The sequence below is a fragment of the Pleurodeles waltl genome, chromosome 8, assembly GCF_031143425.1.
Source record: "Pleurodeles waltl isolate 20211129_DDA chromosome 8, aPleWal1.hap1.20221129, whole genome shotgun sequence".
Classification (NCBI taxonomy): Eukaryota; Metazoa; Chordata; class Amphibia; order Caudata; family Salamandridae; genus Pleurodeles; species Pleurodeles waltl.
The window spans coordinates 822354089-823365485 of record NC_090447.1 but is presented as its reverse complement, the minus strand read 5'-3'; the positions used below and the strand labels follow the sequence as shown (position 1 = coordinate 823365485).

Sequence of the window (1011397 nt, the reverse complement as noted above, 5' to 3'; positions counted from 1 at the left end):
TGGGGGGGGGGTCAATAGTATACGAAAGAATGAAAGTCTTTGCCAGCCCTAACCAAATTCATACGTTTAACATTCAAGTTGCACTTTCTAATGAGTGAGCGCTCAACTCTCTCGGCTATCTTAACTTACATTGAAATTCCTGCCCACTTTTCACATTGTACTGAAAATGATGCCTCTTCTGTACAGTACACATTGAATGCATACTTTGCTTGCAAGAGTTACTGCCTGTATTCGTTTGGTGTGGAAGGAACTTGCCTATATCTGATTAAGGAGGAGGCATATCTAAATTGATTGTTCCAGGGCAGGATATGAACACAAAAGCAACTACAAACTGCAAAACCTGAGGTTAGTTGTGGTTGATGTAGCATTATACACTGAGGTAAATACTTTGACGAGGTAGACAGCTTTTTCACCCAACCGGCGGTTAGAGATAAGGGCATTCACAAGACTGCAATACACATTTCATTACAGTATGACCAATGTGGCAACACAAGGAATACCAAGTCCGAAATAAGGTTTAAGGGTTTTGTTACAAACAAATGCACAACTTAATGGAAATGATTCTTAGAAATAGACCATCATAGGTTGTCCAAGTATTTGAAAGAAACAAAGCTTATTCAGCATTAAACGTACTAAACATTCAACGCAAGCAACACAAAATAACAGCAACAAGATTTGGTGGTCAGTGAATACTCGTAGACCAGTTCTCCTGAACATAGAAACAATGCAAATGCATCATATTATTTAACAAATAAAGGGAAATCCCTTCAGGAACAATGTGTCTAACTGACGTGCTGGGAAATCAGATTTGAGGACAAAAGTAAAAAGCAAAGCAAAAATAGGACAAATTGATTTGGAAAATTGACATGTGGGCCAAATGAAGACTAACTACGGTTGACAAAAGATAAAGGCACCAGCATTTAGAAGCTCTGTCAAGGGTCTTCTCACAGGGTCAGGAAAATCCTAAATCTAATCTTTAATCATCTGAGGATGGTTAGGGAATAAAATCATTTCAGATCTATACCTATAAGAGTCCACTGAAGGTCCATGCAGTGGTCACCAGCAATAGGGCAGCAATAGGGCACTAGGACAAAATATTCAGCAAAGTCTCTGGTCCTTAGCATTAGGGGAAAATGACAAAGGGGGTCATTACAACCCTGGCGGGCTGTTGTGGCGAAGCGCCGCGGTCGCACCGCCGGGGCCGGTGGTTTCCCGACACATTTGCCCCGGGGTGATAATCCACGTGGGCAGTGCTGCTTGCAGCACTGCCCAGGGAATTACGAGTCCCCAACCGCCAGCCTTTTCCTGTTGGTTTGAACCGCCAGGAAAAGGCTGGCGGTACAGGGAGTTGCAGGCCCCTGGGGGCCTCTGCACTGCCCATGCCAAGGCATGGGCAGTGCAGGGGCCCCCTGTCAGGGCCCCATGCAGCTTTTCACTGTCTGCCTAGCAGACAGTGAAAAGTGCGACGGGTGCAACTGCACCAGACGCACGGCCGCAACACCGCCGGCTCCATTTAGAGCCGGCTCCTGTGTTGCGGCCGAGATCCCCGCTGGGCCGGTGGGCGGAAACCAGGTTTCCGCCCGCCGGCCCAGCGGGGATCTCATAATGACCGCAGTGGGAGTGCGGCTGCATTGGCGGCAGCCCGGCGGTCAGATCTTGGCAGCCAAGGTCATAATGAGGGCCAAAGTGTCTATGGGGTAGGGATAATGGAAATGGACTTCAGCAGAGCCAAAAAGCAAAGGGCTCCAACAAGGCAGGGTGAAGAGTGACTCAAGCAGAGAAGAGACTGCACTTGAGTCCATCAGGGAACATTAAAATTCATAAAATGTTCTGATTAGCTGAAGAGTTCAAAGATTGAGTATCGAAAGATTGCATTATGCAATCAGATTAGGCCCCATGATGAACCTCTGCAACATTTACAAATATTCCCATTACCAACATGGGAAAGGGTGCCCATCTTCTTCTCCTGTATGAATTTTGAAACAATTGTATTTTAATGTTTTCACAGTTCCTCCATGTCGAAATCCAAGGTTACACTTCCATTTTCACACAGCATGGAACAATGGGACATCTAATTTTCAAGCTTAACATTTAGTGCAAACTGACTTTATAAGAAATAAACTAACAGTTCATGTGAATGGAGGCCTGAAAGGAATGTTATGTTAACAAGAGAAAAGGGCAGCTTCTTACGGTTTCTGGATGGCTAAACTTAGGCAAATATAGTTAAATGGTACATTTTATTAAACAATATTAAAACATTTAAAACCAAATATATGAAATTGTCATGAATTAGTCTTAATCAGGACTCACGTTATAGCACATTTAAATGAAAAAATAACTTGTAAAATCACATCTGCAAGTATAACATAGAACTGCATTGTGCAATCATATGCAGATGGCATTCAATGTTTGCCTTAAGAAAATCATTATTGTTTTAGTAAAATCTGTTAGCTAACATAATAGAGAAAAATTAAAATCGAAAGAATTTTCAAACTTAGGGCCTCTCCTAGAGGCACACTGCGCCACTGGAGCATAATTTTTTTTACGCTTCAGTAGTGCAGTGGGCCGGCACATATTTACAAAACAACGCACAGTCACCTTGCGTGGCTTTTAATGGACTTGTAAATATGGACTCCTTTCATGCATAATACTGCGTGAAAGAGGCGTTCCATGGCTGTTGCTTTAGGTGTTCCCATGCAACACCCATGGAACCCGAAGGAATTTGACACATTCCCAGATTTACAAGTCTTGGAATGTGCCAGATTCTTATGCCACCTCAGGGGTGGCATAAGAATGACGCAAAGGGGAACAATTTCTTTATTTCTCCCCGTTTGTTCCTCTTTCTATGTGTGCTGCATTCTGTACCACACATAGCAAGAGGAAAACACCTATTGTGATTGTTTTTGTGCAGGAAGGTGTCCCTCCCTGCACAAAACAATCACCCCCGCAAGGTAGGCATCCTTGCACCCTCCCTGCACAAAACAATCACCCCCGCAAGGTAGACATCCTTGCACCTTGGTGCAAGGATGCCTGCGTTGGCCCTAGGCAGCAATTTGTGCACCAGCGCAAGGACAGAGGACAGAAGTGTGCCATATTTTGTAGATACAGTGCATTTCTGCCAATTCCCGGTTGCCCAGCTATGCCGCCCTGCGTCCTGGGCCTCGTAAATGAGGACCTTAATGTCTTATGCCTATACCGCATTACTTTAGCACCACTTTCTACAGTGAATGCACATCAATATAGGTTTTCAGTGCATCACTTTACACTAATACTGTTAAACATTAAAACAATTAAATGAATATATGGTCAAGTTAGGCATACTTTATCATAACAAAAGAGCAGCCATATCTCTGCTGCATCAAGGTACAAAACAGTAACAACTGCATATCAGTTGCACATCTATTCTGAAACAGACCCAGACAGGAAACTAATCAAAATACACTTCATTTTTTGAGAGATATTGATTTCCAGATGCAACTCATACAAAAACTCTTCTTGAGAGGATGTTAGTCACGCCCACAACCTCAAAAATACAGGAAATACAACAGTTAAAGAGGTAAGTTAACCTAAACACCCTACCGGCCAGGGCATCTTTATAACTTCAGGCACTATTTTATAGATACAGTGAAACATTACATAAACTGATTTCAGTAATATTTCTTGACTAAAAAGCACAAATTAAAACATAGATCATTTCTGAAAGACCAGAATATAACACCCAAGCTACAATGAAATAGTGTTGTCTAAGGAGTAATCAATAGCATGGATGACACATCATTAGCATACCAAGAAATCTATGATTCATATCATCAATGTGACACGCTTTGAGTAAAGTACAGTAACTTTTCAGAAGAAAGATGCAATTGCCCAATTACTAATTACATTCCTTTATCACTCCACCAACTTAATAGTTGTCAGAGCATATCAACAGATTAGGGGTCTACACACATCACAAAAGCCCATCGAGAGATGTTGGCGGGCTCCAGTAAAATTAAGGCACCAGAGGAACTAGAAGCTATGGAAACCAAGAGAGAATGGACTCATGGTCAGCTTAGTTCCCACCTTGGTTCCAATTAGGGAATCACTGTCAGTTACCACAGTAGTACCCAATCCGAGATGACACCCATCACTATAGGTCTTGTAATCTTTTCCTCCTTATGGTCATTCCATACAGAAACATTAAAATGCTACAGGATGCACGTTCTTCAACTCTCTCAATAATTCACCCCAGCCTTCTTCTTCGCTGCAGCTTTGTTGTTTTCTCAGATGCCCATGCGGTCTCCTTATGTTCTGCACGTGCTGTGCTGGATCATTTGCTTTTAATCCCTGTGCAAGTTCTGGATACTCTCACAGAACCAATCTCCATTCCTCCTGTAGGACCAGCAATCCCCAGGTTCTGGTGGACTTATTTTGAAAACAGTATCCATACTATTGTAAATACATTGATAATAACCATCTCACCTATTTTTTGCATGATTAATGTGATCAGCTGTGGCGGATCTCAGGTTGCCATAATTATCCTTGTTTTTTTCCTCTATGTCCCTAGGACCATTCCTAAGAGCATTACTTTCTTGCTGGAGCTTATGAGGTTTTCGGAAGCTGGAGTTTCATTGCTAGAAGCCCTTATTATTTTGGTGATCATGACAGTTTGCTAGGTCAAAATGGACCTTTCCAATGACCCTTTGACTTCTCTGTTTCATGCCATTAAGAATACACAGAAATGTATAAAAACTGCTTCAGCAGAAAAGTGATTCTTGTAGATCATGTAAATCACTTACAGATTAAGCATGTAACTGTCCTTTCCTTGAAATTACTCAACACATTTAGGATGGCGCCCTTTGCCAATGCACTCTTTGATGTGTTCAGAAAGTATTGATCCTTCTTATGCATTTACATTTCTGCCAAATCTGCTGTGGCTTCTCTTGATAGCTTCACCAGTGATCCAAAGTCGCTTTCAGGGTTTTTAGCTCAAAGTCAACTTAATTTATTTGTAAGACCATATCAGTTCTTAACTGAAGCTACTAGATTCTCCTTTTTATCTTTTCTCACTAGAAATGCCTTATTGTGAGTCCTAAGGGCCATAGTTATTACCTGTTTGCATCACGGTTGCACCTCGCAATGTGGTCCATGTATGACACCAACCTTAAGTGAGATTTATATAGCCACACAGGGCATCTTGTGTGGCCCTACGTGGCTTCATGAATCTTGAGTAATGCAACAAAGCACAAATTGCTGTGTTGCATTACTCTAAGCCAGGGAGGTATTTCCATGGGTGTTCCCATGCAACATTCATAGTTTTTGACACATTCCCACGTTTACCAGAAGTGATAGACCTAGGAATGTGACAAGAGCCTATGGCTCCCCAGGTAAGGCGTAATGAGGAAAACAATCTTTATTTCTTCTATTTTTTTCCTCTTTCTATGTGTCATCTGCATTCTGCAGTACACGTAGGAGAAAAAAACCTTTCAGGATTTTTTTTGTGCAGGAAGATGCCCCTTCCTGCACAAAAACAGTCCTACATGCAACGCATGAACCCTTGCACCATGGTGCAGTGGGCCTGCATTGGAGCTAGGCTGTCAAAAGTGCACCATCGCAGGGGAAAGGACAGGAATGCACCATTTTCCCAGTGATGCAGCACAGCAAGGGTACTTGCGGCACTGCACTCAGTTTATATTAAGAAAAGGTCCAAGCAAAGGTTGAATCCTTGAAATTTCAACACTTTACTGTTTCAGTTTCAAGTTGTCTATGAAAGAAAGCATAAAAAACAAGAAGCTCATATGGGATTATTGCCACTTTCTCAAGGTTCTCAGTATAACATTTGGGATATCATTTAGTATATTGCCGACTTTCAAAGGTGACCATCAGAGGCAGTTGGTCAGATAAAGTTGCTGCTGCAACTTATTCCTAAGAACTTTCTTTCTAAGACTCTTTATCATTGGTTGGCAGACCAACAACTGCAGCTGACCTGATTGATATAGTATTACAGATTGCTCACAGAAGAAAACAAGCTTTGTCAAAGTCAAACTGTCTTGTCTTTCACATAGCTACAGAAACTTCAAGTAGTAGATATACCTTTCGAGTCAGAAAGCACTGTGTGAAGTCTTTAACAAAACTCCCGCCCTTCAAAACTTTACTAGATGTACCTCTCACATCAGAAACAACTGTTTAACAAGTCTGTCAAAATGCTGCAATAAATCAAATTTTTTCTAAGTGTCCCTCTTGAGTAAGGTGGAACTGCTTCAAATGTCCTGCACAGAGTTGAGGAGGTGTGGCTTCAACAAAAAATTTACATATCTTGTTACTCTAATAAGGCTTTAATATTCTTTCATGAAGGGGCAGTCCCACAAGTCATTACTAGGTGCCACTCATAAGTCAAATGCAAAAGTTCTGAACTTCTTAAATGAGGCTGCACTTCCACTAGTCATTACTAGGTGTCCCTATCAAGTCAGATGCAAAAACATATACATTCTATAAAAAAGATGCAGTTCCATTAGTGGTTACTAGGTGTCCCTCACAAATCAAAAGCAAAAGCATTGAAATTCCTACTAAAAGCTGCAGTTCCATTAGTCATTGCTTGGTGTCCCTCACAAGTCTAAAAAAAGTGTTGATAGTCTTTCTTGAACGTGTAATTCCACACGTTGTTACTAGGTGTCCCTCACAAGTCAAATGCAAAAGCTCAAAAATTCTTCCATGAACCAGCAGTTTCACTAGTTGTCATTAGGTGGCCTGAAGCTCCCTTTACGGGAGAATAGCGTTACTGCAGCCTTGTGAAGAATGACCTGCGCTATGCTGAGTGAGTGTAGCTTATTAGTTGTCACTGAAGCCGTGTGAGTATTGACATGAACTAAGCTAAGGGTGTGTGGCCTTAGAACATAAATGCCCATATTTAAGAAATGTTAGCCCTGCCTTTGAACCTTTTTTTATGCAAAAGGGTCATATTAACATTTTGTAGCAAGAACCGTCTAACAACAACATTTCTGAGTTACTGTCGTTTTTTGGGAGCGCCACCCCACCTTGCATCATTTAGCTACAATGATATGCAAGGTAGGCGTTCCCTCCCAAAAAATGATGCTAGCTGTCAAGCGCCATACTTACTGGCCGACACAAAAATGACACACATTAAGAAGCCGGTCCCAAAAAATGACACAAAGTCCGATTAGTGTCAAATTTGAACGCCTAGTCAGACCATGCATTAAAATGAGGCCCACACACTACTACTTAAGCAAAACACACAGAAGGAATATTGCAACCCTTTGGACAACATGGAACTGTTAATGCTCCAGCTTGGCACACGTCACAGACGAAAGTGACAACAACAGGTCCCACCAGCACCACTGCAGCAACCCCAAACACCACCACAGGAGCTACAAAGGAGGCGCAGAAGGCAGGAGAGGATATTTCAACAGCGCACAACCATCCTTGCGCTCAGGGAACAAGATGTCATCAGAACCTACCGTCTGAAGCGGGAGTTCATTGTACGCCTGCTGCACCACATTGTGCCAGACATCACAGCAAGCGTGGAAACTCCAACAATTATTCCACCTATGACCAAACTCCTGGCTATCCTCCATATGCTGGCATCCGGATCATTCCAGACTACGGGTGCACAAGTGGCTGGCATTTCTCAGCCATCCTTCTCGGCCTTCCAACCAAAGGTTCTGGATGCAATCATCTGCCTCACACCCCACCACATCTGCTTCCTCAACACCTAGCAACTGCAGCAGGAGACCAAGCAAGGTTTCTAACAAATTTCTGAGTTCCCGCATGTGCTAGGTGCAATGGACTGCACCCATGTTAAACTTGTGCCACCGTGGGCTCATCACAAACATCCTAGCCAAATACCCTGGCAGCGTCCATGATGCGTACATATTCCGGCACGGGCTACTAGTAGGTAAGCCACCATACCAATCATTACACAGACATCACACCAACCTTGTAGGACAAACAATACATACACCACACTAAATACACATGGACAGGGGAACACAGATGTACAAACAACAACACACATGCCACATGCCACACTACACCACATTCATTGTGCATCACACACACATACACCCATATATACAAAATACAGCCACAACCTGACAGGCACACCATGTGAAGGACAGGTGGAGCTAAGTCCTCTTTGCATAGAGAATATAGGCACAGACCGCTACAAGCGTCCACTGGTTGACAACTAAATACAGATCCCACACACATAACACCTAACAATGAATAGCTCATCTATGTGAATGCCATTTACCATGTCAACGTAAAGAAAGTCACATATATGCACAGCCTCACATTTGTCATGGTGTCGAAGCCTTCAGCGGCACAAATATGAAATGCTATCTAAGTGTTGGCATCACCAACTACATATCACCTAAACATACCAGATGTACCCATTGTGTGCACCTTCACCTGTCTGGTGCATTGTGCCGCACACATAGGAATACAACATCACCAACCATGAAAGACCATGGGGCAGATTTATAAAAAGTGGCGCTGCACCTAGCCCAGTGCACTTTTCTTGCGTTCCTTAACACCCCCCTAATGGCACCATGTGAGCGCTGTACACAATAAATGGCGCACCGTGGTGCAGAATAGGTGCAATACTCTCAAGATAATTAATGCCATAGTAGGAGTCTGTAGGAGTATTGAGAACATACTTGACCATTTCATGCACAGTACACAGGGACCCATTCACAACTATGGTGTGCTCCCTCCTAACGCCTGCTCTGTCCATGTGTTAAAAGTGTCTGTGATAAATCATGTCTAGGAACCTTGAAGATTCCTCTGCACCAATTTTGCAACTCCTCGTATTGTGTGAATCTCACCCTTGTACACATAATGGCTGGCACAGGCATAATCTGCCACAAAGGGTCACTAAGTGTCGCACTGCATGCGTAGTGCCACATGGTAACATGGAGGCCTGAGTTTGGCCTTGTAAGACTACTATAGTATCAATACAAATGACACTATTGTGGTGCAAGGAGGTGGTAGGTTCCACTAACAATAGGACACAGCCTCAAATATGGACAACACAACACATATTTTGCATGGTCGAACTGCCAGTCCAGATTTAATTTTGACACTCACCAGGTCTCTGAGCCCCAACCCATGATAGTATTGTCCACCACCACACACCAGTGCAACCATTCAACAAAACAGAAACACACACAATACCCGAAGCAAGTCAGATTCACCACTCCAACTAAAAATAACATCTGTCATGGCACATACAAAACCACTAATATGCATGACCAACACATGTTCTCTCATTCCTTTGCAGCCGACCAAGGTTACGCCATCCAGCCATGGGTGATGACTCCTTTTGGCAACCTGACAATGGTGGAACAGCGGGCATACAATGAAGGGCACATAAAGATATGATATGTGATGGAGAGGACATTTGGGCTCCTGAAGTCAAGGTTCAGGTGCTAGGCCCTGACAGGAGGAAGCCTGTTGCATGCACCACCCCTGGTTTGCAAGATGATCCTTGTATGTGCAATCCTGCATAACATATGTATTCAGACTAGTGTTCCCTGGGATGAACTGTTAGATGTCCTCAATGAGGAGGAGGATGACAATGGTGCAGCACAGGTCAAGGGGGAACAACAAAACACTGCTGCTGGAGTTTGCAGGAGACAACAAATTGTACAGTACTTCTACATCTAGACACTGTGCAACTAATATCACCTTGTACATATCACCATTAAAACACTTTGCACCAGATTGTCCATGCTGTACTCCTTCTTTACTACATATACTATTGGAATGTTGCTCATACCTCAGAGAGCAGGACAAAAACACCATAGTTACAATGATTGTTGGAACATAGGATATGATGTAAGAGGGTCTAACTCCTCCATGCCACACATCAGCGTCACATAACTCACGCTCATGTGGCTCTCGAAGGCCTACATCCACGCACCAGAAAAACTAAGTGGCATCAAGTAGGCACAGTGGAAAATCCTAACCCTTTCACCACATCATGGCTATGCCAGGCAAGATATATGCAAGGGGGGATACATACAGTAGGGGCTGTTTCCAAATGGTTTATTTGAAAATAAGGAAATAAACAGTGTCACATCTCAGGTGTGTAGCTGTAACACCAGCACTGACCACATGTGACAAAGGGGAACACTATTGGTATCAATGGACCTTCATGGATTGTTCAGGGTTAGGGATAAAAGTTTGAGCCTAACCCTGCACCGTATATCAATGAAGTTATGTACCATGAGCGCTATTGGCCCTAACCCTGCCACATGGTGTGCTGTACCTCAAATATAGCACACAAATGTTGGCTGTGGAGCATGCTAAGGGTCGCTAGACAAGTGAAGCAGCAATGTGTGCTTATCCACTCTCCACACATATGCCCCATAGCCAGGAATGATCAATGAAATGGGAGAATGAACCAGCACATGAATGTGTGGGTGGAATGTAGGCAGAGTCTGTAGCATTTCCTATGTACAGTCTAACGCACATATCACACAATTGTGCTGAAGGATACCATCACACACCACATATGAAACACACCTCTCATTGACACTCACATGCCCGACCAAGAGAAAGTGACCTACTGAGACCAATACCCTAAAATGTCTACGTCTCCCACATGCCAATCCGGTTTGGGATGTGCATGTAAGTTCAGCAATGTCCAAACAGGTCACAGACGCACCCTAAATTGTGTGTGTGAAGAAGGAGACAGATATGCTGCGTGTGGCAAATCAAAAATCATAGCTGATATGATTTCACACACTAACAAGATACACCCATGGTTACAGTGACATAGGTTTTAGAATGCAGATATGAGTGCATGCTCATGTACACCAAAGGATGTGGAAGAATAGCTGAGAGACTCCCTCAGACACTTGGAGATACAACATGGGGAGGTCACTTGGACACAACACAAGTGCTGTGGCTGGTGTACTGTTGTGTGTGTGGAAGTCATGTAATCTTGCAAAGCCTGGAAATGGGAGGAAAACTATCAATTAGCCAGTAGTAGAAGATGTGTACATCTTCAAATTACACAAGTCACATGTAGCATCCTGTCTATGTATGACCGGACAATGTTGCAGTAGAAGACATGTGCAAAGGGTAAGCAGCCTAAAGAATGCCAGCAAAATAGGACCAAATCAATTCCAAACAAGATATGCTGTTAATGTTGGGGAAGGTATACACATAGACCAATACTGACTGTGCAACACAACAATGTTACCATGTGATCACCCGACATATTTTCACATACTATGTCTAGGTCAGTACATAACCCAGTCATGTTTGCAACAACAACAACGATGTAGGTGCCCATTGCATACTATTGTGACAGAAGGCAGTGACAGATAACATAATCTGTTGTCTTGGTCGGAAAACATAAACAAGTTACACTTGAGATACATGCCCTAACCAAGCTGCATATGGAAAATACTAACAATGTATAACCATTTGTGTCAGACCATGCCAAATGATGAGACATGTCCTACACCTACAAGCAGCCAGTCCCCTGTACATGATAGGGCAAGCCTGACAAGTACCCCAAAGGAAATTGAAAATCCCAGGCCATTGGATCACATTTGTGCAGGTGTCTGTCTGAGCATTGCGCTGCTGAAGAGCTATCATGATGAGGGTAGCTCCCCGCCCAACACCCCCTAACAACCATGCTGAGGCTACATTGTTTCTTGACACAGTCAGGGGCCTGATGCATGTGGAGAGTGGACTGAGCTGAGTGGAGCACTATCAACCTATGTCAAAACATGCAACCGTTGGTCTGTGTGGGCACACAAAGTCCCACAAAGCAATGATGACTAGGGTGTCATAATTGTCTGACTGCAGCCCTGCTACATGGTTGTATGCCATTGTATGTAACAGTCATATCAAACATGTTGTGGTCGATTGCATGTACCTAGTTTGTGCCTTGCACACATATGTCTGATTTCTCTGCTCACATGTACCATTTCAATGGTGCAGGCCTAGTATTGGAGTATGCACAAAAGTCTACTTCCCACTCATGAAAATGTATTTGTATCACATGATCATGCATAGACTTAAATGTCCTTCGGATGTGTTCCCACATATGGAAACATAGGTGGCACAGATATGACTACATAGCAATCATACAAAAGCCAACATATGTTCATGCAGGAAGATAGATTTGTGAGGTTTCATATCCCATTAACATACCACTTAGGCATTCTTTACACATTTTACACTACACGTGTCTTTCCACACGCACGTCACATAACAGCCTTCATTGATACATGTGAGTACACCATCTCCTGCATCATAGATGCATTGGGAACCGTATGTTACATGTGTAGCATAGCATCATGAACCCTGAACCATACAACACACCACAGTGTGGACTCACATGCACTCACATAGCCGTGGGGTATGTGAAATCGACTCAGCTGTAGTCTACTGCATCCTCTGAGTCTGATTTGTCAGGGGTATCACATGCATGAACATGTATTGGACATAGCCCATCATATCAAGATGTTGCTGTCAAAAGTATATTTGGAAATCAGACATGACAATGTGATAGACACACAAATATGTGTTACATCACATATGTACACTCCTATTACACATGTGGTAACATGTATGTGGACAAATTCTACCAGATGCACATATGTAAACGGTATCAGTCACTGCATGCATCACACACATACAAACATATGGTAACATATTCCGATGTTACCCTTACAATATGAATGCACATGCACACACACGTAGCCATACCACACTGACTACATACACTCATAGCCCCTGTGACATAGTATGTGAATCTGGGTGCACTGTCAGCCTTTCCAACAAAATCCACGCAGTCCCGTTATGTGTCACAATTTTTTACGCAAATGGCAATACTCCATACTACGCTATTCCAAAAAATAGCGCCTGGCCCCTACACGTCAATCTCAAGTCGACAGGCCTTGTCAGCCTTAATGGGAAGAACAACACGCATGTTGACAGGCCTTGTCAGGCTTCATGGGAAGGAATACCACACATTCCCATTATGCATAAACTTTTTTGCTGCAAACGGCAATACTCCATACTACGCTATTACAAAAAATACGCCTTTGTCAGCCATGATGTTTGCAAGGGGGGCGTTCCCTTGTTCGGGGGCTGAAAAAATGGTGCAAGGAAATCTCTTAGATATCCTTGCGCCAATTTTTTCAGAACTTTTAACGCCTGCTCACAGCAGGTGTTAAAAGGGGAATACCATTAGTTATATTGGGCCCCTATATACTCTGCAGAGTACATCAATAGCGTCTAAAATGAATGACGCTATTGCGGCCTTCCATGCGCCCTGGTGCACCGTATTGTAAATACGGCGCGCACATGGTGGCAGAAGGGGGGCACTAAGGGGTGCAAGGAAAGTGGTGCTGCAGTAGGTGCAGCACCACTTTTCTTAAATCTGCCACTTTGTATTTTAAGCAAATGGCATTTAAGTGAGCTTGGCTATGCACCAGGTGCAGACTAGTGGCTCATTCCTCTTTGTGTACATTGTGTATCACATACTCCTCATAAAGTGTCAAATATCAGGCACACTTGCTGAATTTGTAACACAGGCCTGCCCCTGTATTACCAAGAGTACAGAGCAAGCCTGTGTCTGCGCCTGTACCGCACATAACTCATCAGCCTGCGCCAATGCAGGCATACTTGGACCACAGTGCAGGTGTGTCGGTGTTGAGGGGAGTGTACATGTGCAGGTTGATATTTCTTTCAGGACACAAACAGTCTATAATGGCGACAATGGCTGCCCACATAGTAGTGCCAAGACATCCATTATGTTATTTTGTTAATGTGCAGGAAGGGACACCTACGTGCACATAAGCAAACATCCATGGCATTTTAGCTCTACTGTGTGTGCCTTCAAATGGTGCACACATATAAGAAGCAAGAAATCAGGAAGTATCAATGCATTCCTCAACACTTTGCTATGCTTACACCATCCCTTGGCAGTTGTTAGTCTTTTGGCGCTGATGGTAAGTAAGATGTCTTCAACATCTGGGGCAGCGTCAAATCCAATGGGAGTTAAAATGGGATGGCCACTGCAACAACTATTGCATGCCCCTCTGATGCAGAATACTGTGTCATGCTATCCCATATGTACATGGAGGTGAAATGCTACAAAAAGCTGCATGACAAATCCTTGTACATATGGTGCTGTGAAATGCACCATGGATCGTCAGGGAAAATGATGATTTGGTGGTGCTAGGGCCTCTATTATCTGGCCTTTCGTCTTACTGACAGAATTGTAATTTTTGGCAGTTGTTCAGACCTATCACAAAGTTGACTTGTTTACTCAGCTTAACAGGTTGAATGTCTAACAGTTCTCCATGCACACAAATGTTCCAAATTCACCAAGCTAAGTGTTCCTGTCAAGTCTTGCAGGTGGGATTCCACCCTACACAGTTGGAGAAGTATCCCAATTTGAAGACCCCGATGCAGCCACTAAGTGTCACCTTGTGTGTCACATGTGTCATTCTAGGGTTTTGTGTAAGAGTGTATGATGTGTCCAATGCAATGTTGAAATGTAATGTGTGACCAATGAGATGACATCATATGAGTGTTGCACAAGTGCCAACGTGTGTGGCTATGGAACTGTGGGTGCTACGAAAATGAAAGCATGCCCACATTCACAGTGATGTCAGACAAGATATGTGTCAGAGGTGCTGTTTATCTGAATAGCATGCCTGTTGCAAACATATTTGTCACAGCCCTTTTTACAGCAGTGTGCCACACATTGCTTTTAGTTACTCAGGAAATGGTACAGGTGATGTACATGTGTTGAGGTCTCTAAGGGGCTTATGTAGGAGACACTTGCACCACTGGTGCCTCATTACTCTTCAGAAGGTAAGTGAGGCAGCGGCAGTGCAAGGAGCCCTATAGTGCTGGGCAACAGTCAGTTAAGTACACTATGAGACTACAACTCTGCTCCAGATGGTTGTGGGACATGTCTATGGATTGTAGCAAACTAGATGTGTGCAGATTTACCAACATGATCTACCCATCATGATTATTGTGAGTGAGCTTGGTCACATCAGGTGTGCATAGAATGTGAATGCTGAGCATATCCCTGGTACTTCGGAGATGTTAGACATGCATGTGCACAGGTAATTCAATACGTAGGAATAATGTAGCTGCATCCAGTACAGTGCCACTCTTCCTGTGCCCCTGAGGACACCCATACAGCCACCATCTGTGCGCCGCATTAGACATGTTGCACACCATACCACAATTTAGGTGGCAATAGGTACAAAATATGTAGACAATATAGATGTACTGTTCAGGCTTAGGGCAAAATATACGGGCACTAACCCTGAACTGTACATTGTTAGCAAAAGTGTGCCCCCTTATTACCCGTGCTCTGAGCATGTGTTATCCCAAGGACACATGAAAGATGCATTGGCATTCCTTAGAATTCCCAGTGCCAATTTTCCTTCCCCCCTACCGGATGAACCCCACCCGGCATCCATGATGCCTGGCCAAGGCTTGATGGAGAGCTAGGGGTGTCAAAGTGGTGGCTTGCATACATTGTGCTGCTTTTTGACTATGGCACAGGGATTTGGGACTTGTTGGGCCACTTGATCCTCACTAGTATGATGACACATATGATGCGCAAGAATGCAGTAGTCCACTTACCTCTGGGCCCTAATGGTCAACAATGGATAGCCGTTGACCCAGTGACATGTACATGATACCGTAGATGGCTATTAGTCTTGATTTGGAGTTTGACAATGTTGTGGAAGGTCTGGTGGACAGCATGTGTCATCTGAGGATGCTGTGTACATTGTATGTTTGTTCAACCCCTACCCAATGTTGTATTTGATACCACGTTCTCCTCATGTTTTAGCTGCCACTGTGACCATAGCACATAAACGTGCTTTTGAAAAAAGGGCAGAACGTTTCCACCACATAACAGATGTACAGGCCAGGTACCATAAGATGGGCAGGAAGTATCGCCGTGAGAAATCTTCAGGGGCATGGCTTGCTTTCCAACATGGGGGACCTCCACTACAGGCCACAATTGTGCAGGCCACATCGGGCACAACATCTGGGCTCATGGGTGCCTCCGCTGGTCCAACGCCCTTTACTTCTTCAGCACCTATCGTACTCAGGCACCGCAACAGCCACCTGCAGCAGCCACATCATCAACCTTTGAGGCGGACATGAGGAGGGACATGGCAGCCATAATGTCAAGGTTGGACCAACTTGAGAAGGACAATGCCAGAAACTACAAGTTGTTGAAGTTTTGCAAGAAAAAGCTAAAGAAGATGTAACCATGTTGTTGCACAGCCTCCCATTCCTTCCCTTCTCCCGTTTTATTTTGTTATAAGTTTTAGTGGGATTTAGGTGGGTAGTGATAGGTTAGTTACATTGATTAGGTTAGTTGTAGGATAGAGTAAGTATAGTTGGGGGGTGGGCTTTAGTAATTTTTTGTGGGGGTTCGGTGTGGAGTTATTTATGGGTTTCTATGTTTATATGAAATAAAACACACAAAAAACAAAATGCCATTAAATAAAAAATATTTGTTTAGGATATAGGTTAAGTTAGTATATGTGTAGCCTTAGTTTATGTTGTCCTACTCGTATCTTGTCTCTTAAGGGGTGGGGGGCAATGTTTAGTGTGTGGTGTTAAATGTTTAAGATAAGTTTAGATTTGGATGGATAGCTGTAGGGGTAAGTTAAGATAAGCTAGTATAGGTTAGTTTAGTGTTAGGTAGTGTCTAGGTTAGGTTCTAATAAGATGTTCTTTTAATGTTTAAATAAATCCAGTTAGTTTTAGCCAATTATGGTGACCATTATGACCTTGTCGGTCCTGCATTGCCACACCTTCGGTCGACAGCGTGGCAGGGCAGGACCACCAAATAATGACCTCCTCAGTGAGCATCGCAGCCAGTTCACCGCTTGTACCCCCAGGGGGGTGGGACTGCCTGGCTGAAGGTTGACCACCTTCGAGCCGGTGGTCCACCTAACACCGCCCATGGTATAATGAGTATCCTTACCGCCAGTGTTTCCGTGGCGGTAGCCCCGCCACAAAATCCCTGGCGGTAAGGACACTGGCGACAGGAATACTAATTCCTGTTGCCACAACAGGACTCCCTAACACCCCCCTCCATGTAGGAGCCCCTGTCCCATGAGAAGCCCCCCACCCCACCCAAGCAGCCACACCCGCTCCTCCTCGGTCCCCGCACTGACCCCCCATCACCATACTGACCCCCAATCCATGTACGCACACACCACACTTACATACATCCACACACACATCCACGCTCACTCATTCACACACACATGCACACACTGCCACAACACAATGCCCCCACCTCCCACATCCAGGCACACATACTCCCCTCAACCCCCACATTCACATACACACATACCCCCATTCACACACACAACACTCAACACCCCCCTCCCCTGTCAGGCAATCACCTTTCCTGGTGGTTGCGGTTGTCGTCTGGGAGGGAACAGGGTCCATGGCACTAGCTCCGCCGCCAGAACACGCCAACACAACACCGCCACGCTGTTTACAATGTAGTAATATGGCGGGCGGTGGCGACGGAACAAGCTCCACTAAACCGCCGTCTGCCAGTTTGGCTGCTGGCGGCTTCCCCACCAAATAGTGGCGGAGATCAGCCAGTAGCCATAATATGGCAGTCTGAAGACCGTGTTTGCGGTCATATGGCAGCGGTGACTTCGGCGGTCTACAGAATAGACCATCAAAGTCATAATGAGGGCCTATGTCTCCATGTTGATTGAGTGTCTGGGTGTTCTCATGTGTGCACTGGCCAAGTTATAGGAATGCCTTAGGGTATGCTTTCTGTATTGATTTACATGTATGACAATGTGCATCCCTTATGACCATGAAGCTGTTGGATTGGCTGCAATATGACCTCAGATACTCAAAATATTTGTCATCCTCAGTTCCATACATTCACATTGTGTATGTATACGAAATCTTTGACAGGTAAGTATGGAACTTCAACTGTCATCATTGAGGTCTGTCAGAAATAATGTTGGAAAGTGTGGCACATATTACATCAACTAATTTAGGGTATGTACCATGCCACACTGATAGCTGCCCGTCACTGATGAAATTGACCTCTTCTGTTCCACACATACTAGTTGTACTGGTGCTCTCATCTCAGAAAATTCCAGACACTTGGGCCCATATTTATACTTTTTGACGCTAAACTGCGCTAACGCAGTTTAGCGTCAAAAAGTTTTGCGCCGGCTAACGCCATTCTGAAGCGCCATGCGGGCGCCGTATTTATTGAATGGCGTTAGCCGGCGCAAGCAGACCGGCGCTGCCTGGTGTGCGCGAGAAAAACCACGTACACCAGGCAGCGCCGGCGTAGGGGGAAAATGGCGCATGGGCGTCTTAAAATGGGGCAAGTCAGGTTACGTCGAAAAAATCGTCGTAACCCGACTTGCGCCATTTATTTTCGACGCCCATCCCCCATCAACATGACTCCTATCATTGTAAAGATAGGAGTCATGCCCCCTTGCCCAATGGCCATGCCCAGGGGACTTCTGTCCCCTGGGCATGGTCATTGGGCATAGTGGCATGTAGGGGGGCACAAATAAGGCCCCCCTATGCCAAAAAAAATTATTAAAAAATACTTACCTGAATGTCCCTGGGGTGGGTCCCTCCGGCCTTGGGTGTCCTCCTGGGGTGGGCAAGGGTGGCAGGGGGGGTCCCTGGGGGCAGGGGAGGGCACTCTGGGCTCATTTTGAGCCCACTTGTCCCTTAACGCCATGCCTGACCCAGGCGTTAAAAAGCGGCGCAAATGCGCCGTTTTTAGCCACGCCCACTCCCGGGCGTCTCTTTTGCCCGGGAGTATAAATACCACGTAAAGGCCTGGGAGTCATTTTTTAGACGGGAACGCCTCCCTTGCATATCATTAACGCAAGGAAGGGGTTCACGCTAAAAAATGACGCACATTCCGGGAACTTTGGCGCAATTCGCCTCTAACGCCATAGTATAAATATGGCGTTAGTTGGCGTTAGTTTAGCGTCGAATTTGCGTCGAAAAAAACGACGCAAATTCGGCGCAAACGGAGTATAAATACGGCCCTTGGTTCTGACCCATACTTGCCATAAGTCAACTTGCATGGATATCTGTTCAATACATGGTTTTAAGGCTCTGTAAGATGGTTGTAGCCCACAGCACCATCAGTCACCTTTTTCATGTTACAGTCCTAGTGTGTGGCTTTGTGTCTGAAAGTAAGTCACACATGTGATTAGGTTCTGTTCTCATTGACATAGCTTCACACAATGCATGCATTTAGATGAGCTGATGGATCACAGTAAAAGTTGACATGATACATGTGAATATAGATATTTATTTACACGTGCAAGTGTATTTTCCAGTGCAATACAATGTCCAGTTCACAGACCCCATGAGAGATCCTGAGCCATTTGTTGAACATTCAGAGTCCAAGGGCGAGGGACATGTCATGAGACATGGGTAGAAGTGTGCATTAGTGAAGAGGTGTCCAAATTGACAATAGGTAGGAATTGTGATAATAAGAGCCTATAGCAGATAAGTCAACAGTGAGTGAAGATGGCACATAGCCAGCTGTCACAACATTGGCATGATGTTAAGCCCAGAACTAAGGAAATACTGTCCATTTGGTACAGACTGGTGCTACTGGTTGGTTTTCTGTGTGAATATTATTCCTTCCACATCTTCATCCTCTGATGTGTGTGGTGCCTCCTGTCCCATGGGTGGTGCTGTTGTTGAAGTTGAGGGGGGCCACACACACATCAGGGGATAGAGATGTGCAGTCAAAGGTCCTGGTAGCTGCTATTTCTGGGAACACATAAGGCATCACTGCAACAAGGAGGAACTGCTGATTTCTCAACACTGCAGCAATATTACAGTGGTAAGCAGCCATGTTTTCCCTGAAGGAGGCCACTTCCTACTGTATGGACTCCAGGGTATTCTGTATAGCCCCCACCCTGTTGCCTACCATGCTGCTGCCACTTTGGGAGGGCAATTGTTAAAGCCTCTGCCTCATGACAGCAGCTATGTCGACCAGGGACTGCTGGAGTCCACGTACCGGGGAGAGGGTGCCGCTGATGGCAACTGAGTTGTCCTTATTTGGACAGAGGCACCTCTGCACTCCCTCTAGACTGCCTGCCATGGTCTCCATCCCCAACTGCACCTGCTTGGCCAGCTCCCGCTGGACTCCTACCACTGTCTTCTGAAATGTGATGTCTGGGTCCTCAGAGTCCGGGGTTGTTGCAGGACTGGTTGGTGCTCTGTGTTGTAGCTGGGTGGTTCATGTTGAGACCCTGCAACACTGTTTGTCCTCCCTGCAACTGGAGGTGGTGTCTGTAGGGAACCTAGGACATCCCGGAAAGTCTCTTCATTGATGCTTGGCAGCTGGTCATCTATGTCGTCTGTAAAATCCAGGACAGGGAGGTCGGCAGGAGGTAAGGCATCATCCTCTGCAATGAGATAGTGAAAGGTCAATCTTTGACTCTAGTGGCTGTTGACATGGGTCATCATTTACTTGCTACTGGTGGCTCAGTGACATGTTACAGACCCCAGGTTGTAGTTGTAAATTATGTGTTGCATGGTGCATCACACATGGGGCAACCTTTCAAGGTATTTTGTGCATTGACCCCACACCACCATCTTCCTTGCAGGCCCCTTGCCACTGACACCATGGAAGCACGCCATTTATCTTCATATTCATCATGGTGTACATTCCCACAGTAGTGTAAAGTGTGTTGTCACTCTTTCGGTGCTTTACTGCACTTGCACCATGAATGATGGCACTAGTGCCGCAGAGCATAGGTAGGTCCATTGTTTACAATGTTTGTGTTACTTTGTCATCTGCCATTAGCAAGCCCCACACATGTGCTAATTGGTTGGGACAGTGCAACCATTATTGATTGTCTGCCCCAATAGTTTGTCCCTCCCTACATTTGGGACATTTCCTTGCATACAGCATATTTGCCACAGGCATGTGTTGGTGTAAGGATGGAGAGTGTGGATTAATGCATGCATTTTGAGACTTTATTGATGTGGCACAAGGGGACTGGGAACCTTAGATCCACATGGGCAACTATTTGTATGATGGTACAGTTGCAGTACATGCTAGTGACATTGTGCTGGTAGTGCAACATTGATGCCACTTGTGCCAGTTCTTACGCATGTAGATGTCCCTTTATGCAGAACACCAACCATTCACACAACAGAGACAACCTTGTTACATGGTGACATTGAAGCTACTTGTACAGCAGCACAAATGATGGTCACAGACATGCCCTACATGTTGTATGAGTTTACTTTTGTGCCCATTCCCAAATGGCGCATGGAGGTATGTGGAGTTTTTGTTGGCAGTTCCACAGGTTGCACACTTAGGCCCTGATTTTTTCTCAAGTGGCACAGCTCAGTTCAGCAGCAATATTAGTTGCACGACGCTGCACCACTTTTGAAATGCAGGGATGTGCCAAGTTTACTGGAATACTGCACAACCCTGCGTTTTACCCAGCGCCTGCGCAGATTTATTCTTGTTGCACCAACACAGGCATCCTTACACAATAGTGAAGAGGTGCCTGCGTTGAGGGGATAGATTGTTTACATGCAGGAAGGTGTCCTTTCCTGCACATAAACAATCTATTATGGTAAGGTGGCATTTCTATGTGTGCTGCAGGGTGCAGCACACTTGAGAAGGGCAATGACACGAGGAAGATGGAAAACATTTTGCCTTGTTATGCCATCCTGACACCACCCCTGGGGTGGTGTTGACTTCAGTCACAGTCTCTGGTGAACATGTTGTCTTGGATCTGGGGCAACAACAATGTGCAATGGGTGTTGTTGTGGCACAGCCACAGCCACACTAATTGCACGTCCCTTCTAGGCAATGTGCTGAATATTTACAAGGTGGTGTAAAGACACAGTAAGTGGCTTACGACCAAGTTGTGTATATGTTTGGAGTGCATTGCGCCACCAGAGCGTCACTAAAAGTGAGGCTTGGGTGTCATTGTGATTCTGGCCCTATGTGTCCTGATGCAACCCTTTAGCATGCATTGAGTGTCTCCTATGTGCCTCCCCCTTCTGCTATTTGTGAGATTCCAGATAGTCCCCCCTGCAACTTACCCTGCATTTGTGGTAGTTCTTAGTAGTCTGCGCTGTCCTGCAATTCCAGTGACCAGCTCCTCCCGAATGACCGCTGCCACCATCTCCTCATGCTCATCCAGGTCCTCCTGGGGTGCGGGACTTTCACCTCCAGTCTGCAGTGCTGCCTTTTGGTTCCTGGACAGTTTCTCCTTAGTTCTGTGCTTGCAATAATGCCAGCGCTTCTTGCAATCGGTGACAGTCCTCTTCACCTCTGCCACGCTGTTGACTTTATCTACTATTGCCTGCCATATAGCCTCTCTCCTACCTATTGGCAATTTGGAGATTACAAAGAGCTGGTGTTGGTGCTCCATCACCTCTCTGAACAAGATGTCATGCTCCTCCTCACTAAAGCGACACTTCTGCATCTCCTTTTTCCGGACCCTCCCGGCTGGTACTTGGCCGATTGGATCTCCCTGGGGTCTTTCCTGGCCTGCAATCTTCATCTTGTCTTCCTATATGTTTTTTTCTTGCTTGTGCATTTTTTTACGCCAATGCTGTTAAATATGACGCTAACCCATTTTGTGTCAAAAAACGTGACACAAAACGTTCTAGCTGCACTTTTGCAGCATTAGTGTTATTTTTTCTTGCGGCATGTCGCAGTGGTTAGCATCATTTTGTTTTATGCTAACCATTCCTTAACACCATCGTATGCCATTTTATAAATATGGCACACAGATGGTGCTAGGGAATGGCGTTAGCTCACTGTAATTTTGTTTGATGCACCACTGCTCTAGCGCAGTTGGGCATCATTTTTGTTAAATATGGGCCAAAGTTGCATACACACTTTTGCTGTTTTAACCAGTTGTGCTTGTTTTCTATGGAATTAATTATTTTAGCTGGTTTATAGTGAGAAATGTAAATTGTAATTTACAATAAATATCTTGAGAGTGATGAAAATAATTGATTTAACCTTACTAAACATACAGATTAGAAGTAATTGGCAAGCTGTAAGTGCCTAACAATTCCTCAAAGCTGCCCTTCCATTAGTTGTTATTAGGTTTTTCTCAAAAGTCCAATGCAAAAGCTTTGTTAGTCTATCCTGCAGATACAATTACACAAGTCTTTGCTAGATGTTCCTTACAAGTCAAATGCAAAAATATTTAAATGTTTTATTAAAGCTGCAGTTACACAAGTCTTTACTAGGTGTCCCTCTAAAACTGAAATGTAAAAGCTATCAAATTCTGACTTTAAGCTGCAGTTCCACTGGTCAGTTTCTGATAGCCTTGTGAAGAATGACCTGAACTAAGCTGAGGGAGTGTGGCTTACTAGTTCTTATTGCAGTCTTGCGATTAATGACCTGCACTAAGCTGAGGGATTGTGGCTTTAGAATGTAAATTTGCATAAACACTTATGCTATTTTAACCAATTGTGCTTGCTTTCTATAGAAGTAATTATTTCAGCTGGTTAGTAGTGAGAAATGAGCATTGTAATGTACAATAAATGTCTTGAGAGTGATGAAAATAGTTGATGTAGCCTTACTATCCACAGGGACTATAAGTCATTGGGAAGTGTCTAACAATTCCACTAAGCTGCTCTTACATTAGTTGTTAATAGGTGTTCCTTACAAGTTTAATGCAAGTGTATTGGTGGTGTATCCTAAAGATGCATTTCCATAAGGCTTTGTTTTCTATAGGATTAATTATTTGAGCTGGTTCATAGTGAGGAATGAAAATTGTAACTTACAATAAACGTGTTGAAAGTTATTTAAAATAGTTCATGTAACACAACTGAACATAGGGACAAGCAGTCTTTGGGAAGTGCAAGTGTCTAACACTTCTTCAAAAATACAGTTCCATTAGTTGTTACCAGGTGTTTCCCAAAATTCAAACAAACACATTGAGGTTGTACTCCATTGAAATTCTTTCATTAAGCTATAGTTCCACAAGTCTTACCTAGGTGTTTGTCTAAAAGTCATATAAATTTACATACACACATTTGCAATTTTGACCAGTTGCGATTCTGTCTTGAGAATTTTGGAAATGGTTGATGTAACCCTACCATACATAGGGACTAGCAGTAATTGGGAAGTGCACCAAACTGTGTGTAACATGTGAACATTGTAATTCGCAATAAATGTCTTGAGAGTTATGAAAATAGTCATGTAATCCTACCATACATAGGGACTAGCTGCAGGTGTCTAATTGTTTCTTTTATTTTTGGAGGGGTTTGAAATTATTTTATTTTAGAATTTAGATGTACTTGTGCAAGGTCAAAATGCAGTCACTCAAAGTGAAAGCACTCAATGGCTGGTGTAGGATGGTCTGTTGATCTATACGTTTTGCTGGGGTGGGACGGAGTATAATTTGAGTAAAATGTCACCAGACCTGTGGTGAAAAAGCATTGACTGGGAACTCCTATATATGTATGTATTTTCTGTGTGATTTTTTTTGATAAAACATGTAGCTGGAAAGACGTAAATAAAAGCATTTGGAAGATTGCCATACAGCCCATTGATTGCACTCTGTAGCTGAATCCAATGTTTCTATGATTGTGTAAAAAAACTATCATGCATGGACAAGGAAAGACAGCACAAGGATAACTTATTCTTATATTTTAGCACCACTTGCCATTTATAAAATCATGCCATAGCTGCCAGAAAACTGATTTTGCTCGGTGCTGAGCAGTGGGCAGACACCGAGCACAAGGAACTCTTTACTTGCTGCAGAAAACTCACTTTTTTCCGTGCTATGCTCATGGCTCTTTCTAAAAAACCTTTACAGACCTCAACCTTCATAGAGTCTGACGCCTCAGGCATCATCACCAATAACACACTTGCCAAACTGAAAGAAATACCATTATGAAATATACAAATATCAGAGCCAATATGTGCAGTAGATCAGTGGTTCCCAACCTCTTGACTTCTGTGGACCCCCACTTTATGATTACTGGAACCCGGGACCCCCTCTGAATCATTATCGGAGTCTGGGGACCCCCTACTAAGTCATTACTGAAAGCTGGGGACACAATCTGTTAACATTCTTTAATTTTCTAAGCAGCTGCGGACCTCTGAAAGAGGCTTCACTGACCCCCAGGGGTCCCCAGACCACAGGTTGGGAAACACCGCAGTAGATGGTACCTTTCTAACTTTATGGGATATGACAAAGGAATCATAGGGCCTGACTAGGCACTGCCAGATGGATTACTCATTCTTAAATACAATGGATCTACCATCCTCCTAATTACAAGTGCATTATATCCTTTGGCAGCTGTAATAAGCAGACAAGCTATCAGTCATGTTTGTGACAGAGAAACCTGTCCACCAAACTCCATATCAGGTCATAATCTTTAATCATGCTCTTGCTCACAGTACAAACCAACTCTTTTGTGTTTGGTATCATTAATGGCCAGCTTTTTCTGTCATTCTTGTTACCTCTTGGCTCAGGAAACATAGGGGCATATTTATCATGGTTTTGCATCGCCCTTGCACCCCTCAAGGGGGCGCAAGGGTGATGCAAATCCTAGAATTACATTTATCAAAACGCCTAAGACCACCTTGCATGGCCCTGCGTGGCTTGGTAAATATGGAGTAATGCAAGACAGCACAAGTCACTGCCTTGTGTTACTGTGCCCTAGTGAGGAGTTCACTGGGTGGAGCGTGGATGTTCCCACGTATTTACCCATGAATTCTGGCTCATTCCCAGATTTACCATTAGTGGTAGACCAGGGAATGCATCAGAATGCTACGCCTCCCCAGGGGGGCGTAACCAGGAGAAGTATGTTTATTTCTCCTTGTTTTATCCTCTTTCTACTTATGCTGCATTCTGCAGCGCAATTAGAAAGAGGAAAAGCATCAGAGGATTGTTTTTGTGGAGGAAGGCATCCCTTCCTGCACAAAAACAATCCTGCCTACAACGCAGGCATGCATGCACAATAGTGCAAGGGTGCCTCTGTTGACGCTCAGCAGTAGTTTGTGCATCAGTGAAAATGGAGAGCAGGAATGTGTTGTATAATGTTAAATACAGAGCATTCCTGCCCTCTCTTTTTCAAGCAGGGCAGCACAGCAAGGCGGTTTGCTACACTGCATTGCATGAATATTTGATAAATATGCCCCTCAATCATTTTTTATAGGGCAAGAGAAACACTGCTACCCTTAAGAAAGCATGACTACCAAATCAGCGACAGTCACAGTCGATTATGAAGGTAAACTGGTGACAACACCTGTACAAATAGCTTCACAGTATCAAGATTCTTTTAAGGTATTGGCCAGGCGATCTTCCTCACTGCAACCTTGCTGATTTCTAAGGTGCCCTTTTTCTCTTCCTATGTTTTACAGGTGCTGTATTAAACCACTTGTCTTTGGATTCTCTGCAGGTTTTTGGACAATCTCACTGATCCCATCTCTATTCCTCCTCTAGCACCAGCAATCCCCAGCTGCAGTTGGAGGTAAGTGTATAATCAATATTTGAATACAATAAGAAATTCACACACTTTACAGGATTAGTGTGTTCAGTAGAGGATGAATCTCCATGTCCACTACTTATCCTTGTTTTGTTCCCTATTGCCTCTGAGACCATTATGTTAGTTCTTTGGTATTCTTGAACTTTGTGGTTTAGGGAAGCGGGGGGTTGTAGCAGGAAGTCCTTATTAAGTGGTTGTGAGAGTAATTTACACACTGAGCGACATACTTATTGTGTGTGCTTACTACCTTTTACAAATGATGGTAGGGTTTGAGAGCTAAGGTGAATATTATACTTTAACTGTTATATTTCCTGTCTTTTTGGGTTTTGCCATGAAAGCTCTTCACTCCTCACCAACCCTAATTTAACCTAAACTAAGGGGCATATTTATCAAGGTTTTGTGTCACCCTTCTGGCCATGGAGGCAGAAGCAAGGGTGACCCAAAACCTAAATGAGATTTATCAAGCCACACAAGGCCACCGTGCATAGTCCTGAGTGGCTTGCTAAATCTAGAGTAACACAAGACAGCACAAATCGCTGCCTTGCGCTACTGTGCAGCAGGGGGACGTGCCATGGGTGGAATGTGGGTGTTTCTATGCACCCACCTATGGAGTCTGACACATTCACAGATTTACCAACATTGATAGACCTGGGAATGTGTCCGAATTGCACTTCACACCACCAGAGGTTCAACAAGGAGAAATATTTGCATTTCTCCTCATTGTTTCCTCTTTCTAGGTGTGCTGCATTTTGCAGCACACTTAGAAAAAGAAAAATGCCTCTGAGGATTGTTTTGTGCAAGAAGGTGTCCCTTCCTGCACAGAAACAATCCTGCCTGCATTTCAGGATCACTCCCTTGCAAAATTATGCAAGAATGTCTGCATTGGTGCTAGGCAGCCAAAAGCTTGCCAGTGCTGGGAAAGCACAGGAATGAGCTGCATAATGGTAAATACGGTGCATTCCTTCCCTTTACCTTTCACGCAACACAGAGCAGCAAGGTGGCTTCGTGAATTGCATGAATGTTTGATAAATATGGCTTTTTTTCCGAATTTCATTGATTGTGTTGCTCCAAACTAAATCTATTGTGTCAATGGTCTCTAGTCATCAAAATTATCAATATCCAAAACAGGAATTAGCTTGAATTTTTCCATGCATTAATAAGCAATAGTGACCACTAAAGCCACCTTACTCTGAATATCAATTGGTTCAGACAGAAACGCCCCTTGCATTAAGAAGCATTAATGTTAGACCCAACACAAAATGAGCCTGAATTCCTCAGGGTAGTAATGAGCAATAATGGTCCTTTGGTCTGTTGTATACCCATTCAGATGAGAAGTGACGTGGCAGATTAAACTGGACTCTTCCTATTGGTGAAAGAGGAAGACATTTGTATATGGTTGCTGATCTGGAGTGGCACATTAGTAAAGAACACACAACAGATGAGCATGCACCCACAAGCAATTGCCAGTGGCTAAGACTTTTTCCAGCATCCCATCCATGACATTTGGTTGCTTAGAGTAATAAACTTCAATTGCCACAAGCAACAGCCTACATAATTGTCAGACAGATATGACCCTGAACTGCAACAGCATTAGTAATCTTCGGTATCAGTGAGCATTACTGATAGTCAATCTCTAGCTTATCAGTAAGCAGTAATATGCATAAAACACCCTAGGCAGTTGAATCATCAGTTCAGCAAGGATGAAATTAATATCACAGGGGACAACTAGAGTCAGTGGAAGAACTTACAAGCAATGACTTGTAAAAGAAATGATGGGGGATAGTGAGCGTCTCTTTTTCCCAGACCTACTCCATGACACTTCTTCAAAGAAAAGGGCTTTAGATGTGGAAAAAGGAATTGGACTCTAAGGGTATTCCAATACTGATCAGGTATTGGGATTGGAGGTTGCTCACTATGGTCACAAAATTGTTTTCGTGCAGCTTAAGGCCACCTGATCTTTTTTAGATGGCTGGATCTGTGGGATGGATGCATTTGAGTTTAGTGTAGTCATTCTCTTTGTGATCTATTTGGGCTTCATCAATGGTGGGTATAAAAGAAATATTTACCTGGGTCGGCCAAGCCATGAATACCTCCTCTCGCTGTAAAGGTGCTTCATGGTCTATAGGACTGACCTCAAAGGAGTGTTTCTTTATCAACTAGCATGTCTGTTTCCCTGTTTCACCCCAACTGCCCTCTTTTTAGACTCTCTTGGAGTCACTGTGTTCTTATGTGACTGTATGATAGACATACAAAAGAAAAGTATTTGCGTACTTTTTGAGTGTGCTTTACTTTTGCACTGTATCTAATATATCAAAAACTACAAAAAAAGAAATAAAAAACACACACATAATTTCTCTCCCTACCCGGAGGGCGGGAGTTAAATCACCATCGTGAGGCTTTAGCAGGCTGTACTGATATGCATAAACTGAGCCAGATGACCACCACTATGTGTTATGTCTGACTTGCAGACTGTGGTGCAAAGCTAAGCGAACTGACTCAACAATTCTAAAAGTGACCTTAGAGCAAGAGGCAAAAATCATTTTTTGAAAAAAGGTATCAGGTCAGTTCTCCTCAACTAAAGAACTCAGGGGTAACTGGGCAATTTTGTTACAAATCCTGAATGCTGTACCAAGAGCTTTCTTTTGGGGATTTGACTCACAGGAGCAGATTTACTAAATAGTTGTGGAAAGCAGCATAGCAAAAAGTGTTCCTGTGCTTACATTACACTAGGGGAGAAAGTAGTGCAGAGCCTTTTCTGGCTCAGTGATGCTTAATTTTAGTAAGCTACCAAACACTTATTTACATGTTGCATGTTATACAACAATAATGATAAGAAACAGGACAGCTGTTTGTTCATATTAAGCTTGAATTGCCAAAACGATAAAATAAAGAATGTGCAATTTGAGTCTCTCTCATTTATTAAATCCTTCAGAGAGCAGTGGAAATCTTAGTTGCTGTTGGGTGGCTGTCTGAGGTGTTGAATGTGATTGCCACCAGTCATGTGTTGCTACTGTGGTATTACCGATGAGGAATAGAGCCAATATCTCATCTATTCGGGCATTCACCTCTTTCTTGTTGCTACTAATTAATTTCATATTGTCACTGAACATGTCTGGGTGAGCTGCTGCCATTCTTGTTCCTCAATTAAATACATCTATGCTTTATGTAAGAAATATGATATAACATACTCTGAATCATTTGCAGACATTCACATGATGTTCCACATTGTACCACTCTCCAGTATGAACCTCATGATGTGGACCTTTTGCTCTTTCCACCATCTCGGCCTTTTAAATATTACTTCTCAATAATAGCTGTACCTATTTCACTGTGTTATCTAGGTGACTGTTTCCTGTATGCAATCATGCATAGTCTTTTATCTATGACACTATCTCTGATAGTTCTGTCTGTTCATCTTGTCCCTTCAGCTGCAATGGTGCAGAAGTAAATGTGGTGCTTCTTCTCTGTTCTGTTCAGACAGTGGTTGGCAGATCGCAGCATTTTTTTGGCAAATGTTCTCAAACTGACAGATATAGTGACAGTTGCAATACTATTGTCCCACACCAGTGTATGAGCCACAGAACAAAAACAACAACCCAAAGTTATAGCATATGTTTCCACCTCTTTGGCTGATCACTTTTTCTGTTTCAAACCATCTGAAGCGATTGATGGTTTTTATTTATCTCTGCCAGCTTTGCTGTTGGTGGCATACTTCTCTAAATCTGTGGAAACATCAGTGATTCTCATTCATGTTTTTAAAGAAAATATTAATGTCATGTTATGTTGATTTCTATTGCGCACTAATCACCCAAGAGGGTATCCAGGCGCTTGGACAAGATGTGTAACTATGCAGTCCCAAGGTGCTTATATGAAGAATCAAGTCTTCAACTTCTTGCAGAACTCAAAAATCAACGATGAGGCTCTGATGTGTTGAGGGAGGTCGTTCCATGTCCTGCGTGCAATGTAGGGCAATGGGCAACCTCCAGTATTGCGTTTGCATATGCGGGGCGTGTGTGCAAGTGAGAGTGAGGCAGAGTGTAGGTGTGTGGTGGATTAGTGAAAGTGTATGAGGCTGTTCATGTATTCTGGTCCTGTGATGTACTTTCCATGTGTGAGTGAGAAGGTTACATTGCTTGCACTTGTGAATAGAGAGCCACTGAAACTTCCTGAGGTGCAGTGTGATGTGGGTGCAACATGGGAGTTTGATTCTGAGTTTTGCATTCAGCTTTGTGGATGGTTTAAGGTCTGTGTAGGAGTTGTTTGGAGATTCCGGCATAAGAGTGATGTTGTAGGCCAGCCTGCTAGTGATGTGATGAGTGCTTGTGTGATGGTCCAACTGGTGTTCTAAAGTAATCATTTTTTGATCTTTTGCAGCATGTGAAAGTAGAAGGTACACACTGCGCTGACTTAAGCTGTAATGTTGAGCTTGTCATCTAGGATGATCCCCATATTCTCATATTAGGTATTATACAGTAATTAGGGATCACACTGCAAGGATAGCATTCACCAACAAAACGTAGTGTACAGGAATGTTTGTGTACCTACTACACATTATGCAGCAATTTCTGTGACTTTCCATGGAGACGATCCCACCTCTCCCTCGGGGTTGGCTTTGGTGGTTCCACTCCAGCAAGCAATGCCGCTGGGCACTGAGGAGAGGTGGGAGCATGCACATGTTATAATATAGCAGGGAGACCCTCCTTAGGACCCAGCGTGCAGAATCATCAAAAGGCAGCTGCCCGTGAGCGTGCGGTGCAGCTGCTGCATGAACACACAATCTGGAGCCGGTCCTGGTAAGGAGTTCCCTCCCGGCTTTATGAGGGAGCAGCCATCAGGGAGATCCTTGCTGGGCCGTGCGCCCAACAGGATTGTGGCTCGAGAGCTCAGCAGGCTCCATTGGGGAAGACCTCATTGTCAGGGCAACGTGCACAGTGGCGGCGATCCGCTGCAAGGTAGTACTTCCCTGCTGCTGCACAACTGATGCGGACACAGACTTCAGCCAATGAGGTGGTCTGCAGCACCCGACTTCTAGCTCTTTGGAGAGGTGGAGCTAGCGGGCCCCAGGCACTCTGCCCTGTAGTCCATGGGGCACTTCCTTTCACAATCAGGCGCTGGGTTCTGGGAGCACATTGTGCTGGTGCCTCCTTGCCACTGGGAAAACAGCCACATGCTGATAGGGAAAGTGCCCTAGAAAAGGTGCAGAACTCGCCACAAGCTGGCAAGAAATGAAGGGCTCAACATATGCTATTTAAAAGACTTAGATGGATGGACACAGAGTCCCATGGGCAGTTCTTGGCTACCCTCTGGAATCCTTCCAGATTCCAGCAGAACAACAAGGGGGCAGCCACCACTCCCTGGAGGACACTGGGGCACAAGGCAGGCCAGCACAAGAGTCCAAATAAAGGGTGGCATTCTCTCCAGCAGCCCAACAGGCAGCAGGCCAGCTCAACAAAGCAAGTAGTCCAAGTTGTGGTTCCTCCTGGCAGCACAGCAGTCCTTTGGCAATGTGCAGCATGTAAAGCCAGCAGCATCTGGTTACAAGCCCCACACAGTGTCTGGTTAGACCAAAGTCAGGGAGCAGCTGGCAGCAGGGTAATAAACAGGAAAGCAATCCAGTGAGTCCTTTAAGCAATCCAGCAGTTAGCAGATAACAGGGCAACAGCAGAACAATAGTCCAGATGAGTCCTTTAAGCATTGCAGCAGTCCTTCTGACAGAGGTTCTGTTCCAGATCTAAAAGTTCTCTGAAAACATGAGGTGAGAACCCCTGTACTTATACTCCAAAATGTCTTTGTTCAAGAGGTGACTTCAAATTAATCCTTTCAAGTGTACAACAAGCCCTTTTCAACCCAGCCCTGGCTCCAGACATTAGTAGGGGGTAAATCAGCCCTTTGTGTGAGGGCAGGACACAACCTATACAAATGTAGAGTGTAAACTACCTCTTCCTCTCCCAGCACAGGAAGACTATCAGTATGCAGATGAATGCAGATGTATCCTGTGTCACACCCAGCCCTTCATGTGTTGTGGCTGTCTGGAAAGTATGCACCAAATGTAGCTGTCACCCAGCCCTAGACATGGATTGGAGTCAGGCTGCAAAGCACATAGAGTTATACTCACAAAGAAATGCCCACTTTCTAAAAATAAGCGGGATTTATCAATACCATTCCAAACATGGCATAGATACTCCTTTCTGATTCAGAATTACCACTTAAAAGTATATAAGGGAAGTTCCACTGCTAACCTATGAGAGGCGCAGCCCTCACAGCAGTGAAAAATGTAATAGGCTGTCTGTCACTATTAGGGCATGCAAAACATAAAAGTACATGTGCTGCCTTTTACTAACACAGCACCCTGCCCATTGGACTACCTAGGGCCTACCTTAGGGGTGACCCATGTGTAATAAAAGGGATGTTTAAGGTTTGGCAAGTAGTTTTAAATGTCAAGTCGAAGTGACAGTAAACTGCACACACAGGCACTGCAGTGGCAAGCCTGACACAGGTTTGAAAGGCTACTCCTGTGGGTGGTACAATTGGTGCTGCAGGCCCACTAATAGCATTTAATTTGCAGTCCCTGGGTATATGGTATACTACTTTACAAGGCATTTACAGGTAAACCAAATATGCTAAACAGGTGTAAGCCAATCATGCCATGCTTAGAAGGAAGAGCACATGCACTTTAGCACTGATTAGCAGTGGTAAAGTGCCCAGAGTCCCAAAGCCAACAAAAAGAAGGTCAGAAAAATAGGAGGAAGAAAGCAAAACATTTTGGGATAACCCTGAAGAAAGGGCCATTTCAAGCAGCCAGTCTCATGGAGTCTTCTGATGAGTGTGTTGTGAGAGACAGTGTTGAAGGCCGCAGGGAGGTTGAGCAGGATGAGGGCAGCTGTTTCTACTTGGTCCAAGATATATTGAATGTCGTCAGTGGCCACAATGAGTGCTGTTTCAGTGCTGTAGTTCTGTCCGAATACTTATTGTGTGTTGTCTAGAACATGGTTCAGTTGGAGGTGGATTGTTAATGGCCTTCTCAATCACTTTGGCTGGATAGGGGAGCTGGGAGATTGGTCAGACGTTGCTCAGTTTATTCAGGTGGTTGTGGGCTTCTTGAGGTGGGCGTTGATTTCTGCAAGTTTCCATTCATCTGGAAAACTGGCTTGATGGTAGTATGGATGATATGCGTCAGAGTGGTGCTGACTGGTGATCTTCCCAGGTGGTAGATGTGGTGGGGGCATCAGTCCATTGGGGCCCTTGAGAGGATGGTACGCATCATTGCTGCTGGGTCCTTTCTGGTGAGGGTTGACCATTTAGTCAGGTGGCCGTCTTAGTTGGTGGTGTGTAGGTTAGCAATGAGTTCTCTGGGGTTGGGTAGGTGTGCGAAGTTGCTGAAGATGTTTGCAAATTCGCCATGAAAAACATGTTATAGGCTGTTGCAGAGTTGTTGGAAGCCACCATTGTAGTTGACAGTAGCTGAGGGTTCAGTGAAATCCTTGACAATAGAGAAGACCTGCTTACAGCTGTTGGAGCTTCCTTCAATGTGGCCCAATAGTGCTTTTTTCTTGGTGCCTCCAATTTGCAGGTGATAGTGTCTGAGTGCAGCCTTGTAGACAGTTATGTCAGTGGTGTTGTGACTGGCTCTACATTTCCCTTCTAGCTGTTCACAGTGTCTTTTAGTGTCTTAGAGGTCTTCTGTGTACCAGCTGGCCTGCTTGTTTGATCTACTATGTTTGTTGGGTTTGATGGGCGCCAGGGAGTCCGCACGAATTTTGATCCAGTTGTTGAACTTGTTGATGTCCTTGTTGAGGTTGTCTGTGGGGCTAGGTTGATCAGTGCTGAGGGTGCTGAGCCAGAAAGCTTCTGTGATTTGGCTCCATCTGCAGTTTGGAGTGTTGAACCTTGAAGAAGTGTTGACTTGGTTACTTTGGAAGTGGATGATGGAGTAGTTGGTACACCAGCTGCCGCTTGTGGTGAAGATGGGGTCCAGTATGTGTCCTGAGGTGTGTGTTAGTTCTGTGATGAGCTAGGTGAGTCTGAACATTTTCAAGTTTTTGAGTAGTGCTGTAGAGCAGGGGTAGTTTTGGTCTTCCAAGTGAAAGTTGAGGTCACTGAGGAGAATGTAGGCTCTGGGGTCCATGGTGAGTGGAGCAACAAAGTCAGTGATGAGGTTGGTAAAGGTGACTCGGGGTCCAGATGCTCAGTGGTTGAGGATTCAATTCAGGGTGAATTTTTCAGAGATTTGCAGCTTGAAGTGAAGGTATTCCAAGTTAATGAGAGACATGGTCTGGTGATGTTGTGTATTTGATGGAGTTCCTGTAGATGATAGCGAGTCCTTCTCCTGGCTTGTGAAGGTGGTCCTGTTAAATGATCCTGTAGCCCAGTGGGAACTCTGGAGTGATGTTGGGAGCCAATGAGGGGTTGACCCAGGTTTCTGTGATGAAGAGGATGTGAGGTGCATCGCTGTTCAGATAGTCCCATATTTCAGTTGTGTGTTGCTGAGTAATCATGTGTTGACAAGCATACAAGCGAGTGGGAATTGATGTGCAGGTTTGCAATGGCGTGTGGGGTAGGGTGGGAGTGTAGGCGTTGTTGGTGCTTGTGTGGTGTGTGTGTTGGAAGGGGGTGTTGAGCACATTGGAAGTATTAGTGTGGGGGGGGTTGTAGGTGGGTGGCTGCTGGAGAACTGGCAGTGGCTACAGGTGAAAGCACCTACTGTGAGGCGCAGCAGCAGTTGATGGAACAGCACCTGGGATTTAGCGACCTAAGAAATGCTGCAGAATATAACTGGGTGGTGATTGAAACAGGGTTCCTGGAGCTGGGGTGGGCTAGGTGCAGATGGGCGCAGATAGGCTTGCCTTTGGAGCGCCCACTGCACGCGTCTGTTCTGCATTCGTGATGCAGCTGTCAATAAGTAGGTCCTGGGAGGTGGGAGGAATCCAGGGTCTATGATGTCATTTCCTGTGCTTATGGGTGATGTAAAATGAAGTTCTCTTGCTTGGCTTCTTCTTGGTTTTCACAAGAAAACCAGTAATGTCACTTTATGTCCAGATAAATGATGGGAAATTCTGTTATGTCACTTCCTGTGCAGGTAGATAATGGGAAATCCAGTGATGCCACTTCCTGCGCTGATGTGTGGTGGAAAATCTGCTCTTCTCAGAATCTGGTATTTTCTCCAACCAGTTAATGATTTCCTCTATCTCCTTTAGTCCCTTTTATCTGTCTAACCACAAATATTTCACAAACATTTCCAGTATGCATTCTGAACAATTGGCTGTATTCTCAGTCCATTCCTCTAGCATTTTAGGGTCAGGGTTCAAATAGAAAGGACCTGTGTGGCTACATAGCCCCCACACAATTTTCTTGTTGTCTTTTACAAATGGGGTCTCTAGTTGGCAGTGTTTTGACCCTGTCCAAGTAGGGACCCTCACTCTAGTCAGGGTAAGGGAGCTACCCCTTGGTAGCTTGGCACGAGCAGTCAGGCTTATCTCAGAGGCTATGTGTAACGTATTTGTACACACACAGACATAGTAGGTCAATGAAAACACCACAAAAGCACTCCACAACAGTTTATGGGTTTATCTGAATAAGACAAGACCAAAAAGAAAAAAAAACAACATGCACAAGCAAAGATACAAATCTCAGTAAAGCGCTTAGAAACATACTAGCTTCAGCTGGAGCTCTCACGATGTTGTTGATGGAGACGTTCCCATAGTCAGGCGCCACTTGTGAGGGAGTGCGTACCTTTGAAAACGATGAAACAAAGACGTTGCACGGAGTCGGGGAGGTGAGGCTTCGCTAGAGCTGGTATAGCCTTGGTTCCTTACTGATACCAGGGAGGTGTGGTGTTGGTTCCTGACTGCTAGGCAGGGGAGGTGAGGCATCAGTACCTTACGGTTGCCGGTAGGTGATGCGGCATCGGTGGTGAGGCATCAGATCCTTACCATCCGGCATGGTCGATGAATCCAGTAGGTCAAGACATGCGGCATTGACTTTCCAGTGTCCCGATCACAACACAGGGCCGCAGGTGCTGTGGTGAAGTCAGGTGTCCCAGATGTCGTGGACACAGCACTCAGGACCCATGCTGTGGTGGGATTTCAGAGGCACTGCAGCGGCATCGGGCCTACGGCATTGCACTCAGCGGGGACCATGGATCCGGTGATGGCAGTGGCACAGTCAGACACCGGTGCCGGTTCTAAAGTCGCTCTGGAGTCGATGCACTTGGCTTTTTATTGATTTCACCAGAACTCACTTCCAAGGACCCAGGGACTGGATGTGGCACCACTTTGCAAGTCAGGAATGTCAGCAAGAAAGCCCAGGGGCTGGTACATGAAGTCTTTGATGTCCCTGAGACAGGAGGCAAGCTCAGTTCAAGCCCTTGGAGAACCTTGGAAAGAAGGATATAGAAAGCAAAGTCCAGTCCTTTCACTCCCAGGACTGAAGCAGCAAGCAGCAGGCCAGCACAGCAAAGCAACAGGCAGGGTCGCAATCACTCCCATGGCATGTAGCTCTCCTTCCTGGCAGAATGTCCTCAGTCCAAAAGTGTTCTGAAGTTGTGGTCTCAGAGGCCCAATGCTTATGCTCATTTCTGTCTTTGAAGTAGGCAAACTTCAAAGGAAAGTCTTTGTAATGCACAAGACCCAACCTTTCCTGCCCTGGCCCCAGACACACTCCAGGGGGTTGGGGGCTGCTTTGTGTAAGGACAGACACAGCTCCAACCACGTGCAAGTGTCAGGTCCTCCCACCACTCTAGCCCAGGAAAACCCATCAGGATATGCAGGGCACAGCTCAGCTCCCTTTAGAGTGAAGTCACAAACAGCCCACTTGTCATCCTGTAGACAGGCAGAGACACAGAATGGTCAAGCAAGAAAATGCCCACTTTCTAAAAGTGGCATTTTCAAACTTACAACCTAAAAACAACTTCACCAAAAGAAGTATTTTTAAATAGCGAGTTCAGAGACCCCAAACTCCACATCTCTATCCGCTCCAAAAGGGAAATTACACTTAAAAGATATTTCAAGTCAATCCCCGTGTTAACCTATGGGAGAAATAGGCCTTGCAATACTGAAAACTGAATTTAGCAATATTTCACTATCAGGACAAGTAAAACACACCAGTATATGTCCTACCTTTTACATACACCATACCCTGTCCATGGGTCTGTTTTGGGCCTACCTTAGGGGTGATTTACATGTAGTACAAGGAAAGGTTTGGACCAGCAAATGGTTGCACTTGCCAGGTCGAACTGGCAGTTTAAAACTGCACACAAAGACACTGCAATGGTAGGTCTGAGACATGTTGTACAGGGCCAATCAAGTGGGTGGCACAATCAGAGCTACCGGCCCACTAGTAGCATTTGATTTCCAGGCCCTTGGCACACATAGTACATGTTACTAAGGACTTAGTGGTAAAGCAATTATGCCAATCATGGATGAACCAATCACCAATACCATTTAGAAAGAAAGCACTTGAACTTTAGCACGTCAACAGTGGTAAAGTGCCTAAAGTCCTAAAGCCAGCAAAATCGAGATGCAGCACAGCATCACAACAGGAGATCAGAAGCAAAATGTTTGGAGATAACCCTGCAAAAAGAGCTATTTCCAACATTGTCCAAATAGTTTTATAGGGATGTTGCCTCCCACCACTTGGATAGTTCAGTGTGCAATAATTTCTCCAGTCTTCTCAATACATCCATAACAATATGTTCTGTTTCTTTTACTTGTATAGTGCTATATCATCCACTAGGGGTGGGTGTGATCCATGAAAGCAAAGCCTTTGCTGTTTGTGTTCTTAGATTGTCCCTCTCAGAGGTTATTGTGAGATTTTGAATCAACTTTTATAACTTCTTAAATCTGTTTACTTTTCAAGTTGCCCCCATGCACCAATAGAACATATAAAAAGCATATAATAGGGAAAAACAACAGACGCTGTCAAGATTTTTGAGATTGAAGGAAAACACAACAGAATCTTTGTTGTTTGACATTTCGTGCAAGGGCAGACCGAGGCACGAGCCGAGCATTCAGCTCGGGGCACGGCTGGGGTTCCTAGCGGCCTGGCGTGCCGCACCCCTTCTGTTCTTTACTTCCTCCCATGAGGCCCGAAAGTGAGCATGGGGCCTCGGCGAATCTTGGGCGAGGAGCACCCTCAATATCAACTGTGGGTACCTTCCCCCCAACCGCTCACTTACCTGGTGCAGCCTGTCCCTTTATTCTTTTTCTTCTTTTTTTCTCTTCTTTCTCCTTTTCCTCTAGTTCCTATTTTCACATTTAGCAGCCATGTTCTTTTTCCCAGCATGCCTTTCTTTTTCCCTGCATGCCTGAGGATCCTTTTCCAAAATGGGGACTTTCTCTATATTCTCCTATTATTCTTTCTCAATCCAATATGGTGTCTTTCTTCTTCCTGTTGGTCATTTCCTGTTTTAGGGTATATAAGGAGTGTGATTCTTGTTCTCCTTGCGCTGCAACACTTCCTTTGGTGGTGATCTTCGCTCCTGTTATTTTTTTCTCCAGTTTTTTACCTCGCTTGTTCCAGCTTCTTCCAGCATTTTTTCCTTTTTCTTGTTGGAAGACTTACCTTTTTGCTTCTTTTTTGTTCCAGGGAGTTCCTGCAATAGAGGTTTTTCCCTTTGAGGTTTTTTTCTCTGGGACTCCTTCTGGAGGGCACGGACTTCCTATTGGCGTTCCTTCATCAGCAGCACCATGGCTACCAGAAAGGGCTGCCCTTACCTTGGTGAAGGCAGAATCTACAAGAATCAAGACCCCTCTGAAGTTCCAGTGGGCCGAAGACATAAACAATGAGTAGCCTGTGACAGATTGCAGCACCAAACGAGCCAGACTGAGTCAAGCAGTACGGAGACTACCTCAGCGGCTGCTGCAGAACCCAACCAGTTGCTATTCTTAACCATTCAACAGCAAGCCCAGGAACTGCAACAATCCGAAATGAAAATGCAGCTTTAAGACAAGCCCTGGTATCCCGAACCACAGATGTTCCCACTGTCTCTGCTACCACGCCACGTTTCTCAGGAGATCCAAGTAAGCTATGAGAATTCCTCGATGCTCTGTCTATTTTGCCTTTCGACCAACACATTTTGCGCAACATAAAACAAAAGTGGGTTACCTCATCAGTGCCTTGTCTGGTCCTGCCTTGGCCTGTGCGACTCTGTTAGTAGCCTCCAATGACCCTTTGCTGTCTGACTATTCAGCGTTTGTCACTGCATTTAAACAAATGTTTGTACACCCGGGATTGGAGGCGTCAGCAGAGGAAGCTTTGTGTGATATTCAGCAAGGTACCCAAGATGTTCTCCATTATTTAACATGCTTTAGACAACTGGCAGCAGAGACGACATGGGTAGAACGTACTCCGGTGACTCTTTTTCATAGAGGCCCACGAGACGAAATAAAAGACGAACTAGTACGTTCAGCTAGAGTGGAACATTTAGGAGGATTGATGGATTTAGCACTCTCCATACAGTATCGTCTACAAGAACCCCGGATAGAAAAGTGAAAGAATCGTGGACCTTCTCATGCAGGAAACCCACGTACAATCACCCATCGTTCCAAAGAGCCTTGACCTGAATTAAGAGAGGCAACAGAAGGGGAACCAATGCAAATAGACACCGCCTGTGGTCCTCTCACTGCTTGTGAGCACGAAAATAAATGGAGAAAAGGATTATGTCTATATTGAGGAGCTGCCGGTCACTTGCTCTGTACTTGCCCAGTCCGTCCTGTGAAGTCCTCGGGAAATGCCAATTCCTGCCCTCTGTGAGAAGGGAGGGGACGGGATTTTCTGCGATACCTTCAATCAGTTCTTCCAAAGGAGACACAACTGTCCTGTTTTTGTTACCTGTTACCCTGAAGTTACCTGACGGTCGGGAAGAAAAAGTTTTGCCATTATTAGACTATGGAGCCAGTGGAATTTATATGGATGAGACCTGGGCCAAGAAACAAGAAATTCCACGACTACCGAAGGATGTTCCAGAACAAGTGCATACTGTAGTTGGATCCTTATTGGCATCCGGTCCTGTCATCAGTACCACTCCTACCCTATGTCTACACTTTGGAAAGCATCAGGAACATGTCTCTTTTGATTTAATCTCTTCTCCTAATCATACAATAATCTTAGGTATACCCTGGTTTATGCAACACAATCCGTATATCAATTGGGAAACCAGAACTATTTCTCTGTCTTCCAAACTCTGTCAAGACTATTGCTATGCCTCCGAAACCTATTGGTCCCCAAAGAAGATGTTATCCACAGAACCTGAATTAGGGTGTTCCATAAAATCTATTCAAGGGGTACCTAGTCACTATCTGGATTATATAGACGTGTTCCAAAAACCCTAGAAACCAGTACTACCTCCAAGTAGAGACTACAATTATGCCATTCTCCTGGATCCTGGAGCAGTTGTTCCCTTTGGTAGAATGTACTCTCTTACAGAAACTGAAAAGAAGATACTCAAGGACTATCTGCAAGAAAATCTACAGTTTGGTCTCATTGCACCATCTTCTCCGCTGCGGCTCCCCTCTTCTTCGTGCCTAAGAAGACGAAGGATCTACGTCCCTGTATAGACTTTTGTGGATTAAATAAAATCACTATGAAAGACTGATAATCACTACCCCTCATCAAAGACATATTGGAAGCAGTTAGTGGGGCACAGATCTTTTCAAAATTAGACCTTTGGGGAGCATACCATCTCTTAAGAATTAAGGAAGGTGATGAGTGGAAGACTGCCTTTCATACACCTTTTGGTCATTACGAATATGGGGTAATGCCTTTTGGTTTAACAAATGCCCCCTCTGTTTTTCAAAGATTCATGGATTCAGTATTTTCTGACCTGTTGAATCACACCGTAGTGATTTATTTAGATGATATCCTCATATATTCCAGACACCCTGAATTCCACACTAAACACATAAAGCAAGTATTAGACAGACTTAGGCAACATCAGCTATACTGTAAACCTGAGAAATGTGAATTTGACAAAACAGAGGTAAAATATTTAGGATTTCACATTAGTCAGATCAGTATCTCAGTGGATCCAGAGAAAGTTCAGGCCATTCTACATTGGCCATCCCCCTCGTCAATCAAAGAAACTCAGTGTTTTTTAGGCCTGGTCCACTTTTATCGCCAATTTATTTTGGACTTTGCTCAACAAACTAGTCAAATCACACAGACACTTAAAAAAGAGAGTTTGCGAAATGGTTTCATCTGGACAGATGTGGCTGAAAATGCTTTCCAAAACCTAAAACAAGCCTTCACCCAAGCAGCTATACTACAGCATCCGGAACCCAACAAACACTTCATTGTTGTTATTGATGCTTCAGAAAGAGCTATTGGGATAGCATTATTACAAAGCCAGGACGACGATGGATTAGAACATCCGATATTTTATCTGGCTCATGTGCTCTCTGACTCTGAGCAAAATTATTCAGTATTGGAAAGAGAACTCCTAGCTCTAAAGACTGCTTGTCAAGAATGGAGGCAATTCATCATGGGTTCTAAAGAACCATTTGAAGTGAGAACAGACCATCGCAATTTACAATGCCTACGAAACTTTCAGTGCCAGAACAGTCGTCAAGCCCGTTGGGCCTTTTTCTTTAGCCAGTTCGATTTTTATGTTACCTATATTCCAGGTTCTCAAAATATCTTGGCAGATGCTCTGTCTCGACGCTACACTGAAAGTACTAACACACCTTCACAGCACCTACTTGAGCCAGACAAAATAATCGGTTTAGTCCAGACTTTCCTCGATGAAGTACAGTCTGAGTACTTTACCCTCTCAGAACAAGAGATGAAGGAACTGCTTCCAAAATTACACAAGAGTAAAGGGTACTACTATTATAAAGACGTGTTATTCCTACCTTCTAAGATAGTGCAAATAAAGGCACTACAAATGTGTCACGATTCCCCTGTGGCCAGTCATCATGGTATCAAAGCCACGCAGGAATTACTCCTTTGTTCTTTTTGGTGGCCTACACTTAAGCAAGATACTGAAAGTTACGAAGTGTCTTGTCCCATCTGAGCCAAGAAAAAATACCTCATGCGAGGCCTGCAGTTCTACTTCAACCTTTACCGGTTCCACCAGTCCCTTGGCATACAATATCAACCGATTTTATGTGTTCATTACCTCCCTCAGTGAAAAACCGAGTTATAATAGTGACTGTAGATTCGTTTTAAAAAATGGCTCATTTTACTGCCTTTAAGAAGCCACCCACATCTAAAGAATTAAGCCAGATCTTCATCCAAGAAATCTTTCGTCTCCATGGCCTTCCTCGAGTTATTGTTTCAGATCGGGCCCTCAATACATATCACGGTTTTGGAAGCACATCTGTAAAACCATAAATATCGCTGTAGCCATATCTTCTGGATTTCATCCTCAAACTAATGGGCAGATGGAATGCCTGAATCAAGGACTCAAGCAATATCTCCGCTGTTTTTGTAATTCCACTCAGAGTAACTGGACCACGTATTTACCCATTGCTGAATTTTCTTACAATAATACCATACATAGTGCCTCAAAAGCCACTCCTTTTTTCTGCTTGTATGGATTTCATCCCAAATCTTTTCCTGCCACTCTTAAGACCTTTTCTACACTTCCTGCCATCACCTCTTTCCTCCCAAAAATTACATAGAATTCAGCGTCTTATATGGTCTAATCTTTTGTTAACTAAAAGGCACATGAAAAAAATGGCTGATAAGAAACGATGTAAGGCTCCATCTTATCAAGTCCAAGACAAAGTTTGGCTTTCTTCCAGATTTTTGCCCCAGTGTCTATCACAAAATAAGTTTAAACCTCGTTATTATGGACCCTTATCAATTCTTCAGAAAATGAATCCAGTGTTCTTTCGTCTCCGTTTACCTCGAACATGGAAAATCCATCCAGTTTTTCACATCTCTCAATTGCAACCCTATAAGCCTGACCCTTTTCCTAGACAATTCACATGTACTCCCCCTTTGTTGGTGAATGATGAACCTGCATATGACGTTCAAGAAATATGTGACTCTCGTATATTCCGAAACCATCTCCAATATTTAATTCATTGGAAAGGCTATCCTCTTAGTGAATGTGCTTGGGAAGATGCTTCTTCTGTTCAGGCCCCACTTTTGATCCATCGTTTTTTTATCTGTATCCGCACAAACCTGGGGCTCCGGGGGGGAGGGGCCACTGTCGCACCACGGCAGACCGCGGCACGAGCCAAGCATTCGACTCGGACGTGGCCACGCCCCTTCTGTTCTTTATTTCCTCGCATGTGGCCCCAAAGTGCGCATGGGGCCTCGGTGAGTCTTAGGCACGGCGCGCCCTCAATATTAACTGTGTGCACCTTCCCCCAACCCCTCACTTACCTGGTGCAGCCTGTCCCTTTCTTCTTTTTCTTCTTTTTTCTCTTCTTTCTCCTTTTCCTCAAGTTCCTATTTTCAGATTTAGTAGCCATGTTCTTCTTTCTGCCAGCATGCCTTTCTTTTTCCCTGCATGCCTTAGGACCCTTTTCCAAAATGGCGCCTTTCTCTATATTCTCCTATGATTCTTTCCCAATCTAATATGGTGTCTGTCTTCTTCCTGTTGGTCATTTCCTGTTTTAGGGTATATAAGGAGTGTGATTCTTGTTCTCCTTGTGCTGCAACACTTCCTTTGGTGGTGATCTTTGCTCCTGTTATTTTTTTCTCCAGTTTTTTACCTCGCTTGTTCCAGCTTCTTCCAGTATTTTTTCTTTTTCTTGTTGGAAGACTTACCTTTTTGCTTCTTTTTTGTTCCAGGGAGTTCCTGCTACAGAGGTTTTTCCCTATGGGGGGTTTTGCTCTGGGACTCCTTCTGGAGGGCATGGACTGCCTTTTGGTATTCCTTCATCAGCAGCACCGTGGCTACCAGAAAGGGCCTCCCTTACCTTGGTCAAGGCAGAACCTACAAGAATCAAGACCCCTCTGCAGTTCCAGTGGGCCAAAGACATAAACGACGAGTAGCCCATGACATGACAACAAGAAAAGACAGAAGAAAACACCTGATAAGGAGATATAGTGCAAAACAGGTGACCAAAATTCTTGACTATAATTGGTATCTTTTATGATGTGACATTACATTGTGAGATACAATAGGTGATAACTGGTATGTCACATTTAAAAAGAGCAAATCTATGACAGCTTTACTCGTCAGGAGTGAATTCTCAGAATCAAAGAACAGACCTGCAAAGTTTTTCCCGTGCAAAAACACGTAGAGAATGTAAAAACAGTTGCAACAGCAAAGAAGTCCCATATGGCTAGGGGAGTAAAAAGATAGAACAATTTCTAAATTGTATCTCTAACTACATGGTATATATACTTATAGGTCCATGTAACAAACGGTACATTGGAAGGACGATTTATCAAATGAAAAGACGGATCTTAGAACACATGTGTGCAACTGACAGCAATGATGGGCACTATCCCAGGGCGCTGCATTTTGCTGAGCACCATTTTAGTAATTGAGATCTATTGGTGTTCAACCCCATAGAGCACATAAAAATGGGACCTAAATCACACAATAGAGTGTTACAACTGAGAAGGGAACCCTAACTAATAGAAGACCTAGAATCTAAAGCCCCGAATTGACTGAAGACTAAGGATGAACTGAGAATTCATTTAGGGGATTAATTGTGTAAACAAAGATCTAGAAGACTGATTGTCGTCAGTAGTCTATAAACCTCTTTTTGTGTACGTTTTAGTATACATCTGCCTACATCTGAAATATTTTTTAATTGTACTGAAAGGGGAACTTTTTAGGATTTAGGTTTACTGCTTTTTCTTTTTCATTCAAGGTTTCTGAAAGATAAGAGAGAGAACTCTTATTGCTATGGGCGAGAAGATCAGTACCCAACCGGTCTACCCCCTACCCTTTTCTTCTAATATTGGAGAAGGAGTCACACCCAATCAGATAAGATGTCACTATTAATTTTTTCTACTTACATTTTCCTTTAGAAATTGTGCACTTGGACTTGATTGAAGGAGTAAGTTAGGATTGGGTTTGATTTGGTGTCAACTTTTCAGTGCCTACAGGGGCAATTTAATCCGAAGGACATCCTAACCGGTCCCTGTTATGAGCGATCCCTGAAAACCCTTGCACATTTTACTTTTTTTTTGCGGGTACTACCATCACTATACTATGTCATTTCTGTTTCCATTGTTAAAAGAGGTCTAAATTTCCAGGGACATCCCGGCCCTCTTGTATTTACAGTCCCTCCCAAACACAAAGGTTCGCCTAGGTGTCACCTCATTTCTTAAACATGCCTTACGGCACAGGCACACCTTGGTGTTCCTTTCTAACTGATTTTGTGAACTGTCTACTCTTTGTTTTGGGTTTTGTAGATGTTTTAATATTGTGAACTGCTATTTATTTATTATGAATTGTGAAATTTTAATTATTTCAAGCTGCTTTGTACTTACTGGGTGCCTCAGGGCTACCTTCAGCTCTCATTGTTGTAATGTGTTTTTGTCTGATTGTGTTTTAACACGTGTGATGGTTTTGCTTTTATGGTTTATTAATTGAAATCAAAATAAAGCTGAATTTGAGTATGTTAAGGAAAACCTCATGGAATAGAATACATATACATTATAATTATAGACCATCCTCAGGCTAGCTATTACAATTTTATATGTTCTTTTTTCTCCTTTTTCTCATGAACAATATGATATGCATATCTTATCTAATCAATATTTAATTAGTGAAAGATTAAAAAAAGAAACAATATCAGGAAATCGGGTCATTTCAAATTGAAATCAAGATAACAATATGGATTTATTTTGCGGACCATAAAAAAAAAACTATGAACTTCTCCAATGTGGCCCTGCCAAAACAGGATTTGGAGCATGATATATTAATTGTGTTCTTCTTTTATTTCTGTTCTTTTATATATGCATATTGGTAATTGGTCACGGTCGAAACAAATCGAATTTTGGGTATCCACTAATAAAAAAGAGTACATGAAGACAGCCTGAATGCATGACTTATCTCTGTCTTATATATATATATATATAATATATATATATATATACATATATATATATATAATATATATATATACACACAAAAATAACAATACTGAGTTGAACATAAAATCAGAGAAAGCTGGTTCTTTAGTACTTCTTCTTTTATTCTTTGTTCACTATATCATTGGTTTTATCTTTTTATACAGCACATACAGCCCACAAGTGTTTCGCGCACATCACACTTCTTCAGGGCTCTTAAAATACAGAAATTATCCATCATTTCTTTTTCATAATTAATAACATAGTAAGACACTGCTAAAAAAACACATTTCATGTATCTTACATAATCTCAATTCCAAATGTGTCATTATATCTCTGTACAAATATTAACTTAAACCCTTATCATACTATGTTCTACCCACAGTTAGCGTTAAGAGATAGCCATTAAGTAATGTGATATTCCCCACTCGATAACTATCCCACTAACTTCTCCAGGGGACAACACTAAAATTGTTTCAATCCCATACATAAAATAATAATAATAAAACCCTGAAGAAGCATAGTGTGAGCATAACACATGTTGGCTGTATGTGCTAAACCAATGATACAGTGAACAAAGAATAAAAGAAGAAGTACTAAAGAACCAGCATTCTGTGATTTTATGTTCAACTCAGTATTGTTGTTTTTGTATTATTGATGACTACATTGGTGGGGACCAGTGTACTATCAGTGTAGTGCCGAGCGATAATCCCAAAACCCTAGGTCCCTGAATGTTTGCAGGTGTTGGTGTGTTGTTTATGAGATCTTTTGGCACCATCTGTGACTGCAACTGCAGTGCCTCTTCTGAGCTTTGTGGTTAGATAGTGGTTTGCCACCAAAAGCAGCGAGTCTTGTTTTGGTATTGTGTTCTTACTACTGCTGTAAATTGGGTGCCATTGAGAAGAATTAATTTTCTTGTGCATCTTGTGATCATGTAAGAAAGAGCCGGCTATTACCCATTCTTAGGAAGTTCATACAGTTATCAGTAGCCCTTATCATTGATGGTAAAGAGATCCAAAGTTTGGCTGCTTGTTCTGCGAACGACATGCCACCAATGTTTTTAAGAGACTAGGTGCTAGTCGAGAGCACAGTTAATGGGTAAGATGTGAGAGAGCGTAGCTTATATAATCTATATTAACAAAATGTTTATATATCAATGTGTGATGATGGCGTGTAGAAACTATAATAATAGCGATTTTGCTTAAACATGCATTTGAATTGTAACCACGATGAGTGGCCACCAATGTATACGCAAACTAATAATGATGAATAAGATGTTTATGTTCTGTTCAATTAAGCTTATATTAACACTCGCATTATTGAATCTGTATTGAAAATCCTCATAGGCCTTAAATTAGCATGAGCTGCAGCTTAGCTGCCTGGCTCTCATATTAAATGCATTTTTCTGTTTTTCAGTGTGCTGACTCACAAGGGGCCATGATCCCACAAATGTTCTTTTTCTTCAAACTTGGAAGATGAACGTAACCATGTTAAATCCGTTCCCAGGCGCATCTTCTGTGCCATGGATTAAAAGTTATAAATGAATTGAAACAAACGTAGATTAATGTAATGTACAAGGTCATTCTAACCGGGGGCGACAGAAGAACTGCTGACCAAAAGATGTACAAAGAATTACAAAGAGATGAAGTAACACCGGATGTGCCACCTCTGAAGACGTCAATTATGAAGACCAATCAAAGACCTGCAAATTAATATGGGGTGAAAATTGGGATTACCTAATGTCAAATTTGATAGGTTAAAGATAGTGGGGTATAGCAAATGTCCAATAGAATTTTGGGGGAATGTACTGCGAAAAAGGGATAAGAACCCATGTCACAAAAAGGTCTGGGAATTAGGTAGGGAATACTATTGATTTTATCTAGAAACTCTGTCACTCTGTTTGGTGATTTGAGACTTATACAAAACCCTCCTCACCCATAGACAGCCCATTTACACTTTTCTCCTTATGAGGGAAGTGCCCCTTTTGCCCTTTTGTTGAGTCCTGACCGATGGCGATCTGACTAATGGCCTGAAGACGAAGACTGAACCTCTGTGCTGACCTAATCTTTGGACGGTAATTATGACAATACAATTGTAATTTGTCTGTTTGCTTTTTCTTTCTAGGTACCAACTGCTTGCTTTGACAGAGACCATAGCTTGATGTTTTCCAAATTGGTGTTCTAATTTGTTTTGCATGAAGCCCAATATGCGAATGCTAATTGGTGGTTAGGGTAGGTGTTCACCTGAACTGACGCAAATAGACAAATGACTCACATTGTGCTATGTTGAATTGACGTGTTATTGACACTCTGCTATTTTGATCTATGTTCACGCCGTGCTATGTTCTGATGTTTGTGATTATCGCGTTAATGAAATGTTATCACAGTTGCCACATTGTGACTATGTTATTCTTCTTCTTGGTATTAAGATTAACCCATTTGCTCGTAGATTGTAACGAATAGGGAATAAAATTCATAAAATTCTATTAAACTGGTGTGGTTATTCATGGCTGAAAGGTCATGGTAGCGTCGTCGAATTGATTAATGACTTTGACTAAAGTGAAATGTATTGTTGGGATAAATATTGATGATATTATTGATATATTGATTGAAATATTGATTAGCTATCTCGTCCTACGATGTCTCTCAACTGGGTCAAAAGATTCATTGGCCTAAAACGAGTCCTAATGTGTAATAAATTAACATAAAGGGACCCGTTACCAGTTCTGGTAGCAAAGCAACGGTTTGCCCCTTTGGGGCCCTAGGACGGAGAATCATTGTTTAAATTGTTTTTCTGTGATAATGCAAATTGGAGGTATGATGTGTTTCTAAATTCACCATGACTTTCCCGGGATCTCGGAGCCTGCCTAAGTGAGTTGGGAATGTTCTCGGCGTCATAGCGTGTGTTGTATAGGGTTTTGCGCTTGCTCAGCTTATGCCTTTTGCAGGTGATTGATGAGGTTTGTGTGTATCTAGGTCAGGTAAATGTTATTTTAGTAGGAGTGGGCGTACTCCCCAGTATGCGTGCAGGGAAGTCGGCGTACTTCATATGAGTGTGGCGCTTTGTGCAAAAAAATTATCCACACGGTTAGTTGTTTTGTACGGACCCGTCGTGGTCTAAGACTCCGGAGTATATTGACAAGTGTAAGAGACACTTGGGTTTATGTTGTAATCTGTGCAGTTTAATAGGTCAATCGGGCGTGGATGACAAATCAAGTTTGAGTCAAAATGTATGTGTGAAACCTTCGATGGAGATTTGGTAAGTTCTAAAGTGCACTAGGACGAACCATTGACAAGTGGAGAGTAGGATTTGCGGGTCGAATTCTGCTTGCGTGTGCGGGAATTGAGAAGGAGAGAGTAGCGTCCGAGGCTTCAAGTGAAATCTCTGTAAAGTTCTGAAGCAAATGTGTTACCCTTCCTGTAGTAAACCAGCAGATTTGTGTTGTTGTTAAAAGTGCTCCCAGTAATTTGCATTAGTTTTGTGTGAATTCAGTGAGGGGCGGACGAGCCGCAAGACTTTGTCAGCTGCAGTGTGCGAGTGTGACGTCAGTGGTGCCGCGCTGAGATAGGTCAGTTGTCGAGAGGGGTCGCGCACGGATTGGCTGCCGTCCGTGAGAGGCAATAGGTTGAGAAAGGTGGGCGAAGAGTGTCCTGGGAATTAAAGTCACTTTCTGATTAAATACAAACAAGAGAAAACTCAAAAAATGAATTTTGTCAAGGCCTTTAAGAGTGGTCTGAAAGGAGATACATACATTATGGCAACTGAAGGAGAGCCTACACTCCATCTTACATGGTTATGGAGGAGAAAGGTGTTGCGCCTTGTTTATGGATGAAACAGTGGCACAAATTAACAGAGAAAGAGGGATGTTGAGCGTTCCCAGAACATGGGACGTTCAATCCAAAAGTACTAGAGAATTTAAGGTGGATGTTAAGTACACAAAAACCGCATCCGAGGCCAGCTCAATACGAGGCTTTAGCAATTTGGGATTTGATGGCCCTTAAACATAGACAAGCAAGATTCCAGAGAAGACTGAAAAGAGCAGAAAAGTCTTATGCAGAAGCTAGGTGGGATAATGAGAATAAAATGTGGTGACGGGGAATTGTTGACGGATTGAAATTATTCCCAGTAATAGCTGAGGGAGAAGAGACGCAGGGAAAGAAAGCCTCCTGTAAAACAGACAAGGATTCTAGTAAGCCTAAGGAAAATAAGAGACCTTGGGAAGAGGTAGACGATTCAGACGATGAAGAATTCATGGACCGATTATTACATGATCGCCCGCCACCTTCTGCGGTGAGCGACAGTGTTCCGAGCACTAGCGTGGGTCCTGGGAACCAGACGCAGGAGAAGGGAGTTACTGATACGGTACAGACTAGTGATACGGCTTCGATACAGAATGGTGTCAGTGTACCCACTGCGCCAGACATGCAGATACAGTTGCAACCTCCACTGCAGATACAGAGAATCTATCCAGACGTCCCAGTACTTGAGACGACTACAAATCTGATAGTGCCGCCAGACCCAATATATGCAAAATCGAGGTTAGTGCAGATTGAGTCAACTCCGAAATTACTGTCCCAGCCGCAGCCACAACTGATACCAGGGTACAACCCAGTAGCTGGTCCTCCATTAGTACCTGTCCCGGGTACTTTGGAACAGACCTATGGAGTTACTGCTCCACGGAGTTTGGGACCAGGTCAGACACCTGCTGCAATATTGTTACCAATTACTGTTGGTCCACCAGTGCCATTATATGAACAAGGTAAATCTGGCATATGTGATCAGGGAGTAATGACCCAAGATGCAATAAGAGGAGGGTCCATAGGAACTCCCCAGTTAATGGCCCCAGGAGAACAGGCAATTGAAAAACCGAGGTCTTTAATAGACCTTAGCCCAGTTGAAACGCCATTGGAGGCAATGCGACAGGCAGGACTAGGTCTGCTAACCCCACAGACAATAAGTACGAATGCCTCACAATCGCCAATGATGCATGCAGGGAACATTTCATTGCAAGGTTTTACAGTACAACAGTTGAACGAGTGGTTAGAGAAGACCTATGCTTCACAAAAGACCACAGTGACTGCAGTTGAACCGGAAAGGATAGGGAAAGATGAATACCTGAACTTTGTAAGACTGGGGGTGGAAGCTGCTGAACTAGTGGACGGAACAATGGGGGTAAACAGATTAGAGTCGTACACAGAAGCAGAGCTGAGGTATCTGTGCCCTCAGATTACTAAAGAGGTAGGCAAGGTGCATCAGAGACTGGCAAATCTAGCAGACAAGTACAACATTGACATTGAGAACACTAAACATTTGAAAAGAAGCTACAGGTTAGACTTTGACATAAAAGACTATGAACACATGAGGTCTGCAGGAATGAAAGCACATCTAAAAGAAATACTGCAGAGTGCGCAAATTTGGGGTGTGTTAGAAAAATGGGAAGGCAGATGGACAAAGAAAAGAGATAAAAAGAAAGGAGACAGTCCGGGGTCGGGTCAGGCTAAAGCTTCACCCGATACAGAATCAGTAAAAATATTACCCATGAGAGAAACAGCTGGTGGAGTTTTAATTCATGTGCCATGGTCCAGGGGAGACATCCTATCTTTTACAAATGATTATCCCAGATTGAGGGAGAAACCGATTGAGTGGTATCAACAAACAGATAGGTTTGTGAAACTTGTAAAGTGTCTCTGGGAAGACTTGAATACCTCGTTTGAGATCATTGTTCCGCCGGATTTGTGGCTCGAGTGCATGAGAGGGGTAGACTGGCCGACGAAGGAGCCGGCAAGGGATAAGGTGACCGGACCTCCCTCTGAGGAGGTGATGAAGTACTATCATAAAGTGATTGAGTTTTTGAAGCAAAAAGTGTCGCCGAAAGTGACTGATTGGCAGAAAATCGACCGGACCTCACAAGAGGTTAAGGAATCTATACATGCTTACTATGAGAGGTTGTTAAAGGCATTCAAACATTACAGTGGTACTGAGACCATTGAGCCGAAAGATATAAACCATCTTTTATTCAGATTTGTTGAAGGGCTGAGACCAGAGGTTAGCCAGATGATTAAAAATCATTTGATTTGTTGGCAAGCGAAGCCGATTGATGAGGTGTTACAGTATGTGAAATATTGTAGCGACGAAATTGAGCTGAAGCAGAAAAAGCTGAAAGAGAAAGTGATGGTGATGCAGATAAGGGCTGCACAGGCAGGAATACAGGCAAATGGAGTTCAACAGATGATACAGCAGCAACCGCAAGTGAATGGTGTGTTTCAGGCGCAACCGAGGGGTTGAGGTTTTGTGAACCACGGTCCAGATTTAAATACTGTCGTGGTCCAAAACGAGGTGCAAGGGATGAAAAAGATGTCACCCTGTCACGCGTGCGGGGGCGTGGGGCATTGGAAACAGGAGTGCCCAAATGTGGTACAGGGCGGTTTCGTTCAACAAAGTACTAATGTTGGTACATTCCAAAATATGAGAGGACCAAAGATGAGAAACCAAAATCCGAACTTTCAAAATAACATGGTACAGATGCAAAGGGTACAGCCCATGCAGCAGATGCAAATGCGGTGTGTTCAGCCAGCACAAATGCAACAAGTACAACAGCAGGTTCCCATGGTACCTAGACAGCAAATGCAATTACCAATGGCTCCAATGGGACAGCAACAGGTGATGCTTCCTCAGCAGGTCACAGGTCAGGTAATGAGTCAAAATAATACAGTGCAACAATTTCCATTACGTGGTGAAAATGGCATGAATGAGGAGTGTCGGATGACAGCTCAGATAGCGAAGAGTGCAGGCTTGAAGCGTCCCTAGAGGTAGATCAGAGGGGACCCTATGTAGAGGGAAAAGTAATGGGTCACAAAGTTTCATTCTTGGTTGATACCGGAGCTACACGCTCTACAGTCAGAAGTGCGGAGGTTCCGAAATTACCACTTTCGGGGCGCATCATAAGGGTGGTCGGAGTAGCAAACCAGTACCTGACAAACCCTATTACAGATCCTTTGCAGGTTGAGATTGGCAACTTCCAGGGACTGCATAAGTTTGTAGTCTGTGATTCAAGTCCGGCATCCCTACTGGGAAGGGACTTACTATCCAAGACAAAATGTTCGATTACCTTTTCCAATGACGGAATCGAAGTACAGACAAATAGTGATGATGAAGGGGATGATAGTCAGTTCTCCGAGTTAGAGACAGGAACTACAAATGAAGATTACCCTTTGATCACATTGTTCCTGATGCTTACAGTGATTGATCTACCTGCCGAGTTACAAGGAACAGTGACGGAAAAAGTGTGGGATTTGACAGGAAAGGAAGTGGGACTAATAAAAGGTGTAGAACCAGTTAAAGTACAAGTGAAGCCAAATGTAGTGTTTCCCCAGGTGCCACAATATCATATGGCACAAGATGTTCTTATTGAAGTATCACAAATAACTGCAGATTTTCTGAAACAGGGAGTTCTGAAGGAAGTGTTGAGCAGCCCATGTAATTTACCGATAATGGGTCTGAAAAAGCCCTGTGGGAAGGTTCGAATTGTGCAGGATTTGAGGAAAATAAACGAGATTGTGGTAAAATGTTGCCCCATAGTGCCAAATCCAGCAGTGATCATATTTCAGGTTCCGTGTGATGCTGAGTGGTTCACCGTTATAGACTTGTCACAAGCCTTCTTTTCGATACCTCTTCACGAGGACAGCCAATTTTTGTTCAGTTTCAAATTCCTGGATAAGGTGTACAGTTGGTGCAGAATTCCTCAAGGGTTTTCTGAGTCACCGTCCATCTTCAATCAGATATTGAAAAAGGATTTAGAATCCTTAGTACTGCCTTTTAATTCAACTCTAGTGCAGTACATTGACAATTTGCTGATTGCATCCAAGACAAGGGATAATTGTAAATGTGACACAATTGCCTTACTGAATCATTTGGGAAAAAACGGACATAAAGTGTCACCCAAGAGGCTGCAGTACTGCCAGAAAGAGGTGAAATACTTAGGACATTTGATTGAAAGAGGGTGCAGGAGAATATCAAAAGAAAGAATAACAGCCATTTTGCAGATGAACCCTAAACAACAAAAAGAGATGTCAGGATGTTTTTGGGAATGGTGGGCTACTGTCGCCAGTGGATACCCAACTTCTCAATTATCTCAAAGCCTTTGATAAAACTAACGGTTAAAGAGATCAAGGATGAGCCGTATACCATAGCTTTGTCCAAAGAAGAGCTTGAGTCATTCATGGAATTGAGAGAGTGCATGTGCAGGGCACCAGCTTTAGGTATGGCTGATTACACCAAGCCTTTTCTACTGTTTTGTCATGAACGTGATGCTTGTTCTTTGTCTGTCTTGACACAGGTCCATGGAGGTGCAAATCGCCCTGTAGCATATTTTTCAGCTACCTTGGACCCCATCGCAGCAGCCTTACCAGGTTGTTTGCGCGCAGTTGCAGCAGTTGGTCAGAGCCTTACACAGTATGAAGGCATAGTGATGGAATATCCCATAACAGTAATGGTTCCGCATTCAGTTTAAATTTTGTTGACACAAACCAAAACCCAACACATGACAAATGCTCGACTTACCAAATATGAGACAGTTATACTGGGGTCACCCAATGTTTCACTGAAACGATGTACTGTGTTGAACCCGGAAACTTTACTTCCTGCTGAGAATGCGGAAGTTAATAATGAAGAAGAAGTTGAGAATGACTGTCTTGAGGTAACAGAACTATGTACCAAACCAACAACCCGATATTCAAGATACACAGTTAAAGGAAAATGATTGCATTATGTTTGTTGATGGGTCTTGTTTGAGAGATTCTATAGGAACACTGAGAGCTGGTTACGCTGTATGTACCATAGCTGGTATCATCGAAGCTTCCTGGCTCGAAAGAGTGTTTTCCGCACAAGTGGCAGAGCTAATTGCCCTTACCAAGGCATGCCACGCAGCTATGAATCTGAAAGTCACTATCTATACTGACAGCAGATACGGATTAGGAATTGTACATGATTTTGGCCAACTGTGGTCACAGAGAGGTTTTATGACCTCTTCTGGTTCTCCTGTGAAAAATGGTGAACAAATAAAGGATTTGTTACATGCGATTCAGTTACCTCTTGAAATTGCTGTGGTGAAATGCAATGCTCACGTTAAGTCACAAGACGTTGGGGGTCATTCTGACCCTGGCGGTCCAAGACCGCCAGGGCCACGAATGACGGAAGAACCGCCAACAGGCTGGCGGTGCTTCAATCCCCATTCCGACCGCGGCGGTAAAGCCGCGGTCGGATTGCCGGGGCCGGCGGTCATCCGCCGTTTTTACCCGGCTTGGAGAATCCGCCAGGGCAGCGCTGCAAGCAGCGCTGCCCTTGGGATTCTGACCCCCGTACCACCAGCCTGGTTCTGGCGGTTTTCACCGCCAGGAAGAGGCTGACGGGTAAGGGGTGTGCAGGGGCCCCCTAACAGGGCCCCATGAAGCTTTTCACTGTCTGCTTAGCAGACAGTGAAAAGCGCGACGGGTGCAACTGCACCCGTCGCACCGCCGCAACACCGCCGGCTCCATTCGGAGCCAGCTCCTGTGTTGCAGCCCCCATTCCCGCTGGGCCGGCGGGCGCTAACATGGTTAGCACCCGCCGGCCCAGCGGGAATGTCAGAATGGGGGAAGCGGTATTTTGGCCGCATGGTGGCCAAATGTCGGTTCCCGCCAGGGTTGGAATCAGCCCCTTTGTGTCCATGGGAAAAGGTTATGCAGATCAAGTCAAAAGATTTTGTGCATTGAACTGTATATCGATTAAGGATCAGTAGGAATTGATACCGCAAACTGAAAATGACACATGCTTAAACCTTGCATTAAGGGTGGTTGATACCCTAGATGAGCTAAAGACACTACAGGGTCATGCTAGCAAAGAAGAAAAATGCTCCTGGCAGAGAATGCAGTGTGTACAGAGAGCCGACGACTTGTGGGTCTCAGAGGAGGGGAAATTAGCTTTGCCAAACAGTCTTCTGTGACAACTTGCAAGGCTCTATCACGGACAGGCTCACCTCGGGAGAGATGCAATGATCAGGTCATTCAAAATTGATTGGTTTAACCCAAAGTTCAGACATGCCGGAGAGGTTACCTGTTACAGGTGCATCATCTGTCAACAGATGAATGCCGGAAAAGGGACTGTGGTAACTTTGAGCCACATTGGGATAGCTGGTGGTCCATTCAGCAAGATGCAAATGCATTTCATGGAGATGTCTGTTTGCGGAGGATTGAGGTACGTGTTGGTGATTGTGTGTGTTTTCAATCACTGGATTGAAGCCTACCCCACACGTAGAAACGACAGTCTCACAGTTGCAAAGCAGCTGCTTAGGGAACTAATACCCAGGTTCGGGTTTCCAGTCTCTATAGAGTCAGATAGGGGCAGACACTTCGACAATGAGGTGATTAAACTCCTGTGCGCTGCATTAGACATCGAACAAAAGCTGCATTGTAGCTACCGCCCTGAAGCATCAGGACTAGTAGAGCAAATGAATGGTACCCTGAAATCGAGAATGGCAAAGATGTGTGCAGCTACTAATATGAAATGGCCAGATGCATTACCCTTAGTGCTGATGTCAATGAGGAACACCCCTGATAAGAAGACAGGACTATCACCCCATGAGATCCTCATGGGCAGAGCTATGAGGTTACCGGCAGTGCCTGCGAATGCTCTAGTAAATATCACAGATGATGTGGTGTTGGACTACTGCAAAGGCTTGACTGATGTGATTCGCTCTTTCTCTCACCAGGTAGAAGCTAACACATTGCCACCGATTGGAGATCCAGGTCACACCTTACAGGCCGGTGACTGGGTGGTTGTCAAGAAGCACGTGAGAAAGTCGTGTTTGGAGCCACGCTGGAAGGGGCCGTATCAAGTAATCTTGACAACAACTACTGCTGTGAAATGTGCAGGCGTTCCAAATTGGATACATGCCAGTCACACAAAGAAGGTAACGTGTCCAACTGACGAGGAACTTGAAGTTTCCGGCACAACAATCCCAGAAAGGGAAGTCTCAGGGTCAGAAAACAGCTAAGAGGGAACTGAGATTGCAGGAGAGCCCACTGAGAAGAGCCTAGTCCCTCTAACAGTGAATGAGTTTGAGAGAGGTGACAGAGTGCCTATCTCAGTAGAGGCAGCTGGAGAACTAAATCAAGGAGAGGTTCTCCCAGAAGTAGACGGATACGGGTTAGAACTTGAACCCGTTACATATCAAGAAGAAGAAGAAGGGGAAATAATAGAAAGAGATCAAAGTGTACCAGCATCCCCTGAGCCAGTTGCAGGTCCATCAAGCGAAAACACCATATTAAAAGAGGAGGGTGCTGTTCAGCGTCCTGAAAAGACAAATCGGAAGAAGACGCATAAGGGTGATAACTGGCCAGAGAAACCAGTTGCAGAGTAAGAAGCATACCAGGTGAAACAAGAACAGAAGAAACTGATACATCCCGAATAGAAGATCTAAGTGAAGGAGAATTGCAAGGTGAACGCAGATTGAAAAGAAAGAGAATCGCAAATAGAAGGTACACAGGTCCTGAATGGGCGTATGCTACAACATCTGAATGGCAACAAGAATTCTTAGCGTTCTGTTTTGCCAGGCCAATACTACGGTACCTGAAATAACTCAAAGAAGAAAAACTTTGTTAAAGAATGAAAACTGAAAAAACTAAAGAAAAGAGACTTATAAATTACCGGATGCGACATTGATAACCTGATTTGACTTTGAAAAACCTGATTGTGACGAGCTGCTAACCTGATTTGACAAAAGGGATCTTGGAGTGAATGAAAACGCTGTAAATACACGCAAGAAGGAGAGGAAGAAGAAAAGTTTATATCATCCTCAAGTAGATTGTTATTCTGCTATCTGATTCTATACAGACATGGCTTATAATAGAGGTAGTAACAAGAAGAGTTAGGTGTGTGGTTGGTTAAGTCTTATAATGGGTATTGTGTGTGCAGTAATAATTGTGGGAGTGATTGTGGGAATGCCGTGGCTAGATAAGAAAACAACTAACGCAAAACCTGAGACTACAACATTAACACCGTGGGAGAGGTTTGAGCAGGATGCAAGACACTTGCATGAGGGGACTAATTCAAAGGGGGATCTTTCTACTAATGTCTTCTATCGCTTGCTGAATGAGTATGTCGAGACCATGGATGCGAAAGACTGTTATGTGTGTACAAAGATTCCTTCATCAGTGCAAGAAGGGGTCACCTATCATAGCCTTCCATTAACCTATGGGATTAGCTGTAGCTTGCTACTAACCAGATTCTATAATCAGGAACATGTGCAATACTTTTATTCAAATCTAGAAGTTGTGTTTTCTTTTGTGCCTGTGATTGAGTTCCTGAACAAGTTAACTAAGGAGCATAATATAAAAATAGTTAGAGGTTTCTTTGAACCGACGCTTACATTTGGGACAGCTTATGTACATCGCAACAATCTGACCTGCTTACTGTCGCCTGTAGAGAAAAGCTTCTTAGATCACACTGATGATAGACGCAAAGCATTAAAGGAAAGATTAGAAAAGGGGCTAGAAAAACACACATATGTAAACGATTATGCTTACACTGCAATCAAGACAAAAGGTAGATTAGCTATAGATGCATTACATGTAGGTAGGCTTTGTGCATATAGACCAAAATCTGAGCAGAACAATTTGTTTGTGGGAACGAGTGAATGTAGACATGTGTTTTTGTTTCAGAGTAAATGGACATTAATGTAGAATGGACAGGATCCAGCGATCCCTGGGATCTATTATATCTGTGGGCTTAATGCTTATTACCGTCTTCCTAAGGGATGGTATGGGACATGTTATTTGGGGATAGTTTTCCCAAAGATTTACCAGATTGATGACTTAAAGCAAATACCTAAAACGTCTGAAATACAACATGCTAGACAAAAACGAGAATCAGTGGCTGCTGTCATTGGTGATATATTTGGAGCCATAATCCCTTCAGTAGGGGTTATCTTGAATTCCATGAAGATTCAAAAGTTGTCTACTATTGTCTATAACATGCTGACAAATTTTACAGGGGCTATACTCCTGATGGATACTGAACTTGCTGCAGAAAGAGCTATGTCTCTTCAAAATCGGCTTGCTTTAGACATTCTTTTAGCAAAGAGCGGCGGAGTCTGCAAGATGCTCAACGAGCGTCATTGTTGCTCATTCATTCCGGATAATAGTAAAAAGATTAGAGGTATGCTTACTAACCTAACTAGAGATAGTGCAGATATGAAGGATTTGAAGGAACCTGGAGTGTGGGAGAAATTTGGAAAAGGAATTGCCAGAGTGGGGAGCTGGTTTACCAATATTTGGAATGGGGTACTTGCAAAAATATTAGGGGGGTCTATTAATTGTTCTGGCCTGTCTATTAGGATTATGGGGAGCATGCAAAATTAATGATAAAATTAAAAGAAATTGGACAAAAAGAACCAGGAGGAATGAAGAGAGTGAAAGGGAGAAAATGTTCAACGAAATTTGGGAAAGTTCACATAAAGGACAAGGGGCCAGATGTAGCAAGTTTGCAAATTGCGACATGCAATTTGCGAGTCCATCCGACTCGCAAATTGCAAGTCGCAATTTGCAATGCAGTACGGTGTCTCAGACACCGACTGCGACTCGCTATGGGGTCGCAATGACCCACCTCATGAATATTCATGAGGTGGGTCGCAAATTGCGGCCCCATAGCGAGTAGAGGCACTCGCAAACAAGGAGGCCTGCTGTCGTCAGCAGACCTCCATGTTCGTGACTGCTTGCTAATAAAGCAGTTTTTTTTTTTTTTAAGTGTAGCCCGTTTTCCTTACAGGAAAACGAGCTGCACTTAAAAAAAACCGAAACCTTTAGTTTCGGTATTTTTTCAGGGCAGGGAGTGGTCCCTTGGACCACTCCCTGCCCTGAAAAAATATTTTTGGGTCCAGTCACAAACTGGAAGGGGTCCCATGGGGACCCCTTCCAATTTGCGAGTGGGTTACCATCCACTTGAAGTGGATGGTAACTGCGATGCCATTTGCGACCGCGTACGCATAGGAAACTGCGTTTTGCGACTCGCAAACGGCAAATTTTGCCGTTTGCGAGTCGCAAACAGTTTCTACATCTGGCCCAAGATGTTGAAATGCGCATTATGCGTGAAGTGAAAAATTAAAGTAAAAGGTCAGAGTGAAAGGTTTGTGTGATGACGAACGTCATCAGAGGAGGGACTGAGAGAGCGTAGCTAATATAATCTATATTAACGAAAATGTTTATATATCAATGTGTGATGATGCCGTGTACAAACTATAATAATAGCGATTTTGGTTAAACGTGCATTTGAATTGTGACCACGATGAGTGGCCATCAATGTATACGCAAACTAATAATGATGAATAAGATGTTTATGTTATGTTCAATTAAGCTTATATTAACACTCGCATTATTGAATCTGTATTGAAAATCCTCATAGGCCTTAAGTTAGCGTGAGCTGCAGCTTAGCTGCCTGGCTCTCCTATTAAATGCATTTTTCTGTTTTTCAGTGTGCTGATTCACAAGGGGCCATGACCCCGCAAATGTTCTTTTTCTTCAAACTTGGAAGATGAATGTAACCATGTTAAATCTGTTCCCAGGTGCATCTTCTGTGCCATGGATTAAAAGTTATAAATGAATTGAAACAAATGTAGATTAATGTAATGTACAAGGTCATTCTAACCGGCGACGACAGAAGAACTGCTGACCAAAAGATGTACAAAGAATTACAAAGGGATGAAGTAACACCGGATGTGCCACCTCTGAAGACGTCAATTATGAAGACCAATCAAAGACCTGCAAATTAATATGGGGTGAAAATTGGGATTGCCTAATGTCAAATTTGATAGGTTAAAGATAGTGGGGTATAGCAAATGTCCAATAGAATCTTGGGGGAATGTACTACGAAAAAGGGTAAAAACCCATGTCACAGAAAAGTCGGGGAATTAGGTAGGGAATACTATTGATTTTATCCAGAAACTCTGTCACTCTGTTTGGTGATTTGAGACTTATTGAAAACCATCCTCACCCATAGACAGCCCATTTACACTTTTCTCCTTATGAGGGAAGTGCCCCTTTTGCCCTTTTGTTGAGTCCTGACCGATGGCGATCTGACTGATGCCCTGAAGACGAAGACTGAACCTCTGCGCTGACTTAAGCTTTGGAGGGTAATTATGACAATGCAATTGTAATTTGTCTGTTTGCTTTTCCTTTCTAGGTACCAACTGCTTGCTTTGACAGAGACCGTAGCTAGATGTTTTCCAAATTGGTGTTCTAATTTGTTTTGCATGAAGCCCAACATGCGAATGCTAATTGGTGGTTAGGGTAGGTGTTCACCTGAACTGACGCAAATAGACAAATGACTCACATTGTGCTATGTTGAATTGACGTGTTATTGACACTCTGCTATTTTGATCTATGTTCACGCCATGCTATGTTCTGATGTTTGTGATTCTCGCGTTAATGAAATCTTATCACAGTTGCCACATTGTGACTATGTTATTCTTCTTCTTGGTAGTGAGATTAACCAATTTGCTCGTTGATTGTAACGAATAGGGAATAAAATTCATAAAATTCGATTAAACTGGTGTGGTTATTCATGGTTGAAAGGTCATGGTAGCGTCGTCAAATTGATTAATGACTTTGACTAAAGTGAAATGTATTGTTGGGATAAATATTGATGATATTATTGATATATTGATTAGCTATCTCGTCCTACGGTGTCTCTCAACTGGGTCAAAAGATTAATTGGCCTAAAACGTCCTAATGTGTAATAAATTACCATAAAGGGACGCGTTAACAGACGTTTTTGGTGATTTTCTTCCTGAGAAATAGAGGGCCTTTACATTGTAATGCTTTGTGAGTGATACAAAGCAGCTTGAAAATAGATTCACCAGTAGCCAGGTGAGGGCATTTAACGCAGGATGCTTGGGATCATAATGTTACATGAGTAGCGTAGCAGCAGCGTTTTGATTACTCTCTTATTGTCTTGTGACTGATGGAGGAGAGATGTGGCATAGGCCATTAGCTAATTCAGTTTTGATTGGATAAGAGATTTAGCTGCTGTAACCTAATGTCAGAATCCTAGGTGTGGGAAAATGTGTTGCTGAACTGTGTGGAAGCAGCAGTCTGCTTCCATGAGGAAGACACCACCTTGATTAAAAGTGGCACTGATTGAATGTAGGCTTAATTGCAAATTAGAGGAAGAAGACAAAGGAAACCACAGCTCCATTATCCGTCTCTGGCCCATACACTGTCTAAGTGCTAGGAGCAAACTAAAGAAGCTTCAATGCTCAGAATGATAGGAAACTCTCTTGTGGTGTTCCCAAGCAATTACATGGGTCCTGACTGAGGTGCTGCTAAGCTGTTGAGCGCTTGACATATGATGTATTATGAGCTTAGCCTTGAGCAGAGTTCATAAAATGAAGAGGCCAATTTCAAGGAGCTCCTTAACATTGCCAAGAGACGAAGTAGTGGGGAATGGAGTGCTGGAGCGAAATCGTGTAATAGAACATATATAGTATATAGAAAAAGTGTTGCAGAAATTCAACTTGTCAACCTGAGTAAATATTTGTTATAAATGGGATTCCTGGTTGGCTGAGGTGTGGACCGGCCAGGCAGAAACCACCACTCTAGTCAGGGTAAGTTAAGTATACACTAAAAGATAACCTGTGCTCACCCTCTGGTAGCTTGGCAGTGAGCAGTCAGGTTTATCTAAAGAGGCGATGTGGAAAGTATTTGTGCAACACACACAGTAACAATGGATATGTCACAAAAAGACTCAGCATATGTTTAGAAAAATAGAGAATATTTATCTGAGCAAAATAAGACCAAAACAACACAAATCCAATAAGTACTGTGCAAGTAATAACTGTTAAGCATATTAGTAAACACAGAGCCTAAGCAGCACTTATGATAATAAACTTATTGGCAGTTATGGGAGGCTGGAGGGAGAACGACTCCAACTCTATTCATGAAATACTAAGGGTTATTTTCTCATTGTGTCTGGGCTAAAATAGGGCCCTGAGAGGCACCTGGAAAAAGTTCTGCACTGGTCCCCCTGGACCGGGGTGTGCAGGAACGCTCAGCTGTCCGCAAGCATGCAGGACAGTTACAAAAGACCTTGCAGGTCTGATTCACTGAACACAGTACCTCTTCCCTGGCCGAGGGGCGGGATGTTAAGCTCAAGTTTTTCTGGTGCGATGGCGGGCCACGCTGGGCTGTCCGGGTGTAGACGGGATAGACACGACGGTTCGATAACAAAACACAGTGGCGGCGATCTCTCCTGGAGGCCAGGCCCTTCCCTCAGTGTTGCGGCGTACAACTGACATCATCAGGGAACTCCGCATTGCCACAGTAACACGGTGGGCCATGCTAGAAGACCTTCCCTCTGCGCTCTGGCATCTGCTATGATCAGATACAGTGATTTTCAAGAGCAGGACCAATAGACCCAGCCCAGCCGGTGTACCACAAAGAAAGGGGCAAATGTAAAAGGAAGTACAGCTGTAGGCACTGCAATCTCGCTAGGAACGCTTACACGGCAAGTTCAATCAGTGCCAATGAAGTCTTTTAGGCCCTGAGACTTGTTTGAACTGGAGGCAAGCCTACAAGCCCTGGGAGAAAACTTTAGGCAATAGCGAAATCCTGCTTTTCTTCAGCACAGGCAGAGAGCAACAGGCCAATAGCAGAGCAAAGCTGGCTTTCCAAGTCAACAGTCCAAATATGAGTTCTTAAGGCAACACAGCAGTCCTTCTGGCAATGCGCACATATAGACCCAGCAGTATGTGGTTTCAGGTCCAAAAGTGTCTGACTTTAGGGGGTCCTAGACCCAGAACTTATACCCGAAAGCGCTTTTGATGTGGGGGTAACTTCAAAGCAGCCCTCTGAAGTGCAAACGTTTCCCTTTCAACCCAGTCCTGTTTGCCAGACTGTAAGGAAATGCCTCCTTGGCAAGGTTACCCCCTGACTTTTTGCCTTTGCTGATGGCAAGTTATGATTTGAAAGTGTGCTGGGACCCTGCTAACCAGGCCCCAGCACCAGTGTTCTTTCCCTAAACTGTACCTTTGTCTCCACAAATGGCACAACCCTGGCACTCAGGTAAGTCCCTTGTAACTGGTACCCCTGGTACCAAGGGCCCTGAAGCCCGGGAAGGTCTCTAAGGGCTGCAGCATGTCTTACGCCATGCTAGGGACCCCTCACTCAGCACATACACACTGCTTGCCATCTTGTGTGTGCTGGTGAGGAGAAAATGACTAAGTCGACATGGCACTCCCCTCAGAGCGCCATGCCAACCTCACACTGCCTGTGGCATAGGTAAGTCACCCCTCTAGCAGGCCTTACAGCCCTAAGGCAGGGTGCACTATACCACAGGTGAGGGCATAAGTGCATGAACACTATGCCCCTACTGTGTCTAAGCAAAACCTTAGACATTGTAAGTGCAGGGTAGCCATAAGAGTATATGGTCTAGGAGTCTGTCAAACTCAACTCCACAGCACCATAATGGCTACAATGAAAACTGGAAAGTTTGGTATCAAACTTCTCAGCACAATAAATGCACACTGATGCCAGTGTGCACTTTATTGTAAAATACACCCAGAGGGCATATTAGAGATGCCCCCTGAAAACATACCTGACTTCCAATGTGGGCTGACTAGTTTTTGCCAGCCTGCCACACACCAGACATGTTGCTGGCCACATGGGGAGAGTGCCTTTGTCACTCTGTGGCCAGAAACAAAGCCTGTACTGGGTGGAGGTGCTTCTCACCTCCCCCTGCAGGAACTGTAACACCTGGCGGTGAGCCTCAAAGGCTCACCCCCTTTGTTACAGCGCCACAGGGGATCCCAGCTAGTGGAGATGCCCGCCCCTCCGGCCACTGCCCCCACTTTTGACAGCAAGGTTGGAGGAGATAATGAGGAAAACAAGGAGGAGTCACCCCCCAGTCAGGACAGCCCCTAAGGTGTCCTGAGCTGAGGTGACTCTTACTTTTAGAAATCCTTCATCTTGTAGAAGGAGGATTCCCCCAATAGGATTAGGGATGTGCCCCCCGCCCCACAGGGAGGAGGCACAAAGAGGGTGTAGCCACCCTCAGGGCCAGTAGCCTTTGGCTACTGCCCTCCCAGACCTAAACACACCCCTAAATTCAGTATTTAGGGGCTCCCAAAACCGAGAAATATAGATTCCTGCAACCTAAAGAAGAAGAAGGACTGCTGACCTGAAGCCCTGCAGTGAAGACGGAGATGACAACTGATTTGGCCCCAGCCCCACCGGCCTGTCTCCCTACTTCGACAAAAAACTGCAACAGCGACGCATCCAACAGGGACCAGCGACCTCTGAAGCCTCAGAGGACTGCCCTGCATCTAAAGGACCAAGAAGCTCCCAAGAACAGGGGCCCTGTTCAAGAAACTGCAACTTTCTGCAACAAATAAGCAACTTTAAAGACCCCACGTTTCCCGCCGGAAGCGTGAGAGTTTCCACTCTGCACCCGACGCCCCCGGCTCGACCTGCGGAAAACTAACACTTCAGGGAGGACTCCCCAGCGACTGCGAGCCCGTGAGTATACAGAGTTGAGCCCCCACAGCGATGCCTGCAGAGGAAATCCAGAGGCTCCCCCTGACCGCGACTGCCTGTAACAAGGAACCCGACGCCTGAAACCAGCACTGCACCCGCAGCCCCCAGGACCTTAAGGAACCGAACTCCAGTGCACGAGCGAACCCCAGGCGACCCTCTGCCTAGCCCAGGTGGTGGCTACCCCGAGGAGCCCCCCCTCTGCCTGCCTGCATCGTTGAAGAGACCCCCGGGTCTCCCCATTGATTCCTATCTGAAACCCGACGCCTGTTTGCACTCTACACCCGGCCGCCCCTGTGCCGCTGAGGGTGTACTTTCTGTGCCTGCTTGTGTCCCCCCCGGTGCCCTACAAACCCCCCCTGGTCTGCCCTCTGAGGACACGGGTACTTACCTGCTGGCAGACTGGAACCGGGGCACCCCTGTTTCCATTGAAGCCTATGTGTTTTGGGCACCACTTTGACCTCTGCACCTGACCGGCCCTGAGCTGCTGGTGTGCTAACTTTGGGGTTGCCTTGAACCCCCAACGGTGGGCTACTTTGGACCCAACTTTGAACCCTGTAAGTGTTTTACTTACCTGTGAACTTAACAAATACTTACCTCCCCCAGGAACTGTTGATTTTTGCAGTGTCCACTTTTAAAATAGCTTATTGCCATTTTTGTCAAAACTGTACATGCTATTGTGATTATTCAAAGTTCCTAGAATACCTGAGTGAAATACCTTTCATTTGAAGTATTACTTGTACATCTTGACCCTGTGGTTCTTAAAATAAACTAAGAAAATATATTTTTCTATGTAAAAACCTATTGGCCTGGAGTAAGTCTTTGAGTGTGTGTTCCTCATTTATTGCCTGTGTGTGTACAACAAATGCTTAACACTACCCTCTGATAAGCCTACTGCTCAACCACACTACCACAAAATAGAGCATTAGAATTATCTCTTTTTGCCACTATCTTACCTCTAAGGGGAACCCTTGGACTCTGTGCACACTATTTCTTACTTTGAAATAGTATATACAGAGCCAACTTCCTACACAGGCTATCTGTGGGGGATAATCAATCCTTAGAATGGGGTCAGGCCACTACTGTTTGAAGCGTAAGTGTGAGCCTCTTTCTCTCTTCCTGCCCAGGAAGGGCCATCAGAATGCAGATGTAAGTTGATGGGTACTCAACCACACCTAGCCTTCCTGTGTTTATGGCTGTCTAGAGGGAACGCATTGGTTGACCAGATCTTGAGAACAAAAAACTGGGACATTGTGCAAAAATAGAAGAAGGACTACAATTTTACATCGCAGAGCAGCGCGGAATGACAGCTCTCAGAAACATAGGAATACAGAAGAGGTCCTAAGAAAATAAATTAAACATAATTGTTAAAACCTGCATCATGCCTGTCAATTAAATTATTTATTTATATAACAGCTTCTAACTAGCACAGCTTTAGAACACCTAAAAAAGTTTCGAAGTGTCTCACTGTTTTCAGTCGATCCTCCTCTAAAAACCAGGACTTGAGCCACATTTTACAAAATCTGACAGGACAACTGGTTAAAATCCAGGACTGTCCCTGCAAATTCAGGATGCCTGGTCACTCTAAGCATGCACAAACTATAACTGTCACCTAGTCCAGACGTGTATTGGAGACAGGCTGTAAGGCACACACAGCAATACATGCAGAGAAATGCACATTTTATAAAAGTGGCATTTCTAAATTAGTAATGTCAAATCCAACTTTACAAGTAAAGAGGATTTCTCATTAACAGTCCAAAGATATGAAACATTAAAAAGCTACTCCTCTCTGATCAGGAATTACATTTTAAAAGTGAATCAAGCAATTCCCAATGCTAGCCTTTAAAAGGAGAAGGCCTCACAGTAGTGAAAAACTAAATAGGCTGTTTGTCACTACCAGGACATGTAAAACATAAGGGTATATGTCCTAATTTTTACTTGCATGGCAACATGCCCTTGGGGTTACTTAGGGTGTATCTTAAGGGTGACTTATATGTAATAGGGAAGTTTAAGAAAAAGCAAGTTGTTATAAATACTGAGTCGAAGTTGCAGTAAACAGCACACACAGGCCCTGCAACGGCAGGCCTGAGACAGGTGTGAAAGGCTATTTACGTGGGTGGCAAAATCAGTGCTGCATGCCCACTAGTAGCCTTTGAGGTACAGGCCCTGGGTAGCCACTTTACAAGGGACTTACTAGTAACTCAGATATGCCAATCAGGTATATGCCAGTGTCATCATGTTTAGGGGAGAAGCACATGCACTTTAGCACTGGCTAGCAGTGGTAAAGTGCTCAAAGTCCTAAGGCCAACACAGTGCCAGCTTACCAAATAGGCAATGTAGGCCCCGGCCTAGGGGCCCCACTCCTTTTAGGGGCCCTCCGACAGAAGATTAAAATAATGTTGATTTGATCTTGAAAGAAAATTAAATTCAAGCTTTCTTAAATTGTGTCCAAAAGATAGAAAAAAAAACTAATCAACTCAAAGAAACGAAAACTTTACATTAAAGACTCTATAGAGAAAATACTGCATTAATGTAATGTACCCATTAACAACTTAAAGCACATAAACTATAGACATCAGATTCACATAACAGTTTGTCTCCTAAAAGCTTATCTTCTGTCAGCTGTCAGTTTGTTAAAAAAATTGGTGCAAACTATGGCCCATATTTATAGTTTTTGGCGCAAATCTGTGCTAGCGCAGATTTGCGTCAAAAAGTTCAACGTGGGCTATCGCCATTCCAAAGCGCCAGCCGGGTGCCTTATTTATGGAATGACGGTAGCCGGCACTGCGGCCTGGTTAGCCTCAAAATAAATAACGGTAACCGGGCAGAGGAGGCGAAGGGAAGACTGGGGGTTGTGCGCCAAAGAATGATGCAAGTCAGGTTAGAGTCAAAAATATTGGCTCTAACCTGACTAGCGTCATTTTTTGACGCACAACCCCCATGGAAATGACTCCTGTCTTAGCAAAGACAGGAGTCATGCTCCCCTGCCGAATGGCCATGCCCAGGGGACTTCTGTCCCCTGTGCATGGCCATTGGGCACAGTGGCATGTAAGGGGCCCAAGTTAGGCCCCCCATGCCACATTAAAATAAAAATACTTATCAAAACTTACCTGGACTTATCGTAGATGGGTCCCCCATCCATGGGTGTCCTTCAGGGGTGGGTGAGGGTGGCAGGGGGTGTCCCTGGGGGCAGGGAAGGGTCAGAGACCATGGAAATGAGCCCCCGGGTCCCTTAACGCCTCCCCTGACCCAGGCGTTAAAAAATGGCACTAAACCGGTTTAGAGTCATTTTTTTAAGGCCCTCCCCCTCCCGTGCGTCATTTGTGCACAGGAGTATAAATAAGGCACAAATGCCTTTGAGTCGTTCTTTGCCCGGGAACGCCTACCTTGCATGTCATTAACGCAAGGTAGGTTTCCACGGTAAAAAAATGACTCTCACTCCATTAATTTGGCGCTAGATGAGTCTAGCGCCAAAGTATAAATATGGAGTTAAGTTTGCACTGAATTTGCGTTAAATAAATTACGCAAATTCGGCGCAACCAGAGTATAAATATGCCCCTAAGTGCGTGTAATGTTTAGTTTTATGTAATAAAATTGGTTCATTAAGATTGTTGGTTGGTAAAATTAACAAGCATTTGCAGTGCAATGGGTCTCTCGTTTGCTCGAGTTAGAGCTGTTAACGTTGTACATTCCTAACTGGACTTTTCTTGCCACATAAATTGAAAATGAAAAGCAAAACAGTTGATATAAGCAAGCCGAATCAAAGCGCCACGGCTGCTATGACCATGAGCGCAAAGGAGAGACACAAAAGGAAAAAGAAGTACGCTCACAGTCAAAGTATCGGCAAACGTGCAATTATCTATGTAACAGGGGCGATGACCAAGGCAGTAACAAAAGAACCCAAGGAGGGACAAACGTAAAGCATTTACTCATGATAATAAAGGATTTTTGAAAGGCAAGCCCATGAAGGAGTGATAGTGATGGGCCTACTGTGAGCGTGGTTTAAAGCCCACAAATAGATTACAACATCCCAGAGCTCTTGTACGCTTGCCCTAATAACGTTTATTAGGAGATAATTTGCGAGGGGGGTCCCGAAATTTCGACTGCTTACGGGGCTCCACAGGGTTTAATCCGGCACTGGGCCAACAAAAAGACAGAACAAAAATAGGAGGTAAAAGGCAAAAAGCCTGGGGGAAGACCACCTAAGGCTGCCAGGTCTAATAATATGCCATGATGCTAATAGTGGAAGTCAAAAGCTTGGTAGCTTCTCACCACAGCTTGGATCATACTTCCTCACAGAGATGAATTAGATTTATTTTCATTCAGAAAAAAGTATGACCTTTTCATAGAGCACTCGTTTCTATCTTTTCGTAGTAATTATATAATGTATTATTTTTTTAGGAGCGTGCAAGAGCTAACATTCATTAATGCAATGTGATCTCGTGAGTTACAGGTATGAAACATAACAATTATCTTGTAAGATACGAAGCTAAAAAACAAACAGGGAAGAGAGGTGGAAGAGAAAAAAAACTAAATTAAACAGTTTAAAATTAGAGCCACTGCACAATCCCTACAATTATTGATGCAGCTCATGCAATAGGACCATATATGGTGATACAAATGTGTTGGATTGTAGGAGAGAACGAGTTTTTATATCTGGTTAAGGTTGTCCTGTGTATAATCCGATGTTTACCTCTTCTAGCAATTGTGCTTTTGCATTAACTGAAAATATTTTTCGCTTCTACCAAGCCACATAGAGAGCCATTATCTGTTTTAAAATGTACATCTAAATTGCTTCGAAAAAATGGATCTCAGTCATAAGTGTGAAATGTATGAAAGTGTGTAATTCTGTCATAAACATTGGACAACAAAGTTACATCCGTCACAGGTCCACATGACCTGCAGGTAACTTGATTATCTCCGAACTGCACAAAGAAGAGGATTATACATACACTTCGTTCATTGAGATGGGATCGTAGGCTCCCTCATTTTGTGAGTCATAAACTCTTTGTAATCTAATTAGTGCTAGCAAGACAGTTGTCGAATCAACATGCTTGATGTCCATACTAAACTAAAGAAGTCAGGTTGTGATAGGACCCTATGAACACGGACAAGGTTTTTTATATGGCATATATTTACAATATATTGTACTTAACGTTTCGTTTCAAGCACCGCAACACAACATGACTTGCCAGGAATCGCGATGCTCTGCTCGCTCATCTACCGATACCAAGATCAGAATTCAGGTTTTATGGTTCAAAGGTTAGTTAGTTAGTTAGGACAGTATCGACTAGACCACATTTCTTCCACGTAGAGCGCAACATGGGGCCCATGCAGGATCGAGGCGTAGAGAGTGGTCTCCACTGCTCACGTTGTAGCTACATCACATCACCTCTGTTGGAGTGTAGTTTTATAATCAAAATTAACATGAAATATTTGCAAATTAATGTATAATGATGCCGCATAGAAATTGTATTAATGTGCTTTTACTAAACGTGTGTTTGAAATGTGCCCACGGGGAGTGGCCGCCAATGTATATGATGATTAATTAAATTAACTAATAATGAAATATTAATGTACTAATCTGTGATTTTGTATTAGTATTAAGGGTTATATGTTAAGGTTTTGCTAATTAATCACTAGGCCTTAGTTAGCATGAGTCGGGGCCTAGCTGTCCGGCTTCATATTAAATGTGTTTTTCTAACGTGCAATGTGCTGACTTGCTGAAGGACATGTAGCTGTACTTTTCCAGAAGTTAGAAGATGTGTGTAACCGTAGTAAATTCTTTCTCATGAGATTAGACGTGCTCAAGGAGACATTCTTGCCGAATGCAACAGTGTAGACTTGCAACAGGTACAAGGTCGCCTGAACAGGTTAAGACAATAGAGCTATTGACTGAGCCTGAGAGACTGAGAGTTTGTGCCTGACATTCTACCCGATGGAGACGTCAATTTCAGGAGCCAATAAACTACGTGAGAACTGTTCTAAGGTGATAATCTTAATGAGGCGACAAGCAAACCACTGGATAGAGATAATGGTGCACCAGAATTTGCCCAATTGGAAATTAGGGGACTGTACAACAAGTTCGATATAATCATATGAAACGAGGAGAACTCAGCCATTATCTTTGCCATTCCTTGCCATTTTTTGCCGTTATCCTAGCCACCTTGTCACTCTGACTTTGTTGATTGTCTTCGTACCCCATCCTCACCCTACTTCGCCCGATTCATACTTTTCCTCCTTATGAGGGAAGTGCTCATTATTGCCCCGTCTTGCAGAACTTTGCTGTGTTTCCTGGCTGATGGCAAATCAACTGATGTCCTGAGGACGAAGACTGACACTGTATGCTGACCCATTAAGGAGGGTAACTATGTAATGATGAAATTGTAATTGTCTGTTGCCTTTTCTTCTAGGTACCAACTGCTCTTTTGATAGAGACCATAGTTAGATGTTTTCTAAATTTGTGTTGCTAAATTGTTTTGCATGAAGGCCATTATGCCAATGCTAATTCGAGGTTAAATAGGGAATCACTGAACAAACGCAAATAGACAAATGACTGAATCTATGCTTTGTTGAATAATGCGCTAATGATACTCTGCTAAAGTTAATCCATGTTGACGTCGTGCTTTGTTCTAATGTTTATGATTTTTGCATTACTGAAGTCTTATTCGAGTTGCCATATTATTACCGTGTTGATGTGTTTTCTGGTATTGAGATTAATAAACTTACTCGTAAAAGTGTAATCAATAGGGAATAAATATCATGACTCTTACTAAATCTGGTGTGGTTATTTGTGACTAAAGGTCATGGTGGTTTCCGATCCTTACTGATTTCACTGTTTAAATTGAATCGATTTGTTATAGCAAATGTTATTGACGTTATTGACCTATTGATTGGCATGTCGATTAATTGCCTCGTTCTAAGGTGTCTTCAATCAGGGTCAAAGGATTAATTGGCCTAAAACGAGTCCCAGACTAATTAAATTATCTAGGAAGGGACGCGTTATCAGTTCTGGTAGCAGAGGACTGTTTAGGCCCTTTCGGGCCCTAGGGCGAGGGACCATTGTTTTAGAATTGTTTTTGAAATAATGCAAATTGGAGATATGATGTGCCCCTAAGTCCCCAATGACTTTCCCGGAATCTCGGAGCTTGCCGAAGTGAGTTGGGTATGTTCTCGGCATTCTAGTGATAGGTATGCGTGTCGAAGAATTTACGCTTGCACAGCTTATGCATATCGCAGGTGAATTGTGGGGGTTGTGAGAATTTAGGCCAGGTAAAGTTTTAGTAGGAGTGGGCGTACTCTGCAGTATGAGAGTAGGTAAGTCGGCGAACTTCATGTGAGTGTGGCGCTTTGTGCTCAAAATTATCCACGTGGTTGGTTGGTGATGTACAGACCCGGCGTGGTCTAAAACTCCGGAGTATATTGATAAGTGTATGAGACACTTGGTTTATGTTGTAATTTGTGCGGTTTAATAGGTCAATCGGGCGTGATTGACGAGTCGGGTTTGAGTCAAAGTGTGTGAGTGAAACCTTCAATGGAGATTTGGCAAGTTCTAAAGTGCACTAGAACGAACCATTGACAAGTCGAGAGTAGAATTTGCGGGTCAAATTTTGCTTGCGAGTGCGGGATCTGAGAAGGAGAGAGTAGCGGCCGAGGCTTCAAGTGAAATCTCTGTAAAGTTCTGAAGCGATTGTGTTACCCTTCCTGCAGTAAACCAGCAAATTGGGTTTTTGATGTTAAGGTGCTCGCAATATATTGCATTAGTTCTGTGTGGATCCAGTGTGAGGAAGACAAGCCGCAAGACTTTGTCAGCCGCATTGTGTGTGAGTGTGACGTCATTGGAGCCGCACTGGGATAGGTCAGTTGCCGAGAGGGGCCGTGCACGGATTGGCAGCCGTCCGTGAGAGGCCATTGGTTGAGAAGGTAGACGAAGAGTGTTCTGGGAATTAAAGTCACTTCCTGATTAGGCTCTAAACAAAATAAAAGACGCAAAAATGAAGTTTTTCAAGGCTTTAAAGAGTGCTTTGAGGGGAGATACATATATTACTGCGAGTGTGGGGGAGCCTACACCGCCAGAGGATACTCCGGCTCATGCCGTAATGGAGGAGAAGTAAGTCGCGCCATGTCTTTGGCTAAAGCATTGGTGCAAATTAACAGAGAAAGATGGGTGTTTAGCGTTTCCAGAGAATTGAACCTTTAACATAGGGGTTCTAGAAAATTTGCGGAAAGCGCTAAATGAGCAGAAGCCGCCTCCGAGACCAGCTCAGTTTGAGGCGTTAGCGATTTGGGAATTAATGGCCATACGACAGAGACAGCAGAAATTTGAGAGGAGAATGAGGAAAGCAGAAAAGACTCTAGCGGAGGCTAGGTGGGATAGTGAGACCAGGATGTGGAGAAGAGAAATAATAGATGGAGTTAGGATGTTTCCGGCAATAACTCAAGAGGCCAAAACACAGGGAAGAAAGGCCACTTGTAAAACAGACAAGGGCTCTAGTAAGCAGAAGGAGACGCAGAAGTCTTGGGCAGATGCAGACGATTCAGATGATGATGAGTTTCTCAATCAGTTGTTCCATGATCGAGCTCCACCATATGCCATGAATGACAACAGACGAGTACTAGTGCAGGTCCTGTTAATTCGACACAAAATCAGGGAACCACGAATGCAGTACAGGCAAATAATGTTACCACATTAGTTCTGATGCAGAATGGTGCTAGTGTATCCACTGCACCAGAAACGCAGATACAGTTGCAGCCACCACCAATTCAGAGGCTCTACCCTAATGTCCCAGTGTTAGAGACGACTACGAACTTGATGGTGCCGCCTGATCCAGCATACATTAGATCAAAGTTAGTACAGATTGAGCCAACTCCACATTTTCTGCCACAGCCGCAGCAATAGATGGTTCCGAATTACACTTCAGTCGCAGGACCGCAGTCAGTTACAGCACCTATAATGAATCAAGCTGTGGGAACTAATGCTCCACCAGGATTGGGAAACGGACAGGCACCAGCTGCTATATCTTTGCCGATTACTGTTGGTCCGTCAGTACCGTTATATGCGCAGGCGAAGCCTAGTGTATGCGACCAAGGGGTAATGGCTCAAGAGGTGATAAGAGGAGGGTTCACAGGAAGCTCACAGGGAATGACACCGGGAGAACAGACAGCAGAGAGATCTAGATCCTTGTTGGATTTCAGTCCGATAGGGGTTCCTTTAGAGACAATGAGACAAGCAGGTTTGGGTCTATTGACTCCGCAGGTATTGGGTGCAAATACATCGCAACCGCCGATGGTGCAAGCTGGAAATATCTTGTTGCAAGGTTTAACTGCGCAACAGCTGAATGAATGGCTAGACAAACTCAACACTCCTCAGACTACTCCTGCAACAGCAGAGCGGTCAGAGATAGAGGAATACTTGAACTTTGTGAGGGTGGGTGTGGAAGCAGCAGAGTTAGTTGAAGGAACTATGGGAGTGAACAGATTAGAATCATACACTGAAGCAGAATTGAGGTATCTGTGCCCGAAAATAACCAAAGAAGTGAGTGAGGTACATCAGAGGTTAGCGAACCTGGCAGACGAATATGGCATAGACTTAGACAATACCAAGCATCTGAAGAGGAGCTACAGGTTAGATTTTGAGCCTAAGGATTTTGATCACATGAGATCTACTGGGATGAAGGAACACCTTAAGGAGATACTGCAGAGTGCTCAAGTTTGGGGAGCATTAGAGAAGTGGGAAGGCAGATGGGCGAAGAAGAGAGATAAGAGGAAGAGTGACTGCCTGGAGCCGCAGCAGGCGAAAGCTGTGAGAGACATAGGGACAATAAAAATGTTACAGATGAGAGAGACAGCTGGAGGGGTTCTAGTTTATGTACCATGGTCTAGAGGTGACATCCTATCTTTCACAAATGACTACCCCAAGTTGAGGGAAAAGCCGATAAAATGGTATCAGCAGACGGACAGGTTTGTGAAGCTTGCGAAGTGTCTTTGGGAAGACTTGAACACATTGTTTGAGATTATAGTTCCTGCTGATTTGTGGCTTGTGTGCAAGAGGAGTGTGGATTGGCCGACAGAGGAACCGTCAAGGGTCAAGATTACGGGAGCACCGTCTCCTGAGGTAATGAGGTACTATTATAAGGTGATTGAGTTTTTGAAACAGAAGGTATCGCCGAAGGTTACTGATTGGCAGAAAATTGATCGAACGGCACAAGAAGACAAAGAGTCGATACATGCTTACTATGAAAGGTTGTTAAAGGCATTCAAACATTACAGTGGCACCGAGGTCATAGAACCGAAGGACATGAATCACTATGTGTTCAGGTTTGTTGAAGGATTGAGGCCAGAGATTAGCCAGATGATTAAGAATCACTTGATTTGTTGTCAAGCAAAACCGATCGATGAGGTGTTGCAGTATGCAAAATACTGTAGTGATGAGATTGAACTGAAGCAGAGACAGTTGAAAGAGAAGGTGACGGTAATGCAGATTAAGGCAGCTCAAGCAGAGATGCAGGGAAATGGAGTACAGCAGATGGTACAGCAACCGCAAGGGAACAGGATGTTTCAGTCGCAACCGAGAGGCCGAGGTCGAGGAGGTTTTGTGAGCCGTGGTCCAGATTGGAATACTGTTGTGGTTCAAAACGATGTGCAAGGGATGAAAAAGATGTCACCATGCCATGCGTGCGGGGGCGTGGGACACTGGAAGCGGGAATGTCCGATGATGGTGCAGGATGGTGTTGTTCAACAAAGCAACGATGTCAGTGCATTTAAAAATGTAAGGGAGCCAAGAATGAGGGGTCCAAATCCAAACTTCCAGAATAACATGGTTCAGATGCAGGGTCTTCAGCCCATGCTACAGATGCAAATGCCACTTGCCAACCAGCACCGATACAGCAAGTGCAACAGCAGATCCCCTTGGTACCTAGACAGCAAATGCAGTTGCCATTAGCTCCGATGGGACAGCAACAGGTGATGCTTCCTGAACAGGTCACAGGTCAAACAATGAGTCAAAATAACACAGTACAACAGTTCCCATTACGTGGTGAGAATGGAATAAACGATGAATGGTCGGATGATTGTTCAGATAGTGAGGAGTGCAGGCTTGCAGCGTCCCTAGAAGTAGATCAGAGGGGACCTTATGTGCAGGGAAAGGTGAAGGGTCACAAGGTTTCGTTCCTGGTTGATACAGGAGCTACACGCTCTACAGTCATAAGTGAAGAGGTTCAGAAATTGCCCCTTTCAGGACGTACAATAAAGGTAGTGGGAGTGGCAAATCCGCTCCTGACTAATCCAATTACAGATCCGGTTCAGGTTGAGATTGGTACCTTTAAAGGATTGCACAGATTTGTAGTCTGTGACTCAAGTCCTGTGTACCTACTGGGAAGAGACTTGCTGTGTAAGACAAGGTGTTCAATCACCTGTTCCAACGAGGGAATTGAGGTACAGACAAACAGTGATGATGACGGGGACGATGGTCAGATCTCAGAGCCTGAGACGGAGACCACAGATGAGAAGTACCCTTTGATAAGCTTCTTCCCGATGTTCACAGTGACCGATTTGCCAACAGAGTTACAGGGAACAGTGACAGAGAAGGTGTGGGACTTGACAGGAAAGGAAGTGGGACTGATAAAAGGAGTAGAACCAGTTAAGGTAGAGGTGAAGCCAAATGCCGTGTTTCCAAAGGTACCACAGTACCACATGGCTCAAGATGTCCTTATAGAGGTGACGCAGATAATTGCGGACTTTGTGAAGCAAGGCGTCCTAAAAGAGGTGATGAGCAGCCCATGTAATTTACCAATAATGGGTCTGACAAAGCCTTGTGGGAAGGTCCGAATTGTCCAGGATCTGAGAAAGATCAATGAGATAGTGGTGAAATGTTGACCTATAGTGCCAAATCCAGCCGTGATCATGTTTCAGGTTCCATGTGATGCAGAGTGGTTCCCAGTCGTAGACTTGTCTCAAGCGTTCTTTTCGGTGCCTCTTCATGAAGATAGCCAATTTCTCTTCAGTTTCAAATTCTTGGACAAGGTTTACAGTTGGTGTTGAATTCCTCAAGGGTTTTCAGAATCACCTTCCATCTTCAATCAGATATTGAAGAAGGATTGGGAATCATTGGAACTGCCTTTTAAGTCGACTCTAGTGCAGTACATTGATGATTTGTTGATTGCGTCCAAATGGAAAGATGACTGCAGGTATGATACTATTGCCTTACTGAATCACTTGGGAAAGAACGGACATAAGGTGTCCCCAAAGAAGCTACAGTACTGTCAGAAAGAGGTGAAGTACTTAGGTCATCTAATTGAGAAAGGGTCGAGGAGAATCTCAAAAGAGAGAGTGACAGCAATATTGCAGATGAATCCCCCGACATCCAAAAGAGACGTTAGGATGTTTTTGGGAATGGTGGGCTACTGTCGCCAGTGGATTCTGAACTTTTCGGTTATCTCTAAGCCTTTGGTGAGGTTGACTGTTAAGGAAGTTAAGGATGGCCCGGATACCCTGACCATGTCCGAGAAAGAGATGAGGGCATTCATTGAGCTAAGGGAGTGTATGTGCAGGGCTCCAGCTTTAGGTATGCCTGACTACATGAAGCCTTTTGTTTTGTTTTGTCATGAACATGATGCTTGTTCTTTGTCTGTCCTGACACAGGTTCATGGAGGTGCAAACCACCCAGTAGCATATTTTTCGGCTACTTTGGACCTAGTTGCAGCGGCCTTACCGGGTTGTCTGTGTGCAGTTGCAGCAGTTGGTGAAAGCCTTACACAGTGTGAAGGCATAGTGATGGGACATCTCTTAACAGTAATGGTCCAACACTCATTCAAAATACTACTCACCCGAACCAAGACTCAGGATATGACGAACACTAGATTAACAAAATATGAGACAATTATATTTGGGTCACCTAATGTGTCTTTAAAACGATGTACTGTATTGAACCCGGCAACTTTGCTTCCTAATGAGAATACTGATGTTGATGATGCTGAGGAAGTAGAACATGATTGTCTTGAGGTAACAGAACTGTGCACAAACAGAGACCTGACATTAAAGATACTCAGTTGGAAGAAAATTATTACATTACCTTTGTTGATGGTTCATGCCTGAGAGACTCAGTAGGAGTGCTGAGAGCCGGATACGCTGTGTGTACAATCACTGGTATCCTAGAAGCATCTTGGCTCGAGAGAGTATACTCTGCTCAAGTGGCTGAATTGGTTGCTCTTACTATGGCATGCCATGCCGCAGACAAATTGAAAGTCACTATCTATACTGACAGCAGATACGGATTTGGAATTGTCCATGATTTTGGCCAACTATGATCACAGAGGGGTTTCATGACCTCTTCTGGTTCTCCAGTGAAAAATGGTGAAAGAATTAAGGAGTTGTTGCACGCGATTCAGTTACCTCTTGAAATTGCCGTGGTAAAATGCAGTGCTCACGTGAAATCACAAGACTTTGTGTCAATGGGGAACGGATATGCAGATCAAGTCGCAAGGTTTGGTGCATTGAACTGTATATCGTTCAAGGATCAGTGGGAATTGTTACCTGAAACTGAGAATGGGACATGCACAGGTTATGCACTGAGTGTGGTTGACACGATGGAAGAACTAAAATTGTTGCAGGGACGTGCCAGCAGAGAAGAGAAACATTCTTGGCTTAAATTGCAATGTGTACAAAGACCTGATGAATTGTGGGTTTCAGACGAGGGAAAAATGGTTTTGCCAAACAGTCTCTTGTCACAGTTTGCAAGGTTTTACCATGGTCAAGCACATATTGGGAGAGATGTCATGATCAGGTTGTTCAAAATCGATTGGTTCAATCCGAAGTTCAGACAAGCTGCAAAAGTAATCTGTCACAGGTGCATCATCTGTCAGCAGATGAATGCGGGGAAAGGGACCGTGGTGAATTTGAGCCACATTGGGAGAGCAGGAGGTCCATTTAGCAGGATGGAGATGGATTTTATTGAGATGCCTGTGTGTGGAGGTCTGAGATACGTGTTGGTGATTGTGTGCATCTTTAGTCACTGGATTGAAGCTTACCCTGCACGTGGGAATGACAGTCTCACAGTAGCGAAGTTGCTGCTTAGGCAATTGATACCACGTTTTGGGTTCCCGATCTCTTTAGAATCAGATAGAGGAAGTCACTTCAACAATGAGGTGGTTAAGCTCTTGTGTGCCGCACTGAACATTGAACAGAAGTTGCATTGTAGCTACCACCCGAAGCCTCAGGACTGGTAGAACAGATGAATGGTACCTTGAAGTCACGAATGGCGAAAATGTGCGCAGCTACAGATTTGAAATGGCCAGATGCATTGTCCTTAGTGCTGATGTCAATGAGAAATACACCTAACAAGAAAACAGGACTGTCTCCTCATGAAATTCTTATTGGTCGAGCCCGCAGTACCTGCAAATGCTCTTGTGAATATCACGGATGATATGGTGTTCGACTACTGCAAGGGTCTGGCTGACATGGTCTGCTCTTTTTCTCACCAGGTGGAGGCAACCACATTGCCACCGATTAATTATCCAGGTCACAATCTGAAAGCTGGTGACTGGGTTATTGTCAAGAAACACGTGAGGAAGTTGTGTTTGGAGCCACGTTGGAAGGGGCCGTATCAAGTGATACTGACAACAACTACTGCTGTGAAATGTGCGGGAATTCCAAACTGGATACACGCTAGTCACACAAAGAAGGTGACATGTCCAACTGATGAGGAACTTGAGTTATCGAAAATAACAGCCACAGAAAAGGAAGTCTCAGGGCCGGAGAGTAATCAAAGGGGAACTGAGACTGGAGGAGAGCCCGTTGAGGACGGCTTGGTCACTCAAAAAGCAAACAAAATCCAGAAGGGTGACTGTGAGCCTATCTCAACTGAGGCACCAGGAGGACTGACCCAAAGAGAGGTTTTCTCAGAAGCAGACGGATACAGGTTGGAAGTTGAACCCCTGACAGACCAAGAGGGTGAAGGAGTTGAGGCGGAAGGAGGTCGAAGTGTTCAGACTCTTCCTGAACCACTTGCAGAGCCAGCAAGAGAAAACACCATAGCACAAGAGGAGGGCAGTGAACAGCAACCTGAAAAACCAAACAGTAAAAAGATATTCAATCAGTGATATTTATAAAGCGCGCTACTCACCTGTGAGGGTCTCAAGGCGCTAGGGAGTGGGGGTTACTGCTGCTCGAAGAGCCAGGTCTTGAGCTGCCTCTGGAAGGCGAGGTGGTCCTGGGTGGTCCTGAGGTTGGTGGGGAGGGAGTTCCATGTCTTGGCCGCCAGGTAGGAGAAGGATTTCCCACCTGCAGTGTTACGACGGATGCGAGGGACAGCGGCGAGTGCGAGGCTGGTGGAGCGAAGTTGACGGTTGGGCATGTAGAAACTGAGGCGACGGTTGAGGTATTCGGGTCCCTTGTTGTGGAGGGCTTTGTGTGCGTGGGTGAGGATCCTGAAGGTGATCCTTTTGTTGACGGGTAGCCAGTGCAGGTGTCTCAGGTGGGTGGAGATGTGGCTGTGGCGGGTATGTCGAGGATGAGGCGTGCGGAGGCGTTTTGTATTCGCTGAAGACGTTTCTGGAGTTTTGCGGTTGTTCCTGCGTATAGGGTGTTTCCGTAGTCCAGGCGGCTTGTGACGAGGGCGTGGGTCACAGTTTTTGTGGTGTCTGCGGGGATCCAGCGGAAGATCTTTCGGAGCATGCGGAGAGTGAGGAAGCAGGAAGACGAGACGCGTTGACTTGTTTGTTCATGGTGAGAAGCGGGTCCAGGATGAATCCGAGGTTCCATGCGTGGTCTGAGGGGGGTTGGTGCGGTGCCCAGGGCCGTGGGCCACCAAGAGTTGTCCCAGGCAGACGGGGTGTTTCCGAGGATGAGGACTTCCGTTTTGTCTGAGTTCAGCTTCAGGCGGCTGAGTTTCATCCATTCTGCGACGTCTTTCATTCCATCCTGCAGGTTGGTCTTGGTGGTGGTAAGGTCCTTGGTGAGGGAAAGTATCATCTGGGTGTCGTCGCGTAGGAGATGATGTTGATGTTGTGTTTGCGTGCGATGTCAGCGAGTGGGGTCATGTAGACATTGAAGAGAGTCGGGCTGAGCGAGGAGGCCTGTGGGACGCCGCAGATGATCTCGGTGGGATCCGAGCGGAACGGCGGGAGGTAGACTCTTTGGGAGCGGTTAGAGAGAAATGAGGCGATCCAGTCCAGGGCCTGTCCTTGGATACCGGTGGAGCGGAGGCGGGATATTAGGGTGCGGTGGCAGACGGAGTCGAAGGCAGCCGAGAGGTCGAGGAGGATGAGGGCGGCTGTTTCTCCGTTGTCCAGCAGAGTTTTGATGTCATCGGTGACTGCGATGAGGGCGGTTTCCGTGCTGTGGTTGGCCCGGAATCCGGACTGGGAGGGGTCGAGCAGGTTGTTGTCTTCGAGGAATTTGGTCAATTGCTTGTTGACGGTCTTCTCAATGACTTTGGCTGGAAAGGGGAGGAGCGAGATGGGGCGGAAGTTCTTCAGGTCGATGGGGTCCGCCGTGGGTTTCTTCAGGAGAGCGTTGACTTCCGCATGTTTACAGCTTTCGGGGAAGGTGGCAGATGCAAACGAGCTGTTGATGATGGTCTGGAGATGGGGGGCGATGAGGTCGTCGGCTTTGTTGAAGATGAAATGAGGGCAAGGGTCTGAGGGGGCACCGGAGTGGATGGTGTTCATGGTAGTTTTGGTCTCTTCAGCGCTGATGTGTGTCCAGGCGTCGAGGGTGATGGCTGGGGCTGTGGGTTCTGAGGTGGTTGGCTGGGTCTGTGGACCGAAGCTGTCGTGTAGGTCGGTGATCTTTCGATGGAAGAAGGTAGCGAGGGAGTTGCAGAGTTCTTGAGAGGGCGTGATGGAGTTGGAGCTGGCGTTGGGATTGGAGAGCTCTTTGACGATGTTGAAGAGTTCTTTGCTGTTGTGAATGTTCTTGTCCAGTCTTTCTTTGAAGGACGTTCTTTTGGTGGCGCGGATCAGCTGATGGTGTTCGCGGGTGGCGATTTTGAGGGCTGACATGTTTTCTACGGTGTGGTCTTTGCGCCAGGTTTTCTCGAGGGTACCGCAGGTTTTTTTGGATTCCTTGAGGGCGTCTGTGAACCATTTGGGGTTTCCTGGTGTTGGTCTGTCTTGGGAGGCGTCTGAGGGGTGCGAGGTTGTCAGCGCAGTTGGTGATCCATTGTGTGAGGCTGAGGGCTACGTTGTTAGCGTCGGTGGTGATGGTGGGTTGGTTGTGGCTGAGAGTGGAGAGTAGTTGTTCAGTGGAGATTTTGTTCCAAGGTCTACGTGAGATGGGTTGTGTGCGAAGGTGGAGAGTCTTGCGTCTGAAGGTGAAGTGGACACATCTGTGGTCGGTCCAGTGTATTACGGAGGAGTGGCTGAAGGATACGTGGTTGCTGGCGGAGAAGATGGGGTCGAGCGTGTGTCCGGCGATGTGGGTGGTGGTGTTCACCAGTTGCTTGAGAACGAGGTTGGCGAGGTTGGCGAGCAGGGTGGTGGTGTTGGTGTCGTTGTTCTGCTCCAGGTGGATGTTGAGGTCTCCGAGGAGGATGTAGTCTGGCGAGGCTAGGGCGTGCGGGGAGATGAAGTCTGTGATGGCTTCGCTGAAGGGGGCGCGTGGTCCAGGGGGCCTGTAGATGAGAGTTCCTCTGAGGGTGGTCCTGGGGTCGGTGTGGATCTGGAAGTGCATGTGTTCGGCGGCGAGGGGGGTGTCTTCGGTGGAGGTAGTGACGTTGATGGAGTTCTTGAATATGATGGCGATTCCTCCTCCAACTTGGTTGGTGTGGTCTCTCCTGGCAATCTTGTAGCCGTCGGGGATGGCTATGGCGATGTCGGGGGCCGAGGAGGCGTTCATCCAGGTCTCAGTGATGAAGGCGACGTCCGGTGCGGTAGAGTCCAGGAGGTCCCATAGCTCAATGGCGTGCTTGTGGACGGAGCGTGCGTTGATGAGGATGCACTTGAGGTGGTTATTGGCGCGTGGGCTGGCGGGAGCGTTGCAGTCGTGCTGGAAGGTATGCTTGCAGGTAAGAGATGCGAAGGGTCCATGAGTGCGTTTCGGGTTGGCTTGGAAGCAGGTTGTAGAACGTCCCGGGTTGAGTGCGTGGAGGGAGGCGGGGTCGTAGCGGCGCTGCGGTGTTTGGGAGTGCTGGGGGCCAGGAGTCGTGGCGCTGGGTGCGGTCCAGGCGCGGACGGGCGCAGACGGGCTTGCCCTTGGCGCGCCAGCGGCGCGGCCACGCAGCGCCCGCCTTAAGAGGGAGGAGGGAAGGAGGAGGGGGCAGCTGGGGGCGGGAGGGGGGGTGACAAATGGGAGCAGGGCGGGGCGGGCCACACGGGCGGCGGCGGGAAAGCAGAGGGCGGGGCGGGGGGTCAGAAAGAAGGGAAAGAAGAGAAAGAAGGGAAAGTGTGAGAAAAAAAAGGAAAATCCACAGGGGAAGGAGGCAAAAAAAACGAAGAGCAAGGGCAGGGGAAGAGCAGAGGAAAAGTGAAGAAAAATGGACGGGGGAGAGAGCAGAGATGGAAGAAGGAAAATGGACACCAAAGGAAGTGCAGAAAATGAAGGAAAATGGACAACAGAGGAAGTGCAGAAAACGAAGGAAGATGGACACCAGAGGAAGAGCAGAAAACGAAGGAAGATGGACAACAGAGGAAGAGCAGAAAACGAAGGAAAATGGACACCAAAGGAAGAGCAGAAAACAAAGGAAAATGGGCACCAAAGGAAGAGCTGAAAACGAAGGAATAATGGACAGAGAGAGGACAGCAGAGGTACGAAGAAAATTTGGAAGAGAGAGAGCTCAGAAGACAGAGGAGAGTAACAAGGGGCTGGACAGGGGGGAGCGCAGGGAGTACTTACGGTCTGCTAGGAGGTGGCAGGAGCCTGGGCAGGTGGAGCTGCAGCGGCGGGGAGAGCTGCCTACCCAGAGTCACAAGCTGAAAGAGAGAAATTGGTCATTAATGAAACAATAGAGGAAGAGGTTGATACCACAAGGAAGGAATATGTGAGTGAAGGAGAATTGCAGGGTGACCGCAAACTGAAAAGGAAGAGAATAGCAAACAGAAGATACGTGAGTCCTGAATGGGCTTATGCAACGACAGCTGAATGGCAGCAAGAGTTCTTGGCATTCTGTTTTGATCGTGAAGTTCTAGGTCAATACTATGGTACTTGAAGTTGGCAACAAATAAAGAGACTGTGTTAAGCTGAAATTGAATAAAGGGAAACCTGAGAAAAGAGATTAATGAAACTTACCGGATGTGACACTGTTAACCTGAAATGACTTTGAAAACCGATTGTGACAAGCTGCTAACCTGATTTGACAAAGACCCGAGAGTGAATGAGAAAGCTGTAAATACTTGCTGAAGAAAGACTTTGCTTAGCTTTGCGGAAGAAAAGAGTATTACTAACCATCCTCAAATTAGTTGTTTACATTTATAGTACTTTACTTTCTGATTCTTTACAGATCATGCCTAGGTCAGGAGATGACGTTGAGGGAAATAAGCGTTGTAAATATTTGGGTGTTGCTTTGGGTGTTGTATGTGTGATATTCATTATAGCTATATTTGTGGAAATGCGTTTTGTGGATGAGAGTGAAGCTAAAAATGCTACGGTTTCTGAAACTGCTACGTGGGATAGGTTTGAGCAGGATGCAAAGTATTTGCATGGCAAAAGCAATGCAAAAGGGGAGCTGTCTACTAACGTTTTCTATCGCTTGCTAAGTGAGTATGTTGACACTATGGATGCGAAGGCTTGTTATGTGTGTACACAAATTCCTCTTTTAGTCCAGGAGGGAGTTACTTATCACAGCTTGCCATTAACCTACAGGATTAGTTGTAGTCTGCTACTAACGCACTTTTATAATCTAGAAGAAGTGCAATGTTTTTATTCAAATTATGATTTAGGGGGTTATTCTAACTTTGGAGGAGGTGTTAATCCGTCCCAAAAGTGACGGAAAAGTGACGGATTTACCACCAGCCGTATTACGAGTCCATTATATCCTATGGAACTCGTAATACGGCTGGTGGTATATCCGTCACTTTACCGTCACTTTTGGGACGGATTAACACTCCTCCAAAGTTAGAATAACCCCCTTAGTGTTTTGTTATGTGCCTATCATAGAAGATTTGAATAGTGTAGCTAAATATTATGCCATAAAGTGGGTTAAGGGTTTCTTCGAGCCTAGAGTGACAATTAGTACATCATATGCACACCGCAATAATTTGGCATGCTTGCTTACACCTGTAGAAAAGAGTTTTCTAGATCACACTGAAGATAGAAGGAGGATTTTAAAGGGGAAATTAGAAAAGGGCTTGCAGCAACTAACATTCCTTAGTAATAGCAATAATGGGGTTAGGGAGCAAGGGAAATTAGCTTTAGATGTGAAACATGTAGGAAAGCTTTGCATACGCGACCAAAGTCATATTATGATAATGTATTAGTGGGAACGAGTGAGTGTAAGCATATGTTTTTGTTTCAGAATAAATGGACGTTCATGCTAAATGGAATGGATCAAGCGATCCCAGGGGTCTATTATATTTGTGGACTTAGTGCTTATTACCGGCTTCCAAAGGGATGGTACGGGACATGTTATTTAGGAATAGTTTTTCCAAAGATTTATCAACTGGATGATATAAAGAAATTCCCGAAAGTGACAGAATTGCTTCGTGCTAGACAAAAGAGAGAAACTGCTGCTGGTGTAGTAGGAGACATATTTGGAGCATAAATTCCTTCAGTGGGAGATATTTTAAACTCCGTAAAGATTTGAAACTTGGCTACTATTGTGGATAACATGTTGACAAATTTCACAGGGGCTATACTCCTGATGGATACTGAACTTGCTGCGGAGAGGGCTATGACTCTTCAAAACAGGCTTGCTTTAGACATTCTTTTAGCGAAAAGTGGCAGAGTCTGTAAGATGCTTAATGAGCGCCACTGTTGTGCTTATATTCCAGATAATAATAATGAGATTAGAAGTATGCTTACTAACCTAACAAGAGATAGTGCAGATTTGAAGGAACTGAAAGAACCAGTAGTTTGGGAAAAGGTTGGAGAGGGATTTGCACGAGTGCGAAGTTGGTTAAGTGGTCTTTGGCATGGATTCTTGGGAAAATTAATACAGGGAATAGTAATTGTCTTGGCTTGTTTATTTGGACTATGGTTATTGAACACAATTTGCAAAAGAAGTAAGGTAAAATGTGCAAAGTATAAAGAGAGGAGGGAAGACAAGAAAAGGGAGAAAATGTTCAGAGCAGGATATGAAAAGGCGAAACGAAAGGAGGAGATTGAGATGAAGGAAATGAACAAATGAAAGAAGTGTTAAAGAATGGATTTCTGTGATGACAAGTATCATCAGAGGAGGGATTGTTGGAGTGTAGTTTTATAATCAAAATTAACATGAAATATTTGCAAATTAATGTATATTGATGCCGCATAGAAATTGTATTAATGTGCTTTTACTAAACGTGTGTTTGAAATGTGCCCACGGGGAGTGGCCGCCAATGTATACGATGATTAATGAAATTGACTAATAATATAATATTAATGTACTAATGTATAATTTTGTATTAGTATTAAGAGTTATATGTTAAGGTTTTGCTAATTAATCACTAGGCCTTAGTTAGCATGAGTCGGGCCTAGCTCTCCGGCTTCATATTAAATGTGTTTTTCTAACGTGCAATGTGCTGACTTGCTGAAGGACATGTAGCTGTACTTTTCCAGAAGTTAGAAGATGTGTGTAACCGTAGTAAATTCTTTCTCATGAGACTAGACGTGCTCAAGGAGACATTCTTGCCGAATGCAACAGTGTAGACTTGCAACAGGTACAAGGTCGCCTGAACTGGTTAAGACAATAGAGCTACTGACTGAGCCTGAGAGACTGAGAGTTTGTACCTGACATTCTACCCGATGGCGACGTCAATTACAGGAGCCCATAAACTACGTGAGAACTGTTCTAAGGTGATAATCTTAATGAGGCGACAAGTAAACCATTGGATGGAGATAATGGTGCACCAAAATTTGCCCAATTGGAAATTAGGGGACTGTACAACAAGTTTGATATAATCATATGACACGAGGAGAACTCAACCATTATCCTTGCCATTCCTTGCCATTCTTTGCCGTTATCCTAGCCACCTTATCACTCTGACTTTGTTTATTGACTTCGCACCCCATCCTCACCCTACTTTGCCTTGCCCGATTCATACTTTTCCTCCTTATAAGGGAAGTGCTAATTATTGCCCCGTCTTGCTGAACTTTGCTGTTTCCTGGCTGATGGTAAATCAACTGATGTCAAGAGGACAAAGACTGACACTGTATGCTGACCCATTTCGGAGGGTAACTATATAATGATGAAATTGTAATTGTCTGTTGCCTTTTCTTCTAAGAACCAACTGCTCTTTAGATAGAGACCATAGTTAGATGTTTTCTAAATTTGTGTTGCTAAATTGTTTTGCATGAAGCCCAACATGCCAATGCTAATTTGAGGTTAAAAAGGGAATCACTGAACGGACGCAAATAGACAAATGACTGAATCTATGCTTTGTTGAATAATGCGCTAATGATACTCTGCTAAAGTTAATCCATGTTGACGTCGTGCTTTGTTCTAATGTTTATGATTTTTGCATTACTGAAGTCTTATTCGAGTTGCCATATTATTACCGTGTTGATGTGTTTTCTGGTATTGAGATTAATAAACTTACTCGTAAAAGTGTAATCAATGAGGAATAAATATCATGACTCTTACTAAATCTGGTGTGGTTATTTGTGACTAAAGGTCATGGTGGTTTCCGATCCTTTCTGATGTCACTGTTTAAATTGAATCGATTTGTTATAGCAAATGTTATTGACATTATTGACCTATTGATTGGCATGTTGATTAATTGCCTCGTTCTAAGGTGTCTTCAATCAGGGTCAAAGGATTAATTGACCTAAAACGAGTCCCAGACTAATTAAATTATCTAGGAAGGGACGCGTTATCAGTTCTGGTAGGAGAGGACGGTTTAGGCCCTTTGGGGCCCTAGGACGAGGGACCATTGTTTTAGAATTGTTTTTTAAATAATGCAAATTGGAGATATGATGTGCCCCTAAGTCCCCAATGACTTTCCCGGAATCACGGAGCTTGCCGAAGTGAGTTGGGTACATTCTCGGCATTCTAGTGATAGGTATGCGTGTCGTAGAATTTGCGCTTGCACAGCTTATGCCTCGTTCTAAGGTGTCTTCATTCAGGGTCAAAAGATTCATTGGCCTAAAACGAGTCCCAGACTAATTAAATTATCTAGGAAGGGACGCGTTATCACCTCCTCATGTCCCCTAGGTGGCCTGCCTAAATTAACTTTTATGGGTCCTCCAAATCTTTTCTGGCGAGGTGACGATACAGTTCTGAATTTCCATATTCACTTATGCCCCCACATTTAAGGCATTCGATAGAAACCCCCTACTACAGGTAATCTAGGATTACCAAGTAGATGTGTCTATTCACCAGAATCTTTTTTTGCAGTGGGGCTTCTCAAAAGATTGCATGTATTCAAAACCTTTCTAAGAGTTTGATTGGTTTGTGACAGACCCAAGCGTATTTTCAGAAGCATTTTTTCAGGGTTTAATCAGGACCCAGTAATCTGCCTAATTGATCCTGAGTGAAACATGGTATATGGAGTGCTTGGATCTCCTCGTGGGTTTCAGCTTCTGGTCCTTGTTTAATTTGTGGGCAATTGTTACTTTGATAGCATTGGATAACCCGTGTGACACACATTTATTAGTGGGCTTAACTATTTTCACGTTTTCATCATACTCGCAGGAGAAAGAATCCAGAGACATTATAGACGGTGTAACTGAGTTGCTGCTCTTCCACCTTTTCTAGGCCCGAACGCTAGGGTCTCAGAGCCACCGCTCTTCCCGGCTGACCTGCTGCTATCTGTTCTATCTTCCATTATCTGTATCTAGCCCTGCTTTGGAGTGCCTCCTTGGCAGAAGAGACTTTTATATACTTTCCAGCTTTGTTGCTCTAAACTCCTTACACCGGTGGGATACATGGTGCTGGGCCGCCACTGTGGTCAGCCTTCTGATCCCTACATTTGAGGCTCCTTCAAAGTTACCTAGATATTTGCCATGCATGCGTGTCCTCTCTGTGCGAACTTTAGGCGCCATCAATATTTCAAGATTTATTATGTATTTTTGGAAGCCATTTTGGGGGTAGCATCTGCATAGACAATGGCAGCAGCAAAGATAAAGGTGCCTGGCTTGGGTGGTTGACTAACCGTCTTAACGGAAAGTTAATTGGTGTAGGTGTGTGTCATAAAAAAAAATCCAGTCTGAAACGACAGCAGAGCAGAGTACACCACCACATGATGATTCAGTGTTCTTACATAACTGGAAGTTGCCTAATGAATTTTTAATACGAAGTAAGATAACTAAGGTTATCAATGAAGGAGCACAATCTTGCTACTCCGTGATTCAAGCTTTAAGGATCAAACAGCACTTTATTTTACCAAATGAAAGGGTGGCAGCACAACGTCAGGGGCACCGTCAAGTGTTGTGGGAAAAATCCTTCAAATGCAATTAATCAGTATTTCTTCCATGGGAGTAAGCCAGGAAAGGTGGCTCCCAATCTATTCATACAGGATCCGACTTAAACCCTCAATAATAACCTGGTTGAGCTAATTATTTTCCTGCCAAACACTGACCCAAAGAAGGATCATATCTCAATTGCTGGGTCTTTAGCCCCGGAGGGCTTTTTAACTCCAGACTCATAGTCTAACCGGGAATGTGAAAACATGGCTGTTATTGAACTCTCATCAACATCTGTTGTATCAACTTTCCTAAACACTCACATTTACTCCGGCAATGCCAGTGGCACAGCCATCACATATCACAGAAACTGTTGCACAAGTTCACTACTCTTCTCAGTGCTCTGAGGAGGAGGACATGTTAGCTGAATCTCCAGCCCTTGCACTGCAAAGCCTGCTTTGGGCCCAAGTTGTCAGATCTCTTTCAAGGAACTCAATAAGCTTTCTGCTGATAATAGGTATGAGAATTTATCAGAAGAGATGAAACATGTACCTTCCAGAGTGAAAACTATGGGAAATAGAGGCTCCCCACCAAGAATATTTCACCTGAAGCCTCCCTAATGTCTAATAATTCAACTATATTGACAGCTACAAATGCACTAACCTGGCAATCTCACAAACAGGAAATTCAAGTGGATTTGATGCAAACACTATCTAACTTTATAACCAGCATTGAATCAAAAATCAATAATCTGGAATCCAAAGTGAAGATGCATTTATACTCTGGTGGGGGCAAGGAATGTACTTGCACCCTGATAGTGAATAAACTCTGTATCCTCCCTGATCTTCTTACACTCCTTGAGGAAAATCTCAAAATAGTTACTACATTGAAAGAGGAACTTAGAAGCATAGTCAAAGTAGCTGGGTCACTCATACCAAGTGGGGACACAATTCCAAAAGCTATTATAGCACCAATGGATCTCGCAAGCCATGAGTCAATGAAATAGACAAGGTCATTAGTGGTGGTCATCCTAGTTCTACCAAAGGATTCCACTGATTCTACGGACCTAGGCAATAAAATAAATGGGATAACAGAAGGCCAACTGACCCCCATCCCCCCTTACCGACGACCCTTAAACCAGCCCCAAGTACCTCCTAAACTGTTAAAAAGATGGGAGAAGAAAGGACTATAGAAGAACGAGAAAACTCCAACTAGACTGCAAGGCTGGCTGAAAACTAAAAAACATGACAACGGGGTGCATATTAAGGAGACAGAAAGTCTTTCCAAAATTCCCAGAGGCTCAATCCATTCAAGACAATAAACTTGAGAATGACCTTTCTCCAAAGGATATAGATATTAAAAAGTTGGCCACCATGGACACAAGATTAAGGTTACGGCGGCAGAGACACTTACTCAAGAAAGGACTGATGGTGGGCACACAATGCCACCCCACCCATTTACACTTACCAAATCTTAAATGGCCTGCAGGAAATAAAGCTTTATGAACAGAGAGCACGGGCACAAAAATCCACACATCAAGGTACACCAATTCAAAGGCAAGGTAGTATCGGAGTTCATAATTTAACCTGTCCATCACTTAATACAGTCCCTCTCACCTCCACAAATACCAACAAGCATTGCCAAGCCAATAGGTCTCGCTCATGGGAGAGGGTTTGATTTTGGAAATTGTGTGGGGGTGGACAACGGGGGAAGAGGGTTGCATAACAGGATGATTTGAAAAAGCACTATCAAGTGGCTAGCACTGGTCACTTCACAGAGCTCCTTATGTCCAGATTACAGAGACAGGGGTGAGTGGGAGGGGGAGGAGGAAGAAAGAGAGTACAAGAGAAGGAAATTGGAAAAGAGACAATGGAAAGGAGAGGAAAACAAGAGAGAGGAGAAAATGGAGAATGAGAAAAAGAAAAAGAACAAGACAGTGATGATGTTGGGGGAGAAATGGAGAGAAACATTAGAAGTATATCAAAGAAAGTAAAATTATAGGGTAAAGAAAGCATTGAAGTGTGACATGGGGAGAAAACAATTAAAAAAACATTCTGACAGCAGTGTGATGCAAAGACACAGATACAGGGGCAGTAGAAGGGGCAGAAGAAACAGGGACTGGATGGAGGGAAGAAGAAAAACAGGAGAATGGAGATAAGTTAAATACATTTAAAAAAAAGAGCTATAGAGAAGGCAGAAAAGAAGAGCGACAATGATGCCAACAAATGGTAAGCTATGGGTGAGTTCAAAGCCCATTTTTAGACACAAGCGTCTCGCAAGCAAGAGCACATGCACTAGAGCCTGCTTTTGCAGGCTTGACCTAAAAAGGGGCACAAAGTTACACTCCAACTGTACCACAAATTGTACCTGCAAGGGCAGTGTAATAGACAGGAGTATTTGAGTAACCACACTGTAGTAGATTTCTGCATACTACTTACAAAGCAACAAAAGCCCACGAACTGCAAAAGCAAATCAGTGCAACCTGGCTACTTCACTTTTTCTGGTGAATGAGACAAAAGAGGCAACACTTCTTACGTATGAAAAACTGCAACACTCATTACAGGCTCATGCAAGGAAGTGACAGCAGCAGCATAGGTACAGAAAATTTAGAAATGTTGTCAGTGTGAACCAAGGTCAATACAGAGGGCACCTCACTATGAAACGAGCCGCATTGGTATATAATAGAATATATTCTGAAGATGTGGTGTTGCAAACTGCTTAAAGAAATATGTGCTCCAAGAAAGAAGCACATATGTTCAAATCCGCAGTAACAGTTCTTACCTTTTGTGATGCCTAAATAAGCAAGAATGCCATAACGAGAATTCAGAGGGTGAGTTAAGGCATGCATAATTACACAGCTCTAAAGAAAGCTGTGCTCTTTGATCAACGACATTACCTTTGAAAGAAGAGCATCATGCAGCACAAAGTGGAATTTAGACACAATCAGGAAACTTGTGTTCATTTGCAGGCTGCATTGAGGGGACATTTGATCTGGAAACAAATGCACCAGTGGAAGAAAGCTACAACTGCCCTACAAGCCCAATATAGGACGTACCGGCAAAGACAGCTCTACCTCAGACTTCGCAGTGCAGAAATTGTGATCCAGCATCAGTTTGCTGCATATCATGCACAGCTTCACCAGAGGCAGAAGTTCTTGAGAATCAAAGCATCTGCAATCTGCATACAAACAGCATTCCCAAAGGTGAGGAAGGCTGCAGTGTGCCTACAAGCAGCTTACCGTGGCTAGGTTGTCTGTAGCACATTCATAATCAACATACTGCTGCTGTAGTGTTTCAGTCCTCCTATAGGAAGGTTGTGGCTCAAAAACAGTTTGGTTGTACTTAATAAAGACACAGGCATGTTTTCCCTGTTAAACCAACATGCCAGAGGCTACTGCTTATAATACTGCCAAACTTGCGAGAGCATGTGGCGTAACGGCCAGAGCTGTCAAAGTTGAATCTCGGAAACTGGGTTCAAGACTCGCGTTGCCTCAACAGTCTGTGATTCTGTGTAAATCATTGATTCGCGCCGTGCCAAAAAACACAAAGAAACATGACTTTTTAGGTCGAGCAATCGAGGCCTCTCGTATATACATTAGTATATACTTCTATACTTCTTTGTGGGGTCTCTGCTTTTTCACTGGTTTGTCCTTAAAAAATCCTTGCTTGCTACTGGTCAATCCTTGCTCTTTGTCCCACCTTTTCCACAGTTGTACACTCCCCTGGAGCATGGCCCTAGTACTTGTACCCTTCCACTTGTGCCTATGAAGCATGTGCTTAGGGATTACTTTGTTCAAAGGCTAATAGCATTTGACCAGAGCGCTGGATGCTTCAGTGGCCCCAGTCTGTTTCTGTTAACAGGGCTCTAGTCTATTACTTACTTTTCATCTGCAGTGATGTGTGACTTTGTTTATTCCACTCATTACTCTCCCTCGCACATTTTCTGTTCTTGCATTACAAATGCTTGTTCCTTTTGTCTGTCTCTGCGAGCTCTCAGCAGCGCTTTGAACCAGCTGCTTATGTCAACTGTTTTACTTTTTATTTTCAGTTTGTGGCAAGAAAAGGCTAATAGCTGAAACTCCAGCGAACATGAGAGCTATTGCAGTTCAAATGCTTGTTTTGTTTTCAGTCTGTGTGGAAATAAAAGTCCAGTCAGTAATTTACAACCCTATGAGCTCTAACTCAAGCAAACACGAGGCTATTGCATTCCAAATGCTTGTTTTGTTAACCCCTGCTTGCCTGGTGCCCCACTTCTGAGCTGCTTTACTCAGCCTCCCGCCGGGGTACTGTTCAGTCAGGGATGGGCGTGTCATAAATAATTAACGGCTTTTCTCTACAATCCTCGAGTTCACACAGAGACAACTGCAAGGCCTCATCGGAGTGGCAAAGGTGTGAAGCTGACTGGTTTGCTGTCAGTTGTTGGTTTCCAGTGAGATATTAGGAGATAGTACTAGCACGATAAGAATATCAAGCACGCTGTGGAAGGTCGGCAGTGAAACTGAATGGCATGGAGGCATGGCCTGCAGCCCCAGTTGCCACGTTACCCGGCAGCTTGCATGCTAAAAGCTTGTGTCTCGTGTCTAAAGTACACAGCATGGGTTCTTATCACAAAATAAGATATAATTAAGAGGATTATTGGCACAGGGGAGTTATCTGGCTGAAAGAAAGAAGATAGTTTCTGCTGTAGACAACACATACCTCGGTGACTGTAAGGGTTTCGCTTTAGACGCTATTCTGTTCTTGTTACGCACGATTTGCATTTAGACGAGTTTGTAGTTTAGCTCCATTGCACTTCACTTCAATCTGTCATTAAAAAAAAAAACGTTTATCTACAGAACTGACTGGAATGCTTTTTTAATTAACCAAATAAAACTTTGGAACAGTGCAATAGAAAAGTTTGTCACGAGTTTCAGGTGAACTGTTTTATTATCTTCCACTTAATTCCCGTTTTATCTTTTTATGCTGGACAGAGTATTAAACAGTGTTTAAATAAATTAAGCGAGTCTTAAATTTTGTGGGATGAGTGGTTTGCTTTTGCACAGCATCGGCACAGGGGTGTTAGGAATTGTTTATTTTTTTATGCGAACTTTAACAGAAATGTTGTAAAATTGCACTTTTAGCACGCAGTGCCATTTGCCAGTATCTCATGTGATGACATACTTTGCATGAAGAAGTTACATGAGATACACACTGGAGAGTGCTTTGAGCAGAAAATGTCTCTGTTAAATATTTGCTGTGCAAACCAGTATCCTGCAGGTCAAAATTACGAAATGTTACATAATACAAACTTAATGTAGTGCAAAATTCAGGAATTTTCCCAACGGAATTTAAATTTCTATGCTCTGTTTTGTGGTGTGTGTGGAAGGTTGTTACGATACGGGGACTGCATGTGTGCTTTGTAGATCTGGGACTCAGGAGATGTGCCAGCTTAGCATCGACACTTTTTTGGCCTATTGCTTCTATGTCTCTTCTTTTTTTAACCTCTGTATTTTTCCCCAAGAGTCCTTAATCAATGATTTTGTAACACTCTTCTTAAATGAAAGCGAATTTCAGAAAGATATGTTTTTTTTAAGCTCACCAGGAGACTTTGCATTAGCATGTTTGTTTTCTATAGTGGGAGCATAGCACTTGTATGGAATACCAGGGCCAAAACTATGTGACACATTCCTTCAGGCAATACCGCCACATATATCTTTGGCTTTTGCCTATCATTTTTAGCTCTGGCGTGAGCCTAGACTTTTCATCTTCCAAAACTACTAAAAATATTTCAGTTCATCTATCCTTAAAGAACAAACCTTGGTGTTCCTTTGAAGAATTTAAGGTGGACTTTCTTACTTTCATAGTTTATGCAATTATTCCATTACCAATGATTTTAAAAGACACACTAGAAGCAGTGTGAACATTTCGACCAAATAGTTCTGCCTTTGAAAGCAACAAGTGAAACATTTGTGCATAAAAAGAAAGCTTTGGGAAAAGAACAGAACTTACTTCATTTTATTTGCAACTCATGTGAGTAAGAATTATGATGAGGTTTCAGTCCCTCAAACCCACGCTCTCCTCCTCTTCTTATGGTGTCTTCTACGTACAAAAATCCTTCCTCTTTATGCATCTATGAACTGCACTCCCCTTCTTTCGCACACTCTTTCTGCTCCTCTGTCTTGAGTTCATTCACCACTTCCTGCACTAACTACCTACCCCTCTCTATCTTCCTTCCTATCTATTCTGTGCAGCTCTCACCTCTATGCATTCACCATGCAACATTATTCCACTGCACAGATATACTCCACACCATGCAATTCCACCCCACACAATTCCACAACTAGCAATTCCAATTCAACCCATATAATTCCACTCCACATCACATACATCCACTAAACTCCAAACCAAAATGCATAGGTAAAACACATTGCCATTTACAATGCCAATAGCTCTAACTCTGGCAAATGCGAGGCCTATTGCATTGCAAATGCTTGTTTTGTGTAATGCAACTGCTGCTCGTTAAAGCGCCCGAATAGCTTCAGGTCAAGTTTGCACTATATAAAACTCCAAAAAGGCATAGATGCAGGGTTTAACACAGGCATTAAATCACAAAACTAGCAAAGTTTGAGAAAGTGAAGTAATGCGTCACCAGCCCTTTTAGCCGTGTGTGACATCAAAGCAGTGACTTCTCAAGATGTGATACAGAGCCTACCATTGGGAGAAAACTAGTAAAGATTTAATTGATTAGACTAACTTTCAATATCTTCCCAAAGTACTGGAGCAGTAAGTAACCTTGCCATCTGGGCAGAAAACAGCAAGAATTTTCTAAAATTATTTTATTATCAACTTGAAATCATTAACAGAATAGCAGAAGGTGCCTCAGGTCAAGTTTAAGCTTCAGGTGTACACAGGTGCCATTCCAGGGATGTGCAACTGTGGCAAACACAAAAATAAACAAAAGTTCAGTCAACTTTGAGGAATGCACAGAGCTGCGTAGACAATATTCAGGGCGTGGTGAGAAGAAACAGAGAGAAGAGGTAAGGATAGCTTTAAAAAAAAATCTATTTAAGAGCTATGATGCGCGTTGACTGCATCATAGCGCATAAATAGTACCTGAAGTCCAGCATGCGCAGCTTGAGAAGAAGTAGTGTGAGGAATAGAGCTGCTGACTTTGGAGATGGCAAACCAGGTTCGTGTCTCAGCGTTGACTCATCCTGTGATTCTGGGAAAATCACCTTAGCTCTCCGTAACTAATAACAAGCATTTGCAATGCAACGGGTCTCGCGTTTGCTCGTGTTAGAGCTGATAGCGTTGTAAACTCCTAACCGGACTTTTCACTCGTCATGAAACCTATCAGCAAAAGTGCAATAACCGGAAAAAGTGAAATGAAGTGTTTGACAGGGTCGGTATTATGTAAAGTGCTCGACTTCTGCCAAGCGAGATCGCGCTTGGAAAATAGAGAAAAAGTAGTCCACGAACCGGGCGGAAAACAGCGAGCCACGTACGTTTTCTGTACTTGGTCAATGCGCTCGAGGAGGACTATCCACCGTAAAAGGCGTGACGTATGCGTGCCTTCCACTAATGAAATCAAGCAGATTCTAACAGGCAAGCCCACGAGCCAATGAAAGACACTGACATGACGTGGACGGGGCTCTGAGCCCTTTTTAATCCCTAAAGCGTCTCGCTCAGCGAAACGCCTGCGCAAGCGCATGCGACGCAGGCTCGACCCTAAAAATGAATGTGTCCTCTGTAACGTAACTGGTGCTTATGTAAAGCATTCCAAAACCTTTGGGTTGAATTGCGCTATACAAAACAGCAAAAAAGAAAAGATGGCCAGCAGAGGGTCACTAATTACAGTTAATTAAACAGTACTTGGTCCGTGCGCCATGGCAATAAAAGGAAGTGATGCATGGCAAATGCTGCCAAATGAGAAAGCAGCAAATTGGAGGACAATGGTGCCACCGCATAGTAAGCTGTGGGTGGATTCCAAGCCCATTATCAAACACACGAGTCTTGAAAGTGAGAGCGCAAGCTCGACCGAAATGATTGTCACCCTGATGAGGATACCACTTGGAGATTGTTCGACCAGCCCACTGCACAAAAACCCATATTTACTCTGCTATACACATCCAGAGGTTGTAGTGATATATTAAACAGGGCAAATGTCTCATGTACATTAAAAAATACTCCCAAATTAAGTCACTATATGAGTGAAGATATACTGAGAATACAATTTGATCTAGCATTATCATCATCGAACATCAAATTAACAATTGTTGTTTGGAGATCTCCTAGTGTTGTGGCAAAAGTGTTTAATGAAAAATCCACTTTTGCACAATGGGGATCAAAGATACAACTCTAAGAGAGAAAAATATCCCCACATTTAAAACTCCACTATGCCATTTGGAAAATAAGAGAAGCAAGCATTGGCAAAGCCAATAGATTTCGCCTATGCGAATTCTATTGACTTTGTCAACGTCTTTTACCTATTGCAGAACAGTTGAGCTTCTGTGCAATATAACTTGAATTTACCAAGAAAAAGAAGCACTGTGACACAGACAATTCTGGCCATGTTATAGCGCTTTTTAAAAACCTTAAGCCATGTTGCACAGCATCTCAACTGCTTATTGTTTATTTTTTACTTGAAGCCAGCTCAACTGCTGTTCAACATATAACAAAAAATTTGACAAAGCCTATAGATTTCGTACAGATGAAACCTATTGGCTTTGGCAATTTTTTGTTGTTGTTTTGATCTCATGTTCATGATGACCACTATTGGACGCATCTCTTAGCAGCCTGATGGAGGAAGAACAGTTGATGAGAAATTATCAATTAATGTTTCTATTGCTTTACTGCAATTGTTCTGTACAGACGTCATCTATTTCTTTTCACTTAGTCTGTTTTTCCTGATAACCTTTAAAACACAAAGTTAACTTTTGAGAAGTGCCAATTATTTTTGAAAAATGCCAAGTTGCAAATACAGTCTTTTTCAATTCTTAAGGGATGCTAATGTGCCGACATACCCTTAACTGAATGGGATTGTGTCCAACGCTAAATAAACGTTTCTCAAATTCACTTTAGTAGTATAAGGGGATACCTTCCATCAATTTTTTTTTGACAGGTGCCATGCCCCGTGATGACGTAGGCAATGATGTTTGGTGCCCCGCCCCCTGATGACGTAGGCAATGACATAGGTGTAAGTGAGTCACGTGGATTGTGACATCAGGGGGTCACGATGGCAGGGTCCCAGCCCCTGTGTCTAGGTCTATGGGCAGTATAAAATGAGGCCCCTGCTGGTGTGCAATCTATTTCAGAGCCTAAGAGGACAAGTCTGGACATGTTAGATATTCAGGGCCAAATGGCTGCTTGGGGGCCTCCTCACAGGGTGGAGCATTGGGAGTGTAAGGCCAAACCTCCACCCTGCTGGCTAATCCAAAAAGAGAGGCTGGGCAAATGTTGCTTTTGTTAGAGCCAGCCAATCAATTTAGAAATGTAAACCTAAAACATATCCTTGCTTCAAAATTCCCAGGAATAGGACTTAAAGGCGTTCACCATCTGTCAAAGTATAAAGTGACCAGGCCATTTAAAAAAAGTTTTGAAATAGACAGAAGACAAGCAATGCAAACCTAAAACAGATTTAGCCCTAAGAGTTCCCAGGCCAGGGTTTAAAGGTGTTCAGCAGATGGCAAAGTATAAAGTGACCAGACAATTTAAAAAAAGGTTTGAAAAGACAGAAGACAAGCATTGCAAATCTAAAACCGATGTATACCCAAGGCCCTTCCAGGATAACCATCGAAGGGGTCTCAGTATAGGTTAAATTATAAACTGAACATGCAATTAAAAGTTTTAAACAAACAGTGGATAGGCAATGCTCCCCTAAAACAGATGTCTATTTCTAAGCCCCACCCAAAACAAAGCCTGGGCATAATTAGCACAAGGAGGCTGGTACAAAAGCCCCCACATTCACAGACCTCTTTTTTTTCTGAACTACATATTTGAAGGTCGCAGACAGCAGGTACCATAAGGACCTCAAGGCTGAAAATATGAAGGGTAGAACACAGACTGGTGATGCTAAACCTCTTCTACTTAAGGTCTGTAATGATGTGCTGCATGTATGTTATAGTGTAGTTTAACCTAGATTTTACCCCCCACCGCCTTTCCAACTATATACCTTGAGAGCATAACGAAGATTTTTTACTCAGAGTTATTAGAGATATACGTTTATAAGGTGTTGAAACAGTTGTTTAAGTTGTAGAGGGGTACAGTATGTTTAAAAGTCTAAAAAAATGGTTGTGGTAAAAATAGAAGTGTCTACATCTATAGGACAATATACATGATGATGAAATGTTTTCTAATAACGTAATCCTTAGCTATGTAGATTAGGCCCACACAATTTTATTACTCTGCTGTCTTTTTAAAATAGGTTCATCACACCATGTATGATTTTCAAAGGTCATTAGCAGCAGCTGTTTTACGGCTGGTGATGATGTAGATTGGGTGATGCGGGCAGCACTGGGTAGCTATGTTTAGCAATAACTTATGAAACTAACAATGTAAAAACACATACTGAAAACTTGCATGGGTGTCCAGCCTTCAGGAAGAATTTATAATGTTGTGATACTGCTTATAATTAATGTTTATGCTACAGAGAGAGAGAGCAGGGTGTTATGTCTAGAGGTAGCTTTGACTGGTCATAAAGTGGCATCAGGGGTTAACATGTAAGCTGTAAAGAACAGAACTATGGCCCTCATTACAACCCTGGCAGTCGGTGTTAAAGCGGCGGTAATACTGTCAACAGATCGGTGGGAAAATAAATGGAATTACGACCGTGGCGGAAGACAATGTACCGCCCACACTATTATGAGAGGCCATTCCGCCACCTTTTCCGGGGCGGAACAAATGAGAACAAAAACACGGCGGAAACAGGACTTGGAAGGGAAAACACTCACCTCTCCACACCCCACGAGGAACCAGGACGCCATGGAGCCAGAACTCCAGATACCACCTGCAATGGAATTCTTGCTCCTCTATCAGGAGCACCAAAGACGGCAGCGACGACCACGGTGAGTACTGCACCTACAACATAGGGGCGGGGGGAGGGAAAAGAGAGTGACACACACACACACAACACGCAAATCCCCCACCCCCACCCTCACCCACAACAACATACACACAAATACATGCTGCAACATTACATCTACACCCACCCACCCCCCTGGAAGCACGCAAGGACAAAATGAAATGAGTTGAACGATTGTAATCATGAAAAAAACAGTAGTCAAAACTCGAAATACAGTATATACAAATATGTACACCAACTACACAAGTCCAGATAGTGCACCAATTATTGTCCGTGGACCACTGGGCCCAAAATGCATGGGCGAGGCCCACACTAGATACCAGACTTCAAATGGAGAGAACACTGCAGGGGCATCAGATCGAAATGAAACAGGCACCTCAGGGGGAAGGGAAGGGGGGGTCACCTCAGTCGGATGAGTGCACAACGCCACTGCTCCACGAGGGGGCTCCATGCCCACTGCTGTATCCTGGGGAGTGCAACGCCACAGTCTATCAAGTCTCTCGAGTGGGTGGTTTGCCCACTGCTGCATCCTGGGGAGTGCAAAGCCACAGTCTCTCAAGTCTCTCCGGTGGGTGATTTGCCCACTGCTGCATCCTGGGGAGTGCAAAGTCACAGTATCTCAAGTCTCTCCAGTGGGTGGGTTGCCCACTGCTGCATCCTGGGGAGTGCAAAGCCACAGTCTCTCAAGTCTCTCCAGTGGGTGGTTCACCCACTGCTGCATCCTGGGGAGTGCAAAGCCACAGTTTCTCAAGTCTCTCCAGTGGGTGGGTTGCCCACTGTATTATCCTGGGGAGTGCAAAGCCACAGTCTCTCAAGTCTCTCCAGTGGGTGGTTTGCCCACTGCATTATCCCGGGGAGTGCAAAGCCACAGTCTCTCAAGTCTCTCCAGTGGGTGGTTTGCCAACTGCTGCATCCTGGGGAGTGCAAAGCCACAGTCTCTCAGGTGGATGCCTTTCTCCACTGGTTCTGGAGGGGGCATTGCGCCCAGAGTGCTTCATCCTGCCAAGGACTGAGGTAGCGGATGTGATACTCCACTGGTTCTGGAGGGGGCTTTGTGCCCAGAGTGCTTCATCCTGCCAAGGACTGAGGTGGTGGATGCCTTTCTCCACTGGTTCTGGAGGGGGCTTTGTGCCCAGAGTGTTTCACCCTGCCAAGGACTGAGGTAGTGGATGTGATACTCCACTGGTTCTCGAGGGGGCTTTGTGCCCAGAGTGCTTCATCCTGCCAAGGACTGAGGTAGTGGATGCCTTTCTCCACTGGTTCTGGAGGGGGCTTTGTGCCCAGAGTGCTTCATCCTGCCAAGGACTGAGGTAGTGGATGTGATACTCCACTGGTTCTGGAGGGGGCTTTGTGCCCAGAGTGCTTCATCCTGACAAGGACTGAGGTAGTGGATGCCTTTCTCCACTGAAGGTGGTGCATCATGGAAGCTGCCCATGCTCCTGGAACTGACCACCGGGCTCGGACGACTGACCACTGGGGATGGCAGCCATGTCTGCACTGGTGCCACTGCCTCAGGATGTCGCAGGGCCGCTGGCGGTGCTTGCGGCGGTCTCTGTGGCAGCGGTGCTTGCGGCGGTCTCTGTGGCATCGGTGCTGGCGGCGGACTCTGTGGCAGCGGTGAAGGCGGCGGGCTCTGTGGCATCGGTGCTGGCGGCGGGCTCTGTGGCATCGGTGCTGGCGGCGGGCTCTGTGGCATCGGTTCTGGCGGCAGACTCATTGGCGGCGGTGCTGGCGGCGGGCTCTGTGGCGGCGAAGCTGTGGCGGGCTCAGTGACTGCGGTGCTGGCGGCGGGCTCTGTGGCGGCGGTGCTGGTGGCGGGCTTAATGACAGCAGAGCTGGTGGTGGTGCAGGTGGCGGTGCAGGTGGCGGTCTTCTCCGCCGTACAGGTTGGCGTCGACGTGGACAGAAGGTGTGACACTGGTCCCATTGTCGGTGCCACCATGCCCTCTCCTGACCTGCCCTTTATTTTTTGGCCCTTCCCCACCTTGGATGGTGGTGCAGCTGTCTTGCCACTATCCCCTTTTGTTTTCCCTGAGCCCTTGGTGGCAGGTGTTTTCGGCTTCTCCCTCCGGGATGTGGGCAACTTTTTTACTTTAGCAGTGGCGGAATGTCCTTGCCCTCATTCCGTGGCACACTGGCAGCCCTGATGCTTGGCGCACTCCAATAGCCCACAGTTGCTTGCACCACTGTGCCTGGTGATGTGCTGGCTGAGGTACTGGGTTGGGACCTGGAAAGCCTGGCCCTAGGGGATTGACTGGGGGAGGTGTAGGGAAGAGGTCAATATTAGCCAGGAAAAGTTTTTTAGACACACTGGGACGGGTAGATGGAGTGGGTTTGGGAGTGGAGGAAGAGGTAGTGGTTGTAGGAGGTGTACGTTTGCTGAATTTGGGTGAAGGTGCATGGGTTGGAGGCTGTTGTGAGGTGGATGGCTGTTGGGTGAGTGTGTGCCTGCGTTTGTGTACTTTGGGAGGAGGGCTCACAGACAGACTGGGAGAGGACACAGGGGATGTGTGAATGGTAGTGGAGGTGGTGCGTGCACATGAGCGGTGTGTGGTGATGGGCGTGCTGGTGATGGAGGTAGTGGCTGAAGATGTAGTGCATGCAGGTGTGAGTGGAGATGAGACAGGAAGGGAGGAGGACGATGTGGAGGAGGGGGACACAGTGGAGGCATTGGATGTTGGTATGTGTGCATGGGTATGATGCTTGTGTGAATGCCTGTGGGATGTGTGGTGCTTATGTTTGCCAGAGCCACCCTTGTGTGTTGAGGTGTGTGCATGCTGGTCTGATGGTGTGCTTGGGATAGGCTGAGGTACAGGGGATTGAGTCTGGGTGGAGGAAGTTGGAGGCAGGAGGCTTGACACAGGGACAATGGCTGCCATCAATGCTGAGGACAGAGCCTGAAATGCTCTCTGTTGGGCTGCCTGGCCAGAATGAATGCCCTCCAGGTATGCATTTGTTTGTTGCAAATGCCTCTCGACACCCTTGATGGCATTCACAATGGTAGACTGCCCAACAGTGAGGGATCTCAGGAGGTCAATAGCCTCCTCACTGAGGGCAGCAGGGCTGACTGGGTTAGGGCCTGAGATGCCTGGGGCGAAGGAGATGTCCACCCTCCTGGGTGAGCGGCGACAGGACACACGCTGAGGGGCTGCTGGGAGGGCGGTGCTGGTAGGGGTGGTGGTGGCTGTACCTGTTGATGCGGGGGGCACAGAGGGGCCCGCCACCGCAAGGGAGCTCCCATCAGAGGAGGAGTTGCTGTTGCTGCTGTCACCTCCTGCCCCCGCCGTGGAGCTCCCCTCACCCTCCGTCCCACTGGTGGCTTCAGACTCTGTTGTCTCGCCCAACAGGGCCAAGTGGGCTGCAGCTCGCTCCTGCTCCGGTGCCACTGCTCCTCCGCCTGATGATGCTATTGCACATAAGAACAGGGAGACCACAAAAAGGGGGGGAGACAGAAGAAAGACATGTTTAGTGCATGCAATACCACTACCGTTGGCGGACACTACAGACACAGCAGCCCTCTGCACTACACCATGCACTGATAGTTCCTTGATTAATCACATGCCCATGGGGTACAAGGCCTATGCCCAATTGCTGCACACATGGAAGTCACAGGAGCCTGACTAGGTGTAGATGGCTCTTACCACTGGTGGGGTTGGGGTGCCACATACCCTGCCTCTCAAAGGGTCCTTGCCTACAAAGCTCGCCCTGGCCTAGGGTAACCCACTGCCCACCTCCCCCACCCAGAAACCTCATAATGCGCGCATAGTCAGATGGATGTGACGGTACTCACCCCCTTGTGGCTGCTGTGATGCCCTCAAGCGCCCATCCAACTCCGGATACGCCACCACCATGATCCGGAACATCAGGGGGGTCATGGTGCGATGGGCACCCCTCCTACGTTGGGAGGCCATCCCCAGCTGGGCCTCCGCCGTCTTCTTGCTCCAGCGGCGAATGTCCTCCCATCTTTTCTGGCAGTGGGTGCTCCGTCTGTGGTGCACCCCCAGGGTCCGGAGATCCTTGGCGATGGCACGCCAAATATCCTTCTTCTGGTGGGCGCTGACCTAGAGGAATAGTACAGGGGAAAAGGGAAAACTTTAACCATCCGGACCGTCACAGTCATTGGCCCACGTTCCCACCCTTGCCCTGACGCACATACACTCACCGTCCGCTCATGCAGGGCTCAGTCCCCCCCATGTATCTTCCATCCACAACACTCCGAACAGGCATTGCCCATGCAGCATGCTCACAGTGTACTCACCTGTTTGTCTAGAGGACCGTAGAGTAGCGTGTACTGGGGGAGGACCCCATCCACTAACTTCTCCAACTCCTCCGAAGTGAAGGCAGGGGCCCTTTCCCCAGACACATGAGCCATCGTCGCTTCCAGACTGAGGTCACAGCAGCACTTGCAGTGTAGGTCCTCTCCCTTCGAAGGTCAGGTATCAAGTGAGTGAACAGACATAAAATGGCGGTCACGTCCGCGGCGGTGCGTACCGTCACTGCCGACGTACATCGTCATTGGCTCCTCAAACCCATAGGGTCCAATGTTAACCAATGCAGGAGCGCAGTTACATCACATCCCCTTGTCCCACTTTGCAGGTCAGGCAGCTGCCATTTCAGGGGGCCTCATGGCATTAATAATAACTACATCGCACCTATCTAGGCCTTGAGGACAACCAGGAACAGGCACATTGCGGATTGACAAATGTGTGTTAATGACTTTTTGTAATACCTCAGTGTTGGCTGACTCTCTGCTCGCTGTTCTCGTCCATAGGGCACGTCTGCTGGGGCAGGTGATGAGATGGCCGCATCCTCCGGTGTACAGACAGCTGGTGGACCTGTCAACAATGGAAGAGAGACACGTAATAGTCACCTACAGACTTGGTCGTGCAACAATCCATGAACTGTGTGCCCAGTTTGAGCCAGACCTGATGTCAGCAATCCGCCATCCCACAGGGATCCCCCCTCTAGTGCAGGTCCTGTCAGTACTCCATTTCCTGGCAAGTGGGTCTTTTCAAACTACAGTGGCCATTGCATCAGGGATGTCCCAGCCTATGTTCTCAAACGTGTTGTCCAAAGTGTTGTCTGCCCTGCTGAAACACATGCGCAGCTACATCCTGTTCCCTCAGGTGGAGGATTTGCCTACAGTGAAAGGTGACTTCTATGCCCTGGGACATATCCCCAACATCATAGGTGCCATTGATGGGACACATGTGTCCTTGGTACCCCCCACAGGAGTGAACAGGTGTACAGAAACCGGAAGAGCTACCATTCTATGAATGTGCAGATGGTGTGTTTGGCCACCAGTACATCTCCCATGTGAATGCCAAGTTTCCTTCCTGGCTCAGTGCATGACGCTTACATTCTGAGGAATAGCAGCATCCCTTATGTGATGGGGCAACTCCAGAGGCACTGTGTGTGGCTAATAGGTGAGGACAATGACTCTATACCCTGTGAATAGTTGTCTGGGGTTGTCCCTAAGGGTTAGTGTGTTAGTTGTCCCTCGACATTTGCAGGTGACTCTGGGAACCCCAACCTGTCATGGCCACTGATCCCAGTGAGAAATCCCAGGACAAGGGCCGAGGAACGCTACAATGAGGCACATGGGTGAACTAGGAGGATTATAGAGTGGACTTTCGGCCTCCTGAAGACCCGATTCCAGTGCCTTCATCTAACAGGTGGCTCCCTATACAGCTCACTGAAGAAGGTGTACCAGATCATCGTAGCATGCTGTATGTTGCACAACCTGGCTTTGCGACGACAGGTGCCATTTCTGCAGGAGGATGGTCTAGAAGGAGGTCTTATGGCAGCTGTGGAGCCTGTGGACAGTGAAGTAGAGGAGGCAGAAGAAGAGGATATCGACAACAGAAATAACGTTATCCAGCAATACTTCCAGTGAGACACAGGTAAGAAGATGTCACTGCCTCACACATCTCATACTATTGTTTGAGCTAGCATAAGTCTGTCACTTTCACCCACTGTATGGACCCTGACTTGTCACTTTGCCTTTCCATTTCACAGATGTGGGTCCTACTGTGTGTCCTCTGCTATATTACCTCATGGGCTAGAGCTGTGTTACATCGGAATGTTGACAATACAATTGACATTGCTATATTCCATAGTTATTGCAAATACACATTTGTGAAATTACAGACTGACTCCATATTGTTTTGTGATTCAAGGGTGTTTATTTCAGTGCTAATTAGTGGAGGGGGTTGTAAAATGGGCAGGGGTGATGGTGGAGGAATGTCCATGGCAGAGTCCAGTCTATTTGTTTCACAGGTACATTGTCCAAAGGGACATAGGAAGTGGAGCTAGGGCAGTTGATGGATGGACAGGGTGACAAGTGGGACAGAAGGATGACATTCAGGGGGGTCTCATTTCCTGGCGGGGTCTTGGCATTGTTCTCTGTCTTTGTCCTGGATCTCACAGACCGTTTGCGGGGTGGTTCTCCATCTGCAGGGGTTGGGGTGCTGGTGTCGTGGTCCTGTGGCGGTGCCTCCTGTCCACTAGTGCCGTCGGGGTGGTGGGATGTTCATCATCCAGGCTAGTGTCAGGGGCCCCTTGTTGTGCCACGGTGTTCACAAGGTCCTTCAGCACCCCTACAATGGTGACCAGGGTGGTGTTGATGGACTTAAGTTCCTCCCTGATCCCCAGATACTGTTCCTCCTGCAGCTCCTGGGTCTCCTGAAAGTTGGCCAGTACCATTGCCATTGTCTCCTGGGAATGATGGTACGCTCCCATGATGTTGGAGAGGGCCTCCTGGAGAGTGGGTTCCCTGGGCCTGTCCTCCCCCTGTCGCACAGCAGTCCTCCCAGTTCCCCTGTTTTCTTGTGCCTCTGTCCCCTGAACCGTGTGCCCACTGCCACTGCCCCCAGGTCCCTGATTTTCTTGGGGTAGTGGGTTTGCCTGGTTTCCCTGTAGTGGTGGACACACTGCTGCTTGATGTGTCCTGGGAACAGAGGGATGGGCCCGCTGGGTGGGTGCTGTGCTGGTGTTTCCTGAGGGGGGAAGCTCTGTGGTGGCATGTGCCAATGTCAGGGGAACCAACTGTTCCGAGGTCCCACATGGGCCGGGCTAGTCATCTTGATCCAGTTGTACAGAGCTGCTGTCATCACTGTGGGCCTCTTCTGTGGGGGGAGTGGACATGTCTGGAACCTCCTGTCCGGTGACGTTGGGAAGGGGTCCTGCAGGGGTGTAAAGGCATGATTATTGCATCTGTGTGTGCCATTGTGTGCAATGGGTGGGTGACCCTGTACTCCAGTGCTTGCATTCTTGTCTAGGACCTTGTGTGATAATTGGTTTGGGGTCTGTGTGGGTTTCTGTAGTGGACATGCTTTGGTGATACGTGTACATGCTTTGGTGTTGCATGCAGGGCTTGGTGTTGGGATGGGTGGGTTGTGATAGTGGGACATTTTTTTCAGGTGTTGGAGTGATGGGGGTGAGGGTGAGGGTGGGGTATGTGATGGCATGCAGGTAGGGTGGGGGATGTAATAGTTAAGATCTGACTTACCAGACTCCATTCCTCCTGCTACTCCTGAGAGGCCCTCAGGATGCAGTATAGTCAAGACTTGCTCCTCCCATGTAGTTAGTTGTTAGTTGTGGGGGAGGAGGTGGGGGTCCGCCGCCAGTCCTCTGTACTGCAATCTGGTGTCTTGAGACCATGGAACGCACCTTCCCCCCTAGGTCGTTCCACCTCTTCCAGCTGTTTTTAGGCAACCGAACACAGCCTATTTGAACAATAGTTGGTGTATTTACAGAAGGTGCCCTTACCATTTCACCTAATATAGGCAGGAGTCCTTCAGGATGTTTGGGGTTGAGCCGGCTCTGAACTTTACCCCTTGAGGCCCTGAAAATGCCTATATTCTCTCCTAACTTTATATTTTGAGGCCTTTTGGGGAGTGTTTTAGGTGTTGAGGATGCTGCTTTTAGGAGTTAAACAGCTGGGGGTTGGCTCTCGCAGCTTTTTGGTTTTAAGTGCTTGTAAAACACGTAGAGATTTACTGAGTACATCCTGGGTCTTCTTTTTATATTTAGACCTATGGACACCCTTTTTACAAAAAGCAGATAGGGCACTCCTTAGGGGTACACAGTTGCCTAGTCATGCCGATATATTGTCTATGTCTGCCACGGCTGATTCACAAGTGTAGGAAGTTGGCTCTGTACGTACTATTTCAAAGTAAGAAATAGAAAGCACAGAGTCCAAGGGTTCCCCTTAGAGGTAAGATAGTGGCAAAAAGAGATAATTCTAATGATCTATTTTGTGGTAGTGTGGTCGAGCAGTAGGCTTATCAGAGGGTAGTGTTAAGCATTTGTTGTACACACACAGGCAATAAATGGGGAACACACTCTCGAAAACAATTCCAGGCCAATAGGTTTTTATATAGAAAAATATCTTTTTTAGTTTATTTTAAGAACCTCAGGTTCAAGATTTACAAACAATACTTTAAATGAAAGGTATTTCACTTAGGAACTTTAGGAACTTTGAATTAGCAAAATAGCATATACAGTTTTCACACAAATGGTAAATAGCTATTTTAAAACTAGACACAGTGCAATTTTCAACAGCTCCTGGGGGAGGTAAGTGTTTGTTAGATTTGCAGGTAAGTAAACCACCTACAGGTTTCAAAATTGGTTCCAAGGTAGCCCACCGTTGGGGGTTCAGGGCAACCCTAAAGTTACCACACCAGCAGCTCAGGTCCGGTCAGGTGCAGAGGTCAAAGTGGTGCCCAAAACGCATAGTCTTCAATGGAGAAGGGGGTGCCCCGGTTCCAGTCTGCCAGCAGGTAAGTACCCGTGTCTTCGGAGGGCAGACCAGGGGGTTTTGTAGGGCACCGGGGGGGACACAAGTCAGCACAGAAAGTACACCCTCTTCGGCACGGGTTCGGCTGGGTGCAGTGTGCAAACAAGCGTCGGGTTCGCTATAGGATTCAATGGGAGACCAAGGGGTCTCTTCAGCGATGCAGGCAGGCAAGGGGGGGGCTCCTCGGGGTAGCCACCACCTGGGCAAGGGAGAGGGCCACCTGGGGGTCGCTCCTGCACTGGAGGTCGGATTCTTCAGGTCCTGGGGGCTGCGGGTGCAGTGTCTTTACCAGGCGTCGGGTCTTTGAAGCAGGCAGTCGCGGTCAGGGGGAGCCTCGGGATTCCCTCTGCAGGCGTTGCTGTGGGGGCTTAGGGGGGTCAACTCTGGCTACTCATGGTCTCGTAGTCACCAGGGAGTCCTCCCTGTGGTGTTTGTTCTCCACAAGTCGAGCCGGGGGCGTTGGGTGCAGAGTGCAAAGTCTCACGCTTCCGGCGGGAAACGTGTGTTGTTTCAAAGTTGCTTCTTTGTTGCAAAGTTGCAGTCTTTGTGGAGCAGAGCCGCTGTCCTCGGGAGTTCTTAGTCCTTTTAGATGCAGGGTAGTCCTCTGAGGCTTCAGAGGTCGCTGGACCCTGAGTAACGCGTCGCTGGAGCAGTTTCTTTAGAAGTGGGGAGACAGGCCGGTAGAGCTGGGGCCAAAGCAGTTGGTGTCTCCGTCTTCTCTGCAGGTTTTTCAGCTCAGCAGTCCTTCTTCGTCTTAGGTTGCAGGAATCTATCTTGCTGTGTTCTGGGAGCCCCTAAATACTCGATTTAGGGGTGTGTTTAGTTCTGGGGGGTTAGTAGCCAATGGCCAGTAACAATACTTGAGCCCTCCTGGGCTATGACTCCGGCGGTTGCGGTGGTCTCCTGACCAGTAACGATACTTGAGCCCTCCTGGGCTATGACTACAGCGGTTGCGGTGGTCTCCTGACCAGTAACGATACTTGAGCCCTCCTGGGCTGTGACTCCGGCGGTTGCGGTGGTGTCCTGACCAGTAACGATACTTGAGCCCTCCTGGGCTATGACTCCGGCGATGGTCTCTGGACAAGTGATGATACTTGAGCCCTCCTGGGCTATGACTCTGGCGGTGGTCTCTGGACCAGTGACGATACTTGAGCCCTCCTGGGCTATGACTCCGGTGGTGGTCTCTGGACCAGTGACGATACTTGAGCCCTCCTGGGCTGTGACTCCGGCGGTTGCGGTGGTCTCCTGACCAGTAACAATACTTGAGCCCTCCTGGGCTATGACTCCTGCGGTTGCAGTGGTCTCCTGACCAGTAACGATACTTGAGCCTTCCTGGGCTGTGACTCCGGCGGTTGCAGTGGTCTCCTGACCAGTAACGATACTTGAGCCCTCCTGGGCTATGACTCCGGCGGTTGCGGTGGTCTCCTGACCAGTAACGATACTTGAGCCCTCCTGGGCTGTGACTCCGGCGGTTGCGGTGGTGTCCTGACCAGTAACGATACTTGAGCCCTCCTGGGCTATGACTCTGGCGGTGGTCTCTGGACCAGTGACGATACTTGAGCCCTCCTGGGCTATGACTCCGGTGGTGGTCTCTGGAACAGTGACGATACTTGAGCCCTCCTGGGCTGTGACTCCGGCGGTTGTGGTGGTCTCCTGACCAGTAACAATACTTGAGCCCTCCTGGGCTGTGACTCCTGCGGTTGCAGTGGTCTCCTGACCAGTAACGATACTTGAGCCCTCCTGGGCTGTGACTCCGGCGGTTGCGGTGGTCTCCTGACCAGTAACGATACTTGAGCCCTCCTGGGCTATGACTCCGGCGGTTGCGGTGGTCTCCTGACCAGTAACGATACTTGAGCCCTCCTGGGCTGTGACTCCGGCAGTTGCGGTGGTGTCCTGACAAGTAACGATACTTGAGCCCTCCTGGGCTATGACTCTGGCGGTGGTCTCTGGACCAGTGACGATACTTGAGCCCTCCTGGGCTATGACTCCGGTGGTGGTCTCTGGACCAGTGACGATACTTGAGCCCTCCTGGGCTGTGACTCCGGCGGTTGCGGTGGTCTCCTGACCAGTAACAATACTTGAGCCCTCCTGGGCTATGACTCCTGCGGTTGCAGTGGTCTCCTGACCAGTAACGATACTTCAGCCCTCCTGGGCTATGACTCCGGCGGTTGCGGTGGTCTCCTGACCAGTAACGATACTTGAGCCCTCCTGGGCTATGACTCCGGCGGTTGCGGTGGTCTCCTGACCAGTAACGATACTTGAGCCCTCCTGGGCTGTGACTCCGGCGGTGGTCTCTGAACCAGTGACGATACTTGAGCCCTCCTGGGCTATGACTCTGGCGGTGGTCTCTGGACCAGTGACGATACTTGAGCCCTCCTGGGCAATGACTCCGGCGGTGGTCTCTGGCCCAGTAACAACGGTGCTGGCGGTTGTGTCTGGACCGCCGGAAATGATGGCGCACTTCTCCGCCGTGACACTCACAACAGGTTGGGGAGACTTCCTCAGGACCTTCCCCACCTTTTGAGTTACAGATGACTCACCAATCGCCTTGGATCCCATTTCACTGTTTGTACCACCAGGAGTCTTGACACGGTCCCGTCGTCCAATCTCCAATTTCGGAGCCTTCACAGGGGGTGGGCTGACAGTGCCTTGGCTCCGGGTCCTACTGCCTGCCCTGGTGGACGGGGCACTCCAAAAACCTGGAACACGCACCACTGGTACTGGAGGCTTTTTGGCTGAGGCGCTACGACGGGACTGATGAATTGGAGGGGGGGGTGGGGGCAAAAACGTCAATTTGACATAGGGACAGTTTCTGAAGTACACTGGGATGGGTAGTTGGAGGGGCTCTGGGGGTGGAGGAAGAGGAGGTGGTTGTAGGAGGTGTCACTTTAGCTGTTTTGGGTGCAGGTGCAGGTACTGGAGGCTGTCGTGAGGTGGATGGATGTTGGGTGAGTGATTGCCGGCGTTAGTGTACTTTGGGAGGGGGCGTCACAGACACACTGGGAGAGGACACAGGGGACGTGTATATGGCAGTGGAGGTGGTGAGTGCAGGTGAGCGGCTTGTGGTGCTGGGTGTCCTGGTACGAGTCCTAGTGCCTGTAGATGTGGTGCATGCAGGTGTGTGTGTAGACGACACTGGGAGGGAGGAGGGAGAAGAGGAGGAGGGGGACACAGTGGAGACAGTGGATGTTGCTGTGTCTGTATGGGTCTGATGCTTGTGTGAGTGCCTGTGGTGTGTGTGGTGCCTATGTTTGCTTGAGCTACTTTTGGGTGTTGACTTGTGTGAATGCTGGTCTGGAGGTGTGCTTGGGATGGGCTGGGGTACAGGGGGTTGGGGCTGGGTGGAGGAAGTTGGAGGGGGGAGGCTGGACACAGGGACAATGGCTGCCATCAGTGCTGAGGCCAGAGATTGCAGGGTTCGCTGAAGGACAGCCTGACCAGAATGAATGCCTTCCAGGAATGCATTACCGTGTTTCAACTCTCGTTCTACACCCTGGATGGCATTCACAATGGTAGACTGCCCAACAGTGAGTGACCTGAGGAGGTCAATGGCCTCCTCACTGAGGGCAGCAGGGGTGACAGGGGCAGGGCCTGAGGTGCCTGGGGCGAAGGTGATGCCCACCCTCCTGGGTGAGCGGGCACAGGGCGAACGCTGAGGGGCTGCTGGGAGGACGGTGCTGGTAGGGGAGGTGGCGGCTGTACCTGTAGAGGTGGGGGGCACAGATGGTACCGCCACCACAGGGGAGCTCCCATCAGCGGACGAGTCCGTGTCGCTGGTTGGTGATCCTGTGGCCGACGTGAAGCTCCCCTCGCCCTCCGTCCCACTGGTGGAATCAGAGTCTGTGGTGTGGCCCTCCATGGCCACGTGGGATGCAGCTCCCTCGTGCTCCGGTGCCACTGTACCTCCGCCTGATGATGCTGATGTACAGAAGGACAGGGAGAGCAGAAAAAGGGTGGAGACAGAAGAAAGAGAGTTTTAGTGCATGGCATACCGCTACCGTTGGCGGACAAGACAAACGCAGCAGCCCCCTGCATTACGCCGTGCTCCTGCCCTCTGCACATGCAATTCCTGGGAAATGGCCTACATGGCAATGGTAGACATCTGCCCACAAGGATGGCAAAGGGGCAACTATACATCAATTTGCCTTTTTTTTGAGCTGGGGTAGAGTGCCACATGGCCTACATAACGGAGGGGCCTTGCCTACCTAACTCGCCCTGGCCTAGGGACACCCACAGCCCACCACCCCCACCCCCACAGCTCCACAGCACGCAAAGTCCATTGCATGAGGTTGAACTCACCCCCTTGTGTCTGCTGTGATGTCCTTAAGCGCCCATCCAACTCCGGGTAGGCCACCGCCAGGATCCGGAACATCAGGGGGGTCATGGTGCGACTGGCACCCCTCCCACGTTGGGAGGCCATCCCCAGCTGAGCCTCCGCCGTCTTCTTGCTGCAGCGGCGAATGTCCTCCCATCTCTTCCGGCAGTGGGTGCCCCGTCTATGGTGGGCCCCCAGGGTCCGGACCTCCTTGGCGATGGCACGCCAAATGTCCCTCTTCTGGTGGGCGCTGACCTACATGACATGCACAAGGAAAGAGGAACAGTCATTACCTACTGCACCGTCGTTGTAATTGGCCCCCTCTCAACTCTATCCCTGTGGCCCATTCATCTCCATGCATGACTGTTCTATGTACTCTGCCCCCTTCCCTCATCCACCCAGCCCTCTCCACCCAGGCCTAGCCCATACAACGTGCTCCCTGTGTACTAACCTGTTGGTCTGGAGGACCGTAGAGTAGCGTATACTGGGGGAGGACCCCATCCACAAGTTTCTCCAACTCCTGTGCAGTGAAGGCAGGGGCCCTTTCCCCAGACGCAGCAGCCATCGTCGCTTCCAGACCGAGGTCACAGCAGCACTAGCAGTGTGGGTCCTCTCCTGTCGAAGGTCAGGTACCTAGTGATTGAACAGAAAAATGGTGGTGACGTCCGGGGCGGTGACGTCCGCGGCGGTGCGCATCATCATCGCCAGCGCACCTGTTCATTGGCTCCTGGGACCCATAGGGTCCAATGTTAACCAATGCAGCATTGCGCCACGCTCTACGACCGCCTACCGCAACGGTGTGCAACGCCAGCGCAGTTACCCCACAATTCCATTGTCCCATTTTAGAGGTCAGGCAGCCACCATTTCAGGGGCCCACATGGCTTCATTTACTACTGCGTCACACATACCGAGGCCTACACTCAAAACCTTTCCTGGATGGGTTAATTGTCTGGTGTAGTCTTGTGTATGACTGTGGGTACATACCTGGAGGAATGCTGACAGTTTTTTCGCTGTTGTCCTTCTTAGGCACCGTCAGTTGGGACATATTGGAAGATGGCGGAATCCGCCGGTGTACCGACCGCTGGTGGACCTGTTGACAATGGAAGAGCGACATGTCATCGTGACCTACCGGTTTGACCGTGCCACAATCCGGGAACTATGTACCCAGTTGGAGCCTGACCTGATGTCACCAATCCGCCATCCGACTGGAATACCCCCTGACGTGCAGGTGCTGTCAGTGCTCCATTTCTATGCAAGTGGGTCTTTTCAGACAACAGTGGCCATGGCATCAGGGATGTCCCAGCCTATGTTTTCCAACGTCTTGTCCAGAGTGTTGGCTGCCCTGCTGAAACACGTAAGGAGATACATCATTTTTCCTGAGGTGGCGGATTTGCCTACAGTGAAAGGTGACTTCTATTCCCTCTGACATATCCCCAACGTCATAGGTGCCATTGATGGGACCCATGTAGCTCTGGTCCCCCCCCGCAGGAATGAACAGGTGTACAGGAACCGGAAGAGTTATCATTCGATGAATGTCCAGATGGTCTGTTTGTCAGACCAGTACATCTCGCAGGTAAATGCAATGTTCCCTGGCTCAGTGCATGACGCCTACATCCTGCGGAATAGCAGCATCCCTGATATGATGGGTGAACTCCAGAGGCAACATGTATGGCTATTGGGGGACTCTGGTTACCCCAACCTGTCCTGGCTACTGGCCCCAGTGAGGAATCCCAGGACCAGGGCAGAGGAACGCTACAATGAGGCCATTGGGCGGACTAGGAGGGTAATTGAGCGGACCTTCGGCCTCCTGAAGGCCAGGTTCAGGTGCCTCCATATGACAGGTGGGTCCCTATTCTACTCACCGAAGAAGGTGTGCGACATCATCATCGCCTGCTCCATGCTCCATAACTTGGCATTGCGACGCCAGGTGCCTTTTCTGCAAGAGGATGATCCAGATGACGGTGTTGTTGCAGCGGGGGAGCCTGGGGAGCCTGTGGACAGTGATGAGGAGGAAGCTGATGAAGATGAAAACGACAACAGGGAGTCAGTAATACAGCAATATTTTCAATGAGACACAGGTGAGTACAATTTCATGTTTCACATTATATTACATTTCACACGTCTACCTCTATCCTCTATCCTGTACCTACATTTCACTCCCTATTTGTTAACTGAGTTGTCCCCTTCCATTTCAGTTTCACTAATGTGTTGACCTACGTGTCAACAGCTTGCACCCTTGAAAGGCTTGTGATGTGTGACATTGGTATGTTGACCTTCCAATGGGTAACCTTTTTTAACACTGTAATTGACAATACAAAGTTCACAATCATTGACTGACTCCAATATTATAGATGTTTCAAGGGTGTTTATTGAAGTGCATAAAAATGTAGGGGGGTTGTGAAATGGGGAGAGGTCATGGTGGAATAATGTCCATGGCAGAGTCCAGTCTATTAGTCTCACAGGTACATTGCACATCTGGCCATTGGAAGTGGAGCTGGGGCAGTTCCAATCTGGACAGGGTAGCAAAGTGGGACAGTGGGGGGACAATCAGGGTAGTCTTATTTCCTGGCGGGGGTCTTGCCATCATGCTCTGTCCTGTTCCTGGATCTCAGGGCCCGCTTGCGTGGTGGTTGTCCGTCTGCAGGGGGTGGGGTGCTGGTGTGGTGTCCTGTGGCGGGGCGTCCTGTCCACTAGCGCCGGCGCAGGTGGTGGGCAGTTCGTCGTCCTGGCTAGTGTCAGGGGCCCCTTGGAGTGCCACGGTGTCCCTCAAGGTCTTTTGAATGTCGGTCAGCACCCCTACGATGGTGCCCAGGGCGGAGCCGATGGTCCTGAGCTCCTCCCTGAATCCCAAATACTGCTCCTAGGGCCTCGTGGAGAGTGGGTTCCCTTGGCCTGTCCGCCCCCTGTCGCACAGCAGCCCTCCCAGTTCCCCTGTGTTCCTGTGCCTCTGTCCCCTGGACCGTGTGCCCACTACCACTGCCCCCAGGTCCCTGTTGTTGTTGGGGTGGTGAGTTAGCCTGGGTGCCCTGTAGTGGTGGACATACCGCTGATTGACCTGTCCTGGGTAGAGAGGTATGGGTCCGCTGGGTGAGTGCTGTGCTGGTGTTCCCAGAGGGTGGCAGTTCGGTGTTGGGCTGTGGCTGGGCAAGGGGAACTGACTGTCCTGAGGCCCACGATGGTCCGGGCTGGTCATCAAGATTAAGTAGGGCAGAGCTGGTGTCGTCACTGTGGGCCTCTTCTGGGGGTGGAGTGGTGTTGTCTGGACCCTCTGGTGTGGTGACGTTCCTTCGGGTTCCTGCAGGGGTATGAGAACATGATTATTGCATGTGTGTGTTTCATGGTGTGCAAGGGTTGGGTGTGCGTGAACCCCAGTGCAGGCATTCCTGCGTGGGGGCTTGTGTGGTGAAGGTTGGGGGGTGTTGTGGGTCTGTGCAGTGGGCATGCTTTAGTGATGGGTGTCCATGCTTAGTTGTGTCATGCAGGTCTTGTGGTTGGGATGGGTGTTATGGGTAGATTAGTGAGGAGTTAGGGTGATAGGGGAGGGTGTGAGGGTGGGGGTGTGTGATAGCATGCAGGTAGGGTGGGGGATATGATAGTGAAGATTAGACTTACCAGTGTCCGTTCCTCCGACGACTCCTGCGAGGCACTCAGGATGCAAGATGGACAAGACTTGCTCCTCCCATGTTGTTAGTTGTGGGGGAGGAGGTGGGGGTCCGCCTCCAGTCCGCTGTACCGCGTTCTGGTGCCTGGATACCGTTGAACGCACCTTCCCCCGTAGGTCGTTCCACCTCTTCCTGATGTCCTCCCTATTTCTTGGGTGCTGTCCCACAGCGTTGACCCTGTCGACTATTCTTTGCCATAGCTCCATCTTCCTGGCTATGGATGTGTACTGTACCTGTGCGCCAAATAGCTGTGGATCTACTCTGATGATTTCCTCCACCATGACCCTGAGCTCCTCCTCAGAGAAGCGGGGGTGTCTTTGGCGTGACATGGGGTGGTGTGTGTGATGTGTGGGGTGGTGTATGTGTTCATGAGTGTGGTGAGTATAGTGGTATGTAGTGTTTTGTGCGTGGATGTTGTGTGGGTGATGGTGTAGTGTGCCTCTGTGTGATGGTGTTATCTATTCTGTGCTGTCTCTCTCTGGCCTTCGTCTCTAATTTGTGGTCATAGGGGTTTGTGGGTGATGTGAGTGTGTGTTTTATATTGTATTGGATGTGAGAGAGTGGTGTTTGTATGTGTATCAGGTGTGTGTATTTTGAATTGTCCTATGTGGCGGTGTTTTGGAGAAGTGTGTGTATTTTGAGCGCGGCGGTGTGTACCGCCAATGGAATACCACGGTTGAAAGACCGCTGCGTGGATTCGTGGGTCGTAATAGCATGGGCGTGTTTCTGTTGGCGTGGAGGTGGAGGATTTGTTTCTGCATATTTATCGCTGACCTTTGGTGTGGCGGACTTGTGTGGGTGTCTGAATTTCGGCAGATTCCGTGATGTGTGTCATAATAGCTGTGGCGGTCTCCCTCAGCCGCGGCGGTGTATTGGCGGTCTTCTGCACGGCGGTAAGCGGCTTTTACCGCCAATGCTGTAATGACCCCCACAGTGCTCATGCACTTATGCCCTCACCTATGGTATAGTGCACCCTGCCTTAGGGCTGTAAGGCCTGCTAGAGGGGTGACTTATCTATACCTATAGGCAGTGTGAGGTTGGCATGGTACCTTGAGGGGAGTGCCATGTCGACTTAGTCGTTTTATCCCCACTAGCACACACAAGCTGGCAAGCACTGTGTCTGTGCTGAGTGAGGGGTCCCCAGGGTGGCATAAGACATGCTGCAGCCCTTGGAGACCTTCCCTGGCATCAGGGCCCTTGGTACCAGAGGTACCAGTTACAAGGGACTTACCTGGATGCCAGGGTGTGCCAATTGTGGAGACAATGGTACATTTTAGGTGAAAGAACACTGGTGCTGGGGCCTGGTTAGCAGGGTCCCAGCACACTTCTCAGTCAAGTCAGCATCAGTATCAGGCAAAAAGTGGGGGGTAACTGCAACAGGGAGCCATTTCCTTACAACAAGCTATGACCACCTCTCTTCTACACCTTGCTAACCGCAGGATTAACGCTCTCTGAGATGGTCTGGAGGACCCAGTGTTAACGCGTCCCTTTATGATAAATTATTACATATCAGGACACGTTTTAGGCCAATGAATCTTTTGACCCTGTTGAGAGACACCTTAGGACGAGATAGCTAATCAACATGTCAATCAATACGTCAATAATGTCATCAATATTTATCACAACAATGCATTTCACTTTAGTCAAAGACATTAATCAAACTCAAGACACCACCATGACCTTGCAGCCATGAATAACCACACCATTTTAGTATGCATTTTGTGATATTTATTCCCTATTGGTTACAATACTACTGGCAAGTTTATTAGTCTCAAAAACAAGACACACTATAGCATAGTCACAATATGGCAACTCTGATAAGATTTCATCAAAGCAAGAATCACAAACATCAGAACATAGCAAAGCATGAACATCAACTATCTTTAGCAGAGTATCGTCAACAAAGCATTGATTCAGTCATTTGTCTATTTGTGTCAGTCCAGTGAACCCCTCACCTAACCTCAAATTAGCATTGGCATGTTGGGCTTCATGCAAAACAATTTAGTAACACCAATTTGGAAAACATCTAACTATGGCTCCTGTCAAAAGAAAAGCAGTTGGTACCTAGAAAGGAAAAGCAAACAAACAATCACAATTTCATTGTCATATAGTTACCCTCCAAGTTTGGTCAGCACTCAGGGTCTGTCTTCGTCTTCAGGACATCAGTTGATTTGCCATCAAAAGAGATTCAGCTCCAGCAACAGGGGAAAAGGGGCACTTCCCTCATAAGGAGGTAAAGTGTAAATGGGCAATCTAAGGACAGAATGGTTTTAAGAACCAAACAGCAAAGTCTTTATGCAGAATGACAAAGTGTCTAGATCATAGCAATTAGCATCAGCATCTCCCCCTCTCCTAATCTCCTGCTCCCTAATTCTGATTTACTTCCTGGTGACAAGGGGTTTTATCCCCTTTTCGTGGTACATTCCCCTAAAATATAGTTGGACAAGGGGTTGCACCCCACTATCTTTAACCAATTAAAAAACACATTAGCTCATCAAATTTGTTATCCCGTAACAGTTCTCACGTATTTTATTGGTGGTTATGATTGACGTCTTTAGTGGGTGGAATGTCTGGTATGATTTCATCGTCTTGTGGTCCTTTGCACATCTTTGGTCAGTGGCTCCATTGTCCGTACCGGTTTAGGCGACCTTGTACTTTGTATTAATCTACACTGTTGCATTCAGTTAAAACGTTACTATAGGCAGGGTGAATTTCATGAGAACGGATATACTACAGTTACATTCAGATTCTAGCTTTTGGAAAAAAACAAGAGTTCATGTCCTTTAGCAAGTCAGCACACTGCACGTTAGAAAAATACATTTAATATGAGAGTCAGGCAGCAAGGCCTCGACTCAGGCCCACTGCTTATTAGCAAGAATCTAATACATTTAGCCTTTCAACATTAATGTAAAATCACAATTTAATAAAACATTTCACCATTATTAGTCAGTTTCATTAGTCCCCGTATACATTGACGGCCACTCCACATGGGCACATTTCAAGTGCACGTTTTAGCAAAACATGTTAATAAAGTTTCTATGCGGCATCATTATACATTAGTTCATAAACATTTCATGTTAATATAGATTATATAAGCCACACTCTCTCAGTCCCTCCTCTGATGACTTTTGTCATCACACAAACCTTTCTGTTTCAACCTTTCACTTTCAATTTTTCACCTTGCGCATGATGTGCATTTAAACATCTTGCCCTTTGTGTGAGCTTTCCCAAATTTCATTAAACATTTTCTCCCTTTCATTTTCTTCATTTCTTTTACTTCGTTTTGTCAAATTTCTTTTAACTCTTTCATTAATTTTGCATGCTCTCCATAAACCTAATAAACAAATCAGGACAATTAGTAGACCCCCTAATATTTTTACAAGTACCCCATTCCAAATATTACTAAACCAATTCCCTACTTTTGTAATTCCTTTCCCAATTTTCTCCCAAACTCCAGGTTCCTTCAGCTCCTTCAAATCTGCACTGTCTCTTGTTATATTAGTAAGCATACCTCTAATATTTTTGCTATTATCAAGAATGAACGAGCAGCAATGACGCTTGTTAAGCATCTTACAGACTTTGCCGTTCTTCGCTAAAAGAATGTCTAAAGCAAGCCGGTTTTGAAGAGTCATAGCTCTTTCCGAGCAAGTTCAGTATCCGTCAGGAGTATAGCCCCTGTGAAATTTGTCAGCATGTTATCCACAATAGTAGACAACTTTCGAGTCTTTATGGAGTTTAAGATAACCCCTACTGAAGGAATTATGGCTCCAAAAATGTCACCAACGACAGCAGCCGCTGTCTATCTCTTTTGTCTAGCATGTTGTAATTGAGACACTTTAGGTATTTGCTTTAAGTCATCAATCTGGTAAATCTTTGGGAAAACTATTCCCAAATAACACGTCCCATACCATCCCTTAGGGAGACGGTAATAAGCATTAAGTCCACATATATAATAGATCCCAGGGATCGCTGGATCCTGTCCATTTAACATGAATGTCCATTTACTCTGAAACAAAAACACATGCCTGCATTCACTCGTTCCCACAAATAAAGTGTCATGATCAGATTTCGGCCTATATATACAAGGCCTTCCTACATGTAATGCGTCGATAGCTAACTTGCCTTGCGTCTTTATTGCGGTATAAGCATAATCATTTGCATATGTGCGTTTTTCTAACCCCTTTTCTAGCCTTTCTTTCAGTGCTTTGCGTCTATCATCAGTGTGATCTAAAAAGCTCTTCTCTACAGGTGTTAGTAAGCAGGTCAAATTATTGCGATGTGCATAAGCTGTCCCAAATGTTAGTGTTGGCTCGAAGAAACCCCTAACTAATTTTATGCTATGCTCTTTGGCTAACTTATTCAAAAATTCAATCACAGGCACAAAAGAAAACACCACATCTAAATTAGAATAAAAATATTGCGCATGTTCCTGGTCACAGAATCTTGTTAGCAGCAAACTACAGCTTATCCCATATGTTAGAGGCAGACTATGGTAGGTGTCCCCTTCTTGTACTGATGAAGGAATCTTTGTGCACACATAACAGTTTCTCGCATCCATAGAATCAACATACTCATTCAGCAAGCGATAGAAGACATTAGTAGAAAGTTCCCCTTTTGAATTAGTTCCCTCATGCAAGAATTTTGTATCCTGCTCAAACTTTTCCCACGGTGTTAATGTAGCAGTCTCAGGTTTTGAAGCATTGTTAGTCACCTTCTTATCCAACCAAGGCATTCCCACAATCACACCTATAATTATTATTGCACACACAATACCTAAGATAGCACTTAACCAACCACACACCTTACCCTTTTTGCTACTACCTCTAGTGTAAGCCATGATCTGTAAAGAATCAGATAGCATAAGATATAAGACAAACAATCAACTTGAGGACGATTTAAAAGCTCTTTTTTTTTTTCTTGTCAAAGTCTCATTTCTCTCTGCGAATATTTACAGTGTTTCACTCACCCCAGGACCCTTTTGTCAAATCAGGTTAATAGCTTGTCATAATCGTTTTTCAGAGTCAATTCAGGTTATCAGTGTCACATCTGGTAATTTTTTTCAGTCTCTTTTCTCAGCTTTTCAACTTTCAATTTTTAATTTTAACACAGTCTCTTTCTCCAGTTGATTTCAGGTGCCGTAGTATTGGCCAGGTACCTCTCGATCAAAACAGAACGCGGAGAATTCTTGTTGCCATTCAGATGTCGTTGCATATGCCCATTCAGGACCTGCGTACCTTCTATTTGCGACTCTTTTTCTTTTCAGTCTGCGTTCACTTTGCAACTCTATTTCACTGAGATCCTCTTTTCTAGTTGTATCAATTTCTTCCTCTATTGTATCACCCGGGATCACTTTCTCTCTTGCAACTTGCTTCTTTGGCCAGTCATCACCTTTATGCGTTTTCTTTCTGCTTGGCCTTTCAGGACGTTGAACAGCACCCTTCTCTTGTGCTATGATGTTTTCTCTTGACGGACCTGCAAGCGGCTCAGGAGTTGTCTGTGTACTTTGACCTCCCTCTGCTTCTCCCCCCTCATCTTCAGGGTCTGTAACGGGCTCAAGATCAAACCCGTATCAGTCTACTTCTGGGAGAACCTCTCCTTGTCTTGGTTCTCCTGCTGCCTCTGCTGAGATAGGCTCACCGTCACCTCTCTCGAACTCGTTTACTGTTTGAGGGACTAAGCCGTCCTCAGTGGGCTCTCCTTCAGTCTCAGTCCCCATTGAATACTCTCCGGCCCTGAGACTTCCTTCTCTGCAGTTGTTGTTTTGGAAACTTCAAGTTCCTCATCAGTTGGACATGTCACCTTCTTCATGTGACTGGCATGTATCCAGTTTGGAACACCTGCACATTTCACAGCAGTGGTTGTTGTCAGTATTACTTGATATGGCCCCTTCCAACGCGGCTCCAAACACGACTTCCTCAAGTGTTTCTTGACAACCACCCAGTCACCGGCTTTCAGGGTGTGACCTGGATCACTGATCGGTGGCAATGTGTTAGCCTCCACCTGGTGAGAAAAAGAGCGGATCACATCAGCCAGACCCTTGCAGTAGTCCAACACCATATCATCTGTGATATTCACAAGAGCATTTGCAGGTACTGCGGGCAACCTCATAGCTCTGCCCACCAATATCTCGTGGGGGGATAGTCCTGTCTTCTTATCAGGTGTGTTTCTCATTGACATCAGCACTAAGGGCAATGCATCTGGCCACTTCATATTGGTAGCTGCACACATTTTTGCCATTCTTTACTTCAAGGTACCATTCATCTGTTCCACTAGTCCTGATGCTTCAGGGTGGTAGCTACAATGCAGCTTCTGCTCAATGTCCAATGCAGCACACAAGAGCTTAATCACCTCATTGTCAAAGTGTCTGCCCCTATCTGATTCTAAAGAGACCGGGAATCCGAACCGTGGTAATAATTCTCTAAGCAACAGCTTTGCTACTGTGAGACTGTCATTTCTACGTGTAGGGTAGGCTTCAATCCAGTGACTGAAAACACACACGATCACCAACACGTACTTCAAGCCTCCACACACAGGCATTTCAATTAAATCCATCTGCATCTTGCTAAATGGACCTCCAGCTCTCCCTATGTGGCTCAAAGTCACCACAGTCCCTTTTCCTGCATTCATCTGTTGACAGATGATGTACCTGTGACAGGTAACCTCTGCGGCTTGTCTGAATTTTGGATTGAACCAATCAATTTTGAATAATCTGATCATTGCGTCTCTCCCAAGGTATGCCTGGCCATGGTAAAGCCTTGCAAACTGTGACAAAAGACTGTTCGGTAAAACCAACTTACCCTCCTCTGAGACCAACAAGTCGTCAGACCTCTGTACACATTACATTCTCTGCCAGGAGCGTTTTTCCTCTCTGCTAGCACGGCCCTGCAGTGATTTTAGCTCATCTAATGTATCAACCACTCTTAATGCAAAGTTCAAGCATGTTTCATTTTCAATTTCAGGTAATAGTTCCCACTGTTCCTTGAACGATATACAGTTCAATGCGCAAAACCTTGCGACTTGATCTGCATAGCCGTTTCCCATTGACACAAAGTCTTGTGACTTGACATGAGCATTGCATTTCACCACAGCAATTTCATGAGGTAACTGAATCGCATGCAACAAATTCTTAATCTGTTCGCCATTTTTCACTGGTGAGCCAGAAGAGGTCATGAAACCCCTCTGTGACCATAATTGGCCAAAATCATGCACAATTCCGAATCCGTATCTGCTGTCAGTATAGATAGTGACTTTCAGGTTTGCAGCTGCGTGGCATGCCTTAGTAAGGGCAATTAATTCAGCCACTTGTGCAGAGTACACTCTTTCGAGCCAGGAAGCTTCTGGGATACCGGTGATTGTGCACACAGCATAACCAGCTCTCAGTATTCCAACTGAATCTCTCAAACATGAACCAACAACAAACATAATGTAATCATTTTCTTCTAACTGTATATCCTTAATGTCAGGTCTGGGTTTGGTGCATAGTTCTGTTACCTCAAGACAGTCATGTTCTACCTCCTCGTTATAATTAATCTCAGCATTTTCAACAGGAAGTAAAGTTGCCGGGTTCAATACGGTACACCTCTTGAGAGAGACATTCGGAGACCCCAGTATAATGGTCTCATATCTCGTTAGCCTAGCATTTGTCATGTGCTGAGACTTAGTTTGGGTTAACAGAATTTCAACTGAATGTGGAACCATTACTGTTAAGGGATGTCCCATCACTATGCCTTCACACTGTGTGAGGCTCTGACCAACTGCTGCAACTGCGCGCAAACAACCCAGTAAGGCTGCTGCGACTGGGTCCAAAGTATCTGAAAAATAAGCTACTGGGCGGTTTGCACCTCCATGGACCTGTGTTAAGACAGTCAAAGAACAAGCATCACGTTCATGACAAAACAGTAGAAAAGGCTTTGTATAATTAGGCACACCCAAAGCTGGTGCCCTGCACATACACTCTCTCAATTCCATGAATGCCTCAAGCTCTTCCTCTGACAAAATTATGGTACCCGGGTCATCCTGAACTTCCTTGCCTGTCAATTTCACCAAGGGTTTGGAAATAATTGAGAAGTTGGGAATCCACTGGCGACAGTAGCCCACCATTCCCCAAAACATCCTGACATCTCTTTTTGTTGTCGGGGGATTCATCTGCAGTATGGCTGTCACCCTTTCTTTTGATATTCTCCTGGAGCCCTTTTCAATCAAGTGACCTAAGTACTTTACCTCTCTCTGACAGTATTGCAGCTTCTTTGGGGACACTTTATGTCCGTTCTTTCCCAAATGGTTCAGTAAGGCAATCGTGTCATACCTGCAGTCGTCTTTTGTTCTGGATGCAATCAGCAAGTCATCAATGTACTGTACTAGAGTCGAACTGAAAGGCAGTTCTAATGACTCTAAGTCCTTCTTCAATATCTGATTGAAGATGGAAGGTGACTCAGAAAACCCTTGAGGAATTCTGCACCAACTGTACACCTTATCCAGGAATTTGAAACTGAAAAGAAATTGGCTGTCCTCATGAAGAGGCACCGAAAAGAATGCTTGAGACAGGTCCACAACTGTGAACCACTCTGCATCACACGGAACCTGAAACATGATCACTGCTGGGTTTGGCACTATAGGGCAGCATTTTACCACAATCTCATTTATTTTTCTCAAATCCTGCACAATTCGGACCTTCCCACAAGGCTTTTTCAGACCCATTATTGGTGAGTTACACGGGCTGCTCATCACTTCTTTCAGAACTCCTTGTTATACAAAGTCTGCAATTATCTGTGATACCTGGATGAGGTCATCTTGTGCCATGTGGTACTGCGGTACCTGAGGAAACACTACGTTCGGCTTAACCTGTACCTTAACCAGTTATACTCCTTTTATTAGTCCTACTTCATTTCCTGTCAGGTCCCACACCTTCTCTGTCACTGTTCCCTGTAGCTCAGGTGGCAAGTCAGTTACTGTAAGCATTGGGAATAAGGTTATCAAATGGTATTCCTCATTTGTACTTTCCGTCTCTAGATCTGTAAATTGCCTATCGTCCCCTTCATCATCACTATTTGTCTGCACTTCAATTCCCTCATTAGTACAGGTAATTGAACATTTCTTTTTGCACAGCAAGTCTCTCCCCAGTAGGGATACTGGACTAGAATCACAGACTACAAACTTATGTAATCCCTGGAAAATGCCAATCTCAATTTGAACTGGGTCCTTAATCAGGTTTGTCAAATACTGATTTGCCACGTCAACCACCCTTATGGTACGTCCTGAAAGTTGTAATTTCGGAACCTCTGCACTTCTGACTGTAGAGCGTGTAGCTCCCGTGTTGACCAGGAATGAAACCTTGTGACCCATCACCTTTCCCTCTACATAGGGTCCCCTCTGATCTACTTCTAGGGACGCTGCAAGCCTGCACTCCTCACTGTCAGAACTGTCATCCAACCATTCATCATTTAATCCATCCTCACCACGGAATGGGAACTGCTGTACTGTGTTGTTTTGACTCATTGTTTGACCTGTGACCTGCTGAGGAAGCATCACCTGTTGCTGTCCCATCGGAGCTAATGGTAATTGCATTTGCTGTCTAGGTACCATGGGAACCTGCTGTTGTACCTGCTGCATTTGTGCTGGTTGAACACGTGCCATTTGTATTTGCTGCATGGGCTGTAGCCCCTGCATCTGAACCATGTTATTCTGGAAATTCTGATTTTGGCCCCTCACCTTTGGACGCTCACATTTTGAAATGTACCGACATCATTGCTTTGTTGAACAACACCATCCTGCACCACATTTGGGCATTCCCGCTTCCAATGCCCCACACCCCCGCACGCGTGACATGGTGACACATTTTCATCCCCTGCGCATCATTTTGAACCACAACAGTATTCAAGTCTGGACCGCGGTTCACAAAACCTCGACCTCGACCGCCCGGTTGGGCCTGAAACATGCCAATTCCTTGTGGTTGCTGCTGCATCATCTGTGGTACCCCGTTTCCCTGCATCCCTGCTTGCGCCTCCTTAATCTGCATCACCATCACTTTCTCCTTCAACTTTCTCTGCTTCAACTCAATCTCGTCACTGCAGTATTTTGCATACTGCAACACCTCATCAATCGGTTTTGCCTGCCAACAGATCAAATGATTCTTAATCATCTGGCTAATCTCTGGTCTCAGCCCTTCAACAAACCTGAACACAAGATGATTCATGTCTTTCGGCTCTATGGTCTCTGTGCCACTGTAATGTTTGAACGCTTTCAACAATCTCTCATAGTAAGCATGAATAGACTCTTTAGCCTCCTGTGAGGTTCGATCGATTTTCTGCCAGTCACTTTCAGCGACACTTTCTGCTTCAGAAACGGAATCACTTTATGATAGTACTTCATCACCTCCTCAGATGGTGCTCCAGTCACCTTATCCCTTGCCGGTTCCTGTGTCGGCCAGTCCACACCTCTTTTGCACTCAAGCCATAAGTCGGGTGGAACTATAATCTCAAACAGGGAATTCAAGTCCTCCCAGAGACATTTCGCAAGCTTCACAAACCTATCTGTCTGCTGATACCACTCTATCGGTTTCTCCCTCAATTTGGGATAATCATTTGTGAATGACAGGATGTCTCCCCTGGACCATGGCATATGGACTAGAACCCCTCCAGCTGTTTCTCTCATTGGTAACATCTTTACTGTCCCCGTGTCCGGTGCAGTTTTAGCCTGATTTGGTTCCGGACTTTCACCTTTCTCTTTATCTCTTTTCTTTGCCCATCTGCCTTCCCACTTCTCTAAGGCACCCCAGATCTGCGCACTTTGCAGTATCTCTTTAAGATGCACTTTCATTCCGGTAGATCTCATGTGCTCAAAATCTTTAGAGTCAAAGTCTAATCTGTAGCTTCTTTTCAAATGTTTAATATTTGCAATGTCTATATTGTATTTGTCTGCCAGGTTTGCCATCCTCTGATGCACCTTGCCCACTTTTTTAGTGATCTTGGGGCACAGATACCTCAATTCTGCTTCTGTGTATGACTCTAATCTGTTTACCCCCATTGTCCCTTCCACTAGTTCCGCAGCTTCTATGCCCAGTCTCACAAAATTCAGGTATTCTTCCTTTTCTGGCTTATCTATGGTTACCGCAGTATTTTGGGAAACATAAGTCTTTTATAACCACTCATTTAATTGTTGCGCAGAAAAACCTTGCAACAAAATGTTCCCTGAATGCATCAGTGGTGACTGTGATGTATTTGTACTCACTGTTTGTGGGGCTAACACACTTAATCCTGCTTGTCTCATTGCCCCCAAAGGATCCCCAATCGGACTAAGGTCTAACAAGGACCGGAGTCCTTCTGCTGATTGTTCTCTTGGTGTTAGTGGCTGGGGAGTTCCTGTGAACCCTCCTCTTACTATCTCTAGGGTTTTCACGCTCTGATCACATACATCAGGCTTACCCTGCGCATACAATGGTACTGGAGGACCAACATTGATTGGTAATGATATGGCAGCTGGTGTCTGACCAGGTCCCAATCCCCGTGGAGCAGTAACTCCTAAAGCTTGGCTCACGGTAGCTGGTGTAGGTACTAACGGAGGTCCTGCCGCTGGATTATAACCCGGAAACAGCTGTTGCTGCGGCTGGGGCAGCAATTGCGGAGTTGGCTCAATCTGCACTAGCTTTGATCTCGTATATATCGGATCAGGCGGCACCATCAGACTCGTATTTGTTTCTAGTACTGGGACGTCTGGATAAATCCTCTGTATCTGTGGTGGAGGTTGCAACTGTATCTGCGCGTCTGGTGCAGTGGGTCCACTGACACCATTCTGTATCAAAACCGTATCACTTGTCTGCATTGTAGTTGTAACTTCCTTACTCTGTGTCTGGTTCCCAGGACCCGCACTAGTGCTTGGAGCAGTATCATTTATGGCATATGGTGGCGGGCGATCATGTAACAACTGATTAAGAAACTCTTCATCGTCTGAATCATCTTCGTCTATCCAAGACCTCTGAGTTTCCTTAGGCTTATTAGAGCCCTTGTCTGTCTTACAGGTGGCTTTCTTTCCCTGTGTCTCATCTTCTTGTGTAATTGCCGGAAACAATTTAAGTCCGTTAGCTATTCCCCTTCTCCACATTTTGCTCTCATTGTCCCATCTAGCCTCGGCTAAAGTCTTTTCTGCCATTTTATTCTCCTTTTAAGTTTTTGCTGTCTTTGTCGAATGGCCATTAAATCTCAGACTGCTAATGCCTCATCCTGAGCTGGTCTTGGAGGCGGCTTTTGGACACTTAACATCCACCTCAAGTTTTCTAAAATTCTTGTATTAAACGTTCCCTGCTCCGGAAACGCTAAACATCCCTCTTTCTCAGACAATTTGCGCCACTGCTTCATCCACAGACATGGCGCGACTCCCTTTTCCAACATTACTATATAAGCTGGAGTACCCTCAGGCGGTGTAGGCTCCCCTTCACTTGCCATAATGTATGCGTCTCCTATCAGAGCGCTCTTTAACCCCTTCTGTGCCGCGGACGTAGTGGTTACGTCCCGCGGCACAGTGCTGCTGTGCCGAGGACGTAACCACTACGTCCTCGGCACACAGCCCAGAGGGAGCGATCTCGGTCCCTCTGTGTGCTTCCCCCCACCCCCCCAAAGTCAGGGATGGAAGGGGAAGCCCTTCCCCTTCCACCCCCGACCCCCCCCACCCCCCCATAATGACGTCAGCGCGCGATCGCGCGCTGACTTCATTATGGGGATTTCGCCGCACAGGAAGCCATTTGCTTCCTGTGCGGCGAACGGAGAAGAGGTGAGTTCCTCTTCCCGGTGGGTGGGGGGTTTGGGCTAAAGAGGCACAGGGGGAAAGGAAAGGCTTTTCCTTTCCCCCGGTGTCTCTTTGAGCATTCCTGCTGCCCGATCGCATTGCGATCGGGCAGCAGGAATGCCCACTAGACACCAGGGATTTTTTTTTTTTGTTGTTCTTTACGGTTTCTTGTTTGCGGGGAGCGGCCCCTTGGGCAAGGGTCGCTCCCCTTGTGGGGGCAATTTCTTACGGCCATTTCTGCCCCCCTTGGGGGCAGATTGGCCTACTTTTTAGGCGGATCTGCCCCCAAGGGGGGCAGAAACCACTGGATCACCAGGGATTTTTATTTTCTGTGCATTTATGTTGGGGGGGGGTGCCCCCTTGGGCAAGGGGCGCCCCCCCCAAGGGGGCAGAGAACTGTTGGCCTTTTCTGCCCCCCTTGGGGGCAGATCGGCCTATTTTTTTTAGGTCCATCTGCCCCCAAGGGGGGCAGAAGCCACTTAGGCACCAGGGATTGTGTGTGTAGTGGATGGGGGGGCACCCCCTTGGGCAAGGGTCGCTCCCCTTTGGGGGGCATGTCTTTTAGGGCCATTTCTGCCCCCCTTGAGGGCAGATCAGCCTATTATTTTTAGGCTGATCTGCCCCCAAGGGGGGCAGAAACCACTAGAACGCCAGGGATGTTTTTTTATGTGTTTATTTTTGTGGGGGGGCGTCCCCTTGGGCACGGGGCGCCCCCCCACGGGGGGCATTGACCTGTTGGCCATTTCTGCCCCCCCTGGGGGCAGATGGGCCTATTTTTCTAGACCCACCTGCCCCCAAGGGGGGCAGAAGCCACGTAGACACCAGGGATAGTGTGTGTGTGTGTGTGTGTGTTAGTGGATGGGGGGGGGGGCATGGGCAAGGGTCGCCCCCCACTTTGGGGGCACATGTACCCAGGCCATTTCTGCACCCCTTGGAGACAGATCAGCCTATTATTTTTAGGCTGATCTGCCCCCAAGGGGGGCAGAAACCACTAGAACGCCAGGGATGTTTTTTTATGTGTTTATTTTTGTGGGGGGGTGTCCCCTTGGGCACGGGGCGCCCCCCCAAGGGGGGCATTGACCTGTTGGCCATTTCTGCCCCCCCTCAGGGCAGATGGGCCTATTTTTCTAGACCCACCTGCCCCCAAGGGGGGCAGAAGCCACGTGGACACCAGGGATAGTGTGTGTGTGTGTGTGTGTTAGTGGATGGGGCGGGGGCTTGGGCAAGGGTCGCCCCCCACTTTGGGGGCACATGTACCCAGGCCATTTCTGCACCCCTTGGAGACAGATCAGCCTATTATTTTTAGGCTGATCTGCCCCCAAGGGGGGCAGAAACCACTAGAACGCCAGGGATTTTTTTTTATGTGTTTATTTTTGTGTGGGGGCGTCCCCTTGTGCACGGGCGCCCCCCCAAGGGGGGCATTGACCTGTTGGCTATTTCTGCCCCCCCTGGGGGCAGATGGGCCTATTTTTCTAGACCCACCTGCCCCCAAGGGGGGCAGAAGCCACGTAGACACCAGGGATAGTGTGTGTGTGTGTGTGTGTGTTAGTGGATGGGGGGGGGCTTGGGCAAGGGTCGCCCCCCACTTTGGGGGCACATGTACCCAGGCCATTTCTGCACCCCTTGGAGACAGATCAGCCTATTATTTTTAGGCTGATCTGCCCCCAAGGGGGGCAGAAACCACTAGAACGCCAGGGATTTTTTTTTATGTGTTTATTTTTGTGTGGGGGCGTCCCCTTGGGCACGGGCGCCACCCCAAGGGGGGCATTGACCTGTTGGCCATTTCTGCCCCCCCTGGGGGCAGATGGGCCTATTTTTCTAGAACCACCTGCCCCCAAGGGGGGCAGAAGCCACGTAGACACCAGGGATAGTGTGTGTGTGTGTGTGTTAGTGGATGGGGGGGGGCTTGGGCAAGGGTCGCCCCCCACTTTGGGGGCACATGTACCCAGGCCATTTCTGCACCCCTTGGAGACAGATCAGCCTATTATTTTTAGGCTGATCTGCCCCCAAGGGGGGCAGAAACCACTAGAACGCCAGGGAATTTTTTTTTATTTGTTTATTTTTGTGGGGGGGGGCGTCCCCTTGGTCACGGGGCGCCCCCCCAAGGGGGGCATTGACCTGTTGGCCATTTCTACACCCCCTGGGGGCAGATGGGCCTATTTTCTTAGGCCCACCTGCCCCCAAGGGGGCAGAAGCCACTTAGGCACCAGGGATAGTGTTGTGTGTGTTTTTTTTGTTTGAGGGCTGTCCCCTTTGGCAAGGGTCGCTCTCCATGGGGACACAGTACTAAAGGTATTTTTTGGCTTCCTTGGGGCAGACAGGCCTATTTTTTTGGTAGGCCCATCTGCCCCTATGGCAGAATCCACTTAGGCACCAATTTCTAAAATGTTTGATGGTGGGGTGTTTGTCAACTGAAGAAGTCTTTGCATTTGTGATAAAAAATGTTTTCCTCCTTTTTGTTCTAGTTCAAAGCTTTTGCTTTATTTGCTGTGGCTCCTTGCGGTTTTGGCGGTGGTTGACCTGCAGTTTTCACAGTTGCATGTTTTAGGTAAGTAAAAACAATTTACTCCAAAGGAGTATTGTTGCCATGCATGAATGACATGTTTGTAGGGGGTGTACTAAATGCAGGATTGTGTGTGAAATTGTCCTTAGGTTTGTGCACAATGATATTTGTTTTGTCTTATTTCTAATTTGCCTTTCTTTCTTTCTTTTTAGTGGGATATCATTGGTGATTGCTGTGTAGTTGCTGGTGAATCAAGCTTTTTCAGGCAAGTGAGCGGTATAGTTTTTGAGTTTGTAACTCTTACTAACAAAGCTACACTTTGTTACTTGTCTTACACAGTGCTGGTTGTTGGTGGTGAATTTGTCCAGTTAATTTTTGCAGGAGAGATCATGGCTAGCCGCAGGATGACCGCTCAGCAGGTGGTTGGTATGCTTTTTGAGTCACAGTCTGATCATGACTATGAGACGGACTCTGCATCTGAGGCAGAGGAGGAAGTCAGAGATTCTGGCAGTGATGTTTCTGTTGGAGGGGAATCTTCTGATGATGAAGCCACACTCAGTGCAGATGAAGGTTCTGTTTTAGAGGAGGACATTGATGTGCCAATAGTGCAGCAACCTGGGGCTGAAAGGTTTCCCGTTAGAAGACCTGATGTCTGGGTTGCCCCAAACATGGAGCAGCCAGAGTTGCCTGCCTTTACTGGTCTCCCGGGGTGTAACGCCAATACAGAGAACTTTATGCCTATCAATTTCTTTGAGTTATTCATGGATGATGTGTTTTTGGAAGAGATTGTTGAGCAGACTAATTTGTATGCGGAGCAGCATTTGAGGGACAACGCTGCTAGACTTAGGCCACACTCTAGAGCTGCCCAGTGGATTCCCACAAATTTGGAGGAGCTAAAAAAGTTTTTGGGTTTGACTTTTTTGATGGGGTTGATAAGGAAGCCGTCACTGGCTTCTTATTGGTCTACTAGTCCCTTGATGGCAACAGCTATATTTCCAGCTACCATGAGTCGTAATCGGTATTTGCTTCTTCTTAGGATGCTGCATTTTGTTGACAATGCATTAGCCTTGCCACGAGATCACCCAGATTCTGACCGTCTTTTTAAGATTAGGCCTGTCCTTGATCATTTTGTAGATCGGTTTTCGGAGGTCTATGTTCCAGGCAAAGAGATAAGTGTGGACGAGTCTTTGGTCCTCTTCAAGGGTCGTTTGGTTTTTAGGCAGTACATTCCTAGCAAAAGGGCACGATATGGAATTAAATTGTATATGCTGTCTGAAAGTAGGACAGGATATGTGTATAGTTTCCGTGTGTACACTGGTAGGGATTCCAATATTGACCCCCCTGGTTGTCCTCCCACTTTTGGAGTTACTGAGAAAATAGTGTGGGATCTTGGTAGACGACTGTTCAACAAAGGTCACCATTTGTATGTAGATAACTTCTACACTGGTGTGCAGTTGTTCAAGGAATTGTTTAGAGTGGACACAGTTGCTTGTGGCACAATCCGTTCTAACCGGAAAGGCTATCCAAGGGAGCTTGTCTGTAAAAAACTTGAGAGGGGACAGTGCTGTGCCTTGCGGAACGAGGAGCTGCTAGCTTTGAAATTTTCAGACAAGAGGGATGTCTACATGCTAAGTACCATCCATGGTGAGAGTACTTCCCCTGTGACTGTTTGGGGCCAGGTTGCTGAAGTGCGCAAACCTGTGTGCATTTTAGATTATAATAAGCACATGGGAGGTGTAGATAGAGTTGACCAGAGGTTGGAACCTTATACTGCTATTCGTAAGTCTTATGTTTGGTATAAGAAGTTAGCACTTCACCTCTTCCACTTAGCAACCTTCAATGCTTTTATTGTGTTTAGGGATAGGTCTCCAGACTCAAAGATGACATTTGTGAAATTTCAGGAGTCAGTGATAGAGAGCCTTATTGTGGTGGAACAGGCCAGAGTTCCTAGAGAAGCAGTGGTGGAGGATGTGGCTAGATTGAAAGATCGCCACTTTGCTGAGCACATTCCTCCCACACCCAAAAAAGACTTTCCAGCTAAGAAATGTAGAGTGTGTTTTCGAAGAGGTATCCGGAGGGAGTCTCGAATGTACTGCCCAGATTGTCCTTCAAAGCCTGGGCTGTGTGTCGGTGCTTGTTTTAAGAATTACCACACCCAGAAGAATTTCTGGGAACAACCATGAGTGTAAACTCATGTCTGTTTTGTATTTTCATGTGTTTAGTTTCATGGTTAGCATTTCTGTCATGTTGTTAGTTAGAGCTTTTGTGTTTGTTGTTTTGTAATTCTTTCTACTTAGTTAGGGGTTCCTCTGTTTAAAAAAAAAAAAAAAAATATGATGCCATTGTGTGTGGAGTGGGGCTTGGCTGAGACTGTACATATTGACTTGATGTTGGCTACTGCAACACACTGCCAGCCAAACACCAGTCCACACACTCCCATCAGCTGGTGTGATTGTTGTATCAGGCATGTGGGCGTATGTAAGTGATGGGCCCTTGAGTGGCGCTGTCTGTCGATGTGAGTGTTGTAATGTGCTGGGCCCGTGGCTGGCGGTGTGAATGGCCTTGTGTGTGTCATGTATGAAAGTTGTGTGAATGGACTGTAAAGCGGTTGGTGCCTTGTCGCGGCTTTACAGCTCACGAGCTGTGAGTCATTGGTTCAGTTTTTTGCCTTTCAGTTACTAACAGTGCTTTTCATTTTTGTGAAAGCTCTTGTTAGTAAAATTTGATCCACTGAACCATCACTCACCCTCGTGCCAAATCCAACCAGTATGTGTGGTAAAAATGACCAAACCTGCTCCGCTGTAATCAGGCGTCGCAGCACACCTATGACACGCTAGGTGCCTCAGGTGGGACCCCGATGATGAAGCATGCCACCAACTTGGTTGGTGGGTGAGGGGTCTTTTTCACATAACCTAAGTGTGTTTCTTTTCAAAATTTTAGTGTTTGGCACATCACGGACGTATGTGGGCACATCAAAACGATATATTACAAAACTACCTGTGTTGGGGGGGGAGAGGGCACCTATGTTTTTGGTCCTGTGTGCGGCCTTCATCTAGGGAAACCTACCAAACCCAGACATTTTTTAAAACTAGACACCCCAAGGAGTCTAGGGAGGAGTGGCTTGCGTGGATCCCCCAACATTTTCTTACCCAGACTCCTCTGTAAACCTCAAAATGTGCTTAAAAAAAGCATATTTTCCTGACTTTTCTTCGTACGATCACCACTCCAGCACAAAATTCCTACTCCCCAGTGTTCCCCTCAGTCTCCCAAATAAAATGACACCTCACGTATGTGGGTCCCCAAAGCAGAGTCAGTCTAAAGATGTATAAAAGAATATGTCCTTATAAACTCGCAGTACTATCCCCTGTATCTCTACAAGTTTTGGGCCTTATTCTGTTGGAGGCACCTGGCCCACCCACACAACTGAGGTATCATTTTTATCGGGAGACTTGGGGGAACGCTGGGTGGAAGGAAATTTGTGGCTCCACTCAGATTCCAGAACTTTCTGTCACCGAAATGTGTGAAAAATGCGTTTTTTTAGCCAAAATTTGAGGTTTGGAAAGGATTCTGGGTAACAGAACCTGGTCAGAGCCCCTCAAGTCACCCCATCTTGGATTCCCCTAGGTCTCTAGTTTTCAGAAATGCACAGGTTTGGTAGGTTTCCCTAGGTGCTGGCTGAGCTACAGGCCAAAAACTACAGGTAGGCACTGTTTTCAATGAAAAAATGTGATGTGTCCACGCTGCGCTTTGGGGCGTTTCCTGTCGCGGGCGCTAGGCCTACCCACACAAGTGAGGTATCATTTTTATCGGGAGACGTGGGGGAACGCTGGGTGGAAGGAAATTTGTGGCCCCTCTCAGATTCCAGAACTTTCTGCCACAGAAATGTGAGGAACATGTGTTTTTTAGCCAATTTTTGAGCTTTGCAAAGGATTCTGGGTAACAGAACCTGGTCCGAGCCCCGCCAGTCACCCCTCCTTGGATTCCCCTAGGTCTCTAGTTTTCAGAAATGTACAGGTTTGGTAGGTTTCCCTAGGTGCCGGCTGAGCTAGAGGCCAAAATCTACAGGTAGTCACTTCGCAAAAAACACCTCTGTTTTCTTCCAAAATTTTGGTGGTGTCCACGTTGCGCTTTGGGGCGTTTCCTGTCGCGGGCGCTAGGCCTACCCACGCAAGTGAGGTATCATTTTTATCGGGAGACTTGGGGGAACACTGGGTGGAAGGAAATTTGTGGCTCCTCCCAGATTCCAGAACTTTGTGCCACAGAAATGTGAGGAACATGTGTTTTTTTAGCCAATTTTTGAGCTTTGCAAAGGATTCTGGGTAACAGAACCTGGTCCGAGCCCCGCCAGTCACCCCTCCCTGGATTCCCCTAGGTCTCTAGTTTTCAGAAATGCACAGGTTTGGTAGGTTTCCCTAGGTGGCGGCTGAGCTAGAGGCCAAAATCTACAGGTAGGCACTTTGCTAAAAACAGGTCTGTTTTCTGTGATGTGTCCACGTTGCGCTTTGGGGCGTTTCCTGTCGCGGGCGCTAGGCCTACCCACACAAGTGATGTATCATTTTTATCGGGAGACATGGGGGAACGCTGGGTGGAAGGACATTTGTGGCTCCTCTCAGATTCCAGCACTTTCTGCCACAGAAATGTGAGGAACATGTGTTTTTTAAGCCAATTTTTGAGCTTTGCAAAGGATTCTGGGTAACAGAACCTGGTCCGAGCCCCGCCAGTCACCCCTCCTTGGATTCCCCTAGGTCTCTAGTTTTCAGAAATGCACAGGTTTGGTAGGTTTCCCTAGGTGGCGGCTGAGCTAGAGGCCAAAATCTACAGGTAGGCACTTTGCTAAAAACAGGTCTGTTTTCTGTGATGTGTCCACGTTGCGCTTTGGGGCGTTTCCTGTCGCGGGCGCTAGGCCTACCCACACAAGTGATGTATCATTTTTATCGGGAGACGTGGGGGAACGCTGGGTGGAAGGACATTTGTGGCTCCTCTCAGATTCCAGCACTTTCTGCCACAGAAATGTGAGGAACATGTGTTTTTTAAGCCAATTTTTGAGCTTTGCAAAGGATTCTGGGTAACAGAACCTGGTCCGAGCCCCGCCAGTCACCCCTCCTTGGATTCCCCTAGGTCTCTAGTTTTCAGAAATGCACAGGTTTGGTAGGTTTCCCTAGGTGGCGGCTGAGCTAGAGGCCAAAATCTACAGGTAGGCACTTTGCTAAAAACAGGTCTGTTTTCTGTGATGTGTCCACGTTGCGCTTTGGGGCGTTTCCTGTCGCGGGCGCTAGGCCTACCCACACAAGTGATGTATCATTTTTATCGGGAGACGTGGGGGAACGCTGGGTGGAAGGACATTTGTGGCTCCTCTCAGATTCCAGCACTTTCTGCCACAGAAATGTGAGGAACATGTGTTTTTTAAGCCAATTTTTGAGCTTTGCAAAGGATTCTGGGTAACAGAACCTGGTCCGAGCCACACAAATCACCCCATCTTGGATTCCCCTGGGTCTCTAGTTTTCAGAAATGCACAGGTTTGGTAGGTTTCCCTAGGTGGCGGCTGAGCTAGAGGCCAAAATCTACAGGTAGGCACTTTGCTAAAAACAGGTCTGTTTTCTGTGATGTGTCCACGTTGCGCTTTGGGGCGTTTCCTGTCGCGGGCGCTAGGCCTACCCACACAAGTGAGGTATCATTTTTATTGGGAGACTTGGGGGAACATAGAATAGCAAAACAAGTGTTATTGCCCCTTGTCTTTCTCTACATTTTTCCCTTCCAAATGTAAGACAGTGTGTAAAAAAGACGTCTATTTGAGAAATGCCCTGTAATTCACATGCTAGTATGGGCACCCCGGAATTCAGAGATGTGCAAATAACCACTGCTTCTCAACACCTTATCTTGTGCCCATTTTGGAAATACAAAGGTTTTCTTGATAGCTATTTTTTACTCTTTATATTTCAGCAAATGAATTGCTGTATACCCGGCATAGAATGAAAACCCACTGCAGGGTGCAGGTCATTTATTGGCTCTGGGTACCTAGAGTTCTTGATGAACCTACAAGCCCTATATATCCCCGCAACCAGAAGAGTCCAGCAGACGTAACGGTATATTGCTTTTGAAAATCTGACATTGCAGGAAAAAGTTACAGAGTAAAACTTAGAGAAAAAGTGATGTTTTTTTCACCTCAATTTCAATATTTTTCTTTTTCAGTTGCTATTTTCTGTAGGAAACCCTTGTAGGATCTACACAAATTACCCCTTGCTGAATTCAGAATTTTGTCTACTTTTCAGAAATGTTGCGGTTTATGGGATCCAGCGTTGGTTTCATGCCCATTTCTGTCACTGACTGGAAGGAGGCTGAAAGCACAAAAAATCGTAAAAATGGGGTATGTCCCAGTAAAATGCCAAAATTGGGTTGAAAAATTGGGTTTTCTGATTCAAGTCTGCCTGTTCCTGAAAGCTGGGAAGCTGGTGATTTTATCACCGCAAACCCTTTGTTGATGCCCTTTTCAGGGAAAAAACCACAAGCCTTCTTCTGCAGCCCATTTTTCCAAATTTTTTTAAAAAAATGAAATTTTCACTGTTTTTTGGCTAATTTCTTGGCCTCCTTCTGGGGAACCCACAAAGTCTGGGTACCTCTAGAATCCCTAGGATGTTGGAAAAAAAGGACGCAAATTTGGCATGGGTAGCTTATGTGAACAAAAAGTTATGAGGGCCTAAGCGCGAACTGCTCCAAATAGCCAAAAAAAGGCTCGGCACAGGAGGGGGAAAAGGCCTGGCAGCGAAGGGGTTAAAGCTTTGAAAAAATTCATTTTTGCGTCTTTTATTTTTGTTTTGAATCTAATCAAGAAGTGACTTTAATTCCCAGAACACTCTTCACCTGCCTTTCTCAACCTATTGCCTCTCACGGACAGCTGCCAATCCGTGCGTGACCCCTCTCGGCAACTGACCTATCCCAGCGCGGCACCACTGACGTCACACTCACACACTGCAGCTGACAAAGTCTTGCGGCTTGTCCTCCTTACACTGGATTCACACCAAACTATTGCAATATATTGCGAGCACCTTTAACAATAACAACAACTCACATTTGCAGTTTTACTATAGGAAGGGTCACACATTTGCTTCAGAACTTTACAGCAGAAATTTCACTTGAAGCCTCGGACGCTACTCTCTCATTCTCAGTTCCCGCATACGCAAGCAGAATTCGACCCACAAATCCTACTCCCGACTTGTCAATGTTTTGTTCTAGTGCACTGTAGAACTTGCCAAATCTCCATCGAAGGCTTCACACACACAATTTAACTCAAACTCGACTTGTCAACCACGCCCGATTGACCTAGTAAACCACACAAATAAACCCAAGTGTCTTCTACACTTGTCAATATACTACGGAGTCTTAGACCACGACGGGTCCGTATATCACCAACAAACCATGTGGATAATTTTTTAGCACAAAGCGCCACACTCACATGCAGTACGCCGCCTTCCCTAGTCTCATACTGCGGAGTACGTCCACTCCTAATAAAACAACATTACCTGACCTAAAACCACACAAACTTCACAAAACACCTACAATGAGCATAAGCTGAGCAAGCGCAAATTCTACACCACACATGCTAAAACGCCAGGAACATTCCCAACTTCACTTAGGCAGGCTCCTGAGGTCCCAGGAAAGTCATGGAGAATTTAGAAACGCATCGTACCTCCAATTTGCATTTTCTCAAAAAAACAGTCTAAACAATAATTATCCGTCCTAGGGCCCCAAAGGGCCTAAACCATCGCTCTGCTACCAGGACTGTTAACGCGTCCCTTTATGATAAAGTATTACACATCGGGACTCGTTTTAGGCCAATGAATCTTTTGACCCTGTTGAGAGACACCTTAGGACGAGCTAGCTAATCAACATGTCAATCAATACATCAATAATGTCATCAATATTTATCACAACAATGCATTTCACTTTAGTCAAAGACATTAATCAAACTCCAGACACCGCCATGACCTTGCAGTCATGAATAACCACACCAGTTTAGTATGCATTTTGTGATATTTATTCCCTATTGGTTGCAATACTACTAGCAAGTTTATTAGTCTCAAAACCAAGAAACACAATAGCATAGTCACAATATGGCAACTCTGATAAGATTTCATCAAAGCAAGAATCACAAACATCAGAACATAGCATAGCATGAACATAAACTATCTTTAGCAGAGTATCGTCAACAAAGCTTTGATTCAGTCATTTGTCTATTTGCGTCAGTCCAGTGAACCCCTCACCTAACCTCAAATTAGCATTGGCATGTTGGGCTTCATGCAATACAATTTAGTAACACCAATTTGGAAAACATCTAACTATGGCTCCTGTCAAAAGAAAAGCAGTTGGTACCTAGAAAGGAAAAGCAAACAGACAATCACAATTTCATTTTCATATAGTTACCCTCCAAGTTTGGTCAGCACTCAGGTTCTGTCTTCGTCTTCAGGACATTAGTTGATTTGCCATCAAAAGAGATTCAGCTCCAGCAACAGGGGAAAAGGGGCACTTCCCTCATAAGGAGGTAAAGTGTAAATGGGCAATCTAAGGACAGAATGTTTTTAAGAACCAAACAGCAAAGTCTCCATGCAGAATGACAAAGTGTCTGGATCATAGCAAATAGAATCTGCATCTCCCCCTCTCCTAATCTCCTGCTCCCTAATTCTGATTTATTTCCTGGTGACAAGGGTTTTTATCCCCTTTTCGTGGTACATTCCCCTAAAATCTAATTGGACAAGGGGTTGCACCCCACTATCTTTAACCATTTAAAAAACACATTAGCTCATCAAATTTGTTATCCCATAACAGTTCTCACGTATTTTATTGGTGGTTATGATTGACGTCTTTAGCGGGTGGAATGTCCTGTATGATTTCATCGTCTTGTGGTCCTTTGCACATCTTTGGTCAGTGGCTCCATTGTCCATACCGGTTTAGGCGACCTTGTACTTTGTATTAATCTACACTGTTGCATTCAGTTAAAACGTTACTATAGGCAGGGTGAATTTCATGAGAACGGATCTACTACAGTTACATTCAGCTTCTAGCTTTTTGGAAAAAAACAAGAGTTCATGTCCTTTAGCAAGTCAGCACACTGCACGTTAGAAAAATACATTTAATATGAGAGTCAGGCAGCTAGGCCTCGACTCATGCTAACTAAGTCCTACCGCTTTATTAGCAAGAATCTAATACATTTAGCCTTTCAACATTAATGTAAAATCACAATTTCATAAAACATTTCACCATTATTAGTCAGTTTAATTAGTCCCCGTATACATTGGCGGCCACTCCCCGTGGGCACATTTCAAGTGCACGTTTTAGCAAAACATGTTAATACAGTTCCTATGCGGCATCATTATACATTAGTTCATAAACATTTCATGTTAATATAGATTATATAAGCTACACTCTCTCACCAGTATCGACCCCCGACTTCCCCAGTTTTGAGGTCATGAGGTTCAGGCATGATTTTAGCTTCCTAACTGCCTGTTGTATTTCTCTCAGGTATGTTTCCAAAACCCGGTTGGGGGTCAAGGCGCCACATTTTGTTCTGCTCTGTGTGCCATTAGCTGTGTGCTGTATATTACCCATAGCCACCCCGGGGGTCTGATCACTGTTAAGTACAATAAGCCCTTTTTGAATGGGTGGGTCGGGACGGGTCAAAAGAACACGCCCCCAGTGTGAACACCCCAGTGCTTGGGAGGCCTGATCATCACTAGAAAGTGTTCCAAAACTCTGATTTTGTAAACCGCTACATCCTGTACTGCTGTCAGGGTATATTGAGGAGGATGGTGAAGACCATTACGCGCAGGCACTTGGTGATGGGCTGGTGGGGTTGTACGCTCCAAGGGGTGTAATTGGTGACATCAGACATGGGGAAGTTAATTGTTGTCAATAATAACTCAAGGCCTCTGATGCATATGAAGCGCTGTGGTTGGGTGTGAGTGATTGAGACTCTCGTGATTGCAACTCGTCGGGGGTGCATTAGAAGGGTTACAGGGAGTTGCTGTGGCTTCAGAACTCTCTACCAGACCAGCTAGTGTCTTTAGAAATCCTATTCACCCAGAATACGGGGCAATCTGTTTCCATGCGTGTGTCATGTAAACGAGGAGGGTTAGTTACACAGGCTGCCGGTACTAAGGCATTGACAGACCCGACTATGTTAGACTCCTCAAGCGTTGAACATTTAGAACGAGGTAGACTAGGTGGAACAGTCTGAGCCTTAACAATATTTTTAAAAGACAGGTCAAAAGGCAAGGCTTGTAGCTCAGGGGTCAGCAGCTTCTTCTTGCGGTTCTTTGCGGAGAAACGATTTATTTTAGGCTTGTTGCACTGGTTAGGGTTCCAACCATAGGTTCTACAAGGTACAGGATGGTGTGTGTCTGAGGCTGTAAGTGCCACGCTGTCAGATTGTCCAAACCCTTGTACACAGGTAGTTACTGTAGAAGTGTTGCGGTACTGGGCATAGCTTTTATTACTGTTGATGTGGTGTAGTTAAGGGCTGTACCTGGTCCATGACTGCTGTCTGTAGAGCCGATGCATGGTTTGTCCTGGTGTCCTGCGTTGTTCACAGATGCTGCTGGTGCCATGGGGTTTTGAAGGGTCACATTGCTGTCCATTAAGGATGATGCAGTCCGCTTAGCCTGATGGCCGACTCTTCCAGAGCTCTTTTGTGCTGACTCTAGGATGTAAAGATAACAAAATACATATTAGGTGTTGCCATAGCCGCTATATCTTTGGGGTGAAAGAGGTTTGAGACACACTAAGGATTGAATTCATCTGGCTCTACCGTTTCTAAAAACTCATCTGAGGTGTTCCGATGTGAGGGGCCTTTCTTTATAGGTGGACCTTCCTTAGACGCTGAGGAATTCCTTTTGCAGACCATCTTTTTAATGCCCCCTAACACATTCTGGGTTGTAACCATGGGAGTCGCTTGTACCGCAGGGGTGCTAGGGGATGAAAAAAAAAGAATAAAATGTTACATTTACAATATCATACACAGACTATACAAGATCTCTGAGGGTTCCTTCTATGCTGTTTTTATGGGGGCTTTTTAGGTTTTCATGGCGTTTACACAAGTACTCCTTTTATTTACCTGCAAAAGCTGCATCCTAAGACATTGTGCTTCGACCCTCTTGAGCCTGGAGGATTTGTTGCAGAGCACCAACCGCCAGCTGTAGTTCTGCATCATAACCTGTAAAAGCACACAAACACCTAGGAAGCCATTAATGGTCAAATCAAATAAAAATAACAACCAAGACATCTTTGTTTAGGACAGTGGATGACACGGACCCCCCGATATACAAATCTCTAGATACATATACCTTGTTGCACGGCCTGCATTTCCTCTGGAGACAGCGTTGGCTCTTGGGGATCCTACGTACAGATGAGACAAAGAGGACTTTTAGCCCTGAATGCTTTTTTATGTTACATTCATAATTGCAAGGTAGCCACGCAAATAAATATTAGTTGAGGCGTTACCAATCCTCACCACTGTAAGCCTTATTAATTATCAGGGTATACACACACTTTTAGAGGTATATAGTAGTACATATGTCACATTCAAGATTTTTCACATATGCATTTAAAAATAAAATCCATTTTAAGCATTCTCGCTCATGATGCTAGCTGTTAAGTATCCTCGCACTCCATACATAGGTTCTGAAAGTCCAAGCCAGAAAAAACGTAATGTTTACATTTCTCAATTACCCTGAGAAGTTTACGAAAATGACCACATTGTGGCACTGATGTATACCATAAGCTCTAGTGCTCTTTGAATAGGACAACATTTATGTCTCCAATACCCTCAAAATATTATTTACACATATTACTGTATCATTTATAGTCCATGTAATACCTGCATAGTCATAAAACAATATAACACATACCAACTAACATTTTGAAAAACAAAATACATCTAATTTATATATATATATATATATATATATATATATATATATATATACATTGGATTAGCTACTAGATCCTGGAATCCATCCCAGGTCTTTATCCTCACTCCCCAAGCTCTCAACCATGTGTGGGTGTGGGGCTGACTTGCTAGGATGAAGGGTGGAGCCAACTGCTGCACAGCCATTCCTTCACCCAAGCACATGGAGTTCCTTATGGCCTCTTCAAGCCCATGGACACCACTAGGGCCCCCCACGTCTGAGGGACCACATTGGCCTCTCAAGAAGGTATGTAAAGGGGCACCCCCTTTGATGGGGCTCCCAACAAGGGTCACTTTTTTTTAAACATTTTTTTTTTCATTTTATTTTATTTAGTTTAAAATTTTATTTTTCAAACCCTTACTTCAGAGGGTGCCAGTTAAAAACCTGTGCCAGCCCCTAATGGGGGTTTAAATGATGTATTTAGGACCCTACTATGGAGTAAACTGGGGCTCAGGGGTTTATGGAAGGGTTGGGGCTGTGGCAGGGACCCGACCGTCCTCTGTCGAGGTCCCCATCCATCATTACAAACGAGCTGTTAGGGCCGGTCGGAGTCTCCGACTAACCCTAACAATACATATATAACTATGCATTTTATAATGGCGTCCGGGGACCGTCCCCGACCGCCGTTACAAATGTATATTTAGGGCCGGGGTCGATGTCACGGCCCTAACTACGCATTTGTAATGGCAGCCGGGGACCAGGGGCCACACGCGGCCCAGGTACCCGTCCTCCATTACATAGTGTAGTTAGGGCTGGGACATCGACCCAGGCTCTAACAATGCTACATCTGTTTTAGATTTGCACTGCTTCTCTTCTGTCTATTTCAAACCTTTTTTGAATTGCCTGATCACTTTATACCTTGACATATACTGAACGCCTTTGAACCCAGGCCTGGGAACTCTTAGGGCTACATCTCTTTTAGGTTTGCATTGCATGTCTTCTGTCTATTTCAAAACGTTTTTAAAATGGCCTGGTCACTTTATACTTTGACATATGCTGAACACTTTAAGTCCTATTCCTGGGAATTTTGGAGCAATAATATGTTTTAGGTTTACATTTCTAAATTGATTGGCTGGCTGTAACAAAAGCAACATTTGCCCAACCCCTCTTATTGGATTAGCCAGCAGTGTGGAGGTTTGGCCTTACACTCCCAATACTCTGCCCTGTGAGGAGGCCCCCAAGCAGCCACTTGGTCTGAATGTCTGACATGTCAAGATTTGTCTTCTTAGGCTCTGAAATAGTTTGCACACCAGCAGGGCCCTAATTTTACACCGCCCATGGACCTAGACACAGGGGCTAGGACCCTGCCACGTGACTCCATGATGTCACAACCCACGTGACTCACCTACACCTACGTTATTGTCTATGCCATCAAGGCGCGTGGCACCCACGTCATTGCCACGTCATCACAGGGCGGGGCACCTGTCAAAAGATTTTAATGGAAGGTATCCCCTTATACTACTCACTTTATTTCAAATATAACAAACAATGCCATTTATTTTACCTTCCAATGTACATGGCCAAGAGCATCACAGGGTGTGAAATAAAAGATCTCCATTTTTGTGCTTAATCTTTTATTTCCATCACTTTGAAATGTCTCCTGTGAATACCACACACAGACAACTGTAACAAATTATTTGAAAACAACTGTTGATGGAATTTTTCCTATCTTCGGTTTTCCACTTACAAATATATGTTTTATAGCAGATTCCATTTAAAGTCTTCACTGTGACCACAGATTATGGCCCTCATTACAACCCTGATGGTCGGTGTTAAAGCGGCGGTAAGACCGCCAACAGGCCGGCGGTACAAAAAATGGAATCCCGACCATGGCGGAAACCGCCAACATGGACAGCCACTTTAACTCTCCAACCGCCACGGAGGTAGAAATAAACAGCATGGTGGTCACCGCCAACAGACAGGCGGAAGACAATGTACCTCCCACACTTTTATGAGAGGCCAATCTGCCACCTTTTCCGGGGCGGATTCAACACGAACAAAAACACAGCGGAAACAGGACTTTGAAGGGAAAACACTCACCTCTACACATTCCTCGAGGAACCAGGACGCCATGGAGCCAGAACTCCAAATACTCCCTGCAATAGTATTCCTGCTCCTCTACCAAGAGCACAAACGACGGCGGTGACGACCACGGTCAGTACTGCACCTACAACACAGGGGAGGGGGGAGGGAAAGGAGAATGACACACACACGCAACACGCAAAACCCCCACCCTCACCCACAACAACATACACACAAATACATGCTGCAACATTACATTTACACCCCCCAACCCCCCCAGGAGAACGCAATGACAAAAGGAAATGAGTTGAACAATTGTAATCAATAAAAATCCATTAGTCAAAACTTGAAATACAGTATAAACAATTATGTACACCAACTATACAAGTCCGGATAGTGCACCATTCATAGTCCGTGCACCACTGGGCCCAAAATGCATGGGCGAGGCCCACACTCGATACCAGACTCCAAATGGAGAGAACACTGTTGGGGCATCAGATCGAAATGAAACAGGTGCCTCAGGGGGAAGGGAAGGGGGGGCACCTCAGCCGGATGAGTGCACGACGCCAGCTCCACGAGGGGGCTCCAAGCCCATTGATATATCCTGGGGAGTGCAAAGCCACAGTCTCTCAAGTCTCTCCAGTGGGTGGTTTGTCCACGGCTTTATCCTGGGGAGTGCAAAGCCACAGTCTCTCAAGTCTCTCCACTGGGTGGTTTGCCCACTGCTCTATCCTGGGGAGTGCAAAGCCACAGTCTCTCAAGTCTCTCCAGTAGGTGGTTTGCCAACTGCTTTATCCTGGGGAGTGCAAAGCCACAGTCTCCAAAGTCTCTCCAGTGGGTGGTTTGCCCACTGCTTTATCCTGGGGAGTGCAAAGCCACAGTCTCTCAAGTGAATAACAGTTTCCACTGGTTCTGGAGGGGGTTTTGTGCCCAGAGTGCTTCATTCTGCCAAGGACTGAGGTAGTGGATGCTGTTCTCCACTGGTTCTGGAGGGGGCTTTGTGCCCAGAGTGCTTCATCCTGCCAAGGACTGAGGTAGTGGATGTCTTTCTCCACTGGTTCTGGAGGGGGCTTTGTGCCCAGAGTGCTTCATCCTGCCAAGGACTGAGATACTGGATACAGTTCTCCACTGGTTCGTGCTTCATCCTGCCAAGGACTAAGGTAGTGGATGTCTTTCTCCACTGGTTCTGGAGGGGGCTTTGTGCCCAGAGTGCTTCATCCTGCCAAGGACTGAGGTAGTGGATGCAGTTCTCCACTGGTTCTGGAGGGGGCTTTATGCCCAATGTGCTTCATCCTGCCAAGGACTGAGGTAGTGGATGTGACACTCCACTGACGGTGGCGCAACATGCAAGCTGCCCAGGCTCCTGGAACTGACCACCAGCCTCGGACGATTGACCACTGGGGATGGCAGCCATGCCTGCGGTGGTGCTACTGGCTCAGGAAGGCGCGGGCCGCTGGTGGTGCTGGCGGCGGTGTCAGTAGCGGCAGTGCTTGCGGCGGACTCTGTGGCATCGGAGCTGGCGGCAGTGTCAGTAGCGGCGGTGCATGTGGCAGACTCTGTGGCATCGGAGCTGGCGTCAGGCTCTGTGGCATCAGTGCTGGCAGCGGCCTCTGTTGAATCGGTGCTGGCAGCGGTCTTTGTGGCGACAGTGCTGGTGGCGGACTCAGTGACTGCGGTGCTGGTGGCGGTCTCAGTGACTGCGGTGCTGGTGGAGGTGCGTGTGGCGGTGCAGGTGGCAGTGCTGGTGGTGGTCTTGTCCGCCGTGCAGGTTGGTGTCGACGTGGACCTGCCCTTGATCTTCTGGCCCTTCCCCACCTTGGATGGTGGCGCAGCTATCTTGCCACTATTCACTTTTGTTTTGCCTGAGCCCTTGGTGGCAGGTGTTTTCGCCTTCTCCCTCCGGGATGTGGGCAACTTTTTGACTTTTGGAGGTGGCGGAATGTCCTTCCCCTCACTCCGTGGAACACTGGCAGCTCAGTTGCTTGGCGCACTCCAAAAGCCTGCAATTGCTGGCACCACTGTGCCCGGTGATGTGGTGGCTGAGGTGCTGGGTTGGGACCTGGAAAGTCGGGCCCTTTGGGACGGACGGGGGGGGAGGTGTAGGGAAGAGGTCAACATTAGATAGGAAAAGATTTTTAGACACACTGGGACGGGTAGATGGAGGGGGTTTGGGAGTGGAGGAAGAGGTAGTGGATGCAGGAGGTGTACGTTTGCTGACTTTGGGTGAAGATGCATGGGCTTGAGACTGTTGTGAGGTGGATGGCTGTTGGGTGGGCGTGTGGCTGCGTTTGTGTACTTTGGGCGGAGGGCTCACAGACACACTGGTAGAGGACACTGGGGATGTGTAAATGGTAGTGGGGGTGGTGAGTGCACGTGAGCGGTGTGTGGTGATGGGCGTGCTGGTGATGGAGGTAATGGCTTAAGATGTAGTGCATGCAGCTGTGAGTGGAGACGAGACTGGGAAGGAGGAGGGAGACATGGAGGAGGGGGACAGAGTGGATGCAGTGGATGTTGGTATGTGTGCATGGGTATGATGCTTGTGTGAGTGCCTGTGGGATGTGTGGTGCTTATGTTTGCCAGAGCCACTCTTGTGTGTTGAGGTGTGTGCATGCTGGTGTGATGGTGTGCTTGGAATAGGCTGAGGTACAGGGGATTGGGTCTGGGTGGAGGAAGTTGGAGGGGGGAGGTTGGACACAGGGACAATGGCTGCCATCAATGCAGAGGCCAGAGCCTGAAATACTGTCTGTTGGGCTGCCTGGCCAGAATGAATGACCACCAGGTATGCATTTGTTTGTTGCAAATGCCTCTCGACACCCTGGATGGCATTCAGAATGATAGACTGCCCAACAGTGAGGGATCTCAGGAGGTTAATAGCCTCCTCACTGAGGGCAGCAGGGCTGACTGAGGCAGGGCCTGAGGTGCCTGGGGCGAAGGAGATGCCCACCCTCCTGGGTGAGCGGCCACGGGACACACTCTGAGGGGCTGCTGGGAGGGCGGTGCTGGTAGGGGGGATGGCGGCTGTACCTGTTGATGCGGGGGGCACAGAGGGCCCCGCCACCGCAAGGGAGCTCCCATCAGAGGAGGAGTCGCTGTCACTGATGTCACCTCCTGTGCTTGCCGTGGAGCTCCCCTCGCCCTCCGTCCCACTGGTGGCTTCTGACTCCGTTGTCTCGCCCTCCAGGGCCATGTGGGATGCAGCTCCCTCCTGCTCCGGTGGCACTGCTCCTCGGCCTGATGATGCTAATGCACACAAGAACAGGGAGACCACAAAAAGGGGGGGGGGGGAAGACAGAAGAAAGACATGTTCAGTGCATGCAATACCGCTACAGATGGTGGACACTTCAGATACACCAGCACTCTGCACTACGCCATACACTTAGAGTTCCCTAATTAATCCCAGGGACATGGAGTACAAGGCCTATGCCCGATTGCTACACACATGGAAGTCACAGGAGCCTGACTAGGTGTAGTTGGCTCTTACCACTGATGGGGGTTGGGGTGCCACATAGCCTGCCTCACAAAGGGACCTTGCCTACAAAGCTCGCCCTGGCCTAGGGGAACCCACAGCCCCCCTCCCCCACCCAGACACCTTGTAATGCGCGCAGAGTCAGATGGATGTGACTGTACTCATTCCCTTGTGGCTGCTGTGATGCCCTCAACCGCCCATCCAACTCCAGATACGCCACCGCCAGGATCTGGAACATCAGGGGGGTCATAGTTCGACGAGCACCCCTCCCACGTTGGGAGGCCATCCCCAGCTGGGCCTCCGCCGTCTTCTTGCTCCAGCGCCGAATGTCCTCCCATCTTTTCCGGCAGTGGGTGCTCCGTCTGTGGTGGACCCCCAGGGTCTGGACGTCCTTGGTGATAGCACGCCAAATATCCTTCTTCTGGTGGGCGATGACCTAGAGGAATAGTACAGGGGAAAAGGATAATCTTTAACCGTCAGGACCGTCACAGTCATTGACCCACGTTCCCACTCTTGCCCTGACGCACATACACTCACCGTCCGCTCATGCAGGCCTCAGTCCCCCCCATTATCTTCCATCCACACCACTCCAAGCAGGCATTGGCCATACAGCATGCTCACAGTGTACTCACCTGTAACCACCCACAGTCTCACACCTCTCTCCAGTGGGTGGTTTGCCCACTGCTTTATCCTGGGGAGTTCAAATCCACAGTCTCTCAAGTCTCTCCAGTGGGTGGTCTGCCCACTGCTTTATCCTGGGGAGTGCAAAGCCACAGTCTCACAAGTCTCTTCAGTGGGTGGTTTGCCCACTGCTTTATCCTGGGGAGTGCAAAGCCACAGTCTCTTAAGTCTCTCCAGTGGGTGGTTTGTCCACTGCTGTATCCTGGGGAGTGCAAAGCCACAGTCCCTCAAGTGGATAACAGTCTTCACTGGTTCTAGATGGGGCTTTGTGCCCAGAATGCTTCATCCTGCCAAGAAATGAGGTAGTGGATGTCTTTCGCCACTGGCTCTGGAGGGGGCTTTGTGTCCAGAGTGCTTCATCCTGCCTAGGACTGAAGTAGTGAATGCAGTTCTCCCCTGGTTCTGGAGGGGGATTTGTCCCCAGAGTGCTTCATCCTGTCAAGTACTGAGGTAGTGGATGTCTTTCTCCACTGGTTCTGGAGGGGGCTTTGTGCCAGTGTGCTTCATCCTGCCAAGGACTGAGGTAGTGGATGTCTTTCTCCACTGGTTCTGGAGGGGGCTTTGTGCCCAGAGTGCTTCATCCTGCCAAGGACTGAGGTAGTGGATGTGACACTCCACTGACGGTGGTGCAACATGCAAGCTGCCCAGGCTCCTGGAACCGACCACTAGCCTTGGACGACTGACCACTGGTAATGGCAGCCATGCCTGCGGTGGTGTCACTGGCTCAGGATGTCGCAGAGCCGCTGGCGGTGCTGGCTGCGGTGTCAGTAGCGGCGGTGCTTGCGGCGGACTCTGTGGCACCGGTGCTGGTGGCGGGGTCAGTAGCGGCAGTGCTTGCTGCGGACTCTGTGGCATCGGTGCTGGTGGCGGGCTCTGTGGCATCGGTGCTGGCGGCGGCCTCTGTGGAATCGGTGCTGGCGGCGGCCTCTGTGGAATCGGTGCTGGCGGTGGTCTTTGTGGCGGCGGTCTTTGTGGCGGCGGTGCTGGTGGCAGGCTCAGTGACTGCGGTGCTGGTGGCGGGCTCAGTGACTACGGTGCTGGTGGCGGGCTCAGTGACTGCGGTGCTGGGCTCAGTGACTGCGGTGCTGGGCTCAGTGACTGCGGTGCTGGTGGCTGGCTCAGTGACTGAGGGGCTGGCGGCAGGCTCAGTGACTGCAGTGCTGGTGGCGGTGCGTGTGGAGGTGCAGGTGGAGGTGCTGGTGGCAGTCTTGTCCGCCGTGCAGGTTCGAGTCAACGTCGACCTGCCCTTGATCTTCTGGCCCTTCCCCACCTTGGATGGTGGCGCAGCTGTCTTGCCACTATCCACTTTTGTTTTGCCTGAGCCCTTGGTGGCAGGCGTTTTCGCCTTCTCCCTCCGGGATGTGGGCAACTTTTTTACTTTTGGAGGTGGCGGAATGTCCTTGCCCTCGCTCCGTGGAACACTGGCAGCCCTGTTGCTTGGCGCACTCCAAAAGCCCGCAATTCCTGGCACCATTGTGCCCGGTGATGCGGTGGCTGAGGTGCTGGGTTGGGACCTGGAAAGTCGGGCCCCAGAGGACGGCCGGGCGGGGGAGGTGTGGGAAGAGGTCAACATTAGATAGGAAAAGCTTTTTAGACACACTGGGACGGGTAGCTGGAGGGGATTTGGGAGTGTAGGAAGAGGTAGTGGATGCAGGAGGTGTACGTTTGCTGACTTTGGGTGAAGGTGCCTGGGCTTGAGGCTGTTGCGAGGTGGATGGCTGTTGGGTGGGCGTGTGGCTGCGTTTGTGTACTTTGGGAGGAGGGCTCACAGACACACTGGTAGAGGACACTGGGGATGTGTGAATGGTAGTGGGCGTGGTATGTGCACTTGAGCGGGGTGTGGTGATGGGCGTGCTGGTGATAGAGGTAGTGGCTGAAGATGTAGTGCATGCAGGTGTGAGTGGAGACGAGACTGGGATGGAGGAGGGAGACGTGGAGGAGGGGGACACTTTGGAGGAAGTGGATGTTGGTATGTGTGCATGGGTATGATGCTTGTGTGAGTGCCTGTAGGGTGTGTGGCGCTTATGTTTGCCAGAGCCCACCTTGTGTGTTAAGGTGTGTGCATGCTGGTCTGATGGTGTGCTTGGGGTAGGCTGAGGTACAGGGGATTGGGTCTAGGTGGAGGAAGTTGGAGGGGGGAGGCTGGACACAGGGACAATGGCTGCCATCAGTGCAGAGGCCACAGCCTGGAATGCTCTCTGTTAGGCTGACTGGCCAGAATGAGTGCCCTCCAGGTATGCATTTGTTTGTTGCAAATGCATCTTGACACCCTGGATGGCATTCAGAATGGTAGACTGCCCAACAGTGAGAGATCTCAGGAGGACAATAACCTCCCCACTGAGGGCAGCAGGGCTGACTCGGGCAGGGCCTGAGGTGCCTGGGGCGAAGGAGATGGCCACCCTCCTGGGTGAGCGGCCACGGGACACACGCTGAGGGGCTGCTGGGAGGGCGGTGCTGGTAGGGGGGGTGGCGGCTGTACATGTTGATGTGGGTGGCACAGAGGGGCCCGACACCGCAAGGGAGCTCCCATCAGAGGAGGAGTCGCTGTCGCTGATGTCACCTCCTGTCCCCGCCGTGGAGCTCCCCTTGCCCTCCGTCCCACTGGTGGCTTCTGACTCCATTGTCTCGCCCTCCAGGGCCATGTGGGATGCAGCTCCCTCCTGCTCCGGTGGCACTGCTCCTCGGCCTGATGATGCTAATGCACACAAGAACAGGGAGACCACAAAAAGGGGGGGGAGACAGAAGAAAGACATGTTCAGTGCATGCAATACCGCTACAGTTGGCGGACACTACAGATACACCAGCACTCTGCACTACGCCAGGCACTTAGAGTTCCCTAATTAATCCCAGGGACATGGAGTACAAGGCCTATGCCCGATTGCTGCACACATGGAAGTCACAGGAGCCTGACTAGGTGTAGTTGGCTCTTACCACTGATGGGGGTTGGGGTGCCACATAGCCTGCCTCACAAAGGGACCTTGCCTACAAAGCTCGCCCTAGCCTAGGGGGACCCACAGTCCCCCTCTCCCACCCAGACACCTCGTAATGCACTCAGAGTCAGATGGATGTGACTGTACTCACCCCCTTGTGGCTGCTGTGATGCCCTCAAGCCCCCATCCAACTACAGATACGCCACCGCCAGGATCCGGAACATCAGGGGGGTCATAGTGCGACGGGCACCCCTCCCACGTTGGGAGGCCATCCCCAGCTGGGCCTCCGCCGTCTTCTTGCTCCAACGACGAATGTCCTCCCATCTTTTCCGGCAGTGGGTTCTCCGTCTGTGGTGGACCCCCAGGGTCTGGACGTCCTTGGCGATGGCACGCCAAATATCCTTCTTCTGGTGGGCGATGACCTAGAGGAATAGTACAGGGGAAAAGGATAATCTTTAACCGTCCGGACCAACACAGTCATTGACCCACGTTCCCACTCTTGCCCTGACGCACATACACTCACCGTCCGCTCATGCAGGCCTCAGTCCCCCCCCATTATCTTCCATCCACACCACTCCAAGCAGGCATTGGCCATACAGCATGCTCACAGTGTACTCACCTGTAACCACCCACAGTCTCACAAGTCTCTCCAGTGGGTGGTTTGCCCACTGCTTTATCCTGGGGAGTTCAAATCTACAGTCTCTCAAGTCTCTCCAGTGGGTGGTTTGCCCACTGCTTTATCCTGGGGAGTGCAAAGCCACAGTCTCTCAAGTCTCTCCAGTGGGTGGTTTGCCCGCTGCTTTATCCTAGGGAGTGCAAAGCCACAGTCTCTCAAGTCTCTCCAGTGGGTGGTTTGTCCACTGCTGTATCCTGGGGAGTGCAAAGCCACAGTCCCTCAAGTGGATAACAGTCTTCACTGGTTCTGGATGGGGCTTTGTGCCCAGAGTGCTTCATCCTGCCAAGGACTGAGGTAGTGGATGTCTTTCTCCACTGGCTCTGGAGGGGGCTTTGTGCCCAGAGTGCTTCATCCTGCCAAGGACTGAGGTAGTGAATGCAGTTCTCCACTGGTTCTGGAGGGGGATTTGTCCCCAGACTCCTTCATCCTGTCAAGTACTGAGGTAGTGGATGTCTTTCTCCACTGGTTCTGGAGGGGGCTTTGTGCCCAGAGTGCTTTATCCTGCCAAGGACTGAGGTAGTGGATGCAGATCTCCACTGGTTCTGGAGGGGGCTTTGTGCCAGCGTGCTTCATCTTGCCAAGGACTGAGGTAGTGGATGTCTTTCTCCACTGGTTCTGGAGGGGGCTTTGTGCCCAGAGTGCTTCATCCTGCCAAGGACTGAGGTAGTGGATGTGACACGCCACTGATGGTGGTGCAACATACAAGCTGCCCAGGCTCCTGGAACTGACCACTAGCATCGGACGACTGACCACTGGGGATGGCAGCCATGTCTGCACTGGTGCCACTGGCTCAGGATGTCGCAGGGCCGTTGGCGGTGCTGGCTGCGGTGTCAGTAGCGGCGGTGCTTGCGGCGGACGCTGTGGCATCGGGGCTGGTGGCGGTGTCAGTAGCGGCGGTGCTTGCTGCGGACTCTGTGGCATCGGTGCTGGTGGCGGGCTCTGTGGCATTGGTTCTGGCGGCAGCCTCTGTGGAATCGCTGCTGGCGGCGGTCTTTGTGGCGGCGGTGCTGGTGGCAGGCTCAGTGACTGCGGTGCTGGTGGCAGGCTCATTGACTGCGGTGCTGGTGGCAGGCTCAGTGACTGCGGTGCTGGTGGCAGGCTCAGTGACTGCGGTGCTGGTGGCGGGCTCAGTGACTGCGGTGCTGGGCTCAGTGACTGCGGTGCTGGGCTCAATGACTGCGGTGCTGGTGGCTGGCTCAGTGACTGAGGGGCTTGAGGCGGGCTCAGTGACTGCAGTGCTGGTGGCGATGCGTGTGGAGGTGCAGGTGGCGGTGCTGGTGGCGGTCTTGTCCGCCGTGCAGGTTGGAGTCGACGTCGACCTGCCCTTGATCTTCTGGCCCTTCCGCACCTTAGATGGTGGTGCAGCTGTCTTGCCACTATCCACTTTTGTTTTGCCTGAGCCCTTGGTGGCAGGCGTTTTCGCCTTCTCCCTCCGGGACGTGGGCAACTTTTTTACTTTTAGAGGTGGCGGAATGTCCTTGCCCTCGCTCCGTGGAACACTGGCAGCCCTGATGCTTGGCGCACTCCAAAAACCCGCAATTCCTGGCACCACTGTGCCTGGTGATGCGGTGGTTGAGGTGCTGGGTTGGGACCTGGAAAGTCGGGCCCTAGGGGACGGACGGGCGGGGGAGGTGTAGGGAAGAGGTCAACATTAGATAGGAAAAGCTTTTTAGACACACTGGGACGGGTAGATGGAGGAGATTTGGGAGTGGAGGAAGAGGTAGAGGATGCAGGAGGTGTACGTTTGCTGACTTTGGGTGAAGGTGCATGGGCTGCAGGCTGTTGTGAGGTGGATGGCTGTTGGGTGGGCGTGTGGCTGCGTTTGTGTACTTTGGGAGGAGGGCTCACAGACACACTGGCAGAGGACACTGGGGATGTGTGAATGGTAGTGGGCATAGTGAGTGCACGTGAGCGGGGTGTGGTGATGGGCGTGCTGGTGATAGAGGTAGTGGCTGAAGATGTAGTGCATGCAGGTGTGAGTGGAGACGAGACTGGGAGGGAGGAGGGAGACGTGGAGGAGGGGGACACAGTGGAGGCAGTGGATGTTGGTATGTGTGCATGGGTATGATGCTTGTGTGAGTGCCTGTAGGAGGTGTGGCGCTTATGTTTGCCAGAGCCACCCTTGTGTGTTGAGGTGTGTGCATGTTAGTCTGATGGTATGCTTGGGGTAGGCTGAGGTACAGGGGATTGGGTCTGGGTGGAGGAAGTTGGAGGGGGGAGGATGGACACAGGGACAATAGCTGCCATCAGTGCAGAGGACACAGCCTGGAATGCTCTCTGTTAGGCTGATTGGCCAGAATGAATGCCCTCCAGGTATGCATTTGTTTGTTGCAAATGCATCTCAACACCCTGGATGGCATTCAGAATGGTAGACTGCCCAACAGTGAGAGATCTCAGGAGGTCAATAGCCTCCCCACTGAGGGCAGCAGGGCTGACTCAGGCAGGGCCTGAGGTGCCTGGGGTGAATGAGATGGCCACCCTCCTGGGTGAGCGGCCACGGGACTCACGCTGAGGGGCTGCTGGGAGGGCGGTGCTGGGAGGGGGGGTGGCGGCTGTATCTGTTGATGTGGGGGGCTCAGAGGGGCCCACCACCGCAAGGGAGCTCCCATCAGAGGAGTCGTCGCTGTCGCTGATGTCACCTCCTGGCCCCGCCGTGGAGCTCCCCTTGCCCTCCGTCCCACTGGTGGCTTCTGACTCCGTTGTCTCGCCCTCCAGGGCCATGTGGGATGCAGCTCCCTCCTGCTCCGGTGGCACTGCTCTTCAGCCTGATGACGCTAATGCACACAAGAACAGGGAGACCACAGAAAGGGGGGGGGGGAGACAGAAGAAAGACATGTTCAGTGCATGCAATACCGCTACAGTTGGCGGACACTACAGATACACCAGCACTCTGCACTACGCCATGCACTTAGAGTTCCCTAATTAATCCCAGGGACATGGAGTACAAGGCCTATGCCCGATTGCTGCACACATGGAAGTCACAGGAGCCTGACTAGGTGTAGTTGGCTCTTACCACTGATGGGGGTTGGGGTGCCACCTAGCCTGCCTCACAAAGGGACCTTACCTACAAAGCTCGCCCTGGCCTAGGGGAACCCACAGCCCCCCTCCCCCACCCAGACACCTTGTACTGCGCGCAGAGTCAGATGGATGTGACTGTACTCACCCCCTTGTGGCTGCTGTGATGCCCTCAACCGCCCATCCAACTACAGATATGCCACCGCCAGGATCCGGAACATGAGGGGGGTCATAGTGTGACGGGCACCCCTCCCACGTTGGGAGGCCATCCCCAGCTGGGCCTCCGCCGTCTTCTTGCTCCAGCGACGAATGTCCTCCCATCTTTTCCGGCAGTGGGTGCTCCGTCTGTGGTGGACCCCCAGGGTCTGGACGTCCTTGGTGATGGCACACCAAATATCCTTCTTCTGGTGGGCGATGACCTAGAGGAATAGTACAGGGGAAAAGGATAATCTTTAACCGTCCGGACCGTCACAGTCATTGACCCACGTTCCCACTCTTGCCCTGACGCACATACACTCACCGTCCGCTCATGCAGGCCTCAGTCCCCCCCATTATCTTCCATCCACACCACTCCAAGCAGGCATTGGCCATACAGCATGCTCACAGTGTACTCACCTGTAACCACCCACAGTCTCACAACTCTATCCAGTGGGTGGTTTGCCCACTGCTTTATCCTGGGGAATACAAATCCACAGTCTCTCAAGTCTCTCCAGTGGGTGGTTTGCCCACTGCTTTATCCTGGGGAGTGCAAAGCCACAGTCTCACAAGTCTCTTCAGTGGGTGGTTTGCCCACTGCTTTATCCTGGGGAGTGCAAAGCCACAGTCTCTCAAGTATCTCCAGTGGGTGGTTTGCCCTCTGCTTTATCCTAGGGAGTGCAAAGCCACAGTCTCTCAAGTCTCTCCAGTGGGTGGTTTGTCCACTGCTGTATCCTGGGGAGTGCAAAGCCACAGTCCCTCAAGTGGATAACAGTCTTCACTGGTTCTGGATGGGGCTTTGTGCCCAGAGTGATTCATCCTGCCAAGAACTGAGGTAGTGGATGTCTTTCTCCACTGGCTCTGGAGGGGGCTTTGTGTCCAGAGTGCTTCATCCTGCCTAGGACTGAGGTAGTGAATGCAGTTCTCCACTGGTTCTGGAGGGGGATTTGTCCCCAGAGTGCCTCATCCTGTCAAGTACTGAGGTAGTGGATGTCTTTCTCCACTGGTTCTGGAGGGGGCTTTGTGCCAGCGTGCTTCATCCTGCCAAGGACTGAGGTAGTGGATGTCTTTCTCCACTGGTTCTGGAGGGGGATTTGTGCCCAGAGTGCTTCATCCTGCCAAGGACTGAGGTAGTGGATGTGACACTCCACTGACGGTGGTGCAACATGCAAGCTGCCCAGGCTCCTGGAACTGACCACTAGCCTCGGACGACTGACCACTGGGGATGGCAACCATGCCTGCGGTGGTGCCACTGGCTCAGGATGTCGCAGGGCCGCTGGCTGTGCTGGCTGCTGTGTCAGTAGCGGTGGTGCTTGCGGCGGACTCTGTGGCATCGGTGCTGGTGGCGGTGTCAGTAGCGGCGGTGCTTGCTGCGGACTCTGTGGCATCGTTGCTGGTGGCGGATCCGTGGCATCGGTGCTGGCGGCGGCCTCTGTGGAATCGGTGCTGGCGGCGGCCTATGTGGAATCGGTGCTTTGCGGTGGTCTTTGTGGCGGTGGTCTTTGTGGCGGCGGTGCTGGTGGCAGGCTCACTGACTGCGGAGCTGGTGGCGGGCTCAGTGACTGCGGTGCTGGTGGCGGGCTCAGTGACTGCGGTGCTGGTGGCTGGCGGCAGGCTCAGTGACTGCAGTGCTGGTGGCGGTGCGTGTGGAGGTGCAGGTGGCGGTGCTGGTGGCGGTCTTGTCCGCCGTGCAGGTTGGAGTCGACGTCGACCTGCCCTTGATCTTCTGGCCCTTCTCCACCTTGGATGGTGGCGCAGCTGTCTTGCCACTATCCACTTTTGTTTTGCCTGAGCCCTTGGTGGCAGGCGTTTTCGCCTTCTCCCTCCGGGATGTGGGCAACTTTTTTACTTTTGGAGGTGGCAGAATGTCCTTGCCCTCGCTCCGTGGAACACTGGAAGCCCTGATGCTTGGCGCACTCCAAAAGCCCGCAATTCCTGGCACCACTGTGCCCGGTGATGCGGTGGCTGAGGTGCTGGGTTGGGACCTGGAAAGTTGGGCCCTAGGGGACGGACGGGCGGGGGAGGTGTAGGGAAGAGGTCAACATTAGACATGAAAAGCTTTTTAGACACACTGGGACGGGTAGATGGAGGGGATTTGGGAGTGGAGGAAGAGGTAGTGGATGCAGGAGGTGTACGTTTGCTGACTTTGGGTGAAGGTGCATGGGCTGGAGGCTGTTGTGAGGTGGATGGCTGTTGGGTGGGCGTGTGGCTGCGTTTGTGTACTTTGGGAGGAGGGCTCACAGACACACTGGCAGAGGACACTGGGGATGTGTGAATGGTAGTGGGCGTGGTGTGTGCACTTGAGCGTGGTGTGGTGATGGGCGTGCTGGTGATAGAGGTAGTGGCTGAAGATGTAGTGCATGCAGGTGTGAGTGGAGACGAGACTGGGATGGAGGAGGGGGACACAGTGGAGGCAGTGGATGTTGGTATGTGTGCATGGGTATGATGCTTGTGTGAGTGCCTGTAGGGTGTGTGGCGCTTATGTTTGCCAGAGCCCACCTTGTGTGTTAAGGTGTGTGCATGCTGGTCTGATGGTGTGCTTGGGGTAGGCTGAGGTACAGGGGATTGGGTCTAGGTGGAGGAAGTTGGAGGGGGGAGGCTGGACACAGGGACAATGGCTGCCATCAGTGCAGAGGCCACAGCCTGGAATGCTCTCTGATAGGCTGACTGGCCAGCATGAATGCCCTCCAGGGATGCATTTGTTTGTTGCAAATGCATCTCGACACCCTGGATGGCAGTCAGAATGGTAGACTGCCCAACAGTGAGAGATGTCAGGAGGTCAATAGCCTCCCCACTGAGGGCAGCAGGGCTGACTCGGGCAGGGCCTGAGGTGCCTGGGGCGAAGGAGATGGCCACCCTCCTGGGTGAGCGGCCACGGGACACATGCTGAGGGGCTGCTGGGAGGGCGGTGCTGGTAGGGGGGGTGGCGGCTGTACCTGTTGATGTGGGGGGCACAGAGGGGCCCGACACCGCAAGGGAGCTCCCATCAGAGGAGGAGTCGCTGTCGCTGATGTCACCTCCTGTCCCCGCCGTGGAGCTCCCCTTGCCCTCCGTCCCACTGGTGGCTTCTGACTCCATTGTCTCGCCCTCCAGGGCCACGTGGGATGCAGCTCCCTCCTGCTCCGGTGGCACTGCTCCTCGGCCTGATGATGCTAATGCACACAAGAACAGGGAGACCACAAAAACGGGGGGAGACAGAAGAAAGACATGTTCAGTGCATGCAATACCGCTACAGTTGGCGGACACTACAGATACACCAGCACTCTGCACTACGCCATGCACTTAGAGTTCCCTAATTAATCCCAGGGACATGGAGTACAAGGCCTATGCCCGATTGCTGCACACATGGAAGTCACAGGAGCCTGACTAGGTGTAGTTGGCTCTTACCACTGATGGGGGTTGGGGTGCCACATAGCCTGCCTCACAAAGGGACCTTGCCTACAAAGCTCGCCCTAGCCTAGGGGAACCCACAGCCCCCCTCCCCCACCCAGACACCTCGTAATGCGCGCAGAGTCAGATGGATGTGACTGTACGCACCCCCTTGTGGCTGCTGTGATGCCCTCAAGCGCCCATCCAACTACAGATACGCCACCGCCAGGATCCGGAACATCAGGGGGGTCATAATGCGACAGGCACCCCTCCCACGTTGGGAGGCCATCCCCAGCTGGGCCTCCGCCGTCTTCTTGCTCCAACGACGAATGTCCTCCCATCTTTTCCGGCAGTGGGTACTCCGTCTGTGGTGGATCCCCAGGGTCTGGACGTCCTTGGCGATGGCACGCCAAATATCCTTCTTCTGGTGGGCGATGACCTAGAGGAATAGTACAGGGGAAAAGAATAACCTTTAACCGTCCGGACTGTCACAGTCATTGACCCACGTTCCCACCATTGCCCTGACGCACATACACTCACCGTTCGCTCATGCAGGCCTCAGTCCCCCCATTATCTACCATCCACACCACTCCAAGCAGGTATTGGCCATACAGCATGCTCACAGTGTACTCACCTGTAACCACCCACAGTCTCACAAGTCTCTCCAGTGGGTGGTTTGCCCACTGCTTTATCCTGGGGATTGCAAAGCCACAGTCTCACAAGTCTCTCCAGTGGGTGGTTTGCCCACTGCTTTATCCTGGGGAGTGCAAAGCCACAGTCTCTCAAGTCTCTCCAGTGGGTGGTATGCCCACTGCTTTATCCTAGGGAGTGCAAAGCCACAGTCTCTCAAGTCTCTCCAGTGGGTGGTTTGTCCACTGCTGTATCCTGGGAGTGCAAAGCCACAGTCTCTCAAGTGGATAACAGTCTTCACTGGTTCTGGATGAGGCCTTGTGCCCAGAGTGCTTCATCCTGCCAAGGACTGAGGTAGTGGATGTCTTTCTCCACTCGTTCTGGAGGGGGCTTTGTGCCCAGAGTGCTTCATCATGCCAAGGACTGAGGTAGTGTATGCAGTTCTCCACCGGTTCTGGAGGGGGATTTGGCCCCAGAGTGCTTCATCCTGTCAAGTACTGAGGTAGTGAATGTTTTTCTCCACTGGTTCTGGAGGGGGCTTTGTGCCCAGAGTGCTTCATCCTGCCAACGACTGAGGTAGTGGATGCAGTTCTCCATTGGTTCTGGAGGGGGCTTTGTGCCAGCGTGCTTCATCCTGCCAAGGACTGAGGTAGTGGATGTCTTTCTCCACTGGTTCTGGAGGGGGCTTTGTGCCCAGAGTGCTTCATCCTGCCAAGGACTGAGGTAGTGGATGTGACACTCCACTGACGGTGGTGCAACATGCAAGCTGCCCAGGCTCCTGGAACTGACCACCAGCCTCGGACGACTGACCACTGGGGATGGCAGCCATGCCTGCGGTGGTGCCACTGGCTCAGGATGTCGGGGGGTCGCTGGCGGCGGTGTCAGTAGCAGCGGTGCTTGCGGCGGATTCTGTGGTATCGGTGCTGGTGGAGGTGTCAGTAGCGGCGGTGCTTGCGGTGGACTCTGTGGCATCGGTGCTGGCGGCGGGCTCTGTGGCATCGGTGCTGGCGTCGGCCTCTGTGGAATCGGTGCTGGTGGAGGTGTCAGTAGCGGCGGTGCTTGCGGTGGACTCTGTGGCATCGGTGCTGGCGGCGGGCTCTGTGGCATCGGTGCTGGTGGCGGGCTCTGTGGCATCGGTGCTGGGGTCGGCCTCTGTGGAATCGGTGGTGGTGGCGGCCTCTGTGGAATCGGTGCTGGCGGCGGCCTCTGTGGAATCGGTGCTGGCGGCGGCCTCTGTGGAATCGGTGCTGGCGGCGGTCTTTGTGGCGACGGGGCTGGTGGCAGGCTCAGTGATTGCAGTGCTGGTGGAAGACTCAGTGACTGCAGTGCTGGTGGCAGACTCAGTGACTGCAGTGCTGGGCTCAGTGACTGTGGTGCTGGTGGCTGGCTCAGTGACTGAGGGGCTGGCGGCGGGCTCAGTGACTGCAGTGCTGGTGGCAGTGCGTGTGGCAGTGCAGGTGGCGGTGCTGGTGGGGGTCTTGTCCGCCATGCAGGTTGGAGTCGACGTCGACCTGCCCTTGATCTTCTGGCCCTTCCCCACCTTGGATGGTGGCCCAGCTGTCTTGCCACTATCCACTTTTGTTTTGCCTGAGCCATTGGTGGCAGGCGTTTTCGCCTTCTCCCTCCGGGATGTGGGCAACTTTTTCACTTTTGGAGGTGGCGGAATGTCCTTGCCCTCGCTCCGTGGAACACTGGCAGCCCTGTTGCTTGGCGCACTCCAAAAGCCCGCAATTCCTGGCACCATTGTGCCCGGTGAGGCGGTGGCTGAGGTGCTGGGTTGGGACCTGGAAAGTCAGGCCCTAGGGGACGGCCGGGCGGGGGAGGTGTGGGGAAGAGGTCAACATTAGATAGGAAAACCTTTTTAGACACACTGGGACAGGTAGATGGAGGGGATTTGGGAGTGTAGGAAGAGGTAGTGGATGCAGGAGGTGTACGTTTGCTGACTTTGGGTGAAGGTGCATGGGCTTGAGGCTGTTGTGAGGTGGATGGCTGTTGGGTGGGCGTGTGGCTGCGTTTGTGTACTTTGGGAGGAGGGCTCACAGACACACTGGTAGAGGACACTGGGGATGTGTGAATGGTAGTGGGGTGGTGAGTGCACGTGAGCAGGGTGTGGTGATGGGCGTGCTGGTGATAGAGGTAGTGGCTGAAGATGTAGTGCATGCAGGTGTGAGTGGAGAGAAGACTGGGAGGGAGGAGGAAGATGTGGAGGAGGGGGACACAGTGGAGGCAGTGGATGTTGGTATGTGTGCATGGGAATGATGCTTGTGTGAGTGCCTGTAGGAGGTGTGGCGCTTATGTTTGCCAGAGCCACCCTTGTGTGTTGAGGTGTGTGCATGCTAGTCTGATGGTGTGCTTGGGGTAGGCTGAGGTGCAGGGGATTGGGTCTGGGTGGAGGAAGTTGGAGGGGGGAGGATGGACACAGGGACAATAGCTGCCATCAGTGCAGAGGACACAGCCTGGAATGCTCTCTGTTAGGCTGACTGGCCAGAATGAATGCCCTCCAGGTATGCATTTGTTTGTTGCAAATGCATCTCAACACCCTGGATGGCATTCAGAATGGTAGACTGCCCAACAGTGAGAGATCTCAGGAGGTCAATAGCCTCCCCACTGAGGGCAGCAGGGCTGACTCAGGCAGGGCCTGAGATGCCTGGGGTGAAGGAGATGGCCACCCTCCTGGGTGAGCGGCCACGGGACACATGCTGAGGGGCTGCTGGGAGGGCGGTGCTGGTAGGGGGGGTGGCGGCTGTATCTGTTGATGTGGGGGGCACAGAGGGGCCCACCACCGCAAGGGAGCTCCCATCAGAGGAGGAGTCACTGTCGCTGATGTCACCTCCTGGCCCCGCCGTGGAGCTCCCCTTGCCCTCCGTCCCACTGGTGGCTTCTGACTCCGTTGTCTCGCCCTCCAGGGCCATGTGGGATGCAGCTCCCTCCTGCTCCGGTGGCACTGCTCTTCGGCCTGATGACGCTAATGCACACAAGAACAGGGAGACCACAGAAAGGGGGGGGGGAGACAGAAGAAAGACATGTTCAGTGCATGCAATACCGCTACAGTTGGCGGACACTACAGATACACCAGCACTCTGCACTACGCCATGCACTTAGAGTTCCCTAATTAATCCCAGGGACATGGAGTACAAGGCCTATGCCCGATTGCTACACACATGGAAGTCACAGGAGCCTGACTAGGTGTAGTTGGCTCTTACCACTGATGGGGGTTGGGGTGCCACCTAGCCTGCCTCACAAAGGGACCTTGCCTACAAAGCTCGCCCTGGCCTAGGGGAACCCACAGCCCCCCTCCCCCACCCAGACACCTTGTAATGCGCGCAGAGTCAGATGGATGTGACTGTACTCACCCCCTTGTGGCTGCTGTGATGCCCTCAACCGCCCATCCAACTACAGATACGCCACCGCCAGGATCCGGAACATGAGGGGGTCATAGTGTGACGGGCACCCCTCCCACGTTGGGAGGCCATCCCCAGCTGGGCCTCCGCCGTCTTCTTGCTCCAGCGACGAATGTCCTCCCATCTTTTCCGGCAGTGGGTGCTCCGTCTGTGGTGGACCCCCAGGGTCTGGACGTTCTTGGTGATGGCACGCCAAATATCCTTCTTCTGGTGGGCGATGACCTAGAGGAATAGTACAGGGGAAAAGGATAATCTTTAACCGTCCGGACCGTCACAGTCATTGACCCACGTTCCCACTCTTGCCCTGACGCACATACACTTACCGTCCGCTCATGCAGGCCTCAGTCCCCCCCATTATCTTCCATCCACACCACTCCAAGCAGGCATTGGCCATACAGTATGCTCACAGTGTACTCACCTGTAACCACCCACAGTCTCACAACTCTATCCAGTGGGTGGTTTGCCCACTGCTTTATCCTGGGGAATACAAATCCACAGTCTCTCAAGTCTCTCCAGTGGGTGGTTTGCCCACTGCTTTATCCTGGGGAGTGCAAAGCCACAGTCTCACAAGTCTCTTCAGTGGGTGGTTTGCCCACTGCTTTATCCTGGGGAGTGCAAAGCCACAGTCTCTCAAGTCTCTCCAGTGGGTGGTTTGCCCTCTGCTTTATCCTAGGGAGTGCAAAGCCACAGTCTCTCAAGTCTCTCCAGTGGGTGGTTTGTCCACTGCTGTATCCTGGGGAGTGCAAAGCCACAGTCCCTCAAGTGGATAACAGTCTTCACTGGTTCTGGATGGGGCTTTGTGTTCAGAGTGATTCATCCTGCCAAGAACTGAGGTAGTGGATGTCTTTCTCCACTGGCTCTGGAGGGGGCTTTGTGTCCAGAGTGCTTCATCCTGCCTAGGACTGAGGTAGTGAATGCAGTTCTCCACTGGTTCTGGAGGGGGATTTGTCCCCAGAGTGCTTCATCCTGTCAAGTACTGAGGTAGTGGATGTCTTTCTCCACTGGTTCTGGAGGGGGCTTTGTGCCCAGAGTGCTTCATCCTGCCAAGGACTGAGGTAGTGGATGTGACACTCCACTGACGGTGGTGCAACATGCAAGCTGCCCAGGCTCCTGGAACTGACCACTAGCCTCGGACGACTGACCACTGGGGATGGCAACCATGCCTGCGGTGGTGCCACTGGCTCAGGATGTCGCAGGGCCGCTGGCTGTGCTGGCTGCGGTGTCAGTAGCGGCGGTGCTTGCGGCGGACTCTGTGGCATCGGTGCTGGTGGCGGTGTCAGTAGCGGCGGTGCTTGCTGCGGACTCTGTGGCATCGTTGCTGGTGGCGGATCCGTGGCATCGGTGCTGGCGGCGGCCTCTGTGGAATCGGTGCTGGCTGCGGCCTCTGTGGAATCGGTGCTGGCGGTGGTCTTTGTGGCGGTGGTCTTTGTGGCGGCAGTGCTGGTGGCAGGCTCAGTGACTGCGGTGCTGGTGGCGGGCTCAGTGACTGCGGTGCTGGTGGCGGGCTCAGTGACTGCGGTGCTGGTGGCGGGCTCAGTGACTGCGGTGCTGGGCTCAGTGACTGCGGTGCTGGGCTCAGTGACTGCGGTGCTGGTGGCTGGCGGCAGGCTCAGTGACTGCAGTGCTGGTGGCGGTGCATGTGGAGGTGCAGGTGGCGGTGCTGGTGGCGGTCTTGTCCGCCGTGCAGGTTGGAGTCGACGTCGACCTGCCCTTGATCTTCTGGCCCTTCCCCACCTTGGATGGTGGCGCAACTGTCTTGCCAATATCCACTTTTGTTTTGCCTGAGCCCTTGGTGGCAGGCGTTTTCGCCTTCTCCCTCCGGGATGTGGGAAACTTTTTTACTTTTGGAGGTGGCGGAATGTCCTTGCCCTCGCTCCGTGGAACACTGGCAGCCCTGTTGCTTGCCACACTCCAAAAGCCCGCAATTCCTGGCACCACTGTGCCCAGTGATGCGGTGGCTGAGGTGCTGGGTTGGGACCTGGAAAGTCGGGCCCTAGGGGACGGACGGGCAGGGGAGGTGTAGGGAAGAGGTCAACATTAGATAGGAAAAGCTTTTTAGACACACTGGGACGGGTAGATGGAGGGGATTTAGAAGTGGAGGAAAGGTAATGGATGCAGGAGGTGTACGATTGCTGACTTTGGGTGAAGCTGTTGTGAGGTGGATGGCTGTTGGGTGGGCGTGTGGCTGCGTTTGTGTTCTTTGGGAGGAGGGCTCACAGACACACTGGTAGAGGACACTGTGGATGCGTGAATGGTAGTGGGGGTGGTGAGTGCACGTGAGCGGGGTGTGGTGATGGGCGTGCTGGTGATAGAGGTAGTGGCTGAAGATGTAGAGCATGCAGGTGTGAGTGGAGACGAGACTGGGAGGGAGGAGGGAGACATGGAGGAGGGGGACACAGTGGAGGCAGTGGATGTTGGTATGTGTGCATGGGTATGATGCTTGTGTGAGTGCCTGTAGGATGTGTGGTGCTTATGTTTGCCAGAGCCACCCTTGTGTGTTAAGGTGTGTGCATTCTGGTCTGATGGTGTGCTTGGGGTAGGCTGCGGTACAGGGGATTGGGTCTGGGTGGAGAAGTTGGAGGGGGGAGGCTCGACACAAGGACAATGGCTGCCATCAGTGCAGAGGCCAGAGCCTGGAATGCTCTCCTTTAGGCTGACTGGCCAGAATGAATGCCCTCCACGTATGCATTTGTTTGTTGCAAATGCATCTCGACACCCTGGATGGCATTCAGAATGGTAGACTGCCCAACAGTGAGAGATCTCAGGAGGTCAATAGCCTCCCCACTGAGGGCAGCAGGGCCTGAGGTGCCTGGGGCGAAGGAGATGGCCACCCTCCTGGGTGAGCGGCCATGGGACACACGCTGAGGGGCTGCTGGGAGGGCGGTGCTGGCAGGGCGGGTGGCGGCTGTACCTGTTGATGTGGGGGGCACAGAGGGGCCCGCCACCGCAAGGGAGCTCCCATCAGAGGAGGAGTCGCTGTCGCTGATGTCACCTCCTGTCCCCGCCGTGGAGCTCCACTTGCCCCCGTCCCACTGGTGGCTTCTGACACCGTTGTCTCGCCCTCCAGGGCCATGTGGGATGCAGATCCCTCCTGCTCCGGTGGCACTGCTCCTCGGCCTGATGATGCTAATGCACACAAGAACAGGGAGACCACAAAAAGAGGGGGGGAGACAGAAGAAAGACATGTTCAGTGCATGCAATACCGCTACCGTTGGCGGACACTACAGATACACCAGCACTCTGCACTACGCCATGCACTTAGTGTTCCCTAATTAATCCCAGGGACATGGGGTACAAGGCCTATGCCCGATTGCTGCACACATGGAAGTCACAGGAGCCTGACTAGGTGTAGTTGGCTCTTACCACTGGTGGGGTTGGGGTGCCACATAGCCTGCATCACAAAGGGACCTTGCCTACAAAGCTCGCCGTGGCCTAGGGGAATCCACAGCCCACCTCCCCCACCCAGACACCTCGTAATGCGCGCAGTCAGATGGATGTGACTGTACTCACCCCCTTGTGGCTGCTGTGATGCCCTCAAGCGCCCATCCAATTCCGGATACGCCACCGCCAGGATCCGGAACATCAGGGGGGGTCATTGTGCGACGGGCACCCTTCCCACTTTGGGAGACCATCCCCAGCTGGGCTTCCGCCGTCTTCTTGATCCAGCGACGAATGTCCTCCCATCTATTCCGGCAGTGGGTGCTCCGTCTGTGGTGGACCCCCAGGGTCTGGACGTCCTTGGCGATGGCACGCCAAATATCCTTCTTCTGGTGGGCGCTGACCTAGAGGAATAGTACAGCGGAAAAGGATAATCTTTAACCGTCCAGACAGTCACAGTCATTGACCCACGTTCCCACCCTTGCCCTGACGCACATACACTCACCGTCCCCTCATGCAGGCCTCAGTCCCCCTCGTATCTTCCATCCACACCACTCCAAGCAGGCATTGGCCATACAGCATGCTCACAGTGTACTCCCCTGTTTGTCTGGAGGACCGTAGAGTAGCATGTACTGGGGGAGGACCCCATCTACTAACTTCTCCAACTCCTCCGAAGAGAAGGCAGGGGCCCTTTCCCCAGACACATGAGCCATCGTCGTTTCCAGACTGAGGTCACCGCAGCACTTGCAGTGTAGGTCCTCTCCTGTCGAAGGTCAGGTATCAAGTGAGTGAACAGACAGAAAATGGCGGTCACGTCCGCGACGGTGTGATCCATCACCGCCGGCGTACATCGTCATTGGCTGCTCAGCCCATAGGGTCCAATGTTAACCAATGCAGGATTGCGCCACGGTCTTCGACGGCCTACCGCGACGGTGTACAACACCAGCGCAGTTACCTCCTATCCCCTTGTCCCACATTACAGGTCAAGCAGCCGCCATTTCAGGGGGCCACATGGCATTAATTTTAGATGCGACACACCTATCTAGGCCTTACATACACACAGTGACAGGCACAATGCGGATTGACAAATGTGTGCAATAAATATTTTTTTTAATACCTCAGTGTTGGCTGACTCTGTGCTCGCTGTTCTCGTCCATAGGGCACGTCCGCTGGGGCAGGTGAGGAGATGGTGGCATCCTCCGGTGTACAAACCGCTGGTGAACCTGTCGACAATGGAAGACAGACACATCATTATCACTTACAGAGTTGATCGCGCCACAATCCACGAACTGTGTGCCCAGTTGGAGCCAGACCTGATGTCAGCTATCCGCTGTCCCACAGGAATCCCCCCTCTAGTGCAGGTCCTGTCTGTACTCCATTTCCTGGCAAGTGGGTCTTTTCAAACAACAGTGGCCATTGCATCAGGGATGTCCCAGCCTATGTTCTCAAACGTGTTGTCCAGAGTGTTGTCTGCCCTGCAGAAACACATGCGCAGCTACATCGTTTTCCCTCAGGTGGAGGATTTACCCACAGTGAAAGGTGACTTCTATGCCCTGGGACATATCCCCAACATCATATGTGCCATTGATGGGACACATGTGGCCTTGGTACCCCCCCCCCTCAGGAGTGAACAGGTGTTCAGAAACTGGAAGAACTACCATTCAATGAATGTGCAGATGTTGTGTTTGGCCGACCAGTACATCTCCCATGTGAATGCCAAGTTTCCAGGCTCAGTGCATAACGCTTACATTTTGAGGAAAAGCAGCATCCCTTATGTGATGGGGCAACTCCAGAGGCACCGGGTGTGGCTAATAGGTGAGGACAAGGACCCTTTACCATGTGAATGATTGTCTGGGTCTGGGGTTGTCCCTAAGGGTTAGTGTGTGTCTAACAGTTGTCCCTCAACATTTGCAGGTGACTCTGGGTACCCCAACCTGTCATGGCTACTGACCCCAGTGAGAAATCCCAGGACAAGGGCAGAGGAACGCTACAATGAGGCACATGGGTGAACTAGGAGAGTGATCGAAAGGACCTTCGGCCTCCTGAAGGCCAGGTTCCGGTGCTTCCATATGACATGTGGTTCTCTCTACTACTCACCAAAGAAGGTGTGCCAGATCATCATGGCCTGCTGTATGCTGCACAACCTGGCTTTGCGACGACAGGTAACTTTTCTGCAGGAGGATGGTCCAGAAGGAGGTCTTGTGGCAGCTGTTGAGCCTGTGGACAGTGAAGAAGAGGAGGCAGAAGAACAGGATATCGACAACAGAAACAACGTTATCCAGCAATACTTCCAGTGAGACACAGGTTAGAAGACATCACTGTCTCCCACATCTCATACAATTGTTAGACCTATCATATGTCTGTCACTTTCACCCAGTGTATGGACCCTGACTTGTCACTTTGCATTTCCATTTCACAGATGTGGGTCCCACTGTGTGACCTCTGCTATATTTTCTCATGGACTAGAGCAGTGTGACATAGGTATGTTGACAATACAATCGACATTGCTATTTTCCTTAGTTATTGCAAATACACATTTGTGAAAGCACAGACTGACTCCAGATTGTTTTGTTATTCAAGGGTGTTTATTTAAGTGCAAATTAGTGGAGGGGGTTGTAAAATGGGGAGGGGTGATGGTGGAGGAATGTCCATAGCAGAGTCCAGTCTATTTGTTTCACAGGTGCATTGTCCAAAGGGACATATGAAGTGAAGATAGGGCAGTTGATGGATGGATAGGGTGATGAAGTGGGACAGAAGGATGACATTCGGGGTGGTTTCATTTCTTGGCGGGAGTCTTGGCATTGTTCTCTGTCTTTGTCCTGGATCTCAGGGACCGTTTGCGGGGTGGTTCTCCATCTACAGGGGGTTAGGTGCTGGTGTTGTGGTCCTGTGGCGGTGCCTCCTGTCCACTAGCGCAGGCGGAGGTGGTGGGCTGTTCATCATCCAGGCTAGTGTCAGGGGCCCCTTGTTGTGCCACTGTGTCCCTTCTGGTGTTCAAAAGGTCCTTCAGCGCCCCTACAATGGTGACCAGGGTGGTGTTGATGGACTTGAGTTCCTCCCTGATCCCCAAATACTGTTCCTCCTGCAGCCGCTGAGTCTCCTGAAACTTGGCCAGTACCGTTGCCATCGTCTCCTGGTAATTATGGTACGCTCCCATGATGTTGGAGAGGGCCTCGTGGAGACTGGGTTCCCTGGGCCTGTCCTCCCCCTGTCGCACAGCAGTCCTCCCAGTTCCCCAGTTTTCCTTTTCCTCTGTCCACTGAACCGTGTGCCTACTGCCACTGCCCCCAGGTCCCTGATGTTCTTGGGGTGGTGGGTTTGCCTGGGTTCCCTGTAGTGGTGGACACACTGCTGCTTGACGTTTCCTGGGGACAGAGGTATGGGCCCTCTGGGTGGGGGCTGTGCTGGTGTTTCCTGAGGGGGGAGGCTCTGTGGTGGCATGTGCCAGTGTGTAGGGAACCGACTGTCCCGAGGTCCCAGATGGGCCGGGCTGGTTATCTAGATCCAGTTGAACAGAGCTGCTGTCATCACTGTGGGCCTCTTCTGTGGGGGAGTGGACATGTCTGAAACTTCATGTCCGGTGACGTTGGGTAGGGTTCCTGCAGGGGTGTAAAGGCATGATTATTGCATCTGTGTGTGCCATCGTGTGCAAAGGTGGCTGACCCTGCACCCCAGTGCTTACATTCTTGTCTAGGACCTTGTGTGATATTTGGTTTGGGGATCTGTGGTGGTAATTTAATGTAGTGGACATGCTTTGGTGATGGGTGTCCATGCTTTGGGGTTGCATGCAGGGCTTGGTGTTGGGATGTCTGGGTTGTGATAGTGGGGCATATATGAGGTGTTGGAGTGATGGGGTGAGGGTGGGGTATGTGATAGCATGCAGGTAGTGTGGGGGATGTAATAGTTAAGATTTGACTTATCAGAGTCCATTCCTCCTGCTACTCCTGCATGGCCCTCAGGATGCAGTATAGCCAAGACCTGCTCCTCTCATGTTGTATGTTGTGGGGGAGGAGGCGGGGGTCCGCCGCCAGTCCTCTGAACTGCAATCTGGTATCTTGAGACCACGGAACGCACCTTCCCCCTATAGGTCATTCCACCGCTTCCTGATGTCATCCCGTGTTCTTGGATGCTGTCCCACTGCGTTGACCCTGTCTACGATTCTTCGCCATAGCTCCATCTTCCTAGCTATGGAGGTGTGCTGCACCTGTGATCCGAATAGTTGTGGCTCTCCCTGGACGATTTCCTCCACCATGACCCTGAGCTCCTCTTCAGAGAACCTGGGGTGTCTTCGCAGTGCCATGGTGTGGTGTGGGTGATGTGTGAGGTGGTGTGTGTTGTGATGTGTGAGGGGATGTGTTTGTGTGTGTTGTCTGAGGTGCGTGGATGTTGTGTGAGTGATGATGGTGTGTGCCTGTGGATGCTAGTATTGTTGATAGTGGTGTCTCTCTCTGTGTTTCTTTCTCTATTTATGTCGTAGGGGTTTGTGGGTGATGTGGGTGTGTGTTTTATTATGTATTGGGTGTGTGGGAGTGGTGTGTGCATGTGTATCAGGTGTGTGTATTTCGAATTGTCCAATGTGGTTGTGTTTTGTAAATGTGTGTGTATTTTGAGCGCAGCAGTGTGTTCTGCCAATGGAATCCTGCGGTTGAAAGACCGCCGCGTGGATTCATGGGTCGTGATAGTGTGGGTGTATTCCTGTTGGTGTGACAGTGGAGGTTTTGTTATCGCCAGTTTATCACTGACCTTTGGTGTGGAGGACTTGTGTGGGTGTCTGGATTTTGGCGAATTCCGAGATGTGGGTCGTAATAGCTGTAGCGGAATTCCGCTGCCGCAGTGGTGTGTTGGCGGTCTTCTGCACGGCGGTAAGCGGCATTTAACGCCAATGTTGTAATGAGAGCTTATATATCTGTTCACATGCTTATTTTGTTTTTTAAGTCTATTTAGCAAGTGATTTAGTCATAAGTGAACATAAACATGGATTTTGCTAATGTTTTTTCAGAAACTATGATAGTATTCATTACCAGGCCTATTCAAATATGTGTTCGCAACGAGGGTCTTTATTAAAGCGCTGGAAACCTTAAAGGATTTGTTTAATGAAACTGGCATAGAGGAAACCGGATCAAAACTACAGGGGATAGGGCGGGAGATAAGGAGACATGCAGGGAAGCTCAGAGGTGGCTCCACCACTATGGAGAGGAGAGTCACCTTACCTGCCAGCAGCATGAGAGCAGCATTAGGATTGGCCACAGGGCAGGCTGTGAGTCTGTGCCTTTAGTGCAGCCTGAAGAATGTCAATGAGGTGAGGAGTCAGGTAAGCTTTTTTTTAATGTATTTAATTATTTATTTATTGTCTTCAACTAACCCCCAACTCCCTGCAGCCATGCACAGCTCCATCACTTTACAGTGCCATGACTGGCTATTGTGTTGAATATTAGAAATCCCTAAATAGCAAGGTGGAAGGTACTTACCATGAACGGAGTGTCATTGAAGTTGCCAATGGGATAGCAGTGGTCTCCGGGGCCACCAGCGCAGGTGAGCAGCTGGTGCAGGTGAATGGCTGGGAAATGGCAGGTTTAATTATTCATAAATCCAGCGCGTCCTCTCTCAGGTGAACGAGCACGTTTATAATTTCCATAATCAGACCACTATATGAGACTATAATGTATTGTCTGTTATTTCTACCTTAACGGACTTCCTTTGTCCTGTGATTATGGTCATTACAATGTAGAGGACCAGAGCAATAGCACCTCAATGGCCCTTACCAATTAGGAAGATGGAAACATATTGCTTGGAAAATGTGAAAGGTGTGGTAGCCTGAGATCTGTTGTTGGAGTTACTATCAGTTGTTTATTATCTGTAGGACTCCAACTTCCACAGCATGCCCTTTGATTTGGTACCATAATCCTTGTCCTATATTTAATGGATTTGACAAACTGTACCACACACCAGATCACTGAGTGATTTTTACTTCAGTAATGCTCAGGACCGGCCTTAGCACTGGTGTCGCCCGGTGCAACAGTGTTCGTTGGCGCCAATCAATGATCATCTCAGCCACAGATTCCCTCACTACGACCCTTTAACAGTCCCCCTCAAGTCTCCATAAATACTTGCAGATGCATTTAATTATTTTTATAGTGCCACTCATACCAGTGTAGGGCGTCAGAGCACTTTACACCACATACACATTACACAGAGACAATCCTCATATGTGTGTAAATCAGTGTATAGGAAATGTTATATAAAAAAGAGGGCTACAGGTGTAGGACTTGCATGCCATCCATACAGGTAGACAGTATAGTTTAAGAGGGCTTGGTCTGGAGAAGCACAAACTCTGAATTTAAAACGTACCACAGTGTTTGGGAATTCTCTTTAATAATAAGAATTGATTTTTACTCAAATTAACCTTTTTTGCAACATTAGGATAATGAAAGTCTGGGAAAAAAATTAAAACGCTGTAATCTATACCTTGTATTTTGCATGCAGTTCTTTGATGACAGTTAATTGCTCACTGTTCTATATTAGGATTGTAATTTATAAACTGTAAGTAATAAAAGAATGTACCTGAATAAAAGTAGTAACCCACTGACCTATTTACAATATATGCACTTTGTAATCTGCATGGTACAGAGTTTTTGCAGTAGGCATATTCACCGTCTGTATTAGCCCTATGAGGAGTCAAAGCTTTCTCTTTCCCATTTTTATTTTTGCCTGAAAACTGCTGAAGGCAAGGAACGCGGAAGCAGATGCTTTTAAAACCATACTATGATTGCAAACACGTTGCCCCCATCCAAAGTCAGCACTCGGTGCAGTGGTACAGGTAGCACCGCCCTAGAGCCAGCCCTGGTGATGGTCATTTAAAGCTTGTGAAAGCGTAAAGGACTTGTGCAATAACAAAAATCAAGGAACGGGGAAGGGGCATGCAGCGATGGGAGTGAGGTGGTGGGAGGGACGAGCAAGCCACAAACTGTAATGAGGAATGCGATGCTGGAACAAAATAAACCAGTACGTGATTAAGTATAGTCGTGACAGCTACTGTAGTTACGGAAGAGGAGGCTGACACGGGTGTGTTGCGGGGCCCGGCTCGGAAAATTACAGATTTAACCATTTTTCAGCAGCACATGCGTTACCAAGAAGATAAATGATCTGTCGATGGATTACTCTGACGAAATGTCCGAACTGAATGAGAGGCAATCTAAGAGCTGCCAAGTTTGTATTAAGAACTATGAACAGTGGAACAAAAAACTGTGCTTTCATGGTATGCATCTGTAGGGCCAAGGCGTAGGGTGGGCTTCACAGTGAGCGCTTGAAATGCATGCTCACAGGGTGAGATAGTAACATCACTGCATCACAGTGCCAGGTGGTAACCAATCAGAACACCCCTCTGTCTGCCAAAGGAACAAGCCCCATCCCCAGCAACAAAAGGGAGCACTAGAGTGGGTGCCTGCTTTTGCCCCGGGGGACTGGTGAGTGCATATTGACCAGGGGGAAGGGAGGAACTGGTGAGTGCCATTGCCATAAGGGTTTGAGTCTCAGTGGAAGGCACAACATCCAGAGTTTCTGTGAAAATCACATTATTTCTCCACGCCTGTGAAGCACTCTGATACCTTCTTTGGGATTCGCACTATGTGTAAAGTAGCTAATCAATATCAGTTAAAAAAATAAGTTCCAAAACCAAAGCGGATGAACACAGTACTTGGGCCTTGGGACACTGATAAGAACAAACACATGAGGACCAAGCATTGGTAAATGCACGAAATAGTGCTACAACCAATAGAAATGGAGAAAAAATAAGGGGCAAGCAGAGGAACCAATGAAAAGCATGAAAAGCAAGGGGGTGGGATGTAGGCCCCTTTTAAGATTTATTTTAAAAAGAATAGATTTCACAGGGGTGTGGGCAACCATCGGCTCCTCTCCTCTCTCCAACAACCCGCCAACATCTGTTCACTATTTCAACCCACTAGCTTAAATCCATCACAAATAGTCTCCCACCCTGCAGGAACAACTCGGCCCTCACTTGAGCCTCCAGCAATGAAAGGAACAGGCTCAGCGGAAGGGCGAGGCCCGGAGCCGCACTGGAACTGTAACTAGCGTGGGACAAATGCAGTGGCGCCAAGGCATGAAGGAAACACCTCGCAGCAGAATGGAGGCCTGACGTTCCGGTGACTTGCGCAGTGGGTACCGGACACCCTTCCCCAGCTGTGGGAATAACAGCGCGTAAGGGCTGAATTCAGTGGGCTGTCCGCTGTGAATAACGGTGGAGTGAGAGGGGGCCTCCACTCATGCAAATGGTGTCCCATGAGAAAGAATGAGCTAGACACCTACGCAAGTCAACTGGGCACTTGCACTCCTTATAGAATGAAGCCCCTCCTCAAAAAAAAAACACCCAAAATGCTGTCATCACTGCAGGGCAAAGGAGGCACCACATGCTGCAAGCGAACTCTACCCACAAGACAATCACACTGGGCTTAATTATACACCAAGGGCAGCAGGCAAGGAAGCCGCCCACTGCGCAGACCCCGGCACCAGGGTACCTGGTCCACTCAGACTTTAAGCACGATTAGAGCTCTGCCTCCACCACTTGCAAAGCTATTCACTGGGCCCTTCAACTTTCCCAAAGGGGCAAACATTGGCAAAGACTGTGCGATTCTGTCATAGCTGCAAGGAGACCTTTTACCTGAAAAGTAAGTTCAGACACCATCCTGGATATCTGATCTGGGCGGCAAAACGTCAGGGCAGGGACTGAAATCTCACAACAGTGCACACTCCAGAATTACAATACTCTCCCCCAAGTGACTCAAATACTGGAACTACACATAGGGGCTCAGGAGAACTACATGTCCACAGTGTGACTTTGCCTTTACAGCAGCAGTGAATAACCCATGGTGTCCTGTATGATGTAAGTGTGCCCGTGGAGATAATAAACCTCGCACCACACACTGGGACAGGGAGGGGCTCTCAGAAGGAAACCTGACAGACTGCAGGGCTTGAAGTGGTAACCCCCAGGCAGACAGTAGTGAGTGTCCTCCCAGCAACCTTCTTTCCTGCTGCACAAATTAAGCAAGGCTGGGCCATCATGGCTGGAGGGCGAGAACCCGGCCAATGCAACAAACCAAACAGGATAAATACGCCCTTCCTCATGGCTAACAAGGCAAGCCCACCATAGCAGACACGGAAGAAGAAACAGCTCAGTCACAGGAGGACGATGAAACACCCACTATCAAAGATGTGTGTGCTGCGATTCAGGGTGTGAAGGAAGCACTGGAACTCAAGACAGACTCAGTATCTACTGAACTCACATTGGTGCACGCCGACCTCCATAACATGAGTGACCGCGTGAAGGACACAAAGGACTCCCTGGCCTCTGTCCAGGCTGATTCAGCCTCCCTAGAGACTCAGGTCAAAGACATGCATGCCACAATTGTGTCACTAGGAGCAAAACTAGATGATTTCGAAGGGCACTCAAGGTGCAATAATATTTGCCTAGTTGGAGTATCAGAGCCGGCTGAGGGAACAATGACAGACAGCTTTGTGGAAGTTATCATGCTTAATAAATTACAACCACAGAGATTCTCCAAATATTTTTTAGTGAAAATGGCACACAGAGTCCCGGGTGCCCCTCTAAAGCCAGGCCCCCTCTCCCTGTGTACGATAATAGCCCGTATCTTCAACTATAGAGACCGGGACGCCATTCTCCAAGCCACACGTTGGGCACCGTCGATCCAAATAGACAATGCAACCAGTTTTTTATTCCTGCATTACACCCTTCAGGTTCAACGCCTTCGTCAAAGTTTCACAAAGGTAAAACATGCTCTCCCGGAATGAGAAATGAAATACTCAATGTAATTCCCAGCACACTTGAGTGGATACAGAAGGAAGAATTTGGCATTTTACCACACCAAAAGCAACATGGGAATGGCTAGAGGGTTGGCGCCAGATGGTTCAGCGGCAGCAAAAACAGAGGTAGCGGCTCACAAGCATGAAATCCGTTCACTGGACCAGCAAAAAGAGAAAAGGCCAGGGCGACCAAGTGAAAAACCATCAGCCCTGAAGTGACCAGAGAACACCCCCACGGCAGCACTACCAGAGAACCGTGGTGGACTTGGGGAGGAGGACTGTATATTGCACAATGGGGTGACCCCTAGAAAAACACTGATAACAAATATTTAAACAACTCGTAATGTAAACATATCCATCAAAATCTCCTCAAGTACATAAATGTAATAGAGTGACCCAAAACAATATTATGAATATAGAACAACGGGAAAAGCGGGAAGAAAACTGTAGCAACAGTAGTCCATAATTATTCAGATTAACGGATTATAACCAACTTTCGGTTACGCTTATTAAAGCAATTAGTCCACGGTATTTGATGAAAAATGTTTAATTGTTGAGCAATCTTTGATCCAAATTGTTCATATGTCCAAATTCAAGCCACATTCTGGTTACAAGATGTTCAAGCCAACACGTGTTTCGTCTTTGGGAGTGAATAACATCCCTAAACGACTTCTTCAGGGCTAAAAAATCATAGATAACACACATGAGTAATGGTCAATATGCTCAATTGTCAAATAACATATACGTGCACCCAAAGTGTGCATGCATAACCCAAAAGGGAGAAATTCATTATCTAAAAGTGTATTATGCACCCCAAAGAGCAAAAAGTGTAAAATGTCTACAAAAGGAAAAGGACAAACCTCTCATGTAAAACAAATAAAATATATAGTCCATATCCTTAACAAAAAAATCTTTTTATATATGTCACCACTGAACTACCTGTAAACCACATAACACCACTAGTATATCAATCCACATGCATTTAAATTATAGTGTACACCAAACACCAAACAAAACCATGATTTAAATTATGTTACTATACCTTACAGATCCAAATAATAATCGAGAAATAAACTGTTGATCCAGCAATAATAAATTGTCCTATAGATTATTTCAACATCTGATATTTCCACTGCTGTCAAGAAAAACCCACAATGAATATCAAAATAAAATAAGCCAACACATGGGTTTCATCATCAACTACACATACTTATCGTATCCACCATATTCAAAAATAAACAGAATATAATAAGAAAGCGCTTATTATTAATCAATATAGACTTAATAGTCTCTAAAATTCTATGACGATCTGATTTGAAATGTACCACCTACTAAAAATCAAATAAATGTCTCATCCATCAGTTAACCTGCTCAAAATCTTATACTCAAGTCTACCGAGAACACTCACGTCTCAATTTCGAATTGTCAGTATACAAAAAGAATCACCGGCATCTTCCGTCTCCTGTTTCATGTACGTCTAGCGAGTACGCTGACGCCGCGCGTATCGACCCGGAAGTTAAATACACTTCAGGGTTGGTGATACACCATTTCAGAAGAAAGGGAATAGGCATGGAAATCGGACTAATCACGTAAACGATCCGATTTCACACACTTCACAATGCCTACATTCCACTATTAATAAATGACTACCGATAATATAGATGCATAAATGCACCCCTTATATAGTACTTAAGAAAAAAGAATAATGTAAAAAAAGGGGAAAAATTCACTATATCATATTTCGAGAAATCACCATATTAACTTTTTATAACGACTACATATATATAGCAGCACACGTTAATTAACAACAATAGATAATATGTGATTACTATGAGGAACCAAAGAAAATAAAAATATAAGAACAAATCAATAATAGTAACCCCACTATTATTAAAAGAATAGACAAATGAGAATTTTGGCTCAGCACTCATATACATTTGATAATGTTAACAAGTAGAAATATTATATAGTACATAGAATATTACATATAAATTAATATACAAACAGTCAAAAATTTAATGATTAATCAACCAAAAAGAACTCTAATTCTCTATCAGTATTAAGACCAGTTTCAACAGTCCTCAGTCTCATTATCCATAATGCCTCCTGTTGGCGTAAATATAACTCTCTATTGCCACCTCTTGGGTTACGTACAATGTGTTCCAGACCAAAAAATGTAAACCTCTTTTGAACTACTTGTGTAGAACATGAGACCATATGGGTCACCAGGGGATATCTCATATCCTCATTTTTAAGTGCCCGCATGTGTTCGCTTATTCTAATTTTAAGTGGTCGTATGGTGCTGCCCACATAGATTTTTGAACACTTACATCGTATTATATACACAACATAATTGGAATTGCAATCCATAGTAGAACATATTAAATATGATTTGCCCTCATGATGGTATTCTTTTAACTTATGACAGGCCCAGCGACACACTCCACATGCGCCACATCTGTAGAAACCAACTTCTTTTTGAGATAACCAAGTTATTTTAGGAGGGATAGTCGTGAAGCTGGGACTTAAAAGATTTCTCAACGTTTTACCCCTACGAAAGGATGTCTTGATTGGCCCTAATGCAATATCCTTAAATATTGGGTCCTGTGAAAGTAATTTCCAATGTTTGAACATAAATTTTTGTAAAATAAGGGATGCATCAGTATATTCAGTGATAAACCTAACTGTATCACGTGCCTCCTTAGACTTATTACGTTCTATAAGTTCTAATGTTGTATTTCTATCTAAGTGCTGTGCTCTATGTCGAGCCTTCTTAATAATTTTATTCGAATAGCCACGCATTATGAACCTCCTCTCCATGTCGTTAAGTTGAGCAATAAATTCATTATCTAGACTACAGTTGCGTCGAGCTCTTAAAAATTCACCAAAAGGAATTGCTGCAATCTGATGTTTGGGATGAGAACTGGTTGCATGAAGGATGGAGTTACAAGCAGTTGTTTTACGAAAGAGTCTACTATGAATTTTATGTTCCATAATAAAAAGTTCTACATCTAAAAACTCAATCTTTTCATCACTAAATTGATAAGTAAATCTAACATTCATGTGATTAGAGTTCAGAAAATTGCAAAATTCTACAAGTTTTTCTTTGCCTCCAGTCCAAATCATAAAACAATCGTCTATGTAGCGTCCCCAAAATAAAATAAACGTCTGCCAAGCTGCAGCACCAGGACCCCAAATCCATGACTGTTCAAACCACCCCATAAATAAGTTAGCATATGATGGAGAGAACTTCGAGCCCATGGCTACACCTTGATTCTGTCGATACCAAATGTTATTAAATAGGAAAAAATTATTTTTAGTGATCAAGTTGATCATATCTAATAACATTTTAGTATGTTCCCATAGATCCGCAGGTCTTCTGTTCAAAAAATATTTTAAAGCTTCCAAACCTAAGTCATGATTAATACATGTATAAAGTGATACAACATCTAAGGTCACCAGAAGCATATTACTGTCCCACTCCACATCACTTAGGATAATAAGAATGTGTGTGGTGTCCCGAATAAACGAAGGGAGATTATGTACCAATGGCTGCAAAAAGCAATCAACATACTCCGAAAGTTTTTCTGTCGGGCCCAATATACCCGATATTATAGGTCTTCCTGGTGGAAATGGTGAACCCTTATGTATTTTAGGTAGAGTGTACAAACATGGATACCGAGGGTGATGTACCTTCAAGTATAAGTATTCATCTTTATTAAGTAATCCCTTATGTTGCCACTCCAATAGATTTCTGTTAATGGTACACATAAGCATAAAAATGGGATTATGTGGTAATTTCTCATAAAAGGACACATCACTAAGCTGTGATACAATTTCGTTGTCATAATCCACCTTATTCATAATGACCACATTTCCACCTTTATCCGCAGGTCTAATGATAATATTTTTATTCTGTCTCAATTCTTGTAAAGCAGTGAGTTCTTCAATCTTTAAATTACTGGATATCTGTCGAGATTTATTCTTGATTAAATATTTGTCATAATCCTGACACACTGCATCAAAAAATTTATCTAGAGAATTGGAAGCTAGAGATCTAGGAGTCCACCTAGATTTTAATTTGAGACCACTAGATATACTTTTATCCGAAACAATATCAAGATCATGTAAAATTCTCGCAGTAATATCAGGGTCTTCATCTCGTTCGACTAAAGATAATAAAACTGCTGTATCATGAATATCCTCAATAGACAGATTACTGGAGGAGGATTCAATTGTCTCAGAGTGAGTCAACCTGCCTGGGTTATTATGAAAATATTGTTTAAGTTTGAGTTTACGTACAAATTTAAATAAATCAATTTTGGATCTACAAGGGTCACCAAAATTTGTAGGACAGTAACTCAGACCTTTTGATAAAAGGTTTTTGATCCCTGTCGTTAACTCCAGACTTGATAAATTCACTATATTAATTAGTGATGTATTTTCAGAGTTCACATTTTCCTGTCTCGAGATCTCGTCTTGACGCCTTCCAACTCCTTTGTCATATTGCCCCTTTCCTCTACTGCCTCTCCTAGTCTTTTTGGTTGTCCCACCTCTTTGTTTAGAGCATTTCTGCCTCGTCTCATCCTCATTAGTTCCACTAAAAAATTATTGCCACTTGAGGTAGTGTGAGCCAAAGTCCCAGCTCCACTCTCTACATCACTGTCACTAGTTACCGAGGTGCTAACTGACGATGAGTCAGAAGACTTTGATATTCCTGAGCCCCGAAGGGGCCCCATTGTGTGAAACAGATGATCATATTTAGAAGCAAAAGTAAAAATTCTACCTGATAAATAATCTCTCTCGTCCCGCTTTAATTTGCGCGCTTTTCTTTGCATTATTTCCTCTTGATGTTTAAGTAAGATATCTTCCAAAATTTTGTAATTTTTCTCGGTAGCTTCTCTAAGATCCAAAGATGTAATTTCCTGTTCTAGAGTACTAATTTCAATTTGTAATTGACTCACCTTTCTCTCTGAGTTAATAATCAATATATCCATGAGTTTCATTGAACTCGCTGTGAGTTCCTCTTCCCATAATACCAATAAATCTTCATCCAGATCATCATATGTGGGAAATATTTGAGACCTTAGGCCTCGAGGAATACGATTAAGTTTCTTATATTGTTTTAACGTTATTCCATCCCACCATTTAGATAATTCATTTTTCTTGATTCTCTCTAATTTAATAAATTTGCTCCGGAGGCCTTCCTTTGGTATAGTGCCCCCCGATTTATTAACAAGCATACCTCCCTTTGCTAAATTACTGAATAGTTCCTCTGCTGCCTTATTTCTATCCATAATGAAGTAAAATTGTTCAATAGTACCTGTGCAGCCTCCTCTAATGCAAACAATACTGAAAACGGGGTGTAGTATGAGGAAATGGCGCTCAAAGTACTAGTCTGTCAGTATAAATATTGGGGAAACCCCACAAGGGAAACACCCAACCCTCAGAGGTCCTAAACCTCACACTAATAATATATTGCACAATGGGGTGACCCCTAGAAAAACACTGATAACAAATATTTAAACAACTCGTAATGTAAACATATCCATCAAAATCTCCTCAAGTACATAAATGTAATAGAGTGACCCAAAACAATATTATGAATATAGAACAACGGGAAAAGCGGGAAGAAAACTGTAGCAACAGTAGTCCATAATTATTCAGATTAACGGATTATAACCAACTTTCGGTTACGCTTATTAAAGCAATTAGTCCACGGTATTTAATGAAAAATGTTTAATTGTTGAGCAATCTTTGATCCAAATTGTTCATATGTCCAAATTCAAGCCACATTCTGGTTACAAGATGTTCAAGCCAACACGTGTTTCGTCTTTGGGAGTGAATAACATCCCTAAACGACTTCTTCAGGGCTAAAAAATCATAGATAACACACATGAGTAATGGCCAATATGCTCAATTGTCAAATAACATATACGTGCACCCAAAGTGTGCATGCATAACCCAAAAGGGAGAAATTCATTATCTAAAAGTGTATTATGCACCCCAAAGAGCAAAAAGTGTAAAATGTCTACAAAAGGAAAAGGACAAACCTCTCATGTAAAACAAATAAAATATATAGTCCATATCCTTAACAAAAAAATCTTTTTATATATGTCACCACTGAACTACCTGTAAACCACATAACACCACTAGTATATCAATCCACATGCATTTAAATTATAGTGTACACCAAACACCAAACAAAACCATGATTTAAATTATGTTACTATACCTTACAGATCCAAATAATAATCGAGAAATAAACTGTCGATCCAGCAATAATAAATTGTCCTATAGATTATTTCAACATCTGATATTTCCACTGCTGTCAAGAAAAACCCACAATGAATATCAAAATAAAATAAGCCAACACATGGGTTTCATCATCAACTACACATACTTATTGTATCCACCATATTAAAAAATAAACAGAATATAATAAGAAAGCGCTTATTATTAATCAATATAGACTTAATAGTCTCTAAAATTCTATGACGATCTGATTTGAAATGTACCACCTACTAAAAATCAAATAAATGTCTCATCCATCAGTTAACCTGCTCAAAATCTTATACTCAAGTCTACCGAGAACACTCACGTCTCAATTTCGAATTGTCAGTATACAAAAAGAATCACCGGCATCTTCCGTCTCCTGTTTCATGTACGTCTAGCGAGTACGCTGACGCCGCGCGTATCGACCCGGAAGTTAAATACACTTCAGGGTTGGTGATACACCATTTCAGAAGAAAGGGAATAGGCATGGAAATCGGACTAATCACGTAAACGATCCGATTTCACACACTTCACAATGCCTACATTCCACTATTAATAAATGACTACCGATAATATAGATGCATAAATGCACCCCTTATATAGTACTTAAGAAAAAAGAATAATGTAAAAAAAGGGGAAAAATTCACTATATCATATTTCGAGAAATCACCATATTAACTTTTTATAACGACTACATATATATAGCAGCACACGTTAATTAACAACAATAGATAATATGTGATTACTATGAGGAACCAAAGAAAATAAAAATATAAGAACAAATCAATAATAGTAACCCCACTATTATTAAAAGAATAGACAAATGAGAATTTTGGCTCAGCACTCATATACATTTGATAATGTTAACAAGTAGAAATATTATATAGTACATAGAATATTACATATAAATTAATATACAAACAGTCAAAAATTTAATGATTAATCACCCAAAAAGAACTCTAATTCTCTATCAGTATTAAGACCAGTTTCAACAGTCCTCAGTCTCATTATCCATAATGCCTCCTGTTGGCGTAAATATAACTCTCTATTGCCACCTCTTGGGTTATGTACAATGTGTTCCAGACCAAAAAATGTAAACCTCTTTTGAACTACTTGTGTAGAACATGAGACCATATGGGTCACCAGGGGATATCTCATATCCTCATTTTTAAGTGCCCGCATGTGTTCGCTTATTCTAATTTTAAGTGGTCGTATGGTGCTGCCCACATAGATTTTTGAACACTTACATCGTATTATATACACAACATAATTGGAATTGCAATCCATAGTAGAACATATTAAATATGATTTGCCCTCATGATGGTATTCTTTTAACTTATGACAGGCCCAGCGACACACTCCACATGCGCCACATCTGTAGAAACCAACTTCTTTTTGAGATAACCAAGTTATTTTAGGAGGGATAGTCGTGAAGCTGGGACTTAAAAGATTTCTCAACGTTTTACCCCTACGAAAGGATGTCTTGATTGGCCCTAATGCAATATCCTTAAATATTGGGTCCTGTGAAAGTAATTTCCAATGTTTGAACATAAATTTTTGTAAAATAAGGGATGCATCAGTATATTCAGTGATAAACCTAACTGTATCACGTGCCTCCTTAGACTTATTACGTTCTATAAGTTCTAATGTTGTATTTCTATCTAAGTGCTGTGCTCTATGTCGAGCCTTCTTAATAATTTTATTCGAATAGCCACGCATTATGAACCTCCTCTCCATGTCGTTAAGTTGAGCAATAAATTCATTATCTAGACTACAGTTGCGTCGAGCTCTTAAAAATTCACCAAAAGGAATTGCTGCAATCTGATGTTTGGGATGAGAACTGGTTGCATGAAGGATGGAGTTACAAGCAGTTGTTTTACGAAAGAGTCTACTATGAATTTTATGTTCCATAATAAAAAGTTCTACATCTAAAAACTCAATCTTTTCATCACTAAATTGATAAGTAAATCTAACATTCATGTGATTAGAGTTCAGAAAATTGCAAAATTCTACAAGTTTTTCTTTGCCTCCAGTCCAAATCATAAAACAATCGTCTATGTAGCGTCCCCAAAATAAAATAAACGTCTGCCAAGCTGCAGCACCAGGACCCCAAATCCATGACTGTTCAAACCACCCCATAAATAAGTTAGCATATGATGGAGAGAACTTCGAGCCCATGGCTACACCTTGATTCTGTCGATACCAAATGTTATTAATTAGGAAAAAATTATTTTTAGTGATCAAGTTGATCATGTCTAATAACATTTTAGTATGTTCCCATAGATCCGCAGGAGGAGGACTGACTTGCCCAGAGCAGGATCCTTCCTGCCGATGAGGTACTGACAAGACTAATTGAAAGCTGTCCTATCTTGGGACTTGGAGAGAACACCCCTAAGTCGATAGAGGTGACTATGACAGAACGTTGGTAACAAGTAACTCTTTTGCAAGTTTGTGTAGTCGGGTGGAGGGATGGTACCAAGGGACCACTGTTCTCCACTGTTAAGCTTGTTAAAGGATGACAGGCACTCTGCACAGTTGGGAAAGGTGGTTTGTGGCCGCCATGCAGGAAGGGAGGGAGCTCTGGGTTTTTTTGTTTGTTCAAGTTGACTCCAGGCTATGGAGCACAGGAGTTTCTGAGCACACACACCACACTTTATAGGAGACACACGGAATATCCCCTTACTTCCCCAGGTTTTGTCCTGCGAGATAGCAAACAATCCAGCAGAGCCTTCATAACACTTCTATCAGGGACGTCAATGGGCTAGGTGACAAAATGAAATGTAGAGTAGTCCTCCCATATCTTAAAAGGCTGTCACCCAACACAGCCCTACTACAAGAAATCCACCTACAAGGGCACTCCTCTAAGATACTTGACAGATGGGGCTACAAATTAATTACACATTTAGGATTCACAATGGGATTAAGGGGTGTGGGTATTTTAGCTAAGAAAGCACTGCTGTTAGTGGTTCAGCAGACCTGGCCTGATGCCCATGGCAACTTTGTGGCCCTAACCAGAAAATGGGAGGGACAGACCATTAGTATCTGCTCTGTATATGTTCCACCACGCCTGCACGACACCACACCTATTCTGGGTTTGCCAGAAGGAAGGTCGATAATTGGAGGAGACTTTAACTTGGCGTTATGCGATACTTGTGATCTTCGACCACCCAGACTGCTATCAGCACCTACACGCCCCTTATCAGACATCCTGAGAGCTATAGGGCTAACAGACCTATGGAGGACACATCATCCACATGAACAACAATTTACCTTCCTTTCTGGAGCACATGGTAGCATGTCTGGCATAGATTACATTTTCACATTAACGTGGCATGCCCATGTCTTCACAGAGGTGCACCACCTAGCACAGGACATATAAGACCACTTCCCTGTTGTAGGGATGAAGGGTGTGAGAAGCTGTCTCCCACACTGACCTAGCCCACATAATCGTCTCCTGAAAGTAATTCCCTCCTTGGTCCACTGAGATCAATCAGGTTTTATGCACCAGTGAAGCACCACTCTAAATTTGAGGCGGCTGCATAATTTTTTGAGCAAGGCCCCACAGATCAGAGATGCAGCAGTGGTGTTTCCTCTGGACGCACGCTGGCCTTCGACTCCATAGACTGGACCTTTATTTTTGAGGTCCTCCCCAAAATCGGCTTTGTTCCAGTGTCCCTCAAATGGATAAGACTCCTCTGCACCGCATCCCTAGCATTTGTTAGGGTGATGGTAGTCTGTTGAAGATCTTCCATCTACAAAAGGGTGCGTGACAGGGCTGCCCCTTGTCACCTTTAATATTTGCCCTAACATTGGAGCCTCTGGCAGCCTGGATAAGGCAACACCCTTTGGTTTGAGGCCTTCACTGGCCAAATCACTGGGAGGATAGAATTTCTCTCTATGCGGATGACATTTTGCTATACATATCAGACCCAGAGCTGACATTGAACAGACTGATGCAAATATTTCACATTTACAAAAGCCACTCAGGATACACTATTAACTGAGGGAAATCCTAGATCTATGTCTTGCAGGGGTGCCACTGTGCCTGCTGCCCGGCAGAGATAGTGACTGAGGACTTTCGATATCTGGGGGTGTACGTTAAAGGAACCGGACACTTTTGTACATTAAAAATTTACTACCACCCCTTCAAAGGTTGAAAAGAGACATACATCACTGGAGGGCACTTCCTCTGACACTGTTGGGTAGAGCTTCTCTATTTATAATGATGTCCCTACCCCGGCTTTTATATATACACCTTATCCTGTTCATATCTCCACCTTCAAGGCTATTGATAGCGAAGTGATGACACTGTCCTGGAATGGAGGCCCAGCCAGAATAGCGCAAAACAAACTGAGAAGGTGATGGTATGACTTAGGTATTGTGTTACCCGATGTTCAAAAATACTATTGGGCGACGCCACTAACCACAATAAATGGTTGGGCTTGTGACTCCCGGGAGGACTCAGTCTATGGCATGGATAGTTAAATTTACAACTGGGAGGTCATCTTAGAGCACTGTACGTCACCCCCAAACGTGCCAAATGCCAAGGACCGACAGACATAGTCATAGAACTACGGTACAGGGTAACCATATTACTGAGGTGGCCAAGCAAGCTGACACAATCCACATCTCTTTGGGTCATGGCAGTACTAGGTACAATGAGAGCTCCACCTGGATTTACCAAATGGGACCTAATAGGTATTTTTCTATGGTTGGGGTCCTGTGGAGCCAGGGAGTGATTCTATCTTTTGTGGAGCTGCAAAAGGAATAGCAATTGTCCCAGACTGAACACTACAGATATCTACACATCCGACACACACTTCACACGACGATACCTAAAAACACACAACTCCCAGAGTTTACGCCCTTAGAGGACTGGCTTCTATAAGAATACGTCATGCAAAGCCACCTCTCTGACATATAAGAAAATAATCTACAACTTCCCAGACAATATGGCCCCATTCCATGATAAATAGGCCTGCGATCTAGGGGATATAGATGACGAATGGATAGAAGCCATGGCCTCCCCAGGAGAAATTGCCATTAGATCAGGATTCCGATTTGTGCAATTAAAGATACTACACTGTGCCTACTACTCCCCAATCACACTGTTTAAATTGGGCAGAGTGATAATGACCAATTCTAGACTGGGCTGTGGTCAAATGGGCACCTTTTATCATGTGATTTGTGATTGTCCAAAAATATAAGCATCTTGAGGAAAGGTGGTGAAGAGACTTATGCCCTCATTACAACATTGGTGGTAAATCCCGCTTACCACCGTGCAGAAGACCGCCAACAAACAGCCGCGGCCGCGGAATTCCGCCACAGCTATTATGACCCATAGCTCAGAATACGCCAAAATCTAGACACCCACACAAGTCCGCCACACCAAAGGTCAGTGATAAACAGGCGATAACAGAACCTCCACCGTCACGCCAACAGGAATACTCCCACACTACCACGACCAACGAATCCACGCAGCGGTCTTTCTCCTGCGGTATTCCATTGGCGGTACACACCGCCGTGCTCAAAATACACACACATATATACAAAACACAACCACATTGGACATTTCGTAATACACACACCTGATACACATACACACACCACTCCCACACACCCAATACAATATACAACACACACCCACATTACCCACAAACCCTTACAACCAACATTTTTTGAGAAGCAGAGAGACAGCAAAGCAAAGACCACACCAGCATACAGAGGCACACAACACACATCATTCATACACCTTCCACGCACAAAACACCACACACCCCTAAACATCACCCCACACAGCACAACACACACCACCTCACACATCACCCACACCACCCCATGGCACCGCAAAGACACCCCAGGTTTTCTGAGGAGGAGTTCAGGGTCATGGTGGAGGAAATCATCCAGGTAGAACCACAGCTATTTGGATCACAGGTTCAGCACACCTCCATAGCTAGGAAGATGGAGCTATGGTGCAAAATCGTGGACAGGGTCAACGCAGTGGGACAGCACCCAAGAACACGGGATGACGTCAGGAAGAGGTGGAACGACCTACGGGGGAAGGTGCGTTCCGTGGTCTCAAGACACCACATTGCGGTTCAGAGGACTGGCGGCGGACCCCCACCTCCTCCCCCACAACTAACAACATGGGAGGAGCAGGTCTTGGCCATGCTGCATCCTGAGGGCCTCGCAGGAGTAGCTGGAGGAATGGACTCTGGTAAGTCAAAGTTTTAACTACTTCATCCCCCACCCTACCTGCATGCTATCACATACCCCCACCCTCGCCATCAACCCCATCACTCCAACTCCTCACATATGTCCCACTATCACAAACCACACATCCCAACACCAAGCCCTGCATGCAACAACAAAGCATGGACACCCATCACCAATGCATGTCCACTACAGATACCCACACAGACCCCTAAACAATTACCACACAAGGTCCTACACAGGAATGTAAGCACTGGGGTACAGGGTCACCAACCCATTGCACACCATGGCACACACAAAAGCAATAATCATGCCTTTACACCTCTGCAGGTCCCCTACCAAAAGTCACCGGACAGGAGTTTCCAGACATGTCCACTCCCCCCACAGAAGAGGCCCACAGTGATGACAGCAGCTCTGTCCAACTGGATCTAGGTGACCAGCCTGGCCCATCTGGGACCTCGGGACAGTTGGTTCCCCTCACACAGTCACAGGCCACCACAGAGCCTCCCCCTCAGGAAACATCAGCACAGCACCCACCCAGCGGGCCCATACCTCTGTCCCCAGGACACGTTAAGCAGCAGTGTGTCCGCCACTATAGGGAACCCAGGCTAACCCACCACCCAAAGAACAGCAGGGACCTTGGGGCAGTGGCAGTGGGCACACAGTTCAGGGGACAGAGGCCCAGGAAAACCAGGGAATTGGGAGGTCTGCTGTGCGACAGGGGGAGGACAGGCCCAGGGAACCCACTCTCCACGAGGCCCTCTCCAACATCCTTTCCCAGGAGACAATGGCAACAGTACTGGCCAAGTTTCAGGAAACCCAGCAGCTGCAGGAGGAACAGTATTTGTGGTTCAGGGAGGAACTCAAATCCATGAACACCACATTGGGCATCATTGTAGGGGTGCTGAAGGACCTCGTGAACACCAGGAGGGACACTGTGGCACAACAAGGGGCCCCTGACACTAGCCTCGATGATGAACTGCCCACCCCTCCGCCGGCGCTAGTGGACAGGAGGCCCCGCCACGGGACCACAACACAAGCACCCCACCCCCTGCAGATAGAGAACCACCCCGCAAACGGTCCATAAGATCCAGGACAAAGACAGAGAACAATGCCAAGACCCCGCCAAGAAATGAGACCACCATGAATGTCATCCTTCTATCCCACTTTGTCACCCTGTCCATCCTTAAACTGCCATTGCTCCACTTCCTATGCCCCTTTCGACAATGCACCTGTGAGACAAATAGACTGGACTCTGCCATGTACATTCCTCCACCATCACCCCCGACCATTTTACAACCCCCTCCACTATTTTGCACTTAAATAAACACCCTTGAATCACAAAACAATCTGGAGTCAGTCTGTACTTTCACTAATGTGTATTTGCAATAACTGAGGAAAATAGCAATGTCCATTCTATTGTCAAAATACCCATGTCACACAGCTCTAGTCCATGAGGTAACATAGCAGAGGTCACACATGGGGACCCACATCTGTGAAATGGAAATGCAAAGTGACAAGTCAGGGTCCATGCACTGGGTGAAAGTGACAGACATATGATAGGTCTAACAATTCTATGACATGTGGGAGGCAGTGATGTCTTCTAACCTGTGTCTCACTGGAAGTATTGCTGGATAACGTTGTTTCTGTTGTCGATATCCTCTTCTTCTGCCTCCTCTTCTTCACTGTCCACAGGCTCCACAGCTGCCACAAGACCTCCTTCAGGACCATCCTCCTGCAGAAAAGGCACCTGTCATCGCAAAGCCAGGTTGTGCAGCATACAGCAGTCCACGATGATCTGGCACACCTTCTTTGGTGAGTAGTAAAGAGAACCACCTGTCATATGGAGGCACCGGAACCTAGCCTTCAGGAGGCCGAAGGTCCTTTCGATCACGCTCCTAGTTCGCTCATGTGCCTCATTGTAGCATTCCTCTGCCCTTGTCCTGGGATTTCTCACTGGGGTCATTAGCCATGACAGGTTGGGGTACCCAGAGTCACCTGCAAATGTCGAGGGACAACTGTTAGACACACACTAACCCTTAGGGACAACCCCAGACCCAGACAACTAATCACAGGGTATAGGGTAATTGTCCTCACCTATTAGCCACACACGGTACCTCTGGAGTTGCCCCATCACATAAGGGATGCTGCTATTCCTAAGAATGTAAGCATCATGCACTGAGCCAGGAAACTTGGCGTTCACACTGGAGACGTACTGGTCGGCCAAACACACCATCTGCACATTCATAGAATGGTAACTCTTCCAGTTTCTGTACACCTGTTCACTCCTGCGGGTGGGGTTACCAAGGCCACATGTGTCCCATCAATGGCACCAATGATGTTGGGGATATGGCCCAGGGCATAGAAGTCACCTTTCACTGTTGGCAAGTCCTCCACCTGAGGGAAAACGATGTAGCTGTGCATGTGTTTCAGCAGGGCAGACAACACTTTGGACAACACGTTGGAGAACATAGGCTGGGTCATCCCTGATGGCATGGCCACTGTAGTTTGAAAAGACCCACTTGCCAGGAAATGGACTACTGACAGGACCTGCACTAGAGGGGGTATCCCTGTGGGATGGCGGATAACGGACATCAGGTCTGGCTCCAACTGGGCACACAGTTCCTGGATTGTGGCACGATCAAGTCTGTAGGTGACTATTACATGTCGCTCTTCCATTGTCGACAGGTCCACCAGCAGTCTGTACACCGGAGGATGCCGCCATCTCCTCACGTGCCCCAGCGGACATCCTCCATGGATGAAAACAGCGATCAGAGGGTCAGCCAACACTGAGGTACTAAAAATAACATCTTTATTGCACACATTTGTCAATCCACTACGTGCATGTCTTAGTGTGTATGCAAGGCCTAGATATGTGTGACACATTTAAAATTAATGCCATGGGGCCCCCTGGAATGGCGGCTGCCTGACCTGTAATGTGGAACAAGGGGATATGAGGTAACTGCACTGGTGTTGTACACCGTAGCGGTAGGCGGTCGAACACCGCAGCACAATCCTGCATTGGTTAACATTGGACCCTATGGGTCCCAGGAGCCAATGACCATGTACGCCGGTGGTGACGGTTCGCACCGCCGTGGATGTGACCGCCATTTTCGCTCTGTTCACTGACTTGATACCTGATCTTCGACAGGAGAGGACCTACACTGCAAGTGCTGCTGTGACCTGTGTCTGGAAGCGATGATGGCTCATGTGTCTGGGGAAAGGGCCCCTGCCTTCACTTCGGAGGAGTTGGAGAAACTAGTGGATGGGGTCCTCCCCCAGTACATGCTACTCTACAGTCCTCCAGACAAACAGGTGAGTACACTGTGAGCATGCTGTATGGGCAATGCTTGTTTGGAGTGGTGTGGATGTGAGATGGGGGGCGGTGAGGCCTGCATGATCCGACAGTGAGTGTATGTGCGTCAGGGCAAGGGTGGGAACATGGGCCAATGACTGTGACGGTCCGGACGGTTAGAAGTTTTCCTTTTCCCCTGTACTATTCCTCTAGGTCAGCGCCCACCAGAAGAAGGATATTTGGCGTGCCATTGCCAAGGACGTCTGGGCTTGGGGGGGTCCACCACAGACGGAGCACCCACTGCCATAAAAGATGGGAGGTAATTTGCCGCTGGAGCAAGAAGACGGCGGATGCCCAGCTGGGAATGGCCTCCTAACGTGGGAGGGGTGCCCGTCACACCATGACCCCACTGATGTTCTGGATCCTGGCAGTGGCGTATCCGGAGTTGGATGGGTGCTTGAGGGCATCACAGTAGCCACAAGGGTGTGAGTAAAGTCACAGCCATCTGACTCTGCGTGCATTGGAGGTGTCTGGGTGGGGGAGGTGGGGTGTGGGTTCCCCTAGGCTAGGGCGAGCCTTTTAGGCAAGGACCCTTTCTGAGGCAGGCTAAGTGGCACCCCACCCCCTCCAGTAGTAAGAGCCATCTACACCTAGTCAGGCTCCTGTGACTTCCATGTGTGCAGCAATCGGGCATAGGCCATGTACCCCATGTCCCTGTGATGAATTAGGGAACTCTAAGTGCATGGCGTAGTGCAGAGGGCTGCTGTGTCTGTAGTGTCCGCCAACGGTAGTGTTATTGCACGTACTGAACATGTCTTCCTACTTTCTTCCCCCCCCCCCCCTTTTTGTGGTCTCCCTGTTCTTGTGTGCATTAAATCATCATGCGGAGGAGCTGTGCCACCGGAGCAGGAGGGAGCTGCATCCCACATGGCCCTGGAGGGCGACACTACGGAGTCAGAATTCACCAGTGGGACAGAGGGGAGCTCCATGGCAGGGACTGGAGCAGAGACCAGCGACACCGACGACTCCTCTGATGGGAGCTCCCTTGCGGTCGCGGGCCCCTCTGTGCCCCCCGCATCTACAGGTACAGCCGCCACCCCCCTACCAGCACCGCCCTCCCAGCAGCCCCTCAGCGTGTCCCCCATGGCCGCTCACCCAGGAGGGTGGGCATCTCCTTCACCCCAGGCACCTCAGGCCCTGCCCCAGTCAGCCCTGCTGCCCTCAGTGAGGAGGCCATTGACCTCCTGAGATCCCTCACTATTGGGCAGTCTACCATTCTGAATGCCATCCAAGGTGTAGAGAGGCAGTTGCAACAGACAAATGCATACCTGGAGGGCATTCATTCTGGTCAGGCAGCACCAACAGAGAGCATTTCAGACTCTGGCCTCAGCACTGATGGCAGCCATTGTCCCTTTGTCCAACCTCCCCCCTCCAACTTCCTCAACCCAGACCCAATCCCCAGTACCTCAGCCTATCCGGAGCACACCATCAGACCAGCATGCACACACCTCAACACACAAGGGTAGCTCTGGCAAACATAAGCACCACACATCCCACAGGCACTCACACAAGCATCATACCCATGCACACATACCAACATCCACTGCCTCCACTGTGTCCCCCTCCTCCACGTCTCCCTCCTCCCTACCTGTCACGTCTCCACTCACACCTGAATGCACTACATCCTCAGCCACTACCTCCATCACCAGTACGCCCATCACCACACACCGCTCACGTGCACTCACCACCCCCACTACCATTCACACATCCCCTGTGTCCTCTACCAGTGTGTCTGTGAGCCCTCCTCCCAAACTACACAAACGCAATCACACACCCACCCAACAGCCATCCACCTCATGACAGCCTCCAGCCCATGCACCTTCATCCAAAGTCAGCAAACGTACACCTCCTACAACCACTACCTCTTCCTCCACTCCCAACCCTCTCCATCTACCAGTCCCAGTGTGTCAAAAAAACTTTTCCTGTCAAACCTTGACCTATTCCCTTCACCTCCCCACCACTTCCGTCCCCTAGGGCCCGCCTTTCCAGGTCCCAACCCAGCACCTCAGCCACCACATCACCGGGCACAGTGGTGCCAGCAGTAAATGGATTCTGCAGTGCGCCAAGCAGCAGGGCTGCCAGTGTCCCAAGGAGGGAGGCCAAGGACATTCCCCCACCTCCTAAACAGAAGCAGTTGCCCACATCCCGGAGGGAGAAGGCCAAAACACCTGCCACCAAGGGCTCAGCCAGGACAACAGTTGGGAGTGGCAAGACAGCTGCGCCACCATTCAAGGTGGGGAAGGGCCTGAAAAAGAAAGTCAACGTTGCCGCAACCTGCATAGCAGACAAGGCCGGCACCGCCGCTCAGGACACCGATGCCAGCAGCAAGTTCAGGGAGCCCCCCACCACCACCGCCGCTCAGGACACCGCCGCCAGCAGCAAGCTCAGTGAGCCCCCTACCAGCACCACCGCTCAGGACACCGCCGCCAGCAGCAAGCTCAGTGAGCCTGCCACCAGCACTGCCACTCAGGACCCAGTCGCCAGCACCAAGGTCAATGAGCCCCCCACCAGCACCGCAGCTCAGGACCAAGTCGCCAGCACAGAGGTCAGTGAGCCCCCCACCAGCTCCGCTGCCCAATGAGCACTGCAAGCATCGCCGCTATTGAACCCGCCGCCAGCGGCCACGCCACATCCTGAGCCAGTGGCACCACCGCAGACATGGCTGCCATCCCCAGTGGTCATTCGTACGAGGCTTGTGATCAGTTCCAGGGGACTGGCCAGCTTGCATGTAGCACCACTGTCAGTGGAGTGACTCATCCACTACCTCAGTCCTTGGCAGGATGAAGCACTCTGGGCACCAAGCCCCCTCCAGAACCAGTGGAGTATCACATCCACTCCCTCAATCCTTGGCAGGATGAAGCACTCTGGGCACCAAGCCCCCTCCAGAACCAGTGGGGAAAGGCATTCACCTGAGAGACTGTGGCTTGGCACTCCCCAGGATAAGGCAGTGGGCAAACCACCCACTGGAAAGACTTGTGAGACTGTGGCTTTGCACTCCCCAGGATAAGGCAGTGGGCAAACCACCCACTGGAAAGACTTGAGACTGTGGCTTTGCACTCCTCAGGATACATCAGTGGGCATGGAGCCCCCTCGTGGAGCTGGCGTTCTTTTGTGTTGGTAATGTTGCCCTAAGTGGGAAGGGTATGCCCAGACGTGGGTCCCGTGCTTCCCATGCCACTGGATTCAAGCTAGCCTGGCTGATGAGGGGTGAAACCCCGAAACCGGTCCCAGGATGCTTGTTTCCAGTCCAGGGAAGACCTGGCCTGGCAGTTCGGGCTGGACTGTTCCCATGGGAACAGGGTCAAGACTGATTTGCATATGGCTGGGTCCAAACTGGAAGGGCATGGGCAGCAAAAAAATGATGGATTAAACCCAGATCTGTGACTGGGGGTGAGTGTTTGCATTGTCAGCACTCCGTCCATCATTCTTTTGTGTTGGTAATGTTGCCCTAAGTGGGAAGGGTATGCCCAGACGTGGGTCCCGTGCTTCCCATGCCACTGGATTCAAGCTAGCCTGGCTGATGAGGGGTGAAACCCCGAAACCGGTCCCAGGATGCTTGTTTCCAGTCCAGGGAAGACCTGGCCTGGCAGTTCGGGCTGGACTGTTCCCATGGGAACAGGGTCAAGACTGATTTGCATATGGCTGGGTCCAAACTGGAAGGGCATGGGCAGCAAAAAAACGATGGATTAAACCCAGATCTGTGACTGGGGGTGAGTGTTTGCATTGTCAGCACTCCGTCCATCATTCTTTTGTGTTGGTAATGTTGCCCTAAGTGGGAAGGGTATGCCCAGACGTGGGTCCCGTGCTTCCCATGCCACTGGATTCAAGCTAGCCTGGCTGATGAGGGGTGAAACCCCGAAACCGGTCCCAGGATGCTTGTTTCCAGTCCAGGGAAGACCTGGCCTGGCAGTTCGGGCTGGACTGTTCCCATGGGAACAGGGTCAAGACTGATTTGCATATGGCTGGGTCCAAACTGGAAGGGCATGGGCAGCAAAAAAACGATGGATTAAACCCAGATCTGTGACTGGGGGTGAGTGTTTGCATTGTCAGCACTCCGTCCATCATTCTTTTGTGTTGGTAATGTTGCCCTAAGTGGGAAGGGTATGCCCAGACGTGGGTCCCGTGCTTCCCATGCCACTGGATTCAAGCTAGCCTGGCTGATGAGGGGTGAAACCCCGAAACCGGTCCCAGGATGCTTGTTTCCAGTCCAGGGAAGACCTGGCCTGGCAGTTCGGGCTGGACTGTTCCCATGGGAACAGGGTCAAGACTGATTTGCATATGGCTGGGTCCAAACTGGAAGGGCATGGGCAGCAAAAAAACGATGGATTAAACCCAGATCTGTGACTGGGGGTGAGTGTTTGCATTGTCAGCACTCCGTCCATCATTCTTTTGTGTTGGTAATGTTGCCCTAAGTGGGAAGGGTATGCCCAGACGTGGGTCCCGTGCTTCCCATGCCACTGGATTCAAGCTAGCCTGGCTGATGAGGGGTGAAACCCCGAAACCGGTCCCAGGATGCTTGTTTCCAGTCCAGGGAAGACCTGGCCTGGCAGTTCGGGCTGGACTGTTCCCATGGGAACAGGGTCAAGACTGATTTGCATATGGCTGGGTCCAAACTGGAAGGGCATGGGCAGCAAAAAAACGATGGATTAAACCCAGATCTGTGACTGGGGGTGAGTGTTTGCATTGTCAGCACTCGTTCCATCATTCTTTTGTGTTGGTAATGTTGCCCTAAGTGGGAAGGGTATGCCCAGACGTGGGTCCCGTGCTTCCCATGCCACTGGATTCAAGCTAGCCTGGCTGATGAGGGGTGAAACCCCGAAACCGGTCCCAGGATGCTTGTTTCCAGTCCAGGGAAGACCTGGCCTGGCAGTTCGGGCTGGACTGTTCCCATGGGAACAGGGTCAAGACTGATTTGCATATGGCTGGGTCCAAACTGGAAGGGCATGGGCAGCAAAAAAACGATGGATTAAACCCAGATCTGTGACTGGGGGTGAGTGTTTGCATTGTCAGCACTCCGTCCATCATTCTTTTGTGTTGGTAATGTTGCCCTAAGTGGGAAGGGTATGCCCAGACGTGGGTCCCGTGCTTCCCATGCCACTGGATTCAAGCTAGCCTGGCTGATGAGGGGTGAAACCCCGAAACCGGTCCCAGGATGCTTGTTTCCAGTCCAGGGAAGACCTGGCCTGGCAGTTCGGGCTGGACTGTTCCCATGGGAACAGGGTCAAGACTGATTTGCATATGGCTGGGTCCAAACTGGAAGGGCATGGGCAGCAAAAAAACGATGGATTAAACCCAGATCTGTGACTGGGGGTGAGTGTTTGCATTGTCAGCACTCCGTCCATCATTCTTTTGTGTTGGTAATGTTGCCCTAAGTGGGAAGGGTATGCCCAGACGTGGGTCCCGTGCTTCCCATGCCACTGGATTCAAGCTAGCCTGGCTGATGAGGGGTGAAACCCCGAAACCGGTCCCAGGATGCTTGTTTCCAGTCCAGGGAAGACCTGGCCTGGCAGTTCGGGCTGGACTGTTCCCATGGGAACAGGGTCAAGACTGATTTGCATATGGCTGGGTCCAAACTGGAAGGGCATGGGCAGCAAAAAAACGATGGATTAAACCCAGATCTGTGACTGGGGGTGAGTGTTTGCATTGTCAGCACTCCGTCCATCATTCTTTTGTGTTGGTAATGTTGCCCTAAGTGGGAAGGGTATGCCCAGACGTGGGTCCCGTGCTTCCCATGCCACTGGATTCAAGCTAGCCTGGCTGATGAGGGGTGAAACCCCGAAACCGGTCCCAGGATGCTTGTTTCCAGTCCAGGGAAGACCTGGCCTGGCAGTTCGGGCTGGACTGTTCCCATGGGAACAGGGTCAAGACTGATTTGCATATGGCTGGGTCCAAACTGGAAGGGCATGGGCAGCAAAAAAACGATGGATTAAACCCAGATCTGTGACTGGGGGTGAGTGTTTGCATTGTCAGCACTCCGTCCATCATTCTTTTGTGTTGGTAATGTTGCCCTAAGTGGGAAGGGTATGCCCAGACGTGGGTCCCGTGCTTCCCATGCCACTGGATTCAAGCTAGCCTGGCTGATGAGGGGTGAAACCCCGAAACCGGTCCCAGGATGCTTGTTTCCAGTCCAGGGAAGACCTGGCCTGGCAGTTCGGGCTGGACTGTTCCCATGGGAACAGGGTCAAGACTGATTTGCATATGGCTGGGTCCAAACTGGAAGGGCATGGGCAGCAAAAAAACGATGGATTAAACCCAGATCTGTGACTGGGGGTGAGTGTTTGCATTGTCAGCACTCCGTCCATCATTCTTTTGTGTTGGTAATGTTGCCCTAAGTGGGAAGGGTATGCCCAGACGTGGGTCCCGTGCTTCCCATGCCACTGGATTCAAGCTAGCCTGGCTGATGAGGGGTGAAACCCCGAAACCGGTCCCAGGATGCTTGTTTCCAGTCCAGGGAAGACCTGGCCTGGCATTTCGGGCTGGACTGTTCCCATGGGAACAGGGTCAAGACTGATTTGCATATGGCTGGGTCCAAACTGGAAGGGCATGGGCAGCAAAAAAACGATGGATTAAACCCAGATCTGTGACTGGGGGTGAGTGTTTGCATTGTCAGCACTCCGTCCATCATTCTTTTGTGTTGGTAATGTTGCCCTAAGTGGGAAGGGTATGCCCAGACGTGGGTCCCGTGCTTCCCATGCCACTGGATTCAAGCTAGCCTGGCTGATGAGGGGTGAAACCCCGAAACCGGTCCCAGGATGCTTGTTTCCAGTCCAGGGAAGACCTGGCCTGGCAGTTCGGGCTGGACTGTTCCCATGGGAACAGGGTCAAGACTGATTTGCATATGGCTGGGTCCAAACTGGAAGGGCATGGGCAGCAAAAAAACGATGGATTAAACCCAGATCTGTGACTGGGGGTGAGTGTTTGCATTGTCAGCACTCCGTCCATCATTCTTTTGTGTTGGTAATCGTGCACTCATCTGGCTGAGGTGCCCTCTTTCCCTTCCCCCTGAGGTGCCTGTTTTATTTCGATCTGATGCCCCTGCAGTGTTCTCTCTGTTTCGATCGGGTATCTTGTGTGGGCCTCGCCCATGCATTTTGGGCCCAGTGGTCCACGGACTATATTGGTGCAGGACCTGGACTTTAATTCTTGGTGTACATATTTGTTCAGAGTGTACAGTATATATATTTTTGATTAATGGATGTTTATTGATTACAATGGTTTCAATCATTTCCTTGCTTTCTTCCAGGGGGGGTTGAGGGGTGTAAATGTAATGTTTCAGCATGTATTGGTGTGTGTGTTGTTGTGGGTGAGGGTGGGGGTGTTGCGTTACTCACCGTGGTCATCGCTGCTGTCGGTCGTGCTTCTGGTAGAGGAACAGGAAGACAATCGCAGGGAGGATTTGGAGTTCCTCGTGGGTTGTGTAGGGGTGAGTGTTTCCCCTTCCCAGTCCTGTTTCCGCTGTGTTTTTGTTCACGTTTAATCTGCCCCGGAAAAGGTGGAAGATTGGCCTATCAAAATAGTGTGGGCGGTATATTGTCTTCCGCCTGTCTGTTGGCGGTGACCGCCATGCTGTTTGTTTCTACCGTCGTGGCGGTCGGAGTGTTAAAGTGGCTGTCTATGTTGGCGGTTTCCGCCACAGTCATAATTCCATTTTTTTTTACCGTCGGCCTGTTGGCGGTTTTACCGCCGCTTTAACACCAACCGCCAGGGTTGTAATGAGGGCCTAAATGATGAATTGGGATTTCCCCCGGTGGTGTCTTCTGAACATATGGGGGAATCTGAACTTTTTCGAAAGCCACGGGTGAGGGCAACGCTGGGTCTGGCAGTCGCTAAGAGCAACATTGCCAGAATGTGGGGGTGGAGCAGGTGCCATTCCTAGCCGAGTGGAGTAAAGATATGGACTGGTGCATGCTGGCTCAAAAGACTGTCTACAAAAGACGTGGATGTCCAAGGAAATGGGATCTGGGGCCCTGGAAGGCACACAGGAGTGACATTTGGGAGGCCCCCAAGACAACTGCGATCTAAAACCGTAGTATAGAGGGTCAATACAGAACTCGGAGTGATTTTGAGGATCGGAAAGTGAGAATACCAAACTTCCCAGTATTCAGTGTATCCATTATGGAACTGTGGAGTTCGTTTCTGACAAACTCCCAGATCATATACTCAGTATGGCCACCCTGCACTTACATTGTCTAAGAATTGACTTAGACACTGTAGGGGCATAGTGCTCATGCAGCTATGTCCTCACCTGTGGTATAGTGCACCCTGCCTTAGGCCTGTAAAGCCTGCTAGAGGGGTTACTTACCTATGCCAAAGGCAGTGGTTGGTGGGCATGGCACTCTGAGTGGAGTGCCATGTCGACTGTCTTTTCTCCCCACTAGCACACACAAGCTGCAAGGCAGCGTGCATGTACTGAGTGAGGGGTCCGTGAGGGTGCCATAATACATGCTGCAGCCATTAGGGACCTTACCTGGCAAAAGGGCCCTTGGTACAGGGGTACCTTTTACAAGGAACTTAACTGTGTGCCAGGGCTGTGCCAATTGTGGTAACAAAAGTACAGTTTTAGGGAAAGAACACTGGTGCTGGGGCCTGGTTAGCAGGGTCCTAGCACACTTCCAATCAAAGCTGACATCAACACTAGGCAAAAAGGGGGGGGGTGACCATGGCAACAGGGGCATTTTCCTACACAGTCAATTGTTTTCACCCTCCTAAAAGATTGAAATCATGGCTGTTAATTAAAGTATGAGCAAACATGCACAATAGGGGGGCTGGAAGGCCAAAATGACAACCTTTTTCAAGGCGCTTGAAAACTTAATTTGTAGGTTCTCCGTATAGGGGATTCTGGTCACTGGAGACTTCAATATACACAACTTAGACAGTCCTGCTCTATCGCCTATAAAAATCAGTACTCATTCAGCGTGGGAATCAGTCGCTGGCTTCAATCTCATAGGATTATTTTGCTAAATACAGGCCAAAGAACTATTCTATCCACCAACAACCTCCCAAATACTTCCAGGTGCATTAATACATTGGATTACGCTTTTGTGTGCCCCCTATTACTGGAACTATGTTTGGCCTTTACTTTGCTGGTACACTCAGAAAGCGACCATTATCCAGATAAAATGCAGTTTCAAGTAGAACATTTTTATGCGCCTCAATTAGACACCATGGGCAGTGCCACTGGGGAAAGACAATACCAGCTACTAAGAAGGATAAAGTGGAAACAGGCGTCACATAACCAATTTAGTAAATGGAAGCATTCACTATCAGTCCAGTAGATTCTTAGTTACATTCGCAATCACACTGGCCCTCATAATGGACTCAATATGTCATTGCCTAAGAGGAAAATGGAACAAAGGCCGTAAAGTATCAAGGAATCCTGTGTCCAACTCCTGCCTATGCTACACCGAGGAGCTTAGAAAAAGCAAAACAGCCTTAAATGCAGCGGCCAGAAAATGCAAGCAAAACACCTATAAATCCGCAGGCACAATAACCAAGCGTTGTGTATAAAGCTCATTGCACCCTTCTGTGGAAAACAAAATCTAATCGTGTGGAATCAGAATGGCTCCACGTATACTCACTTTTATCTTATAATAATAACCAAGCCAAATTTTAGTAGTACATAAATTCATTACATAACAAACACATTACCATAAGAAATGGAGCCCCCATGGCAAAATGGTTTGAGCAAGTCAAATTCCTCTGCATAGATGCAGACTTAAAAGGCAAAACCAACAGCCAGCTAGGGTGGCTCAAAACAAAGAATGACTGACATTCTCCCAAGTGAGATATTTAATAAGGCCAACGTACGCTAAGCAATTAAATCCATTACAGCAGGCAGAGCCCCTGCCCCAACAGCTTACCAGGGTCACTTATTAAAACAGACATTGCCTTCTGGACAAACCTGTTAACCCCCCTATATGTGTACTGCTGCCTATCCACGGTGTTCCACAGTAATGTAAGGGGTCCATTCTACACTCCATTCATAAAAAATGAAACAGCTCCATCTGAAGTAATTGTCGCTTAACTGGATGTTGAAGTAACATTTTACATACAAATTTTACTCCTGGAAGTAGAGACTTGGGCTCTTGGGGCCAAGCTAATTCCCTAGTATCAAACGGGTTTCAGACGATACTTTTCTACAATTGAAAACATTTTGTCTTGTCTTACCTGGGCCACTGTGCTTCTGTGCCATCTTGGCCGGAACCTTTTGCAAGTGTTAAAGACTATTCAGCATCTTTCAATGAGATGCACCATAACAAACTGTGGGCCAAGCTTGCAGATTGGGTAATTCTCCCTACCTTGCTGGAAACAATCATTTCCCTTTATTCAGACGCCTGGATCAGCATTAGGGCAGGTAGAGATAATTGCACCACAAACCAAATTCCAACAAATAGGGGCTTAAAACAAGGGTGCATGTCAGCCTTCACGTTATTTACCCCTAGTTACCCAAACACACCGGAAAAGGCAAACCCCATCCCTCAGACAATAGGCACACATACTGTAGACTGCCAGTGATTCAATACACCAATGACCTACTCATTCTTGGCCATACTAAAATGGCCATGCAACGTTCGCTTGCTGCGTTTAATAGCTACAATGAGGACAACAATCTGGTCATCAACGCTGATAAAACAAAGGTAATGATCTTTGAGAGATATAAGAACAAAATGAAACTCCACTGGAGACTAAGGGACTTTACCAGTGCACAAACAACATCCTATAACTATTTAAGTGTATGGTTCTCCAACACTGGCAAACCTTATTTACACTTAAGTCATATTACAAGGAAGTCAGCAAGAGTGGTATTCACCTTCTCCAAATTAATTTCCAAGCTGCAATCTCCATCAGCAGAAGCTTTTTACGGGTTAAATGGGCAAAGTTAAAACCAACCTTTTTGTACCGGCATCAAGCATACCCTGAGAAATTCTCTTGTGTACTGGATAAAATACAATAAATTACTTGCAGGTGACTTTTCGACCTACCAAAATACACACACTGCTCGCTCCCTTGTCTGGACTTTGGCTTGACTGGGCAGGATTTTGAACGCATACCTCCTTCTTCAAATACTGTTATTATACTCAGCAAGTCTTACCAGATAGCCAAATCAGATACGTTAAAGTACTTCAGAAGATTTACTTAAAACCAAGCAATCCCTGGTCTCAGTATTTAGGAGAAGCCGTGACAGACTTAAATGTCAATATGAAAACACTAGCCTCCAACTCACTGTCATACTTTTGTATTAAATCTATCCTGAGGAATAGCCCCTGGCGCTTGCAAGAAAGGCTGGTTTGGACATGGTCAAATCTAGCAGCTATGCTGTTCCAGACTCAAAGCCTTACGAGGACTCAAGGTGCCACCCTATTTTAGTGCTGTACTTAGCAAGGAGACCAGGTTTGAAATCCTACGAACAAGACGTATGGTCTTCCCATTAATGAATTCCGTGCAGCTTAGGTTGCAGCAACTGAAATTGGCCCTTGCAGGTTTCTCAATTAAAAGAGAGTCGATATTTCATTTGCTTTGTTGTTGCTCTGAGTTTTTACCTGCACGACACACTTTATTGAAGATGCTTTATTAAAGCATGGGATTTCAAACTGCAAGGAGGACTTGAATTTCTGCTTGACAACCAAAATCCCTATGAACTTGCCTCGCTTTGGGAAGTACATGGATTTGATATTTTCCACTATTAAGTCGCAAGTGAAAGCAGTACACGTTCCTCGAGTATGAAAGCATCAGTTAATTTATACATAAACTATTTTGTTATTTTGGCATTTTGATGTATTTTGTATCAATATTATTTAATTACACAATAAAGTTTATTCATTCATTCTGAATTGGTAGTGTGGAGTCTGATCATTGTAGTGGTGCATTAGACAAATGATTAGGTCCTGCTGCAACCCGGCAATTTGCTTCAGGTTGAAACGTCAACCCTTCCTCCCATGGTGATCTATGATTCATTCATATTGGAAAAAAGCTTGTATAACTGTATCCAGTATCCTGGAGGCACAAGCTTGATGTATTATCAATCTTGGGGTTATTACTGTGTGTGTATGTAAAAAAAAAAAAAATATATATATATATATATATATATATACACACACATATATATATATATATATATATATATATATATATATATATATATATATATATATATATATATATATATATATATATATATATATATATATATAACCCAGTGATGGTCACCACTGTGTAGTTATAGTTAAAATTGTGTTTCCATAGAAAATGGCTTTTTTGTGTTGTTTAAAACTTTGGTGCCATTTGAAAAATCTCCAAGAAACTTTTCCAAAAAAGTGCTACTTTTTTGACTTGGCAGGGGCCGAGTAAAAGGAGGGGGGGTCCCAAATAATGTGTCCCCATTCATGTTTTTTCATTGAAACATATTTTTCATAGACACAGCTACAGCCCAAGCAGTTCAATGATTTTACACCACATTTAGCAGAAAGCTAGATCTTGGTCCAGAAATAGTGCTTTTGGTGTTAAGGTTAAAAAATTATATCTATCGAGCTGTAGAGCCAACATATTTCATGCTGATGTCTGATTGGCTGCCACCACATTAACAAGGAAGTGATGGCAGCCATCTTAAGACTAGGACTCAGCCTTGAGTCCTAAGGGAAAAAAAGTTTGAAAAAAGTTAGAAAAAAGGCACGGGCAAAGTACGGATACCTTGACCACCTAGGCCTGCTGGCTAGGGCCCAAAAAGTTATTTTTTTTTAACTTTTGTTGCAAATTCAGGAAGGATTCACAAATTTGTAGCAATATCTAAAAAAAACAAAAAAAAAACAAGTGCAGGCTCCACACTTGTTCTATTAACGCCCCTTCAGAGTGGGCCAGGACATAGGGAGGTGTGGGGGGGGGGGGGAGGGGAAACATTATTTTTTTGAGGGAGGAGTGTGCCTGGCACCTCTTTCTGAAACTCTGAGTGTCGACATGTGTACAAAAGGGGGCGGGTCCGCGTGGCTCCCCTTCCTCAGCCTAAAAAGGCTATAGGGAACCTCATCTCCTGGGGCGAGGAATTAAATATAGGGAGGGGGGACCATAGGACCCTCCTGGAGCCTGCTTAGGTGCCAAGGACCCCATCCCCCAGGGCCGAAATGTAAATAAAAGGAGGGGGTGCCACACAGCCCCCTCCTGGAACCTTAAAAAGGCACCAGGGACCCCATTCCCAGGGTTTTCACTTTAAGTAAAAGGACGGGGGCACATGATCACCTCCCTGAGCTGTTTAATTCCCCAGGAGCCGGCTCACTGACTGTGTCCCGGGAGCCCACTCCCAGAACACAGTTTCCCTGCCCGCACTAGTGCAAGCAAGGATACATGTTTGCTCAATCTGGCAGGAGCATTTTTAAATCTCCCACCATACAGGAGCAAACACTAAATCTACTCCCATACTTTGGGAGCTATAAAAATGCTCCTGCCAGCAGGAACCAGATGTAAACGAATCACTTATTACTCATGCCCTAGGGTAACTATAACTCATGCCCTTGCCATGCACTGCTAATTACTCCACATACTACATCACTCAGGACATCTTTTATGACATCATTGATAATATCGCTGCAATATTTACAATGAAATTATTGATGAGAACACTGTGCATGACCATAGTGCGTGTTATAGTTACCTTAGAGCACAAGTTATAGTTACTTGAGATAACTCTAACTATAACTGGTGAATTTGTGTTTTTCAGAGCTTCAAACATTATGTTGTTCTCCAACATTTCACTTAACTATAACTTTACTTTAACCTGATCACTGTTTATGAGCACTGCGCTGTCTGTACTCCTTTTTCACTGTACATATTGCACCTTATTGTATCAGATTAATTACAAATCCTGTACAACAGAGTAAAGTGGCTGGATTTGTATGTATTTCCATTGGCTTGAGTTATTGGATGTAAGTCATGGATTTTGTGTGATAGTATATGCACAGGAATAATTGAATTATCTTTGAGTAGAACAGTAGGTAATATTCCCAATGAGCCTCACTGAACCACTGTTTAGTATAATTACCCTAATCACCGTGGGCATGTAGGGTTCGTCCTTTATTCATTTACACATACAAAATACTATATTAGCAGAAGTATAAACACAAGTCATTGAGCGCTATAAACTGCCACGCAAAGCAAGCCAACACAAAGCTATTGTTACCTTTTTTTAAGTAACTAATACTGTCTTGACATCAAACGTGGATGTTAGCACTATTAACTATTATGTCAAACAAGGAAGTAAGTATTTTGCCAAAAACATTAAGGGAGCTTGTTAGTACCATTAATGCTATGAAGCCATTTGGTCAGTGCGTGCGTGAAGGGTTTGAATTTTTTATTAAGAACCCTTAATGTGACAATTTGAAAGGCAAATCCATTTCCTGAATTAGGTTTCCAGATCTAGAGGTAACTTCAGAATGACTCAAATTAAGGAAAAATTAAGCAACTTGAGTATTTTCCTTCTGATTTGGGAATAAATGTGTTGGAAGTGCAGTTAGGGTTCGGTTCCGTTTTGCAATAATAGTTCAAAGTTTCCTGCTGTCCCTGGCCTACACAGCTCTAGCTCATAATTTTTCATATGTTTTATAAGAAACTCTCAAAGCAGAGTGTTCTGATGACAGTAGTTACCAGCAGTCGTGGCTCGCTGACCTATAAAGAGGTGGGTGGGTGCAGCGGGGGGGGGGGGGGGTGTAAAATTTAGCTAATAAAAAAAAGTACCTCCTCTGTAGCTGCGCCGTGCTGCGCCGCTCCTCTCTCCCTCGTCATCGCTGCAGGCAGGCACAGGCTCCCAGCCTGCCCTGTGGCCAATCCTGCCGCTGCTTAGAGCAGCGTCAGGATTGGCTGGGAGCGCCCTGGCTAGGCGCTCCCAAGCAGACTGGCAGCCTGTGCCTGCTCTCTCCAGCCCGGCAACATAGTGCAAGACTGGAGAGAGCCTACTGCATGTGTGTTTGGCCGGCCCGAGACAGCTGGCCAAACACACATGCGCTCTGAGGGGAGTACTATGTGCACTCCTCTCACTGCTCGTCACCTCCATGGCCCTGACCCTTTCACCACGAAGGGATAATAAACCTAATTTACTATCCCTTCGTGGTGAAAGGATTGCAGCATCTGCTGCTAGCTGGGGGGGGGGGGGGTTGGGGGCAGTGACTCTCCACCCTAATGGAGGAGCCGTCCCTGGTTACCAGGCGCAAAGGCGGCACTCCTCAATGCCTTAAGGCCCAACATGCAGCATTTTGTTTTTAGTTTTATAGAGAGCAAAATTGCCCGAAGAGCATTAGAGCGCATTACATGAGCACCAGATTACACTGCATGAATTTGGATTTTCTTTTTTCGTTTACGAATAGGAACCTTAAGAGATTTGACTAAACTCACGAGAAACTGAGAAGACGCAGGAACTTGAATCAGCTTCCCCATTTCCAAAGTCTACAGCTGTGGCTGAGTGGACTTGTCTGTTAGATTGAGCTGTATCCTATGAACAGCTTCATGCTGCCATTAGTCGTAGCCAATTTATACGCAAACAACTTTACAAAAGGCGTTCCAGCCTTAAAAAACGATCTTCAAGTATTGCTTTCACACCAGTGTGAACTTTCAACACATTTATTGCAAAATAGCTAAGATGGTATCCCTTAATCAGAGTGTCAAGAGTGCCCATAACTTTTCATATAAAAACCCATCTCTACTTTCTTTATAAAGGGCAATTGTGGTCATGAAGCATAATTGAAGCAGCTGTTGATAGATCGAAAACTAAACCTAGTTGTACAGTGACAACCAGAAAGGAAATATTTATGGCAATAAGTTTAGTTTTTCAGTCCATAATTCATTACAGAAAAGTTCGGACCTTTCTGCATGTTTCATCCCATTCCAAACTATTGTCCCTTTGACTTAGATAAAACGGATTGTAATTTCTTCTTTTAATAAATATCTCACAGCTTTTTTATGTTTAATTTTGCATTAGAGATTATATTTTATTCTTCATGTTTGTAAACATGCTTTCTCTTTTATGTGAAAGAGCTTCGTTCCAAGGAGTTAAGTAGCTGGTTTTGAAAAGTGATTGTGTGCCCATGCATTATTTGGATAAAGTACCGTGCTGTACTTCTTATATTTCTCGACAACTGAGTACATTTAGTTCATGAGACCCATTAGACTTCAGCTTACAGGTACTCATTATTAGGAAGAAAAGGTCACCTGCAGGGTTGGGAAGAACACACCCCTCTGCCCTTCATTTCTCAGAAAACAAAACCTGACAGTTTTTTTTTAGTTTTTGGCCTCAGTGCACATAGCAATTATGTATGTGTGCTAAGAGTCCACTGTGACATGCAATATGACCCAAAGCTTATACCTGTGGTCCAGGACCGCACACCGTGTGCACCCTCCTTTACTCAGTGTGACAATACATCAGCTCACTGGGCTGTGGATTAGCGCTAGTGGTGTCGGCAACAGATTATAGGCTCCCAGCCTGCCCTGCGGCCAATCCTGCCGCTGCTCAGAGCAGTGTCAGAATTGGCTGGGAGCGCCCTGGCTCGGCGCTCCCAAGCAGACTGGGAGCCTGTGCCTGCAACAGATTATAGTGGTAGGACATGCCTTTTTCAAGATCATCTGCCAGGGGGAGTAACCTACAGACGTCATACATTTTAAACTGGTGTGTCATTCCCCATCCATTTGGGATACGGGTGATGCAGGTTTATCTACTGTCTTTATCTGCAGGCAGATGTGCTTTGAGTGTATATACTGCAAATGGTTGTGGCAACCAAGGAACCCATTTTGATTTCCTGCACATTAGTGGTAAATAGGAACAATGTGAATTGCAGTACTCCTCCAATGCATTTCTCAGGTTTTAGTAGTGGGCCAGACTTTAGCATGTGATGAATACAAGACAGAATGCCCTTTTGTACAGCAGGAACGGTCCTTTCCTCCTTCCTAATCCATTCTTTCCCAGAAGTGTTTCCCCAACAGGCTGGGAAATAGCTCAGGAAGGAAGCCTCTCCCTTTTTTGTGCTTCCCCTGCCAGGGAGTGCCAAGCCCCACCCAGTCTGGGAGGAATACTCAGAAGTCAGGAACTGCCTGAAACCAACTTGTGGAGTACACACACTCTGAAGGCAAACTTGATTTAAGTACGGGGCGGAAACCATCCGCCTTTGTGCTAGGAATTCTAAGCAAACAGTACTGGGATCCCACAACAGTGAAACCAGAGACAGACCTTTGAGCTCTAGGACTGGTTGTGGGGAGGAAGGAGGGGGTTGTGTACTGACTGCCAATTCTCCTTTGTCACGTTCAGGAAAGGAACCTACACGGTCTGCTAGGAAGACCAGCTTTCAACTACCTTGAAATAAGGAGACTCTGACTGCTGAAGGTTTTGGAGGCATCCCTGCATGAAGGAATTGCTTCCAAGAAAGACTCCTCAAGAATCTATCTAGGAGGATTTGGCAAACTGTACCCCAGGGAAGGATTTTCACCAACACGCCATGTAACGACTCCTTTTGACCCTTGTGAGCCTTGCATTGTTCCCAGGAGCAAAGCAACTAGCTCAACCCTATTTTTAAGGACATTGACGCCATCCTTATGGGCCTGCAGAAACAGACAGAACGTGACCAGTAGTGAGCAAAGTAACAATGAAAAGAAGCACCTTGATGTCTTGGCGCTAGAGAGCACAGCCTTGATCAGCAATACCATTTCAGCTGAAAGCATGGATTCAACCTGTGGTGAGCTTTACATTTGTTTGTATGGCAGTTTTGAAGTTGGGCTGAGAAAGACTCTGTGAAGGAGACCTTCAGCAGGACTGTGCTACTGCACCCTCAAACCAGAGGCACATGCAGGAATATCACTTAGTTGTTGTAAAAACCTCAAAGGGGACTGTGAAATTGTCAAAATGACATCAACTGAACTATGGAGATAAGTACAGTCTTTATTACTGCCTCAGACTGCCTCATAGCTCCAACTGCCAGCCTCATGACACCACACATTATATTTCGCAAGCCTCTGAAGTCAGGAGCTCAGTGGAACATACATAGTATGCACAATGGTACTGTATTCATAACAAGGAATGAATGAAAAAGAACATCACACATCTGCCCTTTTTAAAACCCAAACCAAAATAAACACAAATAAATACTAGCTCTAATAGAAACTAAATTAAAATACTATTTAACATACTCAAGAGGCTACATAGACCTTGAACTTCCCCAGTAATTTACATTTTCTATCTGGTCTGACCAGTTTTTCCCACACAAAAGTTGTTTCCATCATTGACATCACACTGTGTGTATTCTATTTTTTTTTCCAATTCACGCTCATGTGAGCCCTTTTAGATTCACCAAGATGTGGTAGCGGTGGAATAGAACACTGTTTTTGTAATTCTTTCTTCCAATACAATCCACTACTTTTTGCTAATTGGAAACCCTCTTTGATAGTCCTATTGCATGCCATTTGATTCTGGGTAACACCTGTCAGCCTTAGGGTGGTCTTCCCCCAAACATTTTGCACACTTTCCTCATCTTTTTGCTGATTCTTTTTGTTGGCATTAGGACTCTGAGGACTTTACCACCTCTGACTAGGGCTAAAGTGCGCATGCTTGTCCCCTAAACATTGGTGTATACACAACTGGCATATTTAATTTACTTGTAAGCCCCTCGTAAAGTGGTATACCACATACCCAAGGCATGCAAATTAAATGTTACAAGTGGGCCAACAGCACTGCTTGTGCCACCCACACAAGTAGCTCTTTATACATGTCTCAGACCTGCCACTGCAAATCCTGTGTGTTCAGTTTGGCTGCCACTTCAAATTGCCATTTAAAACTCCTTGCCAAGCCTCAAACCCCCCTTTTATTACATTTAAGTAACCCCAAAGGTAGGCCCTAGGTGGCCCGTACGGCAGGGTGCTATGTAACTAAAAAGTAGGACTTTACAAGTCCTGGCAGTAAAAAAAACTCCTTAAGTCGTTTTCCCTACTGTGAGGCCTACCCCTTTCATAGATTAATATTGGTAATGCCTTATTATTACATTTTTAAGTTGTAATTTCTGATTGACAAGGAGTAGCTTTGGAACAGTAATGATAAATACTCTTTACTGGTAAAGTCAGCTTTAACATTGCTATTTTAGAAATGCCACTTTTAGGAAGTAAATTAGGGGGTTGGGCCACTTAACAAATCAAACAACAATAGATACATATGCTCGTAATTAAATTGTCCACACAGTTTTTGAAAGTGTTCAAGTTTTACATTTTCTTGATCTCATAATTATTTAGTTAAACCTTTAGTTATTTTAAAACACCACATTTATACACTTTCCATAGTCTTAAGACAAACATCGTATTTTTGACAATATTTTAAGCCCACTACCAAAAAACAAAGGACATAAATCAACTATCATACATCAATCTTATAACAAAACCCATTACTATAAACACAATTACATTATACCAGCCATTGATTCTAGAAATGAATGGAGTTGTTCTATTCTGCCCTGTTTTTAAGCAAACTCCTTATTTATACACATTTACAGGGGTTGGACCACCGTTTTGTTTGGCTAGAACAAGACATCCAATGTTACTTTTTGGATTGTCTTTGTGTGGGTATTGTCACCAACTCCCTTGCACAACATGGTCCACACTTTTCAAATTCCCCTTATAATGGGTTATCCTCAGGGCCAAGACTAATTTATAGAGCAATGCCAGTGTTGAACTATAAAGAAAATAAGTACACATATTTTTGTAAACTGCGTTATTTCAAAGAAATGGGCTAGTTGTTATCTTTGAAATTCAATTTTGGAAATTTACTTCTCCTTTTTCCCTTTTGAAAGTGTTTTTTTAAAGTCCACAGACTGTGAGTACTTAAAGCCATCCATGGGCTTTTTTCTTCATTTCTTTACCTTAGCTTTAAATTTTGGTTTGCAGTCGTTCTTTTCATGAGGGAGAACAAATGAAATCCCATCTTATTCTAGGTTTGTTTGTATAGTGTTTGAAACATTCAGTTTGACACGCTTATGTATTTTTATAAAGTCAGCTTACTTAAATCTTTGCTGCACCACTATGTTAATTATTTATTTCCAGCTTAAAGCCCTTCTGAATAAGTGAATTTACTGTTCTAAGGACTTCATCCGCTTTGGTCTCAGATTTCCACTCCTCTTCTGAGATTGCCACTTCAGTAACTACACACACTCCTTAGTCTTAACATTCCACATCCTCCAAGATTTCCTCCACATTCTCACTTACAGGAACTAAACGAGACAGTCAGCAGTATAATTCTGTATCCCAGGAATGTGTTCTACAGCAAACAGGAATTCTTGCATTTCAACCACCCATTTCCATATCCTTGCTGACAAACAGACCAGCCATTATTTCTTAAAGGTTTCCTTTAAGGGCTGGTGGTCAGTTTCCACCATGAACTGCCTGCCCTACAGAAAATACTTCAGCTTCTTAATGTGCCAACAACTGTAACAACATCAGTCTGTGTGTCTGCAACAAATGCTTTCAGATCAGGTGCTGCTTGTAAATCCTGTATCACACAGTCAAATTCTCCCTGACTTTCAGCACTCCAAACAAATACTACTCCTGTTTTGCACAACCTGCGCATTTCCTGGGTTTTACTAGACAGATTATTTATGAACTTGCTGTAATACTCCACTGTGTCCAAGAATGACACCACCTCCTCCTATTGCAAGAACTCAAGTTACAAATAGTGTTCACTAATTCTTTCACTAAATGTGTGTCTTAGATATAAAATGTCATCCTTTCCAAACTTATATCTTTTTTAATTCAGGGTGAGCTCTGCATGCTTGAGTTTTCTAAAACTGTAACAACCAGTATATTATATTATTCCCATGTTTTCCCACAAATTGGCACATTGTCTTGGAAACAACAGACTCCATCAATGGTGCTTAGCATAGAATTAATTACCCTGTTGAAGACAGAGGCTGCCAATGCCAGCCCGAATGGCAGTCATGGAAATTTGTAAGCCCCTATAGGAGTTATGAAGGAAGTCAGTTCTTATGATGATGGACTTAACCAAATATGATGGTAGGTAAATGCAAGATCAAGAAAGGTAAAAGGACCTTGCACCTACCAATGTAGAGAACATTTCAGAAATGTTGAGTAAGGTGTATTTCTCTACCACAATATCTCTGTTCAGACCCCTCAAGTCCACACATAATCTACTAGCCCCAGATGAGCTGCATGCTACTGTAATTGCCACAAGCCACTCTCTAGCTTCAATGGGACTGATACACCCATTGACTCTAGCGTGTTCTGTTCTTTGCGGACCTCATCCTGTACACTTAAATGTATTTTCCTCACTTTAGCTGCAACTGGTTACCACCTGGTTTTAGTTTAATGTAGCACACATATTTTTTTCACACAACCCAACTCTTCTGTAAACACTTCTGGGAATAGACAAGCAAAACGTGTTCCACTTGTCTTACAATCACCTGTGGTTTTGCATTTGGATAAAGGGAGACCTCCCAATTCCTTAAGATGTGGCCACGCTAGAATATTGCCTACATACGGCCACCCGAGGATATTGTCTCCTTCAACAGCCACATACGTTTTCCCAGGAATGATACGACCTCCATATTCCACAATTCCCAAGAAAAATCCTCTAATTTTACTTTCCTGATCACCATACCCGCATGACTTAATGTGCACGCGCTGCAAATAACAATTTCCTTGAAACAGTTTTCTGTACACCATATCCAAAACAACAGAGAGCCTGGAACACGAGTCAAACAACATCTGTATTTTTAGATCATTCACTTTAATTTCTTCCGGGTAAATCAGTCATCTCTTCAGCGTATAGAATTGAATTTTCTCCCCTCCCCAGCACAGAATCGTTTACTTGTAATACCACATCCCCTATAATTTCCTTCACTTTGCTTCTTTTCTTAGATCTTTCATTAGATTTTACCTGTTAATCAGTACTGCGACAACAACTGAATTAATGTCCTTTGCTACTGCATTGGTTACAAACAGAGTTATGAGCAGGGCAAATGCTATTGTTCGCCATGTGACCAAACTGGCCACATCGAAAGCATTTGCTTTTGAATTTTTCTATCTCTTTATTTAGAGGTTTAACCTTTACAGATTTTACCATTTCTTTCACATTATTCTCTTCCCACATATACTCAAGATAATTCCTCATGTGTTCTACTCTTTTGGCTCTAGCAAGAACAACCTCCAACAGTGGTTCATTCTTCCAAAATGTTCCAAATTTGCATGATGGAACCAACTTTCTCAACTCGGTCACAAACTTGACAATGGATTCCCAACTTTTTGTGTGTTTTCCAAAATGACAGCATTCTAAAATAGTGCTTCTGTGAGGTTAAGAACGTGGATCCATTGTTTTCATGACAATCTCAAATTCAATAAGATTCTGGGCATCTTCTTGTCCTAATTCTGGAAGGTTCTCCACTAGATCTTGTCTCTCAGATCCCAGACTATGCATTACGAGGACTAGTTTGCACTCAGCATTTAAACTTGTTCCACATACCCTTGCATAGTTAAAGAAAATATTTTTCCATTTTGCCAACTTCATTGGTTGCCTTCTTGGGCTGTTCAAGAAAATAAATAGGGGTATAACGTTCTGCATGTTATTTCATATATATCCGTTACTTTCCCCTTACAGCCTGAAAGAAAGAAGAGAGAGGAAAAAAATATATATAATAATCTTCCTCACACACACCACTCTCGCCTCCAAAGATTTTCTTAAGCTGTTGAAAATCTCATCTTTATTACCATTTAAACCAGTCACCTGTAATATATCCAGCACACCTTGAGTCACTTGTGCCCCAAAGATGTCCTTCAAGAAATGTTGAAGACAGAGGTAACATGTCTTATAAACAGACAATATTCTCCTGACGCGATTGGTCTATAAGTAATGTAGGAGACATTCTAATTGATTTCCCATCTTCCTATTTCTGCTCAATTTGATAAAATGGCCACCCGCCCACTGTTGCCATGTTTCATTAACTGATCCAAATTGATATCCACTGAGAGACGTCTACCACTGAGAACACAGTACTTCCTATTGGCCACAATGGACGCTAACGTGCTTTACACAATTTTCTATGGGTGCTAGGGCTGGCTGCACGGTTCTCTCCCTGGCACCTGTGTGAACGTGGCAGAAAGCCATTACCCTCTTGTCTCTATTTCTACAGGAAGTAGGACGCAACAATTGTCTCTCAGTGCAGTGTACGTTATTTTTCAAATACACTATGCTTACAGTTCTGAGTTTTCTGGTCAGCAACATCTTTTTCCAGGCTGATAACGCAATGGAATGCACCAATTCGCTGGTAAAGTCTCTCACTGACAAGCTTTACTCTCATGTTGGACTGCTCTGCTTTGGTCTGGTCTGCTGAGCGCAGTAAGGCAATTTCACACTGCATCCCCATATGGATGGGTCATCGATCGTCGCCAATATGCAGTTGTGGAAATGACAACAACTCAAGTATGGAGGTAAGTATAGTCTTTATTACTGCCTGAGCCATCACCCAGCTCCAAATGCAGGCTTCAGGACTTCACCTTGAGTTCCAACTTTAGAACCTCGTGAAGTCGTGAGCCTAGTGGAACATCCATAGCATTCACAGTAGTACTGCAATCATAAAAGGTAATGAAATATAAGTGATAAAATAATCACAGAGATTAGAGTGTTGAGCAGAATCATGTGCTATCGATTGTGCAGTCAGTGCCATCAACCAAAGGGTGCCACCCGCCCCCAGACACCCAACAATACATGCGATGACTGAGGTTGTGGGAACAACAACAGCCATAGCAGACACCAGAGCAGCCAGAAAAATAACTGTGGACAAAGCATGTTTTACCAATACAAATTTCACTGGTTTGCTAGAGATCTTTAAAAATAATTGTACCTCGCTTGTCCTGGCGGGTATGTTGATGTAGTCCCCAACTGTTGTGCTTCATATAAGAATCAAATGGCAGTACTGACTCTGCATGCTTACTTCTGTTTTTCAGTAGCATTTAGTTGTGGTTTGGGATCAAAATCCTTTTTTCTTCTTCTGTAAAAACACAGTCTGCATAATGATTAGACTGATATTTTAGGTCTTAATATAACAGTTTTTACCCAACAAGCCTTGCACTGCTCCAATTCACTACCATGCGGGTCTGAAAGGGAGCAATTGGTTCTCGGTTTTGAGTCCAACAGTAAAATTAAGAACCAGGACATCAGTGGTAAATTGTTACAGTAAAAGCCCTGATGCTCTTGGACTCCTGTAACAGTTCTCACAGACAAGTACTACGCAGAGTATCCACTTTGCAAGTGGAGGAAACTATAGAGGACCTCACTGAGGTAAACCCTTGAGCCAGATCTGGGGGAAGCAGAGTGGTTTGGCAAATCGTGGATTAGTTATACTTTGGCCAAATGGTTAGGCAAATGTAGTCTGTCTGCAATGTAGTTCACAATTCCTGATAGAAAAACTAATGGAGGAACTGACCGGGGACTAAGCCCAGAGGAGATGAACAGTCTGTACCAGGACTGACTCCCAGGGGTTCTAGTACTTGTTCCCTGAACACCAGTGCCAAAACCTGCTGCTCCAGGGCCAGAAGTGAAGGAGGCATGGATATGTATGTTTTGATAAGGTGCACTTCTCGTGTTGGGACAACTTGATCAAATGAACTTGGCAGTTGCTGCTTCCAGAGGCTAGAATAGCAAGTATTAGTGATTCAGCTTCTTCCTGTTGCTAGGAAGAGAATGCTGGTGAGTCTAAACACGAAGGGAGGCCTGCCCTCTGCTCTTCTTGTGTACATTTTCTTCACTAACTAACTGGATGACGCTGTCCCTCTCAACTGCCACCTGTAAAGTGCAGGAGCTGGCTCAATTGCAGGCACAGAGAAGGAGACATGAGATGGGCCTATCTAGTCATACTTGAACCATGAAAGAGCCCACCCACTGGAGAAGCTGGACTTGACTCCATGGCTAGCGACACCACAGTGTAATGAGACATGGCTAAATGTCCTGGACAAACAGAGACGTTACCCTCTATCTCTTGGTGCAATGGACCTGAAGTAAGACATACAGAAGGCTGGCTGAACCCTTTGGAATGGTGGCCAGATAAGAAGTTGGACTGAACTCTCTAGCAGAATGGTGCCTCTGTAGCATATGATAGGTTGGTTCCTGGAATGCCTTTTACTTCTGGGTGCTTCATGTCCCGACCATGATCTGTGATAACAGGGTATGGTTGGAACAAGTTTACCAGTACTAGGGGAAGGGAGGGAGGGAGGGGGGGGGGGGGGGGTGTTGGCTGAGATATCAAGCCCTTCATATGAAAAACATCACTCATCGCTGCCGAAACAGGTTCTAATTTGTACAGCTGATCAGAAAATGGTAACTAGTAAGAGCTTCTTCATGCAGGGATGGGAGTGTGCCACATAAAATGATGTAAATGAACTTCAAGCATATGTAATACCAGCACTCAAAGCTCTGTATCAACAGCAAAGTAGTAATTCACTCTCATGCCATTAGGAGACCGATCAACAGGTTGACACTGAGAAAGTGCTATGATGTAAGAATAACTGGTAATACTTATCCTGTGGAATCTGAAATCCCAACATATATATATGTATTAGTGAAAAAGCCACAAAGCTGTAACGAATACAAATTAATAACTGACATGTCACTGAATTACCACATTGTTCCATGGAACACATGCTTTCTATGTGAAATCAAACAACTGAATTTGTTTGGGGGGGGGGGGAGGTGGTTGTGTGCAAATGGAAAAATAATCAGGAATAACATTCAGAAAATAGGACTGTATTCTGCAGATTGGCTTTTTTTTATTTGTTTTTTAAACTGTCATAAATTAGGTTGCCAATCACATGTCAACATACAATAAACCATTAATTGATCCTCTCATGTAACTTAATTTGAGGATTAGTGCAATAGTAAAGCTCTTTTTGATGGACAATAGAAAAATATCAGTCCTCAGAGTAACTACAAAATAAGAGTAATCACAAAATAATACAACATCACCTGGTGAATCTTTGCTAAATTATTGATAATCGGAAATGGTACAATCATAGCTTCACATTGAGAGCCATTTTGGAGAAATATATCTCAGTCTGCTTAGTATAATTTCTGTTGTCTTGAGGTTATTTTAGCAGTATTTTATGGGCACGTTATTTTAGCCGTAGGTCCGCACCTTGTTCCCTTTAGCCTAGTGATAATTAATTTTAATTCATTTTATTTTCTGAGCAGAAGCTTCATTTTGCGGCGATGTTTTATTTCTTGTATCTCATACCCTTTTAGCCTAGAAACTGTTTTCATTCTTTCTAGCTTGACATTTTCGTTCTGTGCTTTGCACAAGGCTGTATGCAAAAATTGTTGATGGTACAAAGTAGAACACCACAATCTCTGCCACTTCACAGAAACGTGTGTATTCTTACGTTAGGGCGACTTTCTTAGAACACCAGCTGTTTTACTATAAAACATCTCTGTGCCCCCTAAACGTTAGAGGGAAGTTCCAGCCAGGAATTGCCACCGCATGCTGCTGCTTCATTAGAGCTGTCAGCGCAGACTTGATGTCTTTTTCACCTACATGGGAGAGGACTATCAGTAGATCAACAGCCCTCTTCGCTACTACCATAGTCAGGTATGGGGGATGGTGTCTACCCAGGGGTCCTAAAAGGGCAGATTAGGACTAATAGTGCTGTTCTCTATTTTAAAACCTTAGTGGTGTAGGTAAGAATTATAATACCTCGCATTATGACACTACGGTGGGACTTTTCTTGTGCTTCCCTCTCTTGGTCACAGCTCTGATATTATTACGTGCCTTTTTATCTAGAACGCAGTTGGTGTGATAAAATACATTGAACCAGTTTTCTGCTTCTCTTTGTCTTTGCATGTGTGAGATGAATGTAAATGAAATAAAAGGAAGAGATCAGTTCAACTACGATTTCCCTGAGAAATCAGAATGTCATGCACATGGCTGCCACAAATCACCACCACTTTAGGGTGCTGGTGAGGTACAGCTAGCTGGCCGGAAGGGTTAGGCTGTCGGTTGTCACACGGTGTGGGATTGGACTCAGTTCCCCACAAGCCGGTGGTGCTGCCGCCCAAATCCAACAGTCTCATTGTTATGAGAGCCAACACGACCCTGTTACTTTCCATGAGAACGTATTTAATATGCAAAGAATATAATCTATAAATTTGAAGTTAACTAGTAGATAACTATTCACTCTTCCACTAGGCTACAATATACTCAAGTCCATTTTCAACTGGGTCCTTTCCTCCCACTTTCGTCTTTCCAGTGTGAGATATCCAACCTGATTTGATTTGCTGATATCCTGCAATTTCTGATGTGCTTGACTAGCTTAAGAAAAAAAAAAGATTAAAAAAAAAAAAAAAAAAAAAAAAAACACCCTTTCATCTCTTTAGCCAGTTCTTTTATCTAGAAGGCTCTTGTTCACTACTATTTAAACCCAAGATTGAGGGACAGAAAAATAAAAAATAAGGTGAGTCTTGATTTGTAACTGGAACAGGAAAAAGGAATTGTTAAAACTCCTTTGAGAAAAGACAAAGAAATATGTTGGATTAGGGCTTTCAGAAAAATCTTTTACACTGTCAATGTCTGGCGTGGTTGATTAAAGAGATGTAAGACGAGGAGCTTTTGTAGGATTGTATGGTTATGTTATTTTTTTTTTAAATAAATATAGTTATTAACCAAAGACAGAACTCTGGAGTTGAAGTTAGGATACCAGCATGTTAGCTTTGATACATACAAAATATCAAACATGGACTTTAAAAAGAATCTGGATACGTACAAAATGTTGATAAACAGTTTGAAAACGAATTGCTAAATTAAGTTAGATCAAGTGCACAATTCAGTTCTTTATTTTGCTGATGAAAAAGTCACATTTTCCAGGAGTGTATGCAGATTTACTTTAGTGTCAATAGTACAAAGTATTTTGTTTTCTCTATTAGGCAGACGTTTCAGCACCTTGTGCAAAAAAAAAAAAACGAAAAAAAAACAGAAAAAAATAAACGTTATTTATGCTGAGTAGACGGAAACATAAAAACAAGCCCATATCTTTCTAACTGAACGTAAAAGTAGGAAAACGTTAAAAGCAATTTGCTTTGGATGTCCACAAACTACCAGTTTCATTCAAATTTTCCATCTGGATAGTTAGTTTGCGGCTGTATGAAGGGTACATAAAAACAGCACTAAACAAAATGTGCATGATCTGCATCTCCAAACATCTAGCAGATTGTTTCTACTAAGGTTTCTACTGGATAGTTGTTAAGCTCTGTTTCCAGATAGTCATTGGTGGAAGCAGTGGATGTGTGAAGAGTCATAGCCTAGGCTCATGCCCTTGATCACCTGTGAAAAAGACTCATTCCCTACTTAACGACCGCTTCCGATGACTTCTTTTTCTGCGATTGTGGCCTTTCTCATGCTTATCTTCTTTCCTTTCACCACTGAAAGCTCTCTTGTACAAAGTAGAGGGGGGACTAAGGCTTTGCTGCTGAGGACTGTCACCTCTCCTAGAATGTTTTTTATGATGTTTCCTTCTGTTTCTATGACCCTCATCTCCACTACCAAATTCTCTTTTGTGTTTACTTTGATGCCTTTTGAGACCGTCATCAGAACTTGTCTCTCCTTCAGTATTTCCTCGTTGAGACGAAAGCTCCTTGCATGAACTTTGCTCCGTGCTCAACGTATTGATGCGCCAAATGTCACTATTAAGAAAATTGGAATGTACATTGAGAGGTCTTTCTTGAGAATTGTTCTCAATCTTCAAGTAATTTAGTTTCATTGTTTTGGTAGAATCATCAGTATGAGCGATCCCATTGAAAACTTTGGAATTTTTAATTATATCCTTACTGGATGTCAGATTTAATTGACTAGCGGAGGTTTGTGCTGTAGTAGACGTATCATAAATAAATGGCTCTGATGCAAAAACAGGATTGCCAAACTTCACAGAGTTGCAATTCGGGAAGGCGGCCTCATCAACTTGTGAGATAACTTTCCTCTTTTTCTGGAGATTATTTAGCAATTTTTCTCTAAGCTCTCTTTCTTTTCTTTGAAGTGAAAGGGTTCGCTGTTTTTCTTCCTCCACACGTCTGAGCTCTGCCTCTTGCTTCCTTCGTCTCTCCTCAAATTCCTGGCGACGGATTTGTTCTGCTTCCTTCTGCTCTTGTTCCAGAAGTTTTACAGTCTTCAAAACAGAAAAAATAATAACTTTAGTAAGAAGAATAAAATAAATACACTAGGACACGGTGTCCAAAAGGATAATTCAATGATGTGTTCCCATGCACACAGCTTCATTTCACAGGACGTTGACAAATCAATGCATAAAAAAAGACTTATGCCAGGCACAAGATAGCTATATCAGATCTAAGCATTACATGATCAAGTGACTTACAACTATAATATTTTTTTTCAAAAAGTAAAACAAAACAAAAAATCTCATTTAAGACATCTTTATAAGGTTGTCAAAAAACACTAACTTTAGAAAGGGTATCAACCACAACAGCCATAACCCTTGAAAGGGTGCGTATTGTTTTACTTTTGTGGTTTAATGCACTGTACTGCCAACAAGGTTTGTCCTGTATTTTTTTAAGTTGCCATTAACATAATAGTACTTTTGTGTGCTATAAAGCTATAAATTGAGTGTTTCTTTCTGAGGTCACGAAACAAGTAATAGATTTTGTTTGCATTTGGGTGGGTACGCATTGTGCGCTGGGTTAATTCAAAGGCATTTCCATTGATTTTGAAAGATTATGAAGATCTACTTTATGGTAGTCTCTGGCAGTCTCAGATTAACGTTGTGTTCCACTGCCAACACACAGAAAACAGTCACCTACTGTGCAGAATGTAAACTAACTTTAGCATATGCTTTTGGAAATTTAAGAAAATTGACTGCTGTAGTCCTATTTAATGAAGCATGAATATCTAGAACAATGGTCTTCAACTATGGGGCCTGCTTGTACCATTAGTGGTTTATTTTGTAACCTACATGTATACTGTGCTTTAGGATTATCTTTTAAGAGTAGCTTGGCTTATACTACAAATGGCTCGCCCTCAGAAACTAAATGAGGAAGCAAAGGAAGTAAGAGGGGTTGTACAAAGAAAAAAAACTTTACAATATTTTTCAGTTGTCTTTATTCTTTCTAGCATGCTTTCAATAAAACCCTAAGTGCTGTGACATTTGTAGGATTATGTCACTGTTGACATGCAGATAGATGCATTATGGCTACCTAGAGGTACCACCTTTCTCAGTCTCAAAAGGAGACTATTTGTTTATAGTTAGCTGCTCTGAAAGGCGCAGCACCTTTGTGAATACAATATATATATTTTTTTACCCAAATTCTTGTGAACGTTGCACTGATTCCTTTTGTTGGCTTTAATAAAATTAAAAAATATTTAGACAGCTCTCACATATTTTTGAATTGTTTTCTTCATTTTTGTGGTTTTAAGTTTATACTGTGAAGGGGGGAAATATCAGATCGCACTAATGTCAACAATTTGTTTTACCAACCTTGATTTTCCAATATTGGTCTAGCTAGTACTAGCATTGTGGCAATGAGGTGCACTGCAGCTGCCTAGAGTCACAGGAAAACAAGAACTAGAAAAATATCTGATGAGGAAAGAACGGCTTGGGGCTATGAAAGATATGCCTTAGGGTAAAACGCCGGGTTCAGATGGTCTGCCTTCTGAATTTTATTCTGCGTATATGGGAACCCCTGGCAGACAAGCTGCTGACGTTGTCTTGAGAGGCTAGGGAGAAGGTGAACTTCCGCAGCCCAGGAGCGAGGCGATCATATTGATGGTTCGTAAGTCAGATCAGGATCTTGCACAACTGGGGGCCTATCGGCTACTATCCATCAGGAACACTGCTGTGAAAGTGTTGGCTGAACTCCTAGCGAACAGATCAAAGGGAGTGATTAGCTCCTTGGTGCACGAGGATCAATGTGACTATTTACACCAGAAGCACCCTTATGAATATTCGGTGGGTTACGCATATTATGCATTCTGTTTAGAGTACTGAGGCAGAGGTGGCATTGGTAGCATGGACTTAGAAAAGGCATTCAAATTAATGTGCTGATAGAACATACAAGCTGTTCCAATTAAATTAGGCTTTGGCCCTCTGCTCTTAGGCTAGGCCAAACTGATTTATACTAGGCCAGTGTCTCGGTTATGCTCAGAGGAAAAGACAACTGAGCGAGGTACCAAACAGGTTTGCCCTCTCTTGCCTCTTCTGTTTGATTTGGCCGAGGAGCCATTGGTGGAACATCTGTGTGTCGTGCGGAGAGAGTCGACAGTCCTGGTGAGGGTTCAGGTGCATACAGTCTCTCTATGCGGGAAGAACGTGCTCCTGTATCTCCTGAGGTTGTAGTGCTGCACCTACTGCAAGAGTTGGGGAAATTCAAGGGTTTCCTGCTTGAAAGTAAACCCTGGACAGTCACCAGCCTTTCTCCTGGCTGGGTTGCGGGCAGACAGCAGAAGTTGTTCCTAGCACTGGAGCTCAGGTGGGAGATGGACAAGTTCCACTAGCTGGGCACAAAATTGCCCACACAGCAGACAATAATATACTTTAACATTCAGCGGGAGATCTCAAGCTTGTAAGGGTCGGTAGTATTTTGGAATAAACTCCCACTGCTGGTAGCCGGTCACACAGCTGTTGCAAAAATGGTTGTGGTTCCCTGGTCCCTGCACACTTAGCGAAACTCACGTAGTGAGATACTGCAGAGCACTTTCAAGCAGTTAGGTAGAATTTTGATTGCTCTGGTCTGGGCAGGCAGAAGTAGTGTGGAACTCCATGTTTTGAAAAGGGATTTATATTCAGTAGGGCTGGGACTACCAGACTTGGAGTTAGATTATCTAGCAGTGCAGTCACAGCATTTAGCCAGCTAGTGCTCACAGGGTGATAACTGGAAAAAGCAGCTGCTGGTGGATGACCCAGGTACGGAACATTAGCCGATCTGCTAAATAGCAGGCCCACAACTTGGTAAAACCAGCCCATACATGGTGCAAATGGCAGTAAGGGATTGTGAACGGATGATTAAAGTGGAGCTGAGCAGAGCCCTTTTACTCAGCAGTTTCCAATCTGGTGGCTAAGGCCTTTCATTGACAAGCACATGACTATGGCCCGGTGGCGAAAGTCAAACGTTCAAACATTGGAAGATCTATACCCTGGATACCAGAGCATTACTTTCAGGAAGCTCAAGAATATTTTGACCATCAGCAATATTTTCCCTGCTCCTCACTGCCTCCTCTACCGCGAATGGAACTTTTTGCACCAGACTCTGAGAAGGTAAATTTGTCAACTGGTCCCTGTTTCGAACCTGCACTCTATTGTGGTCCGCTTGAACTTGTGACTTTCCACTGGTTTACCACAACCAGAAGACAGAGTGGCATTTTTTTCTTTTAGGTGTTATTTTTACATTTGAAATTTCATAACTCCAGTTGTACTGATTTAGGTTGTTCTGTTATCATTTTATTCATTAAAATGTACTAATTTTTTCTATCTTTGTTTGGGATTTTCCAAGTGTGGTCTTTAACTTTATTACTGGTTGTGGGCTGTATATATATTTAACACTGCCTCCAAGATAAGCCTGACTGTTTATGTGGCAAGTTACCAGATTTAGGGCCGAACTAGAAAGCATTTTTCTTGTTGCAAATGGGTAGATTCCCAGACTTGGCCCGTTTGCAACTAGAAAAATGTTTCTGGGGATATACAAATCCCAAATTGCGATTTGGTAACTTGTTACCTAATCGCAATTTAGGTTTTGCAAATCAGTATTAGAAAAGAATGTTCAGGGTGTCCCTTCCAAATACTGAATCTGAATGGTATGTATGATTGTTTTACGACCATAAATGCATTTACAAAACAATCACAGTTAACGCCAATTTCAGACTGGTGTTAACCCATTAGGGACCCCTTCCCCTTTGTGAATGGAAGCGCTACTATTGTTTCAGAGTAGGTGGAGGTCCCATGAACCACGGTCTACTCTGAAAAAATGAAAGGAAAACATACATTTGTTTTTGTTTGAAATGCATACCGTTTTCCTTAAAGAAAACATAGCTGCATATATAAAAAACAAAAACAAAAAAAACTGCTTTATTCAAAAGCAGTCACAGACATGGTGGTCTGCTGTCCCCAGGTCACCATTCCTGTGAGTGTGGCCATTCTCAATGGGGTAGCAAACTGGGAACTACCTCATGAATATTGATGAGTTAGGTAATTTGCGACCCCATTGGGAATTGCAAACAGTGTACTCAACACTGCTGTACATTTTGTTTTGCGACTCGCAATTTGAGATTCCAAAATGGATTGCAGATTGCGAGATGAAAAACAAAAAGGTCATACATCTGGCCCCAAGTTAGGTAACTGACTTTTGCTTGTGTTTAATTTAATGAGCTGTAATGTTGTTCCAAGTATAACAACAACAAAGGCTAAAGGGTGCACATGACAAATGACTTGCCTCACTAAAGGTACTGTTGTCAGGACAGAGGGAGCATGAATGTTCTTAAGTTTTTGTTTGGAAACTATCTATTTTAATAAATGACTCTAAATGCAGTGATATAATCTGATAACTAAGGTGAAACGTTTTCGCATGTTAAGGAATCTGAAGAAAGTTTCATATTTTTTACATTGGTTACACAAGGTCTTAAAAAAAATTAACGTATTTCTCAAGATAAGTGGTGTAGGACACCTTATTTGCTTTTTTCCCTTCAAGCTAGTTAAGGAGTAAGTAAGTGATTGCCCGTTTAACAGCTTTCTGAATGTTAGTGCTCTATCAAATAAGCAGCAGGCCAGTGCTGCTGTTCACCAGAGGCCTTCATAGGAAGCTCTGGAGGGCCAGAGGACGCAAGTGTCCCGAGACACCTACTTGGAGTATCGCTGAACTAACTGCTTAGAAAATAGTTAGTGTCTCACACTATCAAACAGGAATCTGGAATTAGCAGACTAATTAGAAATGGTAGAAGGGGGGCAACTGCCAACAACCATTAAATCCAAACAAGGGACAGTGTAATTTAAGGAGTTTTTAGCCCCAATGTTTGTCCTTTGCAAGCAAACTAATTGCACAAACCAGAGAAAAATGACCCAGTGGGCTCCTATGTGGGTCGCTACCAGTAGAGAGGTTTTTTTAGAACCTCTGTCTTAAACATAGTATTGTAGAAGTTAATCAAGGTGTTGTAATTTTTTTTTTTGTAGGTTTTTTTGGTACTGGTATTGTAGAGTAGAATACATTCTCTTTTTCAGGTAGAGATTTCAAGATAAAAATGCATTATGGCCATGTTTTATCATAACCAGCAACATCCCTTTTCAACTGGATAATCTTATTTATGAGAATCTCCTTAAACATCTTAATTTCTTCTACTTTCTTCTTTGCATCGTCTAGTGCACTTTTGTCCAATAACGTTGTCTCCATCTCTGCTAATCCCTGCCCCTTGATAACAAGCCCTTTTATTGCCGTTTCTATCATTAGATATCAATGTAATTTTTTCTTTAACAGGCCTAAAAAAATTATACAAATATTACTAGACCTGAAGGTCGAGTAACTTGAATAATCTTTGACCTAACTGTAATGTACTTGACCCGTAAACAGATCTCAAATTGTGTGATCCTAGGCAATTAGTTTACAGTGTCGCTTTTTTCTTCATTTTCACATTCGAGTGCACCTTCAAATATTTGAGCTCACCATTTTTGATGCACAAAAAACTTTTGTTTGATTAAATATACAAAATGTTTGCTCCATGTATAATAAGAATCCAGCCCACATATAGGGGCCAAATGATCTATGACTTGCCTCTTAGTTCACTAATAGCATTGCCATCAAGGCAGGAGTGGTTCTCAGTTTATGTTTAAACACTCACTTTTAATAAATCAATAACTAAAGTATGATGTGGTAGCATACGGTCATTGACAAACAGAAAATTTCCAAGAAATGTCCAAAAACCTTCCCACTAACTTGTAGCTTTACTGATAAAACTATATAGATTATTAACAATAATCTGAAAATTGGGTTTCAGAAAACATATGCATCTTTTCCACATCACAAAGTAAAGAGTTCTGATTTGTTTTTGTCCTTTTTAATTATTTTTTTCATCACACAACTACAAAAAAATGGGTTTTCACAACTACTGAAATATATTTTGAAATGATTGTACAGTTGACTTACTGTGAAATTAGACTGTATGGTGTCAGGTTTTTCCTAACAAACATTTAAATACCTCTTTTTACAGCATATCAGAGAAGTTCGCCTTACAAAATCCTGGAACTATTCAGTGAGCAGGGAAATTAATTGCAAAACAAACTGACTTTTAACCTCGGTCTCTCAACACAGAGCAAATGTGACAACATAACAGGATTTAAAGGGGCCTTTATTGCTCCTTTACTTTCTGATTGAACAGAACACCTCTTCGTTGTCAACTCCAGAAGGGGCAAGGAGATCCTAAAAATAGCTCGACCTGATTATTAAATAAAAAAATAAAAAAAATTAAGCCTGTTTAAACTGCATATTCTCAACAAAAATACACAGTTTTTCATTAGTAACCTCCAAAAGGAATCTCAGTGTTAAAATATTCTGTCCTCATTGTAACATGGAGATCTGTTCTCACTACTGTCAAATTGAAGATCTGATTCCAGCCAATAGCATCTTTTATTGTTATAGTGTCCGTCTAATGAACAAAAAGGATGGGCTTGTAGGTTTCTTAAAAGCCACATCAGACTGTGATAAAACATTTGACAGCCATTTTGAAAACTTAATTTTAAATGTCATTCCAAACCAAATTGCTTTGATAGTCTTTGTGGCCATACAAAAGCAACAGACTATAAAACATAAGGTTGTATTGCACCATGATATTTTGTGGAATTGTTGATCTTCGTATGGGAAAACCCCCAAAATACTACTGAATGAATTTTGATTACATTTTTTCCAAGCAGGGATGTTGTAACTATTCTTGACAAGTGGTATTAGAATAAGAACTGATCATTGACTGGGCATGACAGCATGTGCTCAAAAGTCACTTGTCTTCCAAACAGAAATGTCTTGCAATTTTGCTTACAACTCTTACAAAAACAAAAAAACAAAAAATAAAAACACGATTTATTCTTTCTTCCACTCTTCTCCTAGTTTCAGTAATCTTTTTTTTAGCAAAGTTGAGTGAAGATCATGCTACAGGTTTTTAATGGTTACATTCTTGCATGTTATTTTTAAGCAACTTTGGTGGTTCAACTTATGTACACAAGAGGAGTTTATTTTATGCAGGAGTCTGGCATATGACAAGTGCATTTCTATCTCTAGGTTACAGAGACTGAAGAATGGTATCACCTTTCAGTTAAGCTTTTAAATGACAGCCTAGATAGACTCTCTCGCAAAAAATAAGAACTAAAGAAATCAGACTGAGTGGAGTTAGTACAATCCCTGGCTGAGGGTGATTCTTAACAGAGGAATATAGTCCCTTACCTATGACCAGAATTTGGATTTTAAAACTATGATTCTTAAAACACTGATACATTTTATGGCAGTGGTTCCCAACCTTTTGATTTCTGTGGACCCCCAGTGTAACATTAATGGAACCCAGGGACCCCCACAGAATCATCTTTGGAATCCGGGGACCCCCGCCTGAGTCATTACTGGAAGCTAGAGACCTAATTTATCAATATTTGTTGATATTTTTAAATTTTCTAGGCTCTCATGGACCCCCTGAGAAGGCTTTGTGGCCCCCCAGGGGTCCCTGGACCACAGGTTGGGAACCACTGTCTTATGGAATTTACAAGTAACACATCCTTGACTGACTTGACTACAAGACAATTACTGCAAAAATAAAAGATGCTACTGACTGGGATTCAATCTCAATTTTTAAAAGAAGACACAGAGAACTGATCCCAACGGTAAAGTGATGTAATATTTTAAAGCTGGGACAATTTACATGGGGTTACAAATTAAGAATGAACTGTCTGTTTTTGAAAAGAACACTTGGTTTAAAACAAAACTGACATTAACCAATAGACATTAATAGTCAAAGGATGGGTGCTTTTAATAAGATCATCAAGTTGAAGAGATATATAATCCAATTATGATACGAATTTACATAGGCTTGTTTCTATCAAGAGATCCCTAAATGGAAGAAAAATCAAATGATTCTATTTAGTCAGATCAGAAAAAAGAAAAAAAAGATACAAAAAGGTGGTCATTTTCTCTGAGAGTTCAAAGAGTTCAGTTGAAACAAACCCAACAAGATGTTGCTGGAAAGAACAAAAATAATCTTCTTATCACAAAGAATGATTGATTGGTACCCCATCGAAGGGAGCACTGTAGAACCCGGTAGGAAAAGCCTGTTATCAGTCACAACCTGTATTTGTTGTTCAGTAACAAATAATAGTCTAAGGCAGTGCTAATCTCAAGCATACTAACAATTGCATAATTGTACACAGCCTCTGTAAAGGGGAGCCAGAAGACCTTCAAAAGGACACACGAGTAGCCCACAAGACAATCCCAAAATATGATTGAGGCTGCTGTCAACGGACAATGGGCCTGATTCTAACTTTGGAGGACGGTGTTAAACCGTCCCAAAAGTGGCGGATATACCACCTACCGTATTACGAGTGGCGGTCGCACTCTGAGAGTGCTCTGGACCCCTCCATCATGCGCCCGAAGAAACTGCTGTCTTTCAACTTGGTGGTGTCACCCTAACTATCCCCGCGGGTTCCCCGATCCCTGAGGATCCTGCTGAGACGAGAAGTGGTGAGGAATAAGCTTCGGGCGCTTGCCACGGCCCGACGATCAAAATGGCGGCGAGGCTGGGATTAAACCGCCGGGCCCCTAGTGTGATCGCGTTGGACCAAGGACGCCGTGAGTGGCTCGAGAAGAGCCGGCGCCATGTTTCGGAGCGCGAAAATCCCCATGAACTGGAGGGGGGGTTGTGCCGCCACATCGGCCCGTGAGGGGGGATTCCTAGCGGCCCAGGCCGCCTCCGTGTTCCTACCCGGCGGAACCGGGTGCTGAGGGTTGCAGCGGCTGGACCCTGGAGGAGGAGCAGACCGCGGGCCGTGTTGAGGAGAGGACTCCTCGGCTCAATTCGGAGCGGCGGGGCCGCCGAGCAGGAAGCACGTGTCTACATCCACTGGACCCCGAGGCCGGCGATCCGACCGGCATACCAGAGGCGTGCCGGGCTCCGGAGGCGTGAGGGGCCCCCTAAGAGAGCCAAGTGGGCCCGCCGGGATCCGCGCTGTGGCTCGGACTCGGCCCATTGAGAGGGGCGGTGCGGCTGCATCTAAAGGGAGAGGAGGCCCAAAAAGAAAAAAAGGAAAAGTGAAAAGAGAGCCTGGCGGCCCGGGGGGGCTCCCGTGTGCCCCAGCCCGGCGGGGCCAACCACTGATTGCCAACCAAGCTGGCGGAGAGAGACCCCCCCAAATACCCATCAAACCGTGAAACTACTGTGCGGACGGCGCGCGCGCGCCACCTTCGGCTGCAGGGATCGGCGGCCTGACAGGGGTGAGCGCAGACCTGTCGGGGGTGCGCCGTGCCCCAGGGGTGTGAGGAGCCGGATCCTCACGCGCCAGACAAGACCAGTGGAATTCCAGAAGAAGGGGGCCCCTTCTCCCCCCCGCCTGCACAGGGGGGTGCAACGGGTGGACTGCGGGGAGCGGGCTGATCTGCCGACCCCCCCCTCCTGGGACCGGGGGCGAGGTCGACCCTCCGGGGCCCGGGGAAACACAGATATGATTACCTGCCTTCGGAGTTATCCCCCCGAAGGTCTCCCGACTGGAGGGGCTCCTGACACTGGGGCCTCCTGGCGATCCTGAACTGGTGGCGCCTGGTGGGGCCCTAATCAGAGCCGGGTGATTCCCTGGAGCCTCCTCTCCCTGCTCAGTGGCACATCCCAGCCGGACTGGGGGTGGACTCGCGGCTGTCGGGCCCCAAGCAAGGAATTAAGACCGTACAAATCCGCTTATGACGGAACCACACCAATGAACCTCCTCTGGGACTCCCCTCTTGGGTCCCCGGTAGTGTGAGGGCGCTTCAGGTGCTGGAGCTCGGAAAGAATTACTACAAGAGACAATATAAGCCCATCCTAACTCCCTGAGGCGAGATGGGGAAGGACAGAGTGAACAAACAACCTCCGACATCCCAGCAGAAGATCGAGCAGTTCACGACGCCGGCAGGCCCAAGGGGAGACGGAGACGCGACTAATGGGGCCCCGGCGCTGGATGGAGTGAGTGCCATCCACCAAGCAATTCAATCATCGCAGTCAGCCGTGGAGACCAGAATCGGGGAAGTGCGAGAGGACGTGGGCCTTATTAGGCAAGACATCAGAAACGCAGTGAGACGAATTACCGAAGTGGAAGGCCTGGTCTCCCAGACTGAGGACGAAATAGCTGATCTTAGAACTAAAGTGGCCCAGTTGCAGACTCGGACCGGTGAGTTGCACCGTCGTGCTGAAGACGCAGAAAATCGATCGAGACGCAACAATCTGCGCCTCGTCGGATTCCCAGAAGGCGTAGAGGAAGACAAGGCCTCCGAATTCTTGGAGCGTTGGTTCAAGACTTGGATGCCAGATCAAACTCTCTCACCCTGGTTCGCAACTGAACATGCCCACAGGACCCTTGCTCCGCGTCCTCCGCCGGGTGGCCCAAAACGCCCGTTGATTGCACGCTTTTTCAATTTCAAAGATCGAGACAATATCCTTAAGGAAGCCAGACACTCTGAAGACCTTCAATGGGAGAATCATAAGATCTTAATATTACCAGACTACACTCGTGAAGTCCAGATCCATCGCCGGTCATATGAGCAGGTCAAACAAAAACTCAGAGCAATGCAACTCTCATACATGCTCCTCTTCCCTGCACGGCTCAAAGTCCTTATTGCTGGAAAGGCGTATTTCTTTGAATCCCTGGAGGAGGCGTGGGACTGGCTGACCGAGGGGGGCGTCGGAGCCCGGAGGGGACCCCTGAGACAGACGGGAGAGCCCGGAGGTCCAGGACGCGTCACGAACCAAAGATGACAACCGCCTGAGCCAATCCCCGGTGCTCGCCTGATATGAGACATACGGCCCCCATCGAGGTGCACGGGGTGGCAGGGGCCGCCCGGTTCGCACCTGCGGACCCTGGAGGAGGCCCCACCAGTAGCTTGGTGCTTCTTTAATGCCTGTCACATATGGCATTACTTCTGACCATTGATTGCAAATGATCTGACTGAATCCACTCCACTCCAATGACAGTACTTCTGGCTGTTTTGGTTGGGTATTTGGGCAACAGATGCTTCCTGGGTGGGAGTATGGGGAGGGGGGCGAGAAGTTTGAAATGGGGTTAAATAGTAATGTGTTGATAAGTTTCCTTTGTTGTTCTAATATTTCACTGTTCCGTTCGAAACGGTCGTCCCTATGTCCACTGGCAGACACTCGACAATCTAAAACACCCACACAACCCACGCCTGGTCCTCACTGACACAGATCATCTCAAGGAATGTGAACGGCCTGTTAGACAAGATCAAGAGGTCCGCAGTATTTAATACTCTCCGCAGATACTCCCCCTCAGTGGTCCTACTACAAGAAACCCACCTCCTTGGGTCTAAGTGCCCCATGCTCGCACGAGGAGGATATGACAGGGTCTATCATGCGGGCTTCTCCAGAGGCTCTAGAGGAGTGGCCATTCTACTCCACCGTTCACTACCCATGGTGATTACAGCCACGCAGTCCGACCCCCAGGGCAGATTTGTAGTAGTCACAGGGTTACTCCATGGATTACAGCTTAACCTTGTATGTGCATATGCCCCCCCCCAGCTGGACTTGATACTTTCTTACTCTCACTCCGCCAAGTGGCAGCGGGACTCCCCAGGGAACCACTCTAATGGGAGGGGACTTTAATGCCGTTCTCGATCCCAGGCTGCATGTATCCGGCGATGTCACTGCTAGTAGATCCAACCGGGCTTCGAGTCTTAGTGGCTGGGCTGAGAGTCTCGGCCTATGTGAGGTATGGAGAACTTGGCATCCTAGGAAACGTCAATACACGCACACATCGGCCGCTCACCTGACACATGCCAGAATCGATCTCGTGTTCATGCCCGCTCTAGACATCATCAGCGTCACAGGGGCGGAGATATTGCCTCGTGGAGTCTCAGACCACGCACCGGTACAGATCCGGCTGGGTGGAGCAGACCCCACCAGACGCCCGATGTGGCGTCTGAATGCATGGTACCTACAAGACAGTGACTACACTCTTGAGGTTAGAGATCATGCACAAAAGTTTGAACAGAACCTGGGATCGGTCCGGTCTCCAGGTATAATGTAGGCCGCCTGTAAAGCCACTCTTAGAGGACATGCCAAATATCTCCTTCGCTCGCGTGAGCGTGGTCGAAATTCGCAAGTGTCTGAGTTGGAGGCCAGGGCGCTAAGCCTGGAACGCCAGCAAACGACCTCAGCGTCGGCCTCTAATCTGAGGCAGCTCACCATTGTTAGAGACTAAATCAAGCACTTAGTGCTAGAATCAGCGAAACACATTTGGAGAGCCTCAGCCGCCCGAGTGTATGGTTGGGGGGACAAGAATGGGAAGCTTCTACATTGGCTGGCCACCCGCCCTCTGGCTAATAGAATCATACCCAAAATCAAGGAGGACGACTCGGGTTCTCTTTCTAAAACACCCATCGAAATTGCGCAGAGTTTTGCCTCCTACTACACACGCTTATACGCAGAGCACCCCCGGCCCACTGTTGAAAGGGAATCCCCCCTTCTAAATGATATAACTCTCCCCAGAGTTTCCCAAGCGGCAAGGAATAGTTTGGACGAGGCTATCAGCCTCGCAGAAATCACCAATGCGATTGCCAGCTTGGCACTGGGCAAGACCCCAGGGCCAAATGGATTCCCGGCAGAATTATACAGTAAATGCTGTGATATCCTGGGTCCCCACCTGCTTAGTATGTATGAGGAAGCTGAACGACAGGGCCGTTTCCCTTCTGGGATCGACCAAGCCACAATTGTAGGGATCCCCAAGACCCAACCCCCGTCACGACATTGCTCGGCATATCGGCCCATTTCACTTCTAAATACTGAGATCAAAGTGTTGTCCTCAATCCTCGCCTCCAGGCTGAGGGAGGTAATGCTCACATTGGTACACCCTGACCAATGTGGCTTCATGCCCACCGTAGCACTAGGCACTGCATTAGACGGTTACATCTGGCCTTTGCGCACCGCAGGACCCGGTCTCACACCCCCTTGGCTTTACTTCTGCTCGACTTTGAAAAAGCTTTTGATATGGTAGATTGGTCCTACCTTGATCGCGTTCTACAAGGAAACGGACTTGGACCTAAATTCCAAGGCCTGGTGAGACTACTCTATTCTAACCTGACGACCCGGGTCCAGGTGAACGGGGTGGTCTCCGACCCGTTCCCCATTGGTTGCGGCACCCGACAGGGGTGCCCATTATCCCCTCTACGCTTCGCACTAACAATAGAACCCCTGGCGATGCTGTTGCGAGAAGACCCTCTAATCGAAAGTTGGTCTTGGCCTACTGCCCCAGAGGACCGTGTGGCGCTATATGCAGACAACGTCCTATTGTACATTTCTAACCCGGCCAAGAGTGGCCCTCACATTCTACAGATTCTGGGCCTCTTCGAGGAGGCCTCCAGACTGACTCTAAATCCCAGCAAGTCTCTATTGGTCCCCCTCCACCACTCCAGAGATTGTGTTGACTGGCAACAAAATATCCCAGTGCGGAGAAATAGTTTTAAATACTTGGGAATACATGTTTCACTACTCCTTGAACTAACATGGGAACTTAACATTATACCACTTACTAGAAGAATCAAAAACGACCTCCAGTGTTGGAGGACCCTCCCCCTCAACTTGCTTGGAAGAATAGCACTCTATAAAATGATGATCCTTCCCAGACTCCTCTATTACAAAATTTCCTGCATCCTATCCCGATGAGATGGTTCAGGGAGATGGACTCGTTAGCGTGCCAATTCATATGGAACGGCACCCGTCCCAGACTGGCGCTCAAAACCTGCCAGAGAGACGTCTATGATGGAGGGTTGGGCATGTCTAATATCCATTACTATCACCTCGCGATGCACCTGCTCGTGATTAACGACTGGGTGGGGGGTGGATGGATGGATCCAGCATTCCGATTGGAACTCCAGACGCTGAGCTACCTGCGGATCTTTGATGCCCTGTACGGTGGCCCGATCTCCCGGGATGTCCCAGATGTGACCAAGGTGATATTGCTGGGATGGCGGGCGGCCCAGAAGGTGATGAGGTGGTGGGGGCGCCTCACCCAGCAGACCCCGATATGGCACAGGAAACATTTAACAGAGGTAGCGGGCCTGGAGGGATTTCAGAAGTGGGACAATATAGGTATTTCCACACTGGGTGACGTTTGGGGCAGGTCACACATGCGATCCTTTGAGGAACTCCAGAAGCTCTTTTCACTAAACAAGACGCAATTCCATAAGTATCTCCAGCTTCGCCACGCACTACTATTACACGTCTGAGCAGGGGATAACATACCCCTATGGAGGCAAGGGCACTGATGGGGAGCCTGGGCAAAGGAGGTGTCTCCCAGATATAGCGCATCTTGGTTGCCAGCACTGCTTGTTCCCTGGAGGGGCTTCGCCAGAGGTGGGAGGGATGGGTGGGTCCCATGGATGAGGTGGACTGGGACGAGGCACTGATGGCCCCGCGAACTCTAACAATGGCCACTTGTTTCCGATTAATACAGACCCAGTACCTCCACACAGCTTACCTTACACCCACTAAATTACATAGAGTGGGCCTTCGGTCCACAGCCGACTGCCCCCGATGTATGAACCCGGAAACTGATTTCTTTCACATGGTATGGGCATGCCCGGTCATAGCGACCTACTGGAGGGCGGTCATGCGGGAAGTCTCTGGTGTCCTGCAGGAAGATATAGGAATGGCACCATTGCCTCTCCTGCTGGGGATCATGGGAGACATTGGAATGAGAAGACCGGATTGAACTTTCCTGGGGGTGGCATGCCTAGTGGCTAAGAGATATAATGGCTGACTGGAAGGCCAGGGGCGTGCCGGCATTGACTAAATGGAGGCGAGGGATGGACTGGTGTGCTCAGCGTGAAAAACTTGTATATGAGGTTAGAGGATGCCCGAATAAATATAACAAGGTTTGGGGGAAGTGGGAGGCCGCGTCATGTACCTTTCCTACATTATCGAACGGCACTACATTGGGGAGGATCAGTGTTAACCCCGCCCCCCCCCCCCCAACTGGTGTGTGGCCTCCACAAGGTTACTCCAACAAGACTGCATACAATCTTCACTTACAGTGTTTTGCCCGGGACAATGGGATTGACCACCGTTAGGTGCTCGTTGGCACCTAGTTTTGTGTATGTATCATTGTTTTATTTCTCTGCAAAATCAATAAAAATGTCTTTATAAAAAAAACTTGCCAGGGCTGTTGGAAACAATGCAGGCAGATCTATCTTTACCTCTGAATGTCCTCTCAATCATTATCCTTAAAAGCATCTAGTAGTTTGACTAATTCATTAACCACATATTCATGATAAGGACTAATAAACAGGCCGGAGCCTTACAATCAGCTACACAGCAGCTAACTGATAAGCATGTAGATATGGAGGCAACCATGAAGACACATGTAGCAAGAAATACAACTCGTAAAAAAAAAATAAAAAAAAATAAGATCCTTCAGAAAGGCACGGTGGTCAACCAAACGGAAACAAAACACATGCAGATGTTGAAATGTAGCTTCAAGTCATGACCTACAACTCATAGGTAGTGAGAGAATCAACAGTGAGCTACAGGGATATTGAAACAAAAGGGAAGACCCCTTCAATGCTGGCTGAGTTCAAATATAAACTGTCACTGTGAACCAGGCATACAGATGAAAAAAAAAACAGACAGCACAGTACAAGGGTGAACATACTCACTGAAGCAGAAACCTCAACATATGCTGGGCTACTGAGGTAACAGTATTTCAGACTAATCATTTCACTTGCTAATTACAAGTAATATGGGCAGATCATAACCCTCAGGAGAGCGCAAATAGGAAAAGTATTCTGGTAGAATAATGTTGTAGGAAAATGACTCCTTGTTGCATTTACCCCCACATTTTGCCTGAAATTGATGCTGACTTGACTGAGAAGTGTGCTGGGACCCTGCTAACCAGGCCCCAGCACCGGTGTTCTTTCACTAAAAATGTACCATTGTTTCCACAATTGGCATACCCCTGGCACACAGATAAGTCCCTTGTAAACGGTACCAATGGTACCAAGGGCCGTGTGACCAGGGAAGGTCCCTAAGGGCTGCAGCATATGTTTTGTCACCCTAAGGGACCCTCACCTAATACATGCACACTGACATTACAGATTGTGTATGATGGTGGGGAGAAAAAGGCAAAGTCGATATGGCATCCCCCTCAGGATGCCATGCCTACAAAATACTGCCTGTGGCATAGGTAAGTCACCCCTCTAGCAGGCCTTACAGCCCTAAGGCAGGGTGCACTACACCACAGGTGAGGGCATAGCTGCATAAGCAATATGCCCCTACAGTGTCTGTAAGTACTGGGTGGCCATATTAAGTATATGGTCTGGGACTTTGGCAAAACGAACTCCACAGCTCCATAATGGCTACACTGAATACTGAGACGTTTGGTATCAAACTTCTCAGAATAATAAACCCACACCGATGCCAGTGTTGGATTTATTACAGAATGCACACAGAGGGCATATTCTAAGATGCCCCCTGTAATTTATCCAATCCTTCAGTGCAGGACTGACTAGTAAGTGCCAGCCTGCCACGGAGTCCTGTGTGGAGTACCTTACATTTTATGTATGTGCTTCAAATCTTGAACTTGTGGTTCTAAAATAAATTAAGAAAATATATATTTTTTATATAAAACTATTGGCCTGGAGTGAAGTCTGAGTGTGTGTTCCTCATTTATTGTCTGTGTGTGTACAACAAGTGCTTGACACTACCCTCTGATAAGCCTACTGCTCAACCACACTACCACAAAATAGAGCATTAGAATTATCTAATTTTGCCACTATCCTACCTCTAAGGGGGACCCTGTGACTCCGGGCACACTATCTCTTAATTTGAGATAGTATATACAGAGCCAACTTCCTACAAATGTCAAACAACATCCAATAAATTAGAATAGTTAAATATGCTGATGAACCAAAGTAGTTCTCACTCTGAATTAAGACCATCAATTGACTTGCTCGGAGGACGACATAAGCAGTTGCAGGAGCCTGAATTTTCACCAGGGCAACTTGTCTATGCAGCATAAAATATAATACATCTCCAGATGATTATGTGATAAGAACAACAAAAAAAACAACAAAAAAAACACTCAGATCTGTTCAGGAAGAGTAACATATCACATATTAACCCATTTCTCTATTCCAGAGTGTCTGCACTGGCAACCTGATATGGTTTGTTGATCTGTCTCAATAACGATAGTCTATTTCTCCAGCTCTTACATCAAATCAAAATCAAATCATTAACATTTATAAAGCGTGCTACTCACCCGTGCGGGTCTCAAGGCGCTAGGGGGAAGGGGGAGTTACTGCTGCTCGAAAAGCCAGGTCTTGAGGAGTCTCCGGAATGCGGAGTGGTCCTGAGGCTGGTGGGGAGGGTGTTCTAGGTCTTGGCTGCCAGGAAGGAGGACCTCCCACCCGCCGTGGAGCGGCAGATGCGAGGGACGGCAGCGAGCGCGAGGCCAGAGGAACGGAGGAGACGGGTGGGGGCGTAGAAGCTGAGGCAACGGTTGAGGTATTCCGGTCCCTTGTTGTGAAGGGCTTTGTGTGCGTGGGTGAGAAGTCGGAAGGTGATCCTTTTGCTGACTGGGAGCCAATGCAGGAGTCTCAGGTGTGCGGAGATGTGGCTATTGCGGGGTACGTCGAGGATGAGGCGGGCCGAGGCGTTTTGAATACGTTGCAGGCGTTTTTGGAGTTTAACGGTGGTCCCAGCATAGAGGGTGTTGCCGTAGTCCAGGCGGCTCGTGACGAGGGCGTGGGTCACGGTTTTTCTAGTGTCGGCGGGGATCCAGCGGAAGATCTTGCGGAGCAGGCAGAGGGTGAGGAAGCAGGCGGAGGACACGGCGTTGACTTGCTTGGTCATGGTGAGAAGAGGGTCCAAGACGAAGCCGAGGTTGCGGGCGTGGTCTGAGGGGGTCGGTGCGGTGCCAAGGGCCGTGGGCCACCAGGAGTCGTCCCAAGCGGACAGGGTGTTGCCGAGGATGAGGACTTCTGTTTTGTCAGAGTTCAGCTTTAGGCGGCTGAGCCTAATCCAATCTGCGACGTCCTTCATGCCCTCTTGTAGGTTGGTCTTGGCGCTGGCGGGGTCCATGGTGAGGGAGAGTATAAGTTGGGTGTCATTGGCGTAGGAGGGGATGATGATGTTGTGCTTGCGTACGATGTCGGCGAGGGGGCTCATGTAGACATTGAAGAGTGTCGGGCTGAGCGATGAGCCTTGAGGTACGCCGCAGATGATCTCGGTGGGGTCTGAGCGAAACGGTGGGAGGTAAACTCTTTGAGAGCGGTTAGAGAGGAAGGAGGCGATCCAGTCCAGGGCCTGGCCTTGGATCCCGGTGGAGCGGAGGCGGGTTATTAGGGTGCGGTGACAGACTGTGTCGAAGGCAGCCGGGAGGTCGAGGAGGATGAGGGCGACTGTTTCACCGTTGTCCATCAGGGTTCTGATGTCGTCTGTGACTGAGATGAGGGCGGTTTCAGTGCTGTGGTTGGTTCGGAATCCGGTTTGTGAAGGGTCGAGCAGGTTGTTGTCTTCCAGGAAGGTGGTAAGCTGTTTGTTGACGGTCTTCTCTATTATCTTGGCAGGGAAGGGGAGGAGCGAGATGGGGCGGAAGTTTTTCAGGTCGCTAGGGTCAGCCGTAGGTTTCTTTAGTAGGGCGTTGACTTCGGCGTGTTTCCAGCTTTCGGGGAAGGTAGCAGAAGAAAATGAAGAGTTGAGGACGGCCTGGAGGTGCGGGGCGATGATGTTGTCGGCTTTATTGAAGATGAAGTGAGGGCAGGGGTCCGATGGGGCGCCGGTGTGGATAGAGTTCATGGTGGTTTTGGTTTCTTCAGTGTTGATGTGGGTCCAGGCGTTGAGGGTGATGGCCGGGGGTGTGGGTTCGGTGATGCTTGGTTGGGTCTGGTGTCCGAAGCTGTCGTGGAGGTCGCTGATCTTGCGATGGAAGAAGGTGGCGAGGGAGTTGCACAAGTCTTGTGAGGGCGTGACGGCGTTGGCGAACTCTTTGACGATGCTGAAAAGTTCTCTGCTGTTGTGGCTGTTTTTGTCCAGTCTGTCGGTGAAAAAGTTCCTTTTGGCTGCGCGGATCAGGTGGTGGTGTTCGCGGGTTGCGTTTTTGAGGGCGGTCATATTGTCGGCGGTGTGGTCCTTGCGCCAGGCCTTCTAGAGGGCGCGACATGTTTTCTTCGATTCTTTAAGGTTGTCAGAGAACCAGAGAGGTTTTTTGGTGATGGCCTGTTGATGCGTGCGTCTGAGGGGAGCAAGGTTGTCTGCGCAGTGGGAGATCCAGTTCGAGAGGCTGAGGGCTGCGTCGTTGGGGGTCAGTGGTGAGGGTAGGTTGGTTGACGGCGAGTGCAGAGAGGAGTTGCTCTTCGGGGATTTTGTTCCACTGTCGACGAGGGATGGGTTGAGTGCGGAGGTGGCGGGTCTCGCGTCGGAATGTGAAATGGACACAGCTGTGGTCGGTCCAGTGTAGAGCGGAGGCGTGGCTGAAGGAGACGTGTTTGCTGGCGGATAAGATAGGGTCAAGCGTGTGTCCGGCGATGTGGGTGGCGGTGTTCACCAGTTGCTGGAGGCCGAGGTTGACGAGGTTGTCGAGCAGGGCGGTGGTGTTGGGGTCGTTGTTTTGTTCCAGGTGGAAGTTGAGGTCGCCTAGGAGGATGTAGTCCGGCGAGGCGAGGGCGTGCGGGGAGATGAAGTCGGCGATGGAGTCGCTTAAAGGGGCACGCGGTCCGGGGGGACGGTAGACGAGGGATCCTCTGAGGGTGGTCCTGGGGTCGGTGCGAATCTGGAAATGCAGATGTTCAGCGGCGAGAGGGGTGTCTTCGGTGGAGGTGGTGACGCTGATGGAGTCTTTGAAGACGATGGCGATACCTCCTCCTACTTGGTTGGTGCGGTCTTTTCTGGAAATCTTGTAGCCTTCGGGGATGGCAGTGGCGATATCTGGGGCCGAAGAGGCGTTCATCCAGGTCTCCGTGATGAAGGCGACGTCCGGTGCTGTGGAGTCCAGGAGGTCCCAGAGTTCAACGGCGTGCTTGTGGACAGATCAAGCGTTGACCAGGATGCACTTGGTGGTTGATGGCGCGTGGGCTGGTGGTCGTGGTAGTTGCGTGGTGGAAGATGCGATTGCAGGAGTTGCAGGCGAAGGGTCCATGGGTGCGTTTGGGGTGAGCTTGGAAGCAGGTGTTGGAGCGCCCTGGGTTGAGGGCGTGGAGGGTGGTGGGGTCGTAGCGGAGCAGCGGGGTTTGGGAGAGCTGGGGACCAGGTGTCATGGCGCTGGGCGCGGGCGCAGACGGGCTTGCCTCTGGCGCGCCAGCGGCACGCCTGCTGCGCGCTCGCGCAACGGCCACCATAAGAGGGAGGAGGGGAGGTAGGGGTCAGCTGGGGGCGAATGGGAGCTGGGGGGCGGGGGCGTGCAGGAGGTCGCCCGGGAAAGCGGGAGGGAGGGGGGGGACAGGTAGAGTGAGAAGAGCTGTGGGAGGGGGGTTTAAAGGTGGAGGGGGGTGAGTTTTAGGAAGTTTAGGAGATTAGGGAGAGAGATAGGAGTAGGGTTGGGAAGATAGGGGAGGGGGGTTGTAGAGGTGGGTGAGGGTGAGAGGTAGAGTGAGAGGATAGGAAGATAGGGGTGGTAACAGAGGGGGTGGTGGGAGGGGGGGAGAGATAGAGAAATAGGTAGATAGGAGGAGGTGGTGAGTGAGGGAAATAGATAGAGAGATAGGTAGATTGGTAGATAGGAGGAGTGAGGGAGGCAGATAGCGAGCGGGGTAAATAGGGGTGATAGAGAGGGGGAGGCGAGTGAGGGAGAGAGATGAGACAGGAGCAGGAGGGCAGGCGGGGGAAGAACAGAAGACGGAGGACGAAGAAACAGTAGAACAGAAGAACAGAAGACGGAGGACGAAGGAACAGAAGACGGAGGACGAAGAAACAGAAAAACAGAAGAACAGAAGACGGAGAACGAAGAAACAGAAAAACAGAAGAACAGAAGACGGAGGACGAAGAAACAGAAAAACAGAAAAACAGAAGAACAGAAGAACAGAAGACGGAGGACGAAGAAACAGAAGAACAGAAGACGGAGGACGAAGAAACAGAAAAACAGAAGAACAGAAGACAGAGGACGAAGAAACAGAAAAACAGAAGAACAGAAGATGGAGGACGAAGAAACAGAAAAACAGAAGAACAGAAGACGGAGGACGAAGAAACAGAAGAACAGAAGACGGAGGACGAAGAAACAGAAAAACAGAAGAACAGAAGACGAAGAAACAGAAGAACAGAAGACAGAAGACAGGGGCGAAGAAACAGAAGACAGAAGATCACAGAAGAAGATACCGAAGACGAAGAACAGAAGGCAGAAGACCACAGAAGAAGATGAAGAAGAAGAGAGGCGACAGGAGAGGCTGAGAAGCACACAGATGAAGAGAGAAGACGGGGAAAAGAAGAGTACAGAAGAAGATTACAGATTACATAATTCCCCAACAATATCTTTGGATTCTACAAGGACCATATGAATGATAGCTGGAAATTGTTTCAGCCTAAACATGAATTTGCCACATCCGCACCCTAATCCACCATCTTATCCATAATGAGAATTACATTTTCATGTTTACTGACCTCTCACTAACTTCCACTGCCTCCTACTCGGAGCGTCAGGTAGGTTTCACTTGGATGCTGGCAAGGTTATAACCACAGACTTCTCTGGTTTATTAGATTTTTCCATATAAACTGTAATAGTTGTATTTACTTTTTTGTTTTAAACACAACGTATCATCAGAACCTTATGAACTGGTAATGGTTGGTGCTACACTTCATGATATATAAATTGTGAGTGTCTCATGTCCAAAATAAATAAATTATATATATCCCGCCACTGGATTTACACTGTTTGACCACAGTCATTGTTTTCAATGTCTAAGTTAAGTCCTTGCCTTCTAGGTGGAGCAGATGTTTTCAGTATGGTTATAACCAGCTGGCCATGGGTTCTCATGACCTTTGAGTCATCTTCGAAGTCTAATAAGCTTATGCCTTGCTTTTGTCCTCCTCGTCTCCTCTTCCAACACGGTAGCCCAGCGGCACATCTCCCAAGTCAGGGTAGAACAGTCACATTGTGTCCAAATCTTGGTTCTACAATATGCAGGAGCAGCAACTTCTGCAGCTGTTGTTGCAGTGTTTCATTCAAAGAAGAGACAAAAGTAACGACATCTAGGGCCACCAATTATGTCAAATAGAGCATTAGAAGGAAGCCACTACAAATCTAAGAGTGGCCCCTAAAAAAACCATGCTACGCAATTCAATAAAGGGTAACTCTTCAAACAAACATGCACTGTGCAACTTTTGGAGCAGGTTCTCTAAAATTTTCATCAGCTTCAATGCAGTACAAATGGTGGAGACAAACTATAACGACGGGAAATGTGCATCAGTGAGGTCACCAAGCAGACATCCCATGCTGAATTAATCTAGCTTATTGCGGGTCAAGAGCCAGGCTGCAAAATCATCTTTAGTCCTTACTTTGTTGTTGAGCACAGATCAGGCCTGACAAGACAAAGATGTAAATGTACTAACCTTTGAAGATGGTCTACATGTCATGTAGAATAAAGTACACAAGAAATATGTGGGCAAGGCACTATGGGGAGGAGTCTCAAACCTGTACTGCAAGTAATGTGTTCTTAAGGAGGACACTATCTATACAGCACAGGTATACCAAGGAATGCATCATACAAATATAACAGACACCACATCACCTCTTAGCCAATCATACATTGATGCAGAAAGTAAAAGAATAGTTATAGTAGACTTTGTCCCTTTAACCCACCGGCGAAAGGGATGGTTGTTCACCTGTGTATATGATTTGCCACCATCAACTATCTCCATCTCTTCAGAAAACAGAGATGGGGCTTTAGTTCCTCTCCACGATGACTGGGTGCATCCAGTGTCTAGCAGAACACTGTGTTTACAGGGAGGAATGAAAAGAGTATATGGAGCAGAGAAAGGCAGGTGGGAGACAACTTCCCACCATTGGAAGGATTTTGGTTTTACATTTCATATTTACAGTATGATTTTACACTTCTGGGTGTACCCCTAGGTACCAGAGTGCAAATCTGTTGCAATGTCTTCACATCAGATCCACGACATTAAAGGCACTCTTTACAGCTGCATTTGCTATCAGGCTCTCTTCTAGAGCATAGTTTGTGCATACATCCTACCATTTCAGTGCAAGTCAGTTAAAATGTAATTTGGAGAAAAAGGAAATTCTTCCCTTTTGCTCCCACTCGGACAACTGGTGGGAAACAGCTTGGACTTCTGCTCTGCTGCCATACTTTCCCCACCTATCTTTAGTGTGAAACATTTGGACGCCAAATTGTACAATCAACTGTCCATGCAAACCCATGTTTCTGAGGTGTTTGCTATGTGTTTGGGTTGCTCTGCCACCTCAAGAAACATCTCTATCTCCTTCCTTTACATTGTAGGATAACAGTGGTACTTGCGTTGGTCACATGGTGGCTGGATTATGTCAGAGCTCTTTGTTTAGGGGTGTCTAAGGCTTTGCTAGGTCGTTGCCGGGGGTGTAGAATGCTGCTGCCCAGTCAATCTTGCGATTGCCTAGATAGACAATGATCTTCCCACTTTATAAAATCTTTGCGTTGGCTGCCTATCAAACAATGGATCCTTTTTAATCACTCTCTCTGGTCCACCATACAGTATTTCAGTCCAGTCCTGGCTATCTTGCTGTCAGATTCCTTTCCTATCGTCCTGCCAGAACTTTGCATTCAGTGTCTTCCGCCTTGTTGGCTGTGCCTTGTATCAACATATACGGAAGAGAGATAAAGGCAGCCTTCTCGTACTTAGTGGCCAAAGTCCGGAATCAGCTTCCGCTGGACCTTCCGATGCTTCCTTCAGAAGTTTTACATAGGTGGCTGAAAACATGGCTCTTCTCTTACTAGAGTTTTATCTCTGTGTATGGCTGTGTACCTTTAGCCTTCGCACCAGGACACTGAGTAGCCAGGTGCTCTACAAGTCCCAGCCATTCATTCAGTCAGTCAGTAGAAGAAGAGTTAATACCACTATACGAGGAGGATGGCTCAATGAAATGAAACCCTCACAACAGACAGGAGGTGATCTACTGGTTGAGTATTTGAATGCCAGCAACGAGTTTATTGAATTTTCCAGCCACTTAGCATGTTTAGTTTACTGATGGTAATTTCAAATGTGTGCAGAGACATCAAAGTTAGGAGTGTGGGGGGTGTTAATTTTCCAATAACTGTGGTTATTGACAAAACTACATGACATTTGGCAGACATTTAGCATGCTTAGTTTTTTGCAGGTATAGAAAGAGCCAAGCACTTGAAGATCAATTCGGGAGGTTGGGGATACAAAGATTTAAAAAAAGAAAAATGCAAAAACAAAATGCATTTGCAATGCAATGGGTCTTGTGTTTGCTTGAGTTAGAGCTTTTAGCGTTGTAAGTGCCTAATTGGACTTTTCTTGTCACACAAACTGAAAACAAAAAGTAAAACAGTTGACATAGGCGAGCCAATTCAAAGCGCCGCCGTGAGCGAGAAGGAGATAGACAAAAAGAAAAAGAAGTTTGCTCGCAGTCAAAGTTATCGTCAAAAGTGCAATCATCCATGTCACAGGGTCGATGGCCATGGAGGTAACAAAACCGGCCCAAGGAGGGGCAATCGTAAAGCCGTTACCAACAAAAAAGGATTTTTGCAAGGCAAGCCCATGAACGAGTGATCGTGATGGGGATGAGGTTGGCGTGGTTAAAAGCCCAAATACACACCAACACGTCGGAAAAGCAGCGCTTGTGCGCTGCTATGCTCATCCTAAAAACAGAGGGGAGGGGAGGGGATATGGGGACTTGGCATTTGCTAATAACTCTGGCACTCTTTAATTGATCTGTGTAAAACATGGCTGGATATTAGCAGGAATTGCAGGTTTTATGTTAGAGAGGGAGAGCAAGAGTTAAATGGAAGGGGGGGGGGGGGGGGGGGGGGGGGGGGGGAAACACCGGTTTGTTAATTAAGAAAAAAAATAAAAAGTCTAGTAGTCTAAAAACAAAGCTGCCTTCCAAGGATTTCAATAAAAGAAAACCACTCATGCAACAAGGCACATTGCCTCAATAACTTGATTTTCATTTAGTGCCGGGTACTTCTGGTACACTACTTATTTAATGATTAACTGAAATGAAAGTTTGTCGTCCTTCTAGTGTTTAAACTTGTTACCTGTAGGTCCGAAGAAGATCTTAGCTGTAAGTGCTTAACTTGCATCCACATATTACTGGCCACATTAAACGAGATTTTCTAATCACAAAAAGTTGAGCGTACAAAAGGAAATTAGTCACCTTAGCTCTACCCAGTAGCTCTGCAATCAATCTGATTGATTCTAGATTCCTCTGAGCCAGCAACAGCTTTCTTTCCTCTAATATGATTTTCTCTTGTAATTTTCTTTGTTCCTCCGCTTGCAGTTTCTCCAGCCTTCTCTGGTTCCTACGTGCTTCTCGATCCCTTAGTTTCTTCTCTTTCCTGCGCAATTTTTCTTCCCTGCTTCGTTCTTTTTCAAGCTGTTCCTCTTCTCTTTGTTTCCTAAAATAAGATGCATATTTTTGTTAACCAAATCACGGCGAGCTATTGAATTAAAATGTTAATAACATTTTTGAAGCTTTAAAAATTTACTATAATAACGTATTCTTATCCAAGCGCCTGATCTAAAGGGTGAAGACACTTATGGTTTGAGCTAGCACAAATGCCAACAATGGAAATGTGAGGAGATTAGCATCAACACTGTGTGCCAAGAAAATGTTCTTCTAAACCGATAATAATTTACTCTAAATTGAAACAATAATAACAAGCATTTACAATGCATCGGGTCTCGCGTTTGCTCATGTTAGAGCTGATCGCGTTGTAAACTCCTAACCCGACTTTTCACCTATCGGGCAAAAGTGCATTTATGTACATAACCCGAAAAAGTGAAATCAAGTACGTAAAGCGCTCGACTTCTACCAAGCGAGATCGGGCTCGTAAATTAGAGAAAAAAAAGTCCACGAGCCCGATGGAAAACAGCAAGCCTCGCATATTTTCTGTACTTGGTAGCTGAGCTGGAGGAGGGCTAGCCACCGGAAAAGGCATGCCATATGCGTGCCTTCGACTAATGAAAGCAAGCAGATTTTATTAGGGAAGCCCACCAACCAATAAAAAACACTGATGTGAAGTTGACAGGGCTCCGAGCCCTTTTATAAATACAAAAGAGTCTCCCTGCGAAACGCATGCACGAGCGCATGCAACGCAGGCTCGACCCTAAAAAGCAAAGGTTTAGAGTTCATGTCACATAAAAAGACCAGGAGCTGCAAGGGAATGTATTGGTAAACACCGTATACTGTATTGAGGCTTCTTTAATTTTGTGTGTGTAAGACAGCACTGTGGAATTATAAAAAGGAAAGCGTTGTGAACTGTAATTTCACATATGGAATTAAAGTTACAATTTGGGTGTTAGTTATCATAAAAGAAAGAAGTACTTCATAAATGACTATATTCAAGGTAAATATTGAAATATGGATTAAAGATAGGATGGATGCTATACAATGCAGTAAGCTGTTTTCCTAAGCCATGTAGCAGTTTTGGTCATAGTCATTCCTGGAGCAAGATACCATTATTTGCGCCAGTGCCAAAAGGGCCCCTCAGCTCACAAAGGGCTATTTCGGTAGGAAAAAGGACGTGGCTTGTGGCTGAGCAGAGCACAAGGCTTTTTGCGGAGTCTTATTTAAGTTGGAGGGCCTATGACGTCCAAGAGTGGATAAGATTAAACCTTTTTAACATCTGAAGATTTGATTCCGCAAGCAATGTCCATGTCCTAAGCAAGTGCATCTCATTCACTAGTACTTGGAGCACCACTCAGTGTGCTGACGGCTGAAAGATAAAAAATAATAATAATAATAATAATGTAACCTAAAAACATTCCCTAAACTTTGGGTGGCTCAAGGTTAGCTGGTCATGTAAACAGGCTAAGTACTACCCAGGAAGTATGGAGGGCTTCATGATCTACATTGTGACAAATGGAGGAGAAAAGAATATGGCCTAACAGCAATCTACTCTTCCCTGACTAAAATCCTATTCAGAAGTTTGGATATTTAACTAGACTACTGAGGGAGGAGATGTTGAACAGCAGAGTTGGGTCTTCAACTCTCAATGGGACCAGTTGAGGATCTGGAGTCAGTGGGGCCACTATGAAAGAAAACAATGGTGCAATAGATGCACGGCATGTGAATACAGAAAAGGATTGGCTTTTGTACACTGGAAAAGGTTATTACGTAAGTCCACAATACAGGCACCGCTAGTTGGACTACATCTGTCTCAGTCTCACTGTCTTTTATACAATTTGAGAACAGAAAAAAAAAAAAATATATATATATATATATATATATATATTTATGCACCCACAATTCTTAAGGACCCTACGTCATGGTAAGATAAAATTCTCAGTAGTTTTTAAAAGGTGAATTTGCAACCTTGACGTGGGCTGGTAAGCAACCCCTTGTCAAATGGGAACTACTTACAACCCCGCTGCACCAGGGAGGGCTGGGCACCCCAGACATGCAGCTATACACCCTCTGCGCCCAGGTCCTCTAACTCCACTTCTGGGTTCACCACACACCTTTTCAACCCCACGTAGCTACAGAAACAGATCAGACAGAAACCTAGCCCCTCTCCATGGCAGTGTACGCTCCCTGCAAACCCTCAAGAGCGGACATCAACACAGTGGCGATGGTTAGGTGGGCATGGAATGGACTGAGAAAGCACACCGACGACGCGTGTTTTAATGCCTCCTCCATCCCAATCTGTAACAATCCACACATCACAGCTCTACAAGACAGTGATGTGGCACTTAGGGAGCTCAACCGCAACCTTGCCACTTTCTCCGACCTATGCCTCGACGAAAGCCTCATCCACCCCCCTGGTCCTAAGGCCACGCTCCTCCACACCATGCGCAACACCTTGCTATACTACCAAATTAAGAGATTCCTGTTGATCTATATGTCACGTTTCAGCTCCCTGCCCTGAAGCACGTTCTCACCATCCCATCAGCACAAAAAACGATTACCTCTACACCAGTATGCAATATTTCTCACCTCTCACCGTGCCTGCGGCGCATGCAGCTTGAGAGGAAGATACGCACCCCACTATCACAGATCAACAATGGGCAAACTGATGTGGCCAACTACAGGCACTTTCCCCAAACTACCAGCTACGCTTAGTCCACTTCAAATTCCTCCACTACATTTATTGCTCTCCTGCCCAGCTGCTACGCATGGGGTTGATTGCAGACTCACATTGTCTTTGATGCGGGTCACCCAGGCTACCTTCATTCACATAGCTTGGCAATAAGCAATATCTCAACATAGAGAGAAGGTGCGTTCCATGATACACAATATCACCGGTCATAAACCCCCCCTTGTGCTTCGCTCGTTAGTCTATTGGGTTATGTCAAAGACGTCCTGTCAGACGCCCAGTGACTCACTGCTATGCTGCTGCTGGCAAGAGGAGAATGGCAATGCACTGGGCCCACCAGCCAGTTCCCACCATCACGGTGTGGCCTCAATGTGGCCTACTGCCAAGACAAACTTGTATATTACTGGGAACTCATGCCCCTGCACTCACGCCCCAAAGACATGTGGGAACCACTTCAGCCATGTCTCCCTCAACTAGATCCTACACCCAGATCTCCTATATTTGCACATTCACAAAACAGCCCACTACCAAACTGAAGCCCTTCTTAACTTTTTGTTTCCCTGGCCCAAAGTTTAGACACTCCTCAACCCCGCATGTCACCCCGTTAGCTCCTGTAATTGAATTTTCACAACTCAACACAATCTATATATACACCAATAGAATATACAAATATACATATATATATATTTTTAAAGGTGAATTTGCTTTGAAGTGCTAAGGGCTCAGAAGCTCAGACATATTCCATTTCTATATTGTTCAGAAGATGGCACTAACAGTTAAGCATTGAGCGTTAGGTTACAGCCATACTATGAGTACTAGGTGGGTCATGGGTGGTGAATGAGGTAATGGTCTCAGCAACCTCTCTACACTGACAATGTTGGATCATGGTTTATGTCCTTCACCAGGCCTGTTGTATTTTAGGGATCTGAAGGCTGATAGGGACTCAGAGTTGCCTGGGTACTTCAGGTCTTGCATTGTGCAGATCTTCCAAAAGGAAGAGTTATTCTCAGGACACAGAAGTTAAACCTCCTCTTCTCTAAAACTTGCCACAGCAGCAAGGAGCTTCCGGCTTGCACCGCAAGGTGGGGATGGCAACATACAGTAAAGGTTCTGCCCCTGTTAAACAGCTGCTCTTTGCTGATGTGCAGAGTTTCTATGATATTCAAAGTGAAAAACAAAAATAGTTGTTGGCTTAAAAGGTCAGCATTTATCAAACTTTGGAAGTGCAGGCAGATAGCCTGAACCAACCAAAAGTATTGTCTTTATTAAATTCCTCCACCTGTATACGTGTTTTTAGAAACTCTGGGTACAGGTAACCACAGGTCATACCTGTCATTACTGCTCACATTCAGGATGGCCAAGTCGAAGTGGTCAAGTCAGGGGGCTCAAGTTGCAAGATGACAATCAGCAATTAATGAAAATGGGGGCGGTGAGAGAGTGACTGAACAGGGGAAACCAACACAAGACAGCTAACAACCACTCCCAAAAGGAGGGAGGTGTGAGTGACAGAAACAAGCTTGGTGTCATTTCCACCATGGACACAGAACATGGATATCTTGTGTACCCATGCACATACTATCCCAAATGGGCACCTCTGCGCCCCCACTCATAGCATACAAAGACACACACACACACACACACACACACACACACACACACACACACACACACACACACACACACGTGACGAAACACTGGTTTATTTTTGCCCCTTTACTGACATATTCTTTAATGCCCACCTTTAGCCACAGGCCCCAAAGCAGATCAAATAGTGCAACTACGAACATGAAAGACTGAATGAATAAAGTTAAGTTCAGATTTTTAATGTAGCGCTTCGAATAAACCAGAAAGTTCAGCTTCTCGGGCTTCATAGGTACTAGGCCACAAGATGACAAATAAAACAAGCCCTACTGTACTGGAGAATACATCACCACTACAAACCATTAGCAAAGCCAATACACCCCCAAATGCACCACCTATTGGCTTTGCCAGTGATTGTTTCAGAGTTGTCATGTAGGGAAGTTCATAATTTTAACAGGTTCTTTGCCACAGACGTAATGGTTACGTCCCATGGCACAGTGCTCCTGTGCTGAGGACGTAACCATTACGTCCCGGCACAGGAGCTCAGAGGGAGCGCTCCCTCCGTGGACTTCCCCCCACCCCTTCAGAGCCGGGCTGGAAGGGGAAATAGCTTCCCCTTCCACAAACCCCTCCCAGTGACGTCTGATGACATCAGCATGCAATCGCGTGCTGACCTCCTCAGAAGTCACCTCCCATCGCGCTGAAAGCATCATGCTAAGCATTTCTCTTCTGCTCAGGAGGAGGGGGCAGGCAGAGACATCAAAAGAAAGGAAACTCTTTTCCTTTCTTTTTAGGTCATTTTGAGCATTTCTGCAGCCTTATCGTAAAGGCATGAAAGGGAAGCGACCCAAGGGGCATTTTTTCAAAGACCATTTCTACCACCCCCAAGGCAGATCAGCCTATATTGATTAGGCCGATCTGCCAACAAAGGGGGGGGGGGGGGAGGGTTTAAGTGTTTATTTTGTCTTTTAAGGGGAGCGAACCCTTCGGCAAAGGTCACTTCTCAGGGGGCAATAATTTTATTAGGCCGTTTCTGATCGGTTATCTTAATTAGGCCGAACTGCCCCCTTGGGGGGCAGAAACCACAAGGCACCAGGGATTTTATTATTTTTTTTTTTTTAACAGATGGGGAGCGACCCCTTAGAAAAGGGTCGCTCCCCTGGGGGGCAAATTTATTTTAGGCCATTTCTGCCCACCTTGGGGGCAGATTGGCTCAAGAAAAATAGGCCTATCCCCCCCAAAAGGGGCAGAAACGACTAGACACCAGGGATTTTTTTCCGCCAATTTCATCCAAGGGGAGCGACCCCTTAGGCAAGGGTTGCTCCCCTGGGGGGGCAAATTTATTTTAGGCCATCGGTCTATTTTTGTAAGGCTCATTTGCCCCCCAGGGGGGCAGAAACCCCACTAGACACCAGGGATAAGGACATTTGATTATTTTGGGTTTTGGTTTTACAATTGGGCCATGAGAGCTTGCCTAACTCCCAAAATCGCCCCACTTGGAATGGTGAGGGCTGCACTTTTTGGACCTTGGGTCTCTGCCATGTAGACAAATCTATGAGACCTAGACACATTTGAAAACTAAACATCTGGGTGAGTTACCCACAAATCCCCGCAAACCTCCAACTTTTCCGGAAATCACACATTTTTCCCGCATTTTTGCGATGGAACCTTCCGGAATCTGCAGGAATCCACAAAATTCCTACCAACCAGCATTGAATAGAAGAACAAGTGTTATTGACCCTTTTCTTTCTCTAAGTTTTTGCCTTCCAATTGTAAGACAGTGTGTAAAAAAGACGTCTATTTGAGAAATGCACTGTAATTCATATGCTAGTACAGGGGCCCCGAAATTCAGAGATGTGCAAATAACTACTGCTTCTCAACACCTTATCTTGTGCCCATTTTGGAAATACAGAGGTTTCCTTGATACCTATTTTACTTTCCTTATATTTCCACAAATTAATTGCTGTATACCCGGTATAGAATGAAAACCCATTGCAAGCTGCAGCTCATTTATTGGCTCCGGGTACCTAGGGTTCTTGATGAAGCCCCAAGCCCTATATATCCCCGCAACCAGAAGAGTCCAGCAGACTTAACGTATATTGGTTTAAAAAAATCTGACATCGCAGGAAAAAGGTACGGAGTAAAACCTGGAGAGAAATGGCTGTTTTGTTTCACCTCTATTGCAATATTTTTTCAATTTTAGCTGTTATTTTCTGTAGGAAAACTTTGTAGGATCGACACAAATGACCCCTTGCTGAATTCAGAATCTTGTCTACTTTTCAGAAATGTTTAGCTTTCCGGGATCCAGCATTGATTTCACACTCACTTATGTAACTAACTGGAAGGAGGTTAAAAGCACAAATTCTTTTTTTTTTTTTTTTAAATGGAGTATGTCCCAGTAAAATGCCAACATTTTGTTGAAAAGTATGGTTTTATGATTCAAGTCTGCCTGTTCCTGAAAGCTGGGAAGATGGTAATTTTAGCACAGCAAACCCTTTGTTGATGCCATTTTCAGGGTGGGAGGGGGGATCCACAAGCCTTTTTCTGCAGCCCCCATTTTTTTTTTTTCCCCCAAACGAAAGTTTTGTTTGCTGTCTTTTAGCTAATTTCTTGGTCTCCTTCAGGGGAACACACAAACTCTGGGTACCTCTAGAATCCCTAGGATGTTGGAAAAAAAAAAAAGGCCGCAAATTTGGGGTGGGTATCTTATGTGGACAAAACGTTATGGGGACCTAAGCGCAAACTGACCCAAATAGCTAAAAAAGGGTCAGCACAGGAGTGGAAAGGGCCTGGCAGCGAAGGGGTTAGGAGATGGAGGGGTAAGTAATGTTTTGTAAACTGTTACCATTTGAGGCTACTCTTGCTTTTTTTCTTTTTACTTTTCCACATGCACCGAGTGGATGTCTCTACAGTCTCTCTCTGTTAGAAATGGCATATCTGGTTGGCTAGGGTATTCACCTAAGTCAGGCAGGACCCACTAGACAGGGCAAGTAGGTTACACACCAAAGATAACATGTGCTCACTCTCTGTTAACTTGGGACAGAGCAGTCAGGCTTATCTCCAGCAGCAATGTGTAAAGCGTTTGCGCAACACACTCACACCAATGACACAATAAATGCACCACAAAAGAGACTCCACACAGGATTGTACTGTAAATCTCATTAGATCACAAAACCGCACAGGTCATAAATATGATGCAGATTGTGCAGTTACTGAATAGTTCCCAATTTCCTACTAATGCATGCCCACATGACACACATTATGAAAATCAGTCGGCAGTAAATGTAGTAAAAGCAGACATAAAACCACCACATTAGTGAACACCATTAAACCGTTAGTGCAGCATAACCAAAGTATATAATTCATTACATGAGGGGGAGTAATGCAACCTTGGTGAGAGACCAGGCATATGACACCTTATAAGCCAATCAATGAGGATAAGCCTACATAGGCATAGGGGCTTCTCCCATCCTATTAGTGGGGTTATAGTACTTAGGGAACCGGCTAAATCCAGTATGCCTATGAATGAAGAGGCAACGGGAATGCTTGCGCTCTTATGATACTTGTTAAGGTGATGGCATTAGTACTGTAGAAATTATTATATTATACTTCGGGGTAAAATGCCAGGCTTCTCAGGGTATGCGCATTACCCATGATGCTGTCACAATGGGAAGAGTGCACTCAGCCATAGCTAAGCCGGAGCCAAGAACCGACTGCCCTCCTGTTAAGTTCCTTATGGTGCCTGTTGTAACTCACCCTGGTTCCCCCCCCTCCGCCAGGATGAAAACGTCTGACTCCTTGGAGCCAAGAAAAGTAACCATTCCTCAGCTCTCGAGTCTGGGGCTCTTCCAGGGCTGCTCAGACTTGCAAGGTGAGGCCAAGAGAACAGTGCCACCCAAAGGGTGGCATTCTCCCCAAGCACTGATGGCAGAATTCCAGGAGTACTCCAGCACAGCTCCAACCGCGGGCTATACCACCAGATGAGGAGGCGTTCTCCCCGCGCTACGGACTGAAAATCGGTCACCAAACTCCAGTGTCCTGAGAAGAGGCGTAGAGCACGAACCAGCACCCACCCTACACTGGGGTCCTACGGGAACACTTGGGGAAAACAAAGTGGGCAAGCAGGCCAGCTCATCAATGCCAGTGCACAATTGGTAATTCCTTCCGCAGTCCAGCATTAAACAGGCAGCAGGCCAACACAGTTTAGAAACTGGCAACAATGTCAGGTTCTACTGACATTTCAACAGTATCCAGTGGGAACAAAGTCAGGCAGCAGGGCAACAAGCAGAAAAGCAATCCAGTGAGTCCTTTAGGCTACCCAGCAGTAGCAGGTAAATAGCAGAATAACAGTCCAGATGAGTCCTTTTGTGCAGTGCAGCAGTCCTTCTGACCGAGTTTCAGTCCCAGTTCCAAAAGTGCTCTGAAAATCATGGGGTCAGAGCCCCTGTACTTATACTCCAAAATGTCTTTGTTCAAGGGGTGACTTCAAAAGAACCCTTTCAAATTTAACACAACCCATTCAACTCAGCCATGACTCCAGACATCAGTAGGGGATAAATCAGCACATTGTGTGACAGCATAACACAGCCTATTGACATGTAAGGTGTGAACAACCCTCCCACTCCCCAGCCCAAGATGACTACCAGTATGAAGATGCCTCTTCTGTCACACCCAGCCCCTCTTGTTTTATGGCTGCCTTGAAAGTATGCACAAACTGTAGCTGTCACTCTGCCCTAGACGTGGGTTGGAGGCATGCTGCAAAACACAGGGTTATAAGCACGGAGAAATACCCACTTTGTAAAAGTGGAATTTCTAAAATAGTAATGTAAAATCCAACTACACCAGTAGGCAGGCTTTTTCACTACTAATTCAAACATACCTTTCAGATTAGAAATTGCCAATTAAAAATATTTAAGGGAATTCCTAATGCTAGCCTCTGGGAGGAGCAACACTCACAGTAGTGAAAAACGAACAGGATGTCACTACTTGGACATGTAAAACCTAAGTACATGTCCTACCTTTCACATACACAGCACTCTGCCCATAGGGCTACCTAGGGTCTACCTTGGTGTTGACATGTTTGAAAGGCTACTTTGGTGAGTGGTGCAATCAACGCTGCAGGCCCACTAGTAGCTTTTCATTTACAGGCCCTGGGTGAAATGGTGTATGTTTGAAATGGGGTAGCTAGTTGGCAGTCGGTTTGCATCCTGTCCAAGTAGGGACCCTTACTCTAGTCAGTATAAGGGAGAAACCCACTCAGATAACGGCTGCTCACCCCCCTTGGTAGTTTGGCATGAGCAGTCAGACTTCTCAGAAGCAATGTGTAAAGCATGTGCACATAACACACAGTAATACAGTGAAAACACTACAAAAGGGCACCACACCAGTTTTAGAAAACTAGCCAATATTTACCTGTGTAAAACAAGACCAAAAACAAGTAAAATCCAACATACAAAGCTAAAGATATTAATTATGTAAGATTTATCTTACAAAATACAGTTCCTTGAAGTTGATAGCTCCACCTGGGGCTATCACGGTGTCGTGATCAACAAAACCAACAGTTCAGGCCGGTCGCGGCATCCCAGGCAGGCTACCGTGTCGGGAAGACATGCAAACAGTACCCTGGATTTGTAGGGCATTATGATTCTCGCGGTGAGCTCCGGAGATCGGTGTCGCGGACGTTGCGGTGTCAGTTCCAGAGTCGGTGCAGAAGTCGTGGGGCCATTGAAGTCACACGCATTGCAGATCGTACTCCGGGCTGATGAAGTGAGGAGTGCTGGCGTGGATGGGGTCATGGCTGCGGTGTGAAGCGGGACGATGTGACATGCGGTGCCCACAGGTCACGGTGCAGGCAGCGGATCGGTGATGGCATCCAGCAGCATTGGTGAGACCAGGGCTGCAGTGTGAAGTAGGGCAGTGCAACGTGCGGTGTCCACAGGTCACGATGCAGGCAGCAATGCAGTCGGTGCAGAAGCACTGTCTTCGGTAGGCCCAAGCCAGCGGTGAGGGACGGGACGGTGCTTCATGACCCTCATGAGCAGTATCAACAGGCCATGGTGCACGCAGGGATGCCTGGTGAGGACACTGGAGTTGAAGGTGCTGGTGTCGGTGGACCGGGGCTGTGGTGCGGGATGGGACGGTGCTTCGTGCTCCTCACTAGCAGTGTCTACAGGCCACGGTGCAAGCAGCGGCACCAGTGTCAGCAGGAGTATCGGTGGAGAGGCCCAGGCTGTGGTGTGATCAGGCGATGCTGGAGTGCGAGACCCACAGGTTGCTGTGTGAGCAGCAGCTAGATGAAGTCGCCTGATGACGGCGTCAGTGAGACCACGGTCACGGTGCGAAGCGGGGCAATGCGACTCTGTGCGGCGTCTGCAGGTCACGGAGCAGGTCAGCGGCGTCGTTAGCAGCATCACAGTGGTTTCACCTCTTGAACAGCACAAAACATACAGTTCCCAGTGCTGCAGGTTGAGGAAATTGAAGTCTTTGGTGTCCCCGAGACTTCAACAGTGGGCAAGCTCTACTCCAAGCCCTTGGAGAAGTTTCTGAAGCAGGACACACAGCAAAGTTCACCCTTTTCACTCTTTTCAGGCAGAAGCAGCAAATGCAGGCCAGTCAAGCAAAGCCGCACAGCAAAGGGTCAGTACTTCTCCTCCACCACTGAAGCTCTTCTCCTTGGCAAAGGTTCCTCTTGATTCCATAAAGATTCCAAATGTCTGGGGTTTTGGGTCTTCTTATACCCTGTTCTTCCTTTGAAGTTGGCAAACTTCAAAGCAGAGTCAAGTGTTTGCAAGATCCTTCCTTGTCAGGGCCCAGACGCACACAAGGGTTTCGGAGACTGCATTGTGTGAGGGCAAGCGCAGTCCTTTCAGGTGTGAACAACCACTCCTCCCTCCCCTCTCGCTCAGATGGCTCATCAGGATATGCAGGCTACACCCTGCTCCCTTTTGTGTCACTGTCTAGAGAGGTGCAAAACAGCCCAACTGCCAAACTGACCCAGGCAGACAATCCACAAACAGGCAGAGTCACAGAATGGTTTAAACAAGAAAATGCCTACTTTCTAAAAGTGGCATTTTCAAACAGACAATTTAAAAAACAACTTCGCTAAAAGATGTGATTTTAAAAATTGTGAGTTCAGAGACCCTAGACTCCACATTTTTATCTGCTCTCAAAGGGAATCTGCGCTTTAAGGATATTTAAAGGCAGCCCCAATAATAACCTATGAGAGGGATAGGCCTTGCACAGTGAAAACCGAATTTGGCAGTATTTCACTGTTAGGACATAAAACACACTAGTACATGTCTTAAGTTAAACAACTACACCCTGCCCCTGGGACTACCAAGGGCCTACCTTAGGGGTGCCTGACATGTAGTGAAAGGGAAGGTTTAGGCCTGGCAAGTGTGTACACTTGCCAAGTCGAACTGGTAGTTTAAAACTGCAAACAGACACTGCAGGTAGAGGTCTGAGCTAGGTTTATAAAGTTACTAATGTGGGTGGCACAACCAGTGCTGCAGGCCCACTAATAGCATTTGATTTACAGACCCTGGACACCTCCAGTGCACATTACTAGGGACTTACCAGTAAATCAAATATGCCAATCATGGATAAACCAGTCAACAGTACAATTTACCTATGGAGAACTTGCACTTTAGCACTGATTAGCTGTGGTAAAGCGCGCAGAGACAATAAACCTGCAAAAACAGAGTCCAAAACCAGGAGGTCAGAAGGCAAAAAGACAGGGGCTCTTTTCATCCTTGTGCCTTTTTTTCCTGGCTTCACTTCAACAGTCTGTTGGTGCTGACCTCGCTATTTTTCTATTATTTACTCCAATGGTATCCATCAGTAGCCTCTTGGTGTGGGCTTGTCTTCCAAAGTTTACTTCCGATGGCCTCTTATCCCTGGGTTTGAGGTTGTGTTCGTGGCTTCTTTAAATAGCTTCATGGAGCTAGACTGGGCATGACTGTACAGCCATGGAAACATGCAGCATTTCGCTTTTAGCTACACTCTGAAACATGCACATGGACATGTATCAACAGCTGTTAAACATGAGCTTGTGCTGCTGCGCAGTATGCTAAAAAAAAAACAAAAACAAAAAAAAACACTGACTTAGCCAATAGATTTTGCATATGAGAAACCTTTTGGCTTTGCCACTGCTTGTTAACCCAGGTTATCGCATTTTAACTTTGTCAGCAATGCACATCTCTCAGAAAGACACTCAATAGCCTCAAAGTGACAAGTGGAATTTAAAAATAAAATAGCAACTTTCAGATGTCAATGGAGTGGCGGCAGAAAAATTCTTATGTTTGAATGGCCTACACTTGAATGTGTGTCAGCCATACTTGCATTTCTAGATAGTCCAGTTATTCCAAGGATAAAACATTGAGCGCCTGAATGTTTAAGTCTGTCTAATATCTCCGGCAAAATGTGTTACTTTCTATGCTTTATTTTTTCAGCAGCCAATTAGAAAGAACTTTATTAACAACCTACATATCCCATGAAACGATGTATAACACATGGTCAATTAAAAAAATATATATATATATTTAAAAAAAGACATTTTTATTTCAAATTAGAGACAAATAACTCATTCTAAGTATATTAGACATCAAAGCCTAAAAAAAAAGATCTTTCCTTCTCACTTTCACTCAGTCTTTCCTGCAATCAATTCTCCCACTCACAGACCCACTCAGACACTCACGCACCCAATCAGACCGTCACATACCCACTCACTGGTCCAATGACACCTTGATGTACCCACTCACAGACCCGCGCACATACTGACGCATCCACTAAAACAGTGATGTATGCACTCTCACACCGAGACAGACACTGACAGCCACTCTTATCCCCAGATACAGCCTGTCACACCTATTCTCACACCCAGAAAGGCCGCAGCCAACTTCTGCTGTGCATGAGCAAAGGGCCCTGCACAGGATCGGGTTGGGTGGTTAGGGCTGTTCGCCGGAGGGAGTGGCTGCAGGCCAGGCCTTGCAGGTAATCCTTACTGTGTACAAGAGAAGGTTGTGCACGGTACAAGGTTGGGTGGTTACAGGGGGTTGGCCTCAGGGCCTGGCCGGAGGCTGTGCGCAGTAGTGGTTGAATTCATGTATAGCAATGAAAATTTCTATATGTTAAAAAAAAAAAAATAATAATAATGTTTCAGGGATGTTTTAGTTAGGTTCTGAATTTACTCGTACAAAACCACATAAATTCAGCAGTTATAGTTAGTTCTTTCAAGTAACTAAAACTTGCGCCCTATTAACCCGAACCTTCGTCATGCACAGCTAATTAATCCACATATTATATCGCTGACCTATTCTATGCCATCTTTCATATTCTCACTGCACATTTGAAATAAAATTATTGATCAGACAAATGTGCATGGCGAGGGCACGATTTATAGTTACCTTAGGGTGTGAGCTTTAGTTGCTTTACAGAACTTTAACTACACCTGCTGAATTTCTATAGTTTTGTATGAGTAAATTCAGAACCCAACTATCACGCCCCTGTAACCTTTGTTTTTTTTCTGCGAAAATATACACCACGAACAGCAGTGCATGCACCGGAGTGAGTGCCTGTAAACATCTTAAGTAAATCCTCTAAAATAAATCAGCAAAAGGAATGCTTGTACACTCAAGGGGCTTGACAGCAAGTAATCTTACAGCACAGACCAGCCCCCTGAAAGTATGTGCGAATTCATTTCCCTGGTTTGTTGGAGAGGATTTACTATTACAAATATATTTTGTTAACTTTTTTTTTTGTTACACAATCTTGACACTAGTTGGTTTTATTTCATTTGTTTATTTTGTTTGTACATGTACCTCCCCCTGCTGCCTTTTGGCTAGATCCCTGCTACAGATATACTAGGTATGTACATGCATTTGTCAATTCTTTGGAACATTCATAATCAGTACCTCTCATTCTCCCGCTTCCTTTCTTCTTGCTCCTTCTCCTTACGTTTCTGCTCCTCTCTCTGCTGCTCAAGCTCTTGAAGCTTCTGCCTCTCCAAATGACGTTTTTTAATAACAGCATCACTCAAATGCTTTGTGGAGTCGAAAGAAACCTTTTGAAATGAACAGGAACAGAAGGTCAAAAAGGACTAAAAAAAGATGCGCATGTCTCAATTTTTAATATGTAGAATATATTGTTTGCCTGTAAAACAGGTCTGTGAATGACTTCCTTACATTCAGGTGCGTATAAGCGTCTTTCAACAAAAATAAACCCTACACCATCCCAACTAAGAAGGCATAGGGACATTTGCTAAACACTTCCAAATCACCCAAAGAATTGAAAGGCAATATATACAAAAATCCAGGAAAACACTTCCCAGACAAATGTTCTTCACCACAGCAACATGGCTCAAACTGGACAAACAAAAATGATAGTTTATTTGTATTAACACAAATATATTGAACAAATCCAAACTGAGAGGCATCACTACAGGTTATTAATATTCCAAGAAGAATGGGTTTTTATAGAAGATTCACATTCTGTGTAGAATACCATATTGACAGTGACAACCTGTAACACAGGTAGGTAGCCCTGAATGTTTGAGGTTAGATTTAAGGACTCGCTCTTGAATCACTATCAAAACAGTAATTTCTGAAGTAGGAGTCAAAAGACTAACACAGATGAGCGAGCTTTACAGATTTCAACAAGAGTGTTACTACAAAGCTGCTGTGGCAGAAGGTCTTCTAAAAGGGGCCATTATACAACATAATCAATTGTTGTGCTTCAAGATGAAGTTTAATACAAGTCACAATACATCTGGCAACACCAAAGTGAGAAACAGCTTCTGCTTTAGAAAAAAATCTTTAAAACTGGAGAGTGCGATGCTTTGCATGAACTAATTTGCTCCATCCAAAAATAATCTAATACGTCTGTAGATATTGAGGAAATGCCAAGTTACTTTTAGCAGTATTTTTTGAATAAGACACAGGGAAGTATAGTGATTGGCATGATCAGAAACAAATGAAGACATAAAAGACAGGTGACCTGCAGAATATCTGTTACTTTGAGAAAAACAGGGAGGTCGAGAGCAACAAAACTAGTTAACTCATCTAACAAATTATTTCGAAAAGGAATTATCAGCCGTGAGAAGAACCATCAAGCTTCCCTTGCTCACTCCCAATTATTTTTTAACAAAGATGCTGAACCTGCAGTCACCTGCAGCTGAAACATTCACAGATGATGATTCCCCAAAAGAAAGGGAGAGAAAACCCAAATATGAGCATGTAGCCCACTATTTATGTAAGATAGCAGAGAAGATTAAAATAGTAAACGGTGAAGTACACAGGAAAGATTGGGTGTGATTGGTGAACAGATAGTTAATGCCTATGCATTATATAAATGGCAAGTGGTCTGGTAGTTGAGTGGTTCTTGTGTACAATACATGGAGGATAAAAACAACTATCAAATAAGTAATATCGCTCACACAAACTGAACAGAATCTGTGATTATTTTAATTTAGAATAAAAGTTGACTTAGTACAGCACAGCAAATATCTTGGATTGTATTCTTGTGTGTGACTGTCTAATATATATAGTGTGCTAAACATGGTTATAATCTAGTAGAAATAATAGCCATACAATAAAACATTTTTTAGGATTAGGCTTGCCATCCAGTGACTAAGTAAATCCAGTGAGTTTTGAAAGAAATCACACTAAGTTGCAAGCAGAAGGCCTAACTACTAGGATAAATGTTTTTTTTTTTTACAATTTTCTGAAGATAATTAATTACTGAAATTTTTAAACACAAGCAGGGTGATTAAACCATATTTGATGACCATGGAATATTCAAGGGAGGAATATAACTCTGGTTACGTGCTTGACATTTTCAATATTTCCAGTTGTTTGTATTGAGGCTTCTACAAAAACAGGTTACACAAAGCTAAAGTTTCAACTGTTACTTTAAGGGGGCACTCAGAAAATGATCATAGATCTCCCAAATTTAAAGACTTTGCAGAAGCTGTGATACAAAATTATGTTGCGTAAACAGAGGTTCTTGCTCAGCTCTACAAGCTTTGCTTTCACACCCGCGGGTGACCCAAGTGAACTTAGTTCAATGCTTCATGCTTGAATGTGAGAGACAGGTTTTTGTAGCCTCGCAGAACTTCATCCAATACATAACTGAAGTGGCATCAAAGCTTTTGGACTACAAACAGTTCCTAAACAGGGATCCAGGGAGGACGCAGTGATCAGAAACAAACCTTTTTCATTTTCTTATACACACAAGAAAAAGACACCAACTGAAAAGCATGTTTATTTGAACAGCTGCATCCTGTTGCTCAACACACCTAAAATAACCATGCAACAAACAAGCATAAAATGAACCTTTCTACCATAGTTAAAATGGCATCTGAAAAACCTACACCCTAAAACCTACTTCCATGCCCTACACTAGGAAATCATAGAGGGAATAATAATTTGCAGTTAGATTTTCTTTGGGAGAATGGGGGCACCGCATACCTTGTTTATGGCAGAATGCTATAACTATCAGGAGTCAGGGAGGCTGCTCTCCCTGTAAAAACGCAAACTTGCGTTCAGCACCAGCTCCTCCTGAACTTGGGCATGGTATCAGCTTTCAGTAGGAAGTGTGATACAGCAGTATCTTCTGACAGAAAGGATCTTCTATGGCAGTATCTTGCTCATGATAATCTGGGGCAAAGGACCTTTCCTGACAAGTAGTCAAATGGCAGTTATTTTATACTGTATCTTATCTAAGAAGGAATTTCCACCTTCACCTTAGGAATGTTTGATATACATAATAAGCATCAAGATGCTAGTCTAAGGTGAATTCTTTTAAATATAGGACATAAAAATGACAACTCAGACTATACTATATTGGCTATTCTGCTTTGTTCCACTTCAAAATTGAGATAACAAGGCACTTGTTCCAGATTGATGTCACAGCCTGTGATTGATGTCAATATCTTAATGACTTGACACTTTCATAGTTCTTGAAAAGATAAGGACTGACAACAAATGGAATTGGGCCTTAGGTCTTTACGTCAATTCTCTGGAAAGCTGCAAAAGCAGAGCATCTTCTGGAAGAAATCTTAGAGAAGGCTAAATAAAGACTTATAATGGAGCACAAGGATAATGTAAGGAAATGCCTCCTTGGCATAGTTACCCTCTGACTTTCTGCCTTTGCTGATGCCAAGTTATGATTTGAAAGTGTGCGGAGGCCTGCTAACCGGGCCCCAGCAACAGTGTTATTTCCCCAAAACTGTACCTTTGTTTGCACAATTGGCACACCCTGGCATCCAGGTAAGTCCCTTGTAATCGGTACCCCTGGTACCAAGGGCCCTGATGCCAGGGATGGTCTCTAAGGGATGCAGCATGTCTTATGCCACCCTGGGGACCCCTCACTCAGCACAGACACACTGCTTGCCAGCTTGTGTGGGCTGGTGGGGAGAAAATGACTAAGTCGACATGGCACTCCCCTCAGGGTGCCATGCCAACCTCACACTGCCTGTGGCATAGGTAAGTCACCCCTCTAGCAGGCCTTACAGCCCTAAGGCAGGGTGCACTATACCATAGGTCAGAGCATAGGTGCATGGGCACTATGCCCCTACAGTGTCTAAGTAAAACCTTAGACATTGTAAGTGCAGGGTAGCCATAAGAGTATATGGTCTGGGAGTCTGTCATACACAAACTCCACAGCACCATAATGACTACACTGAAAACTGGGAAGTTTGGTATCAAACTTCTTAGCACAATAAATGCACACTGATGCCAGTGTACATTTTATTGTGAAATACACCCCAGAGGGCACCTTAGTCGGGTATGTTTTCAGGGGGGCATCTCTACCAGTGTGGGCTGACTAGTTTTGCCAGCCTGCCACACACCAGACATGTGGCTGGCCACACGGGGAGAGTGCCTTTGTCATTCTGTGGCTAGTAACAAAGCCTGTATTGGTTGGAGGTGCTTCTCGCCTCCGCCTGCAGGAACTGTAACACCTGGCGGTGAGCCTCAAAGGCTCACCCCCTTTGTTACAGCGCCACAGGGCGTTAGAGCTAGTGGAGATGCCCGCCCCCTCCGACCACGGCCCCACTTTTGGCGGCAAAGCCGGAGGAGATAATAAGAAAAACAAGGAGTCACTGGCCAGTCAGGACAACCCCTAAGGTGTCCTGAGCTGAATTGACTCTGACTTTTAGAAATCCTCCATCTTGCAGATGGAGGATTCCCCCAGTAGGATTAGGGATGTGCCTCCCCTCCCCTCCCCTCCCCTCAGGGAGGCGGCACAAAGAGGGTGTAGCCACCCTCAGGGCTAGTAGCCATTGGCTACTAACCCCCCAGACCTAAACACCCCCCCTAAATTGAGTATTTAGGGGCCCCCAGAACCTAGCAAGATAGATTCCTGCAACCTGAAGACGAAGAAGGACTGCTGACCTGAAGCCCTGCAGAGAAGACGGAGACACCAACTGCTTTGGCCCCAGCCCTATCAGCCTGTCTCCCTGCTTCATGAAAAACTGCAACAGCGACGCGTCCCCCAGGGTCCAGCGACCTCTGAAGCCTCAGAGGACTACCCTGCATCTAAAAGGACCAAGAACTCCAGAAGACAGCGGGTGTACTTTCTGTGCTGACTTGTGTCCCCCCCGGTACCCTACAAAACCCCCTGGTCTGCCCTCCGAAGTCACGGGTACTTACCTGTTGGCAGACTGGACCCGGGGCACCCCCTTCTCCTTGAAGCCTGTGCGTTTTGGGCACCACTTTGATCTCTGCACCTAACCTGCATTAGAATTATCTACTTTTGCCACTATCTTACCTCTAAGGGGAACCCTTGGACTCTGTGCATGCTATTTCTTACTTTGAAATTGTACATACAGAGCCAACTTCCTATAGATACACTTTAATGTAATTCAATGATTGATGAGAGGGGTCTCTTATAGTGCTCTTTGCGCTCGGTTTGAAGATGACCACAATGCATCATTGGGGGGGGGGGGGGGGGGGGGGGGGAAAGAGTCATAGTGCATTCAGATAGTGAATACTGAAACTTGTTGATGAAGCATTCTGCAAGGCTGGTGTGGGTGGAAATGCAAGTGTGGAACTAGGAGAGTGGAAAAGGGCTTTTGGGAGGGAGAGGTTAAGTGGGGAGGGGCAAACACGGGAAAAACTAATTCAGAGAAATAGGAGGTTTTTAATAAAGATATGATAGTCAAATGCACTACCAAGTACAAGCTGCTGGAGTACTGAATACCTGACCTAAATGCAAAAATAAGATTCAACGTACACTAAAATGTATCTATTATTGTGTGTAGCCTTAAATGGAACTAGCATTGGCACCACCAAGAGGTCTGGCTATAAAGTACTGTTCCCTGCACGTAGAAAGGCACAAGCCAATCTTTATTTATACAGACCCCACATGCTTGCATTCGTACAGACACACACCGCTCACCCCACACATGATACTGCACTCATAATACACACTGAAGCTGCTCTCAGACACATAATTCTTCCCCCCCCCGCATGGACACACTGCAAAGTGACAAAGCCACATCCTTGCTCTGTACTCATGAAGAAACCATCCTTTACCTAGGAATCACCCAGGCACATCAACAGCCCCCCTAACCCCACACAAAAAAAGAAAAGGTAAAAAGACTCAGTCTGCAGTCACTCAGGTACACTGCTCATCATACACTCCCACATGCAGAACGCACTACATTCATACAGACACTACCCTCACCCTCCACTCAATACACACCGCTCATCCTGCACTCACCCATCCCTGTGAGGAAATTGAGAACAGACATCAGAATAACAAGAAGGAGAACAACAAAGTTAGTTTGACAGCAGCTAACTGGCCACCCAGAAAAGAAGTAGAGCTGCCTGGTGGAGGAATAGGGCAATGGCAGAAGAAAAGGACAGTCTTAGTGAGACTCTGCCCAACAGAGCTCTGCTCCTTTGGCTCCCAGAACTAATTGTCTTTGCAGCAGCTCCCATGCCTGGCTCTTGATCAGCATCTACCAGGGGCAAGCCTCTGCTTCTTCAGCTGGCGACCTGGGCTTATTCGAGGGCAATGATGGTGTGGGGAGGAGTGCAGACCACCCAGCTTGTCTTGCTGCTGCCAGCTTTATGGGTGCGGCAGTGGTGAGTGGCACAGGCCTGCTTGGGTGCCTCCTGGTGGCATACTCTTCAGCCCGCAATAAACACCTTTGCTCACCACTCCTATCCTGTGAGGGGTGCATACACAGGAAGAAGAAAGTAAGGAAATGCTGGAAAGCTCACCTTATGCAAGTCTTAATGAGGGGGTTAAGGGGAGCTCGTAGCGAGGGAAACCCAGATTCTCTTGCAAATGCTGGTTCTTTGTGTGTGCCAGTGGTGATGGGCACTGGCCTACTTAGGCACCTACTGGCGGTTCCTTCGACCTCACCTGTCTCTGCACTGTTCTCTAGCCCAAAGGCAGGGAGCAATGGACATGGTCCACCAGGAAGATAATGCAGACTCTGGATTGGCTCCGGCAATGACCACTGGAGCCTCCAAAGTGTTGCCATATTACCAAGGGCTCCATTTGTGCATGATACTGCATGCATGTTTAAACATGGTGGTAATTTCAGGTGGGAATCATCAGAAGTGCAATACAAGTACTCTTCTCTATAGAGGTGCACAAGTTCTGCCCATTCCTTGCTGTACTCAAGCAAATCAACATGTGAACAGAGCCAAAGCCCCTAACTAGAATTTCTAAAAGCTCTTTTTATGTTGAGTATATAAGGTCTAGCGATGGCTGGTCTGTCGAGCCAGACATAAAAATGAGGGATAATGTTTTTGAATACACATCAGTGTGTTTATTACAAGAGACCCATTTGGTGAGCATGGATGAAAATCATTTTTTAAATTAAGTACAAATTCAAGAGTGCTGCCAAGCAAGACCAGGGTGGGCTTTCTGAGGTGTGGCTATTGGGATGAAAAGGGACTTCAGAATTTCTCTTCTTAACGTGAGGACTTACTAAGTTGAAGATGGGTTGTCAAGTAGACAGAATATAAAGGGTTGGACTTAACTATTGCAATCCACTATGGAGTGTATGTACAAATGAACACGTGCCACCCACCTCTCTTGCTTAGAACATGATTACACCTACGTTGCTCCTATATTTAGGCCACCAAATACTAAGCTTTTAAATGTTTCTGCCTATAGAATCCCAATTTTGAATGCCTACCCAGGGCTGCAGAAAATAAGGTTATATTTCATTATGCTCCATACTCCTGCAAGTAGTTTTTTAAAGAAAGCACCACCAAATCACATTTCAAATGTGTTCTATATTTGCAGGCTGAAGTAACGTGCTGCTATGTTCAAGATGCATTCGATAAAGGATTAAAAAATGAAAAAAACGGGACTGTGAATACAACCAACTCAGATTAATGAAGAATAGGTTCCTACAGAAAAGCAGAGTCCAGTTCGCCAACAGAACAGTAAGGAATTCTAAAGAAGCACTTTGAAAGGTGAATGCTTAGGTAGAGATAAACAGGAATATGACCTGCCAGTTTAAGCATCTCTGCTGTTCTCCCATTAGGGAATTCTCAGGTTATGCATTCAACTCTCTCAACGCATAAAACCAATATTTACGTATTAGATGTCTAATATTGATAAGGCAACAGAAGCCTGCCTTGGGGTGAGCGCATGTTCATTGGGGCATCACAGGCTACCTATGCTTGACTAAGAAAGGGAGCTCCATTAATAGATGCATTTACTAGATGGGAAGACTGCAGTGGAGAACCAAGTCTGAAGTATGAATGGTAGACTGATTTTAAGAAATCCTCAGGTGTCTGTGACACCGCCTTGAGCAGGTTACATGAGAAAGGAGTCTTATTGTTATGCTCTAACGAGCTAAGTTAGCATAAAAACAAACCTTGTTAGGGTGGCAAAAACACCCACCCAGATAAAAGCCGGAGGAAACATTGTTTACTTTGAAGAACTTTTGAATGAAAAGGGGAACTGTGCCTGAGATCTTAGTTTGCAGGGCCAGGCAGAGATGCATAGCCCTTCACGGTCTTTCATAGTCCAGCAGACGTAGGACTATTAAGAAGCAGGCCTGTGTATGCTGGGCTGCTCTAGAACTGTTGTCTCAAGACTCATTGGCTAGTGTGGTATCCTGAAACTGTGTCCCCAATCCCTTTTACAAATGCAGGGCTCCTTCTGTAGACTGTCCTAAAAATTAGGGTAAAACTTGGGAAAGAGACTTCCCCCTAGGACATGTCCAACAGCTTACAGAGGGTCAGGCATGACTCTATTCTTGGATTCCAATACAAAGTGTTTTTAAAAGGTTGACAACCTTTGATTCTTATGCATCCCCAACTCTTACCAAAACTGTCTTTCAATACGTCTAGAGGTCCCATAGACATCTGAATCTTAGTCCACACATACCGATGAGCCCATCACTAAGCCACACGTGATGAAAATTAAGAATTGATTACTTATTGCTACTGTACTGTTCGACTCACCTCTAGGCACAGTAAGAGACAAACAATTTGTCCAGAAAGTCTTAAAGAGGCGGAAGCAAAGATTAAGGCCTGGAAAAATACCATTACATATTTTATTTTTAGGAAAGGTTATGGGAGGAAGAGCTATAACACGGGTCCCAGGAACCAGAGATGCATATGGCTTTTTCAAGAGGGACTGTTAAGGACATTAATGGCTTGAATATAGCAGCTGGAGATCTATCTCTGGAATTCAGAGTGCAGGTAGGCAGGGCTACATGAGGAGAATTGTGAATGAATTGGGGTATCAAGGGAGAGTTATTTAAGAGGTCTCAGATTTCCTCAAATGGACTGCTGACATTTTACTCCTTGCTTTGCTTTTCTGAAGATCTTTATACCTTAAGCTAGCATAATCCAGTTTGGACTCGAATAAGGGTGTTTGATGGCAGTCATACGGACAGCTGAATCTGACAGTAGTACCTGTAGGTGGAGAAAAATGCACTTTACAGCAGTGGTTCATGGGATGTGTCCAAGTAAGAAATTCCCAAGCTTTTGTCTGAGGACTAATCTTAGTATTAAAGATTATGGGTTGGGCTGTATGTAGGGCAGGGGTCTTCAAACTGGGGAGCAGGCCCCCCTTAGGGAGGCCTCAAGTGATCCCGGGGAGGGGGCGTTATGCTGCTAAAAGGGCTTTGCTTTAAGCTGAAACAACGAGAAGTAGTAAAAACAGCTCGGTAATGACATGTTTTGTCTTTATATCAAAGCTGGAAGTGTGTATCTAAAGAGAAGGGACTCCAAATACTCTTCAAAACCCCCACACTAACTTCTAACATTCACACTGTGGTTACTTTTACACGTTAGTACGGCCTGCCTGACCAGAATAGTATGTTTGACATCATTTATTTGATTGAATTTTTAAAACAATACTAGAACTTAAATGCAATGTTTAAATAAGTCTAGACATATTTAAACATTACCAATTTAATAGACTATTTATGAAATATTTGAAGAGGGTGCGGGGGCTAGTGCTATTTTTTTTTTTCACTTGGAGGGGCGTGAAATTAAAAAGTTTGAAGACCACTGATGTAGGGTGAGCCATTATTATATGGATATGCCATAGGAGTTTGTTCGGAGCTCTGAGATATTAGCTGCATGATGTTTTTGCCAGGTATGGCTGCCTAGAGTTGGAAAATTTGCGACAGCAAGTTATCACTCTGTCTTTTGTCTGATATTACTGGATTAGCAACCACAGCCGGAAAAAAAAAAAAAAAAAAGATGGTTTTCATATTTTGGAAAAATATCATACCAATTCATCATAGTATGTGGAAAAATAAATGTAAATCCACCAGATTGGATACAATTTAAAAATAATTATGATTATTAATTGTAATAACAATGTAGTCCTTAAAATAACAATAAAACTTCACTGTATTTGTCATATACGGATATAGATTATTTGCATTATTTTCACTTACAATTTCAAATAATAGTAATTGTCCCATCTTACACAGGCACTGTATGGCATGAGGAAATATTAACACAATTTTATCATTCATGTTCATCGTCATCACCTTTTTCATCTGAATAGGTGTCATCATTCTCTGTGTCAGTTTGATTTTCACAGGTGGGAAGTCTGCACAAGTCAGTGCGCTTGAGGCCATTTAGGAGAGCAGACAGAGTTTGGCAGTTTGCAGTTCCTAATGCAGTTGCAAGCTAGTAGATCTAACACAGCCTGAGGTGCTGGATGCCTCTTCATCTAGTCCACTAGCAGTAGCTCTGCTCCTTCGTGTTTTTTCCAACTTCCACCCTCTCCCAATTCCCAATTGGACTAGATGTCTGTGGATCATTCAGAAGACATCTCTTGCTTATAGCGGCTTGTTTGCACATTCGGTATGCGTTTTTATACAGTTCCTGCAAGATGGAAGTTGATGAGTATCTATCTCACCCTTCTTTGCGCATGAGAATTGCTACAATTTGTCCATTAGTTCTTCAGAGAGAACTCATGTGTCTCCGAGCTGCAAAAAGGTTTCCTGTGAATGTCTGTTGGCAGATAGGATTTTGAATGCACGTATTTTTCCTTTTCCCACAAATGTGCTAACTGTGTCACTTCCAGCAAACGTATGGAGACCTATCATAGCTCGACAAACATTTACACCAAGAGTTGAAGCTAGTTTTCCAACTTCAAGGAGTCGCATGCGTATTTTAGTACTACATTTGAGAAACAATTCAGACTAGTTAAGAAAATACAGGTATACTGTTGAGTGACTCTCTCTTGCAGGTGAGGGGTAAAAAAGTCTCTCCTCCTACTCGTTTTCTGTCCCCAACAGCCAGGTGAGCAACTAACGATGGTGTGCTTGGTGTGACCCTCCAGAACTCTGTCCTAGGTTGCAGACTGCATCAACAATCAAAAAGATACAGAACTTGCTATATAAACCTTAAGACATGCTCTCCAGAGCCATGCAAGGGATTTGTTTCCTATCCCAGCAAATGCACTGAAGAGTTTGGTGGGGACAGGAAGAGCACAAACAGTTGTGCTGGTGGATCCCATTTATCACTCTTCTCTGTGGAAATGCAAATGCATGAACAACTATTTTTCATGAATAAACTATTGACTGCAGTTGGTGATAATAGGCTTATATTTTGTTTTTAAACAGTATGAAATAAACATGCTTGATTCACTTAACGTTGAAGGATTACACTAGAAAAACACACAAATCCGGTTTCAATACATTTGCTTTTGCATTGTACCTCTGCTCTTGTGTCACAATCACATTTGGGAGTTTATTTACTGAGTGCTGATAGACTTCTAGCCGCATATTCCTTGTGTTTTAAATATTCCTCAGGCATCAGACTGGAACTGGAAACTTTTCAAAAGTACTTCTGCTCACCAGAGGGTGGTGCAGCCTAGATCCACCCAACGTGTTCCACTCCGGAAGTGAAATGCAGGGCCCATATAGGGGCCACTCCTGCACTTTTTCAGTTGCTTTCAAGATTGTCCCAGTCCCCGGACGTGGAGCCCCATAAGCAAATTGATTGACCAGTGTGCAGAGGATGGGAGGGTTGATTAGGAATCTGAGGCTAGATGGTCTCTACCAGAAAGAACATTATCAAAGCTAAGTAGTTCTTCAGGCATAGACCTGTATATGTAGATTCTTCGTCTTTTGAATATTCCCCCGATTTGAGACTGAATACAGGAACTTTTTCATAGTACCTATGAGTGATGGAAGGTGGCGCTGTGTGGCGCTGCACTGACACCATTCCATTCTGAAAGTAATGTGAGGGCCTATACAGGAGTCACTTCAGCACACCGAGGTCAGTCCTTTTCTTTCCACACCATTACAAGTGGATTCAAAGCTTCTTGTTGTCTCCTAGAGACTCTCACCTTGATTTTTCATCTGTCACAAATTTTTGTTTAGTGTGCAAGGGAGGTCACCGTCTAAAACAACAGCTTTTAAATCCCGTAAAGACCAATGCAAGCAGAGGCCAAATTCCAGCCATTTATTCCTGTGTTTGGGCAATGACACCAAGACCTGCACAGGTTGTGTGTTGATGAATCCAAATCTCATCAGGGAACATGATGCAAAACTTTATGTTGCACAGCACAAGAAAATACAGCATTGGGATTGCTCCAAGTCCACGACTCGATCCCACTCCTGGTGTTGACTGAGCCGCTCAACAGGCCGGTGTTCGTCACCTTCCAAGACCTCTGGCAAGCAGAAAAAAAATTTCATTTAAGTGGCGTTCCTCTCTTTCCACCATTACCACTCCTCTGACAAAATGTGTGGGTGGCACAACCATTTCTCTCCTGCTATCATGGTCAGTAGACTTCCCAGCTGATTCCGCAGCTGGCTCTGGCACAACATGGGTTTCAGGGGTCTTCAACCATTATGGACCTGATCAATGAGCTTCGCTTAGCTACACTCCGGCTCTTCCGATCTATATCGACTCACTTTGGTGCACCTCTGAAAGCCCCTTAGAGCTAAGAGGCCGTCTGCCTGGACTACTGCCAGTGGGTTCGTCCTTGGCTCCTGTTCAGACGATGACCCCAGCGACCAAACCCATGTCAGGCCCAGGTACGTCAATGCCAATCTTGCCTCCTGAGGAGATGGCCCCAGTTCCTTTCAGATGTGGAATTAACACCAGTCCGAATTCAACTGACTCCGCACCCAAATTCGAATGAGGCACCAGTTCCTGCACTCGAACTTCCACATGGCAAGCTACATTCACTGCATTCAGTCTTCAACTCTGACTCTGCGAATGAATACAATCTACGTGATGAGTTCACCCAGACTATACAGAGAACAACCAGTATGAGGATCTGCATGAGGCTAGTTGACTACATACCTGCCCAGAGACTGCCCTTTTCTGTCCTCTCAGCCCAGCCACGGGTGGATCTGTTTCCTATGCTATGGCTATGCGTGGGGCAAATTAAGTCCTTGACCTCCAGCTTCCCACCATGGAAGTGAAAAAAAACATGCTGACTGAGGTCTTACAACCTGGCCAGATTATTTCTGAGTCAATCCCCCCTTTCAGTGAGGTCTTGGAAGAGACCCTCCTAAGTGCTTGGGCCAAGCCTTGAACTGGTCCACTGGTTAACAAACAAATCACCAGGTGCCATCAACCTTGCTCCAGGCAACCTGGGCATTTATTACAGCACCCTTCTCCAGAGAGCCAGGTGGTGCAGAAGTCCACCAGTCGGACCTACCTCAACAATTTTTCTACTACTCCTGAAAGAGAATCAAAGCGAATGGCGATGTTCTAAAAACGCCTCTTCTAATCGGCGATTTTGTTCTTGTGATTGATCAATGCCTACTGTTTTTTGGGCTGCTACACACAAGGCCTTTGGGACTCAGTAGCACAAGTCTTCCATGGTGTACAGGACGACCTTTACCCCATTTTTTTGCAGGCGATTCAATGTGGTTGTGATGCGGGCAAGTTCACAATTAGTTGTGGCTTGGACACCACGACAATTCAATTCTAACTGGTTTTATATAGCGCATTGCTACCCAGCACTTACTGACCGCCACTTCGAATTGGCTACAAGATTTGAGCAAGCTCAGATTTCAAAAAGGTGAGTTTCAAGATGTTTTCTAAAAACGGATTTAGACTGCTGACTTCCGATGGGGGCGGGAAGAGTGTTCCAAAGCTTAGAAACCAGAAAGGCAAATGAACTGCTGCTGCTTCTTCCTCTTTTGACCCTTGGGCACTGACAAGAGCCACTGATCTGTCAAGCAAATAGACCTCACTGGGATGTAAGAGGCCTAAAGGCTCCGGATAATGATTGGGCCTCTCCCATGAATGGCCTGATGCGCAATACTCAGGGCCTTGAAAATAATACTCTTTTCCACTGGGCCCCAAGTGAAGGGCTATTAGTGCAGGTTTGGTAGATTGGCACTTCAGGATTTTATAAAGCGTTCTGGCAGCTGCATTCTGGACAACTTGAAGACTTTTAATCTCATATTTCGGGCTCCCTAAGTAGAGGGAGTTCCCATAGTCTAGGTGTAAATTTATTAGGTCCTCTACCACTATCCTTCTTGTGGAGTGTGGTAGCATGTATAAAAGCTTTCTGAGGGACCTAAGGAGACTGAAACAGGAACTCACAATTTTTTGGATTGAGTTTCCATAGTAAGCTTCTCATCTATCAAGATGCCTAGTATCTTGACTGCTGAGGCCGGTTTGGGTAATTCTCCAAGTTGTTCTGATCATCCCAGTTCCAGCCATTTAGATGTATTATTCCAGATCTATGAGACACGAATTCAGTTGCATGAAGGTCCGATTAACCTCAGGGTCGTGATAATTTGAGTCCCATCTGCATATGACACTAGAGCAAGGTCGCAGGAGTGTATGATCTCTGCTAGGGTCCGTACATAAAAATTAAAAAGTGTGGGGCTTAGCGATCAGCCCTGGGAGACCCCACTATGTAGTGGGTGGATAGTAGACTAGAATGATCCATCACACACCTGGAAAGCTCCTACTCCCCAGGAAGGCTTCCAGGCACTTGCTAGCGTCCCTGAAATTCCCACTTTAAGCATTTTGCAGAGGAGAATGGGATGTGACAATGTCAAAGGCTGTGCTAAGGTCCAATATAATCGTGGCTGAGCCACCACAATCTAAAAATGGCACTCATTTCCTTGATTGCAACCAACATCGCGGTCTAAGAGCTGCATCCCATTCTGAAGCCTGTCTAAGTGAGTTAGAGAATATCATGATCTTCCAAAAAGCTAGACAGTTGTTTATTAACATGCTTTTCAATAATCTTGCTAACCGCTGGGAGCAGAGAAATAGGTCTACAGCTCTCTGCCTTTGGGCTAGCTATAGGTTCCATCATTGCCATTCATCGTCATGCATGGCTGTGACTGACTGGGTTCTCCAATGACTCCCAGTCCTCTCCCACTCTCTGATGGACAGGACATTCAATGGGACTTGTTGGTTTGGGGACAAGGCTAACTCTGCCCAACAACATTTCAAACGGAGTAGGGCCACTGCTTCCTCTCTGGGATTCCCTGTCCAGCCTCGCCAGCTGCAACAATTCCACTGTTTCTTTCATGGCTTTGGCCAAGGCTTCCCTTACCAACTCCTGTCCCACCCCACCAAGGAGCCCAGTAGTTTTGCAGGAGAGGCCGAAGTGCCCAAAGCAACCAAGGACAGCATGCTGCTCAGCCCCCCAAACTCAGCAGCCCGCCCTGCCAAACCTCTTTAGCGTACTCTTGCAGGGCCAAAGCCACCTAGTAGGAGGCAGAATCCACTGATTCTATCCAGATTTGCAAGCGGTCACGTCAGCTTGGTGGGTTCTGCAGATTGTCCACAAAGATTATGCCTTACCCTTTCTTTCTTTCCTGCTGCACCTTCCAACATCCACCCAGAGAGTGACTGAGCACCATCTCTCCATTTTGCGGCATAAAGTGCAAACCCTTTAGGCCAAAGGGGCTGTTGAGAGGGTGCCAGAAATATGATGTGGTTGTTATTCCTGCTAAATTCTGGTGACCAAGAAGGATGGAGGTCTTCGACCCGTTCTAGATCTGCACCGTCCTAGCACATTCCTCTAGAAGGGGACATTCAAAACGCTCGCTCTTACCTAGATATTGTCTGCCCTCAACCCTGGTTGGTGGCATTGCACATGCAAGACACCTATTTCCACTTACTCATCCTGCCGGCCCAACAGAGCTACCTGCAGTTCGCTGGAGGGACAGATGCATTTTCAGTTTGCTGTGCTCCCTTTTGGTCTTACCAGTGTCTCCTGGTTGATCACGAAAGTGATGGTGGTGATGGTAGCACGACTTCGGAGGTCAGGGGTGCAGTCTTCCCCTACCTCAACGACAGGCTGTTGAAGGCAGGCTCTCCCCAGGGAGTCATCAACCAACTCCAGACTACAGCGAACCTCCTCAATCCTTGGGGTTCACTATCAATGTGTCAAACTCACACAACTCCTCAGTCACTCCCCTTCATCTGAGCCATTCTGGGAATAATTCATTTCCCCCAGGAAAAAAAAGCCCAGTACATTCAGGCTATAGTCCCAATACTTCAGCCTCAGTCCTGGATCTCAGCGAGATAGACTCTGAGGCTTCTGTGACTGATGGCATTCTTCTTGTCGAGCACGCCAGGTAGCATACGTTGGCTCTGCAGTGGGATCTGAAGTCCCAGAATGCAAAACATCAAGGGAACCTCTCTGACCTGCTCCAGATTTGAGAGGAGATTGAGAAAGATCTACAGTGGTGGTTGTTGAACCACAACTGGGTCAGTGGGAGACACCTCTCCCTTTCCCATCCAGACTGGACAGTGGTGACTTATGCATCTCGTCTAGGCTGGTGCTGCCACCTGGGAGAGGTGGAGATCAGAGGCCTCTGGTCTCCGGTGGCATCCAGATTCCAAATCAACCTGTTGAAGCTCTGAGTGATCCAACTAGCATTGAAAGCCTTTCTATTCTCCATCAAGGGAAGTCTAGTGCAGGTGTTCACGGGCAACACCACTGCCATGTGGTACAGCAACAAACAAGGCAGGGTAGAGTTACACACCCTACACGGAGGCCTTATACCTCTGGAAATGGCTGGATCGCCAAGGAATATTTATTGTGGTAAATCACTTGATGGGCTTCCTGAGAGCCAGGGAAGACAAACTCAGCCATCAGCACCTAGCAGGTCACTAGTGGCGGTTACACCTGGAGGTGGCGCAAGGTCTCTTCTGTGAATAGGGAGAACCTTAAGTCGATCTGCTTGCCACCACCGAGAACACACAATGTCAGAACCTCTGCATGTTGCAGTTTCCAAAGCGTATATCACTAGGAGATGTGTTCTGCCTTGGGACGTCAGGGTGCCCATATCACTCCTGACCCATGTTCTCAAAAAGATAAGGACCGACCAGGTACAATATATTGTTTGAAAAACCTGCACCCTCCATTGTGATCTTTCAGTAGTCTCTCCATGTTCAAGATTTATAGTGTAAAATAACATTTCAAAGGCATGAAGCCATTTACATTATTGCTTACACTGGCTACAGACTTTAGTTCCATGCATGAAACTACTGTAAAACAATGGATTTTGTTAGGCAGTGGCAACAGAATAATAAAACACAAACTTTTTAGAACTTACTTGGCGATGCTCATAAGAAAGACAATTTGCACTTTAACTGAATCTCTTTAAAAAAAAAAAATAATAGTAAAAAATAAAAAAAAAACAGATGAACTTTGTGACAGTTTGGGCAATTTAGGAACAGACAAAGAATTTAAGATGAAAATAACTATTTCTAGCGCCTGGCATCCTTACCTTGATGTTGCATGCCACAGCTTTCCCATCTTCACCCTTATACATCAGCTTCATTCCTCGCAGAGCATTCATTGCTTTGATAAACCCAGCATATTGCATGTACTGGACATAGGCCTCGAAGTTCAAGTGTCCTCCAAAACTGAATGTGTGGAAGTTCCTACCAGTCATTTCTTCCCTGTAAGGATCTAGCATGGGTATATCCACATTACGTATTTCCCCAAAGGTTTGAAATACTCGAATAAGTACTTCTTCACTTGGTTTTTCAGAAAGTGAATCTTTCGCAGCAAACCATTTACAAGGCAATCCTTCTAAGTAAATGGTGTCCGGCCTCTCTCCTGGAAGAGTTTCATTCATGTCCTTTGCATCACGGAAAAAGGAGTCCCAGTCATGCCGGGTGGGGAAATCAACTTTATATTCAGCTGCACGTACTTTCAAGATATCAGAAAAACCACTAAGTTTTATTGTTTTGCCATCAAGGGCAGTGAGGAAGGCCTTCACCAGGCTCTTCTTTTCAACTTCTCCTTCAAAACGGATGAAGTCCATGGTGCTTTTCGAAATCCGCAAGGTGGAAAACTGATGGTTCTGCACCATGGCTTTTAGTCTTTCCATGACTTCCCAGTTTGAGATGGACTTTCCTGGCTGCTTCAATTGAGGAAGCGAGACACTGATTGTCATTTTTGTGATGGGTTTTAGATGTAATCCCATAGCAGGACACAGCTCAACTGCTTCTGATGTATCGTGGACTATAGTAGCAGCTGCCATTGTAAATGTAACCTACAAAACAAAGAGAAGACTATAGATTTAAATGAGCCACATACATCAAGAATGCTCAACTTACCAACTCATACACAAACGTCAGGAAGGTCCGCAACCTACCAGAGTGATCCCTTTACAAGTTGAGCCCTTTAATCTCATCAGCAAAGGATCGGGGCAAACCAGTTCAAATGAATACTGCACAATACTGGTGTCAGCCACAACAAAGTAGCAAGTGAGACTGTGGTGGGATGCACTGAACTTGGTCTAAAACCCAGAAGTTTTGCTAATGATGGGGATCGTTTACTGTGTGAACGTGGAGCTTCCTGTCACCACTACCCTCCTGCTACTCACCATATTGCTGTACATGGCCTTGGTCACCCCTTGCCTAGAGTCCCTCATCTACTCTCAGTGCTGCTTCTACTCACCAGCTTTCCTATATTAACACTGTATAGTGTGCAGAAGTGTGTTTCCTTTTCAGACTGCTCCTATTATCTCCTCTCACAAAGGCAAAAGGTGGGGGAACTCCTCCGCAATTAGCGGGACATGCTATTGCTTTCCTAATACTATCCAGAGACTCTGGGGTATTATCCAATTTTGCACGACATAATACAAAAAATATACGAAAACGCTGGTGATGTTATGTTTAATCCTATGATAAACCGATTGAGTTACAAAGCAAACCACCTGTGGAGTGAATTTCCTCAAACATAGATATGCTCTGACAACAACCTATTGAAAATCTTAATTACTGGGAGGGGGCTTGAGGCCCTTCATTGCTAAAGATTCTGATTAATCATTCACATTTAAATTTTCCAGAACCGTTAGAGGATTGCCTGCTATTGGAATTGTACTTTGCAGATTAAACGCCAGTCAGTCCGTTTTTACTACTCCTGATCGCCCCTACGTCTTTACTACTCCCACCACAAATACTGCTTTCAGAGGTATCAAATTACCACAATTAATTATAATATTGTATCACAGCTTTTGGTGCAGACCTTATAAACTCTTCGGTTGACTGGTGAAACCGATTATATTTCTAAATGAAAGGCTAGTTCAACAATGTTTGGTCTTTAATTGCCCGAAGGAATGTTTAGTTTCCTAGAGTAATAATCAATCCATTTCGCTCGGAGCAATAATCCCAACAAGATTTCTTATGGCTTAAACATGGAAGTCTCTCATTGTAATAACACATATAAGTTGCTCTCGAATCAATTTCCCATATTGCTGTGCTAAATTCAGGCATCTTTAATTTGAAATTTCACAATTCAAAATGTACCATCATGACATTCATATTGTTGAAACGGTGACAGGAACAGTAATTTGTTCGACAATCATTAGCCCTATAATGTTCAGTCACCACATCCACGTGCAAAGCCTGGTCACTATTATACAACACCAGGTTCAGACTTTTTCTCCACGTGACAACTGCCCTTTACAAAGGACCATGCAATTTTCATTATTTTTATTTTTTTGTAAGAGGTTGTATGCAGCCCTTTTTAGGTATTGCCTTCTACACAACGCATGTGCTTTCTGTTGCAAGACACTGTTAAAATAAAGCCGGTTTAAATCCCACTCATTGCTTACCAATGGCTAGCTTCATTATCACGGATTTGCTTTCTTCTTACTTTTTAGCATACGTGTGCCGTCCTTGCTCTTCTTGACGCGTCACTGTGGCCTTACAATTATTCCTTTTTCAGGCTCTGTTTTCTTTCTGTTTAAGCACACCTTGAGTGTGCGTGTGTTTTCCAGCTATTTCTACAGTATGCACCTCTTTTTCATTTTATTTGCTGATTCAGATTGGAAAGGCAAATGAAAAGAATAAAACGCAGCTGCGACATTTTGTAGATGCATGGGACAACCAAAGGCCAAAACAAGTTCTTTCTTCCTACTTAGCCATGCTGCACAGCATTTGGAAAGCTACACAGCATGGCTAAGGGGTAATGGCGAGGCTTATAGACTTTGCCAATGCTTGTTAAATGCCGCAGTCTTCATTGGTTTTCACAGCCCTTAGTCAACCTTTAATCAAAGCCAATATTCAAAAGGAACACTTTATATGATTTCATAATCAAAAATATTCCAATACGTGGCTGTCATTAATTAATGAGATTTCGGAAAACATCAAAATGCTACAGATGCTAATCAATGGAGTGTTTTCGGAAATCTAAGAGATGAAAATAAATGGGTTAGACATTAAACGGAAGAGAAGCCGTAGAAGCACGTTATAGCAACTAAGCTTAAAATGGATATACTCGTGTGATCAGACAGGATTAATTAGACTTAATGTGGTTTTATTGTGAACATACGATGGTCGAGCGTGTAAGTTATTGCAATCGTTATCATACATTTGCTTGTTACCTTATTTCCATCAAATTGATAAGAACTCTCGTTTTCCCTATTCCAATTTTTGTAATAATTCTAGTACGCCTATGGCTGTTAGCCTCATTATAAACTCAAGACTCCAAGTAGTAGAAAGCAAAGTCCAAACATGGGCTTAACCAATTATGACGAGCATGTTGCAGCTGCCAGTCGTGCTAAGGTTTGAAGGTGCTTCCAGAAAGAGACCATTACAGTTCCTTGCACAACCCATTATCTCAGCATACTTTTGCATGAGTTTAGACAAATTCGCAGTGTGCTATAGGTAACGGATTAGGTAGATTAACAAAGGAATGTAGATTACTAGACCACAGTTCGCTACTTACATGGGCCGCTGATAAAATCAGGATGTTTCTTGTTGTTCGCAGTTGGTCTCTTAACGGATGTTATTGCACGTAATGTTAGCACTTCCGGGTCGTATTACAACCAATCCCCAGCAAAACGTATTCCAGGAGCCGTCGGCGAGCGGGAGGTACTGCTTATGTGCAATGTGACCAACGTACAGAAGCAATGAAAGCACATTATCCAATCCTAGCGCCCCATCCAGAAGTCCGCAGTGCTTATTGGCTGTAGAGTTGGCACATGTTTTGTCCGAGTGATCATCATATGGTGTGTTGCCAATTGTGAACGGCTGGACTTACTTGGATTTTCGTGGTGCGTGGTGAGTTAATGATGGAAAGAAGAGCCGGACAGGTTACTTACCGCGTGTTGTTGTGGGTGTGTTGAAGAGCGGAGTAGGACCATGGGTGCTAGGAGTGAGTTGTAGAATGACACACTTTTTATTGACTTTTTGGCTGCTCTCCACTTCCTTAGAGCTTGTGGCTGCTCGTGACAGCCTTATGGGACGCGGTTGGAGTCTGGAAGCGGCCACGCACAATACGAGCTGGCAGTTCTGTAAGCCTCGTGACATTTATACCATTTACTGCCATTGGATCTTTGGGCGCAGTAAGTTAAAGTATGGTAACTGCAGTGCTGCGCGCAAAGTAGATGGGGCGAGTGAGCTTGGGGACGTGTTAAAAGGCAGGACTAACGAAACAAAAATATTTTGTAACATTTTTCTCTGTTACCTTCAGGTAACTACAAATAAAATAACGCACAGCTTAAATGAAAATGTAATGAACGTTATGGTAATCAGTTGTAAATAAACTATCGTACATTATGAACCCTATATTACTTCACGCACTGCGCCAGAGAGGTAAAGAACCTAATTGTGGTTGGTGCAGTGGAGAATAGCTAATTGTGTATGTTTAGTGGTACAAAGTCCCAGTCTTGACAGAAAGCACTACGAACATGCAAGTCGTTATTTTAAAATTGCATTACATACAGTATAAGAGTGGCTGCTACAAAATGTGCGGACATTTTTAAGATGAAAAAAGTGCTTCCAAAATAGATTGTAGTAATACCCAGAGTGTACATAATGCAATTGTTTTAGAACTGTCTTTTAAAAGTACACACACATCACAGCTTAGCTAGTACCACTAAAAAAGAATCAATGTGTGTCATCTGAGGTTTCTAGTGATGTAATCAATTAAAGCCAATACTGCCTTCCAAACTCCTTTTACATTTGCAGATTGGCCAGTTGCATGCTTTTCCATTTTATTCAGGGAGGCAGGCATTCTGGCAGGACGGCTTGTTTACCTGTTCAGCCTTCCCTTGGTTTCACAGCACAGGAGACTCTGCCTTATACTACAGCTGAAGTATTTCAACTCTGGGAATTAACAGTCCTGGTATGGTTGTCTTTTCACAAAAAGTAGGGGAACTGGTTTTCTAAAAATAAACAAGCATTGACAAAGCCAATAGGTTTTGCCTATGGGAGATCCATTGGCTTTGTCAGTGTTTTTCTAGACATGTTGCATAGCACCACAGCCTGCTGTGCATCATGGCTTAAAATAAAGAGCTGTGATGCAGCCAGCGCTGCTTGCCTTATAGCGCTCTTATTTTCTTTACTCTCATCCATGCTTGGTTTTCTTTGCTGCTAATCTTGAACAAGTAAAGAAATAAGATAATACGTGCCTGTGTATTTAGATAACACAGGATTTTATGTTCATAAGAACTAGGAAGATTACTATGGTACCCTGATTAATTGTCAAAATAAATACTAGAAAAATGCTGCATAACATTTGGTTATCTGTAGAGCGCATGAACCTAATTTCTAACATTCAACATCTGATTCCTCTTCTCCCCATTTAAATAAATCACAGAGCAAAGACAATTTTGACATAATTTTCAGCATAGAAATGAATGACACCTGTTGTATCCAACAGTGCCCAACAGCAGGAGCACTGAAATTACAGAAGATTCCCAAACGCACTGTTAGTTATTTTATCAACCTTTAAAGGATGAAAGGCAGAGTCAGCTGCTAGTTTTTAAACATGTGAACTGTATTGTTCAGGGGTGTGGAATTTAATAAAACACCTCCTTGTCCATGGGACAGGTTGCTTCATAAATCTACTTGTCCTGTAAAAAAATAATAATAATAATTTGTTCCTTTGGTGCCATGTACTGCAGCAATACATTATGACAGCAAACTCAATTATATAAGAGCTTTGATAACAGCCTCTCTAATTATGCCAGGGCTCATAGTATAGTAGGGTTTGAATTCTGTCAATTCCTGCATTTTTCCACCTTTCCACAGATCTAAATACTGGAGCTAGAGGTAGGTATAAGCAATAGTTCGAGGGTTGGAATGCGCTTTGGACTCTGTGCAAGTCAGTCACTTGCATGTTTAGGGGTTTTCAGCAGCTTTGTTTTAATCTTTTCCCATACCGAGAAAGGTTGGAAATTTGCTCCAGACAAGGGCAGAAATAAAACTTCTTTCACGTTTGGGGTGGGTGGGAGGGCGGGAAATGGTTGGATGGAAAGTGAGCTTGTAGAGGCTCAACAGATTTTTGCAGGAGCAAAATCCACACATGCATATTTGCTTGCATTAAAATGCAGCCCAAAAATATTTTCTATGAGTACGATTTCCTGGCCTACTCCTGTAAATTATTTGTGAATTCATGAAAGCTGTAAATCTGTACTAATGCAAGGTAATTTACCATTGGTGCACTTTTGTGACTTTATATAACCAAGGCCTTTCATTTTTATGAAAATTCTCTCTCCCGCTTCCACCCCCCCCCCCCCAAACAGGCTTCACTGTGAGTGACCGTAACCGCATTCTACTCTTTCATAAGGAGCATATTGCCACTCAAAGTATTTTTTTTTTTTTCAGTGCCAGAGACTACTGTGGCAATGCATGCTTTTTGATACCTAAAAATATTATTGCTTTTTGCCAATATTTGTTATAATGGTAAGGGCCTGGCAGCTCCCAAAACAATAAAGTTTCACAAAAACCATGTCAAAACAAGACACACATTGACAAAACCAAAAGGCTGACCACCAATTGCAGACCTTTGGGCTTTGCTAATTTTTGTTTATTTTCATGTTTCCCATAATCTTGTTGAAACTGGTTGCACTGATTTTCCATTATGAATATTTTTTGGGAATACTAGCATGCATTAACACAATTTATTAGATGATGCTTCAAAGAAATGGTTCCTAAAAGTTTGAAAAGTTTAGCAAAACATTTTTTCCAAGTTGCATTTTTTTTGTGAACATTTAATTTGAAAGCAAAGACTCATCAATCTAGCTTTCAAGCTTCTGCAAATAGTTGCATCTTATCCGAGAGCATTATACATAGCCTCCTACTGTTTAACTTTGCAAACATGTGTACGCATTTTTATACTGGTACCACTATCAGCAGTGCAGTGCTGTCCAAGCTTACGTTTCATTAGTGTGCTCACCCTAATAATAAATTATTTGAATTAATGAACCATAAATACAAGTACAAACAGCATTAATATTTGTACGCACATATTACCTTAACTGCACACAATGTCCTTACTTGATCCATAATGTGGTACTCTAAACTGGCAACCAAAAGGCTTGTGTACAGGGAGACAACCTACTTGTGCCAAGGACAAAATAACATGAAAACTTGTTGTCCTTGGCCCCAAACAATATTGGGGCTCGAAAAATCCACATGACCACTTGCATTGGCGAGTCTTATTTGATCAGGTCGAGCTATTTTTAATACTTACTTGTCCCTTTTGGCAGTTGACACTGAACAGATGTTCTGTTCAGTTGAAAAGTGGAGGGGCAATTAAAGATGCCTTTAAGTCTTGTTCTTATGTCACATTTGCTCTGTGTTCACAGGCAGAGGTCAAAAGTCAGTTTTTCTTGCAATTAATTTTCCTTATGACTGCGGAGTTCCAGGACTTTGTAAGGTGAACTGTGTGACCTGTTGCTTGGAATGTAAAATAAAAGGAAATAGGGTAGCAAGTTTTTCCTAACACACAACATTTAAATGACTAAGTTAACTGTGCAAACATTTCAAAATATATTTCAGTAGTTGTGAAAGCCCTTTTTTATATATCTGTGTAATGAAAAAATACTTTAATAGGATGAAAACAAATCAGAATACTTTATATATTGACATGCAAAGGATATGTTTTCTGACACCCAATTTTCACAGATTGTTAATACACTACATAGTTTTATCAGTAAAGCTGAAAGTTAGTGGAGAGGTTTTTGGACATTTCTTGGAAAGTTACTGTGTGTAGATGACAATATGTTACCACATCATGGTTTAGTAATATATGTATTAAAATTGAGTGTTTAAACAAACTGAGAAACACCCCTGCCCCGATGGCAATGTTGTTAGTAAACTAAAAGAAGTCCTAGATTATGTGGGCTAGACCTCATGGGTGTGTGGGACTAGATTATTGTCATGCATGCAGCAAACGTTAGTCTACTTAATCAAACAAAAGAGGTTTTTTGGTACTGCAGAAATGCTGAGCTCACATATTTGAAGGTGCAATCATATGTGAGAATTAAGAAAAAGGCGACTCTGTAAACTATTTGTCCACGATCACACAATTTGAGACCCGTTTACGGGTCAAGTACATTACAGTTAGTTCGAATAGAATATTTGAGTTACTTGACCTGCAGGTCTAGTAACATTTTATGATTTTTCAAGCCCTGAATAGGTCCTAGGAGGCTGGCTATTGGAATTCCACACCCCTGATTTTTGGACCTGACAGCCTTGGGTTGTACCCCCTAACTTTTTGCCTACCGCCTCCACTTTTATGACCTAATTTCTGCTGGCTTTAGGACTCTGTGCACTTTACCACTGCTAACCAGTGCAAAATAACCTGTTTGCCAGGCCCAAGCCTTCCCTTTTTATACATATGTCTCCCCTATTAGGCCCTTGACAACCCAGAGGGAAGAGTGCAATGTATTTAAAAGGCAGGACATGTAATTTCAAGTTTTATGTGTCCTCAGAAAAACTCCCTAAGTAACTTTTCACTAACATAAGGCCTATCTCTCACATAGGATAACATTGAGATTGCCTTATTACATCTTATAAGTGTAATTCACAACCTGAAAGAGATACGTTTATCAAGTTTGTTATCTTTGGACTCACAATTTAAAATCACAACTTATGGTGAAATCAGATTTTAAATTGCAGTCCTGAAAATCTCAATTTTAGAAAGTTGGCATTTTCTTTAACAATTTGGTGCCTACTGCTTGTCTCTGAATACACGTCTGGGGTGAATGACTGGTGGACTTCCTGCTGGATAGCCACACAAAGGGACCTTAGGTGTACCTGATGGGCCATCCTGGGCAGGATGGGAGGTAGGAACTGACACTTACACCTAAATGGGCTGTGTCCTACCCCCCTGTAGTGAGTCTGGAGCCAGGGCAGGCACAAAGGGAGGAGCTCCAGCACTTCAAAGACCGTTGTTTGAAGTCTACCCCACTTCAAAGGCACAACTGGGTATAAGTCCTCTACCACTGATGCCACCATGTTAATACACTTCTGGACATATGAGCACTCTTCCAGGAAGGAGGACTGCTGTGCTGCTACAAGGACTGCCACGCCAATGGGCTGCTACTCTACTTGACCCTGCTGTGCTGTGCTGACCTGCTGTCCTCCTTGCTTGGGAGTGAGAAGGACTGGACCTGCATCTCTCCATCCCAGAACCAAAGTGACTCCAAGGGCTTGCTGGCTTCCCTCCTGTTTTCTGAAGCCTCAGGGACACCAACTTAACTGCTACAGTACCTGGACTGTGCCATCTATTAGTCTTGCCCTGCCAGGTGGTGCCAATACAGTCCTGGGACCCTGGAAGTGAATATAACATGCTGTTCTAGCCAGAACCATCACATCACTCCAGTTGCTTGGATTGAAATCTGCACATCGGCCCGATTGCCTGGATCGGAATCGATGCATCACCTCTTTAGTGTGGATCGACCTTGGCATATCGCCTTAGGAACCGCTGCATCTCTGACCTGATGCATAACTGCTGCTTCATGGGAGAATCGACATATCTTTGCCACTGCGTGGAAAGGACCGACACATTGCCTCCATTGCAGGGATCAACACCGACTCATTGCTTTAGTCTGCACCTCACATATTTCTCGACATTGACACAACCAGGATCAAGGTGCTTTTGTTCCTTGGGCCCCTGTATCAGGCCTGCTCTCCATAGCTGTCCGTCTAAACTTTTGACTTTGCCCCAGTCCAGGGCGATTTATATAGCCCAAATAGGTGCTTATTGCTTCCAAGAGCTATTTTACAGTTTATTCTTTAAAATTCATAACTCAAGTTCTACTTATTAGATTTTTGTAGTTTTTGCCTTGTTTTATTAAATTCAACTCTATTTTTCTAACCAGGTGTGATGTCTTTTTGTGTGGCGTTTTTACTGCTTGAAGTGTTGCACAACTAGTTAACACATTGCCTCTCAGAATAAGCCTGACTGCTTTGTGCCTAGCTACCACAGGGTAAGCACAGGTTAACCTAAGGGTGTGTTTGTGATTTACCCTGACTAGGATTGTGGTTCCTGCTTGAACAGGGTGCATATCTATGCCAACCAGAAACCCAATTTCTAACATATATGATACAAATAGGTGTCAGCAGAAAGGTTTTAACTGACAGAGCTCTGGTGCCTGCATAGCAACAGTGCACAAACTAAGCCATAGAAGTAGTCATACAGACATTAAGTGTCCATTTTTCACCAGGAAGCATTTCAACAGGATATCAGAGGAGCGGGTGGCAGGAGGAGGGAGCAATTAACAGTAGATGAAGCAAGCAAATGAAAACAAATCTTCAGAATGGCCCACAATGTTTGTATGTGAAGAGCCGTACAAATGAAACAACGTTTTGCAGCGATTTTTAGGTATACAGCTTACAAGAGCAAAGTAGCACCAGATAAATACATTAGGAAATAAAAAACGCGTCGGGTGAAAGCAGGTCGACGAACAGTGGGAGGAGGGCGGGAGCGGAATGGGAAAAGCAACTGATTGTGGAGTGGGAAAGCAGATGTGGGAGGGCAAGCAACAAAGGATTGAGGGAACTCCAACTGCACATCAACACTTAGCCATATAGGTAGTGCTAAGAATGATAATCAGGTCAAGTTTTAAAATAAATCCCGGTGCTGCTATTGTAATGGTCGTTAAATATGCTTTAAAAAAATGTTGCTTTCTCTGTGAATTAGCCAGCAGCATAGCACAGACTTTCTCTTTGAAAACGAGTGATGAATGCTTGTTGTTGAGCATAGGTTTGCATTAATTGTGAGCAGTACAGTGTGTTGTTGTTTTTTTTTTTTTTTTCTGTTTTTTTTTGCATGTTGATGGTAGCGAAGAAACTAAAAAAAGTAAGTGCCTCCAAACGTGAGCGACCTGTGGAAGGACACTGGCCGCAGAACAGGATGCTGTTCTTCGTCCATGCTCCATGGAAAAAAAACAGGTCGACCCGACCGGGGAGGAGCAACAAAATGAGTGGCATGGAAGCCAACCAATGGTAAGTAATGGCCGAGCACTTAGCACTTTTTATAGAGAGAGAGAGCGAGAGAGAGAGTCTAAGCACTTTTTAGAGAGGGAGATAGAGAATATATATATATAATTATTATTATTATTTTTTTTCATTTACAAGAGATTTCTCAAGCGCTGTGAAGGTGAATCCTAACCAGCATGTGCCCCTCAGATTCCCCCCGTACTTCAACCACTACGCTTGATGTTCAGTTTATAAAGTGGCCACAGAGTCCTATGGACCCCAGGTACAGCACCTTTTGAAAATGATGAAACAAAGACGTTGCACGGAGTTGGGGCGATAAGGCGTCGCAGGAGCTGGTGCAGCGTCCGTTCCTTATAGCTACCGGGAAGGTAAGGCATTGGTTCTTTACGGCGAAGCAGGGGAGGTGAGGCATTGGTTCCTCACAGTTGCAGGGGAGGTGATGCGTTATCGGTGGAGAGGCATTGGTTCCTACGATCTGGTGGGGTCAATGAATCAAGCAGGTCAAGACATGCGGTGTCAACTTACCAGTGCCGCTGTCACGCCACAGGTGCTGTGGTGGAGTCGGGTGACCCGGACGTTGGGGGCACGGCACTCAGGACTCACGCTTGTGGCAGGACTTCAGAGGTGCTGCAGCGGCGTCAGGCCTGTGGTGTCTGTCGCAGTCATTGCACTTGGCGGAGACCACGGCTCTGGTGCAGGCAGCTGTACGGAGTCAGACAGCGGTGCTGGTTCCGAGGTCACTCTGGAGTCAAAACGCTTTGTTTCTTCTTGGTTTCAAAACAACTGACTTCCAAGGGCCCAAGGACTGAAGTTGACACCACTTGACAAGTCAGGACTCTCAGCAAGAAAGTCTAGGTGTTGGCAGATGAAGTCTTTGATGACCCTGAGCTGTCTAACAGGAAGCAAGCTCAGTTCAAGCCCTTAGAGAACCTTGGAAAGCAGGATGTAGAAAGTGAAGTCCAATCTTCACTCCCAGGACAGAAGCAGCAAGCCAGCACAGCAAAACATCTAGAGTGGTAGTCCATCCTACGGCACCTATCTCTTCTTCCTGGTAGAATGCCCTCAGTCAAGAAGTGCTCTGAAGTTGTGGTCCCAGAGGACCAATACTTATACTCCTTTCTGCCTTTAAAGTAGGCACACTTCAAAGGAAGTCTTTGTAATGCACAAGGCCCTGTCTTTCCTGCCTTGGCCCCAGACACACTCCAGGGGGCTGGAGGCTGCTTTGTGTAAGGGCAGACATAGCCCCATTCATGTGCGAGTGTCAACTCCTCCCACCACTCTAGCCCAAGAAGACCCATCAGGACATGCAGGAAACACCTCGGATCCCTTTGTAATTTCACGCTATACAGTCAAACAATCAGCCCAACTGTCATCTTGACCCAGATGTGTATTCCAGCGGACAGGCAGAGGCACAGAATGGTTAAGCAAGAAAATGTCCACCCTCTAAAAGTGGCATTTTCAAACTTGCAACCTAAAAAACGTCTTTGCTAAAATGTGTATTTTTAAATTGTGAGTTCAGAGAATCAATACTCTATCTCTATCTCTTCCCAGTGGGACATTACACTTAAAAGGTATTTCAAGGCAATCCTCATGTTAACTTAGGGGAGTGATAGGCCTTGCAATAGTGAAAACTGAATTTAGCAGTATTTCACTGTTAGGACATGTAAAACGCACCAGTACAGTCAGGGATGTGGAATTCCTATCGCCCGCGCCCATGACATATTGTTTGGGGTCAAGGGCAACAAGTTTTCATGTTTATTTTGTCCTTTGGACGAGTAGGCCCAACACCCTGCAGTATAATCCCTTTGGCTTCCAGTTTACAGAGAAGGGAACTGTCTGCAATATGTGTGTCTATAGGTTAATGCTGTTCAAACCTGTATTTATGGCTCATTAATTAAAATCCTTCATTATTGGGGTGAGCGCTGTAAATAAACATTTTAAGGTCACAGTGCACTACTGACAGTGGTTCCAGTAAAAAAAAAAAAATGTACACACGTTTGAAAAGTTTAACAATATGAGGCTAAGTATAATGCTTCCAGAATGCTCTCTGATTAGATGCAAATGTTTGAAGCAGCTTGTAAGAAAGAGTGATGATTCTTTGGTTTAAAAAAAAAAATAAAAAAAAAAATGCAAGTAGGAAAACAAAAATGTTTTGCTTGCTACTATGAAATTTTAGGTGCTATTTCATTGAAGTATCGTCTAATAAAATGTGTGGATGCATGCTAGTATTGCCCCCCCCCCCCAAAAAAAAACATCCTAATGGAAAACCAGTGTAACCATTTTCAACAAGATTATGGGAAGCATGAAAATAAACAAGCACTGGGAAAGCCAAGGACCTGTCATTTTTTATTTGTGAGACTTTTGGTTTCGTCAATGCGTGTCTTGTTTTGACATGGCTTTTGAAACACTTTATTGTTGTGGGAGCTGCCAGGGCCTCACCATTGTAACAAACACTGTCAAAAAGAGAAAAAAAAAGTTTTTGGTCTTAAATAGCACTCGTTGCCACCAGTTGCTTAATAAAGGACCTGCAGCCCCCCTACATGGGGCCTCCTCAGCACCTGCCCTGAGTGAGGGAGGGGCTCTCCTTGTTCTTCTCCAGTTTTGTTACACCACAGATTGCACAGTGGTTCCCGGCACTGAACAAAACTACTTTGTGTGCCAGTATGCTCCTTGTGGAAGAGCAGAATGCGATCACTCCAAGTAAAGCCAGCCAATAGACCAAGAGAAAAATAAAAGTACAAAAAAATGAATTTCCTTTTTAATGCCAGACCTAATTAGGGACCCAATTCTTAAAGAAAGTCACAAACGTGCCCCAGTGGTATTTGTCTTTGAATTGGTGGCTTTCATGAATTCAAACAAACTTAAAGAAGTAGACCAGGAAAGCGTACTCCTAGAAAATATTTGTGAATTGTATTTTAGCACAAGCAAATATGCATGTGTAGATTTGCTCATGTGAAAATCTGTTGAGCGTTTACAAGTTCACTTTCCCTCCAACCACTTTTTTTCAAAACCTTGGAAGAACTTCTACTTCTGCCCTTGCCAGGAGTAAATTTCGAGCCTTTCTCATTATGGAAAGAGATTAGAGAAGAGCTGGTGAAAATCCTTAAAACATGCAAGTTAGTAGGTTTGCAAACTCCAAGCCATTCCAGACCTGGAACTATTGCTTACTGCCTCCTCCAGCCCTAGTATGTAGATCTGTGGAAAGGTGGTAAAATAAGCAAATTGCTATAGCTGGGATTGAAATTGCAAGTATTCAAGCCCTACTATAATAGTAGCCCTGAAATAATTAGAGAGGCTATTATCAGAGCTCTTACATAATGAGATTGCTGCCATAATTTGTCTCCGCACTACATGGCACCAAAGGGACAAGTATATTTCTTTACCAGACAAGAGGATTTAAGAAGCAATCTGTCCCATGGACAAGTAGATATGTTATTAAATTCCACACCCCTGACTACATGTCCTACCTTTTAAATACATTGCACCCTGCCCATGGGGCTGCCTTGGGCCTAACTTAGGGGTGACTTACATGTAGTAAAAGGGAAGGTTTGAGCCTGACAATTGGGTACGCTTGCCAGGTTGAACTGACTGTTCCAAATTGCCCACACAGACACTGCAGTGGTCGGCCTGAGACATGTTTACCGGGCTACTCATGTGGGTGGTCCAATCAGTGCAGCAGGCCGACTTGTAGCATTTGATTTACAGGCCCCTGGCACCAATGGTGCAATTTACTAGGGACTTACTAGTGAATCCAATATGCCAATCATGGATAAACCAATCACAAATACAATGTAGACAGAGAGCACTTCCACTTTAGCACTGGTCAGCTGTGGTAAAGTGCCCAGCATCCTAAAGCCAGCAAAACGAAGTTCAGCACAGGATCAAAACAGGCGGTAAGGAGCCAAAAAAGACAGAGGAAACCACACCAAGGGCTGACAGGTCTAACACGTGTCCCCTCCCAGCTGAAAGTGGATAGAACTACTCGGCCTCATGGGATTTCTCATCACTAAGGCTGAAGAACCTGGACAGACCATCAGTTTTGGCGTGTTCTGTGCCAGGGCGGGGTTCCACATTGTAGTCCATTCCCTGTAGGGAGATGGACCACCTGAACGGTTAAGGATTCACACCTCTCATCTGCAGTAAACATCTGAGGGGCCTGCGGTCTGTCTGAACCCAGAAGTGAGTCCCAAACAAGTAGGGTCTTAGCTTCCTCAGTGCCCAGAACACAGGAAAAGCTTCCCTTTCAATTCTGCTCCACCTGTTTCCTGAGTAGTAACCTCCTACTGATGAAGGCTACAGGTTGATCTAGGCCCTCTTCGTTTAGCCATGGGAGCACGGCTCCCACACCATGCTTTGAAGCTTTTGTCTGCACCACAAATTCCTTAGAGAAGTCAGGAGCCTTGAGCTCAGGTGCTGTGTGCATGGCCTCCTTCAGAGTGTTAAAAGCAGTCTGGCACACCTCTGTCCAGGTCACCTGATGGGGCTGCTTCCTGGAAATCAGCTCCGTCAATGGGGCAACAATGGTGCCATACCCTTTGACAAATCTCCTGTAGTACCCGGTGAGACCTAAAAAGACTCCCCTCTTTTGGAGGGGTGGGGGTGCCCAAGCCAGAATAATGTCAATTGTGGCCTGGAGGGGTGCCACCTGGCTGCTCCCTACCTGGATCCCAAGTACACCTCAGACCCCCTACCCTATCTGGCATTTATTGGCCTGCCTTGATAGTGAGATCTGCTCTCTGCAGAGCCTTCAACACGTCCTGGAGGACAAGTGGTCCTCCCAGCTAAAGCTGAAGATGGCAAGGTCATCCAGGTAGGCGGCACTGAAGTTGTCCAACCCAGCCAGGACCTGGTTGACCTGCCTCTGGAAGATGGCAGGGGCATTCTTCAACCCAAAGGGCATAACACAGAACTGGTGATGCCCCTCTGGTGTTGAGAACGCTGACCTCTCTTTGCCCCCTCGGCTAAGGTGAGCTGCCAGTACCCAGAGGTGAGATCAAATGTACGGAGGAACTTGGCAGGTTCCACCCAGTCAATGAGCTCATCAACTCTGGGGATGAGGTGTGCGCCAGTCTCAGTGATGACGTTGAGCTTCCGGGAGTCAACACAGAACCTCAGTTCAGGTATGACACCGGGAGGAGCAGCCTTGGGGACCAGAACCACTGGGCTGGACCAAGGACTGTTGGTGTGCTCAAACACCCACAATTCCAGCATCTTAGAGACTTCCACCTTGATGTGGTTTCTCACACTATCAGTCACCCGGTAAGACTTGTGCTTAACAGAAAGGCTGTCCCCAGTGTCAATACCTTGAGTACACCATTGGGTGACTCCAGGGGTGAGTGAGAACATAGAGACAAACTGTCCCAGCAACTGGGGGAAGTCCCCAGTGTTCTAGGCTCAGAGTAGGGGAGAGGTTCACACCCTCCACTGACCCATCCTGCTCTTTTGCCAGCAAGAGGTTGGGGAGAGGTTCACGGTCTTCCACCCATCATCCATGACCAAGAGCATGGTCAACTCAACCTCTCAAATTGTGGCTTGAGGCGGTTCACGTGCAGGACCCTCAAAGAGTTCCTGGTAGTCTGCATGTGCACCAGGTAGGTGACATTACCCTTGCGCTCCTTCACCTTAAATGGCGCAGACCAACAATCTTGAAGAGCACAGGGCTCTACCAGGGCCATCACCCACACTATTTGACCAGGCCGAAACTCAACCAGAGTGGTATTCTGGTCGTACCATAGTTTGATGTCCTCCTTGCTAGCTTCCAGATTCTCCTGAGCTAGTTTTCGGGAGCTGATTCTCTGGTTCCTGAAGGCTAGCATGTAAAGAAATACATCCTGGGGCGGCTTCTTGGGAGCTTGCTCCCAGTCCCTTCTTCACCAAACTGAGAGGCCCTCTCACAGGGTGCCCAAACAGAAGTTCAAAACGGCTGAAGCCAACCCCCTTCTACGGTACCTCCCTGTAACCAAACAGACATCTTAACAGGATGTCCTACTTACACCTCAGGGGTTCTGAAAGACCCATAATAATGCCTTTCAGGGAATGGTTGAACCTTTACCCTTGGGGGTGATAAGGCATGGTGAACTTGTGCATAACACCACTCTCCTTTCACATGGACTTAATGTACAGTGACATGAAATTGGTATCCCAGTCAGATACCACCTCCTTGGGGAAACCCACAGGACTAAATGTCCCTATCAGTGCCCTATCCACTTTGGGTGCAGTCACAGTCCTCAGAGGGATAGCTTCCGGATACAGGGTGGCATGGTCCACCAAGACCTAGAAAAACCTTTTGCCCATGGCTGCCTTGGGATCCAGAATCCCCACAATGCCAATGTCCACCTGCTCAAAATGGATGCTCTCGACAGAGAAAGGTTGAAGAGAAGCCTTGCACCTCTTCCCAGATTTGCCACTCGTCTAACAGGTCTTGCAGAATACATCTAAGTTCTTCCTCATTTGGGGCCAGTAGAAGTGGGTGACAAGCCTGTCAAAGTTCTTGACCTGCCCCCAAATGGCCTGCCAGTAGCACATCATGAGCCACACCTGTAGGAAGGGCCTAAAACACTGTGGTACTGTAGGAAGTTGGCTCTGTATGTACTATTTCAACGTAAGAAATAGCATGCACAGAGTCCAAGGGTTCCCCTTAGAGGTAAGATAGTGGCAAAAAGAGATAATTCCAATGCTCTATTTTGTGGTAGTGTGGTCGAGCAGTAGGCTTATAAGAGGGTAGTGTTAAGCATTTGTTGCACACACACACAGGCAATAAATGGGGAACACACACTCCAAGACAATTCCAGGCCAATAGGTTTTTATATAGAAAAATATATTTTCCACGGGTTCAAGATTTACAAACAATACTTTAAATGAAAGGTATTTCACTTAGGAACTTTAGGAACTTTGAATTAGCAAAATAGCATATACAGTTTCCACACAAATGGCAATAAGCTATTTTAAAACTGGACACAGTGCTTTTTTCAACAGTTCCTGGGGGAGGTAAGTGTTTGTTAGTTTTGCAGGTAAGTAAACCACCTAAAGGGTTCAAAGTTGGATCCAAGGTAGCCCACCCTTGGGGGTTCAGGGCAACCCCAAAGTTACCACACCAGCAGCTCAGGGCCGGTCAGGTGCAGAGGTCAAAGTGGTGCCCAAAACACATAGGCTTCAATGGAGAAGGGGGTGCTCCGGTTCCGGTCTGCCAGCAGGTAAGTACCCGCGTCTTCGGAGGGCAGACCAGGGGGGTTTTGTAGGGCACCGGGGGGGGACACAAGTCAGACAAAAGGTACACCCTCAGCGGCACAAGGGCGGCCGGGTGCAGTGTGCAAACAGGCGTCGGGTTTGCAATGTAGTTCAATGGGAGACCTAGGGGTCTCTTCAGCGATGCAGGCAAGGGGGGGGGGGGCTCCTCTGGGTAGCCACCACCTGGGCAAGGGAGCGGGCCACCTGGGGGTCGCTCCTGCACTGGAGGTCGGATCCTTCAGGTCCTGGGGGCTGCGGGTGCAGTGTCCTTACCAGGCGTCGGGTTCTTAGAAGCAGGCAGTCGCGGTCAGGGGGAGCCTCTGGATTCCCTCTGCAGGTGTCGCTGCAGGGGTACAGGGGGGTCAACTCTGGCTACTCACGGGCTCGCAGTCGCCGGGGAGTCCTCCCTGTAGCGTTGGATCTCCACAAGTCGAGCCAGGGGCGTTGGGTGCAGAGTGCAAAGTCTCACGCTTCCAGCGGGAAACGTGTGTTCTTTCAAAGTTGCTTCTTTTTTGCAAAGATGCTTCTTCCTTGGAGCAGAGCCGCTGTCCTCAGGAGTTCTTGGTCCTTTTAGATTCAGGGAAGTCCTCTGGGCTTCAGAGGTCGCTGGACCCTGTGGAACGCGTCTCTAGGGCAGTTCTTTTAAAGGGGGGAGACAAGCTGGTAGAGCTGGGGCCAAAGCAGTTGGTGTCTCCGTCTTCTCTGCAGGTTTTTCAGCTCAGCAGTCCTTCGTCTTAGGTTGCAGGAATCTATCTTGCTAGGTTCTGGGAGCCCCTAAATACACGATTTAGGGGTGTGTTTAGGTCTGGGGGGTTAGTAGCCAATGGCTACTAGCCCTGAGGGTGGCTACACCCTCTTTGTGCCTCCTCCCTGAGGGGAGGGGGGGCACATCCCTAATCCTATTGGGGGAATCCTCCATCTGCAAGATGGAGGATTTCTAAAAGTCAGAGTCACCTCAGCTCAGGACACCTTAGGGGCTGTCCTGACTGGCCAGTGACTCCTCCTTGTTTTTCTCATTATCTCCTCCAGCCCTGCTGCAAAAAATGGGGCCGTGGCAGGAGGGGGCGGGCAACTCCTCTAGCTGGAGTGCCCTGGGGTGCTGTAACAAAGGGGGTGAGCCTTTGAGGCTCACCGCCAGGTGTTAAAATTCCTGCAGGGGGAGGTGAGCAGCACCTCCACCCAGTACAGGCTTTCTTACTAGCCACAGAGTGACAAAGGCACTCTCCCCATGTGGCCAGCAACATGTCTGGTGTGTGGGAGGCTGCTAAAACTAGTCAGCCCACACTGGTAGTCGGGTATGGTTTCAGGGGGCATCTCTAAGATGCCCTCTGGGGTGTTTTTTACAATAAAATGTACACTGGCATCAGTGTGCATTTATTGTGCTGAGAAGTTTGATACCAAACTTCCCAGTTTTCAGTGTAGCCATTATGGTGCTGTGGAGTTCGTGTATGACAGACTCCCAGACCATATACTCTTATGGCTACCCTGCACTTACAATGTCTAAGGTTTTGCTTAGACACTGTAGGGGCATAGTGCTCATGCACCTATGCCCTCACCTATGGTATAGTGCACCCTGCCTTAGGGCTGTAAGGCCTGCTAGAGGGGTGACTTATCTATGCCATAGGCAGTGTGAGGTTGGCATGGCACCCTGAGGGGAGTGCCATGTCGACTTAGTCATTGTATCCCCACCAGCACACACAAGCTGGCAAGCAGTGTGTCTGTGCTGAATGAGGGGCCTCCAGGGTGGCATAAGACATGCTGCAGCCCTTAGAGACCTTCCCTGGCATCAGGGCCCTTGGTACCAGGGGTACCAGTTACAAGGGACTTATCTGGATGCCAGGGTGTGCCAATTGTTGAAACAAAGGTACAGGTTAGGGAAAGAACACTGGTACTGGGGCCTGGTTAGCAGGCCTCAGCACACTTTCAAATCATAACTTGGCATCAGCGAAGGCAAAAAGTCAGGGGGTAACCATGCCAAGGAGGCATTTCCTTACAGCCATGCAAACTATGCAATCATTGAGCACTTCTGCACCATCCTCACTAGAGTTAAAAATCCAGCCATAGTGTCTTAACCAATGTGACTGTTGGACAAGAGCCTCAACCATGGGTGCTGTTGAATCCTTAACAAAATGCTGATTGTTTTCTAAAACAATGTAGTTTCTCTCATTGCAACCGCCTGTTCCAAATGGGCCCAAGCCCTTCCTTATAAATCCATTTTTCTCTTATTTAAAGCCTGATTATAAATGCATCTTAATATTTTAACCTCCACCCTATTTCTGGGTATAGTCTACAAGGCTTTCTTAAGGGTCCGATTTGTACGGGAGCAATGGTGCTCAAACCAGCCTTTGTTCTTTTTAATATTGGCCTTGCTGGTGATTTTTTTAAATTGCCCGCAATTGCAGCTGTTATTTTACAGAAGGCAGCTATAATTTGCAATGGGGTAGTGTTCCATTTGGTGCACATAATAAATTCTGCAGTATTATCTTTTACTGCTTTTGCTGGATAGCAGATTCATTTATACCCGTCCACTTACAGCTTACACCATTATTGCCATGGGTTACAATGTGTGCTGCTAGTTGCACTCAGTCCCCAGGATTTGTCTTGATTTGAGGACTAACAATAATGGTTGGTGGTCACTAAAAGAGCTCAGAACAATCTCAAAAGATTCAGTCAACCCCAGGCCATTATCCGAGACCAAAATGTGGTCAGTGATTGAACTATAACCATTTCCCTAAAAATTGGAATTGGTTGGACCAGCATACCTCAACCACTGTCTATTCTATGTACCCCAACAGACATCTCTGTTCTTCTCAGCTTGCCCTTGCAACCATCCCCAAGATCCAAAAAAAGCACAACATGAGGAAGGTCCTTGTCCTACCTAGCAGCCCGGACATGGAACACGCTATGTCTCAAGCTCTGGCAGACTGCATCACTGAAGCAGTTCAGGAAGGACCTCAAGACCTGGCTCTTTGACTGAGCAGCACGCCCTTAAACAGTGCCTTGAGACCCCATGGGTGATTAGCCGCTCTTTACAAATCTCTAATTGATTGATTGCTCTTTCTATAATGTAGGCCTTCTTCATGAGCTCTAGATTATATCTAAAAATCATTTAATTTATCACCTCCCCATACGAGTCATGAGGAAAACAAGGCTGATTACTCCCAATTTCACACATGTATCCACAGGTCATCCAGCTAGAGCGTTGCACTTGTTATTATCAAAATTTCCTGCCCAGATGTAAATACAGTCAGCCTCAATGCAACTTGCAAAAGATTCAGACTCCTTTCCTAGGTCATCGGTTACTCTGCTTACTGTACTGTTGAATATGGTACTAAAGAAGTTTAATAAATTAATATTACATTTCTCATCGGTCCGGAAATATAAAATCTTTAGGGTTAATGGGACTTCAGTACATATTAATACAACTAGTCCCCCCTTTGCCCTTCCATTATTTGAAGGTATAGCAGGTGTAATAATGGAGATACATCATTCATTGTGACCCCCCCCCACACCTGTATTCAATCCTGCTCACTACAACTTCTAGGTGGTGCAAATCGATTAGAGATTGGTTGAGATATGCACATGCTGGGTTTAGATAAAGAATGCATGTGGGTGGACCCATTGTAAGTGATGTTATTCACTGGAGGTTTATAAAAGAAGCCGAGAAGTACAGCTGTAATTTCCCCAATTAGATTGCCTCTAAGGTGTTGCCTATGGTGAAGATCAGGAAGGAGAGATTTTACCACAGAAGAACAACGAAAAGTTACAACAGTACAATCTCCAGGACCTAGTTTTCTAGAAAGACTGACCTAATTTACCCTTCGCACCATTGTTATTTCATGGTATAAGCAATTTTTGTCACAGATCTGTTTTTAAATTCAGTGTACAACCTTATTTTTTTTAATTTCTCCAGGTCTCTGATACATGTGAGTCTAATTTTGGTATTTCTTTAAAAATATTAACATACAGAGTAGCATCTGTTAATGAAATGCAAATAGTCTGATGCGAGTTCAAGTGATCTTGAATTAATTTCACCATTGTGGTGTGTAAATGCCACTTCCTGAAGTTGATGGGGATAGACATCCCTCTGGAAATTTTCTTGGAAGTGGTGCTAAATATTTTCTGACTTAGTGAACCAACAGCTGTCTGATCATTGGTTCCTGAGCTCATTGGTTCAATATTAGAACTTAGGGGAGCCGGTAACCTAATTTGGGGTTGATCATTGACAGCATTTTCTAATGTAGAAACTCTTTCCTTTTGTTTTTCATCTCGAGTAAAAACTTTCTTTCAATATTGTCCAACTTTGCATGCACCCTTTTCCGCTGGTTATTGTTTAACTATTGGATTTCTTTGGACTAATGCTTTTTTTTCATTGGAGGGGAAGTTAGCTCATTGCTACGAGAGAGTACAGATATCTAAAGGGGTGTATTTGATACACAAGGTGGCCGAACATGATTGTTGTTTTGTTATCGTTTGGATGCTATTGCATAAGATACTAGGCCCTGCATCTAGTAAAACAGGATTGTCACTGGCATCCTCAATGGCACTAAGTAGGACAGTCTTAGTTGCAGCCAGCCTTTCCTCCGCATTGACAATTTTGCTATTTATTAAACCCATTGCGGTGGTAAGATAGTTTGTTGTCGGATTGGTGGTTTCCCCAGGCTTTGCACTGTTCCCTATGGAGCCTTGTGGTAATTTCTGCTTGCCCATAATTGTTTTTCCCCCTAAGCCGTCAAGTATAGTCACAATATGCATAGGTACTGATAGGCAAAAAGGGCGATTTACCAAGTTTGATATTCTGGCCAAGATGGTGGCCCAACCCGGCTTCAAATGGGCCCGCTCTTGGCCCGTGCTGCAGGAAACTGCCAGTGCTTTTCAATACAGTAAACTGGCCCTGGGCCTGTCTTGCCCAAAGTATGGCTGGGGGATGTAGTCCCACCCCAGAACGATGGCAGAACTTCAAATGACAATAGTAGCGGGCAAGGAAATCGCTGAATGTAGAGACCTGCGCTGCGGGAAGCGGCCAAGGGTTTTGAAATTAAATGTCCGTGGCCCGCCTTGTCCCAAGTATGGCTGGGGGGCCTGGTCCCACCCTAGCCCCATGGCAGAACTTCAAAGAGCGGTAGCATCGTGCCAGGAAACCACAAGTCTTTAGAATTATGCATTGCACAGTTATTTAATTTGAAATATGCACACAGCTGTGTAGCTATAGACTGGTGTAGTGAATCTTACTGCGTCTTTATGAGTGAATGCATGCTATTTAAAACGCAGGTTTAGGCTTGTCAAACGGGTGGTTTTAATAGGTTTAAATGGCAGTTATAAAACTGCCCATCTAGGCTGGAGTGGCAGGACTAGACTGTTGTTTTCAGTTATCACTGTAGTAATTGCACAATAAGTGCTGTAGTCCACATTGAAATTGCAGGTCCTGGTACAAAGGGTACCATAGACTACGGTTTTACATGTAAATTAAATATGGCAATTCGGGATTAACCAATTGTACGCATATTTCAGGGGTCAGATCATATGCACTGGGGCCAGGTTTGCAGAGCCCCAGTGCAGCTGTCTAAAAAACAGCAGCTTCAGTACAAAAAGTGGGGGATGGTCATGCAAATATAAATATTTTCTTACAATGGCCAGAAACATTTATGATTTCTACGATAGGTTGACACTGACCTTTGAGCTTTCTCTGTACAAAGTCTGCCTTGAGAGAGCTTTATTTGCATTTTTATTTTACAGCGAGGAGGCTGACGGAAGCTGTACAAACACACCAGATTCGGAGGAAAATGCCAAATCGCACGTAAGTTTTACATATAGAAGCCTGTTACAGGGAATCAGTTGTATTTTTTTTTATTTTTATTTATAAAGGTATGTGATCTCGAATTGTTTTTCTTTCCGTAATTACTTTATTTTACAAACAATAATATGCAAGTGCTTGCAGACAGAAAGAGTAAGGCCCTCCCTCAAACGAAATCCTGGGAACCCCGATTAACCCCAAACAGTAACCTGATTCGGGATTATTGCTGTTCCGAAATTCCCTCACCTGACGTTGTTTGTCCTGCACAGTTTCAACAGATAAATTCTGCTAGTTTCCTTGAACAAATTTCGACAAACATTCTAATTTCAAGACATGTAAGTGTTTCTTCTGCTTACGTCTGGGTGACTAATCTTTGCTGTTTCTCGAACAGGGTTCTGTTTCTGTGTAAAGCATCCAGTAGAGGCGGGCAATTGCTCCAGCAAATTAATAGGGAGTGCATACTCACAGCCTAGCCGAAGGGTGTGGCTTCGCCACATTAGTAGCTCAGCAACCAACATCCTTGCCATGTATTTGTGTAAGATTGTCCTGTAAAATGTGATAAATAGTCTTCAATGTTCAGAAAGGTGTATTTCTTTAACAAGTGGAAGGGATTCACTTATGTACATTAGATTATATCGCCGCGTTAAATTACATTTATTAAAAGTTATATTTTCTTGTCACAAATTTAGAAACATTCGGGAGCTCTCAACCCCTAATTCGTGAACCAAAAGGGAAGTCTTTTGTCCACCATATTTGGTTTACATTATTATTGTGGATGGAACTATATTCTAGTCGCTTAAACCCAGTGCTTAAATAGACAGGGACTGTCCGGTGGTAAATAGCAGCACATCTCAGCATTGCTGCGATACATTTAATGAGTGTACTGGCACTTCTCAGGAGAAAGCGGGTACTATAAATAGTGAGCACCTGAACATGTTTCCATTTAAAGTATTGGTTAAACCATATACAAAGGTGTTTTTTTGCACAGCTCACATACTTTGAAGTATTGTATTTCAAGGTGCTTTGATATGTGGTGATCAAGGAAAAGGAGAGGAAATGTAGCAGTTTAATGCATAGGATCACACAGTTTGGTCAAGTGAGGAAGCTGGGATTGTTTTTGTATTACATTACATTCAGCATGCAAGTGGACGATTGTAGCACTTTGGAACAGAGGGTGCACCCAAATAGCCCTCTACGAAGGAATGAGGTTAAGCAACGAACTGATAAAAATACAGCTTTAATTCTAGGCTGTGCACACCACAGTATTGCTTTGTATGAAGCTTGGTCCGTGTTTCCTGTCATCCATGGTGCAATTAAGTCAATAGATATGTATCTCATTTTCTCCCCTTCTTTATACCAAATCTCATTGTATTGTGTTAAATGCTTAGACTAGCTTAATCAGTGCAGTGTTAAGTACGTGGTTTGCATGTTGAAGTGATGTCTGACGTTGTATCAAGCTGACACATGAAGCATTTCGACAAAAAAGTACAAACCGTAAAGTAGGCATGTGCTAGTTTTATGTGGCTATTGCCGATTTTTCCTGACTGAGGCTCAACATCTCATTAAGGTAATTACACCCTTTAGTAAAACAATGAGGTATCAGAGGAAATCCCTACAGTCTTGTTTCTTCTCTGAGACAAAACTGAAGTGTAGAACTGGGTTGCATACTTCTTTACACAGAGCTCACAATGTCGCAAATCTGAGTATCGATTTTGATACTCTTCCCCCCCCACCAAAAAAACAAAAAGTCAGAGATGGCAGTTCAAATGGGCGGATTGTGCAAATGCTGTGGGATATTATGAAAGTGCTCAGAAACTCAATGCTGGTGATGTTTCAAATAGTATGATCACTGAAGAGGTTGTTTTAAAACTCAATTAAGATCCCTCTTTGAGCACTTTTACAGCACTCCACATTCCTGGCTAACAACTATCAATTGCTCAAAAAATTATCTTTCCAAAAAATGATACATCCATTCACTCAAAGAATTATACATCCATCAAAAAAGGGTTTATTGATCCTTTTTAAAAAGTTAATTGTCCCCAACCTGCCAAATGCACAAATAGTATACAGTCCCAAAACTGAACTAGCTGCCTAGTAATCCATCCGTCCACAAGAGATCCAGTCACCCAAAAAATAGTCCCAGATTTATAAAATTATCTCACTATCAAAGTAATGCTCAATATGACTTCAGTTCATCACAAAACGATGCATCCGCAAAACGTTTCCACCAAAGAAAAAAAAATTATTTCCTTCGAAGCACACAAAGTTCAATCCACTTTACAACAAATTGTCTTCTTTTAGGATAAATCTAATACGAGACATATTTAGCAGATAATCCTAATCCTACACTTTCCTGCCAGGACATTTTTATGTTGGTTAGGAACCCAGGAAAAAATATGGAAGGGTAAGTACACTGGTGATACTGGTTCCAAATGGCGCCCACATCAGCCAGGATCATCTCAGAAGCACTGGTTGTACTGTTTCTTTTTTTCAAGGTATCCAATGTGAGACGCATGCGACACAAAACATAAATCTTCAAAGTATGCAATTATAATGTCATCATAACATACTTCTTTCTAGATTACAAAAAACTATAACTATCCCCAACCCTACCTCAACTGAGACCGACAGCTGAACAGTTGAGGAGACGCTCCTCAACAATGCAGATGGTGGAAGGCTGCTAACTGGAGGAGCAAACAGATATGTAATCTAGTTGCTGAAACATGTACCACGCCAATGTAGAGGCTATCAAAATGTTGAAGCAAAGGAAGGATTAGGAGCATAAGCGTGGGGTATCCTGGGGGGAAGGACAAAGGAGAATCAAACAAAAAAGGTCAGAGTAAGGAACGCCGACTGACAAACTGCACGGAAGTGAAGGACCTGAAAGAATTGGAAGATGTTGCCAGGCACTGACCTCGTGAACCCTATTTACAAACTGCACTTTTTGGTAAATGTACTACTTACACCCTCACCATGCACTGCTAATTACCCCACATTACATCACTCATGATGTCTTCTTCTATGACAACATTGATGTTACCACTGCACCAGTTGCAGTGAAAATATTTATGAGAAAACTGTGCATGGGGGGGCACGAGTTATAGTTAAATAAGTTAATTATAACTATTGAATCTCTATGGTTTTGTGAGTGTAAAATCTGAACCTAAGTATAACTTCCCTAGTTACAGGGCTGTTATATAAAATAAAACTCTATAGAAAGTAGCTGAAAAATACAAAGGTTACAGGGATGTTATAGTTAGGTTTACATTTTACACCCGCACATCCATAGAAATTCAGCAGTTAAATTTATACTTATCTTGGACAAAGATCTTGAATTCTGCCACGTTTTATGTAAATCAGTTCATCGGTTTCGGCTGTAGCAGTATCTAAAGTTCCAGTGGTATAATGAATGGGGAAAGCTCATTTTGGAACCCCTCTATGTTCTTATCCCCACTTGACCAATTGCCCTGAAACTTTTCATGCACAAACCAGTCAAAACATTGTACATTTTTGGAAGGTTTCATGAAGATTTGTCAGACGGGACCAAAGTCTTTAGCAACACAAAACATTGCATACCCTGGGGAAGCCTGATTCTAACTATGATAACCCAGTTGCAACTGCCACCGAGGGCTCATGCCTCTAGGTAGTTATAGTTAGGGCCAGGTTTCCAGAGGAATTTTTTTGTTTTTTTGTTTTGCTTTTAACTTTGGACCCATTTGACAAATTGTCACAAAACTTTCCCAAAACACAAAAATTTTTTCCACTGTGTCCTGGAAAGTTTCAGGTTGATCCATCAAGCTGAGGCTGATTGAAAAGGAGGGAGCGGGAGTTGCCAAAGGTTGGGGCAAAATGAGTTTTCCCTGTAAAGTTTTCTTTAGGAGAATTGTAAGGAAATGCCTCCACATTGTTGAATTGATGCTGCTGGTTTTTCAACTCTGAATGCACAGAGGCCTGCTAACCAGACCTTAGTGCTAGTGTTCTGACCCCTTACAAAGTGTATATCGAATTGGCTATCCCCATTTGGCAGAGACTGACTTACTTAAGTCACCAGCATATAGTGTGTAGAGCGTGTAAGGCATCCACCCAGGGCTGCAGCACTGGTGTGTAACCAAGTACAAAATAGCTCCCAGTTAGAGACTGCTGACTGGAAGGGCCATTCAAACCATTGGCAGAGCCCCCACTTCCCTTACCAATATATGTAAGCCTCCCCTAAGGAAGGCCTATCGAGCCCAAAGGCAGAGAGCTGTATATTTTATATATATATATATATATATATATATATATATATATATATATACATTGCAGAAAAAAATCAAACTTGCAGCACGTCAAACAACTCAAAAGTTTACTTCAGTCTATAACAGTCTTATAATGAAATTAATTTATCGACTTGCAGTCAACAGTTGCGGTCTTCTTCATCAGCCCAAATCATTACAGAGGCCCCCTCTCCCTTAGAGAATATACCCTTTGTTTCCCTAGACATAGAAAACAGATCATTAAATGAAAGTGATATAATTGAAACCCAACCCAAACTTCTTAATAAATCAAAATCCTATCTGTGATTAAAGTATCTAAAACAATCATGTACTTTTTTTTGTGGATTTCAAAATTCTATTTCCAATACAATTCTCAAATAATTTTTGCTTTTTTGCATTTTTAAACAAAAAATACATATAAACATAAGCAACTGCCTAACATAATGATCACTGCCATAAAAGGCCAAGTGGCCATTTTTTGGAAACATCTGACATTCATAACGTATAGTGGATGCCCTCCATCAGATCCACAATCTGTTGATAGCACTTCTAGGGAGTTTGGGCCAACACACAAAAGCAAGTCATTAGTAATCCAAAGGATATACCCCCTCAAGAACCAGCCTAATATCAACATGCTGCTATCTATGATACTACTGAAAACCAATTATGACACTATGGGGGTTATTACAACTTTGGAGGAGGTGTTAATCCGTCCCAAAAGTGATGGTAAAGTGACGGATATACCACCAGCCATATTACGAGTTCCATAGGATATAATGGACTCGTAATACGGCTGGTGGTATATCCGTCACTTTACCATCACTTTTGGGACGGATTAACACCTCCTCCAAAGTTGTAATAACCCCCTATATGTTCATATTGGATAATCCTTATATGATGTTAAAAGTTCCTCATCCTTATTGAAACCTCACGGCTGTCTGCTATTAAGCCGAATTATATACTCAGACTCCATTTTTCTCAGGATCCGTTCCCTATCTCCTCCTCTCATGGTTAGCTGTACCCTATCAATCTCTTCAACCTTTCCTTTGTGCACCATATAACAATGGCGAGCCACCGGATAAGAGGCATCATTATTTCTGATGGCACGCCAATGTTCCAAAATACGTTTCTTCATTGGAGAAATTGTGCTATCCACGTATAGGATCCCGCATGGGCAGGTGATCACATAAATAGCAAAGTCAGAATTACAGTTCAAAAATGTCTTAATTCTGACTTGTCTTGTGGGTAATAGGTAGGTTTTACAATTCACACTGTTTTTGCAGGCCTTACATTTTGCGCATTTGAAGAAACCTTGTTGTTTGTCTAAAAAAGTTTCCCTGTCCTTCCTCTGATAACTATGCACAATTATGTCCTTTAGGGAACTGCTTTTTCTATAAGTTATCCTTGGATGTGGGCCTACACACTGGCCAATCACCCTGTCGGTTCTTACCAAATGCCAATATCATTTCAGAATCTTCCTCACCTGATCCGAGTGAGCGTTAAAAGTAGTAACACATCTCACAACATTCTCATTTACCTTCTTTCTTTTTGGAATAAGGAGATTTTGTCTTGGTACCCCAGACACCTTTTCACAGGCCTCCTTAATTACTTTTCTTGGATACCCTCTGGATCTAAATCTCCTAAATCTCCTAATCACCTTCTCTTGTTCAATGTGAAAACTTTGAGGTGTACTACACTTTCTTTTGGCTCTAAGTAATTCCACATAAGGTATACTCCACTAAAGTTTTGGAGGGTGATGGCTGCAGGCATGTAATATGTTATTGCCTGCTGTACTTTTTCGAAACAGTCTTGACAGCAACACCTACAAATTGTTTTGTCATTTTGCAGTGGGAGAGTTAGTAGCCACATTGGCTAACAGAATTACTGGCTGACCACTCAGCCGACGTCACTTCGGAATGCGACTTCTGAGGTATTAGTTAATCTTGCCATTAAACATGACCTGATGCCCAAGTTGAATTTAATGTTACTATTAGAAAGATGACCTAGTTTGTCCGGTGGCCTCTGACAGTCACTGGCTGCCAGTGAGCTTACTACCCTGAGTGAGCGACTCCCGGGCTTAAGAACAATAGCAGCCTACTACAGGGCGAGTAGGTGGGCAACCAAGCTCCTAACATTTGAGGAAGGACTCATCCAATCTTGAAAGTGGACATAATAGTGCAGTCTAGGATTGCTAGATGCCACACATAGCTTTAAATTCATCTCCAAAAGGAAGGGTACCTGGTAGTCCATTGGCTAGTGAACACAGCACCCCTACCCCACCTCCCGGCAATTTTTGGGCTTAAATATGGCACCCTAAACCTCAGATTACACTGGAATTTGAGGAAGGACTGAAGACTAACTGCTCTGCTGACCTGTTTACTTGGCAAAGAGAGGCTGAACAGTCAGCTGGACTGCACCTGACACACCTTGGGCTAGCAAAGAGAAGACTGTGCCTATGGCATGATGAAAAATTGCACCCCACACTAAATAAGTGATTTCAAGAATCAGTCGGCTGACCCCCTGCAACCAGCACCAGGGCCAACAAAGCCGAAGTAACCCAACTCAGCAAGTCAGTAGCCACTTCAGGAGAATCAACACTAGGTGCTGCTGGACGCTATTAAAGACTGATCCTCGGCAGTCAAAACTGGCACTTGGGTCTGCTGGACCCTGGAGTGTTCCCTGAGTCCAGATTGGTTGCCCAAGAGGGACATCAGCCTCCTCCAATGGACATCGCTGGTACCGCTGTGAATAGAGACCGGTAGCCCAGCTGCAGCTGGCCTTCTACTGTTTCAGAAGACTTTGAGTTGGCCCATCTGACCTGTGGGCCTAGGAATAACTGGAAAGGCACCCCTGTTGAATGTACAGCACCCATACCATCCTTAAGCATCTTCAGTCCCCTGCATCTGCAGCATCAGGACCACCCAATTGAAGTCCATAGCGGTCATGCTGTAATGTCTGGAAGTTAACTTAAAACACTTTGATGGCCTTGTAACTGTCCAAATACTCCTTATTCCCTCTCCCTCCCCCGACCTTCCGGTTGGATTTGGTCACCTAGGTGGGGCCGAAAGAATCAACCTCAACTCTTACAAACTTTTCAGAACCTTACAAACTTTATGGTTACCAATGTTTGTTTGTGGTTCAACTGAGATTTAAGTTTTCATTAAAAATTTGTATCTTCGCAACCCTCGGGTGGATTTTACGTATCTTGGACTCTAAAAATGCATTAAAATACAATAGATTTTTATAATTTATAATTTGGCATCTGATTTCTTTCTTGTTGTGTGACTTTCTTATTTTGTTGTTTTGTTACTGTTCAATGCTTTACTTTAGTTTGTTTGTTTAAGCTACCCAGGGTTAAGCTTAAGGTTTTACAAATGAGCCTAACCGGACCCCTAGTTAGTTTTCTTTGGCGTTCTATGGATTACATGTGAGCTCCGGGGGTGTGGGTGTGTGTGTGTGTGTGTTTGTGTGTATTTATCAGATTGTTCGCATCTGCAACATTTACTCATCCAGATTCTTTCAATTGTACGCCATATCAGTGATTCTGCTTTTTATTGATAGATGTCAATGAGCCATTTGCAATTTACATGTATTAATATCAATGATGTATACAAGATGTTAGTAGCCCTACGGTGCTACAACACAGGAGCCCGGTAGTCTTTTTTAGAAGACACGTGTTGGCTGTGCTGGCTTTACCCAATCAAATGTATTTTCTAGATGGATTATAATATAGGAGGATTACAAAAATATTGTCTGTTTTATAGTAAATTTTTTATAATTGTATTAAATCAATGTACTGTACCATGGCTTTGAATAAGTAGGCTCGCTTTTGTCCTATTTAACCAAAACATTATTATATCTTATTTTGAATGTGTGTGTACTCCAGACATAAGTAGAACATTGTGAGAGTCACTGTGTTGGCATTGTACTTGTTTGCACCTCTTGGTAGCAGGGGCACAGTCTGGTAGCACTGTATAATATTGAATCCATTACTGACATACAGGTACTTCTCCTGTCATTAGCTTTTCCACTGCTGCCTTTTTGTAATAGTAGTTTTTGTAAGTGTATTACACAGTAAGGCCGCAGCTTCATGCCATATAATATGCCCAAACCCTCACATTGGTGCCTAGCAGTGGTATCCAGAACTTGTGTTTCGCTGAACCAGGCAATTAATAATTTAGCAACCACTGAAGAGATCCGCAAAGTCAACACTTAGACTAAGTTTTAAAAAGCTGCCATGTTCTATAAATCCAAGGCACTGTCTTTCGGAAGCTAAAAGTCAGCAAGTCTTAACAAAGTTGCAGAAATTTTGCAAAGACTTCAAAGATGGAAAACTTGGAAATCAATATGGCTGTCCTGCTTGCACTGGATGCTTGATAGGGATAGAAAAATCAACCTAGGGATCACTGCCAAGAAAGAGTGACTCAAGAAGCCCCTCGGAGCCTGGGAGGAAGCAAGGAGAGCCCAGGCTCAACTAGAAGACACGATCACCCCTGACCGTAGGGATGAAGAGGATGGCAGGGATCTCTTTGACACAGAGCGGGACAGTGAGAGTGCTGCCCCCACAGTTCGATCAAGGTATGAATACATCTGGATGTTTAAAGAGCTCCACTTCAGTAAGGAGAGCCAAGAAGCACAGCTCAGCCTATTTGAGATCCAGGAGAGGAAACTGGCTCTGGAAGAAAGGCTATTGGACCTGTAGGAGAAGAGGGTCAAGCTGGGCTGAAACCCTAAGAACATTGTGGCAGCAACAAGGAAATTGAGGTGAATGCAGGGGGTCCCTATGATCCCATGTTGTCCAATGTTATTGTCCTAAGTATATAGATAAATGGCTAGCATCATATGAGAGAGCTCTCAGGATTAGAATGGTGGATACCCAACATTGGGGGTCCTTATTGTGGGAACTGATTCCAACAGTAGGAGAAGATAGGCTGTTGACACTGGAGAATGAGGTGGCTGAGTTATACACTCACATGAAGGGGGCACTCATCAAGCTATTTGGTCTAGCCCCAGAGGGGTTCACACCAAAGTTGAGGAACGCAAACAAGGGTTCAACTCTGACATGGGTGGACTTTGTAGATGGCTCTGTGAAGCCATTAGAAAGATGGATAAAGGGAAATAGTAGAGCTCCTCATAGGTATCCACCTTGTTTGGCAGTTGCGGAACACATATCTACAAATTGTACCTCAGAAAAGTTACACCAGTATCTGGTAGGTTCAAAGATATCTAGCCCTACAGTGCTGGGAGAGATAGCTGATGAATGGGACACACTAGGGCACCCAAAAAGTCCTAAGGTGGTGAACATAAGAAAGGAGGACAGCCCCCCCCACCCCCTTTCAGGGGAATACTGGCCCTAGTTCCAAGAGGAAGAGTAGGAAATCTGGCTAGGCCACTTCCCAAAGTCCATAGACCCAGAAGGAGCCTAACCCTCAGGAGGAGTGCCTGGTGTCTGAACAGAAGTCTGCTTACTTGGGAGACTTGCCTGACCTGGCAGAACTCCAAGAAGCAGGTGGACCGTTAAGAGAGGACTTGAACCATGGATATAAAACTTATCCCACTCTTGAAGGCCTGAGACAGTTGACTGTCACACAGGAGGAAGGTGGTGTTACTGCACCCCTTAACGTGTTCTGGGAGGAGGGAACCCTGCACAGTGAGACAAAGGACCCCAAACCAGGGACAACCAGGAGAGTGGTGCCCCCCCAACAGTACAGGGAATTCCTCCTTCACTTGGCCCATAACATTCCCTTAGCTGGACATCTGTGGCAGACCAAGACCTGGGAAAGGTTGCTCAATCACTTCTACTGGCCTCAGATGTCAGAAAAGGTCAAGGGGTGTTATTGCTCCTGTGTCACATGTCGAGCCAGTGGCAAAGCGGGTGGTGAGCCAGAAGCTCCCCACATACCCTTACATGTGGTGAGGACACACTTTGAGAGGGTAGAGATCAATATTATTGGTCCCTTAGACCCCCACCCCACCACTGCCTCTGCCAATAGGTTCACCTTAGGGGTAGTGGACCATGCCACCAGACACCCAGTAGCTATTCCCTGATAGACCGTTACTGCTCATACAGTAGTTAGAGCTCTGCTTGGCATCTTCCCCAGGGTTGGGTTCCCTAAGGAGATCATCTCTAATAGGGGCACGAATTTCATGTCTGCTTATCTGAAAGCAATGTGGGGTGAGCGTGGAGTGAATTCTAAGTTTGATACCCTCTACCATCCACAAGGAATGGTCTGGTAGAAAGGTTCAACAAGACCATGAAGGCATGATTATGGGTTTTCCTGAGAAACTCAGAAGGAGTTGGGACGTTCACCTACCATGCCCGCTGTTTGTCTACAGGAAGGTCTCTCAGAAAGGAGTATGTTTCAGCCCATTTTAACTACTCTTTTGACACCCTGTAAGAGATCCCTTGAGATTGGAGAGGGAAGATTGGGAGGGACCTCTCAAGGAACCTAAAGGAGACATTTGGATTATGTGCTTGGCCTTTGCTCCACAGTGGCTGAGTACATGAAGAACGCAAGCAGAAGTTGGAGGCCAGCTAGGAGTCTGTCAAGCATTGGTATTACCAGACGTCCTCCATGGTCAATTACCATTCTGGACAACTGGTGAGGTCCTAGAGCTTGTCTCACCCCTCCCCAAACACTGCAAATATAAATGGCTGGATTGTGTCCTGTCTTAGAGAATGCGGATGAAGTCACATATCTGATGGATTTGGAAACCTCCATACTCCCTCCATAGGTTGTTGCATATGAATAGGCTCAAGCTCCATCATGACAGAGCTGATATCACTATGCTCATGTTGATAGATGGAGGGGAGGAGGAGGAGGAGGAGGAGGAAGGGGAGGAGGAAGATGAGCCTCTCTCCCTGATGACGGTCTACCGATTTCAAAGACAGCTCAGTGGAGGGAGTGGTTTTCTTCCACTTTAACAGAATAGCAGCAAATGAACAGTTTCAACCTGTCCAGTCAATTTGCTGGTCTATTTTCCTTGACCCCAGGTTTGACAACATGGTGTACCCATGATGTAGACATGTGTGACAGTTTACCTGTCAAAAGCAAGATTTACAGATTGTCAGACCAGGTCAAATTAGCATCTTTGCAACCTGTTTTGATGCTAGGAGTTGGGGGTGATGGAGACCTCGATTAGGTCATGGGCTAGCCCAGTAGTCCTGGTGCCTAAGCCAAGTTCCAAGGGTGGGAAGCCAAAAATGAGATTGTGTGTGGATCACAGAGGCTTGAACGCAGTCACCAGGACTGATGCTCACCCTATTCAAAGAGCAGATGAGCTCATTGCTAAATTGAGGGCTACAAAGTATCTGAGCACCTTTGATCCTTCCTTCTGGTTATTTGCAGATAGCCCTCACATCAGGTGCCAAGGAGAGGTCTGCCTTTTCAACTCCTGAAGGTCACTTTCAATTCAAAGAAATGACCCTTGGGTTGAAAAATGCACCTGCCACCTCCCAGTGGTTGATGGTATCTGGGTGACATTGCTCTATTTAGTTCCCCCTGAGAGGGTCACCTGGCCCATCTCAGGGAAGTGTTTCAAGCCCTTCAATAGACAAGGCTGACTATCAAGGCAAGTAAGTGCCAGATCGGGTAAGGGTCTATAATGTACATGGGCCACCCAGTGGTAGGAGGCTATGTACAACCTCTTCAGCCCAAAATCCAGACAATTTCGGCTTGGGAAACTCCTAAGACACAAACCAATGTCTGATCCTCTCTTGGCCTAACTGAGTATTAGAGAATATTTGTCATAGGTTATGGTACCATAGTGGCACCCTTGACGGAGCTAATCTCCAGAAAGCTACCACGAAAGTCATATGGACGGGCCAATTTCAAAAGACATTTGACACACTTAAAGAAGCTTTGTGCTCAGTACCTGTCCTGAAGGCACCTGCTTTTATCAAGGCATTTGTGGACCAGCTGATGCTTCAGAACATGAGATTGGAGCAGTACTATCACAGCTGAATGACCAGGGTGATGATAAACCAGCTACCTTTATCAGCAGGTGACTCATCCCCATAGAGCAGCGTTGGAGTGCCATTGAGAGGGAAGCCCTTGCTGTGGTTTAGTCCCTGAAGAAGCTGAGACCCTACCTGTTGACCACAGACCTCTCACATAGCCGATGCAGATGAGAGGAGAACCACAAACTGTTAAGATGGTCCATCTCCCAACAGGTTATGGACTTTACAGTTGTAGGAAAGTGGCTCCCTGTTGCAGTTACCCCCCCACTTTTTGCCTGATATTGATGCTGACTTGACTGAGAAGCATGCTGGGACCCTGCTAACCAGGCCCCAGCACCTTTTTGTTCTTTCACTAAAAATGTATCATTGTTTCCACAATTGACAAGTGCCATGTAAAAGGTACCAGTGGTACCAAGGGCCCTGTGACCAGGGAAGGTCCTAAGGGCTGCAGCATGTTTTGTGCCACCCTAAGGGACCCCTCGCCTAACACATGCACACTGCCATTACAGATTGTGTGTGTTGGGGGGAGAAAAAGGCAAAGTCGACATGGCATCCCCCTCAGGGTGCCATGCACACAAAATACTGCCTGTGGCATAGGTAAGTCACTCCTCTAGCAGGCCTTACAGCCCTAAGGCAGGGTGCACTATACCACAGGTGAGGGCATTGCTGCATGAGCAATATGCCCCAACAATGTTTAAGTCTATTCTTAGACATTGTAAGTACAGTGTGGCCATATTACATATTCAGTCTGGGAATTTGTCAAAACAAACTCCACAGCTCCATAATGTCTACACTGAATACTGGGAAGTTTCGTATCAAAGTTCTCAGAATAATAAACCCACACTGATGCCAGGGTTGGATTTATTACAAAATGCACACAGAGGGCATCTTAGAAGATGCCCCCTGTAATCTACCCAGTCCTTCAGTGCAAGACTGACTGGCCAGTGCCAGCCTGCCACTGAGACGAGTTTCTGCCCCCCTGGGATGAGAGCCTTTGTGCTCTCTGAGGACAGAAACAAAGTCTGCACTGGGTGGAGGTGCTTCTCACCTCCCCTTGCAGGAACTGTAACACCTGCCGGTGAGCCTCAAAGGTTCATGCCTTTTGTTACAGCACCCCAGGGCATCCCAGCTAGTGGAGATGCCCACCCCTCAGGCCACTGCCCCCACTTTTGGTGGCAAGACAGGAGAGGATAATGAGAAAAAAAGGAGGAGTCACCCACCAGTCAGGACAGCCCGTAAGGTGTCCTGAGCTGAGGTGACCCCTGCCTTTAGAAATCCTCCATCTTGAGATTGGAGGATTCCCCCAATAGGAATAAGAATAGGGATGTGCCCCCCTCCCCTCAGAGAGGATGCACAAGCAGGGCAGGGCCATTGGCTACTGCCCCCAGACCTAAACACACCCCTAAATTCAGTATTTAGGCGCGACCCTGAACCCGGGAAATCAGATTCCCACAACCTACACCAAGTAGAAGGACTGCTTACCTGAAAGCCCTTCAGAGACGACCGAGACGACAACTGCTTTGGCCCCAGCCCTACCGGCCTGTCTCCAGACTCAAAGAACCTGCACAGCAACGCATCCGACAGGGACCAGCGACCTCTAAAGCCTCAGAGGACTGCCCTGAACCTGCGGGACAAGAAACTCCAGAGAACAGCGGCACTGTTCAAAAACAGCAACAACTTTGCAACTTTTTAACAACTTCTAAAGAACTCGCTCTTCCCGCCGGAAGCGTGAGACTTTGCACTCTGCACCCGACGCCCCCGGGTCAAGCTCCAGAGAACTAACCCCGCAGAGAGGGCTCCCAGGTGACGGCAACTACGTGAGTAACTTGAGACGACCCCCCTGCACCCCCACAGCGACGCATGCAGAGAGGATCCAGAGGCTTCCCCTGATCGCAACTGCCTGGACCAAGCACTGCACCCGCAGCCCCCAGGACCAGAAGGAACCGAACTCCAGTGCAGGAGTGACCATCAGGTCACCCTCTGCCTAGCCCAGTCGGTGGCAGGCCCAAGATGCCCCCCTACCTGCACCGCTAGAGTGACCCCCGGGTCCCTCCATTGACATATTGAAAACCCAACACCTGCTAAGCACGCTGCACCCAGCTGCCCCTGTGCCGCTGAGGGTGTGTTTTGTGTGCCTGTTTGTGGCCCCCCCCAGTGCTCTACAACCTCTCCCCCCCCCGTTCACCCCCCCTGTTCTGCCCTTCGTAGACGCAGGTACTTACCTGTTGGCAGACTGGAACCAGAGCACCCCTGTTCTCCATAGGCACCTATGTGTTTTGGGCCCTCCTTTGACCTTTGCACCTGACCGGCCCTGTGTTGCTGGTGCAGTGACTTTCGGGTTGCCTTGAACCCCCAATGGTGGGCTGCTCATGCCCATGCCCAGGAAACTGAACTTGGAAGTGTCTTACTTACCTGAGAAGCTAACCAATACTTACCTCCCCCGGGAATTGTTGATTTTTGCAGTGTCCACTTTTAAAATAGCTTATTGCCATTTTAACTAAAACTATGTATGCTACTACTCTACTTCAAACTTCCTTACTTACCTGTGTGGAGTACCTTGCATTTTATGTATTTACTTCAAATCTTGAATCTGGTGGTTCTAAAATAAATTAAGAAAATATATTTTTCTATATAAAACCAACTGACCTGGAGTTACGTCTTTGAGTGTGTGTTCACCATTTACTGCCTGTGTGTGTACAACAAATGCTTAACACTACCCTCTGATACTGCTTGACCACACTACCACAAAATAGAGCATTAGAATTCTCTAATTTTGCCACTATCAACCTCTAAGGGGAAACCTTGGACTCTGTGCACACTATCTCTCACTTTGAGATAGTATATGCATAGCCGACTTCCTACAACAGTTGAGTACGGACCTGGGACTGACTGTGCCAATGTAGATGGTGTTTCTTGGTTCTTCCTCTTAGATGATGAAAACCAGCTGGACAAGGGTTAGTTACTCATCACCTTTCTTATGTAGGAGGGCCTTGTAAGGAAATACCTCTTCTAGCATGTTTACCTTCACGTCTTTCGGCTGATGCTGCTAGTTTGAACGGAGTGAACACAGGCCTGCTAAACAAATCTCAATGCCAGTGTTCTAACCCCTTACAGAGTGTATGTCGAATTGGCTACCTTCAGTTGGCCGTGACTGACTTTCTTAGATACCTTGGATTCCATAAACTAGGGACTATTGAGGTAGTGTGTCCACCCAGGGCTGCAGCACTGATTGTGCTAAGCTAGGAGCCCAAGAAACCCTAGAGGCAATGGAAACAACGATAGACAGTGTAGCACTCAACTTGAGTTGCCTGAGAGCAGATCAGGAAAGCTTGCTCACAGTGACTGCTACTGTATCCACGCTCACCTCATTGCCTCCTGAACTACATACAGAGGTGAATCATCCGCAGGAGTTTCTAATTTTTGAAACACTGTGAAGGATATGAAAAGGTCGCACCATACAAAAAAAACAATGTATCTATAGTGGGCTGGCTGTGCCCCACTGTGTGGTAAGACTTTTAACCTATGGAAACAGTGACGTTTCTCTCCAGAAAGGTCTTTTTAAGGTTAAAAAATAGCCCATTCGTTCTAAATCTATATCATATACTAGCTGTGTAATCCCAGTGAAACTCCTTCACATATGGCAGAAGTAATTTGAAAAAATCTTGGTTTTGGGTATTATGCTATTTACAACCAAATGCAAGGTTATAGATGGTGACAAGGCACACTTTGTGGAAATGAGAGGTATACAACAGAGGAACTATAGGCAGCATAAGTGTACTGGGAGCTGGAATACTCAAAACAAAAACACCAGAATAAGAACAAACACAGAACCACAAGAGGACAGAACGATGAGAAGCGAGCAGAAGACCGTGTCAAAAGGAGATTGAAGACCGAGTGACCGAAGACTGACTCCTATAGAGATATGTAGGGGCCATTGAAAGATAAAGAAGTTTCAAAGGGGACCCCAAGAATGGCTGAAATGGTGACATTAATTTCAGGTCATGGCATAATGTTAATGAAGAATTGCATTGAAACTGCAATACACATTCTGTAAATTGCCTGCACTCTGGGATTCAAAAGTGTGAAGCAGGGACAGGTGTGTCTCGTTCGTTTAACCTAAAGAGCTCCTGTAGTATAGGCCACCCCCACTAGCCTCTGTATTAACACGTCAGGGCAATGAGTATGTTTGATCATTGAATTATTGAATGCGGGCTTTGTCGTGTTCTGGTTCTGCTCAGAGACGATAAACTTTGATAGGAAAGTCTATGACCGTTGTTTGCATTAAGGAGCAGCACATATCCTCGACTGAGCAGGGTTGAGAAGAATCCCTCCGGATGGAGCTTGGAAAAGACAGTGCAATTTATGATGTGCTCTTTTGTGCTCTTCCTTCTTTTCTGCTTCTGGAAGGTTAGATTATATTAACTCATACAGCCTTTTGTACATAGCGTGTCAGCTACGTACAACCAAAATGCAGGAATTCCGTTAGGGACTGCAGCTTGAGGTGTATTCGGCGGCTGTGCTGTTGCAAATTTTTCTAGGATGTCAATCACTAAGCCTTTTCCTTCCCTCAACGTTTCTTGAGCCAATAATGTGAAACTCGGAAATGCAATTTTAGACTTCCTGAAATTTATTTTGTAACTCATTCCACTAAGAGTGATGATAAATTCCATACCTGATAAGACTTCTTGTAAATATTGTAAATAAACATCTGTGATACATATTCACTACAAAAACTTTATTAAAGGGAAGGGGTTTCAAAAAACCTTTGAAAATTAATGAAAAATACATTTAAAGTGTAGTTATGGTTCTGAAATAAAACTTAAAACTGTCTGAAATTGGAAAGTTGTGGTTAGTTACACAAATTATAACTTGTGTGCCTGCCTTGAAAACTATTACTTGACTACCCTATGCACTGCTCACAATGTGACAGGTTACATCGCAAATACATGGCTCTTTGAAAACATTGCATTTCACCTTATTATTCACATTATGGAAAATGTTCCTATAGAGACAGTTTATTTAATAGCAGGTTGCACTTTTGTTATTTATTGATATAAAGATTATGACGTCGCAGACAAATTTGGTAGACGAGTTTCAGTTTGCTAGGTGTGGTTACAATCATTTAACTGATACAGTAAGCCCGCTGATGGAAATGTGAGTGATAGTTAATTTCGGGTGTGCTTTTGTACTATGTCCCTTACTGGCTCCTCCACTTCCCATGAAACACCAAATAAAATATTTAAGTTGCTAAATAAGACTGGGGGCAGCGACAGAAAAAAAGGCCTCTTGTCTTGTCCAATAAAAAAAAATCTCAATGGACAGAACCGTCAGCATCCAGTGAACCCTCATGGAACGAAGGTTTTAAGAACTAGCGGTCTTCCAGCATTGCAAAACCACACCATATGAATACTGAAGTGAAATGATTTTTCTTTTGCGTTAAGAAAACATATTTCGAACATGTCTGCTGCGTGTGTGTGCGGTCAGACAATGTCCATCTTGGGAAAACCAAGCAGTGGCAAAGTGAATAGTTGGCACAGGCGCTTCATGTTTCCTTTGCAATACTTGTTTGTTATCATGTGCCCTAATTTAAAAATCCAGGTATCAATTTGTTGTCTTTTAAATTGCATTAATAGTGAGGTTAATTTTTTATGATCATGGACATCTTTAAATTAATAAGAGAAAATGTTGTTACTTTTTATTCATCATATATAATTCTCAATGTAACCTGTATCCTATCTTTTACATTTTAGGATTTTTAAGGCTTACTTTATAGTCATAGTACTGCTTCTACAGAATGATGGGTCATATGCAGTCTCCCCCATCAAGCCCAATATTGTGCTGATAATGGCAGATGATCTTGGCATTGGTGATATAGGTTGCTATGGCAATGATTCAATAAGGTAAGGAAATATGGTCCTCTGTTATCCCACCATGGGTATGTAAAAATGTAAATAATGAGAACTCATCTGAGGCCCAAATAGCACAAAGGTCACATTATGTGTTTTTGCTGCTTTCTCTATGACCTCACTCAGAAAAGCATGGGTGTTAAATCAAACTTTGTTTCTAATTATTGTGCAGGTAGAGTCGAGGGGCTTGGAAGCAATGCACGTTTTTGTTTGTTTGATGCTGCTATATTGTTATTCATGAATGAGGACAAAACATTTGATTTAAAATAAATAAAATGTGTTTTAAGAAAAATAGTTGCACCTGTATCTGAATTATTAGGCCCACTAGCTCAATTAGGATAATAAAGAGAAAACAAATTTATTTTTTGATTTTTGGAATGATGGAAATGTGATAGTATATGATATTTATGATACCTTTGCTTCCGTTAATAAAAGACAGCATTCCCAAATAAGGTGAGTGGATAGAGATCCCCATACTAGTGTTTTGCTACGCACCTGTACTATATTTTGAGCTTGCATAATTTAAATGGGAACGAAGGAAAAGAGGAATGGCCCTAAAAGCAGAAGCTGCATCTGTTCGCTACTCTATAACATCGCCAAGTTAAAAGAAAAGGTTGGTACAGCATCAGCTGACTATCTCCATTGGAAAAAGTCATTTTGAGAGAACAATATGAATCCCGAGATTGTTTAGAAGATCATCGCAAATTGTCATGCCCATTTAACATCAGCCTTGCATTGAGACATTTCAGTACCACTTTCCAATAGGATTTATATCTAAGTTCCCAATTTCTAAGTTTTGGGCGAGTTCTGAGTAGTAGTATGTGTAAACCAATTTGTGCTCCTCACCCAAGCATGTTTCCAAGTCGATCCTATTCTCACTGTTGTGAAAGGTTTTCAATTTAGTGGCTAAAGTATGGTATTTGGATATAAACAATGAAGTAGAGAATCCTGCATATGTAATAGCACCTACAATTTCACATTTCTTACTAATGGTAGTCATGAAAGGTTTTTTTTTTTAATCAATTGTGGATAATGCCTTTTAGTTTGTATCAATTTAATGTTATAGACGCAATAGTTTGAAATTGTGCTTAGTGACAACCAAGATACCACTCGCAAGTCATCTCCGGTCTGCATGCCCACAGGATTCCTCCATTCCCTATGCTCCTAAGATTAGCTGGAATGTCGTGCTTGTGAACCATAAAACATTGCAAAATAACACTTTAGTTTATCCAGCACTTAAAAGGTTAATCTTAGTGGTGCTTTATAAACGTACTAGCTAAACAGATGTGAAAAAGAAATGTTTGCTGGCATCACTACAATTTCTGTCTCCGTGTACACTCCACCTCCTTCGAGTGATGGCTGATCTTTACATGTACATCACTGGTGGCAAAAAAGAAAATCACTAATACACCCCTTCCAGGGTGCCCTTTCCTTTGTTTGATAAGTATCACTGTCAGCCACCCAGGACACCCTATGATGACGCTGGTACATAAAGATACACCAGACTCTGTATGTACTGTCAATAGTGTCATATGGTCTTGTGCCGATGTTATCATTTAGTGAATGGTTGCTATTTGTGAAATTCACAAAAGCTGAGTTTGAAACCAGTACCTGGATGAAATATGCCTGATATCCTTGGGTGCAAACTCAACCAGTTGTTGAGATGATGTAATTATGAAGCTGTTTTTACTTACAAAGCTACTAAAATAAAACACAGTTGTGCTTTCCAGGAGCTTAGTAAGATTAATTATTGGGGAATAGGATGGATGGAAGAGAGTGTCTCTGGTTCACGTTTGCACTCTAAATTGTTTTTAGTTGGGTCCTACAAGGGAGGATACATAGTGGACAGAAAAGGAACCACACACTGTGATCCGTCTGCACACTCCTACAGTATATATTCAATGTACAGTCTTATTGATTATGTTCTTCTCGTGTGCTGTCAAGATATTTACAGTGTCTCAATCTATACTTCTTTAAATTAAACCACTATGCATGCTGGTGGTGAGGACCACTCACCGGCTGCCTGATGCACTTTGCTGTGACCCGTAGGTTAATCCCTCACAATTTCTAAAAATCAAAACAACATAAATTATGTGTCTTGTTTATTTGATGATTTATTGTTGTTTCATTTGATTAACTTTTTCTTCATTAGTTGACTATCTATTTATGTTTAAGCCCAGTAACTTCATCTCAAACATTGTGAATGGCTTTTGCATTATAACACGAATATTCTCTGGACCCAATTAATTTCGGATCTACATACCCTTCATCAGGGATTTCTGGAAACAAAAATACTCAGCGTCACCATAAGGGAATACTATATACAACCCCTGCACCATGAAGCTGTGATCAAATCCATGTGCATTTCTGAAATATGACCAAAAGACGACAACCACAAAACGAAAACCACAGGAAGTGCTCAATATCCAAACAATCTTGGAGTGCATATCGGTTAACCAAGCAAAACCTCTGTGAAGAATGAATCCTTTACTGTCAGTAGGTTTAAAATAAGTATTTTATTTGAATGCAGTAAAGGAGCCCATTAGACTCATCTTCTCATGTGGGAATCCCAGAGCAACTGTCTCTAAACAGTTGCTTGGAATCTCTTACATGAGAAGATTCCACTGCGCTACTATGAGCGCGTGTTGCCACGAGCTCAATAACATACTCTATACACATGTAACACAACTTCCCCTTTATGAATAACAACAGTTAACATTCTTATACATAGATTCTTATATAACTAAATGATCAATACAAATAAAAATGTTTACATTTTGACGGTACTGACACATCGCGGATAGGTTGGTCAAACCTAGAACTAACATGTCCCATACAGTCTTCTAATTTCAAATATGAGTCAGTGTCAAAAACAGTAGAATCTGGAAATGTAGCTTTCTCGTTTACAGATAACCCTGGAAGAACTGAAACAGCTGAAGACATTTTTACTAGCAATACAATTATGCCTTACTTCATCGTGAATTGCTGAATCATCAAACCAAACATCATTATCACCTTTTCTTTTAACTTCAACAATTGTTTTTGCTTGTAAATCCGCCAATTTAATTAAATCCCTTTTACTCCACCAGCCTTTCTCAAAAAGTAACACAACTTTTTTTCATTAAAACCCAGTTACCAATTTTATAGATTACATCCTTCACTTTGAATGTTTTATCAAAATAGACTTTTGTTCTACTTTGAGATTTGTCAACTCTATCCAAAATCTCACCTATTTTTCTTTTAGACTTTGTTTTTTACAACCTCAACATCTGCACCCAGTCAGGATTCACCAGTCTTGGGGGTTTTGCACCTGATTGGTTCAAACGGTGAAACCCCTGTAGCGGTATGTGGAGTTGTAAGATAATTTAATAATTTTTGCCTGACAAAACATTCCACATCTAAATTGTTGGCCACTGCTGTTTGAACTCCTTCTTTTAAAACTCTGTTAACCCTTCCCACTAAACCATTCGAAGATGGTGAATTTAAAGCCACCTGAAGATGCTTAATTTCTTGAGATTTTACAAAAAGTTTCATACTTTTAGAAGTAAAATGTGTGCCATTATCCGTGACCAGGAATTTAGGTGGACCCTCAATACCAATTATTTCCTTTGAAAATCTGATTACATTGTCAGTGGTTGGAGATGATACAAAATCCATATACACCCATTTTGTGACGTAATCCACTAGTACATTCATGTATCTCTTATTCAAGTTTAAACATTCAAATGGACCAGCAAAATCAAGTGCCACTTTGTCACAGAAAGGTTCTGGCATTGGGACAACATTCAGAGGTGTTTCTGAAGCTCTCCAAAGCTTATCTGAAAGCAGGCATGTACTACAGGTATTGATACATTCAGCTACTTGAGCATCTAAACCTGGCCACCAGTAAATTTGGTTTAAATGTTTAGCAGTACTATTGACCCCTCAATGACGTTTATGAGCTAACTCAATTTATATGCTTCTGATTTTATATGGAGGAATACATTTGTCATTGCGCATGAGTATTCCTTTCATAATGTACAACTCATGTGCTACTTGAGAAAATGTTCTGACTTCTTTGCATAAGTTTTTGTCTTTAGGCCATCCCAAGTTTATAAATTGCACATCTTCTTGTAATATTTTATCTTCTTTAAGAGCTTCCACCCATTCTTGGTATGCCACACTGCTATTACTTTCTACTAAATCTTGAACCATAGCTATAACACTTTCAACCTCCTCAGCATGATCATTTTCATCATTAACTGCTAGTGGTATCCTTAACAAACAGTCAGCGAGTATATTTTTACGTCCAGAAATGTACTTAACATCAAGACTAAATTCTTGTAAACGTGATAATAACCTCACAAGCCAAGTAGAAGCTTTACCTGTTCCAGTACCATTAAGAAGATATACTAGTGGGTTGTGATCAGTGTATAAATTGAACCTGTCACCCCACTAAAATGTTTTAATTTTTTCTACAGCCCAAACACAAGCAAGAGTTTCTCTTTCAATGGTTCTGTAATTGCACTCTGATCCTTTTAAGCACCTAGGAGCAAAAGCTATGGTAACCTTCTTTCCATCCATCCATTGAGATAACACTGCACCAGGGCCTATTTGGCTTGCATCAACAGTAAGTAAACATTGTTCTCCAGCAGTAAAAGGTGTCAAGGCAGTTGCTGAAATTATCATGTCTTTAATCTTGTTGCATGCTTCTAGCTCTGAGTTCCAAATGAATTTGACACCTTTTTTAAGTAGGGCTCTAAGGGGTTGAACAGCAAAAGCATAACCATTTACAAAGTCCCAAAAAGGACCCAAGGGAATCATTATGCTTAGGAACAGGTAACTCTTTGATTGCCTTAATAAGACTACATATAGGTTTGATACCTTCTGATGTTATTCTATGCCCTAAATAATCAATTTCATTTGTCAAAACTTTACACTTATCAGACCTTAAGGTAATCCAATGAGTTTTGAAAACAGATAAAACTTTACGTAATATACTAATGTGTTCTTGTTTGTTGTCTGCACATATTAGAACATCATCTTGAAATGCTTTGACACCCTTAATGTCCTTAAATGCAGTGTCCATGAGTTTCTGAAAAACACTGGCAGCTGAAGCTAGCCCAGAAGGCATTCTCAAAAAGTTATATGCTCCAAAAGGTGTAATAAACGTTGTTAATTCTTGTGAAATAGAGTCCAAGGGAATCTGATGATAAACAGACTCCAAATCTAGAATAGTGAAATATTTTGCTTGCCCCAAATTCGCTAATAGTTCCTGAATTTTTGGAACAGGATGACAATCAATTTTGATTTTTTTTTGTTTAGTGAACGTAAATCCGCACATAAACCATACTCTCCACTTTAAAAAAAAATCATTTTTAACAAGAACAATTGGACTAACCCACTAAGATGAATCAGTTTCAACAATAATACCTTCATCACTCAAATTCTTTAACATTTTTCTTAAACTACCCCGGGCAATTAAAGGAACTGTTCTCACCTTACAAACACTGAAACTGCATCCTGTTTCAATCTGATGTGATGTTGAAATTTCTTAACACAAGCAATTTTATTTGAAAATACTTCTGGAAATTCTTTATTAATTGAACAAGTCACATTAACAGAATTTTTCAATATAGGAAATATGCTTAGGAGCTATCTTTGCTCCAGCCACTAACATTGAACCTGGTTTGGCCAAATCCCCTCATCCGCCAAGATTGCGGCCTTTCAATGCTACATACGTTTTTGTGGTAGTTTTTTTTACCCAAAAGTATCAAGTCATCAATAACTTAACCAAGCATATGAATTTTTTGTTCTCCAAAAACTTTTGGATAAACATCTGGAGGTTGTAATTTCTTATTCTGCCCCCATACATTAACCCCTCGGGTGCCCTGGATGAAATGGTTACATCCTGAGCTGCATCGCTCAGGTGCCCAGGAAGTAACCGTTACATAAAGACAGAGGCCCACGGGAAAGCGCTAGCGCTCCCCCCGGGGATCTGGCACCCCCCCACCCCTGGGCAGGGATGGAAGGGGAATCGCTTCCCCATCCACCCACATTGACCCCCCTGCGGCATCTGATGACATCAGCGCAGTGAGCTTCCAGCGCAGAACGGAGGAGAAATGCAAAAGCACGTGGAGGGGCGAGAGAGGCATGAAAGGAGAGGAAAAGGCCTTTCCTCTCCTTTCATGTCTCTCTCTCTCCGCATCTGTGATGCGACCGGGCAGCAGAAATGCCACTAGACACCAGGGATTTTTGTTTGTGTGTATGTCATAAGGGGAGCGGCCCCTTGGGCAAGGACTGCTCCCCAGGGGGGCAATTTATTTTTAGGCCATTTCAGCCCCTCCTGGGGGCAGAAACCACTAGACACCAGGGTTCATTTTTCTTTTTTTTGTTGTGTTTTATGTATGTGGGGAGCGACCCCTTAGGCAAGGGTCGCTCCCTTGGGGTCAGTTTTACTTTTAGGCCATTTCGGCCCCCCTTGAGGGCAGGTTGGCTTATTTTTATTAGGCCAGTCTGCCCCAAGGGGGGCAGAAATGCCACTAGACACCAGAGAATGTTTCTTTTTTGTGTGTGTATATGTCATAATGGGAGCGGTCCCGGGGGGCAATTTATTTTTAGCCCCTTTCTGCACCCTCGACCCCCCCCCCCCCGGGGGGCAGCTCGGCCTATTATAATTAGGCCTATCTGCCGCCGGGGGGGCAGAAACCGCTAGCCACCAGGGATCATTTTTTTTTTTTTTTGTTTTATGTATGTGGGGAACGACCCCTTAGGCAAAGGTCGCTCCCTTGGGGGCAAGTTTACTTTTAGGCCTATTTTTATTAGGCCAATCTGCCCGAAAGGGGGACAGAAACCACTAGACACCAGGGAATTTGTTTCTGTTTTTGTGTATGTCATAAGGGGAGCTGCCCCTTAGGCAAGCGCCGCTCCTCAGGGGGACAATTTATTTTTAGGCCTTTTCTGCCCCCCTACGGGCAGATCAGCCTATTTTTGGATGGCCCATCTGCCCCCCAGGTGGGCAGAAAGCCGACCAGAGACCAGGGAAGATTTTTTTTCTCCAAAATAAGAGGGTGGGGGTATGGGCATACTCCTACCCCAAATAAATGGGGTCAAAGTTGTTCTGCCCACCGGTGGGCAGATGGGGCAATTACCCCGGATCCACTCCCTGCGGGGGCAGAAAGCATACTAGATGCCTGTGAATTAAAAAATATATATATAAAATAGAAGGGTGGTGGCTACCAACCAGCATGGGCCTGGTTATGCCCTTACCCCAAAAGAAAGGGGGTAACAGTCTTTTAGCTTTTCCCCCGCACACTAAAACATCTTATCCCACGCCAAGCAAGAGGGCATTTGATTATTTTGTGTTTTGGTTTTACATTTGGGCCTTGAGAGCTTGGCTAACTCTCAAAATCATCCCACTTGGAATGCTGAGGGCTGCACTTTTTTGACGTTGAGACGCTGCCATGTAAAAAAAATCCAGAAGACCTAGACACATCTGAAAACTAAACATCTAGGTGATTCCAGGGGGGTTTCCTCACATGCACCCCACACCATTTTCTGACCCATAATGCCCAACAAACCTCCAACTTTGCTGGAAATCACACATTTTCCCACATTTTTGTAATGGAACCTTCCGGAATCTGCAGGAATCAACAAAATTCCTACCACCCAGCATTGTCTCATCTATAAAAATTCTGCTGCACTTGTCAGCCTAAAATGTTTTTTTCAAACTGCCCTTTTGGACCCGCTTTGGTTCCCCCACAATTCTGACATGTTTTTGGCTCGTCCCTGTCACAGGCACTTGGCCCACCTACACAAGTGAGGTGTCCTTTTTACCGGGAGACTGAGGGGAACGTTGGTTGGTGGGAAATTACTCCCGGTGCGGTTATCCCACACAAGTGTGGGAAAAATGTGATTTTGAATAGCTATATTTGAGGTATGCTGAGGATTCTGGGTAAGAAAACATTGGGGGATCCACGCAAGTCACACCTCCACAAATGTCTTGGTTTGGTAGGTTTCCCTAGATGGCTGCTGAGCCCAGGACCAAAAACACAGGACCAAAAACGCAGGTGCCCACCCCTGTAGTTTTGTTTTTGATGTGTCCAGATAGTGTTTTGGGGCATTTCCTTTCACAGGTACTAGGCCTACCCACACACGTGGGGTACCATTTTTATATGGGGACTTGGAGGAACGCTGGATGGAAGGACATTGTGGCTCCTCTCAGATTCGAGAACTTTCTATCACTGAAATGTGAGGCAAGTGTTTTTTTGGCCAAATTTTGAGGTTTGCAAAGGATTCTGGGTAACAGAACCTGACAAGAGCCCCACAAATCTCCCCATCGTGAATTCCCCTACATGTCTAGTTTTCAAAAAGGCACAGGTTTGGTAGGTTTCCCTAGGTGCCGGCAGAGCTAGAGGCCAGAATCTACAGCTAGGCACTTTGCAAAAAACACGTCAAATTTCAATGTAAAAATGTGATGTGTCCATGTTGTGTTTCCTGTCGCAAGCGTTAGGCCTGCCGATGCAATTGAAGTACCATTTTAATTGGGAGACTTGGGGGAAACACAAAATAGCAAAACAAATATTATTGCCCCTAGTCTTTCTACATTTTGTCCTTCCAAATGTAAGACATTGTGTAAAAAAGAAGTCAATTTGAGAAATGCCATGTAATTCACATGCTAGTATGGGCACCCTGGGATTCAGAGATGTGCAAATAACCACTGCTTCTCAACACCTTATCTTGTGTCCATTTTGGAAATGCAACATTTTTTCTTGATACCTATTTTTCACTCTTTATATTTTAGCAAATGAACTGCTGTATACCCGGTATACTGTAGAATGAAAACCCATTCCAAGGTGCAGCTCATTTATTGCCTCCGGGTGCCTAGGGTTCTTGATGAATTTACAAGCCCTATATATCTCCGCAACCAGAAGAGTCCAGCAGACGTACCAGTATAATGCCTTCCAAAATCTGACATTGCAGAGTAAAACGTTGGGGATAAATGGCTGTTATTTTCACCTCAAATTCAATATTTTTTAATTTCAGCTGTTATTTTCTGTAGGAAAACCTTGTAGGAGCTAAACAAATTACTCTGTACTGAATTCCAAATTCTGTCTACTTCTCAGAAATGTTTAGCTTTCTGGGATCCAGCATTGGTTTCACACCCATTTCTGTCACTAACTGGAAGGAGGCGGAAAGCACAAAAAAATAGTATAAATGGGGTATGTCCCAGTAAAATGCCAAAATTGTGTTGAAAAAAAGTGGTTTTCTGATTCAAGTCTGCCTGTTCCTGAAAGCTGGGAAGCTGATGATTTTAGCACCGCAAACCCTTTGATGATCTCATTTTCAGAGAAAAAACCACAAGCCTTTTCCTGCAGCCCTTTTTCCCATTTGAACAAAAAACAAAATCACTGTATTTTGTCTAATTTCTTGGTCTTCAGGGGAACCCACAAAGTATGGGTACCTCTAGAATCCCTAGGATGTTGGGTGAAAAAAGGATGCAAATTTGGCATGGGTAGCTTATGTGGACAAAAAGTTATGAGGGCCACGGCGCGCCCTGCCCCAAATATCCCAAAAAAAGGCCTGCCACCTGAGGGGAAAAGGCTTGGCAGCGAAGGGGTTAAAAAATAAAACATCAGATATAATGGTAATGGGAGCTCCAGAATCTGCCATCCTAGGGACTAAAACATTCCCCACAAGTGCATCACATAATAGGCCTTTCACTTTACCTTTGTTTACAGTTCCATTTTGTAATATTTTGGAAAAATCATTCTTAGTATCATCATTCACTTCAACATTATTAATTCTTAATTGTTTCTTTCCTCCTATACATACACCCTGAAATGTCCTATTTTCCTCCACTTGTCACATCGTTTACCAATAGCAGGGCAATTTTCATTGTTTCCCAAATGCGGCTTAGAACCACATCAAAAACAACATATTTGCATCTTTCTTTGTGGAGTACTCTGTTTCCTCTCCTTTAACTGCACTAAAACTACAGTGTCTATGTCTTTATTTTTAAATGAAACTTGTTCATGGGAAATGAGTTTACTTGAAATTGAAGAATGCTCAATGCCTTTAGCTATGTCTACAACTTCTCCCAATGTTGGGTCTCTGCAAGCCAATAATCGCTCTTGTATTTATTTTTCACTACAACCATGAACTAACTGATCTCTAATATACATATCTAATGTCTCTCCAAAATTACAAGAAGAGGCTAATTGCCTAAGAACAGATACAAACTCTTCAATACATTCACAGTCCATTTGTTTCCTTTTCAAAAAGTTAACTCTTTCTAGGTTCCACAGAACATTCCTTAGCCAATCTGTTAATGGCTTCCCATTGACCAAAGGTTATCCAGAAGGGCTTCTAATTCTGATAAATTGTCAAATATTTGTTGGCCCTCTTGTCCCAAGTGACTGAAAAGAAAAGCCTATTTCCTTTTTGGTTCGCATTTCGTTGCATCCACTGCCACTAAATAGTTTTAAAAGCACCTTAACCAATTCTTCCATTTCATTGGTGGTTTCCCTGGGTGTTGTAAAAAAGGTGTAATCTGTATTAAATATTGATTGGAAGCCATGTTGAAATAAGTGGCAAAAACTGAATTTTTGACAATTGTTGAAAATGTTCAAAAATACCAAAAATAATCAGCTTCCGACAGTTATATACCAAGATACTGCAAATGTTCAGTTTAGTGTATTGAAATGGCACTAGTTAAAAATGGCCGCCCATTGCGACTAGCATCACAACCCTAGTACAAGTCATTAAACAAATAGTTAAGGCTTCCGTAGAGTCTGGACACCCAGCCTTCTGATTCTAGTTCCCGATTCAAATAAACTTGCTGACACGCATCAAAGAATCTGGAAATACAGATTTTTGATTCAGGCTATTCGTTAAAGTACATCAAAGATGGCCGCCAAAACATAAAAAGCGTGCAGCGTAGTTAACGTGCTGACGCGCCTGGCCTTTGGTCAAAAGTAATGCCTGATCTGTGTAGACGTCCTCCAGCCGGCAGTGCAAAATCAACAATCAAAGCTGAACAGGTCAGACGATGCCAGGACCCCACAGAACTCACGCCTCAGACGGGAGACCTAGCACCTCCAACAGGAAACGCCTCTCCAACCAGAAACCGCTTTCGTGAACACTGCAACCTCTGACGATACAGGACAGCAACATGAAACAATGATGAGCTCCGGAACTCGTCGCCAAAATGTGAAGAATTAATCCTTAACTGTCACTAGGTTTAAAATAAGTATTTATTTGAATTCAATAAAGGAGCCCATTAGATGCATCTTCCCCTGTGAGAATCCCAGAGCAACTGTCTCTAAACCGTTGCTTGGAATCTCTCACATGAGAAGATTCGACTGTGCTACTACGAGCGCGTGTTGCCACAAGCTCAATAACATATTCTATACACATGTAACAACCTTGTGCAGATCCCTTTTCAGAAATTCTTCTGAATATGTCAATATGTGTTCACTAAATGCTGTTTGGAAGCAGAAGCTAACTAAATTAAATAAATAAAAGGGAGAGCCCAAAACTCAACTCTTCGTGCAAAACTCTGTTGTGAAATTGTGTAAATCGTCCTACACATCAAACAAGTAAATTTATCAGAAGTTAGAAGTACAGGGAGTGCAGAATTATTAGGCAAGTTGTATTTTTGAGGATTAATTTTATTATTGAACAACAACCATGTTCTCAATGAACCCAAAAAACTCATTAATATCAAAGCTGAATATTTTTGGAAGTAGTTTTTAGTTTTAGCTATGTTAGGGGGATATCTGTGTGTGCAGGTGACTATCACTGTGCATAATTATTAGGCAACTTAACAAAAAAAAATATATACCCATTTCAATTATTTATTATTACCAGTGAAACCAATATAACATCTCAACATTCACAAATATACATTTCTGACATTCAAAAACAAAACAAAAACAAATCAGTGACCAATATAGCCACCTTTCTTTGCAAGGACACTCAAAAGCCTGCCATCCATGGATTCTGTCAGTGTTTTGATCTGTTCACCATCAACATTGCGTGCAGCAGCAACCACAGCCTCCCAGACACTGTTCAGAGAGGTGTACTGTTTTCCCTCCTTGTAAATCTCACATTTGATGATGGACCACAGGTTCTCAATGGGGTTCAGATCAGGTGAACAAGGAGGCCATGTCATTAGATTTCCTTCTTTTATACCCTTTCTTGCCAGCCACGCTGTGGAGTACTTGGACGCGTGTGATGGAGCATTGTCCTGCATGAAAATCATGTTTTTCTCGAAGGATGCAGACTTCTTCCTGTACCACTGCTTGAAGAAGGTGTCTTCCAGGAACTTGCAGTAGGACTGGGAGTTGAGCTTGACTCCATCCTCAACCCGAAAAGGCCCCACAAGCTCATCTTTGATGATACCAGCCCAAACCAGTACTCCACCTCCACCTTGCTGGCGTCTGAGTCGGACTGGAGCTCTCTGCCCTTTACCAATCCAGCCACGGGCCCATCCATCTGGCCCATCAAGACTCACTCTCATTTCATCTGTCCATAAAACCTTAGAAAAATCAGTCTTGAGATATTTCTTGGCCCAGTCTTGACGTTTCAGCTTGTGTGTCTTGTTCAGTGGTGGTCGTCTTTCAGCCTTTCTTACCTTGGCCATGTCTCTGAGTATTGCACACCTTGTGCTTTTTGGCACTCCAGTGATGTTGCAGCTCTGAAATATGGCCAAACTGGTGGCAAGTGGCATCGTGGCAGCTGCACGCTTGACTTTTCTCAGTTCATGGGCAGTTATTTTGCGCCTTGGTTTTTCCACACGCTTCTTGCAACCCTGTTGACTATTTTGAATGAAACGCTTGATTGTTCGATGATCACGTTTCAGAAGCTTTGCAATTTTAAGAGTGCTGCATCCCTCTGCAAGATATCTCACTATTTTTGACTTTTCTGAGCCTGTCAAGTCCTTCTTTTGACCCATTTTGCCAAAGGAAAGGAAGTTGCCTAATAATTATGCACACCTGATATAGGGTGTTGATGTCATTAGGCCACACCCCTTCTCATTACAGAGATGCACATCACCTAATATGCTTAATTGGTAGTAGGCTTTCGAGCCTATACAGCTTGGAGTAAGACAACATGCATAAAGAGGATGATGTGGTCAAAATACTAATTTGCCTAATAATTCTGCACTCCCTGTATGTGTCCGACTTGTAGTGCAATAAAGTTTTTGTGAAAGGATGTCAAAAGCATGATACAAAACCCATGTTATTCCCAGTGCCCCGACTAATATTGTTGTGCACTGTGAACGTACATATCTCATAATTCTGGTGCCGAACCCAGTGTTTCTTGAAAACTGGTGAATACTAAACAAAATAACTTTCTTTCAAAACACCCAATGTTAGAACGTCATGCAATGTGAGTCTCACTCGCTTGTCTGCTATTCTTCCACAACTGACTCAGAAGAGACACTGGTTAAATCTGGAACTCAAGACCACTCCCCCCGATAGTAAAAGGAAAAAAAAACTCTCTGCACCCCTCTGCACTGATTGTTGTGACCTCCTACTCATTAAACTAAATTCTGTGTGTTCAAATTGAACATGCTAGTGGCATTGCATACCGCGTTTGCCTCCAACAGGCTGTATCGTTTACACACATAGCAAAATCACCACTGTCAGCACATTATGAATGCTAACAACATTATGAATGTTAACAACAAATGTATCTTGCTCTTTTCGAAACCTCATAACGAGCTTCCCATTAGCACTTAAGGTTACAAATTAATGCATATGAAAGTAGATAATTTTAACAAACTATTAAAACCAAAATAGCTCCAATGACAATTTCTGAAAAATTAAAAAAAATGTATTAAAAAAAGAAATGTAAGAAACACAAACTTCACTCAACATCTTAAAAAAAAATGAGATTGCTGATTGTATTAAGATGCAGTCATTATCCTGAAGATTTCTTATTTGGCAAGTTCCTTCAAAGAACACAAGCATATTCTAATTTGTCATTCACCCCTTAGGATTGAATTGTGTCAAGTCGTTTGATCCTGAAAAATTCACATTTAAAAAGTATTTTCTGATTATCCATGCTCGCCTTCCACTGTATCACTTCCGACACTTGAGATCTTAGCTGTGTGATATTGTGACCTTCTTCTATCCAATGCATGGCCACACTTGATGATTTTGATTTGTTGCATATGTTTCTTTCGTGCTCTATTATACGTATTTTGATTTTATGTTCTGTCTTTCCGACATACATTTTGCCGCATGGACACTTCAATGCATACACCAAGTTTTTGGTATTACAACTGAATGTTATGACCTTTTGTTAGATTGCCAAAGTGCCAGGTATTACATTATTGCAATGTATGCAATTCAACCATTTGAGGATGCCATGATAATTGTTTTCTTTGGTTTGAGCTTTTGTTGATAACATTTCCTTTAAATTCTTTGATCTACTGCATGCAAATAAAGGTTTCTCATGATACAAGCCTTGGATATCTGGTTAATTCTGCAGAATTTTCCATCTCCTGTTCATGATCTTTTCGATAGCTTGCGACTTCGTTGACTATTTCAGTAGTCATACCATCATGTTGGATTCATTTTTTTATGACTTTTTTTTAAACAATTTGTTTCTCTCCAAGTGGTGCACCCTGGCCACTGCTTGATCCAATATAAGTTGGGGCTAGCCCCAATGCTTGAACTTCCGCTTAAGTTCCTCACATGTACACAAAAGTTCATTTTAGTCTGATATGATTCTTTTGAGCCTAATAAATTGCAAATAGGATAGGTGACTTTTCAAGGGTGGTGGATGAAAAACAATGGAAATGTAAACTATTATTTCTGTTGGTTGGTTTTGTATACACAGTTTGTATGCCTTTTGCTTTGAGCTTCATCGTTCCATCCAGCAAAGGTATTTCCTGTTTTTGAATCTGATGAGTAAATTTAGTGTGGTCATTCAGAGCATTCAGTACTGCTATATTATGCTTCAGCACGTGCAGGTCCCCCTTCCATATTAGAAAGATATCATCTATGAATCTTTTATGTATTATGAGATGCTGCTGCCACTGCTCATCCCGCAACACAAAATCTGCTTCAAATTTTCCATCTGCATATGATGGTTCTTCTGAAAATCCCAGGGAAGTTCTGTTTCTTTGTAAAAAGAAACTGTCCCGCCATTCAAAATAATTGTAGTATAATAATAAATGTAAAAGTTCTAAAAGAAAAACTTAGTTAGCTGCTAAGTTCTTCTGTTGCAGTAAGTCCCACTGTACTGCCTCCAGCCTCCAATATAACAATGGATATCAATGTGTATTAGATACTGCATCCTTTTTTTACATTATTTTGAAGTATCCTTCTGCATTATTTTGAAGTAAATCCAGTAGCCAGGTGAACAAAGGAAGAGTGTTTTATTAGATGAAACCATTCAAAGCGGGAAGTTCTAGCCAAATAATGAAAAAGAAAGCCCCAACCAGAAGGCCTCTTGTTAGATCTTCCAGCGTAGAGATTTACCACATTGCAGTAGGCTATGTTTCTCACTTCCTTTTATTTTTTTAACAACTCTATTTAAAGATTTTTGAGGAGCGATTGTTACAGTTTTAGTAAATCTAAAGATGTGCATTGTGAGGGATAACAAATACTGGTACATCAAATCTGACAGTTATCATTCCAAAATTCAGCAATTTACCAAAATAGCACATGCATTTACTGACATCTAGCAAAGATCATCATCACTCCCTCCCTGAGTGTAATCTCCATGACATCACTGCACTGTGAAAACGGAATGTGAGAGTTCCCTTCTGTTCCCATCTGAACCCTTTTTTGTAGGTCTTGAAGGGAAGTCAAACGTTTTCAAAATATTCATTCTGTCGTTGATTACAACTGACAGTTATTTCATAACGTATACTGCTGTCATATTTTTGTCCACCATAGCGCTATAGGGGGGAGAAGATTCTGACTTCCACCTGTGTTCTATTGCTAACCTCATGGCTGATAGAAAATATGTGATTAGATTTCATTAAAGGGTAGTCAGGGGGTAGATGCTATTGCCACTGAAATCAGTCAAAAAAGTTAAGATCGAGTAGCATCGAAAGGAAGGTTTGTTTAGTGGTGGTCCCAATTTGTGAGAGATCTTTTCAGCAGTGTAGGATGTGAGTAAATGACCACTTTATGTGTATGTAAGACCCTTGTTGTTCGCTTCCTCACCAGCACAGGCTGTATCCCATGAACATCGCCCTTGGCTTATAAGGGTTATAATACCTTCCGGTGTTGAACTTGTATAAGGCTTTTCTTTTCCATTGGAATCAGATGGATGACTTTGCTGCGCTTACCCAAATCTTTTCCATTTCTCCTGTGGAATTTCTGTCCCCAAGTCTTGCTCCCAAACAGCCAGATAAGAATGTTTCTTAGTGAGAGTCATATGATTGATCCAAGTATGTTTGTGAGAAAAATGATTTGAGTGATGCTTTCTCTCTCTCTGCTATCGTTTTTCACTAAGCAGTGGCTCAGCCAGTGCATTGACCAAGTAAACTGATTTGGGTCCGTTTGGCCTAGGCCAAACTCCTATATACATGTTTGCATGCACAAGGGCCCCCAATCGGAGACCTGCTTGGTGTATTGCCACCATGCCATTTCTTTGTCCCTGGGCCAGTAATTTGAGAAGGAAAGTCTGGGTTACTGTAAGAAAGCAGAGTATTATGCAGTGATACTGGTTAGGCTTCACTGTGTAATACATTCTCAGTACCCCGAGGATGGTCCCTCAGATTCACAACAATAAACCCTCAGCTCAATCCTGGTAGTGTGGCAAAGAGCAGTCAGGCTTTATTACAGGAACATGTGTTAGTGATTTCTCAGTACCAACATGTACGCTAAGTAATTGACATGACTCAAAAGAAATCCAACGCCAATTTATAAAAATAAAACAAATTTTTGTATGATTATTGACACCAAAATTAAGTAAATCAGTTATGTATAACTGGAGTTGTGGATTTTGAAGCAGAAATAAAATCAGTGTTTTTACAAGCTGTCAAATCTCACCATTGTGGTCAATGTGAAATGTCACTAGTGACACTTGGTCACTTGCGGGATGAGCTCAGAGGAACCCACTCGTAGTTAAGGTTGTGTGGGTCTCAAGACCAAGTCACGTCATTCAGACCAGTTTTACCTTGCTCGTTGGGCCCAGGTTGAGGGGTGACCTGGCTATCTTTGATGCTTAACGCTAGAGCTGAAAAATGGTACTGGTGACACTCAGTCATTTGTAGGACGAGTTCGTGGGAGCCCACTGTGGGTTATATGTGAATGGGCCCGTGGACCAGGATTCACCAGGCAGAACAGCTCCACCTAGTCTCAGGGGCATAGGTGTGCTTGGCTGTCGTCAGTGCTGTACAGGAGCTGCCGTTGCTGGTTTTACCACTGAGACAGTGCGAGTGAGGAAACAGATGCTAAAACTCAACAATGGAGCCACAGGTGATGTCAGATGAAGGTGTTGCAGTGTGCCCTCGAGTTGCAGCGTCAAGTAAAGATGATGAAGACCGGACTGGTCACCAACAAACCCTGGTAGTGGTAAGGTGGAGGAGAAGCTATCTCCCTTTCTGTTGGTCCATTGGAAAACTGTAGACAGCTGTAGCTTGGTAGGGAGCTGGACTACACTTCCCGAAATGCACTGTACAACTGTCTTTGGGCAGTCCCTCGGAGGGCCGGATAGCCAGCTCTTCTTCGGGTCCAGTGAGTACTTTTTACCTACAGTGAGTAGGGGACTAGTGCCACTAGTTTAAGAGAATCTGGTCTTGCCTTTTGTTCACAAAGGGTTCCCTCTTGCTGGGGGAAGCAGTATTTGGTCCAGACCGAGCCATAATTGAGCAGTTACAGGAAGTTGTCACAGTTTAACGGTATTACACCTTTTGTTAGCACAGGTTCCTGTTGTCGTCAATGCGGGTCTTCTCCTGTCCTCTTGTTGCAAGTTGTTGCAGATCTGAGGGTCTGGTGCCAGGGGAGCCCCTTTCGTACTAGCTTTTGGTGTATTAGGGGTGTAGGTGCAAGTAGCCAATAGTCTACTAGCCCAGAATCTAATCTGCCCTTGAGGTGAACCAAATCCTGTGGATTGTGGCACCCTTTCTACCCAGAACCCTCTATTCTGCCTCTTTCCAAGATGGCAGAAGTCTTCCTCTGTTGTACAGAGTGTGCTGCTCAACCTAGAGGTGTGACTAGCCTTCAGGGGGTGTACGCTTCCCGGGTGCAAAGCAGCCTGGGGGACAGTCTGCTTGCATGTTGGAGGCGGTGTGAACTTGAAGCTTACCTCCTTGATGTGCCACTTCACAAGTCCTCCTGGATGGGAGGGAGGACTGACCTCCTCCTTAACCAGGCCGTTATCCTGACTCCTGGGAGTGCTTGCACCTCTGCCCAGGGGGTCAGAATCTTGTCTTGGTGGCAGCAGCTGCGGACTAGCAGCCCTAGCGGGGTAACTCAGTGGGCAACCTCTAAGGTTGCTTTCTGGTTCAATGACACATCACCCTCGAGAAGAGGTTGGTGTCAGGGGTGAGAAGGCAAGTTTTTGTTGCTAAACATGACCCACGTCAGCGGCTTCATAATGGAGATGGAAACTTCGGATTTGCCTGGGTCCCAGTCCATGTTATCCTATGGATCGTCCGTCGTTCACTTACAGCAGCCTTTAATTGAAAAGGCCATTGTAGAGACTTTTGAGCTTTCACGTATGTCCACACCTTTAATATAATACACCCTGCCTCCTGGGCTCAAGAGGCCTTCCTTGTGGTGAGTGTCATATATTAAAGATAGTGCTTGGGCTGTGCTACACCTGCAGATTGCACTGCTCCTGCAGTGGCAGGCCTGCTGTCATTAGTTCACATGGGTCATGCAGGGTGGCCCAAACAGTGTTTCAGGCCCTGGTGACCCCTTTAACACCTGTGCCCTGGGTACCACTGGTGCCATATTCTAGGGATATATAAGGGGGTTACAGTACTTGCCAGTTGGGGGTACCTATTCAGTTACCGTTTAGGGCAGAGCACTGGCACTGGAGCCTGGTTAGCAGGCTCCAGTGTACCTTGAGTCATAACCAACAGCATATAGAGCAAAAAACAAAATGTAGGGGTGACCATCTAAAAAAGGCACATTCCTACAGTTACACTCTATGGGTGTTAGAGGAGAAAGTAACTTGTGGATATTTTCTTCCTGGTTAGTTCCACTTATTATTACCAATTATTACACTAGTACTGACATTTTGATCAGTGGGGTCTTGTGAAGCCTGTTCTTTCTGGGTAACCATGTTAGTACCTTGAGAGTTGTCACAAGCGTAGACTGTTATAGTGATATCCATGGCTTAATACATTTGGTGTTATTCCAGTCTAGTGCTGGATGTAGTTTCAAACAAAGAGGCGGTACCCTGTAACCCTTTTGACCAGGGTAATGAATAAAAGTAAATATATGATCAAAGCAAGGGGGAAGTACTCCTAGACTTCCATGGTGATCTATTGATTAAGCAATTACAAATATTCAATCTATGTAGCATAAATAGTATTTTATTGCTTTTGTTTCTTCATTACATTTTTAGCACAAGAAAAGATTGTATTTGTGTTGGTAGGTGCTTCTAATTAGCAAAACACAGTGAAAGTGAATATTGTGAAGGAAAGTGAAGGTGATATATACAATATATACAGAAGGTGGTTTAAGAACAGTATTGACTTCCAACGGCTCCGTCAATCCAGGAAGCCCTGAAGTCACATAGAATTTCTTTACAGTTTCAATCCACATTCAAAATCATGTTGACGTTTCGACCCCAAATGTAGACATAAATCAGTAATGGGTCATCATCAGGACTGGGAATGAAATCTGGTCTGTAGCACCTAGGGATAGTGTGAATATCCATATCAGTAAAGGCCTATTTGCTCAGTCTCAAATTATATAGTAGGCGGGCCTCGTATAAGCACTCAACTAGGGAATCCAGTGAAGGATTACGATCTTCTGGTCAGAGGCATCTTCCTAATGGGAAAATGATATACACAATTGTACCCTATTTATCATTGTGTGGTGGGAGATATAATCATCAAGGAGATGTCAGTAACTACTTACATGCTCAGTAGCTCACTCTTGACCGACAAATTAGTGAAGCTTGGTCTAGGGGTGTCGATGGATGCTTTCAAGGAAGTTCAATCACAAGCAGCCATGCAAAAATGTGGGCTGAGGCTCACGGTATCTAAAAAATATAAAATTATTAATGGCCTAAGTATAGGCATATGAGGGTGGATCAGCTGTATAAAGCTATTTGTGTGAGCACTTAGTTGCAATTGTTAATAAGTCCACTCGAGTAGCCGGGATATTGAATAGATCGCCGCACATTTACTTGTGTAGCCAGGATTATTTTATAAAGCCGCACGTTTGTCCGACGTGTCGGCTTTTGAGGAAAAACCTTCCATGTTGAAAGGAGCAAGCGCTCCTACCATTGGTCTGCCTTAGGGCCAATAAGTGGAAAGTATTCCCCTGTGTAGTCCGCCGGCAGCTAATACAGCAAAGCTGTCTGCGCGGAACCATGAAAGGGAATATCGTGAGTTCTCTTTCTGGTCCGCCTGAGATGCGCATCTGAAAATCGCGCACTATGTATTACAATGTGGGAAATATAAGAGATCTGGTACTATAAAAAGGGGTCGAATAGTAAGAACCGATCTGTATGAATAGCAAATCATATGCGTAACATGAGCCTAGGCTGGCTATTTCTGTCCTGTGGGAAATCCTCAGACAGTTGAGTGATAAGAATTGTTATAAGGAGATCCCACCAAACAACTGAGAACTGATATTGGAACTTACCACAATGGGGTTAGAACAAGGCTTTTTGACTAAACAGGAACACCAACTTCTTAATAAAAAAGATACCCGTATTCCTGTATTATACACTTTACCTAAGATACACTAGAGTTTGGAAAACCCACCTGGTAGACCCATTGTATCAGGATGTGGCTCCATATTAGAACCACTGTGTCAATATCTTGACTTTTTCCTCAAACCATTTGTGGCCTTAACAAAAGCATATATCCGGGATAGTATGCACATAATCATTCTATATGAAGGGTTAGAATTTTCTCCTAATACTGATCTATTGGTCACAATGGATATACAATCCCTTTATACCAATATTCCCAAACAACAAGCCCTTAGAGCGCTAACCAAAGTGCTTGATTCCTGCACACAACCTGTGCAGGTACCTACGTGGTTCTTAATTTCCATGATGGAAATGGCAATGGGCAAAAAGTTTTTGTTCAACAATACTTTTTACTATCAGACTAAGGGAGTGGCCATGGGAGCTGCCTTTGCACCCAACTTGGCGAACCTTTACATGGCAGAAAATGAGACCCTAAATATCTTTAACCAAACAAATCTTTTCTGACGCTATATATGTAAATGGTTGAGGTACATCGATGACTTATTGCTGATTTGGCGTGGATCAATTATCCAACTCCAAGATTTTCACACTTGGCTGAATGGCAAATCTAAAGATACCCAATTTACCATTGAGACCAACAGAGAGCATTCCCTTTCTAGATCTCAAAATAGGAGTAGACAGAGATAAACTCTTTGTCACATTATATCGAAAACCTACAGAGAGAAACACACTGTTACACTACTCTAGCCACCACCCGAGAAGCCTGAGAGATGACCTCCTGTTGGGCCAGTTCCTTTGTATCCGGAGAAACTGCACAAAAAGATCAGACTACTTCAGAGAATCTGACAACCTTATCAAAAGACTTTTGGAGAGAGTTTATCCCAAAAGACTTGTTAAAAGAGCAAGAAAACAAGCTTGGTACAATCACAGAGAAGCTCTTTTAGAACGCAAAAAACTTAAACAAGATTGTAACAGACTAGCGTGTGTTACCACATACAACCCAGCCAGCAATGACATCAGGAAAATCATTTTACACCATTGGGCACTAATTAAAGAACATCTCCACACACAAGAAGCGCCTCTATTCTCTTTCAAGAAAGGGAGATACCTGAAGGATACTCTCACTTGTGCACTACTACCACAAATGCCCAACAGAAAGGTGAACACACTATGGGATTTACCATCTGTTTTGGGTCACTATAAATGTAGCAATTGTGCAGCGTGTAAAATGAGCTTCAATACAACAGAATTTTGCCATAAAGAATATACATTTACCCTACCCACGTTTACTAACTGTAACACACAGGATGTAATCTACGCAATTTGGTGCCCCTGCAGGCTATCGTACATCGGACAAACAACGCAGGTCAAATGCAGAATCCTGCAACATAAAAGCAGGATAAAATGTAAAACAATGGGTGCACCACTAGTAGAACACTACGTAATGATGCAACACAAATGCGATGACATAAAATGGCAAATTGTGGAATCTCCTTGGGACAAAGGGTAACAAAGACTATATCTTAACCAAGCGGGAATTATTTTGGATAGAAAAATGCGGCACCATCAATGAGGGATTAAACACCATAGAAGATTGGCGTCATGTCTCTCTTTAATCCTTCCTGCTCCTTGCTAGTCCTCCTACAGATTTGGTGCCCACACTGCCCCGACATATAGCAACTACCATTACATAAGGGGCCACTGACGTTTTATTTAACACGTCCATCAGACATAGAGACACATATCCCAGACACTGACTATAACCTATAAGGTTTCTCCATATTGTTTATATGTACAAATGACCTTTTATCATCCGCCCTTCAGATAGACCAACGGGCCCTCCTAATCAGTAGTTGTCCTACCTTTGGACAATTTTCCGTGCCCCTTACGACTGATACACTTTGATTCCTCCCTATTATTTGTATGGTCTGTTGCCTATTCATGCAACACTGGGCTGTGTAGGCAGATCTGCCACCTTGGGACAGAAATAGCCAGCATAGGCTCATGTTACGCGTATGATTTGCTATTCATACAGATCGGTTCTTACTATTCAATCCCCTTTTTATAGTACACAATCGCTTATATTTCCCATATTATAATACATAGTGCGTGATTTTCAGACCCTCATCTCAGGCGGACCAGAAAGGGAACTCGCGATATTCCCTTTCATGGTTCAGCGCAGACAGCTTTGCTGTATTAGCTGTTGGCGGACCATACAGGGGAATACTTTCCCCTTATTGGCGCTGAGGCCGACCAATGGTAGGAGCGATTGTTTCGTTCAACATGGAAGGTTTTTCCTCAAAAGCCGACACGTCGGACAAACATGCAGCTTTTTAAAATAATCCTGGCTACACGAGTAAAAGTGCGGCGATCTATTCAATATCCCGGCTACTCGAGTGGACTTATTAACAATCGCAAGTAAGTGCTCACACAAATAGCTTTATACAGCTGATCCACCCTCATATGCCTTTACTTAGGCCATCCTTAATAATTTTATACTTTTTTAGATACCGTGAGCCTCAGCCTACATTTTGCATGGCTGCCTGTGACTGAACTTCCTTGAAAGTATCCAACAGCATATTGTATCATTTGGATTGATCACAAGTAAGTGCTCACATAAATAGCTTTAAACAGCTGCTCCACCATCATACACCTATACTTAGGCCACCCTTATTGATTTTATACTTTTTAGATACTGTGAGCCTCAGCCCACATTTTTGCTTGGCTGCTGGTGATTGAACTTCCTTGAAAGCATCCATTGACACTCCTAGACCAAGCTTCACTAATTTGTCGGTCAAGAGTGAACTTCTGAGCATGTAAGTAGTCACTGACATCTCCTTGATGATTATATCTCCCACCACACAATGATAAATAGGGTACAATTGTGTATATCATTTTCCCATTAGGAAGATGCCTCTGACCAGAAGATCGTAATACTTCACTGGATTCCCTAGGTGAGTGCTTATACGAGTCCCCACCTACTATATAATTTATTGAGACTGAGTAAATAGGCCTTTACTAATATGGATATTCACACTATCACTAGGTGCTAACGACCAGATTTAATTCCCAGTCCTGATGATGACCCATTACTGATTAATGTATACATTTGGGGTCGAAACGTCAACATGATTTTGAATGTGGATTAAAACTGTAAAGAAATTCTATGTGACTTCAGGGCTTCCTGGATTGACGGAGCCATTGGAAGTCCATAATGTTCTTAAACCACCTTCTGTATATAATGTATATATCACCTTCACTTTCCTTCACAATATTTACTTTCACTGTGTTTTGCTAATTAGAAGCACCTACCAACACCAATACATTATTTTCTTGTGCTAAAAATGGAATGAAGAAACAAAAGCAATAAAACACTATTTATGCTACATATATTAAATATTTGTAATTGCTTAATCAGTAGATCACTGTGGAAGGGAAGTCTAGGAGTACTTCCACCTTGCTTTGATCATATATTTACTTTTATGGATGTACTTGTGTGGCATATAAATATGTCTCAATGTTAAGTAACCCCAAACCACCCTCTCGTGGTGATTTCTGCAAGGTATGTCAGGAGACTCCAGGGTTAATCCCTCAAAGGACAATAGTTTGTCCAAAGGACAGCAGGTTTTTGGGAAACCTGAATGGGATGGTCTGAGCAACTTATAAGAGACTTGGAAAAAAGTTCATCTTTATGCGAATTATTTTTCCTAGCCAGTAGATCGTGAGCTTGCCCCGACTGAATAGATTGTTTGCACAAGACATCTAATAGAGGTGGTATTTTATACCTGTCTGGGGCTAATGAGGTTGATCCCTAGATATTGGCATGCAGCCTTTTGTTCAAACTAGACCATTATTTATTGATAGTGTTTTCCAGTTGCCAGTTTGATCTGACACCACTGATTCCTGGGTTTTGGAATAGTTAATCTTGAAACCTGAGACAGCTATGGAAACCTTTAATTCCTCTTGGGACCGGTAGCCAGTGTTCCATGGCAGTCAGGTATACAACATCTGTGAGTCATACTTATTTGCAATAACCTTTTTTGTTTGATTAGGGGCTCCATTACTACTTTGAAAATAAGAGGAGACCTGGGACAACTGTGTCTTGTTCCTTTGGCTAGGAGAAACCGTCTTGAGAGCTCTCTATTTTTATTTTGACTGTGAGGGATTTATAATTTGCCTCAATGAAGAACAGCATATTTCGGCCAAACCCTGTTTTAGGTAGGATTCTGAAGAGAGGTGTCAAGTCCATTCTATTGAATGTCTTTTCTGGATGAAGCGAAGGAATAATAATTTATGGTCTACCAACTTGGTGGCCACTGTTAAGCATGTATTGTTTCCCATTGATTGATGTGTCACAGAACCAAACTGATGATAAGAGACAATGGGAGGCCAGATTCTATGTGAGTGAGCGACCAATAGAGATATGAATAATTTTACATTGAAGTTCAGTAAAGCAATAGGCTTATATGACCTGCATTTGGTAAGATCTTTGTTAGCCTTTGGAATTAATGTAATAATGGATTTCCTTGTTGAATTTGTGACTGATTTTGGAAATTCAAAAATATTTATAAAGTTTAGATAGTTGCCCACTAATATCTCTTGTTTTGCTTTATAAAACAAGGCAGAAAACTCATCTGGCCCTGCTGAGGGGCCTTCATTTTTGACAGATTCTTGATCTCTTGTTATGGATTCCTCAAGTATTGTGAAATCACAAGCCTCTGAGCAGGGAATTTAAAAATCTCCTTAAGACACATCCTCCAATTGACAGTCTAGATTTTGGACTTGACATGCGTGGTAAGTGACGATTGTTCTTTTAAATCTTGTGGAGTGTTCTTGTTTCTCTGTTCAGTCACTATGCCTTTCTCTAATGCTAGGTTTTCTGTATTTTACAGTTTTTCTCAGACGTTCTTATTGACTTTTTGCACTGACTCATCTCTCAATATCTCATCTTGAAAACATTTGTAATTGCAAGTTGCTGCTAACTTTGCCACAAAACCCTCTATGGTTTCTCCTGGGAATTACTTAAATCTCATGAATTTGAATTTTTCGACTACCCGATTCTGTTTTGTCTGTAGTTTATATCCAGCTTAATGATTGCCATAGCATAATTATCCAGCTCCTCATCTTCGCCTTCTTCTAGGCGTGGTAGAAGTTGCTTTAGCACCTTCCAACCTTCCACCCTCAAAAATGCTGAAGTATTGCTGCTTTTCTAGAAACAACAAGCATATCCCCACCTATTGCATCCACCCAGGCTCCAGTCCCCTCCTTACTTTTCTAGTACGCCGGGACTATTGAGGAATATGAATGGTGTCACCATTCCTTCCATGACTACTTACAGAAGGTATTGTATAATTACAGCCAGAAAATGTGCAACCATGCATTTAAGGCTTTATGGTAAAAGTAGATGAGAAACTGCTTGGACAGAGACCACAGTGTTGCCAGAAAAGAGGATGACCCTTGATTTGCAGTGCACCTCCCACATCTCTTTCTCTGATATTTATCATATTTGTTCTTCTGTTTTGTCCTGAGCTTGTGCTCCATGCATTTTAATTGTTTTACCAAGAAGTACACAAACAGGGTCACATAACGGCGCTGAAGCCAGAGGTGAGTTTTTCAACTCTTTAACGCCGAGAGGCTTGAGTGCACAAAATGGTGCTGCAAATCTCTTGGGTTTTGGCAGAGAGGTGAGCACCGCACTGCAGGCAAATACTAAGACTCTGCTGCTCTGGTTGCAGATCAGTTCCTTTGGCTACTATAGCTGCTGTGACATCTTCAGTTTGTAGCCCATGGCCTTGCATGTGAAAAGGCAGGAAGAGAGGGGGGACTGAAACAGCAGTAGCTGTTGCCCAACCATAAAAACTAGTGGCGGACATCCACCAGACCGTTTGTTAAATGTATGGTGGGGATGTGCTGGCGGCCAACTCTACATTAATGGATGGCAGTCCATAAGAATGCTGGAGGTAATGCCTTCTGCCACCCAGATGGATGGAGTACTGGCAGCCAAACAGTAAATCAGGCCCTTGGAGTCACTCTTCCCAGGGTGGGACCAGGAGTGCTATTATAGTTGTGTTGGTGTGCTTCTAATATCACATCATCCTTCATGTGCCTCCATCGGCCTATAAAGCCGTGTAGAACCTTGGGTAGCGGCTACAGTTATTCCCTCTTCCTAATTTGAAAGAAAGAAGAAGCAACACTCTGTTAGCATAAAGAAATTACTATATACAGTAGGCGGATTTTCACATCCCTAATTTAAATCTTTACATGGAGGCACAGCTTCAGAATCTCTTGAAAGTCCTAACAGCTGTTCTAAGTAGATGATGTGGGACCCCCCGTGTGCTCCACAATGTTCAGTCTGACACCTTAGTGACTCATAATTGTCTCTGGTGTGTGGCACTCCCACATTTCACTGCAAGGATGCCAGGTCAGTTACTTTGTACAACTTGTTCTTTTGTTTAGGATGGCACTTGATGCCCAACAAGGACACCTTAGGTTTTAACAGGTTTGTCTTGTCAGTAGGTTCCGACTACTTATTTGCAATACATTCCCAATAGGGCTGGGGTGTGGGGCACTTACAAACCCTATGGTAGCAGTCTACATTGTCAGTCCTCCATCTTGGGCATCTGTTCTATTGTGGATCATAAATTCTGCTGGGACGTCTTGGGGTTAAATTTGCATGACAGGGACAATGAAATTGAATCAACTTAACTGTAGCATTACGAAATACCCCATAATACAAACCCACGGCCTTTATCCAGTTTCCCTTTGTGAGAGCAGTCTCCACACGTGCTTTCCACCTAGCTTGGGTACTATGTAACACAATATTTCTTGATCTACTTCATTGCCTATAAAATTTGGATACAGCCCTCTTAACAGTCTTCACATACAATACCAGTATCAATAACGTAAGTGTTAGAAATGGGGTCTTTGGTTGGCAGTCAGGTTACCCCCTGTCCAAGCAAGGACCCTCACTTTAGTCAGGGTAAGTCACACACACTCCAAATTATCCTGTGCCCACCCTCTGGTAGCTTGGCACTGAGCAGTCAGACTTAACTTAGAAGGCAATGTGTAGTATATGTGCAATAAATCATGCATTAACACAGTATAGCACCACAAAAATGCACCACACAGTGTTTAGAAAAATATATAATATTTATCTGATAAGATGCAGTTCAAAACAATTAAAATGCAATAAGTATACGTTGAAAATATCACTGTAAAAATGATATAAAGTGTCTTTAGTCTCTTAAAAGCAATAACTGTCTCTTTCAAGCACAAAGTGTCTGATTTGTGTTCAAAATCTCCACAAAGAACTGCCAAGGAGGACATGCGTGGAAAACGAGGTGTGCATTGATTTCTCAGGCCGCACATGGTGACATGTCGTTTAGTTTTCACCCAGGGAGGGCTGTACGTTCATTTCTGGCGCTCGGCCACGGATCCTCTTCTGGTTGCGGGGTTTTCGGACGCCCCGGGGACGTTGTGTGGATTTCCGGCGCTGACAGGATGAAGTCACAGGGGCTGTGTTGATCCGGTGGGTGTTGCTTGGAAATTTCTACCACACGACAGACACTACATCGATTCCTCTCTGGAACTCGGGCTGCGTCGTTCCCGCTCAGCTGTGGGTCGATCCAGAGGGCCATGTGTCGAATTTCCTGTCGCTACACTGGCGCTGCATCGATCTTCTTGTTGCGAAGTCTGGCTGCGTCTTTCTGGTTCGGCATGCGGTGCAGGCTGTGCGTCGTTTCTGACGGGCTGTGCAGCGATTTGCGCTGCACAAGGAGTCCTTCTTGTAGAGATGAAGTCTTTTTGGTCCGGAGACATCAGGGAACAGGAGGCAAGCTCTATCCTAGCCCCTGGAGAGCACATCTCACTACAGCCAGAGAGCAGCAAGGCAGCAGGGCAAAAGCAAGGCTGCAGTCCTTCACAGAAAGCAGTCAGGTGAGTCCTTTGGGCAGCCAGTTATTCCTGGCAGGATGCAGGTTCTGGTTCTCCTCTCCAGGAAGTGTCTGAGTTGGTATGGGCAGACGCCCTGTTTAAATACCCAAATGGGCTTTTGTAGTGTGGGAGACTTCAAAGAGTGGCTTAGAAGTGCACAATGTTCCCTTTCAGTTTAATCCTGTCTGCCAAGGTCCCAGTAGTGGGTATGGCAGTCCTTTGTGTGAGGGCAGGCTACTGTCCTTTGACATGTATGTGTTGGGCCTTCCACCCTCCCAGCCCAGGAAGACCCATTCAAAATGCAGATGTGTGCAAGTGAGTCTTAGTTTCCTGTGTTTGGGGTGTGTCTGAGTGAATGCACAATGGAGCTGTCAACTAAACCTAGCCAGATGTGGATTGTAAGGCACAGAAGTGTCAATTCTAAAATAGTAATATTAAATCCAACTTCACCAGTCAGCAGGATTTTGTATCACCATTCTGGCCATCCTAAATATGACCTTCCTACTCCTTCAGATCAGCAGCTACCACTCACAGTATATGAAGGTACCCCCAATGTTAGCCTATGAAGTGAGCAGGCCTCACAGCAGTGTAAAAACGAATTTAGGAGTTTTACACTACTAGGACATGTAAACTACCCTGGTACATGTCCTGCCTTTTGCCTACACAGCACCCTATCCTACGGGTTACCTAGGGCATACCTTAGGGGTGACATATGTAGAAAAAGGGGAGTTTTAGGCTTGGCAAGTACTTTTAAATGCCAAGTCGAATTGGCAGTGAAACTGCACACACAGGCCTTGCAATGGCAGGCCTGAGACAAGGTTAAGGAGTTACTTAAGTGGGTGGCACAATCAGTGCTGCAGGCCCACTAGTAGCATTTAATTTACAGGCCCAGGGCACATATAGTGCACCTTACTAGGGACCTATAAGTAAATTAAATAATCCAGTTTGGTATGATCCAATGTCATCATGTTTAAAGGGAGAGAGCATATGCACTTTAGCACTGGTTAGCAGTGGTAAAGTTTGCAGAGTCTAAAAAAACAGCAAAAACAGTATCTAAAAAGTGGAGGGAGGCAGTCAAAATGTTAGGGGTGACCACCCTAGCACCTGAGGTTCAGAGACACCAGCTCAACCTCTCAGATGCTCGTCCTACATTAGACATCCACAGTTCAAACACTTCCCCGGTGGAGACTGTCAAATGTGTGAAGTTCCCTGAGTTGTAAAGGTCACCCACTTGGCTGGCCCCCACTGATTCCTACAACCTCCTAAGTACCAACAAGTCAATACCACAGATCTGAGAGAGAATACAGATAGAGATTTTATGTGTTATGCTACAAGTGCATCAGAGCATTTAAGACAGCACTGCCAGCAATACTGTGCCACCTTCAGTAGTTGTCGTTACGGGGAAGTAATTTCGCTTGGTCTCACTAAAAAAAACTTCACTCATAAGAGTGGGCCATATGGAGAGCTCCAGGTATTCAGTTTAACTGGATTTGCCTCAGCCAATCATTTGGCCAGCCACAGGAGTTGTACAGCGAAATAGTATTGCTCAAACTCTGAAGCCTCACCCCTCCTTCCTTAGGAGCAGTAACTGATCTGCTACAGCTCTCTTCCCACCTCCATTCCATATCATGCTAATGTTAATAGGAAGCACTGTTCCCAAACAAATCTCTACGGAGAATTACAGATATATTTGTATAGTAATAAAGAAGACCATATAAATCAAATAGTCCAGTAATGGGTAGCAGTAGTTGTCTTCAGTAGGCCAGCAACCAGAAAGGACCTTGAGTGAATGGAGTATATTCACAGATATTATCTTTTAACCATAGTGCTAAATCTGACTCTTCGTGTAACTGAACATGTGCTGAGTCCATCAGAGCAAAGGAGCCACCGTGCTGTCAGCAGGCATTTGAGCCTATATATGCTTGATATTCTCAGCCGAGCTTGAGCCCTGGATGCCGCCCAGTGTTAACCATTTCCATAGTTGTGGGAAGGTCAACCATCAGTTCTCACAGTAATAGCACTACTTCATCAGTTTATATGAATATGATAGTCAGGTACCCAGAACATTAAGCACCCTGTTTGGCTCCTCCCGCCTAGCTCACACAAGAGGAAAAGCGTAGAGTGAATAATAGGTTGCCCAGTGGGCGGTTTCTGTAAACTGACCACTGAGAAGCTATCTTTCTCCGTGTTCACATTTGTGCTACTGGGTCATTACAAAGCAAGGTGATCCAGCTGATTATTTTTGGTCCAAAGTTCAAAAGAGGTAGTAAAACATACATAGATTCCCACTCTAGCAAGTCAAAGGTCTCTGCACTAATAAACCATTGGTAAAGTTATAGCAACTTTGGAGAAGATGGTGTTGATATCACTATTAATTACAATTAGAATATCTTCCCACTGGACAGATTCAGCACAGAAAGATAGCCATAATGTGTACAGTCTAGGTTTTAGAAGCATGGGATCATGTTTAGACTGGCTTTTAAGAGACGTTCTACATTGAAGATTATGCCAGTCCTGCTTTAGTGGTTTGGAACCTGTCCAGTTTTCTGTGCAGCTTATAAACAGCGAGCAGGCAAAGGATCCCCAGTCTAATCGATGAGCAACAATCCAGACATCACGTTGCCTCAAATGGCCCGCTACTCCTTGAATTCTGTTTTTGATTGACTGGGTTAGAGAGGGAAGAAGGATCTCTCCAGGTCGGTGTCAATAATGCACCCACTTCCCCCAGTAGCATCAGTGTACACAAGGATAGACCAACCTGCTATTTATAGCATACAAGACAGGTGTTGTCCCATGAACCTCCTCTAAACTCACCTGGAGGAAATCACTGTTAGGAATGTTCCTCATCTCCTAGACTGTTTCACAGGCTACCACAAGGCAGCAGACCTGTATCCTTAATGTAGCAATACTTTAAATTCCTTGGATTTCTTACCTGCAATAATCCATATGGAATATATATATATATATATTTATTTATAACTACTGAGCCTAAGCTAAACACTACACATTATATAACTGTTTGAAATATAATCAATAAACATACATACAGTGATCAGTATAAATGCAGTGAAATATCATTCAAAGTGCATTTTTAGTAAGTGACCAGGGGCCTTACGGCATATGTAAATGGTGGCTAAGTCAGGATACAATGAACCCCTTAGGCAAGCAACGCATAAACACCTGACAGAATCACCAGCTATCCCACATTAAACATTAAACCCGGAACAACATTATCAAGATATACTCAAAAGAAAATAGAGGGGATAGTCCAAAATGTTGTTGCTCCCCACTTCTCCTTGGCTATGCATTGGTATTTCAGACTTCATTTCCTCTTTCAAAGTAAACATGAACTAGAGCTGTACCCAGATTTCAGAAATGATGCATTTCAGAAATGATAACAGAAAAATGAAGACATACACATTTCCTGGTGAAAGTTTCCTTTTAGACTGATTCGCTTAAACTATAAGCCCACTGTTTGTTTAGTATCTGGGCAATTGCCAATTAAGGAACAGTCACCCCAGAGACTGGAGCAGAGGAACCAAAGCCCTGTTGAATCACTCAGTTATTAAGAAGTTAGATAAACCATTTGCAGGCTTACTGACTTGCACAGTCACTCCTCCAGGAAGAGTTCTATTCTTAGCTCTTTGAAGTGAAATTTCTAGAGTGACCCTCCAAGTCTTAACACAGTACTCGATAAATCACACACTGCTCTGGACATCTTCAACCTGGTTCCTTAAGCCTGAGGCAGCTGTGTGAAAGGTAGTCTGGTAGCTGTGTCCACAATGTCCATTTTGGTTTCCAGCACAGATTGGGCATCCTGGCTGACCCAGAGCATATGAACAAATGTGTTAAATGTCTCTGGTAGGTTCCACACTTCTCCTGGCTTCTGCTAATTTCCCTTCTCTGCTTTTGGTCAGCTCATTCTGTAACCTGTCATGTTCTGAGAATGCAGGGTGCTGCCAAAGTGATAGAAAAAAAACAAAAAAGTCGGGGTCAGCCTCAAAAAAGGAAACCCATTGGGTGGTCTCAAAGAAGGTAACCCAATGGAAAACGCGGCATGCAGTATTACAGATAAATTTTGCAATTAGTCATGTACTCAACTGTAGGGCAAAGGTTAACTAAGGCACCGCAGCTTCAGGGTATGTTGTCAGTGTCCCAGTCAGATGAGCAGTGGAATAATTCCTGTGACTAAGGAGAAGAAAGCTCCGTGTCTTTTCACATCCCTTAAAGTGAGCAGCATGTCCATTTTGCTCTAAGTCAAGGGGCATGGATTTTAGTAAATATCCATAAATTATTAAAAACTGGCCAATGGAAGGAATTAAAATAAGCAGTTATTTAGACCACCTTCAGTGTTCCACCCTGATGATGATCCAATGGTGAGCAATAGATGTCCAGTGCAGATCACCCCTTCATATGTAGCACATGCCCTCAGTCTTGAAGATTGAGAAACAACACAATTTGCTTTAGTATTACTGTGATGGGTGATGCCATATTCTTTTAGATAATGCCATTTTGTCTACCCACACTTTAAGTGTGCACTCTTCTTCACATCTGATGCATTCAGCCTCTCTCGTGCCTGGCATTTCCTAGCCCGGATTTTTAAATGGCAAACTCAACATCTGGATGTTACTTTCCTGTATCTTTTCTCAAGGTCTTTTGCACTCTTATCTTCACTGAAATTATTCCCAGGACCTGTAACTCCCTACCTCCGGGGCTGTGTACAAACCCTTCCACTATGGCCTTTAAGAAGAGCTTCAAACCTCTCCTGTTTGAAAGCTACTTAATGTTTTAAGTTGTCTTAAGTAAGGACAGTGGTAAGCCCTTCATGGCGATTAATCTGCTGGCTTCCTTCCTGTTCTTTCCTCTATTTATGACCTTATATAGCTTAAAAATGTTGTCACCTGATATGCTCTGCTTCATCAACATTTGTACTATTTATGAGCTAGCCGCTCTTTAGAGAGGCTCCTGCATCCATCAGCACAATCTCCTCACAAACCAGAAAAATATCCGTCCTTCTCTGTGAACACGCTCCAGTACTGACATAGGCTTGCAGAGAAGATCCAAATGCACAAATAATTTTGTTCTGATGCTGCACTGGGGACTGTTAATGTAGAGAGGTTTACTCAACGGTGCAGAGCCAGGGCCTAGCGTGTGGCGTTGGATGCGGTGGGGCTGACTGCAATAGGAGCTGAGCCATGATATGGGAGGTGGTGTCTCCTGGTATCAGCCACCATAGCAGGTGATCCCCTGGGAGGCCCGGAGCAAACTGAGAGCGAAAAAGGTCTAGAGAGACAATGACTGTGCGCTGTCACTCGTGAGGCGGAGGTCGGAAGCAGGAGTAGTGGGCCTGGCGCTTTGAACACAGAGACAAACCCTGCCAGGCAGCAGTGTGAAGAACACCAAAAACAAGAAACGCAGGACCGAAGAGGGACACAGCAGCATAAGGCGGGGTGGCCACAGATCAGCCAGGTGGAATCGCCCACAGGCCACAATATCTGTAAGTGGAGTCAGCAGACTTAGGGAGGTGACACACGGTATCCATACTGGTGGCTAAAATCCCCCCTGAGGTGAAAAAGGAGTTAAATTGTCCCTGAACGAAGCAACGGCGTAGACGGCTCCTTCCGCTGTGCGCTGCTGTAAATAGTGTACTGACAGAGGGCCTGGCTTCTGGCCATGGAGAGCTGTCTCCCCTGCGCTTGGTGACAGATGATAGCACAGAGAATAGAAATAGATCTTGTGATTACTATGAGGTGGATGTTGAGGCACGCAATGTGCTGCGTAGTACACTGCCCAGCTGACTACTTGGGGGATCTGCGGAGTGTGCTATGGAGGGAGCGGAGCCTACAGCCCTGAGCCTACAACTAAAGCAGTGTGACCTGGTGGGCCTTTAGTGGAACATCCTATTGTAACAGCAAAGTGATCCATTTCAGTGGAAAACGATTGAAGCAAGACACACCAGACTTGGTGATTACAAGGTGTGTCCTGGTGTGAGAGCCCCTGTCATTGGGGGTCTGGACTCCTAGGTTGTACTTGGACCTAATGCATCAGCAGCGGGCAGGGGATCTGGGGGGGAAGTTGGAACACCAGACAGACTGCTGGTGGAATGTTCGATGCCACTAAGTAGTAGGTGGTGAGTACCCTGTGCCTCTCGGACCTCTTTGCCCCGTCTTGACCCAGACGCCACAGGTGAAATGGTTTTGCAAGACAGAAAGCATTCAACGTGGCAGGAGGCAAAGGTGTGAAAGGTGCCACCTAAACCAAACTTCAAAAGTATGTGTATTCAAAAGAGGCCCCCCGAGGGGGAGCAGCCCCCGCCTCACAAGTTGCAACGGACACTGACCCTTCAGAGAGGGCTCAACTCACTCTACATGCTATAATGGCAACAATCCAGGGGAAGCGTTGCTCCGTGGAAACCATAATTGACTTGGTCACAATAGAGGTTACATTGATGCGGGCAGACCTGCGCAAAATGGATAAAAGGGTGAAGGAGATAGAAGATTCTGTGGGCGTCCTTACTGTGGATACAACGTCACTTACAGCCCAAATTGGTGAGCTGCAAGCTACTTCTAGGTCTCTGGAGGCAAGACTGGAAGACTATGGAGGCCGAACGCAGCAAAACATTTGAATAGTAGGAGTGCCCGATCGATCTGAGGGGCCAGCGGTGGATCTGTTTGTCGAGGATCTAATCCTGAAAAAGCTGCATATGCAAGGCTTGTCCAAATAATTTCTGGTAGAACGTCTTATTGATTTCTAGGCCTCCCACCGAGGCCGGGTGCGCCACCATGCCCAATAATAGCCCGCATCTTTAACTATCGAGATGTAATACTGCAGAATCCTGAGCGGCACTGCCTCTCACCCATAAAAAATGCCTCCATCATCTTCTTCCTAGACTTTACCCTCAAGATCCAAAAGATGCAAAGTAACTTCCTTGAAATCTAACGCGCCTTGAGAGACCAAGACATTAAATATTCAATGATCTGTCCTGCAAAGTTGCGGGGGCAGCCAAAGGCAAAACATGGTACTTCGCAACACTGAAAGAAGCCTGGGACTGGCTTGAGGGCTGGGGGAAGGTGGACAGACTGAAGGCCCGGGTGCACTCAGACAGACATGGGTGAAAATCCAGCACTCTGGAACCCTGGAGTGAAGCTGCTGACCAGCAGGAACACTACGACTCTTCACAGCAGCGAACACCATAAGTGCTCAAGTACCAGACTATAGGTGACAAATTTCCCTGATGAAACTATTAATGACTTGTCCTCAGTTTCATCAGGCCAGATGACAACAGAGCTAATGATTTAGACCCATAAATGTGACTAATGCAGCATAGAAGAGACTGCTAGGAGTGACGGCTGTCCACTTCACTTGATCATGTGTAGTGCTTTGGTAACACTGGTTTTCTTGTTATATTTAGGGGTGGTGAGGGGGGCACTTAGGCATTGGCCCCACTGACCCACAGTTAGTATGTTATGTTGAGGCGACAGGCGCTCTGCATTGCTGGGGAGGTGGGCATGTTTCTGTCTGCAATGCACGGAGGCCTGGAGTGGGGAGATAATGGGGGTCTATTTTATTTGTTAAGCAGTTCTATTTGTAACATTTTATCACTTAAACAGACACAATTCCCTGGTAGGAGAATTAATATGCAGTCCCTTGCCTCTTCTGTCTTGACCTGAACCAGCCCACATTCCCTTAACCTACCATTCTTATGGGTCCAAAGAAGGTGGAGGCTAGACTAAAAGTGCTCTCCTGCAACATCAATGGGCTGGGGGATAAAATCAAGAGAGGGGTGATACTCCAGTTTCTCAAAGGACACTCGACTGATATAGTTCTCCTTCAGGAAATGCATCTCCAGGGCAATGCATATTGGGCTATGGACAGGTGTGTATATAGAATGGTAGCTCACCCTGGCTGTACCACAGGCTCTCGCGGAGTGGAAATCCTCATACACAGAGCAACACCCTTCACTGTTCAACATATCTGGCCTGAAACACACAGGAGGTATGTGGATATCTCGGGGTCGAGGGAGGGTAGAATGCGAATGTCATCTTGGTATACCTACCCCCAAGACTACATGATGCTGTGTTCACAGACTTAAGTGCTCTCCGTTTCCACATTCCCACGGGTGAGTTGGTGATGGGTGGGGACATTAACAATACCCCGTGTGACACTGATGTCTGCTGGCCACTTAGGCTGGTTAAATCCCCTAGACGTCCCCTGGCTGACATCTTGGTGGCACTCGGACTTGTAGACACTTGGAGCGCTCATAATCTCCTTACGAAGCAATACACGTTTCGCTTGGGGATGCAAAGTAACCTTTCATGTGTCGATTGCATCCTTCATTTGACTCACCAACTCCCACACTTCAGAGAGGTAGGCCAGCTAGCACAGGGCATTTCTGACAACTCCCCGGTTTGGGCAATATACAAGTAGCCATACCAGAAATATAGTGCGAGGCACATGGTACCTAAAGATCCCTCATAACTGAGCAGGCATTCACAAAGCCACGGAGCTGTACTTTGAGGAAAATGAAGGGTCAGTAAACTCGGCACAGACATTATGGGAGGCATACAAGACTGTTATAAAAGGCCAGGGACACTCACTGATAGTGGGGAAAAAAAGAAAAAATTGCGTGTCTTGGAAAACTTTTTAGAGAGTTAGAGACTTAGGGGGTGATTCTAAGCCCGCCGCCCGCCAAGCGGGAACTGCCAGAAGACCGTACCGCGGTCAAAAGACCCCGGCGGTCATTCTGGGGTTCCCGCTGGGCTGGCGGGCGACCGCCAAAAGGCCGCCCGCCAGCCCAGCAGGAAACACCCTTCCACGAGGAAGCCGGCTCCGAATGGAGCCGGCGGAGTGGAAGGGGTGCGACGGGTGCAGTAGCACCCGTCGCTAATTTCAGTGTCTGCTAAGCAGACACTGAAATTCTAAGTGGGGCCCTCTTACGGGGGCCCCTGCAGTGCCCATGCCATTGCCATTGGCATGGGCACTGCAGGGGCCCCCAGGGGCCCCACGACACCCCATACCGCCATCCTGTTCCTGGCGGCCGAAACCGCCAGGAACAGGATGGCGGTATGGGGGTCGGAATCCCCATGGCGGCACAGCAAGCTGCGCCGCCATGGAGGATTCCCCTGGGCAGCGGAAAGCCGGCGGTACACCGCCGACTTTCCGTTTCTGGCCGTGGCTGTACCGCCACGGTCAGAATGCCCAAAGGAACACCGCCAGCCTGTTGGCGGTGCTCCCGCGGACCATGGCCCTGGTGGTTTTTACCGCCAGAGTCGTAATCAGGCCCTTAGAATCCAGTCTTACTGACTTAGAGTGCAGGGACTTGCTCCATACTTTAGTTATAAAGCAGAAGGAATACAGAGATTTAGCGGGAGAGACCGTTAAGGCCAGTAATCAAGCACCTCAACACTGTCTATACAAGGCCGGGAAACGTTTGGCTTGGCTCGACAAGAGGGAAAGGGACAAATGGTGGATCTTAGAAATATTGACTGATCGGGGGAATTGAGTAAGGGGCAGGACGGACGTGGCAAACACCTTTGTGGCCTATTACACACAACTGTACTGGCGCTCACAGCTATGGCTGAGGAGGTGTGAAATTCTTGGCTCACATTCACCTCCCAGGCCTCTCATCACCTGATGGGACCTTCCTACAACAAGACCTCATGGAAGCAGAGATTGTATAGACCATTCGAGTTATAAAATCCTTAAAAGCCATGTGCCCCAATGGACTGCCCATTGAGCTTTGTGAGCTTGAAGCTGCCAAATTTCCACCCCATCTTGAATATGTTCACAGAGAGCCGTGAACTGGGATCCCTGCCCAAGGATCAATGATTGGCCAGCATAGTGGTTCTTCACAAAAGATGGCAAACCGCAAGATCAACGCGCCTCATGTAGGCCCATTTCCCTATTAAATGCAGTGTGTAAAATGTAATCAAAATTGTTGGCCTCGCGTCTGGTCTGAGTGATCACAACACTGATTCATCCAGACCAATCCGGCTTTATGCTGGGCTGTAACGCTTTCCTCAATTTGCAGCACCTACAAGGCATCTTGGGACAAGCACCTAATATTCATGAGGATGCCCTTGTACTTTTTCTAGATGCAAGGATGGCTTTTAATATGGTCAAATGCTGTTCATGTTCCATGATTTCCCCAAATTGGGCTTTGACCCATCTTTTCAGGGCTGGGTGCATCTTTTATACCATTGCGCAGGTGACGGTGAATAGTGGGACGTTTTCGGTGTTTTGCCTTCCGCGCGGCACTCTCCAGGGCTGTCACACCCCGCCTAGTTTTTGCCCTGATATTGGAGCCCTTAGCAGCTTGTATTAGGTGAGCCCCCTTGATAAGAGGGCTCCTGTGGTTAGACACCTGGGAAGATAGGATCTCCTTATATCCTGATGACATCTTGCTGTATATCTCAAACCCAGTCACCACAGTAGACAGAATAATGCACATATTTACTCTATATCATGACCACTCCGGATGCACTATAAACTGGAATAAATCATTGATATATATACTTTGTAGCCCTTCCCTGCGATTAACCCGGGACTGTGAGGCCACTGTTGTCACAGGGGGATTACATTACTTACGGACATATGTCACGGAGGACCTGAGCGTGTCTTTGCTCGCAATTTAGAGCCACTGCTCGAGCATTTAAAGAGAGATGCTAAACCCTGGCGGGCACTGCCGCTGTCCCTTCTAGTGAAAGCAGCTCTATTAAACATTATGACACTACCCCATTTCTTATATGTGCTCTAAAATATGCCCTATGCGGTTTCATCATCCTACTCTTAAGCAATCAGAAGCAAAATTCTGATACTATTCTGGGACGGGGGCCACCAAGGATAGCACTCAAGAAACTAATGCTAACTTGGTACGAAGAAGGGATTTCCCTACCAGACATACATAAATACTATTGGATGACACAGCTCGTAATTAATCAGTGGGTCTATGCCCCTGAAGGTGAACCAGCTTTCCTTATGTACAGATATGTTATGCAACCTGGAGGGATCCTGTAAGGAAATGGCTCCCTGTTGCAGTTACCCCCCACTTTTTGCCTGATACTGATGCTGACTTGACTGAGAAGTGTGCTGGGACCTTGCTAACCAGGCCCCAGCACCAGTGTTTTTTCACCTAAAATGTACCATTGTTTCCACAATTGGCACACCCCTGGCACACAGATAAGTCCCTTGTAAAAGGTACCAAGGGCCCTGTGACTAGGGAAGGTCTCCAAGGTCTGCAGCATGTGTTGTGCCACACACTGCCATTGCAGATTGTGTGTGTTGGTGGGGAGAAAAAGGCAAAGTCGACATGGCATCCCCCTCAGGTTGCCATGCCCACAAAATACTGCCTGTGGCATAGGTAAGTCACCCCTCTAGCAGGCCTTACAGCCCTAAGGCAGGGTGCACTATACCACAGGTGAGGACATAGCTGCATGAGCAATATGCCCCTACAGTGTCTAAGTCTATTCCTAGACATTGTAAGTACAGTGTGGACATATTAAGTATATGGTCTGGGAGTTTGTCAAAAACAAACTCCACAGCTCCATAATGGATACACTAAATACTGGGAAGTCTGGTATCAATCTTCTCAGAATAATAAACCCACACTGATGCCAGTGTTGGATTTATTAAAAAATGTGCACAGAAGGCATCTTAGAGATGCCCCATGTATTTTATCCTATCCTTCAGTGCAGGACTGACTGGTCTGTGCCAGCCTGCTGCTCAGAGACGAGTTTCTGACCCCCTGGGGTAAAGGCCTTTGTGCTCTCTGAGGCTAGAAACAAAGCCTGCTCTGGGTGGAGGTGCTTAACACCTCCCCCCTGCAGGAACTATAACACCTAGCAGTGAGCCTCAAAGGCTCAGGCTTCGTGTTACAATGCCCAGGGGCACTCCAGCTAGTGGAGATACCTGCCCCCTGGACACAGCCCCCACTTTTGGCGGCAAGTCGAGGGGAGATAATGAGAAAAACAAGGAGGAGTCACCCACCAGTCAGGACAGCCCCTAAGGTGCCCTGAGCTGAGGTGACCCCTGCCTTTAGAAATCCTCCATCTTGGTTTTGGAGGATTCCCCCAATAGGAATATGGATGTGCCCCCCTCCCCTCTAGGAGGAGGCACAAGGAGGGTGTAGCCACCCTCAAGGACAGTAGCCATTGGCTACTGCCCTCCCAGACCTAAACACTCCTAAATTTAGTATTTGGGGACACCGAGAACCCAGGAAATCAGATTCCTGCAACCTTAATAAGAAGGACTGCTCACCTGAAGCCCTGCACAGAAGACGGAGATGACAACTGGTTTGACCCCAGCCCTACCGGCCAGTCTCCTAACTTCGAAGAAAACTGCATCAGCGACACATCCAACAGGGACCAGTGACCTCTGAAGCCTCAGAGGACTGCCCTGCACCCAAGGACCAAGAAACTCCCATGAACAGCGGCTCTGTTCAAAAACGTGCAACTTCTGTGCAACAAAGAAGCAACTTTAAAGACTTCTCGTTTCCCGCCGGAAGCGTGAAACTTCCCACTCTGCACCTGACACCCCCCGGCTTGACCTGTAGAAAACCAACACCTCAGGGAGGACTCCCCAGCAACTGCGAGCCCGTGAGTAACCAGAGACGATCCCCCTGAACCCCCACACAGTATCCAGAGGCTCCCCCTGACTGCGACTGCCTATAACAAGGGACCCGACGCCTGGAACCAACACTGCTCCCGCAGCCCCCTGGATCTGAAGGAACCGAACTCCAGTGCAGGAGCGACCCCCTGCCTAGCCCAGGTGGTGGCTGCCCCAAGGAGCCCCCCCGTGCCTGCCTGCATTGTTGAAGTGACCCCTGGGTCCCTCCATTACTTCCTATCTAAAACCCGACTCCTGTTTGCACACTGCACCCGGCCGCCCCTGTGCCGCTGAGGGTGTACTTTCTGTGCCTTCTTGTGTCCCCCCCCCCCCCCCCCCCCCTCGGTGCCCTACAAACCCCCCCTGGTCTTCCCCCCGAGGACGCGGGTACTTACCTGCTGGCAGACTGGAACCGGGTCACCCCTGTTCTCCTTTGAAGCCTGTGTGTTTTGGGCACCTCTTTGACCTCTGCACCTGACCGGCCCTGAGCTGCTGGTGTGGTAACTTTGGTGTTGCCTTGAACCCCCAACTGTGGGCTACCTTGGACCCAACTTTGAACCCTGTAAGTGCTTTACTCACCTGTGAACCTAACAAATACTTACCTCCCCCAGGAACTGTTGATTTTTGCACTGTGTCCAATTTGAAAATAGCTTATTGACATTTTTGCCAAAACTGTACGTGCTATTGTGATGATTCAAAGTTCCTAAGATACCTGAGTGAAATATCTTTCATTTAAAGTATTGTTTGTAAATCTTGAACCTGTGGTTCCTAAAATAAACTAAAAAATATATTTTTGTATATAAAAACCTATTGGCCTGGAATTGTCTTTGACTGTGTGTTCCTCATTTATTGCCTTTGTGTGTCCAACAAATGCTTAACACTATCCTCTGATAAGCCTACTGCTCGACCACACTACCACAAAATAGAGCATTAGAATTCTCTCTTTTTGCCACTATCTTACCTCTAAGGGGAACCCTTGGACTCTGTGCATGCTATTTCTTACTTTGAAATAGTACATACAGAGCCAACTTCCTACACAGACCAAATCTCGATCTGTTTGCCACGAAAACAAGAAATGCCATTATTATGCAAGTTGGCTTCCCCAGAAAGGATTGTGGGGGAATGCGTTTTCGGTGAGATGGTCCAGGGTCTATGCCTATGCTTTTCCTCCGATCCCGCTGATACCGAGAGTCATCAAGAAAATGAAGACAGAGGGTTGTCGCCTTCTGTTGATAGCTCTCAGGTGACCCAGACAGGTCTGGTACACGGAGCTCCTAATGCTCTCAGAACAGCCACATGTGCAACTCAAACAGAGTCCAACTCTCTTGACAGTGCACCAGGGACAAGTCAGACATCCGGATCCCTCATCGCTTCACTTGTTGGCTTGGCTCCTGAATTCAATGAGTATGTAAATATGAACATCTCCTCAGAGTGTAGAGAAATCTTAGCCAAAGCTAGAGCTGACACTACCAATAAGACTTACAAACGTAAATGGAAACGTTTTTGTGTATGGTGTGCAGCGGAAGGTATACATTCTATCTCTTCTCTTCCAGAGCAAATACTGCCATATCTGTTGCTTTTGGCAAAGTCAGGACTTTCATACTCCTCTATTCGAGTACATCTGGCAGCGATCTCGAGATACCGTAGATCACAAGACATGGTCTCGTTATATTCCACCAGGATTGGAAAGCAATTCATGAGGGGCCTGTTCCGTGCTTTTCCATCAGTTCGGAAACCTCTGCCTTTATGGTCCTTGAATGTTGTCCTAATGCAACTCATGAAAGCTCCTTTTGAGCCGATCCACAGAGCTGATCTCAAGTTCATCTCATGGAAGACCGCGTTACTACTGTCTCTTAGTTCAGCCAAAAGAGTGAGTGACATTCAGGCCTTCACTAATAAAGAGCCTTTCCTCCAATTCATTAATTCTGGTGTTATCCTGAGAACAAATCCTAAGTATATCCTGAAAGTTCCTTCAACTTTCCACTTGAATGAACCAGTCATCTTAAAAACCTTTTTTTCAAATCCGCAGGCAGTAGCAGAAAAGACATTACATTCGCTGGATATAAAAAGGTGTCTAAAATGTTACCTGCAGAAAACGCAAGGCATACGTAAGTCAGGCCAGTTATTCGTGGCCTTTGGTGGGACAAAAAAGGGCCACACAGTGTCCAAGCAGACGATAGCCAGGTGGATTGGCCTGGCGATCCAATTCTGTCATGCTCAGGCTGGTAAACTGCTCCACAACAAGGTGAGAGCCCATTCTACAATGTCGGTAGCCACTTCGGCCGCACTCTTCGCAGGAGTGTGACTGCATAGCATCTGTAGAGCGGCCACATTGTCCAGCCAGCATACGTTCATGAAACACTATTGTCTCGAAGAAACGAGTAACGTGGATGCAGCGGTAGGGCAGGCAGTGCTGAGGCATTTATTTCGTTAAGATGAGCCTCTTACAACATCCCACCCCCACAATCAAGGTATGTGCGATATGGTTCTTCAATTTCATTGACATTTACTTTTATATTACAGTGCTTATTAGTATCGTATTTTGCTTGGTACTGCCCGTAATACCAACGCTTCTTGATATTGTGCTAAAATGTTCTAAACTTCATAAGAACAGGAACACATTTTTATAGCATGATATGCAGAGATGCAGTTTTTCGTATTACTGTTATATTTATTAAGATTATTGATATCAGTCGGAGAATTGCTATAAAGCAAGATGCAGATTAATTCACTGATTCTCCAACATTACTGCTCGCTACTCTGATTCAAGCATGCGAATCTATGAAAGATCCAATACTGGAGAAGAAAATTAGTTACTTACCTGTAACTGCAGTTCTCCAGTATTGGTATCTTTCATAGATTCACATGCGACCCACCCTCCTCCCCTCAGAGGCTCCCCTAATATACAGATATTGGACTTCAGTTGTACTAGAAAATCTGAGGGAAAGCAGCCTCTGTTGGGAGTGTTTGGGAGGGTGCTGAAGCCTGATTGGATGGCACTAAAGTTTGGGTCTTTTCACAAAACAAAATGGATAAGCTATAAAATAGCCTATGGGGCCTACCTAGGCCCAGTGGTTTTAAACCTACTGATTTGTGTATTTGAGGTTACCGTGAGGCTCCCACCTCGACTACGGGGATGAATCAAGCATGTGAATCTATGAAAGATACCCATACTGGACAACTGCAGTTACAGGTAAGTAACTAATTTTCTTCTTGCCAAATGGAGCCATCAAACCAGTTCAAAAAAAGTATCGGGACATCGGAGTGTATTCACTATACTTCCAAATCCCCAAGAAAGACGGAGCATTGGCCACTCAACCCATACATCCTAGTGGAACATTTTCATATGTGACCCTTCAGGATGTATTTCCACTTTTGCAGGAAGGCCAGCTCATGAGAGCCCTCAAACTCAAAGACGCATATTTCTATATTCCCATTCACCCAGAGCACCACAATTATCAGAGGTTTGTGCTAAGTGGTTGCCATTATCAGTTCAAAGTGCTACCATTCAGAGTGACAACAGCACTAAGGGTATTCACAAAATGTCTATGAATACTAGCTGCTCACCTGCAAAGGCAGGGTATTCCTGACTTTCCTTATCTAGATAATTGCCTGATAAAGAGTGCAGATAGTCAGATGTGAACAGGATACACAAGCTACTATCTCCCTGCTCCAGAGTTTGGCCTTCAACACAAATGCGACAAAGTCACATCTAGAACCTCTTCAGATCCAGCCCTATTTGTGGGATATTCTCAACATTGTCACATCCAATGCTTACCCCAATCCTCAGAGTTCTCATTTTTCAGAACCAATTTGCTCTCGTTCAGCCATAACTTTGTGTACCAGTTCGGACGGTAATGCGTCCACTGGGTATGATGGCTTCTTGCATAGCCACTGTACCTCATGCAAGACTGCACACACACCACTTAAAGGAGTGCTTAGCAATGGTCACAAGTGAAAGGCAGTCTTGGAGGATCTAGAGTTGATTCAGTCATTGGTTCATCGTTTCCCGCAATGGGAGGTTAGCAACAATCTGCTGCGTGGAAGGCTTTCAAGGACCCACTTCTGCAGGTGACCATTACCACAGATGCTTCACTTACGGGATAGGGGGAGACACATGTTAGAAATGACAGTATATTGAGAATGGACTGCTGAACAAAAACTCATCACATCAGTTTTCTGGAGCTTATTGCTATTGAGTTAGCACTCTAGGCTATTCTTTCATACACTTATCACAAGTTAGCCCCTTTAAAAACAGACAGTATGACAGCTATATATTACATACAAAAACAAGGAGGCACTCATTGTCTACTTCTGTCTCGGTTAGCACAGAACATATGGAGATGGTCACGGCAACACCACATTGAACTCCTGGCAGAAGATCTTCCGGGAGTAGACAACGACTTTACAGATCTCCTAAGCAGGATGCAGTAGCAAGTCCACGGGCCGGAACTCCACCCACAATTCTTCACCGGTACTTCCAAAAATGGGGTACACCAAAGCTAGATCTGTTTGCAGCAGCGGAAAATGCCAACGTTTTCGCCTCCAGTTATCATCAACCACAGTCAATAGGAATGTACTTTGGAAGAACTGGTCATGGATATTTACCTACTCTTTTCTGCCTCTCCCACTGCTTCCATATTTGGTTAGGAAGCTCTGGCAAACTTCCATTACTCTAATTCTGGTAGCTCCCACATGGGTACGACAGCCACAGGACACCACATTACTAGAGTTGTCAATGATCCCTCACAAGATGCTCCCAAATTGGTAGGATATTCTCACATAAACAAATTGGACAGTCAGACACCCAGATCTTAAATGCTCAATCTAGCTATCTGGCTCTTGAAAACCTAGAGTTTGGATACCTAAATCTGCCAGCAGAATGTATGGACATTCTTAAGGAAGCGTGAGGGCTGTCACTAGAACAACCATCACTAGAACTTGCTATGCAGCTGGGTGGTAAAGATTTGCATGTTACTGCATGGCTCAACACATTGACCCTATTGACCCTTTGGCAGATCACCACTAGCCTGCAGATGTCAGTGACTATCCTTACTTGTGCCCGCCACAGTAACATGCTGGCTTACCCAGATACGGACGCAAGCAGCAAACAGTGTGAGCGTGTCATGTGTACCACTTTTTCAGCCTTCTGAGCTGGCTATAATCTAAAGCCTTCTTCCGCATTTTGAGAACCACAAAAACTAAGAGGTTACCAAACCTCACCAAACTCTCTTTGGGACTTTCAAATCACCCTGCAAAATAATTTATAATTGGACCTTTCTTAATAAGGGTTTTAAAAGTCACATGATAAAAGGATATGTCTTGGGCTCAGGTGGAGGGTAGTGGTTTGGTGAGGCGGGGGAGTGTGGCTAGAAATGGATAAAAGTCATATAGGATAAATAGCTCTAAAAGTATTATGCCTTTGAGTAAGCCTGGAGAGGTAAGAAGGCCATCAACCCGACGGGATTGGAATGGAAAGAGGTTGAATGTTGAAACCGGCCCATTCCCCCTCGAAAATCCCGATGTGGGTAGTACAGAGGGTGTGGGGTTTAAGATATCAACTGAGCCCAGTCTGGGAGTCCTTGACAAAGCCGGGTCACCTAAGGCCTCACCATTGGTAAAATCTATAAGGAGTAGGAGAAAGGTACATGGTTGAGACATTTTTTTGACTTTGCAACCTTCCTCGATGATTCTGGCTTTTCGGATGGAGACTGGCCCTAACGCCTTGCAGTGATTTAGCTTACCCAAGTGTGATTAGCTTTTGGAACAGAAATGCTCACAGAGATTCCTTAAAAATCTCTGTTCCAGGACAAATTGGAATTAAAGATAGTGAATTGAACTGGGCAAAGCTAGTTATGCAAAGGATTCACAACATGGGTAAAAGATTGGAAATACAACTAAATGTACATAAAAAATTGGGAATTAGAGGTGAGCTGAGAAGGTTGACAACACATATGGCTAGGTTAGAGGACTCAAAATATTTGGAGGTCAAAAAATGTGTATGCCACTTGAGAACTTATTGGATACAAGAAATACTTTTCCGTACCTAGAAAAGCGGCCCAACGAAGACATAAAACAGGAATTACTAAGAATTAGCAGTGGGGTGAATCCATTTTTTTTTCTCACCTGCAAAGCAGTTTCTTATAGATAATAGCAACATTTGTAAGTGTGGATTAAAAACTAAATGTGATCATCCCCATATAATTTAGGATGGTTTCTGGTTTTTACATCAGAGGAAAACATTATTGAGACCTAGTCTGAGGAAATAAGCTGTAAGGAAGAGGAGACAAGCAGTAATATTCCTAATGGACTTAAGGTACTTGAATCTAACGTTCTTTAGGGAGGTTTATCACTTCTGTAAAATAAGTGTTAATGAGCTATTTTATGGTTTATGAAGTGTGGTAATCCCAAAATAAACAAATTACATAATTATGTTTATAATTTTGTAGCATTTTATATTTATGGGGCACTCGTGAATTGTTTCCCTGACATATCTTAGGAAACATGTAATATCCATAAAGGAATAGTTAGTGAGGTTCTGTTTAAGAAATAGACTTGTGCCATCATGAAGGTTTATGGATTTGGTCTAGGTTGTTTTATGTCTCCTTTAAACTATGAAGTATTTATTGTATGTGTATTGTTTTTATGATGTAATAGCTTAAAGACAACGGTTTGAGAAATCTGAATTTTAACTGATTGGCCCTTACATTACAAAATGTGTTATGCTGCCTACTACATCTCCAAAGGTCAGGTCTAGCTTACACATCCATAAATATTCACCTTGCAGCTTTTGCTGCATACTTGCAAAACATAGAACTGCCTTCCCTGTTTAAAATACCTGTTGTCAAAATGTTGATGGAAGGTCTGAATAGGGTAGTACCTCAAAGAACCACTTGCCCGAACATGGAATCTCAATGTGGTACTATCTAGACTCATGGGGCCCCCTTTTGAGTTCTTACATTCCTTGCCACTTCAGTCCCTTTCTTGAAATTTTTAGATGCAGCCATCTCTTTGAGAAGAGACTTTAGAGTGGTTATTCTTTTTAGTTTCATCAGGGACAGGGTAGTCCTAAAACCTAATCCAAAATGTTTGCCTAAAGTTCTGTCGTCCTTTCATCTTAATCAAGCTATTAAGCTACCAGTTTTCTTTCCCAATCCTCATTCGGTAGCCAAAGAAACACTTCACACTTAAGATGTAAAAGAGCACTGCTCTACTACACTGACAGAACACAATCATTTAGGAAGACACACAGCTGTTTGTAGCTTTCTTGAACCCCAGACAGTTTTTCACTATTTAAAGCAGGCATTGCTAGATGGATAGTCACATGGATTCAAACTTGCTATGTCAAGGCCTAGAGGACCTTACCTGTCCTGCCATGGTCACATTCTGCTGGAAAGAAGCAGCTTCCATGGTTTTCTTAGATAATATTGCAATAGCTGACATTCGTAAAGCAGCTACTTGGTCTACTCCAAACACATTTACCAAACACTACTGTGGGGATGTCCTTGCATGCCAACAAGCATGTGTAGGACAAGCATTACTGATAATGTTATTCCAAGAATCTGCAACACCCAGTGGATAGCCACCACATTAACTGCTTAATTGTCTATGCACAGCATGTGTACGTATAGTCACAAATGCTATGAATGGATTATGTTCCTTACCTTGTAAGATTTATTTGTCGCATGTAGTGCTGCAGATGCACATGCACCCTCCCACCTCCCTGGAAGTGGTCGGTTGTTCAGGATAATGTGTACATACTTTAAATATTCTCCTTAACACTGCATGGCCATCTCTATGAAGACTAACTCCACTACACCTATACCCAGTGTCTGAAAACAGTCTGAAGATGACCATGCACATTGCTTTAAAGAGGAGGAGTCTTGCCATTCCATGACTCAAAAGACTTCAAAGAAAAGCAAGTTGTAAACGTCTGAGCCTAACACTACATAACAGCAAGTGGATCTAGAGCACTATATGCGACACATAGATACTTACAAAGTAAGTAACATAATCCTTATTTCTTGGGTGCCTGCTTTCACAATGGTTTGAGGGTGATACTGGCCATGGTTTTGAAATCTAATGTTTATTTTTCAATCAGGACCCCCAACATTGACCGACTGGCAAAGGAAGGAGTGAAACTTACACATCATATAGCCGCTGCGCCACTTTGCACCCCTAGCAGAGCAGCCTTTATGACTGGCCGATATCCACTGAGATCAGGTTTGAGATGCTATATGGTTCTACTACAAATGTTCAAAAACAAGCAAAGATTGATTGTGTATGGAGGGCGATTTCAAGGGATTAGCTTGCTTTTTTCTATAGTGTGAGGTTAAGATAGAATGTTTACTTTGAAAAGTCTTTTCTGTCTCTATTTCATTGCTGTATGAGCATTTTGGAAGTAACTGTTGCGAAAACTTGAGTGGGACATGTATGTTTTTGGGAATTTTTAAGCATGCACCTACAGCCCCTTCTTGTGCCATAGCGTCAGCTTGTAATTCTCTTTCAGTTATTACCCTGGAAATCAGAATAAAAAGAGAGGGCAAAGACACTGCTTGCTGGGCATCTGCAGCTGAGGTTCTACTAATACTGATTTTGCAATCATAAAGGAACCTTCAGACAATGTATCTTCCCTTCTTATCTGTACGTAGTAGAACACAGTACTTTCAAACAAACAAGTGGATTCACAAGTGCAATTAGAGCTCAATATTGGGCACTGGATCCACTGTTGTACCTCTGCTAAACAGTTATCTAGGCCATATGTCATCCTCTCACTCCAGTAGCAAGCATGGACGCATCACAAGACACAGTATTCTCGTCTTTTGGAAGTTTATCGGAAAACTGACTTCGTCATTTGCGATAAGTACATTCAATGCAGCAGGTTTTCTGAGTACAAACCAAAACACTCTTTTCAGCTTCATCATCCAAGGAGATAGGAGATATCTTCATTATTCTAAAACCTACTACGAAGATGTAGTTTGAGAATGCCATTTCACTAGAAAAAGAGCAAACCTTTCTGTCAAAATTTCCAAATCTCTGAAATATCAATCATAATTTTCCCCCTGCCTGGCCACCGTTTCCTACCAAGAGTTCACTTGGTCTTTTGTTTCCAGTTTCTTCCCACCACTACAAAGTAAGGGTCATCTCTAGGCAGTGTGAATAACTTTCTGTTCTGCTCCCTCTAAAAACAGTTGGCCTATAAGTTTGGCAATACCTATTCTAATTGATCTTCCTCCGCTGGTGCTATTGTTGTGTTCCCACCCTAGCAAGCTCATTAACATATGTATGGATCTTAGGACATTTGTGTTTTCATCTACAATGGAACAATGGAATTAGAGGTAACTGAACATTAACTCCATACAAAATTCATTTATATTTACTATCTTTTCAAACAAATACCATATTAATTGGATGTATCATCGGTTACATAAACCTTTACATTTGGTAATGATAGCTTCTCTTGTAAGGGGGCCTGGATTGTAGTTACTGTTGTATAATCTGTGGCTGTAAAGAGACATTTGCGATTCAGTCATCTTGTTGCACAGTATGCAAGCTGGGCCCAGTAAACAAAAGCAGATATAGTAAATAGAGAGAAAATGAACATTAACTGTGTAAGGTGTAGGTGGGAATCAGTTGCCCAGCGATTAGTATGAAAAACAAATGCTTTTTAAAGCCTCTCTCATCCTATTATCTGTTCTTTTGTATTGTTCCATTGTATGCTACCAGATAACCAATTGTGCGTAAATCTTTAGTTTAAAGCAAAATTATAGATTACCAAAGAACACTCAGGTAGTTCTCCATCATACCATTTACAGAATAGTATAGTTTACATTGAGCACCATTTATCGCATGTTCTTTTTGTTGAGCTCTTACACTATGTGAAGTATAATTGACATTGAGCGGTTAATTACCTCATGTTCCCAATACCAAGGTTCCTATTTCACAGCATTGCTATTCCACTACCTCTCTCACTGGGCGTTCATCTCATTAAGTTTCACTTTTTTCCCAACATACTGTTTACGTGGAGTAATATGGTCACACACTCTTAACAACATGAGAACAAATCTCAGTAATGAAAGGTTCGATGGCATCTGTCGCTGTAGATACACATGGTCTGCATAGCTCGCCATCTGGTGTTGGGTCGGAGTGTTACAAGTTGTTTTTCTTCGAAGAAGTGTTTTCGAGTCACTGGACCGAGTGACTCCTCCTTCTGTGCTCATTGCGCATGGGCGTCGACTCCATCTTCGATTGTTTTCTTTCCGCCATCGGGTTCGGACGTGTTCCTGTCGCTCCAAGTTTCGGAACGGAAAGATAGTTGAAAACGGAAGATTTTCGACGGTATCGTTGCGATCCGGTTCGAGATAAACACATACGACGACGCATTGAACACCGAAGCGCTTCGGTGCCCTTCGGGGTAGATTTCGGCACACCGTCGTGGCCTTGTCGGCCCGACCGCGTGGAGAACACCGCCGATGGAACGGACCCCGTTTCGATTCTGCCCCGAATGCCACAACAAATATCCTTATACGGACCAACACTCGGTCTGTAACCTGTGCCTGTCACCCGAGCACAGCGAAGAATCCTGTGAGGCCTGTCGGGCGTTCCGGTCCCGAAAAACTCTGCGCGACCGTCGAGCGAGAAGACTGCAGATGGCGTCCACGCCGAAGGAACATCGACAGTTCGAGACAGAAGAGGAACAGGAGGAATCCTTTTCCATCCAGGATTCAGACTCCGACGAACTCGACAATACAAAAACTGTGAGTAAGACGTCGAGATCAGAAATTAAAAAAGGCCCAGGGGACGCCACTGCCAACCGGCCATGGCTCAACCCAAATTCACGGTGACCAACAATCGGCACCGAAAAAGGCCCATTCAGTGTCGAGATCGTCCGACTCCGGTCGAGACACCGGCACGCAGCCTCCTCGGGACCGAGAGAGTGCTAAAGAGAAGCATCGACACCGAGAGTTCGGTGTCGACACGGATCGACGCCGAGACAGTGGCGCCGAAGACCATAGAGGCCAAGATTTTTCGGCACAAAAGAAGAGGAAGGTTACCTCGGAGCCGAAAAAACAATTAACAGGGTTTTCGGAGCCGAAAAAAGCACCAACAGACCCAGTTTCAGGCTCCTATACTGAAGAACATTCTATGTCTTCACAAATGAAAAGACACAGATTCGAACAGGAACTGCAATCCACTGAAGTGGATCACACGCAAAAGCGTATCTTTATTCAGCAGGGGACAGGGAAGATCAGTACCCTTCCACCTGTCAAGAGAAAGAGAACACTTCAGTTTGTAGCACGAGAGGCTCCTCAGCAACAAACAGCTAAGACGGTAACACCTCCTCCCTCGCCTCCACCTGTAACTCCGGCTTCGCCAACTTACACCCCGTCACATTTGCCAGCTCACACCGCCATGAGCCACGACGACCAAGATCAAGACGCGTGGGACTTGTACGATGCACCAGTGTCTGATAACAGCCCAGACACATACCCAACTAGGCCATCACCACCTGAGGACAGCACAGCCTATTCACAAGTGGTGGCTAGAGCAGCTCAGTTCCATAATGTGGAACTACACTCTGAACAAGTAGAGGATGACTTTTTATTTAACACCCTCTCCTCCACCCACAGCTCCTACCAAAGCCTGCCTATGCTCCCAGGCATGCTACGCCATGCAAAGGAGATCTTCAAGGAGCCAGTTAAAAGTAGGGCAGTAACGCCTAGAGTGGACAAAAAGTATAAGGCGCCTCCTACGGACCCTGTATTCATCACCTCTCAGCTGCCACCAGATTCTGTGGTGGTAGGGGCTGCCAGAAAACGGGCAAATTCACACACTTCTGGGGATGCACCTCCCCCAGATAAAGAAAGCAGAAAGTTCGATGCAGCCGGGAAGAGGGTCGCTGTCCAGGCAGGAAACCAGTGGCGCATCGCAAACTCACAAGCGCTGCTAGCGCGATACGACAGAGCCCACTGGGATGAGATGCAGCATCTCATTGAACATCTCCCAAAAGATCTACAAAAAAGAGCAAAACAGGTTGTTGAGGATGGTCAAAACATTTCCAACAATCAAATACGCTCCTCTATGGATGCAGCAGACACAGCCGCAAGGACTATTAATACGTCGGTTACCATCCGTAGGCACGCATGGCTCAGAACGTCTGGATTCAAGCCAGAAATTCAGCAAGCAGTACTTAACATGCCAGTAAACGAAAAACTTCTGTTCGGCCCGGAAGTCGACACAGCCATAGAAAAGCTCAAAAAGGACACTGACACTGCCAAGGCCATGGGCGCACTCTACTCCCCGCAGAGCAGAGGATCTTATTCCACCTTCCGCAAAACACCTTTTAGAGGAGGGTTTCGGGGTCAGGCCACACAAGCCAGTACCTCACAGTCCGCACCGTCCACCTACCAGGGACAGTACAGGGGAGGCTTTCGGGGCCAGTATAGAGGAGGGCAATTCCCTAGGAATAGAGGAAGATTTCAAAGCCCCAAAACCACTACCAACAAGCAGTGACTCACACGTCACTCACCCCCCCCACACAACACCAGTGGGGGGAAGGATAGGTCAATATTACGAAGCATGGGAGGAAATAACTACAGACACATGGGTCCTAGCAATTATCCAACATGGTTATTGCATAGAATTCCTGCAATTCCCTCCAGACATACCACCAAAATCACAAAATTTATCAAAACACCATTCACAGCTTCTAGAGATAGAAGTTCAAGCACTACTGCAAAAAAATGCAATAGAATTAGTACCAAGAACACAAATAAACACAGGAGTTTATTCACTGTACTTCTTGATACCAAAAAAGGACAAAACACTGAGACCAATTCTAGACCTCAGAGTAGTAAACACATTCATCAAATCAGACCACTTTCACATGGTCACACTACAAGAAGTGTTACCATTGCTCAAAAAACACAACTACATGACAACCCTAGACCTCAAAGACGCATATTTCCATATACCAATACATCAATCACACAGAAAATATCTAAGGTTTGTATTCAAAGGAATACATTACCAATTCAAAGTATTGCCCTTCGGTTTAACAACCGCTCCAAGGGTATTCACAAAATGCCTAGCAGTAGTCGCTGCACACATCAGAAGGCAGCAAATACATGTATTCCAGTATCTAGACGACTGGCTAATCAAAACCAATTCGCTCACACAATGCTCAAACCACACAAATCAAGTCATACAAACCCTCTACAAACTAGGGTTCACCGTCAACTTTGCAAAATCCAACATTCAGCCAAGCAAAGTACAGCAATATCTAGGAGCCATAATAGACACTACAAAAGGAGTGGCAACGCCAACTCCACAAAGAATTCACAATTTCAACAGAGTCATTCAACACATGTCTCCAAATCAAACAATACAAGCAAGAACAATACTACAGCTCCTAGGCATGATGTCCTCATGCATAGCCATTGTCCCAAACGCAAGACTGCACATGAGGCCCTTACAACAGTGCCTAGCCTCACAGTGGTCTCAAGCACAGGGTCACCTTCTAGATCTGGTGTTAATAGACCGCCAAACTTACCTCTCGCTTCTATGGTGGAACAGTATAAATTTAAACAAAGGGCGGCCTTTCCAAGACCCAGTGCCACAGTATGTAATAACAACAGATGCTTCCATGACAGGGTGGGGAGCACATCTCAATCAACATAACATAAGAGGACAATGGAACATACATCAAACAAAACTGCATATAAATCATCTAGAATTATTAGCAGTTTTTCAAGCACTAAAAGCTTTTCAACCAATCATAACCCACAAATACATCCTTGTCAAAACAGACAACATGACAACGATGTATTATCTAAACAAACAAGGAGGAACACATTCAACGCAGTTAAGCTTATTAGCTCAAAACATATGGAAGTGGGCAATCCACCATCAAATTCGCCTAATAGCACAGTTTATTCCAGGGATCCAGAATCAACTGGCAGACAATCTCTCTCGAGATCACCAGCAAGTCCACGAATGGGAAATCCACCCACAAATTCTGAACACCTACTTCACACTCTGGGGAACACCTCAAATAGACTTATTTGCAACAAAAGAGAACGCAAAATGCCAAAACTTTGCGTCCAGATACCCACACAAGCAATCCCAAGGCAATGCCCTATGGATGAACTGGTCAGGAATATTTGCTTACGCTTTTCCTCCTCTGACTCTCTCCTCCCTTATCTAGTATACAAATTGAGTCAAAACAAACTCAAACTCTTTTTAATAGCACCAACGTGGGCAAGACAACCCTGGTACACAACACTGCTAGATCTTTCTGTAGTACCCCACATCAAACTGCCCAACAAACCAGATCTGTTAACGCAACACAACCAACAGATCAGACACCCAGATCCAGCATCGCTGAATCTAGCAATCTGGCTCCTGAAATCCTAGAATTCGGACACTTACAACTTAGCCAAGAGTGTATGGAAGTCATAAAGCAGGCCAGAAGGCCATCCACTAGACACTGCTACGCAAGTAAGTGGAAAAGATTTGTTTGTTACTGCCATCATAATCCGATACAACCACTAGACGCAACTCCAAAACATATAGTAAATTACTTGCTCCATTTACAAAAAGCAAAGCTAGCCTTCTCTTCTATTAAAATACACCTTGCAGCAATATCTGCATACCTGCAAACTACCTATTCAACTTCCTTGTATAGGATACCAGTCATCAAAGCATTCATAGAAGGTCTTAAAAGAATTATACCACCAAGAACACCACCTGTTCCTTCATGGAACCTAAACGTGGTCCTAACAAGACTCATGGGCCCACCTTTCGAACCCATGCACTCTTGCGGAATACAATTCCTAACCTGGAAAGTTGCCTTTCTCATCGCCATTACATCTCTGAGAAGAGTGAGTGAAATTCAAGCGTTCACAACACAGGAACCTTTTATACAGATACATAAAAATAAGGTCGTCCTACGACCTAATCCAAAATTTTTACCAAAAGTTATTTCACCGTTCCATCTAAATCAAACGGTAGAACTACCAGTTTTTTTCCCACAGCCAGATTCTGTGGCTGAAAGAGCACTACATACATTAGATGTCAAAAGAGCATTAATGTACTACATTGACAGAACAAAGAACATCAGAAAGACTAAACAGCTATTTATTGCATTCCAAAAACCTCATGAAGGTAACCCAATATCAAAACAAGGTATAGCCAGATGGATTGTTAAATGCATCCAAATCTGCTACCTTAAAGCAAAAAGACAACTGCCCATTACTCCCAGGGCACATTCAACAAGGAAAAAAGGTGCTTCAATGGCCTTTTTAGGAAACATCCCAATGCATGAAATATGTAAGGCAGCCACATGGTCTACGCCTCACACATTCACCAAACACTACTGTATAGATGTGCTGTCCGCACAACAGGCTGCAGTAGGTCAAGCTGTATTAAGAACTCTATTTCAGACAACTTCTACTCCTACAGGCTAAACCACCGCTTATGGGGAAATAACTGCTTACTAGTCTATGCAGACCATGTGTATCTACAGCGACAGATGCCATCAAACTGAAAATGTCACTTACCCAGTGTACATCTGTTCGTGGCATCAGTCGCTGAGATTCACATGGGCCCACCCACCTCCCCGGAAGCCTGTAGCAGTTCAGAAGTTACCTTCAATTTTGTACATTTGTATATATATTATTTAAAGCTTTAATAGGTACATACTTACACATTTCATTGCGCGGGCACTATTACTATAGTACAACTCCTACCTCACCCTCTGCGGGGAAAACAATCGAAGATGGAGTCGACGCCCATGCGCAATGAGCACAGAAGGAGGAGTCACTCGGTCCAGTGACTCGAAAACACTTCTTCGAAGAAAAACAACTTGTAACACTCCGACCCAACACCAGATGGCGAGCTATGCAGACCATGTGAATCTCAGCGACTGATGCCACGAACAGATGTACACTGGGTAAGTGACATTTTCATTGCTTGGCGCTGCAAAGGTGATCATCTTTGTCTTTTTGATAATGGTAATTTGATCAACCTTCTTCAGATTTTATATGAAGGTCTTGGCAATAACATAATGATTTTCAACAACCAATACATGGTTCGTTCCTAGGCCGCAAATATAGTAAATATAAAATTAAGACTTCTCGTTTACATTTATCTGCTTTCTTTTTGGAATTCTTACGCAACTTGGCCATGAACCTTTATAGGGGAAAGATTGCTATCAACTAAGATGTGCCAACCTATACTGGAATTTAAGTTGCGAATTTATCTAGCAGAACCTTGACGGACTGTGAATTACATTTACTTTGGAAGTTCTTGGGCTTCTGTCCTTGTAGTAAGTGTGACTTCTCACAAGGACATATTGACCTGTTTACATGTATTTATTCTTTCAATAAAACTAAAAAATATATTTTTGGAGAAAGACTTACTACATCATGCCTGTATCTGTTCCTTCATCATGTGACTTCTCCATTAAAGACATCGTGGATATACATACACTACTAATCTGAAGCTCAATTTTGCTTTTAATCCCCCCCTTACTAGCAAGAAAGAATCGACGAAATGGTACCCAATAAATTCTACCATTTAAAGGATAAAAGCAATACCTAGCCTAACAAATCTCTTGACAATTTAAATTTGAATGAAAGATAAGTCTTAAAAGCTCTCACAAAATACCAGTATATGTTCATAAATAAGATATACAAAGTCAGAAGAATTGTTATATATATATATATATATATATATATATATATATATAAAAAGAAAACAACACTAGCACAGTGTTGCACAGTGAAGACGCACACTCAGGAATTCGCAAACTAGTAGTATTTATTAACACAACGCGTTTCGGCTGTCTTGCAGCCTTGTTCACGTGTATAGCTCCATCAATGTGAACCGAATTTAAATACACACCTAAATACAAACATAGAAACAGAACTGCACATGATATAGAAACAGGACTACATTCTTTTGAGTATTCTATTTTTGGTATTTAGTATTTTCAGCTCTGGAAATAAGGAACAGTAAGGGATAAACCAAACTTGTTCTCTATAAATAAATAAATACAAATATTTATCCATCTATAAGAAAAGCATAAAACTCATCAATGACAATATGTTGGAATATATCCTAAAATCCTAATTCTACTTGATGGTAATAAATAACTCCCTGTAAGTGTGTGTGTCTATATATATATATATATATATATATATATATATATATATATATATAAATACGGCTCATATATATATTTTCTGTAAAACCAATTAAATATTTTGTATATTCTTATTTTTTACATATATATAAAAACAGAGACCATTATTTAAATTACATTTCTCCTACTTACAACATACCAATTTCCATATACCATATTCCCATGATTCCTCAACAATATCACTAGTCTTTTCTTATCATAAAGGGATAAAAGCCCCTTTTCCCCTTATTCCAATTCATAGTACCAAAACACAATCAAAACTGTTTCTATATAACTCATATCATTAATACCCTGTGGAAACCCAAGCACAAATGTGATCTGGAATCAGGAATCCATCCGGACCCCTCCATTCTGAAAAGACATAATTAAAATAAATACATTAAAATATGATCATTGATAGAAGAAACGTTAATAGAGAAAATCTGTCAGTACTACTGAATATACTGAAAGCTATAGTCCCTTCTATCCCGACCAATTCATCAACTTAATCATCAAATAAGTGAGTATTAAGCTCCTCACCGATATTCAATCCCCCTGGTATCTTAGTTTCCACATCTAAAATGTATTTGGATTCTTTTGTACGTAAAATCAACTCTCTATTACCACTTCTATGGTGTACTGGCACATGTTCAATGCCGAAGTAGGACAATAAGGTAACATCAGAATTATGAAAGTCCTGAAAGTGTATGGCTACTGGGTAGGTGAGGGTCTTTCAATTTGATAGCACGCATATGTTCAAGGATACGTTTTTTCACAGCTTGTTTTGTACTTCCCACGTACCACAAATGACAGGGACATTCCAGTATATAGATGGTAAATGGAGTACTGCATGTTAGAAACTGCTTAATTTGTCTGTTCCTCCCTGTATTTTTTTTGTAGAATACTCCTTTCTACCTACACTATTACGACAAGCTTTACAATGACCACAGGGAAAGAATCCTTGTAAGTTATGTTCCTTAACACAAGAAATAGAAGAGACATCATTGGATCTCAACATATCGGAAAGATTACGTCCTCTTCTATAAGTGATCGAAGGCCATTTCTGGAGTTCTTTACCAATAATTGGATCACTCTTCAAAATATTCCATTGTTTAGAAACAATCTTCTTAATCTGGGCAGTGTCCTCATTATAGGTTAGGATCAATCTGATGTCATCATTATTCTCATTTACCACTTTCACCGTATTATCAAAAAGATTCTGGATTCTTTCAACCTTTTTAATTTTTTCAGTAGCCTTTTTGATTACCCAATCAGGATAGCCTCTTTGTCTGAACCTAATAACCATATCTTTCTGTTCTCTTTCAAATGCCTCATCTGTGTTGCTTATTCGTTTGGCCCTCAATAGTTCCCCATACGGGATACTCCATTTCAGTTTATCCGGATGTCCACTCGTGGCATGCAATAAACTATTTCCTGCTGTAGTCTTCCGAAAAAGTTCAGTATGAATCATCTTATCTTTGATCGTAACTTTAGTGTCCAAAAATTCAATGGAAGAATGACTAATATTGTATGTTAGTCTAATGTTCTAATCATTGTCATTGAGTTTCTTAATAAACTGTTTAGCCTCATTCTCAGAACCTTTCCAAATTATAAACAAGTCATCAATATATATCTGAGCCACAGTGTGACCTGATTGATCTCCAAATATTTGTCTTCATCTTTAAACATTTCTTCTTCCCACAGGCCCAAGAACAGGCAAGCAAAACTGGGAGCAAAGCAAGTTCCCATTGCGGTCCCCAGGACTTGTTTATATAACGGACCATCAAATAAGAAAATATTATTCGTTAAGCAGTATGTTATCATCTCAAGAATCATATCTGTATGTGCCAAGTATCGTAAAGACCTTGTATGTAAAAAATGTCTGCACGCTTTTATGCCCATCTCATGATCAATGATGGTATATAAGGAGTTTACATCTAGGGATATGAGTAAAAAGTCATCTTCCCAAACAATGCCTTCCAATTTACCTAAAAAATCCTTAGTATCTTGAACATAAGAGGGTAGACTCATAACAAAATCCCTCAGAAAAAAGTCCACATATTTGGATACATTTTCCAATGCATTACCTCATGAGGATACTATTGGGCTTCCCGGAGGATTAACTATGTCTTTATGTATTTTGGGGAGAATATAGGTAACTTAGGAAAGTCCTTTTTCAGGAAGCAATATTCTTCCCATAATAGCAGGCCTTTATCTTTCCATTCTGCTAAAAGATGCCATATTCCTAAAATACTGTTAGTATATACTTCTTTGGTCACGACTTTGTAATATTGTCTATTACTCAGTTGTCGCATGACCTCATCGATGCATCTTTGTCGTTTCCAAAGTACTATATTACCTCCCTTATCTGCTGGACAAATCATAATATCACCATCTTCTGCTAATCGTCTCACTTTGGTTGTATGTCATATTGTTGTTACATCTAGGTTTAAACCATGTTCGATGTCGAAAATGTATCAAGCCCTGAACTGCCATATCATAGAAGGTATCAATACTGTCATGATTCATATTTGGAAAAAAATGTCAACTTAGGTTTGAAGCCAGACGAAATTGCATGATCATATACAACACCCAATTCATCTAAAGTTCCTCAGTTAACTGGTAATCTGATAGATTAACAATCGTTTTATTTACCGTTTCAATATCCATCATATTGCTGCGTTGGAGCTGCTTGTTATTTTTACAACTTGCTCCAAATTTTGATCTCTTCTTACTGCGGTTTCTAAGTCTCTCTCTCCTCTTCTGATTCCGGCTCGTCTTCCTCTTCGGCCTGTTGGTCTGCCTCTGTAGTTCTGTCCCTCTCCTTTCTGTTTGTATGATACCTGCCTGCCACATCGTAACAGGCGATATTCGTCTAAAAGAGTGGCCGGTTTTCTGGTAATTTCGACACTAGAAACTTCACTATCTTTTGAACTCTGAGAGTCAAATTCCCGAACACTATCAAGTTCACTTTCAGAGGTTGAGGGCTGGACCACAGGCGTAGAAAAATTAGAACCAGATTTGTACAGATGATCATATTTCCTACTAAATGTTAGGATCCTTCCGCTTTCATAGTCACCTATATCCCTATGAAGTTTTTGTTGTTTTTTAATCTTTATATCCTCTTCATATTTCTTCAATTTTACTTTCATAGTTTCAAGGAAACGAGAACACTTATTTTTCTTTTTCGGGCCTACTGGCAAAGTCCTCTTTTATTTTCTTAATATCTGTTAACAAAGTTTCTCTATCACGCCATGCATATTTTACCAAAATTTCAAGCATGTGTTTAGAACTAACTGCCGAGTTATCCGCCCATTCTTTCAACATTTCAGGATTGGGTGACTCATATTCCAGCGTAATAAAGATTCTTAGTCCTCTCTGGACCATACCTTGATCAGTATATTTCTGCAACGACGTGGCTTCCCACCATTTAGACATTTCCTGTTTACACAGTTTTTCTAACTTATGCAGTAATGTATTTAAGTCACTGTTACCTCCCATATCATTCCCAAGTAATTTTCCTCTCATAGCAGTTTTAGCAAATAGTGCCTGGGCAGCAATTTTTCTCTCATTATCGATGTCATCATCCATATTGTTGACTTTAGTACAAATCCAAATAAACAAAAAACATATCACTAAAATACTATACTCCAATACCAAATATACAAGAAATATACAAGAAATTGCGAAAACCCCTGGGTAAAATGCCCAGTTCCCCTTGCCGTAACTCGTCAGGTAAAAAGATATATATTTTCTTATTTATTGTGATTGTTCTCTTTTATCATCCTTGAAATCCATTTATATCATTCTAAACACTGCCATATTTATATAAATTAAAGACCCGTGAAATCTAAAAAGGTCAACGATCATCCGTCTGTAAAAAGTTGCACCAAAATGGCAATACATAGAGGTTTCACTGGTAACAACTCCTTACTAGCATGTAACATTCAAATTTATTATGGCGTTTAATGTCCAAATCGCATTTTTATACATCCGCAGAAAAACATGAGCAGTTCCGCATACACTGAAAATCCTCCGAAGCAGCCCACCATCCGTAATGCCTCTCCAGTTCGCCCAGTCCCGAGCAAAGGCTGGTACTTTGGAAACGACAAAGATACATCGATGAGGTCATGCGACAACTGAGTAATAGACAATATTACAAAGTCGTGACCAACGAAGTATATACTAATAGTATTTTAGGAATATGGCATCTTTTAGCAGAATGGAAAGATAAAGGCCTGCTATTATGGGAAGAAAATTGCTTCATGAAAAAGGACTTTCCTAAGTTACTTATATTCTATAATTCTCCCCAAAATACATAAAGACATAGTTAATCCTCCGGGAAGACCAATAGTATCCTCATGTGGTAATGCATTGGAAAATGTATCCAAATATGTGGACTTTTTTCTGAGGGATTTTGTTATGAGTCTACCCTCTTATGTTCAAGATACTAAGGATTGTTTAGGTAAATTGGAAGGCATTGTTTGGGAAGATGACTTTTTACTCATATCCCTAGATGTAAACTCCTTATATACCATCATTGATCATGAGATGGGCATAAAAGCGTGCAGACATTTTTTACATAAAAGGTCTTTACGATACTTAGCACATACAGATATGATTCTTGAGATGATAACATACTGCTTAACGAATAATATTTTCTTATTTGATGGTCCGTTATATAAACAAGTCCTGGGGACCGCAATGGGAACTTGCTTTGCTCCCAGTTTTGCTTGCCTGTTCTTGGGCCTGTGGGAAGAAGACATTTTTAAAGAGGAAGACAAATATTTGGAGATCAATCAGGTCACACTGTGGCTCAGATTTATCGATGACTTGTTTATAATTTGGAAAGGTTCTGAGAATGAGGCTGAACAGTTTATTAAGAAACTCATTGATTATAACATTAGACTAACATACAATATTAGTCATTCTTCCATTGAATTTTTGGACACTAAAGTTACGATCAAAGATGAGATGATTCATACTGAACTTTTTCGGAAGACTACAGCAGGAAATAGTTTATTACATGCCACGAGTGGACATCCGGATAAGCTGAAATGGAGTATCCCGTATGGGGAACTATTGAGGGCCAAAAGAATAAGCAACACAGATGAGGCATTTGAAAGAGAACAGAAAGATATGGTTATTAGGTTCAGACAAAGAGGCTATACGGATTGGGTAATCAAAAAGGCTACTGAAAAAATTAAAAAGGTTGAAAGAATCCAGACTCTTTTTGATAATACGGTGAAAGTGGTAAATGAGAATAATGATGAAATCAGATTGATCCTAACCTATAATGAGGACACTACCCAGATTAAGAAGATTATATTTCTAAACAATGGAATATTTTGAAGAGTGATCCAATTATTGGTAAAGAAATCCAGAAATGGCCTTCGATCACTTATAGAAGAGGATGTAATCTTCACGATATGTTGAGATCAAATGATGTCTCTTCTATTTCTCGTGTTAAGGAACATAACTTACAAGGATTCTTTCCCTGTGGTCATTGTAAAGCTTGTCGTAATAGTGTAGGTAGAAAGGAGTATTCTACAAAAAAACTAGGGACAAACAGACAAATTAAGCAGTTTCTAACATGCAGTACTTCATTTGCCATCTATATACTGGAATGTCCCTGTCATTTGTGGTACATGGGAAGTACAAAACACGCTGTGAAAAAAACGTATCCTTGAACATATGTGTGCTATCAAATTGAAAGACCCTCACTACCCAGTAGCCAGACACTTTCAGGACTTTCATAATTCTGATGTTATCTTATTCTCCTACTTCGGCATTGAACATGTGCCAGTACACCATAGAGGTGGTAATAGAGAGTTGATTTTACGTACAAAAGAATCCAAATACATTTTAGATTTGGAAACTAAGACACCAGGGGGATTGAATATCGGTGAGGAGCTTAATACTCACTTATTTGATGATTAAGTTGATGAATTGGTCGGGATAGAAGGGACTATAGCTTTCAGTATATTCAGTAGTACTGACAGATTTTCTCTATTAACGTATCTTCTATCAATGATCATATTTTAATGTATTTATTTTAATTATGTCTTTTCAGAATGGAGGGGTCCGGATGGATTCCTGATTCCAGATCACATTTGTGCTTGGGTTTCCACAGGGTATTAATGATATGAGTTATATAGAAACAGTGTTGATTGTGTTTTGGTACTATGAATTGGAATAAGGGGAAAAGGGGCTTTTATCCCTTTATGATAAGAAAAGACTAGTGATATTGTTGAGGAATCATGGTATGAATTTAGGGAATATGGTATATGGAAATTGGTATGTTGTAAGTAGGAGAAATGTAATTTAAATAATGGTCTCTGCTTTTATTTATATGTAAAAAATAAGAATATACAAAATATTTAATTGGTTTTACAGAAAATATATATATGAGCCGTATTTATATTTATATCTATATATATATACTTACAGGGAGTTATTTATTACCATCAAGTAGAATTAGGATTTTAGGATATATTCCAACATATTGTCATTGATGAGTTTTATGCTTTTCTTATAGATGGATAAATATTTGTATTTATTTATTTATAGAGAACAATTTTGGTTTATCCCTTACTGTTCCTTATTTCCAGAGCTGAAAATACCAAATACCAAAAATAGAATACTCAAAAGAATGTAGTCCTGTTTATATATCATGTGCAGTCCTATTTCTATGTTTGTATTTGGGTGTGTATTTAAATTCGGTTCACATTGATGGAGCTATACACGTGAACAAGGCTGCAAGACAGCCGAAACGCGTTGTGTTAATAAATACTACTAGTTTGAGAATTCCTGAGTGTGCATCTTCACTGTGCAACACTGTGCTAGTGTTGTTTTCTTTTCATTAATAAAATCCGGAGTGCTCTGCCGGCTTTTGACACACCACCCCTCTCGGGCCTTCAGGAGCCTGATAGTGAGCATTTTTTTATTGATATATATATATATATATATCGAAGAGCAAATCGGTTCAATGAAAGGCGCCGTGCTCAAAAATACCGGTGCAACCGCTCTGGGTGAACCAAACCCCAAAATAACTATTTCATCAAAAATTTAGCAGTGCACTCCACCAAGGTCCGAGTAATTCTTGATTTTATTTGAAGCAAGGAAACAAAACAACGCGTTTCGACCGTATGGTCTTTCTGAAGTTCAAACATCCAGTTCACACTGCAAATTTCTTTTATAGTGAGGAGTATTATACCAACATGATGCATGCTGGGAATTATAGTTTGAACATAAATAAGTAATTTTAAAGCATAATTTCACGAATCGATTTTTCTAAGGGAGAATACAATCATATTGAAATTCTAACATTCTATAAAGAAATAGCCAAATAGCAAATTCACTTCATTTGTCATTTACAACTCAAATTCTGTTATTCTCATTGTTAATTCAATTGACTTTGTACTACCATTTTTTATATTTTTTCGCATTGTTATAATGAATATGATATTAATAAACAAAATATTATTCCGAATTTAAATCTCGTGTGAATCAGGACCTACTTAAAAAAGAAAAAAGAAAAGAGATTTCTATCCAATGCTCACAAAATAATTAAAAAATCTCAACCATTCAAAACTTCACTTAACAATTCAGATTTTTTTATTTATATGTCTTATTTGGATTGTGTACTTATAAATTAACATAAAGTTCTTCATCATTGTTCATCCCAAAAGGGGCCTTTGTTTTCATCCGAATTATAAATCTCGATTCTAGTTGCCTCAACTTTCTCACTCGATCCCCTCCTCTTTCATGATCTGGGATATGATCTATACCATAATATCTCAGTGTCTTCCAATCATTTGATGTATGTGTCTGTAGATGTCTGGCTGTTGCATATTTGTAATCTCTGAGTAATAGCTCTGATATGTTCAAGGATTCTTTTCTTAAGCGCACAAATTGTACACCCAATGTATTTTAGGCCACAATGACATTCTATAATGTAAATTACATATTTTGTGTCACATGTAATTTTGTGTTTAATGAGCCATTCCTGTCCATTTGATAATTTGATTTTTTTCATGGATTGTCCTATTTTACATGCTTTACAGGAATTACATTTGAAGAAACCCTTTTTCTCCACCTCTAGCCAATTGCTATCTTTTTCTAACACAAGGTGGCTTTTTACCAATATATCCTTGATGCTGGGTGCCTTTTTGTATGAGAACAAAGGTTTCGAACCTACTATGGGTTCTAAATCCGGATCTCTGCTTATTATTCTCCAGTTTTTACACAAGATATTTTTAATTAGTGTGCTCTCTTTAGTGTACTGCATGATCATTCACACTTTTTCTTCATCAGATTCTCTTTCTCTTTTATTAAACAGAAACTCCTCACGTTTTTTGGACTGAATAATATTTAAATTTCTTTTAAGGATCTTTTCATTATATCCTCGAGTCTTAAATCTCTCATATGTTTCATATAGTTTTAGTGATAATTCCTTTTCATGAGAACAATTTCTCCTCATTCTAATGAATTCCCCCAAGGGAATGCTGTTTACCAAAGGTTTGGGATGAAAGCTTTTCCCATGTAGTACACTGTTACAAGCAGTGTCCTTACGGTACACTGTGGTTTAAATTTTATTGTTCTCAATGTAGATGGTAATGTCTAAGAAATTTATGGATGTTTTGCTGGTTTCACAGGGAAATTTCAGACCCACCTCATTATCATTTAAAATATTAAAGTATTGCATAAATTCATCCTTTGATCCATTCCATATTATGAAAAGGTCATCTATGAAACAAACCCACAATAAAGCTTTTTCAGCGAATTCCTCATTACTTTTATTCCATGCTATCTCTCTTTCCCACCAACCCATTACTAGTTTGGCATAATTTGGAGAAAAGGAGATGCCCATGGCTGTACCACATAGTTGATGATATATCTCATGATTAAATATAAAGATATTGTTTTTTAAACACATATCAATCATATCAAGTAGCATTTTTGAATGTTCTAATTCTGAGATGTTACGCTGTTTAAACAAATATTCACAGGCATTTAAACCAATTGTATGATTAATGGAAGTATAAAGAGAGATCACATCTATTGTCGCAAGTAGATAATTTTCATGCCAATCCAAATCTAATAATATCTTTAAAATATCTCCAGAATCCTTAATATATGAACTAAGTGTCTTAACGATTGGGGCTAAATAAACATCTACATAATTAGAAACTCTTTCAAACAATGAATCACATGCCGATACTATTGGTCTTCCCAGTGGCGATGTCAATGATTTATGAATTTTCGGTAAGAAGTAAATCGTGGGTATTGTTGGATTCTCTTTTTTCAAATACATATATTCCTCACGATCAAGTAACAGTTGTTGATGCCAGATACCTAATTTTGTATATAACATATAAGTCATGTTCTTTACAGGATTTCTGGTCAATTTCTTGTATTCAGCTGGATTCCTCAATTGTCTGTAGGCTTCCATCAAATAGTCAGACACGTTTAGGATAACAACATTACCTCCTTTATCTGCTGCTTTTATTATAATTTTATTATTAGCCTTCAGACTTTTCAATGCCAGCCGCTCTTTCTTGGTTAAATTTTCCGATTTACTAATTAGTCTTTTGTTTTGAAGACGTTCGAGATCTTCTAAAACTAGTTCCGAGTATAAATCAATTTTGTTGCCTGGTGAAAGTATAGGGCAAAACTTTGATTTTTCTTTTAAACCAGAAGGTTTGTGACATTTTGTATTAATATCTAACTGTTGTAATACTTCGATCTCTGTATAATCTTCATCTTGTAGATTATGAGTCAAATCAAATAAGGTTTTAAGATCTATAACTTGATCAATCTTAAGTGGAGTTTCTTCCAGTTCCTTCGTGGTGTTATTTTCAGAAGTAGATGGTGTCTTCTTCCTTTGCTGTGTATGGAATTTTAATAATTTTAATTTCCTAACGAATTTATAAATATCAATGCGACGATCCACAAAATTGTGATGAATTTCAGGACAGAAGGGTGTTGGGCTCGGAGTGTTACAAGTTGTTTTTCTTCGAAGAAGTCTTTTCGAGTCACGAGACCGAGGGACTCCTCCCATTTCGACTCCATTGCGCATGGGCGTCGACTCCATCTTAGATTGTTGTTTTTCCGCCATCGGGTTCGGATGTGTTCCTTTTCGCTCCGGGTTTCGGGTCGGAAAGTTAGTTAGAATCTCTGAAAAATCGTCGGTATTGTTTGCGTTCGGTATCTGGTTAGTTACAACAGATCGACACCGAATTAAGAAGAGCTCCGGTGGCCCTTTGTTTGTTTTTTTCGATCCCCGTCGGGGCCTGGTCGGCCTGGCCACGTGTCTCTTCAAGGCTGATGGAACGGACCCCATTCCGCTTCTGTCCAAAATGCCATAACAAGTATCCGTATACAGATCAACACCTGGTCTGTAACTTGTGTTTGTCACCAGAACACAAGGAGGATACTTGTGAGGCCTGTCGAGCGTTTCGGTCCAGGAAGACACTCAGGGACCGAAGAGCCAGAAGACTGCAAATGGCGTTGGCGCCGACAGGACAAGGGGGTTTCGAGGAGGAGGAAGAAACATTCTCCACCCAGGAATCGGACTCGGAGGAGATCGATCCCGAAGAAACACCGAAAACCGTGAGTAAGACGTCGAAGCAGAGAACTCACGAGAAGACCGCTAAAGCCCAGGGGACGCCACCGCCAACAGGCCATGGCTTAACCCGAAAAATAGGTGGCCGTCCATCGGCACCGAAAAAGGGCGAGCTGGTGTCGAAGTCATCCGACCCCGGTCGAGATACCGGCACACAGCAATCTCGGGCCCGAGATAGTGGCTCCGAGAAGATTCGGCATCGAGACAGCGGCACCGAAATGGGTCGGCATCGAGAGGGCACGACTCCGAAAGTAAAAAAGGTTTCGTCCGAGCCGAAAAAAGCAGCCGAAAAGGTTTCGGTACCGAAACATCCGGCCTCGGAACCGAAAAGAAGTTCCTATTCAGAGGAACAAGGACTGTCCTCCCAAATGAAGACACACAGATTTGAACAAGAATTAGAGACAATAGAGCCAGATCACACACAAAGGCGGCTCTTTATTCAAAAAGATACCGGGAAGATCAGCACTCTTCCCCCAATCAAAATGAAACGTAAACTTGCCTTCCAAGACAAGGACAAACAGCCACACGCAAAGGTGGCTAAACAAGTATCACCACCACCATCCCCACATCACTCTCCGCCACCATCACCACATCACTCTCCGCCACCATCACCTGTAGCCACCCCACCAATGATGCAATCCGCAACTCATACAGGAATGAGTCAAAATGACCCTGACGCATGGGACCTTTATGACGCACCAGTGTCAGATAATAGCCCTGAATGCTATCCAGCAAGACCATCGCCACCAGAGGATAGTACAGGCTACGCTCAAGTGGTATCGAGAGCTGCAGCATTTCACAATGTCGGCCTTCATTCAGAACCCATTGAAGACAACTTTCTTTTTAATACACTGTCGTCCACACACAGTCAATATCAAAGTCTTCCGATGTTACCCGGAATGCTCAAACACTCCAAACAAGTGTTTGAAGAGCCTGTCAAGGGGAGAGCCATTACTCCAAGAGTAGATAAAAAATATAAACCGCCACCAACGGACCCAGTGTACATCACACAACAGCTAACACCAGACTCTGTTGTAGTGGGAGCAGCGCGCAAAAGAGCCAACTCACATTCTTCAGGAGATGCACCACCTCCAGATAAAGAAAGTAGAAAATTTGATGCTGCAGGCAAAAGGGTGGCGGCACAGGCAGCAAACCAGTGGCGCATTGCAAATTCCCAAGCTTTGTTAGCCAGATATGATAGGGCCCATTGGGATGAGATGCAACACTTTATTGAACATTTACCAAAAGAGTTCCAAAAAAGAGCGCAGCAAGTGGTAGAAGAGGGACAGAGTATCTCTAATAATCAGATACGGTCAGCAATGGATGCTGCAGACACAGCTGCTAGAACTGTCAACACAGCAGTAACAATAAGGAGACATGCATGGCTGCGTACATCAGGATTTAAACCAGAGATACAGCAAGCTGTGCTAAATATGCCATTCAACGAACAGCAGTTGTTTGGGCCGGAGGTGGACACTGCAATAGAAAAACTTAAGAAAGACACTGAGACGGCGAAAGCCATGGGCGCACTCTACTCCCCACAGAGCAGAGGCACATTTCGAAAGACACAATTTCGAGGGGGGTTTCGAGGGCAGACCACAGAAGCCACAACCTCACAAACAAAGCCCATTTACCAGAACCAGTATCAGCGGGGAGGTTTTCGGAGACAATATAGAGGAGGACAATTTCAAAAAAATAGAGGAAAGTTCCAAAGTCCCAAAACTCCTCCAAACAAACAGTGACTTCAAGGTCACAAATCCCCAACACATAACACCTGTGGGGGTGAGACTAACCAAGTTTTACACACATTGGGAGGAAATAACAACAGACACTTGGGTCTTAGCAATTATCCAGCATGGTTATTGCATAGAATTTCTCAAATTCACTCCAAAAGTCCCACCGAAAACACACAGTATGTCAAAACAACAAATAGATCTTCTAGGACTAGAAGTTCAAGCATTGCTACAGAAAGAAGCAATAGAATTAGTACCAAGACAACAATTAAACACAGGAGTTTACTCACTGTAGTTTCTAATACCCAAAAAAGACAAAACTCTCAGACCTATACTAGATCTCAGAACATTAAATACCTACATCAAATCAGACCACTTTCACATGGTTACTTTACAAGACGTAATCCCACTGCTCAAAGAACAAGACTACATGACAACACTAGACTTAAAGGATGCATATTTCCATATACCAATACATCCTTCACACAGAAAGTACCTAAGGTTTGTATTCCAAGGGATACATTACCAATTCCAGGTGTTGCCATTCGAAATAACAACTGCGCCAAGAGTTTTTACAAAATGCCTGGCAGTAGTAGCTGCACATATCAGAAGGCAGCAAATACATGTGTTCCCGTACCTGGACGATTGGTTAATCAAAACCAACACGCTAAGACGGTGTTCACAACACACAAAATATGTCATAGAAATCCTACACAAACTAGGTTTCTCAATCAACTACGCAAAGTCACACCTTCTGCTGTGTCAAACACAGCAGTACTTGGGAGCAACAATCAATACAGCAAAAGGAATTGCCACTCCAAGTCCACAAAGAGTTCAAACATTTCACAATGTAATACAGGCCATGTATCCAAAACAAAAGATACAAGTCAAAATAGTAATGAAACTGCTAGGCATGATGTCTTCATGCATAGCCATTGTCCCAAATGCAAGGTTGCACATGCGGCCCTTACAACAGTGCCTAGCATCACAATGGTCACAAGCACAGGGTCAGCTTCTAGATCTGGTGTTGATAGACCGCCAGACATACATTTCGCTTCAATGGTGGAACAGTATAAATTTAAACCAAGGGCGGCCTTTCCAAGATCCAGTGCCACAATACGTGATAACGACAGATGCATCCATGACAGGGTGGGGAGCACACCTCAATCAGCACAGCATCCAAGGACAATGGGACATACAGCAAAGACAGTGTCACATAAATCACTTAGAACTGTTAGCGGTATTTCTAGCGCTGAAAGCATTTCAACCCATAATAACCCACAAATACATTCTTGTCAAAACAGACAACATGACAACAATGTATTACCTAAACAAACAGGGAGGGACACACTCGACACAGTTGTGTCTCCTGACACAGAAATTATGGCATTGGGCGATTCACAACCACATTCGCCTAATAGCACAATTTATTCCAGGAATTCAGAATCAGTTAGCAGACAATCTCTCTCGGGATCACCAACAGATCCCCGAATGGGAGATTCACCCCCAAATACTGAACACTTACTTCCAAATTTGGGGAACACCACAAATAGATCTATTTGCAACAAAGGAAAACTCAAAATGCCAAAACTTCGCATCCAGGTACCCACAACATCAGTCTCGGGGCAATGCGCTATGGATGAACTGGTCAGGGATATTTGCGTACGCTTTTCCCCCTCTCCCACTCCTTCCATATCTAGTAAACAAGTTGAGTCAAAACAAACTCATACTAATAGCACCAACATGGGCAAGACAACCTTGGTACACAACACTACTAGACCTTTCAGTAGTACCTCATGTCAAACTACCAAACAGACCAGATCTGTTAACACAACACAAACGACAAATCAGACATCCAAATCCAGCATCGCTGAATCTAGCAATTTGGCTCCTGAAATCCTAGAATTTGGACACTTAGACCTCACACAAGAATGTATGGAGGTCATAAGACAAGCTAGGAAGCCTACCACTAGACACTGCTATGCAAATAAGTGGAAAAGATTTGTTTATTACTGCCATAATAATCAAATTCAACCCTTACACGCATCTGCAAAAGATATAGTAGGATAATTACTACATTTGCAAAAGTCAAAACTAGCTTTCTCTTCCATAAAAATACATCTTACTGCAATTTCAGCTTACCTGCAAATTACGCACTCAGCTTCATTATTTAGAATACCAGTCATAAAAGCATTTATGGAAGGCCTAAAGAGAATTATACCACCAAGAACACTACCAGTTCCTTCATGGAACCTCAACATTGTCTTAACACGACTCATGGGTCCGCCTTTCGAGCCCATGCACTCTTGTGAAATGCAATACTTAACGTGGAAAGTTGCATTTTTGATTGCCATCACATCTCTAAGAAGGGTGAGTGAAATTCAAGCATTTACCATACAAGAACCATTTATTCAAATACACAAGAATAAAATAGTTCTACGGACAAATCCAAAATTTTTACCAAAATTTATCTCACCGTTCCACTTAAATCAAACTGTAGAATTACCAGTGTTCTTCCCACAGCCAGATTCTGTAGCTGAAAGAGCACTACATACATTAGACATTAAAAGAGCGCTAATGTACCACATTGACAGAACAAAACTAATTAGAAAAACAAAACAACTATTTATTGCCTTTCAAAAGCCTCATACAGGAAATCCAATTTCAAAACAAGGCATTGCTAGATGGATAGTTAAGTGTATTCAAACCTGCTATCTTAAATCAAAGAGAGACCTGCCTATTACACCAAAGGCACACTCAACCAGAAAGAAAGGTGCTACCATGGCCTTTCTAGGAAATATTCCAATGAACGAAATATGTAAGGCAGCAACATGGTCTACGCCTCATACATTTACCAAACACTACTGTGTAGATGTGTTAACTTCACAATAAGCCACAGTAGGTCAAGCGGTACTACGAACATTGTTTCAAACAACTTCAACTCCTACAGGCTGAACCACCGCTTTTGGGGAGATAACTGCTTACTAGTCTATGCACAGCATGTGTATCTGCAGCTACACATGCCATCCAACGGAAAATGTCACTTACCCAGTGTACATCTGTTCGTGGCATTAGTCGCTGCAGATTCACATGCGCCCACCCGCCTCCCCTGGAGCCTGTAGCCGTTTAGAAGTTGATCTTGAACACTTGTAAATTTGTAAATATATTTAAACTTCATTATGTACATACATATTCACTCCATTGCATGGGCACTATTACTAGCATACACAACTCCTACCTCACCCTCTGCGGGGAAAACAATCTAAGATGGAGTTGACGCCCATGCGCAATGGAGTCGAAATGGAAGGAGTCCCTCGGTCTTGTGACTCGAAAAGACTTCTTAGAAGAAAAACAACTTGTAACACTCCGAGCCCAACACCAGATGGCGGGATGTGCACAGCATGTGAATCTGCAGCGACTAATGCCACGAACAGATGTACACTGGGTAAGTGACATTTTCCATATGTAGGCATATACCAAGAAATTTTCAATTTAGTGGCACCATAGCATATGAACGAATAAGTCACAAACTCATTCCTGATGTCTCAAACATAATCAATCAAGACCTAACAAAATGGAAGGACTGATGTCTTATTAGACTTGGAATTGACATACTTGGCAATACACTCACACTTTTTTTTTTTTTTTTACCTACATACACATACTAGTACAAATACACAAATCGGGACCTTTCCCTCCTGGTGACGCATATTCCCTGGCATAGGCTCTGCAACAGAGAAAACCTAAGAATAAATTGACCATTTTGTACAGATATTTGTCTTCAATCTACCATTTTACATTCAGGACAAGAAGGATCTACTTAATAAATTAGTGAACATACATTGGTCATCAGTCATGACCGTAGCCACCCTGCATGTGTGTTCACTATATACCTGTATTCCCAAAGTGTTGGGGGGGTACCTGCGGTAGAGCTCTTCCGCTGTACAAAAAAGGCTACACTTTTTAAACATACAAAAATGTTACCTAACATGATCAAACTTGTTCTCGGAAACAATGTTTCCTTACATAAGCAGGACTGGTTCAGACCAAAACAAGGTGTAGCCCTGGGATCCAGGTTCTGCCCATCATATTCCAACCTTTACTTGAAGTGGTTTGAAGACAGTTATTTGGAATGACTGCCATGCAATTTATTCAAAAAAAGATTTTTACATGGGCAGATACATAGATTGTGTACTTACGATATGGACTGTAACGTCTCATGAATTACATGAACGTACACGTACTTTAACACTATCCTTTTTAACATCACGTTCCCTTTTAATCACATCAAGAAACCATTTGACTTTCTAGATAACACTTTTGTTAGTGCGGAGCCGCTAAAATTTTACACCCCAAACCATTACCTCAACAGCACACCCCACGGGCAGTTGAATCAGAAACTGTGTGAAACATCAATTTCCTTAGCCAGTATATTCCCAAGATAAGGCGTCTTACATCATATTAAAAATACACTCCATTTAGTTAGGACATACTCAGTGAGGGAGTCCTGGAGAGGAATTATAAAGTTAAGGAATTTGTTACAAACATGCAAAAGTGTGGTGCAGAGATTGCAAGTGCATAAAGTCACTGCCATGGAGACTCTCAGTAAATACAGCAATATGTAATAATGAGCAAAATCAGAATAATTCCAAGTCCTAGTGAGCAGCAGAATCACTAGAAAATCAGTCAGCAACTCTAGTAGCACCAAAAGTCTTAGGAAAGTCTTCTGATTAAGCCCCAAAATAAGCAAACATAGCTTTGCCCTGACTGTGCTGCAGAAAGAATGAATATTGAATTGAATGTGCAGGGGGAAAAATCCATCTTAAACAAATGGCGTTGAGACCTAATTGAGGCCTAGTTAACAAAAGTCGAGAAAAAGCACTTTAACAAGACATTTTAATATTGTTTCACATACAGTAGCTTCATAACCGCATATACATGTAGATGCGAGAACAAATCCATATTCTGCATATTAATAATACACAAAAATTGAAAACGCACAAAAAACCAAGCCCCCTCTGTAGGAAAGTATCATCTTGCCTGGCATGTTATCCCCATATTTCAGTGTATATATGTTGTTTTAGTCTGTGTCAGTGGGACCCTGCCAGGCAGGGCCCCAGTGCTCATAAGTATGTGCCCTTTATGTGTTCCCTGTGTGATGCCTAACTGTCTCACTGAGGCTCTGCTAACCAGAACCTCAGTGGTTATGCTCTCTCTGCTTTCCAAATTTGTCACTAACAGGCTAGTGACTACATTTACCAATTCACTTTGGCATACTGGTACACCCATATAATTCCATAGTATATGGTACTGAGGTACCCAGGGTATTGGGGTTCCAGGAGATCCCTATGGGCTGCAGCATTTCTTTTGCCACCTATAAGGAGCTCTGACAATTCTTACACAGGCCTGCCAGTGCAGCCTGAGTGAAATAACGTCCACGTTATTTCACAGCCATTTACCACTGCACTTAAGTAACTTATAAGTCCCCTATATGTCTAACCTCCACTTAGTGAAGGTTGGGTGCAAAGTTACTTAGTGTGTGGACACCCTGGCACTAGCCAAGGTGCCCCCACATCATTCAGGGCAAATTCCCCGGACTTTGTGAGTGCGGGGACACCATTACACGCATGCACTATACATAGGTCACTACCTATGTATAGTGTCACAAAGGTAACTCCGAACATGGCCATGTAACATATCTAAGATCATGGAATTGTCACCTGAATGCCATTCTGGCATTGGGGGGGACAATTCCATGATCCCCGGGTCTCTAGCACAGTACCCGGGTACTGCCAAACTGCCTTTGCGAGGTCTCCACTGCAGCTGCTGCTACTGCCAACCCCTCAGACAGGTTTCTGCCCTCCTGGGGTCCAGGCAGCCCTGTCCCAGGAAGGCAGAACAAAGGATTTCCTCTGAGACAGGGTGTTACACCCTCTCCCTTTGGAAATAGGTGTGAAGGCTGGGGAGGAGTAGCCTACCCCAGCCTCTGGAAATGCTTTGATGGGCAAAGACAGTGCCCATCTCTGCATAAGCCAGTCTACACCGGTTCAGGGATCCCCCAGCCCTGCTCTGGCGCGAAACTGGACAAAGGAAAGGGGAGTGACCACTCCCCTGACCTGCACCTCCCAGGGGAGGTGCCCAGAGCTCCTTCAGTGTGTCCCAGACCTCTGCCATCTTGGATTTAGAGGTGCTGGGGGCACACTGGACTGCTCTGAGTGGCCAGTGCCAGCAGGTGACGTCAGAGACTCCTTCTGATAGGCTCTTACCTGTCTTGGTAGCCAGTCCTCCTTTGTTGGTAGCCAAACCTCCTTTTCTGGCTAGTTAGGGTCTCTGCTTTGGGGATCTCACCAGATAACGAATGCAAGAGCTCACCAGAGTTCCTCTGCATCTCCCTCTTCACCTTCTACCAAAGGATCGACCGCTGACTGCTCAGGACGCCTGCAAAACCGCAACAAGGTAGCAAGACAACTACTAGCAACCTTGTATCGCCTCACCCCGTCGGCTTTCTCGACTGTTTCCAGGTGGTGCATGCTCTGGGGGTAGCCTGCCTCCTCCCTGCACCAGGAGCTCTGAAGAAATCTCCCATGGGTTGACTGAATCTTCCCCCTGCTAACGCAGGCACCAAAAGACTGCAACACTGGTCCTTTGGGTCCCCTCTCATCCTGACGAGCGTGGTCCCTGGAACTCAGCAACTCTGCCCAAGTCACTCCCACAGTCCAGTGACTGTTCAGTCCAAGTTTGGTGGAGGTAAGTCCTTCCCTCCCCACGCTAGACTGCATTGCTGGGTACCGCATGATTTGCAGCTGCTCCGGCTCCTGTGCACTCTTCCAGGATTTCCTTCGTGCACAGCCATTCCTGGGTCCCCGACACTCCTTCCTGCAGTGCACAACCTTCTGAGTTGTCCTCCGGCGTCGTGGGACTCCCTTTTGTGACTTTGCATGGACTCCGGTTCACTTTCCTTCCAAGTGCCTGTTCAGGTACTTCTGCATGTACTGCCTGCTTCTGTGAGGGCTCCCTGAGTTGCTGGGCACCCCCTCTGTCTCTTCTTCCAAGTGGCAACATCCTGGTCCCTCCTGGGCCACAGCAGCACCCAAAAACCTCTACCGCGACCCTTGCAGCTAGCAAGGCTTGTTTGCGGTCTTTCTGCGTGGGAACACCTCTGCAAGCTTCATCGCTATGTGGGACATCCATCTGCCAAAGGGGAAGTTCCTAGTCCTCTTCTTTCTTGCAGAACTCCAAGCTTCTTCCAACAGGTGGCAGCTTCCTTGCACCCTCAGCTGGCATTTCCTAGGCTCCTGCCCACTGTCGACACTGTTGCGACTATTGGACTTGGTCCCATTGTCTTACAGGTACTCAGGTCCGGAAATCCACTGTTGTTGCATTGCTGGTGTTTGTTCTTCCTGCAGAATCCCCCATCACAACTTCTGTGTTCTCTGTGGGTAGTAGGTGCACTTTACACCTACCTTTCAGGGTCTTGGGGTGGGCTATTGACTGTTTTCTTACAGTCCCAGCGACCCTCTACAAGCTCACATAGGTTTGGGGTCCATTCGTGGTTCGCATTCCACTTTTGGAGTATATGGTTTGTGTTGCCCCTATACCTATGTGCTCCTATTGCAATCTATTGTAATTCTACACTGTTTGCATTACTTTCTTGCTATTACTTACCTAATTTTGGTTTGTGTACATATATCTTGTGTATATAACTTATCCTCATACTGAGGGTACTCACTAAGATACTTTTGGCATATTGTCATAAAAATAAAGTACCTTTATTTTTAGTAACTCTGTGTATTGTGTTTTCTTATGACCTTGTGCATATGACACCAGTGGTATAGTAGGAGCTTTACATGTTTCCTAGTTCAGCCTAAGCTGCCTTGCCATAGCTACCTTCTATCAGCCTAAGCTGCTAGAAACACCTCTTCGACACTAATAAGGGATAGCTGGACCTGGCACAAGGTGTAAGTACCTCTGGTACCCACTACAAGCCAGGCCAGCCTCCTACACCCTTTATCATCAAAACCCACAGTTCTAATACAGTCTCTCTATCACCTTGTGCATCTTGCAATTCGATTTTTCCAACAGCTTCAGTTGATAATATACTCAATCTTTGGGATCATACATTTCAGTCTCCTGTTGCTTCCTCTTAGATCCTCTTTGTTCTTTACACCCACAGTTTACAGACCTTAGCTAAAGAAATGTAAACAAGAGAAATTACAGAAATCAACACAATAGTTACAGGGATTAAGAGTGTCTTAAACATTCCACCTCCCAAACTATTAATCTATTCACCAACTTTACTGAACCCCTTTTATATCTCACCCAGACACCTACTGCTTCCCACATGCCATGCTTTTCTAATACTTCGACTTCAGGAGATATATTGGTAATATTAGTAACATAGGCATTAATAATCCAATTGTTTTTGGGATGAAGGTACAGCACTCTCTCACCTTCAAAACCCTACAAACACCACCTTCCTTTGCAAGATGGATATCTAATGCTAAGTGGTTCTGCATAACCATTGCATGCATAATAACTAATTCTGTGTTAATGTTATTATTAGAAGCAGACTTATCCAACAAGCGTGAATTATCTTAAAAATTTCACAGCATAATAGTTAATCCTATAAACAGAATCATGGCTCCTAATACTATCTGCCGAAAACCATGTTCACTTTCACTCTCTTCAGACCGTCACTCATTTCATTCACTTCAGTCACTCACTAAAGCCAAATAGCAAGGACCAACCCAGTTCAGAGACCGGTTGAAATAAGCAGTCTTACTACACACATGATACATCCCTCTCAGTATTGGTTCTTCACCATCCAGAAAATCATCACTAACAAAATAGTCTATCAGACTCACTGTCACCCCCACACTCCACTGATCTAACTCATGCTGGCTCTTGATGCACATACCCAACTCACCTTTTCTCTCATGCTGCACTCTGTCTTGGATGCAAATTTGAAAACCTTTATTCTTCCTCAGCCTAAATCTTCTCTATTTTTCACTTCCTCTTTCCAAGCTCTCAAAATTTCACATTCCTCCCATTATACTCTTTATCAGAGTCACACTTTTTTTAAATTTAAACTAGACACATACTCCTGTTTATTCAGTTTAGTGTTATGATTAGTTTGTGAAATCATAGTAAAATACGAAACATTTGTTACCCTATTCCCAGCACCTTTAGAAACTGTAAAGTTTGTTGCGAAACATTGAAATCCAACAGGTTTAGGGCTAGAAACTTCTACTCATTCAATATAGTAATAAAAACAATACAGGACAAGCCATAACTCATTAGAAGCAGTAGACAGGGAGCTCCTTCACCTGCAGAAGAAGGGTGAAAAGTACTCACCATGCCAATTTAACTCCTATGATGTCAATATATTCACTCAACATTTTTGTACATGTATTATCATTAAATCTACTAACAAACCACTTCATATGCTTCAGTGTACTAGAATCAATTTTATTATGTATTTTAGTTAGTTCAGCATCGTGGAGTCGTATCTCGCCAGAGAAATAAGGCAAACATTTGTGGTATGCCATTTCTATTGAGATCAAAAACAAAAATTAAAAGAAACCTGGAACTTCAAACATGAAATCAAAAAAACGTTTTGTTTTTCAAAACAATAATAAAAATATCTTTTTTAAAACAATAATCAAAAATCAGACCCAACTTCAAACCTTATCTCTTAATCTCAAAGCTGTAGTTCCCCATCTGGATTCTTTCGCAAAGCTCAAAACATATTCCCCACTGTAGAATTTGCAAAAGTTCAGGGTGGCTTTTCTTCTTGTAGCTTGTTTTTGAAGGGTAATTTGCAACAGTTTATTGGACTTCAGATCTCGGTATCAGGCTCTTCTTCAGACACAGACCCAAGATACGCCATTCAACTGAAGTGTACTATCTATTTGGAACTGTCTTTCTTGCTGATTTTTTAGCAACAGGCAAATCACTCTAATTGTTTTCTGAATCCATTTCTGTTTTTTCCTAGATCGATTCTAACCTTTCACTTTTCCAGTTCTTTCTCTTGCAAGTTCTTTTCACTGCCTTGGGTGTTATGAATCTTGTAGTTTCACTTGTGACTACTGCTGAGTCTTCTTCACTTACTGATGAGCTTGTGCTTGGATCGGCACCAGCAGCTTGACTCACTATGATCTGCTTCCTCCTTGTGGGGGTTCTTGTGACACAGATTTTCAACTGGGCCCTTTCTCTTGGCGGTCAGAAAGTATTTCTTCTTGCTGCTGCTCATAACTTTTCAAAAGCTCTTCATGCTGACCCTCAGATTGAAATGGGCCACTCATACCTACTCCAGGATTTTCACTTTCATCAGCAGCAACTTCACCAGTTTCAAAACTTTCTTCACCCCCTTTTCGGATCCACACTTGACTCTGTGAATCAGTGGTTGTTGTCACCACATCTTGATTTGCTGTCTTCACTTTTCTTGTGTGAGCTGTGTGGATCTTCTGTGGGCCGCTTGCACACTTCACAGCAGTGTTAGTCACAAGCTCGACTTTGTAATGCTCTTTCCAGCTTTCAAGACCGGTTTTGCAGGTATGCTTTTTTACCAGAATCCATTTTTCTTTTTGCAGAGGATGGCAATGATTTTCTTTTAATTATACTGTTGCCAGAAATACAGTTCTCACCACATCCCCCAGATCTTTGCAGTAACCTATTACAGTGTCATCATTTACTCATACAACGCCCTCAACCCGGACGAACAGCCACCTGCTACCAAGCCAGCCCTAAATGTACTCATGGACCCTTCACCTGTCAAGCCTACAAGTACACATTCCACCAAGCCTGCAGACCTCCCACCGGCCCTCGCACCAACAACCACCTCAAGTGCATCCTCCTCAACACACGCTCCGTCCACAATCACGCCATCGAACTATGGGACCTCCTGGACACAGCAGCACCAGACGTCGCCTTCATCACAGAAACCTGGATGAACGCCTCCTCGGCTCCTGACATCGCCATAGCCATCCCCGACGGCTACAAGATCGCCCAGAAGGACCGCATCAACCAAACCGGTGGAGGAATCGCCATCATCTACAGGAACTCCATCAACATCACGACCACCACCGAAGACACCCCCCTCGCCGCCGAACACGTACTCTTCCAGATCCACACCGACCCCAGAACCACCCTCAGAGGAACTCTCGTCTACAGGCCCCCGGGCCCACATGCCCAATTCAGCGAAACCATCACAGATTTCATCAGCCCGCATGCCCTAGCCTCTCCAGACTACATCCTCCTCGGGGACCTGAACTCCCACCTGGAGAAAAACAACACCACCACCACCCTGCTCAACAACCTCGGACTCAAGCAACTGGTGAACACCCCCACCCACACCGCTGGCCACACGCTCGACCCCATCTTCTCCGCCAGCAACCACATATCCTTCAGCCACTCCTCTGAACTACACTGGACCGACCACAGATGCGTCCACTTCACTTTCAAACAGGAGACCTACCACCATCGCACACAACAAATCGCCTGCAGACACTGGAGCAAAATCTCCACAGAGCAGCTCCTCTCAACACTGAACCAAAACCCACCAGCCATCACCACTGACGCCAACAACGCAGCCCTCAGCCTCACACAGTGGATCACCAACTGTGCCGAAAACCTCGCTCCACTTAAAAGCCACCCAAGCGGGACCAGCATCAGGAAACCCCCGTGGTTCACGGACGCCCTCAAAGAATCCAAGAAATCCTGCCGTACCTTCGAAAAAACCTGGCGCAAAGAACGCACCACAGAAAACATGTCAGCCCTCAAGATCGCCACCCGTGAACACCACCAGCTGATCCGCTCCACCAAAAGGACATCATTCAAAGAGCAACTAGACAACAACACCCACAACAGCAAAGAACTCTTCAACATCGTCAAAGAGCTCTCCAACCCCAGCTCCAGCTCCAATGTCATCACGCCCTCACAAGAACTCTGCAACTCCCTCGCTACGTTCTTCCACCGAAAGATCGCAGACCTACACGACAGCTTCGGACCACAGATCCCACCACCGAACCAGCAGCCCCCACCACTACACTCAACGCCTGGACCCCCATCAGCTCTGAGGAGACCAGAAGCACCATGAACACCATCCACTCCGGCTCCCCCTCGGACCCGTGCCCCCATCACATCTTCAACAAAGCCGACTCCATCATCGCCCCCTATCTGCGGAGCATCATCAACAGCTCATTCTCATCTGCCACCTTCCCCGAGAGCTGGAAACACGCGGAAGTCAACGTCCTCCTGAAAAAACCCATGGCTGACCCCAATGACCTGAAGAACTTCTGCCCCATCTCTCTTCTCCCCTTCCCGGCCAAGGTCATCGAGAAGACCGTCAACAAGCAGCTGACCAATTTTCTTGAAGCTAACAACTCGCTCAACCCTTCCCAATCAGGATTTCGGGCCAACCACAGCACAGAAACCGCCCTCATCGCAGTCACCGATGACATCAGAACTCTGATGGACAACGGAGAAACAAAAGCCCTCATCCTCCTGGACCTCTCGGCTGCCTTCGACACCGTGTGCCATCGCACCCTAATAACCCGCCTCTGCTCCACTGGAATCCTAGGACAGGCCCTTGACTGGATCATCTCGTTCCTCTCCGACAGAACCCAAAGAGTCTACCACCCGCCCTTCCGCTCAGAACCCACTGAGATCATCTGCGGCGTACCCCAAGGTTCCTCGCTCAGCCCGACCCTCTTCAATATCTACATGAGCCCCCTCGCCGACATCGCACGCAAACATAACATCAACATCATCGCCGACGACACCCAGCTGATACTCTCCCTCACCAAAGACCCAACCACCGCCAAAATCAACCTACAGGAAGGAATGAAAGACGTCACGGAATGGATGAAGCTCAGCCGCCTAAAGCTGAACTCGGACAAGATGGAGGTGATTATCCTCGGACAATCCCCTTCCGCCTGGGACGACTCCTGGTGGCCCACGGCTCTGGGCACCGCACCAACCCCCTCAGACCACGCACACAACCTCGGATTCATCCTGGACCTCCTCCTCACTATGACCAAGCAAGTCAACGCCGTCTCGTCATCATGCTTCAACACCCTCCGAAAAATCTTCCGATGGATCCCCGCAGAAACCAGAAAGACAGTTACGCATGCCCTCGTCACAAGCCGTCTGGACTACAGAAACACCCTATACTCAGGGTCCACCGCAAAGCTACAGAAACGTCTCCAACGCATACAGAACGCCTCCGCACGCCTCATCCTCGACATCCCTCGCCACAGCCACATATCCGCCCACCTGAAACACCTGCACTGGCTCCCCGTCAACAATAGGATCACCTTCAGGCTCCTCACCCACACACACAAAGCTCTCCACAACATGCGCCCCGAATAGCTCAACAGCCGCCTCTCGTTCTACACGCCCACCCGTCAGCTTCGCTCAGCCAGCCTCGCCCTCGCCACCATCCCACGTATCCGCAGAGCCACCGCAGGAGGAAAATCCTTCACCTACCTGGAACTCCCTCCCCGCACACCTAAGAACTACCCAGGACCATCTCACCTTCAGGAAGCGCCTCAAGACATGGTTTTTCGAGCAGCAGTAACCCCCCCAGCGCCTTGAGACCCTCTCGGGTGAGTAGCGCGCTCTATAAATGCATTGATTGATTGATTGATTGATACAAGTGTTGCTGAGGGAATCTAGGCCATTCTCATGGCTCTGCCTATCATCACTTCAGAGGGCAAGGGGCCAGTCTTCTTGTGTGGGGTACTTTCAATGCTCATGAGAACAAAAGGAAGAGCCTCAGTCATTTCAGACAGCTGTACTCATATATAGTTTAGCCAGCTTTTTTAAGTTTAATGGTGACAATTATATTCTCTATTATGCCAGATGACTGAGGACAATAACTATAATGGAATGTTTTGTCAATCTGAGGAGCTATACAAATTTTATATTTATATATAAAGTCCTACATGGAGCAAATGTGACCCATGAGGGTATCAGACCGCTTTGTAAGTGGTAAAGAAGGAATTAACAGGAAAACCAACCACAACATAATCAAGTACGGTACAGGATAGGGTAGTTCAAAGTTTAGGGCAGAGGCCACTCCAAGGTCCAGGCCACCAGTACAATAAACAAGAAAATAATAGGCCCGTAATTTCAGAATTTCAGTTAAAGGTTCCATGAACAGGTTAAACGGAGTGGGAGAGAGCATTGACACCTGTGGGGACCCCAAGTGTAACCGGTGTGGGAATGTATAGGACTTGATTACCCTTGATTCTTACGGTTCTAGTGTGTAGAAATGAGTTAAGACAATTTAGAATGAGTCCTGTTAGACCCATCCTACTTCCAGTAAGTTTTGGAGGCTGTCATGTTTATCCATGCCGAAGGCTGACAAGAGGTGGAGGAGGATTAGAAGGCAGGATTCATTTTGATCTATAATTTTTAGTGGAAGACGGAATGTAATTGGTTTAAAAGTTAGAATTGTTCAATGTGGTTACATAATTGAGTGTGGACAATAGGGATTACTTGCCCATACTTTAGGCAATCGGGAATAGTGCTTTGAAGGAGTGAGGCATTTATTATCTTGTTCCAGATTTGTAGTGTAGGCGATTTTAATTAATTGTAGAAGATTGATGGCAAGGTGCTGTTAAAGTGGTTTGAGGGTTTCAGTGCTTTTGCAATTTTGAGAATGTCGCTTTCATCATAGGTTTTAAATTTGTTAATCAAGGCATTATTTTTGGGGGTGTGCCCTGTAAGACACAGGGGCTTAATGTTCCAGGTAGAGTTGGGGAGGCTGAGATGAGGAATGACTGGAAGGTGCTTTCTTGCTGTCAGAAGTTCATTTAAATTGTTTTTCAACTTTTCCACAAAGGAGGAGGCAAAATTCCAGAAGTTTAGCTGTGAACGGGATCCCATTGGGGAAATGTTGGGTTGATTTATTCAATTATTGTTTGATGAGCTCAAACAGTTTTTTTGGTTTGCTTTTAGCATTATCTAGTCGATTTCTGAAGAAATCTGCTTTTGAGCTTCTGATGTGTTTGTTATAGATGTTCCTCATCACCCTCTTGAGGTGTACAAGGGATGACGAGAATCTCTAAAGATGTTCAGAACTTCTCAAACTACGTCTTTCTGCATTTAGGTTGTCATTGTACCATGATTTGGAATTGTTAGTGGACATTCTTTTTAGTTGTAAGGGCGCAATCAAGACTAGAATGTTCATCACGGGGTTGTTGTAGTGGTCTGTAAGGTCATGGACATCTGACGTATCCAATGGAAGAGGCAAGAAGTTATTGCTGAGAGACGAAAGATCATTCAGGTATTTCTTGAGCCATGAAGGCTTGCGTTTAGGTTTCTTTAGTTGAGTTTTATTTGCTATCAAAAATTCTATGATGAGGAAGGTGATGCTGTGATGGTCTGTCCAGTCACAAGGGACTATAGATCAGAGTAGGATGGAGCTACCCTTAGCAATGGTTACATCTAAGGTTGCACCCTTATTAAGGTTAGGACCTTCGCAGAATTGGGTCAAGTTGAGGTCAACAAGTAAGGTTTTAAGGCTGTACACCGTAGAGTCATTCAGATCATTCCAGTGGAGTTTGAAATCTCCAAGGCAGATCTGGGTGCAATGTTGTCCTGCATAGGATGAGACCAATGCCATAATTTGTTCTGTGAAGGCGAGGTTGTCTCCTGGAGAATTTTAGATCACGTTCAGTTTGCATAGCGGTCTGTTGTAACTTGCAGTATTGATGCATAGCTATTTGAATGAGGACAGAGCAACAGTTTGTGAATGTTTCACTGAAGGCCTGTTACGGTGTAGGCAGGCAGAACCTCCACCTTGTTTATGAGTTCTATCTAATCTTATGATGTCGTGACTAGTAAGTCAAGGATAGGGGAGGAGGGATTTTTAAGCCATGTTTTGGTCATGATTAGGAGGTCAGATGTATGTCTAAGGAGGAGGTCAGCGATGTCCGCTGTGTGTCTTACTGCTGATCTGCAGTTGAGTAGCTTGCATTTCATGTGAGGTATGGTGGCCGCTAAAGTGGTTTGTATGATGGTAACACGCTTAAGGCTGGAATTATTTACGGCTCTGGAGTTAGGCCTTGGTTCTATGTGTTGGTTCTCAAGATTTGTTTGGATTTGTTCCAAATTGTTTGTGTTAATAGAGTGTGTGGAAGTATACGAGAGGGGGAGGGACCGAATGTCCCTGTCGGAAAGCATTTCTTTAAACCTAATGGGCTGAGTTGAGTTATTGGGGAAAGGGAAGGTTCTCCATCCTGAGTGGGGAGAGGATTCAATAAAAGCGGTCTTATTGGCTGGGGGGTGACAATGCACTAGTTAGGTAGTTAGTAGGGTGGGCATGGTTGTGGCGATTAGTCCTAAGATTGTTTGGCCACTGATTGCTCATTAGCTTTAAGGTGATATCTATTAGTCTATGTAAGTCTGCCTTAATTTGTTGAAGGTCCAGTGTAATCTTGCCAAGTCTGGATTCTAGTGATGTATAAGAGCGAGTGGTAGAGGTTTGGATCCAGTTGCTAGGTGGGAATGTGCTCAGCAAAGTGGTGTTGGAATAACATTGGTCAGGGAGAACCGTCGGAGGGGAGGACTTGTTGGACATAGGGTTAAGCTTGATGGGGAGATGTGGAGAGCTCACATGCCATCTGGGTAGGAGCGATGGGATCATATGGGCCATGTTGCTCCACAGGTTTGGGAGGTAGTCATCGATTGAACCATGGGGAGTGGCATGATAGTGGTATCTGTGCTAGTGTATTCAGAGGTCATAGGAAGAGACGGGATGGTGGTGTTACTTTTGTAGCTGTGTGTCTCGGATTCCACTGCTCTAGTGATATAGTATGGGTGCAATTCAGTGTGATTCTTCAAGATGAGGGAATCAGGCCTTTCAAAAGTAGGTGGGGGAATGGTGCTGTGTATGATTAACCCCTTTGCTGCCAGGCCTTTTCCCCCTCCTGTGCCAGGCCTTTTTTTGCCTATTTGGGGCAGTTCGCGCTTAGGCCCTCATAACTTTTTGTCCACATAAGCTAACCAAGCCAAATTTGCGTCCTTTTTTTCCAACATCCTAGGGATTCTAGAGGTACCCAGACTTTGTGGGTTCCCTTGAAGGAGGCCAAGAAATTGGCCAAAATACAGTGAAAATTTCGTTTTTTTCAAAAAAATTGGAAAAAGTGGCTGCAGAAGAAGGCTTGTGGATTTCCCCCTGAAAATCGCATCAACAAAGGGTTTGCAGTGCTAAACTCAGCAGCTTCCTAGCTTTCAGGAACAGGCAGACTTGAATCAGAAAACCCAATTTTTCAACACAATTTTAGCATTTTACTGGGGGCATACCACATTTTTGCAATTTTTTGTGCTTTCAGCCTCCTTCCAGTCAGTGACAGGAATGGGCATGAAACCAATGCTGGATACCAGACACCTAACCATTTCTGAAAAGTAGACAAAATTCTGAATTCAGCAAGGGGTCATTTGTGTAGATCCTACAAGGGTTTCCTACAGAAAATAACAGCTGAAAAAGAAAAATATTGAAATTGAGGTGAAAAAACCATAAATTTTTCTCTACATTTTACTCTGTAATTTTTCCCTGCAATGTCAGATTATGGAAAGCAATATACCGTTACGTCTGCTGGACTCCTCTGGTTGCGGGGATATATAGGGCTTGTAGGTTCATCAAAAACCCGAGGAACCCAGAGCCAATAAATGAGCTGCACCCTGCAGTGCGTTTTCATTCTATACCGGGTATACAGCAATTCATTTGCTGAAATATAAAGAGTAAAAAATTGCTATCAAGAAAACCTTTGCATTTCCAAAAAGGGCACAAGATAAGGTGCTGAGGAGCAGTGGTTATTTGCACATCTCTGAATTCCGGGGTGACCATACTAGCATGTGAATTATAGGGAATTTCTCAAATAGATGTCTTTTTTACACACTCTCCTATATTTGGAAGGAAAAAATGTAGAGAAAGACAAGGGGCAATAGCACTTGTTTTGCTAATCTATGTTCCCCCAAGTCTCCCGATAAAAATGATACCTCACTTGTGTGGGTAGGCCTAGCGCCCGCGACAGGAAACGCCCCAAAATGCAACGTGGACACATCCCATTTTTTTGAAACAAAACAGAGGTGTTTTTTGCGAAGTGCCTACCTGCAGATTTTGACCTCTAGCTCAGCCGGCACCTAGGGAAACCTACCAAACCTGTGCATTTCTGAAAACTAGAGACCTAGGGGAATCCAAGGAGGGGTGACTTGCGGGGCTCGGACCAGGTTCTGTTACCCAGAATCCTTTGGAAACCTCAAAATTTGGCTAAAAAAACACATGTTCCTCACATTTCTGTGGCAGAAAGTTCTGGAATCTGAGAGGAGCCACAAATTTCCTTTCACTCAGCGTTCCCCCAAGTCTCCCGATAAAAATGATACCTCACTTGTGTGGGTAGGCCTAGCGCCCGCGACAGGAAACACCCCAAAGCGCAACGTGGACACATCCAAAATTTTGGAAGAAAACAGAGGTGTTTTTTGCGAAGTGCCTACCTGTAGATTTTGGCCTCTAGCTCAGCCGGCACCTAGGGAAACCTACCAAACCTGTGCATTTCTGAAAACTAGAGACCTAGGGGAATCCAAGGAGGGGTGACTTGCGGGGCTCGGACCAGGTTCTGTTACCCAGAATCCTTTGCAAACCTCAAAATTTGGCTAAAAAAAAACATGTTCCTCACATTTCTGTGGCAGAAAGTTCTGGAATCTGAGAGGAGCCACAAATTTCCTTCCACCCACCGTTCCCCCAAGTCTCCCGATAAAAATGATACCTCACTTGTGTGGATAGGCCTAGCGCCGGCGACAGGAAACACCCCAAAGCACAACGTGGACACATCAAAAATTTTGGAAGAAAACGGAGGTGTTTTTTGCGAAGTGCCTACCTGTAGATTTTGTCCTCCAGCTCAGCCGGCTCCTAGGGAAACCTACCAAACCTGTGCATTTCTGAAAACTAGAGACCTAGGGGAATCCAAGGAGGGGTGACTTGCGGGGCTCGGACCAGGTTCTGTTACCCAGAATCCTTTGCAAACCTCAAAATTTGGCTAAAAAAACACGTTCCTCAAATTTCTGTGGCAGAAAGTTCTGGAATCTGAGAGGAGCCACAAATTTCCTTCCACCCAGCGTTCCCCCAAGTCTCCCGATAAAAATGATACCTCACTTGTGTGGGTAGGCCTAGCGCCCGCGACAGGAAACACCCCAAAGCGCAACGTGGACACATCCAAAATTTTGGAAGAAAACAGAGGTGTTTTTTGCGAAGTGCCTACCTGTAGATTTTGGCCTCTAGCTCAGCCGGCACCTAGGGAAACCTACCAAACCTGTGCATTCCTGAAAACTAGAGACCTAGGGGAATCCAAGGAGGGGTGACTTGCGGGGCTCGGACCAGGTTCTGTTATCCAGAATCCTTTGCAAACCTCAAAATTTGGCTAAAAAAACACATGTTCCTCACATTTCTGTGGCAGAAAGTTCTGGAATCTGAGAGGAGCCACAAATTTCCTTCCACTCAGCGTTCCCACAAGTCTCCCGATAAAAATGATACCTCACTTGTGTGGGTAGGCCTAGCGCCCGCGACAGGAAACACCCCAAAGCGCAACGTGGACACATCCAAAATTTTGGAAGAAAACAGAGGTGTTTTTTGCGAAGTGCCTACCTGTAGATTTTGGCCTCTAGCTCAGCCTGCACCTAGGGAAACCTACCAAACCTGTGCATTTCTGAAAACTAGAGACCTAGGGGAATCCAAGATGGGGTGACTTGCGGGGCTCGGACCAGGTTCTGTTACCCAGAATCCTTTGCAAACCTCAAAATTTGGCTAAAAAAACACATGTTCCTCATAGTTCTGTGGCAGAAAGTTCTGGAATCTGAGAGGAGCCACAAATTTCCTTCCACCCAGCGTTCCCCCAAGTCTCCCGATAAAAATGATACCTCACTTGCGTGGGTAGGCCTAGCGCCCGCGACAGGAAACACCCCAAAGCGAAACGTGGACACATCAAAAGTTTTGGAAGAAAACAGAGGTGTTTTTTGCGAAGTGCCTACCTGTAGATTTTGGCCTCTAGCTCAGCCGGCACCTAGGGAAACCTTCCAAACCTGTGCATTTCTGAAAACTAGAGACCTAGGGGAATCCAAGGAGGGGTGACTTGCGGGGCTCGGACCAGGTTCTGTTACCCAGAATCCTTTGCAAACCTCAAAATTTGGCTAAAAAAACACATGTTCCTCACATTTCTGTGGCAGAAAGTTCTAGAATCTGAGAGGAGCCACAAATTTCCTTCCACCCAGCGTTCCCCCAAGTCTCCCGATAAAAATGATACCTCACTTGTGTGGGTAGGCCTAGCGCCCGCGACAGGAAACACCCCAAAGCGCAACGTGGACACATCCAAAATTTTGGAAGAAAACAGAGGTGTTTTTTGCGAAGTGCCTACCTGTAGATTTTGGCCTCTAGCTCAGCCGGCACCTAGGGAAACCTACCAAACCTGTGCATTTCTGAAAACTAGAGACCTAGGGGAATCCAAGGAGGGGTGACTTGCGGGGCTCGGACCAGGTTCTGTTACCCAGAATCCTTTGCAAACCTCAAAATTTGGCTAAAAAAACACATGTTCCTCACATTTCTGTGGCAGAAAGTTCTGGAATCTGGGAGGAGCTACGAATTTCCTGCCACCCAGCGTTCCCCCAAGTCTCCCGATAAAAATGGTACCTCAGTTCTGTGGGTAGGCCTAGCGCCCACGAAAGGAAATGGCCCAAAACACAACGTGGACAGAACATATTTTTTCACAGAAAACAGAGGTGTTTTTTGCAAAGTGCCTACCTGTGGAGTTTGTCCTCTAGCTCAGCCGGCCCCGGGAGGGGGGGGGGGGCAGAAATGCCCTAAAATAAATTTGACCCCCCAAACCCCCCCTGCCCCTGCCCGGGAACAACCCCTGCCTATGGGGTCGCTCTCCCTGCATGACATTGCAAATCAAATCCCAGGTGCCTAGTGGTTTCTGCCCCCTTGTGGGCAGATTGACCTAAAATTGGCCAATCTGCCCCCAAGGGGGGCAGAAATGGCCTAAATACAATTTGCCCCCCAGGGGAGCGACCCTTGCCTGATGGGTCGCTCCCCATCTCGAAAAAAAAAAACACAACAAAAAAATTTGCCCTGGTGCCCTGAGGGTTCTGCCCCCCCCCTGGGGGCAGTTCGACCTAATAATAGGCCGAACTGCCCCCGGGGGGGCAGAAATGGCCTAAAATAAATTTGCCCCCACCAGCCCCCACACCCACCCCCGGGAGCGACCCTTGCCTACGGGCTCGCTCCTCCTGCGTGACATTGGCGCCAGAAAACAAATCCCAGGTGCCTAGTGGTTTCTGCCCCCTTGGGGGCAGATTGACCTAAAATCGGCCAATCTGCCCCCAGGGGGGCAGAAATGGTCTAAATACAATTTGCCCCCCAGGGGAGCGACCCTTGCCTGATGGGTCGCTCCCCATCTCTTAAAAAAAAAACACACAAAAAAAAAAAATGCCCTGGCGCCTATAGGGTTCTGCCCCCCCCCGGGGGCAGTTCGGCCTAATAATAGGCCGATGTGCCCCCGGGGGGGGCAGAAATGGCCTAAAATAAATGTGCCCCCCCCCCCTCCCCGGGAGCGACCCTTGCCTACGGGGTCGCTTCCCCTACGTGACAGTGGCGCCAAAAAACAAATCCCCGGTGCCTAGTGGTTTCTGCCCCCTTGGGGGCAGATTGACCTAAAATCGGCCAATCTGCCCCAAGGGGGGCAGAAATGGCCTAAATACAATTTGCCCCCCAGGGGAGCGACCCTTGCCTGATGGGTCGCTCCCCATCTCGAAAAAAACAAACAAACAAAAAAAAAAACACCACAAAAAAATTTGCCCTGGTGCCCTGAGGGTTCTGCCCCCCCCCCTGGGGGCAGTTCGGCCTAATAATAGGCCGAACTGCCCCCAGGGGGGGCAGAAATGGCCTAAAATAAATTTGCCCCCCCCAGCCCCCACCCCCGCCCCCGGGAGCGACCCTTGCCTACGGGGTCGCTCCCCCTGCGTGACATTGGCGCCAAAAAACAAATCCCCGGTGCCTAGTGGTTTCTGCCACCTTGGGGGCAGATTGACCTAAAATCGGCCAATCTGCCCCCGGGGGGGGGCAGAAAAGGCCTAAATACAATTTGCCCCCCAAGGGGAGCGACCCTTGCCTGATGGGTCGCTCCCCATCTCTAAAAAAAGAAACCCAAAAAAAAAAATTGCCCTGCCGCCTAGAGGGTTCTGCCCCCCCGGGGGCAGTTCGGCCTAATAATAGGCCGATGTGCCCCCGGGAGGGGCAGAAATGGCCTAAAATAAATTTGCCGCCCCAACTCCCTGTCGACCCCCCCCCCCCCCACCCCCGGGAGCGACCCTTGCCTATGGGGTCGCTCCCCCTGCGTGACATTGGCGCCAAAAAACAGATCCCCGGTGCCTAGTGGTTTCTGCCCCCTTGGGGGCAGATTGACCTAAAATCGGCCAATCTGCCCCCGGGGGGGGCAGAAATGGCCTAAAATAAATTTGCCCCCACCGCCCCCCCCCCCCCTCCCCCCGGGAGCGACCCTTGCCTACGGGGTCGCTCCCCCTGCGTGACATTGGCGCCAAAAAACAAATCCCAGGTGTCTAGTGGTTTCTGCCCCCTTGGGGGCAGATTGACCTAAAATCGGCCAATCTGCCCCAAGGGGGGCAGAAATGGCCTAAATACAATTTGCCCCCCAGGGGAGCGACCCTTGCCTGATGGGTTGCTCCCCATCTCGAAAAAAACAAATAAACAAAAAAAAAAACACAACAAAAAAATTTGTCCTGGTGCCCTGAGGGTTCTGCCCCCCCCCCCCCCGGGGGGCAGAAATGGCCTAAAATTAATTTGCCACCCCCGCCCCCGGGAGCGACCCTTGCCTACGGGGTCGCTCCCCCTGCGTGACATTGGCGCCAAAAAACAAATCCCCGGTGCCTAGTGGTTTCTGCCTCTTGGGGGCAGATTGACCTAAAATCGGCCAATCTGCCCCAAGGGGGGCAGAAATGGTCTAAATACAATTTGCCCCCCAGGGAAGCGACCCTTGCCTGATGGGTCGCTCCCCATCTCTAAAAAAAGAAACAACAAAAAAAAAAAACCACACAAAAAAAAATTGCCCTGGCGCCTAGAGGGTTCTGCCCCCCCCCTGGGGGCAGTTCGGCCTAATAATAGGCCGAACTGCCCCCAGGGGGGGCAGAAATGGCCTAAAATAAATTGCCCTCCCCCCCAGGGAGCGACCCTTGCCTAAGGGGTCACTCCCTTTGCGTGACATTCACGCAAAGAAAAAACTCCCTGGTGTCTAGTGGTTTCTACCCCCCTTGGGGGCAGATTGGCCTCATCAAAATAGTCCAATCTGCCCCCAAGGGGGGCAGAAATGGCCAAAATATTATTTTCCCCCAAGGGGAGCGACCCTTGCCTAAGGGGTCGCTCCCCACCAAAAAAAAAAAAAATGAAACATAAAAAAAAAAAAAAAAAAAAATGGTCCCTGTGCCTAGAGGTTTCTGCCCCCAGGGGGGGGCAGAAAAGGCCTTCCCGAAAATATGCCCCCCCGGGGAGCGACCCTTGCCAAAGGGGTCGCTCCCTTTTGTCAATAACAATGAAAAAAAAAAAATCCCTGGTGTCTAGTGGTTTCTACCTCCCTTGGGGGCAGATTGGCCACATCAAAATAGGCCAATCTGCCCCCAAGGGGGGCAGAAATGGCCAAAATATAATTTTCCCCCAAGGGGAGCGACCCTTGCCTAAGGGGTCGCTCCCCACCAAAAAAAAAAAAAAATGAAACATAAAAAGAAAAGGCCTTCTCAAAAAAATGCCCCCCCTGTGAGCGACCCTTGCCCAAGGGGTCGCTCCCTTATGTCAGTTTCAATAAAAAAAAAAAAAAATCCCTGGTGTCTAGTGGGGTTTCAAAAGCCGGATTGCAAGCAATCCGGCTTTTGAAACCCTCGGAGGGTCTTCAAAGGGAAGGAAATACTTTTCCTTCCCTTTGAAGCCCCTCCGGGCCTCCCAAGTGATTGAAAAAGAAATGCTTTTGCATTTCTTTTTCAATCGAGCTGGAAGCAGAGCTTCCAGCGCGACTAGGGAGGCCCCTGTGACAAATCAGCGCACGCTCGCGCGCTGACGTCACAGGGGGGGGGTGGGGGGGCCGGGGTTGGAAGGGGAAGGTCTTCCCTTCCATCCCGACTTGGGGGGGGAGGGGGGTGCACGGGGGGCGCGCTAGCGCGCCCCCAAGTTCCCCTGTGCCATGGACGAGATGATCTAGTCCAAGGCACAGGGGAACTGTAGCCTTGGACGAGATCATCTCGTCCAAGGCACAGAACCGGTTAACGCTGATTAAGGGCAAGGGAGGGAGGGGGTTGCAGCACTAGATGTAGGACCACAGTGCAAGGAGATACCTTGGGGTTCCAGTGAGTTATCTGAAAGGCTAAAGCGACCTTGAGAAGGGGTAAATTTATTATGCGGCATAGTGTTTTTGATGGTAGTGAACATTTTATCAAATAATTCAAGGTTGTGGTCTGAGGAGTGTATGAGAATAATCCCATTATTATATAGGGAGAAGGTTACAGCTGCTCTACAAGCGGGTGAGGGAGCTACCAATAGTCTTAAATCATGAGGGGTTTTCCTGGGTGTGGTGATCAAAAACAAGGAGTACGGGGCTTTCCTCCATTGTGCTCATCTTGTTGTGTAGAAGAAAAGATCACTTATTATGGCTTTAATTGTCGAACAGTAGTAGGGTTCAGAGATAAGAATTTCTGGGAGTAATTTGAGGATTCTGTGTTATAGGCTCTTGGAAAAAAAAATTGTTAGATTGGGAGGGTAAATATTTTTATAAGCATTGTGGCCAGTCATCTGAAGTTTCGTATCAGGTGCTCTTACAGAGTACAGACCCATGTCTGAGCATGTAATTAGGACCAGTTAGACAAATATGTTAGATAAGTCTGTGTGGAGTCAGGTTGTAATATTGGGCATAGTGTCCATTCATTTTTTTCCCCCCTGTGCTACTGTGATGAGGTTAAGGGTTCCCAGTTGAACTGCTGAGGAACGTTCACAACTGCAAACCTGTGTTCAACATATAGGGGTTTGAAGTAAGTGAAAAAGTTTTTAAGTGGGAGTTGGGTCGGAATGGAGAAAATGCAGCTAAGATATTGAAAACAGTACAATGAGTGCAAGAAGAAAAAGATTGGCCGAGTGCAAGATGCATTGATAGTATGGATTGATCAAGATGGAGCAGAGGTCAGAATAGTACTTTTACAATTCAGTACTGCTCCTTAGGGTCTTGAGCTTCCAATCTCCAGTCATGTGCCTGCTCATTGAGCATTGATTCCTTTAATTCTCATTTTTAAAATGCATTTTACGAGCTGCCCCTATATACGTTGGCAAGCAAAACCATGCTATCAGTTCTCAACAACAGAATTGAAACTGTCCTGCTGTCTGATCTAAGAGTAGGGTAGGCCTAAACCCATTGCGAAAACAAGCAGACAGTCACAAGAATATATTGAAGACCAATTTATACTGACATGTCATTGAAGTCTGTTGGAGTCCTATAAATGGGCCCTCTGATTTGCCAATGTGTATTTTAACCCACTCAGTCCTCTTGCCCTGATTATTCCTTTGACAAAAATATCTGACACAGATCTTCTGCCACATTTCTGAGTTCGGAATTGAACTGGTATTTATTAAAGTCCTTGTCATGGCATCCCTTCCCACATGAGGCTGATCATGCAAGTAGCGGGCCATGCTATGTAGCATTGAGTCAGGAAGAACATATTTGTATTCAGGAGTGATACCCGCATTTTGGTAACTTTTTAAAACGTAATATTTCCTACTGTCTTCTCTCATGCTCTAATAGTGCTTTCTGGAGATCCCCCAATTCCCCAAATGAGTTTAACAACACAGAATGTACATTTTACACTTTCAGCAGAATTTTCACACAATTAATTTTGCTTAGTCTCTTGAACTGTGATTTGCCCATTTGATCTCATTAGATCTCACAGTTGCATTGTCAAGTGCGCAGTATCTTGCCACCTGGTCAGCGTATTTGTTTCCCGGCATGGCCAAATCATCTTCTGACGTTGGTGCAGCACAGTTGACCACAGCATTTCTTTTGGTTGTTGTATCACTTCCAACAAATCAATAATATAGAAGCCATCCTGATGGTAGTACCAGAGAATGTCATAAAATCCCTTAGTGACCACAGCTGCCTAAAACCATCTACCACTCCAAATTCATACTGTCTTTTTAAATTGTGACTTTACCATTATTTGCAAGCACAGCAGCTATTGTCAATGCAAACAACTCTGCCTCTTGTGCTAAAATGACAATAGACAGGTATGATGCTTCATTAATTTCAGAAGTAGAACATATTTCATAGGCAGCTTTCAATGCTCCATGATGGTCCAGAATCATCCACAAACAATATAAGATCAGCCATTTCTAGGGGAATTTCTTTGATGCCTGGTCTTGGTTAGCTACATAATTATAAAACATTTAACCAATCATGTTCCTGTTCATTATCATGATCGTCTCTGTCTTCGTTGCTGTCCGAAGCAGTAAGCATCGTTGCAGGATACAGAAAATTAATAGTTTGATAGAGATATTTTCCGTTTCCAGTATGACTTGTTCATACCTAGTAAGGTGGCTGTTTGTCATGTACTGAGTCCTGGTACAGGTCAGCTGAATCTCAACTGAATGAGGAACAAAAACAATTATCATATGTCTGTAGGAAAGTACCATCTTTCTTGGCATGTTACCCCCAATTTTACATGCATGTTGGTATGTTGCTGCCTGTCTCACTGGGGCCCTGCTAGCCAGGACCCCAGTGCTCATAGTTTGTGGCCTGTATGTGTAAACCTGTGTAGTGCCTAACTGTGTCACTGAGGCTCTGATAATCACAATCTCAGTGCTCATGCTCTCTCTGCCTTTAAATTAGTCACTCTTGGCTAGTGACCACTTTTACCAATTTCAGTTGGCATACTGGAACACCCTTATAATTCCCTAGTATATGGTACCTAGATACCCAGGGTATTTGGGTTTCAGGATATCCCTATGGGCTGCAGCATTTCTTTTGCTACCCATAGGGAGCTCAGACACATCTTTACACAGGACTGCCACTGCAGCCTGAGTGAAATAACGCACACGTTATTTCACACCCATTTTCAATGCACTTAAGTAACTTATAAGTCACCTTTATGTCTAACCTGCCCTTGCTGAAGGTTAGGTGCAAAGTTAATAAGTGTGAGGGCACCCTTGTACTGGCAAAGGTGCCCACCCATAGTTCAGGGCCATTTCCCCAGACTTTGTGAGTGCGGGGACACCATTACACGTGTGCACTACATATAGCTTAATACCTATATGTAGCTTCACAATGGTAACTCCGAATATGGCCATGTAACATGTCTAAGATTATGGAATTGTCCCCCTATGCCAAATCTGGTATTGAGGAGCCAATTCCATGCATCCCGGTGGCTCCACTATGGACCCCTGGTACTGCCAAACCAGCTCTCTGGGGTTTTCTCTGCAGCTGCCACTGCTGCCACCCCACAGACAGGGTTCTGCCCTGTAGTGCTTTCCTCTTATTTAGTTTCTAAGCACTAACATAACACAACAGAAATGCACTTCTGAGGTCAAAGAAGACTTTTATTGTTGTTATATGAATGACGAATTAGTAGCTTTCAAGTCCGCGTTAATCAAACAAAATATATCAGTTTGCAATATACACAGCAGGTTATATTTATAAGATATTGAATGCAAAGCAAAACAAATACTTCACCGTGTAGGAACTATTTACAGCTACATCTTTCTAAGGTCTGCAAGCTGATGACCCCTGTCAGCCGCGAGAAAGAGTGTCATCTACCCACACGGGATGCTGGCAGCTGGCGCCAAGCTCCAGCACGAGGTCCGGCAGATTCGAATCTGACTCTCTGCAGCCTGTTACATTTGTTACAAAGGTGTGCCCCCTCCTCTCAGACCTGGGAAACTGAGCAAGCCTTTTGGAGACTGGCCAGGTCTCCAAGACTACTCCTGTTCCCAGGCTCAAGGGAAGAGAAACGACGCCCATGTACTCTCTCTTATCAGGTCTAGTCTACTGTGAGAGCAAAACATCTTGGTTCTCTGGTGCAAAAACACAGCTTGGAAAAATACAGCTTAGATTCTCAACTGCCATGTCTAACTCCACGTTAAAGGCAATGGGCAGCTAACCTAAATATCAAATGCAATGTCATGTTAAAGGCAATAGGCAGCTAACCTAAATATCAAATGCAATGTCTAGTGTCATGTCAAAGCCAATAGGCATCTAAGCTGAATACAAAATGCAATGTCTTATATCATGTCAAAGCCCATAGGCAGCTGAGCTGAATATAAAATGCAATGTATAATATCATGTCAAAGCCAATAGGCAGCGGAGCTGAATATCATGTCAAAGCCAATAGGCAGTTAAGCTGAATACAAAGTGTAATATATGATATCATGTCAAAGCCAATAGGCAGCGGAGCTGAATACAAAATGTAATATATGATATCATGTCAAAGCCAATAGGCAGAATATCTAATAGCATGTCAAAGTCAATAGGCAGCTAAACTGAATACATCATGTCAAAGTCAATAGGAATGCAATGTCAAAGCCAATAGGCGGCTAGACTGGATACAGCATGTCAAAGCCAATAGGCAGAATACAGAATGTAATGGCTAATGCAATGTCAAAGCCCATAGGCGGCTAAACTGAATACAGAAAGCAATGGCTAATGCCATGTCAAAGCCAATAGGCACAATACAGAATGTAATGACTAATGCAATGTCAAAGCCCATAGGCGGCTAAACTGAACAAAACATACCATGTGCTACTGGTGAACATTGAGCAACTAATATGCGCAGTGGTGAAACACAAAGTCATTGGTCAAAACAAAACTTTATCAAATGGCAGGACATTCCGCCCTTTGACCAATGAATTTTTGTTTCACATATCTCATATTTCAAACAAAAAAAAAAAAACATCAGCACAAAAAAACATTATGATCAAAGCAATCCCTGTAAAGCAATAGAAGTGAATTAACACATTGATCTTATAACCTTTCACATCAGATACATCTACATAGAAAAGACTGGGCAATTTTTTATACTCTGAATGAGTCTCTAATTCAACAGTGTTAGCAATTTGATGTGGCATGAGTTCTGCTCATGTAAAGGTGCACGGTCCACCTGAAAGGTTTTCTGGAAGGTAAGCAAAAGTCAGAGTTCCATACGAGAGGGGAAAAAAAAAAACACAGCAAACAAGTTGAACTTGAACTGAAGGCGCAGTTTGCGCAAAATGGATCCATGGTGCTGGCACTTTACTCAGCCAGGTTCAGGTTGGGGATTCGGTCCCTTCCCCGACCCCACACGCACACACCGGAAGGGGGACCACACAGCACACTCAGGGACAGCGGCGAAACGTGGTCGGATCTGCAAAAGAAACAAGTATGACTTTTCTTGCAAATAACATTTTTCATTTAAACTGCACCCTTCCTCTTTCTTTCCCTGTTTTATAATTAGCAGGACGTTTTTGGGGCCCTTTGTTATATTTTCTGCAGGTTCTGGAGGGTCACTTGGGGCTTCAGCCCACACATCAGTACTGAGGTTTTTATCTGCTGCGCCACAGCTTCCTTTTTCTTGCACTGTCAGAAGGGCTGGGGCAGACTCATTCTTTACCAAACCTCCATTCACTGCACTTTTGTCAATTTGGGCCATTCTGTCTCCAATTTGTATGAATGAATCAGATTCTTTTCTAGGTATCAGCATAATTTCGATTTTTCCTTGGTAATTTGCAGCAATCACTCTCCCTAAAACCTGATCAATTTGCCATTTCTGTTCTGGTAACTTTCCTCTCCCCAACTGCTCTGTGACTGCTTGCATGACAGATTGCTTTTGTGCGTGCTGCACAGTTTTTATCAAATCTAGGGGAATGTGCATCTCTCTCATCTCTGCCCACCTGTAAGTGGCCTTTTCACATTTCTGGGGCACCCACATAGCCATCCCCACTAAGGCAGAATTCTGGGTGAACACTTCTCTCTCTGCATTTTTCTCATTAACATCTGCAAGGTAATTGAACCAGTTAGGTGCTAAAACATTATCAAAGAACCAAAAATCAGCATAAAAATGACACATCTCACGTAGCTCTTGCTTTAAAATCTGACACACATTATACAACGCTGTTCCTTCTACTGTGCCAGAAAGCAACATTTCAGTCAATGGATCATTAGTAAAACAAACATGCTTTTTATCTTCAGTAGACACGAATTCAAATGGTGCACACAACTTCATTGATAATTCTTTTATCTGTGGTACTCTAGCCCGGTCTTGCAAGTACCAGATCCATTGTATGATTCTAGCTAGGGGCACTATTTTCTTTCCTTGTTCTTGATTTACATGTACATAAGTATTTCCTTCTTGCACTGCGCAGAAACCTAAAGTCTGCATTATTTCATTTGCCAAATCACAAGCGCGCAGCTGCATATTATTTTTCACAGTGACCATGTACAAAAGTGTTAGGATTTCTCTCAAATGAGGGCTATTCTTTTTCCAAAAATCAAACAAGCTAATGAAACTCGGGGTGTCTTGCTCTAAAATCCTTCGTTTTACTTGTGCATTTTGCAACGGTAACTCGTAAATCACGTTCTGAGCTCTCTCGTCCGTGTTATCAGTTAAGGAATGCATATTGTCTGCCAAAAACCCTGGCTCACACGGAAACTCAGTGCAGCTCGGAGCTGTCTTAACCCCCTCATTACTGGAATGGGACAAGAAAGATTCTTCAAAAACAGCCCTTTTATAACTTTCAGTCTTATTTTGAATTATCGTATCCTGGCTAATTTGCTCACGTAAATTCCTATTTTCATGTTCCAACTTTCTACATTTCTCCTGCATTTCTCTGTAAGCAGATAAAGGTATCCAGACCTTTCTGTCATCATTACTTCCAAAACACACGTTTTCTACATATATACAACGGGAATTATTTCTCAAAACATTATCAGGCCTTTTAGCTACACATGCATTTTCTTCTGTAATTCCCCAAACAGAAAACAATTCACAGTTTTTCTTAGCACCATCAGGCAGTTCATCAACACATGTATTCTCAGACATGGTCTGCCGTGCTACTGTGATTCTCCAAACAGAAAACAATTTCTGTAATTCTCCAAACAACAAAAAAACAATTACACTTTTAAAGTGTGCACTTAGAAATCTACTAACTCGTCAAACCCCTTTTAATCACCTCTTAATGACCGACCCCACTTCTGGTACCAATTGTAGTGCTTTCCTCTTATTTAGTTTCTAAGCACTAACATAACACAACAGAAATGCACTTCTGAGGTCAAAGAAGACTTTTATTGTTGTTATATGAATGACGAATTAGTAGCTTTCAAGTCCGCGTTAATCAAACAAAATATATCAGTTTGCAATATACACAGCAGGTTATATTTATAAGATATTGAATGCAAAGCAAAACAAATACTTCACCGTGTAGGAACTATTTACAGCTACATCTTTCTAAGGTCTGCAAGCTGATGACCCCTGTCAGCCGCGAGAAAGAGTGTCATCTACCCACACGGGATGCTGGCAGCTGGCGCCAAGCTCCAGCACGAGGTCCGGCAGATTCGAATCTGACTCTCTGCAGCCTGTTACATTCGTTACAAAGGTGTGCCCCCTCCTCTCAGACCTGGGAAACTGAGCAAGCCTTTTGGAGACTGGCCAGGTCTCCAAGACTACTCCTGTTCCCAAGCTCAAGGGAAGAGAAACGACGCCCATGTACTCTCTCTTATCAGGTCTAGTCTACTGTGAGAGCAAAACATCTTGGTTCTCTGGTGCAAAAACACAGCTTGGAAAAATACAGCTTAGATTCTCAACTGCCATGTCTAACTCCACGTTAAAGGCAATGGGCAGCTAACCTAAATATCAAATGCAATGTCATGTTAAAGGCAATAGGCAGCTAACCTAAATATCAAATGCAATGTCTAGTGTCATGTCAAAGCCAATAGGCATCTAAGCTGAATACAAAATGCAATGTCTTATATCATGTCAAAGCCCATAGGCAGCTGAGCTGAATATAAAATGCAATGTATAATATCATGTCAAAGCCAATAGGCAGCGGAGCTGAATATCATGTCAAAGCCAATAGGCAGTTAAGCTGAATACAAAGTGTAATATATGATATCATGTCAAAGCCAATAGGCAGCGGAGCTGAATACAAAATGTAATATATGATATCATGTCAAAGCCAATAGGCAGAATATCTAATAGCATGTCAAAGTCAATAGGCAGCTAAACTGAATACATCATGTCAAAGTCAATAGGAATGCAATGTCAAAGCCAATAGGCGGCTAGACTGGATACAGCATGTCAAAGCCAATAGGCAGAATACAGAATGTAATGGCTAATGCAATGTCAAAGCCCATAGGCGGCTAAACTGAATACAGAAAGCAATGGCTAATGCCATGTCAAAGCCAATAGGCACAATACAGAATGTAATGACTAATGCAATGTCAAAGCCCATAGGCGGCTAAACTGAACAAAACATACCATGTGCTACTGGTGAACATTGAGCAACTAATATGCGCAGTGGTGAAACACAAAGTCATTGGTCAAAACAAAACTTTATCAAATGGCAGGACATGCCCTCCTGGGGTCTGGGCATCCCAGTCCCAGGAAAGCAGAACAAAGCATTTCCTCTGAGAGCAGAGTGTTACACCAGCCTCTGGAAATGCTTTGAAGGGCACAGATGGTGCCCTCTTTGCATAAGCCAGTCTACACCGGTTTAGGGAATCCCCAGTCCCTGCTCTAGTGCGAAACTGGACAAAGGAAAGCAAAGGGGAGTGACCACTCCCCTGTCCACCACCCTAGGGGTGGTGCCCAGAGCTCCCCCATTGTGTCCCAGACCTCTGCCATCTTGTTTCCAGAGGTGTGGACTGGGGTATCTTTTACACCCTTAGTGTTTTCTTACACTCCCAGTGACCCTCTACACACTACACTAGCCTAGGGGTCCATTCGTGGTTCACTTTGCACTTTCTTAGTATATGGTTTGGGTTGCCCCTAGGCCTGTTGCACCCTATTGTATTCTAGAGTGTTTGCACTACTTTCTGACTGTTTTACTTACCTGATTTGGTTTGTGTGTATATTTTGTGTATATTACTTACCTCCTAAGCAGGGGTGTGGAATTTATTAAAATATCTACTTGTCCAGGGGACAGGTTGCTTCATAAATCTACTTGTCCTGTAAAAAGATCTACTTGTCCCTTTGGTGCCATGTAGTGTGGCGACAAATTATGGCAGCAATTAATAGCCTCTCTTATTATGCCAGGGCTACTACCATAGTAGGGCTTGAATACTTGGGCCCGTATTTATACTTTTTGACGCTAAACTGCGCTAACGCAGTTTAGCGTCAAAAAGTTTTGCGCCGGCTAACGCCATTCTGAAGCGCCATGCGGGCGCTGTATTTATTGACTGGCGTTAGCCGGCGCTGCCTGGTGTGTGTGGAAAAAAACCACGTACACCAGGCAGCGCCTGCGTTGGGGAAAATGGCGTTAGGGCGTCTTAAAATGGTGCAAGTCAGGTTGACGCCAAAAAATCGCCTCCACCCGATTTGCGCCATTTTTAACGACGCCCAGACGCCATTTACATGACTCCTGTCTTAGTAAAGACAGGAGTCATGCCCCCTTGCCCAATGGCCATGCCCAGGGGACTTATGTCCCCTGGGCATGGTCATTGAGCATTGAGGCATGTAGGGGGCCCAAATCAGGCCCCCCTATGCCAAAAAAAAATATAAAAAAAATAAAAAATTATACTTACCTGAACTTACCTGAATGTCCCTGGGATGGGTCCCTCCATCCTTGGGTGTCCTCCTGGGGTGGGCAAGGGTGGCAGGGGGGGTCCCTGGGGGCATGGGAGGGCAGCTGTGGGCTCATTTTGAGCCCACAGGTCCCTTAACGCCTGCCCTGACCCAGGCGCTAAAATCCGGCGCAAATGCGGGGTTTTTTGCCCCGCCCACTCCCGGGCGTGATTTTTGCCCGGGAGTATAAATACGACGCATTTGCGTCGCAGTCATTTTTTTAGACGGGAACGCCTACCTTGCATCTCATTAACGCAAGGAAGGCGTTCACGCAAAAAAATGACGCTCTTTCCTCATACTTTGGCGCTAGACGCGTCTAACGCCAAAGTATAAATATGGCGTTAGTTTTGCGCCGAATTTGCGTCGAAAAAAACGACGCAAATTCGGCGCAAACGGAGTATAAATATGCCCCTTGGAGTTTCAATCCCTACTGTAGCAATTTCCTTATTTTGCCACCTTTCTGCAGATCTGCATACTGGGGCTGGATGAAGCAGTAAGCAATAGTTCCAGGGCTGGAATGCCTTTGAGTCTGCAAACCTACTAACCTGCATGTTTTAAATATTTTTACCAGCTTCTCTCTAATATTTTCCCATAATAAGAAAGGTTGGACATTTACTCCTGACAATGGCAGAATTAGAACTTCTTCCAGGGTTGGGAAGAAAGTGGCTGGAGGGAAAATGAACTTGCAAATGCTCAATAGATTTTCACATGAGAAAATCTACACATCGTATTTACCCACGCTAAAATACAGTTCACAAATATTTTATAGGGGTACGACATATACCATGGGTGCACTTTTGTGACTTTCTTTAAGAATTTGGGGCCACAAGTAGGTAGGTTCAGATTTGTGACCTGCAAATTGAGAGTCGCAAATCTGAATGTAGGATGGTGTCCTTGACACCATCTGTGATTCGCAAGGGCTTCGCAAATGCCCACATCATGAATAATCATGAGGTGGGTCGCAATTAGCGACCCCCTCACGAATGGTGGCCTGCTGGAGACAGCAGACCACCATGTCTGTGACTGCTTTTCATTAAAGCTGTTTTTTTTTGTTTTTTTTGTAATGCAGCCCGTTTTCCTTAAAGGAAAACGAGATTCATGACAAAAACGAAAAATGAAACGTTTTCGTTTCATTTTTTCAGAGCAGACAGTGGTCCGCAGGACCACTGCTTGCTCTGAAAAAATGTTTACAGTGACATTCACAATGGGAAAGGGGTCCCATGGGGATCCTTTCCCTTTTGTGAAAGTGTTAGCACCCATTTGAAATGGGTGCAAACTGCGATTGGTTTGCGCCCGCGTTCTCGGTCACAAAACAATCCTACAGTGCACTGCGAGTTGCAATTAGGAAGGGAACACCCCTTACTAATTGCGAGTCGCAAACCCGTTTTGTGATCCGGTAACCAGGTTACTGAATCGCAAAACTGGGTTTGTGCATCGCAATGTGCTTTTTGCACGTCGCAAACAGCGAAAGTCGCTGTTTGCGACATGCAAAAAGCTACCTACATGTGGGTCTTGGTCCCCAATTAGTCTGGTGTTAACAAAGGCATTTTGTTTTTATTAAACTTCTATTTCTCTCTCTTTCGGCTGGCTTTACTGTGAGTGATCGCATTCTGCTCTTCCACAAGGAGCATATTGCCACACAAAGTAGTTTTGTTCAGTGTCAGGAACTACAGTGGCAATCAGTGACGTAACGAAACTGGAGGGTGCCCCTTTGCAAAGAACATGGAGGAGCCCTCTCTCCAGACTCACTCAGGGCAGGTGCTGTGCTGACGGGGCCCCCTGGAGGGCGGCTGCGGGGCCTTTGTTATGCCGCTGGTGGCAACGTGTGCTTTAAGAGTTAAAAAAACTTTTTGGGGGGGTTTTGCCAATGTTTGTTACAATGTTGAGGGCCTGGTAGCTCCCACTACAATAAAGTGTTACAAAAGCCATGTCAAAACAAGACACGCATTGATGAAACTAAAAGACTTATAAAAATATGTCAGATCAGTTGGCTTTGTCAGTGTTTGTTTATTTTCATGCTTCCCATAATCGTGTTGAAAATGGTTACACTGATTTTCCATTAGAAATATTTTTGGGAAATACTAGCATGCATCAACACATTTTACTAAATGACACTTCATTTGCATATAATCAGAGAGCATTCTGGGAGCATTATACTTAGCCTCTTAGCCTAAACTTTTCAAACATGTGTGTACACGTTTTTTTTTTTTTTGTACTGGAACCAACGTCAGTAGTGAAGTGTGACCTTAAAACATTTATTTACAGCACGCACCCTAATAATGAAGGCTTTCAAATAATGAACCATAAATACAAGTTCGAACAGCATTATCTTTTGGAAACACATTACCTCAACTGCAGAGAGTTCAACTCTCTGTAAACAGGCAGCCAAAGGGTTTGTGCTGCAGGGGGTTGGGCCTACTTGTCCCAAGGACAAAGTAAACATAAAAACTTGTTGCCCTTGACCCCAAACAAGATGTCCCGGGCATCGGGCGATAGGAATTCCACATCCCTGCTAAGGGAGTATATCCGCTGAGATATTTTTGGCACATTGTCACTAAAATAAAGTACCTTTATTTTTAGTAACTCTGAGTATTGTCTTTCTTATGATATAGTACCTATATGATATAAGTGGTATTGCATGAGCTTTGCATGTCTCCTAGTTCACCCTTGGCTGCTCTGCTATAGCTACCTCTGTCAGCCTAGGCAGCTAGAACATTACTACACTCTACTAATAAGGGATAACTGGACCTGGCTCAAGGTGTAAGTACCCTTGGTACCCACTATAAGCCAGGACATTCTCCTACATTAGTGGCAGCGGTGGAATAAGTACTTGTAACTGCTTTACCACTTTGTCATTGGTGCTTTAAATAAGAAAAACATATTCTAAATACTTAGAAATATACACAAGTAACCTTAACAGCCTTATTTTCACTCTAAAAACTTTCTAAAAAGTTTTGTATTTTCTTTAAAAGTTTTCTAAACTTTTTCTCTTACCCCTAACCTCTTTCTTTTCACCATGTCCGTGGTAGAGGCCACTCCCAAAGTTGTGAAGACAACTTATGATAATCTAAGCTTTACAAGTTTGAGGGGTCTCTGTATAGAAAGACGTTTGGGGATTGGTAAGAACCCTACTAAGGATCTCCTTCTTAGTCTTCTCCTTGAAAGCGACCAGAGTCAGACTGGTCAAACCCAGGATCAGGAGGTAGAGGAAGGGGGTACCCAGATAGATTCAGGGGAGGTTCCTGAGAACTCTGGGGAGGGTACTTTCAAAGACCTTTCACTTGTCAGGCCACCTAGTGAAGCTGGTAGTGGGAGGGGGGTCACACACTAATAGGGCACCTTTCACTCCAAAAGGCCAGGTCAGTAGGGTTCAGGTAGTTAGAGAAAGGTCCACTTCTGCCCATTCTCACATTACGTCAGTGTCCGAGAATTCCCAAACCTCCCACCCTGAGGAGGATAACACACTAGACGGAACTCAGAAAGCTGAGGCTGGAAGAGGCCAGACTGAGGCTATGACAGCAGCAGTTGGCCTTAGATAGGGAATCTTTAGATGTAGCGAGTGAAAGACAGATGTTGGTGTTAGTTCCCCATGGTGGCAGCAACTGCAGCAATCTTGATAGTCATCCTGTTAGAGAAACAGATTCAAGAAACCTGCATAAGATAGTCCCCCCTTACAAGGAGGGGGGTGACATAAACAAGTGGTTTTCTGCACTTGAGAGAGCCTGTTTAATACAGTTGGTCCCTGAAAGGCAGCGGGCAGCTATATTGTGGCTATCCTTCACTGGCAAAGGTAGGGACAGACTCCTTACTGTCAGGGAGAGTTATGACAACAATTACAAAGTTTTGAAGGATGCACTCTTAGATGGATTTGATTTAACCACTGAACTATACAGGATAAAGTTCAGAGATACCAGAAAAGAGTCCTCTCAAGACTAGACAGACTTCGTAGACTGTTCAGTGAAGGCCTTGGAGGGATGGATACATGGCAGTAAGGTGCCTGACTATGAAAGCCTGTATAATCTAATTTTGAGAGAGCATATTTTGAATAATTGTGTGTCTGAATTGTTGCATCAGTACTTGGTAGACTCAGATCTGACCTCTCCCCAAGAATTGGGAAAGAAGGCAGACAATTGGGTCAGAACAAGAGTGAGCAGAAAAGCTCACACAGGAGGTGACAAGGATGGCAAGAAGAAGGATGGTAAGTCTCATGACAAGGGTGCAGGCAAAGACAAAAAGAATTCTGAGACTTCATCAAGCCCACAAAGATCCTCTGGGGAGGTGGGTCCAAATCCTCTTCACACAATCAAAAGAAGCCATGGTGTTATTTATGTAAAAGTAAAGGCCATTGGGCAAGTAATCTCACTTGTCCAAAGAAAAACACCAAGGCTCCCACAACCCCAACTGTGTCCACTAGTGCCCCTAGTGATAGCAGTGGTGGTGGGAAGAACACTACAAATAGCCAATCAAATGGTGTAGCTGGGCTCACCATTGGTAATGTAGTAGGGGTTGGTCTAGTTAGAGAGACCACAGAGGCTGTTTTAGTCTCTGATGGTGGTATTGATTTTGCCACCTTAGTTCCTTGTCCCCTTAATACGGGTAAGTTCAAGCAACTACCCCTAATAAATAGTGTTGAGGTTGAGGCCTACAGGGACATAGGAGCCAGTGTCACCATGATGATAGAGAAACTGGTTGCCCCTGAACAGCACCTACTTGGTCAGCAGTACCAAGTGACTGATGCTCATAACAACACTCTTAGCCACCCCATGGCTGTTGTGAATCTCAACTGGGGGGGTGGTTACTGGCCCAAAGAAAGTTGTGGTAGTCACTGATTTACCTGTAGACTGTTTGCTGGGAAATGATTTGGAAACATCAGCTTGGACTGAAGTGGAGTTGGAGGCTCATGCAGCAATGCTGGACAATCCTGGGCAAATCTTTGCTCTCACAAGGGCTCAGGCCAAGAAGCAAAGAGGGCAGGGAAACTTGGATCCTGGAAAAATTGACCAAGTACTCCCAAAAGCTAGGGGTAGAAAGGGTGAATCCTTGCCCACTATCCCTCACTATCCAGAAGATTCCCCTTTTGAGGAAGAGGAATCCTCTCCTTGTGCAGAACCTACACCAGAGGAGCTGGTAGCCGACACTGCTGAGCTTTTGGGTGCAGGGGGCCTGCTATGGAAGAGCTGAGTGTGGAACAGCAGGCATGTCCCACACTAGAGGGTTTAAGACAGCAAGCTGTCAAACAGCAAAATTGGGATGTCACTGATACCCACAAAGTCTATTGGGAAGACAACCTTCTCTATACTGAGGCAAGGGACCCTAAACCTGGAGCTGCCGGGAGATTGGTCATTCCCTTGCAGTATAGGGAGTTTCTTCTGACTTTGGCACATGACATTCCTTTGGCTGGGCATTTGTGCCAAAGTAAGACATGGGACAGACCTATTCCATTGTTTCACTAGCCTCTTATGTCAGAGGACACCAAGGAGTTCTGTTGCTCCTGTGTGACCTGCCAAGCCAGTGGCAAGACTGGTGGCACACCTAAGGCCCCCTTTATTCCACTTCCAGTGGTTGGGGTGCCCTTTGAGAGGGTAGGGGTTGACGTTGTTGGCCCTCTTGACCCTGTAACAGCTTCAGGTAATATAATAATCTTAGTGGTAGTGGACCATGCCACTAGGTATCCTGAAGCTATACCCTTAAGGACCACTACAGCTCCTGCAGTAGCAAAAGCCCTCCTGGCAATCTTTTCCAGAGTGGGTTTCCCTAAAGAAGTGGTATCAGACAGAGGTAGTAACTTCATGTCTGCATATCTCAAGGCAATGTGGAAGGGGTATGGTGTTATCTGCAAGTTCACCACTACTTATCATCTACAAACAAATGGATTGGTTGAGAGATTTAACAAAACTCTCAAAGGCATGATCATGGGACTCCCTGAAAAACTCAGGAGGAGATGGGGCGTCCTATTGCCATGCCTCCTTTTTGCTTATAGGGAGGTACCCCAGAAAGGGGTGGGCTACATCCCCTTTGAACTCCTCTTTGGACACCCTGTAAGAGGTCCCCTTGCTCTTGTGAAGGAGGGTTTGGAACAACCCTTAGAAGCTCCCAAACAAGACATTGTGGACTATGTGCTTGGCCTCAGATCAAGGATGGCTGAGTACATGAAGAAGGCCAGTGAAAACCTTCAGGCCAGCCAGGAGCTCCAAAAGCAGTGGCATGACCAGAAGGCTGTCCTGACTCAGTACCACCCAGGACAGAAGGTGTGGGAATTGGAGTCTGTGGCACCAAGAACACTCCAGGACAAATGGAGTGGACCCCATCTTATTGTGGAGAAAAAAGGTGAGGTCATCTATTTGGTTGACTTGGGCACTGCCAGAAGCTCCCTTAGGGTGCTTCATGTCAATCGCCTTAAACCTTATTATGACAGGGCTGACTTAACTCTGCTCATGGCCACAGATGAGGGGCAGGAAGAAAAGAGTGACACCCTCCCTGACCTCTTCTCCACCACTGAAGCTGATGGCTTAGTGGAGGGAGTTGTATTAGCAGATTGCCTTACTGCTGAGCAGAAGGACAACTGCATAAATATCCATGATCCGTTTTCTGACCTCTTCTCACTAATTGCAGATACCACTACCTGGGGTGAGCACACATTTGACACTGGAGACAGTTCACCTGTCAAAAGTAAAATTTATAGACTGCCTGACCATGTCAGAGACTATATCAAACAAGAGGTACAGAAAATGTTGGGTCTTGGAGTGATTGAACCCTCTGAGAGCCCCTGGGCCAGCCCAGTGGTGCTTGTCCCCAAACCTCATAGTAAAGATGGAAAAAAGGAAATGCGGTTTTGTGTGGATTATAGGGGTCTCAATCAAGTAACAAAAACTGATGCTCACCCTATACCCAGGGCAGATGAACTGATAGATACACTGGCTTTTGCCAAGTATCTAAGCACTTTTGATTTAACTGCAGGGTATTGGCAAATTAACTTATCAGAAGATGCTAAACTCAAAACAGCATTTTCAACCATTGAAGGCCATTATCAGTTCACAGTTATGCCCTTTGGATTGAAAAATGCACCTGCCACTTTTCAAAGGTTGGTGAATACAGTCCTCCAAGGATTGGAAGCCTTTAGTGCAGCATATCTAGACGATATTGCTGTCTTTAGCTCCACCTGGGATGATCACCTGGTCCACCTGTGGAATGTTTTGGAGGCTCTGCAGAAGGCAGGCCTCACTATCAAGGCCTCAAAGTGCCAGATAGGGCAGGGGAAAGTGGTTTATCTGGACCACCTGGTAGGTGGGGAACAGATTGCACCACTGCAGGGGAAGATCCAAACCATATGGAATGGGCTCCCCCTACAACTCAAACCCAAGTGAGAGCCTTCCGTAGGCCTCACTGGGTACTACAGGAGGTTCATAAAGAATTATGGCACTATGGCTTCCCCTCTTAATGACCTCACATCAAAGACGATGCCTAAAAAGGTATTATGGACAGCTAGCTGTCAAAAGGCTTTTGATGAGCTCAAACAGGCCATGTGCTCTGCACCTGTCCTAAAAAGCCCTTGTTACTCCAAAAAAGTCATAGTTCAAGCTGATGCTTCTGAATTAGGGGTAGGGGCAGTACTATCACAGCTAAACACTGAGGGCCAGGATCAACCTGTTGCTTTTATCAGCAGGAGGTTGACCCCTAAAGAAAAGCGTTGGTCTACAGTGGGAAGGGGTGCCTTTGCTGTGGTCTGGGCCTTGAAAAAGTTGAGACCAAACCTCTTTGGTACTCATTTTATTATTTAAACAGACCACAAACCTATATTATGGCTTAAACAAATGAAAGGTGAAAACCCTAAATTGTTGAGGTGGTCCATCTCCCTACAGGGAATGGACTATACAGTGGAACCTAGACCTGGGAGCACCCACTCCAATGCAGATGGACGCTCCAGATATTTCCACTTAGACAATGAAGACTCATCTTCGCAAGGTCAGCTTTATTGTTCCTCGTTTGGGGGTGGGGGGTTGTGTAGGAAAGTACCATCTTTCTTGGCATGTTACCCCCAATTTTACATGTATGTCAGTATCTTTTTGCCTGTCTTACTGGGACCCTGCTAGCCACGACCCTAGTGCCCATAGTTTGTGGCCTGTATGTGTATACCTGTGTAGTGCCTAACTGTGTCACTGAGGCTCTGCTAATCAAAACCTCAGAGCTCATGCTCTCTCTGCCTTCAAATTTGTCACTATAGACTAGTGGCCACTTTTACCAATTTCATTTGGTATACTGGAACACCCTTATAATTCCCTAGTATATGGTACCCAGGGTATTAGGGTTCCAGGAGATCCCTATAGGCTGCAGCATTCCTTTTGCCACCCATCGGGAACTCAGACACATCTTTACACAGGACTGCCACTGCAGCCTGAGTGAAATAACGCACACATTATTTCACAGCCATTTTCACTGCACTTAAGTAACTTATAAGTCACCTTTATGTCTAACCTTCACTTGCTGAAGGTTAGGTGCAAAGTTACTAAGTGTGAGAGCACCCTTGCACTAGCACAGGTGCCCCCACATAATTCAGGGCCATTTCCCCGGACTTTGTGAGTGCGGGGACGCCATTACACGTGTGCACTACATATAGGCCAATACCTATATGTAGCTTCACAATGGTAACTCCGAATATGGCCATGTAACATGTCTAAGATCATAGAATTGTCCCCCACGCCAAATCTGGTATTGGGGAGCCAATTCCATGCATCCCGTGGGCTCCACTATGGACCCCCAGTACTGCCAAACCTACTCTCTGGGGTTTTCTCTGCAGCTACCGCTGTTGCCACCCCACAGACCGGGTTCTGCCCTCCTGGGTTCTGGGCAGCCCAGTCCCAGGAAGGCAGAACAAAGCATTTCCTCTGTGAGCAGGGTGTTACACCCTCTCTCTTTGGAAATAGGTGTTAAAGGCTGGGGAGCGGTAGCCTCTCCCAGCCTCTGGAAATGCTTTGAAGGGCACACATGGTGCCCTCTTTGCATAAGCCAGTCTATACCGGTTTAGGGAACCCCCAGTCCCTGCTCTGGCGCGAAACTGGACAAAGGAAAGGGGAGTGACCACTTCCCTGTCCATCACCACCCCAGGGGTGGTGCCCAGAGCTCTTCCAGTGTGTCCCAGACCTCTGCCATCTTGTTTCCATATAACAAAAGACATAATATATAAATAATGTGTGCCAATTAATATAATTAGCAAACTGTATTCAATGCAAAAAACAATAATAAAATAATTACAAAAGAATTTCATAGACCATACACATGCCATCATGTATATCAATGTATTAAATGAAACATACCATTGAGTTCCGTTCCAATAGGTGAATCGTATCCACAAAGTATTCGTTTTTTGCAAACAGAGCGTTCAATACTCTCAATGTTAGGACCTAATTAAAGATAGGGAACTCATATTATATCCCGAAATCACCATTGAAAAATGTTAACATTCTTCAGCAATAGGAGGAAGAAGGATGGATTCATTACTTGATAAGTGCCATATCTCACTTCCCTTAAACCAAAGTTTGTAGGAAAATATTCAAAAACGAGAGAACCACTCCCTCATAATTACCGCAAAGATATAACAAAATTCAGTATTACTAAACTTACATAACAACCCACTTAGGAGAAAATTCAAAGTTCAGGAGCCACAGTCGCACCAATTAGTATACTGACACTCTATTAAAAAAATATTAACCTAATCAACAAAGTTTTAAGAAAATATGCAATGATTGTGGTTAAATTTCATCAAACAGTGTTCTTCAATGTCATATATTACCCCAAACCCATTTGTATCCTATTACCTTGTCTCATACTGAAGTCGACCAAACGCCGATCTACATCGTCCATGTAGATGCAGAATGGCAAAAGAACCCAAGATAATGAAAGGACCAGAACTTAAAAGGTCCGGCCCGTCAAATAGCCCACAATTCAAAGGGCGAATGATACGCCCACAGTGTAACTACTGCTGCAAATACATACATCATGATTCCAAATCGTGGCGGCCATCTTAGAACGGGATTGATAACAAGATGACTAGAACCGCCAAGTATTCAAGGGTACTATTTTGGCTACGTTGTCCATATAGAACAAAAATAAATATATTTAAAAAAAAATCTCAATTTCCAAATGGACCTGAGTTTGAAAGTCCAATACACCTAGTATCTAAAAATTTCCAATCCAGAATACGGCACCCTTGAAGCCCCTGAATACATTGTTCAGAATAGTGTTCGCCATCTTAGAAGGGGGTCCAGAGAATACTTTTTGGATATGAATCACCTATTGGAACTGAACTCAATGATATGTTTCCTTTCATACATTGATATATATGATGGCATGTGCATGGTCTATGAAATTCTTTTGTAATTATTTTAGTATTTATATTTATTATATTTCAGCCCTGAAGAAGTCCTGTTGTATGGGCAAAACGTGTTGGCTGTTGCTGTTATGAATATGGCTGTTGCTGTTATGAACATGTGTCTATTTTGAAAAAAGAAAGAGGAATAAAAAGATCTAAATGGATTGATATTATTAATTGGACACTCTAATTTAATGTTGGTGGTGCACCGTTGATCAATTATCCTTATAGTTCTTCTCGGTTTGCAACTTGGCAGCAGGTGTTACATCGAGTGCACACATCCAGAATTAGTTGATGATTATTGATTTTTTGATATATGTTTGGTAATAGGAGGTAGGTGCATGGAAGTATAGCCGGCTGCTGTTGTTTTTTGTATAATAACATATACTTTTTTAAAATTTTCTTTCTCATTTTATGTGACCATCCAATTCCATTTATTCAGCTCCTCAAACTGTGTAGTTCTAGGTAAAAGCTTTCTTTCATTTGCTGTCTGCCGCAAGCATTCTTACATCCTATTGTTAAGGTACTCTTTAAAGGAAATTGTACTTGTCACTAGAGGTGTCCTCATACCTATTGAGAATCCAGGTACACTTATAAAACCCAACATTTGCCAACATCTCCTATGGAGCAAACACTGCAAGTATTTTGTGCCCCTCCATAACAGATTCACTAGGAGCTTTAGGATTTTTCAACGCAGCACCCATTATTTTCGTTCAAAATAATCGCAACTACAAAAAATAAGAAAGCAAATGACAGCAAATCTCAGTGTAGCTATGCCATAAGTCAACCAATCAGAGTGTGACCAATCCCAGCTTCCCTCATTGGCCAACTAACCAATTACATGACAGCTTTCACAGTAAATTGAAAAACAATTGCACTGCCTTTATCAATGAACACATATAAACTAAATAAATCTGCTCTGCTCCACCTAAATTGGAGAAATTCAGCAAGTTACAATGGGAAAAATCTCATAATGAGTAGAAACAAGACTAGTACTGCCGCAGTGCTTGTTAAACTCAATTCACTCTCAATCAGACTACCTTCCAGCGGCAGTCCACCAGGGAGCAAAATACACCAAACCAATTAGATACACAGACCCCTCGAAGCAAATTTATTCTGAAAAGTAATTATCTGTGTAATTGTAGCACATCACAAAACACTATGGGCCTGATTCTAACTTTGGAGGACGGTGTTAAACCGTCCCAAAAGTGGCGGATATACCACCTACCGTATTACGAGTCCATTATATCCTATGGAACTCGTAATACGGTAGGTGGTATATCCGCCACTTTTGGGACGGTTTAACACCGTCCTCCAAAGTTAGAATCAGGCCCTATATCTTTAGGCAGACAAGTTCACCAATAATATCTGAAGATTTGGGATTTTGACAAATCCAGTTAATGCACCAACTAATAATAAAAAACAATCCTTCTTTGATGCAAATCACAAATAAGACAAATACATCAAAAACACGGTGATCAAACCGTCAAATCCTCTTTGCTGAGGAAAAGCTGCAGCGCTGTCAGGAGCTCAGCAAGTAATCCACTAGGAAAATCCACTAGGCTATAGACTAGGGATAGGGCAAAAAGGAGAGCAGAAAGCTCCGCTACCAACCTTTTGTGGGCATGGGGTACCCCAAAACCTTTACACCCAAAAATATCACTTCAACAGTGAACCCAGGGATAGATGAATTGTAGAGGGTGTTAAACCTCAATTTCATGTGTCCCGGAGATAAGGCACCTTACAGCATATTACGAACACAGTGCATTTAGTAAAGGTAGACTCAATAAGTGAGTTCTTGAGAGGAAGTCAAAATTTTAAGGATTTCAAAAGGTGTGGTACATCGATTGTAAATGTGCTAAAAATGGCCATCTCTGCAGGGTCACCCCAAACCTTTTGCCTTTTTCCATCCACTTTTTGCTGAATTTGCTTTTGTTGGCTTTAGGACTCTGTGTACTTCACCACTATTGAAAGCTAAAGAGCATGTGCTTTCCCCTGAAACGTGGTTTGATTTGTACAAACCTAATTGGCATATTTAATTTACTTATAAGTCCCTAGTAAAGTGCACTACATATGCCCAGGGTCTATAAATTAAATGCTACTAGTGGACCTGCAGCACTGCTTGTGCCACCTACTTAAGTAGCACTTTAAAACAAGCCCCAGGTCTGCCATTGCACCCTGAATGCAGTGTTACACTGCCATGTCGAGTTGGCATTTAAACCCCCTTGCCAAGTCTTGAACTCCCTTTTTATCACTTACAAGTCACCTCTTAGGTAGGCCGTAGTTAGCCGATAGGGCAGGGTGTTATGTAATTACAAGGAAGGACATGTACTTTAAAATAGTCTTGGTAGAGAAAAACTCCCAAAGTCGTTTTTCACTACTGTGAGGCCTACCCCTCTCATAGGATAACATTGGGTATTTCTTATTACATTTAATAAGCTGTAATTCCTAATTGAGAAGGGATAGATGTATCATATTTGGTACCTATGGAATTGTATTAATAAATCCTCTTTAATGGTAAAGTCTGATTTATTGTTACAATTTTGAAAATGCCAATTTTAGAAAGTTAGCATTTTCTTGCTCTTAGCCTTATATGCCTGCAGCATGCCTCCAATACACGTCTGGGATGGGGTGACAGCTGGGCTTTGTGCAGTCCTATAGAAGCCACACACAAAAGGAGTTTAGGTGTGACTGATAGGTCATCCACATCCTGATAGGCCATCCTGGGTAGGGCGGGAGGGAGGAACTGGCCACAGTCTCACACTTAAACCTGCATAAGCTGTGTCCTGTCCCCACACAAAGACTGCTTTAACCCCCTGTTGTGAAGTCTGGAGCCAGAGCAGGAAGGGAAGACCCCTGTGCAACTTCAGAGCCCATATTTGAAGTCTCCCTCACTTTGAAGACACCACTGGATATAAGAACTGTACTTCTGATCTTACCAGCTCAGTGCACTTATGGACCTTCTGGTACTCTGCCAGGAAGAAGGACTGCTGTGCTGCTACAAGGACTGCCAATCTGCTGGACTGTTGCTCCGGATGAACTGCTTTCTTGCTGTATTGACCTGCTGCCCTCCTTGCCTGGTGAGAAGGACTGGACCCACATCACTTGAGCCCAGAACCAGAGGGATTCCAATTAAGATCTGTTCTTTAACAAGGTGTGGTATCTTTTTGTGTGTTGTTTTCACCTTTTTATTGTCTGAATTGTTATACAGATACTTAGCACATGGCCTCTTACGTTAAGCTTAACTGCTCTGTGCCAAGCTACCAGGGGGTGAGCACAGGTTAACTTAGTGTGTGTTTGGGACTTACCCTGAAATAGGTTTGTGGTTCCTGCTTGGACAGAGCGCATACCTCTGCCAACTAGAAACCACATTTCCAACAAAATACAAATGCATAAAGAGGGAGGGTGTGAGCCCTAATCACGCAGCAATCTCAATCCTTATCAGTGTGAAGCACAAACCAACCATAAATTAACATGTACTGAACCCTCAGTTAACCTTTACTCAGCCCTCTGGTAGCTTTACACAGAGCAGTCAGGCTTACCTTAGAGCAATATGTTTGCAGCACTTCAAACAGTAACAAAGTGAAAAACACCACACAAAAAGGATCCCACATCAAGTTAGAAAAATGGAGTAAGATTTAATAAATAAAACTAGACCAAAATGAGAAAAATCCAATCATTAGACCCTGGGAGATTACATTTGAAAGATTTATGTAAAAATAGTAGCAAAAACCACAATGTACCTACTTTAGATATCTGGTTGCACCACACTTGGACAACATCACAAGTTCAGGGCGACTGCTGTGGCATGCGGGCTGACTACATGGACCCAGTTAGGCCCACTGAACAAAGTACTTTGTTTCCTGGTTTGCTTCTCAGAGGAACCTGAGGAAACCACTGGATCGAAATAAATTGTTAAGCCAAATCTGTTCAGCGAGGCTGCATCGTCGTTGAGGATCCTGCCGGTGGGGCTTGCAAAGCGAAGTCCAGCATCATGGATGCGGCAAGCATTCACGGCGATGCGTCGGTTCAGAAGGGGTGTGATACGAAGTCTGATGTTGTTGAAGTTGCCATCGACTAGAAGTGTGAGGACCTGCAGCAAGGATGTGTCACGTGGCCGGGCGATGCATTGGTTACTAAGGTCAGTGATGTAGTGTGGGTCCAATCCACACAGCAGTGGTAATGCATCCGTTCTGCTCAGGTTTGCACTGCGCAGCCAAGGAGATGTGTCCGTTCTGCTGGATCCACAGAGGCTGGCATAGCACCTTAAACCCATTTCTTAGGGTCCACAACTGGGGTGGCTGTTTTGGGTACAGGGCACCACTGGGCAGGGTAGACTCATAGATGGCAGATTCTAAGTGCAGGTGCAAGGTGGTTGGAAGCCTTAATTTTTTGGGGCTTCAGGAGACCAGCAAACTAGCACTTGGAGTTACTCTGGGTCCAAGTTAAAGAGATGCAGGTCCACTCCTTCTCATCCTGGCGAGAGGTCAGCTGGTCAGCACAGCAAGGCAGTAGCTTCCCTTTCACAGTAGTCCACTTGAGTTGCAGTCCTTTCAGCAGCACAGCAGTCTTTCTTCCTTGCAGAGTATCCACAGGTCCAGAAGTGTACTGAAGTGGTGGTGTCTGAGGTCCAGTATTAATTACAGTTGTGCCTTTGAAGTGGGAAAAAACTTCTACAGGATTGCCTTTGAGGTGCACAGGTGCCCTGCCTTCTTGGCCCTGGTTTGAGACTAACTACAGGGGTTATACAGTCCTTCGTGGGGAAACAGGACACAGCCCATTCAAGTGTAAGTGGGGCTGGGTCCAGCTCCTCCCTCCCATCTTGCTGCTAATGGCCCATCCACTCACACCTAAGCTCCCCATTTTGAATGGCTCTCTAGGAGGAATACACACGGCCTGCAACTATATGCAGTCATGTGACCTAGAGACAGGCTGCGCGCATCTAATGGCTAAGAAAATAAATTGATAACTTTCTATAAGTGGCTTTTTCAGAACTGTATAATAAACTCTGACTTCACCATTAGTGTACATGGTATCGTTCAACTAGCACTGGAATTGGTGTAGTTTTAATGATTCCAACATGTTTGATACCAAACATAACTAGGTTCAGTGAAGCCGTTATGTAGTTGGACAGCTCGTGTTGACCAGTGTCCACTACGTACCTTAGGATGGTTTTCCCACACAAAGCCCAGAAAATGAAATCTCCTCTGCTAATGTGGGGTATCTCACACTCAGAACCATGCACCCTGCACTTGGGCTAAAGTGCCTACATTATGGGTGACTTATAGAGTCAGAAGTGCAATGATCAGGATATAAGGTTGACCATGTATCTGTAGTGAAAGGTGCCCGCACCATTTCACACAGGCTACATTGGCTGTCCCACTTTGCATGGGTTCCATGGGTGGCATAATACATGCTGTAGCTTATGGAAGACACCTGGTGTATCAATGCTGTGGGTACCAGAGTACCATATACTGGGTACCTGAGTACCATATACTAGGGACTTACATGGATACACCAGTATGCCACTTGTGGGGTGTAGAGGTACTTACCAACTAAATGTAGGGGAGAGATCACTGGCACTGGGGTCATGGTTAACAGGATCCCAATGTACTACAGTCAAAACACACTGACACCAGGCAAAAAGTGGGGGTAACCATGTCGGAAAGATCGTACTTTCCTAAAGTCATGTCAGTTTAAAACTGCACATACAAACTAAGCAATGGCAGGCCTGAGACATGTTGAAAGTGCTACTTAAGTTGGTGGCACAAAGGGAAGGGGAGGGGTGGCCAAGTAAGATGGCTGATCAGACGTACTAAGCGGAAGCCCCCAGGACCTCACCACAATCCTCAGGAATCGTGCTAAATCTTGGAGAGGATTGCCCTCCATCACTACCCACAGTGTTTTCCTGGGCGGGGTGGCAGAAACCACCATTGTTGCTGATTGACCCACCCCCAGTGTGCAGTGGAGCCGGGTGCTATTGAGCTGTATGGAGGAGAGTGGCCCGCAGGTCCGAGTTGTACATAGTGTGGCCTCCTGCGCTCAGGCTCTCCCACAGCCGGTGAGCAAGCACAGGCCTTGTGGAGTTGACATTGGCTAACTCCCCAGGGACTTTTGCGGGCAGGCCCCTCTCCGCTGACGCTGTGCCTGTTGTGGGCCAATTGGGGCTACAAGCCTGTACAGCGAGTACTGAAAAGAAGAAGGCCCGTGTGGCTGGGGCACATGACGGCGTAGCCGCTACGCTCAGGCGGAGAGTGTGTCTCCGATTCCCCTGCCCCCCTCCTGCTGGCATGAAGGGTCCTTTTGGACCGGGTGAGACAGAGGCCCATTGCGCAGACCTGCTGAGGACGTGGCCCGGAGGGCCCTGATCATAGCTGCAGAAACATGGGGACACTATTCCCTGAATTTCAGCCCTGACACGGCATGCTGTTGGTGGCCTGGGTAAGCCGCAGGCCCCTGGAAAGCTCCTGGACAGTGGTGGGGTGATGGATTTATGGCCTGTCTGGAGGCCTTTAAAGAACCTATGGAGGGCCGAGTGCGGAACACAGCTGTGGTGGCAGAGCACTGTGTCCCACATGAGCAGTCTGGAAGACTGAAAGCGGGTTCTCGACAATGTGAGACTGGCAGTGGCGGTGACCATTCCTCACCCTCAATGCATATTGAACGTCTGCCCATCCAGGGGGCATTGGGGGCTGAGGCTTGAGTGTGACCCTTCTTGGGGCATTCATGAAGTTGTTTTGGGTTGAAACTTGAGATTGGCTGGAGTCATGGTGAGGCCTATAGAAGGAGCACCATGCAGAGAATTGGGTCTGGACCAGTCCTTCTCAATGCCAGTGCGTTATCTGGTGGGGAAAGGACAAGGCCTGCCGCTGGGGTGATTCTTCCACCTCCTCTGCCAGAGTGCCCTGGAGAGGCATAACCATTGGCTCCTTGATAAACCTCTCCCTGCCAACTATACACATATTTGTGCTGACTGCAGCCCTCCACGTTAGTAAGCGATGGGCTGGCTGAAAATGGGGTGAGAGAGACTACCCCTATCTTTGGACACAGAACCCGCTGGCTCGCAGATCCTGGCAGCAATAGTAAGCTCCAAACAGGTTCTGGAAATCAAAATGGACCCTGTCATTGTCCAAGTTAACTTGTTTCGTGCAGGCCTCAGAGGGGCGTTGGAGCGCTGTAAAGAAACAGACGGAAAAGTGCAAGGACTCAAGTAGTAGTTTGCGGATATGAAGTACACTGTCCACACATTATTGGAGCTAACATCCCGCCTGGACGAGCACCTGGAGGACGCAGAAGGGTGATCCAGATGTTGTAATTTGCTTTTTGTGGGATTTTGTATAACCATCAAAGTGCACTGTAAAAACATACAAAAGGCATAATAATATTTGATAAAATCTATTGTATACAAGTATAAACTAAAGGTATGAAAAGGGTTTAGTTCTAAATACATTTTTTGTTCTTGTAAAAACTTCCTTGATAGAATAGTTATGAATCAAGTCAAGTTTGTTGCCATTATTTATATCGGATGATTACAGATGGATAACACTATAATTTATACTAAAAAATACAATTTTTTTTTTGAGTGACAAGTAACCCGGAATTCACGAAGCTCTTGTAATCCTAGATTACAATAACATGACGGAAGTAGTGCTGAGGAATATTGGTTATATAAAGTGCTTTTGTGCCAAAAAAGCTCTTAAATCCCTGTAAGGTCACTTTAAAAAAGAAATTCACAATTGTATAAAGTTATTCATATAAAACAACTGCAATTTAAAAGTGATACAATATACCGTCCAAATAAAAGGACATAATTACTAAAAAGGCTGTATATAAGAAGGTGACATAGTTCCCCTTATAAATAAACCAAGCAATCGTGCAAATTCACAAGAATTGTATCTGACAACAAAGGTGGAAATTCCTGGCATCTTAGACATTCATTGTACAAAGTTGTATCAGCTGCCACCACTTTAGCGTGGTTAAGTCAGACATTTTGCATGCTTAAACAAGACACTAAAAAGAAAATGTCTGCCTACAAACGCAATTGAACCCGAAGTGTTGTCTTTCATAATTCTCAAAGTAACTAAATAACAAGTTATTCCCATGTCAGGTATATCCATTTGCGTCAGGGTCTGCTATACTCAGTGAAGAAGAACATGTGTTCCTCTGTCTCAGAAGCCATAGCACAGGTTGGGCATATACCAGAAATCTGATCTTTCTTCCTCTTGGAGCTATAAGCCATAAGGGGTAAGCAACCCAGGCGAAATCAAACATATAGGAATTTTTAGCTAAAAGTGGGGTAATGGTATTTTGAAAAAATCCTCAAAATGAGGGCTCAAATTGAACTCGACAAACTGTCTAGCTAGATGCCTATGAGTCCCATTCATTGCTTGTCGGTCATAGACATAAGCCCAATAAAATGATTTCAGAGTTTGCCTCAGTTTTTCTGTTATTGCTGGGTTCTTCCCACAATCTAGACAGTCTAGGCTTCCTGTACCTACTAGAGACAAACTTCTGCCAGTGAATCTTTGCAGCATTGCTTGTTTTCAACAAATCCCCTAGTGAGTCTCTGTACTCTTATCTTTAGTGTAGCAAAAATCGGAATCCGGTAAATCAGTGCTTTAATAGTGCTAGATCAGTAGCTTGTTTGATACCCAAATCAGGAAAAAGGGGCGTGCTAACCAGAACTGAAATAAGTGGTCTTATGAATGTGTTCTTGGCTATGGCCAGATTCCAAGTATCAACGTACCCCCAAATTTCAGCTCCAAAAAGAACTGCACTTTGAGCCCTAGCACGGTAAGCCTTGAGGACAGGAGAAATTGCACAAGAACAGGACCACCTGTGTTAACAAAGAATAGCTTTGGACCTATGTGCTATCAGGGACCTTTTAATAAGCTGAGGTTCTAACTTAAGTTTGTCTGTTAGTTTGACTCCTAAGTAATCAAAACTAAAAATATTTTCTAGGAATACATTGGCAACCATTACAGCACAATTTCCAACTGTTCCTTGGGAAAAATACCATAAATTTAGTTTTATTTGCATTCATCTCTAAACCCATACTTTCTCAATATATAAATTTGTCAATGAGATTTTGGACGCCTATAGAGTTCTTTGAAATAAGAAGCGAGTCATCAGCAAATAGGAGTATGGGGACATTTTTGCCATTCAAAACTGTAGAATCATTATTGCGGACCATAAATTCCCTCACCACTCTGTTGATGTACAGCATGAACAATGTGGGGACAAGAACACACCCCTGTTGGGCACCTTCGGAAATAGGGATGCAATTGGTCAATTCACCCCGTTACCCCAGCAAACCTATGCATAGTTTCCATCATGTAACCTGGCCATTAGACTAATAAGAATATCAGGAGCCCCCACTCAGCTAGCACTCTCCACAGATTCTCACGTGGAACCAGGTCAAACGTCCCTTGCAGAACTATAAAAGCAACATATAGTTTTTGCTTGCTGGGCAAAACATATTTCCAATATGAAAGTGCAATCCTAAAAACCTGGTCAGACGTGCTTGTTTTGCATGAAAACCTCCTTGCAAAGGGGATAGAATCAACTCCCAATCAATCCAGCTTTGTAACTTATAAAGAAACTGCCTTGCAAATTTTTTTGCAAGTTGTCAAGCTTGTGAGTCTATAGTTGGATGGGCTACTAGCATCACCCTTCTTGGAGACGAGAATATTTCTCGATCAGGGATTATGTCCCCCTGCCACAATCGCATTTGACAAATGTTTTACATAGCTAGCCCGTATTTGTTGTTCTGATTTATACAGTTATTCAGTATCCGATCTGGACATGGGGCTTCAGCTGATTTTAATCAAGCAGTGTCCTCTGGACTTTCTCAGCAACTGGGGAGCTAAATTATCCTCACTGGAAATGTCAGGTCTTTCAGCAACAGGGATAATACCAGAAGATGTTAGAAAATACAGCGCAGAGAAATGGTCAACCAATCCCTCAGGTTGAATATGATGGTGATAAGTGCGAACAATATCTGAACTCCAATGGAAAATTATGTGCCAGAAAGATTGATTATCCTTTGTTTTGACAGCATACAGCAGCTCCTGCTACATTTTTTATTCCCAATCTCATTTAGCTTTCTCCAGTGCTCTTTTGTACATATATCGGGCTTCAACAATTTCAGCACATGTGCTTCCTTTGACAAGCCACCCTTAGGTTTTTTTTTGTTTCGTTTTTTTTGTTGCCTGATTTACACGCCAAGTTAAACAATTTTTGTTTGCTCGCAATAAACTGATGGCTGTAATTATTTTTTTATAAAAATGCTATGTAATTTGCTAAAGAACCATTGATGAATGTCAAGAATAGTCGCTGAAAGAACAGATGTATCTCCAAGTTAAGACATAAATAGCACGAACCAATGGTAGATCCCAGTGTGTAGTATGGAATTAGACATGAGGCCATGAGACTCCTATGACTCCTATGATTGTTATCTGTAATAGACTCTGGGACCACAGTATTACAAAAGATTAAAATCCTTTCAAGGGCATCCCCTTTTATAGTAGTAACCAAAGGATTATGGTCACTGTCAGTACTGGTAATCACTTCCATGTCTCTAAGCAGAGGCCAGAGTCTGACATCAAGAAAGACAAAATCAATGAGGCTTGAATAGGCTCCCCTTTTAAATATTGAACATCTCTCAGAATCAGGATGAGTTTGCCCATTACATGCCCTGAGACCCCGACCAACCACCAAGGATGCTAATTGGAGAGTAGCATTAGAAAAATAATGCTGAAATTTACCAGTCAGACAAGGGTGGCCCGAGGCTCGTCCTCCAGCTCAATTAGATCATTGATATAAGACGAAAGCTTGAAAGGTACTTTAAACCTGCAACTGCTATTTTTGCTTTCGGCTCGTATTCCTCTATTAATTCATGCAGTAGGGCCTCAATCAGTGAATTGTTGCCAGCAGAAACGGACCTGGCATATACATTAAACAAAACCATATGTAAGTGTGAAGGAAATTTCAATGAATCCCCATTAAATCAAGGGAGTCTATTTTCAATAATGAATGTCAGCATATATTATTTTTTTTTATCAAAATTATCAGCCTCCCAACCGCTCTTCCAGATTTCCTTGGTGGTGTTGCCTCCTGACTAAAGGAGATAAAACCATCATGAAAAACCATCTCCAGTGCTCTATTCTTAGTCTATATGTTTTGATTTAATCTCTGCCGGGTTCCAATAAATCAGGGAAAGGCCATAATATGAAGCAGGCAATGCTTGACAGGGAACTTCTTCATCCACATGATCATTTGGTGTCAGTCTAACAACACTGGAATTAGGTATATCTATTGTCAACGGATCCATCTGGTTTTCATGGACATTTGTTATGGCTACAATAGATGAATTTGCAATGTGTAATCCAGATTGGGAGGCCTTCAAGTCAGATTTAGCTATTTGCCTCAGTCAGTCGATTGAATTAAAAGTAGAGACTGCGTCTCTGGCTACAGCAACAGACCCATGAGTTCCTGGAGCAAAACCGACACATGCAGACTTATCGAAAAAGGATTCCATATTCAAATTGGCATTTTGAGATGAAGGTGGTGACATCCTGTAATCTAATAGCAGAGTTGCCATATCCTGCAAGATGACGGGTTCGGAGTTCTATACCAATGAGACCATGTACAATCTGTTCATTTTTTAATAACAGCACAATATAATCAAAGTTAGATGAACCATTATTGCACTGCTTAGCATGGTCAATAGCAGATCGAATTATAGAATAGCAATTGTGTTTTATTCTGAGCCAATGTATATCCTTGTTTATTAGTGACTCTGGTGGTCACTACGACTTCTCCAGTCTTTTTCCAGGACCGGCGAAGTCGCTGCCACCAAGAGACCGAAGACCGCCATGTTTTGAGTTGGGTAGGATTTCCGCCCGTCTACTGGCTGACGGAGGAAGAGAGGCGGTTCCAGCACTGCCACGCCAACATGACTCTGCCTGCTATATTACGAGGCGTAATCCGGCGCGGCAGAGTCCTGTCGGCAGTGTGGTGCTGGCGGTGGGAACCGCCAAGACCCATCCCCTCCTGGACGACCACCTTGCCGGAAAAGGTAAGTTGATTGTTCAAAGGCCGGGTTGGGGTGTTGGGTGCATGTGTGTGGTGTGTGCGAATGGGGTTGTCTGGGTGCATATGTGTGTGAACGGAGGTATCTGGGTGCGTGAATGGATGCAGTGTCTGGGTGTGTGCATGGATGTGGAGGTGGGTGCGCGTGCATGAATGTGGAGGGGGGAGTGCATGTGCATGAACGTGGGGGGGAGTGCGTGTGCATGAATGCGGAGAGGGGGAGTGTGGGAATGGATGTGGAGGGGGAGTGCATGATTGCTGAGGGGGTGCGTATGTGCGAGTGGGGGTGTGTGTATGGTTGTGTGCGGTTGGGTGGGGAGTGTGCATGCATGTGCTTGGAAGTAGGGGGGAGGGTGCGTCATTGTGCGTTGAAGTGGGGGGAGTGCATGCATGCATGTGTGTGGACGTGGGGGGGGGGTGTGGCGATGGGAATGGAGATTCCTGTCGCTGGGTGCATTACCACCAGAGTTTTAATGGTGGTGCGACTGCCACAGAAAGCCTGGTGTTCTGCTGGGTCATAATACTGCTGGGGGTCTCACAGCTGCTGCCAGGCTGGAGGTGCACACCTCCAGCCCGGCTGTCTGACTGCCCTGGCGGTACTGGCGTCATTTGGCAGTTCAGCTCCAAACCACCTATCTCCTAATGCGGCGGTCTTCACCGGCGGGTCCGTGGAGGTTAGACTGCCAGCCTTGTAATGACCACCTTAGTGTCCTCGAAGGCATCCAATCTCAATTTAGGTGCTGATGTCAATTAAATTTGTCTCTTATGATCATCTCCCAAAGAGTGTAAGCGAGGCCTAGCAGGACTACTAACAACAGATGACCCTTTCAGAGGGAGAAAATGCAGTTAACTGTCGAATTAGCATGGAATGGACAGGAAAAATAAGCGCTCTCATTCAACTGGTGGCCAACTGGTTCATTGGTGAATAAAGGGACCCTGGCGGGACCTGCCTAGAAGAGAAGACACCTTTCAAATACATATTTCTCTGGGTAGAATGAGCAACCATAAGATGCATGTGGGTTCCAGGAATGCTTGGATTTTGAACAAGAGAAACATTTTTGTTGGCGTTTTGCAAATCAGCAGCCATCACAGCTGTAGAGATTGATCCACCATTGTGCCCAGATTGTTGTTTCCCATTCTCTTATTTAGAAAGATAGCTACAAGTACAAATACAGACATTATCACAATGATTCTTCTTGTTCGCAAATCGTTCTAATAACATGGTAACAAGGCATTTTAAATTATTCAACTTACAGTGGAGTGAGTTGAGACATTCTGGGTCAACAGGTGCAGTAGAATTTATAATCATAGATTAAGTTGGATTAACCTCAGCCGGGATTGTAGGTGGATCTAGACATTGGGTGGGAGGAACACAGAACATTGCAAACTACATTGATTGTGGGAGATAGTGGCAGCCATTTGGTGGGGACAATAAGACATTGCTTAAAAGTTCTCCAGCTTCTGGGACAGTACCTTCAGTTCCAGGCAGAGATTTCGTCATGCTCTTCCTAAAAATTTCAGGTACTGGCAGTATTTGTTTTGCCGCTGTTATTAATTGAATCAGCATTGAGGATTGACTCAACCTCCTCAATTAGATGGTCAATGTCCTCTAAAGTACAGTTCCTTCTCACAGTCGTACTAGAGCAAGACCTACTTGTAGCAGGTTTCTTTGTTCTTTCTACATACATTTTAGGTAGTTCAGATGCCTTTTGCTTCCCCATCTGAGCACTGGGCAGACACTAACGAAAGATGCTATTGTAATCCACAGTGGTAGAAAATGCAAAAAGGCAGAAAGTAAACTAACAAAATAATAGTTTTAATTGAACTTACAGAGCCTAGTGACTTTTGCAGCAATGCTTGGATAAAAGAAGGTGGGCCTTGCCTCTTCTGGGCCATGATGGGAGAAGATGGGACCGTCTTGGCCCGGTCTTCGCCTGAGCGAATGCCTGTACGTGACACTTTCTGCAGGAACCTACAATTGCTTTTAGGCACACTCAAATGCAGTGGCACCATCTTGCTGCAAGTCTGTCTGGGGGACGTAGCCCACCCACCCCATTCTGGTGGCAAGAGTTCGGAGGGCAGCGTTTGGTACCCTAGGAACTGTTGTCTGGAGGACCCATGATGCGAGAAGCTACAAGCACTTTTAAGCACAGTCAATTGATATGACCCCAACTTGCTGCAAGTGTGGCTGGGGGATGTAGTCCCAGCCCAGTCTGGTGGCAAGAGTTGGCAGGGTAGTGTTTGGTGGGCCAGGAACCATTGTCTGGAGGACCGAGTGGCTGCCCGCCATGCCCGGTTTCATCTGTCCCCATAGGTGGGGGGCACTATCCTACAATGGGCCAGAAGGAAAGGAGACCCCCTGATTTGAAGCCGCTACAATATGTGTATTCCCCGATTCTACCCACAAGGTTCAGGCCTAGAGAAAAACCTTTTGCCCATCAAACAATGACTCCGAGCACTGGAGCTGCACTACTTGCACCTCTACTCAGCAAAGTTGATTGTGATGGGGGGGTTGTTTCCTCTTCTTCACCCCTCCAGAGGAAACTTGGGAGTGGCTGGATGGAGAGGTGGCCCTGGATCTGGTGGGCCTCCATCTGGGGGCTCCCTGGGGGTGAGTCCTAGGGGCAGACTCATTGACTTAGCTGACCGGCGGCGATGGGGAATGACAAAGGGGGAAGAGGTTAGCCACATCAACGTGCAGCCAGAGGCACACTGGAGGTGGCAAGGACTGTGCCCGGAGTGCAGCTGGTACCTTGAATGTGACTGACACGCAGTTATCGATGCCGGCCATGAACACTTGAAGGTCCAGCATGTGGAAGTTGGGAGGAGGAGATGTAGGCTCTGACGGACAGAGGAGGTACATCTGTTCTTGCCAACTTGGAACGTGCATGAACTTGGTAAGGTGTGCAAGGTTGCCCAGGTTGCCAGTAAGGTCTACCCTTAACCCCAGCTAGTGGTTTCTACTTTTGCGGGAACTTCACAAGGACTGTTGAAGGGACAGTTCTCTCACTTGCTCAGTGCAAACCTTTGGGCGAGCATGGGAGGGAGGGCAGTGAGGCATCAGGTCTCCCCTGCCATTGTGTTTTATTCTCAGTTTTCTCCCCGAGTAGACCCAGTTTTGATTCAACCTCCTCAATTCGATGGTCAGTGTCCTCTAAAGTGCAGTTCCTTCTCGTAGTAGTGCTAGAGCAAGGTTAAGGTGGTGGGGAGACATTACTGTTTTTTGTTGTCTCTAGGTATTTACCCTGCAGGATGGAAGGAGGTTGGGCTGGTACTGTTTTCCTGTTTATGTTATGGTGTGACTTTCACTTTACGATCGAGATTCTTGACAGTGCAGGACAGTGTGAGTGGTGATGTGGTTATTGGGACCTTGTGACCATTGTCACTAGTGGGATGGGGTGAGGTGGATGTGACCGGTTGTATGGCTGGGGGAAAGGGGAGGTAAGGCTTCTCTCCTGGAACATCAGAGGCCTTAAGTGTACGCTAAAGCTACAGGGTCCAAACTTACTTATGGCTCTACAGCAATGCTACAGGAAACTCACCTAGTTGATTGCGAGGCTGGCAAATTAAAGAAAAAATGGCAGGGTTAGTTACATTTCTCCACATATTCATTGTACGCTATTGGCATGTCTGTCTGGATTGACCCGGGAGTGCCCTTTCAGCACAGGGGGTACACTAAGGGGAAGTATATTTTGCTGTATGGGCTTGTAGATGGAAGGGAGATGTGCTTATTAAACATCCATGCACCCAATCATTATGACAGGGGATACTTTTTGAAACTCCAAGACTTGTTGGCCCCATACCGGAGTGTCGCACCTATCTTGGTGGGTGAATTTAATTATATACTGGGTCGTTGTCTTGATCGGAGTCCCCTGTGGGCACCAATGACACTGGGCATAGCAGGAACCCTGTTGGAGGTCATGGACCAAGCTGGCTGTATGGACCTTTAACATTCTCAAAACCCGATTAAGAACGAGTTTACCTAATACTCGGCGGTTCATTATATGTACAGTAGGTTGGGCAGAATAAGAGTGTCCCATGAATTGGTGGATGAGGTACAATCAGTGAAACACCTAGGCAGATAGCTGTCTGATCATGTGCCTGGGCGCGCGCTCACCCAGCTGTCCCAACCTGGCAACTCTGGTCAGAGTCCCTTGGAGACGATGCATTTCAGTTGGAAATTGGTGACATGCTGGCTATTTTGCTAATAACTGGGCATCAGAACAGCACTAAATCCTCTCTCCCAGGGGTCACAGAACATCTCAGATGGCTACTGAATGAGGGTCGTACAGCTGCACTTATTTTATTAGACCTCTGTATGGATTTTGACACTATGGGCCTGATTCTAACTTTGGAGGACGGTGTTAAACCGTCCCAAAAGTGGCGGATATACCACCTACCGTATTACGAGTCCATTATATCCTATGGAACTCGTAATACGGTAGGTGGTATATCCGCCACTTTTGGGACGGTTTAACACCGTCCTCCAAAGTTAGAATCAGGCCCTATGTCCCATTCCATCTCCCTGGAAAGGCTAAAGTCCCTAGGTCTGCAGGGTACAGCACTAGCCTGGATGTCTTTGTTCCTTGAAGCCCGCTTATTTCAGATCAGTCTATATCAGAACCATGTGCCCTTACTTGCGGTGTTACCCTGGGCTTGGATTGAAGTCTGATGCTCTTTAATATATACATACGCCCCCTCGCAGGGGTGGTGGAAATGAGCCATCTAACTTTGTTCTTGTATCCAGATGACACACAGATCCTCTTTACATTGTCAGCTGCATAGGCAAATAGTACTAGCACCCATGAACTTATGCTTGAGCAGGATCTCCATATGAATCATGCAACTCACTCAAGCTCAATTGTGCTAATACTGAGTGTAGGAAGTTGGCTCTGAATATACTATTTCAAAGTAAGAGATAGTGTGCCCAGAGTCCAAGGGTTCCCCTTAGAGGTAAGATAGTGGCAAAAGTAGATAATTCTAATGCTCTATTTTCTGGTAGTGTGGTCGAGCAGTAGGCTTATCAGAGGGTAGTGTTAAGCATTTGTTGTACACACACAGGCAATACATGAGGAACACACAATCAAAGACTTTCTCCAGGCCAATAGGTGTTTATATTGAAAAGTATCTTTTCTTAGTTTATTTTAAGAACCACAGGTTTAAGATTTACAGTTAATACTTAAAATGTAAGGTACTTCAATTAGATACTTTAGGAACTTTGAATGAAAACAATATCATGTACAGTCTTTGTAAAAATGGCAATAAGCTATTTTCAAAGTGGACACTGCAAAAATCAACAGTTCCTGGGGGAGGTAAGTAAAGGTTAGTTTTGAAGATAAGTAAAATACTTATATGTCTCAAGTTTGGGACATAGGCAGCCCACCGTTGGGGTTTCAAGGCAACCCCAAAGTTACCACACCAGCAGCTCAGGCCGGTCAGGTCCAGAGGTCAAAGAGGTGCCCAAAACACATAGGCACCTATGGGGAACAGGGGTGCTCCGGTTCCACTCTGCCAGCACGTAAGTACTTGCATCCTCTGTGGGGTTTTGTAGAGCACCGGGGGGAGGGGGGGGTGTGTGACACGAGAAGGCACACAAGGTACACCCTCAGCGGCACAGGGGCGGCCGGGTGCAGTGAGCAAAGCAGGTGTCGGGTTTTGGATTGAAAACAATGGAGGGACCCGGGGGTCACTCTAGCGTTGCAGGCAGGCACGGGGGGGGGCTTCTCGGGACAGCCACCACCTGGGCTAAGCAGAGGGTTGCCTGGGGGTCGCTTTTGCACTGAAGTTCGGTTCCTTCAGGTTCTAGGGGCTGTGGGTGCAGTGTTGGTTCCAGGTGTCGGGTCCCTTGTTCCAGGCTGTCGCGGTCAGTGGGAGCCTCTGGATTCTCTCTGCAGACGTCGCTGTGGGGGTTCAGGGGTGTCATCTCTGGTTACTCACGGGCTCGCAGTCGCCGGGTGTTGGTTTTCTGCAGGTCGATCCGGGGGCGTCGGGTGCTGTGTGTGAAGTCTCACGCTTCCGGCGCGAAACGTGAATTCTTTGGAAGTTGCTTCTTTTTTACAAAGAGTTTGCAGGTTTTGAAAAGGGCCGCTGTTCATGGGAGTTTCTTGGTCCTGTAGTCCAGGGCAGTACTCTGAGGCTTCAGAGGTCGCTGGCCCCTGTCGGAATGCGTTGCTGGAGCAGGTTTTCTTAGTTGGAGACAGGCCGGTAGGGCTGGGGCCAAATCAGTTGTCGTCTTTCTCCTTCTCTGCAGGCTTGTAGGTCAGCAGTCCTTCTTCTTTCTTCAGGTTGCAGGAATCTAATTTCCTAGGTTCTGGGGAGCCCCTAAATACTGAATTTAGGGGTGTTTTTAGGTCTGGGAGGGCAGTAGCCAATGGCTGCTGTCCTTGAGGGTGGCTACACCCTCTTTGTGCCTCCTCCCTGTGGGGTGGGGGGGCACTTCCCTATTCCTATTGGGGGAAATCCTCCAAAATCAAGATGGAGGATTTCTAAAGGCAGGGGTCACCTCAGCTCAGGACACCTTAGGGGCTGTCCTGACTGGTGGGTGACTTCTTGTTTTTCTCATTATCTCCCCTGGACTTGCCGCCAAAAGTGGGGGCTGTGTCCAGGGGGCGGGCATCTCCACTAGCTGGAGCGCCCTGGGGCATTGTAACACAAAGCTTGAGCCTTTGAGGCTCACTGCTAGGTGTTACAGTTCCTGCAGGGGGGAGGTGTTAAGCATCTCCACCCAGTGCAGGCTTTGTTTCTGGGCTCAGAGAGCACAAAGGCTCTCGCCCCAGGGGGTCAGAAACTCATCTCTCAGCAGCAGGCTGGCACAGACCAGTCAGTCCTGCACTGAAGGATTGGGTAAAATACAGGGGGCATCTCTAAGATGCCCTCTGTGTGCATTTTTTAATAAATCCAACACTGGCATCAGTGTGGGTTTATTATTCTGAGAAGTTTGATACCAAACTTCCCAGTATTCAGTGGATCCATTATGGAGCTGTGGAGTTCGTTTTTGACAGACTCCCAGACCATATACTCTTATGGCCACACTATTCTTAGACACTAAGTACAGACTTAGACACTGTAGGGGCATATTGCTCACACAGCTATGCCCTCCCCTGTGGTATAGTGCACCCTGCCTTAGGGCTGTAAGGCCTGCTAGAAGGGTGACTTACCTATGCCACAGACAGTATTTTGTGTGCATGGCATCCTGAGGGGGATGCCATGTTGACTTTGCCTTTTTCTCCCCACCAACACACACAATCTGCAATGGCAGTGTGCATGTATTTGGTGAGGGGTCCCTAAGGGTGGCACAACACATGCTGCAGCCCTTAGAGACCTTCCCTGGGCACAGGGCCCCTTGGTACCACTGGTACCTTTTACAAGGGACTTATCTGTGTGCCAGAGGTGTGCCAATTGTGCAAACAATAGTACATTTTAGGTGAAAGTGGGGGGTAACTGCAACAGGGTGCCATTTTCCGACACTGAGGTCATCGTTTTGGAGAAAAATCCCCAATTATGTGGTCCTCAGGCCTCTGGGCAGCTGTGCGGAATTGTCATCTAAGGTACACCACCTCAGCTTCTGACTGGACGAGAGGCTAAGTATGAAGCCGCAGGTCGCCAAGGTGGCTTCTTCCTGCTTTGTTGCATTGAGGTGGGAAAAAATATCATTGGTGTAATACCACTCTCTGCCAAAAAGCAGTGAATCAAGCTCTGATCTTGTTGAGAACTGACTAAGGGAACATTCTAAATTTGAGAGCAAAGAAGGCAGTCATTAGCACCTACAAGTAGTCCAAAATGCTGCAGCCAGGCTGCTTTTTCACCTTCCAAAGTTTGCTTCTGTGTCAAATCTGCTCCGAGAGCTTCACTAGTTGACCGTGGACAAACAAATATTATTCAAAGCCTTGTTCTATATGCAAAAGGCTTGATTTGGCACCACCCCAAGATATATCAAAGGTCTGGTGGCACATTTCCAGCCCGTACAAATGCTCTGGTCATCAAACCAGTCCCTCTGTAAATTTCTTAGAATTAGTCTAATGCACATGGCGGGGGGATAGGAGTGCAGCTGTTCTTGTACTTTGGCCTGAAGCTATGGAACAACCATCTGGAAATTGTGAAGCTGCTCCTCTCACAGATTTTTACAAGGTATTGAAGTCCTGGTTGTTTTGCACTTGGGGGCTGATTTCAGTTTACCTGGGTCTAGTGCCAGGAAACCCCTGGGCTTGATAAACACTTTGTAAGAGGCAATAATGATGATAATTGTCTTCATCAATGGATTTGGAAAGAGATGTGCTCAAGTTGATGTTAAGGGGAGGGAATGCCTCACTAAAACCTACAGCGTTAAGCGCCACTTTCAGGGCGACTTGCAGGAATTTGCTCATCTTTAGAGAGGCACCAGCGACTGGCCGTCTGCCTAGACTGACATACAGATAGTGCACGGGGTTATTAGGAAAATCTGGGACAAGCTAGTTAGGTTTAATTTGAGGGACTATAGACAAAGACTACATAGAGAGGGCGATAACCCTGGTAGGCTGTTTTCTTGGCTTTTATGGCACATGAGGCCTCCATCTGTGATTATGGCGGTGCGGAGTAGCCGGGGGTGACCTGGTGCACATGTAGGTGGCAATAAATGACAAATAAGGATGCCATTTGTCTGATTTTAGAAGAGACCAAGGATGTGACATGACGTAGTCAGGAGTGACTTCTTGAACTTGGTGTGTTACTGATTCTTAGTAGTGTACAGGCTGCAGCACTAAATCTGGAACTCACTGAAGACAAACTTTTGGAAGCCATCAGGGGAATGCCTCGCTGCATCCCCCATTCTCCCCCAACATGAGTTATACTAAACTTACTTGGGTTCTTTGATTGACCACCTTCTAGAGGATAGGTGAACAGGTAGCTTGCCAGGGTCGATTCGGGAGGCTATTGTGCTTATGTTGCCAAAACCTGGGTGTTGCCCAGAATAGTTATCGTCATACCGCCCACTGTCTCTGATTAACAGTAATGTTAAAGTATTGGTGAAGGCTTTAACTAACCACCTGAACGCAGCCATCTCTGATCTGGTTCACGATGATCAGTGTGGATTTATTCCAAAATGTTGCATCACCATCAATATGCACAGACTTGCATATGTCATGCACTCGTTACGGGGTTCACAGATGGAGGGGGCACTGATTGCATTGGATATTGAGTGTGTGTTTGACACACTGGACTGGGACACCCTGTTGGAAGTGCTAGAATGCATGGTGTTTGGTCCAAGGTTTCTTAAATGGGTCTCGTTGCTTTACACTGACTGTTTAGCAAGGGTTGAATCGGGGGGTTATATATCTGCTGCCTGACACACAGAGCGGGGCATGCAACAGGGCTGCTCACTCTCTCCATTGCTGTTCGCCCTGGTGAGGGAACCCCTTGCTCTCCGACTCTAGGCCGAGCTGGGAAGGTGGGCCGTGCGAGTGAGGACATGGAATCATCTGGTCTCCTTGTTCGTAGATGACACTCTTGTTTATTTGAGACAACAAGAACTGTCTGTGCCACTCCTATGGGAACTGCAGGGGTTCACCGAGGCATCTAGTCTTTGGGTGAATTTGACAAATCTCAGATTTTGTCTTTGGCGAGCATGGTGGGTTGCCCTTTTGAGGCCTTACCACAGGTGGGCCTCAGATGGGAGAAGGAGGCATTCATGTACTTGGGTGAGGGGTTCCTGATGCGCATTCTACAGAGAAACAATACTCCGTTAATATGGGGAGGGTGCTGGCTGAGGTGTATTCCTCTGTGTCTTTCTGGCAAGTAAAATCTCCCTGACAAAAATGATGCCGCTCCCGAGTTGTCTCTATCACTTGTAGAATTTGCAGTGCTTGATCTCTCGGGGAGCATTTAGGGAACTCGATAGCCTGTTACTGTCGCATAGGCTCTCATTATCCTAATGAGACTACTGGATTTTGAGCGGCAAGATCGTTCACAGTGTGGGGGACTAAGTCTGACCCACGGTGGATGACCATTGTCACTCTAAATCCGAGTATTGCTCCGGCTAACTAGCAATGCCTCATCCCATCATTCATGCCCGAATGGTAGAGACAAGTGGGCAGCCGAGCGCATGACATCTTAGTACGTCTCAGGAAAGTCGTGGTCACTCGGGTCACAACCGGTTCTCTCATACACAGTATGGTCTCATATATAGATGACAAAGGCAGTTTAAGTTTTAAAGACTGGTTTAATCAAACGACTGCATTTTAGATAGCAAAGCGTGAGCTGCAATAACCAGAACTATACAACACAGTAAAATGAAAATAGTAACGATCAGAGTGAAGCACAAGAATAAGGCTATCATAGTGTCGCTAGATTATTTTCTCTCCAAGTTATATTTCGAGCACAGCATGTGAAGCTCTAAGCCTGCCTTTCAGGTTCCCCCGGGAGGACATCAACCCTCATACCTGAGCAAAGGCCTGCAATCTGCATCAGCATCTGCAACGGGGCTTTCAGCATCTAGATGTCGGTCCCTGGCTGGAATCTCCCTCTTGACATATACTATGACTAGGAAGTGTTTTTTATAACTAACACACAGATGTTCTAAGAAAATGTCCCTACGTAAGGATGTGTATTTTCTACGAAGACTGGAGACTAAACTTCTACCACGTTTACCGGCAATGCACCAGACTGTAGCCTTGACTGAAGCACAGGGCGATCAAGAATGCATTATTTGAGAACACAGTGCTGAACTAAGCAAACAGTGTGATAGAAGAAATTAAAACAAGACCGTAAAACTGGTTATTGTAAAATAACAGTGCGAAGCTGAATGAAATATATCTAGGGCAAAGTGCACAGCGGCCTAGTATGTTAAACTAACGTGCATGAAGCTATATTAAAAATGGCTACACCACATTACTAGCAGTGGTGTGAACAGGTAAGCAGAGCAGGGTGGGCCTGCAGGTCCTAAAACTATACGCTACGCCGTGGGTCTGGGACTAGCTGACCTCGAGCTGAATTACCTGTGGCAATATTACAGTACAGGGCCACATGGTGTGCTGAAGAGGACAAATGGGAGAAACATCTGTCTGTCTTTTTGGCGAATGTGTGACACATCCCATCCCTTTGTGGTTCTGTAGGTCACCCAGCATGGGAGAGCGCTATCAGGAGAGTATTCCAAGCTCAGCCTCTTTCTAGAAAGCTGCCAATAGGGTGCTTGCCACGAGTCCAGGACCTCAACCGCGAACTTTCATTAATAATGTGGAGGAAAGGGGATGCCAATTGCTCAGGGACCTGTACCTGGGTGATAACTTTCAGGAGACACAGGACTTGTTTGGTGTGGGGTTGGAGCATTTCGTACAATTTGCAGCCCTTACTCCAGTAGGGAGGAAGCAGTGGGCATGTTTCCCGGCAGTGCCACGGGACAGTTGCACTTTATGACTGATGTTGGAGCTGAGGTCTTCCAGGACACTGATTTCCCATTGATACCAGGCCGTGAGAGAGAACAAACCATAGGCTGTCCACTGGGCACAGGTGAGTTGGGAAGCAGCTATACCAGAGCCCATCACGGTCGCTGAGTGGAATAGAACCTGCACCTTGGTGAAGCAGGTGTCCTATAATGCGCAATTTAAGTTAGCTCACTTTTACGTCCTACTAGAGTCCCTAGAATAAACACCGCTCAAACACATGAGGGACTGAGGTGCAAGGGAGGGGGTGCAGGGTTTACTCATATGTTGTGGGGTTGTGATGAACTCTCAATATTGGAATAATGTAGTGTGTAGCTTACAAACATTGCCTGCTGGGTGTAATTCCATGTCCTAAAGAAGGCAGAGAGCACCATCATTTTGTGCAGTTGGCGCTCCTGCTGGCCATACGAAGAGTGGCCACTCGTTGGCTCTCTGCACATGGGCCTACTCCACTGGCATGGGTGAGAGACCTAAAGGAATGAACCTGGATGGAGCTGAGACAAATGAAAGAAGTCTTTACGGATGAGGGACTGGAGGATGAAGTGGGAAACATGCTAAAGATGTACTGGACAGGAAGGGTGCTTTGCCGGCTTCTATATTAGAGGGCGATACTGCTCAGACTTTACCCTTCTCACCGGGATCTGAGAGGGTGTCCCCCACCTGAGAAGTGCCCCGCGTATACGACATTGACAGGGTCTGGCATTCCACGCCTGAGCTGGTGGCGTAGAAATAAGCAGGAGGAAAGTGCCCCCACTGGCAGGTAATGCCTAGGTGCCTGGGACACTTGCCCAAATAACCCCATAGAGGAGGGAATTACTGATGCCCCCTATCGAGAAAACAATAGACTCTAATCGGGGTGCGAGGTACCACGTTTGGCGTCTGCTGCTGTGACCTCACTGCACAATGACTGCAATGCTTAAACTGATGGTGCATAAGTCACCCCAGCGATCTGATTTTTTTTTTTTGGCAAAACTTGAAAAACAAATGTTAAAAAAAAAAGAATCTTGTTGCACTATCTGTGCTGCAGACCCATTAGTAGCATTTCATTTACAGGCCCTCTGTACAGGTAGTGCCACTTTACCTGGGACTTGCAGGTAAATTAAAAATGCCAGTTCAATATAATCCAGTTCTACCATGTTTTAAAGGGAGAGCACAATCACTTTAGCACTGGTAAGCAATGGTAAAGCGCACAGAGTCCTAAAAGCCAATAAAAAGGAGTTCAGAAAACAGGAGGTTGAAGGGAAAAAGTTTGGAGGTGACCCTGGAGAAAGGGCCACGTCCAACAATTACCAAGAGGGCTCTCCGCATACAGAGCAATATAGAATAATATGCAAAGTCCCAAATGAGCTTAAAAATCTAAAGAAATGGGCAGGATCCCTAATAGCACCGAAAGTCTCATATAAGTTTCAGAAAAGCCTTATTGCTAATCTGCAAAACTGAGGGTTTGTATACACTTCTCTTGAATTGGAAACCATTAATTTCTGCAAAATCATCATGGTGTGGGCAGAATAGTTAAATTCACAGCAAATCATGGCACAGTTTTACTAAATGTCATATTGCGCTAGCATCTCAGCATTATCCCACAACACTAATGTCATCCTTAGGTGTCAGTTGAAAGTAGTTTCAACAACAGCAGCAAACTATTGTGAATGAATACAGCACAGTAAGCGAGCGGAAGGGCCTTTGGAAACTGCTACATTTCTGAGGGAAAGTTTTCATCAAGAACAGCAAGAACAACATTAACCCCTCCGCTGCCATGCCTTTTCCCCTCCTGTGCTGAGCCTTTTTTTTTTTGGCTATTTGGGGCAGTTTGCGCTTAGGCCCTCATAACCTTTTCTCCACATAAGCTACCCATGCCAAATTTGCGTCCTTTTTTCCAACATCCTAGGGATTCTAGAGGTATCCAGACTTTGTGGGTTCCCCTGAAGGAGATCAAGAAATTAGCCAAAATACAGCGAAAATGTTGTGTTTTTGAAAGAAATGGTAAAAAGGGGCTGCAGAAGAGGGCTTGTGGTTTTTTCCCTGAAAATGGCATCAACAAAGGGGTTACAGTGGTAAAATCACCATCTTCCCAGCTTTCAGGAACAGGCAGACTTGAATTAGAAAACCCAATTTTTCAACACAATTTTGACATGTTACTGGGACATACCCCATTTTTACTATTTTTGGTGCTTTCAGCCCCCTTCCTGTTAGTGACAGAAATGGGTGAGAAACCAATGCAGGATCCCAGAAAGCTAAACATTTCTGAAAAGTATACAAAATTCTGAATTCAGCAAGGGTTATTTGTGTAGATCCTACAAGTGTTTCCTACAGAACATAAGAGCTGAAATAAAAGAATATTTAAATTGAGCTGAAAAAAACAGCCATTTTTCTCCACTTTTTACTCTGTAACTTTTTCCTGCGTTGTCAGATTTTTTAAAGCAATATACCGTTACGTCAGCTGGACTCTTCTGGTTGCCAGGATATATAGGGCTTGTAGGTTCATCAAGAATCCTAGGTAACCAGAGCCAATAGATTACGTGCACCTTGCAATGGGTTTTCATTCTATACTGGGTATACAGCAATTCATTTGCTGAAATATAAAAAGTGAAAAATAGGTATCAAGAAAACCTTTGTATTTCCAAAATGGCCACAAGATAAGGTGTTGAGAAGCAGTGGTTATTTGCACATCGCTGAATTCCAGGGTGCCCATATGTTATGCCATTAATTGTGTTTGACCACTGACTTTGTGTTTCACCACTGCACATATTGGTTGTTCAATGTCCACCAGTAGCACATTACATGTTGTATTGAGTTTAGCTGCCTATTGGCTTTAACGTGGCATTAGACATTACATTCTATATTCAGTTTAGCTGCCCATGGGCTTTATCGTGGCGTTAGACATTGCAGTTGAGACATTGCAGATGAGCTGTGTTTTTCCACATGGTAAACTAAGCTTGTGTTTTTCTCTCACCGTACACAATAGCATGATAAGGAAGTTCATATTTTGGTGTTTTTCTTTAGTGCAGAAAACAGTCTGACCTTGAGGGGAGTGTCTCGAAACGATGGCCAACTTTCGACACATTCCTGTCAAGGTTTACCTAAACAAGCCATCATTTTTTAATAATTAATCTATAAAAGGTGTCCCTGGGCAGCAGCGAGGGGGGACTTTCCGAGACTTTAGTCAGGTGCGGACGTCAGCTGCCTGACCTCCCGTATGGGTGAAAAATCTCTTTCTCGCAGTTGAACAAGAGTCATCAACTTGCAGGCATGAGAAAGATGAAGAGCAGTGATAGGCCCTACAGTGATGAATTTGGACTTTTATTCTTTGCTTTGAAGTTATGCTATACTATAATCACATATATTTGCTGTGAACATTGCAATTGAGAATCACTTTGATATATTTTCCTTTCATTGCTGTGACTACTTTTGATCGTGTACCTCCAGCCTACTAACCTCTTCTCTCAGGAACCTCATGGTGAAGTAATAATAATAAATGTCTACTTTAAACTAAGAAGTGCTTTCCAGAGATTGTTTTCAGCTCGGTCCTTAGTGAAAGCAAAACACCATACTAGCACGTGAATTACCGGGCATTTCTCAAATAGACGTCTTTTTTTACACACTGTCTTACATTTGGAAGGAAAAAATGTAGAGAAAGACAAGGGGCAATAACACTTGTTTTGCTATTCTATGTTTCCCCAAGTCTCCCGATAAAAATGGTACATCTCTTGTGGGGGTAGGCCTAGCGCCCGCAACAGGAAATGCCCCAAAACACAACGTGGACACATCACATTTTCACAAAGAAAACAGAGCTGTTTTTTGCAAAGTGCCTAGCTGTGGATTTTGGCCTCTAGCTCAGCCAGCACCTAGGGAAACCTAGCACACCTACGCAGTTTTGAAAACTAGACACCTAGGGGAATCCAAGATGGGGGGTGACTTGTGGAGCTCTGACCAGGTTCTGTTACCCAGAATCCTTTGCAAACATCAAAATTTGGCCCCAAAAAATTTCGGTGGCAGAAAGTTCTGGAATCTGAGAGGAGCTACAAATTTCTTTCCACCCAGCGTTCCCCCAAGTCTCCCGATAACAATGGTACCTCACTTTTGTGGGTAGGCCCACTGCCGGTGAAAGGAAATACCCCAAAACACTATCTGGACACATCAAAATGATCAAATGCAAAACTACCTGTTTTTGCGGGGACGGTAGCACCTCCGTTTTTGGTCCTGGGCTCCGCGCCTTCTACGGAAACCTACCAAACCCAGACATTTCTAAAACTAGACACCCGAGGGAGTCCAGGGAGGTGTGACTAGCATGAATCCCCCAATGTTTTCTTACCCAGATTCCTCAGCAAACCTCAAATTTAGCTAAAGAATCTCACTTTTCCCACATTTCTGTGTGGGATCACTGCACTGGGACAAATTTCATACCACCCAACGTTCCCCTCCGCCTCATGGTAAAAATGATACCCCGTTTGTGTAGGTGGGCCAAGTGCTTGTGACAGGGAAGAGCCAAAAACTAGATGCGCTAAATGCACTTTTGGTTTCATATTTTTCAAAATGTTTACAGGGCTGGGGAGGACCTCCTATCAAAACCTTACTTGAGGAACGTTCCCTTGCTGAAATTCAGATTGGATATTACATCTGGCCTTCAGCAGTTCCAGGTGAGAATGTGGGTGGAGCCTACAGAGTTAAGTGGGTTGGGCCAGTGGAGTAAGTGGATGGAGGCGGGGAATTGGGTGTGGCCTCCTACAAAAACATTTGAGCACCTGTACTTAATATCTTACAAATTAAGCATTGATGTGCACTAATTTTGGATGCCATTTTTGCCCCTTTGGAACCTTTTCAAAATCGTGACGGACATCCTCTAATTACTTTGGAACCTGTATGTACAATATTCACTACTTAAGCTGAACGAAGGAATACATATTATGTGCTTGATAACTGATTTGCTTAAATTCTGATATTACTTTGAGCCCTGTGTATATTGAATGTTCTTGCATATCTGATTGTGATACAACAAAATATGTATGATGATTAATAGTACTATCATTCTTTATATATTTGCCTAATGTTATATTAAACATCTAATGATTTTTGCATTGATCACTTTGTGGGTTGAAATCGTCTTTTTCTTGCAATTGATTAAATTATACTTCTATCACCACCTGTGCCTTGCTTACCTGACTATTTGATTATGAGTTTTTTTACTATGTTGGTCATCTACGTTTGCCATCTTTGTGGCCTCCCACTACACCTATGACTTTTGTAGCTGTTTAATTTATATTTTGATGTTTGTCATTTTCTTATATTAGTTTTCCTTTATTTTGTCTTTCTTTCTGTTTTCATTCACATTGTACATATTTAGCCTTGAGAAAGCCCCAAGACTGCGCTCCATAGGAGGCGAAACATGTGTTGGCTGTCCTTTTTACACGTTACTGCTCAGGTTGAACAATATGAAATAAATATCAAAAATCAAGAATAAAACTTGGTGATCAAGTTGGACTTTTTTCAACCCATGGGGGAACACAGCACTGTTGGAAGGTTCAAATTCCAGCTCTGTCCGTGTCTAAATCAATTCTTTGTTTTCAACGAGTTTGGGCTCTGCCCATTTTTGAACACCTGGATACCACTATACTATATCCATTTTGCTAGAGTAGATACCACCGGGAACAATCACCCCTTTTCTCCTCTCATCTATAAATAAAATTGGTGACAAAAAAGCACAAAACACCAGTCATGGGCAGTTGGTCTCGCTGGACCAAGGCAAAGTCACATGTTAAGGCCAACTGCACGGAGCACAAGTTGGATTCAGGGACCAGATTCGTCCCGGTGGAAAGTTCACCTTTGGACTTCAAAACTTAACATGGAGAAAAAGTACTAGGTACATCTACCTGTGAGTAAGTAGGCATCCTTTGATGTTGATTGGGTTCCTGTGCACTGCCTAGATGGCCATTCTGTGAGAGGAACAAACACCTTAAAAATCCCAAGGCCTTTTTCTCAGCTCTGCGATCCAGTTCACACTTCATGAAAGTGCTATTGAGCTCTTGGGTGACAGTTGAAAACTTAAGCAAATGAGTTTCTAGAGGTTTCAGGCAGGCAAATGGTGACCTTTTAATTTATAAGGACCTTTTGCAAAGTCTTTAGTACAAATCCAACTTTACCAATGGATTTGGATGTGTAGTAAGTATTTCAAAAAGTCAAAGAAATAACTTTGTATCTGTTTTTTTCTGTAGAGATAACGTATTACCTTTAATAATGTATCTTAATGCTTTCCAATAGAACAGCTAACCCTGCTACAGTGAAAATAGCTGTTTAGGCCTTTTCACTGTAAGCACATGTTTAACATTAAAATGTTACATGTCCAACTCTTAAAATAGCATGCATGCACCTTGTCCTTTGGACACATAAGGCCTATTTGTGGGTGACATTAATATTTAAAAGGTGGTCTTAAACCTGTCAAAAGGGTTATTTTGACAAGTCGAATTTGCACTTTGAACCTGAACAGCCAGCTTACTGTCAGCAGTGCTGCAGCCATGTTTTGCAGTGCCAGATGTTGCTGGGTGTGGAGGAATAGTGCCATCTTTTGAACTCCCTTGTAGTCTTGTGAATGCCTCCAAATACTGGTTCATTCCAGTGTAGGATCTGCAGTTCACAGGGAGGCAGATTTTAGACTGCATCATTTGCAGTGGAAGATTATAAGAAAACCATTAATTTGTTCGAAAAATATGGACACAGTGGATGTCAATAAAAAACCATGGGTGGGGCACCATATTGAAACTTGCACAGGACCAACAGAAATGGAGAGGTGCTTCGTTATATCTGCAAAATTACTGTGCTCCATCAGCTTTGAAGCACTGCTCAGTTGCTCTGATGTCAAATATCCATTTCTGGAGATTCAGGGCAAATGACAAGATTCCAAAGCACATTTAACAAATTTAGAGTTGGTGCAGTTATTCCATTGAACACATAGGCCTTTTTTCTGATATTAGCAGGTAGGCTAGGCACTCTGGCAAAACATAGTGGATGTCCCTTCTGCCACATTTTCCACGTTTTTAGTCAGTTGATGGATTGGTAGGCCTCTCTTTCAAGGGTATTCCAAGATGATTATTGGGTAAATCATATTTGCCAGTCAGAGGAGCTGAAAGATTTGGCCACTTTTCTTCCATTAGTCCCTAGAACTTCTTCTCATAGGGATTTGGTCATTATTGTTTGACTTTCATAGGTGATTGGTCTAAAGATATTATACAAATTAGATGTACTCAGGATGAGAAATCTAGAGAATTCCTTTACAAATATCTTTAAGCTAGGGGTGTTTAAGCCTTGGACCAGTTACTTGTCAGATTTCTGGAATTTTAAAATAAGATAGATTTGCATACAAAGAAAGTGGAACTAATGTACATATTCATTGGTAATCCTGGAGCTCTGGCATGGTCCTAGCCCCACTGAACCTTTCAGGAACACCCTTGTTGTTTGTTGTTTGTAGTTTGTTTAGTGTCCTGCTGTTACTCTGATCTATACTTTGGCTTACGTTTGCTGCCTTGCTATCACTTTTCCCTATGCTATTACTTCAACAGGCAAAATTAAGACATGGAATTGCTCTGAAAAATAAGGTAGGTAAATAATTATTTAAAAGTAATTAAAGATTTCGTCATTTCTCTTTCACTAAGTCAATCAATAAAATTGCATATTTAACATTTTGAGAGAGTTATGGTTTCTATTTGAATGTATTTATTAGTAATATATCCATCAAACGTTTAGTTTGGCGTTTACTGTTTTTGCAATTTGAAATTAAATATATTAATGTTTATATGTTAAGATTTCATTTTTTAATTGTTAGTAAATTATTTAGATTGTAATTATTTTTGCTCAGTTGGGGTAGCTTATCTTCTTTAGTTTAATACAATGAAATATGTATTATTTCATAATATAGAAATTACCATTTGTTAGTGTAAGGTTTGGAGTAAAAGATTATGGATTTGTGGGTTAAGAACACTGGATTGAAGTGATGATAATTCATTGCGATCTTTTTAATGAACAGGAAAGGGTGACAAAGTAATAGGAGGTTGAAGTGATGGCAAAGAGCTAATAATGGTTGAAGTAATGACAGACCTCTGTTTTTGCCACTTTATAAGTTATTGGTTCTTGCGGTCATACCCAGACTGCAGCTCATCAAAAGCCAGTAATCTGTTCTGTTCACATAGTGGTTTGATTGCGGAAATGCTTTAGGCTGTCTGTTCCTCTGGCTTTTTTGTTCATATCCAATGCGTTTATTAAGTGATACCATGCTATTCATCCACATGTTGAGACTGAACCTCAGATAAGTTGTAGGCTTGTAAAATTTCTAGCCTTGCAAGCTAAATATTCAACTTGCTGCCCGTGTTTGTTACTCCATAGCTAATATTAACAAGCACTTTATTGCCTAGAACTTCCAGAATTAGTAATAATTGTATAATTTTATAGATAACATAATTTTAACAGATTTATGTACAGTATTATACAGCGAATGTAGGGTTTTAGCTGTGCTTTATATTTCTTATTAAATTTTAGAGGCCTTCCATGTGACTTACGTAATAGATTTAATGAGTTTGTTCAAAACATCACGCACTATGTTGAAATATATGGATCGTTGCAAGCATGTACTTGCAATGATCATGTTCTCAGTTTGTGTTGCTAAGATTTTAATTAATCATGCAAATATAGAATTACCACTATTGTTGGTGGCATTCTAAATTGAGTGGGGAGAACCATAATGTTGAAAGTTCCACATAGGAATGGTTTAATTGGTAATTTATCAGAAACGTAAATTTATCAGAAACCTTAATGAATGCTCTTGGTTTCTAGTAGCCACTGTGGTGATTGATAAAACAAAAAAATGTGATAAAGTTGGATATTTGGAAAATTAATCATTCCCATGATTCGATAGGTTGGAAGCTTTTTAGTTCTGATTCAGAGTAATCTTTCTGCCACAGAAACTCTGATAATGTTCTATTTATGGTGAGTGATGTACTTGAATGAATTAGAGGTACATGGCAAGTGGGGTGGATTTGTTTTATCAGCACCCAGTCTTGCCCACAGGACAAAGTGAGAGGGTACCAATTTCACTGTTAACGTTATGGTTGTCATTAATTGTGGTAATGCAGGCATCTGTCTCCAGGAAAGGTTATGCTTCAGTATTTAGTCATAGAGGTACTATTGCAAACCCAATATCAGAATGCTCTGCTCACTGTTGGAGTCGATTTCATTTTTGTCCACATTCACTTGTATAACAAATGGGGGTAATTTGGTGTTTTACAAATTATTTCTGGGAAATTAATTTTGGATGTGGAGAGGAAAAGGAGTATAACTAGTATGTATTAATATTTTGTTTTGTGGTGTACAAAGAGAGTTGTTTGGTTTAAATCTGTTTATTAGCTCAACAGTAGAGGATAAATCATAGCACGGGCACGAGCTACAATAAAAAAAACCTGTCCATTCTCTGTTAATCACCGCGGCCCACAGTCTGCACCATAACATAATTTGCGATTCGCTTATACCCCCTGCTTACTGAGCACTGTAGCTCACGGTGTGCTCAAAGAGGGGAAACATAGAGACAAGTGAAATTCATACTCGTCCTCACACCTAAACCACAATCTAAATCCTCTATCAAGCCCCAGTGCGATCAGCACGGAACCACACTAAAACCCGCTTGCTTGTAGGTCGATGCATCACCTAAAAGAAGCCCCATTTCAGCAGAAGCGTCATTCTGAGTTCACGGGTAGAGATTGCGGTAGGGAATTTCAAAGGCAGACTATCAAAGCGTCACAGTTGCAGACAGAATATCAAGGGACAAAATACTGAAGAGGTAAGTGCATGGAGAGAGGTATTGATTTACTATTCTTAACTCCACATCTTCACGGTATATATATCACCAAGGTACATATTTGTTGAGTTACGCATAGAAAAGCTACACAAACCTATTTTTCAATATTTTATTCTTCACTATTTTGGTAGAAATTTTGCGTCCCTTTGATATTCTGTCTTCGATATTCCCGATCCACACTGTCGTTAGATTGTGTTATTCAGGGAGGCTTTTGGAGAGTCCACATTGGTAAAACCATACTACTTTCCGCAATACCCCACTCCGTGGTAGCCTGGGACATCCACCACGATTGCGCACACATCTGCGGCTGTCATCATTGGGTTTGCGGTGGCCATATTTTAATGCATTTTGTTATGCTTCAACCTACCCTATCCAGAGACTACAACCGTAGGTGCTCATGCATTCATAGCAGTGATCCTTGACTCGTTTTTCTCCTTTATTTTAACAATCTCGTTGAAAGATGCTAGTGGATGCTCCCATATCCGAGACGGTCATCTGTGAACAAGATATGTTAATATAAAGCAAAAGCCATCCGCAGATGCCCACCACACATGTTTCGCTACATGGCCATTTTGGAAAATGAGCAGCAAAAAATAGCACTGAGGCAGAGGGTCTGAGACTATGCTAAGTGGGGGAAATGGGAAAGTTGAAGTTAAATAGATTTAAATGGGAGCGAAGAGGGAGGGAAAGTACTCCATCAGTAGCACTGTAAAGTTACATCTGACACACCAGCAGGGGAACACTACACCATCCAGTCAAAACAGTAAGACCGAAATGTTCCTGGGGGGACAAACACAAATTTAAGGAGGAAGGAGTCCAGATCAATTCAGAAAGAGGAAATGTGAGGCATTAGAAAGCCATTAAATAAAGAGCAAGACGCTATCCCATACCTACTGTAAATGTATAATTAAATAGTTCTCTGTGCAAAAATATAGAAGATCAAGTGTTTTCTTAGCGTTCGCCCAAACGTTTTGCTTGTAGATCAGCTGGATACATCTAAGAAATGAATATGAATTCATGCCTTGCCTTTATTCATACCAGAATGATGATTTGTTTGTAGGCATGGATTGCGACAATGGTTGCCGTGTACTCTTCTGGACTGGTTCATCCGGAGGACTGCCTCCAAATGAAACCACTTTTGCCAAGATTCTGCAACAGCAAGGATACACGACAGGATTAATAGGTATCCAAATTGTTTTGTTACCGTAATATCAACCACACGAGAATAACAGCCATTCCTTGAGTGATTTTCACTGCAGATAGCTCAAGGTTGTGTTGAACACAAATGCTTTCTTTATCTGCGCATAGTAATGTTTCCTTATACACCATTCCACTAGCATTAATATGCTCCATGTATTGTTGCGTTTCTATAATGCTTACTAACCCTACATGTGGGGTGTTGATGCGCCTACCCATGGGGATAGCAAGCTACACCATATAGAGTTAAATGATTTTATTTTTTAATTTAAAAAATATATATTTTTATTGGCTATTTGTTATTTACATTGTAATTGTACAGACTACAAAGCGTGTTGATCAGCATAAACAGTTCAATTGGTGTAACACAGTACCAAACCATGCAGCTGTTTGAAGAGTTAAGATTACAAAGAAATAGAACGCTCTTGAGCCTCTGTCAAGGTTAGGAGTATATAAATGAGAATGCTAAGACATAGGCAACGTTAGTTGATGCCAAGTATCCTTTAGTACTACACTGATTACAACCGTAATAAACTTAACGGTCCTGCACCATATGTGACAGAGTTAATAACACAACAACTAAGATCAGATCTGGTATGGTAGTCAGGGTGTTAAGCAATTGGGTAAGAGGGTGGTCTTCAGGTTGTAGACACTCACAGAATTTCTCCAGGAGAGTATCCCAGCCATCAGAGATGGGGTATTTGTGGAGGCTTCTTGTTTCCTCTCGATGTAATACTTTACTCTCCGCCTCCAGCAATGCCACCATTAAGAGCGTCCTGGTGGCAGACGTAGGTGGACACTCCACTATCCACTTGCAGATGAGCAAGCACTTTGCTAGGATAGATCTGTGAAGTGTACCATAGCCCTGTTTCTCTTCGCTTGGCGTATTAAACCCAGCAAGCACACTTCCCAATGTATATAGTATGGTGAGGCTTGTTCATTTCGCATCGTAGCATCCAGCCCGTATCCAACCATCGATGAATTGTCCCGGAACATATGTAAAAAAATCTGCATCTGGTGTCAGGCAGTAGAGACAGGTAGCGTCTGAGTGGTGAAAATATTAAATCTGATAGAGACAACTAGCCTCAGATTCCTTATCTTAGAATTCTGCCCCATGTGTCAGACTGGATCCGGAAATTTTTCCTCAGCAGTACCTCTGTGCGTTAGTAGAGGGCGTCGATCGACTCCGCAGCGACGTCGTCCCTGGACATGACATCAGTGGCGTCCATATATTCCCTCCTGTGATGCGCTGATGTTAGTTTCTTCTTTTCCACGCAGCAACGCGGATCCGGTGTATCGAAGTACCTCGGGCCCTTTTGGTCTTTTCTATCTGATGTCGGATATTTTGTTTTATTTCAAAACATATCTCTACCAGTTATAGTGTATATACCTTCTGGTTTTAAGCCCTGTGGATCCTGTTCCCAGTAGATGTCGGCCACGGACCCTCACTCCGTCTGTGGTGTCTGGGGTCTCATCATGACACTGATGACTGCAACGCCTGCCATCGTCTGAAGCTGAAGTCTTTGAGTGCGCATCGCATCAAGCTCCTTGCAGTGTGGGCAGACAGGTCCTCTTCGTGCCAGTGTCGCAGTCTGTCGTCGTCTTTGCTGTCCCGGGAGCACTCCAGGAGTCGTTCTTGGATGGTTCCATTGACCTAGGTTGCACCCTCAACGTCTCCAGGTAGGTCTTCCCAGGCCCCTGCATGTGCTTCGGCGTCTCTGCCTCCGCGTTCTCCTCCGGTAGAGTCCGTGCCTGAGTCGACCCCATCCCTTCCGCCTTTTCCCGTTGCCGGGCGACTATGGACCAAATGCGACAATATAATGCATCCCTTCATTCTATCATTGGTCCTTCTCCTCCCTATGGAGCGCCTTTGGACCCTGTGGAGGTGGTGAGTGTTTTGGCAGGGCCTTCGCAGGCAGTTTCGACCTCGGTGCCTGCTCACGCTCTCGACTCAGACTCTGGAGTCGGATTGGTATCAGCGCACAGCCCCCTACGTCCTCCGTCTCCTTCGCCTGATTCTTTTGTCCCGGTGCCCCTCACGACACCGTTAGAACCGTCGACTTCACTCAACACGCCTATTGTGATTTCTTTGGAGTCGGGCGATGCTGCTTCTGAGGAAGCTGCCCCAACTCGACGTCGGTCAACACCAACGCCGGGAGCAGCTCCTGGGACTTTACATGAGGATTCTGTGCTGGGTCCCCTTTCTGACCCCCTTGTACTTCCTCATACTCCCCTTTTGGGGACCATTCAAGGTTCATCCTCAGATTGAGTGCTTGATTTGGGGCATGCTAGTGCTCTAGACTCCTCCCCAGCATCTAGCCTTGTCTTGTCCTTTTGCTTGGCAACGGAAGCTAGCATTGCATTCGCAGCTGTTTTGAGGCGGGAGTCTGACGTTTTAGACCTGCATCTTCCTATGGTGCAAGTGTTTATTGATCCATTGTTGTCTTTTAACCTGGATCACTCTGACACCAAACCAGTTCTTCCTTTTTGCGAGGCTCTCTACGATGTCCTTCTAGGTGTCTGGACTCATCCTGTCTCTGGTCCTTCCGTGGATCGTTCTGTTTCACACCAGCAACATCCGGCACAGGCAGACCCCTTGTGTCTTCGCCACCACCCCAACCCTCAGGGGTTTGTTACTCAGACTGCTTTTGGCGTTACTGCTATGGAAAGGTTCCACCTACTGCGCTGCACAGGGACTCATGGTAGCAGGATGATGCCGGCAGGCGCATTTTCGCCTCATCTAGTGATGTTCTTCGTTCCATCAACACTTCCAATGCGTTGATCCGCTTTTCCCATACTCCTTAAGACTCTGTGGAACATTTACTACCATCGTTTTCTGATGATGTTCGCCCTTTTCTGATGTCTTTGATCAAAGATGGTCAACAGGCTGCTCGAATTGCAGTTTGCTCCAGGAATGGATTCTACCGATTCCACTGGACGGATCATGGCTGCTTCTGTTGCCATACATCGCAGGGCTTTTTTAGTGGTTTCCAACTTCTCATCTCTGGTGCGAGATGCTCTCATTGATATGCCATTTGATGGCAAGTCGCTTTTTGGGGCGCATGCAGATTCTGCCTTTCATCGTTTCCATGATTCCCATGGTGGGGACTAGTGTCCTTCCTGTTCTAGCACAAATTCTCTTCTGTTGCGACTTTGTGAACTGTCATGTTCCTCTCATGTGTGAGCATTCTCACCCCTTCTGTGCTGGCATTTGTTAGGTTAGTTGGGTCGTGCCGGACTTCTATTTTGGTTGCGCTTTTGTCATCCCCGTTGGATCTTTTTGCGCTTCCTTTGGTGCGCACATCGCTTTTCTATTCTGCTGCTCCTTTCAGCGGAGCAGTGGTTCCGGAGCATGTTTTGTGCCTCGGTTGGTGCAGCCTCCTTAGAACAGGGGGTTCTTTCCGCAGACATAACAGTGTGGTCTTCTGAGGTTTCTTGGTTAGTTTCCACTCTCTTTTGTGTCTCTACTTAAAAGATGGGCGGAGTGCCCTTTTCTTGTTTGGCCTGCTTCCTGGCGGAAAGTCTGCCAGGAAGCTTGGTCTTTTTCTAACACGGTTCGTGGATTTCTTTCTGTTGTGCGTGCTTGCCAACATTGCCCTTTCTTTGATTTACCCTGGGCATTTTGCCCTTCATCTCTGTTGCTAAGAGATTGGGTTGGACATTCACTCTTTGAACTTTTGGTAGTGGATGCTGTTTTACGCATTTCTCTTGTTTTATTCCCCATGTGGACATATATTGTTGTACTCCTTCGGGAGCCAATTCTTGCCTACTTTTGGTAGGGTCTTTACCTCTGGATCCCTTCCTAGGAAGGTTTCTTTTAAAATTTCCATTTTCTGCTTTTCCTCTGCTATGGGCTCATATTGTGCTTGTTGCAGGTTCCACTCCCTGTCTTTTTGGATCAGGGAGCTATGGCTCGGTGGCATGGTCTACTGCCTCGTCGGTATAGGCTCCCAAGACAGGGGTTTACTTCCGCCACTGCTGTCAGGGGCTGCAGAAATTTGGTGTTCACTGTTGATCACGTTTCCTCCAGGACCATTCCGCCCTAGCTCAATGATTGTGCTTTCTGCCTTTCGAGGCACTGGCTCCCCGTCTCAACCAGGTGCTGTAGCTCAGGGGTCAAGTCTTGTGCCTTTGGTGTCATGGACACCTATAGATCAAGGATTCATATCCCTCCTATGGCATCAAGGTGCCTTTAGGTTGCCTTGAAAAACAAAAAAAAAACAAATCTCTAGTGTTTTGATTTTGTACCTTACTGATACTGTACTCTTCCCTATGTGTTTTTTTTCTCTGTCCACATCCTGAGCTAGGTCCTCCCCATACTGTTGTTTATGGATTCTTTCTTTCTTTTCCACAGGATGTTGTGGGTTCTTTTCTCGTACTCCCTCTTCTTGAAGCAGTGCAGTTCCTCCTTTTGCTTTCACAGAGGTATCCTTTGTTCTTGGATTTCATTCCTGGCAACACTTTCTTTTTTTGCCCTTACCCCACTTCAATAGGTGGGATATGGTGGTACTTCTACTACTGGCTTAGGCTAGGTTTACGTCCTGCCTGGTTCCCTTTTAGTTCCTCGCCTTCATTGTTCATAGTGATGTCCTGGGAGGTGTAATGCCTTTTGGGTCCGGTTGTCGGTATTCCTTCCATTGTTTGGTATTTCGCTGACCACATGAGTTGGTCCCCTTCTAGGCATGCTTCTAGGGTTTCTTCCCTCGTGTTTTTGGCTATTTGGTCATTGTTGCTTACCATTAATCCTGTTGGCTCTCTCCATGCCCTCTGTCTTCTGCCTCCACGATAGTTCTGTAGTTTTTTCTTACTGCTGGTGTTCTTGACACCTTGCATGCTTCCTATCATTCTTCCTTGGCATGAGCCATGGTTGTCTTTCAATGTCTTTTTCTGTTCTTCGGGACCTGTTCACGGACCCTCACTCTTTTTGGACTTTTGTCCCTTCATGGGTCTCATATGCCATTTCTTCCTCCCTTCATATTCCTTAGGGGTGTCATAAATTGGTATCTTTGTGATTTTAAGGTGCTCTAGCTTGGTGGCTAGGTCTGCTGTTTTGGTGTAGCAGGCTATCACTCGCCAGGGGTTCGCTTCTCGCCAACTCTTAGATTTTGGTTGGCTCCTTCCATTGTAAACTGTGCTTCCTATTGCAGTTCTTTGACTTGATAATTCTGCCTCCACTTTCCCTGTCAGCTGGTTTTCTGGAATCCATTTTTGATCTGAGTTCATACTGGAACCTTTGTTCCTTTTACCTTATCATTCCAGTCCTCCTTAGTGTGCTCTCTCTCTCTCTCTCTCTCTCTCTCTCTCTCTCTCTCTCCCTCTCTCTCTCGTTCCTCTTCTATCATTACCCTGCCTGGTGTATGTCTCTACTCTTTGCGCTTGCACAAGGCCTTACTGGTCTCTCCCAATTTATTGTCTTTTTTGAGCCTGGTGCAGTTTCTCTGCTCCGTCTGAGCCCACCATGCAGTCTTCATTCGCTTCTCTGAATGGAGTACTATCTCCTTCTGCCTGTGAGATAGTTGATTATCACAGTTTTGCTAGTCTTTCTCCTTTGCCACTTTTACACGCTTTCTTTCACATGTGTGTCTGTCTTTTATGGTGCCGCTTACAGGGTTCCATTTACTCATCCTGCTGGTTTGTTCACAGGGTACCTTCACTAGGGGGGGTGGTTGCTGCCTAGCCTTCCGTGGACGTTTTTCCTTTCCACCCATGACTTAGCTTTTCTCCGGAGGAATGGCAGTTCACTTGTCTTGTTTAAGTCACTTATGTTTTTCTCTCACCCACTCGGTCTCGAGCCTGGTTCTTTCTCTTTTCCCGGGCTGTTCTTGCAAGACTGGTGTGGTCCATTCACGTCCCTTCGCCATGGGTTGGGATTGCTTGTGTATCTTATTCTAAGATAAGGAATCTGCAGCTAGTTGTCTCTATCGGATGGACAAGTTACTTACCTTCGGTAACGCCTTATCTTGTAGAGACACAGACTAGCCGCAAATTCCTTATCGACCCACCAATCCTCCCCGCTTGCGAACTGTGTACTCTTCAGTCTCTCTTAAAGTGGTTTTGGGTGTTTTGTTCTGCTATGTCTCAGGCCATCTCTGCTTCTTCTGGTTGGCATATACCCTATTGCACTGCTTTTCTATTCCACTGCCAGTTTCTATGTGGCTCCGTGTTGTTCTGCGGCTTCAAGTCGATCTCAGCGCGTCGGATGAGGGAATAAATGGACTTCGCTGAGGTCATGTCTGGTGACGACATCGCTGCGGAGTCTCTCGATGTCCTTTACTGATGAGCAGAGGTATTGCTGAGGAAAATTTCCAGATCCAGTCAGACGCCTGGGGGAGAATCCAATGTTAAGGAATCTGCAGCTAGTCTGTGTCTCTACGAGATAAGGCGTTACCGAAGGTAAGTAACTTGTCCTTCAATTTGTGGGTGCAGGAGGCTGGCTCTGCAGATACTATCTCAAAGTGAGAGGTAGTGTGCGCAGATTCCAGGGGTTCCCCAAGAGGCTTGACAGAGACAATAATAGATAATACTAATGCTCTGTTCGTGGTAGTGTGGTCAAGCAGTTAGGCTTATCAGAGGGTAGTGTTAAGCATTTGTTCTACACACACAGGCAATAAATGGGAACACACACTCGAAGACTTAACTCCAGGCTAATAGGTTTTTATATAGAAAAATATTATTTTGCAAATTTATTTTAGAACCACAAGATTCAGAATTCAAGTAAGTACATAAATTGTAAGATACTTGGCATAGGTAAATATAGAACTTTGAATGAAAACAGTAATGTACAGTTTGGCATAAAATGGCAATAAGCTATTATAAAAGTGGACACAGTGCAAAATTCAACAGTTCCTGAGGGAGGTAAATAAAGGTTAGTTTGTCAGGTAATTAAAGCACTTACAAGTGAAGTCTCCGGGGCATAGGCAGCCCACCGTTGGAGGTTCAAGTCAACCCACAAACACCCAGCACCACCAACACAGGGCCGGTCTGGTGCAGAGGTCAAAGAGTGGCCTAAATAGCATAGGCACCTATGGAAACGAGGCGTGCTCCAGTTCCAGACTGCTAGCAGGTAGGTACCTGTGTCCTCGGGGAGCAGACCAGGGGGGTTTTGTAAAGCACGGGGGCTCCAAAACAGGCACACAAAAAACACCCTCGGCGGCACAGGGGCAGCCGGGTGCAGTGCGTGAACATGGCATTGGGTTTTGAATAGAAATCAATGGAGGGACCCGGGGATCACTCTGGTGATGTAGGCAGAGCACAGGGGGTTTCTCGGGCCAGCCACTGACTGGGCAAAGATGAGGGCCGCCTGCTGGTCACTCCTGCACTGGTAGATGGTTCCTCTCTGGCCTGGGGGCTGCGGGTGCAGTGCTCTTCAAGGCGTCGGGTTCTTTGTTACTGGGCAGTCGCAGTCAGAGGGATCCTCTGGATTCTCTCTGCAGGCGTCGCCGTGGGGGTGCTGGGAGGTCGCCTCAGGGTGGCCACATTGTTGGAGTCACCTGGGGGGTCCTCGCTGCAGTGTTGGTTTCTCTGGACACGGACCAGCGGCGTCTGGTGCAGAGTGAGGTTGAAGTCCCTTTAAAGATGGTTTCTTCTTTGTTGCTTTGGACAGAGCCGCTGTCCACTGGAGTTTCTTGGTCCTTTGAGATTGCTGAGTCGGCAGAGGCTGCTGGGCCCGCTGGATGCGTCACTGTTGCAGGTTCTTTGAATCTGCAGACAGGCCGGTAGTGCAGAGGCCAAAGCAGTTGTCGTCTCCTTCTTCTCTGCGGGGTTTTCAGGTCGGCAGTCCTTCTTCTTGTTAGGACGTCAGGAAACTGATTTCCTGGGTTCAGAGTAGCCCCTAAATACTAAATTTAGGGGTGTGTTAGGGCTCGAGGGCAGTAGCCAATGGCCACTGTCCCTGCGGGTGGCTACACCCTCCATGTGCCACCTCCCTTTGGGGAGGGGGCACATTCCTATTCCTATTGGGCTAAATTCTCCAAAACAAGATGGAGGATTTTCTAAGGAGGGGGTCTCTTCAGCTCTGGTCACCCCAGGGGTCGACTTGGCTGAGGGGGTGACTCCTCCTTGTTTTTCTCATTATCTCCCCGGACTTGCCTCCAAAAATGGAGGCTGTGTCCGGGGACGGGCATCTCCAATAGCTGGAGTGCCCTGGGGCATTGAAACACGAAGTCTGAGCCTTTGAGGCTCACTGCTAGGTGTTACAGTTCCTGTATCGGGGAGGTATGAAGCACCTCCACCCAGTGCATGCTTTGTTTCTGGCCCCAGAGAGCACAAAGCTGGCACAGACCAGTCAGTCCTGCACTGAAGGATTGGAAAAAATACAGGGGGCATCTCTAAGAAAATAAATCCAGCACTGGCATTAGTGTGGGTTTATTATTCTGATAAGTTTGATACCAAACTTCCCAGTGTTCATTGTAGCCATTATGGAACTGTGGAGTTTGTTTTGACAAACTCCCAGACCATATACTTTATATGGCCACACTGTACTTACAATGTCTAAGAATGGACTTAGACACTGTAGGAGCATATTGCTCATGCAGCTATGCCCTCACCTGTGGTATATTGTACCTTGCCTTAGGACTTTAATGCCTGTTAGAGGGGTGACTTACCTATGCCACAGGCAGTATTTTGCACGCATGGCATCCTGAGGGGGATGCCATGTCGACTTTGCCTTTTTCTTCCCACCAACAGACACAATCTGCAATAGCAGTGTGGATGTGTTAGGTGAGGGGTCCCTTAGGGTAGCACAACACATACTGCAGCCCTTAGGGACCTTCCCTGGTCACAGGGCCCTTGTTACCACTGGTACCTTTTACAAGGGACTTATCTGTGTGCCAGGGGTGTGCCAATTGTGGAAACAATTGTACATTTTTAATGAAAGAACACTGGTGCTGGGGCCTGGTTAGTAGGGTCCGAGCACACTCTCAGTCAAGTCAGCATCAATATCAGGCAAAAAGTGTTGGGAGGTTATTGCAACAAGGGGCCATTTTCCTACAGTGGGGAATTAAATAGGCTCAATGTATTGTTTAAATTTGAAGCGGGCATTGTGGGATACTAGGGTATGGCAGGCTAACAGTGCAAGGATGGCCCAAGTCAGTGTCTTAATGTTGACGCAGAGCAGTAAGGGGAGAACTAAGTGAACTGCGATCCGTGCATGCCTGGAAGAACAAATTGAGCCCAAGAAGGGGCTCAGGCAGCTGATCTACTAATTCAAAGACTAAGGCCCTCATTACAACCCTAGCGGTAAATCCTGCTTACCGCCGTGCAGAAGACCGCCAACATACCGCTGTGGCTGTGGAATTCCGCTACAGGTATTATGACCCACAGCCCAGGATCCGCCACAATAGAGACACCCACACAAGTCCGCCACACCAAAGGTCAGTGATAAACTGGCGAAAACAAAACCGATACCGTCACGCCAACAAGAATACGCCCCCACTATCAAGACCCACGAATCAACGCAGCAGTCTTTCAACCGCGGTAAACCATTGGCGGTACACACTGCTGCGCTCAAAATACACACACACATATACAAAACACAACCACATTGGACAATTCAAAATACACACACCTGATACACATACACACACCACACCCACACACCCAATCCAATATAAAACACCCACCCACATTACCCACAAACTCTTACTACCAGAAATTTGAAAGCAGACCAGAGAGAGACACTGCCTAAAACAACACCAGCATCCACAGACACACAACACTATCACTTACACAACATCCAGGCACCTCAAACAACACATATCAACACATCACCTCACACATCACAACAGACACCACCTCACACATCACCTGCATCACATCATGGCACCTCACTGACACCCCAGGTTCTCTGAGGAGGAGCTCAGGGCCATGGTGGAGGAAATCGTCCAGGTAGATCCACAGCCATTCGGATCACAGGTGCAGCAGACATCCATTGCAAGTAAGATGGAGCTATGGCGCAGAATTGTCGACAGGGTAAAGGCAGTGGGTCAGCATCCAAGAACACAGGATGACATCAGGAAGAGGTGGAACGACTTATGGGGGAAGGTGCATTCGGGGTCTCCAGACACCAGATTGTTGTACAGAGAACTGGCGGTGGACCCCCACCTCGTCCCCCACAACTAACAACATGGGAGGAGCAGGTCTTGGCAATTATGCATCCTGAGGGCCTCGCAGGAGTAGCAGGAGGACTGGACTCTGGTAAGACAAATCTTTACTATCTTATCCCCCCACCCCACCTGCATGCCATCACATACTCCCACCCTAACCCTCACACCCATCACCCCAACAACCCACAGATACCCCACCAACACAACCCACACATCCCAAAACCAAGCCCTGCATGTACCACCAATGTATGGACACCCAAGCATGTCCAGTACAGAGACTCACTCATGCCCCAAAATCACCAAAATCACCAATCAAACAAGGACCAAGCCAATAATGCGAGGACACTGGAGTAGAGGGTCACTCACCCATTGCACACGATGGCACACACAGATACAATAACTATGCATTTACACCGCAACAGAACCCCTACCCAACGTCACTGGACAGGAGGTGCCAGACATATCCACTCCCCCCACAGAAGAGGCCCACAGTGATGACCGCAGCTCTGCATGCCTGGATCAAGATGACCAGCCCGACCCATCTGGGACCTCGAGACAGTCGGTTCCCCTGCCACTGGCACAAGCCACCACAGAGCCTCCCCCGTCAGGAAACACCAGCACAGCCCCCACCCAGCGGGCCCATCCCTCTGTCCCCAGGACACGTCAATCAGCAGTGTGTCCACCACTACAGGGAACCCAGGCAACCCCACTAAGACAGGACGATCAGGGACCTGAGGGCAGTGGCAGTGGGCACACCGTTCAGGGGACAGAGGCACAGGATAACAGGGAAGCTGGGAGGACTGCTGTGCGACAGAGGGAGGGCAGGCTCAGGGAACCCACTCTCCACAAGGCATTCTCCAACATCATGGGATCTTACCATCATTCCCAGGAGACCATGGCAACAGTACTGGCCAAGTTTCAGGAGACCCAGCTGCTGCAGGAGGAACACTGCCTTGGGATCAGGGAGGACTTGAAGTCCATTAACATCACCCTGGTCACCATTGCAGGGGTGCTGGCAGACCTTCTCAACACCACGAGGGACACAGTGGCACAACAAGGGGCCCCTGACACTAGCCTGGACGATGAACAGCCCTTCACCTCCGCCGGCGCTTTTGGACAGGAGGCACCGCCACAGGAACAACAGGACGCCAGCACCCCACCCCCTGCAGATGGAGAACCACCCCGCAAATGGTCCCTGAGATCCAGGAACAAGACAGAGAACATTGCCAAGACCCCTGCCAGGAAATGAGACCCCCCTGAATGTCACCCTTCTGTCCCACTATTTCACCCTGTCCATCCTTAAACTGCCATTGCTCCACTTCCTATGCCCCTTTGGAGAATGCACCTGTGAAACAAATAGACTGGACTCTGCAATGGACATTCCTCCACCATCACCCCAGCCCATTTTACAACCCCCTGCACTTATTAGCACAGGAATAAACACACTTCAATCACAAAACAATCAGGAGTCAGTCTGTGCTTTCACAAATGTGTAATTGAAATAACTATGGAATATAGCAATGTCAATGTAGTTCACATACCAATGTAACAAGCTGTAGGCCAGCAGAAAACATAGCCGAGGGCACAAAGTGGGACCCAGATCCGTGAAACGGAAAGTCAAAGTGACAAGTCAGGGTCCATACACTGATTGAAAATGACAGACTTATGCTGGCTCAAACAATAGTATGAGATGTGGGAAGCAGTTACATCTTCTTACCTGTGTCTCACTGGAAGTATTGCATGATGATGTTGTTTCGGTTGTTGATATCCTCTTCTTGTGCCTCCTCTTCTTCTCTGTCCACAGGCTCCACAGCTGCCGCAAGACCACCATCTGGCCCTTCCTCCTGCAGAAAAGGCACCTGCCGTTGCAAAGCCAGGTTGTGCTGCATACAGCACGCCACGATTATCTAGCACACCTTCTTCGGTGAGTAGTATAGGGAGCCACCTGTCAGATGGAGACACCGGAATCTGGCCTTCAGGAGGCCGAAGGTGCGTTCGATCACCCTCCTAGTTCGTCCATGTGCCTCATTGTAGCGTTCCTCTGCCCTTGTCCTGGGATTCCTCACATGGGTCAGTAGCCATGACAGGTTGGGGTAACCAGAGTCACCTGCAAATGTCTAGGGACAACTGTTAGACACACATTAACCCTTAGGGACAACCCCATACGCAGACACCTCTGTCAAATGTTTTGGGACCTTGGCCTCACCTATTAGACACACACGGTGCCTCTGGAATTGCCCCATCACATAAGGGATACTGCTATTCCTCAAAATGTAAGCGTCATGCACAGAGTCCGGATACTTGGCATTCACATGGGAGATGTACTGGTCTGCCAAACACACCATCTGCACATTCATCGAATGATAGCTCTTCGGTTTCTATACACCTGTTCATTCCTGCGAGGGTGGGGGTAGAAATGCCACATGTGTACCATCAATGGCACCAATGATGTTGGGGATATGTCTCAGGTCATAGAAGTCACCTTTCACTGTGGACAAATCCTCCACCTGAGGGAAAACGATGTAGCTGCGCATGTGTTTCAGCAGAGCAGATAACACTCTGGACAACACGTTTGAGAACATTGGCTGGGACATCCTTGATGCCATGGCCACTGTTGTTTGAAAAGACCCACTTGCCAGGAAATGGAGTAGAGACAGGACCTGCACTAGAGGGGGGATTTCTGTGGGATGGCGGATAGATGAAATCAGGTCTGACTCCAACTGGGCACACAGTTCCTGGATTGCTGCACAATCAAGTCTGTATGTGACTAGGATGTGTCTCTCTTCCTTTGTCGACAGGTCCATCAGGGGTCTGTACACCGGAGGATGCCGCCATCTCATCACCTACCCCAGTGGACGTGCCCTGTGGAGGAGAACAGCGAGCAGAGAGTCATCCAACACTGAGGTATCACAATGTGTTATTTGCAGAAACTTTATTAATCTGCAATGTGCCGATATCTGTCTATATTCCTGGCCTAGATAGGTGTGACGCAGTTAACATCCATCCCATGTGGCCTCCTGAAATGGCGGCTGCCTGACCTGTAAGGTGGGACAAGGGGATATGAGGTAACTGTACACCATTGCGGTGGGCGGTCGAAGACCGCAGCACAATTCTGCATTGGTTAACATTGGGCCTTATGGGTCCCAGGAGCCAGTGACGATATACGCCGGCGGTGGTGCCATTTTCTGTCTATTCCCTCACTTGATACCTGACCTTCAACAGGAGAGGACCTATACTGCAAGTGCTGCTGTGACCTGTGTCTGTAAGCGACGATAGCTCACGTGTCGGGGGAAAGGGCCCCTGCCTTCACTTTGGAGGAGTTGGAGAAACTAGTGGATGGGGTCCTCCCCCAGCACACGCAACTGTACGGTCCTCCAGACAAACAGGTGAGTACACTGTGAGCATGCTGCATGGGCAATGCCTGTTTTGAGTGGTGTGGATGGAAGATACATGGGGGGACTGAGGCCTGAATGTGCGGTTGGTGAGTGTATGTGCGTCAGAGCATGGGTGGGAACTGGTGGGCAATGAGTATGACGGTCTGGACGGGTAAGTAATTTCCTTTCCCCCTGTACCATTCCTCTAGGTCAGCGCCCACCAGAAGAAGGGTCTTTGGCGTGCCATCGCCAAGGACATCTGGATCCTGGGGGTCTACCACAGACGGAGCACCCACTGCCGTAAAAGATGGGAGGACCTGCGCCGCTGGAGCAAGAAGATGGTGGAGGCCCAGCTGGGGATGGCCTCCCAACGTGGGAGGGGTGCCCATCGCACTATGACCCTCCTAATGTTCGGGATCCTGGTGGTGGCGTATCCGGAGTTGGATGGGCGCTTGAGGGCATCACAGCAGCCACAAGGGGGTGAGTATACTCTCATTCAGCTGACTCTGCATGCATTACGAGGTGTCTGGGTGGGGGAGGTGGGCAATGGCTTCCCCTAGGCCAGGGCGAACTTTGTAGCCAAGGTCCCTTGTGAAGCAGGCTATGTGGCACCCCAAACCCACCAGTGGTAAGAGCCATCTACACCTAGTATGGCTCCTGTGACTTCCAGGTGTGCAGCAATTGGTCTTATGCCTCGTACCCCATGGTCAGCTGAAATTTCTAGGAACTGTCAGTGCATGGCGTAGTGCAGAGGGCTGCTGCCTGTGTGTTGTGTCCGCCAACGGTAGTGGTGTTGCATGCACTGAACATGTCTTTCTTCTGTCTTTCCACCCTTTTTTGTGGTCACCCTGTTTTTGTGTGCAATCATCATCAGGCAGAGGAGCATTGGCACTGGAGCAGGAGGGAGCTGCAATCCACTTGGCCCTGGAGGGTGAAGCAACGGAGTCTGAAGCCACCAGTGGGACAGAGGACGAGGGGAGCTCCACAGCGGGGACAGGAGCAGACAGCAGTGACAGCGACTCCTCCTCTGATGGGAGCTTCCTTGCGGTGGCGGGCACCTCTGTGCCCACCGCATCAACAGGTACAGCCGCCACCCCCCCTACCATCACCCCCCTCCCAGCAGCCCCTCAGTGTGTGTCCTGTGCCCGCTCACCCAGGAGGGTGGGCATCTCCTTCGCCCCAGGCACCTCAGGCACTGCCCCAGTCAGCCCTGCTGCCCTCAGTGAGGAGGCTATTGACCTCCTGAGATCCCTCACTGTTGGGCAATCTACCATTGCGAATGCCATCCAGGGTGTCGAGAGGCATTTGCAACAAACAAATGCATACCTGGAGGGCATTCATTCTGGGCAGGCAGCCCAAGTGAGAGCATTTAGACATTTCAGCCTCAACACTGATGGCAGCCATTGTCCCTGTGTCCAGCCTCCCCCCTCCAACTTCCTCCACCCAGACCCAATCCCCTGTACCTCAGCCTATCCCAAGCACACCATCAGACCAACATGCACACTCATCAACACACAAGAAGTGGACATGGCAAACATAAGCACCACACATCCCACAGGCACTCACACAAGCACCATCCCCATGCAGACACGGCAACATCCACTGCCTCCACTGTGTCCCCCTCCTCCATGCCCTCCTCCTCCCTCCCTGTCTCGTCTCCACTCACACCTGCATGCACTACATCCTCAGCCACTATCTCCATCACCAGAACGCCCATCACCCCGACCGCTCACGTGCTCTCACCACCCCCCCTACCATTCACACATCCCCAGTGTCCTCTCCCAGTGTGTCAGTGAGCCCTCCTCCCAAAGTACACAAATGCAGACACACACCCACCCAACAGCCATCCACCTCACGACAGCCTCCGGCCCATGCACCTTCACCCAAATTCAACAGATGTACACCTCCTACAACCACTACCTCTACCTCCACTCCCAAACCCCCTCCATCTTCCTGTCCCAGTGTGTCTAAAAAAACTCTTCCTGGCTAACATTGACCCCTTCCCTACACCTTCCCCCCCCTGTCCTTCCCCTAGGGCCAGGCTTTCCAGGTCCCAGCCCAGCACCTCAGCCACCACATCCCCAGGCACAGTTATGCCAGCAACTGCGGGGTCATCGAGTGTGCCACTCCTCAGGGCTGCCAGTGTGCCACATACCGAGGGCAAGGACATTTCCCCTCTTGCCAAGGTGAAAAAGGTGCCCACATCACAGTGGGAGAAGCCGAAACTACCAGCCACCAAGGGCTCAGCAAAAACAAAAAGGGAAAGTGGCAAGACAACTGCGGCACCATCAAAGCTGGGGAAGGCCCAAAAGCAGAAGAGCAGGTCAGGAGAGGGCATGGTGGCACCGACTGAGGGACCAGTGTCACACTTTCTGTCCACGACCACGCCAACCTGTATGGCAGTGATCACCGCCACCAGAACCGCCACCTGCACCGCCCCCGGCATGTCTACAGCCTCAACGACAGTCCCCAGCCTCTTCCCCAGTGGGCAGCCGTCCGAGGCTACAGGAGACGTCCTGCTTTGTCCCTCAGCAGGTGCTGACCCATGCACCGCCGCACGCACCGCTGCGACAGACACCGCCGCAAGCACCGCCACCTGTACTGCCCCCGGCACGTCTACAGCCTCAGCGACAGTCCCCAGCCTCTTCCCCAGTGGGCAGCCGTCCGAGGCTGCAGGAGGCATCCAGCTGTGTCCCTCAGCAGGTGCTGACGCATGCCCCGCCGACAGCCCCACCGCCGCAAGCACTGCCGCCACAGACACCGCCGCAAGCACCCCCACTGGCCCCGCGGCGTCCTCGGACACAGGCACCACCGCTGACATGGCTACCATCCCCAGTGGTCAGTCGTCTGAGGCTGGAGGAGAGTTCCTGGACCCTGGGCAGCTTCCATGAGGCATGACTTCTATCACTTTTAGCACCTGCAGGTGGAATGCGATGCCGCAGCAGTGTGGGGTATGTCGCTGCCTCCATAGCGTATCATGCTACCTGAACCTCGCCAATCTCGTGGCACGCACACCCAGGTGAGGGATTTGTACCTGCCACACTGCACGTGGAGCACTTTGGACACCAGGCTCCCTCCAGAACCAGTGGCGAGATACATCCACTACCTCAGCCCTTGGCAGGATGAAGCACTCTGGGCACCAGGCCCCCTCCAGTACCAGTGGCGAGATGCATCCACTACCTCAGTTCTTGGCAGGATGAAGCACTCTGGGCACCAGGCCCCCTCCAGAACCAGTGGAGAGATACATCCACTACCTCAGTCCTTGGCAGGATGAAGCACTCTGGGCATCAGGCCCCCTCCAGAACCAGTGGAGAGATACATCCACTACCTCAGTCCTTGGCAGGATGAAGCACTCTGGGCACCAGGCCCCCTCCAGAACCAGTGGAGACTGTTATCCACTTGAGAGACTGTGGCTTTGCACTCCCCAGGATAAAGCAGTGGGCAAACCACCCACTGGAGAGACTTGAGAGACTGTGGCTTTGCACTCCCCAGGATACAGCAATGGGCATGAAGCCCCCTTGTGCAGCAGTGGCATTGTGCGTTCATCAGGCTGAGGTGCCCCCCTACCCCTGAGGTGCCTGTGTATTTTCGATCTGATGCCCCAGCAGTGTTCTCTCCGTTTCGAGTCGGGTATCATGTGTGGGCTTCGCCCATGCATTTTGGGCCCACTGGTCCACGGACAATGATTTGTACACTATCTGGACTTGTGTAGCCGGTGTACATATTTGTATATACTGAATGTGGAGTTTTGACTAATGGATTTTTCATGTTTACAATCCTTACAATCATTTCCTTTTGTCCTTGCGTTCTTCCAGGGGGAGGGGGGTGTATATGTAACGTTGATGCATGTATTTGTGTGTATGTTGTTGTGGGTGAGGGTGGGGGTGTTGCGTGTGTGTGTCACTCACTCCCCCCCCCTCCCCTGTGTTGTAGGTGCAGTACTCACCGTGGTCGCCGCTGCTGCCGTTCGTACTCCTGGTAGAAGAGGAGGTAAACCAACATGGGCAACACCTGAAATTCGGGCTTCATGGCGTCGTGGCTCCCCGTAGGGTGTCGAGAGGTGAGTGTTTTCCCTTCTGTGTTCTGTTTCCACTGTGCTTTTGATAGCGTTGGTTCTGCCCCGGATAGGCCTCTTGTAATACAGTGGGCGGTACTTTGTCTTCCGCCTGTCTGTGGGCGGGGACCGCCGCAGTGTTTGTTTCTACCGCCGTGGTGGTCGGAGTGTTAAAGTGGCTGTCTATGTTGGCGGTTCCTGCCACGGTCGTAATCCCATTTTTTTTTCCGCCGGCCTGTTTGTGGTTTTATCGCTGCTTTACCACCTACCGCCAGGGTTGTGGTGAGGGCCTGAATGTTGTAGGTGGTTCGCCACCTAGTGGAAACAGCAGAGATTATTGGAGAATGATTTCTATGTACCAAGTAATGATTCTCTATAGGGTGTTTTACAGTGGATAAGTTAGGGATAATTTGGTACTCAGGTATGCAAATTGGATCAGCCCTACACAGTGGGATTTGAAAACATGCTGACTTTTTGAGCTGTTGAGGTCAGTAATAAAAATGCAAGTATATGAAATACAAATTGACACAAAACACTAAACCCGATAATTAGGGTGTTGTGAGCCTAGATCCCACTGTAACTGGACCTGCTGCACCAATAGTAGCTGCAGCCCTAAGAAGCAGACTGTCTCCTCTGCTTCTTTCACTCCTTCCCCTCATGTGTTTGCCTCTCTTCCAATCTTTAAACACCTTGGTGGTCATTATGCCATTGGCGGTGACTGTTAAAGTGGCAGTAATACCACCAACATGCTGGCGGTAGTAACCGCCAAATTATGACCAATGATGGTGACACCTCCCATAGACAGCCAATGTACCAGACCAACCGCCGGGCGTTAACAACACTGACCACGGCGGTAGCCATCAACAGCCAGGCGGAAGCCAAGATACCGCCCACCATATTATGACATAGCAAACTGCCAGGATTTCCGGGGCGGTACCAACGCCATCAAAAGCCTGGTGGAAACACTGCACAGACAACGAAAGACTCACCAACAGGGACACATAGGATTCTGCTGCTGCCGCCATGGAACCGGAACTTCAATTCTTAGAGATGCTCTACCATGCCATGACCATCTTGGAACACCAATGTTGACGAAGACTACGAATGTGAGTACAGCCTCCTAGCACACAAGTGAGGGAGGGAGGAAAAGGAGAGTGACACACAAATGCACAACATACACCATTCACAAACACATACCTGCAGAGTAAAACAAATGTCACAGGACCCACGTTAACTTAAAACAAGGTTAACAATTAGAGTGAAAGAACACTGTAATTTGCTGCCAAAAGCCACCATAATGTCAAATCAAATGCAAATGGAGGAGTCAATGTCCAGATTGGGCAATGGCCAGTCTAAAATACAAAAGAAACACTTGAGCACAGTCCAAGGCCCAACTTGACTCCTGACATAATCCGACTCCACTGTTCAGGGGCATTGTGTTGGAAATGGGCAGGCCCCTCTGGGGGAAGGGGAGGCAGGGGACACCTCAGCTGAAGTGGGTAACATTCCCACTGGTTCTTGAGGGGGCTCCTTGCCCAACAGTCCCTGGAGGGTGGACTACATGCCCTCTCCTGGTGGTGAGGGCTCCTTGCCCTCTGCTGGTGGAGGTATCGCCTTGGCTGTCTCTGCTGGAGGAGAGGGCTCTCTGCTGGTGGAGGGGTCTCCTTGGCTGCCTCTGCTGGAGGTGAGGGCTCCTTGCCCTCTGCTGGTGGAGGTGTCTCCTTGGCTCACTCTGCTGGAAGTGAGGGCTCCTTGCACACTGCTGGTAGAGGGGGCCCCTTGGCTTTCTTTGGTGGTGGAGTGGGAACCTTGCCTTTCTTTAGTGATGGAGTGGGAACCTTGGCTTTCCTTGGTGGTGGAGGGGTATCCTTGGCAGTCTTTGGTGGTGGAGGGGATCCATGTGTCCCGTCTTGTGGCGGGCCCCCTTGGCCTTTGACATGTGACTTGTGTCCTTGCCTCCAGGTCTAGGAGGTGTCTTCGCTGTCCTCTGGTTTTCACCACCTTAGTCCTCCCTTTCTGAGGCGGAGGTGTGCTCTTACTAGGAGTGGCTGCCATCACACTCGGGGGCCCCTTTGTGCCAGCAGCTGATTTTTTGGTGGGAGCAGTGGAAGACTGTTTGGCTGAGGGGCTGGGCTGGGTCGTTGGGATCCTGCTCTTATGGGCAGGATGGGGGGTGGAGGGGGAGGGAAGAGCTCAAGTTGGGCAAGGAAAAGCTTCTTAGGGACATTGGGGCGGGATGTGGGAGGAGGGGTAGGAGTGGAGGTAGAGGGAGTGGTTGTCGGAGGTGTTCGTCTGCTGGACTTGGGTGCAGGTACATGGACAGTGTGCATGTGTGAGGTGGATGGCTGTTGGGTGTCTGAGTGTGAGAGTTTGTGTCTCTTGGGAGGGTACAGATGGTGGGAGAGGACAAACAAGACACATGGATGGATGTTGTGGAGGTGTCTGCAAGTGAGGTGTGTGTGCTGCATGATGTGGGGATGGTTGTGGTGGCTGTTGATGCAGTGGATGCAGGTGTGAGTGCGGATGTGACCGTGAGGGAGGAGGAGGGGGAGACAGTGAAGGCAGTGGATGTTGTTGTGTGTGCAACTGTCTATTGTTTGTGTGAGTGCTTGTGGCATGAAGTGTGCTGCCTGTGTTTCTGTGCCACTCCTGTGTGATGTTTAGTGTGCATTCTTGTCCATATGTGTGCCTGGGATGTGCTGGGGTTGAGGAGACTAGGACTGGGAAGTGGTAGTTGGAGGGGGGACGGCAGGAACAGGGACACTGGCTGCGATCAGAAAGGAGGCCAGAGCCTGAAACGATCTCTGTAGGGCTGACAACCCACTGTGGATGCCCTCCAGATAGGCATTGCATTGCTGCATCTGGGATGCCAGCCCGTGGATGGCATTCACTATGGTTGACTGCCCTACAGAGACAGATCTCAGGAGGTAAATAGCCTCTGCACTGAGGGCAGCAGGGCTCACTGGGGCAGGGCCTGAGGTGCCTGGGGCAAAGGAGATGCCCACCCTCCTGGGTGCATGGCCAACTCGGTGGGGAGGCTACTGGGAAAGCGGTGCCGGTACGGGGGATGGAGGCTGTACCTCTAGCTGGGGTGGTTCCAGAGGTGTCCGCCACCACCAGGGAGCTTCCATCGGAGGAGGAATTAGAGTCAGTGTTGTCACCTCCTGTCTCTGCTGTGGTGCTCCCCTCGTCCTCAGTACCACTGGTCCCCTTGGCGCCGGTGGACTCTTTCTCCTGGGTCCTGTGGGATGCAGCTGCCTCAGTCTACCGTGCCCCTACTCCTTCGCCAGATGATGCTAATGCACACATGGACAGGACGACAGAAGAAAATAGGGGAGAGAGAGAAAGGGAGCACAGGGTCAATTACAGCACCAACACCACAGACGACATACACAATACCATCAGACACAGGGATCAAGATTGAGCACTATGCACCGCACTGGCATTCCATTGGCTAGGTACCACAGCGAGATGAGATCCAACCACCGCCTGCACCCCTCCTGGGACCCACTAAGCCCTGTCTGACATGGAATGCCACCTAGCTAGTTAACAAGATTTTGCCATACACCCATTTACCTTTAGATGGACCAAGCAGCAGTGTCTGAGCGGGCATTGAGGGGCACCCAATAACTGAAACCCACCACCAGAATCTAATGCCAGGCAACAAAGATGGCTGTTACACAGACTGTACTCACCCCCTTGTGGCTGCTGTGCAGCCCTCAAGCGCCCATCCAGCTCTAGGTAGGCCACCGCCAGTATGTGGGCCATCAAGGGGGTCAGGTTCCGATGGGCACCCCTCCCTTGTTGGGAGGACGTCCTCAGCTGGGCCTCCGCGTTCTTCCAGGCCCAGCACCTCAGATCCTTCGGTTGAAGTAAGCCTCCGCAAGGCCTACTAGTGCAAGGGGTTCACCCTTCTCTGCACAAAGTCCTCAGACCATATAGGAAGAAGTTGGCACAGAAACTGAAATAAAAGACAAAGTTTATTAAACCTCATGAGGTGGTACTACAGTTCAAACAGCACCCTTCGGTAATGTTTGAAGTAGCACACTGAACTGAGAGAGCATGGTCCTTTTATACCCACGCAGGGGCTAAAAGGAGGTGGTACAATTATAGAAGCAAGACTTACTTACATGTAAGGCCATATGGAAATGCACAGTCAACAGGTAGGAGGTGCTAACAGATTTCAAGGACTAACAGCTGCAGACCTTACTGGGCATGTGCGAAAGTTGGAGATGCTAAATATAACTTGTCACTAGGCAGATTTTCAAGAGTAGTTAACAGAAAGGTAGGACAGAGCACATGGTGAGCACATGGCAGCATGTGGCATAGAAAATGGCTGCCATGAATACAAAATGGATTCCGCGAAATGTTCACAATAGTTGCTAAATACAAGATGTCTTCTGCTAATGCTTAATCTAATCACTGCTAAACTACAACAGACGACCCTTTCAGCATTAGCTGAAGACATTCGTCTTTCTGGGATAATCTAAATATTCATCTTGTATATTTATGCTCATCTTTTCAGCTATTTCTTTATCTAACATATGTTGTGCTTTCATTTCTGTAATATTTCTTTTGGTAGGCATACAAGCAGTAATACACATGGAGCAGAACATTGGACCACAATGAATACAGATACAGCATGTGAAAAATATTGCAATCATTACACACACCTGACCACCCAACAGGTAGTTGGTAATATCCATAGTTACCACAAACAAAATATGTATTTTGTGAAGCTGTAAAACTACTATTATTTACACCCTCAATAGTTAAAATCAAGGTACAATCGCTTATCCCTACTGGAATTCTTCCAATGCTACGTATGCATAAATCTGCTTTAGGTTTTGTAACAGAAATCACAAATTGTTCTTTCTTGTCAGAGTCTCTTATATTTGTGAAGACATATGGTATTGAAACATTGTCCGGTTGATACCCTTCCCATTCCCATTTAGTTCCTTTGGCTTGGGGATACCCATCTTTGTCTTGGTAGCATACTTTATTAAGGCGAAAAAGAAGTCCGCCCTCTGTACGTTTTCCAGATGCAAACAAAAGCGTGTACCCAGCTTGACAAGAACCATTGTGTGAAAAAGGAAGAGGAATGAAAGGTGTTCCTCCTTTCTTTTGATGCGCAGGTATCATTCCACATACCCAACAGTTAGGGAAGCGTAAAGTAATAGTGATCCTCTGGTACTGGAGTAGTGGCAACAAAAAACTCACGAGCAGGAGCCTTCTTTTCAACACACCAGGTGATTATTGCTATAACCACCAAAACAACAACAAACCCCATAGTACTAATGATCAGTTTGTTATTCATTTTAGAAACGGTGATAATCGACCCTTTCAGAAATTAATTAAAAACAATCGTTGGAGCTCTTATCCCTGGGCAGGCGCTGATTTCTTCACCACGGGCCAAGATGGGTGTCACTACTCTAATGCACGGCTAATTCCCCCCCCCCCGCCACATTGGCTCTCCGTTTCACTAACCCAGGGCAGTAGCCCAACTAGTTTTTTTCAGCACTATCCTCGGTCTCAAATTATACCACGATACTCCAGAAATCGTATGGTCCAGGAAGAACTCCGCAGATTCGTCAGGTGATATAGCACGGCCTTTCTCCGTAGTCAAAATCTCTCGATGATCGGTCAGCACAGCAGGTTCCACCAAGGTAGGTAGCACTCTCTTGCAGTGAGTACTATGGACCCAATTCTTTTCGGTTCGTCACTCGAACTGCTGTCTTTGTCGCAAGGAGCACCTGTTCTGGGCCTCGCCACCTTGGTTCCAAGCTGCTTGATCTTTCAAAGGACTTAATCATCACCTGGTCAACAGGTCGGAGTTCATGGCCTTCACCTGTAGATCTGTCAGGAAGTGCTTCTCGAACCTGTCGATGAATAGAAACCAAATTGTCGGTTAACTGTGCCAAATAATCATTCATCAGGACACAAGGTACATCATATACATAATTTGGCTTAGGAACTCACCAAATGTTCATTGGCCTTCCAAACACGACTTCATAAGGACTAAGGCCGATTCGAGAGTAAGGCACTGACCTAATAGACAATAATGCCAACGGTAATGCATCCGGCCAAGTTAAGGATGTGGAAGCCTGTATCTTCGCTAACTTCAGCTTCAAAGTAGCATTATACCTTTCCACCAACCCTGCTGATTGTGGGTGGAAAACCGCATGGAACTTCTGTTTGATCCCTAATCCTTTCAGGACATACTTAATAACTTCCCCAACAAAATGGGGTCAGTTATCATTCCATAAAAGTCTGCAAACACCAAACCTAGGGAAAAATTATTTCAAAAGCACCTTCGCTGTGGTAATGGCAGTATTATCCTTTGTGGGGTACGCCTCTATCCATTTACTGAAGGCACATACCACCACCAAGACATACTTTAAATTGTTGCAGCGTTCAAGCTGAATATAATCCATTTGTAGAACTTCGAAAGGTGCAGTTGGCGTAGCAAACCCTCCCGCAGGAGTTCGTGTCCCTTTTCCAGAATTGTATTGTAAACAGATCAAACTACTCTCTTAGCTGTACTGGAAATTTCTGGATGCTCCCAAACTTGCGTAAGCAACTTCGTTATTGTCGAAGCTCCAACATGTGCCAGCCCATGTGCCATCTGAACCAAAGGTTGTACAAAAGCTATAGGCAATTTCCATTTATCCATCTGCTTATTCTGCCAACAGCCCTCATCATCCAATTCTCCTTCTTCAGACCATTGCTCACGTTCTTTCACAGAAGCAGATTTCTGTATATCTAATACGTCTTGTCTAGCATTATACCAACGTTCAGCTTGTGACTTCACTACATACATAGAAGTAGTACTTCGCTGCATCACAGTCTCACGTGCTACGCGGTCCGCAAGAGCATTACCTTGCCCTATCTTATCGGTCACTTTTTTATGTGCACTACATTTCACAATACCAGTTTCTTTGGATATGTCAATGCAGTCAAGAGGTTATGCACTAATTCTCCGTGCATTATCTGCATCCCGTGGGATGTGAGAAAGCCTCTCTCCTTCCAAAGCAAACCAAAATCATGAGCCACTCCAAAAGCATAGCGGCTGTCTGTATAAATGTTCATACATAAGTCAGTACTAAGCTCACATGCTCGTGTCAAAGCTATTAGTTCACTGCTTGAGCTGACTTCTGTGGTATATGAGCTATCTCCACTACCGTGTGTATCGTGGTGATTGCATATGCAGCTGAGGTCATACCGTCTGGCAACTTCAAACAAGACCCATCAACCCACAATTCCCCGTCTACATCTGGAAGGGGCGTATCTTGTAAATCAATACGACCCTTTGTCTGTTCTTCGGTAAGGAATATACAATCATGTGTTTCTTGTGACTGAGGCTGAGTCACCGGATATGGCAACAAAGTGGCTGGATTTAGTGTTGCACATCTCTTCAGTGTATTGTGAGGAGCCAGCAATGTCAATTCATATCCTGTCATGCGAGCGCTAGTTAAATGTTGTGTCTTTGTTTGATTTAAAAGAGCATCAACCGCATGGGGTACTAACACCAACAGCTTATGTGACAAAACTATCCCTTCACTCTGACGTATTGACACAGCTGTTGCAGCAACTGAACGAAAACACCCAGGCAACGCTTGAGCGACAGGATCAAGTACTGCTGAAAAATATGCACAGGGATGCTGCTTATCACCATGTGCCTGTACTAAAACTGACAATCCACATCCATCTTTCTCATGTACGTAAAGTGCAAAAGGCTTCGTGTAATCTGGAGTACATAACACTGGTGCTGAACAAAGGGCTTGTCTTAGCTGCCGGAAAGCAGTCTCACATTCATCTGTCCATGGGAGGGGCATTGGAGTATCTTTAGTAAAAAGTGCTAGCAAAGGTTTGACAATGTGTGAAAACCCTAATATCCATTGCCTACAAAAAGAAATAAGACCAAGGAATGCACGAACATCTTTCTGAGTAGAGGGTACTGGTGTGTCTAAAATTGCTTGAATACAATCTGATGTAAGTGCACGGCCCTCCTTAGACAAAAGGTGACCTAAATAGGTTACCTTTGGTCTACAATATTGCAATTTCTTTCGTGACACTTTATGATGGTGTGAAGCAAGAAAAGAAAGTAAGGACAAAGTGCACTTTTCACATTGCTCAGGGGTATCAGCTGCCAACAAAATATCATCGACATATTGTATGAGAGCCACACCGTCAGGCAAAACAAAAGAATCAAGTTGTCCAAAGTGATAGTACAAGAACTAATTGCTCCCTCAACTTCCTCATAAAAGGCGGCTGTATTTTTCTGTGTCAGGTAATGCTGTTTTAAGTGTCATTACACCTGCCCTATTCCAAGGAGTATACACCCAATGATAAATAAAATAACCCTTAGACTCAACAGAAGATTTATCATCACTTGTACCCAATCCTTTAGGAGGAACATACAAAGGCGCGGCCTTCCTCATTGGTTTCGCGTGAACTATCATAGTCTTATCTGTTCCAAAGATGGAAGCTTGCACCCCGCCGGTCTGAGATGTCTGTGCAACTACGTCCACAGCCCTTTTCTCCTCTTGCAAACGGACTGCCACAACACATAATTTCATCAAACGCCTGATTGCATCAGCCACCTGGGAGAAAACACAAAGACCATCACGCATTTGCTTATGATCAGCTGCTACATCATCGGGCTCTAACTCATCAGAATATTTCCGATATAGTTCAATAACTTCTGTGCCAAATGCCTCAGGAAAATATAGCTGCTCCTTTTCCGTCCACCCTTTCATGTTGTCTAAAAGTTCAGAAGCAGAGACAACGCTACGAATTGTTTTACGAGCAATAGATCTAAGCTCAGACGCACTGTCAGCAGGCAACATACAGCGACTGTCTCATATCTTCTGTTGCTCCGAACCGGAGGTCTTAGCTAACTCATGAGGGGCAGAAAGAACGACATACGGAGGTGGAGGGCGATCTAGTAACAAAAAATCATTGTGTGGTTTATTAAGGATAGGATAGAGAGGTTGCCTAACGGTGTATTGGCCAGTTACCTGTAATTTACGTTCTTTCTCTTCTAGCTCATTTATTTCTTTCTTTCTCATTTCCAATGCTTTCACATATACATTCTTCCGCTGCTCTTTCTCAAGCAAGGCTTGCTCACGCTTCACTTGTCCACGCACTTCTTTCTCCCACATTCGTACACAGTCAAACATATCTTGTCTAGACTTTTGCTTACACATACGTTGTTCCACATACTCAATCTTTCGCAAATCAAATGACCCATGCATAGGCCAGCATAACTCAGGATCCGCACAAGTGTATTTATTCCATAATGTGCTGTACATTATAGAAGAAAGACCATATTTAACCTGCATATCTCTATTGGGCGTTCCAGTTTCAAATTGGTACCATTACAAAAGCCACACATCCTACGAAGTGCGCTAAAAACAGGCATGCCAAAAATAGTGCAGAATATGCAGTATTATAATCAAAGTAGCACTTAAGGTGCCGTTCAAATCAAAATTAAATTGGAGAAAATTCTCCTCATTACCTGCCTAAATAAATTGCAATTTATATATCAATTCAAAGGACACAAATTGACTAGTCACCCAAAACACGAGAGCCACAGTAAGTGGTGCTAAACTTCATTACCAAACAAAGGCATCAAAACCCACAGCAAGTGCCGTAAAACGGCTCTTACCAATCACAGGGTGTCCAGATTCCAACTGCCAAATTCTAAAATCGACCAAATGGTCACTGCACGACAAATGAACAAAAAGGATCTCAGTCGAGGACCGGCGCCACCTGGATGGTCAAGTCAGAAGGAAGGGGAAAACGCTGTGGTTGCCAAGACTCTGGTCTCCTCAGGCATTGATCGTCCGCAGCGAGATCCCAATCCTTCGTCGCGACCAATCAGTCGGGCATCCGAGTCGCTGATGAGTCCCTGTTCGGGTGCCAATTTATTGAAGTAAGCCTCAGCAAGGCCTACTAGTGCAAGGGGTTCACTCTTCTCTGCACAAAGTCCTCAGACCATATAGGAAGAAGTTGGCACAGAAACTGAAATAAAAGACAAAGTTTATTAAACCTCATGAGGTGGTACTACAGTTCAAACAGCACTCTTCGGTAATGTTTGAAGTAGAACACTGAACTGAGAGAGCATGGTCCTTTTATACCCACGCAGGGGCTAAAAGGAGGTGGTACAATTATAGAAGCAAGGCTTAAATACATTTAAGGTCATATGGAAATGCACAGTCGACAGGTAGGAGGGGCTAACAGTTTTCAAGGGCTAACAGCTGCAGACCTTACTGGGCATGTGCGAAAGTAGGAGATGCTAAATATAACTTGTCACTAGGCAGATTTTCAAGAGTAGTTAACAGAAAGGTAGGAAACAGCACATGGCAGCATGTGGCAGAGAAAATGGCTGCCATGAATACAAAATGGATTCCGCGAAATTTTCACAATAGTTGCTAAATACAAGATGTCTTCTGCTAATGCTTAATCTAATCGCTGCTAAACTACAACACTTCCACCTTTTCCTGCAGTGGGCGCTCCACCTGCCAAAGACCCCCAGGGTCCAAAACTTCCTTGGCGATTGCATGCCACAGTCTTTTCTTCTGATAGGCGCTGACCTGCAGAGGTAATACAGACAGGAGGACACCATTAACCATACAATTCAGCCTGTCAACCATATGGCCCACAAATAACATTTCCCCTCAATTGGCACACACATCACCCGGATCACTGCATGTACACTACCACCAGACATACTCCCCACCCAAAATACACAGTCAGCACACACATCTCCATGCAGCCTTGTTGCATGCATTGTTCCCACGGTGTACTCACCTGTTGGTCTGGAGGCCCATACAGCTGACCATACAAGGGTAGGATCCCATCTACCAGGAGCTCCAACTCCTCTGAAATGAAGGCAGGGGCCCTTTCCCCTGTCACAAGGACCATGGTAGGTTCTCGACACCGGTCACAGCAGCACACGCTTTGGAGGTGTTGTCCTGTGAAAAGTCAGCAATCAAGTGAGGTTGTAGACAGAAAATGACAGTCACGTCTGTGGCGGTGTACACCGTCACCGCTGCCGGTGATCCTCTTTGGAAACTGTCCTCCATAGAGCCCCATGTAAGCCAATGACGAATAGCACGGCGGTTCAAGACCGCCTTCCTCCATGATGCCCAACGTCGGCGGAGTTACATCACTTCCACCTGTCCCTACATACAGGACAGGCGGTTGTCATTTTATGATAGTGGTCAAGAATCTGAAATTGGAAACTACGTCATTGCTGTCAATTGTACAAACATTGCTATTTACATTGTCCAATTACATAAATGCTCAGTTATACTTAGGTGGTGGTTCCGTTGTTCAGTTTGTGACACCCTTCTCACTCTTGTGTCCCTTCGATGCCTCCTCCTCCTAATCCTTCGCAGTGGTAGGTGAGACCCCGTGCACAGACCCCTTGTGACTTGGCTACACTGGAGATAAGGCACATACTACTCACCTATAGACTGGACAGGGCCACAATCACAGAGCTGTGTACTCAGTTGAAGCCTGATCTGATATCAGCTCTCCGTCATCCCACTGGAATCCCCCCTCTTGTGCAAGTTCTATCAGTGCTCCGTTTCTGGCAACTGCTTCTTTCCAAGTAACTGTGAGCTTGGCAGCAGGAATGTCACAGCCAAAGTTCTCAATAGTGCTGGCAAGGGTTTTGCCTGTCTTGCTGTGTAACTACAACACTTTCCCCCAAGTGGAAGATTTGGCCACTGTGAAGGCTGGATTCTATGCAATGGGACATATTCCAAATATTATAGGGGCCATTGACGAAACACATATTTCATTTGTGCCCCCCCCCCCCCCCCCGGCACAATGAATAGGTGTACAGAAATCAGAAGAGTTTCCACTCACTCAGTGTGCAAAATGGTGTGCCTGGCTGACCAGCACATCTCCCACATCACTGCCAAGTATCTTGGGTCGGTGCATGACGCCTTTGTTTTGAGGGAAAGAAGCATCCCAAATTTGATGGCACAACTACAGAGACACAGGGTGTAGGGTGTGGCTAATAGGTGAGCCTGAGTCCCCGCCCAATGCATGTCAGTGTATGCCTTAAGGAGTCATCCCCATACCATTGTGCAAGGCTAATGTTTGTCCCTCAATTCTTGCAGGTGACTCTGGCTCCCCAAACCTATTGTGTTTGTTGACTCTTGTGAGTAATGCCAGGACAGGGGCTGAGAATCGGTATAATGATTCTCATGGGCGAACCAGGAGAATAACACAGCCACCGTCCCCGACACCTGGAAGCACGCCGAGGTCGGACCCCCTCAAAGAAGCCGTCAGCTGACCCTAACGAGCTCAGGAACAACTGCCCTATCTCGCTCCTCCGTGTCCCTGCCGAATTCTTGGAAAAGGTCATCAGCTGGCAGCTCATGGACTTCCTCGAAGAAAACAACTTCTTCGACCCATCCCAATCAGGCTTCTAGCTAAACCACAGTACCAAGACCGCCCTGTTCACAGCAACCGACAATGCCAGACACCTCCTCGACCTAGGAGGAACATCGGCCCTCTTCCACCTCGATCTGTTGACGTCCTTCAACACCGTCTCCCACCACACACTCATCACCAGACTCCACAGCATTGGCATCCACGACAACGCACTCAACTGGATCGCCTCCTACCTCTCCGGCTGAACTCGGAGGATCCTCCTCCCACCCTTCATCTCTGCACCCACAGACATCATCTGCGGCATCTCCCAGGGCTCCTCCCTAAGCTGCACTGTCTTCACCACCTACATGACTCCACTGGCTGACATTGCATGCACCCACGGCTTTAACATCATCTCCTTCTCCTAAATTTGGATTTTTGGGAAAAATGGGAAAAAGGTGATGCACAAGAAAGAGTCTGTTTTTTTTCTCTGCAAATGGCATCAACGAAGGGTTTACGGTGCTAAAATCACCATATTCCCTCAGGAGCAGGTAGACTTTGTAGGAAGTTGGCTCTGTATGTACTATTTCAAAGTAGGAAATAGCATGCACATAGTCCAAGGGTTCCCCTTAGAGGTAAGATAGTGGCAAAAAGAGATAGTTCTAATGCTCTATTTTGTGGTAGTGTGGTCGAGCAGTAGGCTTATCAGAGGGTAGTGTTAAGCATTTGTTGTACACACACAGGCAATAAATGAGGAACACACACTCAAAGACAATTCCAGGCCAATAGGTTTTTATATACAAAAATATCTTTTCTTAGTTTATTTTAAGAACGACAGGTTCAAGATGTACAAACAATACTTTAAATGAAAGGTATTTCACTTAGGAACTTTAGGAACTTTGAATTAGCAAAATAGCATGTACAGTTTTCACACAAATGGCAATAAGCTATTTTAAAACTGGACACTGCAATTTTCAACAGTTCCTGGGGGAGGTAAGTGTTTGTTAGTTTTGCAGGTAAGTAAACCACCTACAGGGTTCAAAGTTGGGTCCAAGGTAGCCCACCGTTGGGGGTTCAGGGCAACCCCAAAGTTACCACACCAGCAGCTCAGGGCCGGTCAGGTGCAGAGGTCAAAGTGGTGCCCAAAACGCATAGGCTTCAATGGAGAAGGGGGTGCCCCGGTTCCAGTCTGTCAGCAGGTAAGTACCCGCGTCTTCGGAGGGCAGACCAGGGGGGTTTTGTAGGGCACCGGGGGACACACAAGTCAGCACAAAAAGTTCACCCTCAGCGGCACGGGGGAGGCCGGGTGCAGTGTGCAAACAGGCGTCGGGTTTGCAATGTAGTTCAATGGGAGATCCAGGGGTCTCTTCAGCGAAGCAGGCAGGCAAGGGGGGGGGCTCCTCGGGGTAGCCACCACCTGGGCAAGGGAGAGGGCCACCTGGGGGTCGCTGCTGCACTGGAGGTCGGATCCTTCAGGTCCTGGGGGCTGCGGGTGCTGTGTCCTTACCAGGCGTCGGGTTCTTAGAAGCAGGCAGTCGCGGTCAGGGGGAGCCTCTGGATTCCCTCTGCAGGCGTCGCTGTGGAGATTCAGGGGGGTCAACTCTGGCTACTCACGGGCTCGCAGTCACCGTGGAGTCCTCCCTGTAGTGTTGGTTCTCCACAAGTTGAGCCTGGGGCGTCTGGTACAGAGTGCAAAGTCTCACGCTTCTGGCGGGAAACGGGTATTCTTTCAAAGTGGCTTCTTTGTTGGAAAGATGTTTCTTCTTTGGAGCAGAGCCGCTGTCCTCGGGAGTTCTTGGTCCTTTTAGATGCAGGGTAGTCCTCTGAGGCTTCAGAGGTCGCTGGACCCTGTGGAACGCGTTGCTGTTGCAGTTTTTCTCAAGGTGGGGAGACAGGCCGGTAGAGCTGGGGCCAAAGCAGTTGGTGTCTCCAACTTCTCTGCAGGATTTTCAGCTCAGCAGTCCTTCTTCGTCTTAGGTTGCAGGAATCTAGTTACCTAGATTCTGGGAGCCCCTAAATACTCGATTTAGGGGTGTGTTTAGGTCTGGGGGGTTAGTAGCCAATGGCTACTAGCCCTGAGGGTGGCATCACCCTCTTTGTGCCTCCTCCTTTAGGGGAGGGGGGCACATCCCTAATCCTACTGGGGGAATCTAGTCAGAGTCACCTCAGCTCAGGACACCTTATGGGCTGTCCTGACTGGCCAGTGACTACTCCTTGTTTTTCTCATTATCTCCTCCGGCCTTGCCGCCAAAAGTGGGGCTGTGGCTGGAGGGGACGGGCAACTCAACTAGCCGGAGTGCCCTGGGGTGCTGTAACAAAGGGGGTGAGCCTTTGAGGCTCACCGCCAGGTGTTACAGTTCCTGCAGGGGGAGGTGAGAAGCACCTCCACCCAGTACAGTCTTTGTTACTAGCCACAGAGTGACAAAGGCACTCTCCCCATGTGGCCAGCAACATGGCTGGTGTGTGGCAGGCTGCTAAAATTAGTCAGCCCACACTGGAAGTCGGGTATGGTTTCAGGGGGCATCTCTAAGATGCCCTCAGTCTGCATTTATTGTGCTGAGAAGTTTGATACCAAACTTCCCAGTTTTCAGTGTAGCCATTATGGTGCTGTGGAGTTTGTGTATGACAGACTCCCAGACCATATACTCTTATGGCTACCCTGCACTTACAATGTCTAAGGTTTTGCTTAGACACTGTAGGGGCATAGTGCTCATGCACCTATGCCCTCACCTATGGTATAGTGCACCCTGCCTTAGGGCTGTAAGGCCTGCTAGAGGGGTGACTTATCCATACCTGTAGGCAGTGTGAGGTTGGCATGGCACCCTGAGGGGAGTGCCATGTCGACTTAGTCATTTTATCCCCACCAGCACACACAAGCTGGCAAGCAGTGTGTCTGTGCTGAGTGAGGGGTCTCCAGGGTGGCATAATACATGCTGCAGCCCTTAGAGACCTTCCCTGGCATCAGGGCCCTTAGTACCAGGGGTACCAGTTACAAGAGACTTACCTGGATGCCAGGGTTTGCCAGTTGTGGAAACAAAGGTACAGGTTAGGGAAAGAACACTGGTGCTGGGGCCTGGTTAGCGGGCCTCAGCACAATTTCAAATCATAACTTGGCATCAGCAAAGGCAAAACGTCAGGGGGTAACCATGCCAAGGAGGCATTTCCTTACAGACTTGAATGAGAAAACTAAAGTTTTCAACACAGTTTTGGTATTTTGCAGGGGTATCGCCCATGTTTCCTGTATTTTGTGCTTTCAACCTCCTTCCAGTTAGTGGTAGAAATGGGTTTGAAACCAGTGGTGGATCCCAGAAAGCTATACATTTCTGAAAAGTAGGCAAAATTCAGAATTCAGTAAGGGGTGGACTGTGTAGATCGTTCAAGGTTTTCCTATAGAAAGTAACAGTTGAAATAAAAAAATAAAAAAATGAAATTGAGTTGAAAACACGAGCCATTTGTGTCTACATTTTCATCTGTAACTTCTTCTAACTATCGCAGATTTTCGAAAGCAATATTCCGTTACATCCGTTGGACCCTTCTGGTTGTAGAGATATTTAGGGCTTGAAGGTTCACCAAGGTCCCTGGGTAACCAGAGCCAATAACTGAGCTGCACCTTTTAATGGGTTTTCATTGTGTACCAGGTGTACAGAAATGAAAAGTAGGAATCAAGGAAACCTATGTATTTCTGCAGTGAGCATATGATATGGAGTTTAGAAGCAATGGGTATTTGCACATCTCTGAATTTGTGGGTACTTATACTAGCATGTGAATTAGAGGGCATTTCTCAAAATTACTTTTGTTACATACTGTCTTAAATTTGGAAGGCACAAATGGAGAGAAAGACAATGGGTAATAACAGTTATTCTACTATTCTTTGTTTCTCTAAGTCTCCGTATAAAAATGGTACCTCACTTGTTTGGGTAGGCCTAGTGCCCGTGACAGGAAACAATCCAAAATGCAACCTGGACGCAGCCCATTTTCTACCCAAAACTGACCTTTTTTTTTTAAATGTGCCTAGCTGTTGATTTTGCGTTCTAGTTCACCTGGCACCTTCGGAAACCTAGCAAACCTGTATGTTTTTGTAAATTAGACACCCAGGGGAATCCATAGTTGGTTGGCTCTCGCCAGGTATTGTTACCTAGAATCCCTTGCATACCTCAAAATTTGACTGAAAAAGCTAATTTTCCTCACATTTCTGTGATGGAAGGTTCTGGAATCTGAGGGGAGCCACAAATTTCCGACCACACAGCGTTTCCCTCCGTCTCCCAATAACAATGATACCTCACTTGTGTAGGTGAGCCAAGTGCCTGTGACAAGGAAGGGCCAAAAACATGTAGAATTTGAGGGGCAACAAGAGCAGGACAGAAGTGCAGTTTTTTAAAATATGTTTTTACGCTGACTCTGCACACAAGTAGGGCAGATTTTTTTATCAGTAGAGATGGGTCCACTGCTGGGTGGTAGGAATCTTGAGGATTCCTGCGGAATCCAGAAGTTTCCATCACAGAAATGTAGGGAAAATGTGTGATTTAAGGCGAAGTTAGAGTTTTTGCAGGGCATTATAGGTAAGAAAATGTTGGGGGGTGCATGTGAAGCACACCACCCTGGACTCTCCTAGATGTTGAGTTTTCAAGTGTCTGGGTCTGGTAGGGTTTTCCTGGTGGCAGCGTAACCAATTTAAAAAAGTGCTGCTGCTCACCATTGCAAGTGGGACGATATTGGGAGTTAGTCAAGCTTTCTTGGCCCATATGTAAAATCAAAACCCAAAAGTGTCAAATGTCCTTTTGCTTGCCAATTGGAGCATATGCTTTTGTCCACAGAGGCAGAAAGACTGTTGCCCCCTTCAGTTTGGGTGGGGGCATAACCATGCCCATGTTGGTGGGCAGCCCCTGTCCCTCTATTTTTTTTTTTTTAATGTTGGCGTCTACTGGACTGTCTGCTACTGGGGTGGGCCTGATCGGGGGTAATTACCTCCATCTGCCCCCCAGGGGGGCAGTAAGACTGTGTCCCCATTTATTTGGGTTGGGGCATGGACATGCCCGTGGTGGTCAAACCCACCCAACTTTTTTTTATTAAACTACTGGGCTTTCTACACGCAGATCAGAGGTATTTACCCTGTCTGCCCACCTGGAGGTGGGAGAGGGTGCAGAAAGACTGAACATGCCCAAAACTTAAGTGGGGAGCAAAAGCCCTTGCCCAAAGAGCACCTCCTGCTTCCCTGATGTCTAATGGGAGGATACCTGCTTGGGGATCGCTGGACAGCAGCTATCCCCAAGCAGGGATCAACTAGGGCGAGGGTACCATTGGGAAGGGGAGATTCTCTGCTTTCGATTGATATCTCTCCCGTCTGCCTCAGTGCTCGGGGCTGAGATAGCCCCCTAAGCACCATAGAAGTGAAATGAGACGATTAGCTCACTTCATTTTCGTGTCATTGAAAACTACAAGTAGCCTCGGAACTGGGAAAGTTCTTTCTCAGCTTCTGAATCGGTTTCCAGAAAAAGCAAATCCCTCTGCTGTAAGCAGCTGAGGGATTTGAAGGTTGTGTGCAGAGGATGTAACAGTTACGTCCTCAGCACTCGAGCACCGTGGCTGGTAACGTAACTGTTACGTCCTCAGCACTGCATTGGTTTACTCTTAGACCAAGTGGACCGCAGTGTTCTCTACTAAATGCAAAATCTCTAGCAGTAGTTCTTCCTGCAAGGAGCATCTCCTTTGTGGTTCATATAATAGAGGGAATATAATTCCCTCTATTATATGAATGTAATTCTGTGTGATGCATAAGAGAGTCTCCCTCACCATATTATTTCTGCACTCTGTAATCTACTTTATGACCTATCTCAGGTAAGTTTTTTGGGATATAGGCCATAAATGTCTGAAGGCATGGTAAAGTGGGCAATTGCGTTTGGAGCTCCAACTTCTAAGGGCTGGCTTAGTAAAGTACACTTTCACTTTCTTTGACCTCTCTATATCGTATTCCTCTACTCAAACCTCTCTCCCTTTCTGCTTAGCTTTACCTCTCTGGCCAGTGACTGGGTTCTGTGTGAGTCATTTTTCAACTGTTTTGTGTGACCCTGTTAAAATTGAACACATAATTAAGTATTGTTTGGCATCATATAGGCTTGAATGAGGTGGGAAACGGTAATGAAATTCAAATTTGTTCTGTTTAGGAGCCCACAAAATAAGTCTTGCCTGGGGCCCACAAAATCCTGAAAATGAGTCTGTTATAGGCGTTTTTGTTAATCCTTTTTGTGCACTGGTATGGTGTTCTTTATCACATCCCTTGATCCCTTGCATGAATGCTCTTTGTGGTAGAGAGAGAAGTCTACTTTTTGAACCTTTCTATGTTAATTCCCTTTGAAATTAGAGAAATACCACTTTTCAAACCTTTCAGTGTTAGGTCTGTATGAGAAATGGATGAATGTTTTAAAATGTCATTATTACTTGAATGATTGGAAAGTCTTTTCTGAACCATTAGCCATTGTAAATGACAAAGGACTCTACTTCCGTAGGAAATATGTGCTGCTCCATTCCTATGAGACCAGATATTCTGCTGAAACCCAATTCCTCATAATAGTATGCCAGCAAGCATCAACTAGTTTGCCCCTCGTGCTACGGCACAAAGTGCCCTGCATAGCATCACTCTTTGTTATTTTATTTCTGACATGGTACTTTTAGTACCACAACGACCACATATACAGTGCCAAGGTGCTACTCCTCTGAATACCAAACTTCATTCTAACTTTACAGTATGTTTTACCTGACACTGCTCCTCATTTGCTGTGCAGGTATTTTCCTGTCTGGTCCCTTCCTTTTTCCCTGGCCAAGCTTACAATATCCTGTGGTTCTCATTTTGTTTTTGTTTTTTCCTTCTGTTATTCTTACCTGAGATTTTCTGGCCTGGTAAGAGTGGATGGGTTAAGCCCTCTAACACTTGTCAATTTTGCTAACCCATCACCCTTTTTAAAGTGTATACCAAAATTCTCCCCAAGGTTCTTATAAATAGCCTCATGTTAATATGTTCCAGAATTCACTGCAAACAGTCAAAAATTGCACAGTTTAGATTGACTTGACTCAATGTATGCCCTCTGACTCATTATTGACCTCCCTGGAAGTCAGGTTCCCTGATGCAGTGAAGGTGTTTCATTATATTGAATACCTTTTTCTGTTTGAGTTTTGTTGAAAGTGTTGGCACCTTCTTCTGTTTTTGCTTTTTGCTTTTTATACCAAGCCTAATACAGCAGTTTGAGTGCATGGAATATTATATTGCATGTGTAAATATTACAAGACAAGGGTATCCCCAGACCCTATTGTGTTTGCCATAACAAGTTAATGGGGTGCGCATGATTAGGCAGAACTGTATTTTTTCGTGCCTAATCCCTTCCATTTTCAAGACACTGTGGAGGCTAGTTCATCTCTGCATCCTTACAACATACATTTGTACTGCTGCCGAATGACTCAGTTTTCAGACTCCTCTTGTCATTCAGAGTCTTTGGAAAACACTCCTGGTGTCCTATAAACTGTACCTAATTCACCTTATTCCAGTTGAAGAATAAATCAACTGGGTTCCTCTCTGTATATTTATTGTCTGTAAATTGATTACATGAACGTGCTGACATAAAACTCTGGTAGCCAGATTGATTGTTTGCACTATTTTGTATAGTTGGTGCATGTTTCTTTTTTATTCCTAGTAATTTTTTCAGAATCGTATTAAACAAGTTGACACTTTGAGCAAGCTCTTCTTGGGTTTGGTCGAGATTTTCAAATAAAACATGCACCTTTTTATTGCAATATCCCACCCTTAGTTTTAGCTTCTTAGGCTCTTCTTGTGTAGTACTAAATTTCCTGATCAATGCAGTATTGTGTATAGTTTAGGTCGACAGTTTAGACACTGCTCTATCTGTTGAGTGCTTTAACTGCATAATAGTGTGCTAAAGACCTGAATGATATCCTTGGCCTGTCCAGCTGTCACCTGATTCATTGCCATTGACCCAGGTAAGGATGCAGTTGCTTACTCCAGGCAGCAGTTACATGCATTATGGTCTCCCCTTTAGGGGCTAGGTTAACTGTATTAAATAGGTTACACACTGAATCTTTGCTAAGGCCTGAATTCATTCAGTGGTTGGATTTAGCCTGTATCTGCAAGGCAGATCCCGTTTAGGGGGCTCTTATAAAGTCTGATAATTTAAATTTCTTTAAATGGCAAGCCATGCTGTGAACTGTTCGTTCCACAGTGGCGGCTCTCTTTTATCAGTATCATTTCCTAAATTTCTTTACACGGAAACTTGGCAAATCCCTTGTAGTACCGTGGTCTTAGATGAACTGGTTCCGAAGGGCTGCAAAATAATATATGCAAATCTAGTGGGTAAAAGGTGCGGTGGAAAAGCAGGTCTTCATCAAGATACCCTATCACTAAGGCAGAGCATTTCTAGGACTATTCAACTCATGACAACTTGGTCCTAAAATTGAACACTAAGGGCCATATGTACGAACACTTTTTCCCATAGACACAGAATGGGTAAAAACCTTTGCTAAATCTGGCCCTTAATGCTTGCAAGTTACTTTTATCTTAGTTTTTCTTTCTCCTCATTCCCCATCCAAACCTGATGTATATACCACCTCTCAATTAGGAATTACAGCTTATTAAATGAATTAAAGAATTGCCAATGTTATCCTATGGGAGGAGTAGGCCTCACAGTAGTGCAAAAGCAAATTTCGGATGTGTTCACAACCAGGACATGTAAAAACTTAAAAACGTAAAACTTAAAATCTTTAAACCTAAAAGTGCATGCCCTACCTTTTACTTATACAGCATCCTGCCTTATGGGCTACCTAGGGCCTACCTTAGGGGTGACTCACATGTAATAAAAGGAGAGTTTAAGCTTTGGCAATGGGGTTTAAATGCCAAGTCAACATGGCAGTGTTACACTGCATTCAGGCTGCAATGGCAGGCCTGGGATATGTTTTAGAGGGATATACTTGTGAGTGGCACAATAAGTGCTGCAGGCGCACTATTAGCATTTCATTTACTGGCCCTTGGTATGTGGAATACAACTTTACAAGGGATTTACAAGTAAATGATTTATGCCAGTTGGTATAAGCCAGTTTGGCAATGTTTTAGGAACACAACGCAAGCACATTAGCACTGGTTGCCAGTAGTAAAATATGCACAGTCCTAAGGCCAAGAAGAGCACAAATCCACCCAAAATAGGAGGAAAGCAAAACGTTTGGGGGTGACCATGTAGAGAGGGCCATTTCCAGTAGACTCTTTGTATGATTACGAAAAATACTAGTAGAAGAATAGGAATGGACAGCACCCTTGGAATTTCTTTGGCTTAAAACAATAAGGATCAAAGTTCCCATCGATTGGATTTAAATTTTATAGGTTATTTACAGACCATCTTTCCACCTTATTAGATACCTTTAATGAAACATTAGATTTTATTTATCTTCAACAAGACGCTTCCTTATCAGCGCCCAGGCCTTGGAGCGGTCTGTCACTAAATCTCCTAGAAAGTTGAAGGGTGTTGAGAGGCCACTTCACCATGTAAAGAAAAAACAAAAAATGCCTATGGAAAAGTAACAAAAGTCTGAAAGGATGCAGTAGACTATCGCAGAAGTTTTCCCCAATTTTCTCTGAGCCTCAATCAAATTATAATGCCCCCCTGCAAAGGGATGGCAGTCAAAGCCTTCAAGGCAGAAGGGACACCAGCACTTCACAAGGACAGAAAAGAGATCCAGAAGATCGTTTGAGACAAAAAGCTGTTGGCAATGGACATTCCATGTCCTCCGCTGAGGTAATAGTAAAATCATTGTCGTCAGTGTAGGAAAGTACCATCTTGCCTGGCATGTTACCCCCATATTTCACTGTATATATGTTGTTTTAGTCTGTGTCACTGGGACCCTACCAGGCAGGGCCGCAGTGCTCATAGGTATGTGCCCTGTATGTGTTCCCTGTGTGATGCCTAACTGTCACACTGAGGCTCTGCTAACCAGAACCTCAGTGGTTATGCTCTCTCTGCTTTCCAATTTTGTTACTAACAGGCTAGTGACTAAATTTACCAATTCACATTGGCGTACTGGTACACCCATATAAGTCCCTAGTATATGGTACTGAGGTACCCAGGGTATTGGGGTTCCAAGAGATCCCTATGGGCTGCAGCATTTCTTTTGCCACCCATAGGGAGCTCTGACAATTCTTACACAGGCCTGCCAGTGCAGCCTGAGTGAAATAACGTCCACGTTATTTCACAGCCATTTACCACTGCACTTAAGTAACTTATAAGTCACCTACATGTCTAACCTTCACCTGGTGAAGGTTGGGTGCAAAGTTACTTAGTGTGTGGGCACCCTGGCACTAGCCAAGGTGCCCCCATATCGTTCAGGGCAAATTCCCCGGACTTTGTGAGTGTGGGGACACCATTACACGCGTGCACTGTGCATAGGTCACTACCTATGTACAGCATCACAATGGTAACTCCGAACATGGCCATGTAACATGTCTAAGATCATGGAATTGTCACCCCAATGCCATTCTGGCATTGGGGGGACAATTCCATGATCCCCCGGGTCTCTAGCACAGAACCCGGGTACTGCCAAACTGCCTTTCCGGGGTCTCCACTGCAGCTGCTGCCAACCCCTCAGACAGGTTTCTGCCCTCCTGGGGTCCAGGCAGCCCTGGCCCAGGAATGCAGAACAAAGGACTTCCTCTGAGAGAGGGTGTAACACCCTCTCCCTTTGGAAATAGGTGTGATGGCTGGGGAGGAGTAGCCTCCCCCAGGCTCTGTAAATGCTTTGATGGGCACAGATGGTGCCCATCTCTGCATAAGCCAGCCTACACCGGTTTAGGGATCCCCCAGCCCTGCTCTGGCGCGAAACTTGACAAAGTAAAGGGGAGTGACCACTCCCCTGACCTGCACCTCCCAGGGGAGGTGCCCAGAGCTCCTCCAGTGTGTCCCAGACCTCTGCCATCTTGGAAACAGAGGTGTTGCTGGGACACTGGACTGCTCTGAGTGGCCAGTGCCAGCAGGTGACGTCAGAGGCTCCTTCTGATAGGCTCTTACCTCTCTTGGTAGCCAATCCTCCTTCCTAGGTAGCCAAACCTCCTTTTCTGGCTATTTAGGGTCTCTGCTTTGGGGATCTCATCAGATAACGAATGCAAGAGCTCATCAGAGTTCCTCTGCATCTCCCTCTTCACCGTCTACCAAAGGATCGACCGCTGACTGCTCAGGACGCCTGCAAAACCGCAACAAAGTAGCAAGACGACTAGCAACCTTGTATCGCTTCATCCTGCCGGCTTTCTCGACTGTTTCCAGGTGGTGCATGCTCTGGGGGTAGCCTGCCTCCTCTCTGCACCAGGAGCTCTGAACAAATCTGCCGTGGGTCGACGGAATCATACCCCTGCAACCGCAGGCACCAAAAGACTGCATCACTGGTCCTCTGGGTCCCCTCTCAGCAGGACGAGCGTGGTCCCTGGAACTCAGCAACTCTGTCCAAGTGACTCCCACAGTCCAGTGACTCTTCAGTCCAAGTTTGGTGGAGGTAAGTCCTTGCCTCCCCACGCTAGACTGCATTGTTGGGTACCGTGTGATTTGCAGCTGCTCCTGCTCCTGTGCACTCTTCCCGGATTTCCTTTGTGCATAGCCAAGCCTGGGTCCCCTACACTCTAACCTGCAGTGCACAACCTTCTGAGTTGTCCTCCGGCGTCGTGGGACTCCCTTTGGTGACTTCGCGCGGACTCCGGTTCACTCTTCTTCCAAGTGCCTGTTCAGGTACTTCTGCGGGTGCTGACTGCTTCTGTGAGTACTCCCTGACTTGCTGGGCGCCCCTTCTGTCTCCTCCTCCAAGTGGCGACATCCTGGTCCCTCCTGGGCCACAGCAGCACCCAAAAACCTGTACAGCGACCCTTGCAGCTAGCAAGGCTTGTTTGCGGTCTTTCTGCGTGGGAACACCTCTGCAAGCTTCATCGCGACGTGGGACATCCATCCTCCAAAGGGGAAGTTCCTAGTCCTCTTCTTTCTTGCAGAACTCCAAGCTTCTTCCAACAGGTGGGAGCTTCCTTGCACCCTCAGCTGGCATTTCCTGGGCTCCTGCCCACTCTCGACACTGTTGCGACTATTGGACTTGGTCCCCTTGTCTTACAGGTACTCTGGTCCGGAAATCCACTGTTGTTGCATTGCTGGTGTTTGTTCTTCCTGCAGAAACCCCCTATCACGACTTCTGTGCTCTCTGGGGTTAGTAGGTGCAGTTTACACCTAACTTTCAGGGTCTTGGGGTGGGCTATTTTTCTAACCCTCACTGTTATCTTACAGTCCCAGCGACCCTCTACAAGCTCACATAGGTTTGGGGTCCATTCGTGGTTCGCATTTCACTTTTGGAGTATATGGTTTGTGTTGCCCCTATACCTATGTGCTCCTATTGCAATCTACTGTAACTTTACACTGCTTGCATTACTTTTCCTGCTATTACCTGCATAATTTTGGTGTGTCTACATATATCTTGTGTATATAACTTAACCTCATACTGAGGGTACTCACTGAGATACATTGGGATATTGTCATAAAAATAAAGTACCTTTATTTTTAGTACTTCTGTGTATTGTGTTTTCTTATGATATTGTGCATATGACACCAGTAGTATAGTAGGAGCTTTACATGCCTCCTAGTTCAGCCTAAGCTGCTTTGCCATAGCTACCTTCTATCAGCCTAAGCTGCTAGAAACACCTCTTCTACACTAATAAGGGATAACTGGACCTGGCACAAGGGTTAAGTACCTCTGGTACCCACTACAAGCCAGGTCAGCCTCCTACAGTCAGAAGAACTGGATGTCAAAGAGGAAGGGGGGGTCTTCTCAGACAGAACCCACACTACAGGATATGACATCAGAGCCACTTAATTTTATCACAGAAGGTCAAGTAAGACCCAGTGTAATACGGTCTGAAGTTCCAAGATAGTTCAAAGAGAGTCAGACCCCATGGCAGATACACCGGGAAGAAACCTTAGGTTCGATGGCATGTGTAGCTGCAGATACACATGTTGTGCATAGCCCGCCATCTGGTGTTGGGTCGGAGTGTTACAAGTTGTTTTTCTTCGAAAAAGTCTTTCGAGTAACGAGACCGAGGGACTCCTCCTCCTTTGCTTCCATTGCGCATGGGCGTCGACTCCATCTTAGATTGTTTTCTTTCCGCCATCGGGTTCGGACGTGTTCCTTTTCGCTCCGGGTTTCGGGACGGAAAGATAGGCAAAACTTCGGAAAACTACGTCGGTATTGTTGCGTTCGGGATCGGGTTAGATAGCATCAACACCGAATCGGGAAGAGCTCCGAAAGCCCTTCGGGGTAATTTCGATCCCCCGTCGGGGCCTGGTCGGCCCGACCGCGTGTAACGTCGACACTGATGGAACTGACCCCGTTCTGATTCTGTCCTAAATGCCACAATAAATACCCATATACAGACCAACATTTGGTCTTTAACTTGTGCCTGTCACCCGAGCACAAGGAAGAAACTTGTGAAGCCTGTCGTGCGTTTCGGTCCCGAAAAACGCTCCGTGACCGCCGAGCCAGAAGATTGCAGATGGCGTCCACGCCGACAGGACACCGAGAGTTCGAGGAACAAGGAGAAGAAGAGGAAGCCTTCTCCATCCATGAATCGGACTCGGAAGAATTCGACGTCGAACAAACTGTGAGTAAGACGTCGAAACAAGCACAACACAAGAAAACAGACAAGGCCCAGGGGACGCCACTGCCAACAGGCCATGGCTCCACCCATAAAGTAGGTGACCGTCCATCGGCACCGAAAAAGGCCGAATTGGTGCCGAGATCATCCGACTCGGGTCGAGACACAGGCACGCAGCCATCTCGGGACCGAGAAAGTGCTGCCGAAAAAGATCGACGGCGAGACAGCGGAACCGAAGCTGCTCGACGCAGAGACAGCGGCACCGAGGAAGATCGACGCCGAGAAGGCTCGACGCCGAAAAAGAGGAAACTCGCCTCGGAGCCGAAAACAAGCAGAGACACAGTTTCGGTGCCAAAACGACCAGCAACCGAACCAACTGCCAGCTCATATACAGAGGAACAATCACTGTCCTCTCAAATGCGCCGACACAGATTTGAGGAAGAGTTACAGACCACTGATGTAGACCACACACAAAAGCGGATCTTCATACAAAGTGGGACAGAGAAGATCAGCACTCTTCCCCCAATCAGGAGAAAAAGGAGACTTGAGTTGCAACAAGAACTAACACCACAAACAAAAGTGGTGAAAAAGGTGACTCCGCCACCCTCTCCTCCACCTGTAACTCATATATCACCGGCACAGACTTCGTCACACTCACCGGCTCACACCACCATGAGCCAAGATGACCAGGACGCTTGGGACCTATACGACGCCCCAGTATCAGATAATAGTCCTGAAACGTACCCTACCAAGCCCTCACCACCCGAGGACAGCACAGCGTATGCACAGGTGGTAGCTAGGGCAGCAGAGTTCCATAACGTGTCATTACACTCAGAACCTGACTTCCTTTTCAACACCCTCTCCTCCACCCATAGCACCGACCAGAGCCTGCCTATGCTTCCAGGAATGTTGAGGCACGCAAAGCAGATCTTCAACGAACCGGTCAAAAGTAGGGCGATAACTCCAAGAGTGGAGAAAAAATATAAAGCACCGCCCACAGACCCTTCTTTCATCACCTCGCAACTGCCACCAGATTCAGTTGTAGTAGGGGCAGCTCGGAAGAGAGCCAACTCGCACACATCAGGCGAGGCACCACCTCCGGATAAAGAAAGCCGCAAGTTCGACGCAGCTGGGAAAAGGGTCGCAGTACAAGCTGCAAACCAGTGGCGCATCGCAAACTCTCAGGCGCTCCTAGCGCGATACGATAGAGCCCATTGGGACGAGATGCAGCATCTCATCGAGCATCTACCCAAAGAATTTCAAAAACGGGCAAAACAAGTGGTTGAGGAGGGGCAAAACATCTCCAATAACCAAATACGCTCCTCTATGGATGCAGCGGACACAGCTGCAAGAACAATAAACACCGCAGTGACCATAAGAAGGCACGCATGGTTGCGCACATCTGGCTTTAAACCGGAGATTCAGCAAGCAGTGCTCAATATGCCGTTCAATGAACAACAATTGTTCGGGCCCGAAGTGGACACGGCAATTGAGAAGCTAAAAAAGGACACTGACACAGCCAAGGCCATGGGCGCACTCTATTCCCCGCAGGGCAGAGGCACTTTTGGGACCTTCCGCAAAACAACCTTCAGAGGGGGGTTTCGGGGTCAGGCCACACAAGCCAGCACCTCACATTCAACACCGTCCACCTACCAGGGACAGTACCAAAGGGGAGGCTTTCGGGGACAGTACAGAGGAGGACAATTCCCTAGAAACCGGGGAAAATTTCAAAGCTCAAAAACCCCTACAACCAAACAGTGACTCACAAGTCACTCAACCCCTCCACACAACACCAGTGGGGGGAAGACTAAGTCAATTTTACCAATCTTGGGAGGAGATAACAACAGACACTTGGGTCTTAGCAATTATCCAACATGGTTATTGCATAGAATTTCTCCAACTCCCTCCAAATGTCCCACCAAAACCACTAAATATGTCAAAACAGCATTTAGACCTTCTGGAACTAGAAGTCCAAGCATTACTGCAAAAGGACGCAATAGAACTGGTACCATGTACACAACTAAACACAGGAGTTTACTCACTGTACTTCCTAATACCAAAAAAGGACAAAACACTGAGACCAATCCTAGATCTCAGAACACTAAATACCTACATCAAATCAGAACACTTTCATATGGTCACGCTACAAGACGTGTTACCACTGCTAAAGCAACAAGACTACATGACAACCTTAGATCTAAAGGACGTGTATTTCCACATACTGATACATCCCTCGCACAGGAAATACCGAAGGTTCGTATTCAAGGGAATACATTATCAATTCAAAGTGTTACCGTTCGGTATAACGACCGCACCAAGGGTATTTACAAAATGCCTAGCAGTAGTAGCTGCACACATCAGAAGGCAGCAAATACACGTATTCCCGTACCTAGACGATTGGCTAATCAAGACCAACTCCCTAACAAAGTGTTCACACCACACAGATTATGTCATACAAACCCTCTACAAACTCTGTTTCTCCATCAACTATGCAAAATCACACATTCTGCCGTGCAAAACACAGCAATACTTAGGAGCGACAATCAACACAACAAAGGGACTAGCCACTCCAAGTCCACAAAGGGTTCAAAATTTTCACAAGGTTATACAAGCCATGTATCCAACACAAAAACTACAGGCAAAGATAGTATTAAAGCTCCTAGGCATGATGTCCTCATGCATAGCCATTGTCCCAAACGCAAGACTGCACATGAGGCCCTTACAACAGTGCCTAGCATCACAATGGTCACACGCACAGGGTCACCTCCTAGATCTGGTGTTGATAGACCGCCAAACATACATCTCGCTTCTATGGTGGAACAGTATAAATTTAAACAAAGGGCGGCCTTTCCAAGACCCAGTGCCACAATACGTGATAACAACAGATGCTTCCATGACAGGGTGGGGAGCACACCTCAATCAGCACAGCATCCAAGGACAATGGGACGTACATCAAACAAAGCTGCATATAAATCACCTCGAATTGTTAGCAGTATTTCTAGCGTTAAAAGCATTTCAGCCCATCATAACTCACAAATACATTCTTGTCAAAACAGACAACATGACAACAATGTATTATCTGAACAAACAGGGGGGAACACACTCGACACAGCTGTGCCTCCTGGCACAAAAGATATGGCAATGGGCAATTCACAACCACATTCGCCTAATAGCACAGTTTATTCCAGGAATCCAGAATCAGCTAGCAGACAATCTCTCTCGAGATCACCAGCAGGTCCACGAATGGGAGATTCACCCCCAAATCCTAAACACTTACTTCAAGATTTGGGGAACACCTCAAATAGACCTATTTGCAACAAAAGAAAACGCAAAATGCCAAAACTTCGCATCCAGGTACCCACACAGGCAGTCTCAAGGCAATGCTCTATGGATGAACTGGTCAGGGATATTTGCGTACCCTTTTCCCCCTCTCCCTCTCCTTCCATATCTAGTAAACAAATTGAGTCAAAACAAACTCAAACTTATACTAATAGCACCAACATGGACAAGACAACCTTGGTACACAACACTACTAGACCTGTCAGTAGTACCCCATGTCAAGTTACCCAACAAGCCAGATCTGTTAACACAAAACAAACAACAGATCAGACATCCAAACCCAGCATCGCTGAATCTAGCAATCTGGCTCCTGAGATCCTAGAATTCGGACATTTAGACCTCACCCAAGAATGTATGGAAGTTATAAAACAGGCTAGAAGACCATCCACTAGACACTGCTATGCAAGCAAATGGAAAAGGTTTGTTTGCTACTGCCATAATAATCAAGTTCAACCATTACACGCATCTCCAAAAGATGTAGTGGGTTACTTACTACACCTACAAAAATCAAATCTGGCCTTCTCTTCCATTAAGATACACCTTGCAGCAATATCTGCATACATGCAGATTACCTATTCAGCTTCTCTATTTAGGATACCTGTCATTAAAGCGTTTATGGAAGGCCTGAAAAGAATTATACCACCAAGGACACCACCTGTTCCTTCATGGAATCTCAACATCGTTTTAACAAGACTCATGGGTCCACCTTTTGAACCCATGCATTCTTGCGAAATACAATTCTTAACCTGGAAGGTTGCATTTCTCATTGCCATCACATCTCTAAGAAGAGTAAGTGAAATTCAGGCGTTTACAATACAAGAACCTTTTATCCAAATACACAAAAATAAGGTAGTCCTAAGAACCAATCCTAAATTTCTACCAAAGGTTATTTCACCGTTCCACTTAAATCAAACGGTAGAACTACCAGTGTTCTTCCCACAGCCAGATTCTGTAGCTGAAAGGGCACTACATACATTAGACATCAGAAGAGCACTAATGTACTACATTGACAGAACAAAAGAAATCAGAAAAACAAAACAACTGTTTATTGCATTTCAAAAACCTCATACAGGAAACCCAATATCAAAACAGGGTATAGCCAGATGGATAGTTAAGTGCATCCAAATCTGCTACGTTAAAGCAAAGAGAGAGCTGCCCATTACACCAAGGGCACACTCAACCAGAAAGAAAGGCGCTACCATGGCCTTCTTAGGGAATATTCCAATGCACGAGATATGTAAGGCAGCCACATGGTCTACGCCTCACACATTTACTAAGCACTACTGTGTGGACGTGCTATCCGCACAACAAGCCACAGTAGGTCAAGCCGTACTAAGGACTTTATTTCAGACTACTTCCACTCCTACAGGCTGAGCCACCGCTTTTGGGGAGATAACTGCTTACTAGTCTATGCACAACATGTGTATCTGCAGCTACACATGCCATCGAACGGAAAATGTCACTTACCCAGTGTACATCTGTTCGTGGCATTAGTCGCTGCAGATTCACATGTGCCCACCCGCCTCCCCGGGAGCCTGTAGAAGTTTGAAAGTCATCTTCAACATTTGTACATTTGTAAATATATTGCTTAAACCTTCATTGGTACATACTTATTCATTCCATTGCATGGGCACTATTACTAACACAACTCCTACCTCACCCTCTGCGGGGAAAACAATCTAAGATGGAGTCGATGCCCATGCGCAATGGAAGCAAAGGAGTAGGAGTCCCTCGGTCTCGTGACTCGAAAGACTTCTTCGAAGAAAAACAACTTGTAACACTCCGACCCAACACCAGATGGCGGGCTATGCACAACATGTGAATCTGCAGCGACTAATGCCACGAACAGATGTACACTGGGTAAGTGACATTTTCCTTATTGGGCAAGCAGCATTAGGAAACCGTGTTCCACAGAACTCTGCGAGATTAAGCAGTCCTAAATGATCAACATCTGCTCCCTCACATTGCCTAAAGATTATAAGAGAACCCCAAAAGAAGTCCCAAATGCAATGGGAAGGGATTTCAAATGTTGCTCTCCCCAACATCTCTTGCCACTGAGAAACTGACTGATAAGAGAAGATGATCAAAGAATAACCCTCTCCTTGTGTGCAGATGAAATGCGGGAGCTGGGTGAGCCAAGGGGACTAGGAAATGAGGTTTCAGTATGCACTGTTGGGGGTGGGCAGATTCGACTTTAGTGTCACAACAGGGCTATGAAAACATCTGGAGGGTGGACTTTCCTTAAATTCTTAAAATGAGACGAGCCCCACGAGAACATTGTGCAAGAAAATGCCACATTAGTATTACATCCAGAATATGTCTCTCAAGGTTGTGAAGATGTAGTTAACCGTGGAAATAGTTTTAAACTATTTTCCGCGCTGCCTGGTATCGAAAAGATAGATTTGAAAGAGATCGCATAAATAGCTTTCATCCCTGGTGCACGCAACAATCCAAGATAGTACACTAAAGCTCAGTTCTGTCACTCAGAAATGCTGAGAAAAAGTGAAGCGCATGCAAGCGTTTTGTCACAACGGGGCATCTTACTTAGTAAACCATCTCTCCCCAAATATTCCTGGGTTCTGGCTAAAATTCAAGACTCCCCTCTGTACACAAAGTCTATCCTCCATAGCTAAAAAGGTGCGGAAGATAGAAGGATGGGGATTGATCAAGATATGGGTCACAAAGAACCTTTCTAGTAATAAAAGGCTATGTTGGATGTTAGGTAATCCGTACTGAATCCTCGTTGATTGTCAATGGGGTGAGGGTCCTCGGAACTCATTGGCCATTCGATTGCCAACGTCACAGTTTTGCTCCAGAAATATGCAAAATCAATTGGTAACTCCATTGCCAGTTCTTCAATTTTATTCTAGGAATATACGGGGCATAAGAATACTGCTGACCAATGACAACTGCAATCCAGACTGTTAGTAATAAGGAAATGATCTGCCTACAGGAAACTTGGTAGACAGGTCCCACAGTGTGGCCAGATCACCTTGAATTCTTTGCTCCTGCAGAGCCATCTTCTAAAGGAGGCCACCCCTCTGGTAGGGCGTCTCTGTTTTAATTCATAAATCCTTAACAATAAGTGGATCTGTTTTGGCTAGAGGTCTGGGTGCTTATATTATAATAAATTTAGTTCCCACTTCCAATAACCTCTAGGGGTTGGCTGCACATTATTATAGGATCTATCTACATTAACGCTAAACAACCAAAGAAAAAGTTGGCTTTGACCGAAGTAGCAAACATAATTAGAACTTTAAGAGAGCTACATCCGGAGGCCATGTGGCAATTGTCTGGCTATTTTGACATGTTTCTTCTTGACATAGCCCCACCGTCAATTTGGGATCAGGAGGAACACATTGCATGGTCCATTCCTGAAAGTATTTCGGGCATCACTAGGAAGGGCATGGCTGGGAAGAGATTTGCCACACTTCTTAACCACCTAGGTCTGAGGGCACTGAATAGCAGAACTGCTTCAGGTATTCCTCCTGCTTTTAATTTTATCTCGCAAAAAAATACATCCGTAATAGACTACAAATGGGTCTCAGTTCAGCATTTTAACCATGTGAATGGCTTCGGGGTGATCCAAGATCTGTATAGTGACCATGCTATGGTAGTCAGCAACATCACAGTGAGTTAGCTCAGATTGCCTTTTCCAAGGTAATTGGCGTCCAAGATGGGATATGTGCGTTGCACAGGGTCCAGTGTGCTTCGGTTCATTGGCTGAAAACATGAAGATTTCAGAAAAGTCATACAGTTTTTGTGGTGGACTTGGTTGCATCTCCAACGCAGTGGCACACACCGACTATTACTCTGCTAAATCAATACGCTTCTATAACAATCCTATTGGAACCATGCAAGGCAACTCCACATACGCACTCTTGTATCAAACTAAGGGCACACAAGAGGCAGTTGAATAGTCGTCTGAGTAAGAGACAAACTTTTAGTCATTCAAGTGCACTTACGGAGGAGATTTGTCAAATAAGAATGATCTATAAAGTTAAACTATGGGTCCTTACACGGCAGAGAGAGAAATAATATAGGGTAGAATTATATGAGGCACTAAAGCATAAGAACTCTACTAAATTCTGGAGATTAGTTCATTAGAGGTTGAGTGGGCCAGTCTGGAACCTCAGGCCCTCTATATCGGCTGTTAGGTTGGATGCAATATGTTTCGAATTTATTTGGCTCACAAAGAAGCAGTCAGCAGGAAGAGCCTTGCTCGCTGGGGCTGCCTTTAGATGTTTGGGAAAAGACGGAGTGTGAATGGATTAAAAAGAATATTTTGTGATCGGCGTTAGCCTCTCTGTTCTGCAGGTGCCCCTGGCCCCGGATGAGCTGCTCGCCAAGCTATTTAAAGTGCCACAGGGAGAGTAGATACAACTTTTACGCCCACAGTTCAATGTTTTATCAGAAATGTTGTTTTAGATAGCTGGAGGATATCAATATTAGTTCCAATACATAAAAAGGATCCTCCGGCTCAGCCAGCTAATTTTCGAATAATAGCCCTTCTTGATGTTGACGGGAAATGCTATGCTAAGGTACTCAACACTGAGCTTAAAGAATGGGCTATGGCCAAGGCATTAATCATGAATACACAGCCAGGTTTAGAAAGAAGGCAGTACAGAGGAGAATTTAGTGATCCTCTCTTCTTGGTTAGGCAGCAAACAAAAAGCAAGCCCCTACTCTGTATGTTGCCTTTATTGATTTACACCACCGCCTTCGATAATGTGGACAGAACAAAACTTTGGCGAAAACTCCATAATTGGGAGATTCCTCCTGTATTGCTGCAAGCAGTTATGAGCTTGAACTTTAAAACCTGGGTCAAAGTCAAGGTCACAGGGAACAGGATGATGCAAAAAATCTGGACCACCCAAGGGCTAAAACAGGGGTGCATTTTGGCCCCTCTGTTATTGAACCTATACTTGGCTGATCTTTATAGTGTTAGCGGGAGCGAGGCCTTTGCACCTAAATTGGCCAATGTGTATTTTCAATACCTACAATACGCTGACTATACTATCCTTTTTGATCATACTTCAGTTAGCATGAAACAATTGTTGGATGCTTTGTCATGGTATTGCAATGAAATAAGATTTTTATTAATGCCTCAAAGTCCAAAATGGTGGCTTTAGGGAGAAAAAGTCAGAAAAGGTAATTTTGTACTGGATGGGTCAAAATTGAGCAGGTACCCAGTTTTAAATACCTAGGTGTATATTTTAACTAGCCTGGTTCACACCACTCAACTTGAAGATATTAGAGGAATGGCAGTAAGAAGGTTTTTTAATTATTATATAAAACTTATGGAAGGACCCCCTGTTCATTAAGGGGTCTGATTTGCCTGTAGATGCAGATTAGTAAGTGAGCATGGAAGGAATATGCCAACAAACCTATTTCGGCTGCAGGAGCCGATGAAATCATCAGCTTAAATCTTCCTTCAAGGCAACGCACTAAGTTCCTAATATAAAATGCACAATTGAGATCTGCAGGGGAAGACCAATATGAGCTGGCCACTAAGGCACATGCCAATGTATGCATTGCTTTTTATCAGTCTCCGGGGAGGGCGTCTTATTTATCTTCCCTCATGAAGCTGTCCCTAAAAAAAGATCTAATCAGAATGAGGTGTGGAATTATACCCTTAAAAGCATTATAAATATGGTTGTTTAAATGCCTCAGTGGCTTCGCATGTCAGGCTACTTAAGTACAAGTCAGAATCACTCATTTATATAGTGTGCATCTGTGAAGAATTGCGGCACCTGAGATGTTATTGGTTGGCGGCTGTGTCCCACATGCTTGGGATTAGGAAATGTTAGAGCACAATTGTGGCATGCCTAAGTGGGTCACATCCTCAGTTACCCGGTAGACTGGGCGACACAGGTAAAATTTTGAACTCGTCTGCTGCCCCTCCTTTATCTGCCTAAAGTTTAGAGCTTTTTAAATTGGATGGGCACCTCGCACTTTATTAGGTACCTGCACTTTAACAATAATGCTGGGAATTGAAAGGTAGCGGGACCATCTAGAGATAGCCTCCGATTAGCAAAATAAATGTGAAGACTGCAGACTTGTTTATTGTTCTTATCTACATAACGTTTAGAGGTTCAGACATTAGCACTTTAATAATACCCTATGGTATTGGAAGGTAGCAGGAATTTCTAGAGCTGAACATGGCCCAACAATAAGGTAACTCGATCCAGCTGCCTATATTTTGAGTTATAATATGTCCGAATGAGTGGAAATGATATGAAACAAACAAGGAAAATAAGAGACACAATATGTTGGTCAGCTTTTATGCGTTTATCCCTTTGTCCTGGCTGAAACATTTTTTCTATTGAGTTTTTAAATATTTGAAATGTTTTACTACATGACATTGATATATGATAGAAATAGGGAAAAGTGATATGAAGTGTGGGTAGTAACTATGTCGCAAGTATGCCTGATGGTATTAATGAATCTTTTGGGCATAGGGGATTTTTGGATATAATTATTGTATTGAGTTTTTTGTGTTTTTATAGTGAAATATCTAAATCAGTAGTTGTGTGTATTAGAAGCTTTTTGGAAGTAAGTGTAATTTACAGCATTTTTCTTCATATTGTTATGGTTTAAAATAACTAAACAGTAAACTTTTACTTACCTATCTTATTAGATGCATTTAATGAAACAATAGATTTTATCTTCAACAAGACGCCCCCTTATTTACAAAAATCTATCCCACGTAGAAGGAAAAATATTCCATGGTTTTCCCTGGATCTAACCAAATGTAAACTTGAGTTATGGCAGTTAGAATACTAAGGCTGTACAGATTACTCTTGGTATTCTAAACAGATATATTCCATCATATTCCTGAAAAAATCAAAGAAGCAAAAAAAAAAAAAACACGCTTTGTCTGAGACTTTTTTCCATTGTAAAGTAATTTGAAAAATCCTACTGTTGCTTAAAATGATATCCCATCTTTTGCTGAACTCTGATATATTATCCAGGCTTTTTATTAGCAAAATTACCTCCAAGGAAACATAAATTCATAGACTATTCATAAACCACCATTAGTGATTCGCTCTGCTCCCTAGATATTGTTGAGGCACCCTTCGAAGAATTCTAACTATTGGACAGCACAGAGACCCATCAATGGCAGTCACTGATACCATCGGACTATCAGTGGATGCAGGAACACTGGTCATGCTGGTATTATTAGATCTATCTGTGACCTTAATACAATCTCAAACTCGATCTTAATCCGTAGACTGCATGAGGCATAAATATATGGCAGAGCGCTACAATGGCTCATGGATTTCCTTGACAACCGAACCCAGGCTAATTGTCTCAGCCCCTTTAAATTAAGAAAGATGTTTACCAATAACTGAGCCCAACACTGTTTAATGTCTCTGTAGCACCTCTGGCTCAAATTGTGAGATCATTTGGGTTTGAGATCATATCATATGCTATCGATTCACAATTTTTACTTTCTTTCAGGCTAGATCCAGGAGAGATTAAAGCTTAGATTACGAGTTTCATGAGGGAAATCGCTGATTAGATGTCCAACAATTGCCTTCAATTAAATGCAGAGAAAACTGAGAGTGTGCTATTTGTCAAGGCACAGGAGCTTTGGTCAGTAGACTGGTAGCCTGCAGACATTAGTCCAGCCCGTGTTCCTAAACAAATGGTGAAAAACCTTGGGAAAAAAAACAATCATAAGCTAGCTATGAAAGATCAAGTGAGCCAATGTGTGGCACCTGCTTTGCTGCAATGCCTCTCTTAAAAAAGGTTTTCCCCTGGCTTCCTTCCGCCTCCAGAAAAGCCCTAGTCCAGGTGCATATTACTAGTCACTTGGACTAATGGAATGCACTGTTAGTAGCAGCTAATGACACCCTGTTTGCCAAATTGGAAGTTGTGCAGAATACATCTGTACGGCTAATTTGTGATCTTGCTGCTCTGTCTTCTTCTGCCCCCATTCTAAAAACCCTGCATTGGCTCCCTATTAGAAAGCAGGCAATTTTTAAGCTATGTTGCCTGATGCACAAGGAACTGTACAAGACTCTTCTGGCCTGTTTCCATTCTAGACTCTGCCCTTACCAGCCCACCAGACAGCTAAGGTCCACTAACAGTGCCCCTTTTTAGTCTCCACGTATTCATACATCCAGATTCGGTGGCAGACCCTTCTCCTATTTGGCCCCTTTTCATTGGAACAGACATCCTTCTCATATCCATACCTTCCGCAACTTCACAAAATTTAAGTTGTTAAAAACTTGGATGTTTTAATGTGCACCAGTTCTTGAACAGCTGAGTGTCGAGATACGCATTTGGGAGACAGTTGTGCGCTATACCAAGTACAAATAACATAACGTGGATTCACACTTCAGTGAGGTAGTCTCAAGTGGTAGCTCTTTTGGGTCCTCATTAGATATGGTTATGTTGAAATACATGCAAGAATTGCCAGTTGTTTTGGCCAACGAGATTGTTTTAATGTTTAATTGCTCCCTGAAGTCTAATTCCATTCCCCAGGTTTGGACAAAAGGCGGTATTTAAACCCCTTTAAGAAAACACTTTGTTGGATCCCCAACCATTTTCAGCGTATTTCCCTTCTCCACAATTATTTTCAGTCCAAATAACATCTGGATCCCTTTACTTCGTGTGTTTTACTGCGTGCTTGACTTTGTTTTTTGTTTTTGCCAGTTTTGGTACTCTGGGCACTTTACCACTGTTGGCCAGTGCTAAAGTGCAAGTGTTCTCTGTGTAAACTGTATGTGTAATTGGCTTTTCCATTATTGGCATATTTAATTTATTAGTAAGTCCCTCGTAAGTTGCACTAGAGGTGCCCAGGGCCTGTAAATCAAATGGGCCTGCAGCACTGATTGTAATACCCACATGAGTAGCCCTGTAAACATGACTCAGACCTGCCACTGCAGTGTCGGTGTGTGCAGTTTTAAACTGGCAGTTCGACCTGGCAAGTGGACCCACTTGCCAGACACAAACCTTCCCTTTTACTACCTATAAGGCACCCCTAAGAAAGGCCCCCTGTAGCCCTACGCTATGGGCAGGATGCAGTGTATTTTAAAGGTAGGACAGGTACTGGTGTGTTTTACATGTCCTGATAGTGAAATACTGCCAAATTTGTTTTTCACTAATGCAAAGCCTATCTCTCCCATAGGTTAACATGGGGGCTGCCTTTAAATATCTTTTAAGTGCAGTTTCCCAATGGGAGAAGATAGAGATCTTGGTCTGGGGTCTCTGAACTCACAATGTAAAAATACATCTTTTAGTAAAGTTGGTTTTTAGATTGTCAGTTTAAAAATGGCACTTTTAGAAAGTGGGCATTTTCTTGCTTAACCATGTTGTGCCTCAGCCTGCTTGTAGAATCCAGGTCTGAGTTAGACTGCCAGTTGGGCTGTTTGTGAATTCCCTCTAGATAGTGACACAAAGGTAGCTGGGGTGTAGCCTGCATATCCTGATGAGTCTCCTGGGCTAGAGTGGGGAGGAATGAGCTGACACACCTCAAAGGGTTGTGCCTGTCCTCACGCATTACAGTCTCTATCCCCTGGTGTGTGTCTGGGGCCAGGCCTGGGCAAGGTAGGATCTTGTGATCAACAGAGACTTTCCTTTGAAATTGTCCTACTTCAGAGGCAGAAATGGGTATAAGAAGTGGACCAAAAACCCCAGACTAGATTACTTCTGCATCAAGAGGAACTTTTGCCAAGGAGAAGAGCTTGGAGGAGCAGTACTGCCCCTTTGCCTGTGAGTGTGCTTTGCTGTATTGGGCTGCAGTTGCTGCTTCTGCCTTTGAGAGGACAAAGACTGGACTTTGCTGCTGTGATTTTTTTGGTTGTGATGTGAATCCAGCTGCTTGGACTAAGCTTGCCCCCCTGTTCTGAAGTCTCGAGGCTATCAAAGATTTCCTCTGCCAGCACCTGGACTCTCTTGATGAGACTCCTACCCTGCCACATGGTGCACAATCCAGTCCCTGGGCACCTAAAAGGAGAAGCCGGTAGAGCCAAGTCTGAAATCCTCGCACAGGGGCTGAGCGGGAGAAACATTGACGCAGCACATGCTTTGCGGCTGAAAAATCAACGCGCCACCTGCATCGCTGCTGGGAAATCCACGCAACACCTGCTTGTGGCTGCCAAAATTGATGCATCAACCACGCAGCATGGCTTTTTACCACTGTGCAGCAGGATTTTGCACGCATCGTCGCTGGGCATCAAAACCACAGTGAACCTTCATGGACCTGAGGCTGTCTGTCTTGAAATCAATGCATCACTCTTCTGCAGGGGAGAAAATGACGCATTGCCTACCCGACCAGAGAAGAAATGATGCACGGCCTCACTTGCAACTCAGGAATCGACGCATCGCTTATTTTTCTGACACATGCTCGCCTGTGCAGCTTTATTTTTGATGCAAACCAGGTACTATGTGTAAAAACAATGCATCCATTGGTTTCTATGGATTAAGACTCTCTTTACTTTAAAAATTCATAACTTTGCTTTTGTATGTTGGATTCTTCTCATTTTGGCCTATTGATTTAGATAAATATTGGCCATTTTTCTAAAGTGATGTTGTCACTTTTGTGGTGTTTTCACTGTGTTACTGTGTGTTTTGGTACAAATGCTTTACACAGTGCCTTTGAGATAAGCCTGACTACTTGTGCCAAGCTACCAAGGGGGTGAGGAGGGGTTGTCTTAGGAGTGTAACTCCCTTACCCAGAGCAGAGTGCAAGGGGTGTGGGAAATCTGCACCTTTAAGGACATGATTATGGGTCTGGCAGAATTCCTGAGGCGTAAGTGGGACATCCTCTTGCCATGCCTTCTCTTTGCTTACAGGGAAGTACCTCAGAAGGTACTTGGTTTTAGCCCCTTTGAGCGGCTGTATGGCCACCCTGTGAGGGGACCTCTGAGTCTGGTAAAGGAGGGCTTGAAGAAAACCTCCAGTAAGCCACCGCAGGCCCTGTTTAGCTACGTGTTGTCCTTCAGAAATTAGACTGCCCCATCAGGAAAATCGCTCAGGAGAACCTAGAATCAAACCAGGAGGACATGAAATGCTGGTATGATCAGAATGCCACTCTGGTTGAGTTTCAGCCTGGCCAGAAAGTGTGGGTCATGGCCACAATGGAGCCTTGTGCTCTCCAGGACAAGTGGACTGGGCCTTTTGTGGTTATGGAGCGCAAGAGTGATGTCACCTGTCTGGTGAGCTTGCAGACTCCCAGGAACCCTTTGATGGCCCTGCCTCTGAACCTCCTCAAACCTCACTTTTAGAGGTCTGAACTGACTATGCTCTTGGGAACAGATTATGGGGTGGAGGAGGAGAGTGAGCCTCTTCTAACCTCCTGTCTGCCCAGGAGAAAGATGGGTGTGTGGAGTGTGTGAACCTCTCCCCAACACTGGCTCCATAGCAACAGAGGGACTGTCACCAGTTGCTGAGACAGTTTGCCTCCTTGTTTTCTTTGACCCCAGGGGTTACTCAGCTGGGTACCCATGATGTGGACACTGGGGAGAGTCCACCTGTGAAACACAAGATTTGTAGGGTGACTGACAAGGTCAGAGCCAGCATGAGGATGAGGTTTCCAAGATGCTAGCTTTAGGGTAATCGAGTTCTCCAGTAGTCCTTGGGACAACCCAGTAGTCTTGGTCCCAAAGGCTGCTGCCCCCGGTGCCACTCCAGAACTGAGGTTCTGTGTGGACTACCATTGACTCAACGCCGTCACTAAGACTGACGTGCACTACATTCCTGAGTGTTGTGTGACTTTTGTGGTGTTTTCGCTGTGTTACTGTGTGGGTTGGTACATATATTTTACACATTGCCTTGGAAATAAGCCTGACTGCTTGTGCCAAGCTACCAAGGGGATGAACAGGGGTTGTCTTAGGAGTGTAACTCCCTTACCCTGACTAGAGTGAGGGTCCATCCTTGGACAGAGTGCAAACTGACTGCCACCCAGAGACTTCATGTCTAACTCCACCATACAGTAATGATCCATCCTTTCTCTTCTGAATTCAGATTAATCAAATACAGTCTGACCCAGGTTTCCGTTTTATCACCTATTCTTCTTTAATTCTACATGTGGTGGTTAGCCACCATATTCCATCAACCAAAAGTGAAATTCTATATGTTGATAGACAATATTCAGCTCATGTTTAGCTTTATTCGAGATCGAAGTCTAATTCGGAGCCACTCTTATCGGACCATGCTCTAGGTGAATAGTTGGTGGGTGGCAAACACCTTCTTTCAATTAAATGCCAATCAAACAGAAGGTATTTTTGTTAACTTCAAAAAAAGCCCATATAACCGATCTCAACTGACCTGGTTTTTGGGGGGAACATCACCCCCACCTCACCTAGTCATCGTAGCCTCTTTTGTACACCTCAGAATTCACCTAGGTTCAAATCTAGGCCTGGATTGTCACATTTTAAAGGTAACGAAGACCAGGTTTTTTAAACCTGAAATATGTAAGATCATCATAACATTTCTTAAGTGATATAAGGACCTCTGTGGTCGCTGTATTATTCCAATCAAAGATAGCCAGTGGGAATGCTAGATTTCCAGATTCTCTCAAGAGTTAGACTGTCTGTTTTCAGCTGACTCAAAATTAAGCTGCACGTCTTTTGTGTGCGCTCAGAAAATATAACTTAGTGCCTCTTTCTCTAAAAAAAAAAAATGACATTAGCTCCCTGGGCAGAAATGGATTATGTTTATGACTTTAACTACTGTTTGTACATTTTTTGCTCTTTCAACCTGAGTTTCGTCCACATGGGACAGACAGTTACATTCAGCGAATAGGTTTTTACTTTAAGGCCTAAGGACGGCAATTACGGATGTAAGGAAATGCCTCCTTGGCATGGTTACCCCCTAACTTTTTGCCATTGCTGTGTCACGGTGTAGGTACTCCTCAGACTCGGTGTGATGCAAACAAGATCCACCTCCTGACACCACCAAGTCACTGATTAAAAAAAACCACAGTGCATTGGAGTAATCAAGCGAGGGAAGGAAGGGGAAGGATCAGCAGGGACGGGATAACTGTAAAGAAAAATACACAGTGTTAATTATCACATTGTCTGTCTATTCTCATAAGGTCTCACTAAAACCAAAACGACCTGGACTGCCCATAACACATAAGGGCAGAACTAGTCCAAAGCCTGACTATGTTCCATCAGCATCACCAATGGATGCCCCAAGCCACCTACGGCCACTAATAATCACCTAAGGGTCTCACCGCCCTTTCCTCCTAAACAATACTACAGAACGTATAACGAAACGAACATGAGAAGAAAGAATAAGGTGAAGAAAATCCCACTAAGCCTTTCGTTAATGTCACGTATATTTGAAAAAGTACTTCGTTCATATCTCTGTGAATGTTGACAAGAATTATTTGTCCCGGCTGTTTGGAATCCTGCAAACAGTAAATCTCATTCTGAATCGCCGCCAACAAAAAGCCAAAAGATTATGTCTCATAAGATCGCTGTTCCTTTATTATGGTACCTCAAAGTAAAGTGCTCCAATTTATGACAGTCACCCCCAACCTGGCCGTAAGGAATGCAGAAATAAAGAAAGGCGATAGCCTCCGGCAAGTAGCAAGCTTGCCGCTTACCACCTTCTTAGTACTCGGAATTCGAAAGGAGGAGCAGCTCGGAACTCCTTCTACCGGTAAAAGGTCAATTTCCAGGAGGGGGCCATGCTGAATCTCATTCCTCTTCACGGACCGCCGATGAATTCCCCCCTGGGGAACGCCGTCCGCTCCTACTTCGTTGAGGCTCCGACCTGCCTCATTAGCACAAATAACGCACACCCTTTCCAGGGTGCGCCGACTTTTACGCGATCTCTACCGCGCTGGGCTTCATGGGAAGTGTAGTCCTTAATGACTACAATCTCCCGATCGGCCCTGTAGGCGCCGGCTAGCACCTGACAGTACGCCCACCTCCAAAGCGCCTCCTAGGGCCAGGTTTAGTGGGATGACAAGCATGAAACCGTTGCACCGCCCTAGGGGCATGAACATTGCCTTCCGGCTCCCATGAATCCTCCTCGGCCTCATACCCTTTCCACGACACCAAGTACCATAACTTACCCCCCCGTAGTTTGGAATCCAACACTTTGCGCACCTCATACTCCAGCTGTCCGTCTCTAACCACCGGAGGCACCGCCCGCCGGGTCGCGGACAGAGCTGGCTTCAAAAGGCTGCAATGAAACACCGGATGGATTCTTAAGGAAGCAGGTAAGTTGAGACGGTAAGCCACAGGGTTTATCTTGCGTACCACCTCATAAGGACCAATGTAACGAGGATGAAAGATGCTACGCATCTTAAAACGTATATACTTGGTGGAAAGCCACACTCGGTCCCCTGGCTGGTACACCGGCCCCTCACGCCGATGTACATCACCCCATTTCTTATACTGTTCCTTGGCTTTATCCAAATTAAATCGTATTTTCTTTTGCATGGATTGTAGGTTCTTAACCATAGCATGGACAGTAGGTTGATCCGTGACTTCCCGAGGTATGATTATGGGCAACATCTCCGCGTGGAACCCTGTGTTAGCACGAAAAGGAGACTCCCTTATCGAGCTATGCCACGCATTGTTGTACGATAGTTCGGCCAGCCATAGCAATGACACCCACGATTCCTGCGCGTCTTTTGCATAGCACCTCAGATATTTCTTCAGGGTTTGGTTGAGACGCTCCGTCTGGCCATCGGTTTGTGGGTGAAAACTGGTGGATAGGGCGGATTCAATGCGCAGAACCTTGCACCACATGCGCCAAAACCTAGCAACGAACTGGGGGCCTCTGTCTGAAATAATGGTTCTTGGTAAACCATGTAACCGCACCACTTGAGACAGAATTAGATGGGCGGTCTGACTTGCTGTAGGTAGGTTTCTACAAGGGAGAAAGTGACCCATCTTGGTAAGACTATCAATTACCACCATGATAGCATTGTACCCCTGATCCATTGGCAATCCTACCACAAAATCCACGCTGATGGTTTGCCATGGTTTTTCCGGAGTGGGCAAAGGCATCAGCTTGCCCTGGCTCTTCGCGTTTTCTCCCTTGGATCGAGCACATATCTCACACCGAGCTACCCATGTCGCAACGTCCTTAGCCCAACCTTTCCACCTGAAATGTCGTTGCACTATTTGCGCGGTTTTGGTGTACCCCGGATGACCAGCTGTTACCGCATCATGACACCAATTGAAGGCTTGCATTCGAAGTTCAGGTGTTGGTAAATACAAACGATTACCTTGCAACGGTATTCCGTGCTTAAGGGTACGGTCCTGACTTACTTCGGCCCACTCCTTCCACTGAGCAGCAGACTTATGCTTAGAGACCTTTTCTAGGAAGTGAGATATATGAAGGGCACAAAGCACTTTTTCCGGTTGGATGATTGCTTCATCAGGTCTTGAAGTGACGTTCCTCGCGTCCCTTTGTCTAGACAGTGAATCTGCCTTGCGATTGTCGACCCCAGGACGGAAGGTTACTACAAACTCATATTCTGAAAAGAACAGCATCCACCTCATTTGCCGCTGGGTAAGCTGTCTAGCCTCCTTCATATACTGCAGGTTTCGGTGATCAGTATATACCGTGACCGGGTGTTGGGCCCCCCAGAGATGGTGTCTCCATTCCTGAAATGCCTTCTTGATGGCTAGTAGTTCTTTTTCTGCCACCGTATAATTGAGTTCCGCAGCAGATAGCTTCTTAGATAAAAACGCCACCGGATGAAGCTGTCCTGAGGTCTTGTTTCTTTGGGATAACACAGCCCCAATGGCTATATCCGAGGCATCTGCTTCGACTATAAAAGGTACTTCTGGCTGTGGATGCTGGAGTATAGGCGCTGAGCAGAAGGCCTGTTTTAAGAAGCAGAAGGCCTCCTCTGCCTCTTCTGACCAAACAAAAGAGACTCCCTTTCTTAGCAACCTTGTTATAGGTGACACAATGTGGGAAAAATGACAGATGAATCTTCTATAGTAATTAGAAAACCCCAGGAAGCATTGCACATCTCTCACACTAGTGGGCACTGGCCACTCTTGAACCGCCTGTATTTTTCTTGTCGACATGCAGAACCCTTCCGGGCTTAAATCCACCCCTAAGAACTCAACCTTCTGTACATGGAACTCGCATTTGCTCAGTTTGCAATAAAGATGGTGCTGTTGCAATGCTTGGAGTACTAGGGAAACATGTTCCATGTGCCGCTCTAAGGAGATAGAATACACCAATATGTCATCTATATAGACGATCACAAAGTGGTCTACGTATTCTTTGAGAACATCGTTCAGAAAGTATTGGAAAGCCGCCGGGGCGTTACACAACCCGAACGGCATTACCAAGTATTCAAACAGGCCATAACGGGTCTTAAACGCCGTCTTCCATTCATCCCCTTCACGGATTCTGACCAGATGGTAAGCCCCCTTCAGATCTAACCTTGTATAGATAGTTGCCTCTTTCACCTGTTCCAATAACACAGGAATGAGGGGAAGAGGGTATCTATTCCTTATCGTGTTCTTGTTCAGCATTCTATAATCGATGCAGGTTCTCAACTCTTTATTCGCTTTAGCTATGAAAAAGAGTGGAGAAGCTGCCGGAGAACAAGATGGTCTAATGAACCCGATTTCCAGGAAACGGTCCAGATATCTTCGCAAATGTTTGGTTTCTGGGTCTGATAGAGCATATACCCTACAAGAAGGAAGGAGTGCTCCCGGAATCAAATCTATCTTGCAATCGTATATACGATGGGGTGGCAATGTCTCCGCCTGACCTTCGTCGAACAAATCCTTGAACTTGGCGTAAACAGAGGGCAATATCACCGCTTTCTCCACCACTGTGGCCAACTGTAACCCTTGAGCCAACGCTAACGCGGGGGGGTTATCAGATAAGGAACCGACTTTCTCACTCCTCACGGACTGAAAACTAACCGTCTTGGCTTGCCAATCGATAACAGGATTGCTCTTTCTTAGCCAGGGCATTCCCAAAATTATTTCATACTGAGGAGCCTCTATTATATCTAGCCTGATTATTTCTCTGCGTGCCGGAGATACTCCACTGAAAACCAACCCCACATCCTCAGTTTGTTCAGTAAGGGGTCCAGACTTCAGTGGTGTACCGTCAACTGCCAACACAATTTCGGGGTTCTTTCTTGGAATTCTCAGAAGTCCCAGTCTCTTAACCACCCCTTCATCTATGAAATTTCCCGTGGCTCCTGAGTCTATCATTGCCCATACAGGATGGTTTCGATCTTGGGACACCAGCTCTATGGATAACAACAGGTGTGACGCCTTTTCTTCTGGTGGCAAGAGGGTTAAAGAAGTCAACCGGAACCCTGATAGGGGTTCTATAAAGGGCAACTCCTCTTTCTCTGATATCTTCCCTGACGTCACCGCGGCCTTTTGAGTGGGGGAGTAGGAGAACCTTTTTCTTGGTTTTTGGGGACATTCTCTCACATAATGACCCTTCCTGCCGCAATACATGCACAACCCCTGTACCCTCCTACTCTCTTTTTCGGCCTTTGACAGAGGTGACCTAACGGCTCCCACTTCCATAGGTTCCCCGCATAAATCAGGGGAATTAGGAACTGGTCGCCCCTCTCTTTCTGGAATGACCGGCCGCCTATCACCCGCTCTACGCTCTCCCCTTCTCTCTGCTAGCCGATGATTCAATCTCAAGGTAAGATTCACAAGTTCAGTACATGTGGAAGGCTGTGGATCTATTTGGGCTAGGATATCCTTCATGTCGTCTCTTAATCCTTGATAATAGAGAGACATTCTCTTCTCCTCTGGCCACTCGGATTCCGCTACCAGTCTATTGAAGGTGGTAAGATAGGTAACCAGGTCAGACCTCCCCTGTCTCAGTTCCAGCAGTTCTCTATCAGCACTAAAGGTGGTTGTTCTGTGATCAAACACCTTCTCAAAGACCGACCGAAAGGCATTCCAATCCGATAACAATGGGTCATCGTTTCTAACTAACGGCACTGCCCAGTTGGCTGCATCTCCCGAGAGATAAGAAATAGCGAACATTACCCTGGAAAGGTTAGAGGGAAAAGACGCCGGTCTACATGAGAATTGGAGAGACAACTGCGTTAAAAAAGCCTGAACTTTCCTGGGGTCCCCTGAAAACCTTTCCGGACTGGCCAAAGGAATTGGAGGGGAGACGTTCACGGTTATCTGCGGTGTAGATGCTGAGGCATCGAAGGGATTCCTAGTAAGCCTTTCTACCTTGTCCCTTAGTGCCGCTGCCTCCACCCTAGAATCTGCCAACTCTTGCTGCACTAACACTAACGCCTGTAAGACATCATCCATAGATGCCATCTTTGCATTACACCGAGCAGGAGGAGTATTATTCGTGGGTGCGTTATTCTGTCACGGTGTAGGTACTCCTCAGACTCGGTGTGATGCAAACAAGATCCACCTCCTGACACCACCAAGTCACTGATAAAAAAAACCACAGTGCATTGGAGTAATCAAGCGAGGGAAGGAAGGGGAAGGATCAGCAGGGACGGGATAACTGTAAAGAAAAATACACAGTGTTAATTATCACATTGTCTGTCTATTCTCATAAGGTCTCACTAAAACCAAAACGACCTGGACTGCCCATAACACATAAGGGCAGAACTAGTCCAAAGCCTGACTATGTTCCATCAGCATCACCAATGGATGCCCCAAGCCACCTACGGCCACTAATAATCACCTAAGGGTCTCACCGCCCTTTCCTCCTAAACAATACTACAGAACGTATAACGAAACGAACATGAGAAGAAAGAATAAGGTGAAGAAAATCCCACTAAGCCTTTCGTTAATGTCACGTATATTTGAAAAAGTACTTCGTTCATATCTCTGTGAATGTTGACAAGAATTATTTGTCCCGGCTGTTTGGAATCCTGCAAACAGTAAATCTCATTCTGAATCGCCGCCAACAAAAAGCCAAAAGATTATGTCTCATAAGATCGCTGTTCCTTTATTATGGTACCTCAAAGTAAAGTGCTCCAATTTATGACAGTCACCCCCAACCTGGCCGTAAGGAATGCAGAAATAAAGAAAGGCGATAGCCTCCGGCAAGTAGCAAGCTTGCCGCTTACCACCTTCTTAGTACTCGGAATTCGAAAGGAGGAGCAGCTCGGAACTCCTTCTACCGGTAAAAGGTCAATTTCCAGGAGGGGGCCATGCTGAATCTCATTCCTCTTCACGGACCGCCGATGAATTCCCCCCTGGGGAACGCCGTCCGCTCCTACTTCGTTGAGGCTCCGACCTGCCTCATTAGCACAAATAACGCACACCCTTTCCAGGGTGCGCCGACTTTTACGCGATCTCTACCGCGCTGGGCTTCATGGGAAGTGTAGTCCTTAATGACTACAATCTCCCGATCGGCCCTGTAGGCGCCGGCTAGCACCTGACATGCTGATGCTAAGTTATGATTTGAAAGTGTGCTGGGACCCTGCTAACCAGGCCCAGCACCAGGGTTCTTTTCCTAAACTGTACTTTTGTCTCCGCAATTGGCACAACCCAAGTCTCTTGTAACTGGTACCCCTGGTACCAAAGGCCCTGATGCCAGGGAAGGTCTCTAAGGGCTGCAGCATGTCTTAAGCCACCCTAGGGACTCCTCACTCAGCACATGCACACTGCTTCACAGCTTGTATGTGCTGGTGGGGAGAAAATGACTAAATCGACATGGCACCCCCCTCAGAGTGCCATGCCAACCTCACACTGCCTGTGGCATAGGTAAGTCACCCCTCTAGCATGCCTTACAGCCCTAACGCATGGTGCACTATACCACAGGTGAGGCCATATGTGCATGAGCACTATGCCCCTACAGTGTCAAAGCAGAACCTTAGACATTGTAAGTACTGGGTAGCCATAAGAGTATATGGTCTGAGAGTTTGTCAAACACGAACTCCACAGTTCCATAATGGCTACACTGAAAACTGGGAAGTTTGGTATCACACTTCTCAGCACAATAAATGCACACTGATGCCAGTGTGCAATTTATTGTAAAATACACCCAGATGGCATCTTAAAGATGCCCCCTGAAAACACATCTGACTTCTAATGTAGATTGACCAGTTCCTGCCAGCCTGCCACACACCAGACATGTTGCTGGCCACATGGGGAGAGTGCCTTTGTCACTCTGTGGCCAGGAACAAAGCCTGTACTGGGTGGAGGTGATTGTCACGTCCCCATGCAGGAACTGTAACACCTGGCGGTAAAGGCTCACCCCTTTTGTTACAGCACCCCAGGGCATCCCAGCTAGTGGAGATGCCCGCCCCTCCGGCCACTGCCCCCACTTTTGGCGGCAAGGCTGGAGGAGATAATGAGAAAAACAAGGAGGAGTCACCCACCAGTCAGGACAGCCCCTAAGGTGTCCTGAGCTGAGGTGACCCCTGCCTTGAGAAATCCTCCATCTTGAGTTTGGAGGATTCCCCCAATAGGATTAGGGATGTGGCACCCTCCCCACAGGGAGGAGGCACAAAGAGGGTGTAGCCACCCTCAAGGACAGTAGCCATTGGCTACTGCCCTCCCAGACCAAATCACCCCCCTAAATTCAGTATTTAGGGGCTCCCCAGATCCCAGGAAATCAGATTCCTGCAACCTGAAGAAAGAAGGAGGACTGCTGACCTACAAGCCTGCAGAGAAGGAGGAAGACGACAACTGATTTGGCCCCAGCCCTACCGGCCTGTCTCCAACTTCGAAAACCTGCTCCAGCGATGCATCTGACAGGGACCAGCGACCTCTGAAGCCTCCGAGGACTGCCCTGGACTACAGGACCAAGAAACTCCCATGAACAGCGGCCCTGTTCAAAACCTGCAACTTCTTTGCAACAAAAAAGCAACTTCCAAAGACTTCACGTTTCCCGCCGGAAGTGTGAGACTTCACACTCTGCACCCGATGCCCCCGGCTCGACCTGCAGAAAACCAACACCTCAGGGAGGACTACCCGGCAACTGCGAGCCGGTGAGTAACCAGAGACGACCCCCTGAACCTCCACAGTGACGCCTGCAGAGAGAATCCAGAGGCTTCCCCTGACCGCGATTGCCTTTAACAAGGGACCCGACGCCTGGAACCAACACTGTACCTGCAGCCCCCAGGACCTGAAGAAACCGAACTTCAGTGCAAGAGTGTCCCCCAGGTGACCCTCTGCCTATCCCAGGTGGTGGCTGTCCCGAGAAGCCCCCCCTGTGCCTGCCTGCAACGCTAGAGTGACCCCCGGGTCTCTCCATTGTTTTCAACTGAAAACCCGATGCCTGCTTTGCTCACTGCACTCAGCCGCCCCTGTGCTGCTGAGGGTGTTCTTTGTGTGCCTTCTCATGTCCCCCCCCAGTGCTCTACAAAATCCCCCTGGTCTGCCCCCCAGGGACGCAAGTACTTACCTGCTGGCGACTGGAACCCGAGCACCCCTGTTCCCCATAGGTGCCTGTGTGTTTTGGGCACCTCTTTGACCTCTGCACCTTACCGGCCCTGAGCTGCTGGTGTGGTAACTTTGGGGTTGCCTTGAACCCCCAACGATTGGCTGCCTATGCATCAAACTTGAGACTTGTAATTGTTTTACTTACCTTCAAAACTAACCTTTACTTACCTCCCCCAGGAACTGTATATTTTTGTACTGTGTCCACTTTGAAAATAGCTTATTGCCATTTCTACAAAGACTGTATGTGATATTGCTTTCATTCAAAGTTCCTAAGGGATCTAAGTGAAGTACCTAATATTTAAAGTATTAACTGTAAATCTTTAACCTGTGGTTCTTAAAATAAACTAAAAAAATATATTTTTCACTATATAAACCTTTTGGCCTGGAGTAAGTCTTTGAGTGTGTGTTCCTCATTTATTGCCTGTGTGTGTACAACAAATGCTTAACACTACCCTCTGATAAGCCTACTGCTCGACCACACTACCACAAAATAGAGCATTAGAATTATCTACTTTTGCTACTGTCTTACCTCTGAGGGGAACCCTTGGACTCTGTGCACACTATTTCTTACTTTGAAATAGTATATACATGGCCAACTTCTTACATTGGTGGATCAGCGGTGGGGTCTAAGACTTTGCATTTGCTGGACTGCTCAGCCAATACCTGACCACACAACTAAATTACAAAAATTGTCATTAGAAACTGATTTTTGCAATTTGAGCTATTTTTCTAAATGTTTAAAAGTCCTGCTAGGGCCTTGTGTAAGTCCCTGTTAGCATTTCATTTAGAATTTAAAAGTTATGTAAAAGTTTGGATCAAGTTCTAGAGATAGTTTTAGATTCTTAAAAAGTATCCCAACTTTTAGAGAAATAATGTCTAGCACAGAAGAGATGGTGGTGGAACTCAACCTCACCCCTTACCTGCATCTTAGGATGTCAGAGTTAAGGACTCTTTGTAAAATAAATAAATATAAAAACTGGATCAAACCCTACCAAAGTACAGCTCTAGGAGACCACCCCTCTGAAGTCAACCTCCCAGAGGGGGAAACTAGTGACCAGGACGATAATTTCCCCCCTCCTGTCCTAGTTAGGGAGACCAGGGTTCCTCTAACCCTGACTCAACAAGTGATAGTCAGAGATGCTGCTTCTCCCACAGGGGAGTCCAGCAACTCTGGAAGCACCGAGGGCAGCCTCAATGAAGATGACCTCCTGTTAGCCAGGATGGCCAAAAGATTGGCTTCGGAGAGACAGCTCCTAGCCATAGAAAGGGAAAGGCAAGAGATGGGTTTAGCTCCCATCAATGGTGGCAGCAACTTAAATTGGGTCAGAGATACTCCTGACATGCTGAAAATCCCCAAAGGGATTGTACCAAAATATGAATATGGTGATGACATCACCAAATGGTTCACAGCTTTTGAGAGGGCTTGTGCAACCAGAAAAGTAAACAGATCACACTGGGGTGCTCTCCTTTGGGAAATGTTTACTGGAAAGTGTAGGGATAGACTATCGCTCTCTCTGGAAAAGATGCGGAATCCTTCGACCTCATGAAGGCTACCCTGATTGAGAGCTTTAGATTCTCAACTGAGGAGTACGGATTAGTTTCAGGGGGGCTGAAAAATCCTCGAGCCAAACCTGGGTTGATTTTGTTGACTTTTCAGTCAAAACACTAGGTGGTTGGATTAATGGCAGTGGTGTAAATGATTATGAAGGGCTGTATCATTTGTTTATGAAGGAACACCTTTTAAGTAATTGTTTCAATGATAAACTGCATCTGGTAGACCTAGGTCCAATTTCTCCCCAAGAATTGGGAAAGAAGGCAGACCACTGGGTCAAGACAAGGGTGACCAAGACTTCCACAGGGGGTGACCAAAAGAAAGGGGTCACAAAGCCTCCCCAGGGGAAGAGTGTTGAGACATCCAAGGGAAAAAGTAAAGAGCCTTCTACAGGGCCCCAAAAACCTGCACAGGAGGGTGGGTTCAAAGCCTCTTCACAATCCTCATTTGGGTACAAGGGTAAAAACTTTGATCCCAAAAAGGCCTGGTGTCGCAGCTGTAGTCAGCATGGACATCAAACTGGAGACAAGGCCTGTCCCAAGAAAGGTTCCACTTCAACTATTACTCCAGTTATCACTGGAATAGCCAGTCTCCAGGTGGGATCAACAGTGTGCCAAGAGCAAATTAGGTTTCACACTGAAGCTACATTAGTCTCTCAGGGTGGGGTGGACTTAGCCATACTAGCTGCCTGGCCACCCAACATGCAAAAATACAGGCAGCAGCTCTTTATTAATGGGACTAGAGTAGAGGCCCTGAGGGATACAGGTGCCAGTGCACAATGGTGACAGACAACTAGTTTCCCCAGGACAATACCTGACTGGGCAAACTTATCCAGTCACCAATGCTGACAATCAGACTAAAGTACATCCCATGGCTATGGTAACTTTAGAATGGGGAGGGGCCACTGGCCTGAAACAGGTGGTAGTCTCTTCTGCCATACCAGTTGAATGTCTGCTTGGAAATGATCTGGAGTCCTCAGCGTGGGCTGAGGTAGAACTCAAAACCCATGCAGCCATGCTGGGTATCCGTGAACTGGTGTTTGTCAAGACTAGGGCAAAGTGCAGAGCTCAGGGTGAAAAAGAGGTGTTGGAGTCTGGAATAATGGCCCAATCCTCCAAGAGAAAAAGAAAGAAGACTGGGGGACCAGCTTCAGTACAGAAAAAGAAACAGAACGTCTCTTTCCAGGAAGAGGTTCTATCCCCTGAGGGAACTGGGCCTATAGAGTTAGAACCTTATCAGGTTGAGCTCTTGGGCCCAGGGGGACCCTCAAGGGAACAACGGTGCAAGGGGAAAGAAACTTGTCCCTCTCTTGAAGGCCTAAGGCAACAAGCTGCTCACAATGTCAGTGGAACACACAGGGTCTGTTGGGAAGATGGACTCCTTTACACTGAGGCAAGAGATCCCAAACCTGGTGCCACTAGGAGAGTGGTAGTGCCTCAGGAGTTTAGGGAGTTCCTTCTGACCATAGCCCATGACATTCCCCTTGTTGGGCATTTGGGGCAAACCAAGACATGGGAGAGGTTAGTCAACCATTTCTATTGGCACAATATGTCCCAGAAGGTGAAGGAGTTTTGTGCCTCCTGTGCCACCTGTCAAGCCAGTGGTAAGACAGGTGGCTACCCAAAGGCCCCCCTCATTCCACTTCCAGTGGTGGGGGTCCCCTTTGAAAGAGTGGGAGTGGATATAGTGGGTCCACTTGAACCTCCCACAGCCTTAGGGAATCAGTATATCCTAGTAGTAGTGGATCATGCTACTAGGTACCCTGAAGCAATTCCCCTTAGGTCCACTACTGCCACTGCAGTAGCCAAAGCACTCACTGGTATTTTTTACCAGAGTGGGATTTCCTAATGAGGTAGTTTCTGACAGAGGTACCAACTTCATGTCAGCTTGCCTGAAACATATGTGGAATGAGTGTGGGGTGACTTACAAATTCACCACACCATACCATCCACAAACCAATGGTCTTGTTGAGAGATTTAACAAGACATTGAAGGGCATGATCATGGGGCTCCCTGAAAAACTCAAAAGGAGATGGTATGTCCTCTTGCCATGCCTGCTTTTCACCTACAGAGAGGTGCCTCAGAAGAGAGTAGGGTTTTCCCCCTTTGAACTTCTGTTTGGCCATCCTGTTAGGGGACCACTAGCTCTTGTGAAAGTAGGCTGGGAGAGACCTCTCCATGAGCCTAAGCAAGATATAGTGGACTATGTACTAGGCCTATGTTCCAGGATGGCAGAGTACATGGAAAAGGCCAGCCAACAACTTCAGAAGATGTGGTATGACCAAAAGGCTGCTATAGTTGAGTTTCAGCCGGGGCAGAAAGTCTGGGTTCTGGAGCCTCTGGCTCCCAGGGCACTTCAGGACAAAAGGTGTGGCCCATACCCAGTGCAAGAGAAGAAGATTGAGGTCACCTACCTGGTGGACCTGGGCACTAGCAGGACCCCCAAGAGGGTGATCCATGTTAACCCCCTAAAACTCTTCCATGACAGGGCAGATGTAAACATGTTGATGGTTACAGATGAGGACCAGGAAGCAGAGAGTGAACCTCTCTCTGATCTCCTCTCCACTGACCCTAAAGATGGCACAGTAGATGGAGTGATCTACTCGGACACCCTCTCTGGCCAACAGCAAGCTGACTGCAGGCATGTCCTCCAGCAGTTTGCTGGGCTCTTTTCCCTAACCCCTGGTCAGACGCACATGTGTAACCATGATGTGGTCACAGGAGACAGCATGCCTGTCAAAAACAAAATATTCAGACAGTCTCACCAATTTAAAGAAAGTATCAAAGTGGAAGTCCACAATATGCTGGAGTTGGGAGTGATTGAGCACTCTGATAGTTCCTGGGCTAGCCCAGTGGTCTAGGTCCCCAAACCTCACACAAAAGATGGCAAGAGAGAGATAAGGTTCTGTGTGGACTACAGGGGGCTTAATTCTGTCACCAGGTCAGATGCTCACCCCATTCCAAGGACAGATGAGCTGATTGATAAATTGGGTGCTGCCAGATACCTAAGTACCTTTGACTTACTGGCAAATAAGAGTGGCACCAGGAGTAAAAGAGAAAACAGCATTCTCTACACCTGATGGGCACTACCAGTTTACTGTGATGCCCTTTGGCTTAAAGAATGCCCCTGCCACCTTCCAAAGGTTGGTGAATCAAGTCCTTGCTGGCTTGGAGCCCTTTAGTGCAGCTTATCTTGGTGATATTGCTGTCTTTAGCTTCAGCTGGCAGGATCACCTGGTCCACCTGAAGAAGGTTTTGCAGGCCCTGCAAGCAGCAGGCCTCTCTATCAAGGCATCTAAATGTCAGATAGGACAGGGTACTGTGGTTTACTTGGGACACCTTGTAGGTGGAGGCCAAGTTCAGCCACTCCAACCCAGGATCCAGACTATTCTGGACTGGGTAGCTCCAAAAACCCAGACTCAAGTCAGGGCATTCCCTGGCTTGACTGGTTACTATAGGAGGTTTGTGAAAGGATATGGATCCATAGTGACCCCCCCTCACAGAACTTACCTCCAAGAAAATGCCCAAGAACGTTAACTGGACCTTGGACTGTCAAAAGGCCTTTGACACCCTGAAGCAAGCAATGTGCACAGCACCAGTTTTGAAAGCTCCAGATTACTCTACGCAGTTCATAGTGCAGACAGATGCCTCTGAACATGGGATAGGAGCAGTCCTGTCCGAAATAAATGATGATGACCTTGACCAGCCTGTTGCTTTTATTAGCAGGAGGTAGCTCCCCAGGGAGCAGCGTTGTAGTGCCATTGAGAGGGAGGCCTTTACTGTGGTCTGGTCCCTGAAGAAGTTGAGACCATACCTTTTTGGTACTCACTTCGTAGTTTAAACTGGCCACAGACCTCTTAGATGGCTCATGCAAATGAAAGGAGAAAACCCTAAACTGTTGAGGTGGCCCATATACCTACAGGGAATGGACTTTGTAGTGGAACTCAGACCTGGGACTGCCCATGCCAATGCAGATGGCCTTTCCAGGTTCTTCCACCCACTTAGAAAATGAAGACTCTCTTGGGAAAGGTTAGTCTCATCCTCTTTCGTTTGGGGGGGTTGTGTAAGGAAATGCCTTCTTGGCATGGTTACCCCCTAACTTTTTGCCTTTGCTGATGCTAAGTTATGGTTTGAAAGTGTGCTAGGACCCTGCTAACCAGGCCCCAGCACCAGTGTTCTTTCCCTAAACTGTACTTTTGTCTCCACAATTAGCACAACCCTGGAACTCATGTAAGTCCCTTGTAACTGGTACCATGGGCCCTCATGCCAGGGAAGGTCTCTAAGTGCTGCAGCATTTCTTATGCCACCCTAGGGACCCCTCACTCAGCACATGCATACTGCTTCAGAGCTTGTGTGTTCTGGTGGGGAGAAAATGATTAAGTCTACATGGCACTCCCCTAATAAGTGCCAAGCCAATCTCACACTGCCTATGGCATAGGTAAGTCACCCTTCTAGCAGGCCTTACAGCCCGAAGGCAGGGTGCACTATACCACAGGTGAGGGCATATGTGCATGAGCACTATGCCCCTACAGTATCTAAGAAAAAACCTTAGACATTGTAAGTGCAGGGTAGCCATAAGAGTATATGGTGTGGGAGTTTGTCAAACACGAACTCCACAGTTCCATAATGGCTACACTGAAAACTGGGAAGTTTGGTATCAAACTTCTCAGCACAATAAATGCACACTGATGCCAGTGTGCAATTTATTGTACAATACACCCAGAGGGCATCTTAGAGATGCCCCCTGAAAACATACCTGACTTCTAATGTAGGCTGACCAGTTCCTGCCAGTCTGCCACACTCCAGACATGTTGCTGGCCACCTGGACAGAGTGCCTTTGTCACTCTGTGGCCAGGAACAAAGCCTGTACTGGGTGGAGGTGCTTCTCACCTCCCCCTGCAGGAACTGTAACACCTGGCAGTGAGCCTCAAAGGCTCACCCCTTTTGTTACAGCGCCCTAGGGCATCCCAGCTAGTGGAGATGCCCGCCCCTCCGGCCACTGCCCCCACTTTTGGCGGCAAGGCTGGAGGATATAATGAGAAAAACAAGGAGTCGTCACTCACCAGTCAGGACAGCCCCTAAGGTGTCCTGAACGGAGGTGACCCCTACCTTGAGAAATCCTCCATCTTGAGTTTGGAGGATTCCCCCAATAGGATTGGGGATGTGCCCTCCTCCCCACAGGGAGGAGGCACAAAGAGGGTGTAGCCACCCTCAAGGACAGTAGCCATTGGCTACTGCCCTCCCAGACCTAAACACACCCCTAAATTCAGTATTTAGGGGCTCCCCAGATCCCAGGAAATCAGATTCCTGCAACCTGAAGAAAGAAGGACTGCTGACCTACAAGGCTGCAGAGAAGGAGGAAGACGACAACTGAATTGGCCCCAGCCCTACCGGCCTGTCTCCAACTTCGAAAACCTGCTCCAGTGACACATCCGACAGGGACCAGCGACCTCTGAAGCCTCAGAGGACTGCCCTGGACTACAGGACCAAGAAACTCCTGTGAACAGTGGCCCTGTTCAAAACCTGCAACTTCTTTGCAACAAAGAAGCAACTTCCAAAGACTTCACGTTTCCCGCCCGGAAGCATGAGACTTCACACTCTACACCCGACGCCCCCGGCTCGACCTGCAGAAAACCAACACCTCAGGGAGGACTCCCCGGCGACTGCGAGCCGATGAGTAACCAGAGACGACCTCTCTGAGCCCCCACAGCGACGCCTGCAGAGAGAATCCAGAGGCTCCCCCTAACCGCGACTGCCTGTAACAAGGGACCCGACGCCTGGAACCAACACTGTACCTGCAGCCCCCAGGACCTGAAGGAACCGAACTTCAGTGCAAGAACGTCCCCCCAGGCGACCCTCTGCCTAGCCCAGGTGGTGGCTGTTCCGAGAAGCCCCCCCGTGCCTGCCTGCAACGCTAGAGTGACCCCCGGGTCTCTCCATTGTTTTCATCCTAAAACCAGACGCCTGCTTTGCTCACTGCACTCTGCTGCCCCTGTGCCGCTGAGGGTGTACTTTGTGTGCCTTCTCGTGTCCCCCCTGGTGCTCTACAAAGCCTGCCTGGTCTGCCCCGAGGACGCAAGTACTTAGCTGCTGGCAGACTGGAACTGTAACACCCATGTTCCCCATAGGCGCCTATGTGTTTTGGGCACCTCTTTGACCTCTGCACCTGACCGGCCTTGAGCTGCTGGTGTGGTAACTTTGAGATTGCCTTGAACCCCCAATGGTGGTCTGCCTGTGCCCCAAACTTGAGACTTGTAAGTGTTTTACTTACCCTCAAAACTAACCTTTACTTACCTCCCCCAGGAACTGTTGATTTTTGCAGGTCCCACTTTGAAAATAGCTTATTGCCATTTTTACAAAGACTGTATGTGATATTGCTTTCATTCAAAGTTCCTAAAGTATCTAAGTGAAGTACCGTACATTTAAAGTATTAACTGTAAATCTTGAACCTGTGGTTCTTAAAATAAACTAAGAAAATATATTTTTCAATATAAAAACCTATTCGCCCTGAGTAAGTCTTTGAGTGTGTGTTCCTCATTTATTGCCTGTGCGTGTACAACAAATGCTTAACACTACCCTCTGATAAGCCTACTGCTCGACCACACTACCACAAAATTGAGCATTAGAATTATCTACTTTTGCTACTGTCTTACCTCTGAGGGGAACCCTTGGACTGTACACAATATTTCTTACTTTGAAATAGTACGTACAGAGCCAACTTCCTTCAACGGGTGATAAATCTTGTTTCATTGCCTCAGTGAAACTCTGGAGCTCTACTCCTCTTCATTTACGGAGGCAGTGATCTCCATTAACTGTTAAGAGAGCGCTGAAACCTTTCTTTTTAATCTTTTACTTTGTTTTTACTCCTTATTTATCGTATCATTTTCTGTAAATCTTCAGTTGAACAGTCAGTGTTTATGTTGGGGTTTAGGAATCTGTGTATCAACGATATCAGAGACAACAAGCGATTACTCGACTGCAGCCGCGTGCCTTTCTTAAAAAGTTAGAGGACATTACACTCTGGAGTAAGGCTGCCATAGTCTTCATAGGGTATGGTGGCCCTGTTCAAGACGATTTATTTCCCCCGTTTCCTCTATGTCCTGCAGAATACCCGGTGTCCAATTTCTACTTCCAAAAGTTTGACGATGTTTTGCTTATTCTGTTGTAGATTTTCGATGATCTCAGTGATTAAATTGTGTTGATTGGCGTCTGAGGGACACATCACCACACGGTATTAGTGTGTACACTAATTGTAGGAGGCTGGACTGGCTTGTAGTGAGTACCAAGGGGTACTTGCACCTTGCACCAGGCCCAGTTATCCCTTATTAGTGTATAGGGTGTCTAGCAGTTTAGGCTGATAGATAATGGTAGCTTAGCAGAGCAGCTTAGGCTGAACTAGGAGACGTGTGAAGCTACTACAGTACCACTTAGTGTCATATGCACAATATCATAAGAAAACACAATACACAGTTATACTAAAAATAAAGGTACTTTATTTTTATGACAATATGCCAAAGTATCTTAGAGTGTACCCTCAGTGAGAGGATAGGAAATATACACAAGATATATATACACAATAGCAAAAATATGCAGTATAGTCTTAGAAAACAGTGCAAACAATGTATAGTTACAATAGGATGCAATGGGGAAACATAGGGATAGGGGCAACACAAACCATATACTCCAAAAGTGGAATGCGAACCACGAATGGACCCCAAACCTATGTGACCTTGTAGAGGGTCGCTGGGACTATTAGAAAATAGTGAGAGTTAGAAAAATAACCCTCCCCAAGACCCTGAAAAGTGAGTGCAAAGTGTACTAAAGTTCCCCTAAGGACAAAGAAGTCGTGTTAGAGGAATAATGCAGGAAAGACACAAACCAACAATGCAACAACTGTGGATTTCCAATCTAGGGTACCTGTGGAACAAGGGGACCAAGTCCAAAAGTCACAAGCAAGTCGGAGATGGGCATATGCCCAGGAAATGCCAGCTGTGGATGCAAAGAAGCTTCTACTGGACAGAAGAAGCTGAGGTTTCTGCAGGAACGAAAAGGGCTAGAGACTTCCCCTTTGGTGGACGGATCCCTCTCGCCGTGGAGAGTCGTGCAGAAGTGTTTTCCCGCCGAAAGAACGCCAACAAGCCTTGCTAGCTGCAAATCGTGCGGTTAGCGTTTTTGGATGCTGCTGTGGCCCTGGAGGGACCAGGAGGTCGCAAATTGGACCAGGAGAGAGAGGGGACGTCGAGCAAGACAAGGAGCCCTCTCAGCAGCAGGTAGCACCCGGAGAAGTGCCAGAAACAGGCACTACGAGGATGCGTGAAACGGTGCTCACCCGGAGTTGCACAAAGGAGTCCCACGTCGCTTGAGACCAACTTAGAAAGTCGTGCAATGCAGGTTAGAGTGCCGTGGACCCAGGCTTGGCTGTGCACAAAGGATTTCCGCCGGAAGTGCACAGGGGCCGGAGTAGCTGCAAAAGTCGCGGTTCCCAGCAATGCAGTCTAGCGAGGTGAGGCAAGGACTTACCTCCACCAAACTTGGACTGAAGAGTCACTGGACTGTGGGGGTCACTTGGACAGAGTCGCTGGATTCGAGGGACCTCGCTCGTCGTGCTGAGAGGAGACCCAAGGGACCGGTAATGCAGCTTTTTGGTGCCTGCGGTTGCAGGGGGAAGATTCCGTCGACCCACAGGAGATTTCTTCGGAGCTTCTGGTGCAGAGAGGAGGCTGACTACCCCCACAGCATGCACAAGCAGGAAAACAGTCGAGAAGGCGGCAGGATCAGCGTTACAGAGTTGCAGTAGTCGTCTTTGCTACTATGTTGCAGGTTTGCAGGCTTCCAGCGCGGTCAGCAGTCGATTCCTTGGCAGAAGGTGAAGAGAGAGATGCAGAGGAACTCGGATGAGCTCTTGCATTCGTTATCTGAAGTTTCCCCAGAGACAGAGACCCTAAATAGCCAGAAAAGAGGGTTTGGCTACCTAGGAGAGAGGATAGGCTAGCAACACCTGAAGGAGCCTATCAGAAGGAGTCTCTGACGTCACCTGGTGGCACTGGCCACTCAGAGCAGTGCAGTGTGCCAGCAGCGCCTCTGTTTCCAAGATGGCAGAGGTCTGGAGCACACTGGAGGAGCTCTGGACACCTCCCAGGGGAGGTGCAGGTCAGGGGAGTGGTCACTCCCCTTTCCTTTGTCCAGTTTCGCGCCAGAGCAGGGCTAAGGGGTCCCCTGAACCAGTGTAGACTGGCTTATGCAGAATTGGGCACATCTGTGCCCAACAAAGCATTTCCAGAGGCTGGGGGAGGCTACTCCTCCCCTGCCTTCACACCATTTTCCAAAGGGAGAGGGTGTAACACCCTCTCTCAGAGGAAGTCCTTTGTTCTGCCATCCTGGGCCAGGCCTGGCTGGACCCCAGGAGGGCAGATGCCTGTCTGAGGGGTTGGCAGCAGCAGCAGCTGCAGTGAAACCCCAGGAAGGGCAGTTTGGCAGTACCAGGGTCTGTGCTACAGACCACTGGGATCATGGGATTGTGCCAACTATGCCAGGATGGTATAGAGGGGGCAATTCCATGATCATAGACATGTTACATGGCCATATTCGGAGTTACCATTGTGAAGCTACATATAGGTAGTGACCTATATGAAGTGCACGCGTGTAATGGTGTCCCGCACTCACAAAGTTCAGGGAATTGGCTCTGAACAATGTGGGGGCACCTTGGCTAGTGCCAGGGTGCCCTCACACTAAGTAACTTTGCACCTAACCTTTACCAGGTAAAGGTTAGACATATAGGTGACTTATAAGTTACTTAAGTGCAGTGTAAAATGGCTGTGAAATAACGTGGACGTTATTTCACTCAGGCTGCAGTGGCAGGCCTGTGTAAGAATTGTCAGAGCTCCCTATGGGTGGCAAAAGAAATGCTGCAGCCCATAGGGATCTCCTGGAACCCCAATACCCTGGGTACCACAGTACCATATACTAGGGAATTATAAGGGTGTTCCAGTAAGCCAATGTAAATTGGTAAAAATAGTCACTAGCCTGTCAGTGACAATTTGGAAAGAAATGAGAGAGCATAACCACTGAGGTTCTGATTAGCAGAGCCTCAGTGAGACAGTTAGTCACTACACAGGTAACACATTCAGGCACACTTATGAGCACTGGGGCCCTGGTGAACAGGGTCCCAGTGACACATACAACTAAAACAACATATATACAGTGAAAAATGGGGGTAACATGCCAGGCAAGATGGTACTTTCCTACACAACCCCCCCCCCCAAACGAAGGACAATAAGACTAGCCATGACCTGATGAGTCTTCATTGTGTAAGTGGAAATATCTGGAGAGTCCATCTGCATTGGAGTGGCTACTCCCAGGTCTATGTTCCACTGTATAGTCCATTCCCTGTAGGGATATGGACCACCTCAATAATTTAGGATTTTCACCTTTCATTTGTTTTAGCCAAAGTAGAGGTTTGTGGTCTGTCTGAACAATGAAGTGAGTGCCAAACAGGTTTGGCCTCAACTTCTTCAGTGCCCAGACCACAGCAAAGGCCTCCCTCTCAATGGCAGACCAACGCTTTTCTCTAGGGGTCAACCTCCTACTAATAAAAGCAACAGGTTGATCCTGGCCCTCAGAATTAAGTTGTGATAGGACTGCCCCTTCTCCTAATTCAGATGCATCAGTTTGGACATAGAATGTTTTAGAGTAACAAGGGCTTTTCAGGACAGGTGCAGAGCACATGGCCTGCTTCAGCTCCTCAAAAGCTTTCTGACAGTTTGCTGTCCATAATACCTTTTTAGGCATTTTCTTGGATGTGAGGTCATTAAGAGGGGCTGCAATGGAGCCATAGTTCTTAATGAACCTCCTGTAATACCCAGTGAGGCCTAGGAAGGCTCTCACCTGAGTCTGTGTAGTAGGGGGAACCCAATCAATAATTGTTTGGATTTTCCCCTGTAGTGGTGCAATCTGTTCCCCACCAACAAGGTGTCCCAGATAAACCACCTTACCCTGCCCTATCTGGCACTTTGAAGCCTTGATAGTGAGGCCTGCCTTTTGCAGGGCCTCCAAAACTTTCCATAGGTGGACCAGGTGATCATCCCAGATGGAGCTAAAGACAGCTATATAGTCCAAATATGCTGCACTGAAAGCTTCCAGCCCTTGCAGGACTGTGTTCACCAACCTCTGAAAAGGGCAGGTGCATTTTTCAAACCAAAAGGCATTACAGTAAACTGGTAATGTCCTCCAATGGTTGAAAATGCAGTCTTAGGTTTAGCATCTTCTGACAATTTGATCTGCCAATACCCTGCAGTCAAGTGAAAAGTGCTTAGATACTTGGCAGATGCCAGTGTATCTATGAGCTCATCTGCCCTGGGTATAGGGTGAGCATCAGTTTTGGTTACCAAGTTGAGACCTCTATAGTCTACACAAAACCGCATTTCCTTCTTTCCATCTTTGGAATGGGGTTTTGGTACCAGTACCACAGGAGAAGCCCATGGACTGTCAGAGTGCTCAACCACTCCTAGTTCTAACATTTTCTGGACCTCTTGCTTTATGCAGTCCCTGACATGGTCAGGCTGCCTATAGATCTTACTTTTGACAGGCAAGCTGTCTCCAGTATCTATAGTGTGCTCACACCAAGAAGTGGTACCTGGCACAGTAGAGAAGAGTTCAGAGAATTGATCTAGGAGATTTATGCAATTGTCTTTTTGCTCAGCAGTAAGACAATCAGCCAAAACTACACCTTCCACCAGAGCATCTTGTTCTGTGGAAGAGAAGAGATCAGGTAGAGGATCACTGTCTTCTTCCTGTCCCTCATCAGTTGCCATGAGCAGGGTGAGATCAGCCCTGTCATAGTAGGGTTTCAGGCGGTTGACATGGAGCACCCTAAGGGGGCTCCTGGCAGTGCCTAAGTCAACTAAATAGGTGACTTCTCCCTTCTTTTCAACAATTGTGTGGGGTCCACTCCATTTATCTTGGAGTGCTCTTGGGGCCACAGGCTCCAAGACCCACACTTTCTGCCCTGGTTGGTACTGAACCAAAACAGCCTTCTGATCATGCCATTGCTTCTGGAGCTCTTGGCTGGCCTGAAGGTTTTTACTGGCCTTTTTCATGTACTCAGCCATTCTTGATCTGAGGCCAAGTACATAATCCACAATATCCTGCTTAGGAGCTTTTAAAGGTTGTTCCCAACCCTCCTTTACAAGTGTGAGTGGACCCCTAACAGGGTGTCCAAAAAGAAGTTCAAAGGGGCTGAAGCCCACTCCTTTCTGGGGTACCTCCCTGTAGGCAAAAAGGAGGCATGGTAGAAGGATATCCCATCTCCTGCGGAGTTTTTCAGGGAGACCCATAATCATGCCTTTGAGAGTTTTATTAAATCTCTCCACCAGTCCATTTGTTTGTGGATGATAGGGTGTTGTGAACTTGTACGTTACACCACACTCCTTCCACATGGCCTTTAAGTATGCAGACATGAAATTGCTTCCCCTGTCTGATACTACTTCCTTTGGGAAGCCCACCCTGGAAAATATTCCTAGGAGGGCCTTTGCCACTGCAGGTACTGTAGTGGTCCTTAAAGGAATAGCTTCAGGATATCTTGTGGCATGGTCCACTACCACTAAGATGAATCTATTGCCTGAAGCAGTAGGAGGGTCAAGGGGGCCAACTATGTCAACCCCTACCCTTTCAAAGGGAACCCCAACCACAGGCAGTGGAATAAGGGGTGCCTTTGGGGTGCCACCTGTCTTGCCACTGGCTTGACAGGTTTCACAGGACTTAGAAAATTCCTTTGTGTCCTCAGACATTCTAGGCCAATGAAACAGGGGAACAAGCCTGTCCCAAGTTTTCATTTGTCCTAGATGCCCAGCTAGGGGAATGTCATGTGCCAGGGTTAGGAGGAACTTTCTGTACTCCTGAGGAATCACTAATCTCCTGGCAGCTCCAGGTTTAGGATCCCTATGCTCAGTGTACAAGAGGTTGTCCTCCCAGTAAACTCTGAGAGTCACTGACATCCCCATTAGCCTGTTTGACAGCTTGCTGTCTAAGACCCTCTAATGTGGGACAGGTTTGCTGTGCCACACTCAGCTCCTCTCTGGCAGGCCCCCCTTCACCCAAAAGCTCAGCAGTGTCTGCTTCCAGCTCCTCTGGTGTAGGTTCTGCACAGGGAGGGAATTCTTCTTCCTCAGAAGTTGAATCCACTGTAGAGGGAGGGATAGTAGGAAGTGGTTTGCTTCTACTAGCCCTAGCTTTAGGGAGCACTTGGTCCATTGTTCCAGGATCCAAGCTTCCCTGTCCTTTTTGCTTTTTGGCCTGAGCCCTTGTCAAAGCAAAAATATGCCCTGGGATGCCCAGCATTGCTGCATGGGCCTCCAACTCCACATCTGACCAAGCTGATGTCTCCAAATCATTCCCTAATAGACAGTCTACAGGTAAATCTGAAGCTACCACAACTTTCTTTGGACCAGTAACCCCCCCCCAGTTGAGATTTACAACAGCCATGGGGTGGCTAAGTGTGTTGTTGTGAGCATCGGTTACTTGGTACTGGTGACTAAGTAGGTGTTGTTCAGGGTGGACCAGTTTCTCTATGACCATAGTCACACTGGCACCAGTGTCCCTGTAGGCCTGAACCTCAACACCATTTATTAGGGGTAGCTGCTTGTACTTATCCATATTAAGGGGACAAGCAACTAAGGTGGCTAAATCAATAGCCCCCTCAGAGACTAACACAGCCTCTGTGGCCTCCCTAACAAGGCCAACCCCAACTAAGTTACCAATAGTGAGCCCAGCTACTCCCTTGGATTGGCTATTAGTAGGTTTGCTCCCACCACCACTGCTATTAGTAGGGACACTAGGTGTAGCAGTAGGGGTTGTAGTGGTAGGAGGCTTGGTGCCTTTCTTTGGACAACTGGGATCTGTTGTCCAATGGCCTTTTATTTTACATAAATAGCACCATGGTTTCTTTTCCTTGTTTTGATTAGAAGAGGATTTGGGCCCACCACCCCCACCAGAGTGTTTTTGTGGGCCTGATGAAGACTCATTTTTAGATTTGTCCCCACCCTTGTCAGAAGACTTACCAGCCTTCTTCTTGTTGCCATCTTTGTCACCCCCTGTATTAACTTTTCTGTTCACCCTTGTTCTGACCCATTTGTCTGCCTTCTTTCCCAATTCTTGGGGAGAGGTCAGATCAGAGTCCACCAAGTACTGGTGCAACAACTCAGACACACAATTATTAAGAATATGCTCTCTCAGGATCAAGTTATACAGGCTGTCATAATCAGTAACTTTACTGCCATGTAACCACCCCTCCAAGGCCTTCACTGAATGGTCAATGAAATCAACCCAGTCTTGTGAAGACTCCTTTTTGGTCTCTCTGAACTTTATCCTGTATTGTTCAGTGGTTAAGCCATAACCATCCAGGAGTGCATTCTTAAGAACTTGGAAATTATTAGCATCATTTTCTTTCACAGTAAGGAGCCTATCCCTACCTTTTCCACTAAATGATAGCCATAGGATAGCAGCCCACTGCCTTTGAGGGACATCCTGTACAACACAGGCCCTCTCAAGTGCAGCAAACCACTTGTTAATGTCATCCCCCTCCTTGTAAGGGGGAACTATCTTGTGCAGATTCCTGGAATCATGCTCTTTTGCAGGATGACTATGGGGAATACTGCTGCTGCCACCATGGGTTTCTAAACCCAGTTTCTGTCTCTCCTTCTCTACTTCTAAAGTCTGTCTATCCAAATCCAGCTGTTGCTTCTTGAGCCTCAGTCTGGTTTGTTCCACTCTCAATCTATTGAGCTCCCTTTCTAACAATCTGTCATCAGGGTGGGTGGGAGGGACATGCCTTGAAACAGAAGTATGGTGAGAATGGACAGAAGGAGACCTGTCCCTTACAGAGGCCACCCTAACAGCTTGGCTAACAGAAACATCACTACCAGTATGGTGAGAATAAATGCTTTTGCTATGATGTGAGACAACACTATTTGTATGGTGTGGCTCATCATCATTACCAACTATGCTAGACTGTCTAGTAATGGGCAGGCTAGGAAGTTTCTTTCCAGAATCTTTTCCTGGGGGATTCCCTGGATCAGATTGGGAACCATTAGCTACTTTTTCTACAGATGGGGCACTTCTAGCCTTATCCTGTTCTCTAAGCATGTTAAGTAACAGTTCCAAGGAAGGATTCTTCCCTACACTCAAACCTCTCTCTACACAGAGACTCCTTTCTCCTTTCCAGCTAAGGTGGTCATATGCAAGTTTGGACAGATCAACATTTTGGCCTGTGGCAGACATTTTTAGAGAGAGTTAAAGTGATAGTAAAAGATAAAAAGTTTGTCAGAGCTTTTAGAAAGACAGAGAAAAAAAACTTTTTAAACTTTTTAGAACTTTTTAGAAAGTTAGGAGTACTTTTCAGCACTTAGAAAAGAGTGAAAAGAGGAAATGCAAAACTTTTTGGCTATGTGTATATACACTGAACTTGTTTTGTATATTTTTCTCTTATGAAAAGTACAATGACAAGAGTGGTAAGTAGTCTCAAAGCACTTATCCCACCGCTGCACAACCAATGTAGGAGGCTGGACTGGCTTGTAGTGAGTACCAAGGGGTACTTGCACCTTGCACCAGGCCCAGTTATCCCTTATTAGTGTATAGGGTGTCTAGCAGCTTAGGCTGATAGATAATGGTAGCTTAGCAGAGCAGCTTAGGCTGAACTAGGAGACGTGTGAAGCTACTACAGTACCACTTGGTGTCATATGTACAATATCATAAGAAAACACAATACACAGTTATACTAAAAATAAAGGTACTTTATTTTTATGACAATATGCCAAAGTATCTTAGAGTGTACCCTCTGTGAGAGGATAGGAAATATACACAAGATATATATACACAATAGCTAAAATATGCAGTATAGTCTTAGAAAACAGTGCAAACAATGTATAGTTACAATAGGATGCAATGGGGAAACATAGGGATAGGGGCAACACAAACCATATACTCCAAAAGTGGAATGCGAACCACGAATGGACCCCAAACCTATGTGACCTTGTAGAGGGTCGCTGGGACTATTAGAAAATAGTGAGAGTTAGAAAAATAACCCTCCCTAAGACCCTGAAAAGTGAGTGCAAAGTGCACTAAAGTTCCCCTAAGGACAAAGAAGTTGTGTTAGAGGAATAATGCAGGAAAGACACAAACCAACAATGCAACGACTGTGGATTTCCAATCTAGGGTACCTGTGGAACAAGGGGACCAATTCCAAAAGTCACAAGCAAGTCGGAGATGGGCATATGCCCAGGAAATGCCAGCTGTGGATGCAAAGAAGCTTCTACTGGACAGAAGAAGCTGAGGTTTCTGCAGGAACGAAAAGGGCTAGAGACTTCCCATTTGGTGGACGGATCCCTCTCGCCGTGGAGAGTCGTGCAGAAGCGTTTTCCCACCGAAAGAACGCCAACAAGCCTTGCTAGTTGCAAATCGTGCGGTTAGCATTTTTGGACGCTGCTGTGGCCCTGGAGGGACCAGGAGGTCGCAAATTGGACCAGGAGAGAGAGGGGACGTCGAGCAAGACAAGGAGCCCTCTCAGCAGCAGGTAGCACCCGGAGAAGTGCCAGAAACAGGCACTACGAGGATGCGTGAAACGGTGCTCACCCGGAGTTGCACAAAGGAGTCCCACGTCGCCGGAGACCAACTTAGAAAGTCGTGCAATGCAGGTTAGAGTGCCGTGGACCCAGGCTTGGCTGTGCACAAAGGATTTCCGCCGGAAGTGCACAGGGGCCGGAGTAGCTGCAAAAGTCGCGGTTCCCAGCAATGCAGTCTAGCGAGGTGAGGCAAGGACTTACCTCCACCAAACTTGGACTGAAGAGTCACTGGACTGTGGGGGTCACTTGGACAGAGTCGCTGGATTCGAGGGACCTCGCTCGTCGTGCTGAGAGGAGACCCAAGGGACCGGTAATGCAGCTTTTTGGTGCCTGCGGTTGCAGGGGGAAGATTCCGTCGACCCACGGGAGATTTCTTCGGAGCTTCTGGTGCAGAGAGGAGGCAGACTACCCCCACAGCATGCACAAGCAGGAAAACAGTCGAGAAGACGGCAGGATCAGCGTTACAGAATTGCAGTAGTCGTCTTTGCTACTATGTTGCAGGTTTGCAGGCTTCCAGCGCGGTCAGCAGTCGATTCCTTGGCAGAAGGTGAAGAGAGAGATGCAGAGGAACTCGGATGAGCTCTTGCATTCGTTATCTGAAGTTTCCCCAGAGACAGAGACCCTAAATAGCCAGAAAAGAGGGTTTGGCTACCTAGGAGAGAGGATAGGCTAGCAACACCTGAAGGAGCCTATCACAAGGAGTCTCTGACGTCACCTGGTGGCACTGGCCACTCAAAGCAGTCCAGTGTGCCAGCAGCACCTCTGTTTCCAAGATGGCAGAGGTCTGGAGCACACTGGAGGAGCTCTGGACACCTCCCAGGGGAGGTGCAGGTCAGGGGAGTGGTCACTCCCCTTTCCTTTGTCCAGTTTCGTGCCAGAGCAGGGCTAAGGGGTCCCCTGAACCGGTGTAGACTGGCTTATGCAGAATTGGGCACATCTGTGCCCAACAAAGCATTTCCAGAGGCTGGGGGAGGCTACTCCTCCCCTGCCTTCACACCATTTTCCAAAGGGAGAGGGTGTAACACCCTCTCTCAGAGGAAGTCCTTTGTTCTGCCATCCTGGGCCAGGCCTGGCTGGACCCCAGGAGGGCAGATGCCTGTCTGAGGGGTTGGCAGCAGCAGCAGCAGCTGCAGTGAAACCCCAGGAAGGGCAGTTTGGCAGTACCAGGGTCTGTGCTACAGACCACTAGGATCATGGGATTGTGCCAACTATGCCAGGATGGTATAGAGGGGGCAATTCCATGATCATAGACATGTTACATGGCCATATTCGGAGTTACCATTGTGAAGCTACATATAGGTAGTGACCTATATGTAGTGCACGCGTGTAATGGTGTCCCCGCACTCACAAAGTTCAGGAAATTGGCTCTGAACAATGTGGGGGCACCTTGGCTAGTGCCAGGGTGCCCTCACACTAAGTAACTTTGCACCTAACCTTTACCACGTAAAGGTTAGACATATAGGTGACTTATAAGTTACTTAAGTGCAGTGTAAAATGGCTGTGAAATAACGTGGACGTTATTTCACTCAGGCTGCAGTGGCAGGCCTGTGTAAGAATTGTCAGAGCTCCCTATGGGTGGCAAAAGAAATGCTGCAGCCCATAGGGATCTCCTGGAACCCCAATACCCTGGGTACCTCAGTACCATATACTAGGGAATTATAAGGGTGTTCCAGTAAGCCAATGTAAATTGGTAAAAATAGTCACTAGCTTGTCAGTGACAATTTGGAAAGAAATGAGAGAGCATAACCACTGAGGTTCTGATTAGCAGAGCCTCAGTGAGACAGTTAGTCACTACACAGGTAACACATTCAGGCACACTTATGAGCACTGGGGCCCTGGTGAACAGGGTCCCAGTGACACATACAACTAAAACAACATATATACAGTGAAAAATGGGGGTAACATGCCAGGCAAGATGGTACTTTCCTACACTAATGGGCCGCCCTTTTGACACTTGTTTACAACTGGGCTTACTCTTCTTTGTGGGAACATTCAATCTGGCTTGATGGAGTGTGTGTGTGGGGCGAGGGGTGATACTTACATCCACGTGCTCTATATAAGATGCACTGTGGAATCCAGCAGTTTGTGACTACTGTGATTAAATTGTCAGCATTCAAGGCTGTGTGTTTGAAAGGTGTAAACAAGAAATAAGCACCGCTGTGGTCAGAAATATTGCTCGTTGCGGTCTCGAACCTGAGGGATGTAAGAGATGGAACTCGATTGGCATCTGAAGCCTTTGCTGAGCTCAAGGTGAAACATGACCTGGCTTGCAGTTAGTTTTACTCTGCCTGCCATGCATTATCCAACTACAATCTGAACTGGCGAAATGTACGGGATCACTCGCCTGTCTAGGCCAGTGCGCTTACGAATGACTATGATTAAGCACTTTGTAAGACTTATACTAGTCTCTGTAATCTGCAAGACTGCTGAAGCTGAGCAAAATAGTGGGTGGTCTGGTCCCAGCTGAGGGCTGGAACTGGGATAAGGCCCTCATGCTCCCTAAGGAAGTTTCTGTAAATGGCAGTCCGAAGCTCATTTAACTTAATCCTTCGTTTGGTTTACTTTTATAGGTCTGGTTGTTGGGCATGAGGTAGAAAGGGGACCCTCGCTGTATAACCTCTCATGCACCGAAATGTTTCTTTCACATTTTCTGTTAGTGTTGCAGTTAAGCCCTTTTAGATGGTGATACACACATAATTCACAAAGTTTTGTGAATCACTGCCTTTCGTCCCACGCATGGTTGTACTGATGCTGTTAATGCTTTTTTTTGACTGTGCTCTCACAGGATGGGTGCCCTTGTATTCTGTTAATTGGGAGTGCTTTGCTAAAAAATAAATACGTCTTTCATCTAGCTTCTGCTGTGTGATAATGGCCATTTGTATGTAAGATTAGAATTATAATAATGATGTTTGGTGTTCCTTTTGGGTCCATAATGCTGTTGGAAGCTCAGATATGTGCATTACATGTGTTGGTGGCATCTGGCAACTGTTCTATATAATGTATTCTATGAATAGTTTTATGTAGGTTTTTGATCTGGTGAGAACAATCTGAGAAAAAGTACATTTTCTTCAAAACCAGAGTCATTGTTGTACAATGTTGTGATGTTGTGAAAAGCCTTGTTTGAATGTGTTGTGTATTCAAGGTAAGAAAGCAAGTAAAGGACCAATCGATGTATATGTTATCCACATTTATGTAGCTTCTTCCGTTATTATTATGACACCGAAGTGCCTTCTTATTTTGAAGCTCTTTTCGTACCGTTGATATGTTTAATGTTGTTATATAGACACATTTCTTAACTGAAAGTTCATTAGTTATCTTTTTTTTTTTATTGTGGTTGCTGTTTCTCGCCTAGAATTTCTTGCAAAACTTGATTCTTTAGTTCAGTTACCCAAAAGTGCCAACGAATACCTTAAAAACATTTGGTCTACCTTTGCTACGGAAAAGGCCCATGGGTACTGACTTCTAGTTCTTCTTGACTGATTTCACTGTGTTCATTAAAAATATTTCACATGTTGTGTAATGCAGGGATTAAGAGGTGGTAGTGCCCTGAAATGTACTTATAAACCCTTTCACTCCGATTTTACCCTTTTGTGCCTCAAATCTTATACTTTTCCCTCTCATTCACAGGTAATATTTTCATCAACCTTGTTTGACTTGGGTATGTACGTGGTGTGTTACGGAGGAGGTGAGTTTTTTGATGATCTCCCAAAAGACAAGGGGTCTAGCAGAGCAGTTACTTAAGTTTTGTTTGTAGACTGCCGGGTTTTTGTCTTGATGGGTGCTGACTTCACCTGGATTGGTGTTAACAATCATGAAAATGAAGGTAGGATTGAAAGAATGGGGATTAGTAAGTAATAAAGGGATTTAGACACACAATGTTAGACCGGTGTGAGAATGGTAAAGCACATTACAGGCAAAAGACAGATGGTTCTCTTAAAGTTAGCATGGTTGCTGACACAATCGCCATGGCGAGCACTCAAGGCTTAAGGTCAACTGAGATAAATCTTGCCTCTTTCCCATGAAAGCTGGCATTGGGTGGGACGAATCTTCCACACACAAGGCTAGCATGGAAAGCCAGCTCCTTTAAATATTTGGGGGTGAACATATACCACAATGCAGATGATCTGGGGAAGGGCAATTTAGGGAGGGTGCTGATGGCGATGAAACGCATGATCGCCTTGTGGTGCTCTCTCCCCAGTGAGCTGAGTAGCCATAGACAAAATGTTAATATTTCTGAGGCTGCTTTATTTATTCTGGGCGGTCCCAGTGATACTGAGTCGGCTATTTATTTCAGACTTAAATGCAGTACTCTATGATCTTATTTGGAGTGGCAAGCAAAAGAGGGTGGTTCTTAAGCTGCAGCTCCCATTAGTGGAGGGTATCCTTGGCATCTCGAATTATGAATGACACTATGTGCCAGTATAGCTGCAGAGCCCAATGAGATAGTTTGGATGAGGGCGTGAGCCGGAGACCAAAGCATTGGTGCATGTCATGGAAAGGTTATGATGTGGCTGTTTGCACCTGAGCGAGAAGACGCAGAGCTTCCACGGTTGTACCTGGTTGCAAAAGCATGCTGGGCCAAATACCTACAGGAAAGGGGCAGACTGCGTCCCTCTGCTGCACAACTACTGCTGTGGGCCCACCCTGAGATTGGAGAGATCTTAGCGTTGGTTGATTTTAGGCCCTGGATACAGGCTGGGATCACTCAGATGGTGAACTTGTACGACCAGGACAGACTATGCCCAGACCAAGATGGACAAATTTGACTTAGACCTGGGTAAATTTGTGATGCATTGTGCATTAATGCACAAACTGGGCTCCCTGTGGGGCCAGTTGGAGTCACCTGTCAGCGTCACGGTGCAATGTCTATTGACACACAGCAGCGACCGAAAAGCCATAACAGCTCTTAAATCTGTCTTACTATCACATCTGTTGTGCCCCTGTGATGATCTTAGGACCATATGGGCATAATGTATTGATGATGAGATTGTGTACAAGCAGGGGACAGCAACAAAGACATATACCAAGTGTGCTACACATAATGCCCGATGCAAGCTCTTGCAGTTCAATTACTTACACCAAACGTAACTATCCCCAAAGTGTGTAGGTCGAATGTTTCCAGGCTCAAGCTCTCAGTGCCTCAGATGTAGGAGATGCCACTTCTACCACATGATGTGAGAATTCCCAGAAAAAGTAAAAGGCTGATGCGCAGTAGTAACAAATTTGTCTGAACTGTCTCCCCATCCTGGATTTTGCTTGTCGGCTGGCTTCCTGGGTCCAAGATTAATAAATTAGGATGTAGGAGTGTTGACCTAGCACTAATGTTGTACAAATGCCGCATAGCAATGTCCAGGAAGGACAGAGCTCCCTCCAGTGGCGGTCTGGTGTAGATACCTGAAAAAATGGGCACCGGCTGAGCAACAGCTATTTATACATAGCTTCTAAAGGCAGGCAGGGCAGTTGATGGGGATAGCGATCTGGGAAGCATATGTTGGTGAACGTGGAAGGCATGGTGAAGATAGGACTCGGGAGGCGGCAGGCTAGAGCAGACTGCTGAATCGAGTGGTTGCCGTGCCTGACTGCTGCTCTTGACGGAAATAGCAGGGATGACGTCAACATAATGTTCTCTGGGCCCCCACAGTGAGGAGATGCGGTTTTGGGTGGTGGTTTACCGGCCCCGTCTAGGTGTGCTGATGCTAAATATCGCCTCAGGCTCATAAGTTGTTTGTTTTTTATTTCTACGTTTTACTGCTTCCACTTATTGATTCACTTATGTGATGTGTAAATCCTGACGAGAGCACCGGTCTTGCACTTGCTGGAACTTGCATTGCAGGGTAATTCTGATAAGAAGGGGATGGCATTTGTGTATGCTGCATATCTCCATGCGTTGGCTCACATTTGTGTACCAGATACGATTGCAAACTGTAAAATCAACGAAGGGCTATTTAAAAAAAATAGCATTGTTGCTGTGTTTTTTAATTCTTAATTTTGTACGCAGGAAAATGGCACCTTGGTGTGAACTGTGAATCTGCAGGCGACCACTGTCATCACCCTCTTAACCACGGTTTTGATTATTTTTTTGGCATGCCTTTTACACTTTTTAACGATTGTAAAATCAAGATGCCTTCAGAAATGCATGTCGCTTTTCAAAGTGAACTCTGGTTTTACACTCATGTTATCAGCCTTGCTATTGTTACCCTGGTAGTTGGAAGACTCACTGGTCTGCTGTCATTTAGCTGGAAAGCAATCACCGGCTTTGCCTTTTGCGGCTTCCTCTTCTTCATTTCTTGGTATTCGTGTTATGGATTCATTCGCTATTGGAACTGCCTGCTAATGAGAAACCACGAAATCACAGAACAGCCGATGAATTTAGAAGGGACAACCTCTCTTATGGTGAAGGAATCTCTTGCATTCATTAAAAGGCAAGTAAAATGAGGTATGTAGTCATAAACCAAGCATTGATGCATCTCCCAAGGTTTGGCCCATGTTTTAAAATGCGGAGCAGAAGAGTTTCCTTTTTTAATATATAATATTTTTCTATTTCAGAAATCAAAATGGTACAAACATTTCATAAACATGTCAAAATATATAAAAAATAAGATATCAGAATCCTTTTCTTAGTATGTGTTAGAAATGGGGTTGCTGGTTGGCTAAGGTAAGTACTTCAGCCAGGCAGGGACCACCACTCTAGTCAGGGCAAGAGAGCAACACACCCAAGATAACCCCTGTTCACTCACTTGTTAGCTTGGAACTAGCAGTCAGGCTTATCCCAGAGGCAATGTGTAAAGCGTCCGTACAACACACACACACTGGTGACACAATAAACACACCACAAAGACAACTCCACAAAAGTGATATAAAAATATACTGTATTGCATAAAGCATCATTGGACCAAACACGACATGTATCAGTAAAATACCCTACTACACAAGCAGTTGTCAGATGATAACTTAGGTTACTAGTACTCTGCTAAGCGAGCAGTAGTTCGGTCAGCACATTGGTTACTAGTATTCTTCAACACCAGCAGTACTCAGGTCGTCATTATCACCAACGCAGATGAGCATAGAATGAAATATTCCAAAACGCACACTCCATAACACGCTACCTTCCCTCTGCATATATCGTAGATCCTGAGAATATGTATGTCCCTTCCAACATGGCAAGCACGACATACAAAAATTAATCAGGTCATGAGAAACAGTACAGAACTAAATGAGGGCAAACACTAAACACAGGCATGTAATGCTTGTCACAGGCTACCTTCTCCCCCAACAAGACTGTCGTACATGAGGACAACGCTTTGGTAACCTAACTAGTGGGTCCCTGCCCACCATGTCGGGTCCAGAGGCTCCTGTGCTCCAGTAACAGTAGGGCTGCAAAACTGACCCCCTAGTGGGACGGGGCCTACAGTGAGGTTTCGTCCCATGAGTCTAAGCCCCCAACAAAAAAAGCCCCCACAATCCCCAGTAATTCTACTTTAGGGGTGAAGGTGAAGAAAAACACATGGGCAGCTCCCCTAAAAGTAAGGATTCCTCTCTGGATCCCACACAGAAGACCGAATGCCAACCACGTCACAGGCAGCTGCCTGCGTCCTAGCATTGTGGCCGCTGTCCTTTACAACATGCCCCGTAGCGTGTCTGGAGCCCTCAAGGGCCTCCTGGACCACAACCTTCCTGATTTGTGCGGCGGGCGGTGCTGCCTGAGGGAGTTTTCCCACCTCTACATGGGTGAAGCTGCCAGTAACTGCGGCGTCCTTTCTAGCCACGGGTCTCCCGCTGCTGTGCACTCCTATTACACCTCCACCCTCCCTGTGTGATGGCTGTCTGGAAAGTATGCATAAAGCCCAGCTGTTACTCTTCCCAAGATGTGGATTGGAGTCAAGTTGTAAAAGCACCAGAGTTATAAGCACAGACAAATGCCCACTTTCTAAAAGTGGCATTTATACAATGGTAATAAAAAATCTACCTCCAGTAAGCAGCATTTCCCGCTACCATTCCAACCATACCAATGCCCACCCCACCCCTCATAGGTCAGGAAATACCACTAAGCCATATGAAAGGGCATTCCCTTTGCACACCTATGAGGCAGGCAGCACTCACAGCGGCGAGAAACCAGGTATGATGTTTGTCACTACTAAGGCAGGCAACACAACAGGGCACATGTTCTACCTCTTACCTATACATTACCCTGCCCCCAGGGCTAGCTAGGGCCTACCTTAGGGGTAACTTATATGTAGTAAAAGGGGAGTTCCTGCCCTGGCAAGTAAATTTAGTGTCCAGGTCCATGTGGCAGTAAACTGCAGTGACAGCCCTAAGACAGCTTTGAAAGGCTAGTTCTGTAGGTGGCGCAAGCTGCGCTGCTGACCCACTAGTAACATTTAATTTGCCCTGGGCATAAGGGTTACCGCTGTAGAAGGGACTTACAGGTAAATTAAATACGCCAATCAGGTGTAAGCCAATCATAACCAAATTTAGATGAAAGAACACATGCACTTTAACACTTATCAGCAATAATTCTGTGCTCAGAGTCCTACAGCCAGCAAAAAGAGGTCAGAAAAATAGGAGGAGGAAGGCATAAAGTTTGGGGATGACCCTGCAAAAAGGGCCGCGTCCAACTGTATGCATTCCGGTTTCCTGTGCTTCATTATAAGGTAGGGCAAAATATTTGCTTCTATTTTTTATTAGCTATTTTTTAAATATTTGTCCATAGCATTACAATACCTGGTATATTGAGGTAAACTTTTATTTAAATGGACGTTACCTACCCAATCTCATACACAAATAAATTGATTAGTGCATAAGACATCTTATATTTGCTGGAAGTAACAATTACACAACCAATGAAAATGTGAAACCACGATTGTAAAAAACTAATAGTCAAATGGTTGAACCCAGTGCTTTAAGTGGGCTGAAACATATTTGTGTTCAGGAAAGGGGAGATAAGTGGCCTCTACCTAGTGTCACTCATCATAGGTTTCATCAACACAAATTAATCATTGACCTTGCAAAATTGCATTGACATATTGTTGCCACACAATTAGGATTTCCTTCAAGCTCATCTGCGAGCTCACTCACCATGTGCGGCCCATGTTCACATGCGCTAAATGATTCTCAGACAAGTGCTAGTGAACTGTCAGCATTTAGCTGCTAGCAGCATATACAGTCTCCAGTGTCAAGAAGAGGTGGTTGTCAGGATAACGGACAGTACCTTGCCTGCTTTGTTGTATCATCAATTCGCACATCCCCTCAGCCTACGTGTGGCTCTGTGATTGGGCAGCTGGTTGCCAAACATTTTAGGGAACTGACCTCCATCTTGGGACTTGGAGCTAGAGCCAGTCATTTTTCCAGAGCTGCACAGCAAATGCCAGTAAATGAACTTCAGCTTCCCACAGGGAGTCTTAATCCTTGTGAGCTGGTTGAGTTTCCAGGTGCCTGCCCCTCTTGACTGAGAAAATCCCTAAGGTCAGTAAGTCACTCTATCACTGTACCGACACTGTTGGGAGTTCAGAGTGTTAATGAACAAGGTACAAGTGTGAAATGGTTGGGGAGTTGTGTTTCAGACCAGATCAATCTTTAGTAGGTGTTCTTAGTTTGGTTATGTCAGGTAGGCAAAGGAGGGTGAGCTGGCACGAGATTGGCCTCTCTGTTCTGGGCTGGGTGCTTACAAACAGGAAAAGGATTGAAGTGGTGATGTAAGATGAGGCCCAGAAAACCACATTTCTACAGCACTGGCAAAAGGCAGCATGCATTGCTAAGAGTAGCAAAGACTATACAGCAGGACAGATGTGTTCCTCTGGGTCTCTAGATTTCAGATAAGCCCAGGGTTCACATGGCTCTCTTGGTGTTCTGCTTAGCTTCAAACTAAGAGGGAACGAGGCTAAAGAATACAGCACTCTTAGTCTGAGTAATGAATTTATTAAGGCCTGAAATGAAAGTATGCAAAATATTAACGTGATCATATAACTTGAATGCAACAAAACACATACAGCCACTAAAATAATCACAGCACTTGAATAATAAAAAGCAGCAAATAAGTGCAATATATCAACAATGAATAAGTATGCAGTGAAAAAAAAATATATATATATATATATATGTGTGTGTATATATATATATATATTTATATATATATATATGTATATATATATATATATATATATGCGCATGCACCCGGCAAAGCGGGATAATTAAGAATTAAAAATGCATCACCATGGGGATTGAATTCCACAGAATCCTTGACCTTGCCAACATCAAGCTGCAGATCTCTGGACTGCTGAGACAGGAGAAATTTTCCCCAATGGAACTCTGATTTTCCGAGCAATGCGTTCACCCTCGGAAATTAGTTCCTTCTGCCTCACCACCATGTTTCCCACCTTATATATATCTTAAACAAACTCAAGAGGAAGGTTCTGGTAACCTTCCCCCTCCCTTCGAGTAAGTTTTGAAATTTAAGCGCTGGCTGTACTTGCTCAGTGTTAAAAACAGACACAAGTATTAGCCAGAGCCCAATGTGCATTTGCAAAACAGAGCCATACCCTTTTCTGCTATAAACATTCTCATCCTTGTACACTCTTAACATCGTTGCATCCCCCCTGTTATGTTCCCTTCTCTGGTGAGAAAAGCAAAAAAACACGTTCAAAGTAGAGAACAAGCTGTTTGTGGTAAAATATCGGCGCCACCGATGTCACGCCATTTGGAGCTAAGCTTAGCACAAAATGGAGTCAGTGGTCAAAATGGAATCAGTGGTCAAATACAGATACCTTTACACTTGGTGCTGGCAGACCCTGGACCCAATTACTATAACCATTGCACAAAATAATTGAGAAGAAGTTGGGTTTTTGGGTGAAGTTGACAGATGCAGGCAATTCTGAGTTGTAAAAAGTAGTGGGATCTCCCGGTCTCTGGTTTTCAGAAATGCCTATGTCTGATAGAGCTTCCTAGGTGCAGGAGGACCACTGGCCCAAGTAGTGCTTCCAGCCCCCATGGCAATTGAGAGGAAATTCTGTATTTGTATCCAAATATTGACATTTGCACAGCATACTGGGTCAGAAAACCCAGTGAGAAGTTATGAAAGCTTACGAGTGAATTTCACCAATTGTCAACAAAAGGCTTAGCATTCTAGGAGCAAAATGCTTAGCAGCGAAATGGTTAATTGTGTTGTTGGCAAAGTTATCTGTTTGCCCTTTTCTAATGATGACTGTTATTCCATTTTCAGAAACCAAAAGAGGCCTTTTCTTCTCTTTGTTTCCTTCCTGCACGTGCATACACCGCTTGTTACCAATGAAAGGTTTCTTGGCACAAGCCAACATGGACTGTATGGAGACAATGTAGAGGAGATGGACTGGATGGTTGGTAAGTTTGATTTTATGAGTGAACCTGCAGGTACAGCTTTCACATACCTCACCCAATTAGTACAGGCTTTTATAAGTAATCTCCCTGTCTGAATCTGCCTTGGAGCACTTGCAAGGAAAGTGAAACTCAACTGTCTCACCATTACATTAATTTATAACTCTAATGCTTGGGAGGAGCAACAGATAGTATACATGACAGTCTGTCATTGAGGGACAACTTAACCAACAGTATCAAACACTTATTTAAGAATTTACCGTTAGACACGCCAAGCCAAACACCAATTTCATGTACCCTGCTAGTTCCTTTAACCCCTCTCCCCACACTGAATGGTACTGTCTGCATCTTGGTTGACACACGTGCTCCTTTGAGGTTGAAAAAGGTCAAACTAAACCCCTGTGCACTTCATGGCCAGGAACTGAATTCCAACAAAACAAATATCTGCACATTTGAAAAGACTTGTATACTTAAATGGCCATCTGATCTTGCCACCTTTTAAATTGCACTAATCATATAAAACATTCATGCATCCAAAATTCATTGGTACCAAACACCTTTCTTCAACACTGCCAACAAAGTGGTGAAACACAGGTTCAACCCACACCCAGCCACCATTATGCCGTATCGAAGTCACTCTTTGTAAGGAAGAGGTGTATTAGATGGGATGGATTCAAGTTCACCACAATTTTTTAAAAAAAGGCACTATCCTGTTAGGACAAGTAAAATATTTCAGTAATTTTAACCTGAGCTTAACCCTTGGTTTCTTTGACACAGAGCAGAACCCCTTAGAGAAAACGTGTAAGGCACTGGGAAATGCCAAAACAGTTAAAAAGAAAAAAAAACAACACAAAAAAAATCCCACTTCAATTTATAAAAATAGAAAATAATTTAATGAGCAAAATGACAGTAAAACAACAACAAAATAATAAGGGGAACTAAAGATAGGACTTTTTAAAGAGATGAGCAGTAATAGTGCCAAAAAGTGTGAAGCACCAATGGTAGTCAATGTGTAGAAGTTTAGAGCCTAATTGTGCGTGCAGTCAATTATGGCTGTTTTCATGCACGTGCAACAGAGCCGCTCGCACGAGGCTGGTTTTCTGTGTTCAGTTTTCTCTCGCATACACACACGCAGAGAAGGCCGAACGTCAGCGGAGCGGCAGTTGGAGCAGGGGAGCGACGGCCTGGTCTGCACTGCTGGGGTGATTTTGATGATTTTACAATTTTTAAAATAAATTGTTCACATTGGATCCTGCATTCTGGAAGTCATTATACTGCTTACCTTATGTGGCGATGAGGCGAGCTGTGGAGCTAAATAACCCCAAGCGTTTACCTGTTCTTTACTTATTTCAGGCAAATACTTGCTGTGAGATTTGTAAATTGGTAAAGACATTGAATTTTATATTTTTGCATTGTTCTAAGTGACATTGTTACTCCATCTAGCTTTCATGCAATCTGTTAACCCACCTCCACCATTTTTGGAAACACCTGGGGAGCCAGCTATACCATGGAAACAGTGGTATGATTCCTTTGAAACGTATTTGGGTGCTATTGGTGCATCAAGGTTTAGACCTGAAAGGAAAAAATGTTTGTTGCTACATTCCTTAGGATTCGAGGGAAGATCTGTGTTTAAACATTTACCTGTTATTCAGTTGGAGGACGGCGAAGAACTTGATGAATTTGAAGAAGCTCTTAAGAAACTAGTTACCAGATTTGATGCCCCACCAAGTTTGGTTATAGCAAGACATATGTTTTTTAAGAGAGAACAGAAAGGTGGAGAAGATGTCAATACTTACATATCTGCTTTAAGGAAACTTTCTTCAGAATGTTGTTTTGAAGCATTTGCTGATCAGTTAATACGTGACCAATTCATATGTCACTGTTCGGATAAGTCCATCAAGCAAAGGTTATTGTCCTTGGGAGATCCATCTTTATCTGATTCGATTAGAATTGCCAAAAGTTTTGAATCTGCAATTAAATCAGCTAAAGAGTTTGAAACATCCACAGGTGGAACAAATTAATGTGGTTCAGAGATCAGACGACAGACGCAAGATGAACAATCCTTCATGCAGCAAAGGAGAGGTGGCCAAGCATAATAGTTTTTTCAAACAAACTAACATATGTTTCAGGTGTGGCAAAATTGTGTCAAAGTAACAAAAGTGGTAACACTAAGGTCAATGCTGTCGTTGATGAGAGTGATGACAGAATGGTTGAATTGATGAGTGAGACGCAGGAAATTATTTTGGTCGTGGGTGAACATGACGTAAGAAGTGGTAATCCTGATCACTGCATTGATCCTTACATTTTAGTTCAGGTAGGTGACAAACATTTAAGGTTGTTAGCTGATTCTGGTGCCAGGATTACTATGATTACTCAGGAGTTATTTGAGCAAAATTGGGGTACACGAAAATTGAACCCACCAGACAGGTTACCGGTATCATACGAGGGAAGGAGGATTGATTTAGTGTTTTTTTGTTTTTTTTAAGATGTCCTTGTTTTCAAAGGGCGATGGATTTTTGGGAAGGTGTATGTGGCTGTCAAAGGAATGAACATTTTGGGTTTGTTTCATCAAGGGTTGTTTGGCATGGTTTTGCGTCCAGGTACGGGGGATCAAGTAACAGTTGTAAGGGATTCCTCTGATATAGAAAATTTGCTAAATGAGTTTCCTAGGTTTTTTTCGGGAGAACTAGACAAGATAAGAGGCTTTACACATAAAATAAAAGTCAAAGACAATGCCATTCCTATAAAGCATAAATAGAGAGGTGTACCATTTAGTGTCAGAGAGGATTTAGAAAAAGAATTGGAGAGTTTACGAATGAAGGGAATCATTGAACCTGTTGATTCTTCTTTATGGTTATCACCTTTGGTAGTGGCAAAGAAAGAAAATGGAGAACTGAGGGTATGTGTCGACTTGAGGGCACTTAACAGAGAGATTTGGGTGGACTCTCATTCACTGGCAAAGATTGGTAAGATGCTCTCTTGCATAACTGGAGCTAAATTGTTTACGAAACTTGACTTAGCCGCTGTTTACCACCAGGTAGAATTGACACCGGATTCTCGTCACTTCACTGCTTTTGTTTCCCCGTGGGGGACTTATCAATATTGGCGTGTGCAGTTTGGACTGGCGTCGGCAGTGTCAGTGTTTCAAAGAATAATGTCTACGCTGCTGAAAGGCATAAATAAAGTGTGGGTTTTTCAAGATGATGTATTTATCCATGCAAGTGATCGCCATGAACATGATGAGGTTTTGAGGCAAGTCCTGAAAAGGTTTAATAGTGCTGGTGTTGTATTGAAAAGAGAAAAGCGTCCGTTTTTGCAAGCGTCTGTAGAATATTTGGGGCATGTCATAACAGCAAAAGGTGTTTATCCCAAACCGGGTCTTGTAGAAGCGATTGTAAGAGCACCTGCACCTCAGGACAAAGTGGGTGTCACATCGTTTTTGGGACTTTGTGAGTTCTATTCAAGGTTTATTGAAAATTTTGCGACTTTAGTCAGACCCATTTCGAATCTGCTGAAAATAAAAGCAGATTTTGTGTGGGATGCTGAGTGTGCGGAAGCTTTTGACACCATTAAAGGTTGGGTAGTGTGAGTGTATTACGATCTTATGATCATAATTTAAAGTGTTGTTTGACTGTTGATGCCAGCAAGTTCGGTGTTGGGGCTGTTTTGACGCAAATCAGTGGGAAACAGGAACATACCATTGGTTTTGCGTCAAGAGTGCTCAGACCAAATGAAATACACTATTCTGTAATAGGAAAAGAACTATTAGCATGTTGGTGGGCAATTGAGAAATTTAAATCTTATCTGTGGGGAAGCCTTTTTTGGCTCCAAACAGACCATAAATCATTGGTTTCTATTTTAAATGGTACTAATGTCAAAAGTAGCACACCAAGAATCGCAAGATTTGCGGCCAGGTTATTGCAATTTGATTTTACGGTGGTGCACATTTCTAGGGGAAAGAATGTGAGAGCAGATTATCTCTCTAGGAATCCCATTACTGGAGAAAGTGGTGGGAAAGATGACATTCAGGATGAAAATTGTTTCATTGGGGCTATCGAATTGGAACATACAGGGTTATTTTCTGAGGTGTACTGGAAAGAAGCATCAACAAATGATCCCGTACTCTCTTAAAGTCTTGACGTACGTCGAGGAAGGATGGCCTCATGAGAAAAGTTTGAATTTGAGTACTCAACCTTTTTCAAGGTGTCAGATAAGCTGTCTATTGAAGATGGTGTCATATTGAGAAATGATAAGATTGTGCCTCCTGAAGTTATTAGATCCATAATTCTGGAAAAAGCACATGAGGGTCACTTGGGTGCTACACTTACCAAGAAAAGGGTGAGAGAATACTATTGGTGGCCACAAATGGAAAAGGACATTGAATCACTTGTCAAATATTGTCACATATGTTCGACCAGTGATAAGACGCTGAAGACGTCAACTCCTCCGCTTAAGCCTATTGAATGTCCATTAGGTCCGTGGGAAAAGATTGGTATCGATTTATTAGGACCGTTCAATTCACTTCTAACTAAATTACCTAAATGGCCTCATGTGAAGTTTGTAGGACATGCTGATTCCACGCCAGTTGTGTCTTTTCTAAAAGATGTATTTTTGGAGGGTTTCCCAAGGAACTTGTTTCTGATAATGGGGTGCAATTTGTTTCAAGTGAGGTTGAGCATTTTCTCAATGCATGTGCAGTCAAACATTTGAAGAGTTCACTTTACCAACCGCAAACTAATGGTTTGGTTGAATGCTTTAATAGAGTGGTTTGTGAATGTGTCCAGTGGGCTTTAGCTAATGGATGTGTAGTTGATGCGGCTGTAAAGAGTATGCTCTGGTTCCACATAACAACGCCCCATTCAAGCACAGGGGTGTCTCCGTTTGAAGCGCTTAGAGGGAGGAAGCCTGCCACTGTATTTAGACCAGCTTGGTTGTCCAAATTTTTGAAACATTCTATGTGTAAGGAAGACATTGACTTTAAGGTTCGTTCAAATATGGGTAAAGCCCAAGCAAAACAAAAAACATACTATGACAAGAATAGAAGTGTGAAGAAGTCACAATTCACGGTTGGTGATTGGGTACTGGTCAAAATGCCTAGTTTTGTCAGGAAAGGTGACTAAAAGATTTCTGAACCTCTAAGGATTGACAAAGTGTGTGGTAATGCTGTTCGTGTTGGTGGATGTAATTGGTGGAATGTGGGAAAAGTTTTAGCAAAGGTTACTTCCTTGCCACCTAGCGATCCACTGTTTGATGGAAGGCAGAATACAAAAGTGAAGAAATCCTTGAGTGTACAAAAATCTGGTGATGGTAAACCTTTGAGTCCTAAAGTGGTGGACACATGCTCTGAACTTGTGCCTGTTAGAAAAAGTTGTAGGGCACACAATTTACCTCTGAGGTACCGTTAAGTGAGAATCTTCGTGTTGCTTAAGTTTTAATATGTTATGGTAAAGGGAAAACATAATATATGTACCAGGTGTTTTTCATGTACCAGTGCAATATTGTAAAGTAAGAGTGTTGATGTTGGTTGTTTTTTTTACACCCCCTGTTTTATTTGTTTGCTTAAAAAAAAAAAAAAAAAATATATATATATATATATATATATATATATATTTTTTTTCTTTAAGGGGAAAACGAAATGTAGTAGTTTGGAGCCCCATTGTGCGTGCAGTCAATTATTGATGTTTTCTTGCACGCGAAACGGAGCTACTCACACAAGGCTGGTTTTCTGTGTTCGGTTTTCTCTCCCGTACACACACGCGGAGAAGGCCGAAGGTCAGCGGAGCAGGGGAGCGACGGCCTGATCTGCACATCGCTGGGGTTATTTTGATGAGTTTACAATTATAAAATAAATTGTTCACATCGGATCCCGTGTTCTGGAAGTCATTATACAGCTTACTTAACAATGTTCACAGTAGACCCATGACCAAGGCGTGATTTCAGGCTGACCATGATGGAGCGCAGGTCAGATACACCAACAATGTTCAACCTAGTCGAAGGTTTTTCTTTGCGACTTAGGATCTGATTTTGAAGTTAGCAGACGAGTTTTACTCCATCAGGCCCCAAAGTAAATTATTCTGTAGCCCTGAATGAGTAACTAGCTGCCAAGTTTTGAAATGTCCATCATCCCAACAGACATTTCAGTCTTTGACAAAAAAACGCCATCCAGGCTGTACGTGCCTATGTATTGGAACTTTGCCTTACGCCTCAATCAAACATGAAGGAGCCATGCAAAAAAGTTTATTTTTATTTACAAAAACTTAAAAAGAAAACAATGCAGAATTCACCATGTGAGTCATCTCCCATGGGGGGGGATGGGGTGAGGGAGTCATTTTCATTTTTTTATGGCCCCTTACTGCCAGGGGGTTGCTGGTAGTGACGGGCTTTAAAAAACAGTTATGTGTCCACCCATCAAATTAGCTGGGTGGACATATAGCCATTTCTTCCAACAGCCCTTATTATGTTGTGCCGTCAGAGAACTTTGGCCATGGTGGAGACAGAGTAGTCTGGCCTGTTGCCAAACTAGGGTACACCCAAAACAAAATTCGGCAGACGGACCATTATGCTGGCGGTAAGAATACTCATGCACCGTTGCAACCTTAATCTGTCAGTGGGGCAAGATAGAAGCCTATATCCGAGGAGGGCTGCACAACATTGGATAGGTATTGGGCAAGGTCCCGGTGAAGCAATTGGGCTTAGCCGGAAAAGCTCAGTTAAGGAAGTATCAAATTCCCCACCCAGGTAGGGCTTCTCACCAGCAGGATGCTTTTGGCACCTTTGCTTGCTGAAGATTTTTACCTTTGAACTTGGCCTCTTTTTTGGAGCTTAACATCCTCCAGTGGGGCAAGGCTTGGAGCTGTGCCTGGCAAGGGCTCCACAAAGCTGGGTACCTTCCCAACCAGGTCCCAACTAAAATGGATTTGCTACTGCAGAGAAGCTCACACCAGGAAAAACCTGTTTCTCATGGGAGCTCCACTGATAATCATAAGCACTGAATAGTCCCACGCATATGGTGGGACACTGGAGCAGTTGTTCCAAAATCACTTTTTTGCAGCATGTTTGCGTTACTTTGGAATGGCCAGGAGGTACACATGGCAAAATTGTAACATATGCGGCCTTAAGACATGTTATTTTGCCAATTCTATTCATTTATCTTAAAAGATGCAAGAAAAGTCAGACAGCCTTTACAAGTCGCTAAAAATCATTAAAAGTGATTTTTTAAAACATCCTTCACTCTTTTTACTTTATTTTAAAGTAAATGAAAGGGAATAATATGGCAATATAACTGTATAGGCTGCTGTATTGAAAATAATCATAATAGAAAAATGTGCCATTTAGGGCTCTCTGACCTTCAGTGTCCCATCATGCCCTGCAGGTGGCAGCTAAGCCAGGTCTTTTTTCACTCAGAATTTGTAACTGAACTTTTTAAAAACTGTTTCATTTGGCATCCTTTAGAGCGAAGAGTATTGTCTAGTATTGTATTGACAGAAAACAGAAATATATATATTTTTTTTAATGCATCTCTTTGCAAAATGCTCAGAATGTGGCAGAAAATGGCCAATACGAACCAGCACAAGATCTGTATCCTCTGTTTGCCCTTTTCTCATGACCCTAAGACAAGTCACTGCAGGACCATCTCCAGAAGTACTTTGACTGAGAAAGAGGGAATATTAGCCTGCATAGTCAAGTGGAGCACTGGAGAAGGCAAAATTCCGTAGCTGGAGAGACATCTGAGGGACAAGGAGAGACAGCTGTCTCTACTAGTGCATCATCTCACCCGCTGAGGACTCCCACAAGGAGAACTCCAAAAGGATAAGATCTGGTGAGAAACAACATCCCTGTTTGACATTGTCATCAAGAAGAGGTACAGCACTTACCTGGTCACCTTCAAGGACTGGTTTGATGTTGAGAATACGTGTGACATCGAGGAGGAGGTGGCACCATTGATGTTGAGAGGTCTTTCAACATCGAGAAATTGGTTGATGTCAAGACATGGTACAACGTTGAGACATGATGTCCCTTCACAGAAAAAGACGGCGGAATGGCTTTCCCCATATGAAATCAAAGAGTCTCACCTGATTCAGATTCCTGTTACTCCAGAGCCTATTTTCCATTAAGACCGGCATCTCCAGTCATACCAAATTTTCCACTTCCCATACCTTTACAAGTTTTGGTGGAGTCTTCGCCTTTTTATCCTCCATCACCTCCACTACCCATAATACCAGTGGTTACCCCACCACCAAATCTGCCAACCAGTGCTCCTCGGCCACCACAGTCGCCTGTGCCTGTTGCACATCCGCTTAGGCGCTCTAGATCTCGCTCATGCCATACCAGACGTTACAGAAAGAGTTCTAGGTCAAGATCCCACTGTCATCATCACTTTTCAAGATCTCCTATAGAGTTATGCTCCACACAAAGACAGGGTTTTCAAACCCGATCAAGATTCAAAGTCATATCACACTACCTCTTTCTTATGGTCTGTATTTATCTCCACTATCAGACTCACCACTAGCGAGAATGTCTCCTGTCTTTGATATCAATACTTCCCAGGAGGTTCTTGTCTGAGGCACCAAAAAATGAAATATGGATTTGCTGACTACCACAGCCTCTGCAACTGTGGTCTTTGTGACATTCTCAAGACCATTGCTTCCTCTGACTTCATGTCTCTTGAAGCCAGCTGTGGATTGATTCACAACTCCAGTTTTTCTTAAAGTTACACCATCTCGTCCACAGACAAAATACAGACCTTTGGATCAAGATCCATTATTTTATCACATGGATCCTACACCAGAGTCTGTCATCATGTCTTCTGTCCGAAACTACATACCACAGGCCCTTCTTTCACTGTTCCACCTGACAAAGAAAGTAAAAAGTTAGTTTATGTGGGCAGAAAGGTGTGCAACACTTCTTCTGTTGCTATGAAGGATGTGAGCGTGCCTGCTCCTCTTTTAAGATATGATTGATCAATTTGGGATCTCTATTCAGCAGTTCCTAGAATAGCTTCTCAGACACAGGCATCGAGACTTCTAAGAAATTGTCAACAATGGCATGATGGTATCTAATCACTTAGTCAGTGCTGCAGCTGATACTTCCACATTAGCAGCTTATGGATACTGTCATAGTCTAGGGCTACACTGCTCATCCTGGGTCAGAGTCACAGCCCAGCACTGAATTTTAAACCACCCTTTTTCAGGGAACACTTTATTTGGTTCTCATGCTGATAGGATGTCTTGTATGAATACTGAACTCGACACTCCAAGGGCAGATGGCTTGGAGAAGAAGAAATAATCTAGGAGGCATTCCTGTAGGCCCTGTGATGGCCGACATACCCATCAGAGGGTTCAAACCACTCATTGGGTTCATAGTTAAGAGCAACAGCCAACGAGACATCAGCAAAGCAGATGTCAGTCAAGGAGCAGAGGAGGTCAGCAATCATCTGCCAAAGCCACTTAACTCAACAGCAGTGGCAAGCAGTGAGAGTCTTCTTCCCACTCCAGTAGGGGAAACCATAACATTTTGGCTGGCAGAGTGGAGAATTATAATCAGCAACAAATGTGTTCTGAATACGGTATTGAAGAAAATGGATGCTGTCTCAGATTAAAAAAAATAAGCCCTGTTCTGTTGGGAAGAACTACAGTAGGATACCTTCATCCCATTACAAAAACATGCGTGGAAAAGGTGAGAACTCCTCTTAAAGGAATGGGAATCTATTCCCCTTACCTTCTCATGAAGAAAAACGGACTGAAAATAAATGAGTACAAATCCATTTTAGACCTGAAAAATATGAACAAGTGAATTCACAAAGAAAAGTTCAGAATGTTAGCTGTCCATCAAGCCTACCCTCAACTCCATCAGGGTGACTGGCTGTGCTCAATAGCTCTGCAAATGTCTATTTTAACATCCCAATAGCCAAGAAATATTGAAAATGCCTGAGGTTCACTGCAGGAGGCAACTATTACTAATACAAAGTTCTACCTTTCCGTCATAAATCGGTACCACTGACTGTCTCCAAACCCATGATGATCCTTAAAGCTCACCTCAGGAAAATGAGAAGTGTCATCTACAGATTTCTAGAAGACTGGCTCATCAAGGCTTGTTCTTACCAAAAAGCATCTCAAAATTATAAAATGACTGTTTTGAGCCTTAATCGACTGGGACTGTATGTAAATTACGAGAAATCTATTTCAGTGCCAGTTCAATCTCTTCACTATCTGGGAGCAGTCCTAGACACAGTGCACACAACTGTGTTCTTTGGAGAGAGGCAGTTATCTATCCTTTTCAAATGTTGCATTCTGAAGAGAACATCCCATCCCACAGCAAGACAAATATCCTCTCTTCTAGGAACAATGTTGTCATTTATTTTTCTAGTCTAGGATGCATGCCTGTACATGAGGCCGCTGCAACAGTATCTGGAAGACCAATGCAATCTACTCTAAGGAAGATGGGAGGACAAAGTGATTCTAACAACTCATGCAAAGTAATCACTTGACTGGTATGTCGCTCAGAGAACCCTCTGAAAGGCATGAATTTCCCTCGAGTCATCCCAACTCAGACCATAGTGATGGGTGCTTCCCACTGTGGTTGGGGCGCTCACATGAACCACATTCAAATTCTTGGCATGTGGTCTCCAAAAGAACATCCCACGTGCCCTGCCTACTACAAGTGAGAGAAGTGCACTTCTCCCTGAAGGCTTTTCTCTCATCCTTCAGGAAGAAGTTCTACCTTGTTCAAACAGTCAATACAAGCACCATGCATAATCTCCACCAGCAGGGAGGAACTGGATCCAGACCTCTGTCTCTGAAGGCACAAACAATGTCGAAATGGTTAATATCCAGAAATCTCAGAATTACAGCTGTCCATCTTCCAGGAATTCAGATTGTTCTTGTGTGCCCTTTCAGAACCATTCAGGAGAATCTCAAATGTGTATTAAACAACCTGGTCCTTCAGGACATCTTTTGTGACTGGGATTTCCCTCATATAGATCCTTTCCTCAGACAGAAAAAACAAAAAATGCCCAAGCTTTGCCTTAAAGTTTTAGTAGCTAACACGTTGCCACCCTAGGCATCGGGGATAAACCGAATACTGATCTCCAAATTGAAATCTCCAGTGATCAATGGAAGAGGATCACAGAGCAGGTCAAAAGGGTATCTTTGAACCCGAGATTCCAATAGACACAATTTAGCTATTTATTCAAGAGCTTCCTTACCCTGAAAAGCATGCACCATATGTTTGAGGGTACATCCTCAGAATGCCCCAGATGTTGGCAGACTGACGCCAGCTTTTACCACATACTGTGGGAGTGCCCAATATTATATAGTGATGGGAACAATATCAGAGCTGGTAGATTGGCCTTTACTCTTCACACATAAATTGTGCCACCCGGGCCTGATGTAAAGATATAAGTGTTATACGCTTCTGTGGAGATTTGTGGACTGGGCCTCATATTTTTGAAGCAGTGCTTTGCAATGTCATGGAAAGCAAGTGCACCACCGAATGTTGGACCATGGCTATGCAACTTGCGAAAAGGGGGGAAGGGCTGAAACGGATGTGATTACGTTGTCCAGACAAAGGGGCTGGAAGGAGATCAATTGGTGTAATTTGGAATCTGTGTCTAACAGAACTAGAAAAGAAAAATTACACCAGACCATCCTAATAGAATACATGGGATAGGTAGAAAGGGTTGTAGTCAGGGGCGAGAATGGCATCTGGAACTGGTAAGGCTTCAAGCAACCTGACATTACCCCCACCCCAATGCAAATCAGATAAATATGCTCAGTCATGGTTCTTCTTGAATTCCGCGACTGTGTTATTCCACTCAGTTTATGAAGGTACTACAGAGGTCAATCCCAAAGCTAGTTTGGTCACCTTGGAAACTGTACACATACATGCTGCCTGCCTTAAAATCTTAATTGTTTGTCTCCCAGAATCTGTTGTTAATGGTTGGTGAACACCGGGCACTTCTTCCCACCTGTGGATAAGGTTTTCATTCAAGTACTAAACCCGTTTAATTTTCATTTCTTTCCTTGCTTCTGCATGTAATGTTATATCGTCAGTGTCAGTTATGCACTTTTGATGTTATTGTACGATCACACAACTCTTGTTAGTGCAGGAGTATATACCTAGAAATGTTCTCTTTTTTTTATAAACCAATAACGAAATTTAAAAAAACTTTGAAGTCAAAACATTTCTTTGTAAACTATGGCCCTTTGCAAACAGGATTTGACACTTCAAAACTATCCTTGTTTAGATCGATTTTCTCCTGCATATTCCTGGTTACTAGAAATCCAACAAAACCTTACCTAGGAAGCCTAAAGCACAGCTACTTAGAAATTGACCTATTCCAATTTCCTGAATTTGTAAAGCTGGAACTTCAGAATCTGTTTATACCTTTGCAAGACACTTTTTTCTTGATTTGGATGCAAGGGTAGGTGCCCAAGTGGCACACGTCTCTGTAAGAAATCCGTTTGCTTAAATATACTACTCCTTTTATCTCTTCCCTCATTGGATTTTTGGGAGATGAACTAGTTCAGTGGTTCTTAACCTGTGGTCTAAGAACTCCTGGGGGCCCGCAAAGCCTTCTCAGTGGGTCCGCATCTGTTAGAAAATTAAGTATTAGCAGACTATGAAAGTGTATATAAATAAAAACGCAAACTGTATAATTGAAGATTTTAACACCTTCGTGAAATGGCAAGGAATTTGAAATTGGAAGCTAAAAATTAAGTTATTATCCCCAGATAGATTTGCGGGAGCAGCGCAAGTGCATCAGATAGAATATAGTATGGATGATATGTCTCCTCAATTGAATTTAGACAAGCTCCAGCCTTCCCATTAAAATATTTAATCATTTGTGTATTTGTAGGAAGTTGGCTCTGTATGTACTATTTCAAAGTAAGAAATAGCATGCACAGAGTCCAAGGGTTCCCCTTAGAGGTAAGATAGTGGCAAAGAGATAATTCTAATGCTCTATTTTGTGGTAGTGTGGTCGAGCAGTAGGCTTATCAGAGGGTAGTGTTAAGCATTTGTTGTACACACACAGGCAATAAATGAGGAACACACACTCAGAGACAATTCCAGGCCAATAGGTTTTTGTATAGAAAAATATATTTTCTTAGTTTATTTAAAGAACCACAGGTTCAAGATTCACAAACAATACTTTAAATGAAAGGTATTTCACTTAGGAACTTTAGGAACTTTGAAATAGCAAAACAGCATATAGTTTTCACACAAATGGCAAAAAGCTATTTTAAAACTAGACAGTGCAATTTTCAACAGTTCCTGGGGGAAGTAAGTGTTTGTTAGTTTTGCAGGTAAGTAAACGACCGACAGGGTTCAAAGTTGGGTCCAAGGTAGCCCACCGTTGGGGGTTCAGGGCAACCCCAAAGTTACCACACCAGCAGCTCAGGGCCGGTCAGGTGCAGAGGTCAAAGTGGTGCCCAAAACGCATAGGCTTCAATGGAGAAGGGGGTGCCCCGGTTCCAGTCTGCCAGCAGGTAAGTACCCACGTCTTCGGAGGGCAGACCAGGGGGGTTTTGTAGGGCACCAGGGGGGACACAAGTCAGCACAAAAAGTACACCAACAGGCGTCGGGTGCGCAATAGGTTTCAATGGGAGACTAAGGGGTCTCTTCAGCGATGCAGGCAAGGGGGGGGCTCCTCAGGGTAGCCACCACCTGGGCAAGGGAGAGGGCCACCTGGGGGTCGCTCCTGCACTGGAGGTCGGATCCTTCCGGTCCTGGGGGCTGCGGGTGCAGTGTCTTTACCAGGCGTCGGGTCTTTGAAGCAGGCAGTCTCGGTCAGGGGGAGCCTCGGGATTCCCTCTGCAGATGTCGCTGTGGGGGCTTAGGGGGGTCAACTCTGGCTACTCACAGTCTCGTAGTCGCTTGGGAGTCCTCTCTGTGGTGTTTGTTCTCCACAAGTGGAGCCGGGGTCGTCGGGTGCAGAGTGCAAAGTCTCACGCTTCCGGCGGGAAACGTGTGTTGTTTCAAAGTTGCTTCTTTGTTGCAAAGTTGCAGTCTTTGTGGAACAGAGCCGCTGTCCTCGGGAGTTCTTGGTCTTTCTAGATGCAGGGTAGTCCTCTGCGGTTTCAGAGGTCGCTGGACCCTGTGGAATGCGTCTCTGGAGCAGTGTCTTTAGAAGTGGGGAGACAGGCCGGTAGAGCTGGGGCCAAAGCAGTTGGTGTCTCCGTCTTCTCTGCAGATTTTCAGTTCAGCAGTCCTTCTTTGTCTTAGATTGTAGGAATCTATCTTGCTGTGTTCTGGGAGCCCCTAAATACTGAATTTAGGGGTGTGTTTAGGTCTGGGGGGGTTAGTAGCCAATGGCTACTAGCCCTGAGGGTGGCCACACCCTCTTTGTGCCTCCTCCCTGAGGGGAGGGGGGCACATCCCTATCCCTATTGGGGGAATCCTCCATCTGCAAGATGGAGGATTTCTAAAAGTCAGAGTCACCTCAGCTCAGGACACCTGAGGGGCTGTCCTGACTGGCCAGTGACTCCTCCTTGTTTTTTTCATTATCTCCTCCGGCCTTGCCGCCAAAAGTGGGGCCACGGCCGGAGGGGGTGGGCAACTCCACTAGCTGGAGTGCCCTGGGGTGCTGTAACAAAGGGAGTGAGCCTTTGAGGCTCACCGCCAGGTGTTACAGTTCCTGCAGGGGGGAGGTGAGAAGCACATCCACCCAGTACAGGCTTTGTTACTAGCCACAGAGTGACAAAGGCACTCTCCCTATGTGGCCAGCAAGATGTCTGGTGTGTGGCAGGCTGCTAAAACTAGTCAGCCCACAATGGTAGTCGGTTAAGGTTTCAGGGGGCACCTCTAAGGTGCCCTCTGGGGTGTATGTTACAATAAAATGTACACTGGCATCAGTGTGCATTTATTGTGCTGAGAAGTTTGATACCAAACTTCCCAGTTTTCAGTGTAGCCATGATGGTGCTGTGGAGTTCGTGCATGACAGACTCCCAGACCATATAGTCTTCATGGCTACCCTGCACTTACAATGTCTAAGGTTTTGCTTAGACACTGTAGGGGCATAGTGCTCATGCACTTATGCCCTCACCTATGGTATAGTGCACCCTGCCTTAGGGCTGTAAGGCCTGCTAAAGGGGTGACTTATCTATACCTATAGGCAGTGTGAGGTTGGCATGGCACCCTGAGGGGAGTGCCATGTCGACTTAGACTTTTTATCCCCACTAGCGCACACACAAGCTGGCAAGCAGTGTGTCTGTGCTGAGTGAGGGGTCCCCAGGGTGGCATAAGACATGCTGCAGCCCTTAGAGACCTTCCCTGGCATCAGGGCCCTTGGTACCAGAGGTACCAGTTACAAGGGACTTACCTGGATGCCAGGGTGTAACAATTGTGGAAACAAAAGTACAGGTTAGGGAAAGAACACTGGTGCTGGGGCCTAGTTAGCAGGCCTCAGCACACTTTCAAATCATAACTTGGCATCAGCAAAGGCAAAAAGACAGGGGGTAACCATGCCAAGGAGGCATTTCCTTACACAAGCCCCCCCCCCCCCCGCCCCCAAATGAAAGGGGATGTGTTGTGTGCTGTTGGTCTTGTGTTTGGCTCGCGAGTTGTGAGCCGAATGGGGATGGTGGAATGTGGCCTCGAGGGTTGGAATGCGGGAGGTGCAGCGGCTCGAGGAGAGGAATGCGGGCGGCGCGGAGAGCGAGGGAGGGCAGTTGTAGTGGAGCTGGGGACGCACAGACGAGGTGGTTCTTCGCTACATGAAAATAAAACCGGAATTTAATCCTACCTTGTGTGATGTCATATCTGTTGAGCACGGCATTATATTGGCGACGAGGAGTCTTCGCTGAACCACCTCCGAACCTACGCTCAGTCAACCTCTTTCAAGCGGTTGCAGCGCCATTAACGGATCTTCGGCGAAGGTGAGATCTGTTTCTTCGAGGGTACGAGTCACGAAGAGACTTTTGGCTGGATTGCTGTGATATTATGGAAAATATTACACGCGCTCTATTACGCGTTTAGGACATAGCGTGGAAGATTTGTTTATTTTCAGTCCCCAGCCACGAATGCTGCCTCGCTCAAAATCTTCACGCGCACTCTCCTGCAACTGCCTGTGTGGAGGGTGTTTGAACAACTGAGTCTTACAATTCAGGACGTTTTGAAAAAAAAGAGACATTAGATGGAAAAGAAGGGGAATTTCCTTTAGAAAACGGACTAGTGGCTTGAACATTGTCAACGAGGAGGTTGCAACTAGTGGCTGTATGTTTTATTTTCTTGTTTTTTGGTCAAGTTTTGTATTCTGGTCAAAAGTTGTTCAGAATTACATCAGAAATTCCAGTGAATGTGTTTTATAATTTTTTCAACTTCAGAACGATTTAATTTTATTTCATAAATATGCAGTCAGTCTCTGCTCCTCCTCCATTTCTTGATACACCTGGTGAACCACCAGTGTCATGGTCTCAGTGGTTCGATGCTTTTGAGACTTACTTAGGAGCCATTGGAGCATCACGATATCGACCTGAAAGGAAGAAGTTTTTGTTGTTGCATTCGCTGGGATTTGAAGGCCGAGAGACTTTGAAACACCTTCCTGAAATTGAAATGTCAGATAATGAAGAATTGGATGAATATCAGGATACAGTGAAGAAGCTGATTTTGAGATTTGATAAACAACCTAGTCTTGTTGTTTTGCGCCATAAATTCTTCAAGAGGGTCCAGCTACAAAATGAATCGATAGATGATTTTGTTAGTGTACTTCGTAAATTGTGTGCACAATGTCAATTTGGTGCATTTCGTGATCAATTAGTCAGGGATCAACTCATTGGGAACTGTTATGACAGACATATTCAACAAAGACTGCTTACGATGGGTGATCCTTCACTTGAGGAGGTTATTAAGCAGGCAAAAAGCATTGAATTGGCCCAAGTTTCGCTTAAAGAACTTTCGTGTCAACGCAAGGAAGATGACAAAGTTGGTGTCAATGTTGTCACATCACGCAAAGAACTCAAGACTAATGAAAATCAGTTTTTCAAACGTAGCAATATTTGTTTTAGATGTGGGAATGTTCCACATTTGAAAGATTCTAAAGGGTGTCCTGCTAAGAATGTTATTTGTCACAAATGCGGGCGGACGGGCCACTTTGCTAGAGTGTGTCAGAGTGTCAAGAGTGACAAGAATGTTAAAATCAGCAATGTGTCTGCAATCTGTGAAGGGTCGAATCAATGTTTGGAAAATGAATTCCGTGACATGATTGTGGTTGTCACAGATGAGCAAATTTCATTGAATGATTTTGAAAAGTGTGTGGACCCATATGTTGATATTTGTGTGGGGGGTAAAACACTTCATTTGCTTGTGGATTCTGGGGCACGCATTACCATGATAACTTTAGACTTGTTCAAGAGAACGTGGGGTAATAGGAAATTGTTTCCACCTGACAGAGCTCCTGTTTCCTATGAAGGAAGGAGGATTGAATTGGAAGGTTTCATCGAAGATGTTTTGGAATTCAAGGGGCGCAAGATCCATGGTAAAGTGTATGTTGCTGTCAAAGGTCTTAATATTTTAGGCTGGTTCCACCAAGGCCTATTTGGGATGGTATTGAGACCAGGTACCACTGAGCAAGTAATGGTGGTTAGGGACTGTGGTGATATGAATTTGTCTACTCTCCATTCGATGTTCCCTAAGGTATTTGGGAAAAAGTTAGGTTGTATCAAAGGATTTAAGCATTCTATCAAGGTTAAGGATAATGCGATTCCGATTAAGCACAAGTTAAGAGCGATTCCATTTAGTTTGAGGGAGGATCTCAAATTGGAATTGAAAAAGTTACAATCCTCTGGTGTAATTGAACCGGTTGAATCTAGTTTATGGTTATCCCCCATTGTGGTTGCTCGCAAACGCAACGGTGAAATTCGTTTATGCATTGACTTAAGAAGTCTCAATAAAGAGATTTGGGTAGATTCTTTCCCTTTACCTAGAATTTGTGATCTTCTTGAGAAGCTTAGTGGCGCAGTCTGGTTTTCAAAAATTGACTTGGCCTCAGCTTATCACCAGGTTGTCCTTGATGAAAATTCTAGGCATTTAACAGCTTTCAACACTCCGTTTGGCACTTTCCAATTTCGTAGAATGCCCTTTGGCCTTGCTTCGGCTGCTTCAGTGTTCCAGAGTATTATGTCATTTCTGCTGAAAGGTGTCGAGGGGGTATTGGATTTTCAGGATGATGTTTTGATTTTTGGCAAACAATTACTGGCTCACAATACTGTGCTGAAGATGGTTTTACAGATTTTTGAAGAGAATGGTGTTGTTGTTAAGGAGGAGAAATGTGTATTTTGGAGTAAAGAGATTGAATTTTTGGGACATGTGGTTTCGTCGGAGGGAGTTAAACCTAGACCTGGGCTAGTAGATGCTGTTCGCCATTGTCTTCCCCCTAAGAATAAGGATGAATTACGCTCATTTGTGGGATTATGTGAATTTTATTCTAGGTTTATTCCGAACTATGCTTCCAAGATGAAGTGTCTGTCAAATATGTTGAAGAAAAGTGTTGAGTTTAAATGGGACAAGGATTGTCAGGACACGTTTGAATTGGTAAAAGCAGAAATGACTGATGCTAAAGCTTTACATTCCTATGATCCTGCGTTAATGTGTAAAATTATGGTTGATGCCAGCAAATATGGTTTAGGAGCAGTTTTGGTGCAGGACACAGAATATGGTGAAGTCACCATCAGTTATGCTTCTAGAGTGTTGAGGGAAGCTGAGGTCAATTATTCAGTAATTGAAAAAGAATTGTTGGCTTGTGTCTGGGCAAGTGAGAAATTCAGGAGTTACATATGGGGCAGAAGGTTTGTTATAGTGACTGATCATAAACCTTTAATATACATTCTTGGGGGGGAAAAAAACAATTACACTACCCCACGTATTGCTTGTCTTACCACAAAGTTGTTGCAGTATAATATGGAGGTTAAGTTTTTGCCGGGGAAGCTCAATGTGAGAGCAGATTTTCTGTCTAGGTTACCTGTAGATGAGTTGGAGTGTGTTGATGCTGAGGATGATAGAGAGGAATGTTTTATTGCTTCGGTGGATCTACCAATGTCCAGAGCCTATAACAAAAATGATTGGGAGGTAGCTTTGGGAAAAGATCCCATTTTGAACCAGGTTAAAGAATTTGTTGTTAATGGGTGGCCAAGTGAAAAGAATGTTCTTTTACCGTTACAACCATTTTGTAAGGTTGCGGGTGAAATCTCAATAGAAGATCAGATATTGTTGAGGGGTGAAAGGTGCATTCCCCCGCATGATTTACGTTTGGGTCTGATTAATGTAGCGCATGAAGGACATTTTGGAGCAACTATGACAAAAAGGAGGTTAAGGGAGAGTTATTGGTGGCCATCTATGGACAAAGAAGTTGATATGGTTGTTAAAAGGTGTCATGTTTGCAATTCGGCAGAAAAGGGGTTGAAAGTTTCTACTCCACCGTTGCATCCTATTGAAATTCCTGCAAGACCATGGTCTAAGCTGGGGATTGACATGATTGGTCCTTTTAATTTTCTTCCTCACAATTTACGGTATGCGTTTGTTCTCATGGATTATCATAGTAGATGGCCGGAGGTTCACTTTTATGCTGTTCCTTCAGCATTTAATGCTGTGAATTTTCTAAAGGAAGTCTTTTTGCTGGAGGGTTTTCCGGAAGTCATAATTTCTGACAATGGTGTACAATTTGTTAATTCTGAAATGGAGAGTTTTTTAAAGCAATCTGGTATCAAGCACTTGAGGAGTTCATTATATCACCCCCAGACAAATGGTTTGGTTGAAAGGATGAACCGTGTGGTTAGTGACTGTATAAAGTGGGCTAGGCACAATAATTATGACATACTTGAAGCAGTGAGCACCATGTTGTGGGTTTATCGCTCCACACCTCATTCATTAACAAATGTGTCACCTTTTGAAGCTTTAAAAGGACGTAAACCGACCACCGTTCTCTTCCCTTCTTGGTTGGAGAGTTCGCTGAACTGCAAAGGACTGGGTGGTGGTAAAAAGGAATTGGAGTGGGAAAAGGTGAGGTTAGGTCAAGAACGTATGAAGAAGAGATATGATTTGATCAAAGCTACCAAGTTAACCAAGGTGTTTCCGGGAGATTTGGTGCGTATAAAAAAATGTGTGTCTGTAAAAAACGGTGATGACTGTTTTGGGAAGCCAGTCAGGGTAAAGAAAGTTTGTGGAAGTGCCATTATGGTTGAAGATGGTCGATGGTGGAATCTTTCCAGAATAGTGAAGTTAGCTGATGATTCTGACTTGAGTCTTTGTAATGACATTGATAGGTGTACGAATGAAAGTACATTGTTACATGGTCAAAAATTACATGACTCGAATACTCTAAAGTCGGTCTCAAATTATGAAGGACATTCTCCACGCAGATCTTCCCGTGAAAATTTTTTGCCATGGAAATTAAGAGCAGATCAATAATTTTTTATTTGTGTTTTTGTTATAATTAGTGTTAGTGTTTTATTCAATAGTTTTTATTGTTTTAGTAGTAGTTATTGTATGGTTTTGTTTTAAGCTTAAGTCAAAAAAAAAAAAAAAAAAAGAGATGTGGTATGTTGTGTGCTGTTGGTCTTGTGTTTGGCTCGCGAGTTGTGAGCCGAATGGGGATGGTGGAATGTGGCCTCGAGGGTTGGAATGCGGGAGGTGCGGCGGCTCGAGGAGAGGAATGCGGGCGGCGCGGAGAGCGAGGGAGGGCAGTTGTAGTGGAGCTGGGGACGCACAGACGAGGTGGTTCTTCGCTACATGAAAATAAACCCGGAATTTAATCCTACCTTGTGTGATGTCATATCTGTTGAGCACGGCATAATAGGATGAGACTAACCTTTCCCAATAGAGTCTTCATTTTCTAATTGGAAGAACCTGGAAAGGTCATCTGCATTGGCATGGGCAGTCCCAGGTCTGTGTTCCACTATAAAGTCCATTCCCTGTAGGGAGATGGACCACCTCAACAGTTTTGGATTTTCACCTTTCATTTGCATTAGCCATCTGAGAGGTCTGTGGTCAGTTTGAACTAAAAAGTGAGTACCAAAGAGGTATGGTCTCAGCTTCTTCAGGGACCAGACCACAGCAAAGGCCTCCCTCTCAATGGCACTCCAACGCTACTCCCTGGGGAGTAACCTCCTGCTAATGAAAGCAACAGGCTGGTCAAGGCCATCATCATTTGTTTGGGACAAAACTGCCCCTATCCCATGTTCAGAGGCATCAGTCTGCACAATGAACTGCTTGGAGTAATCTGGAGCTTTGAGAACTGGTGCTGTGCACATTGCTTGTTTCAGGGTGTCAAAGGCCTGTTGGCATTCTACAGTCCAGTTTACCTTCTTGGGCATTTTCTTAGAGGCAAGTTCTGTGAGGGGTGTCACTGTGGATCCATATCCCTTCACAAACCTCCTGTGGTACCCAGTCAAGCCAAGGAATGCCCTGACTTGAGTCTGGGTTTTTGGAGCTGCCCAGTCCAGAATAGTTCCCTGCCCTATCTGGCATTTGGATGCCTTGATAGAGAGGCCTGCTGCTTGCAGGGCCTTCAAAACCTTCTTCAGGTGGACCAGGTGATCCTGCCAGTTGGAGCTAAAGTCAGCAATATCGTCAGAATAAGCTGCACTAAAGGACTCCAAGCCAGCAAGGACTTGATTCACCAACCTTTTGAAGGTGGCAGGGGCATTCTTTAAACCAAAGGGCATAACAGTAAACTGATAATGTCCATCAGGTATGGAGAATCCTGTCTTTTATTTTGCTCCTGGTGCCATTTTGATTTGCCAGTACCCTGCTGTCAAGTCAAAGGTACTTAAGTATTTGGCAGAACCTAGTTTGTCTATCAGTTCATCTGCCCTTGGAATGGGATGGGGGGCATCTGTCTTGGTGACAGAATTAAGTCCTCTGTAGTCCACACAAAACCTCATCTCTCTCTTTCCATCTTTGGTGTGAGGTTTGGGGACTAAGACCACTGGGCTAGCCCAGGGGCTGTCAGAGTGCTCAATGACTCCCAATTCCAGCATCTTGTGGACTTCCACCTTGATGCTTTCCTTAACTTGGTCAGACTGTCTGAATATTTTGTTTTTGACAGGCATGCTGTCTCCTGTGTCCACATCATGGGTACGCAGGTGTGTCTGACCATGGGTTAGGGAAAAGTGCTCAGCAAACTGTTGCAGGACCTTTCTACAGTCAGATTGCTGTTGGCCAGAGAGGGTGTCTGAATAGATCACTCCATCAACTGAGCCATCTTTAGGGTCTGTGGAGAGATCAGGGAGAGGTTCACTCTCAGCTTCCTGGTCCTCATCTGTTACCATCAACAGATTCACATCTGCCCTGTCATGGAAGAGTTTTAGGGTGTTCACATGGATCACCCTTTCGGGGGTCCTGCTAGTGCCTAGGTCTACCAGGTAGGTGACCTGACTCTTCCTTTCTAGCACTGGGTAAGGGCCACTCCATCGGTCCTGAAGTGCCCTGGGAGCCACAGGTTCCAGAACCCAGACTTTCTGCCCTGGCTGAAACTCAACCATAGCAGCCTTTTGGTCATACCACAACTTCTGGAGTTGTTGGCTGGCCTCAAGGTTTTTGCTTGCCTTTTCCATATACTCTGCCATCCTTTAACGTAGGCCTAGTACATAGTCCACTATATCTTGTTTAGGCTCATGAAGAGGTCTCTCCCAGCCTTCTTTTGCAAGAGTTAGTGGTCCCCTTACAGGATGGCCAAATAGAAGTTCAAAGGGGGAAAACCCTACTCCCTTCTAAGGCACCTCTCTGTAGGCGAAAAGCAGACATGACAAGAGGACATCCCATCTCCTTTTGAGTTTTTCAGGGAGCCCCATTATCATGCCTTTCAATGTCTTGTTAAATCTTTCAACAAGACCATTGGTTTGTGGATGGTATGGTGTGGTGAATTTGTAAGTCACCCCACACTCATTCCACATGTGTTTCAGGTATGCTGGCATAAAGTTGGTACCTCTGTCAGAGACCACCTCCTTAGGAAATCCCACTCTGGTAAAAATACCAATGAGTGCTTTGGCTACTGCAGGGGCAGTAGTCGACCTAAGGGGAATTGCTTCAGGGTATCTAGTAGCATGATCCATTACTACTAATATGTGTTGGTTCCCTGAGGCTGTGGGAGGTTCAAGTGGACCCACTATGTCCACACCCACTCTTTCAAAGGGGACCCCCACCACGGGAAGTGGAATGAGGGGGGCCTTTGGGTGTCCACCTGTCTTACCACTGGCTTGACAGGTGGCACAGGAGGCACAAAACGCCTTGACCTTCTGGGACATGTTGGGCCAATAGAAGTGGTTGACTAGTCTCTCCCATGTCTTGGTCTGTCCCAAATGCCCAGCAAGAGGAATGTCATGAGCTAAGGTCAGAATGAACTCCCTAAACTCCTGAGGCACTACCACTCTCCTAGTGGCACCAGGTTTGGGATCTCTTGCCTCAGTGTAAAGGAGTCCATCTTCCCAATAGACCCTATGTGTTCCTGTTATTTTTCCATTGGACTCTTCAGCAGCTTGCTGCCTAAGGCCTTCAAGAGAGGGACAGGTTTCTTGCCCCTTACACAACTGTTCCCTTGAGGGCCCCCCTGGGCCTAGGAGCTCAACCTGATAAGGTTCTAACTCCATGGGCTCAGTTCCCTCAGAGGGCAGAACTTCTTCCTGAGAAGAGAGGTTCTCTTTTTCTTGTTGTGTTGAAACTGGTTCCCCAGTTTTCTTTCCTTTTCTCTTGGAGTGTTGGGCCCTTTTTCCAGGCTCCAACACCACTTTTTCACCCCGAGCCTTGCACTGTGCCCTTGTCTTGACACACACCAGTTCAGGGATACCCAGCATGGCTGCATGGGTTTTGAGTTCTACCTCAGCCCACGCTGAGGACTCCAGGTCATTTCCAAGCAAACAGTCTACAGGGATATTTGAGGAGACCACCACCTGTTTCAGGCCATTGACCCTCCCCACTCTAAAGTTACCATAGCCATGGGATGTACTTTAGTCTGATTGTCAGCGTTGGTGACTGGATAAGTTTGTCCAGCCAGGTATTGACCAGGGGAAACCAGTTTCTCTGTCACCATGGTGACACTGGCACCTATATCCCTCAGGCCTTCTACACTTGTCACATTAATTAAGAGCTGCTGCCTGTACTTTTGCATATTAGGGGGCCAGGCAGCCAGTGTGGCTAAACCCACCCCACCCTGAAAGACTAATGTAGCTTCAGTGTGAACCCTGATTTGCTCTGGGCACACTGTTGATCCCACTTGGAGACTGGCCATTCCAGTGTTAGCTGGAGTAGAGTTAGAAGTGGAACCTTTCTTGGGACAGGCCTTGTCTCCAGTTTGGTGTCCTGGCTGATTACAGCTACGACACCAGGCCTTTTTGGGATCAAAGTTTTTATCCTTGTACCCAAAATTGGGTTGTGAAGAGGCTCTGGGCACTCCCTCCTGAGCAGGTTTTTGGGGCTCTATAGAAGACTCTTTACTTTTCCCTTTGGATGTCTCAACACTCTTCCCCTGGGGAGTCATTGTGACCCCTTTCATTTGGTCACCCCCTGTGGAAGTCTTGGTCACCCTAATCTTGACCCAGTGGTCCCCCTTCTTTCCCAATTCTTGGGGAGAAATTGGTCCTAGGTCTACCAGATGCTGATGCAGTTTATCATTGAAACAATTACTTAACAGGTGTTCTTTCACAAATAAATTGTGCAGCCCATCATAATCATTTACACCACTGCCTTGAATCCAACCATCCAGTGTTTTCACTGAGTAGTCAACAAAATCAACCCAGGTCTGGCTTGAGGGTTTTTGAGCCTCCCTGAACCTAATTCTATACTCCTCAGTGGAGAATCCAAACCCCTCAATCAGGGTAGCCTTCATGAGGTCATAGGATTCTGCATCTTTCCCAGAGAGTGTGAGGAGTGTATCCCTACACTTTCCAGTGAACATTTCCCAAAGGAGAGCACCCCAGTGAGATCTGTTCACTTTTCTGGTTGCACAAGCCCTCTCAAAAGCTGTGAACCATTTGGTGATGTCATCACCATCTTCATATTTAGTTACAATCTCTTTTGGGATTTTCAACATGTCAGGAGAATCTCTGACCCTATTTATGTTGCTGCCACCATGAACGGGACCAAAACCCATCTCTTGTCTTTCCCTTTCTATGGCTATGAGCTGTCTCTCTAAAGCCAATCTTTTGACCATCCTGGCTAACAGTAGGTCATCTTCACTGAGGCTATCCTCAGTGATTCCAGAGGTGCTGGACTCTCCTGTGAGAGAAGCAGCATCTCTGACTATCACATTTGGAGTCAGGGTTTGAGGAGCCCTGGCCTCCCTAACTAGGACTGGAGGTGGGAATTCCTCCACTTCACTAGCTTCCCCCTCTGGGAGGTCATCCTAAGAGGGGTTGTTCTTGGCAAACTCTGCCAAAAGCTCCTGGAGCTGTACTTTGGTAGGGTTTGAACCAGTTCTAATCTTTTTTATTTTGCAGAGAGACCTTAACTCTGACATCCTAAGATGCAGGTAAGGGGGGACGTCGAGTTCTATCACATTCTCTTCTGCATTAGACATTATAGTGGTCATTACAACCCTGGCGGACGGTGTTAAAGCTGCAATAATACCGCAAATAGGCCGGCGGACAAAAAAAGGAAATGATGACCCTGGCGGAAACCGCCAACAAAGACAGCCACTTTAACACACCGCCCGCCACGGTGGTACAGACAAGCAGCACGGCGGTCACCGCCAACAGACAGGCGGAAGACAAAGTAACGCCCATAGTATCACAACCCGCCAATCCGCCACCTTTTCCGGGGCGGATTCACCGTGGTTAAAAACACAGCGGAAACAGCTTTTGCAATGGGAAAACGCTCACCTGAACACATCCCACGAGGAACGAGGACTCCATGGACCCGGAACTCCAAATACTCCCTGCCCTTGTGTTTCTGCTCCTCTACGACCAACAGCTACGTAGGCGCCGAAGACAACGGTGAGTACTGCACCTACGACACGGGGGAGGCAAAAGTTAGGGGGACACCCACCAAATACTCCCACCCTCGCATATTACAACATACACACCAATGCATTCACAAAATCACAGTAACAACCCACAATCCCCCCGGAAGAATGAAAAGACAGAGCGCAATTTGGTCAAACATTGTAATGTGGCAATATACATGTCATACAAAAATATACGGATAAATATATGAAAATCAGTCATAATTATATACAATACGAGAAGTAGTGCAGATATGTACATAACAATGTCTGTGCACCAACAGTCCAAAAATGCATGGGCGAGGCCCACAAAGGATACCTGACCACAATCGGAGAGAACACTGCTGGGGCATCAGATAGAAATACTACAGGCACCTCAGGGGGAAGGGAAAGGGGGGGGGCACCTCAGCCGGATGACTGCAAAGCCAGATCCACAACGGGGCTCCATGCCCATTGATGTATCCTGGGGAGTGCAAAGTCACAGTCTCTCAAGGTCCCAGTGGGTGGCTTGCCCACTGTGCCATCCTGGGGAGTGCAAAGCCACAGTCTCTCAAGTCTCTACAGTGGGTGGCTTGCCCACTGTGCCATCCTGGGGAGTGCAAAGCCACAGTCTCTCAAGTAGATGCAGGTCTCCACTGGTACTGGGGGGGACTGGTGCCCAGACTGGATGAGTCTCCCTGTGAAAGGTCCTGTCCTGTCACTGTCCCAGCTGCACATGGGATAAGGATGCCTTATGTGGCGGTCCATTCATTCCTACCCGGTGCTTGCCCTGTTTAGCGGTGCTTTGTCATGGCGGTCTTTGCCCTGTTCAGCGGTGCTTTGCCATGGCGGTCTCTGCCCTGTTCAGCGGTGCTTTGCCATGGCGGTCTTTGCCCTGTTCAGCGGTGCTTTGACATGGCGTTTCTGGACTGTTCAGCTGTGCTTTGCCATGGCGGTCTTTGCCCTGTTCAGCGGTGCTTTGCCATGGCGGTCTTTGCCCTGTTCAGCGGTTCTTTGACATGGCGGTCTTTGCCCTGTTCAGCAGTGCTTTGCCATGGTGGTCTTTGCCCTGTTCAGCGGTGCCTTGCCATGGCGGTCTTTACCCTGTTCAGCGGTGCTTTGTCATGACGGTCTTTGCCCTGTTCAGCGGTGCTTTGTCATGGCGGTCTTTGCCCTGTTCAGCGGTGCTTTGCCATGGCGGTCTTTGCCCTGTTCAGCGATGCTTTGCCATGGCGGTCTTTGCCCTGTTCAGCGATGCTTTGACATGGCGGTCTTTGCCCTGTTCAGCGGTGCTTTGCCATGGCGGTTCTGGACTGTTCAGCGGTGCTTTGACATGGCGGTCTTTGCCTTGTTAAGCTGTGCTTTGCCATGGCGGTTCTGGACTGTTCAGCGGTGCTATGACATGGCGGTCTTTGCCCTGTTCAGCGGTGCTTTGACATGGCGGTTCTGATACGGACATTGGTGTGTGGCATGACGTTCCCTACACTGGGCATTGGTGTGTGGCATGACGTTGTCTACACTGGACATTGGTGTGTGGCATGACGTTCTCTACACTGGGCATTGGTGTGTGGCATGATGTTCCATCATTGCCCAGCGGGGCTGTGGCAGCCGGGGCCCTCCAGGGCACTGACTCTGGCGGTGGCCTCCTGACCAGTGACGATACTTGGGCCCTCCTGGGCTGTGACTCCGGCGGTGGTCTCTGGACCAGTGACAACGGTGCTGACAGTTGTGTCTTGACCGCCGGAAATGATGGCGCACTTCTTCGCCATGACACTTACAACAGGCTGGGCAGACTCCCTCTGGCCCTTCCCCACCTTTGGTGGAGTCACAGCTGACTCTCCAATCCCCTTGGAACCCATGTGAGTTGTTTTCCCACCAGGAGTCTTCACACGGTCCCGTCGTCCACTCTCCAATTTTAGAGCCTTTACAGGGGGTGGGCTGCCAGTGCCTTGGCTCTGGGTCATACTGCTTGCCCTGGTGACCGGTGCGCTCCACAAACCTTCAACAGGCACCACTGGTATTAGAGGCTTTTTGGCTGAGGCGCTACAACGGGACTGATGAATTGAGGGGGGGGGCAAAAAGGTCAACTTTACAGAGGGACAGTTTCTGACGAACACTGGGATGGGTAGCTGGAGGGGGTCTGGGAGTGGAGGAAGAGGAGGTGGTTGTCGGAGGTGTCACTTTAGCTGTTTTGGGTGCAGGTGCAGGTACTGGAGGCTGTCATGAGGTGGATGGATGTTGGGTGAGTGATTGCCGGCGTTTGTGTACTTTGGGAGGGGGCATCACAGACACACTGGGAGAGGACACAGGGGACGTGTAAATGGGAGTGGAGGTGGTGAGTGCAGGTGAGTGGCTTGTGGTACTGGGTCTCCTTGTGCGATTCATGGTGCCTGTAGATGTGGTGCATGGAGGTGTGTGTGTAGACGACACTGGGAGGGATGAGGGAGAGAGGAGGAGGGGACACAGTGGAGGCAGTGGATGTTGCTTTGTCTGTACGTGGGTGAGGCTTGCGTGAGTGCCTGTGGGGTGTGTGGTGCCTATGTTTGCTTGAGCTACTTGTGTGTGCTGACTTGTGTGCATGCTGGTCTGTAGGTGTGCTTGGGATGGGCTGGGGTACAGGAGATTGGGTCTGGGTGGAGGAAGTTGGAGGGGGGAGGCTAGACACGGGGACAATGGCTGCCATCAGTGCTGAGGCCAGATATTGCAGGGTCCGCTGAAGGACAGCCTGACCAGAATGAATGCCCTCCAGGAATGCATTACCTTGTTGCAACTCTCGTTCTACACCCTGGATGGCATTCACAATGGCAGACTGTCCAACAGTTAGTGACCTGAGGAGGTCAATGGCCTCCTTACTGAGGGCAGCAGGGGTGACTGGGGCAGGGCCTGAGGTGCCTGGGGCGAAGGTGATGCCCACCCTCCTGGGTGAGCGGGCACGGGGCGAACGCTGAGGGGCTGCTGGGAGGGCAGGGCTGGTAGGGAAGGTGGCGGCTGTACCTGTAGAGGTGGGGGGCACAAAAGGTGCCACCACCACAAGGGAGCTCCCATCGGCGGACGAGTCCGTGTCGCTGGTTGGTGATCCGGTGGCCGACGTGAAGCTCCATTCGCCCTCCGTCCCACTGGTGCATTCAGAGTCCGTGGTATGGCCCTCCATGGCCATGTGGGATGCAGCTCCCTCGTGCTCCGGTGCCACTGTACCTCCGCCTGATGATGCTGATGTACAAAAGGACAGGGAGAGCAGAAAAAGGGGGGGAGACAGAAGAAAGAGAGTTTTAGTGCATGGCATACCGCTGCTGTTGGCGGACAAGACAGACAAAGCAGCCCCCTGCATTACGCCGTGCTGCTGCCCTCTGCACATGCAATTTCTGGGATATGGCCTACATGGCAATGGTGGACATCTGCGCACATGGATGCCACAGGGGCAACTATACCTTGACTTGCCACTCTGCTGAGGTGGGGTAGAGTGCCACATGGCCTACATTACGGAGGGGCATTGCCTACCGAACTCGCCCTGGCCTAGGGACACCCACAGCCCACCCCCCCCCCCCCACCCAGACACCTCCACTGCACGCAAAGTCCGCAGAATGAGAGTGTACTCACCCACTTGTGTCTGCTGTGATGCCCTCAAGCGCCCATCCAACTCCGGGTAGGCCACCGCCAGGATCCGGAACATCAGGGGGGTCATGGTGCGACGGGCACCCCTCCCACGTTGGGAGGCCATCGCCAGCTGAGCCTCCGCCGTCTTCTTGCTGCAGCGGCGAATGTCCTCCCATCTCTTACGGCAGTGGGTGCCCCGTCTCTGGTGGGCCCCCAGGGTCCGGACCTCCTTGGCGATGGCACGCCAAATGTCCCTCTTCTGATGGGCGCTGACCTACATGACATGCACAAGGAAAGAGGAACAGTCATTACCAACTGCACCGTCGTTGTGAGTGGCCCCCTCCCTACTCTGGCCATGTGGCCCATTCATTCCCATGCATTAATGTTCTATGAACTCTGCCCCCTTCCCTCTTCCAACCAGCTCTCTCCACCCAGGCCTAGCCGATACAACGTGCTCCCTGTGTACTAATCTGTTGGTCTGGAGGACCGTAGAGTAGCGTGTACTGGGGGAGGACCCCGTCTACCAGTTTCTCCAACTCCTGTGCAGTGAAGGCAGGGGCCCGTTCCCCAGACGCAGCAGCCATCGTCACTTCCAGACCGAGGTCACAGCAGCACTTGCAGTGTGGGTCCTCTCCTGTCGAAGGTCAGGTATCTAGTGATTCAACAGATAGAAAATGGCGGTGACGTCCGCGGCGGTGACGTCCGCGGCGGGGCGCATCACCGCCGGCGCACCTGTTCATTGGCTCCTGGGACCCATAGGGTCCTATGTTAACCAATGCAGCATTGCGCCGCGGTCTACAACCGCCTACCGCAACAGTGTACAACGCCAGCGCTGTTACCCCACAATCCCATTGTCCCAGTTTAGAGGTCAGACAGCTGCCATTTCAGGGGCCCACATTGCTTAATTTACCTCTGCGTCACACATACTTAGGCCTACACTCAACACACATACAGGAAGGGTTTTGAGGGGGTGTAGTCTTCTGTGTAACTGTTGGTACATACCTGGAGGAATAATGACTGATTCTTCGCTGTTGTCCTTCGTAGGCACCGTCAGCTGGGACATGTGAGAAGATGGCGGAATCCTCCGGTGTACCGACCGCTGGTGGACCTGTTGACAATGGAAGAGAGACATGTCGTCGTCACCTACCGGTTTGACCGTGCCACTATCCAGGAACTATGTACCCAGTTGGAGCCAGACCTGATGTCACCAATCCGCCATTTGACTGGAATCCCCCCTGCCGTGCAGGTGCTATCAGTGCTCCATTTCCTTGCAAGTGGGTCTTTTCAGACAACAGTGGCCATGGCATCAGGAATGTCCCAGCCTATGTTTTCCAACGTGTTGTCCAGAGTGTTGGCTGCCCTGCTGAAACACGTAAGGAGATACATCATTTTCCCTGAGGTGGCAGATTTGCCTACAGTGAAATGTGACTTCTATGCCTTTGGACATATCCCCAACGTCATAGGTGCCATTGATGGGACCCATGTAGCTCTGGTCCCCCCCCAAAGGAGTGAACAGGTGTACAGGAACAGAAAGAGTTATCATTCCAAATGGTCTGTTTGGCAGGCCAGTACATCTCGCAGGTAAATGCTATGTTCCCTGGCTCAGTGCATGACGCCTACATCCTGCGGAATAGCAGCATCCCTAAGATGATGGCTCAACTCCAGAGGCACCGTGTATGCCTATTGGGGGACTCTGGTTACCCCAACCTTTCTTGGCTATTGACCCCAGTGAGGAATCCCAGGACCAGGGCAGAGGAACGCTACAATGAGGCCCATGGGCGGACTAGGAGGGTGATCGAACGCACCTTCGGCCTCCTGAAGGCCAGGTCAGGTGCCTCCATATGACAGATGGAGCCCTATTCTGCTCACCGAAGAAGGTGTGCGAGATAGTCATCGCCTGCTTCATGCTTCATAATTTGGCTTTGCGAAGCCAGGTGCCTTCTCTGCAGGAGGATGATCCAGATGACGGTGTTGTAGCAGCTGTGGAGTCTGTGGAGCCTGTGGACAGTGATGAGGAGGAAGCTGAGGAAGAAGACAACAACAACAGGGAGTCAGTCATACAGCAATATTTCCAGTGACACACAGGTGAGAACATTTTCATGTTTAACATTACATTAACTTTCACACGTCTACCTCTATCCTGTTTCTCAAATTCAATCACTATTTGGTAACTGAGTTGTACCCTTCCATTAGGGTTTCACAGGTGTGGTTACCAACGTGTCATCTGCTTGCATCCTTCAAGGACTTGTGATGTGTGACATAGGTATGTTAGCCTTACAATGGGAAACCCATTATGACACTGTCATTGATAATACATATTTACTAAATCACAGACTGACTCCAGATTGTTTTGTGTTTCAAGGGTGTTTATTGAAGTGCTCAGAAATGTGAGGGGTTTGTTAAATGAGGATGGGTGATGGTGGAGGAATGTCCATGGCAGAGTCCAGTCTATTAGTCTCACAGGTGCACTGCCCATCTGGGCATAGGAAGTGGAGCTGGTCCAGTTTAAGTATGGACAGGGGAACAATGTGGTACAGTGGGAGGACAAACAGGGTGGTCTCATTTCCTGGCGGGGGTCTTGCCATCTTGCTCTGTCCTGTTCCTGGATCTCAGGGACCGCTTGCGTGGTGGTTGTCCGTCTGCAGGGGTTGGGGTGCTGGTGTGGTGGTCCTGTGGCAGGCGTCCTGTCCATTAGCGCCGGCGGAGGTGGTGGGCAGTTCATCGTCCTGGCTAGTGTCAGGGGCTCCTTGGAGTGCCATGGTGTCCCTCATGGTGTGCTGTATGTCCTTCAGCACCCCTACGATGGTGCCCAGGGCGGAGCTGAGGGTCCTGAGCTCCTCCCTGAACCCCAAATACTGTTCCTCCTGCAGGCGCAGGGTCTCCTGCAACTTGTCCAGGACCGTCGCCATCATCCTCTGGGAGTGGTGGTATGCTCCCATGATGGAGGATAGGGCCTCTTGGAGAGTGGGTTCCCTTGGCCTGTCCACCCCCTGTCGCACAGCAGCCCTCCCAGTTCCCCTGTGTTCCTGTGCCTCCGTCCCCTGGACCGTGTGCCCCAGGTCCCTGTTGTTGTTGGGGTGGTGGGTTATCCTGGGTTCCCTGTAGTGGTGGACACACCTCTGATTGACCTGTCCTGGGTAGGGAGGTTTGGGCCCGCTGGGTGGGTGCTGTGCTGGTGTTACCAGAGGGTGGAAGGTCAGTGTTGGGCTGTGCCTGTGCTAGGGGAACCGACTGTCCCGAGGCCCACAATGGTCCGGGCTGGTCATCAGGATCCAGTAGGGCAGAGCTGCTCTCATCACTGTGGGCCTCTTCTGGGGGTGGAGTGGTGTTGTCTGGACCCTCTGGTGTGGTGACGGTCCTTCGGGTTCCTGCAGGGGCATAAGAGCATGATTATTGCATATGTGTGTGTGTAATGGTGTGCAATGGGTGGGTGTTTGTGTACCCCAGTGCCAGCATTCCTGTGTGTGGGTTTGTGTGATGATAGTTGGGGGGTGTTCTGGGTATGTGCAGTGTGCATGCTTTAGTGAGGGGTGCCCATGCTTAGTTGTGTCATGCAGGGCTTGGTGTTGGGATGGGTGGTTTGTGTCATGGGTACATTAGTGAGGATTTTGAGTGATAGGGGAGGGTGTGAGGGTAGGGGTGTGTGATAGCATGCAGGTAGGGTGGGGGATATGATAGTTAAGATTTGACTTACCAGTGTCCCATCCTCCACCGACTCCTCCGAGGCCCTCAGGGTGCATGATGGTCAAGACTTGCTCCTCCCATGTTGTTAGTTGTGGGGGAGGAGGTGGGGGTCCGCCGGCAGTCTGCTGCACCGCGATGTTGTGCCTGGAGACCGTTGAACACACCTTCCCCCGTAGGTCGTTCCACCTCTTCCTGATGTCCTCTCTATTTCTTGGGTGCTGTCCCAAGGCGTTCACCCTATCCACTATTCTGCGCCATAACTCCATCTTCCTGGCTATTGATGTGTGCTGTACCTGTGAGCCAAATAGCTGTGGCTCTACCCGGATTGTTTCCTTCACCATGACCCTGAGCTCCTCCTCGGAGAAGCGGGGGTGTCTTTGGCGTGACATGGGGTGGTGTGTGTGATGTGTGGGGTGGTGTATGTGGTGATGAGTGTGGTGAGTGTAGTGGTGTGTGGTGTTTTGTGCGTGGATGTTGTGTGGGTGATGGTGTGGTGTGCCTCTGTGTGATGGGGTTTTCTATTCTGTGCTCTCTCTCTGGCCTTTTGAATCTTTGGTCGTAGGGGTTTGTGGGTGATGTGGGTGTGTGTTTTATATAGTATTGGGTGTGTGGGAGTGGTGTGTGTACGTGTATCAGGTGTGTGTAATTTGAATTGTCCAATGTGGCGGTGTTTTGGAGATGTGTGTGTATTTTGAGCGCGACGGTGTGTACCGCCAATGGAATACCGCGGTTGAAAGACCGCCGCGTGGATTCGTGGGTCGTAATAGCATGGGCGTGTTTCTGTTGGCGTGGAGGTGGAGGATTTGTTTCCGCCAGTTTATCACTGACCTTTGGTGTGGCGGTGTTGTGTGGGTGTCTGAATTTCGGCAGATTCCGAGATGTGTGTCATAATAGCTGTGGCGGAATACCGCCACGGCGGCGGTGTATTAGCGGTCTTCTGCAAGCGCCTTTTACCGCTAATGTTGTAATGACCCCCTATGTTTCTAAAAGTTGGAATACTTTTTAAGAATCTAAATCTATCTCTAGAACTTAATTCAAACTTTACAAAACTTTTAAACTCTAAAAGAAAGGCTAACAGGGACTAACACAAGGCCCTAGCAGGACTTTTAAATATTTAGAAAAATAGCTCAAATTTCAAAAATCAGTTTCTAATGACAATTTTTGGAATTTAGTCGTGTGACCAGGTATTGGCTGAGTAGTCCAGCAAATGCAAAGTCTTGTACCCCACCGCTGATCCACCAATGTAGGAAGTTGGCTCTGTATGTACTATTTCAAAGTAAGAAATAGCATGCACAGAATCCAAGGGTTCCCCTTAGAGGTAAGATAGTGGCAAAAAGAGATAATTCTAATGCTCTATTTTGTGGTAGTGTGGTCGAGCAGTAGGCTTATCAGAGGGTAGTGTTAAGCATTTGTTGTACACACACAGGCAATAAATGAGGAACACACACTCAGAGACAATTCCAGGCCAATAGGTTTTTGTATAGAAAAATATATTTTCTTAGTTTATTTTAAGAACCACAGGTTCAAGATTCACAAACAATACTTTAAATGACAGGTATTTCACTTAGGAACTTTAGGAACTTTGAAATAGCAAAATAGCATATACAGTTTTCACACAAATGGCAATAAGCTATTTTAAAACTATACACTTAGTGCAATTCTCAACAGTTCCTGGGGGAGGTAAGTGTTTGTTAGTTTTGCAGGTAAGTAAACCACCTACAGGGTTCAAAGTTGGGTCCAAGGTAGCCCACCGTTGGGGGTTCAGGGCAACCCCAAAGTTACCACACCAGCAGCTCAGGGCCGGTCAGGTGCGGAGGTCAAAGTGGTGCCCAAAACGCATAGGCTTCAATGGAGAAGGGGGTGCCCCGGTTCCAGTCTGCCAGCAGGTAAGTACCCGCGTCTTCGGAGGGCAGACCAGGGGGGTTTTGTAGGGCATCGGGGGGGACACAAGTCAGCACAAAAAGTACACCCTCAGCGCCACGGGGGCGGCTGGGTGCCACCTAGAAAACTACCACCTAGAAAATACTTCCGACGTCAACACTACTTCACTGACCTCCAACCTCCTCAACCTCGGACTCCGCCAACTAGTCAACACTCCCACCCACATCGCCGGACACACCCTGGACCCCCTCTTCACCTCAAGCAACCACATCGCTTTCAGCCACACCTCCGAACTCCACTGGACCGACCACCACTGCGTCCACTTCACCTACAAGAAAATCACAGAACATCACCGCATCCAGCCACCTCCCCACCGCCGCTGGGGCAAAATCACCCAGGACCAACTGGCCAGCACCCTCACCAACAACCCTCCACCCGACGCAACCGACCCGAACACAGCCGCCATCAACCTCCATCAATGGATCCTCGACTGCGCTAACACCCTCGCCCCCCTAAAGAAACACACCGCCATCCAAGGAAAGAAAAAACCAGCCTGGTTCACAGATGACCTTACAACCTCCAAAAGCATCTGCCAGAAGCTCAAAAAGAAATGGATCCAAGATCACACACCCGACAACCTCGCGACCCTCAAAAACGCCAACCGTGAACACCACCAACGGATCCGCGTCGCCAAGCGCACCCATTTCACCGAACGCATCAACAACAACGCCCACGACTGCAAAGAACTCTTCGGGATCGTGAAGGAACTCTCAAATCCTAAAGCCAACTCCAACGACATCCCGCCCTCCCAGAAACTCTGCGACGACCTCTCCACTTTCTTCCACCAGAAAATCGTTACCATCCACGACAGCTTCAACTCCAGCCCACCGTCAGACCCCACCCCCGGCGTCTCCTCCCACGACTGCCGCCTCACCGCCTGGACCCACGTGGACGATGCAGAAACCATAACAACCATGAACACCATCCACTCAGGCTCCCCTACGGACCCCTGCCCTCATCATGTTTTCAACTCGGCAAACGCCACCATCGCCCCCGAACTCCGCAAGATCATCAACCTCTCCTTCTCCTCCGCCACCTTCCCGGACAGCTGGAAACACGCAGAAATCCAACCCCTTCTCAAGAAACCCAAGGCTGACCCCAACGACCTCAAAAACTTCCGACCGATCTCTCTCCTCCCTTTTCCAGCCAAAGTCATCGAGAAGATCGCCAACTCTCAGCTCACCCACTTCCTCGAAGACAACTCAATCCTGGACCCCTCACAATCCGGATTCAGACGAAACCACAGCACTGAGACTGCTCTCCTCGCCGCCACAGATGACATCAGACTTCAAATGGACAAGGGCGAAACCTCAGCCCTCATCCTCCTCGACCTATCCGCCGCCTTTGACACAGTCTGCCACCGCACCCTACTGACCCGCCTCCAGGAAGCTGGGATCCAAGACAAAGCCCTCCACTGGATCTCATCCTTCCTCTCCGACAGAACTCAGAGAGTCCGCCTCTCCCCGTTCCGCTCCAAAGCCTCCAACCTCATCTGCGGCGTCCCCCAAGGATCCTCCCTCAGCCCTACGTTGTTCAACGTCTACATGGCCCCCCTCGCCAAACTGGCCCGCCAACATCATCTCAACATCATCTCCTACGCCGACGACACCCAGCTCGTCCTCTCCCTGACCAATGACCCGCTCACCGCCAAAACCAACCTCCACGAGGGACTTAAATCCATCGCCAACTGGATGAACATCAGCCGCCTGAAGCTCAACTCCGACAAGACGGAAGTCCTCATCCTCGGGCGCACTCCCTCGGCTTGGAACGACTCTTGGTGGCCCTCCGCCCTTGGTCCCCCGCCCACCCCTGCCAACCACGCAAGAAACCTCGGCTTCATCCTGGACTCCGCCCTCACCATGTCCAAACAGGTCAGCGCCGTCTCCTCCTCCTGCTTCAACACCCTTCGTATGCTCCGCAGAATCTTCAAGTGGATTCCAACAGAAACCAGAAAGACGGTGACCCAGGCCCTCGTCAGCAGCAGACTTGACTACGGCAACGCACTCTACACAGGCATCCCTACCAAAGACATCAAACGACTCCAACGGATCCAAAATGCCTCCGCCCGACTGATCCTCGACATACCCCGCCGATGCCACATCTCCCCACACCTGAGGGAACTCCACTGGCTCCCAGTAGACAAGAGGATCACTTTTAAACTCCTTACCCACGCTCACAAGGCGCTTCACAACACCGGACCCTCCTACCTCAACACCAGACTCAACTTCTACACCCCAACACGCCAACTCCGATCCGCCAACCTCGCCCTAGCCATCGTACCCCGAATCCAGCGCAAGACCTCCGGCGGCAGATCCTTCTCTTTCCTCGCCGCCAAAACCTGGAACTCTCTCCCCACTCCGCTACGCCAGACCCAGGACCTCCTCACATTCAGAAGGCTCCTCAAGACCTGGCTCTTCGACTGCTAAACAGCCTCTCCACCCCCCCCACCTCAGCGCCTCGAAACCCTAACGGGTACATAGCGCGCTTTATAAATACTATGATTGATTGATTGATTGATTGATTGAGTGCACAGTCGTCGGGTTCGCAATAGGTTTCAATGGGAGACCAAGGGGTCTCTTCAGCGATGCAGGCAGGCAAGGGGGGTGCTCCTCGGGGTAGCCACCACCTGGGCAAGGGAGAGGGCCACCTGGGGGTCGCTCCTGCACTGGAGGTCGGATCCTTCAGGTCCTGGGGGCTGCGGGTGCAGTGTCTTTACCAGGCGTCGGGTCTTTGAAGCAGGCAGTTGCAGTCAGGGGGAGCCTAGGGATTGCCTCTGCAGACGTCGCTGTGGGGGCTCAGGCGGGGTCAACTCTGGCTACTCACGGTCTCGTAGTCGCCGGGGAGTCCTCCCTGTGGTGTTTGTTCTCCACAAGTCGAGCCGGGGGTGTCGGGTGCAGAGTGCAAAGTCTCACGCTTCCGGCGGGAAACGTGTGTTGTTTCAAAGTTGCTTCTTTGTTGCACTGTTGCAGTCTTTGTGGAACAGAGCCGCTGTCCTCAGGAGTTCTTGGTCATTCTAGATGCAGGGTAGTCCTCTGAGGTTTCAGAGGTCACTGGACCCTGTGGAACACGTCGCTGGAGCAGTGTCTTTAGAAGTGGGGGACCAGGCCGGTAGAGCTGGGGCCAAAGCAGTTGGTGTCTCTGTCTTCTCTGCAGGTTTTCAGCTCAACAGTCCTTCTTCGTCTTAGGTTGCAGGAATCTATCTTGCTGTGTTCTGGGAGCCCCTAAATACTCAATTTAGGGGTGTGTTTCTGTCTGGGGGGTTAGTAGCCAATGGCTACTAGCCCTGAGGGTGGCTACACCCTCTTTATGCCTCCTCCCTGAGGGAAGGGGGGCACATCCCTATCCCTATTGGGGAAATCCACCATCTGCAAGATGGAGGATTTCTAAAAGTCAGAGTCACCTCAGCTCAGGACACCTTAGGGGCTGTCCTGACTGGCCAGTAACTCCTCCTTGTTTTTCTCATTATCTCCTCCGGGCTTGCCGCCAAAAGTGGGGCCGTGGCCGGAGGGGGCGGGCAACTCCACTAGCTGGAATGCCCTGGGGTGCTGTAACAAAGGGGGTGAGCCTTTGAGGCTCACCGCCAGGTGTTACAGTTCCTGCAGGGGGAGGTGAGAAGCACCTCCACCCAGTACAGGCTTTGTTACTAGCCACAGAGTGACAAAGGCACTCTCCCCATGTGGCCAGCAACATGCCTGGTGTGTGGCAGGCTGCTAAAACTAGTCAGCTCACACTGGTAGTCGGTTAAGGTTTCAGGGGGCACCTCTAAGGTGCCCTCTGGGGTGTATGTTACAATAAAATGTACACTGGCATCAGTGTGCATTTATTGTGCTGAGAAGTTTGATACCAAACTTCACAGTTTTCAGTGTAGCCATTATGGTGTTGTGGAGTTCGTGCATGACAGACTCCCAGACCATATATTCTTATGGCTACCCTACACTTACAATGTCTAAGGTTTTGCTTAGACACTGTAGGGGCATAGTGCTCATGCACTTATGCCCTCACCTATGGTATAGTGCACCCTGCCTTAGGGCTGTAAGGCCTGCTAGAGGGGTGACTTATCCATACCTTTATGCAGTGTGAGGTTGGCATGGCACCCTGAGGGGAGTGCCATGTCGACTTAGTCTTTTTATCCCCACTAGCACACACAAGCTGGCAAGCAGTGTGCCTGTGCTGAGCGAGGGGTCTCCAGGGTGGCATAGGACATGCTGCAGCCCTTAAAGACCTTCCCTGGCATCAGGGCCCTTGGTACCAGAGGTACCAGTTACAAGGGACTTACCTGGATGCCAGGGTGTGCCAATTGTGGAAACAAAAGTACAGGTTAGGGAAAGAACACTGGTGCTGGGGTCTGGTTAGCAGGCCTCAGCACACTTTCAAATCATAACTTGGCATCAGCAAAGGCAAAAAGTCAGGAGGTAACCATGCCAAGGAGGCATTTCCTTACACAGCCCCCCTCAACCCCAAATGAAAGAGGATGAGACTAACCTTTCCCAAGAGAGTCTTCATTTTCTAAGTGGAAGAACCTGGAAAGGTCATCTGCATTGGCATGGGCAGTCCCAGGTCTGTGTTCCACTATAAAGTCCATTCCCTGTAGGTCGCGTTGGTGAGACTATTCAATGCTTATGATTTCAGTGGCAATTCCCCTGATAGAGAAACAGGATTCCGACAAGAAAACTTTCAGTGAGGTCAGTGAGGTCATGCCTTGGGTGGATCAGCTTGGCATGTTTTGATCATCCTTTGGAGGTCTTGAAGTCCGAATTTTATTCAAGTCCCGATGTTTAGAAATGGTAGGAGAAATCCAGTTAGACACGGCCACAGGTCACAGGACCTCAGAAACAGCATTTGGGGTCTAGTCGCGCTCTAACCGAGGCTACCAGTATGGACCAAGAAGTTCAGGAAAATGTCTCTTACAGCTTTTTGTATCCATGTAGCTACACAGGTGGGTCACCAACTGACCCCTGAAGTGTACTTCTTTGTACTGGTTACAAGTAGAAGCAGATCTATCCCTTCAGATCTCCTCAGAGGTTTCTAACGGGAGGTGCAGTCCTTCCTCTGTTGTTCTACAGGTCCAGAGTGTTGTTAAGGAAATGTCTCAGAGTGCCACCTTTATGCCTAGCATTATGTTGTGGGTGGGAGAGATTCCTGGCCCCCGCCTTAACCAATAGTGTAAAAGTTGTTGCACTTTATATACTTTTGTAGGAGTTCCTGTGTTTCCTTCTGCAAGCAATCTGACAGTATCCCTCACTCACTAAACTCAAGACAGAGAAACACTTGTGCACTGCCTGTGTACTCTGGGTAATGAGCAACTTCTCCTCTGCAGGCACTCAAAACTGTTCGGAGGCAGCTTTTTCCCTATGGTGTTTAGAGTCTATCTAACTGTTAGGACAAAGCTGGAGAACTAACTGTTCACGTGTTATCTGCCATCTGTTTGACTAGATGGGTGCCTATGAAGTAAATTAAGTTCCGAACATAGACCAACTGGTATTCTTGCCAGGGGAACAAAAATACCTCCTACACCCAAGCCATTGTGCCTGCTGTTGAAGTAATTTTCTCACCTCAATTAGAAGATTCACCAGCTGGTTGACAGTTGAAGGATATTGCAAAGTGCCACCCAGGAGCTGCATGCAGGACAGTGGTAACTTTCTATGTCATTTTTCCTTAATATTTCTAACAAATCAGACTGCACCATTAAGTTGGGCTTTTAATCAATATTAGAAATAGTAACTTACTCATTTTTCTAGCTGATCCCTATCTTGAGATAACAGAATTAATATTCAATTATACTTCCCAGTGTTTCTCTAAGGGCCAGACAGCTTTTGTCGAGTGAAAATTGCTTTTGGGTGGAAGTCGCTGTAAGAGCATGTTTAGTTGTAAATACTTGTATAGTACACTTTATGTTATAATTTCTTGATTTGATTTGTTTATAATTTCTTGATTTGACTTGTGATAATTGGAGGTTGTTTTATATATGTTCTCATGATGAAGTATACATTGCTATTTTTGTAAATAAATGAATTAATACATATAAGGGAAAGTAATTGACCCTACTAACCAAAAGTGAATTCATTGGTTGGTTGAGTTAATGTTTAGATTCGTTCCTGCCTGCTATTTTTTGTGAATATGTTCTGATAGTACCCTAAGCAGGGTGGGATGAAAAGGTACTCCCCTTTTTTCTTGTAATTGTAAGAGCATGTTGGGCCAGATGTAGCAAAAATCCAATTTGCGAGTTGCAAATTGCGAGTCCTTCCGACTCGCAATTTGCAACTCGCAAATTGGAATGCAGAACGGTGTCTCAGACACCGTCTGCGAGTCGGTATGGGGTCGCAAAGATCCACCTCATTAATATTAATGAGGTGGACCGCAAATTGCGGCCCCATACAGACTATGGGCACTCGCAAAAATGGAGGCCAGCTGTAGTCAGCAGACCTCCATGTTTGTGACTGCTTATAAATAAAGCAGTTTTTTTTTTTTTTTAAGTGTAGCCCGTTTACCCTAAAGGAAAACGAGCTGCACTTGAAAAAAAATCCAAAACCTTTAGTTTCGGTATTTTTTCAGGGGACCACTACCTGCCCTGAAAAAATAATTAGGGGTCCATTCACAAAGAGGAAGGGGTCCCATGGGGACCCCTTCCAATTTGAGAGTGGGTTACCATCCACTTCAAGTGGATGGTAACTGCAACACCATTTGCGACCACATATGCGGTCGCAAATGGTATTGCATACCACAGCGAATCGCAAATAGGAAGGGAACACCCCTTCCTATTTGCGATTCGGAAATGCATTTTGCGAGTCGGTCCCGACTCGCAAAATGCATTTCTGCATTGGAAACACGCATTTGCGAGTCGCAAACGGCAAATTTTGCCGTTTGCGAGTCGCAAAGTGTTTCCTGCATCTGGCCCATTATCTTTAAATTTCTACATGCCCTACTTTTAAATATCATGCACTTTACCTGGTGGGCTTCAAGTCCTACATAGTGGTGACTTGTTTATATTTAAGAGAGATTTACTTCCGTTAGTAAGAGTAATTTTGACTTGTTGGTCTGTAGCTTTAAAAATGCAGCAGCAAGGCTACAGTTAGGCTGGTAGACCTATTTCTCTTGTCACAGTAGTTGATGAGAATGCTGTACTCCATAGGCGAGATATAACTTTCAATGCCATGGGTGTATTTTGGGACACCTTATGATTTGTCCTTATATGAAAGTGAAATAGGCTAATTGTAAATAAGCCAGTTTTAAAATGTTTTAGCATGTTCATTGGGGCCTGGATTGGAGTGTCCAAGTGTTCAGAGTCCACAAACTGCACAAAAGAAACATTTAATGACACACATCATTAATGAATTATTGAAAAACCGACAGTCATACTCAACATTGACAGCTTCAGCATTCACACTGTTGAACATAACATATCCCCCTAACATAACCAACACCTTCAAACTCCTGACAACCCAGTCATTGACTATCCATCCTTTATTCCATACAAGCAGCCTTCTATGATCACTACCTCTTCCAGTCATCTGTCATTAAATTGTTGGCTCCGGAGGTCATTCCACCCATCTTGGACGTCACCAATACCTCTTTTTTAACCCTCAAATTTGATACCTGTTTTAGCAATAAAAATGGAGTGTGCAGAGCTTTGCATGTACCTCTCCTTCAGTGGTGTAATCTGAAATTGTATATATATAAAACCTACATTCAACCCTTCATGAGCTTCTTCAATAATCTAAAGGTTTCTTTGTTGCAGCCTTCTCAGATAGCTCTCAAAATGAATGATCTCTGTTACTGCAGATAGCTAGAGTCGTTCCTCCTTTATGGATACCACATCTGAACCGTTTCCAGCAAAGCCAGCGAGCCTTCTTTTTACGTGTGAAGCAATTTATACTGCTCGAACTTTCGATATTGATTCTTAATCAATACACTGGCAGTGTTTCCATCAGGAAGGCTATTTGTGCAAGAATATTATATTTAAAATATTTATCCTCCCTATTTCCCACAACCCACATAACCAATTGGTATATTTCATATATTTCTTGGCTGGGCCATTAGATCTTCCTGAAAAGCCTTTATGTATTTTTTCTTTTCCAATAGGTACTCGATAGCCTGGGATCCTGTGGACACTCCCAGTTAAAACTGTCTGAGTCTGGAATGCTGAACCTAAATACTGTAAATGGAGCCACTAACTTTGATTGCCTGTGTCCAGTGTTATGTATACAAGCCAGAAAGCTCTGAGGTGGCTCATCCCCCTCTTAATCTCCATGGACGTACCAGTTAACCATTCACCAGCGAATTGGTGTTTATCCGATAATATGGTGCCCTCACTATCTGATTGATAATTTTCCCCTGCACGCATTGCTCCAGTGTTGCACATAGTTATGTCTTGCTCAGCTTATGAAGCACATTCGCTTCACCTTCAAAGATTAGTGACAGAAGGAACTTGATTGTCTACCAGATGTCTATTGTAATCAGTAAAAAAAAGAGTGCAGTTTCCTTCACATGTCAATTCTGCTCAAGTTGCATCAGCAATGGATGGACGTGTTTAACTCTGTGGAAGAGGACCTTAGCTTTTAATCAAAATCATACCACATTATATCTTGTGAATATTTCAAACATTTCAGGTGTTCCTTTAATCCCATGTCATAGTGGTACAATACATGTTATGATTCTCAAGTTATTCAATTTGATAAAGAATTTCTTCATCAAATCAATAACTTGAATAATGCCATCAATTTCATCACGCTGCATGTTTATATGGACATAGTTTTCTCCTGCATTCATCAATGATTGATATTCTAACTGCTTTGGGAATTCTAGTAATCCTTCATCGGGGGTTATCAATGTCAAAAAGAGTACCTGGCAATATTATGTTATCTGGCATTTGTATAGTATATGACTGGCATTGGTGCAGTATTTTATCACTCAAATTATCTGGAGTGGTTGTCAGTGTGTCTGTATATATGGTAGTAGAGTGTGTGGTTGTAGTATGTCCCACCTGGGACGAGATGGGTATTGTGCATTAAGTCTGATTGTGTCACACCAATCTGCTGCGGCTGGTATTCTTGCCATAATTTATGGTTTATTTGAGAAGTGTACTTTATACAGTTTTTATTCAACATACCAGATATGTGAGTCATCACGAAGTCGGTGTGTTGTCCTGTTTTCTCTATCAGAGTTTAGGATATCATAGTTGTTTGTGGCGAGCACAGTTTGTAAGTACCTGGCTATGGTTATATGACAGTGTATTGCCCTAGATGTTATGTGAGCATCAGCAGTTGGTAGATGTTGTCCTCTGTGGAATAAAGGATCAGTCCATGTCTGAAAATTATAAAGCAGTGATTTTCTGGCCCTCCAGAATTCAAGTTAGTTTTATAATGTTCCTTTCGGATGGAGCGATAATTCCAAAATGTGATTTTCACTGAGAATGAGCAGCATTAAAGTCTAGTTTTGGTTAAGTAGTTGCTACAGAGGGTGTATCAGGTGCGCTAGGTCTGACATTCTTTAAAGGGGCGAGGTTGCACATTGGCTGGAAAGATTTCCTAGTTCTCCCAGTCCATGTTGGTACATGCAGTTACAAACAGTATTTCCTCACTGTAGACAAGTGGTCATTTACATGTTCAAATGCATCCCAGTGCTTCATAACCTTTAACTCGTGTTCATATTTCCATATTCATCAATAGAAAAATTATTGATGATGGAGGGAGTCTTGCTGCTATATGGATGAGTGCCAGTACCAGACCCAGGTACGAACTCTGACTTGCAGAAACCAAGTAAAAGGCTTCCTTAATTCAGAAGCCTGCTGATGTTGGTGGGGTTCCACGCTGGCTGAGAAGACTGTCTGTTCTCTCCAATGCATGCTGGGCATGTAGTCAGATGATTACTCACTGTAGGCAGGTGGTTGCTTGCATGTTCACAATTCCAAATTCAACAAAATAGTAAACCTTGATGGGAGAAAATGTTGCTTATGAGTCGGCACAGCTCCCAGTTTTATTTTTTTTTGTTTGAGGAATATTGGTCTGATTCTTTGATGTGCCCTGTGTGTTAAGGATAGTGCCCTGAAAGCAATCTATTGAGGGACCAGGATCTAGTGCAGTATGCAGAGGAATAGGGTAAAGTCATTTCAGGTTTTAAGTAAGAGTAGTCGGGCCACTGAGTTTGCCTTTCATTGTAATTTATTACGAAGAAATGTCTGTGTAGATAGGTAAAGTTTGTTTGCCTAGTCCAGGTGAATGAATATTAGTGCAGACTTGGCTTGTACTCTGGAAGGAGGAACATAGGTACGTTAGTCTGTTTTATGATTTTGTACATATTCACATCTATTTATTTGTGGTTCTAGACTTTTTACTTTGTCCATCGATTGGATTGTCGGTCATAATTCAGCAGGCCAAGTAGGCATCTCTTGTATAGGTGGCCAGTTACAACATCTCAGGATTTTTATTTTATGTGGTTTGAGTTTGATATGATTAGCATTGATCCAGTTAGTGACAACAATCAAGCAAGGTGGCAGCCCCATGGCCTTTGATTCTTTTTGATCTTGGAAACAGAGGATGATCGGAGCTTTAGCTCCCTATTTGAACTAGGTAACATTATAAGATTGAATCAATTCAGACAGAGGACTGAAGTGCTTTTGGGAGATGGTTGAGCTCTGAACATCACTGATTTGTAGGCGTTACGGTTTGCATTTGTATGTAGAAGGTAAATTATAAAGTTACATTTCTCGCAAAACTAGGCAATCCAATACAAGGCTTTGTCATGAATATCTACATTCTGGTGTCTGGGCGGGTATCTGTTTTAATTACACAAATGTAAGTAATGTAAATATATAAGTGTGAGAGTCTTTTTAGAGTTAGGTATATAGTTACTCTGCCACAAGGTCACAGATATCCCGTCCGCCTTAAAACAACTGCATATTTTCTCTCCAAACACTATATCACACCGTAAATACTTAATCTACCAACCTAACTTGTTAGATGTAATGAAATACACTCTGTTAATGGACATAATTCAATTCATGAGTCTTAATGTCTGCCGTATACATATTTCTGCTGTGAGTGTCGTGCAACTCGAAAGTTAAAACAGTCTTGATTTTCTTTACATCTTAAATTCAATATAGGTGTAAGTTCTAGCTGTAGATCACAAAATACAAGAAAAGTATGACTAAGCAGCCCATCAACAGCTTGTCTGAAACATCTGGTTTTGATGCCTCTGGCTTCTGAAAATTTAGGAATGATTTCAGGAACTTGCAATCATAATTGAGAGATAGGGTGACCATTCTAAATATAATATTTTACTAATTGTGATCACGTGCTACATTCTCCACCACTGAATTTTGTTGATTCACATGCTCGAACCAATTCTTGCCAGCATGCTGGGACACAAAGGTACTTTTACAGTAGAAGTAAACAGTGTTAAAATGGCCTTGGCCCAAAAGCAGTGTTTGTTTGGTAGCACGTAAACCTTATTTGATGCAGTCCAAGCTTCAACTAATGAAATGGATGTGCTGCCCCCTTTGTTCACACTAGAGGCCACTGCTCAGATTTCTTCAGCACACTGTGTGTGAGGACGCCAGTGCCATTTTCACAGCTCCACACATTTGTCTGTCTTTATTCTGTATTCTGCAGTAGAAACATATACCAGTGGCCAACACCCCTTATAAACCCAGATAACACCATTAAGATCCACCTATGGTGCATTTCTGTAAATTTTCTCTATACTTTGTAGAAAATGAGACCCTCCATAGGTTAGTTCCTCAACCACTATGTTTTGCTGTTCAGATGCCAGTACCAGAGCTACCTCAGCAGAAACCTCTGATGCTCCACCTCACTAGCTGCTACTCAGGCTGCCTTAACAATCGCAATTGCCACCACCACCCGGAGTCCTGTAATGGCTGCTGCAACATTTACTTTTATGGTGTGGCCAGCCAATCAGAGTGCTCGCTCCCACAGTTCCTCCCCTCAAGCAGAAGCCAGCTGGCTCAAGGGAAAAACACATCCCCTAGGCCAATCTGAACGCTCTATTTTTTAAAAAGTGAGCTTGCAGGACTCTTGAAGGAGTCCCTCAAACCCAATCGTCCAGATATACAAATATTTTTAACCTTAATTTCTCATAAAATACACCAAATCAGTAAAAGCACACTTTCTGAACCAAGATGTAGCTTCCTGCCAAACTGGGTGTAATTCCATTCAGCAGTTTGTACTGTACCCTTTTCAAAAACGTTTATGAAAAATGCATGGGGAAACCTGGTTTTAGAACTCTCCTTTTTTTCTCAACCCCTGATTCATGAATCACCACAGAACTTTCCAAGAAGGAGCTCAGGTGGATGAACATTCTTTTTGGGAAGTTTTGAAAAGATTCGTCAAACTTCATTGAAGTTATTAGCTAACCAAAATTAGCTTTTCCTATCAAAACAGCCTTAACTATAACTACTAGCTGGTGACCAGCTAAATATATATATAAATATATATATATGTTCGATGGCATGTGTAGCTGCAGATACACATGCTGTGCACATCCCTCCATCTGGTGTTGGGCTCGGAGTGTTACAAGTTGTTTTTCTTCAAAGAAGTCTTTTCGAGTCACGAGATCGAGGGACTCCTCCCATTTCGGCTCCATTGCGCATGGGTGTCGACTCCATCTTAGATTGTTTTCTTTCCGCCATCGGGTTCGGACGTGTTCCTTTTCGCTCCGGGTTTCGGGTAGGAAAGTTAGTTAGAATCTCTGAAAAATTGCCGGTACTGTTTGCGTTCGGTATCGGGTTAGGTATAACAGATCGATACCGACTTTTGAAGAGCTCCGGTGGCCCTTCGGGGTTTTTTCCATCCCCCGTCGGGGCCTGGTCGGCCTGGCCACATGTCTCTTCAAGGCTGACGGAATGGACCCCATTCCGCTTCTGCCCAAAATGCCATAACAAGTATCCATATACAGATCAGCATCTGGTCTGTAACTTGTGTTTGTCGCCAGAACACAAAGAAGATACTTGTGAAGCCTGTCGAGCGTTTCGGTCCAGAAAGACACTAAGAGACCGAAGAGCAAGAAGACTGCAAATGCCGTCGGCGCCGACAGGACAAGGGCGTTTCGAGGAGGAAGAAGAAACCTTCTCCATCCAGGAATCAGACTCGGATGAGATCGATCCCGAGGAGACGCCGAAAACCGTGAGTAAGACGTTGAAACATAAAACTCACGAGAAGACCACAAAAGCCCAGGGGACGCCACCGCCAACAGGCCATGGCTTAACCCGAAAAATAGATGACCGATCATTGGCACCGAAAAAAGGCACGCTGGTGTCGAAGTCATCCGACTCCGGTCGAGATACCGCCACACAGCAATTTCGGGCCCGAGATAGCGGCTCCGAGCAAGTTCGGCACCGAGACAGCGGCACCGAAATGAGTCGGCACCGAGGGACAACGACGCCGAAAGTTAAAAAGGTTTTGTCGGAGCCAAAAAAAGTAGCCGAAAAGGTTTCGATACCGAAACATCCAGCCTCTGAACCGAAATCAAGTTCCTCCACAGAGGAACAAGGCCTGTCCTCACAAATGAAAATACATAGATTTGGATAGGAATTGGAGACAATGGAGCCAGACTACACCCAAAGAAGGCTCCACATCCAAAAAGAAACGGGAAAGATCAGCACTCTCCTTCCTATTAGGATGAAACGCAAACTTGCCTTCCAGGAGAAAGACAAGCAGCCACAGGCAAAGGTGGCTAAACAAGTAAGCCCACCACCGTCTCCACAACGCTCGCCGCAAACATCACCGGTAGCCACTCCACCTATAATGCAATCCCCAACTCATACAGGGATGAGTCAAGATGACCCTGACGCATGGGACCTTTATGATGCGCCAGTGTCAGATAATAGTCCTGACTGTTACCCAGCTAGACCGTCGCCACCAGAAGATAGTACAGCCTACGCACAGGTGGTGTCGAGGGCAGCAGCATGTCACAATGTCAGCCTGCATGCAGAGCCCATTGAAGACGACTTTCTATTTAATACACTGTCGTCCACACACAGCCAGTACCAGAGTCTTCCCATGCTACTCGGAATGCTAAAACACTCCAAACAAGTGTTTGAGGAGCCTGTAAAAGGAAGGGCCATTACTCCAAGAGTGGAGCAAAAATATAAACCGCCACCAACAGACCCCGTGTACATCACACAACAGCTAACACCGGACTCAGTTGTAGTAGGGGCAGCTCGCAAGAGAGCGAACTCACATACTTCAGGAGATGCACCACCTCCAGATAAAGAAAGTCAAAAATTCGACGCAGCAGGCAAAAGGGTGGCGGCACAGGCAGCAAACCAGTGGCGTATCGCAAACTCACAGGCTTCGTTGGCCAGATACGATAGGGCTCATTGGGACGAAATGCAACACTTTATAGAAAATGTGCCCAAGGAGTTCCAGAAGAGAGCACAGCAAGTAGTAGAAGAAGGACAGAGTATCTCTAACAATCAGAAACGGTTAGCAATGGATGCAGCAGACACAGCTGCTAGAACTGTCAACACAGCAGTGACAATAAGGAGACATGCATGGCTGCGTACATCAGGATTTAAACCAGAAATACAGCAAGCTGTGCTGAATATGCCATTTAACGGACAGCAGTTGTTTGGGCCGGAGGTGGACACTGCTATCGAAAAACTTAAAAAAGACACTGATACGGCCAAAGCCATGGGCGCACTCTACTCCCCACAGAGCAGAGGCACATTTCGAAAAACACAGTTTCGAGGGGGGTTTCGAGGGCAAAGCACAGAACCCAGGACCTCACAAACAAGGCCCACTTACCAGAGCCAATATCTGCAAGGAAGTTTTCGGGGACAATATAGAGGGGGACAGTTCCAAAAAAGTAGAGGAAAGTTCCAAAGCCCCAAAACTCCTCAAAACAAGCAGTGACTTCCCAGTCACACATCCCCAACACATAACACCTGTGGGGGGGGAGACTAAGCAAATTTTACAAACATTGGGAGGAGATAACAACAGACACTTGGGTACTGGCAATTATCCAGAATGGTTATTGCATAGAATTTCTCAAATTCCCTCCAAACGTCCCACCGAAAACACACAATGTGTCAAAACAACATATAGATCTTCTAGGACTAGAAGTTCAGGCATTGCTACAGAAAGAAGCAATAGAACTAGTACCAAACCAACAGAAAGGAACAGGAGTTTACTCTCTGTACTTTCTCATACCCAAAAAAGACAAGCGTCTGAGACCTATATTGGATCTCAGAACATTAAATACCTACATCAAATCAGATCACTTTCACATGGTGACATTACAAGACGTAATCCCATTGCTCAAACAACAAGACTACATGTCAACACTAGACCTAAAGGATGCATATTTCCATATACCGATACATCCTTCACACAGAAAGTACTTAAGGTTTTTTATTCCAAGGGGTACATTACCAGTTCAAGGTGTTGCCATTCGGAATAACAACTGCGCCAAGAGTTTTTACAAAGTGCCTGGCAGTCATAGCTGCACATATCAGAAGGCAGCAAATACATGTGTTCCCGTACCTAGACGATTGGCTAATCAAAACCAACACGCTAGAACGGTGTTCACAACACACAAAGGCCCTCATTCTGACCTTGGCGGTCTTTTCGCAAGACCGCCGAGTTTCCGCCGCGGTAAAGACCGCCGACCGCAGCGGTATGCCGCTGCGCGTATTCCGACCGCTGGGAGCGTTCCGCCGGAATACCGCCAGCAGCCACACTGGCGGTCGGCGGGAAAGTGGAGACTGGTCAACCTCCACCGCCACGCCAGCAGAACACCGCCCCCAGAATTACGACCCACATTTCTGTGTGGCGGTCTTCTGTTGGCGGTCATGTCCCTATGGCTCCCGTCGCCTCCCGGAGGACCAACGCACAAGGTAAGTTGATCGTCCGTGAGGGGAGGGGGTGGGGGGGTGTTGTGTGATGTGTGCGTGCATGGGGGTGTGTAGAGGGGGTGTGTGAGTGCGTGCATGCGGGCGGGGGGTGCTGCTGTGCCTTTGGGCAATGTGTGTAGTTCGGCGGGTGCGCATGTCGGCATGTATGTGTGCAGGTATGTGCCCCCGTTGTGTATGTGTGTGTGTAGGGGGTGTGCATATGTGCATGTTGGGGGTGCGTGCATGTCTGGGTGCGTGTATGTGCATGTCGGGGTGGGGGGGGCAGGGGGTTCGTACCACCTCTGGGGGGTGGCAGGGGGGTGGAGGGTGTGGGGGGAGGACTCGTGGGGGGCAGTGTGGGGTGGGGGAGACCCCTATCAGTGCCAGGGAAGGAATTCCCTGGCCCCGATAGTGCCTACCGCCATGGTTCGCATGGCGGTTCCCGACCGCCAAAAACCGCGGCGGTAAGCAGGGTCATGATACGGTTGGCGGTCTTGGGTCGACCGCCGGGCCGGAGTGTGCAAACTCCAGCCCGTCGGTCATGACCGCCGTGGCGGTCGGAGTGGGGAAGTGGCGGTCGATCGCAGCGGTGACCGCCGCGGTCAGAATGCCATTTTTTGGACTGCCGGTCTGTTCGCGGTCTGACCGCCGCCTCTCCGCCGACCGCCAAGGTCAGAATGAGGGCCAAAGTATGTCATAGAAACCCTCCACAAACTAGGTTTCTCAATCAACTACACAAAGTCACACCTTCTGCCGTGTCAAACACAGTAATACTTAGGGGCGACAATCAACACAGCAAAAGGGATTGCCACTCCAAGTCCACAAAGGGTTCAGGCATTTCAAAATGTAATACAGGCTATGTATCCAAAACAAAAAATACAAGTCAAAATGGTGATGAAACTTCTAGGCATGATGTCCTCATGCATAGCCATTGTCCCAAACTCAAGGTTGCACATGCGGCCCTTACAACAGTGCCTAGCATCACAGTGGTCACAGGCACAGGGTCAACTTCTAGATCTGGTGTTGATAGACCGCCAAACATACACCTCTCTTCAATGGTGGAACAGTATAAATTTAAAGCAAGGGTGGCCTTTCCAAGACCCAGTGCCACAATATGTAATAACGAGAGATGCCTCCATGATAGGGTGGGGAGCACACCTCAATCAACACAGCATCCAAGGACAATGGGACACTCAGCAAAAACAGTTTCACATAAATCACTTAGAACTATTGGCAGTATTTCTAGCGCTAAAAGCATTTCAACCCATAATAAGCCACAATCACATTCTTGTCAAAACAGACAACATGACAACGATGTATTACCTAAACAAACAAGGGGGGAACACACTCAACACAATTGTGTCTCCTGGCACAGAGAATATGGCATTGGGCGATTCACAACCACATTCGCCTAATAGCACAATTTATTCCAGGAATTCAGAATCAGTTAGCAGACAATCTCTCTCAGGATCACCAACAGATCCACGAATGGGAGATTCACCCCCATATACTGAACACTTACTTCCAGAGTTGGGGAACACCACAAATAGATCTATTTGCAACAAAGGAAAACGCAAAATGCCGAAACTTCGCATCCAGGTACCCACAGCATCAGTCTCAGGGCAATGCGTTATGGATGAGTTGGTCAGGGATATTTGCTTACGCTTTTCCCCCTCTCCCACTCCTTCCATATCTAGTAAACAAGTTGAGTCAAAACAAACTCAGACTCATACTAATAGCGCCAACCTGGGCAAGACAACCTTGGTACACAACACTACTAGACCTCTCAGTAGTGCCTCATGTCAAACTACCAAACAGACCAGATTTGTTAACGCAACACAAACAGCAGATCAGACACCCAAATCCAGCATCGCTGAATCTAGCAATTTGGCTCCTGAAGTCCTAGAGTTTGGACACTTAGACCTTACACAGGAATGTATGGAGGTTCTAAAACAAGCCAGAAAACCTACCACTAGACATTGCTATGCAAATAAGTGGAAAAGATTTGTTTATTACTGCCATAATAATCAAATTCAGCCCTTACACGCATCTGCCAAAGACATCGTAAGATACTTACTACATTTGCAAAAGTCAAAGATAGCTTTTTCTTCCATTAAGATACATCTTACCGCAATTTCAGCTTACCTGCAAATTACTCACTCAACTTCACTATTTAGGATACCAGTCATAAAAGCATTTATGGAAGGCCTAAAGAGAATTATACCACCAAGAACACCACCAGTTCCTTCATGGAACCTCAACATTGTCTTAACACGACTCATGGGTCCACCTTTTGAGCCCATGCACTCTTGTGAAATGCAATTCTTAACATGGAAAGTTGCATTTTTAATTGCCATTACATCTCTGAGAAGAGTAAGTGAGATTCAAGCATTTACCATACAAGAATCATTTATTCAAATACACAAGCATAAAGTAGTTCTAAGGACAAATCCTAAATTCTTACCAAAAGTCATATCATCGTTCCACTTGAATCAAACAGTAGAATTACCAGTGTTCTTTCCACAGCCAGATTCTGTAGCTGAAAGAGCACTACATACATTAGACATCAAAAGAGCGTTAATGTACTACATTGACAGAACAAAAAAAATTCGAAAGACAAAACAATTATTTGTTGCTTTCCAAAAACCTCATACAGGAAATCCAGTTTCTAAACAAGGCATTGCTAGATGGATAGTTAAATGCATTCAAACCTGTTATCTTAAAGCAAAAAGAGAACTGCCTATTACACCAAAGGCACACTCAACTAGAAAGAAAGGTGCTACCATGGCCTTTCTAGGAAATATTCCAATGACCGAAATATGTAAGGCAGCTACATGGTCTACGCCTCATACGTTTACCAAACACTACTGTGTAGATGTGTTAACGGTACAACAAGCCACAGTAGGTCAAGCAGTACTACGAACATTGTTTCAAACAACTTCAACTCCTACAGGCTGAACCACCGCTTTTGGGGAGATAACTGCTTACTAGTCTATGCACAGCATGTGTATCTGCAGCTACACATGCCATTGAATGGAAAATGTCACTTACCCAGTGTACATCTGTTCGTGGCATTAGTCGCTGCAGATTCACATGTGCCCACCCGCCTCCCCGGGAGCCTGTAGCCGTTTAGAAGTTGATCTTAAACATTTGTAAATTTGTAAATATATTACTTAAAACTACATTATGTACATACGTATTCACTCCATCGCATGGGCACTATTACTAGCATACACAACTCCTACCTCACCCTCTGCGGGGAAAACAATCTAAGATGGAGTCGACGCCCATGCGCAATGGAGCCGAAATGGGAGAAGTCCCTCGATCTTGTGACTCGAAAAGACTTCTTCGAAGAAAAACAACTTGTAACACTCCGAGCCCAACACCAGATGGCGGGATGTGCACAGCATGTGAATCTGCAGCGACTAATGCCACGAACAGATGTACACTGGGTACGTGACATTTTCCATACTTATCTCAAGTAACTATAACTCGTGCCCTAAGGTAACTATAGCTCGTGCCCCCGCCATACAGTTTTTTCATCAAAAATGTTACTGCAAATATTACATTGATATTATCAATGATGCTATGAAAGATGGCATGATTGCCATAATTTGGGGAGTCATTTGCAGTGCATGGCGAGGATGCAAGTTATAGTTACCTTAGGGCACAAGTTATAGTTACTTTAGGTAACTCTAGCTATAACTGGTGAATTTCTATGGTTTTGTACGTTTAAAATGTGAGCCTAACTATAACTTCCCTCTAACCTTTGAATTTATAAGTGAATTTCTATGGGGTTTTTTAAATGCTATTTTATAACTATAACGTCCCTGTAACCTTTGGTGTTTTTTCAGTGAATTTCTATGATTTTTTTAACATTTTGTAATTTTAATTACTAAATGTTAATCCGACTGTGTGTGCCGACGGTTGGCCACCTGAGGGCAACCCCCTATAAGCACCCAACCATACACGTCCTTCACCCATGTGCAGGGGAGGTTGCCCGCAAGACCTGGCCTGCAGCTAGACCCTGTGGCCAGCACTCCCCAAACCCACGCTGGGCATAGCCCTTTCGCCGTGCGCGGCAGGAGTTAGCCACAGCTTCTCTGGTGTGAGAATAGGTGTGTGAGGGTGTATCTGGGGGTGAGAGTGGTTGTCAGATTGTCTGTCTGGGTGTGAGAGTGTGTACATCAGTGTTTTAGTGGGTGCGTCAGTCTGTGCACAGGTCTGTGAGTGGCTGCATGAGGATGTCAGTGGGTCTGTGAGTGGGTGCGCAATTCTCTAAGTGGTTGTGTGAGTGGGAGAAATTAAAAGAGAGAAAGTGAGAGAAAGGTTTTTAGACTTTAACATCTCATATACTTAGAATTAGATATTTTTTGTTGGATGTTACAAAAAATGTATTTCTATATTTTTTTTAAAGTACAACTTTTTTTATTTAAAAACAAAATGGTCATGAGTTCAGCTGGACTGGAATCCACATAGCTCATTGTGAAGGTCTGTGACCTTTACACTGAGCTATGGGGGTTTATTTGTTTTTTTAGCCCTTTATGGGCTTTCAGGGACCACGAGGGAGCCCTTAAGGCCAAATAAAATTGAGGTGAAGGGGGCTGTTTATTTCCCCAGGGATTGCCACCTCCCCAGGGCTTGGCCAGTATATGAGGGGGAGCTGCACAGAGGCCCTCTTGCTTCTGTTAGGGCCCCAGGGATCACCACCTCCCCAGGGCCAGTATGATGCAGTTAACCCTCCTGGGCCATTTACGGCCCCGGCAACCACCTCCTTCCTGGGGCTTGGCAATACTTAAAATTGGGAGGGAGGCTGTGCGGCCACCATCCCGGGCCGTTTTCAGCCCCGGGGACTAAGACCGTCCCAGGGCAGGCCCTGAAGTAACAAAAGAGAGGGTTACCTTAGGGCACGAGTTATTCTTAGTAAGTTAACTATAAATGTTGAATATTTGATGGTTTTGTGTGTTTAAAATCGGAATCTAACTATAAGTTCCCTGGAACCTTTGGTTTTCTAGTGAAGTTTTTTAGAATTCTGTTTCCTAACTGTCATGTCCCTGTACCTTTGTTTTTTTCAGAGAATCTTTGTGGTATTTTAATGCTGTTTCCTACCTATAATGTCCCTGTAACCTCTGGCTTTTTTCAGTCATGTATATATTAAATGTACATGTATTAATATGCTATGTTACAGAACTAATAATGATTGTTTTGTAAATAAATATGGCCTGAGACTGTTCTCAAAATCCAAATACAGTGAGTCTTGGATTAGTCCATTTATATGGGGAAGGGTTCTTCTGGTTTAATGTGTAAATATGATGGGTGTATTTTAGGCAGTAAGAGGGCCTATTGACAAAGTGTCTAGTGCCAATATTTTGTCGTTGAGTCTCGTATTAAAAATAATATGTATGCAAAAAGGCAACAGATTAAGACACTTTAAATTAATTCTACTAAATCTAAGGCCATGAGCAAGTAAAATTTTATTTTGGTAAAGAAGTTGAAACGAGGATAGCTTGACATTTGTATTCGATTTAAGCGATATACCAAGCTAGAGGTCCTGCTTTCCGAGCTTCAGAGTCCTATTTGCTAGCTCCCTAATTACAGCATGTTACAAAATTGCTTGTGAAATAGCCCCTTGTCAATTTGAACAAAAGGAGCCTCGATGTAGATCCTACGGTTTAACAGCCCATGTGTTATGTTCGGGCATTTTATGAGATTATTAATAACAATGGAAACATCTCCCCTCGTGCAAGATTGCTGCTTAATTATTAGTATGACATGGACCCCCTTAAGGGTTCGGCCATATGCCACACCGGAATTCCTGCATTGCAAGCCACAGAACCTTATATTGATAATTACAAAGTCCCCGGGTTTGTCGAAATTGCTTCTTGAGCTGTCACTGTCTTCGAAATGGGCAGCTTCAGTTGTGATTTTTACAGCTTAATACATTTTCTGATCTATTTTTGCATTTAATAAATATAACAGTAACAGCTGCAAACTCATCCATCATACAAAAGTATTGCTTGGCTACATGTTTTGATGCCATGTTCAGGGTCAGATTGGCAAAGCGGTCATTGGCCGATGGGCCAGTGCCTGAGTGCCAATGTGGCCCGTTTTTTTTAAAGGCCTCTGCCAATTGCCCATAGTGCGCTAGTGTCCTCCGTGCCTTCCTCCCCTGTCCAGGCCATTGCTTTATGGGGCCGGAAAAGGCGGGCATAGTGATTATTTAGAGGAGGGGGATGGGCTGCCTGGGGTCACAGCAGTGACATTGGGAGGACAGTTTTGTGGCCTCTTCACCTTGGCCCTGGAAGGACTGAGGCCAGAAGGAGTGAGGGAGGAGTGTGAAGATGCTAAAAGGCTAAGTGATGTGGCCTTTGAAATGATTCTCATTGAGAGGCCCGAGATGGCTTTAGGCAGTGCTTTAAATGGAAAAATAGAAGTGCAGGTACTCTGTAATAGAGTACCTGCTTGTTTCTGAGAAGTGCCGGTACTCTCCAATTAAAAGTAATACGTTTTCCTTGAGATGTGCCGGTACTCTCCCTCTGAAAATAAAAAAGTGCTGGTACTCAGTACCGGACAGTACCGGCCCATTTAAAGCACTGGCTTTAGGATTACACTGCCTCAGTATTGCGTGCTCGCACATTTAATTGCAGCAGACACAAGTTTCAGAAGAGAGCTATGGGCACCAGCACTTTTATTTGCAAACTAAGCTCCGCCTTTAACCAGCATTAGGGTTTGTAAAATATGCAGTAGAGGCTACTTGTTTCTGAAAATGGGGGGTGGTGTAATACTTTATCTGAATTCCAGTGAACGAGCAAAGAGAGCACGCCCAAGTTCTGTTAAGGTTCCGGGGGATTTCTCCCTGTAAAACAGTTTTAAAAAACGAGGTCAAATAGAATATTTTACTGCACAGTATTCACCCACATTTGCTAAAAAAAAAAAAACACTGGCGCTGGAAGGGCACTTAATAAATGCTGAAGTACTTTAAATGTGTACCAACTCAGTGAAGATGGTTAAACTTCAGGATTCGTCCCTATTTAAGTCAGTGTGTAGTGTGTGCCCCGGAATGCCAATAATTATCTATGTTGTACCAGGGCAAGAATTTTGGAATGCATGCATCCCATATACTATGGGTGACCCATAGGTCAAAATTACCACTAGTATGTACTAAGCCATAATGTTGTCATGATTGCCTCCATCCCCCCACTCAATATGCCCTCTTTGGCCTCCCTAATGCCAAGAATTATCTTGCGTATGGTAGTACCAGCATTTTGCACAGGTGTCCAAAGTGCCAAGAATGATCTCCCATATACCACCAGTTACCACTAGTGTGCCAGCACGTTGCCATGGGTGCTTCACCCCATATGCCAAGAATTACCTTCAATATTCTAGTGCCCGCATTTTGCATAGTTTTGTTTCTTATACAAAGAATTATAATCAATCAAGGATTTATAAAGCATGGCAAATCACCCCTGAGGGTCTCAATCACAATGCCAGTACCAACATTTTGCGACAACTGTCCCATATGCCAATAATTACATCCTATATGTCTACTTTTTGGCCAGACACCTCATATGGCAATAATTACCTCTCTCACTCTTATTTATTCCAACTCACTTGGGCACTCTAGCTCACATTCACATGTACTCAGTTATGCTTGCTCTCTAATTCTAACTTAATCTCATTTTTTCTCACTCAATCTGACTCATTCCCAGTAAGTTACACTATTACTCACAAACACCCACTACTTTACAGGTTTTTTTTTTACTTACTTTCCTTTAGCTTGCTGAGCCTTTGGGCTTCGGCTGACTGTAGTGGCAGGAGCACTGCGTCTACCAGCCTCAAGAACTGAAGCAGAAAGGTGGAGTCTGCACTGTAATGTGTAGGTTCTAGCTATCAGTTTTTAGCCTTTTCACCTCACCTTCACCTTGTTATAAGGTGAGGTACAGTGAGTTAGACTGTTGCCAACACCACTCCCCTGTGATGAGATGGGAGAGGGTGAGGTACAGCATAATTGGCAGGTACTGCCTGCATTGTAGAGATTAAAGCAAAAGCCCCCAGGGATACCAGTGATTGAGGGTCCAGCAAGAGTAGGCATATTTTTATTATACCCCTAGTGCATCATAGATTATAATTCACTGCTGGTATTCTAAAAGAGGGGACAGAAACAGGAGTATGCCACTGAAAATTAAAGATTTATGTGATAACCAGGGTCGAGGACACAGTTGATTGGATGCTCACAACCAAACTTTAACACTGAAAGTAAGTTTTTACAACTATAGTGTTTCCAGTCTTCTCCAGTGCTACTCACCCTTCATGATTTAAAATACTTAATGAAGCACACATTTCTCAGAAAAGTAGCCCACTGATACTAACCAAGCAATGTTTCGTGAAAGTCTGCACTCCTTTAATGTGGGTCACTTTTTTTGGGTTGCCCGGGCCTATTTTTGATCACAATCCGACCCTGCCCATGTTGGATAAATACCGTGCAGGGACAATATCTCAGTTTGTTCAGTAAAGAAACACAGATGTAAAGTAAGGGTATTAAATATTCGTTTTGTGATAGTTTACAAACGCCTTAAGAAATCTTGTTCAACCATTTTAGCAACAGATTTGAGAAGAGAACTGCCCAAAGCGGAGTTGTAGTAGCATTATCTTAAAATAACTTGTTAAACTTTCTGTGAGGTAGGTTTGTGGTTGAAGGTATTTTTATGTATTGGTGGTTGATTGTCCTGTCGTTAGTCTTGCCCAGCGATGGGTTTCAGGGGGTTCCCTACTTATGGATTAGGGATGAAATGAGGATATCTCTCGTAAATGTCAACGGTGTGGCCCAATACTCCTTTACAATTGCTTTCACAGTCTTGCCAATTGTTCTTTCACTCTTTTATGTATTCAAAACTTGACGCCGTATCTTTGCCATTTCCCCTTAATGTGTTGCGGATTTTCGTAAGATCAAATAAACTATTTCAAGCATTCAAACTTGCCTTGGTACGTCCGGGTGGGCATGTTGTAGAAAAAGGGGCGTTCGCATGAGAGATATACAAAACATGCGTAGAAACTTAAAACCAAAAAAAAGAAAAACATATTTGTATTCTTACCCTGCCCCCTTTTCGTTTTTTTTTTTTGGGGCGGGGGGTGTCTTTTTTTGGGACTCAGGCTCCGTGCTGTGTACCAAGATGGCTGCCAGCACTTCCTGGTTGAAGTGTTGGCTGCCAATTAGATCTCACCCTGAAATCTGTTGAATCCACAGGGTATTTGTGTCCCTAGATAGCTATATTTATTTTTCCTTTAGGAACTCCAAAACTACTGAACAAATTTGCACCAGCTACTAAAAGGGCTCGTTCTGGACCAAGAGCTAGCTTTCTGCCAAGAATGGTCTAATTCCGTCCACCTTTTTGGGCTGTAGTTGTGTGAGAAATCCCCACGGAAATTTGCATGGGGCATTTGCCCCCCAAATTTTTAACCCCCCGCTCTCGCTTGACAGATTACCTTGAAACTTTCCAGACAGAAGCTAAAGTAACTTGTACACTGGTTTTGTGAATTTCATAATGATTCATCAAACAGCACCAAAGTTATTTGCAAAACAATGTTTCATCTATAGAAACGAGGTCCTAACTATAACTACCTATTGGCGACCCCCAATAGGTATGTATAGGTTTAACTTACTTTAACTATACCTAACTTGTATGGTAAGGGCATGTACGTATGACTTTACAATGCATGCGTATTAAAGGCATTCATTGTAAAGTCATACATTCATATGGAGCCATTAGCCTCTCCCTTCTTGATGACCTTTGTGCTGTTCTACCTCTGGGGTGGGTCAATGAGTCACAAGATGTAATTCCACTTCTGATGGTCATACAGTCCAAGAATGGGCAGAACAATAGCTTTTTTTTATTAGGATTGTTGACGGGAAATGAACTTTGAGCCCCAGGTTGTCTATGCGCCTTCTATCCCAATCAGTGGGAGCAAAGCTGTATCACGGCCAAGACTGCCGGTCACAAGTAGGCTCCGTGGATTTACCTTCTGTTCGATCAGATTTGAACCATCTGGGAGACTCTTGTGACACTGGAATGGACGAACAGTGAGACAGGAGACAATTCAACTTTGCATGCCTCTTCTGCCTCAGAAGTGAGGTGTTAGACCCTTTGCTTCTGCCAAACCCCCCTCCCCCACACACTCCAGTATTGATCCTACACAATGGTACAGGCAATAGATGAAAAGGTCTGCAGCAGGGATAGGCGCAGCTAAAATACCAACAGGGTGCCAACTACACCCTACCAGATTGAGCAAACAACACAGGATTTATTCCAGGCTGACTTGGATGCTGTTTTACTAATACAAAGCTGTAATACTTTGTCTAGAGTGATTTTTCAGCTCCAAGTGCATGGCACCGTGCTAATCATTTGCTTAGAAACCTAGGTAGACAGACATATGAGGTAAGTAGATTGAGTGTCGCTGGTGTAATAAGGTTGAGCCATATAAAGGAGCTGCAATCTGTCTAAAGTTGGAAACTACTCAGAGTTCGCTGCTTACTTTTTGCATAATTTATTAGGCACGCTAAGCCTGAAAGAGCCAAAATATTCCACATGCCCTTCTTTGGGGAAACAGTGGCAATTTGGCGATGCCCTGCAGAGCCTCAAAACAGAAATTGCTTCTTCCCCTGGCCTCTGCAGTACAGTCACTTCTTCATTGTCCTCCAAGGCTCCAGAATGCTGCAGATGCTTATCCAAATTTGGAGTCCAAATAAGACAGCATAGGGATACACACGAAGCAGAGGATAACAGCTTCATACCTACCAGAGGTCTGCAGGCAAGAAGAGGTTAACATCTAAGTCGCACTCAAGACAAAGAACACCTGATTCCCTGATGCTGACCTAATCACTACGCCCCCCACTCTGGCCATAGGGGGAGAATCTCTTGTTTTTTTCCCTGATTGGAACAGAATCACAACTGACAGCTGGGGCCTCTAAATAGTGTAGTCGGGACTACTAAAACCATTGTGTCTTTCATCTATGAAGGAACAAAGTCTGCACATTCAGGAACTATAACAGAAAATCCTTCTTCTCAAGGAAGCAATCTAACAATTTCCCAAGACCAAAATAAACCTCAGTGTTCTCTCTAGGGAGGAAGAAGACAAGAGGATGGAGCCCCATGCTGGTCATCGGAGTGGTTAGCAAGTTTCACAAGAAACAGTCCTTCAGATGGTCGCTGTTCAAGAAGTATTTCTTTCTTGCATGAAGGAAAGTTCCCCATGTTCTTGAACTTACAGGTTGCTGGTTTTCACATCACTATTCACACAAACAGCACACAATATCTAAGGTACTCAGTAGTGGGTAGCACTACCAATTCTAAACACTACCCTTTGGTCTGGAACGATACCTGGGTTTTCACCACGTGTCTTGCATAATGAGTATCGGACCCCATTGTTTCCTTATCTCAATGATTGACTGGTGAAGGCCTCCTCTGCTCAAGAAACTCTCACCTTCATGCTGGCCTTCATCAATCTGTTCCATCTGCTTAGCTTGACATTCAGCAACTGTAAATCTTCCATCCGCCCTGCTACATGGTGCTAGTTCATTGGAGCAATCCTGAACACATGATTAGTGAATGCATCCCCATCAACAGAATGCATTGCAAAACTGTACATGATGGCCACAGACTTCTCCAAACGCTGTTCAGTCCCTATAAAAGTTGCATGACATTTTCTGCTGGTTGACAGTGAAGGCATCAATGAACAATTGGGAGGCTCCCATGCAGGACTTTTGACAGGGGCTTGTTATGGGATGAAGAGAAATCTCTCCATATCAGCATCCTTAGGAGCATGTTTACCACTTTGGTCTGTAGACATATCTACCCCTACCGTGAATCCAAGCAATTATAATTAGAATCAACAGCTCAACCTCCATGTATTACATAACTTATCAGGGCGGGCACAAGACCCCCTCTTTTTCTGAGGGTGTGCAGCTAATCTGGGATTTGGCCATATCGATGATGTAGATGTCTCACCTGATCATCCGGTTCAAGAATGACTACTCAGATGCTCTCAGCCACTCTCCATCGGAGTACCAGGATCGTTAAAATGTGGGGCCAATGCAAACTAGATTTGTTATTGTTAGACTTGGCATCCTTGGTTTGGTCTCCCCTAACTTTCTGCCTCCGTTTCCCAGGTTGTTGATGTATGCTGGACTTTGGTTTTACTGGTTTTGTTACTCTGGGCACTTTACCACTGCTATCCAGTACTAAAATGCAAGTGCTTCTATGTAAAATGTATGTGAAATTGACCTTCCTTGATTGGCATATTTGATTTACTAGCAAGTCCCTAGTACAGTGCACTAGAGGTACTCAGGGCCTGTAAATCAAATGCTACTAGTGGACCTGCAGCACTGGTTGTGCCACCCCCTTAGTAGCCCTATAAACATGGCTCAGACCTGCCACTGCAGTGTCTGTGTGTGTGCAGTTTTAAACTGCCAATTTGACTTGGCAATAGTACCCACTTGCCAGGCCTAAACCTTCAATTTTCTTACATGTAAGGCACTCCTAAGGCAGGCCCTAGGTAGCCACATGGGCAGGGTGCAGTGTATGTAAAAGGTGGGACATGTACTTATGTGCTCTAAATGTTCTGACAGTGAAATACTGCCAAATTCGGTTTTCACTGTTGCAAGGCCCATCTCTCTCATAGGTTAACATGGGGTCTGCCTTTAAATGTTATGAAAGCGCAGGTTCCCTTTGGGAGCAGATAGACATGTTAAGTTTGGGGTCTATGAACTCACAATTAAAAAATACATCTTTTAGTGAAGTTGGTTTTAAGATTGTGTGTTTGAAAATGCCACTTTTAGAAAGGAGGCATTTTCTTGCCAAAACCATTCTGTGACTTTGCCTGTTTGTGGATTCCTTGTCTGGGTCAGTTTGACAGTTAGGCTGTTTGCACCTCTCTCTAGACAGTGACACTAAGGTTGCTGGGGTGTAGCCTGCATATCCCGATGAGCCACCTGTGCTGGGAGGGAGGGGAGGAGTGGTCACTCACACCTGAAAGGGCTGTGCCTGCCCTCACTCAATGCATTCTCCAACCCCTTGTGTGTGCCTGGGGCCTGGCCTGGGCAAGGCAGGATCTCACAAACAAGAGGGACTTTACTTTGAAGTAGGTCTACTTCAAAGGCAGAAAGGGGTATGAGAAGAGCTCCCAAAATCCCTGAAAATCACTTCTGTAGTCAAGAGGAACCTCTGCCAAGGAGAAGAGCTGAGGAGAAGGGCTGCCCTGCCTGTGTCTGTGCTTTGTGGAGCTATCCTGAAGATGCTGCTTCTGTCTGGGAAGGGGGACAAAGACTGGACTTTGTGGTATGGTATATTCCTGCTTGAGATGAATCTCCAAGATCTTGGACTGAGCTTGCCCCCTGTTCTGAAGTCTCAGGGTCATCAAAGACTTCCCCTACCAGCACCTGGACTCTCTGCTGAGACTCCTGCCCTGACAAGTGGTGCCCTATGAAGTCCCTGGGCCCTTGAAAGAAGAAGCTGGTGAAAATCCAAGAAAACCTACTTCGGACGACTCTGGACCGCCGCTGCCTGCAGCTGACTCAGTGGTCCTCGCTGGAGTGCGATGACCCTCGCAGCACCGACACCGCTGCAGCCCCGCCGAAGTCCGCAACTCCGTGGAAGTCGCCGCACCACGTTGTGACCGACGCCTCCTGAAGTCCGCAGATTAAACGCTGCGCACCAACGCCGCCTCACCTCTACCGCTCCGCAGCAAGGACCCGATGCCTCTTCGTGACTCCTTTGCGCCGCAGCACCGTAACCAATGGAGCCTCGGATCCAGCAAAGCCTCGATCCCCAACTTCGCTCATTAACATGTTCTCACAGTTTACTAAGGTACTGTGCCTGGGGGTCTGCGTGACTCCATACCCGGCGCCATTGGCATCGGATTGTTGGGAACGACTCCATCACGATGCCGTGTTATCACCTCATCGACACATTTTGTGTTTCTAAGCGCTGTTTTTTAGTTTAATCGTTAAAAATTCATAACTTGACTAGTGTATGTTGGAATTTTGTTGTTTTGGCCTTGTTTTGTTTAGATAAATATTGGCTATTGTTCTAAACCTGTGTTGAGGTATTTTGTAGTGTTTTTACTATATTACTGTGTGTGTTGGTAAAAATACTTTACACCTGATCTCTGAAGTTAAGCCTACCTGCTCGTACCAAGCTACCAAGGGGTTGAGCAGGGGTTAACTGAGTGTGATTCTCTTTTACCCTGACTAGAGTGAGGGTCCTTTCTTGGACATGGGGTAACCTGACTGCCCACCAAAGACAGCTTTTCTAACAGTTATCCATTCTTCTGAAAAAAAATTACAGGTACTGGCAACTTGGCTTGATGGGCAATTCAGTATCGATGGCATTGCCAAATGTCTTTGCCTACATCTTTTCTCTGTCCCCCCTCATTCCCAAGGATCTGATGAGTATTTCTAGCTGCAGATTCCACACCTTAGACTGGATCCAAAAACATTTCTTCTGTAATGTCCTGTGTGCCTCTGTGTGGCTTCATGTTGACTCAGTACTGCCCCTGAAGTGATGTGGCAGAGCCGCATATGTGCCACCACTGCTTGCTGCCATCATTTCCTTTCTTTCCATGCCTTCTGACACGGATCCAGAGCTTCTCTCACAATCTTATGGATTTTCTGGTGACTCCTAAAATGATTTTCAGTTTGCTAGAGAATGGTGTCTCTGCCCAAAACAACAAGATTCAGACTATGCCGTGACTGCCCAAAACAGATGTTGGTCATGACCCTGCATGAGGGGTCTGTGGGCCAGAGCCACAAGTTGTGGGATTAATGTGCCCTCAAGCACCCAAAGGCGATCCAGGACCGGGAGTTAAAGGTTTGTTTCCCTACACAAGAAGAAGTCACAGCCTTCACATAAGCATGCTCCAAGAGGCACATTTGATCCATTGTCTTTAGGTGGTCCGCTTCACACTCTGACCACTCTCCATCCAGATGGACCCCTCTCAGTCGGGATTCCGAGCCAACCACAAAACTGAGACAGCCCTGATCACAGCCACTAATGACATCAGGGCCCTCCTAGACTGCGGCGAAACAGAAGCCCTCATCCTCCTGGACCTGTCAGCTGCCTTCGACACCGTCTCCCACAATATCTTGATGAACAGACTCCAGCAAATCTGAATCCAAGGAGACACCCTCAAATGGATCGCTTAATACCTCACTAAAAGAACCCAGAGAATCTGTCTCCCACCATTCACCTCAGAACCCAAGATCATCTGCTGTGTCCCACAAGGATCGTTCCTCAGCTACACACTCTTCAACATGTACATGACCACCTTGGCTAGAAACATCACAACACATGGACTCAATATCATCTCTTATACACATGACACCCAGCTCATCCTTTCACTGTGGGAGACCCCTCCACCACCAGAGCCAACTTCCACAGAGGTATGATGAACATTGCCGACTGGATGAAGGCCAACTGTCTCAAGCTCAACAAGGACAAGACGGAAGTCCTCTGCTTTGGGAACAACGTCTCGCCATGGTACGACACTTGGTGGCCTGGTGAACTCTGCCCTTCCCCACCCCAACTGACCACGCCTGCAACCTCAACATCATCTTGGACAGCAAATACTCCAATACTTGGACACTGACTGTCTCCTTGAGACATGTTATGGGCCCTGTACCAATGCTGGGACAAACATCCTCTCTAGCTCTGAGACCAGTGCCATTGCCTTCCACATCAGCACTGGTAATGGCTCCACCGGCTCAGGACGAGGATCTAGTACTGATGTCGGCTTGTTCTTGACTGATGTCTTGCTACAAAATCACAAAAGCACAACTGTTAGTCATGCTCCCTGATTCTCACTGGGTGCCTTTGCCATGCTGTACCTGTCAGCAGAGGATCCATTCTCTTTTTGGCTCTGACTGTGAACCTGTGCCAGAACAAAGGATCCCTAGGATGTTGACGATGATGGGGATGGCTTTCTCCACACCTCTGTATACAGATTATGAGTTCTACATGGGTATGCAAAATGCCAGTTGGCTTTGCACTTCTCCTGAGGCAGGGCCCTACTCACCATTTGTGCCACCTATTGATGAAAGAGCCTCATATTTCGTGGTGGTCCAGAGGTCAGCGGAAGCATTGGATTTACAGTTGCCTTCAGTTGAGACCAAAACCTGACAGACTTTTTGCAGCCTGGGATTGCTACTTCTGAGCCGTTTCTCCTTTTATAACGAGGCCCTTACAGATACCTTGGCAGCCACGGATTCAAAGTCCTGTTCACTGAGGTGTGGGTGGTGCAGATTACTTGGAAGGGCAGTCGGTACCAGTTTTGTTCTTAGTTGACACATGTGGATGCGTTTCACAGATTTCTGGCAGTGTACATGCTCCCTTTATAGAGATGCCTTTTGATTGCAGCACACAGAAACATTGAGAGAGGGTGCAAACACACTTTCCAGAACGGCGGAGACAGGTTTCTAGAAGATGGGGATCATAGGATACTGTCTCTCAAATAATGATTCATTGCTTAGAAGTATCCTGTACCCTTTTGCTGGATGGTAGTCCAGCTCAAACTCTCATTCTCAAGTACAATACCCCTATAGGGTTGTTTTTGACCCTTATGTCCCTTTTTGGTGTCATGCTTCATCATCTGGTTTTATCCTAGTCCCTATACATCAGGATGGGCTCAACCATTTTCCAGGGAACACTTTTGATATTTTCTCCAATGGCCGTGTACTTGTTAAGAAATCAAAGTAACTGCCAGGTATCCCATTGTCCCCTTGATATTGGATACCTCTGGAGTGGATAAAATGTTATGGAATACAGTTGTTATTAAAGGGATGCAGTGTACTTATAACACATTTTTCATCAGCATGTATTAGCATTCTTATAATGGCCACACATGGTCTGGATCTTTCGTGAGGACTTATGATATTACTCACTAGTTTTAGTTTCTATGTCAAATGAACAAGTGGGATAGAGCTGAGCACAATTAGATGAATCAAAGGCACAGTACAGTTGGAGTGAGAGTGACTGTAGGAGCATGCCCTGGGGCTTGTTCTTTAAAGGGGATATCATTGAATACTACCTGGGGCATTAATATATGCACCAACAGTAGCCAAGTAAGCCTGTATTATGGTGTGTACTGTATGTTGTTTGTTGTGTGTTGTCTTTAATAGAACTTAATTGAGAAGGAGAAAACTGCAAGACACAGAAACAAATAGACTATAAGGGGAAACATTATTAGTCTTGACAAAAACTGTGGATCCCGAATGGCCACTATAAGAGGGCTGAAACATAAAGACGCTAGAGCAGTCAAACTCCGCTGGTGACGCCTAGCGGGTCACTGACACCAACTGCTTTCGTAGGTGGCACAGAATGTTTTCCTCCAAAAGGAAATCCCTGATGGGATTTTGTTGCTGCCTAGAACATGCAGCATCAACACTTTTGTGTGTTGGAGTTCCCAAGAAGGCTTTGTCGGTCCATTCCAGAGAGAGGAGATCGTCTCACTTCTTATATTCTGGAAAGTCAAAAATGCAAAAACACAAGAAATCCAGACATGGCTCTCTCTCTTCCAGCCACTCCTGTCAGGAGATATTGTGTGAATGTTAGGGTACCTCCACTTCTCAGTCGGCCACCATGGAACTTGACCCACTGCTCTAGTCCTTAACCAGCCCGAGTTCCCGAGTTCACCGGTGGCGCTGAAGATTCAAGCCTTTAAAGGGACTATGTTGCAACGTTTTGCTACCCTTCTCGGGCCCTCTAACACACCTTTGGGCCTTGTGTATCAGTGGAGACCTCCAGTTATCGTAATTAGGTTACGAAAGGTAGATTTGTATCCAGTGCCAACTGTGGCTCTGAACCCAGCTCTGCTAGCCACTCATTCAACATTCACTCTGACTCCTTGTACGGCATTGAATACTGCACAGGTTTCCTGTGCGTTGACTCCACTGACATAATAGGGTGAGCCTGTAGTTCTTATAGACTAAGAAGTGAATCTGCCACAACAGCAATCAGAGTCACACCAAACACGACCTCTGCCACAGCTCCATTCTGATTCTGACACACTTCAGCTGCCACACAGATTCTCTGACCCTGAGCCACATGATGATGGCAACGACAAATTGCAAGTATGCAACGACAAAAATCTTTTTCTGGACCTCAAGGAGTCCAGTGGCCTTGACCCTCCCCAGGCACTGGACTTGGTTATCCAAGTGGCTTTCCACAGAGGAATCTGCCACTTTCACCATGGACGGGAGGCAGAAGTTCTTGACTTTATGCTTCCCTCAGTGGAGGTTTAAACTAATGCGTTGGCTGAGGTTCTGCAAACAGGGCAGACCTCTTCGGAACCACATCATTTAATGAGGCCATCACAGTCACCCTCTTGGGCACCTTGACAAAGTAAGGGTCTTGCCCCTTGTCAGTAGACAGATAGCCTAATGACATAACAAGCTCTGAGAGACCCACCCCCTTCCCTTCTGCAGCCCCCAACACCAGAGAGATCTGTTGTTCAGGCTTCGGATAGTCAAGTGTAGGAGGCTGGCTTGGTTTGTAATGGATACCTAAGGTACTCACACCTTATACCAGGTCCAGTTATCCCTTATTAGTGAAATGTAGGCAGTGTCTAGCAACTTAGGCTGTCTAGGGGTAGCTGTAGCAGTCAAGGCTGAACTAGGAGACCTGCAAAGCTACTGCAATGCCACTATAGTTACACAGTAATTATACACAATAAAAGACAATACTCAGTGTTACCAAAAATAAAGGTACTTTATTTTAGTGACACAAGGCCAATAATATCTTAGAGGCAATACTCCTTCTGGAGGTAAGAATTATACACAATATATAGACTAGTAACCAAAATCAGGTAACTAAACAGTCATAGAATAGTGCAAACAGCAGAAAATACAATAGATTGCAATGGGCCTAGGGGCAACACAAACCATATACTAAAATAGTGGCATGCAAATGTTGAATTCCCCCCTAGGCAAGTGTAGTGTGAAGAGGGGCGCTGGGAGTGTAAGAAAACTCCAAAGGTAAGTAAAGAACCTCACGCCAGAGCCCAGGAAAGCAGGTGTAAAGTACAGCAAGTTTCCTCAGAACACACTACAAGTAGTAATGAAGAGTTATGCAAGAACCAAGCAAGATTGCAAGCAACAAGTGATGGGTTCCTGGACCTAAAGACCTGTGGAGAGAGGAGACCAAGTCCAGAAGTCGAAGAAGAGTCCGGGAAGGACAGGAGCCCCTGCCAACCTGGAAGAAGGTGCAAAAGTGGATTCTCCTGTTGGAAGAAAAGTACAGAAATGCACCAAGGAAGAAAGCTGCGGGCTCCTGCTTGGTGCAAGATATGTCCCTCGTCGAGTTGTTGGATGCAGGCTGTTTGCGTCGCTGGATTCTGCCAACAAGCCTTGGTTCAAGCAAGTATGCGGTTTGCGTCAAAGAGGAGTGCCTGGACCCAAGAGGGACCTGGGGGTCTCAACTCGGACTGAGGAGATAGAGGGGGCTCTCGGCACATCAGAGAGCCCTCTAAAGACCAGGCAGCGCCCATGGGAGTCCCAGGGCACAGGGACAAAGAAGATGCAAAGTGCGGTCTTCGCAGCACTACACTGGAGGATCTCACGCTGCCGGAGAATAACTCAGAGACCTGTGCATCGCAAGATGGAATGCTGGGGACCTGGGCTATTCTGTGCGCAAATAACTTTTGGAAGAAATACTCAGAAGCTCATGGAGTTGCAGAAGACGCGGTGCACAGGGGTACTGTCGCAGGACGGGCAGGCAAGTTGTTACCTCCACCAAATTTGTACAGCTGGACCTTTAGACAGTCTGGGTCACTTTGGTCCACCACATGTGTTCCAGGGATCATGTTCGTCGACAGGAGAGGAGTCCCAGAGTACCGGTTGTCATAGAGAGGTGCCTGCTGAAGCAGGGAAGTGACTCCATCACTCCACGGGTGATCCTTTTGGTTCTTCTGGTGCAGGGTGAAGAAAGGCAGTCCTCAGAGCGTGCACACCTTGGAAACTGTTGCAATCGCTGACTGGAGCTGAAGTTGCAGGTCACAGTAGTCTTCCTGCATACTTTGTTGCAGTTACAGCAGTTCCTGGAGCAGTCTGCGGTTGATCCAACAGTCAGAAGCTAAAGCAGAGGATGCAGAGGAGTCCTGGAGGAATCTTCCAAACCAAATCTGAGAAACCACCCAGAGGAGAGACCCTAAGTAACCCTGAGAGCGGAATTGGCTACCTACCCAGTCAGGAGGGGTCTCTGACCTCACCTGCTGGCACTGGCCACTCAGAGGTCTCCAGTGGGTCCCCACACCTTGGAATCCAAGATGGCTCATGCCAGGGACACTCTGGAGGTGCTCTGGGCACCACCCCTGAGGTGGTGATGGACAGGGGAGTGGTCACTCCCCTTTCTCCAGTTTCACGCCATACCAGGGACCGGAACCGGTGTGGACTGGATTATGCAAGGAGGGCACCATTTGTGTCCTTCAAAGCATTTCCAGAGGCTCTGGGAGGATTCCCCTCCCATGCCTGTAACGCCTATTTCCAATGGGAGAGGGTGAGCTGCTCAATCCCTAGGAGGGCAGAAACCTGTCTGTGAGGTGGCAACAGCTGGGGCTGCAGTGGAAACCTCGAAGAGCTGGTTTGGCGGTCAATGTTGGAGCCCCCAGGGTGCATGGGATTTGCCCCCCCATACCAGATTAGGATGGGGGGTGAATTCCATGATCTTAGTCACCTCATATGGCCATATTCAGAGTTATCATTGTGAAGCTACATATATTTATTGACAAATATGTAGTGCACGCTTGTAATGGTGTCCCCACACTCACGAAGTCTTGGGAATTGGCCCTGGACAAAGTGGGGGCACCTTTGCTAGTGCAAGGGTGCCCTCACACACAGTAACTTTACACCTAGCCTTCAGTAAATGAAGATTAGACATATAGGTAACTTATAAGTTACCTGGTGCAGTGAAAAATGGTTGTGGAATAGTGTGTGCACTATTTCACTTAGGCTGCAGTGGCAGTCCTGAAGGATTGTTTGTATGAGCTCCTTATGGGTGGCAAAAGAAATGCTGCAGCCCATAAGGATCTCTGGAACCCCAGTGCCCTGGGTACCTCAGCACCATATACTAGGAACTTATAAGTGGGGGGTCCAGTGTGCCAATCAGAATTGGGATATGGAGTCACTAAATTATGGTGACAAATTTGGTACGGAGAGAGAGCATAAGCACTGGAGTTCTGGTTAGCAGAACTCCAGTGACACAGTCAAGCATATTGACAACACACATAGGCCACAAACTATGAGCACTGGGGTCCTGGCTAGCAGGATCCCAGTGAGACAGTAAAAAACACACTGACAAATAGGTTTCAAACTATGAGCACTGGGGTCCTGGCTAGCAGGATCCCAGTGAGACAGTAAAAACACATTGACAAACAGGCCAAAAATGGTGGTAATCATGCTAGAATGAGGCTACTTTCTCGCAGCAAGCAAACCCAAATGCATTTTCATATACTCCATCCCCCCCCCCCCCCAAACAATCGAAAGGTATGGAGGCTTTCGGTAATTGGGTGTTGTCTGTCAGTCTTTCCCTTAGTCCTCTAAATTTGAGTTGCATCCTGGGATGTTACTTGTAATATGTTATAGGACATGTTCTGTGATATCTTGCATGTAGTCCCAGGCGACATTTGTGCCAACCTCCAACAAATCATTCAAAATGTCTGAGATGCAGCGAAGTACACTACTGATTGTCTGGGTAGGGCAGTTGGTACTAGTGTTGTGCCTCAGCTCCACACATGTAAAAGGTGCAAAGGCTCATCTATTGATACTCAACACTCCCTCATGGACATACCATTTGGTGGCGCCCATCTCTATGGAGACAAAGCAGACCCAGCATTGGAACATTTAAAAGAAAGTAAAGCAAACGCATGCTCTGTAGGCTCTGCAACACCATCAGGTTCAATCAACAATGTTGCCCCTTACGAGGCTTCTGAAGAGGGATCAAGCAGAGGCTATGACAGAATTTGCTTCTGCAACAACAGACCTCCTTCTCCTTTCGAGGTAGAGGATCTGGCTGACAGCATCCAAGCCCCAAAAGGCAACAAACTGCTCAATATCCTGCTGCCGCCCCTGAAAAACCCCTCTTGTTTGCCCTCAGCATCACACTGTCTCCCAGTTGGAGGTGAAATATGTTACTTCCTCGACATGTGGCAAAGCAACACATCAGACAAATGGGGGCTGCAAATTGTACAGTGCTGTTGTACCCTTCCTTTCCTGTCCACCCCTCCAGACATGCCACCTACACCACTACTTCCAGAGGACCACTTGTCCATTTTCTGCTTATAAGGTCATACTCTCTTGTCAAAGGGAGCTATAGAGTGTGTGCCAGCATTATAAGTCTGGATTAGTTGCTACTCTTGTGTACTTTCTGGTGGCAAAAAGGAAGAAGGCCTCTGCCCTGTTCTAGACCTAACCCCTGTACTTCTCCCTCAAAAATACCAAGCTCAGGAAGCTAATTTTGACCCAAGTTCATTATTCCCTGATCCAGTCAACTGGACTGCACGACATCCGTTTCCACATCCCCATCCTGCAGTCCCACAGTTGCTATCTGTAGTTTCAGGTACACCACAAGCATGCTTATTTATGTGTGCTTCCCTTTGTCCTCACCAGTGTACCTAAGGTATTTTCAAAAGTGATGGTGGTGGTTGCTGCCTATTTGAGGAAGTTGGGAATATCAGTCTTCCCATACCTCAATGATTGGTTGTTGTAGGTGAGCTTGTCTCAAATAGTCGTGAACCCCCTTCAGCTCAAGATGACGGATGCCCTGTCAACATCCCTAATATCTACTATCCATGTGACAGTCGCACCTGAATCCTTCACAGAGTCTCCCTTTTAATTGGAGCCATACTGTTCTTAGTGCTCTTTCAATCCTGCCCTCTCCCTCAACAAGTCAAGGGTATTCAGGTTTTGACCTGGGTCTCACTGAGCGCTGCTCTGAGGCTTCTTGACCTCCTGGCTTCCTGCATGTTGCTAGTGGCCCAAGGAAGATGGCACATGTGTGCTCTGCAAATTGTCAGTGGATATTGCACCAGGGAAACCTATAGGATTCCGTTCAGGTGTCAGAGGAAACCACAATAGACTTGTAGTGGTGGTTGCTAGACTGCAGTTGGACTGGCCCCAGTCCCCTTTCCCTACTCCACCCACAGCTAATGGTCAAGATTGATGCATTGTTGCTGGGCTGAAAAGAACATCTGGGAGAAGTGGAGATCAAAGGACTCTTTTCTTTGGCAGAAGCCCATCTCTACATCAGCCTGTTGGAATTGCAGATGATTTAATTGGCTCTAGAGGCTTTTCTCCCTTCCAGGAATGAGTAACCAATACAGATATTTAGAGACCGCACCATTGCCATGTGGTAGTGCAACAAAGGGGGGCAGGGTGGGGCTGTGGGTCATGTGCCAAGAGTCTGTACTCCACTAGAATTGGTCATCACAGCATTTCCCTGGTTGCACTACACCTGGCAGGATTTTTAAATGCCAAAGTGACAAACTCAGCAAACCTTGCCTAGCTGATCATGAATGCCGGCTACACTCAAAGGTTGCACTGGGCATCTTTCAGAAATGAGAAGAACCCTGCTTCAATCCATTTTTCCACTGCAAAGAACTCGGAGCGTCCATACTTTTTGCGTGTTGGAGTTCCCAGTGCAGTTCTTCATTAGAAATGCCTTTCCATTGGACTGGAGCTTGGAACTCCTGTACACATTACCATTCCTGCCTGTCCTGCTCAGAGTTCAGAAGAGTATCAGGAATGACACGGGCCATGTCATCCTCGTAGTTCCTTATTTACCCTAGAAAGTGAGGTACCCAAATCCTCTGGCATTGAGCATTCATCCTCCCATCCGACTGCCTCTTTGGAAGGATCATCTGTCACAACTGCACTGCAGCCGAGCCTATCCAACTTACACCTTCATGCTTGGAGATTGAGCAGACTCAGGTGTCTGCTTTTGATCTTCCCTCAAAGTAGTAAATGTCATTCTGGCACCCAGGCGTCCCTCCACCTAATCATCTGTGTGGCACGCTGAGAGATGTTTTTGGTCTGGTGTTCTTCTAGGTATATCCAGCTTTTACAAGCCCAGTTATCTAATGTTCTTCTTTTCCGTCTTTCCTTAGCCCAACAAGGGCTTGTTGTGGCCACAATCAAGGGTTATTTGGTGGCGTTTCCAGCTTTTTCCACAATTACATGATCAACCATCTTTCTTTGAAGCACCTGTTGTGATATGTTCTCCAAAAGAATCAACTCATATTTTTCATTATAAACCTTTTGTGATGCCTCAGCGGGATCTAAATTTGGTTCTCACATTTTTGATGTACACTCTATTCGAGCCAGTGTACAGTTGTCCTCTAAGATTACTAAACGTGAAGACAATTTTTTCCATATTATTCATGTCAGCTTTTTGTGTAAGTGAGCTATAAGAACTTTGCCCATCAACTGTATACCACCTTCTTCCCAGATAAGCTGGTGCAATGGACCACAATGGTATTCCTCACAACATTTGTCATGGCCTTCCTCTCTGGGCAGTCCATCATTCTGCTGGCATTCTTTATCCCTCCTCATCCATCCGAGGAAGCCTAGGCACAAACAGAGCTTTAAGATTCTACATTGATCTCGTCATGGATCATCGGGTAGAGGAACAGTTTTTTCATGTTTTTTCTGAAATAAAGAAGGGCAAATAAGTGCACAAACAGACCACCTGTAGATGGACTGTCCTCCGTATAAAATATCTGCTATGGATTGGCCAAGACACAGCCCCTGGAAGGTCTAGAGGCTCATTCCTCTAGAAGAGCTAAGCTGCTGTAGGAAGTTGGCTCTGTACGTACTATTTCAAAGTAAGAAATAGCATGCACAGAGTCCAAGGGTTCCCCTTAGAGGTAAGATAGTGGCAAAAAGAGATAATTCTAATGCTCTATTTTGTGGTAGTGTGGTCGAGCAGCAGGCTTATCAGAGGGTAGTGTTAAGCATTTGTTGTACACACACAGGCAATAAATGAGGAACACACACTCAAAGACAATTCCAGGCCAATAGGTTTTTATACAGAAAAATATATTTTCTTAGTTTATTTTAAGAACCACAGGTTCAAGATTTACAAACAATACTTTAAATGAAAGGTATTTCACTCAGGTATCTTAGGAACTTTGAATCATCACAATCACATGTACAGTTTTAGCAAAAATGGCAATAAGCTATTTTAAAATTGGGCACACTGCAATTTTCAACAGTTCCTCGGGGAGGTAAGTATTTGTTAGGTTCACAGGTAAGTAAAGCACTTACAGGGTTCAAAGTTGGGTCCAAGGTAGCCCACCGTTGGGGGTTCAAGGCAACCCCAAAGTTACCACACCAGCAGCTCAGGGTCGGTCAGGTGCAGAGTTCAAAGTGTTGCCCAAAACACATTGGCTTCAATGGAAATAGGGGTGCCCCGGTTCCAGTCTGCCAGCAGATAAGTACCCGCGACTTCGGAGGGCAGACCAGGGGGGTTTTGTAGGGCACCGGGGGGGACACAAGCAGGCACAGAAAGTACACCCTTAGTGGCACAGGGTCGGCTGGGTGCAGTGTGCAAACAGGCATCGGGTTCGCAATAGGTTTCAATGGGAGACCCAGGGGTCTCTTCAGCGATGCAAGCAGGCAAGGTGGGCTCCTCGGGGAGCCACCATCTGGGCTAGGAAGAGGGCCACCTGGGGGTCGCTCCTGCACTGGAGGTCGGATCCTTCAGGTCCTGGGGGCTGCGGGTGCAGTGTGTTTCCCAGGCGTCGGGTTCTTTGAAGCAGGCAGTCGCGGTCAGGGGGAGCCTCTGGATTACCTCTGCAGGCGTCGCTGTGGGTGCTCAGGGGGGTCAACTCTGGCTACTCAAGGGCTCGCAGTCGCCGGGGAGTCCTCCCTGTAGAGTTCGTTTTCCGCAGGTCAAGCCGGGGGCGTCGGGTGCAGAGTGGAAAGTCTCACGCTTCCGGCGGGAAACGTGTGGTCTTTAAAAGTTGCTTCTTTGTTGCAGAGTTGCAGTTTCTTTGGAACAGGGCCGCTGTCCTCGGGAGTTCTTGGTCCTTTTAGATGCAGGGTAGTCCTCTGAGGCTTCAGAGGTCGCTGGACCCTGGGGGACGCGTCGCTGTTGCAGTTTTTCTTGAAGTGGGGAGACAGGCCAGTAGGGCTGGGGCCAAAGCAGTTGGTGTCTCCGTCTTCTCTGGAGGGCTTCAGGTCATCAGTCCTTCTTCATCTTCAGGTTGCAGGAATCTAGTTTCCAAGGTTCTGGGGAGCCCCTAAATACTGAATTTAGGGGTGTGTTTAGGTCTGGGAGGACAGTAGCCAATGGCTACTGTCCTTGAGGGTGGCTACACCCTCTTTGTGCCTCCTCCCTGAGGGGAGGGGGGCACATCCCTATTCCTATTGGGGGAATCCTCCAAAGTCAAGATGGAGGATTTCTAAAGGCAGGGGTCACCTCAGCTCAGGACACCTTAGGGGCTGTCCTGACTGGTGGGTGACTCCTCCTTGTTTTTCTCATCGTCTCCCCTGGACTTGCCGCCAAAAGTGGGGGCTGTGTCCAGGGGGCGGGCATCTCCACTAGCTGGAGTGCCCTGGGGCATTGTAACACGAAGCCTGAGCCTTTTAGGCTCACTGCTAGGTGTTACAGTTCCTGCAGGGGGGAGGTGTGAAGCACCTCCACCCAGAGCAGGCTTTTGTTTTTATCCTCAGAGAGCACACCTCACCAAATGAGGTCAGAAACTCGTCTCTCAGCAGCAGGCTGGCACAGACCAGTCAGTCCTGCACTGAACAATTGGGTAAAATACAGGGGGCATCTCTAAGATGCCCTCTGTGTGCATTTTTTAATAAATCCAACACTGCCCTCATTGTGGGTTTATTATTCTGAGAAGTTTGACACCAAACTTCCCAGTATTCAGTGTAGCCATTATGGAGCTGTGGAGTTCGTTTTTGACAAACTCCCAGACCATATACTTAATATGGCCACAACTGTACTTACAATGTCTAAGAATAGACTTAGAAACTGTAGGGGCATATTGCTCATGCAGCTATGCCCTCACCTGTGGTATAGTGCACCCTGCCTTAGGGCTGTAAGGCCTGCTAGAGGGGTGACTTACCTATGCCACAGGCAGTATTTTGTGTGCATGGCATCCTGAGGGGGAAGCCATGTCGACTTTGCCTTTTCCTCCCCACCAACACACACAATCTGCGATGGCAGTGTGCATGTGTAAGGTGAGGGGTCCCTTAGGGTGGCACAACATATGCTGCAGCCCTTAGGGACCTTTCCTGGTCACAGGGCCCCTGGTACCACTAGTACCTTTTACAAGGGACTTACCTGTGTGCCAGGGGTGTGCCAATTGTGGAAACAATGGTACATTTTAGGTGAAAGAACACTGTTGCTGGGGCCTGGTTAGCAGGGTCCCAGCACACTTCTCAGTCAAGTCAGCATCAGTATCAGGCAAAAAGGGGAGGGTAACTGCAACAGGGAGCCATTTCCTTACAGCTGCTATCACTGCTCTGGTGCGCAAAGTGCCAGGGGTGTGGAAATCTGCCAGGCTGCTAAATGCTCATCTTTTCACACATTCACAAAACACTACTCCCTGGATAGCCAGATCAGGAGGGAGGAGTATTTTGCCTGTTCAGACCTGCAGAATTTTCTGATCAGAGCCATTCCGCAGACTCGCCACCTGGGGAGGTATTGACTTAGTATCTACTCACACGGTAAGGAATCTGTGGTTAAAAGAGTCCTTCAGAAGAACAATTTACTTACCTTTGCTTACCTTTGGTAATTCTGTTTCTGGTGGATATTGTAAGTGCAGATTGCTTACTGTCCCACCCTAATCCCTGTTCTGTGCAATGGACACTTTTGGTCCATAGTACAAATATTGCAGTCTTGAAATGTATATAATTGCACAATGTTATTTCTAAGGTCTCTATATCTGACGGAGCAGACAAATATCAAAAAGAAACTGCTGTTGACACTCAGATGTGTTATTTACATTGTGGTCCTCTGTAACATCTGTGGTTGCAACAAACTTGACATGGTGTGTACAATGCTACCTATTGACACCCAAGGGAATTGCTGAGAAAAAAAATCTCTGGATCTAGTCTTTCACTTGGGGGTAGTCATAAGGTGAGGAATCTGACGTCAAATAGAGCATCCATCAGAAATAATATTATCAAAGGTAAGTAACTTGTTCTTTGTTCTGTGATCCTTACGTCCTCGATCCGGGATCACAGTGGGAGCAGCTATTAGGCTTTGTGGCTTCTCATCCTCCTGCATCCTTGTCCAGCTACACTAAGTGGTACATGTGGGCTCTGCAATGGAATATAAAGTTCCAGGACAAGTTGGTGCTAATGACTTTGCCAAAAGTCGTGACTCCTTTCCACATTGAGCAATCCATCACTTTGATTGTGTTCTCCACCCACCCCCACCTCCTCACCTCAAAAAGGAAGAGACACTCGATCAGTGACTGTTCAGAAGAGGGTGCTGTCAAGCTGGATAATCCTGTGCATTAATATTGGCTACGCGCTCACCAAGAAGCAGCCTCCAGATTTTGCTGCCACTATGCGGGCATGCAAAGTGCCTGTCCTTCACATTTTCCAAGCTGCGACGTGGGCGTCCGTGTACACATTCACAAAGTACTACTGCCTTGTCAGCCAGGTCCGGCGGGAAGAACATTTCCCGCGCTCAGACCTGACAGAGATTTTGGTCTGAGAGATCTCAGCTGAACCTCAACTTTAGGGAAGTGCTGCTTTGATACCTGATATCATATTTAAAGCCCTGGCATGTCTGTGCCACTTCTGGTGTGCCGATTTAGCATTGTTTTGATGTCAACCGATTGTGCTGAAATACATCCCAACTATCTCTGTAGGCTAACAGACTGGTCTTTCATCAGGCCATTAAGGGCCTGATTTGGATCTTGGTGGAGGGGAATACTCAGTCACAAACGTGACCTGATTTCCCATCTGCCTTATTACAATCCCATGATATCCTTTGGAGATTGTAATAAGGCGGATGGGAAATCCATCACTTTTGTGATGGAGTATTTCCTCCGCCAACATCTAAATCAGGCCCTAAGTCTCTGAGGTCTGTCCGACCTGGCATCATTAGGGTGGTCTTACTCCAGACTTTTTGCCTTTACCAGCTGTTCTGTTGCTGCATCTTTTTATTGGCCTTAGGACTCTGAGCACTTTACCATTGCTGGACAGTGCTAAAGTGCATGTGTTTCTCTCCTAAAACATGGCAACATGGTGTATCCACAATTGGTTTATTTAATTTACCTATAAGTCCCTTGTAAAGTGCTATGCAATATACCCTGGGCCTGTAAATTAAATGCTACTAGTGGGCCTGCAGCACTGATTGTGCCATCCACTTAAGTAGCCCTGTAAATATGTCTCTCTAGCCTGCCACTGCAGAGCCTGTGTGTGCAGTCTAACTACCACTCTGACTTGGCATTTAAAACCTCTTGCTAAGCTCAGAATGCCCATGTTACATCTTGATATATATATATATATATATATATATATATATATAAAAATAAAATAATGGGGGTCATTACAACATTGGCGGTAAATGCCGCTTACGGCCGTGCAGAAGACCACCACACACTGCCGCGGAATTCCACCACAGCTATTACGACCCACAGCTCGGAATCCACCAAAATCCAGACACCCACACAAGTCCGCCACGCCAAAAGTCAGTGATAAACTGGCGATAATAAAACCTCCACCGTCACGCCAACAGGAATACACCCACACTATCACGACCCACAAATCCACGCGGCGGTCTTTCAACGGCGGTAAACCATTGGCGGTACACACCGCCGCGCTCAAAATACACACACATTTATAAAACACTACCACATTGGACAATTCCAAATACACACACCTGATACACATACACACACCACTCCCACACACCCAATACAATATAAAACACCCGCCCACATCACCCACAAACCCTTACTACCAAAAATGTAGACGAAGGCCAGAGAGGCAGCACAGCAAAGACAACCCCAGCATAGAGGCACACAACACCCTCACACATACACATCCATGCACAAAACACCACACACCCCTAAACATCACCCCACACATCACAACACACACCACTTCACCCATCACCCACACCACCCCATGGCACCGCAAAGACACCCCAGGTTTTCAGAGAAGAAGATTAGTGTCATGGTGGAGGAAATCATCTGGGTAGAGCCACAGCTATTCGGATCACAGGTGCAGCACACAACCATAGCTAGGAAGATGGAGCTTTGGCGCAGAATCGTGGACAGGGTCAACGCAGTGGGACAGCACCCAAGAACACGGGATGACATCAGGAAGAGTTGGAACGACCTACGGGGGAAGGTGCGTTCTTTGGTCCCAAGTCACCACATTGCGGTTCAGAGGACTGGGGGCGGACCCCCACCTCCTCCCCCATAACTAACAACATGAGAGGAGCAGGTCTTGGCTATACTGCATCCTGAGGGCCTTGCAGGAGTAGCTGGAGGAATGGACTCTGGTAAGTCAAATCCTAACTATTACATCCCCCACCCTACCTGCATGCTATCACATACTCCCACCCTTGCCCTCACCCCATCACTCCAGCTCCTCACATATGTCCCACTATCACAAACCACACATCCCAACACCAAGCCCTGCATGCAACTACAAAGCATGAACACCCATCACCATTGCATGGTAACTACACATACCCACACAAACCCATAAACAATTAGCATACAAGATCCTACACAGGAATGCAAGCACTGGGGTACAGGGTCACCCACCCATTGCACACCATGGCACACACAGATGCAATAATCATGCCTTTACACCACTTCAGGACCCCTACCCAAACGTCACTGGACAGGAGGTTCCAGACATGTCCACTCCACCCACAGAAGAGGCCCACAGTGATGACAGCTGCCCTGTCCAACTGGATCTAGATGACCAGCCTGGCCCATCTGGGACCTCGGGACAGTCTGTTCCCCTCACACTGGCACAAGCCACAACAGAGCCTCCCCCTCTGGAAACACCAGCACAGCACCAACCCAGCGGCCCCATACCTCTGTCCCCAGGACACTTCAAGCAGCAGTGTGTCCACCACTACAGGGAACCCAGGCTAACCCACCACCCCAACAGCAGGGACCTAGGGGCAGTGGTAGTGGGCACACGGTTCAGGGGACAGAGACCCAGGAACACAGGGGAACTGGGAGGACTGCTGTGTGACAGGGGGAGGACAGGCCCAGGGAACCCACTCTCCACAAGGCCCTCTCCAACATCATGGGAGCCTACCACCATTCCCAGGAGTCGATGGCAACATTACTGGCCAAGTTTCAGGAGACCCAGCGGCTGCAGGAGGAACAGTATTTGGGGTTCAGGGAGGAACTCAAATCCATCAATACACCCTGGGCACCATTGTAGGGGTGCTGAAGGAATTCGTGAACACCAGTAGGGACACTGTGGCACAACAAGGGGCCCCTGACACTAGCCTGGACGATGAACTGCCCACCACCTCCGCCGGCGCAAGTGGACAGGAGGCACCGCCACAGGACCACGGCACCAGCACCCCACCCCCTGCAGATGGAGAACCACCCCGCAAACGGTCCCTGAGACCCAGGAGAAAGACAGAGAACAATGCCAAGACACCTGCCAAGAAATGAGACCACCCTGATTGTCATCCTTCTGTCCCATTTTGTCACCCTGTCCATCCTTAAACTTCCCCAGCTCCACTTCCTATGCCCCTTTGGACAATGCACCTGTGAGACTAATAGACTGGACTCTGCCATGGACATTCCTCCACCATCACCCCGACCATTTTACAACCCCCTCCACTATTTAGCACTTAAATAAACACACTTAAATCACAAAACTATCTGGAGTCAGTCTGTGCTTTCACAAATGTGTATTTGCAATAACTGAGGGAAATAGCAATGTCCATTGTATTGTCAACATACCTATGTCACACAGCTCTAGTCCATGAGGTAACATAGTAGAGGTCACACTGTGGGGCCCACATCTGTGAAATCGAAAGGCAGAGTGACAAATCAGGGTCCCTACACTGGGTGAAAGTGACACAGATGAGAGGTAGAACAAGTGTATCAGATGTAGGAGGCAGTGATGTCTTCTTACCTGTGTCTCGTTGGAAGTATTGATGAATCACAGTGTTTCTGTTGTCTATCCTCTTCTTCTGCCTCCTCTTCTACACTGTCCACAGGCTCCACAGCAGCCACCACACCTCCTTCAGGACCATGCTCTTGCAGAAAAGGCACCTGTCGTCGCAAAGCCAAGTTGTGCAGTATACAGCAGGCCACAATGATCTGGCACACCTTCTTTGGTGAGTAGAATAGGGAACCACCTGTCATATGGAGGCACCTGAACCTGGCCTTCAGGAGGCTGAAGATCCTCTCTATAACCCTCCTAGTTCACCCATGTGCCTCATTGTAGCATTCCTCTGCCCTTGTCCTGGGATTCCTCACTGGGGTCAGTAGCCATGACAGGTTAGGGTAGCCAGAGTCACCTGCAAATGTTGAGGGACAACCGTTAGGCACACACTAACCCTTAGGGACAACCCCAGACATATTTTCACACTGCATAGGGTCCATGTCCTCTCCTAATAGCCACACATGGTGCCTCTGGAGTTGCCCCATCACATAAGGGATGCTGCTATTCCTCCGAATGTAAGCGTCATGCACTGAGCCAGGAAACTTGGCATTCACATGGGAGATGTACTGGTTGGCCAAACACACCATCTTCACATTCATCGAATGGTAACTCTTCCGGTCTCTGTACACTTGTTCACTCCTGCGGGGTGACCAAAGTCGCATGTGTCCCATCAATGGCACCTATGATGTTTGGGATATGTCCCAAAGCATCGAAGTCACCTTTCTTTGCAGGCAAATCCTCCACCTGTGGGAAAACGATGTAGCTGTGCATGTGTTTCAGCAGGGCAGACAACACTCTGGACAACACGTTGGAGAGCATAGGCTGGGACATCCCTGATGCTATGGCCACTGTAGTTTGAAAAGACCCACTTGCCAGGAAATGGAGTACTGACAGGACCTGCACTAGAGGAGGGATACCTGTGGGATGGCAGATAGCTGACATCAGGTCTAGCTCCAACTGGGCACACAGTTTATGGATTGTGGCATGGTCAAGTCTGTAAGTGACAATTACATGTCGCTCTTCCATTGTCGACAGGTCCACCAGCGGTCTGTACACCGGAGGATGCCGCCATCTCATCACCTGCCCCAGCGGACATGCTCAGTGGATGAGAACAGCGAGCAGAGGGTGAGCCAACACTGAGGTACAAAATAAGCAACTTTATTCCAAAAATGTGTCAATCCGCTATGTGCCTGTCTTAGTGTACATGCAAGGCCTAGATATGTGTGACGCATTTACAATTCATGCCATGTGGCCCCCTGAAATGGCGGCTGCCTGACCTGTATGGCGGGACAAAGGGATATGAGGTAACAGCGCTGGCGTTGTACACCGTCACGGTAGGCTGTCGAAGACCGCAGCACAATCCTGCATTGGTTAACATTGGACCCTATGGGTCCCTGGAGCCAATGACAATGTATGCCGGCGGTAACGCCGCGGACGTGACTGTAATTTTCTCTCTGTTCACTCATTTGAAACCTGATCTTCGACAGGAGAGGACCTACACTGCAAGTGCTGCTGTGACCTCAGTCTGGAAGCGACAATGGCTCAAGTGTCTGGGGAAAGGGCCCCTGCCTTCACATCGGAGGAGTTGGACAAACTAGTGGATGGGGTCCTCCCCCAGTACACGCTACTGTACGGTCCTCCATACAAACAGGTGAGCACACTGAGCATGCTGTATGGGCAATGCCTGTTTGGAGTGGTGTGGATGGGAGATTGGGGGGGGGGATGAGGCGTGCATGAAACAACAGTGAGTATATGTGCGTCATGGCAAGGGTAGGAACGTGGGCCAATGACTGTGACGGTCCAGACGGTTATATCTTCTCCTTTTCCCCTGTACCATTCCTGTAGGTCAGCGCCCACCAGAAGGAGGATATTTGGCGTGCCATCACCAAGGAAGTCCGGATCCTGGGTTCCACCACAGACCGAGCACCCACTGCTGTAAAAGATGGGAGGACATTCGCTGCTGGAGCAAGAAGACGGCGGAGGCCCAGCTGAGGATGGCCTCCCAACGTGGGAGGGGTGCCCGTCGCACCATGACCCCCCTGATATTCAGGATCCTGGCAGTGGCGTATCCAGAGTTGGATGGGCGCTTGAGGGCCTCACAGCAGCCACAAGGGGGTGAGTACAGTCACATTCATCTGATTCAGCGCTCATGGGAGGTGTCTGGGTGGGGAGGTGGGCTGTGCATACCCCTAGGCCAGGGCGAGTTTTGTAGGCAAGGTCCCTTCGTAAGGCGGGCCATGTGGCACCCCCCCACCAGTGTTCAGAGTGATCTACTCCTAGTCAGGCTCCTGTGACTTCCATGTGTGCAGCAATCGGGCATAGGCCTTGTACCCCATGGCCCTGTGATTAATTAGGGAACTCTAAGTGCATGGCGTAGTGCAGAGGGCTGATGTGTCTGTAGTGTCCGCCAACTGTAGCGGTATTGCATGCACTGAACATGTCTTTCTACTTTCTTTTCCCCCCTTTTTGTGGTCTCCCTGTTCTTGTGTGCATTAGCATCATCACGCGGAGGAGCAATGCCACCGGAGCAGGAGGGAGCTGCATCCCACATGGCCCTGGAGGGCGACACTAAGGACTCCGAATTCACCAGTGGGACAGGGGCGATAGGAGCCCAGCGACACCGACTCCTCCTCTGATGGGAGCTTCCTTGCGGTGGCAGGCCCCTCTGTGCCCACTGCATCTACAGGTACAGCCGCCACCTCCCCTACCAGCATCGCCCTCCCAGCAGCCCCTCAGCGTGTGCCCCGTGGCCGCACACACAGGAGGGTGGGCATCTCCTTCGCCCCAGGCACCTCAGCTCCTGCCCCTGTCATCCCTGCTGCCCTCAGTGAGGAGGCCATTGACCTCCTCAGATCCCTCACTGTTGGGCAGTCTACCATTCTGAATGCCATCCAGGGTGTAGAGAGGCAGTTGCAACAGACAAATGCATACCTGGAGGGCATTCATTCTTGTCAGGCAGACCAACCTCGAGCTTTTCAGACTCTGGCCTCAGCACTGATGGCCGCCATTGTCCCTGTGTCCAGCCTCCCCCCTCCAGCTTCCTCCACCAAGCCCCAATCCCCAGTACCTCAGCCTATCCTAAGCACACCATCAGACCAGCATGCACACACCTCAACACACAGGGGTAGCTCTGGCAAACATAAGCTCCACATATCCCACAGGCACTCACACAAGCATCATACCCATGCACACATACCAACTTCCACTGCCTCCACTGTGTCCCCCTCCTCCTCGTCTCCCTCCTCCCTCCCTGTCACATCTCCACTCACACCTGCATGCACTACCTCTTCAGCCACTACGTCCATCTCCAGCACGCCCATCACCACACACCGCTCACGTGCACTCACCACCCCCACTACCATTCACACATCCCCTGTGTCCTCTACCAGTGTGTCTGTGAGACCACCTCCCAAACTACACAAAGGCAGTCACACACCCACCCAACAGCCATCCACCTCACGACAGCCTACAGCACATGCACCTTCACCCAAAGTCAGCAAGCGAACACCTCCTGCAACCACTACCTCTTCCTCCACTCCCAAACCCCCTCCATCTACCCCACCCAGTGTGTCAAACTTTTCCTCTTAAATGTTGACCTCTTCCAGGTCCCAACCCAGCACCTCAGCCACCACATCACCAGGAACAGTGGTGCCATCAGTAACCGGCTTCTGGAGGGCGCCAAGCAGCAGGGCAGCCAGTGTGCCAAGGAGCCAGGCCAAGGACAGTCCCCTCACCTCAGAAACATAAGAAGTTGGCCACAGCCCTGAGGGAGAAGGGCAAAACACCTGCCACCAAGGGCTCTCTCAGGACTACAGTTGGGAGTGGCAATACAGCTGGGCCACCATCCAAGGTGGGGAAGGAGCAGAGAAAGAAAGGGAAGTCGCCGCCAACCTGCACAGTGGACAAGACCGCCACCTTCACCACCGCCACCAGCACTGCTGCCCAGGACTCCGCCGCCACCAGGACCGCTGCCCATGACACCGCCGCCACCAGCACCTCTTCCCAGGACACCACCGCCACCAGCACCGTTGGCCAATGAGCGCCGCAAGCACCGCCGCTACTGAGGACGCCGCAAGCACCGCCAGCAGCCACGCCACATCATGTGCCAGTGGCACCACCGCGGACATGGCTGCCATCCCCATTGGTCAGTCGTACGAAGCTGGTTGTCATTTCCAGGGGCCTGGACAGCTTCCATGTAGGCCCCCCGTCAGTGAAGTATCACATCCACTACCTCAGTCCTTGGCAGGGTGAAGCACTCTGGGCACAAATCCCCCTCCAGAACCAGTGGAGAAAGGCATCCACTACCTCAGTCCTTGGCAGGATGAAGCACTCTGGGCACAAAGCCCCCTCCAGAACCAGTGGAGAACTGTTATCCACTTGAGAGACTGAGGCTTTGCACTCCCCAGGATGCAGCAGTGGGCAAACCACCCACTGGAGAGACTTGAGAGACTGTGGCTTTGCACTCCCCAGGATACAGCAGTGGGCAAACCACCCACTGGAGAGACTTGAGAGACTGTGGCTTTCCACTCCCCAGGATGCAGCAGTGGGCAAACCACCCACTGGAGAGATTTGTGAGACAGTGGCTTTGCACTCCCCAGGATGCAGCAGTGGGCAACCCACCCACTGAAAAGACTTGAGAGACTGTGGCTTTGCACTCCCCAGGATACAGCAGTGGGCAAACCACCCACTGGAGAGACTTGAGAGACTGTGGCTTTGCACTCAAACCACCCAACGTAAAGACTTGAGAGAATGTGGCTTTGCACTCCCCAGGATAAAGCAGTGGGCAAACCACCCACTGGAGAGACTTGAGAGACTGTGGCTTTGCACTCCCCAGGATACATCAATGGGCATGGTGCCCCCTCGTAGAGCTGGCACTCATCTGGCTGAGGTGCCCCCCCCCCACCCCCTGAGGTGCCTGTTTTATTTCGATCTGATGCCCCTGCAGTGTTCTCTCCGTCTTGATCGGGTATCTTGTGTGGGCCTCGCCCATGCATTTTGGGCCCAGTGGTCCACGGACTATGCAGGTGCAGTACATGGACTTGAATTTGTGGTGTATATATTTGTTAATAGTGTATATATATTTTTGAGTAATGGATTTTTATTGATTACAATCGTTCAACTCATTTCCTTTTGTCTTTGCGTTCTTCCGGGGGGGTGTAAATGTAATGTATCCACATGTATTTGTGTGTGTGTTGTAGTGGGTGAGGGTGGGGGGTGGGGGTTTGCGTGTTGCGTGTGTGTGTCACTCTCTTTTCCCTCTCCCCTCCCCTGTGTTGTAGGTGCAGTACTCACCGTGGTCATCGCTGCCGGTGTTCGTGCTCCTGGTAGAGGAGCAGGAAGACAATGGCAGGTAGAATTTGAAGTTCCGGCGTCCTGGTTCCTCGTGGGGTGTGTAGAGGTGAGCGTTTTCCCTTCCCAGTCCTGTTTCCGCCGTGTTTTTGTTTGCGGTGAATCCGCCCCCGAAAAGGTGGCAGATTGGACTCTCATGATACTGTGGGCGGTATATTGTCTTCCGCCTGTCTGTTGGCGGTGACCGCCACGCTGTTTGTTTGTACCACCGTGACGGTCGGAGTGTTAAAGTGGCTATCTGTGTTGGCGGTTTCCGCCACGGTCGTGATTCCATTTTTTTTTTACCGCCGGCTGAAGACCCTAAATATTTTACTGAGTTTATCACCGTGCAGGGTCTGTTTCAGTTCAAAAGGATGCCGTTTGGCTTGCGTCAGCAGCATCTGTGTTTCAAAAATCGATGTTCCACATTTTTGGTAGTATGGAAGCATTTGTCAGATGCTTCCAGGATGACATTCTCATTTTCTCTAGGAATGTATATGAACATTCAGAACACATGAGGAAAGTGTGTGAAGTATTGAAGAAAGATGGTCTGACTCTTAAGAGTGGTAAGTGTAAGCTTTATCAAGGTACAGTGGAATTTTTGGGGCATACTTTATCTAAAGGAGTGATATCCTAATGATGCTATCAAGAAGGTACCAGCACCTAACAATAGGCAAACATTATCGTCCTTCTCAGGGCTATGTGAATACTACAGCAAGTTTATCAAGGATTTTGCCACCAAGATGGAACCGTTAGGAGAGATAACTAGGAATTTGTTTGGACAGATAGAAAACAGAGGGCATTTGATCAGATTAAATTGCAGATGGTGGAATCGCCCACATTGAAACCTTTCTATGTGAACAGAAACTGTATTATTACTATGGATACGTGTTCCTATGGACTTGTAAGTGTCATGTGACAGCGTAGTGGTAAAGTAAAATGGAATGTTGCTTTTGGTTTCCGCACCCTCAATTTTACTGAGAGGCACTATGCTGTCATAGAAAAGGAATTGCTGGCATGTGTATGGGCAGTTGAATACTTCTGGAATTATATTTGATGATCTCGATATATACTAAGGACTTGATCACAAGCCCTTGGTGGGAATTTTGTCGTGTGGGGTGGGAGGGTGCAATGCTACAGCCAGAATTGCATGCTTAATGTCCAAATTACAGGAATACAATTTCAATGTGGAATACGTTCCAAGAGAAAAAAAAGTTACAGCGGACTGTTTGTCCACACCACCTTAGGCTATGAATGGAGATGGAAGTGGGATGGATGAGACTGAAGTGATAGTGTAATGCAGTGGTTCCCAATCTGTGCGCCGCGGCTCGCTGGTGCGCCATCAAAACTAGCCAGGGGCGCCGCACACAGTTTGGGAACCACTGAGCTATTTATAGCCCTTGGGCCAGTTCGTACAAAATAAAACTACTCAGTTGTAGCAGCTCTTTTTTAATTTTGTCCTTGAGCGCCCTCTGGTGGTTAAACACAACTAAAGGGATTCTACATTTCACAATATTTATACAGTTATGTTATAACTACATAAAAATGAGACCTGCCCATTTTACTAGGGTTACCGTCAACCAATATTTTCCCCTTACTAAAAAACCCTATGCATGCTGTAATTAAACAACTGTTACATTTTTATTTTTTACAGTTATATATAGAATTACAATACCTTCATTGGCGTCATCCCAATTCTTTTCAGGGAGAAAAATGGATGTACTCCCTAGGCCAGGCTTACATCCCCCACCCGCCAACAAAAAGTAACATAATGGGGAGCCGCAGCCAGTGGCCAATAGATCAAGGGTCGAAAATGTTTGGGAACCACTGGTGTAATGGATGTGATGTCAGGAGAATTTGATGGTATCACTGAAGAGTAGGGAAGGATGCTATGGAAAAGGATCAGTTACTGGGGAGGGTTGTGGACGATCTTGGAGAAGGTTGGCCTGTATGTAAAGAGATTTCAGTTGAATTGTTTCCATATTGAAAGATTTCAGATCATTGTAAGATTGAGGGAGACATGTTATTTAAAGAAGGAAAGTGCACACCGCCTGTCATTTTGAGAGATCATATTTTGGGTATGTCATCTATGAAGAGATTGGTAAGGACAGTGTTTTGGTGACCTGGTTTCGATAAGGTAGTAAATAAAGTAGTCAGAGAGTGTGATATTGTTTTGAAATAGTATTTATATAGTGCTTACTACCCCCGACGAGGCATCAAAGTGCTTTTCGGCGAGTAGCATACTGCTCCTGGACCCAAAAAAAATGAGTGGTGGATTAGTATAGGAAAATATGAGTACAGTATTAGTATTATTAAGAGTTTATTTGAGCATAGGATATGTGAGTTTGTTAGTTGAATTGATTAGATTAATGGAGGGATTGAGGAGGGAAGAATCCAGAAGTTTTAATTAGAAGTTTATAGTAATATAATGAGGGTTGGGATGAGTAAAGGAGAGATGGAGGAGGGAAGAGTCTGTGGAAAGGCTTAGGGAGATGATAGTAGCAGGAGCGGTTTGGATAAGTCAAAGGTGAGATAAATGAGGGAGAATTTAGTAGGGTTGTTTGAGAGATCATGGTAGTAAACTGAGGTTTGGGGTGAGCTACATGTGGTAGAGGAGGGAAGAGCTTAGGCGGGGTTATTTTGGAGATGAAAGTAGTAGAATGGGTTTTAGGATGAGTCAGAGTGGGGATGGATGGAGGATAGATTAATAGCGACATATGGTGATGGGAGACAGAGTAAAGCTTGCAAAAGAGTAAATTTATATTATTTTTATTTATTTATAATTTACATTTTATTTATAGAGCTTTTATTTTTATTTCATTTTTCTCTAGTATAGTAGGACTAGAGTAATAAATATATATGTAAATATATAGTAAGGGACTATATATCCAAGGAATATAATACTGGGTATAATAATATGAGAAGAAAAGTAGTGTTGTATAAACACAGACTTTCTTCAAGATTTGTAATATTTTAAGTTAATAAGTGTACTTTTCTAACATCTATTTATCTTTCCTCAATTTTTGAATAGCGAAATGCTTATGATAATAAAACATTTGATCAGTGTGATGTAAAGACAAAAGCAGGGATTCATAAATATCTTATATAACAACATATCTAGGAGCTATGCAATGACCTATGAACATGTTAAGCATAGAATACTAAACACATATATATATATATATATATATATATATATATATATATATATGTGTGTGTATATAGATGTATTGTCCTCGTTGGCGTGCTACGGTGCGCTTTCATTCATCGGTGGTGCCGGTTCTTCGGTAGGGCGCCCGCATCATACTTTCACTAATTCTCTTTGAATTACAAAAAGAAAACCGCACTCCGAGGTTGTGCCTTTATGTTCTTCCTTTAATTAGCGAGCTCAACTGAAAACAAACATTGTCAGGAATCCCCTGACACGTTTCGGTCTCACCAGACCTTGTTCACAGGTACTTCCTGTGCATTCCTCTAGCGCATTAAATATACAAACAGAAGCCCACAAATACACAATACAAACAAAAAGACCAACTTCAATCCCACTTATTTACATCTCAAAATGTATCAACCTTATGTTAATATAAACAACTCTGCTGAATAATATATACATTTTGCAAGGGTATCTCTACTTTTTCTAGTGCCCATGCAATGACTTCTGGTAAATGTAGTTATCAGTGTTATTTATTCAGTCAGATAATTTTATAAAACAGAGTTGAATTATATTGTCACATTAATTCACCTTACATCTCTTTTTGTAATTCAAAGAGAATTAGTGAAAAAAATATAAAATATATATATATATATATATATATATATATATATATATATATATATATATAGAGAGAGAGAGAGAGAGAGACATACGCCCCACCCTCCCTCCCACACACAAATATTTATTTAACCATGAGTAAATATACATTTGTTAAACAGGCTCAAAGAGTATGTGTATAATTTATTTTTATGACATAGTAACGATACATATTTCCTAAGGAACTATAGATATATAGAATATACACATAATCAGATTATAAATATTAATCAACACAAGCATATGCAGTCCATTGCTGTTTGGATATGGTGGTTATGAAGGAAAGAGCCAACTCTTGAGAAGTCGTCTGAAGGCAAGATATTCATCCGTGTATCTTATGTTTGGGAGTAATGAATTCCATAGTTTGGCTTCTTGGACGGAGAAGAATGTACCACCTATTTTTCTTGTATGGTGGTGTTCTAAGGCAGGCTGACAATCTTGAGCGGAGGTTTCTTTGTTGAATGGATTTGGTTATTTTGTTTCTGATAAAACAGTGGTTCTGTTACATGAATTGCTTTGTGGGTGATACAAATCAGTATGAAGGTGGATCTTCTGGCAGCGGGTAACCAGTGTAGTGCTCTCAAGGCAGGAGAGATGTGGGCTTATGGCTTTATATGCAATAGCCTTGCAGCGGAGTTCTGAATACGTTGTCGTTTTTTCATAATAGATAGAGATGATCCATGGTTGAGGCCAATGGCATAATCCAGTTTGGATAGTAAAAGAGAGATAGTAGCCTGTACCCTGTGTCAAAATCTGAGGTTGGGGGAAGATGTGTTGCAGAGTCTTCAAGGTGATGAAGCTTGATCAGGCTAGTTTGTCTAATTGGGTATTAATTGTTAACTTGGAGTCCATGGTAATTCCAAGGTTTTTTTCTTCCTTGGATACTTGAGGAGGTGGCCCGAGATCGACAGGCCAGGTGCACAGTGGGTCATAATTTTTCCAGTTGCCACATGTGAGAATTTCCGTTTTGGAAGTATTTAGTTTGAGATGGCTCCAAGTCATCCACTGATCAACGGCTCTGAGGCAACTGAAGATTTGTGAGTTTCCATGTCTTTGGGGCATTCCAGTTTAATTAATAGTTGTGTGTCATCTGCATAGTTGTAGCATTTGAGTTGAGAATCATTGATCAATTCTGGTAATTACATAATGTAGATGTTGAAAAGCAAATGTGAGATGATTGATCCATGGGGCTCTCCTGCTTTTGAGAGGTAGGATTTAGACGAGAAGGGGCAACATAGATAATATTAGTTCTGTTTTGAAGGTAGGATGTAATCCAGTTGAGAGCAGTCCCTTCTATGCCGGCTTTGTGGAGTCTTTGAATTAGGGTGTCGTGGTCAACAGTATCAAAGGCAGCCGAGAGGTCGAAGAGAAGTAATGCAGCAACTCCATTGCGGTCAACTGTGTTTTTAAGATCATCCCAAATTGCCATGCCTCTTCCTGGATTGAATCCAGTTTAATAGTCTGAAAGTATGAAATTGTTTTAAATGAATTGTGACATCTGGGCAAATGCTGCTCTTTCTATCAGTTTGCAGTGGAAAGGTCTATTTTTGATTGGTCTGTAGTTGTTGGGGCCCTGTGGATCTAGGTTTGTTTTCTTTGATAACTGACATATGTATTCATTTTTCAGGTCTTCTGGAAAAGTTCATGTAGTAAGAGTTATTAATGATTCTTCTTACAGGTGTGGCAGCAGAAGTAGATAAAAGAATGTTCTTGAAGATGTGTGGTGGACAAGGGTCAGAGGGGAACCGGAAGGCCTGCTTGCTTTGACCAAATCCATAAATTCATTGTGTGATGTTAGTTTGAAGCAGTGCAGAGGCTGGGTTGGTTTATCGTTGGAGAGGATTTTAGGAAATTGGTTGGAGCTGATATTTTTCTTCTGTTTTAAATAGGCGGTCCAATGTTACTCCCTTGGTTCGGTAATGAGTTGCCAGTTTGTTTGTGAAATCTTGAGTAGTGGGATGACTTTCTTCCATACATTTAGGTTTTTGAAATTTATAGAGAATTTTATAAAATTCTTTGGTTGTAGATTTAGCATTTAGAATTCTGCATGAGTAATACCTTTTTTTTTTCTTAGCTTTTTTGATTGATGATTTGTATATTCTGTTAAGTTTGTGTAGCTGACGTTTGTCTTTAATGTTGTTTGTTTTGAGCCAGGTCCATTGCAGCCTTCTCATTTGTTGATTTATCTTTTTTAAGTTCAGTGTTTCTCCAAGGTGTTGGTTTTCTTTTGTCCTGTTTAGGTTTTTCTGAGTGGTATTAGGATACTGAAAGCTTCCTGTAGCCACTCATAAAGTTTTGGAACATAATTAATTGTATCCAGATATGTTTTGGCTGAAAGTTATGTTTCTAAGGCTTTAAAATTGAGTTTGCTCCATGGTCGAAAGATGCATGTATGTAAGTTGCTATAGGGTGTGCTGATTTGCGGTGTTTTATGTTGAAAAGTTATCAAACGGTGGTCTGACCATGTGATTGGTGTGATGCTATGAACGGTAACTAGTTCAGGCTTTGCTAAAATGACATCTAGGATGTGGTCCGGGATGTGTGTGGGATTGTGTACAATCTGATATAGATTAAATGCGACCTAGGCCAGTGGTGATGGCTTTTGGGTGGGGCATATTGGGCTTGTCAATCCAAATGTTTAGGTCCCCAGGAATGCATAGTTTGAGTATAATGTTATAAGGTTTGAGGCAGTATCTAGAAAAGTGTCTGGAAATGTTGAGTTGTTAGGAGGAGGTCTGTAAAGGAGGAGAAAGTTACAGGAGGAAGTTGGAGTAGGGTTGCATCTGGTGAGGAGGGCCTCACAACCTTGTATGGAAATGTTCTGTGTTTTACTGAGGTTTATTGCCTGTTTGAAAATAATAGCAAGTCCACCTCCTCTCTTGCGTATACGTTTTTTTGTGATGGTTTGATAGCCCGGAGGAACGGCTCAATGCAATACTGGGGCCATGTCATCTCCCAACCGTGATTCCGTTATGAATAGTAAGTCAGGTTATGTGTCCATGGAGGTAGATGTGGTGCTTTTTTATTTTTATTTTTTATTTTTTTATTTTAGAGTGATCGAACATTTATGAGCAGGCAGTTTAGAAAATGTGTGTTTGTGGCGGTGCTGTTTTGTTTTGGAGAAGGGTGAGCAGTATATTTTGACCTCGTAGCAGGTGTGTTGTTAGTTGTGATAACTGTTTGAGGGTTACAATAGTCCTGTTTTTCAATATGGTGTTCCTCTTCCAGCAGGCTTAGGAGGCATTTTGTTGGGTCTGTGTGTTGGTGGTGGACTCGGTGGCTGATAGAGACATGAAGAGTGCAATAGACAAAGGGATGCGAAGTTGTTAAGAGTGGTATGTTGTTTATTTTGTTTGCGTCTGTTTAGTGTGGAAGGAGTATGGGTTAGAGGTTGTGGAGGAGCATGGGGATCATAATGTAAGGCTCTATATTGTGCAATGGATGAGAGACAGGTGAATGAGTGTTGCTGTGTTGGGGTGCTTCTAGTAGATGTTTGTGAAGAGTGAGAATGTAGGGGTAAAGATTGGTCAGGATTAGTATAACAGTGAGAAACTTATGTTAAAGAGGACACCTGGTGCCTGCTGACTCTCAGCTCGCATTTCTTTCTGCCATAGGAAAACATAATGCTGCTGTGCTGATGATAAGATGGCACTCTCTGAAACTTGCTTGTTGGCAAGCACTGTATTCTAGTGAAATGTACCTCTTCTGGATACTTACTGCTACAGCACCACATGGAGCAGCAGGCATATATTCTCAAGCACTGCTGCCTGGACTTGTATACACAACACTATTATCAATTTACATAGTAATCCTGTGCAATCTCTTTCAGTAAAAGTGATCCTGCTTTTTGAATTTTACGTGGTTCGTGTGCCTCCGATATTCAAATATAAATCTTTAAAAAAATTCTTTGCTGGAGAAGAAATTAGTTACATTAACAGTTCCCTTTCATTGGTAACTTTCATAGATAAAAATGTGACCATCCATTTTCCCCCATCAGAGGTTCACTACCTATTTTTAGATTCTACACAATTGTGCCATGTCATGTGATCTATAGTGTCCTCTGGGGGTAGTAGAGAGATCAGTACTCCCACCTAAGTAGTTGTTTCAAACAAAGAGGATGTGCAATTAAACCAGCATTTTGAAGAGCCTGTGACCATTTTAACACTGTTTTATTGCCATTCACAGATTCCTAACCTGTTAACTGGGATGTAATAAATATATAAAAGATCACAACTGGAGAGCTGGAGTTACAGGAAAGTAACTAATTTATTCTTATTGTATTTTTGGTTAGGTTTGGCCAACATTTACTTTTCTGAATGGACATTTAACACAAAGAATGTTTGACGACTCCCATGTGGTATGCCATTTTTAATTATATCTTCACCTGAATTCAATGGAGAATAGTTTACATCAATATAAATCCCACTACTTCTAATAGGTAACGATATCAAAACTAGGAAAGAAAAGTTCTTGATAAATTTCACTGTAGTTTTTCAAAAAAACATTAAAAGTATCAACAACAAAATCAAGTTTTACAAAATTATTCGTTATTGGAGACACATCAGAAGGACAGAGCTATCTATGATATTAACGAATCTGCAGACAGTCATAGAAAATTCAAAACATCATGCAATTTCATTGGAGCAGCTCTAGAATGAGAAGAGTACTGAGACCTTTGTGTTCTTTATGGTATATACTACAAGAGGAATTTGATTGTCGCACTTTTTACATCAAAGTGTCCATAGGATTAGCACATACCGCTTATACAGTCATTGATAGCCCTAAAGAAAAGACATGCATATATACTTCAGATGTTATAATTTTATTAAATACTTGTATATACCATGCCCACAATTAAGTGGAAAGATGCCATTAACATATTACACCACCAGCAAGTTATATGTTATTTACATTGATAAATTGCCATCCTGAAAACAGTATATCGGCCAAACTTCACATAAAAGAACAGTCAGTGTACAAAAATCAATGATCAGATCGAAGAACATTATAGCAAAACATTTGACTGAAATGGTCAAAATATCACCCAATTATATTTACAAATTTGTCAATCATTCTTTAACACTACACAGGAACAACATCCCGATTTGTGAGAAAAGAATGTTGTTGGATTGATTTTTAGCAGAATAATTAAAATGCAGTTAATTTGTATAGGTAGCCAATAAAGAACTATTTTAACATTCTAGTTGTACAATACCACTAGCAGTAATAGGTATAATACAGAAAACAACAGAAAGACTGTAATTGCATATCATATGGAGAGTGGGGTCCTTCGTATGCAGTTAGAAGGCTTACTGGATTCATGTGTATGCTTTGAGAAAACAAGGAATTGGATTTAAAAAGATGTGTTTGATAGGTAGATTGAGGTGCCTATTCACATTTGGCATTTTGTAGTACATTTATTACTAAAAGAAAAATGCTATTCACTAACCTGCATAGTGAAGTCTATGCTTCTGCCTGTCATATCTTGTTTGTGCAGAGATCCCCGCCCTAACTACAGAGATCTGAATACACATGTATGTATACACTTTAGTAGTAAATGTGGGGGGCAGTGAGGAGTGGCTGAAAATGGGTAATATTTAATAATAAAAAGGGAGGAGTAAATATATGAACCAGAGGAATGGTGTATGTACTCTAGCTCTGAGCTGCAGTAAGTCCAGCTACAGACAGCCTGCTACTGCAGCACCCTCTCATACAAAATAATGAAGATAGGAACTTAAGATAAAACTCCCATAGGAAATAATGTTGAAAAAAATATTTTTTCTGATTGAGATTTGTAGTTACAGATTCCTCACCTTTTAGATATTTCCCAGGTGTCTGAATGAATCCGGAAACATGTGAGCTGTACCTCCGCACACTGGGAGATTGTGCAGAGCAGCTTCGCACTGTCACTGTTCCACTATGGAAATGACATGCCAAGCCTATATAGTTGCTGTTCCCCCTGCGTTCATATCAGTTCCTTTCTTACAATGCCTCCCAATGCCGATCTGAAGCTATCCCTTGTCTCTTTTGACACCATTTGCTTGATTAAAATTTAGTTTTTGATTGTTCGAGTAACGTCACCTCCGAAAATGGCCAGCTTTAAGCCCTGTAAGAACTTTCGCAAACATGTCTGTGAAAGATCTATATCAGATTTGCCTGTGGTGTCTGGGTTTGAGTCACCACTCTAAGGTTTGCCGTGACTACGCATCAATGAACCCAAGGACATATGAGACCGCAGAGCAAAACTTATTTGCCAAGCACAGGAAGACTCTGCAGTGAGAAGTCAAAGGTTCAGGTCCTGTCCTTATTGAGATCCAAAAGTCAAAAGTTCAGGTCCTGTCCTGTTTGAGATCCAGAAGTTTGCAGCAGTAATTTCCAGAAGTCAGTCTTTGTCTTTATCAAAGTCTTTGGGTAAGTCCAAGAAAAAACACAAGAAATGTTAGCGGGACTTGGCTCTTTTCTGCCACTCCACTCCCTGGAGAAGGTGGGGGGTGGTATCTTACATCTAGATCTGGAAGTTATTTGATTTTGCAGTTGATCCTGCAACTTGTTCCAGCACAACCTGAGTTTCCGGGGCTGTTTGCCCCTTCTAAACAGATCAAAGAGTTCTGCAAGACCATGCTCCAACTCTTGGATCCTTGCTGATGCCCTCTTTCACATCTGCAGCCCCCTGGAGCCAAGAGGTTCTCCATATGGATTACCACAGGAGGATTGCCCTTGGTGCCAGTGGAACCCTCTGAGCCCCCTATGGGCCCACCTCCGGCTCCAGTCTCGACTCCAGCACAACTGTACACACTGCTTCCCAGTACTTCAATGCTGATCCCGACTTCATTGATACTGGAAGACAATGCCATAGTTGTCCTCTATGACGCCAAATTGGACCTGGTTCAACCTTGACTAAGACTGGGTTCGGCTGCCATAGGGGTCTTGCTTCCTCAATTAGATCTGCCTCCTACAAGACAAACACACACCCTGTATTCCCTGTTTGGCATGTATTTGGACAATGATTATGATGCAGATGATGAGATTGACCACCCTTGTCATTAAGAGAATTAGTATGATAATGCAAGTAGCCTCATGCAGGTTGTTACCACCTCTAAGTCGGTGTTCCTCTTACCCCCTGGTCTGGCTACTGAGGAGAATCCAGTTCCCTTACCTTGGTGGTCAAGATCAATGTTGTTACAGAAGTCCTTCAGCAGGGACAAACATACACTGTCCTTTTATTGCCTTAAACACCACTAATTCCATTGGGTGGACCACCGGCACCAGTATAGCCATTTGCTGCCACATTTGGCTGTTGTCCACCATTTTTTGGCGATTTCCAGTCAACTCTCATGGACATTCCCTTCTATTGGACTCCTCTGTTTTGGGGGACAAGGCAGAATCCACTTGTGAGTGGTTCACGGAAAGAAAGGCAACGTGCGCTCCCTGGGCTCGCCTCATCAGCCCTACCACTCCTTTTGTGGATTCTGCAGAGGTGCCCCATTTTATCCACACTCCACAAGGCACCCAATGGTTTTGCAGTCGAGACAATGTTGTCTACTCCTCTGCGGTCAAGTTCAACTGGCCAGAAAGTCTACTACCCCTCCTACAGCACCGCCAGCCAAACCCTTTTAGCATGCCTCTAGCGGCCTAGAGGTGGCAGTCTGGATCCACTGATTCTTGCTGGGTTGACAGACCATAACCCTGGACAGGTACGTCATGCAAAATGTTCTTGGAAGTGTATGCCCTAACCTTGTTTTCCATGCCCCTGCATCGTCCACTGTCCCCCAGGAACTGATGGAGGATTATCTCTCTGTTTGCATCAGGAAGTGCAAGGCACTTTGGCCAAAGGGGCTCATGACAGAGTGTCCATGCCGAAAGTAGGTAATGGTTTTAATACCTGCTACCTGGTGCCCATAAAGTAAAGAAGACTCCTTCTGCACTCTCTCAACACCTTTCTTTGGAAGGAGAAATTCAAAATTATGCTAGCTCAGGTGTTTTCTGCACTGAAGATTGGATAGCGGCGGGGGAAGCATGATGGTGACCGTGTAGACTTCCTGTGCGACAGCTCTTTTCCACTGCTCCCTGTGCCAGTGCAATGTGGTAGCGGTAGTTATACGGTGAAGAAACCGTTATTGTCGCTGTGGTATAGTATATGGCATGGGGGCAGGACTTTCCATACCTGAAACTCCTGGTTTTATTTGATGGTGGCAAGAAGACTACTCGGCTGGTAGTGACTGCAACCCTGACGCCTTGGGCTGTCTGCCAGCTGACAAGAGTGGTCAGTGCTCTAGTTGGGGCCAAGATTCAGGAAGCTGTGAGTGGTGCGGGTGCTTTGGTGCACTGTTGCATTTACTGAACATGCCACCAAAAGGGACGAGAGCAGCGCAGGACTGAGCAGAGGTTCAACAGCAGCAATGTAAGGTGAGTCAGCAGCGCACTAAATCAGACCAGAACAGTGGTGCTTTGGGCGACGTGAATGAAGGGAGCCAATTTGAGGCTCCAGGCACCCTGGAAAATAAAACATTTGTCCTCAACAATCACCTGCAGCAACGACTAGTAGGTTCCAGGCATCTATAACTATCTTTTTCACTATGGCTCCAGCCGAAAGGTACTGATCCTCTGGGTGCAGATCGGTTAACACCGGAAGAGTGTGGATCTCAGACTGTTGGTGCTGAGCCTGCATCTAATGTTGGTGATGCACCTAGCTCAATAAAAGAGACCATCTTTCACTCACACTGGGCAACCTTTGGTGCGCTGCAGGACCCTAATGCTTTGTAGCCGCCAGTGCTGAGGGCCAGTTGTGGCAGTAGGTGCAGAAGAGTGAACGCAGTCCAATGACACGTGTCTGACCGAATCTCTGAGCCTTCAGCCAGGGATCGACACTCCCAGGTTTGTGGTGCAACACAAGCGAAGGTAGTCGAGGAGCGTAAACAAGCAAACACTGTATCCGAGATACTTCAAGAGGCTAAAGCAATTGCATGCAAGAATGGGAGGGATGGACCCTTATGAATTTGGTGAAAAAATGTTTTTAATCACTGAAGAGTATGAAACTTTTGATGCACCTTTAAGTGACACGTCTGGCTCACAGTCATCAACTATAGGACCTAGCTCCAATAGCCTATCAGTAGAGATGGGAGGGAGTGTGTCTCCCGAAAGGCCCGGAGCCACAGTTATGCGGGCCAAGAGAAGAAAGAAGGTTAAAAGCCAGACCAGCACCATGGGGGAAGGAAAAGGCTCCTATTGCTCCTTTAAAATGAGATTACTCAGCAACACAGCAGGTGTATGTTGAAGGGCAAGCACAGCTGGCTGCAGTACAGCTTACCAGAAGTTATTCAGATGGGTCCAGGTACTCCCCCGAGGTGAGTCACCCATAAGTTTCATTTACAGTTCAATTAAGCAACTGCAGGAGGAAACACACACCGAGAGCCAAAGTGTGCTGAGATCGAATCTCCGCAATTGAACACAGAATGGCAGCAATAGAGACGGACCTCATGGCACTTAAGGGGCAGACGAAGGCTAATGAAACCCAGCTGTCGAATGTCCTATTGAGGATTTTAAAAATAGCGCCGGAGTAAGTGGAGACTCCTGGGGATTGCTGAAAGCAACAACATTGTGGCCTATATGCAGTGGCAGCTGCCACAAATCTCAAAGGGGTGGGAGTGATGGGGGACAGTTGGGAGGAAAACAATAAACTATATATATATTTTTTAAAGCTTACCTGTTCCCCGCTGCCACTGCTGCCGGCCGCCTCGCTGCTGTCCCAATGGCGTTGGTGTGCCAGCAGTCCCTGGGACACCAGCACAGGCTCCCAATGCAATCCTGGTGCTGCTCTCATGCTATACCTGGTCTGAGCAGCTTGGTCTGCCACTCAGACAGTGCACTGGAGTCTGTGCAGTTTCTCTAACCCGGCTGTGCAAGACAGCCGAGTTGGAGAGGCCTAAGTGCACATGTCAGTTTTTGCTGGCCTAAGATGGCCGGCCAAACTGACATGCACCCTTAGGTGTACTTATTCCACTACTCCTCCCATGGCTCAGCCTGGCCCGTCACGGCACATGCTGGCTCAGAGCCAGAAGCTGAAAAATAACATGATAATCAAATATAGTTTTATTTTTCAGCTGCTGTCTAGGAGCCAGTGTGGCGATGCTTCTTTGCCATTGCGGAGGAGCCACCCCTTCCTATATGATCTCTTCTTAAAGGGGCTTTCACAGAACTGGCTTCTTGGAAGTGGGATCTAGAGGTCTAGAGAGCTCATCGATTGCCATGTTGCCTAGGAGACAAGAGCAGACCTCTACTTCCAGACCTAGAGCGATCCTAGTGTACTTTGGCAATTTTTTGTTTAGACAGGTAATCTTTGAAAAAGCCTGACCAGATGTAAGGTGCAGCTTTGATGGTCAGACTATTTTTTGCAAGACCTGACCTTTGCCAGGTTACGGTGAAAAGGAGGTGGTGATTAAGACAGCTCATAAAACCATTTAAAGATGCTTGGGAGGAAGGCCTTTTTAATTAACCCTGCCCGATTAAAAGTCAATGTTAATTATAGACGGGAAAGGCCTTGATTTGCCAATAAGGCCAAGGAGTACTTGGAGGAATTAGGGGCGAGGAATTTATTGTGGGCTTCTTATTTCCAAGAGCCGATATTGCAATGTTAACTGTTGAACCAAGTTCCTCCCTGAGTCAAGGCTTTGATAATTATGCTGCTTTGTAAAACGTGCGCCCAACAGGATTATTTGTTTTTGTTTTGAGCCTATTTCCGAATGTTGATGCTTAAAATATTATTAGGAGCCATGTGATCTTGGGTCTTTGGGAGAGGAGGTGGGGCATGGCTGGTTTATCGTCAATTACCTTCATGTCACAATTACATATAGCAGCTATCAATAATTGTGTTCTGAATAATAGAAACAAAGGGTAGCTAGCTCTCAACCTGAAGTTTTTGCGAGCAGACATTCTATGCTAGAAGGAAACCCACATTGAAGGTGCTAGGAGGAGTTTTCTTGAGTCCGTGGGTTTTTCATTAGTATTGGGGACAACACAAGGTGTTAGGACCCGAAGTGTGGTTATCTTGGCTTTGGCAGAAACTCTCCTGTTTCAAGGCTGCCTAGCAGATAAGCATGGACAATGGGTTATCGATAAATTTTATAATTCTAGTAGGTTGTTTAGGCTGTTGTCTGTGTATGGCTCAATACTTAATGCCTCTTCAAATTTTGATTAGCTAACAGGGGAGCTGGCATTGTGGCCGACTTTCTGTAGAATTTCTGGAGACTTTAACATCAACACGGTGGGGGGTTGGTTGTTAAAGGCTGCTGCAAGTACGTACAAAAGTTGTAGACCTAAAGTTTTCAGATCACTTGCTCAGTTGGTAAGCGATCACGGACTGATAAATGCTTGGTAGAAGATGGGATCACCCCATCCTGGCTTTACATTGTTTTCCGCACCACACAAAAAAACCTATCTGACTTGATTATTTTCTCATCTCTAGCTGCTTGCTTCAAGGGTGTAAGATCGAGAAATTTTCAAGCGTTATGTCCGATCACAATTCTTTAGTACTTGAGTTTTCTCTGGGGGCCCTAGACTTGCCATCATACAACAGGACATTTGAAAGAGCATTACTATTGGATGCTGATTATATTCAACATATGAATAAATGAATGTCAAAGTTTTTTATGCTTAATGTAGGAAGTACTCTACCAGTGGTGGATTGGGGTACCTCTAAGGCCGGTGTCACTGGGAGACACATAGTTTCAGACATAGCAAGCAGAAAAATCTGGTTCAGTGGGTTATGGATCTATACAAGGAATTAGAAGGAGATGAGATTCAATTGATCTCAGCAAAGTCTGATAGGGATCTGGAAGAGGCCCACATGGCAGTTGCTGTGACTAAAGCAGCCATTTATGATATCTCATCACAGCAAGCTGTGGACAACTTTCTGGGTTGGAGACTGGAGTGTCATGAGCATAGTGAGCAAGTGGGACACCTGCTTGCGATTTGTTCTAGTCAGAAGGAAATGCAGCGGGAGACTGCTGAAATTAACGATGAACAGGGCAGGCTGGTCAGTGATTGGGCTGAAATGAAGGAGGCTTTTCGAGACTATTATGAGAATCTATATAAAAATGAATCCAGGAAATGAGTGGATGGCAGTTTATAGACCCATCTTCTTTGAACAAGAGTATCTGCAGAAGAGTGTTGGGCTTTTGGACTGACCTATATCAGCGGAGGAAATCAAAGTCACTGTAAGCAAGGTAGCCTCGGGGAAAGTGGCAGATGCAGATAAAATTCCCTTGAAGTTTTCCAAAACATTTTTCCCGCTACTTAGGGCAATCATAGCTGAATTGTTCCTGTTGGTGCAAAGTAAACATCTGGCTCCTGATTCATGGTCAGTGGCTAACAATGTGGTCTTTCCTAAAAAGGGGAAACGTCCACAGGAATTGAAGTCTTATTGGTGATCACGCTGATAAATAATGATGCAAAGTTATATTCAAAAGTATTGACTTTGCGGCTTAGTCAAGTAATAGGTAAACTGATGTCACCCTAGCAACATGGGTTTATACCTGGACAAGGGACCACAGATTATAAAAACCCAAAATGGTGATGCACCGCTCAATTATTCAGAAATAGTAAGTAAAGAGTCCAATACTCCAGTGATGAAGAGGATGCCAATCTTCAATTTAATACTGTTCAATTCTTGGTATTCATGCAGGAGACTGTATTATATCACAATACATACAAGTTAGACAGCCAGCGCGTTTCGCCCATCAACAAAGGGCTTCTTCAGGGCTGTAATGTAACGTAAAACATAAATATACAATGTACAGAAAAAGAAGGAAAATACTAATAGCATGAATACGAGGGTAATAGTGTAATAGATAACAAAATAACCGAAATCTCTACTATAACATATGCAGAAATACAGGAAAACATATAATCACCATTTTGTTTTTTTTTGCTTTGGAGACGTTCGCCTCACAGGCTCCGTATGCAGCAGGGGCCTTGGTGGTTCTTTGGCATGCTATTTGACTTTGTGGCAAAATATTCTTCTACAACTTACTGTAACTAGCAGGGTATTCTTGTGGATTTTGTGCGTTATCTCTGAGCTTGCTGCATTCTGTGTTGCCGGTTGGACCACAGATTATACTTTGCAAGTAATCATGTTGTTTGACCTAGCAGGTGCCTCAGGAGATTGTATAGCGCTTATTTCATTGGATGTTGAGAAGGCTTTGATATGGTTTCCTGGAGCTTCCTGTGGGCCATTATGAGAAGTTATGGGATCAGAGGGGGCTTTATCAATGCGGTAAAGGTCATATGTGACAAGTCTACTTCCAGGGCTCTGATTATAAGGGGCGGGCAGTCCAGTATCATTCATATCCAGAGGGGTACGAGACAAGGGTGTCCTTGTTCCCCGCTATTATTTGCTCTGTATGTTGACCCGTTGATTAGGACGCTGGAATCTAACCATCTTATAGCACCAGGACTTGGACACCAAGGTTTTTGCCTACGTGTGTGATGTGGCTGGTGTAACATCGGAGCAGGGTATTGCATTAAATAAAGGAGATTGAGCGAGAGGCGGTAGAATTCTGCAGGGTTTCTGGCTATTCGTTAAACCAGGAAAAGTCCCAGGTTGTTATTAATAAACACTTGTAATTAAATGGTTCATGTGTGGTGGAAAAGGAAATATGCTTGGGTATCACTATCATGGTGGACCTTGACAGGGTGGCCAATCTGGATCCGGTTATGCAGAAAGCTAAATCAGACTTTTAGAGAATAAATAAGCTGCATCTATCAATTGTTGGCCATAGTTATATACTCAAAATGGTATTTCTTCCAAGAATCTTGTACTTTTTCACAGCTATCCCCCTAGAATTTGAACAAGGATGGTTTAAAGATCTTGTCTGATTGGTGGTAAGAATCATATGGGCTTATGACAAAGCCAGGAGAGCCTTAAAATATCTAACTTTGCCCAGGGACAGAGGGGGTTGGCCGTCCTGAATTTTAAGCTCTATTATTGGTCACCTGCTTTGCAGTTTATGCGGCCTCTGTAGGAAGAGGTGGGGAAGATAGATGGTGCGACAAGGAATTTCTTCTATATTTTGTGTTATTGATTGGTGAAGAGGCTGCAGGGTGTCTGTTATGGCAGATAGAACCTAGTTGCCACAAGAAAGTTTGATTCAAGACGGTAAAGATGTGAACCGCATTTTGGAGAAGGTTAGGACTGGGTCAATTATACTATTATACTCCACTCCAAAATTGTTAAGTGGGGAGATCACGCAGGTACGTGCTGCCCCCGCTGTCGCCAAACAACGGTCGATTTAACACATATTTTCTTTTCTTGCCCTACTGTCGAGCCACTCATTCAGGGAATATGGACATTTTTGGATGTCTCTCGGGGGATGAACGTAGGATTGATTCGACACCCCCCCACCCCTTTCGGTTCTTTTGGGAGTTCATAATAATGTGGGCTCCTGGTCCTTTTTTGTTGCAGTGGCGGTCTTGAGGCTCTGCATTGCTTCAGCATGGCTAGACATTAACCCTACTACACTGCAGCAGTGGATATCAAGATTACTGGTGTTATCTAGTCTAGAAAGGGGGTATACTCCCAGAAAGGCAAGAAAGCTAAGTTGAAGGGGATGCAGCTTTTGTCCTACCTTTGGGACTGGACTTTCTGTCACCAAGGGGTTCAGTAACCTAGCTTCAAGCTGTGCCACCTGCTCACGCACATTGCACTTTACAGTTGAATTATGCACTTTATATGAATTGATGGAATGAAATATAGGGTGTTGTATAATACGATGCAAAGGGTGATAATATGGGTCTTTGTTTAATTGGAGAATTTCCACACACAAGTGTATTCTTAGGTTCTGGGCCCGAGAGCAGTATTCAATAACTTGTTATTATTCTTTGTTTTACCTTGGGGGTTCGGTCTTCACAACAAATAGTTCTTTTAAGAGTACAAGTCTATGAATGTAGTTTTCTGGATTATGGTGCTTATATAATCATTTGAACTGGAATGTAGTTTATTTCTGTCCTCTTGTGCAATTATGAAAAATGTGTAATACAAATATTGTTTTTAAAAAAGAAGACTGGATAGTGGTGTTGGACCTGCAAGAATCCTTTTTCTGCATACCTGTCTTGCAGTTCCATTGGCGTTATCTGCGGCTCGTTTTGAGAAGGGGCACTTTCAGTTTGCTGTGCTTCTCTTCGGCCTCACCAGTGCCTCTTGGTGTTCATAGAAGTGTTGGTAGTAGTGACAGCTCTTCTTTGGCGATCAGTGGTGCCAATCTACCCCTACCTCGACGACTGGCTGTGAAAAAGGCCCAAGTTGTCAACTGCCGCCAGACTATGGACAACTTTCTGTCATCTTTGGGGTTCACAATCGATGTACCAAAGTCACACCTGACACCTTCTCAAAATCCCCCCTTCAGCTGAACCATTATGGACATTGTTTGGTTTCTTGCCTTTCCCGAGGAAAGAGAGAGTTACGGAAATTCAGGCTATGATCCTGATCTTTCAGCCTCTGTCCTGGACTTCAGTGAGATTGAGGCTGCTGGAATGAATGACCTCCTGCATCCTGCTTGTCGAGCATGCCAGGTGGCATATGCAGGTTCTACAGTGGAATGTGAAGTTTCAGTAGGTGCAACATCAAGGGGACCTCTGACCGCATTCATATTTTGGAGGAGACTGCAAAAGATCTGCAGTGGTGGTTACTAGACCGTGATTGTGTCAATGGCAGACCCCTCTCCCTTCCTCACCCAAATCTGGCAGTACTGAAGGATGCATTGCTTCTGGGCTGGGTGGCCACCTGGGAGAGGTGAAGATAAAAGACCTCTAGTGTCCAGCCGAGGCCCAACCCCTACCAATCTTCTGGAGCTGAGGGCCATCTGTTTGGTGTTTAAAACCTCCCTTTAATCCTTCAAGGAGAGGCTGGTGCAGGTGCTCATGGACAATACCACTGGGATTGGGAATAGAGAGTATTGTTTCCAGAACTCTTGGACTTGAGCATCTGTTCCACCGATAAGGCTGCTCCTCAAGGAGGACCGGATGTTGCAGCAGCAAGGTAGGGTTCTGCACACAGGCCGTTGGCGTCTGCACCTCCATGCTTGGAGATTGAGCTTCGACAACTGATCACCTTCAGCTTTTTCCAGAGGTGGTTGATGTAATTTGACAGCCAGGCACCCCTTGACAAAAACGTTATTTGCCTGTTGTTGGGACAAATTTGTGGCGTGGTGCCATACCAAGCAGACAAACCCCCTCTAAGCAAAGTTAACTGATGTTTTGCTGTTTATTTTGTGCCTGGCAAGGTTTTTCTCTGGGCTCAGTTAAAGGATACCTTTCAGCTTTTTGCAGCTGGGGGAGCAGCCCTCATTATTTAAGCAATTGTTGTAATGCGCTTTTGAAGGGTTTACAACATTTGTTTCCCTCGTCTCCCTTTGTCATTCTATCTTAACGTGGTCCTCCTTACATTTGTGATGTGCACTCTCTTAGAGCGGCTTCACAGCTGCTCCTTGCAGCTTCTCACCCTTATGAAAGTGTTCCTCATCACAATAACTTCGGTTCAGTATGAGAGTGAGGTTCAGGCTCTCTATGTCAACCAGTCATTCACTACCTTTTTCCCCAGACAAGCTTTTTTCGCCGACGCAGGCAGCTTTCTTGCCTAAGATTGTGACACTGTTCCACATCGGTCAAAACATAACCTTGCCTGTGCTCTGCCACACCCCTCTAAGGAGGAGAGACTCCATTGCTTAGACCCCTGAAAAACTCTAAGGTTTTACATAGTTTCTAAAATAGAACACCGAATAGACAATCTGCTCTTTATGGGGTTCTCAGGAGCAAACAAAAGGCTAGGCTGTGCAGAAGAGAGAGAGATGGTGCTGGATCGTGCTCTGCATTAAGATCTGCTATGCAGTGACAAAAAATCAGCCTCTGGAAAGACTGGTTGTTCATTGTGCCAGGACCAAAGCTGCTACTACTGCGTTAACATGTGGAGTCTGTGTCCTGGATATTTGCCAGGCGGCTCTGTGGCGTCCCTGCATATGTTCACGAAGCACTGTTGTCTGGACAATCAGGTTCTCTCTACCAGAAGAACAAGTTACTTATCTTCATTAACGTTCTTTCTAGTAAACTTAAATTATACAAATTGAAGATATTAGAAATAACAATTTTGTAAGTATTTACTCGCAGGAATCAACATTGATAACTCCTGAAGAAGGGATGAACACATTCCTAAAATGTGTAGACTATTATCAATACTGAATAAGTGACTTGTTTACCTGTGTCCAAGAGTTGGGAACCTTTCTTGCCGCTTTGCAGATGATTTGCTCACATAATGATTTAGGTGTTACCTGTCCTTTGAATTTCTTGTAGCAATCAAATGGAAGACCTTGTGTGTCTGGGGCTTTTCTGTTCTTCATATTATTCAAACCTTTTTCGTTTTCTTCTCTCAAGGTAGGACTTTCCAATTCTATCCCATCTTCATCATGTTTGAGCATTCTTATGTTACAGAAGCATGCTTCAATCAGATTGTTTTACGTCAGTCTTCATTATGCATGTTTCTCTGTAACTCCATGAAGAATTCATTTATTTTCTTAATAGACCTAACAGTGTGACCAGACTGTTGATTGTGAATTTAATATATACAATTCTACAATCTGGGAATCACCTGAATATGAAAATGTATCCCACTTCTTGAACAGGCCTTTTATGTACGCCCCACCGTGCACAAACATGCCAAGTCCAAACTCTCAAAGCTTGCTTTGCTTTAGCACTCATTTCACTCATTGTTCCAGGCCCAATGAAAGCGTTCCTAAAAAGGACAATCTAAAAATCTCCCTTTTTCTCCACTAATAAGAAAACTTCTTTTAAAACAAAATATTTTTCAAAAGTGCTTTTGAGTTGTTCAATCAATCAATCAGGAATTTGTCAAGCGCACTACTCACCTGTGAGGGTCTCAAGGCGCTGAAGGGGAGGTGCTGCTACTGCTCCAACAGCCAGGTGTTGAGAAGTTTCCTGAAGGTAAGGAGTTCTTTGGTCTGGCGCAGGTCGGTGGGAAGAGTGTTCTACGTTTTGGCGGCGAGGCGAGATCTACCACCGGTTGGAATTCTGCGGACGTGTGGGACGGTTGCGAGGGCGAGGTCGGCCGAGCGGAGATATCGGGTCGAGGTGTAGGAGAGACGTCTGTTGAGGTATTCTGGTCCGGTGTTGTGCAGTGCTTTGTGAGCATGGGTGAGGAGTTTGAAAGGGATTCTCTTGTTGACTGGGAGCCAGTGCAGTTTTCTCAGATGGTCTGTGATGTGGCAGTGGCAGGGGATGTCCAGGATGAGGCGTGATGAGGTGTTCTGGATGCATTGCAGCCTCTTCTGGAGTTTGGCCATGGTTCCTGTGTAGAGGGCATTGCTGTAGTCCAGTTTGCTGCTTACGAGGGCTTGGGTGACTGTTCTTCTGGTTTCGGTGGGTATCCATTTGTAGATCTTACGGAGCATGCGCAGGGTGTTAAAGCAGGTAGAGGAGATGGGGTTGACTTGCTGGGTCATGGATAATGAGGAGTCCAAGATGAATCCTAGGTTGAGTGCGTGTGTTACCACTTTCTTCAAGCTTTTTATCCTTCAGCAATTAGTCTGCTAGACAACTAACTGTTTCCCCTGTTAGAAAGTGTGTTCACTTCCTACTGGATGTTGTGCAGACATAAGTCCAAATGGCTGCCTCTATTAACCCCTAAATCCTGCTCTTACACCTTTCAGCTTTGGAAAATTAGGTTTGATTTTTTTTGCATGGCTGAGGAGGGGGTAGTTAAAATACTCTATAATTTTGGCTAACTGAAAATAATCCCAGAGTGTACAGTCATCATTGAGTTTGATCGAGGAGATGATCAAGACTGGGCTTCCCTCTTGTGATACTCAACTGATGTCTGTTGCATAAGCTGCTTGTTTCCGGACCCTTCACCTGCAAATTCAACTTAACACATTTTATTGTTGAAATTCGCCTGCTTTATTTGACCATTAATTTTTTTCTTCTACGAATTTTAATTCCACTGCTCTTCGAGTCTTGTGCTTCCATGAAGTTACGGACGGAAAAACACACGTATAACCCTTTTTATTCCCCCACACCCATTTCTTCATCCTTCCCCACTACAGAAGCTTGCTTGCTCCTCATTCAGTCTCATTGACACTGTGTTGTTTAGGTTCTAATTTTGTCAGAGCAAACAAAGAAAGCTAAAACAAAATTCACTGATGGTTTTAATTAGAGATTGCCTTCAGAAAGGCTTTACAATCTCCATCATAGTGAAGGTGTAGTTTATTTTATCATATACCAGCTTGAATTTTCAAGTAAACATGTTTTTTTTGCTGACATTTGAATATTGGAACTTTGTGATCAATTTACCTAGTTAGCATTGCCTGTTGTTTGTTTAGGAAAAAAAGTAGACCTCACCATAAAATTAGGCTTACAAGCCCAAACACATTTGCGACTATATGAATGAAGATTCTGTTTGCAAAAAGTGGTCACAATTGTGCACCATTGGCAAAACAAAAGGATGGCTTTTTAAGCTAGCCTGGCTGATGAAGGGTGATACCCTGAAACCAGTCCCAGGATGCTTGAATACTGTCCAAGGAGGACCTGGCTTGCAGTTCGGGCTGGACTGTTCCCATCTTTTTTATTTCACTATTCTGTGCTCGTGGCCATTGCTTCTTTCTCTTCTAGGATGACTAACCTGGTATTCCTTCCTTCCTTCCTTCCCACTTTTCCTTAATGTATGAATGTTAGAGTTGGCATCCTTGGCGTGGTCTCCCTAACATTTTTCCTCTGTTTCCCAGGTTGTTGATGTGTGCTGGACTCTGTTTTTGCTGTTTTTGTTACTCTGGGCACTTTACCACTGCTATCCAGTGCTAAAGTGCAAGTGCTCCCATATAAAATGTATATGTAATTGGCTTATCCATGATTGGTATGTTTGGTTTACTAGTAAGTCCCTAGTAAAGTGCACTAGAGGTGCCCAGGGCCTGTAAGTCAAATGCTACTAGTGGGCCTGCAGCACTGGCTGTTCCACCCACATTAGTAGCCCTGCAAACATGGCTCAGACCTGCCATTGCCGTGTCTGTGTGTGCAGTTTTAAACTGCCAAATCGATTTGGCAAGTGTACCCAATACTATGTCCAGCTTCACAGTGATAACCCCAAATATGGCCATGTATGGTGTCTAACAACTGGGAATTGTACCCCAATACTGATTCCGGTTTTGGTTGCACAATCCCATGCATTCTGGGGACTTCACAGTGGACCCCCAGTACTGCCATACCAGTCTTCTGAGGTTTTCCAGGCAGCCCCAGCTGCTGCCACCTCACAGACCGGGTTCTGCCCTCCTGCTGCTTGAGCAGCCCAGGCCCAGGAAGGCAGAACAAAGCATTTCCTTTGGGAGAGGAGTGTTACACCCTCCTCTTTGGAAATAGGTGTTACAGGCATGGGTGAGGAATCCTCCCAGAGCCTCTGGAAATGCTTTGAATGGCACAGATGGTGCCCTCCTTGCATAATCCAGTCCCTGCTCTGGCGCAAAATTGGACAAATGAAAGGGGAGTTTCTCCTGTCCATCACCATCCCAGGGCGTAGTGCCCAGAGCTCCTCCAGAGTGTCCCTTGGTTTTGCCATCTTGGATTCCAAGATGGTGGGGCACTCTGGGAGCATCTGAGTGGCCAGTGCCAGCAGATGACGTCAGAGTCCTACCCTTATAGGTGCTTACCTTTGTAGCTAGCCAATCCCCCTTTTCAGGGCTATTTAGGGTCTCTCTCCTGGATGTTTCCTCAGATTCAGATTGCAAGACTCCAGCAGGACTCCTCTGCATCCTTTACTTCATCTTCTACACACAGATTGACCGCTGACTGCTCTAGGAACTCAACAACTTGCAACAAAGTAGCATAGACGACTTCTGCAACCTTGTAACTTCAGCTCCTGCCAGCAGCTGCAACACTTTCCAGGCCGTGCATCCTCCGAGGACTGCCTGTCTTCAGGCTGCACCAGAAAAACTGAAGGAATCTCCCGTGGAGTGACCGAGTCACTTCCCTGCTTCAGCAGGCCCCTCTCTGCAGCAACTCCCGGTCCTGTGGGTTCCCTCTCCAGATGACGAGCGTGGATCCAGCAACACAGGTGGTGGACTAAAGTGGCCGCGACAGTCCCACGGTCCAGCTGTCCAACTTTGGTGGAGGTAAGAGCTTGCCACTCCACGCAGGACAGCCCGTGCACCACGTGGCTTGCAGGTACCAAGGCTTGTGTGCGACCTTCCACAAAGTTCTTCGTGCACAACACAACTTCGGCCCCCAGCACTCCATCCTGCAAAGCACAAGTTCCTGAGTGGTTCTCTAACGGCATGGGATCCCTTTGTGTCGTGCTGCGTGGGCCTCCATTTGCACCTCCTTTGTCCCCGTGCTGTGGGGCTTCTATGCACACTGCCTGGTCTTCTGAGGGCTCTCTGAGTTGCTGAGAACCTCCTCTGTCTCCCCCTCCTGGGTAGAGGCCACCAGGTCCCTCCTGGTCCCGGGCAGTGCCATTTTCCGCTAACCACAAGATTTGCAGTTGCCAAGGCTTGTTCGCGGAATCCAGCGATGCAAACCAGAATGCATTAATTCATCAAGCGTGGGACATCTTGTGCCCCAACCAGGAACCCGTATCTGTCTTCTTTGGTGCAATACTGACTTTAGGGGTCATTATGAACACGGTGCAAACAACAGCCGTGTTCATGCTGGCGTTCAAAACACTGACCGCCAGCGACCCTGGAGCCCCGCCGGCCAGATAATTAACCTTTCTGAGAGCCGGCGGTCGGAAACATTGTTTCCGCCCGTTGGCTCACAGGAAGGCTCGGCCGGGACATTGACGGCGGCTCCATCAATGCCTCTGTGCGGCAGGTGCAGTTGCACCCGTCGCGCAGATCACTGCCCGAAAATCGGGCAGTGACCTGCGCGACAGGGCTCTGCACCTGGGCCCCTGCACTGCCCATGCAAAGTGCATGGGCAGTGCAGGGGCACCCCCTCCGCCAGCCTTTTCCTGGCGGGAAATGAAACATCCGCAGGGTAGCGCATCCACCCTGGTGGATGGTGTTTCAACCTGCCGCCAGGCTGCCTGACGGCGGGAGCCTGGCGGTGGGTGACGGCTGCCGCTGGAGGCTGTCACCATGTCCATAATATGGAGGTTCGGCCGCCCACTGCCGGCATGGCGGGCCGAGCCGCCATGTTCAAAATGAGGGCCTTTGTTTTCTCATCGGTGGTTCTTCATTTGCACCTTCATCCAGGTTAGCAGGGGCTTCTGTTCTACTTGGACTCTTCAGTGCTTCTTGGACTTGGTCCCCTTCTTCCACAGGTCTTCAGGTCCAGGAATCCATTGTTGGTGTCTTGCAGTCTCTATTGGTTCTTGCATTATATTCTATCCCGACTACTTGTGTGTTTTAGGAAACTTACTGTGATTTACTCCTGTATTCCTGGGCTCTGAGGTGGGGTCTATTACTTACCTTTGGTGTTTTGTTACACTCCCAGCACCCCTCTACACAATAGTCTTGGGTAGGTGAGAAACCAACTTTTGCATTCAACTATTTTGGTATATGGCTTGTGTTCCCACAAGTCCCATTGCAACCTATTGTGATTTTCACTATTTGTACTGCTTTCTGACTGTGTACTTACCTGTTTTTAATTAGTAGTGTATATAATGTGTATAATACTTACCTCCTAAGGGAGTATAGTCTCTAAGGTATTTCGGCATTGTGTCACTGAAATAAAGTAACTTTATTTTTGTAACACTGAGTATTGTCGTGAGCACTGTGTGACTACAATGGTATTGCAAGAGCTTTGCATGACTCTTAGTTCAGCCTTAACTGCTCCTACAGCTACCTCTAGACAGCCTGGATTCTAGACACTGACTACATTTCACTAATAAGGGATAACTGGACCTGGTATAAGGTGTAAGTACCTTAGGTACCCACTACAAACCATGCCAGCCTCCTACAGCACACCACTAACAGCCTCATTATGAATATGCCAGTCCAGACTGGCATGGCGATCTGGACCGCCATATTATGAACAAGGGAAGACCGCCACAGGCGGCCCTCCGCCATCGCCAGGCTACAGCCGACAGGCAGCCGGACAATGGCGGATTTCTCTATCCCACAGGGCAGTGCTTCCCTCCAGGTAAAGAATCCTTGTTCCTCCAGCATTTTCCTGGTGGGGAAAGGCTGGCGGAGGGGGTGCTCCGGGGCCCCTGCACTGCCCATGCACTTGGCATGGGCAGTGCAGGGACTCCCGTACACAGCCCGTGGCGCAGGTCACTGCCCGATTTACGGGCAGTGATTTGCACAACGGGTGCTGCTTCACCTGCTGCACTGCGGCATTGATGACGGCTCCATGTGGAGTCATTGGCAATGTCCAGGCCCAGCATTCCGCTGGGCTGGCGGGCGGAAACACTATTTCCGCCCGCCGGCCCTGAGCAATGTTCATTATTGGACCGACTGAGTCCTCAACAGACTGGGGGTCTGTGTTCAGACCACCAGCTTGAACACGTGGGGAATCCCACCGTGTTCATAATGAGGGCCTAAATCTTAAAGTGGTGGGGAAACTTTAAACTTCAATCCTGCATGCAAGCATTTCAAACATGTATATGCGCAACTTATATGAAACTTAACCCGGCAAAGAGCTCCTGATGCAGGAATGACTCAGCAGTGTTAGGTTAGAGGCTTCTCCTCAATTCTCCCATCCTCCACTAAATTCATGGACTTAATCATTGACACTTCTATCATTCAAGGACCAATTCAAGAAAAAAGTTCAAAGAACATGGTTTCAGATTACAATACAGTCCCAACTGAAGCCGTTCCTCCAGTGAAGTTCCAGGCCACGGTTCAGGCCCTTCTCTTATCACATGTTGTTCAAGGCGTTAAGACTACTAAAAACACTTTTTAATGCAGTGACTCAAAAAAAAAGTTCAAGCACATATCTTGAAGGAAATGCTTGGTTCCCTCTGCTACCTGGATTTTCTTCCCTTGTAAGTCAGTCATACTCCTACATTGGTGCATTTCTCAAACCCCACCTCTTCACAGTCTCCTTCCCATCCTAGATTGAATGACTTTTGTTCCCTGCATCTCTTTCCACAGTAAACCTTTGTTTCTGCTCCTTCTATATATTTTTGAAAACCTACTTCTATATTCTGTTCTTTTTCATATTAATGTACCTGACGGTCTTATACATTGGCTGTGTGTTTTATGGCTGTTTCTGACTAGGCTCACACTTACAAATATCCCCAAAATTATTAACAGATAATATGTTGGTATTAAATGCAAATTATTTGGAAGCTGTTTTCCAGAATAAACAATGTTTGGGATTGTGCACCTCCTGAAAGGCAGCAACAAAAACTTACTTCCTGTTGATCGCAGTTTACAGCATTCCAGTGTATGATAGTCTTTTTTTTATTTTTTTTATTGGTTGATTTATTTATTGTTGGGGAGATTTGTGTAATGCTACTTGTCACCTGATTACAACAGAGCCCATTTATTGATTCCTAGCAGACTGAGTACCTCGATTGAGTATCCAGGCCACATGCAGTTGTAGATAGTGATAACACTCATGGAATACCGGTCTGCAACAGCTTCTGATCTTACTAAACCAACTGGGGCCTGTTGGGTTTTTGCAATTGGCCATAAGCACTAGTCACAAACATTGTATCCCAATCTCCATGTGCAGTAAATCACTGGGTGCAGCACACTGCAGTGATTTCCCATTTTGTTTCAGATTCATAGCCATACAGTCTGCATCCAGCAAATATGCCCCCCCCCCCAACTGTATGCTAGACCCAGTGGGATTGTCTTAAAAAAGATACTTGACCAGAGAAATCTGTACAGAGAAACCTTTCTTCAGAAGAGATGTTAGAACAAAAATTCCACCTTAATTGCACCCAGTGCGCTTACAAATCCTAATAAGAGTATTTAAGAAACTCTCCAAACTCAGCCTGCGACTAATCTCTTCCAACCCTATAATTGATTATTTTCATTAATATTGCTCACTGATGCTGTGTCTTTTATTTAAGGTAATCATAATTACTGGTTCAGTAAAGTTTTAAAGCGATTCCAGGGTCATTCTTCCACCACTTGTAATGTCATTCTATGTTTGCTTCAGGTTGTGATTCTTCCTAATTTAATGTTCGGTAGAGTTTTGTGTACCTGGGAGCTTTCTTCCTCTTTTAGACCTTCTCCTCTGTAAGCTAGCTTACTCTTTAACTTCTTCAAGACTTGCTTTAGACCTTTTTAAAGCTTGAAATCGGCTTTCTTTGCTGTGATCCTTTATTTATAAGCAGCAGACAATACCAACAATGTCTTCTTCATCTAGGTATTGATCTATCAATGTGACCTGCCACTACTAGTACTTAATTTGTGCAGATGGTCGCCAGTGTGCACCACCAGCTCTTATTTTGGAGCAGCACGACTCATTTGTGCCAAAAGCAGTCAAGGAACTCACTTTATTCTGAACTGTAGTGCACCTTGTGCAGGAGCAGGAAGGAGGGCTTTGTCAGCCTGCCATCTCCCATACCACTAACAGTACTAGGGGAAGTGGACTCAGTCACAGTAGAGTTTGAACCACTTTCTTGGCCTGTTGAATTGTGAGAGGCTATCTGTCAAATGAAGTTTGTTTATGCTTCAGCTACCAGGATCGTGAAATCCAATATGAATTATGTGGGTACCTGAGCAAACACCCAGAGGTGCCACTGAATCATTTTTATTTTCTGTCATTGTGGCCTGTGACTCTTACCTTACGCCCTGCTGCAGCCTCCTGTCTAGTATTTCCTGAAAGGATATGGAGATATCTGTAGGAGGGAGGGTGCAGGGAGTACACCAGCACCTCAAGTTGAACACGGGCCCACACACTGCACAAACGCCAGTATGTCACATACTCTTCTCTTCCTGTTCCCTAGCCATATCAGTTGTAAAGGTCTTCAAACACACAAGGTCCAACCCTGCATGGTACATTTTATACTTTAACAATTGAAGCAAATCTACAGCGCCTCCCAACGTGAATCTCCGCACCACTTTTCACATGTAGAATGTACCGCGCCGACACGCAGCCACTTGCTCGGCGAGTATAGAAACTGCCACAACAATTGTAACTTACTGGTGTCTTATACTTCCCAGACTTCATAGAAGTAACCTGGCATGCAGCTGACCTGCTGCCACCACTACGGACAGACAGGGACTCTCCTACACATCTTTAGGGATTGCCCTTAGATAACCTCATTTTGGAAAGCAGTTCCGAATGACATAGACACCTTGATAGAAAAGACTCTGCCCAGATTTTTTGCTTATATTCTCCTGGGCTTACCTAACCCTCTCACTTATCCACTTAAATCGAGATGAGACCGCCAGATAAGTATAGCTTTGGAGGCAGCACACCAAACGATCCGCGCACTGTGGGTAACTGACAAAACTCAAACTACACCACTCATGGCTCCACCGCTTATGGCACGTATTAGGCATGGAACGGCTGACTGTGACACTAGCCGCTCAGGCAAAGGCATACAGAGCGGTTTGGGCCCCATTCATCGACCTGCTATCCAAGGAGTTTCATACCCTGTTCTGCCCAAAAACCTCTGGCTCCTCCACCTCACAGACTCCCCTCAGGGTGCTCTTTAATTCTATTACTGATCATCTAGTGGAAGTTAATCACTTATCATGCTAGACTAGGTACCCTTGGGAAAGGTTGGGGTTTACATTTCTTGTTTGTATCCCTGTTGACATGACAAATGCATTTTATCTCCACCGGCCATGGCTGTAGGTGTAAAACTTTCAATAAACAGAGTTGAACCATAAACAAGTACAATAGAATGCACCCAGTGCACGGACACAAAAAAGGTATTCACTCCATTAATAACAGGAACATAAAACAATGCATATGTTAACTACAGCTGAAGGTGGCAGACACAAGGACCTTCAAAAAGACACTGGACCTTTCGTTCTAATTCACACAATGAGACACATGTGCTAGTGTTTCTTCACACAAGGCACGTATCTTTCGTCACAACTAAGCAGTTATGGTATAGGTTCTGAAAAAAAAAAAGGTAAATAGGTGGGTAGCAATTTATGAAGTTGTTGAGTCTTAATAGCTGTATGAGAGGGATCCGTTTCTCTTAGTACACTATTACAGCTTCTTCAACCAGCTCACATGGCTCCTATTTCCGGTCAAAGGCAGGGGGCGGTCATAGGGCCTTACTGTTCCCAGTAATGGAGAGGGCAGATAACAATATTTTGCATCAGTGATCTCAACATTGTTCACATGTTGCTGCTGTAAATGCATTAACCCATTGAGTATTTGCACAGATTTAAATTAAATTCTTGCCAGTGATTGGGAAGAGCGACCCCTTCTTCCTCCTCCTTACTTCCACACACACGTCACCCTCTGTACTCTTAAATTAGGAAAGAATAGACGCCTTCAGCCAAAAAGGTAACTCACAATTTTGTGAAAAATGAAACATCTTTGTGCATGGTATTACAGTGAACAAGCGTGGTCGCAATTGACATGCATTATTTAAAAATAATAGGGTTGTTAGGTTGACATGGGATGCCACAGAATCACTACAATGTGAGCTGAAAAGATTCAAGCGTGTACCTGGTTCTCATTCCCAGTATGCCAGTAGTCCTCCTTAGAGGTTCAGCAGAAGGAGGTGATATTTATGTCTCCAGCGTTTTACAGCAGGTGTTTGCTCATCGTGCATTCAATAACAGAGCTACCTTAGAGCTTGCAGTGTGCACACTTTAATTGCCTCCCCTTGCAGGTCGGTGTGCCTGCAACGAGCTGTTTGGTTAAAATAGGGGGTTCCACTTCAGTGGAACTTGAGATAGTTTTAAAGTGCCAAAGTTTTAAAGTGCCAGTTTTAAAAGAACTAAGTGGCAGTGCCCTGGTCAGGAGGTCACTGCAGCTTGTGCCACCCATTGCCCTTACCAGCACTGCAAGTTACAGTACCAACATAACTACTAACCATCATGTTCCTACATGTGTGACAATTCTGACTGTTCTACCCCCCACCCCCAAAACCCTAAGAATGGATTGGGTGGCAAGTATTAATTATTTTTAATGTATGTTAAATTAATAAAAAATTGTTGTTGTGCTCATCTCTAAATTAGATAGATAGCGCCTCCGTGTGGCAAACCTTCATATGTGCCGGTTTTGCCAATTAAGTGCCAGAGCTGAGCCCCAGAAACCACCAGCTCAGATTAAGCACTGGAGCACCATGCTGGAGTGTGGCCAAGCCAAGCACGTACTCTTACGGTGGCAGCAAGTGTATGAACTCACTGAACTATTTTGGTTGCTTATGTGCCCTGTTTCTCCTGTTCCTGTAGGCGCTCTGTTTTGCATGTTGAAGGATAAATGACGTGGTGTGCATGGTACTTCTACCTGCACTTAAGAGATGCATAACCAGAGATTTATGCAGCAGGTGCATTCACTGGCTGACCTATCTTACTGGTTTGTGCCTGTCCCTCACAAACAATAGAATGGCTCTTCTCATTCACCACTAGCCCAGACCTTTAGCTACAATACCTCAATTTTGAAAGGACCCTGTGTTAGAGCACAGCTTTACTTCTTGCTGCTCATAGGAAGACAAAGTCAGAAGAAACTGCCAGAGAGGTCCTTGCACATGTGTGCATCACCTGCATATGTGTTTTAATTGGTACTGGAGCTGATAATGCTTGTGGCCCATATTCTTGCTTCTCTTCTTCCGACAGACCTTTTTAGGAGTCCTGAGGTGTATGGGAAGTTAAAGTCAACACGTCAAATCAATTAACAGTGTAACCTATTTGGTCACTATTAGACTTTTCATCCTTGGCATGGTCTCCCTTAACCTTTTGCCTTTGTTTCCCAGGTTGTTGATGTGTGCTGGACTCTGTTTTTGCTGTTTTTGTTACTCTGGGCACTTTACCACTGCTAACCAGTGCTAAAGTGCAAGTGCTCCTATACAAAATGTGTATGTAATTGGCTTATCCATGATTGCCATATTTGATTTAAGTCCCTAGTATACTGCACTAGAGGTGCCCGGGGCCTGTACACCAAATGCTACTAGTGGACCTGTAGCACTGGTTGTGCCACCCACATAAGTGGCTCTGTAATCATGTCTCAGACCTGCTACTGCAGTATCTGTGTGTGCAGTTTTAACTGTAAATTCGACTTGGCAAGTGTACCCACTTCCCTGGCCTAAACCTTTCCTTTTCTTACATGTAAGGCACCCCTAAGGTAGGCCCTAGGTAGCCTCAAGGGCAGGGTGCAGTGTATGGTTAAGGTAGAACATATAGTAATGAGTTCTATATGTCCTGACAGTGAAATATTGCTAACTTCGTTTTTTACTGTTGCAAGGCCTGTCCCTCTCATAGGTTAACATGGGGGCTACCTTAAAATATGATTAAAGTGTGGATTCCCTTTGGGAGCAGATAGCCATGTGGAGTTTGGGGTCTCTGAGCTCACAATTTCAAAATAGATCTTTTAGTCAAGTTGATTTTAAGAAGATGTGTTTGCAAATGCAACTTTTAGAAAGTGAGCATTTTCTTTGACTCTGCCTGTTTGTGGATTCCCTGCATGGGTCAGTTTGACAGTTGGGCTGGTTGTACCTCACACTAGACAGTGACACTAATGGAGCTGGGGTGCAGCCTGCATTTCCTGATGAGCCATCTGTGCTAGGAGGGAGGGGAGGAGTGGTCACTCGCACCTGAAAGGGCTGTGCCTGCCCTCACACAGTGCAGTCTCCAACCCCCTGGTGAGTGTCTGGGGCGTGACCTGGGCAAGGCAGGATTTTCACATTCAAAAGAGACTTTGCTTTGAAGTAGGTCTAAGGAGAAAATGGGTATAAGAAGGGCACCCAAAACTACAGACTTTTGAACACTTCTGGAAACCAAGAGGAACCTCTGCCTGGAGAAGAGCTGAAGAGCTGAGGAAGAAGAGCATCCCTGTCTGTGACTGTGCTTTGTGGAGCTATCCTGCAGGTGCTGCTTCTGCCAGAGTAAGAGGGCAAAGACTGGACTTTGTGTGCCTTCCATCTTGTGAAGATCTCCAAGGGCTTGATTTACAGCTTGCCTACTATTGTTTGAAGTCTCAGGGAAAGCAAAGACTTCTCTCTGCCAGCACCTGGAGTCTCTGGAGAGACTCCTACCCTGCTCTGTGGTGCCCATCCAGTTCCTGGGACTCTGAAAGGAGAAGCTGGCAGCGGGGAAAAGATCAACGCAACTCCGATCTGCGGCTGGAAAATCGTCACGCCACCGGCTTTGCGGCTGAAAATCGACGCTCGCCTGCAATGCGGCCGGAAGATCGACTCACGGAGCTGGGGACACGACGCGCAGCATCGCTGACGGAGGCTGGTGAGATAGCAACTTGCGCTGCGTGGTTTTCGGATCATCGTGCGGCTGGATTTCCAACGCAAGTACCACTGGGCGTGTAAAAACAACGCAGGGCCTGCCTGGACCCGAGAGTGCTGATCGGATCAACGCATGGCTGTCCTGCAGAGAGAAGAAACAACATGCCCCGACCTGACGAAAGGAGAAACAACGCAAGTTCTCTCTCCTGAGTTGAATCGATGCATCGCAAGCCCTTTTTGCCGCACACTCACCCGTGCGGGGTTATTTTTGACGCGTACAAGATAAATTTTTTATGCTAACAGTGTTACGGTGGGTTTAAAACTACATGAAGACTCTTTTTGCTTTTTAATTGATAATTTGACTTGTGTATTGTGGATTTTTGTCGTTTTGGTCTTGTTTTGTTTAGATACATATTTCCTGTTTTTCTAAACCTGTGTTGTCATTTTGTAGTGTTTTCATTAAGTTACCTTGTGTGTTGGTACAAATACTTTACACCTAGCACTCTGAAGTTAAGCCTACTACTCGTGCCAGTCTACCAGAGGGGTGAGCATGGGTTAGCTGAGGGTGATTTTCTTTTACCCTGATTAGAGTGAGGGTCCTTGGTTGGGCAGGGGGTAACCTGACTGCCAACCAAAGACCCCATTTCCAGAGAGGTCCTTGCACATGTGTGCATCACCTGCATATTTGTTTTAATTGGTATAGGAGCTGATAATGCTTGTGACCCATATTCTTGCTTCTCTTCTTCTGACAGACCTTTTTTAGGAGTCCTGAGGTGTAAGGGAAGTTAAAGTCAACACGTCAAATCAATTAACACTGTACCCTATTTGGTCACACATTAAATCCAGGAGGCGAAGGATAAAGTTGAAAGGTTTATTACAAATTAAGCACCAAACTGGTATAAATGAATCTCAAGAACATACTGTATAAGTACAGAATCACCAAAGGTGAAATTAAGCTTCAAACAAAATTAAATCTTATAAGCATAAGGCATACAAAAATGTCAGTAGAAGCAATACAAAAGATGAGGAAAAAGTTTTGGTTCTCATTATACAAGACAATCCTATTGCTTAATCATTGGAAACCCTAAGTTAACCTAGTGCCCTAAACTAAGGTATAGGAAATCTTAGTTGATTCTCTGGAAATATAGGCATTAATAAAAATATCGGAAAGCTTCAGCATACCAGAAATGTCTGTAGAAGTTTTGATAGAGAGTTGATGTATAGCATTAGGCCATACAGTGGAATCAGAATAGAGAGGTCCGTACCCCTACAAGTCTCTAATGGAGCAGTTCTCACCAAAGGCTGAATGAAATCTCCCCTCGTCTAACTAGGGGTACTCCAATTAAGCCCGCGGAAGCTTCAAGAAGTCTTCGTCATCCGTACCAGTAATTTTCCATCATCTTTGCATGGTTGGATCTGACAACTCCCATCAAACCTCACATTCCACAATTTGAGCATCAACGCGACCTTGAATGTCTCTTTATGCTGGGTACACAAACAGGAGTTCTTTCTTCTCAGTTCATTAGTGCTCCTTTCGTCCTTGTCAGAGTATCATCCCATACCCTGCTGTCTTTCACACACAACATGCCTTTCATTAATCTTGGACTCACACGAGCACACCTGCAAAGAAAGATTAAAACAGAAGCAAAACGCAATGTTGGAGGTTAACACTGGAAACTAAACATTTCAGGCCTTCAGTCATACAAACTTAACATGACATTAATGATCATTTTGAATACATGAAGCAGGAGTTCTTTCTTCTCAGTTCATCAATGCTCCTTTTGTCCTTACCAAAGTATCCTCTTATACCCCACTATGTTTCACACACAACATGTCTTTCATTAATTGTAGACTATCACGAGGCCACCTGCAAAGAAAGAATATTACAATGCAAGCAAAACTCTGCATTGAAAGTTAATACTAGAAATTATACATTTGAGGCCATCAGCCAACTTAGCATGACATAACTGCACATTTAGAATACAAGATTATAAGTGCATCTTGCAATTATAATTAATATGACTCATAAATTAAACTGATTGTATGTAGTTACATAATAATACCATTATCAGAACTACATGACTATAAATGTACATTCATATAATAATTCAGCATGTTAAAATCACACCTTAGAATACACGTGGATATGAACTAATTTATTACAGTGAACATATCTTCATATAACATGATTTAGATGCTTCACTTTACATTAGTAACATTAAAACACACAATATGTATTGTATATTGTGTTATCATGTCATGTCTGTGACATATGATTGTACAACCAAAATTCTGCTTTTAACAATCCCCCCTCTGATGAATTAAGGCATCACAATCAAGATAAATCCCCTCAGTGAGGCCAACTAAAACTTTGTCGTTTTCATCAGTTTCCGTCTAGACTCCCCCAGGCGCTTCATGTCACCATAATATTTATCCTGATCTATTCCCAACTCAACATCCACTCTCTTTCTCTTCATTGCATGCTCAACCCTCATCCTCTGATAGATTTTGAAACCCACAAACAAACCTATTACATGTATGGCAATGACCAACAGCGGTTTCAAAACAAAACCTACAACTCCACTCCCTAAGTTTCCAAACCATCTTCCTACAGCAACAAATCTATCTCCATTTGCTACCCATGCTCCTGTTGCTCCCAATTCCTTCAAATTGTGTGTCAAACCAGAAATGTTCCTAATCCATTTTTCCAGATCTTTACTTTTGTCTGGGAAGTAAGTACAGCATTGCTGAACTTTTATCATCCGACAGACTCTGCCCTCTTTTGCGAGCAATAAGAGCAAACACAAGTCTGTTCTGCAAAGCCATGGATCCTATTGCTGTCATCTCAGTATTTACAAGGAATAGGGAATTTGCTGTACTTGTTGCCAGTTTGTCCATTGTCACAGGGAACTTTCGAATCAAGTAGAATCACTCCCACAGCTGGAATCAATGCATCAAAAATGTCTCAAACCACTTCTCAAGCACTAACATCTCTTATAGTTCTAGCTTATTTTCCCATACGGGGTCATTGAAATGTTCCACATGGTAAGACTTCAGGAAGACTTCACTAAAATAAGATGTACCATGCCATTCCTTTGGCAACTTAATATAAGCATACTGTCCACAAATGAAATACACTCTAGGAACCACAGGATCCTGCCCATCTAAAAAGAGATCATTCTTTCCTCTAATATCAAAGTTATGTTTACATTCAATGTTCCCCATGAACAACAGATCCAAATAACTCTGGTCAATATATATTCACAACTTTCCCTGGTGCTTCCAATCTAAAATTGATGCTAGCTAGGTTTCTTTTCACTTGATGTTCAATTTCGTCCCTATCCCATCTGTATAACTTCTTAAGGTCTTTAGCTGTTTCAGACTTAGATTCCAGATCTCTCGTTCTGTCCCCTACTAGATTCAAAAATGTATTTTTTTACATCTGTTATTGAACAAGTCAAATTGTATCTATGTGCGTATGCAGTGTCTAGTGGCTTGAGAGATACAAGAAATTTGCCTGCAATTTTTGCACCCTTAAAATATAGATTCTTATTCAAATGTTTAAACATAGGAACTTCTGAAAGAATTGAATCATCATTTAAAAAATAATATTGAAAACTACCCAGTCTATAAAATATACTTAACAAAAGACTACAGGAAACTCCATATGTCAGAGGGATCTGGTGATAAGTCATACCTTCTGAAACGGAAGCAGGTAATTGCGTACACACGTAGCAGTCCGTTGCATCCATATTGTCAATGTACTCATAAAGCAATCTGAAATTTACATTTGCAGAATAATCTCCTCTAGAATCATCTTTGTGTAAAGCATTATCATCTAATCTGTATAAACCACTATACTATCCCTAGGGCTCAATGTTTGCAAGGAAACAAAAGATGTTAACTCATCGGAAGGTGTAGGTGAAAATGCTCCTATCAAAATGATTAATACTACCAGGGGAACAAGCAGTCCCACCCTTAACATGTACCTACATTTATGTGTTTTGTAAATTTTCATGACTTTTCTAAAATCAGATCTTTTAAGGTAGAATGTAGCAGCAACAGAGTATTCTGCAATGCAGCAAAACAAAATCCAAGTGATGACTTGAAACTGGTTTATTTACAAGGTCTTTGTGAGTCTTCTTTAGCCCTATTCCGTGTTCTTCTGAAGGACAACCCTCTCTTCTTCTGCAGACTCTAAACTCAGTATTCTTCCTAATTCTTTTTATTAAGAAACGTCAGTATAAAATACGTAATTTATGCACAGTTCAAAGTCATTAATAATCATATCTAGAATGAAATGTCCGTCTATCCAACAACCTAGGAAACTCAAAATAAAATGAAAGCACGATGTTCAGTTCAAGTAGGTTCAGTTTGATCTGCACTGTTATTCCAGAATTCCCAAAACTCTCTCTCCCTGTCCTCTTCAGCAAAGTATGACCATTCAGGTGAAGAGTTTATTCAACATGGCACTCTTACCCTTCTTGACCTCCTCAGTGCCAATCCTTTGTTTTCTCTTCCACTTAGATCAGAGTTCTCAGTGTCCTCTGGAATTGTTTGAGTTTGACTCTCTTTAGACAGGTTTAAGTTGTATCCTTCTTGTCTTCTGGGCCAATGGTCTCCAGCTTCCACTAGCTGTCTCACAACACTAGGTCCTTCGTCCGGGTCTGAATTTGAGTTTGAGTCATTCAGCACCACAGGATGAGGCTCTCCTGTCTCAGCTTACACTGATGATCTCTCCAGACCCTACTCAGAATGATCATGTGCTGATTCAAGGTCTCCTTGCTTTCTTTGATCCCGACAGCTTGACTAACCTGGTCCTGTTGTCTCTTTGTTACCATCGGTACTTCTGGGACAGGTGCTGTCACATCAAGGGGACACTCAACTCTGTGAGTATGAGAAGCGTGTATCTGGTTAGGGAGACCTCCACATTTAACTGCTGTTGTTGTTACCAAGATGACTTGATATGTCCCACACCAAGGATGCTCCAAACCCGTTTTCCTGACATGTTTCTTCACTGGGACTAAGGTCATGGCTCTGTTCCTGAAGTGGAGGGGCTGTGACTGCTCAGAATTGATGTGACACAGAACGCACCACCTTAGCTACACCTTTGTAGTGATCCAGGATCATATTGTTTGCAATGTTCACAAGTGCATTCACAGGAATAGCTGGCTGGCAATCCGTAGCTCTGGCCATAATTATCTCATGAGGTGAAAGTTCTATCTTTCGATCTTATACACTGCAAAGACTCATCAACACAAGTGGTAAAGCATCAGGCCATTTAAAAGATGTCGAAGCACACACTTTTGCCAGTCTGGATTTCAGTGTCCCATTCACCTGCTCAACCAGACATAGGTCTACAACTGCAATGTAATCTTTGTTCCCCTTGCAGTGCTGCACTGAGCAAACTCAGGACTTCATTATTAAAAATAGTCCTTTGATCTGATTCTAGAGAAGTTGGGAATCCAAACCTGGCTTTGAGTTTTCTTAACAGCAATTTTACTACAGTGAGACTGTCATTTCCTTTGGTTGAGTGTGCTTCAATCTAATGCAAGAAGATGCATACAATTCCCAAGACATATCTCAGCCCGTTATACACAGGCATTTCAATGAAGTCCAATTGCATTCTGTTAGAAACCTCCTGATCTTGCTATGTGTCTCAGTGTTACTACAGTCCTCTTTCCCACATGATTTGGCTTGCACACAACACATTTGTGATACAAGGCTTCAGCCATCCATGTGAATTTTGGATTAAACCACGTTTCCTTAAAAAACAGCACCATTGCACCTCAACCAACAGGCGTCGGACCATGCAAATGACTAGCAACATGAGGCAACAAGCTATTCGGAAACACAGGTCTTGTATCCATTAAAACCGAAATGTCATCTTTCTCTCTCTCTTCACAACACCTGCTCTGACCCAACTCTGCTGTTCCTCCTCTGACACCTCTTCCTGATGCCTTTTTACCTCTTCCCATGCATCTGCAGCTGTAACAAAAAGTTGTAATTGGTCTCATTCATTCCCTCATTGGTATACTCTCCGTTGAAAGTACAAACATTATGAGCACAGTACTTTGCGACCACATCAGCATAATTGTTACTCAAAGTCGCATGATTATTTCTACTATGGTGTGCAGGGCATTTGGGCACTAAAACACGCTCAGGCATTTGTAATGCTTCAAGGAGATTCCTCACTCGGTTGCCATTCCAGGTTGGAGATCCGGAAGACGTCCCTCTGGGACCATAACTGTTCAAAGTCATACACAATATAAAAGTTATAATGAATATCGGTAAAAATTGTCACCTCTAGCTGGTCTGAAACACAGCATGCTCTAGTAAGAACAATCAATTCAGCCACTTATGCAGAAAATATTCCTGGAAGCTAGGAAGCTTCAACAACTCACAAAATTGTGCAGACTGCATAGGTAGCCCTCAGACTCCCTTCATTGTCTCGTAAACACAAGGCATCAACGTATGGCACTAAATCAGACTCAACTAGTGGCTCATCTATTATATCTGGTCTTGGCTTGGTGCATAGTTCAGTGATGTCGAGACAGTCGTGCTCCACTTCACAATCATCATTTTCATCATCGAGTATTGGCAAAAGAATAGCAGGTTTAGAAACAGCATATTGTTTGACAGTCACATTTTCTGAGCCATGATGGTCTGTTCATATTTAGTTTATTTCTGCTGGTCAGTGCTGGGTTCTAGTTCTTGTCAACAGTAATTCAGTAGAGTGGAGAACATAAACCCTTAATGTGTGACCAGTAACAGTATTTTCACACCTCTCAATGCTGACAGTAACCGCTGTCATCGCTTTAAGGCATCCTGGCAGCACAGAAGATACAGGATCAAGAGTAGCAGAAAAGTAGGCCACATGCCTTCTGACATTTTTGTGCAACTGTGTAAGCAGTGAGATAACACAGCCCTCTTTCTCCCTCCAGAAAAGTGCAAATGACCTATTGTAAATGGACATTCCCAGTGCTGGGGCATGACAGAGACTTCCTCTCAGCTCTCAGAAGGCAATCAAGCAACCGTTATCCCAGGGTACCGGATCAGACACATTCTTGTGTGTCAGCCTCTGCAAAGGCCTGTCCTCTAGAGAAACGTTGAGCATCCACTGACGACAGTAGCCCACCATTCCCGAAAACATCCTAACTTTTCTCCGGGTAATTGGTGGATTCATTTTCACAATTGCCAAAATCCTCTCTTATGACACTTTCCTTGTTGCTTTCTCAATAGGATGCCCAAAATACTGTTCCTCTTTCTGACAGTATTGCAACTTGCTGGGGAACACTTTATGTCCATTTTCAGCCAGGTGGTACGAAAGTGCAATTGTATCTTGCTTACAGGCTTCATTTATGTTCAACGACACTAGTAGGTTTTTGATGTATTGGACCAGGACAGAATTGCAAGACATGACCAAGAACTCCAGATTTTGCTTAAGAATCTGGTTAAAAATGTACAGACTGACTGACTGTGCTAATTCAAGGATATGGAGAAGAAAGCCTGGCACAAATCCGTAACGGAGTACCACTCAGCCTCACCTGGAATCTGCAACAAAATCACAGCTGGATTTGGTACTACGGGATACAAGGAAACAACAATGGTGTTCACTTTTCACAGGTCCTAGACAATACAATACTTCCTGCTTGGCTTCTGTAATCCCATAGTGGGTGAATTGCATCGACTTCCCATAATCTCCTTCAGGATCCCCTTTTGACTCATGGACTCATTTACTGGAATAATCCCGGCAGTCGTTTCAGGTGTCAAATTAGATTGGGGTGTTCTCCAATATTCAGCATTTGGCTTTACTTTAATTCGAACATGCTCAACACCTTTGATCAAACCAGTGTCCTTTCCTGAAAATCCCAAACCTCAAACTTGATAACATCTTTGAGATCTGACGGTAAATCATCAGCGGGCAGCATAGTAAACAGTCTAATGTAAGAACCATCATTCACCAATTTAAATGTGACCTCTTCATCATGCGATTGCATCTCAATGCCTTTTGGTGTGCAATAGGGTACACAGTTTAGCCTACAACGGAGATCTCTACCCAGAAGACTAACTGAACTAGAATCGCACACCACAAATCAGTGATTCTCTTCAAAAGATCCTAGCCCCAGTGTCAACCAAAAATGACACAGGTGGCCATTCTCTTCATCATCTATGAATAGACCACTCTGTTGTACTTCCAAGACTGCACTAAGTATGCAGTCTCTAATAAAAGGCACAAATTACCTGTTTAGGTTCTTGAATCGTTCTATCAGTTTTAACCCAATCAATATCTTTGGGTGACATCTTTGACTTAGATTTTTTCATCACCATTGGAGAAGGGCCTTTTGTTACTTTGCTCCTTGGCGGTTCTGACTCAAGCCATTCAACAGCTACTTTGCATTCCGCCCACAAGTCACTTGGAATCACTGTGTCATACAATGTGTTCAAATCAACCCACAAAACTGGTGAACTCTTTACAAATCTGTCAATTTGTTTGTGCCTCTGCGCCGGCTTTTCCCTCAGCTTTGGAAAATCATTAGTGAATGAGGCAAGATCACTCCAACTCTGAGGCACATAAACATAACCTCCACCAGGCACTTCCCTGAACAGGAAATGTGTTGCACTCGCCTCTTCTGTTACAGGAGGAGGTGGTTCTCCTGTGTGTTCCTTCTCCTTCGCCCACAGGCTTTTCCATTTATCTAGCTCATTCCACTTGTGAATATTCTGAATCAGTTCTTTAATTTGATTTTTCATCCTTGCAGTTCTCATAGAGGCAGTGTCTTACTCCTTAAAGCATACGCAATGCTTTGGTATTATTCAAATTTATCTCACAACTTTGAGACAACTCAGATAATTTGTCATAAACCTGTCCTGCACGTCCGGTAACATCCTTACATATGAGCACAAGCTCACTTTCCTGACAAGAGTCTAAGCAAGTCATTTCAAGATTCCCACTATTCATCTCATCTAGTTTTAACTTTAATTCAGCCACACCCACTAGGTTTCTCTCTCCGTCTCAACTCAGAATTTCCACTATCCCTCGAAAGAGTATTGGTATTGAAAGCTTTCACCCATTAATCTATTTCCTTTGCACTGAGACCCTGTGACACCACAGGAACATTTGGCATATTCACACTTCCATGTGCACCACCGCTAGAATTTAAAGGTGGCTTCCATACGGGTGTACCAGAAGTTGACATTCTCTGATATGTACCTATAGAACTGCATCCTGAAGGATCCATAGTTGAATCAACACTCGCTGGACACGAAGCAGTTGTGTGTGTCTGGATTAGAGGAACAAATTCTCTCAAATCAGGACTTGCTGCAGCATTTCCTAAAGCACCCGCTGCACCGGGGACAGCTAAATTATAAGTCGTCTTTCCTGAAAAAAATGGTTCATATAGTAGGACCACAGAACCAATAGTAACTGGAACAATAAGTCCATTGCCAGTGTTTCATGCAATTCCCCAACCTTCTCCCATTTGTCCACGAGGTACATTCCCCTGAATGACCCACACTAGACCAGCGCTAGACATTTATCAGGGCAGTAGCTAATTCAATCTTTCCACCAACAATTGTACTATTGACTCCTTTTATTCGGTTCTCATTATACAGAGGTAGACACTCTGACAATATGTCCAAGAACCCACTGTTTGAATCACTACCCCTGACCTCACTCATATCATCTTCCTCCTTTTGTGTTCCCTTTTTCATTTTCTTGTCCTTTTTCTTTTGCTTCTCTTCCTCAAACGCTTTGTTTGCTAAAACTAGCATGGGCAGTCCATTCCCAAGCATTCAACGCCTCATACTGTGCAGGTCTAGGTGGTGGTTTCATCTCATATAACACTTTCCTCAAGTTCTTAATAATTCTCAGATTAAAGGTACCATAGCAGGGAAATCTCAATGTACCTTGTTTTTCTGTGACTAAGCCAAATACATGTATGGAGTCCTACCTTTATTGCCATATAATAGCCTGGGGTTTCTTCGGAAGGTGTCTCTTCTCCCTTTCGACTAGGTGCAAGGACATTGCCCCTAAACAAGTCTCGCATTGCCTTTAAACAAGTAATTTTTCAACCAAACGACAGTCACAAATAGAATTTTTGTTCCTGACCAAGAAATAACTCCCTGTCCACAGTTTTCGTTCACCAGCAATAGCCAATCGCAGCACAACCCTTAGTGACGTAAACAACCACTACCAGCACAGCACTACACCAACTGACCAATACCAGTATGGCACAGTGTGACATCAGTTTCGCTCCTTGTTGCTGTTCACTCTCCTTTAGAATCTGCACGCACCCACTCCTCTCAACATCAAACACATGCAACAAAATGCAATACAAATAACTTTTGTCTGCTCCGCTAAAGAAATGACCGTATCCAGCGACACTAGAATCAAATAATCAAACACTTTGAATAAAACATCGACCTGTAGGGTATCATTCAGATTGGTACGGATTCTTCCTATGCATTAAGATCAGCCATACCAACCACATCTTACATTCATGCAAAGATATATCCCTATTTCAACTCTGCCGTCGACAACGTCTCATGGCAAGCACCACCAAACTTAGCAGACAATTACAATATAGTGCCTTGTACATGTTTAATAGTATCCCGGGATCTTTGGCCAAGTTGAACACGATAACTTCAACTTCTTTTACCAACACCACACTCACAAAACATTCAAAACACCATCCAAACTCCACAGAACACCACAAACTAAACATGAACCACTGCAATTTACATCCCTGTTGATACTACTTCTTCCACTGCTGTTACGAGACTCTCTTGAATCTCCAGAAACCAGCTGGTCCTGCAAATTCACTAGAGACTGGGTTCTAGGGACTAACTAATCTAGAGTAGGCTTCTAGCTTCTCTTACTTCGTGATCCTAAATATCATCTCTGCTACCATCTGATGACCCTCAGGCCCATGTTCTTGCTTCTCTTCTTCCAATAGACCATTTTTGGAGTGTTGAGGGGCAAGGTGAGTTAAAGTCAACGTTTCAAATCAATTAATAATGTAACCTATTTGGTCACACATTAAATCCAGGAGGCGGAGGATAAAGTTCAAAGGCTTATTACAAATTAAGAGCTAAACTGATATAAATGAATCTCCAGAACATGCTGTATAAGTACAGAATCTCCTAAGGTAAAATGAACCGTTCAACAAAATTAAATCTTTTACAAGAATGTCGGTAGAAACAGTACAAAAGATGAGGATTAAGATTTGGTGATCAGTATACAAGTCGCAATCCTCTTGCTTAATCATTGGAAACCCTAAGTTAACCTAGTGCCTTAAACTAAGCTATAGGAAATCTTAGTTGATTCTCAGGAAATATAGGCATTAATAAAAATATTAGAAAGTATCAGCATATCAGAAACCTCTGTAGACGTTCTGATAGAGAGGTGATGGATAGCATGAAGCGGAACAAATGAATAAGAATAAAGTGATCTGTACCCCTCCAAGTCTCTCAAAGAGCAGTTCAAGAACCTTCAAGAAGTCTACGTCATTCAGACCAATAGTTTCCATCGTCTTTGCACAGTTGGATCTGGCAACACCCATCAAACATAACACTATATGGATATCAGGGCAACCTTGAATGTCTCTTTGGCTGGGTATACAAACAGGAGTTCTTTCTTCTAAGTTCATTAGCTATCCTTTTGTCGTTGTATCCTACCATAGCCCACTATCCATCATACACAGCTTGCCTTTCATTAATAGTAGACTAGCACGAGCACACCTGCAAAGAAAAATATTACAATGCAACCAAAACTCATAGTTGAAGTTTAACACTAGAAACTAAAACTTTCAGGCCTTCCCTCGTGCTAACAAAACGTGACATTAATGTGCATTTCGAATACATAATTATAAGTCCATCTTGCAATTGCAACAAATATATGACTCATAAATGAGACAGATTATATGTGGTTACATCATCATAACATTATCCGAACTGCATGGATATAAATGTGCATTATAGTTCAGCCTGTTAAAAACACACCTTAGAACACACATGGATATGAAATTCTAATTTCCTACAATGAATATACCTTCAATAACATGATTACATGACTTTACATTAGTAACATTAAAACACACAATACGTATTGTTGATTACATTATCATGTCACTTCTGTGACATATGATGGTACAACCAAAATTCTGCGTTACCAAAGCTGAGAGGCTGCATGGCCAGTACTCGGCTGCAGCACTTATACAGCGCCCATACCTCTGCACCAGCCTTCCACATGTCTGCCAGTGTCTGATGCACTAGTTCATTGGCGACTGGCAGTTTATTTGACACTTCAATGCACGGCTTAGCTGCTTCAGTCCCCCGTGTCAGAGAGACAGGGAAGTGTGAAGCCTGCAACAGCGGACCTTCCTTCTCCCAACATCCCAGGCGTCTTATCACCTGTCCTGTATCAGGATCAGACTGGCCTATAGGGAAATAAGACAGTGCCCGAATGGCTTTCCTGACAGGTCAGTGTTGTGTGGGCCTATTTTTGGCTGTTTGCAGGCCTGTTGTATGGCTTGGAGGAGATGTTTTTAATGTTTATTTTCCTGCTATAACCAAAAACATTGCCTGTAGCAAGCTCAAATCCATGCAGTCAACTATACCTTGCAAAGCACTGATACAGCATGTTTTTACAAGTTAAAAATGGCCCTGATTTGCAATCGTCCATTTTTGGGGTTTCAGCTATGGCAGCACATGCGCTGTCACCAGCAAGTCTATTGATTTTTTTATTTTTTTTAATAAAAAGATTAAAAAGAGCTTAGAGCACACCCCTTACTTTAAATTATTTGCTTTATTCATCCTTCTTGTTTCCCGGTACTGTTTCATGCTTAAGTACTGGCTCATTCTGTCTTTACCTTCTTTCTGGTATGTTTTGCACCCTGTGTTTTTGTACGTTCTTCCACCGTTCACGCTTTTCACATTGGTCTACTTTTTTCTTGTGCTTGCAGCATTAATTAAGAGTGTGTGTCTTTGCAGCTAATCTTCATTTTGGTACCATTTTGTGGTTCTGCATTTACATGCTCTTCCCTTTTTTCCCTTGTTTGCTTTCTTAAGTGTGAATTTGTTTTGTGCATTTCTTTGTTCGGGTTCCATTTTGTGCTTTGCCCTATACACACTTTGTTTTTGTTTTTTGCTTTGTTTGATTTTTTAAAGCCATTTTGTTGCTTTTTTCACTTTAAAGGGTACATTGAAAAGGCAACTAACCACTATAGTAACTTAAAGCACTGAAAGATAATGAACCATATCCAAGAAAGCCTCCAACGTCATCTTGTGGCATTTAACAAGTCAGTTCTGCTATTCATCTGTCCTCCCTTGCCGAAGCGCTCCTCAGTTCACCAGTCGGTGATGTAAGTCCAGATTTGTTCATCCACGGCCTTCATGGTTCTGCGTTTCTTTGAAGGGTAATGCCCCTGTTGTGGCACCATGCAGGCCCATATTTTATAATGTTTATGCAGTTATTACCTAGCTTTATAGATTGTGATTTCCAGTGGCATGCACCTTTCCAGTGCAGACTTCCATTTCTCTAGTGGAGGTGGTTTCTCACTCTTCCAGGCTCTGGCGATGTTTATTTTTGCCATGGCTAGATCCAGCCACAGCAGCATGATCTTATATCTATTCGTACCTATCTGTCATCATATTGAGGAGTGCAAATTTTGGATCTCTTGGTAAGGTGGAGCCCATCACTCACCTTATGCTCACCAATAGCCACCATTCTACAGTGCCTTTCTCGTGTATAGTACACCCTGTGGAGGTATTTCCATTGTATGAGTCTGAACTGGGAGGCAACCGTGGATTCGCAGGTTGAGACTAGTGCTCCCCTCCAGTCATCCTCTGAGAGTTGTCCCTAGTCTTCCTCCCGTAGGTGACCAAAGGTTTCTGGTGTACTAAGTACTATTAGTCGGTACACATGGGAAATTTTGTGTGTAGTCAGGGCATCTAAAAGGGGCCCGAATCCTGGGGGCCGACTAGGAAAATCAGAATGTTATCAGCATAAAGTGTTATTCTTCCTGAGATACTGGTGTCCCACTCCAGGCCCCTGACTAGTTTGTCCACCCTCATTCATCCTGCGAGGGGTTCAGTCGAAATGGCGAAGAGTGGGGGGACGGTAGGCAACCCTGTCTCATCCCTCTGTACATTGGGAACGCGTCCGTCAGTGTGCCTCCCACTCTATCTCTAGCCCTCAAGTCTGTGTAGAGTAGTCAGATCCAGAAGAGATATGCCAAATCCAGGCCATTGTGAACGCAGCAGATATTGTGCTGCATGTCTTGATGGAGGCATAAAGCCTGAGGGCTCTGGGTGAATCAGTGCCCTTATCAGTGTCAACATCCTATTTGCCAAGGCTTTAGCCCACACCCTGAATTCTGTGTTTAATAATGATATGGGGGTAATAGGAGGAGCAGTGATCTGGCAGGAGTCCTGGCATGGATATGACCAGGATCTGTGCAAGTCCCATATTAGAAGGTAGAGCATTTCTCTCCTGGGCCTTCAGAAAGACTCTGTGTATCAGGTCAAGGAGTAGGGGTACATATGCTTTAAATAATTCTGCTGGGAATCTATTGGGTCTTGGGGTCTTACCTGGTAGAAGCTGAGACGGGGCCTGTCCCAACTTCTCTAGCATGAGGGAACTCTCAAGTATGTCTCTGTCAGTGTTGTTCAGAAGGTTTTGAGGGGGTTGCTTTCATGAAGTATTGGAGAGCGGCTGAGTCTGTCTTGTGTGGTGGGACATATAGCGCTGTGTAATAAGAGGCAAAAAGTTGAGCTATGGCCACCACCCCATGTGCCTAACCCCAGTATCATCACTGATGTGGGCAATGCTGATGCAAAGTCAATGTAATGTCCTGCTTGTTTTGTATCCCCAGTGATACATAATGTTCCCTCTGATTGTAGCTTTTAGTGCTTTCCAAAGAGACTCTACAGATTCAAATGAGCCTTCCTTGTTTTTTAAGTAATTCTGCATGACTGTCTGTATGTGAAGTCTAGTCTTGGTGTTCTGAAGCGACCAGGCATCTAGTAGCCACCCCAGTCAAGGTTGTTGTGATCCCAGTTATATTAACAGTTTTGCCAGAGATTGCTCTGACAAGCCCCAGGCATGGATGAAGGTGTTGATGAGTCGCTGGGACTCTGATTTCGTCAAGAGAAAGTTGTCAACCTGAGAGAGTGTTCTAAATGCCCTGAAATAGTATGTATACCCCCTGTCTTGAGGATGGAGGGCCCTCCATCCGGCTACCAGTCCATCACTTCTGTCAATCATTCCTAACGTTGGAGTTCCACTGTTTTCTCTGTAGTCTTAGTGGGCCTATCTAGTCCCCACTCCCTTACTATTTTAAAGTAGCCCCTGAAGTCCCTGGGCTGAAGCGGAAACTTGTATGTGGGCGCATATCTAGTTGCCTCACAGCTGCTGCTGGATATCTGGCTGCAGTGGCCTTGTTAAGTAATGAGGGAGGCTATACACGTGCAGGAGTATACTAAGAAAATCAAGGCTGAACCAGGCCTATGGTCTGTATCAGCTCGGAACCGTCCCTGGGGTGGAGGCATTGCACAGAAGTGGCTGGGTACCTTAATACTCATAACCAGGTTGGTTGCTGTTTGGTCCATTTCGTTCCCTCCCACAGGCCACAGCCATCATGTCCAGGCCCATATCATGCATCCAGGCATCAGTGTTTGATTGCGCTCATGCCTGTCTGTCCGTTAGTGACAGAAGTCAGGGTTCTTATCGCTGTATGTGCCACTCCTCTTGTGCGATCTACTGCCTCTTTCTCTGGGGCCTCAGATTCAAGTCTTGTCCTGCATACCCAGACCTCAAGGGGGAGACCTGCATCCCCCACAATAAGTACTCCAGTTGAAAAAGAGAGGCTCTGGGCCTAAACATCAAGGAAATTATGCCTCAGCCTGCGGATCTCCCCTGCCCAGGCCAGTCGCAGGTGGGTCTCCTATGGTCATATTTTTAATACTTTAATTCAAAATACTATATATTGATCATTTAATTACTCAAATGTCTACCCCTACTCAGAAGTGTAACTTACCTTCTTGAATCAAGTCCACAGTTAATTGCAGAATATGTCAGATAATCACGATACAAACAAACTTACAGCTTGTGTCTGCAGTGTCACTTCTTTTCAGGAAATAACAAATATGCAAAAAAAATCAACAGGTGCCAACAGTGATGTTGTGATGTCTGTGATGAGCTCATGTGTGAGGTCAATAAGTCGTTGGAGTACATAAACTGATAAAAACACAGATAAACATCGGAAGTGAGTGATATTATACCATGCTTTGCTTGACCATGCCTGAAGTTAATTTCATTTTGGGCTACCTATTTATAAACCTCAATATTAATACGCTAGGATGCTTTGGGAAAGATCAGTGGCCTATTTTTACTCGACCAAAAACAAAATTGGCTAGGTCTTCTAGCTTGTTAATGCATAATCAACATGAGAATATATTACAATAGGAATGAGTAAAAAGGCTCTTAGATACAAACAAATGAAAATTCTACAATTCTTATTAATCTGGATCTTTGGAAGCACCATATTGAATACTTAGTCTGAGTGCTGCAAGGAAAACTTCAATTTGGGATTGTCAATTTCCTGGGTAGGAGAATTAAACCCAGAAGCGCTTTTAACAGTTGACATTCAGCCAACTATAGATGTTAATGATCCTCATTGATAAGACACACATGGCAGTTCTTGCCTTCCAGCCATAAAAGACTCTTCCTTCCTAAAAGATGTGATGTCTCTTGGGATGTCATCAATGACAAATTTGGGATGACATCCCAAATTTGTAATGACACTTCAATTGAAGTTCTTTTAATAGAATTCCTATTTTTACAGCTTAGTTTGTCTTCTGAATGCTTAACTGTTACTTTCATTTCACAAAGATATTAAACTTCATTGTCATCATGTTCAAGCTAATGTATTAAAGTATGTAAATCATTTGATTTTCTCTCAGCTACCCCTTTTTTATGCCGCATCTGGGAAAATTGACAATATTTAACGCCTATGAATCATTTGCATGCCATGGAATTTCGAAGTATGGAACAGACTGGCCTTATGCGAACTCAGAATCTAATTTTGATGGTTTTAGGGCAAAATCGTACCGAATTTAAAAGGTTGATGAATCATTGTTTACTTCTATTCACTGCTAGAAGCAGCACTAACATTATTTATCAATGGATGCTGTTTCTTGTACACTCAGCTGTCCTGTTTCCTACTTTCAGGAGAAATACTTGATGCATTGCATGAAGGAGGATTGCAGAACAACACTCTGATCCATTTCACATCTGACCATGGAGGACATCTGGAGGCCCATTATGGCAATGTGCAAATGGGAGGATGGAATGGAATATATAAAGGTAAAAAATAGATTGTCCATATCGGAAATAAATGTCTAATTGTTTTAGTTTGTGTACCATATTTAATGATCTTCAATTGCAGCCCCGAGAGGTCACCCCAGAAAGTTTAAAATATACAGTTACCGGAACGTGTTTTTTAAATATTTTTTTTAGTCCTTTTACGATTGTGATCATTTTTACAGTATAATTGTCTTCATTCCCCAGGAAAGAGTGTAGGCCAAATGGTATGGCTGTATCTGCAAGTTAACCTTTCTGCCTCTGTTGCTGTATGTTTTACTTTGGTATTTCAAACGGAAACTGTTTCATTTTAAGAAGTACCAGTTAAATGTATATAAGAACGTGGCCATTACTACTGGTCTTCGCTGCTGAGCTGGCTGAGGACCAAATCCTGTGACAGTCCATAGTTTCACTGCTGAATCCTGTAAGCTGTAACAAGAGCACACATCTCCAATTACCATTTCACCTGTGGCCATTGCCCATCTACTTTAGTGTGATGGCTGGTGAAAGCAGAAAGACTGCTGTGGCTTTAGAGGTGGCAGTGTGGCCTAATGCCCAGACTGCTGCCCCCTATCTCATTTGTGTTTTATATCCCTGGCATTCAGTGACCCCTTGGCCCCTGTAAAGGCATATTTGGGCTAACCCTCCAATCCCCTACCCAGGATTGTAGAGAGATTCTTGGGGATTTAGAAGTGGGGAGGTTCCTCGATGCAGGCTGGCACCCACCACATGCAAAAACAAATGCTAGGGTCTAGGTGGCTTTCCGCCCTCCAAGGTTGGCAGAAAGACTGGTCTTTTGGAACTGGGAATAGGCCCAAGGCCTTGGTTGAACTCTACCAATTATTTATCACTTTGTCTCTGGTGTCTAATAGGCTTTCTCCCACCCTCCCCCTTTGGGGGTGAACAGTCTCAATCGGCCCTACCGGGGTCAGAAACCCATATTAAGTTGGGCGAATCGCCCGATGCCTGGGTGAGCCGACCCACTTCTTGTTTTGTTGTCATTTTTTCCCTGCTGTGTAGTGGGATTTCTACTTCTGCATTTCTTGGGCAGATTGTGGGTACCACCCCATCTCCCCCTGGGGGAAAGAATGACAGTGGGTACTTTTCTGGGGTGAGATAATGGCCTGATGCCTGAGTTGGCCACCCACACCCCTTTTACATTTTTTCTTCTTTTTTTTTTACATTTCCCTTGGTGTCTAGTGGGCTTTCTGACCCCTTGAAAGGACACATTGGGGATAAACATCCCCCTCACCAGCTGAGGCAGAAAGACTGTTGTGCCTGGTTGGGAAGTACTGGCTCATGCAGCAGTGGTAGCTCCTCCTTAGATAGTTTTCCTTGGTGTCTAGCGGGGTTGATCCGTGCTTGGGGATCAAACATTGAGGGCGAAGATTCACAACATTGTCCCCTTTCCAGCACTGCCACTCTTGCAGACATTAATGCTTGGTGTCAGTTATACCCCTAGCACTGATTGCAAGTGAAGGCAGACCACGCCTGATGGGACGGTCTGCTTTAACTTTGTTTGATGTGATGTCAGCGTCCTGTGCATGCTGTACATCACATCAAACAAAAAAAAGAAACTCAAAATGGGAGGGCAAGTTCTTCCCTTCCATCCTGACTCATTATTGAAATTAAAATGTCTGTCGAGAATACAATAGAATCATTTTATCTTCTAATGACGTGGGCAATTCTTTGACGCCCTCTGGACTTTGGAGGTAGTGCTGCCAACTTAAACGGGTCATTCACTGCACTAAAAGAGTTAAAGTAGTCTATGGAAACACATGGAATGAAAAGAGAAGGGTGTCAGCTGCAGTTACTAGAGTTATGGTTACAAAGAAATAAAGCTTGCCTAGACTAATGAAAAGTACCCACAAGCAATGCCTACCCCGCTAGTGATGCAATTCTAAACCTACTCAATCTAGCTGAGTAACATGGTCATGAAAGAGAAGAGGAGTCTGCTTTTTCTGATGTAACTTCAAAATGAAAACAACAGAACTGCACATCACCGTTTTACAATGATGAAAAATATGTGTTTATGAAATTCACATAATCATCTACAAACCGGATACAGTAGAATATTATTTAAATGGGCTAGATAATAAAGCATGTCTGACTGTTGCTACTTCATGTCCTTGTAGTACCTTAAGACAGAGCTTGGTGCAAACTCCATTTACTACAAGATTATCTAAATAGGTCAGAGGAGCAGGTGATGTGTGACGGATTTTTGTGAATAGTAGTTCAGTCACATTTATTTGTGCTGGTGATGATTTTTCTCTTGCATTACTGTTATTGTGTTCCATTATAGCAGTATGATGTGGTGTTTGTGCTCTGTTCTGTTATGTTCTAGTTGAAACTTTTAATATGAAATGAACGAAAAAAGATGGCTGTATTCTTCTTTTTTAACGAAATAAGGACTTGGTATGTGAACCAGAGTTTCATGTATGAGGAAACGAATTGAGAGAAAATGAAATGGATTTCTATTGAGTCATTATGAAGTGCATTTGTAAGGAAATGCCTTCTTGGCATGGTTACCCCCTGACTTTTTGCCTTTGCTGATGCTAAGTTATGATTTGAAAGTGTACTGGGACCCTGCTACCCAGGCCCCAGCACCAGTGTTCTTTCCCTAAACTCTACCTTTGTCTCCACAATTGGCACAACCCTGGCACTCAGGTAAGTCCCTTGTAACTGGTACCTATGGTACCAAGGGCCCTGATGCCCTGAGACAGGGAAGGTCTATAAGGGCTGCAGCATATCTTATGCCACCCTCGGGACCCCTCCCTCAGCACATGCACACTGCCTCACAGCTTGTGTGTGCTGGTGGGGAGAAAATGACTAAGTCGACATGGCACTCCCCTCAGAGTGCCATGCCAACCTCACACTGCCTGTGGCAGAGGTAAGTCACCCCTCTAGCAGGCCTTACAGCCCTAAGGCAGGGTGCAGTATACCACAGGTGAGGGCATATGTGCATGAGCACTATGCCCCTACTGTGTCTAAGCAAAACCTTAGACATTGTAAGTGCAGGGTAGCCATAAGAGTATATGGCCTGGGAGTTTGTCAAACACGAACTCAACAGTTCCATAATGCCTACACTGAAAAATGGGAAGTTTGGTATCAACCTTCTCAGCACAATAAATGCACACAATAAATGCACACTGATGCCAGTGTGCAATTTATTGTAACATACACCCAGAGGGCACCTTAGAGGTGCCTCCTGAATACCAACCCGACTTCCAGTGTAGGCTGACTAGTTTCTGCCAGCCTGCCACACACCAGACATGTTGCTGGCCACATTGGGAGAGTGCCTTTGCCACTCTGTGGCCAGGAACAAAGCCTGCACTGGGTGGAGGTGCTTCTCACCTCCCCCTGCAGGAACTGTAACACCTGGCGGTGAACCTCAAAGGCTCACCCCTTTTGTTACAGCACCACAGGGCATCCCAGCTAGTGGAGATGCCCGCCCCTCCGGTTACTGCCCCCACTTTTTGGCGGCAAGGCTGGAGGAGATAATTAGAAAAACAAGGAGGAGCCACCCACCAGTCAGGACAGCCCCTAGGGTCAGCCATTGGCTACTGCCCTCCCAAGCCTAAACACACCCCTAAATCTAGTATTTAGGGGCACCCCAGAACCTAGGAAACTAGATTCCTGCAACCTTAACAAAGAAGAAGGACTGCTGACCTAAAGCCCTGCAGAGAAGACGGAGACGACAACTGCCTTGGCCCCAGTCATACCGGCCTGTCTCTCAACTTCGAAGAAAACTGCAACAGCGACGCATCCAACAGGGTCCAGTGACCTCTGAAGCCTAAGAGGACTGCCCTGCACCCAAGGACAAACAAACTCCTGTGAACAGCGGCTCTGTTCAAAACGAGCTACTTCTTGGCAACAAAGAAGCAACTTCCAAAGACTTCACGTGTCCCGCCGGAAGTGTGAGACTTTGCCCTCTGCACCCGATGCCCCCGGCTCGACCTGCAGAAAACCAATACCTCAGGGAGGACTCCCCGGCGCCTGCGAGCCTGTGAGTAACCAGAGATGACCCCCCTGAGCCCCCACAGCGACGCCTGCAGAGAGAATCCTGAGGCTCCCCCTGACCGCGACTGCCTGTAACAAGGGACCCAACGCCTGGAACCAACACTGCACCTGCAGCCCCCAGGACCTGAAGGAACCGAACTCCAGTGCAAGAGCGACCCCCAGGCGACCCTTTGCCTAGCCCAGGTGGTGGCTGCCCCAAGGAGCCCCCACCCCCCGTTTGTGCCTGCATCGTTGAAGTGACCCCCGGGTCTCTCCATTGCTTTCTATACAAAACCCGACGCCTGTTTGCACACTGCACCCTGCCGCCCCTGTGCCGCTGAGGGTGTACTTTCTGTGCCTTCTTGTGTCCCCCCCGGTGCCCTACAAAACCCCCCTGGTCTGCCCCCAAGGGCGCAGGTATTTACCTGCTGGCAGACTGGAACCGGGGCACCCCTGTTCTCCATAGAAGCCTATGTGTTTTGGGCACCTCTTTGACCTCTGCACCTGACCGGCCCTGAGCTGCTGGTGTGGTAACTTTGGGGTTGCCTTGAACCCCCAACAGTGGGCTACCTGTGCCTCAACTTTGAGACTCGTAAGTGTATTACTTACCTTCAAAACTAACCTTTACTTACCTCCACCAGGAACTGTTGATTTTTGCAGTGTCCACTTTTGAAAAAGCTTATTGCTATTTTTACAAAGACTGTACATGATATTGTGTTCATTCAAAGTTCCTAAAGTATCTAAGTGAAGTACCTTACATTTAAAGTATTAACTGTAAATCTTGAACCTGTGGTTCTTGAAATAAACTAAGAAAATATATTTTTCAATATAAAAACCTATTGGCCTGGAGTAAGTCTTTGAGTGTGTGTTCCTCATTTATTGTCTGTGTGTGTAAAACAAATGCTTAACACTACCCTCTGATAAGCCTACTGCTCGACCACACTACCACAAAATAGAGCATTAGAATTATCTTACCTCTAAGGGGAACCCTTGGACTCTGTGCACACTATTTTTTACTTTGAAATAGTATATACAGAGCCAACTTCCTACAGCATTTCAAACTCAAAAGTAATGTATGAATTATCAAGCTTGTGTTCTGCAACCTTGGTAATGGGGAATTGTTGCAGTCAGTCCTTTTTGTCTTTGTACCATAGTAGTGAGAGAGATGAAGTTTTTTTATTAATAAACTAGCTGCATAGACACACCATATGGCGACTAATAAATCTGCAGTTTTAAAAGCTTAACAGACAAGATAAAGTAGAAATGGAAATGTGCATGTTTAAATTGTGGTGGACATTTGTGCTTACCATTCGTATTTTGATATCACGTTTAACATGAAATATTGTGCATTCATAAATGTGTGAATTAATAACGAATATTAGCCTGAAAGTATTATTTTTAAGTAGAAACAGTAGAAATAAAATGTTTTATGAACATTAAATCAATATGAATTAAACATACATACATTAAAATAAATGGGATTCAATATGAATTATGTGCATAGAAAAACGTTTAAAATTGCTTTTACTTAACATGAATGATATTTGAAATAAAATAATGGGCTTTGTATATTTGATTTAGTTTTTATTATTGAATTAATTGTATGAACGTGCATTTAGGCTTCTTAACATGACTACGCCTGAAGGTTCATTTTGCCAACAACCATGGAAAAGTACTTGTTTATTCTGTCCTCTCTGACCTGAATTCTTCTTGTAGGCAGCTAATGTAATGTTAAATGTTCTGTTGTATTGCAGGAGTAGAGCATGTTTCAAGTTTAGTTAATGATACCAGATATGTTCTAGTTGTCGAATGGAGCAGGAAATCACAGTATTCAGGTGAAAGAATATTAGTTTGGTTTATTGTGTGTTGTGAGAAAGAAACTGTAAGTTACAAATTATTAGAGGATGTAATATTTTTTTAGTCACATGTTAGGTCACCAGATGACAATTCACTTTTGCTGATAAGATTCCCAAAAGGACCCCAGGACCACCCTCAGAGGAACTCTCATCTACAGACCCCCTGGACCACGCGCCCTCTTCAGCGAATCCTTCCCTGACTTCATCTCCCCGCACGCCCTAGCCTCGCCGGACTACATCCTCCTCGGAGACCTCAACTTCCACCTGGAGCAGAACAACGACCCCAACACCACCACCCTGCTCGACAACCTCGCCAAACCTCGGTCTCAAGCAACTGGTGAACACCCCCACCCACATCGCCGGACACACGCTCGACCCCATCTTCTCCGCCAGCAACCACGTATCCTTCAGCCACTCCTCCATAATACACTGGACCGACCACAGATGTGTCCACTTCACCTTCAGACGCAAGACTCTCCACCTCCGCACACAACCCATCCCACGCAGACATTGGAACAAAATCCCCACGGAACAGCTTCTCTCGGCGACAACCAACCCACCTTCTCCACCGACTCCAACAACGCAGCCCTCAGCCTCACTCATTGGATCACCAACTGCGCGGACAACCTCGCACCCCTCAAACGCCTCCCAAGACAGACCAGCACCTGGAAACCTCAGTGGTTCACAGACAACCTCAAGGAATCAAAATAAAACTGCCGTACCCTCGAGAAAGCCTGGCGCAAAGACCACACCGCAGAAAACATGTCTGCCCTCAAAAATGCCACCCGCGAACACCATCAGCTGATCCACGCCACCAAAAGAACTTCCTTCACAGACAGACTGGACAAGAACACTCACAACAGCAAAGAACTCATCAACATCGTCAAAGAGCTCTCCAATCCTAAGGCCAACTCCAACTCCATCACGCCCTCACAAGACCTCTGCAACTCCCTCGCTACCTTCTTCCATCCTAAGATCACCGACCTACACGACAGCTTCGGACACCAGACCCAGCCGACCACAACAGAACCTACAAGCCCTGCCATCACCCTCAACGCCTATACTCACATCAGCGCGGAGGAGACCAAAGCTACCATGAACTCCATCCACTCCGGTGCCCCCTCGGACCCCTGCCCACACTTCATCTTCAACAAAGCCGACTACATCATCGCCCCTCATCTCCAGACCATCATCAACAGCTCGTTTGCTTCTGCCACCTTCCCCGAGAGCTGGAAACACGCAGAAGTCAACGCCCTCCTGAAGAAACCTACGGCAGACCCCAGCTACCTGAAGAACTTCCGCCCCATCTCGCTCCTCCCCTTGCCTGCCAAAGTCATCGAGAAGACCGTCAACAAGCAACTGACCAACTTCCTTGACGACAACAACCTACTCGACCCCTCCCAGTCCGGATTCCGAGCCAACCACAGCACAGAAACCGCCCTCATCTCAGTCACAGACGACATCAGAACTCTGATGGACAACAGAGAAACAGTCGCCCTCATCCTCCTCGACCTCTCAGTTGCCTTAGACACCGTCTGCCACCAAACCCTAACATCCCGCCTACGCTCCACCGGTATCCAAGGACTGGCCCTGGACTGGATTAGCTCTTTCCTCTCTAACCGCTCCCAAAGAGTCTACCTCCCTCCGTTCCGCTCAGACCCCACCGAGATCATCTGCGGCGTCCCACAAGGCTCCTCGTTCAGCCCGACTCTTTTCAATGTCTACATGAGCCCCCTCGTCTACATCGTACGCAAACACAACATCAACATCACCTCCTACGCCGACGACACTCAGCTGACCCCACTGGCGCCAAGACCAACCCGCAAGATGGAATGAAAGACGTCGCAGAATGGATGAAACTCAGCCGTCTGAAACTGAACTCAGAAAAAACGTAAGTCGTCATACTCGGAAACACCCCGTCCGCCTGGGCCGACTCTTGGTGGCCCACGGCCCTTGGCACCGCACCTACCCCCTCAGACCACACACGCAACCTCGGATTCATCCTGGACCCACTTCTCACCATGACCAAACAAGTCAACGCCGTATCATCTTCCTGCTTCCTCACTCTCCGCATGCTCCGAAAGATCTTCCGCTGGATCCCCGCCGACACCAGAAAAACTGTGACCCACGCCCTCGTCACAAGCCACCTGGACTACGGAAACACCCTATACGCAGGAACCACCGCTAAACTCCAGAAACGTCTGCAGCGAATACAAAATGCCTCTGCCCGCCTCGTCCTCGACATACCCCGCAACAGCCACATCTCCGCCCACTTGAGACACCTGCACTGGCTTCCTGTCAACAAAAGGATCACCTTACGGCTCCTCACCCACGCACACAAAGCCCTCCACAACAAGGGACCCGAATACCTCAATCTTCGCCTCAGCTTCTACACGCCCACTCGTCAACTTCGCTCCGCCAACCTCGCACTCGCCGCCGTCCCTCGCATCCGCCGCACCACGGCAGGTGGGAAATCCTTCTCCTACCTGGCGTCCAAGACATGGAACTCCCTCCCCTCCAACCTCAGGACCACCCTGCATTCCGGAGGCAGCTCAAAACCTGGCTCTTCGAGCAGCAGTAACCCCCTTCCCCTAGCACCTTGAGACCCTCACGGGTGAGTAGCGCGTTTTATAAATGTTTTTGATTTGATTTGATTTGAAAAGTTGCAAACTTGATGATACTACTGCTTGCTATTGGATGCTGAAACTGACGCCCAGAAAGTGCCCACCTTAAGAACCAATGAATGAATTTTGTGTATTTTAATTAGTGAAGAACTTGGTACTGAGAGTTAGTTCACTCTTGTCTTGAAGTTGTCCAGAACTCTGTCCACGTCTGTCCTAAGTCTGCTGTCCCATTCTCTTCTCTTAAGCTCCCTCATGAGTTTCCTCATCATAGTTTTAATTGCCCTGTTCTGTTATGTGGTTCAGAACTAATAGGGGCAACTAATTTTGAACCCGTGTTCTGCATTATCCTGATGCTGCTATCGACTGACGCTGGAAGAAGGTGATCGTTCCTGTGGAATCATCCTGTCTGCTGTCCCATGAAGAGAGATATAACAAAAAATAATTTCTTGTTTCACTTTTTATCTTAGCTACTTACACAAGCGTATGTTTGAGTTAGTTGCCCTAGTTTGAGGTTTTTCCAAATTATTTTTGTCTTTCTGCTTTTGCTTGCATGTGTTAGCCCGTTCCCACACATGCAAATCCCAATTCTGGTCAGAGTTAGGAATGGCCTAGCTCTAAAATTGGTTGCAAAAACTGTGTTTAATGATAAACTGATGTCGCCATCATCTGCTTTGAAATCTGCTAATAATGTTCATATTGTTTTGTTGCTAATTTATATCATTCTTTTGGAGTGTCTAGCTGTATTGATGTTTAGCAGGTTGAATCTTTTCAGACATTTCGGTCAGCATATGGTATCTGATAGAGACTTCTAGTTGCAGATTACTTACCTTAGAATTTCCCCCAGGCGTCAGACTGGATCCGGAGATTTTTCTTTGGGCAATACCCTTGCGCATCGGTAGGTAGCGTCTGTCAACTCAGTGGGTGTCGTAGTCGCTGTGATGACGTCGGGAGTAGTATATAGACGCCACCTTCTTTTCAGACGTCAATTCTTTTTTTCCCCACGCCACGCGGTGATCCGGAGACGAGCCACCCTGGTCTGTTTTTGACTGACTTCGACCATTTTGTCGACCTTTGTGAGACTTTTTGGTGCATCGCGGGTGTCCCTGAAGACCGGTTTCAAGCTGTGCGAAGACTGTCACTGCACGATGTCGGTGATGAACTCTCATCGGGTTTGTCTGTGGTGTCTCAAGCGCGACCATGACCCAAGTCGTGCTCTGAGTGCTGGGCCATGCACCCGAAGGCTTTGAGTGAGCGGTCCCTAAAGCTCATGGCGGGTTTGCACGCTACTCTGCGTAAGTCATGGTCTCAATCGAAAGGAATGTCTCGAGACTGTTCGCGGAGCCATCACCACTCGTCTTCTTCTAAATCTTCGGGTGTAGGTAAGAAGTCGTCGAAGAGGTCCCATCGCTCTTGGACTTCGCTCGGCTGTGGCGATGCGGGAAGAGCGTTGACGCTCAAGGCCTCTGTCCTCGGTGCCTGCATCTGGGTCGGCTCCATGCTTCCCCGAGTTTCCTGGAGCCATAGCGCCACCCTGCCCAACTTAAAGAGTTCTATAAGGCCATGCGCCTCATCTTTGGGCGGACGGACCCCAGATACAGCGCCTTCGGGCCCAAGGGGTTCGGTTGAGGGCCTTCGGGTCCCATGCCGGCGGCTTTGGCTCCGGCCACCGAAGTCCTCTCTGGATCGCTCGCGGATCCGCAGTGGTGCCGGTCGCACCCTTGTGACATTGATTGTCGACGCTTCCGACATTGGTAGTGCCCACTATCGGCGTCGAACCGATCCTTATCCCCGACGACTCGGAGTCGGAGAGGTGTCAGGCACCACCACCTTTGTCTTCGATAAGGCCTATTTGCCCCAGGTCAGATTTGGACCCTTTTTCCTATGGGTATGAATTCGGGGAGGGATTGGAGGGGTCCCTGGACCCTTATGAATACCAAAATGACCCATCTTTGGACTGGGCTCAGGAATTGGGCGACGCCAGTGTTCTGGATACTTCTCCAGACGCTGGCATGCTGTCTCCTCCTACCGTGGCTACGGCAGAGGGAACAACTTATGGTATGGTGGTCGGTAGGGCAGCTGAGGTCCTGGACCTTGAGCTTCCTACTGTAGAGGTAGGTCTAATCTCCTGACGGAGGTGCTTCAGCCTGGGGCTTCCACTTCAGAAACCCTTCTGCCATTCACAAGCCCTTACTGATGTCCTTTTGGGTACTTGGTCCATACCTAACACAGGGGCTCCTGTGAATAGGACTATTGCATGCCGCCATTGGCCCACTCCAAACGACCCGAACTCCCTGTCTCAACACCCCACGCCCGAGAGTCTTGTCATCCAGGCTTCCTCTTCTTCAGGCGCATTCCCTTCCGCACCCCCGAACATGAAATCAAAAAGGCCTGGAACAGTTTGGTAAGAAGTTGTTTTCTTCTTCCAGTCTTGCGCTGCGGTCTGTGAACACTGCATGCCTTTTGGGCCGCTATACCCACTCTTTGTGGGATACAGTTGCGCAAGTCCTGCCGCAGATACCAGAGGAGGCCCGTGCTATCATATCCCAAGCTGTGAACTGTGGGAGAGATGCAGCAAAGTTTACGATCCGTTGTGGGCTGGACAACGACTGACATCTGGGCAGATCGGCTGCTACAACGGTGGCCTTGAAACGCCACACCTGGTTGCGTACTTCTAGTTTTTCTCGGGATGTCCAACAGTCACTCATGCCCTTTGATGGCTCCCGTCTCTTTGGAGACAAAGCGGACTCGGCCTTGGAGCGATTGAAGGATTCCCGGGGTACGGCTCGGTCCCTTGGTCTTTCCTCTGCTACTTGCAGTCCACTTTTCGCCCCTTTCGTGGCCACGGAAGGGGCTCCCTGTTGCTTCCTCCACCCAGCCACTGTGCCACCCATGCTGTCCAGCCTCTGCATGGTCGGGGATACGAAATCCCACGTGGCCGTGGGACAGGGAGCCAGAGGTTTGCCCAGTCCACCTCTATCCCCGCTGCAGCCTCCAAACCCTCCTAGTCTGTCCCCTCACTCCCATCCAGTTGGCAGCAGGATTCGCCATCACCTGCCCCACTGGGAATCCATCACTACGAACAGGTGTGTTTTGCAGATCATTTGAAAGGGCTACTTCCCCCCCCCATCCCCACCCCACTTTCGAATCTGCTCCACCAGCCATGCCTCCATCCTTCGGTCACCTTCCAGAGGATCATTTTGCCCTTCTCCGCCAGGAAGTCGCAGCTCTCTTGGACAAGGGAGCGTTAGAAAAGGTCCCAGTGCCCAAAGTAGGTTGTGGTTGTTATTCTGGCTATTTTCTGGTGCCGAAAAAGGACAATGGCTTACATGCTATCCTAGACCTTTGGGACCTGAACTGCTTCCTCAAAAAGGAGAAATTCAAAATGATCACCCTGGCTCAGGTTCTGTCTGCCTTGGACCCGGGAGACTGGATGGTAATGTTGGACTTGCAGGACGCTTATTTCCACATCTCCATCCTGCCTGCCCACAGATGTTACCTACGATTCGTGGTAGGTCACGAGCGCTTTCAGTTTACCGTACTCCCCTTCGGCCTTACCAGCGCCCTTTGGTGTTCACGAAAGTGATGGCGGTGGATGCAGCTCATCTGCGCAGGTCCGGGGTGTCAGTCTTCCCCTACCTCAATGACTGGCTGTTGAAGGCGGACTCGCCCCAGAAAGTCATCTCCCACCTTCAGACTACGGCGAACCTCCTGCACACACTGGGGTTCACTATAAAACGTACTGAAGTCACACCTGACTCCCTCTCAGACGCCCCCTTCATCGGAGCTGTTCTGAACACAGTGTAGTTTTGGGCTAAAGCGAGTCCAGGACATTCAGGCTATGATTCTGATCTTTCAGCCTCGATCTTGGGTTTCGGTGAGACTGACTCTGAGGCTGCTGGGCCTCATGGCCTCCTGCATCCTGCTAGTAACACATGCCAGATGGCATATGTGGGCTCTGCAGTGGGACTTGAAGTTCCAGTGGGTGCAGCATCAGGGAAATCTCTCCGACATGGTCCAGATCTCGGAGCGGACTGCGAAAGACCTGCAGTGGTGGCTTTCGAATCCGCATTGGGTCCACAGCAGATCCCTCTCCCTTTCCTAACCAAATCTATCTATAGTGACAGATGCATCACTTCTCGGTTGGGGCGGCCACATGGGAGAGGCAGAGATCAGAGGCCTTTGGTCTCTGGCGGAGTCTGGGCTCCATATCAATCTTCTGCAGCTCTAGACGATCAGGCTTGCATTAAAAGCAGTTCTTCCCTCTCTCAAAGAGAAAGTAGTGCAGGTGTTCATGGACAATACTACCGTCAGGTGGTACTGCAACAAACAGGGCGAAGTAGGGTCCTGGACCCTTTGTCAGGAGATATTAAGCCTCTGGACATGGATGGAACATCAGGGCATTACCCTGGTGGTTCAACATCTGGTGGGTTCTCTCAACCCCAGAGTGAACAAACTCAGCTGTAGATGCACAGCCGATCACAAATGGCGTCTCCATCCGGAGGTGGTGCAAGGTCTCCTTCTGCAGTGGGGGGGATCCTTGGTTAGATCTGTTTGCCTCCACAGAAAACGCGCAATGTCAGTTGTTTTTGGCGTTGGAGTTTCCAATGCGGCACTCGCTCATAGACGCTTTTCGTCTTGAGTGGAACTCCGACCTGCTTTACGCCTTTCTGCCTCTACCACTTCTGCCCAGAGTTCTCAAGAAGATCAAGAACAACCGGGCCCACGTCATCTTGGTGGCTCCGGACTGGGCACAGAGAGTTTAGTATCCAGAGCTATTGAGCATGTCCATCGATCCTCCACTCAGACTGCCTCTTCGGGCGGATCTTCTGTTGCAGCAACAGGGGACGGTCCTTCACCCGAACCTGTCCAACCTCCGCCTTCATGCACCCTTAAAGTGTATTTATCTGCCATTTCGGCCTTCCTTAGGTTACCTGATCAGCTCTCACTTTTTAATTCTCCTTTTGTGAGTAGATTCCTAAAAGGCCTCACCCATTTAGTTCCTCCCACTCCATTTATCATGCCTCAGTGGGACCTCAATATTGTTGTTACCTATTTAATGTGTACTCCCTTTGAGCAGATGCACAATTGTCCCTTACAGCTCCTCACCTTCAAAACTGTCTTTCTTGTTGCCATCACCTCTGCTCGCAGGGTGATTGAGCTTCAAGCCCTTTCGTCTAAACCTCCATACTTATTTGTGCACCCTGACAAAGTGGTGTTGCTCACTAAGGCTTCCTTCCTTCCAAAGGTGGTTACACCTTTTTATGTAGGCCAGTCTATCACCCTGCGTACTTTCTACACCCCCCCCACATCCTTCTCTTGAGGAGAAGAGACTCCACTGTCTGGACCCAAAAAGAGCGTTGGCGTTCTATCTTAATTGCACTAAAGATTTCCGAGTGGACGATCAACTCTTCGTTGGGTATGTGGGTGTGAAAAAAGGGAAGGTGGTGCAAGAGTACCATCTCTCGATGGGTGCTTCTTTGCATCAAAATGTGCTACACTTTGGCCACGAAGCAACCCCCTGAGGGCTGACGTGCTCATTTCACCACTGCGTTAGCATGCGGAGTTCCTGTCCTGGATATCTGCCAGGCACCTCTGTGGGCGTCCCTGCACTCGTTTGCTAAACACTACTGCCTGGACAGTCCGGTCCATCAGGACTGCTACTTTGGTCGTTCTAAGGTAAGGAATCTGCAACTAGAATATGTCTCTACCAGATATTTTGTTACCGAAGGTAAGCAACTTGTACTTTTGTGTATGTTTATAACTTGGTTTTGCTCACCATTTATGTGGTATTGATTTTAAGACTGAAATAAAGCTTTGAAACTTTATTCCGTTTGGAGTTTTGGTTTAGTTTGAGTTGTTCATGGTGTTAAAATATTGTTTATGGTTTCATGTTATTGATTTTGTGATTGAATGATTCCAAGTCCAAAGACCTAGTAAGGGTGAGCTTTGTGATGGTGTCTCACCTGCGAACCTGTGGTTTCTGAACCTGAAGCGGGAAGAGGACCTCCACGAGTGCGCCAGCAGCAGCAACTTTAAACAAGCATTTGCAATACAATGGGTCTCACATTTGCTTGAGTTAGAGATGTTAGTGTTGTAACCTCCTAAGGCCCCTCTCCCTGCAGAACTTTAGTACCTTTAAACAAGGGGAGGGTTGGGTTGGGTTGGGGCGGGGATGGGGACGGGGAAAAATAAGGTGCAAAGTTAAGAACAAGGTTTTGCTGGTTCTAACAGGCATGGCTTTTCCTTACTGCCATTTAGTATAGAAGTATCTATTATACAGTAATATCACATCACTTAAAGGAGCAAAATTTTGTTCATTGTACAGTTATTTATTTAATGCTCATTTGCCACCTTCTCCAATACAAGGCAAAAGTATCTGTGTGCTCAGCTACGAAGTCGATTGGTATGCAAGGGAAAAAAACAGGTTCATGCGTTTCGCTTATTTTATCGGTGCGATATTCATTCTCGTATTTATTTTTTGTGCTGCTGATTATATGATGATAAGTTCTGTGACCATCGTAGATTATGTATTTATGTATGTATTATTCTTCCAAGATGTGCAGTTTCATGCTAGAATTGATTGCCATCTAGTGTAGCAAAGCACGAACAGCAGCAAATGAAAATTACTGCTGGGAAAATGTGGTGACTAAGCCTTAAAGATTTACTTGTGGAGTAGGCTTTAGATGTTATGGAAGAAAGAAAGAAGTGAAAACACCAAACAGATTTGTTGTGATATTCCAAGTGTGTGAGTCCTTAACAATTAAGAATAGCGAGGAAAAGATTGCGCTATGTAAAACCTTGAATTTACCAAGGAGCACTAGGATAAATTATATAATTAAATTGGTTGTCATGCAAAGCGCTTGATTTCTGCCCGGCAATAGGACGCTGCGTAGGAAATAAAAAGGGAAAGTAGTCCAAAAACCAAGTGGAAAACATGGAGCCTCGTGCATTTTTAGTAGTTGGCCGGTGCGCTCGAGGAGGGCTAAACACCGGAAAAGGCATGACGTATGCATGCCTTTCACAAATGAAATCAAGCGGATGTTAAAAGGCAAGCCCACGAACCAACGGAACTGATGGGCATGACGTGGGCGTGGTTAAAGGCCTACAGACAGATTACAACAGGGGCCAGAGTGCTTCCGTGCTCAACCCTAAAAAAAACGAGAGTGCGGTAATGAAGTCACAACTGCAGTTTTGTGAATGATCTGAGTGTTCACTTACTCTGTTTCTAATTCAACAACATAAATATAATTTGGCCTTCTGTAACTCTATAGGACAAATGCATTTTGCGTTAAATTTTCTGATGTAGAGATAGATCCGTTTTCTCGATCAGTTACTTTATGTAGAGCGTGCTACAAGTGTTTGAAGAATATACAGTGCAATGGAAGCATTACGTAGATATTTGAAAGCCAATAAGCAGTTAGGTCACGAAGTGCATATACGGCAATTCCCCCGCTCTAAACAAATACATTCTATCAGGGCAATCAAAGGACAGCACAAGGTCAATTCATTCTTATTTACATTTCTCAAAAATCTGTAATTACGGCTTCTTATTATTAATCTGTTTTATTTGCCTTGTATTGTTGTTTCGTCATGAACTTACATATTCTATGCGGAACAAAAGAGAAATAATACGTTGTTTTTGAATAAGTACTCATTTTGCTAGCTCTTAAACTTGGGTTGATGTGTTAGGCAGGACATGTTGTCTGTTCATCATTTATGTATCTCAAGTACTTGTGTATCGTACTCACTTTCACAACATAATGTCTTTAGCTACTGTGTGTAGTTTTAAGTGAATGTAATTCCACATTCTGTACTTGTAGAAAAAAAAAGTTTGTAGGTTCTGGTATTCAGTAAATGCTTTGTAAGTTTTCAGATGCATTTTATGCCCACTGCGTGTTTTGTAACATTTCCCTGTTTCAGCTGCTAAACACTTACTGTGGACTAGAGCATAATATTAGCAATTTGTAAGTTATTTAAAAAAAAAAAATAGCACTTAAATGTGGATGTCATTTTCCTCTTTATTTACACATTTACGTTCCTAATAATTATTTTATCGTGTTTCAGTTACTGCTTCTTGGAAGTGGTCTACAAATTCAAACTTTAATTTACACAATTCATGCTAGCTAATTTACAAACATGAGGAAGCCTAGAAGGTTCAGTTTGCCTTGCAACGATTTAAAGTTAACCCTGCGGATTAACAGACCACAGCAAGGCCATTGTTTTGATTAGTTTGCAATCCCTCTATTAATAATAACCTGCTTAACTCAGTTGACTTCCACGTTGTCTGCATGAACTTTTTGCGTTAACATTTTGATATATTTTCCACTTTCCATCAATTTTAAAGAACCAGATATCCTTTGCATAAAGGAGATTGTGTTTAATTTGTTTTTAAACAGCTACCGTAAGGTAACAATCCTATTTTCTCCCCCGGGCGACAGTCAATATGGCAATCCTTTGTTATTTGTGCAAAAGGCCGTTTTTATTGAGAGCAAGCAGGGCTATTCAAACTCCTTTGGCCTAGCCGCACATCTTAACATGCCTTAAATAACTTTTCTGGCAATAAGCTATTAATCCACCCCCACCCCTAAACAATTCTCTCCCCAACATTTCACTCTGCTTGTTCCCCTAAACAATGCTGACAACCTCAGTGTTATTTCGTAGGGATCTTATGCATTCTCTTTTCTACCCATCAATTTCCTTATTTGCTTTGCCTACTCACCCTTTGACCCGGCACCCTTTGCCTCCTCTTTCTTGCTGTCTGTTCCCTTACTCTCTCTGGCCACCCTTTTCCTACGTAATCATCTCTATCTTTCCACCCTCAAACCGCCACCAGAAAACCCTTGCTCGAGTTATTTCTGTTCCCCCATACCTCAGCAATTTCCTTTACTCACTTCTCCACGGACCATCATTGTCTCTGAATACAACTTGTTGCTGAGCTTGAAAGGATGTAACACTTTCTGGCAAAATAATTCCAGGCACTCAAAGACAATTTAATTGTGCTTAAGAACCTCAATAATTTTCGTTTTCCTGTTAATCTCTTTCCATGCCCTGTTAATCGCCCCTTGCCCTTGTTCCTATCAAAACCTTTCTTGATAACAGTTGAGTGCACCGAAACCGAGTCGGAGCCCATTGCTCCTTTAACCTCCCCATGTCCTTTTTAATTATGTTAATCAGCTCCATCTCTGTCGAATGGACCAAGTCATTCTCCCCCAGGAGTAACACCACCACAGCTGTCTTTGTCCATGTTCCCCTGTGCTCCCACAGGTGGGCATCAGGTGCTCCTATTTAACCTTCCCTTCCCTCAGCCATACTACAGGAACTTCATCTTTCTAGGATCCACTTCCTTCTGTTGCCTAAAGAATTATTTTCCAGCCTTCTTCCCGGCACACTACACAACCAAACACCCACAGACCTGCCTTCCTTCTCCCCGGCTCTTCCTCAATACTTGTGGGGTAAAGAACGACAGGTTATGCCCCCTCTGCAAACTCTTAATTTCTCTTCTGCACATAGCCCATATACAATCTCCACCATCTCCCTAAGCCTTTCAGCCTGTTACCACAGACCTATAGTCAGTAATCTTCTGTTGCCATCCTTATACGGAAGGATTGTCCCAAGCTTCTCTTCCCTAAACCCGGCCTGCCTCAGGCAGTGTCTCAATACCCCCAGCACCTGCTTGCCCCGTAACCTGTGCCCCATCTTTATGTCTGAATACTGCGCTTTGCCTGAACCTCAAAAAATGAGCCCAACCAGCAGCCCGGGCATAACCTTTACTTCTGTGACACACTCCTGCTACCCTTTTTGTTTCTTATGATCCTTCTCAGCCGAATGCCCAGTCCCTTCTCTTTTCTTGTAACATTCCCCATCTACAAACCCCACTCCCTCCCCAACAGTTCCAAATCCGTAAATGCTCACAAAACAAATTATAGTAAAAAGGGCCACAAACAGCAGCCCATCCCAAGTGGGTACGCACAATTCTGATCTGGTCAACACACTACACAGTACAACAATCATCACTGGTCACCTCAATTGCAATACTCTACCTTTTTCTCTCTACGATCCCTCCAATGTCCACCTGTGCAGTTCCACCCTCTGAATCCCCCATGGACCATAAACCCACAACAGCTTCCCATAGAAAACAATCCCTGCCCACCTTTTCCCAATTGTTACTAGTGCTAGTCCCTTCTCATTTTGCCCCATTGTAAAATTTATCATATTGTTCTCTCTTTCCTCCAAGTCCCTCCCTCTCTTCTCAGAGCTCTGGACTGTAAAAACTCTGAGTATCCCTCCCTGTACATCCTTCTCATTGAATCAGCTAGATACATCACTCTTACATTCTAATCTCCCACAAATCCTGTGGAGCTTTCATGTCTGCTCCTCGGGCTAAACCACAGAATCTCCCCTACTGTGAACAAGATAGTGCTTCAGCCACCCTGTTTTCTAAACCTGAAGTATACCTGCCTCTGAACAAATTTTTCCCTCCAAATACAGAGGAACTAGTTCCGTCAGCAGCCACAGCATGTATTGATTTTGCTTGTCATTCTGTTCACCACATACACTACAGCTTGGTTATTGATCAAAAATGTTAATTTCTTGTTGCGCGATTCTTGGTCCCACAGTAGCATTGCAAGCAACACTGGGTAAAACTCTAGGAAGCCAATGCTATAGTGTTTCATCAGCCACTCTTTGGGCCACCTTTCAGCGCACCATTTCCCATTCCAATTCACCTCAAAGCCACTTCCTGCAGATTTGTCCGGAAAAAAAACTTCCACCGCCTGTGTTATTGGATCATTATGAAACAACAATATCAAGCTACTCTAGTGGTCCAAAAACTGGAGCTGCATCCTTATCCTGCTTTATTCTCTGTCATTCATACTCTGTGGGGCAGTTTTGTCACTCCTCTCATTGCAAACGCCAGTTTAGTGGTAAGCCCCTCAGTCTTTTTCATCGGCCAATGACATGCCAGATATCTCTGAGGCTCTTTGTATGTGTTGATGGCATCTCCTCACCAACTTATGACCATTTTAATTGCTGATGTAAGTCACTGTACATTCTGACTGGTCTGTAAATTCATTAATTGAGGCACCTTTGGGCCATGAGAGGCCGTAAATTAAAAGAAACTTGCTCCTCGTCTTCTTCAGAATCACTGATAATGGTGAGAAAATCACATTTTTGTAATAGGGATTCTGCAAATGAGTCTGCCATTCATCCAATTGCCACTTCTTTGCCCAGTATTTCAGCAACCAGCAAGAGTGTCTCCCCTGAATATTAAATTCTCAGTCCACCTGTCTGTGCACAGTCTTCTGTTGGGTATCCAACTGCCCTCCACACACTTTTCTTAGATCTCAATTCTTCCTCACACCGAAGTTAGGCCAAAACCCCAAAGCTGATGAGGACTGTCCTGATTACACCCATTTAGTTCCACAGAACAATCTGCACTCTGGGGCCCTTTCACATATGATTCTGTCCTATATTTGAAACGCCGCTGTCCATGTATCGATATTAATTGAGACCTTAAGGGTCTAACCCCTGTATCCTCTCGGACTTCAGCTCACCTGGGGCATTTCTCTCTCTCTCTCTGCTCTCCTGTCCTCTGTCTGACCACCCGATCAGTGTATCTTCTCTTGGTGCACTCTTCTCCCTCTGGGGCTCTTTCTTGCATCCTATACCCCTTTCAATAAATCATATGATAAACCTCAGCAAAGGTAAAAAAAAAAGAGAAAAAAGAAAGAAAATCAAAGCCAGCTACTAATAGGGTTTTCACATCTTTTAGAAAAGTATAAATATGCAGATAAATGAGATGTTAGCCTCTTTTAACCTAAAAACTGATGACACATTGTAGACAGCAATCATTTACTCTGTGAAATGTATCTTTGGCCAATGTGACAAGGTGGATGGAAAATCTGTGGGACAATAATTGAACAAAATTACTTTCTTAGATCAGAAAATTGACTTTAGTGCTTGTAAACCTGGCATCCTTAGGGTGGTCTTATACCAGAAGTTTTGCCTTTCATCCTCTGTTTTTAGCCGTATCTCTTTGTTGGCTTTACAACTATGAGCACCTTACCACTGCTAACCAGTGCTAAAGTGCATGTGATTCTCCCCTAAAACATGGTAACATTGGTGTATCCACAATTGGCATATTTAATTTACTTTTAAGTCCCTTGTAAAGTGGTATGCCATATACTCAGGGCCTGTAGATTAAATGCTACTAGTGGGCCTGCAGCACTGATTGTGGCAGCCACTTAAGTAGCCCTCTAAACATGTCTCAGGCCTGTCACTGCAGAGCCTGTGTGCGCAGTTTCACTGCTACTTTGACTGAGCATTTAAAACCACTTCACAGGCCTTAAACTCCCCTTTACTTACATATGTCACCCCTAAGGTAGGCCCTAGGTAGCCCATAGGCCAGGGTGCCATGTAAGTGGCATACAGTTCCATGTAAGCGGGACTTGTACTTTTAAGTTTTATACGTCCTGGTAATGAAAAACTCCCAACATCGTTTTTCATTACTGTGAGGTCAGCTCTGTTAATAGGCCAGCAACATGAATTCCTTAATATAATTTTAAGCTGTAATGCCAATCAGAAAGGAGTACCTGCATCATTTTCATTTCATTTGAATGGTAATGATAAATCATCTTTACTGGTAAAGTCTTATTTATTATTACTTTTTTATAAATGCCACTTTAGGAAAGTGGGCATTTCCCTGTCCTCACTGCCCTGTGTGCCTATAGCCTGTCTCCAGTACACGTCTGGCCTGGACTGGGTGACAGCAACCATTCTGCATTCCCTTCAGACACTCACAACACAGGTTACTCAGCTGCATCTGCATTCATCTGCATACTGATGGGTCTTCTTGGGGAGGAGGTTAGAAAGGGGTCTCACTTACACTTCAAAGGGTAGTGGCCAGAGCCCACACTAAGGGGCTGAATACCCCCCCATTGGTAGTCTGGAGTCAGGGCTGGGCTGCAAGGGGAGCCTGAGCACTTGAGAGGGATCCTTTGAAGTCATCCTTCCTATCAAAAGTACGTTTGGGTATAAGTACTGGGTCTCTAGCCCCCTGAAATCAGATCACTAGTGGACTTGGGAAGAACTCTGCTAGAGTAAAGACTGCTGTGCTGTAAAGATTGCCACTCTGCCTGGGCTGACTGTTCCAAGGATTTGCTTCTCTGCATTGCTGAACTACCCTGGTACGTGCTGATCTCTGCCCTGCTGAGGACAAGGACTGGACCCATCCTGCTGAGCCAGAGTGTCTCCAAGGGCTTTCTGGCTTGCGCCCTGTTCTTCTGAAGTCTCTGGGTCATCAGGATGCTGCTGGACTCTGCCATATAGCTTTTATAAAATTTATAGAGCATTTCTAACAACACATCCTTAACAATTAATCTCTAAATACTGTGGCCCTCATTACGACCCTGGCGGTCGGTGATAAAGTGGCGGTAATACCGCCAACAGGCCGGCGGTAACTATTTTGACCATGGCGGAAAGATCTCCAAAAGACAGCCAATGTACCACACCAACCGCCAGGGCGGAAACAATAGGCACCACGGCGGAAGATAAAGTTATGCCCACCATATTATGACCAGACAATCTGCCTCCTTTTCTGGGGCGGTACCAACGACATCAAAAGCCTGGCGGAAACACTGCACAGAAGTGAAAGGACTCACCATTGGAGATACAGGGAAGAATCACACACATAGCCCAGCACACAATGTGTACACTGCAAAGAGGACATCCACCCACCCCCTTACACAAGGCATTCACACACACAACTCCATCCATTCATGGCACATGCAATGTGCCCACAGTGTACTCACCTGTTGGTCTGGAGGCCCATACAGCAGTCTGTACTAGGGTAGGACCCCATCCAACAGTCTCTCCAACTCTTCCAAAGTGAAGACTGGGGCCCTTTCCCTGGTCACACGGGCGATGGTAGGTTCCAGACACGTCACAGCAGCACATGCAGTGTAGGTCCTCTCCTATGGAAGGTCAGGTAGCAAGTGAGGAATCTGAATATGGCGGTCACGTCCACAGCGGTGCATACAGTCACTCCCGGCGTTGATCACCATTGGCCACTGTACCCCATAGGGCACAATTTTAACCAATGAGGAATTGCACAGTGGTTCCCGATCGCCTCTCGCCACGGCGCACAACGTCAGCGGAATTACATCACTTCCACCTGTCCCTCCACACAGGACAGGCGGATGCCATTTCATGGGGGGGCAGCCCTATGGAATCATGCTGCGTCCCATGAGAAATAGGCACATACTGGACAAATCACGCTGACCCATTACATGTTTACAGAATGCTAACTACTGTTGTGGCTCCAGTGTTCAGTTTGTGACAGCCTCCTCACTCTTGTGTCCCTTGGATACCTACCGCTGCTTATGAATAGGAGATGGAGACATACCCCCTTGTACAGACCCCTGGTGGAACTGGCTACACTGGAGGACAGGCACATTATCCTCACCTATAGACTTGACAGGGCCACAATCACAGAGCTGTGTGCCCAATTGGAGCCTGACCTGATATCTGCTATCCGTCAGCCCGCTGGGATCCCCCCTCTTGTGCAAGTGCTATCTGTGCTCTATTGCCTGGCAACTGGTTCTTTCCAAGTGACAGTGAGCTTGGCAGCAAGAAAGTCACAGCCAATGTTCTCAGTAGTGCTGACAAGAGTGTTGTCTGCCCTGATAAAACACATGTGCAGCTACATTGTTTTCCTCCAGGTTGAGGATTTGGCCACAATGAAGGCCGAGTTTTATGCAATGAGATATATCCCCAACATAACTGGGGTGATTGATGATACACATATTGCATTTGTCCCCCCGGCATAATGAACAGGTGTTCAGGAATCGTAAGAGTTTCCACTCCATGAATGTCCAGATGGTGTGCTCGGCGGACCAGTACATCTCCCACGTCAATGCTAAGTATGCTGGGTCGGTGCATGATGCCTTTATCTTGAGGAATAGCAGCATCCCAAATGTGATGTCCCAACTACAGGGGCAGAGGGTGTGGCTAATAGGTGAGCCCAGGTTCCCACCCAGTATATGTTGGTGTATGCCTGTGGTGTTGGCCATATAGGATAGTGTGAGGCTAAATGTTGTCCCTCAATATTTGCAGGTGACTCTGGTTACCCAAACCTATCATGGCTTCTGACCCCTGTGGGGAATGCCAGGACAAGGGCTGAAGAATGTTATAATGAGGCACATGGGCGAACCAGAAGGATCATTGAAAGGACCTTTGGCCTCTTGAAGGCCAGGTTCCGGTGCCTCCATCTAACAGGTGAATCACTGTGCAACTCACCCAAGAAGGTCTGCCAGATAGTAGTGGCATGCTGCATGTTGCACAGCCTGGCCCTCAGGCGCCATGTCCCTTTTCTGCAGGAGGAGGAGGAGACTGGAGATGCCCCTGTGGACAGTGAGGATGAGGAGGCAGAGGATGAGGACTACAGAACAACTGTGATACGTCAATACTTTCAATGACACACAGGTAGGACAGTGTAATTTTATATTTCAATGACTTTGGTTGTAATCTGTGTGGCAATGGCATGCTGATATTTCCCACTTCTTTGCCCCCTTACTGTTCCCTCTGGCAATTCATTTTGCAGATGTTGGTGATTTGACAGGTACTCCTGATGTGATCACTACAGCCAGCTACAGTTCATTAATCTATGCTTATTCTATGTACAGTTCTATGTACAGTTCATTTGCAATGTTTGTACCTGTTTCACAAAATACATATTTGATATACATGACATACTCCAAATTGAGTTTTTTTTCAAAGGGTGTTTATTAAAGTGCTAACACATATGGGAAATTGCAATGGGATGGGGTGCTGATTGAGGAAAGTCCAGGGTATTGTTCCAGTCTGTTTACAGCACAGGTGCATTGTCCAAGGGGACATAGGAAGGGGAGCAATGGCAGTTCAAGGTGGACAGTGTGACTGAGTGGGACTCAAGGGGACAATCAGGAGAGTCTAATTTCCTGGTGGGGGTCTTGGCATGTGTCTATGGCTTCTGTCTGGATTGCAGAGAACGTATGTGGGTGGGTCATCTTCTGCAGGGGGAGGGGTGCTGGTGGCCTGTGAGTCCTGTGGCGGGGTCTCCTGGCCACTAGCGGTAGCGGAAGTGGAAGGCTGTTTAGATATCTGTCTAGTGGCACGGGCCCGCTGGTGTGAGACTGCCTCCCTCATAATGTTGGCCATGTCTGCCAGCACCCCTGCTATGGAGATCAGGGTGTTGTTGATGGCCTGCAGGTCCTCCCTGATCCCCTGGTACTGTCCCTCCTGCAGCCACCTGTTCCCCTGCACGTTGTCCAGGATCTGGCCCATCGTGTCCTGGGAATATTGGTAGGCTCCCAGGAACTTTGAGAGTGCCTCCTGGAGAGTCGGTTCCCTGGGCCTGTCCTCCCCGGCGGACATCAATCCTCCCAGTGTCCCTCATGGCCTGTGCCTCTTTCCCCTGACCCGTGTGCCCACTGCCACTGACCCCAGGTCCCTGATTGTCTTGTGTGCGAGGTGTGGTCTGGGGTCACTGCTGATTGACGTGTCCTGGGGACAGAGGTGTGGTACGCTGGGTGGGTGATGTGGTGTTGTTTCCTGATGGGGGAGGCTCTGTGGTGGTCTGTGACTGAAGTCCAGAGTTACTGTAATCACTGCAGGCCTCTTCTTTTGGGGGAGTGGATAGTGCTGGCAAGTCCTTTCCAGTGACATTGTCTAGGTTACCTGTGGGGATGTAAATGATGTGTTATGGTTTATGTGTATGACATATTGTACATCCCTGGCTTCCCCTCTATGGTTGGATTTGCCCTGCCAGCTTTCACTAGTGTATGTTAGTGTATGGAGGGATTGTTAGTTCTCTATGCTGTGCATGCTTTGGTGATGAGTGTCCATGCAGGGCTGTGAGGGGTGTCCATGCATTGGTACAGCATGCAGGGCTTGGCATTTGGATAAGTGAGATGTGGTGGTGGAGTGTGTGGGATGTAGTGGGGTGATGGGAGTGAGGTTGAGGGTATGTGATGGCAGGTAGGGGTTGATAATAGTAGAGAGTTGACTTACCAGAGTCCAGTCCTCCTCCAATTCCGGCCACTCCCTCAGGATGCAGTTTTGTTGAGACTTGCTCCTCCCATGCTGTGAGTTGTTGGGGAGGAGGTAGGGGTCCACGGTGTCTTGCTACTATGGAACGTACCTTCCGCCGTAGGTCGTTCCACCTCTTCCTGATGTCATCTGTTGTTCTGGGGGTGCTGTCCCACGGCGTTGACCATGTCCACGATTCTCCGCCATAGCTCCAGCTTCCTTGCAATAGATATGTGCTGCACCTATGCTCCAAATAGCTGTGGCTCTACCCTGACAATTTCCTCCACCATGACCCTTAGCTCCTCCTCTGTGAAATGGGGGTGTCTTTGTGATGCCATGGGTGTTATGTGAGGTGTGTTGTAAGGGTGTGTTGGGGTGTGTGATGTGGAGTGCGTGAGTGGTATATAGGTGTGAGTGGTGTGTCGCTGTAGTTGTCTCATTGGTCTTGGTATCTCCCTGGTGGCAATGATTTGTAATCGTAAAGGGTTGTGGGTAGTGTGTGTGTGTGTTTTATAGTGGTGTGGGTGTGATGTGTGTATGGGTGTCAGGTGTGTGTTGTTTGAATTGTCCAATGTGGTGGTGTTTTGTCTGTGGGTGTCCATTGTGAGTGCGGCGGTATGTACCGCCAGTGGTTTACCGCCGGTGAATGTCCGCCGTGGTGATTCGTGGGTCATTATGTGATGGACGTTGTTCTGTTGGCGTAACGGTGTGGGCTTTGATGCCGCCACTTTATCACTGACCTTTGGACTGGCGGATTAGTGTATGTGGCTGAATTCTGTCGGATTGGTGTGTGTGTCATAATATGGTGAACGGATATCCGCCGCCGCCGCGGTAAGTTGGCCGCCGTCAGCATGTCAGTAAGTGGGATTTACCGCCAATGTCATGATGAGGGCCTATATGTTTTCCGAAGTTTAATAGCAGCCCTAATGTAAATCACAACGGAGAAACATATTTCTGGCATAGCAGCTGATTGCAAGAGTCTCAAACCATCTTTATGTGACTTAAAGTGCGCATGCTTTAAAATGAGGCATAAATAATCAGCCCGAAACACTGAATACAATTTACAAAAAAGCATAAAGTGCATAGATGATTGTATTGAGACATCATCACATAGGCAGGGTGAAAAAATATTACTCTCGAGAACCGCTGTCGGAAAAGCAACTAGGTGGTGTATTAGATCTAGCCATAGCTGTGTAAGGTTAAATCTGTGCTGGGGATTAGTTAGCCATACCAGATACCCATTAATGCCCAAACTATTAGAAATCTGCATGTAAGTCAGCACAGAAACCATCCTAAGGGACCTTACCATACGGCATTCTTCTTTGTAAGAGAGAGCGTATTTTTTCACAATTTTCTTTATTTGAGGCTGTGTCTCTACAGGAGAGACAAAAAGTTGGTTCATCCCAAGACTACACAGATTACTTTTTACATAGGCCAGCCATGGGATAGCGTGCCAATTATCCAAAGTCAGACAATTCACTATTACTTTCTGGGAAAGTCCTATCTTAGGGGTGCTCCAGATTTTAGTCCAAAGCAGCAGGGGAGCCATACCCACAAAATCTTTCATACACTCCCTTCCAAGTTTAAAGTGGGATTTAAAACTAGCCATACTTTGTGGTATTGCTAGCAGGCGACTGAGAAACTCGTTCTTAGTTACCTGCAATTTTTCTGGCATAGCACAACCCTACGCACCTGCTCCATAAACATCAAGTGAAAAACAGTTACTTTTGTACAGCTGAATCAATTCCCAAATGGTTGCCATGAGGAGACTTGTCAGCCCTACTATGTACAGAACCATAACAGGAATTTGTGACGATTCTCAATATAAAGACGTTTTGATTATTAAAAGTGACCAATGAGCTCCTCCTATCAATATCAACATTTTAAATCCATTAGTAGGGTAGAACAGCAAGAAGATGGTCTGTAGTTGGAGGGTCTGCGGATGACCTTTTGAACATGGGGAGTACTGTGGCATTTTTCCAGGGATCTGTGTAAATGGCTGTTGTGATGGAGGTGTGCAGGATTGGTGTGAGAGCTAAGCTGAGGGACTGAAATCCTATGGCGAAGATGTGGTCGAGACAAGGGCGCTAAAGGGCCCCAGAGTGGATGGACTGTATGGTGGAGGAGGTCTAGTCCATAGGGATAGCAGGCTATACTATCAGTGCGGTTTCAAATGAAATGGGAAGTCGCTTTAGACGGACTGTGGGGTACATTTGGGTTTGAAGTTGTCAAATATGTTGATTATCTTGCAGCAGAAGAAATAGGAGAGGTCATTTGCATATAGCTGGGTCCAAACTGAGGTGGCATGGTGTGTAAAATAACGATGGACTGGAATGCGGCCCGAGTAATTACCAGTGGTTTAATATTAATTCAAACATTCCATCCATTGCTTTTTGTATACTTTAGTATGTCGCCTAAGTGGGATGGGTATGCCCAGACGTAGGTCCTGTGCACACTGTCTCACTTAAACCAGGCTTTACCTGGCTGATGAGCCCATAACAAGGGCAAAACCAGTGGGTTGCTTGTCTTCCAGTTCAGGGAAGACCTGGCTTTGGAGTTTGGTCGGGACTGTTCCCATTGAAGCAGGGTCAAGACCGATTTGCAAATAGCTGTGTCCAAACTGAATTGGCATGTTGTGCAAAATAATGATGGACTGGGATGCAACACTGAGTGATTATCAGTGACCTAGAATAACTCAAGCTGGTTTTTGTTCCTGGGTAGGATAAGTCAGTTATTTGAATAGTGCCCTAAGAGTATAAATCTCCTATAGTGTGTAGACCCTCCGCATGCCAATGCCTTAGGTCCCTGAGGATGGTGGTAACGCGTCTCTGCGGCATACTAAGTAGTGGTAGCACTGGGGCAGATGGCGGAAGGCGATCAAGAGAGAAACAATCTTCTACAGAATCAGCGATGTGCCACAATTAAAAGAGGGCTATGTGGTGGCGAAGGTTTGGCAAGTGGATGGAAAAAGGAGAGGATCTGTATCCGCGTCCATGGGGGGAGAAGTGTTGCAGTGTCTGCAAGTTGCTGGCTGCTAAACCAGTGCGTCACCCTCTGTAGTTGTGATTCTATGTAATAGTGTTCAGAATTGTGGACATTGAGTACACCACTGTCTGTGGAAAGATAGATTTCACACAAGGCCACTCTGCTGTGCAAAGGAAGTCGCATATCATACGTTTTAGGGAGCTGACAAAAGTAACATGTATGTAAAGTGGAAGATTGGTGAAGTAGTGTAGTAGTCTTGGCAGGGCAATCATCTTTGTGAGAGCTACACGGCCCACCGTCGAAGGTGGCAGTGTCTATCAAAAGGATATTTGTGCACGTATCACAGAGATTGCTCAAGTTAGGTTACCATCAAAAAGGTCCTCAGGAATGTGATATATGTGCATCCCTAGTTATCGAAATGTGATAGTCTGCCATTAGAATTCCATCGCGTTGACCGCATATGTGAGTTTCCGAGTTTGGGTATTAAAAGGGAACAAACAAGATTTTGACCAGCTAATTCCTGGTCCAGCCACACAGGCAAATTAATTGAGCAATGTGGCTATGTAGGTGGGGATGAACCAAACATCTCTCAGATAAAGACGTATGTCTCCGCATAAAGCAATACGTAATATATAACAGTGCCTAGGGGAATTCCCCAGTTCTGTCCGTATGCACGTAAACAATGTGTCACTGGTTTGAGCACTAGGGAAAATGGCGGCTGAAATACAGATAAACCTGATGGGTTCCTTGTTCTATTGTGATAGTATCAGAAATGTGACAACCAATACGAACCCGTGCTGAAGGCTTGTTGTAAAGTAGCATAGCTAAAGGAAGGAATCTGGCTCCTAGATTATAGCAACGTAACACCTCAAATAGAAACGACCACTCCAGTAAGTCAAATGCTTTTTGACGGTCAGTACCATGCATCCCGAATGTGGATAGCGCTGTTGCACGTATGTGAATACCCTGAAAAAACAATGTATGTTTAATTAAGTGTTTCTGGCAGGTACAAAACCAGTTTGGTCCAAATGGACCAAATCAGGTGCAAGGGGGACCAGACGATCCACCAATATCTATGCAGGGATTTCATAATCAGGGTTTAACAGTGCCAATTTTCGGTTGGAACCCATATCGAAAGACTCTTGACCTTACTTGGGCAATAAAATGAGTAGGGCATCACTAAGGGTTGGCGGCAGTGAAGCAGCAAAGAGTGCAGCATTGTACATTGTTTTTAGGCAGGGCACCAGGTACGGAGCATACATTTTATACAGGTCGGCAGGCAAGCAGTCTGGGCCTGAGTTATTAATAATGTCCAGTGCTGGATCACTTCCTAAACCTCAAAAATGAAAATCTCATTGTTTAGTTGTTCCCTAGATTCTGGTGAGACCTGCAGAAGCTCGATTGTGGAGAAGAAAGCAGCAATAGTTTCAGGATATAGTGTTATTATGTATGTGTATAAGCTTGTGTAATGGTCAGTAAATGCAGGGTGTATATCTGCTTGTGAATGAAGCAGATGTCCAGGTGCTGTACGGATAGTTAGTATTAGATGTTGAACTACCTCTTGTCATATTAGCCAGGCTAGTACAGTGTCAGGGTGGTCAGCGTCGGCATGTGTGCACTTAGTGTGCTCTGCATAGTTTAGAAAGCGGAGTCAGTCAAGCAACACAAGATGGTCAAGTCAGGACTGAAGCAGCTGTTTCCTAGCTGTGGTGGAAGAGTGAGCTAAATCTTCAAGGTTCAATATTCTACCCTCCCGCAGGAAATCTCAGTGAGGAGATGGCAGCACATATTAAGCATGTGCCCAGGCAGTGACCCCGAATAGATACTTTGAAAGTGTTCTATTCAACTAGAGGTGAAGCGGCATAACCTGTAATGTGATCAAAGTATTCTGTCATGCTGGTAGCCAAGGATACATGGAAGGTGGGGTCTTCCAAAGCACAGGCCTTTAACCGCCAGATAGGTATAAGTGGTAGTGGTTTCTCCTTGCGTAGTTGTAACAGGTGAAGTTTATGGTCTGAATATGTGTGGCCAAGATAATCTGTGTTGGTAATATGGGAAGTTATGTCTTGGGTAGAAACAAATCTGACGATTCGAATATGAAGATGGTGGGCATGTAAGTAATGAGAATACAATTTGGTGGAGGGTTTGCGGAGGCACCAAACATCTAGGATAGTCCAGTAATTGAGCCAACTAGATCGTGTGCATGCGTTAGTTGTAGCTATTGTGTGGAGTAGGGGAGGAAAGGAGAAGCCAAAGTGTATATTTAGAATACTATTGAAGTCTCCTCCTAGGATCCAAGGAATGCCGCTCGAGCAGCCTGACAGCTCAATTAGTGCGTGTAAAAAGGGGGCTTGGTCGACATTTGGTGCATATATTGCTCCAAGAAGTATTGGAAGGCCCTCCATGCAGCCTTCCACAAATACATACCTCCCTTCAGGATCAATGGTTGTATGATCCTGCCCTAGCCCAGATCAGCACCCCCTGAGGATATGAGGAGTAACTGTCAGGGAACACCTGTCTCCTCCATCTTCTCTGGAGTCTGGAAGATTTCTGGCTGGTAATATGGAACTCTTGAATGAACGCTATGTGTGTATGTCTATGGCAGAGGTAGGGCTATATGTTGCATAGTGACAGGAGGAGTTGCGGATCCCCCTCATGTTCAAAGTGACAATGTTAGTAGTGGCCTTAGAAAATAGCATGCACATGAGAATCCCCTGAGCTGCCAGGACATAGGACCCTGTGGTATCATTATTGGGTGTGAAATGAGCGAGTGCTTGGTGTAAGAACAGGTGGATAATAACACAACAATGTGTAGAACTATAGATACCATTGAGAGAAGGCATGCAACAGTAGCCTGTACAAACTTAGTAAAGAACTAAGAAACTGGTAAAAAAGAGCCGGTTGATGGTGTAAACAAACTAGGCAAGAGATGGAATTGCGTTGTCTCCCATGGTATATGAGGGCAGATGTAGTGGTCCAGGCGGCCTCCGTGGCTCTCATGACAGAATGGTCATGCTTTGGAGTTTCAAAGTTTCCCTGGAGATAAATGTAGCAGTGGGGCTATAATTAGAGGCCAAACAAAATAACACAGCTATTTTGCAGTAAAAGTGTCCTGGATTGTGTGTAGAGCAAATAAATGGTATAACATGCACATATAAAAGCATCATAATATAGCCATGCAACATTTCAAATAAGATTGTGGGACAATTGAAGTGTTAGCACTAGCAGTACATTCACAGTCAGGGGTGTAACATCAGAAGTGTCAGAGTCACTTTTTCCTGAGGATTCAGGACCATTTTCATCCGAACTGGCCTGCAGTGTTGGGTCTCTGAATTCTGCAGCCACCTGCAGAGCCCGCTGGTAGTCTTGGATCAGTTCCTCTAGATTGGAACTTCTGGACACTTGCAAAGGAGTTTGTTGTGCATGCCGGGGCATTTCATGCGATGTATTTTCTGTGGCTGTGGCTCACAGCGAGTGTTTGAGGACAGGCCAGCAGCTGCCAGTCCATTGCGTTCAATCCAGGTCCAAGCATCTGCCGGGTCAGTAACGAAGGAGGACTTGTCCTTATATAGGACTCGAATTCAGGCAGGGAAGAGGAGCCTGTATTGTATATGGTGTTTTCATAGCTTGACTTCACCTCCAGGAACGTGTGCCGCTGGTCGGCCAAGGTGTAATCTGAAAACACCAGGCTCCTGGCATTATCAATCCTTAAATTGTTGTTCCTGCGCATTTCTTTCAGGACAATGTCTGTCTCTATAGTTCAGAAGACGCATGACTAATGGTCGAGTTGGGGCTCCCGGTTGGGGTTTCCCTGCAGGGACTCTGGACCTATACCACAGAGAAGAATGGAGACAATAGGTCGGCAGAGACAAAACTGCGGATCTAAGTTTGTACGTATGTCTCTACAGCATCACCCGTTGCTCCCTCAGGGCACACCTACTACGCAGATGTTGTTCCGTCTTGATCTCCTTTTACCGTCTTCTGCTTGTTCATCGAGGATGTGGACCTTATTTTGCAATGTTGCGAGTTGCTTTTTCTAGTCAGAAGTCCATGGTTGAAGAGTAGCAACTGTTTGCTCTGTCGAGTGTACTCTATCGGACAACTTCCGATGATCCTCCCAAAGTAGGGTCACTGCGTCAATTTTTGATTCCATGGAGGTGCATGTTTGATCTATGGCTGCTAGGACCATGTCTAATTAACCAGTAAAAGATTCTGACCAGTGGAGCCAGAGGTGAGTGAAGGCCCCATAGAAGCATAAGCGGATAGGGATGCATAGCCCTGCACCAGTCTTGCGGCGTACCATCTTGTTGAGCTATTTCAGTGGATTGCAGCAGCAGCGTAGGGGAGTGGTGAGCGTGGACCTGCTTGTGATAGTCAGTGCAAGTGCCAACTCATCACGAGCGGGGGAGGTAGGCATCTGGAAACCACCCTCCCACCCCATAGTGATACAATGTCTAAGGTTGTCAAACAGTGTCCTGTTGTTAATTGCCAGGAGCGCCTCGCGTAGCGAGCTGCCACTCGCATGTGTGGGCAGAGCAGTTAGGCTCTAGCGTTGCAGCCAGCATGTAGAGGTAGAGGATATCCCAGGCTTAAGGGGGGGTGGCGCTCATAGGCCCCCAACCAGTAGTAATGTGAGGCTAGCAGCGTGCTGAAATTCACCGCATGTTGGTTGCTTCCATGCTGCGGCCCATGCAGGCCAACAGCCACACCCCAAGTCACCTCCCCCCTGGGCTCCTGACAGTCGCAGCGATGCAGCCCACCCAGGCCGCTACAGTGGAAAATCTTCCCATGGCCCCTGCCCCCATCACACATCAATAGGGTTTCAGCACACATCAGAGCTTTTAGGGGCTAGGTAGTTGCCAGGTGACACAGATGGAAGAGGTGGCGCGGAGATCTTCTAGTTCCCCTCTGCCATCTTAGGCCATACCCCACTGTAATTTCATTTATTAAATATTATTCTATTCCTTAAGTTGGTTTAGTACTTTTCCTGTGTTGTGTTTTCACTTTATGTTTATCTGAGTGCTGCATAAATACTTTTCTTTGCCTCTATTTAAGCCTGGCTGCTTCTGTGCCAAGATACCGTACGGTTAAGCACAGGTTTACTTAGTGACTTTTGTGATTCACCCTCCCAAGAATTGGATTTATTATTGGAATGTTGCTTCCGCTCTTCTTTACTAATAACCCAATTTGTTTTACACTGGTGTTCAGTGGTGGGATGCAGTACTTGTAGTTGTTCAGTGCCATTTAGTGATTTGTATAAAACTAAAAATCCCTTGTAGTAGTCTGACACCAAAATCGTTTTTTCCAAAATCCTTTTTTTTTTTTAATTGGCAATTTTTCCTGATTTTTCATTCCTCTGTCATTTCTCTTGCATCTGTGATTTTGCTATTATGGGGTTGGAGATCAGAGTCATTGATAGTCTCAAGGTGGCAGAATTGAGGAAGCTTTGCAAAGAGAGAGGACTAACCTTGCAAAGGGTGCCCTAAAGTGGAGTTTCAAATAAACCTCAGAGCCTTTGAGGAAGCCTGCAGGAATAGGGCTGCTAGTTGCTGGAGCAATTTTTGTCTTTGTTCATACTTAATCCCTTGGTGTACCCATGACATTGACAAAGTGGACAGCATACCTGTCAAGTGTTAAATCTACAGGCTGTCTGATAAAGGATGAAGTGTCCAAGATGATGGAGTTAAGGGTGATAGAGCACACACTACAACTCATGGTCCAGTCTAGTGGTTCTGGTAACCAAAGCGGCTCTACCAGGTGCCACCTCAGGTCTCCGGTTCTGTATGGATTACGGAAGACTTAACTCAATAACCAAGACTGATTTTCGCCCTATCCTCTGAGCTGATTAGATCATTGACCAGTTGAGAGCTGCCAAGTTCCTGAGTACCTTTGATCAGACTGCCTTAACTAAGGGGGCCAAGGAGAGGTCTGCATTCTCCAAACCAAAGGGTAATTTCAATTTGGGATGATGCCCTTTGGGTTAAAGAATGCACCTGGCACCTTCTAGAAGTTGGGCAACAGGGTTCTAGCTGAATATAAACACCGGGTCCATTTAGCACCCATCAGTTATTGTCCAACATTTGCCTCCCACTTTTCTTTCAATGTAGGGAGGCACAGCCTCTCACCTGTAATGTGCTGTGAAGGCATGTCATGGCCTTCCTAAACTATCTGTGAAAAGGATCTGTAACAAGGGGGATCTCTCAGATGCATCATGGTTTCTGTTCCGAGTCAGATGAAGCTGACTCACTATAAAGGACAAAATTACCAGGAGCTAACCCATTGGCATCTGTCAAGTCTTCGAATGATCAAAGAATCTTATCTGCAAATAAGTCACCCCCAACCCACTCATGTGACTAGCTCTGCCTCTGTTCAGGGGAATAAAGTGTATTACAACCATAAATACCTGCAGCTTGACAACGACCGTAATGGGAGATCTGAAGCGTATTGAGTCTGTCTGCCTATAAGAAGTTAATATTGCAGTGAATGCTGTTTCTAGGTCTCCTCTATTAGGTCACCCTCTGTATGATATGTACAAACCCCCAAATATTTAATAGTGTTGCATCGCCAGGGAAAAGGTGTGTTGGGTAGTGTTGTGCATTGTACGTCAGGCAATGGTGTTAGAGGGGAAAAAAAAAAGATTTATCCCTTTTGATCCTGAGGTCAGACACTCTGCCAAACTTGGGTGATCAACTGGCATGTATTGTCTCCATCCTCATGAAGATAAATTAAGGTGACGTCCGAATATAGGGACACTATATGCCACATCCTATTAAACTGTACTCCTCAGTTTGGACCCCTTGTGCCTAATGCACATGCCAAGTGTTTCATAGTGAGCGTAAAAAACATAGGGGATAAGGGGCATACTTATTGTGTACCACGCTCTTTCCGTATGGGTCCTGATACAGTTTTGCTTATTGTCACTCTAGCCTTCAGTAAAGAATAAAAAAGTTGATTTCATCCCTAGGTTGCGAAGTACTGAGAGAAGGTAGGCCCACCCCAGGGTATTGAAAGCTTTATTGAAAGCTTTCTCTGTGTCCAATTCTGCAACCCACGGGCTGCTTCTGGAAGAATGTGGCCAATCCATAATCATGAAAAAGAGATGCAAATTTAAGAATGTATTGCTCCCTGAGATTAACCTATTTTGGTCAGGGTTGATCAGTGGTTGCGCAGTAGATACTAATTAATTCTCAAATATTTTCTCCATGATGTTGTCATCCATATGCAATAGCAATAATGGAGATTAAGAAACCACTAGTAAAGGGTCCCTGTCAGGTTTAGGGAGAAACAACATTACTAGCTCGCTCATAGATTCAATAAGCATCTCCTTAGTTCAGGTTGCCTCATATATCTGCAGGAGTTTGGGAGCCTGTTTGTGGCTGAATGTGGCATAAAATTCCATGAGAAATCAGTCAGTGACTGTTGTCTTATCTCGTGCAGTTTGATTGATCACTGAATATATCTACTCCAAGTGTAGTGGAGCATAGCACTCTAGGCATTGGAGTGCATTTGTTACTGGTTGGTGTAGATAGTCCAAATACCCCTCAATGTTATGGCATTCCGCACTGGTTTAGCATAGAACATACTATAGGAAGTCTGACATATTTGAGTAATACCCTCCAAACTGATCTCTGTCTCTACTCTGGGGTCTGTAAAGCTGATCTTTTGAGTGCAGCAGCCAGAAAAACAGCCACCCTGCTTTGTCACCCTCCATGTGTTGACAGGCCATGTATTCCATGTAATCCACAGATCATAGCCTAATGAGGGCTGACTTGTGGTAGGTATTGCTTGGGATAAATGGTCTGTGTCAGGAGAATCCAGTACTGAGTGTATCTCTAGGGCATGTATCTTAATCTTTATTATCAGCACTTCTCTTTGAAGCTCCAACCTGTCCTACATACTGATTTAATGCACCACTCTCTCAGGACCACTTTGAAGGCGTCCCTTTGGAAAAGTACATCTGAGGCTGTTCCAACATTCTCCTGGAACACTGTCAGCCAGAGTTTTGTGGAATACTGCATCGCAAAGCAATTCTGTCAGGAGACGCTAAATGGGTATGGCCGAGTGCCCCCCCCCATCTCTCACCTCAAATCAAGTCACTTTGAGGGGATTACTGTCACAAAGTGTTTGTTCAGCCCATATATTTGGCATTCAACACTTTATCACCTGCCTCTGGGCTACAATAAAAGAGATCTATTCTAGTATGTAGGTTGTACAGTCCAACGTAATAGGAGTATTTCCTTGTTTCTGGTTGCATGAGCTGAGTTACATGAGCTGCCATGTTTCAGACATCTGAGTGTAACTTACAACTGTTGAAGATGTATTAGACTTATCTAGGATAGTGTCAGGAAAGTGCTTGTGAGAAGTGAGGGTGAGAGCATGTCCAAGAAGGCAGATTGATTTGGGTTAGGGGCATAGAGTGCTACCCGGGACAATGGGACTCCGTCCAGCGGGTGTTCCAGCACCACATATCTACCCTATGGGTCTACTTTGACGTGTTGTGCTCTTAAAGGGAACCCCTACAGCACCCGTATTAAGACTTTTCTGGCATATCTCGAGTGGGTAGTTCCAGTCACTTTGCCCCTTCACCTCTTGCAAAGTTTCTCTAATTCATCCAAGGTGAGGTGTGTCTCTTGAAGACATTAAATATTTACGTGGTGACGCTTTAGGTAGAAGAGAACCCTATATCATTTAGGGGGTCATTCCGACCCTGGCGGTCCAAGACCGCCAGGGCCGGGGCCCACGGAAGCACTGCCAACAGGCTGGCAGTGCTTCCCAGCCCATTCTGACCGCGGCGTTAAAGCCGCAGTCAGAAAAGGGAATCTGGCGGTTTCCCGCCGGATTTCCCCTGCATGGGCTGAATCTCCATGGCGGCGCTGCAAGCAGCGCCGCCATGGAGATTCCGACCCTCTTCCTGCCATCCTGTTCCTGGCGGTTTTTACCGCGGGAAAGCGGGAAAGCCAGAATGGCCTCCGCGGTCTTTTGACCGCGGAGCGGCCAAATGGCGGTTTCCGCTTGGCGGGCAGCGCCCGCCGCCCGCCTAAGTCGGAATGAGGGCCTTAGTGTGGCTGGCCATGGCCTTTGCATTCCATGTTGGAACATTACATTGGTGTGCATCGCAGTGAGCACAGTCACTCATAGATTGTGTAGTACAGATCTTTTCCCTTTGTACCTCAAGGGCATACCATTCTGCACCTCATTCTATGAGTAAATTAAAGGAGCTGTCAATAGGTGAACTGAAAATAAACCATGAACAATGGCCCAATTCCGAAACCCAGGCAAGAGCCAACGGGCGCTTGGTCACAGGCACTGTGCTGCACAGATTTGTACTTCCCCATCTCATTGGGGGAGTGGTGGAGGCATGCTCAGTAACCCCATTCTCGTGCAGTTGATGGGAAGATTCAAAACACCTCCCACCCTCTGATAAGTCACCTAACTAGCATACTGACTTCAACTGTGCATGATTTCAGAGCAAATATAGTAGGAGCACTGATGCAGGACTACACCCCTGTGGAGGGTGAACGTGAGTAGATGTCATTATCCACTTTAGAGAACAGTCAGCAGAAGTCAGTTAGTTCCAGGCCTTCCTGGAGAAGCAAGTCAGCCACTTCAAGTTAAGTTTTGTTGAAACCATCCGTCTCGTCCTCCACACATACAGAGTCTGGTGAGTTAGAAGCCAGCCTTTTAGGCTGCTCCACCTCTGCTAGCTCCAGCATCTTTTCCATGGCCACCTACTACTTGTTTATCCTAGTCTTCCACCACCTGTTTCGGCAATGTATGCCACCAACCTTTGACCATCCATTGGTGTTTCTCCTATGATCAGAGGATGCTGTACCTTCTTTGCCCTCTAGCTAAGTCCAAACTTCCTCTAGCCATACGGAAACCAAAGTGCCATTCTCATTCATGACCTTAAGTTTGACAGGGAACATCAAAGTGTAACCCATTTCCAGCTGTCTAAGATGCATTTAGATAGACCTCATAGAAAAACTATTTTCTTCTGGACCTTTGAGGTGTAGTCAGGAAAGCTGTTTACTCTACTGTCCTCAACCGACCCAGGCGTTTTTGTCCAGGGCACCTGGAGAATGTGGTCTCTCTCGTGGTAGTTAAACAGTCGTACCTCATAGGTCTGGAGTGGGCTGTGGATGAGGACGCCTATTCTGGACCCTGTTGGCACGCTCCAGTGAAAAGAAGGTTTATTATCTACCTCCCAGCTTGGTTTGAGCATGCCAGTCCTCCCGGAATAGCTCCGAGCCTGGGCCCCCAGTGTGTTCAGGAAGCCCCACAATTCTCATGTTGTTGCAACATGAACGTCCCTTCACAGTGTCAACCCTCAGATTTAGGTAGTAAACCTCATCCTGGAATACCTTTATTTGTGAATGTTATGCTTGGCGGAGGGGCGTAGTGTAGCCAATGTTGATTCGCTTTCATCTACACTTTTCTCAAGCTTTTTGTGGCCTGCATGTAGAAAGCCCATATCTATAGCCAAAGCATCTTGTTTGTGTTCCAGCAAAGACTTAATGTCAAGCATTGCCTTTAGGATCTCTTTGAATTTCCTAGATTGTTCCATGAGGCTTTTCTCCACTGCAAGGGTGTGGTAACGCAATGCCTCACTTGTTGTGCTCCTATCTCCTACCTCCTTAGCTGCCAGTTCCAACTTCCCATACTTTGGCCATCCACACCCAGGAGATGGGCAGGGAGGCTTCAGAGGCAAAATGCAGACCCCACAGGTCGTGCAGGAAAAGAGCATTGTAACCGACCACCATACCCTGAAACCTTTGTGTGGGGGATGTGGTCTGGGCCCCCCATCCACCAGTAAGGGAAGATAGAACAGGGATCATATAGGCTCATCAGGTCAGTCCTGGTACGCTGCTCCTGTGTTTCCCCCCACTACTCAGCAGCTCCAGAGGAATAAATCTGCGGTCAGCACAGGTGATTCCATCTTGCGCACCTCACAACTCACATTGCCAGAATGGCTTCAACTTGAGGCTGCAGTCTCTGAGCCAATACTAGGCCACTGAATCACCTCTGGCAAGGAGAGGAATTTGTCTAGCACACATGGGACCCCTGGTTCTCTAAAGGCAGCTGTCGGAGATTAGCAACTGGTCTTATTCACTGACACTGCTGGATGGATGAGTAAGATTTCCCGGAGGATGGGGGCGTGGCCTGGCTGCCGGGCAAGATGGCCGGCACCAAGTGAGGCTCTGTTGGGCCGCGGGCCGATTATCCTCTTTATTTCTCCTGCAGGCGGTGCTGGCTGGGGTGGACAGGCGGGACCCCGGGTGAGTCCCGCCGTCATTTTGGATGCGGCGGTGGCCGCGATCGAGGCCGGTTCTGTGGCCCTGTTTCGCGCGGGCAGGCCTGGCTGCGGGCCGCTGCCCGCGCGCTCCGGAGGGCGGGGAGCCCGCAGCGAGCTGCTCCCGGCGAACACACTGTGCTGGGAGCGAGAAAGGTTTTGGAGGCCTGATCGGCGGTTGGAAGGGGCCGCGGATCCCATGGGCCTGCAGGACCTGCGACGCTGGTGCTGTTGGTGACGCCTGTTCCCGGGCGGCCTGGTGGTGCAGGCAGGCGTGAGAGGAGCTGTGCTGGAGCTGGCGGCAGACCACCTCTGAGAGGAGGTGGGACTGGTTCGGTGGACTGGTGGTGCCTTGCGGGACTCAGAGGCCAGCTGCCGGCGAGTGGACGGCCAGAGGTGGCGGTGGAGTGCTGCTGAGGAGCGCCTTCTGAGAGCGGCGTCCTTGCATAGCTCAGCAGATCCAGATCAGCGGACATGTTTTGAGCTGCCTGGGAGGGCCTGGCTGGATGTTGTAGATGGTCGCCGGGGAGTAGGTGGTGGCGACTTGGCCCTGGTGGCTGCGGCTGGATCCAAGGTGACTGTCTGAAGGTCTGGAGTTGGAGGGGGCTCCCCTGGTCGGGTGCTGGTTTTGGCTGGGGCCTGGATGCCACCCTGTGTCCCGTAGATTTATTGAGCTGGAGTTGGTGCTGGCGGAGGTTCAAGGTGGTGCTGGCACGGACTGGCCTGCTGTGTGGAGTATCCTGGCGAGGGTCTGTCATCCTGGGTGCTGGCTGGTGGACTTGAGGTGAGATATAGGTGGCTGCGAAGGGGCTGCCTGATTGCGGACGTCCCCAGATTTGGATATTTCTTACCTCTCTTGTGCAGGCAGGAGTCAGTTACGAGCAGAGCTGGAATCATGGGCAAGGCTGATCAGCGTCAAGCAAAGCTCACCTTTGAGGGTGGGAAAAAGAAGAGCGCGGCTCTTGCCTCTCAGCCCTGTGATGTCGAGGTCGGAGAGGGGAGCCAGGAGGTGTCTGTGCGGGCCATGTTTTTAGAACTTAAGAATAGTCTGGCTGGTATTGATGCGAAACTGGATCATATGACCGAACAACTTGACCGCATTAAAGCCCGGGTGGATGATCACGATTCCAGATTTGAGGTTCTGGAGTCGTGTACGTCGGAAATGGAAGACGCACGTCGGGGGGATAGAGAACAGATTGCACAAATGGAGCGCATTTTGGAGGTGATACGGAATAAAAATGAGGACTTGGAGGCAAGGTCGCGCCGTAATAATATTCGTATCGTGGGGCTACCGGAGGCTACAGATATGGGCCGCATGGAGGACTTTGTGGAAAGCATGCTGTCAGATCTGTTTGCGGGTGAGCTCTCTCGGATGCTGGTGGTGGAGAGGGCGCACAGATCCTTGGGACCTCGGCCCCTGCCGGGAACTCCTCCGCACCCAATTATAGCACGCCTCTTGAATTACCAGGATCGAGATACTGTTCTTCGTCTGGCGAGAGAGAGGAAGTCGCTGGTATACAAAAACTCGGAACTCAGTTTCTTCCCTGATTATACCCCGGGCGTGCAGGCATTGAAACGTGCTTTTTTGCCGACTAAACGATTGTTGAACCAGGCTGGAGTCCGGTTCGCTCTGCTGTATCCTGCTAAGTTGAGGGTGCGGCATGAGGGGAAAATACTGTACTTCACGGAACCAAAGCAGGCGGCCAGGTTTGCCCGGCGATTGCCTAGACTGCCGGGAGCTGCGGAGCTGGGGGGGTCGGGAGCCGAGAGTGCCGCCTTGAGTGACAATGACTAGTCGGCTTTCTGCTGGGCTGGTGGTACTGGTTGGGACTGCTGGGGTGCGCGGGTCCGCCTCCATGCACGGGACCGCCTGGAGTTCAGCTTTGCTGTTTGGCCCATGTGCCCCTCTTCCCTAGTGTGTACTGGGTGGAGAGCTGCTAGGCCGGCTATCGCCCCTAGGATGAGTCCTGATAGTTTTGGCTTTGACCTCATGGGGGGGGTTTCGGGGTTGAGCAGTAGGGTCTCTGAAATGGTCTGATTGGGGGGCCTGAGTGGGTGTGGGGGGAGCGGGATTCGTTGGGTTGCGGGGTGACTGTTTTCTATGTTGTTCTGGCTGTTTTCTTTTTAAGTCTTTGGCAGGCGGTGATGCGCTCTCTGGCTAAGAGACGCATGCATGTGGGGGAGAGATGGGGTTGATGCCGTGGATGTGGTTCGGTGCTTGATGTGGAATGTGCGTGGGCTCAACGACAGGCGGAAGGTGAGGTTGGTGGCTGCATATGTTAAACAGCATGAAATTGATATCTGTATGCTGCAGGAGACCCATTTGGATACGACTGCGCTGGGCAGACTGAGAGCTGGGTGGGTTGATGAGACCCACTGCTCCACGTACTCTAGTTACGCTCGTGGAGTGGCAATATTGATACGTGAGGGGCTGCAGTGGCGTACTAGGGAAGTAATTGTCGACCCAAATGGCAGATATGTCCTACTGAGCGGTACGCTGTCAGATAGAGCCTGCCAGCTTGTTGCGGTCTACCGGCCGAATGTAGATGACCCGGAGTTTTTTCTGGAGCTGTGGCACTTGGTGGAATCGTTGGGTGCTGGTGCAGTGATTTGGGGTGGTGATTTTAACGTGATTCTGGATGCTAGGATGGATCGTGAGAGTGGGGCCAGAGTGCAGCATGTTACGGCAGCAAGGTCGCTGACGGCGGTGATGCAGAGTGGTGCGTTAGTAGACTTGTGGCGGCAGAAGCATGGAGATGCGAGAGAGGGTACATGTGTGAATTATGTCCACGGCAGTTGGTCCCGTATTGATCGCTGGCTGGGCACCAGGGACGTGGAGGCCTGGACGAGATCGGTGGATCATCTCCCTCGCACTTTATCGGATCACTCGCCGGTCAGATTGGAGTTGGAGATACCCAGCGAGTTGAACCAGTCTTTCATGTGGCGGTTGCCCTGTGGGGCGCTCCGTGATGAGTCCTTTCGGGCGGAGGTGAGCAAGGCTATTATGCTGTTTTTTGCTGAGAATCGGGGATCTGTGAGGTCGGCTGGTACATTATGGGAGGCATTTAAGGTAGTCATTCGGGGAATATGTCTCTCGAAACAACATGGTACATTGAAGGCCTTGAGGCGGGAGATGGCTGACATCGAGGGAAGGCTTGTGGAGTTGGAGCGGCGTCTGGCTGAGGGTTGGTCTGGCGAGGTGCTTGCTGAGATCCGACGAGAGGTGTCCTTAAATGAGGAGGCCTCCCTAAGAGAAATTTGTTTTACCAGGAGGCTTGCGTGAGCTCGCCGCTATGGGGAGGGAGAGAGAGCTGGGCGCACGCTCGCTGATATGTTGCGTAGGCCCTGGGCGAGTAACTATGTCACTGAGGTTGTTGGTGCTGAGGGAGAGAAGGTGACTGGAACGAATGGTGTAATGCAAGTTTTGACATAATATTTTGCGCAGCTCTATGCTGCCCCAGAGGGCCTGAAGGCGGCTGCTGCACAGACATATTTTGCGGATATTGCACTGGTGTGGTTTGATGAGGCACACAGGTCGTATCTAGATGTACCGTTCTCTGTGGAGGAGGTGGCAGCAGCGATTCACGGCCTGCCTGGCGATAAGTCCCCTGGCGTTTACGGCCTGACCCCAGCGTTTTATAAAGAATATGGGGATATTCTCGCCCCACGCCTTTTGGAGGTGTACGCGGAGTCATTGAAGACTGGGTCGCTTCCGGCCTTGCTCCGGGAGGCTTTGATAGTAACGATTCTTAAACCTGGGAAGTATCCGGCTCGATGTGACTCATACCGCCCACTCTCTATGATCAACATTGATAATAAAATCCTGGCAAAAATGATTGTGGTGCGTTTGTAAACACTTCTCCCCACACTGGTGCTTCCAGATCAGTCGGAATTTGTCCCCGGGAGGTCCACGTGTCACAACTTGCGCACATTCTTTGCGGTGGCTGGCTCGTTGGGGGCGGAGGATAGAGCGGCTACGGTTTTTCTCGATGCCGCCAAAGCCTTTGACTCTCTGGCATGGGAGTATATGTTTGCACTTGGCCCAGGTACGTCTCAGCGCGCGGTTTGTGCAGTGGATTAGATTATTGTATACTCTGCCTACTGCTCGGTTGCGTCTCAACGGATGCGTGTCGGCCCCATTCCCTGTTGCCCGTGGTAGGCGTCAGGAATGCCCACTGCCCCCGCTACTCTTTGCGCCGGTGATGGAGCCTTTAGCGGCGGGGCTGCGACAGAAGTATAATGATAGAGGCTTGCAGTTCCGACAGAGACCTATCTTGGTATCTCTGTATGCTGATGACATTGCGCTATATGTGCGGAATCCCGATCGAAATTTGGACATCTTATTGGAAGAAATCGTGTGCTTTGGCACCTTTTCTGGCATCGCGATCAACTGGTCGAAGTCGGTGGTCTTGCCTTTGACCCCGAGTGTGACGAAGTTTGATTCTCGATACCCCATGGCCTGGGCGGAGGGGCCGGTGCGATATCTGGGAGTTCAGCTGAGCTGTGATGTTGATACACTTTGGGTGGCTAATTACGGCGCTGCAATGTCGTGGCTTGAGGAGAAGGTTGAGACTTGGCGCGCCCTACCGCTCTCGTTAATTGGGCGTATCGCCCTTGCGAAGATGGTGGTTCTTCCTAAGTTCCTGTATCTTTTCGTTAACCTCCCACTTCCGCTGACGCGGGGTTTCTTGCGATGCCTGCGCTCTGCGCTGATTCGCCTGGTATGGGTGGGACGTCGGTCTCGCATCTCCTGGGAAAGGCAGACGCTACCGTTTGAGTTAGGTGGGCTTGCTGCTCCGGATTTGGAGTTATACTACAACTGTGCACAAGCGCACTTTGAGTATTATTGGTTGAATCCGATTAGATACTTGCTGCATCTGGCGCCTGAGAGCGATGAGGTGTGGCCAGATGGATTGTTGCGTGTGCTTGGGGGCAGGGGCCGGGCTCGGGCTCGGTCTCGGTCTAAGGGAATTGATACGGTGGCATGTACAGCGAGAGCGTGGGGGATGTTGATGCAGAGTACTGGGGTTAATGCGCCATTTGCTCCCTCGTTGCCCGTTATGGCGGTTGCTGACGCTCAGATGTTCCGAGATGGCCGGGTGCGTGGTTTTCTTCGAGATGCAGGCTTGACGGGGCTGGGGGACTGGCTCGTGGACGGTCGTCTGATTGGCCTTTCGGAAGTGCGAGACAGCAGTGGCGGAACGGCGTTGCAGCGCATGTATGCTCTTAGGGTTCGTGCTTTGTTGCGGGACCGATTTCTTGACTCGTCGGGGGCGCTCACGGAGTTCCGTGCCCTGGAGGTGTTGTGCTGCGCGTAGTCACCGAGTAAGCTGGTTACCAAACTGTACAACTGCATGCAGGAGCAGAGGGGTGGCTCGGGAGAGTCCTCTAGGGTCACGTGGGAGAATGATGTAGGGGAACCTATTACAGAGGCAATGTGGCAAAGTTGTTGTGCCCATATGAGAGTGCTGTCCCCGAATTATAGGCTGCAGCTGCTGCACTTTAAGTTTTTGCATCGACTATATCATACACCCAGCGGGCTCCACTCCATGGGTTTGCATGCGGATGCATGTTGTGAGCGCTGCCATGCACCGGATGCGGGTTTTCTGCACCTGGCGTGGGAGTGTGCGGAAGTTCACGCTTTTTGGGTGGAGGTCTTGCATACGATTACTGAGGTAACTGGCTCTGAGATGCCCATCTCTCCTAGAGTTGCGCTGCTTGGGTGCGAGGATGAGATCAAGGGACCGCGTAGGCGCCTGGTGGGCTTACTTTTGCTACTGGCCAAGCGTAGAGTTGCCATGTGCTGGGGCAGGGGGCGGGCGCCGCGTAGATCCGAATGGCTGCGGGATGCTGCCTTTTGCCATGATCAGCTGGCGGTCTTCTGGGAGCTTATGTCTGAAGGCTCCCGGCCAAGAAATATCTGGGCTCCGCTGAGTGAGTATCTGACGACCCGAAATGTGCAAGTGGAATGATACGAGTTGCCCGTGCTTGATGTTTCCTATTCCCCCCTGATTGGGTTAAGATTGTGTACTGTTGAGATCTGCTGGTATTGTCTGGTTTGTGCTCCCTACCTGCCGTTTTGGTTGTTCTTTTTGTTTCTTTACCCCTTCTGCCAATGATATATTGAATTTGTTGTCTGATATGACAAACCTCCTGGACTGAATATGCAGACTATGTCGAATGGAAGCCCGACGGGATGGGCCGGAGATGTGGCCCTTGATACTGATGCATAATGTGAGAAACACTTAGAGATTTCATTCTTTTTGTTGACCGGGATAAATGTTGTAGCTGAGGAGGGTTGTGACATGTGCAGTTCGATGCTATAATGAGAGGGTTTGTTTGTGTTAATGCATGTTTTGTCTTTTGCAAAACTCAATAAAAATATAAAAAAATAAAATAAAATAAAAATTCCCGGAGGATAGTGAATAGAGTGGTTTAGCAGAGCTCACCAGAGAGGACCATCCCAGCTTCCATCTTACGCATGTCCCCACCAGTGTTCCCTCTCAATGTATCTGACTTCTAAGCAGCCCAAGAAGGTGAGCTGGACAGAGGCGTTTCAGAAAGCATTCAGCACCTTGAAGGAAGCCTTTTGTACAGCTCCAGTGCTCAACTTGACTTTCCCAAAGATTTACGGTTTGCAAATGTGAGGCAATCAAATCTGATCTCACAGAAGAATGCACTAAGAAGAAAGGATGAAAAATTAACACCACTGTAAATATGAATAAGGTCTCCATTAGCATATTTTAGGCTACTATCCTGGACACATTAGAATTAATATTAAATGTTTTAAATACAATTCTCACAAAATAGATTTCCAAGTATACCTTCTCAACAGTCTTCTTGCTGTATTTATCTCAGGTATATACACAAAACTAGAACCTCTAAATCATCTGGTGTTGAGAGCTAGGAGTGAAGTTGAATTGAAATAGTTTGTTTTTGGTTACCAATAATAGAGAAACTCACCTCTCTCCTAGTTATGTTTGCAATCTTTGATATCAGACTTAAAAACTTTAACTTTGCAACTAGCTATTCTGGATTATTCGAAAAAATGTTTATTTGGGGCAATACAAAACTTGGCATCTTTATCAGCACCTCCTAAATCATGCAGGTTTGAACACACCAGTATTCTTCTTCCTCAAATATAGCATCATCTAGCAAGGGCGCTTGTGCACAGAAATAGTTACATGCCAATCAAATTGTTCACCAAGTGAAGCTCCACCCAGTAATCAATCCAGAGGACATACCCAACTTGAATTACCCTGCCTTCAGATTCTGTGACATCCTTATATCATAATAGTCGTCCCCAAAATAATAATAATAAACCATTATGAAAGAGAGGATGGCAAATATTGAGAAAATGAAGGAAAAAAGTTGTTTACTTCATCCTTCAACCAAGCAAAATTTTACAAAGATATTCACTATAATTTATAAAAGGATACAACTTTGATAAAGAATAGGAACAAACAATACTACATTCAGCTTTAATTAGGACACCTGCTAATAAGAATTGAGGCTCGCATATTGAAAAATTGACATATAGATTTGTTTGCAGCCCCTCTGCCCCCATTGTAGGAATCCAAAATAGGTTAATTTCTGTGAATCTTTGCTAGAAGATCCACATCCTAGCTGTGTAGTATTAGAACAAACATTACCCAAAGAGGAGAAAGTGACCAAAAAGACTAAGGCAGTTGTGCATGAAATCATCATTCTGAAGAAACGTAAAACCTGGATCAAACGGGTAATGTATTGCAGCTCGAGCTTCTTTAACCAAGATGACCAAACTAGATGATAATTTTTTTTTATAGCAATGCAATCCCCCTCGAACATAACAATAAACAATGCCGTGCAAGATGAGAAAATCATTATACAATAGTTGTGAGGAAAGTGAGGGTTATATTATCTCAGAGTTCTGATTAACACCGGAATATCAATCCAGGGGATGGCATAATGTTTTAAACCATAACAATATAATCAAGAAATTACAGGGACAGGAAAATATGGAAGCCATCAAATTCCTTTTCCCTTGAAAACTGCTGTCAAACGACCCCGCAGTGGTAACTTGGGGGAAATCCACCTATTTCAGCTCTGGTCTCTTTGTAAGGAGCAGGCTTTAGAAAATGGGGCATTAAAATGACAAAATTCGTTGAAAATTCTTACTACACTATTCTGACTATTTTAACAGTAAAACAAGTGTAACACCTTTCTTACACAGTCAGTCTCTGACTCCAATAAAGATGATGATGGACTTTATAAACCAGTCCTATGAAAAGCAATTGGAAAGGAAATGACTGGGGAAAATAGTACACCAGCAAACTTAAAATTCACTTGCTCCCAGAAAACAATATGTAGAGGCAGAAGATCAAGAAATATTAAATTGACTTTCGTTTGCTGTCTGTTATGCTATTAAGTACAAAAAGAAAATACTTAGCCCCGCCTTTGAGCACGGGGAATAAAAGTTTTATTATTGGCAAATTAAACATCGGCTCATTGAATGTATATGTATATCGGCTACTTTAATCCGTGTTTAAGAAGCAGTTGCATACAAGAGGCAATTTCAAATAATCATTGTCCAGGAAACATGGAAAATCCATTCTCTGCCTGTACTAGGATACATTGAATATCAAAACGGGGCGATAAAAGAAAAAGCATAAGATCAACCAGAGGTGGCTTTGTCTACATATGCCTCGAAGCTACGTTGGAATGTAACAAAGTTAAGCTTTACTCGGCAGTGATTTTTGGCAATTAAAATTGAGAGGCGGTCAGACGTTAGGAAGTCTCCCATGACCATTTCAAACATTTGCACTAATCCAACATCTAAACAGGAAACAGCGGTAAAATTAAAAACAATGGTCGTGGATTTTCTTTCTTTATCATGAAGTTGAACAAAGAACAAACATCTTTGCAAGAGTAAATGTGGAACATCCTGGCCCAGGAGACTAGAAAATCTAGGTGAAGAGATAAATTTAGCGAGTCCATTTTTAGCTTGATCAACACTGCTGGTCTAAGAGTCCTAAATGGCAGGCGCCATGATTCACCATCTTGTACATATAGTTCCCCAAAATCAAATACAACCATAGATTACACTACAGAAAGCTTACCATTGTTCAAGCACATTATGGGGTATAAAATTGGTTAAAAGCCAGAAATGTTCATTTACCACAAGTTATCAGCCTCTCCTGTAGGATATTTATTGTCAAAAACCCAATACACTACTGGTCCAAGCACTGTCAGAAAATGAAGAGAATAAAGTGGTCAGTATATTCATGCAATCAATATACAAAGAACCTACATGGACAATTCCTTGATCCAACCTCAAATATGGCTCACTTAATTGATAAAGCGTGTGAGAGGAGGATAAGCTTTACAGGTGAGCTTAGAGATTTTAAATGATGCCTAGATCACGAAATACAACTGCTGCACAGAAAACCAGGGAATACCTCCCTGGTAAATAAGGCAAAAGACTCAAAGGAAAAGTATTGAAAATAAGGTAGGGCTAGTGAAAAAACAGCAGCAGGATTGTTTCTGGGCCAGCCTCCTCCAAGCAAGCAATGACAAGAACTCAACGGAATATTGGAGGGTCCTCAATCTAGAAAAAGGCAACTTCTCAGCGAATAATATTAATATAACTGAATCAACATGGATAAAAAAAATTTACAAAATCAGTACTCTGAAAATAAAACATCTTTACAGCTTTCCATGAGAAAGCCCGGCAGTTTATCACAAAATTATTTTTTTGGGGAGCCAATTCCTGATAATTCACCAACCAAAAAACATCACCCGATGAAAGGTTCAAAGCATAAGTAGTGTGACTGCATTGAGTAACAGTTGAAGAAAATAATCCAACTGGTCGACCGGAGGGCATCCTATACCCAAAAGACCTTTCTCAAGCTTTATTTAAGGCAAAGCTAGAATTTTGGGCTAGTACATGAATTCCACTTTATAGTTGTGCTTTATTACAACAAGAAATCCCAGACTCATGGAGAGGTGCAAACATTCATCCGATTTTTAAAGGGGGGCTACTATGAAAGACCAATCAGAGTGCCGGGTGATAACTTTTATATGTTGATGCAAAATATTTTGCAGGCCTCCCTGTTTCAAGACCTTTTTTATTGGGCTACCGAACATAGGGTAATTACAATGCACCAAACAGCCTTACTACAGAGCACAGGCACAATTTGAACGTTGATGGCATTATCCTTAATTATGGACAGAACCACTGAGAATCGATCATTATGAGACCTAAGTTTTGTGGATTTTAGTGCTGCCTTCGACTGAGTGCCCAGTAACAAATTATGGTTAAAACTTTCTAGTTGGGGGAATCATTCCAAATTTATTGAAAGCCATCCTTTTACTGTACACTAATACATGGGTCCATATAAACATAGGCAATTGTGCGTCTCTCTAGCAAAAAAAATGCCCACTAGTCCTGTTTAAAGCAGGGCTGTGTCTTGGCACTGTTGCTGTTTAACTTGTACATATCCAACTTACCATCTAAATTAGATAATGTGAAAGGACATTCCCTGAAGTTGGGTGGGAAACTTATACCATGCTTACTGTACAGAGATTGTCTTGCTATTCCAGAAAAACTAGAATTGAACTATAGAGACTGCTTGCAGAACTGAACGAGCTCTCAAAAGCAGGTGAGATTGAAATGTAAGCGATACATCATTGATGAATTGATACAGAAAGAACTGGAATACATGCATCTGGAAATTATCATTGATAAAGGTGGATCTTATCAAGCCCATTAAAGTCTAATTAAATCAAAAGTAGGAGCTTTGCTGGTGGTCTTTTTTATCAATAATAAGGGTATGAGGGGAATGATGTTGGTGCCAGTGATTAAAATAATAAATGCAGAGTTACTGCCAACAATAACCTACGGCTGCAAACCTATTGGCCAACATCATCACGCACACACACAAACAATTATTTTGCCATTCAAGAAATGCATCATTGGCTCAAATTTGTCTGAAATTTGGCTGAAAAGGCCAAATGTTTGCAAATCATGCTTTAAACTTAAGACCTGTAAGGCTGGCACACTTGATAATGCAATCTGGACACCAGTATTCAGTCGTAAGTGCACAACTATATTTGGAAAATATATGGACGCTGCTTTAGATGCCTTACAAATGAGAGGTCTGTGGGCACTACCTGTTTCATTAGCTGAATTTAAAAAGCATTTTAGTAGATCTATGGAGCACATATCAAGGACAAAGAGGTCTTATCAAAACGCTCACATGTATGGATTATTTTAAACAAGGACACGTCCACATAAATATAGCCCTATTTGAGGTCGTGCTATTCAATATTCCTAAAAAGAAAATGTGATTTGCATATTTGGAAGATTCCCTCACGATTTTGCTCTCCATGGATTAAGTCGAAGCAATGAGATGCTTGCAGGTTGTGTAATCAATCTGAGGAGACTATTATTAATATTGGCCCTCATTCCAATTTCGAGGGTCTTTTCAAAAGACCGCCAAAGCTGCAGGCGCCAGTATACCGCCAGTGCTGGTGGTATTTTTGGCTCCCTATTATGACTTTTCTGCTGGCCCAGCAGAAAAGTCACATCAACATTGCCGCCGGCTCGTAGTAGAGCCGGCGGCAATGTTGATGTGCAGCGGGTGAAGCAGCACCTGTCGCGCATTTCACTTCCCGAAATTCAGGCAGTGAAATGCGTGATGGGGCTGTCCCTGGGGACCCCTGCACTGCCCATGGCAAGCGCATGGGCAGTGCAGGGGCCCCCAGGGATACCCTTAGTCCTGCTTACTGCCAGCCTCTCTATGGCAGTGTTTGCCGCTGTCGACAGGCTGGCGGTTGGGGAGTATGTTGGAGGGACTGGCGGTATGGCCGTGGCTAATGCGCCATGGTCATAATAGCTGGCGGAACACCGCCAGCTTACCGCCGGCCGCCAGGGTCGTATTGAGGCCCATTTGCCCTGAACTGTTCACTGAGCAAAGATCAATGTTGAGAAAGCTGTTAAAGGCAAATGGCATCCGTTCATGTAGGCAAGCTATTGTCGCATACTTGAATAACTTGCATTTAAAAATTTCCTTCACTCAATACTTAAGATCGTGTAAAGCAAATTAACAACCTTTACAAAATATAAATTTTACTCTGAGTAATGTCATCGGGTGCCTGAGAAACTGTTTTTATGCTTAATGGCGCTTTAACCTTTGTAAAGTTTCCTTGATCTTTTGTTGTTGAACGGGTAGTCTTACTTCTCCTGATACCGCTATCAAGTACAAAAACAACAGATGATAAACTGAATGCAGAACAAATCAAACATTCACCCCTAGTCACATATCTGGGTTTAATCCATCAGTATTTTTGCTTGCCATGCCATTCCAGCTTCGACCCAGCGCATGCAAATCAGTCTTGACCTTGTTCCCCATGAGATCAGTCCAGCCCTCACTGCCAGGCCTGTTCTTCCCTGCACTAGAAACAGGCATCCTGGAACTGGTTTCAGGGTATAACCCTTCATCAGCCGTGCTGGCTTGAATCTGGTGGCATAGCAAGAACGGGACCCACGTCTGTACATACATGTCCCACTTACGGCAACAAATACAAAAACAACAGACAATAGATGGGATGCAGAACAAATCAATCATTCACCCCCAGTCACAGATCTGGGTTTAATCCATCAGTTCTTTGCTTGCCATGCCATTCCAGCTTGGACCCAGCCATATGCAAATCGGTCTTGACCCTGTTCCTCATGGGATCAGTCCAGCCCGCACTGCCAGGCCAGGTCCTCCCTGGACCAAAAACAAACATTCTGGGACCGGTTTCAGGGTATCACCCTTCATCGGCCAGGATAGCTTGAATCCATAGTAAGCAACAGGACCCACGTCTTTTTTTTTTTTTTTTTTTTTAATTAATGCTTGACGGTCATAAAAAGCAATTTGACAACTACTATCAAACAGTAATTGCACTCCAATCAGTGCTATTGGTGGCTGTTGCAGATGAGAGGTGGGGATCACAAATGGTTGAGTTGGTTACAGATGATTTTCCCAGGTTTTTCTGCCTTAGCAATGAGAGCTCCCATTAGGGTGGGTAGTTCTCCTTGCATTCTGCTGGGTGGATCACATGCTGGACCTGACAACCATGGCATAGTTTTACCCCAGACTCCCCTATTTTTTTTTTTTACTGAACTTGTTTTGTTTACCCTTGACAACCAGTGGTAAATTATTTGTGCTAGTTCCCTTAAACATAATAAAATACTTAACTGGCACGTTGGTTTACCTACAAGTCCCTAGTAAACGGTGCTACGTGTTCCTAGGTCATGTAAATTAAATTCTACAAGTGGACACCAGAACTCATTGTTGGACCCACTATATCAGGACTGTTAAACATATCTCAGGCCTACAACAGCAGCATGTATTGCAGTTTTAACTGTAATTTTGACCTGGCAAAATAAACCTTTTGCCGTGGGCCTAAACTTTCCTTTTAATGCTTAGAAGTCATCCCTAAGGTAGGCCTTAAAGGCTCATAGGGTGCATGGTATTTAAATTGTAGGACATATGTGTTAAAGTTTTTACATGTCCTGACAATGGAACAAAAACTTCTTAAGTCATTTTTCACTGTCACAGAGCTATCTGTCCTACAGACTAACACTGTGTTACCTTGTTACAACTTAATAAGTGATGACCAATTAGGGGACAGATAGAGAAATGCTTCTTCACTAATTTGAATTCCAATTTAAAGTCCTCTTCAATGGTAAAGTCAGATTTTAAGTTACTATTCTATAAATGCTTCTTTAAGAACGTTGGCATTTTTCATCCACATCCAAATGTGCCTTCTTGCCAGTGTACAGAATCACATGACTGTGAATGGCTCACCTGTGGTGTGTTGTGTATTCCTTCTAGATATGGGGACAAAAAGGCCTTGGGTTTGGGGCAGTGTGTTCCTTTCCAAAACTGGATATTCTAGAGATTGTACTCAGCCCTTTTTGAGTTTCAAAGAGTAGCCTCTGGGCTATGCCCACCCTCTCCTGACTTCTAAGGACCATTTGCCCTGCCACTGACAAATGCAGCTCACACCTAGGCCTGCCTGCCTTTGTCCCCTTCAGTGAGATTGGAGCCAGACCCAGGAAAGAAGGGAATGTAGACAAAGGGGGCAACTCCCACTCACAGGCTGGCACTGTGTATACCAATAGCACTCTCAGAACCTCTCATCAAAACACTCCTTGCCCTGTGGATGATTCAGAAGAAAGACTGTCCTGCTGTCTGATGAAGGAAAGGTGGATGTGCCTGCCTTGAAACTAGCATGCTCAGAAGTGCGTCCAAGGGTCAGCTGACTGACCACCTGTTCAAGCTACAGGGACACAGCAGGCTTACAGAGGCCTTCCTTACAACTGTCCAGCTGACCAGCACCAACAGGACCTGACTGAGCCCTGCTGTTGGCTTCTGCTGGGGTGAGTCCTGTTCTGCAAAAGCTGTTCCCGAGGTATTGGACCCTTGACTGGCATTAGGATGTACTCCTCCTGCCTCAACACAGAACTCTAGTTGAAAATCCAGAAATTATGGGCTACTTGCAACCACGAGTGGACTCTTTGTACCAAGAAACAACCACCTGTAACACCTGCTGTTTTGTTGTACTTTCGACTGAGCCAAGATATGCACACTGAAAGGAGTCGAAAATATTCTCTGGAATGCACTTCTTAATCTGAAGAAGACATTTATTATAGCTTTTTGCAAGGTTTGTGAAGGAAGGTTCGATTAGTAAAAAGTGTACTTCCAAAATGTGCAACCACAAAGTGAGAATATGTATAAAAAGTTTCCAATCTATAAACAGCATATATATATACATGCAAGGATACAAACACTTCTGTATTGATATATAGATATATATTCATATGCAATGCAAAGCAAATAGCCGTAGCAGGGCCTGACAAATGCTTCATCTTTCTCATGCCAGCAAGAACGACTCCTGTTCAACTGCGAGAAATACATTTTCCACCCCCACGGGACAGGTCAGGCAGCTGACGTCCGCTCCTGACTGAAGTTTTGGAATTGATCGCTACTGAGCAGAGTCATCTTTTTATGAATAATTACGAGAGAACTTTCTAGAAAGCCCTCCCTTTTAGAGGGGAATTATTTAAAAAATGCTGGCTTATTTAGGTAAACCTTGACAGGAATGTGTCTGAAGCTGGCCATCGTTGCGAGACAAGCCCCCCGTGGTCCAATTGTTTTCTTTTCATGGATAAACACTTGCTTGTTACGGCCTTATCATACTAACTGCTCACCTCCTACATGTCGTGTACCAGCCCTGGCTCTTCAGGAGAAGAAAAACACGTAGAAGTAGAAAAACACATTGCATAACATGTTTTGCATGGAAAAATACTTTAACATGGAGGCAAAGTTGGGCTGAATACAAAATGTAATGTCTAACGCCACGATAAAGCCAATAGGAAGCTAAGCCAGGTGCAAAGCATTGTGAAACGACATCAGTGGTCAATACTCAAAACATTACATTCCGCCCTTTGACCAATGTGTGGTGTAGCCTACGGGTTTGAAATCAACTGTCTTTGGTTTAAAAATTGCAAGCAAATTGGGAATACATTGTACACAGCATCATTATGATATAATAAGAACTAATGCTACAAAAAATCAACCAAAAACTTTGCGTAATTGTCCAAAATCAGGTAACCTTTGAAATAACCAGTCCCACAATCCCTGATCTATATCATGCTTTACCCCTTTCACTAATGTATGTAGTGTATCAATGTGGGCTTGGCTTGATTTAGAGTGAAAGATTGAAACAACACATGCCTTCAAATTCACTGCAACCATGATTGTGTTTTAGTAAAAGATAGTCAATAGCAGCTCTGTTTTGTCATGCAGCTTTCCTAGTACCACGCACATCTAATAAAAATTCAGATAAAGCAATAGAAGTATGATTAATATTTTTAACTATGAGACACGCTAATTTATTGATCAGCCTGGTGTTGTATACAGTTAAACCATGCACGCCTACTATGGAAAGACTTAAGCTTAGATACTCTGATTGAGATAATAGTTGGATATCTGAGTCACACTGTATATCTAATTGCATAACATCTCTGGGATAGCGAGTATATATTGAGTTAGATGGAAAAATCATGAGTTCCAGGCGAGTAAAAGTACACTGCCCGCCCGTTATGTTAGCTGGAATGTAAGTGAAAGTTAAGTTTCCACACGAAAACAGCCAGCCAACTGGCAACTTGACATGTTTAATGTGACTGGCAGCAGTCACTAGATGACGACAAACCATTTGATTTGACATATTTTTGCAATGTCTGTCCGTTCGGTAAAAGCACAAAACTCTGTGTTCCCACAGTAAATTTTGAGAAGTTTGTTTTCTTTTCTAAGCGCAATTGAATGCATTTTCCGATGTCACAAGGATTAAAAGACATGTAGTAACACACGTCACCGGAAGTAATGTTGTAGGTGATTATATGAGTGAGATTATCCCACTTTTCATTGGTTGTTTCCTGGCAGTCCCTGTAATACTCATATGGACTGAAGTGGGTTTCAACATCATATTCTTGCAAGTCTTTGTCACAATTAGTAGCATTGAAAATTTCTAATAAGATGTTTGTTGGCCTTGGTATGGCGATTAAACATGTTGACAAAACATCCACAGTGCTTTGCATGGCGCCCATGCAAAAATCGGATCTTTTGAGCACGGTCTGCGCCAAATGAATCCAAATGTTGTCATTCAGATGCAGGAAAGGTGTTGCACGACGTGGTTGATCAATGAAGTTGAGATTGGGGGTGTTGGGTCCCTCCCGACCCCACACACACACGCCCAAAAGGAGACCACACGGAACACTAGCGGCACAAACAAGCTGTAGTATGACCTGTAAAAGAAACAAGTAAGATCATTCTCGCAAATAACATTTATCAGCATGGAATATGTTCCTATTTTTCCTGTCCTGTTTTCATGATCCACAGAAAATTGTTGGGGCCCTTTGCTATAATTTCTGCAAGTTCTGGAGGGCCATTTGGGGATTCAACCCACACTTAAGCACCAGGGTTTTTATTGGTGGAACCAAAGCCCCCATCCCCACGTACAGTAAGAAGGGCTGGGGCGGTCCCCTTCCTTACCAATCATCCATACACTGCAATTATGACAAGTTGGGCAATTCGGTCTCCAATTTGAATGAACAAATCAAGATCTCCACCATTCAACAAAATAACTTTGATTTCTCCTTGGTAATCTGCATCAATCACCCACCCTAAAACCTGAATACCATTGAGGGCCAATCCAGATCTGGGAGCAATCAACCCAAAATGCTCTGGGGGAATCTGTACTCCAACACCTGTTTCACCCAAAGCTATGTCTCTGGGTTTTAGTCTGTAAGCTTGTAAAGCATGTAAATCAAGACCTGCAGCTTCAGGTGTGGCTCTGTAAGGGGCTAACGCTCCAGGTTTTATTTCCCAGTATGTGATGGCATTGGTGGCCACATGTGGTTGTATTTGCAAAGCTGGAGTTAACATTCGCATCAGTAGGTGTTTCGGCATTTGTTAATGGTCTACTGTTCAGAATCTGGAGGGCTTCATTTAAATGCTCTCTCCAGTTTTTCAAAGTTCCATCAGATAATTTTTGCAATTGAGTTTTCAGTAAACCATTCATTCTCTCAATTAGTCCTGAGGCCTGTGGATAATAAGGGATATGATATATCCACTCAATATTGTGCTGAGAACAGTAATCTTGTACCAATTTGCCTTTGAAGTGTGATCCATTGTCATTCTGGATCTGGAGTGGTACACCATAGTATAACAGTATAACATTTTCAAATCCAGAGTTCTGATACTATTGTGCTGAGTAGCATGTTTGCAAGGGACAGCAATCAAGTATCCAGAATAAGGCCCTCATTACAACATTGGCGGTAAATGCCGCTTACCGCCATGCAGAAGACCGCCAACACACTACTGCGGCCGCGGAAATCCGCTACAGCTGTTACGGCCCACAGGCCGGAATCTGCCAAAATTTAGACACCCACACAAGTCTGCCACACCAAAGGTCAGTGATAAACTGCTGATAACAAAACCTCCACCGTCACGCCAACAGGAATACGCCCACACTATCACGACCCACGAATCCACGCGGTGGTCTTTCAACCGCGGTATTCCATTGGCGGTACACACCGCCGCGCTCAAAATACACACACATTTACAAAACACAACCACATTGGACAAATTGAAATACACACACCTGATACACATACACACACCACAGACTCAGTACAATATAAAACACACACCCACATCACCCACAAACCCCTACGACAAAAATTGAGAACGAAGCACAGAGAAAGACACCACCATCAACAAACTAGCATCCGCAGGCACACAACACCATCACTCACACAACATCCACGCACCTCACACAACACACACAAACACATCCTTTCACACATCACAACACACACCACCTCACACATAACCCACACCACACCATGGCACCGCAAAGACACCCCAGGTTCTCTGAGGAGGAGCTCAGGGTCATGGTGGAGGAAATGGTCTGGGTAGAGCCACAGCTATTCGTATCACAGGTGCAGCACACCTCCATTGCTAGGAAGATGGAGCTATGGCTTAGAATCGTAGACAGCGCCTACGCAGTGGGACAGCACCCAAGAACATGGTATGACATCAGGAAGAGGTGGAACGACCTACGGGGGAAGATGCGTTCTGTGGTGTCAAGACACCAGATTGCACTTCAGAGGACTGAGGGCGGACCCCCACCCCCTCCCCAACAACTAACAACATGGGAGGAGCAGGTCTTGGCTATACTGCATCCTGATGGCCTGGCAGGAGTAGCAGGAGGAATGGACTTTGGTAAGTCAAATCTTAACTATGACATCCCCCGCCCTACCTGCATGCTATCACATACCCCCACCCTCACCCCCATCACTCCAACACCTCACATATGTCCCACTATCACAAACCACCCATCCCAACACCAAGCCCTGCATGCAAAACCAAAGCATGGACACCCATCACCAAAGCATGTCCACTAAGATACCCACACAGATCCCCAAAACAAATATCACACAAGGTCCTAGACAAGAATGTAAGCACTGGGGTACAGGGTCGCCCACCCATTGCGCACAATGGCACACACAGATGTAATAATCATGCCTTTACACCCCTGCAAGACTCCTACCCAACGTCACCAGACAGGAGGTTCCAGACATGTCCACTCCCTCCCCACAGAAGAGGGCCACAGTGATGACAGCAGCTCTGTCCAACTGGATCTGGATGACCAGCCTGGCCCACCTGGGACCTTGGGACAGTCGGTTCCCCACACACTGGCACATGCCACCACAGAGCCTCCCCCCTCAGGAAACACCAGCACAGCACCCACCCAGCAGGCCAATCCCTCTGTTCCCAGGACACGTCAAGCAGCAGTGTGTCCACCACTACAGGGAACCCAGACAAACCCACAAACCCAAGAACATCAGGGGCCTGGGGGCAGTGGCAGTGGGCACACGGTTCAGGGGACAGAGGAAACAGGGGAACTGGGAGGACTGCTGTGCGACTAGGGGGAAGACAGGCCCAGGAAACCCACTCTCCACAGGGCCCTCTCCAACATCATGGGAGCGTACCATCATTCCCAGGAGACGATGGCAATGGTACTGGCCAAGTTTCAGGAGACCCAGCGGCTGGAGGAGGAACAGTATTTGGGGATTAGGGAGGAACTCAAGTCCATCAACACCACCCTGGTTACCATTGTAGGGGTGCTGAAGGACATTGTGAACACCAGGAGGGACACTGTGGCACAACAAGGGGCCCCTGACACTAGCCTTGATGATGAACTGCCCACCACCTCCGCTGGCGCTAGTGTACAGGAGGCAACGCCACAGGACCACGACACCAGCACCCCACACCCTGCAGATGGAGAACCACCCCGCAAACGGTCCCTGAGATCCAGAACAAAGACAGAGAATAATGCCAAGACCCCCGCCAATAAATTAGACTACCCTGAATGTCATCCTTCTGTCCCACTTCGTCACCCTGTCCATCCTTAAACTGCCCTAGCTCCACTTCCTTAGCCCCTTTGGACAATGCACCTGTGAGACAAATAACTGGACTCTGCCATGGACAATCCTCCACCATCACCCCTGACCATTTTCCAACCCCCTCCACTAATTTGCACTTAAATAAACACCCTTGAATCACAAAACAATATGGAGTCAGTCTGTGCTTTCACAAATGTGTATTTGCTATAACTAAGGAACATAGCAATGTCCATTGTATTGTCAACATACCTATGTGACATAGCTCTAGTCCATGAGGTAGCATAGCAGAGGTCACACAGTGGGACCCACATCTGTGAAATGGAAAGGCAAAGTGACATGTCAGGGTCCATACACTGGATGAAAGGGGCAGACACATAATAGGTCTAACAATTGTATGAGATGTAGGAGACAGTGATGTCTTCTTACCTGTGTCTCGTTGGAAGTAATGCTGAATCATGTTGTTTCTGTGTCGATATCCTCTTTTTCTGCCTCCTCTTCTTCACTGTCCACAGGCTCCACAGCTGCCACAAGACCTCCTTCTGGACTATCCTCCTGCAGAAAAGGCACCTGTCGTCGCAAAGCCAGGTTGGGTAGCTTACAGCAGGCCACGATGATCTGGCACACCTTCTTTGGTGAGTAGTAGAGAGAACCACCTGTCATATGGAGGCACCGGAACCTGGCCTTCAGGAGGCCGAAGGTCCTTTCGATCACTCCTATTTCGCCCATGTGCCTCATTGTAGCTGTCCTCTGCCCTTGTCCTGGGATTTCTCACTGGGGTCAGTAGCCATGACAGGTTGGGGTACCCAGAGTCACCTGCAAATGTCGAGGGACAACTGTTAGACACACACTAACCCTTAGGGACAACCCCAGACAACTATTCATAGGGTATAAGGTCCTTGCCCTCACCTATTAGCCACACACGGTGCCTCTGGAGTTACCCCATCACATAAGGGATGCTGCTATTCCTCAAAATGTAAGCGTCATGCACTGAGTCTGGAAAGTTGGTGTTCACATGGGAGATGTACTGGTCGGCCAAACACACCATCTACACATTCATTGAACGGTAGCTCTTCCTGTTTCTGTACACCTGTTCACTCCTGCGGGCGCTACCAAGGCCACATGTTTCCCATCAATGGCACCTATGATGTTGGGGATATGTCCCAGGGCATAGAAGTCACCTTTCACTGTGGGCAAATCCTCCACCTGAGGGAAAACGATGTAGCTGCGCATGTGTTTCAGCAGGGCAGACAACACTCTGGACAACACGTTTGAGAACATAGGCTGGGACATCCCTGATGCAATGGCCACTGTTGTTTGAAAAGAACCACTTGCCAGGAAATGGAGTACTGACAGGACCTGCAGTAGTGGGGGGATTCCTGTGGGATGGCGGATAGCTGAAATCAGGTCTGGCTCCAACTGGTCACACAGTTCCTGGATTGTGGCACAATCAAGTCTGTAAGTGATAATGATGTGTCTGTCTTCCATTGTCGACAGGTCCACCAGCGGTCTGTACACCGGAAGATGCCGCCATCTCCTCACCTGCCCCAGTGGACGTGCCCTATGGACGAGAACAGCGAGCACAGAGTCAGCCAACACTGAGGTAGTAAAAAAAGAATTTATTGCACACACTTGTCAATCCACTATGTGCCTGTCACTGTGTGTATGCAAGACATGGATATGTGTGACGCATTTAAAAATAATGCCATGTGGCCACCTGAAATGGCGGCTGCCTGACCTGTAATGTGGGACAAGGGGATATGAGGTAACTGCGCTGGCCTTGAACACCGTCGCGGTAGGCGGTCGAAGACCGTGGCAAAATCCTGCATTGGTTAACATTGGGCCCTATGGGTCCCAGGAGCCAATGACGATGTACGCCGGCGGTGACGGTGTGCACCGCCGTGGACGTGACTGCCAATTTCTCTCTGTTCACTCACTTGATACCTGACCTTTGACAGGAGAGGACCTACACTGCAAGTGCTGCTGTGACCTGTGCCTGGAATCGTCAATGGCTCATGTGTCTGGGGAAAGGGCCCCTGCCTTCACTTCGGAGGAGTTGGAGAAGTTAGTGGATGGGGTCCTCCCCCAGTACACGCTACTCTACGGCCCTCCAGACAAACAGGTGAGTACACTGTGAGCATGCTGTATGGGCAATGCTTGTTTGGAGTGGTGTGGATGGAAGATACGGGCGGACTGAGGCCTGCATGAGCGGACGGTGAGTGTATGTGTGTCAGGGCACGGGTGGGAACGTGGGCCAATGACTGTGACGGTCCTGACGGTTAAAGATCATCCTTTTCCCCTGTACTATTCCTCTAGGTCAGCGCCCACCAAAAGAAGGATATCTGGCGTGCCATCGCCAAGGACGTCCAGACCCTGGGTGTCCACCACAGATGGAGCACCCACTGCCGGAAAAGATGGGAGGACATTCACCGCTGGAGCAAGAAGATGGCGGAGGCCCAGCTGGGAATGGCCTCCAACGTGGGAGGGGTGCCCGTCGCACCATGACCCCCCTGATGTTCCGGATCCTGGCGGTGGTGTATCCGGAGCTGGATGGGCACTTGAGGGCATCACAACAGCCACAAGGGGGTGAGTACCATCACATCCATCTGACTCTGTGCACATTAGGAGGTGTCTCGGTGGGGGAGGTGGGCAGTGGGTTACCCTAGGCCACGGCAATCTTTGTAGGCAAGAACCCTTTGTGAGGCAGGCAATGCGGCACCCCAACCCCACTAGTGGTAAGAGCCATCTACACCTAGTCAGGCTCCTGTGACTTCCATGTGTGCAGCAATCGGGCATAGGCCTTGTACCCCCATGTCCCTGTGATTAATTAGGGAGCTCTAAGTGCATGGCGTAGTGTAGAGAGCTGCTGTGCCTGTAGTGCCCGCCAACGGTAGTGGTATTGCATGCACTGAACATGTCTTTCTTTTTTCTTCGCCCCCCTTTTGTGGTCTCCCTGTTCTTGTGTGCATTAGCATCATCAGGTGGAGGAGCAGTGCCACCGGAGCAGGAGGGAGCTGCATCCCACATGGCCCTGGAGGGCGAGACAACGGAGTCGGAAGTCACCAGTGGGACGGAGGGCGAGGGGAGCTCCACGGCGGGGACAGGAGCAGAGACCAGAGACACCGACTCCTCCTCTGATGGGAGCTCCCTTGTGGTGGCGGGCCCCTCTGTGCCCACCGTATCTACAGGTACAACCGCCACCTCCCCTACCAGCACCACCCTCCCAGCAGCCCTGCAGTGTGTGTCCCGTGGCGCTCACCCAGGAAGGTGGGCATCTCCTTTGCCCCAGGCACCTCAGGCCCTGCCCCAGTCAGCCCTGCTGCCCTTAGTGAGGAGGCTATTGACCTCCTGAGATCCCTCACTGTTGGGCAGTCTACCATTCTGAATGCCATCCAGGGTGTAGATAAGCAGTTGCAACAAACAAATGCATACCTGGAGGGCATTCATTCTGGCCAGGCAGCTCAACACCAAACATTTCAGGCTCTGGCCTCAGCACTGATGGCAGCCATTGTCCCTTTGTCCAGCCTCCCCACTCCAACCTCCTCCACCCAGACCCAATCCCCTGTACCTAAGCCTATCCCAAGCACACCATCAGACCAGCATGCACACACCTCAACACACAAGGATGGCTCAGTCAAACATAAGCACCACACATCCCACAGGCACTCACACAAGCACCATATCCATGCAGACATACCAACAACTACTGCCTCCACTGTGCCCCCCTCCTCCATGTCTCCCTCCTCCCTCCCTGTCTCGTGTCCACTCACACCTGCATGCACTACATCTTCAGCCACTACCTCCATCACCAGCACGCCCATCACCACACACCACTCACGTGCACTTGCCACCCCCACTACCATTCACACATCCCATGTCCTCTCCCAGTGTATCTGTGAGCCCTCCTCCCAAAGTACACAACCGCAGTCACACACCCACCCAAAAGCCATCCTCCTCACAACAGCCTCCAGCGCATGCACCTTCACCCAAAGTCAGCAAACGTACACCTCCTACATCCACTACCTCTTCCTCCACTCCCCAACCCCCTCCATCTACCCGTCCCAGTGTGTCTAAAAAGCTTTTCCTATCAAATTTTTACCTCTTCCTTACACCTCCCCGTCCATCCCCTAGGGCCCACCTTTCCATGTCCCAACCCAGCACCTCAGCCAACACATCACCGGGCACAGTGGTGCCAGCAATAGAGGGATGTTGGAGTGCGCCAAGCAACAGGGCTGCCAGTGTCCCAAGGAGCGAGGGCAAGGACATTCCCCCACCTCCAAATCAGAAAACGTTGCCCACATTCCGGAGGGAGAAGGCGAAAACACCTGCCACCAAAGGCTTAGGCGAAACAAAAGTGGAAAGTGGGAAGACAGCTGTGCCACCATCCAAGGTGGGGAAGGGACAAAAAATCAAATGCAGGTCCACGTCGACGCCAACCTGCACGGCGGACAAGACCGCCGCCACAGGCACCGCAGACACTGAGCCCTTCACCAGCACAGCAAACACTGAGCCCTTCACAAGCACCGCAGACACTGAGCCCTTCACCAGCACAGCAGACACTGAGCCCTTCACCAGCTCCGCAGTCAGTGAGCCCGCCACCAGCACCGCCTCTACTGACACCGCCGCCAGCACCGCAGTCAGTGAGGCCGCCACCAGCACCGCAGTCAGTGAGCCCGCCGCCACAAAGACCACCGCCAGCAACGTTTCCACAGAGCCAGCTGCCAGCACCGATGCCACAGAGCCCGCCGCTAGCACTGATGCCACAGAGCCCGCAGCCAGCACCAATGCCACAGAGTCCGCCGCAAGCACTGCCGCTACTGACACCGCCGCCAGCGGCCCCGCGACATCCTGAGCCAGTGGCACCACCGCAGACATGGCTGCCATCCCCAGTGGTCAGTCGTACGAGGCTAGTGGTCAGTTCCAGGAGCCTGGCCAGCTTGCATGTTGCACCACTGTCAGTGGAGTGTCACATCCACTACCTCAGTCCTTGGCAGGTTGAAGCACTCTGGGCACAAAGCCCCCTCCAGAACCAGTGGAGAAAGGCATCCACTACCTCAGTCCTTGGCAGGATGAAGCACTCTAGGCACAAAGCCCCCTCCAGAACCAGTGGAGTATCTCATCCACTACCTCAGTCCTTGGCAGGATGAAGCACTCTGGGTACAAAGCCCCCCTCCAGAACCAGTGGAGAAAGGCATCCACTTGAGAGACTGTGGTTTTGCACTCCCCAGGATAAAGCAGTGGGCAACCCACCCACTGAAAAGTCTTGAGAGACTGTGGCTTTGCACTCCCCAGGATAAAGCAGTGGGCAAACCACCCACTGGGGAGACTTGAGAGAGTGTGGCTTTGCACTCCCCAGGATAAAGCAGTGGGCAACCCACCCACTGAAAAGACTTGAGAGACTGTGGCTTTGCACTCCCCAGGATACATCAATGGGCATGGAGCCCACTCGTGGAGCTGGCGTCATGCACTCATCCGGCTGAGGTGCCCCCCCCTTCCCTTCCCCTTGAGGTGCCTGTTTCATTTTGATCTGATGCCCCAGCAGTGTTCTCTCTGCTTGCAGTCTGGTATCGAGTGTGGGCCTCGCCCATGCATTTTGGGCCCAGTGGTCCACGGACTTTGAATGGTACACTATCCGGACTTGTATAGTTGGTGTACATAACTGTTTATACTGTATTTAAAGTTTTGACTAATGGATTTTTATTGATTACAATCATTTCCTTTTGTCATTGCGTTCTTCCGGTGGGGTTGGGGGGGTGTAAATCTATTGTTGCAGCATGTAATGGTGTGTATGTTGTTGTGGGTGAGGGTAGGGGTGTTGCATGTTACGTGTGTGTGTCACTCTCTTTTCCCTCTCCCCCTCCCCTGTGTTGTAGGTGCAGTACTCACTGTGGTTGTCGCCGCCGTTGTTCGTGCTCCTGGTAGAGGAGCAGGAAAACTATTGCAGGGAGGATTGGGAGTTCTGGCTCCATGGCGTCCTGGTTCCTCGTGGGTTGTGTAGAGGTGAGTGTTTCCCCTTCCAAGTCCTGTTTCCGCTGTTTTTGTTCGCGTTTAATCCGCCCTGGAAAAGGTGGCGGATTGGCCTCTCATAATAGTGTGGGCGGTACATTGTCTTCCGCCTGTCTGTTGGCGGTGACCGCCATGCTGTTTGTTTGTACCGCTGTGGTGGTCGGAGTGTTAAAGTGGCTGCCTATGTTGGCAGTTTCCGCCATGGTTGTGATTCCCTTTTTTATACCGCCGGCCTGTTGGTGGTCTTACCGCCGCTTTAACACCAACCGCCAGGGTTGTAATGAAGGCCTAAGTGTCCACTACAGTGCAGGTGTATTGACACCCACGACTAATCGGTAGTGGGCCAATGTAATCAATTTGCCATATCTGTCCTGGTAACTTTACACTCCCCAACTGACCTTTAACTGTTTGCCGGAGATACCTCTGTTTTGTTTGCTTACAAATAGGACATTGCGAAATTAGAGTTTTTATCAAGTCTAGGGGAATGTGCATCCCTCAAATCTCTGCCCACCTGTAAGTGGCTTTTTCTCCCAGGTGTCTACATTTTTGGTGCGCCCATTTAGGCATCCCTATCAAGTCAGAATCTGGTACTGCCACTTCTGTCTCTGAAATTTTGGCTTTATCATCTACAAGGGAATTGAACCATCGTTCTAATGAGTCATTGAGACAGTGAGCATCCACATGATAAACTGTGACTTTACTTTGTTCTAACATCTCCCAAATTTCCTGCCACAACTCTTTGCTCTACACCTCCTTTGAGTGAATAAACCAGTTATGTGCATGCCATGTGGGAAGCCAGGTGGTTAACCCATTGGCAGTAGACCAAGAATCAGTGTAAATGTGACAACCAAGCAACTCTTGCTTTAAAGCCTGATACGCAGCATACAATTCTGCGTATTGGCTACGTTTTCCTTCTCCTGTGGTGGTCAGCAACATTTTGGTAACTGGATTATATGACACTGCTTTTCAATGTCTTTTAGTACCCACATATTTGGATGAACCATCCGTGAACCTCACATTTTTTTTAACCTCAGGAGACAAGGATTCAAATGGCGCAACCCATCTTACTGGTGACTCCTTTACCTGTGGTACCTCCTGCACCCTCTCCTCATCCTGAAAAGGGGCTTGTGACACCTATTCATGTAGGGCTGCAGTGGCTGCCGGTCCTACTCGAGCCCTGTCTTGTATGTACCATTTCCAGCGTATGATGCTAGCCTCTTGTGCATGTCCTATACGGTGAGATTTCGATGAACTCATCACCCACTGCATGATTGGGATCTCGGGTCTCAGAATCACATTATGACCCAGCGTTATTTGCTCAGTATCCACTAGAGCCCAATAACAGGCCAAAAGCTGATTTTCAAAAGGAGTACAGCGCTCCCCAGAGTCAGGTAGCTTTCTAGTCCGAAACCCCAGGGGCACCCTCGTCCTTCCCTATTTTTGCCACATGCTCCAATTGGCATATTGGTCCTTGAACAGTTACATGCAACTCAATGTCTCCATCCTGCACTGGCCACAAATCTAAGACCTGTTGAATTGCTTCCTTTGCTAAATCAAAATCACACTGCTGCTCTTCACCCCATTAAAACTCATGTTTATTCCGTGTCACTTTGTACAGAGGGACCAAAATTTGGCTCAAATGAGGAATGTGCTGTCTCCAAAAACCAAGCAATCCAATTAATTTCTGTGTCTCCTGCTTAGTGCGGGATGTGGCAAACTCAAGAATCTTTTGCTTTGCTTGTGGTAACACCTCTCTGTGTCCCTGATTCCACTGAATGCCTAGAAACTTCACATTTTAGGATGGTCCTTGTGTCTTATCTGTGTTCATCATCTACCCTTTACTCTGCAAGAGTTCCACTACTCTCTCCAACTGAATCTGCACTTGTTCTTCTGTCTCTCCCTGAATCATCACATCATCAATGTACTGGGTCAGTTGCACTCCCGGAATGACAGTCACTTCATCCAGGGGCTTTGCCACCAGCCGGTGACAGATAGTAGGGCTATGTAAATACCCTTCGGGTAAAGATTGCATCTTAAATTGTCTACCAGCATGGGAGAAGGAAAATTGCTCTTGACATTCTGAGGCCACTGGTATTGAAAAGAACACATTGGCTATATCGATTGTAGCGTAACATGCCCCTGCATGTTTCTGTATCTGTTCAATCAAAGTGATGGTGTCTGGGATCGCAGCTGTCAAAGGAGGTGTATATTTATTCAGCTCGCGGTAATCAACTGTCATTCTGTACCGCCTGTCAGGTTTGCGCACAGGCCATATAGGATTGTTCCATTCAGCGGTAGTTGGAACTATGACAACAGCCTCAAGCATGTCTTTTATGGTTTCACTTATTTCATCATGCCCTCCAGGAATGTGGTACTATTTCAAATGATTTACCTTAGTTGCTAAAGGCACTTTCACTGGGGGAATTTTTAAACAACCCAGTTTCATGGCAGCCACTGAAATTTATCTTTTTATTCCAAACTGATAGCAACCATCATCCAAATACAGAGTCATTCCTTTCAAAATGTCAATTCCAAGTATGTATTCTAAAAGAGGCACAATCTGCACAGTATATTCTCTTTTTGCTGTTCTCCCTATTTTCATTTTTATTGTGGTTTGTACAGCGGCGGTCTGCCTCCCCCCCCAAGCCTGTGATGGTGTTATGCAGTCCATTAAACTTCATAGGGTTCCCATAAATCAAAGAGGCCTCCGCTCCGGTGTCAACCAAGGCTCGAACATTATGCACATTTTTGTGCTTCCAGTGTATTTATAAATCAACATGTGGTCTGTTATCTCGAGCCCAACGTTGTACCGGAGCTTGGCCAGTTTCCTAGTCTGATTTAAACCTTTCAACTTTTGCCCATGTGAGATCTGGATATATGCTTTCATATTTGCGAGCAGGCTTGCCCCCGTCTCTGCTCTCAGAAGTTAACCAGTCACTGTCCAGGTTTTCCTCACTCTCTTGTGAGGAAATATTTTTCTCCCTTTCTTTTCCTTCCCTTGATATCTGTGACTGACTCTGTGTTTCACACTTGTTATCTTGCTTGCTTATCTTTTTGCGGCCTGGGGCGTGGCCACGGAGCCGAGCATGGCGCACGCTTGACGGATCGGCTCCGGAGGGGCCGACCTTGCACCGGTGCCTGGAGGCGTTGAGGCGGGCGGTCCGGTGTGCGGAACGGAGAGCGGCAAGTGCTGTGGACGGGGGGATCGCGGAGGTGCGGTCTTGCCCCCCCGGAGCGGGCCCCTGAGTGTCTCGGGCTGTTCGGGGCGGTGAGGAGGCTGCGGCCCGGCCGGCGGGCGGGGCGGTGGCGCGCTGTGCCGGGGAGCTCCCCGAGCGGGAGAACAGCGGAGGAGCCGCCGACGCGGGCGGAGCGACCTGGGTGCGGCCGCGGCCCTGAGGGGCGGCCTTAGACGGACTTGTGCGGGCCTGGGCCCACGTGGTTTGCCGCTGGGTTGCGGCCGCGGCCTCGGACGGAGTGGGGTACGGCGCCCGGCGCTGGCCTCGAAAGCGGGCCCGCCCGGAGGGGGAGGTGCGGCCTGGAGCGTCTGTTGGGGGCGCCTGCCGGCGTCGGACCGGCCTTCTGCTTGGGGGACGGAGCCTGATGCCCCCTGACTGAGAGACTACGCAGACCAGTGAGATACGGAGGTGAGGGGTCCCCCGGAGCTGCCCAGTAAGGAGTCCACTTTGGGTGTGTCCCCCTGGGGAACGCATGGCCGGAGCCCTGGGGTCTGCTGCCCGGGAACCCCTGGAGGCCGACGACGCGACCTGCTACGCTCGGGGCGCCCTAAGCTGAGCACTGGTTGTCTTTTGTGGGGCGAGACAACGGGGAATCGCCTGACATCACTTACTGTCATCTTCCAGTGTTGGAGGTCGGGGGCCCGTGTTGTCGGGTGCGGGGCCCCCTTTGGTGGACCGGACCGGTCCAGATCGAAAGTCCTTGCTGAACCAAACACTTATACGCACAGCAACGCAGAACTACAATAGCATGTCAGCTCCGTTTTAGCCAAAAACTGATCCCCTGCCTATGGAGTAGAAATTGCGCGACTGGGGGACTGAGCACGACGTACTTGAGATCACTCGGTTTGCGGGGGACCACTGGTGGATCTGTGCCTAAGCGCACTGGGCGCTAACCTCACCGAGTCGCCCCTACCTGCCTTGCAAATGCCCCCCAAGGGCAAGCATAAGAGCAAGACCATGGATACCCCGGCACATGCACCACTGGGGGAGAATGAACAGACCACGCAAAGCCAGCCGCAAAGCAATATGCAAGACACTCTTGACAAAATACTGGGTGCCATTGAGGACACCAAATCCACATTACAGCGCGACATCAATCAGGTGGCGATAGAGGTGGGCCTCCTGAGAGCCGATCATCACAAACTGGCTGACAGAGTAAAAGAAGCGGAGGCAACGCTAGCGGAAGTAGTCCCAAAACACGATGATGTATCAGCGGAGGTGACTTCATTGGTCGGCAGAGTGGCGAAGCTTGAACAGCGAGCTGAAGACGCAGAGGGCAGGAACAGAAGGAATAACATACGCGTGGTGGGCCTCCCTGAAAGAGCCGAGGGGCCGAATATGGTGGAGTTTCTGGAGAAATGGCTACGCACAGTTGTCGCACCGGGATGTCTGACCCCCTTCTACTCACTGGAGCGAGCACACCGGGTACCAGCTAGTCCACTGGCTCCTAGTAGGCCACCGAGAGCAGTAATAGCTAGGCTCCTGCACTACAGGGACAGAGACATTCTTTTACAGAAAGCCAGGGAAATGGGCCCGTTTAAAGTAGCCAATGGTGAAGCGACATTGTTCCCTGACTTCACCTTGGAGGTCCAAAACAAGCGTGCCTCCTTCCTAGCCGTTAAAAGAGCATTGCGTGAAGAGGGGATACAGTATTCGCTGCTCTACCCAGCAAGATTACGAGTGATTGCGGAAGGGAAGACCACGTTTTTCCAAGCTCCAGAGGAGGCATGGGAATGGCTCGAAAGGTCGGGGTCACGGTCGATGCGACCGGCACCGGAAAGCCGTGGGACGAGCGGGACCCGGCGGGCCCCGAAGGGGAAAAGACTCAGAGACCGCCAGAGACTAGCACCAACGCGGACACAGAGAGAAACTGGCAAGAGGGAGGCCCTGGAGGCAGCGGCCAAGGTGGGTGGAGAATCGCCGCCCCGGGAGATCTCCGAAGAAGAATCGGAAGATACGGTAGTGTCTTCGCCCGACGGCTCTGGGGACTCGACTTATGCGCCAAAAGTGACCCCGCAGACCGCTGATGATCTTGCATAGATCGACCCCGCACCAGCGCTGAAAGGCGTGACAAGATAAGAAACGAAGTGGCCCCTCCGGACCTGGCCGCTCCCCCGAACCTGACTCTTGCCTGTCAGTCTTGACTGGCGAGTATTGTAGTGATGTGTTTGAATAATTTGCTGTGTTGCAGAACTTATTGGGCAGCCTACAGTTCCGAAGGTGCCCTGGGGATGGGGAGTTGGGGTTTGCAGTTACTAGTTATATCGGCTACACGTGCGAAATGGTACGAGCATGAGGAAGGTACATACTTGCGGGAGAATCGATTGGGGCCTGGGGCGTGCCGGCCCTTCATACAGCAGGCTTTTAGAATAGGATGGCGAACTATAATATCATAACTTGGAATGTCAGGGGGATGGGTACTCCTGCTAAGAGACATAGGATCCTTTCCTTTCTAAAAAGGAGAGGGGTGCAGATAGCTATGCTACAGGAAACCCACCTCGCATTTGGAGAGGGAGAGAAACTGAGGTGGAGGGGGCAGGTGTTTGCCACAGAATACTCAGCTTACGCAAGGGGAGTCCTGATCTGGATTAGGGCGGGGGTCCCCTTCACGATTGATTCCTCCAACATTGACAATGAGGGAAGGTTTGTCATATTAGAAGGGAGACTACAGGGGCTCCAGTTGACCCTGAGTTGTATATACGCCCCCAACCAGGACCAAACAACATTTATGATGACCCTGTCTAGGCACCTTACTCGTCAACACACGGGGGAAGTACTGATAGGTGGAGATTTCAACGCAGTGCTCGACACGGACCTAGATAGATCTACCCCCCCACTGCAGGGAGCAACATCAACCAAAACAGCAAAAAACTTAGTTGGGTGGCTAGACGCCTGGGGTCTAGTGGATGCTTGGCGGTTACAACACCCAGTGACTAGGGACTACTCGTTTTATTCCGGTCTTCACCAGGTACATACCAGAATCGATAGGATAGTTTGCACTGCGGGACTGGCTCGTAGAGTGACCCATGCTGAATACCTTGCCCGCACAATATCAGACCATAACCCTCTATTACTGGCGTGGAGAGCATCACAGGACAGACCCCCCATACCGGCATGGAGAATGCTCCAGACAGCGCTTGAAGATCAGGCATATAGGGAGGAATTAAGATGCTACCTAACAGAAAGACACTTGGCATCCATACAGTCAGAGGAGGGAAGGTCTGGTAGACTATTGGCATGGTTGGTGCGCCCGAATAGAGATAGTGACCCTATTGCAAGTGTATTAGACAGGGGAGGTACACGTAGACTTAGCCCAGAATCCATAAACGACGCATTTAGAGATTACTACACACACCTATATAGGAGGCCCACGGACATGGAGAGGGGGACCCTTGACAACTTCCTAGCTCGGATACCTTTGCCAGTATTGAGCCCAGAGGGCAGGGTCGGCCTGGGGGGCCCAGTGACTGCGGATGAGACGGTTGAGGCAATTACACAATTGGCCCCTGGGAAGACCCCGGGTACAGATGGTCTTCCTATGGACTTTTATAAAAAATATAAAACCTTACTGGTCCCCAGACTGTTAGAAATGTATACGGAATCGGCAAAGAACAGAGAACTCCCACGCACATTGCGTGAGGCATTGGTAGTGCCACTTCCTAAAACAAATAGCAAGGAGGCATCAGTGACAGACTACCGCCCGCTATCAATGCTAAATAGCGACTTTAAGATCCTCAGTAAGATCCTGGCCAGCCGGCTGATGCCCCTTATGCCCACCCTGATACATCCTGATCAGAACGGTTTCATACCCGGTCGCAGCACCTCCCTAAACCTTAGGCGTATTTTCTCTATCATACATATGCCTAGTGAATCGAAGCCGCCAACTGGGACCCTCCTCGCAGTGGACTTTGAAAAGGCCTTTGACTCAATTAGGTGGGACTACCTGAGGGCGACAATGCTAAAGATGGGCCTGGGAGAGAGCTGGGTTGAATGGGTGGACCTGTTATACTCATCCCCGCTGGCAAGGGTCAAGACAGGTAGGACAATCTCTGGTGCCTACCCAGTACATCGAGGAACCAGACAGGGGTGCCCCCTATCCCCATTGTTGTTCGCTCTGGCGATGGAGCCCCTGGCGGCCTGGGTACGAGGGGAGGGAGCTGACAGAGGGATTCAGTGGGGACCAACTGGCCACATTATATCGCTATATGCAGATGACATCCTGATCTATCTTAGAGATGGGGCGAGTGGCCTCCCCTGGGCCCTGTCCGCCCTGGAGGAATTTGGAGTAGTGTCGGGATTGCGACTTAATCGTAGTAAAACATATGTGTTCCCCCTGGTGCCCGGATATAGTTGTCCTGCACCATGCCCAACAGACCTGAAATGGGCCCCACAGACATTTAGATATCTGGGGATCCAGATCTATCATGACGTGGGAGACTTAAGAGAGGGCAACCTTGGTAACGCGCTCCGGTCCCTGAGACCCTCGGTAGAATTTTGGCGCTCTCTGAAGCTGTCGGTGATGGCCAGGGTGGCGCTATCCAAGATGATCATGCTCCCCCGACTCCTCTACTACTTTGCCAACTTGCCACTACTAATACCCCGAGCATGGTTCCGCGACCTGAATACAATACTCAGAGAACTAATATGGGACAATGGGCGCAGACGAACTACACTTGCAACTATCTGCAGACCACCCAATGCGGGTGGCCTGGGAGCCCCCGACTTTGAAGCATACTATCTAGCATCCCAACTACAGTGGATATCCGGCTGGCTCGTGGGCCAGGGCCAACTTGATCTATACACAGCCCAAGGAACAATAGACTCGGCGTGGATTGCGACATGCATGACAAACAGGAAGATAACCCCCCCTGGGAACAATATAATGATAAAAGTGGCGCTGGCATGCTGGAAAAGATGCATGAAGAGAGTGGGAGTGGGCCCCCCATATTCCCCAGCTTTACCACTAGCGGTGCTTGCCATAGAACCCAGGGGGAGAGGGCCGGGAAACACCGGACTTGGCCCCTGGTTGTCAACTGGAATAGAAGTAGTGGGAGGACTCTTCAAGGAGGGAGTGCTGAGGGGATTTGCTGAATTAATGGAAAAAGGGGTTCCCGGGGGGCAGTTCCTGCTTTATGGGAGGTTAATACATACTCTTAAGACCCACTGGGGCACAGTGAACGCGGAGCCTACTATACACGAGGTCCTGCACTCGCTGTTGACATTAGGAGAGGAATCACATCTGATCACTAAAATATATCGGGCCCAAGTAGGGGCAGCCTTGGATCCACTACGGTCGCTGAGCGGAAAGTGGGAGGGAACAATTGGGCGGGAACTAACTGACTCCGAATGGAGGAGAACACTGGCCTACCCCCAGAAAATATCACGTAATACACGGCTAAGATATATTCAGTATAATTATTTGCACAGAACCTACCTCACGCCTCACAGGTTGTTCCGTATATACGGAGGGGCTTTAGGGAGTTGTCCGAGATGTGGAGGAGGAGGGGCAGACTTTGACCACATGGTTTGGACTTGTCCAGCGATCCAGACGGGCTGGAGGGAAATATTGCCTACCCTGTCTGAATTGTTTGAAACTGAGTTGAGACCCACCCCTGAACTGTGCCTGCTGGGCCTCAGACCAGTTGCGCTATGCGGAAAAGTGGAATGGCGCTTTTTGGACCTTTCCTTGGCCCTTTATAAGAGACTAAACTCGAGGGGCTGGAAGACTGCGGTTTGCCCTCAATTGTCTGACTGGAAAAGGGATATATCAACATGGTCCAGAGCTGAACTGCAGGTCCTAAAGGCGGAAGAGGCCAGAAATATTCGCCAGGTTCCTATAGCCCCAGGGTGGGAGAATATAATGACGAACTGGGAGAATATAAATAGGAGACTGGCAAGCTTAGTAGGAGAAACCAGTGCAACTCAAATCACACTGAGGATGGAACCAAATGGTGGAAACACATAGACAGGCACCCAAAATCAGACCCAAACCACGCATAGAATGCATCAAGAATAAAGGTGGGAGGATAGTTGGATCCCTGACCCCTGAGCCACTGACAAAAATAGTAGGCAAAGTGAGCGACCCGCCACCTTCACCGAATGCCGGTGCGCCCTGGACTGCCATCCTCCCTCACCCAAAAACGAGTACATTACAGCACCGCCAAGCTAGCAACCACAAAAGCCAATCGCACAAGGCCGTAAAAGTTGACCGTTTATGGTCCTTTGTTTTTCTTTTTTCTCCCCTTCTTCCTTTCCCTACATCCAACTAGCTCAATTCGATTGTCAACAGAGACTGTACACCGAGCACCTCGGGTCTCCCTCCCCCTCACCTTTACTTCCCTTCCCGCCACCCTTACCCTCCCGTACCTAGCCCCAAACACCACTCTCCCAAGTTACAAAGAAGAAGGGGTTCAAGTTTGATGGTTGATTGTTTAATACACAGCACAGCGAATTGCAGTAACGAAATGTAACTTAACAAAGTAAATGTACATAATTTACTGAATAAAAATCATTAAGATTAATGATAATAAAGAGTGCAAACAATGAGCAAAAAGTAGAATATAACAACATACGCAAAACTGCATGTAATATGAACAAACATGAAACTGTGTAAAAACAAAATGTTAATAAAAATATATTTTTTAAAAAAAAACTTTTTGCGGCCTTCCTTTCGATCTAAGCCCCGTTTACGGTACATTTCCCACAAGCTTTTGGTATCAATTCCATCAATCTGTTCTTTTTTGACACCATCTTTAAGTAGTGCCGTAAACGTGTCTTTTCTGGACACTCAGTTGTTATCTGTGCGACCCTCAGACTTTGAAGATCTCTCAGGTTTATCCCAGATTCCTAACTCACCTAACTCTCTGACAGCTTCTAGCACGTGTTTCAAAGCCTGTCCTGTCTGGTTGATTAATAAAGTCATAATTACTTGCTTATAGGCAGGTGGAGCAAGGTGAATTATTGTATTTCTTATTGGCACAGTAAGCTGACCATCTAACAATTGGTGTCCAGTGCCCATAAAAATAGCAGATTTCATTGCCTCTTCCTTAATTCTCTGCATTGCATCACATGATGTATACCATGGTTTCTCATTAGGAGGCCACTCTGAATCAGTGGGGTATTTTAAATTACATCCCTCAACCACTAGTTGTAACAAAGTAGTCTGGTGGTTTCCTTGAAAACCCCAGAACTGTTCCTGTATTACTGGATCAGAACTTAAAGTACAGAACTTGTGAGAGTCCCCAGAATTTAACATAACACCAGAAGCACCAGTTTCAAACAGCCTCACAACCCAAGCAAGCAGGGACTCCCCCGCTCTCTGTTTAAAACAATCTATTATGTCATTTAATTCTTGCTGAGTGTAATCTTCTAAAGCATGAAAAGCAACTCCTGATGGATCTTGTGGTGAGTGCTGCATTTTTCATCTAAAAATAGGTTGCGCACGCACCACATTCAGTTCATGTAGCTTCCCCTGTTCCCCACCTTTTTCACCCTCCTCTCCACTAGAGTTTGATGACTCACTGCCTATCCAAATACCTTCCGCCCAAGATGAATCTGGGCACCAATCCAAACCAGCATTAGCAATGACTAAATTAACTTTCTTCTGATTTATCCTTCCTCTACGTTTACGGTATCTGTGCTGTGCTATTTTGACCGCAGCTCGTTCTGCAATGGTTTGATACGTGTCTGACTTATCTTGTAATAATTTATTTTGGCAAGACAACATAGTAGCACTATTCTTTGAATCCACGAGTTGCTTTTCCAACTGTTCATTTACATTCTTTAACAGCCTATATTTATCATGCATTTTTCTGTAGGCAGATAAAAGTATCCACCCTCGTCTGCCAAGAACTGAAAGATCATTCCCTTCAATCGGTACTTTCCTTAAGCATGTCAAAACATCAACTGGTTCCACCTCATTCAAAAATTCATCCCAACTTTCTGACAAACCAGCTGAATGTGAAAATTCACTAGCTAACTCATCATAAGGTGCACAGCACCATCCAGGAATTTGAGAAACATTCTTTTCACACACGTTTTTAGAAGCAGATGCTTTAGTTTTCCTGCCAAACATATTTTCACTTTTAAATGTACACTTTTGACCTACAAACCCTTCCCTTGCCGACTCGCACCAAAGTGTTTTGCTTTACTTTCGACTGAGCCAAGATATGCACACTGAAGGGATTCAAAAATATTCTCTGGAATGCACTTCTTAATCTGAAATAGACATTTATTATAGCTTTTTGCAAGGTTCATGAAGGAAGGTTTGATTAGTAAAAAGTGTACTTCCAAAATGTGCAACCACAACGTGAGACTATGTATAAAAAGTTTCCAATCTATAAACAGCAAATATATTCATGCAAGGATACAAACACTTCTATATTGATATATAGATATATGTTCATATGCAATGCAAAGCAAATAATTAATAAAATTAATCACCGTAGCAGGGCCTGACAAATGCTTCATCTTTCTCATGCCAGCAAGAAGAACGACTCCTGTTCAACTGCGAGAAAGAGATTTTCCACCCCCATGGGACAGGTCAGGCAGCTGACGTCCGCTCCTGACTGAAGTCTCGGAATTCATTGCTACTGAGCAGAGTCATCTTTTTATATCTTTGAATAATTACGAGAGAACTTTCTAGAAAGCCCTCCCTCTTAGAGGGTAATTATTTTAAAAAATGCTGGCTTATTTGGGTAAACCTTGACAGGAATGTGTCGGAAGCTGTCCATCGTTCCGAGACACGCCCCTCAAGGTCAAATAGTTTTCTTGTCTATGATAAACACTAGCTTGTTACGGCCTTATCGTACTAACTGCTCACCTCCTACATGTCGTGTCCCAGCCCTGGCTCTTCAGCAGAAGAAAAACACATAGAGGTAGAAAAACACATCGCACAACATGTTTTGCACGGAAAAATACTTTAATGTGGAGGCAAAGCTAGGCTGAATACAAAATGTAATGTCTAACGCCACGATAAAGCCAATAGGCAGCTAAGCCAGGTGCAAAGCAGTGTGACACGACATCAGTGGTCAATACTCAAAACATTATACCTGCTGATTCAAAGCTCCAGTGACGACTCGCTCTTTATATCACCTATGACCGTCCACTACACCAACAACCACCACGTCTGACACCGACGTGAAGCTCTAGCAACAGCTTTCTCTTAGCCCCGAATGGCAACTTCACAACACCAATCATCAGTACAAAGCTCTGGCGGTGACCTTCTCTACACACTGACAATCAACTTCTTGTGGTCCCCTCCAGCGCCAAGCTCCAGCTGAGGCTCCAAACATGGAAATGTGAGAAGGTAAACTTATTCCCAGGACAAACCTGGTCCCTGAATCTGACCCATGCTCTATCATGGACTTTTGAATTTGTGATCTTGAACCAGTCCACCAGTGCAACCAGATGCCCACAAATGCCATTTTGTGCTTTTTGGTGCTATTTTCACCTTGAACTTTAAAATTTCATAACTCCAGTTTTAGTTATTGAATTGTTGTCTTTTTTTTTTATTTATTTTTTATTTATTACATTTTACTATATTTTTCTAAATTGGTTTAGGATTTTTCTTGTGTTGTGTTTTCACTTCATTACTGTGTGAGTGCTGCACAAATACTTTACACATTGCCTCTAAGTGTAGCCTGACTGCTTTTGTGCCAAGCTACCATAGGCCTAATCTGAGGTTTATTTAGGGGCTTGTGTGGTTCACTGTGACAAGGCTTTGTGTTTACTATTTGAGTGGGGCTTCCACCCCTCTTAGCTAATAACCCAATTTCATATAATGAGTTTAAAGTCACAGAATAAAAACCCTTTGTACTATTTGCATGGCAGTTAGAATAGAAAAACAGTGGAATGGGTAAAGTGTATTTTTTTATGCAGATGAGCATGGCATCTCTTGGATGTGTATACAGTTACCAATTACATAAATATATTCCATCACATTAACTTTTGAGATAATCCTATCAGTTTGTTACTCGATTTTCTTCCAGCTCAAAAATCAACAATGTAATGTTCCACCAGAGAAAATATTTCAAAGGGGTAAATAATTTACCTTTCTTACGTTTATGAGAAAAGAATTATGATACTACCATTGTATACAGTAGTGCACATTAGACAGAGAACATATTTAAATTCAATGCACAATGAAAGGTTTATAAGAGAAAGGTATGGTCTTACAAAACAGCTGATGTAGAGGAGCAGTGCCTCTATATTATTAAAATCTATAAAGTGAAATATTGAAGGACATTTTTTCCTTTATTAACTCTCCGGATGTAATCCACTTGTCCACATTCAGAAATGGAGTGAAACCATCCAATGTGGTCTCTTATAAAGAAATCTTTCCTTTAGCCTACAGTTTCTGCGGGTACAAAATCACTTCACACAGAAAACAAAAAAATAAGTTAAAGATGAATCCTTGTCATAATTCTGTTAAGGATGACCCTGCCAAGGACTTCCACTGAGGAGTACAATAGGAAGGTGGACCTATAACAGCAGGAAGATGCCCTGTTCCCATTTTTTGAAAATGGAGACGATAATGGCAGATTGGCATGACTCAGCCAAGCCGGTCTTACTGGCTATGGTGGCATAATTTGAAAAAAATGGGTTCCCACAGGTCAACCTCTAGCTTTTATAAACTCATAGGTACCCCGTTAAGCCCTGGAGCTTTGTGCGTGGGACTTTCACAGATGGCTGCAGCAACTTCATCTACTGTAAATTCCATACATACTGAGAAGGTAGGCAAACCAGAATCTGGCTTCCCGCTGACAGTAATAACGTGTGATACACTTGTTTAAAGTGGTCCACCCAAGCATCTCCACTGATGTTAGCACATATGACATTAGAATCCGTTTTTAAAAGTTCGTTATTAATGGTGTGCTAGAACAGATGAGTATTTCTAGTTCTACAGGAAGTAACCAGTGTGGTCGATACTGCCTCCCTAAGTTCTGCCTTCCTTCTGCTAATGGCCAGTTTGCAAGATCTTCTACAGGAGGTGACAGCCACCAAATCCCTTGGGATAGCCCTTACGGCACTATGCAGGCATCTTTTGGCCTCCCCACAAGCCTTATTCACCCAAGAATGTCATTGTGGTATTTGCCATAGGCTTCAAAAATATGTTTTAATGGTGTCTCCTAAGGCAACGTAAGAGTCAAACCTACATGTGGCTGAGTCAGGCTGAGACAGGTGTAGAGCATACTCAGGTGGTTTAAGCAGAGCCTACTCTGAACGTCAGTCAGATTGACAGTCTTCCACACTAGCCAAGGCCCATTGCTCCTTGGAAGAACATTCATGTGGCCCCAGAGCATGCTGCTCACTGCAATAGAACAGTAGACACATTGGAGGGATTCTGAGTTTTAAAATGCTAGACAATTTTTAGATTTTCCACTATTTAAAAAGGAGGCGGTAAACCCCATCTCCTGTTTTAACAGGAGGGGATGAGAGAAGTGTTGTAGTTAATTGTTGATACTATTTATTTGTCTTAATGCGACATATATAGTAAGCCATGTTGCATTATTTAATTGGTGTTAATCAATGTACTTGAGTGGAGTTAACTATCTTGATTATGATCCTTATATTTACTGATGTTTTTGAGATCTGAATAAAATCTCTCTTTTTCAAATGTTTCCAATAAGGGACAATATCTGTACCAGTGATTTACTATATTGGTTTTCTTTCTCTTTCTTTGCTTTTGGTATGTCTTCCTTAAGTTAATCTTTTCACATCTCAATAAAATTGTTTTAAAAAAATCATAAACCTCTCATTAAGCTTTTATCAATTCTTGGTAACTGCTTTATGGGTACAGACGCTTATTATACAATTCACTATTGTGCACATAAATGCCAGTTCAGAAGATTTTCCTCTCTTCTTTTTTATTTTATAAATGTTTGGTGGGTACGAAACATCTGAAAATATTATAGCATGTTATGGTTATGGTACAGTACACTTTATTGCTTAGTTCAGTGGTTCCTAACCTGTGGGCCGACTAAGCGACTGCTTAGAAAATGTAATAATATTACGTTACAACTATCAGTAATGACTCAGTGGGGATCCCCAGATTCCAATAATGATTCAGTGGAGGTCCCCGTGCTCCAGTGTTGATAAAATGGGGGTCCACAGAAGTCAAAAGGTTGGGAACCACTGGCTTAGTTAATTACAACAACAGCAAAAGAGGTAAAATCACAATTCAGCACCCTTGTTCATATACTATTCATAATGATTTTATAAGTAAAAACTGTGAGTAAAAACAACACAGGCACAGTGTGAGACCTCAAGGACAGAAAATAAAAGGACGTTAGTCAACACCGGACCAGCAAATGAACCAAGATTTCAGAAGTAAAAATCCTAATAAGGAAAACATTTTATGACTTCTGGGGGGTTTACAGATAAGTTTTCGGAAATACTATTCTGGGTAGGCCTTTTCACTTGGTACCTCTGTACGAAATTCTGTTATCGATACAAAGTTGTCAAATAAAAAACTTTGCCATGCTACTAAGTATTGATATATCACAGTTACCAAAAAAGCATGACATCATTACAATTGCTAATTAAAGTTTTTATTAACTGATGTCTGAAGTATACTCTCCTCTTTAAAAAAGTCTATTACAACAGAAAAAGAGGAACAGTGATTCAATTTTGTATCCACATTGCCTGAGTTTGCCACTCTCTGACTTGAAAGTATATCCTTTAAATCTAAATTGATATATTGTGATCAGTGTAAAGTGCATTTTCATAATTCCAAATCTGGTTATTAGACTCCTCACAGGTGGCAAAGATGGTTGTTTACCAGGAGAAGTGTAAGAGTGAATTACCCCAGATTCATGCTTTTGTTTAAATACTTTCTGCTTAATCAAACATCCAAGTTAATAATTTCAGTTGTTTTCTAACAAAATTAAATATACAATGAGGCGCCTTCATTTTGCAAAAGTGACTATTTCTAATTGCTCCAATAAAGGTATAAACATTGTGTCCAAGGATTCAGGAAAATATTGTTTGTCCATACATCGGTGCCCATAAAACCTCTTTTTATATATCCTGCTTAGCATTCCTGATTTGACAACACAATTTCACAAATACAACCTTGCATGTCATATTTTGCCTCATTTGAGTTGCACGAACACTATTTGACAACTTGATTCTTTTATAATTCTGTCTACGATTCCAATATTGCCAGCATATTGTAACATCTGTATGGCTCTGCCCCCTATTATAGAAGGGAAGGCTCTGACAAAGTTAGCCCCCCACCTCACCAGATTGGCTTTATACTGACTAAACAGAAGGGAAACCAACACACTCCCACGCTTAAGTCCTCTGTTGCTAGATACCTGCTAGGAGATGTGTGTTGACCTTTACCTAATTTAACTATAACCGAAGACTCTTTACATAGGGAATGAGTAGCCTTGAGGAGAGAATTAGAGAGACTCCAGGCCTTTAGTTTTCAACAAACCAATCCTGATCAACTCCGTCAAAAGCATGGCTATAGTCTACATAGCGTACCAAATGCTGATTTTCAGTACATGCTTTGTCAGATAAGTCAAATGTGATAGAAGCATATTATTTAAGGTACTGCAATGTGCTCTGAAGCGTGTGAGATAAAATTGAATTATACTGTTTCCGGACACCCAGGCCTCAAGATCTCATACAGGCACCCTAGCACAATGTCTTTGCAGTTACAATGAGTGGGCCACTCTCTACCGCTGTAATTTCTGATACAATGACACCCTTATTATGTCAGATGCCACTATGGCTTTAGACGAGACCTTGGCACCCAAGAAGAATGTTTTAACTTATATTTCTTCATTAATAAATACACCTTGGCCAAAGGGGGCTCCTTCCATCTTGCCTTAATGGGCTAGGTTTGTGTCTTTGACACCGTGGTCGGATCCAAAGTCTGGGTAGTGTTGGGGTCACTGGGGCTTGACTCCGGTCTAGAGTATTTTTATGAGCCTTCTATTTTGATCTCAACACCTCAATCAGATTTGGGTCGAATTTCAAATGCACAGAGAGCAATGACGAAGGTGTCCAGCAGGGTTGCGTCTTAGTTCCAATCTGATTTTTCCTCTACATCAATGATTTGGGTTCAACTCTAGCTGCCACGAGGAAGGACTTGCCAACTGTGAATGACTAGTGTTCCAGTTCTGTTATATGCAGATGACGCTGTGTTAATGTCAAGAACATCTAATGTCTCCAGCTATTGCTAGATACCTTTGTTCGTTTTATGGGTGGCCTAGGCATGGTCAGATCCCAGATCCTGCGGCCCTAACAATCTGAAGTTGCGAGGTCTCACATTTTGGGGAAACCTAATTAGTAGAACTGATTAATTTTCATACCTAGGGGTCACTTTTGTTTAACTCGCAGGAGTCTTTGGCTCCCTGTCTGAGAAAGAGAAGACCCAAGGTCTGCAACTTAATTGGTTACCTCTCCAGCCTGAGCTCCAAAATAGGAAACAATTCCCCAGCCTCCCTTGTTGAATTTACAAAAGGAAAGGTGTACCCATCTTTAACTAAGGCTCTGGTCTGTGGGGTTATAAAGTAGGCAAACATTTGCAGGATGAGAAAAACAGAGTTTGTAGGCTTAGTCTTGGTGTAACACCAAGGTTACCTACGTATGCTTTTCATGAGGAAAATTGTTTACAGTATGTAGTTGACGATAATAATCTGATCCCGCTGATGCTATGGTGCTTGATTTGGCATATCACCGAGGCCTCCTTGAACAGGGGGATCATAAGGGACTGCCTCTAATGTGACAAGAGTCTCCACATCCCCTGGCTATAGGACATCAAGGACACCAGCACCAAGTTAGATAGGTCTGACTTTACTTGCCAACTGATGTCACTGCAAGGGACAAAAGATGCGACAAAAACAGATTTAGAGAATTCAGAAGAGGGGAAAGAGAACTGTCCGAGCTGAGGAAGCCGGCCAGTAGAGAGTACATGCTGGTACAAACCACTCATGTGATAGAATCGCATTTGGAGAAGGTGCAAAATGCCAGGGACGGGAGTGTTCTTAACCAGATTTAGACTGGGTCAGATCAACTACCAGCTTTCCTTCCCACTGGGCCAGTTTGATCCCAGATCCATTCTAGTTGCCCCTGTGATGAGCATTCCCTGCAAACATTGGCGTACTGTGTATGTTTTTTGTAGATTTTATTGCTGTTATACCAAAACGTTTTTAATTCCGCTTCTCATGGGTACCTCATTTTCCAGACACATTCTGACACTTTTGTTCTTACAAACGCTCACCACTCCTGGGGTATGTTTGAGTGTGGTCTCTTTTCTTAAACATGCTCTTCGGCACAGGCAAACACTACTGTACTAGCAATTCCGAATACCCCCGGTAATTCAGCCGACCAAATTGAAATGTTTTCCTGATTTTTAATTGCTGATAGAGTTCCCGCACTGTATGCAGCATATAGCATTTTAATATTGCATCGTATTTTAGTATGGCCAGTCTGTTAATATATTATTTATGTCACTGCCATTGGCGTTTTGATGATATGAAAGTTGGCTCTGGCTTGTCTGGCGATCATTATTACTATTAAACTTGCAGTTTGCATTTTTATTAGATGGTATGTTAGTCTGCCGAAGAAAACGTCTGATTTGTTTGGAAATGTAGTGTTATGCACAGGCCCTTTTTTATTTGTACATGATTATATACTATATGTTTTTATACTGATTTTTGTGGGTCTGTGCTTTAATGGTTTGTATTATGAATCAAGTAAAGCTTGACTGATTGATTGACATTGAATCAGGCGTTTTTCGGGTACTGGGCTTAAGACGTGAAAGAAAGAAAATGGCATGGTGCATGTGAAGTACACCAGGATTAGTTTAGAGAGCAAGGACATGAAATGAGGTTGGATACAAATAGTGAGGCAAAGAGTCATGGGGCCAGGGTAACCAGTGCTTTTAAAGCCTAAGGATAGCGTTTGTGCTGGGATGAGGATTTTATGATGATAGTTAATAATGGGTTATATTTTGATTGCAGTATTTTGGCAGGATAGGGCACAGCTTGTGGATAAGAGATGAATAGTAATCAAGGCAGGGTACAGTATGAATAAGAATAAAGGCTTTGTGGTAACGTAAGAGTGGGGACATGTATTGACTGTTGTAGATTTCATCTTAACAAACCGTTGAGACAGATTGAGTATTTCAGTGTCGACTAAGGATGTTGTAAAAAAGTATGCCTTGAATGCTAAACTCTTAAGTTTGTCTTGACAGTTAAAGAGAGTAACGATGATAAAGGTCAAAGACAATGTAGAAAAGTAAGCAAGCTTATTGTAAAATCGAGTAAGTAATTACAGTTTTACCAGAATTGAGGTGTAAAAACGGAGCAGGTACAGGATAAGACTAAGGAAAACACATTGAAGATAGTGTTTTGAGGTGTTTGAGAGAAGGACATAAATTAGGAGTGAAATGGTATAAAACTATGAGTTAGGCTTCAGTATGTTACAACAGGCTATAGGATAAGCATAATTGCATAAACATAAGAGGAAGGGTGGGTAACTGCCCTCTTGGCACACGATAATGGACCACCATCAAAGCTCATCCCTCTGGAACTCTCTCCTGCTCCACAGTAATGCAAACGTTAGACCTTTGCAAAAGAATCCGAAGACCCAGCTGTTTCTCCAAGTATTTGCTACTTATTGATTTTTTTTTTTTTAATTCTCATGTTATCTGCCATCCGCCCCCTTACTCAATGATACTCCGAAGCACTGTAGCGTTCATAAACATATTTTGCATATAATAAATAAATGAAAGAAAATAAACTGTGAACTAGTCTGCAAACTGTATGGTTTTCAGACTGCTAAGTGATGCAAAGTGAAAAGCTAGAATTCTGGGCAGTATGTTAAGGTGTCAATTCAAATAGCTAACGCAGATGAGATGTCAATGGAATGCTAAAGGCAAGAAGGATTGCCAGTCTTTGCAAAACAGTGGGAGACAGAAGGACAGGAGATATTGTAGCAGAAGGTTAAGCTGATCAATCCTATGCAGTTTGAAGTTGAGAGGGGAGATACAAACACGATGAATGAAGTTTAGAACTCATAATGTAAGAATGCATAGAGATGGGTGTATTTGGGATCAGGGAAAGATTTAAGGGCCCCTGCAATTGGTATGAATTATTGTAAATTAAATGAAATCCCTTAGCAGAAGACACACGGGTACATTTTCCCACATTTTAATTCTGTGGTTATATTTTAAATGTGTACAAATAAAGCACTTGGTATTTTTGAAATAGCAGTCCAACACTCTAAATATGACCCTAGTCAGCCTGATCTTTATCAGTTTGGACAAGCCCCCTCGTATAACCCTATATTGGTCTGATTCACAAAGCTGCTCATAAAAGTCGCAATTCCTATCTTAGAATTACTGTTGTAGTTTGATGATTTTTGGGGATTCACAAAGATCCCTCAGAGAAAAGTTTTAGATTTCTAGTAGAAATCCTTCCCCATAGTCAGTTGTAGGAAGTTGGCTCCGTATATAGAGAGTCCAAGGGTTCCCCTTAGAAGTAAGATAGTGGCAAAATTAGATAATTCTAATGCTTTATTTTGTGGTAGTGTGGTCGAGCAGTAGGCTTATCAGAGGGTAGTATTAAGCATTTGTTGTACACACACAGGCAATAAATGAGGAACACACACTCAAAGACTTAACTCCAGGCCAATAGTTTTTATAAAGAAAAATATATTTTCTTAATTTATTTTAGAACCACAAGATTCAAGATTTGAAGTAAATACATAAAATGAAAGGTACTCCACACAGGTAAGTAAGGAACTTTGAATTAGAGCAGTAACATACACAGTTTTAGTTAAAATGGCAATAAGCTATTTTAAAAGTGGACAAAGTGCAAACATCAACAGTTCCTGGGGGAGGTAAGTATTGGTTAGTTTTTCAAGTAAGTAAGGCACTTACAAGTTCAAGTTCCTGGGCATAGGCAGCCCACCGTTGGGGGTTCAAGGCAACCCCAAAGTCACTGTACCAGCAACACGGGGCCGGTCGGGTGCAAAGGTCAAAGGAGGGCCCAAAACACATAGGCGCCTAGGAAGAACAGGGATGCTCTGGTTCCAGTCTGCCAACAGGTAAGTACCTGCGTCTTCGGAGAGCAGACCAGGGGGGTTTTGTAGAGCACTGGGGGGACACAAGTAGGCACCCAAAACACACCCTCACCAGCACAGGGGCGATTGGGTGCAGTGTGCTTAGCAGGCGTCGGTTTTTCAATAGGAATCAATGGCGGGACCCCGGGGTCACTCTAGCGGTGCAGGCAGGGCGCAGGGGGGCTTCTCGGGCCAGCCACCGACTGGGCTAGGCAGAGGGTTGCCTGATGGTCACTCCTGCACTGGAGTTCTGTTCCTTCTGGTCCTGGGGGCTGCGGTGCAGTGCTTGGTCCAGGCGTCGGGTTCTTTGTTCCAGGAAGTTGCGGTCAGGGAGAGCCTCTGGATGCTCTCTACATGCATCGCTGTGGTCCAGGGGGGTTGTCTCGGGTTACTCACGAGGTTGCAGTCGCCTGGGGGTCCTCCCTCTAGTGTTGGTTCTCTGGAGCTCGAGACGGGGGCGTCGGGTGCAGAGTGTGAAGCTCACTCTTCCGGCGGGAAGAGTGAAGTCTTTGAAAGTTGCAAGAAAGTTGCGAAGTGGTTGCTGTTTTTGAACAGTGCCGCTGTAGTCAAGAGTTTCTTGGTCCTTCGATTCAGAGCAGTCCTCTGAGGCTTCAGAGGTCGTTGGTCCCTGTCGGATGCGTCGCTGTGCAGGTTTTTTGAGTCTGGAGACAGGCCGTAGGGCTGGGGCCAAGTCAGTTGTCTCCATCGTCTCTGCAGGGCTATCAGGTCAGCAGTCCTTCTTGTTTTAGGTTGCAGGAATCTGATTTCCTGTGATCTGGGGTGCCTCTAAATACTAGATTTAGGGGTGTGTTTAGGTCAGGAGGGCAGAAGCCAGTGGCTACTGTCCTGGAGGGTGGCTACACCCTCTTTGTGCCTCCTCCCTGAGGGGAGGGGAGCACATCCCTAATCCTTTGGGGGAATCCTCCAATCTCAAGACGGAGGAGGAAGGGTTTACCTCAGCTCAGGGCAGCTTAGGGGCTGTCCTGATGGGTGGGTGACTCCTCCTTGTTTTTCTCACTATCTCCTCCAGCCTTGCCGCCAAAAGTAGGGGCAGTGGCTGGAGGGGCGGGCCTCTCCACTAGCTGGGACGCCATGGGGTGCTGTAACAAAAGGCATGAGCCTTTGAGGCTTACCGCCAGGTGTTACAGTTGCTGCAGGAGGAGGTGAGAAGCACCTCCACCCAGTACAGGCTTTGTTCCTGGCCACAGAGTGACAAAGACACTCTCCCCATGTGGCCAGAAACTCGTCTGGTTGTGGCAGGCTGGCAGAAACTGGTCAGCCTAGCACTAGGAGTGGACTGGTATTTAGGGGGCATCCCTAGGATGCCCTCTGGGTGCATTTTACAATAAATTCCACACTGGCATCAGTGTGCATTTATTGTGCTGAGAAGTTTGATACCAAACTTCCCAGATTTCAGTGTAGCCATTATGGAACTGTGGAGTTCGTATTTGACAAACTCCCAGACCATATACTCTTTATGGCTACCCTGCACTTACAATGTCTAAGGTTTTGCTTAGACACAGTAGGGGCATAGTGCTCATGCACATATGCCCTCACCTGTGGTATAGTGCACCCTGCCTTAGGGCTGTAAGGCCTGCTAGAGGGGTGACTTACCTATGCCACAGGCAGTGCGAGGTGGGCATGGCACTCTGAGGGGAGTGCCATGTCGATTTAGTCATTTTCTCCCCACCAGCACACACAAGCTGTGAGGCAGTGTGCCTGTGCTGAGTGAGGAGTCCCCAGGGTGGCATAAGACATGCTGCAGCTCTTAGAGACCTTCCCTGGTATCAGGGCCCTTGGTACCAGGGATACCTTTTACAAGAGACTTATCTGGGTGCCAGGGCGGTGCCAATTGTGGGAACAAAGGTACAGTTTAGGGAAAGAACACTGGTGCTGGGGCCTGGTTAGCAGGGTCCCAGCACACTTTCAATCATAACTGGCATCAACAGAAGGCAACAAGTCAGGGGGTAACCATGCCAAAGAGGCATTTCCTTACATCAGTCATGATTATTGTCTAATGAGTAGCCAGTCCATAAGTGTAACTAAAGAGAAAATAAGTATTTACACACAAACGTTGTCTTCAAAGTAAAAAAAATAATTCTGGTGGAGAAATCACTTCCCTTGCACTTGCCTCAGATATCCCAGTGTTTTTACACACTGGGACATGTTAGGGAACGAAAGACAGTGGCTTTGCACAAAGTTTGCACCTCCTATACATATGTATATTGTAGTATAATCAACAAGATCAATACATTAGTATCAAATAACAAAAAGGGTGCCAAAGTGGTAAGCATCCAGGCACTGAGGATGCAGATAGTATCAGTGTTCCATATGGTGATATCCATCATACATCCAAAGAAGCAACAGCCAACACGTGTTTCGTCAACATGACTTCCTCAAGGCTGTAAAGTCTACATACAAGAAAAAAAATATGTACATGTACAAAACAATTCTAATGATAGACAAAGAATACCCTTTATTTAGCTCATCCAAGAGAGAGAAAAAAAGAAGAAAGATACAAGAAAGAAAATTAGAAACCCGTGATCACAAAAATGTAAGAAAAAGTACACCATGCATACCCAGAAAAAAACATAAATAAAGTGCGCTTAGTCACACATAAGAAAAAATCAAGGAGTGTAGTACTAAGAATACAAGAATCGAAAATAGATTGTTGTATCCGAAGTAAGTATTAAATAGTAAAATAATAGAAAAATCAGGGCCAACAAAGATCATCTGGGTAGTGAGAAAATTATCTCCCCAGGTGGCCCATGTACGTGAAGCAAGATTAGAGTGAAAGAGAAACGACCTACCAAAAAGTAGGTGCAATTTCAAGTCACCAAATATTACCTGGTGCAATTTTTAGGCACCAAGGAATCATAAAGGTACATTTCTCAAGACCATGTACGTTGAAGCTGGTTGATTAGGTATGACCATGATAAGCCTACAGATAAAAGCAAAAAGAGCCATAGAGAAGTGGTGTAAAGACAACAATAACTCATGATTACGAGACTTATCTGTATAATACAACAAATGTTAAAAGCCAAGAAGGTCGTTCTCCCATTGCACAAGAAGTTGAAAAAATGGGCAACCGAAAACCAGAAGTCCTAAACATATAAATTCTACAGCACCAGAAATTAAACGCAGTCGTGTGCAGAATAACGTCTATTTCATATTTAGTGAATTCCAATATCAGCGCTGTAGGTGTAATGCAAAGTCTAGAGACTTGCAAGCCTCCAAATTTAAAATTTGTAAGCCATAAGAATGGCATATGTTAAAGGGTGTCATGAAATAGCAGAAGTAAAAGAAAAGAAAACAAGACCGAAGCAGACCGACAGTCTAGTGCACATTGGTCGCAAAAGTTAACTATTCGCCACTGCGGTAACATAACCATCAATAGTGATATGGTATCCTGGGTATAGATGCATCATGAGACACCTATGTAACCGTATATCAAAGAACTATTACATAATAGTGGTGGTACTGACTCGTAAAAAATAAAATCTGACCTGTAAAGTTTCGTGGATAGCTATATATAGGAACCGCAAATGTCGCAAACCACAATATCAACACAAAACATTACGTTTAAAGTCCGTATAAGTTCAATCCGTAATATGGCCTCCTACGTTTGGAATTAAAATGCACCAAATAAAGATTCTATTCACGAAATGAACGATAATAGTACAAGTCAAAGGAGCCCCGATCCCACAGTACCTGTCAAAACATGAGTGGATCCCCATACGCACAATAACGGTAACGAGGGGTGACGCCATTTTCCCTTTTTATATGTACCATCGTCATGGTCATAGTAAGCTGACTTACTGCTGTCAGAGGAACAGACATAAAAAATAACCCATGTCGCGCTACCCGTTTATCGTCACTTCAGAACAAATTAAATCCCAGTCGTATTGAACATTGCGAGAGGACTGAAAGCACCAAAAATATATGTACAAAATTATAAGAGAAATGTGTAGAAAAATATCAAATCAATATATTTTTATTATATATATATATATATATATATATATATATATATATATATACACACACACACACACACACACACAGCCCAAAAAAACAAGTGTATAATAAGAAAAGAGGAATAACCCAAGCAAAAGAAGACAAACAATCTGCAGGTAAAGTATATCCATATGTTGATCAATAGTAAAGGTAAAGCATTCACATAATCCAAATGTCAAAAAAAATACAGACAAAGACTTTACTAAGAAGCATAAGACAGTTGACTAGCCTCAGTATCTCTCAATGACAACTAATAGTGCATCTAGTATTTACATGTATAAGTGCAGTTACATGCAGTACATAAGTATTACAAGAAGACATGAAGGTCCTTTTCTGTGTTTAGCCCTTTTTCTACTGCTCTTAATTTTAAGATCCTTTTACTTTTCATACGTCTTAACATCAAAGTATTATTACCACCTTGTGAGCATACACCCAAAGTGTCAATACCATGTACTGAAATTCCCAAAACTTCTCTTGCTCCGTGTATGGAGTTATAATGTACTGCAAAATGATAATCTGTATTTTTGTTCCTGATGTGTTCCTGGATTCTCTCCTTGAGGGACCTAATAGTACTGCCAACATAGATGAGTTTGCCAGTGCATATATTACAATATACATCATTTCTAGTATTACAGTTCATGAATTTGGAAATTTTATATGGTATTTCAGTATTATATTGAAAGGTCAATACTTTATCCAGCACATATCCACAGATATTACAGTGTCCACATTTATGAAAACCAACTGGAGGCCTACATAGCCATGTTTTGTTAGTCATTGCAGGCAAATCTTTGTTGCCACTGATTTTTCGAACTATTATTTTACTATTTAATACTTACACTGGGACATGTTCATTGGACCTGCCCTTCAGAAGTCTCTCCATATCCATTTTCATTCATATGCCCAGCCATTCCTGTCTCCTATAATTTTCACAACTTTCTTATCTCCTCTAGCTACCTTAACCAATCAACCTCCTCCTGCCTCTATGGCTTGTACCCAAAACACTCCCATGCTTGTGCTCTTGCCGTGTCCCTCTTTCTGCCAAATAATGTGGCTGATGACATATTTCTCTTGTAGCCAAAGACATACCAGTGAGGAGTCCTGCCCCAATAATCCAGTAAGATGTATTATATTGTCATATAATAATTACAGTATACTTGTTGTCATGTTAACCTTGTGTATGGATTGCTTTTAAGCATAGTTTCATTATAAATTCATTTTTAAAATTAATATATACTGTACCCAACTAGGCCGGGGTGAATTCCTCCAAAACATTGCTGCAGATATTTACAGGATTGCAAGGTTAATCTGTATGGTTTCAAAGTATTCACTTGCCAGTTGTGGCTGAATAATCATTTTTTTTATTAGGTAGTATGAAAAAGGAAATGTATACAATACAAAAAAAACAATAGTTGTAAGATAACTATATAGCAAGAGTTTGCATTGATTTTCATTGTTGCATTAAGGTCTATTTCCACCACATAGCAAAATTCAAGCAATACGATAATAAAAAATATAACTTTCTTGAAATCTCAGAGGTGTAACCAGGAATAAGTGTAGCCGTCTATTTCACTAAGACAGCCCAAATTGTTTTAGCTTGCATTTTCTAAAGTCAAGCTCTATAATGGATTATTCAAGGCCACAGACATCGACAAACTTCTGCAACCATGCGTTGTAGATGGGAGATTTTTTCTATAGCCAAATGCATGTGTGACCCAACCTTCCCACTGTAGTAGCAAAAAAGAAAACCCTTGCTAGTTGGAATGGTAATAATGTTAAGTGACCTGCCCTAGGTTTCTGGCCATTTACTGGCCAGGTGTCCAAAACAATGCTGTTCCTGTTTCGTAATATAAAAAAAAAAAAAACAATAACACTTTGGATTAGAGCCAGGCTTGGCTACTTCAAGAGACTATTGAGAAACACACAAGTCAGCATCACCTCATTTGAGGGAAGATGATGAAAGACGTCTCTAAGCTTAATTAACGAAAAAAGTGGTTTAAGCATTCTGTTTGTTTTGCAACTCCGCCACTGACAAGATACTACCTTCCACACAAATGAGATCTACCTATTAAATTTCTAAATTGCCCCAGACCCATTCATATCTAACATGCATGATTGATAACATGTTAGTATTGCAAGCTAGTGAGGCATATTGATTAAAGCCAGAAATATTAAACCAAGACGTGACATCTTGCCATATCTTGTGAAAGATCAAAAGTGTCTTAAATCTTTTTACGTTTGTCATATGCTGTGTCAGCTAGGCCTTGAGTCGGCATTGTGTCTCAGCTATAGACATGATATTCAGAAAAGAGCCTCTTCAAAGTAGTCCCACTATCTCACCACAGCTGAAAGTCTAAGAATGAAGGAAGAGATAAGGGAAAGCCGGAAGAAGGGATCGACATACCATCCTCATCACAGGGAAGTTGTAGAAATCATATGGCACAGTGTGTTTTTTTTTTTTTGTAATGGCATATAAACTTTTGCCAGCTGTCATCAGATTCTTTCAAGAATATATTAAAAAGATTGTGTGGAATGGATCTAAACAAATAAAGGTAACGAGGCAAAATTATCATTCAAATAAGATTGCACTTGCTGATCGGGCCTATGTGAAGTCTGTCCCATTTTCTGAATGTTTAAAGGGATTTTAAGTATAATGCATCATAATTAAGGCTGATTATAGTCTCTGCACTCTGGAATATATGTACTTCTAAGTATGTAACTGACCTAACAAATCCAAGATCTGGAACTTCTGGTGATAGATATTACAAGAAACTTTACTGTACTTGTGACACAGCCTTTTCGATTGCCAGAAAAGCGGTGTAGGGAGATATCATCAAGATGGCAATGTTGTCCCCATATTTAAGACATTTGGCAATTTGAAGCTGCAGAGGTGCAAGTGTAATTAAATATATTAATATTTGAATGTAAGGTTCCAAAGACAGAGCGAAAAGCTTCAGAGAAATGGGACATCACATTTTTAGTGCCTCTGTTGATGGAGATAGTATCTGTCAGTTTGCTTGGTTTGGATTGGAAGCCTCTCAATGAGGTGTATATAAGGCTTCACTGTGAGCTGGAAATTCAGGAGTTAGACTCATACGTTTAATGATGGACGAGACAAAATGCCAAGAGACCCTATTGAACAGGTTTTCAACAAGCTGCTATTAAGAGGACTTTCTCCTTCTTTAAAAATACTGTTATGTATGTATTTCCTCAATAGATGGTACTGTACAAGAAAACCATGCAGAGTTAAATAAAGTACCAGCAGTGTCATTATTTGCGAGAATACTTTGTAAAATTCTGTTGTAATAAATTCTTGCCCGATCTCTTTACCAGAAGTGAATTGGGTCTCGTCTTCTGTATCTCTGCTCCTGAGATTGGTGCATGAAGCATTTCCTGCTGACGGTCAGTTACTTGATGAAGCCTCACTTCCTATAGATCGCTGCTGATCGTCTCTTGAAAGGCAATCCAGTCATCACAATAGAGAGTGGAATAGAATTCATGAAATGCCGACAATATGACAACTGGCCCTGTCGTAACCTTGACATATTTCTGATACCTTCTATTGAGTTCCTGCTGTTCTTATCCTTTACTTGAAATGGCAATTAATTATGTATTTTCTCATTGTTCACAAGACAAGAGCCCTGTTTTGCCCAAAGTTTTGAATTGGCCTTATCCCAAATGTTTTTCTTAAGTAGTATTTGCAAAGGCGCCCACTGTTGAATCCTTAAACATACCCTATTGGGTGGCAGCGATTTGCTAAAGCTGCAAGAATGCTTGACTTAGAGTTGAATAAGATTAGAGTGTAATTGAGCCTCAGCTAATCTGGATTCTGCTCATATAGGATAAAGATCTGACCTCCAACAGAGGCTTTCATAATATCCGATACTACTGTGATTGTCACATATCCAATATTAATACTAATGAATACCCTCATACAGCTTGTCATGGACTTAACGTAGAACAAATCAAGTAGTAATTTGCTCTCAAAGGTCCACCTGCACTGAGAGATCTTGTTAGAAAAATGGCTAGAACAATCCTGGTCTAAGTTTTATTTGAAAAGGTGGCAGAGTGGATGACTGGCAAACATACGTGTGTGTGCAAGAGGACATATGATTTGGAGCAAACAAAAGAGTGAACCCAAGTTTTAGCCCCCAGCATACTTGTCAAAAATCTACGAAGGCATGCAACTCAATTTGTTTCAAGGCAGCTCTAGATTTCTTCAAGTGGTAATGTATAGATTGTAACCAGGCTATAGAGTCAAGTCTGGTTGAAGAACTAGCTTAAAATCACCACAAATAAAAATTGGGTCCTTTCATTGACTCCACACTAGTAACAGAATAAAGAATTCTGAGGGATCATATATAGTGGAAGCATAAAGGACACAGATAGTAAGTTGTAACCTATCCTTCCAAATGTGAGTGATAAACTAGGAATCTGAGTTATCAGTTTTAACATCATAAGTTATCCAGTCAATGCCATGAGCAAGTAGCACAATCCCACTCTTTGACATGTAATACAGGACATTTTAATTATTGTATAACCTAAATAACCCAATGTATCAATTTCTTGTAATGTTAGATTTGTCTACTGCGACACAGAGGATGAGGGTTAAGTGTATGCTCCGCTTCTCATATATATCTAATCTTAGCCTTCAATCCCATGCCATTGATATTCCAACTAAGTATATGTACATTTTAGTTACCATGGTGTACTAAGCTAGCCATTTATTGCCAACACCACATCATTGATACTTTCTAGTTTTCTTTTTTTTTTTAACCCTGAACACAGCACTAAGCCGACCTCTGTTGACAAAAGAAAACAGAAAGAACAGCCTATAAATCCCAGCCACCCTCCCCAAAACCTACCCCGGGACCACTCTCCACTATTTCCCACTGATACCAATTCCTGTCCTGATTTCCCAAAAGAAAAAGACCTGTCTCACATGAACCTGTTAGCCATCAACTAACCACAGCCAGCATCAAGAATGGAGCAGATGCCTGGCTGCAATCAATGCTGTAAGTTCAGCTCATGCACCTGTGCCCTCTCCTGTGGTATAGTGCACCCTGCCTTAGGTCTGTAAGGCCTGCTAGAGGGGTGACTTACCTATGCCACAGGCATTGTGAGGTTGGCATGGCACTCTGAGGGGAGTGCCGTGTCGATTTAGTCATTTTCTAACCACCAGCACACACAAGCTGTAAGGCAGTGTGCATGTGCTGAGTGAGGGGGCCCCAGGGTGGCATAACACCTGCTATAGCCCTTAGAGATCTTCCATGGCATCAGGGCCCTTGGTACCAGGGATACCATTTACAAGGGACGTATCTGAGTGCCAGGGATGTGCCAATTGTGGGAACAAAGGTACAGTTTAGGGAAAGAACACTGGTGCTGGGGCCTGGTTAGCAGGGTCCCAGCACATATTCAAACGTAACTGGCATCAACAAAAGGCAAAAAGTCAGGGGGTAACCATGCCAAGGAGGCATTTCCTTAAAGCCCTGATGACAGATCCAACAAGAAATGCTGAAATCATTTTGCACAAATGCCAATGGTGCTCTACAGTCTTATGGCAATAGTTTGATCCGATTATAAAAAAAAAAAAAAACTATTTCACGTGATTTGTCTAAAAATGTAAATCAGAACGGCCCGAAGATACTTTCATGTGCTTTCCTTACCTAGTTTGCGGAAAGCGAGCCTATGAGCTCTCTAATTTTGACAGCCTATATTCCAGTTTTTAAGCTGTGGAAACAACTGTTTAAATAAGTGAACAATGTATGTTTTTGCATCATCCCCTTCAGTTCCCTCGGATATGCCCAGTACAGGTAGATTATTGCATCTCATGCAGTTCTTCATATCCTGATATCTCCAGAGGTCAAGATGGTGGCACCCTGCAGAACTTCCCCGCTGCTAGCACTGGGGTCAGTGTATGATGGTCATGCAGCTGGGTGTACGGAGGGTCACAGAGGTGAAAATGACTTATTAAATTGCAGCATAATGATAGTTGCCTAGGGTTCTTCTGGTGGTCCATGCAAACTCCTTTTATGCCTAGCTGGCTTGTTCTGCTCTATAGTGTCTTGGCTGCTGTCCTTTCCAGTCCCTGGGGTCCTTGGTATCTGGAGCTCTTCACAAAGCTGGCATGCCAGCTCATCAGATTAGTGGTTACAGATCATGCCAGACCTATGGGGTATCCGTTTTACCAATGGGGCCGTAGCTCTGTGCCCACGCTGAATGCCAGACAGCCAAGGTGGTATTTTGAGGTAGACAAAAACCTCAACATCACCAAGAAATTCATAAGAGTGAGTTTAAGCAAGCTATTACCTACAACAAGATGCTTTATTAAATCCTTATTTGGTACATAACTGAAACTGTATTGAATGAGAGAAAGAAAAAGAATATAAAAAGGGACCATAGCAATCAGAAGTAGAAAAAGAAAGAGAATGGATAGAGAATAAGAGGGACCGTTAGGAAGGACAGAAGATGGCAGAGGAGAGAACAGTAACAATAGAGAGAAAAAGTATAGAGTGAAATTAAACATCAGATTTTAGATGGGGGATTTGTAAAGGTCTTTTTGTAAATGCAGATTGTACCTTTTAAGGTTGAGCACAGCAGCGCACCAGCGCTGCTCTTTTCAACATGTTTAACCACACCCATCTCCCGCCCATCACTTTAATTTGTTCTTGGGCTTGCCTTTCAAAATTCCTTTGATTTTGTAGGGAAATGCTTAATGTTTGCCCCGCCATAAGGCTGCTTTTTTGCCACCTTAGAGACTGACCCTATCACGTGGATTATTGCACAATCGGCCGTATACCCTAGTGTGGAGCACTATGTTTTTCTTTTGACTCGATGCTCTGCACTGCGTGGTCATGTGTTGTTTCTTCCTCTTCTTTGTTTTTTGCATGCTGCTATTTTTTATTTATTTTATATTTATTGCATATTTTTCTAGAAAGGTTCATAAAGTGAAAAGGCAAACAGAGAAGCACTTTACATGAGTATGTGAAGTTTCATATAGCGATAACTTGTTCGGAGACAAACTTTACGTAAGTGTTGTTTCATTAAGCGCAAACTAGATTTAAGGAGCACTTTACAAGACTGCCACTTAGAGTATAGCAGTTGCAAATATACAAACTGGAGCAGTTAAAACAGTAAAAAACACAAAAATCCACAACGCGGCTCTTTCGGCTCAGTGAGAGAACCGATAATACAATATTCTCTCCACTTGGGGAAACTTGTCCCATAATGCTATACAGGCATTTCTTCCATAACGTAGCCTGTGGTGGCTCTAGGACAGTAAGACCTCCATCAAAACGTTCAGCATGAGACACTCCTTCTGTCTAGGTCATCTCTGGGTCCCCGCACTAGGTTTGGGGGGGACCCCAAAACAGTAACCTCTCCCACCATTCAATGTCTTTTAAAGCTCTCTCATGGCTGGAACTTTTGTTTTACAGCTGGGAGTAGTTTGTATTTTAAGGGCCTTCTTTGTATTAGTATTGCAGTAGACCTCCTAGGCCTCAAAATGTGGAAGGCACTACGCTGTCTAGGGGCTACATATATAATTATACTGCATTATTTTCTGACAATGTATTAAAAAAACACTTGGAAAGCTATTGACCAGTTTGAACATACTGGCTTACTTTAAGTGTCACTTTAAAACATTGCCTATATAAGTTTTCTACATTCCTATTTAATTGTATAAATAATATGACTTCAAACTAAGAAGAAGATCAATTCTCTTAAAGAGTTTTAAAAAATAGAAGACATAGTGCAGTCATGCACTCATTGGAAACCAAGAAGCTGCCGAAATTGTGTGCATGTCTCAACACAAAACCATTTTTTCACAGCGCAAAACATGCATAGCACTTCTGAACTGATTTTATGTATGGTATACAGAACACATTCATTTCCTTAAAACATTCTCACCGCAAAGCAAGGCCTTCAAAGAAGAATATATTTTACATTCCACTGACTGCACAGAGCTCTATTCTAATGAGCAACCTTTAGAAAAAAAATGTTGGCACCTTTGGGCAAATCTCAACTCTCATGGTAGCTTGATCTCTAAATAAACATTGCAGATATGCGTTATGCAGCAAGGGAAAAATAAATACATTTTGTCAAATCACAGTCCGTCCTTTTACGGCATTTGAAATTTTACATATTTTAAAACTACTTGGTAGTATGAGAATGCTTAATGCAAAGGCAATACATGTAATGGGCTTGTTTTGAGGTATGTACACATTAATGTCATAAGTCCTTTAATGCAGGTGTTATGTGCTATTTGCTGGCATGGTGAGTGAGGGATTTCCTTCCAAGTTTTTCTATTTCAGGGATGGGTAAGCTAGTTAAGAAATATTTTAACTTAAGCCTCCAGAGAAGACGATGGGTCATTGTGCTTTGTCTCAGTGCCAAGGTTACTCGGACGTAAAAAGAAAACATAAGTAGTCCTGTATAAAATGTTAAAGTTCTAGTTTAACTGAATTTATTAACTCTTATATTATGATTTTATCAGTGCACCTCTTCTCTATTGAGTTAATTTGCTTCTACTTTGGGAAAGTAATAACCAAATAAATCATACAATGCCTTGTTAAAGGAAATGGCCTATTTATACATTATAAATTAGTATAAAAACTGGAGATTTTTGTGGTCGGTAGAATTTTAAGTGGCACTTGTTCTTTTGATGGGTGGCTGTCTTTGTAAGGTTCTAAAAGCCTAGCTTCAAATCCCTTTTTTAGCCTGTACTGAGGGAGAATAATCCAAGAACCAGCCTCTCTCTCTCTCTCTCTCTCTCTCTCTCTCTCTCTCTCTCTCTCTCTCTCTCTCTCTCTCTCTCCTCTTGCTTCTTCCTCCCCAGTCCTCCCTACTCCTCTCTCCTTCTCCCCCCACACTCCTCCCTCCTTCTCTCTCCCCCTTACTCCTCCCTCCTCTCTCTTCTCCTTACTCCCCTTCTTCTCCTTTCTCCTCTTCCTCTCCTCCTCCCTCTCCCTCCTAGACATCGGGAACAACCAGAAAGGGCAAACACCATTTGCATGATCAGGATAATAAAATAATTTTCTCTCTTCTAATAATATAGCTCAGAACTTATATTTGAAGGAGTGTCAATCTATCTGTTGATTGGTACGTGATATTAAGGCTGTACGAAATTATAGAAAGGGCTATTTATCATGCCAACATAGGTGTTGTAAAATGTGCCATGCCAGTGTCACTGGTAACATTTTGTACTTAATGTAAATAATTAAAACATCACTTATTTCACTTGACTAAGTTTGTAGAATTCTGAGCTGCCCTGGAAGCCCCAATGAGGGCCTGTTGGAAGCTTCAGGCCCTTTCAGGGCTCCAAGAGGACAGATATATTCTCTCAAACGTCCCTCCGTCTGTCACTTGGTGTGCGAGGATTACAAGAATGGGTAGTGCTCTGGCAGGTGAAAGGTGAGGACCCTGGGACCTAGGGTCCATGCGACTGCCTGCCATGTCGCGAAGTGCCTGAGACAGGGTCAAGCTATCTTTACTGCTTGGCCAGGAGAATAAGCTGTGACTGGGCCCGAGTCAGAGCACCAATAGGCTCTGTGGTGCAACTCCCTGACCTGGGCTCCATTCTCCAGGTTGCCATATCACAAAGCGCCCTGGTGGGACAGCGTCCCACAAGCCCCAGGAGGGTTCCCCTGCTTAGCCAAGTGAAGAGGCTCTGAAAGGGTACTGGATCAGAGCTCCAGCTGGCCTTGGGCTCTTCCCTCCCTGGGGTTAAGAAGCTCTGACTTGGCCCCAGGTTAGAGTCTGCCAGGCCTGGAGTTGGTGCTCCCAGCCCTGAGCTCCCTTACCAAGCCCTCCATATCTCAACATGCTCAATGTGAGGTCTAGAATTGCTGCCTGCCAGTGTTAAGAAGCTCTGACTGGGACCCAGGCAACGTGTCGCGTGGAACGTGAGACTGGGTCCTACAGTCCCAGGGAGACATCTACTGCATGCCTGGGTTCAGAATCTCTGACCAGTCCCGGAGCACCATTTTCCGATCTGCTGTTTCACCTGAAACCCAGGACAGGGTCCTGCAGCCCGAGGCACGGTTCCCCTGCTTGGCCGGTTAAAAAAGCTTTGACCAGGTCCCAGGTCAGAGCTCTAGCGGGTCCTAGGTTGCAAGACCCTGGCCCTCCTTTTCACTTTGAGCCTGGGACTGGGTTTCTCAGGCCCTGTCAGGGTTCTCCTGCTTGCCTGGGAGAAAACATCTGATAGTGCCTGGGTCAGAGATCTGTGAAGCTTTATTACAGCATTATGCCTGACGCTGAGCTAGGGCTCCAAGAAACCAGCCTGGTGAGCCCCTGGCCTGTCCAGCGGCTCACAGGATCTGATTCATAAGATATGGTGTGACAATTGGCCATCCTTCAAGCCTGGCCATCTGGTTGTGCATTTCATAGGAATGAATAGTGCACCCAGATGGCCGGGCTTCCCTGGAAATCCTGGTGAGGGTTCATTTGACTCTTTGAGCCCATTAGGGCTCCATGAGGTCCCATTAGGCCCTTTTAGGGCTTTATGAGGTTGGATACATTTGATAGAATGTCCCCTCTTTGTCACTTGTTGTGCCCGGATTACAAGAAAGGCTGGTAGCCTACCAATCGATTAGCAGGGACAACGTTTTAGGGACCCCTTGTTTTCTGGCCTTTCTCTTTGTGTACCACACAGGCCTGGGCCGGCCAGCCCCAAGCACCCAGAGGCCAGGGTCTGTGGCCGTCTTCCAGCCCTGTCCCATGGACCTTCCTGTGAGCCTGCCTTCTCAGAGAATTTGCAGGGATGAGAAGCGGACATTCAAGTGCAGGGTAGTCTGCTCTGGAATGGTCCAGCCAGCACCCTATTCTGATTGTTTGAGCACAGTTGGTCCATTTAGGTATGGACTGCTTGGCCAGCCTCAGCTGTTGCCTCAAGCAAAGGACTCCCACCCCATCTGAGACCGTCCAACATGAGTGTCTGTGTAAGAAATTCAGTTACTGGTTGAGGGGATGAACCCCTACTCAGGCAGAAACCACAATTCTCTGTTAGGGTGAAGTCACAAGCAACTACAAATTAACCTGTGCTTAACCCTTTGGTAGCTTGGCACAAAACAGTCAGGCAAGAGGCAATGTGTAAAGTATTTGTCCAGTATTTCATATCGTAATAAAGTGAAAACACAAGACAATAAGAATCCCACAATTAGAAAAATAAAGTGCATTTTAATAAATAAAACAAGACCTAAATGACAAATGTCCAATCAGTAGAACCTGAGATATGCAAGTGTAAAGATTTAAGTCAAAGTAGCGACAAAACGTACAAAGCATCAACTGTAGTTATCTGGTTGTGCTGGACCAAGACAAAGTCACAAGTTCCAGCTGTCCACAGTGGAGCAGGGGCCAGCTTCAGGGACCCAGACTGGCCCACTGAGCCAGAGTAAGTTAACTCCTGGTTTCAGAGCGATGAGAAGTCCTTGTGTAGAATTGCACTGGTCGGCGTCGACGACTGTTGACATAGCGCTTACAGTGGGAGGTCCTGTTCCAAGATGCATCACGCATGAAAGTCAGTGATCGTCAACAGGAGCTTGTGATGCATGGTCATGTGTTGTCGTTGAGGAAGCCGCTGGGGCATGCAAAGACTTGTGTAGCGATATGTTGGTGTTGGGGTGTGACATGCTGGATCAGTGCTGGTGAAGCTGCTGGGACCTGCAAGGGCTCCCGTCGAGGTGCGCTGCACACCATTGAGATGCGTCGGGCTGGTGGAGTCACCAAAGTAACCCATTCTCCTGCATTGTAGCTGCATTGAGCTGTGGAGCACTGCTGCATGTTGGGCTAGTTGTCACTGTTGAGATACCGTGCCCTGGATCAAGCTTGCAGAGCTGTCGAAGCGATGAAGTCCTGCATCAAAGATGCAGGGTGCAGCAAAGCCTGTAGTGTCCCTGTGGCTTGAGAAATGGAGGTCAGCTGACTGTTGGTGATCTTAGAGCCCTGGGATACACAGGCAGGCTGGTTTCAGCAGAGCAGCTCACAGCAGAAGAATCCTGGTGCAGGAATAGCAGTCCTTGGGCAGCAGAGCAGTCCTTGGGCAATGAAGCAAGTCAGCAAGGCAGACTTCACATCTGGGCTGTCTTTCTTCCTAGGAGAGCACTGGGGGTCTGAAAGCTAATATTAATACCTGGTGTTGACTTTGAAATAGGAGAGGCTTCAGAAGTTTCCGCTCCCCCAGAGGTGCTTAGAATTCACTGACTCCCTGCCCTGCCCCCAAATTGTCTGAGGTCACAATAGGCTAGTGTTAAACCCCTTTGTGAAAGTGCTGAGACAGAGCCTTTATGATGTGTAAGTCTGGTAGGTGATAACTCCTCCACTTCATTAACTCAGTATGGACCATCCTGCCAACACTCAGCTTCCCCTTTTCTCAGTGTCTGAGAGCAATGCACTAAGACTTAACTGCACACTACACCTAGTCATGTGCCCAGGATACAGGCAGAATACACCAAATGGTTGGAAAGAAAAAATTCAAACTTTCTAAAAGTGGCATTTCAGAATTGTTCTTTAGAATCTGACTTTACCATTAATGGAGGCTCTTAATTGCACCAAACTCGAAATTTCTACCTGCTCCCAATTGGAAGATATCACTTATTAAACATAACACAGTAACCAACTGTTATACTATGGGAGAGGTAGGTCTTGCAGTAGTGAAAAATGTACAAACAAGACATGTAAAACTTAAAAGTACATGTCTCACTTTTTAAATACACTGCACCCTGCCCCCTGGGCTGTTAAGGTCATATACCTTAGATGACTTACATGTATTAATAAGGAAGGCTTGGGCCTGGCAAAAGGTATATTTTGCCAGGCCAACTTGGCAGTTTGAAAACTGCGCACACAGGCTGAAATGGCAAGCTTGAGACATTAGTTAAGTGGTGGTGCAATCAGTGCTGTAGGCCTAATAGTAGCATTTTAATTTACAGGCCAAAGGTACATGTAGAATCTCTTTAGTATGGGCTTATAAGTAAATTAAATGTGCCAATTGGGTATAAGCCAATTTTTTTGTGTTAAAAGGAGAGCACACAAACACTTTAGCAGTGGTTTGAGGTGGTAAAGTGTGCAGAGTCATAAAAGCCTACAAAAAACAGGTTCTGAAAACAGGAGGGTGAAGGCAAAATGTTTGAGGAAGATCTTGCAGAGAGGGCTAAGTCCAACAGTCTGCCTTTAATGAAGTTCCTACCTAAGGAACTTCCCTCACAGTAGAGTGAAGGCTAAGCAGCCTGGGAACTTGCACCCCCCCCCACCACCCAGTGAACTGACCAGAGTGGATAGGTTTGAGTGATGCTAGTCCTGGATGCCACCTGGTGAATTTTACTTTCATGGGGCATTTAAATTTACTGAAATCCCTGAATTCCGCCAGTGGAGCGGAATTTTTCACCCACCCATACTCATGTGCCAACTGTATGGTGAAGCCCTTCATTGCCAGATCAATTCAGTTGAAATTTACAAAACAGTTCCCAAACTGAGCCTTATTTGATTGATGTGTGAACTCTAAATTTCTCCAGGAAATGTTCTTAGCTGTGTTTTTCATTTTCACACCAGATACTCAAGCTGCTTTGAGAGTGAGCCATAACAGCATCATTTGTATATAGCATGTGATTTATTAATTATCTTTGTATCATATAATTGTTTTGCTTTAAACGTTCACAGTTTGCATATTATCAACCAGTGAGTACAGTACTCTAACAGATTTTTTGTTTATCATTCATAGGTGGGAAAGGCATGGCTGGCTGGGAAGGTGGTATCCGTGTACCAGGAATATTTACGTGGCCGGATGTGCTACCTGCTAATACGGTGATTGATGAACCTACAAGTCTTATGGATGTTTATCCTACAGTGGTACATCTTGCAGGAGGAACATTGCCGCAGGATAGGTACACACAGTTCTCAGCTCTAATTTTCTGTAGTTTAGTGTGGGAATTCTGGATGTTAAGACTTTTGAAATTGGGTGCATATTCATTAGTATTTTTTGTCCTATGTGTAGATAGTGAATTCTGTACTCCCATACTTTGACATTTGAAGGGCATTGTGGATACGAAAATGTGCGATGATGCACACAAGTCACACCACACTGGATTTCCTTTGGTGTGTAGTTTTCAGAAACACCTCCTGATTGGTATATTTACATGTGTGCTGTCCAGCCAGGGACCTTTAATACTGCAGCCAATCCCCTTGGGGTGCAGCAGTACTTGCCTTGACTAAATGATATGTTCTATAGCAAGATAGACCCTCTGTGGCATGCTTTATCATTCGATCTTCCAAACTAGCCCTGGGGAAATCCATTTGTAGAATTGTCTGGTACATGTATAGCACACAACTGTCATCAGTGTGAAATAATTACAGGTGGATCTTTATGTATGATGGAGGGGTGTGGTGTTTGTGGTATGGTCTATTTGAGTAGACTTGAGTGTAGTGTTTTGTGGGCCACTCCAACCCTGATCAACTACTTTCTACCTGCACATGAGCTGCTCTGTCTAAAAGCCTAGGTCAAGCTCTGACAATCTCTTTATGCTTTTGTCCTTATGCCAGAACGGACTGCAATTGTTGAGGTTGGTAGGCCAATCTTTACTTACACCTTCACTTGGCAGCCTCAACAGACTCAGAATGGCTTGTCTTTCTTGCTGACATAACATGCTCACTATGCTTTTCAGGAGCTCCCCTAGGGATGAACTTGACAGCTGACCAGCCAAATGACTGCCAAAAAAGGCTTGGGTGAAATGAAGGAAGTCAGAATGCACAGGCCTGCCTTAGAGGGGCACTGGGGGCAATAATACAAAGTCTCCCCCTTCTTTGCAGACTGCAAACTTGTCAGGGCTACATTTCCACGGGGTCTGTATGAAGCTCAACGGGGCCCACCTCCAGATACCTCCAAATCTGAATGCTCTTATAGCGCAGATTTTTGGAGTGATCTGATGAGGGGAAGGTTGTGGGATTGGATCAGCAGGGAAGGAGATCTGAGAAAACAAAAAGGTCACAGGAAGAAAATACAAAGCACGTTAACAATTCTGCACAGACTTGAACTGCAGTCTGGTGTAAGGGTTTCAGATTACTTTGAATTTTGAGTTACAGTATGGCTAGATGATTGAGAAAATGAAGACACCAGGACTTTCAGCAGTGGGTTTTGTCGAGCCTTTCCCTAATAAACATGCAATTGGTTGTCTAATGATAACTTCTTTAATGTAATTTATATGCCACAACATTCACCCACTTGCGCTATGCTTGCATCATGAAAATCATAAGTCAGCAATAAAACTCTTCAATTTGTAATCCTATTTATCATGTTTATAAAACTCTTGACTTCAGAGTTAGTTGCAGGCTAAACAATATTTTCAAAATAGTTCAGTGCACTTTTAATTGTATGAAAACATTCTGCCTGGAAGATACTGAACTCAGAGTGACCCTGTAATTAATTAACACAGACTTCAGGACACAAAACTCAAATAACTGGAAAGCTACATGAATCCAGATGCACTTTCTTAGAAAGAATAATCTTACCTTCAGAGCAGGGCCTTCTCTGGAAACACACTCTCCTAGAGGCTCACAGAAGATTAATGAGTGAGATGACTGCAGCTGATAACAGGAGAGACTCCGCACAAAAGCTGCAATGACAGCTGCCTGACTGGGTTGAGGAAAAGACCCTTAGGAATGTCTTCACCAAGATGAGAGCAAACCGGACTGCCACCAGGGAGCCCCAAAGCAATAGTGAGAATCCTTTGCTGGGTGGGGCCAGTTTTATGCTAGGTGCCACGCCCAAGATGGCGGCTGTACAGCCTGCTGGGAATTGTAGTCTCTTTCAGACTACTACAATGAAGCAGCACAACGCTAGCAAACAGCAATATGGAGGAACAAACATTTGTTTAATATTCAAGACATGCCATATAATACCATAAAATATGTCATGGGGTAATAGCACAGTTTAATAAGAAAACAAACAAGTTAGCTTTGCAGGCGGCCTTGTGAGCTTTCCCACAAGATGGTTTGGCACACAATGGTAACAATGAGCACACAGGTAACGTAGCTGAGGCGGGCCCTAGATCACGCACCAGCCATGTTCTGATAAAACTCTACATTTTCAATATTGATGACTTTCCTCTGTTTCAGGAATGCAGTAAGCCACGAGTGAACTCTTCTGCTTTGAAGCACCCTCCAAAATAGATAGAGCGGAGGCTGCTGCTTCTACAGCAGTGAGAAAGATGTTAATGGCCAACATAAAGTCTTTCAGCTGAAGTCTGATGATAGACACTATATGTATTTTACACTTCCAAACAAATGAGTTGGACAGCCGACTTCCTGTATTATGTGCATGTTTTACATTGTATGGTTGAAGCAACCAGTCAGTTTTATTCACTCCAGCCATGTTTTTGCTAGAATCAAGTGACAGTTGGGTGTATGCACTTTCAAATGACTGAAACTATGACAGAAAAATGCTCTCATCATGAATTGTAATGAGGACTTGTACTTAACTGCCTGTCACAGAACTTCATAGCTAGCAGTACATTGCAACGCAAGACACTGCATGGGTCCTTTTAGTGCTTTTGGCAGATGTGTTCCTGCGGTAATCCAATGTGGTTGCTTAAAATTGTTGGATATGCCACAGTACTGCCATTGTACAGATGGTTGTGCAGCTATATTCTTGTACAGAGATTGTGTACATAACGATTAAAATCTTTATCAAAGAGTAAGCAAGATTGCACAGTGTCTTCATGCAAGGTCATAATGCGGGAGGGCCAGCAGCAGTATTTATACTGGAGTGAAACTCTTACACAACATATAAATCTTGATTCCATTGAGAACATTCTTACTAGGTATATGCTACCTAAACAGCAGCTGCTCTTTGTAGAAGATTAATTACTTGTCCACTGCTGCATTCTGCCCTGAAGTATTAATCACAGCAAGCTTTGGAAATACATGTTGCACAACAGATCGAGTTTGGAGCAGCCTGTCATGTTCTGGATGGTACAGTGGAAACGCTGCAACATTATTGTAATTCTGCATGTGTTGCATAATCAAAAATCGATCTCTGCTTATGACAGATAGGAATCTGCGTGTTGCCTAAATTGAGGCAGAAGACAAAAAAGGCTGCTCTGATGGCTTGCACAATATTCCCATGAACAATGGAATTCCCCCTATAAATGTTCAACTGTTTAAGTGAGGTGGGGGTCCACATGTGTGCCTGACAATGAGGCACCAGAATGCCTTTATGCTCTCTTAACAGCTATTTGGCACACAGATTAATTTGCTGCAAAAGTTCCTCAAGGAGGACATCATCCACTAAAAGTAGTTAATGGACAAAAGATTTGCAGTTTTGACCTTACATTCAGAAACTTCAGTAAAAGGCGGGATTACTGGCTTGAATCTATCAGGTGGTTGCCAAGTGAATCCTCTTGCCATGCAAAGCACCTGTATGCATTATGGATTGTGGTTTGAGATCATGGTCTATGAATGGCACAGATTATGCTTGTGAAGGAACATCATTACTACCTTGCTGTGTTGCTTTGGCATGGTCTTCAGACTCACTTGAATAGATATCATCATCTGATGGAATTACACCTATGGAAAAATCACTTTCAGAATCTGATTCTTACCCTCAGATTCTGTCTCTTTATCTGAACTGGCCACAGAACACTCCTTCAGCATTAGACCAAAGTGCTGTCAGCAGATAACCTGGGAGAGGCTGTGTTAGATTTGTTTTCTAAAACTTCTTTGCACCTTGTTGCAAACTAATCTTGTTGCAACAGCCTCACATGACAGAAAACTCACTATTTTCAAACAGAATTTTATGCAACCTCCAAGATCAAAGTCTAATGGCAACTGATGGTCTTGCAGTCGTGGCCAAGCAGGAAAATATGCAGAAGATGTACCATTTAAAAGAGGACCAGTGCCCCTTTCTAACACTATTTATCCTTCCTATCTCTGAGTCCAGGATACCTAAGTCCCAGGGAATTATTGAGACCATTCTTCATCAATAAGAGAGTGAAAGTGTGCATCACTTCACATCAGTATTGGAGAAGCAGCGTTGGAAGGGGAGCCTCTGTATTCCTCAAATAAGGATGTTTGCATGAAGATTGTGATTTCCTCTCATATATCATTTCAGGGTGAATATTAATGTCCTCCCAGAGGATGTCTGTAAGGAAATGGCTCCCTGTTGCAATTACCCCCCACTTTTTGCCTGATACTGATGCTGACTTGACTGAGAAGTGTGCTGGGACCCTGCTAACCAGGCCCCAGCACCAGTGTTTTTTCACATAAAATGTACCATTGTCTCCAAAATTGGCACAACCTTGGCACCCAGGTAAGTCCCTTGTAACTGGTACCCCTGGTACCAACAGCCCTGATGCCAGGGAAGGTCTCTAAGGGCTGCAGCATGTCTTATGCCACCCTAGGGACCCCTCACTCAGCACAGACACACTGCTTGCCAGCTTGTGTGTGCTGGTGGGGAGAAAATGACTAAGTTGACATGGCACTCCACTCAGGATGCCATGCCAACCTCACACTGCTTGTGGCATAGGTAAGTCACCCCTCTAGCAGGCCTTACAGCCCTAAGGCAGGGTGCACTATACCACAGGTGAGGGCATAGGTGCATGAGCACTATGCCCCTACAGTGTCTAAGCAAAACCTTAGACATTGTAAGTGCAGGGTACCCATAAGAGTATATGGTCTGGGAGTCTGTCAAAAACAAACTACACAGCTCCATAATGGCTACACTGAATACTGGGAAGTTTGATATCAAACTTCTCAGAATAATAAACTCACACTGATGCCAGTGTTGGATTTATTAAAAAATGCACACAGAGGGCATCTTAGAGATGCCCCCTGTATTTTACCCAGTTGTTCAGTGCAGGACTGACTGGTCTGTGCCAGCCTGCTGCTGAGAGACGCGCTCTGACCCCATGTGGTGAGAGCCTTTGTGCTCTCTGAGGACAGAAACAAAGCCTGCTCTGGGTGGAGGTGCTTCACACCTCCCCCCTGCAGGAACTGTAACACCTAGCAGTGAGCCTCAAAGGCTCAGGCTTCGTGTTACAATGCCCCAGGGCACTCCAGCTAGTGGAGATGCCCGCCCCCTGGACAGATTCCCCACTTTTGAAGGCAAGTCCAGGAGAGATAATGAGAAAAACAAGGAGTCACCCACCAGTCAGGACAGCCCCTAAGGTGTCCTGAGCTGAGGTGACCCCTTCCTTTAGAAATCCTCCATCTTGATTTTGGAGGATTCCCCCAATAGGAATAGGGATGTGCCCCCCTCCACCCAGGGAGGAGGCACAAAGAGGGTGTAGCCACCCTCAAGGACAGTAGCCATTGGCTACTGCCCTCCCAGACCTAAACACCCCCCTAAATTTAGTATTTAGGGGCTCCCCAGAACCTAGGAAACTAGATTCCTGCAACCTAAGACGAAGAAGGACTGCTGACCTGAAGCCCTGCAGAGAAGACGGAGACACCAACTGCTTTGGCCCCAGCCCTACCAGCCTGTCTCCCCACTTCGAGAGAAACTGCAACAGTGACGCGCTCCCCAGGGTCCAGCGACCTCTGAAGCCTCAGAGGACTACCCTGCATCTAAAAGGACCAAGAACTCTTGAGGGCAGCGGCCCTGTTCCAAAGAAACCAAAACTTGCAACAAAGAAACAACTTTAAAAGGACTCTGTGTTTTTCCCGCCGGAAGCGTGAGACTTTCTACTCTGCACCCGACACCCCCGGCTCGACCTGCGGAGAAACAACATTACAGGGAGGAATGCGACCCTGTGAGTAACCAGAGTTGACCCCCCTGAGCCCCCCCAGCGACGCCTGCAGAGGGAATCCAGAGGCTCCCCCTGACCGCGACTGCCTGCTTCCAAGAACCCGACGCCTGGTAAAGACACTGCACCCGCAGCCCCCAGGACCTGAAGGATCAGACCTCCATTGCAGAAGCGACCCCCAGGTGGCACTCTCCCTTGCCCAGGTGGTGGCTACCCCGAGGAGCCCCCCCTTGCCTGCCTGCTTCACTGAAGAGACCCCTGGGTTTCCCATTGAAACCTATTGCAAACCCGACGCCTGTTTGCACTCTGCACCCGGCCGTCCCCGTGCCGCTGAGGGTGTACTTTTTGTGCTGACTTGTGTCCCCCCGGTGCCCTACAAAACCCCCCTGGTCTGCTCTCCAAAGTCACGGGTACTTACCTGCTGGCAGACTGGAACCGGGGCACCCCCTTCTCCATTGAAGCCTATGTGTTTTGGGCACCACTTTGACCTCTGCACCTGACCGGCCCTGAGCGGCCGGTGTGGTAACTTTGGGGTGGCCCTGAACCCCCAACGGTGGTCTACCTTGGACCCAGCTTTGAACTCTGTAGGTGGTTTACTTACCTGCAAAATTAACAAATACTTACCTCCCCAAGGAACTGTTGAAATTTGCACTGTGTCTAGTTTTAAAATAGCTTATTGCCATTTTTGCCAAAATTGTACATGATATTTTGCTTATTCAAAGTTCCTATGGTACCTAAGTGAAGTACCTTTCATTTGAAGTATTGATTGTAAGTCTTGAACCTGTGGTTCTTAAAATAAACTAAGAAAATATATTTTTCTACATAAAAACCTATTGGCCTGGAATTGTCTTTGAGTGTGTGTTCCTCATTTATTGCCTGTGTGTCTACAACAAATGCTTAACACTATCCTCTGATAAGCCTACTGCTCGACCACACTACCACAAAATAGAGCATTAGAATTATCTCTTTTTGCCACTATCTTACCTCTAAGGGGAACCCTTGGACTCTGTGCATGCTATTTCTTACTTTGAAATAGTACATACAGAGCCAACTTCCTACAATGTCTTTCAGTAGACAGATATTCCTTTTTTGGGGAACCTTGTGTGGATAGGGTATTATCAAGCACCCAATGCTGGGGTGTAGCCTGATTTGCCAAAATGGAGGCTGAGTAATTTGTAAACTCATGGTGGGGAGCTCTTGTAATCCATAATTTCTGCCCCATCTGGCCACACTGACTTCCGGTATGGACAGATTTGTGGCAGAAGTATTCACCTGGTGGCCACATACCTCATCTTTTCTGAATTTGACTTGGTTTTGGAGGCTGAGCCTGGGCACAGCTGACCGTGTGGTGGTGCACCATGTGGGTGGAGTGTGCCATGGATGCTGTGGATTCTGGCTGGACCCCTTTGAAACCACAGTGCCCTCCATGGTGGATCCTTGATGGGTCGCTGGCTGAGGAATGACTCCGTACTTGGGTGGCCTGATGGCTCCCAATGCCTTAGTCCCAGTTCACTGACTTGGCGGAAGGCCTAGAGCCCCCTGCGGACTTGCCGCCAAAGACATAGCCCTGCTCTTTAAGGAGGCAGTGGCGTTTTCACTCCCCATTTGCAGTAGAATGTGGCACCGGGATGGGTGCCCTGACTTCTGCAAATTGCAACAAAGTGCCTGTGAGTGCTGAAACCAAGGGCAGTGGCCTACTGAGTGGTGCTGGTGCCCGCTGGTGGTGGCCAGAAGACCCTGCGGTCCTCTCTAGACCTGCAGCAGCTCCTCTGAAATCACTCTTGTGGGGCTGCCAGTTGACTGCAGGGAATCCTGATTGAGCGGGCGTTGTGGCCCCTGTATTCCAGGTCCCATCCCGCAACCTTGTGAGAGATCGGGTGAGCCTCATCACTATGGTGCCTACGACATGGGGCTACTTTTACAGGTAGTGAGGTCTCAGTTCCCTGCTTGTGATGCTTTGAAGCACATTGACGGCCCCCTTGGCCAGGTTCTTAAATTTGGGGAATGCTTGTGTATGTGTGGGAGCTTCGAGAGGGGCTCGCCAGACAATGTGGGTACTGCTGAACGACGGGATGCTGGGAGGATTGCTCGTGAGCATGCCCTGCCTGCAGCCCTGCTGACAGCACGAGGAATCCACTTGAGTGCTGGCATGAGAGTTGCCTGACAGTAGCTAGAAGGCGCTTTGCTTCTCTTCTTGGGAACCTGGCAGTGTGAACTAAGCACTATTATCCCCTGCCCTTGCACTCCTTGGGGACTGGCACAGATCTCAAAGAGTGGATCTCCTGCCGGGAACACGAAGTAGATTGACTTGACTATTACATCCACATATCCATTATGTGGGAGACAGAATTGAGAGAACGCTTTGCCTTTGGCCCCTGTGACTAGGGTTCATGTGGCACTGGACTTAGAGTGCAGGGCCCGACTGTTCCTGCTGCACTGCTAGACCAATTTCACTGAAACTGGGGGTGGCTGCATGCTGTTCGAGGCCCCCTTCTTCTCTTCTGAATCACCACTGCAACCCAACAATACTCTGGAGGATAACTCGCAAGCCGATTTTTGGTGGGTTGACAAAGTTGAAGAAAAAATAAAGATGCCTTTAAATTTTGTATTTATATTATCACATTGGCTGCGCTTTAAAAACAGAGGTCAAATGTAATTGATGCGTATTTTTTCAACATAGGGGTTGGTGTTTACGAATTCCTCTCACCTTGCAGTCAGAGAAAGAAAAGGAAAGTGAATTATGTGAGTCTTGCTGTGGCACAGGCATTATGAAAGAAAAGGCTATAGGATGTCATTTTTTGTAACTATCAACAAAATGTAAATACCTAAAAACAAACTGTACACATCCAGCAGTTAAGAAGGCAAAAAATGATGCCCTTGTAATTCTGAAATGGGACGGAATTAAATATTATAATAAAATCAAAACAAATCAAGACATTTTACTAGGTGATGTACAAATTATTTGTATTCACTGAAAACTGATTTCCACACATTGTTATTTGTGTGCAATATAGATTTTTCAGTAAAATTGCATATCTGCATGTTTAGTGGCCAATTCAATGGGAAATGGGCTGTATGTACACGATTGGGCGCTAACCCACGATGCTCAAGTAGCATTAAAAAATTGACCCCATCAAGTCCATTAAAGCTAGAAGGGTTACACAAGTTTCCCCAGGGTTTGCTGGGGATTTTGAATAGTGACCGTTGGTTTCCTGATGCTTTTTGGGCTGTGGCGAATAAGGCTCTTCAACAACCTCAATTAGTGTGTGGAGAATGACCTTCTGACCAATCTCAGGTTTATTGTAACTCTAAAGGAATTTACATGTACCATTAAGATAATTATCCAAGTTACCACTGAAGTGTCCAATATGAATGCTGGACGAGCAAGCCATTTGGTTATTTGAACATTTATTCTGAAGCTTGTTACGAATGATGACGTAAAATGTTAATGGAAAATATAAAAAAAACAATTAAGCACCCCAAACCACAGTAAAAACTCCACTTAATTACCAGTGCAAAGATAGGGCTGCATCACAGGGGTCGAAATGAGATTATGATTCAGTGCACATTTTCTCTGACACAGGAGTTTTTCGCCCGGGAATAGCAGCAAGAAAACCTGCTACAAGCATGGGAGCAAAGTGTGCGAAATGATGTTTGCACACACACTAATATGTAGCATCATATCCATATTGCCCAATCCTGGACAAGCTAACCGTAATCAAATGAATTTGCACCCCTTTGCACAGCTCCTGCGTTTGCATATTTGTGGGTGTGCAGCCCTAGTATTAAGGGCTTGGAAAGTAAACACGATTGTTCTTCACTGTGTGCTCATTTATTGATGCTTACTTTGTTTTCTTTGTTTGAGTAGGTGCTTCCTTTATTATATGCACTAAAAAGACTTGGATGGTGGGGGAGAGGATACTGCCCCAAACCCACTATTAGATCCGTCAATAGACAAAGGAGGAGAGGAAACCCCGGAGCAATTCTTGAGGTGTTCAAAACCAATTCTGTGACCACCAAATCATAGTTACTAGAATGAGATTGATAGATTACTTCCTGATCTAAACTTGTGTAATTATAATGGATGAGGATAGGCGTAGTTAAATTCCAAGAGCCACACCAATAGAAATGCATCCACAATTGTAGGGTTTAGGTCCAGTATCCAAATTATAAAATACTGCTAACTTGGCATTCAGCCTAGAAGCAAACAAGCCTATTCTGGGGAATTCCATCTTTCACCTGGCACTGCAAGGATCCTCATGTGCAGCCTTCATTCGCTGGAATCCTGGAGGGAATTCTAATCAGCCACCACATTGATCATTCTAATGAAGTACCGGACAGGAATTGCAAAATCCATCTTTATTTGCATCCTGGATCCGGTTCCCCCAGTTGATTGCCAGACTTGACTGAGAAGGACAGAGTACCAAACCAATGAAGCGCAGTGACTCCGCCAGGAGCATGAAACAAGTGATATGCAAAAGAAACTGATCTCTGCCCCACTTTCTGGTCGACAGTTTGTTGCCATTAGCACCCCAGTCCTACCTGCTGATGTCCAGCTCTCTTGAGTATGTCTGGTGGTAGCCTAAAGATCTCCCTGATGTTTCAAATGTCCTTGTTGTTCCGCCACCACTGAATATCTGACCTGGCCTTCTTAGAGTAATACTCTTTGGCCAATGCAGAATGTGGAGTCTTTGTAAGTTTTGGTGATGTAGCAGGTCTGAAATACGATTATAACACAGTCCAGACATATGATCTTAGTTGTACTTTCTCCACTGCCAGTATTCTACTCAGCTTCTTTAGTGAGATTAGATTGGCTTCAGATATACATGAAACAGTTGATCAGAAATCCCAGAGACAGCATTTGTCTTTTGGGCACCAAGTCTGACTTCTCATGGTTTATTAGGAAACCAGAATACTCTTATCAGGAAAATGACCATTTTGACTTCTGATAGCAGAATTTACTATTCTAGGGCACTAAAAACTTGTCATCTTAATAAGTAATCAGCCTTTCCCCTAAACCCACAGCCGTGCAAGCACCTTTTGCAGCAGCTCTAAAAAAAACAAAAAAAAACTAGGGGGTTTCAATGACAGGCTGAATGGAAGCACATTGAACTCCCACACTCATCGATTCCAAAGAAACTTCAAAGACCTTCTGTTGGGTACACACAGTATTGAGAGATACCCAACCATAGGTCTGCGCTGACAAACTAATTGCTCTCCAACTCAATCTTTTACATGTGGAAGGCCCAAAATTTGATATGCCTGTCTATTTTCAAATGATTGCATTCTCTTGATTGCTAGTTGGAGACCATTATTTCTTCCCCAATAAGAAGATACTGCCCAGGAAGTCACTTAGATGTAAAAAATACTGAATTGCATCTTTCCTTTTTACATCGTGGAACTCTAAATGTATAAGGGCCATTTCCTCTAAGGCTGAACAGAATGCAGTCATACAGACTGCACTAGGATTCCACAAAACTCTTTCCACTTCACCAAACATAACAAGACTCTTGCCCAGTGCTTACTTGGGAAGAAAGGACAAAGATTACCCAGAGCGTGTTTCAGCTCCAATGGAAGTGGCCATGGTTGAATCTAAACCTGGATAGGGAGATACTTGGAAATTCTGGAGATTTTCAAACTGTCCTCAACTAAACAAGCATCCCTGTACCATCTGGTCCCTTCAAAAACCTTGTGTATGAAAACCCCTTTCAGTGAAGCTTTCACTTTTTCTATTGCTGTGAACATTTGCAAAATCATCCTAGCTTCTTGATAAAATTATTGTCAAACTGGCAGCCCTGGGTGCAAGGCCTCTCCCCCTAAAGAGGCGAACTCCTCTTTACTTGAGAGCCACCTTATGCAGAATTAAGCAGTGCAACTTTGTTGAAATTGCATAGTTAAGTGTTCTGGTGGAGGCCTAGAAATCTCTGTGCCTAACAGGAGAGAACCTGTGGTCCATTTGCTGCCTCATAAAGGGCTTGATTGTTGCCAGAATTTTTATGAATAGCCTAGCTGATCCAGCCGTTTGTTTGTCATGCTCTCCAGTAACTGTTGCTACCCCTCTTGGTGTTCCTGGATAACTTGCTCTTGACTGTAGCAATTGTTCCTTTGAGTTTTTGTCTGTTACTTTGCCCGTGACGGAGGGCCTAGGGCCTGAAGATCTGAGGTGGTATCTCCCCACCTGTCCATATGAATGTACAGCCCTTCCTTCACATTGTTGTCTTGAGAGTTTTCTGGATGCAATTCTACACCAGTAAGTCCAGTGCCAGCTCACTCAGTGTGATAGGTTTCCTCCTCTACATACTGTTCGTTTGAATACATGTTTTTTTAATTGCCATTCTGACCACAACACAGAAAGAGTACTGCCTTGGAGAACTTTCTGCACCCTCATGTGGAGACAGCAAGCAGTGCAGAAAGAGGAGTCTCAGAGCCTCCGTCCCGCTTTGAATGGTCCCGTCTCATAATGCAGGAGGCTGCATGAGGCTTTTGCAGTGCTAGGAACATAGCTCTGCCACCTGAACTATGCCCATCCCAGGGAGAAATGTAAGGGAAACCATTGCAGGTTGGCACAAAAACTGTGATTTTAGCACAATATTATAAAAAGGTAAGTTCTTCAGAAATCAAGCATATCCAAGCATTGTATACAGTGAGACAAGAATAGAACACATGTTTGCTGCAGATACCAAAGAAAGAAGTTGTCTAAATTTTTCAGCCAGACTTATTATTGTTGAACGATTTTGCCCTTTCCAATAACTTTAATGCAAATTTAGCAAGTAATTTGCCTAACGTCAATGGAGCTATTAAGGTAACATATCACACATGGTATCTAGACAAATCTTAATTTTCCCCGACTCCAATGTAAAAGAGTAAAACTCCTCTTCAATTATGCCAAGATATCTGGCTACTTTTGGATCACTGAAATGCAGTAAGAAGAAACTTCACACATTCTTAGGCTTAATATCAGCAAACACACCTGAAGTATTTACCACTGACAGAAACTCTTTATACTAAATATTTTGTGTTCTTTTCCTATAAGTAACCACTAGAACATGCTCAGAACTCAATTGGGTACACTTGCCAGGTCGAATGGGCAGTGCAAGACTGCACACAGACACTGCAGTGGCAGTTCTGAGACATGTTTACAAGGCTACGCATGTGGGTGGCACAACCTATGCTTTAGGCCCACTAGTAGCATTTGGCTTACAGGCCCTGGGCACCTGTAGTGCACTTTATTAGCAACTTACTAGTAAATCAAATGTGCCAATCATGGAAAATATTTTTTATTTTTTATTTTTATATTTATTTATTTTTGCATTCATGAAACAAGAACCATCAAACAGGGTGAAGTGCCATTCACATAAAATGTTCAGTAAGCATACCCCTCTGGCATCAATTCCTAGTAAATCACCAGCTGTTCCTGGCAGTACGCAGCGTCTTTCAGCCATTCGTCACATCGGGGTATCCATTTCCTTCCCCAGCACAGCGCCACTCTATGCTTAGCCAACAGCAGCAGCAGTCCCACCAACCGTCTGGATGCAGAGGGGATCTCCTCAACATATCCCAGGAGTGCAACCTCGGGGTGCGCGGAAACACAAGCTCAGTCATCTCTTCAAGCGCATGCAGTACCTTGGACCAGTAACCTCACAGCGCCCCACAGTCCCACGCCAAATGCAGGAAGTCCGCCTCTGGGGCAAAACAACGTTCACATCTAGCATCCGCCCTCAGGCCCATTTTCTTCAATCTACTAGGCGTGTAATACAGACGATGTAGGAAGTTAAAGTGTATGAGGCGCAACCTGTAATTATGGGAGAGCTCCCGCATCTGCGTGCAGCAATATAGCCACTTCTTCTCTGGAATGGGCACGCCCAGATCTGCCTCCCAGTGCGCTTTAGGTTTGGACTCAGCAAGAGGCTCCGTAGTCTGTATACAAACATACAGACTCGTAATGAGTTGTCGGGCGGACGGCACAGTGTATACCATTTCCAGCGCTCGGGACATTGCGGGCTCCTTGGGAAAGCAGGAGTACCATTCCAGCAACAAGGCCTGGATCCTGAAAAAGAATAATCGATAGAGCGTGGTGTTGCAGAAGGCTCCCAGTGCGCTCTCCAAGCAAACGAACATCCCCTCTGTAATCCAAGACCTCTAAGTGGTCATATTTAACTCCTGGAGGCGTTCATATAGTTGCCCATCCTCTGACGGAGGAAGGCCCGCCACATCCCGCTCTGGCATTGAAGGCGCAAATACCTCACGCACCCCAGCTCGCCGCAGCAAGCTCGCCCAGGCCTGCGCCCAGCACACCACAGTGTCCACACCTCGCAGACGGGGCCTCGGCGGTCCCCCAACCACCCCAGCCAATCTATCTGGCCATTCTGAGTCATGCTCAGGAGCCAGATGCAGCAAAAAACGTATGGGATGCAACCAAAAGTGCACAAAGTGGGCCTGCGCACAGTAGTAATAAAGTTCAAGATCCAGGGCCACGAGGCCGCCCTGCTCGAACGGGAAAGTCAGAGTCTCCCGTGAAATTCTGGGTTGCCCTCCCGCCCACGTGAGGGCCATGAGCGAGGATCTAAGCCATTTCAGGAAACCAGTTGTGAGAACAAGAGGTAAGTTAACAAAGAAATACAAGAATTTAGACAGAACCACCATCTTTGCTATTGCAATATGTCCAGTCAGCGAGAGCAGCAGCAAGCACCAGACCGCCACCTTATCCTCCAACCATGCAACTGCTGCACCATAATTGGCTGACCATAGCTTCTTCACCTTTCGACTCAGCCAAATACCCAGATAACGCACCGGCCCGTCCGCCCAACAGAAAGGGTAGCTAGAGCGGCACTACAAGGCAGCATCAGATAAAGGCAGGACCACCAACTTTGACCAGTTAATCGTGATCCCAGAGATCTGGCCGAATTGGTCTATTTAATCCAACAAAATGTCAAGGTGCAACTGCGGATCACAGACATTTAATGCAACATCGCCCGCGTACATAGAAATTAGAATGCGGCGCTGCTGGAATGCAAACCCCCTATGATTATGGTGCTGCCTCAGTCACGCCGCAAGGGGTTCCATCGCTACCGCAAAGAGCAGCGGCGAGAGGGGGCAGCCCTGGCAAGTGCCCCTAGCAATCAGAAAAGAATCCGACAGCATCCAGTTAATTCTCAATCTTGCAGTCGGCTTCGAGTACAGCGAGCAGATAAGTTGGATGAACCGGGGGGTAAGCCCCACTCTAGCCAGTAAGGCGAACATGTATGACCAAGCCAGCGAGTCAAACGCCTTTGCGGCATCTAGAAAGACCGCTGCCGCGCAATCCTCAGGCCCAATTTTCTGGGAGATCTCGAAAAAGGTACAATGTCGAACGTCCTGGCACAAAGCCAGACTGGTCTGGCAGTACCAAGGATGGGAGCAGGGGCTGCAAAAGTGTCCGATAAGAGTCGCAACTACTGGGGTCGTTCCCGGGCTTTGAAATCGTCACGATGAGAGCCTCCTGCAGCGAAGCCGGAAAGGTACTGCTCTCGAGCGCTTCAGCATAAACCTCAAGGAGGTGCGGTTCTAGGATATCTGCATATTCCTTATAGAATGCAGGCGTCAAGCCGTCCAGTCCCAGGGCCTTATCACTCGGTAAGCTACGTATAGCCTGAACCACATCCTCCACCAGGAAAGGGGCATCTAGATATTGTCTCTGTGAGTTCTCAAGCCAAAGCAGGCTAATCTCCTCAAAATAATTAGCAGCATCTAAATCACTCATTCCCGGCCGCTCAGCATACAGGTCCGAGTAAAAGTCAGACAAGACACGCTTAACCTCCTCCGTACCTGTCCGGAGTATCCCCGCCGAATAAGTCATTTCCACTATGTAGTTCCCTGGTCCACGGCTTGCGAAGCATAGCAGCTAGTGTCCTTCCAGCCCTCTCGACCTCACCATATCTCCTCGCTTTTGCCTCTTTACCCAGGAAGCACACCTCGCGAGGCACCGCCTCCTCATACCGAGTCAGCGCCCCCCTGATTTCAGCCAAAAGGCCATCAGGCCAGTCAGAAGCCAAACGCCTTTCCAAGTCAGCAAGTCGCGCCTCCAGGTCCACAAACTCCCGTCTAAGCGCCCTTAGTAGTCCGTGTTGCTTAGCAAGACAGATTCCACAGATTAGGACCTTAAAGGATTCCCATAAAGTGCCCGCCGAGAACACCGAGTCCTGATTAACATCGAAGTAGTCCACAATAGCAGTGTGGATCTCTTCCCGGAAGGCCCAATCTCTCAGCGCCCCACAAGACAACTGCCACGAAAACTTGCAGCTGGAGCCCCCGGGCACATGCCGCTCCAGCAGAACCGGCGAATGATCAGATAAAGTGCGAGGCATATGTTCAATTGACTTCGTCCAGAGCTCAGTATCTCTGGTGCCCAGCCGTCTGTCGATTCTGGACCAGCTGTCATGCGTGTAATTAACACACGTGCCCTGCCTATCTCCTCCAAGACCACATTGAAATCACCACCCCATAGTAGAGGACCAGGGCCCAGCAAACCAACTAATTGCCAGATTTCCCCAAAGAATTCAGGGTCATCAACATTGGAGCCGTAAATGGACATCAGGCGGAATGGCCTATCGTACAAAGTGCCCTTCAGCATGACATAGCGACCCGCGGGTCCACAAGCACCCTGCTTGTGCGCCATGGCAGTCCCTTCCTGATCAAGATCGCCACACCCCGCACACAGCCCGATTTCACCGCCATATGACTCTCGCCATTCTAGCCAGCATTCACCCTTGCTCTCAGTCCCTCAACCAGGTGAGTCTCCTGCAGCATATACATATCAATCGCATGGCGCTCCATATAGGCCGACAGCAATCTCATCCTGCGTCCATCATTCAGCCCCCTGACATTCCAAGTGAGTCAGCAAACAGCAGTCATATTTGTATTCGCCAACCCAACAGTCGGTCAAATCGCATAGCGTCCCCAGCCTCCATACATAAAGCAACAGCTGTGAAGGGAAGAGTGGGGGGGGGGGACAGCACCAACAACCCCAACAACAACCATTGCATGGCCCCACCCACGCTGGCCCCCCAATCGGGCCAGCCCAGTAAACCCAGCCACACCCAAACTCATAACCCACAGTAGAGCAACAAATGTCTTAATTGGACTCATCCAGCAGGGCATCAGCGAGGCCATCTGTGAACCACCCAGATTGGGGTGGATGGGCAGGAGCATCAGGATACCATCCATAGTCCAACACCGGCCATGTCAGAGCAAGCCCAAGTCAAACCTTATCCAATAGGGGCCACTACGGCCCCCACAACGAAACAGATTATAGTCATTGTCACTGTCAATAGGGGCATCATCACCTGCCCCATCCGTCTGTGCACAAGCCAGAGGCGCTTCTTTAGGAATAGTCTTGGCGTATTTGGTTGCCTGTTTCGGGTCTGTAAAGAAGTGCAGCTTGCCCTTATGTAATACACACAACTTGGCAGGGTAAATGAGGGAGAACTTGCCGTCCGTCTGACTCAAGGTGCGCTTGACCGGGCTGTCTGCACCCCGGGGGTATAGTTCTGAAAAATGCTGAGCTCGTTGTAATCATATATCACTGGTCGACGCTCCCGGGCCAGCCAAAGTATTGTGTGCCTGTCCCGGTAGTTCAATAAACGCATTATGATTGGTAGTGCTGGTGTCCCCGACAGGGACCGCGGGCCAAGCGACCGGTGAGCCCGCTCCACCACCAGCACCTGAGAGAGCTCGCCAGGGAAAAGTGTTGTTAGCATAGTTTCCACATAATCTTCCATCCTTCCTATTGCTGTTGTGTCCGGCAGACCCAAAATGTGAATGTTATTGCGGCGGGACCGGCCTCGAGATCCTCGTTCTTATTGCGGATAAGCTCTAGCACGTGTTCATTTGCAGTAGCTTCTCTCCATCACTGCGGCGGCTATCTTCTAAATCCGGTGTGCGAAACTCCACATGTTAGAGACGGGTGGCATGACCATCCACCCTCTCCTTCAGACGGTCCATTTGCTCAGTCAGATGGTCTAGTTTCCCATCTATGCTAGCCAAGCTGTGCTTGAGGTCCACAAACATAGCTTTCACGGAGTGCGATTGCGTGTCCTCCTCCTGGGGTAGGTCGTCTGACGACCTGCCAGCCTGGCTGCTTTTCTTTTTGCCCTCAAAGTGTGGTCTGCCTCTGATCCGCCTTCCCCATCGTAGACAGGACTTGCCATTCCTCCCAAATGCACGCCATTCAACTCTCCAATGCGGGCAGGTTCTCGGGCCAGAGAGAGGATAGGGACTCCGCCAACCTCCTAGCGCGGCCGAGGGTGGATAGCCACCCGCATCAGCAGCCTCCAGGCAGAGCCAGCACACCTTTCCAGTAGTAAATGGGCCCCGGCCGGCAGCCCCAGTCCACTCCAACAATAGGTGGCATCCGCTGGCCCCCACAGCAGTCACCACTGCAGAAGTTTCAAGCCGCAGTGCCCGACCAGCACCACTGAGGGGTCGCCGGCAGGAAGCCAACAGCAGAGGTGCCAAACAGAGCCACCAGACCCTGCCCCAGAAGCCAGGGGGCCGCCGTTCAACTGCGACCCCCTATCGTCAAAGCCCTGGCGCGTCTTCAGGGCACCGACGCACCCCCCCAGAGGAAACTAGTTGCAGCTGCGCAACGGAGCTACGACTCAGCCCTGCCCACCCTCCCAGGCTGCCGGCACTGCACCACAAGCATTCGTGGGGCCCGCAGGGTGACCAACCCGCCGAGTAGGCCCTGCGAGACATCCTCATCCCAAGGCTCACATGGCACAGTGAGAAAGCCGCAGAGCCACCAATCAACAGGAGGAGGGGGAGGGAGGAGGCACCACAAGGCACCACGCAGCACCACCACCCATGGGAGCGCCTCAAACCAGGGCCGCTCCCCTGCGATACCAGCGAGGTGAGTGCCAGGCCCAGCGCCGCCTCTGCTCTCTGTGCGCCTACTGCCGCTCCTACCAGCGAGTCTGTATCACCTCTGGCCCCCGCTGCATCCAGCAGCCTCCCAGTTTGGGGGAGCCACCTCAGGCAGAGCCGGGCAGCCAGTCCTGGCAGGAGAAATGGCAAATGTAGGATCCTTCCCTGCAGAGCCTCACAAGGTGGCAGCCATTTGCAGGACAGCCAAGCCACCCCCACCCCATGGAAAATCAAATGAAACATACAATTTACACAGAGAGCACTTGCACTTTATTATTGGTCAGCAGTGGTGAAGCGCCCAAAGTACCAAAAACAGCAAAAACAGGGTCAAGCCCACAGTCAAAACATGGGAAGCAGAGGCAAAAAAGACAGGGTAGACCACTGCAAGGATGCCAGGTCTTACAACTTTCTTGAGGGAATTACAACAGTTCTGAGACAAAAACACACCTGCCTGTGCTGCCTCCTTGGGACTAAGGGATGCACCAGTAACATCTACTGGCTGGATTCCAAAAGTTGGGGATCTAGTACGAGAAAATATTGCTGTGAAAAAGGAGTTTGGTCCGTCATATCATGCACTGGTTCAAGTTCAGGGAATACACAGTACCAGAACTGTCATTCTACCACCACTGCCTGGATCAAAAGAAAATAGCTATGTCTGCATTGATAATGTCAAGCTACACCATATGGCAGATCCTCCACATCAGACGAGGTGGACTCCTGGGTAGTTCCCGACTCGCTCTCACTACAGACCAGGAAGTTCCTCTACAGGTTTCCAGCAGCAATGCTGATACTTCCTTGAGCTTGGGGAAGGTGGAAAATGATCACTCATTAGTACCGCCATTGTCATCTACAACAACAAACAAGAGAAATAATTAAGACTACTGCACAAATGCAACTCAAACGGATGGAATTGTCTATTATGAACCACCGAGGGAGACTTCTGTCAGTTCTCCAACATCTAACACGGCTCCAAATTTTGCACTAACTGCTTCTGGATAGTTTGCCGATCAAGATGATTCCTCCTTTTACTCATCCCCTACTTCTGCAACACTACCGTCAAGAACACGTAAGCTGATAATGTGGCTTAAGGGTAACTATTTTGTTCATCCATGGAATTATCTGTGGCTTTTATTAACTGTACTTGCCTTTCTTCTTTGGATTAGGTTTGTCATTGTCTTTTTGTGATTGATACAGTCATTACCTTCCTGAACGCTCTGCAGTTGAAATGGTGCTAAACCCACAATTTTCTTCACAAAAGGTCTGTCGGGCTTGCCCCTAGTGAACATTTCAGCCATTCCAGTCTCTAATGGGATTGTTTGGGATAAAGTATCTTTTGATTTATTCAGTCTGGTGGACGTTTTGCAAACACCATATGTTTTCAGATTATCTTTAAATGATGTAATAATACCTGGGATTGTTCTGATGATCCTGGGATGTAAAAACCGCTAGTTCTGTTTTATCTGAATTAGAGTACTTTACTGTATTTGAAAGTGAAGATATTTACCAGACAAAAGAAAATTATGGTGATATGCTCTTTTATAATTATTATGGACATGCTTGCTAAAACTAGAATTAACCATTCCTCGGCATAAGATTATAAGTGCCAGGACCCCCCCCCCCCACGCAAAAGGAAATGGCACAAACTAAATGCCCCTGAGTTTATTGACTCACTGCAAAAAAAAAAGATCAGAAAATATAAATAATATAACAGACTTGACACATTCTTTTAATTAATGGATTAGTGATAGCCTGGATGAAATCATACCCTTCTCTGATTCTAGAAAGCGGCCACTAAAGAAGTCTTCCCCGTGGTTCACCTCAAGCTTACTTGAGAAGAAAAGAGAATGTAGGAAGCAAGAGAGGAAATGGAGGCAAAATCAAGATGACTCCATGAAAAAGGAATATAAGAATTTGATTCGAGTCTATCATACTGAAATCAAAAATGCACAGGCTAAATATTACTCTTCAAGAATTGAAGCAGCAGCCAACTCTCCAAAGGAGATCTTTCAGGCTTTAAAAGATCTTACCCACCCCTCTGAGGAGTCAGAAATTATGGACTCCCCGCAGCAACATGTTGATGATCTTACAATTTTTTTTCATGAAAAGATTCAAGATATTTATGTATCCTTTTCTAATACTCCAAATGAAGACTACTCCGCTATGGATCAGGAGGGTAGGGAAGAGATTATTCTAACGAACTTTACTCCTATTAGTACGGATAGAGTAACAAAATTACTGGGATCCATTAAATCAGGCTCTCCTTTGGACCCTGCTCCTCCTCAGATTCTCTTCATGGGAGTACCAGTGTTAGGTCCGGTAATTACAGGTCCTATTAATGTTTCACTATCTTCTGGAGTAGTGCCAGACCTATGGAAACAGGCCATTGTTAAACCTCTCTTAAAAAAACCTAATCTGGATTTAAAGCTATTGAATAACTACCGCCTGATTTCACTGCTACCTAAAATGGCTAAACTAGCAGAGAAGCATGTACATACTCCGCTCTCGACTCTTCTGGAAGAGAGAAAGATCTTACATCCCACTCAGATGAGTTTTAGGCCATTGCATGAGACAGAGACCGCACTGATCGCTATTGCTGAGGAAGCAAAAAGAGGATGGATAAAGGAATTGAAACAGCCATCATCCTCCTGGATCTGAGTGCAGCATTCAATACCGTTGGCCTTAACATTCTTAAAGATAGAATGCGGGGGATTGGAATCTCTGGAGTAGCCTTAGATTGGATCCTATCTTTTACTCATGGAAGATCCTTCCAGGTATTGGACAGATCTTGTACATCCAAGCGTATCATAAGCAGCTGTGGAGTCCCACAGGGTTCTGCCCTGAGCCCTCTGCTTTTTAATATCCATATGCTGCCATTAGCGGAGATTGTTCAGTCATTTGGTCTGAACTTAGTATCATATGCAGATGATACTCAACGTATTGTCTCCCTCTCCAACACACAACCGGATTTGGGGACAGCATTAGGTCCCTGCCTAAAAGCAGTTGCTGTATGGATGTCAGGAAATAAATTGAAGTTCAATGATGGAAAAACTAAGGTTATGTTCTTTGGGCAAACAAAAAATTAATTAGCTAATCCAATTATTACAACAGGAGTGGCCACTCTCCCACCCCCTAAACACCTTATAAAAAGTCTTGGGGTATGGTTGGACCCCCAACTATCAATGTCGCAACACGCCAACAGAGTAGCTGGAACTTCCTTTGCCCTGCTTAGGACTTTGAGGAAGGTTTTGGCAGTCCTGCCTTTTCTAGCCAGACAATTGATTATTCAGGCATTAATAGGATTGCGCCTTGATTATGGCAATGCTCTGTTTGTACGATCACCAAGATACGTAATACAAAGACTACAGAGGGTGCAAAATGCAGCTGCACAAGTGCCTTTAAAAACACCCAAGCAACAATCCATACAGACTGGAATCTCCTCCTTACATTGGCTCCCAGTAGCCAAAAGGATTAAATTCAAGGCATTGTGCCATATTCATAGAGCTTTATACAATCAAGGCCCTGAAATGCTCAAAACACTGGCCTCTTTCTACACACCAGGCAGAACTCTTAGATCCTCCTCAGCTATGTTAGTCACAGTTCCAACAGTGAAGAAAGCAAGATGGGGAGGAAGGTTGTTCTCATATCAAGGTGCTATACTCTGGAATAGTTTTCCTCTTAATATTAGATTAAGTTCTCAAAAGATCCCCTTTAGGAAGGCCCTAAAAACCTGGTTATTTATAGCGTGATTTCCTATGCGGTTATGAACAGTGATGATTCTGCATTGCAGTATAAGCGCTACAAGGCCCCTGGGCAGTTTAGGCGCTATATAAGCAGTTTTAACATCACATAACATCATTTCATTCATAGAACGAGTACCCAAAATACTATGTTTAATTACACACAATGGGAACATTGTCCTACCCCACCAATGGGGAGTTCTAAAACATATATGGATAAGTTTACATATTTTTCTGGGCACAATGTAAAAGATGCTGCGTCATAGTATTTTAAATTGCCCATCATGGAAATGCATAATGTATTGTTGACTGATACAAAATGTATTTATTCTGATTTCTTTGTTTCCCAGTTGGCTATAGAAGTCTATGAATATTGTATGAAGTCGATTGACTTAGATTGTTTAGGGAACTAAACATTGGCAAATACAGGGAAGGGAAGATTTGTTTAGAGGATGCCTGATGCCTATACAAATGATATTTTTAAATGATGCAGTGCAGCAGACAAGTTGGGTAGGTTTGACAAACTTTTACAAATGGCAAAAATACATTAATGTAACTAAAGATCAGCTTGATACGTGGGTCCAAAATGGAACATTTAACACATCACTTTCAAGTCCTTGGGGGTGTTTATTGTGGCCAGTGGACACAAATTGTTGTCATGCACGTTTTGTAAACTACACAGGTGGTTTTAGAGCTTAAAGCCCGGACCCTTGCTATTTGTCACCAGAACATTTGAGTATTGTGACAACATACAGTGCAGGAAAATTATGCTAGCAATTGTTAAAAAGTTCCTCACTAGGTGCTGTAAAAGAACACCTCAGTCTCCTGTCTAATAACACAGACTTATAAGATTTTCTGTTAGGCCCCAGAAGTATAAAGTGCTTCTTATATGCAATTTACAAGAAGATTTGGTAACTTTCACAACAAGAAGCTGCAGCCCGGTTAATGCAGATAGATCAGGAAATCCTACCGAAAGCATTAGCTGTTGTAGTTAATAGGATTAACGCCTTGTCTGACCGTATTTACACTGTTAACAACATAATTTCCTCTGCAAATGACATTATGCAAACTGACATGTCATCGTTACACCATGAACGGAGTCAAATGAGGTCCATTATGCCATAAGCATGGACAATACAGACATTGAAAAATGGTCGTGTTCAATGCATTACGTCAGGGCCAAGGACCTGTTTGCCGCATTTAATTTGATGCGACAACAACAAATAATGGCTAAGAAATAAGTGACATATATCTTGCTGAACATAAAAAAAATTAAAAAGTTGCCTTTTACTGTGGCAGAAGTACCATCAGCAGTATGGATAATTCTTGGGATTACCAATCTGCCTATTTCAACGCTTCAATTAACATCCTACTTGAAACACATTCCTGCAGGAAGATATGAAAGACTGGGAGATAGTTACATTCATGAGGTGTGGGAGCTACTCTTTTCATACAGATGTTTCAGTGGCATGAAAGAGGTCTTTCTGAGTGGCAGCAAGACTTCTGTGAGCCATTCGATGGTTTGTAAACAGCTTTCCTTGCATGGAGAATGTAACGCTTCAGCAGCGATTTCATCATGTTCTCTGAAGGAAGTTCCTGCCGCCTTAATTCGACCAGCATTCCATGTACTCTTATGGAAGTTATGTACTTTTAAACAGCAAGAGCTGCGGTGAAATGTGAGCCGGAATTGCCTGTGTAGTTTTGGTCTCCCCCTGCGGTTACTTCCTTTTTCCCCCTACACAACAGACGAGTAGCAGACATCAGGACAAGCTCATCAGAGAAAAATGTACCGCTGACATCTGCAGGTGAGATCTACGCGCTTCAAGTAGCAAGGTCATCTGGGCAAATACAGTCCCTTTTAAACACAAACTTTCTGGGACACTTTGGTGAACTCTTGAGACAAATATTTAATGTGTCCAATACTGCTGGGATTGTACACTCCTTTAAGGCTGTTGGTTCTGGGTTTGTAAACATGTTTTCATTTGTATTTGGATAATACCTTTAGCCATACACTCAAAACTTGTATTCGGGGGATTCCTAATTACTTTGTTCTTAATTTTTCTTTTTTTTAGAAGGAACAATGGTCCCCCAAGTGGAAAAATTCTTCAGTACAGTACACCATAGATACACAGTGGAGACTATGTTGAATTTTCAAATGCAAAGTATTCTGCATTTATTGACCTTAAGACAACAATTAGTGGGAAAACTAGGCATCAAGAGAAATGTAGTAATACAAAAATTCAGTCTGGCACAACAAGATTCGATTAACACTCAGTCGTTCATTGGGTGACATAGAATTATATACAGTAATGAAGTCACAGTTGTTAAGTACACATACACTTAACGACTCAAATGAAAGAAATACAGAAAAGAGAGTCAGAGTACATCAGTGGACGACATTTTGATCCCTTAACCTAATGGAGGATCATCATTAGGACATCAATTGTGCCTGGGGAAAGACAGTTACCGCCAAAGTAACCAGATGCCTACCCTGAATGAAAAACTAAAAAAGGGGAAAAAAAGAAAAACGAAAGAGAAAAGAAAAGGGGAGGACATAGAAGGGAGATAAATGGCTTGCTTTAGTTATGTAGTATTCATATAATCACAGAAGTTCCTAAACCATGCATGAGCTTATAATAGTGACACCATGTGAAACGGCCTCAAACATGAAGGTAAGTGACGGTCAACAATAGTGATGAAGTGCGATGCTTACGCACGAAAATCAACAATAATCACCGAAGATATGCACTCAGGTATCAGTGATGACATGCAAGGACGGGGACACGGGCTGTCCAAGAAGGCCCCAGTCAAGATCATTGCGAGTAACCAGTATTCAAATAGACACAGGGACATCAACTGGTCACGATCGTTATCGGACGCCAAGCAGCACATGAGTCGATGTCAGTTTAACTACGGGGAGCGAGTACCCAAGTATAACCATGAACTACACTAAACACATGCATGGAAAACATACATTTCTGCTGCTGACCTGCAAAGAACCAATGTGCGATTCTGCCGAAAACACACTTGTGAATACAGTTAATCAACCAGAATTATTGATGACGAGCCAAACCGAAACTGGGTGTCCTGAAATGACCAACAGGTAACCATAAACTACTGTGAATTTGGGTCACCTAGATTAACACAACCTTTGCAATCCGTGATAGGGCCTATAATCACAAACTGAAAATTTACTGTCGTTGGCTAGTTCAAGTAATCTAGTTTCTACTTTCTGATTAATTACAAACAACTGCTATTTTTATACCCTCGAAGGGGTCACTGTACATTCAGTGAGGGGAGCCCCAGGGTGTTAACCTTTGTGTAGGATTTATCTTCTGTTTCTGCATTAAGAGATTTTTTATTGCTATTCATTAACATAGATATCAGGCGCTAAGTGCGGGACACAGGAATACTTAGTTTAAGAAATGGTTCTAAAACATATTATGCTCAATAGTGACATTTCTGGTCAATCCTAATCGACTTAGAATCAGGCTTAAACCCTTTTTTGTTCTTTAACATAGAAAATTAAAAGCAGAAATGGAAAGTGTTACTTTAAGATATTATGGGCCAAATGTACGAACACTTTTTCCCATAGACACAGAATGGGTAAAAACCTTTGCTACATCTGGCCCTATATGTTGAAGTGCTCAAGAGTGCAAAGCAGCTATGCAATGTAAAACACACACTAAGAATGTACATAGTTCATTGTGGCATCTCTCACGTTGTCCTCTTTTCCGTACAAAAGTTAAGGTGGGTAAAGCCTGTAGTACTGTTAAATTCCTGTCTGTGGTAGAAATCCTCGTGTCCCACTCCGTAACCTCTAGATTTGTTTTCAGAAAAGGACACGTTTTTGTTTGAGAGCAAATACGATTACGGAAAATGAGAAACTGATATTGAGGTGATGAATACTTTCTGAGATGAGGACACGTACTTCTTTTAATGATGTTATGGCACCATCCCTTTCTGGAAAAAAAAACTGACGCCTATTATATATTGTGCACCTACCTCAGTGTTCATCTCCCTCTTTTGCCAACCCACTTATGAATGAACGACAACATCCCCTATTTTACCTCAGATGCTCTCATTTACTCTACTCCCTTAAAGACTCAGTTCTACCCGCGCTTCCTTCCTGTACCGCCCGTCCTCCTTTATACCACATATGAGTACTTGTTTAAACCTCTGATTCTTACCGTATGCGTTTTTTTGGAGGCCATGACTCATTTCTTTGAATGTAAAGCGCACTCCTGCTTTAAGTAGCGCTATGTAAGAAATATAATTAAAATACATAAAAGAATATGGAAACATTTGCTTGGTGCGAGGGGACACTTTTTTAATTACTATGACTATTATTCCTCAGATCATAGAAGTACTTTGTAACCAATTTTAGACTTCTCTAAAGCCTGTTAACCCAGAGTATGACCTCGGTTTATGGTACACTGCCTACAGATAGCTTTTGATGTTCGCTCTGTGTAAGTGGTTCCCATGCAGCAACTTTTGTGAAGAAATACTCTTCTTCTACAATTGCAAATTTCAGACTATGAAGCACAGGGTCGCAGCGACTGAGTACATTGCTGTGACCCTAACCCTTTTCAGCTCCCTCCCATTCTGCAAAATGTATTTCCCTAAGCTGAGAAAAGCACCTGATCAGGTGGAATAATATTATGTCTTGATCACCCTTTAAATTTATGCCTAGTCCAGTAAAACGTTTGACTTTCACCTTTAAATCTCTGTCCATTAAACATTTTGACACACTACACTTCTGCCTTTGCCATCGAGTATCTAAAAATCATTGAAGTATCTCTTATCACTGGAGTGGCTCTTCTGGAAATGAAGAGAGCAGTGGTCGCTACTCTTCTTTAGAAACTCTATGAGTTTGAAAAACCCCAGCAAAAGTCACATATCAATCCTTTATAAAGCCTTCTGCTCAATTTCACCTGGAGAGCTACTAGATTTGGATTGCAAGCCTGCGTGCTTCAGACCCTGCAGAGGAGATTAAGCAGGACATCTGTAATTCACGACATATTGGGTGATATTCTATGCAGCTGATGTCTCAGCCCTGATGCTCACTGACTTATAGCAAACCGTTAACATAGTTGATCATAAAACAAGCTTGGCTGCCTTCGGAAGGTCGGAGCAGGGGGGATGGCACTGCCTTGGATCAGATCCTCCTTAGCCAAAGATCTCAGCTTAGCCCTCACATCTCTGATTTTTGACTTGTCCTTAGTGAGGTCCCATGTTCTTCCTTCCTCGCTTGCCTTTTTAAAATTCACCTCTATCTACATTACTCTGCCCGGGCCTGTGAAGTCAATGCAGCCAAAGGTTTATGGCTGCTGTCTGAAGTAGTAAGGATTCTGCAGTTTGAGGAGTAAGTCTGCTTTCTGAGCCTGTTGAATCTTTAATCCCATATTGTGAAATAGTGTACAATTTTCGGTTTCCACCCTGCAATTTTGAAGTAGATTTTAAGTATTGCGAGTCAAAAACTTGTTAGATTAGGCTAGAATGGGAAATGAATAGGAGTGGTTGGGAGAAGTGGAGGAAGACACAATGAACATTTTCAAAAATGATAGGATGATTCAAATTACATATCCAAGTTATATGGACCGCTTGTTAAAAAATATATATATATACAGCTTTTGAGACATTTTGAAATTGAGCAGAAAAGTGCAGCCTATGGTGTGTAATCCTGAGCTGGGATTCATACTCGGGATTCTGAACCATCTGGAAACAGCACAAACGCATGCCTACATTTTTTAGCTTCTCAAACTGATCAGGTTGTTCAAGGATTTTTGGATTGCAGTTTGTTTTTTATAAATTTATGTGGCTCTAAATGAATATGGTGGTCTTTTTTGTTTCTGTAGTAAGCCTTGTCCTTGCCGTTTGCTTGTTGCTTATGCATGCATTCCAAAAATAAGCCTATATCAGCTGCTAGGACTTTAAAAAAAAATAAAAAGTATTTTTTTGTCCTCATTCCCTTAATTCCCTAGTCAGGACCGCCTCCTAATACCTTATCTAGTTTATCGCGAGAATGTCCTGACCTGGGAGAAGTCCATCTTCGGGCTGGGTAACCCTCCGAAATAGTAAATATACCACTTCTTGGATCGCTAAGAGTGTAATCATAAGACCAACTGCAAGTTACTACTTTGCAAACCAGTTAATTAATGCCTCCCAAAATCCCGATCCTTTACTAGTTCCCCCTTCTCTAGCGTCACATACTAAATTATAGAATAACAAGCCTTTCCAGTCTTCCAAAGTTTGGGGCAGCGGGCTGATCCACTTCCTGCATATCTCTCTTCTGGCCAACAAAATCTTATAAAACAACAGCTTAGCACAGTCTTTTTTTAATCCTGTTATCTCCTTGAGAACAACCAGAAATGACCAAGGAAGGGCTTACCTTGCAATCCATGAGCAAAATCTGGTAAATACTTTCACACACCTCAGACCAGAAGCGTTGGAGACAGGGACAGTTGACAAACATTTGCAGGTCCCCTACCGACTCGGCCCAACACTTGCGCCAACATATCTTATTGCCCAACTCCGGTCTTGACAGCTTCTGCGGGGTCCAAAAAACCCTGTGGATTGTAAATAAATGGTTCCTTCTTAAACAAGCCGGTTTGACTGCAGAATACAACAAAGCTACAGATACTTGCCACAACTCTGAAATCTCTACTCCTGGGAGATGATCTTTCCAAGTATCTTCTGGCAGCACAAAGTCACGATCCAACGTTTCCTAGAGGGTCCAATACCATCTTGATAGTTCTTTTGTGCCAATTTCCTCTTCCTGTAATAACTCCTCCACTGGATTTGTGCTGCCCACTACTCCTTTGACTTGCATCACGCAGGTCCTCATTTGCCAATATTTAAATTTAGATACATTTCCTGTTGTACCCCTTAAAAGTTTGCTATAAGGGGTCAGACCTTCTTATGTATATAACTGCCCCCATTGCAACAGCCCAGACTCCCGAAACAGAACAGCCAAAATATCCTTTGTCCATTCAGGTCACCCTGGAGAATTCCAAATGGGTGCCCATTTACTATAATATGGCAGGTTAGTATCTCTCCTTATTTCATACCAGATTTTTGCTGAGTCGGCTAATACTCTGAGCCTCACTCTCTTTAAAAATTTAGGGTCTCCAAATTTGCACACAAAGCCCTCCTCTGGAACCTTTGCCACCTTCATCATTACCTTGAAAAGTGACCCAAAATCAGAGGAGGGAGCGCTACTGCAAGCCTTCCTCATATTCTTTATAAAAGTTGCCCACGCATACAACTGTACATCTGGCAGTGCTAAACCCCCTTTCTCTTTCCTCCGCCTCAACTTTCTCCATGCTATACGAGCACTTTTGTTGCCCCAAATAAAGCTGCTAATCTTGCCTTGAAATTTATGTATCCATTCTTTATTAAATCTCAACGGTAGTGCATTGAAAATAAACAGCACCCTCGGCAAGAGCATCATCTTAACCAAGTTGACCCTACCTAAAATCGTAAGAGGGAGATTAATCCACTTCTTCATTTGCTTGCATGCCTCACTCGTAACTCTCACAAAGTTTCTTTCTGCGGTCACCCCCAGGTCTTCTGTAATCAAAATGCCCAAATACTTCACCTCTCTACTTATCCTGATATTCCCCAGAGCAGTAATCTCGGGCATGTTCCTGACCATGACCTCTATTTTATCTTTATTAACCATATATCCCGCCATTCCCCCAAATTCCATTATCAATTCTTCCAATACAGGTAGGGATGGACTTAAATTGCTCGTATAAACTAACAAATGATCTGCATATAAAGCGACTTTCTTATACCAGCTCCCATGCTGGAAGGGGAGTATCGAAGAGCTGCGCCTAATGATATTAGCCAGGGGCTCGATATATAAAGTGAATAACAAGGGGGATAGCGGACACCCCTGTCTTGTTCCTCTCTCAATCCTAACAGGGCTGGTTAGGGAGCCGTTAACTAAAACCCTTGCCACCGGGTCATTATATATCATCCGTAATGTCCTTATAAACCTACTCCCCAAATTAAAATGTTCACAAAGCGTAACAAGGAAGGACCAATTAACCATGTCAAATGCCTTGGCGGCATTGATCATCACGACCGCAAAAGGAAGCCTACATGTACTCTCTAAGTCTATTGTGCCTATCAAACCATGTGTTAACTCATGCATATATCTCCCCTTCATAAACCCCATTTGATCTGCATGAATCAATTTACCGGCGAGCTTACCAAATCTATTTGCCAGGACTTTTGCAAAAATTTTTATAATCGCTATTAAGCAGGGAGATGGGCCTATATGATTCACACCTTGTAGGGTCTTTCCCTGGCTTAGCGATTAAAGTAATCCTTGCCTCCCTCCAAGAAGGAGGAAACCGTGCCCCCTCCTTAAAGATACTATCACACAACCCTACCAAAACATCGATTATACTATCTCCTAAACCTTTGTACACTTCCAGAGGTAATCCATCCGGGCCAGGCACCTTCCTGGATTTTCCAGAGGCAATCACGCTTTCCACTTCATCCCGCCTAATTCCTTCATTCAAGTTTCCTTTATCCTCATCCCTATTACCCAGGGACAAGAGATCTACACCCTGCAACCAGGCTTGGACCCGCCCAGGAGGTACCTTTAACCTTTCCCCATAAAGATCCCGAATGTTCTCCCAGAGCGTCTCCTCTGTTTTTTTATTCCCTGTACGGGAAGCTCCTCCATTCCCCCCCTGATTCTCCACCTCTTTGTTCCTCGTCTGCTTAACTTTTGTTTGCCACACTAGTATTTTTCCGCAATTATCCCCATATTCAAAGAAGATCTTCTTGTTAGCCTCACACCTCTCTTTGACTCTTCAGTCTAATTCAGCTACAAGTTCATTGCAGTATTCTTGGAGTACCTTAACTAATTTTTCCTTTTCTTACACCGGACCATCTTTGCCTAATAACTGTTCCTCTGCTATCTGTGTAAGCTCTTCCAAACCCGTAATCTTATTTCTATATACTCTCCTTGTGAAGGAGGCTGCTCTCATCAGTCTGCCTGGCAGAAACGCCTTAGAGGCATCCCAAACCACCTCTGGTGCTGCTGAACCTTCATTTAACCTCAAATACTCTTCCGTGTCCTTCTTCAACTCTCCTACAATAGCTTCATCTAAGAGGAGAGTCCTATCTAACATCCACCTAAACTGCCTGACACTCCTGCCGAGCTTGAAGCACACCCTCAATGCTGAGTGGTCAGACAAATGCACACCAACATGCAGAACCTCTTCAAAGCACTCCCTCACTCTCCCATCCACTAACACATAGTGAATCCTGGATTGATGTTTATACTTCTTGTTATTAAAAGTATAACCCCGCCTAGCTCCCATCCTCTCTCTCCAGATATCATGTAACCCAAAAAGGGACATCATGTTAATTACCTGAGATCTCATTTTCTCGTTCATTTTTGCCCTGCTTGACTTGGACTGATCGAGGGCATAGTCCAGCATAATATTAAAATCTCCGTCTGGATCTGTATACTGGAATAGGTGATAATATAATTCTCGCAGAGGCAGGACATCATCCCTATTTGGCCCATAGTATCCTAAGGACTGATTAAAAGCCGGCACCCTCCCTATTACCCATCTCCCAGCCCTGTCCACTATCATCCCTGGAAAGGGATCTCTGGATGGTTCTTAATTATTAGGGCCACCCCCTTGCTACCTCCCGTCTGGGAGGAGCATAGAATGTGCTGAATCCAACTATGCGGCTTAAACAACTTACTACACTCATCACTGGACAGATGCGTTTCTTGTAACATTATCACCGTAGCTTGGGAGTCCCTGCAGTATTGCAATAACCTCTGTTGTCTTGCCCTTACTCTCAAACCATTTACGTTCCAAGAAAGAAGCCTTAGTTCTTCATCCTTCATCCCTATTTCCTCTCTTCACACACACTCTCACCCTAGCCCTAGAAAAAAACGACCATTTCCTAACTGAATCAGGACAATTATTTTTTGTTTTTCCCACATGCTCCCCACCCTGTGCCCTTCTCCGACCTCCCCCCGCTCACATCTCCCTCTAAACCCACCACCCTTTCCCTGAGAGAACCCACCCTTTCTCCTCACACAGCTCCTCGCCGTGGGAAGGCACCTGCCGGCCTGGAGATAACCTTAAGAAAAAATAAATAAATACATACACGCACTCCTTATCCCAAAGGCTGATAGTCCTTATCCAATGTCTTAATCAGACAGACTACCTCTCGAATGTCTCTAAATACATACATTTTATTATTTGCCATCCCCTTCAGAGCTGCAGGGAATTTCAACTGGGCTGTAGCCCCTAATCGCTTCAGAACGTCAATTATTTTCCCTAGCTCCCATTGTCTATTCAAAGTCACAGTAGATAAGTCTGATCTAATCTCAAAATCGATACCCTCTGCAGTTACAGTCTTATTCTTCAATGCCATAGTTAAAATCCATTCTTTAATGGCATATGTGTGGAAGCATACCAGAATCTTTCTAGGTTTATCCCTATTAGTTGTTTTCCTAAAGGGGTCTCTATGCACACGCTGAATATCTTTTAATAAGACTTCCTCCTCCTCTTCAGTCTGGGTACCCTGCTTAATGAAACGGACTACCAAGGCCTTCAGATCCCCTTTTACCAGTTCCTCCAGGACTCTCAAAAGTCTCAAATTATTTCTCCTCATTCTGTTCTCCATTGTTTTAAGCTTCACTTGCAGACTTTCTTCCCCCAGTTTCACCTGATGAATCGCCTCCCTACTTTCTTCAGTTACTCTCCTCAAATCGGAAACCTTGAATTCCAGAGCACTCGTCCGCTCGGCTAAATCGTCCATTTTTTTCCCAAGAGTTTCACATAAACCTCTAATCTCTCTTTGATTAATATTTGAGGTCTCAAAACCTCCTCTTACTTCCCCTGCTAAGTCCAGTATCATCTCTGCAATGGAATTGAAAAGAGGTTCGTCCCTTGGGGACTGGCACTGAGTGGGAACTACCTCGTCATGATGCTGAACCTGCTCCTCACCTTGCCTCTCTGTTGGCATCCCATCCTGCCACATAATAGGGCCCTCAACAGACATCTAAGACCCACCTCTTGATTTGAGACCCTGCCACTCTCGCTTCTCTGGTGTAGGTTATGAGATTCTAGCAACTGGAACCTATTAGGTGAGAGTTCTGTCTGCAAAACCAGGCTGTTCTCCACCGCTCCTTCTGGGCTCTCATCCGGGGTCCCCGGGCCTGCTTCCTCCATCCCCTTCTCTTTCTCCTGCATGCCCGGGAGAACCTTAAAATATGTCCTAAGAGAGGGGATAATTTTTGTCCTTCTAGAATCTGAAACTGAATGTCTAGGATTCAGTCGGGCCCCTCCTAGTTGACTGGAACTGCTGCTCTTCCCTGCTGGTTGCTCCTCGACCACCACCGACTCACTAGTTCTCCAGCTCCTTACAGGGGGCGGGGGTATAACCTGAGGTACTAAACGTCTTTTTATGTTTGAATTTTTCTTGCTACTTCTCAGGGAGTAGCACAAATCACCTCTCTTCCCACCTCCACCTCCCCCTCTCCTTCTACCTATGCTCACCCCTTTTGTGCTCTGCATCCTAAAGTTAATAGAGGGATCCACTCCATACCGGGAGAAAGATAGTTGCGGGGGTTCATAAAATATTGGTGCCCCCCAGCACAGTCCCAATACCTCTTTCCTCTGTAGCAGTCAAATGCAGGGACAAAATCTTCCGTGTAGTTCTATCACCCTTGTTCGGCGTCCTCGTGGTCCAAAAAACGGGAGTGCAGCTTGTGCTGACACTTCCCTTGTTCTCCCGGAGGTGAACTTTGGTCATAATGCATCTTCCACGTTGTAATTCCTGGATGGCCTGCGTCCAAATCGAGGGCCACAAGGGCGCCGTTTCACTGTTGGTTCTTGCCTCCACTGTGGCCACCGCCCGCGAGGAACCTGGGCTCAGGGCGGAGCGCGATCAGCATGCGTGCCTCCAGGCAGGCTCAGAGCTCCTCCGCGGCCCGCATCAGCCGGCCGCCATGTTCACTGCTCTCCCGACCAGGACTTTTTTGCATAGGTAATGTGGGAAACATCCATGCATCGGGGAGGTGTGATGTGTATTCATTGATATTTTATTTTTATTTTTTGTGCCATTTTGTTTCACTTTATCCCTAAGTACGTATTATGCCCATCCTTAACTTATGTTAAATTGACACTTGAATGCTGTGTGATGGTTGTATAATGGAACCACGCATACCAGTACCACGCATGCTTTTACTATGCTGTCATTACAGGGCATGCATCTTTACCACACATGCCTTTACATCGAAAACTTTTATTATGCATATGCCTTTATCATGCATGCCTTTACAAAAAGTTCATTGTAAAGGCATGCTTGGTAAAGGCATTTGCGTGGTAAAAGTTTAAGTGGTGAGTATATAGATATATATCGCTGTCAAAATTTGAAGCTTTTATCTATGTCCCCTGCAGGGGGCAGAGATTAAATGTTTCAGCAAGCACAGAGCCGTTGTCAAATCACCTCTATGCTTGCTGAAGCAATGGCACTGCGGGGGAAGGCTTAAGGCCTCCCCCGCAGTGTCGGGGAGCCCATAAGGGCTTTTTATTAAAAAATATATATATATATATATATACTTTTTTTTAAATATACAAATAAATAAAGAAATAGGGACCGCATGGGAGCCCGCTCCCTTGTGGTCCTGGAAAGCCCATAAAGGGCTAAAAAAAATGTTTTTAAAACCCTCCATAGCTCAGTACGAAGGTCGCAGACCTTCACACTGAGCTTCGGGGGTTTGAGTCCAGCTGCCCTCATTTCCCTCCTTTTTTTTTTTTTTTTTTTAAATAAAAAAATATATATTATATTTCTTTTAAAATAATAAATATTTTTTTTCTTTTAAATCAAACACAAATACCTCATTCAAAGTATGAGATATTAAAAAACTTGTTTTCTTTCCCTCTTACTTTCTTTCTCTCTCTCTTTCCAATTCTCCCACTCACACAGTCACTCAGACACTTATGCACCCACTCACACTCATGCATCCACTTGCAGGCCCACACACACTCACGCACCCATTCATAGACCCACTGCCACACTCATGCACCCACTCACAGACCCGTGCACACACTGACGCACCCACTAAATCACTGATGTATGCACTCTCACGCTTAGACAATCTGATAGACACTCTCACTCCCAGATACACCCTCTCACCCGTATTCTCACACCCAGAGAAGCCTTGGCCAACTCCCGCCGCGCACAGCCAATGGGCTGTGCACAGCACCGGTTTGGGTGGTTAGGGGGTTGGCTGCAGGGTCTGGCTGCAGGCCAGGTCTTTCGGGGAACCTCTCCTGCAAATGGGTGAAGGCTGTGCATTATACAAGGTTGGGTGATTATAAGGGGCTGGCCTCTGGACGTGGCTGGAGGCCAGGCTCTGTGTCCAACCACCGCTGTGCATGGCTGGCGTTGGTTGGATTGACATATAGTATAGTAATTGAAATTACTATACGTTAAAAAAAAATAAGGAAATTCACTGGAAAAAAACAAAGGTTAGAGGGTCATTATAGTTAGGCTCACATCTTGCACGTACAAAACCATAAAAAATAACCAGTTATAGTTAGTTACCTCAAGTAACTATAACTTGTGCCCTCAGGTAACTATAACTCACGCCCTCGCCATGCACTACTAATTACCCTACAAATTATGGCACTCATGCCATCTTTCATAACATCATTGATAATATCAAAGTAATATTGGCAGTAACATTTTTGATGAAAAAACTACGGATTTTCCCTGACAAAAAAAAATCTGTCTCCTGCCCTTTTTTTTTTATTTTTTAGATTGCCCCCAGGTTGGCCAGGTCCCAGGTCCACTGGGGGCTTTAAGAAGGACGGGGTGCAATCGACACCCCCTCCTAGGGCTTGTATTAGCCGCAGGGAGCTCCCTGGAACTCCCTGGGGCAATCACAGACAAATATGAAGGAAGCTAAAGATTAAATTAACATTCAGGGAAATTTATTTCACATTAAGGGGGGCCACGCAGCCCTCCCCCCCCACAGCTCCGGAGATCACCATTTCCCCAGGGTTGAAAAAAGATCAAGAAGGGGGTGAATTGTGGACCCCGGGCTCTGGGGACCACCACCTCCCTGTGGTAAATTTCAAATGTTGGAGGGGGGCCAAGCGACTCCCCTGAGGAGCAAATAATGGCCCTGGGGTCCATCATCCCCGAGTGGTAGCTCCTGCTATGCCCCTTGGTGCACACCCCCAGGACATAGCTGTTGGCTGTGACATGGCGAGAGCTTTGACAGCTCCCGCCAAGTCAGAGGAAACATTCCGGTTCCAGCCAGCAAGAACTGTCAAACAGCTCTTGTTACTGGAAGCAGAGGTTTCCCCTGTTGTCCTGTCCACAGACACGTGGGCAGGGAAACAGGGAAAACAATTGCTCTCACAGACCGAGAGCTGCATGTTTAGCAGCTCCCTGTTTGTGACCGCAATGTCGGCTCTGGCAGGAGGTGGTGAGCTGGCGGGGACCGCAGGGTCCTTGAGGCTCCCTCCACGGTCCTATTACACACTGGGTGCCCTGCAAGGTACCGAGGACATATGGCTGGGCTCCAGGGGAAGGGGTCCCTTGGGCTGAGATGGCCCGGGGAGGGAGGCAACATGGCCCCCTCCCATAGGAAAATGTATATTAAGGCCAGGCCCAGCGGAATGGGGTCCCTGTGGCCACAATTGGCCAGGGGAGGAGGGCTACGTGGCCCCATTGCCATAGTTCTCCCTTTAAATTGCTACAAGTATGCAAATGTGCAGATCACTTTGAAGCTGCGCAGGCTTGGCCCCACACCATCTACATTAGTAGTATGCATAGGTCTTCTCCCCTTTTGCCAGGATGATGGACCGCTTCCCAAAGGACCCCACAGTGCGTTTCCTGCCAGTTTTGAGGGCACGTTCTTGATACCGAGGAATATGAGGACATCTTCACAAAACAAAGAATCGCTGACTTCATATAGATAAAGGAAACTATTGTGGTTTGGTGGAGATTTACGTCTTTGTAGTCCCGTTGGACTCTTTATAGGAGGAGTCACATTATCACAGAGTTCTGGAGAAAGATGCACGAGGAACAATCACATTAAAAAAAGGAACACTTGTGACATTTCCTTGTGCTCCAATATTCAGCTGTAGTGTAAAACACAAACTAGATATTTAACCAAGGCGGTAGCATGAACTCCACTTGAGCAGATATTTAATGCAAAGCTGTGTACTCTTGTGGGATAAAAGGGTAAAGTCACTCACACAACTACTGACACATCCACACAGATACTCCCACATCCACTCACAGACGCACTCAGACACTCACTCACCCACTCAAAGACCCACTCAGAGTCCCACTCAAAGACTCATGCACCCACTCACAGACCCACTCAGAGACTCACGCACCTGCTCACAGACCCACTCCGACTCATGCACCCACTCACAGATCCACTCAGACACTCATAGACCCACTCAGACTCACACACCCACTCATAAGTCCACTCATACACCCTCTCAGAGACACACTCGGACATTCACGCACCCACTCACAGGCCCACTCAGACTCTCATACATATACTCACAACCCCACATAGGCACTCACTCACAGAAACACTCACTGACACAACCAGAGAGACCCTCTTACACCTACTCTTACACCCAGACACGCTCAAATCTACTTAGACCCTCTCAAACCCAGACAGACACTCTAACACCCAGAGACACCCTCTCCAACTTATTCTGACACCCAGAGAGACAGGCCCTGCAGCCAATTCCTGCCACACACAGCTATAGGCCGTGCACAGCATGGGGGATTGGGTGGTTAGGTGCATTGGCCGCAGGGACTGGCCCTGCAGCCAGCGTCCGTCACGCACAGCAGCAGGCTGAGGCTGACGCAGGGTTGGCTGGTTATAGGGTGTTGGCCACAGTGCTGTAATGTGTGGGGCAATTAGCTTTGCATGGCGAGGTCGCGAGTTATAGTTACCCTAAGGCACAAGTTATAGTTACTTGAGACAACTCTAAATATAACAGCTACATTTCTATGGTTTTGCGTGTTAAAATGTGAGCCTAACCATAACTTCCCTGTAACCTTTAGGTTTTTTAACAGAATTTCTATGTTTGTAAAAATTCTATTTCTAAATATAGCGTCCCTTTAACCTTTGTTTTTTTTCCGTGAATTTCGATTGTCTTTTTAACTACTATACGTTAATTTAACCTTCGCCACGCTCGGCCTTTGGTCGTGCACGATGGGCGCTGGCTGCAAGGCCTGGCCTGCAACCAGGGCCTGCGGCCAACCCCCTATAACCACCCAGCCCCATGCTTCGCCCGGCCTTTGGCCGTGCATGGCATTGGTTGGCTACAGGCCTGGCCTGTGACCAAACCTTGCAGCCAACTCCCCTATTACCACCCAGAGAGTTTATGTAGACTTATATATATACTGGATCCGCAGATTTTCCCGGACATTGAAAATGAAATTTGTTGTAAAGGCATTCGTGGTAAAGACATATTTGTTGTAAAATCCTGCTTGGTAAAGGAATGCGTTGTATAGACGCATGCATTGTAAAGCATGGGTGGTATTTGCATACACAGTTTCGACCTTGTTGTAATTGCTGTTTCCCCTGTATGATGTTTAGCATGTCACCCACCCAACAGTTAAAGGCATACCTGGACATTTATATCACATTCCTCAAGTAAAATACACTATTTTTATAAAGTAAGGTTTATAAAATGTTCCGGTGTACAGTAGTTGAAGAATATAAATTGTATATTTTGAATGCAATTAAATTCAGTGATGCATATTCTTCCTGTTAAATTAGAGTCATTGATGGACGGAACCTTATGGACTTACTCCAAGGAAATACTATCCGCTCAGGACATGAGTTTATGTTTCACTATTGTGGAGTTCACCTTCATGCAGTACGCTGGTACCAACGGGAAAGTGAGTATCAAGGTGACATTACCTGTATTTAGAAAGATATTGTGTGAAGTACAATTTTTTTTTTTTATAATGGTGGTCCAGACCTGTCATTATTTGATTTGTAAATCCATTTTATTTCGTGGGGAGGTACCCAATCTTTGTTTAACCCTTTATGCCAAATATTTTTAATTTAGTACTGATGCATATTTGCTCCTACTTCAGGCTACAACAAAACAATAATGGGCAACACACCAGAGGAATAAATTGTGAGTTGATAAAATGCATGACCTTCAGCCCTAACGGAGTAATGGTTCAATTATAGTAAGGTAAATGTTATCCGCTATTTAGAATTCGGTACTAAATTATCCTGACTCCAGAAACTGAACATTCCTTTTGCACACTATAAGAGCGATCAAAACAACTCCAAAATAAGAGTCCGAATGGAGTCTTGAAAAGTAGAGTGACAAACTGAAGTAATGTTTTGATTACTGTCCAGTAGTCACATTACTCATAGTCCTTCGCCTTCACCTCTGTCTTCTTTCTCATTTGATGAGGTGGCTGTCTCTGTGTCTGCCGACTATATTTGCTCCCTGAGAGGATAAATGACCACTAGATTTTAATGAGGGTAAAACCATGTATGGTAGAACGATACATGGACAACCAGCATGTGCATCTTCCCACCCCAAAACACGTGTTCCTGCACGATGGACACAAATCAAATGCTGAAAGAACACTCCAACCCATTTTGCCGCAGATACTGGTCTCCATTCTGTAAGATTATGAGAGTGCAGTTTATCAGCATGTATTTTAAAGTAGGACCCTGTCAGGAAACTACTCAGAGTAAAAGATAATGGGCCAGATGGACGACCTTTTACTTTGCGACTCGCAATTTGCGATCCGTTTGGGAATCGCAAATTGCAATTAAATGTACAACAGTGTTAAGTACACTGTTTGCGATTCCCAATGTGGTCACAAATGACCTACCTCATCAATATTCATGAGGTAGGTCGCAATTTATGACCCTATTGGGAATGGCCACGCTCACAAGGATGGTGGCCTGCTTGGGACAGCAGACCATGATGTCTGTGACTGCTTTTTAAATAAAGCAGTTATTTCTAAATGCAGCTCGTTTTCCAGAAAGGAAAACGCAATGCATTTCAAAAAAGAAAAATGAAAAATTTTCTTTTAATTTTTTCAGAGTAGGCAGTGGTCCGTGGGGCCACTGCCTGCTCTGAAAAATATTTTCACTACCATTCACAAAGGGTAAAGGGTCGCTTGGGGACCCCTTCCTGTTTGTGAATGGGTTAACATCAATTTGAAACTTGTGTTATCTGCGATCATTTTACAACCACATTCACGGTCACAAAACAACCATACATACCATTCAGAATTGGTATTTGGAGGGGACGCCCTGAACACGCCTCTTCCTAATACTGAATCGTGAAACCCAAATTGCGATTCGTTAACAAGTTACCGAATCACAATTTGGGCTTCGTACATCCCCAAAAAAGTTTTTCTAGTTGCAAACAGGCCGATTCTGAGAATCAGCCCATTTGCGATTAGAAAAATGTTCTGTACATTTGGCCCAATATCATTATTCTCAAGAAATGTGTAAGGTAAAGAGTTAGTGGTGTGATAGCACTATGCTACTCTGCTCGTCATTTCCTCATTTCTGACTCATAAAGTGTGTTTCCCGCACAGGAAATTCTCATCGTACTCCCCTAGTAGCTGGTCCACATCATTTTTGTGAGTTGCTCACCAGCACACTACCTGTCTTCTTTAGAGATGGTGACCACCCAACATGGTATTCCTATTAACATGAGTGACTACCATCCCCATGTGAAAACCATGACATGACTAAAGTCCATACATACACTGTTTAGTTCTGGCCAAAGATCATCAAATCACAGCAACAGGTACACAATTGGATAAAGAACGGAGTTATATCCATGTGCTTTGATGGAATGCCTGTCATCACCATGGGACTAGTCCCTCGACTTCAGCATCTGCATGTATTTCCTCACCATTTGTTGTCTCAGTATAAGAATAGACATATCCTAGAGTCAATATATTTCCTCTGAGTGCCCATGAATTCAATTTCTTCGCTTTCTATGCCCCACGGTGTATATCTTACTATATCAGAAATACTAGTGCCTGGTTTTCCCCGGTCTATATTAGATTTTTCCTGTCACAGTGTAAGCATCTTTCTGTGCCAGTTCAACAGATTCACATATTGCTGTCTTCCCATCTCACAGAGACTACAGATATCCTGGGTCTGGGAAACTGCAAGAATTGTACCAAGTGCAGCAAACAGATGTTTCACTGTTCTTTTCTGTGGTTTAGGAACAATTCCAAGTAGGTGTTTTTTTAACTGTAAGTGTGGGTATTCCTCTCGTAATAGCATGCCATCTGGTCTGTACTGTGGTCCACAATGGTTCAATCAAAGGGCAAGAATAAGCCATATGAAGGAAGAAGCACCTCAGACATATTGTGGTTCTTGTTGGGTAAATTCAGCCTAACTTTAGAGGAGGTAGGTATGTCCTGTGAAGATAATTAAACAGCAATCTAGTGTTCCTTCAGATTTTCTCCTAAGCAGGCCATTTCTCAGTCCTTCTGTGTAATGGGCCCCGGACAATCCTCATTTAACTGTTCCTTAACTGCCAAGGCTCTCCCACCTTTATTCATGCTTATGGCCTCATACAGGTTAAACACCAGCCTTCCTCTCTGTGTCAACCTAAGCAGGATTGCCAACATTTCTGTCATCTACAGGTCTCTTTGCATTAGTTAAGCATATTGTAGAATTTGTTTTTGGCCTCCCAACATTTTCCTTGTGCTTCTGTATACATGATTGACCTATCTTTAAGGTACAGCTTTCCTGCACTTTCACTCCTCCCTTCCCGCTGTTGCAAAACCATTTCACACAAATATTTGCAAGCTCCAGAGGTCCATCTCTGCTGAAAATAGGGGTCTTCTAGTCGCCTTTCTCGCAGACCTCTCCTAAACCCTTCTTAAATGTCTGGTTATGTAAAGATAATTTACTGGTGCATAACCTTCTATCATGAGTAATTCCAGCAATCCGGTCCTCTCATTTGTCCCTTCCAGCAACCTAGTTTCACAGTAGTATTTGCCACCCAATCATCTAACTGTGTGTTGAAGCTAGGATGTTATGTAATATGCCTCAACATCAGACAGTCCTAGACACCCTTTTTCACAGCACAGCTTTAATTTTTTAAGTTTTAGTCTGCTATGCTTCACAGCCTATGCTAGAGATACTAGCAACATGTCTGCTTCCCAGTAACACACAGGTTGAAACTCAGTCACATAATGAAAGGCTGAAAAATATTCCGGGACTCTAATGAGTTTTTCAACCCTTCCAGAAATACTGCACACATGGTATGTAATACTGCTTGTCTGCTGTGTGGGCCACTTATATACTGAGGTATCAAAATCTATCTGTCTTCCATAGCATCTTCACCTGTTCATTTTCTAGCTTACCTAGATCCCCGACAACATCTTGTTTCCCCTCAATTGATTTGGAGCCCAGATAATTCATCAAAGTGAGGTTTCAAACATATTAGCATGTCTCCAAATGCGTAGACCCTATGGGGCCCACGCTCACTGTGCCATAGCAACTAAGCTACACCAGACTGAAGAGCCACTATCAGGGTGAAACCGGTCTTGGGTTGCTTGTGTTCCTGTTGACAGAGAACTTGGCACAGCAACCTGGGCTAGACTGTTTCTACTGGAGCAGGGTCAAAACTGACTTGCATATGGCTGGGTCCAAACTAAGGTGAGTTGGTGGGCAAAAAACCAATGGGTTGTATTCCTACCCAAGCTTTTGGCAGTGGATAGACGAATTAAAAACGTTCCTCCCATCACCTTGTGTGTGTGTGTGTTTGATGTACCACCTTTCGTGGCATGATGTAGCCCAGACGTCAGTCCCGTGGTCACTGTGCCACTGGAACAAAGCTACACCCAACTGAAGTGCCACAATCAGGGCAAAACTGGTCTTGGGTTGCTTGTATTCCAGTTCAGGGAAGACCTAGTCGGGCAGCTTGAGCTGGACTTTTCCTATTGGAGTATGGTCAAGACTGACTTGCACATGGCTGAGTCCAAACTGGGGTGGCATGATGACAGAAGAACAAGGGGTTGGAACACGACTCAAGCGATAGCCAGTGGTTAGACAAATTGAAAGCATTCCTCCCATCACCTTTTGTACGTTTGATGGACCATGGGTCCTATTCGCAAAGGTAAATCTACGTGCCTAAATTAATACAAGTGTATTTCCTTTTATACTTTGAGTAAATTTACTATTTTTGGTTATTCACCATTAAAGGTACTCTGAAGTGTAAACCTTCATGTCCCCACCCCTGAAATAGGGGATGGAGTCACTAAAAATGTCATATACTACCACTACTAATGTTGGCTTTACAACCATATTTGAGCGTTTCGCTGAATTAGCGTAGATCTACATATGGTAAAATATAGTAAAATGTGTAAAAGTATATGAAACTTTGTAGAAAGTATATGCATATATTTATATGCCTAATATTATCGTTAATTGTATATATTTATATCAATTTCAGGACAATATAACAGTGGAACATCTTTAATAACTACATTTTCAATTAAAAATGTAAATATTTAGCATATACTAAATTAAGCTAAAATTATTTTTTGAACTTTACATTAAGAAAAACATATTTTAAGGTATGTATTAACATTAAAAGTGATATGTGGAATAAATTAACCGAAATGTAATAATTTTTAATATATATTTTTTAAATGTTTTTAAAATATTTCAAAAATACAATGTAAGTTATGTTTTATAGATATTGTTAACATTGAATATACATATATTTATATTTTAATCTAACATTGGATCCTTTTGGGGTGTTATTTTAAGACCCTTTATCCATTATTCACTAAGCTAGGATGCTGCAGTACCAATGAGTCGCCATGTGCTGGATCTACTCCTGCCTTTAGCTGGAGTACATATACTACATTTCTTTTTGTAAATTGTGGTTGTAGTAGAATGCAGTATGTGCATAACAATTGGCTTACTATTTGTGGGCTGGCGCATGGCCCTACCGTAACTCCTCCCTATCCCTTTCTTAACCCATCCTTACTCCTACCAAAACACCTTCCCTTCAGTAATAAATATTTCCCTGTCACTCCTTCCTATTCCTCCCACATTTATTTCTAATAAGTATACCTACATATGTGCAGATCTCTGCAGTCAGGCGGAGATCTCTGCCCAGAAAAGAGAGGAGACGCAGAGACAGCGACCTTTGCAACTAGGTTAATGAATAGTATTTTGCAGTACCTTAGTAGTATTGTTGTAGTACTGCTACACATTCTAGAAAATGCAGTTTGTGAATAGACCCCAATGTGCGTGGTTCATCCCACAGTGATGACCCATTCTTGCATCCTCCTCCTGAATCTTCACCTCAGTAGTTTTACTGCATGTTCAGATAGAAGGAGCACCCGCTGATAGTTCTGTCTTGTTCTAATCTCCATCTATGTTTCATCTTAGGTGCGCACGTATGTACTTGGGCACATGCTGCCTCCCTGTCACGAACAAAAAGTCTGACAGCGCGCATTTAAAAGTTAAAGGGGAACACAAAGCAGTTATCACCCGGAAACGGGTCATGAATTCCGCTAAACCAAGGCACTCTTACACTGCGTTAAACACTACTGGGACAGTTCTCTTCTTGTTTGCAGTTGTCTGACACCCCTTATCAGGCTTCACCAAAAATAAACAAATGTTTCAATAGCGTGCCTTTGTGAAGCTGGTAGTGAACCCTGCTTGGCAACATTTAATTTTCCTATAAGTGAGCCTAGCCCACCCTCTTTCTGGGACAGTAAGGCCTGTGCAGATTCTGTTACACAAATTGCTCAAAAAGACACATTTTGTTTTCAACAAAATAACTTTCATGGGCCCTGTGCGCTTTTGTTGTTTCTCTCAAAACTCTCTATCTTTGGGCCTTTGATGTTTCTGATATGCCATTGTTGATCTGTGCTGTTCTTCACTGATAGTTTCCCCTTCCATTTTCAGCTGGTGTACTGTCTTCCTATGTTTAATGCATTTGTTATTAAAAACAATATACCACTACAATGATGTTTACTTGATATGCCCAATACAGTATAAGTACATGGTAAACTCAGACATGATTTCTAAATGGAGACATTTTACATTTTATAGATTTAAAAATGTTGACACGTTTTCCTTTAATTTGCACCTTTTATGCCATTTCATTAACTTGTGCCGTTTTGTTAAACAGCGCAACACCTAGCGGAAACGCTGATTTAGTCAGGGAACAATAAGTACATTGTATTAAAAAGACAAGAAAACCCAAAAGTCTAATAGTTCTGGCCTTGTCAAGCAGTTGCAATGGTCAATTTTATTAAAAAAAATACATGACACACAAATGCAATTGAATGTGCTGCAAAAATAAACGGACGAGACACCACCCTAACGTTGCAGCCATTTTATTGCAATACAAATTGTAAAATTTAGAAAATAATAATTGCATACAATTTTAATTGAGCAGTAGCAGCATTTCCTAGCAGGCAGGTGTACATAGTATGGGTATAGAGACCCATTTTAGTTGTTAATGGCATAATGGGGAAATGTGATTCTTATTTGCACAAAGAAAGGGATTGTTGGGTTTGAATTGCAGCAACACGAAAACCTATTATAAACACTCAAGGATTAAAAAAAAAACAAGATAATGATTGGAAAATAAATAATACTGGCAAATGAAACTATATCGGTGCACCATCCTTGTCAGTAAAACACCATTCTTTTGAAGTAGATGTGAACAGACAAAATGAGCAGTCACATTGCAAGAGAGCCAGAGGCTGCAATGGGCTGACCCATTGCCCTTTGCTGAATTCTGCGGTGGTTGAAAGTAAAATGAATGCGAGCCGATCAGACCAACTGATTAAAAAGTACGACTCAAAATCAAAGTATGTAATGCTATTTAAAGGCTACTTATACAGCACCAGTACACCGAAGTTTCTTGGTACTGTGTTAACCTAACCATAGCGACAGAGCTAATTTAAGAATAAGTATGTTTTCAAGTTTAAAAAGGGACGATTTCGAATTAATCGATAAGGGTAGAGAGGTATTCTTCCTACTATCTGCAATTGAGAAGGCGATGTTGCAGAAGGTGGCAGTTCTAGTTCTAGAGATTGTGAGAATAAACATATTATTTGACCTTCAACTAAGGGGGAGCCAGTCCTAATATAATTCACATGCAATACAATGTGGGAATTGTTAAAAACAGCTTTGTGAACTATGGACTTGAAAACAACTATTTAATGGATAGAAATGCTATGTAATTGTTTTAAGAAAAAGGAAATATGTTGGTATTTTGGAACTTTGCGAATCGAATTGGTAGCCGCATTGTTTCAGTGATTTGTCACAGGCTGATAAGACTTGTATTGCCATAATGCAGATTAAACATATCCATTGATCAGAGGAACACGACATATATTATGTATGACTGGCAGAGTATTTTATGTAGATTCCAAATGGAAAAAAACAGATGCTTGAGATCTTGGAAACATGAGGGCAGAATGTAAGATGGCACCCAGTTAAGTTCGCAAATAATAGATTGTTGTGCAGAAGGAGGGCAGGGGTCCATTAATGAAGGCCAGGTCAGATAATCCAAGACACCAGTGCCCTCAGGAATAATTGGCAACTCAGTATTCACTGGATTTAATTTCAGGCAGTTCTGTGACAATCATGATTATACCTGAAGCAGACTCTGGGCTAGGAAAGGAGTATTAGATTGGTACTTCACAATACCAAAAATCAATTGTGTGTCTTCTGTGTACATATGCATTTTCGTTCCCACTCTCTTCAACAGTTTGTTCAAATGGTGCATGTAGATTTTGAATAAAAGAGCAGAAAGTATCCAGCCATGAGGGACACCTCTTAAATATTCTGAACATATATGAACCCAAAGTTCATATATGTTCATATATGGGTTCATATATGTTCAGAATATTTAAGATTGTTTTAACATGAGGCTTACGAGGTGGCTAAAGCTGGCCCAGGGTCAGCCCTAAAATGTACTCCATGCATACATCGACATGCGTGAACCTCATATTAGCACCTACATGCCTTATTCATTTTTCCTGATGCTGGAGTTTAACCACTGCTAGCCTATTTTGCAGACCAATATTAGCGCTGTTTGTGGTGTCTTTGGACATTATATTTCTAGGAGTTGTTGTGAGGTTCTCTAGCTACTTGATTTGCCAAAGTGCAGGGATTCTCTCTTCTGATTTTGAAATGAAAAAGAAAACTTAAAATCAATGACCTGTTGCAAACACTATGAAGTTCCCACTTTAACTTGATCAGTAGGGTCAGTTGTACACGGTAGTAAGATCAGGTTTAACAGTACGTCAAGACTTCTCTTCCAGTACTTACACTTTCTTATACCATGCTGTTTAATTTGAGTATAGCTTCACAGTGATAAGTTGCTTTTGATATAGTGCTAAATACCACATTCCTACTATTTATTAGAAATGCAAACAAAAGATTAGAGGCTTGATTTAGAGTTTGGTGGAGAAGTCACTCCATCAGTAATGTGACAGATGTCTAGAGGTGGTCAGAACTCAGAGTTGCACTGACAGGAATTCCACAAAGTTACATGAAAAGTCCGCAAGATTCTGTGGAGTTTTTCGAACGGGTGTAAATTGGCAGATCACACTGCTCGGTGGATTTTTTTTTTTTGGTGTGCGAAAGGCACAACGTGGCGGGCCAGTGAGCATTGCTGCTCGAGTTGATTTTGGTTTCACTCAAGTAGATTTTCTACTCATGTGGCAGCCTTCTCACGCGAATGAATGTGACTGCTGTGACCATTTGCAGTGAGAAGATTTAGCTGGTTGCCCTCCTGGTGCCTGAAAATCTCACTAGGGGACGCCAATCCTCACTTGCCAACTTACTGTAGGAAAGCTGCGCGCAAGAAAAAAACGGTTCGCAGAATTTGGCCGGAACTCTGTGTTACAAGTGTATCATGGTGTGGGCAAAATTCTGCCAACTCCACTGGCGGATTGGAATTTAACACCAACTCCTAACGATATCCCATCCACCATATTACAAGTCCCATAGGTTATGATGCATTTGTAATACGACAGACAGGATCGCCTTTATGTTTGTGACACAGTAACCCATCCACTGAGCTCTATAATCAGGCAAAAAATCAGCCTAGCTAGTCTCAAGCACTGCTGATCATCATTTATGTCAATGGCAATCATTTAACTCACCCAGACATCCTCCCAGTTATTGAACACTAGGGTGCTTCTGTGTTAATCTGTATCATAATTGCAATTAAATGATGTTCCTATGGTCATTTAACAGTGTATAGCATCCCTTTGCCTTTTGTGTGGCCTTTTAGTGCTTCAACTTCCATCAGCCATAATAGCACGCTGCTTATGATCACTCAACAGTGGCTCATCACAGCTCTCAATCACGCACACTTTTGAGATATGTGTGTACACAAACAAGCTGCCACTGCACACAGAGAAAAATAGTTAGAGGGAACATTGCTTTCTGTCTTCTAGCTTTCCAACACCAACTTTCTTGTCCTGACTCTCTTCATTGGTTGTGTATAAAGCAGTCTTGTCCAACTCAGAAAATCAAGCCCCAAATCCAAACGCCCTCATTTTGTATACCCACTGCATGTATTCCCATTCAATTGTAACAAAATTGTTCTTATTGTCTAACACCATTAAGATACAATGCTCCTTCGCAGGTGCCAGTGAATGCAGGACATGCATGAGTAACATTAGATTAATGTGTGGCTCTTCTCTAAGCTATGAAACAACAATGATTAGGGTACAGTAATGTTTCCAGTACTCTCAATCTTTTCACAAATGCTCTACTTAGGATAATGATATCAACATTAATGACGGGTAGCAGGTGGAAAGACGTGCTATCAGAGCTATTTCTGCTTTTGGAATCATTGTGATGACATCTTCTCTTATGGTAGGAGACATCACCCCAGAACTTTGATCCTCCAGAGATACCACTAGCAGTTTTTTTTCCAAGTATGTGTTTGGATCAAGTGATGCATGTCTGCAGTAAAGCCACTGCTTCCCCAAGCATTCAGTTTAGTAACACCCTTAATTACTGCCACTAATCCGTATTGGTCTCTCATCTTCTGACATATTTTACTCGTCCTTGCATTCTCAAAGTAGCTCAACATCTACTTTATAGACACCAAATTGATTCATTGTGTTTGTGTTTCAGCTGTCTATATAACTATGTCAGATTCTCTCCTCATATCCCTCGTTCTGGCATGGGAGGGAAAGCTTTCTCTTAAGTAGCACCTATATACTGGAATGCGTTACCCACTCATCTTAGGTAAGAATCAAATTACCGTACATTTCATGAGGTCTTGAAAACCTAGTTATTTTTTTAATATCTGTTCAGCTTCCATCAGCTGCAGTGCCATAACATCCATTTTTGTGTAGCTTTTGTGCTTTAGAAGTACATTCATCATCAAGTCGGCCTTCAAGGTGCTACTTATTCCTACTTATTAAACTACCATATTGCCCTCTTAACCTTTGAGCCCAAGTAAAGTAAGGCTGTTCCCTCTTTAAGAGCCAAGCTAATGTTCTGCCTATCATGTCACCTTCTTGGTAAAGTTTCTGTTAGCATGCTGTGTTGATGAACCGGTCAAATGCATCCTATATATTTTTCAATTCCTAGTTGGTCTGTAACTGTTTTTGTCTTTTCTGTATTTGGTCACTATTTCCTTTTCTATGCAAGACAGCGTAGCCTTTTGTTTTGCCAGTAGTTGTTCTAAATGGGGGCCCACTGCCAGAAAGTTTTGCCCTCGAGTTCTCCCTTTAACTCCACATTCATTGCCTTCCACTCTGTTGCATGACTTGCTTTTCAGTAACAGTTATATATCGGATAGATACTTCTAGTTGCAGATTCCTTACATTAGAATTTCCCCAGGCGTCCTACTGGATCTGGATATTTTTCTTCGAGCAGTACCCTTGTGCGCCGTCAGGTGGTGTCGGTCGACTCCACGTCCGTAATTGGCGTTGTGGTCACCATGATGGCATTGGGGTCGTATATAGGTGCCGCTTCGGCGTAGTGACAGAAGTGATTTTCTTTCTGTGCCATGCACTGATCTGAAGACCTACGCTGGTCATTTTTTGACCGAATTCTACCCTTTTGTCGAGTTTCTATGCATCTAGGATGTCCCCGAAGACCAGGTTCAAGCCTTGCGAGGCCTGTCACCGTATGATGTCGGTTACGGATCTGCTTCGGGTCTGTTTGTAGTGTCTGTAGTGTGACCATGACCCGGAGTTGTGCTCCGAATGCCTAGCCATGCACCCGAAGCCTTTGAGGGAGCGGTCCCTAAAGTTCATGGCGGCCTGGCACTCCGTTCGCAGAGTCACCACTCGTCATCAATCTTCAGGTCATTCATGTAAGAAAAAGAAGAGGTCGAAGAAGGCCAGGCATTTTTCGACTTCCCCGTGTCGCTCGGCCGATGCCACGCAGGAGGAGCATTGACGCTCCAGGCCTCCGTCTGTGGAGCCTACTTCCGGGTTCATGCTGCACCTCCCCGAGTTTCCTGGAGCCGGGGAGACCCCTGCCCAACTCATGGAGTTTTATGAGGCCATGCGCCTCATATTTGGGCAGTTCGACCCCTCTGCGGTGCCTTTGGGGCCTGGGGGGTTGGATGGAGGTCCTTCGGGTTCCATGCCGATGCCGGTTGTACCTTCGCGACCTTCCCCAGTGCCGGTTAGGTTGTCGACGCTCCCGATGCCAATTGTTTTTCAGAGGATGTCCAACAGACCCTCGTGGACATGCTCTTTGATGGCACCCGTCTCTTTGGAGATAAGGCAGACTCTGCTCTTGAGAGGTTTAAGGAGTCTCGGGCTACGGCTTGGTGTCTTGGCCTTTCGGTTGCCCCTCAACCCAAACAGTCCGCCTTTTGCCCCTTTCGTGGCCATAGAAGGGGCTCCCTGTCCGTCCCTTTTCCAGCCACTGTGCCACTCACGCTTCTCAGCCCCTGTGTGGCCAGTGAATCCCATGGGCTTATGGGACAGGGAACCAGAGGTCTGCCCAGTCCACCCCGCCCCTGCTGCAGCCTCCAAACCTTCTTAGATGGTACCCCTCTCGATGTACCAGTTAGTGGCAGGATTCGCCATCATCTGGCCCACTGGGAGACCATCATGATGGACAGGTCGGTTTAGCAGATCTTCCGAAGGGGCTACTCCCTTCCCTTCGAGTCTACCCCACCGGCCATGCCTCCATCTTACAGCCCACTTACCGGAGAATCATCTGGCCCTTCTCCGTGAGAACGTCACAGCTCTCTTGGCCAAGGGGGTCAAAGAGAGGGTCCCTGCACCAGAAGTAAGTTGTGTTTTTTATTCCTGCTACTTTCTGGTGCCCCAAAAGGACAAGGGCTTACGTCCTCTCCTAGACTTTCGGGCGCTCAATCTCTTCCTCAAGAAGGAGAAGTTCAAAATGCTGACTCTGCCTCAGATCTTGTCTGCCTTGGACCCAGGAGACTGGATGGTTGTGTTGGACTTGCAGGACACTTATTTCCATGTTCCCGTATTGCCTGCCCACAAATGTTACCTACGATTCCTGAAAGGTCACAAGCACTTTCAATTTACTGTGCTCCCTTTCGCCCTTACCAACGCCCCTCGGGTGTTCACAAAAGTGATGGAGGTGGTTGCAGCTTATAAGCGCAGGTTAGGGGTTTGAGTCTTCCCCTACCTCGACGACTGACTATTGAAAGCGGACACGCCAAAAAAATAGTCTCCCGCTTTCAGACTATGGCGAACCTCCTGCACACGCTGGGGTTCACTGTAAACATCCCTCTAATATGCTCCCTTTCATCTGGGCTGTTTTGGACACAGTGCAGTTTCGGGCCTATCCTACCGAAAAGCGAGTCCAGGACATTCAGGCTATGATTCCAAAGTTTCAGCCTCTATCCTGGATTTCGGTGAGAACGACTCTGAGACTGCTGGGCCTCATGGTCTCCTGCATCCTGCTAGTGACACATGCCAGATGGCATATGCGGGCTGTGCAGTGGGACTTAAAGTTCCAGTGGGCACAGCATCAGGGGAATCTCTCCGACATCGTCCAGATCTCAGAGGGACTGCAAAAAATCTGCAATGCTGGTTTTCAAATCAGGATTGGGTCAGTGGCAGATCCCTCTCCCTTCCCGAACCAGATCTGAGAGTAGTGACAGACGTGTCACTCAGGGAATGGTGTGGCCACATGGGAGAGGCGGAGATCAGAGGCCTCTGGTCTCCGGCGAAGTCTGGGCTCCACATCAACCTTCTGGAGCTCCAGGCGATCAGGCTTGCATTGAAAGCATTCCTTCCTTCTTTTTCAGGGGGAAAGTAGTGCAGGTGTTCACAGACAACATTACCGTCATGTGGTACTGCAACAAACAGGGTGGAGTAGGGTCCTGGGCCTTTTGTCAAGAGGCTCTGTGCCTCTGGACGTGGCTGGCACATTAGGGCATATCCCTTGTAGTTCAACACCTGTCGGGCTCTCTGAACTCCAGAGCAGACAAACTCATTAGTTGATGCGTAGTCGATCATGAATGGCGTCTCCATCCGGAGGTGACACAAGGTCTCTTTCACAAATGGGGAGAACCTTGGTTAGATCTGTTTGCCTCTACTGAGAACTCGCAATGTCGGCTGTTTTGCATGTTGGAGTTTCCAAGGTGGCACTCGCTCAGCGACGCTTTACGTCTCAAGTGGTACTCGGGCCTCCTTTACAGCTTCCCTCCAATACTGCTTCTGTCCAGAGTTCTGAAGAAGATCAAGAACAACTGGGCCCAAGTAATCCTTGTGGCTTCAGACTGGGCACGGAAAGTATGGTATCCAGAGCTATTGAGCATGGCCACCGATCCTCCAGTCAGACTGCCTCTTCGGGAGGATCTTCTGTCGCAGCAACAGGGGAGGGTTCTCCACCCGAACCTGTCTAGTCTTCACCTTCATGCGTGGAGATAGAGTGGCGGCAGTTGACGGCTTTTGACCTTCCCCCTGAAGTCTGTGAGGTTATCTTGGCAGCTAGGCGTCCCTCCACCAAAACGGTATACGCCTGTCGTTGGCATAAATTTGTGGCATGGTGTTCAAACAAGTCTCTTGATCCCCTCTCTGCTCCTCTCTTTGAGTTTCTTCTCTTCATCCTATCTTTAACCCAGCAGGGCTCTGCATTGGGCACCCTTAAAGTTTACTTGTCGGCTATCTCAGCCTCCCTCAGGTTGCCTAACCACCTTCTCTTTTTAAGTCTTCTCTTGTGGGTACATTCCTTTAGGGTCCTACCCATTTGTCTTCTCGCACTCCATTTATCTTGTCTCAGTTGAACCTTAATCTTGTTCTTATTTATCTGATGTATGCCCCCTTTGAGCAGTTACACAACTGTCCTTTGCGGATTCTTACTCTTAAAACTGCATTTCTTGTTGCCATCACCTCTGCTCACAGGGTGAGTGAGCTTCAGGCCCTTTCTTCTAAACTCCCATATTTGTCTGTTCTCCCTGACAAGGTGGTGCTCCGTATAAGGGCCTCCTTCCTTCCCAAAGTGGTCACACCCTTTCATGTAGGTCAATCCATCACTTTGCCTACTTTTTACACGCCCCCACATCCTTCTCATGAAGAGGAGAGACTCCACCGTCTGAATCCAAAAAGAGTGTTGGTGTTCTACCTCAGTCATACCAAAGATTTCCGGGTGGACGATCAACTCGGTTGGATATGTGGGTGCGAAGAAAGGAAAGGCGGTGCAGAAGCATACTATCTCACGATGGGTGCTTCTTTGCTTCAAAATGTGCTATGCTTTGGCTAAGAAGCAACCCCCTGAGGGCTTGCACGCTCACTCCACCAGAGCAACTGCTGGTACCACAGCATTAGCACACAGAGTTACTGTCCTGGATATCTGTCAGGCAGCAACGTGGGCATCTCTGCACACGTTTACAAAGCATTACTGCCTGGACAGTCAGGCCCACAGAGACTGCTACTTTGGTAGTTCGGCCCTGCAGGACTTTCTAGTAGGATCTTGGTTCGCAGCCCACCACCGAGGATGGTATTGCTTGGGTATCTATTCTGAGGTAAGGAATCTGCAACTAGAAGTCTCTATCAGATAGACAAGTTACTTACCTTCGGTAATGATTTATCTAGTAGAGACATATTTTAGCTGCAGATTCCTTACCGACCCACTCATCCTCCCGCTTGCGAACTGATTTCTAGAGACAGGGATTACCCTTTCAGGGCCTTAGATTTGGTGCACCATTTTCAGTGTTCTCCATGGTTCCGCGCTTTGGCGTGGAAAGTAGTGAAAAGAAACTGACGTCACTACGCCAAGGCAGTGCTTATATAATAGGCTGACGTCATCACGGCGACCACGACTCCAACGACGGACACGAAGTCGACCGACTCCACCTGACGGCGCACAAGGGTACTACTCGAAGAAAAATTCCCAGATCCAGTCTGACGCCTGGGGAAATTCTAAGGTAAGGAATCTGAAACTACAATATGTCTCTACCAGATAAGTCGTTACCGAGGGTAAGTACCTTGTTGTTTCGAAATGTGTGTTTGTGTCTCCCATGCTACCCATAAAAGCACTGTACTGTAGTGCTTCCAGTTCCTGCTGCCGCATCAATATCCGTGGGCGGCAAATCCCCCATGCAGTTTATTTGCAGTGGCAAATGATCAGAGAGATACTAGCCAAGTGTGCCTTTATATTTGTATCGATTCCTCCCCCCCCAACCCCGTTGAATCAGAATGCAGTTTAGTCTTCCAAAGGTTTCATGTGTTGCTGCCTAGAAGGAGTAATGTTGAGCCATTGGTAGCTGAAGTTTCTAAGCATCTGTTAATCATATTCTGTCTATTACTTCCCATGGCGCTTCAGCATGCCTAGTTTAGTTTTAGTTTTTGGTGGGCATCTACACAGCAGCCCTTCAAATGTGCAGTTTTTTTCACCCTCCCATAACATTGAGGTATCAGTGAGCTTTTTACGGAACTTTCCCTCTTTCACATTATTATATAGATAGATGCACTTTCTGTAGCAGACCAATGCTAATCTTGTGTCGCTTCAATCAGGAAAATATTCTGTGCTTTTTGGGGTAGTTATTGAGGTCCTGTCTCCCATCTTATGTGCAGTAACTCCCAACTGGAATCCCTCCTCCATTTATTTCTATAGACCTCTTTGATGCTTCCTGGTGCATGCTAACTCCCTGAACCTATATTGACATGTCACTCCCAACAGTGCCTGCCTTTGTCCCGTTCCTCTCAATGCAAACCCCCAATTACTGTGTAATCATCCTTGCTCACACTGGGCAACCATTTTGGGCCATAGTCAACAACATGCCAGCCAAGAAATGATCTTCATTCTTCCCATTGTAACCATAACTTTGGGCCTGATTTAGAGTTTGGTGGAGGGGGTTACTCTGTCACAAACGTGACTGATATTCCGTCTGGCATATGACAATTCCATTATAGCCTATGGAATGGCGGACAGGATATCCTTCGGGTTTGTAACAGAGTAGCCCCTCCACCAAACTCTAAATCAGACCCTAAGTGAGCAGTGTTAAACTGTGTTAGACTTATAAACTTCTTGTGTATAGGTGATGTTATTTTTTTGTGTGTGCCCAAACTGCTGAAACCTTGGGAAAGGGAGTTGGAAGGGAGGGGATTTCTCCATAGCCCTGCTTGGTCTGACTCCACTAATTGCAGGTTGGACCTCAGCCAGTCCGCGGATACGTGCACCCCTGCCAGATCGATATGTTGTATGCGTTGTTCCTATGGATTATTATACTTCACTTCTCCATTAGACTATAAAAGACTCAGTTTTTCAAAATGTGTCTACCAAATAGTAGTATGACACCTGCCACCACCTCCACACAAACACAGAAGCTGTACATGTAATGCATATTGCTTTGTCTTTAACACAGCCCATTTTTGGGCCTGCACTTTCAGATTAGCATTGTGGAGCACACCTCACCCTTGTTATGTTATGTTAGGAATTTATAGAGCGCACCATACCTGCAGGTGCCAAAGCTGTAGTGTAAAACACCCAATGCCAATCAGAGATAAAAAAGAAATCCCCAAGAGTTCCGGGAAATGTGAAGAGAAAAACCATGTTTTCAGTAGTTTTTAAACGTTGCAAGAGTCACCCTTAGGTTCTGATTTCGTGTACGTAGGAAGGAGTGTATGCCTCTGATCATCTTCATCCTCAATAGCACTGGTGGCTGCAGTAGGCTCTATAAATTATGTGTCTTTTTCTTCTAATGTTCCATCTGACCCGCATCCTGTGAGACCATTGCAAAGGTTCAGGGTCATTTGAGTCCTTGGTATTCATGGTTACTCTCATCCCTCTCTGAGTTCCCTTGTTAGGTGGTTAAAGGTCCCACCCAATTCGTCGACAGCCTTACTCTATCTCTTATTACCAGCTGAGTGAAAAATATAATTTTCCTTCCTGGATGACTTTGAGCTTAGCCAGATACATGAGTATCTAGTTTATATTCAGCATTTTTTTTTTTTGCATCACAGCTTTGAATGATTTGTGAAGTCTTTGCACAGTCGGTGTGTAATACAGAAAAATCATTATCAGATGGTCTTCAAATTGAGAAGAGTCTGACTTTCTGAGGTACTGCGGTATTGCCTTGTTATGATAATTGAACAGTCTTACAATGAGGGCTCTAGGTAGGGTCCCTGGCTGCAATGTCAAAGCTCTGTGTGCTCTTTCAACAGACAGGAATGCAAACAGATCCTTTGGTTTCAGGGTGTCCAGGATCTGTTGATCCAGGAAAAGCTTGCAGAAGGGACCTCTGTGTGTTCCAGAAATTCTAGAAATCTTAGGTTTTTCATTCTGGCTGGATCTTCTTTCCATGCCCCCCGCCTGGTCTCCTAGCCTATTAACATGCTCTAACGGTGTTTTCATTTTGTGCAGCTCCTACGCAACCAGTTTTAAGTGCTCTACTGTCTCTTCTTTTTCTTGTGCTCTTTCTGCTACTTTTCTCAGACCAATCTTAAGAAGGTGGACATCCATAGAAATTCTGTGTACCTTAGTCTCAATTGTGGCATTGAGTTCTGTATTACTTGTAGTAGCCCTGTTTCAGAAGTTTCGGTTGGTGGGTCCTGTGACTCTCACTGTTTGCATCATCGTCAATTTTTCATTCCCAATGTTGATCTATTTTATTGTCTTGCATGACTGTTCCTCTTGTCTCCAGCAGCAAGTCTCTTGAGCAATGCCCTTATGCAGCGAGTTTCATAGGTTGCCAATTCTCCTTTTGCCTTTGTTGGTTATAGCGCAAACCCCGCACAAGAAGTAGCTGGCAAGTTACTTATTCATGTGCCCGATGTCGCATCTTTTCAGTCATTGTTACCTGCATGTGTTTTTCCTGAATAATGGCACACCGGTAAAGAAATTAGTTTTTTTCAACAAAAAAAAAAATCTTAATGAACCCCAGAAATCCAGGCAGTGGTTATGCAGTGTACCTCAACTCATCCTATCTTGAAGGTAAGCTGTTTACAGGATGTTGGGTACAGCGCACTGCATTAGAGGCTGTCAGGATTTATATTGCAGGCAGGTCAGAGACTTCTGTTTTCATCACCACATGTCTGCCCTTCTGATAATTGCACACCTCCCATGTTCAGCAAGACCCCCCCCCCCACCCCGTCTCTGCGTTAGATAGGCCGATTGCCTGCCCTTTACTCCAGGTTAGGCTTCAGCTCCAACTCCATCTCTTCGGTGTTCCAGCCAACCTGCCCACAAGTCCATATCCCAGGTGTTCGGCCCAATCTGCTATGTACTCAGCAGAACCTAATTAATTCTGTACCTTTAAGGGGTTTGTGTAAGTTCCACAGCTTCTTGTAGGTATTTATTAGTCCATTCTAACTTCAAAAATAATGTGTAGCTATTCCAATCATGTCTCTTGGGTTCCCCCTGCGCTCAACTGCACACAGCTGTTTTTTAAGAAAGCGCTTTCTTGCTTTGGGAAAGATTTAGTACACACCAAAGCATACTGACTGTTTAAATATACACGAGAAACATGTAGTGCTCTGCCTTGCAAAAACAAGAACTATTTGCCGCAATACTTAAATACGCAGCATATGTCATCACACTGTAAAAAATGTTGCTCATCGTTGTCTTGATTGCACTGTGTGGCCAGGAGTTTCAAATAAACAAATCCACAAATATGTTTTTAAACACAGACATTTACAGCAATATTACATGGCGAATCCTCTTTCTGCAGAAGTTAAGGTTTTAAAATAGATTCCAATTCCTCTGTCACAAATCCTCTGTGTCAATTCCTGTGTCATTTACTAGCAAATGTACTTCTCTTAAATTACATTAATTCTTTAATTACATATTTCTTTGGTGTGCATACTAAATATCGAAGTCAGAACATTTAGGGTACTAAATATTGAGGACAAAATATCGAAAAAGATATTGACAGGTAAGTCAGTCTAGATTTTCAATACCTAACTCCACATGTATGTACCTACACGGTATAAATATCTTGGAGGTAGGTAGATGTGGAGTTAGGAATAGTAAAACTATACTTCCATATATGCACTTACCTTTTGATATTTTGTCCTTCAATATTCTTTTACCTGGATATTCTTCATGTCAATATTCAGCCGTACAGTCCTTTGTTCAGCTAGGCTTCATTCTTCTTCTGATTCCTGGTATTGTTCCCATTGTAATCATATATATGAGGTGAATTACTCCTCCTTAGACATTGTCCACTTCTTACATCACCTCCATGGCTGTCTCTGGATTTCTGATAAATTACTTTTGACATGCCTGCCCCTAGTATAGAGCACAGCGAAGAAAAAAGACTTGCACCCTACTTTATGAGAGCCGCGATAAGAAAGACAGTCATGCTTCTCTTGCTATGAGACCAGGGCACAGGAATGTGAGAAGCTATTGCGGATCTGCGACAACAAGCAGAAGATAGGCCCCAAAAGGACGAGACCTGCTTCAAACATTAAAGCAAAATGTTCTACAGAAAAAGATAAAACATGACATATGTATTTGGAGGTAGAGTTTTGCAAGCTGACCTTGGGTATAATTTATATGATGTAACAGCTACTATAATTTCCCCATGTACCTACTTGTTAAAATGTGACCAGGCACGGAATTTACGGGTCCCCACACTCTGGACCAGATAATGCTTAACCTGGAGACACCAGGACTCTGACTAATGCTACAGGGCAGAGGCTGCTAGAAGCAGCATTGATGCCCCCACCCACCTCCAGCAGCTGTTTGAGGAAAATTAGATCCATGCTCCCCCCTAGACAGGCACAACCATGCAGTGTTCCCCAGCTCCCACACCACACACCCTTAACTGGCTCTCACATTGGAACTTTGTGCCTGCGGTGAGGAGGCAGAAAATATTAGTATCCTTTTCAGCGACAGAGTGAAAAACTGCCCGGTAAAGCACCAGGTAACGGAGTCTGGGCAGTTATTTCCCATTTCCTGGGGGAGATCATAATGGCCGGACCTTGGTGTGAAGATACCAACCGATAATTTAAATTTTGGCCTTGATGTTGATATTGGCTTAATGTGGTAGTATAAACAGCTAGGTAACTTACATAATTGCTAAGATGTGATGGGGCTTTCTTTTTGTATTCTAAGGTTGTTAAATACCTTTGTAGTTCCATTTTTACTGACAAGTAACTCCTTTTTGAACGTGCTTATGGAATAGTATTTTAATTGAGGCAAATAGCAGCACGGATAGTTTGTTTTCTAATCCATATTGATGATGCAAGAAGTAGCTAAACTCATATGTACTAACACATTTTCCCATAGACACAGGCAAAAAACCTTCAATACATCAGGCCTTTGTTTCTATATATCTCATACCATGTTTGGAAGAGACCACAAACCATTTCAATCTCACCTTCTTGAAAAATGCTAATGTCCTTGTTTCTGATGCCTTGTTCCTGTGAGGGGAAACCAGAGTGGTGAAATTGCAAGTCTTCCAGGCGTGGGATGGAATGTTAGGCAGGTGTGGGATGTCAGGACATATAATGATAAAGGATGTGTAGGACCAAGCCACACAACCTTCTAAGTATTTCACGGGTTCTGTTTCTTGGCTTTGTTGGCGTTTTGCTTGGATGTTGGGGCAAAAATGTCATGGGGAAGCTTAATGAGGTGATGAAGTTTTACATGCCCTAAAGCGTCACATCTGCTTTCATGTGGGGAGATGGTGGGAGCATGGTGGGGTGACAAAGGAGGTGATGGTCTCTTCCTTTGGTTGATGGGGGCAAAGGAAACAAAAATAAGTAGTTTTTAAGCCTTGCTAACATGAGAAGAAGGCTTTGGTTACGTGATCCCAAAGGATTCTGTCTGACTTTTTCTACTCTCAGCAGATAGTGGAAAGTGGTTTTGGAGAGTAAGTGGCTGATGGTGTCCTACTGTGGAGGTTAGGGGAGCCTATGGCTATGCTGAGTGGCAGAAGAAGGCAAACATGAGAGAGAAAAAGTGAACGTTTGACACTCACTGGCCTGAGAGTATGTTAGCGTTAGAGTTTAAAAGGCCCATAATCCAGAAAGAAGGGAAGAGTATCAAACGTATTTGGGGTTTTAGGTTATCTGCCAACCTTCCCAGATCTGGCCATCCCAGCCTACTTGCATGCCACTGATATTCAAGATTTATCAATCAGAGGAGAAGTCTCCACCAAGGGAAGGTTTGTAGATTCTCCTTTGCCTACTGCATGAAAGAATTATTTGAGAAAGTATTTACAGGAACGTATGTCATTTCAGGATTGGTAAATGAACTTTAGAAGAAGATAGTGCAGTATCTGGTAGGATTTTCTATCTCTCTTTGTTTTTGTGTTTAGGGAAATAGAGAATCGCCAGGACCAGTGAACTGCAGATATGCATTTACAGGCATAGCTGCCACACATTGTTAGTTTTCCAGGAACCACTCCCAATACCCCATTGCATCGCTGGATGTCCTGAAAACCTATTTCCTTTAGTGTGAGTATGTTACCAGTGCGCCCAATGTTTCAAATGAACAAGGTGCCGCATTATCGAAATCTCCAAAAAGTGACTATTAGGACACATGTATATTATTTTGCACGCAAATAAACCAGTCATAATTCGTTGCAAGATAATCTAAATTAGCCTCCCCCTGCGTTTGCGCCATGTGATTGACTTTGTAGTGTTACGTTTTGTGCAGACCCTTGTGAGCCTACATTTTAAAGAGGTAGAGGGCGTTAATGGTAAGTTTTTCTGTTTTAGCTCCACTGAGCAGAGTTACACCACATTGTATGAATCTACAACTTCAGTCAGAATAGGTACTTTTTGTAATTTGGTTGAATTGGTCACATCAGATTTTGTTATTTTTGCTTAATAAAACGATGTAATTCACACCAAATATGGTTCACTTACAGAGTTAATTTGAACTGGATCTTTGGACTGTAAGGTATTCAAATTAAAAAAAAAAAAAAATATGCAAAAAGATTGGACACTGCAACATGTTTTGGGGTAGCGGTAATTTACTGCCCCTCAAAAAATAAAATTATAAGAACCCTTTATTTGTGAGAAAATACATAGGCCTGATCCGGGTTTGATAAGCTGTATTCGGCCTGCTAATTTTTTTAAGATGCCATGTTTTTTTTGGTGAATGGTCTGGCGTCGGAGGAGACTCTTTGCCCAGAGCACACCACTCACAGCCAAAGCTTCACCGGGTTGGCTTGCCTTGGCAAGGCCTAATTCTTAACCCCCACTGCACAGGTGCTGTGGGCTTATGTGTATAAAGAGGTTCATTCAGAGCCAGGCCCTTACAATCAACATCTGCTGTGGAGGGTAAGAAGCTAAGCACAATGGGCTATGTCCAAGCAGAGCCTTGATGCAGGGCTGCATTCAACTCTGTCAGGACCGGAGGCGAGGACTATGCTTCTCTTTCTCCATTTTATTCAATACAGCAGCCTTTTAAGAAACAACTACCTTTCCAAGGAAGCCTCTAGGGTAATAGAAAAACATCATAACCAATCAATAAGCAGTCCATCCAACATAGTCCATCACTTCTTTTTTCACTGCTCAGCAGTCATGAGTTAAATACCTTTTATTTTCTCCTCACTTCAATGTACTGTTTTGATGCTTTATTGGTGATTTTACAGTGATTTCTGGTAGTACTGATGGTTTAATACTTGCACACGTTCTAATACTGGCTTTTTGTTTCAGGCGGCCACAGGAGCGTCTCACAGCGCTTCTCAAGTGACTAACACACTTTGACAGGGCTGCATGTGCGTGATTCTGCCCGCCTGCAACTAGAGGGCGCTCGAACTAGAACAAGCCGCTTCTTGGGCTCCGTAAGCTTTGCAAGACGATTCTGCAGTTTCAGAGATGCCGCCTCGCATTTCAGAACCTTGGACATTCGCTGGTGCCCCTGTTTGCAGCCTGGAAGCCTCTATGCCCTATCTGGGTCTGTAAATCAGTGCGCCACTGCTGATAGATGCTCAGTACAAAATGTGGTGACCGGTCGGGTATAGAAAAAACATTAACCCATATGTGCCAGAATTACTGTGCAGGTGTACCTGCAGACACATTTTTTTGTTGCAAAGCCTGTGGAGTGTGGTTTTGGGGCTTGCTTCTTCAGTGAGGTTGAGACAGACACTATGGCCCTCATTACAACCCTGGTGGTAAAAGCTGCTTACCGCCGTGCAGACGGCCGCCCACATACCGTGACCGCAGCAGTAATCCGCCACGGGTATTATGACCCACACATAGAAATCCACCACTATACAGACACCCACACAAGTCCGCCAGACCAAAGGTCAGTGATAAACTGGCGATAGTAAAACCCACACCGTTACGAATACGCCCACAGTATCACGACCCACGAATCACCGCAGCAATCTTTCAACCGCAGTAAACCATTGGCGGTACACACCGCCACGCTCAAAATACACACACACTTACAAAACTACACCACATTGGACATTTCCAAATACACACACCTGACACACGTACACACACCTCACCCACAACACTATAAAACACACACACACATTACCCACAACCCTTTACGACCCCCAAAAAAATTACGAACAGAGAGAGACACAAGCCAGAAGCACCCAATCTGAGCCACAGAACACCAACACCCATTCACCATCCACGCAACTCACAGCACACACCACAACACATCCTCACACATACTACTCACACCACATCCATGGTACCCCAAAGACACCCCAGGTTCTCAGAGGAGGAGCTAAGCGTCATGGTGGAGGAAATCATCCGGGCAGAGCCACAGCTATTCGGATCACAGGTGTAGCAGACATCCATTGCAAGGAAGATGGAGCTATGGCGGAGAATCGTGGAACGGGTCAACGCAGTGGGACAGTATCCAAGAACAAGGGATTACATCAGGAAGAGGTGGAACGACCTACGGGGGAAGATGCGTTCCGTGGTCTCAAGACACTAAATAGCAGTACAGAGAACTGGCGGTGGACCCCCACCTCCTCCCCCACAACTAACAACATGGGAGGAGCAAGTCATGGCAATAATGCATCCTGAGGGCCTCGCAGGAGTAGCAGGATGACTGGACTCTGGTAAGTCAAATCTTTACTATTATATCCCCCACCCTACCTGCATGCCATCACAAACTCCTGCCCCTAGCCCCATCACTCCACCAACTCACATATACCCCACTAACACAACACACCCATCCCAATACCAAGCACTGCATGCACCCCCAATGCATGGACCCCCACCACAGACCTGCATGGACACCCATCACCCCAGCATGCCCAATAGAGACACTCACCCAGCCATCAAAATCACCACTCACACAAGTCCAAGACGACAGGGAACTCAACATTCATAGAGGGAAACACAGCCATGCACAAGATGGCACACTCCGATACCTTGACAATGTATTTTTCTCCCAACAGGACCCCTACCCAACGTCACCGGAGAGGAGGTGCCAGCCACATCCAGCCCCCCCACCCCCGAAGAGACCCACAGTGACGACAGCAGCTCTGCACGCCTGGATCACGATGACCAACCTGGCCCATCTTGGACCTCTGGACAGTCGGTTACCCTGCCACAGCCACAGTCCAAAACCACCACTGAGCCTCCCCCTCAGGAAACACCACCACAGCACCCACCCAGCCGGCCCATGCCACTGTCCCCAGGACACGTCAATTAGAAGTGTGTCCACCACTACAGGGACCCCAGGCAACCCCACAAACACAGGGCGATCAGGGACCTGGGGTCAGTGGCAGTGGGCTCACGGTTCAGAGGACAGAGGCACAGGACAACAGGGAAGCTGGGAGGACTGCTGTGCGACAGGGGGAGGACAGGCCCAGAGAATTGAACCTCCACGAGGCACTCTCAAACATCATGGGAGCGTACTATCCCAGGAGACCATGGGCCAGGTACTGGCCAAGTTACAGGAGATCCAGCGGCTGCAGGAGGGACAGTACCTGGGGATCAGGGAGGACCTAACAAAAATATACACCATCCTGGTCACCATTGGAGGGGTGCTGGCTGACATGGGCAAGACAACGGGCGCCTGACGCTAGCCAAACCGAGGAACAGCCTTCCACCTCCGCCGGCGCTAGTGGACAGGAGGCCCGCCACAGGAACAACAGGCCACCAGCACCCCACCCCCTGCAGAAGGAGAACTACCCTGCAACCGGTCCCTGCGACCCAGGCAGAAGACAGAGAACATTGCCAAGACCCCTGCCAGGAAATAAGACCCTCCTGATTGTCACCCTTCTGTCCCACCATGTCACCCTGTCCACCTTGAACTGACATTGCTCCACTTCCTATGACCCCTTGGACAATGCACCTGTGATACCAATAGACTGGACTCTAACTGGACATTCCTCCACCATCACCCCAGCCCCTTGCACATACCCCCATACTTATTGGCACAAAAATAAACACCCTTGAAACAAATACCATATTGGAGTCAGTGTCATGAATCGATAAATGTATTAGTACAACATTATCAAATTATTGCAATATATTTGTACAGTGAAATGTACTACAGGATGACCTTTGGTGGGCAGCAGTACATATAGCAGGAGCCAGAATGGGGTACACAGATCTGATAATAGAGAATCCAAAGGGTACAGTCAGTGTCCATAGACAGAGGGTAAGAGGCTGCCATGTACAATGTCCAAAACATTACTGAAAAGTAAAGTTGAGTTACAGTCTCATACCTGTGTGTCACTGGAAGTACTGCTGTATAATGTTTGTTCTGTTGTCTACATCTTCTTCATCTGCCTCCTCTTCCTCACTGTCCACTGGCTCCACCGCTGCCGCAAGACCATCTCCAGGCTCATCCTCCTGCAGAAAAGGCACCTGACGTCTCAGGGCCAGGTTGTGCAACATACAGCATGCCACGATGATCTGGCACACCTTCTTGGGTGAGTGGTACAAGGATCCACCAGTCAGATGGAGGCACCGAAACCTGGCCTTCAGGAGGCTGAAGGTTCTCTCAATAATCCTCCTTGTACGCCCATGTGCCTCATTGTAACGTTCCTCTGCCCTTGTCCTGGGATTCCTCTCTGGGGTCTTTAGCCATGAGAGGTTGGGGTAACCAGAGTCACCTGTAAATATTGAGGGACAACTGTTAGACACACACTAACCCTTAGGGACAACCCCATACCCAGACACATACTTATAGTGGTTGGGGACCTTGGGCTCACCTATTAGCCACACCCGGTGCCTCTGGAGTTGGCCCATCACATAAGGGATGCTGCTATTCCTCAAGATATAGGCGTCAAGCACAGAGCCAGAATATTTGGCATTCACATGGGAGATGTACTGGTCCGCCAAACACACCATCTGCACATTCATCGAGTGATAGCTTTTTCTATTCCTGTAAACCTGTTCATTTCTCCGGGGGGAAACGAATGCCTCATGTGTACCATCAATGGCACCAATGATGTTGGGGATATGTCCCAGGGCATAGAAGTCAGCTTTCACTGTGGCCACATCCTCCACCTGGGGGAATACGATGTAGCTGCGCATGTGTTTCAGCAGGGCAGACAACACTCTGGTCAAAAACACGTTGGAGAACATTGGCCGAGACATTCCTGATGCCATGGCCACTCTAGTTTGAAACAAACCACTTGCCAGGAAATGAAGCACTGACAGAACCTGCACTAGAGGGGGCATTCCTGTAGGCTGGCGGATAGCTGACATCAGGTCTGGCTCCAATTGGGCACACAGCTCTTGAATTGTGGCATGATCAAGTCTGTATGTGATGATGATGTGTCTGTCCTCCATTGTCGACAGGTCCACCAGGAGTCTGTACACCGGAGGATGCCGCCATCTCATCATCTGCCTCAGCGGTTGTAGCCTATGGAGGAGAACAGTGAGCAGAAAGTCATATTTCCACATAGAATGCACAACTGTTTCTGAAGTTAGGTCACAGAAGCAGTATGTGAAGTTGACAGTCAGTTGATGGGCCAACGTCTGCTGTGACGCAGTTAGGTGCCATGCCATGTGTCCCCCTGAAATGGCGGCTGCCTGACCTGTGAGGAAGGACAAGTGGAAATGAGGTAAGTGCGCTGGCGTTGTGCGCCGTCGCGGTAGGCAGTCGATGACCGCTGCGCAACTTCGCATTGGTTATCATTGGGCCCTATGGGTTCCAGGAGCCAATGGCGATGTACGCCGGCGGTGACGGTACGCACCACCGCGGACGTGACTGCCATTTTCTAACTACTCACTCACTTGCTACCTGACCGTCAGCAGGAGAGGACATACACTGCAAGTGCTGCTGTGACCTGAGTCTGGAAGCGACAATGGCTACAGTGTCTGGGGAAAGGGCCCCTGCCTTCACGGTGGAGGAGTTCGAGAAACTGGTGGATGGGGTCCTACCTCAGTACACGTCACTCTACGGTCCTCCAGACAAACAGGTGAGAACACTGAGAGCATGATGTGTGGGCAATGCATGCTTTGAGTGGTGTGGATGTAAGCCACATGTTGTGGGGGCTGAGGCGTCCTGGCCTGAGTGCTGCATGAGAGGTGGTCAGTGTATATGCGTCAGGGCATGTGTAGGAACTGGGGGCAATGAGTGTGCCGGTCCGGACAGGTGAGTAATTTCCTTTCCTTCTGTCTTTTCCCTCTAGGTCAGCGCCCACCAGAAAAAGGGTATTTGGCGTGCCATCGCCAAGGAGGTGCGGACCCTGGGGGTCTGTTACAGGCGCAGAACCCACTGCTGCAAGAGATGGGAGGACCTGCGCCGCTGGATGAAAAAAACGGCGGAGGCCCAGCGGGGGCTGGCCTCCCAACGTGGAAGGGGTGCCTGTCGCACCATGGCCCCCCTGATGTTCTGCATCCTGGCGGTGGCTTATCCGGAGTTGGATGGGTGCTTGAGGGCATCACAGCAGCCACAAGGGGGTGAGTACAGATTCTGATTCCTGACTTTGTGCGCTTTAGGAGGTAGCTGGGTGGGGTATGTGGGCTGTGGGTGCCCCTAGGCCAGGGCGAACATGGCAGGCTAGGTCCCTTGTGTCCAGGCTCTGAAGCACTCCAAACCCAATGGTGTAAGTGTGCATATACTACTGGGCAGGGTCCTGTGGGTGTCAGGTGTGCAGATGCTGGCATTAGCCATTGTACCCCAGGGGCTTGTGACTACCTTAGTGACTGGTTGGGCATGGCCTAGTGCATAGGGCAGCTCGCTGTGTGTTGTGTACGCCAACGGTAGTGTTGTTCCTGGCATTGACCAAGTGTATCCTCTGTCTCTCCCTCCCCCCCCCTTTTTGTTTTGTCACCCTGTCCTTGTGTGCATTAGGATCATCTGGCGGAGGAGCAGAGGCACCGGCGACGGAGGGAGCTGCATCCCAGATGGCCCATGAGGGCGAATCCACTGAAGGTGAAGGCACCAGTGGGACGGAGGGTGAGGGGAGCACCACGACGGGGACAGGAGGGGAGACCAGTGACAGCGACTCCTCCTCAGATGGAAGCTCCCTGGCAGTGGCGGACACCTCTGTGCCCACCCCAACAGTAGGTACAGCCGCCACCCACCCTACCAGCACCGCCCTCCCAGCAGCCCCTCAGCATGTTTCCCGTGCCCTCTCACCCAGGAGGGTGGGCATCTCCTTCACCCTAGGCACCTCAGTCCCTCCCCCAGTCAGCCCTGCTGACCTCAGTGAGGAGGCTATTGACCTCCTGAGATCCCTCACTGTTGGGCAGTCAACCATTCTGAATGCCATCCAGGGCGTCGAGAGGCATTTGCAACAAACAAATGCATACCTGGAGGGCATTCATTCTGGCGTGGCAGCCCAACAGAGAGCATTTCAGGCTCTGGCCTCAGCACTGATGGCAGCCATTGTCCCTGTGTCTAGCCTCCCCCCCTCCAACTTCCTCTACTCAGTCCCAGTCCCCTCAACCCTAGCCTATCCCAAGCACACCTTCAGACCAGCATTCACCCAAATCAATACACAAAAGTGGCTCAGGCAAACATAAGCACCACACCTCATCTCACAGGCACTCACACGTGCACCATGCCCATGCAGACACACCAACATCCACTGCCTCCACCGTGTCCCCCTCCTCCTCTCCGTCCACCTCCCTCCCAGTCTCTTCTCCACTCACACCTGCATGCACTACATCCTCATCCACTACCTCCATCACCAGCATGCCCATCAGAACACAGCCCTCACGAGCAGTCACCACCCCCACAACCATGCACGTCTCCTGTGTCCGCTCCCAGTGTGTCTGTGACCCCTCCTCCCAAAGTACACAAACGCAAGCACCCATCCACCCAACAGCCATCCACCTCACAACAGCATCCAGCCCATGCACATTTCACCCAAACTCAGCAGAAAGACACCTCCTACAACCACTCCCACTTCCTCCACTCCCAAACTCTCTCCATCTTCCCCGTCCCAGTGTGTCTAAGAAAACTTTTCCTTTCAAACTATGACCTCTTTCCTACACCTTCCCCCCCATCCTTCCCCTCGGGCCAGGGTGTCAAGTTCCCAGGCCAGCACCTCAGCCACCAAGTCGGAGTCCATGGTGGTACCTGCAAGTCCCAGGGGATCAAAGGGGGCACCCGTCAGGGCTGCCAGTGTGCCAGCGACCCCTGCAAAGGACCAACCCATTCCGCCACCTGCCAAGGTGAAGAGGGTGCCAGCAAGCAGCATGGCCAAAAAGCACGACCCACCCAGCAAGGCCTCCTTCAAAACTGCATCTGCCAGTGCCAAGGTCCCAGCAGCATCTGGCAAGGTGGGGAAGGGCAAGAAAACCCAAGGCAAGGCACGTCAGGCCTCGGACCCTCCCGGTGAGGGACTGGTGCCCACCATAAGTACTCACAGCCCAGCAACCTGTATCGCGGAAGGCACCCCCACCTGCACCGCCATCTGCCCCGCCACATGCACCGCCGCTTCCACAACAGCAGTCAGCAGTATCATCCCCAGTGGGCAGCCATCCGAGGCTGCAGGAGACGGCCTGGTGTCTCCCTCCACTACTACCAGCACCTGCACCAGCAGCATCTCCGCTGTAGACACCGCCGCAAGCACCGCCACTGGCGCTGCCATCTGCAACGCCACATGCCCAGCCAGTGCCACTACATCTGTCATCAGCAGCATCCCCAGTGGGCAGCCGTCGGGGATGCAGGAGGCGGCCTGGACTCTCCACCCACCACTTGAGGCACCACCGGCACTACCAGCAGTTTTCAGCCTTAGTCGCCGCAGGATGGAGTGTGGCTCTGCCTCCATGGAGTATCATACTACCTGTTCCCTGCACATCTCGTACCTCAGACACCCAGGTGAGGGAATGGGAACTGCCACACCCCAGGTGCAGCATCACTGGGCACAAGGCCCTTCCAGAACCAGTGGAGATATGCATCCACTATCACTTTCCTTGGCAGGATGAAGCACACTGGGCACAAGGCCCCCTCTAGAACCAGTGGAGATATACATTCGCTATCACTTTCCTTGGCAGGATGAAGCACACTGAAACAAAGCCCCCTCCAGAACCAGTGGAGATATGCATCCACTATCTCTTTCCTTGGCAGGATGAAGCACACTGGGCACAAGGCCTTCCCTAGAACCAGTGGAAGAAGGCATCCATTTGAGAGACTGTGGCTTTGCACTCCCCAGGACCAAGCAGTGGGCAAACCACCCACTTGAGAGACTGTGGCTTTGCACTCCCCAGGTCATCGCTGTGGGCAAACCACCCACTTGAGAGACTGTGGCTTTGCACTCCCCAGGACCAAGCAGTGGGCAAAGCACCCACTTGAGAGACTGTGGCTTTGCACTCCCCAGGACCAAGCAGTGGGCAAACCACCCACTAGAAAGACTGTGGCTTTGCACTCCCCAGGACCAAGCAGTGGGCAAAGCACCCACATGAGAGACTGTGGCTTTGCACTCCCCAGGACCAAGCAGTGGGCAAAGCACCCACATGAGAGACTGTGGCTTTGCACTCCCTAGGACCAAGCAGTGGGCAAACCACCCACTAGAAAGACTGTGGCTTTGCACTCCCCAGGACCAAGCAGTGGGCAAACCACCCACTTGAGAGACTGTGGCTTTGCACTTCCCAGGACATCGCTGTGGGCATGTTGCCCCCTCCAGGAGCAGTGGTGTAGTACCATCTTCCGGCTGAGGCACCCCCCTCCCCTTCCCCCTGAGGTGCCTGTGTGTTTTCGACCTGATGCCCCTGCAGTGTTCTGTCTGTTTTGATGCAGGAGTCAAGTGTTGCCTTCGCCCATGTTTTTTTGCCCACTGGGCCATAAACATTTGCAAAGGACAGTGTACGCCTTCTGTAGATATGGTAAATATTTGTGTATGCTGTTGTTTACAATCGTTAACTTTATCTGCATATTTCTAAATATCACTATTTGCACTCAATTCCTTTTGTCCTTGCGTTCTTCCAGGGGTTACGGGGTGTAAATGTACTGTTGTTGCATGTGTTTGTGTGTATTGTGTTGTGTGTGAGGGTGGGGTTGGGTGTGTTGCGTGTTGCATGTGTCACTCTCTTTTTCTTTCCCCCCCCCCTTGTGTGCTAGGTGCAGTACTCACCGTGGTCGTCGCCGCCGGCGTCTTTGGAGTTCCTGGTGTATTAGCAGATACACCAGCATCGGTAGGACCTGTAACTCGGGCTCCATGGCGTCCTGGTTCTTCGTTGAGTGTCGAAAGGTGAGTGGTTCCCCTTATGTGTACTGTTTCCGCCGTGCTTTTGATTGCATTGGTACCGCCCCAGAAAAGCTGGCGGATTGGTGGGTTGTAATTCTGAGGGTGGTACATTGTCTTCCGCCTGGCTGTTGGCGGTGACCACCGCGGTGTTTGTTGCTACCGCTGTGGCGGTCTGAGTGTTAAAGTGGCTGTCTGTGTTGGCGGTTTTCGCAGTGGTCGTGATCCCATTTTTTTTTTACCGTCGGCCTGTTGGCGGTATTACTGCCGCTTTAACACCGACCGCCAGGGTTGTAATGAGGGCCTATGTGTTCACTCTGGGCTCATAAGCCCTTCTCAACCTGCTTTGGGTGTTCTGGTTACCAAGCCAGTTACGGCCTTCTGCTGACCTGTCAAGCCCTCCGGCATTGCAGGGATCACCCCAGACTGTCTACCCTCTGCATACAATATAGGGTGTGGTCCCAGTGTCTTGAGTGCTTGACTCTTTATACTAGCTAGACTCCTAGCAACACAGAGTTATTCAGCCGTACTAAAAGCAGAAGCTAATTATATGGAGGAGGAATCTGTCTCCTTTCTGCCTTTGGATGGTGAGTTTTACGAGGCAGTGGGTGCCTTTATACAGCACGCTGTGTCCCTGGCACCCCTAGAAAGAAAGATTGAGAGCTGGCAGAGGGGCAGCACAAAAAGGTACCACTCTAAGCACCCAAGAGCCTTGTAGATCAGGTTGATAAAGATGCTTTTGAACACCTCAGAAAGGCCTTCCTAGAGGCTCAGTCACAGGCGTCCGTGCCTGACCCCTTTGTTCAGCCTCCCTCCTTCCCTTAGCCCCTTGGGGGATGATGAGTCTCAGGGCGATTCTGATGGGGACCGGGGAATTCCAGGCCATGGCTCCCCTCTGCAGACAAAGCTCCCCTTCCTCCTTCCACTCCTACCGCTGTCCCGGACCTGCTGGATCCAGATGACCTACTTCATCCTAGGTCTTTCATGTGGTCTCCAAATGTGAAGGTAGCGGGGAGACTTTGCAAGCTCTGGACAAAGGTCAGGGCCCACCTGCGGGCGCAGTGTCCCCCGTCCGTTCCTGGAGGGCAAAGTGAAGCTCACTCTCGAGACAGACGAGCGTATGTTTTCTTTCTTGACAAAATATATTAAGTACCCCAAGAAGGGTATAGATCGCTTCTGTCGGTCATGTCAACACAAATTATTAGATCTTACAGGGTCGATCGCAAAAATCTTAGATATGCTAAAGAAGCCATACAGTAATTTCACCTCATATTTCCCAAAATACTGTCTAGATGGGCCCAGAGAGCAGTCAGACTGTTGGGCAACGCAAACTGTGTGCTCTCGGCAGAGATCTGGCTTGCACTCTTAATTAAGGTAGACCCGAAACTTGGGGGCCTGGCAGTTTCAGAAGAGGCTCCTACTGCTCAAGAGGTGTTGTTTGGGGATCCCTCAGCAAATTCACTGCCACATTCAACTCTTTGGATAAGGGGCAGGCGTCTATTAAAAAGATTTTTCCCCTAAGATTTTTTCAGAAGCCGGACGTGGTAGGGTGTGGTCCTTTGGCCACTTTGTTACTAATGCCTCACAAAAAGGCCACGTTTTACCCCTTCCGGCGATTCCAACTCTCCCCTGAGGGCAGAGGTGGTGGACGTTGATGCGCCTAAGGACCTGCCCAAGGTAAGGACTCTTCTTTCTTCCCAACTAAAAGTGGGGGGGGAGATATTGGTTCTGTTTGTAGAGAACTGATGGGAGGTCATGCCTGATGCTTGGGTCCTTCAAATGATCCAGGGCTTTCGACTGGAGTTCCTGAGGACTCCCATTCAAGTTTCTAAGCCCCATCCTCTGGTCTTTATCAAAAGTCAGGCTGCCCCCATAGGTCTAGAGGTAACAGAACTGTTGAGGAAAGGGGCGATCGTGCCTTCAACTCTTCATCAGTTTGGGTTTGTCAGCAACATCTTCCTGTTGAAAAAGAGAGATGGGACCAGTGCTCCGTACTCAACCTCAGAGACTTCAATGAGTGGCGAGTATATCTCATTTCAAGATGGAAGAGATCCAACTTCTGTGGGACCTTTTACATCCAGGGGATTGGTTGGTTCTTTAGACCTCAAAGATGCCTATTTGATAGTCCCTAATTTCCTGCCTTACTGCAGATTTCTTGCAGTTTCTTTGGGGTCAAAAAGTATCCGAGTTTCAGACCTTACCCTTCAACCTGTCATCCGCCCCTTGGTGTTTCACCAAGGAACTCAAACCGGTGGTGGAGTTTCTCCGCACCACGTGCATAGGCTTAATCGTTTACCGCAACGATATTCTGCTGATGGATCAGTGCCCACGTACGCTGGCAGCGCAGCTCCAGATGACAGTGGATTTGCTGGAGCATTTGGGATCATGATAAATGAAAGGAAATTCCTATTGGCCCAACTAAGCAAACTACTTTTTGGCGTTTCATAATCAATTCATAGGACTCCAGCATAAGTCTTCCCTGCAAGAAGATGACGAAAATTTGTCGCAGACTCAAGAGGACCATGACCAGGACACACACCACCCTCAAGCAATTGGCCCGTCTGGTGGGATTGTTAGCATCCTCCAATCAGGCAATTTTCCCAGGCCCTCTTTACAGGGCTTTACAACACTTAAAGGCACGTCACCTTCGGGATGGCTCGCCTTATTCAGTGATGTTACTGATATCAAAGGAAAAGCGGTGGTGACCCACATGGAAGCCTGGAATGGGAGAGCCATCTGTGGTTCCAGACCGGAAATTGTTATCAAATCCGATGCCAGCAAAACTGGCAGGGTGGCCAGCTGTGGCAGTGTGTTCACAGGAGGAAAGTGGTTGTCCCAAGAACAGTCCCTGCACATCAACTGCCTGGAATGACTCACAGGCTCCTTCGCGGTCCGGAGTCGGACGTTGGACAGACTGAGTTGTTCAGTGCTGCTGAAGATGGACAACATCTCGGCAGTGAGGTATATCAACCGCCTGAAGGGATCCATGATCCAAAATGCTAGCTGAGCTGGCGAAAGCGTTTTGGCACTTCTGCCTGGAGCGCAACAGCTTGGTGACGGCTGAATATCTCCCGGGAAGGCCTATAAATTTGCTGACTGCCATTCTCGCCACCTTCAGGGTCTCAGTACATGGCAACTGCATCCGGAGGTGTTCCAAATACCTCAGAGTAAATGTGGGCTGTTCTCAGTGGATGTCTTTGCCTCTAGTCCAGACTGTCAACTGGATCGGTTCTTCAGTTGGCAGCTGGATCCGGAAGCGGAGGTGATGGATGCCTTCCCACAAGACTGGAGTGTGGAAGAGCGGTACGGGTTTCCCCCGTTCACAGTGATGTAAGTGGCCATGCAAGTCTGGCGGCAAAAGGCAAACCTGGTTGTGATCACGCCGATCTGGTGTTTACAACTATGGTTTCCAGTAATGATGAAACTTTCTTGGGATTTTCCAATCCGTCTACCCCAGAGACAAGACATTCTGCGGGACCCGTTGGGGAATCCTCACCATCTAGTCCTGGAAGGGAAACTATCCCTAATGGCATGGAGGAGTACAGGTCTAGGTGGAAAGTCAGAGGACTTTCGGAGACAGCTCAAGGCCTTTTGTGCAAGCCTTGGGTGGATGGCACCAATAAGAGATACAGATTTGCCTGGGACAGATTTTTGTGTTGGTGTGTGCAGAGGGACGTTGTTCCCTCGGCTCCAGAAGTTGTTCCTGTCTTTAATTTTTTGTCGTCTCTGGTTAGTGACGGTATGGCTTACAAGTCAGTAAATATTTTCCGCTCAGCTATATCAGCAGGTCACCTATCCATAGAAGGTTTCCAGGTATGGGTACACCTATTGGTAAGGAAATTGATGAGGGGAGTGAGACTGTCTGTGCCTTCTGCCCCTAGATGCTCCACCCTGTGGGATGCTAATTCAGCCCTCAATTTGTTTGTCATGACCAAGCAATAAGTATCTCTTAAGGAAACAATTATCAGCTAAGCTTGCCATGTTACTGTGTTTAATCTCCTGCAGGCAGGTGTTGGATGTATGTCCCTGGATATTACAGTAGGGTATTTACCCTGAAGAGGTTACCTTTCATATCACAAGACGAATAAAACGTAATTCCAGGACTGTTTATTATCCAATGTTCGTGGATGTCCCCAAATTGTGTGTGGTCCGCTGTCTTAAGGCATATGAAGGATTAACCGAAGAAGTTCACCCAGCTGGGAAACAACAGCTTCTGATTTCTGTATGTGAACTGTTCTAGGCGGTTTCTTCTCCCACCATAGCCTGGTGGGTGAGGTATGTCGTGCAAGAGGTGATATGGCTTCCAAAGCTTTTTCTTTAGGGGCTCGTCTCCAAGACATAATGAATACAGCTGATTGGTCATCAGACTCCATGTTTAAGACATTGTATTTTAAACTGCTAATGGATATGGCTGCCCGACCTCTGAATGAGCATAATCGTCGCCTTCGGTCCTGACATAGAATATAAAATTTCCTAGCTACTGTAACAGAAAGTTTAAATTCTATTAAGAACACGGAGACAAGGATTATTCCTACCTGTATCAAGGATGATTGTTCCCTCCCTTGTGTTTCTTGGTTCAATGTGGAATTCTGGAGTTTTCTCTTGAGGGCAAATATATTTAAGTTTCTTGTAGGGAAAACATTTGATGGTTATTATCACAATGTACTGTTGTGTTCTTTCTACATGCAGTATTGTAGGTCACTTACAATAATGTTTCATGCAACTCTAGCTTTGATCTTTATAATAAGTGTGGGAAGGATATTACAAGTTAGTTTTTTCTGTATTAGGGAACAACACCTCTAAACAGGAGTGAGCCAATGATCGAAGGAATCTTTATTGTGGGATGCAGCTCTCGCACGAAGAAAGAGAGGGCATAAACAGAGATGATGTACTATGACACATGGACTTTTTATTGATCAGTTATTATGTGCTTCTCCTTCCTTAATGGTTTTCTAGAAAAGGTAGTTGTTACTTAAAAGGCTGCTGCATGGAAAAATATGGGGAAAGATCAGCATACTCCTCACCTCCGTGTCCTTAATAGAATTAAATCTTTCCATTACGATACCTAGGACATTTTATATTCCTGGCCATGATCAGTAGATTGTATCTATACATGGGCTAGGCGCATGGCCTGGGCAAAGGCATGGTGGCATTTCTTCACAATGGCTAACCATGTATAACAACAAAAGGTAAGTAAATAACAGCAATTACGCAAGCAAACAGTTGAATAATATAAAAAAATGGGCAATAGAATATCCACAACGATGTTACGGATGATATCAATGATGAAGTGATATCTGATGTCATCTGAGAAGTTATTGCTGATGCTAGTTATCAAGTTCTTATAAGTGAGGTCATGAGCGGTCCATTTGGGGACAAGTCATTCTTAACCATACCTGGTGAGTTTCAGTGTTATTTATACTGATAATTATAACCATAATGCCACTGCAAGATATATATATACATATATATATATATATATATATATATATATATATACACACACATTTTCACTGAAAAAACAATGGTTACAAGGCAGTTATAATTACGGTTCAGATTTTGCATGCACAAAACCATGCCAATTCAGCAGTTATACTTATCTCAAGAAACTATAACTAGTGCCCTAAGGTAACTATAACTCGCGCCCTCATCAGGCACTGCTAATTTAACCCAGTTATTACATCAGTCATGACATCTTCTATGATATCATTGATAATATCACTGCAGCATTTCTAATAAAATTATTCATTAGAATACTGCACAGCTGGGGTTTGAGTTATAGATACCTTAGGGCAGGGGTTATAGTTTCTTTAGATAAGTGTAACTGCTGAATTTCTATGGTTTTATGTGTAAAATCTGAACCCAACTGTAATGTACCTGTAACCTTTGGTCTTTTAATGAACATATATATATATATATATATATATATATATATATATATATATATATATATATATATATATATATATACACACACACTTTGTTTTACCCGGTCACAGTCGCCACTGGGTAGTTATAGTTAGGTCTGTGCTTTCATAGGAATGTACTTGTTGGTTTGCGTATGATTATGGTGCAGTTTGATGAATCTTCACAAAATATTGAAACCTCAGCTTCTTCCAGGAAAGTTCTGGAGTGATCCGTCAGAGCTAAAAACATTTTTTTTTACATTTTACAGCACATTTGCAGTGGATCCACTAATCCTATGTAATTTATTTTTTAAACGAAAAAAAATACACCTGGGGTGAGCCACGGCCCACTGTGGTGATGGTGGGGGGGGGGGGAATTCCGCAATTTCATTATTGTAGGGAAGGGAGCGTGCAGGCCCCGTCACCAAGCCTCTAAAAGCCACAGGGACTCCATCGCCATGGGGCTGTTTCAGTTTTTGTGTCCTGGAAAGCCTACCCCAGGACACTGTTTTCCTGCTTGTGAGTGCAGAGGCAGGGAAGACTTGTATGCTCTCACCCGTCAGAAGCTGCTGAAATTATCCCACTGGGTGGGAGCACACATTGTTTTCCCTCCCACAATTTTACTAGTAGGAAAATAGATGGCTTCTGGCAGGAGCAGAGAAAAAAACTTGCTCTCACCGGGCGGGAGCAGAGCCTACGGGCCACAGGGGGGCCAAGGGCCCCCTCCACTGCCATCCATGTTCAGAGTCTTGGATGGGACCGGGGGACTCTTCCTAGGCCCCGGCTAATGGGGAACCCAGGACCAGTATTGACATGGGAGGGGGACCATAGTCCCTCTTTTAATGACTGTTGCCCCTTGGAATGACGTCCCGGGGGCCTTTCGATGCTTGAGGAGGTTGGCTGCACACCTCCTAGCCACAATAAAAAGTAGTTTCCCACTAGGGATGGGGTCCCCAGAGCCAGCGATTGCTCGAGTGGGGGCGCACCCTCCCTTCACCAATATTAAAAAAATAATTGCTGGCTCCTGTCGGCACCAGGTTGGTTGTTGGCAGGAAAGCTACAGAGCCCTGTGGCTCCCCTGCGACCTGCAATAAAAACAAATAGCAGTGAGTGTCCTTAGTGGGACTGGGCCACCCACAATAATAATAAAACATGAAAAAGGGGAAAAATGAATTATAAATGAGTGGCAAGAGGTGCTCATTTATGATTCACAGATCCTAGCAAGGAGCGGCCCATAATGCCAAGGTCTTTTTTCAAGTACATATTTTGTTTCTGGTGGTGCCCCCTAGAAGAGGCAGGGGGCACCACCAAACATTTTTGTTGGGGGCGGGTGCTGCAGGGAGTGCAGCAGCCCACTGGCAACATTAAAAGAACAGGAAGTCCCCTGGGTCATTAAATGCATGACCCTAGGAGAACTTGTCATATTTTTTAAAACACTCTGGACTGGAGTTGTATGCTCTTCACCTAGAGTGCAGAGACATCTAGTGGGTGGTTCTATGGTTGCACTTTGTGCCTTTAAAAATGTTAAAAGAAAGACTCATAATACAACACATAGAGATGCAGTCGTTCATGTTGCTTGAGGTCAAAATCTAACGACTGAAGCAAAAATCCTATAACTCAAGAATTTTTTTATTTTTAGGATGAAATCCCTCACCCTCTCTAATGTGGCATGCTTCTTCTCCAGGCAACTCCTGACACCCAGAATAGAAATTCAGTGGTGTGAGTTACAACTTCTGGCTCACACCCAAGGGTGGCAACAAAGGGTCTCTTTGAGGTGTTTTATATGTAGTCATGTGATATCCATTTGAGAGCTTGGTATGGATGGGGTATAATGTAAGTGCAGAGCAGAAAGTGAATGTGGAACAAAATTAATGTAAATCTGCCTTCTTTTGGGCCAGTAACTTTATTCGCAGTCCCCAGGTGGCAGATTAAAACACAAGGGGAGTGATGAGACCTTCAACCCAATCCAAACTAGGTTGACATGTTTCTGCCTTTCTCTGGACCACATCAGAGGTTTCTGGGCATTCTTCATGACAGTCACATAGTAACTATGCCAAAAAATGGCACTATGTGAGAGATAAGTAGAAGGTAATGGTTATATACTTATGAAATCCATCAAATGGTAATTTGTAAAAGTCCACTATTCTAAATGTCTAGAGCGAGAGTTCCAAATGGTAGACGTAATTATTGACAACAGCCAAGATGAAACAATGGAACATAATTAAAAAGAGTAAAATTACCACAAGAACCGTGCTCGAAAAGTTTAATTGCTCACCTGTTATCAAGTCAGAAGGTATGCTATAACTCAAGCATTATTTGATGGCCGCAAACAGGGTAAAATGGTATAAAAATATGGAATCAGAGTCACTGGTTAGGAAGCCAACACCAACAGTATTGTTATCCCATCTGTTAAAAAAAAAACAGCATGGGGTAATCGAATCAACTCCAGTCCTTCAGAGGAATCTTTATATCATTCTCGTACAGAGATTAGTAATGCTCTAGGTGAGCGCTGAATGGCATACTGTTGGAAGTGGCCCCCTCTACAGAATGTTTGTCTTCCTTATCCTACTTTTTGCTGGATTTTTGCTTTGTTGGCCTTTACCACTAACCAATAACCAGTGCTAAAGTGCTTAGGCTCACTCCTCTAAACATAGTTTGATTTGCATACACCTGATTGGCATAATTAATTTACATATAAGTCCTTTGTAGAGTGAGATACCATATGCCCAGGGCCTGTAAATTAAATGCTACGATACCAGTGGGCCTTGAGCATATTGTGCCACCCACTTAAGTAGCACTTTAAAGCAATGTCCCGGGCCTGCCATTGCAACCTGAAGGCAGTGTCTCACTGTCATGTCAACTTGGCATCTAAAACCTCTTGCCAAGCCTTAAACTCCCCTTTTATTACATATGTCACCCCTACATTAGACCTAGGTAGCCCATATTGGAGAGTGCTGTTCAATTAAAAGGTGGGACATGTACTTTTAAGTTTTATATATCTCCTGGTAGTGAAAAACTCAGATTTGTTTTTCACTACTGTGGGGCCTACCCCTCCCATAGGATAACATTTGGGATTCCTTATTATATTTAATAAGCTGTAATTCCCAAACCAGAGGTGATAGATATATCATGTTTGGTGCCTATGAACTTGTAATGTTAAACCCTCTTTAGTAATAAGGTCAAATTTATCATTACAAATTTGAAATGCCATTTTTCGAAAGTTGGCATTTTCCTGCCCTTAGCCTTCTGTGCCTGAAGCCTGCCTTAGGACACATGACTGGGTGTAACTGATAGTTGAGACTTTCTGAATTCACCCAAGAAATTCACACAATAGTGGGATTAACACTCCCTGAATGGCCTTTTCAATGACAGGATGGGAGGGGAAGCTGACCACAGTCCCATTTACACCTGAAGAGGCTGAGCTCTGCCACTACACAAGAAGCTTAACAACCCTGTATTGTCAGTGCAGCCAGCTAGGAGCCAGGGCAGGAGAGGCAGAAAACTCCTGGAACTTCAAAGAACCCTTCTGGAAACTTCTCCCAATTTTTAGGAGGAAGACACCAGGGATAAAAATAAAAAAATAGGGTTCTCAGACCTACTGGACTTGTGGAAGGACTCTGAGGACTGCCTGCTGCTGTGAACTGGTGTGCACTCTGCCAGACCTCTGCTGTACCTGGAAGGACTGCTTTGCTGCCTGGAGCCTGCCTTGAACCTTCAGAGGCCAGCCCTGATGTTAAGTCCTGCATGTTCACTCGCACCCAGGACTTCCAGAAATGACTCCAAGGGCTAGTTTTGCTGGGCCCCTGTTCAGAGCAGTAGGGACATAACAGGCTCCCCCCCTCGTGAACCTGCACCCGGGCCCTGCCTGAATGAGTCCTGAACTCCCTGAAGAGGTCTCCGTCCACTCCTGGACCCTTGATTGTGATGCTGAAGGTGCCCAGATGGCCAATTTCCAAAACTGAGGACAAAAAGTGTTCTGAGGACCAGAAGAAGACCGGGACCAACCTGCTTGCCTATCTGCCTAAGGTGCATCGCCAGTCAGATTGACTTTGAGGCTTCTTCTGCTTCGCAGCAGCAAATACTTTTCAATAGTCTTTCGCGAAAGGGGTATACGACCTTGTGGAACTGTCTTCAGCTACAGCCTTCTGCCTTGTCCCACTGGAGATTTTAAACTTCCATCTCAATGACTAAATCCGAAGGTAAAAATCTTCATTGTGGCTTTGATCCACGGCTATCTGACAATGACGCTCCCTTCTCCAACACTCCTGCAGCCTTGCCCCGCTGAACTTGTCCCTTCCCAGAGACATTTTCTTCAAATATTTTCTAAGTCTGAAGGTAAGCGTTGACTGGGCCCAATCCACTTATTGTATCCGAACCGCGCTCCATAGCGGTCAGCCTTAACTTTTGACTTTGTCTCAGTCTAGCGTGACCAGATACCCGCAGTTGGCACTTTTCATTTTTAAGCACTGTTTTACACTTAAAATCTAAAAATTCATAACTCCGGTTCTACTAATTTGATTTTGACAGTCTTGGTGTCAAAAAATGTATTAAAATGTTCTCTATTTTCTAAATTGTTTGGGATTTTTATTGTGTTGTGTTCTCACTTTGTTACTGTTTGTGTTCTGCATAAATACTTTACACATTGGTTCTAAGTTTAACCTGACTGCTTTTTCTGCCAAGCTACCCAAGGTTAAGCAGAAGTTAAATTAGTGACTATTTGTGGTTCACCCTGCAAGGGATTATGGCTGTTGCTTAACCAGGGCTCACACCCTAGTCAACCAACTATCCAATTTCTCACATGTACACACTCTTACTGTCGAGCGCTACAACTGTTGTATGAATCAGAAAACAACATAAGAAGCATTGACCTCCATATTAAGGGAGTAGAGTCCTTAGCTCTCCTCTGTAACTTCTGCCACTAATCTAGTTTATTTTGGTGAGGGGACAGAAAAATGCTGACACTCACTTTATATCCAGAACAACCCATAATAGTTTTGCAGCACGTCTCGATGACGTGACGCACAAGGATCATGGGGGCTGTAGTTTGATGCTGGCCTCAACTGTAACTCTACTGCCACGATAGCGGCTATTCTCATTTCAGTTAACAGGCAGGCAATAGCCATCAGACCCCACACAATTTGATTTAAGAACATGCAGTAATTATGGAAGATTCAATTTGATGTTCTCCACAAATGTGCTAGAAGACTTTGTCTGCCATAAGGCCATCAGAGCTAGGACCAACAACCACAGAGCATTCAAGCTATCTAGGGATCATCCTAGACAACAAGCTCAACAGTAAGGCTCAAGTCAATGCAGTGGACACCTCCTGCTTCCACATCCTACACATGCTGCAAAAAATCTTCAAATAGTTGCCTCAGGACACCAGAAGGATCGTCACGCTAGCACTCATTACCAGCAGTTCTGGACTATGGCAACACCCTCTATGTCAGAATCGCCTAACAACTCCTACACAGACTCCAGACCATCCAGAACACTGCTGCAAGACTCATACTCAACCTCCCACGCTGCACCCACATAACACCGCATTTCAGGAATCTTCACTGGTTCCCCATTCATAAGTGCAGCCAATTCAAACTTCTCACGTACACATCCAAAGTGCTACACAACATAGGACCAGAATACGCCACTCTTGCTCGCACACATTCCCCTCAACCACAGAATCAAAATTGGAGGTCACTCATTAACCTGCATTGTACCGTAGACTTGTAAAAACTTCACCCTACAAATCTGTGCCTCCTACTCACATCTTGAGTTCCACAAGAAGCTGAAGAAGTGGCTTTTTGTATAAGCACCTTAGGAACGGCAAAACTACACATCTTCCCAAACTCCTCAATACACTCTTAGTGCACTATACAAATTAATATAACATAAACATTGCCAGATTAGTGCCATACCAGTCATTGTAAAGGGGGCTCTCACTGCAGGTACATTTAATGAGACTACATATTAATGGGCTAGATGTGGTAGGGAGGGAAGCAACATATACTCCTTTCTTTGAAGACTAGATAAAAGACATTTATATTATTAAAAAAGGCAATCTCTCACAAATCAGGGTAGACTTCGACCCAGTGTTATTGAGACTATACATTACAGCCAGCAGTACTGCCAATCAGTGAAACCTTTCTATTGTTGGAACTCAGAGAGCTGCACATTTAGCAGTTGACAAATCCACTCAGGTGAAAAGTGAATCAGCGACAGTAAAAGTTACCACCAGACAGTTAAAACACCTCCCACCAAAAGTGTATGTACTTTATGCATAATTTGTTTATAGCATCTTTTATATGGATGTTTAATTTTCATAAATGAACACTTTGTGCTTCGTTATATGTGCTTTTCCAGTCACGATTTTCATTATATTATAAAACATTATAATTTTTTGAGAATCAGTTAAAGATTTTTAACTTTTTCGAATATACTGCATTCGGAACCATTGATGGTTCATCGTCAGTCGCAAATGGATGTGCATAACCAAATACGTTGACGGCATGTCTGCTAACACTTTTTCTGCTTGGCTCTAAAGAACTGATCTGAATTATAATTTATAAAGTTATTGAAAGAAGAGACAGAGGTAAATAATACAAAGACAAATTTAAGCTAACTTGTATGCTAGCTATAGTCCGAAATTGGAAGTAAAGTTTTGGAATAAGTAATTAAGGCCCATATGTAGGAAATCTGGGATTGCAAATCCGTAGAAATCGCTATTTGGTAATCGCAAATCAGTATGCATGTAACCGCGGATTCTACAAATAGTAATTCCTACAGATTTGCATTCACAAATAGGAAATTGCATATTAGGAAATTACAAAATTGCGACTTCCTAATAGGAATACGCAAATTAGGACATTGGAGCTTTTTGGATGCAGAATGATGTCAGACCAGAAAGTCTGTTATTATAGGGTGTGGTGACAAGCCAGAGGTCTAGGAAAATACTGCGAGCAAAGAGTGCTCCTGCTTCACTGCTGCCAGTTCATTACATCATCTCCAAAGAAGACCATGGCTGCTAAAGAGGGGAACAAGGACTCGGGGAGCAGGAAGAGAAAGGCAAAGTTCTCTGAGAGGGAGCTTGAAGTCCTGACTGAAAAATGTGTCTCCCACATGGACTACCTCTTCGGGAAGGCCTCCTTCACAGTACCTGAGACAACAAAAGTGGGGACCCTTGATAAGGTCAACTCCCTAGGAGTCACCCAGAGGACCATCCGCAAGAGGTGGTTTAACCTGAGGTCCTGTACAAAGGAGAAGGCGGCCAGCAGGATGGCAGAGAGATGTGGTACTGGCAGGGGACCCTCACAATACTCACCTTTAACTCCCATTGAGAGGCTCACAGAGGGAACCCTATAACCAGAGAATGTGGCAGCAGTAGGAGAGATTGACACCTCCAATCCAGAAGGCACCAGCCAGGGTAAGTCATCTTCCCTTTATGTACCATACACAACATAATGTTAGCAAATCTACATATTATATGTTACAGCAGGAACTACTCCATTAAGGTGCTTGGCCAACCCAGGCAATGCATCATCAGAGTTGTAGTACACATCATTACCATGCTGTACTGAGTGCTGATGACCAAACATATCACTACAACACAAACATGTCACAAACACGGGCAGTTGAGTCACAATATTGTGGCCAAACATTAAACATATATTTATGCTAACTATATACATGCATTTCCACAGATCACAACCTGGACAAGTCAGAGCTGCTTAGAGTGAGGTGGTCCTTGAGGTCACAACACCTCCATTCCCTCATCCCATCACCTCAGCTCCATCTGGAAGGAGATCCACCATCTCACCACTGCCAGAGTTTTAGGACAGAGATTAGGGACAGCAAAGCAGGGACTCTACAGCATCTGAGACCAGGACACTGTGAAGATGCAATAGCCAAACCTCAACTGGCTGTGTAAGATGACATGTGAGATGCACATCCTGTGTGTGGTGTTCCTGGAGAGGTCAACCATCACCACACAGCACCTGCTGACAAAGCAAATATGGACAGTCAATAGGCAACTGCAACTCATGTCCAAGTCGCTGCAGAACATGGAGAAAGGGCAGGAATGGTAGCAAACAGCAATGGAGAGGGTGCACCATGTGCAGCGTCAGAGGCACATGCACTGCCTGCCACTATTTGACACACTCACCCGGTCCATCAACTGACTGGCAGCCGCACTATCAATGCTGGCAAGGCGGATTGTCAATATCCAGATTGACATGGCACACTGCTTCAAGGATTTTGCATGTGGGCTAGTGCACTAGAGAATATCCAGGCCCACAACCTCTGCATCCCAAGCATCCTGGCCCCACCTGAGAGCAAGGAGGGCTCTAGCCTCAGTGGCATATCTGTTCCCAAGATGCACAGTACCAGGTGTTCACGCTGCCACATGTCTAGCAATGACTCGTCAGTCCGACAACACAGTGCTGCTGACAAAGCACCCAACTCAAGAGGCTGTAAGAAGTGACTCTGCAGACACTCAGTGGAATGAGTTGCCTTTGTTTTTTTTCACCTTATTTACTTTTTTGCACCTTATTTACTTTGTCGTTCTTATGTTAACAATGTACCATCCACAAGGATTCAGTTGATCGTTGCTCGCAATAATGTTGTAGCCACCTGAATAAAAGGTGGTCACTCAGTTTTGCACCAACCACTACCATCATGTGTGATGTTAAATTTTTAGGTGGTTTTGAAATCTCCTATTTCAGAAATAGTTGTTGGTTATCTCTGTGCGACCTGCACATCCCTCTGCTGCACCTGTAGTGGTGGTAAGTCATCATCAGAGTTGGACTCAGGCCCTTTTGGGATGTCATGCAGACCCTTCCTCATTGCGATATTGTGCAGTATGCACATGTGGGGGATTATTTCACAGCATGTATCCGATCAGTACAGTAGTTCCCCACTGGTCTTGTGGAGGCAGCAAAAGCGGGACTGGAGGATCCCAAAGGTCCTCTCTATGATGGAGCATGTTGTCCTGTGTGCCCTTTTGTACTTTCACTTATAGTTCGTGGAGTCAGGTGTGTGAGGATCCAGGGATGTAAGGCAAATGCACAGTCACCTTAAAGGCATAAGAAGGTATACCACTAGGTCACATTACTCAAACCATCCTGGCCACTGTATACATTGTTTCTGTCATTCTCTTACCTAGTAGGACGCCATCGCCAAATTTACCCTGTACCACAAGGGAATCTGGCCACAAGGTCTCTTATGATACAGGAGGCATCACACACTACCTGCACATTGAGTGAGTGTGAGATTTTTCTGTTCCTGTTTGTGTATTCATTTGCAGAATGGGGACATATGGCAAGGTGTGTGCCATCAACACAGCCACTGACATTTGGAAACTGCTCTATCTTGTAGGACATCAGCTTGGTTTGTTTTAATGATTGAGCGGTATTGATATTTGGTTGACTTTGCTCACCATGATGATGGAACCTGGAGAGGGCACATTGTGTCACATCCTAAACTTTACTGTCACAGATCATTGTTTTTGGGTATTTGTTCAATTCAATCAGCTGAATTGAACAAGAACTACAACTCACCGAATACATTAGGTTATGAAACGAAACCCAAGGACTAGGGCAATGTATGATTGGTTATAAGGAGTCACCTTAAATTTATGGTAGTTTTGAAAATGCACAACACATCAGGGAAGCTTTCTCACATGAATGCCTTGCTCCCATGATAAATACCTAAATAGTCATAAGTGAAAAGGTGAACAGGACGAAAGCATGTTAGAGTATTGGAAATAGGGACCCTAGTGAAATATGATTTCTTTCTGATGGAGACTTCTATCTGCAGATTCCTCATCTTGTGAATTTTTGCAGGTACCAGTTTGAATCCAGAAAGTTTCATAGTAGTGCCTTTGCACATCAATAGGTGGCCTTGTGTGACTCTGCTTTTGGTCTGACCCACCCTGAACAGTACTTCAATCCCCTACATCTGTGACATCTCAGCATGCTGGCATCAATTCATTTCTTTCAGTGCCTGTGACACGGGCCCAGAATTCCTGAATCTTGCCACTCCTGATAGAAACTTTTCCCTCAAATTACTTCAGTATGCAAACAATGCCACCCACTAAAACAACAGGGTTAAAATCATGTGGTTTGATGACTAACACCCATGTCTGTCTATGGTGCCTCTGCTCAAAACACAACTGTTTTGTCTGTGCTGTGCAAAAATGAACAAAAAGCCCAACCGAGACCAGGAGACTAACCTAGCAGTCCCGCACCTCTGAACGTTGAAAAAGCACTCATGGCTGAAGTCATAGGGACGACATCACAGCAGAAATTGAGGGCATCTACACTCCCCCATTCCTGGTCATCTTTGAGGTCACGGGCCTCAGGTACTACAAAAGGCATAAGAAAAATAAGCATGCATCTTCTTCGTCCTGTCCCTCCCACCACTCAGAGTCATGTGACATGCCAAGCACCTCTAGGCAACAGAGTCATTCCCACCTCTGAGGAACCGATCTCGATGCTAGTCCTGCTTCGGTCCCACCCTGAACGGACTGTGTGCCATAGCATCTCCAACAACTGTAAGCAGCCATGGCAACCTTTTAGGTGCCACACCAAATCCTTCTGGAGGTTCAGTGGGGCTAACAGATCAGAGGGGGCCTCAAGTCGGTTTACAGTCGGTGGATCCATCTTCATTGTCAGTTGCACCCCTGAGCCAGACTATGCCCCACATTACGAATTAGGCAATCTTGATGAGGGCGACAATGATCGATATGATGAAGGCAATACTTTTGATGACCTCCAGAATTCCAGTGGTCTGGACACCTCCCCAGACATTGGCCACTTCGCATCAAACCCTGCCATGGCTAGTGAAAAGTCTGCATTCTTTGCCACAACTATTCGGAGGGCGGCTGAGTTGCTTCACTTCATCCTGCCAATACCGGAGGTCAGAACTACTCTTTTAGAAGAGGCCTTTAAAACTGTGCAATCCACTTCAGAGCCTCTACTCCCCTTTATTGAAGCCTTACTTGATGTGCTAGTGGGCACCTGGACAAAACCAGCATCTTGCCCTCCAATCAGTAGACAGGTGTGGAGGTGGCATAGACTAGCTCCTGGGGATTCAGTCGCCCTATTGCAACATCCCACCCTGGAGATCCTTGTTGTCCAGGCATCAAGAAGCATCTTGAATCCCAATTGATACCCTACCACCCGCTTGACAGGGAATCAAAAAGGATGGAGATATTTGCCAAAAGGATGATCTCCTCTGCTAGTCATGGCCTCAGGTTGGTAAACGCAACATGCCTTCTGGGCAGATATTCCCACACATTATGGGACAAAGTGGCGGACATTTTACCAGTGGTCTCAGACGACATCCATCAGCCGTTGCAAAAGCTGATCTTGGACGTACAAGATCTGGTCTGGACACTAAAAACTGTCTGGGTAGGGCAGTTGGCACCAGCATGGTACTTAAGCATCATGCCTGGATTCGCTCAAGGTTTTATGCAGATATCCAACAGTCTGATGGATATGCTTTCTGACTGCTATAGGCGGTTTGAACAAAGGTGTACTATGCCCTTGGGATGTTTAAAGAGAGCAAGGCCATTCCCTCTCTCTGTACTTAGCTCCACCAGCACTACAGCTCCCCCAGCAGCAGTGCCTAAGTAGCAACATGGCTCCTACTCTTTTCAAGGTCAAGGCAGGGATCAGGCTCACAGTGCGCAGGTTCCCGGGTGAAATTAACTACCCAAACCTTAGCCCCTCCTCCTGTGGCCACCACAAAACCACTTTAACTTTTCCTCAGTGGTGCATGATCGGCCAGTGAGGGGGTCACATCACCTTTCATATCTCCTACTGAAGGGGCATCACATCCAATCAATGGGTGCTCCAGATCGTGGAAAATGGATTCTCCTTAACCCTTTCTATCCTATTTCCTTCCCCAACTCACAAACAGGGGTGTAGTGAACCCCCCTCTGTAGCATCTACATTGGAGGTGAGTTTTTTATGGGCCTGTTATACACAACTTGACAAAATGAACTAAAACGAAATAAGAAAGGTAGAGTGCTTGAACAGGGAGAGTGGATGTATGAGAGAGTGAAAGGATTGATGAGTGGCTGGAAGTATTGATGAGTGGGTGAAAGGATAGATGTATGAGTGGGTGAAACTATGGGTGGCTGAAAGGATGGATGGATGAGTGGGTGAAAGGATGGATGAATGTGTGAACGGATGGGTGGATGATTGGGTAAAAAGATATGTTGGTGAGAGGATAGGTGACTGGGTGGGTTGATGAGTGGGTGAAACGGTGTGTAGGTGAGTGGATGAAAGGATGGCAGAGTAAATGGAAATCTGAGAGGACAGATGGATAACAGTGTAAATGGAAATCTGAAATGATGGATGTGTGGAGGAAAGTATGACAGTAAATGGAATTCTGAAAGGATGCATGGATGGGTTGGTGAAAGGATGGCACACTAAATGGAAATCTGAGAGACTGAATGAATGGACAAAAGGAACAATTGATGACTGAAAGGCTTTATTGATTGATGGGTAATTCAATTGATGGCGGTATGGGTGGATGGATGCATGCATAGATACTAGATGTGTAAATAGATGGATAGATGTATCGTGTAGGAAGTTGTCTCTGTATATACTATCTCAAAGTAAGAGATAGTGTGCACAGAGTCCAAGGGTTCCCCTTAGCGGTAAGATAGTGGCAAAATTAGATAATTCTAATGCTCTATTTTGTGGTAGTGTGGTCGAGCAGTAGGCTTATCAGAGGGTAGTGTTAAGCATCTGTTGTACACACACAGGCAATAAATGAGGAACACACACTCAAAGACTTAACTCCAGGCCAATAGTTTTTATATAGAAAAATATTTTCTTAATTTATTTTTAGAACCACAAGTTCAAGATTTGAAGTAAATACATAAAATGCAAGGTACTCCACACAGGTAAGTTAGGAACTTTGAATTAGAGCAACAGCAGACACAGTTTTAGTAAAAATTGCGATAAGCTATTTTAAGAGTGGACACAGTGCAAAAATCAACAGTTCCTGGGGGAGGTAAGTAATGGTTAGTTTATCAGGTAAGTAAGACACTTACAAGTCTCAGTTCCTGGGCATAGGCAGCCCACCGTTGGGGGTTCAAGGCAACCCCGAAGTTACCACATCAGCAGCACAGGGCCGATCAGGTGCAGAGGTCAAAGAGGAGCCCAAAACACATAGGCGCCTTTGAAGAACAGGGGTGCTCCGGTTCCAGTCTGCCAGCAGGTAAGTACCCGCGTCCTCGGAGGGCAGGCCAGGGATGTTTTGTAGAGCACTGGGGGGGGGGGGGACACAAGTAGGTACACAAAACACACCCTCAGCGGCACAGGGGCGGCCGGGTGCAGTGTGCAAAGCAGGCGTCGGGTTTTGAATAGGAATCAGTGGAGGGACCTGGGGATCCCTCTAGCGGTGCAGGCAGGGCACAGCGGGGCTTCTCGGGCCAGCCACTGACTTGGCTCAGCAGAGGGTCGCCTGGTGGTCACTCCTGCACTGAGGCTTGGTTCCTTCTGGTCCTGGGGGATGCGGGTGCAGTGCTTGGTCCAGGCGTCGGGTTCCTTGTTACAAGCAGTCGCGGTCAGGGGGTACCTCTGGATTCTCTCTGCAGGCGTCGCTTTGGGGGTTCAGGGCAGTCGTCTCGGGCTACTCACAAGGTCGCAGTCACCTGGGAGTCCTCCCTGTGGTGTTGGTTCTCTGGAGCTCGAGCTGGGGGCGTCGGGTGCAGAGGGTGAAGTCTCACGCTTCCAGCAGGAAGAGTGACGTCTTTAAAAGTTGCAAAGTTGTTGTTGGTTTTGAACAGAGCCGCTGTTCCTGGGTGTTTCTTGGTAATTTGGTTCAGGGCAGTCCTCTGAGGGTTCAGAGGTCGCTGGTCCCTGTTGGATGCGTCGCTGTTGCAGTTTTCTTCGAGTCAGGAGACAGGCCGGTAGGGCTGGGGCCAAAGGAGTTGTCGTCTCCGTCGTCTCTGCAGGGCTTTCAGGTCAGCAGTCCTTCTTCTTGTTTCAGGTTGCAGGAATCAGATTTTCTGGGTTCAGGGTCACCCCTAAATACTAAATTTAGGGGTGTGTTTTAGGTCTGGGGGGCAGTAGACAATGGCTACTGTCCTGGAGGGTGGCTACACCCCCTTTGTGCCTCCTCCCTGACGGGAGGGGGGCACATCCCTAATCCTATTGGGGGGAATCCTCCAAACTCTAGATGGAGGATTTCTAAAGGCAGGGGTCACCTCAGGTCAGGACACCTTAGGGGCTGTCCTGACTGGTGGGTGACTCCTCCTTGTTTTTCTCATTATCTCCTCCAGCCTTGCTGCCAAAAGTGGGGGCAGTGGACGAAGGGGCGGGCATCTCCACTAGCTGGGATGCCCTGGGGTGCTGTAACAAAAGGCATGAGCCTTTGAGGCTCACCGCAAGGTGTTACAGTTCCTGCAGGGGGAGGTGAGAAGCGCCTCCACCCAGTGCAGGCTTTGTTTCTGTCCTCAGAGAGCACAAAGGATCTCACCCCAGGGGGTCAGAAACGCATCTCAATGGCAGGCTGGCACTGACCAGTCAGTCCTGCCCTGAAGGATTGGGTAATTTAGAGGGGGCATCTTCTAAGATGCCCTCTGTGTGCATTTTGTAACAAATCCAACACTGGCATCAGTGTGGGTTTATTATTCTGAGAAGTTTGATATCAAACTTCCCAGTACTCAGTGTAGCCATTATGGAACTGTGGAGTTCGTTTTTGACAAACTCCCAGACAATATACTTAATATGGCCACACTGTACTTACAATGTCTAAGAATAGACTTAGACACTGTAGGGGTGTATTACTCATGCAGCTATGCCCTCACTTGTGGTATAGTGCACCCTGCCTTAGGGCTGTAAGGCCTGCTAGAGGGGTGACTTACCTATGCCACAGGCAGTATTTTGTGTGCATGGCACCCTGAGGGGGGTGCCATGTCGACTTTTCTTTCCAACACACACAATCTGCAATGGCAGTGTGCATTTGTTAGGTGAGGAGTCCCTACGGGTGGCACAACACATGCTGCAGCCCTTAGAGACTTTCCCTGGTCACATGGCTCTTGGTACCACTGGTACCTTTTACAAGGGACTTATCTGGGTGCAAGGGATGTGCCAATTGTGGAAACAATTGTACATTTTTAGTGAAAGAACACTGGTGCTGGGGCCTGGTTAGCAGGGTCCCAGCACACTTCTCAGTCAAGTCAGCATCAATATCAGGCAACAAGGGGTGGGTGACTGCAACAGGGAGCCATTTTCCAACATATGGAAAGGGGAAAAATTTAAAGAATGATGAATGAAACAATGGATGGATTCCAGAATGTAAAATTGAAATGGTGGATATGAGCAGGTAGATGAAGCATGAAATGATGATGAATAGATAGTTGGATGGATGTGACAAAGGAGTTCCAGGGAGGGTCGGGCTCACATCACATGCTTGGTGCCATTAAGGCTTTGGTCGAAGTGGGGGTATTTTAATTTCCTGGATACTTGATTGCTTCCAAACCGGACATCCCGCCCACACTCCACACTTCCAGGAAATCCACTTGTCCATTGTCCTTGGAGAAGTTCAAGCTCTCATGGCGAAAGAAGCAATACAGAAGGTGCTGGCATCAGTAATCGGGAAAGGTTGTTGCTCCTGTTAATTTCTTCGTCTGAAACTAGACCTTGTCCTCTGAATTAAGTTCTCAAGAAAGACAAGTTCAAAATGCTCACCCCAGCCCAAATTCTGTCTGCCCTGGATCCAGAAGACTGGGTGGTAATGCTGGACTTGCTGGACACATATTTTCACATCCCTGTCATTCTCTCCCACAGATATTACCTTCAATTTCAGGTAGTCCAAGAGCACTTTCAGTTCACCATACTCTGCTTTGGCTAACCCGGTGCACCTCAGGTTTTCACAAAGGCAGTGGTGATGGTTGTAGCCCATCTGGGGAGACCGGAAGTACCAGTCTTCCCATAGCTCAGCTAATGGCTGCTGAAGATGGGCTTGCCTCAAACAGTCATTAAACCACCTCCAGGTGACGGCCAACCTGTTTTCATTGTTGGGTTTTCCATCAACATGCCAAAATCACAATTTACTCCTTTGCAGTGGCTCCATTCCATTCATTGGAGGGATCCTGGATACAGTGCTCTTCCGAGCCATCCCTTGGACCCAACGCTTCCAGGATCCTGATATTTTGCCCTCTAACTAGGGTCTCAGTGATAGCATCTATGAGGCTTCTGGACCTGTTGGCGTGCCATGTTGCACATGCAGGCTCTTCAGTGGGATGTGAGCTCTCAGTGGGCCCAATATCAAAAGGACCTATTGTAGTCCATCCTTTTGTCAAAAGAAACTGCACAAGATCTGCAGTGTGGCTGCATGACCCTCATTGGACCAGTGGCCAGCCACTTCCCCTACTTCGCCCAGAGATAATGTTCATGATCAATGCATTATTGTTGGGCTGGGGAAGTCATCTGGGTGAGGTGGAGATCAGAGGACTCAGGTCTCCGATGGAGCTCGCCTTCACATCAGCCTGTTGGGGTTTCAAGCAATTTGATTGGCACTGAAAGTGTTCCTCCTGAATATCAAGGGGAGCAGGTGCACGGACAACAGGACCCCCATATGGTATTGCAACAAATAAGACATAGTGGGTTTGTGGGTCCTGTGCCTGTAGGTCCTGTGCACCTGGAAGTGGCTGACCTCTCATGTCATAGGGATAGGGACCCTATGCCTTTCTGCCTCTCCCACACCTGCTCAGAATGCTGAAAAAGATCAGAAAAAAGTCATCCCCTCTCAGGACTGGGCAACAAAGGTGTGGTAACCAGAATTTCTGGCCATTAGCATGCTGATTCAGCTACCTCTTCGGGAAGACCTTATGTCGCAGCATCAGGGCAGAGTCTTACTCCAGAGCCTTACACCTCCATGCGTGAAGATTAAGTGGTGACAATTGACAGCTGTGGACCTTCCTCCCGAACTGGTTGGTTTCAGCTTGGCAGCCAAGCATCCATCTACCAAGTTTGTTTACTCAGGATGCTGGGAGAAGTTTGTTGTCTGGTGTTCTTCTCAACACATACAACCCCTGAATGCAGTTATTAGATATTCTCCTATTTTGACTATCATTAGCCCAGGAAGGTGTGCTGTGATAACATCCAAAGCTTACCTGCTTATCATCTACCAAGTTTGTTTACTCGGGATGCTGGGAGAAGTTTGTTGTCTGGTGTTCTTCTCAACAGATCAAACCCCTGAATGCAGTTATCAGATATTCTCCTATTTTGACTATCATTAGCCCAGGAAGGTGTGCTGTGATAACATCCAAAGCTTACCTGCTTACCTTTTGACCTTCTTACCGGATCAGCCAACTTTCCTCAAGTCAGCATTGTGATGCGTTTTAGAAGGGGATCATCCACGTTCCCACAAAAAACATTTGGAATACTGCAGTGGGACCTTAATTTGGGACTTTGTCACCTAATGTGCACTGCCTTCAAACCAATGCACAACTGTCTTCTCTGCTATCATCAAAACCATTCCTCATCGCCATAACATTGGCTAGGCGAGTGATTGAAGTTTAGGCATTGGTCATTGTTCCACAATATCTCTCCTCCTTTCTGGATAAATTGGTCCTCCAGACAAAAGCTGCATTCCTGCTCAAGGTAGCAATGCCCTTCTACAAAGGAAATCTATAACCTTAGCAACTTTCTATGCACTGCCCCATTGTTCTAAGGAGGAAGAACAGATTCATCACCTCGACCCAAGGAGACCACTTAGCTTCTACGTGACTCGAACTAGAAACAAAAAGCAATGCAGAAAAGGACCATCTTTAGATGGATTGTACTTTGCATAAATATATGGGCTAGTCAAAAAGCAGCTCCCAGAAGGCTTGTGTGTGCAAACAACCAGTGCGAAGGCTGCTTCTACTGCACTGATGCTTGGCATGCCAGCTGTGGATTTCTTTGAGGCTGTGATGTGGATATCCCACCACACGTTCATGGAGCACTATTCATAGATAGCCAGGTCCAGCTGGATGGGTGTTTTGGCCAATCTGTCCTGCAGAATTTCCTGGTCTGAGCCATTCCACAGACCCACCACCTGAAGATGTACTGCTTTGGTATCTATTCACAAAGATAGGAATCTGCATTTAGAATTCTCTATCAGAATAAAATTACAAGTTATTTACCTTCTGTTATGCCTTTAGTAGTAGAAACTTTAAACTCCACTTCCTCACCCACACACCCTCCCCCCATTCTGAGATATGGACTCGTATAGTCTATAAAAAAGGCTCAAGACTGGAAGTCTGCAACCTGCCACATTCTGATTTCAATGGCTCCACTCCGTCGGCGTAGACTGAGATCAGAAAGAAATTGACATCAGCACGTGGAGGTGGTCCCCAGTGTTATGTTGGGGCGGGACATCCGATCGCAGAGCCGCACAGTGCAAACTAATAACTTGTGAGGGAAATGCTATGAAAGTTATAAGGATCTAGGCTGGTACCTGGGGAAATTCACAAGATGAGGAATCTGTGGTTAGATAAAGCCTCTATCAAAATAGGTGTCACCAAGGGTAAGGGACTTGTTGTAGGAGGCTGGCCTGGTTTGTAGTGGGCACCTTGGGTGCTTACACCTTATACCAGGTACAGTTATCCCTTATTAGAGAAAGGTAGTAGTGTTCTAGCAGCTTAGGCTGATAGAGGTAGCTGCAGCAGAGCAGCTTAGGCCGAACTAGGAGACATGCAAAGCTCCTGCAATATCACTATATTTACACAGTACTTATACACAATAAAAGACAGTACTCAGTGTTACCAAAAATAAAGGTACTTTATTTTGGTGACACAAGGCCAAAACTATCTTAGAGGCAATACTCCTTCTGGAGGTAAGTATTATACACATTGTATACACTGGACACCAATATAAGGTAAGTAATTAGTCATATGATAGTGCAAACAATAGAAAATACCATAGAATGCAATAGTAAGAAATAAGTCTAGGGGCAACACAAACCATATACTAAGAAAGTGCAATGCAAATCACGAATTCCCCCCAGACAAGTGTAGTGTGTAGAGAATCGCTGGGAAAGTAAGAAAACCACAAACATGAGTGAAATACCCCACCCCAGAGCCCAGGAAAGTAGGAGTAAAGTAATGCAAGTTTCCTTAGGACACACTACAAGTCGTGATTAGAGTTATTGCAAGAACCAAGCAAGACTGCAAACAACAAATGATGGATTCTTGGACCTGAAGACCTGTAAAGAGAGGAGACCAAGTCCAGAAGTCGCAGAAGATTCCAGGAAGGACAGGAGCCCCGGCCAACCTAGAAGAGGGTGCAAAAGAGGATTCTTCGGTTAGAAGAAGTCTGCAGAAGAGCACCAAAGAAGATGGGTGCGGATTCCTGCATGATGCAAAGAATGTCCCACGTGGAGATGTTGGATGCAGGCGAGTTGCAGCGCTGGGTTCGTCCAACAAGCCTTGGTTCAAGCAGTGTCGCAGATTGCATCAAAATGGCGGCCTGGACCTAGGAGGGACCTGGGGGCCTCAACTCGGACTGAGGAGGCAGAGGGGGCTCCCAACACTGGAGGGAACCCAGAGATGACCAGGCAGCACCCACAGAGGTCCCAGGACACCGGGACAAAGAACGTGCAAATTACGGTTGTTGCAGCACTACAAAAGAAGGCCCCATGCCTCTGGAGAACAACTCAGTGAGTTGAGCGTCGCATGTTAGAGTGCTGGGGACCTGGGCCAGGCTGTGCACGAAGGATTCTTGCAAATAGTGCACAGAGCCCTCAGGAGGTGAAGATGACGCGATGCACAGCGGTACTGTCGCCAACAGGGAAGGCAAGTTCTTCTCCTCCAAATTTGGACAGCAGGACCTTAGGACAGTCTGTGTTGAAGGGGTCCACCACCTGTGTTCCAAGGAGCACGTTCGTCGCCAGGAGAGGAGTCCAAGAGAACCGGTCATCGTCTTAGAAGGTGCCTGCTGGAGCAGGGAAGTGACTCAGTCGCTCCACAGGAGATTTCTTTGGTCCTTATGGTGCAGGGTGAAGACAGGGAGTCCCCAGAGCATGCACACTGGAAACTGTTGCAGTTGCTGGCTGGAGCTGAAGTTGCAGAGTCGAAGTAGCCCTTCTGGATACTCTGTTGCAGTTACAGCGGTTCCTGGAACAGTCTGCGGTCGATCCGAGGTCAGAGGATGAAGTAGTATTTGCAGAGGATTCCTGATAGAAACCTGCAAGCAGAATCTGAACAGAAACCCACAGGAGAGACCCTAAATAGCCCTGAGAGGGGGATTGGCTACCTAACCAGGTATGCACCTATCAGGAGGGGTCTCTGATGTCACCTGCTGGCACTGGCCACTCAGAGGCCTCCAGAGTGTCCCCACACCTTGGAAAACAAGATGGCTGAAGTCTGGGACACACTGGAGGACCTCTGGGCACCACCCCTAGGGTGATGATGGACAGGGGAGTGGTCACTCCCCTTTCCTTTGTCTAGTTTCGCGCCAGAGCAGGGACTGGCGGTGCATGAACCGGTGTACACTGGCTTTTGCTAGGAGGGCACCATCAGTGCCCTTCAAAGCATTTACAGAGGCTCTGGGAGGCTACCCTTCCCTAGCCTGTAACACCTATTTCCAATGGGAGAGGGTGTAACACCCTCCTCCCAAAGGAAAAGCTTTGTTCTGCCTTCCAGGGACTGAGCTACCCAGACCCCAGGAGGGCAGAAACATGTCTGTGAGGTGGCAGCAGCTGTAGCTGCATTGCAAGCCTCAGAGAGCTGGTTTGGCAGTACTGGGGGTCCATGGTAGAGCCCCCAGGATGTATGGAATTGGCTCCCCAATACCAGATTTGGAATGGGGGGGACAATTCCATGATCTTAGACACCTTGCATGGCCATATTCGTAATTACCATTGTGAAGCTACATATAGGTATTTACCTATATGTAGGGCACGCGTGTAATGGCGCCCCTGCACTCACCAAGTCTGGGGATTTGGCCCTGGACAGCGTGGGGGCATCTTTGCTAGTGCAAGAGTGCCCTCACACTTAGTAACTTTGCACCTAGCCTTCAGTAAATGAAGGTTAGACATATAGGTGACGTATAAGTTACTTAAGTGCAGTGAAAAGGCTGTGAAATAGTGTGTGCACTATTTCATGCAGGCTGCAGTGGCAGTCCTGTGAAAGGGTTTGTCTGAGCTCCTTATGGGTGGCAAAAGAAATGCTGCAGCCCATAAGGATCACCTGAAACCACAGTGCCCTGGGTTCCTAGGTACCATATACTAGGGACTTATAAGGGGGGTCCAGTTTGCCAATGGGTATTGGCATATGAAGTCACTAGCCTATAGTGACAAATTTGGAAGCAGAAAGAGCATAAGCACTGAGGTTCTGGTTAGCAGAGCCTCAGTGACACAGTTAAGCACTACTGACAACACACACATTATGCCACAAACTATGAGCACTGGGGTCCTGACCAGCAGGATCCCAGTGAGACAGGCAAAAACATACTGACATACAGGTAAAAATGGTGGTAACATGCCAAGAAAGATGGTATTTTCCTACACTTGTTTGTCGTGTAAACAAAAAATTGGCACTTTAATACACAAGGGTGATTATTTGAACGAGTGTTAAACTGTGATATAGTCCCTATCAAGTTGTTTATTTACATAATAATATTTTTGTGTTACACTAACATTATCAGCCTATTTCAGTATTGATTGAAAATGTTAAAATGGACTTTGGATACAGTCATTTTAATTGTTTTAATGGAAGTAAGCAAATTGTTTCTCATAGATAAACATAAATAAATGCATGAGCTTGGTAACAATATCGGGAGAAATTTACAAGTCAACGTTTCATAATGATTGTGGTACCTTACCATTTTTTTAAAGTGTCTTCCGTGCTGTTACTAAATGTTAAACGCTCGTACTTTGGTTAGTCTGTTTTAATGTTGCTGAATCTAGTTAATCGTTTTAGGTCTAAGTAGAGGCAGTTTTATATTTACGCAAGAACTCTCGTCAATAAAAAAAAAAAAACATTCATGCGGCTCTCATATATGCATATTTCTCTTGGTTTCATTGCTTGTTTAGAAGATGACTGCAAGTATCATGATGACGTGTGACGTCTTGCTGTTTCACCGTTGCCACACCATATTAATTTCAAGATGCTGTACATTTAAATAGTCTGGATTGCTCAGTAGCCCCCATGCCCATCTCTTTTTCAGGGCACCTGGCAGCTCACTCCTCACAGAAAAAAGAATTGTGTTTGCATGCTTCCTCAGTACCTGTTGGGGAGGGAGACACTTTTCGCTAGCTCTAGGCCCGTCCTGTTTTCTAGCTGCTCCTTAGATGGTTGTATGGTAGAAAATGATGTCTCCAGATTTCTTTGGACCTACAACTCCCAAGTAAGCAGTGCTGTGCATTGCTCCTCTCTGTGTTCATATATACGTCTACTGCACTCCCACAATTTATAAAAGTTCACCAAATTGTTGCATTGTGACTGTGTGCAGAAGTACCCTGGACGAAAAGATACTGGTAAATATGTAGTCACCACAATCTACAATCTCAACATAAAAATCCATAAACTGTGCCTGAAGATGATTTTATGGCTGCTGAATACATGCTAGTTTTCATGAGCTTGAAACCTCTTTTTTTAACATTTCTTCGATAAAAGTGAATTGGAATTGCATGTTCATTAAAAACATTTTTCAAAAGGATACATAGACTTCATGTTGGATCTCGGGTCCTTTCGGTGTTTGTACGAGGGTCTGATATCACAGAAATTTGCTGTACCTTTTTGTGTATTTTTGTACTGCACTTATTTTTGTACAGCATAAGTTGCACCCCACATTTGGATTTTGAATTAAAAGCACCCCCTACATTCCTGTGACCAGTTTGAGGGATCCCTCAAGGCATTAACATTTGTAATAATATAGCTGTAATAATATTCAGTTTATTAAACGCCTGTTCTGCTATGTCCACAGATTTCAGCTTTAACAAGCTTTTATGGGCATTGGTGGCAAGTAACCCGGTGTCATGCTTGATACCTTTTACCAAACTTTACTTTTTAACCAACAACACTTTTCATGCTTGGATTGTTAAACCCTGATAATGGAAAGACAGCAGTGAAGTTGTCTAAATGCAAAATATTGTGAGCTAGAAGGCCAGGGCGTGCTTAGTATATCACAAATGGAATAGGGTTTACACAGAAACGTAGTGAAGCCTACATTATGGTGTACCTCAAAAAATGTTTTGCATTAATGCCCCTTAATCGGTGTTGCTCTTCAAATTTCAGCCTTGCTGATCGGTGTATTCCTTAATGGAATGCATGTTGGGAAGAAATCTTGAGAGATGTTTTAGGCACTCAGTGGGGCTATGAAATACAATATTTGCCATTACTATGAACATGTGTATGCAGGGTTTAATGTTTCAGAACAGTTAACAAAAAAAGTGTGTATTTTTGAGAAATTCAAGAAAGCACGTAATCAGGATTATGTGCTAGTATTGCCACACATTATGTGGCACGAAGGATGATTAGGCCAATACTTGTTTTTAAACAATGTAAGATTTTTAAAAAAAAGAAAGCAGAAGCCCAACGCTCTTGCAAATAAATAGACTTTTTGTTGTGCCTACGGACTCTGAGAATGTGCAACGTCTTCGCCTAAAAACCTAAACCTCTGCAACCACATTTTGCAAGGAAAAGGTGCTTGCAAAAGTGGATTTATTTCAGGAAGCCATTTACTTACCTTCTGGAGTCCTTCATGATGCCTTTTCTGTGCTATAGTTTCCCAGAAAGAGGAGGGCTGGTCTATCATCATTCCTAAGCCAAGATTATGGGTGCAGTCGATGACTTTGCATGTTTTCCAAGCCAAGATTTCTCCTGTACTTCCTGTTTTCTGGAATCCTCCATGTTCCGTAGTTCTCCATCAAGAGGCGCAGCTGGACAATATCCTCAGTTCCAATCGTGGGTGCAATGGATTTCTGTGGCAACTTACCATTACCTGATCACACATAGGCATTCTGTGATGAAACTTTCTGTCTCTAAGTATATATGGCTGCTGAGTTCAGGGGAAGGTGTGCAGCAATGCATTTGATGGTATTTTCATCATAGTCTTCTCCTCGAGCTATATATTTTTGTCCCATTGTATTTTTTTCCTCAAGATTTTCCTTGTATTCGAGAATCATCTGCCTGTTTCACTTGCTAGTGTTTCACTTGCCAGTCTCCTCCTTCCGAATTCTTATCAACTTTTAAACAGTTGTCCAAACATTTTCATCTCCTATCTTCCTTTAGGGACATTTTCCCTGTCAGGTTTTTTCCAACCTTGTGGCTTTTCTTCAGGGCACCCGCCTTCCACACATTGTTTGCTACGTGTAAGAGTGATGGAGGGGGTGGAAACCCTACTAAAGCAACAACCTTAATCCTTGTCAGCGTAAACCACAGAAGTCACTAAATTAACCTGTGCTTGACCCTCCAGTAGCTTGCCACAAAAGCAGTCAGGCCTACCTTACAGGCGCTGTGTAAAATAGTTATGCAGCACACAAACAGTAATAAAGTGAAATCACAACTCAAGAAAAATTCTGAACCAATTTAGAAAAATAGAGAAAATACTAATAAAGCAAATTACCCCACATTAAATTTAATCCAATTAATGGAACCATAGTTATGAATTTGTAACGTTTTAAGTGAAATCTAGCACTTAAAAAATCAAAGCACCAACCAAGGATATCTGGTCATGACAGACAGGGGCAAAATCAAAATTTAAGGCAGACTGTGACGGAGTTTGGGTTAGATACAAGGGATGGATTGGGCCCGGTTTCGGCTTACCTTTGGACTTAAAAAATGTTAAGGAAAAAGTCCAGGTGAAGATAAAGATCAGCTGGGAAGACAACAAGCTGTGTCCGAGGAAGAGTTGTCAATGCAGAGGAGCCACTATACGAAGTCTCTGTGAAGTTGTTGACAATGGCAGGAAAAACTTGAAGTGGGAAAAGCTGGATTTTCATCAGAGGAGGTAATTGTCATGGGCGGCGGTTGGGAGCCTTTTGCCATCGACCTCGGTGAAGATTTTTACCTTAGGACTTTAACAACTTTTTGGAAGATGAAAACATCCAGCAGGACAAAGATGCAGGGTGGCCAAAGAGGGCTCCATGGGGTTGGATACCTTTGCTGAGAGGTCTCACTGAACAGGATTTGCTGCTGCTGCTGTAAAGAATATACCAGGTACTAAGACAAAGTCAGGTCGACAGGCGATGCACCTCGGGCAGATCAGCTGGCAGGGAGGTCCCGGTCTTAGGCCCGTTCAGTACCACCAGCACCACTACAGAGAGTCCATGACACAGGCGGCCCCAGTTGGAGGCGGCCCCAGTTGGAGGGGTGAGGACTTATTCTATCAGAGGCCAAGTGCAGGGCTCAAGGTCTTTGGAGCTTTTTATGTCCTTGGAAGTCACATAGGAGGCCAACCAGCTAGCTCTTGGAGTCACTTCTGGTGGTCCTGGTTTTAAGGAGATGGTCCAGTTCTACTTCAAGCAGTAAGGCAGGTCTCTAGCAGCTGGGCAGTCCTCTGGGAGTCTAGGCAGTCCTTCTGAAATTTCCACAGGTCCAAGAGTGTACTAAAAAGTGACTGTGCTGGATCGATTTTGGTACGACAGAATCTTCAAGCTTCACCAGAGACTCCAGAGGAGTCGCAATCCTCTTACACAAAACCCTTCCACTGACTCTAACTAAGGTGCATGTGGATCCCCATGGGGAGATATGTGGGACTTGAGGAATGTATAGCTGCCTACACTATCATTTTATCTCCTGTTATGTTCCTCCACAGCTCCTGCAACCAACCTTACAAGTCTTCCGGTCCCTACTAGTGGTCCTTCCCCTCCTCTGAGACTACCATTGTAGGCGGGGACTTTAATACAGTTGCCAATCCCGGGAGCTACACTTCTGACATCCCACATCCCAGTAGGTAGATGTGCTCCATACATTTGGTCTCTTGAGCAGATTCCATGGGTCTTTGCGACGTGTTGCGTTCATTGAACCCTTCACAACGGTGTTAAACACACCAGTCCACAGCCCACAATGCGGAATCAAGGATTGACCTCCTGTGGTTGGCGGCTGCCGATCTCTTGTCACTACAGTCCATTTGGATCCTCCCACAAGGTATGTCCGATCATGCCCCCCTCTTTCTTGAGTGGGGTACCCAATCGAGTAACCTGCACCCAATTTGAAGGTTTAGGGCATAGCATCTGGTAGATTCGGAATGTGCCACCTTCGTGGAGGAGGAGTTGCAGACTTTCTTTCAGAGCAGTGTGGGCTCAGTGCCTTTTGCCGCAAAGCTATAGGCAGTAATAAACCTAACCTGAGAGGGTTTTTCAAGGGCTATATGCGACAAAAGGAATTAGTGCAACAGGCGCAAGTAGCAGACCTAGAAGCTCAAATTCTTATCCTGCCATGCCGGGTTCCATGGCTCTAACACAGATTAAGTCAATCACTAACTGGCAACAGCATACTCCAAATTGAGACATGTCTCCCTGGAGGAAGCAAAACAGACCTGGAGGGCTTCAACCAAAAGGGTATATGAAGCGGGGTATACATCTGGCAAGCTGTTCTATTGGCTGGCAACCCGTAATATTTCCAATAGAATCATGACTGCTGTCAGAGATTCAGACCTACTACAATTTCTCAAGTCTTTGTGGGATTTTACCAATACCTATATGAGGTGTGTCCCCACTTTGAGGCCGAGAAACCCCTTATCTGGACATACCTCAACCCTCGATCCCATGCTCTTTGACTCATGAGTTGGATCGACCTTTGACAACTGAAGAGGTTGACCAGGCCTCTGGCCCAGATGGTTTCCCTGTCGAATAATACAAGAGATACCTTCTGCCACCCCACTTGCTGGCCGTTTTTATGGAGGTGTCACGACAGGGATCATTTTTCCCCAGACCTCAACGGTGCCACTATTGTTATCATACCCAAAGCGAGACGTCCCTCAGATAGATGCTCCTTGTACCACTTGGTCTCCCTTATTAATGCTGAAATCAAGGTCTTCACTGATGTTCTAGCAATTAGACTTAGTTAAACCTTGTCCCACCTTATTCATCCAGACCAATGTGGTTTCATGCCAGGTAGAAGTACCCTCCGCTGTCTTTGTCAAGTGCAGTTGGCCCTCTCCCAAACACACCATCTGGATCATAACGTAGCCCTTCTCCTTGTAGACTTCTGGAATGCATTACAGTTTCTTGGTCTTTCCTCAGTAGTGTGCTCCTGCAAGCAGGGTTTGACCCATTGTTCCGGAGAATGGTACGTCTCCTATACAACACCCCCCCCACAGCTCGGGTCCGTGTCAATGGAATTTTATCCCTCCCATTTCCAATCCGAAGAGGTACACGCCAGGAATGGCCCCTATCCCCGCTGCTTTTCACTCTAAGTATTGAGCCCCTGGCATGTCTGTTATGTTGTGATGCTCAGATTTTAGGCTAGAGATGGGAAGGTGGATTTGAAGATAGAATAGCCCTATATACTGACAATATACTTCTTTTCCTCAGTGACCCCCCAGTCTCAGGCCCTTGATGCCTGGAGATTCTCATTCTGTATGGGGAGGTTTCCGGTCTGCAAGTTAGCGCATGTAAGTCTCTGCTGGTGGAGGTGGGTGGGGAAACTGCAAGGAGACAATGGTGCCTTGACATACCTGTCTGACGGAACTCCTTTGTATATCCGGCAGTTCATGTATCATGCATTCTCGATTGGGCCTTAGCCTCGACTTTGGACAGGGACCTGTGCAGATGGAGTCTGATTGGAATTACGTACTTGGAGGATGTCTTCGGTAGGTGAACTCTGATGTCCTTCCAAGAATGAAGAGATCACTATTCCCTGTCCCACACGCAGTTTTTATGTTTCCTCCAACTGCGACATACTCTGTGGTTTCACCTCCCAGTTGACGCCTAAATCCACAAATAAAACCTGCTCAAAGCCAAGATCTTCATGGGACGTGTGGCTAAGGAAGCCATATCTGTGATTTAGACCTCGCTGATTATCAACGCCCTGGATGGTTTCTCTTTGGTGGAAATGGGAGGGCTGGGTGGCTGAGCTTGATGATGATGATTGGAGGGAGGCATGCCTAGCTACTAGGAAACTGGTGATGTCATTGCGGCTGCATATGATCTAGACTACCTACCTTCCTGTCCCCACATTGCATACAACAGATTAATCGATCAACACAGACTGCATGTACACATTGCGCTTTCTCCGCTGCCGACTTTTATCTTGTGTCATGGGATTGCTCAGCTTAATGTTCTTTTTGGGATGGGGTAGGTTGCAAAATCTCGCCAGTTCCGGTTTGCTCGATCAATTTAGGTCCCTGGGCTCCTCTGCTGGGTCTCCTGGAGGAGCTGGGTGACTGAACTCAGAGAGGATTTTCATAGGGCAGGCTTGTTTGGAGGCAAAGAGAGACATTGCTCGCCTGTGGAGACAACATTCTCCTCCCTTGCTGCAGCTATGGCGAAGGGGAGTTGACTGGTGCTCACCCCAGGAGAAACCGATATATGAGGCACGAGGATGTCCCAAAAATATGACAAAATATGGGAGAAGTAGTGGGTTTACTATGGGATACCGCAATATAAATGTTGTTTTAGATAACTGTTCTTTGTTATAATGTAATCCAGATATGTTATATAACTGATAATCGTATCACAGTGGATGATGCCTGGACTATTAAACATAACAAAATGTGTTTATCCAAAAATAAGTGTGTTAAGATATCTGGAAGCACTTGAGACGTAGATGAGAAACTCCTTTATTCAAGTAAAAACGAACAACCCCTGCCAGATCACAGAGAGGGCAACCAAGCCGTCCGTGGTCTGCAGGTCCTCTTTCAAAGAAACATTCTAAACTGACACTCCAATAGGTTGCTAGGATACAACACTTCTTCCCCCTTTTATCCAATACCCAAAACATGTGCAAAACAAACAGAAGGAAACAAAAGGCGGGGTATGAAATAGATGCACAAATATAAAGAAAAAAAGAAAAAACATACTGTTATATACACTGTTATTCGCACCTGCTAAGTGCAATCATAATCTCTCATCCATGACGGTTTGGCTGCAGTTCTACCACTTCTCCTCACACCCCGATCTACTTGACCGGACCTCCCTTTGTCAATCTCCTCACGCTTTACCCAACTCTCCATCTCATTACAACTTGTCACTCTTTGCACATTCCATTCCTTACCATAACTTAACCACACGCTATTATCTTTCACACCCTCTACTAGTTTGGGTTTAGACCACTTTGATAAACACCTTCTATGACCACATGGTACTACTGATCTAACCCAGTCTCCCTTTTTGTATTTATGACAAATTCTCTTCACACTGTCATTATGCCTTTTAACATATTTGTCCTGATACTTCTTAACTCTCTCCTCAATCTCACTTCTGTATGTCGTCCTGACCCTAGCTTTGTTCATCCATGGTGGTGTTAATTTAGTGCCTGCCACTTTCCCGTTTAACAAGCTAAAAGGGGTCTCACCAGTAACCGAATGAGGGGTATTACGATAATTCCAAATCATTTCTTTGACAGCTTCTTTACAATCCATGCCCTGTTCCTCACCCAATTGCACACATTCCTTCAACACTCTATTGAATCTCTCGACAAAACCATTCTCTCTGGGATTTTAGACAGCGGTGGTGTAATGTTCCACCCCCAAACTCCTCAAGTAGTCCTTAAACTGTTCTGACACAAATTGTGGACCATTATCGGTAACCACACATTCAGGATAACCTTCTCTGCGAAACACCTCTTCGCAAAAATTAATTACATTGTCTGCTTTTACCTCTCTCATGAACGCTACCTCTGGCCATTTAGAAAAATAATCCACCAAAACTAGTGCAAACTTTCCCACTATTCCTCTGGAAATAAATGGACCACAAATGTCCATAGCCACTTTCTGCCAGGGTCTTTCCGGAAATTTGGTACTTGATATAGTTGATTCACTCACTGCGTGAGATTTGTCGCTACACATACATGCAATGCAATTGCGCACACACCTCTCTATATCCTTGTCCATACCTGGCCACCAAAAGTCCACTCAAGCCCTCCTTTTTATCCCTGACATACCTCCATGGCCTTCATGTAACAGGTTCACCAACTTTTTCCTCAAACTCCCGGGTACCACTAATCTCTCACCCCTTCTCAACACTCCATCTATAATAGATCATTCTGGCCACAATTTACTATACTCACGCAACTTGTCCCCCGGGTTACGCATTTTAGCCGGATCTGTCATATATTCACACAACGTGCTCAAAACTTCATCATCCCTCAATGCCTGCAACCATTCTTCCATACCTATGCAACCTCCACAAGATTCACTAACACTGGCAACCAACCATTCCTCACCATCCTGATTATCTTCATTGTCCGCCTTGTCTTGCACGGGAATGCGCGACAAACAATCAGCATATCTGTTAACTAATCCCAGAACATATACCAAATTGAAGTCATACTCTTGCAATCGATAGAGCCATTTGGCTAGCCTTGGTGTTGCTTTGCCAGCTCCCTTGGTAGAAAATATGTCTACTAAAGGTTTATGGTCTGTCCTTAATTCAAATTGATTGTCCCACACATATATTTTGAAATAGTTAACACCCCACCAACATGCCAGGGCCTCTCTCTCAATTACAGAATATGTAGCTTCCGCTCCTTTAAGTGTACGTGACGCAAAAGCCACCACTCTTTACTGCCCCATTCTTCTTTGCATCAACAATGCCCCAAGACCAGGAGCACTGGCATCCACAGCTATGATTGACTTATCCCTGGGATCAGATGGTTTCAGAGTCACTGAACACACAATTTCCTTTTTTATAAAATCAAAGGCTTCCTGACACTCCTTTGACCAGTGAAATTGAACCTTAGATTTCATAAGTATCCTCAATACATGCACTTTTTCAGCAAATTTAGGGTACAAATTTTGAATAATATTGCGCCAGGCCCAGAAAGGACTGTAGTTGATCCTTATCCGTGGGAGCTGGTGCATTTTCGATGGCATCGAGGAATTTTGTTTTTGGCCTTACTCCTTCCTCGGATAAAGTGTGACCAAGATATTCTATTTGCCTTAAACCAAATTTGCATTTATCAGCACTGATTGTGAGACCTGAATCTTGTAGTCTTGGCAGAACCTCCACTAAGACATCATTGTGGTGATCCACATCCGTGCCCCAAACCAAAATGTCATCCTGGAATACTACAGCCTTCCCAACTCCTGTCAAAATATTGTTCATCACTCTTTGAAAAACTGAAGAGGCCGATGCTAACCCAAACAGCATCCGAACACACTGAAATATACCCTCGGGTGTAATGAATGATGTTAACTTTTTAGATGAGGGATGTAATAGAATCTGATGGTACGCATTTGACAGGTCAATCGATGACAAATATTTTGCATCTTTAACAGACGATAATAATTCATTGATGTGAGGTAGGGGATGGCGATCTACCCATATACATTTGTTAAGATCCCTCAAATCTATACACATGCGTATCTTTCCATTAGGTTCTCGCGCTAAAATTATAGGGCTAAGCCACTCTGATGACTCAATGGGTTCGATAACTTTAGCGTCACACAATCTCTTGAACTCCTCCTTCAACTGTGGCCTCAAAACAAATGGCACGTTTCTCACCTTGTGTATCTTAGGAGAACTACCCGATTTAACTACTATTCGATGCTCAAACTTCTTTAGACACCCCAATTTATCTGAAAACAAATCCGGAAATCTCCCACACCACTTGTTCTTCTCTACGTCATCTACCAACAATACCTGTTCTGGATGGTTGGGATTTAATACCATACTCAGAGTTCTTTGTTCACTCCACCCCAATAGGCTCTTTCCATGCTCCACCACATACATGGGTACATCTGCACATCTCCCCTTGAAAGCTATTTTACACACCACGTAACCAATCAGAGGTAATTTGTCTCCACAATATCCCACCTGTTTCATATTTGAGGGCAAAATTTCACCGCAATCCAACTCCTTCCACACTTGTTTGCTTACGATAGTATATGGTGAACATTAATCCACCCATACCTCCACCTCTTTACCATTCATCGTAACTTTACACTTTGGAGGAGTGTATTTATCTCCAGTTGCCCCCAACATTCCTCTATTGTCAGCACCTCAACGTTCTCATCAACCTCATCCGACTGTACATCAATGCATGCTTTGATACTGTTCACTGACCGCTTTTGACATTGCCACTGCACTCGCCCAGTTCTGCACACACGTGCGAAGTGTCCTATTTTTTTACACTGGTAACACTTCACAAATGTTGCAGGACATTTACTCCTTTCTGCACTATTACTATTGCTGCCACATCTGTAACATTCAATTTTTTTTCCCCACTTTACAGTTTCACCCTTCTTTTCCTTGGAAATTACATTTATGTCCTTCGAAAAACTATCACTACTGCGTTGCTTGAGATTGAGTTCTGTCAAATACTTTGACTTATTTTCTATTCGTCTAGCTATGTTGATAGTCTTTTGTAACGAGGGATCCTTCAATTCCAACAAGCGTTCTTGAATCTTGAAATTGTTTGTCTTGTTAATGAATTGATCTCTTATCAGTTCTTCCTGTAAGTCTCTAAATTTGCACGACGCAGCTAACGTCCTTAATTCGGAGACATACTGCTCCACAGTTTCACCTGGCGCTTGTATCCTAGAGAAAAATTTGTGTCTTTCTACTACCACACTGACTTTCCTACCATAATTATCATCCAAAGCTTTCATTGCTACACTGTATTCATCTCCACTGAAATTGTCAGAGGGTAATGATGATTCATCATCACCTTCACCATCAACAGTTGAAGAGACATTCCGACTGGGCCTAGGCAGTGTCTTCAATACTCTCCGTCCCTCGACACCCAAACTGTGTTTTAAGATGGCTAATTTTCGCAATGGATCAAGTGTGACCCCTCCAATTGCCTCCAACTAAGTTTCAAAAGCTTCACGCCAATCTTCCCACATCATGCATGGTGGACCTGGGTTTTGTAAGAATTTCATTGGCGCTAAAATGGAAGACATTTCCATTTTCAAACTACTTATTACAAGCTGAAAGAAAGAAAGAAAGAAAAACAATAAATAAATAAATAGATAAATAAAGTGGTCACCGTCGTCTGCGTTGCTCGTTCCCTTCCGATGTTACATCACGAACATCAAAGTTCATGCGCGTGCTACACGCCGATGCAATATGTGGTACACAATATTCCTTTTTATTTTCTTTGTTGCTCACGTCTTTTCCCTCAACGTTATCGTGTCCTTCCTCCGTTTCCTACAATGCTCTCCCGTTGTTATGGTTACCATACGCGCTGACGTCTACAGCGCGTCCGCCTGTCATAGAACAACGTCCTTTCTCTATTTTCAGCAACTTTCTTCCGTGGTTACACTTGGCTGACGCCAACACTTGCGCGTCATCCACCTCTTCACAACTATGCAGCCGCGGTAAGGTCCACGCGCTAAGTGTTCTATTCCTATTTTAAATGAAGCGCGCGGACTTCGTTACAGTATATTGCGCTAAAGTGTTTATTCCCGATTAACAAACATCCAAATTGGCACTAGCGCAAATAAAATCGAAACACGTCCTCACCGCACCTTGCGCTGACCTAGTGTTGCTCAGTTTTCCTCTTTTTTTTTTTTCTTCTTTGCCGTCCGTCTTGACTTCACCTTTTATTGTTTACGCAACAGTCTCATGGGACCTTTGTTCTTTTCCACACTCCAGCCTCTTCGTCGATGCAAACAACTTATTCAACTCCACACCGCCTTTCCCTATGTCTTTTGGCCACATCTTCTTCTGACAGGGGTTGATACTTGGCGCTGACTCTGTGCTTCCATCAGACTATCCCAACCTCGTTGCCATGTTAAGATATCTGGAAGCACTTGAGACGTAGATGAGAAACTCCTTTATTCAAGTAAACACGAACAACCCCTGCCAGATCACAGAGAGGGCAACCAAGCCGTCTGCGGTCTGCAGGTCCTCTTTCAAAGAAACATTCTAAACTGACACTCCAATAGGTTGCTAGGATACAACAACGTGTATTTATACTTGGTGCCACCCTTTGAAGTGTGGACCTTCTCCATGCTACCCACACATCTGGTTCTGGAAAGTTTTTCCCTTCCCTTGCTAAGGTTCCAAGAAGCCTGGGGTAGCAAAAGACCAGCATCAGGTTCCTTTGTATGTGTGCTGGAGGCAGCCCTTTGTAAATACCTCCAGCCATGTTGGCAGGATGGCCCATCCTGCCAATATCTAGTCTCCTTTTGTCTCACAGTCTGGGAGGAATACCCAAAGCCTAGCAGCAGAGGCATTCACAGCCATCGTGACCCAGGACACTGGCAGCAGGCCCCAAATGGTTAGGGGAAGACAATGTGAACTTTCCATGAGTGGCATTTTCAGAATTATGACTTAAAATCCAACATTGCCATTACAGTGGATTTTAAATTACAGTTTGAGTCCAAACAGATTTTTAACTGCTCCTAATCCAAAGTTCAAAATTTAGTACTTAAATGTAATAAGGTAACCCAGTGTTTCCAGTGGGTGAGACAGGCCTTACAGTAGTGAAAAAATGGATTTAGGAGTTTTTCACCTCCAGTTAATGTAAAACTTAACTCACATGTCCTATTTTGTAACTAATATGCACCCTGCCCTATGAGTGTTCTAGGGCCTACCTTTGGGATGACTTATTTGTATTAAGAGGGAGATTTAGACCTGGCAAAAGGTTTATTTTGTAAAGTCGAACTGGCAGTTTAAAACTGCACTATATGCTGCAATGGCAGGCCTGAGACATGTTTTAAAGGGCCACCTTAGTGGGTGACACAATGAGTGCTTCAGGCTCTCTAGTAGTATTTAGTTTGCACACCATGGGTACATATTGACCCCAAAACTAGGGACTTAATAGTAAATAAAGGGTGCCAATCAGGTGTAAGCCAATTTTGGTAGTTTGTATTGACAGAGCTCATGGACTTTAACACTGGTTAGGGAAAGTGTGCAGAATCCTAATGCCAAAAAAGAAAAAATAATAATTAAGAAAACAGGAAGGATGAAGGCAGAAAGTTTGGGGGAAGACCACAACAAGGTTGTCAGGTCTAATATTGTGCATAGGTGGTATAGTAGCTGCAACAGGAAGTTGTGCTAGAATCAAATCAACCAGCATCAAAAGTTAAGATAAGTCTCAGCTTTTGATGATGGCTGCTTCAGCCCTTTTAGGTTACCTCAGTGTAAACTTTAAATGTTGGCTTCCATCCACAACATCTATCCATCCACCCACTCTCCTACAAACCCATTCATCAAATCCAATTATGTACTCACTCATCATCTTATCGTACATCCATTCATGTGTTCATTTACCCATTCTTTAACTCATTTGTTCATTGTTAGGTTAGCAGTCCCCCTGTATGACTGTTGAATGCTTGAGTGCATGCTTCTATGACCTAAACATGTCCTATTCTTCTGTTTGTGAAATCAGTGTTTTTATGTTGCCTCCGCATGACCCTTACTGACATATGAGCTCACTGTGGGTTCTTCCTGTTATGTAAACTGAGATACAAGAGCCATGCTCTGCTGTTGAGCTGTATCCCATCTTTAAGGAAGAGACTGCAGTCCTCCCTAACGGGTATTTTCATAAGTAACCACGGTGACAGTGTAATTTATAATGAAGGAAAATACCCTTTTTGCTTTCTAATTCAAGGGGAGCTGCCTCCTGAGCTCCCTGTCTATCAGATTCTGCTCGAGTCCCTTAGCTGTGGTCTTACACTTCGGTCTGTATGAGTTATGAGTGAGAACTGCTCAGTTTTGGGTGATCTGAGAATCTGCACCTGCATTCTTTCAGTTTTTCTAATATCCAGCTGTGGAGGTTGACACTGTCATGTAGGATAAGACATCAGATTTGTCCCTTTGTAGTTTGCCTGGAGTGCTCCTTCTTCAGTGCTTCCATCTCCAAAGGATTTGGCTTGCTGTATGGTTCCAATAAAAATCTGTACCTGAGCTGGATGAAACCAGCTCAAGAAGGGGCTCCTGCTGCTCATGACATAGACCTCAGCTGAGGTAAATTTCAGCAAACTTAAATGAAAGGCATCTGTTTGAGATATGTTCTTAGGGACACTGATATAGCATAGTGGCCTACTTATGACTTGATTGTGACTCACAAGATCTATGTTCAAGGTGTATTAATTACCAAAGGGGCAAAGACAACTGCACTGAGTGAGGGTGGGTTGCTAAAGGAAGGGCCCAATGAAGGTAAACACAGCATATACACAGAGAGGCTCAGAGGCAGCTACCAAGGTAAAAATGGCCAAACCCTGTCGCCAGAAAAAGGTTCCTCGAGGGAGTAGGAGAGCAACTAGGATTCCAAGTGCTGAAACATACAGCACGCCATACTACACTTTTTGGCTTATGTACAAATTGCTGCAGTGTGTATTTTGTAAAACAAAAAATAATATTCAATTTCCAGACACCAAATGTTTTCTTATGAGGTTTCTGCAAGTGCCTCCCAGTGTTAGCTCTGCCCACTGAAACCTCCCAAGCCCTCTTATCATTATGTTCCTTTAAAAAAAAACAACAAAAAAAAAACATTTATGTTTCCCCTCTGTTCGTATGTACAGCAGTCCATTGATCCCCAACTAGATTTACTCAGCCCTTAAAAGCACCAATAGATACATTGAATGTTGTCATTTGTTGCAGAGAAGCAATGTTCCACATTTATACTATTGGGTTATTACCCGTACAAATATCCAACTTGTAATGTCAACTCCAAAGGAGCAGATGTTCCAGAAAGACAAACTGCACAACATAGTCAATAAGGAGATACCCAATGACACTGATCTAGGGTTCCCACATTGCTGTACGTGCATTCTAGACTCTACACCAAATGGAATGACGCTGCATAATCTTAGCATATAGCGCCTTATGCCAGCCAACTACCTTCTGAGCACTTACAGGTCATCTCTGCAAGAGTGTGTTTATAGGACATGCATGTTTTTTTTTTGCGAAAATATATGTAAACCCTTGATAGTGAAGCACAGGTGACAGCCTTGAGAACAGTACTTGACTGAAGAAGTCAAGCTTTGACTGCAAGCATGGCGTGCTCGTGAATGGATGTCCCTTGTTTTTAACCGCTTCCTAAGCTTCACAAACAGAAGTACGACTACACATTAATTTTGTTCAGTAGTGCATGGTAAGAACTATCATACACTACAGTTAAATACACTCATGTTGTACTCGCCTCTGTCCCCAAAACTTAGATAATCTTGCAAAGTGCACATGCACAAATTCTGGCCAAAGTGAAAAAAGTAATGTACAACAAATATATATATTGGTGGTGAAAGAGCATATGCTTTACAGTTCTGACTTGAGGCCCTGCAATATTTCTGGTATTGTCTTGTAACATTTGTATAGCTCTTGTTACCACTACCCCTATGTGGGACACAAAAATCAAACCAATTCCGGCCACTTTAAAGTTGGTCGCAATGTCTCAGGCAAGCATTGCTGATTCCTGGACACTTTGGGCTAGATGTATCAAGATTTCGGTTAGCGATTTCCAAATTGCGATTTTTAAGAAATCGCAATTTTAGAAATGCAAAAAGCGTTGTATCAAAATTGAAAATTGCAGATAGCAATTTCTTAAAATTCGCAAGCGCAATTTGCGAGATGCAAATACCGAATCGCAAAAGAATTTGCGATTCGGTAATTGAAATTCGCAAATAGCTAAAACAGCAAACCGGAACAGCCTGATGACATCACAACCAGGAAGTGAGTCAGCCCATGCTGTTTCCAGGAGCCACACCCAAAGGAGCAGTGAGAGAGAGACAGCCCAGCACCATGGAGTCAGCATTGTGATGAAGCCAGGATCAAACTGCAACATGGCCAATGCTGGCAATGGGAAGGAGAAGGGAGACAGGAAGAGGAAGCTGAAATTCAGTGACAAAGAATTGGAGGTGCTCACTGAGGAGGTTGTTGTGAACCATGACAGACTCTTTGGCAAGAGCTCACTCCAAGTACCGAAGAGTGAGAAGTGGAAACTCTGGTCTGACATGCAGACAAAAATATGCACAGTGGGTGTTGCGCAGCGCTCTGTGGAGGAGAAGGCCAGCAGGCTTAGGGAGGCAAGGAGCACCGGAGGCGGGCCATCCACCCACACACCCTCAGCCCCTATGGAAGACCTGGTGGAGTCCACATTGCTGCCAGAAGCTGTCAGTAGTGTAACTGACATCGACACCCCAGGGGCACCCAGCACCAGCAAAGGTAAGGCCGGTGATTGTGTATCCCCACATCTGCATGTACACTTGCCCCTTAGGAAATAGAACCTAGCTTGATGCACAATGAAAAGTAGTCCATGTCACATCTTACATACAACACAACAGTGCCTTGTGGGAGTGGTAGTACATAACCCTAAGGTGAATACACAACATAAATAGCAAGATAGTGGGCAGCCACATTGAGAAACCCCACAAATGACTCAGGGTGACACAATTTATTTGTACATATAAAGCAACACTGTGGAAATCTGTGACAAAAGCAAGAACTGACATGCTGCACATTATCCTTGCAGATGACTCGGTCCCTGCTGCTGCAGGATCAGAAAAAGTGGGGGAAGCAGAAACACAGCCACAGTCCGACTCAAATACAAGTGAGTCCTACAGTATTGTTCCGACTAGACGCAGGGCAAGGGTGTTACCACTGCCAGAGTACAACCTGGACTCAGATGAGATGCCAGAACATGAACCCACACCACCACCAGAGCCGAGTCCCACAGGAAGACAGCAGTCCATGCACCAGGGCCAGCACCAGTCAACTCCCCTCAGGAGGCGTCACAATGCAGGCAGACAGGGCACAGAAGAAGGAGTGGGCCCATCAATCTTTGGCGGCCTGGAAGCTTCTGAAGGTGCAGCGCCTGCAATGCAAACATTTGAAGTCACTGCACAGACAGTTTGTGTCTCACAATAACAATATGGGGTTACAAAACAAGCACTTGGAGACTCTGATTGAGGGACATCAAAGAGTTGCTGAGAACACCAAGGAGATGACACAGGCCATTGGGGAACTATGCACAGAGATACGGCAGGAGCGTGTCAGCCAGCGCAGGCGCCATCACCAATATTTGGCAATGATTGACAGCTTCTGTAGATCAGTCAATCGGCTTGCAAGTTTAACAGCCGTGATATCACGGCGTGCCGTTCCCACACAGGTAGAGATGGCACATTGCAGTAGGGACATTGCACAGGGACTGGTGCAAATTACCAACGTAGTGGATGCCATTCAACCAGCACGCAGTGCCACAACCAGCGAACTGGGTGTTGGTGAAAGTGAGGAGTCCTCTAGCCTCAGCAGTCTGACAGTCCCTGTGATTGATCCGAGGCGTCGCAGTGTTAGACACAGTACTGCAGGTGAACCTGCTACAAGAGGTGCCAGCGAGGGCACTGAGCACTCAAGTGGAGTGCGTGGACGGAAGAAGTGATGTTGAGAGCTACAGGGGACCACATCAACATGTGTAATAAAGTAATGCTATGATGCTAATAGTGCGACACTGTTAATAGATCATGTCTGCCCATTGTGAATAGCTATGTCCTACTGACAAAATGTTTACCTGAAGTCAAGGTAATAAAGATGCTAACTACTGAAAAACATATTATTGAAGTGGATTTGTCATTACTTACATCAAAAATGGTTGCACGTGATGTCAGCACGTCTTTGCCTGCCTTCTGCTGCCTTCTGCTGCACTGGTCCTGTCGGCTGGTAGAAGGGGTGGTAAGGGATCACCATCCTTATCTGAGTCTGGGTCCGTGAGTTCCACTGGTATGCCCCTGGTGGTTGCTATGTTGTGCAGGATAGCACATGTGGCCACAATTTTGCATGTCGTCTCAGGGTTGTACTGTAGTTCACCTCCACTCCTATGGATGCACCTAAAACGGCTCTTCAGCAGCCCAAAAGTGCGCTCCACTACATTGCGGGTAGCCCTGTGTGCAGCATTGTACCTCCTCTCTGCTGGGGTGGCAGGGCTTAGGTAGGGCGTTAGCATATAGGTGCGCACTGCATAGGCACTGTCTCCTGAATGCACAGAGAATACAATGAGTACATTTGCTGTCTGACGTTATGCTTCAATCAATGCATTATTGTGAACTATCAAATTACCTAGTAGATATCCTTCCCCAAACTCCCCAGCTAGCAGTCTTGTGTGTATCCCACTGTGGCGAAAGATGTAGGAGTCATGTGTGCTCCCTGGGTATCTGGCCACGAGATTGGTAATGATGTAGGAGGCATTGCATATCACCTGTATGTCCATGGAATGATGGTTTTTACGGTTGCGATACACACTCTCGGTGGCCGATGGTGGACAGATTGCTACATGTATCCCATCAATGGCACCTAGCACATGTGGGAACTGTGCTATCTGGTAAAAATTAACTTTGGTTTGTTGTATTGCCTGTGGGGTGTTGGGGAATCTGATGTACAGTTGTATTCTGCTCAGCTTGGCATTGAGAAATGCATTGAAAAATCTAGAGAGGGCACTCTGTGATACCCCTCCAGCTGCTGCTATAACCCCTTGATAGCTCCCTGAGGCTAGTAGGTGCAGGGAGCATAATACCTGCACATGGGTGGGTATGCTGTTGGTCCTGTGTGTTGAGTGCTGCACCATGGGTTGTAGCTCAGCTATCAGGTCAAGTATCATGGCGGAGCTTAACCTGTACTTATCAAAAATGTTCCCTCAGTCTGGTCAAAAAGGGTTATGCGCACTCTGAAAATGCGCTCCTGTCTCCTCCTTTCTCTCCTCAAACCTGCCAAGATCCTCATTCTCCTCGCCATGACGTAGAGTGCAGCCATTGTGGAAGAGGGGCTGAGGCATTCTGGGCCTCTTTATATAGGTTGCACCTGGTTACCACCTGGTTTCAGTTTGTGGTAATTTGCATGTGCAAACAGCCATTCTGCGAATAATCGCAAATTGCGATTTTTTGCTACATCGCATTTCAAATCCATTTTTGCGTGTCTCAATTTGCATCTCGCAAACAGCGGCATGATTTTGGAAATCGCTGTCTGCGAATCGCTAATCTGTATTGCAATTAGCGCTTCGCTAACAGCGATTCGGTAAATCATGTTGCTACTTGCGATACGCTGCTTGCGACACGCAAATTCGTCTCTCATGCGCAAAAATTCGCACTTTTTGCGATTTCTACTGCGAATGCGTTTCATACATCGTGAAATGCATTTTTGCATTTGCAAACGGACATTCGCACCATTTGCAAATGCAGAAACGCTTGATACATCTAGCCCTATGTCCGTTACCGCTGACGTTCAGCATTGCAGAGAAGTCCACTACTACCTGCCGTTATTGACATTTGAAGAGGAAATACATTGTGCCTGCCTAGTAGTAACTTTACACACCCTAACTTTGACCAAATATGTCTTGGCAACATGAGTGTTACTTGGTGCATTTCTGGGAGCTTTGCAGCCCAAATCTGTATTTTAAGACAGTAGCATTTTGCTCAGTAGTAGTATTGTGTCATAGAATTTGTGTGTTGCTTACTGCCGCTATTTGCGGCACTAAAGTGCTTACTCACACAGATAGTAAGCTAAACCATGTATAGTGTTTGTTGAGAAGGGTATTGTTTTTGTTTTGAGCAAATATGGGAAATGTCTTCATGTCGTGTGTGATGACTACAGAGATTAAGTTATTGTTTTATGGGATGCAGGGCCTGGCAGTGTAATGGGTGAGGGTACGTGAGAGGTAGACAAGCAAATTATATTTCTAATAAGGACTAAATCATATAGGCAAATACACAGAACTAGCCTAAATTATTGGGCATCAAGATGCTCAGTAGGCTAGATACATTGTAAACCACATTGGGACTAGGAACATTATGAACCATGCATTTAGTTTAGTAAAGCTCAGATTTAGAGGTTTGTGCGGCTCCACTAAATGAAAATAATGTGTGTTGCTTTAACCCATTGTGCTGCATTCTACATAATATTGCATTAATATGTTCTTAGACCTGTCAGAAGGTACGCTAACACTGATATAAAGGAAAATAGCACCAGGTGGGAGGCACTTACACGGATGAGGATGTAGGAAAAGCACAGAAGAGGGTATTGTCAGTATTTTACGTTGGAAAGATTACATTGGAGGGCACATGCATGATCAGAAATGTAGGCTGTAAGTGGGGGGGTGGGCAAAAATAATGAATTTCTCTAGAGCAACCACACTTACTCACACATACATACGTTTAATGTTTTTCTCTATTTATAAAGTACCATCCAGTTCATGTAATTCTCAAGATGATCCAGAGCTTGCTTCCTTCTCAGTATCCTTTCAAAAGAACAGTTACCTAATTTAGAAAAACTATAGATGAACCACTGCAAGGTGTTATTTATGCTGTAACTGCCCATGTGATATCTCTCACATTATGGGGTGAGTCAGAGTCTCAGGTTATGATTGCCGTTGCAGAGTCTTGTCCTAAAAAGAGTGGTAACAAAACTCACCATTATTGACCACGAAGTCAGGAAAAAGAGTCTTATCGGAAGACTGTTCTATATATGCACAACTGCTCTTTATGTGAAAAGCATTCATGGGCAGGAATGTTAATGCTCAGGCAGTGGGTCTGCTTCCCTCGTTGTAAAGTATACTCTGGCCCCTCCCAGAACAGCACAGGGCCTTAAATGGTGCCACAGTAGAGGAGTGCTCAGTAGATTGTTTCTCTCATCCTAGAGCTGCTGCTGCACATTTTACTTTTGTACTGGAAAAGACTCATGGTAATGGGAGGCACACAAATTCACTCAAGATGCCAAAAATGCAATCTTGCACTTGTAAAGTGGCCATGGGGAGGAATGTGTGGCGCCATCCAAAGATGTTTGGTTTTATTTTTTTATTTTAAGATCTCCCTGTCTTCTCTATGGGTCAGGAAGGCCTCTACCCACACTCCTCGCATTGTCCAAGAGCATGTGAAGGAGGTAAAAAATATTACAAATGGGATGAGCTACCCTGTGCTGTTTGTGCACCTTTCCCTAACAGGCATGCTAAATGGGGGAGGAGGTGTTGTCTCAGAGACCCCAACTTTGATCTCAGCAGAGATGCTTAGTAATCTCCAAGCACATTTGCTTTGCAAAATGACAAGGGTGGTGACTAAATCTGTAAGTAACCGTGTAAGAATAGTGTGGCATAGGAGGCATTGGGACAAGCCTATGTAGAATGGCAGAAATAACATGGTGGTAGGGGAATATTTGACAGTCATGGGTGGTAACAGGTTAGGTTAAGGGGTAAATATATAGGTTCACTATTTCTCCTCGGTTTGTTGCCTCTACTTTTATTTTAAGTTTTATGTTCTAATTTGTAGTACAGGCCTGCAAACAACTGTGGGAGGCCTACACTGAAAATGAAAAGTATTGCATTGTTGGAAACAATGAGGAGATTGTTTACTTCAACCCAGCACTCTGCAACATTACCTAATAACTTTGTGGCTCCTGGCAGAGACTCAGTGACATACAACGATCATTCTGATGGATACATGTACCTGCAGATTTCTGACCTTTTGAATATCCCGGGTGCCATTCTGGATCCAGAAACATTTCTCTGGGGGCCAGAGCCAGGCGCTGTGGAAGATGGCTGCTCTCTGATAGAGCTCCGGGATGGTAGAGACGAGGATGCGGGCCTTTTAATGAAGCGGGCCTTTTAATGCTTCCTCGTCTTCCTCAACAATTGTTTTTAATCGCCTGCTGCTTCATAATGGGTGAGGACACCATGCACACATGATCTTCTCTTTACCGACATGCAAGCTTATTTGACACACAACGTGTGTTTTCTGAGAGCTTCAGAAAATGGCAGCCGGTATACGCAATGGAAGCGTCTCTCTGTTCTCAATGGCAGCATGTTTTTCTTTCATCACTTCAACAGTGGAATACAGACGGCTACAATAGCAACATTAATGTTGTTACATTTCCTGCAGCTTCAAAGTGCACCTGTAAAATTGCCCTCTGCATGTGTTTTTTTTTTTCTTTTGAACTGCCTAAGTTGGTGACTCAGTTGGAGGAGTAACTTTGACTGCTGCACTCCTTAAATATAGGACATTGCTTGAGCTGCTCATATATGTGCTAATTTTGCAGTATTTGAGGATTGGATTGCAATTCGGAGGAGAGATAAAGAGTGGACGATAGTGGATTGAGTGATTGTTAAGATTCCTGGCAAGGAAAGAGTGGCTTAAAGACTGGGACACTTGACTTTTTTTAGGATACCAAAATATTTAAGTACACTTTCCTCTTAATTTCATCTTCAACTATAGATGGGACAATATTTTTTCAGATTGTCTCTCGTTATAAATTGCATAATTATTCAGACTTGATATTTGAAGGAGACAAGGAAAGAAAAATCCCATGTCAGATCCTGCATGTGTTAGATAAATATCATACAGTGCAGCCTTGAAGTCTCAACCCGTCTTTGACAATTCAAAGTGTACAGTGGCAGATTCTCTAGAACTACCCTCCTCAGCTATGGATACCATATTGAAAGAACTGTTGGATATTAAATCTTCTAAATAACGCAGTTTCTGACAATGCTATGGAAGTTCAAGGTGTAATAATTGAAGTTAATAAATTCCAGTCTCGTTTGCAGACAATAAACAGTTGTATTACTGAGATTGAAACTCGTCTTGATAAGGCTCCTGATACAAGTCACGACATATGGTGTCTACAACAAAAAATTATTGATTTGGAGGATCATAGTAGGAGGAATAACTTATAAGTATTCCTGAACAATTAGAAAGCCGTTATGTTAAGTTTCCTGACCACTTTAATTCCTACCTTGTTGAACATCACCTTAGTGCTCATCGTGTTCGCTCTTGCACCTGAGTAAGTTTGTCACAACCTCGTCATATCTTAGCCTGTCGCTTACATCAGCACACTCGTCAAATCATTATGGATGCAAGGAAGCATGGTCCATATACGTAAAAGAAGTCACAAGTTGTCATTACTGCTGACTTTTCAGCACCCACCAATCTTAAAAGGAAACAATTTCTTGCACTCCATCCTAGGCTGAAGAAGAGAGACATCAAATATGGTCTTCTGGAACTTGCGACCATGATTGTGACTTTTCATGGGGAAAACTAAAGAGTACTTTGGTCCTCATGACTTGGAATCCTTTTTGGACGACTTGCACGAAAAGGGCTTAGGGATGGATCATAAATCTTCTTCTCTGCCGCCAACACGGGGTTCTTCGACCACTTCTCTTTCAGATGCTAATGATAGTGGAAGACAGTTCAACGAACCTGGTCTCATGGAGTGTAAATTAAAAGCATGCAAGAAATATCAACCTAGGGAACAATCTAAATCACCCTTGAAATCTTGTTTATGATTGATAACTGTTTTTTTTAAATCTCATTGACACCCTTTTTACCTTTCGTGAAAATGTGTGATTTGCTAAATATCTTGGGGGTTGAAGGGACAATTTGTTGAGGTATCTTTTGTCTCTCCTTCCCCGTTTTTCTTTCTTGTATCGTATTTTTAATCATTCCTTTATAACTTTTTGTATACCTCTTTTGCTTTTATTCTTGTGAGATGTTTGGGTATTCTATTTAAGATTTTTTGCTTGTAATTGGCGCCGCTGTACATCGTTGTCTTATCGCTTTGTGTTGGACAACTTACATTGTATTGTCATGATTTATAATCATTTCTTACTTACTTCTCTCATTGATCTTTACTTTTTCAATTGCTCGGTCTTTCTTCTCCTTTTTTCTATTCCGTATTTTTTTTTTATTTTTTCTAATACACTTTAATCTTCTACCCACTTATATTAGAGAGAAGGGTGAATAGATGAAGGAGGGGACTAATGTTCATATCCTTTTTATACTGTTTTTTCATTTTTACCTCAACTTGAGTTTCTAATGTCTTCATATTTAGCTTTTTCTTTATAATACTTTTATTCTTTTTTTTTCCTAATTTCACCTACTCCCTTCCTACTTTCCTCTTTTCTTTATCTTACAACATTTACTTTTCTTGTTTTTTTTCTTATTTTCTTTTTTTGTTTCTTGGTGCGTTGGGCTTTTTCTTTCCAGTAGTTTCTTCTTTTCTTTCTCCTTTGACTTTTTATTCATTTCTTTTAATTTCTTACTTGTTTTTTTCTTCATTTTCCTCTTTTCATTTTCCTCTGTAATTAAATCTCTGGAGATTTTTTCATTGAATGTTAATGGTTTAGCACATTTTGTCAAGAGAAAGAAAATACTTAATTTTCTGGGACAGCATAAGCCTGATATTGCACTGTTGCAGGAAACTAATCTTACTGCACTAGAAAGTGAAAAATTGAAAAGAGATTGGATTGGTTATGTTATCCATGGCAGTGTTACTTCCAACAAACCGTCTAGTGATACTTACCCTACCCGTAAATGTGGTGTTGCCATTCTTTTTAATAACAGTTTACCACATAAAATTATTCAGACATGGGTGGACACCGATCGCAGATATATCTTTGCCAAAATTCATATACAAAATTATTTTTTTATTCTTGGTTCTATTTATGCACCCACTGAATCCAAAAAATTTATCTCTAAGGTTAGTAGATTGTTGTCTTCTTTAGGTCCTACTCAATTAGTAATGGGGTGAGACTGGAATGTGACCATTGATCCTTTCATAGAAAGATCAGGTAAACCAGACATTCATCATATTAGTGATAGACGTATTTTAAAAGATCTCATGAAAGACTTTGCGTTACAAGAGCCGTGGAGATTATTACATCTAGACGAAAGGGAATACACCTTTACATCACATTTAATTCACTCATGAAAAGATTACTTTTTGACCTCTCCTTCACTTTTACAAATAGTATCAGAAACTTGAATTAATCCTTGTAGCCTTTCTGATCTAATACCCCAAAACTCCTTTGGAGATTTAATATCTCTTCATATAAAATGCCTCAAGAGAAACAGAATCTATCCACCATGTTGAACAATTTCTTGAAGAAAACGAGAATTCGGTAACGGCAGCTAGATATGTTATGGGGTGCTGGCAAAGCTGTATTTAGAGGTATGATTATAAAAGATTCAGCTCTTCTAAAAAAAAATAATTAAACATTGATAGGATAGCCCTGGAAAAGGAAGTCTTGATCCTTACTGAACGTCATAGTCGAACACAGTGTCCAGAGGTATTAAAGAAGTTACTGTAATCTCTATACCTTTCATGCTGAAAAATGCCTGTCTTATTCACCAACATCATTATGAAAGAAGGGAGAAAACCGGATGACTTTTAACGTATCAGTTACGTCAGCTAGAGTGCTCCAGAACTATTCCTGCCATTAGAAATTCCCATGATAATTTACTTACACTCCTTTCTTAAATAATGTCACAGTTTCAAAATATTATGAGACACTCTACTCACTAAATTATTTAGAAACTAAAGAGGAAAATGCTTTCTTTGCAAATATAACTGTCACAAAATTATCTTGAGAGCAAAGAGACAACTTGGAAGGAGAAATTACAACAGATGAAATTATGAAAGTTATTGATTGTTCCGCCACCAGTAAAGCCCTAGGGGAAGATGGTTTTCCTATTGAATTTTGTAAAAATTACCAAGACTTACACACTACCCCTGTTGCATTTAATGAAGCTCTAAAATTAGGGCATCTTCCCACTGATTTTCACCATGCCGATATTACTGTTATTCCAAATCTGGGAAAAGATCCACTTGAATGTTCCAGTTGCAGACCCATTTCGTTAATAAACTCTGATGTTAAAATCTTGGCTAAAGTCGTAGCCAATCAACTTACTTCATTTATTAAGTCACTTATTCATCCATCTCAAGTTGGTTTTTTCCCATCCCGTTCTTCAAATCATCTTCATACAATTCTACATGTATTGTGGCATCAGCTTAGTAAAATAAAAAAGTAAGAAAGTGTTTGTTATCCTTGGATGCAGAAAAAGCTTGTAATAGAGTGAAATGGGGATATTTGTTCAGAATAATGAAAAGAATGGGATTTGGGAAAGATTTTATTACTCTAACCAGAGAAATGTATCATTTTCCAACAGCAGCAATTAAGTGTAATGGATTTACCTCTTCTTATTTTAAGGTTCATCATGGCACAAGACCAGGATGCCCCTTTTCTCCCTTGGTATTTCTCCTTGCTTTGGAAACAATAGCTTTATCAATGAACGTTAACACCACTATAGATTCTCTGGGCAATTTACAGTTTATGTGGAAAACTTCTCACCTTAAATATCTTGGGATTTTACTTAATCCAGGATTAAAGAATATGATGATGGACAACTTGAACCCTATCACTGAAAAACAAAAACGGGATTTGTAACGTTGTTCCCAGTTAAATTTGTTATTATAGGTAGAGTTCAGTTTATTAAAATACAGTTCCTAGATTCAACGATGTATTTAGTATGTTGTCATTACCTGCAACAACCATTTTTTCATCCTCCCCATGGGACCCCTTCCCCTTTGTGAATGGTAGCGAAAATATTTTTTCAGAGCAGGCAGTGGTCCCATGGACCACTGCCTGCTCTGGAAAAATTTTTAAAAAACTTTTCATTTTCATTTTTGAAATGCATCCCGTTTTCCTTTAAGGAAAACGGGCTGCATTTAAAAAAAAAAAAACTGCTTTATTTAAAATCAGTCACAGATATGGTGGTCTGCTGACCCCAGCAGGCCACCATCCCTGTGAGGGCGGCCATTCCCAATGGGGTCGCAAAATACGATCTACCTCATGAATGTTTATGAGGTAGGTAATTTGCAACCCCATTGGGAATCGCAAACAGTGTCATTGACACTGTTGTACATCAGGTTTTGTGACTCGCAAATTGCGAGTCGCTAAGACTCACAATTTGAGTGTCGTAAAACCTAATATCCATACTTGTGACCCATAATTCTGCTAGTCTAAGTCCTAATTCTGACTGTTGGAGATGTCATGAATCAGATTGTGACATTGTTTATATTTTATGGGAATGTTCCAAAGTTCATCCGTTCTGGTTACAAATTTAAAACTATTTAACAAAGTCTTCATCTGTTTTTGTTTCTGTTACACCCCGCTTATCTTTATTGCATGATATCACTAATCCGGGAAATATCTCTACTCATGTATATAGATGGTTGTTCAGATCACTTGTCTGGGTAAAATTCACATTTTACGTTACTGAAAGTTCAATAATACACCAGCGATTCAATCTTGGCTGAAAGATATGTTCGAAGTAGCGCACTTTGAGAAGATGATATAAAAACTGAATGTTACTTTATATCAATTTGATGCCATTATTTTTATTTTTTTAAAGTATAAAATGTATTTTCTACACATATCTTATTATACAAATCTTCTGGAATTCAAATTGAATATTTTGATGGTTATTTGTTTCTATTAATAATATAAACAAATTCAGAGACTGATTATAAATCTCTTCTGATTGTTATGTTATATTTTTGCGAACATTATTTTTCTATATTTCTTTTACCTGTTTATTTCTTATTTGTCGTTATTTTCTAATTCTGAAAGGATTATTGTAATTTCTGATCTGTACACTTTTGATTTATGTAGCTTGTGTGATATTTTCATATATTACATTATTTTTGTTTGCTTTTAAAAAAAATAACAAAAAATTTAAACAAAAAAAAACAAATTTCTCCAACACCTCTATTACGCATGTAGGGTGTGGCACTGAATGACTTTTATGATAATTGCACTTTGCTTTTACTTGCAAATGGGGTTTTGCAATAGGTACCTTTTGTAGGTCACTGTGTTTTAACCTTCCAGCCCTGCTGCAAAAGGTCAATAAACATGATGTAATTGTAGAGTTTATATAGCGCCTAATGCTAGAGATGGCATGTTTTGGTATGTTTCTAATTTTGGCAGATAAGAAAATAGAGACACAGAGAGGTACATTAATAGGTCCAATACTCCACCTAATGGCCAAGCTGGGAATATGGTAACAGCATTACAATTAAACCGCTTCTCCTTCATGAGTTCAGTCCAGACTTGACTAATCGAGAAAGACTTATTACCAATAAAGAGGGCGGTATCATCAAGGGGAACCAATGTACATCACAGCATATCTGATGTGGAACGCACCAAATTTCTATGCTTTATTGCTGGTTCAATAGGCATAAAAAATCAACTTGCTTTACTGAAACTAAAAAGTATGCCTTGAGGACAGTTGTGCTTTTGTTAAGTTGCTGCTCCACATCCAACGTGAGTCAACCTGACAAGCTTCATTGCTGACTTCAATAGCATCTGCCTCCTATAGAATGACACCCCCCTCGCTGGATTTCAGTTTCCTGTTAGCACACTACTGGGTAGTACATAGAAGTGACTCAAAGGTCCATGTTTCCTACCCACTCCTTTTTTTTAGAGTTATAATTTGGTTCTCTGTCGAACAAGCTCTTTAACATTGATAGAGATGATCTTCTCACTTGTACTGCTCTCATAATTTCTGTGCTCCCTGTCTTACTCATTCTACCCATGCTGTTGCAAATTTCCCCATCTACTTTCCTTTACACATGATATTACTGCTCATGTCTATCTCTTTTCCATACCGTAGGTTGGCCCTGCCAAGGGGACCTTCCTTAGCACTGATTATTATCTTTTTGTATTTGATATTATTATTTGCCACACATAAGGAGGAATGTGCTTAGAGTAACCCAGAGGATTAAATGCAGAAGAAAGATATTGGCTCAATCCCTCAAGCATGCCTGTTTTGGGCTGGTGTTATGTGCTCTATTTAATAGCTTAGGTTTAAGAACTTTCTAAACTAAAATTGATAAGTTTTTGTCCAGAATGCCAACTAAGCATCATTCCTGAGCTTTCAAGAGCTACTAGCATATAGCAACCCACTTTGTATTTGTTCACCATAGAATCCAGAACTTTTAGAAGCTATTGGCATACAACTCCTACTTTGGATTTCTCATGCTAGGATCCAATTCCTGATTGGTTCTGCGGGACCTAGCTTTATAAACAAGTTAATACTCAACAAAGGGTTCTGTAGTTAGACTGCTTGTTTCTCCAAGACCCCATATATGCCAAACTCAGCACCTTATACTTTTGGGCATTGTTTTGCCTTCGTTCCAGCATGTTATGTTGCTGATATGGACCTTGCAAGTGTGATACACATAATAGAATAATGCAGCTCAGTGGTGATTACCGGTAGTGTAATGTTAAAACCAGCTGTAAATGTTGATCAGTGGACTGTCCATCTTTAATGTTTTCTCCTTGAAGGACATTGTATGATTAATTCTCACCCCACAGACTTTACTGCTGGTAGCACCCTAACCTTCACCTTATGGTAATTAGTATATGGATAGACATCAAGATTAAATGCTCAGTTTTACCCCCAGGAAAAGTTTCAAAGCATTTAACAGGTAGCAAAATGTCTGACTCTTGTGATACACCACTGTCAGAACCTATATTTTAAGATATAAAGGGTCGGATTTAGAGTTTGGCAGAGGGGGTTACTCCATCGCAAATGTGGCAGCTATCCTGACCACCGGATTACAATCCCATTATAGCCTATGGAGATCGTAATACAGCGGTGGGATATACATCATGTTTATGACAGAGTAACCTGCCCGCCAAACTCTAAATCAGGCCCTTTATTTGAACCTTGTGTCATCCGTTCATCTTGAAGAAGACTTTGAAGTGGGGAAAACTTCTAGGCCAAAACCACATCTGGTTCTGAAAAGTTCCTTCCTTTCCCTGCCAATGCTCTAAAACGTTGTCGTGTAGGGTGACAAAAGACTTGTGTTGGGTTTCTTTGTGTGTGGTGGAGGCAGTCCCTATTAAATTCCAAGTGGGGCAAGGATCATCTCCAACCCCCACTAATCCACATCTAAGCCCATTTGTCTCACTGTCTGGGAGGAATAGACAAAGCTTAACAGCAGGGCCATGTGACCCAAAATACAGGCTAAAGGGTTAGGACAAGAAAATGGCCACTTTCTAAATGTGCCATTTTTGGAATTGTGACACGAAATCTGACCTTACCATTAAAGAGGGTTTTAAATTACAATTCTTAAGAGACCAAACTTGACATTACCACCTACTCCCGATAATTAGTTATCACTTATTAAATATAATAAAGTAATCCAATGTTGTCCTATGGGAGAGGAGAACTTGCGGTAAGGAAAACAAATTTAAGAGTTTTTCAGAACATTTAAAACTTAAGACTACATGCCCAACTTTTTAAATACACAGAACCTTATCCAATGAGCTGTTTAGAGCCTACCCTGGAGATTACTTAAATGTATTAAAAAGGAAGGTTTAGGCCTGACAAAATGTTAATTTTGCCAGGTCCAAATTACCTTTTAAAACTGCGCACACAAGCAGCAATGGCAGGCCTGAGACGCATTTATAGGGCTACTTAACTGGGTGACACAATAAGTGCTGCAGGCCCACTAGTAGCATTTAATTTACTGGCCCTGGGTACATGTAGTACTACCTGAATATGGACTTACAAGTAAATCAAATGTGCCAATATAGTGTAAGCCAATTTCACTATATTTAAAGAAGAGAGCACAAGCACTTTAGCATTAGTTAGTAGTGGTAAGGTGCATAGAGTCCTAAAAGCTAACAAAAACAGGTTCAGAGAACAGGAGAAAAAAACGTTTGGGGATGACCCTGCAGAGAGGGCAAAGTCCAACACTCTGACAAAGATTGTGGTTGTTGCATAAGTAGAGTTTCCACCTCCCTCAACCAATAACCCAATTTATTGTCTTCAGAATACCCATGAGGCACTGATAATATACCATATCAAAAACAAGTTACGGGTCCAATAAAATAACAACTTCTGTCCAATTCATGAATTCATAAGAGTCTATGACATAAACCATCGCTGTTTGAGCACTGTGAAATGTACAGAAATCTGTCTATCTCTTTTCCCACAGTTCCTCTACCTCCATAAATGCATGAAGTTGATTGAGGACCTTCACTTTTAAAACATTGTTAATCTGAGTGATTGTAAAATTTGGCCCAAAGTTAGGTGGGTTTGTACTCTGGAAAGGTGGGATTTTTGAAGAACTGTGAGATGTTCATGCTTTTTCAATTATGTAGTTACAACACAGTCTGAACAGAGTGTTCATAAAAGGCTGTCATAGTCCAGTCAATATTTGATGTTCTTTGTTTCCTTGTGAAAGTTGGACACTTGTCCAGGGATGATGAGTTTGTCTTATATTAAGTAAGGCTCTTGTATACTTCTTGTACAATGACTTTCTTGAAGGAATTCCCATTTAGAGGGGACTTCATGTTCCTCTTTTACAGAGAGATCTCGCATATGGGTTAAAATAATTTTACCTTCATCAGTCAAAGACGTTGGTGTTCACTTTGCAGGAAGGTCTGAAGGAATTCAGAATTTTTAAGCCTCTGCACATTCTGCACAAAGAGCAGCAGATTTTAAAAATAGAAGAAACCTTGTTTGTAAGAAAAATAATTTTTTTTAATACTGCAAGGTTTGTCTGCAACAGACTATCAAAACGACTGGAGAAAGTTACTCCTTTCTGGATCTCAAGCCATCGCCTCCCTCCAAATGGACACTTTTTATTGCCAAACACATTTGTAACAAAGAATTTATGCTTCAGCGACCCAAAGTTGTGGAACGGATTTAGGATTCTGATGAGAGTAAAATCTTTGACGATGTCAGCTCTTGAAGCCCACTGTGTAGACCCCACAAACTTGTATCAGCTTCTCCAGGTACTTTTATCTGCGTAGCACTTTTTTACATGACCAAATCTTCTTTTTGGAGTGCTCTGGCAAGTCCTGGCTGAGTTGCAGAGACTTTGTCGACCTTCAGGGACAAGCAGGCTGGCCTCTTCACATCAGAGCTACCTCCATCTGTACTTGAGTTCTGCATGAAACTGAAGACCTAGCTCTTCAACTAGACTTGTCCCAGACACAGCACACAGTAGCACCTGATTATCAGCACTAGGGTATACCCTCGCCCCCACCACCACCAGGGTGAGTCATGCATTCTACAGATACCCATAACATAATACAAAGAGGTCTTACTTGGGGGATATTTGCTTCAGATATGACGCTTAAAGCTCATGGCAATGTTATCCACAGGTGTCAACCCAGTCTTCAGGCAAATTAGATGCACTTGCTCCTCTGCCTCTTTAGTGATCTTGATTCCTCTCAAAAGGCATAGAAGATGACTTAGAAATGTTTTTAAACATTTGACCACCCTCCAATAGATGTCCAAGGATTTTATTACAAAGTCAATATAACACTTCCTCATAGACTTTTATCGAGGTTTATCCTAGGATCTCCACAAGCCTTTATGTAGCTTTAAAATTATATATATATATATATATATATATATATATATATATATATATATAACTTTTGTTGAGTAGACATTTAGGGGGTTATTCCAACTTTGGAGGAGTGTTAATCCGTCCCAAAAGTGACGGTAAAGTGACAGATATACCACCAGCCGTACTACGAGTTCCATAGGATATAATGGACTCGTAATACGGCTGGTGGTAAATCCGTCACTTTTCCGTCACTTTTGGGACGGATTAACACCTCCTCCAAAGTTGGAATAACCCCCTTAGTTCTTCAACTTAGGTCTGTATTGTAGTTCTGTTTATTGATCCTTGTATTCCCCATAACCTAGTAGAGGTAAGCTTTGAGTCTAGCATGTGCTACTACTGTTGAGCTAGGGGCCCTTTGACCTGCCTCTGTATGTAGAGTACTTGATTTGGGCATGTTAGTGGCTTTGCAAATGTGCATTAAGCTTACAGCCACTCACACACCCTCCCCCCACAAGCCAATTTCACATAGGGTGGATCCTCGCTCCAAGTTCTTCGTGTTACTTTTGACCTTTTCCCACTATAGTGTTATTGTTATACTAGACAATTTTATATTTGGCATTTATATTTAATTTTATATATTTTTTCTTTACTAGGTGGCATAACGTGGAAGATTCATTATATGACTCCAAATTTCTATCCAGAAGGCAGTGGAGGCTGTTATGCAACAAGCTTGTGCTCTTGCTCTGGACATCATGTGACCCTTCATGATCCCCCATTGCTATTTGACCTTTCCAGAGATCCGTCGGAGGAAAACCCATTATTGCCTGATGCTGTACATCTAAGTGTTATAGACTTAGCAGTGAGTCAACATAGGAGCACACTAATCCCTGTCCAACAGCAGCTATATGGTTTCAAGAATGTCTGGAAACCTTGGCTACAGCCATGCTGTGGAGTATTTCCTATGTGTTGGTGCAACAAAGAGAATCATAATTCAGACAACTAAATGAGCATTTGTAAATCTTATTTTTTTCCAACTAAAATTGCACACTCCATAATCTGTCATGAACAGACAGTATTCGTTGTGTTTACTCAGGCGCATTATAATGTTTGTGATTGTTTTCTGTTTTTTTCCCCTCTTTGCCCCTACCCAATCTGGCTGCATTTTTACAAACTATGAAATATGTGCCTGTTACTCTTCTTAACATAAATGCTTCATTTCATTTCTCTGAATTATACACCTTCCCCATTATTCATCTTGCTATTTCAGAGGGCAAAACAACTATTTAAAATGCTTGGAACATTTACTGGACGTTTATCAGTCTATTGAAATTATGTCAGCTTTGTCTCTTGAACATTCATTTTTTTCGACATATCCATTCATAAAAAGATCCACTCAAACTCATTACTTTAATTGAGTTGTTTGTGTGTATTACCAGTCACGTGTAGGCTTTGTGATTGATTCAAGCCCAGTGGGAGTTTACGTCTCTGTGGTGAAATTACATCGTCCTTTCTTTATACTGTAGTAACTGACTAGCGTTGAATGTGTCAGATAAAAAGGATTAAGCAGTGAAGTTGATGTTGAAAGCAACAATTAGTGTGATTTAATCTACTTTGACACATTATCCTGAGGATGGTCTCATGGACGATTTGAGCCTTGGGAGACCGAAACGTCGACCTTATACTCTTCATGGCGCAATTCTTCGCATGAGCTGCTGGAGTCCCTTAGGAGTGATTTCTGATTGTTTGAAAGACTTTATATAGGACTCAAACCTTTTGTGGTTGGAGAGTCAGGAGGGTTGGTGCTCTCCTTCTGACCCTTGGATGTAAAGGGATTGTTTATTAAAGGGGTCACCAGTGCATTTGTATAAAAACATAAATAAATCTCTTTGTTGCTTTGCTATATTGATGGATATACTATTAGTGAATATATATAAAAAATCTTCATTTTACCAGAAACAAATTGCACACTGTTTGCAGATTTATTAATTTTTGGAATTTGATCTATGGTTAATTACAACATTAATAGTATTTAATATCTCTGAAATATTGGTATGCAAATAATTCCTCCATGAACATTGTGTGCTTTACAGTTTAAATTACCCAGTTCTGTAGGAAATATTTTTTTAAAATGGCATTTTCAAAATTGTAAAATCCGACTTCACCATTAAATAGGTTTTTAAATTACAATGGGCCTGATTCTGACCCGTGGAGGCCGGGGGTAGCACCGCCAACAGGCTGGCGGTGCTATATGGGCAACCGCCGCGGTCAGATACGGGAAACCGGCGGTGTACCGGCGGTTTCCCGCTGCCCAAGGGAATCCTCCATGGCGGCGCTGCAAGCAGCACCGCCATGGGGATTCCGACCCCCTTACCGCCAGTCTGGTTCTGGAGGTTTTGACCGCCAGAACCTGGCTGGCGGTAACGGGTGTCGTGGGGCCCCTGGGGGCCCCTGCAGTGCCCATGCCAATGGCATGGGCACTTCAGGGGCCCCCTAACAGGACCCCACCAAGATTTTCAGAGTCTGCCACGCAGACACTGAAAATCGCGAAGGGTGCAACTGCACCCGTCGCACCCCTTCCACTCCGCCGGCTCCATTCGGAGCCGGCATCCTCATGGAAGGGTGTTTCCCGCTGGGCGGGCGGGTGGCCTTCTGGCGGTCGCCCGCCTGCCCAGCGGGAAACTCAGAATACCCGCGGCGGTCTTTTGACCGCGCAGCGGTATTCTGGAGGTTCCAGCCAGGCCGGCGGCTTGCGCCGACGGCCGGGGTCAGAATGACCCCCAATGTATTTGAGTGTAAACAGCATATCTCTTTCTGCTCCTGATCTAAAGTCAGCACTTAATAAACTTAGCACGGTACTCGGTGTTAGTCAATGGAATAGCTCGGCCTTACAACAGTGAAAGACTTCAAGAGTTTTTCACTGTCTTGGAATGTAAAGCTTAAAAAACTATGTCCTGCTTTTTAAATAAAATGCCCCCTGCCATATGAGCCTTTAGGGCCTAACTTAGGAGTGATTTATAAGTATTAGAAAAGATAATCTAGGCCTGGCAGAATTTTTCCAGGTCGACATGGCAATTTTAAACTGAACTACAGGCTGCAATGGCAAGCCTGAGACATGTTTGGAAGGGCTACTTAGTGGATGGCACAATGAGTGCTGCAGGCCAACTAGTAGCATTTAATTCACAGGCCCTGGATAGTGTAGTGCCATATAGTTGGAACTTACAAGTAAATGATATGTGCCAGTTAGATGTAGGCCACTTTCACCATGTCTGAAGGATAGAGCACAAACACTTTAGCACCGGTTAGAAGTGGTAAGGTGTATAGAGTCCTAATGCCAACAAAAACAGCTTCAGCAACAGAACGTAAGGAGGGGGTGACCCTGCAAAACGGGTGGGGTCCAACAGTTGCAAACTCAGAACATCATATGCTGAAGTGTAACGTCAGATGCCAATCCCTAACCATTGTGTGCCCAGACCCAACCCTCATGTGACACACAAATTGAAAAAGATCTCCCTTTTCATGTGCTGACCTATAATGTTTAAACTTATTTAGAGCCAGGGGCACAAAGGGTCTTAGTGTTCTCAAACCCTCTGATTTGATAAATCAAAGGATTTGCAAACACTAAAACCTACCTCAGAGGATGTAGTAACCCATCCGCAAATGCAGCTCGTTTTCCTTTAACCCCTTTGCTGCCAGGCCTTTTCCCCCTTAGGTGCCAGGCCTTTTTTTGGCTATTTTGGTCAGGGCGCGCTTAGGCCCTCATAACTTTTTGTCCACATAAGCTACCCACGCCAAATTTGCGTCCTTTTTTCCAACATCCTAGGGATTCTGGAGATACCCAGACTTTGTGGGTTCCCATGAAGGAGACCAAGAAATTATCCCAAATACAGTTTTCGTTTTTGTTTTAAAAAATGGGAAGAAAGGGCTGCTGAAGAAGACTTGTGTTGTTTCCCCTGAAAATGGCATCAACAAAGGGTTTGCAGTGCTAAAATCACCAGCTTCCCAGCTTTCAGGAACAGGCAGACTTGAATTAGAAAACCCAATTTTTCAACACAATTTTTGAATTTTACTGGGACATACCCCATTTTTACGATTTTTTGTGCTTTCAGTCTCCTTTCAGTCAGTGACAGAAATGGGTGTGAAACCTATGCTGGATCCCAGAACCCTAAACATTTCTGAAAAGTAGACAAAATTCTGAATTCAGCAATGGGTAATTTGTGTAGATCCTACAAGGGTTTCCTCCAGAAAATACCAACTGAAATAAAAAAATATTAAAATTGAGGTAAAAAAACAGCAATTATTCTCTACATTTTACTCTGTAACTTTTTCCAGCGATGTCAGATTTTTTAAAGCAATATACCGTTATGTCTGCTTGACTCTTCTGGTTGCGGGGATATATAGGGCTTGTAGGTTCATCAAGAACCCTAGGTTCCCAGAGCCAATAAATGAGCTGCACCTTGCAGTGGGTTTTCATTCTATACTGGGTATACAGCAATTCGTTTGCTGAAATATAAAGAGTGAAAAATAGGTACCAAGAAAACCTTTGTATTTCCAAAATGGGCACAAGATAAGGTGTTGAGGAGCATTGGTTATATGCACATCTCTGAATTCCGGGGTGCCCATACTAGCATGTGAACTACTGGGCATTTCTCAAATAGACGTCTTTTTTACACACTGTCTTATATTTGGAAGGAAAAAATGTAGAGAAAGACAAGGGGCAATAACACTTTTTTTTGCTATTCTATGTTCCCCCAAGTCTCCAGATAAAAATGGTACCTCACTTGTGTGGGTAGGCCTAGCGCCTGCGACAGGAAATGCCCCAAAACACAATGTGGACACATCACATTTTCCCAAAGAAAACAGAGGTGTTTTTTGCAAAGAGCCTACCTGTGGATTTTGGCCTCTAGCTCAGCAGGCACCTAGGGAAACCTACCAGACCTATGCATTTTTTTTAACTAGACACCTAGGGGAATCCAAGATGGGGTGACTTGTGGGGCTCTCACCAGGTTCTGTTACTCAGAACCCTTTGCAAACCTCAAAATGTGGTTAAAAAAAACACTTTTTCCTCACATTTCGGTGACAGAAAGTTCTGGAATCTGAGAGGAGCCACAAATGTCCTTCCACCCAGCGTTCCCCCAAGTCTCCCAATAAAAATGATACCTCACTTGTGTGGATAGGCCTAGTGCCTGCGACAGGAAATGCCCCAAAACACAACGTGGACACATCACATTTTCCCAAAGAAAACAGAGGTGTTTTTTACAAAGTGCCTGCCTGTGGATTTTGGCCTCTAGCTCAGCCGGCACCTAGGGAAACCTACTAAACCTATGCATTTTTTAAAACTAGACACATAGGGGAATCCATGATGGGGTGACTTGCGGGGCTCTCAGCAGATTCTATTACCCATTTCGGTGACAGAAAGTTCTGGAATCTGAGAGGAGCCACAAATTTCCTTCCACCCATCGTTCCCCCAAGTCTCCCGATAAAAATGGTACCTCACTTGTGTGGGTAGGCCTTGTGCTCGCAACAGGAATCCTCAGCAAACCTCAAATTTAGCAAAAAAAATCACATTTTCCCACATTTCTTTGTGGGATCACAGCACCGGGACAAATTTCCTACCACCCAACGTTCCCCTCAGTCTCCCGGTAAAAATGATACCTCACTTGTGTAGGTGGGCCAAGTGCTTGTGACAGGGAAGAGCCAAAAACATGTTGAAATTGAGGTGGAACCAAAGTCGGTCCAAAAATGCAGTTTGAAAAAAAAAAATTTTAGGCGGACAAGTGCAGCAGAATTTTTATCGGTATAGATGAGACAATGCTGAGTGGTAGGAATTTTGTGGATTCCTGCAGATCCTGGAAGGTTCCATCACAAAAATGTGGGAAAAATGTGTGCTTTCCAGCAAAGTTTCAGGTTTGCTGGGCATTGTGGGTAAGGAAATGGGGAGGGGTGCATGTGAAGCACACCACCCTGGAATCAACCAGATGTTTAGTTTTCAGATGTGTCTAGGTCTTGTGGATTTTTCTACATGGCAGCGTCCCAAAGTAAAAAAAAAAAAAGTGCAGCCCTCACCATTCCAAGTGGGACGATTTTGAGAGTTACCAAGCTCTCATGGCCCAAATGTAAAACAAAAAACAAAAATAATCAAATGTCCTCTTGCTTGCCATGGGATAAGATGTTTTAGTGTGCAGGGGAGAGCTGAAAGACTGTTAGCCCCTTCAGTTTGGGTGGGGGCATAACCATGCCCATACTGGTTGGTAGCCACCAACCCCACTATTTTATTTTATTTTTTTATTTCCTGGCATCTAGTAGACTTTCTGTCCCCCTGGGGTGTGGATCAGGGGTAATTACCCAATCTGCCCACCGGTGGGCAGAACAACTTTGGCCCCATTTATTTAGAAAAAAAAATCTTCCCTCTTCTCTGGTGGGCTTTCTCCTTCCACAAATAGGCCAATCTGCCCCCAAGGGGGGCAGTTATGGCCAACAGTAATGTGCCTCCATGGGGAGCGACCCTTGCCCAAGGGGCTGGCCCCCCAAACAAAACACACACACCAATCCATGGTGTCTAGAAGTTTCTGCCCCCTTTGGGGGCAGATTGGCCTAACAAAAATAGGCCGATCTGCCCTCCAGAGGGGCAGAAATGGCCTAAATACAATTTGCCCCCTGGGGAGTGACCCTTGTCCAAGGGGTCGCTCCCCATACATAAAAACATAAAGTAAACAAAAAATATATATATCTCTGGTGTCTAGAGGTTTCTGCCCCCCGCCCGGGGGCAGAGCCACCTAATTATATTAGGCCGATCTGCCTCCGGGTGGGGGCAGAAAAGGGCTAAAAATATTTTGCCCCCCTGGGCAGTGGCCCTTGCCAAAGGGGCCGCTCCCCTTATGCGCAAGTATGAATAAAATAAATAATCCCAGGTGTCTAGTGGTTTCTGCCCTTCCCCCCCCGTCATCAGACGTCACTGGGGGGGTGGAGAGGGGTCGGGGTGAACGGAGAAGCGATTCCCCTTTCAACACTGACGGAGGGGTGTGGGTGGGTTGCCCACGGGGAGCGCCAGCGCTTCCCCCGTGGGCCCAGTGCAGGACGAGCTGGTCTTGTCCCAGGCACACGGCAACCGTGTGCCTGAACGAGACCAGCTCGTCCCGGGAATGGGAGGGGTGAAGGAGCGGCATTTTAAAAAATGGTTGCCTTATTTGAAAGCAACCACAGACATGGTTGTGTTCTGATCCCAGCAGCCCATCGTCCCTGTGGTGGCAACAAATCATAGCGGGTCGCAATTTGTAACCTACCTCATTGCAGTTGATAAGGTAGGTTGAATTGCAAATAACTACAGTTCCCTATTTTGTGAACCAACCTAATAATACATAGGTTGGTTCACAAAATACCAAATGACTCAGCTCCCTCTTTGCCCAAGACAGGAGTCCTCATAGGTTAGCTGGTTTACAAAATGTACCCTTAGTCATCTTTGGTGAGAAATAGTAATTAGAGTGTCAGACCATCCCTAGAGAAAATTTGTGTGGTGTTTGTGCAATAAGCCACCATATAATTGTTTAACATACAAGCCAAGAAACTTGCAATGTCCACACCATGTTAAGTAAAAGGATTAATATTTAATAAGAAACATGACACAAGAAGAAGGCAATTGGATAAGGCAAATACAGTTTATGAAACAATCACATTTAACCTTTGTGAAAATATTTGGGTTTAAAATAGCCTTTGTTTACAATAACACAATCAAGAATAAGTCTTTTAGTGAGTACTCTGAAGTTGCACTAGTCTAAATGCAAGAAGAACATTCTGAAATGTCTGTGATGTATTGTTGTAGTTGAGTATTTGATTTGAATAAGCTAGCTGACAGACTCATAAAGATGCCTGCTGGAAACCCCCATGGCAATCTGTGCTTGGATTCAAGAGCATCAGTCCAACCTATTTTGTCTCTTCCAAGGATCAAGTTCTCCCTTCAACTGACAACCGCTATCCTGTAAGACTGCAAATATCTTTGTGAGATCAATCTGCGATCTTATGTGACCAGTTCTGGAGAACTCTTTGTATCAGGCAGTAATCTAGAGCTGTGTTTCCCAAACTGGGTTGGGACCAATTGGTGGGTCGCAAAAGTCCACACAGTGAATAAAGATGCCTTAAATTCTGTATTTATCTTTCTTTTATAACCAATTGTACTTCTTCTAGAAGTAACTAACCAGCGAGTCCTTATCAGTTCAGTCAGTTGGAACAAATCAATACAATTGACAAAAATCCCTCTTTTTCCCCACATAAACAGTCATTCCAATCAGAGGAGCAAACCATGATGAGACCTCCATTTCCCCACATTTTCTCATATTTCCGAGGGCAACTACCCACTTTATATGTGAGTTTTTCTAATTGAGAGCACCAGTCCACCCCAGCTCGTCATTTCATCACCGATGGTACCACCGGGCTTCTCCATGATTGTGCAATGTCTCTTTTGGCCACCAGGCCAGCAACCCCCACAAAGGGTCGATCAGTTCTTGCCCTCCCCCAACTCCTCCAAAAGCCCCAGCAGTGCCACCTTAACAGTTGGTTCAATTGAGCACCCCAGAACCTCAGAAATCTCTTGCTCCGCCGCCTCACAAAAGGGACACCTCTCCTGACATTCTCATGCCATGTGCAGAAGGTGAGCCTCTAGGTGACTACACCTCAGACAGCCAGGGGATGTCGTTGGACACACACGCTGTGGGCGAACTGGGGACAAGTGTGTCATATGAAAGTAGTTAATCTGCACCATCCATAGGCGTGCGGATATGGCCAATTCTCTGGTAGGCCTCTCTCCAGTCGTCCTCATCCAGCTCCCCCCACCCAAGCCGTCCACCTGTCCTGCAGCCTGGTAAGGCCGTTAGGGGCATTTGTAAGCAGTGAGCGGTAGATTTGGGTAATGGCTCCCTTCCCCAGCTGGCTCATAAGAAGTTTCGGCCGCAAGAGGGCTATGATCCGGAAAGGACAGGTCAGACGGCACATGGGCCCACAATGCATGCTGCAGCTGGAGGAAGTGAAAGAACTGGGTATTGGCCAGGACATATTGATCCTTCAACTGCTAGAAGGGTTTCAGGTGGTCACCATCATACACGTCCCCAGGTAGATAATCCTGATGGTGTCCCACTACCTAAATCCCCTCAGCTGGGATACCTGCTGCAACCATGTTCCCTGCCATAAGGACGTCAGCTTAGTAAAGCGCCGGTCTCACCCAGTCAGCCACAAGGACGCCCTCCAGCAGCCACCCGCGTGCAGTCGGGGACGGCCCGCAGGATTAGACCACCGTACAGCAAGCCCAGCAGGCCGTGGAACCCCAGGCGATAGAGCTCCAAACAATAAGCTGGGTCCTCCCACCCTCCAGTGCACCATTCATTGACCGTCCCTAATTGAGCAGCCAGATAATATATGTAGATGTCTGGTATCCCCAGTCCACACTCGTAGGGAAATTTCTTTGCGGAGCAAAAAGCCACTCTGTGTCGCCCTCCAGCCCATATAAAGTAGGTGAGTTTGGAGGTGAGGGATCTGAACCAGGTACGAGGCACCGCATATGGGAAGTTTATAAGGACATACATATTGCGAGGGTGGACAGATCATCATGAAGAGGGCATTGTGGCCTAATGGGTTCAGCGGCAGACATCACCAGTGAGCCAGGTCTCTGACAAGAGCCCGAAATAGGGGCTGAAAAGTTTAGCTGCAAAGCCAGATCTTGAAGCTGGGATAGGTGGATTCCCAAGTATTTAAATGCATTCTGCCTCACCGGGCTTTCTGGGCTCCAGAAACTGCCCCCAGCATTTCCTCACACCTCCACTAATAGCTATTTCCCGAGATTCAAGGTCAACCCGGAGGTCTCACCGTATAATGTCAAGAGCTCAAGACAACGGGGTCTGGGGCTCCCCCAGGAACACCAGGATGTCCTCAGTTTATAGTCCTCATAACTGACCCCCATTTCCAACCATTGATGAGCGGGTCACAACGTAGATGGCAAGCCATTGGCTCGATGGCTAGGACAAATAGCAGAGGGGAGAGAGGGCATCCCTGACGCATCCCACATCGAATTGGAAAGGGGTCTGACATAACTCCATTGAAATCTCGAGCCAAAGCCCATTCGCACCAAAACATCCTCAAGGAAGTTCCAGGCCAGGGTATCAAAAGCCTTGTGGAAGTCTACCAAAAGGCGTGCCAACCCACCTTCAAGTCTCTCCTGCGAGAGCGCCACCTGGACCCGCCATATACAATGACGTACTCCTGCCTAGCATAAACCCACACTGGTCGGTATGGATCAAATGGGGCAACGTATGGGCCTTTCGGGTCACCAGAATCTTCACATATAGTTTTAAATCTGCGTTGATCAATGAAATAGGGCGATAGGATGAACATTGATCCCGGGGTAGGTTACCCTTGTGTAGGACCACAATTGTGGCGCTATCAAGGCCTGGGGTGAAGGAGCCACATTGAAGCGCCTCCTCATATGCGTTCAACATATGAGGCACCAGGTGTGAGCAAAACGTTTTATGATGCTCAATGGGGTACCCACCCGTGCCAGAAATTTTCCTGGACTGAGGAACTGAAATGGCATCTTCCACTGCCTCCTTTGCCAGAGGTAGATCTAGATCTTTAGTCAGTGCGGCTGGCATGGAGGGCAGCTCCTCCTGTATAGAACCCAACTGGTCCTTGATGAGCGGCACCACCCGGGCCGAGACATCACTGGGTCGCCAACCAATATAGCAGGTTCCCGGTCTTGTCACCCAGCTCATATACCCTCTGTGTCGATGCCTGCCAACACTGTCTGGCCTCTGAGAGCGACACCTATTGGAACTCTGCGCAAAGGAGGGCCAACTTTCTTCCCAAATCTCCCCTGTTGAACGCAGTTATCAGTTGAGCCTGGTGGGTTTCTCACTGCCTGACATATTCTTTGATAATTACCCTCAGGGAGGGTTTGCCAGCCACCCAGAGGGTCATTGGTTATGCCACTTATCTGGAGTTTTCCCTGAAGTAGTTCTTTAACTCCTGGTCTGTGAAGTCAACATACTCAGGGTCTTTCAGGTACCATGCTCTAAAGCGCCACATTGGGTGCTAGGTTTGTGTGGGTGCGCCTCAGCCCATCAAAATGGGAGCATGGTCAGAGATACCACGGGCAAGAATCTGGACCGAAGTCAAGGCAAGGAGATCCACTGCCGGGAGCCATATCAGATCTCTCCACGCCCCTGTGTGGTGGGCCACAGACTGATGAGTGAAGGCTCGCATTAGCGGGCGTCAAGAACGCCATGCATCGCATAGGTCCTGAGAGTCCACCCATGTAGAAGGACATGTCGCTCCAGACCACCTATCCGGGCGAGGTTCAGCGGAGGTGTCTTGGGTTGGGTCTGGGACTGCGTTGAAGTTGCCCCCTATAATCATAGTACCCTGTGGAAAGGTCAACAGTAAGACCTGCAGTTCAGTCAAAGTGGGCGGTAGCAACTGCGGAGGGACATAACAGGAAAGGAGGTTGACCTGTTTGCCGGCCAGACGGCCCTCTATGCCAGCGTATCTCCCCTGGGGGTCAGCGTGCGTCCTGGCCACCGACATGGGTAGCGACTTGTGGAGCATGAGGGATACCCCTGTCGAGCTTCTACAGATTCCAGAATGATACACCCGGTCATAGCCAAAATAACTGAGATATGTACACTGAGTACCAACCAAGTGGGTCTCCTGCAGGAGGACAATATCTTTTAATATATCGCAAAACCGCTGATCTCTTGATGTGATCTAGCAGGCCGTTAACATTCAAGTAGCGTATCATGGGCATGGCGTAACTGTGTATGTATGTGGTGAGCTCAACCAAGCTTCCTTCAGCAATCAGGACTGCTGATCCTGCAGTCTGCCACGGGCAGAGAGGGTTAATATGTCACCCAATAGGACACTCACTGTGAACAAAGCTAACCTAGAAAACAAGCATTTAACACAAACGTAGTAACACAACACAAATCCCTGTGAATCGCACTAAATCCCCTGACCCATACTTCTACCCTGAAGAATCTGTCGCCCCTTCCCAACACATCTTGCAACCCAGCAAGCTAAAACAACTCATTTTTGGGGCCCCTGGCGGCTAAACAGTGCCATAGATATGGACGTGTCGCTTGACAACAGCAGGATAATCACCCAAAAAGAAAAAAATGTCCTGCCCCCCAGGTCATGGCGGCCTCCCCAGGTCCATCAGTTCTGGCGATAGCTGTGTAGCCCGGCCCAGGCCTCCTTCACCGGGCCATCCTCCCATGGTCCAGCCCACAACACCTGCAGTCAGTCTGAAGGAGCTGGGATCTCCTCCCCTGAACCAAAAAGGGCAGGAGTGGCCACCAGGGCAGCATCCAAGCCGGCCTCTGTATGCACCTCACACAGCGGTGAGGTCTCTGGGCACCCGTCCCGCTCCCCAACCCCAGCTCGCGACCTCCACGAGCGGGAGCGCTTCTTTCATAATCTGGCAAGGAGGTCTCCTCAGGGTCTCCAGAACCTCTCACCAGCCCCTCTTACAGCTCTAGAGTCCGCAGAGCGTGTTTCTCCACCGCCTGCTCCCAAGCCTGCTCTGGAATCTCAAAATATTACATGTTGGATTGAAAAATTACTTTTAGGTGGGCTGGGAAGAGCAGCATATATCGGAAATTCAGCGCTCGCAGTTTCTGTTTAACGGCCTCAAAGGATCTGCGCTTTTGCTGCACTGATCTGGAATTGTCTAAGAAGTTCAGGAATTTTGAGTTCTGATAGCAGAGATCCGGCTGGGTCATGGCCTCGCGCAAGATTGTGTCCCGGTCGCTAAAGTTCAGGATTACTGGGCGGGACGGAGTGCCTACAGGCGGTCTAAGCACCAGGGACCGGTGCACCCACTCTGTGATTATTGTGGGGATAGTTTCTCTGTATTCACCCAGGCGCTTTGGAACGTGCGCACAGGGTGCCAGCATGGGAATCTCACACTGGGGCTCCGCTAAGATGTGTGGTGGCTCACCTACAACACTTCCAGGACCGGGATCATCTTCTGCAACAGGCTTATGCACACTGCCTGTTTGTTGTGGGCAATGCCAGACTGTCATTGTACCCTGACTTTACTCTTTAAGTTCAAACCCAGAGGGCATCCTTCCTGATCGTAAAGAAGAAGTTGTGTGTTTTGAGGCTGCTATTTTCATTACTCTTTCCTGCCTGCCTACGGGTCCAGTGTGAGGATAGTTTTCACTTCTTCACAGATCCGTCTGTAGCCTGGAACTGTATTGAGCTTTATGACAAGGGCACAGTACAATCCGAGACGTCTGGGCTCAGCCACTCTTAATGCCCCAAGTGCCAACACTCTTGGCAACGAGAGGTGGCTCATCCTTCCAGGTCACAGGTGGCCGAGGGCAGTTGAGACTGCTGCCACTCTCGGTACTGGAGGGGGGCTGCACAACCCACATCCACAGCAAGCCAACCCTCTGATTTGGATTGGAGGGGGTGCAGCAGCCATTCACAACCCTCTGGTTATGCTGGACTTTAGAACGCCCCTCTCTGACTACTCTGGGAGGAAGATAATAGACACTAGTTTTGAAAGACCCGCTTCAAACGTATTCAATTCTTCTATTTACACCGGGCATTTTTAACCCCCAACTTATTAATGCCATGTTCCATACTGCGACCTCAGAGTGTCCCCGCTGAGCGGGTGAGGACATAAATTTGTTCAATATGATCTGGTCTTTCCTTCTTTTAATGCCCTATTGGATGACAGTCCTCCAGGTGGTGCAGGGAGCCACAGGTAGAGACTTTCCTCTTGGTTAATGCTTGCTGGACCTCCATGAACGTTTGGCTGCCAAGAAGGCCTTGATCCTGGCCCATAGGCAGTTGGCCATGACTTGGAAGTCCGGTCTGGGTCCCGATGTCTACTGTTGGTGGCTGGAGTTAAAAAAGTGGGTGGACTGCGAGAGGGAAGCGATCCGCCGTGCGGAGATTATAGGGGTTAGAATAGTCCCGATACTACCTGCATGAGATACCATTGTGTTAGCTTGCCCCTGTGTGGAACTTAGAGATACTGGACCCTCTGGAGGCTTAGTGTCAGGCTTGGATGATGGTGTGCTGAGCCCTGCCCCGGTTAGCTCTCAGTAGTGGCTCTTGCCACATTTTTCCTCTGCTCTGTTTATCTACCCCTGTCACGAGTGGGGAACTACTGAGAAGTGTGTATGGTGTGTATAATAAGGGGGATGGTTTGGCCCAACTCCTATTTTTTTTTTTTTTATGTGTCCCATTCTTGCAGGCTCTTCTGCCCTACATTGTTGGGACATCTACCTCTTACTTGGTATGTCTGTGTCTTCACGTGTGCTTGCTGTGCCATTCTACTACTATAACATGTAATCTGATTATCTTAGACTTGCCTTTGCGCTTTATAAAAGAATTGTTGAGAGGATCTCAGAACATTTCTGGAGAAAAATGGGGAGGTTTAAACATGTGTTTCTATTTCTGTGAAGTTTTGCTTTATGTCTTCTGAAATTTTGAGTGTATCCTGACAGAAATATTATTTTTCCAGTCCTTTTTGTTACAAGACAATGCCAAGCCTTAGAAAAAATGCAGCGTGTGACACACATGCCTTCTGTGTGGTCTGTCTCCTGAACTCTCCTACTTTGGAAGAATGCTTCTCCCAGAAAATGTCCAAGTGGACCCTGAAAGATAGTGAGGGCAAAACCTCAGAGGTATCTTGGAGGATGACCTACGGAGCAGAAAATCACAGAAGTGCATGACCACCACAAAGCTGCCGGGGAATATAAATTAAAAAACAATTTTTAAAAAATTCGAATGAAATTATCAGGGGGTCGACCCTCTTCCACACGAGCTGACCCCCTGTAGTTACCATGGTGCCACAATCAGTAAACACACATTTCCCCCAAAAAAAGAAAAGAAATGTAGAGAAAAGTAGAAAGTGGGTCAACCCCCTTTTGGGGGCATATATATATATATATATATGCTGTCTTGGTGGCCTTCCAATTTAGTTCAGCCCCAAATTCTGGCTTTCACTTGCGATGCTGGATGTAAAGTCGATACAGCCAATTTTTTGCCAATTCACTATGCTCATCTGTTTTTGGATGGTGACTTCCTTGAGCAAATTGTGCAGCAAACAAATTTGCATCCTAAACAATTTTTGAGGGAACATGCACACACTCTAGGACCTCATTCTAGGGTACACAAGTGGACTCTCACTTCACTTGAGTTGACGATATAACTTTGGCCTTTACGCTCAAAATTGGGTTAGTGCACAAAACAACCTTGTAGTCCTACTGGTCTACTCACACAGTTTGGGTAACCCCCCCATCTTCGCACCTTGCATGAACAGAGCTTGTTTTTTGCTATTGAAGCATATGCTGCATTTCAATGACAAGTCTGCTGCATTTCCCTGAGACCATCCAGACCATGACCGGTTGTTCAAAATTCGGCCTGTCATGGAACATTTATCTGCTAGGTTTCCAGAGAGTGATTCTCCTGGAAAGATATAGCCATGTGAGGAAAATTTATTGTTTTAAACAAATTTCGAGGTTTGCTAGGAATTCTGGGTAAAAAAAACCTGGTGAGAACCACACAAGTCACCCCACCCTTTGGTACCAGGTGTCCAGTTTTCAAAAATGCATGGGTTTGCTAGGTTTCCCTAGCTGTTGGCTGAGCTATTGTACAAAATCTACTGCTAGCCACTTTGCAAAAAATGGGCAGGTTTGAGTGGAAAAGTGTGATGCACCCATGTTGCATTTTGAGCCATTTCCTGACACGGGCATTCGGCCTACCCACACAGGCGGGATACCATTTTTATCAGGAGACTTGGGGGAATGCTGGGTGTAAGGAAACTTGTGTCTTCCCACAGATTCCAGAACTGTCCATCACAGAAATGTGAGCAAAATGTATTTTTAGACAAAGCTTGAGGTTTACAAAAAAACTTGTGAGAGCCTCACAAGGTACCCCACCATGGATACCACGAGGTGTTTAGTTTTAAAAAAAATTACAGGTTTCCCTAGGTGCTGACTGAGCAGGGATCCAAAATCTAGAGCTACCCACATTGGAACAGGGTCAGTTTTCAGTGGAAATATGTAATGCATCCATGTTGTGTTTTGGCCCATTTCCTTGTCACGGGCACCAAGCCTAACTGCACAAGTGAGGTGTTATTTTTATCAGAAGACTTGTGGGAGCATAGAATAGTAGAACATTTGATGTTACCAATTGGATTTCACTGCATTTGTGTCTTTCAAATATAAGCCATTATCTAAGAAAGAAGACATTTTGAAAAATAACCTGTAAATCATATGCTAGTAAGGGTTCCAACAAATTCAGAGATGTACAAATAACCACTCTCCTAAGCTCCATATATTGTGCCCATTTCAGAAATACACAGGTTTCCTTGATACCAATTTTTCACTCTACATATTTCACAATATGAATTAGTCTATACTTGGTACTCAATAAAAAACACTGCACGATGCAGCTCAGTTGTTGCCTCTGGGTACGCTGGGTTCTTAGAGAGCCTACAAACACTATACATCCCTGCAAACATAACGGTCTAACGGACATTATGGGAGATTGCTTTTACAAATTAGCCATTGTGACAATAAGTTACAGATGAAAATGTTGTCACAAATCATCATATTTTCCTACTCATTTTCAATATTTCTTTATTTCAACAGTTGTTTCCCCTTAAAAACCTTGAGAGATCTACCCTTGCTGAATTCAGAATTTTGGGTACTGTTCTGAAATCTACCGCTTTCCTGGCTCACCCACAGGTTTTACATTGGTTTCCACCACACGTTGGAAGTAGGTTGGGGGCACAAAATACAGGAAAAATTAGCTACCTCTTTGAAAGATGCCAAAAGTGTGGTACAAGATTAGGTTTTTGATTCAGCTCTGCATGTTCATAAATGCTGGGAAGATGATGACTTTAGTACAGCAAACCGCTCATTGATTCTGTTTTTAGGAAACAAAACAGACACTTTTATCTGTAGTACTTTTTTCTATTTGTCTATAAAAACTCACAATATAGCTAAATGTTGCCTATTTTATCAGACCCCTCCAAGGGAATCCACAAACCCTGGGTACCTTAAGAATTCCCATAATGTTGGGGAAAAAAAAGCAAATTTGGCGTGCACCTTATGTGGAAAAAAGTTATGGAGACAGACCTAAGTGTTGACTACCCCAAATAGCTACAAAGGGCTCACCACTGGAGGAAAAGGAGGTTAGTTCTTGCAGATAAGGGGTTAGGTTGATTCTGGTGTTAGATGTTGAAATCTAGACCTCTTCTCTCCTTTGTTTCCACCCCTGTTTTGTTTTGTTTGCGTCTCTGTTTTTTTAGCTGTCTATAGCAGATGGATAATCTGTCACAAAAGTGATGAATATCCCATCCATTTTATTATTAGTGTTAGGTTCTTCTGCACTTGTAATTAGGCAAATGGGATATCCATCACGGTGTTTACAAAGTACCCACCAGACAAACCATCTTTGAAGCATAGAAGTGCAATTTACATTCAGTGCCATTTACAGGGTTGTGGATGATTGCAAGTTTTAAGGATTACAGCAAAGAATACAGGTGCAAATACGGGAGAGCAGCTGGGCTTATGGAAAGAGGTTGAAGGGAGGATTGTAGAAGAGAGAGCATAACAAGCGTGGGTTCAAAGAATGGTACTCCTCTGCATCCATACACCAGCAGGAGATGTTGGTTGGAAATCAAGGCTGTGTTTTTTGCAAGTGGAAAAAAGATGGGCTAGAGATGATGACTCTATTTCTTTTGTAGCAAATGTAAGCAAATCACTGGTAGAATCAGTCTTTTCCAGGATTCATTTCTGCACATATGGACAGGTGAACAATTACAGTGGTATCTGTTAACTGGCAACAATCAGCTAAGAGGTTGGCAGCCTACTGATCCCATAATAGATAGTCTGCAAGAAGGTAGACAGACTGGGTCAGTGCTATTGTGTATGGTAACAAAGCAGCAAGTCAGAAAGATCTAATACAAAAATCCATTTCATTGGAGAACGGCAACCAATCAGAATTGGGAACAGACTGCTGTTTCAGGAATTCTGACTAAGTATCCCCATAGGAAGGTATAGGGAAAATTAAATGAAAAAATGTATCTAGAAAATAAATATGAAAATATTGTCATATTAAATATGAACTTGAATACATTTTATATATTTATGTTAAATGTAAAACACAATGAAAAATGTATTGCAAAATTATCATAATTTTGAAATAAGTCATTAAATAATGGAATAATAATTTCCACCTAGTGATTTGTTTAATATGCATTCAGAATTTTTATGATGTACAGAGCATATTAAAGTAATGTTGCTATATTTTGATAAAAAATATTGATCCATTAATTTTTTAATTCAAACTAGGTTACTAAAATATTTTAATAAATATGTACTATTTTATATGTTTTCTATTAAATATATGAATGTATAATTTTAACTATTTTAAATAGTTTAATTTAATATAACATTATGTCTTATGAGGGTTTATTTTAATTCCCTACCTCTGTTATTTTCTATGGGAGGGTGTTGCTTTTACAGTGGTAGGCCATATGTGGTGCTGGACTAATTTTAATAGTAATTGTATTTATATAGCTCTTGCTACCTCTGACGAGGTGTCAAAGCATGTTTTGGCTAGTAGAACGCTACTCAAGAACCCAAAAGGATCAGTGGGAAGTAGTATAGGGAAATATAAGTATAGTATTTGTTTAGTAATTTAGTTAGTAAGTAGTTCAGTTTGGGATGAGTCACAGGAGAAATACATGAGGGAACATTTAGTAGGATTGTCTGGAAGATCATAGTAGTTAACTGAGATTTGGGGGTGAGCCAGGAGGGATAGAGGAGGGAAGAGTCTAGGGAGGGGTATTTTGAAGATCATAGAAGTAGAATGAGGTTGGGCATGATTTAGAGAGTGGGGATAGAGGAAAGACTGTTACATATTTAGGGTGAGACAAGAGCTTTTCTTCCTCTTGTACAGTAGGGCTAAAGTAATAAATATATTGATATATGATTCCATAGAAAGGGAATATTTGCACAACAAACATAATATATTGAGATTTAAAGTTCTATTGTAGAAACACAGACTTTCAAGTGTTGTGGTATTTGAAGGAAATATATGTGTGTACTTTTTATAACATAATTTTTATCATTTACTCAATATTTCAATAGTGAACTGACTGTAGATTCATAGTTAGGATAATATTTACCTATTGTGATGGATAAATAAAACAGAGACTCATAAGCATTTAATCGAAACAACTTATGTAGAAACTATGCAACGACCTATGAACATGTTAAGCATTGGTTAATATATATATGTATATATATTTAACTGTAAGCAACACACTTCAAGGAAATACACAAGTCCAGATATATATATATATAATCAAATTATAAATGTGTACATACACAGAGATTTGCAACACATTGCTGTTTGAGTATGGTGGTTACATAGGAAAGATCTTTGTCTTGATTAGTTTTCTGTAGATAAGATAGTTGTCCATGGATCTTATATTTGGGGGTAAAGAATTACTCAATTGGGCTGCTTCAACAGAGAAAGATGTACCACCTATTGTGTTTTTTTTGTGGTGGGAATTTGAAGCAAGGTGCAAATCTTGAGCAGAGGTTTCTTTGTTGAATGTATTTAATTTAATGATTTTATTCCTGATGAAAAGCGTTCCTGTTCCGTGCATTGCTTTGTGGGTGATACAAAGCAGCTTAAAGCGGAATCTTCTGGCAACCTGTGACTAATGTAGGGCCCTCAAGGCAGGGGAGATGTGGGCTTGTGGCTTTACATGCAGGAGTAGTCTGGCAGCAGAGTTTGAATCTGTTGTAGTCTTTTCAGACTAGATAGAGATGATCCATGGTAGAGGCCACTGGTGTAATACAGTTTAGACAGTATAAGAGAGATAGTAGCCTGGACCTTGTATGTAAATCCCGGGTGGGGCAAGAAGTGTTGCAGAGTTTTCATGGTGAAGAAGCTTGATCTTGCTAATTTGTCCACTTGGGCATTCATTGTTAACTTGGAATCCATGATAATTCCAAGGTTTCTTACTTCCTTATATTCTTTAGGAGGTGGTCCTTCATCATCAGGTAAGCGCAGAGTGGGTCATAGTTTTTCCAACTGCCACATGTGAGTATTTCTGTTGTGTAAGCATTCAGTTAGAGATGGCTCCTTGTCATTTGCTGATCAACTGCTCTGAAGCAACTGAAGATTTGTGAGTTTCCAATGTCTTTGGGGCATTCCAGTTTAAGGAGTATTTGTGTGTCATCTGCATTGTTGTAGCATGTGAGCTGAAATGTATTGATTACTGCTAGTAATGGCTTCATGTATATTTTGAAAAGTATGGGTGAGATGATTGAGCCCGGAGGGGCCCCTGCTTTTGTGAAATACGGTTTGGATGAGAAAGGGGGAGTATGAATGACATTTGTTCTGTTTTTAAGGTAGGATCTGATCCAGTTGAGAGCAGTCCCCTCCATTTCCACTCCATAGAGTATTTGTATTAGGTTGTCATAGTCAACTGTGTCAGAGACCATGAAAAGTGCAAGAGAAGGAGTGCAGCAACTCCATTGCGGTTTACTTGTTTATAAGGTTATCCCACATGGCGATGAGTGCAAATTCTGTGCCTCTTCCTGGGTAGAATACAGTCTGAAAGTATGGAGTTATCTTTAATGAATTGTGACATCTGGGCAAATGCTGCTCTATCAATTTGCATAGGAAAGGTCCATTTGTAACAATCTAGTTGTTGAGGTCCTACGTGTCCAGGTTTGTTTTCTTTAATGATGGGCGTATGTATGACTTTTTGAGGTCTTTTGGAAATATTTCTGTAGTGGCTGGTGTGGCAGCAGAGGTAGAACAAATGTGTGGTGGACAAGGGTCAGAAGCGTAGCCAGAAGGCTGGCTTGCTTTGACCAGTTCCAAAAATTCACTTTGTAATATTTGTTCGAAGGAATGTGGAGGCTGGCTTGGTCTACTGTTGGAGGGGATATTTGGTAATGGGTTGGTGCTGGTGGTTTTCTTTTGTGTTAAATAGGAGTCCAATGTGTCTGCTTTGGTTGTGTAATGATTTGCCAGTTTGTCTGTGAATTCTTGAGTAATGGAATGGGTTCCTTTTGTGTATTTAAGTTCATGAAATTCAGTGAGACTTATATAAAAATAAATATTTTCAGATTTAGCATTTTGAATTCTGTCTGAATAGCACTTTATTTTAGCTTTTTTGATTGTTGATTTGTATATTCAATTTGTGTTTGTTCTGAGCCAAGTTCGTTGCAGCTTTCTGATTTGTTGTTTTATCTTTTTTAATTCTGTATTTCTCCAAGGTGTTTGTTTTCTTTTGTCCTGTTTTTTTGTTCATAATGGTATTAGGATATTAAAAACTTTCTGTAGCCACTCATAAAGTTTTTGAACAGAAGTTATTGTGTCTAGATCTTTGTTGGCTGTTAGTTGTGTTTCTCAGTATTCTAAATTGAGTTTGTTTCAAGGCACATATGTGGCTGCATATACAGTGGTCTTGGGAGTATTGATTTGTGGTTTTTTATTTTGGTAAGCTACCAAATGGTGGCCTGACCCTGTGACTGGAATAATCCTTTGCAAGGAAACTAGTTTTGGATTTGCAAAAATTACATCTTGCATGTGTCCTGTGATGTGTGTGGAATTGTGTTTGATCTGATGTAGGTTCAGTGTGACAGACCAGTGATAATAGGTTTTGGAAAGGGCATATTGGGTTTGTCAAACCAAAAGTTTAGGTCCTCAAGAATTCATAGGTTGGATTATAGTGTTTGAAACAGTGTCTATAAAAGTGTCTGGGAATTTTGCATTGCTAGGCGGGGTCTGAAAAGAAGGAAGTTACAGGAGGAAGCTGGTGTAGGGTTGCATCAGGTGAAGAGGGCCTCACAATTTTGTGTGGAAATGTCATCTGTTTTGCAGATATTTATTGTTTGCTTGTATATAACAGCTAGTCCACCTCCTCTTTTTCCTATACGATTTTGTGTGATGGTTTGATACCCTAAACCAACGGCTTTATGCAATACTGGAGCCATGTCATCTTCCAACCCTGATTCTTTTATAAAGAGTAAGTTAGGTTGTGTGTCAGTGAGTAGGCTGTAGATGTGGTGAATGTTTTTAGAGAGAGATCGAGCATTTATTAGTAGGCTGTTTAGAGATTGTTGTTTTGGTGGTGATGTGACTTTGTTTAATACTGTTTTTTAATGGTAACTTGTGCCCAGATTTTGGGAATATGCAAATATTTGTAAACCTTGTCGAAAGTGTAAAGTACTCAAAAGTGTAAGTAGCCTTTGTGAATCAGGCCCTTTGTGGCTGGCCAAAATAGCTAGGTTACTCAAAAGTGTAAATTACGCAAAAGACCATTTGGCCTCATTTACAAAGGTAGCTTACACTTTTGAGTAGTTTAACATTTTCATTTTGTTTTGTTTAAGTCTTGTATGGGTTTATGCAGCTCACTGTGTTAAAAACATCCAAGCTACGTGTTTCTTAAGGATTGGTGGTAGTAGAGTTTGGGGTCCATACCTTTTTAATGCAGAAGCCAAAATGAACTCCAGAGTGCCCACCGTTGGTCAGTGTACTGAGACCATTTGCTCTATGTAGCTAAAAGATTTTTTCATTATCATCCATTCTTGAATTAATTCATCCACCCTCTCCTCAACATCCATCTATTCATTCATTAAGTCATGCAGCTCTGTCTCTAATCTTCATCCATCCATTCAATGATTGGACAAGGTTCAATATAGAAATATATCTTAGAAAACGTGCCTCATTCAAAACCAATTCAGAGAATTATTTAAGTGAGAACCTCCTTATAGCCTTCTTGCAATGGTCAGGCATGCTTGCTGCACTTGTTTGCTACTTGTAGAATGGTGGCTGGTATGGCAAGATTTATCACAACTGTAGCCCAGCCCCGAAAACCTTTAATCAGATGAGCCAATGCGTGGAGAAAACACATCATGGGAGTCAGGTGTACCCAGTAGATACTAAACAGTAGGGCATTGATACCATTGAGATGGGGAAGGACCAATGCATGTGTAGCAAATATGAAGTTGTTTTTTAGTAAGAATAGCTCTTTGGAGCACAGACTGGTCAATTGATATTTAGTAATCATAGACTTGCATAAAACATATGCTTGAAGATTCATGTAATTACACTATTCCTGGAGCTGAAGTTACTTGCTGGTGATTAGGACCTGGTATGAGTTTGTTAAGATTCAGGAAAGTGTTGGAGATCCATTCTTTAATGATGGTAAAGCAGTCTTTAAGCTGAGAGATGTCATATCTGAATAAAATACTCCAGTGGTGATGGGTGTTATTCACGTATTACTGAATGTTGACATTCTGGAACTTATTCACAAAGGTAAACATACACTTTTGTGTACGTTTACACACAAAGGGATCAACGAGTAGTATCTTTACGAGTGGAGAGTCCCTGCACAAAAAAAGACCTATCTTTTATATGCAGAGACTGCACACTCATAATGATACTAATTGTAAATCCCTTTATGAATAGCAACCAATTGTGAACTTACACAAAAGTATATGTTTCCTTTGTGAACCAGGCCCTCTGTCTTCTTGTAGTGGAGCAAAAGCCCTTGCTTGAAAAAGCTGTGGAACTCTTCATTCTCTATTTTGTCAGGTTAGCTCTGTGTTTCACCTCTATAAAATTTGACAGCTATTCAAGTCTACTGGAACTACTCAATCATTTTACATATTTGTCAATCAATGGATCAGATGTTTGAGGAATAGTTGGATATCATGTTTGTGATTCAAAGCTGGTGACGTTTCATTTTGAAAGGTTAGCGGTGTTCATGTTGGATATGATAGCGTACATATTCACCTTGCCTTGTCCCCCAGCAATACAAACCTGTCCCCAACCCAAAAACCTCTTATATTAGTTAAATTAAGGCATCATTAGTCCTTTCCTTTATTAGATTTTGCCCATACAGCGCTTGTGTTGTGCTTGCAAAACTCTTGTAAATAAAACAAATCTTAAAAGGGGCTTATAGCCCACTCCTCAGTACTTACAATTTGTTGGCTTTTTTGTCACACTCACTTCCTTACTTTCCATTAGTTACTGTGTGTGATTTCATGTTGGTTTCCTGTCTTCCTTCGTATGTTTGTATTTGCTCTGGCACATGGAACAAGTACATTTTCCTTTTGGAGCCTTCATCCACTGCTTTTTGTTGCTGGAGCTACTTTTTTCTTTGTAAACAAGCACCTTCTGCTTCTGCATGTTTTTGCATAGCTGTGCTTCTCCTTTTTGTTTTCCATGCTTCAGCATGCTCTTTATTATGATCTCTGCCAATAGTGAGGAGTTAAGAGATAACGGTCACTGAAAGAAAGTATCTGTCATCTGCTCAGAAGTAGGAGTGGAAGAGTGTCCGGTGAAGGGACAGGCTGCCTTGTTTCTGCGATAGGAAGTAGGTATTAGACTGCTTTTTAAGCTTTTCATTAAAGTAGTTTTAGGGTCGAGCCTGTGACAGCGCATGAATATGCGCTCTCGCTAGCGAGACTCTATTGTATACAATATAGGGCTTGTAATCTGCCCACTGCTTACCATTTGTGAAGAGTCTATGTCACTCTGCTTTGCTGCATCCTGAATGGCCAGCAAAGGCCATGCGTCACTTCCGTTCTTTTCACCGGCGCAGGGACCAAGCACAGATTGATCACATTAAATTGGTGTCCGTTTGCTGATCGTGCCTTGATTGAAGTGCTATTTTTTTTTACCCATTTTGCTGCTTTCCATTTCCACCACTTCCCCAGGTAGGTATCCCCTTTGTCCCCACCCTTCTTTTCTTGCTTACTTATACCAGCCCCCTCCCCCGGTCCATCCAGGCTTGCCCGTCCTGCTCTTCAACCCAAAAATAAAAATCGCTGTGACGCGGCGCCAGCGCTGGCCCTGTCATTTCACTTTTTTGATAACTTTAATGTGGCACAAAACACTCTGCAAGATCCGCCAGCCATACCTCATCATGGCCTTCTGATTAATTTAGTTCCCACGGTAAGGTAAACTGCCAGTCCCAGTTATAGTACAATGCAGGTCGAATAGCATAGTTACTGTCCCAGATCAAAGGACACTCTCTTTTTGTCACACAAACAGGGCTGAAAAATACAAGGGCCCAGTAAAAATCTGAGTGCTGTTCAAGAGTTCATTGTTACCTCTCCTCGACCCACTTATTTACTCTCAGCTGCTGTTCGCTCTTGAACCTTCGTGCATGGGGGAAGAAAGATGAGCCAGCTGGAGGGCAGGTAACAGCCAGAGCCTTCTCCCTGTCAGAGCCCAGAGGAAAGATCATATGGTTATCTGGTAGGGCTGAGATTGTTGTATACATTCCTATGACGGTGCGAGAAAGATGCGCTGACTTCCATGTTGCAGGTTGCTTCTCAGTGAACAACACCGGGTCTCAGTGTATAAAATCAATTAACACCAAGTATATAACGTGTTATTTAGGGCCGTGCATCATAAACATGCTAGTACAACAGGATTTTGTTTTTTTTCTTAAAGTGTGTTGGACTCAATAATTTAATCAATTACACCAGTGGCGTAATAAAACTTAAGGGCTCCTCCTGCAAAGTACCTGTAGGGTGGCCTCTCCCCCTTGGACCCAGTCAGGGGCCTGCTGCCTGTGCACAAAGTAGTGTGCTGAGGGGGCCCCCTGGAGCTCGGCAGCCTCCCCACTCCGGCACCACATGGGCTGCTCGGGCCTGTGTTATGCCACTGGATTTCACTGAAAATCTGTTTCCTCACTTAAAATAAATTGGGGATGGATCATGTATGGGGCCCTGAGGACTATCCCATGGCCACAAAAGCTTAATTATGAGAGGTTAGCATTACTGGGGACTCACCTGAACTCCTGGATGTTGAGAAATTGGAGTGGGCCAGCTACCATCTTCTTCACTTTCTACTTACTTACTAGTATATACATTCAACCCAGTACTTTCTGAGCCGGGGATGCAATCAGTAGGCGCGGATGAACCACACTGATGGGAGCATGTTCACAAGTCCTTTTAGGGTCGAGTGCGCAAGCGCTCTGACCCCTGTTGTAATCTCTCTGTGGGCTTTTTTTTTTGGGATAAACAAATTTTATTGATTTTAAAGAATGCAAGCGCAAAAACAGGTGTCACAGGACATTCATCCAAATCCAATTCTATAGCAGCAGTAGCATCGACAATAAGGCATTACAATAAATACAAAATATGCGCACCATGACTTCACAGCGGAAAGCCCACCTTCTCGCCACCTAACCCATCGCTTCCAGCCATTGTTTCCAATCCTTTCCATGTTTTCGAGGGCAACCTCTAGTTTCATATACCAATTTCTCTTGCCCCGCACACCAATCCACACCCCTTTTCCACTGCTGCAGCAACGGGCCTCTGGAGGAGTTCCAAGTAGCTGCGATATCTCTTTTGGCTACTAGCAGAGCGGTACCCGCAAGAGCGCGATTCGCCCATGTCCCCCCCATGTCGTCCATCACCCCCAGCAAGACCAATTTTCCGGACATCTGCAGCTCCAATTCCAACACTTAGGAGAGCTCTCGGACCACATTCCCCCAATATATTTGTAGCACCGGACATGACCAAACCATATGGAAGAAATCTGCCGACTCCTCTGCACATCTAGGACACTGAGCTGAGGGCCTTATACCAGCCCGGCACATCCTGAGCAGCGTCAAATATGCTCTGTGTAAATAGTAAAATTGCACTGTACGGAGTCTCGCCGACACTGCCTGCCCCCTCGGTGCCATCAAGGCCGCCACCCACTCCAACTCGTCCAAAGCTCCCACATTGGACTCCCATCTGGCTCGCAATGAGTTCAGGTCTCCCGGAGCGTTATTAATTAACATTTTGTAAATTTGGGAAATACCTTTCTCTCCCATGTTCCCCATGAGCAGTTTGGCCTCAAGTGGGCTGAACTCCAGTAAAGGGCTTGTGTTCAGCAAATGTTCCCTCAGAGCGTGTCGTAGTTGTAGGTATTTAAAGAACTGTTTGCAACGATTTCAGTGTGTTACCTTTCCAGACGTCCCCGACCAAAGATATACCTAGCGTATCCCATCCTACAAACCCTTTCAGTGCCGCTGTCTCTCTTAACCATGTTCCCCTCCACAGTGGGGTCTGGCGGGTAATCACCGCGTTCCAACGGGTGAATCGTAGCGCAGCTCGCCACGCCAGGAAGACTATCCTAGTTATGTCCACCATGTCCCGTGGGATGGGTGTACCATATAGTATGTCTAGAATAGCCAGGAATCCCACAGTCTCTAACTCCACCTGATAGGCCGGGTCTGTCCATCCCCCATTGAACCAGTCATGTATCACCAGAAGTTGGGTTGCCAAATAATATAGATAGGGATACGAAGCACCCAGACCTCCGTCATATACCCCTCTTCTGCAATGTCGTGTCGCTACTCGATGTCTGGCCCCTTCCATATAAACCTGGCAGTAGCGCTTTCTAGTGCTCTGAACAAAGAGTGTGGAATCGGGTAGGGAAAGTTCTGAAATACATATAAGAGTCTGGGCAAGACCATCATTTTGTATAGAGCCACACAGCCCATCACATTTAAGGGCAGTGCTTGCCATCTCTGCAAGTCCGTCTTTATGCGAGCCAGGCCGGATCTATATTTTTGGCCCATGATAGCTCAGGCAATAGGGTCACCCATATATACCTAGATATTTAAAGCTGAGTCTACGCAATGGTATCAATCTCTTGCCAGTCAAAGCAGTCCCTTGTGTTAGCCAGAGGGACCAGCATCGTCTTTTTCGGGTTCATTAGGAGACCCAACACTTGCCCAAATTCTTGCAACAGGTGGAGACACCTTGGACCTGATACACTAGGTTCTGTCATGTATAGCAATACATCATCCGCATATAAGGCTATCCTGTCCTCCTGGGAGGGCTTCCACCTCCACCCACGGTAAATTGGATCTTTTCTGACCATCTGAACTAGGGGTTCTATCACTAAAGTAAATAGAAGGGGAGATAGGGGGCAGCCCTGCCGCGTACCCCGGCGAATTTTAAACACAGAGGACAAAGCCCCATTGACCAGTACCCGGGCCGAGGGGTTAGTATATAACGCACAAACCAAACGGTGAAGCCTCGGTCCGAAACCCGCCCTCCGGAGCACCGAAAACAGAAGCCCCCAGTCCACCGAATCAAATGCTTTTTCAAAGTCTATACATAGAAGGACAAAGTCCCGAGGGAGCCGATGCCGCTCAGCCAGAGCCACATGCACTTGGCGGATACAGTGCTTGGTGCCGTGAGCTGCCATAAAACCACATTGATCGGAGTGTATTAGTTGCGGCAACACTCTTTTAAGGCGAGCCGCAAGAATCGTAGCATATATCTTAAATTCGTTGTTAATCAGTGATATCGGTCTATAATCACTACATTTGGGCCATGGGGGTTGGGTCTTGGGAAGCACCACTATAGTTGCAACGTCCAGTTCCGCTGGAAAGAAACCACTCTTTTCCACCTCTGTGAACAGTGCAAGGAGGTGCAGTCCCAAATCTCCTTGAAGCACTTTATAATATTCTGCGGGGAATCCGTCAGGACCCGGCGTTTTCCCTGCTTTCAGTGTGGAGATGGCCTCCCCGACTTCCTCCCTGCTGATTGGTTCGTCTAGGATCTGCATCTCTGCCCCGTGTAGTCGTGGGAGGGGGACAACCTCCAACAGCCTATCTACCTCACCCGGTTCAGTCAACATCAACGTCCGGTATAATGTCTGGTAATATCGAGCGAAGGCGTCCGCTATCTCCATTTGGTTAGTAACACGACCCTTCTGCCCATCATCAATTTCAGGGATAATCCCAGAGGACCTATGGTGCGAGATCAACCAGTACAACAGTTTCCCAGTTTTGTCCCCCCATCCATATATCTTCATGGTAGTTGCCCTCCACAGGTGTTTTGCGGCCTCAAAGGACTGCTCACAGATTTCATCGCGTACTAAGAGGAGTTGCCGAGCCACCTCCTCATTGGGCCTCGCAGCATATTTCCGTTCTAGTTCCCTCGCCTGTAATTCCAGCCGCTCAATATTACATGTTCGTGAGCGTTCCCGCTCCCGCACTAGCTTTCTGGCCCTACCTCGCAGCACCGCCTTGCCTGCCGCCCAGAAGGTTCCAGAGGAGGCCACAGAGCCTTCGTTGAATGTGAGGTATTCGCGGTGTGCCTGCCTCAACTGCTCGACATATACCTGGTCTTGTAAATACCACGCGTTCAGTCGCCATAAAGGGCGGGCCGTCCCTGTAATGGCCACATAGCGTCCCGGCCGGTCTTTCAGTACCTGTATTTTCGTTATGGGAAATGAACGATGTAGTAGTATTGCCACGCCCCGTGAGCCACGCTTGAGTCCCGCATGGTATACCCTATCAAACCCCCTCTGAGCCAGAAAGGGACACCGATCCCCCGAGAGGTGCGTTTCTTGCAGTAGGAGCACATCAGGGCGGTATTTATGCACAAAGGCGAACACCGCGGTACGCTTTATTTTGTCTAAGAGACCGTTAACGTTCCACGATATAGCGTGTGTCGGGCTCATGGAAACAATTATAGCTAGATATTACGAGGCCACCACCAGATCGTGTCGTATCTTGGTCTGCTACGCCCTCTCTGTGGAGCCCTCTGTGGAACAGATTGAAAGCCCTTAGTGTGTCGATTGATTCTTTGTCTCTCTTGTCCTATGCACATGCTAACATACCCAAACATACTAATGTAACAACAAACAATAACACATACCTTAGTGTAAGGTCGAAACTTCCCTGCCCCCCAACTCCCACCCCACCCCATACTTCCTCCCAGAAGCATCTGTCGCCCATATGAACCACCTCACCGTCGAACATAGTGAGGTGTGTTTGAACTAAGTGAGCAGTGATGGACCCCCTCCATGACTTCGGATCAAAGAAACGCATTAGAAGTGTCACTTAATTGTAAATAACAGTCTCTTACAACCAGTGTTTGGCACCCTTCCATGTTCAATTAGCGGATTACGGCACCAGGCTGCGGGGCAGATCCGAGTCACTCAAGGCTCCCTGCAGGGCCCCCACAGATTTTGTTGGCTCCATGCTCCTTGGAACCTCTGCATTATCTACCAGCGATCGTTGCCTCTCCGGAGTCAAGTGATGGCCCTCCGAGTGGAGGCCCTGGTACTCCCTGCGCCGTCTCGAGCGCGTGTGTCGGCGCTGATCAGAAGACTTCGTCGGCGAGTGACTCGACTGCACAACAGATCTTTGTGGCCTTAGCTCCTCATTCCGCAGGCCAAGAGGGATTTCTTCTCTCAGCCACGTCCATGCTGCAGTTGGCTGCTCGTAAAAGTAAGTTTTGTTTCCATAGACTACTCAGAGTTTTGCTGGAAACAGGAGACGATAGTAAATATCCATGGCCCTCATCTTTTGCTTCACTTCAGTGAAGAAGCGACGCATTTGTTGTACATCCCTAGTGTAGTCCGGGAAGAGGCGTACCTTTACTCCACTGCACATGAGTACTCCCTTGGCGCACGCCTCTTGTAGTACGGCGTCCCGGTCCTGTAATTGAAAAGGCGAAGAATCACCGGTCTCGGTGGAGAACCGGGTGGAGGCCTCAACTGCAAAGCCCTATGGGCCCGTTCTATCGCGAACCACGGTGTGAGACGGCCCGCCGGCATCCATGAGCGGATCCAGTCCTCCAAGAAGACCACCAGAGACGGAGCTGCCGTGGTCTCCAGAAGCCCCACTAGACGGAGGTTGTTGCGTCGGGATCCGTTTTCCGCCTCTTCAGCTCTGCGATAAAGTTCTGATGTGTGAGATGTCAATGCGGAGACTTGTGTCTTGAGAGCCTTCATGTCATCCTCTACCGTACAGATCCTTGACTCTGCCTCCGTGAGCCGGTCAGTAGCTTTGCGGAGATCCTGCCGGACCAAGGCCACATCCACCCTGACCTCTCCTATCTTAGGTTCTCCCGCCGTCTGAGAGGTCTGGATCGCCTGGAGAATCTTGTCCAGGTCACCGGATTTTTCGGGCGGATCTCCACCCTCCTTCCAGCACGATCTCCCGGTTGAGTTCCATTCGCACCGGCGGTGTATTGATCTATGCGAGTCTTTCCAGCCGTCTGTTGTGACGTTTTATCTTTGCCCATGCCGATGGCAACCGTGATGCAGTACAGTGATTCGCCCCTGATCTGTGAGGAAGAGTTGGATGATTCGCCTTGTATGGGACAGGAGCCGAGATCCCACACCTCCAAGAACCTGTGGCCCTCGTTCAGTTCCTCACTCCACCAGTCCACGGGCCGTCTTCAGAAGTACTCCAGGAGCCTCTCTGACCCCCAGCCGCACCCCTCCACGACCTCTGTACTCCAGGGGGGGAGTGAGGGGAGTGAGCAACACACTTGGCAAAAAGAAGAAAGGAGGCCCCCAGCACCTTGCGCCCCCGGCACCACCGAAGCGCCGCTGTCTGCACTACCGTTTTGGGGGGGCCCCCACAGTCCCTCTACGGAGGACCCGAAGAGAGGGGGTGGGAGCAGGGGGGGAGAGTATCCTCTCCTTGGATAGCCACGTGGTCCCTCCAAGTCCACACCGCCCCGCCACCTCCGCTCACCGGATATCTGGGCCTCACTCCTCCTCCACCTCCGAGGCCAGGGCGCCTTAGTCCTGCCCTCAGCCAAGTTAGGGATCCGTCACAGCAGCTCCGAGCGGCTTGAAGGCAGCCGCCTCCACCCGTCGGAGCACAGGCAGATCGCGACCCGTCCACTGCCGCAGTCCCGCGGGGGGAGATTGAGGGACAGGCAAGCCCTGTCAGCAGCGGGCTTCTTCTCCATCTCCAGCCGGGTCCCCTTCACCTCGACTCGTCCCTCCTCTATTACCGCTCAGAGCGTGCAGGCCACACTCCGCCCCCTTCTTGTCGTCTAAAGGCTCCGATCTGCCCCAACAGCCGTGGCTCATCGGGTCCTTGCTTCTGTGACCCCTACTCGAGGGGACCACAAGTCTATGGCTGCAAGAGTCTCTGAAGGGTCCTGGGGGAGGAGAGTTCCGTCACTCTCTCTCATCCAGTCCTTCCTTGCCTCCCGCCATTTTGACTGCAGGCAGCCGCCAGACAGTCAAGCTCCGCGCACGGGCCAGAGCGCTGGGCAGATGTCCCCGGTTGCGCCATTCGCCTCTAGGGGGGTACCAGACCCCCCCTTGTTAAAAGGTGCCGCTGGTATGAGCGGATGGCAGGTGTATTCAAAGGCGGATAACGGAGGGGTCCGGAGCACTACAAAAGTGCTGCCGCCATCTTGACGCCTTGGCCACGCCCCCTGCTCTCTGTGGGCTTTTAACCACGCCCATGTCACGCCCATCACTTTAGTTGGTTCATGGGCTTGCCTTTTAAAATTTGCTTGATTTCATTAGTGAAAGGCATGCATACGTCATGCCTTTTCTGTTGTTTAGCCCTCCTCGAGTGCACCGGCCAACTACTGAAAACATACGAGGTTCCATGTTTTCCGTATGGTTTCTGGACTACTTTTTGTTTTATTTTGTTGGCAGCGCGATCTCACTGGGCAGGAATCGAGCCAGCAATGGCGAAACCTGACCGGTCTTTTTGTTCTGATTAGTTTCCTTCATGCTGATGGCATGGCACTTTGATTCAGCTCCATTATGTGAAATTGTATTACTTCCCATTTTCAGTTTATGTGACAAAAAAAGTCCGGTTTGGAGTTTACAACACTAATAGCTCTAACTCGAGCAAATGTGAGACCCATTGCATTGCAAATGCTTGTTGGCTATGGAGCCATTCGCTGTCTCCAGCCAAACATCGGCCCAGGCACAGAAAAGGAAGCCTTCTGCCGGTACTTTGTACTTAGGTACTGATTAATCATGGTTTGTGTCGCAATTTTGCCCCACAATAGGGCCCAAGGGTAATGCAAAATCTAAGTGAGATTTATCAAGCCACACAAGGCTTCTTTGCATGTCCCTGCACGGCTTGATAAATCTAAAGTAAAGCCTTGCCTTGCTTACTCTGCCCCAGAAAGGTGTTACATGGGTGGAGCATGGACCCATGAATATAGATGCTTTCACAGAATTACCATTAGTTGTAGACCTGGGAATGAGTCAAAATGCTACACTTCCCCATATGAGGTGTAACAAGAAGAAATATCATTATTTCTCCTCGTTTTTATGGGCGAGCGCAAAGATCTCCGTCCCATTCTATAATCTCTCTTTGGGCTTCCAACCATGCCCATGTGACATCAGTCACTTACATTGGTTCGTGGGCTTGCCTTTTAAAAACCGCTTGTTTTCATTTGTGAAAGGCATGCATACGTCATGCCTTTTCCGGTGTTTAGCCCACCTACACAGCACCGGTAAACTACTAAAAACATACGAGGCTCGATGTTTTCAGCATGGTGTTTGGACTACTTTATCTGTTTATTTTCCACGCAGCGTGATCGCGCTGCAATGTATTTTTTTCCCAGCGCTAATAGCTCTAACTTGAGCAAATGCGAGACCCGTTGCATTGAAAATGCTTGTTTTCCAAGATGTCACTGGCAAAAGAGGGCGACAATGAGAAGCAGAAGCACGAGACACTGCATGCAGCAAAACAGACAAAGAGTTGCAGAATACAAAATAGGTGTACGCATAACCAGACAGCATTTCCCAATGAGAGTGTTACTATCCTTGGTTTGGTAAGAGTCACTGCTAATAACACTGAGAATATTTGTTGAGTCAGTTTTTGTCATCCAAAATGCAGCATACTGTTCTAATGCAATTTCTTTCACATTCTAGTCAGCTTTTACCATAGGTACTTACCAGTGTTCATGCAGCATCGTTGTCTACTGGTTTTTGTCCACATATCGTTGTGTCAGTTTTTCGTGCAAATGCTCACTAAATATAGTGCTCGAGCCTAAGAATAGTCTGGGGTTATCGCTCCTCTTGCAGTGATCTCTGTGTAACCTTATGGTCGCAGTTATAAATGGAGTTCCTGGTTGGCTAGGGTAGGCACCTCAGCCAGATAGAGACCGCCTCTCTAGTCAGGGCAAGGGAGCTACACACCCAAGATAACCCCTGCTCACCCCCTTGGTAGCTTGGCACAAGCAGTCAGGCTTATCTCAGAAGCATTTACACAAAACACACAGCACTAGTGACACAATAAATGCACCATAAAGGAAACTCCACAACAAGTTATCTAAAAAAAATTGTATTGCACAAAATATCATCAGACCAAAACTAAGATAAATCAGTAGTACTCTGCTACACAAGCAGTTGTCAGATCAACACATACATCACTAGAATTCTGCAACAGAAGAAGTTGTCAGATCATCACATAAATCACTAATATTATGCAAAACAAGCAGCTGCCAGATCAGCATCACAATGCACGTATCATGAAACATCTCCATATGGCATGTGTCCTAAAACACAGCCTGCATTGCACAACCTGAAAACATACACCCCCCTCAAACATGGCAAGCACAACAGGTTATATGTCTCAGGTCATAATCTGCAAGGAAAATACTGTGGGCAAAACATATCTTAGAGATACCTGTTCCACAGCCCCTCTTATAGGTACATCTTAGCACCTCTGCGTTTTTCATATGTGAATCGGGGCACACTTCGTCTGTACAGGAGCTTGTAGAATGTATGGCAATCTAGAGAAGACAGGGCAGGCATGGCATTTCTGTTGAGGCTTTTCCTCCTTGTCCTGCCAGTAGTAGCGTAACGTCCGGAAGAAAACAGAGGGTCTTACCTTCAACAGTGAAGGCTCCTGCGTCAGGGAAAGCAGCTCACTTGGAGGGTGACCCCACTTCTAATATGAGGGTCACCTCAACCAAACAACCCTCAGCAAGGCGGGATTCTCTGTCGAGGCTTCCATCCGTCCGGGGAGGCATCAAGGGACGCATGGCTCCTGGGCATCCATGGAGACCAAGTGCCCCCGATCAAAGCAGTGCGCCTCAGCAGGATGAGCCTCCTGGCTCGGGATCCTGCCTTACTCTGAACCCAGCCCTCGGGTCCTATCGGGGACATGGGGATATTCACCTGTTCTCACGGCTGGGGAGCCTACAAAGGTAATGCTACAGACACTGTGCTGCCACCAACTCCAATTCCGTCTCCTGGGGCCCCAGTGGTAAGACCTCCCAAGTCAGTGTCTGTCAGTGCCCCGGGGGCACTACAGGGAGTGAGGCTTTGCTATGCTCACAGAGAAATTGCCGGCGGGCTCCGCTCTACTCCTCCGACATTGGAAAAAAGAAGGGGGGCCGTAATCACAATGTCAAGGGGAGCTTCCTTGGGCCTGCAGAAAACAAAGCAGGAGTAAGAGCAATCTTCATGCACTGTTTAGACCACAACTAAAAAGCACCCTTCATGCGCTGTGGCGAAAGAATGGAGCGCTCTCCTCACTCCTGATCAGATGTACACAGAGCTTCCACCGCACTGAGTAAATATGAATGCGGGGGGACAGAGAGGCACACCAGCCAGCCCCTGTCGACAGCTGAGGGGGCACAAGACTACAGGGCCCAGGAAAGCAGGCCATCACAAGGGTCCAACTGAAAGCATTGGCAGTCCCTTCTAGTGACCTAACAGGCCACAGGTCAGCACAACAGCAGATCATTCCCAAGGCAGTTAGTGGTGAGTTCCTAAAGCAGCTTTGAGTGCCCAGTCCATACAGTGTCCACCAGTGTCTAAAAACATGGGGATCAACCCCTATACTTATACTCTTTTTTCCCATCTTCTAGAAGTGGAAAGAAGGTTCCAACCAGCTCTAACTAGTTCCAGGAATGCCCCTTCTCCTCCACACTGGCTCCAGACATCAGTAGAGGGTAAATTAGCCTTTTCTGTCAGGGAGGGGTACAGCCTATACAAATGTAACTGTGCCATACCTCTACTTCTCCCAGCACAGGAGGACCACTCATTATGCAGATGTACTCCTGTTACACCTCCACCCTCCCTGTGTGATGGGTGTCTGGAAAGTATGCGCATAGCCCAGCTGTCACTCTACAACAGACGTAGATTGGAGTCAAGCTGCAAAAGCATCAGAATTATAAGCACAGAGAAATGCCCATTTCCTAAAATTGGCATTTCTACCATGATAATAAAAAATCCACCTACACCAGTAAGCAGCATTCCTCATTGCTATTCCATCCATACCAAAGATGTCAACCCCACCCCTTATAGATCAGAAAACACCACTTAGCCATATGAGAGGGCATTTACAATGCAATCCTAAGAGAGAGAGGCAGCACTGCCAGCAGTGAGAAACTAAATAGGCTGTTGGTCACTACTAGGACAAGCCACACAACCAGGCACATGTCCTAGCTCATACATACAGAGCACCCTGTCCATAGGGTAAGCTAGGGCCTACCTTAGGGGTGACTTATATGTAGTAAAAGGGGAGTTGCAGGCCTGGCAAGTAAATATAGATGCAAGGTCCCTGTGGCAGTAAACTGCACATGCAGGCAGTGGCAGGCCTGAGACAGGTTTCCAAGGCTACTTCATTGGGTAGGGAAAGCTGCAAAGCAGGCACTATAGTGCCAAATAGGTTCTCAACACTAAAGGAGTGCTGAATATAAATGATACGCATATGCCAAATTTGCTCTCTCTAGTGGTCATGAAACCATGGGTGCCTGATGCTGTATTCCAACACTCACTTGATATTATACATGCCTGCTACCAGAGGAGAGCTATCTACAAGCATTAGCAAAGCCAATAGATTTTGCCTATGCAAGATCTATTGGCATTGTTTATATTTTGAGACATGTTGCACAACAGCCAGTTTCTGTGCAACATTGTTGAAAGTAAATAAAATAACAGCTCTATTAGTTGGTCAACGCTGGCTGTCATGCACTTTTTCCTTTACTTCAAGCCATGTTGCACAGCACCTTGGGCTGCTGTGCAACATGGCTAAAACATTGACAAAGCCAATAGATCTCACAGCGGTGTAATCTATTGGCTTTGCCAATGCTTGTTTAGAATATGTTTCCCTCTGCTGGTGTCAAACATGCCCACCTCACTCTTCCTGTGTTGTTGTTGGCTTCCCAGGAAACAGGAACATTTGTGAAACTAGCATTGAGCAATCCACAAAAGCTCTAGGCCTAATCCAAACTGGTATGATCTGTGACTCTTCACTTAGGGCCAGATGTATGAAAAAACGATTTGTGTTTCTTAAACAGCAAATTTTAAGAAATCACTATTTAAGAAATGCAAAATGGTATGTATGATTCTTGCGATTCGGTAATAGCGATTTCCTAAAATTCGCAAATGCTATTACCGAATTGCAAATAGAGAATCCGACCCCATTCACACCTATGGGCCTGTTGGGAATGTTTTTGAATTTCCCAAGTTGCAAATTCCAGTTAGGAATTCGCAAATTAGAAAAGGCAAATCCCAGGCTGCTGGGGCCCCCTCTCCTGCACCCCAAAAATATTTTTATGGACATGTGAAGCACAAACATGCCTTAGGGGCATGTGTGCACTACTTGTCAATTTTAAAAATGCATTTCAATTTGCATTTAGGAAATGCTTGAATTTGCACCGTTTGCGAATGCAAAAAAGTTTGATACATCTGACCCTTAGTTCTGGAAAACTGGATAATAGCCAACTCCAATGTTCACTCCTCCAAGACTGTAGGACTGTTTTAGGCGCACTATCTGGTTGGTTCTGGTTTCCTGCCATGACCACCAGAGGACGTTTCAGTTACCTTGACATGTAAGTGTTAAATTGCCAGGGCTTTAAGAAGGCCTGCACATCAGGGTGTACACCCTTTTAGTTAATATTCTCTCCCTCAAGAACCCCAAATACTAATGGAAAGATGGAGAATTTATCTGTATGTGTAACATCAGCAAAGGAGAATCAACTGGAGGCAGTGGCATGTTCTCAGACCTCTGCTTTCAAGGAGGAGCAGGTATGTCTGTGGTATCTGCATTCAGCTTAAGGCATGCCATTTTCCCCAGTGCTATCTTGTCAGTGTCAGTCAGTCGTAGAGCTGTTCTTTGGAGCATGTGGAGCACCAGCCTGGAAGAACATGAGGCAATCCAAGATGGTATGCTGATGTCATTTCCTGCCTGGACAATATATAAGGAGGCTTTGTCTTAAGGTGAACACATTAAAATTAATTTGTTCTCATATTTTTAGTCAAGTTGAATCCCCACTTTCAAGATGCTTGTTACTAATTTTTGCTCTGTTTTTCTGCAGCTCAATTTCTTATTTGGATTTTCCAGTTCAAATAATCTTATAAAATGTTGTTTTTCCACTCTGGTTGAGGGTAGTTTTGGTATTTTGCTTATTAACCCTTGTATCTTGCATCATCTGCAATCAAGAATCACCAAGATTGCCAAAGAGGAATATAGCCATTGTACTTTTTTCTTCTAACTTGGACCCTCTCATGGAGATACTGTGTGCCATATTTATGACCCAGTTTGCGTCTCATTGCACCACGCAAAGTGGTACACATGCAACACAAACTTTAAGTGAGATTTATGAAGCCACGCAAGGCCATCTTTAGTGGCCCTGAGTGGCTTCATAAATCTAAGTAATGCAACGCAGCACAAATCGCTGTGTTGCATTACTCTGTGCTAGGAAGGCAATTCGATGAGTATTGCGTAGATATCGATGCATTCCTGGATTTACCAAAAGTGGGAATGCACCAAAAACGTACGCCTTCTCAGGTGAGGCATAACAAGGAGAAATATCTTTATTTGTCCTTGTTTTCTTTTTCTATGTGTGTTGCATTCTGCAGCACACATAGAAAGGAAAAAGGCTCTCAGGATTGTTTTTGTGCAGGAACTTGCCCCTCCCTGCACAAAAACAACACTGCATGCATTGCAGGCACCTTTGCATCATCGTGCAAGGGTTCCTGCTTTGGCGCAGGCTGTCAAAAGGGCACCAACTCAAGGGAATGGACAGGAATGCCTCAGTGCTGCAAGGTGACTTGCTAAGCTGCACCACTATTTCATAAATATGCCCCTTAACACCGTGCTATAAAGTCTGTAAAGTGTAGTGTGACACCTTGGCTATTTTAAGGAGTCATCCCTTCCTCAGGCAATAAAGCTTCCCCACTTTCTGCAGTCACCTGACGGCCGATATGCATTGCATGTGAACATACACATTGAGCGTCAGCATAAGTCCCATACAACCCACTACCAACTGCCAATTCTTTTATGTTTGCTTTTGTTTTTTTTTAAAGGTTCTTATGTTGGTGTATGGGTGGATGAAAAGTTTACATAATTCACTGCGTGCAGCGTAACACAGCAGGCTCCTCTCCATGAAGCTCACCCTACTGGTGGTCAGCTTGGTGGAACAGAAACATGACATGTTTCAGCTCAAGTGGGGCCCTTCTGTCGGTGAAGATCACCAAGGTGGTGGTCTGCTGGGTGAATGGAAGTGGGGCTTGAAACCACCTGCAGCCCATTACAGAGGGACTCTTCCGCTCGTGAAGCTCGTCCTAGTGGTGATTTGTTGGGTGGACGAACGGTTGACAAGTAACCACCTGGGCCAGCTCAGCAAGGCCTTTCCATCTTGAAGCTCACACTAGCGGTGAGATGCCAGATGGCCAAAATTGTGGCATGTACACCTGATGCCTGGCTCACAATCCAATGCAGCGGTGCATTTCAGTCCATGATCTTTTCCCTATTGGTAGTCAACTGGGTGGACAAAGTTTGACAGTTCTCCAAACCCAAAATCTGGATCCAAAGCATGAGGTTGACCTCACTGTAAGTCACAGAGGATCCAAAAATCACACAAAAATAATTTGAGGGCTTGGGTGATCGAGGTAGGCTCTCCTTGCACTTTTATAAGCCCCTTTTTAAAATGTTCAGGAAAGGTGGCCAAGACCAGTAACTTGTAATGGCAGCCTCAACTTTTTCCCTCAATGTTGGTGCTAGCCAGTCAGATTGTTTCATTATAGAACTAGCCTACAGGAGAAAAAAACTACCTTCATCAATTTGATTTAAGTATTTTTAGAATTGCTGGATTTGAGAGTATCCACAGAACTTTACCAGTCCAGATGTCCAGAAAACTTTCTAAAATGTAAACTCTTCTTGCTTTGCCCGATCAGAGTTTTGACCACTAATTACTCAAAAATGACTCAATACATTCACAGGAAATCAACAAAAGCACAGTCATTCAGCAAAGCTCTACTTTCATACCAAATTTAGTGTAATTCTGCAATCTGCACAGGTGCCAAACCCTCCACGGATGCCCAGCCCTCAGCTAAGCCCAGAGGTGCCCAATTCCCAGCTGAGCACATCCTTTGGCGTGTGGTTCGCCATGCATATCTATGTCATGTAACAATAAAAATGAGGTCTTTTTAAGCAAGACAGATGTATTGGCTAGGTCAAAGGGTCAAAACACCAAAATATATAAAAGAGAACCCATTGGCATTATCAGGGGGTCAGGACAATAACATATGTAAAACAAACCTACTAGCATTTTTAAATAAAAACATTAAACATGTCTTTGAATCATTTATTAACATTCACCAGGCCACAAAGTGCAGCCATAGTACCACCCACAAAGTGTACCCACACTCCAGCTGAAGAGCATACTGCTCTAGCTCAGAATGCTTTAAAAATATGGTACGCTTTCATGGATTCAATTACTCAGTAGACTTAGGTTGTTTTTATATACAGTTGCTGGGGTGAGGGGGTCTGTTGTGCACCCTGCAGCCCACAAGAACATTAAAACAATGTTTGGTGGTGCCCCTGGCTATTCTAGGGGCACCACCATGATCACAAAAATATGACTAAAAAGCTGCTCATTTATTATTTGTTTTTTTTTCTCTGTTTTTGTATATACTTTTTGGATGTCCCGATGTCTACCCAGGGTACCCAAACCTTTTTTGCATTTTTTTAAAGTTGCTAGATGCAATGGGAGTTGATCACCACCAGGTGGGCTCAACCTAGCAGTGCAATGGAGCACTTTGAAATTCTCTATAGACCATATTTATGGGTTGCGTGGCGCAGGGCAGCACAGCAAGTCACCTTACTGAAGTGCCCTGTGCGACAGTGAAAGGGCAGGAATGTGCCATATTTATCCAATATGGGCATTCCTGCACTTTTCCCTGGTGCTGGCACCGCTTTGGCAGCCTAGCATCAAGGCAGGCACCCTTGCACAATGTTGAAATAAATATATTTATTTATATCTATAAATAATATAAGTAAATGTATTTGTCCTCCTTACAACTCTCCTGGGGAGGCTTAACTTTTTGGTGTATTTCCAGGTTTATCAGGTTTGGTAAATCAAGCAATGTGTAAAAAAACCATGGAATTTGCTTTGGAACATCCAGGGAATGCCCAATGTTTCATCTGCTTCACAAGATGTGCAGATTTCATCAGGACCTCTAAGACCCATGTATTCCTACTGAGCAGAAGTTATGCATCGGCATGCATTTAATACAAGATCAAGGATAGTTATCCAACCCTTTTATACAGGGTGTTGATTGGAAATTGGAGATTATCTACTTTTCGAATCCTAAAAAAGGAGAAGAGGCGTATCCAAGATGGCGGAGCGCTAGGACGGGTCTGCCAGCGCTCTGCCGCCTCGATCCACAAGAGCGCCTTGCGGCCCATCTGGGGGAAGCCTGGAGGCTCCCCCCGAGTCGCAGAGCACCCCCGAGGGATCCTTGCTGCTCGGCGGCTGCTCTGGGTGGGGTTGTGCCGCTCCCGCGGGAGAGCGGAGTTCGGCCCCAGAGCGACCTGAGAGGCGGCCTGGGCCGGGAGGCGGGCTCTCCCCTGGCGGCCCTCCGGAGTTTGGTGCCGAGAGATCAGGGGTCCTGGGGGCTCACTCTGGGCCCTTGAACGGTTGGATTGCGCCGTGGGCCTTGGCCCCGAGATGCCTGGGCGCCCCTGGAGGAGAGGGGCGCTCCAACATGTGCCTCTGGATTGGGGGCTGCAGGCCGGTGTTCTTCACTTGGGCGTACCTGATTGGGGCCTAGTAGAGTGCGAGGCCCCGATAGAGGTTGGGGGCCCGGCTGCTGGCCCCATATTTCTGTAGGCTATCAGTTAACTTTCAAACAAGTGGGGGCCCGCACCCACGGTGGAAGAGGCATCAGTGGCGGATTTCCGTGAGCGGTGGCTCCTAGCTGCTGGATCCAGGCGCGGTCCCTGAAGGGGAGGCAGTTGTTGAGTGGCATCGGACGAAGACTCTGGAGGCCCTGCAGGACTGAGCCGGCGAGTCTTGACCAGGTCTGTGCGCTATGGCGATGGCAAAATCAAAACGTGAGCGCCTGACATCTGGGACTATGTCGGAGGACGTGCCTGGGAGGGGGGCCCTGGAGGGTCGGGCGGAGACGGACTCAGAGGAGAGCTCTCCCGTTACGAAGGGCTTTTTGACCTCCTTGTTTGACTCTCTCCGGGCGATATTCAAGAGCTGCGTAGGGACATCTCACAGGAGGTGAAGGAGCTGTGAGGAGAGGTTTCCTCCTTGGGTGAACGTGTATCGCAGCTAGAAGATAGTGAGATCCCTTGTGGTGAAGAGGTGGCGGGACTGCAACAGGAGGTAGTCCGCCTCCGAGAGCAGCAGGACCTCCTCCAGATGGCGGTCGAGGACTTGGAAAACCGCTCGAGTCGACAAAATATTCGTATTAGAGGGGCCCCGGTTGGTGCGGAAAAGGAGGACATTGGAGACTACGTGGTGGACCTGTTTCGCTCCTTGCTGGGCCCGGACGAGACACAAGAGGTGGTCCTGGATCGGGTCCACCGGGTTGGGCATGCTGGGGGCCCTGGAGATCGCCCCCCAGACATCCTAGCCTGTCTCCATAACTTTGTTCTTAACGAAAAGATTCTACAGCGGGCCCGCAATCTTCAGCGCGTAACCTTTCGAGGGCATGAACTCCAGCTATTCCACGATCTATCTGTGCGGACCTTGCAGAGGCGGAGAGAATCCAGACCGATCATTTGAGAGCGCACAATGTGTCTTATTCCTGGGGCCATCCGTTCCGCTTGGTCTTCCGCTGGGAGGAGGAGCTTCGGCAGGTGAATTCCGTCCTGGAGGCCAGACGTGTCCTGAGCCTGGAGGAAGTAGGCCGGGAGGCTTGCGAGGGGGCGACCCTGCCGTCGGGGGGTCCTCCTCGTTGGCGGAGAGAAGAGAAGGAAGCTGCAACATCCGATGGCCTCGGAGCTGAGGTCAGAGAGAGAATCCGCTTTGAACAGTGTGGCCGCCGGAACTTCAGCCTAGGGAAGACGCTCGGGGGTGCCCGGGTTTGCTTTTGGCCGAGCTGCTAACAGCATGCTGATCGTCGATGAGGGTCGGGCGGCGGGGGCGATGGACCTGGTTGCCTGGTATGGTTGGATATATTGCCCCGTGGAGACTTCACCTTGCGGAGATCGACGATCAAGGACTATTGTGTTCTATGCACCTGTTGTGCTTATTAATTGTTTGTTGTTGGGTTTCCCTGCGATACTGGCTCTTGTAGAGGCACCCCTGGGCCTGGGTGTTTTAGGTGGTCTAGATCTTTATGCGGGGGGAGGTCCTCTGGTGTGCTCCTGTTCTTCTGCTTGCTCCCCTCAACATAGGTTATGACCATTAAATGTATAAGCTTAAATGTTAGGGGGCTCAATAACCCCACCAAGAGGCTAGCCATCTTGTCTGCCTTAGAGAGATCCGGGAGTCATATATGTCTCTTGCAGGAGACGCATCTTGTCTTCAAAGATACCTACCGTATGTGCTCTAAGTGGTTCCCCAGGCAGTTCTGGTCTTCGCTACCATCAAAGCATGCAGGGGTGGCGATACTTATCTCACGCTCATTCCCTGGGGAAGTGATATCACAATTGCACGAGGTTCCAGGGAGGCTTTTAGCCATGAGGCTTAGATTGGGTTTTTTTTCTTTTACGATCGCTTCCCTATATGCGCCTAACTCCCAACAGGAAACCTTCCTACGACAGGCTCCGCTGCTCCAATCCCTGGATGGAGCCGTACTGCTGGGTGGCGACTTTAATTTGGTGATGGACGGGGACTTGGACCGTTCAGGCCATCGGTATGGGCAGACGGGGTCTTTGTCGGATGCTGGTCAGCAGTGGCTGAGTGAGTGTGGCCTGGTGGATGTGTGGAGGAGTGAGGGATTATTCCTTTTACTCATCAGCAACTAAAACGTATGCTAGGTTGGACCTTTTTCTGGCAACTCAGGAGCTTCTCCCCCGGGTTAGAGACTCAGCGATTGAGCCACGGGCCCTGTCGGACCATGCCCCAGTTTCAGTTGAGATCCCTATGGACATAGAGCGGGTAGGCACACCGGGGTGGCGATTTAGGGACTTGACGTTCCAGAACGGTGCAACATTAGAGGTGATCCGAAGGGCAATAACAGATTACCTTAGCTTTAATGATGATGGGACAATAAGCATTGCAACGTTGTGGGAGGCACTGAAGGCTGTGTTGAGGGGCGAGGTGATGTCGCTTTCTTCTAGGGACAATAAGGCAAGGAGACGACTCAGGGATAATCTAGAGCAGCGAGTGAGGGTGTTGGAGCGTTCACATAAGCATACTGGTGCTCCTAGAATATGGCGAGAGCTCGAGAAACTGAGAAAGCAGCTGAGGAGGCTGAACTGGGACAGGGCAGAGTATGCGGTAGTCCGCCTTAAACAAAAGTATTATTCAGGAAGTAACAAGTGCGGGAGGCTACTGGCACATAGGTTGAGAGCGCAGCGTGCAGCGTCAATGATAAAAATGGTCCGCTCCCCCTCGGGAGCAGAAGCGCATACAAGCGACCAAATAGCGGAGGCTTTTGCTGAATTTTATTGAGGCCTATATAGGGCTGAGGAGCCCGGTACCTCAACTCCAGAATCCTTCTTAGAGGGTATAGCAATTACTCCCTTGTCTGTAAAAGAGGAAACTTCGTTAGACCAACCTATAAGGGCAGAGGAGGTTATATCTGCAATCGCACGGCTGCAGACCAGGAAATCACCCAGTCCCAATGTTTTTTCTGCGCTTTTTTATAAATCCTTCTGTGTGGAACTTGTACCCGTCCTAGTGCGACTCTTTAATTCCTTTCGTCAAACAGGCGCCCTCACGCTTAGCATGTTAGATGCTATTATCGTGGTTATCCCAAAACCGGGGAAGGACCCAGAGGAATGCGCCTCGTACAGGCCGATCTCCCCCCTGAATATTGATGCCAAACTATTCACTGGCATCTTGGCACACCATCTCAACTATTAAATGCCGGGGCACGTGGATCCTGACCAGGCGGGATTTATACCGCACAGGCAGTGTAGCGATAACACCAAGAGACTGCTCCATCTATTGGATAAAACTGAACGCTCTCGTAGGGAAGCGCTCTTCCTATCTATCGATGCTGAAAAGGCGTTCGATAGGGTTTGCTGGGTGTACCTGTTCAAGGTGCTTGACTAGGTCCGGGCTTCATGGCATGGATTCGCTGTATTTATCAGGCGCCCAGGGCGGCGGTGCGAGCTAATGGGACGCTCTCTTTACCCTTTGTGGTCCAAAGGGGGACCAGGCAGGGGTGTCCGCTTTCGCCCCTCTTGTTCGCGCTTTATATGGAGCCTATGGCACAGAAGCTCCAGGATAACCCTCAGATTATGGGTGTGAAGTTTGGGGGGGATGACCATCTAATATCGTTATACGCGGATGACGTCATCCTTACCTTGACGGAGCCTATGACCTCATTGCTGGCGCTAATGGGTGTCTTAGAGTAATTTGGATGGGTCTCGGGGTTCTGAATGAACATGCTAAAATCACAGGCTATGGGCAAGTTTATCAGTGCTGAGCATGAAAGGGACCTGAGGGCCCGATTCCATTTTATATGGTCTTCCTCGGGGCTTCCGTACCTGGGGATCGAGCTGGGCTCTACAGTCGCCCGCATGGCGTAGTTGAACTATGCAAAACTAACCCGGGAGGTGCAGCGCGACTTAGAGACATCGGGGAGGCTCAAATTGTCCTGGCTGGGCAGAGTGTCGGCAGTGAAGATGACCATCCTACCACGTATATTGTATTTGTTTCAGGCGCTTCCGCTGGAGCCTCCGTCGCGAACGATAGCGACACTCCAAACGGCGGTTCTAAGATTCATATGGGAGGGGAAGGCGGCGCGGTTACCGCGACAGGTGCTGTATCGTCCTAAGCGGGAGGGTGGGTTGGCGGTCCCTTGCCTCCTTTGTTACTTCCAAGCTTAACAATTGCGTTTCCTCCTGGAATGGAGCTGTCAGTCTTCTGAGAAGCATTGGTGCTTCATGGACCAGGCAGTGGCTGGCTCTCACATATGGAAGGAACCCTTGCTTAGGCACGTCACAGAGCGTGGGGGTTGTATATATCCCCGGTCACGGAGGTTTCGATGAGGGTATGGGATCAGGTGGCCGGCAGAGTGGGCTTGACGACCTTTCCGTCTCCAATGACTCCCTTGGGTGCGAATCCTGATTTTGGTCCGGGCCTACAGCCTGAAGCATTGCGTCGATGGTATGAGGGGGGTTGTAAAAGGGTGGGATATTTATTCGATGAGCAGGGGGTTATCCCCTTTGACCTGCTGAGGGAGACATATGGTCTAACCGAGGCGGATAGGATGATGTACTATCAAATCCGACATTGGGCCCCGCTTCCAGCCAATAGGACATTAATAGACAGGCCGTTAACACCGTTCGAAAAATGGATTCTCATGAAAAAGGGCGATAAGCACGTGGTTTCTGAACTCTATGCCCTCTTGCGAGGGGAGGCCCGCCTGCCCAAGACTAAGGGTCAGTTGAGATGGGAGAAGGAGCTAGAGAGAGAGTTATCGGATGACGAGTGGGAGAGTGTTTTTTATAGGGTGCACCACACAGCTTACCAAGTACAGAGACAGCCTATAAAGTGGCCACCTCCTGGTACTACACCCCAACAAGGATCCATACTTGGGATCACGATAAATCTAGTCTTTGCTGGAGGGGGTGTGGGGGAGGGGGGTCGCTTGTGCATTTATTATGGCACTGTCCTAAACTACACCGGTACTGGAAGAATATAATAGACATTGTTGACATGGCTTTTGACACTCAGATCCCTAGATTTCCTGCATACATCTTGCTGGGCCTTCCCAATCCTCTCACTTTTCCCCTGAGATCCTTGAAGGGACAGCAGATGGCTTTAGCTTTAAATGCCGCAATACAATTGTTGCTATCCGTGTGGGGGGACTGACCAGATCCCGACAACGATTTCATGGCTACACAAGCTCTGGTTTATCCTCGCTATGGAAAAGCTCACCCTGACTTCTCAGCAGCGGAGCGAGGATTTTAAAGAACTTTGGCAACCATACTTGCGTATTCTATCCGGGGAGTTTTCAGAACTGACATGCCCAACCTATTTGAGGGTTCTGAATTTGACTTGAGTGCAGGGGAGCGAACTTTTAAGGAGAGGTACATATAGGACCAGGACTATATTGTAAAGGAGCCTGAGATTGTTAGATTTTTGCACTAACAGCCAGCCGTGGGGAAACATAGTTGTATCTTGTATTGAATATTTTTTGTTTTTCTTTTCTATTGTTTCGCATGGAGTAAGCTAACTATGAGCCTACTGGCAAACTGAGATGTGGTTCATATGCGATGATTTATAATTGAAAAATCAATAAACAGATTTGATCCATAAAAAAGGAGAAGAAACACAGAAATGAAAATATGCTTTTATTACAATATGGGTAGTTTAAGCAATAAAATCCGTACACTGCACTGTAGTGTTCTTTTCAGCCTGAGAACCCACCAATGACCATGCCACACATGGAGCTATATATGTCCCTATTTTTTAGTGTGTAACCGCAAACTCACCATTCTAAACGTGCATTCACTTTGCCACGTTCTAAAACTTACATCATTGTTCTATAGAGTCCTTCAGAATCAAAAAATGTTCCATCATGCATGCTTAAAAGACACAACATCTCCACCTCTGTTAAATAAAAATTACAAATATTTATTTACAAGATATACACATTATAGCTCTTTAATGAGTCTTCTTGGCGCTTTGATGACTCATCCAGATCAGATCTTTGGAAACTGGGACTCAGTAGTCAGAATGTCCATGATCTGCTCCAGTGATGTATGATCAATGGCAGTCTGGGATTCTCCAAGTGTCCTCTCTGAGCCAGTCTCTACATTGACATTAGAGTCACATGTTTGAAGTGTAAGGAATCTAGCATGATAGCCTTTCCTGAATGCTGGGCAGTCACGATGTGCTCTTCTGATGCTTCCCATTAAGCAGATTGAGAAGGTCTCTGAATCAGAGCCATTAAAAGATGGGCCATTGTCAGTTTCAAAATTGTAGGAATACCCCATGTTGCAAAGAGGCAAGCTAATCTCTCAATGACCATTTCCTGAGTGATAGACGAGAGATCTTCAATTAATGGGAAGCAATAGTATTTATCCAAAATCACCATCAGGTGATGTCCATTGTCAAATGGACCCAAAAAGTCAACAGCAATCCTTTCCCAAACATGCTTTGGCAACTCAGACATGATCAAGTGGTGCTGAGCAGGATTTGAAGACAGGCCGTTGCACATTTGACAGGTTTTCAACTCTTGTTCAACTCGTTCTTTGAGATGAGGAAACCAGACTCATCCTCAGAGAGCTTGTTTAGTGGCAACGATTCCACGATATCCTTCATTGGTGACTTAAATCATTTGCTGTGGCAGACTCTCCGGAATGACAATTCTTGAACCCTTCAAGATAATTCCTTTTTGTGTCACAGACAGTTCATCTTTGACATTTTTGTACTTTTGAGACTCACTGTCACTGGTAAGAGGTTGAGTATGTTGATTCCATAACTGATGGGTAATAATGTATTTTGAATTTAACATGTTACTATCTTGACTCATGGCAGTGACAATTTGTTCCAACAAAATTGCAGGTGGTGTGTTTGATTTCACAATCAAATGTATGTAGGCTTCAGCAGTCTTAGATGGGTTACCCTGATATTGTATGGGCACTCTTGAGAAGCAGTCAGCAGGGATTTGATCTTTCCATGAACAATGCACAATTGTGTAGTTGCACTCTTACAGTCATAGACCCCAATGTTGAATTCATGGGGGCATCTTGGCTTTTAGATTAGCACTGAAAGTCGCATGTCGCAAGTGTGAAAGGTTTTACATACAGGAATACATGGAAAAGTTTGCAAGCCCTCACCACTGCTAAACTTTCTTTTTCAGTTTGTGAATAAGCATAATCAGGCTGTGACAAACTTTTACTGGCATAGGGTACAGTATATCTTCAAGCATTTGGCTATCCGCTGTGTTGTGTAAGGGTAGTACCTAACCCGAATAGTCTAGAGTAAACAAAAACCTCAATATGTAGCTTTGGGTCAAAATATGCTATTCCACTAGTGTTTTCAATGGCTGGGTTAATTCTCTTAAAACTTTGCTTGCATTCATGTGACCAGTGAAATGAAACATTCTTTTTCGTCAACTCTCTTAATGGAGCACTCACACTGGCAAAGTCTCAGCTAAATCTGGATCAGTAATTGGCCATGCCACGGAACGAACGTAACATGGAAACATCTTGTGGGGTACTGGCGGTTGACAACGCTTGTACCTTAGCTGGATATGGTGTCATGCCTTCATCAGAAAAGAAATGGCCAAAGACCTTCAGCTTTGTCTAGTTGAATTCAAATATCTCAGCATTTAGCGTTAAACCTACAACAACAAGTAAATTACACACTAGTCACAAGGCTTTATCGTGTTCTTTCTGTGCAGCTCCGAAAAACAATATCTCATCACTATAGTTGAAACCATTTACAGCAGGTTGTGTCATACAATCTCCTTCTCTGGACATTGCACGGCATGACAGTGTTGCAAAGTCTCCAGAGGAACCGCCACCCATAGGACATACCCCATTTGCCAGTACAAGCCCAACTGTGCCCCCCAAGTTGTTTCTCAATAGGGAGTGGTAGGAGACCAGCAGCGGATGGTTGATGAGGTGCAGGCAGAGATGGAGGCCATAGCAGGTACCCTAGAAAGACTCTGTAGGTGCCTGAGCCCCAATAAGGGTATGGCTAAGCCTATTACAGACACCTATACTAGGCTCCATGCGATTGATGAGTCCCTAGCAGACATTGCTGGTGTCATGAGGCAGAGGCAAGAACAACAGACCTCAACATCTGATACCGGTGAGGCTGCCACCAAGCAGAGGAGCATCATTAACATCATGGCATCTATGGAGCACAAGTTGGACTCCTACAAAGCAACTATAGGTACCCTCCATAGAGACGTTGCATTGTTGAGAAGCAATTAGAACCTTGTTAGTGCTGTTCTGCTTTCCTTGCTGGCAAAGACAAATGTTGGTGGGGGTAGGAGAGCCATATCTTCTGTCCCTCGTGTGTGTGTCTAGGATACCTCTCACACAAACACCACCAACTGCAGGGGAGACCTAACGCCCATAAGAGGAGGAAGATTTGGACTTCCCCAATTTATGTAGGATAACTTCCAGCTAACATTTGTCTGTGCACATTGGCCAGTTTCTCAGTGCTCCTGTGTCTAACATCGTGCCACCTCCTTTGTCACCCAGTACTGCACCTTTTATTTGTGTACCTGTAAATTATGTCCACTTGTGGACTGTTGGAGAGACCTACCTTCCCTAATAGCAATTTCTTACTTCCTCACTGAAACTCTCCTTACCTCTAGATGTTGCATGACATGTCTCTCAAAAGGTCTCTCTCTGGATATTGATTGCTCTCAATCAGTGTTGGTGGTGTTGCCCCAAAAACTGCAAAATAGCTCAAGCTGACCAACCCAAATGGGGCCTGTGAGGCATGTGAGCCAATAACACTGTTTCACTCTTCCACATATATCTATCCCAGAGAACATGACTACGTGATCAAGCACATATGATAGCCTGAAGAGATCCAAAAGTACATAAATGATGATGCTTGTACTGATAATATGGAGATTCTCATGCCCAGACTCCTTCTGATTTTGCATCCTACCTATGCCACACAAGGATGTACAAGGTCAGTCCAACACCTTGGATGTCAGTATGCATGAAATGCAACTAGTATTTTTTATGGTTCTGTGTCAACTGAAAAATGGTGTTGAAATGTGAGCTGGGATACGTAGAGAAAAACTGGTCCTCTGCCCCACATGTATTGAGTGTGAGTTGAACCACACATGACATTGTTAATATTGGAAGAATTAATGTTGACGTATTGGCTTGATGCATTCGGACATAGCAATGAAAACACATCACTGTTGTCAAGTTCCCCTATCAAGGTCCCTCTGTCAACCATTATCCTGAAATACGTGGTCAGGCAGGCCCTGCAACCCAGGCCTGAGGCTGACTGATTACCAAGTCACAGGTGGGGCAGCAAGTAGCTGTTAGGCACACACTTGAACAGGAAACACAAGTGAGTCACACAGATGGGCGCAGCAAAACCACTCTAGTCTTAGGAGATTTTCCCCAGTAAAACACGTATGGCCGGAAGGGTACACACATTTCTAAACACCATAAAAGTCAGATGCTACTTATAGTTAAGAACACTTAGCCAGTCTGAACTCAGCCCCCACAGTAACATGCAGCGTTCACGCGTACCTCATGCTGGACATCTGTACATGTATCCACTGGCTCACATTGTGTCGACATCTAGCTGGACTTGTAATCAGGATTTGTTTTATGATTCCAAAGACAACCGGCCACATTCCCAAACAAGAAAATAATTTCTTAATTGTTTTATGGTGTACAGAAAACTGTATAAGAAGGGACTGCAAATGAATGTACTTCGAGAGACAGTCCCCAGTTCTATAACTGCTCTCTCGACCATAATGTTTATTAAATGAACTGTTCTTTCTTTGCCAGGCATATCTTGTCTTTTGTTTTTAAAGGTAAATTGGGCATTCCAGGAACAACATCATATGTACAATATCCACACATGTTACTGCATAGTTGCCAGAGCACAGAACCAGGGACAAAGCAACACCTCCCAGGGTTAGAGGAAACAGGAGACTTATGATTTTCAAACTTTGCAAGTAGTTGCACAAAATTACATGCATGTAGTGCCACACGTAGCACATACTCAATGCCGAGGATAACTGTGGTTCGCCAGGCAGGTGGGGGCCACCTTCATGATTTGAAAACAGTTAACAACAATGACCTTCTTGGAAAATGGTGCAAGGGTGTGTGCATTAGTGGCAGGCATAAGTGTGTGTACAGGCACAGTCAGGAATCTGTAATCTGTAGTAGCAAAACCATCCATAATATACATGCTGTACCTCTTTCACACACAGTGCTACAGTAGGTGACTATCCGTGTTGGGCCGTGTGTCAAATCACCCTAAGATGACGACTTACAATTCATTAAGAATCTGAAACAGTCCCTAAGGGTAAGGAAATGCCTCCTTGGCATGGTTAGCCCCTGACTTTTTGACTTTGCTGATGCCAAGTTATGATTGAAAGTGTGCTGGGACCCTGCTAACCAGGCCCCAGCACCAGTGTTCTTTCCCTAAACTGTATATTTGCTTCCTCAATTGACACAGCCCTGGCACTCAGATAAGTCCCTTGTAAATGGTACCACTGGTACCAAGGGCCCTGATTCCAGGGAAGGTCTCTATGGGCTGCAGCATGCCTTATACCACCCTGGGGACCCCTCACTCAGCACATGCACACTGCCTCACAGATTGTGTGTGCTGGTGGGGAGAAAATGACTAAGTCAACATGGCACTCCCCTCAGAGTGCCATGCCAACCTCACACTGCCTGTGGCATAGGTAAGTCACCACTCTAGCAGGCCTTACAGCCCTAAGGCAGGGTGCACTAAATCACAGGTGAGGGCATATGTGCATGAGCACTATGCCCCTACAGTGTCGAAGCAAAACCTTAGACATTGTAAGTGCAGGGTAGTCATAAGTGTATATGGTCTGGAAGTTTGTCAAACATGAACTCCACAGTTCCATAATGGCTACACTGAATTCTGGGAAGTTTGGTATCAAACTTCTCAGCACAATAAATGCACACTGATGACAGTGTGGAATTTATTGTTCAATGTACCCTGAGGGCATCTTAGAGATGCCCCCTGAATACCAACCCCATTTCTAGTGTGGGACTGACCAGTTTCTGCCAGCCTGCCACAACCAGACGAGTTGCTGGCCACATGGGGAGAGTGCTTTTGTCAGTCTGTGGCCAGGAACAACGCCTGCACTAGGTGGAGGTGCTTCTCACCTCCCCCTGCAGGAACTGTAACACCTTGCGGTGAGCCTCAAGGGCTCACCCTCTTTGTTACAGCGCCACAGGGCATCCCAGCTAGTGGAGATGCCCGCCCCTCTGGCCGCTGCCCCCACTTTTGGCGGCAATGCTGGACGAGATAATTAGAAAAACAAGGAGGAGTCACCCACCAGTCAGGACAGCTCCTAAGGTGCCCTGAGCTGAGGTGACCCCTGCCTTTAGAAATCCTCCATCTTAGTTTTAGAGGATTCCGCCATAGGATTAGGGAACTGCCCCTCCCCACAGGGAGGAGGCACAAAGAGGGTGTAGCTGCCCTCCAGGACAGTAGCCACTGGCTACTGTCCTCCCAGACCTAAACACACCCCTAAATGTAGTATTTAGAGGCACCCCAGAACCCAGGAAATCATATTCCTGCAACCTGAACCAAGAAGAAGGACTGCTGACCTGAAAGCCCTGCAGAGATGACGGAGAGGACAACTGCTTTGGCCCCAGCCCTATCGGCCTGTCTCCTGACTCGAAAACCTGCAACAGCGACGCATCTGACAGGGACCTGAAGCCTCAGGACTGCCCTGAACCAAAGGACCAAGAAACTCCTGTGAGCAGCGGCTCTGCTCAACAACAGCAACAACTTTGCAACTTTCTTGCAACTTTTAAAGACTTCACACTTCCCGCCGGAAGCGTGAGACTTCACCCTCTGCACCCGACGCCCCCGGCTCGAGCTCCAGAGAACCAACATTACAGGGAGGACTCCCAGGTGACTGCGACCTCGTGAGTAGCCCGAGATGACCCCCCTGGACCCACACAGCAACGCAGGCAGAGAGAATCCAGAGGCTCCCCCTGATTGCGACTGCCTGTAACAAGGAACCCGACGTCTGGACCAAGCACTGCACCCGAAACCCCCAGGACCACTGTCTACTTTTAAAATAGCTTATTGCAATTTTAACAATGTTATTGCTCTAATTCAAAGTCCCTAACTTACCTGTGTGGAGTACCTTGCATTTTATGTATTGACTTAAAATCTTGAACTTGTGGTTCTAAAAATAAATTAAGAAAATATATTTTTCTATATAAAAACTATTGGCCTACAGTTAAGTCTTTGAGTGTGTGTTCCTCATTTATTACCTGTGTGTGTACAACAATTGCTTAACACTACCGTCTGATACGCCTACTGCTCGACCACACTACCACAAAATAGAGCATTGGAATTATCTAATTTTGCCACTATCTTACCTCTAAGGGGGACCCTTGGACTCTGTGCACAATATCTCTTACTTTGAGATAGTATATACAGAGCCAACTTCCTACATTAAGTGACTCATTTGTGAGGTACACTCACTGTTGACCATAGGCCTCTCACAAAACAACATACTCCTTCAAAGACTCCGGGCAACAGCCTCATCATGTACTCAGTGTTATTATGGTGCAATGATTACAATGTGGTAAAAGTATAACAAGTTTTAATATTACAAAATGTCATTAAACATACTACATCTACCTATCCTACACTATCCAACCTAAAACTACCTTACACTATCTAAACTCATCTTAAACTACCTACATCTACCTATCCTACACTAGCTAACCTTAACATTATCTCACACTAACTTAACTTATCCTAACCTATCTTAAACACTAAACACAAATACCATGTTAAACATCAACCCATCACCCCCCTTAACACACATAGATTGGCAACTACACCTAAACATATACTAGCTATACATCTAAAACTAAACATATATATATATATATATATATATATATATATATATAGATAGATCGATAAATAGATAGTTTGATATTTTTAATGTATTTCTTTTAAACAAATACTGCACATCAACCCCCACCCACTAAAAACCTTAAAGGCAGAGAAAACGAGGTAAAAAAATTACCTATAAAGTATGTAAAAGCTAAAACCTAACTAAACCAAACCTATCCTAATCACTAACTTACTCTATGGCTAACTAATTAAAAACCAAACAAGAAAGGTTACCAAGCAACAATATTGTGCACAGCAGAGTCTACACGAGTTGGGACACCTATACCAGGGCCTCCTCCATTTTCTCTACACGTTGACTCAGGCTATCTTGCTCCCTCTATATCCAGCCTCTGGTTAATTTTCTTCAACTTACGTAAAATACATTACTTAAAAATGGACTCTCAGTGCCTTCTGGGCCTCCAGGCCCAGGTGGTTATGGGTGTGGCTGCTGGTGTAGCCATTGGTACCTGGGGATGGGGTGACTGCTGCTTTCATGGTCCACCCATGCTTGTGGTTGTGTTAGATGTGGATGCAGAAGATGTTGTGCTTTGATAGACATTTCAGGACCCCACTTATCTAGCACACCCATATTGCTTGGCCATCTTGCAGTAGGCCTTAGAAAATGTTCTTATGTGGCGGTAACGGTCCAGCCACATCTCAAAGGTTTTCCAGCTGCCATGTTATCTAGGGTAGTAATGGAAAAACAATTTTAGCAGAAGCTGTATATGTACATGATGTGTGTGAAAATAGGCTGACATTGTAACACAATCATATGTGCATGACCAGACCAACTCCAGTAATATAGAAAGGGATACATAGAACATATACTGTCACTACATAGACATACCATACTTGAAGGAGGAAAACTGAGTCCGGTGCCATCTGTGTAGGTGCACAACAAGTAAATGTAGTCACAATGACATAACAACCATATCATAAAGAACAATGATTCACACTCAAGATGATTTCCATATTTTTACATTGACACATGGTCCAGAAACGGAAACATTTCGTTTTGGGATTACATCATGCAATTCGACTGGTCCTTGCTCATCAACATAAGTGAACATGTTAAGGTGATACAGGAAGTGTGACTCTGCGTTGGGTGACAACATTGCCCCTTTGAAGAACTAAGTAGTGCTTTGATGGAAAAGGACAGGAATACACTGTGTGACATTGTAAAAACCATATTAGGGTTTACTGGTCACAGAGTGCTGACTAGTGATAAATCTTTGCAACTTCCACCTTTGTGCACGAATGCATGCCTTGTCAGCAAGTTTTATGTTTTGGTGTTGCCCTGAAAATCACCAGTTCTGCACATGAAGGTATTTATAAGGCATATTAATCTGTGTGTTTGTGTAGTACAATGCAGCACACATGAAAGAGTTCACATAAAAGGAGTTTGAACATAGATCTCCTGCTTAGTCTTCAACATAAGTGCTATGGCAACTTAGAAGCATCCATTGGTCATTCATGTATGTTACATTCAGAAATGCTCATAATTTCATGCATTTTCATTGAGAACTACCACCCACGATTGAACAGCCCCTCGTTCTAAGGTATGCCAATGAAGCAGTTGCAACTGTGCTTGCTTTACACTTGCTTAACGTAGCCACACTGAGGCACACAAAGTTCTCTTAGTTACTTTCAGTTCCTTATATGAATTCTTTTATATATCTTGCACATTACAATATGAAAAAACAAAGAAACAAATGATGTACAGTCCATGTTTATGTTTGGCAATACTGATATAGTTACATCACTAAATGCAGATGAAAGATACATACATACTTACTGGTCTGCCAATCTCCAGTCCAAGGTCGTCAATGAGATCAGCCTTCTGTGCCACAACGTCAGTCCATTGATGTTTGATCTGGGTGCCAATATGATCCAACCCAAACATCTTCTGATGATGCCAGTTCACACGTTCCCACCATTCTTTCTTGTCCTTGACTGGGTAGCCCTGGCTGACCCTCCTCTCAGTGGCAAGCATCCTTAGCAGGTAATGGACTGTCAACCAGATCAGTCCACTCAACTCCACCTCAGAAAAATTCTTCCCCCTCCCTGATGTGTCCCTGTCCCTCACTAACACACTATAAACTAAAATAATGCCCCCTAACAACTAACAGATGAAACCCCAAAAGACAAGCTCCCAACAATACACTGACAAATATGTCGACAAAACAAAAAAATTAACAAAGAGGTTTTACAATGACACAAGGCAGGGACATATCACACACTGAAAAGACCAAAAAAACAACACAGTCACAGACACTCTCAGAAAAACCTCCATCACCAAACACAGAGAGTAAGAGAAAGTAACTTCTTGCTTGCTAGTATGCAGACCCATTGCATAATCTCCTTGGTGTATCCCACCCGTTTTCAACACTTGCTAAGTATTTTTTGACGCATCACTACTGAAATTAGCATTGCGTGAAAAACGCACAGTGCATTAGCACTTCTACAGTCAATTCCATTAATTGGCATTGTTGCGCCCTGACGACCGGCGCAACTGGTGCCATGTGCCTCACAACAGGGGTGACAACTGGCCTAATGTGTGGGATTTTATGTGGAGGACGGTAAAATGCAGGAAATCACACCTTAGACACACTTCCATTGGTCCTGGATTCATAGCCAAGTTTAAAGTTTACTTATGCGTGACATTTCAGTGGTCATAATGAGCTTATGTGTGACATTATGCCTTCTTAGTTGTGACATATTGAATGACACTTTATTGTGAGTAGAACGTAGTAATTATTTTATTGTATTGAAGCATGTTCAAGTTTTTATTCCTTTTGTGGTTATTAGTAGGCTTTGGTGGACTTAGCTGGCTCTGTCTGGTGTGGCCGCAAAGATGTCATATGTGTGTTACTATACCCAGTGTTGCATGGTACTTGGCAGAGCTGTGGATTGGGTTGGCACCAATTGACAGGTTTGCGTGACAGAGGGCAGTGTCCAGGTGGTGAATCTGTATAGGTATAATTTGTTCATACCCCTAGTCACAATTCTCGGTTTAATCCATCAATTATTTTGCTCACCATGCCACCTCAGTTAGTTTGGACCTAGCCATAGGCAAATCAGTCTTGACCCTGTTTCCCATGGGAACAGTCCAGCCCGAACTGCCAAGCCAGGTCCTCCCCTTCCCAAACTTACCAAACCAGGTAGTCATTGAAATGTGCCAGTAAGTACTACCTTCCCAATAGTGGCATTACAAAGAGTTACACCTTTAAGTATCCTTGTTACTTCATTTTTAAATGTGTGCTGTCCTCCGCAGCACACATAGATGGTGGAATATGGCTCACAGGATATTTTGGTTAGCAGGAAGATGTGCTGTCATGCACAAATACATTCCTGCTTGCGATAGTAGCATCCTTGCTCCATGGTGCAAGTGCGCCTGCCTTTGCCCTAGGCAGCCAAAACAGCATCAGCACAGGGGAAAATGCAGGATTATTTTGTATTCTATTAGATACAGCACATTACTTACATTATGCATTCACATGTAGTAGGAAGACAATATGTGCTGCACTGTGTGGCCATGCGCAATATATGCCCCTCTGTTTACAATCACAGGCCACTGGGGCAACTATACTGTGAGCCACATATTTGGACGTAAACAAACATCATGATGGGGCACACACATGCAGTCATCGCACACTATTTAGTTCTACACTTCCTTTGGACTGTGCTAGAGTGTCTGAAGGTGAACACATGCTGGCAGCACACTTACTTTCAGCATGTGCACACAGTTTCACATAACAACCTTTGTGTTGTGTATGTCTTGCACTGCACATGTGTTCTGCGCATTGTGTTATCATTCACACATCTTTTCATCAGCATGTTGTTGAGCAGGGGTCAGCGTAGCACACAGCAACAGACCTTTTGGAATAGGTTTGTGAGACATTAGGCCACACTGCAGTGAACCAGGATCACATGGTCATTTTCACTACTACTGTTCAATAAACATCATGATTTCTGTCTTACTCCTGTCAAAGACAGTAGCAGTGCATCTAGTCTGAGGGCAGAGCTTTGTGTAGCCCTCCTGGTCCTTGAATACTGCAATCCCTGACCCATGCATATGTAAAGGCACATGTTCAAATGCCATTTTCCCTTTGGGATGATACAAGATTTGTGATCGCATCAATTATGCACTTCTACACTCAGGGCAGGTATAAACTACTCTTGCCATGCAGAGGTAAGTTCATATCCAAATTCCTCCATCACACCATGTTCAATGAGTTAGAGTATGTACACATACAGTTTGTGTGACATCTCTGTATTTTTAAGGAGTTGTGATGTTTGCAAAAACACATCTCCATTGTCATGCCTATCTGTTTAATTACTCACATTGTAAAGTCATCTGCTCATATTGTTGTTTTACTGGGCTTTGAGCTTCACTACATTTCTGCGCAATGCCTGTGAAATGTGTATTTTGACAAATGTGGCCTAAAGTGGTATATATAACAATCTGGCCAGGAATTGACTCACATGTAGTGTTTGTGGATCCCCACACATGCATGTAAGCATTCTGTACAAACAATAATTGAACTTGTCCACCTCATACTTGGCCTTTGTCCATGACAACTGACACTCATGATCTGTGAAGGTACGTACTACAACATCTGCTCCTTCGAAGTCCTGCCATTCTGCATGGTACTACACTGATGAGACACTACACTGAGTAGTTTGTTTCAGGTATGGATATATTGGGTGATATGTGTTGCAACACACACAGAGTAACATACGAAACACAATTTGGTGCTGCATAACACAGAAAGACTGCTAGCTGTGCAGCGCTACCCTGCTCAAGAGCAAGAGCTCAGAAATCTACTATTCAGATGTACATATGTGGAAAGCCTGGATTGTCCTTTACATGCAACACACTGCATCACATTGCATTGCTTTAATGGTTGACTGAATATTTGGAGCCATGCCCCAGGTTGCTCAATTGGTCTGACAACATGATTGATACATATTTATGCCTACTTCTAGTTGGTAAGATGTTATTGGCTTAATGTTTACATTGACTGTGACATAAAGACAACACAATGAATGAGTTCAGACATTTAGGCCCAGATTTATGTGGGCCTAGCGCCATTCTAATGCCACATTAGCATAATTTTTTATGCTAATATGGCGCTGGAAGGCCAAACACATGTGCCATATTTACAAAGTGGCGCAATGCTTGTATTGCACCACTTTGTAACCCATTGTGCCACATTATACCTGCGTCAGACAAAATGTATGAAAGGGGAGCATTCTGGTGCGGGGGGTGCAGAAAAAATGGCGCAAAGAAATTTATGAGATTTCTTTGTGACATTTTCATCTACATTTTTAAACTCCTGCTAACAGCAAGCGTTAAAAAGAGGCTCCCATTGTTTACAATGGGCCTGTGGGTGCTTTGCAGGATTAGCTTAATATTTTTTTACACTAATCCTGCAAAGCACCGGACTAGTGTAAAAAATTATGATGCTAGTCCCCTGAATACTGCCATGGTGTACCACATTTTAAATACGGTGCACACATGGTGGTGTTAAGGGGGCACTATGGGGTGCAAGTAAAGTTGCGCTGCACTTGATGCAGTGCCACTTCATAAATCTGCCCCTTATTCTCAAGTGGAACTTTGATGAAAATTTCAAACAGTTTGTCCTTTGGGAAAATTACCTATGAATAGAAATTTGACACAATGGTTTCACTTTGTCGACAATCAGCCAATGTTTGTTGGAGGTCTCCACCACTGTCATCCTTCTCCTCCATTGGCTCACTCTCCTCTGGCTCCGTGTCCCATTAAACATTTGATCTAACACAAATGTTGTTCAGGACTATCTTGCTTACTATGGCGGGGGAAGTATAGGAATCTTCCCCCAGACATATTGAGGCACTGAAACCTGGACTTCAGAATGCTGAAAGTCTGTTCCACCATGTTCCATGTCCTCATTAGCACCTGGTTGTACTGTTTTTCAACCTCAGTCTGGGGATGGGGAAATGGGGTCATGACCCATGGCCACAGACCATATCCTTTGTCAGATGAAAGTAGAAAAAATATGTTATTGATTATGAACATTGTTATAGAGACATACCTGTCCATATGTGTTATGTACACTGACTGACAGTTATTTAATAGTATTGAACATTAAGGGTTTTAAATACAGTTCATCAAAGTTTGGAACATGTCTCTTCCAATTATCTGTGTCAATGCTAATGTTGTCCATGTCCCAATTCTTTGGGCACTTCTAGATGCTGACTTTCACATTCAAGCACTAGATTACTGAGCTAGGTATTTCTGAAAGTTGTGGAAAGTCCATGTTACGTGCACTAACTACATATAAAGAGAGACAAAGTAGTGATCACATTTTGTATCATATGTTCAGCAGTAGGTAGGCTTGGACAGAGCCAAACTGTTTGACACTCACCTATACATATGTCTCTTTGACAAACCTGAATGTTGATGATAAGCCACATGACTTTGACCCAGCCTTTGCTTTTGTTCATTTACTTTGATGTTGAACTTTGCTGCCTAAATGTATTGCATTTGCAACATGTGACTTGGATAGTTATACATTTTGCGTCAGCCTTCAGCTATTGCTTGGTGTCAGACAAGAAAAGCTGAACTTTGGTGGACCCCTATGAATGGCATTGTGGGCCATGAGTATGTAGGACACACTGATGTAGATACAAGTAGCTTTCTACTATAGAGCAGGATTCAATACCTCATTGCTTACAGTGTATGTATATGATTCTACCTGGTTGGGGATTCTGTGCTTTTATGACTTTATTCTGTCAATATTGATGTGGCTTGAGAATGTTGAGACTGTGATCCCGGGTACATTGGGGTGCCTTGCCCTGGTTGCATTCCATCCTATGTTAGGGATTGGTGTGGAACATTTTAGACAGCTTTGTGTTTGAGTTTGTGAGTTTAACACAGAAGGTGTCATATGCTGGGAATTTGGCCTAGTTGCAAAATAATACTGGTGATCTATCACATTAGTTAAATATGTCAATGTGGCTCGATACATATGTATGTGTGTGTACCTAAACTGTCAGTATTGCTTAGGCGAATGTGTGTTTCGTAATGTTGGATCTCACATTGGTACTTTGAATTGACTTTTATACAAGATTGTGGCCTACACTTACATTGCATGACAAAAATTGATTTTAATACTAGTTCTTTCAGAGTTACTCCAGGAACTATGGTCAACATACAAGTATTAAGGCATGTGTGACACACTTACTTAAGAACACAGGATTAGTTTACAGACCATTAATTTGTTAAGTTTAACAGGTACCGACACAAGGTACACCACTGAAGAAACACTCATCCCACACTTAGACATAATTTGCAGTTTGTACTAATATTATGTTGTAGTGTGTACCACACAATTATTATCTAGATTTGATTACCAATGCAGATTATGTGATTCAGTCCATTCAGACAATATGAGGTGAGACAATACTACACACAGATGTTCTGTTGCTACTGCCATTACAGGATGAGTGGCTGTATGACCGACTAGGAAACCATTGTCTACACATTGCTGTGAGCTGTTTCACTATTTGCATAAAACACTAGGGTACAGATATTTGACAAAGTGACAGTGCAACACAGTAAATTAACTTGCTGTGCTGGACTGCATCACTGGGAAAGGGCAGCAATGCATAGTATTTAAGCCATACGGAACATTACTGTCCTTTTACCCTGCAGTGGCACACAATGGGCTACCTAGTATTAATATAGTCAGCCTTGCACCATAGTGCAAGATGTCTGTGTTGCATGCATGATTGTTTTAGTGCAGGAAGGTGAACCTTCCGGCACATAAACAATCCTTAAAGGCATATTCCTCTATCTATGTGTGCCACAGGATGCAGAACGCATAGTAAGCGGAAGTTATTTGGACAACTTATGTCATTTATCCATGTTATGCATCACCTGCGAAGGCATATATATTTTATACATCCCCAGGTTTACCATGACATGCATCATCGACAATGGGAGTTTCATGGATACACCAACCCAATGCACATGGCTCTATGTTTCATGACTCCAGATTTTGTATGCCATTCCAAGCCACACAAAGTGGCATGGCATGTCCTTAAATACCTGACTTAAGAGTTTGCATCACACATGTACCACAATGCATGGTGCAAGTATGAGGCACACCACTCTGACATATGCATCTAGCTCCGTCAACAGACACAGAGACAGCTATCATGTCATACATTTCTACATGTTTTTTGGTATGCTGCATACTTCAGAGTTGATTACCAACAAGTAGGCCATTCCCAAATCGGCCGTTCTGGAAGGCCTCATTGATAATACTGAGATGGAAGATGTAGGCATCGTAGGCACTTTCAGGGTACTTGGCCAGCACATTGGTGAACATCCCCAGATAGTCCACAATGGCCTGGACATTGATTATGTGTGTTTGTGGTTCCTGTACAGGCTTCTGCAAGAGGAACTAATTGCATGTGTGCAATCCATGGCACCTAACACATGGGGAAATCCCACAATGGCATAGAAGCCTTGCTTGGTCTACAGCTGTTGTTGGTGGGCCTTGGGGAAGAGGAGGTAGTGGGGTGTGAACCAGGTGATGGCACCCAGGAAAGTGGGTAGGAAGGCAGAAAATGATGCCTGGGATAGTTCTGCCACTCTTGCTGTTGTGACATTGAAGGAACCAGAAGCAAGCATGAGGAGCACAGCCATCAGTGTAACCTTGGAAGAAATGTTGGTAGGCCTGGCATTTGGTGGCAGGAGACATGGCCCAATCTTGTGGAGCACCTCTAATATGGACTCACTCCTGAGCCTATAGAATTTGATATCCTCATCCTCCCTGAGGTTGATGAGGGTGATGAGCTGCCAGGAACACATGCTCCCCCCTCCCTCGCTTCCTATGTGGTGGTGGTGGTCTTCTTTCGACGCCGAGCTGCACAACCACAACCTCTATGACGTCGTTGAGCTTGCCAAAGTGTTTTTGGATATTCAGGTTTTTATACCACAGCCACTGCATCATTTTCTACACTTGGGTTACTGATGCACAGATGTTTTCAAGCATTACAGGGTTTGCGTGCCACATCCAAACAAAGCATTACACATTACTAACCCCATAAATATCACTGCTTTAGTTTTTAGTGATATTTTGCGGAGGAACGCCTACCTTGCATATTTTTATTGGTGGGTGGCACAGCTGATTTAGGCACTGCGTTACCCTTAAAAAAATGGTTTTCGGCAAATGCACCATCTCATAGATATGGAGTAGTGCTTGC

At 45.5% G+C, this 1011397-nt stretch overlaps 2 protein-coding genes across 7 annotated transcripts; one reads left to right on the top strand and one right to left on the bottom strand.

Moving 5' to 3' along the window:
- Window positions 1-222848: 222848 nt before the first annotated feature.
- On the bottom strand, window positions 222849-284810 carry AKAP17A (A-kinase anchoring protein 17A). The gene is made up of 5 exons (XM_069205097.1): window positions 284667-284810; window positions 281212-281985; window positions 263951-264099; window positions 249578-249818; window positions 222849-224206 (listed from the first exon to the last, which is right to left on the bottom strand). Exons 2-5 carry the CDS (start codon window positions 281971-281973, stop codon window positions 223382-223384), a joined length of 1977 nt encoding a protein of 658 aa, XP_069061198.1. The 5' UTR covers window positions 281974-281985; window positions 284667-284810; the 3' UTR covers window positions 222849-223381.
- Window positions 284811-284859: 49 nt separating this feature from the next.
- LOC138250332 (arylsulfatase D-like) lies at window positions 284860-949272 on the top strand. 6 transcript variants are annotated; one of them, XM_069205103.1, is made up of 12 exons: window positions 291873-292180; window positions 292313-292542; window positions 305138-305198; window positions 323162-323311; window positions 372804-372925; window positions 472862-472984; window positions 565437-565860; window positions 570654-570790; window positions 710606-710740; window positions 815609-815771; window positions 855081-855202; window positions 948020-949272. In XM_069205103.1, the coding sequence occupies exons 3-12, from the start codon at window positions 305185-305187 to the stop codon at window positions 948367-948369; spliced, it is 1740 nt and encodes a 579-aa protein (XP_069061204.1). In that variant the 5' UTR covers window positions 291873-292180; window positions 292313-292542; window positions 305138-305184; the 3' UTR covers window positions 948370-949272. The 6 variants fall into 6 exon arrangements, with proteins under 6 accessions (XP_069061202.1, XP_069061203.1, XP_069061201.1 ...); XM_069205101.1 differs by lacking the exons at window positions 291873-292180; window positions 292313-292542 and adding an exon at window positions 284860-285001; XM_069205102.1 differs by lacking the exons at window positions 291873-292180; window positions 292313-292542 and adding an exon at window positions 284905-284994.
- The last annotated feature ends 62125 nt before the right edge of the window (window positions 949273-1011397 follow it).

What these genes read in the sequence shown, in the direction of transcription:
- AKAP17A (XM_069205097.1), bottom strand. Translation starts at nt 281,973, where the DNA reads ATGGCAGCTGCTACTATAGTCCACGATACATCAGAAGCAGTTGAGCTG. An exon ending in CTGTGGCATGCAACATCAAG is followed by an intron (nt 264,100 to 281,211) that starts GTAAGGATGCCA and finishes TCATTTCAAAAG; the next exon opens with GTTTCTTTCGACTCCACAAA. An exon ending in AGCTACTGGGTAGAGCTAAG is followed by an intron (nt 224,207 to 249,577) that starts GTGACTAATTTC and finishes TCTGTTTTGAAG; the next exon opens with ACTGTAAAACTTCTGGAACA.
- LOC138250332 (XM_069205098.1), top strand. Translation starts at nt 285,108, where the DNA reads ATGACACACTTTTTATTGACTTTTTGGCTGCTCTCCACTTCCTTAGAG. An exon ending in CCATTGGATCTTTGGGCGCA is followed by an intron (nt 285,286 to 305,137) that starts GTAAGTTAAAGT and finishes TTTATTTTACAG; the next exon opens with CGAGGAGGCTGACGGAAGCT. An exon ending in ATACACGACAGGATTAATAG is followed by an intron (nt 472,985 to 565,436) that starts GTATCCAAATTG and finishes TTTTGTACGCAG; the next exon opens with GAAAATGGCACCTTGGTGTG.